The sequence below is a fragment of the Ostrinia nubilalis genome, chromosome 27 (assembly GCF_963855985.1).
Source record: "Ostrinia nubilalis chromosome 27, ilOstNubi1.1, whole genome shotgun sequence".
Lineage (NCBI taxonomy): Eukaryota > Metazoa > Arthropoda > Insecta > Lepidoptera > Crambidae > Ostrinia > Ostrinia nubilalis.
This window is the reverse complement of record NC_087114.1, coordinates 5,362,276-6,383,982: the sequence shown is the minus strand read 5'-3', so window position 1 is coordinate 6,383,982 and position 1,021,707 is coordinate 5,362,276. Positions and strand designations below refer to the sequence as shown.

Genomic DNA, 1,021,707 nt, shown 5'->3' with positions numbered 1-1,021,707 from the left:
ATGTTTGTTTTAGGCGAAGATCGAACCCGCCACCTCTGGCATTGTACTCGTTGTCCGGTTAACCACTACTCCATACAGGATTTTAGCAAGATCCTCCTAAATGGAATGTCGGAAGTTCATCACGATCAATGGAATAACAAATCGATAATTAAACCAACAATGCTATTGTATTCTAATGAGGTATCAAATGCCGATCGTAGGCCTGGGGACAGACAAGACACTATTTATTTATGTTGGTATTTGATAAGTACCTACTTCCAACTCGATCAAGCTCACTGCGCACCTCGCTGGAATGCGACTCTTCCTCCCACTAGCTGCACACCAGGGATGTTATGGATATCCGTAACGGTAACCGAAACTTTCGGATATCCGAGATAAAAAAATGTCCGAAACCGTAACCGAAACCGGTATAATATTATTCCTATATCCGTAACCGTATCCATATCCATAACATCCCTACTGCACACGTCTCCTCGAACGTCGATGTGACATAACGGCTGCAAGGTGTGCAGTTAACTCGACTGGATTCTTTTACCACAGCACAACAAGTAGGTACTTAGGTAATTATGTAAATGTATGAGTTGACTTTAAATTCATAGGATAGGACTTCCTTCCATTAAACGATGACGTCCACTGCTGGACAAAGGCCTCCCTAAGAAATTCCAAGTCCTCCTCAACTCCCCAAGTATTAAGGTTGGTACCTTAATACTTGGGGAGTTACCAAAATATACCTAACTTGAATATTCAACTAAAAATGCCTATCTCCAGGCCTACAAAGTCGTTGCATTTGGATAAAGCAAATATCCTTGCATTGTTACACAGATAGACGGGGCGTTGACATTGTTATAGAAATAGTACCTGTAATAAAATTATTTCGGTATCTAGCGGGCTGATTTCCTTGTGTAGACTAAGAACGAATAGTATTCAGCAAAGAAGTGTATGGAATAGATATACCTAGGTACTACTTCTATTTTATTTCCAAGTAAGCTACCGAAAATCCCACAAGGTGGACCGACAACCTCATAAAGGTAGCGGGAAGGCGCTGGATGCAGGCCAATGTGGAAGTTTGGGAGAGGCCTATGTTCAGCAGTGGACGTCATAAGGCTGAAATTGATGATAATGATATCGAAAATTGCTCAGGGAAAGGTAATTCATAAAAATTATTTTTATTTGAAACAAACAATACCTTCAAGAGTGAGAGAGATAGAAATAGCAGTAGAGAGCGCACTTCTTCTTACACCCTGTATGTTTATTGAAAACTAGCTTTCCGCCCGCGGCTTCGCCCGCGGCTAAGACCGCGTGGACTACATATTTTTTTCCAAAATAAAATGTAGCCTATGTTACTCGTGGAGAATGTAGCTTTCGAATGGTGAAAGAATTTTTAAAAACGGTCTAGTAGTTTTTGAATTCATTACAACCAAACAAACAAACAAACAAAGTTTTCCTCTTTATGATATTAGTGTAGATTAGTGTAGACTAGCATTCTACCCCGGCTTCGCACCGACTAATATTATAGATAACTGCGAAAGTAACTGTCTGTCTGTCTCGCTTTCACGCCTAAACCACTAAACCGATTTTGATGAAATTTGGCAGGGAGATTGTTTGTGTCCCGGGAAAGAACGTAGGATAGTTTTTATCCCGGTTTTTGAAACAGTGACCCGCGCAAAAAAGTTTTTTTGTGACAGACAAAATTCCACGCGGGCGAAGCCGTGGCCGGAAAGCTAGTGTTTAAATATTTAACAAACATTTAAAAAAAATATATATGTTCGTCTGAAAAAAAATAAGAGCATAATTATGTCAGCTCAGTTTCAGAGCATACAAACATCCAATTCTTTCCTCTTTATAATTTGGTATAGAAATACAGATTTAGAAGAAAGGAAGAATAAAGTCACTCAGTACAATCATTCACTCAGTTCACTCACTCACTAGTTTACTTTATGGCAATTCGAGTACCAAACTGTCAGTCGCTCTCCAACCTCCACGGTGAACAGACGTGTCGAGGCAAAGTTAGTGAAGTGTTTGTGTTAAAGGCGGAGATGCTGCTAGAGTTGCTAGTCCAGGTTAGTGTACATTTGTTTTTATGGTTATTTAAATTAAATTAATTACGTTAATGATTTTTTGAGTATTATGGTCCTATGGTCAAAAAACTTTTTTGAAAACAAGCTTCTATGCTCAAAAAAATGACAAAATAAAATATGAACTCTATCAAACTCATCAATTTATTTACATGACTCAATTTATATGAAAGTTTTACTTAAAAAATCGATATTCTTGTCGTGTCGACAACAAACCTACACAGTGTCAGCCCAAAACTCCGCCACAAGAGTGGCGTTGTCAGTAGCCTTCATTAAATCTTCCTGCGTGCAGTTGTTTGGGCACGCAGGGCACGACATCATGTACTTCATCGACTGGGGAACACAACCATACTGGCACTCCAAGTTTGAGCCATCCAAGAATCCCCACCTGAACAAATTGTCCTTACTACGAAAAAAGCGCGAAGCTCAAGACCGAACGCGATGGAGGACTGTTGTGGACGCCCTCTGCCCCATCTAGGACATAGGACCTAAAGTCAAGTAAGTCACGAAAAAATCGATGACTGTTATAGGTACATATATTTCTAGGCTCTTGGATGAGATACAGGAAAATCTCTCATTACAGCCCCTTTTGACTTGCATGAGTTTTTATTATGTTTACTGCCACGATAATCCCATACAAGGAACGCGTATTGAATTTCAATGCGAAATCGCTATAATGTAAATCCTCGGAGTTGCCCTATAAATGTAAATCTTTCTGAAAAAATGTTGCCAGAGTCGTTAATTCGGGATTTATATTAATGTTCCTGTGATATAAAAGTTGATTCATTAAATGATTCCAACAAACAGATCGCGGAGTCAAATGATAGTGCTTTTTGTAGAGACTTCTGGGTTTGATTTCTGGTTTAACAAACACATACTATTATCATTTTTAACCGACTTGAACAAAAGGAAGAGGTTTTTTGTGCCATTGTTTCCAATTTGTTAGCTCAACTTAAATACATAGTCCAAAGGTTTTGGGATCGTATTGGACTTCCAATGAAGATGTCGGAGAGTTAAACTATTGTGGTAAACCCGCTCTACACGTACCTAAGCATTACTATGTTTTTAGAGACTTGAACGGGTAGGGGTATTTTGCAGTTATATTTTTAAAAAACTTGCAAGTGTCATGATAATTTCTAATTGATATTTGCGCAAATAAGTAGTAATTTTGATAAATTACGAGTACCTATCATAAAGTTATATGTCGTTGGTGTATCTTTTTCAATAAATAAATAAATAAAGGCGTCGGTTAATCCTATTGTTACAAACTACGAGTAGACTGTAAACGTGTGAGTGATAGAACCTGGTGGTAACTTAGAATTAGAAGGGAATTATTAAAGGCAAGTTAGCCAAACAGTTAAATAAAATTGTCAGTCTTCTTCTTCTTGTCGTGTCGACAACAAACCTACACGTCCGCCGGGTACAAGAATGGCGTTGTCAGTAGCCTTCATTAAAAGTAGGCGCACACCGTTGATTTTTCGTCGGCCGATAGTTTAGTCGGGCAGTTGATACGTATGGTCATGTATAGGAGTGCGCACACTACGCCGATTCGATTTGGCTGATTCTTCATACAAATTAAAATTGGGCACAACTATCGGCCAACTAAAAATCAACGGTGTGCGCCTACTCTATATCTTCCTGCGTGCAGTTGCTTGGGCACGCAGGGCACAATCACAAATTGTCAGTAAAATAATATTTTACAAAAAAAGAGACATAACAATAATAAAAAAATAAAAACCATAAGCGCCCTGGAAAACGCCTAAGTACTGAATAAATTATTTGATAAATAAAAAAGGTTTGCAAGCGCAGCTGCCAGCAACACCTATAAAAAAGATTTAGTAGGTTGGTACATACTTATCGCTGTGAAGCTCAACCAGAGCCGCGGGCAAAGCAAGGTAACCATAAATAACTGAAAGCCTAAAAGACATTATCAAGTCGTTAGTGACTTACGATGTCCTTTTATGGGAAATGTCGTGAAGCCGCCTCCATCACTGAGAGTTTCGAAGCCATATGCGTATGCGCAGAGTACCTACAGGTTGACACAGCCTGGATACAACAGACAGCCAAAAATGTAAGTACCTAACTTTACTCAAGTAAAAGCAATTGCTTAGGCTGTATTGAGCGGTGCTACTTCACTCACACTCTTATATGATGTTTATAGAAAAGAAAGAAAGAAAGAAAAAAAATTATTTGGTACTAAAATAGAATTATACAAATTAACATAAAGAACAAAAATAATAAAATTGTTGTATTTATTCACGTCCATTGAAACAGCCATTCTCATCTGAAACATGGACCTTCCCCTATAATTTCCAGATTGGTCGGTTGATAGCATTCTGTATCCAGCAAAGAATTAATGAATAAAAAATAAAAACCAATTAACTATTGAGTTTTTTTAACTAGAATGTCCTGTCATCTGAGGTAAGCATAATTATTCATTTTATTTATTTAGGACAACCAACAATTATAATAATATCATTACTTATAAGTTAAGCTGCATCGTGTTGCGGCTCTCCTTTTCATTGGCTGAGTTTGTAAAATTTGAAAAAAGGGTTCTTGACTACACAAGAGAGAGTCGGTAGTGAGAGGCTGAGAACCAGAGGTGAAAAAAGTTCCATTTGAGTTGGCTGTTCTCCTTCGGCTATGGTTCGGACAAAGGAGAAGCATGCAGCCTTGAGCGTCCTTGACATTAACTCGTATCTGGGGTAGCGCCAAACTGGTCCAATTTGCCGCTGGACGGCGTTATGCGAGATGAACCTAAGAACTTTCATTTTAATATTCATACACTGATTACTTGTTTAATGATTTCTGGTTATTAAGTTTTGTTTCATTAAATAACCGATAACTAGTTAACTACTACACTCACCTGGTAATTTTCCCTTCATATTGTTAAGGTGTTATCTCTTTGCTTGAAGAAGAGCACCACCACGCTTCTGTTCTATGCCTCTGGCCATGGTACTATTACTTATTCTGTGCTCTGGCGTTATTAACTCAAGTATGAACTAAAGTCGCTGACATAGCCCGACGGATTAGCAAGCAGAAGTGATATAATCGGCAGCCAGAGCACATAGTACGCAGAACTGGCGGTCGATGGGGCAGCAAGGTCTTAAATTAAGAAACTGTCCTGTAAGTCTAGCTTGACAGTAGGTAGCAAAAAATTATCTAAATAATAAAGCCTTAAAAACAATATTCATAAATTGTTAAAAACAAGAATAATTTAATTAAATTTAATTGCAGTTATTTTTATATTCAGTATTATAAATAACCAACATCAAATTACAAATTACAAAAACACTGTTCATTAAAGCGGAGTAATTAAACAAAATAGTGCGCTGTTGCATAACGCCGTCCTAGCAAGCGCGGTGCAATTAAGGCAGTACTTGGAGTACTTGCGCAGTGGCCAGTGCAGTCTAGGGGACTGGGTGCAAAATAAATAAATATATTTCTATTCTACACTATTTTCAGTTTGGCCCTAAGGTTTACTGAACGATAGTGCCACATCATGGCAATATTGAATCAAATAAAAAAATACTCTATTTTAAAGAGACTACTCTGTGGAGTTTCATCCGGTATCCTCAACTATAGATCAACTTGTATCTTACCTCCAACTGCCGAAAGACTAGTTCTTTAAACATTATGGTCCCCCCAGAATGGTCTGGTGCCCTCCTCCCCAGGATGTTGGGCTGGGGCCCACGGATTTGAAGTTGATAGTACTAACTCATGAGCTTTGATATTCCCCTGAGATGTCTTGGGTCAGGGGCCGGGCCCTCCCTGAAAATGGGGCCAAGGCTACAAAGGTGCAAAATGCGAACCAAACCAAGTAGATAATTTAGCCCTCACTAGGAAAAAAATATTTTCATGAGCTCTATGTTACAAAAACTAGGTCTTAAAAATCAATATTTTTGTACCCTGTCCCTCGGCCTAAGATGAGGGCGCCCCCTTCCGGGACCATCCGCGACATTCCTGATAACTCGAACACATGTTTCGAATCCACCCGCAAATTACCGGTCGGTCTTGTTAATTAACAATAATATACGGGCTTGAGTTTATCGAAAATGTAGAGGCGTAATATTGAAGAAGTTGAGCTGCTTGTTTTGAATTTTAACAACGTCGTTATTTAAAATATTTACGAAAAATAGTACCTTTACTTAATAAAAGTTTTTTTAATTAATTGGCGTTCGTTCGTTTCAACCAAATGACGTCCACTGCTGGACAAAGGCCTCCCCTAAGGATTTCCAAACGACCTGTCATGCGCTGCCCGCATCCAGGTTCTTCCCGCGACCTTCAACAGATCCTCGGTCCACCTAGTGGGAGCGTGGGCAGGACGCTACGTCTTCTTGCCCGTGGTTACGCAGTTGTAACAGATTCTATTTTGCAAAAACAGTAGGTACCTAGTATCACGTAGTGACTACAAGTATGTTGTATCTAAATACTTACTACAGTCTTGCACTTGGCTTTTAAATAACAAATTGTTAAATGTTTGTAGGTGTTGTTTGGCAATAACGACAAGAAATCGATATACTAGTTATTAAATACCGTATTTAATTAGCGCAACAAACAGTTATTTCATATTCCGTTAGTATTACTAAATGTAAGTAATCATACTTAGCTACAACGTTTTCCCTTAACAAACATGAGCTATTTTTAGTTTTTATTTTAGTCTATCGTCTCAGAGGCAGTGGGACGAGCCGCTCTGTTTGCGTTTTCAGAGTGATCTATTGGCTTCCTCCGAAAATGCTGCAGAGCGTGCTCGCCTACTAGCGGTCTTTCAGGCAGAGTCCGGTTATTGGCTACATGCTCTTCCTTCGGCCAATATCGGGACTCTGCTTGACAGGAGTACACTGTCCCTTGCCATTTCCCTTAGACTTGGCGTCAAGACAAACCATCCCCATCGCTGTCGTTGCGGTACTCGCGTCGGTGAGTTAGGACACCATGGCCTCTCATGCCAAATGAGCGCTGGTCGAGTCTCCCGACACGCCTGCATCAATGACGTCATCCGCAGAGCTCTTGTCGCCGTCAATGTGCCAGCAGTTTTAGAGCCTAACGGCATATTCTGTGACGACGGCAAGAGACCTGACGGCATGACGCTCATTCCCTGGAAGCAGGGACGTCCTCTTGTGTGGGACGCAACATGCGCGGATACGCTTGCTCCGTCTCATACAGGAGGTACCTCCCTTGCCGCAGGCGCGGCGGCGGCCTCGGCTGAGTGCTCCAAGCGGCGCAAATATGCAGCTCTCAATGAGAGTTATATATTTGTGCCGTTTGGGGTTGAGACTATGGGACCATGGGGTCCAAGCGCTCGTTCCTTTTATAAGGAACTGGCAAAGAGGCTCACCGAGGTGACCGGTGATCAAAAGGCTGGCAGCTATTTTGGTCAGAGAATTAGCCTGGCCATTCAACGTGGCAATGCTGCCAGCCTTTTGGGCACCATTCCTGACTGCGGCGCTGGGGGTGAAGTATTTTTTATTTTGTAAATAGTTTTATCATTAGTAATTTTTAAATTTTAGTTTTTAAGTCATTTTAAGTTAATGTAATGTATTATTATAAAATATACTACGCTATTAACTACTATCTAATTGTTGGCCCACATTAATAACTACAGCAAATTAAAGATAGCATTTTAGCAAACGAATTAACATTGTGTGAAGTTCGATGAAGTTTAATTAAAAAATAACATTACTGCCATGGTGCAATGACAGGATAAACCCAATCCGACAGTGAAACGTTTTTACTTACAACAGATTCGATTATTTCCTGTACATTTTACTGCATTCGAAACGAGTTTATCCTCATGTAAAATGATAGGTAAAAGCCTTAATGAGTTAACAGTCTTAGGCCCGGTTTCCACCAAAAGGGAGCGGAGCGGACACGAGAGATGTGCGGCGAAGCTGGCAGGTTATTTCCACCAAAGCGGAGCGGAGAAGAGCGGAGACGAGAGTGCTGTCTATGAAAGGAAAACACACTCTGGACAGCTCAAACTTCTGTCTGCTGTTCTGAAAATTTCCGTGCTTTTAAGCGATTTTGTGAAAGATATTATTGGCAAGCAGCTAGTTGCTCTTAAGATAGGCCCCCATAATTGATATTTATTGTCCGTTGTGCATCTTTCCTTAAAGGTCACAAAGGTCAAAGGTTTGTCACCTCATCCACTTTGCAATGGAGGGAAGTCGAACCTTAACTTCGAACTCCTCCTATATTCTGATTAATTTCGTTGCGGGTCCAATGACAGTTTTTAAAAATTTCCCCCGGGAGAAACTTGACCTTCACTGGTTGGGTTGTTGGCGGTCAAGCTGTAGATCCTGGCTACACAGGAGTTGCAGCGGTGGGAACGAGAGGTGGGAATAGTCCCGTGCTGTTCTGACAGCTGTCAAATACTATAGAAAAATGAGTCCACGTCAGAATGTCCTCTTTTCTCCGCGCGATCCATTGCCACCGAAGCGGAGATGTGAAAATAATTAAATCTGTTTAGTTATTCAAAATAGTTCTCCGCTCCGCCTTGGTGGAAACCTGGCCTTACACCCTCGGGCGGTATCTGCCAGTCAACATCACCTCGATACAAGGCCTACGAACACCTTAATGTTGTATTAATATGAAATAATTATCTCCAACAACTGATTTTATTATGTTAATAAACACAAATGTATTCATTCAATGTGATCTAATTTTTCATAGCCAATTACTTATCGAATTAGCATAAAGTCATACACATTTACATAAGTTGTTAGTGACGCACTTTGTAATACCTAGATACAATATAGCTAGATGAAGTTTTGAGTGTATGTAGACAGATAGATAAATAAAAGGTTTATTTACACACAAAAAGTAAGAGTAACAAACACAGGAGTAGCAGAAAAATTGTTACATTACAATCAATAAAAAGAGAAAATCAAAATCAAAAATATTTATTCAGTTTAGACCACAAGTGGCACTTATGAACGTCAATAGAAAATGATAAAAAAAGAAAAGGTAGCCCTTATGGGGCACTTTACATGTCTCCTTATCTTTTGGGCCCTACCAGCGCGTCGAGACAAACATATTATGGCAAGTGCTGAGAAGAAACGCCGGAACAAACTCAGTCACCACTTATTGCCAGGAATTATCTAACGGTAAGAATAGTCAAATTTAAGTAATCTAATCCTGCGCTAAGGTGTAAGAGTGCTGTGTGCCGCAGCGATGCAAAAAAGCAGAGAGCTCAGTGTAGATACTGCTCTAAAAAGGAGCAAAATACTGAATTTCAGGTCTTGCTTGAAAAAAAAGAAAGAATGAGTAGGAACATACGGGACTATAGTTTGACCACGAGAGTTGTCTAGCCCCTGGCTATTTTTCTGGAGTTTTTAAGTAATGTCCGTTTTAAGTTACATTCGCGGTATTGTAATTAAGTAGATTTTACTATTGTCAGCCTAGAATTGTAGTAAACTTTCAAGTTAGTAAATAAATAACAGCAACTACAAACAGTATACAGGAATTAATTGCTTAGTCTACTGGAAAATATATTGACAGGAGTGCTAATGATTGCAAATGGTTGTTTAGTGCCATTCTATTTGACAGTATGTAAGATATAGGCCTAGTCAGCTGCTAACAAGCTTACGCATGTTAAAAGTGACAGGTTATTAATTCTAATGTCAATTTATGTATTTATTATCAAGCCAGGATATACCTGACACGTACGGATATACCTGATGCCAAATCTACAGGATTTTCTACTTATCTAAAGGTAAGTTTAGACTAGAGCAGGGATGGCGAACTAATGGCGCGCGCCACCAATAACCCCAAAATTCACTATAAAATAATTAAATAAATAATGTATTTTTTTATCCATAACGAGGAAGCTCTTGGCCTGTATCTCACCTGATGGTAAGTACCTATTTATTGCCTTCGATAGTATATCTATATTTATAAATGCGAAAGGTCACTGATTGACTGACTGACTCACTAGTCATCACGAAATCTTAGAAACTACAATGATCCAGGTGATCAAAAGTGGAATAGACCAAAAAAATTGTGACGAGAGACCAAGCCACACTTTGGTGTCTTTTGATCACTTTGGAAACCTTTTTTTTTTGGAAAATTGGCACGTTGATACATAAAGGTTTGCCATCCCTGGACTAAGGCATTTCGTACGATACAGGTAAAATGTACGACGCGACGCTTGGTCCGTGAAAGGGTGAAAAGTACACCCATTTCATAGAGCGGCTCATTATTCTGTTACAAGTACATACTCTATTTTATACTCACCTTTAAACTACTTACATCTAGATGATCTAGATTGCCTACAAAAAAGTCGTCTAAATGAATAAATAAATACCAAAAGTCATTATCATTACTGCCCACCTTTATGGTGGCGATTATAGAAACCACGCCTCGCGCAAACATGCGGAAGTGAGCAGTGTGTATTATAGGATTACCTACATATGATAATGTGATGTTGCCAAGGATGTGGTAATCAATTGACTGCATTAACAGAGCAAGAAACAAAGTAGGCCTTGATACGTCGCATTGCTGGACATAGGCCTCAATTGTGAGATGTTTTTTCTGAGTTGCCCACCTTTTTCAGTATCTTGTGACATACATTTTATTTCTTTCAAAACTTTTGCAAACTATGAAGGTATGTATGATACTGAATAAACAATTCTTTCTTTCTTCCTCCTCCTATGTTCTTCTGATTAATTTCGTTGCGGGTCCAATGACAGTTTAACTTTCCCCCGAGACAAACTTGACTTTCACTGGTTGGGTTGTTGGCGGTCAAGCTGTAGATCCTGGCTACACAGGAGCTGCAGCGGTGGGAACGAGAGGTGGGAATAGTCCCAGGTGGCTTTTTAAATTCATAAAAAACTATCACCTGAAAACTATTCACCTTAGAGTCAAAACGTTCACAGGTCTCTTTTGAACTTTGGCGCGCTTAATCTCTTTCAATTTTCATTAGGTTGAAAAAATTAAAAAAACGTGTCGAGATTTTTTAATAAGTTCATGCCATATCCAAAGCTCTTCACACTTCCATGTTTTAAGGTTGCTTTTTGCGATGCACTGGACGAAATAATATAATTTATTTAATGATATTTCAATAAGGCCAGTCTAAAATAGCCGATTACACAGGCCAAATATAACTTAGGGACAACTTCCCTAAGTTATATTTGGCCTGTGTATTTGGCAGATCTACAAAAGGACAGGTGATCTAGAAATTTTTTTGGTTTTACGAAGTTTTATTTTATCTTTCAATTGATATTTAGGTCTCGGTACCTACTTATTGAGTTGTTAAATGTATTCGTTCTTAACTGCTTTGTTGGTTGTGTTGTTTTTATGGTTCTATAAAAAGGGACAATGGAACCCTGAAATATGCATTTACTACAATCTGTCTTGTATCATATTAAGGCCGAGTTGCACCACCTTATTTTAACAGTGACTATAACCTTAAGTTTGAGACTTTTGACTTTTGTTAAAATTAAAGTAACATAGCGCAACCCAGCCTAAGACTATGCCCAAAATGGACAATGGGACCCTAAAATTTCTGTTTCATATCATATGAGTAGGACGTCCACCCACAAGGTGGACCGACAACCTCATAAACGGGAAGGCGCTGGATGCAGGCCGCTACCAACCGGGCGACGTGGAAATCATTGGGGGAGGCCTATGTCCAGTAGTGGACGTCCTGTGGCTGAAATGATGATGGATGATGACCGTAAGTAATATTAAGGAGGATTTGGGCTACACTCCCCATGATATTGTTGGGCTGTGGAAGCTTGATGTCACATCACTGTGTCTGTTTAAACAGAATTTAATTTTAATTTAATTTAATAATATGTGTAATTTTTTGACTTTACATTTAATTTTATTGTAATCGATGTGTGACTAAACATGTAAGCGCTTTGGGTTTTCTGTAAGCTTATTATGTTGCTCATTAAATAAATAAATAAAAATAAAAAAAACACAGAAAGGAATAGTCTCTCCCTCCCACTCACTCGCACACCTCCCCGCGTTCGCCGCGTCCCTAACAGGGCGTCGATGTGACGTCACGGCTGCCAGGTGCGCAGTTACCTCGATCGGGTTTTGAGTAGAAAGATTTTTTTAGCTTAATAATTCACATAGAGTTTTTTGCCAATATGATATCTTCGTTACACTTCTACTTTGTAAAAAATTTTTTAAAGGTCAAAAATACATTTCTTTGCACTTTTCTCTACAACATTTTGTAAAATGTTGTGTCGTGTTACAAGACAAGAATGTAGACCACCAGACGATGCAGCCCATAGTAGTTAATCATCATCATCATCATCATCATTTCAGCCATAGGACGTCCACTGCTGAACATAGGCCTCCCCCAATGCTTTCCATGTTGATGATAGTAGTTAATAGTTTAATAAAATTACAACTGTCAAGCTGATTTGAATTATAATTTGTCTTAGCAGCCATTAGGCCTAAAGCGACTGTATCGCTGATCTATTTTTATTACTGCTCTACATGGAGGCTCGGCCACGGCTGTCGGCTGTCTTACATTACAATTAGAAAACCTAGGGCTGGCTAGGAAAGTAGTATTTTAGGTCTTTAGAAAATATCTCTTAGGCGAATCGTACTGTTAACAACGTAAAGTGAAATAATATGAGATTATAACTGAAATATTTACGGTGGATTCGATCAAACAAAAGTACTTAATATTAATCTCAGAATAAATCGTCAGTTATCTGACATTTTCACATATTTCTCATACTGAAACTGTCAATGTGCCAGTTATACCAGGTGTTATTCTCGGATAAAAGTTTGGTCGAATCGGGCCTTAGTTAAATATGTATCTAGAAAATGTATTTCTCGCTTTCTCGCACTTTCAACTGACGTTCGAATCACTCTTGACTAAATATTTTACATGTTGCTATTTTACTACATTCTCTAAAGTCTAAAGTATTTAATTAAATGTGTTTGTGTTGCCAAATCCCGTAGTCGTGGAAATTCACATTCTTGACTGCTAAAAAACTGGAAAGGTCACATTAATCCAAAACTTTCAGATTCAGATTTTTTCTTTGTAGTTGCCTAATGGTTTACCTTAATGCCAGTTATTTTACTCAAGCTCTGTATTCATATTTAACTTTAAGTACAAATGTCAATTACCATTTGAACAGACCTAACTTTACATTCCTATTATTTATTTAGACATTCTATAATACGTAAACCAAACAGTCCCAATACCGTATTCTACAATATTGAATACACTTTAGTTGCCTGTGCCCCTAGTAATCTATACTAATATTATAAGTAAATGCGAAAGTAACTCTGTCTGTCTGTCTTGCTTTAACGCCTAAACCACAGAACCGAATTTGATGAAATTTTTAAAAAAGTTTTTATCCCGGTTTTTGAAACAGCAACGCGCGCGATAAAGTTTTTCTGTGACAGACAAAATTCCACGCTGGCGAAGCCGCGGGCGGAAAGCTAGTTCCATAGTCCCAATATCGTATTCTACAATATTGAATACACTTTAGTTGCCTGTGCCTCTAGTAATATCAAATAATTCATTCATTTCATTGTATTTGTGACTTGGCCCCGATTCTGCTCGCATTTGTCTCTCATAAAGTACCTACTTCCTGAAATACAAACTGCTATATTTAAGTTACGTAAATAAGGCATATTGATAATAACAGAAGTAGAACTTGTAAGTGTACAATAAGGTAAACACTTTGGGATTTTATTTAGTTGTAAAAAAAGGTTTTATTATGCGTGGATGTTTTGACGACGACCATCTTATTTCGTGCCAGTTTTATACCAGCAACTTTTAAACAAAGCTCACGGAATAATGTACTATCACAAACTTATAGCCTTTTACTTACTTTTGTTTGTCTCCTGTCATTCGCTTTGCACTGGATCCCTTGCAACCTTAACTTCGAACTCCTCCTATGTTCTTCTGATTAATTTCGTAGCGGGTCCAATGACAGTTTAACTTTCCCCCGGGACAAACTTGGCCTTCACTGGTTGGGTTGTTGGCGGTCAAGCTGTAGATCCTGGCTACACAGGAGTTGTAGCGGTGGGAACGAGAGGTAGGAATAGTCCCGTAATACCTAACGTAGTAGAATAGTGTAATGAAATACCGTAAAAGCAGCTTTTATAAAATAACTAGCGGCCGCCCGCGACTTCGTACGCGCAACGGCGGATCCAGGGGGGTGGTCATGGGGGTCATGACTACCCCCTGAACGGAATCAAAATATCGTGAATTAATTTAATAGCGTTTCGGGAGCAGACGTAAAAGAAAAATTGATTTTATAATTTAAATAAGTAAATGTATTTTGTCTGTTTCTATTTTTTTTGTTGGAAATCTTTGTCATCACTTTTACGGAGTTTTGCGTCAAACTACACCTCGGTATACCTCTAGCTTTAATGACATATTATTCACCACGTTTATAGAGTGCCTCATTCGGTGGAAAATAGTGTTTACCTGGATGTCTTTATGAGAAGATGGCAATATGTATGTGTTCGTTCGTTTCAGCCAAATGACGTCCACTGCTGGACAAAGGCCTCCTCCAAGGTTTTCCACAATGCACGGTCCTGCGTTGCCCGCATCCAGGCTTTTCCCGCGACCTTTACCAGATCGTCGGTCCACCTAGTAGGAGGCCTGTCCACGCTACGTCTTCCAGCCCGTGGTCGCCACTCGAGAACTTTTGTGCCCCAACGGCCATCGTCTCTACGAGCTATGTGCCCCGCCCACTGCCACTTGATTTTAGCAATTCTGCGAGCTATGTCGGTCACTTTGGTTCTCTTGCGGATCTCCTCATTTCTGATTCGATCACACAGGGAAACTCCAAGCATGGCTCGCTCCATCGCCCTTTGGGTGACCTTGAGCCTTCTTATGAGGCCCATAGTAAGCGACCACGTTTCAGATCCATATACCATCACTGGCAACACACACTGCTCGAAGACTTTTGTCTTGAGACACTGCGGTATTTCGGACGTCAGTATATTGCGTAGCTTCCCGAACGCTGCCCAGCCGAGTTGGATTCGACGATTGACCTCTTTCTCGAAGTTGGCCCTACCTAACTGGACTGTTTGTCCCGTCTCCCGTCCCGGGTCCAGGTATACATAATTGTCAACAACTTCGAGTGTAGAGTCGCCAACCTTCAAAGGAGTGGGTGCGACACGGACATTAGACATGATTTTTGTCTTGTCCATGTTCATTCTGAGACCCACTTGTTGAGAGGCTCTACTGAGGCCATCGAGCATTGTGTCTAGATTTTCCAAGGTCTCAGCCATGACTGCGATATCGTCCGCGAATCGAAGGTGGTGGGTGATGTACTCGCCGTTGATATTTTTGCCAAATCCGCTCCAGTCCAGAAGCTTGAAGACATCTTCCAGGGCGGTGGTAAACAGTTTTGGAGATATGACGTCTCCCTGTCTTACCCCTGGATAGGTTTCAAGTCCCGATCCTGGAGGCGGACTGACATTGTGGCGTTTTTGTATAAACTTTTAACGCTTCGATATATCGTTAGTCAATTTGGCACCTTTGGAGAGACTGTAGCACTGCCCAGGTCTTGACCTAATCGAAGGCTTTCTCATAATCCACAAACGCCAGGCAAAGTGGCTGATTATACTCCTCGGTCTTCTGTATAATCTGCCGCAGCGTGTGTATGTGGTCTATGGTACCAAAGCCTTTTCGGAAACCGGCTTGTTCGGGAGGCTGGAAGTCGTCGAGCCTGCAAGCGAGACTCGACGATTCGTAATGACTCTCGAAAACAGCTTGTAGACATGGCTCGGAAGTGAGATGGGTCTATAATTCTTCAACAAGGTTTTGTCGCCTTTTTTGAAGAAGAGTATCACCACACTTCTGTGCCATGTCGTAGGCGTTTTTCCTTCGAGGATGACGGAATTGAACAGCTTCTGAAGAGCTTTTAGTATCGGCGTTCCACCTGCCTTCAAAAGCTCAGCCGTGATTCCATCATCACCCGGTGCCTTTTTTGTTCTTCAGCTGTTTGAGAGCCATTCTAATCTCGTACAGACTGGCGTCCGGGATATCTTCGGTATAGTGTCGAGTCTATTTAGCTCTTGGGTCTTCGACTAGGTTTGTGACAGGTTTGCGTACACTCGTGTATAATTGTCCGTAGAACTTCTCAACCTCTTCCAATATCTCCGGCCCCGACGAAATGGCTCTGCCATCCTCGGTTTTCAGCTTGGTCAGTTGGCTTTGGCCAACAGACAGATTTCTTGCGAACACTTTAGAGCCCTTGTTTCGCTCGATCGCCTCTTTAATACGGTCTTTATTAAATTGGCGTAGGTCGCGAGTCAAAGACTTGGAGATCTGTCTGTTAAGACGCCGATACTGAGCAGCTTCTTCAGAGGACTTCAGAACCAAGTTCCGTCTCTCTTCCATAAGTTGATTAGTGAGGTCAGAGATCTTTTTGGTTCTTTTTGAACGACGGGTTTTAAAGAACTTAGACCCAGTCGTTTGGACAATTTCCACGAACCTGTCATTGTATTCGTCCACATTTTCCGCAGTCTCCTAGGCATTCGAAACGATTTTGCAGTTCGAGCTGAAAGCTTTCGGGGTTTTGGAGTTGGATGGGCGCTGGGCGGAGCGTAGACTTCATCAGTCGACATCTCTCGAGCTTGGGTCTGATATTCAATGTGCCTCTTACCATTCGGTGATCGCTTCCTGTTTTGTCCGAGTTGATCACAGAGACATCATTGAATATATGCTTCTTCGTCGACAAGATGAATTTTATTCGATCTCATTTTTGTAGCGCCATTGGGATGCAGCCATGTCCACTTTCGCTTCCTGAAGAAGGAGTTCATCATAAAGAGGCCCTCCTTCTCCATAAAGCCAGCCAGCCAGCAGTTGGCCACGTGCGTTCCTCTCTCCGTACCCAAATTGCCCCACTTTCAGCTCATTATCGCTTCGTATGCCCAGCTTCGCGTTGAAGTCCCCCATCACAACGGTAAAATGGGACCGGGAGCTATGTATGGCTCTGGAAATATCCTTATACATAGTCTCCACTTCGTCGTCGGGGTGTTCCGTGGTCGGTGCGTATACCTGTATGACCTTCAGTGAATACCGTTTGGTGATTCTGAGTACATATCAGGTACGCTACCCTCGCCGAAACACTCTCGATCTCACGTTGTTGATAAGGAACTTGTGGACGATAAACCCGACACCACCCTGGGACAGCTGGTCGCCTTCCCGGTAATAGAGCAGGTTTCCGGATTTGAGGATTATGGTGTCCTCCCCCTCTCTTCGGACTTCACATAATCCAACGATATCCCACCGTAACCTGCTCAGTTCTTCCTCAAGTTCCATCAGCTTCACGTCTGTACGCAGTGTGCGAGCGTTGCCAGGGCCAGAGGTCGTCGGTGTTGGTAGCTTGGCATCATGGTATGTGTATGTTCAAGTGATAAAATGTCAAGTTTTTTAAGTGTACAATACAGAATAAATATTTTTAAGTGCAGTACTATTTCATAAGTGTACGTAAAAATTTATGAAATACCTACTTTTTACTTATATGTATAGTAATCAAAATTAAATACCCGACTATGTGACCCCCTCCTGGCGCCAAAGCTGGATCCGCCCTTGCGTACGCGTGGATCCTGTTTTACCCCTTTAGGGGTGGAGTTTCGTAAAATCCTTTCTTAGCGGATGCCTACGTCATAACATCTACCTGCATGCCAAATTTCAGCCCGATCCGTCCAGTGGTTTGGGCTGTGCGCTGATAGATCACTATGTCAGTCAGTCAGTCAGTCAGTCACCTTTGAGTTATATTTAGACGAAGGTCTGGCCTTCCCTGGCTTTTGCTCTATTACCTGTAAGAGCCAACCCTAGCAACAACTACTGTTTTAGATATAAAAAAAAACCGTTGCACATTTTAAACAGAGTCAGGTAACAAATTAATTAACTTTCTATCACTTCAAATAGTACTCTATTACAGTACTTCTAAGTTCCAATTAGATTGAAAATCATAGTTTCCTGATAAGGACTTTTCTGAAGTTCTTATATCAGCTATAATAAAGCCTATTTTTGTATGTGTTTTTGCTTTAATTACGCGTTTATGGGAAATATAAGGCGTGTTGTAATCCAAAAGAATTGTTGTTATTATAAAATAATGAAATGTCTACAAGCTTTTTTTTCTACTAGAATACTAATGTTAATAATCTGCTTGTCTGTAACATTTTCAAGTTTGACTGTGCCCTGAGCACGCATAAATATCGTTCTCGGGATAGTAGTACCTAATTGATTTTATTGTATGAAAATTGTTTTTCATACATAAAACAGCAAAGCAGTGCAGTTACGTTTGCTATACGATTACGAGAGTCATACTAAGAGTACAGCAATTTTAATTATTTTTTACCGAATTTCGTCGTCTTTATTTAATATACAAATTCAATCAAAAGATGATCCAGCAAACGATACAATTAACTTGTTATCGTTTCAGCCAAATGACGTCCACTGGCCTCCCCCAAGGTTTTCCATAATGAACGGTCCTGCGCTTTCGCATCCAGGTTCATCCCGCGAATCCCGCGACCTTCACCAGATCGTCGGTCCACCTAGTAGGAGGCCTGCCCATGCTGCGTCTTCCAGCCCGTGGTCGCCACTTGAGAACTTTTCTGCCCCAAATGGCCATCGTCTCTGTGAGCTACAATTAAATTACTACTACAGTTAATTGTAGGATTAATGACCTATAAAAATGAAACAGTTCATTAAATTAAAACAATATAAATAAACTGACATACCAGCCATGTAAGTACCTAGTTTGCTTCAATTTAAATGGCATTCGATATTTATAAACAATAATTAGCAAAATTAATTGAGCTATCACAATTTAACGGTGGAAGGTAATTAGTGGGTTTAAAGGTGTGCGGAGGAGTGGTCGGATTGTACAGTAAGTGCCTTTTCACACGTTCCGGTTGCTGGCTATCCGGCGCCGGGTACCCGGTGGTGAAGTGTATGGGCATGGTACGGAGCTTTCACATGTTCCGGCGTAAATTAATCCGGCAGGCGGTCGCCGGGTGCGCGCCGGATCCACCACTGTACGTCCGGTCGCCGGGCACCGGTTAGCCGGCGGCCGAACTGACAGTGGTGTATGGAACACGCAACTAGCTTTCACACGCGCCGGCCGGTCAGTCGTCCAGGTACAGTCTGCGAGAGTTGCAGTTTCTCATTTTTGTATCCTGACGTTGCAAAGAGTTCTTCAAACGGTTATGTAATTCATCAAAAGTAGTTGTACTTGAAAAACCTGTCTTCATGTCCTCGTAGATCTGGGTATAATGTATAGAATGCACCTAATGCTTCTCTTTTCATATTAATTGTATGAACCCAATAATTTCTTGATATTTCTTTCCGGCGCAGATATTTTCGTCTTCGATATTTTATTTTATTTTATTTTTTTTATGCATAACAAGGCAGGTATTTGATCACAATCGCACCTGATGTTAAGTGGGATGCAGTCTAGGATATAAAAGCCACATTGCAATTATTTGTTCACGGTCCATCTTTGAAAGTATGAAATGAACGAGACTGTACTCTTGTCGTCATCAACCGGGGCGTGTGAAAGCTCATTTGACGCCGGGTAGCCGGCGCCGGATAGCCGGCAACCGGAACGTGTGAAAAGGCACTAAGGCGGTTATCACACTGCGCCGCGCTCCGCCGCGGAGTGCGTGATTTTCATATAAAAAATCACGCGCGCGGACGCGTTGTCAGTTAGAAGTGTCGCGCGTGTTTTCTATACAAACTGAGGTACTTGCATACAATGATTAAATCTGTCGCCCCGCGCTCCATGGCGGAGCGCGGCGCAGTGTGATAACCGCCTAAGTAGTATTTATGAATTAAGTTCGATTCTAGTAAAGACATCACATTTGAATTAGCCTGATTGTTCTAAAATACATATCTCCGCTACATACAACTCACACCTCTACTCCGCTCCTCTCGTTTCCTCTCATCTCTCCTCTCCGCTATAGTGAAAATGACAAGCCAGCTTCACCGCACACTTTCTCACGTCACCTCTTCCCCGCTTTGGTGGAAACCGGGTCTTAAGCCAGATACCAATAGAATAGTCTAAAGCAGGGGCTCCCAATCTTTTTCACCCTGGCTCGGCGGCGCACTTACTTTAATATTTTGTCACGACGCATACCCTTCGAAAAAGAAACAGTCGAAAGACGGGCGGGTAAAGACGTGGGAGGGTAGGTTATCAACGGTTTTCAAGCGCTAATGCGACGTAAAGGATTGACTCACGTACGGCACCCCTCTTCATTTTCTATGGCGCACCTGAGCTTCGCGGTGCACACTTTGAGAACCCCTGGTCTAAAACAATAAATCGTCCCTTTACTTTACTATGTAACTAGTCAAGGGTGTCACGGCCGAAATTCGAGAAGGTTCCGTCGAATACATTACTGTAACTGACACCAGTCCTTGACTCACACCAAACGTACTGCGGTGTGCGGTAGAGCGAGAAAGTATTGACCCCTGAATAAAGAACATGACACCACCTATCGTCTGACGTGCTTTTTTGGTCTATTCCACTTTGATCACCTGGCTTTGATGACCCAGGTGATCAAAGTTGACTTCCAGCGACAATTTAGTGTCCTTTGATCACCCACGGATAAGATGCCCTGGGTAATCAATGTGGACTCCAGTTAAATTATTACTTTAGTGTCCTTTGATCACCTATAAATAAATCATACCTCTGAATAGTCACATACATGTCCAATTTGTTTGTTGTGGTTTTTAGAAAATATCAAAAATGTTACAAAACACAATATGTAAGTACAACAATTGGACATGTGACTATTCAGAGGAGGTGTGATTTGCTTGTAGGTGATCAAAGGACACTAAAATAATAATTTAACTGAAGTCCATTTTTGATCACCCAGGGCATCGTATCCGTGGGTGATACATAATTTGTCCCAAAATTCAACGATAAGCCGGCGCCGTAGTGGACATGGTCATGACTATTGAATTTTGGGACAAGGTGTATATTAAATTAATTGGTACACCAATCCTATTTGTATTCTATCTAGATAATAAGTTGCTATTACGTGAGCTATATAAATGCAAATATTTATATTGATCGTTTCGCACTTAGACAAATTATAATTACATAATAACTATGTAGTTATTTATGATTTATATTAATCGCATTATTCAGGTAGAAAATCCTTTTATTAAGGTATTTAAAACCACCCTTTAATAGCTTAATGACATGCTGACTATTAAATTAACTTATTATCTATTTTGTAATCTGTGGTTAAGAGTAGGCGCACACCGTTGATTTTTAGTTGGCCGATAGTTGTGCCCGATTTTAATTTGTATGAAGAATCGGCCAAATCGAATCGGCGTAGTGTGCGCACTCCCATTGATACATGCCCATACTGATCAACAGCCCAACTAAACTATCGGCCGACGAAAAATCAACGGTGTGCGCCTACTCTAAATCTACGTTAGCCTAGGCGCAGACCACCGATATTTAGTTGGCCGACAGTTAGGCCCGATTTTAATCTGTATGAAGAATCGGCCGATAGCAAAATCGGTGTACCTAATGTGCGCACTTTCATACATCTCCGTACTCATTAACAGCCAGACCCAACTATCGGCCAACTAAAAGTCGGTGGTCTGCGCCTGCGCCCAAGCTTAGGCCGGGTTCCCACTATGCCGGACCGGCAGATCTCCCGATCCGGTAAAATCGCCGGAAGGCCTAGCGGCGGTACAAATTGTATGAAGCTGTTCACATTATCCCGGATCCGGCTTTTTCGCCGAGCCCGGCATTTTTACCGAGCGTTTTGTCGCTACAAAATGCCGGCAAAATCACCGGACCGGAGTAATGTGAATTCCCTTCTATGATCTGAGAATATGAACGAGTTGCGGCTCACCCCGCCGCGCCCGTGCTTCCCGCCCCGCCCCTCCCGTGCTCCCCGCACTTCATTCGGCTCGGATTTCGGATCCGGTGATCCGGTGTAATGTGAACACCCTTGTCCGGTGTCCGGTTTCCGGCAGAAATGCCGGTCCGGCATAGTGGGAACCCGGCCTTACTATTGTTCCAAATTAAGATATGTTTAAGAATGGCATATTTATAGGTCCAGTCAGTGCCTGACGTATGGGAGCGGCACAGGAGGGTGTTTTTAAGACATCAAACGTCATCGAGACTTCAAATTTACTTCAGATTTGTATTCTCTGTCATGTCATTATGTCAATGTCACCCTCCCGTGCCGCTCCCATACCTCAGGCACTGACTGAGTTAAGTGTTGAACTGTTGAATCCATATCAGATGCATATTATGGTATCTCATGACGTCTGACTCTAGGATTGTAACCTTCGTAGTGAAAACCCACACAGAGTTGATTAAAAATTAATTACAGTTCCCTTAGCTTTTGCCAGATCAACGCAATTCTGGATGTTTGTTTGTCTACATGGGTATACTAATAGTTAACACCGCCAGTCTTTCAAATCAAATCAAATCATTTATTTGCATTACATGTGTGCATACTTTTAGCATGCTTACTAAGCCAATATTAATTATAAGTTTACGTCAACTCGATGAAATCTATTTTTGCAAATTAAAATTGATTTTATTTGATTTGATTTGAAACTGCACAAAGTGTAAAAAGGGCCTAACTACTAATAAATAATTTGAATTTGAATCGCTTCTTCATTGACCATTTCTTGAAGGTATTTCTTTCCGTACAAGCAGGTTTTAATCTTACTTTGTTGTCTCTCATGTCAAAATGTCACTGATTCAACCCCGGAAACGAGAAAAAATGAATTGAAACAATTTAAATAAAACTGTTTGTTTTAATTTAATTACAAATTAGTTTCACAAGTTAATTTGGAGTTACAGTTAACACTTAGTGCTTTCGTCAAAATTGAATACCCAAAAATGACGAAAAATTGTATTGTATTTTATCACGCTATGCATGCTGTACAATGAACCTCTTGAAAGAATATCACCTCTATGTGTATGGTGTTACGAGTCAAAAATACAGATAGAGTTTGGGAGTAATGTACCTCAAGTTGCACCAATTCGTATAAAAACGAACGCGAGCTCTACGTAGTTATCAGTCTCAGTTTTGAACTGGAGAGGATACAAACTCAGGCACAATGTTCGCTAAATTGGTGAGTACTATTCGATTTTTTTATTATTTTATTAGAATAATACTTAGTGGGTTTTGCAAAGACACCCTTTATCAGGCATCTGTCACTTGTCAATGTCAGAATCAGTGGAATCCCGCCAGAAGACCGTTCCAATTTTGAAAATTATTTAGTGTACTTTTTTCTTTAGATTCCTATCGCTTTTTTTAATAAGTGCCAGTGTCATGTTAAATTAATTGAATTTTCAGCTGATAGTTCAAATACAAAAATTAGCAAAGAATATCAAAAATTATGAATCTCATTAGGATTTGAAAATGAATAGTAATTTTAAAATAACAGAAATTAAAATATTACAAATATTATTTTTAAACAAACTGTTTTGGCATTTTTTTAAATAGTAAAATATAGCTATTTAGTAAAACACCATTTAGCTACTTAAAACAAGCAAAAACAATTTACAGTAAGAAAAACTGTTAATTTATTAATACATGTGTATTATGTGTATTGTGTATTATTAACTTAAGGCAGTGTCAAGAAAGTAACTTATTATCTAATTTCCTAGCATTATGTAAATATTATCTAGGGCTAAAATCCAGATCTGAAATAAACGCCGAAGGCGAAAGTACATTGTTTGATCAAGAATAAAGCAGCTCAATAATACAATTTTCTGTTATTATTAAAATACCTAATGATAACCTCAGTTTCTAAATGTTATCCAACCGGGAATCGAACTTGATTAATAATCTTCTTTCCAGTGTCCAGTTGTCTGAAAGAAATTGCTTTTGGTCTTAAGCTACTTTTCATTTATTTCATTTTTTATTTTATTTATTAGGACAACCAACAAGACAAACACGCATACATGGAATTACTATATAACTAAAAGTGCTTAGAACTAAGTGTTATTTATTTATTTTATTACTTTTTTTCATGTGACATTAATTTTACAAATGGTGCGCTAATGCATAAGGTAATTTCTTAACCATGTAGGTATACGATAATATTTCATTGTCACAACTAAAATATTTATTGGTTCCCTTTGTCAAGCGTAAGCACCGACATTATCACCAATCTACCATAAATCATTAACCCAAACTATGTGAACATAATTAAGGCTAAGTCTGTGGGTGCAAGGCTGCATGCCTTCAATTATGACATACAATACAACACATACTGTGATATGAATTGCTAATCGAGCAATTGAAATTCAATCGATGTTGTACTCGAGAAAGAATCGAGGCTGCTATTTGTCTGTGGCCAATGTTTTGGCGGGAAATCATTTGACAGATTTGTTTTTAAAACTCGGGGACGTTGAAACACTTTTTCCCATCCGCCCCGTTGACGGGGCAGATCCACCGGGGCCGTTGGGACTAACCCCTTTTAAGGCATTGAGACACGGAACTTTATTTTATAACATCTAGTTTTGAAAGAGTTTTTTCAACAGTCGAGAATTAAAATCAAAAATGTTTTTCTTTGGACTAGTAATCCAAAGAAATATTTAATTTCATTTAATTAAATGAGTAGGAACCAACCTACTTGAAAATCGACAAATTTTGCTTAATAAAAGGAGTCTTTCATAAACATACCTCATTATTTTTTGCACTACCACAGTCAATATAAGAAAAATAGTTGTACCTAATACTTATTTAAGTCAACCAGGGTATTTGTAAACAGGGGTAATTGGTAACACTCGTCGTATTTCATGTTTATGCATGCAAAATATTAAGTTGCCTGTAATGAAAAGCAAGTATATTCAATGGTCTATGGCCGCAGCTATTAAAATTCAAAATGGTGTAAACAGAAAAGCAACTGTGTGTGATTGCAAAAACGCGGGACAAAAAAGTGATTTTTAGATTGGATAAACAAAAGGATGACTACATTTTGTCAAAAAAAAATTAAAGTAAGTAAACCGCTGTTGTATTGAACAATTAATAATGGGTTTATCTTGTCATTTTTTATGCTTTTGAACGCTTAAATTCAATCGCCACTCTACAAATTCATGTTTACAATTACCCATCAATAAATGATATTGGGGCAATTGTAAACAGCATCTGGGTTAATTGTAAACACATGGGGTAATTGGTAACGGTTAATATATATGCAAGGAAGGTGAAGGTGGGTAAAAGTAAACACTGTTACCCATTGGTAAAAAAATTACCGATTAGTAATACTGTTACTCAATGCCACATTTTTTCTTCCCTTTGAGTGACAGTTTCATTTAAAGGTGGAAAACGAATGACTACGATTTATAAATATCTTTGTATGGTGGATTATGTTGATGATGAAGAAATGGAGATACAAATTACATCCCTGAAATGTATGAACAGTTCCAAAATATTGTAAACACTTAATGAGAATGACAAAAGTGATGTGCCATATGATGATGTTTTTGGATTGTAAGTGAACCTCGTATTATACATATTAAGAGGAGAAATAATTTGAAAAGCCAATTGACGTTATATTTGAACGGGCTTAAACACTGATTTAAAATAAATACATATTAAGAAATATGTAAAATTTGTCTTTTTTATTTCACAATAAAAGTTTTGAAATTAATTTTAAATTGTTTCCATTTACCACATACATAATTAAATATAATAAGTCTAGCTTGTTTACAATTACCCCTAAATGACTGCTTTGTTTCCAATTACCCAGAAATTTTCTTTGCCAAATCGAAGGAGCAACACAAAGTGTTTTAAATTACCCCCTTGATAAGGAATTAGATTGATTTCTCTTTATTTAGATTTATATTAAGTGTCCATCAAAATTAGGTGAATATATAAGCTGTATCTCTAACAGATACTGAATTACATGTTTCCAATTGCCCCAAAATTCATAATTTGTAAAAATATTGATGGGTAATTGTAAACAGCGATTTAGAGATCTTATTTACTAATCAATTTAATAACCATATATATTAAATTATAGATTACACGCCCAACTATAGTAATACATATAATTTTATTATATTATTTGTAAATTAAAAAAAATATAACATAAAACTTAAATTATGGTACCATAAAAAAATTAAGTGTTTACAATTACCCTGGTTGACCCTAGTAAAAAACTAGTTTTTCAAAAATACGCACAACGGCACAATAACAGTTAACAATAATTTAGTGTACCGACACAAATATTACACATTTTTCAATTAACTAAACAGCGTTTGTCATGATTTAAGCGATCAATTAAAATTTTAAACGGATTAGCAAACTGCAATTGTTTGCATTGCGATCGGTGCATAACTGCGCCCACTTGCATTGTGTTGAAAGAAACAAGTACTAGCTAGAAATTTCTAAGCAAGGTGGGGCCGAATTTTCTAGTTTTCAAACCGGGAAGCAAGGTTTAAGCTACAGTCCGCATTAATATTTTGATGGAATTTCCGCATAATTTTAATAATAACAGAGAAAGAACTTGATTTATTTACTTGTAAAAATCGACTGAAAATGAGACTTGAAATCATGACCTTTCGTTTATCAAAGAACGCTCTGAGAGACTCTAGGAAGCGCAAAGTTGGGAGTTCGTGTCTCACTAGAGACAGTTGAGTTTTTCAATTGAATAAATGGACTCTGGATAGTACTAGGAAATTTTATGCTATACCTAATTCCCCCCTATGTTATTTTCTTAAAATTATCTGGCGGGTCCAATGTCAGTCTAACTTTCCCCCAAGAAAAACTTGACTATCACTGGTTGGGTATTTTATTGGCGGTCAAGCTGTAGATCCTGGCTACACAGGAGTTGCAGCGAAAGAACGAGAGGTGGGAATAGTCCCGTACCTTTCGCTTGCTCAGCATCTGCTATGGCTGAAGGGAAATGGAAGGTCGAGGGTTCACGTCCAACTTAAATAGTTGAGTTTTTCATGTGAAATCTAGGCACTAAGATGTCCCTAGATAATTTAGTGTATGGAGTAAAACTTTTTTGCGTTGTTGCTTTTTTTTGCATGTTTATTGTGCCAATATTGAGTCGGTCTAATTATTTCTGCCAAATCATCGTATTGTTATTGAAGTAGACTATACTTAGCGCCCTGCTCTCGTTAGAATGCTATCAGACCAGCGGGATCGAAGCCTGCCTACAGCTACTGGACATAGCTGACATAGTTTAGGTGTGAGTTTCTTAACCGCAGTATTAACGATTGTCTAAGGTAAGGTAGGATTGTAAAGTGTGTGGATAACAGATACCTAGAGAGATACGTTTTTCTACATTTACCGCGCAAAGAAATCTATATACCAATTTTATTTGGTGCACGAAACAGATATACAAACCTTAACACAGAACAAACCAGACAATTGACTTTTTTTTCAATAAAGACTTGTGAGCGTAGCCCATTAAACCTTTGCCAAAATATCTTTCAAAAGTCCATCATAGAAATATTTCCATCCTTTTTTAAACTTGCCCCAAGCTAATCTGTATCATTTTTTCCAGTTCGCCCTCCTCGCTCTGGCCGCGGTAGCGTTGTGCCGCGAGTACCCGGCCGGAGTGCATCCCGCAGTGTGCCCCAACTACCCCTACTGTGACACTACCGCCTTCGCCCGCCATACGCCCGACGGCCAGCCCATCCCTGAATGGGTGTACAACCCTAGCATCCTGCCGGTTGCCCCTGTGGAGTGAGTTTTTGTTCATTTGCCCCAATATTTTGCCCCAACTATCACTATTTTGACAGTAATGTTTTCGCCTGCCACACTACCGATGGCCAGCCCATCCCCGAATGGGTTTACAACCCTAGCATCCTGCCGGTTGCCCCTGTGGAGTGAGTTTTTGTTCATTTGCCCCAAAATTTTGCCCCAATTACCTCTATTGTGACACACTACCGATGGCCAGCCCATCACCGAATGGATATACAACCCCAGCATCCTAACGGTTGCCCGTGTGGAGTGAGTTTTTGTTCATTTGCCCCTAAAATTTGCACCTACTGTGATACTACCGCCTTTACTCGATACATCCCCGATGGTAGCCCATCCCCGAATGGGTGTACAACCCTAACATCCTGCCGGTTGCCCCTGTGGAGTGAGTTTTTGTTCATTTGCCCCAACTGCTACACTACCGCCTTCGCCCGCCATACGCCCGACGGCCAGCCCATCCCCGAATGGGTGTACAACCCTAGCATCCTACCGGTTGCCCCTGTGGAGTGAGTTTTTGTTCATTTGCCCCAACTACCCCTACTGCGATACCAGTATCCTACCAGTGGGGCTTTGAAATGAGTCTTTGGTTCATTTACCCCGCTGAGTCTTATTTGCCCCAAAAATGTAGCTCATCTATCCCTACTAGCGAAGCTGCAACAGCTCTACCAGAAATATTTAGTGATTTTATATCACGACATTAATATTCTATACAGTAGAGACAGCTTGTCTAATACTGTCTTGATTGCAGTGGATTTAACGCTAAGAGAATTCCTATCCAAAATAGATTGCAAATAAAGTTCAGCAGTACCTTAAGTATAAAATATGTTTTAAAAAATAACCAAACTTCTTTCTTTTTCACAGCCCCGCCCACAACGCCGCTCCCCGCTACCCGGCCGATTTCCCCGCTGCTCTATGCCCCAACTACCCCTACTGCTGGTGAACAACAAAAAAAAAACGCGCGTCCCTCCGGATTTGAAAAAAAAAGAAACATTCGCTAATGCCAGACCTTTCCCGCCTTTTCAAACTGACATATTATTACTTTTTTTAAACCCTAACGCATAATAAAATGCTTAGTGAAATCTGTGTTTTAGCAAATGTTTCTAAAAAAACCACTGCCATAATGATTGCAAAGAAATGTAAATAAATGCGTTGATGTTTGATGTTAGCAATTTTGCATTTGGAATGTAAAAACTTGTAAATTACAATTGTAAATAAACATTTTTTTTTGTAATTCCACTTTTATTACCACTGCCCTAATATTAATTGCCTATATTTAACAGTCTGTTTAACTAGCAATTATTTTATTTATGATTTCCTATAATGATTAATAGTTTCATGTAGGACATGTAACTTTTTATTAGAACAAAACTATTACATCCTACGAATACCATGATGCCAGAGAGAGCAGAGCTATTTGGTAGCAATCGTTCACATACAGGTAACTAAACTTAAAAATAAATACTAACGATACTCAATATAATTAATGATTTTGACAAGAGATATAGGTGCAATATTTAACAAGATTTTTCTGCCGAGTCCCACATGGGATTCTATAGATAAGGTCAACGGGACTTTTCACCGCTGCAACTCCTGTGTAGCCAGGATCTACTACAGTTTGACCGCCAATAAATACTCAACCAGTGAAGGTCAAGTTTGTGCCGAGGGATAGTTAAGATACAGGTTATCTAGATACCTAAATATTTATGCTACACATTATTCTTCCAGTCATTGAAACTTATTTTTACTCGTTAAGACGTCCTATCCATTCATGCTCATTGCGGTTATCTCAGTCACGAATCCACTAAAAATTACCCACCTACCCACCTTACCCACATTATGCAGTCGAACAGTGAAGGGGTTGTTGAACTGGCCGACTCGATAGGTATCTGAGAAATGCGTGTTCGATTCCCGCCGCGTGGTAAACCCACTTGTGCCATAAAAAAACATATTTAGGTTAGTACGAGTAGGTACGAGCGTGATAACCTAAATAAGCCAGGCCGCTACCAACCGAGCGATATTGAAATTATGAGGGGAGGCCTTTGTTCAGCAGTGGACGTCCTGTGGCTGAAATGATGATGATAAACGACGACAGCCTTCCTTGATCCTTGAAAAAGAGACTCACAAAATTGACTGAATTTCTTCTGCTGCTTATCAGCACTGGCCCACTTAATATCCAGAAGCAGGTAGTGGACGTATGTGTGTAGGTACATTCCATGTGGTTCCAGCAGAGTAGAATTAGGACCATTCCCACTCTTCGCATGGGTGTCGTAGAGGCGACTAAGGGAGAATTAATATGTGAACATCAGGCCTTCCCAGCCCGTCTGGCCAGCGTGGGGAGTGTAGGTTAAATCCTCCATTTTGCTTTTGTTAAATTAGATATGATCGAGCTCTAGAGAAAGACTAAAATTAAATGACATGATGATGATGATGACGATGATGATGATCAAATCAAATACCTAGCGACAGGTAATTTAAAGCCTACTACAACAATTAAAATTAATTGCATGAAATACTTTGAATGTTAACGTAACGTAAACACGCCTATCATAATTAAAGTCCCTAGCGGGATTCGAATCCACTACCCACCGCTCGACTATTATGGTGGGCTCGCTCGTAATACAATCATTTAGGTAAGTACTAGGGGTTCTCATCATTTCAGCCAAAGAACGTCCACTGCTGAACATAGGCATCCCCCAATGATTTCCATGTTGATCGATAGGTAGCGGCCTTCCTGTTACCTTTGTGTGTCGTCGGTTCACCTTGTGTTGGACCACGCTGCGTTTTCTACTCCAGAACCTTGCTACCCCATCGGCCTTGGGGTCGCGGGACTTTAAATAATTTGTGCAAAACTGATTTTATTCTTCAAAAATCATCTTAAATTTGGTTTAGTTGTTTAAAAAAGCTTGAAAGAGTACAGACATCCATTCATCATCAAAAACTTACATTAATTAATTCATTATTCAGTAGGAAGGATATATTATTATGATACACAAGAAACAAAGTAAAGTCACAGATAATAATGTAAAGTAGGTATTGCTTGCAGAAAATAATACTTTATTTGCCGATGAATTAAATACGACGCTGTATCGATCTTGATACTCGAAGCATTTTAATTAAGCGATAAAAAAGAATAAAAAATCTTAAGACTTCACCATACTTGGCAATATTGCTCTGAGCGTTCGATAAGTAACCTTAACTTGAGGAGATAAGGTGGATTATGTGTTTTGCGAGGATACATTAAATTGATGTGAATTTTTCTTCGAATTGAGCTTTGTGAAATGGATCGTCACTTGCGGATACTTTTTATTGGATGTGCAATGTTGAAGGGAAGCAATAATTTATTATTTAACAAATTAAAATAATCAATCCTTTATTTTACTGGTAAACAGGCACCTCCTTAGGGATCCTCTAAAAATAAGTGTACAGTAGTTAAGAGAGGCCTACTTATTCAGCGATTATACGTACTATTTCTTAACAATCATACTTAATTCATCTACAATAATAATCAACGAACTAGCTCCAATGGTAGAAGAACTAAATAAGAGCTAGTTTGGTGGTAACTTAAAGGTCATCGGCTACTTAATGATATAAAAATATAAATACTCAATGAAAATCTTAATCAATGACAAAAATACATAATTATTATGTTAATGCTAATAATATCCTTGGTTGTATGTAATGTCTTTACTGTCAATTCTTATGTAAATGACCTACATAAGAATTGACAGTAAAGACATTAACCTTAGCTGATTCACAAGGAATTTGTCAGATCGTTAATTAATTATCGATTTAATCAGCATTGATTAGATCTAAGAGCAACACTAATGAAAGTGCTATGTAGAGAACGAAAAGACATAGAAGTTACTAAATATGCGTAATGTAAACTACAACCCGCCCCGTTCGTACCAGAGCGTTGATGTGATGTCACAGCCGCCAGTTGCTCAGTTAACTCGTGGAAAAGAGCCCATATCAACAGTGAGCTTAGCAACATCCAATACAATATAATTTTATTTTTTTGGACAATTTCACACAGCGCCAGCTAGCCCCAAAGTAAGCAACTTAATGCTTGTGTTATGGGTGCTAGCTTAACGGATATACTACTTATACAGGGTGTTAAGTAAATGGGTATATGAGCCGACACTAGCCCATTTTAACATGGTCATATAAATGGTATGGTGAAGTCAGAAAATTGATATCTTCATTTTCTGCCCGGCCGGGAATCGAACCCGGGACCTCTCGGCATAGTAGTCCGCTCTGAACAACTACACCAAACGGCCGACGAATAATATAATGTTTTTGAAATCATCAAAACCTTCTATGTTTGGCAGTTGACACCTACGTTCAGAATGCTACCTAACATAGCTTGGCTTGGTGAACTACCACAACCGCCACATTTGGCAGAGACCAGCACCATCAGGAAGGTTGATTCAATGGCAAACACCATAGCAATAGCTAATAATTACTTTAATTAATTAATTAACATCGAGTGAAATGAAGTTTGTAAAAAATCAACCGAATTGAGAAAAATCATAGCCTATAAAGAAATAAGTGAAGTTAATAAAGATTATGGATTAGGACCACGGGCTGGAAGACGTAGCGTGGGCAGGCCTCCTACTAGGTGGACCGACGATCTGGTAAAGGTCGCGGGAAGAGCCTGGATGCGGGCAGCGCAGGACCGTTCATTGTGGAAAACCTTGGGGGCGGCCTTTGTCCAGCAGTGGACGTCATTTGGCTGAAACGAACGAACGATGGATTAGGAATCAAAAAGCTTCATAGTTTTATGACTGTCGAACTGATGACTGACAAAAATATTCTTACAGACGTATGACAATAAACTAAAATCACTGTTAAATAAATAATAAAAAAATCAGATCAACCAAAAAAGGGAAAAAAAGAAGAAGAATAAAAAATCATTTATTTACTCATAAACATTGTAATAAATAATACAAAATTGTCGATAGAAATTGTCCACTGTCACGATTTGTTCCAAAAAAAGGCTTCCAAATATTTTTTACCAAAAAATACCTTGCATCTTGGTTATCTTCAGCATAAACCTCTTTGATGCAACGACATTAACAAGTGGCGTCCTGCCCGATATCCATATCTGATATTTTAGCCAAGGCCAAGTCTGTGTTTCCATCCATCGTATTTAAAAAAACTTGACATTTCCCGCCAAAACGCTTTTTTCTTTTAATTTAATGTGGCTTTCGGCATTACTGAAAGGTTTATGCGTCCAGTATTTTTAAGATGTCATTACGGTCCGAAAAATTACTGTGCTAATGCGCACAAGATTTTATAGGCTGCCTAGGTATTTAATTGAGGAAAAAAAGAGTTTTACAGTGTTTTAACTAGATTAATAAATAACAGTAACTTTACCCCCGGACAAACTTGACCTTCACTGGTTAGGTTATTGGCGGTCAAGCTGTAGATCCTGGCTACACAGGAGTTGCAGCGGTGGGAACGAGAGGTCGGAATAGTACCGTTAGATTAATAAAATTAAACCCGATTTTATAGCCGTGTGATGCCGGCAGAGTAAAACAGGACCACTCGATTCTGATTATTATTTTTATCTTTAGATCTTTTTTTAAAATATTTTTTTTAAACCTCCCCAACCCGTCTGGCCAGAGCGTGGGGAGTGTAAGGAGTCTCGCTGACGTTTGACGTCTCAAAAACATCCTCCCATACCGCTCCCATACCAGGAACAAAGCGCTAGAGCTAGACTTATTCAATTAAATATTGTACAGTCACGGAATGAAAAGGTTCGTCAGTTTTCAAATTGATTCCTTCAACGAATCGCGAGCACATGTTACCTTTTGAAACTATGTTACAGAATAATCTCGAGTTAGAGAAAATAATCTTTAACTGTTCGTCAGTAAAGTTCAAAATTATTCAGATCAAAGTTGTTTGACGATTTATCTTTTTTTTTTTTTTTTTTTTTTTCTTGGCTTTCGCGGTTTGCGTTTAGCCACAACGGTGTGGGAGAAAAGGTTAGGAAACGTTTAGGTAAAAAACAAACCGGGGTGGAATACAAAAAAGGATGAGGATCAGGTTGGAAGGTGAGAAGTTGAGTATACAAGAATAAAATATATAAAGGATAGGATATTAATTAACAGTTCATTAAATACTTTAGAAATTAATTAAAGTTTAATATTATTTAAAATTAAATACTCAGAAATACATTTATAAATATCAAAATCATTTAAACCAAGGAGACAAGGTATAGACGTGGGAAGAGGGACACGGAGGGCTAGGAGAGATGACATAAAGAAGGAATGATCGTGAATTTGGCAAGCAAAGAAAATGTGATTCAAATCACCTGACTCCGCGCCACAGTCACACACATCATTTTCAATTATATTAAGCCTTGCTAAATGAGCTGGAGAACACACGTGCCCCAGTCTCATACGGATAATATTTGAAACAGAAAATTTATCAAGTATAGTTCTAAAAAACCAAGGTTTTGTCGGTATACAGGGTTGAATAAGCTTATACAATTTCCCTTTACTCTGACTACTGATGTCCCACTCCTCATGCCATTTTTCACGCATATAACATTTAGGTAAGGCTAATAAGTCGTGTACATAATTTTTGTAGGGGAAAATGTCGCCTACAGTCACAGCATTATTAGCTAAAGAATCAGCTTTTTCATTACCAAAAATTTTACAATGTCCGGGGATCCAAGCAAAAGATACTACAGTACCTAATAATGAACAAGTGAGCAATAGTTTTCTACAGTCAATAATAACAGGATAGGAACAATTTGATTTGAATGGGAATTTAACTAAGGCTTGTAATGCACTTTTGGAATCACTGAATATTACAGCTTTTTTGAGTTTCATAAGTAGAATGTATTCCAGAGATTTGAAAATGCCAAAACACTCTCCTGTGAAAACAGATGATTCAGGTGGAAGTTTTATCATCTGGCTTATTTTATATTGGGAGTGGTACACACCTACACCAACATGTCCATTGTTTGAGTGTTTTGAGGCATCACAGTATAAATGATGCCAACCATTCCAATCATTGTCTAAAATCATATTAAATTTAATATTTGCATGAATATCAGACTTACAAATATCAATATCAAATTTAACATTTGGAGAAAGTATTAGAGAATCATAGTTTGCACAAAATACAGGAAGATACATAGATTTGTGAGTAGGGGCTTGTAAAGAAAGAAGTTTTTGAAAGCTAATGACTAGACATGGTGGTGTTTTGTGAGACCAGTATGAAGAATTTTGTACTAGTTCCGACAAAGCTTCTAATTTAGGAAACAAAGGATGGTTTGATAACTGAAAAGCTCGAAATAAGAATCTATCACAAAGGTACTGACGGCGAAGTCTTAAAGGAGGGTCTGTACACTCAACTTGCAGAGCATTATTTGGGCTAGATTTCATTGCCCCGACTACTAATCTAAGCGCTTTTGTCTGAATGACATCAAGCTTTTTAATTCCTACTAAACTACATGGTTCTAAAAACTGTGTGCCATAGTCAAGGGAGCTTCTTATTAAAGCATTATAAACAAGTTTTAAATTAAATGGGTGAGCGCCCCACCAGACTCCAGCTAAACATCTTAATATATTAAGTGTACGCTCGCATTTAGCACTAATATTGTATATAAGGTGTTATTTTTTGTACTGATCATACTTTACCAACGCATCTAATAAAATCATACAAATACAACCCAAGTGTTTTTAAAAAAAAATTCAGGCTAGTTTTCGAGTAAAACGACAAAGAATGTTTCGAAAAAAATAAAAAATAAATCATCCTTTGAGCGCGGTGAGTATTCGTTTGTACGCACTATCGTAGTAGCCGGCCGAGGGCAACGACCACTGCCACGTGCCGCGCCGCGTGAGTCGGCCATATTGATATCGCTGCCAGTCGCTCCGCGCCCACAGCCCGCGCCGAGCCGCCGATCGGCATGCGGGAGCGCAACAACATAAATAATCGTCCCAGTCCGTCCAATGCGCCCAAACGTATTGCAGTGTATGTGTGGTTTATTACAATGCCGCGCTTGATCAATAACAAAACGCAGGTGAAATTATGTTTCGGGCACACTAACTGGCCGACGAGAAACATTGACGAGTCGAAAACCTTCATACCTTGCTTGTTTGGAGCCGCGCAGCGCTTCAGGGAGCGCAGCCGTATCCTGACTTGACGAGATTCCGTGCGCTTCGAGGACGAAGTTCTGGATTTCAATTTCAATCACCGGCACAGTGCTGGCGGTACCCAGATGCGAGCGCCGCAGACGGCGGCTTTTGCGTAAAAATACGGAATGCCTTATCAAGGAGTTGTTGCCAGAGGGCCACGACCGCGACCTAGTTCTATCGATGGTTATTGCGGAAGTCTACCTAGGTACATACCTACAGTGTGATTTGGACAGATGAGTGCTTGTTTACGCGAAAGGGACTTTTTCCGTAAAAAAGTTAGTGCGCGAATTGTGAATACAACATCCGACGTGGACGTGGTGTCTAGTGAACAGCAAGCAAGTGTGCAGCCCGAAAGCATTACCTCAATTCGATCGTGGCTAGATTAGACAGTGCAAGACAGTGTTTACGTGAACATTCAACAAAGGCTTGACGTTCAAAATGTATTGTATTGTGATTAGTGTAATAATAACCTAGGAACTTTAAATAACAACATTCAAAATAGGTAAATGTGTGAATAAGTAAAATCAATGAATCTAAAGTGTGATGGCAAATCATAATTTAGGAATTAAAACCAGGAAAATTGATCAGTGAGTTTTATTTACAACACCTATTCATATTCAATATTAGGGTGCATTTCCACTGAAGCGAAGCGAAGTAGTAATAGGTATGTACCTATCAATTTTTTATTACGTCTCTAAATAAATAGCGTAGGCATTACGAAACCGTAGATATTGAATTCCAATTTCTATCCTTTTTTAAATTTCTAGTTTAACGCGGATGATTCGCCTCGGTTCGTTGGAAAAGTCCCCCGCTATTACACTAATAAAAATACACTTATTTACCTACTTATGTAGCTAGATTTTGTTTCTCCCAGCGCGTAGTACCTATTAACATGACGTAACATCGTACATACTCACGAGTGATAATTTTTGGTAACGTAGGTTTAGTGTAATCTAACCTTAATGTGTGTGAACGTTGAATGAATGCGCGCGGCCATTGTTCGTACTCGTATGAATGAAATGAGTAAAGAAAGAGAGAGAGGCAGTGAGTGAAGACAGGATGGTTGTAAAAATAATATCTTTTTTTTGTTAGGAAAAGTAAAAACAAAAACTAGCCTGAATTTTTTTTTAAAAACACTTGGGTTGTATTTGTATGATTTTATTAGATGCGTTGGTAAAGTATGATCAGTACAAAAAATAACACCTTATAAATGAGACATTCCAGTAAGTTTCGAATCTAAAGTTATACCTAGGAACTTGGCTTCATTATTAACTGGAATACTTAGATTATTATACTCAACTAGTACCGGAGGAGGGCAACGCATTCGAGAAAAAAGTACAACCGAGCTTTTTGCAACAGAAAGACTTAAACCGTTTATATCTAGCCATGACTTAAGCATTTGTAATGAATGGTTAAGTGAAGCACAAAGCTTTGCAACGCTTTTTTCAGAAAAGTAAAGGAGAAGGTCATCTGCGTATTGCAAAATACTAACATTATTATTAATAGAGCATTCTAAGTCCGATGAGTAAATATTGAAAAGGAGTGGGCTCAATACTGACCCTTGCGGTAACCCATTCCATAATAATCTAGACTTTGTAGAATCGCCACATACAACGTTAATACTACGTCCTACTAAAATATTTATAATGAAATTTATTAAAATACCAGGAATATTTAATTTTATTAGTTTGTCTCTAAGGATTGATAACACTACGTTGTCGTAGGCGGCTGATATATCTAGAAATGCTGCAAGAAGGTGTTCATTATTTGAGAAGGCTAACCTAATGTCGGTAATAAAAATAGCAATACTGTCTGCAGTGCTCCTACCTTTTCTGAAGCCAAATTGAAAATTACTCAGTAGACCTTTGCTTTCTACAAACCATTCAAGTCTATTTTTAATAAGGTGCTCAGCTAATTTTAAAAGAACAGAAGATAATGCTATTGGACGATAAGATTCGGCGTTGGATGGACATTTATTTGGTTTTAAGATCGGAATTATTTCTTGAACTTTCCAATGAGGAGGAATACTTCCGGAATTCATTATAAAATTAATAAGGGATAAATAGTAAGTTAAAGTTGAATCATTTAAATTAACCAGAAAAGAATAAGGAATTCCATCAGTACCGGGTGCAGAATCCTTTACATATGAGAGAATACCTTTCAGTTCAGAAAGACTGAAAGGATTGCCTAATCCAGTATTATCAGAATGAAAAGATAACTGTTCATTTGAAATTAACAGATCTTGGGGGACAAAGGAAGGGGCAAGACTATCTAGGAATTTTTCAACTAGCGGTTCATGTAGAAGCTTAGGTGTAGGAACTTTATAAGCTGATCGAAAGCGCCTTATGTTGGTCCAAACTGCAGATGGCGAAGTATCAGGGGAAATAGAACGACAAAAAGCTCTCCAACTTTCCCACTTTTTCTGTTTAAATAATTTTCTAGTACTGTTGATTAAGTTTGATAAATTATCAAAATTCTCAGCTGTAGAATGGGAGGAATATAATCTTTCAGCTTCCTTTCTCTTTTTGATAGCGACCGTACATTCACTATCCCACCAAGGGGGAGGGGGTAATTTATTTCTGATACTACTTTTGGCGGGAAAAACTTCATCTGCCGCTTCTAATAAAACAGATGCTAGTGCTTCGGCGCAATAGATGTAATTATCATTTTGAACTATAGGCAGTGTTTGAATTTTCTGTTCTACCTTTTCTTTGTAAAGATTCCAGTCAGCATCTTGAATTTTATATTTGAACCGTGGAGGGCGTCTAGTACAAATTTTATTTATATCCGGAAATGAAAAAACAATTGGAAAATGATCACTCCCATAGGTGGAAGAAAGAGTGTACCAGGTCAGAGATGAAGCAAGATTAGGACTACTTATAGTTATATCAGGGGCGCTAACACCTTCGTGAGGTTGAGTACGCCGAGTAGCATTTCCGGTATTAAGAATGCACAAGTTATTGTTGTCCAGAAAATCTAATATTCTATTACCATAGTAGTTGGAACTACTACTACCCCATGATTGGTGTTGTGCATTAAAATCCCCCATGATTATGATAGGTTTAGGTATTCTGCTAAGAATTTGTTCTACTTCATTATAAATAGTGGTTGACGGGTGAGGAATATATTTATTTATTTATTTATTTACACTTTTGCACATACAATTGTACAGTGGCGGACTTAATGCCAGGTGGCATTATCTGCCAGTCAACCACAGGTCGAGTAGAGAGACTAAGGCGGTGCAATAAATATGACGTTTAATTAATATACTTACATAGCATTAGCTAAAATAAATAACATAAGAATACATATTAATATAATAGACATACACCTAAATACATAAACATAATAATAATATTGGCGTACACAAAACACATGTCAGAGATAAGAAAAAAGTGTTAGTCTTTAAAATAATTGCGCAGAGCCTTTTTAAATGTAAATTTGGAGGTTGCTTTTCGCAAATTCGCCGGAAGGCCGTTCCAGAGCCGTACTGCTGAGACTGAGAAGGAGTCAGACATGAAGCCGGAGGTGTGGCGAGGGGTGACAAGCTGAAGAGTCTGACTAGAGCGAAGATTTCTGTTGTGAGTAGAATGAAGGTACTGGAACCTCTCTTTTAGATAAGGTGGAGAGTCAGGATTGAAGAGAATCGAGTGAAGCATACAGAGAGAACGAATGTTTCTACGCTGTCTAATGGGAAGCCATCCAAGCTGTGAGCGAAAAGACGAGATGTGGTCAAACTTGCGGAGGCCGAAAATAAATCTGATGCAGTTGTTCAGGAGGCGGTCCAACTTGTTCAGGAGTTCCTGTGAGATGTCCGTACAACATATGTCACCATAATCAATGATAGGCAGGATCAGGGACCGCACAAGCAAGGTCTTTGTGCTGGAGGGTAGAAAGTTTTTGAAGCGGTACAGTGCCCGCAATGTACCAATCACCTTTCTGCTGGTTTCCTTGACATGCTGAGACCAACTCAGAGTGCTATCAATGACGAGTCCAAGATTTTTCACACACGGAGAATAGTTAACAACAACTCCGTCAAAGACAACACTAGGAGCCGATCCCAGATCCAATTTAGCCAGTTGCCTAGAGCCCCCCAGCACTATCGCCTGACACTTGCCAGGATTGACCCTTACTCCGAACCTACCCGACCAATCTGCAATACTGCGAAGGTCTGAATTTAGCTGCGAGACTGCATCAGAAATATTAGAGGGGTCAGCTTGTACGTAGAGTTGGAGGTCGTCAGCGTAGAGATGAAAGGATGAAGAAAGGTGAGAAGTTAGGATGTTAATGAAGACAGAAAAAAGGATGGGTGAGAGTATACCTCCTTGAGGCACGCCGGTTGCAAGATCTCTCCATTCCGAGCATGTTCGACCGACTCGCACCGCCTGTCTCCGACCGCAGAGATAAGATGAGAACCATTCCGCAGCCGATGGAGAGACTCCAAGGTGGGATAGAATGGCAAGAAGGATGTCATGGTCCACCGTGTACAAACAGATACAAAACTGGTGTTATGTATGGATACAGCTATTATAGAAAAATCATTATTGTGTGGTGGGACAGGAATATGAATAAATGGAATAGAGTGGTGGACTAGCAAAGCTACTCCACCATAATTGTCATACCTATCTTCTCTGGCACATGAGAAACCAGAAATTTTGAAGTTGGAATCTGGACGAAGCCAGGTTTCTTGTAAAGCAATTAAAAACGGATCAAATTCATTAATCAAATGTAATAAATCACTTTTTTTATTATTAATGCTTCGACAGTTCCATTGAACTGCTAGGGAGAACTTTGCCATCAGCAACAGAACTAAGGTCAACTACGAGATCATTATTTTGAAAGGCAACGTTGGGCGGTACTAAATTAGAATGATTCAAAGATGTAATCAGTGTAATAATTAATTCCTTAATTGACATATTTGTTAGAGTATTAGAGTTGTCATTTTTTTCTAAAATATTTTTACTTGGACCAAACGGGGTATTATAATCATTGGTAAAACTTTGATGCTGTTCTCGGTCATAACTTTTACCTGGCTGGAATGGAGATCTAGGTTTCATTAAAACAGTTTTTTTATAAGAATCCCACACTGGGTTATTGTTAGGGATATATTTCAATTTTGAGTTCTGAAGGTTTCTAGAAGGTTGAGATTGAGTAGAGCTACCAGATCTTACAACATCTGCAAATGATTTACCAATTGGAGGATGCTGTTTTAATGCTTCAGCATAGGAAATGCAACTTTTGGCCATTGTTTCTTTTATGTTTTTTTGTCGTGAGTATTCAGGGCATTTTCTATTTGTGGCCTGATGGGGACCTGAGCACAAGAAACATACCACATTTTCTTCCTCAACATTACAGGAATCTCCGGAGTGGCCAAGACCACACTTATAACATCTCGGTAGAGACCTACATTGGTTCTTCACATGACCGTAGCGACAGCATTGGTAGCATTGGATTGTGGGATATATGTAGAGATCAACCGGCAAAGAGTTGTAGCAGACAAAGATTCTTTTAGGAAGAACTTGGCCATCAAAAGTGATAACCACTGTCTCAATGGGGACAAATTCAGGCTTTCCATTTGTAATAGTCTTTTTTTTTAAACGTCTAATTTTTAGAATTTTACCACAACCCATTGGTAATGTAATGTTATTTAAGATATCCTCATCGCTCCACTCTGTAGGAACTCCTCTGACTACTCCCATCCGTGTGATGTTGAAAATTGGAATAAAAGTCTTGTAATTATTAGACTTAAGCGTGTCATTATTAAGGAATGCATTGGCATCTTCAAATCGGGAGAAAGCCAAAGAAATTCGATTTCTACCTATTTTTTTCATGCTACCATCAACAATGCCTCTTATAGACTTTCGTTTAAGGAAATGCCCTACTGTTACAGGGTGCAGAGTACAATTTTCATTTGGCATAGTTTGTTCTTTTTGTATATGAACAACATAAGGTGCAACATCAGTAGCCTCATATAAGTTTCTACTTGTCGAGTAAGGTGGTGTTGAATCAGATGTGTGGGACTGAGAAGCAGCAGGAGTAGATGGGGTAACAAAAGAATTCTCTTTTTCAACAACTTTCGGAGCACTATTAACATTCTCAGTGTTCGTACAACAACAATCAGTATCATTAGGTACCTGGCTCAATGTAGATGATTTGTTATGGCGACTTTTGCGCTTTTTATTACAATGCTTGCAAACTTTACGAACAACAATTCTCTTTCTCTTAGAAGGGTTAGAAGCATTTTCAGATCCGTCCGTGTCAAATACAGAACCTTCCGTATCCATACCTGACTGGCTACATGTTGTAATAGTAACAAAACTAGACGCCTGGGGGGTTGTCCCGCCAGGATCGTCCGGCTCGTTCATCACGAGAAAAAACAATCAAAACTCACCCAGAACTGCAGAGGTGAATACTACACTATAATAAAATAATAAATATAACTTAAAATACCACTTAAATATACACTAAACCACCAATCTGATCCTTTTTTCTAATTTAAAAGTTAAGAGCAAGAAAAATGACGTCCACCAAGTACGACGTTTCCCGCGCTTTTTTCGACGATTTATCTTGTCAAGAAGATTATTATGATTGATAAACTAAAACCTTTTTGTTGGTTCAACCTGCCATTATTATTTCTATTAAATAAAAAAAAAACTATTGTCAATTGGTCAATGTCATCATTGCATTGCACTGATGGGATAGAAAAATAAACAAGCAAAACCTTATTCGTTAGCAAACGTCATATTTATTTTAATGTTAGCAGCACTGTTCTTGCACTGTTATGTTGGCAGGTTTGATTCTTACAGTACCTAGTGCAAGCGAAAACCGACACTAAGGTGACGAACCTTTTCATTCCGCGACTGTACATCCATGATTGGAACTTTTTTATGCAGAACTATTTGACCGCAATCGCACCTGGTGTTAAGTGAGGTAATCTAGGAACTTCCCTGTAAGTGTTTATTCTTCGGCCGTTTGGTGTAGTGGTTCGAAACGGACTACTATAATTCCGGAGGTAGCGGGTTCGATTCCCGCACTGTACAAACATTTGTGTGCATGAACATATTTGTTTGTATTGGACTGGGTGTTTTCTATGTATAATAAGTATGTATTTACAAAAAAAAAATTAAGTATGTTTATATCCGTTGTCTAGTACCCATAGTACAAGCTTTGCTTAGTTTGGGACTAGTGTAAAATGTCTTAGGTTATTTATTTATTCACTCTCGCCTTAAAAAGGCACAGATTATTATAGTTAGTGTCCCCAGCAGGATTCAAACCCGTAACCAACCGCAAATCATCATCATCATCATCTCAGCCATAGGACGTCCACTGCTGAACATAGGCCTCCCCCAATGCTTTCCATGTCACCCGATTGGTAGCGGCCTGCGTCCAGCGCTTTCCCGCTACCTTTATGATGTCGTCGGACCTTGTGGGTGGACGTCCCACGCTGCGTTTTCCGGTACGCGGCCTCCACTCAAGAACCTTGCTGCCCCATCGGCCGTCGGTTCTGCGTACTATGTGCCCTGCCCATTGCCACTTCAGCTTGCTAATCCGTCGGGCTGTCAGCGACTTTAGTTCGTTTACGCCGCAACCGCAAATATTCATCCCATTTCATGCTAATTTACAACGTGTGTAAACCCACTTATCAAAATGTGACAGATCGGGAAGTCGTTTCGTTTCTGTCGCCATAGGGTTGCCAGATGTCCGGTTTTAGCCGGACATGTTTAGCTTTAAGGACGTGTCCGACTAAATATTCTCTCGTCCGGCCAATCCGGCTTTTGTTAGGCTTTTTATGTGGCTGCAGGGCCTTATGTGGGTGAATATCAACAAACTCGTTTTTTGCCTAATTCCGGTGGCGAATTTTAATTTCCACTTTCCAAAACTTTTTTGTGGCAGAAATAATAGTAAATAACTTGTATTATTCAATGATATGGTAGAGATCAAAATATTATTAATACTTCCCGAGATATGTCAATTTGAAATTATCAAGAGCCACCGAAATTGTATTTGAGCCACCGGAATTAAGAACCAATCCACCGAAATTTATTTATACAGCGGACTTCGGAATGTTACGGATGATTGTCTCAAATTACTTATTTATTTGTAATCAATTAAGTATTATTATCCAGTAAAGATGTTTATAATTAAAAACAATATTCAGGCCTATGTTGTGACCCTAAAAAAGCATCAAATCTTCCCACGTGAGTCGTAATAGCCGACTAAGGAATCAAAATACTGGAGGGTGGGCTGCAGCATCTTTCCGGGTATTATACTACCATACTGGAACTACCAACCAGCCTGCTAAGTATGGTGATAACGGCAAAATCCCTCTATAGAGAACAAATCCAAAACTTTCTGGCTCTAGCCGCCAACAGCCCCGTTATTCTAGAGTCATCACAAAGACATCATACATGACCCTTAAACCCAGAAACCAACTCTAGTCCCGGGAGGGCGACCAACTGCCCCAGGTTGGTGTTAGGTTTATCTTCCATAAGTAAAAATATTGGTCCAGGCTAGCCAAGTTTTCATGATGGTATCATACCTATCCTATACTCAGAATTACGCAACTAATTATTCGCTAAAGACCATGCGAACTGGAGATTAAGTATGAAGGTATTTCTAGATCTATACCAGCTACTGAACTAACACATCTGGGGGCACGGCAGTGCCCCCACCAAGTCGAGCAAAAAAGCGGCACGGCCGTACCATCCTTTTCTCGAAGCAATTCAGGCCATTTTCGACCGCCTGTAACTTCGTTGTGGATAAAACTAGAAGGCTGAATTTTCATTAGCTATGCAGGCATTGTAAAGACACGGTATATTTAAAATTTCATTCAATTTGAACCAGTAGTTTAAGAATTATAACGGGTCAAAGTTACTTAATTTTGTCACTCACTGACTCACTGACTCACTGACTGACTCACCGATCATCAAAATTCTAAGGCACTTCTAGCAGACCTAGAAGCTTCAAATTTGGAATATAAGTAGTGTTTGGTGTATGAATCAAGGAAAAACTAAAATATTTGGGGGCACGGTAGTGCAACCGCCAAGTCGAGTAAAATTTTTCAATTTCGGTCCAGTTTTCTAGATACATAACTGCTGTCTACAAAATACAAAAAGAAATGAGATCCTATCAAAAACAATACTTGTCAAAAAAACCAAGTCTCGCAACTCAGTTGTTCTACGGTAAAAAGTTGTGAGATCCATGTAATACCAAGTCCAGGCCAGGAAATCTTTAACGTTTTACATAAATATATTGACTTGGCCATCGCATGAAAACACGTGTAAATTAAATTATTTAGTGCGATGGCCAAGTCAATAATTTATGTAAAACGTTAAAGATTTCCTGGCCTGGACTTGGTATTACATGGATCTCACAACTTTTTACCGTAGAACAACTGAGTTGCGAGACTTGGTTTTTTTGACAAGTATTGTTTTTGATAGGATTACATATTTGTGACAGGGTAATTTAACGGAAAACTATGCAAACCTAGCGACAATGAGCTAGATGAAAGTAGTACAATTAAGAAACGGAGGACTAAATCCAGCCAGCCTCATAGAGAGAGAAGGCCTAGCAAAAGATGCCAGAACTGTAAAAGCGTACTGAGCTGCACCCTAATAACTAGTACTGCAAAAATCAAAATGTAGTAATCATTTTTAGACGAACAGGCAATTTAATCACATTTGCATTCTCCGATCACCACACAGCTTATGACCGCAGTCTATGAAGGAACACTATCTGCGGTTGTGATCCTCATCAGTGAGGGACCGAGGAAGAAGAAGAAGTCATCACCGAAATAGAAGAATGCCGAATAAAAGATGCTCAAAAGCTGTCGACTGATGAAGCCTAAGCCACGACCAGTGCCAATCCAGCTCCAAAGCCCCACGAATTTTCATCTCGAGTGGCAGAATAGATTGCAACCTACGAGACTAGGGAAATTTTAGCTGTTTCAGGACTATTCTCATCTGTTTTTAAGATTCTGCTTAGTATCGATGTATAAATAGCTATCCAAGTCCTCACGCGAATACAAAGTGTATTATAGAGACGATTTTTTTGTAATAAATCGAAAGTATGTATTTGCGAGGACCAAATTGAATATACCAACATGAATAACGAGGATAGCAGAACTATTTTGGTAAATGCCTAAGCTGCTAGGAGAGATTAAGAAACACTACTAGTAATTAGGCTGAAGATCGAGATTATTCCGACAATTAAGCGAAGATATCCTAGACTTTAGCTTGAGTGAGATTAGAATGCCCTATTAAAAACAAAAAGGTATGTACCAGGAGATAATGAAATCACAACTGAGCTTATGAAATCAGATGGAATGCTAGTACTAAAGTTCTCTTAAATACCACCATGTTTATTGGTCGATAAACCAAAAAATAAGACATGGTGGTGGTGCTAGAGACTGGAATGGAATGCACGTTGGCGATGGTCCAGAGTCAGGTGAGGCAGCTTTTTCCTGAAACATCCAGTCTCCCAGAAAACCTCATTTTCGAAAAGACGTTTGTAATACTACGTACATATTTAATGCTGCGTCAAATTATGCAGAAGACTGAGGACTATAATCAGTCATTATTATTGGCCTTTTTGTACCTTCTTCGATTCGGTCAAGACCTGGGCTGTGCTACAGTCTCTTTAATGGCGTCAAATTGACTGTCGATACATGCAACTTCTGAAGTATTTGTATGAAAACTTCATCATATCAGCCCTCCCCCAAGATCAGAACTCGAAACTTATCTGATTGCTGCGAGGGTTCAGAGTTGGAGACACCATAATCTCTTAAAGTCTTCACTAGAGGAGAGGTCACTCCACTTAGAGGTTTTCAAGCTTCTGAGCTAGACCGAGCTCAGTATCAAGATACGGCGAGTACATCACACAACTTCGATTCACTGACGATATTGTAGTTATGACTGAGACCTTAGTAGAGCTAGGTACAATGCTCCAGAGCCAATAAGACCAATTCCGGCAATAGATTCGCCACCGGAGCCACCGAAATTGCGCCACCGGAATTGAAAAACTGTTACAAAATTCAAATTATAAAGAAAACTATAATTCTGATCAATAATTTCTGTATGCAGATACAACAAAACACCAAACTTTAATCATGTTAAAGAATCGTTTAGCATCTAAGTAAGTAGCTTTCACTCATACACTTGCCAGCGAAATCGAAAAATTTTGTATTCCTGTGCCGCTGATACTAATATTTACGTGTCTGCTGGAAAAACAATACCACAAGTCGCAAGTCTTTATAGCCCGATCATGAGGACACAGTTGAGTGATGCAGGGAAGAAGAACTCTACGTCTCTCAAAGCTTCTTTGGAGAAGTAAGAGAGTGTCGAAATTGAGCCACTGTAATTGCTTTTTTTCGTGGGACAGTTTTGAAAGGCTATTTAAAACACTTAAAATATGAAATATCACATTTCTTTCATATCATTTGGAAGTCTTATTTAATGTATTTTATGGCTATACTATTTTTAAATTACTAGAATCCCCGAGAAAGAAGGAATAACACAATTTATGAGTAGAAATAGAGTTAGGACGCGCCACCGCTATTAGATTTTGGGTCTTTAAAAATTTTTTTAGTACATAAAATAACTACCTATTGTCCTGAAGACTTTGCTATCGTGTAAAACGCTGTATAAACTATATACAGAAAAAAAATCATCGCTCTAGTTACATTTCTCCCATCGATTCTCAGCTCCGCCGCGTAAAAAACGTGTTTGGGATATTCACCCATGTGCTAACGTGTTGAGGGCCTCGGGATACACCAAAATAAGGAAAAAAAGCTCGCACATAAAAAATATTTTCTGCGAATTCAAGCTTTGTTGTGCGTACGAATGAATGTCCGGCTTTACCCTACCCGGACGGCAATTTGCGGGACCGCGCTATATTCGGACACCCTTGACGTGAATATTGCGGTGTAATAACTATCTTTATGGTCGCTATAATGATGATAACGTATGGGATCAATATTGTAGTGATGTTACTTGTTTTTATTGATTTTTGGGACGTCCCGTTTTTGTAAAATAATTTTTAGATTGGGACAACACAAAAGTGACAATAACTAGGGGCTCAATAAAAATAGCACCATATGCGGTCTTGTCACTTGGAAGTGATCTTCGAACGAACCACTGACCCTTCAAAGCTCAGGTTTTTCCTATTTTGAAGGTCAGGGGAACAACAAATTTGCTTAAACACGAAGTTTGTTAATTAATGTGATTAAGATTTTAAGCTGTATTAGTGTTATGGTTTGGAAATAAACTATTTATTATTATCTTTGATTGATTCTGGAGACAATACTGTGGTCTTTTATTTAAAACTGGTAACTTTAGGGTCTCAATGGATACAGGTTGTTGACACTTTACACAAGAGGGTTATTGCTACCCCCTGTAGATTTTGGAGATCTTACGTCGCTTTTTAGCAAACATAACTGAGTAGGTAAATCGATCTCATATTTATTTTACGGTTATTGGGCCTTCGTTATTTTGAGTCACCTCAAAACTGCATTAGAGAAACCTCTACCCAGTTTACTTTCATAATTTTTCGTACTATTTCGGAAACTGTGTGGTGTCAAATGTAGATGTTAAATTAAAATTAATTAAGCGTGGGTTGCACCACCTATCTTTAACGGTAACTACGACGATAACCGGTGCTTTTTGTATGGAACTTGACAGATTTTTGACGTTTGTCAAAGTTAAAGTAAGATGGTGCAACCCAGCCTAAATGTAGAGTTGTTTGTAACTTTGTACAGATGTAGATGTCCCAATGTCCCATTGTAATTAAATGTGAGCTAATTTCCAAAAATCTGTCCCATAATATTTTGCACTTGCACATCACTACTGCCGCGACATGTCGATGTCCATAGTGATGCACGACCGCGTCCATTTTAATGGACCGTAAAAACTTAACATATTGATTTATTTACACTTAACACAAAATGATAGCTTCATTTTAAATAAGGACAGCTTAAAAAGTTAATCTGTATATTTTAATAAATATTTTTAACGAGTTATCAACAAATTGATTTATGTTTTCGATGAGGTGATTATGGAAGATTGTTATATAAATAATATTGAAACTCGATATTATGTAGGTAAGATTTATTTCTGAGCTAAGTTGACAGGAAATATACTTTCAATTATTTATAAGACAAGCTATTTAAAATGAAAATTATTGGTTATGCTCGCTAAAATTTTTTTTATTAGTGTTTCATACAAAATTAGTAGCTCTTAGCAAATTTAATTGAATCGCTTTATGCACGAAAAAAAGCCTTACTGAAATAACTGAAAACCAATTTGTTTAATGAAATACCTATTTAAGACAAGACATGTCATTCATAGAGCTGAAGAACCTCCTTTTTTGAAGTCAGTTAAAAATACACCGAACCTAAGAAAATCTCAAATTCTTCAAAAGTAACTTTCGAGTTCGAATCGTTTGCGTATTCGAATCGCCATCAAAAGATTTAGTACGAAAACTACAACAGCGCCATTGTGAACTTAGTATGAGAAATGATTGCACGAAACTTACTTTGAGGATCAAAATTGTGACGTTATCGTTTAATTCGAAGGTTGAGTATCGAATTTGTCGAATACGCAAACGATTCGAAGACGAAAGTTGTTCATGCTGACCTAGCTTTATGAAACAAAACATACTGGTAAACCTATATAATTATTATTTAATTGACATTTATTACCCTTTTTCTTTGCAGCCCAGTGTAGTTGAACCATTAATTCTTCAGTGCAAGTGTGAAACAGTTCACGCCCCAAATATTGCAGCGTGTTGCGCACGCGCCTGTCTACTAATCGCCGTCACGGGGCTCCACACGTGGATTATTCGAGAAATTATTGGAAATTACTGTTTAATGATAGGATTAGTTAACCCTTACTAGCCTAGAATGTGAATTATGTCGTTTTGTAGAGGCATTTTATCGATTCTAGAAGATAAGTCCATACATTTGTCGACCAAATTCTATAGGATAGGATTACATCGCGGCGCGCATCCTAGGCAGGCAGTGGTTAAATTATTGCTATTATTTTGAACTTTACTGAGATAACTTGAGGTTTATGTTAAACTGGGTGAATAATAGTTCATCTTTCCCAAGTGTATCTTTTATCTAACTACTGCGTAGATAATTACACGGCGAGTTACTTAATTAGGTATGAATTTGTATGATTTCGCATTGCACCAAAAGGTAGACTGTATTTAAGTAGCTTCATAAACCTAAGTTACTGGAAACAAAAAAGTTTGTGTATTAAGTTAAGTTTTAAGAAATCGACGTAGATAGTACGAATACATAAACAAATTGACAGATACTATCTAACTAATATAACAATAATATGGCAGAAGTTAGTTTAAAATAGCAAATCGCTGGTTCAAAATGGTGGATCGCTTGTTCAAAATACCGGATCGCAATTTATGTATGGCGGGCAGCTAGTTCAAAATGGCGACTCACTCTTTCAAAATGGCGGATCGCTAGTTCAAAATGGCGACTCACTAGTTCAAAATTTAAGTATGGCGGATAGCTAGTTTAAAATACCAGATCGCTAGTTCAAAATAAAAGACACTGTGGCTTGTCGTCCCGGAGGCAGCAACTCAGGATGGACCTTGTTTCTTCTCTTTTTACTATTCTTCGTCTCTTTCGCACGCTTCACGTTTCCCTCAAACATCTGGATGCTGTACTGTTCTTCCAGAATGTTCTTGAATGCCACCAGGATTTCTGTGGGTGTTTTGACATCCATGCTGTCAAGTTTGACAGCTATAACGGCGCAGCTCTCGGACGACATCTGTCAAAGCAAACACATTTATTTATTTTAACCAATTAACACCTGTGTATTTTTTTGTAAAACTACTAACTTGACACCAGACAAAAACACTGTTAAAGAACCTATATGCAAGATCATGCCATCTTACAACTTTATTCTACTTCTGAAGATTTGCCTACAACAATAGCATAGGCGCTACTTATAGATTGTAGAGACGCCAGCACATTAAGCTAAACACTATGGGGTTTATGAAGGTCCTGTGGGCAGGCCTCCCACTAGGCGCACCGACGATCTGGTGAAGGTCACCGGAGGTGCTTGGATGCGGGCAGCGCGGAACTGTCTTTGTGGAAATCCTTGGGGGAGGCCCCTTTGTCCAGCAGTGGACGTCATTCGGCTGAAACGACGACTCGTTAGCTGTTCAAAGTTACTACAGGCTTCATACTAAGACTCAAAGCTGTACAAAGTCTCACTTTTTATACTAGGCTCCGAAACTTTACTAAGACTTTAAGCCATATAATGTTGACTAACTTTTTAAATCCATACAAAGTCTCACCTTTCGTACTACAGGCTTGAACTTTTCCAGCTCTTGGCTGTAAGGAGAGACCTCCAGGCTCCTGGACCGCAGCCAGCTGTAGTTGGTCTTGCCCATGGATCTCTCCTCGTAAGACTTGGACTCTTTCAGGAGCGTCTCTACCTAGAGTTATAAAAGTGTCTTTAGATCTGCATTATTAGATACCTACATAAATACCTAATTACATAACATAGCTTTGATTCACCATCATCATCATTTTCAGCCATAGGACGTCCACTGCCGAACATAATAATATGGGCATCTCCCAATGATTTCCATAATTGTCCAGCGCCTTCCTGATTTTATGAGATCGTCAGTCCACCATGTGGGTGGACGTCTCACGCTGCGATTTACGTGGCCTCCACTCCAGAACCCCATCTGGCTGGCTGCCTCATCGGCTGTCAGTTATTATTTTTACCCGCTAAGTACCAACCGGTCATTATGGAAATCATTGGAGGAGGCCTATGACTGGTTTTAGTGTCACGCGGACTGTCAGTGCGGATCGCTCCGCACAGCCGATCTGTATGAACTGCTAGGGAGCGGAGCGGTTCCTCCGGACCGCATTACTCTAAAACGCTCCCTAGAAGTTCATACAGATTGGCCGTGCGGAGCGGGTCCGCACCGGACGGTCCGCGTGACACTAAAACCAGCCTATGTTCAGCAGTGGTCGTCCTATCGTTAAAATAATGCTGATGATAATCCAAATAAGCTATTCTTACAATAAATGAATCATTCCAATAATTAAATGATTAGTAATGTAAGTAAATATGGATTTACTTACATATTCCAATAGATCAGAGTGAGAAAACGACTTCGGGGGTCCCACCACGACTTTCTCATAGAACATTGTGAACCGCACAGCTCATTGGATCGACTCCATAAAAATGACGATTTTTAAAACGAAACGGTAATCGCACTTATCATTATTTTATCTGAAATATGTACGTACGTGAATGTACACTAATATTATAAAGAGGGATTGGTTGTATGTTTGCAATTGATGGCTCTAAAAGTACTGGACCGGTTTGAAAAATTATTTCAGCATTAGAATCCTAATTTCTGATGAACATAAGCGGTACGAAGCTTGCCGGGTCAGTTAATCAATTAATAATTACTATCTAAAATTGTTTATCATAAAAAACTCATAAAACTCATTTTATTTTGGCAAGTAGGCTTTTAAAAAGCACTTTTACGTTCCAGTATCAACTCTACCACTGCTTCGGGACAATAAATGGGCCAGTGCCTAGAAGAAGCAGCGCAAGAAATTCAGTCACTATTGTCAGCATAGATACCTATCTACTTCAGACTTCTCTTTCTTCTTCTTGTAAGTCGAAATACTCACCTATAAAAGTGCCTGACATACAAACTTTTAACTTTAACTTTAACTTTAGCAAGTAAATCAAATGGGTAAAACTAGTCGTAGTTTGATTATTATGAAAACACAATTTTAATTAAGTTCGGAAGCTTTTCCGATAACGTATCAATTGATAACCCAAATGCGCAATGGGATCGAATGTCCACTCGAATGCCTTTGATCATGATTCCTACAGCCGATTATTATTAAGTCCAGGCCATAATAAGGCCCGGTTTCCAACAAAGCGGAGCAGAACGGAGAAGTGTTTAACCAAACAGATTTCCTTTACCATGCATATCTATTGACTTATTTTCCTACTCGTAAAATAAGTCAATAGATATGCATGGTATTTCCTAGCTGTATAATTTCATAATGTAAATTATTGTAAATGGAGAGCGGGGTTTTCTAACACAAGTATCTACTTATACTTAAAAGAAAACCCCAATCGAAACCCTGTTTTTTCAAACCTGATTCTGAATAAACAATTTTGTATTTTGTATTTTTTGATTTCATTATGTCCACTTCTCTCCGCAACGCCTTGGTGAAAACCAGGTAGGGTTTCTGCTCGAACCTTCTCGAACTCGAGAAAACTCGAGAAATTTGGCTTCATTCGAGACGAGAAAAAAATTACCGGAGCTCGAGAATTCTCGAGTTTCGATTTTGAAGCTTTAATACTCTTGAAAGCCTGTTTTCTTAGACAAAAGTAAGTTTTTAATTATTTAATAGGTTAACGTTGCTTTTAGACTGGCCTAGTCTTCCTTTTTTAACTGATTTGATTTGCAATTTATTAATGATCTCAATCGAAACTAAGTAATAATGTTTACCTACGAGTATGCTATGAGTATACCTATTTATTATTATGTATGTTTAGCTCTGACTTATTTAAAGACCGAAAAATTTGATAACTGTCTGTTAGGTTAGGTACTCGTGCCTCCTCGTAAAGTTTATTCAAGTCTTCTTCTTCTTTTTTGATGATGTTGGCAATACACGTCGAAGTTGACTTGATTTGTGCCATTTTCAAGTATTTATGTGATACGAGTTACAAAATGAGATCAACTAATGATATAATGAAGGATGATAGATGATACCCCTTCCCACCCTTTGAGTCTCAGTAAAGTTGTGGTGCTTTATTGAGACCACCTATGGACAACTTGAGAGAACCAGAAGAATCACGATGCACTGTTTTGCTTCACTCGCCCACATTCATGCACGTTCACGAACACTTAATGGTTAATAATCCACCATTATTACACATTTGTTATAGTCGCCCAAACACGAATTTGAGGAAATAAAACAAAACCGCTAACATGACGCTTCAGATTACCGCCAAGAAGTCTTTATTCAAGTAAAAAAAAACTTTTTATCGTAATTTTGCTATTTGGATTTGTGTCCTTTGGAAAACCAGTTATTCAATTGTAGATTTAGATTTTTTATTGTTATTTATCCTTAAAGTACACGCGACTTTATGACTTTAGTTCCTTTAGTTAATAACTAAGTTATGATTATTAGTTAATATTAATTATGAAAGAAGATTTCATTTTTTGTTTGTTTCCTTACCAAAATAAGTGGTACTAAATTCTAATATTGATTGTTGTGCATTAAAGTAGGTATATTAGATTAAAAAACCTGTGTTTTTATTAAATTTCAACCGATTTCAACAGTTTTAATTAAAAGACTCGAGACCCGAGAAAACTCGAGACTTTCGCCTCGAGAATTCCCGAAACTCGAGAAAAAAAATAGGTCGAGAAATCAGAAACCCTAAAACCAGGCCTAAGAAGGAAAAGGGAAACATCCCTAACTTACATACCTACTTATAATTTATGTCGACTCACTTTTTAAATCCATACAAATATTATAACAAATTGTTAGAGGCACCTATTCACACTAGGTAAATCACTGAACCGATATGGATGGTTAGAGATAAGAGTCCCTGGATATTTAATCCAAAAAATGCTACAGCTAACCTTCTTTCTAAAGAAAACTGGTTTGAAAAAAAAATCAGTCACACTATCTAGCAGTGTCAATCATTTGACTCTACATTCAAAATGTCAAATTTCAATATTTTACAAACATGTAAATTAAAATTAGAAAATGTCCGATGAAAGTGCTGTTGTGGTCAAAATTTTCAAGAGTTTCGTCTACAGAGTCATGATTTGTACAAAAGTTATGTGTTGTTTCCCATTAGACCGGATTGCGCCCATACACAAATCTTCGGATATCACAAAAACAATCAGTGGAAGCCGAAACCAAGCGCCAATCAGTGAGGGACTAACTGAAACAAAGCCCTCGGATTTATCCACAGAATTATCCAAAGCTAGAGCTCCAAAATTCATGAATTTTAAGCCAAAACCGCCGGTCCAAACGAGCAAATTATTCTCCGAAATGGACACAGAATTTGATTCCAACGTCCGAATCGAGCGATTGAGGGTTAAAAAAGTAAAAAAAGGCGGGAAAAAAGTGACACCTGTCATCCACACGCCACAGAGTAAAAGGAAACAGAAAAAGGAGTTTTTGAGAAACATTTTTATTACAAAAAGGATCTTTAGCGACACAGACGTGTCGCGAAATGGGAATTTGTCCAAAAATGGGAGTTCTGCTTTGCAGAGAAGCAAGGAATACTTCTTGGAAATGTTTGACCATTTTACGTGATGTCTATTCTTTATCAAGCAAAAGGAAAGGTTTTAAATTGTCGTTTACTTTGAACGTAACAGTCGGGGTAAATAAATTATTGTTTTTCAGATGTTTTGTTTCTATTCATCTCTGGGCAGAATCTTAATCTCACTAATAAAATACAGTCATCTTGGGTAAATTTGAACAGTAAAGAATCAATGCACAAGGTACAGATACACTACATGTTTTTTCTAAATTGCCTGAATTTACAGAAATTCTAACATAACCTAATGACAAGACAACTGAAATGAAGAAAGCTGAAAGTTCGTAAAAATAAAACGCGTTTTTAACAACATTAGTGTTTATTATAAAATGGTTTCTGTTTTGATGTGCAAATGCAGAACAATACAATAAAATTCGTCATCGAAAAAAAACTCTGTGATAAGAAATAAATCCTTGAGCACCAATAAAAGTTTTAAAAATCTTCTTCTTTTTTGTGTAGGCAGAAAACTATTGCAGAAAATTAAGGTTTTGTGACAATTTTACCATTTTATTCTTTGGATTTCAATACTTGTCATTTAAATTTAAAGGAACAATACAAACATAATTATACCGTATGTAATTATTACATTATGTACTACTGGATAGGCTGTACTGAACGGAAATTTTGCTCGCAGTTGTTGATAAGTACCTATCTAAGGAAATTTTCAAATCAGTTCTGTTGTACCCATAATGCACAAAGGTACAAATATTATGGGTACAACAATACAGGGTACCAACATCATAGTCGATAACAAGCGTAAGAAAGAAGTCGTGAATTTGATACTAATCAACAACTTAGTTTTAGTGCATTCAATTTCCACTTTGGGCAATTAGATTTTTTAAATTATAAAAAAAACTGTTGAGATGCAACGCTAAAAAATTGTTTGAATTTTTCGTCTTGATACCGAATAAATGTTTTTTCTTTCTTTCTCAGTTCAGCACAGCCTGTCTAGTAAGTAAGAAGTCAACATCTTTGTATTTATATTGCCATATGCATACTATATTTACATAAAAATCATAAAATAATTATAAATATCACAGAATTTGTACCAAAGAACCCGTTAAAAAATTGCGTGAGTATATTAATAAAATTATTTTATACAGTCAACAATAAATAAATGTAACATCCAAATTTTTGTCATTTGATTTTAAGCGTTATTCTAAAGGCGTAAAAGGCTCAACATTTTTGAAATTGAGATACTGTCGACTGACTTATACTATAAAATGAAATAACAACTAAGCCACTGGTATAAAATAATTATTGCTATCATTTACAATAACGAACCTTAAATATGTAATAACAATCAAAATAAAGTTACACTTTATCAATAAAATTAATAGTGAAAAGCACAATCCAAAAAGATATTTTAGTCTGTTATTAAGCTAAATAAAACATACAACCGAATCAAAAAACCCCTTATTTGAGTAAGTTAAAAATGGACTATTATACTAAAAATTGCCTATTCCCTTTTGTGCTTACCTGTACCTACACTAGGGTACGGTAACATAGATATTGTGGGTACAACTCGAAGGTACAAAAACGGTCTGACAGCTGCTAGTAAAAACTGCATAGAGTAGAACCATAGAGTGCTGTTTTTGTCTATGTTTTCTTGGAGGTGTCTTGTGCCACAGTAGAGTAGGTACATAGCTAAACCGGACAGTATGAGCGAACGGTTTTTGGTATAGTGACGGAACCTGGAAAGAAATTGAAATATATTTTAATTAAACATAATAGAACAGAGAAGTGGCACTTTAATCTTCTTGTATGTAAAAAAACGATCTGATGAAGAGAAGAAAGAGAATAGAATTTATGAAGATTATAATATAAAGGATTCATCACACTGGATGAGTTCTGCGGTCAGATCAAAGTGAACGCAACCTCTCATCATCTCATCATGTCATCTGATCATGTTCTGATTAATTTCGTTGCGGGTACAAAGACAATTTAATTTTTCCCCGGGACAAACTTGACATGCACTGATGATAGATCTAGATCTTAGCTACACAGGAGTTGCAGCGGTGGGAACGAGAGGTGGGAATAGACCCGAGCACGCATCATGTATGAACAACATTGTCGGTCAGGGCAATCGTTCAGCGGTTGAGGCAAGGCAAACGGTCAGCAATCTGATGTTAAGTACGGCCAACGAGAAGCGATACCAAATGTAAACAAACCCAATGTCATGGTCATTTGGAATGCAGGGGTTTGACTTTGACATATTTTGGCGAGAGAACGAGACATTACGACAAATACACAAGATGGGAAGAGACAGAATAGATTGTCAGTTCGACAGTCGAATCAGCCTTTTTTATCGCTGCTAGTTGGCCGTACTTTAGAGTGCTGTTTGCACTCAGTATATCAGTATCCAGTCTTTAAATAGACTTCGGACGCAGGTTGGCCGTAGTAAGGACAATCTGGCCAGGTGGGGATTCTTGGATGGCTTGAGCATTGAGTGTGGGTGCGGTTTTGTTCCCCAGTCGATGAAGCACCTGATGTCATGCCCTGAGTGCCCAAGCAACTGCACTCAGGAGGATTTGATGAGTGTTACTGACAACGCCACTCTTGTGGCGAAGTTTTGGGCTGACACTGTGTAGGTTTGTTGTCGACACGAAAAGAAGAAGAAGTATCCAGTGTGACAAATCCTTGACAGTTTTGATGATTATGACGATAATGATGATGATCACTCACTGAGCGACAGCGGGCGTGACGGCGAGCGCCCAGCCAAGCATCGAAGCGGTGGCCTGCACCAGAGCGTACATAGGAGTGGTGGACACGTGGATGTCTTCAGGGTTCTCGCACCAGCGGAAGGCCTGGGGACAAAGGCATATAGTGTAACGACGGTTAAAAAGCCTAATTGCAATCAACCATAGAGTTTTATAGGATAGACCAGTGTTTTTCAACCTGTGGGTCGCGACCCCCCAGGGGGTCATATAGGGGGGTCGCGAGAGGTCGAAAAACTACCTCTGTAAAATAAACAAGAAAGTTTTAAGACAGATTTGTCCGAAATCTAATTATGCAAATGCGTAAATGTTGTATGGATTGAAGTATTCGGTCCCTACAACATCTTTGTAACATGCATGAAAAAAAAAAGCGAAAGCTTGGGGTTGTGGTCGGGGGGTCGCCAAATATTTTTTCATACCAGGGTCGTGTCATGAAAAAGGTTGAAAAACACTGGTATAGAGAATGTAAATTCTTGCTTGCTTCTTTGTTTTATTTTATACTTTTTTATATTTTTTGAATGACTCACCAGTTCCACAGTCTATTGTGGATCCAACGCACGGCGTTAAAGCAAAATTACTTACCATGCAGATAGCAATTGTGGCTATCTGATAGCCACCGTGGATATCTGAGCTGAGTGATCATTCAAGTTGCAAACTCACCAATTTCACAGTCCAGTGCGGATCCAATGCACAGCATTAAATCAAAATTAGTCACCATGCAGATAGCCACTGTGGCTATCCTGAGTGGCCATATGGCTATCATAATTATGTGGCCATTGTAAGCGTCAAACTCACCAGTTTGACAGTCCAGTGAGGGTCCCAGCCGCATAACGTCAAACTGAAGTACGTGACCACACTAATGGCCACCGTGACAAGCGCCGAGAAGACGTGCCAAGCCACCGCGCGCCGCGTGACCGCGGACCGAAGCCCCACACGTATGGACTGCGGCTTTGAGTTAGCCACTGTGGCTCTGAGATAGACACTGTGGCTCTGAGATGGCCACTGTGGCTCTGTGATAGACACTGTGGCTCTTAGATGGCCACTGTGGCTCTTAGATAGCCACTATAGCTGTCTGATGGCCACTGTGGCTAACTGTCATAGCCACTGAGTCCCACATTGATAGCCACTGTGTATTTAAGATAGACACTGTTGCTATCTGTATGACTCTTGAATGACCAGGCTGTTAGATAGCCACTGTGGCTCTGAGAAAGCTACTGTGGCTCTAGGAAGCCACTGTGGCTCTGTGATAGCCACTGTGGCTCTGAGATAGCCACTGTGGCCCTGTGATAGCCACTGTGGCTCTGAGTTAGCCACTGTGGCCCTGTGATAGGCACTGTGGGTCTGAGATAGCCACTGTGGCTCTGAGATAGCCACTGTGGCTCTGAGATAGCCACTGTGGCTGTGAGATAGACACTGTGGCTCTGAGATAGCCACTGAGGCTAACTGTCATAGCCACTGGGTCCCACATTGATAGCCACTGTGTATTCAAGATAGCCACTGTGGCTATCTGATGGCCCACGCTATTAGCCGCTGTGGCTCTGAGATAGACACTGTGGCTCTGAGATAAACTGTGGCTCTGTGATAGACACTGTCTGATGGCCACTGTAGCTCTGAGATAGATACTGTGACTCTAAGATATGATGGCCACTGTGACTAACTGATGGCTAGTCTCTTAAATGGCCACTGTGGCTCTGCGATAGCCAATGTGGCTCTGAGATAGCCAATGTGGCTCCGAGATAGCCAATGTGGCTCTGAGATAGCCAATGTGGCTTTGTTATAGCCACTGTGGCTCTGTGATAGCGTGATAGCCACTGTGGCTCTGAGATAGCCACTGTGGCTCTGTGATAACCCCATGGTCACACGCTAATAACACACTGTAGCTATCATAGCCACTGTAACTATCTAATGGCCACTGTGGCTATCTATGGCTACGTAATAGTGACTAAGTCCCACGTTGATAGCCACTGTGGCTCTCAGATGCCCACTGTGTGATGACCACTATAGCTACCAAACCTGTTCAATCCACTAAGTCTCTTACCAGTTTGACAGTCCAGTGAGGGTCCCAGCCGCATAATGTCAAACTGAAGTACGTGACCACACTAATGGCCACTGTCACTAACGCCGAGAAGACATGCCAAGCCACCGCGCGCCGCGTGTCGGAGCGCCCGTGGGGACCGAAGCCCCAGACATATGGGTCGCATACGTAGATGCACAGCGCTGGGGCTAAGAGGGAACCTGGAAAGACAGACCAGATACTGTAATATTCGTACGTTTCAGCCAGTGAGGGTTTGTCGCGTATGAAAAATCCGCCAGATGGCAATACGTAGACGCGAGGTCCAAATGCTGCGTGATTGGTTATTTTTGACATGACATTGACAGATATTGCAACTGTCCACATTGCATGCCGTGGCAGCCTTTAATTAAGACAGCACTTATAGGTAGGCCGGTTAAATGAGTCCTCGCCTGCGGAACGCGGGGACACAGGGGCGTGACGAAAACGGGGACCGTACGGGGTGCGGGCGGCAGGCGCATTCTTGTCAAAATTCATTTCGCTGGCGATGCGGCTAGCGATCGCTTGTGTTTTTTGTTACGGACGCTTTGTGAGGGCTATACATGAGATAAAATTTTTAAGATGAGTCGAAAGATTTTCGGACATAAAATTAATAGTCAGTGCAAGCAAATAGCTTTTAACGTTTATGAATATTTTAGAAAAATAAACTGGATCCAAATTCTGATGAATATCAACAAGATATACCATTAAACAAAACCGTAGCAAACGTTACTAGACTATCGGAAAAGACTGTACCCAGAATTGTACAACAAGGAAAATTATTAAAAAACAACGAAAAATTTAAATCACCGAAGAAATCGAAACAAAGCTGCAGGAAAAGGGTGGAAGTAGATGATTTCAAAAAAGGCGTGATAAGAAGAAAAGTTACTCAGTATTACACATTTCAAAAAAAAATACCAACTCTGAAATCCTTGAACGCTACCCTTAGAGAAGATAATGTATTATACTGCGGCAGAGAATATTTAAGATTATTATTACATGACCTAGGTTTTAAATTTAAAAAATGCGGATCTAAAAGGAAACTCCTTATTGAACAGCCAAATATAACATCGTGGAGGTGGAAATATCTAAATACTATTAAAAAGTATCGTAGAGAAGGAAGACATATTTTATATCTTGATGAAACTTATGCCAATGCGTCTCATAACGTTTCAAAATGTTGGCAATCAAAGGATGAACACGGAGTATTGTCTCATATTGGTAAAGGAGAGCGTTTGATCATCATACATTGTGGTGGCTACACTGGATTTGTCGATGGAGCACTTGTGATATTTAAATCCAAATGTAAAACAGGTGATTATCACGATACAATGAATTTCGTGAATTTCAGTAAATGGCTAAATGAAAAGCTGATGCCTTAATATTCCACCAAATTCAGTAATAGTAATGGATAATGCAGCTTATCATTCGGTTAGAGTAGAAAAAAGCCGACGATGGCCTCTACCAAGCCAGAAATGCAAGATTGGCTACGACGACATGAGGTGCCTTTTGATGATAAATTAAAAAAGGATGATTTATCCAAATTAATTAAAATCCATTACACAGAGGACATATATAAAATTGATGAGTTATTGAAAGCAAAGGGCCATGAAGTGTTGCGTTTGCCTCCTTACCACCCAGACCTGAACCCAATTGGGTTGGTCTGGGGTGATATAAAAAGACAGCTAGCAGAAAAAAGTATCGACTCCAATTTGGACCAGAAAAAAAATATGTTGGAAAATTTATTTGCTGAATATTCCGCAGAAAAGTGGGAGCATTGTAGAGGATGAATACTGCGAACACGACGGAGTTCTAGATGACGTTGTTGATTTTATTATTAATGTGCACGATGATTCAGATAATTCGGATGATGGCTGCTTTGAAAGTGAAGAATCAAGTTCTAGTGATATTGATATGGACATAAGTGATTGATTAATAATTTGGATACATCTTGCACACAATAAATTTTGCATGAAATACGACATGAATTGTTACATTATTTTATAAAATAAATTATTTTCTTTATTTTAAAATAAATTATTTTCTTTATTTTAAAATAAATTATTTTCTTTATTAAAAATAATTTATTTTCTAAAAATTAGCCTGGCCATTCAACGTGGCAATGCTGCCAGCCTTTTGGGCACCATTCCTGACTGCGGCGCTGGGGGTGAAGTATTTTTTATTTTGTAAATAGTTTTTATAATTAGTAATTTTTAAATTTTAGTTTTTAAGTCATTTATATTATTAATCGAATTTTTTACTGTCATTTGCTGTGTCATAATCATGTAGGTACCTAATAATTGAATAAATCCATTAATAAATAATAAATAAATAATAAAGTTTATTTCGGTAACTTTAAAAAAAAAAAAAAAATTTTTCTTTATTAGAAAATAATTTATTATACAAAATGTATCACCGCCTGTTTACCGTTAACCACTTTACTGTGACGTCACATATCTTGAGAACTATCTAGTGAAATTTTATCTCTTTTATATCATCCCCGCCCGCACCCCGCACGGTCCCCGTTCTCGTCCCGCCCCTGTGCCCCCGCGTTCCGCAGGCGAGGTCTCATTTAACCGGTCATACTATAGTTTTAAGCACTTTTAGTTATAGTAATTTCATGTATGCGTGTTTGTCTTGTTGGTTGTCCTAATAAATAAAATAAAAAAATAAAAAATAATTATGTCAAAATCCACCAATCACGCAGCAGACAGACCCCACATCCACGTCCCGCCATCTAGCGGATCTTTCATACGCGAAAACCCTCATTTACGACACTGCTGGACAAAGGCCTCCCCCAAGGATTTTACGACTGGTCTTGCGCTGCCCGCATTCAGGCAACTCCCGCGACCTTCACCAGATCGTGGGTCTATAATAATCGGTCGGTAATATTATATTATAATAATATAATATTGTGCACAAATTCATATAGCGGAGGTAAAAAGCGAAACATCATCCAGAAACGGTCAAGATTTATACCGGCTGTTATATCATACTAGATTTTACCAGCTTGTTTACTTGACAATGGTTGTGTAATGACATTTTGGTGATGATGATCAAATCTTGAGTCTTGATGATGGTTAAGTATGATATTGTACCCATAACATATTAAATTATATTATGGGTACAATATCATAGAGAATTGTTTTTGTATATTACTTTGACGTCATATTTGACATTTATTTATTAGGTACGCCAATAAAGTTACTAGTTGAGATGCAAGCTAAATCTCGTGCTCTATTTCTTTAACAGAAGGCTCAAATTCCAAAAACAACGAAATCATTTTCTGGTGTTGATCGTTAAAGGGTACACTCAGCAACTAAATTAGGTGATGTTGATCGTTAAAGGGTACACTCACCAACTAAAGCGCCCATCAGCGTCTGGTGCGGGAAGTGCGTGGCGACGAACATTCGCGCGAGCATCACCGAGCCGAGCGCGCACGCGAAAACTGGGTACACTATGTACTTCCACCACCAGATGTAGCACTTTCTGGAACAAATAAATTAAATTTAAACATTTTATATGTACCTAGTATAATAACAAAGCCTATTTTAAAGTTAAAGATTTATTTAACAAATAGTGACTGAGTTTCTGCTGCTTCTTCTGAGCACTGGCCCATTTATTGTCCGAAGCAGTGGTAGGGTTAATATTGGGACGTGTAAATAAAAGCCTACTTGCAAAAATAAATAAGTTTTATGAGTTTTTTTAATGGATGTAGAAACAAAACCAGAGTGACAAAAGGGATCCTATAAAGATTTTTTTTCTAAGCAGCTAAACCCTAAATAATAACTCGTTTTTCTTTCACATCATCATCATGAAAAAAAAACATAATAACCAACAGCAGCAACGGAAGTGATGTAGCCTGACGGGCTCCCGGGACTTCTCGCACGTCTGCCGGAGTTGTCTCAACTACGGTCTATGTGGTATCTAGCTAACGATGTCAACTGCTAGCTAACTGCTCGCCTGTCGTTCATGATATGTGATATTCACATGATAGCTAGCAGTAGCAGCATAACAACAGTAGTACTGTGGCCTGACGGGCTCCCGACCTACATGGGATCTAATGTCAACTGGTAACTGCTCACCTATCATTCATGATATGTGATATCCACATGATAGCCAGCAGTAGCAGCATAGCGACAGTAGTACTGTGGCCTGACGGGCTACCAGGGCCGGTCTCGCACGTCTGCCGGAACTGTCTCAGCTGCGGGCGACGGGCGCCTTCGTAGAATGAGGTCTCACGGATCCACCAGTAGGGGCGGTCTTCTAGCAACCACCTGGGGATAGTAGTCATTATTTATTTTAATTTAATGTTAAATACATTGTGACTATTTCGAAAACTGAAAAGAAAATAAATGCAATCAAATTAAATAAATAAAATGGGTTTTTCTTGTTAATAAAGGAAGTTGAAACATACTGAACTTAAGTGTCTATTTATTGCAATTATTGAAATCAAATAAATAAAGCCAAAAAACAACAGGTATTTCATTTCTATCAAAGTTAAAAGAATTATGGTTAGCATTTTGGTTTGAAAATGTTATGAATTGTACTGTTTTGTATTTTTTTTAAGTGTTTGTGGTGTGTAAATAAAGAGACTATCTCATGAAAAGATGGCTTATAATATGCTTTGAACAATATGGTAAATTGTATCTGACAAATTATAACAGAGGGCCTAGTGTGAGTTTTCATCATACGCGCTCACTAGTGAGTGCATCAAAAATTACATTAAATGTATGACGGATTGTACAGCGCCCCTAGCGGGAAACGTTCAAAAACTAAACTTTTCATACATTTTTTAAACGTTTGATGTAAACTCACACTCAGCCCACAGAACATAGTACATTCACCATAATTTCATTCATTTGTTACTTAGTTGATTTCTTTATTTATTTATTTATTTATTTTATAGAAACCAACAGCGATACATTGAAAATATTAGTTATAAGATTTAGACTGATAGTATAGCCAATGAAAGGTTTCCCTTTTTATAAAAGTACATTGTTGTTGGGAAAAAATATGAATAAAAGATGTTAAAAAATAATAATAATTAAAAATAACAAAAACTCACAAAGAAGCAATTCATTGCGTCAATAATAGTCAATGGTTTCTGAGTGCCTTAATGACGTCCCTTTTAACTGTAAATTTAGTACTTGCAAAAAGGTCGAGGTTCTTACTAAACTAACTTACCACTTCATAACAGAGTTCAGCCAGCCCCCAAAAGACATACAGAGCAGTAACTGCGCTGCAAACACTGAATCCAGCGTGGACACGAATGGAAACAGGTATTCCATGACATAGTGCGGGTTGGACAGGTCGTTCACCCACTCGAAGTAGTTTTCTGAGTCCGCAAACCTGAAAGTCAATGTTTATTTATTTAATTAATAAGGGCTGATTTTTCAATCGGTAGAATTATTATCTTTTAGCTGAAGAATAAACTTCCCATTTTGACATACTATTTCCCATGCTGAAACTGTCAATGTGCCAAACTTATTTTTTAGTTAAAAGTTATCCAACAATTGAAAAATCTGCTCATGAAAATATAATGAGAAAGTTATTTATTTATGCACATAAATCACAGTACATAGGGCGAACATAAGGCGAACTTAATGCCACTCGACATTCTCCTCCAGTCAAGCTTAGGTTAACCTTTAAAGTTGTAATAAGTTTTATTTAATGACTAGCTTTTGGATCAATATTATAGCTTAATTATGTTATTCTGGGTTATAAACAATAATACTGTATAGTTTCATCAAAATCCGTTCAGTAGTTTTTGCATGAAAGAGTAACAAACATGTTAACACCATCCATACAAACTTTCGCATTAATATATTATTAATTTAATGCGAAAGTTTGTAACCTCCTATCCTATTATCCTACTAATATTAGTAAGATAATAGAATGAAGGATATCTACTGTAAGTCAGTCGAGTAAAAAGGTCACAGGAAAGTTATGAAGCCAAATACAATCGTGACTAATTTATATTAATAGAATACCTGTTAACAAATAAAAAAAGTCGAGTAACAATGACTATTATTATTAACTACAGAATATTACAAGGACATAATGATACTAGGTACTCATTATATAAAATACCTATTAATTTAACGTTTAATTTACAGTTTCAGTCAAGACATTCCTTAGTTGCGTGTGAAAAACCAATTTTTAACTAAAAAAAACTACGCTAATGCAGTATTATTACAGAAAATCAATAACAATTTGCGTACTTACCAGTCCTGCAGGAACTCTATACAAGACACCCCGAGTGCGTACAGCCGGTCCATCGTGCGCCGAGTGGGATGATAACGACTTACACAATCATTTTAATTAACAAATCATTAATAAAACACGGTAATTTTGCTTCGAAAAACCATAACAAATTTTGCTGATAACAAACTGTCAGTGTCAAACTTTTTGACACATTTGACATTTCTGCAACAAGGCTCCAATTCTACAGGTAGTCCAGTCAATGAATGCCTTAACGACGGTGTAGAGAGAAATCCGTGGAACACAATTTCTGACCTCGGGACTTTATTTAGCCTAGTTAGGTGGTGAACATAGCAAAAGTCCCCGCCCTTAGCCCTTGAGCCGGCGGGGAGAGGGGGGTTTAAAGGTACCACTTTTCGGTTTTTCGCTTAATCCTCGGAAACTATGCGTCCTAGTGACATGACTACTATGAACCAAAAAAAGCTTATTCAATTTGCTACAGGTGAGACCGTCAAGTTTTTCTATATCTTGTATAGTTTTTGCGGCATCTGCTCTAGAAGGTCTGTAAAATTGGAAATTTTATTGTTGTCTTACATGTTCCTTTCAGGAGAAAATCGACTAAATCAACATTGAGCAAACACTATAGACATGCGGGAGCATGTTAAGCCTAGTTCCAGGGAGGGGACTGCACCGTGCGTATATTTAGACGAACCAATTAGAGCCACTTTTGACTCCTCATCATTCAAAAACTGCTGTGCATTAACACTTCAAATTTGGCTCATGTATTGAGACTTGCAAGATATACATCAGCTTCAAATTTCATAAGTATACCTCAAACGGTTATTTAGGTATTGACGTTCAAAAATCGATATTTAGAGCACTAAAATCTATCTATCACATGTGAAATGTTAAAATTTACTGGTTTTTTATTTGTTCCTATGTATTTACATAACTACCTTTCTGGATGCCAAATTTGAACCTTCGAGGTCATCTGGAAGTGGTTAGAATTTGGTCTATAGGTCAGACATGTAGATTTTTGGACGTCAATATCTAAAGAACCGTTTGAGGCATATTTATGAAATTTGAAACTGATGTATATCTTGCAAGTCTCAACACATGAGCCAAATTTGAAGTGTTAATGCACAGTAGTTTTTGAGTGATGAGGAGTCAAAAGTGGCTCAAAGTGGTTCGTCTAAATATACGCACGGTGCAGTCCCCTCCCTGGAACTAGGCTTAACATGCTCCCGCATGTCTAGAATGATTGCTCAATGTTAATTTAGTCGATTTTCTCCTGATGGAAACATGTAAGACAAAAATAAAATTTCCAATATTACAGACCTTCTAGAGCAGATGCCGCGAAAACTATACAATTTATAGAAAAACTTGTCTATCTCACCTGTAGCAAATTGAATATGCTTTTTTTGGTTCAAAGTAGTCATGTCACTAGGACGCATAGTTTCCGAGGATTAAGCGAAAAACCGAAAAGTGGCACCTTTAAACCCCCCTCTCCCCGCCGGCTCAAGGGCTAAGGGCGGGGACTTTTGCTATGTTCACCTCCTAACTAGTCTAAATAAAGTCCTGAAGTCAGAAATTGTGTTCTACAGTTTTCCATCTATAATGCTTTATTGACTGGACTAAGGCTATCTCGACAACTTTATAAAATATTATTTAATTAAAATCGCTTCAAAAATTAATTAAGTCAACAATAAAACAATTTAAATAACAAATACCTAATCAGTATTATTTTGATTTTAATTTCACTGGTCATTTAGTGACATCTCTTGGTGAGTAGATAAACTATTCAAAGCATGCTTTTTATAGCACGGCAGTACTGCCATCTAGTATCTAATAGCAAAACTAGTAACTAACATGAAGACCACTAGATGGCACTATAAGCGAAAATTATTCATTTTCAACATTTAATTATTTTGTGAAATTCATTATTGATAGTGTTTAAAAAACACAAACAAACATTTCTGCAATGTTTTGTATTCCGGTTTATATACCCGAAAGAGTTTATTTATACATTTAATATGTATTGTTTAACTGGTAAGTACCTACCTTACATAATATTTACAAAATCTAAATTAAGTATAAAGCGTCTGATTTAATGAATGTTTTAAAAAAAAGATTTATTATTTTATTTTATTTTATATGTATTGTTAGGAAAACAAAGAGCATTCTATAATACCTACACATAGAGTTACCAAAAACTTCACATTTGCCAAAAGAGTTTTCACAAATAGTTCTTACTTAGGTATCGTTTTTAGAAATTGAGTAAACAAAAAAAGAAACTAATAGAGATTAATCGAATAAAACTAATCTTCATAATAAAATAAAATTGATATGCCAAATTAAGCTTCTTTGTGGTCCACAAACATTTTAATTTACAACCAAATTGCTATCATTGATACACTCCAAAATCAGCGGCCATAATCGTAAAATACAACAAGGAAGCAGCAATTAAGACTATTTTAATTTCAACTTAACTCCATTAGCTAACTATCTTTGTAAATGCCTCGGCTTTTTTAGTGAACAAGGATATCCCATTAGAAAGAGACAACCCTAATGTCAATGGTTGTCAAACTTTTTTGAACACGTAATTCTCTATTATTTTCTTTCATACTTATGATGATAATGGCCCGGTATCTGAATTGAGATTTTCAGCTTGAGTGTGCTTATCTTCTACTGAAAGATGAATTTAATATGAAATATGAAAATTCTTTATTGACTAGAAAATTAAGCACGCTTATGTCAAACATCTCACTTCAGACTGGGCCAATGGGTGTGTTCCTCCTAGACAATAATTTAAAAGTTGTAGTTTTTGTACGAATGTTTCTATGACTATAATAATAGCTCTCCAGAATATGAAAAAACCATAGTAAATCCACAAAATTAGACGTTAAAATTATACCTACTCTTGTACTTTGTCATCTGTCATCTGTTTTACATGGGATGGAAGTCAATCCCTAGCTTCTGATTAATGTAGCTTCTTCTTGTCGTGTCGACAACAAACCTATCAGTGTGTATGTATGTGAAGGAAGAGGAATTTTTCGCTACAATAGTAGTATTGTAATGTCAGTAGCATTAATTAAATCTTCCTGCGTGCAGTTGTTTGGGCGCGCAGGGCACGACATCATGTGCTTCATCGACTGGGGAATAAAACCGCACTTGCACTCCAAGTTTGAGCCATCCTAGAATCCTGTAGGTAATGTAGCTTAGGGTCAAGTTTAACTTTTCTCCATAATTAAAAAATCAGGCCTTTTGTTAACAGGTAGAGTTTTTACATCTAGGACTTCGTTCATCATAGACAAAACTATTAATGCTTGGTCATTTTTCATTTGAGGCTTGTATCGCCTATTCCAGCGTACAGTTTGAGAACTCATGCCCGTCTATTTGCGTTTAAAAAACTCCCGCTAATTTCGTGTTTATTGGGCGACTGTCACGGTGACGTATTGGTCCGTTTACGGGGCTCGTTTGAAGTCGAGAGCGCACTAAAAAGGTTATGCGATGTTCTATTAATAGTTGATGGGAGTGGGAACGGAATGGCTCATATTTGGTGACAAGTGTAATGGTTAATTAAGGATAACAATATGGTAATGGAATATAATGTATGTATTTCAAAATAATAAAAAAGGCGAAATTATTAATAATCCGGCTCGAAGGACCATTATTTCAAATTGATTATGCAAGAATAGCATAAAGTCGATTATAACTTTAGGTTTTATCACAGATAATATAATACTAGTTTTATACTGCCAATCTAATTAATGTTGAGTTCCTTGAGACAGTTTCCATGAGTGGAAATTGGAATATAACTTTTCGAAAAAAAAACTGCCAATCCTTACATTTTACTTTCCCGCCAAAAAGTCTATGATTTTTTCTTGGAATTTTAACCACAGATAACTTAACTAGTCTATGACTAAACTTTAACCCCTCCCAAGAAGAGCCGAAATAGGTCGCTCTAAAATAAGAACTCGTTAGCCCCCCACCCCCACCCCGGGGCGGGCCCGATTATACTTTAATGCAATAATTTTGCGTGATCATACAGCGTTTACGAGTTTCGCTATGCATTGGAGGAGATATCTTGGAATAAATCTCAAGGTAGTAAATAGAGCTTCAATGACAAAAAATGTTTATCAAATGGAGTACGGGACTATTCCTCTCGTTCCCACCGCTGCAACTCCTGTGTAGCCAGGATCTACAGCTTGACCGCCAATAAAACCCAACTAGTGAAGGTTAAGTTTGTCCCGGGGGAAACTCAAACTGTCATTGAATCCGCAACACCTGTGACCCGCAACGAAATAAAATCAAATGGAGCAGTTATAATTTCAGCTACAGGACTTTCATGATTTTCACGTCACCCGGTTGGCAGCGACTTGCATCCAGCGCCTTCCTCATACCTTTATGAGTACCGTGTGCTTGTCAGTTTTTTGATATTGCTCTACTACGCTTCTTGAAGCTATTTTAGCAAAGCTCTTGGCCTGATCTCACCTGATAGAACGCGATGATCAGGCAAGGTGGAAACGACCTTCACTCGGAATCTTCATCCATGGCGAAACTGGCTATTGCACCTTGAACTGCCAGAACACAACAATGCTTATTAATATTGTTGTTATAGCGACAGACTTAAGTGAGATGGTGGAAGCTAGCTAGCTTAGAACAAGCTCTAGCACCAACCAAGCTGAACAGAAAAACCTGCCTCCATTGGGAATCGCACCTGGGTCTGAAGCAGGTGATCTTTACTAGACCACAGACGCGGTTGTTATTTTCTAATGTCTAGTTGTACTTACTTAAATATCTTCAGATACATGCCCGTCAGTTTTCCCGCGTGCAGCGGTACCGCCCGGTCGGCGCACAGATTAAATTCTCCCAAATTTTGGCGCGCGCTTATGCTACGTACAGACGGCGGCGGAGGTTTCGCTCTGAAATAATATTTTCAGAAAATAAGCGTCCATTATCTGGTACAGTTTTAAAGCTTCGCTATTAAAGGAGCGGAAGACCGCAGTTATTTGATATGGTTTACGTTTTAAAATTTTACTGCGCAGTGTAGGAAATGGAAATTAATAATGCTATTTTGTGTTTTAGGGCACCATCTATCAACGTCACGTGTATACGTGTGACGTATCAACTCAGTCAGTGCCTGAGGTGTGGGAGCGGCACGGGAGGGGTGACATTGATATTAATACGTGACAGAGCATACAAATCTGAAGCTCATCTGAAGTTTGACGGTACAAAAACACCCTTCCCGTGCCGCTCCCATACCCCAGGCACTGACCTATAGTTTTTAAACTAGCTTTCCGCCCGCGGCTTCGCCCGCGTGGAATTTTGTCTGTCACAGAAAAACTTTATCGCGCGCGTCCCTGTTTCAAAAGCCGGGATAAAAACTGTCCTATGTCCTTTCCCGGGACTCAAACTATCTCTATGCCTCATCAAAATCGGTTCAGTAGTTTAGACGTGAAAGCGAGACAGACAGACAGAGAGTTACTTTCGCATTTATAATATTAGTATAGATTACGACACAAATAATATAATACTAGTATTACGAGTAAAGTATGTTAGTCAATTTACCTACCTAAATAGTGACTTTTACACCTAGTTACAGTTAGGTAGTTAGTTACTTACTTATACTGAATTTAGTTCTTTATTCTTTCATCGCATGAGTAACACCTAATTTCTACCACGGTGTGTTTTAAGACCTAATTCTGCTGTCTGACATCAAAATGTTGTTGTTTTCTTTCATCTTACCTCACTAATATTATTAAGCTGATGAGTTTCTTTGTTTTTTACTTGAACGCGCTAATCTCAGGAACTAAGTACTGGTCCGATTTGAAAAATTATTTCAGTTTTAGAAAGCCCATTTATCGAGGAAGGCTATACCATCAACAGCAGAGCAACAATGATAAATGTTGCAAAAACAGGTATTCACGCGTACGAAGTCGCGGGCACAGCTAGTAAATTATAAAACTCTACATTTTCAAAATGTGTAATTAATTTTTTGAAATTGAACGGCTTTAATTTCAGTTTTGTCTGAATATAAAGAGAACAGACACAACCTGCTGCCGCGACTGTACGCTCACCATAGTATAATATTCAATTATTAAACACATAATCCTCCCCTATTCGACCTGAGTGGCGCCACCTACGTTCTCTATCGGTAAATTTAATAATGTTAGAATTTTGCTCAGCACGGCTAGCACGAAAAACTTTCGAGTTTGAATCGTTAGTGTATTCGAATCGCCATGAAAAGATTTAGTACGAAAACTACAACAGCGCTCTTGTGAACGTGTACGTGAACTTAGTATGAACTATTGTTGCACAACACTTATTTTGAGAAACAAAATTGTCGCGTTAACGTTTAATTCGAAGGTTGAGTATCGAATTTTGTCGAATACGCAAACGATTCGAAGACGAAAGTTGTTCATGCTAATTTCTAGAGGTACAGATCAACCAACTAAGTTAGAAGCTTGATAGACTCTTTAAAAAATTGTTAACTAACTGTAGTTTGCACGCTTGACAGTCAGCTTGTTTGTAGTCAACAAAAACCTTTTATAGATGACCCACGCTGAACTGTCCCGCCAAACTCAATGACAGGGGGGCGCTACCATCGTTCAACTTAATGGTTTCCAATATGTCAAAAATCGGAACCAGCGATTCGGTATTGACGGTGGCGCCCCGCTGTCAATGTCATCGATAGGACAGTTCAGTATTTTGGAACTATTTATGGAGACTTGTAGCGTTGCAGTTTTGGCTGTTTTTCACAAATTGATTTTCTTTCTCGATATTCTGATTTTGGATACCACTAGCGACATCTATTGGCGTGATTCAGAACTAATTTGCAATAGATGGCGCTTTTTGCTCAGTTAATTGAAATATATTTTGATGAAACATTTCCCAGGGTTTTTATTTTGATTATTCTATTTTTTAATAGAAGATTTTCAGTGTTCAGGAGATTGTTTTCATCATGGTTTTTATTAGTATTTGCTTTTTTTAATGGGCGGCGAAACGGAACGTCTCGCGACATCTCTATGAATCGCGGCTGTCAGTTGAGCTGTCAAATCACTTTGGAATTTTGGTCGATCTTGCGCAACCGCAATTTTATTGTTTTCTGGGATGTAGTTCCCTGTGTTTCAAATCGTGGAATGCAGAATGCATCCACGATAATTTCTTAATATATTTTTAAAATGATCACACATGAGGTAAGTTCCCGTCGGAGAATTTATTTATTTTTCGTGATTGATAATTTTCGTATTCCAGTACGTGGTAATACATGTCATCGTTTCTTTCAGAAATTCCCTAAATCCTGTTCGGATGAGAGTATTGGGATGCTGAAGACTGTGAGTGAAGCTCAGATTAGCGAACGGTCTTCGTAAGTATTTCTTTCCCATTGCGGGTTTTTTCATAACCTAATGCCACGTTCCACATGTGATCCTGACACTCGTGTTTTTCGTTTCAGATGCGGGAATTTCAGAATTTTCAAGTTTCATAATTTCATATTTCATATTTTACGATTTTACATTTCATATTTTAGATATTTCAATATTTCATATTGATTTCTATAATTATTACTCCTTTCTGAACTGCTGATCTCTTCGCATTTCCTCCTTGTCATCAAACCTCTGTCTCTGCAAGAGTTTGAACGCTTACCTGTCAAAGAGATGCAAGAGCTTCACCTGGCACTGCGCGCTTGAGGCCGTGGAGGACGCTGCTTGTAACCTAAAAGTGTGCGAGACCCGTTGGACCCCGGAAGAAGAGAGGAACGTTCAGGGTAACGGCTTATAACCGCATGGCTTCCAAGGTACCCACTTTTCCATCCTTCAAGTAGGAGTCTTTCCGACCTGACATCGCGCAGTTATCTTAACTAGTAGAGTCTTTTAATATTTAGGCTGAGTTTTAAGAAATTTGTAGTGGCAGTAATATTCACCAAACCGAACCTAATTAACGACCCTGAATCCCTTGAGATTGGCACTATTACAGTAGTTATTATAATATCGTAATTGTTAACTATATACGAGCATACGAGATAAAAATAAATTGTGTCAATTGAGAGGGAGCTGTTTTATTTACATTTTCTAATTTCACACAAGGAACGGTAACTTATATAAATTTCTGCAAGCCGGACAACCTCTTTTCCACGTGCAGACAATTCACCATCTTCTCTGTCTGCACCGGTGGCGGTTCAATTCCAGTCACCAAGCCGCCAGGAAAAAATCCTTTCTTGCAGTGGCGCCCATCTTTTGATGTTTATTATTGCCACATTTTTTTATGAAGTTTATGGGTGGAAAGCCAATAATAGAAGCAACATTGTGTGCTGACTATCCGCTCATACACTTCTATTTTGTTGTTAAATATTTTTTTATTAGGGAATCTCTCATGTGTGTGCTGTTGTTTGTCTTGTTTTTTTTGTAATTTATTTTATTTGTGATGCCCACATAATTTTTTTCAAGTTGTCAACCTTTTACATATTATTATGTTAACCATTATAACAGAGCGTACTACTCTATATGAGGTTAGTTTACATGATGTTAGGTTACATATTTTTTGTGTTGCAACTCTTGTTTTGTATATTATGTTGGGACAAGTAAGTAACATTTTTTTTGTTAGGTTATATTTATTTTATACCTACACTGCTTTTGGGCTTTATAGCTTATAACTTTTAGTTACTTACTTTAATTATTTGTTTTTTCATACAAGACAAACACAGTTTTAGTTTTAATTTTAGTGTTTATTTATTTGTACTCATAATAAGTAAGTACAAAATGTGTTTTAAAGTACCCACCCGGATATTTTGGTAAATAATGCTAACTAAAATCTTTAACATTGTTTATGTACTAAGGTAACAAATTGCTTTTGTGTCACTACGAACATATAACTTTTATTTCATGTTACCTAGTACACATTATTTTGCATTACATAATGTTAGCATAATATTATAATTTTTATTTGAAATTTTAATTAATTTAATTTGGCTATAATTTTGATAACTTAAGGCAGATATTCCTATTAGTTATTTAGGCATTATACTGCAGTGTATCTTAATGTTTGGTACTTAATGTCATAATGTTATTACTGGCTAGTGAGTTGTTTGTGGGTACACTTACTAACTTGTAAATTTTTATACGGGAATAACTTAATTGTTTATTTTTTGGTTTTGATAACAATTAAAAGTTATTAATTTTAGTAAAGTGCCATTCTTCTTGTATAGCTTTTGTGTAGTTTAATAATTAATATTAATAATTTTCAACTAACTTTTGGAAAATATTTTTGCCACAGTTTTTTTTTTCAAGAATATTTTTATTAAGCTACCTTCTTTGAGGAAGTTTTTTTTTTTTTAATTATTGTTATGCCAAGGTTCTCAGTCGTAGGACTTAGGATTTTTTTTTCTGGGTAGGTAGGTACTTTACTTTCATAACTAACTTGAGTCTAAATTTTTTTTTGGACACAATCGTAATTGTGTAGTTTTTCTGTTGGGAATTTGATAGATTCTTTTATAGCAAAAATTTTTTTTTGACACAATCGAGTTGTCGGGTATCTGCTACAGTTTTGCCTCGGTGCTTTATCTGTAACTTAAAAGTTCAGATTTTTTTTCCCAGAGATTTTATCTCTGTGTTTTTGTTTTGTTTTGTTTGAGTGCTATGTATCTCCTATATACATGCCTCGTTTGTTTTGTCTTTTCCAGGGATGACATCATGTGCTTCTATGCACTATTCCCTGTGTTTTGTGTTTTGTTGCGATGACGTCCAATTTATATTGTGGCCAGCGACATTTTTGTTCTGTGGTTTTTTAACCCAGACATTTTTTCTAGGGATGACATGTGTTGAAATATACACTTTCCCTAGGGCCCACTGGATGGCTATTCCAGAAAATATGTTAGTAATGGCCGAAATAGCCTTACAACGTTACTGGGGATTTCGAGTACCACTGGTTCACAGTTGGGACTCTATGGGGAATTTTGAATGCAGGTGGCAAGCAGTGTAATTTAAAACTGATGCTTACAGGTATGAAAGAGAGGTATGAAAGATGATTGTATGTTAGTGTTGGGTTTTATTTATGCTCGGACAGCAGAGATTGTTTTAGGTTTGAAGAACATCAGTCCTGGTAGTTGGTTTTCATCTGGTTTGTTTTGCTTAGTGAAAAGTCAGGTTGTTTTTGTTCCTGTTATGACAGTATACCCTACAACTCGTTGTTTGTTTTCTAGATTTTTTTTTTTCAGTTGAAGTTTCTGCTGGAACGTTTTCTTTTTGAGGTCTTTCTGCGTTTAGACACATTTTTTTTTTCTTTTTCAGTTTGTAGTTCGCTGAGGGCAGCTCAGATTCTTTCTCCGTGCGAATGTCTAGGGGGGAGGGTATTGTAGCGTTGCAGTTTTGGCTGTTTTTCACAAATTGATTTTCTTTCTCGATATTCTGATTTTGGATACCACTAGCGACATCTATTGGCGTGATTCAGAACTAATTTGCAATAGATGGCGCTTTTTGCTCAGTTAATTGAAATATATTTTGATGAAACATTTCCCAGGGTTTTTATTTTGATTATTCTATTTTTTAATAGAAGATTTTCAGTGTTCAGGAGATTGTTTTCATCATGGTTTTTATTAGTATTTGCTTTTTTTAATGGGCGGCGAAACGGAACGTCTCGCGACATCTCTATGAATCGCGGCTGTCAGTTGAGCTGTCAAATCACTTTGGAATTTTGGTCGATCTTGCGCAACCGCAATTTTATTGTTTTCTGGGATGTAGTTCCCTGTGTTTCAAATCGTGGAATGCAGAATGCATCCACGATAATTTCTTAATATATTTTTAAAATGATCACACATGAGGTAAGTTCCCGTCGGAGAATTTATTTATTTTTCGTGATTGATAATTTTCGTATTCCAGTACGTGGTAATACATGTCATCGTTTCTTTCAGAAATTCCCTAAATCCTGTTCGGATGAGAGTATTGGGATGCTGAAGACTGTGAGTGAAGCTCAGATTAGCGAACGGTCTTCGTAAGTATTTCTTTCCCATTGCGGGTTTTTTCATAACCTAATGCCACGTTCCACATGTGATCCTGACACTCGTGTTTTTCGTTTCAGATGCGGGAATTTCAGAATTTTCAAGTTTCATAATTTCATATTTCATATTTTACGATTTTACATTTCATATTTTAGATATTTCAATATTTCATATTGATTTCTATAATTATTACTCCTTTCTGAACTGCTGATCTCTTCGCATTTCCTCCTTGTCATCAAACCTCTGTCTCTGCAAGAGTTTGAACGCTTACCTGTCAAAGAGATGCAAGAGCTTCACCTGGCACTGCGCGCTTGAGGCCGTGGAGGACGCTGCTTGTAACCTAAAAGTGTGCGAGACCCGTTGGACCCCGGAAGAAGAGAGGAACGTTCAGGGTAACGGCTTATAACCGCATGGCTTCCAAGGTACCCACTTTTCCATCCTTCAAGTAGGAGTCTTTCCGACCTGACATCGCGCAGTTATCTTAACTAGTAGAGTCTTTTAATATTTAGGCTGAGTTTTAAGAAATTTGTAGTGGCAGTAATATTCACCAAACCGAACCTAATTAACGACCCTGAATCCCTTGAGATTGGCACTATTACAGTAGTTATTATAATATCGTAATTGTTAACTATATACGAGCATACGAGATAAAAATAAATTGTGTCAATTGAGAGGGAGCTGTTTTATTTACATTTTCTAATTTCACACAAGGAACGGTAACTTATATAAATTTCTGCAAGCCGGACAACCTCTTTTTCACGTGCAGACAATTCACCATCTTCTCAGTCTGCACCGGTGGCGGTTCAATTCCAGTCACCAAGCCGCCAGGAAAAAATTCTTGCAGACTATAATAGGTGATGTCATGTTAAAATTGAATCAATAATGCCCGTTTTCACGTGACCAATTTTTAAGTGACCCCTATGGTAACACGTAACAGGCATTTTGTTTTCATAGAGGTCACTTAAAAATTGGGGATTTATGGTGAAAACTGGCGCTTGTTTCCTACTGCTGAGCATTCCGTTTTTTGTGCAGGTTCTCATTCGAATTTGTAATTCGAATATCCAGAAAGTCCAGTTTTGCAGAATCCTGCATTAATACTGGATCCATAAAATATAGATTGCCGTGGGAATATATTAACTTTATGCGTGTGAACGAGGCCTAACATGTCAAATAAGTACCTACTGATCTTGAATCTTCTTCACGACAATTTAGGTACACCTGCGGTGGGTACTTTACCTAAATTTATAGAACAACTAGCTTTCCGCCCGCGGCTTCGCCCGCGTGGAATTTTGTCTGTCACAGAAAAACTTTATCGCGCGCGTCCCTGTTTCAAAAACCGGGATAAAAACTATCCTATGTTCTTTCCCGGGACTCAAACTATCTCTATGCCAAATTTCATCAAAATCGGTTGCGAGGTTTAAGCGGGAAAGCGTAACAGACAGACAGACAGAGTTACTTTCGCATTTATAATATTAGTTGGGATAGGTTTTGCTCGCGGCTTCACCCGCGAGAAATTTAGTCTGTCACAGATCGTCATAAATTATAGCCTATATGTTATTCTGGGTTATAAACAATAAAACTATAAAGTTTCATCAAAATTCGTTCAGTAGTTTTTGCGTCAAAGAGTAACAAACATCCAGACATCCAAACTTTCGCATTTATAAATACTTATTAGTAAGATTTGACAATACACAGTATTCAGTCTGCTGTTTTTAGCTCATACATGACTTTCCAACATCTCTTCAGCTGATGGCGTTTTCAAAACAAGATTTAGTCAGTGTAAATTCAATAACGAGTGACAAAGCCCAAACCCAACAGCAATTACACCCGATATCATACATCTCATCGCTAACAGAATAACAGCTGTTGATTAACTGCAAAAAAGGGCAAAGGGTGAGCGAGGGAGCAGGTGGCGCCCCCAGCGGCAATCTGACAGACTATTAATCCGGATTTAGCCGGATTTAACAGGATTACGGCGGATTTAACACGTTCTAAGTGGTTTAGCGTGCTCGATGAGCGGAGAGGCGACTTGTGCAGTGATTGGGCGGTTTTATTGTTTAGGAAAAGTAGATTTTTGTATGAGAATGATCAAGTTCTCATGTTACAATTTCTATGAGTTCATCATCATCATCAGCATCATTTTAGCCACAGGACGTTCACTGCTGAACATAGGCCTCCCCCAATGACTTCCATAATGACAGGTTGGTAGCGGCCTGCATCCAGCGCTTTCCTGCTACCTATACGAGGTAGTCAGTCCACCTTGTGGGTGGACGTCCCACGCTGCGTTTTCCGGTACGTGTCCTCCACTCCAGAACCTTGCTACCCCATCGGCCGTCAGTTCTGGTATAAAGTAATTTTGGAGTTATTTTTAAAAAACTTTTTTGTTTTATTTAAAAAACAAAGTTACTTAGTCCTAATAGTAAAGTTATAATTTCCATAATTTCTAGCCATAAAACAATGTTATTGCGTTATTTAGTAAAATGTCGTTAACCACAGATGGGAAAAAGTTTACCACCCCATTATAGAACTGAAAAAAGTAGTAATGTGACCACATTGAAGTAGCTTTTTGGGACTTTTTGAGACATATTTTTCGTCCAGATCTAGAACTGTTGTTATGTATAACAAAAAAACATAGCTATGTTACATAACTCTTCCTTAACATACCACTTCGGTCCCACTAATATATTTATTCGGACTTATAGGGATAAGGTAAATATAGCCTGACCAGGAACATAAAAACCCTGGCATAGAGGCGCGTCAATTGCATTTAATAGTGCAACACTGGGTAAGCCGTGTGGTGACGGCAGAGTAGAATACATTTGTCACCAACCCCTACTCTTCCCGCGGGTGTCGTAAGAGGCGACTTAGGGACTACACATCAAACAGAGAATGGGCAGCAGCGCTCTCTGAAAAACATCAATCTTTTAAACTGCGATCTCCAACCCGCCTGCCTAGCGTGGAGATTATGGCAAAACCCTCCACTATAGTGGAGGAGGCTCATAGTCCAGCAGTGGACTGTAAAGGGCTGATGATGATGATGACTGGGTACAGTCGTACCTGTATTAAATTAATAGGCTAACTTTATGTATCAGGATTCAGGATTATAGGCTAATTTAATGTTTTCATAAATTAACAAAAAAATATTACATTATAGGTAAACTGGTTTAAATAAATTAAATGAAACCATCAATCGAGCAAGTAGGATTTTATTATTATTCATCAATAATAACATTCTGAACTTGAATATTCAACTACAATGTCTGCTCATGAACGCTTCAAACTCGGTACTTCTTTCCCAATTCCATAAAATTCAACACTTACAAAGTGTCAAAAAACTTTAAAATAGGTAGTTGAAACAAACCACAGCTAATTTTCATAGTTGACTGTACTATACGATAAACATGTCAGTCAATTTGACAACCTTTGTCGGAAACATTATTTAATGAAAATATTGTCCGAACCCTTAGTATTTCTCTTCGACAAATACTTTAACACATTGTGAACCGCTTTTCTTTCACGACTATAAAAAGATTTTAGCAATTTAATTCAGAAAATCAATTGCACACATTTAAAATAAAGTTTGTTTACACTTTGACAGCAATAGACTGACATGCAAGGTGACATATCAATGAAGTTTTCAGTTACTGTTGCCATTAAAAGAAATTAGTACCATTAATTTTCCGCAACATGGCGAGGGTTTTTATGTTCCTGGTCAGGCTATAAATTGTAATATTATCTATACTAATATTATAAAGCTGAAGAGTTTGTTTGTTTGTATCTATACTAATTGTATCTATACTAATATTATAAAGCTGAAGAGTTTGTTTTTGTAAACGTTCAAGTGAACGCGCTAATCTCAGGAACTACTGGTCCGATTTGAAAAATTCCTTCAGTGTTAGAAAGCCCATTTATCGAGGAAGGCTATAGGCTGTATACCATCACGCTACGAGTAATAGACGCAGAGCAACATAGAAAAATGTTGCAAAAACGGGTTTTCACGCGTACGAAGTCGCGGGCACAGCTAGTCCTCTGATATCCTTCCTTTAGTGGACACCCCACAACCTTTTCATCGCGTCCATAACTCAAGGACGCACAACAATACGTCCCAAAATATTTTGTCATCCTAACAAACCTTTTTGGTCAAACACCGCCGCCCAAGGCCGCGAACAAACACATTGTCTGTGGCATAGACTCTATGCCCTTTCCCGCCTTTCTTCCAATGGCTGTCACAAAACGATTTTATTGCTTTATTGGAGTTCACCACTTTACGGTAGTACATTATTGCGACCGTATCTTAATTTGGAGACAAACCGCAATAACTTTGGGACAGTTTTGTTTGAACGTCATATTTTTAGTTTTTAAAATGGCGGTTTGACTTTGACGAGTCTTTATTGAGGTTACGGGAAGCAATATAATGTATTATGAGCTTTAATAACGTCGCTTTTATAGTTGTATGTCGTGGTTGTAATCTTAATATTGATATAATTTATTTTACCATGCCTTATTTTTCGGTTTTATTTATGGCTTCTGTCAAATAAACCGCCTCTGTGGTCTAGTGGTAAGACCAGTTGCTTCAGACCCAGAGGTCCCGGGTTCGATTCCCAGTGGGGGCAGATTTTTCTGTTCGGTTTGGTTGGTGGTAGGGCTTATTCTAAGTCCGTCTGGCTAGCTACCACCATCTTACCTAAGTCTGTCACCATAACAGCGATGTTAACAGCATTGTTGTGTTCCGGCAATTAGAGGTAAGATAGCCAGTTCCTCCATGGTTGAGGATTCCGGGTGAAGCTGATATCCACCTTCGGCCTGATCATCACTTACATTACATTAGGTGAGATACAGGTCTAGAGCTTCCTCGTATAGAGATAGATTAATGAAATTAAATAAAACCCCTTTCCCATAACTTTCAGTAACGATGTGATGTGGCACTTTACTAAAAACTCACGCGGACTTTTTAAGACAACCTAAAGACATGTTGTTTATTTTGACGAAAACATTACTTGTTCTATTCGGACAGCAAAAATATAAAATACAAAACGAAACTGCTAAAAAGACGCTTCATTTTCCCGCCAAGAAGCCTGCAGAAGCTCTTCATTTCCTCAAAAAAGTTTTGACATCTTTTTTCTTCTACAACAAATACTAGCTAAGGCACAGACATTTTCGCCTCTAATCCTAGATAAGGCGCGGCCCGGCACGTGCGCTCGGGCAATAAACCTGTCGCCATCTACGTGGGGTCAAGGAAGACATGTTTCTGCAAATAGCTGGTTCAGTATTCAGTAATTATCAACTATTTTTAGATGAAAATACTTATTTTATTGTTGTGTTTGGAATTTGGATACGAATCTAGATGAGAGATTAATCCAGATATGAGATGAGCAGATGACTTTAAATAAAGATTTCAGGAAGGCACTGGATGCTAGACGCTACCAACCAGCCATTTTGGAAATAATTGGGGGAGGTCTATGTTCAGCAGTGGACGTTCTCCGATTAAAATGATGATGATGTACCTAGATGGATTTATTATGAGTTTTCGATTAGAATTGTCTCATTTTATTTTTCATACCTATAATCACATCTTCAAAGAAAAAAAAATACTTACATACAGCAGAACAGAACCTCCTCCTTTTTTGAAGTCGGTTAAGAAGTTGATATAACGTGAAAATGTGAAATTACATGAACAATCAAATGAAATGGCGCTACTACCAAGGACACCTAGGTACTTTTTAAAAGAATTCGAAGTAAAGGATTTAACAGGGAGCTTTAACAAAAAGCTCTACATGCAAAGATTTGCGAGGACTTCATGCAAATTTTCGTAGACTAGCTACAGAATCCTAATGAGTATGAATCTTTGCAAAAAAGTTCTTTTTTTTTTTCAAATACTTTTCTTCACCGACCCCCACAGACCAGTCATATAAAATTTAACGTTGGCGACCCGGCCGTCACCGGCCCGATCGCCGTTCGTCGCAATAAAAAAGAAAAAAGGATTGTCTTTGATTCCAATTTCGGCGCAATCCGCGCGGGTCGGCCATGATTTTATTTTCATGAGTGTCGTGGGACGCGATTGATGCGACCCTGAAGGGGTTGAATGAGAAAATGTTGAAACCGTTTTAAAAAGATATTATTATTAAAAACAACGCATAAAAAACCAACCGAATTGAGAAACTCCCCTTTTGTTGAAGTCGGTTTATAAAACTAACCCTCGACAAACTGCATTTATTTGTAGTTACTATAGTAAAAAAACTAGCATCTTCCAATCAAAAACGTTTGATTAAGAAAATTTTCGATCAAAAGACATTAAAAAACTTCCCACTTTAAAAATAATCGGGTTATCAATAAGTAACTTACAATCGCAAGTCATTCTGACCCGATAATTCGAGCCACCAACTTTTTTTCAGCCACGGAAACCATGGTTTCCTCTGATTTTATAACTAAGCCACGGGAAAATGAAAAGGTTTAGTTCTATAAAATAATTCGCTTTTTTTTAAACGCCAACAGAATATTCCAAAGATAGCGTCAAATCTACAACAATTCCTTTAGTAAAAGGAAATATGATAACAAGATAACAGAGAAAAGTTACAAGTATGTAACTTTTCTCTGTTATCTTGTTATCATATTTCCAGTCCTTATTTTGGGCAGTCGATACAATTGAATATCCAATACTTTTATGAGTTGTCAAAACCCGTTCTCTCTTAGTTTTTGTAGAGCAAAGAAAAAAACTAACTTACTGGAAATTGGGTCTTCAGGGCTGAAATAAAATATTTATAGAGCAGTGTTACTTAACCCAGATTCTATTATGTTCTCATTTTTTTGATTTCGATATTATATTATTATTGTTACTATTAACTAGAAAGAATGAAATGTTGGTATAGCTACTAAATTGTTGTACGGAACTCTACCAAAAATCTCTTCTCCCTCCTTGCCGTATGTTCATCAATACTGAATGAGGCGAGGCGCAGTCCGTACAGTCCCTCCAGCTACACTTCCAAATCTTCACCCTTAACCCCACTGTATAAGGTTGCTTTTCGACCAATATAACAATACTTTGGTTGTGTCCGTCTGTACACCGCGGGCGCGGATTATTTGCGTGTTATTGTTTTGACAGTTAAACGTCCCGTCTCTTTTTAACCTGTGGAGAGTGAAAGGGACGGATTATAACATAATTTGGGATATAATCCCAGTGCATAATTGAATCCAGATTGTTCGGTAGTAAAGGAACGTTTAAAAGCTGTCATTTGTCGTATGGCGTATTGAAATGAGTTGGAGCGATTGTCAACCATATTGTGAATATTGAAGGCATTTTTACAAATTAAGTAACAATATAGGTAGATTTTTTAGTTATGATTCGGTTTTCGGTCCTTTTAGTAACTACTTTTACCTTTTACCTTTTACTACTACTAGTACTCACAAGATAATCGCTTCCACTAGTAGAGTATAGGTAGTATACGGCAATAAATATTTATTTACTAGCTTTCCGCCCGCGGCTTCGCCCGCGTGGAGTTTTGTCTGTCACAGACATAGCTGGGCACCGTTAATCAAATAGTTAACTTCGTTAATCGTTAAACCGTTAATAAAAAAATTAACTTCGTTAAACGTTAAAACGTTACATTTCACAAGATTTAACGCAAGTTAACGTTAATCGTTAATCCGTTAACACATGATAATAAAACGACAAAAATAATTGCATGCAAGGTTCAAATAATTTCGAAAGCTTTTATCGCGCATGGAATTTATTCCTCTTTTTTAGGGTTCCGTAGCCAAATGGCAAAAAACGGAACCCTTATAGATTCGTCATGTCTGTCTGTCCGTCCGTATGTCACAGCCATTTTTTTCCGAAACTATAAGAGCTATACTATGGGCCGAGTTCACCGACTTTTAAAACGGCTGTTTAACACTTAAACTTCTGATCAAGTCATTTTTAATGTTCACCACACGTTAACCAGTGTTTATAGCCCTTAAACAGCCGATCATTATAACCGAGGTCCAAAGCATCGTTTAACCGTCGTTTAGTACCATTTGTTGGACACATGGCATTTTTTCTATGAGTTTGGCTGCAACAGTTGCACCATTGTTTCGAATTTCGCTGGTTTTGAGAATAGATAAACAAACATGTAGTCAGTGTTCAATGTATTAATTGATAACTATCAAGATCACTACATAAGCCTTCTTAAAAATCTTGAAATTTTTGAAGATATAGAGACCAGACCAAGGCGACCTAGAGGCTAGATGACAAAATTTCAATTATTTGTCCGTCAGACAGATAATTAGAAAATAGGTATTAGGCTCAAAAATATTATCTTTTTTTTTCACAGTGCTACATCGAGTTGAAATGACGCGTTACGTCACGCCTATGTAGATTTTTTACGCAAAAGTGACGTCACGCGACATTTCATCTCGATATAATACTGTAATTATTCAATTATGAAAAAATACGTGTCCAGTATTTTTTATTATCTGTCTGACGGACTAAATAGAATTTCGATTTCATTACCCAGTCATCATCAATGTCATCATCCCAATTATTCACAACAAACAAACATAACATTAACACCCTCAATGATCAACACGGAGAATAAAACTAGCACGAGTGACATTTGACAGTAACAGAACCGTGACGTTATTACCCGTTCAAATTGAACGCTACAGGCTAGCATAATGATCCCAATGCGTTCTCGTACTTCTCAAGTTGAAAGTGTTTTATATTATGCTACTAAATATAAATGTCACCAAAACTCGTGTTAACTAAATATAACGACGTGACTTCTCTATTGAGTAAACTTATAGCATTCATTCATTCACTCCTGAACGGATGGTGATTCCTCGATTTACTAATCACGGTTAAAATATTCGTGGTGAACAGCGAATAGTTAACCGGCTGCGTAAACGACGTTTAAAAATTAATCGGCCGATTACTCAAACATTGGTTAAATGACAGTTGGTGAACTCGGCCCTTAATGTACTTGGGGCCGTTCAAGTATTACGTAAGCAGATTTCTTACCATTTTTTACCCCCCCGCCCCCCTTGTCACCAAAAGTAAGCAAAGCACTTACCCCCTCCCCCTATGCTTACGTAAACATTTTTAGTTATAAATGATTTTTATATTGTCATTTTTAAAATAGGAAAATTCATGAAAATATTAGGTTTAACTGATACACATAGAGTAAGGGACAAAAAAATATAATAATATGCGGACTACGACTCAAATTTCAATGGGCAGTGTCGGCACGAGGGTTAATTATTAGACAAGTGAATAGCGCACGGTAATTTCCCTAATGTTCGGTAATTCCCCTAATCAGTTCTCAAAGCGAGTGCCTACGTATATGTATTATTTGCGGGAATCCCCGAAAAAACGTAAATAACTAACGATGACGTAATCATCATCTAGACCCCCCCTACCCCCCATGTCATCCAAAATAAGCAAAACAGAGACCCCCCTACCCCCCCTTGGTGCTTACGTAATACTTGAACGGCCCCCTTGGTAGGTAGATGTAATCTGTGAATAAAAAAATATTGGGGGCTCCCCATACTTAGAACTGAAACTCAAAATTTTTTTTTCATCAAACACGTGTGGGGTATCTTTGGATAGGTCTTCAAAAATGATATCGAGGTTTCTAAAATATTTTTTTTTCTAAATCGAATAGTTTGCGTGACAGACGCTTCCAAAGTGGAAAAAAGTTGGTCCCCCCCTCTCTAACTTCTAAAATAAAAAAATGAAAAATCTAAAAAAACATGATGTACATTACTATAAAAACTACCAACGAAAATTGTTTTGAACGAGATCTAGTAAGTAGTTTTTTTAATACCTTGTAAATCGTAAACCGCTTACTACCGCGTAATCTTTCATACAAATAACTTAAATTAAAAAAAATAATAATTTCCGACACGCACTTGGCCGGTTTTTTTGTTTGCGCTACAAGCTTTGGAAATTATTAGAACCTTGCTCAAGTACAATTTTTTTTTTCGTTTTAGTACAACTGCATTTCAGAATAAAAGCTTGTTTTTAAAAAAGTTTTTTAATTATTATAATTTTATTTTACACTTTTTAGTAGTATCTCAATCTCAGAGCCTTGGTTCAATTACAATACAATTTAGCACCAAAGTGCTCGAAAAGACAAATCCAGCAAACCCAAACTCGATAAGTTTCCACCGTTTCGTTTAGGAATTCCTATGGCCACCTCCTGACTCCATCATCAGGACCCTGAACATCATCTAGTACTAAAGTGCTCGAAAAGACAAATCTAACGAACCCAAATTCGATGCGATGCCGCCGTTTCATTTAGGAGTTCCTATGGCCACCTCATGACTCCATCATCAGACCAGCTCAATGGTACCATAACATTGCATTGTCATCATACTTACATAAGTATACCAAATTTCAGATCAATCGGTTGAGGAAAACTGGTCTTAAATTCAGTTGCAAGAGTTGTCCCACACATACTTGCAAGTGTCTGGTTACAAAAACTGTTGTTTTGGGTTCTGGAAGTTCTGGAAGCCCGAACGTAATTGTCAGAACGCGTTTTTCTAGCGTTTTTCAGCGTGCTTTTGGTAAATAGTAGGTACTGGATTAACGGATTAACGGACTTAGGATAATTTAACGGAAGTTAACGAGTCCGTTAACATTTTTTAAAGTTAACTTAAAAGTTAATCCGTTAATAGAAATGTTAACTTCGTTAATTAACGATTAACGGATTAACGAGTTAATGCCCAGCTATGGTCACAGAAAACCTTTATCGCGCGCATCCCTGCTTCAAAAACCGGGATAAAAACTGTCCTATGTCCTTTCCCGGGACTCAAACTATCTCTATGCCAAATTTTATCAAAATCGGTTCAATGGTTTAGGCGTGAAAGCATGACAAACAGACAGAGTTACTTTCGCATTTATAATATTAGTATAGATTTATTTCAGTTTTATTGAATTTATTCGTGTGCGAATAATCACTATCTCTCTTCTATAGATTTATGTAGAGAATACCTGCCTACACAGGGTAGAAACTATAAGACAAGGTTCTCTCTCGATTTCTACAAAATTAAACAAAATATCGCTAAATGCTACACGGAGCTCTATCAAACGGAACGTTACAGAATTAACTGGACCTATCTGAAAATTCAATGTTTCCAGCTTCCAAATCGTAATAATTTTTAAGAAAAACTATTTTTTTTTTCCTAAATTACTTTGTTATTTATAACCTAACAAAGGGCTGCGGTGCAAAACGACGTAAGTGCAAACCCGTACGTGTTGACAGCGACCGGCTCAATAATCCTATGCCCGGTTACTTTTTAATCCGGCCCGGTCGTAAACGCCCGTCCGGTGGAGCCTTAGGATGGCTACGTTGTGTGGGAATTCGGGATATTTTCATGATTTTACCTTTTAAAAGCAAGGTTCTGGAGTGGAGGCCGCGTACCGGAAAACGCAGCGCGGGACGTCCACCCACAAGGTGGAAAGATGACATCATAAAGGTAGCAGGAAGGTGCTGGACACAGGCTGCTACCAACCGGGCAACAAGAAAAGCATTGAAGGAGGCCTATGTTCAGCAGTGGACGTCCTATGGCTGAGATGATGATGATGATGATGACCATTTAAAAACTATCCTGTTTTCCATGGATCTTACTCGTAAAATATCTCCTACCTAATTTCGTTTAGATAAAAATAATATCAGTAGTTTAAGGCTGAGTTGCACCACCATAATTATTTTAACCGTGACTTTTGACGTTTGTTAAAGATAAAGTTAGCTGGTGAAACCCAGCCTATGAGTGAAAAGACAGACTGGCCAGTAAGATTGGATTAGAATAAAAAAAATAAAGTGGAATATAAAATTAATTCGTCCCTTTAACCCAAAGCGATACCTATACCAGAATGAGAAATAGAGACAGGTAGACTCTAACTAAACTATGATAGACGACTGTGCTATGACGTTTGGTAAAATTAAGCCTAGTTGTAGTCTTGAAATACACCAAATCTGTCAATAAAAGAAATGTAGAGTTGTTGTCTTCTTTCTACAACTAAACTATGATTGACGAATGTGCTTCGACGTTATGGTGAAGCTGCTTAGTTGTAGTCTTGTAGTAAATGACTATTTTCCCGCTGCAGAAATGCACCAAAAGCATTTTTCTAATAACAAATGTAGAGTTTTTGTTTTCTTTATTTTTATCGGAACAATTCCTACAAAATACAAACTTGTGGCCAACGCAGTCGTTCCGCGGCGGATCACGGATATACCGGCGCGATCATCCCGCCATCCCCTCCATTTTTTCCCGGGAAAATATGGCGTCGGTCCGCTGGGAAAACTGCTTAATGTATAGTTTATTTCCGAGGGTTTCCTCCTTACAGCTTTGTTTGTATTTGGTTGCAGATATTCCAGCAAAGAAAACCAGAGAAACTTTTTGAACAATATTCTGCAAAAGTGAGCATTTGAAAAGGTTTATGACTCATTTTATTGTATACACCACACAAATACAGAAACTCTATAAAAATTTCCATAATTTCTTCAACATGTCCGAACCCAAGAAAGACGTTAAAAAGCTTCTGTCAAACTATTTACAGGGACTCCGTCCGTTACAAATATGGTTCGTCATCGTCACCTACACTATAAACAAGTCTTTAGAACCACATACAAGATTATTTACATTTCAGAATGGCGACCGAAACTAATCATTTGCTACTGGTAGCCCCATAACAAGGTGGACCAGCGGGATACCACCCATTATTACTCTCAGGCTAAAAACCTTTTTGAACAATTACAGACCGATTCGGACGCAACCATAAAAAAAAGGAACGTCAAAATGTTTCCCGCGCTTTTGTTTTTTTTTCACGGCTGCGGCTTTGTTTAATCGTCATTATGCCTGCGCACAGTGTGTTATGGGACTGTATAAACGGACATTCTCATTGATTTGATGAAACGTATAGAGCTCAGTTATACAAACATGATAGTAAAACTCCCGTTTGAAAATTCCACGTAGTTTTCGCGTTATAAAAATTCAAAGTTACCTATTTTTTTACTTCAAAATTATGCAAAAATATTCTCACTCGTTAACTAATAACATTTAATTCAGAATTGTTACAATACTTCATAGAGCTCTTAAAACTACACGTAATAAGCGTATTAAGTGCTTCGTAAACGTATTCAGTTAATTAGGAAAAATGATTTTAGTGATTTTTGTTTTTATTTTTTTTCTCAATTATACCTTAATATATGCAAACATTTTGAATTGCAAGATATAGTCTGATATTTAATCTAATTGTATTAATAAAATCAGCTTTAAACTCCGTAATATATTTGAGAAAAAACATAAAACGTCTTAATAAAATTTTTACGAGTCTAGGGTCGACAATTTTGGAAGGAATAATTCATGTCTAAAAAGTTTCAAATCCCGCCTGTTATGTGCATAGTGTTGAAGGTTCTAAAAAGTCACATTCACATTGTTTTTAACCGACTTCAAAAAAAGGAGGAGGTTCTCAAGTCGAGTTATTTTTCTTTTTTAACACTCTTATATTAACTTAAGTTGTATGTAAGTAACTAACTAAAAAAGTATGTAAACTAATCTAGGAAGTCGAAATTTATCCTACCTTTAATAATTTTCTCATCGATTTGAAACCTATGTAAATCGAATGTCAATACAATAATTTGGTACAATCGAGCTGATGATATTTAAACATCCAAAAGAAATATTGCTATTAAAAAGTGATGGGAAATTTACAATTCTATATTGCGCATATTTTCAATTTGATTTTCCTCAAATATATCACGGAATTTAAAGTTGATTTTTTTTATGCAATTAGACTAAATATCAGACTATATCTTGCACTTAAAAATGTTTGCATATATTAAGATATAATTGAGAAAAAAAATAAAAACAAAAATCACTAAAATCATTTTTCCTAATTAACTGAATGCGTTTACGAAGCACTTAATACGCTTATTACGTGTAGTTTTAAGATCTCTATGAAGTATTGTAACAATTCTGAATTAAATGTTATTAGTTAACGAGTGAGAATATTTTTGCATAATTTTGAAGTAAAAAAATAGGTAACTTTGAATTTTTATACCGCGAAAACTACGTGGAATTTTCAAACGGGAGTTTTACTATCATGTTTGTATAACTGAGCTCTATACGTTTCATCAAATCAATGAGAATGTCCGTTTATACAGTCCCATAACACACTGTGCTGCGTTATAAAACTTTTATGAGGGAGCATGAAAGGGAAGAAATTTTTAGTAGAAATTAGAACAATTTCTTTCTGGCCAGTCGTAAAAGTTGAAATGAATTTTAGGAATTTATGCTGCGACACTAAAATGACAATTATTGCAGATGAAATGCGAAATATTGCCCCTATTTTGTGATGAAAGAATTCTAAAACGACGTTCAAGAATGAATCTGTAGTCTGCACTCCACTACTAAAAAAAAATTCTTTTTTAGTTTAAATTCCATACTAAACGACTCTTTAAAAAAGTGTTCAACGAACGTGTAACTTTTTTAGTAAGGGGTTTACAGTTTATGTACAAAATAAACCAGAATATAACTACATACAACGGTTATAAATACTCCTTGCGCAGACTTGCCCACAGACAATTAAATTGTCTATGCCCGCGAACCACGGCGTTGGGCGCGGATAAACGGCCATCAGCGAGCCGGGCTTGTTTATTATTCTTGTTAAACGGCGAGAGAACGTTACGTGCGCGTTGGGTTTAAAATGTTACGATATGTTTGACGAAAATAATGCTGCAAGATCTGTAGAGGTAGATAGAGACTTTATTTTACACACAAAATAGACAATTTATAACAGAAATACACTTTTTTACTTTACTCTAGCAAATCGTTAATAGAGCGTTTAATAACTAACTGGTAAATAACAAAACTAACTAACTGGTAAGCACATGAAAAGCATACCTTTATAGGATTTCTTATTTGTGAACATCTGACAAATATGACAAGTCTGATAGCTAAGTTAGAAGAAAAAGAAATAAAGAACATTTAATGCAATTATTTCAGCACGTTTTTCATAAATGGATCTGCATTTGAGCATTTATATTACAACTCATTCGACATTTTACTAATTTAATGAACTTGTTCAAGAATCCCCTGAAAATATATAGAAATTCCTGCAAAAATGGCCTATAAAGAGGCTGCTTCTGAGCCAAACTACGTTCCGATCCTATTATTGTAACTCATGACACCACTAAACACAAGAATGTACATTATGAGTACCCAATAAAAAGGGGTACGTAGTGAAACATTTTAGTTCTAAACGAACATTATCCAGGCTCCGTTACATTGTAGAGCCGCGCTGCCTCGAATAAAAGCTGGAAAATTACTCTACCCACCTCCAATTCTATAAAGTCTTAACCGCCATGTATTTTCCTCCTTTTCTGACCTAAACAAAACCATATCAGCATCTCTCTCGCACGCATAGAACAAAACACAGCGAGCTAAGTCCCTTCGCTGCAGAACACCACTCATGGATCGCCGCAGCTTTCCATGATGGCTGATTATACAATATAATACGGTCCAAAATGGCGTAAACGCTGCGGGAGCAAGCGGAAAACTCGGGGCGCTTTTCGCGAGCGAATTTAGCCCTTATCTCCTACCCCCATTGGCTTCGAAAAACTACGCTACGTCTGATTGGCTAAAACAAATTGTTCGCGCCGCGTTCTTTATGGGCGGGAAAATGAGAATGGCGTAAGCGACGTGGCGGTGCAACCGAAAAGGTTTTTCGTGCGGAGTTTTTACATGCAGTTACGACGTTTTGGGTTATACAGGGTGGGCTTATAAGCAAGCTTGCCTTTGGGCTGTGGAATTGCTATATTAGAACAATTATACGAGTTTTTCTTTTGTAAGCTAGATAGTGTAGAATTGGCTTTTATAAAATTCTTAGAAATTAGTTTGAACAAAGAATAACAAAAGTTTTGTTTCTTAATGATTTGGCTGGGACGTTAACATTTTCATTCCCGGGATATACTGTAGCAGTAACGTATAGGTTATCTACATAATAATAATATGACATGTATTGTTACTCGGATTTAAGTTGGAAAATACAGAAGTAGGTGCAAAGTAAAGTATCAAAAACAAAAATAAGCCAATTGTTTCAACTGTCAAATATACAATTAAGAACTGGGACACCCGTAAAACAATGAAAGTACAAAAAGAACACATTTCAATTCATCCCTTTCAAAGACAAAGTCTTACAATAGCCTCCGAGACTAATCATTGCTATTGGCTACTGTTTGGCGTAAACGCAGCGGGATCGAATTCTGGAAATTGGGACTTGTCGGCTTTACTAATTCGGCCTCGCTCTGTATTATTGGCACATTTTCTGACTTGCTTGTGCTTTACGTCGTTTGGGAATCCTTAATCAGGGTGGTCTAAATATCCCAAAAACAGATTTACTACAATGTTTTCTCGTATTTGAAATAGGTGTATAGATAAAATTACTATTTTCATTGATTACTACGATGTACAAGAGTATTGTAATAAAAAACTTTACGTAATAAATAATCCACTATACCTACATTTTATGATACGACGACACGTGTAAGTAATATAACGTACAACTTTTTTGTACGAAGTTTAATGTTTTTATATGCAGTTAATGCAGATTTGTAGTACCTAGAGTCTAGGTCTAGGTCCTAGACACTATTTCTGCGACAAATCAAATACGATGTAGGCTAATTCGCTGGCAGAAACAGTAATACAGACTACAGTAGCTAAAGCCATGTATTCATTAGGCAACATGTTGATAAACACTGTTTTTAAACTGTTCATAAACAATGTTTCATAATGTTTCATCATGTTTCATCATCTCTGTAAACAGTTTACAAACAGTCCATAAACATAGGTGATGAAACATTGTTTATGATACATGTTGCCATGCTCCCCGCTATGAGTGGAGAGCAAGTGTGGACGGCCAAGTTTCAGAAACCTGGGTTTATTGTAAACTTGTTTCACACTAGTCATAAACAGTTTATTAACAAATGTTGCCTAATGAATACATGGCTTAACTTAGTACGTAAAGCTAAACATTGTAGGATTTAATGTAATAAGGACTATTTTTCAATGAAAACGCTGAGTATCAGACTCCACGTTTGGCTGTTGTCTTTACAATAAACAAAATACAAAAGCTTTTAAATCAAACACCGAAACCAATCACCATGCTACCGAACTCCACCGCGACACGCGCAGCGGGTGACAATCTCTACTGTCTGTATACAATCACGACAATTTTGTCGCTGGCAACAATTACCGACAATAGTGTTGTGTAAATAACTGGCAACACAATAGAGCCATAAATATTGAAGAAAGTCTTTTGGATGAGTCGTTTAGATGATGACTTGGTGATTTTAGGTATGGTTTATTTTATAACTAAGTAGCTGTTGTCCGCGGTTTTCCTCCGAATTATTGATACCCCAATAAAATGTCATCTAGCCTCTATGTACAATCTTTTATCTCGCTCAAATTTTATTATTGCGCCAACTGCCAAGAAGTATTTTCAAAGACCAATTGTCTCTATACAAAAATTAGGTACTTCATTATTTAGAAGTTAGCCTACTTCATTATTAAGAAGCCTACTTTGGCAGGCAAATGTATCTACTTCATCATCATCATTTCAGCCGTAGGACATCCACTGCTGAACATAGACCTCCCCCAATGACTTGCACAATGACCGGTTGGTGGCGGCCTGCATCAAGCGCCTTCCTGGATTACTTATCAAGCTGAAGTGGCAATGGGCAGGGCACATGTACGCAGAAATGATGACCGGTGGTGCAGCAAGGTTCTAAAATGGAGGTCACATACCTGAAAGCGCAGCGTAGGACGTCCACCCACAAAGTGGACCGACGACCTCATAAAGGTAGCGGAAGGCGCTAGATGCAGGCCGCCACCAACCGGCCATTATGGAAATCATTGGGGGAGGCCTATGTTCAGCAGTGGATCACCTGTGGCTGAAATGATGATGATGATGATGATGAAGCATAAAGTTTAAGATCTTGAGTAAACATAGGTGCGCTTCGAGGAATAGTTTAGGTGCGCCTCAAAATGCACATAAAATTGATTTGATTTGAAAACAAGCCGTCTCCACCCCAGCCAACTCGCTCCCTACCCCCGAGCCTCCTTTTTCACAACACATCCCAGCTAAATAATAGACTGGCAGTAAGATATTCATGAAGTTTATTTTTCATTAGCCCGCTCAGCCGCCATAATTGCATGCCAATTTCGCTTCTCTACCAAATTACTTAGCTTTTCTACCGAAATGGCGGGAATTGGCGCCATTTTGTGGTCTAAGTATTACTTACGTAGTTTTGGGGTAATTTAGGATTAGACTAAGTTTGTAATTTAGGTTTGTTCATGGTTGTAGTTATTAATTTATATTAATTATTATTAGAATCTTAGCTATACATAAGTAATGTAATTAAATAATCTGTCTAGGCTATCTATGTTTAAAATTACTTGTTACGTTAACCGATTGTTCCTGGGCGGGCTGCGCCCTTTACCTCAACTGGCATCCGCAGAATACCAGTGGTCGTGATGCGCTCTCTGCCGTCACGGCGTATACTGAGCTGATGCCATTTTGGTGCTTGTAGACGTTCTGTTGTCTAGTTTTAGTTATTATCTTGCTGTGTACCTACTTGCATCGAATAAATATTTTTCTTTCTTTCTTTCTTTCTAATATTAAGTTGGTTAATTGAATAAAAGTTTTAGTCCAAACTAATTACCTTTCTCCATGAAACGAAAGAAAAGCTTAGTTTTTAAAAGTTGGCTAAAAAGTTCTGTAAGATGTAAGATCTCGTTTTTATGACCGATACGATGTCAAAATAGTTTTTTCGCATATTACATAAGCGACATTTATTTCTTTTGTTATTTTTTAAGCAGCAGGAGACAAAAGCCCTACGTCAGCATTGGACTGAAATCGAGTTTCGAATTATTAGTAATTTGGAAATGAAATATAAACCTTTTTAAAAAAAAGTATTCTAAGAGGCGTAAAAAAATTGAAAAGGCACTAAATAGGCCACAAACCACAACTATTCATTCAGCAACTGCCTGGAATTTTCATGTACCGTCCCGTTTTATCCCGACTTTTCCTCAACCATGGTCACCATATCAACCCAATTCGTTTCTTTTATTCCCTTATCATTTATTACATGTTATCCAGCGCAAAATATATTTCATGGCGTATTATTAGGACGAACATTCCCAACAGTCTGTTATTTACTCCATGGACATCCCATGGTTTTTGCGTCGGTGTGCTAAGATGGAGTGATTGTATTCATCATGCTCTAGTTTGTATGGATAGGTTTTATGTTGATTAAAAATTGCTAATTTTTGTAAGCCTCTAGACTGATTGGGTTTTTAGTCATAGTCATAGTCATAAATGTTTATTGCATCATGTTGGTACATTTGGATCTTAAATAATAATACAGAGTCCCGAAACATGGCCTACATGTAGGTATATAAAAATACAATACAATACAACAATACAATTTCAATGCCTTTTATTTCCTTAGGTATCCTGGCTACACAGGAGTTGCAGCGCTGGAAACGAGAAGTGGGAATAGTCCCGTAAGCCTGCCTTCGTTAGAAGTGAAAATTACTACCGCAGATATTTCCAGTCTCTAAAAGCATGTTTGCAGATACTATAGAAGACTTCCATGCTATTCTTTGAAAAAGAGTCGCTTCGATGTTGAACTAAACTGTGGTGTTCATGGGATCGTGAGGGCACTTATTACATTCTGTGCGTTGTGATTGTGACTGAAAGAAAGACGGCAGGCTTTCCCAGATGCATTAAAATCAACCGCTGTTCTTTTTATCATGAAATGGGTTGGCTGTGCGTTACATAAATTGTTTTTTTTTGTTTGTTTATTTATGGCTGACTCAATCCTTACTTCCCTACTAATATTAATGTGATAGTAACTCTCTCTGCCTCTCTGTTAGGCTTTCACGCCTAAACCACTGAACCAATTTTGATTAAATTTGATATAGAGATAGTTTGAGATCCGGGAAAGGATATGGGATAGTTTTTATTCCAGTTTTCTTAAACAGTATATCTGTGTCAGTTATCTGTACATAAAGTTTTTCGGGCTAAATTGCGGGCATAAGCTAGTTATTCATATTTAATTATTGATGGACTCTTGTCCCGTAGTCCCATGGTCGCATGGTCACCCCAGCGCCATTCGTCTCTCGTATCATCCTATCGCCCCGGGAGCTCTTATCATTCTCATCATCCAGCAGCCATTCGTATTCCACCGTCGTAGGGATAAGTCTTTGTTATACGAAAACTAGTTACGTTTATTTATTACGGTGACATAACTAAGTAGGTATTTACATGAATATGGAGAGTGTGTTTTGTTCATAAAGTTAATATAGGTACCTAGCGGAATAGAGCAACAAAGAACTGAGCGAGCGAGATGTCACTAGCAACAACACTATGTGATAAAAAGAGATTCGTGATGGCCGTCGCCGTCACGTCACGTCATACAGAACCGTTTTTTGACAGTTGCGGAGGCACCTAGTGGTACTGTTACACCTTGAAAATGTTGGCTAAACAGCTGTATTGCCATCCTAACCTGCAGAGTCAGCATTTTCACGATGCAGCGAGCCTGAACCTCCAGTTCGGAGGCGCAGTTCAGACCGGGCATCCATCCAGTAAGGACCTCTAACTTTCGGGCATTCAAAATAGAGTCAGTTCGGATATTCAAAGTAAAATTATGTGTTTAAAGTAAACGTATTTCAGTTAATAAAAAAATAATTGTTTTTTAAAAAGACATTTTAATATCCCGTCATAACATTGGTGTCAGCGAGAAGGGATGTAAAAGTACATCTCAAGGACGTCTCCAAGTGTGCAAAAATAATCAGCAGTGCCACGCATCCAACATCGTCATCACCCGAACTATCATAGCCCAGTGTCCGTCATCATCATCATCGTCGTCATCATCGTCGTCATCCCGGTTTGGACTCATCATCATCCAGAGGCCGGAAGTATCCCGGTTCATCCAAAGCCGAAATTATCCCGGCTCTCCAGTGGTCGCGCATCGCTCTTCTATATCCCGCTGTATCCTGCTCTGCAAGTCGTGTCTACGTGTCCAGTGTCAACGAGTTCAACTACAGTGTTCCAGTTCCAAGGTCAACACTTCGAATCCCGTTTAGTGCATCGTAAAATGAAGTGCATCATCCTGTGAGTTAAAACAACTTTTTATTTAGAACTTCGGTTCAAGATCTAATTCAGTGATAAATTCAACAACATCCAGTGAATAATTTTTAGAAAAATAACTATATCATAGCATTAACATTATTCATTAGAGTAACAACATATTAAATTAAACTTTGTACTTAATTAATATCTGTTCCTGTAAGTAAGTGTTAGTCAAAACAAGCGTCGCCTCGTCCGGCGCCCACGCATTCACATACCTTCGTTATCGCTGTACTCGCCGCTCGCAGTGTCTTCAAACCAGGTGGCTAAATTAAACAATATTTTTATACAGGGTCTCTTCGTAAATTTATTTTGTTTGTGTGTCGGTTTTTATTACAGATTTTCCTCGTGAATTTTACGTAATCATTCAATTATTGTGCTCTTATTATTTTTTTGTCGTGTTCATTGTTTTCAGCAAGTTAAAATATTTCATAAATAATATTCATCAATTCAGTAATACATTAAATTAAAAATGCCGCCAAAACCAGAAACCGAAACGTCAGAGGAGAAATTAGACATATCAGTTTTGTTCAAATTTATTAAACCATTCGACGGAAAACGCGAAAATCTAAATTCATTTCTAAGTAACTGCAATAATGCCAACTCTCTCGCACATTCAACACAAAAGCCGATTTTATTTAAATATATATTGAGCCAGCTCGAAGGCAAGGCTGAGGTAGCTTGCTCTATAAAAGACTTCGACAGTTGGGACCAGCTCAGTGAATTCCTGAAAACCCAATTCGGAGAAAAGAAGCACTACACTCACCTCCTTGCTGAATTACAGGAATGTAGGCAGTCAAATTCTGAGCCCGTTAATCAATTCGGGTTACGGATTGAAACTTGCCTTTCAAAATTATTAACAGAAATCACACTATCCAATAAAAAATCAAAAGAATTAGTCGGAAAAATCGCTGCAATGGAAGATTTAGCTCTCCATACCTTCCTTCTGGGATTAACACCCAAGATCTCAAATCAATATTATCAGAATGAAAGAACCCGAGTCCAAGGGACCTCGAACAAATATTATCAGAATGAAAGAACCCGCAACATTAAATGAAGCCGTAAACCTAGCCATTTCAGAAGAAAAGATCCAAAAATTGATGACCCGCCATAATCCTGCTCCTGTGGCCGGGCCATCACCGCGTCCCCGATTTAACAATACGGGAAATAATTTATTTAGACCCACAATAAATAATATTCAAAATCCCAATCAAAATCCCAATCAAAATCCTAACCAAAACCCAAATTTCTGCAGATATTGCAAAAACCAAGGTCACACAATTGAAAACTGTCGAAGGAGAGAATACAATAACAACCGCTTCAAGTTTTCTCAAAATCCGACGCAAAATTCCAGTCGTCCAAGCTTTAATCAGAACCAGAGATCTAGAACGTCTCAACCAGCACGCGTTCATTGCGTTGAAAATTCCGAATATCCTGATCCTGAAATTCAACCCTATATTTATGAGGACACAACAATTCAACAGCCCGAAGACGATGACCAAATCCCAACAAATCATTTAAACGAGTAGTGGGCTCACGCAGGTGTCTCGTGCAGCCCAAATTTACGACCTTAGCGCGACCCTATTCTATCAACGGCACCATCAATCATACAAAAATCCAGGACCACACGGGTAACCAGCCCCAAGCAAGTGTCCAATCCTCCAAAATCCAGGACCACACGGGTAACCAGCCCCAAGCAAGTGTCCAATCCTACAAAATCCAGGACCACACGGGTAACCAGCCCCAAGCAAGTGTCCAATCCTCCAAAATCCAGGACCACACGGGTAACCAGCCCCAAGCAAGTGTCCAATCCTCCAAAATCCAGGACCACACGGGTAACCAGCCCCAAGCAAGTGTCCAATTCTCCAAAATCCAGGACCACACGGGTAACCAGCCCCAAACAAGTGTCCATTCAAATATCAAAACAGAAAAGTATATACCCACAATTCCTAAATCCTGTAAGGATACAAACAAAGAAGTCTACGAAATCCTAACTGATCCTACAAAAAAATCGTTACCACATGTGCTAATCCAAACATCAGTATCTGATATACCTCTATGTCTACTAGTTGACTCAGGTTCTTCCATCAGTCTTTTGAAAAGAACTTCAATTCTAAATCGACCCAAAATAATCAGAGAACCTATTCAGATCAAAGGAATTGATCCTGTAGAAAAACCAACTCCAACTCTTGGACATCTAAATTTAACTCTTTATTTGTCTGATAAAATCCCTTGTAATTATATTAATTACAAATTCCACATAGTTAAAGATATTCACCTCCCCTACGATGGAATCATTGGAAACGATTTCCTCAGCAATTTAAAATGTAATATTAATTACAACAAAAATATCCTTATGATCAATCAATTCAATTTGAATCTTTACTTCAATGACCCCGTGTACGTGATTCCACCACGATCAGAAACCGTCATTGAATGTTCCGTATTAAATCCAGATGTAAAAGAAGGACTTGTTCTTGACCAACATATTTCTGACCAATTGTTTGTTGCAAATTGTGTAACAAAAGTAAAACAAAATCACAGAATCAATATTTCAATTTTGAATACATCCGAAAACCCAACAACCGTTAACTCGAACCTGAAACTAAAACTTACTCCCTTGGAAGAACCTATCAAAGACAATGTCGAACCAATTAATTCTCAATTCTCTAATTCCTATGACTGTTTCGAACGGACTCAAAAAGTTCTACAACTCCTCCGTACATCTCATATGAATAAAGAAGAAATTGAAGCTCTTCATGAAATCTGCTCTACGTATTCAGATATTTTTCATCTTCCTAACGAAAAACTCACCTATACTGACGCTATAAAACATGATATCACGACAACTTCTCAAAATCCTATTCACGTCAAATCGTACAGATTCCCAGAATGTCACAAATCAGAAGTTGATACTCAAATCAATAAGATGCTCAATGATGGAATCATCAAACCTTCCAATTCTCCATGGTCATCCCCTATATGGGTGGTCCCCAAAAAGCTCGATGCATCCGGACAACGCAAATGGCGCGTCGTTGTCGATTATAGAAAATTGAACGATATTACCATTGGTGATACATATCCCCTACCTCAAATTAATGAAATATTAGATCAACTTGGAAATAGCAAATATTTCTCAACCTTAGACCTAGCCTCAGGTTTCCATCAAATTAAATTAAATGAAAACGATGCGCCCAAAACAGCATTCAATATTCCTCAAGGGCATTACGAGTTCACCAGAATGCCCTTCGGCCTCAAAAACGCACCTTCAACCTTTCAGCGATTAATGAATACCGCCCTATCCGGACTCAATGGTATACAATGCTTCGTTTACCTTGATGATATTGTCATTTATTCACCAGATTTAAACTCACACGTAAATAATTTAGCGTCAGTATTCCACAAACTTCGGAAATTCAATTTAAAACTACAACCAGATAAGTGTGAGTTCCTCAGAAAGGAAGTCACTTATCTTGGTCATGTAATAACAAATGAAGGTGTCAAACCGAATCCAGACAAGATTAAAGCAGTTACTGAATTCCCCATTCCTGAATCCCCAAAAGATGTCAAATCCTTCCTCGGGCTCGTTTCTTATTATAGAAGATTTATTCCAGAATTTTCAAAGATTGCCAAACCACTTACTTCTTTATTAAAGAAAGACGAACCTTTTATATGGGAAAATCCTCAACAACTTGCTTTCGATGAACTGAAGCAAAAACTTACCACTGCTCCTATCTTATCCTATCCAGATTTTAGTCAGCCATTTAACCTTACCTGTGATGCATCCAACCACGCGATCTCCGCAATCCTGTCCCAAGGTCCCATTGGAAAGGATCAACCAGTAGCATATGCGTCTCGAACCTTGAACAAAGCGGAATGTAATTACAGTGTAACGGAGAAAGAATGTTTAGCAATCGTGTGGGGAACTAAAGTCTTCCGTCCATACTTATATGGGCACCGTTTCAAAATTTTAACGGATCACAAGCCTCTCAAATGGCTCTTCAATGAGGATCAGTACTGTTGTAGAAAATTCAATAAAACTAGTATCTACGTTAATCTTTAAGACATAAGAAAGATATATCTTTTTGAATTATCCAAATCGGACCATTACTTACGAAGATATTAAGTAATAAACATAGGCCGTTTTTGCCGCTAAAAGTCAACGTACGCAAGGCCGCGTGACGTCATTATATCCGAATCGAGCGCAGCCGGCGTACTAATGGGATGGAAAATATTTTTTTCCGGCTAAACTATCAGTTTTAGAAAAAAACTTTTAATAACATTTATTCTTCAAAATAAAGGAACCTATCGACCAGTAATTTTTAAAAATAAAAATTGTGAAAAATAAGTATTGCTATGTCCAAAAACCACATTTTCATAGGATTCGATGCAATGCGGAGACGCGGTTGGCGTGAGTGTAACTTAATGATTGTTTGTATTGAACATAATAATACTTAATATGATGCTAATACCCAGTTTCTGGCCTGGGGGGGGGGGATAAGTCATACCCAGCTTATAGCCTGGGGGGAGGGGCAAGCCTTACCCAGCTTCTGGCCTTGGTGGGAGGGGGGAGAGGCAAGTCATACCCAGTTTCTGGCCTGGGGGGGGGGGTAAGTAATACCCAGCTTCCGGCCGAGGGGGAGTCATACCTAGCTTATGCTTATGGACTGGGGGAAGGGGCTAGCCTTACCCAGCTTCTGGCTTGGGGAGAGGGGGGGGGGGAGGGGTCAAGTCATAACCAGTTTCTAGGGCTGGGGGGAGGGGCTAGCCTTACCCAGCTTATGGCCTGGGGGAGGGGGGGGGGTCAAGTCATACCCAGTTTCTGGCATTTCTGGCATGGGGGGGGTGTCATACCCAGCTTCTGGCCGAAGGGGAGTCATATCCAGCTTATGCTTATGGCCTGGGGGTAGGGGCAAGCCTTACCTAGCTTCTGGCCTGGGGGGAGGGGGAGGGGTCAAGTCATACCCAGTTTCGGGCCGGGGGGGGGGGGGGGTAAATCATACCCAACTTCTGGCCGAAGGGGAAGTCATGCCCAGTTTATGACCTGGGGAGAGGAGAGGGGCGGGGTAGTCATACCCAGCTTCTAGGCTAAGATTAAATAGATTTCCAGCACGGAGCGGCTGTCCTTTCCTGCAGCTGGCCCGCCCATGGGAACGGCGAATAGATAGGTAGGTGCGTAGGTTTAACTCAGAAAAACTAAATAACAGGTAGGTATTACTATTAAGACAAGTGTACATCGAAATGATTTTCATAGCAATGTCTTATTGTTAGAAGTTATACCTTATTGTTAGAAGTAAATAAATTAATACTTATACATTTTTATATTTTACTTGGAAGAAGATATGACTCTAACAACACTTATGTACACTTTATTTGAATAAATCGCCAAATATACCACCGCGGAGACCCCAATCGCGTCTCTGCGTGCCATTGAATCGTATGAGCGTATGGATTTTTTGCGTTATTTTTCACAATTTCCATTTTTAAAAATTACCTATCGATAGCTTACTTTATTCTGATGAATAAATGTCATTACAAGTTTTTCTCTAAAACTGATAATTTGGCTAGAAAAAAATATTTTCTATCCACGCAGTACGCCGGCAGCGTTCGGATCGGATATAATGACGTCATCGTCCCCGCGCCGGGCGGTCAGTGAACTTTTTTAGTAATTTGGCCATAACTTCGTCAATTTTTGTCGTAGAACAAAAATTTTTGCACTGTGTATTAAGGATTTCTTAGCCCTATAAATCTGCATTCACAGCTAAAAATCGAAATGATCCTCATTGTAAAGATCCTGGATCAAAATTAGTCCGATGGCGACTTAAACTCGAAGAGTTTGATTATGAGATCGAATATAAAAAGGGTAGAGTTAACAGTAACGCTGATGCGTTATCCCGCTATCCAGTAAATCCTGTACAACATTCAACTGAGCCACAGAATTTTCACAACGATGATCCTCCTGCTTCTTCCAGTAATCGAGATCCTCCACTTAATGATCCAGCACCATCCCAAGATCCTTTGCTCGACATTAATCTTGATGATTTCGGACTCCTTGAAATCAGCCCTCATAGTGATGATCTCAACGTTGATTTCGACGTCTTAGAAATTCCCTCTCCACAACCTGATACCTTACCTGTCGAAACACCAGGTCCTGCCGCTCGTCCACCACCATCAGCCAATACCGGTTCTCCCGTCTCGTCACCTTCTCACGCTACCGCACCTGAAACAGAAAATATAAATATTAATGAACATAATGTACAAAACAGTAACTACAGTCAATTTCTTAAAGCAATTGGAGATAAAAATAAATCTTTTGACACAAACATTTTGGAACATAATGAAAGTTTAACTAAAAGTAACTGTTCAATAATACTTATCCCCACTTCATTGGATTTAGACGACTCAAATCCGTATGTGCAAGAAATCTTATCCAAAGTAGATGATCCAAACTCCTATGTTGCAGCTGAAAAAGAACTTTTTAGATATCAAAAAATCCCTTGTAATAATAAAATATATTATTTCATTTTCACAAAAGTACATTACTTTGACGAAGCAACTTACCCCGATATATTCCGAACATTAGAAAATGTAAAAACTGAACTACTATCCGAGGCTCATGTTTCACAATTCGCTATATCAGATTTCAAAAATGCGTTTGAAAAACATTCTTTTGTCAAAATTTATAATATGCTAACATACCTTTTTAACAACACTTCTGTCTCTGTAAATATATACCATAACAACATTATTTATCCTACACCCAGTGAGATCTCAAAGATCATGAAAGAGAACCATGATATTCCTATTGCCGGACACCTTGGTACTGAAAGAATGTTCAATAGAATTAGAGAAAGATATTATTGGAAAAACATGAAATCAGACATAGAACACTACGTAAAAAACTGCTCAGCCTGTCAATCCAACAAAGCCTTAAGACAGATTAATCGTGCACCCATGCAAATAACAACAACATCCACACGTCCTTTTGAACGGGTTAGTCTCGATATAGTAGGTCCCTTACCTGAAGCTGGACTTAACAAGTTAAGATACATACTCACTCTACAGGACGATTTAACAAAATTCTCTATAGCATACCCCATTTCCAACGCAACAGCTGAAGAAACCTGCGAATGTCTAGTTCATTTCATATCACTTTTTGGAATTCCAAAGTCTATATTAACTGATCAGGGCACAAACTTTACTGCAGAACTTTTCAAGAAAACGTGTGAATTTCTGAAAATAAAACAAATTTGGTCAGCTCCATACCATCCACAAACACAAGGTGCTCTAGAGCGGAGCCACAGTACCCTCAAAGAGTACCTTAAATCATATGTTAATGATAATGAAACCAATTGGCATAGATTTGTTTATACAGCCATGCTCTCTTACAATAGTGCAGTTCACTCTACAACTAAGTTTACACCATATGAATTAGTTTTTGGGCACAAACCCTTCATTCCAGATTCAGTATATGATCTACGAGAAGACCTCACATACCCTGAATATATTAAAACACTTCATCACCGACTTAAGGTTTCCCGCCAAAAAGCAATAGAAAATATAACATCCTCCAAAGAAAGATCTAAAACATATTATGATCAACATGTCCGTGCAGTGAAGTACAAAATTGGTGATTTTGTTTACCTTAAAAATCACCCCCGGCTAGGCAAAGCCTTAGCCCCGATATGGAAAGGGCCGTATAAGGTCGTAAAAATACACGGAGGAAACACCTTATCGATACTTATCAATCGTCGACATGTGAAGCATCACTACGACGAACTGAAGCTTGCAAACCCAAGCTTAGTTAGTTAGGACTGCCCTTAAGGCATTTTATTTTAATATAAGAATTAGTCTTAACTAATTCTCTCCTTCTATTATATAATTATAACATTATCACTTCACGGGATTTATTGCAACAATATCTATTTTAACGGTAAATAATATTTACCCTCCCGACGTTTCGGCTCGGTTGCATGAGTCATGGTCGCGGGCAGACTGAAGAGATGCGGCGTCGTCTGCTCCGGCGCGATGAGTTTTCTTCACCCACCCGCATTTGCACAATATTTTCGTCAGTGGTACAGTCAGTCCGACAAAGTCAGTCAGTCAGTCTGCCCGCGACCATGACTCGTGCAACCGAGCCGAAACGTCGGGAGGGTAAATATTATTTACCGTTAAAATAGATATTGTTGCAATAAATCCCGTGAAGTGATAATTTTATAGTAAAAAATGCAACATAATAGTTTAAAATATTAATTATAACATGTAGTTTTATATTATATTACAGAACGGTTTCAATCAGCCTCACCATTGTCGCTTCAGATATAGTGCAACAGATAGACGAGAATCCAGGAATTTACTTCGACCCAATTGGAACAGTTAGAATCACCAGTGATGACCTTCATGTTTTGGTTCCGGTAGACATAGCATATATAAAACCTCACATAGACAATATAAATTCCATCCTGGGAACTGCTAGGTATCTTTGCCAACAAAATGATTATATTTCAGATATTGAATGTAATAGTTTATTACAACCCCTGGTTTCAAGACTCAGTGACATAAAACGAGATTATAGTTCTATCTCACATTTGATTTCAAATCGCGATAAAAGATCAGCCTGGTTCGCCGGAATTGGAACCGCTTTTAAACAAATAATCGGTACAATGGACGAAGACGACGCTATTAAATATGGTAACGCCATTCAAACCATTCAACGTAATGATAAAAAACTTGCATCATTACTTAAGGACAACATCTTAATGACTAGTACGGCACTTTTGCATTACAATGAAACCATAACAGCCATTACCGTAAATGAAGCACGTTTGAATGACGCTATTGAAAATTTGTCAGCTAGTGTTAAGAACCTATCTGTAGTTTCTAATAAGTTAATAATAGAATCCAAAATGGATATAGTCTGTAATGAACTATACTCAAGTTTACTTACTTTATCATTCAAAATTGACGATTTGGTTAATGCAATAATGTTTACTAAAAGTCACTCTCTTCATCCATCTATTCTTACACCAAAACAATTTTATGATGAATTAATAAATAGTGTCAGAAATTTACCGAAATACCAAGAGTTGCCCATAAGTCTAAGTTTGGAAACTGTTCATAATTTAATAGATGTTTCAAAATTAAATTGTTATTACACTATAAATAAAATTGTTTTTGTAATTAAAATACCATTAGTTCATGGAATTGAGTATAATCTGTATAAACCTTTACCGATACCAGTACCACATAATAAAGAAAATCCAGATACATTTGCCATGATTGTGCCTTTCTGTAATTATGTAGCTGTAAGTAGAGATAAGTTAACATATGTATGTAGCAGAGATATTGGGGAATGCGCTAAACCAAATAACCAAGTTTATACAGTGTGTCCGGGCATGTAGTGATCAAACTTTAAGGGCGTAATCTATGGACAATTTTATCGATGAAAATACTTCAAATTTGGGGCTTGACCCATTTCTCGAAAAATTACATCGATTTAAGTTTTTAATTTTTAGTTTACACCTCTTCTTTAAAAAACAAGTGAAAGCGTGGGTAGCTTAACATTAATAGGCAAATATTTTATATCATGCGATAGCCAATAAAATTATCTATTAGTAGAAGAAGAAAGCAGACACAAGTTTCATACATTTTATGGGAGTAAGAATGGATTTAATTAGAAAAATACATTACTTTTTTCACTTCTTTTTCAGTTATTTTCCAACACAAGAAAAACCAGGTCGTTAAGGTATGTTTTATTTGCATTGTATTATTAGTATTTGAGCTATTCTACAAAACGGATGTAAATTTATTAGTCTAAAACTATTAGTTTCGACGTAATTGTTGAACAATGATACCCCTTCCCAGCGGTTTCCATAGCGCACGCGACATGCGAAAATGCACTGCCTGAAAGAATCACACAACCTATTCCGATTACTATGGAAACAGCTGGGAAGGGGTATCTTTGTTCAACAATTATGTCGAAACTTATAGACGTAGACTAATAAATTTACATTCGTTTTGTAGAATAGCTCAAATACTAAAAATACAATGCAAATAAAACATACCTTAACGACCTGGTTTTTCTTGTGTTGGAAAATAACTGAAAAAGAAGTGAAAAAAGTAATGTATTTTTCTAATTAAATCCATCCTTACTCCCATAAAATGTATGAAACTTGTGTCTGCTTTCTTCTTCTACTAATAGATAATTTTATTGGCTATCGCATGATATAAAATATTTGCCTATTAATGTTAAGCTACCCACGCTTTCACTTGTTTTTTAAAGAAGAGGTGTAAACTAAAAATTAAAAACTTAAATCGATGTAATTTTTCGAGAAATGGGTCAAGCCCCAAATTTGAAGTATTTTCATCGATAAAATTGTCCATAGATTACGCCCTTAAAGTTTGATCACTACATGCCCGGACACACTGTATATGCGGCGATCTAAACGTTTTGTCTGTACAACATACACCTATTTGTGAAACTGAAATGTTATTAAAAGTAGTAAATAAATTGCCGCAACAATGTAAATCAAAGTTAATTTATGGTCAAATAGACATCTGGCAAGAATTGAAGGGCAACCGATGGATATTTGTTGAAAGTGAACCTACTAAACTTACCGTAGAGTGTGGTTCCCAAGTTACAGAGACTAAATTATCAGGTACAGGCATCCTTAATTTACAATCTGGATGTATTGCCTTTTGCAAGAATAGAGAATTAATTGCTAAATCTAATTTAAATTTTACAATAAATATAAAATATTCAGATTTTAATTTAATTAAAGATAACTGTTGCAATGTAGAGAAGCTTAAATTGTTACAAGAAAAAACGAAACCTCTTAAATTAACTGATGTTAAATTGAAAAAACTTTTAACTGTCGATAATAATCAGATAGTAACAGATGTTGATAAAATTTTAAATGAACCTAGCCCATTAATTGAATATGATTCGCATTACCCCATTCTCACTTATTGTGTAACTATTGTAATCTTTATAATTTTAATTTTTATATTTTATAAAAAGCTTATTAGTAAATGCCCGAAATTTAGTTACAAGGTTGGAAATAACTCTAATAGTAATGATAATGATTCGGAAAATGCTCAAGAATTAGCAGAAATACCTGCTCCAAGAATTAGAATATTATCCTGAAACTTCGCAAATAGCGTAAGTTTCATCTTAAACGGGGGGCTGTTACACCTTGAAAATGTTGGCTAAACAGCTGTATTGCCATCCTAACCTGCAGAGTCAGCATTTTCACGATGCAGCGAGCCTGAACCTCCAGTTCGGAGGCGCAGTTCAGACCGGGCATCCATCCAGTAAGGACCTCTAACTTTCGGGCATTCAAAATAGAGTCAGTTCGGATATTCAAAGTAAAATTCTGTGTTTAAAGTAAACGTATTTCAGTTAATAAAAAAATAATTGTTTTTTAAAAAGACATTTTAATATCCCGTCATAACAGTACGCTGAAAATTTGAACTCTGAGATATTTTCAGATTTTACGTGAGTGAAATCGTGGATGTTTATGAGAACTAATGCTTCAGAAACGTGGTTCAGTGATTGAGTTATTGTACCTAAAAAACAGTGAAATAATCCTGACACTGACACGTAAAAATATACAGTGTCATCCAAAATCGTTGCTGAAGGAATATTAACTTTATGGTTTTGTTTTGTGATTTCATTCAGTAGGTCTTTATGCAAGGAAGGATCCGGATTAGAAGCGGCCATCTTTCTTTTAATTTTTTATCCACAAAGAGGAAGCTCTTGGCCTATATCTCACCTGATGGTAAGTGACGATCAGGCCGAAGATGGAAGCGAGCTTCACCCGGAATCCTTAACCACGGAGGAACTAGCTATCTTACCTCTAACTGCCGGAACACAACTGTCAACATTGTTGTTATGGCGACAGACTTAGTAAAGATATGGTGGTAGCTTAGCCAGGCGGACTTAGAACAAGCCCTACCACCAACCAAACCGAACAGAAAAATCTGCCCCCACTGGGAATCGAACCCGGGACCTCTGCGTCTGAAGCAGGTGGTTTTACCACTAGACCACAGAGGTGGTTTATCTGTTCAATATGTATAATGGAAAGCTTTTTTCAGAAATAAGAAAATCCACAGGAGAACTAAGGTTGCTGACATAGCCTGCAGAATCGCTAAAATCAAATGGCCGGGGGCGGGGCACATGGCCGCAGAGCTGATGGCCGTTGGGGTAGAAAAGTTCTCGAGTGGCGACCACGAGCCGGAAGATGGAGTGTGGACCGACGATCTGGTGAAGGTCGCGGGAGCTGCCTGGATGCGGGCGGCGCAGGACCATTTTTTGTGGAAATCCTTGGGGGAGGCCTTTGTCCAGCAGTGGACGTCATTTGGTTGAAACGAACGAAGTGACTAATAAGACCTAAGTAATTGTTTTACAGATGCTAAATGTACTAATTGATCTTAATTATTTCTGGAAGTAAGTTTTCGTACATTTTCTAAACAATTTACTCTTAGTTTCGTTAGTTCACCTTGACTGTTTTCCACCATAAGTGAATCCTAAATCACGTGCCCCTATAAGTCAGGTATTGCCCGTCACTGTCGCCGTAAACTCCCCAATTACAGGGAGGTTTTATTAACGCTGGCAACACGTTAATTACGCGCAGGCATTATTGGACCTTCAGCGAGACTCGTACCTAGTAAAGTCAGCGTCAAATAGTTCGTGACACCCAAAGTGGCCAAAAAGTTGACAACACAGGCAATTCGAATAGTAAGTAACAAACTCGTGTTACGTTTGATTACTATAGATAAGTGACACGAAATATTTGACGCTGACTGTGAAGTCAACAATACGGCTAGCACGAAAAACTTTCGAGTTCGAATCGTTTGCGTATTCGAATCGCCATCAATAGATTTAGTACGAAAACTACAACAGCGCCCTTGTGAATGTGTCGTAAAGTGAACTTAGTATGAGAAATGGTTGCACAAAATTTATTTTAATCAAAATTGTCACGTTATCGTTTAATTCGAAGGTTGAGTATCGAATTTTGTCGAATACGCAAACGATACGAAGACGAAAGTTGTTCATGCTAGAGGTACAACAGCACATTAATCTTTGCACTTTTGTTGCAAAATAGCCCGTATTACAAGGGATTAAAATGTCAGTGTTAGAATAATGTGCTATCATCATCATCATCATAAATCAGCCATAGGACGTCCACTGCTTAACATACGCCTCTCCCAATGATTTACATAATGACCAGTTGGCCTGCATTACCTTTATGTGGTCGTCGGTCTGCCTTGTCGGGTGGACGTCTTACGCTGCGCTTTCCGGTACGTGGCCTCCATTCTAAAACTTTGCTGTCACGATGATGTGCTGTCATCCAAAGATAATTCCTCAAAGCGCACCCAATTTGAGGCGCAACTAAACTAATGAAGCGCACCAAAACTATTCCTCGAAGCACACAATTATATCTTGAAAATATAAGTGTCGTCCATGTACAGTCGCGGAATGAAAAGGTTCGTCACCTTAGTGTCGGTTTTCGCTTGCAGTAGGTACTGTAAGAGTCAAACCTGCCAACATAACCGTGCAAGAAACAGTGCTGCTAACATTTAAATAAATATGACGTTTGCTAACGAATAAGGTTTTGCTTGTTTATTTTTCCATCCCATCAGTGCAATGTTACAAAATGTAGTTTTTTTTATTTAATAGGTAATGGCAGGTTGAACCAACAAGAAGGTTTTAGTTTATCAATCATAATAATCAAGTTAAATCGTCAAACAACTTTGATCTGAATAATTTTGAACTTTACTGACGAACAGTTAAAGATTATTTTCTCTAACTCAAGATTATTCTGTAACATAGTTTCAAAAGGTAATATGTGCTCGCGATTCGTTGAAGGAATCAATTTGAAAACTGACGAACCTTTTCATTCCGTGACTGTACATCATGTAGGTCCACCCAGAAAATCCACCCCGTGACGCGCTACTAAGTTAGCATATCTGGCGTTAAAAGGCTTCTTTCATACCTTGCTTGACCTAAAGGGTAGATATTTTTGTACAATAATATGAAGTAAGAGAAAATAGGAAGCACAAAAGGAGTTAATAGCTACGTAGTAAATCTGTTTTAGCACTCTTAATTGAAAAAACTAGCGTCTACTTACTAGCTTATTTTTAACACAATACATCCCCGCTATAAGTCAGGTATTGCCCGTCACTGTCGCTGTAAATTACCCAATAACGGGGAGCGCTTTATTGGCGCTGGCAACATTCATTACGCGGGAGCATTATTAAACCTTTACCAGCACACCTCGACAGCGAAACTATTTCAATACTAGCTTTTGCCTGCGGCTTTGCCCGCGTGAATTTCAGTTTGTCACAGAAATAATGTTAGGTCCATTTTCCACCAAAGCGAAATGAGTTTAGTAACCAATCTAATTTCGTTATTTCCAAATCACTTCTGCTCTGATAGAAACCCGGCCTAAATGTGTATACGATAAATAATTCCTATTATTTATAATTATACTAGCTTTTGCCCGCGGCTTCACACGCGTGAAATTTAGTTTGTCACAGATCGTCATAAATATATGCCATAGCCTATATGTTATTCTGGGTTATAAACAACAATACTTACAGTATTGTTGTTTATAACCCAGAATAATAAAACCCAGTTTCATAAGAATGCGTTAAGTAGTTTTTGCGTGAAAGAGTAACAAACATGTTAACATCCAGACATCCATACAAACTTTCGCAATTATAATATTAGTAAGAGTAAGATAATTGTCAAACTTCATATATCTCATTTTTTTCTGAATCCCGTTTATTAGTATATTTTTCCGGGAAAAGTGCCCTCAGATCGCATCCAGTGTGGCAAATCCTTAAATCTTTACCACACCTCGACGTGAAACTATCTCTATGAATAGTTTTTACTGTGGTTTTTATTTCTTTGTTTATTTGTATTTTCGTGTCAAATAAAGATTTTCTATTTAGATAGGTACATAATAGCTTTGTCACTTCGTATCGTTTGCTAGTGTGGAGAATAAATGCAGACATTATATTTATTTAATTAAAACTTTAATGCCAAAATAAATTTGTACATAAGGCGAACTTAATGCACTAAAGCATTCTCGACCAGTTTACCTTTGGGTTGAGCAGAAAAGAGACATGGTGAAAAGAGACACCTATGTGAAAAAAGCGCGTTTTTTTTTGTATTAACGTAAATGTTTTTTAAACTGAATATTAGATTAGGTCTACCTACAAATTCTGTGAAAATTTTCATGAAATAAGTACAATGGAGACTATGACTGATGATGATGAATTGATGATGAATAAAACAACAAAATTGATTCATGTATAACTTCTTTATCTCCTTTCATAATTAAAATGTAACTTTATACAATGCTCTTACAACTACAGTTACAATTAATAACAATTTATGATCAGACATCACTAAAACATACTTAACTTAAAATATCTATTTTACATTAAACTTTGTACATTAAATAAAAACTTTATATTTATTTGAACAACGTTTGGTAAAAAATATGCAAAAGAATTAATAATACTGTTGAAAAAAGTAAAAATGCCATTACCTATTTTTGTATACTTTCATTCGAAAAGAAATCGAAATTAATGCTGTTTTAATATTTGATGTGTTTATAATAAAAACAATACTGAAAATTGAAAAAATGATTACGAAAACAAACTACATCCATTTTCAATTTCTATATTTTACAATGCCATTAATTATTTATTGCACTAATTGTAATTTACTACACTTTGGTCTTACGATTAAATTTACTTATGCCTATTAATTACAGTGATATAGTATATTACAATAATATTACAACTGTAATACAGAGTTATGAGTTTAAAATCTAATTAAAAAAATAGAACCTGTACGGACGCTGCAATGGGATAATTTAGTCTGTTGAACACAATGTAAAAATACGATTTTTATGCTTTTTCAAAGTATTTCAAGACAATATCCGTCGTCTGTACAGATCTTAATTCAACCAACACGAAAATGGAATGTTTTTAATATCTAATTTTATATTTATTAAAAATCTGGTGCAAAATAAATCTGGCAGTTATTAAAAACAAAATTTAAAGCCTGAAAAAAACACTGGGATCTTAAGACATAGACTAAAAACGTAGAAGAAACAAAATGCATCGAATTAAAAAGTTTATACAAAATGCAATAATGAACTCCTTTGATATTGTAATACGGTTTTCAGTATAGGAAATATAAAAATATTGGAAATTACTAATAAATTTCTGAAAAATAACACGGATATAGAAGAAAAAGTAATTTTGCAACGAAGCAGAGGTACAGAAAGTGGCTGATATAGATTAGAAGAAATGAAGATAGCGCTCAGTTTAATAAATAAAGGAGGGTAAATATAGGACCGTAGGAAAAAAGAATAAAAGAAAGAAAAAAAAGTTGAAAGGTAAAGAAACCTCTTTGCTTTGATTAATCTCAATTGAGAGCTCCCTAAGGCTGAGTTGTACCAACTTACTTTGACCGTAACTTTTAAGATAACCGGTGCTATTTGTATGGAGTTTGACAGATTTTTGACGTTTGTTAATGTTAAAGTTTTCGTAAAATGGTGCAACCCAGCCTAAAAAAAGGTTTATAATATAATAGTAGGGAATTTAGTGCAATGATTTGTATGGAGACCCCTCCACTTTGGTATAGAAGGCTCATTTTGGCAACAGTTGTTCTTTGGATGCTCCTGAGTGGATTTCCGTCGGTAGACATCGGGAGCCCCCCCTGTGGTAGCAGGGGGAGGGGGGGCAAGTTTCCTTCCGCCGCGCTTCACTTTAAGGCCCATATCTTCAAAACTATGGGCATTAGGGCAAGTGTGGTATCATTTTCAGATAATTAAAAAATGGCGAATTCATTTCTAGAACAAAATTTTTGCCCTTTCTTACAAAAAAATAGAAATATTGAGCAAAATTCACAAAAACCAAAAAGTATTTTTTTAAATAAACGTCGTTTACTTTTAAACCACTGGAGATAATCTAATAAAAAAATATGACCTGAAAGCTACATTTATCAGGATTATAAAAATATAACATTGTATGGTACTTTTTTCGCAAAAAGTAGGTGAAAAAATTTTTTCTTCAGGACACAGCGGGCGAATTTTATTACGCATCAGAAAAAAATATTTATTTTATCCATGAATTCATACTATTTGGTTCATAATCAAGCAAGGATTATTATTTTAGAATTTATTTAGAGTTGCTGGCACATCAATCTACCATGATTTGTATTTTTTCGTCAATTGATTTTGATCTCTATGTGTGAGACATAAGGTTGAAAATAGCTTAAATACATTTTAATATTGAAAATATCATAAGAAGAAAGCACTAAATAAAGAACTTTCATTTGTCTAAACGTCTTAATGATTATTATTATTTTACCACTTTTATTTCTACATACTATTGTACCAGTGATTTAACAGAAAGGTAAGTGTGAGGAAAATGAGGTTTCACAATCATAGTACGGGAGATATTTTTAGCACAAAGGTTACGGCTGTGACCGTTTTAGTTGTTTTTTTCAGACAGCACCAGCTTCTGCACTACTTTTTGCACTTAGATCTCACCATTTCCAGGCAAGCCTCGGCAGCTACGGGAAAACCGGTCCATGTAGGCTCCATGTTGCTATCGACTCTGGTCCACTCCCAACCAGTCGGGTAAAGGGAAGATTGAGTCGGTTGCTTGCACCTGATCCTATACGCAAATACCTTGATATACTGCCAGTAGCCAATGCTGATACAAAGCTGCTGCTGCTGTCTGGGTTATCTTATGTATAGGGCCTAAGCTAAGCTAAGCTAGGTCTAAGCGTTGTCCACAGCGACCCATTAGGATCTTTATGCTCCCTTTTTTAATACCCTATCATCCAAAAAAATCCTATCCATTAGGTGAATTAAGCGTCTGAGTGAAAGCCATCTAAGTCTTCTGATGCCGGATATGCTGACCCAAGCAGACCCATCCTTACAGTATTGATTCATGGACCCCATATGTATTCCACATGCTCGAGAGCTGTCTTCCGTTGTTAGGCCCATTTTGTGGGACATGTGGTTAGTTCCATAATGCCCAGTTTGCGTCCAGTTTGCGTACCAGTAATTGCTTGGGCTTACCTTTTATTTCCGCTTAATGAGTTTTTTCCATGACCCTGTGTTTCCCTTTAGGAATGGTTTGGAGAGGCTTATCTTATATCGTTGGAGCTTTCCCATTCAGCACTGTGCTTCTTGGATATGGCCATATTATGGCCATGAGGTATGCTGTTAGATAAAGGTAAGTATCAGTTCTGACCCAATAGGTATCGCCTCTGACCCTAGTTTCGCTAGACTGTCGGCTCTCCCATTGCATTTGATCCGTGTATGTCCAGGTATCCCACATCAGGGACACTTTTTCATGCCTTCCGAGTTTGTTAATCTTTAAGATTGCATCTAGAATAATTCTAGACTCAACCTTCACTGAGGCGATGGCTTTTTGTTTGAGTGCTGTCTGGCCGTGGATCAGGAAGTAAATATTGCGTTTTTTACACCCCTGTTCTTTAGTGCACACATAATTATAGCGTAGAATTCAGCTTGAAACACTGTAACAAACCTCCTTAAGCGTTCACTATGTTCGAAGTGTTTACAGTAGACGCCCGTTCCCGTTCCCAAGGCCATCTTTGCAGTGGCGGCGTAAGTCCTAAGACACCCCCTAGTAACCCCCACGATTTTGGGGTTACCTACCGATTCCAAGATTGAAAGACAATGAATAGACCGCAGACTTGCTATGCAGATGCGCCAGTGAGTACTAATCTGTGCGACATGTGTCACCCCCTGGTAACCCCCTGATGCTTGGCACCCGGGGCGGACCGCCCTCACGGCTGTCTGAAAAAAACAACTAAGTAAAACGGTCACAGCCGTAGCCTTTGTACTAAAAATATCTCAAGTACTATGATTGTGAATCCTCAATTTCCTCACACTTACCTTTCCGTTAAATCACTGGTACAATAGTATGTAGAAATAAGTTTTAATTAAAATTATAATAATCAATCATTAAGGCGTTTAGACAAATTAAAGTTCTTTATTTAGTGCTTTCTTCTTGTTTTCAATATTAAAATGTCAACCTTATGTCTCACACATAGAGATCAAAATCAATTGACGAAAAAATACAAATCATGGTAGATTGATGTGCCAGCAACTCTAAATAAATTCTAAAATAATAATCATTGCTTGCTTATGAACCAAATAGTATGAATTCTTGGATAAAATAAATAATTTTTTCCGATGCGCAATAAAATTCGCCCGCTCTGTCCTGAAGAAAAAATTTTTTTCACCGACTTTTTGGGAAAAAAGTACCATACAATGTTATATTTTTATGATTCTGATAAATGTAGCTATCAGGTCATATTTTTTTTATTAGATTATCTCCAGTGGTTTAAAAGTAAACGACGTTTATTTAAAAAAATCCTTTTCGGTTTTTGTGAATTTTGCTCAATATTTCTATTTTTTTGTATGAAAGGGCAAAAAGTTTGTTTTAGAAATGAATTCGCCATCCTTTAATTATCTGAAAATGATACCACACTTGCCCTAATACCCATAGTTTTGAAGATATGTGCCTTAAAGTGAAGCGCGGCGGAAGGAAACTTGCCCCCCCTCCCCCTGCTACCACAGGGGGGGCTCCCGATGTCTACCGACGGAAATCCACTCAGGAGTACCCAAAGAACCACTGTTGCAAAAATGAGCCTTCTATACCAAAGTGGAGGGGTTCTTGCACTAAATTCCCTACTATAATACATAAAGCCTCTACACTTAAAACTAGTGTCTTTCATAAACCTAATATTTACAGTAAATAAATACCTTACCTAATAACATCTTACTTTCATTTATCTACGTTAATGTTGAAATTGGGGTATGGAGGCCTTAGGGCCTCCGCGTTGACGGGGGAAGGGGGGGTTGGGGGGATGTAGGGGTACCGGGGATAGGGGTAAGGGTAGGGATACCCTGAGGGGAGGAGTTGGGGGTTTTGGAAGGGGATGGGGAGGGCGGGGGAGGGGTATCCGTAGGGAAGGCCTACGGATGAGGCTGCGGCCTGGAGTATTGAGGCCGCAAAGGCCGGATCGCTGTAGACTGCTGCGTAGGGCCAGGCCACCGCGATGCGTTGCCGTTTGTCTTTCATACGCCTGTTTTGGAACCATACCTGTGGGCAAAGAGAAATAGGGTTAATTGTTGTTACTTCTATTCTTTTCTCTATCACTTTGATCTGTTGTTCTATTCTTGGTAGGAGTCAAACGATGCTTGCTTAAGTGAAGCAGCAAATCGAACGCACAGCGTTGAATAGAGCTCTGTGATTGGTTCGTGTGTCACCCTGTGCGTCCACGCGCACTGTGAGACCTCATAGTAATGTTTGTGAATACGGGCTTTAAACTGTGACTCGTGGTCGTGATGCACTTCGACTTGCACCAATGCTGAGTTGCACCAATTTAGTTACTTTAACCGTAACTATAACCATAACCGGTGTTTTTGTGTGGAGTTTGACAGAATTTTGACGTTTGTTAAAGTAAAGGTGGTGCAACCCAGGGTAAGCCGTCATAACTAGTGTCCGGAAAATTCGAAATCACTTGAAATTGATACTTTTCTTTGCAGCAATATTATTTGATTAGATCATAAAAATAATAGTTTGTTTTACAATTCTCACGAACAATAACTTGCCACCTTAATTAAGGCTCCGTGTTTGGCCAATTATCGAATCTAGCAACATGTGATCAAGTAACATCATTTCAAAATATCAGCTTTGCCACCATTCGCACCACGGTGCTAATTAATTGCATATTTTCTAAAATAACCATTAAAAATAACACACAGTCTGTCTGTGTCAACCTTAAGTCCATAATGGCGGCTTTAATGGTTAGAGAAAAATATGTTCATTGCTTTGAACCTTATTTTTATCTCGCTAAAGTTTAAAATATGGTGGCATCAATTCTGCCACCACCAAAGGTTTGAAGAGTAAACAAAGAGTTTTTAGTTTCCCTTTTAAACGTTCAACTCTTTCACTCCAGCGGCAAAGGATAAAGACAGAGAGCCTTTGTCCGAGAATGATGACGTGTTAATTGGCGGGAATTTTGCGCGCGAAAGCAGAGGAAAACCTTTCCTTACCATAGAGAACGCATTGTTTCTTTTTTAAATGTTTAAAAGCTTTTAACATGTTCCGAATTTGCATTTCGAACGCCGTATTCAAATGTTTTTTTTTATTGCATTAAAATATCAGCCAATTTTATAACTTGAGTTTATTATAAACGAATGATTATGAAAAATCTACTAATTTTATCACAACCTGTTTCCATTCGATTTTATTACATTAATCTACAAAAATCTACGCGTAACAGTATTTGTGAGTCCATTAACAGAAAATAAACTTTAATTAAACGACAGATACATTATCAATACCATATTAATTAATGTTAAAGAACTTTATGTTTTTATTGGACACTAGCAAAACTTTCGATTATTTTGTAAATTGAGTTTAAAACATAACGGTTTTTTTTTATTGTAAGGCAACTCTAGGAAGTAGCAAAAGTAATTTGTTAAGATTTAGTTTAATATCAAATGTATTGCAAAATGTATTACTTAAAACGACTCTACAAAAGCTTCTTGTAATTTTTGTCTTCTCTAAGCGCTGGTAGGACAAAAAGATTATGTATGAGACATGTAAACGCTCCCTAGGGGAAAAAAACAAGTTATTTTTACCATCATCATCATTTCAGCCATAGGAACGTCCACGGCTGAATATAGGCTTCCCAAATATTAATCTTTTCTCTACTCTTTAAGTATTTTTTTAAAAGAAAATTATTGTTTGATTTAAAGGTAGGTACAATGTTTATAAGTACATTAGAAAAGCCTTTCACCACGTATACATAATGATATTCTAAATTCTAAACCCAAGCTTATAGTAAGTCATCGCGTGTCCATTGGCGGGGCAGTAAATATTCATCACAATAAACAAACACGCGGGAAACGTGTCGATTCCGTTTATGGCGCATCAAATGGTAGCCGCCGCGTGATATAATAGTTTTTAATTGGCGTAATCGACGCAAGCGCAGGCGTAGGGCTGCCATCGTCATCATTTCAGCGCAGGACGTCCACTGCTGAACATAGGCCTCCCCCGATGATTTCCACATTCGCCGTTGTTCGTAGCGGCCTGCATCCAGCGCCCGACTAGTATCACTCATCATCATTTCAGCCACAGGACTTCCACTTCTGAACATCGGCCTCTCCCTTTTCCACATCGGCCGGTTGGTAGGCGCTTTCCTGCTACCTCCATGAGGTTGGTCCACCTTGTGGGTGGCCTCCACTCCAGAACCTTGCTGCCCCATGGGCCATTAGTACTGCATAGGTACTATGTACCCTACCTGTTGCCACTTCAGCTTGCTAATCCGTCGGAATAGTACTAATACTTGAAACACTTTTTAAATCCTACTAGTATGAGGTTGAAATTTTGTTATGATGGATGGATGTTTGTCACTAAAGAGTGACTTTTACGCAAATACTAGAAGAGTCGGAATTTTTTTAAGTAACTGCATTTTGCACGGAAAAAGCTCGTTATTGAGAAAAAGCTCGGAAAGTGACTATTTTCACTTTGGTCGACTTTTGTTTTTTTTTTTCGAATCCATCTCAGAACCTCAGATAACATCATGGCATGGCCAAGTATTTCCCCGTTATTATTTCTATATTTTACAAAGATTCTGTTCAAAAAGAGTTGTGTAGAGATTTTTTTTATTTAGAGTTTGTTTGATCTCGAATGAACAGACTCTCCTCAATTCCAATTCTATATTCACTACGTGGTTTACCTATTGATAAGTGAACAGCCCTACTCATCAATAGACAACCGATGAAGTCTTTCCATTCGGCCCAATATAACCGCTGCCCGCTCTCAGTTATAATGTTCATTAGCGCTCTGCTACTGAATAATTCGGACCATTAACGCCTCGACAAATTAACGTCAATGTAAAATACCGATGGGCCAATAAAAACATGTGTTCTTTTTTAAAAAAAAACGAATCGGCCGTTTTCTTTTTTTTAATGGCAGTGATAATTGACATTATGACCGGACAGCGCGGGAATTTAAATTGGCGTAGAGGTTTTATTGGGTTTTTTAATTTAATTAGCTAAGATTGAAACAGATACCTGACGGAGTTATTTATTGGTGTAACATATTTGTTGTTTATAAAATCAAGTGTTTATGATATCATCAGACATTATTAAATCAAGTCGTCAAGAATGCTGCAAGATATTTACCAGGTTTCTTTTTCATTTAAAATAAGACTATCAAACACACCCTATTTCGCGCTAAAATAATTAAGATAGTTTTATTTTTTAAACACATACACGCACGCCTTGTGCACGCCATAAAGTTTTATTTTATACACATGCAAATGCATTACATAAAAACAACAGCTGACAGTTTAACTTTTAATCATAAGCGCAAAGACATGAAGGCTGTACTGCCCAAAGAAAAAGAAAAGTCCTGAGAGAAATTATGACAGTTATTTTTTTTAAATCATCATCAAGCCTCCATCCAAGGCATCGAAAGTTACTGCTCATAAGGCCCCGATTCTGAAACAGTACTTCACACATTTGCTCCGTGATCTCTGCGAATTAGCGTTCGTCCATAAAGTGTTCGTGATGGAAATTATTGGGCGTCTAATTGAGGCATCATACGCGTTCGTTTAGCGCGTCTTTGTTTGATATTAACTAATAACATAGCCTTGATTTGACAAACAATTTGGTTATGGTTTTTCAATGATGCACGCGTTTTTCCTAAAATAAGCTAAATATTGTTGCTAAGTAACTAGGTACTTTTTTGACGATATGTAAGTTTGAATAAAGAAAGCGCTCCCTAATCCTAAAGACAATTTGATTAGAATAGACTACTAACAAATACTAATTTGAGTAAGTGAACACTAACTAAAACAACATCGTCACATCAGCCCACACATTTTCCTTGCAAAATAGTATCTGTCACGAACGACATGAAGATAGTACTTGAGGTCCCGTTGTTTATACAGACGATAGCATATCAAGCTTTATAAACTGCGGTATCATTCAGTTGTAAATTATTTTACAGTCTTATGTGCGGTTGACTGTAAAGATGGCGGTTCGCAGAAACAGAAGACCGAGACACGAGTCCAAGACGGGAGACCGCGACCGTTACTTGACTTCATCCCCCGTAGACAAAATGCCAAATGTGACAGTTTTTATGTCGAAAGATGTTCGAAAAGCCTTTTTTTTGTATGGATTTTCAACGGATTCGAGTTTGAATGTAAAAAGTGTCACTTGTCTAGACCCACAGATAGGCAATGCTTTAAGCATCAGTTCGCGACCGAAACAGAGGAGTCAGTAACCTAAGTCAAGTAACGGTCGCGGTCTCCTGACTAGGTCTCTTGCTTAACAAACCGAATAGAACCGCCTTTTAACAAATAACAAAGCAACCACTTAAGACGCATCATAGTCAAAAAATGACAAGCAATGACATAACCCACCGTGGGTTGACTTGCCAGATGTCACACGCAACCGTTTAGCCTCTCCCATATAATTGGCGCAGAGGCCGCTCCTGGCGCGTGGGCGTCTCATCAATGAAGAAACGACAATTTGCACCCGCTAAGTGTGGAAAACCGTATCCTTTGGCGGTTTGGCGTTTTGAAACTGTGTTGCCATTAGAAAATACTATTTCTAGCTAAAACAACCGTGGGCGTAGGCTGAACAACGTTTGTGACAGTTGTAATTTTCGAAATCGCTTCACTGTAGTAATTGCATAAAAATCGCACCGGGCGAAGGGATTTCGGAATTAACGGCACAATTTAGGCAGTATTATCGTTAGGAAGCGATTTCTACCCGACAACCCGGGGGAGAAGACAGAGAAAAGAGGGCAAGATCCTACATCATTGGAACAAGGTGTGAACTACATTATTTTGTTGATCACAGGTTGCGGGTCGAATCAGGCCCTTTGGCCAGGCCAGGCTTTGGATCCACTAAAACGGAGAGGAAAGGTTATTTGTGGAAATTACGACATCTAGATGCGGGCAGCGCAGGACCGTTCATTATGGAAAACCTTGGGAGAAGCCTTTGTCCAGCAGTGGACGTCATTTGGCTGAAACGAGCGAACATTTTCTCCCTCTCTACTGAAAACCGAGCCTAAGTGATGAATTTCGAAAAATGTAAGAAAAGTACAGAACCGACCAGCATGGCTGAACAGCTGTGACAGTTTTATCGCCTTAGGGCGTCGTAATAGATGCTATATTGCAACAATATTGTACAAACAAGCCTACCTTAATGGTAGACTCTGGCAGCTGCAGCTGCGCGGCCAACTCGCAGCGGCGCGGGCGCGACACGTAGTTCTCCTTCATGAACTCCTTCTCAAGCCTCGCCAGCTGCTCCCTCGTGAAGGCTGTGCGGTATCTCCTGTGAAAGATTGGATCAAACTTGGAGTGCAAGTGCGGTTTCCCCAGTCGATGAAACACATGCTGTCGTGCCCTGTGTGCCCAAACAACTGCGCGCAAGAAGTTTTAATGAAGGCTACTGACAACGCCACTCTTGTAGCGGAGTTTTGGGCTGACACTATGTAGGTTTGTTGTCGACACGACAAGAAGAAGACGATAATGTTATTAAAATAAAGCCTTTTAGGTGCTTATTATGGTTCTTTAGTCTTAAGAAGTTTTGAGCTGGACGTTAGTTGTGCGTTTACAAGACCGCACAATCCTCAACAAAGAAAATTCTGTTCATGCAAGCCAAACGCACATCACTAAAGAACGAATGACCGTTACTTAATTATGTAAATAATTTAAATATACCTTATGTTTGGATCTGGTTGTGATGAACAGCTGTTCATCTGTTCCTGCTGTGGACTCAGTGATTCTGTGGACAAAGAAAATGATAAAATTAGATCATAAATAAACTTAGTCAAACACTTAAAATATCCAGAATAGTTTATTACTAATTAATATTCTGATTATGTTTTCGATAAATCTATCTAATAAATACCTAAATAAAATTATCATAATGATTCTTGGCTGTATATTTTAACACCTTGACCAAAAAAGTGTATGGTTTGATGACACTGGCCAAAATGCCGCTAGTTATTAAAAAAAAAAAATTAATTATCTATGGTTTGATGACACTGGCCAGCCCCCTTAGACAAAATGCACTTTTTGATCGAATCGAAAATCGAATCCGTCAAAACTCCATACAAAAAAGGGGCTTTTCGACCACTTTTCGACTGGTTTGCGATTATAATTTGCACTTTGTCTAGACCCACAGAGCATCAATAATAAAAAACAAAATAAAAAACACTTTATACAGATTAGGGTCCCTATTCTGTAAGCACTCGACTTAATTTGTGTTGTCTTCTAAAATTAGTTCTCATTCTAAGAGTTGATTATCACTTATCTCGGCCTAAAAGCCACCGCATCTTAAAGGGTTGTAAGTAGTCATATTATCTTAATTACTGCCCGTCTAGACACCCAGCTACTTGAGGACACTCCAATCACTGCCACTTATTGACAAAGAAATAAGATTCAATTTAGCTAGTAAAAAATATAAAAATTATGTAAATAGTAAATTAATTCCGCATATTATAAATTTTATTAGCTTGATCAATAACATGAATTTGGTGTCAAATTATTAATTTTAAAGCGTTATTTCATATAAGATGTATTTATTAGCAGCTTTAAAATGCGCATAGCCGTATAAGGCTTTCAATAATATTTCGATTAGTCATTTAGGAACGCTGCCACGAAATTTCGATCGACCGGCAGATCAAGCGCCGCAACTGGATTGGCCACACTCTCCGAAGGGATCCCGATTATGTGATCGGATGTGGGGATGTCCCCAAGCAGGCTCTGGATTGGAACCCCCAAGGAAAACGCAAACGGGGTCGCCCTAAGCAAACTTGGCGGCGCACTGTGGCAGACGAGGCGAAGAAAATCGGCAAGACTTGGAGCGAGATCAAACGCGAAGCTCAAGACTGAACGCGATGGAGGACTGTTGTGGACGCCCTCTGCCCCATCGAGGGGACATAGGACCTTAAGTCAAGTAAGTCAATTTAGAAAGAATAAGATAAAAATGTTGAAGCCATTCGGTCGGGATTGATTTTCTTTAATAGCTACACACAACATAGAATTTCTTTAAAACGCTCAAATACCTCAAAAGGGCTCGAACCAACACCGGTATCGATACCAAAACTAATTAACTCATGAATCCGAGATTGACTCATCATAAAAGTGAAAAAAGTGAATCCGACCCGAGAACCAGTAGCTCCGAGGTGCTAATTGAGGCAGCAGCGTTTCAAAAGCAGTACATTAACACAAGACAAACACAAATGAACTATTGTCTAATTAAATATTTTCCCATGCGGTGTGTGTGCCTTTTTTCAACTCGAACTGTATCTTTAAGAATCGCCGCCAAAGAAGCCGCGCGCCGAAAAAATACCGCCCAAAAACCGCCATCTTTACATAACTGATTATCTACTGAAGTGGTTCCAAATTTAAAAAGGGCGCGCTCTGTTGACATTCGAAGAGAGCTTCCGAGTCGTCTATTGTCTATGCCCGATTAAGATGTAGATTGAACGGTTCCGCTTTTAGATGCGACAAATCAAGATGCGGTTGAGAGTCTCTAATGGAGCTTCTACCATACATGTGATTTGCCCTTCGTACTTTCTAATATTAGTTATTGACCGACTTCAAAAAAGGAGGAGATTCTCAATTCGTCTCTATGTTTTTTTACATACTTTATACAAAAGATTTTCAACATCTTTGTCTGATACTAAAAGGCTTTTTAAAAACACTTAAGTACGCATCACTAACGAATGAATTTTGAAAACTTAAAGCTGACAAAATAGATTGCAAAACACTTCAACCAATATTTTAATGTCATCAACAGTTTCGCAACCCATTTGGCAAACAGAAGACGAACAATTAACAAAGCCCGCTAATTGATTCATAAAAAGTCCCCCAAGTAGCTAATTAAGTGGTTATTATCGAAAATTTATTGCACATTTGGCTGCATGTCTACCAACATGGCGTCGCGTCGCGGCCACTTGACAATCTGACATGTTCTCATGCTGGGTGGCGACAGAACACTCAAGCATTTGCAGTCTCGCCGGTAGCTTCCTTTTTGTTACGAAACATTGATACTTTTTCTTGTCTATGGCGTCCAGCTGCGCGGCGCTGGCGTGTGCTCTTTAAAAAAAATAAGGAAACGCAAAGGAATATCGTTGGAAAGCTTCCGCTTTGGTTTTGTTTAGATTGCTGTTTTAATGCACGCAGATGCTGGTTTTGGCGGCATTAAGTTGACATGGTTTTTGTGAAAGTTATTGACAAAACGTAATTTCAGAAATCTTCACATATTTTTATGACCAGACATAAACTGATGATTCTTTGTATGAAACTGAACTGATTCAAATCAATTTAAACCTTAATTTACAGAGACCACGACCAGCCGAAAATTATACAATTCTCTATCTTACACTAATATTAAAGTGGAAAGATTTGATTGTATTGAATAGGCTCCGTAACTACTAAATTGATTTGAAAAATTCTTTCACAGTTAGAATCCTATATTGTTTCTGATGAACATAGGCGTACGATGTTCGTCGGGTCAGTTAGTAGGCTATAAAGCACAGGCTACATTTCACTAAGCTTAACATTGTGGCATATTAAATTTTGGTTAGATTTATCGTTTCTTTTGTAAAAATTGTATAATCTATTAGTATTTTAAAATGTTCTCGCCTTTGCTAGTTAAACTTGCTCAAATCCGTGATGGTGGGGGCCCGGTGACCTGTAACACAGGTATTTATTTACCTAGTTCAGGCTCCGGTCTCACACACTCATTAATGTGTTTTAAAAAAGTTCCCCTTTTACAATTTATTTATTTAAAATAGTCTGATGTGCTGTTGACTGTACTATAAATATTTATTTCCATGACTTCTGAAATGTCATTCCACTCAAAGCCTACATTTTGTAACGAACGTTCTCTGTGGCGCAAGCGCACGATTCACGAGCGATAATGTGCAGCGCACACAGACGCTTGAAGGCTTTATTACTCTTCATTCGGACGTTAAATGAACAAAGATCGTAAGGGAATACTTATTTAAGACTGAAAAGACATTGTAGAGCTAATTACTTGAAATCTAAATTCTGACATATAATTTAAAGTGAACGAAGAACATGGGAATACTTAATTTAATATCGAATTGAAACTGAAAGATATTGTAGAGCTGAATAACTTAAAACCTAGATCTGAAAATGTAGGATTTCAGTTAAAGCCATATAATTTCTTATGAAAAATCCGACAGCATTAAAGGGTAGATACGAGTAGATAGACAGAACACACTTTTATTGTACACCACACATTATTTTTTTCGGGAAACTTTAAATAATTTACGATAGTAGGTATCTACCTAACTCAAAAAATGAGACGCTTAATAAACACTCAAATCAGTAAAGTTTCCACATTTTTACAAAGGGAACACATTTCTAGTATTAAATTAAAAAAAAAACATAATTAAAAGAAAGCACAAGCAAAGCATTTCACTGCACAGATTAATTTTGAAAAGAACCGTGCGATGTGGAAGTCATTGGGGGAGGCCTATGTCCAGCAGTGGACGTCCTGTGGCTGAAATTTATGATGATGAAGATGATGAACCATAATGTGGTATCGTAACATACGAAATTCATTATTGGGATTGTTAGAAGATCCTGTGGATCATATTTTACTGCATTTCATTGGAAATTCCATCCATCCTCAATTTCAAGAGACAAAAATAACTGTATCTCTCACTAAAAGCTATAAATAGACGAGAATCTTCTTTTTTATCGTGATTATTGTAACAAGTTCTGTACTGTTCACGCACGTGAACTATAAAACCATTTTGTACCGACTCTAAGTGAGAGGTTTCTATGTGGTACATCGGCGTTACGAAACTTCGCGCGCTTTTTAACACGTATCGCTTTAGGGATGGCAAATGGCAATCTTTTGAAAAGAAAGAAAAATGCCAAATAAAATAATTGAAGGATACTAAATACTCGTAGATACTCTTTTGTAAAGGTAACAAAAAAACACAAAGAAATAAGTTCAAAATTATAGAATATAAGGATTAAGTAAAAAAAAAATGAGAAAACACGATGTCTGTGCCACTGTAACTGTAATAGTTCCTATTCTGCAACAAAGAGTTGCAAATAAGCAAAAAAGTGATGTGCTGTTGACTCTACCTAATTAATTACAAGCATTTTTAATACGCTTTTTTTACCATCATGCTTTCGACCACTTTCCATTAACATGCTTTAAAAAACATGTCGCACATCTAGCTAGATGTAGAGTAGTACTCAAAAAACTTCTTTAATTCAGGAACAGCATGACATGTGTTTAGGTAGTTTTGACGCAGATTTCGATTTCAAAACTCGGTTTTTCTATTATTTTTCGTTGTGCTACCCTGTATCTCACGTATGCAAATGTTCCAATGTCTAGATTTGAATGACTACCTGTAATATCTTTTCCTAACTTTTCGGCAGCCCTATGCCGAATGGGCCCAAATCATTCGCGTTATAAGTGCAGCTCATATACGGCTCTTTTATCACCATTAGTTCGTTTCACAACTCCTGATCACCGCCGTGATTATTAGCGGTACAAGTACAACTCCGAAACGGTATATTGACTCACTGATGGGTGAAAAATTTCTAAGAAACCACGTAACTTGAGGAAAAGTACCATGTTTATTACACAATCTGTATCGAATGAAGACTATTTGGTGCTATATTTAGTACTTATTTCACTGATTCTGGCTGGATACATTAAAGAGATATTGAGTAGAGTCCTCGCAGATCCTTAATCGGACTGTTAATCAGTACGAAAGCACATTACACTGCACATTTAGCATTCTCATTAAAAATAGAATCTACGTAAAATATTGGCCAATAATACAATTCTGTAGGCTGTTGGTTGGGACTCGAAAAATATCTCAAATTTCAAATAATAAAAATAAAACAAAAGAAAACAACAATACACTGTGCACTAAAACATCTAACTACTACCAAAACACCAAACAAAATACTACAACAACAAAAATACCTAAATACCCAACGCCAACTCCCACAACCAATTACAGCCTTAATTAATAGTGGCGTCGCTCAATTAGGGGTCCGAATTGCTTGTAACCGATCGCCATACATACGCATCGGCATTATCGGGATTGCAGAATTGCCCCCACGCGCGCGTAATTACCTCTGTGGCCCTTAATGCGTTTATAGTCTGTGCCACGCTTCCGGCTCTGTGACAGCACTGACGGCGCGGCGGCGATTTGAAAATGGAACGATTCGATTTTGTTTTTGTAATAGTCAAATGGAGTTTTGATGTTATTATTCGATGATGTATTTTGAAAGGGTTGTCTAATGATAAATTATGGGACTCGTAGGAGATATAAAATAGTAATTGAAGCTGATTGTTTTCACCCTTTTAGATTTGGTGTCTCTACAATATTCGGCACAAGTAGCGGTGCTTGTTCTTGCACTCTGTGTTATAACGCTTACAATTTCACAATTTCATGACGAGAACGAGAAACCCTTAAGCGAAGCTACTACTGACAGTGTGGTGGTTGAAATGAAGGAATGATTCATACCGAAGGAAGGAACGACGGTATATTGACGTCAATAGTGTCTGATCCGTTTTAAGTTCTACTTCTCACTTCAGCCACAGGACGTCAACTGCTGAACATAGGCCTCCCCCAATGATTTCCATATTGTCCAGTTAATTCTGCTTAAAAGAAACAATTTAAAACTTAACAATCCCATAACCAACTCAAACTATTACACTGGGGAATAAACAATAAACAATTCGGAGCGAAACATTTGCTAACTAATTATCCAGTACAATTACCCGTCGTCCCCCAGGATCCCTTCAATAAAATCCGTATCTACAAGCAGCGTAATGGTGATAAATATCACAGTGGGGACGCGGCAATAAAAACAAAATCAGTTTAAGCCCAATTGACAAGACATGCAGCGTTAGCCCCTGTTCTGTTCTGGGGGGCTACTCCGAAACGCTGTTTACGTAGTTTCGAGTCTATTTGTCACCGTCGCTCACGTTGGCATCACGCTTTGTGCGAGAGGGACGAAACTTCAGATGACGTTTTTCGGAGTAACCCCGCTGGCTCTATTACGCGCACGCGTCGGGGAAAGTTGACCCCATGTTTGCGAAAACGTTTGCCGACAAGGGTTTGCTAGGCTTTTGGGCAATTTGGATTTTGATAGTGTTTTTAAAGTTAAAAAATACTAATTTAACCCTTCCAAGTAAGCTAAATACATACTTAATAATATGCTTCTTGCTTGAATTAGGTTACAAGTGTCAGTTTAAACTCAGTAGACGTGCAGCGTGTTGGCACCTGGTACTCTATTGTGCGCAGCGTCGGGCAAGATACCGACAAGTGTTTGCTAGGCTTTTGGGCAATTAGGAATTTGACGGGACAGAAATATGACTATGGCTTATGAGTAGAAATGATGATGAGGTATTTTTATGTTAATAAGTACTATTAACCCTTCCAAATAAGCTAAATAATAAGCTTGTGTTAGGTTACATTACAAGTGGATTCATCTCAATAGTCCAATGGTCGATGGGACTCGAATTAACGTTCCCCGAAAATCTAATCGAAAGACCGATACCGACTCTCAGATTGTCGCCTTTTGTTGTCGCAATATTGAGGAAAATGCTTGAAGATTCGTTTAGAACTAAAATGTTCCAGTTTAATTAAATTAAGTACTGATTAATCATGTAAATGAGACAATTTCAACGTGCATTGTGTTTAGTAGTGATGAATGCTGACACAAAATGCCTCAATAAACCAACCTCAATAAACACCGAAACAATAGGTGTGATTTATATCTAAATACAACGTTAGGAATTATTTAACCAAACGGAAGTCAAACGCGCGATTAACACAATAAAGTACACTAAACCGACCCCACGTAATCCACCCCCAATTACAGAATACACCCACGCGGTGACATTCTACTTTTTCTAAACACCATAGACAATTCGCGCCATTAACCTCGGCCAATCAAAATGGCGACAGCTGCGGTCAGTTTGACGTTAATTTGCGCGGGCAATTTATAGCAGCGGGTACTGCTAATTGATTGATGTCATTGGCGTACAATGAAACTAAATGGATCGATTTAATTACAATGGTGTGCTTTAGGGCTTTGATCGGCAATTAGAATGGTTATTTTGATTACCTGCTTGTTTTTGGGAGTTGTATTTGATTTTGTATAGTTTGACGTAGGTAGAGTTCAAGATAACATTATCCATTGTATATTTTATTGCATATTGATGTTTTCTTTGTGTTTAATATAACCTGTTAGTTTTGTTTGGTAATTGTGAAAATTATATTAGTTTAAAAAAATACCATGCATGTATTAAACATTATCACCAACAATCCCTATTTTAGATCACCTAAATGTCGCAAAAACAGAAAAACATTGAGACCAAGGCTGCGAACCTAACGGTACCTTCTCGATTGGCCCTCAATAAAAATATTCGACCGACAAAGCGCTCGGGACTAAGCGATTTTATATTTTTACTGACCACAGACAAAAGACGGCGGACCTCAAAGGAGGCTGTTAAATGTCATAATTGCTTTTACAATCTAACGAAGATAATGATTACTGATGTGCAACAACAAAAACAAACTTTTAACTCTAAAACTGAAGGAATATGCACCAAAATGTATTGCAGGCAAATATAACGGTTACGGATTACCTGAAAAAATCTAAGTTTGCTTATTTTCGTTTATGGAGTTTATTGCATGCTTTTAGAAATGTTTGTCGGCAATTTCGTTTTTAATGGTACGTATACTGGGTAGGATATTTTAGATTCTATCCAAGCATTATTCAAGAAAATTATGACACAATCGGAGGTTAATAAAAATGTAAGGTTATGGAATGATACCTATAGAAAAAGACACCAATAGTCAAGGCTGTCTTTTATTAGGAAAATATTTGTTGATAACTGAAAACAACCTTGTTTACTCAGAAATACAGGGACGTGCAGTTTTCTTCAATTCTTGCAATTTTCAGTTTAAAAACTGAAAATTATGTAAGAAGCCTAACCTGAAAATAATAGTGAAGCCGCATGCCCCAGCTGAATTATTCTAGGAGTATGTATGCTTAATATTTAAAAGTGATTTATAAGTTCAGAAACCCGCCAAAAACGCGACCGACCAAAACTAAAAAAACAAACAATACACTAGTCAAGAACGTCTGAAAAATATTCAACTTATTTATTTATTTGAACACCAACAAGGTTACATTGGCTTCACAAAAGTAACTATAAAAAATGACACTTCGCACCTTTAAATTTAAACCGTTACTAAACGAAATTATGAAATTTTGCAGGAGAGCCAAAATAAGAAAAAAGTCAATGTTTTTTTTCAATACAGTCAAAGGAAATAGTATTTTAAGGCTTCTTAATGAGTTATATGATAGATATGTGCTAACGCTATGTTATGTGATTTACAAAAATAAAATATTTTATATATAGTATTATTTATTTTGATTTATATAATTATAGTAACACTTTACCATTTACTATTTTTTCATTTTTAAATAAATTACTATTCAAATTGCAGTCCAAATAATGTTACTATATTGAAAACTATTTAAATTTCAATGATAATGGTGATATTATTATACATTTAAACTGTATATCATAGAGTAGGTATTTGTGATTATGTTACAATATTAAAAAAATAACAAACATTCGAAATCAACAATATTTGATTACAAATTAAAGATATCCATACAAGCATTTAGCCTAGTTATTTATTAATCAGTCTTAAGACATTTTGTACCTTTAAATCATAGGAAGTATAACTGATAACGAATAAGAAAAAAACACACTTAGCAATTACAAAAAATACATAAAAAATGTATTAAACTCAAGTAACAATCTCAGCATTATTTCCCTACCCTCGAAAGGTTGTTCACATACCTACCTTAAATCACTTAATAATAAAAATAATGAACAATATTTTGTGGCCACTGCTCAGAATGGATGTAAGGTTGAGTCTCGTGGTACTAAAGAGCTCCTCCTCATAGACATAACCATTAGCCAACAAGTTCGGCGGAGCAGGAAAGCTCTCTCTGCTGCCTGGATTGACTATAAGAAGGCCTATGATTCGGTGCCTCAATCATGGCGGGAGAGGATCTTAGAGTTGTATAAGGTAGATTCAATGAGATCCTTTTTACGCTCATGCTCATGCATGGGGCAGTGGACTACAGTCCTTCGGCAGCCAGGTGGTGGTGAGAGGTCTCCTGATCCATTGAACTTCATAAGGATTGAGCGAGGCATTTCCAGGGTGACAGTTTGAGTCCCTTGTGGTTCTGCCTAGCACTGAATCCTCTTCGCACTCTGTTAAAGGATTCAGGGCTTAGTTATCAGCTACGAAGAGGGGGTGAGGTCATTAGTCACCTGCTCTACATGGATGATCTCAAGTTGTTCGCAACAAAACGACAAGACCTGGTGCAGTTGCTAAAAACCACACAGGTATTTAGCAACGCCATCAGGATGGAGTTTGGTGTAGACAAGTGTGCGGTCTTACATTTAGACCGGGAAAGTTGTGAATTCTCCGAATTTACAACTTTTTGAGACAATGACACTCAAATCTCGTCCGAAATTGAGACCTATAAGTATCTTGGTATGTCAGAATCGTTAGGTATATCGGTAGAAGACATAAAAAAATCGGTGAAAGAACGCTTTTGTAGCCGACTGACAAAAGTTCTTAATAGCCTTTTGTCTGGCGGCAACAAAGCAAGAGCTTTCAACGGTTGGGTGATGCCTCTACTAATATACTCCTTCGGCATACAAAGATGGACTCTGACTGACTGAGCTTAACGCCCTGGATAGGAAGGTACGTCAGCAGCTCACACAACATCGCATGTTACATCCGCGCTCATCTGTAATGAGACTGTATATTCCACGGAAGTGGGGAGGTCGAAGCTTTTTAAATGCCAAGAACCTCCACAACCGTGAAGTGTGCAGTCTCAGGGATTATTTCCTTACCAATGAGTGCGGAATGCATCGTGATGTTGCGGCAGTTGACAAAAGCCTCACGCCGCTCTCCTTCGCGAACGAGAACTGGCGCAAGCCGCGGATCGGAATGACGTATCGGATTTGCATCTTGTGTAAAATTATAGTTAAAATTATATTAAGTTCGTCCATAGATGTTTGCTTGGGTTCTTCGAAACATGAGGAATCTTTTTCAGCGTCCACAGCTTCCATAATGCGAGCCAAACGTGGGTTCCGGAAATACGACATCACCTGGAGCAAATAAATGCTTTTAATCTATATTTTATTATAGACTAAAAAAATGTTTCACTATTGTAACTAGGCATACCTATCATAAAATTTACTCATTGCTTATTGAAAAACTGTAATTAACGAAATAGGCACCCTTTAGTGATAAATATTATTAGATAAGTACCTAAAAAAATAAAGGGAAAATGTGACTATACCAACTGTTACCGTTTACCAAAGAAATTTTATAATGAATTGTGTATTTTTTTTAAACGAAAACTGTGTTTAAACATATAGTCACACTTTACTCATTAAAAAAACTAAACAACTTACCTTTTTTGTGACGAACGGCCGTTACTATCCAAATAATCACACTATGAATTTAAACTTTCGTCATCACTCCGCAACAAACACGTTCTTACTTGCATAGACCCGTTATTGTATTTAGCGAGCCGTTCAAAGTTTGGCTTAGTAACGTTATGCTTTAACGCTAGATGGCGTTAGAAGGCAATTTTGAAGAAGTGGTCTATTTTATCTTGTAGTTTACGTGTCCTTTAGTAAGATGGCGTTGATAACTCATTTTTGCGAAAAATTCGTTTAGTAACGGTTTAACTTTAAAGGTGCGACTTGTTAAATGCAAACTTAATTATAGAACTTCAGAGAAAATTCGTCACACTGTCCTTGTTTATGTGTTAGCGTGTGTGAAAATTCAAACGTGCCAATATGTGTGTGTACGGTTGACAGACAAGGACACAAACATCTTTCCGTCTCTACATAACAAAGTCATCCATACCTTTGCTCTTCGGAGACGACGGGGGAGTATTCTGCTGCAAGTCTACAGACAACGGCTTACTGAGGAGGTGATCCATCGAATAGCTCCTGTACGATTCCATTTTCAAAATCCAAATTCCCAAAACAAACAAAAACTACGTTCCTTTTTTAAAAAAGAGTAAAAACTCCTTGCACTCTGGTGAAAACAGGTTACACTCTCCGCTATTAAAAAGTTAATAAGCACTGGCCGTAACCACTCGAAACAGTAAACTGTCAGTGTGACAGTTTGTTTTCATCGGCGGCGCCGCCTCGCACTAAAAATCTATAATGTTCTGGCCAATAAACGGACGCCAGCCATCCCCACCAATCAGGGCGGGGCCTCGTTATCCGCTATCTCTTTCGCTCACGAGCTTTCATGTCGAGCTTATTGCTACTAAAGCCGGTGACACAGTTAACTCGATCTAATTTTTTATTGAACGCAATAAAACTTATCATTTTATTTACAGTGTTTGATGCAATCGTAAAACATATTTTGCATAAACCTTAAAGTTTATTAGCATCAAATTCGTTATGATCATCATAAAAATGATATTTTATGTGGTTGTATAAATTAACAGTTATAATGGTAACCGTCGTAAAATTAGAGGCGAAAATTTGTTTAGCTGCTAAAATGAAATTGACAAATTCTGTAGTGCTATTAACAGATTTTATGAATAAGTTATTTATAGCATAGGTTAGCACCTACATCGCAGGCCTTTCGTTTTTTTTATTGACATAATAATTTCAAGAGGTTCTTTAGATCTGTCATTCGAATTCGATAATTTACCAGAGGCAAATGCAGGATTTGCTACCAACATTCGCTTTATAATCTGTAAGGTTTAGAATTGGTAACTGCTGCAATTAAAATCGTTGCGGGTCCAGTGACAGTTTAACTTTCCTCGGAACAAACTGACCTTCACTGGAAGATTTTTATTGGCGGTCAAGCTGTAGATCCTGGCTACAGAGTTGCAGCAGCGGTGGGAACGTGACGTGGGAATAGTCCCGTTTGCTGCTATTTAAGGTTTAAGTATTCCACTTTGATCACCTGGATTTGATCACCCAAGAGATCAAAGTTGACCCCAGACGACAGTTTGGTGTCCTTTGATTACCCATGGATAAGATCACCTAGGTGGTCAAAGTGGATTTATTATCAATGGGTGATCAAAGAACACCAAAGTGTCGCCTGGAGTCCATTTTGATCACCTGGGTGATCTAATCCCGGTGATCAAACTGACCTATTTTAAAAGTCAAGTACTTATCTGATCAAAATATATTTCACAAGCCCAGTGTGCCTCCAGCCTTAGGTTTTAATCATGTGCTCATTTCACTGTTAGCGCGCGAACATCATGCCGCGTTATGGCTCGCCCCCAGTTATTAATATGCGCTAACTTTACAGTTTACACTGTATACGAGATTATGTAGTGTGACGTCATCTTACTGATTTGGGATTTAATTTGGTTCTTCAGGATTCTTGTGAAATTGATTACCTACACTACAACTAATAGAGATAGAAGACGGTTTTGTAGTGAAGTTAAATCAAGGGAAATTATTTACATGCTATCAGAATTTTTCGAAGGTATTCGCCGAAACGATTTGCTCAAAATGGGCTACAATATTTTCACTCGAAGAACCCGATTTTTTTCTCTCTATTGTAATATAAGAAACACAAAGCTCCGTTACATGTTATGGTTGTTGAAAATAGCAAAATTAGTTTTATCATTTAATGTCATTTTTTGACGCTCTCACTAGTAAGCGCGTTTGATGTAAACTCACACTAGGCCCTCTGATTACAATGAAACCAAAATCAGAACATCCAGAACCCATTTTCAAGATGAATTTCCTCAGATCCTAGCACTGCTTTTTAAAAGGAACAGTAACATCGTTATCGTTAATTAAACAAAAGCTAAATGTGATGTTGTGACAAAAGTAGATTTTCTTCAGCCGATTGTGCCACCAAAGTGCCTTCCAAACATTATTCGTAGAACCATTACGCCGACCAAAAATGTGGGAGCAATAAAACCAAACGTAAACCAAAACAATTACATTATTTGAAAACAATGGCGGCCATAAAAGAGAAATTCTACCTTCCTTGGACTGGCCAAAATGTTTACTCACCACTCCATAATTGAGCAAAGACAAAACTCAGTACTGCCAACAAAAGAAAAGTGACCATTGTTTTTTTCTTTTCCATAGAGTTTTGGCGGCAAAGCACAGAAATGTCACGCTGATTCAAGGAGGTCAACAAAGGAGTCTCTATTGTAACCAGCTGTTTTGTTTTGGCAATAAAACGCTACCGTTTCGACCGATAATTTGTCAAAATTAAAGCGTAAAGGGATGATTTTGCTCGCACACATTTCTCAGTAACGTTTGTTTCTCTTGACAATTTTATTAGTGCTGGTCAAAATCTTAATATTTTTATGGTAGACTATGGTAGAGTCTACCATAGAGGGAATTTAAAGTGGTATTTTTAACTTTTATATTGTTTCTCTTTTCGGAGACAATTATTGTAATTCTTTCACTTTTTTGGTAGAAAACCACTACTTTCTAGGGTTTTTTTGTGCCTAATTAATATGCTTTTCAAGGAACTAGGTAGGTACTAGGAAAGTCACAAATACATTAATATTTTTAGCCTCTTCAATTATTTTTAGCCTCATACGGAGGTTGTCCATTCGACTTTTTGTTTCAGCGTATCGGTAACAAATATTATACTTTTATCAGGTCACTTGTAAGTTCTTGAAAGTCACTTGTTGGCCACAAAGCTGGAAACATTGAATTTCCAGTTTATTCTGTAAACCATTATTCGTACCATTTAAAAGAGCTCGTGAAGCACTTTCAGGACCAGTAACCAGTTTTTCGATAATATCTTGTATAGTTTAGAAATAATCGAGTGAGATCACTTATCGTTTCCACCCTGTATAAAAATTATCTGGTGATCAGAAAATTTACCGTAACATCACTAAAATAATCAGAAGATCGGATAATTTACCGTAAATACTATTATTCTTCCATCCGATACTGACAATTTTGTTTCATCCGAAACCGACTACCATTTTGCTTAGCATGTCCAATTTCACGCCTGCACTATCAATATATCAGCTAAATCACTTTTTCATTGTCATCTTCGAAGTCCAAAACAGTTATTATCATGCATCATCCAGATAATCTCGCTTCAATTACAATCCCCTTGTAATATTTTTATAGCCATTTTGATATAAGGGGTCGCGCAGGGCTCGCAACTGGGCCCACTATTGTTCCCCTTGTCTTTTTTTAATCCAGTGTTTTGCAAACAATCCAACAGTCAATTCAGTGTTTACTGTGTTTAAATATTTATAATGTTTATTCAAATTTCGGGGGGAGGCAGTTGGATTGTGTAATTGGTTTTTAAGTGTTGTAAATGTTATAATAGGGGTTTAATGTTTGTTTGAAATTAAAAAAAGTGTTATGGTATCGATACACGAGAATGTTTAGATATTTAAAAAAAGGTGTATGGTACTGGTAGCCACCTGGAAAGTGCGGATAGTTAACTGCTACATCCGTTGGGCAGTTGTCTATTTTTATTTTCTGGAACGTTATTGCGTCCTAATTTGATATTATTATTATGTCTGTAGGTAATGTATTTGTAGCAGCTTTGACGCTTGGTTTCATTTAACTTTTATGGTTAAAACTTATTTTCAGGGTATTAATTTTATTGCAAACTACATTAGTTTATATAATAGGTAATAATATACGAGTACTTTTCGCTTAACTCTAAGCAGCTCAGTACAGCTGCTCTCAGTTTAAATTAAATTAAAATTAACGCAAAAATTTAAAATTTTACATGAATTTTGTTATTGTTTCAAGATGACGACCAAAATTAAAATAAATTCAATAAAAGTTAACCAAATAAATTAGTTGTTATCGCTCTCTCTTTGATAAAAATGCACATTTTGCAAGGAAAGCTTTATGTTTCACATTATTTCAGTATAACCACATCATGTTCTTTTAATTCGCCTAAATCTTTATTTCAAAAATATTAAAATAAACATTAGTTATATTGCCTCACGAACACGCTTTTATTTTTTCAATCCCATATTCCAAATCTTTATGACTCTACATTAGAAATTTTGCATCAGTTTTAATTCTTATAATCCAAAGTCTTAGCCAGCTTTGACAGTCAGGTACTACACAAACAGGAAGACGCCAGTTTACGGTTGTTTTCTAGACTTATCGAAGGCTTTTGATATGGTTTCTTATGAAATCCTATGGGAGAAGCTGGAAACTACTGGTTTGCCTAGGGAGCTTGTTGATATCTTTAGATATTGGTATGAACGGCAAGAAAACTGTGTAAAATGGGCAGGAGAGACATCTGACATGTATCGGTTAGAATGTGGAGTGAGGCAGGGGGGGTTAACCTCTCCTAAGCTTTTTTACCTGTATATTAATGAATTAATCGTCGGGCTCAGTAGCATGCATGCGGGATGTTCCATAGATGGTCAAATGATCAATAACATTAGTTACGCAGATGACATGGCACTGCTGAGCCCGTCGGTTGGTTCTTTGAGAGAAATGCTGCGTGTCTGCGAACGCTACGCTAAAACACATGGGCTCAAGTACAACTGTAAGAAAAGCGAGATTGTGGTGTTTGCGGCTCGTGGTGTTTCCATAAGACCTGTACCTCCAATCCGGTTAAATGGTGAGCAATTGAACATAGTGCCCACGTTTAAATACTTAGGCCATGTGGTCACTAGCGATTTGAAAGATGACAGTGATATGGGAAGAGAACGCAGGGCGTTGTCGATACGGGGTAATATGCTGGCCCGCAGGTTGTACAAGTGAGGTAAAAATAGCATTGTTTAAGTCGTACTGTCAGTCCTTCTACACGAGCGGCCTGTGGGTTAGCTATACACAAAAGACCTTCAACGCTCTGCGTGTTCTTTATAATAATATGTTCCGGGTGCTGCTGGGACTGCCGAGATTCTGTAGTGCGTCTGGTATGTTTGCCGACGCTCACGTAAACGGGTTCCAAGCCGTGATGAGAAACAAAATCACATCCATCAAAAACCGAATGCTCGACAGTCCCAACAGTATTCTAATGGTTTTGGCGGGGAGGTGGGACAGTGTCCTGATAAGACATTGGATCACCGCTCTAATAAACCAGGAGCAAATATATATAAATAATTAATAATGTCAAATATTACTACTAACATTAGATGTAAGAACATTGTTACTAACATAATTGGATCTTTGTAATCTGAATAAATGAAATTTATTATTATTATTATTATTAGTCCAAAAACCATTCATTAGTTGCATCAGATTTCAATTCTTCTATATTCCTATAGTGACATTTATACAACTGTGTTATTAATACTAAACCCTAACAAGATTACAACATCTGAGGTGGAATTGTGTAAAGCAATCGTAATCATTTGACAGTTCATAACGTACGATAAAGTCAGTTAAACAAAGCTTTTGACAGAATAATAAAACACCATAATCCATTGTTTAACCGACATTATCAAAACAATTGTTTATTTTATGCAGAACAAGGCAGGCATGATCGCAATCGTACCTACCTGATAAGTGAGATGCAGTCTAGGATGGTACATATCAGCCTTGTAAGTGCCTATTCACTCTCGCCTTTACATTGTTTTATTGTTATTGTTTATATTTTAAACAGTTAAGCTCTTTTGTTACTTAACTGCAATCTTCAAAGGCACCGACGGCGGCAAAAAAGGTTTCCATTATCTATTTACCGTTAAACCATTAAAATAATGGGAATTGTAAGGTTTAAGTTAAAGGTACAATTTAAATTATCAATATCGATAATGGTTTTAAGAAATTACAACTAACATAGTTGTTTGTTGTTGTATGTTATCAATAAGTCTTATCAGTAAAAAAAAACAGGTAAGTATTCAACGTCAATTACAATGTTCTTATTTTACAACAGTACACATTTCATGTTATAAAATCTGTTATGATTTTATTTACGGCTGAATTTGTTTTGATCTATATATTTTTTTGCGAATGATATTGTTTTTTTTTATACATTAAAGTAAGAATCTATTTAATTGTCAATGTTTTTTGTTTAATACTGATAAAATAATCTACAACGCGTCAACGTAGAGCTTATCTGAAGAAAATTTTGCCGTCGGGAAAACTGCCTTGCCGTTTCCACAGCCGGTAGAGCCAAACTCTCTACCATTTAGCGTTTAATTACGCATTAAAACAAAAGAAAATCACATATTATGAGTGTTTTCATTTCAATTGAAAGTAGGTAAAACAAATTATTAAAATTCAAAATAAAAAACGACTACGGCACGCTACGCTACGGCTACGAATCTACTAGATAACTACGAATATTTTAGTTGCGTTTTTTCGCTAGATTTTATCTGTTTTACAGTATAAAAGTCATTGATTTTTTGAAAATAGGCTTTTAAAAGCACTTTTATACGTCTCAGTATTACTGAAACCCTACCACTGCTTCGGGACAATGAATGGGTCATTTTTGAGGAGATGCATAATAAAATGTCACTCACCATGAGGTCTGTCATCCACTCCATCGCTATCCACTTCACTCCTCACGCTGCCAGGACTGGCCCTCTTCAGGTCCTCTTGCCCTCCCGGTTCCCCCTGGTAACCACTCATAACCCTCTTGTCATAAGACATGAAAAACGGAAAATTCGGCACCCGATTCTGCTGAAAGTAATACCCCATTTTCCCATCCCTAACTTTAACATCCTCATCCTCCGAGTGATCCTGGGATATCGTGTTTTCGATATCGATTTCGGGAGACCTCCTCTCGGAAAGCCCGACAATCGATTCAATCGAAAAGTTTTTAGGCGGAATCTTCGTCTGCATTTTACTGATTTCAGAGTCCATTTTGAAAAAAAAACACTTGGATTTGACACCACTGCACGCGCGTTTGAAAATTCGAAAATTTGAATTTTGTATTTGGAACGTCCGAGTGTCGGTTCTCGACTGAGTTTGGAGCTGTCTTTGTAAGCTGCCAGTGAGCGACCACGCCTTCTCAATGGGGAGTGGACCTTTTCTTCGTGGTGTTATTGCAAGGGAATTTCCAGCTTACTGCTTTTGTATAGCGTTCATTTTAGAATAACTTGAGCGTAGTATTAGTAGGACTTAGATGGGATACAACTGAATTTCAACTGTAGTCATGTTAAATAAAGTTCATATTGAATATTTTAGTGTGGATAAAGTTATCATGCCATCACCCGCTTCTATTGAGTGATAAAAAATTGTATTGTAGTTTTATTGGTGTAAACATACAAATACTATGATAATACGGGGTGTTAATTTTATGGCCCGTGTAAAAGAGGCTACCTGCGTTCGCGATCGCCTTTAAGCTCTTAATTCAAACATGATGGTTTAACGAATATTGTGGTTTCTGAAAATGGCGGCGATAAGCGCGGGTGCACACGTTTGATTGACAGCATGAAGATTGAAAAATTTGAAAACTTTACCGTGGCGATTCTGAATCACGTTTATTATACAACAAAGTGACCTCCTGACCCGAGCTGCACCAGCATTTTTTTTACTATAATAAACTAGCTTTTGCCCGCGGCTTCACCCGCGTGAAATTTAGTGTCACAGATCGGCATAAATTATAGCCTAATTATGTTAATCTGGGTTACAAACAATAATACTATAAAGTTTCAACAAAATCCGTTCAGTAGTTTTTGCGTGAAAGAGTAACAACATCCAGACATCCTAACATCCAAACTTTCGCATTTATAATATTAGTAGGATTTGCCAAGTGCGTGTCGTGTCACGCGCAGTGTAGGGTTCCGTAGTTGTCCGTCGTTAACGTTAAACGTTTCAGAAGCAAGCAATTACTTCATCTAAAGTCACTTTTAATATTTTCTTCTAATGAATTTTTACTAGTTAAGAAATTTTATAATACATGAGTCAAATGACTATTAGGTACTCTTAAACTAAATGATGTATCTTAACCGTAATAGCAGATTTTTCAAGCCAGCAGTTTAGATTTTGGAGGGGGGGAAGCACGGGACGAAATTTTATTTTACCGTTTTGTCCGCGTGATTAATATACATACCTCCACAAAATTACAGCTTCTTCTATAGTCTTTTTCACGTAAGATGATCCTTATGACACTTCAAGGTTATCCATATTACGCATACTATCATATGCAGAATATTTTTGAAAAAATATTTGTATTTTATTAGCAATATAATAAAAAAAAAATAACTACCTTGTCTTGAAATATATGGTAAAATCTGAGTCTATTGATTATATTTTAATTAAATACGATGTAAAAATATTTTTTATTTAATGTACGCAATGTGTGAAACGGAATAGATTTAGTGCTGGGGTATTTCTTGTATAATAAAATCGATTATTTCCGTGGTTCATTAATCGATTGAAGTGAATACTTAGTTATTAAAAACATCACAAAAATCAACTATATTTTTCGATTATCGACTTTAATAAACGCATTAAAAATAAATTAATAGTTTTTAATTTAAAGAAACAGAACCAGTACTTTTTAGGGATCGTTTTTTTGAACACGAACCACGAAATTTGAATATTATCAATAAAAAATTGTTACAATAATATTTGTAATTAAAAAAAACATGTTTTTTGTAAAATAACACCTATACAAAATTTTTCTCTAAAAGTAGGTTTTACTAACTCTTCGAAAAAAATCGATAGATAAATCGCTATGGTTTAGTTATGTGACATCTCTAAATCTTTCAAACTCGAAACGTCATACGGATCATCTTAGGTGAAAAAGACTATAGTGCCAATAGTTTCCAAGCAAAACCTCGGACATACAGACACATATCGAAACTATAAGGGTTCCTTGTCAGGACTACGGAACCCTAAAAACGATTAGAAAATGTTTACTGCAATATGGCCCATTGATTGTCCCGAAGCAGTGGTAGGGTTAATAAGTATTGGGACGTGTAAAAGTGCTTTTTAAATAAGGCGGCCAACCGTCCCGCATTCTGCGGGACCGTCCCGTAATGACAGTTGCAATTCCGCATTGCAATCTATATATAAAAATGAAACCCGTTTTCCGTTGTCACGACATAACATGAAAACGGCTTGACCGATTTGGCTGATTTTTTTTTGTAGTTTTCTAATACTCTGTAGGTACAAGGTTTTTACGGAAAAAAATATAAAGAAAATCTCTACGCTAAGGCGGTACGAAGTTCGCCGGGTCGGCTAGTATTTAATAAAATAGTCCCGCAAATCGTCCGAGGCGTCCCGTATGTCCCGCATTCCTCGTTTCCCATCGTTTTGCTCGCATAAAAGTGTTCCACATCAAAATACAAATGACTTTTGCCTAGCCATCATCCAGTACCTACTCTGTTTGCCAGGAAAAGAACAAACGCTCCTACGGAACGAGTTTTTTCCTTAATGAACAGCTTATGGACATCCGAAAAGTCGTCACTAAAAGTAGAAACATTACGTGCAATGCTAATTATAAAATTCAATATGGGCAGTTTTTTGGACATTCTGAACCAAAACCCAGACCTATTAAAAAATGCCACTCATGTGAAAAATATGATTTTAAAAATAGATGTTAATTCGGTAGCTAGTAGTGTTGTTAAGTAGGACACCATTAACAATTCCAACAAATCCTAAGTCTTATTGTGGATAGGGGTAGGGTTGCCAGGCGTCCGGCTTTAGCCGGACATGTTTGGCTTTTTAGGGGCTTGTCCGGCCAAATATTGTCTTGTCCGGCCTGTCCGGCTTTTTATGTGGCTGCCGCGCCAGTCGAAACTCGAGTCACAGAATAATGTTCATTCAAAGAGGATAGTACCCACTCATGAGCTATTGCACCCCCCCCCCCCCCCCCCGTGACATGGTACGTTAGCTATTGAAAAGGTATGTCCGGCTTTTAGGGTAAAATGTGCGGCCAAATGAAGCACAGAGTCCGGCTTTTGTGTTTTTGGACTTGGCAACCCTAGATAGGGGTGGGTGTCCCGCATTGACTTATTATAAAGTTGGCCGCCTTGTTTTTAAAAGCCTATTTGTCCAAATAAATAAGTTTTATGAGTTTTTTTTTATGGATTTGACAGCTCAAGCAAGTCAGCGACCGACTAAAATGTCAAATTGCCGCAGCGAGCGCTGTGATCGTTTAGGCTACTCCCTCCACCCGCTTTGCACCCTGCTAATTTCAGGAGATTAAAATTACAAGTATGCCGCTAGATGGCGCTGTGCTTACTTAGCTCGCGGTATCATTTGATTTTTTCCGATTTTATAAGTAGCAATGCAAAGCCCGTGATATAACAAAAATCCTTAAAACTAAGTAATTTTTGAATACGGTCTTTCCAAAAGATCGGTATAAGATAGCTAATGACCTCTTAACCCCCTTTACTAGTATAATAATTTATTATTATCTGTGCCCTTACTAATAAAACTTACACGCTCATGGAACAATGTCTTAAAGTGACGTTTAATATGGAAATGTTATTTTAAAACAGTGTTCAACAACTTTGTAACTAATAATAATAATAATGTTGGATCTGTATGTATCTTAACCGTTATAGTAGATTTTTCAAGCCAACAGTTTAGTTTTTAGAGGGGGGGGGGGGACACAATTTTGTTTTACCGTTTTGTCGGCGTGATTACATACATACCTCCACAAAATTACAGCTTTCTAGTAGTGCCAAGTTTCCAAGCAAAACCTCGGACAGACAGACATATCGAAACTATAAGGGTTCCTTGTCAGGACTACGGAACCCTAAAAACGATTAAAAAATAATAATAAATATCATTGGACATTTTTAAACTACGCTTCTGTCCGGATATAAACATACTTAAATTCTTTTTTTTTTGTAAATACATACATATTATACATAGAAAACACCCAGTCCAATAGAAACAAATATGTTCATGCACACAAATGTTTGTACTGTAAGGGAATCGAACCCGCAACTTCTGGAATAGTAGTCCATTCCGAACCACTACACCAAACGGCCGACAAAATGTTTATCCCAATAAGGATTTGACAGCTCAAGCAAGTCAGCGACCGATTAAAATGTCAAATTGCCGCAGCGAGCGCTGTGATCGTTTAGGCTACTCCCTCCTGCGCTTTGCACCCTGCTAATTTCAGGAGATTAGAATTACAAGTTATGCCGCTAGATGGCGCTGTGCTTACTTAGCTTGCGGTATCATTTGATTTTTTCCGATTTTATAAGTAGCAATGCAAAGCCCGTATGGACAGTACAAAAATCCTCAAATGTAATTAATTTTTGAATACGGTTTTGACAAAAGATCGTAATAAGATAACTAATGAAACCTCTTACCCCCTTTACTAGTTTAATAATTTGTATTATGTGCCCTTATAGATGACCCACGCTGAACTGTCCCACCAAACTCAATGACAGGGGGGCGCTACCATCGTTCAACTATATGGTTTCCAACATGGCAAAAATCTGAACCAGCGATCCGGTATTGACGGTGGCGCCCCACTGTCAATGTCATCGACAGGACAGTCCAGTATTTTGGAACTATACTAATAAAACCTGTGATAAAACTTAAACGCTCGTTGAACAATCTCTTAATGTAATAATGTTGTTTCTGTATCCCCACGCAAGCCTTATAAAGGACCGGGCCACTTTTGACCCGTGAGCTCCAAAGAGTACAAAATAATAATAAAATAAGTATTTATTTTCAAGAAAAGCTAGGTACAATACAAGGCAGCAGTAGTTATTTAGGCTCGCAGACCTGTATCGCAATAACTATGTATAAGTGGGTTTACAAATTTATGAAATAATTGTAATTCCTAAAATAAATAAATAAATACCGTCTAATGTTGACTCTTAAAGTTTCTATAAATTTGTTTTTTTTTTTCATTTGTGAACGGATGATATCATTTTTTGTTTATTGTTGATTATAAAGAATTTTATTTGACTTACATTGAATTAAAACTGCAAATAGTTATAACAATTCCTAGTTCACCATTCATATACCTACATCCCGGACCGCTGTTATTTGCTATTTTTATTAAGTACGCTATCTTTTTAGAAATAAAAAATAATATTCAATAGCTCCCATACAACAAACGTGATTTTATTTACATTTTTTGCTTGAAAACCTTAATTTCCAGGAAAAAACTATTTTTACTCCTACAAGTTCATATCGTACGGAACCCTCGGTGCGCGAGTCGTACTCGCACTTGGCCGGTTTTGGAAATGAAGCATAGAAATTACTTAGCGAAATCTATTGAAGAACAAAAACACTAAGATAGTGTCCTCTATCGGGGAGTAGTGGTACTAAATTGTACACAGTCAAGCACAAAGAATCTAGCGACATCTATCGCAAATTTTAAATACTACAACAATTTACAGTGTCATCTATTGGCGAGTAGTAATACTAGATTATGAATAATGTTAGCACTTAAACTCAATAGATGGCGTTAAAACTATATTTCGGAATTTTCTGGGTTACTTTTTCCGATTTTTTTTTACTTTCATCATCATTTATCATTTTTTACCATACAATTTTTTACTTTGTCGGGAGTTTATGGCAAATTTTAAAACGCCGTTTTTGTCCCCCTGCGGTACCTATGTTGACATTGACCGACATTAAAATAAAAGTGTTGGAGGAAACTTTGTGAAAATGGATCATTTAAAGTTAACTTCGAATTAGCTGAATTAGCGATGATCGGTGTCTACGTGGTATAAAAACTAAGTATGAAACGTGGATGCGGTATTAAATAAATAGATAGAAATACTTTATTGTAGGTACACCACATAAGAAAAGAAAAAGAAAGAACTAAGTAGTTAAATACAAAAGATACGGCCCAATTTAGGCGGTCTTATTGTTTTAAAGCGATCTATTCAAGACAACCTAGAGTTTGGAATATTACTCGTATATTAGAGGCGCTAGAGCACAATTCAGGCGGTCTTATCGCTATAGAACGATCTCTTCCTTCCAGACAAGCTAGAGGACAGTTGATAATATTACTCGTTTAGACCACAGAATAATAATAAGTACTACGTACAGAACTTTTACTTCGCGAAGGTATTTAAAAAAATGTATGCTCAATATCATTAACAATATGGTGTAATTTAGCCTGTCTCAAGAGTCAAGCACCATTTTGTTGACACACGTCAGTGATCGGCACTGCGCCGAAGCTATAGGGCTGACTTCGGTAAAATGATGTGACGTGAGGTGCCAAACTGCGGAAAATGGCGGAGGAAATACATGATTTAGCATGAATTATCATGAATAATATTAACTACTTATTTACCTCTCAGTGTCTTGAGGCAATTTAAAAAAGTAGGTACATTCTGTATTTTTATTATTATTTAGGCAGTTAAATACTGCACAGTATTTAGTACACCATTTTCTTTATTTTCTTCCATCATACACAAGAATACGCGTGCGTGAGTCAGAGAGCAGTGTTCGCTCGTATGTGAGGCCTTGTCGAATAGTATCCTGTAGGTGGGCCATCGTGCGTGTTTTGTTTTCGATGTAAACTCGCGGAGATGAACAGGCCTGTCTAAACTAAGACAAAAAAAAATTTAAAACTAAAATGTACCAGTACTTTTTGTAGCTTCTGAGAAGGTGGTAATTTTGTCTTGAAAATTGCGAAGGACCGATGTCGATGCTATGGTATTGTTTAGTTAATTATTTTTATGGAAGGTTTTCATCAACGTTGTGCGACAGCGCATCCATCATCTTCGCACATCCTTGCCCTTCTAATCGTCGAGTCGGAGGCTCTATTTAACCACTGAAAACTCGACTAAACTGGTCATTTGGAGACACGCCGCTGCTCCGAGTGCATTTAGAATCCTTTATTAGAAGAAAAGTTTTAAAATTATGTGTTGTGAAGAAACATAAATTGGTTTTCGTCAAAAAAATACAATCGTGAATATTTTTTGTGTTTGATCAAAATAATAACCGATAGTAACAAATTGATTTAAAAATAATTTAAAGTATGTAACATTATTAAAAAATAAAAAAAGTCTGAGGTTTGGTTGGAAAATCTACGTCACTGGTAAAAAAAATAAAAAAAAACTTCAGTGAATGATGATGAACCTCTTTTGAATACTCAAAAAACTTTTGGCGGGAAACTTTGACGTTTAATCCAAGATGGACGGCAACTGGAGCATGTTCCCGAGGGTCGGGCTCCGCTCGCCGAACCTGACCAACACCACCGTCAACCTGCAGGAGAACTTCGAGATCGACTTGGAAGACACCAACTGGATCCTGACTTCGTCTTTCATCATCTTCACCATGCAGACTGGTATGTTATGTGCCCTGTGAATATATTTTGTAGGAACACGATTCCTCATAGACCTGGGCTAGGGTTGCCAGATCGAATATACCGATTATCGGGAGAAAAACATATTTTTTCAGGATTTTGGGACTTGGGTCAGGAAAAACTTCAAAATAAATATTAAAAATCAACCTTCACGTAATTTTACATGCGTAAGTCTATGGCCAAGTGCAGCGCGGGAGGAGGGCTAATATGAAGTTATTATAATATTTAGTAGGATTTGTCGGGAGATTTTGTACCTACTTTGTCGGGAGCGGGAGTCGGGACTTCAGGAGTAAATTAATAACAAAGAGTCCCGACCTGATGGATATATGGCAGTTTACATTATTGATTTTTTTAAAACAGCCGGTAACGACATTTTTAAATAAAGTCATTATTATTACCGTTAGTAAAGTCGAATAGTTTCCTAAAAGTTTTGAAATTCTTGTTTTTTCCTACTTCTTTTGATATTTTGTTTTGTAAATGAGGAAAAATTATCAGCCACAATTGCAACACATAATTCTCGAGGTTAAGGAAAACGTATTGTTAAAAATCATTTGATCGTCGTTTTCCCAACTTCTTCCTTGCTGAATGCTGACATAGCATGTCAGGGCACAGGCCCCTCCTGAAAAAGAAGCCTAGATACGCCAATGACAATAATAAATAAACCACCTATTATTTCAAATCTTGATTTGGATCATCATCATTATCATCATTTCAGACATAGGACGTCCACTGCTGAACATAGGCCTCCACCAATGTTTTCCATGTTGATCGATTGGTAGCGGCCTGCGTCCAGCGCTTCCCTGCTACCTTTATGATGTCGTCGGTCCACCTTGTGGGTTGACTTGGATAACACATAATTAGGACGAGTATAAAACAAACTACTATTAAGACAACTGAAAATATTAAATTTTCTTCTTAGAGCTGATTTTTCAATAGTCGGATAACTTTTAACTGAAGAATAAGTTTGGCATATTGACAGTTTCAGTGTGGGAAATATGTCAAAATGACAAATTTATTCTTCAGTTAAAAGATATCTGACGGTTGAAAAATCAATCAGCCCTTAGTCAAGTTAAGTAGCCAAAAATGCATATTTCTCTTCCCTGCAACTTAGCAAGAACAAAGTTGTTTAGTACCTAGATGGAAAATACACGTGAGTGAAGTCACGAGCGAGACAATTTTGTAAAAATAGACTTATGTAAATTTTATTACAGTAACAATTTATTACAACTTAACCCAAACAAAGGAAAACTACAACATGGTTTTACGACGAAATCGTGTCTATATTATAAAACATCCGGTATTTTTTTGTAAATAACTTACTTTACCTACCTACATACTTTTAAGTTACTACCTTAACAAGTGCGTGTCGGACTCACGCACAAAGGGTTCCGTACCATTGATTTATGAAATGATTATTTTTTTTAATTTAAGTTATTTGTATGAAAGATTACGCGGTAATAAGCGGTTTACGATTTACGAGTATTAAAAAAAACTACTTACTAGATCTCGTTCAAAACAATTTTCGTTGGTAGTTTTTATAGTAATGTACATCATATGTTTTTTTTAGATTTTTCATTTTCTTATTTTAGAAGTTAGAGGGGGGGGGGAACAACTTTTTTCCACTTTGGAAGCGTCTGTCACGCAAACTATTCGGTTTAGAAAAAAAAATTTTAGAAACCTCGATATCATTTTTGAAGACCTATCCATAGATACCCCACACGTATGTGTTTGATGAGAAATTTTTGAGTTTCAGTTCTAAGTATGGGGAGCCCCCAATATTTATTATTATTTTTTTATTTTTGCATCAAAATCTTAATGCGGTTCACAGAATACATCTACTTACCAAGTTTCAACAGTATAGCTCTTATAGTTTCGGAAAAAAAATGGCTGTGACATACGGACGGACAGACGGACGGACGGACAGACAGACATGGCGAATCTATAAGGGTTCCGTTTTTTGCCATTTGGCTACGGAACCCTAAAAATCTCGTTCAACCAGTAATCGAACCAGAATCTTCTTCAAATCCTTCCTAACCAACACGCAGCAGTGCTGAACTCTGATGGTCTCAACCTCAACTTACTAAATCGACATTCGTATTTATTTAAATTACTATCATAATGTCCTATTAGGTATGCATCTTAAATATGCGCCTGCGCACATTTGAGGGAGACGACGTGCGCGTGGCACTGGCTTCAGGCCAAACATGCAGCTTTCCTTATAAATTGGGTGGATGACACCATTAACCCTTAAAAACTTGCTAAGTATGTCCATTACTTGCTATGTTTGGAACAATATTCCCTCTGCCTTAAAAAGAGGGATCAACCAATATTTTCAAGCCACCAAGCCACAGCTTCTTTTTAAAACTTCTGAGAAAATTTTAGAAGCTTTGAAATCATTTATATACTCGTAGGTAATTTATTTATTTATTTAAAGACTTTATTGCACACACATAAGAATTTTCCGTACAAAAAGGCAGCCTGCTGACCTTGAGCAAAACATAGATCATCTATAATCCTCTATTCCATCATCATTACGGCGAAGGTTTACTAGGATTTGAATTTTATTGTTTTTCGGCCTATCATGGATTTATTTTGTTCAGGCTTCGGCATGCTGGAATCGGGCTGCGTGTCCATAAAGAACGAAGCCAACATCATGATGAAGAACCTCGCTGACATCTCTCTTGGTGGTGAGTTACTTGGCTTAATACTACTCTTTACTCTACATGGATGCGAATGTCTGCAGTTGAATTTGCCTGTCTAAAAGAACTCGTGAATGGAAGGCAAGGCCTTTCCATTGCACACTAGCAATATTTCCGGTGATGTCTCGACAAGGCTACTTACATGATCTCACCTCAATTCACAAACAACTGGTGCACTCACTTAAATTTACATGCAGCTGCGTGCCGTCCCCAGCGTGAAAAATCCCCAAGTTAATAAGTATATTGAAAAGTATACGGCAAGCACCTGGATACGGGCAGTGCAGGACCGGTATTTGTGGAAATCCCTGGGATGCCTTTGTCCAGCCACCTGTACCTTACACGTCCTTTGACTGCAACGAAGATGTGTATAAAAACACGGAGGCTGGAACTAAATTCTACCTTTCCTCCCAACCCTGAGTGTCCGATCATCTTTTAAACGCTACACGTGGCGTACGACGTCAGCGCCAAACGTTCCTATCGACGTCCATACGTCGTCAAAATCTGAAAGAGACCACAGCAGTACATTAATTTCTATGGTAAGCATTGTGACGCGCGCGGCCTACGGCGTTAGGCCCGGTTTCTACCAAAGCGGATAAATGTCGGACCGTTAATTATTTCTATAGAATTTGACAGCCGTGGCTAGGGTTGCCAGGCGTCCGGCTTTAGCCGGACATGTTTGGCTTTTTAGGGGCTTGTCCGGCCTGTCCGGCTTTTTACATGGCTGCCGCGCCAGTCGAAACTCGAGCCACAGAATAATGTAATGTAATTCATTCAAAGATGATAGTACCCACTCATGAGCTATGACGCTATTGCACCCCCCCCCCCGTGAAATGGTACGTTAGCTATTAAAAAGGTATGTCCGGCTTTTAGGGTAAAATGTCCGGCCAAATGAAGCACAGAGTCCGGCTTTTGTGTGTTTGGACCTGGCAACCCTAGCCGTGGCGGCAAGAGCGGAGCTGTGCGGAGAGGAGAAGTGGAACTAATAAAATCTGATTGGAACACTTCTCCGCTCTGTTGTTTCTGCCTTGGAAACTGGGTCTTACGCTGTACGGAATCCACGGCGTTTATAGACCACAGCCTGACTGTTCTCCCCAGGTCTAACCTATTGGATCTTCGGCTACGGGATGTCGTTCGGCGGCGGCGCCTACTCGAACCCCTTCATCGGCGTGGGCGACTTCCTAGTGGACCCACCGGTGGGCGACGCGCTCATGGGGCCGGTCTTCGCGTCGTTCCTGTTCCAGCTGTCCTTCGCGACCACCGCGACCACCATCGTCAGCGGGGCTATGGCTGAGAGGCGAGTACACTTACACAGCTTTGGCATATACAGCTTACGAGGAACGCTGCAGAGGCGCCACTACCAAAGTCCGGTCGCCGAGCACGTAAAATTTCGTCCAATGACCCCATACTTCCCATCATTATCGCTTGCGCGTAATTATATTGCTCGGCGACCGGACTTTAGTTCTTTACAATTTCAATTTTTAGAAGCGCAGAAGCGGCACCTTTTGTCACCGTGTCGCTTCTAGGTAGTGGCGCTGCAACTGCGCTTCTAAAATTGTACTTAGTTATAAAAACTATTAATGGCGCGGCAAGCGCGCCACATTACGAGTGCCACTGCAGCGCTTCCAATTTTAAAGCGCCCTAAGACAGGACAGAAATTTTTCCTATCTAGGCAAACCAGAATCTAAAACGTAGATAGTCCAGGAGGATTGTCATTCGGCGGATCGACGATCTGGTGAAGGTTGCGGAAAGCGCTTGGATGCGAGATGTAAGAGGACTGCCAAGCATTGACCGACGATCTGGTGAAGGTGGCAGAAAGCGCTTAGATGCGGGCAGTTCTTGGGAGAGGCCTTTGTCCAGTACATAGTCTGTGTTCTTGGGGGAGGTCTTTATTGTCCAGTAAATAGTCTGTAGCATCCGTCTTTCGGCGGCTCTTGGGAGAGGTCTTTATCCAGTAGCTACGTAGTATCCGTGTGTCGGCGGCGCCTACTCGAGCCCCTTCATCGGCGTGGGCGACTTCCTGGTGGACCCGCGGCCGTGACGTCACATCGGACTACGGATACGGACGGGGCGAACGCGGGAAGTAGAGAGTAAAAGTGAAAGGGAGAGGCGCGTTCCAGCGAGGTACGCAGATAGTTCGATTGGGATTAGGAGTTTTATGAATTTATTATCTCATAACCTCGTAGAACTTAAGGCAGGACAGAAAACGCGTGTGTTCACGATGGACAGAAGAACCTCCTCTCGATGGATTTGGTGAAGGTCGCAAGAAGCGCAGGATTGTTGTGGAAATCTTTGAGGGAGGCCATTATCCTGCGATGAACGGGTAAGTATGTTAGTTGAACGAACTATGAATCATTTTGCATCGACAAAAGGACAGTATTTATTTCTGAGGCAATGTGAGCCAGTTATGAATATAGTAGGTAGGTTTACACGCTATAGATTCTCATTAATGTTTAATGTGGTGTTATGCACTGACACCTATGACCGCAATGTCAAAGGCAAACGGACATCAACCTAATTAGGTACTGTTTTTGTCCAAACTTATACAAAAACAGAGCTTCAATTTCAGCAGTCATCGTACCTACTTAATAAAATAATTATTATTATTGATGCACTGTTTCGACAGTTTGTAAACATACTTTTGTAAGCTACTCGTATAAAAAGTTTAATGCACCGCATTTAATAGAAAACTTTTTTTCGAGAACGACTACCTTCACAACCGGATATTATGATGCGGACCATACCCAACCAAACTGGAGATGGATTCCGAAAATATCAATCATCATAATATTATTATCATCAAATCGCGGCATCGTCATCATTTCAGCCATAGGACGTCCAGGTCCACTGCTGAACGAACATTGGCCTCCCCCAATTACTTCCACAATGACCGGTTGGCGGCAGTGGCCTGCATCCAGCGCCTTCCCGCTACCTTTATAAGGTCGTACCTTGTGGGTGGACGTCCTACGCCGCGCTTTCTGGTACGTGGCCTCCACTCCAGAACCTTGCTGCCCCATCGGCCGTCAGTTCTGTGTACCATAGCCACTTATGCCTTGATCACACGTACCGAGCAAACGGGCTAGACAGAGCTCTCGGCCGAGTACTTGAGGTATGAACATTACGCCGAGTGCTCGGCCGAGCGCTCGAGTAGGTAACTCGCTCACCCAACTGTCTCGACCGAGCAAACATTTTACTGTCTCGCCCGTATACTCGGTACGTGTGATCAAGGCTTTAAATTGCTGGTTTATCCTCAGGTGTAACTTCAAGGCCTACTGCATGTTCTCCTTCCTGAACACGGTGGTGTACTGCGTGCCGGCCGGCTGGGTTTGGGGCTCGCACGGGTTTCTCAACCGCATGGGGGCTGTCGACATCGCCGGCTCCGGGCCTGTGCATCTTATTGGTGAGCAGCAAGAACATTATCTTCATCACTGTTGTAGGAGCACGACCCTCTCTAATTTGTCAGAGACAAGGGGATCATCAGCATCGATCTTCCCAATTTTACCTGAGGCAAGTGGTTCGGAAAAAAGAAAGAACTTCATCATCATCATTCGCCGACTCCGGGTCTGAGCATATTATTGATAAGCAGCGAGAACATTCTTATTCCCATCATCATTCCCATATTTCCCCACTGCAGAAACACAACCGAGATGAGCAACAAGAAAATGGTCATCAGGCCATTTAGGAGCACAATCATCTCTAATTTTACCAGAGGCAAATGAAGGATTTGATATAGTTTTAGTTACTACCTGTCTTAGCCAGACGGGCTACGGTACGGAGGCATGTTGTTCACTCTACCTGGGCCGTTCGTTGTCGCCACTTATGTTTGTAATCAATTCTTTTCTCATTTCGATTACAATGCTCAATATTGTAGTAACATGATATTAGACGATAAATTGGCTTTGCATTTTAATTTATTTCTTTATTTTTTCCATTATCTTATTAAAATTACGCTATATTTTTCTGAGATGAGATTCCTTGTCCATTTCGCTAAATTACTGGTAGTTACTCTATTTTTTGGCTTACTTTATACCCACGTGGGTACATCCACGTGATCATGAAACCAAGATAGTCGAATGAAGGCGACGGACTAGCCGATTCGATATCCGAGGAACGCGGGTTCGAATCCCGCCACCGCTCGATTAAGTATTGTGGTGAGCCCACTCGTAACACAAGCATATTTAGCTTAATAGCACGAGGGGCTAACTAACGGAACATACGTATTTGACACAAATTACTAATAGGTAGGTACATTATTTTAAAAAAGTCTATAGTCCAAATCATTCATGAATTCCCCAGGCGGGTCGTCCGCCTTCGCGTCAGCTCTGATGCTGGGCCCACGGCTGGGACGTTACGCGAAAGGCAATGACCCTTTGCCGCTGGGCAATCCAGTCAACGCTGTAATGGGCACCTTCGTGCTATGGTGGGGCTGGCTGGCTTTTAACTCTGGAAGCACTTATGGGGTAAGTTTACCATTTCACCACCATTTTCATTCAAAAAAGTGGGTAAATCATAAAATTAATTTAATTTTTTCAAGTAGGCTTTTAAAAAGCAATTTTACACGTCCCAGTATTAACCCTACCACTGCTTCGGGACAATAAATGGGCCAGTGCTGAGAGGCAGCGCAAGAAACAGGGTCACTTTTGTCAGCATCTTTTTTTCCATTGATTGTAATTTTTATAGAGACGTACCTATTGTATACAAAGTTGGTCACATTTCAATTTCGTCAAAATGGATTCATTATTTTGGTTTTAAAATCAAAATATCATCATGTCATAGAGGTAAACAAAATTGCGAGTTTCACGTGTTATTTCAGAAAGAAAGTTTAATACATTTTTAAAACCTTTTAGGCTGAAATTAGCTTACAAAGAATCCGATTAACTTTTAAAACTTTCACCGTTGCAATCAAAACAAATTAAAGGAGAATCGACCTTCGGTTAAAACATCGGTCAATAGCAAGGTTGGGGCTGCGCTTTACTTATTGAGTGCATAATTTACAAGCTGGAACGTAAACATATTATACAAGGCTTAGACTGGTGGTATATTTAGAGGCAGAGCGAATTCAAGTAAATAATAATAAAATACCAATTGCATAGGAACTTCTTTTATTCTGAAGTAAGGAAGTCAAGTAGGTACTCCGGTAATCTCTCGCTTAATAATGATTTTCCTACCTCTCGTTCCCACCGCTGCAACTCCTGTGTAGCCAGGATCTACAGCTTGACCGCCAATAAAAACCCAACCAGTGAAGGTCAAGTTTGTCCTGAGGGAAAGTTCTGTCATTGTACCTACCTACAGTTAAAACAGTATGTGGTACAAAGTTAGAAAGAACTGAGCCTCCATTTTTTATGCATAACAAGGCAGGTATTTTACTATTATTACTACTAGGTGGATCGATGATCTGGTAAAGGTCGCGGGAAGAGCCTGGATGCGGGCAGCGCAGGACCGTTCATTGTGGAAAACCTTGAGGGAGGCCATTGTCCAGTCCAGCAGTGAATGTCATTTGGCTGAAACGAACGAACGAAGGCAGGTATTTGACCGCAATCGCACCTGGTGTTAATTGAGATGCAGTCTAGGATGTTACATAACTTTAACTGCCCTGTTTTATTCACTCTCGCCTTGAAGAGGCCCGGATTATAGTGTTCGGTAAAGACAGCAAAACAGAGTCTCTAAGAAATGTATACGAGGCCTTACAACCTCCGCCAATGTCAAACAATTAGCTAAATCATCCCATTTACGTGGCTTTCCGATCATTACCGGTAAGTGCGGCCATTTTGACATTAAATAGGTCCACAAAATGGCGCTCGTTACCGCCACGCGAAAGTCATTGAGTTGCAAATTACTTACGCCATTGGTATTAATGTTTGAGTAATGTTTTATTTGTTATTTAATTCCTACTGAAGATATTTTTGGTTGAATGTTTGTAATATTAAGTATGCATGCTTGACCAAATAAATTCAAGTTATGGGGTACCTAATGAGGTTCCTGTGGAAACTGGGAGGTAAAGTTCCGTGCCCTGATAGTATACCTACCTAGTTCGTTCGTTCGTTCGTTCGTTCGTTTGTTTCAGCCAAATGACGTCCACTGCTGGACAAAGGCATCCCCCAAGGTTTTCCATAATGAACGGTCCTGCGCTGCCCGTATCCAGACTCTTCCTGCGACCTTCACCAGATCGTCGGTCCACCTAGTAGGAGGCCTGCCCACGTGTCTAATAGCTCAGAAAATAGGTCCCCATATTTGATGCTTACCTACTTACTGCCCGTGGTGCATATCTTTTCTCAAAGGTTACTTTTAAACCTTTGTTTTGTCTCCTGTCATCCGCTTTCTACTGGAACACTCTATGTGACTCTATGTTCTTCTGATTAAATTCGTTGCGGGTCCAATGACAGTTTAAGTAACTTTCCCCCGGGGACAAAGACCTTCACTGGTTGGGTTTTTATTGGCGGTCAAGCTGTAGATCCTGGCTACACAGGATTTGCAGCGGTGGGAACGAGAGGTGGGAATATAGGTCATATTTGCTACGTTTGTCCATTTGTAATGTTGTAGGTGAGTGGCGCCAAATGGCAGTACGCAGCACGGGCTGCTGTGATGACCATGATGGGTTCTTTTGGAGGAGGCTGCTTCGGACTTTTGTAAGTCATCATCATCATCATTTCAGCCACATCATAGGCCTCCCCTAATTTCCACATCGTCCGATTGGTAGCGGCCTGCATCCAGCGTCTTTAGCTACCTTTATCAGGTCGTCGGTCCACCTTGTGAGTGGATGTCCCACGCTACGTTTTCCGGTACGTGAAGTAACCTACTAGAAATGTTCTATGGCCTATAACAGCGGTTCCCGAAAGGTGGTCCGCGAAACCTTGGGGTTCCGAGGAAAGGCCGCAAGGGTTCCGTAAAAAATATTATCCCACGTTTCGTGACCGACGTTGTTCGCTTGCACCGACTTGTTTACGCACAAGGGAGGGGCAGGGCGTGCGGGCGGAGTAGTACGGGGTTCCGCTAGGAAAATTATAATCAATTAGGGTTCCTTGGCAAAAAAAAATTGGGAAACCCTGGCCTATAACTATACTCTGCCTCAGTAGTGTGTAGGTTTGGCCGCCTCTGGGGTATTAGACCAAGACCACCTCAGTCAGACCCAGAGATCCCGGATTCGATTCCCAAAATTTTCTCTCTAAGTAGTTCTCTTGGTGTTTAAATCTCGCCTAGCTAGCTACTCTGATGGGTGATAGCTACTACCATTATACCTATCTCCATAACCCCGTTTAACAGTATTATTGTGGTATGTAATGTATTTACCTACCAGTACTTAATCCTAGCTCATACAAAATCACAACAGAATCAAGATGTAGCAAGATGGCTGATGCCAAAACACAAGAGAATCAACATTGAAGTAATATTACTACGTAGTACATTATAACTCAATGAGAATCAAGAATGTTATTTACAGATACACCATGATAAAGCATAAAGGACGAGCCGACGTGATGGAACTGATCAACAGCATACTAGGAGCCCTGGTGTCCATTACTGGTGAGTAAACAATAATTATAATGATGATAATGATCTGTCCTTTGTACAGAAGTAGGTACTTCTATACTTATGCAGTTTGGTTGCAAAAAAGTTGATAGCAAAAACATAATGCCACAATGCTTAGCTCCATTTCGCTTAAAAGTTTTGGAAGCATCATACCTCTTGATTGATATTACTTTTTAGGTGACTCATCGAAAAACCTGACCAGTTTAAGCATACCTTATTAAATACCTATTTACATATCGTACCTATATTCTTATAGTCGCCTCTTGCAATATCCACGGGAACAGAACAGTGCAGTGCAATATCCATTGCATTGGGGTAGGGCTATTCTAAACCTCAATTTCATCTTCATCATCATCACGTCCACTGCTGAACTCCCACAATGTTTTCCAAATTGACTGGTTCATAGCGCCCGCAATCAATCCGCCATTTGCCTCTGGTAAATCAGAAAGGGTCGTTCTCCTATAGTGGAGGGAGATCATCATCATCTCAGCCACAGGACGTCCACTGCTGAACATAGGCCTCTCCCAATGCTTTCCATGTTGCCCGGTTGGTAGCGGCCTGCGTCCAGCGCCTTCCTGCTACCTTTATGATGTCGTCGGTCGTAGAATGATGATGATACATTGTGTCTATTCAGCGGGCTGCTTCCTCTACCGTGCGTGGGAGGCGCTGGTCATTGGAGCCATCGGGGCAGCCATAGCGTCTATCGCCGCGCCTCTATTCGACCGCATCAAAGTGGATGACCCGGTCGGAGCTAGCGCTGTACATGGTGCTTGTGGGTTTTGGGGTGAGTGGTGTGAATGATTTACCTTCAGCTTCAAGATAGATACTGCTGGATAAAGTCATACTTAGTCACTGGTGGATAAAGTAGTGGTTAAAGGACATCTGCAAATCTCTTCGAAAGGATCAAGTGGACGACCCAGTAAGGAGCTGTTGCTGCACATGGCGCTTGTGGGTTTTGGGGTGAGTACTGTATGATTTACCATCAGTTTCTAGAAGTTTACTGATGAAGAAAGCCTAACCGGCTATTCGATCTTTCACCAAGTCAAAGTAAATTGCCCTGTGAGATTTAGCACTCCATGACACTTGTGTTGTGTGTTTTGGGGTGGTTTAGATAAAAGTCTACTGTTACAGACATAGACCTTGCTCCTCCTCTCAAACATATTATCAGATTAAACGACCATAAAGGTAAAGGCACTAATAGCGCTTTTATGTAGGTACTGTTTGGTGAAAGTAATCTGGAAATCATGACACACTAAATTCTGAAGAAAATTTTCACTTTAGCGATTTATTTAGAACCACATAGTATATAGCTTTCAATTGCAACCTGAAATTTCGGAAATAACATGAGTGCCAAAAGTAAAATAATCTCTAATACAGTAACATTTGCAGGTGTGGTGGCAGTAGGCCTCTTCGCAGACAATCCTATACCAATGGACACTACTAACGGCAGATCGGGACTGTTCAAAGGTAAGCTATTAAACCTTTCTCTTCTTCTTTTGAATAATTATGAACAGATTTGAGACACAGTTCACAAATCGACCTCAGTAATGCAATTCCGCCAGTCATTTTTGAAGTTAGCTACCACTATCCTTTTCAAATGCTGGACAAGGGATCCCAAAGACTTCCACAATGACCGAGCCTGCTTGATCGAATACAGCTTCTCGCAACCCTCTAGGTTAGGTCTAGGTCGTCAGTCCACCTAGTTACCGATATTTGTTTAGACGAAGGTTTACTCTGCCGGAGCCACATGGCTGTCATATGATTCTAGCAGAGTAGAATAGGACCTCCCCCACTCTTATCGCAGATGTCGTAAAGCTTAAACCACACCAACGCGTGCAGATCGCCATCGCGCCGGCGCGATCCGCACGTGTTGGTTGAAGCATAAAAAGTTACTAAGGTAAGTAAATATGCGAACACCTGGCCAGTAAGGTCATAATGTCCACCTTAAGGACGTCGCACGCTTCCATGCTGGAAATTCTACATGAAATTACGTCACTATTCGCAGGAGGCGGCTGGTACCTCCTAGGCGTCCAGACTCTAACGGGCGTTTGCCTGATGGCGTGGGGCGCGCTGGTGACGATGGCTCTCCTGTGGATGATCGACCGACTGATGCCTATCCGCATGGACCCTTACGAGGAACTGCTTGGAGCAGACCTTACTGAACACAGGATTAGGCATGGACAGGTAGGATCTTAGGAAGTTCTTTTCTTTCTTCTTCTTCCATAGATTCTTCTCAGATGGATTGCAGAAACAGAAACCTGGTGCGAAACCTTAAAAGAAGCTATACGCGGACCTCACAGAGTGTATTATCAGCTATGGACAGATGGAACCATATTTCTTGTAGGATCTTAGGAAATCCCTCTCTTTTTTCTTCTTTTATAGTTTCTAGTCAGATAGATGGTGTGTAGCACGTGATTTTTGATAATGGAGGCACCAGTGTGTAAGACTTTTAGGTGCAGCGATAGGCCGTCTGATATAACCATGTCCATAAACCAATCAATCGCTTAGTCCAAGTGGTCTACTGAAAACATAGGGTGGGTTTCTTACCCAATGAAGCCAGTGCTTTCTGGCGAGAGGTGCTGGTGACGATGGCTCTCCTGTGGATGATCGGCTGATGCCTATCCGCATGGACCCATACGAAGAACTACTGGGAGCAGACCTTACTGAGCACAGGATCAGGCATGGACAGGTAGAATCACATTTATTGTAGGATCTAGCTAGAGGAATTCCTCCCCTTTCTTCTTCTTCCATAGATTCTCTGAGGGACGGTGAGGCAGAAAATCCTAGCATGAGACTTTTAGATCAACCGCGATAGGTCTTCTGACATAATAACCTTGTCCATAAACCAATCGATCAAGAGATTAGTTGACGTGGAGAAGAATAAGCTTAGACGAGATCTAAACCATCCAAAATAACATTCGCAAAAAATGTTTGAGGAGACAGATATGTGACTAGACCTATATGTATGTAAGAAGGTAAAATGTATCGCTTAGTCCAAGTGGCCTGTAAAAAGATAAGGTGGATTTCCCACCCCATGAGTTCGCAAGGCCAGTGCCTATTGGCATGGAGCGCGCTGGTGACGATGGCTCTCCTGTGGATGATCGACAGACTGATGCCTATCCGCATGGACCCTTACGAGGAACTGCTGGGAGCAGACCTTACTGAGCACAGGATCAGGCACGGACAGGTGAGACTCTTGGGACGTTCTCCTCTTTCTTCTTCTCCTATAGATTCTTCTCAGATGGATTGCAGAAACAGAAACCTGATGCGAAACCCTAAAAGAAGCTATACGCGGACCTCACAGAGTGTAGTATCAGCTATGGACAGATGGGACCACATTTCTTATAGATCATTTTAGAAAACCCCTCCGTTTTTTCTTCTTTCATAGACTCCAGCTAGATAGACGGTGTAGCAGATGTTGATTTGGTGATGGAGGCACCAGTGTGTAAGACTTTTAGGTGCAGCGATAGGCCGTCTGATATAACCATGTCCATAAACCAATCAATCGCTTAGTCCAAGTGGTCTACTGAAAACATAGGGTGGGTTTCTTACCCAATGAAGCCAGTGCTTTCTGGCGAGAGGTGCTGGTGACGATGGCTCTCCTGTGGATGATCGGCTGATGCCTATCCGCATGGACCCATACGAAGAACTACTGGGAGCAGACCTTACTGAGCACAGGATTAGGCATGGACAGGTAGGATCTTAGGAAGTTCTTTTCTTTCTTCTTCTTCCATAGATTCTTCTCAGATGGATTGCAGAAACAGAAACCTGGTGCGAAACCTTAAAAGAAGCTATTCGCGGACCTCACAGAGTGTAGTATCAGCTATGGACAGATGGGACCACATTTCTTGTAGATCATTTTAGAAAACCCCTCCGTATTTTCTTCTTTCACAGACTCTAGCCAGATAGATAGTCATAGTCAAAGTCAAAATTTCTTTATTTGTTTAGACTAATAAATAGTTCTTACAAGATAGTGTAGCAGGGTATCCTTCCGTTTGGCCAAATTACATTTCACTTCGCAAACAACTTATCGCCAAAGTTTCATTTCCCAAATTAACTTTTAGCAACTGTACTTTTCGCAACTAATTCATTTGGTCAAATTATCATTTGGCAAAATTTTACTTGGCAAATGTTTATATAGCAAATGTTTTATTTCGCCAAATATTATATCCCAAACAATTTGTTTGGTCAAATTGACACTTCACATACTTACCCACCGTTACCCACAAATCAAAGCATAGGTAAGGGCACATGATCATGGTTTTCACAAGAATTGTAAAACAAAGAGATTGCAGAAAATAGTATGGTTGCAAAAAGTAGGTATTGCAGAAAATAGTAGGTTAGGTTAGGCACAGAATAAGTAATAGTACAGGTACAGAAGGATTACTCCGCAAGACGATTTAAATAAATGCGAGTCTTGCTACGACGCGATACAGTGGAATTCAGCTCGCACAGCACTACGTACCTACAATTTTATTCACCTACAAGTTTTGTCTCTTTCTATCGCGTGCCTCTGAACTTTTCTTACGCTGTTAGGGTTGCTGTCTAGTGAAAAAATATTAATCTACTTATTTGTAATGAGGTACGTATGTAGGTAAGTATGCATTCATTATGGAAAACCTTGGGAGAGGCCTTTGTCCAGCAGTGACGCATTCTGAGCAGTAGTCATAGTAGGTTAGGTTCCTAAACTATCCTAGTAATTATTGATTACCCACTTGGCCACCATACCTTTCAGCATCTTTGGGAAGCGAAAAAAAAGATGAATCCGGTAGATTACTTTTCGAATTTAAACACCCGAACGCCGCACAATATTTCTTTCTCTTTATGTCCATTTTTAAATAATACTTCGATCATAGAATTATAATCATACTACAACGCACGCCAGCGTCCTGACGAGCGCGCGCGTGACACTCGACTGATATAATACCCGCCGGCGGGGCGCTTCGCTGTAGGTAATTATCGGATGTACCGCGCGGAGTGAGCCAGGCCTGGGTTAGGTTAGAACAGTGACCCTCAACGCGCGAAGGCGAGCGAAGTGAGCGTGCCGCGGCGAGCGCTAGAATCTACTCTATTGTTAATGAATCATTTGGAAATTTCGATAAAAAGAATGAAATATGAAAATTAATTTAGAACAAATTTTATATTAACTACCCACTAAACAAAATAATAACCATAAGCTAATTTGTATTCCATTATATGCACCAATCAAATTATTTTGTAAATAGTTTATCGTGAAATATTTTTGCCAAATGAAACATTTGGCAAAACATACTTTGCCAAACAATAATTTGCTAAACAATAATATGCCAAAAACGACATTTGCGAATTAAAAGTTTGCAATAAGTTGTTTTGCCAAATGAGAATTTGCCAAATGAAAATTTGCGAAACGTTGTTTGCGATGTGATAATTTGGGAAACGTTTTTTGGCCAAACATTAGTAATCCGTGTAGCAGATGTTGTTTTGGTGATGGAGGCACACCAGTGTGTAAGCTTTTAGGTGCAGCGATAGGCCGTCTGATATAACATGTCCACAAACCGATCGATCAGAAAAATGAATTGATTCTTCGATCTTGCTAAGTCAAGACATTGAAGAGTGGATTTTGGTCATTTGTTATGGCAGGACATTAGTGACTTGAGGAATCCTGAGATTCCATTACAGGATTATACCTAATTAACCATGTTTTCTCTACGAGCTATGTTAGGGCAGAAAAGTTCTCGAGTGGTGACCACGGGCTGGAAGACGTAGCGTGGGCAGGCCTCCTACTAGGTGGACCGACGATCTGGTGAAGGTCGCGGGAAGAGTCTGGATGCGGGCAGCGCAGGGCCGTTCATTGCGGAAAACCTTGGAGGAGGCCTTTGTCCAGCAGTGGACGTCATTTGAAACGAACGGACGAACCATGTTTTAGAATGATAAATTATATGGGTTTTCCATATCAATCAGACTTATCCTGATTTTTCTCAGGTGGGGGTATCCCGCGCGGTGTCGGCGCTTCGCCCCTTCCACCGCTCGCATAGCATTGAGGAAGTGGGGGGAATCGGCGTCAACACTGGCCATAGCTTGGTGGTGGACAAATTGCATGAGGTAACTACTTGACGCTTAAGTGCTTCTTTTGGGACATAGTGTCGAGGTTTTCTACGAGCCTTTACATGTAAGATATTTACGCCCGATTTCACAAACATTACTATAAGGTCTCACAGTGCGCGTGAACGCACAGGGTGACACACGAACCAATCACAGAGCTCAATCAACGCTGTGTGTTCGATTTGCTGCTTCACTTAAGCAAGCATCGTTTGAGAATACGGGCGAAAGTGTAGATGTTTTGTACATACCGTTACCTACATCTTTAATATCGTTGACCTACATAGGTACAAAAAAACAATACCTACTGAAGGATTTATGTAAGGTACAGACGGGTTGAAGACGTAGCGTGGGCAGGCCCCCCACTAGGTGGACCGACGATCTGGTGAAAGTCGCTGGAAGTACCTGGATGCGGGCAGCGCAGGACCGGTCATTATGAAAATCCTTGGGGGAGGCCTTTGTCCAGCGGTGGACGTTATTCGCCTGAAACGAAACAGAATGTAATTGTCACATTTTTTCCACAGGTCCAAGAAAACAAAAGCAAGAACAAAGGTAAATTAAACCTCCAAATGTTTTCGAACGAAGCGTTCGTCGATGATCAACAACCAGAATCTACCTTCAAAACAGGGATACTAAACAAACGACCTGGCAACCCTGAAAACGAGTTACACCGCGCTCTAGACTCTATGGTCAACGAAATCAACGGCACGAATTACAAAAAGAAGGGCAAAGGCAAAAAAGGCGGTGCCCAAGTGTTGCCAGAAGAAATAAAAGGGAAAAAGTTTAAGGAATTGACAGTGACGGAGTTGGATGAGCTGGGGCAAATGAATGCGAGCCAAGATAGATTTAGGTACAGGTTTGGGGAGGAAGATTATAGGAACGACGCCCGTAGGAGTGGCAACACTAATATTAGATGGATTGACTAATAAAAAAAAAAGTAATATTGTAACTCTGTCAATGAAATCTTGTTCGATTTCTTAGATTTTTTTTTATTTTGTTACGTCGGTTTAGAAGTAGGTAACAAAAAGTTTTTATTAATCTAACTTAAGCCACGAGTGGATTTTAAAGTAACACCTAAATCTTATTTTAAGAGAGATTTTAAATATTTTTTAGAAGATATTTCTTTAGTCTATTAATTTGTAAAATAGGATGTCCGTCCGTACCTAACACTTATTAGAATTAGAAATAGCTATTTTTATAGATAATAATTAATAATTTGTTATTAACTTCGTTATTATTGTGATATTATTATGTAGATAGTCAAAAAATATTAAATGAAACCAGAACTTTAGAAAAAGTTATTTCATTTATTAAAACAATGATAAAAAAATATGAAAACTTATTTTTCTTCCATAGTTTTAACATGAAATAGGTATAATAATAATGAACACAATTCATACAACTATTTGAAGGCACTTAACAAGTAAGCAAGTAACAAATAAATAACCTTAAACTAGTCTTACCATGCTAAAAATTTATAGGTCACTGAACGAAAGTTGAGGCAAATATTTGAATACAGAACACAAACAACATAATACTAAAATTTCTTAGAGAATAGAGTCGCTTCTCAAACTAAATTTAAATAAACAACTTGAAAAAATCGAACTGCCTAAGGTGAGACTCGAACCCGCGACCTTCCGCTTGCCGGATTTTTTCAAGTTGTTTATTCAAAACATGATATAATATTATTACACATTCAAGTTCAAATATCGAATACACTAGCTGCCTCGCTCTTGTTAAATGTCTGCAAGCGAGACAGAAGGCACGTCAGTCTGACGCAAGACGTCAGCGCAGATAGAGTAAAGTGCTATAGTCTATCCAATATAGCTTGATTAGAATGACAGCTGTCAAACGAATGTGACTAGTGCTGGGTATGTTTCGTACGGTTCACATAGATGTATCGATAAGTTTTCGAAAAAATGATATAAAAAAATGACAATTATGATTTAAATTTAAAGACAGCAAAATTTAAAATTCATGTCAAGGGTGTACAACCTAAGTCGTAGTCATTATCATCAGTGTTCTTCAGTGGTTTTTTCCTCTCGCTAGAGGGCGGTGGGCATCTCTTCTAGAGCAACGGTGCTATGAATACCCAAAAAATTACCGGTGATTGATTTCCGATGTTTGATTATTTAAGAATGAAATGTTTTTTGGTTTTTAATAGTGAACATTTAGAAAAACGTATAACTTGACTTAAATATGTTAAAAAATTAGTTAGAAAAAAAATTTGTTAAACATGTTAAAAAATTAGTTTTAATTTAATATGACATTTGTCGATATGTCCCAACACTAACATTTTTGTAACTCGAGATAACCTTGTAGAGACGTCGTTAATACTTTAGCTAGCTTGATTTTTATAATTTCGAATTACCTACTACTTATTGGTGTAATTTAACGCTGCATTTACACGAAATTAACATTTTTATTGGAAGCACTGTCGTCGAAAATATTGTTTGTAGGTCAGACGTGAATTATTTCTTGTCCGCCAATATTTAGCTCTCATTGATCGCTACTACAAAGTTATGTCGTTACATTTGATGGCAGCTGTCATTCTAATCAAGCTATATTGGATAGACTATAGTGCTTACCATGAGTTTACGTTAGGTGTGCTAACGAATGGCACAGAATAAGTAATAGTACAGGTACAGAAGGATTACTCCGCAAGACGATTTAAATAAATGCGAGTCTTGCTACGACGCGATACAGTGGAATTCAGCTCGCACAGCACTACGTACCTACAATTTTATTCACCTACAAGTTTTATCTCTTTCTATCGCGTGCCTCTGAACTCTTCTTACGCTGTTAGGGTTGCTGTTAAGTGAAAAATTAATTAATCTACTTATATGTAATGAGGTACGTATGTAGGTAAGTACGCATTCATTATGGAAAACCTTGGGAGAGGCCTTTGTCCAGCAGTGGACGTCATTTGGCTGTAACGAACGAACGCATTCTGAGCAGTAGTCATGGTAGGTTAGGTTCCTATACTACTATCCTAAGAATTATTGATTACCTACATGGCCAACATACCTTTCAGCATCTTTGGGAAGCGAAAAAAAATATAAATCCGGTGTAGATTTCTTTTCGAATTTAAACACCCGAACGCCGCACAATATTTCTTTCTCTTTATGTCCATTTTTAAATAATACTTCGATCATAGAATTATAATCATACTACAACGCACGCCAGCGTCCTGACGGGCGCGCGCGTGACACTCGACTGATATAATACCCGCCGGCGGGGCGCTTCGCTGTAGGTAATTATCGGATGTACCGCGCGGAGTGAGCCAGGCCTGCGAATGGGTAAAAAAATGACAGATTGTACAGCGCTCCTAGCGGCTACTTTCAAGAATTAAAATCTTCATAGATTTTTTGACGCACTCGTTAGCGAGCATACATAACGTAAACTCATGGTAAGCACACTGATACAAAATACTTGTGTTGATGGCCTCAACTCTCGTTGAGTGCCCTATAAAACTCCCAAACATTCAGTGTTGCCACAAACAAAAAAAACTACCAAATTAGTAGTTTTCATTTTAACACACCGAATTGTAGTACCAATGATTAATTTCCGTGGGCAACGCTTTAAACGTCTTAACAGCTTCAGTTATATCGTCCACGGGTACAGCCAACGTGTACAGTTTGTACTCTTTCTGTACCCTACTCGCGGTGGTTTCTCCAGGGTTGTATATGGAGTCGGTGCTTCGGACTGGCATGATGATTTCTAAAGACTGTAGATGCTCGAAGGCTTTCAGTATGACTGGCCGAGGGACGGTTTGAGCTGACGAATTCGCGTTGGCGAATTTTGTGTACCTGATGAATGGAGTTGTGTGAATTTTGTATACATATACAAACAACAGTACGTCAAGCTTAACACTAGCATCGTATACAGGGTGGAAACTATAAGTGATCTCACTAGATTAATTTCTAAACTATACAAAATATCGGGAAACTGGTTACTGATCCTGAAAGTACTTCACGAGCTCTATTTAACGTACCAATTAATCGTACCAATAATAGGTTACAAAATAAACTGGATCTATCCGAAGATTCAATATTTCCAGCTAGTACCTAATGTATCACTACATAGTATAAAACAAAGTATCGTGTATGCTATAAGTGATCTCACTAGATTAATTTCTAAACTATACAAAATATCGGGAAACTGGTTACTGATCCTGAAAGTACTTCACGAGCTCTATTTAACGTACCAATTAATCGTACCAATAATGTTACAAAATAAACTGGATCTATCCGAAGATTCAATATTTCCAGCTAGTACCTAATGTATCACTACATAGTATAAAACAAAGTATCGTGTATGCTTAGATCTTTAAAACTACGCAATGGATTTTGATGCGGTGTTTTTAATAGATAGAGTGATTCAAGAGGAAGGTTTAATTTATGTGTATACTTAGTACCCGTGTGAAGCCGGGGCGGGACACTAGTCTGAAATAGATCCATTTTTTTTTCAATAAAAATGAAAACTGCTTACCTGTGCAAAACCATTTCAAAATTCATCGGCTGTCCGTCGAATATCTCCAAGCCGTGCTTCATCGCGATGACCAGAGACAACTCCAAGATGGACAGACTCTGCAGCAACTTGACTCTATGCTCGGGCGCGACTGTCTTGTCTATGATAGAGTCTAGCTCGCCCGCGTCTATGAAAGGCTTGGATGGTGACATTTGGGAGACTAGTTGGAACTGGAAATGAAAATACAATGGTTCTAAATAATTATTGTACAACCCGGTCGAGGTAAATGCGCACTTGGCGGTCGTGACGTCACATCGACGCTCTGGTACGGACGGGGCGAAACGCGGGGATGTGTGCGGGTGAGCGCGAGGGAGTCGCATTCCAGCGAGGTGCGCAGTTAACTCGACTTGGTTGTATGTATCTATCTATACAGGCTGTCCCAATAAAGGTCATAGCAGACTTACCTACTCGGAAAGGAATCAACACCGTATCGCATTTTGCGCGATATCAATCGCGAGGCGACGCGTTTACGATATGGTGCGGATAAGTATGCGTTTCAGTATGGAGTTTCACACAAAGTATACTGACCGCCTCGAGTTGACACGGTTACGATCCCTTTCCGGGTTAATAAATGTGCGACGTTCTTAGAACCGTGCCAAACTTAAGAAGTTTGTAATGAAATGAGATGTTTCAGAGATTTTTTTTATTTTTTCCCCGATTTGAGCCTATCTCTTGTTACTGTGTGAGTGCTAATTCAGCTTCTATGTGTGCCGTGTGTGAAGCGAATCGAGGAGAAGAAGGGACGGGGTAGGAAGAAGTCCACAGGTAGTTATTATACTGCCTATTATACTAGCCTAGAACAGGGGTGGCCAACTTGATTAGACATAAGATCTACTGTTTACTAACGAAACCCTGGGCGATCTATCACTTACATACTTCTTGAAATCTTAAATGAAACAGCATAGTTTAGTACACAACCATGTAGTATTTTTCGCCTTGCCACGATCGACTGGACTAAAATCGCGATCGACCGGTTGGCCACCCCTGGCCTAGAAGATACTATGTCTTCCCTTTTCCATAAAAATAATTTATTTTCTGCAAACAGACTTCTAAAAAGAAATTTTATAATTAAGAACAAATATCTCTGTATTTATCTCTATGGTTCAGTTAAAGTAGCTACCACTCGTTCGTTCGTTTCAGCCGAAAGACGTCCACTGCTGGACAAAGGCCTCCCCCAAGGATTTCCACGAAGACCGCTCCTGCGCCGTTCGCATCCAGGCACCTCCCGCGACCTTCACCAGATCGTCGGTCCACCTAGTGGGAGGCCTGCCCACGCTACGTCTTCCGGCTCGTGGCCGCCACTCAAGAACTTTCCTAGCTAGTGCTAGCTGGGGCAATTAATTACCACTCAATTAAAAGTAAAAGTTAAAAATCAGTTCAAGTCTTAATCTAAGCGTTTACAAAATTAAATAATGTTCATCTCACCAGAATATTCCTAAATATCTGCTCATTCACAGTATAATAGCAGAGCTTCTCCAAAGCATCGGTGACTCTCTCATCGCTGGCCAAACTTAGCACGTGTGCGTTCCAATCCTCTACGAAGCCTAGATCTAGCTCTTTAAACTGGCTCGGGTTCACTTTGCACCGGGATAGCACTTCCGGAGGTATTGTTAATTCTGATTGGTCTGCCTCTATTTCTTCTGTAGCTGTAATAATAATGATGATATTGTAAAATTTGCGTTTGGTAAAGCCCGGTCGCCGAGCACGTAGAATTTCGTCCAATGACCCCAAGCTACCCTGTTGCTGTCCCGCTCGCACACTCACTGCGGGCGCCCGTCCGCGTCGCGACAGCAATATAATTACACGCGAGCGATAGGATGGGTAGCTTGGGGTCATTGGACAAAATTCTACGTGCTCACGGACCAGGCTTTAGTATATTTACCTGTAGACTTCTTCCTACCCCGTCCCTTCTTCTTTTCCTCGACTCTCTTCGCACAAGGCACACATAGAAGCTGAACTAGCACTTCTGTGTACGTGTCTAAGCGCGATTTCGGCGTGGCACCGGGCTCTGTCTCCTCGTTAGGAAAGATGAAGATGTGGCGGTGAGAGAAACGGGACTTTACACGCTTCTCTAATAACTCCATGACGTCTATTTGGTTTGTTACTCCTGGAAATATGGAAATAGCACTTAAATAAATTGAAACTTTGAACCTGACACCACTGAAAAAGTCACTGTTTTTTCCAATGGTTTTGGTTTTAAACCAAACCAACCAAAACAAGGACCTATTTAGATGATCATAAATCTGATCAGAAATCAGAAAATGATTCTGCCTCCTGTCCTAAAAAAAATCTGAAATTAAAATGCTTATGATTATTAGATTATTACCTAGTACACACATCGGAGCCTGCTTATTATGCGTGACATCGAACAAGTTGTACAACAACGTCTGCGTACGACCGGTCTTACAGAACATGTGGAACTCTTGCAGCAGAAACACAACGCTTTTAGCGCTCCTGTTGCCGCTGCTTTGGAGACAGCTTAGTAGGAAGGACAGATTCTCAGCGAAGGTTCCGAACACACGATCACCCACTGCGTTTTCTAGCTGCATCTGTAAATTAACAGATGAGTATCACAAAATCAACAATTAGATTAAAACCGTAAAAGATCTAAGCAAAAACTACTGTCCCAAGAGTTTCACTATGTGTTGCATATTGGTTCAATAATAAATCAGTGCGTTGACAGCAGTCTCGTGTTTCACTCGCGTCCTGTGCTCCTGTAGTTACCACTATGGTACCCAAGAGAAGACCGTAGAAGTAAAGAGCGTCCAAAAATAAGACGGAAAGGCGATATCCGCCTAACCTTGGGTCCATGCTGGACCAGAGTAGCGGAGGATAGAGCTCCGTGGAAGGGGCTGGAGGAGGCCTATGTCAAGAGGCACGCTGAATCACAAGACATATTCTAATTCGGAAAAGAAGGGCTTTATTATTATTATTTCTTTCACAATACTTCATTCATTAATCCTTCAAGCTCCGCGAATCTAGACACAATAGATAATCAATTGTTATGACATTAATTAATGCCGTCTGGGACTCAATCAGTTAATCCCCATTCTCCAATAATGGGAATTTATGGGAGAAAGTTCACGACCCCCATTGATAAGAAAAGTCATTTTTCTCTTCAAATAGGCCTGTAAAAAGTGCTTTTACACATCCCATTGCTTTAGCCCTACCTCTGCTTCGGGATAATTCAATGGTGATAATAATAACCCTAATTTTTAACGTACCTGAGCTGTAATAGACTTGAGAGCAATTTTATCATCGTGGTGGATCAGGCCGTTGAGCTTCACAATGATGGCGTCATTCTCTAAATCCACTTCTTTTGAAAGCTCGCTTAATACTGAGTTGATGAGCTGCGGACAAACATTTTGGACTATGAAGCTTTGTTTATTCACATGTGGCTAATTTTAATCATAAATTAAGCTTAACATCAACTAATATGTTTCTAATATGACCATTTCCACGCTAAAATAGCTTAAACTGTATCAATAACAAAGAGTAAACATCTGTTTTGGAGGTTATAAAGTCGAATGTTCTTGATCAACGTATCAAGATAAATATAGCATTTTATTAACATAAAACTGTATGTGAGTATACTAACAGTTGTTTTGCCACATCCTCTAGGCCCTATTATCAATGCAGAGTGAGATTCTCCATTCACAATCGATCGTTTCATGAGATCGTACACATGATTTCTTTCTTGACTATGACCACGAAATGAGACGTTGTCTTCGATTATTTTAAACTTCAAATACTTTCTGATGAGCTTTATTTGTGTAGAGATTACGTTTTCAGCCGATAGCTCCACCATTTTATTTGTTTTTACACAAAATATTTAGGTACTTGGCTTCGAAAGTAAACAACGGATTTCGCGCGCACAAGTCAACAACCCCACAACAACAACTGCTGATTTTGACGTCTATCACCTGTCAATAAAACTAGTGAAGTGCTAACAATTGATAATTTAATGCACTGAAATGTGTATAAATAATCGATATCAAAGCGTATTTAAGTGTTTGATTTAGCATTTAATGAAATAGCATTACTATCTTATTATATTATTATTATTCTTAATCTAAAACTTAGCTGCTGTACTTACTATGTATTTCTATTACTTATTCCTTTAATGTTATTTACCTACGTGCTTTTAAATTAGAATAAAACTAATTCATTTTATTAAATAAAATAAATAATAATATTAAAAAAATATTAGCAAAATTTTCGACTTCCTTCTTATCTAAATTTGAGCCCTAAGTGGTGTTCTATTTATAAAATCCCCGTAATTCAAAATGTGTGAATATCGAGTTGGCGCATGTGCAAAATGCGTAACACCACGACTGCGCACTGCGTGAACTTTGCGATCAATAAAGGCTTCCGTTCTACAAGAGACGATGTTTCAAGTACAAATCTAATGATCAAATCCGTTAAGTACCTACTCACTGAAAATCACAGCCTGCATTCCTAATAAATTGCGATTCAATTAAACATTGCAAAACAATTATTATTCAACTTCAAAAATTTTAATGTAAATAAAAAAAAAGGTAGACAATATTGAAATTCCCTTAAAATTTATATTGAGAAAAATAAACCTAATTCTGTTAATCAAATAACCAATGGCATTGTATAGTAGGTATTTATTACAATTTTATCCCAATGTTATAGTAGCCTTTATTATTTTTCTGTTTAAAAGCTCAATAAGAATACTATCGACAGCTTTTAGTGATTATTATGCATCCAGTATAGGATATGATTTACGTATTACAAAATGCTATATTTTATATATAATAATACGTAACGTATTATATATACGGGTATTGGATCTGGAACCGTTCCAGATCCAATACCCGGGTCTCATCATAAGAAACTTAATGTTATGCAAAAATCTATCTCCTATTAACTATCTCTCATTACTACAGTTGTCAAATTTATTTATTGTTGGCTGACTTCCAATAGCAATGCGATGATTCAAAGAACTTAAAACCTACCATTTAGGCATTACCTTGATCTTCCTTCATACACTTGTCTTTTTTAGTCATGGGGAACTGCTGACACGCTATCCCTTTCTTGACCTTAAACTCTGCAGATTTTATAGGGTTATACATGAGATTGAAAATTCAACGGATCCGATCCGCCTTCTAAGTCAATTCAAATAACATATTTGAACAATCTAAACCTTGTTGGCTATAAAAAGCGAATAATATTTTTAAAGTTTACATAATGTTCTTTATCTGTTTACGTATTGAAAGTTAATAATGGTTTTAAAATGAAATCTTATGACGTTTTTAAACACGGATCGGATCCGAGCTAACAGTGCGCATGACACAAATCCTTCAGCCCCTTTTATAGGTAGTATTGCGAAATTGGGTGAATGTGTCGCTAACTTGGAATCCGCAAAATGTGCATTGAATCTCAAATATCTAATCTAAACAGTTATGATGGACTATAATGTGTCGGGTCTTATTAAACACTAGTGCTATGCATTTCTTTGAGTGCAGCAGGTTCTAAGTAGTTGAATTATATTACGAATTTTGCACTCAACACGAGCAATAAATAATCACAATGTAATATATTCTGATATTAGCCAGCAGCAGTGTAGCACCGCTTTCTTTGTTCATTACAAGGACAGTCAATTTATTATACCGGACGTCAATTTGCTTGCTTAATGCTTCTAAACTGTAAGTCGTACAAGTGTGCCTGTGTTGTAATCATTTTGCTTGATTTTTATTTAAACAGTTTTTTTTTATTTTATAAATCAAACGTGTTATTCTAAATATGTAATATTTTGTAAGATATAAAATACTATGTTTGATATCTACAAGTCCCGAAATAGTTAAGATGGCGTTTAAAACCTCTTACAGAAATTATTTTAAAGTGCCTAGGATCCTATTGAAAGATAATGATTTTACAAATTAAACACGAACTGGTACATAAATACGATACTGTTTCAAAGATGCATCGACAATTGTGTTTTTATATAAATGAAATAATTAACTTCTCACTACATAAAATATACTTCAATTACTAATTCACTATGATTGTGCATTGATGTTTGGGTGACAACACTATCAATGAATTTAATGAATGTAATACTACCAAAAAATGTGTACCATGTCTAATAGCTATGCATCTCGCTCTATCATTTGCAAAAAAGAGCAACAAGTAAACAAACAGATAATCTCTTAAATTTTGTTGGATTACAATGGTTGCTGAAAAGGGCAATGCATGTTTGTATTTTTTGAATTTTATTTTTTACGTAATATAACATTTGTTGGTGTAAACGGTTGAATTGTTCAAAAATTAAGTTCAAAATTAAATTATACGTGTGAAATTGGCATCGAATAAAGCGAATTGTAAGTAGTATTTAGTAAAATAGATAACAATGGTGGTCTATTATTTTATGATTTTATTGTTTGTTGTTGTTTATTCAGCCAGCGTGGGAGCGTATTGATTATTTCAAATGTGTACTGGCATCGTCATTCATCTGTGTATTGTGGTTTTGCTGAACTGTTCAGTTTTATCAAGGTTTATCTTAAGAAATCGTAGCAAGACCTCCCATGTCGTATGTCAGCCGGAAATTATCTTGATTTCTTCGTAGGTGTTTAATTTAACTCATCTTGCTGTCGCAGTCTTCTAATTCATAAGTAGGTATGACGTGACATACTGACTGACTATGGTTTTACTTTATCATTGTTTCGACGACGGGCGACAACAAATACCTATAAGTTCTATACATTTTCATAGAATAGTGTGTTGTGTAGAGAATAGAGCCTTGCATTGTTCCCTTCCAATGCTAACTTATAAGCTTAGATTATTAATCTAAGCCTATACCTAAGTAATGGTATCAGAATTTGGCTTAGCATACAACGCCTAATTCATAAATATACATACAAAAGTAATAAATGAGACATCCAGAATGGCATTACATAGGCATTTTCCAGGGCACTATTTATGGTGACTGCTGGACATAGGCCTCCCCCAAGGATTTCCTTAAAGACCGGTCCTGCATTACCTGCTTTTTATGTTAACTACTATATAAAAATAAGTCGGGTTTTCCTCCCTGACGCTATAACTCCAGAACGCACGAACCGATTTCCACGGTTTTGCATTCGTTGGAAAGGTCTCGGGCTCCGTGAGGTTTATAGCAAAGAAAATTCGGGAAAAGGGGGTAAAACAGGATCCACGCGTACGAAGTCGCGGGCGGCTGCTAGTTTAATTTAATTATTGAAAGAAACACGGGCTTGAATCTTTTCTTACCATAACAAAAGCATTATGAGTGTTGTATCTTATTATGTACCTAAGGCTGAGTTGCACCATTGTACTTTAACTTTGACAAACGTCAAAAATCTGTCAATCTCCATACAAAAAGCACCGGTTATTGATATTGTTAAGGTGGTGCAACTCAACCTAAATGTATTAAATTCTAATTCATTAAAATTATGACTATTTCCATACATGACATGTGATTACAGATGTTAGGGTCACCGCAAGAGGTACATAGCGCATCAAGCAATGGCGGAGGAGCAAGCGTGGCTCGTGCGAGCTCGCTCCGACTCTGAGAACTCGTCCAAGCTGAGCTTCGGTTCCATCGCGCGAACGATGGCCTACACAGAGGACAGACTCACAGGTGATTGTACTATTATTAGAACGTCTTAGAACTTGTTCACAGATTAGTGCTACTGTAAGGACATCTTAGAACCTGAAGAAAATGAGACCAAAAACCATGACCTTTATAGAGGACAGGCTTACAGGTGTGTGCTACTATAAGGACGTCTTACACTCATCGGAGAATATCTTAGCACCTGAAGAAAATGAGGCCCGAAATCATGGCCTTTATAGAGGACAAACTCACAGGTGTGTGCTACTGTAAGGATGTCTCAAACTCAGCGGAGGTACATAGCGCATCAAGCAATGGCGGAGGAGCAAGCGTGGCTCGTGCGAGCTCGCTCCGACTCTGAGAACTCGTCCAAGCTGAGCTTCGGTTCCATCGCGCGAACGATGGCCTACACAGAGGACAGACTCACAGGTGATTGTACTATTATAAGGACGCCTTATAACTTGTTCACAGATTTGTGCTACTGTAAGGACATCTTAAAATCTGAAGAATATTTGACCAAAAATATCATGGCCTTTTTAAAGGACAGACTCACAGAAGTGTGCTACTGTAAGGACATCTTAAAACCTAAAGAAGATGAGGCCAAAAATCATGGCCTTTATACATAGACGACAAACTCACAGGTGTCTGCTACTGTAAAAACGTTATGGCAGGTTTTCTACGAAAGCTGAAGCTATGGCTTTTATAGAGGGTCGACAGGTGTGTGCTTAAGGACGTCTAAAAAACCTGAAGATTATAGAGACCAGACAGGTGTATGCTACAGTAAGGACGTCTTAAAACCTCAAGAAGATGACGTTTTAAACCATGGCCTTTATAAAGGACAGAATCACTAGTGATCTTGCATCATCTAACCACATGTAAAAATCATCCAAACAAAACCACACACATAATACTATCATGGAAGGAAATATTAATTAGATTTATGAATATTTAGATAGTTATTAACAGTGTGGTAAATGTTATTTTGACCCATATATTTCACTAATATGCCGTTGTTATCAACTTGCTGATAACCTGTGGTCTGGTCATATAATTACAGTTACAGAAAATACATTTGGGTTTAGTTACATTCAAATACCAAAGACGTTCAACGGGAAATTTGTTCACAACGCGTTGTGGTCTCTGTAAAAAATCCAAAACGTGAATTCGTCATCTACTTACAAACTAAACAAAACTTGTATTATGGGTACCAGACAATGTTAACAGCATTGTTGTGTTCCGGCAGTTAGAGGTAAGGTAGCCAGTTCCTCCGTGGTTGAGGATTCCGGGTAAAGCTCGCTTCCACCTTTGGCCTGATCGTCACTTACCATCAGGTGAGATACAGGCCAAGAGCTTCCTCGTTGTGGATAAAAAAAATTGGTTATAACCATAACTGTGATACGTCACCAATTCTGTTTAATAAATTCACGTCGCCAGTTGAAAGTTAAATAGATAAATTAAGTGGATAGATCGTTTCTTCCACGAAGACGCGCCCCACCAATTTTTGGTCTCGGTCGCGCGGGGTGCGGGGAGTTTGATCCGAGCAATCCGAGCGTCATTGTAGTGTGCCTGTGCTTTCATGGATAATTTAGCGTGTACCGATAACACTCAAACATTAGCGGAAGAATGGTGGGTTGCGTCTTCGTGGATGAAACGATCTATAGTGTGTTTGGGATAGGGCTAGCGATAATTTAAGGCGATGTTGTGATGTCAATTGTATCGACTAAAATGCCCCCACATAATATGGGCCCACCCCCCTCCTCTTGGAATGGGGGGGCTTAATTTTTATGTGACTCTACATACAAATTGTTTGTATTTCTTATGTGCTCGTCTTACAGATAAATAAAAAATTGCATTTGTAAGCCAATAATGACAAAAAAACGCAAAAAAATAATAATGAATTTTAGTTTTTGTCAAAAAATTCAGTTTTGACGGGCACGTATTTGGGGGCATTTTTGGCGATGTTATCGCCTTAAATTTATCGCTAGCCATATCCCAAATACACTGTATATGTAACTGACAATTTGTTAGATAGTGAACGCAACATTTTCTACTGTTATATTGGTAGAACTGTATTAGTGTTAATTTAATAAAATTTCTTTAATGTTTGTGTAGGTAACACTGTATCTATCATTCTCTCTCCCGTCGTACATTTTACCGCCGAAATACATTGTTCTGTTTTATCCGCAAATAATATCTTTTATTTAACTATAGTCTGGTCTGTGAGCACGTAGAATTTTGTCCAGTGACCCCAAGCTACCCATCCTTATCGCTCGCGCGTAATTATGTTGCTATCGCGCTCGCACACTCACAGTCGCACAGTCGCGACAGCAATATAATTGCGCGCGAGCGATAAGGATGGGTAGCTAGGGGTCATTGGACAAAATTCTACGTGCTCAGGGACCGGGCTTAAATCACAATTCAACACAATTTGTTCCAGTAACAGAGGGCGGCGGCGAGCCAGGCAGCGTCGTCAGCATGGCCAGCCCGCCCGACGCCGCCGAGGCGGAGAGCGAGCTGCTCGACTACAACGACGCCGCCGTGCTCGAGCAGTTCCACGAGGACGCGCTCCGCCAGGTCAGTGGCTCCGTCTGGCCAGTAGCGGCTCCGTCTGGCCAGTGGCGGCTCCGTCTGGCCAGTGGCGGCTCCGTCTGGCCAGTGGCGGCTCCGTCTGGCCAGTGGCGGCTCCGTCTGGCCAGTGGCGGCTCCGTCTGGCCAGTGGCGGCTCCGTCTGGCCAGTGGCGGCTCCGTCTGGCCAGTGGCGGCTCCGTCTGGCCAGTGGCGGCTCCGTCTGGCCAGTGGCAGCTCCGTCTGGCCAGTAGCGGCTCCGTCTACTGCAGGAGCCGGAGCGAAAGGCCTCTGCTTACACTCCAAAACTGTCGCTGACGTCAAAGGCACCGTTCTTGGCCACTAAAAACGGGGGTCTTTGGTAGCAGCTAAAGGAGGAAGTGTAGTACGTCCTACTTGATGAACTGACGACCGCAGGAAGCTGTGTAACTGAATGAAAAACTTCAGGCTTGTTTGCACAAACTTCTTGTTACATGCCATCCTTAGAAAAAGAGTAGCCTCGATGCAGTTCACTGTAGTGAGTTCGACAGCATGTGGACCTTAAATTTTTAAATTCACGTTAAGATGTTGACTGTTTAACTCATCATTATCATTATCATCTCAGCCATAGGACGACTGCTGAACATAGGCCTCCCCCAATGACTTCCACATCGCTCGGTTGGTAGCGGCCTGCATCCAGCGCCTTCCTGCTACCTTAATTACTGATGATGATGACTGTTTAATTGTCCTGAATTTATTTTTACCCCTGAAATAAAACAATTTAATTTGTTCTGTCTTCAGGCCGGCTGTGGCCCATACCAGGCCAAAGTGGCTCTGGCCACGGCGTTAGCGGTAGCTGGAAACGCGCTGGAGCTAGCGGCCATCCCCTTCGTGCTGCCCTCCGCTGAGATCGAGCTCTGCATACTGCGCCATGAGAAGAACTGGCTTGGTGAGCTTCTTTAATTAATTTAGCATAAGAACACCAATAAAGCGACAGCACGAGTAGTTTCCTTAACAGCCAGACAGTTTTGACAGTTCCAACTCCTTGCCAGACAATCTTTTTAGATTGGATTCTTGGATGGCTTGAGCATGGAGTGCAGGTGCGGTTTTGTTCCCCAGTCGATGAAGCACCTGATGTCATGCCCTGAGTGCCCGAACAACTGCACTCAGGAGGATTTGATGAGTGCTACTGACAACGCCACTCTTGTGGCGGAGTTTTGGGCTGACACTGTGTAGGTTTGTTGTCGACACGAAAAAAAAGAAGAAGAATCTTTTTAGGGTAGCTGCCGAAGCCACGATGACCCAAACTTCATGATGCACCAACATTCTATCCTATATTGGGACCATGCTGACAAACTTTCAGCTTTAATAAAATGACGTAGGTCTGGCGTTCACTCTTAGTCTATTCGTGCTGCCCACTGCTGAGATCGAGCTATGCATACTGCGCCATGAGAAGAACTGGCTTGGTGAGCATCTTTAATTAATTTAGCATATTTAGAACACCAATGCTGTATTGGTTTTATAAATAGGCACGAGACAACACGAGTAGTTTCCTCATCAGCCAGTTTTGACAGTTCCAACTCCTTGCCAGACAATCTTTTTGGATTGGATTCTTGGATGGCTTGAGCATGGAGTGCAGGTGCGGTTTTGTTCCCCAGTCGATGAAGCACCTGATGTCATGCCCTGAGTGCCCAAGCAACTGCACTCAGGAGGATTTGATGAGTGCTACTGACAACGCCACTCTTGTTGCGGAGTTTTGGGCTGACACTGTGTAGGTTTGTTGTCGACACGAAAAAAAAGAAGAAGAATCTTTTTAGGGTAGCTGCCGAAGCCACGATGACCCAAACTTCATGATGCACCAACATTGGGAGCATGCTGACAAACTTTCAGCTTTTATAAAATTACTTAGGTCTGGCGTTCACTCTTAGTCTATTCGTGCTGCCCTCTGCTGAGATCGAGTTGTGCATATTGCGCCATGAGGAGAACTGGCTTGGTGAGGCATTTTTTATAGTTTCAGTCGAGAATAGATAGGTACCATTAAAAACATCCTTTACATGAGCAACGATTTAAATGATCTCTGATTTGTTTTCCGCCAAATAACCCGTAAAAATCGGAACAATTCACGGCGTAAAATTATGAAGAAAGTAGCTTATGCCCGCGGCTTCACCCGCGTGAAATTTAGTTTGTCACAGATCGATATAAATAATAGCCTATATGTTATTCTGGGTATAAACAATAATACTGTAAAGTTTCATCATAATCCGTTCAGTAGTTTTTGCGTGAAAGAGTACAAACATCCAGACATCCACACAAACTTTCGCATTTATAATATTAGTAAGGTAGTAAGATTAATCCAGGCTCGAATGTAACTCCTGTTTACCTTACCTTTTCGCGATGCAATCACTTCGAGACCCAGGGAAAAACTTGAGATAGTTTGAAAAATGGACATGCCAGCGATAGTCTGCCCCTAACAGATTAAAATTCGTATGGGCGAAAAGTTTGGGGCTGCGCCAGCCATCATCCGCAAATAACAGCAGACAAATTGTAGATTCTAAAACTTCATCATCATCATTTCAGCCATAGGACGTCCACTGCTGAACATAGGCCTCCCCCAATGCTTTCCATGTTGATCGATTGGTAGCGGCCCTGCTACCTTTACGATGTCGTCGGTCCACCTTGTAGCCAATAAAGTCGTCGGTCTAGAATGTAGAAGGTGGACCGACGACATTCTAAAACTTACCACCTTAAAAATACTAATAATGATGCCTATTTGTTTCAGTTCTCATCAGCCTAGTGGGCTCGTCTCTAGGCGCGGCCGGCTGGGGCCCGCTAGGCGAGCGATTGGGTCGTCGCCGCACTCTACTATCGTGTCTCGCCGTCAACGCCGTTTTCGCCGCTATAGCGGCCGTCATGCCTACGTACGGCACGTTTATGATGGCGCGGTGAGTAATAGATGACGTTGGTTGAACTTAGTTGCTATGTACTATCTCTAGGATTCGCCTGGGTCGTGGCAATTTGTTGTCGTGTCTCGCCGTCAACGCCGTGTTCGCCGCTATAGCGGCCGTCATGCCTACGTACGGCACCTTTATGATGGCGCGGTAAGTAATAAATGACGTTGGTTGCTATGTACTATCTCTAGGATTCGCCTGGGTCGTGGCAATTTGTTGTCGTGTCTCGCCGTCAACGCCGTGTTCGCCGCTATAGCGGCCGTCATGCCTACATATGGCACCTTTATGATGGCGCGGTGAGTGCAGCGAGTTAGCTATTAGGTGACGTTGGTTACTGTATACTATAGTATAGGACTCAAACGAGTGGTTAGGCGTCGCCGCACTCTGTTGTCGTGTCTCGCCGTCAACGCCGTGTTCGCCGCCATAGCGGCCGTCATGCCTACGTACGGCACCTTTATGATGGCGCGGTAAGTAATAGATGGCGCTGGTTGTTGTGTACTGTCTCTAGAACACAGGCTCTTAATTCTCTTAGTTCAAGAATTAGTTATTCAACGAAGAACGTGAGGATTCGCAATCCTGATGTGGAAATTAAAACAAATTCAACGAATGGATATACACAATTTTGTCTTTAAAATGACAGCTATTGTGGTTTAAGAAGTTTGAAATTTAATTGACATGTGCAATAGGGAATCTTCTTTCGGAGGACAAACGTTACCCCCCTAATACAAAAAGTTACTCGGGTTGAACTTTGGTTGAAATTGTAATTTATTATTGAAATGTCATTTTAAACCTGTGTTCGTCCCGGGCTTAACTTTTTTGTAATAAGTGGGTAAGAGATCGTAATTTTTGTCTGTTTTCATCTCTTTTAGAAAGTATTGTTAACGTGTAAAGAAAATCATTTCGTGCCATTTTTAAACTATAAATTCTTCATCCCACAGCTTCTGCTCAGCCATCGGTTCCGGCGGCATAGTAGCCACTTCCTACGCGTACCTATCAGAATGTGTACCTCGCGCGTGTCGCCGCCGTGCCTTACCGGCGCTGCCCGCCGCCGCCGCCGCCGGAACGCTCGCCGCCGCCGCTCTGGCGAGGGCTGTGCTGCCGCCGACTGGGGAAACGACGTTATTGGAGGACAGACGGCATTTTAGCGCTTGGCATCGGTGAGTATTTTCAAAGATCACTTCTTGTTTTTTCATCTTTCACACATTCTCCCTCTCCTTTTCTCCCTCTCTCTCTCTCTCTCTCTCACCCTTTCTCCCTGTCTCTCTCTCTCTCTCTCTAGCTCTTTTGTTGTGTGTGCTACGGTTTACCAGAGGTGCAAGAATTCTCCTAGGGAATCTGTCGGTAAGTGTGTGTCCACCAGAGAAGTGTAAGCATTATCAAGCTAAGTGCTATTAAGATAGCTTCTGCTCAGCCATCGGTTCCGGCGGCATAGTGGCTACTTCCTACGCGTATCTATCAGAGTGCGTACCTCGCGCGTGTCGCCGCCGGGCCTTACCGGCGCTGCCCGCCGCCGCCGCCGCCGGAACGCTCGCCGCCGCCGCTTTAGCGAGGGCTGTGTTACCGCCGACCGGCGAGACGACGTTATTGGAGGACAGACGTCACTTCAGTGCGTGGCATCGGTGAGCTTTTACAAAGTTACTTCTTGTTTCTTCATCTCTCTCACAATATTTCCCCCTCTCCCTTTCTCCCTCTCCCTTTCTCCCTCTCTCTTTCTCCCTCTCCCTTTCTCCCTCTCCCTTTCTCCCTCTCCCTTTCTCCCTCTCCCTTTCTCCCTCTCCCTTTCTCCCTCTCCCTTTCTCCCTCTGACCATGAGACTACGGACCATCGACATTTGCTTAGCAGCGGTGAGTATCCACTGCTTTCTACTACAAATGTGTAAGGAAGCTAGTCGCCTATCTATCCGCGCGTTACCGGCGCTGCCCGCCGCCGCCGCCGCCGGAACGCTCGCCGCCGCCGCTCTGGCTAGGGCTGTGTTACCGCCGACCGGCGAGACGACGTTATTGGAGGACAGACGTCACTTCAGTGCGTGGCATCGGTGAGTTTTACAAAGGTCACTTCTTGTATCTGTCCAATTTTATTCATCCCTCTCACACATTGCCTTTCTCCCTCTCCCATTCTTCCTCTCCCTTTCTCCCTGTCCCTTTCTTGCTCTCCCTTTCTCGCTCTCCCTTTCTCCCTCGTCCTTTCTCCCTCTCCCTTTCTCCCTCTTCCATTCTCCCTCTCTCTCTCGCTCTTTTGTTGCGTTTGCTTTTGCTGCTGCTGACCTTGAGACTTCGTTGTTAAACATGGCACCATTGACATTTGCTTAGCAGCAGTGAGTATCCACTGCTTTCTACTACAAATGTGTAAGCAAGCTAGTCGCCTATCAATCCGCGCGTTACCGGCGCTGCCCGCCGCCGCCGCCGCCGGAACGCTCGCCGCCGCCGCTCTGGCGAGGGCTGTGTTACCGCCTACTGGAGAAACGACGTTATTGGAGGACAGACGGCATTTTAGTGCTTGGCATCGGTGAGTTTTTACAAAGATCACTTCTTGTGTCAGTGTCTCCCTCTCCCTTTCCCCCTCTCCCTTTCTCTCTCTCCCTTTCTCTTTCTCCCTCTCCCTTTCTCCCTCTCCCTTTCTCCTTCTACATTTCTCCCTCTCCCTTTCTCACTCTTCCTTTCTCCCTCCGCCTTTTCCCCTCTTTCTCCCTCCCTTTTTCTGCCTCTCCCTTTCTCTCTCGCTCTTTTGTCGCGCGTTACCGGCGCTGCCCGCCGCCGCCGCCGCCGGAACGCTCGCCGCCGCCGCTCTGGCGAGGGCTGTGTTACCGCCGACTGGGGAGACGACACTGCTAGAGGATAGACGTCACTTCAGTGCGTGGCATCGGTGAGTTTTTACAAAGTTACTTCTTGTTTCTTCATCTCTCTTACAATATTTCCCCCTCTCTCCTTCTCCCTTTCTCCCTCATCCTTTCTCCTTCTCCCTTTCTCCCTCTCCTTTTCTCCGTCTCGCTTTCTCCCTCTCCCTCCTTTCACCTCTCTCTCTCTCTCTCTCTCTCTCCCTTTCTCCCTGTCTCTCTCTCTCTAGCTCTTTTGTTGTGTGTGCTACGGTTGACCAGAGGTGCGAGAATTATCCTAGGGAATCTGTCGGTAAGTGTGTGTCCACCAGAGAAATGTCAGCATTATCAAGCTAAATGCTGTTAAGACAGCTTCTGCTCAGCCATCGGTTCCGGCGGCATAGTGGCCACCTCCTACGCGTATCTATCAGAATGCGTGCCACGCGCGTGTCGCCGCCGCGCGTTACCGGCGCTGCCCGCCGCCGCCGCTCTGGCCAGAGCTGTTCTACCGCCGACTGGAGAAACTACGTTATTGGAGGACAGACGTCACTTCAGTGCTTGGCATCGGTGAGTTCTTCTGATACTTTTGCCAAAAATTCTTTCTCTCTCACACGCTCTCTTTCTCCCTCCCACTTTCTTCCTATTTTCTCTCTCTTTCCCCCTCTCCGTCACCCTCCCTTTCTCCCTCTCCCTATGTCACCCTCCCTTTCTCCCTCTCCTTATCTCACCCTACCTTTCTCCCTCTCCCTTTCTCCCTCTCCCTTTCTCAATCTCCCTATCTCACCCTCCCTTTCTCCCTCTCCTTATCTCACCCTACCTTTCTCCCTCTCCCTTTCTCAATCTCCCTATCTCACCCTCCCTTTCACCCTCTCCTTATCTCACCCTACCTTTCTCCCTCTCCCTTTCTCCCTCTCCCTTTCTCCCTCTCCCTTTCTCAATCTCCCTATCTCACTGTCTTTCTCCCTCTCCCTATCTCACTCTCCCTTTCCCCTCTCCCTATCTCCCTCTGACCATGAGACTACGGACCATCGACATTTGCTTGGCAGCGGTGAGTATCCACTGCTTTCTACTACAAATGTGTAAGGAAGCTAGTCGCCTATCTATCCGCGCGTTACCGGCGCTGCCCGCCGCCGCCGCCGCCGGAACACTCGCCGCCGCCGCTTTAGCGAGGGCTGTGTTACCGCCGACTGGAGAGACGACACTGTTGGAAGATAGGCGACACTTCAGTGCGTGGCATCGGTGAGTATTTACAAAGATCACTTCTTTTTTCTTTATTTCTCACACGTTCTCCCTTTCTCTCTCTCCTTGTTTCCCTCTCCCTTTCTCCCTCTCCCTTTCTTAATCCCTATCTCACCCTACCTTTCTCCCTCTCCCTTTCTCCCTCTCCCTTTCTCAATCTCCCTATCTCACTCTCCCTATCTCACTGTCTTTCTCCCTCTCCCTATCTCACTCTCCCTTTCTCCCTATCTCCCTCTGACCATGAGACTACGGACCATCGACATTTGCTTAGCAGCGGTGAGTATCCACTGCTTTCTACTACAAATGTGTAAGGAAGCTAGTCGCCTATCTATCCGCGCGTTACCGGCGCTGCCCGCCGCCGCCGCCGCCGGAACGCTCGCCGCCGCCGCTCTGGCGAGGGCAGTGTTACCGCCGACTGGGGAGACTACATTGCTAGAGGATAGACGTCACTTCAGTGCGTGGCATCGGTGAGTTTTACAAAGGTCACTTCTTGTATCTGTCCAATTTTATTCATCCCTCTCACACATTGCCTTTCTCCCTCTCCCATTCTTCCTCTCCCTTTCTCCTTCTTCCATTCTCCCTCTCTCTTTCTTTTGTTGCGGTTGCTTTTGCTGCTGATGACCACGAGACTACGTTGTGAGACATGGAGACCATCGACATTTGCTTAGCAGCAGTGAGTATCCACTGCTTTCTACTACGAATACAAATGCAAGTTAGTCGCCTATCTATCATCGCATTACCGGCGCTGCCCGCCGCCGCCGCTCTAGCTATGGCTGTGTTGCCGCCTACTTGGGAAACAACGTTGTTGGAGGACAGACGGCATTTTAGCGCGTGGCATCGGTGAGTTTTTACAAAGATCAATTGTTTCTGCCTAAGGCCTCAGCCTCGAACTTAGCGGGCAGCGGGGCGGGAGCGGCGGCGGCGCGGGAGCGGGGCGGGCAACGCAGACCCGTTCTCGAAACAAGCGGGCAGCTCGCGCGGCGCTTTAGCGGCGAAGTGTTGTGTTCGGGGTTGTGTTGTCGAGATATTTGTTTTTATTCGCAAACGAAATGTCTAAACAACGGCGACAATTTAATTTCGATTCAAATTTATTCCTAACGCTCGATTTATTGTGGGCAAAAGAAGGAGTGCGCTGCCCGCTCGTTGCCCGCTCCCTCGCCGCTGCCCGCTCGTTGCCCGCTGCCGCCCCGCTGCCGCGCCGCTGTTTTCGAGAACCGGTCTATTTGATTTTACGCATAAGATCCTGCCGCTCCCGCGCCGCCGCCGCCGCCGCCCCGCTGCCCGCTAAGTTCGAGGCTGAGGCCTAATTTTCTTCATCTCTCTCATACACTCTATTTTCCCGTCTCCCTTTCTACCTCTTTCTTCTCCCTCTCTCTTTCTCCCTCCCCCTTTTCCCCTCTCTTTCCCGCCTTCGCTTTCTCACCCCTTTTTTCCTCTCTCCCCTCCTTTCTCTTTCTTGTTAACGCTCTTTCTCCCTCTCTGTCCCCTATCTCACTCGTTGCTTTTGCTGCCGTTGGGGACTTGGAGACCATCGACACTTGCTTGGCAGCGGTGAGTAAACCAACGGTGCTAAGATGCGTAACTATACGAGTGCGTATACAGCGCCTATCGCCGCCGCCTTCGGAAATGCCTGTAGTGCTTTAGCAATGTCGTCAAGAATACATTGATTGAAGATCATCACTTCTGACTATTCTGCCTATTATTAGGTCTTTGTTTTTTTAGCCCTCTCTTCCGCGACTATTTTTGTGTTTACGGTAGGCTTGCCTTTAATATTTTGCGTGTAATACGCATTATTACTGCGTGTAGCACGCGTGAATGTGAAGTTTACGTGATACACGTTAGTATGTATTATGATTGCGTGTGTCACCCGGAAGTGAGTACTACGCTATGTGACATTCGTGTTTATTGCTTGTATCTGTTGTGATTTCGTACGCTGTTTAAGAGCGTTGTCACATTTTTCATGCAGAAATCGAGAATTTGGCAGATTTCGAAATGATTTTAGTCATATAATTTATTGTTATAGCTTCTTTTAACTTATATCATCGTAATTATCATACGTTTTTACGGAATGTCTATTGACAAAATCTCGTTCAAATTGGATTTTTGTCTACGAAAACAGCGAATTTCGAAAGCCCGATTTCCAGGTAACTCGCGAAGGCACAACTTTGAACTAATATTACAACAAATTTATTTCTAAGTAAGAAGATAGAATGTATTCATTAGAATAAGCATACCCTGAAGAAGAAAGTGTATTGAGAAAATTTTGATGTTTAATTCATTAAAATGCATTTTTATCATGTCTAAGATAGTCAAAATTCGAGAAAATTACTGCAAGAAAACAGGTCACATCTCATAATCTAAAAGTCATTTGGCAACATAAACTACTTTATACTTAAGAAGAAACATAGTACTATTATTGTGTGAAAAAGAAAAAATATCTATCTTCAATCTTCAAATGAAAAATTAATTTGAAAATACTATAAAATCGGGTGCATCAAATGGCATAAATCAGTCGTGCTTTGGCACTCGTAGACGCCGGGTCTATGTCAGTTGACTGCCCACTGACGTATATGCGTCACGCGTGATTTTTTCGTAAATTGTAGTATGATTGAGTACTTTTGATCCGCAAGTATTTTTAATTTATTTGTTTAGGTAAATCGGACTTGTAATTTCTTTCTTTTCAAACTTTTTATTATTTTATTTACAGAATATGGGTAGAATAGATAAAAGATATTATTATGGTATCTGTTTGGTCAGGAAAAATAAATGACTAATAAAATGTTTAACAGGGTGTCAAAACATTAGTCTATCTATGCTATTGTGTTTCTACCAACATAAAATATACTCTTCCTTACTAATAAAAGTTGAATAGCGTCTGTATGGTCACACAACGCTTCGTCATGTTTTTCCGAAAGTTCAATTACTGACGACTGAATGAAAGAAATTGGTGCGTAACTATTCATCTGATATTAAACGTTTAGTAATAAAGGGGTAGGTCAGGTAAATGGCAAATCCACCAGCGGTCGCTCGATGACACTTATGCCCGTTTTCACCATCAATTCCTAATTTTTAAGTGACCCCTATGACAACAAAATTCCTGTTATGTGTTACCATAGGGGTCACTTAAAAATTAGGGATTGATGGTGGAAACGGGCATTAGACAAATAGTTTTATAAAACGTCAACTAAGTTGGTTAGGTATTTGTATTGTAGATACTTATACAAATGAACGTATAAAATGAGTTTATTTTTAAAAGTATAGGTACAGGGTGGAAACGATAAGTGATTTCACTTGATTTTTAATTATACAAGATATCGAGAAACTGTTTACTGTTCCTGTAAGTGCTTCATGAGCTCTTTAAAACAATAACAATAAATAGGTCAAAGAATAAACTGGATCTATGCGAAAATTCAATGTTTCCGAATTTCATACTAAATGTATGCCGCCAGCCATACCTACCATATTAGAAGTGTTAATTTTATAAATTTAAATTTTTAATTAAGTAATATCACAGAATAAGTAAGTAATATATAATAATCAAACAACAAACTCGTAAATTGCATTCTTATTTAAAATATTTACGGAAAACATGATTTTAGGTTTAACTTGCTACAATATCATCAAGAGATACTAATTAATAAATACTAAATAAACAGATAAAGGGGACGGCATTAAGACACTCAGAATTCTCAGAAACCATTGATTTCGTGTTTGTTTGTAACTGTATTAAATGTATGAAAGCTGGAAATATAGGTTTTTTGAATAGATTCAGTTCGTTCTTAAACATATTATTGATGCCGTTTGCTAGGTCTCATGAAGCACTTTTTCAGTAAGTAACCATTTGTTCGACATCTTGTATACCTACTATAAGAAATATTCGAGTGAGATCACTTATCGATTATTTTCGTCATCCTTATTTGTATTAAATTTAATTAAAATACACTAAGGCTGAGATGCACCACCTAAACTTTGACCCTAACTGACAATAACCGGTGTTTTATGTTAGACAGATTTTTGACATCCAAAATTTTGATGTCAATGTTAAAGTAAGACGGTGCAACACGGCCTAACAAATGTATCGTAGACAGTACTTTTTATTTTCTTTATAAATCTTTCTTTTCTTTGTAAAGCTATCTACAAGCTTTTATTTTCTTTGACATCTGGAGTTGTAAAATCTTGCAACTTAAAATTTACTTACTTCCCGTTTTCCCATTGAGCTGAAATTTTGCATGTCTACACACAGGCATGCAAAATTTCGTTTCATTTCGCACTAAATAATTTAATTTACACATGTTTTCATGCGATGGCCAAGTCAATATATTTATGTAAAACGTTAAAGATTTCCTGGACTGGACTTGGTATTACATGGATCTCACAACTTTTTGCCGTAGAACATCTGAGTAGTGAGACTTGGTTTTTTGACAAGTATTGTTTTTGATGGGTTTGTATTACAGAACGCATGTGTACCTAATGGGATAACTGTTTAAAAACACGATTAGATAAATTTTGCTCTATGGATAAAAATCTTAAAGTTACCTCTGATTTTTTAGCATTATACGACCGTGGTTTATAATAATAAATTCTATAAAATCACAATGATATCAGTATTTACCTCTTTGATTTCCTGACTTGTTTAGATTTACAAAAACTAAATATTTATTATTAACTTTTAGATAATAATTTGAATGGCGCTTACGATGTTTAGTTACGAGCTCTTTGATGGACACAGATAAATAGATAACGTTTAAAAAATGGCACGCTCGTTTTCATACATTTCATTCTATTTATTTAACCTATCCATATTTATGTGCGGAAACGTCACAAAATCAGAATAAATTTTAATTTTTCCAACCCGCATCATAAAAACTAAAAAGTCAAAAGTAAAATTTAAATAGTATATATTTTTCATAAACAAGCTTTTGATGCTGTAAAAAGGATAAAATAAAACATAAATTCTTTCAAACCCATCAACTTATTACTTTACTCAATTTAAAGATTAAAAACTTGTCGCGGGATTTACTAGTGTAAAAAATACATTAATTACGTAACTTGATTTTGCTAAAAGTCTGATCTGAGAAAAAATCAAATAGGTAAATTATACATTATTTCTTTATTATTATGTATGATGTACTGTCTTAGCTTAGGTACGATACAACTACGGATTAAGATCGTTTAGTCGACGCAGCGTTGAAATTGTACAGATAAATGCAGTTTGCGCACTCACTACGCGACGTCAAGCAATAAAAACCTAAAATTCGAACGCCAACTTTTTGCTACAACGCTCTTAAGAATACGAAAATATCTTGAAGGCAACCTTCCTTTTAGCTCACAGAACTGATGGCCGTTGGGGCAGAAAAGTTCACTAGTAGCGATCATGGGACTGGACAAGTCCTCCCACTAGGTGGGCCGATGATCTAGAAATGGTCACAAGAAGCATACCGCAGGTGCAAATCCTTGGACAAGGCCTTTGTCCAAGAATTTCTATCTTTAAAATACCCTCTATAATGAATATTACTTATAATTTTTTTCCTTCTTTCACTCACCCTATTTTTTACATCGGAAAATACTTTATGTCTGACTCTCCCCGTAGAACACTTAAATCCGACGGTATAGATGACCCACGCTGAACTGTCCCACCAAACTCAATGACAGGGGGGCGCTACCATCGTTCAACTATATGGTTTCCAACATGGCAAAAATCGGAACCAGCGATCCGGATGATTCGGATTGACGGTGGCGCCCCACTGTCAATGTCATGGAGTATTTTGGAACTATACCTACCGGACGAATGTCCAAACGACAGCTCCTTCTCAGGCTATAGTCTCGCTCTCCAACGAGGAGAGAGACCCCATTAGAGGTTTTTGTGTCGGCCGTTTGGTGTAGTGGTTCGAAACGGACTACTATTCCGGAGGTTGCGGGTTCGATTCCCGCACAGTAGTTAAATTCAAATTCAAATTCAAAACGTTTATTTGCCAAAAACACAGTAATACAAATACAAATGTGTGCATGAACATATTTGTTTGTATTGGACTGGGTGTTTTCTATCATTCTATGTATAATAAGTATGTATTTACAAAAAAAAAGTATTTAAGTATGTTTATATCCGTTGTCTAGTACCCATAGTACAAGCTTTGCTTAGTTTGGGACTAGAAGCGCAGTGTAAAATGTCCAAGGATATTTATTATTAATTTATTATTATTATTATTACCTATTAGAACAGGACCCCCGTCCCGCCGTATCGGGCTACGGTCTACTCTGCTGATCAGAGGAGTAACAACTACACGACCCCGATAATAAGATTCAATGTCCTTTGTCCACAGCTACCTCCTCCTCTGCACGTTGCCGATCGTGTCCAGCCTGGTCAGCATGATCTGGACGCAGGAGTCGCCGCGGTATTTGCTAGACGTAGGCCGCGAGGTCGACGCCATGTTGGTTTATCAGGTAGGTTTAAAACTGTCTATACCAACCAACGGAAAAGCTTGAAATTAACCCATTTCTTGTATCATTAGCTATCTGCCCGTACACTGATAATTTCTGGTTTACAATAGTACAACATTTTCACCACCTTATTCTGTACCATTCTCGTGCGTCTTCCTTCTTTTTTTCAAGCAAGAGCTGAAAATCAGTGTTCTGCTCATTTTAGAGCAGTGTCTACACTGAGCTCTCTGCTTTTTTGCATCGCTGCGGCACACTTATACCTTAGAGGGCGCAGGATTTTCTTTCTTACTCTTTGTAATGTACTATATCTTTCCTGCTACTCCTGTGTTTATTAATCTTACTTTTTGCTTCTTGTGTGTCAATTTGTTTTGCAAATAAACCATTTCTCTATCTATCTACACGTTAAAATAGTGTGAATAATATTTCCCGTAAATTTTATCAGCCTTACTTATAAACTAGCAGCCGCCCGCGACTTCGTACGCGTGGATCCCGTTTTACCCCCTTAGGGGTTTAGTTTCGTAAAATCCTTTCTTACCGGATGCCTACAGTACGGCCAACGAGAAGCGATACCAAATGTAAACAAACCTAATGTCATGGTCATTTGGAATAGCAGGGGTTTGAATTTGACATATTTTGGCGAGAGAACGAGACATTACGACAAATACACAAGATGGGAAGAGACAGAATAGATTGTCAGTTCGACAGTCGAATCGACCTTTTGTATTGCTGCTAATTGGCCGTACTTCATAACATCTACCTGCAATCTGCATGCCAAATTTCAGCCCGATCCGTCCAGTGGTTTGGACTGTGCGTTGATAGATCACTATGTCAGTCAGTCAGTCACCTTTGGATGTTTATAAAAATTAAAACGCAGTTTAACAGTATTAAATCATACTTAAAAACTATAATTAGTGTTAAACAACGTCTGAGTGATTGCTTAAATAGCTGTCAAGTTCAGCGTCGGATCAGAACTGACTGAAACCTAAGAAAAGGGTTCCAATAACATAGCCCATATTACCAGAAACATATTTATTCTTATTTTCTAAGCACTTATCTTAGTGAATAAAATGACACGTGAAACACGTAAATTATTTACATCATCAAGTCGAAACGAAGTCAGTGTATCATTTTCGCCAACATTTTACAAAACACTATTTCAAGTTAACTTTATTGAGCAAAAAACAAGCCAATTTTATTTTATTTCAGTGGTAATTTTTTTACATTTTTTCTTGGGGATTATAATTACTCCAAATATGGCATGTAATTTGAGAATTACAACAATCGTTAAATTAATAACGGTTAATAGAAAGTGAAACATATTAAAAACTACTTTTAATGATGAATATGAATTAATACAGTTTCATTCAAATACATTTTTATTTATTCATTCTTTAACTTTTTCTCCCAATATTTCTGTTCTAAATCCAAAATTATCATTCTTTTCTGGTGCAGTTCCTCCTCTCGTTTTTCTTTGTTTTTAATTGATTTTTTCGCAAGTAAAAACAATCGCTTTTCATAATATGCCTTCTGAAAAAAAAAACAAGATTGATAACAAGAAATTAAAAAAAAATGCATTAAAAAAACCGACTTCTAAAACTATAACTACTCCAAAAAGTACACTAAAATTCAGAAAGATAATTACGTTATTTATTTATTAGAACAAATAGGTAAACCTTAATTCTTTAGAAATTTCCATCGATGTAAACAAACACTTGTGCACACAATTACACTATTATTACTCACGTTTTCTTAATATCATACTCATTATTTCACAAGCTCATGAAACCAACTTTATTCTCATGATGAAACAAATATAAAATCTAACATTGAAAACAAAATATTTTATCAAAATATTTGGATGGTGAAAATTTGTGCTACATGTTAAAATGTCACATCGACATTTGACATTTAAATTTAGGTCCTATCTCTGGAAAATCTGTAAGTCATAGACAATATTCATAGATAATAATCTGTAAATTTAATCGATTTTATTTCAAGTATTCAATTATTTCAATTACCAATTACTTTGGTAATATTAATTTAAAATAAATATAAACGAGGTTATATTCAACAATGTATTTTTTCTTCATTGAATGCAACAACACACTTTGCGAAGAAGTCTTTTATTCAGCTTTATTATACAGACGCGTGTCACATAAATTATATTTCCTAAACAAATAAAAAAGGGAAAATTAAATTTTCTTTGATTAAGAAGATCCTATTTTGACGATCACATTACTGATCTCAACATCAATCAGAAGAGGGATTGATCTTAATAATTATACAAACGATCTTTGAAAATCTAATAATCGTCTGTTGCAGTCCAGTAAATGACATTTACAGAATTGCGATTAACGAGAGATTTTGTCGCATCACTAGTAGATCAACTGACATAGACTAAAAATTCGTCAATGTCAGTTGGCCATATTTGTTTACATTTAGGGAAATTTCTAAAGAACTAAGGTATATAAATGACCATGATTGATATTCTCGGAGTCGAGAATCTCGGAAATCGGATCAGATCCAGAAGCCTCTGTGTAATCGGTGTACTACATACATATTATTTATTATTATTTATTTATTATTATTATAAAAAACCCAACCGAATTAAGAACCTCCTCCTTTTGTTGAAGTCGGTTAAAAAATGTAAAAGTTTCAGAAATAAGCACATATGTACTTCGAAAAAACCATTAAACCCTCTAGCCAATACTGATGTAGGTAAATACTGTGATTATGGGATATTTTACCATCGTCGGATAACTTGTAACAGAAGAATAAGTTTGGCTCGTTGACAGTTTCAGTATGGGAAATATGTTAAAATGACAAGCTTATTCTTCAGTTAAAAGATAACTGACGATGGAAAAATTAACCCTGAAATAGGGATTTTGATGACCAGCAGCGGTAGCAGCTAAAAAAAAATAGTAAATACGTACTAAACTTAAATATAAATTATGAAAATACCTTTTTGTCTTCATCCCAGTTTGAAGATCGGATTCTTTTCTTGGCTGGTTTTCTTTCCATATTTTGATGTTCCATTTTATGATTATAAAATATATAAAAATTAACACGCGAGTGCAGAAGAAAAGTCGAATGGAAAATACCACGCACTACTAACACCACCGCTCTATACTCGGGTTGCTGGGTTCGTAGGTTTTCACAAATTAAAGTTCATATAGACTGGTGAGACGGTAACCAATTGTGTAAGCGTGGATGGGCTTTCAAGGCGTCCGACCGGTACCGAGGTTGCGTACTGACTGACTATAGTCCGATCGCCGAGCAAGTAGAATTTCATCCAATGACCCCAAGCTACCCATCTTTATCGCTCGCGCGTAATTATATTGCTGTCGCGCTCGCACACTCACTTTTCAGGTAACAAACGTAAAAAGTGAAAATAACACGAAGGTACACACAAAATAATTAGCATGAAACACGTGGCAAAGGTTGGCACAAACAATACAAAGTGAAAGTATAACAATAGATAGACATTACAACGGTTAGTGTTTCTCAATACATAGTTACAATAATTCAATGGACTAATAAATACACCACATGTTACGTCGGTCAAACACTAAAAAGACTTGAGTTAAACATTCTGACAATAAAATCCGTGGTAGAATAATAGGGTGTTTCTGATGAGATTCCAACTGTGAATTACTCAGTCGTCCACCCACTCTAATCAAACCGTCACTCAAGAACGGGCAAAGGCGTTGAAGCGAACGACTGCAAGTCTTGCCCGCCTGCAAGTCGGCAAACTCTTTAGCAAAATGAAAGCGTTGCACTTCTCTAAAAATCAACAATTCAGCGTACTCTAAATCAAAGGCGGATATGTGACCACGTCGTGGCAACATCTTAGCGAATCTACAAACATAAATTACGCATCGCAGAAGTTTAGACCAAGAAGACATGCGTTTGGCTAAACCGATAATGATAGAATCCTCGAGCGAACTTGAAGACACTAATGAGTGTTTCTTTTCCTCGGGTGGTTCTACTAGCGTCGCGGGATTGAAAGCGGAGACAGGCCACTCAGAGGGGCGTGACTTAGCCCATGGTGGACCACTAAACCAAAGCGGGTGATCAATAATTTGTGCGGGTGTGAGACCTCGCGACAAACAATCTGCGGGATTTTCACGACCTGCAACGTGGAACAAATCTTGCGGTGATAGCTCCTCCTGAATTTTGGCTACTCTATTAGCCACAAACGTATCCCACCTATGAGGCGAGGAGTGAGCCCAACAAAGAGCGACTGTGGAGTCAGAAAAAGCGAATATTTTATTGATTTGAATGCGGTTTTTACAAGATTCAACTATAAAACCAATAATTTTGGCAAGAAGCAATAATGCACAAAGTTCGAGACGAGCGAGAGACTGAACCTTACGCGGGGCGACCTTTGACTTGGCACAACGAAGACTGAGCGTTAATTTGTCAGCATTTTCCACGTGAAAATAAACAACACCCCCGTACGCCTTCTCACTAGCGTCTGCGAAGCCCATAATAGACACCACACTACCTGATGTGATACCTACATGGCGCGGAATCTTGATTTGCTCCAGCAGAGGAAGCTCACTTCTAAAGCGGATCCACAAACCAACAACATCTTCTGGCGGGTGATCATCCCAATCACAATCACACAGCCACAGTCGCTTAACAATCAACTTTGCGAACAAAACAACGGGCGCGACAAATCCCATCAAATCCCAAATGCGAGCTATACATGAGAGTATAGTGCGTTTCGTGCAAGCGTCACCAGGCTTGTCGATTTTCAAACAAAACAAATCAGTAACTGGGGACCAACATAAACCCAAAACCTTGTGCGAAGCGGACTCATCAAATTCCTTAACAGATGAAAGGCGATGTGAAAGCGGTATGTGCTCTAGGACCTCTTGTGAGTTGCTCGTCCATTTGACAAGATCAAATTGACCAGACTTCATGAGGCCTATCACTTCATCAGCGGTGGCGATAGCATCCGACTCTGTGTCGACAGAGTGGACGTAGTCATCCATATACAATCCAGTCTCAATGGTTTCCCTCGCTTTAGGAAACGCGTCGCCCTTATCAATTGCCAACTGCTTGACAGTGCGCAATGCGTGAAATGGACTAGACTTAAGTCCAAAACAAACTCTATTGAACTGATAAACCTGCAGTGGTTCATCTGGTGAAAAACGGTACAAAATGCGTTGAAATCTACGATCACAAGAGCGGATGCCAATACACAAAAACATCTGACGTATGTCAGCCGAAAGAGCGATGCGGAACAGGCGAAAATTAACAACAATACTAAACAAGTTACCTTGTAGGTTTTGACCACTATACAAGATATCATTTAGCGAGACAGAAGTGCTAGTCTTAGCACTACCATCGAGAACGACGCGAAGTTTAGAGGTTAACTTGTCTTCTCTAATAACTCCATGATGCGGTATAATATACGAAGGCGGAGCATTAACAATATCCTCCTCGTCTGAAGGCGCGGGTGAGATATACTCTTTCTCCAAGTACTCTTTAATAACGCCGTCATAAGCTTCTCTAAGATTAGAGGACGCCTCTAACTTGCGTTCCAAACAAAAAAAGCGTTTTTCAGCGGTCCGCCTTGAATCTCCGAGGGAGCTAATGTCACCCTTGAAAGGCAAAGCCACGACGTACCTGCCAGTCTCGTCTCGTGTAGTCGTGCTTGTATAAATGTCTTCACAGACCTTATCGTCTGGACTAAATATTGGAGGCATACTTACCTCCTCCAATTCCCAAAACTTGCGGACTACAGACTCGAGGGGCGCGGAAGAATAACAACAAGAAGAAACCGTGGTGTTTATACATTGGGTCATATCAACACTGACGGGAGCGGAACCAACAATAACATATCCCAGTACGGTCTCCAATGCGAGAGGCGCGGATGCGGGCGGCTGATCAGGGCGGCCCTTTATCCTAGTAGGCAACAAAAGGTGCGGGAATATCGAAGCCCCAATCAACATATCGATTTTGCCAGGAATGGCATAAGTATCATCAGCGAGCGGTAAGCTATCAAAGCTTGACAACAAAGAAACATCCACCTCAACAGAGGGCAAGCGGTCGGTCACTTGGTCCACAACCAAAGTGTCCGCATCAAAACAAATACGGCGGTTAAAGCGAGAATAGAATTTAATCTGAGCGATATGTTGGACGGTTTTACTAGAACCTCCAATTCCTTAAACGATAGTGTGTGTCGAACTATAATTCAAAGGCAAATTTAAGCGTTGACAACATTCGCGAGTAACAAAATTACTTTGAGAAGCGCTATCCAACAAAACACGAATACAATGTTCCCTGCCATGCGTATCAAAAACAATAACACGTGCCGTAGCAAGTAGCACGGTCGTAGGCGTGGGAGAAACCGGTTTGCTATTATCCAAACTCGAAGAACACAGCGCGGCGCTCACAGGCGCGGGCGCTTCCACATTCACCGGGCGAGCCGGGGCGGGCGCAACGTTATGCGCAGGAACGACATTTTTAACCAAATTATCAAAATGCAGCATTGAATGATGTTTGACACCACAATGACGGCATCTACTATTTGAATTGCAATTTATTGCGCGGTGCTTACTACTCAAACAATTATAACAATAACCATTTGACTTTACAAAATCAAAGCGTTGCTTACAAGACCAATTTTTAAACGTGGAACATTGATACAAATGAGCGTGTTTGTTAGTACACAAACTGCAATCATCGCTCTGCGGCGATGCAACAACATCTGTGTGTTGACCTTGACGGCCTTGAGGGCGGCGGGCCTCGTTTATTATTCGAACTATTATTACTCGAACTATTTTGCAAAATATTCACATGATCGCGGATGAATTCAACAAAACTAGCGAAAGTAGGTATCTTAGTACCTCGATTGTCTAACTCGAATGATCGGACAGTTTCCGAATCCATTCGCTTTAAAGCTATTGACAAAAACAAATAATCCAGCGGGTCATTCAACTTTAAATTCTTTAGCGCGGCGACTGAAGATGCAAAGTTATCCAGAAAGTACTCCAAGTTACCATAATTAGCGTTAGATATAGCTCTAAAGTCCAAAATCTGATCAATATAAGCGTTTGCCAACAAGCGTGTGTTTTCATATTTTTCCTTTAAAGTTTCTAAGATCAGCAAATAATTATCAGCGCACGGCGTAATGCCTGCACACACTGACTGCGCTTTCCCAACGAGTTTACCAATAAGATAATACAACTTGTCCGAGTCTGACAACGATGAATTGTTGTGTACAGTGTTAGTAAAGCTAGAATAAAACAAAGGCCAATTTTTTATGTCACCATTAAACTCGGGTATTTCAATAGCGGGCAATCTAGGCAAATTAAATTTAGGTTTACTATCTACTTGCGGTGGAGATTGAGTTTTATCGAAATCTGTCAATCCTTTGGCTATTTTCTTTACGCGACAAAACAAATCTTCAAAAGACAGAAGCGACTGATAAGAAACAACATATTTTGGATTACTTTCCAACTTCAAAGTGTTAATTTTGTCCAACAAACATTCAAAATCGGAGCGCAAAGTATCAATAGTTTCAATCTCATATAAAAACAATTCTTTAATACTTTCATTCGAAACATTATTCGCGTGATCGCATATCGTTTGCATACGCGAAAATAAAGTTTCGCTTTTAGCGTACAAAATCTTTAAGTGCGGTTCAATACCTACTGACACTTTATCCGTTGCCATGTTGAATGGGACGGGATGCGAGTTTACAACGATAAACAAACTTATAAGTACAGACGTTTGCTAACGTATCACTGGCGGAGCGGGTTGCAGTATGCAACTATCAATGCGAATAATAATAGAATAAACAGATGATACCTACGCGGGTTCAACGTGCTGTCCTAATCAATAATTTAGCGGCGGATTTATACAATAACAAATACGTAAGATACTTACATGAACTATTGCGGGTTACGACAATAAATAATATACCTAGCTATATAAGTATTTACTTAGTGAATGTAATAACTGCGGGATCGACTATAACAAAATAAAATAGTTATTACACTGATCGTTACGAAGCGGACGAACAATACCTACCTACAAGATTTCAAGCGGTTTTAGCGCGATAACTATGATTGACGTAGGTATAATTATAAAGCGGGGTTGCAATAGACTAAATCGTTAAATCCGGCTCGGTTTGGACCATGAATATGGATGAGCGTAATTATACGTTAAATCATAGTTATCGCGCTAAAACCGCTTGAAATCTTGTAGGTAGGTATTGTTCGTCCGCTTCGTAACGATCAGTGTAATAACTATTTTATTTTGTTTCTCGGAGTCGAGAATCTCGGAAATCGGATCAGATCCAGAAGCCTCTGTGTAATCGGTGTACTACATACATATTATTTATTATTATTTATTTATTATTATTATAAAAAACCCAACCGAATTAAGAACCTCCTCCTTTTGTTGAAGTCGGTTAAAAAATGTAAAAGTTTCAGAAATAAGCACATATGTACTTCGAAAAAACCATTAAACCCTCTAGCCAATACTGATGTAGGTAAATACTGTGATTATGGGATATTTTACCATCGTCGGATAACTTGTAACAGAAGAATAAGTTTGGCTCGTTGACAGTTTCAGTATGGGAAATATGTTAAAATGACAAGCTTATTCTTCAGTTAAAAGATAACTGACGATGGAAAAATTAACCCTGAAATAGGGATTTTGATGACCAGCAGCGGTAGCAGCTAAAAAAAAATAGTAAATACGTACTAAACTTAAATATAAATTATGAAAATACCTTTTTGTCTTCATCCCAGTTTGAAGATCGGATTCTTTTCTTGGCTGGTTTTCTTTCCATATTTTGATGTTCCATTTTATGATTATAAAATATATAAAAATTAACACGCGAGTGCAGAAGAAAAGTCGAATGGAAAATACCACGCACTACTAACACCACCGCTCTATACTCGGGTTGCTGGGTTCGTAGGTTTTCACAAATTAAAGTTCATATAGACTGGTGAGACGGTAACCAATTGTGTAAGCGTGGATGGGCTTTCAAGGCGTCCGACCGGTACCGAGGTTGCGTACTGACTGACTATAGTCCGATCGCCGAGCAAGTAGAATTTCATCCAATGACCCCAAGCTACCCATCTTTATCGCTCGCGCGTAATTATATTGCTGTCGCGCTCGCACACTCACTTTTCAGGTAACAAACGTAAAAAGTGAAAATAACACGAAGGTACACACAAAATAATTAGCATGAAACACGTGGCAAAGGTTGGCACAAACAATACAAAGTGAAAGTATAACAATAGATAGACATTACAACGGTTAGTGTTTCTCAATACATAGTTACAATAATTCAATGGACTAATAATACACCACATGTTACGTCGGTCAAACACTAAAAAGACTTGAGTTAAACATTCCGACAATAAAATCCTAAGTACTAGAATTACCATGCCTTAAAATTAACACGCTAAAACTAACGAAGCATTTACATCTTAAGTTTGTAAAAGAAGTATTACAATTATCTAGTGTACTGTCTGACTGACTGACATAGTGATCTATCAACGCACAGCCCAAACCACTGGACGGATCGGGCTGAAATTTGGCGTGCAGGTAGACATCCTGTTAGGATGTCTCGATTAAAACTGAGCTGGCGCCCTTTTATCACACTTTTTTTATGTATTAATTTAATTTTTATGTTTTCTGTGTGTGTATAATAAAGTATTTTTATGATATACATCCTAAGATTTTTCATCGTGCTTTTTAATTCAACATTAAAAACATCAATAATTGTTCGCAGAACATCCACAGCGGTAACCAGATTCGCATATGCGGGAAGGCTAACGTAGCGGCCGCTAACACCAACTCTGAATATCGGTTGGGCGAATTATCTCTGCCGGGCAAGCGTCGCCCGCCAGCCCTGCACCACGTCAGGCATAGTGTTAAAATGGTGAGATGTACTGCCACTGTAGCACTACTAGCTGCCTGTACCACCGCTGTGACCCTTCTAGCTGCCTATACCACCACTGTAACACTGCTGTACCCCTTCTAGCTGTCTATACCACCACTGTAACCCTTCTAGCTGTCTATACCACCACTGTAATCCTTAAGGTTCTAGCTACAACGCCAACTCCGAGTGCAGTGCGCTACAGCGTTAAAATAGACAAATATACCACCACTGTAACACTTAAGATTCTGACGTCAGGCATAGCGTTAAAATGGCTACTGTAGCACTACTAGCTGCCTATACCACCACTGTTACACCGCTGTGACCCTTCTAGTTACCTATACCTCCACTTAAACACCGCTGTGACCCTTCTAGCTGCCTATACCACCACTGTAACACCTCTGTACCCCTTCTAGCTGCCTATACCACCACTGTAACATCGCTGTACCTCTTCTAGCTGCCTATACCACCACTGTATCACCGCTGTACCTCTTCTAGCTGCCTATACCACCACTGTAAACCTTATTAAGGTTCTAGCTACAACACCAACTCCCGAGTGCCGTGCGCCACAGCGTTAAATGGTCAGATATACCACCACGGTAACACTACTAGCTGCCCACACCACCAATATAAATCTTCTAGCTACCAACACCAACTCCGAGCTTTCCCTGCACCACGTCATACACAGCGTCAAGATGGTTTGATATACCACCGCTATAACCCTTAAGATTCTAGCTACAAAACCAACTCTGAGTACCGGTTGGGCGAGCTCTCTCTGCCGGGCAAGCGACGCCCGCCCGCCCTGCACCACGTCAGGCATAGTGTTAAGATGGTGAGATATACCGCCACTGTAGCACTACTAGCTGTCTATACCACCGCTGTAACCCCTCTAGCTACCTATACCTCCACTTAAACACCGCTGTGACCCTTCTAGCTGCCTATACCACCACTGTAACACCTCTATACCCCTTCTAGCTGCCTATACCACCACTGTAACACCGCTGTACCCCTTCTAGCTGCCTATACCACCACTGTAAACCCTAAGGTTCTAGCTACAACACCAACTCCGAGTGCAGTGCGCCACAGCGTCAAAATGGACAGATATACCACCATTGTAACACTACCAACTACCAGCTGCCTGTACCACCACTATAACACTTCTAGCTACCAACACCAACTCCGAGCTGTCCCTGTACCACGTCAGACAAAGCGTCCAGATGGTCATATATACCACCACTGTAGCACTACTAGCTGCCAATACCGCCACTGAAGCTCTTCAAATTACTATTACTGCAATAGAAGTAAGTAAAGGTGAGATAAAATGGAAAAATGGTGACATATCATCATCATTTCAGCCACAGGACGTCCTCTGAACATAGGTCTCCCCCAATAATTTCCAGATTGACCGGTTGGTAGCGGCCTGCATCCAGCGCCTTCCTGCCACCTTTATGAGGTCGTCTGTCCACTGTAATAATGTGTAATCTGTTGCTAATCCGTCGGGCTATGTCAGCGGCTTTTAGTTCGTTTTCGAATCTCCTCATTTCTGATTCGATATCGAGCATAGCCCTCTCCATAGCACGCCGAATTTTACCAGCTACGCCAATAACTTGAAAATTTTCCCTTTCCAGTTCTGGCAGGCGTTTTTCCAGCTATTCTCGAGTGCGTACAGGAGTACGACGCTGTCGTTAGGCGGGATACTGCTCTTCACTACGGCTGTACAGGTAAAAAAAACTTAACTATTATAAAACATGCAAACGAATTGAATACCCGAAACGTATTTAATCAGTGAAAATTGATAGGGATAAAGCGCGCAAAGCTAAAAGTAAGAACCAGTGATGTCACTACGTTGTAACACGGCGTGACGTTCATATTTCAACGCACCATAACTTCTTAATTATTTAATTGACAGATATACGTGTCCAATGTTTTTTTTATAATATATTGACGGACAAAATGTATTTTTTTAAACCTGCCATTTTAGTAAATAGGTACAATACAGTTTATCCTCGCTAGGTCGAGGTATAGTTCGTTTCATCTACGAAGACGCGCCCCAGCAATTTATGATCTCGGTCGCGCGGGGTGCGGGGAGTTTGATCCGAGCAATCCGTAAGGAATTATTGTAGTGTGCGTCTGCTCTCATGGATAATTAGCGTGTACCGATAACACTCAAACATTAGCGGAAGGATGGTGGGGCGCTTCTTCGTGGATGAAACGATCTATATGTACAGTCACGGAATGAAAAGGTTCGTCAGTTTTCAAATTGATTCCTTCAACGAATCGCGAGCACATATTACCTTTTGAAACTATGTTACAGAATCATCTCAAGTTAGAGAAAATAATCTTTAACTGTTCGTCAGTAAAGTTCAAAATTATTCAGATCAAAGTTGTTTGACGATTTAACTTGTCAAGAAGATTATTATGATTGAGAAACTAAAACCTTCTTGTTGGTTCAACCTGCCATTATCTATTAAATAAAAAAAACTACATTTTGTAACATTGCACTGATGGGATAGAAAAATAAACAAGCAAAACCTTATTCGTTAGCAAACGTCATATTTATTTAAATGTTAGCAGCACTGTTTCTTGAACGGTTATGTTGGCAGGATTGACTCTTACAATACCTAGTGCAAGCGAAAACCGACACTAAGGTGACGAACCTTTTCATTCCGCGACTGTACTTTAAAACTTAAAAGACTTTTAACGGCTTTCTTTCTATTTCCCATCAGTTCTACCTATCGTCCTACGTGCCGACGACGGTCGACCAGATGGAGAACGCCCTATTCGCGGCCTCGAGGCTGACGGAGCAGAACATGACGTGGGAGAGCCACCACTTCAACGACACCTTGAGCAACGTGGAGTACCGGAACGCTGTCTTCGACAAGTGCACCTTCAAGGTGAGGCGATTTTAGGAACATTTTGGTCCATTTAAATTGACTCAACGCGAGAAATCTCGTAAGTCCATAAAGGTAAGTCCACAAGTACACCTTCAAGATGAGACATAGACTCTCGCCCGTATTCACAAACATTACTATGTGGTCTCAGTGCGCGTGGACGCAAAGGATGACACACGAACCAATCACAGAGCTCTATTCAACGCTGCTTCACTTAAGCAAGCATTGTTTGTGAATACGAGAAAATCCTTATATTAACTTCGAAAGAGCACCACCAGGAGTGGAGCCTGCGGCTACTTATCAAAACACCGGTGGGGTTTTATGAATCTTAGAAACTAGATACTAATTTGTACAATCGCAATGCTATAGCGCCACTTGTACTTGAACGCGACGCCGTCATTGGCAGAGTAGTCGCGTTGCTATTTTAGCTGCCACTACCTCGTCATGCTCGGTGAGTGATTGTCATTGTCTTAACGCTATAGGACAACGCTCGCAACTGTTGCGGGCATATTGCATTAACAGAGCTGGTATTGTGCAACTAGCATTCTGTAATACGCATGTGGAAAGATTGACAGATTAATTCTGTTGCAGATAATTGCCTGACTTGGTGAAATATTTGAACCTACCACTTTGTAAATATTCACGTTTATAAACGAAAATTCTTTAATTCCAGGATATGCTGATGGCGCGAGTGCTGTTCAAAAACTGCACCTTCACGGGCGTGGCGTTCTCCAACATCAAGACTTCGTACACGTACTTCGAGGGCTGCCTGTTTTATAACAGCACGTGAGTTATACATGTTTCCTTTTGAGGATTCCGTAATTCAAAAGTAAGATGTAGTAAGACCCTTTTAGGATCACTTAGCTGTCCTGATCACCTTTCTGGCTGTTTTAGACCTTTTTTTCAGGAATGTGTGGTGGTATCAAGCTGAAATTAATATAACTGTCTTGAAAAAACTGTAAAAAAAAATCAAACAACGCAATCCGAAATACGGTTATTTGAGTTTTATTTTTTTTACACTTCACAGTGGAATCAAAACCTTTAATCCCAAAGACTTAGTGGCAGATGCGTAAACGAACTAAAGTCGCTGACATAGCCCGACGGATTAGCAAGCTGAAGTGGCAATGGGCAGGGCACATAGTACGCAGAACTGACGGCCGATGGGGCAGCAAGGTTCTGGAATGGAGGCCGCGTACCGGATAACGCAGCGTGGGACGTCCACCCACAAGGTGGACCGACGACATCGTAAAGGTAGCAGGGAAGCGCTGGATGCAGGCCGCTAACAATCGATCAACATGGAAAGCATTGGGGGAGGCCTATGTTCAGTAGTGGACGTCCTATGGCTGAAATGATGGTGATGACTTAGTGGCAGGCAGAAAGGTAATAAATAAAGGAAACAACCCGAAAATCGTAGAAAAAAAGTATTTTTCGTGACAACAAATTTTATTTGCAGTTGATAGACTAACGTACGGAACCCTCTGTTCGTGATTCCGACACACTTGACTGGTTTTATTTTTAACTACTATTTTACTTCTCGTTCCCAGCATAATCGACACAGACATGGAGGTGGGCCGCGAGTTAGACGAGTGGTGCGTGTTCAACGCGAGCGTCGTAAGAGGAATGCGCGCCGGATGCGCCAGGCATGCTGACTTAACAGTCCGCTTAGCTGGGATACTGGCGGAACAGACGTATGCGGCTCACGCTATGTTAGCAGCTGCTGCATTAGGACTGCTACCCTATAGGAGCGTCGTTCTTGGTAAGTGTATTGTCTTAACGCAATAGGACAACGCTCGCCAGTAATTCGCGGGCATACAGGGGGAACAAAGCTACTATGCATGCTTCTGTATTAGCGTCAGTAGCTGAGCAGACTTATGCGGCTCATGCTATGCTAGCTGCGGCTGCATTAGGCCTGCTACCCTATAGGAGCGTCGTTCTCGGTAAGTGCATTGTCTTAACGCTATAGGACAACGCTCGCGGGCATTCTAAAGGTACATGATTGACATTGTGTTGACGTAATAGAACATCACACATGTATATTCTGACAGCATTCAGGTGGCGTAGTGTGAGTTTACATCAAACGTCGTCACTAGTGACCGCGTAAAAAATAACATTACATATATGACGGATTGTACAGCGCCCCTAGCGGAAACTATCAAGAACTAACATTTTCATATCTTTATTTAACGCGCTCACTATTGAGGACATTTGATTTAAACACACTAAGCTCTCTGAGCTCAACGGTATTTCCAATAATTTTAAAAATGTGTAATTACAGTCAATAACACATTATGGTTGCCCTAAAATTAATATAATTACTTAACTACTACTTAATATTCCACAGTATATCCTCATTGCCTTCATTTACTACAAAATACTCAAAACAAACTATCACTCCATCCTTTTCTTCCGCAGCGATCCTATGCGCAGCGGGCATGCTGCTGTCTCCCTCCATCTACTTCGTGGAGAGCGAGACGGCGCTATACGTGGTCGAGTGCGCGTACCGAGTGCTACTCACACTCGTGTTCTACACTGTGTGCGTTAAGGTGGTGGAGTCTTATCCTGCTAATTTAAGGTTAGTGGTTTTCGACCAGTGATGTTATTCCTTATATCAGGCCTGTTCATCTCCGCGAGTTTACATCGAAAACAAAACACGCACGATGGCCCACCTACAGGATACTATTCGACAAGGCCTCACATACGAGTGAACATTGACTCACGCACGCGTATTCTTGTATATGATGGAAGAAAATAAAGAAAATGGTGTACTAAATACTGTGCAGTATTTAACTGCCTAAATAATAATAAAAACACAGAATGTACTTTTTTAAGTTGCCTCAAGACACTGAGAGGTAAATAAGTAGTTAATATTATTCATGACAATTCATGGTAAATCATGTATTTCCTCCGCCATGTTCCGCAGTTTGGCACCTCACGTCACATCATTTTACCGAAGTCAGCCCTATAGCTTCGGCGCAGTGCCGATCACTGACGTTTGTCAACAAAATGGTGCTTGACTCTTGAGACAGACTAAATTACACCATATTGTTAATGGCATTGAGCATACATTTTTTAAATACCTTCGCGAAGTAAAACTTCTGTACGTAGTACTTATTATTATTCTGTGCTTATATCCGTAACCGTATCTATAACCGAAACTACATATCCATAACATCCCTATTTGTTTTAATTTCGTCCGTATCTTAAAAGCTTAAAGTTCAAATTGATGTGGGATCTATGTAAACTATATGATTAAAGACCCTTTTTACAATACCAGTTCGACAAAATCGTTTTGTGAGGGACCAGACCAGCTCCCCTAGATAAGTTGCCCTTTTTAATCGAGAAAATCGAATCCGTCGTAACTCCATAGAAATAAAGGACCATTCGACCATTTTTTGACTGGTTTGCTATTATAATGTGCACTTTGTATAGATCCACTGTATAGAAACTTCAAAATCTCCATAATTAAATAATTGATCACGTTCAGGTCGCTGTGGAAACCCTTGGGGGTGCCATTTTCCAAAAGTAGATGTCCTTTTTAGGGTTCCGTAGCCAAATGGCAAAAAACGGAACCCTTATAGATTCGTCATGTCTGTCTGTCCGTCTGTCCGTCCGTATGTCACAGCCATTTTTTTGTTAATTTTGATTTGTTATTCTACTTTATATGCGCACATCTATATCTGTCTGGCCCTAAGGTTATCTGAAGAAGAATGCCGAATGACATAAAGTTCGTCTTATGCATTTACTGTGATTTATGTGCATAAGAGTTTTAAATATGTAAATAAATAGTGTAATGGCTGTTCAAATCCTTCGCCTAAATTCATACTTCGGGCCTTTCGCTCCTAACGTTCGTATGAGTGTAGGAACTATAGTCTGGTCTGCGAGCACGAAGAATTTTGTCCAATGACCCCAAGCTAACCATCCTTATCACTCGCGCGTAATTATGTTGCTGTCGCGCTCGCACACTCACTGCGGGCGCCCGTCGCACAGTCGCGACAGCAATATAATTACGTGCGAGCGATAAGGATGAGTAGCTTGGGTTCATTGAACAAAATTCTACATGCTTACAGACCGGGCTTTAGGCGTTTTGCTACGCAACTCTCGACTTTATTATCACCGGTTTCGCGCAAACAGTCGAGTCGAAACGCGTCACATAACCTCCCGTCCTTTGCAATATTAATTGTGTCTAAGTGCCTCTGTCCGCCTCCGTCCTGTTTTCACAAACTGTATTGTGTATAATCTAAATATACAGTCTGTCCGGGCATGTAGTGATCAAGTTTGATCACTACAAGCCCGGACACATTGTATAAAAGGAGAAACTGACTGACTTACTGACATATCAACGCACAGCCTAAACGGCTAAACGTAGGCACTTGAAATTTGGAAGGGACGTAGCTTAGGTAGCGTAGAGGCGCACTAAGAAAGGAATTCCCGAAATTCCCACGGGAACGGGAATTAGCGGGAAAATCCTTTTGTATGAAATCTAAACCGCTTATGTTAGACGCTTGAAATTTGGCATGCAGATACCTTAGTAAACTTAAAGCTTAATTACCACAGGATATTGCAAAATTCCCACGGGAACGGGAGTTAGCGGGAAAAAACATGTAAACAACATTGTAAGATAGATCAACAGGATCCACGCGTACGAAGTCGCGGGCGGCCGCTAGTGTGTGATAAATACCACATTATAAGACGTGCAACATCCTAAAAACCGTGTTTATCTACAGCCTAACACCCTGTATAAGTCTTTATTTATCTATTTCATCCGCAGGTGTACAGCGCACGGCCTGATTCTCTCCGCGGCGTATATGGGAGGAGTGGTGGTGCGAGGGGTGGGACCTTTTAGTTCGCCACTCACCTGCGCGCTGTGCGCAGTGCTGTGCGGCCTAGCCTGCGCTTGCGCCGCGAGGCCGGGGTAACTATCAGATATTATATCCTTGTTACATATAGCGCCATCTAGTAACTAAGAAAAGTTTGCGGGACATTCAACGAGGCATTGCTCGCCCTGTGTCTGCTAGGCCGGGGTAACTATAATATATTATGTACTTGTTACATACAACGCCATCTATTTAGTTACTAAGCAATGTATGTCGGACATTCAACGTGTGGAGTTACTATGCAGAAGAAACGACGTGAGACTGGGGTAACTATAATTAATTTAAACTTTACACAACACCATCTAGTCCCAAACTAAGATTGTGAGTCCTTCTAACGCGATCTAGCGCGTGTCCCGCGCTTGCACTGCGTGACCGGGGTAACTAATATATCCTTAGACATTACAAAAAGCGCCATCTAGTATTAGTAACTAGGCAAAAATTGCGGGACATTCAACGCGGCATTGCCTGTCCTGTGTCTGCGAAGCCACGGTAACTATATTATGCATTCTTGGACATTACATCCAGCGCCAATAGTAACTAAGCAAAGTTTCAATATGCGGAAGCTATGCGACGTGAGAGACCGGGATAGCTAAAGCCTGGTCCGTGAGCACGTAGAATCCCGTCCAATGACCCCAAGCTACCCATCCTTGTCGCTCGCGCGTAATTATATTGCTGTCGCGACTGTGCGACGGGCGCCCGCAGTGAGTGTGCGAGCGCGACAGCAACATAATTACGCGCGAGCGACAAGGATGGGCAGCTTGGGGTCATTGGACGGGATTCTGCGTGCTCACGGACCAGGCTTTAGTGATAACTAGGCAAAAATTGCGGGACATTCAACGCGGCATTAACGCGGTATGTATTCTTAGACATTAGATCTGGTAACTTAGCAAACTTTACGAGTCTTTCAACGCAGTATTAAGTTGTGCCTACGCTACACGACCTGTATGCCTAGGATGCGCGCCGTGATAAGCTTTTATCGAGGCACGCGATAAGCCCTTACGTTAGTCATCTAAAATCGTCGAAACATTTTTATCACGGCTCGCATCCTAGCCTAGCTTAGTAAGTATGATATACTCGTATATCCTTGGAAACTATATACAGCACCATCTAGTGATTATATCCTAGAAAGCTACATACAGCAACAGCGATGGCGCTGCATCTCTATCATCTGCTGCATGATTGGTGGATTTTGACATATCTGTCAATGTCATGTCAAAAATAACCAATCATGCAGCATTTGGACCTCACGTCTACGTATTGCCATCTGGCGGATTTTTCAATCGCGAAAACCTCGATTGTCGCGAGTAGAGTACAGCGCACGGGCTGATTCTCTCCGCGGCGTATATGGGAGGAGCGGTGGTGCGAGGTGTAGGACCTTTTAGTTCGCCACTCACCTGCGCGCTGTGCGCAGTGCTGTGCGGCCTAGCCTGCGCTTGCGCCGCGAGGCCGGGGTAACTATCATATATGTATTCTTAGACATTAGATGTAGCACCATCTAGTAACTATGCTAAGTTTCAAGATAAAGAACCACTATACGGAAGCTATGCGACGTGAGACCGGGATAAATATGATATATTATGTACTTGTTATATAAGGTGTTATTTTTTATACTGATCATACTTTACCAACGCATCTAATAAAATCATACAAATACAACCCAAGTGTTTTTAAAAAAAAATTCAGGCTAGTTTTCGAGTAAAACGACAAAGAATGTTTCGAAAAAAATAAAAAATAAATCATCCTTTGAGCGCGGTGAGTATTCGTTTACGCACTATCGTAGTAGCCGGCCGAGGGCAACGACCGCTGCCACGTGCCGCGCCGCGTGAGTCGGCCATATTGATATCGCTGCCAGTCGCTCCGCGCCCACAGCACGCGCCGAGCCGCCGATCGGCATGCGGGAGCTCAACAACATAAATAATCGTCCCAGTCCGTCCAATGCGCCCAAACGTATTGCAGTGTATGTGCGAGTTATTACAATGCCGCGCTTGATCAATAACAAAACGCAGGTGAAATTATGTTTCGGGCACACTAACTGGCCGACGAGAAACATTGACGAGTCGAAAACCTTCACACCTTGCTTGTTTGGAGCCGCGCAGCGCTTCAGGGAGCGCAGCCGTATCCTGACTTGACGAGATCCCGTGCGCTTCGAGGACGAAGTTCTGGATTTCAATTTCAATCACCGGCACAGTGCTGGCGGTACCCAGATGCGAGCGCTGCAGACGGCGGCTTTTGCGTAAAAATACGGAATGCCTTATCAAGGAGTTGTTGCCAGAGGGCCACGACCGCGACCGAGTTCTATCGATGGTTATTGCGGAAGTCTACCTAGGTACATACCTACAGTGTGATTTGGACAGATGAGTGCTTGTTTACGCGAAAGGGACTTTTTCCGTAAAAAAGTTAGTGCGCGAATTGTGAATACAACATCCGACGTGGTGTCTAGTGAACAGCAAGCAAGTGTGCAGCCCGAAAGCATTACCTCAATTCGATCGTGGCTAGATTAGACAGTGCAAGACAGTGTTTACGTGAACATTCAACAAAGGCTTGACGTTCAAAATGTATTGTGATTAGTGTAATAATAACCTAGGAACTTTAAATAACAACATTCAAAATAGGTAAATGTGTGAATAAGTAAAATCAATGAATCTAAAGTGTGATGGCAAATCATAATTTAGGAATTAAAACCAGGAAAATTGATCAGTGAGTTTTATTTACAACACCTACTCATATTCAATATTAGGGTGCATTTCCACTGAAGCGAAGCGAAGTAGTAATAGGTATGTACCTATCAATTTTTTATTACGTCTCTAAATAAATTGCGTAGGCATTACGAAACCGTAGATATTGAATTCCAATTTCTATCCTTTTTTAAATTTCTAGTTTAACGCGGATGATTCGCCTCGGTTCGTTGGAAAAGTCCCCCGCTATTACACTAATGAAAATACACTTATTTACCTACTTATGTGGCTAGATTTTGTTTCTCCCAGCGTGTAGTACCTATTAACATGACGTAACATCGTACATACTCACGAGTGATAATTTTTGGTAACGTAGGTTTAGTGTAATCTAACCTTTATGTGTGTGAACGTTGAATGAACGCGCGGCCATTGTTCGTACTCGTATGAATGAAATGAGTAAAGAAAGAGAGAGAGGCAGTGAGTGAAGACAGGATGGTTGTAAAAATAATATCTTTTTTTTGTTAGGAAAAGTAAAAACAAAAACTAGCCTGAATTTTTTTTTAAAAACACTTGGGTTGTATTTGTATGATTTTATTAGATGCGTTGGTAAAGTATGATCAGTACAAAAAATAACACCTTATATACAGCGCCATCTAGTTACTAAGAAAAGTTTGCGGAACATCCAACGCGGCATTGATCGCCCTGTGTCTGCGAGGCCGGGGTAATTATAATTATGAATTCTTAGACATTACATACAGCGCCATCTAGTACCAAACTAAGATAGTGAGCCCTTTAAACGCGGCGTTAAGTCATGCTCTGACGCCGCTAGACCAGGGTAACTATGATATATCCTTGAAGAGACAACGGAATGTCAAGCTAAATACTGGTCTCTAATTACTTATAATAGAGGCGTTTTTGCTACAAATATTTTACAGACTAATGTTTTTTTTATTTTATTTTTTCCATATAAATACACACAGTAAACATTAATATTTTCTGCCAAACTGTGACACAGTTTGTCGGCAGCAGTTCTCACAATACTGTTATTACATAGCCTCTAAATAACATACGTATAGGTACAGACGACGGCACGCCAAGTAAAACACTTAGGTTGAATGCCGTCGGCTTTACATTAGATAATAGCATTCTTAAGTCCCAAACAATAGTTGCGGGGCGTCTAGTGGTAATCAGCACGAGCCCATAGTCCCGAAGTGGTGGCAGCTAAGTACTGAATAAGAGCTTTGACTTCAATCATCGTTCCGAGTAGAGTACAGCGCACGGCCTGATTCTCTCCGCGGCGTATATGGGAGGAGCGGTGGTGCGAGGGGTGGGGCCTTTTAGTTCGCCACTCACCTGCGCGCTGTGCGCAGTGCTGTGCGGCCTAGCCTGCGCTTGCGCCGCGAGGCCGGGGTAACTATCATATATTATGTACTTGTTACATATAGCGCCATCTATAGTCTGGTCTGTGAGCACGTAGAATCCCGTCCAATGACCCCAAGCTACCCTTCCTTGTCGCTCGCGCGTAATTATGTTGCTGTCGCGACTGTGCGACGGGCGCCCGCAGTGAGTGTGCGAGCGCGACAGCAACATAATTACGCGCGAGCGATAAGGATGGGCAGCTTGGGGTCATTGGACGGGATTCTGCGTGCTCACGGACCAGGCTTTACAATTAATTTGAATTTCACTCAGCGTCATCTAGTCCCAAAATAACCTTGTAAGTCCTTCCAACGCGGTGTTGAGTTGAACGCTGTGCTATACTGTGCATGCTGCACAGTATAGCGCTTCCAACGCTTGCGTCGTGAGACCGGGGTAACTATGCTATATCCTTGGACACTACATACAGCGCCATCTAGTCCCAAAAAAAACTTATAGAGCCTCAACGTTCCATTTACCTCGATCGTTCCGAGTAGAGTACAGCGCACGGGCTGATTCTCTCCGCGGCGTATATGGGAGGAGCGGTGGTGCGAGGGGTGGGGCCTTTTAGTTCGCCACTCACCTGCGCGCTGTGCGCAGTGCTGTGCGGCCTAGCCTGCGCGTGCGCCGCGAGACCGGGGTACGGTTTTCTTCTTTTCATCCTTTTCAGTCCATTAACCCTTCACCAGTAGCCTTATTTATATACGGATTTAGAACTGTTTTTCAATGGGACGACTTCTGAACGTCAGCGAGATCTTGACTGTCAAAAAACCGTGAATTAGGCCACAGGCTCAAAAAAAGTAATTGGTTTTCAACCATATCTTGATAGCATAAAGTTAAAATTGATGTGGGCTCTGTGGATACCAGAGCCTGGTTAAGGATTAATGAGGCTTTTCGCGTATGAAAAATCCGCCAGATAGCAATACGTAGACGCGAGGTCCAAATGCTGCATATTGGCTGGACTAGCCCCTCCCCTCTAATCTCGAGATTGTTCAAACTGCGTTACGTTAATAGGTATGTGCTTCATTGGATTTATAAAAAAAAATACATCAAAAATAGTCATATTTTAAGGGCGAAACACGGTTTGGTGGATTCAACCCATTATTCTCGCAATTTCACATTTTTTCTTACTGAAAAAAATAATAATTACGTGATAGATGCCAGGAAATCAATCATAGAATCCAAACAATTGGTTTTAATTTAACAAAAAAATTGATTTAGGGTTGAGTTTTTAATCGTCGGATTACTTTTAACTGAATAATAAAATTGACATTTTGACATATTTCCCATACTGAAACTGTCAATATGTCAAAGTTATTCTTCAGTTATTTAGATTGAAAAATCTGCCCTTATTTATACTAGGAGACATTATCATAATACCTAATCTAGACACTTGATTTTCATACCTATTTCTTTCCAGGTTCCTACACTCGGGTCGTGAGTAGTAATACTACAATATTATCGACTAGAATATGGACTTGCCAATCGACCGATACCAAAGCGTCTTGACTGATGATGATGATTTGTGAATGCTCTGTGACTGATTCACCCAGGGGTATTGAATAGTGGACCTTTGAAATTGAGGGTAGTTTTGGCATGAAATTAAGGGTAGATAGAGAAGTTAAAACATTTATGAATAATTTCAAAACTTCTCTTAAAAGATTCTCACACTAAGGCCCAGAATAGACGGTGAAACGCAACTGCAACGAAACTGCAACTTTCTGATGATTCTGATAATTGAAACTGAAACTGAAAGTTTCATACTGGTCGCGTCATCTGTGGTCTCTCAACGGACGCTATGGCAGAAACTTAGATGCAACTCAAAAGTAACTAGCAGTTGTCAATGTCAATTCAATTAGTCCCAGAACAGACGGTGAAATGCAACTGCAACGAAACTGCAACCAGTTTCGTTGCAGTTGCATTTCACCTGTCTGTTCTGGGACTAATTGAATTTCCACCTATTAATATCCAATGAACTGTAAAATTAAAATTGATAAATTCTCTGTTATAAAAATTAGAGTGGAGACTAAAGTAACTGATGATGATGATAAAAATAAATATAAGTGAAGTTATCACCAAGATCAATGGCTCAACTATTCAATACCTTATCTGGAAATGGTTATTTAAAATGAACTAAAGTATAATACAAACTCTGAAAATTTTAATAACGTCATTTCTTTCTGGAAAATAACAAAAAAGCCTTGGGAAGGTCTAATGAAACTTTAATATATTGGCAGCTCTGTTATACCCAATGGCCTCTAGAATATTAAAAAAAGTTAGACTTGCATTCACACAACTATTTTTTTTACTGGCAAGCTGATTTCGGATATTTTAGTAAATTTTAAATAACCAAGGTTTAACATATCAAACGACTGATTGAAAACTAACAATTACTAACAAAACGACGAGCAATAATCAAATTGTTTTGTAACAATAATTTTATTGTAATGACATTTTATTTAAATAAAAATACCTTTTATTATTTACATTAAAATTTACGTCACTGTCGAAAAAACGGATTTATAATTTCAAAATGACGTTAATTTTTAATTAATGTATTATTTTTTGAGTCAATATCAAATTGTATATATTGTGTATACATAAATGAAGTCGTATCATATTATAAAAACGCCATTAATTCATCTCATCTGTGTTCAAAATAAATGTATATTGAGAAAGAAATATAATTATGTATGTTTTTGTTTAAAATATAATAATGTTTTAAAGCAGTATTTAATTATGAACATAACAAATTAGTTTAATTGGTAATTTTATAATTGGATAATAATTAAATAATCAATGTGTATATTTTTGTATTTCTCATATCTCGTGCAATATTTCTTTATATCGCCATTTTAATTGTGAATTTATTATATTATTTAAACTACGTCATATAAATACTCGGACTTGACTATATCCCATTCGGGTGTCATAACTACTAATCTGTAAGAAAATATGAGAAACCAAATCTCACATAAATAGTAAAAACAGTTTACAAAATGTACACATACATTTTTGTATACAAATTGTTGTTTACAAATGAAATGAAATAAAATAAAACATTGTATACAAATTAAATATTTCAACCAATCAACGTTAAAAACATGAAAATTTTATTTTAGATTTGGTTTCTCGTATTGTCTCAACTACATAGCTACGAACAACTAGTATTTCAATTTATGATAGCGTAAAATATCGTATAGTAATGAATGTACCTAAAGGCTGAACATATCTTAGAACGAACGCCAATGGTTGTATGTCTGTACGCACGCTGGCTATTGAAAACGTATTTATATGAGCAGCTACTTTCAATGTATAAGATTCTGTATACATTTCGTTAAAAAAGGGCAGGTAATTAATAAAATTAATGTATATTTATTACTCTCTTACTAATAAAACTTTACACGCGTGTTGAACACTAGTTTAATGTGTATTACGAAAAATTTCACTTTTAGTGTTCAACGTCTATGTGCTTTTTAGTAGAAAAATATGTAAAATTTGTATACGTTTGCAGTAGCCAGCGAATCTTCGTACAGACTGTTATTTATAAATTTGATTAGTGACAAAATAAATGTTCTAATAGCACCATCTCTGAGGAGAGTGATTACGACTATTTGCCACACAATTTGCGACTGTGCAGATAAATATTGTGCCACCCATACAATCTTCTCTGTGGAATGGACAATCTATATTGTATACATGTCGCAAATTTGTGGCGTTAAGGTCGTAAATCACTTATTTCACCTAATAACTGTGAATTTGTATAAAACCCAGTCTGCCCTGGAAATATTGTAAATAAATTATTTGTACGTTATTGTGAAATTCGATACGAATGGTATTTCGTTTTAAAATTGTGAAGAGTATAGTTTTACTGAATAGTGTCCGACCGAAACTAGTTTTACGACCGAAACCGAAACCGAAAACGAATTTCGGCAACGGTGTCTATTTCGGCCGAAACCGAAACTTCCTTACAAGGCTACGTTATTATAATCAGTCAGTCTTTAAATTTTTGCGCAACCAAACGGACACCAGGTGAGTAACTCTCTATAGAGCTGTATACATTTTGTTGGTAGCGGCGACTGGTTGCGCCGCCATGGTGTCCCGGTGAAATATAGCCCTTATAGTCTAGATTTTTTTTAATTACTCGCAATATTCAGGACATCTACATAACCCGTCCCATGGTCGGGTCTTTTACCTTAATAATTTCTCAAAACAAAATTGGTAGTACGTAATTTAGTATCTACTGTACTTGCCACTTGGATACCTTGGTGATAAATACTAAAATGAACTTTGAAACTGTGAATCCATAATATTATCACCATGAAATGCACTATAGTCATTACTAACTACTTAACTAATGTTTGTTTGTTACGTTTAGCATTTGCGAACCAAAAAAAAAATTATAGGTTAGATTAAACTTGATTATACTTTTATCAGTCATATTGAATATTTTTTTTTGGTGTTTACACCCGCTCTTATGTTATAACGACATAAAACGAGATAAAACTGACCAAATTCAAAATAAATCACTCGAAAACTCGCCACCACAACAAAACAAAACTAACAGCAATTACAGCAAACAAACAAGCGAGCGAATCACGACATTGGCTCTGATCGGATTCATTCACTCATTCAACGCGCCGAACATGACCGATAACAGCGCGGAAACTTCCGAATGCACATTCGGTTTCGGTCGTAGTTTCGGCAAGTTTGCCGCCGAAAACGAAACTAAACCGAAACTCGTGATTTTACCGAAACTCAACCGAAAACGAAACCGAAACCGAACATTCGGTCGGACACTATTACTGAAGTGATGTTAATTTTCGTCGTGTCCGCCTATTTCAAAAGATAATATTATACATTTATACTTTCCGCGTTTTATAATTAAAATTTAACATTATATTGTTATTTATATACAAGTATATTTTTAAAAAGGCCTACAAAATTTCCAGGTCAGGCTAGATTTATTGAAATAAACATAAATTTAATTATTAGCTTTAAAATAAATGTAGTGAAGCCATATCCCTAAGTGATATTATCATAGACTGCTTTTATTTCCTAGTTCAATTGAAAAAGACATTATTATTATTTTGTATACATCACAACGTTGCCATCGCTCGGTTGTATATACTAAGTATACCATGCCATATTTTAGTTTTATTATTTTTATTCGGGAACAATTATTCGATTCGTTTACGTATATTATTGTTTAGTGCGCTATTTAGAGTTAGTTATTATTTATTCATGTTTGATATGAAATTATGAAGTGTACTTCATCAGTGTACAAATAAAACACATTATGTGTTTTATGTATAGTCGAAAGTGCGTACTGTAAGAAATTAAAATTCAACTTATAACCGATTCTTGGTCCATGTTTGGTTTTCGTAAGTGTAGATACCAAAATTAAAATCCCATAGGTAATAGCAAGTTTGACAGCATGCAGTTTTTATATATTTATAGAATTAAAACAATTACAATTGATATGGAACATCGAAGACTTGTAAAAGCAGTGATTAATCAATTTTTTGCACTTCTATCAGTATTTGAAAACATAATACAAATAGGGATGTTTCCTATGTAAAAAAGCAAGAGTGAATTAGTCCGTCAGTTAACTTTCGATTCCACACGTATTTTTCACGTTTTCAAACTAATGAAAATTGAAAGAGATGAAGCGCGCCAGAGTTCAGATGAAAAGGCACGTGACGTCAAGGTGTGCTTAAAAGTGTAGCACTTTGTGACGTCACGCCGAACTTCAACGCACCATTACTTCGTAAATACTTCTTGGATTGTTTCAAAATCTGAAAGAAGTCCAAAAAACTAAGGTTCAATTCAAAACCCGTGCGAAAGGAAAGTTTGTAAATCTACATTTTTCATTGTAATCATAGTGATAAAATAGCTATAGTCTTTTTCTAATGATGTTAAACGAAATGTAAAAATCTAAAATACCCAGTTATTGTATCTCTTTAAATATAAAACGAATGATCACACACTTTGTTAATGATAAAATAGTCGATTTGTTAAAACAATAGATAGTAAATAAACTAATTTATTATCCTTTCTCACTATGCCAGGAAACTTCAAAATTAACTAAGATTTTCTGCCAAAAATTTTAAGCCTTCTAATTTTTTACCGATTTCAAAAAAGGAGGAAGTTCTCAATTCGACTGTTTTAACTCAGCAATGTCTTTGCAAAATAAATCCCATGTATATGTGTTAAAGATCATTCTGCTTTAGACAGTAAAATACTGCATAAAATTATCAATACAAAATCACCTCTCAACCGTATACGTAAGATTCATTTTGCTATATCCATGCCTTTTAGTTCTTTGATGCCATCATACTGTTAAATTAGGTAAATAAAACTAAATATATTTTATTATATTTTTTGGAAGTCCTATTGTATACTCCAGCATAGCCATTTATCCCTAGTCACGCTTATGTAACAATAAATTAATCACATATTGTAAAGTCAACCAATTTGATCGCAAATCAAATATTATACGGGACTATTCCCACCTCTCGTTCCCACCGCTGCAACTCCTGTGTAGCCAGGATCTACAGTTTGACCGCCAATAAAAACCCAACCAGTGAAAGTTAAGTTTGTTCCGGGGGAAAATTAAACTGTCATTGGACCTGCAACGAAATTAATCAGAAAAATATTTTATAGAAAAACTTGAAGTGTGTATGAAATTAGTCATTAAATCAAGCCCGTAAGGTTCAAATTAAAGTGGCCCCATAAAGAAAATAATGTTCTAATAATAAATAAGACAAATTGGTTGACTTATCTACACCTAACTAACAGTTTTTTACACAATCAATCTACTTTTGAGTAGTCTGAAATGTTATGTTAACATATTATAATGATTTGTCTTTTCAATTTCTGTTTTAAAATAAAGTTTAAAGCATAAACTCTTCTTCGTAAAGCGTTAATAGTCCTCCGTAAGCGTCAATACCTTTCAATGTTGATTATAAGAAAAAAATAATAGATAACAATCTTATTAAACGAACTTATGCTTACGGTAGCCTCTTAACGCCAACAATGTGTACCTACCTATACGTATTTTTTTGGATTCAATCAAACTTCAAATTGTAATTTTATTACTTTAGTATTAAAGTTGATTTTAGTGTTCCAATATAAGTTTGATGATTTTCTTGCAACTGCGTTTTTAAGGTATAGACTGAAAAATTGTAAGTCGCTGATCGTGTAAATATAGTAAGTTTAAATAATACATATGTTGACATTTACAATACTGGTGTGTTTTATTTTTCAAGAAATACCTCAATGAGGGCTATCGTTTTATAAGTATAAAACGAAACCACGTATGACAGACTAGTACCTAGTATTCACAAACGATGCTTGTATAAGTGAAGCAGCAAATCGAACGCAAAGCGTTGAACAGAGCTCTGTGATTAGTTCGTGTGTCACCCTGTGCGTCCACGCGCACCTCATAGTATTTTTGTGAATACGGGCGTATGCCCACAAGAAACCCAAAGGAAATATGTATCTATAATAATCACAAGCTTTGGGACTATTTTAAGAATGAAAATGGTCAACGATTTTGAATTTTGATCTGGGGGCACGGCAGTGCCCCCACCAAGTCGAGCAAAAAAGCGGCACGGCCGTACCATCCTTTTCTCGAAGCAATTCAGGCCATTTTCGACCGCCTGTAACTTCGTTGTGGATAAAACTAGAAGGCTGAATTTTCATTAGCTATGCAGGCATTGTAAAAACACGGTATATTTAAAATTTCATTCAATTTGAACCAGTAGTTTAAGAATTATAACGGGTCAAAGTTACTTAATTTTGTCACTCACTGACTGACTCACTGACTCACCGATCATCAAAACTCTAAGGCACTTCTAGCAGACCTAGAAGCTTCAAATTTGGAATATAAGTAGTGTTTGGTGTATGAATCAAGGAAAAACTAAAATATTTGGGGGCACGGTAGTGCAACCGCCAAGTCGAGTAAAATTTTTCAATTTCGGTCCAGTTTTCTAGTACATAACTGCTGTCTACAAAATACAAAAAGAAATGATATTTGGGGGCACGGTAGTGCAACCGCCAAGTCGAGTAAAATTTTTCAATTTCGGTCCAGTTTTCTAGATACATAACTGCTGTCTACAAAATACAAAAAGAAATGAGATCCCATCAAAAACAATACTTGTCAAAAAAACCAAGTCTCGCAACTCAGTTGTTCTACGGTAAAAAGTTGTGAGATCCATGTAATACCAAGTCCAGGCCAGGAAATCTTTAACGTTTTACATAAATATATTGACTTGGCCATCGCATGAAAACACGTGTAAATTAAATTATTTAGTGCGATGGCCAAGTCAATAATTTATGTAAAACGTTAAAGATTTCCTGGCCTGGACTTGGTATTACATGGATCTCACAACTTTTTACCGTAGAACAACTGAGTTGCGAGACTTGGTTTTTTTGACAAGTATTGTTTTTGATGGGATAGTATTTTTCTCGAGAAATAATAGAAACACATTATTATTATCATTATTTTTATTTGACATAAAACAACTACTAAAATAGGTTTATAATATTATAAGAAAAGTCAGGTATTAGTATAATAATTTGAGAAGAATACAGACCAAATTTTCGTGTAAGTCCGAACACGTTTCAACTTTTTGAAGTTTAAATAATAAATTAATAAGTCTTAACACTATTACACTTACCCTGGGTTGCACCATCCTACAAACGTCAAATGTGTATCAAACTACATACAAAAACACCGGTTAAAGTTAAGGTGATGCAACTCCGCCTTACTATAGTATTTTTTTCAAGTCAGTATACATTTCAGCAGTAAACTAATAAGATCTCAGTACTTGCCGATATGTTAATAGTGGTATAGAGTATAAAAGTTATACAGGGTGTCCCAAAAAGTAGTGTCAAGCCGAAGCCCTGAGGTAGAGCATCACTAGGGCTACGCAAATACCTACAAATATAATTATTATAAATGCGAAAGTAACTCTGTCTGTCATGCATAAACAACTGAACGAATTTTGATGAAATTTGGCATAGAGATAGTTTGAGTCCCGGGAAAGGACATAGGATAGTTTTTATCCCGGTTTTTGAAACAGGGATGCGCGCGATAGTTTTCTGTGACGGACAAGAGAAGCCGCGGACAAAAGCTAGTGCCCAATAAAGTAAAGAATCAAAATATTTAACTGCTGTGGATTACATGTGAATATGTACGAACAGTAACTGGCTTACATTTTAGTCAATACAAAATACAAACAATACAATCTTACATTTACAAACTTGATTTTTTCTCAATACAAAAACTTACTTATAACTCAAAATAAATTTTCATAAACACCTTAGATGGGAATAAATTTTTTTGAGCTTGAGATCAAACTGATAGAAAGAGATGCATCTCTTAAATGCAAAAATCTTAATATCTACAAACAATAAAAATATCACATCCACTTATTTTTATAAAGTCGTACAACTTCGTTGGACATTTTGTCCCTGTTTTTAGGTAAGACTAGATTGATTAATACTCTTTTAATAATCGTTATATCTATCTATCTACTAGCACATTGAAATAACACATACTTATTCGAACTACGTACGATTCCATAGCGCAGTGTTTTTCGACCGGGGGTCGTGAAGCCTCTATAGCGGGGAGAGAGAGGTAAAAACTACCTCATTAAAAAATAATCTACACTAATATTATAAATTCGAAAGTAACTGTCTGTCTTGCTTTCACGCATAAACCACGGAATCGATTTTGATAAAATTTGGCATAGAGATAGTTTGAGTCCCGGGAAAGGACATAGGATAGTTTTTATCCCGGTTTTTGAAACAGGGACGCGCGCGATAAAGTTTTTCTGTGACAGACAAAATTCCACGCGGACGAAGCCGCGGGCGGAAAGCTAGTAAAGTTATAAATATAGATTTATCTGAAATCAAATTATCCAAATGCATAAATGTTGTATGAATGAGGGTTTTCGCGAATGAAAAATCTGCCAGATGGCAATACGTAGACGCGAGGTCCAAATGCTGCATGATTGGTTATTTTTGGCATGACATTGACAGATATGTCAAAATCCACCAATCACGCAGCAGTCAGACCCCACATCCACGTCCCGCCATCTAGCGGATCTCTCATTCGCGAAAACCCTCATTGAAGTATTCAGTCCCTACAACATCTTTGTAACATTATTTTTATAATGTATTATGCGCAATTTTTCTTACTAAGGGAATCGTCTCATGAAAAAGGTTGAAAAACACTGCCATAGTGTAAGCTTGATATTCTGTACTGTAGAGATTCATGCACATAATAGTAACTTAAGACCGAACTATGTACACACGGCCACACTGTTAACTATCCATTTCCGTTTTTGCTCTCGCTCTAATCAAATGGTGATTCTTTGCGATAGAACGAGACGTCATGACAGGCAATGGATAGTTAACACTGTGGCCGATGGTACATAATTAGTTACCAATAATGATCATTATTTATTTCCATTTTCAGCATTGAGCGATTTCTTTGAACGGTTGAAGCAAGCGAATTGTTACGTTTCTTTACTTGCTTACTCTGTCTTGATTGTAACTTTGTATATCCTGAAAAAAATAGGGTTAATAAGTTAATTTTTCGCCAATTCAAATCAGTAACATTATTTATCAGTTTCAAAGTAACAAAACGGACTTTTAAATAAGTTGTGCCTTGGAATGTTCGAACATTTAGGTATCAACCTGGCAAGGGATCGTAACCGTATCAACTCGAAACTCAATACTGCAACGCACACTTATCCGCACCGTAACGTAAACGCCTCGCCTCGCGGTTGAAAGCTCGCGAAAGGCGATACGGTGTTGATCCCTTTCCGAGTTCATAAGTCTGCTATGAACTTTATTCTCTCAAAGTATTACTATTAAATACCTAATTTAATTCCAGTTGCGTAAGGCCCAGAACACACGTTGAAACGCAACTGCAACTTCTAGTTACTTTTGAGTTGCATCTAAGTTTCTGCCATAGCGTCCGTTGAGAGACCACACATGACGCGACCAGTTTGAAACCTATTTGAACTGGTCAAACTGGTCGCGTCATGTGTGGTCTCTCAACGGAATCTATGGCAGAAACTTAGATGCAACTCAAAAGTAACTATACTTACGAGCAAAAGTATGGAATCACCCCCTTGTGTTTTGTTCCGAGCGATCTCGTGAACTGAATGACTATGTATGTATCTGTGGTATCAATTTAAAGTTTATAATATTACCTTTATCATGGTACCATTTTTATTTGTCTTCTGTTAGCCATTTACTTTTTATGGTCGCTCGAAACGAATAGGGTGATTCCATATTTTTGCTCGCGAGTGTAGAAGTTGCAGTTTTGTTGCAGTTGCGTTTCCCCGTGTGTTCTCGGCCTAAATCTTTAATTGAGAATCATAGCATTAAAGAAGTAATAATAAAAATCTACTCACATTAAACCTCCATTCAAATCCCGTTTATAACCCAAATTCCAATCCCCACTTTTCCAAATATCACTAAACTCCTCATTCGTGACTTTATTTGAGCTCTTAGCCATGAAGAAGTCGTTTAGAAACTCATTCATCACTTCGTACTCTTCTGTATCAAACTGTCCCAAGAATTTGAATTCAAGAAATGCTTCACCATTGAGGAATTCAGCGAAACACTTGTTTAGGTTATGCCTCAGAAAGTCCTTTCTCGTTTTAATTACATATTTCTCTTCAAATTTCTTGAATTTATTATTGTTATCCACATCTAGTTTGGTTTCATTTGATTTCTTAACATTGATATTTTGTGCAGCGGTTTGAACTTTGTATTTTTTATCTTCAATACGAAAGATAGCTTTTAATTCATCATGAGATTCGGGTTTCGTCATTTCGACATCTTCATCGCTCGATTTGAAATAATCTTCGAGCATATCCTCATCATAGTCGCTCATTGGTTGATCCATGTCACTATTCTGTTTTATTTCGTCTGCTTTACTTTGTTTTGCATCAGATTTTTCTATATTCTGTTTTATTTTGTCTGCTTTACTCTCTTTTGCATCAGATTTTTCTATGTCAGTAATTTTACGGGCGACATAATTATCAAATTCATCCTTTACAAACTTGTACTCGTCAATGTTTATTTCTACTTCAACTTTATCAGCATTAACTTTCTGGGCTCTTTTTAAAGCTTTTCGCAGCTGTTTCGCTTTTTTCCGCTGTTTCGCATCTATCAATCGCTGTTTACGTGCTAGGCCTATCTGTTTATACTTTTTTGCTTGGCTTACGTTTTGGTCTTCTTCTAGTTTAACGTAATCAGTTTTTCGGTCGTTCAACATGTAATGTGTTACGAGATACATGGACTTTGGCGCTTCTTTGAATAGACATAGGCGCCTGGAAAACCAATTTAAACATAATTAATCGAGATCGAATCAGAAATGAGGAGATCCGTAAACGAACTTAAGTCGCCGACACAGCCCGACGGATTAGCAAGCTGAAGTGGCAATGGGTAGGGCACATAGTACACAGAACTGACGGCCGATGGGGCAGCAAGGTTCTGGAGTGGAGGCCATGTAAAAGCCACCGGAGAGCGCAGCGTAGGATGTCCATCCACAAGGTGGATAAAGATCATTAAGCTAGCAGGAAAGCACTGGATGCAGGCCGCTACCAACCGGTCAATATGAAAATCATTGGGGGAGGCCTATATTCAGCAGTGGACGTCCTGTGGCTGAAATGATGACAATAAAGGATGAACTTACCGCTTTGGCATCACTCCCTCGCTTTGCGTCTGCAGCATGTATCTGTTCTTCCTAGCTACATTGCTCAACAGGGCTTGATCTAAGCCCCTAGTGTGCTTGTTCTCAGGCGCCTCCGCATTCCTTATCTTTTCCACTATGTCGTGTATGATCTTCCTCTGCCCGCTATGCAATTGGTCATCAAAAAGGATCCCTATCTCTCGCTCGTTAGTCACAAATTCCAGTATACACTGCAAGACGTTGTTTTTGAAGAGATTCTTCCTACGTGCCTTTACTAGGCGCGGTTGTAGTTTTCGAGATTTTTTCTGTTCTTTCGTCTCTTCTGGTTTCTTGAGCATTCTACGTTTGATGTTAGCTTTTATGATATTCAAGCATGGATTGCTAGACTCAGTCTTTTTAAAGCGCTTGGCTGGATTAGGCATCTGAATAGGGGTAGGTTTAGGTGGCCGTTCGGTAGGTCTGCGTCCTAGACCTTTTGTCGTTTTGACCTGAAAATCAGGAAATGTTATTGAAATTCTGAATCTGAAGTTCAAATCGCGTAACTACTGAGTTTTATGAAGGTTCTGAATTCTCTGGCAGGTCATAGTAAAAGTCCAGTAGCCTTATTCACGTAACAAAACTTCAATGACAACAAATCGCTGAGATGCGATCCTATCGATTAATCGTTCTATCGAAAATTATTGTGAATACGGATTTAGAACTGTTTTTCAATTGGACGACTTCTGAACGTCAGCGAGATCTAAACTGTTTATACGTGAATTAGGCCACAGGTTCAGACCTTATTCTTTGGAAATATGTACAGTGGACCACAGTTCCAGCTTTTCCGTTTTTTCTCTCGCTTTCATCAAGTGGTAATTCTTTGCGATAGAGCGAGACGAGATGACCAGAAATGGGTAGCTGGAACTGTATCTCATAGTAAGCCTTTCGCTGACGCCCGATGCTTACAAAAGTGTAGACAAGAGGAGAGAAGATTTTGGTCTATCTACAAGTTACATTACAACGCATAAAATGTTAAAGGAAGATCGTCGATTCGTCATACGCATAAAGTGAAAAATCTATGATAACTGGCCGTCAGAAAAGGGACAGCTCTTGTCCTGCAGGGGCAAAACACATCTTAAAATCCAAGTAAAGGAAAATAGTTCGTGGCACCCAAACTCAATCCCCCAAAGCAGATAAAAAGTTCGCAACACGTCTTTGTTCTAATTGGCGTAAGGTTGTGTTGTCTTCAAAAATCAAAATTTTCTTTATTTGTTTAGACTAATTAAATTAGTTCTTGCAAATCGTCAAATGCTCTTAAGGAGCCTATACATGTCTCATTCTTTTTTTGCCCTACCAGCGCTTCGAGACAAACATTTGGCAAGTGCTGAGAAGAAGCGCCGCAACAAACTCAGTCACCACTGTCTGCCGGTTTAAAAATATAAAAAAGTAGGAAGTTACAATACATTCAGAAGCAAGTTACTTACCACGCGCTCCCGTTGATAGAAGGTGGCCTTTAAGACGCCCATCTAGCACGAGACCGCGTGGCAGTTTTGAATATATTTATTTAGTGCCGTGCTAATTTCTAGGTTAATTGTTGCGTTTTGTTTGTCTTTTTGGCCACGAACTATTTGAAGCTGACTGTATTACAACAAACATCGATAGTTTTAGAAATGCTACATACATATTCCAAATTGGGTGTTATTGGCTCTATGATACCTCCGCCTTGCTTGCCGAGTGCGCCACCAGACCATCCCATTTTCAACATCATTCTAGAAAGAAATACATTCGCGTTGCTGTAATATCCTTTGATAAAAGGTTTAGCCTAGGCGCAGACCACCGATTTTTAGTTGGGTCGAGCTGTTGATCAGTATGGAGATGTATGAACGTGCGCACATTACGCCGATTTGGTATCGGCCGATCCTTTATACAAATTAGAATCGGGCTCAACTATAAAGTCGGTGGTCTGCATGTTAAGCAGGGTATTCATCTAGCCGTGTAGCATGTAATGTATCAGATACTGTATCAAGTGAGTACATAGGCACGAGCCCGCTGCGAGCTGCTCGCGCGTGGTTCGCAGGGAGACCGCAGCGACCCGCCGAGTGGCGGTATCACTGCGAGCACAAAGGCGGCTCGCAGTAGGATTCAGGAGCTCGCAGACAGATACGCGATGACCATGGACGAGCCGTACTCACTTGAAGGTTGGTTACATTACATGCTACGTTACGTGCTACATGGCAGGTGAGTACCCTGCCTTACGTTTAGCAGCGGCTATCGGCGATTTAGTCGCTTTGTAGAAGCTGAATGCAGCGACCACACATTCCACACCGGCCCACTTAAAAACGCCAAACAGTTACAGCAGTCGCTAAAACGCGCGATTCCGATACCGCGTTTAGTTCAAACGCATGAAGTCGCAAAATCGCATTGCTGCATCGATACAGTCGCAAAATCGCCGATCGCCGACGCTAAGGCTGTGTTGCACCATCTTATGGTGCGTCCACACTGGGCGAACGGGCTCGCGCGGCAAACTCGACATCCTGCTCACTCAACAGCAGGGTGAGCAGGATGTCGAGTTTGCCGCGCGAACCCGTTCGCCCAGTGTGGACACACCATTACATTAAGAGCCATTTTACATTTTCGTGCGAATTTCTAAGATTTCGGAAGCATGAATTACTATCTTAAGCAACACCCAGAGATTATTTATTAACTGAGAAAGATAGGCCAATCCTTGTTGTTGACCATTAATGTAACGGATTTACTAAAACTCTTTTGCTTAATTCGCAGTGCCCCATCTCCCACAACCATTTTACGGAAAAATTGCCGCAGACTCATTTTCAAAGTCCTGTATCTATTATTTATGCTCGTATAATAAACTTAAAAATATATAGTAATCATCGGACATATATTCTTGTAGTCCAATAATCAAACGGATTCTTGAATTTTATTACCATTATTGAGTAAAATCTAAAAATAATTTAGCAAATTTTTAAGATTTACGTCACATTTTGATCGTAATTTTTGGTTTAAATACACAGCAATAACAGCAATAAAAGTATCCCAGAATAAAGAATATTCATTGGAGAATTGATTTCAACAGTTATTGTTTAAATATTAGTAACCACTTTGTCAAAATATTGATGTGAATAACAGTATAAATTACAATGCGCAAGCCGACATCGATTAGTACGGCGCGAGCGCCCGTCAAGGCAGGACCTGTGTCATTTTTCCCGCCATGACGTTTACGTGCGTTCGTGTCGTGAAGCGGTGATTTATACGGCGACCAAATATTTTTGATACTATGTCGAGAGGTCCCTGTTTCGAGTCGGCCGTTTGGTGTAGTGGTTCGAAACGGACTAATATGCCGAGAGGTCCCGGGTTCGATTCCCGGCTGAGCAGAAATTGAAATGATGAATTATAATTTCTTTGACGGGTCTGGGTATTTAATAAATAAATTATAAAAAGTATGTAAGTAGTATATCCAATAAGCTGGCTAGCACCCTTAACACAAGCATATTAGTTGCTTACTTTGGGACTAGATGGCGCTGTAAAACTGTCCAAAGATTTGTTTATTTATTTATCCGCTTTGAGTTTTGTTTCGTGAAGAAGAAAAAGAAGCGTTGTATCGAGAGAGTTTTGTTGTTAAATCTATACTCATAAAAGAGGAAAGATTTGATTATTTGTTTGTCTGAAGGCAATAGGCTACGAAAAAAAAATCTTTCACGATTAGAATCCTAAATGTTTTCTATGTAGGTTATAAAATATTTTCAAAAACTTTAGTCAAAATCTTCGATAATTTGACGTTTTAATAAATATTAATTTATTGTTTTCAATACGATTTCTTTACTAGTTTTTAGAAATTCTAGGATTTAACTAAAGTGTTTATATTTTATGCATAATTTATTAACTTCTAAAATATATTCTCTATTGATAGATGACGCTTCGTATTTTATTAAAATTATTACCTGACGAGGTTAAAAAGGTGTAGAATGTTATTATGGATTTAACTTGCTTCCATAGAGATATAGAGAGATGCTAAGTAATGCGCTGAGTTCGAAACTCAGTGTCGCATTATAAATTCACACACAAAGATATCAAAATATGTACTCATTATCCACTGCGATATCAGTATTCAACGTTCGAATAACCTTTAGTAGTATGCAAGCAATGTAAACTGTTTACATTATGCCGACGCTCCTGTCATCATTGCTTTCACAAGCAATATGTTCTGTTTTTGGGCATATTGTTGCGACACCGGCTCCGCCCCTTTGTCACTACAACAATAACTCATTACCCAGAATTTTTTTTGGGTGATAAAACTGTAGTGGTGTATATTGTTATTCTGGTCGACGCCAGGGATGGATGAGCGTCCGCTGTCGCTGGCGACAGGGTCTTCTGGTTTAGGTTTCAGGAAAAATGAAATCCACTCGTAGAAATTAATAAACTCAGTGTATTCACGAGAATAATTACACACAGCACGTCTAGTGCTCAGTTGAGAGAGACTCTAGAGACGTATTGGAACTGAGTGAACCAACAACGGTCTTGCGATAGGAACATCCGACCCGAGTGATAGTTGAACACAGACTGACTAGTACCAGGCCTCTGTCACTCGCCTATGCCGGCCGAGATAATTACCTACAGCGCGCGACAACTCTAAGTTGCAAATCAATCAGGGCCGCCACGCGCGTGTGTACACACGCGTACATAAACACGCTAGGTCGATCATCGTCGCAATCAAGGTTTATTGTACCAACAGCACTGATTTTCCTCTTTATAATGGAAAATCGTAATATTTAGAAATAATAATTAACTGTAGTAATTTAATTAATTAAAAATAACAGGAATTACAAACAAATGTGTTACAGAAAATAAGTTATCTACTAGACTTATGTATTATTTATGTGGTAACACATCCCACTACGTAATCCACATATTGATATATGAAACTATGTAATATAGAGCGAGGCAATTACAATTTTAGCTAATAAAACCATTAACTTTACTTCACCGTGTCTTGTTTCCGACAATACACCTTTTAAAACGTTTGTCCAATTTCGAATTATCGCAACACTGAAGTTTATTAATAGGTACTTTGGAGTTGGTACGATATACAAACACCACTAGATTAACGTTTACCAATCGTAAATACAATAAATGCTTCTTAAAATTAAGTTTTTATTTATTTTACTTTGCTTAAACAACCCTGACGCTTGAGCTGCGAGGTAGATAAATTCTGATCACAAAAAAATTGCGCTCTTATGAGCGTAGTATTACGGTGCGATTTCGAATGCAGGTTCGTTGGAAATTTTGCATTTTTTTTTTTTTTTTTTTTTTTTTTTTTTTTTTTTATGCATAACAAGGCAGGTATTTGACCACAATCGCACCTGATGTTAAGTGGGATGCAGTCTAGGATGGTACATATCTGCCCTGTAAGTGCTTATTCACTCTCGCCTTGAAGAGGCCCGGATTATAGTTTTCGGGAAAGACAGCAGCAGGCAACGAATTCCAGTCCCTAGCTGTTCGCATTATAAAAGAGTCATCGAAACGCTTAGTGCGAGCTGGTGGAATGTCAACAATATAGGGATGGTACGCTAACCTGCGTCTGGTTCCCCGATGATGGAAGGGGGCTGGTGGAATTAATTCGTGTAATTCTTTCGCACATTCTCCGAAGTGTAGCCTGTAGAAAACCGATAGGGATGCTACCTTACGGCGATGGTCAAGTTCCTGGAGCGCCGCTTCAACAAGGGTAGGGCTGTCGATAAGTCTTCTGGCACGCCTTTCCACCGAATCCAAAGTAGCCAAATGTTTCTTGGCAGAGCCGTCCCAGAGGTGGCAGCAGTATTCCATGCAAGGTTATTACCGTTAAAATGTCGGCATCTGATCAATTGCGATTTCTGTTGCTACTATTATGTATTCTGTGCTAATACTGCTGTACTGTACTGTAAAGTTTCATCAAAATCTGTTCAGTAGTGTTTGCGTGAAAGAGTAACATACATCCTGAATTCCTGACATCCACACAAACTTTCGTATTTATAATATTAGTAAGACTAGTAAGAAGTAACATAGTAAGATGAATTATTTTAGTTATTTGTTTAATAACAATAATATTTATTTATTTATTTCTTAGCTCTGTCTGATAATGGATCTTGAGGAGTTGCAATGGCCACCTCCATTGCAACTCCGTAACAAAACAATAGAACCCTATGGAGTTTGGGCTTGTGTAATTCGCCTTGACGAATATTTCGTCCCTAAATGATATCCAGAGTCCGATGATGGAGCTGTAAGGGGGCAGATTTTTTTTCACTATGTTGACTGTCTTTATTTTGTACTTAATATAATATTTTACATATTATACCTAGTCGTGTTTCATTATTAATCGAATTATAAAAATCTTTAAAAGACTAAATAAACTCTATTAAAATTTTAAATTAATTTATCAAGTTTATTAACCGTATTCTACCTTAAAATTAATTACTTATATCAAGTCTTAATACGGTCACGGTTCAAGATTTTTTTGTCCATTTCGGCGTTCTTTTTACTCTTTTGTCGTTGCGTTGACAGTTTTCAGCTAAATTCGCGCGGAATATTTTTGTGAAATGGCTCTTAACTTTGACAAACGTCAAAAATCGGTCAAACTCCATAAAAAAAACACCGGTTATCGATATAGTTACGGTTAAAGTTTGGTGGTGCAACTCAGCCTAAAAGTAGCATGTCTGCTATGGCCCATAAAGTCAAATGAAATTATTTTATAGATCTTTTAATAACTCACTTTTCTGCCTTACTTATAGAACTCGAACTTATAGGTGTCTCGAACAACTTCCCAAGTTTCCGCTGATAGTTGGTTAGCCTGGGTTGAAACTTAGGTCCAGTTTTGCAGGATTTTTCGCTGGGATCTGGGCTGGAGTCATCTGGTTCTATGCTGTGAGCTGATATGAACTTGGGGCCAATGCTAGCATGAATGGCTGAGATGAAGCTGGTAGCAGGAGAATCACCAGCTGTTTTGGCACTAGGAATCGGGGTATCATTGACAGTAGACGCAGTAGTGCCAGATAAAATTGGTCTACCTTTAGAGGTAGTGATAGCTGTGATGCTGGTAGCTAAAGAATCGCTAAGGGCTGCTTTGGTACTGGGTGGAATTAGGATATCACTGGAGGTTGATGCTACCTTGCTAGATATGTCAGCAATGAGATCCGAAATAGTGCAATCAATAGATTCGCTGCCAGCTGGTTTTGTACTGGGATCTGGGATATCACCAGCAGTGGCGGATGTTGGGACAGTTTTAGCAGCCGATAATATGTAACTGACAGCTGGAGAGACAGTAGGAACTGGTTCTGCAGTAGAAGTCAGGGTAGTGTCATTAGAGTCAGGCTTATGAGCCGAGAGACTGGCTGATATAAAACTGGCAGCTGCAACTGCCTTCTTAGCTGGAAGAGCTTTCGAACCAATGTGCATAGAAGAAAGTGGTTTAGAAATGGAAGCCAGATACGTGGTAAGTGATGGGACATTTCGATCCTGCGGTTCAGTTATTGAAGTTAAGGCATCGCTGGCAGCTGGACCTTGATTGGTAGCTGGGATAGCCACAGAAGCTGCAGCCTCAACAGTTGGAAAAATATTGAGAGCTATTTTACTAGTTACATTGCTACTGACAGCTGAAACGGAGCTAATAGATGAGTCAGTCATAGGGGCTGAGGTATCTTCTGTAACTGAAATATTAGCAGCTGAAATAATGGGAGCTGGAATTGTCGCTGTCGAAGTTAAGACAGGGCTTATAGATGAGCCAGATTTAGGAGATAATTTAGACATCAGATCAGAATCAATAACGAGACCTGGAATTGACCTGCGCCTTGACAAAGGTCTAGATTTTGGAGTAATAGAAGCTGGATTAGCTTTAGAAGCTGGAAGAATGTTAGCACTGGGAGTAGGGATGTCACTAACTGAGGTGTTAGCTAAGTCCTCAAGTTTAGTAGCCAAGATGGTGGTGGTAGGTGATACATACACAGAAGTTGTATTAGCTTTAGGATCTGGGAGAATATTAGCACTGGGAGTAGAAATATCACTAGTAGTTGAAGTAGTGCTAGCAAATGATTCAGCTCCAGCAGTTAAGTTAGACTCTGTAGCCGATATAGAGCTGGCTGCAGGAGTAATAGGACTAGGCTGAGTGGGATTGGGAGTTGGATCAGCTATGAGAGTTGGAGTTGCAGAGTTAGTGTCCATTGATGAAATAGTCACAGGAAATGAAGTAGCTGACATTATGTTGGAAGTTGAAGCTATGTTAGGATTAGCTATAGCGCTGGCTGCTGAAGTAATATTGGGACTAGCATTGGGTGTTACATCAGTTTTAAGAGCTAAGTTAGTATCAGTTGATGGGATAGATTTAGGATTTGAAATAGCTGACATTAACTTGGAAGCAGGATTAGGATGAATAAAGCTGGTTGCTGGAGTAATATTGGCACTAACCTTGGGTTTTGCATCAGCGTTGAGAGCCGAGTTAGTGTCCATTGATATAATAGCTGGAGCTGTAATAGCTGATGTTAAGTTGGAAGAGGAAGCTATGTTGGGATACAGATCATATTTGGCCTCTGGGTTTGTGTTGGGAGAGGATTTAGAGATGCTAGGCCCGGATTCATCCTTGGGTACGGAATAACTATAATCACTGCTTTTGAGATATGGATTACCGTTGGAATCCCACCAGTACCTGCAATAGTATAATATCTATAAGTAGTTTGTATTTAACTATCAAAATATAACAATACTAGCTTTTGCCCGCGGCTTCACCTGCGTGAACTTAGTTTGTCACAGATCGTCATAAATTATAGCCTATATGTTATTCTGCGTTATAAAGAATAATACTGTAAAGTTTCATCAAATCCATTCAGTAGTTTTGTGAAAGAGTAACAAACATCCATCCAGACATCCAAACTTTCGCATTTATAATATCAGTAGGATTTTATTAATAACTAGCTTTCCGCCCGCGGCTTCGCCCGCGTGGAATTTTGTCTGTCACAGAAAAACTTTATCGCGCGCGTCCCTGTTTCAAAAACCGGGATAAAAACTATCCTATGTTCTTTCCCGGGACTCAAACTATCTCTATGCCAAATTTCATCAAAATCGGTTGCGAGGTTTAAGCGGGAAAGCGTAACAGACAGACAGACAGACAGACAGACAGACAGACAGACAGACAGACAGACAGACAGACAGAGTTACTTTCGCATTTATAATATTAGTTGGGATATGCTGTATAATAAGGGATCAAAATCTATTGTCAATGTAAAACTAGTTTTAAGGATAATACAAGACATACCTCCAGTTTATACTTGCAATGATATCATGTCAACACATCGACAATGACCCAATTGAACCCAATTTTTTGGTTCTTATTAGAAAAAACATTACTACAAACTGACTAAAGGCATCCTACTAATATTATAAACATAAAAGTTTGGATGTCTGTATGTGCAGATGGATGTTTGTTACTCTTTCACGCAAAAACTTCTGAACAGATTTTGATGAAACTTTACAGTATTATTGTTTATAACCCAGAATAACATATCTTAGGCTATAATTTATGACGATCTGTAACAAACAAAATTTCACGTGGTTGAAGCCACGGGCAAAAGCTAGTAAAGAATATAACGAAAGCTAAAGTCTGTTGTATCCAACACTGTAATAGTATTATGTAATAACATACATATCTTAATCTAAATGTATATGTCGTTGGCCGTTCCTTGAAATGGCCACATTGTTATATGCCCGGGCACATCACAGCGTGAAACACCAAATTTTCAAAATTTTACAAGGAAATTGTGGCATTTCTTTAATTTTAAGCCTGTCACGGACAGCTTAACTTAAGAAAGAAAGAAAGAAAAAGTGTTTGATGCAAGTGCAAAATAAACAAGACTTCAGAGACTAGTTCATGAGATTCTGTCATAAAAATGTAGGTATAGATTACATACTTATCCGTTTCGAGCTCTTCCTTGGACACAATTCTTCTGTTTATCTTGTCTCGCTGCCCATTCTTTTCATTGTAGTACTGGTATACATGATTAACATCTGTAGGGGCGACTATATTTGGCACTACCGGCTTGTATGGAAGGAGCCATGATTCGTAGAGGTACTTGGGGTGTTCGCCGCTCATTTTGGAAATACTGAGCTCACTTGTAGCACTCTTTCATAGTTAAATAAGTTGTTATGAACACCTTCTGACCTAACCTCTAACTTATTTAATGGTTGGTAAATGATACAGGAAATTATCTCACGTTACGGTATACATTCTAAAGAGGAAGAAAAACCTATCTAACTATAGATACTTGTGCAAAATACAATACACATTTTGCACGCCGACCGCCCGATCAATAAATTATGACAATTGACAGTTCCGTTTTGTTGACACAGGTATGTTTTGTAAACAAAAACAAACAGGTGTTTTGACAGATGCGTTTAGTTTTATGATTGATAGGTTATGTTACTATACTTCGAGTATAACTTACAAGGAGAGGGCAAAGCCAGGCTTACCATAACCATAAAGTATTGCAATAGAATACAATCGTCCTTCATTACTTCCCAAGCAAAATAGCTCCAAAAAGATGATCGACTTTCTACTGATGCAAGGATAAGGTTAAAATAGGAAAATAAGTAAATAATTAAACTAGAAATTATAATTTCAACAATTTATTCTACATAATTTAAATATCTATACACTGTGTAAAATAACACATTAGGTAAACCATGATTTGTTACAAAAGCTTCACTTAAAATTAATATTACACTTATACAACTATGCAACATAATTGGCAAATAATGATTTGGAGATACAATATTAATCGTGACTTAAGCAAAAACTGATACGTTCAACTTACATAGACATTGCCTTTAATATTGCGAAAAAATAAATCCAATCTTAAAACGCGACAAAAACGGTGCCGACTCCATTGCTGTGCTCGATTTCAGGCTTGACGTCATAATGAATCCAATATGGCGGCCGTTAAGGGGGTACTTCAGTGCAGTAATTCATACTGGGTTCCAATGTGTTACTTTATACATTTTGATTGATGAAGATGAGCGCCCACGAACGATATCTGTAAAAAAAAATACCAATTTAAGAATGTGTTCACAAAGTTATAACGGGGCGTGTTTAAGTGCCCTGGAAAAGGCCTATGTACCTACTGTATAAACTATTTCATTTCATTTCAATGTCCAGGGAACTACTTAAGATTCACTGGTTGGGTTTTATTCGATACTGTCATTGGAACCGCAACGAAACTAATCGGTAATCGCTGCCGGAGTCGACAATTTTAGCAAAAAGTCGATGCCCGGCTCCATTTGTGGTGCTCGATGCAAGTATCACCTGTATAGGTCGCACAAGCAGGGCGTCGGGTCCGTGTATAAAATATGTATAGTCAACGAAAAACACATGACGAAACCCATGGGCGTACCCATCAGCAGCTGCTACAGTCGCTTTGAAAGAACTAACGTGACGTTCATAAGTGCCACTTGTGGTCTAAACTGAATAAATATTTTTGATTTTGATTTTTGATTTTTTTGATTCTAAGTCAAACGATCTGACCTAAAGAGAAAGACGACTTGCCTCTAGGAAAGAAGCTGGGTATGCCCATGGAGAAACCCAACCAATGTTCCGTGGAATATCATACTGTCATCGGGCTCGCAACTAAATTAATCAGAAGAACATATTTTCGAAGTAAGGTCGATGCCGGCTCCATGATGCTTGTAATGATGACCTCAAGTCTCAACTCTCGTTATGCGACCTATAAGGTGTTGCCACAAACGTAAAAAACTACCAAAATAGTAGTTTTAGCGCGTAATTATATTGCTGTCGCGCTCTCACTCACTGCGGCCGCCCTTCGCACAGTCGCGACAGCAATACAATTACGCGCGAGCGATAAGAATGGGTAGCTTGGGGTCATTGGACGAAATTCTACGTGCTCGGCGGCCGGACTATACACAGGAGTTGCATCGGTAGGAACGCGAGGTGTGTCCCGTGGGCTAGGGTGTGATACTCACGGGTCTACTCGGTCATCCAGTAGAAGCGCGAGCTGTGGCGCGCGGGGCGGGCAGCGTCGCGCTCCGCGTCGGGCAGCGCCGGCGTCGGGTCCGTGTATATGGTCAACGACAAACACATGACGAAACCCATGGGCGTACCCATCAGCAGCTTCTACAGTCTAGTCGCTTTGAAAGAACTGTCAAACGATCTGACTTAAAAATGACTTGCTCCCATGAAAAAACCGAACCAATGTCCCGGGAATATCATACTGTCATTGGACTCGCAAGGAAATTAATCAGAAGAACATAGGAGCAGTTCGAAGTTAGTACTGAAAAGAAGTTAGGCAAAAAGTCGATGCCGGCTCCATTTATGATGCTCGATGCTTGTAGTGATGACCTCAAGTCTCAACTCTCGTTAAGCGATCTATAAAACTGCTAATTTTTTTTCGTCTTTTAAATCGTGCAGTGTTGCCACAAACAGGAAAAAACTACCAAATTAGTAGTTTTAGTGCGAGCTATGCCTGTATAATGGTGACTCACGGGTCTACTCGGTCATCCAGTAGAAGCGTGAGCCGTGGCGCGCGGGGCGGGCAGCGTCGCGCTCCGCGTCGGGCAGCGCCGGCGTCGGGTCAGTGTATATAGTCTTCGGCTCTGGCTGGGGCTTCGGCCTGCGAACAAAGCAAATTAGACCTGTATAAAAATACCTTTGAAGCTTAAAATTAGGCCTTTACTCTTCGTACTACAGGGTACTGGAGGTTTTAAATAATAATGACCACTTGGCCTAGTGGTCGCATACCGGATTACTAAGTATAATGGGTAGCTTGTCGCAGAAAGAATTAATATATCGGGCGCGCACCCCTTTCAAAAACAATGGTAAAACTATCCTATGTTTCTCATTTTAACAAATTATAACATGAAGTAGGTTAATTATTACCTATCGGTGGACAACCGCATGAAAATCAGTTATCGCGATCGCTTTTTCGCGTCTATCTGTCACGACAGTAGGTAGAGCTTTTGTTTTATATTTATACCACAGTGGGTCTAGCTAGACAAAGTGCACAGTATAATCGCAAACCAGTCGAAAAGTGGTCGAAATACCTTTTTTTTTTTTGGATGGAGTTTTGACGGATTCGATTTTCGATTCGATCAAAAAGTGCATTTTGTCTAGACCCACAGATCTCCCCAACCCATCTGACCAGGATTCTGAGTGCGTACCCTCAGAATCCTGGTCAGATGGGTCAATGGATGGATGGATCAATGCCAAATACTACATTTGTCTCTGGTGAATTCGAAAGAGCTGTGCTCCTGTTATGCCTATGGAGACCAATAACCTGATGATGAACTCACCTCTGATAAACGACGGATTAGCATGCTGAAGTGGCAGTGGGCAGGGCACATAGTACGTAGAACTGACGGCCGATGGGGCAGCAAGGTTCTGGAGTGGAGGCCGCGTAACGGAAAACGCAGCGTGGGACGTCCACCCACAAGGTGGACCGACCAAGCAGGAAGGCGCTGGATGCAGGACGCTACCAACCGTGCGATGTAGAAGTCATTGGGGGAGGCCTATGTTCAGCAGTGGACGTCCTGTAGCTGCGATGATGATGATGAAATTGGAGAGGGTTGTGCTTCGCAGTGACGATTAAACGACTTTTTTTATGCAGGAAAAGGCAGGTATTTAACCGCAATCGTAGGTATTAAGTAAGATGTAGTCTAGGATGGTACATATCTGCTCTGTAAGTGCCCTGACTCGATGATGATGAACATCTATACTAATATTATAAATGCGAAAGTAACTCTGTCTGTCTGTCTCCTTTTCACGCCTAAACCACTAAACCGATTTTGATGAAATTTGACATAGAGATAGTTTGAGTCCCGAGAAAGGACATACGATAGTTTTTATCCCGGTTTTTGAAACAGGGACGCGCGCGATAAAGTTTTTCTGTGACAGACAAAATTCCACGCGGGCGAAGCCGCGGGCGGAAAGCTATGTTTCTTATAACACTGACCTCTTGGTGTCGTGCACGCGCGCTTCGGTGAAGTAGCCGAAGCCCGGGCGCTCCAGCTGGAGTTTTTCCAGCATACACTTGTCGAACACGCCCTGGGTCTTGCGGCACCTGGAAACGATCGTAATCACATTAACCTCAATAGTTTAGGTCAGGGGTGGCGACGCCGCCGCCGCGCCATCAAAACATAATTTTGCCTGTCCACTTGTACTGTTGTTACCGCCTGGTCCGTGAGCACGTAGAATTTTGTCCTATGACCCCAAGCTACCCAGAAAAGAAAAAAAATACTGTTAATATTGTTTAATTACTTACGAACTCAAGCTAAAGTCTCCGGAGCTCTTGTCGACGCAGTTGGCGTACTGACCGAACTCACTGAGGCACGTCTGCTTCACCTTCCGGAAGAACTCCATTGTGCACGCCGTGACCACCTTCCCCTCGTTGATGCATTTGCGGGGATCGTTCTCCTCGATACGGCATAGCATGAACTCCTGGAATATATTTCAAAATAAATAAATAAAGTTTTTATTTTCACAAAACAGTTTTGACTACAAAAAATAAATTCATTAAAAATATTTGTTTCGTTAATTCTTGAGGCACCCTGTGTGGGCAAAAGCCTCCACCATCTTGCTCCACTTTTGCCTGTCCTGGGCTAAATCGATCCATTTCATAATTATTAGCATTCAATTTAACATTTCGATGTATTAATGAGCCTGAATGATATTAAATATGATACTGGTACACAGAGAAACAAAAGAAGATACTGTAGAGTGTAGACTTAGATTTAATCTTAACACTAGAGTACACGCGCGGCCTACTAGAGTAGACCAGGGTAACATTTTACGCTATAACTTTTTAAGAACTTGCGCCAGAGAGCTGGTATTCCAGGAAAGCCTCGTTGACTAAATTGTCAATAAGCCATTAAAGCTTGGGTCGCTAGGCGTCTACGCACTTTTCTAAAATTGGCCGTCAAAACTGCGGGTCTACTCAAAAGCCCGAAATCACTCACGAAAAAAATGATGGAAGACTTGCAAAAAATGGATTTACCCCATGTACCAGGCAGTAGAAAGTCTTGAATACTATGACAGATAAAAAACAAATCATATTTTTGCAGTAATTTTTTTTTTTGCTAACATGGATCTCAGAGTGCAATTTTGGTCCAAAAAATTTACAACTTTTTAAATTGTTTATAATGTTTTATCCCAAATAGTTATACAAAGGAACTTTGATTATAAAAGAACTATAATAAACACTTTAATCATTTACATAATAATTTTATTCATAAATTGTTTACAAACTGATTTACACTGATTTTAAATTGGCTTACCAGAGTAGGCCGCGCATGTATTGGTGTAAAAAAAGGGGCGCGTGTACTGCAGTGTTAAGAGTGTAAATGAAAGAAAGAAAAGAAGAAATGGTTCTAACCTAAGGGCTTTTTTATTATCATAATTTCATTATATTTAATTAAAGCCTTAATTATATGCTATCTTCTTCTTCTTCTTTTCAGCCAAATGACGTCCACTGCTATGTTCCACATAAATCCTTGGTCAGAGGTTGCAAGTTTTTGTCATAAAAATATTGATAAGAAATTCCATAGAAATAAAAATAATAACAAAACATAACCTCTTCAGCAGAAGATTATGCAATCATTTTAAACTAGTTTAGAGCCTGTATTAATTTAATTCAAAGCACTAGAACCTTTATAAACTATTTATCGTACAAAATAAACGTAATACTTACATTGTTAGCGTGTTCACAGTATTTTCCCAAGTGGAAAGAACTTGCCATCAAAGTAGCAGCCGATAAATTGACCTCTGGCACGGTCAATTCGGACTCCTCCGGAAGATGCACATCATTAGTCAACACCATTTTTATTTATTTACCCTTCACAGCAAATTTTATAAGATAAATACCGAAATAAATAAGAAAAATTCTTCCACAAAATCCGTGGAAGAATTTAGGATTATAGGATGGCCAAATAGGAATGTTTTGACCGTATGGTGATAGATAGAGAAAACGTATCTGATAAGTGTAACGAGGAAAAGAGATGCATAGAAGTACGCAGTATACTTGTTTTGGTCGGTTATTCTTATGACTTTGACAGATCGACTGGCACAGCTGCTGACAACTGATCGAACACCGTTTCGTTTCATGCATTTCTAGTGAAAAAAGGCGGACTTATGCACAATATTATGGTTTTCCGGGTGGTAGGTACCTATGTAAGTTCTCACAAACGGGTAGGTATTGTAGTCATGTTATGCATTATTTAATAAACAGCATGTTAGTTTTATAATGCGTATAATTCCAACATTGCACAGTGCGCTGTTGAGACGAAACAAAAGTTATAAAGTATTGAGTCGAAGTACTCGCAGAATCCAGTCCGTATTTCAGTCCCTATCCGTTTATTTATAACAGTTACTTGGCTCTCTACATCAACATCTTATTATTTCTTCATGTTTTCCAAGCGGTTATCGTAAATGCCTTCAAGATATTCTTGGTTGTAGCTGGGGCGGCTCTCTAAAATAAATAGTTGAGCTAGATAACATTAACAAGTAGATAGAACTAAATTCAATAAAATAATGCAAAGAAGAGGTATCTTTATTACCTGCATATTGCTCAAATGCTTCTTCAGGCAACTGATAGAACTTTGGAATGTCGTAGCGATTGCCCTGTTGAACAAAACATTTTCATTTTATTAAATCTCATCTGAAACCGGTATTTCTTGAAAATAACTTGGTAAAACTAACATCTTATCTAGACTTACCGAATCATAGTTTCTCCGACCCATTCGTGGTATATTTTTGTTCGTTTTGATAACATAACCCATTTCTTGATCAAACGGGCCAGCACTTTCGTCACTCCTTCCAATTCTAGGTATATTATTTGGCTTCACAATCGAACAATCTACTTTCACCAAAACGTAGAGTAGGCAGTATGCTGCTAATACGTAAGACAGACTAGATTTCATTTTAAAAAGTTAGATTAAAATGGCGGGAACTCTGAACGAACTTCGTGAATGTTTTCCAACTTGTGATGAATTTAGGATTTTGGCTGCTGGTTTTATACAGGACAAATTCGATTGATCCCGTATTTTTGTGAGATCTTATCATCTTGGATCGAATTAGAATACAAATCGCCATTTAGATGTAATCTATGAAATGCGGGCATCGGAAAAGTTGGGATAAATGAGCTCTATTTTGCGAATAGATTCGCTGTTAGTGATAATGTGAGTTTGTAAAACTAACAGATCGCAATCATCTCTGTTACTAAGTAAGCAATTGGCTTCGCTTCACAATAACGCTACGACAGTTGTATTTTCAAAATGGGCAGGAACTAGTCTATGTGTAACATTCTAGTAATAAATAATTCAGTTCTGTGATCGCTTTGTTACATCATACGTGAGTACATATAATTCACTAACATTGGAAAAAAAATGAAACAAGAAAAGTCTAATGGAAAATAATGTGTATTTTGCTTAAATTTTTAATGTATTTTACATCTCTACAATGGTAGTTAATCATTTACCATCATTTCTCGCTCCTTTAAAAGGAAAATACAAAATAAACCTTGAGTAGTAAAGGTCAAGAACTAGATCACAAAATAATCACTTTTATAACAAATCATAAAACTTTATGACAATATAAAGTTCAGAACGATTGCAAAATATTGTTATGTACACTGGTTATAGATCGTTTCATCCACGAAGACGCGCCCCAACATTCTTCCGCTAATGTTTGAGTGTTATCGGTACAAGCTGAATTATCCATGAGTGCTCGGATCAAACTAACCGCCTCTGTGGTCTAATGGTAAGACCACCTGCTTCAGACTCAGAGGTCCCGGGTTCGATTCCCAGTAAGGGCAGATTGTTAGGTTTGGTTGGTGGTAGGGCTTGTTCTTAGTCCACCTGGCTAGCTACCACCATCTTACCTAAGTCTGTCGCCATAACAACAATGTTAACAGCATTGTTGTGTTCCGGCAGTGAGAAGTAAGATAGCCAGTTTATACGGGTGAAGCTCGCTTCTACCTTCGGCCTGATCGTCACTCACCATCAGGTGAGATACAGGCCAAGTCAAGAGCTTTCTCGTTGTGGATAAAAAAAAAGAACTCCCCGCACCCCGCGCTTCTCTCAAAAAAGTGGTGGGGCGCGTCTTCGTGGATGAAACGATCTATAGCGTCTCTCACTTTACTTAACGGCTAAATTCCTATAAATGATATGGCCTATCTCTCCCACTGCAAGTCAGAGGGTATGAACACTTTGTACTTGGGTGTGACTCCGCCCTTTTCTATGACGGCACGCGCTAATGAGAAAGGATCCAACTTCTTCTTCACCACTAGGAACCTGGGGACAAGAGGGGAATACTTAGTTTGGTAAAAAAATTAACACCACGCAAGAAATATCGTGAATATAACTCGTGCAACCTGTCTCAAACACTGAGGGGGCGCTATCTACAGTAAAATGTTTCCTCGGTTAGAAAAAAATCGTAGATCTGTGGCTGGTGTACGTGTTTATCTCAATTCTCGCTGCGCGATTTTCGCCTCAACTCTCGCTGCGAGTCTTGCACCACCCACCTGTCTTTGTCCGCGCCATAGCTCCGCGACTGGGGCCCGGCGCGCTGCGCCGCCTGGTGTAGGGTCGCGCGCTCGTCCTTACTGAACTCAGAACTGACCACCAGGTCTAGGTCTAAAGTGTCTGAGGCGAGGTAGCGCCGCATGAGCTCGTGTCACACAGTACACCCACCTGTCTCTATCCGCGCCATAGCTCCGCGACTGAAGGTAGACGCTAGTCTTGCTGAACTCCTGAACACCAGGTCCAGATCCAGAGTTATATAAGACACTACAGCCACCCACCTGTCCGTATCAGCGCCATAGCTGCTCTTGTCATAGTACATCCACCTGTCTCAAACGCTGGGAGGGGGCGCTACAGTATTATTGCCCCGGTTAGAAAAATATCTGATCTGTGGCTGGTGTGAGTACGTGTTCATCTCAATTCTCGCTGCGCGATTTTCGCCTCAACTCTCGCTGCGAGACTAGCACCATCCACCTGTCTCTATCCGCACCATAGCTGCTCGTGTCATTAGTACACCCACTTGTCTCAAACGCTGGGAAATCGCTAGAGCTGTGGCTGATGTGAGTACGTTTTCGTCACAACTCTCGCTGCGAGACTTGCACCACGCACCTGTCTTTATCCGCGCCATAGCTCCTTGACTGGAGCCCAGCGCGCTGCGCCGCCTGGTGTAGGGTCGCGCGCTCGTCCTTACTGAACTCGGAACTGAACACCAGGTCTAGGTCCACGGTGTCTGAGGCGAGGTAGCGCCGCATGAGCTCGTGTCACATAGTACACCCACCTGTCTCTATAGCTGCTCGTGTCATTAGTACACCCACTTGTCTCAAACGCTGCGAAATCGCTAGATTTTTGGCTGATGTGAGTACGTTTTCGCCCTAACTCTCGCTGCGAGGCTTGCACCACCCACCTGTCTTTGTCAAGAATTCGCCAGCCGTCAACTTGGTCGGACGTGTCAGCGCTATGAAAATATTGAATTTAATTATTCATTAGCAATATCGCGACCTACATTCTCAGAACTCGGAAGTGTTCTACTGTGTCGTTCGTTTCTAATTAGACACCGAACTTATAATGTTAAGTGATTCGACATAGTAATATGGAAGGAAGTCCCTTCAACCGGAGTGCGCTCACGCAGCGCAGCCCTCCGCCCACGCCCTCGCAGCACGCGCCCCCCGCCGCCCCCGCCGAGCACGTCATGGAACCACTCGAAGTGGTGGCCACTTCAGAACTCCAGAACTGGATGAAGAGCATCGAGCAGTGTCTGAATGAGGTGTGCATTATCTTATCGGAAGGAAAACTCAACACTGACCAGAAACTGAGGATTAGTAACCTGTGCAGAAGGGTGAGCCATGGAACATCCCAAATGGCCGTGCAGTACCAGTCGCTGAAGCAAAAAGCTATTCAAGCTCACAGTAACGTGCAGGTCCTCAAGGAAAACCAAGACCTTTCACAGCAAGTTCAAGACCTCAAAAACATAATTGAAGTGACCTCTAAACCAATCCCGGGAGCAGTCTCCTTTGCTGACATGGTTAGAAAAAGCCCTGACAATTTTATTCAGCCCAAAAATGTAAGTTCAGTGGCGATTTACCCCGCTGATAAAATGAAGTCAAGCGAGGAGACCAAGAACCTAGTGCAGAAAATTATCAAGCCTGATGAAATGAAATTGCACGTGAGAGGTCTGCGGAAGACTAGAAATGGCGGCGTCATCATCAGCACCGACTCAAAAGATGACATTGAAAAGCTGAAGCAATCGGCGCAATTAAAAACCTCTGGCCTTACTATAGACGAGACAAATAAACGGAAACCCAGGATGATTGTACTCGGAGTTCCTGCTTCTATGCAAGAAACTGAGGTTTTTAAATGCATTTACCAACAAAACTTAGCCGAGAAACTACCAAATACATCATTTGAAGCATTTATGTCATCTGTTAAGCTAAGTCATAAATCAGGTAAGAAAGATGCTGAAACCTGCAATTATGTCATAGAAGTCTCAGCTAAAATACGAAAGACCTTAATAACAAATGACCGAGTTTTTGTGAATTGGTCCTCGTGCCCTGTAAGAGATTTCACTCTGGTGACAAGGTGCTTCAAGTGTCAGCAGTATGGACATGCTGCAAAGACGTGTCGGGAGGCCACCATGACCTGCGGCCACTGCGGAGAAGTGGGTCACGCGCTGAAGGACTGCACGAAAAAGGAAGAGCCATCAAAATGTGCGACCTGCTTACACTTCAAAAAGCCCAGCAATCACAAGACAGGTGACGCTGAATGCCCTGCTAAAAAACTTGCAGAAACAAGATACATTAACTCCATAGACTATGAAGGCGCTTAAGGGCTATTGCGAGTTATTTGTGTTATACTTATTATTTATTATTAGATAGGTAGGTTAATTTCTGACTTAGATAGTGTATTCAATTTTGTTCCATTTATAATATTAGTAACTAACTGCAAAATTACCGATCACAGAACTGTTCTACTAACCTTAAAACCGAAATCATTGTACTCGTAAATTGTTATTTTTGTTGACACAGACACCTGCATGCCGTATGTAATAGAAAACGCTAAGTAAGCAATATTAAGTAGCACAATGTAACCATAATAAATGATTTTAATTCTTAGATTTTACTTAATGTGTACCTATAGATTTTAATTTTTAGTATAAACATAATTTGTATTGATAATAAATATAATTTGTTGATTGTTTATGTATAATATGTATTTTGCTAATGATAGTTAAATAAAGTATCGTTAAGCCTTTACTTCGCCTGAGATACAGGAAAAAATTTCCTAGTTCAGGCACATGTATAACTTTACCTTTTGTAGCATAAGATTAGCCTAGAGTTTAAACTGTCAAATAAGATATTCAATTCAACTTTGTCCACGCCATAGCTCCGCGACTGGAGCCCAGCGCGCTGCGCCGCCTGGTGTAGGGTCGCGCGCTCGTCCTTACTGAACTCAGAACTGAACACCAGGTCTAAGTCCAAGGTGTCGGAGGCGAGGTAGCGCCGCATGAGCTCGTGTCACACAGTACATCCACCTGTCTCTAACGCTGGGAGGGGGCGCTATATTGCTTTTTTGTAACCGGGGTTAAGCAGCCCCGGGGTCAAATACCTGTTTCTGTCCAAGCCATAGCCGCTCGTGCAACCTGTCTCAAACGCTGGGAGGGGGCGCTACAGTAAAATATTGCCCCGGATAGAAAAAACGTAGATCTGTGGCTGCTTCGCCTCAACTCTCGCTGCGAGACTAGCACCACCCACCTGTCTTTGTCCGCGCCATAGCTCCGCGACTGGAGCCCAGCGCGCTGCGCCGCCTGGTGTAGGGTCGCGCGCTCGTCCTTACTGAACTCGGAACTGAACACCAGGTCTAAGTCTAAAGTGTCTGAGGCGAGGTAGCGCCGCATTAGCTTGTGTCACACAGTATATCCACCTGTCTTTGTCCACGCCATATAGCTGCTCGTGTCATTAGTACACCCACTTGTCTCAAACGCTGCGAAATCGCTAGATTTTTGGCTGATGTGAGTACGTATCCGTCACAACTCTCGCTGCGAGACTAGTACCACCCACCTGTCTTTGTCCGCGCCATAGCTCCGCGACTGGAGCCCAGCGCGCTGCGCCGCCTGGTGTAGGGTCGCGCGCTCGTCCTTACTGAACTCGGAACTGAACACCAGGTCTAAGTCTAAAGTGTCTGAGGCGAGGTAGCGCCGCATTAGCTTGTGTCACACAGTATATCCACCTGTCTTTGTCCACGCCATATAGCTGCTCGTGTCATTAGTACACCCACTTGTCTCAAACGCTGCGAAATCGCTAGATTTTTGGCTGATGTGAGTACGTATCCGTCACAACTCTCGCTGCGAGACTAGTACCACCCACCTGTCTTTGTCCGCGCCATAGCTCCGCGACTGGAGCCCAGCGCGCTGCGCCGCCTGGTGTAGGGTCGCGCGCTCGTCCTTACTGAACTCGGAACTGAATACCAGGTCTAGATCTAAAGTGTCGGAGGCGAGGAAACGCCGCATTAGCTCGTGGGCCGCGCGGCGTAGCTGACGCATGTCGGACGAGCCGCTGCCTAGGCCGGCTCTGTTCACCTGGGAGGTTAGGGGGCATCCATTAAATTACAATTAAATGCTTTTGAAAAATTGTTAAACAAATAAAATAAAATAATTTTATTACGTGAGGCGTTTAACGCGACTTATGCCCGTTTTCTCCATAAATCCCTTATGTTGAAGTGACCCCTATGGTAACACATAACAGGAATTTTGTTTACAAAGAAGTCACTTAAAAATTAGGGATTGATGGTCAAAAAGGGGAATTACACTAAAATACGCATTTTGAACAATCTCACGTGAGATTAGAGGGAGGGTCGAGCTAAATCTCACGATACCCAGAGTATAATCAAGTTCATAAATATTACTCAGTATCAAATAAGACGTTTTGAGCCGAAAGTTAGTCGTCCGTTTGCACGGAAAACTTTTTTTACAATGGAATGGTATAAAATTTTTTGGCTCCGTGAAGTGAGGTAAGATAAAAAAAACTACATTTGAAATATCAAACTCGATTTCAATACATCGTTGAAAGCTGAGCATGACGTCACATAGACATAGACGACGCCGCGTAATTAAAACGCAGCAAATTACGAAATTACGTCACCGGGTTTTATGAGATTTTTGACAAATGAAAAGTACTGGATAAATCATGCATATTTGATAATTTTTCGTCCAGTAGGCAAGAGGCACTTGAGGATGCCAAAAGAGCAAAACTAAATGTGGTATATATAAAACCACGCATATTCGATGATCGTCCGTCCATTGTACAACACTTACCAGCTGCATGTTGGGCTTGATGGGCTCGGCGATGCCTTGAGCGTCTGCACCTAGCCCGCCGCCTTTCCAGCCCATAAGCTTCATCATTCTGTGGACGTGAATGTCACTATAATTACTGATCCATATACCAAATAAAATGAGAACTTTAGTCAGTGTGCTTAGTGCGAGTTTACACCAAAAGTCATGCAAAATAAAAAATGTTTTCATGGATTTTTTATCGCGCTGATCACTAACGACGACGTTCAATACAAACTCGCACTAAGCACAGTTTTTAGACATTTGTTTTACCAACTCGAAATCTACTGATTTTTCCAAATAAGAAAAATTTAATAAAAATCTCATTGATTACAATATTATTTTTATGTAGGTACTATGTATTTTAATAATAATCTTCTATACAAATAAAGACTCCTTTTTTACTGTGACTCCATTGACAATCATAGATCTCGTCCCTAGCGTTGCTAGAGTTGCGTCGCGCAGCGAGAGATGAGGCGAACAACATCTGATTATTCTGTATACGCTCGCCGTGCTGACGTCTTGCGTAGCCTAACTATAGGGTCCTAACGAATATTAGTATAAAATAAAATAGCAGACTGTATAAAAATAGGTGAGCTGTTATTCTCGCCAGCCTAATTACAGGAAATTATCTAATATACGCGGTAATCGTGCGTCGACAGTGGTGTCCAAAGGCGAGTGTGTGAGCAGAGCGCAGCCGATGATGACGCTGTCGGCCCGAGGTGACGTTAGTCATCATACGCCGCCCGCGCGTTGTTGGCTTCCCAACACTAACTGACAGGTGCTTTCTCCCGTCTCAGTCTCCTCTCTGTCGCGGTGCGAAAAGTCCACCTTATCTTTCGCTGCGCGACACTACACAGTTTGGGAACCACTAAAGTCCGGTCGCCGATCGCTCGCGCGTAATTATATTGCTGTCGCGAATGTGCGACGGACTGTGCGAGCGCAACAGCAATATTTACGCGCGAGCGATAAGGATGGGTAGCTTGGGGTCATTGGACAAAATTCTACGTGCTCGGCGACCGGACTTTAGACTGGACATACTTGGTAACGACGCTGTTCTCGATGGGCGCTCCGAAGATGTCCGGGCGCGCCGTCACCTCGCTCATGGAGATGCGCTCGCCCTGAGCCAGATACTGCTCCTTCACCAACACGCTGCTGGCTCGCTAGCGGAGCCCTAGCTTCAGTACATACTTGGTAGCGACGCTGCTGGCTCGCTAGCGGAGCCCTAGCTTCAGTACATACTTGGTAGCGACGCTGTTCTCGATGGGCGCTCCGAAGATGTCCGGGCGCGCCGTCACCTCGCTCATGGAGATGCGCTCGCCCTGAGCCAGATACTGCTCCTTCACCAACACGCTGCTGGCTCGCTAGCGGAGCCCTAGCTTCAGTACATACTTGGTAGCGACGCTGCTGGCTCGCTAGCGGAGCCCTAGCTTCAGTACATACTTGGTAGCGACGCTGTTCTCGATGGGCGCTCCGAAGATGTCCGGGCGCGCCGTCACCTCGCTCATGGAGATGCGCTCGCCCTGAGCCAGATACTGCTCCTTCACCAACACGCTGCTGGCTCGCTAGCGGAGCCCTAGCTTCAGTACATACTTGGTAGCGACGCTGCTGGCTCGCTAGCGGAGCCCTAGCTTCAGTACATACTTGGTAGCGACGCTGCTGGCTCGCTAGCGGAGCCCTAGCTTCAGTACATACTTGGTAGCGACGCTGCTGGCTCGCTAGCGGAGCCCTAGCTTCAGTACATACTTGGTAGCGACGCTGTTCTCGATGGGCGCTCCGAAGATGTCCGGGCGCGCCGTCACCTCGCTCATGGAGATGCGCTCGCCCTGAGCCAGATACTGCTCCTTCACCAACACGCTGCTGGCTCGCTAGCGGAGCCCTAGCTTCAGTACATACTTGGTAGCGACGCTGCTGGCTCGCTAGCGGAGCCCTAGCTTCAGTACATACTTGGTAGCGACGCTGTTCTCGATGGGCGCTCCGAAGATGTCCGGGCGCGCCGTCACCTCGCTCATGGAGATGCGCTCGCCCTGAGCCAGATACTGCTCCTTCACCAACACGCTGCTGGCTCGCTAGCGGAGCCCTAGCTTCAGTACATACTTGGTAGCGACGCTGCTGGCTCGCTAGCGGAGCCCTAGCTTCAGTACATACTTGGTAGCGACGCTGCTGGCTCGCTAGCGGAGCCCTAGCTTCAGTACATACTTGGTAGCGACGCTGCTGGCTCGCTAGCGGAGCCCTAGCTTCAGTACATACTTGGTAGCGACGCTGTTCTCGATGGGCGCTCCGAAGATGTCCGGGCGCGCCGTCACCTCGCTCATGGAGATGCGCTCGCCCTGAGCCAGATACTGCTCCTTCACCAACACGCTGCTGGCTCGCTAGCGGAGCCCTAGCTTCAGTACATACTTGGTAGCGACGCTGCTGGCTCGCTAGCGGAGCCCTAGCTTCAGTACATACTTGGTAGCGACGCTGTTCTCGATGGGCGCTCCGAAGATGTCCGGGCGCGCCGTCACCTCGCTCATGGAGATGCGCTCGCCCTGAGCCAGATACTGCTCCTTCACCAACACGCTGCTGGCTCGCTAGCGGAGCCCTAGCTTCAGTACATACTTGGTAGCGACGCTGCTGGCTCGCTAGCGGAGCCCTAGCTTCAGTACATACTTGGTAGCGACGCTGTTCTCGATGGGCGCTCCGAAGATGTCCGGGCGCGCCGTCACCTCGCTCATGGAGATGCGCTCGCCCTGAGCCAGATACTGCTCCTTCACCAACACGCTGCTGGCTCGCTAGCGGAGCCCTAGCTTCAGTACATACTTGGTAGCGACGCTGCTGGCTCGCTAGCGGAGCCCTAGCTTCAGTACATACTTGGTAGCGACGCTGCTGGCTCGCTAGCGGAGCCCTAGCTTCAGTACATACTTGGTAGCGACGCTGCTGGCTCGCTAGCGGAGCCCTAGCTTCAGTACATACTTGGTAGCGACGCTGTTCTCGATGGGCGCTCCGAAGATGTCCGGGCGCGCCGTCACCTCGCTCATGGAGATGCGCTCGCCCTGAGCCAGATACTGCTCCTTCACCAACACGCTGCTGGCTCGCTAGCGGAGCCCTAGCTTCAGTACATACTTGGTAGCGACGCTGCTGGCTCGCTAGCGGAGCCCTAGCTTCAGTACATACTTGGTAGCGACGCTGTTCTCGATGGGCGCTCCGAAGATGTCCGGGCGCGCCGTCACCTCGCTCATGGAGATGCGCTCGCCCTGAGCCAGATACTGCTCCTTCACCAACACGCTGCTGGCTCGCTAGCGGAGCCCTAGCTTCAGTACATACTTGGTAGCGACGCTGCTGGCTCGCTAGCGGAGCCCTAGCTTCAGTACATACTTGGTAGCGACGCTGTTCTCGATGGGCGCTCCGAAGATGTCCGGGCGCGCCGTCACCTCGCTCATGGAGATGCGCTCGCCCTGAGCCAGATACTGCTCCTTCACCAACACGCTGCTGGCTCGCTAGCGGAGCCCTAGCTTCAGTACATACTTGGTAGCGACGCTGCTGGCTCGCTAGCGGAGCCCTAGCTTCAGTACATACTTGGTAGCGACGCTGTTCTCGATGGGCGCTCCGAAGATGTCCGGGCGCGCCGTCACCTCGCTCATGGAGATGCGCTCGCCCTGAGCCAGATACTGCTCCTTCACCAACACGCTGCTGGCTCGCTAGCGGAGCCCTAGCTTCAGTACATACTTGGTAGCGACGCTGCTGGCTCGCTAGCGGAGCCCTAGCTTCAGTACATACTTGGTAGCGACGCTGCTGGCTCGCTAGCGGAGCCCTAGCTTCAGTACATACTTGGTAGCGACGCTGCTGGCTCGCTAGCGGAGCCCTAGCTTCAGTACATACTTGGTAGCGACGCTGCTGGCTCGCTAGCGGAGCCCTAGCTTCAGTACATACTTGGTAGCGACGCTGTTCTCGATGGGCGCTCCGAAGATGTCCGGGCGCGCCGTCACCTCGCTCATGGAGATGCGCTCGCCCTGAGCCAGATACTGCTCCTTCACCAACACGCTGCTGGCTCGCTAGCGGAGCCCTAGCTTCAGTACATACTTGGTAGCGACGCTGCTGGCTCGCTAGCGGAGCCCTAGCTTCAGTACATACTTGGTAGCGACGCTGTTCTCGATGGGCGCTCCGAAGATGTCCGGGCGCGCCGTCACCTCGCTCATGGAGATGCGCTCGCCCTGAGCCAGATACTGCTCCTTCACCAACACGCTGCTGGCTCGCTAGCGGAGCCCTAGCTTCAGTACATACTTGGTAGCGACGCTGCTGGCTCGCTAGCGGAGCCCTAGCTTCAGTACATACTTGGTAGCGACGCTGTTCTCGATGGGCGCTCCGAAGATGTCCGGGCGCGCCGTCACCTCGCTCATGGAGATGCGCTCGCCCTGAGCCAGATACTGCTCCTTCACCAACACGCTGCTGGCTCGCTAGCGGAGCCCTAGCTTCAGTACATACTTGGTAGCGACGCTGCTGGCTCGCTAGCGGAGCCCTAGCTTCAGTACATACTTGGTAGCGACGCTGTTCTCGATGGGCGCTCCGAAGATGTCCGGGCGCGCCGTCACCTCGCTCATGGAGATGCGCTCGCCCTGAGCCAGATACTGCTCCTTCACCAACACGCTGCTGGCTCGCTAGCGGAGCCCTAGCTTCAGTACATACTTGGTAGCGACGCTGCTGGCTCGCTAGCGGAGCCCTAGCTTCAGTACATACTTGGTAGCGACGCTGTTCTCGATGGGCGCTCCGAAGATGTCCGGGCGCGCCGTCACCTCGCTCATGGAGATGCGCTCGCCCTGAGCCAGATACTGCTCCTTCACCAACACGCTGCTGGCTCGCTAGCGGAGCCCTAGCTTCAGTACATACTTGGTAGCGACGCTGCTGGCTCGCTAGCGGAGCCCTAGCTTCAGTACATACTTGGTAGCGACGCTGTTCTCGATGGGCGCTCCGAAGATGTCCGGGCGCGCCGTCACCTCGCTCATGGAGATGCGCTCGCCCTGAGCCAGATACTGCTCCTTCACCAACACGCTGCTGGCTCGCTAGCGGAGCCCTAGCTTCAGTACATACTTGGTAGCGACGCTGCTGGCTCGCTAGCGGAGCCCTAGCTTCAGTACATACTTGGTAGCGACGCTGCTGGCTCGCTAGCGGAGCCCTAGCTTCAGTACATACTTGGTAGCGACGCTGCTGGCTCGCTAGCGGAGCCCTAGCTTCAGTACATACTTGGTAGCGACGCTGCTGGCTCGCTAGCGGAGCCCTAGCTTCAGTACATACTTGGTAGCGACGCTGCTGGCTCGCTAGCGGAGCCCTAGCTTCAGTACATACTTGGTAGCGACGCTGTTCTCGATGGGCGCTCCGAAGATGTCCGGGCGCGCCGTCACCTCGCTCATGGAGATGCGCTCGCCCTGAGCCAGATACTGCTCCTTCACCAACACGCTGCTGGCTCGCTAGCGGAGCCCTAGCTTCAGTACATACTTGGTAGCGACGCTGCTGGCTCGCTAGCGGAGCCCTAGCTTCAGTACATACTTGGTAGCGACGCTGTTCTCGATGGGCGCTCCGAAGATGTCCGGGCGCGCCGTCACCTCGCTCATGGAGATGCGCTCGCCCTGAGCCAGATACTGCTCCTTCACCAACACGCTGCTGGCTCGCTAGCGGAGCCCTAGCTTCAGTACATACTTGGTAGCGACGCTGCTGGCTCGCTAGCGGAGCCCTAGCTTCAGTACATACTTGGTAGCGACGCTGCTGGCTCGCTAGCGGAGCCCTAGCTTCAGTACATACTTGGTAGCGACGCTGCTGGCTCGCTAGCGGAGCCCTAGCTTCAGTACATACTTGGTAGCGACGCTGCTGGCTCGCTAGCGGAGCCCTAGCTTCAGTACATACTTGGTAGCGACGCTGTTCTCGATGGGCGCTCCGAAGATGTCCGGGCGCGCCGTCACCTCGCTCATGGAGATGCGCTCGCCCTGAGCCAGATACTGCTCCTTCACCAACACGCTGCTGGCTCGCTAGCGGAGCCCTAGCTTCAGTACATACTTGGTAGCGACGCTGCTGGCTCGCTAGCGGAGCCCTAGCTTCAGTACATACTTGGTAGCGACGCTGTTCTCGATGGGCGCTCCGAAGATGTCCGGGCGCGCCGTCACCTCGCTCATGGAGATGCGCTCGCCCTGAGCCAGATACTGCTCCTTCACCAACACGCTGCTGGCTCGCTAGCGGAGCCCTAGCTTCAGTACATACTTGGTAGCGACGCTGCTGGCTCGCTAGCGGAGCCCTAGCTTCAGTACATACTTGGTAGCGACGCTGCTGGCTCGCTAGCGGAGCCCTAGCTTCAGTACATACTTGGTAGCGACGCTGCTGGCTCGCTAGCGGAGCCCTAGCTTCAGTACATACTTGGTAGCGACGCTGTTCTCGATGGGCGCTCCGAAGATGTCCGGGCGCGCCGTCACCTCGCTCATGGAGATGCGCTCGCCCTGAGCCAGATACTGCTCCTTCACCAACACGCTGCTGGCTCGCTAGCGGAGCCCTAGCTTCAGTACATACTTGGTAGCGACGCTGCTGGCTCGCTAGCGGAGCCCTAGCTTCAGTACATACTTGGTAGCGACGCTGTTCTCGATGGGCGCTCCGAAGATGTCCGGGCGCGCCGTCACCTCGCTCATGGAGATGCGCTCGCCCTGAGCCAGATACTGCTCCTTCACCAACACGCTGCTGGCTCGCTAGCGGAGCCCTAGCTTCAGTACATACTTGGTAGCGACGCTGCTGGCTCGCTAGCGGAGCCCTAGCTTCAGTACATACTTGGTAGCGACGCTGCTGGCTCGCTAGCGGAGCCCTAGCTTCAGTACATACTTGGTAGCGACGCTGTTCTCGATGGGCGCTCCGAAGATGTCCGGGCGCGCCGTCACCTCGCTCATGGAGATGCGCTCGCCCTGAGCCAGATACTGCTCCTTCACCAACACGCTGCTGGCTCGCTAGCGGAGCCCTAGCTTCAGTACATACTTGGTAGCGACGCTGCTGGCTCGCTAGCGGAGCCCTAGCTTCAGTACATACTTGGTAGCGACGCTGTTCTCGATGGGCGCTCCGAAGATGTCCGGGCGCGCCGTCACCTCGCTCATGGAGATGCGCTCGCCCTGAGCCAGATACTGCTCCTTCACCAACACGCTGCTGGCTCGCTAGCGGAGCCCTAGCTTCAGTACATACTTGGTAGCGACGCTGCTGGCTCGCTAGCGGAGCCCTAGCTTCAGTACATACTTGGTAGCGACGCTGCTGGCTCGCTAGCGGAGCCCTAGCTTCAGTACATACTTGGTAGCGACGCTGTTCTCGATGGGCGCTCCGAAGATGTCCGGGCGCGCCGTCACCTCGCTCATGGAGATGCGCTCGCCCTGAGCCAGATACTGCTCCTTCACCAACACGCTGCTGGCTCGCTAGCGGAGCCCTAGCTTCAGTACATACTTGGTAGCGACGCTGTTCTCGATGGGCGCTCCGAAGATGTCCGGGCGCGCCGTCACCTCGCTCATGGAGATGCGCTCGCCCTGAGCCAGATACTGCTCCTTCACCAACACGCTGCTGGCTCGCTAGCGGAGCCCTAGCTTCAGTACATACTTGGTAGCGACGCTGCTGGCTCGCTAGCGGAGCCCTAGCTTCAGTACATACTTGGTAGCGACGCTGTTCTCGATGGGCGCTCCGAAGATGTCCGGGCGCGCCGTCACCTCGCTCATGGAGATGCGCTCGCCCTGAGCCAGATACTGCTCCTTCACCAACACGCTGCTGGCTCGCTAGCGGAGCCCTAGCTTCAGTACATACTTGGTAGCGACGCTGCTGGCTCGCTAGCGGAGCCCTAGCTTCAGTACATACTTGGTAGCGACGCTGTTCTCGATGGGCGCTCCGAAGATGTCCGGGCGCGCCGTCACCTCGCTCATGGAGATGCGCTCGCCCTGAGCCAGATACTGCTCCTTCACCAACACGCTGCTGGCTCGCTAGCGGAGCCCTAGCTTCAGTACATACTTGGTAGCGACGCTGCTGGCTCGCTAGCGGAGCCCTAGCTTCAGTACATACTTGGTAGCGACGCTGTTCTCGATGGGCGCTCCGAAGATGTCCGGGCGCGCCGTCACCTCGCTCATGGAGATGCGCTCGCCCTGAGCCAGATACTGCTCCTTCACCAACACGCTGCTGGCTCGCTAGCGGAGCCCTAGCTTCAGTACATACTTGGTAGCGACGCTGCTGGCTCGCTAGCGGAGCCCTAGCTTCAGTACATACTTGGTAGCGACGCTGCTGGCTCGCTAGCGGAGCCCTAGCTTCAGTACATACTTGGTAGCGACGCTGCTGGCTCGCTAGCGGAGCCCTAGCTTCAGTACATACTTGGTAGCGACGCTGCTGGCTCGCTAGCGGAGCCCTAGCTTCAGTACATACTTGGTAGCGACGCTGCTGGCTCGCTAGCGGAGCCCTAGCTTCAGTACATACTTGGTAGCGACGCTGTTCTCGATGGGCGCTCCGAAGATGTCCGGGCGCGCCGTCACCTCGCTCATGGAGATGCGCTCGCCCTGAGCCAGATACTGCTCCTTCACCAACACGCTGCTGGCTCGCTAGCGGAGCCCTAGCTTCAGTACATACTTGGTAGCGACGCTGCTGGCTCGCTAGCGGAGCCCTAGCTTCAGTACATACTTGGTAGCGACGCTGTTCTCGATGGGCGCTCCGAAGATGTCCGGGCGCGCCGTCACCTCGCTCATGGAGATGCGTTCGCCCTGAGCCAGATACTGCTCCTTCACCAACACGCTGATGGCTTGCTTGCGGAGTTTCTGAAAAGCAAATACATCATAATACAGGCCTTTTCAAGAGAGTAAATAGTCTAGTACCCATAGTACAAACTTTGCTTAGTTTGGGTTTAGAAGTGTAGTGTAAAATGACCAAGGATATTTATTTATTTACTGGGCAGACTGGATTTTTGGATACAAAGAATTCAATACATGCCAGCTGTCTTTACAATTCTTTCTTTAACCTTTAACTGGTGACCTGCCCGTCTCTCAGACACCGCGTTTCGTTTTTTTGATTTATCTCCCCGCCTTTTTGTCGCTTCTCCCCGTGCGTTTTGGTACCTTCCGCGTTTGCCATACACCTTCGCTCAGTAGGAGGCGCACGAGCTCAGGGTCTCCTGTGTTGCCTGTGTGGATCTTTCGCCGTCTCACAGACGTCAGGTCAGTGCTAATGTAAATTTTACCCATGTGTCTGTTGTTCCTCACCTCACTGTTAGTTTACACAACTTCATAGTGTTTGAGGGACGTCACAGCGGTGGTAATGTTTTGCTATTATCTTTTATAGAATGTCTCACGATAAACAAAAGAGGTCTGCCAAACGAAGAAGGGTTCTTAGTCAGCGAGGTATAATACAGGAGCTTCTAACAGAGAACGACGACGAGTGTAGTAGTTTTGACGACGATATAGGCGATCCTGACTTCGTTTTAGAAAGTCTGCATGTTACCAAATCTGAGCAATCTGGAGATGAAATCAACACCTCCACCATTGAATAACAGTGTCCTGACTAAATAGGAGGGGTTGATGGATGAGATGGAACAAAGTGTTTCAACTATTCAACATCCTTATTGGCCTATGTATAATCATAGTCTATAGCTTAGCTCAGTCGATATTTTTCAGTAATAATATCTTACGTCTTAAACAGTGATTGCGACAATACTAACAAATTAACTAGGGGCAGCTTCTTATTATCATTGGATAGCTCTTTAGTTATACCTCAATTGAAACTCGTGGCTTATAATGACTACCCTACTCCGCGAGCTGCGTTCAGTTGGTGTTGATGAATTACCACCTAGACCGACTTCTGCCTCGTCCCAAAACCATCCTGGGGTTAAAAGAACATGTGCCATTTGTCTTAGCCATGTAATAAAATGTACTAGGTTCACTAGAACTCATTATGATAAACCTATGTGCCTAAATTGCTGCAAGAAAAATTGTGATGTCTGTAGACGTGAACGTTTCTAGTAAGTGATGTTTGATGATTGTAGTTTTTTTAATTTCTTATCTTAGGATAGCTTTACCTGCTGAGTTTTGTTGATTAGTATCTAAACTATCTAAAAATGATGATTAGGAAGGTCCCAAAGTGTATTCTGGGGGCTAGCATGCCCATTTTAGGTGTCTTAACTTTATTTTTAATGAAAAGTACCTTGCTCAAATTAAGACTGATTTTGTACCAAAAACTAATGTTTTTTTTCAAGTCCACTACTGCCTAAATCACTGGTACAAAATTGTCGCCCGCCGATCGATCGCAGAGCGCGCGGGCGAAAACCGCCGAGGCTGCGGTTACCGCGGCCCGCGCGATTCTACTATTTGCCCGCCGGTGCCGCGGGACCCGCATACAACCGCGCCCGCTGCGGGCGCAAACCGCGTCGTGAGTTGTGCATTAGTTTTTTACATAAGTATCTGCATTCTACAGAAGCTGCGGGCCCGCAACCGCCGCGATCGCGGGTGAAAATCGCGCCGTGAGTTCTTAGCCTTAGCTTTCTAAATTATTAGAAACTGTTAAATTATTTAACCTACATCCCAAGCCATCTTTTCCACTTGACTCCGGGCGTTGGCTTTGGACTCTCCCTTCCACTTAGCCAGCTCCTTTCCGTTGACGGTCATTGTGTAAGCGCCATTTTCGTAGGCGCTTTGTACTGCAACACCACTCAACTGGAAACTGGCTGAAATATAACGAATATTATTATTGTCCCGAAGCAGTTGAAAGGTTAATGCTGGGACGTGTAAAAGTGCTTTTTAAAGGCCTTGCAAAATTAAATGAGTTTTTAGATTGTTAGACTTTTTATTTCCTCGTTTGCTTGTGAACAAATCTATTTAATTGTGGAATACTCTATCACGTTAGAGAGGATAGATCTCAAAATGTTTAAAGAAAAAAAGCTATGCACTTTACCTTGTATATTGTTCAAAAGGCCAGCCCATGGCCGTATGATCAACACCATCCTCCCAAAAGGAGTCTGAAACATGCTCTCTCTAAATGATCTAACGTCTAAACATTCCATTTGGAACAACTCCTGTAAGTACTCGCTACTGTAATTTTGTTCAGTTGTTTTCTCTTTCTCCTGAACTGTGTTGTCTTTTTCAGGCTGATTTTCAATTTCATTTTCATCGCTTTTCGTTTCAGTGTCCGGTATTTCCTGGCCGGGTCTTACGAATTCAATTCTAGCAGATTTACTCTGTGGACCTTCCGTTACCACGCCACCTTGACGTTTGACTCCCTTCGCGCGGTCTTCCGCAGCTGTAGAAGCGGATACAAACGTTCTTTGCAGTTTGTTTTTCTTTGAATTGCGGTAAGATTGCGCTATCTGTAACCGGCAACAAGTTTCGTTGATAAATTCATTCCAAAACAAACTTTGTCAAAACAAGTACTGAGGTTTTGATATCGTCAGTATAAAGGTAGCATACCTCATGTGAGAGCCCCGCAACTTCGTGCATAAGCTCACTAGGATATCTGCAGCCCATGAACTCCATATTTGTGAAGACTCTGGCCAAACAAACCAGTCTTTCTTCAGGATAATCTTGTTTCCACCTCTCCATAAAAGCTCGCCGCAACTGCCAGTGTTCTTCGCTTTCATGCTCTTCCCTGTACTGGTCTATATCCCAGTTGACGTCAAAAGACATTTTTGTGGTAAATAACTTAATTAATCATACAGAATTTAGATTTTAGGTTGTAAAAACAATAATACAAATTTGCATCAAAAACTACTATAATTTGACGGTGTTTTGACGTTTTCAAACCGGTGCTGCTAGTATTAAACAAAAAATCTACCATTTTCGATATGAAACCTGACGAAAATCACGTGATATTTTTCACAGTCAAGTTTACTCAATACTCAATATGTTTAAACCTAAACAAGACAAAAATCTTGGATGGACTCATTCTGCCGCTCTCAAACAATGAGTATTGGTCTTTATGTGGGTTAAATAAAGTTATCTTCTATAATGCAGTCTCAAAACAGCTTCAAATAAACGAAGTCCTAAAAACGAAGTGTTCAAGTGATTTTAATACTAGCTCAGTGACAGTCTTGTTTGTCAACAAAGCATTGGTCAATTGACATGTTTCCAGTTTGTTATTTTTGATTAAAAAATCAAAACGTCATGAAATTTTTCAACACCCGCTTTTGCAGGTAAATGGCAGTAGTTTTTTGTAATTTTCTCGTTACCCGGGGATTTTCATTAAAATCTGTGATCATTTAATTCTGTAGTTCCATTTTAGTATAGTAATACAAAAACTCAGAAAACATTAATAATGAACGTGACTGTGGTTCTCTAATACATAAGTGTACGAGTTTGTTTTAGTATGTACCTAATACCTATTGCATTTTAAAGTTGTGTTAATTTTAATCATGTTTTCTGAACATTAATCTACATTTTGTGTTAACTACGCTGCTCCATCCAGATATTAAGACAAAATGAATGTGGCGGAATGCAGTTTCAACAGGTACGTAATACTTTTAACGCTCTGCGATGCAAATGATTGATTTCTTATCAATTTATAACAATCATGCGTAGTCGGTGCAATCCTTGCGATCGATTTGTGACTTGAATGTAGTCGGAATTGCCATAGTATCTACCTATAATATCTGCAAACGTTCACTGTAGTCTATTTGTGTTAAAAAATGGTTTCCATTCTGTTTTGATATTTTTTCGAGATAATACAGTGTTTTTGTTAAGTTTTGCTATGCGCAAGTTTAATATGCGGTCAAACAAGTCTTCTGTGAGGTATTCTGTAATTATTCCAAGCATACTTGTTTTATTTAGTCACTTCTTTTCAATCATCAGACTACTAAAGTTGTGCAAGCTAAATGTACAGTTTATTAGAAACAAAGTTCAACAGGTGATTGAAAAAATGTGTGATCTAGGATGTGGCCATTAAATTAAATAATCAATATTTGATAGTCATCAAGATGGATATCAAACTTATTTCTTTATATTGAAGAGAATTGAGAATCTTTACAAAACATTGAACATTTGTAGTTATGCATTGATGTCTTTTCTTTACTATTTTTAGACATTATTTTTTTGCTTTTTGCTTAGTGCGATTTTAATTTTAACAAACTAATGTTTTGATATTCTTCTTTAGCATTGTACACTGATTTTATGTTATAATTGCATGCATCTATGTCTATTACTGTAATAATCATGTGTGAAGTATCTCTGAAGATCTAAAATTATACAGGGTGTAAAATATCAAAAAGCTTGAAACTATTCTGCCTTTTCAAGGTGAGAATGAGTGAATAAGCACTTACAGGGCAGATATGTAGCATCCTAGACTGCATCCCACTTAACATCACGTGCGATTGCAGTGAAATACCTTCCTTTTTTCTGCATAAAAAGGCATCCAACAGAATTGTATGTGTTGTGTAATTAAATAGAGGATTGAACTTAGACTCTATTAACCCATAATAATATCACTTTAAATTCTGTTTTCAAAGTCAACTAAGATTTTTTATTACAAATGTTATGTTTTTTAGTATCTCCAAAAACAAATTATAAAGAAAAATCTTAGATACCTAGGTTCTGAAAAAAGTCATCATAATTTTATTGTATATGTATGTAGCAGATTTGATTTCCTTTACTTTCTAGTACTGCCAAACAATTTTTCTGCTTAGTCCAAAAGTAAACTGATTGAGAATGCTTTATTTATTTTGGCATTAAATATGACATAAATAAATTATGGAGTTAAGTACATGGTACTCTGCTTACTGGTAGTTTTTTAACGCCTCTTTTAAAACTTGTAATGTCTCTAAACCATCCAGAAAAGAAGATGAAGAGCCCAATCCAAAAACGATGCAGCTATCGCAGCTCATCCAACTCATAGATCCAAAACACTTGTCATACTACCTCGAAACAGTGGCGTCTTTTCTAAAAAACTCAAAAAGGGACTTGTGGTTTCCGAACATATCCCCCCAACTCGATGCCTTCCTGGTTCGAATGATACAGGACACACAAAACCTGAGGAGTCTTCTGAACCACCTCGATGTGAAGTCCAAAGCGCTGGCCGTTGATATAATTGAAACGTTGGACAATCATAAAGACGAATTCATAGTCGTTCACAGCTATGTCAACTCAAATTTTAATAAAAAGTAAGTAAATACACATCGAGTGAGTCTTTGTTATATTTTACGCTTAATTAATTGTTTTTTTTTTTAGTGTACTGCTTTATAGAAAGGTTGTGAATAATAGATTATCAGATTCGCCTGTCGTCAGCAATTTTCAAAGAATGTGGTAAGTAACATTGTTTTCTTTTTAGTAACATTTCTATGCCAATCACCGCCTGGTTCAAGTATCACAAAAACTCGATTCTATGGCCGTATGCAGAAAGAAAGCTGGAAACTTATAAGCGCTGACAAGCGCTGGTCGGTTCGTTCACAAAGGAAGCAAGTTGAATGGAATTTTATATGGCAGCGTCCAGCGCTGACCAGCGCTGTCAAGCGCCGCTTATAAGTTTCCAGCTTTCTTTTTGTATACGGTCTAAGTTAAGAGCATTCCTTGAGCGCGGCACTGACTCAATCAGGAACGCTCCATTGAAATATAGGCGCTCGGTAAGCTGTCGGTACCACGTATGTCTAGCGTGCTGAAGTCGTGCCACTGCCGCGCCGACAAGTCAGAAAGGCCTAGAGAGCTCACAGACTACGAGTGAATTATGTCGGCGACTGCTTGTGTTAGTGAACTATCTCTAAAAGTCTCCGACTTTCGCCTTTCGCTATATTATAATGTTGACACTCTCTGATTATACTTGTGACTGCGCGTTTTCGAGGAGAGTCGCGATGCATCGGCGACTTTCAGCGACCATCGGCGTTATTCGCGATGCATGGTCGTCTAATTTGAAAATCTGTCGTCGGTGATTATCGGTGACTGTCGCCGACCTAAGTCGCAAGCAGTCGCAGATATACTGTCGCTCGTTTGTGAGCTCCCGTAGATACAAATTCTATCCTGTGATAGATCTAAATATTCGAATTCAACCAATATAACTTCTACATTTCAAGCCATGGATCGATTGAGACATTTTGAACCGTAATACGAATCTGGGACACAATGAAAGTTCAACATCTTAAGTTCTTAACCAACATGGTATTTCAGCCCAGTCCAACGCCCATCGACATCGGAAAGGGCGAAAGAATCTGCCAGACAAAACCCACCAGACAGGTCTGGTACGGACAACCCGTTGTCCTACTCTTTCAAGTCTCAATGGGTGGACTTCACACTGAGATTCATTCAAGACCACACTGCTGACTGCCTAGAGTTCCCAGAGATGAGCATAGATCAAGCGGAGTTTGTGTACTCACTGATCCAAGAGGCGAAGCTTGACAGCGAGGAAGATCCAAAATGCAAGGCTTTGTATGCACCATTGCAGAAAGCGCTGAAGGTGTTTAATGAGAACCACGAGTTCAAAGTCAGCTTTTTGTACCTGGCTGGGGATGAAGTGTAAGTTTTTTTTTATTATTATTTAGCTAGGTAGGGCACATAGTACGCAGACCTGACGGCCGATGGGGCAGCAAGGTTCTGGAGTGGAGGCCACGTACCGGAAAGCGTCCACCCACAAGGTGGACAGACCACCTCATAAAGGTAGCAGGAAAACGCTGGATGCCGCTACCACCCGGCCATTGTGGAAATTATTGGGGGAGGCCTATGTTCAGCAGTGGACGTCCTGTGGCTGAAATGGTGATGATGATTTGGCTACAGCAGCGCACAGGACTGAACGTTATGGAAAATGGAAAATCCTCGGTCCCGAGGCCTATGTTCAACAGAGGATGACATTCTGAAACGAAAGAACGATAGGCCTGTAGGTGGACGGACGATTTGGTGAAGGTCGCGGGAAGAACCTGGATGCGGGCAGCGCAGGACCGGTCATTGTGGAAATCCTTGGGGGAGGCCTTTGTCCAGCAGTGGACGTCATTTGGCTGCAACGAAGGAACAGATATAGCACCTGAATATATTTCTTTCGTAAGGGATAGGTGTTAGTTACGTCAAAACGTCAGACTTCAGATGTGCTTCAAACATGTATGCCGTCATTACGTCACTTGTCAACCCTCACACACTTCTTCTTTGCAGCAAAAAACTACTCAGCTATACCTGTAGCTTATGCTTTGCTCTCTAATTTTTTAAAAGCTTATGCATTACATTTTCGTTTTATGTGCCAAAGACAACATGTTTTCTCCTATGTATTATATCCACCACAATTTTTAATCAAAAATCAGGTCTTAGCGATATTTCACGTTATTGCACTACAAACAATTACATTGTGTTTAATTGTATTTCAGCCGGCTTAATTTAGAAAAGGTGCCGCTTAATAACAACAGGGGTGAGGCACAGTGAGTATAACTACTTTATTATACTTTTATAGGGGCTAGAAGTAGAACTTAACTCAGCCAGTGTCAAAAGTATGGGAGCGCCACGGAAATGAGAATGTCTCCAACTTCCTCATTGGCCCTAGAGCAATTCCAAGTATACCATCAATAAAAGCCTAATTAGAGTCATCAAACCTCTCAGTCATTCAATTAGAGCCATTAGAACTTCATAACTATGAGTTGTTTTCTATGTGTAAGCTGAGGACACGTGTCTCCAGCTGACACATCTGTATCTTCGTAAATATTTATGCTACGATAATGTATTATACCTCAAAAATTACAGTCGAATCCAAATAGTAGGCTTTCCACTTTTCAAGACTTTAGCTCAAATACTGTTAAAACCACGATCAAAAAACTATGTGCGAGCTGGAGTACCGTGTCTCCAGCTTACACATCTGTATCTTCGTAAATATTTAAGCTACATCAATGTTTTATATCTCATAAATTAAAGTCGAATAAAAAAACCCGACTTCAATTCTTTCAAAGCTTTATTTCGAACCGTTTTCGAACTACGAACCGATACGTATGTGTAAGCTGGTGACACGTAACACACGGTGGATTATTAAAACCGTATAAGTTAGAGTTGCGTTTTAAAGATCAAATAATTCGTTATAATTGAAGTACACACGAGACATAATTTCAAATCTCTAGGCCTCTTAGTTTCAGAATTAAAAGCCAAAAACTATTTTCCCGCCAAATAATTCAAATAATATGGGTCGACTGCGACGTTGCCGTTCCGTGCGTCCACTAGAGCAGTCGAATTTGAACCTAAAAACTAGTACTGTTTGAATCATTTTTATTTGTAGTTTAAATCATTTAATTTCGATTATAAGAATTTTAGACTAGGAGCCGGCTGATTTCTGTATTGAGTACCTAATAACCTATAAAATATTTTGATAATAAGTTTTTATTTTGATCACAATGTTTTATTTAATCGAGGCAAAAACATTGCATCTATACTAATATTATAAATGTGAAAGTAACTTTGTCTTGCTTTCACGCCTAAACCACTGAACCGATTTTGATGAAATTTGGCATAGAGATGGTTGAGTCCCGGGAAAGGACGTAGGATAGATTTTATCCCAGTTTTTGAAATATGATAAAGATTTTCATCATTATCATAATTATCATCTGAAAATTATAAATAACTTGAAAAAATCGAGTATTCGGGTAGCCCTAGTGATACTCTACCTCTGGGCTTCGGCTTGACAGTACTTTTTGGGAAACCTTGTACAGGTGAACAATGGTGGCGCCCCCTATCAATGTGTTTGGTGGGACAGTTCAGTTTAGTGGGTCTTTTATAGCTGAGACGGTTCATTGTTCAATACAATCAATTCTTTCCTCTCTATTATTTTAGGTGCCTTATGTACGTATAGATTACGCACATTCTTTTTATATGAACGTAAGGGTGGGATTTAGGGGGTCACAAAACCGGTTTTACCGAAACCGAAAAAAAAACTGTATTCAGACATGGCAAAACCAGGTTATTCTTGGAAATATAATAGCTAGAATGAAATACTAAAATAACAATCAAAAACGTTTTTATTCAGCTTGATTATTATCACAGATCAATTAACATTTTTAATAATTAAGGTAGATACACTTTACTAGAAATCCGATGATCTACGTTCTTGTCGGGTATCACTAATGAAATAAAATTCCTACTTCATAAAACTAATTAATCAGGTAAATTATTTATCACAGATCGATCAACTTTTAATAACCTAGGTAGGGTAAGGTGGGGCACAATGTTACACGGGGTACAATGTTACAATGCATATTTCTCCGTCCCTTTCTATTAGTTGTATGATGTTGGTATACACGTTTGTCAAGCTCATAAGAGCTGCTGAACTGAGCCGCTGAACATCATACAACTAATAGAAAGGGACGGAGAAATATGCATTGTAACATTGTACCCCGTGTAACATTGTGCCCCACCTTACCCTATACTTTACTGTGTAGTAGAATACTGGTGATCCACGGTCGGGTCGGGGAGGTTTCCGGCTTTTTTTTTTTTTTTTGAAGGGACGCGCGCTGGTAGCTCGAGGAGCTTTTCCAGCTTCACCGGGCAGAGTGGCGAGTACAGAAGGTACTCTAGCCGTTTGGCGATCGTCGGTGCGCGTGCCGACGAGGCCGAGTGTGGGCTTCGCGAAGCGAAAGCGAAGACGTTCGCGATCGGGCCGTAGATTCCGGCTACTGGGACCGCAATTAACTGGGACAGTGGTCCCAGTCGCTGGATCGATAAAAATTAAATATTTTTCTTCCAGCGACTAGGTTCACTCGTTTCAGCCAAATGAAAAAAAAAAAAAAAAATGTCCACCACTAATGAGACCTATATTGGCTTATGGTCCATTAAATAGAGATTAACTTTCAGTTAAAAATTAAAATTAAAATTAAAAATTCTTTATTGACAAAAAGTTTTATACAATATTAATAGCGGAGGCTTCCCAGTAAGTAATCGGAGATACTTGTGTTGGGAATGTCTCGCATCTTTCCAAACGGTAAACAAAATTACATAGCTTTATGCAAAATACAATTTGTAGAGGTACAAAAGAGTGAGTGTTGTAATTATGATAGGTAAATGCATGCAAGTGTGTGTGTATGAGTGTGCGTGTGTGTGTGTGTGTGTGTGTGTGTGTGTGTGTGTGTGTGTGTTAGGTTATTCTAGTTAGTAAACTTTCAGTCTCTGCGTATGATAAAGTTTTTAACCACTCAGTTACCGTTTTTTTACATGTAAATAAACGTAAGTTGATTGACTATCAAATTGTCTTCTAGCAAACGCAGTGCGTGTAGGGGTGGAGGTGGCAACAATGTCATTTCTGCGCTTTTGTTGTGATTTGTGGTCGTATGGTAGTAATTTTTGTCGTTTTAAGATTAGATTTAGGATATAGAGTTTCCTCACTGATAGGAGGCCGCTGATATTATAAAGAGTAAAAGTTGAGAATCGATATGGCTTAAAGTACATGACCTTTATAAGTGACCGCTGTGCTCGTTCAATCTCCAAAAAGTTGGTTTTGTTTGCGCCACCCCAAACCGTAATGCAATAAGTAATGACTGATTGAGCCAGGGCAAGGTAGATGTTGTTTATGACTGTAGTCGAAATTACATGTCTTAGAGTTTTAAAGATCCAGATCAGCTTCCTGACTCTGTTCATTGTGGCTTCTACATGAGGCTGCCAGCTCAGATTTTGGTCTACAATTATGCCGAGATATTTGGTTCTGGACACCTTTTGCAAGATCGGGCAGTTACAAGACGTTGGCAGATCATTCGGACAGCTGTGGATCCTAATACAAAAATCAGCACCAGGTTGGGAGACATTAGATGGAGAGAAACACACGTAGTTTGTTTTTAGTACGTTTAGGGTTAGAAGGTTATCATCTAGCCATCTGGATACCCTTGCCAAACCCCTCTCAGCACAGACCCGGACGTCACTCCAAGTTTTCCCGGCGAAAACAATAGCGGTGTCATCCGCATAACAGAAGACACTGCCACCGACACTTTGGAGGTTACAAAGGTTGTTGATAAAGATTAGAAAGAGGGTTGGTCCTAGGACACTTCCCTGTGGTATACCGAAGGTGACCTTTTCCTCCCTACTCCTGACATCATCAATTTTAACCTGTTGGGTCCTATCCTGAAGGTAGCTACTAAAGAGGGATAGAGCTGTACTTCGAATGCCGATGTTTTCTAATCTGTTCACAAGGGTGGGCACAGCCACTGTGTCGAAGGCCTTCTTCAGGTCCAAGAACACTGCTAGGCATTTGAATCCTCTGTCTACTTGCTTAGTAATTACAGACGTTAAGTCCAGTACAGCGTCTTGAGTTGACATACCCCCTCTAAAGCCATATTGGGCATCAGATAAAATTTTGAATTTATTTAAATAGCATACCAATCTGTTGTTCATCAATTTTTCTATGATTTTGGACATAGCAGTCAGAACAGATATAGGCCTGTAGTTGTTCACTTCAGCCCTGTCCCCACCCTTGTGTACAGGAGTAACAATAGATCTCTTTAGTGCCACAGGAAATATTCCTGTATGGAAGCAAAGGTTTGCCAACGTAGTGATGTGAGGGACTAGGAAGCCTCTGGCGAGCTTCATGAACTTCGTAGAAATACCGTCCCAACCAGGTGCAGAATTCGGATCCAAGCTCATGAGGATACGGTCGACTTCATGCATGTCAGTATCCAACAGTACAAAGGAGTGAGAAATTGTGGATTGTGAGTTAGGGAAGCTATTATTATGTATAAGATTAGTGCGCTTAAGGATCGTTTCCGCTAGTTCTTGGCCAATGTTGGTAAAGAAAAAGTTAACACTATCAATAGAAACTTGAGGTGATACAGCTATATCTAGTAATTCAATATTTGTTGATTTAGGAGGTTTAAATTGAGTGATATTATTTATAGTGGACCATAGTTTTTTAGGATGGTTGATTGATATATTAATTTGGTTTTTATTATATTCTCTTTTTAGTTTTTTAATTAGGTTGCTACAGTAATTCCGAAAACGTTTGTAGGTAATTTTTAATATGTCATTGTGTGGATTTGTTTTCAATTTCATCTGCATGTTATTTCTTAGTTTTATGCACCGAATAGCCCCATGTGTAATCCATGGTTTCAGGATCCTGGTTTTATTTCGTGTAGGTATAGTTTTAGAGTTTGTTGATATGGCCGATCTGATTATACCAATAAGCGCGTCTGCAAATAAATCCGGGCTACCATAAATGTTGAGCATTGAAACATCCGCAGTCAACAGGTTTTTATATGCCTTCTCATAATTAATTATTGTTTTATACTTACGAGTTTTTTGTTGTTTATGCACTTGCTCAACGTTTACGGCAACCATGCAATGATCAGTCACTGTTGTATTTAAGACAGCGATAAAGACTGTGTTGTAGGTTCTGTCTAGTTTTATCATGACGTGGTCGAGGCAGCTGTCCCCTTCAGTATGGGACGAAAAATAAATAAACAGTCAGTAAAAAGTTATGACTGTATGAAAAATTGTAGTAGTTTACGCGCTAATCTCAGGAACTACTGGTCCGATTTGAAAAATTCTTTTTGTTATGGATAGCCCATTTATCAAGGATGGTTTTAGGTTATATAACATCACCCTACAACCAATAGGGGCGGAGCAGCGACCACCCGATCATAATTCCAATATTGTTGTCTTTCTTCTCAGTTTTTTTTTCTTTTAGCGAGAATCTAACACGGCACACTAAGCGACATGACATAATATGCATAGATTAATCCGAAATGTGCGATGGATAGAATGATATCAAGAACATTAATTTTCAGATGAAAAGGTAAAAACATGACTTTTCATTCAGTCATAACTTTTTACTGACAGCATATTTTTGATTGCGGTTTGGTTATAATGAATCAGTATTTAGTAGACTATTTTACTACATAGGTGGTGGTTGACATTTGGACCACACTCCATACATTTTTGGTCATTGTCCTTTATGAATGGTCCCAGAAAAGTATTTAATTTTTACTGATCTGGCGATTGGGACCGCGGTCCTAGTTGATTGCGGTCCCAGTTGGCGGAAACCTCGGGTCGGGTATCACTCATCCATCAGAGATTCGTAAATCTAATTAATCTATTTAATTACCACAGATAAATCATATTTTACTAACTAAATCACCTAAAAGTAACCTTTTCATTAGTGTAACCTAAAAGTAAACCAAAGCAGTTCAAAAATCAGCTAAAAGGTTACAAAAGTAACCTTCTGGCAACACTGACTGTTTCTCAATATTGCAGTCAACTGTCATCTTTTTTTTTAATACAAGTTTTACGGCTATGGATATAGATCCTTACGGCCAATTCTGTGCAAATGCTGTGTTTCGTCTATTTTGTGATGTCTTAGTAGTGATTGTGATTTGTGATGTTAATGTTGTTAATTTTTTTTTTTCAACAAAAGAAGAAGAATTCAATGAGGGCTTTCGCGATTGGAAAATCCGCCAGATCCTACGTATTGATTGGTGGATTTTGACATATCTGTCAATGTCATGCAAAATCTGTTTGTAACCATAGAGCAAAATACAGGGTGGAAATGATAAGTGATCTCACTCGATTATTTCTAAACTATACAAGATATCAATAAACTAGTTATTGATCCTGAAAGTGCTTCATGAGCTCTATCAAACGGTATTAATAATAGGTTACAGAATAAACTGGATCTATCCGAAACTTCAATGTTTCCAGCTTCCATACATTTGGTAAAGTCACATTATTTTAAAAACTACAATATCGTAAAACTGATTACTGATTCTAAAAGTGCTTTACAAGCTCTATCCAATGGTATCAATAATAGGTTACAGAATAAACTGGATCTAACCAAAAATTCAATGTTTCCTTCTTCCATACATTTAGTACTACCACAGTCATGACACTCATCTCTTGACAATATTATAGCAAGTAAAGCCTAAAACCAATGTTTTTCATTAATAATTTAAAATAAGAATACAATTTACGAGTTTATTTTAAGTATTTATTATTAAATTAAAAAAATTACACTTCTAATATTGTGTGTCTGGCATACATTTAGTATGGAAGCTGGAAACATTGAATTTTCAGATAGATCCAGTTTATTCTGTAACTTATTATTGGTACCGTTTGAAAGAGCTCATTAAGCACTTTCAGGATCAGTAACCAGTTTTTTAATATCTTGTATAGTTAAGAAATAATCGAGTGAGATCACTTAACGTTTCCACCCTGTATAGTTGTTGCCCATTTTTGCCACTTGACGTGGCAGAATCGTGGGACTTCACGGTATTTAAATAAAAATTAAAGTGGTTGCGTTTAGAAACGCCACAAATATTTGAGTCTTTGGAAACAAGTTCGTTATTATACTTGTATATTAAAATATAATTTTGTTTTACCTAGCTTTTTCTTATTAATAAAATATAGGTTATTAAGTACTCAATACAGAAATCAGCCGGCTCCTAGTCTAAAATTCTTATAATCGAAATTAAATAATTTAAACTACAAATAAAAATGATTCAAACAGTACTAGTTTTTAGGTTCAAATTCGACTGCTCTAGTGGACGCACGGAACGGCAACGTCGCAGTCGACCCATATTATTTGAATTATTTGGCGGGAAAATAGTTTTTGGCTTTTAATTCTGAAACTAAGAGGCCTAGAGATTTGAAATTATGTCTCGTGTGTACTTCAATTATAACGAATTATTTGATCTTTAAAACGCAACTCTAACTTATACGGTTTTAATAATCCACCGTGTGTTACGTGTCACCAGCTTACACATACGTATCGGTTCGTAGTTCGAAAACGGTTCGAAATAAAGCTTTGAAAGAATTGAAGTCGGGTTTTTTTATTCGACTTTAATTTATGAGATATAAAACATTGATGTAGCTTAAATATTTACGAAGATACAGATGTGTAAGCTGGAGACACGGTACTCCAGCTCGCACATAGTTTTTTGATCGTGGTTTTAACAGTATTTGAGCTAAAGTCTTGAAAAGTGGAAAGCCTACTATTTGGATTCGACTGTAATTTTTGAGGTATAATACATTATCGTAGCATAAATATTTACGAAGATACAGATGTGTCAGCTGGAGACACGTGTCCTCAGCTTACACATAGAAAACAACTCATAGTTATGAAGTTCTAATGGCTCTAATTGAATGACTGAGAGGTTTGATGACTCTAATTAGGCTTTTATTGATGGTATACTTGGAATTGCTCTAGGGCCAATGAGGAAGTTGGAGACATTCTCATGCCACGGAAGGGTGTATGGGGCGTTAAAGGTCAGCGGGACTTTTCTTTTTTTTTTTTAGAGGCAACCAAACCTAGGGTTGCCAGGTCCAAACACACAAAAGCCGGACTCTGTGCTTCATTTAGTCGGACATTTTACCCTAAAAGCCGGACATGTGACGGGGAGGTGGGGAGCCATACACCTGCCAACCCTACTACTGACAGAGCGCGAGTCGTGTATCTGGCGACGAGCCGCGAGGGCTTTTTGCAAAATGTAAAAGGCCTAACAAAAGCCGGACAAGCCGGACACCGGTTATTTTGGCCGGACACGCAATCAAAAAGCCTAACTGTGTCCGGCTTTATCCGGACGCCTGGCAAAGTGGCAACCCTAACCAAACCTCTGGGAGGTTTATTTCTGCCAATGTCGAGTGAAAAATTGGCATAATTTATCAATAGAACGGGTATATCAGTTCTATTGATTTTCCATGGATTCCGTGGAGTTAAGTACGCCCGTAAGCAGGTTTCAAGACGCCACCGGGTCCAAAGCGGGTTGTTCATACGACAACCCACTCGACACTCGATGCGCGCTCAAATTCGAAATGTTTCAATGTTTTTTAATAATTTATCACTTCACTGCTCTTTAGAACACAAAATAACACCCAATTTGTACACTAAAGTCCATTAAATAATAAATTGAAACCATTAAAACAGATCGACCATGCTTCCCTTTGTATGAATCTAATGTAATAATATATTTGTGCTATTTCAATAATTCATAATCATTTTCTCACATTTGCATGATATTCAATTAATAACACTGGTCAACAAAAAATCAAAATGAAAATGGTGCGGAGATTCTGTTGATAGTTTATTATTAGGTGTGTATTAGTAATAATAAAAATATTTTTCTTTTTTTTTCCTACGTGTAGTTTTGGATCTACCCTCAGTTTTAAAATTTAGCTTTAATCGGTACTTTGGTTGCACAGTTTGTAGTGTTCTCGGTACATTTTTATAAATGCATTTATTTTAATATCATGTCTACATTGCCCAGAAGTTGTCTCAATAATCAAAATGTATTTCTGTTACATTGGTGGTGTGTACACAGTTAAAAAGTTCAAAAATTCAGGCAATATTTTATTAAAAGTGCTTATTTTTCTTACTTTAAGTCGGAAATTGCGGTTGTATTCAAGCCGTGGATACCCAAAATTGTTTTTATAATCTTCTGTGAACACTTAAGGCAATGTTACAATGGTCAAAGAAGCCGTAACATGAAGTTCAGAGTGGAGAAAGTGAGGAAAGAACAAAAAAAAATCCTAGTTTGAGCATAATTTTTTTTTTTAAATTAATTTTTTAAGTAATTTTTAATGGTCCATAAATAACAATATTAATAAAAGATACTGATTTCTTAAGTTCTATGGACTATTTGGAACGATTTGCATAGATTTTGTTAATTGAAATTACAATTTTTTTTCGGAAATCACTAGTCCAGTAACTACTCTGAAATTGTGAGACATGCCTTAAAAACTCAGGATGTCATAATTTTTATCAAAGAGCACTACCTCCACAGTCATCTTGACCAATTCCCAGATAATCTTGGGTCACTATAGCATGCTATAGCTAAGAATAGGAAGAGCGATGCTATCAAGACCTAAAAACCATTGGAAGAGAGGTACCAAGGCAGATGGGATCGGTATATGATGGCTGATTACTGCTGGAGGATGTAACGTGATAGTTCCATTACACCTCATTCACGAAACTCGTGGAAAATAAAGTTTTTAAGCATTTCAAAATATTATAAACGCTGATTTTGGTGAAATTTTGTATTTTTCTATACACGTCAAAATCTAGATAACCACACGTAGGAAATCAACAAATTTGCTACTAAAGCAACCAGCATAAGGTCCTCAATCAAAAAATATATACAGTTCCTTGGCACCAAAACCACTGTTGACCAGTGTAATGATACTACTTTTTAATATTAAAAACATAACCGTATTTTTTGTTATATTTGCACATCGTATGTACGATAGAATATGTTGGAAACTTCTCTTTTTATTAACCATTTGTAACCGTATTCTCAATAGTATTATTATTCCCGTTCAACTACCCTCCACGGAATCCTCAGCGAGACTTCAAATGTGCTTCAGATTTGTATGCTCTGTCACGTCATAATATGTCAATGTCACCTTGTCACCCCTCCCGTGCCGCTCCCTTACCTCAGGCACTGAGTGAGTTCAGCGCTAGACCCATAATAATATACTCAACATCAAATAAACCGCACCTTCCGCGACGCGAACTTTAACGATTTTCGTCTGACACAATCATGGTGCCCCAACAATATTGGTGTTATTTGAAAGCCCAATAAATATCCTTAAAGAAAAACACATTTCTTAATAAATGATTAAAATATACCATAAATGTGACTTGAAAAAATACCTCACTTTGGGCCCACCTATGGGATCAATTAGACCAATTTTTATGGTTATAAAACCAAATAATGATTTCACGTGTCCTCTTTAACAGATGGATAGCGATTAATCCCAACTTAACAGTTTTATAGCCATAAAAGTTGGCTCTAGCGTAACTACCTATTTTTTGAAGAAGTGACTCTGGATCCTTCTAAAGACACATTTTTGGGGTAAAAACCTTTCCTTTAATGAAATGAAGGTTAGAACTAGGCTTTTAAATGGTGCCAATATTGGTGGGAAGTGCGGATGCATACGTTTGAAAATGCTTGTCGCGGGAGGTGCGATTTATTTGATGACGAGTGTAGTTCGCGCAGCGACAGTTGAGGCGAACTCGGTACTCACACTAATGTAATGCATGTGTGTTGTGTGTATTCTGTGTTAAAATTCTTCAAGTTCAAATATCGAATATTAGCTACCTCGCTCTTGCTAAATGTGTGCAAGTGAGACAGAAAGTATTTGTCAGTCAGACTACGCAAGATGGTAGCGCGGCGAGCGTATACAGATATTTGTGTTGATCGCCACAATTCTCGCTGCGCGACCTATATTTATTATTTTTAATTATGTTTACGCACTGTTGACAATGTTGGGGGAGGCCTTTGTCCAGCAGTGAACGTCATTATTGGGCGTACCTATACTAAAAATTTGAAGAATAAACATTTGAAATTTGTCCCAAATAAAGATAAAAAAAATCGTACTATTATTTTTTCTGAAAAAGAGTACAATTCTCGGTTTCTATACAGGATGTTTAACACGAGTTCGAGTTCTCAATCTGTGCCATTTAACAGGTGCCCAGACAAAAACGCGCGGAAAAAAAACTCGCCAAAAGAAGTCACTTCGGTGTTCATTCAGGGCTCTCTGCAAACAATTTGGGAGTTCATCAACGAGGAAGCAAATGGGAGTATCCTCTTTAGAAACGCCAACGATGCGGAGTGTTCGTTTTTGCAACGTATTCTGACCTCTATAAGGTCTAAGAATAAGAAGCTACACGCGTCATTTCTAGAAGAGAGCAAGGTGATGTTAAGGAAGATTGTAGCAGGTTTGAGAACTTGCCCGTTCGACTTGAAGTTGGCATACATTAGACTCGAACAGAACAGAACGCTAAAGTAAGATATGACCCTGATACTTCTTTCAGTATTTTTCGTTAAGTCATAAATTCATATTCACCTTTATTTTTATTTTTTACAGAAATGTGTGTATAAGTAAAGTGCCAAAGGAACGTAATTGCACTAGTACAAGCGCGTGCAGGTATTTATTTTTTTGATTTTGATTTATTTTATTTTATTTATTAAGTCACACTAACAACATTATAAATGTTATACTCTTATAACTAACACTTATGAGCATTGTATTTTTTTTTAATAAAAAAATATATCTGAAGACGCCAAGGGCCAATAAAAATAGAAATGTAGGTCGCGCAGCGAGAGTTGGTTGAGGCAATCAACACAAGCAAATATTTCGTGGGTCGAATCACGAGAAGGCGTAGTTAACAAAATGGCGATATTGAGTTAAACACACCGTGTTATTAAAAAAAACATGTATTTTATAACCTCACAAAAGATCGTAACTGAATTCTTTGTCTGGAAGCCAGTACCGACAGTTAAAGAGGGTCCGAAATACATTTTTCCATACTTAAAATTTTCTTTAAATGTCGCTCCTGTAAAATTTATAAAAATCAGTTACACCTTTTTGTGATTCGACCAACGATTTGTATCTGGGGGCGTAGTGTGTTTACCACAAGCACATTCGATATAGAATGCGTTAAAAAATATATGAAGATTTTAGTTCTTGAAAGTTTCCGCTAGGGGCGCTGTACAATCCGTCATACATTTAATGTCACTTTTTTACGCAGTCGTTAACGAATGCGTTTGACTTAAACTCGCACTACGCCCGCTGTATACGCTTGTCGCGTTGACGTCTTGCGTATTCTGACTGATTTGTGTGTTCTGTGTGTTTACCATGAGTTTACGTTATGTGTGCTCGCTAGCGAGTAGTACGTCAAAAAAATCTATGAAGATTTTATTTCTTGAAAGTAGCCGCTAGGGGCGCTGTAGGTATAATATGTCATACATTTAATGTCATTTTTTTACGCAGTCGCTAGCGAGCACACCTAACGTAAACTTATGGTAAGCATCAGTGTTAGTTGTGTTCGTCTCAACTTTCGTAGCGCGAGCTGTGACAGGCCTAATTTTCTATTTTATTGTTTTTAAATACAGTGTCCCAAAAACAATGGATAACCTTTTCTAACTATTACTATGGTCTCTGAAGGATTTCTAATAAAAAGCGAGATCAAAATACTTTTCAGTTTATTCCTCGTAATGGTAAGTTAACGGAGAATGTCAATTAAGAAATCACAAATTTCTTTTTAAACCATACGATAGACAATACTAATGCTTTCTAATTACTTCAGTCTCTCTAATATAAAATTTTGAACAAGTAAAAATATCACGGTTTTCGAGATTTTTAAGTTTTATTTTTTATTTTTAGAAAATTGTCAGTGAAAAATCTTGAAAACTGTGATATTTTTACTGACGTCAAAATTTGTTATTAGTGAGATCATGAGGAGGCCTACCGATAATTGCATTGTTTCTGGGACACCCTGTATAAATCTTCTGCAATTATAAAAAGTTCAAACTCTGCAAAAATACAAATTAATTACTTCACATATACGCTTTCGATTATTTTGTTTAACAGGCTGAGTTGCACCACTTTATTTTAACCGTAAAAATAACTATAACCGGTGCTTTTTAAATGAAGGTTGACAGATTTTTGACGTTTAAAGATGGTGCAACTCAAGCCTAAGAGTAGGCGCACACCGTTGATTTTTAGTTGGCCGATAGTTGTGTCCGATTTCAAATTGTATGAAGAACCGTCAAAATCGAATCGGCGTAGTGTGCGCACTCCCATACATGCCCATACTGATCAACTGCCCGACTAAACTATCGGCCGACGAAAAATCAACGGTGTGCGCCTACTCTTAGCCTAGGCGCAGACTACCGATTTATCGTCGGCCGATAGTTTAGTCGGGCAGTTAATCAGTATGGAGATGTATGAAAGTGCGCACATTACACCGACTTGGTATCGGCCGATTCATCATACAAATTAGAATCGTGCCCAACTATTGACCAACTAAAAGTTGGTGGTCTGCGCCTAGGCTAAAATTATTATATTTAGCTTTTAATTTATTTTAATGTATTAAAAAATTTACAGCACTCCAATCCGCCAAAATATTAACGCTCCTGAAAACATTGTGCCAAGACCATCTGGCTCTCAACAGCCGTACGTATTCATATTTAACCATTTTAATTGTATTTTAAACTAGCGACCCGCCCTGGCTTCGCACGGGTGCTAAGTACACATATAAATCTTCCTCTTGAAGCACTATCTATTAAAAAAAACCGCACCAAAATCCGTTGCGTAGTTTTAAAGTTCTAAGCATACCATAGGGACATACAGCGACTTTGTTTTATACTATGTAGTGATTGAACATTGTTTGTCCACGGACCCCTTAGGAAATCAAGCACAATTTTAAGGACCCTCTTAATAAAAAAGCAGCGTTAAATTTCGATTACAAGACTTGGTGGCATTTACTTACTTGGTTGTTAAATGATCCATAGATAAGGCTGCGGACCCCCATACATACAGGGTGACTTTGTTGTATTTTTAAATTGTTCCGTAGAGCTTGTTAAAAAAATTTGGATACTGATTGCAAAATCATCCTGTATGCTCGCGGGCTCCGATACCTACGCTCGCAGACCACAGGTTAAGAAAGACTGGTCTATTGTATTCCATAAACCATGCCATATGTTTAAAGTTAAAGATGCTTTCGTTTTAATCTCGTGCTATGAACCAATCACTTTTTGAACAACCGTGAACAGTTCATACCAAATCCCAAAATATTTGTAAATGAATAAATATTAAAGTCTTCTTCTTCTTTTATTAAGTTTAACAACATTGTAGTTTTTTTTTTAATAAATTAAATCATTTTTAGCTCAACATCAGCTCAGAGCTCCAATCAAAATATAGCCCGAACCACAGAGGGCTGGCAAGTCGCAGACAGACCCCCGACCATAAACAATAAAGTGGAAAGACGTGATGACCACGCGGTACCCACTACTTCAAATACGTCAACAAATAAAATCGAAAAGAGTGATGCTCAAGCTTTAACAAGCAATGTTAATGTAAAAGTGACAAAAAACACTGCTACAAACCTGGCTGGCAATAACGCTCAAATTAAAAATGATACAAACTTAAAAAAAGAACCAGTCATAGACAATACAGGCAGAGAAACTTCTTCTTTGAGCGTCACTGTCAAAAATGCGGCCACAGATAATTCAACCTTATACAATGCATCGGACTCTGTGGATTCCGGGGTGGGCATAGATAATGGGATAGAGTCAGAAGGTGCTATGAAAAGTGGGAAGTCAATTGCTGCTGCTGTATACAGTTTGAAGACTAAGAGGGATCGGAGTGAAGCTAAAGGTCTAGGTCTGAGGAAGGCCAGGCTGATAGAAGCGCTGTCGGTGCCTTTGGAGAGCGATGTGGCGATGAGGTATGTGCTTTATCTATTTTAAATATACAGGGTGGAATTTTGTGATGCCACTTGGAGTGAAAGTACATTCTCTTAATATTGTAGATATACATTTTTTCTCAAAGAAAACATTCCTTTATTTTTGAAAAGAAATAGAACTGCATTCAAAGATTTTCAAAAATTTGCTTGCCACACCCGGGGATCGAACCAACTAAAATCTCTTAAAAATGACACCCTGTATTTTTATTTCATTGATCGTTAGGGTTATAAGGATGAAATCTCTCTAACAAACTTGATAAATCCAGGTGGCCATTTCAAAATTCCACCCTGTATTTGGTATGGAAACACAGCGAATAATAAGGGTGCTGTTTTTTAGCCTGGTAACACCTCGTGGTGAGCTAAATATGCTTGTGTTACGAATGGATTCACCATAATGTCCTTAATAGTCCAGCGGTGGAATTCGAACCAGCGTTCCTCAGATCACGAGACGGCCAGTCCGACCCCTTCACCGTTCGGCTACCGTGGCTTTTTGAGCAATATGACAACACTGTTCTTCTTCTTTTATTTGATGATGGCAATGAACTTGTGTTTTAAGTATTTTATTAATGCCTATATTATGCTAACCTCTATCCGTCTCTTTCACTCATGCCAGCGTGCCTTTTAAAGGAAACGAGCCAACTCCAAGGTATGTACTAAATATTTTTATTACGATCTGATCCGGTGGTTAGCTACCGGACCACTATGACGGATTTGAATGTTGCCTGGGTCAAATATTCGTATTATTTTTTAATGAAATATAATTTTGACTCATTTTATGTATTGCTAATCTATATCCGTCTCTTTTACTCATGCCAGCGTGTCGTTGAAACGAAATGAGCCCACTCCCAGGTACAAAACTACATTCTATTTAAACTATAGTCTGGTCGCCGAGCACGTAGAATTATGTCCAATGACCCCAAGCTACCCATCCTTATCGCTCGCGCGTAATTATGTTGCCGTTGCGCTCGCACACTCACTGCGGCCGCCCGTCGCACAGTCGCGACAGCAATATAATTATGCGCGAGCGATAAGGATGGGTAGCTTGGGGTCATTGGACAAAATTCTACGTGCTCACAGACTGGGCTTTACTTTGGTGGTTGGCGTACTGGGGGCTGAGTGTAAGTTGTGAGCGCGTTTAAAAAATGTATGAAAATTTTAGTTTTTGTACGTTTCCCGCTAGGGGCGCTGTACAATCCGTCATTCATTTAATGTCATTTTTTGACGCGCTCGCTAGTGAGCGCGTTTGATGCAAACTCACACTAGGCCCTCTGACCACTATTTCTGTAATAGTTTATTATTTATATGTAATAATATTGCTTGTTAACCTATATCTGTCTTTGTCACTCATGCCAGCACGTCATCGAAAGATAACGAGGTCACCCCAACTACGCCAAGGTACAAAAGTTTACTAAACTTTTTCGAGCTAGTCCGGTGGCTACTGTACAAGACCACTATTCATATTATACGTACTAGCGGCCGTCCGCGACTTCGTACGCGTGGACCTCGTTTAATTACTAATGACGTTGATAGATGGCGTTTCACGGTTTCCCCCGCATGAATTTTACGAACGTCAAATTTTTTTTCCACCGCTGTAGATTTTAACCAACGACGATAAATGGCGCTTTTTACCCACGTCTTATTTATTTATTGAAATTTAGTTGGTCACATATCGTCGTAAATGATAGCCAATATGTTAATCTGGGTTATAAACAATAATGTAAAGTTTCAAAGGAAAGAGTAACAAACATCCAGACATTCAAACTTTCGCATTTATAATATTAGTAGGATATTGCTTTCTAACCTGTTTCTGTCTCTTTCACTCATGCCAGCGTATCACCGAAAGAAAAGGAGGCGGCTCCAAGGTACAAAAGTTTACAATACTTTTTGAACTACTTCGGTGGTTAAAGTACCGACCACCATGTCGGTTGCGTTACCACTATTTCTTTATTCATTTATTATTTATGTATTGCTAATAACCTATTTCTGTCTGCTGTCACTCATGCTAGAGTATTATCGAAAGAAAAGGAGGCCGCACCAAGGTATAAATAAAGTTATTTCTAACTGGTCCGGTGGTTAGCTTACCGACCGGTTCTTTATTCGTTTATTATTATGTATTGCTAACCTATTTCTGTCTGTTACTCATGCTAGCGTGTCATCGAAAGAAAAGGAGGCTGCTCCAAGGTACAAAAGTTATTTCGAACAGGACCGGTGGTTAGTTTACCCACCACTATTTCTTTAATCGTTTATTATTTATGTATTGCTAACCTATTTGTCTGTCACTCATGCTAGCGTCTCACCCAAAGAAAAGGAGGCCATCATAAGGTACAAAAGTTTACAAAACTTATTTTGAACTAATTCGGTAGTTAGCTTACCGACCACTATTTCTTTAATCGTTTAATATTTATTATGTATTGCTAACTTATTTCTGTCTGTCACTCATGCTAGCGTGTCATCCAAAGAAAAGGAGGCCGCTCCAAAGTACAAAAGTTATTTCGAACAGTTCCGGTGGTTAGCGTATCGACCACTATTTCTTTAAATAAATAAATAAAGTTCTTTATTGCTTCTACAACTTACTTAGCTAGTTACAATAATGTTGTTGATTGATTGACATATATTCAACATCAAATAAACCGCACCTTCCGCGACGGGAACTTTAACGATTTTCTTCTGACACAATCATGGTGCCCCAACAATATTGGTGTTATTTTAAAGCCTAATAAATATTCTTAAAGAAAAACACACTTAATTTCTTAATAAATGATTAACATATACCATAAATGTGACTTGAAAAGATACCTCACTTTGGGCCCAACTATGGGATTAATTAGACCAATTTTTATGGTTATAAAACCAAATAATGATCTCACGTGTCCTCTTTAACAGATGGATAGCGATTAATCCCAACTTAACAGTTTTATAGTCATAAAAGTTGGCTTTAGCGTAACTACCTATTTTTTGAAGAAGTGACTCTGGATCCTTCTAAATACACATTTTTGGGGTAAAAACCTTTCCTTTAATGAAATGAAGGTTAGAACTAGGCTTTTAAATGGTGCCAATATTGGTGGGAAGTGGGGATGCATACGTTTGAAAATGCTTGTCGCGGGAGGTGCGATTTATTTGATGTCGAGTGTAGTTTAAGGAAGCAATTGGAGGTGGCTCAGCTAATGCTGCCTGAGAATACTCAGGCTGCGCTGATTTTCAGCCACTCCCATTTCTCTGTAGGTCTTATGCGAGAATTGGGTAATGAGGGCTAATAGTTCATCATCATCATCATTTCAGCCATAGGACGTCCACTGCTGAACATAGGCCTCCCCCAATGCTTTCCACGTTGATCGATTGGTAGCGGCCTGCGTTCAGCGCTTCCCTGCTACCTTTACGATGTCGTCGGTCTATCTTGTAGGTGGACGTCCCAAGGGCTAATAGTTAATCGTTTATTATTTATGTATTGCTAACCTCTTTCTGTCTTTCTCACTCATGCTAGCCTCTCATCGAAAGAAAAGGAGGCCGCTCCAAGGTACAAAAGTTTACAAAACTTTTTCGAACTAATCCGTTACCGACCACTGTTTCTTTAATCTTTTATTATTTATGTATTGCTAACCTATTTCTGTCTGTTACTCATGCTAGCGTGTCATCGAAAGAAAAGGAGGCTGCTCCAAGGTACAAAAGATTACAAAAATTTTCGAACTTGTCCGGTAGCGAATCGACCACTATTTCTTTGAATAAATAAATGAATAAAGTCCTTTATTGCTTCTACAACTTACTTAGCTAGTTACAATAATGTTGTTGATTGATTGACATAGTTTAAGGAAGCAATTGGAGGTGGCTCAGCTAATGCTGCCTGAAAATACTCAGGCTGCGCTGATTTTCAGCCATTCCCATTTCTCTATAGGTCTTATGCGAGAATTGGGTAATGAGGGCTAATAGTTCATCATCATCATTTCAGCCATAGGACGTCCACTGCTGAACATAGGCCTCCCCCAATGCTTTCCACGTTGATCGATTGGTAGCGGCCTGCGTTCAGCGCTTCCCTGCTACCTTTACGATGTCGTCGGTTCACCTTGTAGGTGGACGTCCCAATATTTATGTATTACTAATCTATTTCTGTCTCTGTCCCTCATGCTAGCGTATCATCGAAAGAAAAGGAGGCCGCTCCAAGGTAAAAAAGTTTACAAAACTTATTTTGAACTAATTCGGTGGTTAGCTTACCGACCACTGTTTCTTTAATCATTTAATTATTTACTAGCGGCCGCCCGCGACTTCGTACGCGGGGATCCCGTTTTACCCCCTTCATCTATCTTACGCGGTTTAGATTTTTTCATACAAATGTTTTTTACCGCTAACTCCCGTTGCCGTGGGAATTTTGCAATATCCTGTTGTAACTAAGCTTTAAGTTTACTAAGGTACCTGCATGCCAAATTTCAAGCGTCTTACTTAAGCGGTTTAGATTTTTCATACAAAAGGATTTTCCCGCTAATACCCGTTCCCGTGGGAATTTCGGGAATTCCTGTCTTAGTGCACCTCTACGGTACGTAAGCTACGTCCCTTCCTCAAGATGTATTGCTAACGTATTTCTGTATGTCACTCACGCTAGCGGGTCCCGGAAAGATGAAGCCACTGCAAGGTACCAAACTACATTTATTTGGATGGTGGTTATCGTACCGACCACTATTTCTTTAATCATTTATTATGTATTGCTAACCTATTTCTGTCTCTTTCACTCATGCAGCGTGTCATGGAAAGGGAGCGACACTGCTTTAAGGTTTAAAACGTAATTTTTCTTCGTTTTTTATAAAAGTTCTCGTTCATTAACGTCCTATTAAATGTTCTCTAAAGATATACATAAATAGACAAGTCCACAATATTTTGTAGTATTTCATTGAAATTATTTATGAATTTCCCTATAAAGGGTTTGTCACACTGGATGCGGTTTGAGGTCAGAGGCCTGGGATGCTCGCCGCGATAAGCCCTTATACGTTTGTCGTCAAAAATCATCGATAAGATTTTATCCCGGTGCGCATCTCTAGCCCGCAGGTCAAAGTAAATTCAGCCCGCATTATGTATAATTGCTTGACGTGACCGCAGACAGCATCTAGTGTGATAAATCCTAACGAAACGAACCTGAAAGTAAAGGCTGATTTGTAAAATTTTGACGATCTGGTTCTTGATTATTAAAACTCGAATGAATATTCAGAACTTGGTGTATTTTTCGCTAAACATATTATTACAGCTTACACGTCTTGTATAACTTTTACTACAATCTTATACAACTCGACCGTTTTCTGTCTTACACAATAGACATGTTGACACCACCAATCAACTGACGTACTTTTTAAAACTTTCAAAATGAAACTCTCCCATAGATTTTGTATGGCATTACAAGCAAGTGACGTCACTATTTTGTCAACTCAATCAAACTACTTTTTTTAATTACAATGCGAACAAAAATCGTAATTTACAGGTAATTTAAAATAAATTAAGTTTTTAAGACCAGAATAAAGAGTCTTTTTAAAAAAGTTGTGGTTTCGAATTATTGGGGTATGGTGTCAAACTGTCTATTCACTGATTCATATTTTAAACTGCTATTCTTACTCTCAACCCCAATCCTCATTAGACCGTTTCGTTTCCTCCATGGACTAATCATTTCTTGTATGTACAGGATGATGCGTCAAATGGGCTGGAAGGGCGGCCCGTTGGGCACGCGAGGCGACGGCATATTGGAGCCCATCATGCCGGATCTGAACCGGGTCAGTAATCAGTATTTATTTGCAGGGTTAGAGCTTAACTCAGTCAGTGCCTGAGGTATGGGAGCGGCACGGGAGGGGTGACATTGAAATATTATACGTGACAGTCAAAATTAAATACAAATCTGAAAGTCTGAAGTCTCGCTGACGTTTGACGTTATAAAAACAAGGCCATGCCGCTTCTATACCTCAAGCATTGACTGAGTTAGTGAGTTAGTCAATTTCGACTAATCCCAGACGAAGTAAAGTTTACGACGGAGTCTTCTGTTTTACTTCACTACGTGAAGCAATGAGGGCTATCGTTTTTATACTTAACAGTTGGCACCCCTAGCGATTGACAGGACCTTACTCTACAGAGGCGCCATCTTGATGAGTGCAAATGCGATAGTCCTCCTACCACTTTAGCGCTCACCAGTTGGCGCCACTGTCTTCGCTACTAGCAAGTGACAGGACCTTACTCTACAGTGGCGCCAACTGGTGAGCGCTAAAACGATAGCCCTCATTGCTAAAGCTGTCATCAATATCATTGAGCCAGAAATGAGCCATAAAATAAGGGCTATCTTCAGAAAGAATAAGAAACGAAAACTTTCCCTCTCTATATCACGATTTACGGACATTTTTGGGATAAATATTCGATCCGAGGGCCTAGTGTGAGTTTACATCAACGCGCTCAGTGAGCGCGTATAAACAATGACATTAATGTATGACGGATTGCACAGCGCCCTTAGCGGAAACATTCAACAACTAAAATTTTCATACATTTTTTACGCGCTCACTAGTTGTTGGACGTTTGACGTAAACTCACACACACTGTATCATAAAAAACCGTACCTATTTTCCTAACTTTTAATTATCACTTTCTTTACAGAAATCAAACGCCGGTCTTGGCCACGTTGCGCCCAAAAAGGAGCCCAAGCCTCAAAAACCACAGGCCCCGCCCCCAAAAGCACCTCAAGCCACGCCCCCAAAGCCACAAGCCCCGCCCCCAGCCAAACTGGCGAAGACTATCCACTGCCACAAGCCGCCGAATCTTCGTGCGGACTTATTGGGACATATACATTATTTGATAACCGAAGAATATATTGAGAGAGTGGTCGTATACTCTGCCAAGGTAAAGTATCTTAAGTCTATAGTCCGGTCGCCGAGCACGTAGAATTTCGTTTCGTCCAATGACCCCAAACTACCCATCCTTATCGCTCGCGCGTAATTATATTGCTGTCGCGCTCGCACACTCACTGCAGACGCCCGTCGCACAGTCGCGACAGCAATATAATTACGCGCGAGCGATAAGGATGGGTAGCTTGGGGTCATTGGACAAAATTCTACGTGCTCACGGACCAGGCTTAAGTCTAGATTCTAGACTTAACTAAAGACTACTCTAGACTAGATCATAATGTTAATATAGCTAGCGGAATAGAGTAACAAAGAACTGAGCGAGCGAGATGTCACTAGCAACAACACTGTGTGATGAAAAGACTATACGTGATGCTGTCGCCGTCACGTCAAACAGAACCGTTTTTTTTTTCAACTATTTGACAGTTCGGAGGCACTTATTCGCACGCTGAAAATTTGAACTGAGATATTTTCAGATTTTGCGTCAGTGAAATCCTTGATGTTTATGAGAAACTGTTCAAACTATGCTTCAGAAACGTGGTACACCATACAAGAATGCGTGGTAAATTCAGAGAACTGCTCCTGAATCAATAATATACCTACTACTGCTATTTCTATTTATTTATATCAACTGGCAGATAGTGGTGACTGAGTTTGTTCCGGCGTTTCTTTTCAGCAATTGCCATTATGTTAATCTCGAAGCGCTGGTAGGGCCCAAAAGATAAGGAGACATGTAAAGTGCTTAAGGGCTACCTTTTTCATTTTATTTTGTTTTCACGTTCATAAGTGCCAAAAATATTGGTCTAAATTGAATAAAACATTTGTGATTAGATTTTTGAGAGCAAAATATTTGACGAATTGTATTTTAGTCGGTACTGATTAAAAGGAATGTTTACTTTTCAAGATGGGGAAGAAAGACATCACCTTTCTCAAGGGCGTACTGAAGTCCATTGAGACGCGGACTCAGCAGGCGTTCAACGACGAGGTTCAACAGGAGACGTTCAAGAAGATTCTGGTTGAAATGGTGGCGGCGCCGGATTTGCAGGTCGGCTGCGTGATTGGAGGAGACAAAAGGTAAGCTATTTCTCTTAAAATAGTCTATAGTCCGGTCGCCGAGCACGTAGAATTTCGTCCAATGACCCCAAGCTACCCATCCTTACCGCTTGCGCGTAATTATATTGCTGTCGCGACTGTGCGACGCGCGCCCGCAGTGAGTGTGCGAGCGCGACAGCAATATAATTACGACCGGACCTTACAGTCTGTGATCAGTCACTTCTTGATAAAATATGATTCAAAAGTATTAAAAACTACTTGACCGAGGCCTTGACAAAGGTTGCGACATTGATATTTACAGCTTGAACATGCTCATCTTTTACTTTAGGCTTAATTAGTATGAAAAGTTCATAAATGATTAAAAGATGATCATAAATCAATAAATAATAGCAGAGTTTGAAGTGTCTTAACTGATCAATATTCATCAATACGTTTATTCGAGTTACAAGATAATAATATTTTGATGTCAATAATGCCGAAGTAATAATGTAGATAAACAATTAGGTAAAAAGTTTCTGACATCAAATTAAAATTGCTTTTTCATCTTAAGTGCTTTTTAGGCGATGGTTGTGTTTTTAATACATTTCAAAGTACACAAAGGATTGTATTTTTGTTTTATATTTTTGTATTAAACATTGATTTCAAAATTTATTTTTACATATAATAGATACATATTACATTATTGTTTTGTGTGTTTTTTAACAATCCTGACATTAGCTGCCATAGAAATCTGACATCACAAGTTTTCATAGATCAAATAATTCTCTTCCAGGTCCATATGCTTCACCAAACACGGCGTACCCAGCTCCCAGAAGACATGCGATCAGCAATATATGCCGCTTGACACCGTCATATCGGTGGCTTCCAAATACCGCCACGCCAAATTGATCACCACCGATATCATAATGGACATAGGAAAACATTTAGGCCCGCGAAACACTGTCAAATGCAACAAAGCTATCGGCCATAGAATTATATTATTAACATCAGTGCTAGACTTGGTTACTGGGAATAAATTAGAGAAAGAATTGAATTTTGATTATATTTTAACGTGCAAGCAAGTGGGATACGTCAATGAGATGGTGATTGGAATTAATGCGAGGGTGAGATGGTCGCATAGCACTTGTTTTGAAAATCATCTCATGGTTGAGATCCTGAAGGTTCTGAAGGAGACGACGCTGGTTCTGCAAGCAGTGTTCGCCAATAATAACCAGTGAGTATAATTTGTTATAGTTTGGTCTGTGAGCACGTAGAATTTTGTCCAATGACCCCAAGCTACCCATCCTTATCACTCGTGTTCAGGATTTTAAATAAAAGAGTCCTTTTTACATGATATTCTTCATAATATGAAATGGTAAAATGGAGAAAAAATACGAGCTACGCGCTCGAGAGTTCGATCCCAAGGTAAAGATGGCCGGACGACGCCGCTAGTGATGTTCTTTACTTCCTGTTTGGAGGCATTAGTTATAGTGACGTCCGGCGAGGGGTGAAACTGTTGTATGCGCACTGCGCGAACAACTCGCTCGTAATTATATTGCTGTCGCGACTGTGCGACGGGCGGCCGCAGTGAGTGTGCGAGCGCGACAGCAACATAATTACGCGCGAGCGATAAGGATGGGTAGCTTGGGGTCATTGTACAAAATTCTACGTGCTCACGGACCAGGCTTTACATTCTTTCTTTTCACACTAACGCTCGTATTCTCAAACGATGCTTGCTTAAGTGAAGCAGCAAATTAAACGCACAGCGTTGAATAGAGCTCTGTGATTGGTTCGTGTGTCACCCTGTGCGTCCACGCGCACTGAGAGACCTCATAGTAACGTTTGTGAATACGGGCGTAAAATACGCACCACCAAGATCAGAAAACACCTAGAGTTGCGTTTTTTGGTTTATGAATAAGACATAGACTTAAAAATGTCTTGAGGGTAGGTACTAAAGAGTTTGAATTTACTTGTGATATAGTAAATTACTTACCTATGTTAAAACTTATAGAAAGTCCTGAGCAATTGCTGGTATTTTCAAATAACTGTAGTCTCCAAAAGAGTTGTAAAGTTTTTAAATACAATAAAATAAAAGTTTTTATTTAAGGACTTATGCGAAAACGTGCCATTTTTACTTACTTCAAATTTTATTGCTCTATATTTATGTTTACGCCTTATCGTCTTTGTTTCAGACTGTTAAAATTCCAGAAGACATCCACAACTGGTGCTTACCAACCGCGTTTCACCAACAGCTCATTGGAAGACAAAATCGACAATAAAGACAGTGCTATCCCTGGAACGTCCAAACAAACTATCGAGAAAGACTCTCAAGCCAAAAATAATAAGAATGATGCCAAAATTGACAGTAAGACTGGACAAGAAGTGATCGTTATATCGGATAGTGATGAATCTTTTAAGAAAGAGGCTAAAGGTGAATGCAGCACAGCAAACACATCTTTCGAGTCTGAATTCGAGAAAGACGTTAACGAGCTCAAGGAAGCTATAAAAGCAGCCGATGACAATCTAGATGAAAAAGACCATGTCAGTGCGAAAAGACTGCGATCGGATTCGGACGGGTCCCACGGCAATAAGAAAAAGACCAAAATAAATACCACCATCAAATACTTGGGGATCGCTCCAGACAGCTATCCTTTAGAAGAAGTTGGCATCGATGAGATAATGACCTTCCAAAATAAGGTTTGCGAACACATAGAAAAAAAGAAGGAAAAACCATTACTGGAATGTCTTGGCATCAAAAATGGCGCCATCATATACTGTTGTCATGACGAATTCGCCAGATTCCTTGTCGAGAGTGTTGCCAACAACATGAATTTGAAAACAATCAACATCACAAATCTGTATAAAAACAAAAAGAAACAATACAAAATGTCTGCGAGGATCAACAGCTACTTAGATCTGAATTTGAAGAAGCTGTTTGCTACAGTCGAAGACTACAATCCTGGATTGAAGACGGATCTGTGGGGAGTTATTGATGTCCAAAACAACACCGGGTATGTTAATATTTCTTTAGAAGTAGACGAGGAATCTTTTGAGTACATATCTGACAATAACTTCAGCATCTTCGCTGGTATGGATAAGCTTAGATTCAATTTGTTGTGGGAATAGGATCGCCAAAGATGAATGTTGAGTTGCACCACGTAACTTTAACCGTAACTATAACGGTAACCGGTGTTTTTTTGTATGACGTTTATTGTAGTTAAAGTAAGATGGTGCAACCCAGTCTAAGATTTACATGGAGTTGTGAGTTTAAACTAGTCACTTGTTCAGTGTCGTTAGGTCTCAGCATTGATTTTGAAGGCTACAAGCCGTATTGACTGTACCAATGTTTTACATTATATTTATTGGGATATGTGCATTTATAACTACGGTTTAAGACATTTATTTTTCAAAAAAATAATTCGAAGTTTACTTATGTAGAACATGAGTTATCTATTGAAAAATACTGTCTTAATACTGTACTGACTCGAACACAGCTTTGCGTTTGATGAAACGATCCGTTTTCACCATCAATCTTTAATTTTTAATTAAGTGACCCCTATAGTAACACAATAAAAATTCCTATCGAATTTTGTTTTCATAGGGGTAATTTAAAAATTAGGAATTGATGATGAAAACGGGCATCACTCTCATTAGCTCAATGGTCAAAGTAGTCATTTATTTTAAGTCCCAAGAATAATTGTCAGGAATAATATTCTCTGATATTTATTTAGCTAGTCACTAAAAAGTGGAAGGGCGTGGCCCAAATATTAAATTTACTTTATTTAAGAAGACACACAGCAAACATAATCGTAACACATAGATAATTTTAATAACTTAAAATAAGTTGTAACTGGCACTAAAATTTGCATTAACGTATCTTTTATGATAACTTTTTTTTTATATTCAAATGAACCTATATCTTTCAAATGTGACATTTTGTATTTTTTTCCTACAATTTAGTTTAGTGTAGTTTATAAAACTATATTTTTAAGATCTGAAACTAAGTCATTCGTGTGATTTATTTAATAATATTGATCTCAAATGTTGCTCAATTGTCACAGTCAATACAAAATCAATGCTGATACATACACAATGTAAGTCAACCAAAGAATGATAAAAATATCCTCGGTACTTTGAACCCTATGTTAAAAGCATAAAGTTTAAAATCTTTTGGAGGGAATATGACAATTTGTAGGTATAGATGACCCACGCTGAACTGTCCCACCAAACTCAATGACAGGGGGGCGCTACCATCGTTCAACTATATGGTTTCCAACATGGCAAAAATCGGAACCAGCGATCCGGTATTGACGGTGGCGCCCCGCTGTCAATGTCATGCATAGGACAGTTCAGTATTTTGGAACTATAGGTTGAACTGCTGTATGTCAACCTTTTTGATGTTTAAATGGTGTTTAGATGTCAATGTTACCATCTTTAGACCCTACTATTATATGCCAACATCTCTATATGATACTATGTATTGAAACTTATTTTTTCATAAGTTTTTAGGATTCCTGCATTTTTAATGCAAAAAAATATTTCAAACATGATTTTACATTTGAAATAAAAATCATGTTCAATTTGTCAAAATTTTATATTTACTTAAAATTAAAACTTACTGGAAATGGTGACATTATTTTACAGTGTCAAATAAAAACGTATTTTGAAAAATATATATATTTTTTATATAAAACTAAAAGTGATATATATTTTGAAATTCTACAACGTGTAGTTAGGTACATTTTTAAAATCGTATCTACCTATCTATAATATTTTGGGGCATATTAACTGAATTTTAGAAAATTTGGACATTTCACTACAAATCTTTTATGTTTTTTTAATGTTTCACACACAGCAAAAGGCTTAACTACATAAAAAAGTATTTTTGAAACTACTTAGTGCCATATTAAAAGTTATTTTTAAGTATCTTCTTATTAGGAACCTTGACACTCTTATTTAATTTAAAAGTAAAATTAATTATAAAATTACATTAGTTTTAAAAGTTGATTTCCAATTTTATGTTCTTGATATCTCAAAATTTCAAATTTTGCTTACGAGCGTGCACTGATATTATTTGATACTTTGATGATTTTTGATATTTTAAAAGCCTCAGTGGTATGCATGTTTTCTAATATGGATTCAAAATTTTGTAGTTTTATAATTTCATTATGGTGGATGATATTTCAAAAATCGTTACATTTTCTGTTAAAATTTCAATAGATGTGTATCTTAATAGGTGTGAGTGAGACACTGGTATGTTTGTCATTGATTGACAGTTTTGTATTTGATTGAAGTTCCTGTTTAAAATTAAGTTTGTTACAATGTTGAGTTGTTTAAAAACGTTATATTTTTTGTTACAAGGATACCTTAAGCATAATCTATTTTAATAAGAGATTTTTATAACAAAGTGACCTATTTCAAGCATTCTCTTTCCATCTGCTTAAAGGAAAAGTATTTTTAGTCGCTAAGGTCTTAAATACCTACTTTGTTATTTTATTTTAGTCTTTTTCTAAATTTAGTTTGCCTCAGTTGATGGGGGGAAATGTGACATCAATGTTTTTTTTTTGTGCAATAATTTTTTTTTATAAATTACAGCCATAAGATGGATGAAGAACGCTTCGAAATACGATCTTATTATGTTACTACATATGTAGTTTATTTTCTGTTGACATTCCTTTAAATTACAAGTAGTTCTAACCACGCTCAATTATAAAATTTCTAAAACACTATAAATCGTTTCATCCACGAAGACGCGCCCCACCAATTTTTGGTCTCGGTCGCGCGGGGTGCGGGGAGTGTGGTCCGAGCAATCCGAGCGGCATTATTGTAGTGTGCGTGTGGATGTGCACTCATGGATCATTTAGCGTGTACCGATAACACTCAAACATTAGCGGAAGAATGGTGGGGCGCGTCCGAGTGGATGAAACGATCTAATAATCTTTTATACAATTTAAATTATTTTAGAAATATTCACTTTAGCGTAAGATTGTACTACAGGTAAACATTGCATTTATTTTACTAAAATTTACGTAGTTCTCTAAATACCTATCTCTTTGATGTCTTTTTTTATATACATAGTAAATATCCAACCAAACTTTGTAGTACTAAATTGAAACTTAAAAACATCGGTGGAAGGTGCAATATTGATCGCAGCTTGCTTGAAAGGATTTTTGATCAATAGCAATCGCTTTAAAGGCCCGGTTACACCAAAATAAATGTTGATTAATGCCCGTTTCCACCATCAAAACATTTTTTTAAGTGACCCCCTATGGTAGCATAAGGAATTTTGTTTTCAAATGGGTCACTTAAAAATTAGGGATGGATGGTGAAAACGGGCATAAAGCTCTCAGAAAACAGCTGTTTTTTAAATTGTTTAGTACTCACTAACAACCGTTAAACTGACAAAAGTTAAGAAAAGGGTAAAATTAGTGACTTTTTCCTATGAACCCCATCATTTGGGACGCTAATGCAATGTAGCGCTTTAAAAATATAAAATGGCGTTCCTACCAAGACTACTAACGAACAAACAATAATGACTTGACCACTTCACTAATGCTGGTTTTCTATAGTCAATCCTTATCCAAATCCGTCCGTCATCTGTCAAATTTCAATATTTTTTGGTGAAAATATCTACGGTTTTCGATGTTTTTACATTTTCATATTGTTTAAAAGACTATTTAAATAATATTTAAGTGTAACCGCATCAAAAAATATGGATATTTGATCAAAAACAGATTCAAATTTGACAGTGGCAATCCGGATTCGGACAAGGATTAAATATGGGAAACGGGCGTAAATGATGACTACGAAAGATGCACTCGCGTGACGCAATAGTGGCGCCACTGTCGTGCCACAGTAGCGCCACTGCATCGCTTATGTCTAAGTTGCCGTATAAAATGGCTTCACCAGGCATTGATCTTGGCAGAAATAAGCTATGACCCTCAACCATAATAATAAGATGATACTCATATTTAAACATAATATAAAATAACCCACCGTATAGTATAATATTGCCGTTTAGTATTAGTTAACTACAAACTCAATTTTTATCTTAATGAATGTCTATTTAAAATTGGTGTCTATTGTAAGTACACAGGGATGGGAAAATGTACACAGTATCCGTTGAGAAATACAGTTCCTTATCTAAGATTGTCCGTCTCTTTCACACGCATTGGGAGACAAATGAGTGATTCACTCATTTGTCTCACTCAGAGCGAGTGTGTCTCTAAGGGCAATATTTTTTCCTGAAGTCTTGAAATTATCGAAAACTAAATTTAATTGAAATCTGCTATTTTCTAAGATATTGTCCGCCTCTTTCACACGCATTGGGAGACAAATGAGTGATTCACTCATTTGTCTCACTCAGAGCGAGTGAGATATAAGTAGGTACATACGGGTGTATCTAAGGGCAATATTTTTCATCTTGAAGTCTTGAAAGTTAATAAAGAACGACTTATATTCTATTTTATCTATTCTTCGTCCCTTTTTTCGCACTGGGAGACAAATGAGTGACTCACTCTTCTCAAACTCATGTCTCACTCAGAGTGAAATATCCTTACTTTATCTTTTAGATTTAATAAATGTTTAGATAAGTTTTTAGAAGTAAATGTAACTATTTATACACAGTTAATTCTCGACGGATACTTGTGCTCGGAAGCGCAGGAAACTTTTGTATTACTGGAAAGCAGGTATGAATCTGTACACGTGTACCGTGTACGATGAGTGTGATATTTATGCAGGTACTTTATGATGTACTTTTAGATTTAAGTAAATGTTGATTATGAATATTTTTGTGTTTTATTTATTACCCGTTAATAACCCTTAAAAACCACAATTGAAGCGATTTTACAACCAAATTGTACGACTGTGCATAAATGTGTTTTATTCTTTAGGAATTAAATAACAACAGGAGTCTCAATAAAAATAATGAATATAGAAAATCATTTATTTTCTTGAATCAACACGTGACAACTTATATTTATTTCAACAACACTTTCACATTACATAAGTAAACTTGTAGTATTAAAAAAAACCTAGTGATAGAAGAGAAGTATTTAAATTTTTGAATCCAGGCTTTATTAAATAAATAAGGATAAAAAAAAAGAAAATAACTACATTTTCAAACAATGTACTTATTATAATTGTATTAAAGTGCAAAACTTACAGATATTTTTTAAATAAAATCGAATTTAAATAAATCTTTAACTAGCACATTATGATTTCAGTCTCTTCTGAGGTCCACGAACGCAAAATCTAGGACGCACACTCAGTGCGGGCGCCCGTCGCACAGTCGCGACAGCAATATAATTACGCGCGAGCGATAAGGATGGGTAGCTTGGGGTCATTGGACAAAATTCTACGTGCTCACGGACCAGGCTTTAGCCCTGAATTAAAACGTTTTATAGATGGTTATAATGTCAAAACTTTTTTTCCTGCCAAAGAAAAATACTTCATTAAAAACATAACCCTCCTGGCACAGTCGGGTAAAAAATACTGCTTCAAGACAATAGTGCAATTGGAATTTTTTTAATTCACAGATATTTAAAAAAACTTACAGAATCAGAACTTCTCTTTTAATAATTTTAGTTTTGATTTAGAGCTAGCGTAGTCTAGGATTAAGTATGTACTAAAAGTGGACTTAAAATATTTTAAATAAAAAAATCACAAACAGAATACTATTCATTTTAACCAAATGTTAACACTGAATATACTTAATAGCAAACAACACAGCATTCTAAACAACATAATATAGTTCTGTTTGTGTTGGACGAGTTTCGGGACTATTTTCTTACTATAAACCATTTGTCAATTTTATAATTTAATTGCTAAACATTTTTAAGTCAGTCACAAGGCAAAGAATAATGTTTATATTTGTCTCAAAACAGGTACCTATGTAATAATAATTACATATGAATAAAGCATAAATAAATATTAATAGCCAATTTCAGACCTAAGTATTTATAGCTAAAAATATATACAGGGTGGAATTTTGTAATGCCACCTGGAGGGAAAGTACTATTAATACTGCAGATAGAAAATTTTACTCAAAGAAAACATTGCTTTATTTTTGAAAAGAAAGAGAACTGCATTCACTACCATACCATACAATTTTCTGTACATAATTAAAATAATTTAAGATTTTATGGATTTCCTTTCATTTGATTTATCAAGTTTGTTAGACAGATTTCATCCTTATACTTGACCCTAACGATTGATGCAATAAAAATATAGGGTGTAATTTTTAACAGATTTTAGTAGGTTCGATTTCCGGGTGTGGCTAGCAAATTTTTGGAAATCTTTGAATGCAGTTCTATTTCTTTTCGAAAATAAAGGAATGTTTTCTTTGAGAAAAAAAATCTATCTACAATATTAAGAGTACTTTCCCTCCAGGTGGCATTACAAAATTCCACCCTGTATATTTTTAGATAGCAGCTTATTAAAGTTTGAAAAGATATTACGTACTACAACTTGTAGTTATATTGATTTTAAACCATATTCCAAGTCAATAGGATTTATTATTTGATGGCTATTGCCTTGTAAAGGTATAGAATCCTATGGATCACATACAAGCCCTTAGAGCGCTATGTAATACTATGAATCACGCACACTGGTCTATACTACTGACCACAACAGTCAGAACTGCTTTAGAATAAATATTTTGGGAAACATTATGCAATGGAATGTGTAATTATTATTGAATAAACAAAAAATCCAACTGCGTATAAAAATGACTATTTTAACGCAGGTTAAATTGGGCTTTTTGTTTATTCAATAATAATTTTATTTAAATTTTTTTAGTTAAATAGCATACATTTTTGTAAGCTACTTAAAAAGCCCTTTATTTTGATACCCCACTCGATACGTTGTGAGAAAAAAAAATTTTTTAAGACAATATGGCGCCTAAAATCTGCCATTTTTTTTTTCAATTTTAATAAAGCCAATGTCACTCTCATGATTAAGACGAATCTAACGACACCTCTCACGCTAAAAATCGGTGAAGCCGTTTGGGCTGTAGGTCGTGCCAAAGAAATATACATACATACACTCGAAAAACATAACCCTCCTTCTGGCGCAGTCGGGTACAAAGCAAGTCAATTAATTATTTTTATGGGTGAATAGAAAGTGTACTTTAAGAGTATTTATATAAATTATGACTCTTCTAAACAACTTATTTTAGTTTCGTCATTGTGCACACATAAACAACAAAGTCATAACCCCAAAATATGAATTAATGAAATCATGTTCATTGTCCCACACAGATATTAAATGAAGGCCATCTTGGCTCTATTTAGTCACAACACGCATTTCTTGTGTTACTAGGATTCTAATTTTGGATTTTTAAATTGTTGGAGTTACATCACTTTTGACTTGGATGCGCAAATTTGTAATACTCAACAATAAAAAATTAAGTTTAATCTTAACTACTTAGCTCTAACAGCTGTAGCCAGTAGCGTGCCCTTAATTAATTAATTGACAGTTTGCTTAAGCAGCCTCGTTGCATTTTTCATCTTCAGGCTTGTCCTCTTGTGTCTTTGGTAACATCCCGCGGATGCTCAGGTCATAGACAACCTCCTCTATTTTTTTGACGTCGTACTTGAGAGCGTCGAACCGTTTGCGAAGGTGATCGTTCTTGAGATTTAGCAGTCTGTTGGAAAAGGATAGTTTAAAATTAACGTTTACACAACACCAGGTGCGATTGCAGTCAAATACCTGCCTTTTTTTGCATAAAAAAAAAATAAGACACACACTAAACAGCAGGTGCACAATTTCAAGTCAATTAGTCAATTGAAATTTTACTTGTCCAGTATTTATCGCCCTAGGGTACTTCGCTCGTTATGTTCAAAGAAAAAGTTTTTACAGCGGTCATAAATCAACCTAACTCTGGCCTATGTCTAAAGAATGTATTTCTTATCTTCTTCGTCGCTACACTCTTAGCTGAGTGATGGTTTGGTAGCAAGCTTCACAATCCGTCGCCATTCCTCCCGCATTGCAGCCTTTCTTGAACACTCGTGGAGTAGACCATTGAGTGCGCTCTTCAATTGATCGATCCAGTGCATGGCCACTCTCAAGAACTTAAGAACTCCAGTAAACAATAAATAAGGAGCTCACCTGAAGCCGGCGTTGAGCTCCATCACGAAGCGCGATATCTGCAGCGGCCGGTTGTAGTCGCCGCGCGTCACCGCGTTCACCGCTAGGCGCGACTGGAAATCAGGGTGAAAAAAAATCATGATTTTTTTTATTTTTATTAAGTTTTGCGATCATTTCTTTAGTTTTTCTTACGGAAAACATTTTTATTTACGTTCGTTCGTTCGATGTAGAGTTGGCAACACCGCCAAAAAAAATTATGTGGTTTTCTAAACAATCGCAAATAGGTTTGTACGTAAAAATTACATTTTTCAAATTCTCCATACAAAACGACAATTTCATACATTGCCACCTAATATTATCATTGTTTTTTAACATTACAGTTGATTAATTTAAACTCCCAGCTTTTCATTAATTCAATTTTTGGTCATTGATTTAAAAATCTGTGATTTTTATTAAAAAAATCAAGCAATAAAAATCGTGATTTAAATCATGCAACCCTGCTGGAAATATACAGTTTTTGAGTTGAACAACTATCACGATAAACAACTATGTCTTTGTTTGTTTGTATCAAAATCGTTGATATACAACAATTTATTAACTTTGTAAAGGGCTTCAATATTATACACACCCTGAATTGGGCCACTTTCACATTAGGGCGCCAGAAGCGCGACAGCAGCATTTTTATAAGGTAAAGGTTGTCATATAGTATAAAATCATTCGCAGTGCGCCTGTCGCGCGTTTGTCGCACTACTAGTCATCTAAACGTGAATAGGCTTCATCATTCATTATCATTTTATAATGATGCATTACAAGCTGACATCAGAATCAGATAGCCACAATTAGGAATCTTTAGGACAACACAGAAACGTATATTCGACACAACAAAAATAATATTTCTTACCAGTTCTGAGCAAAGCTGCAGCAGCCCAATGAGATAGTCTTCAATGTCTAAATGGAAACCTTCTTTCTCTTCAACTGCACTGACTGGAATAAAGCATTTTAATATTTTACTAAATCAAAGACATCAAAATTATTACTAAACAAATAAATGTGACCGGTCTTTGTGGAAATCCTTGGGGAAGACCTTTGTCCAACAGTGGACGTCTTTCGGCTGAAACGAACGAACAAACTAAATGTGAAATAGTTCTGTGTGGTACACATACTTATGCATGAATATACACTTAATATTTGATTGGAAGAAAGTTGAATTGCATCTACAGGAGTCATTTAATGTTTTGTTTTTAAGCATATTAACTATCTATGTGTAAACTGAACATCTATTAATGATATTTAGTTGGAAAAAGTTTAGTTGCTGCAAATTTTTTTAAAGACTACATTTTAAGGATTCTAAGCTAGATAGATATTGCTTATACTTACTGCCAAGGATGTCAGCAACAGTCTCATGTGAAGCCAGCACGCCAACCTCTAGCCAGATGACAAGGGCAATCAAAAAACTGTAGCGTTGTGTCACCCAGCGCCAATGGTCATGATATCTAAAAATGATTATTTACGATCAGTGGGTACGATTTTGTATCTTCAAACCTGGAAGAACCTTAAATTGGAACCTTTTAGAGGGTCAGTGGGAAAATAAAGGTGTGTATGTTAGGGTGGTCCTTATTTCTACGAAAAAAATTTTTTTTCTTATATTTTGCGGGGCACCACGTAATTTGAATATATACCATATGAAAGTCTTTCATTATTTTTTTTTTAATTTTTAAAAGACATTTAGGGGTCGCTACCAAGGTTTGAATTTTAAGTAAAAATAAAATCTGTATTTGTTAGATTCATTTATTTTTAAAGCCAAAACCAAATAAAAATATTACAAAATTATTGTTGTTGCTATGAACTAAGATATTATGTACAATGTACATATTTGAATCAATTATTTTTAAGATATAGGAGTTTACTTGTTAATATCTCGACGCGTCGGTACCATGGTCGGTACAGAAGAGGGGTTGACGGGAGAAGGGGACAAGAAGCGATTGTCTATTCTATCTATGCGATGTTCATTTGCACCTAAAATGTGATATAAACACTTAAATAAAACATTTATGAAACCATGATTTAAGATCTTCAAAGCTTTTTGTAAATATTTTGACAGCTGGTAGCGACCTCTAAATCTTAACCAAAAAAAAAACAAAAAAAGCTAATTTCATATTTAGAGGTATATAATCGAATGAGAAAGTGCCCCGGGGATAATTCAAAAGTCGAAAAATAAGGACCACCCTAGTGTATGTGTTGAAAATAATACTTTCTGCACTCCGCAGTTAACTTTTAGTACTTATTTTTCTATTTTGAAATATTTTCTTACTTGAAGTAGTCTGTAGGGGGTACAGCCTCCTTTAGCTTCATGTAGCCTTCACGAGCCTTTTCAAAGAGGCCTCGGGTCTTTTGGCATGCTTGAGCGACTAAAAAATAAAGTTGAAAAGTAGTAATATTAGTAAAAATTCAAGTCCTTCAAAAACAAAAAGAGTGGTGATAGTTCAAGAAACCAAAGTACTTACTGCCTTCCTCTTTGTGGTGTATGATTTGTAAATAAGTCACCGCTTCGCGGGATATTTGGTCTATTTCCTTACAAATCGTTCTTATAACCTAAAATAAAACCAAACTGGATTAAAACCGCCAAATAAGGGCTAAACTATGAGAGGTACACTGTAAATCGATAACGTGACTAATAAATTACGATTTATGTTTATGTAAATGAATAAAATTTAAAGGAAATCAGTGAGAAAACTAACAATACACGTTCATGATTATTCATAAATATTACCTCACGAGTTTCTTGGTCGGAGTCCAGGCTATGTTGGAATTTTGTAAAAATGTCGGTGATCAACACGTTTTCACTCATTTTTACAGCAGTTTTCTAGCTTCAGAATAGAAAATAAATAAAATATCGAGCACCGCCGGATTTACAACACTTCAAAACAATAATGGCGGATAACTAAATGTTGCTATTAAAAAAAAAATAATGTCATTTTGTCACAAATTGTGATACTAGTTTTTTTTTAAATATCACGTGAAATTATACTCGAAATTTGTAAATTTTTTTAGCAAGGCAACACTAAATTTGCGTTTTGTTTCTTCAAGGGGTTCAATCCAATTACAAACTGCGTTTCGTTATCAGTACTTTCATTATTTTTTTCCTCATTTGTAGTTTTGTAGGTATATACTAGAGATGGGTTATACTAGGTAAATTTGATACTAGGTGCACCTATTCCAAGTATTTATTAATACGTGATCCAAATACCTGTTCCACTTAGTACGTAGTAATTTACCATACTTGACGCGACTAGTGCGGACTAATCCACGTATTATGACTTTAAAATACAATTTTCTTTGAAAAGATCCACTCGTAGTATTAATAATGCAATTTGAAATTGAATAATAATGTTTTTGCTGGTTGTTGATTGATTGATATCCTCCCTTCATACTTCAACAGGCTTAGGACTGTCAACTTAAAAGTTGGCGTATTTAAAAGATATCAATTTTATAAAAATATTTACATAATTTTTTCTATTTTTTATTTATGCAATTATCACGGACGCGTGACAACAAACCAAAACAAACCTGTCGGAAGAATAAAAACTGGTTTTTTACCGGCTAGTCAACAAGGAGTGAGCTGGATGAGAGAGAACAAAAATTAAAATATTCAAAACCTTACCTGTGTACAAATAGAGTTTAAATTACGTAATACATCAAACACCTATTCCTATCTCACACCTGCCTGCGCTCAAATTTGTTTGTCAGACAGAGACGGAGTGAATCTCTACGTTCGCACATAAGCTTAGCGAGAAATACGCGGTGCGCGTAATACACGACTACGGATTATGCAATAATAACCTCTATTACTTTGATGGTAGGGTCGGAAATCTTGTAATTTAAAAAATACTTAGCGAGAAATACGCGGTGCGCGTAATACACGACTACGGATTATGCAATAATAACCTCTATTACTTTGATGGTAGGGTCGGAAATCGTGTAATTTAAAAAATACTAGGTGGATCAAGTATTTTAAAAATTGGAATAGGTGCCACTTAGTACTGTAAAATACCTAGTGTGTGGATCTGTTCTAGTAAATACGTCTCATCTCTAGTATATACCTACAAAATCATTTAGTATAATAAAGTTTACTTACTTAAAATACATTTGGAACTTAGATTTGGAAGAAGTATCAAACAACCCATTTTCTGCTTGACCCAAATGTTGACTGGGAGAGAATGCCGTTTAGATAAATAAAATATAGTATAAAAAAGAAAACAACTTTATTTCGAACGCTCAAATGCAAGTAATGCAACCCAAGTTACAGTCTCATTCATTACATATTAGCCAGGGGGCCATTCCAGCTGACGTCCGCCCAGGATATGCAGGTGGAGGTGGTAGACACTCTGTGCTCCGTGCTTGCCGTCGTTGATGACCAGCCTGAAGCCCGACTTGTCCAGGCCTTCTTGGGCCGCCACCTTGCGTGCTGCGATCATGAGGTGACCTGCAAATAGAAGAGTTATCATTACTGTAACCTTATATTCAAATCCAAATAATGGGCTGGACAGTTTGTTGTTGTGGAAATCCTTAGGGATGGCCTTTAACCAGTAGTGAACAACATTTGGTTGAAACCAATGTCCTTTTCAGGGCAAGTAATGTAAATAACTATGATAATTATTATGGCTTGCCCTGCCACCACTTCCAAACATAATATTGGCTGCTGCTTAGAAGTGGCAGATGACAGAGGAAACTTATTGTTGACAGCTCAAGGTTATTTCACTCGAGGCGAATGCTAAATAAATACTATGTTATCTCAATAATATAATTATGCCAACAAAGTTTATCTTTAATGAGCATAAAATAGTCTTGTAACCTTCCAGTTCCCATTTTACTAACATAAAAAAATGTGTGGTAAACAAAAACTATAAAGACTTGCAACAAAAAATATTGCAACTTCATTTCATTAAAGGAAAGCAATGCAACATAAAAATTATATAAGTAGTATATCCGTTAAGCTAGCACCCATAACACAAGCATTAAGTTGCTTACTTTGGGGCTAGCTGGCGCTGTGTGAAATTGTCCAAAGATTTATTATTATTATATTTGTAAAATAATGTTAATTACCTAGAAGCTGCTCATCCTCATCGTCGGCCTTGGACAGCTGTGCGATCGGCTTGCGAGGGATCACCAGGATGTGCGTCGGCGCTTGTGGGTTCACATCGTGGAAGGCAACGCACTGCACAAAAAATACTCATTAAAATTAATCTGTAAATACAATAATGTTTAAGTTTTGTGTCAGTGAAGAAGTTTAGAAGCGACTGTTCTGTGTATTGATGACGAAAAGGATAGTGTGCTGCGTGTCGTAGTACGAAAACGGGTGTACAAATAAATAGGTACTTCTCAATGGTTGGGTCTCTCTTGGTTCATCATTGTTGGTTATGTCAGTTGCCAAGTAAACAAAAAGAGAGGAAAAGAGAGGAATCAAAATTGCATGCTATTCAAAACACGTGCTGCAGACATACTAGGTAATCTTTAAAACTAATTCTAATTGGAAAAATAAGTTCAAGAAGTGTGAGAAAATCTTGACAGAAAACAGCTGTTGACAGAACACCGGTCGGTAAAATTGTTACGTGAAAATATATTTAATTCGTTACCTGTTCGTCTTCGTAGACAAACTTAGCAGGTATTTCCTTCCTCAGAATCTTCCCAAATATAGTATCGCCACCAGGGGCAGCAGATTGCGCGAGTTCAACTTCACCGCCCGCCATCTTTTTGTAACTGCATTTTTTTTTCCATGTCCATTTTGACGTTTCAATCGTGCGGTCCGAATCGGACCACACTGCGTTATTTTAATAAAAACAAAATCGTGCATGGGGTGCAAAATACCCCCATGACTTTTTGAATACCTTAAAAGTGTTAAAAATATTGTTGAGCTTTTTTTTCTATAAAAGAGAGAACAAAATTGTATTTACTTATTTATTTTATTGCTTATTTTATTTGATAAAATAATCTAAATCTAATACATAATACGTCAAAAATATCCCAGCACGTGAAAATAAAATTCTAGTTTAGAATAATACCTATCATTTATTTAAATACTGTGCCTTATATTTAAATCTTAAGCTTATTTATTTATATCCTAGTATCCCGCTTGATGCTCGCTTATAGCCTACAGCCAGGCCCTGTAGGCCACATCATGTGAAGGAGAGACCTGCCAAAAAGATGGATTCCGTTGAACCTCACTGTCCTGTGATCTTCATCAACGACTACATGATATCCTGCTAGTCCTTTTTGTTTTGCGATATTCTTAACTACTATTAACAGATGACCTGAAACAATTAAAATAAGTGACCTCACTCACTCAAGAAGAAAGCAGAAAATTATAACATGTATTTGAATATAATTTACTCATAGGTCATGCAATATATGGTATCATATTTTCGCACACCAATTAGCACCACTGGTGAATGACAGTCACAAGACCATTCTAGAGTAGGACTACTGTTGAGTAAGGTCCTGTCACTACTCTTTATTGGCAAAGACAGCGGAGAGTGATTTCACTAGCTGGGAATAATGATTAAAACACATACAATCATGCATTATACCAGTTTATTTTAGCCACTCAGTACACCACAACCACTAACAAAAAGGCCACATCATTTGACGATGCCCCATGACATGAAAATGCAAGTGATCGACTGTAGGACCTCCTTGAAGGCCTTCATTCATGATCACCCGAAACCCAGTTGGATGCAGCCCTTTACTTTTCGCAACCCGACGACATACGATGAGCAAATGTCCTACAAACATGTAATAAAATTTTGAAAGATACAAAAAAAAATGGAAATAATGCATGGAGTGACTGTTGCCAAAATGTGTAGCTTAACCACGTACCTAATATTTTTTCATCCTCAGGTGAAGCTAAAGACAATCTTGGTATCACTTTCTTGGGGACTACAAGAAAATGAGTTGGCGCCTGCTGATTTTTAGTTGCGTCAAAGGCCACACACTGAAAACAAAAAAGAAACACGAATAGTTATTAGCGAATAGCCTACACTATTCTATTACGTAAGTAGATACCATGTAGATACATAATATTTCTCTGAAATAAAAGATCGAGCAGATAAAACACAATACTTACTAGAACGATTCGGACTATCTAATTCTAAAACTTTCTACTTAGGCAGCTATGTTCTTTGAACCAAGGCTTTCCAATTTTCTTCCACATTTAAATTAATTTTGATAAGCTTTTAGAAACCTACACAATAATAATCACATACCTGCACCTGCCAATGTATCTAAACCATATAAACACACATTGATTGATAATTTAATTTTTATCACAAACTTACATACCTGCTCATCTTCGTAAATATATTCAATACATCCTTCAGTAAAAAAGTTATGGAAATTAGATTGCACAGCGTTTTTCACGGACATTTTTATAAACAAATTGTCAATAATCAGCTTGTTCGAAAATAAATAATGATTTAACAAATGACAAGTAAACAAAAATAACTCGTCACGCCACCTTGCGCCACCTATGTTGTGGTTGTTGTATGACTCAAGGCGTTTGTTCGAATTGAAGGTTTCAGGCAGGAGATAGCAGTGATACGTCACACCAATGATTGCTGTTATCATTTAAAGCGACCGCTTGTGCCTAAATCGATTCCAGCTATTGCCTTCTTATGTGAACATTACATATTAAAGTCTTCAATCGGTTCACTATTCTTAAGACGATAAAAACATCCTTGAAAATTGACTGATTGAATTAATTCATCAAACACGAGTTTCATATAAAATATTTTGTATTGAAAATAAGACACAGTTTTAACAATATCAATTATATTAATTAAAAACACATAACATTGGCTATGTTACAGCACAATTACAATGTAATATATTACAATGCAGATCACAGTCTTATACGGTACTCAAACATGAAATTATGAGCTTAAATCATTATTGAACAGGCAAAAATATCCTCAGCAAGGCAAAAAAATAATATTTTTTACTTTATTTGGAAAACAAACAGCTTTACTTATTATATCGAGTGGGATGGAACACACTCGTGATATAAACAAGAAATGAACATGTACAAAAGGCTTAAAGGATCATCAGTTAAAATTTCATCTTCAAATATATTAGTATGTTTGTACTCTTTTGAGTACAAATTACAAATACATTGAAAGGCTTCTAACGAACTACAAGTCGTATAATAAACGCATACATAAATAAACCACTTTTTTGAGCTTTTTCTATTGAAATTTGCTAATGTCGAATTGGGGTATTATGAACCCCAAAACATACAAGAAATTGGAATGGAAAGATGTATAAAAAGCATTGCTATTCTTTAAAAATAATTATCGTGGAAATAAATTGAAACAGAATGTGACTCTAGCTTATAAAACAACTCAACTTTTATTAGGACTATTATTATTTATCTCGTTTTATAATAATAATTTCATAATTATTATGAAAAAAGGGGTGCACCAATACCCTATTTTTAGTATTTTGCCGGCTTCAGTAAAAAACAATGCGATCGTCCTAGTAAAAAATAAATAAATAAATTGTAAATAGCTTTTATCTTGCGGCGAAATGCTTGACGATTCTTTACTGCTATCGAATGAGACATAATCAGCCTTTCATAAAATATGCAATTTTACACTATTTACACTTAATTTTACAATACAAGTTATTAATTTACTTTAATGGTCAGTTTTGGTTATTTATTTCATCCGTAGCTATGCTTCACATCAAATTACATACATTTTAAAATTATCCTAGAATGATTGTTTGTATTTTGTCAAAATGCGCTTAACTGTAAGCCTTACAACAATGTGCTACAAACAGTCACACAAAAAATGCACTCGAAAAACATAACCCTCCTAGCGCAGTCGGGTAAAAAATAATAATGACATCTCGATAAAAAAATAATGGCTGACTAATTACAACCTTTATTGTAATCAAGGTTTTTATAATTGCACTCATTTGCAACCAAGTTGGCGCCACTATCGAGTAAGGTTCTATGGCGCCAGCTGGCGAAATAAAAGAAACCTATTGCTGCTTTTTTACACTCCGCGGAAATTAGCCAAGTCAAGTCAAAAAAACAGTGGGGTGGGGATGAAAAATGAATGAATTTCATCCCCACTCCTCTGTTTTTTTGACTTGACTCGGCTAATTTCCGCATAGTGTAAATCCGCCATATAACATAACAAGTACATACTTTACAAGACTTAACACATCCACTCATTTATTTTACCGCTTGTTTTAATAAAATAATCACAAATGCATATTAATATTGAGCTACGGACGGATTGTATTCCGAAAAAGATATGTAAATTATTTAGACCTGATCGATTTAATTCCAGTTTATTATGTTATACTCTTACAATTTTGCTATAAAATCCTGTCAAGTCAATATTATAGGTATAGCGATTGTCAGAGTTAGTGCCTGAGGTATGGGAGCAGCACGGGAGGTGTGACATTGACATATTATGACATAACAGAGCACACAAATATAGTTCCAAAAATACTGAACTGTCCTATCCATGATATACACCACTAAATTTTTATCACCGAAAAAATTTTAACAGGTTATGTAGAAACGTGTGGAATATTGAAAACAAAAGAAAAAGAAATGGTTTTCATGAAGTTAATTTTTTTATTAAATTTTCGTTAGTCCGTATTGTACGCGTCACAGCTGGGTCACTCCGCTGCTCGCTAGAGTAGTCGTACGCGCTCGCACGTTGCATCGATCTGTCTGTCTCGCTCACGCCTCGACCACGCTTCCAGTGTTATTATTACATACTTAGCTAACTGAGACCATTTTTAATTCTAATAAGTGTTACATTATCGTATTTAAATAGTGCTAGCGACGCGTGTGTCAATAAATTACCAATTTTAGGAGGATATTTTGAGTCACTTTATTTTACTCTTTTTTTTGCACAAATGGGATCAGTATCAATAACTCATTACCCAGAATTTTTTTTTTCGGTGATTAAAATTTAGTGGTGTATAGACATACCGGATCGCTGGTTCCTATTTTTGCCATGTAGGAAACCATATAGTTGAACGATGGTAGCGCCCCTCTGTCATTGAATTTGGTGGGACAGTTCAGCGTGGGTCATCTATATGAAGATTTGAAGTCTCACTGACGTTTGAAAGTCACGAAAACACCCTCCCGTGCCGCTCCAATAATCCAGGTACTGACTTCTAAATAAAGCTAAAATTATGCTATTATAATCTAAATTGCTTATGGAGAGAGCTCTACGATGAAGGGAATCATATATTTATTTTAAATGTATTATATTGTATTTCTAACAAGTGGAAGAACATAATAACATGTTACAGGAACTACATTGTGTTGTGACAAAGTTATTTATGTCATGTATGTGCTACATCAGCATAAAATCAAATTGACTGTTTTAAAATGAACTGGCTCAAGATGGTAGCAGACTTATGAACTCGGAAAGGGATCAACAAGTTATCGCCTTTCGCGCTGTCAACCGCGAGGCGTTTACGTTACGGTGCGGATAAGTGTGCGTTGCATATGGAGTTTTAATACAAATAACGCTGACCGCCTCCACTTGATAGGGTAACGATTACGATCCCTTTCCGGGTTGATAAGTGTGCTACGTCCTTCACAATGCTTCACAATAATCACATCTACAGGATGGTCAGAAAAGTGACACTTAGTAAAGCTTTTAATCACTATTTGACTTAAAAGTCGACGATTATGCAAAAATATCGAAAATCATAATAAAGTAATTCATGAAGCACTAAAATTGGAAAACGGACTGGCAAAAATATGAAACTGAACCTCTCTTTTTTCACAACGACCAAAAACGTCATTCTCAGGGAATAAAAATTATCAACATTTCAAATAAAACCTCTAGCTTTCACCTATTTACATTTTGTGTATATACAGGAATATTTTCTAACCAAGTACATTACAAATAGTAGGTATATTTAAATTAACTATATCTTTGTAATCAATAATATTTACAAAAGGTCTAACTAACTCCAACTACAGTGCTTGTGAGTCATAATAAGTTTTAACTAAAATGAGACAACTTATTGATTGTTATATTGAACTTATTAAACAAAAGTCAAATATACTTTATTTGTACATTAAATTAAATACTAACGCAAAATGATATGATTCGCAAGTACTGTAGTTTCACAATTTTTAAGGGGCTCAATTTTGGCAATATTACATTTTTACTCACCTAAATTGGATAGATTTGTGATGAATAGAAATACACTTTTATTTAAGTCAATAAACATAAATAATCTCATATTTTGAGAAACGCCACGACCACTAAAAGTTTTAATAATCAGTACTATATAGAGTATCCACACTGTTGAAGTTCACCAAGAAATCTACACATTTTCGCATTGGGGTTTATTTGTACCCCAACACAGAATCGGTAACATTGGTACCCACGAAATTACACATTTTGATAGTGGGGTACTCGTGCACCCCAACACCGAATGGGATCCACACCATTGTTGATTATTTGTCATCATTTTCGCGATGGGGTGTATTTGCACCCCAGTCAATGTGCACTGTTGATTATTTGACATCATTTTTGCGATGGGGTGTATTTGTACCCCAGCCAATCCACACCATTGTTGATTATTTGTCATCATTTTCGCGATGGGGTGAATTTGCACCCCAGCCAATGTGCACTGTTGATTATTTGACATTATTCTCGCGACGGAGTGTATTTGTACCCCACACCATATTTGATTATCGTTCATCATTTTCGCGATGGGGTGTATTTGTACCCCAGTCAATGTGCACTGTTGATTACATATTTGCCAGCATTCTCGCGCCTAGAGACGAGTCTAGCGCGAGAGGCTCTTTTCTACCCCCACTTGGGGTCGTATTTGGTCCACTGGAAACTGGGCGCGAGGTACACACGGCGACCCCGCACGAAGCAGGACACGATGCCGCGGTACGCCGTGCGAGGAACGCCACTCTGTTTATGAATATGAATATTAAAAACTTATAATTATACTAAAACCACAGAATAATAATAAGTACTACGTACAGAAGTTTTACTTCGCGAAAGTATTTAAAAAATGTATGCTCAATGTCATTAACAATATGGTGTAATTTAGCCTGTCTCAAGAGTCAAGCACCATTTTGTTGACAAACGTCAGTGATCGGCACTGCGCCGAAGCAATAGGGCTGACTTCGGTAAAGTGATGTGACGTGAGGTGCCAAACTGCGGAAAATGGCGGAGGAAATACATGATTTAGCATGAATTATCATGAATAATATTAACTACTTATTTACCTCTCAGTGTCTTGAGGCAACTTAAAAAAGTACATTGTGTTTTTATTATTATTTAGGCAGTTAAATACTGCACAGTATTAAGTACACCATTTTCTTAAAAAAAATTCCATCATACACAAGAATACGCGTGCGTGAGTCAATGTTCGCTCGTATGTGAGGCCTTGTCGAATAGTATCCTGTAGGTGGGCCATCGTGCGTGTTTTGTTTTCGATGTAAACTCGCGGAGATGAACAGGCCTGCTAAAACGAACAAAAAATTGTCTCTAAAGAAAGAAAAGAAAGTAACAAAAAGAAATAATGTTTTCTTCAATCAGATCATCACTTTCCATCAGGTGAGAAGCATGCCAAGAGCTACCTTGTTATGAGTAATAACATAGAGTAACTGCTATTTTTCCCGAACACTATGATCCGGGCCTTTTCAAGGCGAGAGTGAATAGGCACTTACAGGGCAGATATGTACCATCCTAGACTGCATCTCATTTAACACGAGGTGCGATTGCGGTCAAATATCTGCCTTGTTATGCATAAAAAAACTTACTCTAAAGTCATCCATAAGCCCCAACTTCTTGGCCGCCTTCTGGTACGTCTGTGCATTGGAGTATGTCACTTTGACAGCAGGCGGGGAACCACCTGCGGGATGCGCTATTACCTCATCTGCTGTCATCTCGGGCAGCTCTCGCACTGTTGACGCTAGTGCTATAGAACATAAGTAACTTACCCTAAAGTCATCCATAAGCCCGAGCTTCTTAGCCGCATTCCGGTAAATCTGGGCGTTGGAGAATTTAACTATTATCGCCTATGGGATGCTCTGTCACCTCGTCAGTAGGGCTACTCTATCTGTCACTGCCACTCATGCTGGCATCTCGCTTTGCGCGAGAGGGATAGCAACATTCAAATCTTTGGATGACGTTTTTCTGAGCAACACCGCAGCTGTCATCGCTAATCCTAGAGCAATTTTAGAATATAACTCACTCCAAAGTCGTTCATAAGCCCAAGCTTCTTAGCCGCCTTCTGGTAAGTCTGCGCGTTGGAGTAATGCGAGTCTTCCCGCCTATGGGATGCGCTATCATCGATAGTGCTATAGAATATAGAACATAAGTAACTTACTCTAAAGTCGTCCATAAGTCCCAGCTTCTTAGCCGCCTTCTGGTACGTCTGTGCATTGGAGTATGTCACTTTGACGGCAGGCGGGGAGCCGCCTAGTGGATGCGCAATGACCTCATCCGCTGTCATCTCGGGCAGCGCTCGCACTGTTGACGCTAACGCTTCATCGTAGTTGTCCTAAAAGTTCCGTAAAAATAACGTAATAGTACTCTTTTAGTAGTGCTGGTTATAAAAAAATATACAGGGTAAAATGGAGCGTAATGAGAAATAGTAGTGGAATAGGCCCTATATCTGTATTATAGGGTAATGATGGTGGTGGTTTTTTAGGTAAAAAAAATATATTTTAAAAACAAATTCCAGGAAACACGACTAAAATAGTAACCACCTATTTTAGGCAAATAAATATTATTATTATAAATATTATGTTGGGGTCTATGGAACCCCAGTTGGGGTATATTGGCACCCCAAAATTATCAAAAGATTTAAAATTAAACGAAAAAGAGTGCATTAACCGGTACATTTCTAGAATATAATAAATGAAAAAGAAAGATAAATAACACTGGGGAACAGTCATTTTGCGGCATGGTAGTTTAGAGTCAATTCTGTATGCGGCTAGTGTGCTGAATACTAGAAAAATATTAGATTTGTCAAATTGACTCTAGATCTTGAGATAAATACTATTAACTGTTTATATGAAAAAAACCAAAGTAAAAATACCAATCTGTATAAAAAAAATATTTACACTAAGATCCTATTTAAGAACGATATAAAAATTAAAAATATATTTGATTTTCATCAAATAATAGAAAAAAAAACTACAAAAAGCTTTTTCTGTAAGCTTTTATGTTATGGTTTTGGTGAGGAAAATTCCATAATTATGGCAACAAATTAGATCCTTATGTGTTAAATTTTTCAAACAACCAATTCTGAAAAGCCTGGTGCTCTATGACTCCCCAAATATTGTTTGATTACTAAAACACAGCTTAGCCAAGCTTCAGATTCAATTTGTGTTATGTGGTTTACAAATACAGTGTCTTAATAAGAGTACGGATTTGCGGTCAATCGAATTTATTTTTTCCGTATTCAAACGGACGTTTCAGGACGTAAAGGACTTTAATTTGGCTGACTTTTGATCATTTTAGTGATTAGAAAGCTCAGTTCATATCTTTGGCTTTCCAAATTGAAGTCCTTTACGTCCAGCTTGACTCCAGTATGGCAAAGAGTCTTCACGAGTCTTGCAGACGATATTGGACCCCCAATATTTATTATTTTATGGAAGTTTTATAAGACAGTATGCTTGGTAGGTTTTTATCACTACCTCCGTGATCTTATTTCTTTGCTTTTGTAAGTTTAGAAGCCAAATATTAACAAAAACTGTTGGGATTGTAAACGCAAGTGTTGGCGACAGATCTGGTAACACCGGTGCTAGGCTGTGGTCTATGGACTGCAGCCTAGCAACGGTGTTAGCCATCTTGTTTTTGGATACTTTTCTGTTGCTTTGCCTTTTGTGCTTTTTATGTGATCTGAATACAGTTTCGTATTTTAAGCTGAGCATTTTCCATTTATGTAGCTAACAGCAAGGTTTTCATAATGAACTCATATTTTTGAGACAAAAAAGCTCTTTAAAAATTGATTTAAAAGACACAAACTGTTAATTTCAAGGTCTAGTAGCTGATTACTAAATTGTTGTAACTACAACTACACTAATACATGAGTAGAAAATAAAACTTAGTGGGTATAATCAAATTAATATAAGTTTAGGGAGGGTCGTTTAATTTTTTTCATTGATTTCTTGTGTCTCGTTTATCTCAAGAACCAGAGTCAATCCAAAGAAAGTAAATGCACACCATTTATGTCTAATACAAGTATTTACAAAATCCATTAACAAAATAGATGCCGCAGATTTTTTTATTTTTTTTGTTCCGCAGTGTAATTGATACATACCTTGAGCAAATAAGTAAGGTTGAGCGCTGTGAACTCGACATACTGCATGTTGAGTTGCATCGCACGCAGGTGCATATCGTAGAACAGACCCTTGCTTACACCGATCTGGAAAAGATAATGTTTTAGCGACTGATCCGGTTCGAAGGACCAAAGTCATCTTCAAGCGCATCAATTTCAGCAAAAAATAAAAAAAAAAGATAATTAGCTCGTATAACAACCACATAAGATGTTACAATGACTAGCTTGATGTGCTCTCATCAGTATACTAAACTAAGTAATAGATAATATCTACCTTTCCAAATGTGAAAGTTCTGGAGACTTCTGGCCTGATACAAGCCCGCCCGTCAGTATTTTGAGGATCTCTGAGCCAATCGTCGAAGAATCTTAAACAAATAGAAGAAATAATAAGTAAATGTTTTTGTTTCGCACCTCAAAAGGAAAAATGTCGGAAATTGTCCATCTCTCTTAGGCTGAGTTGCACCACCAAACTTTAACCGAAATTATAACGATAACCGGTGGTTTTTGTATGGAGTTTGACAGTTTTTTGACGTTTGTCAAAGTTAAAGTAAGATGGTGCAACTCAGCCTTAGTGTGTCAATTTGGTGAAATGAAGGTAGTGTCAAAAACAAGTTTTTCTCCTTGGCTCGTAAACAAAACTGTAAATGACGTCACACTTTCGTGCCAAAACTCCAAAAAGTCCAACGCCACTCACAAAGAGACCTACTGCGAGTGATGAACGGATAAGCGAAAAAGACGTATTTTGTCCAATGACCCCAAGCTACCCATCCTTATCGCTCGCGCGTAATTATGTTGCTGTCGCGCTCGCACACTCACAGCGGGCGCCCGTCGCACAGTCGCGACAGCAATATAATTACGCGCGAGCGATAAGGATGGGTAGCTTGGGGTCATTGGCCAAAATTCTACGTGCTCACAGACCGGGCTATAGAAAAAAAAAGATTTGAATTTGGTTTTCGAATTAAGAATATTATCTTTTTTTCCACTCACGCTTCAGGCCATTTAGCCTCTAGTTTGAGCCAGGTCTCCCTCCTCAGAGTCCAGCCGAGCCCGGGAAAGAAGTCGGTGCGATGCAGCAGCTCCGGATGAGACATATCGATCACATCCTTTTTGCCGTTGTCGTTCCACGCCGATATACACCTGTGAGAGTAAACGACAAATGACAATATGAGGGAATGAGCGTAGTTGAAAATTTTCAAGCCCGCCCGAACGGACGATGCCGCGAACCGCCAGTCTGCTTGTGACCACGGCTGCAGCATAGCAGCCGAAACGTCAAGCCGTGAGTACATAATGTAACTCAATAATAAACGTCGCGTTAAGACCCGTGTCTTACTATTTTAGTTGAAATGGTGGAACGCGAAAGTTTAAAATCTTATAAAGGAAAATGCATAAAAGCATTAGCAATAAAGATAATGGAGCAGGTAAGAAAAATGTTGTAAAATTCAAACTATTTTCACGCGTGCGAAGTCGCGGGCAATAGTAATCCTATCCTACTAATATTATAAAGGCGAAAGTTTGGATGTCTGGATGTTTGTTACTCTTTCACACAAAAACCACTGAACGGATTTTGTTGAAACTTGACAGTATTATTGTTTATAACCCAGATTAAGATATAGGCTATAATTTATGAAAAAATGTGACAAATAAATTTCAATAAATAAATAAGACGTGTCTAAAAAGCGCCATCTATAGTCATTGGTTAAAATTTACAGCGCTGGACAAACTACTGTTTTTGACGTTCGTAAATATTCATGCGGGTGAAGCCGTGAAACGCCATCTATCAACATGTTATCTAACGGGGGTAAACCGAGGTCCACGCGTACGAAGTCGCGGGCGGCCGACTGACACACTCATCACGAAATGTCAGAAACTACAAGTGCTAGGAGTCTTAAATTTTGCATGCATCCTTTTAGAACGTAGGTGCTCTCTAAGACGGGATATTTCAAAATTCCACTCGCCGCTAGTTTATGATATAACTTACCACAGGCTCCGGTCTTTGAGCAATAACGGATACGTGCCGAGGAAGTACTCGAAGAAATCTTGCGATATGTCCAGGTCATCTGAAAGAAAACATATTTTTTAAAATATTTCAAATAAGTGCTATACGCGTGCCATATTTTATTTATAGCCGTGTAAATCCGGCAGACCACTCTGGCAAGAGTGTAGCGACGAAGAAGAGAGATATCCGGCAGAGTGGAATAAGGCCAGCCCCTCTTTTCATGTGGATGTCGTAATAGGTGAATAATGGAGATATATGCGAACAGCAGGCTTTCCCTAACCCGTCTGGCGAACGTGGAGAGTGTAGGCCAAATCTCTGCCTCTGGTAAATAAAGGAGTAGATATGCGTTCTCCTGACTGGAGACTAAGACCTAATGATGCTTACCTTCGACAATAATCACCGCCTCATGCCCCAGAGTCTTGAACACATGGTTGAGCGCGAACCGGTAGTGCCTGGCGATCTTGTAGTACCCTCGGAACTTGACCTTGACCCGAGGGAGCGGGATCTCCGACTGGTCAGGCTGCTGGACCACTGTGATGGTGGGGTCGTCGTCTGCGAAGCTCTTTATTACTTGGTAGGTCGCGTTGTGGCCGCAGTCCTGGAAAGAGGCTTGTTTGTGAACTGTATACGACCAGAGTAAATACAAATGAGTAGGTCATCTTCATAGCATATTCATTATCAGCGCAACTCCCCGCTAATCCACGCAAAATTTTGTCAGTGTGTGCGTGCGCGCCGCATACGTATTGGCGCGCTCATATACAAACCGCGCTCGGTGCGTTTCTATGAAGATGACCTACTCATTTGTATTTACTCTGTATACGACTTAAGCTCATAGCAGACTAACGCCCGTATTCACAAACGATGCTTGCTTAAGTGAAACAGCAAATCGAACGTACAGCGTTGAATAGAGCTCTGTGATTGGTTCGTGTGTCAGACTGTACACGCGCACTATGAGACCTCATAGTAATGTTTGAGAATACGGGCGTTATCAACTCGGAAAGGGATCAACACCGTATCGCCTTTCGCGAGCCTGTCAATCGCGAAGCGAGGCGTTTACGTTACGGTGCGGATAAGTGTGCGTTGCAGTATGGAGTTTCATACAAACAATATTGACCGTTTTTTTATGAGTTTATAGATGTTTACTTTGACCTGACCGCAGACAGCAGTGTGACAAATCCTTAATCAGCATGAACATATTGTATGAACATTAACAATAGGCGCCGAATTGGTATCGGCGGATTTCAAACTCTGATTAGAAGCCAACGATAGATTAATAAAACCTAGATAGGTAAGCGCACGAAAAGTGAGGTAACTTTTAGACCTTTTAGTAGACCATTCTGGTCCACTTGAAAGTTGAAACTTTGTTGTTTTAATTAAATGTCTCATTAAATAACAAATAATAACATTTTATTACGATAAATGTGGATAAAAACTATTAAAAACCTCTCAATTTGGAAAAAAATCGCCTTTTTAACAACGTTTTGACAGTAATGAAATAAGATTTTTGCCTCACTTTTGACGAAGCGTTTGTACAAAGACTATTCATCTATTTTATTTATTTATTTTAGGAATTACAAACAAATGTGTTACAGAAATTAACTTATCTACTAGACTTATGTATTATTTATGTGGTAACACATCCCACTACGTAATCCACATATTGATATAGGTATGAAACCATGTAATATAAATATAGAGCGAGGCAATTACAATTAAGGTACACCTTATAAACGCATTATTATTCTAAGAAGCCAACCAAATTATCGGTCGATTAAAAGTATCTCTGTTGATTTCCTCCTACACTGACGTCAGTGCGTACCTTACTCACTTATTATAGGGAAAATGAAGGCAAAAAAATAAACCTACATTTACTTTTGCTGCAGTATCAAAAATACATTTTGTTCAAATTCGACTGACAACTTAATTCGATCGTCGCGTTGCTAGACATATTGACATTCGTGAATGGTTCATTGAATTTAGCAATCGCTTCACGGAGCCAAGTTTACTCATGATAGATGATCATATTTGGCAAATAGTTTTACTGTTCTGACTACTTCGTTCTCTCTAAAAATTCGCGACCACGGGCCGGAAGACGTAGCGTGGGCAGGCCCCGCACTAGGTGGACCGACGATCTGGTGAAGGTCGCGGGGGGTGCCTGGATGCGGGCAGCGCAGGACCGGTTGCTATGGAAATCCTTGAAGCCTTTGTTTTTTTTTCATGTGACAGGAGGCAAACGAGCCGACGGATCACCTGATGGTAAGTGATTACCGTCGCCCATAGACACCCGCAGACCCAGGGGCGTTACAGGTGCGTTGCCGGCCTTTATAGATGAAGATACGCTCTCTTCTTGAAAGCTTGCAGGTTGTATCCGTCCGGAAACACCGCAGACGACAGTCCATTCCACAGTTTGGTTGTACGGGGCAGGGGCTTTGTCCAGCAGTGGACGTCATTTTGCTATAACGAATTACTTCGTTATCACATAGTTCGCAAAAAAAACACCTCTAATACTTTCAAACGGTACAAATTGGACTGATAAGCGAGCCCGAGCCGCGATTATCAAGCGTGTAATAAAAACTGATATTGCATTATCATTACGTTAGATAACTGGCTAGTTTCGCTTTTAATGGTTGCATAGTATACCTATAACGTCACTTATGGAAATGCTGTAATATTTCAGGTGAAGCATTTGAATGAAAATTCAACAGCCTATTTTACATTACAACGTATTATTAGTTTTTCTCGACTAAACAAATAAAATGATAATAATTAAACTACAGCTTTGATTGAACTTTATTTTATAATAATTTTCTTAAAGGTTACTAAACCTTTGTTTGAACTTAACTTCGAATTCCTCCTATGTTCTTCTGAATTCTGATTAATTTCGTTGCGGGTCCTAAACTTTCCCTCAGGAAAAACTTGACCTTCACTGGTTGGGTTGTTATTGGCGGTCAAGCTGTAGATCCTGGCTACACAGGAGTTGCAGCGGTGGGAACGAGAGGTGGGAATAGTCCCGTTTGCATCACATAAAACCCCTAATAGTTTTTTGCACATGACAGTTGACAGATGTCGATAGCAACTTTGGGAATCGCTGCTCTTTAGATTAGATTAAAGGGCCTAGTGTGAGTTTACATCAAACGCGCTCACTAGTGAGCGCGTCAAAAATGACATTAAATGTATGACGGATTGTACAGCGCCGCTAGTGGGAAACTTTCAAAAACTAAAATTTTCATACATTTTTAAACGCACTCACTAGTGAGCCCGTTTGATGTAAACTCACACTCAACCCACTGTTATCTAATTTCTGCCAGAGCATTCTAGAAGTGGGAAATGTGGGAATATGAACTCACCTGGCTAACAATGATCGGGAACATGTCCTTATTAGGCCTGAACTTGACCAGGTTGTCCAGGCAGCGCTTGACGGTCACTCGGTCGCAGGCGATGAGCAGAACTGGGAGCACGAGGTTGTCTGCAAAGAGAATAATGTGCTTTAGTGTTTTGATAATAAAGTCTAAAGACTACTGTTGATTTATGGAAGAAATAAAAAAGAGTATGTAATGATACCAAACTGGGTTGGTGCGGCGTTAGTAGCAATTAAGTCTGTTAAACAAAGATGCAGCTTAGGGATCGATTGTTGTGAAGATTCTTGGGGGAGTCCCGCGATTTTCACCAGATTATCGGTCAACCGGAGCCCTGCCTATACTACATTTTCTGGTCCGGATTCAAGAATGAGTTATTTTAGCGACAGTCAGCTTTTGCTGCTAGATAAAGAACTTCCGCAAGGATCTCCTCAACAATAGGCTCTGCGTTCTTACCCTCACCTTCACCAAATTGCTGGTCTATCAAGAGGGAAGCTTTTTACACTATGTTTTCTGTTCTATATTATAGAACTTTTCTGTCCCAATGGCCATCAGTTCTATAAACTAGGTGCCCTGTGGTCATGCTATGGATCTCCTCATTTCTGCCCTTATTGGCTTACAAGAGATATAGTGACTATATGTATATTATAGCCTTAGCTGTACGATTTTTTCAAGTTGTTTATTTAAGTCACAATAAAATTCAAATTGTGTCGCGTTTTCCTTATTATGACAATTCTCGTAGTCAAATCAGAGCTAACGTCAGACATAACGACCAAGAGGTCAACTTATTTTGTTGTTATTGACTATCTTATCACAGTGCATTCGTACTGATTCTTCATCACATGGCCGCGATCAAATTACACATACAAATTGCTGTTTAATTGAGAATGAACCGGTTATTGTGACGATTGATTTTGATAATAGCATCCACCCACTTTTATGTGACGGATATTATCAGCATGACCTGGGTTATCGAGACAATATTATGTTCGATCGAACGAGTTTATTGTTCGGGGAATCTGTTTCAGACCCAAAGAAACTTTAAACGATTTTATTTATCCCGGTTTTTGAAAATAGGACACGCAATAAAGTCGAAAAGATAAATGGAAATTCACGTGTGAAGCCGCGGGGGGCAAAAGCTGGTTTAGCTTTATAAGATTTACAAATGCTTTCTTCAGATAGCCTTTGTTCTGTCAACTGGAGGGAAATCGAACCTTAACTTCTGTTGCAATTGAACACATCACTAGTGAAGTCACCCTCCGGATGTGACCCCATCTCTAGCCCTCTCTCCGCCATACTTTTTCCTACTGCGAGCATACTCTTTTGTAAAATCCATTGAGAACAATTATTATACATACTTATTTAAACTTTCAGTCTTTTAATTATTACTTCAGGTTATGGGCCCAGCCCCTGAAAGTAAAATTTTTTGTAAAAAGTTTAATTCCGAAAAGTACCGCGTAATAAAAATAGTTGAGGTTAGGTTGCCGCAGATAGTTTTCTTTCAGCTTATTTCAGCTAAAAGTACAATTCAGTTTCCGAGGCAATGTCGACAAATACAGTTCACATTGACAAACTGACCGGGAGAGAAAACTACAACACATGGAAATTCGCCGTAAAGTCATACCTCGAGCTAGAGGAGTTGTGGGAATGTATCGAAAATGAGGACGGCGTGGTAAATCCGAAGCTAGACCTGAAAGCTAAGTCAAAAATAATTCTGCTCGTGGATCCGATCAACTACATACATATCCAAGATGCAAAGACTTCAAGACAGGTATGGCTAAATTTACAAAACGCATTTGAGGACTCTGGTTTGACCCGAAGAGTAGGTTTACTCCGAGATTTAGTAAACACGACCTTAGATGGATGTTCAAACGTAGAAGAGTACGTAAATAAAATAATTACCACAGCTCACAAACTGAGAAATGTAGATTTTAAAGTCGACGATGAGTGGTTAGGAACTTTAATGTTAGCGGGTTTACCAGACCAGTATAAACCAATGATTATGGGTCTTGAAAGCTCCGGTGTCAAAATTAGTGCAGATTCAATTAAAACTAAATTGTTGCAAGAGGTCAAAACGGAATCTGATACTACAGTATTGTACACAAAGCCAAGAAACCCCCCAAAGAAATATAGTAACCCCACTAATAATCAGAATAAATCCCGAGGACCCCGTTGCTACAGTTGTAACCGATATGGACATTTGAGCAAAAATTGTTTCTCTAATAAGAAAGATTCTTCAAATGCTAATAAGAATTTTACTGCAGTTTTTTCAGCCAACACACAGAATGACAATGATTGGTATGTGGACTCTGGCGCATCCATGCATATGACGAGAAGATCTGATTGGTTGTATGCGGTAAAGACACCTCCGATACAAAGTATAAAGGTGGCCAATAACTCTTCAGTCACTGTACAGAAGATGGGAAATGTGGATCTCAATCTCTGCTGTAATAATGGTAAAAGAAACACTGTCCAGGTGAGAGACGTTTTATTTATTCCTGAGCTCAGTGCTAACTTGCTGTCGGTTAGTCAGCTAGTGAAGAATGGATGTCATGTCAACTTTCATAAAACTGGCTGTAATATTTACAATAAAGAGAAACAATTAGTAGCAACGGCGAGACTAACCAACAACATGTATAAATTGATTATTGCTGAAGGGAATGCATATGTTACTACCACTGATAGTTCTGAAACATTAGATGTTTGGCACCGTAGAATGGCCCACCTGAATTACAATGATGTGAAAAAGCTAGTAAATTGTACTGAAGGAGTGAAAATTACAAAAATTGATAGTAAAGCATGCATACCCTGTATAGAAGGAAAGCAAACTAGATTTTCTTTCAAAAATGAAGGCTCAAGAGCAACTTCACAACTTGAGGTCATACACTCAGATCTCTGTGGCCCCATGGAGTGTGCTTCAATGGGAGGAGCCAAATATTTCATTACCTTCATCGATGATTTCTCCAGAAAAGTCTTCGTGTACTTCCTGAAAAATAAATTAGATGTCAAAACTGTATTTCATGAATTTAAATGTGAAGTAGAGAATGAGTTGGGGAGAAAGATAAAGATTCTTCGCACAGATAACGGCACTGAATACTGTAATAAAGATTTCTCAAAATATCTTACAGATTCTGGCATCAAGCACCAAACGACGACGCCGTACACACCTGAGCAGAACGGCCTAAGCGAGAGGAAGAACCGTACGCTAGTGGAACGCGCCAAGTGCATGCTCAGTGATGCCAATCTGCCGAAGATGTATTGGGCTGAAGCCGTTAACACCGCTGCATACATTACAAACAGATCCCCATCTCGAGTACTGAATGACATAACACCGGAGGAGAAATGGTCTGGGAGAAAACCTAACATTAGCCACATGCGAGTATTTGGTTGCAAAGCGATGGTTCATATACCTAAGCAACAGAGACAGAAATGGGATGCCAAATCTACAGAAATGGTATTTGTTGGCTACTGTCAAAATACTAAAGGCTACCGATTACTAGACACGAAGAAGAAAGCAATTTTGAAAAGCAGAGATGTTATTTTCATAGAAAATTCGAATTTGACTCAACTTACCAAAGAGCAAGTCACCGAAACAGCTTCATCAAAGTTTGATATAAGTACTCCGAATGTAGTGACTGAAATATCGACTCTGGATGAATCTAGCTTGACAAATGATGCTCATGACAGTGACAGATCTATGTCTGAAGATGTTACTTACACAGATGCCAATGACAGGACATATACACCAAGTAGTGGCGAGATATCTGATGAGCATCAACATGTAGTTGAACAGAGCTCGAATATCACATTGAGACCAAGACCAAGGAGGAGACCTGTACGCTATGATGACTCCGATGACAATCTTCATGCATGCCTGGCTATGTGCGATGATCCGACAAGCTTAGAAGAAGCTTTATCATGCAAAAATTCAGAGAAATGGATACAAGCCATGGATGAAGAATACAAGTCACTGATAGACAACCAAACCTGGATCTTGACGAAACTGCCACCTGAAAAGAAAACAATACCATGTAAGTGGGTGTACAAAACAAAACAAGATGAGAATGGAAATATAACTAAATACAAAGCTAGATTGGTTATAAAAGGCTGTGCACAGAAGAAAGGAATAGATTATGACGAAATTTACTCACCTGTTATAAGGTACACTTCACTTCGATACTTACTTGCGCTTGCTACGAAGTATAACCTGGATATTGACCAGATGGACGCCGTTTCCGCATTTCTTCAGGGCGATATTGAAGAAGAGATATTTATGCTGCAGCCACCGATGTATGAAAATGGAAACAGCACCGATGTATGCTTACTGAAGAAATCTCTGTACGGCCTGAAACAGGCAAGTCGTAACTGGAACAGAAAATTGGATGGTACACTTAAAGAAATAGGACTTTCTCAATCCTCGATTGATCCATGCATTTACTACAAGATTGTTGGAGAAAATGATATAACATTTGTAGCTGTTTACGTAGACGATCTTATTTTATTCACCAACTGCAAATCTACAAAGGACAACCTGAAAAAGAAATTATGTGAAGCATTTAGCATGAAAGATATTGGTGAATTGAAATACTGCATTGGATTACATGTTACAAGAGACAGAAAGAAAGGTATTATGTATATTGACCAGAAGAAATACATACAGGAAATATTACAAAGATATGGTATGTCAGACTGTAAACCTGTCAAGACACCGATAGATCCTCAGACAAAACTACCTTCAACTGGCCAAGAAGAGGCAATTATGAAAAATATTCCTTACCAAGAAATCATTGGATGTCTGCTTTATTTGTCTCAAGGCACAAGACCAGACATTAACTATGTTGTAAGTTACCTAAGTAGATACAATAACAAACCGGAAATGAAGCATTGGGTAACTCTGAAGCGTGTATTGAGATACTTGAAAGGCACTGAGAACTACTGTTTGTCTTATAACCAAAATAGACATGAAGAAATAGTTCATGCTTACTGTGACGCAGATTGGGCTAACTCTGAAGAAGACAGACGCTCCTGTACCGGCTACACCTTCATCTTTCAGGGAGGATCTATATGCTGGAACTCGAGGCGTCAGCCTACCGTTGCGCTATCAACGACAGAGGCAGAGTACATGTCACTGTCGGCATGTACTCAAGAGGCTGTGTGGCTCCAACAGCTCCAACAAGAATTCTGGCCACACCTGGCGTGTCGCCCTATTGTCATTTATTGCGATAACCAAAGTTGTATTAAGCTTTCAGGTACCGTTGGTTACAATAGTCGGACGAAGCACATAGACGTCCGACACCATTTTGTCAGGGACAAAATCAATGAGAGGAAGATAGAGGTTCAGTATGTCAGTACTGAAGAGATGGCTGCCGACGTGCTGACCAAAGCGACTCCACAAGCCAAGCTGCGCTACCTCTCCTGCAAGATGGGCCTGTGTTCAAGGGAGGATGTTGCAATTGAACACATCACTAGTGAAGTCACCCTCCGGATGTGACCCCATCTCTAGCCCTCTCTCCGCCATACTTTTTCCTACTGCGAGCATACTCTTTTGTAAAATCCATTGAGAACAATTATTATACATACTTATTTAAACTTTCAGTCTTTTAATTATTACTTCAACTTCGAACTCCTATGTTCTTCTGATTAATTTCGTTGCGGGTCAAATGACAGTTTAACTTTTCCCCTGGACAAACTTTATCTTTACTGGTATAAGTTTTTATTGGCGGTCAAGCTGTAGATCCTGGCTACACAGGAGTTGCAGAGGTGGGAATAGTCCCGTTTAAATGCTTTCGTCAGATAGCGATTTGCATTTGAAACAGCGCCTATAATTTCGACTTGGGCGCTGCGAAATCTCACTCTGAAACTAAGTCAGGTGTAGGTACTTACTTATCTCTCTAAACATTGTTATCGCACTCATGAATTAATAGAGAAAAGAAAATTTCCTATCACCGTATAACTTAATTTCCATTATGGTGGTGTTAACCAATAGTCTAGTAACGGTAACATTCATTAGAATTGGAAAGCACCTAATACATAGTTGGAATTCTATAGCGCGCCGTACTTAAGCCCTAAGTAATGGACCCAGGATTAGCAAGCTGAAGTGGCAATGGGCAGGGCACATAGTACGCAGAACTGACGCCTGATGGGGCAGCAAGGTTCTGGAGTGGAGGCCGCATACCGGAAAACGCAGCGTGGGACGTCCACCCACAAAGTGGACCGACGACATCATAAAGGTAGCAGGAAAGCGTTTGGACGCAGGCCGCTACCAACCGGGTAACATGGAAAGCATTGGGGGAGGCCTATGTTCAGTAGTGGACGTCCTATGGCTGAATGGCTGAGATGATGATGATGATGAATGGACCCAGAGTTGTACCCCCAGTTACGCCCGGTCCACCAAAGCGGAGCAGAGCGGAGAAGTGTCGGCCTGTCAAATTTTCTGTCAAAACGCGACTCTCCCATAGATTTTGTATGGCAACACAAGAAAGTGACGTCACTATTTTGTCAGCTCAAATTAAACTACTTGTTCAATTGCAATGCAACCAAAAATCTTAATTTACAGGTAATTTTAAGGCCAGAATGAAGTGTCTTTTTAAAAATTTGTGACGTTGAATTATTGGGGAATGGTGACAAATAGTAAATTTTTAATAGAAATTATTAATAGTCCCATTAGCCCCTCGTCTTAAGCTAAATAAGCTTGTGTTACGAGTGAGCTCACTACAATAGTCGAGCGGCGGTGGGATTCGAACCCGCGTTCCTCGGATCTCGAGTCGGCCACTCCGACCCATTCACCGTTCGGCTATCGTGGCTATACTAATTGCTCGGAAGAATGCAGCAATTTTCTCTATATTTGGTTTAAAAATGTATTTATTATTCTGTCAACATGTGAACGTTGAAAGCCGTTAAATGAACCACTTTGAAAGCACGTGTAAATTAATGTTAAGGCAGGTGCTTACTATGTGTATGCATTATATTTTCTTTGATAGGTCTTTTTTTATTGTATTGAATTTTTGAGTTAGGTGTGTTTTATGTACCAAAATATCACCATGTTTTATAATATTTCATAAATTAATTACATACCTAATAATTATGGTTTACATGTCTATGTACTCTTTAATTTCAAATATTTTGTACAATTAGTTAAGAAAATCATCATAAACATGCATGATATAGAGACAACGTAAGTGCCAAATATAACGTTTTATCATTTTAATTTGTAGTTCAAAATAAAAGGTGACAAAATAGTGTGTCCACAGCTTTTGGTCCACAAGTATACATCACGGTTGACGCAAAACTATGTCAACAAAATATTACAATAGTTGATTATCGCACGGTTCACTGAACCAGCCATTTGCACAGTTGTGACGGAGGCCTCTTTATTATAAACTGTAGTTGCGTTAATAACGGTTTCTTTTATTAAAACATACTGTTTTTCTTAAAGATTTATTCTACGTATTAAATTCTAATTAAGAGTTCAAATATTTTTTCAGTAACCTATATTAATGTCAGTATTCTTTATGAAATTATTTCAAGAAATAGCCTCTTAAAAGTTTGTTTCGTTTAATATTCTTCTGGTTTACCCAATGTATTTATTTAACAAATTACAAAATAGAACGGCTTACTACATCAATGAAACGAGGAAATAAAACTTATCAAGTTTAGATTGAAATTTCCATTGATAACCTATCAATATCAATTTTATACAATATTTATAAAATTTCATGGTCATCTACAGACAAATTGATTGTTGACTCAGTTACATGGGACATGCAACTGGGCATAAATCTCATAAATTGACCTTTAGAAAATCAGAAAATTTTTGACTCATTGTCAATTTATTATTAAAAATAATAGCACCAAAATAGTACTTACTCAGTGAATACTCCACATTGTTGTCCTTTATATCCTTGCCTTCCTCCTTCGCTTGAGATTTGGCCTTCAAGTGTTCTTTAACTCTTGCTAAAAGCAGATTACTCTCAGTCATTTGCTGCTCCACCTGTTTCTGGAGATTGTCTATCCTGTTCTCTATATCCTGGACACTATTCTTGCTGGAGAGAGCCCCAGGCACGTCTATGACCGAGGAGTACATCACAGCCAGCCAAAACACCACCATAAGTGCTCCAGCGACCGTCAACCTACGAATATTTACGCGCATCTTGACAGTCTAGCTAGTCCGACTAACTAATGAGATTTCACAGGCATTCCGTCAAAACCACGTCCATGGCCAGTACACGTATGACTCTGTGATACGTCCAGCCAAATCACAAACAGTAAACATCTCACAGAATACTCAGACACGAATATTTTACACAAATATTTATTGCTCTCAAACAGTCGAGAGATGAACGGTTTTGTGCGCAAGCACGTAGATTTTTGGGACTTTACAACACAATAGACGCACTAGAAATACAGCAACAGGATATTGTGAAATTGTTATTGTGAATATTTGTGTTATAATTGAATAATTGGGAATTCGTCGACGAATCACGAAACCACGGCCACCGATCGCCGACACGTCAAAAACCTAATGACAGCTGGCTTCAGTGTGACCAACACAGAATTTGCTGTCACAAAAACTACCATTCATAAATCATACATAATACCTGCTTAAAAATCAATTTGAAACAACCAAGCTTATTTTTACGTAATGGAGAATCGAAATACAATGTTTTCATTACAATACAACAGTGGCATAAGTAGTTTTAAATAATGGTCAATGCATTAATTACAATGAGTGCGAGTCGTAAGAAAGAAATAAAACTACTAAAATAGAAGTTTTTAGAAATTGTCAAGAAGACTTCCTTTGTCATGAGTGAAGACTTCCTGCTAAATGAGATTAAGTAACAAAATTACATTTTTGCTTATGAGATCTTAGATTAATAGATAGAAAAAATATGAAAATCTTGTAATTTCAAAGTTGATTTGAGAATATTTTAATACAATCATCTAATCTTTTTTTTTTATTAAAAAGGCTACACTAACGAACAAATTAAAAAAAGATACATAGTACTATTTCATTTAATTATCCAGGTCTTTTTTACATCATCTGGAATAAAATATCACGTTACATACTCTGATAATCGATCTTAAGGCACAAGTTTCGTGGTGACGGGAGTGTAAGACTCCGCGTTAAAAAAATAATGTGGTATAGTAGTAATACCACCTGATTCAGACCCAGAGGTTCCGGGTTCGATTCCCAGTCTGAATATCTTAGGGGTCATAATAATTATTATGCTTCAATAAGCTTTGTTTTTCACAGAATGGGATGATAGTACTCGTGTGCGTTCATTCCAAATAAACCCCATCTTATTAGAGCATTCCTGACTCTGGAATCCTGAGTAAAACCACGATCAACAAGCTGTTAGGAAGCAAAGTACTTAACACGGCTTCATTAATAAATTCTTGAAGTTTTTCTTTCTCTTTCATTGTGTATAAAAACTCCAAGTTATGCGACTAAGGCAGGCGGTTCCGGATCATAAATATTTTGCATCTCTCTATGTTTTCCAAAGAATTCCTGCGCTTCAGCTGTCTCAAACGGGCCTAGATGCACCGTGCTCATACTGCTCATAATAATATTAAAGTATCAGCCTGTATATATTATATACAGGCTGATACTTTAATAAATGTGCTATCTCGGTAACAACATACTAGTATTAGTGTCCAGATAAATTCGCAAAAAAAGAAACAAATAAATAACCGCACTCTATCTCCTGTCATCTGTTTTGCTATGAAGGGAAGTCGAACCTTAACTTCGAACTCCTATATTCTTCTGATTAAATTCGTTGCGGGTCCAAACTTGGCCTTCACTGGTTGGGTTTTTATTGGCGGTCAAGTTGTACAAGATACTGGCTACACAGGTGTTGCAGTAGTGGGAACGAGAGGTGTGAATAGTCCCGTTTACACTCTATTTCGTTTAAAATTGTAACAAAATAAATCGCAACAGCATTGTTGTGTTCCGAAAGTTAGAGGTAAGATACATAGTTACTTGATCCTGGAGGTGGAAGTGGAACCACAGGTTGAGGATTCCAGGTGAAGCTCGCTTCCACCTTCGGCCTGATCATCACTTTCCATCAGGTGAGATGCAGGCTTAGAGCTTCCTCATTGTGAATAAAAAAAGAAGTTACACAGACGTCATCATGCTGTAATCGGAAACATTTACGTATTTTTTTCTTGTGAAATAAACGGCCAGTATATTTTTGAACGCTTAAATCAAAAACTATTCCAATTTCAAAAACATTTAAGCGCCAGAAATCACCCAATTAACGGGCCGCCCTCCCCTACACGTGTAAAATGTTGATGCTCACGCGCATACCGAAACGATTTAGCGGTGCAAGTTGAAAGGTCGAATGCCATAGCCAAGTATGCGGAAACGGTCCCGGTGCGGACTTGTCAAATATTAATTTCCTTGTTAGAGTTCTTTAGCGTGAATTTAAAACCCCTGGCGAGTACGAAAAGTCATTTTGCTCGGCTCTATATTTCAGAACTCCTCCTTCATTCTTCTGATTACAGGTTTCAGCTCCCGTAGACAAGTAGCAAAACATGGCACAATTTCGAAAGGCCCTCGGTCTGGGCGATTTTTTGTACGAAGTTAGGTACTGCACTAATACGTGAACAGATTCGATTTTCGGAGCGATTAAAAAGTGCCACTTGTCTAAGGGGACAGGACAGAGCCCCGATTACGGTAATTTTTAACGTCAACAATCCAGACACGCTTCTCGATTCTGCGATACGATTGGTCGTTCAACAGCGTACGTCAGCTGTTTTGACCAATCGTATCGCAGAATCAGAAACGCGTCTGGATCGTAGACGTTTTAAAAGTTACCGTAATAGGGGCTCAGGGCAGGACAGCTATCCCCCGGGACTACTCAATCTTCACCACTTGGATTTCATTGAAGGACAAACTGTAGATTCTGGCTTTATAGGATTTGTAATGGTGGGAGAGAGAAGTATGATTACAAACGTTTCAATCGGTTAATATAATGGAAAAATTAGTTGTTTTTAGATAAGTAGGTACCTATCTAAATTGTAGTTAATTGAAATTAATTATTATTTCCTTGATAAGCATAACTTTAAGAAAAAGCACATTGTTGTTTAGATCACAAAATATTTCAGCTCAGACGTCTCCATTCGAACATGAATAAAATTCACTAAAATCTTGTTAACTATTAAATAATGTCGTAAAAACCGAGATTAAATTGCTAAATTAGCACATAATAATTATTTTACAACTACTAAAGATGCAACAGTTTACTGTTTGTTTAATTTCCAAATACGGAACCCATAGAAAAATATTGCGCTCCCGTTCTCTACCAAATCGAAACACCACGAGCGCATCAATCACCAGCTGAAAAAATGGCGGACAAAAAATAAGCGCCTTTAATAAAGACAAAATATGTCGGTTATCCTTAAAGGCAGCAAGTTCGTGTTTTTCTGTTATTTATTGGTTTAATTATTGCTAACATTCGTTCGTGCTATTAATTTATGTAGACGTTAGTTTTGGACGAAATGGTTTACTGATTGCTTTGGATGTATTAGTGGAATAATAAATAAGGTAAAACTTTAAGGAAACAACGTGAATAACGCTTGAATCATTTCTTTCGTACTTGCCTTAATACAATTTACAGAGGTAAATAATTCAGATTTGATTTTAATGACTCTACTATTGTAGAAATTGCATCTGCAAACTACATCTTAAAGTGGGAATCGAAGCGGCAAGTGAAATCAAAAGCGACGGGTTCAATTTCCACCTTAGGCAATTCGAATTCTTCATGATTACCTATAGAAGCTTCTGTTCTGAAAGATAAAATACAGCGTAATTTTTTTAAAGGTAAAAAATGTATCAATAGTTGACTCCAAAACTATCAATATCTTGCAAATGCGCTTCAGAGAGACTATCTCGAGCTTTTATACTTATTTTCACACAAATAAAGAATCGCCGAAATTCGTTGACAAACTATCGAAGATAAATTGACGCATAAAGTTGGAAAAGTCAATTTGCGATTGTGTATTTTCAGAATACTGAAAAAACTATTGAACAATCATGTTAATTTCATGGAGCCAACCTGGGAAGTTACTCTTTCAAAAGTTTCAATCAAAAAGATAATTTTTCAAATCAAACCACCAGACGTATTCGAGTCAAGGAAATCTAATCAACAAACTTTTTTATGTCGGTTAAAAAAGAAACTATTCAAAAGTTAAATTAAACCGTCGCTTAGTAAGCAATAAAGATTTTGAATTTGAAGACTTTTCCACACTATACTGTAAATTCCATCAATGATTAGAACCAGATTACACAAATTAAACCATCATTGATTAAACAATACCTACATAAAAGCCCCCTTAATCGTTATGTGCTTACAAAATCGTATCCCAACTAGCAAACCTCAACACTGAAGCAATTAAACTAATAAATCTATTAAACGAGCCTCTTATAAATCCGTCTCGCTTCCAGCCCTATCCCCAACACGTGACGCGTCCAATTAAACGAACTAACTAAATAATTATCACGATTAATGAACGCGCACATATCTCACCCGGTATAAATAAATCCCAATTTGATCTACTAAGTGACGCGGGCGCATCCGTCCGAACACGCCCACTACACTCTGATTGGTTTAACTCTAATTATATCTTGGATCAGAGCCCTCTGGAGCTATTTGCATCGTTTAACGACACCCAAACTAATTTCAACTCTAAACTTTGGGAGATGAGATTGAATTTTGAAGGAGATGCATTTAAAAGCGTTATACCAAATTGTCATCCAGAAAAGACGCCCATTAGTCGAGGCTCTCCATCTTCATTCAAATCAGTCAGTCAAGATTTCCAACGCGCGCAACTTTGAATCTTATCCCGAGGGATGAAGATGCAATAGATCAGATCACAACGAATATGTTTTTCAGAAGAGGCAGTTAACATTCTTCGTCTCACAGTCGTTTCAGCGGTACGATTTGACAAAAACGCACCGTTAAGGTTTCAAATTAGTCTAAATTATTGTTGCGCGTGAGTTAGTAGTCGGTAAATTTGGTGGTGCTACGAAAAAGTGAGGTAGCTACTCCGAAATGATCGTTGGACTTCGCAAAGTGCAGACGTTGGGAAGTGAATCCAAAAAATGAATCCATCTGATACTCCAATGGATGTAGATGACGCTGATGCGGAAGCGAAGGTAGAGAAAAGCGATGCAAAGCTGCCGTTTTCGATTGAGAGTCTGCTGGCTGATAAGTTCGACAAAGCTGACAGTGTAAAAGAAGCAAATGAAGATGCTCATGCTTCGACCAGTGGAACGGGTTATTTTAAAAACAATTCAGACAGTGAAGTGCATTGTGAGACGGATGAGGAGGATCGGGAGAGCAACCTGAGCTCGGAGCACGTCGACGTGGAAGGATCCACCGTCGGCGATGCGCAGGACTATCTAGATGACAAGCGTCATGATTATCAACAATCGGGTATGATAAATGAAAATCAATGCATGAATTTTAATGAGCTCTAAAATCCCTCAAAATCCCTGAAAATGTTATTTTTTCGGAATTAATACGTTTTTATAACCAAAACCATACACCTTTTATCTATTTTGTTAATATTCCGCATATTATTTCATTAAGGTATAACAACAAACTATCATCGTAAAAATATTATTAAATAGATTCGAATACAATTTATAAGATAATAATTTTACTGTACAAAAGTACAGCAGACACACAGCTTAGGTTTAGGGTTTTTATACATAATGTATTTTAGTGTCTCTGAATTAATGTAGACATCAATTATTTTCTAAATAAACTTAATCTACAGTCATATTTAAGTATTACCACTAACTCAACAAAATTGGGAATTTATAAAGAAAAACTTATTTTAACCTACTTTTTGGACTGAAAATTATTATAATATTATGAAAACTAAATCAAAAGCTGAAAATAAAAACATCGTAGTTTTGAGAAGAGGGATTACTATTTCAAACTTTTAAATATTAATTCGGAAACGGAAGTAGGTATTACCACAGAATAATATTTATGTGTATTACTCTTTAAAAAAATAAAACTAACTACGAAAAAGCCTGCGAAAAATCTACTGGCGCGTAATTAAGTTTTGTTGCATTTATCTCATTTATTAGCAGTTAATTTAAAAAAGTCGGGGTTGCGTGGCCAATACATCATAAGCGATATAGTTTGCAGGTATGTAATAGCTGCGATTTTGTATCAAAAATTATCTAGTGCGGCGCTCCAGCAGACCACAAAATGGAAAAATATTTTGTGTCCAGATTATGATAATAATATGATTATGATAATCAATCAAACGACAAGAAAAACGTATCGGAACGGTACGGAAATTGCCTACATAAATAAGGTAGAGTATGAAAGTGCAGCCGGGCCCCGGAGGCATCCCAGATAGCAAGCGAACTTGCTGCAAACATGATTTTTATTTGAAATTAGATTGTCACGTCAAATATGACAAATCAAGTTTGTGGCAATATTGCTGTAAGCTTTTTGATTTAGGTATGATGTTTCAAGGCTTTTTTAATTTTGAAGCAAGTTTGCATTTTGCGCTATGTTTCAAAGATGAAGTATCAAGTTTGTTTTTTGTTTGTTACAAACTTGCGTTAAACTGTCATACGCATGGAGCAAATAATCAGTGTTGCCAGAAGGTTACTTTTGTAACCTTTTAGGTTACTTTTGAACTGCATTGGTTACACTAATAAAAAGGTTACTTTTAGGTGATTTTTCAGAAATTGTAGAATTAACTTTTACAGGTTATTCAGTAAAAATATTAATAGTGACAATTTAAAAATTATGTCATAAACTGCATTTAAACATGAATTTGATTTATTATTTGTTAAAGACAATGAGTTTTAGCAAATGTTTTTTTGATAATAAAACGCAAATCCATGAAACGGTTTTATACGACCGGTCACTTTTCGGTCTTCATGGAATGGTCAAAATTTCGAATTTAGGTAAACATGAACCATCCATGAACAACCTTACACAAATGAAGGTTACTTTTTATTCAAAAAGGTTACATTTTTTTATATTTCTGGTAATTTCTGACAAGACCCGACTGGCAACACTGCAAATAATCACTAGTGGTCATACGCCAACGTCACTCGCCCGAAGCCATAAAAAAGAAAACAAAAACTTCCGGTTCCGGAAGAAAAAACAGCCAAGTGTTTTGCACTTTTGCAGCATACTCTCTCTCTAATCTGTTTTGCAGTGCACAAAATCAGTGGTAAAACGTAGAACCTACAAGTTTTTTTGTTTTGCACGGTGTTTTATTTAATAAACGCTTCTGTTGTGCGAATTGGACGCGTGACGTGCTGAAGATTAAAGGTTAGTTCATTTATTTTTACTTTTACAAACAGAATTAATGATAATATGTAGTTCATATCTATCCCTTAAACCTTATTTACCTACTTTCAAACCCAGGCAACGTGTTCCAAGTGTTCCTAACCCTAAATAGTTCCTGCATGTTCGATCCTGTTTAGTTATGCATATTACTCAATATCTATTTCTAATTATCTATGTGTAACAGAAAGGTGTTATTGTAAGTTGTAAATGTACATCGTGGACCCTGTCTTGCACTGCAATTGGAAAATAATACATAAATAGAACGTCTAAAATTAACAAATATCCTCACTTAAAATAAATTAATTGCTGTACAGTGACTGACATTGATGGAAAAGTCATAGTTTTTCCTTTCAATAATTATCATGTTGCTATGAAAATGCTACACTCATAGCACTTCAAAATTGTAAATGTAAATATAAAATACCCCCTAAACATCCTATCCACCTTATCATGTACTTTTATCCTACCTCGTTTAATTCTTAAAATTGTTAGTTATGTCTTAGCAAAGGTAACATAAATTTCCTCCTACATACCTATCTATTATTATATAATATAATTATAATTAATAGTGTTATTTGGTTTCAGACTTTGCATAATGGAATCAAAAAAATTTTTTTTGGTTACATTTTTAGATGAAGATGATGCTCCTGGCATAGTTTCATCAAAGTGGTTAAGATACCAACACTTGTTATTACCCTAATGTATGCACTGAAGAAATCAAAAACAAACTTGAAGAAGATGCCTGCACCTGAAGCAACATGGTCACAATATCAAATAAAAATACTTAAAAGTTATGGTAAAATAATTTTCTTTATTTTTGTATTGCTAAGTTATAACTAGATTTTACTATTGTGAGACTTTTTTATTTATTTCAGAAACTTATGGCGAAGCACGATTACATTTAAAAAAAGCGGAAGAAACCTGAAATTTGGACTCAGACGAAGCAGAAAATGATGTTACAAATGAAGTGACAGTGGACATAATGTCTGCTGTAAATTACCCAGTCACCTCCGGTTCTAAAGAGGCCAAGCAAACACAACTCAAAGCTGTTAACTGCCAATCAGGTAACAGGTTTTTATAACATGCAATGAGCTTCTCTCGTCAAAGATGCAATGCGACAAAATTTCATATTTTCACTTGTTTTAGTTATGACTTTTCCATGTTTTTTTATTTGTTACAGAGTGCATTACAAACAAGCAATATGCTATACAGCAGAGTCATATGATTCAGATTGTGTCAGACCTAGCTAACCAAATGGCTGAAATCAATAGAAAATTGGATTTACCGTTAGCTAGGTCCGAAGAAACATTTTCACCAACAGATGACAATGCAGGTCTTTCAGAACTTTTGGCAAGTCTACCAGTAAAGATATTGCAAGTTTTAATAATTTCGATGACCATTTAAAAATAAACAAGAATACAGGCAATAGTATGTATAAATTAAATACTTAAACACAGGGCAAATTTTATTATTCTATGAAAACATTCTAATGCTACTTTAATTAAATTTCAGATGTCATTTTTGTCTGGTATTGGCGGCAGAAATGTAAGAAGCCTTACGACTAATATGTTGAGACGAATAATTCTAGATGATGTAGCTGAGTTGTATTCGTTAACTGGGAAACAGGTGAAAAATTCGAATAAAAAGTCATTTATGAGTACAGAAACCTATAAATTAATCTTTCGTAAGTACCTTTATTTTATTACAAACTTATACAGGGTGTAAATGAATTCATAGGCAACCTTGCAGGGGGTGGCTCAGACCATCATTATGAACTTTTCCTATGACCAATTTTTCCTGTTTTCATACAAAAACTGATCACGAAAATAAAGTTGTTCATAATGATGGTCTGAGCTTCCCCCTGCAAGGTTGCCAATGAATTCATTTAGATACACCTGTATATCTCTCAATATACCTACTACTATTATTTTCTGAATCATTCGTGTTTGTTAGTGTTAATTATTTCTATTTTATTTTTCAGAAATATGTAGAAAAATCAACGAAGATGTAACTGAAGACAGTCTAAAAGAAATTATAAGTGATTGGCTAAATCAAGCTAAAGTTAGACTTTCAAGAAGGTAAGATTTAATTTATTTACATTAGATGTATTTTATTTTACACTAGCGACCCGCCCCGGCTTCACACGGGTACATGTATTATACATAATATGTATAAAACAAAGTTGCTGTCGCTGTCTGTTCCTATATACATATGCTTAAATCTTTAAAACTATGCAACGGATTTTGATGCGGTTTTCAACAATAGTTAGAGGGATTTATGAGAAAGGTTATATAATAGAACCCCATACGAATCCGGGGCGGGTCGCTAGTTATACATATATTACATTATTATTACACAAGGGACAGACAGACAGCGACTTTCTTTTATACTATGTACCTAGTGATTTACAAATTTTAGATGTGCTCCTTTCAGAATTTTAACTAATAACCCCTTACCCTTATAGTAGTTTTTAAGGATTACTATAAATATATTTATTTCAGACATAGTTCATAATTTTGTTAGTAGTACAGAAACTTATACAATTAAATGTAAAATAATGTCTTAACCTGTGGTAAATATACTTGTTTCTTTTTGTTTCAGAGCAGAAACACAAAATAAAGAAAAAAACCAATAGCGGCGACCATGAAACCGATTTTTTCTCATTTAAAGTAAGATAAGATAAAAGTATAAATAATAAAAAAATATATGTTATGTTTGTTGTTTTATTTAATGTCAAACATGCATATTCATTGCAAGTTTGTTAAGGCAAACTTACATATTATTTATACAGGGTGTTAGGTAAATGGGTATATGAGCCGACACTAGCCCATGTTAACATGGGCATATAAATGGTATGGTGAAGTCAGAAATTTGATGTCATCATTTTATTTTTTTACATTTTCATACAAAATAAATTTTATAAAATCCGATTTGTATGAAAATTAAAATAATTAAAATGAAGATATCAATTTTCTGACTTCACCATACCATTTATATGCTCATGTTAACATGGGCTAGTGTCGGCTCATATACCCATTTACCTAACACCCTGTAGAAGCAGACATAATGCAAGTTTGTTAAGGCAAACTTACATATAATTTATAGAAGCAGACATAATGCAAGTTTGTTAAGGCAAACTTACATATAATTTATAGAAGCAGACATAATGCAAGTTTGTTAAGGCAAACTTGCATATACTTTATAGAAACACATTAATGCAAGTTTGTCGCTCGGAAACTAGAAAGTTTGATTTAAACTTGCCTCAAGTTTATATACTTGCCATGGCAAATTTGAAACAAAGCTTCATTTTTGATACATCAAACTTACTGCAAGTCAGATTCAAGTTTAAATTGTTATCTGGGATATTAACTAGCTGTGGTACCTAGGTTTAATTACATAGTATTCAAATCAAATCCAATCAAAAAATATTTTATATTGACCGAACTCAATATTTTATACGAAAAAATCTTAACTCGACGTATCGTAGCAAAAGTCAACGACATTTTCGCGTCGTAAATCTCAACAGAAAATGGTCACACAACATTAACTATAATAATAAAGAAATCGCAGTAAGGAACCATAGACTTGGCACGACTTTGTCTAGATTTCATTACTTTTTAGAGATAAACAAGCAGCTCCATCGAGACTTGGCTAGTTTTTTACAGAATGTTTTTGGTAGGATAATTCTTTCTTTCTATCAATATCCTTCTATCTTTGAAGATTTGAAATTACAGCTTCCGATTGTTTCTCCGATACGCAGGTTTTCTCGAACTTTCGGCTCCACGAACCACTGATAAAGTTGCCAGGTGACAGCGAACCCCTTAACAAGCTAATTAAACCTCCCCTCCCCCCAAAGAAAATAATATAATCGATTTTATTGAAGTAAATAACTTTATAATTTTAATAAATTGCCAAAGTACCTAATGTCTATTTAATATTAATGTGTGTGCTTGTTTCTAGTAGCAAATGGAGTCAATTTTAGGAGTAATTTTGGACAATTATTGTAATTCTGCTACCATTAAGTACCTTACTTAAATGTTGTCGCGAACGCTACCGTCGTCGATTGGCGAACCCCTAAGGGTTCTGAAAAAGAAATGATACTTCTATATGAATTAACCGATTGAGTCCCAGACGGCATTAATTAATGTCATTGTCTATTGTGTCTAGATTCGCGGAGCTTGAAGGATTAATTAACGCCATGCAAAGTTATACTTAGCTATTTGTAGGTAATATTTTTGACCTTCGGATTTTTGCATCAATTTTTTTTACCGCCCACTATGTTGGAAATTGAAAAACTGATTAATTTATAATGAAATTGGGTATAAGAATAATTATCATCAATATTTTAGATATGGAAAACGCCGCACTTTTCTCTTCAGCAATCCAAAAAACTGAATCTAAACCAAGAAAGAGAATTCCAAATAACGAAATTCTAGCACAGGTGCGAAGGCGCAGACCACCGATTTTTAGTTGGCCGATGGTTGGGCCCGATTCTAACTTGTATGAAGAATCGGCCGATACCAAATCGGTGTAATGTGCGTACATACATCTCCATACTGATCAACAGCCCGACTCAACTATCGGCCAACTAAAAATCGGTGGTCTGAACTGGTCTGCGCTTGTGCTAAGTATTGCTTAGTTATTTAACCAAATACGACTCTTTTTCATTCCTCATGTTTTATGTTTTCGTTTTTTTCTTCTCTTTTTTTACAAGCATCCTTTAACACCGGATCACAAAGATAGACTTACAAATAAATCATCGCAACTCGATCCGAGTGCACCCGAGCCCCAATTAATCTAAAAAACATAAAAAGTGGCTATACGGCTGTTTGCGCCTTCGCGCGCCATTTGACGGCTCGCCATGCGTTCGCGCCATGTTTTATTTTTGGCGCCAATTAGGACGTCTTAGCAACTTGGAAATAAAGTAATTAATTAAGTAGGTGTACGTCGTACATATAATTAATTGACTTAGTTTTTAACGTATAAGAAGTTATGAATTTTCTCTGTAGCAAGTATCAAACGCTTCAAGTAGAAAAGTTCACCAATATTTATCTGTTATTTATTTTTTTATTAAGTATCTATTTATCTATTCTTTTTCTTATTTTGCGGTCCACAAAGTGTCTTCCGCACTGAATTCTGCCAAAGTAATGTTAATTGTGAGTTTATTTAATTTAATTTTGCTAAAGCTATCAACGGCAAACTTCTGCACATGTAGATACAGGTGTAGGCAGTAGCAAGCATGACGAAGTCTTCGCCAATCAAGCATGGACCAAAAAGCTGTCTACAATATTAATCTTATTAATTTTTAGCGGCACGAGTGTACCGCTAATTTATTTGTATAGAAGGAGTGCGAGGAAGAAATAACAACGCAAAGTTACGAGTGATAGTCGCGTCAGCCGGTAGGTATAGTGAGCGAGCGAGCGGCGTGCGCTCCGCGTCGTGCATAGGTTCGGACTAGTTTTAGGTGCGGCGGCGCACGCTCGGCCACGATCGCCGAACGCTCGGCTCGAACAATAGGCGGGCGCGGTGACGTAGTGAGCGGCACTCGCAGGCGGCGAGTACACTGTGCCGCGCCGCGATAGCTACTTCGCGCGATAGATGCGCGAAGCTATAATTCGACTTGTTGGCTACTACGCGTGTGTAAATATTTGTAGGATATGAAATGTTATTTATGTATGTGTATTTAAATGTAAATAATAAATGTAAATGTGTTAATGTGTAAATAAGTGTAAATATGTTTTGTATGTAAATATTAATTACTTATATTTAATTTTATTATTTAAGGTTTTAGTTTAAGTTAATTATTTATTGTTGTTGACATTTACATAAATATAATGAGTAGCCTACATCATACCCCCCCAGAGACCGTCACTACGGGCGATAATAATCAGGGAACCTAACTTTTCGGCCAGAACGTGTGGTTCTAGTTACTGGCGGATTGTTAGCATTGGTGTTATGATGGGCAATGATATCTTGAGCAAGAGATGTCGGCTCATTTAAATTATTTTCGGGTGACAGTATATAGGCTGGTTTAAGTCTTTCTATGGTTACTGTCACCGTTTTACCTTTTACATCTAATTTAAATGTTTTATGGCCTCTGTCCAAAACTTTATATGGGCCTGTGTATGCGGGCTGTAAAGTGCCTTTAACAGTGTCGTCGCGTAAAAATACATGGCTACAGGTAGTTAAATCCTTAAACACGAATATTTTATCAGAACTGTGACGTGAGGCTGGACAAGGTTTAAGTTTTTGAGCAAATGATTTCAGTCTTGCTATAAAGTCGGTCATATCGGTCGTGCCATCTGTGTAGGTGTTGAAAAAGTCTCCGGGAAGTCTTAGGGGCTCACCATATAATAGTTCAGCTGGTGAACTTTGAAGATCTTCCTTAAGTGTGCTACGTATACCTAAAAGTACCAACGGCAACGACTCTGTCCAGTTACTTTTAGCGTGACAAACTATGGCTGCTTTCAACTGGCGATGAAAACGTTCAACAAGACCGTTGCAGGCTGGATGATACGCTGTAGTTCTGCGGTGCTGAAATCCAACTTTTTGGGACAGATAAGTAAATAGTGCGGATTCAAACTGTCTGCCACGATCTGTCACAATGATGGTAGGGCAACCGAAGCGTGCGATCCAGACTTCAATGAACGCTTTCGCGACTGTTTCAGCCGAAATGTCGGTTATTGGTATCGCCTCAGGCCATCGCGAAAAACGATCGACTGCTGTGAGGCAATATCGGTAACCGTTAGATATAGAAAATGGACCGATCAAATCTATGTGCACATGTTTGAACCTACCACGTGGCAGTTCAAATGTACCTACAGGTGTGGAAACATGTCGGTTCACTTTAGCACGTTGGCAGTTCAGACAAGCTCGTGCCCACTCCCTACAGTCTTTGCGTATACCGGGCCAAACGTATCTTTGAGCTACGAGCTTGGCGGTGGCGTTACAACCTGGGTGGCTAAACGAGTGTAGGCAATCGAACACTTGACGACGCATAATTTTTGGTATGAATGGCCTGGGAGTCGATGTACTGACGTCACAGAACAGTTCGTATCGACTTCCTGGTATTTTCATTTTCTCCAAACGGAGTGATGTGCCGTCCGTAATTATAGTTTTGAGCTCGTTGTCCGCGTCTTGAGCCTTGGCGAGAGAATCATGATCTACAGGACTTTCGATCTCCTCAATACGCGAAAGTGTGTCCGCAACAACGTTGTCTTTACCCGAAATGTGCTGAATATCCGTAGAAAATTGCGAGATAAAATCTAGGTGACGATACTGTCGCGGCGAGCAGCTAGACTTTCTTGTATGAAAGGCAAAGCTGAGTGGCTTGTGATCAGTGTAGATCGTGAATTCTCTCGCTTCCAGCATATGGCGAAAATGTTTAATTGCCTGGTAAATGGCAAGGAGTTCGCGGTCGTATGGGGAGTATTTACGTTGCGCGGGACTCAACTTGCATGAATAAAATGCTAATGGCTGCCAGACGCCTTCAATTCGCTGCTGAAGAACAGCGCCTACTGCCACATCTGACGCGTCTGCGGTAACGGCTAACTTAGCATGACAGTTGGGGTAAGCTAAAAGTGTTGCGTTGCTGAGACTGTCTTTGCAATCGTGGAAAGCTTTTAGCGCGTCTCCTGTCAGCTCGATAGGATGGTTGCCTTTTACTGAGCCAGTTAAAAGAGCATTAAGAGGTGCCTGGATTTCAGCTGCACGGGGAATAAACCTCCTGTAAAAATTAATCATGCCGAGGAACCTCCTAAGCTGTTTAACAGTAACTGGCTTAGGGAAATCTTTAATGGGCTGAACCTTCGTGTCGAGTGGTTTAATGCCGTCTGCCGATATCCTATACCCTAAAAACGTCACCTCTGAGGCGCCGAAGACGCACTTTGATGTATTTATTAAAATGCCGTATTCGGACATTTTTTTAAAAAGTTGTCTGAGGTGGTTTTGGTGTGACAAGGGGTCAGGGGATGAAATTAAAAAATCATCCAAATATGGGTAGACGAAATCCATGCCGCGTGTCAGCTCATCTACGAAACGCTGAAAGGTTTGGCCTGCGTTGCGCAAGCCAAAGGTCATAAATAGGGGAATTCGTAGAGGCCGAAAGGTGTTGTGATCGCCGTTTTGGGAATGTCGTCCTTATTGATAGGTATCTGGTTATAGGCTTTGACTAGATCTATGGTTGAAAAGATTTTGCAACCTGAAAGATTGTGTGTAAAGTCGTGAATGTGCCTTACCGGATATCCATCAGGGATCGTACGCGCATTCAATCGACGGTAATGGCCGCAGGGACGCCAGCCGTCTTTTTTGGGAGCCAAATGTAGTGGAGCTGACCAAGGGCTGTCAGATGGTCTAGCTGTGCCCTCTTATAACATAATGTCGAACTCTTGTTTGGCTATTTTTAATTTATCGGGAGCTAAACGACGAGGTGTACTAGACACAGGTGGACCAGGAGTTGTGCGTATGTGGTGGACTGTGTGATGTTTAGTGTAGCGTGGTGAGCCAGCAGGTCGAATTAAGTCTGGAAATTCCCTAAGGATTTCGTGATAGGTGGAATCACCTGTCAAAATTTTAACAGACGAGATGTCACTATGTCTATCGGCTGCTACGGCTGAAGTATTTAATGACGTAATATTATCAATCAGTCTCTTATTTCTTATATCTACTACAAGGTTATAGTAAGCTAAAAAGTCTACGCCGATGATAGCTTTATTTACGTCAGCTATAACAAAACGCCACACAAAGTCCCGACGCAAGCCTAAATCTAGCCGAAGGCTTGCATAACCATACGTATGTATCACTGTTCCATTGGCCGCACTTAGTTCGTAATCAGTTTTAGTTCGTCGTTCCTTAAATGCCGTACGGGGAAACACGCACAAATCACTTCCAGTGTCAATCAGGAATTGGGTTTTGGTATTCCGATCGGTGACAAATAGGCGACCGTGGCTGTTAGGGTAATCGTCCGTCGCCATTACCGACCACCCTGTCCGTTTTCCGCTTGGAAGTTGCACGGCTTGACACACGAATGAGCTTTGCTGCCAAACTTCGAGTGGTACCAGCATACTGGATACTTGCGGTAACTGGCCTGGGATCTGCTACGACTGCGATTACCTTTGCCGTCTCTGGTCCGGGCATTTGATCTAGATCTGCTGGAATGCGTATTAAGCGCGTGAACCTGCTGTGTCAGCCTCTCGATCTGCTTCGCCATCATGTCAAACTTATCGTCATTGGTTTGATGATGTGATGACGGTAGTCTTGAGGTTGATGCTACGCACGGGGATGCTGGCACGATGTCCTGGATACGATCCGCGAGATCAGCTACGCTTTCCAGAGATGAAGTGGCCTGCGATGCGATGATAGTCTGCATGCTGCTAGGCAGTCTGCTGGTCCAGATGGTGCGGATGAAGTCTTCGGGCACATTTGGGCCCGCCAAGTGTTGTAAGTGCCGCAGAAATTGGGAAGGCTTTCTATCGCCTAGCTGTTCGTGGTCCAACAGCTGTTTCACCTTACGCTCCTTCGATGCTGATAGGCGTTTTATCAGTTCGCTCTTCAATTTATTGTATTTGTCTGTTTGTGGAGGCGACTCGATGACATCTTCAACCTCTATAGCATATTGGTGGTCAAGCATGCCAATAGCGTGATAAAACTTTGTCGTGTCGCTCGTAATATTAGACAAAATAAACTGACCTTCCAGCATCGAGAACCATAGCGATGGCTTGTCCGGATAGAATGGGATGTTCCTTACACCAACGCGATGAACATCACTTGTATCGCTTTGACTGGAGTGCTGCCCTTTCGACGCGCCGCCATTACGTTCTTCCATCGTTGCAATTTTGTGTTAATACGGGGTCACCAGTTTAGCGGCACGAGTGTACCGCTAATTTATTTGTATAGAAGGAGTGCGAGGAAGAAATAACAACGCAAAGTTACGAGTGATAGTCGCGTCAGCCGGTAGGTATAGTGAGCGAGCGAGCGGCGTGCGCTCCGCGTCGTGCATAGGTTCGGACTAGTTTTAGGTGCGGCGGCGCACGCTCGGCCACGATCGCCGAACGCTCGGCTCGAACAATAGGCGGGCGCGGTGACGTAGTGAGCGGCACTCGCAGGCGGCGAGTACACTGTGCCGCGCCGCGATAGCTACTTCGCGCGATAGATGCGCGAAGCTATAATTCGACTTGTTGGCTACTACGCGTGTGTAAATATTTGTAGGATATGAAATGTTATTTATGTATGTGTATTTAAATGTAAATAATAAATGTAAATGTGTTAATGTGTAAATAAGTGTAAATATGTTTTGTATGTAAATATTAATTACTTATATTTAATTTTATTATTTAAGGTTTTAGTTTAAGTTAATTATTTATTGTTGTTGACATTTACATAAATATAATGAGTAGCCTACATCATACCCCCCCAGAGACCGTCACTACGGGCGATAATAATCAGGGAACCTAACTTTTCGGCCAGAACGTGTGGTTCTAGTTACTGGCGGATTGTTAGCATTGGTGTTATGATGGGCAATGATATCTTGAGCAAGAGATGTCGGCTCATTTAAATTATTTTCGGGTGACAGTATATAGGCTGGTTTAAGTCTTTCTATGGTTACTGTCACCGTTTTACCTTTTACATCTAATTTAAATGTTTTATGGCCTCTGTCCAAAACTTTATATGGGCCTGTGTATGCGGGCTGTAAAGTGCCTTTAACAGTGTCGTCGCGTAAAAATACATGGCTACAGGTAGTTAAATCCTTAAACACGAATATTTTATCAGAACTGTGACGTGAGGCTGGACAAGGTTTAAGTTTTTGAGCAAATGATTTCAGTCTTGCTATAAAGTCGGTCATATCGGTCGTGCCATCTGTGTAGGTGTTGAAAAAGTCTCCGGGAAGTCTTAGGGGCTCACCATATAATAGTTCAGCTGGTGAACTTTGAAGATCTTCCTTAAGTGTGCTACGTATACCTAAAAGTACCAACGGCAACGACTCTGTCCAGTTACTTTTAGCGTGACAAACTATGGCTGCTTTCAACTGGCGATGAAAACGTTCAACAAGACCGTTGCAGGCTGGATGATACGCTGTAGTTCTGCGGTGCTGAAATCCAACTTTTTGGGACAGATAAGTAAATAGTGCGGATTCAAACTGTCTGCCACGATCTGTCACAATGATGGTAGGGCAACCGAAGCGTGCGATCCAGACTTCAATGAACGCTTTCGCGACTGTTTCAGCCGAAATGTCGGTTATTGGTATCGCCTCAGGCCATCGCGAAAAACGATCGACTGCTGTGAGGCAATATCGGTAACCGTTAGATATAGAAAATGGACCGATCAAATCTATGTGCACATGTTTGAACCTACCACGTGGCAGTTCAAATGTACCTACAGGTGTGGAAACATGTCGGTTCACTTTAGCACGTTGGCAGTTCAGACAAGCTCGTGCCCACTCCCTACAGTCTTTGCGTATACCGGGCCAAACGTATCTTTGAGCTACGAGCTTGGCGGTGGCGTTACAACCTGGGTGGCTAAACGAGTGTAGGCAATCGAACACTTGACGACGCATAATTTTTGGTATGAATGGCCTGGGAGTCGATGTACTGACGTCACAGAACAGTTCGTATCGACTTCCTGGTATTTTCATTTTCTCCAAACGGAGTGATGTGCCGTCCGTAATTATAGTTTTGAGCTCGTTGTCCGCGTCTTGAGCCTTGGCGAGAGAATCATGATCTACAGGACTTTCGATCTCCTCAATACGCGAAAGTGTGTCCGCAACAACGTTGTCTTTACCCGAAATGTGCTGAATATCCGTAGAAAATTGCGAGATAAAATCTAGGTGACGATACTGTCGCGGCGAGCAGCTAGACTTTCTTGTATGAAAGGCAAAGCTGAGTGGCTTGTGATCAGTGTAGATCGTGAATTCTCTCGCTTCCAGCATATGGCGAAAATGTTTAATTGTCTGGTAAATGGCAAGGAGTTCGCGGTCGTATGGGGAGTATTTACGTTGCGCGGGACTCAACTTGCATGAATAAAATGCTAATGGCTGCCAGACGCCTTCAATTCGCTGCTGAAGAACAGCGCCTACTGCCACATCTGACGCGTCTGCGGTAACGGCTAACTTAGCATGACAGTTGGGGTAAGCTAAAAGTGTTGCGTTGCTGAGACTGTCTTTGCAATCGTGGAAAGCTTTTAGCGCGTCTCCTGTCAGCTCGATAGGATGGTTGCCTTTTACTGAGCCAGTTAAAAGAGCATTAAGAGGTGCCTGGATTTCAGCTGCACGGGGAATAAACCTCCTGTAAAAATTAATCATGCCGAGGAACCTCCTAAGCTGTTTAACAGTAACTGGCTTAGGGAAATCTTTAATGGGCTGAACCTTCGTGTCGAGTGGTTTAATGCCGTCTGCCGATATCCTATACCCTAAAAACGTCACCTCTGAGGCGCCGAAGACGCACTTTGATGTATTTATTAAAATGCCGTATTCGGACATTTTTTTAAAAAGTTGTCTGAGGTGGTTTTGGTGTGACAAGGGGTCAGGGGATGAAATTAAAAAATCATCCAAATATGGGTAGACGAAATCCATGCCGCGTGTCAGCTCATCTACGAAACGCTGAAAGGTTTGGCCTGCGTTGCGCAAGCCAAAGGTCATAAATAGGGGAATTCGTAGAGGCCGAAAGGTGTTGTGATCGCCGTTTTGGGAATGTCGTCCTTATTGATAGGTATCTGGTTATAGGCTTTGACTAGATCTATGGTTGAAAAGATTTTGCAACCTGAAAGATTGTGTGTAAAGTCGTGAATGTGCCTTACCGGATATCCATCAGGGATCGTACGCGCATTCAATCGACGGTAATGGCCGCAGGGACGCCAGCCGTCTTTTTTGGGAGCCAAATGTAGTGGAGCTGACCAAGGGCTGTCAGATGGTCTAGCTGTGCCCTCTTATAACATAATGTCGAACTCTTGTTTGGCTATTTTTAATTTATCGGGAGCTAAACGACGAGGTGTACTAGACACAGGTGGACCAGGAGTTGTGCGTATGTGGTGGACTGTGTGATGTTTAGTGTAGCGTGGTGAGCCAGCAGGTCGAATTAAGTCTGGAAATTCCCTAAGGATTTCGTGATAGGTGGAATCACCTGTCAAAATTTTAACAGACGAGATGTCACTATGTCTATCGGCTGCTACGGCTGAAGTATTTAATGACGTAATATTATCAATCAGTCTCTTATTTCTTATATCTACTACAAGGTTATAGTAAGCTAAAAAGTCTACGCCGATGATAGCTTTATTTACGTCAGCTATAACAAAACGCCACACAAAGTCCCGACGCAAGCCTAAATCTAGCCGAAGGCTTGCATAACCATACGTATGTATCACTGTTCCATTGGCCGCACTTAGTTCGTAATCAGTTTTAGTTCGTCGTTCCTTAAATGCCGTACGGGGAAACACGCACAAATCACTTCCAGTGTCAATCAGGAATTGGGTTTTGGTATTCCGATCGGTGACAAATAGGCGACCGTGGCTGTTAGGGTAATCGTCCGTCGCCATTACCGACCACCCTGTCCGTTTTCCGCTTGGAAGTTGCACGGCTTGACACACGAATGAGCTTTGCTGCCAAACTTCGAGTGGTACCAGCATACTGGATACTTGCGGTAACTGGCCTGGGATCTGCTACGACTGCGATTACCTTTGCCGTCTCTGGTCCGGGCATTTGATCTAGATCTGCTGGAATGCGTAGTAAGCGCGTGAACCTGCTGTGTCAGCCTCTCGATCTGCTTCGCCATCATGTCAAACTTATCGTCATTGGTTTGATGATGTGATGACGGTAGTCTTGAGGTTGATGCTACGCACGGGGATGCTGGCACGATGTCCTGGATACGATCCGCGAGATCAGCTACGCTTTCCAGAGATGAAGTGGCCTGCGATGCGATGATAGTCTGCATGCTGCTAGGCAGTCTGCTGGTCCAGATGGTGCGGATGAAGTCTTCGGGCACATTTGGGCCCGCCAAGTGTTGTAAGTGCCGCAGAAATTGGGAAGGCTTTCTATCGCCTAGCTGTTCGTGGTCCAACAGCTGTTTCACCTTACGCTCCTTCGATGCTGATAGGCGTTTTATCAGTTCGCTCTTCAATTTATTGTATTTGTCTGTTTGTGGAGGCGACTCGATGACATCTTCAACCTCTATAGCATATTGGTGGTCAAGCATGCCAATAGCGTGATAAAACTTTGTCGTGTCGCTCGTAATATTAGACAAAATAAACTGACCTTCCAGCATCGAGAACCATAGCGATGGCTTGTCCGGATAGAATGGGATGTTCCTTACACCAACGCGATGAACATCACTTGTATCGCTTTGACTGGAGTGCTGCCCTTTCGACGCGCCGCCATTACGTTCTTCCATCGTTGCAATTTTGTGTTAATACGGGGTCACCAGTTTAGCGGCACGAGTGTACCGCTAATTTATTTGTATAGAAGGAGTGCGAGGAAGAAATAACAACGCAAAGTTACGAGTGATAGTCGCGTCAGCCGGTAGGTATAGTGAGCGAGCGAGCGGCGTGCGCTCCGCGTCGTGCATAGGTTCGGACTAGTTTTAGGTGCGGCGGCGCACGCTCGGCCACGATCGCCGAACGCTCGGCTCGAACAATAGGCGGGCGCGGTGACGTAGTGAGCGGCACTCGCAGGCGGCGAGTACACTGTGCCGCGCCGCGATAGCTACTTCGCGCGATAGATGCGCGAAGCTATAATTCGACTTGTTGGCTACTACGCGTGTGTAAATATTTGTAGGATATGAAATGTTATTTATGTATGTGTATTTAAATGTAAATAATAAATGTAAATGTGTTAATGTGTAAATAAGTGTAAATATGTTTTGTATGTAAATATTAATTACTTATATTTAATTTTATTATTTAAGGTTTTAGTTTAAGTTAATTATTTATTGTTGTTGACATTTACATAAATATAATGAGTAGCCTACAAATTCATAAAAAAAAACTCATAAAAACTCATAATACTCATTTATTTCTGCAAATAGGCTTTAAAAAAGCACTTTTACACGTCCCAGTATTAACCCTACCATTGCTTCATTCGCAAAGTTAAACTAAGTCCGTTGCATACCTAAACTTAAAAGCTACTAAAAAGTTTTCATGCGGTTTTCACAAATAAAGAGCAATAAAATTCCTGAGGAAAGTTTAGATATCATTTAGTCATACTAATTCGCGGGCAAAAGTTTGTTTTACAATATTATAGATAATTTTACTAACAAAACTTAGCCCTTAACTAAAATTTTAATGCATGCGCATACGTATTCTGTGACTTGTGTGCTTCTGCCGAAAACAGGGCAGAATGTAACAATTTAAACGCGCAATAAAAAACAAACACGCACCTCCTCTATCCCAAGACATATCTAAAGTTTTTAAATTCTTCATCACGTTTCAAAATAAAGCTATTATTGTCTACTAAAGATCGCCAATAAGTCTACGTAACGAGCGATAGGCGAAAATATGCCACTCATTTATTTTATTTATTATCTGCCAACCACTTATGTTCGGAGATTGTGGAATTTAGTTTTAAGGAGTGCGTAAAATCACAGAATAAATAATAGTAGTACCGTAAAATTCTATAAAGAATTTAATTAATAGAATCAATATGAGTATGACAAAGAGTGATTTGATCAGTTTAAGCAGGTTATTAATTATCTGGCTTCTCGTAACTTTAAAAAGAAATGAACAGGTAACAGTTAGTAAATTGAATTAGAAAATATCTTGTACTACGAGTATTATTTAATTAGGTAGGTACATAGAGTTAATTTATTATACAGGGTGTCCCGTAATGTAACGTCAAGCCGGAACTGGGTGTTGAGGCAAGTTGTGCTGGTTATCAGAAAAATATAAAAAAAAAACTATGTGGCATATTTTAAAAATAATAGGCATTTAAAAAAAATCAAAAAATTCTACTCCAGGTGACGGTCCTTTTACTCGTGTTGCCACAAATCTTCACTTTTTCCAAATTTTTTTTTGTTATGTAACCCTGAATAATGCTTCTCTAAATTGTTATCAAAATTACAAAACCAGCTGCTCCAACTTGGATGAAAAAAATACATTATTCCCAAAAAAAATATCAAAATAAAAATTTTGCCTAGTTTAAACTGACTGTACTGAAAAAAAATTGTACTACGCGAGTGTGGCAAGTGACGTCATAATTTGGCGCATTTAGTAAGGATTCCAAAATGGTATAACACTTGTGGAAAGTGTCTTTAGTTATGTGTGTAGTAAGGACGTTTATAAATCACAACACAGTCTTAGGGAAACACCAAACAGTTTATTGACGTCACACACAGAATAACTGTCCACAATAAGAAGGAGTAAGAAGTAGATAGATAACAAGGTCACAGTAGAATATCAGAACGGAAATTTACATAAAACTAACTAGGTCACGAATGAATTAAGCGCGCGCGCAATGTTTTTATGCAAAATCGACAGCTGACTAAGATTGACTGGCGCGCGTCAGGCGAACGCGGCGGCTGCGGCGGGGGGCGTTCATCCACGGAACCGGTTGGCCCGACCGCCGCCGCTCGCGCCGTGCTGATCGTGCATTCACAAAAATATCTAATAGTAAAACGAATTGCGCGCGGTGTTTGTGCGTTTAACTAGATTGACAAAAGTTATACAAAAATAAGTATGCTATTTATTATACACAGTGTAGTTACGTTAAGTAGGTTTAGTACAGATACATATTTATAATATTTTTACAATTATATTAATTTAAGATAAACTATGAAAAATATATATTAACTTAATTTTAAGAGGTTAAACGCCACATCACCCCCCTCCAGAGACCGGGTTACGGGCGATAATAATCTGGGAAACGTACTTTACGTCCTGACCGTGTCGTTCTAATATTATTATCTTGTTCGGTTTCAGGAGTAGTTTTTTGCCCTTGGTAATCTGGGGATGTCTTGGTCTCGGGGTGTGTCTCGCGAAGTGAATATGTGGGTTTGACCCGATCGATCGAGACGGTCGCTGGTTTCCCATTAATTATGATTTTAAAAATCTTGTCTCCTCGCTCTAGTACTTCATGGGGGCCAGTATAAGCCGGTTGAAATGATCCGTGAGGTGTATTGTCCCTAAGAAATACGTGTTTGCAAGTAGCCAGGTCTTTGAATACGAAGACTGGGTATTTGGCTATGTGTCGGGAAGCAGGAGCTGGGAGCAAGTTGCGTGCGAACTGACGTATTCTATGAGTGAAATCGGTCAAGTCCGGTACATTGTCAGTTTGGTGCTCAAAAAATTCTCCTGGTAGGCGTAGGGTCTCACCATAAACTAGCTCGGCTGGTGATGCGTGGAGGTCTTCTTTGTGTGTAGCCCGTATACCTAGCAGCACCAGCGGGAGGGACTCCACCCAGTTACTATTGGCGTGACAGGTAATAGCGGCCTTCAACTGTCGATGGAATCTCTCGACTAGCCCATTGCAGGCCGGGTGATAGGCGGTGGTACGGCGACGTTGAAATCCTGCTAGCTCGGCTAAGCGGTTAAAGAGCGTGGACTCAAATTGTCGGCCTCTGTCTGTGACGATTTCAGTAGGACAACCGAAGCGAGCTATCCAGCCTTGAACAAGGGCTCTTGCTACGGTCTCTGCCGTTATGTCCTGCAACGGTATTGCCTCAGGCCAGCGCGTGAAACGGTCGACAATTGTAAGGCAGTAGCGATAACCTTGGGATGGTGGCAGAGGTCCGATTAGATCAATGTGGATCTTCGTGAATCTGGTACGCGGGAGTTTGAACGTGCCAAGTGGAGAATGAACATGGCGGGTAACCTTTGCACGTTGACAGGCGATGCAGGCGCGTGTCCATTCGCGGCAGTCTCTCCTTACTCCGGGCCAAACGAAGCGTTCTGTGACCATCTTCGTCGTAGCTGTCGCCCCCGGATGATTGAGGGAGTGTATGCTCTCGAAAACCTGTTTACGCATTTCTTTCGTGACGTAAGGTCGTAAAGTCTCACTACTTTCATCGCAGTACAGTTCAGAGCTCAATCCCGGCAGTTTAACCTTTTTTAGGCGTAACGATGTCGTGTTGTCGAGGAGTAGCTGGAGTTCTGGATCGGAAAGTTGTGATTTGGCTAGTTGGGCAATGTCAACGGGCTGAACGATCTCGTTGACCCGTGAAAGAGCATCAGCTACGACGTTATCCTTGCCAGAAATATGTCTGATGTCCGTGGTAAACTGCGAGATGTAGTCCAGGTGTCTGAACTGTCTTGGTGAGCAATTCTCTTTTCTGTTATGAAATGCGTAACAGATGGGTTTATGGTCGCAGTAGACGGTGAAGTGGCGAGCTTCCACCATGTGCCTGAAGTATTTGATCGACTCGTATACAGCAAGCAGTTCTCGGTCGTATGGGGAATACTTCTGTTGTGTGGTGTTCAACTTGCGGGAGAAGAATGCGAGTGGCTCCCATAAACCGTCTCGTTGTTGCTGCAACGCGCCGCCAATTGCAGAGTCAGAGGCATCTGTAACGATGGCTAGTCTGGCTTCGCAGTTAGGATGTGCTAGCAGTGTTGCTCGGCATTTCGAAGTCCGAACGTCATGAACGGAAATTCGTATAGACCGAATGGCGTGGTGATAGCGGTCTTCGGGATATCGTCGACGAAGACGGGGATCTGGTTGTAAGCTTTTACCAAATCTATAGTGGAAAAGACCTGGCATCCGGAAAGACTGTGAGAGAAGTCGTGGATGTGGCGGATGGGGTACCTGTCGGGAATGGTTCTGGCGTTGAGCATCCTGTAGTCGCCGCAGGGGCGCCATCCGCTGTCCTTCTTAGGGGCCAGGTGTAGTGGGGAAGACCAGGGTGACTCGGAAGGTCTGGCGGTACCGTTCTTGAGCATCGAGTCAAACTCTTCCTTGGCAATTTTTAGCTTGTCAGGTGCCAGTCGACGAGGCGTACTGCAAATAGGTGGGCCAGGTGTGGTGCGAATATGATGCACCGTGTTGTGAGCTGGCGTGCGGAGTATACCAGAAGGACGGGTGATGTCTGGGTATTCCCGTAGTATGTCGTGGTATACAGAGGCACCGGTAATTACCTTGACCGAGGAAATCGCATCTGTTGAGCTGGCAGGCGAAGCCTGGGTCGCGAGCGTAGTGTTGTTGTCGATGAGGCGTTGATGTCTACAATCTACAATCAGATTATAAAAAGATAAAAAATCAACACCTATTATCGGCTTCGTAACGTCGGCGACTATGAATCGCCAAGCAAAGTCGCGGCGTAGGCCTAGGTTTAGAACGAGATGTGCGTAACCGTAGGTATTTATTGTAGATCCGTTCGCTGCGCATAGTTGGTAATTTGTCGGTAGACGTCGCTCCTTTAATGCAGACCGTGGGAAAACGCAGAGGTCGCTACCAGTGTCGACCAGAAACTGCACTTTCGTCCGGTGGTCCGTGACAAACAAGCGACCGGAGCTAGGGCGGGCGTTAGTCGCCATTACCGTCCGCCCGACGCGTTTCCCGCCTTATAGTCGCACGGTTTGACACATTTGTTCGCTTTAGCCCCGTGCGTTGCGTGGTACCAGCATATAGGGTACTTATTGTAGCTCGACTGGGACCTGTTGGAGCGGGAGCGGTCACGGGAGCGGTGAGCGGCTCTCGCTGTGGGTCTGGAGCGCGAGTGATCTTGGGCGGTTGTGAGAGCTTGCACTTGTTTGGTTAGCGCTGCGACCTGTTGCACTAGGGTATCCAATGTGCTGCTGCTGGCTGCGGTGGCTGACATGGCTGCTACGTGTGGGCTGGATGGCACTACGTCATGGATCCGATCGGCGAGATCAGCCAGGGCCTCGAGTGACGTCGAGGGCTGCGACGCGACGATGGTCTGCGTAGTGCTGGGAAGTCGGCTGGTCCAAATTGTCCTCAGGAACTCCTCAGGGACGTCGGGGCCGGCCAGGTTTTGCAGGTGCCGCAGGAACTGCGATGGTTTGCGGTCTCCCAGCTCTTCGTGGACGAGGAGCTGCTTGACTTTTTTGTCCCTGGACGCCGAAAGCCTCTTGATGAGCTCTGTCTTCAGCTTCTCGAATTTGCCGGTAGTTGGTGGGTTGGTTATTATGTCCTCAACCTCCCCTGCATACTGCTGGTCGAGTTGGCCAATTACATAATAAAATTTGATTGCGTCTGATGTGATTCCGGATATCAGGAATTGACCTTCTATTTGCGCGAACCAAATTGCTGGTTTTTCTGGCCAAAATGGGGGTATTCGCACACCAACTTTAAAAATTTCACTGGGCGCGGCTGCACTCTGCTCCGAAGCGTCTTGGAATGTTTCCTTGCTCGTCATCTTGTGTTCTACGGGGTCACCAGTGTGGAAAGTGTCTTTAGTTATGTGTGTAGTAAGGACGTTTATAAATCACAACACAGTCTTAGGGAAACACCAAACAGTTTATTGACGTCACACACAGAATAACTGTCCACAATAAGAAGGAGTAAGAAGTAGATAGATAACAAGGTCACAGTAGAATATCAGAACGGAAATTTACATAAAACTAACTAGGTCACGAATGAATTAAGCGCGCGCGCAATGTTTTTATGCAAAATCGACAGCTGACTAAGATTGACTGGCGCGCGTCAGGCGAACGCGGCGGCTGCGGCGGGGGGCGTTCATCCACGGAACCGGTTGGCCCGACCGCCGCCGCTCGCGCCGTGCTGATCGTGCATTCACAAAAATATCTAATAGTAAAACGAATTGCGCGCGGTGTTTGTGCGTTTAACTAGATTGACAAAAGTTATACAAAAATAAGTATGCTATTTATTATACACAGTGTAGTTACGTTAAGTAGGTTTAGTACAGATACATATTTATAATATTTTTACAATTATATTAATTTAAGATAAACTATGAAAAATATATATTAACTTAATTTTAAGAGGTTAAACGCCACAACTTTATAAAATCTTGCTGTAATTGTCGACAATTTTTGTTTATTGGAAATAATCCCGTTTTTAACTTTATCTACCTTGGTTAAAAATATTATTCTAATGTGCCCAAAATTCAAGTTTCTGGCTTAAGTGAGGTGGAGAAGCCATTTTAAAAGGTATGAGCGGGACGGAGAGGGCCATCTTACCAAGCAGGGATGTTATGGATATCCGTAACCGTAACCGAAACTATCGGATATCCGAAATAAAAAAATGTCCATAACCGTAACCGAAACTGATTCAAAAGTTACGGATAGTTTCGGATAAAGGCCAAACTGCAAAACTATGAAATCTGCAGTATACACGCCGCAGCTGCAATGCCGCGCTGCCGATTTCATAGTTTTGCAGTTTGCGGTCTGCGGCCCGTCTTGGAATTGTACCTTAAATCTTAATATTAGTTACCAACTTGTCTGGCATTCGCTGGCACCATCTAATATGCCAGCCTGTTTTACCTTTATCATACATAGGTGTCGTCTTAGTTGGTACATAAAGTAGCTATGTGGGTCACGCAGCATCTTGCTATTTGTATTATACCTACATTTTTGAAATTCTAATAATTCCGTAACCGAAATTATCCGAGACTTTCGGATAATCTGAAATGATTTCATATCCGTGACCGTAACCGAAACCGGTATAATATTATTCTAATATCCGTAACCGTATCCATAACCGAAACTTCATATCCTTATTATCCCTGTTACCAAGTACAAGTGCAGGCAGAGCAGGTAGTAAAGGGGCGCGCACACGGGTGACTTTTGTCACAGTATGTCAAGTACTAATTACTGTCATGGTGACAAAAGTTTCTGTGACTGACTGTACGGTAGTCAGTCACAGAAACTTGAATTTTGGGCACATTAGAATAATAATTTTTAACCAAGGTAGATAAAGTTAAAAACGGGACTATTTCCAAAAAACCAAAAATTGTCGACAATTACAGCAAAAATTTACCAAGTGTCATACCATTTTGGAATCCTTACTAAATGCGCCAAATTATGACGTCACTTGCCACACTCGCGCAGTACATTTTTTTTCAGTACAGTCAGTTTAAACTAGGCAACATTTTTATTTTGAAAATTTTTTTGGGAATAATGTATTTTTTTCATCCAACCTGGAGCAGCTGGTTTTGTAATTTTGATAACAATTTAGAGAAGCATTATTCAGGGTTACATAACAAAAAAAAATTTGGAAAAAGTGAAGATTTGTGGCAACACGAGCAAAAGGACCGTCACCTGGAGTAGAATTTTTTGATTTTTTTTAAATGCCTATTATTTTTAAAATATGCCACATAGATTTTTTTTTATATTTTTCTGATAACCAGCACAACTTGCCTCAACACCCAGTTTCGGCTTGACGTTACATTACGGGACACCCTGTATAACTAGCGGCCGCCCGCGACTTCGTACGCGTGGATCTCGTTTTCTCCCCCCCTTCATCTATCTTACGCGGTTCAGATTTTTTCATACAATTTTTTTCCCGCTAACTCCCGTTCCCGTGGGAATTTTGCAATATCCTGTTGTAACTAAGCTTTAAGTTTACTAAGGTACCTGCATGCCAAATTTCAAGCGTCTATCTTACGCGGTTTAGATTTTTTCATACAAATGTTTTTTCCCGCTAACTCCCGTTCCCGTGGGAATTTTGCAATATCCTGTTGTAACTAAGCTTTAAGTTTACTAAGGTACCTGCATGCCAGATTTCAAGCGTCTAACTTAAGCGGTTTAGATTTTTCATACAAATGTTTTTTCCCGCTAACTCCCGTTCCCGTGGGAATTTTGCAATATCCTGTTGTAACTAAGCTTTATGTTTACTAAGGTACCTGCATGCCAAATTTCAAGCGTCTAACTTAAGCGGTTTAGATTTTTCATACAAAAGGATTTTCCCGCTAATTCCCGTTCCCGTGGGAATTCCTAAGTATCCTATAACCTGCCCAGGAGTATGAAGAATAATTGTACCAAGTTTCGTTAAAATCCGTCGAGCAGTTTTTGTTTCTATAAGGAACATACAGACAGACAGACAGACAAAAATTTTACTGATTGCATTTTTGGCATCAGTATCGATCACTAATCACCCCCTGATAGTTATTTTGAAAATATATTTCATGTACAGAATTGACCTCTCTACAGATTTATTATAAGTATAGATTAAAACGTTAGAACTTTTCCTGTAAGCCAGATATTGATTTTGCTTGTAGATGTAGCGTAATGGGTCAAGCTGTAAATTCGGTCTATTCCACTTTGATCATCTGGATTTGATCACTCAGGTGATCAAAGTGGACTCCAGGCGACACTTTGGTGTCCTTTGATCACCCATGCATAAGATCACCTAAAGCCTAGTCCGTGAGCACGTAGAATTTTGTCCAATGACCCCAAGCTATCCATCCTTATCGCTCGCGCGTAATTATGTTGCTGTCGCGCTCGCACACTCACTGCGGGCGCCCGTCGGCCCCGTCGCACAAGCGCTTGTACTCCACTTTGATCACCTGGGTAATCAAATCCAAGTTAACAAAGGTGGAATAGACCGTAAATCCTAGCTACACAGGAATTGCAGTGAAGGCAAAGATCCCGACTGAAGAATATAGAAGACTCTAGCCACTCTAGAATTTCAGTAGACAGTGACGATGCAGCAGAACCTAAAGCTTAATATAACCAATAAATTCTATGCTATAAGAGGTTCACAAGGTGGACCGACAACATCATAAACTTAGCAGCAAGGCGCTGGATGCAGGCTGCTACCATTATATTATCTGTGCTGCTACCAACCGGTCAATATGGAAATCATTGGGGGATGAAATGATGATGATGATATGTTTAGTGCGATCAATGATGTTACTCGTAGGTACTTAAGCCTAAAAAAAGTTCTATGTGGCACATTATAAATATTATAATGGAAGGAGACTCCAAAGTTTCCCTGTCCCGACATCGCAACTCAAATTAGCCATTTGAATCGGCAACGTTCCGTTCCACGCACACACTCAGACATAAACGTTCACTGATGTCTCATTTTCTAAATTTGTTACGAAAAGATAAATCTCCACGCCTCTCCGGTCTCGTTAACTAAATCTCTCTGCCCCGTAATCATTCACCGCAAAGAAAAAAATGGAAACAAACATGAAAAGAACTGTCGCACCGCTGAAATTTAGTAAGTGGTTTGAGCTCATTAAAAAGCTGTAAAATTCTATTACAAGAGTGAATCCGAACTCAATTGTATGCGCGGCAAAATTATCGTTCCGTTTTCGAAATTAACTGTCAACGAAATTTCTGCTCTACCCTCCTATTAATAAAGACTGTAGTTTGTAGATTACGTCGGTATCCTTCCGTTTGGCCAAATTACTTTTCGCCAAATTTCACTTCGCAAACAACTTATCGCCAAAGTTTCATTTCCCAAATGAACTTTTAGCAATTGTATTTTTTGCAACTAATTCATTTGGACAAATTATCATTTGGCCAAATTTTACTTGGCAATTGTTTATATAGCAAATGTTTTATTTTGCCAAATATTATATCCCAAATAATTTGTTTGGTCAAATCGACACTTCACATACTTATCCACAAATCAAACCATAAGGCAGAGGCAGATGATCATGGTTTTCACAAGAATGTTATGTAAAACAAAGAGATTGCAGAAAATAGTATGGTTGCAGAAAGTAGGTATTGCAGAAAATAGTAGGTTAGGTTAGGTTAGAACAGTGACCCTTAACGCGCGAAGGCGAGCGAAGCGTGCCGCGGCAGCGGCCGCCGAGCGCTAGAATCACCTCTATTGTTAATGAATCATTTGGAAATTTCGATAAAAAGAATGAAATATGAAAAATTAATATAGAACAAATTTAATATTAACTACCCACTAAACAAAATAATAACCACTTGTTAATTTGTACTCCATTCTATGCACCAATCAAATTATTTTGTAAATATACATATATATATACGATACACTATCGTGAAATATTTTTGCCAAATGAAACATTTGCCAAAACATACTTTGCCAAACAATAATTTGCTAAACAATAATATGCCAAAAACGGCATTTGCGAATTAAAAGTTTGCTATAAGTTGTTTTGCCAAATGAGAATTTGCCAAATGAAAATTTGCGAAACGTTGTTTGCGATGTGATAATTTGGGAAACGTTTTTTGGCCAAACATTAGTAATCCGATTACGTCAGATCAGCCATGTTTTTTTTTTCGACAAAATGCGCGGGAAACAAAGACATGCCCCGTTGACAAGTGAGGATAAATTGACATTAATTGCTTTACACTGGTCGGAGCGTTTGCTAGTTTCGATGCTTGTTTTCGTCACTCGACATTAGACTATTTCTGTCGCTAATTAATTTACTTGCTGCGTTATTGCAAGCGATTTGATGAATAGCGCTTGATTAAAGATTCGATTCTAATAAGAACAGAGTTGCTATCCGATATTGAATGGAATCTTTGTTCAACCGCTTTTGAAGTGTTAACCGTTCCATAATGATTAGAACTTGTAACAAGAGGCTTTGTTTCAAATTAAACTTTATCACGTTACACGTCTTAGGCTAAAACGCTTACAATTTCATAAAATCTAAAACCCATCATGTAGTTTTCTGAATAATTAAAAATAAAATACTTAAATAAAATCATAAATGGAGTATTTAGTCGTCGTGACTTGTTAATGTAGCTTTTTATGTCGTAGAGTTATCATTAAGTAAATATTGACGACGCGTGTCCGTCCTTGGGTTAGAATCAACAAAACGAAGAAGCTTCAGAAGAAATTACCTATTTTCAAGAATATTATAGTAATTGAGTAGGTATACTTAACTGTAAAATCAGATCATTACTAATTGCTTCAAACTACGAATAACATCAATGTCTCCATCAGATTGGCACTGGCCGGATACAATTTTTTACATCTCAAAAACATTTTCAAAACGGTTAAATGTGACACGCACACTCATTATATCATTAAAACTGAAATACAACCCGTTCAGACATTATGTTCTTTGTAATTTCTTTAACGATCGCCGGATAGCTAATAAATCTTCAACACATTCGTCTCTGCGTACAAACGTGTTTTTCGGTCAGTAACACTAATTTGTGATGACTATAAACTCTAATGCCTTCGTCATAAAGCCCCCACCGTTTTAAAAAAGTAGTTTTGACAGTTATTTTCGCGGGCTCATTAGGGCGCGTTCACATTGTAAAGTGGCGCTGGCGTCTCTTGAAATACAATATGGCGGTGTCGGTAGCGGAATGACATGTTGATATATTACGCCTAATTACTCATGGCGGGGAGGTGTTTATTGAAAATAGCTTTTAGGTGATGATGTGCTGTGTCCGCTTCCATTTTGAAGAGCGGATTGTCTGGAATGACTTCCGCGGTGCGCGGCCCATTCAGTATCGGGACTCAATGATTGAAAGCCATTAAGATGGTATTATTATTAGAACAATACGAAGTTTTAAATGAGAATGGAACTGAAACAGTCTATGACAAAAGATTTTATGTCAATTTTTTAGATCCATAATTATTTTTTCTTGATTGTAGTGAACTTAGGCGTTTCTGAATTGGAATTTTCAGTTGGGGCGCGGTGCTTACCTTTTACTCATATGAATTTATAAGAAAAGTTGATAAAAAAATAAAAGCTTAGAACGCTAAGCTGATGATCACGCTCCAGCTGGAAATCGCAATACAGAATCCGGACCTTAGGGTCAAAAGCCCGGAAAAAGAAATGGATCGCAAACTCTCAACAGAGGAGCGAATTACGGAACTAAACTCGATTCAAGATTAAACGTTAATTTGCGGCTTTTGATTGCTGCAATTTCAATAGATAAACCATTACTAATCGAGTAATACTAATTATTTAACGCGTTAATCTGTACTAATATTATAAATGCGAAAGTAACTCTGTCAGTCTCTCTTTCACGCCTAAACCACTGAACCGATTTTGATGAAAGTTTGAGTCCCGGGAAAGGACATAGGATAGTTTTTATCCCGGTTTTTGAAACAGGGACGCGCGCGATAAAGTTTTTTTGTGACTGACAAAATTCCACGCGGGCGAAGCCGCGGATGGAAAGCTAGTTTATAATATGGACCTAAGCTTGGAAGATTTCCTCTAAAAACTTGTAACCCAAGTATTTTTCTTCCAGGATCGTCATCTCGCGGGAAGCGCGCGCGCACCGCGTTCAGCGCTCAGCAGATCAAGAGCTTGGAGGCCGAGTTTGAGAAGAACCGGTACTTGTCCGTCGCTGCAAGAGGCCGCCTAGCCAGGCAGCTGAGGCTCACCGAGACTCAGGTAAGGCAATATTGGAAATTTAATTTATGGAGAGAGCTAACTTTCGAGGGAAGCTGATTTATAGACAGATTAGCTAGGCTCGTGTTAACGGATTACCAGTAGGCTTACATACGGCAAAATAGGCTTTAATTAGTAAAATGTAAACGAGGGGCATGGGTGAATTTCAATAATTTAGATCATTATTCAAATTATTTTTTCAGACCGTTTTTCTTCTCGATTACTTACTTGAAAGTTGGTCTATTTCCTGTTACGACCTTTCATCCCGTATAATTTTAGCGAAAAATTCCCGATGATTTTCAAATAAACTTTTTTGCAAATTCCACTTTTATTTCGTTGATTTGATGATACATGATTCATTAAAAGCAGCGTTCCTTTTACCTACATTTATTTTTATTTCAGATAAAAATATGGTTTCAAAACCGGCGAACGAAATGGAAACGGAAGTACACCAACGACGTCGAGCTCCTAGCACAGCAATACTACAGCAGCTTAGGAATCGTCGCCCCTAGGCCGATGTTCGTCGGAGACCGCCTTTGGATTTTCAACTACCCTAACCGTCTCCCACCAACTCAACAACAGCAATGGATGAAATCTCTGACCAATATCTCAAATACACACAACCCCCTAATAGAAAGAAATGTTTTCCGAACAATGCCTAAACCGGACATGCCGCCTTTTTTGATTCCACCTCCTTCCACGTACCCGAACGAAAGAGTTTTTCACGATCGAAATTTGAATATGACAGGAAACGTCAAAATTCCCGCGCAAAATCGCCTGGTGCCGCGAGAAGTCTACAACAACATGGCGACCACGCAAAGGAATATGGATTTGTACAGAAATAATATTTTAAGTCATAATAGCCCGCCGCAAGAGGCAAATGTGGACCATTTGAGAAGGCTGGAGGAAAACTTTAGTATTTAAGTCGAACTGCGAGATTCTAGTCTAGTTGTGTAGATAGATACCGACATTTTATTATTTAAATTGACCAAAGATTTTTACCTGAATAAATTTTATCATACAATTTGATTTGTTTGTTCTTCCTATAGCGTAAAGGGTAACATTGTATAGATCTTGCCATCCACGAAGACGCGCCCCACAATTCTTCCGCTAATGTTTGAGTGTTATCGGTACACGCTGAATTATCCATGAGTGCACACGCACACTACAATAATGCCGCTCGGATTGCTCGGATCAAACTCCCCGCACCCCGCGCGACCGAGACCAAACATTGGTGGGGCGCGTCCGAGTGGATCAAACGATCGATACAAATGACAGCACAGAACTCACTACTAACAAATTAATAAGTTTTAAAAAATCCTTGACACTTCCAGAGAGTGAGGAATCTTCTTCAAGTGGCAAAGAAGGAAAAATGTTAGGACAATTCTTTTGAAAAACCGTCGGTTGAAACGTTTGGCTGTTAGTAAACACACAAGGGTTAAAATGTTAAAGTCTAAAATAAAACGAGCTCAAAGTTTAAATACATAATTTATTACTATGGTACAACATGTTCCGAAGGATTTGCCGATTCATACAGCAATATTAAAAACAATTTTAGGTAACCAAACATTTCATCCGTAATGGAGCCAAAGTTTTAAACGCCTTTCTATTTTTAATGATTTCTTATTCTTAATAATTAAAATTTTCTTGATGTCCACGCTTTATTTTACATTCAAGGTTTCGGCATATTCATAAGTTGCATTTTCGTCGAAATTTCCTAAACGTCCCTTACCACGCATACAAAACACTGCCATAAGTTTTCAATATAAACATAAAAAATAACAAATGTAGATTTTTCACTCTCATTTTAACACTTTGCTAAAAGACAGTTGCTTTGTTTACGCTTTTTAATGATTTAACGCGTTTGAATGTTTTTTTAATGCTCGAATCAGGCAATGATTATTGTCTACAAATTGTGTTAGAACCTTTTTTTATATTTAAAAACTTTATAAAAATAAAAAAAGTGGCCAGGCTTTTAGATATTGCACTAAAAAGTTTAACGTTGAACATTGCCATGTCGTAGAGCAACTGTCTCGATACTAGAGTGGCAACACCGTAGGAAATGCACTGTATTGTTCTATTTTGCTTTACATATAGAATGTGTGGGTGTATATGCTATGCCCAGGCTTTGCTTACAAGTCCATTTTGACACTTCACTTTACTGCTGCGCTTCACAGAGCTGATTCTTGCTACCTGCAAAAAACAGAATAATAAAGTCAATATATTGAGCGTAGTGAACACAATGCAGAGGTGTAGTAAGGGGACTTTATAATATTAGAGAAAACTATACAGGGTGAAAACGATAAGTGATCTCACTCGATTATTTGCAAACTATACAGTATACAAGGTATCGAAAAACGGGTTACTGACCCTGAAAGTGCTTCACGAGCTCTATAAAACGGTAATAGGTTAGGTTAGCTTCCATACGTTTAGTACAGCCACACAAAAATATTTAAAACTATTAAGATTTCGCAAAGCTGGTGATCCTGGGCCAGCCGTGTCCTGTGACGTACGTGGCCAGCCGTGTCCTGTAAAGCAACCACCCAGCCAGCCGTGCCCACTGTACCCTGTAAAGTGACACGAATCTGGCCAGCTGTGCCCTGTAAAGCGCCTGGCCATCTGTGCTCTGTAACGCATGCCTCTAGCCGGCTGTGCTCTATAACGCACCTGGCTAGCTGTGTCCTGTGACGCACCTGGCCAGCTGTCCCTGTGACGCGCCTGGCCAGCTGTCCCTGTGACGCACCTGGCTAGCTGTGTCCTGTGACGCACCTGGCTAGCTGTCGTCCTGCAGCGTGGTGAAGCGGTTGCCGAGCGCGAGCGGCTGGCGCGCGTGGTGGGCGGGCGCGGGCGAGGCGCCGGCGGTGCTGTGACGCGCCTGGCGAGCTGTGTCCTGTGACGCACCTGGCTAGCTGTGTCCTGTGACGCACCTGGCTAGCTGTCGTCCTGCAGCGTGGTGAAGCGGTTGCCGAGCGCGAGCGGCTGGCGCGCGTGGTGGGCGGGCGCGGGCGAGGCGCCGGCGGTGCTGTGACGCGCCTGGCGAGCTGTGTCCTGTGACGCACCTGGCTAGCTGTCGTCCTGTGACGCACCTGGCTAGCTGTCGTCCTGCAGCGTGGTGAAGCGGTTGCCGAGCGCGAGCGGCTGGCGCGCGTGGTGGGCGGGCGCGGGCGAGGCGCCGGCGGTGCTGTGACGCGCCTGGCGAGCTGTGTCCTGTGACGCACCTGGCTAGCTGTGTCCTGTGACGCACCAGGCTAGCTGTGTCCTGTGACGCACCTGGCTAGCTGTGTCCTGTGACGCACCAGGCTAGCTGTGTCCTGTGACGCACCTGGCTAGCTGTGTCCTGTGACGCACCTGGCTAGCTGTCGTCCTGCAGCGTGGTGAAGCGGTTGCCGAGCGCGAGCGGCTGGCGCGCGTGGTGGGCGGGCGCGGGCGAGGCGCCGGCGGTGCTGTGACGCGCCTGGCGAGCTGTGTCCTGTGACGCACCTGGCTAGCTGTGTCATGTGACGCACCTGGCTAGCTGTCGTCCTGCAGCGTGGTGAAGCGGTTGCCGAGCGCGAGCGGCTGGCGCGCGTGGTGGGCGGGCGCGGGCGAGGCGCCGGCGGTGCTGTGACGCGCCTGGCGAGCTGTGTCCTGTGACGCACCTGGCTAGCTGTGTCCTGTGACGCACCTGGCTAGCTGTCGTCCTGCAGCGTGGTGAAGCGGTTGCCGAGCGCGAGCGGCTGGCGCGCGTGGTGGGCGGGCGCGGGCGAGGCGCCGGCGGTGCTGTGACGCGCCTGGCGAGCTGTGTCCTGTGACGCACCTGGCTAGCTGTGTCCTGTGACGCACCAGGCTAGCTGTGTCCTGTGACGCACCTGGCTAGCTGTGTCCTGTGACGCACCAGGCTAGCTGTGTCCTGTGACGCACCTGGCTAGCTGTGTCCTGTGACGCACCTGGCTAGCTGTCGTCCTGCAGCGTGGTGAAGCGGTTGCCGAGCGCGAGCGGCTGGCGCGCGTGGTGGGCGGGCGCGGGCGAGGCGCCGGCGGTGCTGTGACGCGCCTGGCGAGCTGTGTCCTGTGACGCACCTGGCTAGCTGTGTCCTGTGACGCACCTGGCTAGCTGTCGTCCTGCAGCGTGGTGAAGCGGTTGCCGAGCGCGAGCGGCTGGCGCGCGTGGTGGGCGGGCGCGGGCGAGGCGCCGGCGGTGCTGTGACGCACCAGGCTAGCTGTGTCCTGTGACGCACCTGGCGAGCTGTGTCCTGTGACGCACCTGGCTAGCTGTGTCCTGTGACGCACCTGGCTAGCTGTGTCCTGTGACGCGGCAGGCGAGCTGTGTCCTGTGACGCACCTGGCTAGCTGTGTCCTGTGACGCACCTGGCTAGCTGTGTCCTGTGACGCACCTGGCTAGCTGTGTCCTGTGACGCACCTGGCTAGCTGTCGTCCTGCAGCGTGGTGAAGCGGTTGCCGAGAGCGGTTGCCGAGCGCGAGCGGCTGGCGCGCGTGGTGGGCGGGCGCGGGCGAGGCGCCGGCGGTGCTGTGACGCGCCTGGCGAGCTGTGTCCTGTGACGCACCTGGCTAGCTGTCGTCCTGTGACGCACCTGGCTAGCTGTCGTCCTGCAGCGTGGTGAAGCGGTTGCCGAGCGCGAGCGGCTGGCGCGCGTGGTGGGCGGGCGCGGGCGAGGCGCCGGCGGTGCTGTGACGCGCCTGGCGAGCTGTGTCCTGTGACGCACCTGGCTAGCTGTCGTCCTGTGACGCACCTGGCTAGCTGTCGTCCTGCAGCGTGGTGAAGCGGTTGCCGAGCGCGAGCGGCTGGCGCGCGTGGTGGGCGGGCGCGGGCGAGGCGCCGGCGGTGCTGTGACGCGCCTGGCGAGCTGTGTCCTGTGACGCACCTGGCTAGCTGTCGTCCTGTGACGCACCTGGCTAGCTGTCGTCCTGCAGCGTGGTGAAGCGGTTGCCGAGCGCGAGCGGCTGGCGCGCGTGGTGGGCGGGCGCGGGCGAGGCGCCGGCGGTGCTGTGACGCGCCTGGCGAGCTGTGTCCTGTGACGCACCTGGCTAGCTGTCGTCCTGTGACGCACCTGGCTAGCTGTCGTCCTGCAGCGTGGTGAAGCGGTTGCCGAGCGCGAGCGGCTGGCGCGCGTGGTGGGCGGGCGCGGGCGAGGCGCCGGCGGTGCTGTGACGCGCCCGGCGAGCTGTGTCCTGTGACGCACCTGGCTAGCTGTGTCCTGTGACGCACCTGGCTAGCTGTGTCCTGTGACGCACCAGGCTAGCTGTGTCCTGTGACGCACCTGGCTAGCTGTCGTCCTGCAGCGTGGTGAAGCGGTTGCCGAGCGCGAGCGGCTGGCGCGCGTGGTGGGCGGGCGCGGGCGAGGCGCCGGCGGTGCTCCAGCCGCCGCGCTTGGCCCCGGGGCCGGCGCCGAGCACCGGGAAGGTATCGTCGTTGTGGATGTCCGGCGCGTGCTTCTGGAATGGGAGAATAGAGTGCGTTAAAAAAGGATAAATACATTGAGACAGCATCAGTATCTCTGTAAGTCAAAGCGAGACACACGCGGACAGCAAACGGGAGTACCCGCGTCGAATGTCCGGAGCGGGCATCCGTTCCAGTTTTAGCGTAGGCCTAAACTCTGATTTTTAATTCGACGGAATTTTGACATTTCCGAAGTGTTGCCAACATTGAAACATTCCCACTAAGGATGGAGAGCATTTTCACAAATTAAAAAATAATCCTTTCTTGAATTTAAGGTTTCACTTAAAAAACTAAGGCTTTAAGCCTTAGTTTGTGATCATTTCAAAATGGTTATTTGAATTTTTATTATCATATATTTTAGAAGTTACAAAAAAAATTGGTAAATTATTTTTCTATTACTGGACTCCCTGGCCAATAATCCATGGGTTACAAACCTTTTTTATGAAAATCCTTTATTTAATAAAATCTTAGCTTCATAAAATAATCAATTTAACAAGATGCCAATTTTATAATCCAAGTTGATTATGATGACGATAATGATGATTGATGATCAATACATATTTTCGTTTATGTTAATATGTTGTTTTACTGTGTTAAAAAACACGTTTTTTTTTCTATTTAATCTCTAAAATGTACATAATAATTACAATTAGTGTACATTGAATTCACGAAACAAACAATAGTTCATTCTTGTAAGTTGTAGTTGATGAAATTTCATTTCATATTATTTATTAATAATTCAAAGCAAAAAAGGCTTATTACATCTGAATTGTCAAAAAATGACAGCTGTCAGAATTCCGTCGAATTAAAAATCGGACTATAGTTAGATTATGCCAGCGGTACACTATGCGCAAAATTGGTCAGAATACATAGATAGTGTTTACTAAACACACACTTCATTTCGTTTCGCCATGCCTCGCTCGACTTCCGAAAATTGTCGGCAAATGCGCCAAAGCCAAAGGCTTCGAGGTGCTGCGAAATTGACAACATTTCAAAATTAACAAGACCCTAAAACAAAAATACCATTTCTTTATTTTCCTGTCCTGAGTACTAATATATTTTTTTCATATTTTTTTATTGCTTTATTTCTGAGAAAAAAAATAAAAACGAAAAAATATGTGATGACGTCACTTATACGGTTGAATGAGATAGTTACCTTTGCCTACGCATTCACGTTTTTGTTGAAAAAAAAAAGTATTAACAAAATAGAATAAATCCCCTTTATTATCTAACGAAATTAACCATTCGTACTTGTTTATGTTCTCCACTTCAAGTGACATTGACATATTTGTTTACTGAGTGACTTTTGAGTCGTATTTTGTCAACAAAATGAATCCTAATGAAGCGTGGATGCCAATGAAGGATCCGAAATATTGTTTCTTACCAACCTGCAAAAACTGTTCAAGAGATCATCAGAAAGCATTTTTTGCGGTGCCTAGCTCCGCAAAACAAGAGTGGTGCAATGCTGTGGGTATTACATGCCCTAAACGCGTTTTATATATATGCGAAGATCACCTCAATGTATGTAACTACATTTTTAAATGATATTATTTTAACATTTCTATTAGTTGTGTTTGTGACACACTGATATGTTTATTATTTTTTTAGTTGGAGGAAGATGTGGAGAACTATAGGTATTGGAAGACAATGAAAGTGCGACCAAAGTTAAAGTCTCGGCTACCAGAATCTCTTAGAATAACGCTTTCAACGGATCATCAAAAAATTTGTGAACCTAGACCAAGCACATCTTCTGCATCATCTACACAATCGAATATAGGGGCATTTTATAATAATCCCTTAATAACTAAAGCCAGCAAAGCAGTACAAGTGAAGCCAAAAACATCAGATCGAACTACTTATTGTGCCATTTACAAAAAGAAAGAACAGAAACCAGAAGTGTTTGAAGAAGATTATGAGATGGAAGAAGTTTTACCTTCAACTCAAGGAAGCACCACCTCTGCTGAAATCTCAGAAACTTCATCTGTGGTTGTCACTAAAACTACAAGACAGGGTAGAAACTTTATGCTTAACCTGATTGAGAAAAAACCACAAAACTACATAGGTTTGCCAAAGAATTATTATTGGTTGATTGAATATTTAGAATTAAATCTAAAAATAAAATCCTTTCATATAATAATCACATTATATAAAATTAAAAATAGCACACCCTTTTATCAAATTTCAGGCATGTTTGAAGTGTCACTAACCACATTATGGAGAATTTTTTTGAAGACATTGTGTACTTTATCTAAGTTCTTTAAACAATTAATATTTTCTCCACGTGTTTATGAAGTCAAAAGAAACTTGCCAGCCTCCTTCAAAACAAATAAAGAATATTCAAATGTTTTTTGCATTATCGATTGCTTTGAAATAGAAATTGAAAAACCATCAAATCCCATTGTCTCTAACATGGTCACAGTACAAAAATGCTAACACTTTAAAATATTTGATATCCGTAACACCTGATGGTTTTGTTAACTTTGTATCTGTTGGCTTCGGTGGACGTATATCTGATGCTAGGGTGATAAGAAGAGTGAGGCAGTTTAAATTATTGAAACCACATTCTGTAATAAATAATAAATTAATTCAACATGCAGATGATGCAGTTATTGTGGCATGTGGATTGATAAATTTACACAGCTCTATTATTAAGAATTAATTAGCTTTTAAATTTTGCTTGTCACATATCGTTAAAATTAAAGCCTATAATGTTATTCTGATGTATAAACAAAAATGCAGTAGTTTCATCAAAATCCGTTCAGTACTTTTTGCATGAAAGTGTAACAAATATACATCCTTACAAACTTTCACATTTGTTATATAAAGTAGGATTAATAATATTAAGTTTATAATATAATAGGATGAATAAAAGACTCAAATATACAAAATTATAAATGTTTTATTTTGCACTTTGTAAAATAGTCTTAAAAATAAATTGTTTCCAAAACTCTTCAGCAGCATTTAATAAAGCCATCACATACATCTCATCATACTCCACCCAGTACTTGTGTTTTAGTTTTGTCTCTTCAAAACTAGGATCGGCAACACAAAACAGTCCTTTTGTTTTTTTTGCAGCATGCATTTGGACCATTATCTGGGCTTTATATTTTTCATGTAATATCCCGTCTCTTACATAACTTTTCATAGTTTTGTCACTCATAGGGCATTTTATTTCTATGACAAAATCAGAACAAATCCCGTCAGGTGAAACTCCAATAATTGGGGAAATTAAAATCAATCCTGTATGTTGAATTACTCCATAGTCTTTTTCTAACTCATTGATTACTACTTTTTCTAACAACTTGCCCCTTTTGATTGCTTTTGTCTCCGGCACCTTGTATCCACCTAGTATGCTTTGTACTAACGCACCGTTCTCTGTTTTGCAGTGAATGGCTTCATAAATTCTGGACCCTGTCACTCTGCCTTGACGCATAGAATGCCACAGTTTTGATTCTGCTTGAGCTTTTGTAGCTTCAGCAATGCTTTTAACCACATCTTCAGTTAATGTTGTGGCACAAAATGATTTTAAATTGTCATAACTGTGATCATAAAATTGGTGGACAAACTGCAGCACCAAATTGAATACCGTAAAGTCATTTAATGTGGGCTGTTGATTCCCACAGTAATTTAAAATCATTCCAGTAGTCAGTTTTCGCCTCTTGCATTCTTCAGAGAACATAGACAGATTGACACTTATGTTTAGATTGTCCGGATTTTTTTTCTTTTTGCCTATGTTTTTGGCTAAGATGAACTGCTGGTCACCTACAGCTCCAGCAAGTTTTGGTTTACTCCAATAGCATGTTGTTGATGTAGTAGAAGGTTCATCAGACCTTTTTATAAGCCAAATGGCAAAACAGATTGCATGTTTGCATCCTCCTGCAGAAGCTGCACAGTCGTTGCATTCTACCGTGACTATCTTTTCGGCAGATTCGTCAATGACAGCTGAAACTTGGTACAACTTCGCTTTCACTTTATGTTCGGGTGTTACCCTGCATTTAACGGTGCATGAGTTTCCTTCTCTCTTGATTTCTACATATCCTACGGCTGTGTCGACATAGGCTTCCCGTGATGCTAGTAATGCCTTAGCACTACGTATCTCTGCAACATTGTAGCATTCATTCTCGTGCATGTACTGCAATAGCATGAAATAATCGACTTTCGGCAAATTCCTGCTATCGGCAACTAAATATCCTTCCGAAACTTTCATTATGTTTTAATACAAACAGAATGAGGATAATATCACTTGGAAATATAGGAAATAATCAAAATAAATTGAAAAATTCAGACGCCAACGACTAAGTAACGAGTCTGACCACAGATTAGAGAGTATGTCTAAAGACAGATAGGAAACGGCCCTAGTATTGGTTGAACGATAAACAAACTGGTACCGAGCTAGATTGTCCAGTAGGTGGCGCTGAATACAATATGGCGTCTGACGCCCACAGATTAAATATACCTGTCATACTTTTTTATGATCCGTTCCTTTTCATGTATTGCGGTTAAAAATAAAACTATTGAAGTATCAAATGAAACTTTATTGATGAAATATAACATGAAATATTTTGTTTACGAAAATCAATAAGCATTAAAACTATTTTATTTTAAAAGATTACAGTTACTATTATGATTACAGTACATTGTTTTAGTTTTTACATAATGTAGGTACTCACGGCTTGACATTTGTATGTAACTCATACAAAATAAGTTGCGTTATGACTTATAGTAAAATAGTTTAATGTTCTCCATAAATTCACACGTTCACTCTCACTTTAGTTCTGTCGAATCCAATAGCCACTGTAAGCAGGCCAGACCTACACGTTTCTCACCACCTGTAAAATATATGAAATATTTGTAAATTTAGAGCAAAAAGATGCACATGTCACCGTAAGACTGTAATCTCCTACATTCTACACTAATATTATAGAGTACAGCCGATAAACAAGTGATCTGTCTTATCTACCATACCTACCTACTGTCTGTTTTGTTTCTAGATTTGCACTACTTTGTTAAATAAAATTAATTTACCTTGTCAAATGTGCACTTTTCAATCAATTACATGTACAGAATCTGGATTCCACCAATCTGTAATTAAATAATTAACTTTTAGGTCTTTCTATTTGATATCAATAAAGTTAGAATCATTTTGAGGGTGTTTTAAATTTTAAAGGTACTTACCAAATGTTCTTATCAACAGAAGTTGTTTTAATTGTTATCTGGGTAATTCATCCAATACAAATCTTCCTAATTTAATGCATTTATGTCACAGCATAACCTGCAAATGAAATGAGTTCATCGTTTGAATCAAGCGTTCTTGGTCTGGTTTTATTGCTTAAATAGGTTTCTTCTAAAGTTATTTGAATAGGAAGTAAAGGTTATGTATCATTTTGTACCAAATAAATATTTTTTCTTTCTTACTTTCAGCACCGGTGATTCCATAGCAAGCACTTTTATTGTAATTGCAGCTTAACACCTTATAAGTTCGAAGTTCGATATTAACCTAAAACAAATAAGTACTTAGATTCACTGTATAAAACACGTATCATTCACTGTGTCCTGCAATGTACCTACGTGTATTGTATTTTGGGTCCAAACTCCAAAGTATGTTGTTACTCCATGAAACGATCCATATTTAGTTTCCATTGATTTAAATAGAGTTATGAATGATATTGTAATGAAGATTTAATCCTTTGTGTGGTTCAATACTTGATAAAACATGATGTTGCTGCAAGCTGCAATAACCTTTCTCGAGTCTTACTTTAGAGAAATTTCTTCTTAAACAAACATCAATCCAACAGGCAATCCATGCACATGTAGTTCTTATTAATTAATAATGAATATAATGATTGAGCAATAATTATTGATTTTAATTAGATAAAATTTGTAGAAAAACACGTTTTTTCGATGAAAATTTTTGACGTTTATTTTTTTTTAAATGTCACAGTTGTAGACTTGAGACGGAACTAAAGTGATTAAAGTGAAAATTACGACTTTGTATTAATATACTTTTAAATAATCATTTCATTTATAGAATGCAAATAGATTCAATAAAATAATTTATAAATAAAAGTTGAGTTGTAATTCGAAAATGTTTACTAACTTGATTCCAGACACGCAAAAGACCATTGTCGCATACAAAGGACAACTATAATAAAAGTCACTTCCTCTCGGAACTGTCAAAAAAATTCACTCTCTATGGAGCTGTCAAACTCTATGGCGTTTCCACCCCGTGAGTCTGACAGCCAATCATGAATGACATTGACAATGACATATCACAACTTTCTTTTTGTCGGTCAGAGTATAGCAAAGGCATCACCTGCGTTCAACCGTATGTATGACGTCATTTGGCGCTTACGTCTGTTTGGAATGTACCGAACTTCTAAATAGAATTTAATAATGAAAAGTACCTACATTATTTTGCAAAATGAAAAAATATGGGTGTCCTAGTTTTGTATCTACTTTCATTTAAAAGAATAAAACATGCATGTTAAAAATATGAAATGTTGTCAATTCTCTCGGCTAACTTCGTTTCGCATTGAGACATTCATCCTTAGAAATTTGAACTTTATTATAATGATCGGGAGTGCAAAACACAATAGTACTCTCCACCAAAAGACTAGGTTCCTCACGCATTTCGTATTTCGATTAACTTCTTCAAAGATTCCATCGAAACGCCGAAACGAGTAGTCTAAGCGGAGCGGAATAATGAAATCTGATCGGTTATTCAAAACACTTATCCGCTCCTTGGTGGAAACCGGGCCTAATGCCGGTAATAGATTAGGTCCCATGAAGAGAAACAGGCAGTATTGATGATGAACTTACTGCCTGGTGACGGCGCAGCGGCTCGACGGGACGATTACGCTGCGCGGGCGCGACGTACGCGGCCGGCTTCACCTCGCGCCGCGGCGGCTCCTCCACGGGCGGCGGCGTACGTAGACAGCAATAGACTGACAGCTGCCAGCAATAGACTGACAACTGACAGCTGACAGCTAAGACCCGGTAGAGATAACTGCGCACCTGGCAGCCGTGACGTGACATTGACGCTCTGATACGGACGGGGAGAACGCGGATAAGTGGGAGGCAGAGTCGCATTCCAGCGAGATGCGCAGTTAGCTCGATCGTATTGTACATACATCTCCTCTCCTCTCATCTCCGCTCCGCTTTGGTAAAAACCGGGCCTAAGTATCCTAAACTAGCTATTCTAAAGGGGAAACCTTAACGGTAAGAGTGTGTACGTGACCAATCCGAGCGTCATTGTTGGCATTGGCAGCGTTGCAATTGGATAGTTGTCCGCGTTGAACTGACGCTCGGATTGGTCGGATCATCAATAAAGTGGAAACTTTAGGCTGGCTTTAGAGTCGCGCTGACCGCACGCTTACGGTCGGCGCTGACAGTTCAATATGTATGTAATTGAAGGGAACGTTCCTGAGTGACGCTGATCGCTCGGCGCCGACGCTTCATACATTTCGGCTCTCAGCGCTGACGGTCAGCTGAAAACCAACCTTAGAGGTAGAGTACTTACTGCCTGGTGACGACGCAGCGGCTCGACGGGACGATTACGCTGCGCGGGCGCGACGTACGCGGCCGGCTTCACCTCGCGCCGCGGCGGCTCCTCCACGGGCGGCGGCGGCGGCGGCGGCTCCACCTCCACCTGCGAAACAAACATAATAGCTTTCGTTAATTGTGAAAAGTCTAAAACGTTATAATAACGGTATAGTTATAGTCAATAAGCTGCTGTCATAGAAACGTCAGATTAGAAGACGCGCGTGGACACAGATAATTATCTGTGCGCGTGGACGACTCCCCGCGCTTTTGTGCTAAGTGATGAATTGTATTTTAAAATGAAGCAATATAATGTGAAAGTTAAGTATCCAGTGTTCTATTTATGATAATAGATCTATTGGCTCCTAACACTTTAATAGGCTAGTTTCCTAAAAAAAATTTTTTAGTCCGTCATGTTTAACATCAAAAAATATTGGACACATATATTTTTATTTGTCAATCTAACAAATAATTACATTTATTTATTTATTTATTAGGTACACCAACAAAGTCACATACATAATATTCATACATTTTAACATGGTTTAACACATGATACGTATATGACCTCAATTACATAGTTATGGTGCGTTGAAGTTCCGCACGACGTCACAACGTGCGGCACTTTTATGCAAGCATTGACGTCACGGGCCTCTTCTTATGAACTTTGGCGCGCTTTATCTCTTTAAATTTTCATTAGTTTGAAAAAGTGAAAAATACGTGTAGAGTATTTTTTGATAAGTTAACTGACGGACTAATTAAAACTCTTGCTTTTTGACCCAGGAAACATCCCAATCCCAACTAATATTATAAATGCGAAAGTAACTCTGTCTGTCTGTCTGTCTGTCTGTCTGTCTGTCTGTCTGTTACGCTTTCCCGCCTAAACCTCGCAACCGATTTTGATGAAATTTGGCATAGAGATAGTTTGAGTCCCGGGAAAGAACATAGGATAGTTTTTATCCCGGTTTTTGAAACAGGGACGCGCGCGATAAAGTTTTTCTGTGACAGACAAAATTCCACGCGGGCGAAGCCGCGGGCGGAAAGCTATTCTAGATATTTTAACCGGCAAACAGAGGTGACTGAGTTTGTTGCGACGCTTCTTCTCAGCCCTTGCCAAATGCCCGAAACACTGGTAGGATACGACCGACAACATCATACAGGTAGCAGGAAGACGCTGGACGCAGGCCGCTACCAACCGGGCAACATGGAATGCATTGGGGATTGGAGAGAAGGATTTTTGTTTTACTTTACAATATCATTTTCAAAATAGTAGTCCTGTGCACATGTTGCTTAAATTTTGAGGTTGCTTGGGAGCCATCTGCGCTCTCCTATTGCCCAGGGACAAACTTGACCTTCACTGGTTGGGTTTATTGGCGGTCTAGCTGTAGATCCTGGTTACACAGGAGTTGCAGCGGTGGGACTCGGGCGCTCCGTTGCCGCCTTGCAACACCTGGATCTTGAGCCCCGTGTAGTCTTGGCACTTGGGTGTCACGGACTTTACGCTGACTGTACTAATGTGGCGTCATCTATCGACAACTGCAGTCATCAACCAATAGATAGCGCTGACACCTACCTTACTATGGCACACGCCACCGTACGTAAAATCCTGCATCGCGGCATCAAAGTTCTGCGCTCTGACTGAGTATAAAGTCCGGTCACCGAGCAGATAGAATTTCGTCTAATGACCCCAAGCTACCCGTCCTTATCGCTCGCGCGTAATTATATTGCTGTCGCGACTGTGCGACGGGCGGCCGCAGTGAGTGTGCGAGCGCAACAGCAACATAATTACGCGCGAGCGATAAGGACGGGTAGCTTGGGGTCATTGGACGAAATTCTGCGTGCTCAGCGACCGGACTTTAAATATAATAACAATAGCTACTCACAGGCTTGTTCCACGGGCCCTTGCCCTTGCCGGAGCCGTCCGGCGCGCTGTCCTCGGACTCGGAGCGGCCGCCCGACTCGGGCGCTCCGTTGCCGCCTTGCAGCACCTGAATCTTGAGCCCCGTGGAGTCTTGGCAGTTTTATGGCCACTTTGGGTGTCATGGACTTTACGCTGTCTGTACTAATGTGGCATATCGACAACTGCAGTCATCAACCAAAAGATGGCGCTGACACCTACCTTACTATGGCACACGCCACCGCGCCTACAATCCTGCATCGCGGTATCAAAGTTCTGCGCTCTGACTGAGTATAAAGTCCGGTCGCCGAGCAGATAGAATTTCGTCTAATGACCCCAAGCTATCCGTCCTTATCGCTCGCGCGTAATTATATTGCTGTCGCGACTGTGCGACGGGCGGCCGCAGTGAGTGTGCGAGCGCAACAGCAACATAATTACGCGCGAGCGATAAGGACGGGTAGCTTGGGGTCATTGGACGAAATTCTGCGTGCTCAGCGACCGGTCTTTAAATATAATAACAATAGCTACTCACCGGCTTATTCCACGGGCCCTTGCCCTTGCCGGAGCCGTCCGGCGCGCTGTCCTCGGACTCGGAGCGGCCGCCCGACTCGGGCGCTCCGTTGCCGCCTTGCAGCACCTGGGTCTTGAGTCCCGTGTAGCCTTGCCAACTTTATGGCTACTTTGGGTGTCATGGACTACTATACGCTTACTGTAGGAAACATGTGGCGACATCTATCGACAACTGCAGTTATCAACCAACAGATGGCGCTGACTACCTTACTATGGCACCCGCAACCGCGCGTAAAATCCTGCATCGCGTTATTAAAGTTCTCCGCTCTAAGTTTAAGAAAACCGAGATGGTAAATTCCAATAGTTTATTAATTACATAGGCCCTTTCCAGGGCACTTAAACACGTCCCAAATATAGCTTGCCCTACTACCACTTAGGGACAACATATGGGCTGGTGCTGAGAAGAAGTGGCGGAAGAAACTCAAGTCACCTTTGTCAGCCTCTTTTTCAATCCAATACAGTAATTTATAGCTTACATGACCCCAAGCCCGCACGTAATTATATTGCTGTAGCGACTGTGCGACGGGCGGCCGCAGTTAGTGTGCGAGCGCAACAGCAACATAATTACGCGCGAGCGATAAGGACGGGTAGCTTGGGATCATTGGACGAAATTCTGCGTGCTCAGCGACCGGACTTTAAATATAATAAAAATAGCTACTCACAGGCTTATTCCACGGGCCCTTGCCCTTGCCGGAGCCGTCCGGCGCGCTGTCCTCGGACTCGGAGCGGCCGCCCGACTCGGGCGCTCCGTTGCCGCCTTGCAGCACTTGGGTCTTGGGCCCCGTGTAGTCTTGGCAGCTTTATGGGTGTCATGGACTTAACGCTGTCTGTACTAATGTGGCGTCATCAATCGACAACTGCAGTCATCAACCAACAGATGGCGCTGACACCTACCTTACTATGGCACACGCCTCCGCGCCTGTAATCCTGCATCGCGGTATTAAAGTTCTGCGCTCTGACTGAGTATAAAATCCGGTCGCCGAGCAGATAGAATTTCGTCTAATGACCCCAAGCTACCCGTCCTTATCGCTCACGCGTAATTACATTGCTGTCGCGACTGTGCGACGGGCGGCCGCAGTGAGTGTGCGAGCGCAACAGCAACATAATTACGCGCGAGCGATAAGGACGGGTAGCTTGGGTTCATTGGACGAAATTCTGCGTGCTCAGCGACCGGTCTTTAAATATAATAACAATAGCTACTCACAGGCTTATTCCACGGCCCCTTGCCCTTGCCGGAGCCGTCCGGCGCGCTGTCCTCGGACTCGGAGCGGCCGCCCGACTCGGGCGCTCCGTTGCCGCCTTGCAGCACCTGGATCTTGAGCCCCGTGTAGTCTTGGCACCAGTGGCGTAACTATACCATCCGAGGCCGAGCAATTCTGAACATGGGGCCCTTGGCGTATCTAGGTTTATTTGGTTATCTTTCAGGGGTGCCCCGGGACCAGGCTCTGAAGCATCACGTTGCGATTTGGGTCTTGGGCTGGGGACCCTCGGGTCGGGGGCCCGTGGCATTTTGCCAGCCTTGCCACTCTATAGTTACGCCACTGCTTGACACCATTTTGGCCACTTTGGGTGTCACGGACTTTACGCTGACTGTACTAATGTGGCGACATCTATCGACAACTACAGTCATCACACAACAGATGGCGCTGACACCTACCTTACTATGGCACACGCCACCGCGCGTAACCTGCATCGCGGTATCAAAGTTCTGCGCTCTGACTGAGTATAAAGTCCGGTCGCTGAGCACGCAGAATTTCGTCCAATGACCCCAAGCTACCCGTCCTTATCGCTCGCGCGTAATTATGTTGCTGTTGCGCTCGCACACTCACTGCGGGCGCCCGTCGCACAGTCGCGACAGCAATGTAATTACGCGCGAGCGATAAAGACGGGTATCTTGGGGTCATTGGACGAAATTCTGCGTGCGTAAATATAATAACAATAGCTACTCACAGGCTTATTCCACGGGCCCTTGCCCTTGCCGGAGCCGTCCGGCGCGCTGTCCTCGGACTCGGAGCGGCCGCCCGACTCGGGCGCTCCGTTGCCGCCTTGAAGCACCTGGGTCTTGAGCCCCGTGTAGTCTTGGCACCTTTATGGGTGTCATGGACTTTACGCTGACTGTACTAATGTGGCATATCGACAACTGCAGTCATCAACCAAAAGATGGCGCTGACACCTACCTTACTATGGCACACGCCACCGTGCATGAAATCCTGCATCGCGGCATCAAAGTTCTGCGCTCTGACTGAGTATAAAGTCCGGTCGCCGAGCAGATAGAATTTCGTCCAATGACCCCAAGCTACCCGTCCTTATCGCTCGCGCGTAATGACATTGCTGTCGCGACTGTGCGACAGGCGGCCGCAGTGAGTGTGCGAGCGCAACAGCAACATAACTACACGCGAGCGATAAGGACGGGTAGCTTGGGGTCATTGGACGAAATTCTGCGTGCTCAGCGACCGGTCTTTAAATATAATAACAATAGCTACTCACAGGCTTATTCCACGGGCCCTTGCCCTTGCCTGAGCCGTCCGGCGCGCTGTCCTCGGACTCGGAGCGGCCGCCCGACTCGGGCGCTCCGTTGCCGCCTTGCAGCACTTGGATCTTGAGCCCCGTGTAGTCTTTCACAGGTTCCTCGTACTCTTTCCACTCCTCTTCTTCCTGGAAAAGAGAATATGAACGGTAAGGCCCAGAACAGACGATGAAACGCAACTGCAACTGCTAGTTACTTTTGAGTTGCATCTAAGTTTCTGCCATAGCGTCCCTTGAGAGACCACACATGACGCGACCAGTTTGAAACTTTCAGTGGTTTCTATGGTCAGTTAATAATGAGTCCATTACAGAGAGGTATTTTACTTGAGACCAGGGTTCGAGGATATATATCAAGGGATATATATCAAGATATATATCGGATATATATCCGATATATATCAAGCCGGTTTTGTTGATATATATCAACTTTTAAAATTTGTTACTGTATTTGTACTTTTTGACATAAGATTTTTATTTTTTTAGTTGATTTTGCCGTATTTCAAAGATATTTTATGTTTTTGCTTTATTTGTCTGATTTTAAGTTTTAAAAACATTAAAAACATGTTTATGTAACACATATGCAATAGTATTCATGAATAATACAATAAAATAATACTATGGCTTTCATACAAAATTGATATATACCAAAGTTGATATATATCATAAATATCCGATATTTTGATATTTATAATAAATATCGGATATTTTCGAACCCTGCTTGAGACTGCTGTGAACCATGTCAGTCATAGCGCTACAATGATCTTTGTAAAGAAAGGTCATTTAAAATGAGGTTTTAAAAACAATTATAACTCAATTTTATTCATATTTTTTTATTGAGACTAAAATCGGTGCTACAGTGGTCCAAAAAATTTAACTTTTTTATTTGATTATAATTCTATCTTTTGAAATCGCAAGTACTGGTTTACAGCTTGTTGAGAACACAACCAAGTAGATCAAGGTTTAAGTCACAGCTGAGCCAATAGGCCTATGTTCAGCAGTGGACATCCTATGGCTGAAACGATGATGATGATAAATTTTTAGTGTCAGCAAATTCACAGCTAAGTGAAAAACTTAGCACAAAATTAAATATTAATTGTATACAAAAATATTCCCAATTATCATATCCAGACAAATATTGCTAATCATGCTCATCAACATCTGTTTTATTATCATTAGGAAAGTAAACAAAAAATTAAACATTCCAGAATCATGTTGTTGAAAAATTATGTTCCACAATGATCGTTAATTTATGTAAAGACATTAATGACTGGTTTTCTCTTGACATGACGATGTTTAAACAAATAATTAGCTCAAATTGTTGACTAATAATTGAGACAACTAGATAATGCTTGCTGTGGTATTTACAATGTTGTGACACTGGAATTGAAATCTCACGAACAGCACTGTTTGCTATAAAATCCTATGACAAAGTCTGACTAAAATCTGCTATTTTATCTATATTCTACTACAACCTGGGAATTACCTGACATACTGTCTAGAACAGGGGTGGCCAACCAATCGACCGGTCGATTGCGAATATTAGTCCAGTCGATTGTGGCAAGGCAAAAAATACTACATGATTGTGTACTTGAAAGCATTGGGGGAGGCCTATGTTCAGCAGTGGACGTCCTATGGCTGAAATGATGATGATGATGATTGTGTACTAACTATGCTGTTTCATTTAAGATTTCAAGAAGTATAGATATGTAAGTGATAGATTGCCCAGGGTTTCGTTAGTAAACCAAGTTGACCACTCCTGGTCTAGAACATTATCTACCCAGAGGGTAGAAATCCAAATAATTAAACCATAGAAAGATAAAGCATTGAAATGTTGCTGATGACACAAATGCCCATGACATGATAAATATGGATTTGAAATGCATACTGGCTATCGGCCAAACTAATTTAACTGGCTGGTCGGCACATTCTCAGGCGGTATGAAGATTACATGCATTAATCGTAACTATTAAAGTATTAAACTCTCACAAAGTGACTGAATTTTTAGTAACATGTTAATCCAACTCGTAAATCTTAATTTAGGGAAAATACTTGTATAAATAACTGTATAATTTATTCAAAAACTGCTTAGGTACTATAAATAGCGTAGAATGTTCAACAAAATACAGAAAATCAAAAACAAAAGAGTGATTCATTAGCTATCTTGAGGAAATTTATAGTTGTTAATAAATTACTATAAATCTTTATTTGCAATTAACAGTCATCTTCATCACATAAGCTTGTTGTTATTATTAAGACTAACAACATTCAGTAAAAAACTACACGAAACTTAGTTTTAGAGTGTAAAATTACCACTATACCCACTTTTAATAAAGGAGTTTGACAATGCTTTGTAAGCAAAAATGGAAATCAAGCAAGTGCTATGAAAATGTATGTAAACTAAATAATTCAGCATGACAATGGGAGATAAGCCTCTTTGTTATTGGTGATGTGGTGGCATGACCTACAAATTACAGGTTAGACCTCGGAATACGCCTAGAAATTGACCTGACAAACTTGACACAGGCCAACATTCGTGCACCAAGTCACTTATTATGCCTAACGGTATGTTTTAACGCGGTAAACTACCAGAAACAACTCAAGATTTTGGGGTATATCGTAGAATTAAAAGTTCTCACTCGATCAACGGACTGTGACAGCTAAGCAATGACCTCACAAAATTTATCCAACACAAGTAGTTTTTAGCACTAACTTACCCCAGCTCGGCCGCCCTCTTCACCCTCCTGTACAGGCCTTTCCTTCTTAGGTCGAACATCAGTTTTCTGTTTTGTGTCCTCTAGTTTCTTAGCTAATTCGTCGGCAGTCGCGAACTTTTTTACCGCTTTCTTTTTGCGATCTTTCTTTGCGAAGAAATCGTCTAAATCAGCCATTTCGAATTTTGACTTGTGAATTTTATGTTTTGCTCTGGTAATGAGGTAGTTACAGCAATATTGGAACGAAACAAAGGGGAAAAAATCCCCAAAACGTGAAACGATTTCTGTGGCAAGCGTGGCCGACTGTTTCTTTTTTTTTAAAATGGCAGATTGGATGTTACCATTATTCAAAACTAAAAAACTACCATTGTATAATGTTGCAAGTTTATAAAAAGCGTTTCTGTGGTAAATTCTGTTATTGAGGTGAGGTGAGGCAAAGGTTGACTGGGAGAAAATACCAATGACAATAAGTTCGCCCCTCAGACATTTTTTTTATGCAAAGATGTTTTAATTAAAGTAAATGTAACCTTGGCTTATCATTCCTACTTACTTCCCGCTCTATAACGAATCTCATGAAGTCGTGATGGTTACCTATTCTGGTGTTCATAACCATGATGATGACTGAGTCCTAAAACAAGGGGAATCCCATCGCAGTCTAAAAGAGATATTTAGATAGATACTTCATGAGTGCAAGATATTCTTATACAAACACCAAAAATAAATAAAAATTTACCATCCTTAAGTACCTAATGAAAACCCAAACAAATAACATCGCATTCCCACACAGCACCAAACCGCCCGTGCGGTGTATCACCTCAATACAGTCGCTTTACCTTTTCATTTATTCTACCTGAAGGCTTATCAGTCGCCACTCGCCGCTCAAATCGGCTCCTATCAATACGATTAAGGATATCTTATCTATTGTAACTTGGTCAGTTAACCAGAAAGTAAGTTGTGGTTGAAACCTGAAGACAAAATGTTGGGACCAATCGCGAGGATTTCCAACCAGGCTGGCAGGAATGTGATGAAGAGTTTTGTGAGGAATGGGTCTGAAGGTGGAATACCAGGAGGGGTGAGATACCTACTTACTTTACTATTTATTACGTAACGATGTGCATTGGCATATAATTTTGCCAACTGTCTATTCCATCAAAATCCAGCGGTTTTAATGCTGTGACGCTCTTGAGAGCTAAATTGTGATCTTGAAAAAAAAGCAACCCCTTACTGGTATACGTCTTTACTTAGCAGGCTTTAGAAAACTGTTTCAGAATCGGTACCTAACTTTTTTCTGTTTTTATGAGCGTGTGAGCCGTTGAAAACAGCTAGAGCATGCGTCGCGTGATATTATAGAATTTGCGTTGTCTATCTATTTATTGCGTCGGTTGATATAATTTAATAGTTAATGTCATTCTAATAATTAATTAACTTATTCAAAAATTCAATTATTTTCCTCGGATACTCCTATTTTACTATCGTACTGATGTGGCAAGGCAACGTAAACGAATTTGGGTTCTATTTCCAGTAAAATGAGATTGCATTTGTATGCACAGTTACCAACTACATCCACTGCAATGAAATTAGTTTCATATTTACGGCTGCTTGTTTCAAAACAATGTGTACTTGTGGATGTTTGCGAATGCCTGAAGAACAATGGTCAATCTTGTGGAACTCGGTTTAAATTTCAGAGTTACCTAAGTAGGTTCATGTCATGGTTTTCACATCGCACGTAGCTTAATGAAACTTTCATTACAACAAGGAAGAAAACAATTTTTTGACATAAAAAGACGAAGCGGTGTTTGTTCCTGTTTTCAGTACTTTTATGACTTTCTTTTATCAAGAGCAAATTCCCATTTCAGCCTACGGGCAACAATAGGAAAACATTAGTACCTATTGAGGCTAACCTATGACCTAATTGGTTTGCATCCAGGTATCAAATGGAGCACCAAGACTGAGTAGTAGGCTACTAGGTAAGTACTGTAGTAGGTATGAGTTGATAAAAGAAACAAATTCTAGACAACTCGCTGGAAATTTTTGAAAACAAAACAAGCTCGCCCTTCCCATGGACAGTCAATAAACAATCGATCGCCCGAATGTCGGACAGAGGTCGCACGCACCCACCCTAAGTTACAGGGGCTACCTGGGGGATAATAGCCTAATATTTGATCAAGCAAATAATGCGTGCCTTGACTGACCGTAGACGATACGATAGGTAAACAGACCGTTATAAAAAAATGGATGGCATGTTTACGTTGTACTTACTTACTACTATTACCAAGCATCTGAAATGAAAGTTTCTTTTACTTACTTAATTAATATTGAATCTTTCCCGCCCATAATAAAGAATGATATTTTAAAGATGATATATATTGTGAAGCGACAATACCAGCCCAATGGTGTATGTTGCGGACTGGTCAAATCTGGATCAGAGGAACGCGCTGGTTCGAAGTTCGAACCCTGCCGTTGCTGGTTGACTATTAATTGTAGTTATATTATAACTATTGTAGTGAACCCATTCGTAACATCAGAAATATTTAGCTTTACCTGGCTTACCATGAAGAGGCAAAGAGTATTATTATTAATATTCTTTCAAAATAAAACGGGCAGGAAATTACGTCCACTGCTGGACAAAGGTCTCCCCCAAGGATTTCCACAACGACCAGTCCTGCGCTGCTCGCATCCAGGTTCTTCCCGCGACCTTCATTCACCAGATCGTCGGTTTTAAGACTGTTCTTCTAATAATAACCATAAATTCACACATGGTGTATGTCGAGCGCACCCTTTTTTGCCTTTTATAAGCCACTCATTAACCATTATTTTATGCAATTCCAGAACCTGCCGTTCGACATACACAACAGGACCAGGCTGACCCTCAACCTCTTCTGGTTCGTGGGCACCGGTCTCGCCGCGCCCTTCATCATCGTGTGGCACCAAATGGCGAAGAAGTGAGGTAAAGAACCTATTTTGTGTTACGTTACTTCTGTATGTGTTTTTTAGAGGTATCTTTAACAGTTTTTATCTATAGATAGGGGGAAAAGGAGTATAGCTGGAATTAAGTACAACAGGGCCCCGATTACGCTAAAAATTTTCATCTTCAACGTCTCCGGACATCAGCTGTTTTGACAAATCCGTATCGCAGAATCCAAGAAATCGAAGAAGCGCGCCTGTATGGAGACGTTAAAAAATTGCGTAGTCGGAGCACTTATGCTGATTGAATTTATGGCCACAAAGCCAAACGGGTCCCGTTTTGTATCCCATGAAAAATATCGCATCGGCGTATCCCGGCCGCTTTTTTAAGAAGTAAAATGAAATTATTTAGCCACTAGTTTATTCGGAAGAAGTACTTACACGGCTGCTGAAGTGAACAGTGCTTTTGTATTTTGTGTTGACCAATATTTTTTCTTTTTTTCCAGCACGCACCAGTGTTAAACATCAGAAAATATTACCTCTAGAACTATGATGTACCTAGTTAAATACTGATTATCTCATAATTAAATGTATTTAAAGTAGATTTTGCAGTTTTATTTAATTTTTAAAGGATGCGTTCAGATTTATTTAAATAAAAATATTAAGTGCCAAATTTCTGGACGTGAACGCAATAGTAGTTTTTGAAAAAAAGTATACATTCACTGAAGGAAGGAGGTTATCGAATTTTCACAGATTTACAGGAAATTCTAATTAATTTATCAAAATGCTGGGTCCATTGGCTCGTGTCTCAAACAAGCTTGGCAGGAATGTGATGACCACCTTTGTGAGGAATCACTCCCACGGTGGAGTGCCTGGCGAGGTGAGTTCCAATTTCAAAAATCCTACTACCACATTACATAATTAAACTGCACTGCGTTTTTCTATTGTTTTTATTAAAGCTAACATCAGATCAGTGTCTTCTATTTGTCTACCATAGTTATGAATAAATCGTGTATTTATCTAGGTAATAGTTCTTCAACCAATCCAAAAGTCAGTGTTGATTTTGTCATTGGTAATGGTCTTAATTCACTCATTTTTCAACAACTAATTCCAGAACCTGCCCTTCGACATCTCAAACCGCTACAAGCTGACCCTGTACTTCATCCTGTTTGCTGGTTCCGGACTGTCTGCTCCTTACCTGATCACCCGCCACCAGCTTCTGAAGAAGTAAATTGTAAGTACCTATAATTAAATGTTTGTAATTGGTTAACCTAAATATGAGAAAAAAAAAATCTTTTACATGTTTTTTGCTTAATAATAAGTTTTACAAAAACCAATACAGGTTAAATAAGTTTTGAAACCTGTGTCATCATCACTAAAAACTTATGAACTGTACTGCTTGCTATTGCAATTAATTTCATCTTTTTTATTACAGGTAGTGCAACTGCTATGAACTTTTTGTGATTCCTGGAGTGGAGATCTTTAGGCTAAGTTAGAAATGTGTAACGAAATAATAAATTAAATAAAAAATTATGTTATAAAACTACACGAGTTTTTATTATACTATTAAGTCTACGTTAAGTTCAAGTCAGTGCATGTGGTGTTTTAAGTATACTGATTATGAGCTGATAAGTGTTCATAAATTGGACGGTAACATCTTGTATGAATAAGTTATCCTGCTTGTGAATAACTTGCTTAGAAAGCAATAAACTTATATTTAATTTTTAAGTCGCGCGGGGTCCATTGGACCCCATCGATTCATTTGTAAAATATTTTATTAACTTTGATATAAAATTAAATTATCTATTAAAGCTGAATACATTTGAATTCCCTTGCTGCTTCCCATATTAAAAAAATATGTAGGGATGGGTTATTTTTTTTTCAATTGAAATGTTCAATTTTTTATTTGGATTTGGTTTAAGACTCAATCATCTTCATAATCAATTCTGAAATTGTTTACCTTGAGAACGTAATTTTTTTTGAGAATGTTTTGGTATTGATCCTCCAGGAAAAATATTTGAGTGGTAGCATTTTTTTTTCGTTTGTTCGTTCGTTTCAGCCGAACAAAGCTGGCTTGCCAAAGGCCTCCCCCAAGGATTTCCACAAAGACCGGTCCTGCGCCGCTCGCATACAAGTACCTCCCGCGACTCTCACCAGATCATCGGTTCACCAAGTGGGAGGCCTGCCCACACTACGTCTTTGGGCTCGTGGTCGCCACTCAAGAACTTTCCTGCCCCAGCGGCCATCAGCTCTACGAGCTATGTGCCTCACCCACTGCCACTTGATTTAAGCGATTCTGCGGGCTATGTCAGTCACTCTGGTTCTCCTACGAATCTCCTCATTTCTGATTCAATCAGGATTCAAAGCATAGCACGCTCCATTGCCCTTTGGGTGACCTTGAGCCTACTTATGAGGCCCATAGTAAGCGACCATGTCTCAGATCCGTATACCATCACTGGCAAACTGGCAACATACACTAATCAAAGACTTTGATCTTGAGACACTGCGGTATTTCGGACGTGAGAATATCGCGAAGCTTCCCGAACGCTGCCCAGCCGAGTTGGATTCGACGATTCACCTCTTTCTTGTTGTTTTTTTTTTATTTGGTCACAATACCAATAAAGCATTCGTATAATATTTTACTACTTCCAATTTTTTTTTATAAACCAATTGAATGAGCAATGTAACATCACTATTGACTTAATGTCATTTTGACAGAATCTTGTTTTTGTGTCGATCGATGCTGTTGTTGGTAGACCGAAAAAATATTTAAATTGAAAAGAAACAAAAAAACGGCGATAAACACCAACTTACCAAAAGAAAAACTGATGTTAACTGTTCCTTAGCTGTAGGGAGTGCAGTTTTATTGTCTGAATGTGCCTTTTATCAGTGTAATTACCCGATAGCCGGTACCGATAGTAAACCTGCAATATGACCGAGACTTCTTGCTATATCCTGGACAACGGAGCCTACACGGCCAAGGTGGGCTTCTCCTCTATGGAGCCGAAGATCGTGCCGAACTGTATCATGAAAGCGAAGTCGGAAAGACGTCGGCCTTTTGTGGGATCTCAGATAGACGATTGCAGAGATGCATCTGGTCTTTTCTACATCCTCCCGTTCCAAAAGGGTTTTCTAATCAACTGGGACACACAGAAAACGGTTTGGGACTACATTTTCAGCAAAGAGTGTTGTCCAGTCAACTTTAACGACACCCCGTTGATTATAACCGAGCCTCTTTTCAATTTTGCGTCGATACAGGAGGCCATGACTGAGATTTTCTTCGAAGAGTACGAGTGTCAGTCGTTATTAAGGATTAATGCAACTGATCTAGCGGAGTATTGTTACCGGAAGACGCATAATAACCAGTGTACCGTTGTTGTTGATACAGGATATAGCTTTACGAATATAGTTCCGTATATAAACGGTAAGAAGTACCGGGAAGGCATAAGAAGGATAGACGTTGGTGGTAAAGTGCTGACTAATCATTTGAAGGAGATATTGTCGTACAGACAGCTCAATGTGATGGATGAGACGTATGTTATCAATCAGGTTAAAGAGGACTCGTGTTATGTGTCACAGGACTTTAAAGGCGATATGGAGATAGCTAGAAAGAAAGGTACTTTAGTTCAATATTAACGCCACATTCATTTACATTGTAAACCATTGTTGTAAAAGATAAAATTATATTATTTTAAATTGTTTAGTTTTATTTTGGCTAAGGACTTAATTATTTTAAGTGAAAGTATCTTTGGATAATCCAATAGTTCTGGTTATACCTTTGTCCTATCAATATTCTATTACTTAATCTATTTTTTTTCCTTTCAGGCAATGAAAACACCATCATCAAGGACTATGTTCTTCCCGACTACACAACTATCCGACGAGGATTCCTTCGTGATGTTGTTAAACCAGACGAAGACTTGGAGCAGCAGACTTTACGTTTGAACAATGAACGATTCACAATACCAGAATTATTATTCCACCCTTCAGATGTTGGAATCCCACAGATGGGCATACCAGAAGCTATAATGAATTCTATTGAGGCGTGCCCAGAAGAGAACATGGAAAATTTGCTGGGAAACATAGTTTTATATGGTGGAAACGCCTTGTTTCCAGGTTTCCGTGACCGTGTTTACAATGAAGTTCGATCTCTAGCACTAGACCACTTCGATGTCAATGTACATTTAGCAGAAAATCCTGTTACGTATGCATGGGAAGGTGGAAAGACTATATTTAGAGATCCAGACTTCTATTCGTTCTGTATGACGAAAGAGGAGTATGAGGAAGAAGGGAAGGCTCTAGCATTTGAACGGTTTGACATATAACGGAGAAAACGAGCGAGACTGTCTTCTGACTAAGGCTCCTCGTTCGTTAAACGATGAAATGTTAAAGTAATTAAATACTAAAAGCTGTTCCTAGGTGAAATGTATGAGTGCTGGCGAATTCTGATTCATAAAGTGAATTTCTGACAGTTTTCATTCCGGGATTGCTTTACGGAGCGAAATAACCACCTACAAAAAACGCCGATGCGAACGATTTCGGAATGAAAACTGTCACGTTTGTAATTTTGTCTACAATCCGATCAAACTAACTGTGCACCACGATGGAATGCGACTCTTCGCACACCTTCCCGCGGTTGCCCGGTCCGTACCACAGCGTCGATGTGACGTCACGGCTGCCAGGTGCGCAGTTAATTAACTCGCCCGGGTTGTAAGGGGGGTGCAATTAAACATCCTTGCAATGCCCCCCGACGCACAGTGATTCGAGTAGAACAAGCTAGCTGGACAATATTATTTTTTTACTTTAATGGGTTTAATACACGCATTACTTACTTTTTTGTGCAATTTAAGATTAATTAGGCTTGTTATTATAATTATTATAGGTAGGTTTGAAAAAAAAAATTTTTTTTGGTAATAAAATATTTATTTCCTAAAATTAAGAGAAACAGACTAAAAAGGAAAGAAGAAACTAACTTTACAGTATAATAATAATTGGTCTTATGATGTATTAGGTGTTAAAGTATGAAATTCCCGTTTTTATGGAGAATTTAATGAAAATCAATTTTTCGATATAAACATTTTTGCGATTTATATGGAACAAAGAATCTCATTTTTTTTTATTTAGTGGGTAGTCTGGGACAACATTAATGACTTGCCAAGTGGCTGTGGCCAGCAGACATTTGCGCTGCAGCTTCAGCAGCCAATATCAGTTCTCAAGTACTTCTTGAGGAAATGAGGTCTAAAAGTCTTCTTCTTTTCGTCTTTTTGCTGGACTCGTCGAACTCCTTGAGTGGTCGTCCAGGTGTAGAATCTTTCGACGTGGTAGACTGAACTTTATGAACAGAAACATGTAACACTATGGCTCCGGGAATCCACTCAGTTTTGTTTTTCATGAAGCGTTCCCTGTTTTGCCGTATTTCGTCCATTGAAATGAAATTGAAATGCGACTGATGCTATTCTTCAACTCTCTGAGCGAATTTTCGTGATCCCAATACATCACATTTTGAGAATATAAATTAAAAATCATGCTATTCTGGTCACTTTTTCAATGTTTTAATCATTAATCAAAAAACTTGATTTTTTATTAATCTGAAAAAATAAAATTGTTGTGCAAAAGTGTGCAAACTGAAACTGGTATATTTGAATACTAGAGGGTTACAGCTACAATATATATAAATTCCAGACTGGGGTCAAGTGGGGGCATACAACTTCTAGTCTTCCAAACATAAAATTTTGAGAAAAATATAAAGGTCAACATTTCGCCATACTTTTTAAAACTATGTGCATTATTATGCACCTTATTGTACAGAAAATAAAAAGTACTTACCCTTATCTTCAAAATCCATCACACAAATATTTGGTCACCATAGTAAAAAATAATGTCAGGTGTTGTCGAAAGTCGAGCAAAATTAGGTATTAAAAATTACACTATCCTCATATCCTCACTTACCATGTTAATTACTCACGACTAGGTAATTAACAAAGTAAAAAATTGTGGAATCCTTAATGTCTGGGATGTTGTTTATCGTTTTTTATAAACGATAATCAGAAATTCAACAATGACTTTTGTCCAGCTAGCTTGTTCTACACGAATCACAGTGCGACGCTTATAAATATTCTTAACTAGACGTGGACGCTATTTGGTGGTCCCGGAATCAAAGCCGGAGTAGATATAAAAAAATTGCAACTATTTTTATAAAATGTGATAATGAAATGATGTCGAAATTATAATAATTTGAATTACGTGAGAAGGTCTTTTTTTATAATGGCGTGGAGAACCTCCCTGCCTCCTGTCCTGACTACACACATCTCCGCTCTGTGCCGCACGTCGTTGACTCACTCGCGGCCATCTCCGCTCGATCCATTTCCACCGAAAGCTGAGCGGACAGGAGATGAAGATCCCTAGTTTTCAACCGACTTCAAAAAAGGAGGAGGTTCTCAATTCGACCCGTATGTTTTTTTTTTTTCTATGTTTGTTACGCGATAACTCCGCCAATTATGAACCGATTTGAACAAATCTTTTTTCGGCGTATAGGTAATACCTCAAGGGTGGTCCCATTTAAATTTAATAATAGAAAAAACAACCCCCAAGGGTGGAAAATTGGGGATGAACTTTTTTATACGCAATATCTCCGCCGATTATAAATCAATTTGAACGATTATTTTTTTGTTGAATAGGTGTTATCAAAAGGGTGGTTTCATGCGAATTTGAAGAAAATATTTCACCCCCAAGGGTGGAAAATTGGGGATGAACTTTTTTATACGCAATATTTTTAATTTTTAGTTTTTTTTTGTGTTCACGCATTTGAAGTCGGTTTTATTTTTTTTAAAAGTTAATTATTTCGAAGTCATTTTTTTACGGATTCGTGATCAGAATATCAACTCCCTAAAAGACAAGGATTGAAATCAATACCCTGTATAGGGTCCCGAGGGAAACAGAGGAGTAGGAACCATAGGAACTTTCTTCGCCGTAGTGGCTGTGGTAGCATACTTATTATTATTCTGTGGTGGTAGGTAAAAAAAATACTGGCCGGCCACTTGACCAATTTACTTTGATTTTTTTTAAATTTTGACTGACAGAATCGCATTCGCCACTTTACGACGCGTCAAAAATTAATTTTGTATCAGTTTTTTGCAAATCCAAACCCACCATGTCCTATTTACTAAGAACTATCGCTCGGAGGCTGCTATCACGGCCGTTGACGACGTCTCCGGTCCTGCCGACCTGTTGCAGGCCTGCAAAGCGTGACCCCCCCTCTTTAGTGAGACATAAGAAACTACGAGCGCTCTTCCAAGCCGAGGATGGACTGCCCATATGGCTGAAAGCTGGTCTAATGGACAGAATACTGTACAGCTCGACGATCATCGGCTGTTATACTGGGGTCTGTATGGTGTTGGGCACCATCTATGATAACGCCAAACCTCCTTCTTGGAAGAAGGAGGACACTTGCTGAAGGACTTGAAGATTTGAAGTTTTGTTTTTTGAATAATGTACAATGGAAATAAAATGTTATAAAAGAAATTATCTTTCTTTGGTAGCAGTTATTTCAAAGTAGCTAGATGGTAAGCAGGATAGGTAGTCAGCCAAGCAAAGCTACGAGCTCAGGCTTCGAGATAATAGATCAGCCAGCACCAATCATGTGATTTCTGGGTTCGATTCCCACCACCAGGCCCGTCCGACTTTGTCCAGTTATTTTTTTATGGAGTCGCCGTTCTTCTCGTCAGAGTAAATATATTCTTTGCCCACCACCACCAAACCACCACCTTAATTTTCCACCTACTCTATGATTGTAAGCTGCTGATGCATGAATACGTGATGTAGATAGGCCTTTTTTGTGTGCCACATTATTACTGGCCACGAGAAACATAGAGAAAAGTTCTATAAAAAATATATTGACACTGTCATTTTCACACAGCGCGAGTGCGTTTTTTACACGAATAGGGTAAACCACCCAATTATTGGCACTTTAAGCAGCTACTTCACAAAACCGGTAAAATTTGCATGTAAAAATATGTTTTATCAAAGAAAAAAACATTTATATTGGTCTTTTAATCTTTGCAGAATATTATAAAGTACTTATCATTAATAAATTAAATCATTTATTCAATATAGTGTACCTTTTAAAAAAATACCTCAAAATACCAGTTGTTGGCATAGCCAAACCTTTTATTGGCAGTGATAACTACCTATTATTGGCACTGTTCTCGCAAGACTGAAAAATAGCTGCTAGGTCTTATGTAGAGGTTTTAAAGAGATTCATGACAGAAATAAACAAAATAAAATCCTTTGTTATAAGAAAAGTAACATTTATTTGTATAGGAACATACCATATCAGTTCAAACGCTTATATTTAAATATGGTTTTAAACTTTCCATAAACACTTTTATCAAATCTTCTTTTCTCTTCGGAAATACTTTATTGCTACTGATTTTTATTTTATCCAGTCAACAAAAAGCTATTCTTCCTCGTCAGTTAAAGTTGTGAACGGACCGGGCTTAGAGCGATGATCAGGATGTTTCAATCTGAATTGTATAGTAGACCGTGGTACCACTTTCAAAGCCTTATTCCACTAATCCCGGGGATTAGTGAACTTTTTATTCATTAATCCCCGCTAACGCCAATGGAGCTTAAAATGGGGATTAATGAACTTTTTAGTTTATTTTATTTTTCTTTATTCAGAAAACTACGTTAAAAATAAAATACTAATGTATGAATCATGTACCTTCTATTTATTATTGGATAAGAACTCACTTATTGATTATTTTTATAATCAAATTAAATTAAATTTAAGCCTGATTACAAAGCTATTAATTAACACCATTTTTATCTTGTTACATATTGACCCAAATTTGTATGTAATCGTTTCCATCTTCTTTTAAATGATGAATGGGGAATAACGATTCAATATCCATAGTGCTTTTGGTTAATCAGGTAAGTGTTAATTTTTTTAAGTATTGTAATCAGTCTTAAATTTAATTTAATTTGATAATAAAAATATTAAGTGAGTTCTTATCCAGTAATAAATAGAAGGTACCTGATTCTTACATGAGTATTTTATTTTTAACGTACTGGGAATAATTAACTTTTTAGTTCATTAATCCCCATCGTAAACTCCATTGGCGTTAACGGGAATTAATGAACAAAAAGTTCACTAATCCCCGTTGACGGGGATTGTCAACGGGGAATAAGACTTTGAAAGTGGCTGAAAAGATAAATTTTTATTGGCACCTTTTTAACCAATGTTTGACACCCGTGCCAATAAATGGATTTTATATAATTGGCAGTGGGCCAACATTTGGATTGGTGTATCCAAAACGTTAAAAAATATTTTAAATGCAATTTAAACTCAATTTTGAGACAAACAAGGTATAATGTTTAATAAACTCAAATTATTTTAAATACCCTTTTATTGGCATGTGTGCCAATAAAATGGATAAACAGATTTTACGCATACCAAATGTTGGCACACCACAAATAATTAAAAGTTGGCGGTTAAATTATAAAATAATGTTTTAAAAAGGCAGTTAATATATTCAATAATAAGACAAAATGATTATGTATAGGGACAACAAAATAGATTTGCATTTTTTTTAAAGATTATGATAGCTCTTACCTTAGTAAAAAACGAATATTTCGATTGTCTTTTTCGCACAGGTCGCGGTTTGTCAAACAAATGGTTGATGCGCCGCGATGTTTGAAAAAATAAAAAACGTGTGTAGCCAGTTGAGTAATAAATGATATTACTGTACAATTTCTACTAAAAAATATAAGGTTTGGCTACAAAAAACCTTAATTTTCTTAAAAAACTGGAGCATGCCAATAAATTGGTAGAGTGCCAATGATTGGGTGGTTTACCCTATTCGCAAATTTAAAAATGTCCAATATTTTCCGCAACTTGAAGCGTCCTTTGCTGCCCACTCGACCAATAACCACCACGCAAGTGCTGAACATTCCCAGGAGTTTGGTCAAATTGCGAAAAATCCAAGCCGATTTCCAATGTGAGGATGGAAGACCTATTTGGTTGAAGGCGGGGTTCCGTGACAGGGTTCTGTATACTTCTACCATCGTTGGCTGCTGGGTCGGCGTCTTCATGGTCCTCGCCACCATCTATGAAAACGCCAAACCGCCCTCGTGGAAGACCAACATATGCTAAAAGGGAAATGTATTAGAATAATGTTAATGATGTGGGTTAATTTTGTAATTTGGAGGAAATTAAATGTCTAAATTAAGTTTAAAAGCTGGTTGTTATTTGTACTTAGCCATTGTAAGTTGTAACCTCAGATCATAGAAGGGATTCTCTTCTCTTTCTATGATCTGAGGTTGTAACGTATTTTGTACTTAGCCATTGAACGCAAGAAATTTTTCCCACTACTTTCAAGTTCTCATTCTGTTGCAGTTTGCACCATCCATCATTCCTTTGTTCACCAAAAGAATCTATGAGCTACTTTCCAGCTTGAGTAACGTACACGAATAAATAACGTTGATTCAGGGTGATCCACACCATTTCTGAACGAAATATCTTCTGTCAGCTGTAGCTGTCATACTCAATCTGTCAATGTCTAAAACATCGCAAATGTCACTTTGTTCTGTCCATTGTTTTCCTGAATAATCTCTGAAATAAAATCTATTTGCATCTCGGATTTGTGTGGTGATTATTTTGTGAAAGATGGCTATGTTCCCAGGAACGGTAGCCTTCGACGAATATGGACGTCCATTTATTATCCTTAGGGACCAGGAAAGGCAAAAACGGCTGACCGGTATAGATGCCTTGAAGGTAAGTTATTTGATAATATTTCAATTAAATCATTCTTAAATTATATCAAAGACGTCTCTCTTTAATTAGAGATTCAGTACCTATGTATGAGTTACATATTTGGATTAATAAAATCTATCTAACCTAAAATAAAAACATCACTAAGAATTTTACAAAAATATACGATAATTAAGGCTCTTTATCTATTAAAGTAGCTATATTCTGGTGTTTTCACCTCTCCTCAACACTATAAAAGCCCTCGAATTCCGAATAATATCGAAATTTTCTCGAAAAATCGATTTTGTGAACCAGGTGTTCATGAGTCACATGATACAGGCACCTACTCAGTAGTTCGGTTTAAATCCGTTTTGCAAAACAATGGCGTTCCAAAAATGGCATCAAAGTTTTAAAGACAAGTTTATTTTATGATAAATAACTTTATCAGCGTACAGAATGTTATTGTCAAATGAAACTAATTGATTTGTTGTAATAAAAAGAAATTAGTGAATACATGAATAATGTTAATCTTACTACAGATTGCACTCTACTTAAATTTTATATATATTTTAAGCCTTTAATGAGCATATCAAGTCCAAATTAATGTTTTTGCATGTTAAAAATCTGGTGGGAACTATATTCCCACTGCCTTATAAAGGGTTAAAACTATCATAAGTGACATGCAATAAGTTTTGTTTTGTGTTAATACAAGAAAAAAACTAAACAAAATAATATAAGCATTTTTCTTAGGTAGATATTTATTCAAAATAGATTTATTACCAATATTGATTCGAACACACCCTGTATTATTAGGTGATCAGTTTGTCACTAAATACTATCTAGGTTATTAATGCAACTTTTGACTTTAATTAAATTTTTAAATAGGCAGTATAATCAAACAATGATCTTATAAAGGATCATTGTTTATCTGCTCTGTCCCTGGATCCAGTTAGCTTTAGGAAGTTAATATCAACAAGTTTTGCTCAATGTTGTGATCAGAAAAGCCTAACCAAAAATTAATATTTTTCAATAGAAAAAATTTGCCTTTCTTTATTGTGGTCATGGAGTGAACATGATAGTTTCAAGAACACAAGGATATTTGGGTAATCAAATACTAGCGTTTTTTTCAATGACAGCAAGTTAATATTTTTCATTATTTATTGGTCTGACAATTAGTTTTCCATTAATTTGTTGATTTATTTCATACTATTCATCACAGATCTGATCTGAATTTCTGACGATTTTGAACTACATAAATAAGCAATTTGTGATGGGTCTGGGTGTTACTATGTATAATTTATGTATGTATTTAAATATGTTCTCCATTGTCTAGTACTCATAGTACAAGCTTTGTTTAGTTTGGGACTAAAGCGTAGTGTAAAATGTCCAAGGATATTTATTTATTTATAATTTTTCTTTCTTTCTTTCATTACAGTCTCACATCCAAGCGGCTCGCCAGATTGCCGGCATCCTCCGCACATCCCTCGGCCCTCGGGGCCTAGACAAGATGATGGTGTCTCCAGATGGTGAGGTGACCGTCACCAACGATGGAGCCACCATCCTGAAGCTGATGGATGTTGAGCACGAGATCGGGAAGTTGATGGTGCAGTTAGCACAGAGCCAGGACGATGAGATCGGAGATGGAACCACTGGAGTTGTTGTTTTGGCTGGTAAGTGTTAAAATTAATCAAAATCAAAAATATTTTATTCAATTTTGACCACTGGTCAACGTTAAAAACAGTAAAAAAAAGTATTGTATTGTTATCAACAAAAAGTTAAAGACAAAATTACATTTTCTCTGCCCCTAGTCATTTACTGTAGTATAAGAAAATGAGGTCTGCTTGTAAAACTTCCATGGCGTAATATTCGATAAGCCGTTATACTATACAACATAAACTACAGGGCGTCGACAGGCGACGATTGAAGTAGGAATTGACAGTCGATTAGTTTAAAAACTGTTATTGTTGTATTGTTTTCCACCAAACTGGTGCAGAACCCTGCTCAATCATTCCTACTGAATCTGAGCATAGAAGATGCTTGTTACTTATGACACGTTTCTCCTTTAGTGGAAAGCAGTCTTTAGTCTTTACCTTTAAACTTTCTTCCACAGGTGCCCTCCTAGAGCAAGCCTCCAACCTGCTAGACAAAGGCATCCACCCGATCCGCATCGCCGACGGCTTCGAAATGGCCGCCGCGACAGCCCTAGCGCACCTTGACTCTATCAGCGAGGCGTTCCCAGTCAACAAGGACACTAGGGAGAACCTGATCAAGGTCGCCATGACAACCCTGGGCAGCAAGGTCGTGGTCAAGTGCCATAGGCTGATGGCGGAGATTGCTGTTGATGTGAGTTACTAAAATTATTTACCAACATTGTAGGATAGGCCCTAGCATTCTTATACCCGTGTATTCACAAACATTACTATGAGGTCTCACAGTACGCGTGGACGCACACGGTCCCAAAAGCACAGGGTCCCAAAAACCTATAGTGGCGGAGTGACACACACGACCCAATCACAGAGCTCTATTCAACGCTGTGAGTTCGACTTCGCATAGCGTTACTGCTTCACTTAAGCAAGTATCGTTCGTGAATACGGGTGTAAGACTATCAAAAAGGCGTTCCCAGTCAACAAGGACACTAGGGAGAACCTGATCAAGGTCGCCATGACCACCCTGGGCAGCAAGGTCGTGGTCAAGTGCCATAGGCTGATGGCAGAGATCGCTGTTGATGTGAGTTTCTAAACCATTAACCAACATCATGATCGTAATGGGTTTCAAATTCCTAGACGTTCTGAGGCAGGACTTCATTCTTACTTTTGCACATCTGTTGGCTTTTGTCATATTCAGTGTTTGGTCTTGCAAATGAACGACTACAGTCCGGTTTAAAGCAAATGAAAGAGCCCTAGTTCCACCAATGCCGATTCACTGCTGCGACATAAGTATCTTGAAGTAATTACTGCTAAGAAGGCAACCTCTCACTTTTTTTACCTACCTTATTGAGATCCTCAGTAATATCAGCTTATAGGCTTCAAATATACCAGTAACTAATTTTAGGGCACCATGTATGCTGATCACCGATGATGATTTAAAATATTCACATAGTGTAATGACAAATAATGATATCTACCTTGGCTGTGTCTGAGATGATCAGCTATCCATCTCACTCTATCCACAACTACATATACAAATGACAGAGACAGTTATATTATGTATTTATTGTCAACAGGCGATCCTCTCGGTGGCAGACCTAGAGAAGCGTGACGTCAACTTCGAGCTGATCAAAGTGGAGGGAAAAGTCGGGGGCAGGATGGAAGACTCCATGCTAGTCCGAGGAGTCGTCATTGACAAGACCATGAGCCACCCACAGATGCCTAAAGTGCTGAAGGTAAGAAAACTTTCAATAGTTTTAGGTCTAGTATTTAATTTAATGCCTGAGGTATGGTAGCGGCACGGAAGGGGTGTCATTGACATATATTGACGTGACAGCGCATACAAATCTCAAGTCACATTTTACCGTCATAAAATCACCTTCCCGTGCCGCTTTTATATCTCAGGCACTGACTAAGTGCTGGACATAGCTATAGTTCATGGACCTATAAAAAAAGTCGGACGGATTCTCATCAACAAAATACTGTGACATTAGGATACACCAGCTTGCCTGTACGTACAGGCCGGCACGCACACGTTCACACCCTGATACACCACTTCGAGTGCAAACTTCACACAGTTGACACATTTAAGCAGCGAAAAAACAACACGAATACGACATGTCTTGTGTGATGAAATTGTGTAAAAACCGTTCTGTTCGAACAAACAAAAATTAAGGAATCACATTTCACAGGCAAAATAATAATCCAATCACTTATTTCCCGACATTAAAATATTGAAATTAATTGAAATCAAACGTCATTCACTCGAAAAAATAATACGTCAAAGACCAGTGTTCTCAGTTATTTACGTGGGAAAATTACCCGAAATATGGGAAATTAATAATAATTTTAGGACTTTTTAGTTATTTATTACGCATACTATGGAAATAAAATAATTTATCATAATAATTGTGTTTTAATGGGATATATTTTCATAGGCAAATTTGATCCTTCCCAAAAATGTGGAACTGCAAAATTCAAATTTTCTTACATTGATTGCAAGTCAGTGTCAGGTTGTATGTTAAAAAAAATCTATCAGAGATATTAATAATATATTTATTTTTTTATTTATTTATTTACACTTTTGCACAACTAGCTGTACAGTGGCGGACTTAATGCCAGGTGGCATTATCTGCCAGTCAACCACAGGTCAAGCAGAGAGACTAAGGCGGTGTAATAAATATGACGTTTAATTAATATACTTACATAGCATTAGATAAAATAAATAACATACGAATACATATTAATATAATAGACATACACCTAGATACATAAACATAATAATAATATTGGCGTACACATAACACCTGTCAGAGAAAAGAGAGAGAAAAAAAAAAAGAAAAAGAAAAAAAAGTTTTAGTCTTTGAAATAGTTGCGCAGAGCCTTTTTGAATGTAAATTTGGAGGTTGCTTTTCGCAAACTCGCCGGAAGGCCGTTCCAGAGCCGTACTGCTGAGACTGAGAAGGAGTTAGACATGAAGCCGGTATATATATATATATATTGATGATGCATAAGATTATGATTATAATGTACACAAGATTCGTAATTTGTAACTGTGTGAATCATTTTTGATCAACATTATGTACATACCCTGACACACTGACTTGCAAACAATGTAAGAAAATTTGAACATTGAAAATTTCGCGCCTACCTCAACGCATTCACCTTTCATCCTTTTAAAATGGCACGGAATAATTCTGTCTACATTTCCAAGTAACATCTGCCGATCTATGTTTTTCTTAAAATAAATGGGTAAAATGTTTTGGCTAACATGGCATCCCTAAATTCACTCATACAATAGACAAACGCCAAAATTTTGCGTCACAGTTTTGTTGTAGCGCGAGTTCCGTCCGCCTTTTTTTATAGGTCCATGCTATAGTTATTAAGTATCCCCATTAACCCTTCAGCTAAGCATAGGTGAATGAGTAATATGGGTGGAACACCGATGATGATCAAATATCACATTTGATGATGCATGAATGCATGACGTCATGATACTAACCACTATCTGAGGTGTTACAGCTTTTTGTATTATGAATTATGCCCGTTTTCACCATCAATCCCTTATTTTTAAGTGACCCCTATGGTAACAGGGATTGATGTTGAAAACGGGCATTAGCTTACTAATTGAATGCCTAGGTTGTGAATTTTAACTATTATTAAAGGTGGTAGATTTTATTTCATAAATAAAACTGGATACTTAAACTTAAACTTCCATAGTTAATTTACTAACAACAGACACCTGCCATACTAACCTTATTCCCTAATTATTGTAATTTATCTTTTGTTACCTGACACATGCATGAACATTCACAATTAATATGACCTAAAAATTTACCACGTCAATGTAAGTCTATAACGGGCATAAAATGTCCAAACAAAATTTTCATTATTTTTGAATTTTAAGACAAGCTAATAAACTTAAAAATATGGTGGGAAATATATTCCCACTACGGCATCAGTGGGAACATATTTCCCACGAAGGGTTAAAACGTAAAATATTTCGCAGGACGTGAAACTGGCGATCCTGACGTGCCCGTTCGAGCCGCCCAAGCCCAAGACCAAGCATAAGCTGCAAGTTGGCTCCGCTGATGAGTACAGGGAGCTTCGTCAGTACGAACACGACAAGTTCTTGGAGATGGTGCGCCGCGTCAAGGTCAGTTTTACACTAACGCCCGTATTATTAGCAATTACATCATCATCATTATTTCAGCCATAGGACGTCCACTGCTGAACATAGGCCTCCCTCAGTGCTTTCCATGTTGATCGATTGGTAGCGGCCTGCGTCCAGCGCTTTCCTGCTACTTTTATGATGTCATTGGTCCACCATGTGGGTGGACGTCCCACGTTGCGTTTTCCGCATTTTATTGCACAAATCTATACTCTATACTAATATTATAAATGCGAAAGTTACTCTGTCAGTCTCTCTCGCTTTCACACCTAAACCTCTGAACCGATTTTGATGAAATTTGGCATAGAGATAGTTTGAGTCCCGGGAAAAGACATAGGATAGTTTTTATCCCGATTTTTGAAACAGGAACGCGCGATAAAGTTCTTCTGTGACAGACAAAATTCCACGCGGGCGTAGCCGCGGGCGGAAAGCTAGTTAGTTATAAGCAATTTGTATTGCACAAATTATCTTATAATCATCATTTCAGTCACAGGATGTCCATTGCTGAACATAGGCCTCTCCCAATGACTTCCACATCGCACGGTTGGTAGCGGCCTGCATCCAGCGCTTTCCTGCTACCTATGTTTATGGCCTATGTTGAGCAGTGGACGTCCTGTGGCTGAAATGATGATGATGAAATTACTAATAGTCCCGTTAGCCCCTCGTGTTAAGCTAAATAAACTTGTGTTACGAGTAGAGATGAAACGGATATCCGGTAACTATCCGGTAGGCCGGATATATGGCCTAAATTTACTATCCGGCCGGATACCGGATAGTAGCTCACTATCCGGCCGGATACCGGATATTAAAAAACTACGACAATTTCCTATTAATAAAATAAAATACATTAATCTTTGAGGTAAATATCAATAAAATGGCTTATAATAATGGCGGCTTTTATTTAAAGTCCAAAAATTTACAAAAAAGCCATATTAATATTAAGGCCTTTCAAAAACTAATTTCTTTTTCTGAGCTATTCACTCTAGTGACAAATACATAAATATTAATTATCTGTTAAGAGCGTTTACGCCGTTTGGCGCAAAAACAGTACTTTTTCAACTCGTTACAATCATTAACCAGTAATACTACAAATATGTTATAGGCATAAATAGTTAGGCAATTTCGTCGTCTAAATAGTTAATTGAGAAAATATTGCGATTAGTTAAGCATTTAAGAATTCTATCAAGATAAGTCCACACAGGTTTTGTAAATTTCCACTTTAGCGTCAGTTTACAAGCTGAAATTTTTATAAAAATACTGTGAAAACGATTTAACAAACATTTATATCCTATAGCATAGATCCTTGGGCAAATAGTTATCTGAGAAAATTTTTAGATTTAAGCATTTTACAATAAGAAATCACAAATTAAAAGAACGTGAAATACCCAAAAATCAAAGTGATTTTTTCACCAATATTCTTCCTTTATTCAACACAAAAATAGCTTAATATAATAGAAGAATATCTTATCTAAAATATTTACTTTGAAATTTAAAATAATTCATTGTAATTTTTTTTCAATGAGTATTTGAAAAGTACCATAAAACGCCGCGCACGAATCGTTCAAATTCAGTCCGCCTCGAGGCGTTCCAGAGTGAGGTCACGTCGCTCGGTGCTCTGCTGACATGTGTCACGCGTACGTTGATCTTTGACAGGTAGCTGGACTTTTATAGTGTATCCGCAAAATCTTGGTGGTAGATTTTGCGATCACGTGGTAATTAAAATATTTTATTGTTATTTTTCATTACAGTCTATTTTTACTACAAATTCTATTTCAGACGTAATGAAAAATAAAATTAAGTTATTTTTAGCGATGAAACGAAAACGAATGACGAAAATTTGGAACAGCAAGTTATGTATGTATACCTACTAATATTATAAAGAGGAATAATACTAATAATTTATTTGCCATAAATAGGTGGTTACAGAATAGTTAATAGGAATGCTCTGCCAGCAGGGTCCCACCTAGTTGTAGGGGGAACATACACAACATATTACAGTCGGAAAATCTTTGCGGTAGGTACCTCGGATTGTAGTTAGTTGGACAGTGGTCATTTGACGGCCACTTGAATCGTCTTACCCCTAAGCTTTTGGCTACCGCCGGCGCACTAAGCCGGTTGATGCCTAATCTCGGAGGCACTGAGTCGCTGACTATACTTTTGCGTCGCGCGTTATATGGTCCTATATGGGGCTCGAGTATGGCACAGTGCTGTGTAGTCGTGGAGCATCCTACTGTTTAAAAAAGCGCAACGATATCACTGAGGCACAGGCTGAGGTAATTCGTGGATACCGCATAGTATCCGCAGTCCGTCTATTCCCGGTTGTGGACACTGACTATGTCCCTACTGAGGATAAATGGGAAAAAAATATTGTCATTAGTGGCGACGTATAACAATCCTACTAATATTATAAATGCGAAAGTTTGGATGTCTGGATGTTTGTTACTCTTTCACTCAAAAACTACTGAACGGATTTTGTTGAACCTTTACAGTATTATTGTTTATAAACCAGATTAACATAATTATAGGCTATAATTTATGACGATATGTGACAAATAAATTTCAATAAATAAATAAGACGTGTCTAAAAAGCGCAATCTATCGTCATTGGTTAAAATCTACAGCGCTGGACAAACTACTGTTTTTGACGTTCGTAAATATTCATGCGGGGGAAGCCGTGAAACGCCATCTATCAACATGTTATCAAACAACAGATTTTACGAACTAAGGAGTAAAACGAGGTCCACGCGTACGAATTATTAATAAAATTAATAATATTTGTATTCATCTGGTCTTACTTGACTTTTACTTTACGTATGCCATGCACGATGACATTTGCGTCAATATTTGTGTACGTCCCCACTAGGCATAATTGGGATGTATTTTTCTAATTTGTCATAAGTTGTGAGAAAGCCTGTAGCTACAACTGGGAAAGTATGTGTCACCACTGGTGACAATCGATATCATTTATGCCATTTATCATCAGTGGCGACAAAGCTAGTCGACAACCGAAAATAGACGCCAGTTGCGAGGTGACCATAGGTCCCAAGGGGAAATGTACGTGTACGTGCACCACGAGAGGTGGAAACCAAAAGATAGAGGCTTGAGGATCTAGGCCCTAGAGTGCTGAAGGGTACGCCTGGCCGTCAGCCAAATTTTACGTCGCACCATAGAGGCAGTTCTGCCTGTATTAGAGGAGTGGGTGCGACGGCATGATCGCCTCACACAAAGGGCGACCCAGGTTCTACCGGGCCATGGGTGCTTCGGGCCATTCCTCCACCGTATAGGCCCAGAGCCTGTAGATGGTTGTCAGTTAACCCTGCAGTCTTGGCACGTGAGTCACCGCAGCAGACTGACACGCTCCAACAGTGCCCAGCCTAAGCGAACGAGCGGCGGTTGGAAATGACCTCTCCCTACCAATCGGGAAGAGGCGTGAGATAGATAGATAAATTGTTTATTTGTTGTAACACACTTTTTTTAATGCTTTTAACACACACATTATGTATAGTTGCTATTGAAATTCAATTCAATATCGAAATAAAGTTAGTTAGTCAAGAAACACACTAGGTGACACCACTGGTATTTTGTTACACAGGTTAGTAATAATTTCAACAGTTGCAACGTAACAAAAGTGACAAAACAACATAAGATAAAGATGACTAGCGTTTCAAATAGTTCCCTGCGTCAGAGTGATGTGTGCCGCAGCGATGCAAAAAGCAAAGAGCTCAGTATAAACACTACCCTCAAAAGGGCAGAACACTGATTTTCAGCTTTTGCTAGAGAACGCATGAAGCGTACAGGTACGGAATGAACCCGCTCGCTTTCGGAAACAATATCTACATTAGTATAAAATATATGATGAGACAAATAATCTTATGGTATAGTGTGCTTACTTTCTGTGAAAGTGTTCTTTCACAGAAAGAAGCAGTGAAAAGGGGGAGCGAGAGGCCTCAGCCGACACTCCGGTTATCCGCCGCCGACACCCTGGGCGCAAGAGGACAGCTTATGGTCTCCAACTGTCCCTTCCTAACAGGCCTCGGTCGCTAGACATGGAGGTGTCTGGTGGCGGCTAAGGACGAATGCTACAGGCAACAGCCAATGGCGATGTCCCGCGTTCCCTCATATCACTCATATGGATCATGGCAGAAACAGTCAGGTTTTTAGTGGGTGTAGGGGCTACCCACCTTCTGGTAGGAAGAACCCCACATAACCCACTAGCTGCCCCCGCAGCTGGTGGGTATGAAATGTTATGCATTTTCCGGATAAAAAAAGAATAGTAAACAGGAAAAGTTTGTTTTGAATAGAACCGTATTTGAAAAAATCTCTCACCATTAAAATTCAAAATTTTTTCTGCTAAACATAGGCTGTATAAAATATTCTCAAAATAGTAAAAAACCTTTGATAATTTACTATTTGATAAAGAATTTATAATTATGGAGTCGGTGTTGGAAGATTTGAAGATTTTATAGGTTCCTTGAGCTGTCACTTGACAGCCTGGCACACTTTTACGATGGTGGATCAAAGTATTTTGGTTTGACTATAGAGCGTGAGAACACGCACACAGTCATAATTATTTTAGTGTGAATAAAACTAGCATCGAAATTACCTAAACTTGACATGCCACGCTAGACGTAAACGCTCTTAATGTCGAAATATTAACAAATAAAATTAGTGATGTACAAGGCTCGAGACTTCCGAGTCCTTTTGCCGAGAGCTCAGGGTCGTTTACAGGGCTCGCCTCGTTTGTATGAAGCTCGACGACTCGGAAGTCTTTTTAGAGTTCGAGCCTTTTTCGGGGCTCGCCTCGTTTGTATGAAGCTTGGAGTCTTTCGCAGAGCTCGAGCCTTTTTGAAAGCCCAGTTAACTTTTGTGTTAAGATCGTTCTATTTAATAAAACTGCAGAAATTCTGATACCTACAATAAAATACATATTTGAAAAACGTTTTTCACAAAAGGACACAAATCAAATAATGACTACATACGATTAGAATTACAACTTTTTCCAACAAAATAAAATATAAAATAAATTTTAAGAATCTTATAACAAAAATCAATGTAGGTGATGTTTTTTTTTATTTTTTTCGAAGATTTGAGCTCTTTTGAAGGTTAGAGCTCTTTAGAAGGCTCGAGCTCTTTTAAAGCCTCGAGGCATGGCTCAGAGAGCTCGCAGCTCGGCTAAGCTCGGGGCACCGAGCATACCGAGCTCACTGAGTTTTGCCATTCCGCCTCGAGGCTTCAAAAATAGGACTCGACGCGTCGAGTCTTGTACTATCACTAAATAAAATAGGCGATCTTTTTTTCACTGATGATGGTCTGATGACATGTAGCAGTTCAGTCATATTATGTAGCAAGTAAACTAATTTAATTTTCGCTATTCAATCACACACTCACGATGGCAACCGAAATCGCCCGAATTGATCTGCCCCCTAGACAAGTGGCAAAATGTGACATTATATTCGGACGGATTCGATTTTCAAAAAGTTTAACTAGTCTAGTCTACTAATAGACCCACTGGTCGCGTTCGAAGCACCTGTGCGGCGCTAAACTCGTCACGACATGCAACGAGACAATGGGTCAACTATCCGGCCGCCGGATATCCGGCTATCCGGCCTTGCAGCTGGCCGGATATCCGGTATCCGGCTAAACAACTATCCGTTTCATCTCTAGTTACGAGTGGGCTAAAAGTCTAGCGGTTATTACATTACTATGAGATGCCACAGTGCGCGTGGACGCACAGGGCGACACACGAGCCAATCACCGAGCTCTATTCAACGCAAGTACGAAGTGCGCCGGATCAGCTAGTTAAAGTATAAGCACGTATAATAAGCACTTTTTTTTTGTGACAGGAAAGGAGGCACTTACCAAAAGTTGGTCTCAAAGTGCTGGTAGGGTAACTTCAGTATGCAAGGCAAATGCTGATCACCGATGATGATTTAAAAATTCACATAGTGTAATGATAAATAATGATATCTACCTTGGCTGTGTTTGAGGTGATCAGCTCATCACTCATCGTTGCCCATGTAAAATCTGTCAATCTGTCAATTTAATCTCCACTTTCATAAAAGCGCTTGTGGGAGACGAATCGAACGCCTCCTCACATTAATTTAGCAGAAGTAGAATTTATACAAATTATAAGCGGCTTTCAATAAACAAATATATTTACAATTGACTAAATTACAAAAACATAAAAGAAATAAAATTATCAATCCGAACAAAATCAAAAGAGCGAGTCGTAGGCTAGTGTCAAAGGTGACAATATAAAATCTTCTTTTTTACTGCCAGCCAGGAGCGCGCGGGACGGAGCGCCGCGGGCGGACCAATGAGTTTTCATTGTGGCGTACATAGATCGCCACACGCTTTTACATTAAGGAGACTCCAGCAGCGCGATTCTGTCTTACTTCCCATTCGGAATTTGCAGTGGTGTGGTGTGTGTGGTGTTTGCAGGTTTAGGTTTTTGTATGTGATACTGGCGTTACCAACCTGTCTATAAAATCATTGGGGGAGGCCTATGTTCAGCAGTGGACTGGTGTTTTCTGATTCCCACTTTCCACCTCCAGGAGGCTGGTGCGACTCTCGCCATCTGCCAATGGGGTTTCGACGACGAAGCCAACCACCTTCTCCTGGCCGAGGGTCTACCAGCAGTCCGCTGGGTCGGCGGGCCAGAGATGGAACTCATCGCGATCGCCACCGGCGGCCGCATCGTGCCGCGCTTCGAAGAACTTACGACGGACAAGCTGGGCTCGTGCGGACTGGTGCGGGAGCTGAGTGAGTGACACGAGTGTCTTAGCGGAGCGGAGCGGAGCGGAGACGGAGCATCGTGCCGCGCTTTGAAGAACTTACGACGGACAAGCTGGGCTCGTGCGGGAGCTGAGTGAGTGACACGAGTGTCTTAGCGGAGCGGAGCGGAGACGGAGCATCGTGCCGCGCTTTGAAGAACTTACGACGGACAAGCTGGGCTCGTGCGGACTGGTGCGGGAGCTGAGTGAGTGACACGAGTGTCTTAGCGGAGCGGAGCGGAGACGGAGCTCGTCGCGATCGCCACCGGCGGCCGCATCGTGCCGCGCTTCGAGGAACTTACGACGGACAAGCTGGGCTCGTGCGGACTGGTGCGGGAGCTGAGTGAGTGACACGAGTGTCTTAGCGGAGCGGAGCGGAGACGGAGCTCGTCGCGATCGCCACCGGCGGCCGCATCGTGCCGCGCTTTGAAGAACTTACGCCGGACAAGCTGGGCTCGTGCGGACTGGTGCGGGAATTAAGTAAGTGTTGTCTTTTAGCGGAGCCGAAAAGTGAGGAGCGGAGCGGGGAATACGAAACGGAGATTTTGGGAGCGGAGCGGGGAATACGAAACGGAGGTTTTGGGAGCGGAGCGGGGAATACGAAACGGAGGTTTTGGGAGCGGAGCGGGGAATACGAATCGGAGGTTTTGGGAGCGGAGCGGGGAATACGAAACGGAGGTTTTGGGAGCGGAGCGGGGAATACGAAACGGAGGTTTTGGGAGCGGAGCGGGGAATACGAAACGGAGGTTTTGGGAGCGGAGCGGGGAATACGAAACGGGAGGTTTTAGGAGCGGAGCGGAAAAGTTGGGTGCGGAGCGAAACTGACAGCGAAACGGAGTGGGGAAGTTTGGACCTGAGCGTAAGGAAGGAGTGGTGGAGAAAGGAAATGAAATGGAGCGGAGCTATTTATTTATTTATTTATTTAAAGACTTTATTGCACACACAACAATGTTCCGTACAAAAAGGCGAGCTTAATGCCATATGTCATTCTCTACCAGCTGACCTTGAGCAAAACAGAGATATTGAGTAGGCGGTGCTAAAAAGCTACAAAAATGTACACAATATAATACATAAAATATTATAAGAGCTATGCCTAAATTTCACTGTTCTTTTGCTGAATTTCACCGCGTGGCGGAGACTAAAGACCGCCTGACTGAGGAACTTGCTAAAGACAAGTTGGAATTGTGAGGTGCTGGAGCTCAAATTAAAAAAATATATTACTCCATGTTGGTATAAAGTGTTTAACTGAATCTTTTTGGCTCTCCATTGGTTCTAAACGGAGACAAACCGAACTTCCACACTCTGCTGTTACCGATCCTTGATTACATCACGTATTAATGTTTTACACCCAGTCCCAGTATAAATTTAGTCCCACCACTACTTCTGGAAGTTTTTGACAGTTATCTAACATGCATACTTGCCTTTCTTCTTCTTCTCAGTCGGTACACTCTTGTCAGAGTGGTCGTGGTCATCATTTTGAATCACGATTCAGAGTGATGTTCCTCGTAATACTGCGCCATTCCTCGCGGACTGCAGCTTATGATGTAATGTTTACTAACCATAATTATGTTTATCAATTAACCAACTATTCTCTCCGCAGCCTTCGGCACGTCCAAAGAAGAGATGTTGGTCATCGAGCAGTGTTCCAACTCGCGCGCGGTCACGCTTCTCATGCGTGGCGGCAACCGCATGATCGTCGACGAGGCCAAGCGCTCCGTGCACGACGCGCTGTGCATCGTAAGAAGCCTCGTGCAGGTCGGTGGAGACACCAGTAGTGTCGATATACACATACATTTTTTGTCCCATAAAATCAGGCGCTGAAAAATCCGGCTCGAAGGACCAAAATTTAGGAGGGAGGGAGATTTCCAATTTAGGAGTTCTCAGGGTTATTTTTCAGGGGGAAAGATTAGCATCATAGCTCATGAGAGTACTATCTGAGGGCTTTCTGGGGTGTTAGCCACGATAGCCGAACGGTGAAGTGTCAGACTGGCTGACTCGTCATCCGAAGAACGTGGTTTCGAACCCCGCTAACGCTCGCTCTAGGTGAGCCCACTCGTGACAAGCATATGGCCAGTGTCGTTGTCACAAACCGTCTCCATCAGCAACTACTCTAAGACGGCCTTCACATTAGAGCGTCAGAAGCGCGACAGCAGCGGATTCACATTTAAAATGTCGCTGCCGCGCTATTTATAGTATGAAGTTACAAATCGCGCTGCTAAAGTCGCCTAAATGTGGAAGCACACTAACACCCGTATTCACAAACGATGCTTGCTTAAGTGAAGCAGTAAATCTAACGCACAGCGTTAAATAGAGCTCTGTAATTGGTTCGTGTGTCATCCTGTGCGTAAACACGCACTGTGAGACCTCATAGTAATGTTTGTGAATACGGGTGTAAGTCCTTCCCGTTATCGAGCAGTGTCGGTATAAAGATGTAGTCATCGAGTGTTCGAACTCGCGCGCGGTCACGCTTCTCATGCGCGGCCGCAACCGCATGATCGTCGACGAGGCCAAGCGCTCCGTGCACGACGCGCTGTGCATCGTACGAAGCCTCGTGCAGGTCGGTGAAGACACCAGTAGTGTAGATATACACATACATTTTTTGTCCCATAAAATCGTTCATAGGGCGCTGGAAAATCCGGCTCGAAGGACCAAAATAGCTGAGAACTCCTATTCTCAGGTTAATTTTTCAGGGAGGGCGATTAGTATAGTTCATGAGTGAGTACTGCCTACCATCATTTTAGAATCGGTAGCCCTGGGGGCTTTGGGGGGGCACCAAGACCATTCTAGGGTGGTAGCCATGATAGCCGAACGGTGAAGGGGTCAGACTGGCTGACTCCTCATCAAAGAAACACGGGTTCGAACTCCACTGATGCTCGCTTTAGGGTGAGCTCACAGCAGTGATACAAGCATATGGCCAGTGTCGTTATCAACGACCGTCTCCAGTTGCAACTACGTCAGAAGCGGATTCACATAAAAAATGCCGCTGCCGCGCTTCATCGACTGGGGAATACTACCACACTTGCACTCCAAGTTATGCATTTCTAAGGAAACTTACGCGTTGTCACTTCACCGTCGATAATAGCTCTTATCACAATAGAGTAAGAACTAGTGAACGCCAGACCTACGTCATTTTTTAAAAACTGATACTGATGAACCAATATAGGATATAATGTTGGTGAATTATGAAGTTTGGGTCATCGTGGCTTTGGGAGCTACCCAAAAAAAACTGTCTGGCTGTTGGGGAAAATACTTCTAATTATTGTCCAAATATTATACATAAAAATCAGATTTAATGGTTCACTAGTCTCTTACGCCCGATTCCCATATTCAATCCTTGTCCAAATCCGGATAACAACTTTCAAATTGAATTCAGTTTTAGATTATATTTACAAAACTTTCGATGCATTTACACTTTAATATTGTTTAAATAGTCTTATAAACAATATAAAAATGTAAAAACATCAAAAACCGCAGTTATTTTGGCAAAAAACATATTAAAATTTGACAGTTGACAATCCAAATCCGTATAATTTGGATTAGGATTGAATATAGAAATCCAGCATTAGTCTACAAGTGCTCACCTATCTTTCTATTCGCAGGATTCCCGCGTCGTCTACGGCGGAGGCGCGGCCGAGGTGTCGTGCGCGCTGGCCGTGGCGCGCGCGGCCGGCAAGCTGGCGTCGCTCGAGCAGTACTCCTACCGAGCATTCGCCGATGCTTTGGAGGCCGTGCCGCTCGCGCTCGCTGAGAACAGGTCAGTAGAATATTCCAGCCACAGGACGTCTCCAATGGTAGTCAGATCCACCCATAAAATGGGCAGATGACTTCATAAAGATAGCAGGAAGGCGCTGGATGCACAGCTCGCAGAGAAAAGGTCAGTGGGAGAACATTTCAGCTACAGGACGTCCACTGCTGAAGATAGGCTTCCCCAATGATGTTCAGATCCACCAATAAAGTGGGTAGATGACTTCTTAAATGGTAGCAGGAAGGCGCTGGATGCAGGTCACTACTAAAGTCCATCTGCCAGAAGCGTAACTATGCTACTGACTATACCATCCGAGGCCCGTGGCAAATCTGCGCACGGGGCCCTTGGCGTACTTAGGGTATTTTTCAGGGGGGCCCCGGGACAATCGCGAGGGGAGAGGGGTGCGATTAGGGTCTTGGGCCGGGGCCCTAGTATTTTGCCAGCCCTGCTATCCTATAGTTACGCCACTGCCATCTGCGTTGCGTTGTCGCGTTCTTCATTCACTTAGGACAACGGCAGGATCACTTCCGAAATGTCGTATATTGCCGTCCCTCTCTCGCCAAGCGGGTTGCCAGCATGAGCGACGAAGACAGATAGACCCGTAACTGCGGCGGAGGTGTCGTGCGCGCTGGCCGTGGCGCGCGCGGCCGGCAAGCTGGCGTCGCTCGAGCAGTACTCCTACCGAGCATTCGCCGATGCTTTGGAAGCCGTGCCGCTCGCGCTCGCTGAGAACAGGTCCGTAGAACATTTCAGACATAGAACGACCACTGCTGAACACAGGCCCAAGGTGGGCAGACGACTTCATAAAGATAGCAGGAAAGCGCTGGATGCAGGCCGCTTCCAACTAGTCGATCTACGTTGCGTTTTTTAAAAGCAATAATCCAGCTGTATTTATAGTAACGCCCTTCTGTCAATGTCATAGATAGGACGGTTTAGTGTCTGACATCTATACCTCACGAGACGTATGACACACGTCATAACACGTGTCTATGTAGCCCACTATTAAATTCAACTACTACAAGATATTTTCGCACCGTTTTACTTCGCGTTTCCCCGTTTGTCGTTCCCATAGGACAAAGCGAGGTTACTCTAAAAGTCACCTCCAACCGAAGTGCCATATTGCCATCCCTCTCACGCAAAGCGAGTTACCAGCATGAGCGACGGAGACAGATAGACCCGTAACTGCGCGACGGAGATATCGTGCCGGTGGGATCACTCCCGAAATGTCGTATATTGCCGTCCCTCTCACGCAAAGCGGGTTGTCAGCATGAGCGACGGAGACAGATAGACCCGTAACTGCGCGACGGAGATATCGTGCCGGTGGGATCACTCCCGAAATGTCGTATATTGCCGTCCCTCTCACGCAAAGCGGGTTGTCAGCATGAGCGACGGAGACAGATAGACCCGTAACTGCGGCGGAGGTGTCGTGCGCGCTGGCCGTGGCGCGCGCGGCCGGCAAGCTGGCGTCGCTCGAGCAGTACTCCTACCGAGCATTCGCCGATGCTTTGGAGGCTGTGCCGCTCGCGCTCGCTGAGAACAGGTTAGTAGAACATTGCAGCCACAGGACGTCCCCAATGGTAGTCAGATCCACCCATAAAATGGACAGATGACTTCATAAACATAGCAGGAAGGCGCTGGATGCACAGCTCGCAGAGAACAGGTCAGTTGAATATTTCAGACACAGGTCGTCTACTGCTGAACATAGGCGTGCCAATGATGTTCAGATCCACCAATAAAGTGGGTAGATGACTTCTTAAATGGTAGCAGGAAGGCGCTGGATGCAGGTCACTACTAAAGTCCATCTGCCAGTAGCGTAACTATGCTACTGACTATACCATCCGAGGCCCGTGGCAAATTCTGCGCACGGGGCCCTTGGCGTACTTAGGGTATTTTTCAGGGGGGCCCCGGGACAATCGCGAGGGGAGGGGTGCGATTAGGGTCTTGGGCCGGGGCCCTAGTATTTTGCCAGCCCTGCTATCCTATAGTTACGCCACTGCCATCTGCGTTGCGTTGTCGCGTTCTTGATTCACTTAGGACAACGGCAGGATCACTTCCGAAATGTCGTATATTGCCGTCCCTCTCTCGCCAAGCGGGTTGTCACATGAGCGACGGAGACAGATAGACCCGTAACTGCGGCGGAGGTGTCGTGCGCGCTGGCCGTGGCGCGCGCGGCCGGCAAGCTGGCGTCGCTCGAGCAGTACTCCTACCGAGCATTCGCTGATGCTTTGGAAGCCGTGCCGCTCGCGCTCGCTGAGAACAGGTCAGTAGAATATTCCAGCCACAGGACGTCTCCAATGATAGTCAGATCCACCCATAAAATGGGCAGATGACTTCATAAAGATAGCAGGGAGGCGCTGGATGCAAGCCGCTACCAATTAATCAATCCAAAGTCATTAATTTTCTGCAATTAGGCTTTTAAAAGCGTTTATAAAAGCTTATTTGCAGTTTTCAATCCCCAGAATCCATCTCATTTCCACCCACGGATGGAATGATTTTGAACTAATGAACCCGCCTCTGTTGCACCTCTGGAAAGCCAAACATTTTTAGAACATGCTCAATAGCTGCTGGGAACAGAAAAGAAGACATGCCCACGTACAATCGTTACCAAAATAATTACGCCACGCCACCTCGATATCACTCTGTTTCAGTCAAAACTAATAATCGGTCAAAACAACTTTTGACTTCAAAAATTTTCAAAAAAGTGGTTTTGACTAGAAAAATCAGTCAAAACTGATTTTTTCCGATTATGAGTTTTCACTAACAACTTCATCACTCCGCCGAACATATCGTCGGCGTCGTCGAACAACGTCGTATGATCGCAACCGTCAAAATCTGTTTTTTTGCATAAAACTACTCTAAAATAGCCCCTTTATAAACTAATTTTTTAATTTTTCAAAATTCGTAATAATATCGAAGATACGAACACCGACGGATGTGATTATTCTAACGCAGTACAGAGACGTGTTTGTGCAAGCGTCATTGTACTTCGGAAGACTGCACATTGTTTGTTGGAATAGCTTATACATTTGTATTCGTATTGATATTGAATGTATCTAGAATTTCGTCTTTATTATCTATAAGTTTGGACACTTTATCGTTTTGATGACTGAAAGTCACAACCATCTCTTTACTAGGGAAGTCAGAGAAAAAAAAACTGTGACGTACGTACACACCCGTCGTTGTACTAGGAAGTTCGAAAATAAAAGAAACAGTGTCCTTTTGTTTTTATTTTATGGTATTTGTAGGTAGATTGATGAGTATAAACATTAAGAATGTTTGGTACAAAATAATTGTTTTTGGTGGCGGATGTACTGAACTTACATTGTTCTAAGGACTTTTGTTTGACGTTTGATCAGAACCATCGTTGTACTTCGGTAAAGTTTGGTAATTTTAATGTCGGATATACACAACCGACTTTCTACTAGGGACGGGTATTCCAATTGCGTCTTTGTTCTATTTTTAAATTGCTTAAAAAGTAAAATAAAAAATTGAGACTACAATAATTTGATTTTAATGTGTTTCTTTTTGACGATTTGTTACTCAAAATAAACATTGTGTTAAAAATAAAGTTTTTTTTTGCGTATACAGGATGACATCTTGTAATGAGTGAACATCCTTGTAAAGGATTATAGTGCATGTCATTTGCAATCAAATTAGATAAGTATTTGCCTACGCAAAACACAATGTAATTTTTCCATACAAAAAATCAAAATAATAATAATTAATATCCCGTAGCTGATTTTAAATTTTCCTGCTTTTAAGCTAAGGTAGAAAAAGCCCAAACTATAAATAATAAAAATAATAAAAGACTTTATTAAACACACAGTAAAACATAAAAGTAATAAAATAAATGAAAAAAGTGTGATAAAGGAGCGCCCGCTCAATTTTTATCGGAACACCATGTTAGGATGTCCCTATTAAAACTGAGAAATGCTTGACTTTTGCCTAGGCATATACCTACATAAATAAATTGGTTACAATAACCTGTTATCCCTTACAAGGATGTTCACTTATTAACACGTCACCCTGTAAGTATAGGTATGCTTAGAAAGCTTTTCGTCTAAGTTAAACTTTATACTTTATTTTATTTATTTCTAAGTAGCACTTACACCGTCAAATCAATGCCCCCTTTACCCTTTCAAGCAGATCCCAACATTATTCAAAAAATGCAAGATCTTATAGGTGATAGTTTTTGCATCCAGTGCCTTCCTGCTACCTTTATGAGATCATCGTTCCGCCTTGCTTTGTGGGTGGATGTCGCACGCTTCGTTTTTCGGTATGCAGCCTACTCCAGAACCTTGGTGTCCCATTGGCCGTAAGTTTTGCGTACTATGTGTCCTGCCTATTGTCACTCAGCATGCTAATCTGTCGGGATATGTCATCGACTTTAGTTTGTTTACGGACCTCCCTCATTTATGATTTGATCTCGTAAAGAAACACTGACATAACCCTTGCTATAACACGCCGTGCAACTTTGAGCTTCTTTGAGAGCCAACGTTTTGGACCTATAATAGGGTAACACACACTGATGGTAGACTCTCGTCTTTAGGCACTTTAGGATTTTGGACGAAAAGTTGTCTAGTTTTCCGGATACTGCCCAGTCGAGGTAGATTCGTCGATTGACCTCTTTCTCGAAGTTGGACCTACCTAGCTAAATCTTTTGTCCAAGGTAGACATCCTACTTGTCAACAATTTCAAGAATTGAGATCCCAACCGTAGTTGGGTAGGTATTTTTTCCATGTTCATCCAAAGGCCCCGTTGGGATACTCGATTAAGGTCTTTAATATTGTGTCGAGGTCTTCCAAAGATTCTTACATGACCATAATATTATCGTCGGCATACCTAAGGTGAGTGTTGTACTCGTCGTTGATATTTATGCCGAATCCTTTCATTCCAGGAGTTGGACAGGTGAACAGTTTTGGAAATAGGTATAAAATCTCCCAGCCTTACGCCTCGCTGTAGTGGAATCGCGCTCGTGCTCTGCTTCTGTATTCGGGCCGGATTGGTGCGTTCATGTAGAAGTACTTCAGTACCTCGATGTAACGAGAGTCGATACGGCCGCGGTGCAGGGAGAGATTGCAGCACTGCCCAAATCTCGATCAAATCGAAGGCCTTCTCATAGTCCACGAACTCCAAGCATAGTGGCAAGTTATACTCTTCGATCTTCTGCATAACCTGCCGTAGTATATGGATGTGGTTTATCTATCCTTGATTTTTGTTAATTTTCTTTGATACCTATTGTCTTTAAATTATTTATAAAAATTAATAATGAAACCTAATAAACAATGTTTTTTATTTATTTCCTCCAACTTTCTTCATCATCCGACGGGTACTCATGGCAGAAGTTCCGTAGAATAATGACTAAAAGTGACATACGTCATATATTTGATTAAAAAAATTCGCAGAACAACGACGGTTTATCACATACATCCTCAAATTGTCCATAGGGCAATGACGCATGTGATTTTTACAAAAAACTAAGTATTTTTGGAGATGGGTACATAGTTTATATAAAATAACATCTTTATGTTTATAACATCCCTAAATTTGAAACCGATCAGCCAAGTAGATTTTTTTGTAGACACAAAAAACCGGTTCCAAAACTTCAAAACGCTCTCCTGGAAACTTAACATTTTGCAGATACGTCGTTGTTCGACGACGCCGACGATATAATAATTACAAAAGCCTTTTTTCAGACATTATTACATAATGAAATCCCAACTAATATTATAAATGCGAAAGTAACTCTGTCTGTCTGTCTGTCTGTTACGCTTTCCCGCTTAAACCTCGCAACCGATTTCGATGAAATTTGGCAGGGACATAGTTTGAGTCCCGGGAATGGACATAGGATAGTTTTTATCCCGGTTTTTGAAACAGGGACGCGCGCGATAAAGTTTTTCTGTGACAGACAAAATTCCACGCGGGCGAAGCCGCGGGCAGAAAGCTAGTTTTATAATAAATACTCCTGAAACGTAACTTACCATGAAACGTTTATTTACAGTGGTCTGTCGCCCATCGATACGCTGTCTGAAGTAAAGGCGCGGCAGGTGGCCGAGAACAACTGCAACCTCGGCATCGACTGCATGGACAATGGTATGTGCAGAGTAAATACAAATGAGTAGGCCATCTTCATAGAAACGCACCGAGCGCGGTTAGCGTAACGTGGATTAGCGGGGTGTTGCGCCGAATTTTGTCAGTGTGTGCGTGCGCGCCGCATACGTATTGGCATACAAACCGCGCTCGGGCGTTTCTATGAAGATGACCTACTCATTTGTATTTACTCTGGTATGTGTTCTTGCCAAGTAACTATAACAACTAAAATTTAATTATGGTTACTTACTGCCTTCCTGAGAAATCTGTATTTCCTAGCACTAGGATGGTCCGTGATGTTAACCCTTTCCTCGTTCGCATTAGTTTTATTTATATTGCTTGCTTAGGTAGTTTTTTTTCTTTAGTAAATAAAATCAGTGTTAATGTTTACTCAATAAATGTTTCATACAATGTGTAATGAATTGGTTGTTTTTTCTTACTGTTTTAAAACTTCTGCCTCTGCCAATACCATTACATTTTAATTGCACTAACAAAAATATCCTACCCTCAAAAAGGCAATTTACAAGATTATTTCACGATTTATTATTTAATTTTATTCAAAAACACAACATTTTAAGGTTATGTCACTTAACTGTTAAGCTGGTGCAACTCAGCCTTACAAAACAATCGTAAAAGTTAATGTAAAAAATTACAACTTACTGAAAACGTCTTTCCCAGGTTCAAACGACATGAAGGCGATGAACGTGATCGAATCACTTCACTCCAAGAAGCAACAGATCGCGCTCGCTACGCAGCTCGTCAAGATGATCCTCAAGATCGACGACGTGCGCTCGCCGGCCGACGCCATCGACTAAACAGTGGTAGACTGCCGAGGATGTTCGTAAAACGTGGCGAGATTCGGCTTTCGGGACGCGTATTTTGGGCTCTTTCAGGGGTTTATTCCATTTTGATCACATGGGTCTGGTTTGATGACCTGAACGTCCAATTGTTGTACTTACAATTTTTTTGCAACACTTGATATTTTCTAAAAACCGCAACAAACAAATTGGACATGTATGTGACTATTCAGAGGTGTTATTTATGTATAGGTGATCAAAGGAAACTAAAATAATTAAACTGGAGTCCACTGATCACCCAGGTCATCTTAACCATGGTTAAAAGGATACCAAAACTTGTTCACGTGTTTGTTTTGTATCGTGCCGAAAAACGCCAATCTGAAAGTCTATGGTCATTCTACTGATCGAGCTGGCTCGATTATATGACATCAATACTGAAGTTGAGTTATGTAATGCCTCGCCTCATGATAAAATATCTCCAATTTTATTTGTCCACATTATACTCGTCGGAAGTCCTCACAATAATTAAGAACTAATTATATTATTTTAGTTTTATTTGTAATTTAAAGCCTACGTTGTTTCTGATGGCAAATTTCAAGGAATACTATTTAATATTTCAACATTTGACTGTATGTAACATTATCTTTATTTTAGTTTGCCAAATTCAATGATTTACTAAAATTCATTAGTAAATTTTACGAAATGGATTTTAGTAAATCAACTTTATACCTACTCGAACACCGGATTTGTTAATAACATTTCCATATATTTTATTTTCACAAGTATTAAAAATGTGTCTCAATCGAGTGGTGTCTACAGCTAGGTGTAAGCCACTGCATTTGGTATGAGCGTACGGGTGTACGATGTGATGGATGCCTTATTGCACTAATAAAATTAATATGAGCTATTTATGTATGGTTTTATTTTATACTAAATTGGCCCTTACACCAACCCACTTAAATTGCCCACAATGCCTTCTTTTGGCAATTTGATACACACATCTCACATTATTTAATTTATACCTGTCAATAATTTGTAAATAGATACTTTATGTACATACAAATCAACAAAGATTTACAATTTGTTAAATTTATTCGCGTATTGTAATTACAAGTTTACTATTTACGAACCACAATGTGTTTTACCGAGAAACAAATTATTTCTTCTGTTCTCCACGTTTACCTATTTATTGAAGTTATAAACGAATCTTACTTTGTAAAAAATGAATGAATTTCATCCCCACTCCTCTGTTTTCTTGACTTGACTTGGCTAATTTCCGCGCAGTGTAAACGCAGCATAAAATCTAAAAATAAAATTCCCTGTGCCACGTCTGTGGTGCCACGTGAGGGATAGAGCACGTGTATTGAAGAAAGGGGTAAAACTTTCAGCAGCAGTTTACACAATAAAATTATTTTGAGAACACGTGCGAGCGAAGCCATTTTCATCAACGTGCGTTTCTTTCCCCATTTCATTCGCAAATTACGATTATTAATGATCAGTAATCTTTAAGTTCTAAACTCATGAACGGATTCTGATACAACAAATTGAAAAAGAAAAATAAATCAAGGTAAAAATACCTATATTGAATCTGGAAGATTGCTTTTTAGCGCAATTTGCCTAAATTGTGCCGTCTAGGTATTTCTTTCTTTTCTTTTAACCGACTTCATAAAGGAGGAGGTTCTCAATTCGATTGGTTTTTCTTGTGTAGTGTACAATAATGTTCTATCTATCATCTTATGTTGAGTAGGAAACCAAAACTGAAGGTAAGGGAAAGCAATAAATGAAACAAAGTATATTGTGTACAATTAACTGTTATTTTATTTGGAAGTAAATAATGCTATATACAATCCGTCGCCGCACGCTGAGAGGGGCTCCGGCCCCGACTTAAAGCTAGAACTTGTGACTACGCGGTTACATCGTCAGCTCCTGGAAAACAAAACAAATTGGTATGAGCATGTAGTTTTTCTACGAATGACACAAAATGAGCGAATATTCGTTACACCCCTAACTACACCACCCAACATTATCATTATATATTGAAGGGGTCTCTTCGTGTTGAATCTGTCTTCACTAAAAAGTCCGGCCTCCGCTATGAGGTCGAAATGGTCACTCATTCTTGCATAATTTTGGTAATCCACCCCTACAGGCAGGGCAGAGTGCCCAATGGGAAAGAAGGGCCTGGCTACAAGCATTTGAGCTACACAAAATGTTCACAGAATTGTTGTTTCGGCGATAGTTCCTCTGTGGCTGACGTTTCCGTTCCTGGTAAAGCTCGCTCGCCTGGTAGAGTCGTGTCAGGTTAAGGATGCAAGTTGACCGAAAGTCAACTTGCATCCCTAATGTGACAATAAAACTAACAACGTACCATGATGGAGTTGACGATGTCAGAGTGGTTAATACGCTGCGCTCGCACGACGATCTTCATCCAATGTTAGACAAAGGCTTCCACCAAGGATTTCCCGTAACCTTCACCAGATCATTGGTCCACCATTAGATGGACCGGGAGGCCTGCCTACACTGTTTTCAGGTTCGTGGTCGCCACTCGAGACCTTTCCTCTAGCCAATGGCCATCACAGTTCAGCTAGCTATGTGTAACTATCACCCCCAACGTACCATGATGGCGTTGACGATGTTGGAAGTGGTATTATTACGCTGCGCTCGCACGACGATCACAGCCGACTGCCGGGCAACGACCGGTCTGATTCTTCCCGTAACCTTCACCAGATCGTCGCTAATGAGACTAGCCTATACCGTCTTCAACATTCGACACCTTTTCTGCTCCAACGGCGACCAGTTCTGCGAGCTATATGTAACTATCACCCCTCCCGCCTCGCGGCATGAGAGGGAGGCATTACTCAGTCAGTGTCTGCTAAAGTCCGGTCGCCGAGCACGTAGAATTTCGTCCAATGACCCCAAGCTACCCGTCCTTATCGCTCGCACACTCACTACGGCCGCACATTGGACGATATTCTAACTGCTCGGCGACCGGACTTTAGACCTATAATACGTACCATGATGGCGTTGACGATGTCGGAGTGGTTGTTGCGCAGGGCTCGGACGGCGCGCGCGCGCGACACGTTGGCCTGCGACATGACGATCTCCACATCCTTTTCGTCGACGCCGGCGCCGGCTTCTTCGGCGCCTTCCGAGTCCTCCTCCTCGGCGATAGGTGCCACGGTCTGTGAGGGAAGTGTTGGATTAGATGACGAATACAAAATGACGGTAGTTTACTGTTTCTTGCTGTCTCTTTTATTTCTTTAGTAATGTAATCTGATTTAAAATCGAACTATTTAAAGTGGGAATCGAACCCAGCTTCCAGCCAGGCGACTGCTCTTTCATCTGCGCTACTTTGGACCAATTCGCCTTTTTTCTGCAATAGTCGTAAAAGTTGAATAATCTCCTTATTTCTTTCATTTTGGATATCCTTTTATTTTGGACCTGTATCTTTTTAAGATCACAAATGTGTATCTTTCTGAGATCTTACCCACCAGCAAACATATGCTAATAATCAACACCCAGGCCATATAAATAGATTCCAACGACCTACATTGTCCAACCCACATCGATCGCCACTTCAACTTGTAAAGTTATGCTAAATGTATGTTAGATATGATCTCGCAAGCAGACTGAATACAATTTGCTTCACATTTCAAATAAATGAATACTTCTTTGGAAATTTCTACATTGCATCCTAAATTAGACAAAAGCTTGCTTATTATCAATCACAATAGTTGAGAAGTGAGATTGTACAACTTTAATGCTGATTTTCAAAATAACTGGGTTATTTAACAACATGTATGAACTTGACAAACACAAAACCCAAAGTACGTAAACTGTAGGCTTAAAATTTTAAAACTTAGAGTTGTTAAGTAATTTTGATGTAGCCAGTCTCACTCTCACAATAATAATAGAAAAGAATCTAACAACATTTGCATGCATTCTTTGATGAAGCAGAACATGAGCACATTTCAACATGTAACACCGATATTTAATTATGTATACCATGTTTTAAGCAAATAAATAAATTATCTTATCTTATCAACATCCCATTAAATCCATTACGCTGTTTGGAGCTTTCAAAGAAACATACAAACGCCTTGTAGCACAGTCGACTAAAAAAATTAACTCACCGTTCCAGCAGCGGTAGCATCACCACCAGTAGTTGTGCTCTCCGGAGCCTTGAAACGCTCAGCGGCAGCCATGGTGGCCTGCTGCGACAGATCCTCAATCTTGGCCTCCCCGAACACGATGTATGTGTCCGAGTGAGGGTTCTTGTATACGTCCGGTGAGTTGATCACGAACAGAATGTTCTTTGATTTCCTGATGGTTACCCTGTTGACGCCTTGCACCTGCGAAAGGAGATACACTGTCAGTAAGGCAGTAAAACCAGGACTATTCCCACCTCTCGTTCCCACCGCTGCAACTCCTGTATAGCCAGGATCTACAGCTTGACCGCCAATAAAAACCCAACCAGTTAAGGTCAAGTTTGTCCAGGACAAAAAATCGAGTTGCAGTGTCCGGTAGCATCTCTCGACTATGTGCAGTGCAGTACAGTTCTGTTGTAAGGAGAGTTGCTTGTATTTTTAGGTCCGATTCTATTTGTATGAATAATCTGCCAATACCAAATCAGTTTAATGTGCTTTCATACATGTCCAGACTGATTGACAGCCCGACACAACTATCGGCCAACTAAAAAATCGATTATCTGCACCTAGGCTAATAGCTTCAAACAAGGTTCGTTAAGCCTGGGACGTCCACCCACAAGGTGGACCGACGATAAAGGTAGCAGGAAGGCGCTGGATGCAGGCCGCTACCAACCGTGTGATGTGGAAGTCATAGGGGGAGGCCTATGTTCAGCAGTGGACGTCCTATGGCTGAAATGATGATGATGATGAAGGTTCATCAATCTACTCACGGGCTTGAGTCCTAGTTTGCTCATGATTTTGCGCGCCTTCTTCTCGCCGCGGGATTGCTTGGCCTTCGACACGATGTCGATGCCGGCGATCGGGTTTGAGATCCCGCCGGTGCCTGGGGCTCCTATCAACACAAGGTATAAGCTGTTAAAGCGTATTCATATAAACCCAAAATGTGACGTATTTGCAGAGGGGTGGAGTACGTTACTAGCAAAATGGGTTACTGTGAAAATAATCGCATCTGATTTATGCAGTTTTCCTAAGTTAAATTGTTTATAAGTACTTAAATGTTATTCTGAACTTTGTTACGTCTTGTTTGTATAATGTAATTGGTACTACCATTCTATTCATGAATAAATAATTAAATATAGTAAATCCAAAGTCCGTAATTCCACCGTCTCTATTAATGAATATGTAGCTACTGGGAGTTAATGTTCACACTGCATTTACAGGATCACACCGCATTGCATATTATGGTTTCATAAAAGATAAGGTTTTTTCAAATATAATGTTTCAAGCAGTACCTCAGTGGTGCATAAGCTGGATTGTACACGTAAAGATGAATTTTATACAAAAATAAAATATAAAAAGAGACTGCGTTATGTTGGGATTTGAACCAACCTATTGTTTTGTCTTCCTACTGCTCTTACTACCAACCTAAATAAGACATTTGAGATTAACGAAAAATTTATAATGTAACATAATACAATAAATACACACCACAAATCATGTAGTGCCCTATATTGATTTTGTTTTATACAGTAGAAATCCTAACACACATTTCATTGCAAAATAAAGGCAAAACAACTTTACCTTCAAAACATTATAAACCACTAACCGGCATCCTCCAGCTCGGGGATGGTGTCATCGGAGTCGCTGTCCGAGGACGCGGTCTCCTCCTTCCTCTTCTCGGTCATGGACGCGGTGGCCTTGTCGAGTTCAGTCAGTTCCGGCATTGTGGTATCCGCTGTGTTGATTATTGTGGACTAGAGAGAATTCCTGCGGGAAATTGATTTAGTTACAGTACAGTTTTTCTTTGGTGAATATTCATTTGCGAGCAAAAGTATGATCTGTGTTCTGTTTCAAGTTTGTATAGTTTGTTTCAGCCAAATGACGTATGTATCAATGGTAATCATTTACTATCAGGTGATCCGTATGCTCATTTGCCTCTTATCCCATAAAGAAAGAGAATTACAGAGTAGAGTTTACAGTGTACAGTGAAGAAAAACTCATAAAACTCATTTATTTTTGCAAATAGGCTTTTAAAAAGCTTTGTGACAATAAATGGGCCAGTGCTGAGAAGAAGTAGCCAAGTATTTCAGCCTCTGACTAAGTCAGCACCCTTTGGGAACCGACATACATGTAACTGTTTTATTATAATCAAGTTGATCACAAGGTAATAGGTAAAAAATACATAATAAACTATTGTAGCAGCAAAAACATCAGATGAAGAACAGACTATACACAGCATGTGTGGTTATTTGTATGATTAATAGTGTTCCTTGTGTACAATAATCAGTAAAATATAATTTTATTTCTCTCCATTTAACAACCACTCTACAATGCCATAAAAATGCTCAGTCTACTGTTTGCCTAGAGTTAACACAACATAGGCATGTTACACTGAAATAAGGAAGAACTGGAATTCAAAATTGGAGGATACAAAACTATTTGTGATGGGAGTCTTTAGTGAGGGCAAATTCTCGGTTGGAGTATAGGAAACGGGGCGCTACGCACGAGACTTAGAAAAATTTCGACGGCTTTAGTATGGAGTTTAGACTTAGCCGAATTTTTGATCGTGTTTTGTATGGAGCTGGGACTTGTAATATTTTTCGCTTTCACTTAGTGTAGCAAGGGGGGTCTGAGAACATAGCCGAATTTTCGAAGGCATTTTGTATGGAGCCGAGACTTGTAAAATTTTCGAAAATTTACTTAGGAAAAAATGACCGACTCACACTTGACCGTTTTCTGAGGTCGGAATATTATGGGCCTGGGTGCCGGACGGGGCTCTTAAGGGGGTTCAAAATTTCATTATTTTTTCGATCCGACGCACCGTTTCTGAGATATTTGCAGTTTTGTAGTCTATTAATTTATGTATGAAAGACCATTAACCAATTGCGTTTACCCCGACTCGCCGTGGTCCTTTGGCCGTGGTCCTTTGGCCGTGGTACTTGTCTGCCCGATACTAGAGTGTAATTCCTAAGCCGGAGGCGCGGAGGGTGAGCAGCCTCCGCCCACTGTAACAAGGCGTAGTCACCCGTGCGAGCTGGAGCGGCTGAGGCTGGTCGCCGGAGGCGACCAGCAAGCCGAAGCTGCGGAGGTGAGCTTGGGTGATTACGCCTTGTTACGTAAGGGCGAAGAGGCTGCTCTTCCCGCAGCGCCGGAGACGAGGAAAACCAAATTAAGCCAACAATTCCAACTCAATACTAAAGTCGTCAAAATTTTTCTAAGTCTCGTGCCCCATAGCGCCCCGTTTCCTATACACTGACCAAATTCTCAACACCTAGTACAATTTACCAATTTCACAGTGAAACCCACGAATTTAGCAACTATGCAAAAATAGATTTTGCTTTATTGCCTTGACACTAGCCTATTATCAATACAAACACTGATAAGAGCAATAACAAATTTATTCCTAACCAATTTGACCACAAAACACAATAGTACAGCACTTTGTGGCCACAAAAACTGAAATTACCTCAAAGTTTTGATTGATATCAAATCAAACGCAATGGCGACCTTTGATGTGCAGTTAAAAATCGTTACATCTACGCAGGACCTGCGCCTAGCAAGTGCATCTATCGGGCAGATAAATCTAGGTATCCTGTGCGCAAGTACTAAGTCCGAGTATGGACGAAACAGTGTTTACATGTTACAAACATTGAAAAAACTCGAAATTATGAGCGGTTTTTATGATGCGATGAATACATACTTCTTTTACAAGTCTAGGACTACAGCAGATGCAAAAAATCGCTGATCCAAAGCATTATCCAAAGCTATAAAATGAGGTGCTAACTTGGTGCGAATAATTAACGCAAGTTCGATTCAAACTTACAAAAACGATGGGAATGTATTGCGTTTCGTCAAAAACGAATTTGTTAGGAATGAAATTACCGTAGTTTTTATGAAAATTATGATAAAATAAGCTCACTCCAAGGCTCAGCGCCGCAAAATCGAGCGCGGGTTTCACTATCACTAATCACACAAAAAACAAAATAACTCGCAAATCAAACACAGCTCCGTGCCGAAACACTGTAGAAATATATTTTTACACTAGCACTGTAGGATTCTTTTAATAATTACGGATAAATTACCTTGGAAAAGGAAAATTCGGTAAAGAAACAGGGATCCGCTTTTGACAAAAGACCGAGAATTGCCAGACTGAAAAAATATATAAACATGGGCGAATTTCGTTTAGAAATTGTAGTATTATTACCTCAATCGTAAGTAGCTCATTTAACTAAAAATCATAGAACAAAACAGATTTTTTCCTTAGAATAAAATAATAAAATAATTCTTAAATTCAGTAAAAATTTAGTAGATTAAAAAATAAATATTTTTTTTTACATCATAAATGTGGCAACAATGTTGCTCAAACGTCAGAAAGTTATAGGGATGTGCGCAAGCATTCAGATGATTATGTAAATATCGATAAATAATTTTATGTGTTAATTTTGAAAAAAAAAAACTGAAAAATAAGGCAAAACATCTGGAATTTATTATTATTTAATTTATTCAAGTAAATTAACAATTGTCTTTTTACACGACCGCGCCAATGAAGGGTTATTATTATTATCTTGTTGCTCATGAGCAAAAACAAGAACAAGTTCATGGCGAAAGATCTAAATTTGCAGCATTAGGGCCCTCGCCCACGGCGACTTTTCACTACTAACGCGCGTTAGTCGCATATTTGCAACGCACTACAGAAGTGATGCTAACGCGCTACAGCAGCGCGCTGCATCGCTACAAATGTCGCGCCGTGGGCGAAGGCCCTTAGTTTTGCTGGGCATCCTTTTTAAAAAATCTCTATGGCTTTTTTCTTTGTATGTAGTTACTTTTTAGTCTGGGGGGGCTTGTTTTATTGAGATAGTGCAGATCCAACAGATAGAATTTTACTTAAAAAAACATTCCGGTCAGCATCCTTATCGATATTATTTATCACCAAATGTCGATATCGATATTACTTGCAAAAAAGTATATTGGACATCATTATTATTTTACTCCGTCTCCGAACCGAAGCTCTTGCTGTTTCTGTCATCATTTCCATTCATTTCACTTTTACTATTCGCATTCGTCTTGTGTAGTATTTCGTGCCGTGTACCGATTTTATTGTGAATCGTCTTTATCTTATTGCGCATGGTCGTTAATTAATTGCTGGCTAACATGTTGTAAATCGTGCAGTGCTGTGATGTCAATACTGTGAACACAGTGAAGTTCAAAGTGCAAGTTTTTCGTAAATAATTTAAGTTTGTGGCCGATTGAGGTGCCAAACATGTCTTTGGAGGATAAATTCAATGCTGCGGTCAACGTCATCCGCAGTCTGCCCAAAAGCGGTGAGTATTTAATAGGTTTCCACTAGCTATACTTTGGTAACAACTTAAGTTATTTTTATTTTAGATTTTAGACTAGCTTTAAAAACAACTACTACATAAATGTGTGTAGGTAATTAATAAGATTATGATTATTTTTCTATAATAACTTATCTAATCAACATTGATATTTAAATGTAGATCAACATGAAATTATTAATTACTAATTTGTTTTAAGAGATTATCCATCATCAGTATTACTTAGCTCCAAACAATTCTAGAATTTGATAAATAAACATGAATATTTTATCACACCTTAAACGCTTTGAATAAGCTAGCTCTATGTAAATAAAATATTGTTTACTATATATTAATTTTTCATCTGATGGATTATTTTCTTTCCACAAAAAATTACACCAATCTTTTAATAATGACGCTAAGGCCAAGTTTAAGAGGGAGTAGGTGCATTGTTAGATTCAAGCATAGGGTTGTGCAGTAACTAGGAGTAATTCAATAAAATTAAAATTAATAAATACAACAACATAATATCTTTCTTATCTCTCAAATAAATAACACCGAGTGATTCTTTGTTTTGTTGTTGTGTAGTGTTGCATAGTGGTAGCATTTCCATCTTTTATTTGTACTATTGATTAGATAATGAAACCCCATTATTGGCCATGAGTATCAATTAATATTTGTTAGGATTGTATTGTATTCATCAGGGAGGTCACTCTGTGTGCCGTAATGTCCCAGACCTGGCTATAAACAAAATAAGACAAAGAAGAAGAAATACACTAGGTTTTTTTAAACAAAATAAAATAAAAAATAATAGGAATGATTTTTCTAAGTTATGTAAATATTTATCTGACTGAATTGAATTAATTATGGGCACAACTTGTGTGAGATGAATAAAAACCAATTTGTAAAAACATTCTTAACTAATTCTTAATTTTTTTTCCTAAATTATTCCTACTAAACAATTAAAATCATACACATTTTCCTATTACAGCTATGATAATGCTAATGCCTAGTACAATAATATTGCTCAAAAATATACCAGCAGCGTTAATACCGACACGTTTGTTTGCGTATGCCATTAGTTTTCAGCTAAATCTAAATTATGTAACAGTACAGTAACAGTACACAGACTTTTGCACATAAAAGTAATTTAAAGTGGCGGACTTAATGCCGGGTGGCATTCTCTACCAGTCAAGCACAGGTCAAACACTTTGCCTTGACTTCACATCACGTTCGAGTTGAAAAACTTTGTCGGCGGCACGACATCAACAGCTTTTTGGCAGTTGCTATCAATTATTAATGCGACAATCACTATTGCCGCGTGTTGTCAGCTTGCCAGTGTTGCATACATACCGCTGATATGTTGTCACTAGACGTCGAGACACGCGCGGGTTCTTATTTTGAAAAGAAGCCGCCGACACCAAGCCGTATGTTGACGGGTCATATACGGTTGGAGAGTCCATAAAGAGCCAACTTTGATTCAAATTCGAAAGACTATACGCAGCAGGATGTACGCTTATCGCAGCGACGCGGACGCACTGGCTTCTATGTCTATGAAATCGTATTTTCAGAGAATCAGTTAGGTGCGACGACACGTCGTGTCGCTAGTCATCATTTCAGCCACTGCTGAACATGGGCCTCCCCCAATGACTCATATCGCTCGGTTGTTAAGAACATAAGATATGACGGCTGATGGGGCAGCAAGGTCCTGGAGTGGAGGAGTACAGCGAGAGACGTCCACCCACAAGGTGGATCGACGACCTGATATAGGTAGCAGGAAGGCGCGGGATGCAGGATTGCAGGCACAGAAATACGTGCTGAGCAATTAGTTTAGAACTAGTACTTTTATTTTTGTAAATTGTAATCTTCACACAAATCGAAGTCTGAAGAGCTTACAAACTGGTTCGCAACAACCATGTCAACAGCAGTATTGAGATCAAAACAAAAACAAGAAGTAAACGTTGCGGTTCACTTTTACTTTCTTTTCTGAGGAGTACTCTGCTCCGATTCAGTTTGCGAACAGGGCTAAAGAGTTTACCGTATTTTTATGTCGTACGTCGACTTTTGGGTAATTAATTATGACGTAACGTCTTATGTAAGGGGGTTATTCAACGGCAAAGATCGACAGATCGAAGAAAGGGAAACTGTATGGCATTACATGCAACCCTGTACCATCATTGCCGAGTGGAGTGTGGAAGGTTCATAGAGCAGTCGGTTTATTTAGGGCATGTATTTAAATGATCTTTTTAAATTAGCAAAAACGGCAAATAAAAAAATCTAAATGGTCATCTATTTTAATGATTGATCCTCTTCCTTTAAGACATAAAATAAATAAAATCGATCGATATTTTAACCTCTTTTGAACTACGCAAAAATAATTTGAGATGTAAAAATTATATCTGATCGTTACTTGTTGGTCCTCAAAAATAAAAGAAATGAGCACCAAATATTCAATATTGTGATACTTTTTTAAATAATTCGATTTGTATAAATAAATTATTTTTTGTCTATATCAAATAATCTTCAAAATAATTATGTTATGGTACTTATTTTTATTAAGTTGTAGTCAAAGGATGGAAACTATTTAAAGGCACTTGATGTTCAAAGATTTTTTTTTATTAAAAAAGCATACTTAACACGTTCACACTGCGTTATCGGGTCGAATTGACCTTAGGTGCTGGATGCGTTGGTGCGGGATGGATATATTCGGTCTTTTCAGTAGTACGAAAGATAAATATTGTTTTGCAATTGTTTCGTCAAACACAGTAAATATTTGGAAAAAAAAAACTTATCAGGTCCTTACGACCCGTTGTCGCACTAAAAGTAAACAAATATCGTTTAGTGTTTTTATCGGGTCTAATCGACCCATTGACAGATGACTTTATGGTCACTGATCACGGTCGAGATCGGTATCACAGAATAAGTAATAGTACAGGTACAGAAGGATTACTCCGCAAGACGATTTAAATAAATGCGAGTCTTGCTACGACGCGATACAGTGGAATTCAGCTCGCACAGCACTACGTACCTACAATTTTATTCACCTACAAGTTTTGTCTCTTTCTATCGCGTGCCTCTGAACTCTTCTTACGCTGCTAGGGTTGCTATGCTGTCTAGTGAAAAAATAGAATTAATCTACTTAGGTATTTGTAATGAGGTACGTATGTAGGTAAGTATTAGTGTTATTTTACCTTTGTAAAAATAACATTTTAAATATACCTACTTAGGATAAAAAAGTACTTATTTTAATACAATGTCTTCATTCATACCTATTTTAACATAAGACAAATAAATTAAACATACCTACTATCACAGAAGAAAGAATGACGTCATCATACCTACCTACTTACTACGCAAACACGAAACGGCTACATCCTAGAACGAGAGGCATCACCCGAAAATCATATTTGTATTTGGCTTTGCACAAACTTTATCTAATGTTACTCGCTGTACTTTGGCAACAATTTATTTTTTATTGAATATTGTTGGGGTACCTATGCATTATGGTAAAAGAACTAGCTTGTCGTAATTTGGTGTATCGATGTTACTCTTCCGTTTCATTTACCTACACGGAAAGGTAATAGTTAATATTTTAACGATAAAATTCTTAAAACATCATAAATTGTATTCAAAAGAAATTATTTATTAAAGGCAAAACATCAAGTCCCGACGGGCGTGCGCGTGACACTCGACTGATATAATACCCGCCGGCGGGGCGCTTCGCTGTAGCACAGAATAAGTAATAGTACAGGTACAGAAGGATTACTCCGCAAGACGATTTAAATAAATGCGAGTCTTGCTGCGACGCGATACAGTGGAATTCAGCTCGCACAGCACTACGTACCTACAATTTTATTCACCTACAAGTTTTGTCTCTTTCTATCGCGTGCCTCTGAACTCTTCTTACGCTGTTAGGGTTGCTGTCTAGTGAAAAAAATAATTAATCTACTTATATGTCATGAGGTACGTACCTCATGACACGTATGTATGTAAGTACGCATTCATTATGGAAAAACTTGGGAGAGGCCTTTGTCCAACAGTGGACGTTATTTGGCTAAAACGAACGAACGCATTCTGAGCAGTAGTCATGGTAGGTAAGGTTCCTATACTATCCTAAGAATTATTGATTACCTACATGGCCAACATACCTTTCAGCATCTTTGGGAAGCGAAAAAAAAGATAAATCCGGTAGATTTCTTTTCGAATTTAAACACCCGAACGCCGCACAATATTTCTTTCTCTTTATGTCCATTTTAAATAATACTTCGATCATAGAATTAGGTACTACAACGCACGCCAGCGTCCTGACGGGCGCGCGCGGCGCGCGTGACACTCGACTGATATAATACCCGCCGGCGGGGCGCTTCGCTGTAGGTAATTAACGGATGTACCGCGCGGAGTGAGCCAGGCCTGGCTGTAGGTAATTATCGGATGTACCGCGCGGAGTGAGCCAGGCCTGTCGGTATACTAAGAGAAAATCAACCTTGCGATTTGAAAAAAATAAAAAGGTAAAAATTATGATGTCGGGTTCAGGGATGTCAGAAGTAAGAAATTATTTTACATCGCGCCTCTAGTCCCTAACTAAGCAAAGCTTGTAATTTAAACAAACATGGTAATGTACCATTCTGCTTGCTTATTGGCCGCTAAGCCCTTGGCCAACTCAGTAACCAATGACGGACGATTGTCACTCAACCACAAAGTACCGCGTAAATTAAAAGATATTTTTTAATTAAAAATATTAACCAATAATATTTTTTGTTAGATCAAATATATTTTAAAGTTAAGTTATACATAGATCGAAATGTATTTATTAGGTGATCAATATTAAAAGGCAAACTTGATATAAAAATCATCAAAATTAAAGATCAATAACTAAAAAAGAGGATCAAATATTATTTTTGTTTACCAAATATTAAAAGAGTATGTTAAACATAAATATTATGTTACCTTTAATGAAGATCATTCATAATTTATCCGTAGATCAACTAATATAGACCCAATAATTAATATAAAGATAAAATATAATAAAAAACATCATTTATTTTTAAAAGTGCACATACAAAAAAAGATCAATTAGTTTTTAGAGGATCAAATAATATTGTCCCTTTATTTAGGCGCCAGCCGTTGTCTATCTAAAACAATTCATGGTAGTAAAGTAACCCTAGAAATGTGTTTCTGCCCTCTCTTCTTGGCAACTTTGGCGTATAGTTACTTGAGCGTCTTCCCAAACTTACGTTAAACGAAGTAGATACATACCAACAATAGCACCTGATAGCACCCTCGTTTCGTTCTGTGTTCCTCGCAGTGTTATGTTATAGGTAACTCTTATTATAGCCACAATTTTAGACCCGTCCTGGGCACTAAGTAGCCTATTGCCCACCCCAAAGAGCACCATCCAATAGATGCAGTAATAGAACCTAGAACACTTACTTTAAACTCAAACAGAAAAGGCACCCAAAGCAATCTCAACAACAAACGGGTTGTTCCCTCATTGCATAGATGCATTTTGGCAAGAAGCCAAGAATACCGCTGCCAGCTTTTGTACCTAAGTTTTGTCTTCATTAAAAAGCTATTTCCTTTGTCTTTACCGACGATTTGGTGGGGTTGGAGTTTGTATTCTAAATACAACGTTTGTTGTTTAAATTGCTGAAGCCAGTCGCTTGCTGCCAAACAGTAAACGTTGGCTGACCAGTAAACACAAATTCACACAGTAGCAGTAAAAAAAAAAAACACGGGTCTATTCCCACCTCTCGTTCCCACCACTGCAACTCCTGTGTAGCCAGGATCTACAGCTTGACCGCCACAAAAACCCAACCAATGAAGGTCAAGTTTGTCCCGGGGGAAAGTTAAACTGTCATTGGACCCGCAACGAAATTAATCAGAAGAACATAGGACACAGTAGCAGTAGCAAGGAACGGTATACCTGCGTTACATACAAGGTTTCTGTCTGTAGTTAATCTTTAATCAGTATTAACAGTGTTTTCAGGGATTGAAATCCGGAATCGTAGTATTAAGTCTAGGCGCAGACCACAGAATTTTAGTTGGCAGATAGTTGGGTCGGTTGGGCTTTTAATTAAACAGTATTGAGGTGTATGAAAGTACGCATATTACACAGTTTGATTCTTCATTCAAATTAGAATCAGGGCAACTATCGGCCGACTAAAAGTCTGTGATATGCGCCTAGGCTTACCCAGGATATATTAATAAATCAGATTTCAATATTATTGTGAGTAACCGTTGCCAAGTCCATGCATGAGCAATTGCACATGAGAATGGTAGAATTTATGCTTCTCTGCAGTACCGTAGAAATACGGGGAATCCCGCACTATGCGGGATAAAGGTGCGAGATATACGAATGTAATACGGAATACCGTATACCGTATAATGCGTTGAGGCCCTACTCACAACACACATACCTACACCCTATAGCAGGGGTGGCCAACCGGTCGATCGCGAATATTAGTCCAGTCGATCGTGGCAAGGAAAAAATACTACATGATTGTGTACATTTGTGTTATGCTGTTTCATTTAAGATTTCAAGAAGTAATGTAAGTGATAGATCGCCCAGGGTTTCGTTAGTAAACAGTAGATCTTATGTCTAATCAAGTTGGCCTCCCCTGCCCTATAGTGAATCAAATAGAAATAGAACACTTTTAACTGTAATCTATCTTCCCAATAATTACTAAAATGAGTATTACTTATTCATTTGCTCATCGATCGCGTCGTGTAGTTCAACAATAAAATTGAACAATTCGACGTCGGTAGGTACGGATATTTTACTACCCAATAATTAGGAATTTCAAGTTTTACTTATGTAAGTAAGGCACTTGATATTCAAGAGCTATTTTTAGCATTGAAAAGTTACGGGTTACCTTGATCCGGTTTGTAGTTTTGGAGACCTTTAACTGTAAATGTTTAACTCAGCGATTTAAAGTGGATTCCTAGCTAGGCAATTGGTATCCCCAACATTTCTTTCTCATCGTAATACAAGTTAATACCTATTACCACACAAAATTACTAAATTTTATAGATTTAAGAGAAAATATGACCGCGTACCGGTAAACGCAGCGTGGGACGTCCACCCACAAGGTGGACCGACGACATCATAAAGGTAGCAGTGGTAGCAGGAAGGCGCTGGACGCAGGCCGCTACCAATCGATCAACATGGAAATCATTGGGAAGCTTATGGCTGAAATGATGATAATGATGAAGATAAATTATTAACTGTGTCGGTTGCCTAAATGCTTATAAAACATTAAAATTTTGGCTGCAGAAGCGAGAATATTCCTTGAAGGATCCCTTTTTAGTGGGTTCATTTAATAATCATCACTGTTCCGAAACCGACCGAGCCCCTAAGTGCTAATATTAAATGCGCCCCTTAAACCAAACAACCACATAAGTGTGCTGTGGAATTTAGGGATCTTTGTTATTTTTAGCCATAGGACGTCCACTGCTGAACATAGGCCTCCCCCAATGCTTTCCATGTTACCCGGTTGGCAGCGGCTTGAGTCCAACGCTTTCCTGCTACATTTATGATGTCGTCGGTCCACCTTGTGGGTGGACGTCTCACGCTGCGTTTTCCGGTACGCGGCATCCACCCCAGAACCTTGCTGCCCCATCGGCCGTCAGTTCTGCGTACTATGTGCCCTGCCCATTGCCACTTCAGCTTGCTAATCCGTCGGGCTATGTCAGCGACTTTAGTTCGTTTACGGATCGTCCGTCCTATGGCTGAGATGATGATGATGATTATGTTATTTTCAACCGACTTCAAAAAAAGGAGGAGGTTCTCAATAATTCGACCCGTATGTTTTTTTTTCTATGTTTGTTACGCGATAACTCCGCCAATTATGAACCGATTTGTACAAATCTTTTTTCGGCGTACAGGTAATACCTCAAGGGTGGTCCCATTTAAATTTAATAATAAAAAACAACCCCCAAGGGTGGAAAATTGGGGATGAACATTTTTATACGCAATATCTCCGCCGATTATAAACCAATTTGAACGATTATTTTTTTGTTGAATAGGTATTATCAAAAGGGTGGTTTCATGCGAATTTGAAGAAAATATTTCACCCCCAAGGGTGGAAAATTGGGGATGAACTTTTTTATACGCAATATCTCCGCCGATTATGAACCAATTTGAACGATTATTTTTTTGTTGAATAGGTATTATTTGTGTTCACGCATTTGAAGTCGGTTTCATTTTTTTTAAAAAGCTATTAACCAGCTCAGGTCTATAACTTCACACTCAGTCAGTGCCCGAAGTATGGAAGCGGCACGGGAGGGTGTTTTTGAGGCGTTAAAAGTCAGTAAGACATCTGATTTGTATGCTCTGTCACGTCATAATAGGTCAATGACTGAGTTAAAAGCGCTAGAACATAGTGGTAAGGCCACCTGGTTCAGATCCTGGATACGATTCCTAGTGGGAGTAAAATTTTCTGCTCGGTTTGGTTGGTGGAAGGGCTTGTTCTAAGTCCGCCTGGCTAGCTATCCTGTCACCATCTTCTTATCTATTCTGTCGCCATAACAGCATTGTTGTGTGGCAGTTGGACGCACGTGTACTCTTTAACAGATGGATAGCGATTAAACCCAACTTAACAGTTTTATAGCCATAAAAATTGGCTCAAGCGTAACTAACTACCCTTTTTTTGAAGAAGTGACTCTGGATCCTTCTAGAGAGACACATTTGGAGTAAAAACCTTTCAAAAGTTTAGAACTAGATTTTTATGGTGTCAATAAACTAAATGGTGCCAATATTGGTGAGAAGTCGGGATGCATACGTTTGAAAGCGCTTGTCGCGGGAGGTGCGATTTATTTGATGTCGAGTGTATATTTTTTGTTGCAAAATCGCACCTATTACAAGCACAGAAGATGCAGTGTTCTACTTGGTCAAGACTAGATCAAGATCAAGAACTCAAATAATGAGATTTGAAATATTTCCACCCAAAGTAGCAAAAAATGGTTGCTATTCAGAGTTCAGACTTCAGACATACTTTCTAATCCCCAAATTATTACTTTCACATGTTAATTTTGTGTGCAGAATGCATTCTAGTTGTATGGTTGTCTTGTCAACACTAACTACCTACATAACTAAATTAAATAATTGCTTATTTTTGAACTTCTTGCCATGGGAATGAATAATAAATAAATATCCTTGGACATTTTACACTGCGCCGCTAGCCCCAAAGCAAAGCTTGTACGTACTGTAGGTACTAGACAACGGATATAAACATACTTAAATATTTTTTTTTGTAAATTATATACATGTTTATACATAAAAAACACCCGGACCCGTCACAGAAATTAAAATTCATCATTTCAATATTTCAATTTCTGCCCGGCCGGGAATCGAACCCGACCTCTCGGCATAGTAGTCCTGAAATCTTTTCTTTTAGGTTGGTGATCAGCTAGAAGTCTTCCTGAAACTGCATTTCATCTAATTTCCATTCTTCAATTCCTCTGTGCTGTGTGGTCTCCGACAGACAGATTTAAAGATAAACAGGTCATCAACACAGTCAGGTCTATGGCCTCTGTATCTGGGATGACGTAATTATTTTGTCACTTAGTTATAAAGTGAGCTGGCTTGAGCGGAGACTACTAGTTTTTGTATAATACCTTTTTTTTAACCCAGGATAATGGCCTATCCATACCTACCGCCGGGGGACGGTAGGTTATGTGTTGCTCGAACCCACTAAAAACCTGGGGTGTTCCCTCTACCGCATAGTGGTCGGCGCCTTGGGTACTAGAAACGACCAAGGCGCCTTCCGCGGACGTCCCGCCCTACACGGCGGGACCCAACACGCCCCCACTTAATGGGGGGGGGGCCGACAGGATTAGCCGGGACCAAAATTCAAATTCAAATGAACCAATCAGAAAACTGACTCTATTAAGGTTATTGTTTGAAAAATGCTCATAAGCGTGAATCTACGTATTGCAAGTCAATTAAATTCAACAAATTAATGCTCGAGGAGGAATGTGCGCAGAACTGACGGCCGATAGGGCAGCAAGGTTGTGGAGTGGAGGCCACGTACCGGATAACGCAGCGTGCGACGTCCACCCACAAGGTGGACCGACAACCTTATAAAGGTCGTAGGAAGGCGCTGGATGCAGGCCACTCGCTACTAGAAGACATTGGGGGAGGCCTATGTTCAGCAGTAAACGTCCTGTGGCTGAAATGATGATGATGATGATGAATGCTCGAGGACATGAAATCTTATGTTTTTATGCTGTTTTTGGAATTTCAACCTTCAGCATATTATTTTTGTTGGTCTTTTGCTACTAGATGTTTTTTGGCTTACCCAAATGCATTGATAGTATTGATACCAGTCCATCCAGGGGCAGTGCCATTATCTTTCGTAGTTTTATTCACTTGTTATTATTTGTCCTGTTTTTGGTTTTTAAGGTATCAACATTTTTTTGGATCGTGTAGGTATAAGACGTTTTGTCAACCGCGATCGACTCGGGTGAAGCCGCTGGCAGAAGCTAGTTAACCATTAAGCCGACAGTTATTAACTTGGCAAATAGTTTGCCCAGCTGTCATTACTGCACAAAAGCTAGACAAACTCATGTAACTCAGTCGTTAACTTACGCCACCGGTCGGTAAATAAATAGTGTATGCCAGAGGCTCTCAAACTAACTCATTAAAGAATTAGTTTCTTTGGGTTGGGAACGACTTCTTCAATAGGCAAGTTCAGGATTATTTGGTGGATGATGCCTTCATCATTGTACATAATCCTTTCCCTTTTTTTTTTTTTTTTTTTTTTTTTTTTTTTTTTTTTTTTTTTTTTTTACTCTAGTACCTCTGACGTAATCAGAGACTTTCTTATTACGAAGTTTATTTGTTCTTTTTTGTTTATGTAAATTTAATATATATGTGGGTGTTTTAACTGTTTATGTAAGAATTTTAATTTTTTAATTATTGTTTTCAGACTAGATAAACTGTATTTTTATTTTTGGTCGTAATTTAATTGATCCTTTTCTCTTTGTTCATTTTTATTCTTTTTATTGTTTTCTATGTACCCTCCGGTATGCCCATCATACTGGGGGTACACTAGTTTTTATTTCTGGTTATTGTTTTGCTGGCGACTTTCTTGCAATATTCCAGGAATTTTACTCTATTTTTATTTTCCGTCATAATACGTGGTATGTTGGTCGTATTTAGTGTCAAATTTATCTTATTTTCTACCTCTAATCTCAAGCTGGCATATACAGGGCAATCGATTATTACGTGGAGCACACTTTCTTCAACGTCCGGGTCGCAGAGGCACGACGGGTCCTTTCCCTTGAAAGGCTTATGTGCAATGTGTTTAATTGTAAAAAAGATGTTAACAGACAAGGTTGCATAACGAACTTTTATCTATTCATGGATAAAACGGGACTATCTATTGGGAATAGTCCCACCGCTGCAACTCCTGTTAAGCCGAATCTACAGCTTGATCGCCAATAAAAACCCAACCAATGAAGGTCAAGTTGGTCCCGGGGGAACAAACTGTCATCGGACCCGCAACAAAATTAATCAGAAGAACTTAGGCTCCTCCTAAGTTCCAATAATGGAAAGCAAAAACCCACTATGTTTGACCTCCATACGCAATTCGGGACCCTCAATGTTTTACTTACGTAGACTCCTTGCTGTTGGCACTAGACTACACCTGTCCTCTTATAACAAAAAGCTAGACTGGTTGAACACCAGAGTCTAATGCTCGTTTTCACCATCAATCCCTAATTTTTAAGTGAAACCTATGAAAACAAAATGCAGGGCCTGTTATGTCTTATCTTAGGGATCACTTAAAAATTAGTGATTGATGGTGAAAACAGGTATAACTTTTTTGTAATAAGGGGGCTGAGTTATGTATAGACCACTTTGGGTATCAGCGGTCTAACTAAACCATCTAGGTACATTGCCTCTCTCTTTCGTATTTGTTACAAAATACTCTAAAAACCTTCCAGCTCGTTAAATTGGGCAACTTTTTGGTGGTTGCTTGCATGTTTGTGGTTATTTGAATAGCACATCACACTGCAATACTCGTAGTATGCTACTGACAACGCCACTCTTGTAGCAGAGTTTTGGGCTGACACTGTGTAGGTTTGTTGTCGACACGACAAGAAGTAGTAGTTAATAGCACGTCCAATGAATCTTCAGCTTATTTAGATTTCCCATCTCACCCACCCATTTAAATCTTAATTATTTTATCGGCGACGCGACATCGACATTCGACAACCATTCTTGATATTGAACTTGGCTCCCATTTTCATATTTATTATGTTTCTGATGGGTTCCAATTTGCAAATCTACAGTTATTTATAAAGCTCTACATGTGTAGGGAGGGGGCGACTACAAAGACATTATCAAAGAGATAAACCCTAATTCTTATAGTTTGTTTGAGGCAAACGATAGAGGTCCCGAGTCTCATAATCAACCTTTTGCCCAGTTTGGCCATTTGTTTGTAGACAGACGGACGCCGGACCGTCAAAAAACGATATTATCCTTTGTTGCTGTCAATTTTCTCGCCGGACCTATGTCAGATGCATGTACACACGTTCATTATAAACCATACACCACCGCTAAATCGGGTGAAAAAATCGGGCTGTAGTCCGGTTAAAAAACCGATGTTTACCTTGCCTTTTGTTCTGAAACAACAACATAACATAATAACAGACGGCAGTTTCTCTAGAAGCCAATGACCCCCAAAAGTGCAATTCCGCCGTAGCTGCGTAGGTACCATAACTGTAACAACGATTTCTCATAAAACACCATGACACGAACGTCGAACATAGCAAAGATACACTTTTCGGCCTGCTTGCATCGACTCAAGGTTAAAATGGTTTTGTTCTACGACCATTTTGATTACTTTCACCATAATTCGTTGTTGAGTAATTTTGATATTTCTTGTGTGTTTTGATATTTTGATGTGGTAGAGAAAGGGAGTTTGATTTAGCATTTGGATTCCTTTAATCTAGTTCTTAGTAATTCTTTATTCTTAGATAAGTTATGATCCCGTAGAGTCGTATTTTACTTAATTGTTATGTACATATTTATGTTATGTGTACAATGTTTTGTATTTAGGTAACTCCAAGCAATTAAGTTTATAAAGCTACGTCTCCGTGGATATGCCTTAGCTTTGAGTTTTTTTACCTTGAAAGTGTTCTACTACACTATCTATTTCGTAGGCTTGGCTGCGGTCTGCCCTTAATACCAATATAATTAGGTAATTATTAGGTAGTAGGTACTTTTCCATGGAACAATAAGATTCCACCAAATGTTCCCAGCAATTTGGGCTGCGGTTGTTGCAAGGAGTGCGGTGTCGTTAGCGGTTCCTAACGATGATTGAGTATCAGCAGTTTTGCGAAATTATAAAAAACATTTACTTTCGATTTGCAGTCGGGTAAGAGGCTGTGTGATATTGTACCTACAAAATTCGCATTAAGGCTGCGTTTCCACCAGAGATGTGCGAGGATGCGTAGCGATGTGTCTGTAAAGAACCAATAGAATCGCTTCATTTCCCGTGGCGAGGCTTCGCACATCTCTGGTGGAAACACAGCCTTAAAGTCTGTTATAATGTTGTTTAATGTTCAATCAATAAGTTTTTCGTTCATTTCAGACTTTCAGTTAAATGACGTCCATTGCTGGGCATAGGCCTCCCCAAATAATTTCCAAAATGACCGGTCCTGCGCTGCCCGCATCCAGGTACTTCCCATGACCTTCACCAGATCGTCAGTCCACCAAGTTGCGTCGTGGAATAATAGGTTTCTGTCCAAATTCACGCTACACTCCATTATCCTTTGACGTTTGATCTACATCTAGATAAAACTATTTCTGAGCGTCGAGCGTCGAACCTTCTGGAAAAGTCATATAGACGAGAGAGATATGATCTTTTGCACATCTATGTGCCGTTGTTAGGCAATTCAACATCGCTGACCCCTTTGATGTCTCTTATTGTTTGTCTTGACATATTTAAATAAATAAGACTTCATTATAATAATATGTATGATTGTATGTGTCTCGTTTCAGCCAAATGACGTCCACTGCTGGACAAAGGCCTCCCCCAAGGTTTTCCACAATGAACGGTCCTGCGCTGCCCGCATCCAGGCTCTTCCCGCGACCTTTACCAGATCGTCGGTCCACCATTGTATGTGTATTGACACTAATTATTGTATACACTAGGCCATAAGCTAATGCTAATAGATACTATACTGAGCTTCGCCTGGAATCATCGATGACAGAGCAACTGGCTATCTTATCTCTAACTGCCCAAAACAAGAATGCAGTTAACATTGTTGTGATCTTGTCATGGTGATGGTAAAATACATAGGTAAGATGCTGGTAATCCTACTACAAAAGGAGCTGAAAATTTTGCCCCCATTGGGAATCGAACCTGAGATCTCTGTGTCTGAGACAGGTGCCTACTGCCTAGGTGGTCTTTTAAATAGACTACTAAGTAGAGTGCACATATTGTGAAAGACATAATGAGAAAAGCCTAGCCTATGACCTTGTCCGAAGCTTCTAGACGTCTAGGCAATATTCGATGTATTTGTAGTTCACATCCACATGGTGTGGCAAGCCTCTTACGTCACAACTCACGGGCACCTTTAAGGCGGGTTTGAGACAGGTGGTCTAGACCATTGAAGCGATTAAATTTGATCCTTAATACACACCTATCAAAGCCTAGTCTAAGACCTTGTGGATTAGAAGCAACTCCGTTCGATGAAGAACGGGGCTATTTCCACCTCTCGTTCCCGCCTCTACAACTCCTGTGTACCCAGGATCTACAGCTTGACCGCCAATATAAACCCAACCAGTGAAGGTCAAGTTTGTCCCGGGGGAAAGTTAAACTGTCATTGGACCCGCAACGAAATTAATCATAAGAACACAGGAGGAGTTCGAAGTTAAGGTCAAACACTACACCCCACATTATGAAATTATGTGGCCCTAAAATCACATCTATCAAAGCCTAGCCTAAGACCCTTGTCAGAAGCTTCTAGACTAGACAATCTACGACGTGTTTGTAGTTTACACATCCACATGGTGTGGCAAGCCTCTTACGTCACAACTCTCGTCTCACGGCCACCATTCAGACGTTGGTTGGTTGGGACATTTCCATCGGCTGTGCTGTGGAGTAAAGTTAATAATAGCGGCCGCCCGCGACTTCGTACGCGTGAATTTTATCCCCTTAGGGGTTGAATTTTGCAAAAACCCGTCTTAGTGAGCACCTACGTGCTAAAATCGACCCCCATGCAAAATTTGAGACTCCTAGCACTTAAAGTTTCTGAGATTTCGTGATGAGTCAGTCAGTCAGTGACCTTTCGCTTTTAGAAGATATTTAGGACTAGAGACCCGCTCCGACTTGGTACGGGTAAAAAATATGCCTATGTTCATCAGAAACATCAAACAAAATAGGATTTTGAATTTTTGATTGTAAGAGAATTTTTCAAATCCGTCCAGTAGTTTTTGAGCTATGATCTCTGGCATTGTAGTCGGGTACGCGAACAACTAAACATACTTCCTAGACAATGTTAATCCAAGTTTTGGCTACTTATTCCTTCATAGTCAAAGTAACATTGGTGAGTTTTAATATCGAAATCGTTTGGCTCCGGATTTTTTTGTGTAACAACTTTGCTCCGGGAAGCGATTGCAATGCCCTTGAATTGCATTTAAAAACTTAATGTGATAGTAATAATATTATGATAATTTTTAATTTATCATTAATTTGAAAGTCACTTTGCCAGATACTGATATCACCATAATAATATTAAAGAACCGAAAATCAGTTGCATTTTTATTTTTACAATGTTTTTAGATTGCGTTTTCAAAATGGCTTATTTTGACCTAACGCAGTAGGTCATGATTAAATCTTATCGATGATTTTAGATGACAAATGTATGGGCTTATCGTGCAAAATCGATATATGCCTCGATAAAAGTTTATCGTGGCCTACTGAGCATTCTTAAAGACTGGTTTTGCATAACGATCTGTCGGATGTTATATGTACTATCTTACATTAATACATTGAACGTCCTAGACGGGTATTGTTTGACTATGTTTGAACTAAGTTTGAATGCTGTTGAAACATTTTTAAACAAATGAAATAAAATAAGAATTAAATTAGTGATGCTATTGGTTAAATAAATAACTAACACTGGCTGTGAAATAGTTAAAAGAAAAAAATAACCTCTTGTTCCCACCGCTGCAACTCCTGTGTAACCAGAATCCACAGCTTGACCGCCAATAAAAACCCAACCAGTGAAGGTCAAGTTTGTCCCGGGGGAAAGTTAAATTGTCATTGGACCCGCAACGGAATTAATCAATCATCATTCTAAAAGAACCTCCCCTTTCTAAAGTCGTTTAAAATATCAAATTCGTTTGTCCAATGGAACCAATTAACTCAAAAAGAAAAGCGAACCACGGCGTGCGCAACAAGCAATTACGTTTTATGGGCATTTTATGGGGTGTAATAGAATGTTAACGAATTGCTACCATGTTGCTATCAGTATACAATGTAAGTTTAAAATGAAACAAGCATTTCTTTTGAGGGTGAAACCTTTTCTAATGTCTCAAATTCTATTGAGCCATTTATCAATTAGTTCTCTTTTGTATTTTTGTTACCTCTTTTGTTACCACCGATTTGAAAGAAGCTTTCTTGCTTGATAGGATATTATAGTACTTCCGATTTGGTCCCTTAAGCATTTTATTTTAAAATAGAAAGTAATGAAAATAACTGGATAAAATATGACAATGTCATCTAGGTAAATGAAATTGCACAAAATATATAAATGCACAAGTGGCATACAATAATATGGTAATACCTATGAATTGCCGTCAGGCTTCAGCGTTTTGACAGCTCAAAAAATAAACGGGACTATTGCCAAAGCCCCCACCGCTGCAATTCCTGTGTAGCCAGGATCTACAGCTTGACTTACTTTGACGCTTTGACTTATGGTCCTATGTCCCCTAGATGGGGCAGAGGGCGTCCACAACAGTCCTCCATCTCGTTCGGTCTTGAGCTTCTCGCTTGATCTCGTTCCATCTGATCGGATCTACAGCTTGACCGCCAATAAAATGTCAACTGACTTATGGTGTGTGTGACCTTTTTTCCGATACCCTTTACCCCTGGAGATAGAGTAGATATTGGATTCAAATCACACTATAGATCATTTATCCACGAAGACGCGCCCCACCATTCTTCCGCTAATGTTTGAGTGTTATCGGTACACGCTAAATTAATTATCCATGAGTGCACACGCACACTACTGTCGCACGCATAATGACCAGGGTTCGAAAATATCCGATATTTATTATAAATATCAAAATATCGGATATTTATGATATATATCCGATATATATCAACTTTGATATATGGGCATTTCTCTGTAAGCTCGTACAGGTCCCATACAAATGCTGTCCTGGTAATTATTTTTAACATTTTCCAAAAAACCGTGTTCCATTTCAAAGAAAATTGACTATTATTTTAGTCAGATAAGGAGTCCCACTGAAATTGTTAATATTTTCCGAGTTATTACCGATTTTTCAAGAAATCATGACAGGGGACTGTTAAGTGAGACAGAGGACTGTTATACTTTAAGAAAAAGTTATTTTAAATTAATAAATTATTTATTATTTTATAGCAAATCAATAGTAAACAAAATGTCTTTATAAAAAATTAACAGAAATAACAACTTTCCTTAAACATTCATATTAAAAATTATTAACCTTAACCTCTGAGGCACTGAATTCCGAGGACCACCCGTTCATCATCAAATCTTTGAGGGGAATTTGTGGTCAATTCAGGTTCATCAGATTTAAGATCTTCCGTTATAATGCTCACAAGAACCACTGTTGCAAAATCAGCTGACACTTTTCATTGTTAGTCATCATCATTTCAGCACTGGACGTCCACTGCTGAACGTACGCCTCCCCCAATGACTTCCACATCGCACAGTTGGTAGAGCGGCCTGCATCCAGCGCCTTCCTGCTACCTTTATGAGGTCGTCGGTCCACCCAAAAGGTGGCTCGCTGTCGCTTGTCTCTCACTGCGTTTTCCGGTACATGGCCTCTACTCCAGAACCTTGCTGCCTCATTGTTAGTGTTTTACATTTATTTGGAAAGCCGAGGATGGCCCAGGAATAAACACTTGCGACCTGATGCACATATTCGTGCAATTTCAGGCAGGGGACTGTTGCCAGGGGACTGTGTATTTCGGTTAGATTTCACAATATTTACGAAAACGATGTTAAATGGTGTTTTAAGAATGTACCGATCAATTGAGACATAAATATTATATAAATATACTTTATTTAGAGATTATTAAGTAATTAACATGCATATTATGACTTACCAGAGGACTGTGTGTGGTAGCGATTCAAGCGCGTGTTCACCTCACAAATGACGCTCTGACACTAAAAAAATAGGCATCTCAACACCGCATTCGACAAGGTTGCCTATTTTATAGCAATTGCGTTTCATTTCACTCAAAAAAATCATCGTGACTATTATAGTTTTTTTATATTATGAATTTAAATTTTTGGCAGGGGACTGTATTAAAATTCTGGGGACAAAGTTTACAGGAGTTTACTAAATAAATAAATTTCGTAATGAGAGCTTGTTTTACGAAAATAATGTAATTTCATTATTATTATTTATGCTATGAGCTGCCAGATGTATGTAGCTTCAATATCATATTCGTAAATCTCATTTCTAGGCGGAAATGCAGTGATGGGGACAGCCAGGGGACTGTATTTTTCGAGCTTCAATCGAGTCTAGAAAAAAACTAAAAATAGTTATGGTTCTAAAAACAAAGGGCCCGTAAAGTTTCGGGGTTAAAGTTTCATTACGAGTTTATTTTTTTTAAATATTTTAATTACTTTTTGAAAAAATCGGCCGGGACAGCCGATTACGAGCTTACAGAGAATCGCCCATATATCAAATTTGTATGAAAGCTATACTGTTATTTTATTGTATTATTTATGAATACCATTGCATATGTGTTACATAAACATGTTTTTAATGTTTTTAAAACTTAAAATCAGACAAATAAAGCAAAAACATAAAATCTTCTTGTAAATACGGCAAAATCAACTAAAAAACAAAAATCTTATGTGAAAAAGTACAAATACAGTTACAAATTTTAAAAATTGATATATATCATCAAAACCGGCTGGATATATATCTGATATATATCAAGATATATATCCCTTGATATATATCCTCGAACCCTGATAATGACGCTCGGATTGCTTGGATCTAACTGGACCGCACCCCGCGCTTCCTTCGACCAAAAAATGGTGGGGCGCGTCTTCGTGGTTGAAACGATCTATACATTCGTATCAGGCCTCCAACCTAATTTATTCTTTATGGCATCGTGTCCCCAACGTCCTGTATCGATCGGCCGGCCTTGGGCCCATCGACCTGATGCTGATTGCTCAAGTATTGATGGTTAATTGACGTCATTGAGTACGTTTTATTTAGCTTTAAGTTGAGGCGCATTGCGGTGTTCTTTTGCCAACCTCCTGAAATGTAATATTTAGAAATAAGGTAATAGTTAAGATACATTAGTAGCAGGCCGCTACCAACCGGGCAACATGGAAAACATTGCCTATGTTCAGCAGCTATTGCTGAGATGATGATGATGATGAAGGTACAATTTCACTTCATCTCAGTGCCAGCCGGTATGCTGCTGTCCCGAAGTTAAGCTGTATTTGGAACTTTAAGTGCCATGAAAAAAAAACCTTTATTGCAATTGCAATGGCACATTATACAAATCTTCTTCTTGTCGTGTCGACAACAAACCTACACAGTGTCAGCCCAAAATTCTGTAACAAGAGTGGCGTTGTCAGTAGCATAAAAGCATTATACAAATAGGAAACATAAAAGTACGTAACAGTGGCTGGGAAGGAAGAAATAGCCGACTGAGCAGTTGTCGTAATTTCGATGCCCATTACAATGGGACAAATGATAATATTCTGTGACTCTTCTACTTAACATATTGCGTTGCGACTCACAATGGCTTTCGTTACAAAGATGCTTTTCAGCGTTTAAAGGGCCTTCATACCAATAAAGATTTTGAATAGGTAGGGCGAAATTGCATTTGACGATTTGTAAGTACTAATTTAATTTGTCTAAACAAATAAAGATAATTTTGATTTTTGATTTTGAATCTGTACTTGAACCCAAATTAAATGCGCGAGCTCGTAAACCTTGCTTGCACAAGTTTATTCATCAGGTAGGTATACGAGTTGTAAAATTACGATCGTAAAGCAAGTGCTAATTGCAAAGTAAACACTTTTTCAAACCTTGATCGAGTAAGCCTACGTCTTGAGATGATGTTGAGGTAGAATTTGCAGAGGAATGAATGAATTTCTATCCAATGAAATAAAAAAAAAACATGCATTTATGTTGATGTGACAACAATATCTCAAGTAATTTTGTTGCATCGTATCTGTCACATTTTTCCTTTGTTTTGTCACCTGTGTCATCCGCTTTGCACTGGAGGGAAGACGAAACAACTTTGAAATCCTATGTTCTTCTGATTAATTTCCTTGCGGGTCCAATGACAGTTTAACTTTCCCCGGCACAAACTTGACCTTCACTGGTTGGGTTTTTATTTGGCGGTGAAGCTGTAGATCCTGGCTACACAGGAGTTGCAGCGGTGGGAACTAGAGGTGAGAATAGTACCGTGTTTTTCCAACTGCGACTATTATATTCCAGAAGCGTCAGTCCAAAGAATACTCATACTCCAAGAGCGTCAGTCAGTTTTGTCGACGAGCCTACAGCATGCTTTCTACACATGAAGTCACGGTCGAACGGGTGCTATAATCTTAGAACCGGAGGATATTATGCAGTACGCACGGTTCATTAACTTTTATGCTTGTCTTGCTTAGAGCATATTACGATTGTCCGGGAACAGAAAACAGCATCCAATCGTTTTTTTTTAAAGAACGTCCACTACTGAACTAGGCCTACCAATGATCAATGAATCCACATCGCCCGGTTGGTAGCGGCCTGCATCCAGCGCGTTTCTGCTTATGAGGTCGCAGGTCCACCTTGTGAATTAAAAGAATATTAGTAATTCATTTGTATTGCAAAAATTACTAATAGTCCTAACGGGACTCCCCTCGCCCCTCGTTCTAAGCTAAATATACTCAACATCAAATAAACCGCACCTTCCGCGACGCGAACTTTAACGATTTTCTTCTGACACAATCATGGTGCCCCAACAATATTGGTGTTATTTGAAAGTCCAATAAATATCCTTAAAGAAAAACACTTATAATTTCTTAATAAATGATTAACATATACCATAAATGTGACTTGAAAAAATACCTCACTTTGGGCCCACCTATGGGATCAATTAGACCAATTTTTATGGTTATAAAACCAAATAATGATCTCACGTGTCCTCTTTAACAGATGGATAGCGATTAATCCCAACTTAACAGTTTTATAGCCATAAAATTTGGCTCTAGCGTAACTACCTATTTTTTGAAGAAGTGACTCTGGATCCTTCTAAAGACACATTTTTGGGGTAAAAACCTTTCCTTTAATGAAATGAAGGTTAGAACTAGGCTTTCAAATGGTACCAATATTGGTGGGAAGTGGGGAAGCATACGTTTGAAAATGCTTGTCGCGGGAGGTGCGATTTATTTGATGTCGAGTGTATGTTTGTGTCACGAGCGGGCTCACCACTAAAATCGAGCGGCGGGGTTCAAATCCGCGTTCCTCGGATGTCCAGTCGGCCAGTCCGATCCCTTCACCGGCTATCGCGGCTTCAATTAAAACTCTATTAATTACATATTAACCATCACGATTCAAGTTATATTTCGACCGAAACTAATAACAATTAGGTCAAACGTGGTTGGGTTTTTTATCCAATCACAATTTCTCGTGATACTTTTTATCATCATCATTAATCAGGTTATTTAGTCTCCACTACAGGAGCACGACCTTCTAATATACCAGAGCAAAAAATAGGATCTGGTCTACACTCCTCAAACTGGTCACACTTTTATTGGTAGAAATGCCACTGTAGATTCTTTGGGACTTGAGGATCATGTTTCGAATATTAATGTTTTGTTTCTTTATGGCAGTTGGCACATCAGCCATCCAGGTCAGTGATGTAATTGTACATGTGGTAAAGTAAGCTATAAGAGAGTTATTACTCTGATGATGGTATAGATCATTTTATCCACGAAGACGCGCCCCACCAATTTTTGGTCGAGGGAAGCGCGGGGTGCGGGGAGTTTGATCCGAGCAATCCGAGACGTAACGTGGGCAGACCCCCTACTAGGTGGACCGACGATCTGGTAAAGGTCGCGGGAAGAGCCTGGATGCGGGTAGCGCAGGACCGTTCATTGTGGAAAACCTTGGGGGAGGCCTTTGTCCAGCAGTGGACGTCATTTGGCCGAAACGAACGAACGAGCGATTAACGGCATAGATGTTCAGTTTTTAACAATCTTCCCTCGTCCTTACAGCTGTTTCATTCAACTTCCCATTGGCAGAAATCATGTGTTCTTATCATTGCAATTAAAACCAATTCAAGTTGACCTCCGCACTTTTACTCGGCCCAGTACCAACGCAATGCAGCGCGGACCAGTCACACCGGTCCGAGCGCCCTTGAACCGGTCAATGTGCACGTTATTTTCGTACGTGTTTACTATAAAAACGACATTAAGAGATTTATCATATTCGTTCGTTTGTTTCAACTAAGAGATGTCCACCTACAAGGTGGCACGACCTCATGAAGGTAGCAGGATGGCGCTGGATGCAGGCCGCTGCCAATCGGGCGTTGTGGAAATCATTAGGGGAGGCCTATGTTCAGCAGTGGACGTCCTGTGACTGAAATGATGATGTCCACTGCTTGCCTCTCCTCAAGATTCCCATAAGGATCGGTGATGCGCTGCCCGCATGCTTCCAGGTACTTTCTTCACTAACGGGACTATTCCCACCTCTCGTTTCCACCGCTGCGACTCCTGTGTAGCCAGGATCTACAATCAATAGCTTGACTGCCAATAAAAACGCAACCAGTGAAGACCTTCACTAGATAGTCGGTCCAGTGAGTGGGAGATCTGCCTACACTACGTTCATCTCAGGCCATTTAGATAAAATCGTGGTCCAGCTGTGGAGACTAATGATCTAATGATGATAATGATGACGTCAAGTAAATACTGGTGAATTGCACAACAGATGTAGCGGTGATAGTAGGTATAGTGAACAGTATGTTGCTATCGATGTTCTTACTTGGAATAAAACAGTCTGCTTTGATTATTCTCTTACAGTGATTAGTATACACATAATTAGTAACATTTTACGACGTGACTTAACAAAAGAGACTATGCTTGACGAGTTGTATTCCAAATGTATTTGCTTTCAAATACTGTTTATTACACGTTCTCTAATAAATAAATAATTGTCAACAAACCACATAGAGTTTACACGGTAGACTCTAGTAGATTGATAAATTCTTCTGTTTGTCTCGGTACAGTCAGCATCAAATAATTCGTGACATCCAAAGTAGCCAAAAAGTTGTCAACACAACTTTGGGATTTGGGTGTCTCGAACTATTTGACGCTGACTGTACCTACGAACAAACTCACTTCGCTTTCCCTATTTTCTGATCTATTTGTCCCTTTCACACAACATTATGGTAAAGTAACATGTGCGAACTGATTAAGCAGAAATTGTTTAGGTACTTCGGCTTTATTATTAATTTATTTACCTTCCTTGACTTAGATTCAACTGAAGCAAAAAGCTGGTATATTATGTCTATCAGTCAGTGCCTACCTACACTAAACACCGATAATGGAGTAAACCGCAAGTAATTACTTATATTTAATACTGCGGTTACACGGACACCGTGCCGGAGTGTTAGGTAAACCGGCTGTGTATAATTATGTGCTTCAACTCGTTATGTATTGACAAACTGCCGTATTTTTACTCCAAATCTGTATGTAATAAGATTATCCGTCTGGATTGACATCCTAAATATCTTGTCATCTCTTTAAGTTATGGGAATTGCAATGAAGAATTATTAATTTGATCTTTTATGATGAAGTTCATCTAAGTAAAAATAAGAAAAACAAATAAGGTCTAAAAATTCTACCCTGTAGGACACCCGAGACTTGAAAACAATTGAAGTTAGTTAATAGGCATTTCTTTATTCAATTTAGAAACGAATATTTTTCTTAATAGCCAAATCTACAAGGTGAAATGAATAGCACAGAAATTGTAGTCATCGTTTCGAAGAAACAGGGTCAAAGGCTTTGGTTAGGTCGTTTTTTTCTGAATTTCAAATATAACAAAAAATATTGACAGCTTTAAACTAAAAGAAAAATAGAAGACAGTGGCTTTATTTTTACTGATTTGTGCTTCAATTTTGTTGAAAAGCATCTGTTTCAATTCGATAAGAACGATTGGAAATCTGCAGTAGGCGTATCTGCACTAAATACAAATTAGTTTATCAGCCGCAAATCTCATGGCAATCAAGTCATTATTGTAGTGATTTTAAGTGCTAAAACGGCTTGCCAACAATGTTCTTTGTCTGATTACAGTCATTTGACCTTTGGCACTGGCACTAGAGTTAATGTAAACAGTAAACACGCATCATTACGAATACAGTAATAAATCAGAATTCAGTTGCTTTGTTGGAGCGCGAATGATTTTGGAATAGAATCATGGCGACTTCCAGTTAATTTCATAATTTTCATACAAGTATTTGTCAATTTTAAAAGATTTTATTCATCTTGTTATGAATATAATGATGTCACGTCGGAGCTGATCTTATGACGGAGCCGGAAGGTGGCCAGATGAAGATGGTAGTAAATCATTGACGAAACGATGAAACCCTGTCGTGTTTGGGCTCCTTTGATATGTCTCCTATTTTGCCCATCAAGAGCTGATTTCACCATTGTCGGATAACTTTTAACTAAAGAATAAGTTTGGCACATTGACAGTTTCAGCATGGGAAATATGTCATAATGATAAGTTTATTCTTCAGTTAAAAGTTATCCGACGATAGTAAAATCAGCCCTAAAAACCTATTTACCTATTTATTATTGTTATAACCGACGACTGCATAAAGGTAGCAGGAAGGCGCTGGATGCAGGCTGCTACCAACCGGATGATGTGGAAATCTTTGGGGTTGGCCTATGTTCAGCAGTGGACGTCCTGCGGCTGAAATGAGGATAATGATGATGATAATGAATTGTTTCTAACGGTTCCTCTTTCTTTGTCCCCAGGATCGTACCAGCCCAGCAATGAGTTGATGCTGAGGTTCTACAGCTACTTCAAACAGGCCACAGAAGGCCCATGTGATAAGCCAAAGCCAGGTTTCTGGGACGTTGTTAACAGGTGAGAATCTGAGCACTAATGCCCGTTTTCACCATTAATCCCTAATTTTTAAGTGACCCCTATGGTAATACGAAGGCCACTGAGTCCACCATGGTCCAGTGTACTCGCGACGCCTCTTACCGTCAGAAATGGAAGCATATCGCCAGGAGAGCTACCCTCGGAGATGACATCACCCCACCATTACCTCGTCAGCGCAACCACGACCACTCTGACAAGAGTCAAGAGTGCCCGACTAAGACGATGGTAATACAGAACAAGAATTTTGTTTACAAAGGGGTCACTTAAAAATTAGGGATTGATGGTGAAAACGGGCATAAGACACCTTGTAGACTACAGACTTAGCCGATAGCTAGGTCGGCTCCCAATTTGTATGAGGAATCGGCTGACACCAAATCGGTGCAATACAGTCAGCGTCAAATAATTCGTGACACCCAAAGTAGCTGTTCTGTATATGTTCACAACACGTCTGTTACAATTGGAATAATTAAGGTTGTGTACTGTCAACTTTTTGGCCACTTTGGGTGTCACAATGTAGTTCACATTGACGCTGACTGACCTACTTTCATACGTGTTCAACTTCATATTGAAGAACAGCCTGACCAAACTATCGCCTGACCAAAAGTCTGTAGTCTGCTTAGATTCTAATGGTGCGTCCACACTGGGCGAATGGGCTCGCGCGGCAAACTTGACATTCTGCTCACCCTGCCTGCACCATTACACTATTTTTATCCATAACGGAAAAGATCTTGACCTGCTTGATCCTAAATGGGGCCCACTGAAAACCAGGGTCGTGGCCTTCCCCACCGTGGGCCACGGCACATGTTGAGTGGAGTCCCATTGCGATGTGCATCGCTAATGCGACAGGGTAGCACTGCTCAGTTCACTTTTTATTTCCTTGTAATATTTATGTGCTATTTCTGTCTTTTTTTCTGTACGTTCTCTGTCATGTATAAGTGATGTTCATTGTAATAAATGTTTCTTTCTTTCTTTCTTTCTAAATGTACCATAATCAATGCAAATAAATTATTCTTGATTCTCGCATCTTATCTGATGGAAAGTGATTAAGTGATGATCAGGCCGAGCAAAGCATACTTCACCCGGATTTTTACATAGACAATTTACTGGACAAAGACAGAAAAACCAAGTTATTTGGGAAATTCGATTTTAATTTATATGGTTTTCTATTGAATTCTAATCAATAAGTCATTTGGTTAATTGACTTTGAAAAGCAGAACTTACAAGTGACTATTTTAAATTTTTATTTGAAAAAATCTTGCGATAAGAGTCGCATCTCAATTTGATTCCCACCTTAGTCAGTATTTTTTCAAGTTATTTTTACGTAAGCCATGGAGAAACATAATTTTGTCAACTCATAAAAAGCATCCAGCAACTTATGGTGACTTCGATCCCCTATTTAATTATTAAACTGGGAATCAGCAGCTGTAACCAGAAAATTAGTGATGTCTGTTATTTTTTGTGATGTCGATAAAAAAATGTTATAATAGAATGTTGATGGTGGTTATTTAGTTATTATAATAGAATGTTGAAAATGATTTTACAATGTAGCGTTAACTTCACTTAGGTGACGCATTTAGCTGTTTTTAGAAATGATTCACGGGTTATTTCGAAGTTTATGGTCTCATCGATTGTTTTTATAATTTGAATAAACAACGATTTTATTCTAAAAATATTTTTTGCGTTGTCAATTTTGTGTGCAAATTAGACGGTAATAAATATAGTTTTATTTGTATATTTCAGAGCAAAATGGGAGTCATGGAACAAACTTGGAAATATGACCAAAGACGAAGCGATGCAGGCGTACGTAGACGAATTACACAAGGTATGATAACCTGTGAAATATACAGGGTGTTACTTTGCATTCTTGCCATATTTACAGAGGTAACTATATTACTGATACTGAACACAAATCCGTTAAAAAATAATGCCCGATAATTTTGATTTTTAATTTTGAATATTTTATTTTATCGACAATCTGTTAAATACATCACTAACTATCGTAACGCATGCACATCACTTGTTAGCGATGGCGATGGAGACTTTTTTACTTTTTATTGTATTTTTAAATATCTATTGCAATCTATTGTCTTTAAAATGTCTTTTTGACACTTTTGTAAAAAACTGAGAAATCCATCAATCACAATTAATCACGTTATAAATAATACAAAAATGACTGAAGTGTATTCAAACAACGAATAATTTAATCAAAATGGTGCTTGGAGTGTCTGCAAGACGTCTTAAACGAAATGCTTGATGACGTACCTACCCTTAGCGTTACACCAAATGCTCTACTACCAGCAGGATGGTGCTCCCCCACAATAAGGACGTCAAGTGCGCGAATAATACGTTTGGTGAACAGTGGATTGGACGAGGGGATCCAGTAGCTTGGCCACCACGATCCTCGGACCTAACACCAATGGACTATTATTTTTGGAGTGACTTGAAACGACCTGGTATGCGCAGAAGAGATAAAAAGTGTAAACGTGTTACGTGAAAGGATTGCTTCAGCGAAACTGTGAGACAAAACGTTTATGTGTTGCGAAAACTAAAGCAAAATACCTACGCTTCGCCGTGCTAGATTGTGCCTGCCTTCATCAGAACGGAGGACACTTTGAACACTTGCTTCGCAGTACGTAAACTTTGTAAGTAGGAACTCATAAATAAATAATTAATTGTGAATAAGGTGATTTCATTTCATACTATAAATTTGTAAAAATAGGGAACAATGTTATAAATTAATTAAAAGCCTAATAATTATTACGTATTTTTGACGGTCCTAAGCCCGTAAAGTAGAAACTGAGAGTAGAAAGGAAAATCTAAAATCAACTGAAGAGTATTTTAAAATAATTATTATGACTGGATAAAAAGGCTGGTACCCAGAGCCATAAAACATCACAGATTAATAAGAACTAGGCCACGCCCACTAGGTTTATTCCACTTGCACCTGTAGAAAGTGCGAGACAAAATTGGTTTATTCCAATTTGTACTGCAAAACTAAATTTACTAAAAACTCAGTGTACTTTCTTTATGGGAGTCTCTTGTTTATCTTAAATAATAGGTATTGGTCCCTACTTTTATCTCTGTGAATATGGCAAGAATGCAAAGTAACACGGTGTATAGAAATCGTTCCTAGATTCTTTCATGTTTAAATAAGGCCCAGTTTTTACAAAAGCGGAGAGGAGCGGAGACGAGAGGAGACGTGTTTTAAATAACCAATGAAATTTCGTTATTTCCACATCGGACAGGGTCCATAATGATCTATTTAGCTTTAAGCCTTATCTACCCTATGTTACATTATGGTGATGCAAATAAATAACTAGCTCTCCCCTCAGCTTCAATTTAAATGAATTGAACGGAAAGAGGTGTTGGGTTGGGCAGCTTCTTTTCTATAGAATTTGTGCCGCTAATGCGCTCGCCGAAGATACAGATTATGTGGCAAACCGAAATCCACGCGTGAAAAAGGGCTAGACTTTCTCTTATCTTGCCATTTTTTGGTTGTGCCAGTGTTTATAAGAACAAACAAATGTTTTCAGATAGTGGAGACGATGTCATACAGCTCTGACGTGGCGAACTTCCTCTGCGTGGACGATGATGAGCAAGGCTTCCCCAACAGGGATCTGGCGCTGGTGGCGGGAGACGTGTTAACCAGGGTGCGCTCCGAGTTGAATTCGCCGGCTGGTGAGTGTTAGAAGCTAGTCATGATTAAGTAATCATAATCATGATTGTAATCATAATCATGATTTTATGTAATCATATTCGTATTCATATTATCATGATTTTATCCTACTAATATTATAAATGCGAAAGTTTGGATGTCTGGATGTTTGTTACTCTTTCACGCAAAAACTACTGAACGGATTTTGATGAAACTTTACAGTATTATTGTTTAGCCCAGAATAACATATAATCTATAATTTATGACGATCTGTGACAAACTAAATTTCACGCGGGTGAAGCCGCGGGCAAAAGCTAGTGTAATCATAATCGTAATCATAATCATGATTGCAATCAAGATCATTATCGGATGAGTAATGATTCCCTAACAGAGTAAGGCTAACTGTACGAGTATATGGCAGATATTTTAGCCCAGTTTAGACGTTTCTTTGGTTGAACGAATTTTGGAAGTAGATGGCGCTGTGTAAATTGTCCACGTAACCAAAATGGTTTCTATTTAAAATAAAAATCGATATTTATTTTCTATTAATAGAGCTTCACGCGAATATGTTAATTGCTCAATAAAACCATACATAATTATGTCCATATAATATTCCAGGTTCAAGAACGGACAGCGGCGCGTCGTCTCCGATCCGCAGCGCGTCGCCGTCACGGAACCGTCACGACTCCGACGACGAGTTCATTGACACGGTCGATGTTAGTATTGTACGTACAGGATCTATCGATATCGATGTGTGTGCCGTCCCATCACTAAGGATCGCTAGCCCATCACTGGGAGCATTTTTGAAGTAACCCACCTTTAACACTAGAGTACACGCGCGGACTACTATAGTAGACCAGGGTAACATTTTACGCTATAACTTTTTGAAAACTTGCGCCAGAGAGCTGGCATTCCAGGAAAGCCTCGTTTACTAAATTTGTCAGTAAGCCAGTAAAGCTTGGGTCGCTAGAGTCTGCGCACTTTTCTAAAATTGGCAGTCAAAACTGCGGGTCTACTCAAAAGCCCGAAATCACTCGACAAAAAAATTATGAAAGACTTGCAACAAATGGATTTACACCGTGTACCAGGCCGTAGAAAGTCATGAATACTATGACAGATAAAAAACTAATCATATTTTTTCAGTAAATTTTTTTTGTTAACATTGGTCTCAGAGTGCAAATTTGGTCCAAAAAATTTACAACTTTTAACTCTGTTTATAATGTTTGATCCCGAATAGTTATATAAAGAAACTTTGATAATAAAATAACTATAATAAACACTTTTATCATTTACATAATTATTCTATTCATAAATTGCTTACAAACTGATTTACAGTGATCTTAAATTGGCTTACCAGAGTAGGCCGCGCGTGTATTCGTGTAAAAAAAGGGGCGCGTGTACTGCAGTGTTAAATAGGGTTTTTATCGATACTGTCACCTCACTAGAGGCAGCCTTCGAAGCATTTTTAAGCAACGCATCATCAAAGAGGCTCTATCCATATCGATGTGTGCCGTCCCGTCACTCGAGGTCGATTGCGCATCACTGGAAGAAAACACAATGTAACACTATGTGTCGATCTCACATTAATTAAATTTGCTCTATCGATATTAAATGTGTGTACAGTCCCGTCACTAGATTCAGCTTGCGCATTACTGGGGGAGCATTTTTGAAACAACGCATGATAAAAAGGTTTTGTCGATGTCGATGTGTTTGCTGTCACATCACTTAGGTAGCAAGCGAATCATTGGAAGCATTTTTGAAGTAAACACATTATGTAACAGGCTTTAGTGACCGTCACATCACTATAGGTGGGTTTAGAAGCATTTCTGAAGCAATTCATCTTCAATCAAACACACCCTTAAAGGCAATTCTCGAATCACTGGAAGCATTTTTTGAAGTATCCCGTCATTAAACAGGCTCTATTAATGTTTGTGTCTTTAAATCACTATGTAAAACCACATAATAAACCAATGTTTTCCATGAACAATTTTAAATAAGAATGCAATTTACGAGTTCATTTTAAGTGTTTGTTATTTAATAAAAATAAAAAAATACTTCTAATATTGTTTGGCTGGCATACATTTAGTATGGAGGCTGAAAACATTTAATTTTCGGATAGATCCAGTTCATTCTGTAACCTATTATTGGTACCGTTGGATAGAGCTCGTGAAGCACTTTCAGGATCAGATACCAGTTTTTCGATATCTTGTATAGTTTAGAAATAATCGAATGAGATCACTTATCGTTTCCACCCTGTATAGTGTACAGCTCATTTTACCTTTATGCTGGTCTAATATAACGTTATTACGTCACAGAGCGAGCCGGAGCCGGCGCCGGCGCCCGCGCCGCAGCCCGCGAGACTCAGCAACGGTCACGCGCACCAGATCACGTCGCAGCTCACACGTGAGTACCGTTTTACAAAAATATACAGGGTGTTAGGTAAATGACTATATGAGCCGACACTAGCCCATGTTAACATGGTCATATAAATGGTATGGTGAAGTCAGAAAATTGATTTCTTCATTTTAATTATTTTAATTTTCATACAAATCGGAATTTATAAAATTTATTTTGTATGAAAATTTAATAAATTAGAATGATGATATCAAATTTCTGACGTCACCATAACATTTATATGACCATGTTAACATGGGCTAGTGTCGGTTCATATACCCATTTACCTAACACCCTGTATAATATAAAAACCTTTGTTTTGTCTCCTGTCATCAGCTTTGCATTAGAGGGAAGTCGAACCTTAACTTCGAACTCCTATGTTCTGATTAATTTCTTTGCGGGTCCAATGACAGTTAACTTTCCCCCGGGACAAACTTGGCCTTCATTGGTTGGGTTTTTATTGGCGGTCAAGCTGTAGATCCTGGCTACACAGGAGTTGCAGCGGTGGGAACGAGAGGTGGGAATAGTCCCCTTAATGAAATGTTAAAGGACCGTAAACTAATTCGGTTTCCAGGCCCAAAATGTCAGGCAGACTCTGAGGCTGCGTAAATATATTTTTGTGTATTTAGTGGCATGCAAGCCACGAGTTACTATCTGGTTTTCATGTATAGTCTGGTCTGTGAGCACGTAGAATTTTGTCCAATGACCCCAAGCTACCCATCCTTATCGCTCGCGCGTAATTATGTTGCTGTCGCGCTCGCACACTCACTGCGGCCGCCCGTCGCACAGTCGCGACAGCAATATAATTACGTCGTTGCATATTACCAACTGGTCTAGGATAGCCGGTTGAAGTATCAAGGATTTATCACGGGTCTGACGCAGAATGTGCATCGCAAAATGCGCACTTTTCAATACAAATAAAGGCTGAAGAGTTTGGTTCTATAAAATTATTGAAAAGTGCACATTTTGCGAAGCACTGTGGTGGGCAGACCGCAAGGTTGGGTCAAAGACAATGCAGCCCGCATCATGTTTTAAAAACTGCAGCCGGTGTGAAAAATCGTATGTTCTTTGATATTTCTGCTATGGTGACATTAATGATGTTTTGTTTCAGACCTAAAAGTTTTGGAGCATCTGCCAGGAACACTAGCGCGATTGGAAGCCGACGTAGCAGCTCTACGCAAGGCAGTCGAAGGCGACCGCCGGGCGCTCCAGGTAAGAAGACTCCAAATACAATAAAATCAAAGTAAAGTTAAAAAGTATTGGACATGATTTGTTCGTTTGTTCGGTTTAGCCAAAGGACGTCCACTGCTGGATAAAGGCCTCCCCCAAGGACTTCCATAACGACCGGTCCTGTTCTACCCGCATCCAGGTAGTTCCCTCGTCGTTGAAGTCCAAATCAAATCAAATTCATTTATTGCATAATGTAGGTACATATAGGTCACATAAAAAAATATATTGTTCAGTTACATCATACCATATCGGCATGCAACAGAATCAATTTTTCGTGATTCAAGAAATTATACAAAAGAATTAAATTAAATGTCACAATAATAATTAACAATGTCAAATTTAGTAGATAGAATTTAATATTACATATTAGTATGTCAATTTGTCACATAGATGGATGGTTTTTACGGCGAGATTTGCAAAATTCAACCCCTAAGGGGGTACAACGGGGTCCACTAAACTACTACTTACTAGTATAATAATAAATTCTTCTTTTTACTGTAGGTAAGGCTTGCAGACACGGTAATACACGGACTAGCCAATTCTCATAATACAGTGGCCTAGATTTTAAACGTTACAAATAAGTTCTTATAATCTAAATTGAAACAAAAATGAATGATGGAAATTGTAAAGAGCTTTTGAACTACATATTTTATGTACTATATATATTTATTTATTTATTTATATAAGGCACAGCTACAGAGAATTTCGTTAGCTGCAACCGGAGGTTCCAAGAAAAAGCAAACTTTTTTTAATTAAACTTAATTTAAAAGAAAGAAATTACAATTAAACTAAAATTAGCCTAGCCTAGTGATACCGTCTCGAAGTATGAAACAAATATGATTATAAAATAATTAGTAAAATTAATGAAACGTCGCCGCTGTCGTCATGAGAGGCGCATTTTGCTGATGCTGCTCCTCGCGGTCCATAGTGCAGTTGTAATGTTGATTTGGGTAAACTGGGTCAGCGTCGATGCAGCGATCTTCATAGATTCGGCGTACGTAACAAGAGAACAAACAATAACAATACAATTAACACAACAACAATAATATCAGATAAATACAAAAGTAAAAGTTGACTTCAAACTGAAGTTATAAACTTAAAGAAAAGTCAGTCAATTTCATAGGTAAACCCCTTTTACTGTATGGTATTGATATTGATAGTTCTGTATTGTAACTTCGCAGCAGTCGTCTCAATGGCGTTGGCCGTGGCAGGAACTCAGCACTCCTACACTGGCGTTGGTTCTGTTATGGCCTTTCCTGGCTTATGGGGTCGCACGTCGCTTCGCGCCGCAGCGAAACACGTGAGTACGATAAGTAACCGAAGTAGTATGGAATTGGGCATTCTAGATCATCCGTCGCTCGTCGCAGCTAGCGCTGCTCGCTCCAGATGATCTAGAACGGCCCAATTCCATAAGGAAATATTTTTGAGCTTTTAATTTAATCGAACGACAGAATTATCGTCATTTAGTTGTAATACATCAACCACAGCGGTCAAGTTCAAATCTGATATGAAATTTCTTAAACAAAAAGAATCTCTGAAATTAGAATGTGTCTGCCCAACATCACCGAACATGGTTAAGCGTCATGGAAACTTGTTGCCAAATACTATACGTAGTATTGTTTGCGGTCCCTCGAACTGCGGGAAGACCAACTTAGTTATCAGCCTGCTGCTACACCAGAAGGGACCGCGTTTTCGCAACTTGTATGTGTATTCAAAGTCATTATATCAACCTAAATACGTTTTTTTAGAAAAGGTATTAGAAAACGTTGCTGGCACTACCTATAACAAGTATAACCATAATAGTGAAGTTCTAAGTCCACAAGAGGCTTTGCCTAACTCGATTATTATATTTGACGATGTTGCTTGTGAAAATCAAAACAATATACGTGACTATTTTGCGATGGGTCGACATAAGAATATTGATTGTTTTTATATCAATCAAACTTACACTAAAATACCCAAACAACTTGTAAGAGATAATGCGAACCTTATAATATTGTTTAAGCAAGACGACATTAATCTAAAACACGTTTACGAAGAACATGTAGGGTCTGACATGACGTGGTCTCAGTTCCGTGAAATGTGTTCTACTGTTTGGAGTAAGCCGTATAATTATGTTATTATTAATAAGGACTGTGAACGTAACAACGGTTGTTATAGAATGAAGTTTGATACATTCATAATAATGGACTAAGTTTTTATAAAAGTAGCTGTTGAGTTACTTACGAATTAATCACACCAGGGAAGCCAAACTGAGTGGAATCCTTTACAATGGAACGAAACCTCAAGGAGCAAATTATTAAATCTGCAGCGGCTGTGAAAAGAAAAGTAGAAATGATAAAAGATTTCAGAAATGAAAATGATATGGCATTAGAAACTATATTTAAACCTATCGTTAACCCACTGAAGTTGTTAACCAGTGAATCAGACAAAAAACGTCAAATAAATGATGAATCAAGGCAAACTGAAACAGTAAAAAGAGCTAAATACAGTGAAAGCGAGTCATCAAATACGTCTATTGGAGATTACGAAGAACCTATTGATAGTGAAGCAGTCTCAGATGATGATGATCGCAAAACACCTAACGAAACCCTCGTTTCGTTACCATCTGATGTTCAAGATGTTCACGAAAACTCATTCAAATCTCTGCAGTCTTCTCCAAGTGTTGCCAACGATTCATTATCATGGTCCGTATCGTCTGAAGCAATAAAAGATGTACCTTACGGTGTAAGACATATTAATAAAAAACTTTTGCTAGGCAATACCCGTGTTTATGACGACGATAGGATTCTGAAAATTGGAAACCGGACCTTGAAAAAAACTCCAGGCTTAAAACAATTATTGTATAACAAGACACCAGATTTAGATGTTATTACGCAGGAAGACTTACAACATTATAAATTATTACTTATCGATACCAATGCACATAAACGTAATTTCGACCCAACAAAACCAATCAATAGTAACAAGGGATTAAAATATATGCGAGTGATTAAACCACTATTTAAGTTCTCAAGAAATCATACAAGTAGTGTAGAAAGTCTTCATCAGGGAGAAGGTATTGATATTCTAAAAAAAGTGAAGACGGATACTGATTTAGTTTACTGGAACGATCCAAATGAGTTAGTAGAACGATTGAAACTGCTACTTGGATCATGGGCTGCTGGTAACACTGGAGTACATAATGAAATTTATGCAATTATCGAAGAGTTGCACGAAGCTGGTATCATAAAAGACATCAAATATAATAAGCTTCCCTTAGGAAAATTGAGCAGTACCATTACATTGCAGAAGCCGACAAGACGGCAATGAATATTGATAAATTCGGGCATCACGTTCATAAGCGTTTACGACTAACTGAATTTACTGACATTCTTACCGATACATTAGTAAGAACAAATTCTGGTGATTTTGATTTAAAATCATCAAGATTACTGGGTGTACAATCTCCTGAAAAAAGCGATGAAGCTGTGAATAAAGATTATGTTGATAAGTGTGTTCAAGAACTGAAAAATGAAATGAAAACAATACAAAATAATGTCAAAAAGTACTTAAACAATTTGGAAAAACTGACTACTAACCATTTAAGTACATTGTATTACACAAAACAAGAAATTGATGTCATGGTTGGAGCTAAACCTGATAAGAATGAGTAAACAAGATATAGTAAACGAGATTCACAAAGCAGCACGAAGAAATTTCTCTCGTAGACACACGATTATAAAAGGAATAGACGACTTATGGCAAGCTGATCTTATTGATTTACAGAAATATTCGTCATTTAATAAAGGATATAAATATGTTTTAGTAGTTATTGACGCTTTTTCAAAATATGTATGGGTTAGACCTTTGAAATCCAAATCAAAAAATTGTGTTACGAGTGCAATGCAAAATATATTATCTAAATCGACAAGAAAGCCTACAAACTTGCAAACAGACCTGGGGACAGAGTTTTATAATACTTCTTTTAAGCAGTTAATGAAAAAACATGGCGTAAATCATTATTCCACATACTCTGTTAAAAAAGCTTCTATTGTAGAACGAGTAATAAGAACTTTAAAATCACACCTTTACAAGATGTTTAGTTTGTGCGGACGATATGAATGGTTCCATAATAATTTAAATTCAGCTGTGCATTACTATAACAATACTTTACATCGAATCACGAAATTCAAGCCGGTTGATGTTAACAATAATAATGAGACATTAGTCAGGTGTAACATTGTTAAATCCCAAAAGCGGAATGTACGTCAAAGGTCATCGTTTCAAGTCGGTGATTATGTTCGTATAAGTAAATTCAAAGGAGATTTTTATAAAGGTTATACCCCTAATTGGTCTACCGAAATATTTCGCATTATTAAAGTAAATAAAACCAATCCTCAAACTTATCAAATAGAAGACAAACACAATCTAAATATTCTGGGTTCTTTTTACGGATTTGAATTACAGAAAACCAAGTTTCCAGATATTTATCTCATTGAAAAGGTAATAAAAAAGAAAGGAAATAAGCTATTGGTAAAATGGTTAGGTTTAAGTGATGAGGAGAACAGCTGGGTGGACAAAAGTGAATTAGTAGTCTAGGTATATAAAACCTGATGATAATTATTATCTCATATCACTCTGTGCTTATCGATGAAGGAAGGCAGTGGTATTATTAATACTTTGATAGATAATTTACCGTTCGAGTTACATTTACCTGGATATCAATTTTGTGGTCCTGGAACAAAACTTCAGAAACGGTTACTTAGAGGCGAAAGAGGAGTAAACAAATTGGATGAAGCTTGCATGTATCACGATATTGCTTACAACAATAAAGATTCTAGTGCTCGACACAACGCTGACGTAGAACTTTTAAACATGGCTAAGAAGAGAATGAAATCGAAGGATGCCAGAACCGGAGAAAAGATAGCATCGTGGATAGTAAAAAATGCAATGAAGGCTAAAATTAGGGCGGGCTCTGGTGTAAAATCATTTATGTCGGGTATTAAAAAAATACGAACACAAATTAAAAAACTAAAATCGAAGGACAAACATTCTACTATACAATATGCATATGCTGCTGCAAAAAAACTATTTTCAAATAAAAAAGGAATAAAATTACCACGGTGTATTCCCATTCCAAAATATGGCGGACTCTTACCTCTCATTCCCATATTTGCGGGATTATCAGCCTTGGGTTCTCTAGCGGGAGGTGCAGCAGGTATTGCGAAAGCTGTTAATGATTCTAAAGCTGCACAGAAGAGTCTTCAGGAGTCTGAACGCCATAATAGAATGATGGAAGCGGTAGCTCTTGGAAAAGGATTGTATATAAAACCGCATAAAAAAGGAGCTGGTTTATACTTAAATCCTTCAAAAAACTAATCAAACGGCTACCCAGACGTGCTCTCACAAATTTTGATATATTAGAACACGCTAGTGATATACCATTCTTTCGCGGTGTATTTATGAGAGATAAATTACCTTTGAAGGCCAAAAAGATTGAGTGTGGTATACTAAATTTGGATAGCAGCAAAAATCCTGGAACGCATTGGGTAGCCTTTGTAAAGCAAAACGATTACGCAGAATATTATGATAGTTTTGGAAATTTAAAACCGCCGTTGGAATTAGTTAAGTATTTACATAACTTACCAATAAACTATAATTATGTACAACATCAAAGGTTTGGAACCACAAACTGTGGTCACTTATGTCTAAAATTTTTAAGAAACTATTGGATAAAGCATTTATATAACAAATGTAATAAATAAAATTGTCAGTATAAAAATGTCTTTCACTGTGTCCATAACCGGGGTAGGAGCCTGTTTAATTACAAACTATTCACCAACGTTGGAATTACGAGGAGACTACGAATGCGGTCTTATATATTTTTCAACTTTCAATTCTATTCCTAACATAGATGAAAGAAACAATAAATTTTATTATGGTGATAGCGAAGTCATTAAAATTCCTGAAGGGTCTTACGAGCTTCAGGATATATGTGATTATTTAAAAAGTAACATAAAGAACACCGTATTAAAACTAACCTGCAACAACAATACCTTGAAGACAAATATATGTTGTTCCAAAGATGTTCACTTCAATAAGAAAGAATCAATTGGTAAAATATTAGGATTTGGTATGGGGACGATAAATGCTAATATAAGTACTGAGTCTGAGTATCCCGTCAGCATTGTATCAACAACCATCGTGCGGATCGAATGCGATGTAGTTAGTGGTTCTTTTGTAAATGGGAAAGCAAGTCATATTATTTACGAGTTTGTACCTAATGTACCACCTGGTTATCGAATAATTGAAATACCTAAAAACTTAATTTATTTTCCTGTTAACAAAGATTCCATAAGTGCTATTAACATAAGATTGTTGGACGCTGAAAATAAAGAAATAAATTTACGTGGAGAAGAAGTTCAACTGTACTTACACTTCAGAAAAAAATGTTGAATTTCAATAAAAACCCAATCACCTCGAGTACTCAAGTCAGTTCTAAAAGAACACCTCATAAAGACACATCCCTTCAAGTAAAAAAGAAGCTAACCAAGAATAATAAAGCATTTCTTAAGCTAGTTGGTTTAATAAAATGAATATTTTAAATATATCTCAACAAACACCATACGATAATAGTATTGAAAGTTTTGAATACCATTCATACAAACCATACGTAACCAGTTTCAACAAGAACGATGAAATACGGATACCTATCAATCAACAGGACCTGTACGTGCTGCCTTCACTCAGTAGTTTATACATCGAGGGTAAAGTGAACGTCTTTAATAGCACGACTAAAGAAAAAGTATCAAATGTACATTTTGTCAATAATCCAGCGTTGTTTCTATTTCAAGACATACGATACGAACTAAATGGGGTAGAAATAGATAAAGTTAAGAATGCAGGTATTACGACGACAATAAAATCTTATCTATCCTTAAATGATAATGAGTCTAAGTGTGCAAAAGTTTGGGGTTGGTCGCCCACGGGCACAAACAATGCAGCTGGTGGATCATTTTCCGCATCTATTCCGCTAAACAAGATATTAGGATTTGCAGAAGATTATGATAAAATTATCATTAACTGTAAACACGAGTTAGTATTGCTGAGAAGCAATACTAATCTCAATGCAATCAAACTTAATACAGGTGAAATAGTAGATGACATTATAATTAATAAAATAGTTTGGCGAGTTCCACACATTAAAGTATCAGATAGAGAAAGAATTAATCTATTAAAACATTTAGAAAAAGATCGACCTATTCCATTAGCATATCGTAATTGGGACCTATATGAATATCCACTACTACCTAAAACTCGTAAACATACGTGGTCTATTAAAACTTCATCGCAAATAGAGAAACCACGATTTGTTGTAATCGCGTTACAAACTAACCGCAAACATAACGCTCACTCGTCAATGGCTGAGTTTGACCACTGTCATGTACGTGATGTAAGAGTCTTTCTAAATTCGTCATATTACCCATACGAAGGACTAAATGTTAGTTTTTCCGAAGACAAGATTACTTTATTATATGAGCAGTACACAAGATTTCAACAGTCGTATCACGGACGTCGACCAGAGCCGTTGATGAGCTTGAAGGAATTCAGAGACGTGGCTCCCTTATTTGTTATCGACTGTTCGAGGCAACACGAAACTTTGAAAGGATCGATCGATGTAAGAGTTGAAATCGAAACAGATCAAGAAATACCCGATCAGACCGCTGCTTACTGTTTGATTTTAAACGATTGTATATTTGAGTACAAACCTTTGAGCAATATAGTAAAGAAATTATCATGAATATCAACACAGCAATTGTGGATATTCAAGGGTTCAAAAATAGTGTTAATGAATTTATAGTTAAAGAACTTGCTATGGCTACCCAAGAGCATACTTACATATTTTTGGTAAAACCACCATATCCGTTCAATTCATTAACCGCTGAAGAGAAAAAGCAGGTTCGCTGGATCGAAAGAAACAGAGGCTACCGCTGGAGTGAAGGATATGTAGACTATAGAGAATTTCAAAGAATTATTAAACCTTACTTAAAAGACAAAAAGATTTTTGTAAAAGGAGACGAAAAGATCAATTGGGTGCAGGATCTATGTGGAAAAGAAAATAATATTGTAGATATAAGTAATTTAAGTGCTCCTAACTTAAATACTCTTCATAAAATGTATTGTTCAGATAATACTGCATTATATAATTGTATTTATCATAAGAAAATTTGTGCATTAAAAAATGTAGTATGCATAAAGAAATGGTGTGTTGAAAATAAAGTTAATTTATGATTTTTAAATAAACTATACTTATTAAAAGGCATTACCGTCTTTAATTTATCGATCCTTCAAGTAAAAAATAATTAAGTCTAAATAGTAAAAGTAATTGTTTCCTATTTGAGGTGGTGAAAAAATAAACACGTTTAGTTTCTAGACTTTATTGCTACTTTCTTATAAAACTATTATTTAACCTAAGTACATATTTATACTTAAAACTAAAGATTATCACTACACAACTTTTTTGAAATTTTTCTTATAACACTATCAGTCATATCCATTATTTCGTCATTGTGTTCTGTCACCACATACTGCGCACTCAGCACCACATTGTCCTCACTGTCACTGTGCTCCGGGTCCCGCGCCGTCGAACAGGAAGGCTCGCTGGTTAGGTCACTCACCCGTATTTGTATGAGCCGAATGCCTCTCGAGCGTTCCCTGTTGATAACGTAGGACTTTGCAGAACTACGTCGCTTTTTCTTGGCCTCAGCCTTCCGCCGAACCTTCTTTTCCCGCAAGGCTTGGGGCTCGGTCGTCTCAGGCCTGTCCATTAGTTCCTGACAGGCTTGAGTGAGCCCTTCCCAGGGATCACAGGTGTACTGGGACAGCATGATGTTGGTGTCATCAGAGTTTTCCATGATCTGAAAAGTAAAACAATTGTTAGTGTTCGTATTATAATACAATAATACCTATACCAATAAACCTTAGAAATTGTATACTTACCGAAAATGTATTCTCTCGCTTGTCTGGAGGTGTGGAATAATATGGAGTGAATGAGCTCTCGTGGTGTTGAAATATTTATTAAAAATTATGTTTAGTACAGATACTTTATTACGAAATCGCTGAATTTGCAAAACTGAACGGATGTATTGTATCAGCGTATTGCAAATTACAATATTGCGTGATTACGCTTATTTGACGATTTTTATGAGTTTAAATAAAACCATAAATTGTGTAAATTATTAAATGTTTATTTCTATTAACTTATAAATAATTACAATATTTATGAAATAAATTAAAATTAACCTTACACCTATAGTTAGTTAGTTTAGCCTAAATGATTATTATAATATATTTCAGCATAATGTAAAGCATTAAATTAAGGAACTATGACCCCATGCCTTTGTGGAAACTTTGTCGGGCATTATGAAACGTTTGTCATCAGCATTTGATAAAGCAATTTTATTTACTGTCTGGGTGAAAATATTATGCTTAATACATTTAAACAGAATATTTTTTCTGCGCACTATTTTATCATTGAGTAATACATCATTGTAATCGGATGCGTTCAAATGTTTGATAACATTCTTTCTAATGCCTTTTGCCTTTTTGATTACATCAGTTTCAGTTTTAATGCAGTACAGTTTTGATCTTAGCCCTACAAATTCAGTCATAATACGTCCGCCAAGTTCATCTTTGAACAAACCCGGTACTTTTTTGTTCATAATCGGAAGATCGTGCTGGTTTTGCGAAGCGTAATTACTGGTGTCGAAATATCGCAAGAAATTTTGTTTTATGTCTCTGTATACATCTTTAGTCTGTATTTCATAGATAAAACTATCAGTGTCCGTGTAACATAATTGCACTTTATGACCGTAGTGAGGCTTTATGACAGAGTAATGAAACTGATACATATGGCTTTTTGAAAGCTCTAAAACAGCAAAACCTACGTAAATCGGCTTGTCGAGTATAATTCTTTCCGGTTTCATTTGAACGGCTACTAAGTTTTCAGTAAAAATGGTAGCGCTGTGAAAATTTGGTCGTGAAATTAACTTTGCCGCAGAGATAGATCGATTCGTTCGATTGGTATCGTCCTGCCATTGATTCACTAATTTTACGTTTACTCTACGCTCAGTATCTTCTAAGGTTTTTCCAAAGACAGAATTATTCATGAGCTTAAATAAGTCTTGTTGAAATGGTGTTTCTGCTTTCTTTCTCAATTCGGTGTTAAGATTAATATATTCCGCTAAGAATTTACTTTGCTTGAATGTAACTACCCGATGTATTTTTTTCAAAATCAAACCATGATTTAAACACGTTTTTAAATGTACGTAATGAATTACATAATTGTATTTTGAGTATAAATTCGGCACTAATTTAGAAGTTGTACCTCCTGGAGGTATAAATTTCTCCGCGCAAAATGGATAGTCGTTATGAGTACAGTGCAACTCTTCGGGGTACAACAAATCAACTTCTAGTATAAATCCATATTCTGCATCGTCTGAAACGTTTGTAATATGTAATCTATCAATTTCGTGTTGTTCAAGAAATTTAAAATTAGCTACTGGCAAGGACTGACACATGCTGTAACCGTATAGATTATTACAGTCGATGTATAAGAGAAAAGAATCTGGTTTAGTTTCATCGTAATTATCCATGTAAATGTTGTTCGCGCTAGCTAGCCTGGTAGAACAAAGACAAATCCCACCCCGCACGCCTTTCTGTACGAGGCGTATAATTTCTAAGTCAGACAGTAGCTCCAACTCTACGCCCGTTTTCAATAACATCGCGTCAAATGATAAACTTGGTGCTGTTAAGTAAAAAGCTGGATCTAGATGATAATTTCTTTTACATACCGCTCTAAAATTTTCAAAGATATCTGTCAACAAATAAACATCGGTTTTAAGATAAAGATCAGTATATTCTCCCAAATTAGAAATATTAAAAGTATTCCAGACCAATTTCGCGTGCATGTAATCTTCATCGCTAATGCCCTCATCAGTCAAAGTATTATAAAAACTTTCCTTAGAGGGCAGATGTTTCTTAGAATACGATTTCCAAGATTTCATATAATCGTAAGGATAAACACCCTTACGGGTTAATAATTCAAATTCTCTATCTTCGGTAAAACAACGTTTTAAGTGAACAAAATCGGATTTGTGTAGACCGTTTCCCAATTTTTCTAAGCTTGTCCCTAAAAACTTAAAAGAGTCTACAAATCTTATTTGGGCAAATTTACTATCAGACATCTTTAAAAATTTTGTAAAAGAAATGTAATTCTCTTTGTTCTTCGGTATTACTTTTATGGGACCCGAACTTTCAGCCAATTCTTTAATGAATAGATGACAGTCATAGCCCGCTAGGTTATGAAAAAAGACGGGAATTAATTTAGGCAGGCTGTACTGTAAATTACAGTGTTGGTGAGCGGCACCCCGGTAGCGGCCTGTCAAGTGACAGTGGTCCCTTACTTTATCAAACAGTATTAAACCATTACAAATGTGACACACATCAGCTTCAGCATGTATTTTAGCATCGTTTTCATCGAACACCATTGGCACATCGACACTCAAAATGTCATAAATCTTTTCTATATCTTTGTAAAGACTTTTAAGAAATTTATGAACACAGTCAAGTCCGCGATACGAAACAAAACTATTAAGATTTTCGTCAAACGAGCACACTACGTTATAAGCAAACGCCGCTGGAATGTGTTGTTTTTGATTTAAAGTAAAACTACAAGAGGGACTCGGTTCACAAGTTGCTATCGGTTTAAGAAGAGTTTCAAAATCAGCATACACAACGAAAGGAATATCTTGTTTCCGATTAAAATTTTTAAAATTAAGATAACTACCTTGTTCCGGTAGCACAGTGGTTACGCCGCTACAAACGTGACCATCAAGTTTTTCTTCAGATGCAAAGAAAAGTAAACAATCGTCACAGAAGTATATCTTATTATGGTGTTTTGTTATTTGAGCTCGTACAAGACGTGACAAATTCTTTATCAAAACATAGTGTGATTTGTTTCCATTTTCAAGAAGTAATAAATTAATCCTAGTTTTCCTTTTAAATTCTGATCTATAAATTGGCCCCACAATGCGCTTATTCTTTACGGAATATACATTGATGCTTAAAAATCTATTATTATTTTCAAATGTTTTAATATCTGTAAAAGTGACAGGAAAGTTTAACCCATGCACGTTTAACACGTCTTCAAAAGGAGGGTACGAACCTGTACGATCAGTATTGCGTTTAGCTGGATAAAGCGCTGCAATGATGCTCCACAAAAAGCAAAAGTTATCAGCGTTTTTAACGTTGATACAAGCTTTTTTCCTTTTTAAATGAAGTGGTAAATCCACATAGGTTGAACCTGCTCCACTTAACGGATCAAACTTGTTAATATTGATTTCAACATATATGTTATTTAAAAATCCCCAGCCACTGTCACGATCCTGAAACTCTTCGACTTTTTTACACAATGTACGGACGACGGAGTTAAATACTTGGTCGTAATTAAAGTTGCGATGAATAATCATATTCTTAGTCGCGAATGATTTTATATCTTGCGTATCGCTTTTTAACAAAATAAAATTACCAAAATACTCTAAATTAATTTTTAAACTAATGTATTGCTTTAAAGATTTTTCTATAAGAACGAGCAACTTAGAACGTATACTATTTAAGAATATCTCAGGTAAAGTCGACTCGTTTCCCGCGTTCGCTAGTATCCTATACGAAGCGATACGGCCTCTGAAGGCAGAGGAGATCTTAACTACGCCGTCCTCTACCGGAGCTGCGCATTTGTTCTTATGCGCGTTACTCCGCAAATGCCCTACCCAATGCGTATTGTCTACACGTGCTGAACAAGCCGTACAAAAAGGCATGGTTTTTATATACTTTACTTTATGCTGAAATAAATTTCTTTAAGGTTAGTTCCTTATTAAAATAACTAATACTAAAAACTAGGAAAATTACTTTGAAATCCTAATACTTCTAAAAAGTCAGTATGTATAGATCTACCACATACCAAGTGTAACGACTTCACGCGCACTTTGCCGTGTTCTTTAACAGACTTACCTGTTACCTCTCTAAACAACAAACCTTAGTTAGGTACCTACCTTTGTACCAAAAATCAAACGTACCTACCTATACCTTGTATTGTACCCTGAATACCAGTTACCTGTTGTGTTGTTATTGTATTTTCTATGTGTAACTTGGTATGTGGTCGACTATACTTACAAAACTAGAAGGAATTAGGAAATTCAAAGAATACAATTTATTAACTAAAATAATTTTTATTATTTACTATTTACTATTAACTAAAATAAATTTTTATTATTTAATATTTACTTTATTACTATAAAATACAGGCTCTCGATCTTCAAATAATTTCTTCAGACTCTTCATAAATTTCTGAAGATCTTGCCACTCCGATGTGCCGGTGTTCAGCTGGACCTTCGCGGTGAGCAGCGCCTTCTTGTAGCGCTCCGCGGGCAACACCTTGAGCGCGTCGCTGGTGGTGTAGGCGCGCACCTCTACGTAGTAGGTGCCGTCGAGCGGAGCGGTGCGCCGCACGGAGCCGTTGGCGACCTTGGTCGTCAGGCTGCTGTCCAGCTGCTGGTGAGCCGCGGAACCCCGACGTTGGGAGTTCTCGACCGCTAGCGTCTCGTCCTCGTCGGATAACAATCCGAAGAGATCTTTAGATCTCTTTGACGAAGCTCTGAAATTAAAAATTAATATTATTAATACTTGACTCGCAGAAACACTCTTTCAAGTACAGGTGCTATAATAAATAGCGTTGTTTAAAAGCCTGTACTTGGAAATCATTCATCTTCATTTGTAACACAGTATCTAAAGACAAAAGCATTCAATCAACATATATACACACATAAATCTTCGCTTACATACCACTGAACTATCCACTTACCTAGATTTTAGAGTTCACTTAACACGCTCACACAGACACACAGACACACACACACACGCATTTATGATACCAACCACTTACCGAGATTTTTAATAAACATATAACTACACACATACTTAACATACATACACATACATTGTTTGCTTACATAGCACTGAACCATCCACTAATTAGATTTCAGAGTTCACTCAACACGCTCATACATTCACACACACTCACACGCATTCGTGAAACGAACCACTTACCGAGATTTTCAATCAACATACACATACTCATACGCACATAGTTGGAACATCCACTTACCGGGGTTTAGAGACACGTTTCTTTTTCGGTACTTGCGGCTCAGCCTCACACTCGGAGTCGGATCTGTAGGGACAAATATAATGATTCAGTAAACTGACGGGATGCCTGCGCATCTATGATCTTAAACTTTTCTCATCCCAAAGTGTTTACTTACGTGTGATGAGAGCGTTAAAGATCAATGATGATGCACTAGGAATAAAATTATGTTTGTTGAATGAACCTGAATGCACTGTACCTTGATTTGACTGGCGTCTTCCTCTTCGGCGTATATTTGCGAGAACTGGAGGCAGCAGCGCTGTCTCCGAACACGGATTCGATCTCGGAGTCGGACCTGTAAAGATAAAGTAAAATTCTATGTAGTAATCGAAGTCTCATCAGCGGACCAGCTGAAGGTGGACGGATGGATGGTTATCTGCTAGATGATAAAGTTGGGGTGACTCCAAGAATTGCAAAGAAAAAGAAACAAAGTAAATAAATAAAAAAACTTACATGATTTTTACCTTGGTGATGGAGCAGGGATTCTGAAGAGCAGAGATTCTGGAGGGCAGAGATTCTGGAGCACTGCGCAATAGCTACTTGAGCAGCAATTACTAGATAATTACTTGTTGCGGTACTGTGGTGACAATCACCGAAACACCCCAATTTATAACGCGATTATTGTGGAGTTCGCAAAAACAGTTATAGTGTTGTAAAAAGTACGGAGCAGTTACCTAGTATAAAATATGAGTTACCACGTCGTAACTACATTTGTTACATTATGAGAATAGCCTTTTTAATTTAACGTAAAAATAAATATTTGTAATATTTAGATGCGCAACATATTTTTACAAAAATAACACCTCTTATTCTACTGGTTGATATAGGTAATCGATGGCATGCCCACAGAAATCTAAAATAGAGAACATTAAAATCATCTGAAATTATGAAATATAAAAACGGAGTACCTAGTTATATAATTATATTTATCACGTATCGAAGTTATCAAGTATCAGACAGTATCGCCCATAATATTTTTGTCCCATCCCTAGTTGAGAAGCGCACCAGCCCGATGCGTGCGGTGAAAAATGCAAGCAAGCAGACTTACAACCACGTGGTGCATAGCACTCCGCATGTTTGCTTGACCTCAATTTATTAATATGGTATTTTTCCAAGTTTATTTAAATCAATAGTTATTACTTTATACCTAATTATATAAAAACGACATTTATCTGAAACGAATTATTTTTATCACAGTAGAATGTATTATGAAAATAAGTATGTAAAATGTAAATACTTTTATTTTTAAGCCATTTTAATTAGCCTTATTTACATCAAATCTAAAATATTACAAATTATTAAAACAAGTCGTAAAATCAAGGTTTCGATCATTAGCATTAACTATTTTAGCAATACTACGGAATGGTGATAGCAAATGGTATAAAACACCTTTTTAATTAAATAATCAGAGCAATTTTGAATTAAGTATATTATCTTAGAGTTTAACTATCATTAAACAGATATTTTTAATAATTGCAGAATAACAATAAAACAAATAAACATTATGTCTTATTTTACTTCATTTTGTATAAATGTTAGACGGCTAAGTTAGTGTTGAGTTTCTTGTAAACAATCATCTGTTCCCACTTTGGTTGATATAAGTTGGAATCTATTAGTTTGATATAAAAAAACATCTTACTTCTTACTAATATTATAAATGCGAAATTTGGATGTCTAGATGTATGGATGTCTGGATGGATGTTTGTTACTCTTTCACGCAAAAACTACTGAACGGATTTTGATGAAACTTTGCAGTATTATAGTTTATAACCCAGAATAACATATAGGCTATAATTTATAACGATCTCTGACAAAAAAATTCACGCGGATGAAGCAGCGGGCAACAGCTAGTGTTTAAGCTAACACGATGCGTGGATGTGTGTTAAGCTAAGGTCTAATTGATGACTGCATGTCTGACACTCATGACAACTCTATAGTCTGACATCACGGTATACACGAGTCACACGAGTGTAGAGTAAACTACATACGCCTTACCCGAAAGTAAAAGCTAAACAATTTAATGTGACATTGCTCATGCAATTACGTAGGTGATTAAATTTCAAGTTGTTATAATGAAACGTGAAAACGCCTAAAACACATTTTTTCAGGTCCAGGTTTAAAAATAAGTTGCGCTGGCTCAACTATAATAGAATCTTATATCATATAAAAAAAAAAAAAAAAAAAAAACATCTTCTGCAGTGTGTTTTAATGAAATTCTTTAAATAGACGAACATTTTGTGTTTTTATACATACACCTGCTTTGAAAGATTTGAGGTTCTTATATCATAAGACCCTTGAGAATATATTTTGTCAGTAATTATAAGTTTAAATTTTCACGTAGGTACCTACTTATTTATTTTTTAAAGGAATAAAGTCTTACAGAAACGTCAACAGTTATAGCAAACCTGAAGTATAAATCCTAGCAGTCTTTATATAAAAGGAAATAAATATAATGACAGCATGTCATATTTCGGAGCGGCTTTCTTAAGACAAGATTCCTGGTCTACCAAAGTAAACAACGTATAAAACTTTTACATTGATTGAGGCGCTTATTTCAATAATTTACCTACATTATTTCTTATTTACGTTCATAATTATCAAATACTTACGTATTTTGCATACATTTAGTAATAAAGAAGAACGCCTTACGTTCAGAGTACCGTTAGTTCAACTTTGTCGGCTGTTTGGTGTAACTGTAGTGGTTCAGAACGGACTACCATGCCGAGAGGTCCCGGGTTCGATTCCCGGCCGGGCGGAAATTGAAATGATGAATTTTAATTTATGTGACGGGTCTGGATGTTACTATGATATGTATAATATGTATGTATTTAAAAAAGTATATAAGTAGTATAATACGTTAAGCTAGCACCATAACACAAGCATTAAGTTGCTTACTTTGAGGTTAGCTGGCACTTTGTGAAATTGTCCAAAGATTTATTATAATTTCTTATTATATTATTGTAATTTATATGTTAAAATATCAATTTAATTAAAACATCAGAAACGAGTGCATAAGGCACAAACAATAGTTACTTTTGTCGCAGTGTCAGCAGCGTTATTTCCGGCGCGCGTTTCGATGCGTGTGACGCAACAAGTCGACGACAGTGGCGGGGGCCGTGTTATTTCAATATAAATTTATCCATTACACATTAAATAATTAGATAACTATATTATTTACTCGAGTATGCGAAGCCAGCTTCGAATAATGGCATGGTAACAGATCAGCATGCTGAAGTGTTATCAGTAAGTTGTATTTCATGTGGGTAATGTATTAACAACGATTGTAAATTTTTTTGTGGTTCTCGTTTCCGAAAGCAGGTGCGCTGCGCGGTGCGAGGTCGAGCGCGCTATGCGTTGCTAATGAGTAGTATGGAATTGGGCAATTCTAGATCATCTGGAGCGAGCAGCGTTAGCGACGAGCGACAGTGATCTAGAATGCCCAATTCCATACTACTAACCGACCCGGATATGAGCCGTATCCGACCCTGATATGACCCAGAAACGACCCGTAACTGACCCGGGTATGACCCGTAACTGGCCCGTTTATGACCCAGAAACGAGCCGTGACTGACCCGTTTATGACCCAGAAACGACCCGTAACTGACCCGTAACTGGCCCGTTTATGACCCAGAAACGACACGTTACTGACCCGTTTATGACCCAGAAACGACACGTTACTGACCCGTTTATGACCCAGAAACGACCCGTGACTGACCCGTTTATGACCCAGAAACGACCGACCGAAAGTATACGACCCGTGACTGTAACGGATAGGTATGTCATTTAACCCGTAAACATGACGAATACTATTCGCAACCGAGCCAGATATGACCCGTAACTGACCCGTAACTGGACCGTTTATGACCTAGAAACGATCCGTGACTGACCTGGATACGACACGTGACCGACCCGTACCCGACTTGTATAGGGCCCGTGACTGTGACGGATAGGTATGTCATTTAACCCGTAAACATGACGAATACTATCCGCAACCGACCGGGATACGATCCATGACCGACTCGAATACCACTCACAACCCAAATACGACTTAAAGGTTAGTAGTAGTTTAGCACGAAATTCGTTCGCACGAATGTGCCAAACGTCCCCTTAAAGACGTAGCACACTTATCTACCTGGAAAGGTATCGTAACCGTATCAACTCGACGCGGTCAGTATTCTTTGTATGAAACTCCATACTGCAACGAACACTCGCAGTTAACAGCACGCGAAAGGCGATACGGTGTTGATCCCTTTCCGAGTTGATAAGTCTGCTATGACCTTTACTATGATAATTCAGTTTTGGATCATTGAAAATAACTCCAGTTTAATACTTTTCATCAATCTTCAATATTTTTTTCCAGGTAACGTTGGATATAGTCCACACAAAGCGTCACCACACCGCGCGTATCCCAGATACCCGCAGCGTGAATCAAATGAAAGGACTGTGGCAATGTGTCTACGTCATTCTTTAGTTATACAATAATACTGGACATTGGTAAAGTATGAACACAGTAAAAGAGTCTTACAGAAAATAAATGAGTTTTTTATGAGTGCCCGACGGTAAATATTGTACAGACAGCATGTCAAGCTAAATACTGTGTTATACAGTTTTATTCAGTTGTATGATGTGCTGTCGTCTCGACCTTTGGAAAGAGTCAGATAATTTTGGCTTCGTTTTTTTCACGACTTTTCTTCTATCAAAACCAAACAATAAAGTGCTGAGTTCTGAATTCGAATTATGGTTAACGATAACTCTAAACTTGCACGCGCAACAAAAGTTGAGGCTGTTGGCCTCAACTTTTGTTGCGCGTGCTTTCTTATTCCATCCATTATCATGAATAATATTAACTACTTATTTATCTCGTGAGTATCTTGAGGCAACTTAAAAAAGTACATTCTGTGTTTTTATTATTATTTAGGCAGTTAAATACTGCACAGTATTTAGTACACCATTTTCTTTATTTTCTTCCATCATACAGAAGAATACGCGTGCGTGAGTCAATGTTCGCTCGTATGTGAGGCCTTGTCGAATAGTATCCTGTAGGGGGCCATCGTGCGTGTTTTGTTTTCGATGTAAACTCGCGGAGATGAACAGGCCTGGTTTAACGTAAACTCACACTACGCCCCCTGACACAAATAATTGCTTGTGTTGATCGCCTCAACTCTTTTTGTGCCACCTATAGTAATTTGTAGACCATGGAAATTAGCATTCGTTTGTATTCGGAAATGCGATGATTGCCGATGTGATACATTTACCGCCGGGCACTAAATAATCTTATTTGAAAGATTACATAAAAACATTTTTTGTATGCTAGCTCTTTTAACCTATATTATTTTTGTTATTAAATCCCCTAAAGTCATCTTTCCACGATTGATTTTGACGTTTATGTCACTATTATAAAGTACAAAATTAATTGAGCTAATGTGAAAATTCATTACGAAATTCCTCAAAAAGGATTATCAAACTTATTGCTGTATTTTAAAGTCTAAAATCAATTGCGGAAAGTTTTTTAGTGACTTGATGTGCTGGTAAAATCACTAGGGAATTAAAACACATTGTCACATTATATTGTAACATTTGGGTCGGGTGTACAACGTTCTCAGACTTACGGCTATGTAATAAAGTTTATTTTACCATGATTACCTTATCAGTCAGGCGATTTAGAACCTTAAATGTATGGTGCAGTCAGCGTCCAATAGTTTGTGACACCCAAAGGAGCCAAAAAGTTCGCAACACGTCTTTATTACGATAGAAATAAGGGACAAACTTAACCTTCACTGGTTGGGTTTTTATTGGCGGTCAAGCTGTAGATCCTGGCTACACAGGAGTTGCAGCGGTGGGAACGAGAGGTGGGAATAAAGTTGTGTTGTCAAAATTTAACCACTTTGGGTGTCACGAACAATTTGACGCTGAGTGTACGATTTGCCTTGGCAATCGATTTAATATCGAACGGTTCTGAAAAGTCATACCTATATGTTTTAAAGTCTTCAACGTTACCATACTTATAGTCAGTTCGTACTTGTTAAGTTCACATAAAGCTGGATTCATATTTATAATACGTGTCGTGTTTTGATAATTCGAAAGAAACAAAAGTGAAATGAAGCTGTCAATGAGGGATTCTTTAATTGCGTTCAGCACTTGGCGCCACTAGCGAGTAATAAGACTTTACTCTCAACAGTGGCGCCAACTTGGTGATTAAAATGCGATAGTCCTATGGCTTCAGCGCTCACCAGTTGACGTCACTTTCTTAGCCACAAGCAATGACAGGACCTTACTTGTCCGTGGCGCCAACTGGTCAACACAATTTAAGAAACTCTTATTGTTAAGATAACAATTCTATTATTTCGTGGTTTTAGGGAGTGCACTGGCTAGAAATATCAACCTATCTCCGCCCGATAGTATGTAACGTACCACGACACGGCATATAGGTGTGTACCCAGCTTTACCCTTAGGCCGTAAGTCTGTAATAATTTTGCATTTTGTATTGCGGGTGCGAGTTAATGTAAAGGTATTGGTTTATTTTTAAGACAAACGTAGAATTCACATTTTTAATTTAATATTTTGGGACTAATTTTTAATTTATTGATAAACTTTGATAACTTTGAAGGGACACTGGTACTCAAAAGTATATTCTTTCACTAATCCAATGTTAATATCAGATTTAAAAAATTATGTCGGCCTTTTTATAAAATTTGGTCGTTTTCACCACCAATCCCTAATGTTTAAGTGACTCCTATGAAAACAAACTTCCTGTGTGTTACCATAGGATGATAGGAGTCACTTAAAAATTAGGGATTTATGGTGAAAACGGGCCTAACAGTTGCATTTAATTTTGAAATCTACCAGTTAAAAAGTTGTTAAGGAGTTAACAACCATCAGGATATGTTCAAATTACAAACAAAAATAAAAGTCCTTAAAAAGATCGTTTCATCATAGGGTCCATAAAAACAATCTATAGTCCGGTCGCCGAGCACGTAGAATTTCGTCCAATGACCCCAAGCTACCCATCCTTATCGCTCGCGCGCATATTGCTGTTGCGACTGTGCGACGGGCGGCAGCAGTGAGTGTGCGAGGGGTCATTGGACGAAATGCTACGTGCTCGGCGACCGGGCTTTATAAAATGCTCATATTTTATGACTGCAAGCCCGTGTCATCATCAGATCATTTAGTCTCCATTGCAGGAGCACGACCCTCTCTTATTTACCAGAGGCAAATTGAGCCCAATAGTCGTGATATTAAGTTTATTAATTTTTCATTCCGAATGTAATGTATAATTTTACAGATTAATCTGTATACAATATTTTATTTCACAAAAAATATTTACCCGTATATTTTTGTGGGAATTGCTATAAGAATAAAATAAAAATATGAATTCTAATATAATTTATTTAAGCCTGTCGCGTTAGCTCGACTATTCGTAGACTTTTGAAATTATAGGTCGAGCTCTTAACTGAGTCAGTGCCTGATATGTGAGGGTGTTTTTGCGATGTCAAACGTCAGCATGACTATTCTTATTATTATTCTGTTTAATGGCTTCAAAAAGTGCTTCAGAGGGCCTAGTGTGAGTTTTTGTAATGTAAACTCACACTCAGCCCACAGATTTGTATGCTCTGTCACGCACGACATAATAAATATCCTTGGACATTTTTTTACACTGCGCCGCTAGCCCCAAACTAAGTAATGCTTGTACTATGGGTACTAGACAACAGATATAAACATTTTTAAATACCTTTTTTTTTAAATACATACATATTATACATAGAAAACACCCAAACCCGTCACAGAAATTAAAATTCATCATTTCAATTTCTGCCCGGCAGGGAATCGAACCCGGGACCTCTCGGCATAGTAGTCCGTTCTGAACCACTACACCAAACGGCCGACTAAATAATATGTCAATGTTACCCCTCCCGTGCCGCTCCTACCTCAGGCAACAACTCAGTTAAACGCGAGACCTATAGACGTTTCGATTCGCCGACCTAACGGATCCAGGCTTAATATTTGAAGTTTCGTTGACCTGTCATATCGTTACCTATAATTTTTAATCTTAATTTAAAATTAATATTTTCATATACAAATTATTTTCGTTTTAATATATTAGTGGCAAATGTAGGTGATGTTATATGTTATGTTTGTGATATATAGATGTAAATATTTAGTTGGGGTTTTATTTACAAATATTTAAGGATTTTCTTAGAAATCGTCACAAAAGCGTGCGTGGCTTTCTCACTAAAGTTATTCACATAGCTGCGACGTTTTATTATGGACACCACTCGTGCCGTTTACAAATTCTAGTTTAGTTCTGATGTCGACCAATAGATGGCGTTGTCCACTTTTAAATCGCGATATTATTTGTTGGGAACTTTGGAACACGATTGTAAAAATTTAAAAACGATCACAAAAATCATAACGTGCTACAATAATGGTTACCAAGTTCTAGTAAGCACCTAATTTTGCCTACTCCTAAATAGTGGATAGAATATAAAAGCTCAGACAGATGCTCCAGGTTTCAACCGTCATCTTTATTATGCCTAAAATTTACGAACAGCTGACAAGTAGAACATTTTCATTGTAAGAGGGATTTAAGTCCAAACAAATTAGCACGTAAAGATAAATCCTAAAAACGGATTACTAATGTTTGGCCAAAAAACGTTTCCCAAATTATCACATCGCAAACAACGTTTCGCAAATTTTCATTTGGCAAATTCTTATTTGGCAAAACAACTTATTGCAAACTTTTAATTCGCAAATGTCGTTTTTGGCATATTATTGTTTAGCAAATTATTGTTTGGCAAAGTATGTTTTGCCAAATGTTTCATTTGGCAAAAATATTTCACGATAAACTATTTACAAAACAATTTGATTGGTGCATAGAATGGAATACAAATTAGCTTGTGGTTATTATTTTGTTTCGTGGGTAGGTAGTTAATATGTATAAAATTTGTTCTAAATTAGGTAATTTTCATATTTCATTCTTTTTATCGAAATTTCCAAATTATTCATTAACAATAGAGGTGAGTCTAGCGCTCGGCGGCCGCTGCCGCGGCACGCTTCGCTCGCCTTCGCGCGTTAAGGGTCACTGTTCTAACCTAACCTAACCTACTATTTTCTGCAATACCTACTTTCTGCAACCATACTGTTTTCTGCAATCTCTTTGTTTTACATAAAATTCTTGTGAAAACCACGATCATGTGCCTTATGCTTTGATTTGTGGGTAACGGTGGGTATGTGAAGTGTCAATTTGACCAAACAAATTATTTGGGATATAATATTTGGCAAAATAAAACATTTGCTATACAAACATTTGCCAAGTAAAATTTTGCCAAATGATAATTTGACCAAATGAATTAGTTGCGAAAAGTACATTTGCTAAAAGTTCATTTGGGAAATGAAACTTTGGCGATAAGTTGTTTGCGAAGTGAAATTTGGCGAAAAGTAATTTGGCCAAACGGAAGGATACCCCTAAAAACTAACCGTAAGGCTTGGTTTCCACCAAGGCTAGGCAGAGCGGAGATGTGGTTTGAGTAATAATATTCCATTATTTCCACATCTCTCCGCTCTACGCCGCTGTCAAATTCCATAGAAAATGTCCACTTGACACAACTCTCTTCTCCGCTCCGCTCTGCCTTGGTGCAAACCGGGCTTTAGTTGTATTGCTATTATTTTAAGGGTGGATTCGACCAAACAAGAGTAAATATTAATCTCAGAATAAATCGTTAGTTATTCGACATTTTGACATATTTCCCCTACTGAAACTGTCAATGTGCCAGTTATACCAGGAGCTATTCTCAGATAAAAGTTTGGTCGAATCGGGCCTTAATGTTTAATAATTAAAAAGGGCTGTTAGTAGTAAGAATCGTTGAAGGATAGTTGTGTGGGAGTCGCTACGCGTATTTACCTATTTGTTACTTATAATTATGAAATAAAAGGGATTTTTTACTGATGACGTTGTTTATTTTGCCAAAACCTAACCCAATGAGGGTTTTCGCGATTGAAAAATTCGCCAGATGCAATACGTATTCTCCCGTCTACGTATTGCCATCTGGCGGATTTTTCAATTGGACCTCCCGGTCCAAATGCTGCATGATTGGTGGATTTTGACATATCTGTCAATGTCATGTCAAAAATAACCAATCGTGCAGCATTTGGACCTCGCGTCTACTATTGCCATCTGGCGGATTTTTCAATCGCGAAAACCCTCATACAATCTACTCACCAAATCCGCCGACAAGTCCTTGACTTTACATATCCTTCTGACACATTCACACACACATATCACATTTTTCTGGTCCTTCGGGCCGGATAGTTGTACATAATTTGCTTGGTCTCTTTCCTACAGAAAGAGGTTACTTAACCTATGCACTGAAATTAAAGTATTACGCATTTAATTAATCTTTACTTTAGCTATGTCAATTCAAATTGAGTTACCTTTCTCACATTTTACTGTTTAAGCACTTACTTTTTTGTATGTGGAATGTGGATCCTAAATCTGCATACAATAATGTCACAGATTTTTTTTCACTTATAAAATTCGTTAAATAATTAAATCTAAGAACGCTTCTAGTTTATATCGAAGATTCCTCAGGAAACCGCAGGTAGGTATAAAAATAAAATGAAACCACTATATTATAAAAACATATTTCATATATTTAGTGTACTCCACATTTACATACATTTTATTAATATCAACAAGCTAAGTAATATGTGAACTGGGGAGGTCTGTCTCGCTCATACAGTATACGTGTAAGAGAGAACGCCACCTTGAAGCCTTCTAGAAACAATATAATTTTGCAACAATCTATACATTCTGTATTCTATTATTCTTTGTATGAAAGCTTTTTTAACCTATGGGTGAGTTTCTGTCAACAGTAACAACTAAATGACGAATAAATATTGCGATAATTTTTATATTTAATAAAAAACATTTCGAACTATTAAATGAAAATATTTAGCTAAGGAATGTTTATTTGTACTAATATAATATTATAAACTAAAATAAATACAGAAGTAACTCAAGTCTGTCAGTTTGGATTCTTGCCTAAACCGCAAAATTTCGCGGGTTGTCGACCAAGCCAAACTAAGTTAGTTTTATAAGATTATCCCAGAGTTTAAACTGTCAAACAAGTTAACTCAAGATTTCATTTCAATAAAAAGACAAAAGTTTATCTTAGCTTTCATAGCTGATGTAGTTTTCCATAGGGTTTGCATAGTTAGCAGTTATGGAAAAAGATGGATACAACTATGGAAAAAGATGGATAATAGTGACTGAGTTTCTTGCGCTGCTTCTTCTCAGCACTGGCCCGTTTATGGTCCTGAAGCAGTGATAGGGTTAATACTGGGACGTGTAAAAGTGCTTTTTAAAAGCCTACTTGCAAACGTAAATGAGTTTTTATGCGTCAGCTATGCTCTTGGCCTGCAACATGCTTTAGATTATACAGGGTGGAGACGATAAGTGATCTCACTCGATTATTTCTAAACTACACAAGATATCGAAAAACTGGTTAGTGATCCCAAAAGTGCTTCACGAGCTCTTTCAAATAGTACTAATAACAGGTTCCACTCTGTATTTTTAAAGAGACTAAAATTAAATGCTTGTTCAAATACTAACAACGCTACAATAATCGCGTTTCAATCATTTAGTTGTTACCATCGACAGAAGTTTTGTAAGGCATATCTAGACTATCGTAATCGTTCTAGCTCAAAGCTAGCTATACATATATTATATCTTACTATGAGTCACTCGGTATACATGGTGTGTGTAACTGGATCACAATAATTTAAGTTTTATTTTATAACAGAGTAACATTTATTTATATTAACCGGCAGACAGTGGTGACTGAGTTTGTTGCGGCGCTTCTTCTCAGCACTTGCCAAATGTTGGTCTCGAAGCGCTGGTAGGGTAAAAAGATTATGAGACATGTAGAGGCTCCTTAAGAGCAAAATGACGATTTGTAAGAACAATTTATTAGTCTAAACAAATAGAATTTATAGAAATTTTGACTTTGACTTTTGACTTTGACTACTTAGTTAAAGACACTACTTCAAGGCACTGCTTTCTTAACCCGTCTGGTCAGCGTGGGGAGTGTAGGCCAAATTAGTTTGCCCCTGGTAATTTTCTAGTGCTCCTGTAGTAGAGACTATACCTAATATGACCTGATAATTACGTTGATTGGTTTCTAAATATTGAAAGCTAAAATTATCGTGATCCAGTAACACATTGTGTTTAACATAAAATGAGAATATACACTGAAACTTAACAAAAATCATAACATGGCTCGCTCGTTAGGAACTCAACTATTTACACAAAAATAATCACAATGAATTTCATTTGACGTCACATTATACAGGGTGTCTTAAAATTAGCAAGCCACACTGACATCGACGGTAGATAGTTCTAATAAGACGCATGGCCAGAGAAAAGTTTCATGATTTTTGAGAGTGTAGTACCACGATTCTGAAACGTCAAGTGGCACAAATAAAAAACCCTGTATTGATAGTAGCGCCCTCCTGTAACGGTCATAATTATATTGTTGTCCAACGTGGCAAGAATCGGTACTAATAATCCAATATAGATAAAGTACGGCCAACGAGAAGCGATTCCAAATGTAAACAAACCTAATGTCATGGTCATTTGGAATAGCAGGGGTTTGACTTTGACATATTTTGGCGGGAGAACGAGACATTACGACAAATACACAAGATGGGAAGAGACAGAATAGATTGTCAGTTCGACAGTCGAATCGACCTTTTGTATCGCTGCTAGTTGGCCGTACTTTAGTAGCGCCCTACTGACAATGTCATAGCTGGGATGGTTCAGTGTAGAACATCTATAAGGCCAATTATTTTAGTTATTTTTTTCAGTTGGCATCATTAGACTTGCTCGATGCGTCATAGTGCCATCTACCCCCGGTGTTGGTGTGACGTGCTAATCTTGAGACACCCTGTATATCTATTTATTTTTGTTACAAATATGGGAACATCAGCTGTCAAAGACTAGATAAATAATGTGAATATTTGTCGATAATGTTGTAAAATAAATTGTGTGTATTTGCCTTTAAAAATATCGTTTTAAAATATGACGTCACATAAACAGGTTTATTCTAAAATGAATAAATACAAACACGAATAAACTATTAAGTTGTTGGGTCAACATGCGATTGTGTACACAACATAATTGGAATAAATATCATTGTCGCTTGGCTATGTCATGTTAATTTTTCATCAACTGGGAATCGAATTAGGGACCTCTGGGTCTCAGAAAGTCCAGACCACAGAGAAAATTATAAATATCTATTGTTTCAAATTAAATCAATTAGATGCTTGAATTTGCTAGCCTTGAATATCGAAAATTTCATGATTTTGCTGTCATAACACAAGAATGCTTTTTAATAACTTTTAATAATATGACAGAGCCAAGCGACAACAGAAAATAAACAATAAAACATACCCGTCAACACAAATAATAAACATACACTATGTGATAAATATTCGAGATAATACATAAATTAACACTATTTTAATATTTATAGTCCGGTCGCCGAGGACGTAGAATTTCGTCCAATGACCACAAGCTACCTATCCTTATCGCTCGCGCGTAATTATATTGCTGTCGCGACTGTGCGATGGGCGGCAGCAGTGAGTGTGCGAGCTTGGGGACATTGGACGAAATTCTACGTGCTCGGCAACCGGACTTTACCAATGTAACAGTGTGTCCATCATACTAAACTATGCGATTACTATTTTATATGTTTTGTACTTACAGTTAACGCATTTAAATATTGTTGAATATAGTTTTTAATTAAAAGTCGAAATTAAATAATACCCGGAGTTTTAAAACAGTATTTTAAGTAGTAATCTTGTGTAGCTGCCAAGATACTAATTTTAGTCATTTAATGCCATACACATTAGGTGCGTTTAGCGGAAAATATAAATTTTAAGTGCCTTTTAACGACCGCCAAGCGGTAAGCTCTGGCACTGCCAAAAAATGAATGAAACACGTCACTATTGATTTGAAGTTAGCAAACTTGTTTTTTTTTGGACTGTCCCGCGGATTTATTGCCGCAGTGATTCTGCCAATGTCAAATGTTCAAGGAGACACATACATAATTAGTCCGCTTCAGTATTTTACATAATGCTGCAGTCTTTTCCCTTTAAATACCCAAAACCATCACCTACAAAAACAATAAACATCACTAGCAAACTTATCCTCACCAAAAACAGCCGAAAGTTTTCGGCAGTTGCCATAGCGATTGCCATTTTTCTTGTAAGCGATTACAATTTCTATTTTCTGCCAAACGCACCCATTGTGTGTATTTAGGGCGAATTAAATTCCATAAGGCCTTTAATTTTCTATAGCTGCCAACTCTTGTTTTGTATAATTAAAAATATCAATTTGCCGGATATTTCTAATGTCGACCATTAAATTCTATCAAATATTTTAAAATGCAACATTTTTAGGAATGTGAGGCACTGGTTATAAAATGGAATTGGGAATATTCACAATTACATAAAGAATGGGTTCAATTAGATAAAATAGTGCAAAATGAGCAGTATTTTTTAATAAAAAATACCGAATGAAAGTTTTGATATTTAAAAACACAGTCCTGGTTACACATGTCACGTTTCTCTAGTATTCTTGTGAATCAAAAGTTTTTTTAATGGGAATGATTAAAATACCATTTCAGTTCAGCAGAAAATTTAGAGCTGAATTGATTATCACAGTAGACTGAAACGATGTATAAACTTGTAACGCGATTATTCCCATCTTTAGTTCCCACGCTGCAACTCCTGTGTAGCCAGGATCTACAGCTTGACCGCCAATAAAAACCAACCAATGAAGGCCAAGTTTGTCTAGGGGGAAAGTTGAACCGATACGCAATGAAATTAATCAAACAAAAGAAAAGTGTATTCGATTTGATCGATTTTTTCTTTATACGAGTAAACGTGTGATCGATTCTTTGGTCTTCGACTAAAAATCTCTTTCTAGTCAAGATTGTATCGTTAAATTTCAAAACCCACCCGGCGTTATGTAATGTGCGAAAAAGCGAATTCAAAATACATTTAAGAATTAAGTTTCTTACAATAAAGTCGTGAGGTAACCTTTGTATACGTACTTGCAATGTCTTAGTTAACTTTGTTTTTTGAACTGCGATCGTATTGATTGATTTTATTTCTTATAAAATTGTATTTTGAGAATTCTCCATTTGTCTCTGGTAAATTGGAGATTGTTCTCCTGCAGTGGAGACTAAAAATGATAATAAGAATGAGGATGTTTGCTTAGTCAAGAGAGGCTAAGAACTCACGGCGCGATTTTCACCCGCGCCCGCGGCGGTTGCGGGCCCGCAGCTTCTGTAGAATGCAGATACTTATGTAAAAACTAATTCCAGAACTCACGACGCGGTTTTCGCCCGCAGCGGGCGCGGTTATAATCGGGTCCCGCTCGGCGGTTTTCGCCCGAGCGAAAACCGCGCAAAAGCCGCCCGTTTTGTACCAGTGACTTAGCACGCAGCGTGATTTTAAATTGCGCCGTGAGTTCTTAGAATAACCGCGTCGTAAGTTTTGAAATAAAACCGCAAATCCACAACCGCCGCGGGCGCGGGTGAAAAGCGCGCCGTGAGTTCTTAGCCTTAGTGTCCTTATTTCACCTCGGAACCATTTCACCCAACTTCATTATCCAGGTGAATTATGTCGACTAAAGCGGTCGCCTTTGACCCTGATGAACATGCGAAAACCTGGGTGAATAAATTCCTTGATGAACAAAGCCTCTGTGGTCTAGTGGTAAGACCACAGCTGCTTCAGACGCAGAGGTCCCGGGTTCGATTCCCAGTGGGGGCAGATTTTTCTGTTCGGTTTGGTTGGTGGTAGGGCCTGATCATCACTTACCATCAGGTGAGATACAGGCCAAGAGCTTCCTCGTTGTGGATTAAAAAAAAAGGCGACTGCTTTAGTCGAATCAATTCACCTGGGTGAAATGATTCCCAAGTGAGAGGACACTAAAAATTCCACTTTTTTCACCCAGGTGAACAAAGTGAAATAAACTCCTGTGAGTCAGAATAAGGTTTCATAAAAAAGAATACTTTACGTACGAGTAGGTTAACGGGACTAAGCTAAATATGCTTACGAGTGGGTTCAACACAATTGTCCAGCGGCGGGGTTCGAACCACCGTTCCTTGGATCTTGATTCGGCCAGTCCGACACCTTCACCGTTGGACTACAAGTTATTGAGCTGCCTTTTCAATCAACTCGATCGCAGTTCGAGAAACCGTGAGTTAATTATATCGATTATCGATTAATCTTATAATACCGTAAAGCTAGACTACGCATAAATGCAAAGATGCCACTCGATCGATAAAGGAATATCAACGGAATTATTTCGAATTTTATCGATATTTTGGGACACATTTATTTGCACAACCCTATTAAACCTTTAATAAGGCAGTGGGAATATAGTTCCCACTATATTCTTGACCTTATTTCCTTGTATTAAGGTTCAAATCAATTATTAATCTTGACAATATTTATGCCATATGATTTGGTAAACTAATTTGTAGATAGACGCTCTTATCCATTAAGAAATAAGAGCTATTTATGTGATGTAATAAAAAGTTGCGTAAACAAATGTAGTCCCATTAAAAATAAAGGTACTTCCAATATCATTTTAGTTATTACAATAAAATTAATACCAAATTAATTCTTTCCTATACCCCTTCTAAAGACGTGTAGTTTTTGAGAGATTTTCACGATTTTTTCCCGTTTTAGAAAGTATGTGAAATCTCTAAAAACTGTAATAGTAGCTTAATTCAGTCAGTGCCTGAGGTATGGAAGCGGCACGGGAGGGTGTTTTTGAGACGTCTAACGTCAGCGAGACTTCAAATGGCAATGCCAGATTTTGTATGGAAGGTGGCGTCTTTTTTTTTCGCGCGGCCATCGACCAAACCTTATTTTTTGATTACAAAATAGTGTAATAAACCAAACTTACTATGACATGTATACCTCTCAACTCAGTCTGAACTGAGTTACGAGCATTAGAAGTTTGATGATTTTACATACTAGATTTGCTTTCTGCGTACAAGCTTTGTAAGAAATTGCAACAAAATAGTGACATTGTATGTGTAAACAAACAATAACATCAATCATAGGCTCCAGTCATCAGTATGGAGCAGAATCAGCGCAATAAAAAAGACTTCACTATTTTGTTGCAATTTCTTATAAAACTTGCGCGCAAAAAGCAATTCTTAGTATGTAAAACATCAAACTTCTAATGCTCGTAATTCAGTTAAGACTGAGTTTAGAGGTATACATGTCATAGTAAGTTTGGTTTATTACACTATTTTGTAACCAAAAAACATGGTTTGGTCGATGGCCGCGCGAAAAAAAAAAGACGCCAATTTCCGGCATTGTCTTTTGTATGCTGTCACTTCATATTATTATGTAAATGTCTACCTTCCCTCACATACATCAGTCACTGACTAAGCAACCAACACACGTCACTTTAAAGACTATTGCCAAACATCATTCTATCGTCATACAAGCTCAATCTATTACACTCGCTAGCCCTACCTTTCTGTAATGCCCTATCTCTCCTTGCACGCCTCACCGCCACTGGTAAATCTCCCGGAGTTTTTACCCTACCCGCGGGATTCTGCAGATTCAAATCCCCAGACGACGAAAATATCTCCGAAACCTGCTCCAAAGAATGCTGCCTCTTAATGGTCAAGTTTTTCAAAGATGGCTTCGGCGATTTAGGCTCTCTTTCCCCCTCAATGAACTTCAATTCAGAAGTATCTATTTCCCCATTCAAAGCAGCCAAGTATACGGGATTGTCGCCACTATAGCCATTAACACTGTTCTCTTTGTCATTCGGATCGCTGAATTCGTTGTCGAAATTAGTGTACTTATTGTGGAATTTATTAAAACCAAAGTCGGTAACTTGACTCGCTTCTTTTAGTACATCGTTTTGGAACTTCTTCTTTTCGATGTCGCTTTTCGGTATCGCTTGCATTGTTATTTTTGAGACGCCGTTTTCGGAGAGCAGCATTAGGTGTTCGTCCTCGCTGCTTGAGCAGTCCGAATTTAAATCGAATGGACTGTCGTTGCTGTAGTTTTCTGTCTGGGCGTTTATGTATTGAAGTTCCAAGTTTATACTGGCCCTGGATGACCTGCCGCTGGAAGTAATGATCCTATTATCGCAGCTCAACCTTTTTTTGACGGTGGAATCTTCGGATTCAGAATGACCGGACTTGAAAATGCTCTGAGAAGACATCGAAGTCCTAAATTTATTAATACTTTCCGTGCTGCCTCTCTTTCGCATTTCGACATCTAATGGTTTCGCTTTGGGGACTATAACCGCGAATATCTGATTCTGGTTTTTGGGGTCGTTTTCGCTTGGTAATTCTTTGAATCCAAACACGTTGTTTTCTCGATTCAGATCCGATTCTATCATCATATTGGGAGATAATGTTCTGTTAGGAGGTGACAGCGTACAGGGTCCTTCTAAGCTGTAGATTCTGTCTTGATTTAGAACGAGGTTTGTAGGTCGATCATAGTTGTTTTGCTTTTCAATTATGGTAGTTTTCGTATTGGAACTTTCGGGGACCAATTTGACTTCTGTATCCATTTTTTTGTTCAGCCTATCGAAGAATCTTCTGATGCCCCATTTTGGCTTTTCCACCTTCACTTCTTGGAGTAAGTTTGTTTGTTTGGGCGCCTTTTCTTCATGAGAACTGACGTCATTGGGGACGTATTCCAGCGGTCTTTGGTAGGATCGGATTTCGTTGAGTCTGTCAGAGTTTTCTAGAAGCATTCTAGTGGAATTTTGAGTGGGTCTAGCCACGGATAGCACTTGTTCTTCTTGCGGCGGCGGTTTGGGTTCTGTGTTGGGTATGTCTTTAAGGCTCTTGTGTATGAGTGTGAGTGAGTTGGTGTTAGTGTGCGTGTTGCGCGCGAGACACGCGTTTCTTCCTACGTGGGGAGGGGGGTAGAGGAGGGGGGTGGTGACGTCACAAGTCTGGGAGGTTGTGCAGTTGGAATTCTTGTCTGGTTCTGGTGGCGCGGCCGTGTCTGCAAGAAATATACGAGATTTGTGTAGTCAGCGTATATGGAAACTGGCAATTTTTGTAACATATAAAGCCGAATAAATGATACTGAGCTGTCTATGCATCTAGATAGATAACTTTTGATGTAACACAAAAAGGAAAGAAATACAAAAAAGACGGCACAGTTTAGGCGGTCTTATCGCTATAAAGCGCTTTTCCCGACAATCTAACCAGAGTATATTTGTTTGAAATAGTCAAAAGTATTTATTGTTATGAGTAATGATAAAGTTACTGAGTCAGATAAATCTCAATCAATTCTGTCAATAGATGGCGCTAACTTAGAATAAGTTTTTGTGATAAACATAATCAATAATAGTTACACCCTAGTTGAACTTTGGCTTAAATTGTCATTTAGTATGGAAAAATGGAAATGTCATTTTAATCAAAGGTTCATCCTAGGTGTAACTTTTTATTAATAAGGGGGACAAAGTTATGAACAGAAATTAAAACAATTTTAAAACGAATACCTATATGGTAGTACTTTATCTAATTTTATTTCTTACCTGGTGGGTGCGGGTGTAGATTGTTGTCGTGTATGACGGGCCCCGGAGCTTGTAGCATCTGTTTCAGTTCAGCCATTCGCTCCTCCACGCATACCGCTGTTAATCTGTACGCAAATTGTTATTTTGTAGTTGAAAATGTACTAATTGTTGCTGTCGCGCTCGCACGCTCACTGCGGGCGCCCGTCGCACAGTCGCGACAGCAATATAATTACACGCGAGCGATAAGGATGGGTAGCTTGGGGTCATTGGACGAAATTCTACGTGCTCGGCGAACGGACTATTATACGGTTTGCCTTTGCAGACCAAGATTTTTGCTTAGCTAGCAAAAATTTGGAAAAAAATCTATCCTTATTTATGTTATAATCATTTCGCCACAGGACATCCACTGCTGAACATAGGCCTCCCCCAATGACTTCCACATCGCACGTTGGTAGCGGCCTGCATCTAACGCCTTCCTGCTACCTTTATCAGGTCGTCGGTCCACCTTGTGGGTAGACGTCTCACGCTGCGTTTTCCGGTACGCGGCCTCCACTCCAGAACCTTGCTGCCCCATCGGCCGTCAGTTCTGCATACTATGTGCCCTGCCCATTGCCACTTCAGCTTGCTAATCCGTCGGGCTATGTCAGCGACTTTAGTTCGTTTACGGATCTCCTCATTTCTGATTCGATCTCGTAAAGAAACACCGAGCATAGCCCTCTCCATAGCACGCTGTGCTTTGAGCTTCTGTATAAGGCCTATAGTGAGAGGCCACGTTCCCGAACCATAACTCGACTGGTAACACCTTAAAACGCCACCACCTTCAAACCGCCTCTGTGGTCTAGTGGTAAGACTACCTGCTTCAGACGCAGAGGTCCCCGATTCGATTCCAAGTGTGGGCAGATTTTTCTGTCCAGTTTGGTTGGTGGTAGGGCTTGTTCTAAGTCCGGCTGGCTAGCTACCACCATCTTACCTAAGTCTGTCGCTATAACAACAATGTTAACAGCATTGTTGTGTTCCGGCAGTTAGAGGTAAGATAGCCAGTTCCTCCGTGGTTGAAGATTCCGGGTGAAGCTCGCTTCCACCTTCGGCCTGATCGTCACTTACCATCAGGTGAGATACAGGCCAAGAGCTTCCTCGTTGTAGATAAAAAAATAATAAAAACCTTATCTCGTTGCAATACGGCTCAAAATTGACAAATACTCACCTGGCCTCGGCGTCGTGGTCCCAGCATTCGTCGCACGTATCGTTGGCGATCTTCAGAGCTCTTGCTTCGGGTACCGGGCCTTTTGGTAGAGGCGGGCGCGCCTTGTTACGGGATACTAGCGTCTGTTGACAAGAATATTGGGTTCAGTTTTGTTAGAAATGCAAGGCTGTTTTTTCTTTTTAGGTTTCCGTTTTAGTCCTGCCAAGGACCCCTTATAGTTTCGATATGTCTGTCTGTCCGAGGTTTTGCTTGGAAACTATTGGCATTAGAGAGCTGTGATTTTGTGGAGGTATGTATATTAATCACGCCGACAAAACGGTAAAATAAAATTTTGAAAAAAAAAATTTTTTTTAGGGTAGCTCCCCTACATGTAAAGTGGATGATTTTTTTCAACCGACTTCAAAAAAAGGAGGAGGTTCTCAATTCGACCCGTATGTTTTTTTTTTTTTTTCTATGTTTGTTACGCGATAACTCCGTCAATTATGAACCGATTTGAACAAATCTTTTTTCGGCGTATAGGTAATACCTCAAGGGTGGTCCCATTTAAATTTAATCATAAAAAAAACAACCCCCAAGGGTGGAAAATTGGGGATGAACTTTTTTATACGCAATAGCTCCGCCGATTATAAACCAATTTGAACGATTATTTTTTTGTTGAATAGGTATTATCAAAAGGGTGGTTTCATGCGAATTTGAAGAAAATATTTCACCCCCAAGGGTGGAAAATTGGGGATGAACTTTTTTATACGCAATATTTTTAATTTTTAGTTTTTTTTTGTGTTCTCGCATTTGAAGTCGGTTTTATTTTTTTAAAAAGGCTATTATTTCATCTTCTACCCCATCGTGTGGGGTATCGTTGGATAGGTATTTTCAAATGGCTTCGGGGTTTTTAACCCTTCATTTGGCAGTGATGCTTTTAAGCAACAACCACTTTGAATATTTCTACAGCACCAAATAATAAGTTTTGTGCAAATCATTCGATTTTGTTACAAAGCTTAGTTCAGCAAAACACTAGTAAATCGGTCGTCGACTGAGTTTTGAGTGATTTCATATCCATATTTCTGTCAGACGCCAAGATGACGCGCAATGAGAATAACAAAGACGGAAGTTTTATGATTTTGTACTATTTTATCATCTCTAATTATTTTTGTTTTATCTAAATTTAATTCATAATAAATCAAACTAATCATATAAAGCAATATTTGGCGTAGAAATTGTGTTTTCTAATACATGACATGCTTCCGAACCTCGATGTTGCCTAGAAGCAACAGTGCCAAACATCTAACAAAATAGGTTTAGCTTTTTGTTAATACAAAAGAGTGTCAATACACAATAAATCAATCATGTATTACATGAATAATGTTATAGAGATGGTATAGTAATTACTTTTGATGCAATTACGGACCCTGTCGGGCACAGCATTTTAGGAGAGAGGAAGAATTTGCTGTCTGTCTCTGTGTTGTTTGTCTTCTCACTTATACCGCCGCTGAACTAATTTAAATGATAAACACATTTTTCTTGCGTTGAAGTCAACAACTATAGCAGATAACGGTAACATACCAGTTTCAGAAGCTAAAGAGAAAATAAAAAGCCAACCTTGGCTCGGCATATTGATCGTGAAGTATGATGACATACGTCATCTATCAAATGTTGAAGAAAAAGGTCATTAATCGACTTTGCGAAAATGGCCAAAAAAAAGTTTAATGCATAAAATGTGAAATACGATTGGTTTTTTTAAGATTTTCATATAAAAAAATTAATTCTATAATATATCTCAATGTTTTATTTAAGTACCCCTATTTGGCAATGTGGTAAATAAGCAACAATCGTTTTTCGCGAAAATTCCAACCAAATATTTTTTTTACTATTTTTCTTAACTTAATTTGATAGTAACAATTAGGTCTAAATAGATTTTATTGAAAAAATCAAACAATTTGTGTCTTGCCAAATGAAGGGTTAAGGCAATTTTTCGCACTAAACTGTTGGGTTGCAAAATCTGATATCTATCTGAATCTGAAACTCGTTATTCGAGGGCGAGGGGAGTTCGGGTTACTAGGGGAGACCGGGGTACTAGGGGCGAGGGCCTCCCACAGCACCAGGCCCAATGCGAACACGTCTACTGCGCATAGCACTGCGCACAGCGCTGCGCGGGCGCCGCTTAGGTCTAGCGCTCCTTCTAGGGCTTCGGAATGGTCGGGGTACTTACTAGGGGGCGAAAGGAGGTTGGGGTACTTACTAGGAGCGAGGGGAGGTCGGGGTACTAGGGAATGAGAGGAGATTGGGGTACTAGGGGAGGCCGGGGTACTAGGGGAAAGGGGAGGCCGGGGTATTAGGGGTGGTTGGAGTATTAGGGGAGGTTGGGGTACTAGGGAACGAGGGGAGGTCAGGGTACTAGGGGAGGTTAAGGTACTAGGGGAGGCCGGGCTACTGACTATACCTGCATATGCTGCAGAGTGGGCCGCGGCGGCAGGCCGGGGTACTAGGGGAGATCGGAGTACTAGGACAGGTTGGAGTTACTAGGGGGTAATACTTACTAGGGGGCGAGGGGAGGCCGGGGTACTTACTAGGGGGCGGGGGGAGGTCGGGGTACTAGGGGAGGTCGGGGTACTAGGGGCGAGGGGAGACCGGGGTACTAGGAGCGAGGGGAGGTTGGGGTCCTAGGGGTGATCGGGGTACTATGGGCGAGGGGAGGTTGGGGTATTAGGGACAAGGGGAGGCCGGGGTATTAGGGGAGGTCGTGGTACTAGGGGAAGTCGGGGTACTAGGGGAGGTCGGGTTACTAGGGGAGATCGGGGTACTACAGGAGGTTGGGGTACTAGGGGACGAAGTTAGCTTGGGGTACTAGGGGAGACTGGAGCACTAGGCGAAGTCAAGATACTAGAGTACCTGCATGTGCTGCAGCGTGGGCCGCGGCGGCAGGCCGTGGTGCCGGTAGGGCGGCGCGTAGGGCGGCGGCAGGCCGGGGTGCGCGCCGCGGCAGCGCCACAGAGCCGCCCACAGCACCAGCCCAGCGCGAACACGTCTACCGCGCACAGTACTGCGCATAGCGCTGCGCGGGAGCCGCTTAGGTCTAGTGGTCCTTCTAGGGCTTTGGAAAGGTCGGGGTACTTACTAGAGGGACGAAGGGAGACTGGGGTAATAGGGGAAGTTGAGCTACTAGGGGAAGTCGGGGTACTAGGAGAGGTTGGGGTACTTACTAGGGGGCGAGGGGAGGCCGGGGTACTAGGGGAGGTCGGGATACTAGGGGAGACCAGTATAATTGGGGATGTTGGGGTAATAGGGGGCGAGGGGAGGTTGGGGTACTATGGGCGAGGGGAGGTTGGAGGTTGGGGTACTATGGGCGAGGGGAGGTTGGGGAACTAGGGGAGGTCGGGGTACTAGAGGCGAGGGGAGGTTGGGGTACTAGGGGAGGTTGGGGTAGTAGGGGGCGAGGGGAGGTTGGGGTATTAGGGGCGAGGGGAGGTTGGGGTACTAGGGGAGACCGGAGTACGAGGGGAGACCGGGCTATTGATATTACCTGCATATGCTGCAGCGTGGGTCGCGGCGGCAGGCCGTGGTGCCGGTAGGGCGGCGCGTAGGGCGGCGGCAGGCCGGGGTGCGCGCCGCGGCAGCGCCACAGAGCCTCCCACAGCACCAGGCCCAGCGCGAACACGTCTACAGCGCATAGTGCTGCGCATAGCGCTGCGCGGGAGACGCTTAGGTCTAGCGCTCCTTCTAGGGCTTCGGACAGGTCGGGGTACTTACTAGGGGACGAAGGGAAGTCGGGGTACTATGGGCGAGGGGAGGTTGGGGTACTATGGGCGAGGGGAGGTCGGGGTACTAGGTGCGAGGGGAGACCGGGGTAATAAAGGGCGAGGGGAGGCTGGGGTACTAGGGGAGGTTGGGGTACTAGGGGAGGTCGGGGTACTAGGGGAGACTGGGGTACTAGAGGGCGAGGGGAGGTCGGGTACTAGGGGAGGTTGGGGTATTAGGGGAGGTCGGGGCACTAGGGGAGGTTAGGGTACTAGGGGAGGTCGGGGTACTAGGGGAGGTTGGGGTATTAGGGGAGGTTGGGTTACTAGGGGAGGTTGAGGTACTAAGGGAGGCCGGGGTACTAAGTACCTGCATATGTTGTAGAGTAGGTCGCGGCGGCAGGCCGTGGTGCCGGTAGGGCGGCGCGTAGGGCGGCGGCAGGCCGGGGTGCGCGCCGCGGCAGCGCCACAGAGCCTCCCACAGCACCAGGCCCAATGCAAAGACATCTACAGCGCATAGCGCTGCTCGGGCGCCGCTTAGGTCCAACGCCCCTTCTAGGGCTTCGGGCGCTAAGTAGCGGAGCGTTCCAGCCTGATTGAAGAAAAAAGAAATAAATACAAATATGTGTAAAGCCTGGTCCGTGAGCACGTAGAATCCCGTCCAATGACCCCAAGCTACCCATCCCTATCGCTCGCGCGTAATTATGATTCCGTCGCACTCGCACACTCACTGCGGGCGCAAGTCGCACAGTCGCGACAGCAACATAATTACGCGCGAGCGATAGGGATGGGTAGCTTGGGGTCATTGGACGGGATTCTACGTGCTCACGGACCAGGCTTTAGCCGCATACATATCGATAGCGAATCGGTAGTTCAAAAGATCTGCAATGTAAAATTTCCCCCCCATCGGGAGGTTTTATATGGATCCAGAAACTTAGAACTTCAACGCCCAGATAGAAAACTACAGCAACTCGTAAGTAAGCCACAGAGCCTCCCACAGCACCAGGCCCAGTGCAAAGACATCTACAGCGCATAGCGCTGCTCGGGCGCCGCTTAGGTCCAACGCTCCTTCTAATGCTTCGGGCGCTAAGTAGCGGAGCGTTCCAGCCTGATTGAAGAAAAAAGAAATAAATACTAAAATAAAACCAAATATGTGTAAAGCCTGGTCCGTGAGCACGTAGAATCCCGTCCAATGACCCCAAGCTACCCATCCCTATCGCTCGCGCGTAATTATGTTTCTGTCGCGCTCGCACACTCACTGCGGGCGCAAGTCGCACAGTCGCGACAGCAACATAATTACGCGCGAGCGATAGGGATGGGAAGCTTGGGGTCATTGGACGGGATTCTACGTGCTCACGGACCAGGCTTTAGCCGCATACATATCGATAGCAAATCGGTAGTTCAAAAGATCTGCGATGTAAAATTTCCCCCCCCATCGGGAGGTTTAATATGGATCCAGAAACTTAGAACTTCAATGCCCAGATTGAAAACTACAGCAACTCCTAAGTAAGCCACAGAGCCTCCCACAGCACCAGGCCCAATGCGAACACGTCTACTGCGCACAGCGCTGCGCGGGCGCCGCTTAGGTCCAACGCACCCTCTAGGGCTTCGGGAGCTAAGTAGCGGAGCGTTCCAGCCTGATTGAAGAAAGAAAGAAAAATATATTTCAAAAATGTGACACTAATATCAATAAAATTTATTATAATAGTAAGACACGGGTCTTCACGCGACGTTTATTAATGAGTTACATTATGTACTCACGGCTTGACGTTTCGGCTGCGATGCTGCAGCCGTGGTCACAAGCAGACTGTATGTGTGTCTTACTATACTAGTTGAAATGGAACGCAAAAGTTTAAATGGATATTTCAGCGTCAAAAGTAGGTTGATCTGCGATAGTAGGGTCTTCGAGGGCCAGTATAAACGTAGAACTTCAATACATAAACGCCCAGATAGTTAGAAAACTACAGCAACTCCTAAGTAAGACACAGAGCTTCCCATAGCACCAGGCCCAATGCGAAGACATGTACTGCGCATAGCGCTGCGCAGGCGCCGCTTAGGTCTAACGCTCCTTCTAATGCTTCGGGCGCTAAGTAGCGGAGCGTGCCAGCCTAATAAAGAAGGAAAGAAAAAAAAAATTCAAAAATGTGATACTAATATCAATTAAAATGATATTTCAGCGTCAAAAGAAGGTTGAACTGCGATAATAGGGTCTTCGAGGGCCAGTATAAACTTAAAACTTCAATATACACGAATGAGTTCCTCTTCAACAATCATCATACTCTATAAGTAAGAAAAGAAAGAAACATCGATTGCAAAAAAAGGCCCCATAATCGATAGTGCTTCGATGGTAATTGATATAATTCAAATGGGAACACACGCACACCCACAAGGTGGACCGATGACATCATAAAGACGCTGGACGCAGGCCGCTACCGATCGATTAACATGGAAAGCGTTGGGGGAGGCCTATGTTCAGCAGTGGATTAGTGTCTTGCGGTGCGATTAGTATCTTAGCTCATGAATTAGCACTATCAACTATCATCTTCAAATCAGTAGCCCAATATCCTGGGGGGCACCAGACCATTCTTGGTCTAGCTATATAAGCACATGACTAGCCCTACAGTTCCTTAAAAAAGGGAGCTTTTCAGCGTTCTATCCTTCTTACCTTCTTCCTAAAAACATAATTACTATAGTCAGGTCTGTGAGCACGTAGAAATTTGTCCAACGACCCCAAGCTACCCATCCTTATCGCTCGCGCGTAATTATGTTGCTGTCGCGCTCGCACACTCACTGCGGGCGCCCGTCGCACAGTCGCGACAGCAATATAATTACGCGCGAGCGATAAGGATGGGTACCTTGGGGTCATTGGACAAAATTCTACGTGCTCTCAGACCGGGCTTTCGCCCTTCTGTGTCTCACTTCAGTAATTCTGCTAGGGGTCTCTCTCTTTGGAGTCTCACGTCATCAAGAAACCTGCTGATGATAGTTCCTCACCTCAGTGATCCTGCTAGGCGTCTCTCTCCTCGGGTGCAATATCTGAGCTAACCCCAAGTCAGCCAAACGCGGCTGCCCGTCGCTGGAAATCAGAACGTTGTTGCTGTTCACGTCGCGATGCACCACGCACGGCTTGCTGGCCGCTGTAACAAAATAGTATTTTATTGTCGGCCGTTTGGTGTAGTGGTTCAGAGCGGACTACTATGCCGAGAGGTCCCGGGTTCGATTCCCGGCCGGGCAGAAATTGAAATGATGAATTTTAATTTCTGTGACGGGTCTGGGTGTTACTATGTATAATATGTAGGTATGTATTAAAAAAAAAAAAAAAAAAGTATATAACTAGTATATCCGTTAAGCTAGCACCCATAACACAAGCATTAAGTTGCTTACTTTGGGGCTAGCTGGCGCTGTGTGAAATTGTCCAAAGATTTATTATATTTTAATTACTGTATTTATTAGTTACAAACGATATAAGAGGACGAGTAACGAATTGGATCACGGCTAGCCCCGCTTTGGACCCGGATAACCCCGCTTAAGACATGCTACATTAAAACCCAGCTAGCCCAACTGAGGACCCGACCAATCCCATTAGGACCCGGCTAGCCCCGCTTAGGACCCGGTTAGCCCCGCTACACTTAGCCCCACTTAGGATTTGGCTAGCCCCACTTAGGACCTGGCTAGCCCAACTTAGGACCCAGTTAGACCCACTTAGGACACGGCTACTCCACTTAGGATCCATCTAGCCCCGCTTAGGACCCGACTAGCACCATGGGCCCATCACGACCCGGATAGTCCCACTCCAACCCCGTTAGGACCTTCTGACCCCGCTAGACACTTACTGGGCGTATGCAAATGTGCCAGCGCTGCGGCGACGCCGTGCGCTATTTTTTTTTTTTTTAAATTTATTGTATGAACCACAAACAAGTTTACAATAAACTTAAACTAAAACCTATATGAAAAAAGAATCTTAACAATTGTAAACTCAACATCGATGGTTACATTTTACGTTAAATGGAAATAAACATGAAAATGCGGGACTTAAGTTCTTATTACATAGTATAAGTGCGCTAGTGTTCTTATGAATATCAGTGTATGTAGAATAGGTTTTTAGTGTGTGTGAATGTGAATTAGTATTAAATGTTAGTTAGTAATTTTATGATTTCTCTATACCTGCGAACGTGCTATAGCCGCGAACTCCGCCCACGATATCGGCGCGCGCTCGAGTCGTGCTCGCAACGTGCCCCAGCAGAGCTCTAGGATCAGTAGATGATCCCAGGCCACGCTTAGGACTCGGAAACTCTTCTTAAGATCAGGTTAACCCCGCTTAGGACCCGGATACCCCCATAGGACCCGGCAACCCCACTTAGGACCCGGCTAGCACCGCTTAGGACCCGGCTAGCCCCACTTAGGACCCGGCTCACCCCGCTTAGGCCCCATCTAACCCTGCTTAAAACCCGGATAGCCCCATTAGGACCCAGTTAGCCCTACTTAGGACACGGCTAGCCCTACTTATGACCAAGCAAGCCCCTTTTAGGACCCTAGACACTTACTGGGCGTATGCAAATGTGCCAGCGCTGCGGCGACGCCGTGCGCTATAGCCGCGAACTCCGCCCACGATATCGGTGCGCGCTCGAGTCGTGATCGTAACGTACTCCAGCAGAGCTCTAAGACCAGTAGATGTTCTCGAGCCCCTCTCAGGACCCAGCTAGCCCCGCTTAGGAGTCTTAGGACCCGGCTAACCCCGCTTAGGACCCCGCTAGCTAACTTAGGACCCAGTTAACCCCACTTAGGACCCGGCTACCCCCGCTTAGGACCCGACAACCCCACTTAAGACCCCTCTAGCTCTGCTAAGGACCCGCTAACCCCGCTAGGACTCGACTAGCCCCACTTAGGTCCCAGCTAACCCCGCTTAGCACCCCGCTAGCCTTACTTAGGACCCGGCTGCCCCGCTTAGAACTCGATTACCCCTCTTAGGACCCTACTAACCCCGCTATACTTACTGGGCGTATGCAAATGTGCCAGCGCTGCGGCGACGCCGTGCGCTATAGCCGCGAACTCCGCCCACGATATCGGCGCGCGCTCGAGTCGTGCTCGCAACGTGCCCCAGCACAGCTCTAGGACCAGTAGATGTTCTCAGGCCCTTCTCAGGACCCAGCTAGCCCCGCTTAGGACCAATCTAGCCCTGATTAGGATCCGGCTAACCCCGCTTAGGACACGGCTAGCCCCGCTTAGGACCCGGAAATCCCGCTTAGGACCCGGAAACCCCGCTTAGAACCCAGCTAGCCCCACTTAAGGCCCGGATACCCCACTTAGGACATCATTTAGGACCACCTAACTCCACTAGATACTTACTGGGCGTGTGCAAATGTGCCAGCGCTGCGGCGACGCCGTGCGCTATAGCCGCGAACTCCGCCTACGATATCGACGCGCACTCGAGTCGTGATCGTAACGTGCGCCAGCAGAGCTCTAGGACCAGTAGATGTTCTCGAGCCCCTCTCAGGACCCAGCTAGCCCCGCTTAGCTTCTAGTGTGCCAAATAAATGTATTTTCTTTCTTTCTTTCTTAGGACTCGACTAGCCCCGCTTAGACGTCTTAGGACCCAGCTAGCCCCGCTTAGGACCCGGCTACCCCACTTAGAACCCAGCTAGCCCCGCTTAGGACCCGGCTAACCCCGCTTAGGACCCGGCTAGCCCCGCTTAGGACCCGGAAACCCCGCTTAGGACCCGGAAACCTCGCTTAGAACCCAGCTAGCCCCACTTAAGGCCCTGATACCTCACTTAGGACCACCTTACTCCACTAGATACTTACTGGGCGTATGCAAATGTGCCAGCGCTGCGGCGACGCCGTGCGCTATAGCCGCGAACTCCGCCCACGATATCGGCGCGCGCTCGAGTCGTGCTCGCAACGTGCCCCAGCATAGCTCTAGGACCAGTAGATGTTCTCAGGACCGCTCTAGCCCCGCTTAGGACCCATCTAGCCCTGCTTAGGACCTGGCTAGCCCAACTTAGCACCCAGCTGGCCCCACTTAGAACCCAACTAGCCCAATTTAGGACCTAGCCTACCACGCTTCGGACCCGACTAACCCCGCTTAGGACCCAAAACTAAGCCCGCTAGCTCCGCTTAAGACCCGGTTACCCCGCTTAGGACCCAGCTAGCCCCACTTAAGGCCCGGATACCCCACTTAGGACATCATTTAGGACCACCTTACTCCACTAGATACTTACTGGGCGTATGCAAATGTGCCAGCGCTGCGGCGACGCCGTGCGCTATAGCCGCGAACTCCGCCCACGATATCGGAGCGCGCTCGAGTCGTGCTCGTAGCGTGCCCCAGCATAGCTCTAGGACCAGTAGATGCTCCCAGGCCCCTCTCAAGACCCCACTTAGGAGTCATAGGACCCGGCTAATCCCACTTAGGACCCAGCTAGCCCCGCTTAGGACCCGTATATACCCACTTAGGACCCGGCTACCCCACTTAGGACCCAGCTAGCCCTACTTAGGACCCAGCTAGCCCCATTAGGACCCAGCCAACCCCTCTACAGCCCCTGCTAGCTCCGCTATACTTACTGGGCGTATGCAAATGTGCCAGCGCTGCGGCGACGCCGTGCGCTATAGCCGCGAACTCCGCCCACGATATCGGCGCGCGCTCGAGTCGTGCTCGCAACGTGCCCCAGCATAGCTCTAGGACCAGTAGATGCTCCCAGGGCCCACTTAAGACCCAGCTAGCCCCGCTTAGAAGTCTTAGGACCCGCCTAGCCCCACTTAGGATTCGACTAGCCCCACTTAGGACCCGGCTCACCCCGCTTAGGCCCCGTCTAACCCTGCTTAAAACCCGGCTAGCCCCATTAGGACCCAGCTAGCCCTACTTAGGACCCAGTTAGCCCTACTTATGACCCAGCAAGCCCCTCTTAGGACCCTAAATACTTACTAGGTGTGTGCAAATGTGCCAGCGCTGCGGCGACGCCGTGCGCTATAGCCGCGAACTCCGCCCACGATATCGGAGCGCGCTCGAGTCATGCTCGTAGCGTGCCCCAGCATAGCTCTAGGACCAGTAGATGTTTCCAGGCCCCTCTTAAGGCCGAGTTAGGCCCGCTTTGGAGTCTTAGGAGCCGGCTAACCCCGCTTAGGACCCGGCTAGCTCCGCTTAGGACCCAGTTAGCCCCACTTAGGACCCAGCCAACCACGCTTAGGACCCACCTAACCTCGCTAGCCTCGTTTAAGGCCCGGGGCGGTTACTCTACATAGGATCCATCTAGTCCTGCTTAAGACCCGGTTAGCCCTACATAGGACCCGGTTAGCCCTACTTAGGACCCAGCTAGCCCTACTTATGACCCAGCTAGCCCCATTAGGACCCAGCCAGCCCCATTAGGACCCAGCCAACCCCTCTACAGCCCCTGCTAGCTCCGTTATACTTACTGGGCGTATGCAAATGTGCTAGCGCTGCGGCGACGCCGTGCACTATAGCCGCGAACTCCGCCCACGATATCGGTGCGCGCTCGAGTCGTGCTCGCAACGTGCCCCAGCAGAGCTCAAGGACCAGTAGGTGTTCTCAGGGCCGCTCTAGCCCCGCTTAGGACCCAGATAGCTTAGCTAGGACCCGGCAACCCCACTTAGGACCCGGCTAGTACCGCTTAGGACCCGGCTAGCCCCACTTAGGACCCGGCTCACCCCGCTTAGGTCCCATCTAACCCTGCTTAAAACCCGGATAGCCCCATTAGGACCCAGTCAACCCTCTACAGCCCCTGCTAGCTCTGCTATACTTACTAGGCGTGTGTAAGTGTGCCAGCGCTGCGGCGACGCCGTGCGCTATAGCCGCGAACTCCGCCCACGATATCGGCGCGCGCTCGAGACGTGCTCGCAACGTGCCCCAGCATAGCTCTAGGACCAGTAGATGTTCCCAGGCCCCTCTCAGGACCCAGCTAGCCCCGATTTGGAGTCTTAGAACCCGGCTAACCCCATTTAGGGCCCGGCTAGCCCCGCTTAGCACCCAGCTAGCCCCACTTAGGACCCGGCTCACCCCGCTTAGGCCCCGTCTAACCCTGCTTAAAACCCGGATAGCCCCATTAGGACCCAGCTAGCCCTACTTATGACCCAGCAAGCCCCTCTTAGGACCCTAAATACTTACTGGGCGTGTGCAAATGTGCCAGCGCGGCGGCGACGCCGTGCGCTATAGCCGCGAACTCCGCCCACGATATCGGAGCGCGCTCGAGTCGTGCTCGTAACGTGCCCCAGCATAGCTCTAGGACCAGTAGATGTTCTCAGGGCCGCTCTAGCCCCACTTAGGACCCAGCTAGCTAAGCTAGGACCCGTCTAGCACCACTTAAGATCCGGAAACCCCGCTTAGGACCCGGAAAACCCGCTTAGAACCCAGCTAGCCCCACTTAAGGCCCGGATACCCCACTTAGGACATCATTTGGGACCACCTAACTCCACTAGATACTTACAGGGCGTATGCAAATGTGCCAGCGCTGCGGCGACGCCGTGCGCTATAGCCGCGAACTCCGCCCACGATATCGGCGCGCGGTCGAGTCGTGCTCGCAACGTGCCCCAGCATAGCTCTAGGACCAGTAGATGTTCTCAGGGCCGCTCTAGCCCCACTTAGGACCCGGCTAGCCCCGCTTAGGACCCGACAACCCCACTTAAGACCCCTCTAGCTCTGCTAAGGACCCGCTAACCCCGCTAGGACTCGACTAGCCCCACTTAGGTCCCAGCTAACCCCGCTTAGCACCCCGCTAGCCTTACTTAGGACCCGGCTGCCCCGCTTAGAACTCGATTACCCCTCTTAGGACCCTACTAACCCCGCTATACTTACTAGGTGTGTGCAAATGTGCCAGCGCTGCGGCGACGCCGTGCGCTATAGCCGCGAACTCCGCCCACGATATCGGCGCGCGCTCGAGTCGTGATCGTAACGTGCCCCAGCATAGCTCTAGGACCAGTAGCGACGCTGTGCGCTATAGCCGCGAACTCCGTCTAATCTAACCCTGATTAAAACCCGGATAGCCCCATTAAGACCCAGCCACCCCACTTAGGACCTACCTAGCCTCGCTAAGGACCCTCTTAGGACCCGGCTAGCCCCCTATCTACTTACTGGGCGTGTGCAAATGTGCCAGCGCTGCGGCGACGCCGTGCGCTATAGCCGCGAACTCCGCCCACGATATCGGCGCGCGCTCGAGTCGTGATCGTAACGTGCCCCAGCATAGCTCTAGGACCAGTAGCGACGCTGTGCGCTATAGCCGCGAACTCCGTCTAATCTAACCCTGATTAAAACCCGGATAGCCCCATTAAGACCCAGCCACCCCACTTAGGACCTACCTAGCCTCGCTTAGGACCCTCTTAGGACCCGGCTAGCCCCCTATCTACTTACTGGGCGTGTGCAAATGTGCCAGCGCTGCGGCGACGCCGTGCGCTATAGCCGCGAACTCCGCCCACGATATCGGCGCGCGCTCGAGTCGTGATCGTAACGTGCCCCAGCATAGCTCTAGGACCAGTAGCGACGCTGTGCGCTATAGCCGCGAACTCCGTCTAATCTAACCCTGATTAAAACCCGGATAGCCCCATTAAGACCCAGCCACCCCACTTAGGACCTACCTAGCCTCGCTTAGGACCCTCTTAGGACCCGGCTAGCCCCCTATCTACTTACTGGGCGTGTGCAAATGTGCCAGCGCTGCGGCGACGCCGTGCGCTATAGCCGCGAACTCCGCCCACGATATCGGCGCGCGCTCGAGTCGTGATCGTAACGTGCCCCAGCATAGCTCTAGGACCAGTAGCGACGCTGTGCGCTATAGCCGCGAACTCCGTCTAATCTAACCCTGATTAAAACCCGGATAGCCCCATTAAGACCCAGCCACCCCACTTAGGACCTACCTAGCCTCGCTTAGGACCCTCTTAGGACCCGGCTAGCCCCCTATCTACTTACTGGGCGTGTGCAAATGTGCCAGCGCTGCGGCGACGCCGTGCGCTATAGCCGCGAACTCCGCCCACGATATCGGCGCGCGCTCGAGTCGTGATCGTAACGTGCCCCAGCATAGCTCTAGGACCAGTAGCGACGCTGTGCGCTATAGCCGCGAACTCCGTCTAATCTAACCCTGATTAAAACCCGGATAGCCCCATTAAGACCCAGCCACCCCACTTAGGACCTACCTAGCCTCGCTTAGGACCCTCTTAGGACCCGGCTAGCCCCCTATCTACTTACTGGGCGTGTGCAAATGTGCCAGCGCTGCGGCGACGCCGTGCGCTATAGCCGCGAACTCCGCCCACGATATCGGCGCGCGCTCGAGTCGTGATCGTAACGTGCCCCAGCATAGCTCTAGGACCAGTAGCGACGCTGTGCGCTATAGCCGCGAACTCCGTCTAATCTAACCCTGATTAAAACCCGGATAGCCCCATTAAGACCCAGCCACCCCACTTAGGACCTACCTAGCCTCGCTTAGGACCCTCTTAGGACCCGGCTAGCCCCCTATCTACTTACTGGGCGTGTGCAAATGTGCCAGCGCTGCGGCGACGCCGTGCGCTATAGCCGCGAACTCCGCCCACGATATCGGCGCGCGCTCGAGTCGTGATCGTAACGTGCCCCAGCATAGCTCTAGGACCAGTAGCGACGCTGTGCGCTATAGCCGCGAACTCCGTCTAATCTAACCCTGATTAAAACCCGGATAGCCCCATTAAGACCCAGCCACCCCACTTAGGACCTACCTAGCCTCGCTTAGGACCCTCTTAGGACCCGGCTAGCCCCCTATCTACTTACTGGGCGTGTGCAAATGTGCCAGCGCTGCGGCGACGCCGTGCGCTATAGCCGCGAACTCCGCCCACGATATCGGCGCGCGCTCGAGTCGTGATCGTAACGTGCCCCAGCATAGCTCTAGGACCAGTAGCGACGCTGTGCGCTATAGCCGCGAACTCCGTCTAATCTAACCCTGATTAAAACCCGGATAGCCCCATTAAGACCCAGCCACCCCACTTAGGACCTACCTAGCCTCGCTTAGGACCCTCTTAGGACCCGGCTAGCCCCCTATCTACTTACTGGGCGTGTGCAAATGTGCCAGCGCTGCGGCGACGCCGTGCGCTATAGCCGCGAACTCCGCCCACGATATCGGCGCGCGCTCGAGTCGTGATCGTAACGTGCCCCAGCATAGCTCTAGGACCAGTAGCGACGCTGTGCGCTATAGCCGCGAACTCCGTCTAATCTAACCCTGATTAAAACCCGGATAGCCCCATTAAGACCCAGCCACCCCACTTAGGACCTACCTAGCCTCGCTTAGGACCCTCTTAGGACCCGGCTAGCCCCCTATCTACTTACTGGGCGTGTGCAAATGTGCCAGCGCTGCGGCGACGCCGTGCGCTATAGCCGCGAACTCCGCCCACGATATCGGCGCGCGCTCGAGTCGTGATCGTAACGTGCCCCAGCATAGCTCTAGGACCAGTAGCGACGCTGTGCGCTATAGCCGCGAACTCCGTCTAATCTAACCCTGATTAAAACCCGGATAGCCCCATTAAGACCCAGCCACCCCACTTAGGACCTACCTAGCCTCGCTTAGGACCCTCTTAGGACCCGGCTAGCCCCCTATCTACTTACTGGGCGTGTGCAAATGTGCCAGCGCTGCGGCGACGCCGTGCGCTATAGCCGCGAACTCCGCCCACGATATCGGCGCGCGCTCGAGTCGTGATCGTAACGTGCCCCAGCATAGCTCTAGGACCAGTAGCGACGCTGTGCGCTATAGCCGCGAACTCCGTCTAATCTAACCCTGATTAAAACCCGGATAGCCCCATTAAGACCCAGCCACCCCACTTAGGACCTACCTAGCCTCGCTTAGGACCCTCTTAGGACCCGGCTAGCCCCCTATCTACTTACTGGGCGTGTGCAAATGTGCCAGCGCTGCGGCGACGCCGTGCGCTATAGCCGCGAACTCCGCCCACGATATCGGCGCGCGCTCGAGTCGTGATCGCAACGTGCCCCAGCATAGCTCTAGGACCAGTAGATGTTCTCGGCCGCCACCTTCGGTTAGTGTCGCTCGGGTGTCGCTGCCTGCAAAAAACAAAAGGTTTTAACACTTTTTACTCTTCATTCGTTTCAGCCAAATGACGTCACTGATGGAGAAACGGAGACATGCTGGAATATGATGCACGTGGTGGTAAAATCTTATCAATGATTTTGGATGACAAATGTATGGGCTTATCGCGTTATATCGATATGATGGCACAATAGAGAGGCGCGCATCCTAGGCCTACGATCTGGGGACTTAGTATGAGTTTATATCAAACGTATTCGATATCGAGTGCGTCAGTCTATGAAGATTTTAGTTCTTGAAAGTTTCCGCTAGAGGCGCTGTACAATCCGTCATACATCTATACTTTATTATAAATGCGAAAGTAACACTGTCTTTCTCTCCTTCACACCTAAACCACTGAACCGATTTTTATGAAATTTGGTAGGGACATAGTTTGAGTCCCGGGAAAGGACACAGGATAGTTTTTATCCCGGTTTTTGAAACAGGGACGCGCGCGATAAAGTTTTTCTGTGACAGATAAAATTCCACGCGGGCGAAGCCGCGGGCGGAAAGCTAGTCAGAAATAAGGAGATCTCCGGGATAACTAAAATAATCGACATAGCCCGCAGAATTGCCCAACTTAAAGTGACAGTGAGTGGGGTACAAAAAAAGCTTGCAAAACAACAATAGAAAACTTCATAATTTGTTATTCTTACCGTAATACAACAGCAAGTTAGAGTGAGACAGGTGCGGCAGCGCGTATATCGCCGCCTCTTTCTGCCACGCGCCCGCGTTCGAGTACAGTTTGACCGCTACGGGAGTCGAACCTAGGGTTCCGCGCCACACAGATCCGAACTTGCCTTGGCCTGGAAAACATCATCATTATTAATACATAAATATGAACTCTATTCCTTACAACTAAAGTTCTTTTCTCTTCTTTCGTTTAGAGTAATGTACCTACAGTGAGGCTACTCCGAAAATCATGATCCGAAGTTTCGAATCCTGCCATCCCTCTCACGCATTGCGAGATGCCAGCATGAGCGACGGTGACAGACAGACCCAAAACTACGTAAACAGCGTTCCAGAGTAGCCTCCCTGGTCCTTAACTTCGAACTCCTCCTACGTTCTTCTGATTAATTTCGTTGCGGGTCCAGTGACAGTTTAACTTTCCCCCGGGGCAAACTTGACCTTCACTGGTTGGGTTATTGGCGGTCAAGCTGTAGATCCTGGCTACACAGGAGTTGCAGCGGTGGCAACGAGAGGTGGGAAAAATTACTATAGATCGTATCATCCACGAAGACGCGCCCCACCATTCCTCTGCTAATGTTTGAGTGTTATCGGTACACGCTAAATATCCATGATTTTTAAATGAATTAGCACACACACATTACAATAATGACGCTCGGATTGATTGCATCTAACTCCTCACGCCACTTTTGTAACTTGTCTATCAAATCAATTCAAATCAAATCAAATCAAATCAAATCAAAGCATTTATTTTGCGAAAATGGGTTTACATCAGTAGGTGTTACAATTTTTCAAGTAGGTATCTCCATCTTCCACCTTTAGGCATGCAAAATTATTACTGTATCCCTCAGATAGTGTGTACTTACCAATATGTTCGATGAGTGTGAGGTTGTCAACACACAGCAAACCGGTTGCCAAGGCGTCCGGACCACTGCCCATCACTTCACCTGTAAAAATACATAATAATATTTATGTTATTAATTTATTCAATAAAATAACTGATTTAGCACTATTATTACCCCTTGAAAGAATGTGCGAGCGGGAGACAGCCGTAGTGCGAAAGGGATAAAATCAGGTCACTGACCTTTCTCGGTGACCAGCTGAGCGTCGGGCTAACTTTTTGACGCTCGGAAGATTGTGCGAGCGAGAGACACCCGAAGTGCGAGAGGGACATAGCTATAGCCGAAAGTTCACTGACCAGCTGAGCGTCGGGCTAACTTTTGTCGCTCGGAAGATTGTGCGAGCGAGAGACAGACATAGTGCGAGAGGGATAGAGCTATATTATAAAGGTTACTGACCTTTCTCGGTATCCGGCTGGTCGTCTTGAGGCAGCGTGCGATTGCAATAAAGCCTTCGCAGCACCAGCGCCTTCACCAGTATAGCGGCAAGCACCAGTAACACTGGTGCCGCTAAAGCGGAGTACCGAGCGGAGAGTGGCGGAGCGTCCATCGTGGACTCCGCTTTGATCGTCACTGATTCTTCTTTGAGGGACACTGTGGACAATATTTTAGAAAGATATTGTATACTATACATACAGGGTGTAGCGAAAACGGGCCACTAACCAAAGCCACTGATGGTACAGTTCAAAGTTTTAATTTTTGGTTGATTCAGTGAGAGCTATCGTTTCGATTTCTATTGAGTGGCCGCCACCAGGTGTCACCAGTGACATGTTGTCACAGACATTTCGCAAGTGGACACCAGTTTCTACGCATGTAACATGATAAATGTACATACTAACTAAATGCGTTAAAAATCCTGTAAACGCAAATCCTGTAAATCCGGTAGCCATTGTTGGCTCATTTGCGCAAAACTTGAGATAGAATTAATTACAAATTAGATAAAATGGTGAAAGCATTCTGCATTGTGGTACATAAAAATGCTTCTCAAATTAATGCGTATTTCTATTCTCGGTTAAAGAAAATATTACTAAAAAGCTTTTAACTTTTCGGCATTCGTAAGAGTAGTACTGCTATGTCATACACTCATAAACTCACAGAAGTCAGCGTTGCAGAACTCTCTAGTGCAGCAACAGAACTTGGTGCCCGGCATCTGATCGATGGGCGTGCACTTGTCACATGTGTTCCGGCCGTCCCGCTGTGACGAGTGCCAGCAACCTGAAATGGAATCGTTGAGAAATGTAATTGGGATTTTGGGTTTGAGGATACCAATAGTACCACAAAACAGCCTGAGCGTTCCTGCACACGACGCCGCCGCCGCGCCGTCGCCGCGCCTTTGCACTGTTTATACGCGCCGCGTGAACACCGCTGCCGCGCCGCCGCCGCGCCTCGGGCAAAATTATGCTTTGATGGCGCGGTGGCGGTTTTACTCGGTGCGTATGAACAGTGTAGCGGCGCGGCGGCGGCGCGGTGGCGGCGTCGTGTGCAGGAGCCTTAAGGCCAGCTCCAAATGTTGACCCCAACGCCATCTTGTCGAACAAGTGGTTCTAGAAAAGAGCATTGGCACCAACATTGGACAAGCAATTTTCTAGATCTACAGTGAGATGCAGACAGTGGTGTTGGGACCAACATTGGGGAATCTGCTGTCATCAGTGGCGGCGTAAGGCGTAGGCGACGTGGGCCACTGCCTACGGCCTCGCGGAACAAGGGGCCTCGCGCATCAAAAATTTTGCTCACATGTCAAATTCAACTTTTAAATACTATTAAATATAAATTATTGATAGATAAACAATGTAGTTAAAATTTTTTTTCTTCCAAACAAATTCAGCCATAATCAGACACAAAATTAAGCAACAACACGGTTTTAAGTGACAAACATTATTCTTTGGCGCAAAATTCCTCTAAAAATAATCACTGAATCAAGAAATCAGAAACTGTCAATGAATAGACCATTGACCCGTTTTTTTTTATTATTTCATAAAATCCGTCTTCAGGTCGCCACAGAACAAGGCCTCGCGAAATCTGTCTTGCCCACATCAAATTTAGGTCTTGCCCCGCCACTGGCTGTCATACATTGATTACAATAATTTAATAACCCTTCTTCTGGCGCAGTCGGGTAAAAAGAAGATACAGCAGTTAAGTAACTAAGCACTGTTTATCCTTTTGTATTTATTTAGTTATGAAAAATATGTAATAACTATCACATATTATGTTACCTTGTCCCAATATAGTGATGTTTCCATCCGTGTGACGATGCCACAGCGCGTAACAAGTTGCTTTTGTGTCCGTACACTGTTCGACTTGAGCTGTGTCTCCGTTAGGCAACGTTGTCTCTGATATAGGACCAATATCTGAAATATTATGACATCAAATTATTATTTTTTTATCTAGACGTACATTTTCTTATAAATCTCTCAAAGTAAAATACAAACCATAGCTATAGTTTTCAACCACCATTTGTGCCTGCTCCTCATCTTCATATGAAGGCGTAGCACTCACAGCTATTCGATGAAGTTTGTACAAACAAGAAATAGGCGGGATGCCAGTTGTGGCGACCTTTTTATTCTTAACTTTGGCCTCTGGAAGACCATTTTTGACGTTACCATCAGATTTACTCGTGCCAATTGCTTTACTCTCCGTAGATCCTACGTCTTTAGAATCTGCAACGTTATTAGAATTCCCAGCCCCAATAAAATCATTCGAATTTGGAATTATAGCACTTCTTTTTTTAATCTGAGGATCTGGCCAGTAGTAACTTGACTCGCTCTCTTCACTGACAAAAGAGTTTTCTACACTTCTTTTTTTTCTGTTACCTTCTTGCACTGGACCTAAGAACCTAGATTTTTTTCTGTTCAAATGTCTTTCCAGCCAGTAAGGGTTGTATTCTTTAGGATCTGCTGATCTTTTGCTGACTTTGGGATGGTCTTGAGTTGTCCAGTAGAAATCTGGGAGATTGTTCCACTGTATAGTTCTTCTGTGGTGATATTTGGTGAATGTCCTCACATAGTGGAAGGGTTTTGCATGATGTATCCCATTCCTAGAGTCCAATGACTCTTGCGGCCGCGAAGTTAGCACTTTCGCAGTGAAAATAAACAAAAACAACACTATACATTTTAACAGCGGCGTTACCCGTTGAGATAAAATATTTTCCATCATGTTTAACAGCTTAAATTCTTCCTCTCTCCATAATTACATATAAAACATCTGTTTTTACTGCATAATGTGACATACAGCTTAGCAACCAAGACACTGCAGGTTTTATCGATTTTTTACACTGTCGTAAGCTACTGCGGTGATTAAACTATATTTTAACACAGTTCATCTAGCTGCCAATTGGGAAATACATTACAAAAGTTAATTTACGTAAATAATGCACGGAAATATGCAAAAATGTGATCAATATTAAAATTCAAACATACGCAAAAAGTTTTTGTTCAAAGTTCTTTAAGTTCACACACGAAACTTTTACTTGGGTGACCGATAATTTGCAGGTTTGATTAATTATTTAAACTCGCACCATTTCATTATATACAGTAAAACAGAAAAATCAATAATATGTTGACAAACACAGATCAATCCATTTTCCGACATATTGAAAGTGGCGTTTCGTTTCCTGATTTTCATACAGTTCATTAAATTATTATCACATAATGTAATTAAGCAAAAAAACATTAATTAGACTAATTAAATAACAAAATAAAATATATCTCAAATTAACTTCTCACTTTAATTTAATTTCAAAATAATACATGAACGTATTCGGATATCTTCAGAAAATTATCATCGTCTTGTCCACAGGTTGTGGCGTATCCGAACATTAGTTAGCTGTCAAACGGGAAGCGATCTATTTATTTGCTTGCCGTTCCCAAAATATTCAATTTAAATACTGTATTTAGTGTCGCAAGATATCAAATAATATATCAGTTCTATCGGCATTAGTTATTTGACCATCTTAGATCACCGAAGATGTCATTCGCGGCCGCAACTGAAGAAATCGACGAGGTAAAAGAGAGGGCCCACTTCGTCGCCGTTGTGAACGCATTTAAATACTACAAGTGAGTAAATCTGTTTTAAAAATAGTCCTAAAATGTATTAGAACACTCTAGTGATACATTACAAGGGTTTGCGCGATGATTTTTTGTGATAAATCGCGATAAAACCGACATAGCAACAAGTCTTTGTTTGCGCTGTATTGCCTGATATAATTAACCTATTTAGATACTACAATACGCTTTGTTGTTCCCCTGTACACGTGCCGCGGTGTGATCCTAATTCCCTGTGTCGTTAGGTGGATTTTGCCTTGAAATTTTCTGCTAGATCTCCAATTAGATGGTCACTAACTACATAGTTACATTGTCTTTGTTGGAAACAGGAAAAATGTATAAGTTAGTCATTATCATCTGATAGTAGCTTTATACATACTATATAAAGTGAAATTGAAATCATTGGCATCCTTTTAACATCACACTACTCATGATACATAGTAATTAAACATTCCCAAAATATGAGACAAATCCAATTAGATTTTTGTCTTTATTTTTACTATTTATATTTGTATTTTATAAACTTTAAAACAATTGTGCAGTCAACAGCACATCAGAGTAGATTTTTTTGTTGAAAAATAACACTTATAACATTGAATACAAATAAATAGTAAAAATAAAGACAAAAATCTCTTTGGATTTATTTCATACTTGGGGAATGTACTATGATCATGAGTAGAGTCTTATTTTAGAAGGATGCAAATGGTTTAAAGGACAATGTTCGTTCTCCATACATTGTTCGCCTAAAGAACCAACAATTTTGACATATTACTACCCGAAAGCGAAATAATACGATTCTGTGTGTAAGAACAATGATTCCTGATGGACACTTGCCATAAAATTAATGATTAAGAATATTAAATCACAGCGATTTTATAATATGTCGTTTATGACAACATGGCGTCTAATGTATTGTGTGAATGTATGAACACCGATTCGCGAAAAATGTTTTGTATTGTCGTCACGCCGAGTCGCAGCCAAATAGTATAAAATAATAGAACAAGTTTTAGAAATACAACTCGGCATTCCACTTTTACAATATGCCCACATATTGCACGTAAATAAACAACATGAATCGTAGGTTGTTTCCACCCTTGTCATCTGACACATGAAATAAACTCCTATTGTATTATAGATATCGAAGCCGAATCGTATATAATAATAGAATGGGTTTTGGAGATCACTCGGGGTTCCACTTTTATAAAATACCTACATATTACATAAAAATACCACGAATCATGAGTTTTCTTTTCACCATTTACATCTGACACGAGATAACAAACTCCTATCTCCATGACTACCATCGTAGTCTATGCCAAAGACTACAATATTTTAAGCAAGAAGTTTCAAACCTTAGCGGCTACGGTAACCCCTGGGCCACATACATCATGATAACATTCGGTCGACACCGGAACGAAGTCTTGCGATTATGCAAAAAAGCATCGTATTCTAGTGCGGCTATATCACGTTCAACCGGGGTTTTAATTCGACTAAAGTCCTGACTAAAGACTGGAAGAAAATACGCCGCATTGTATGAGCACTTCGTGTTCGTTAAAGCGGCTTCAGATCTAGAGCCCACATAGTTTTCTTTCCAATAATATCCGCAAGTAGCGCTGCATGATCTTTACAACAAAAACGGCAATAGTTATTAAGGTGCCAAAATTATATGATTACTTTGGCACGGTATTATACACGTTCGAAGATTTGTCATTTTCATTCATTTCATCATCATCATCATCATTTCAGCCACAGGACGTCCACTACTGAACATAGGCCTCCCCCAATGACTTCCACATCGCACGGTTGGTAGCGGCCTGCATCCAGCGCCTTCCCGCTACCTTTATCAGGTCGTCGGTCCACCTTGTGGTGGGTTGACATTGCAGAATATGACTTTTGATAGGTTCATCATAGAATTCGGCGGGGATATTCTCACGGAGGAAGTTCGTAAAAGGGCGGAACAAGATCTTATAATAATGCAAGGCCGAAGCTGTTACGCGCGTGCTCATACGTGTAATCCGGCGAGTATGCAATAAATAGTAATGTCTGGTAAATAGTGGTAATACGTATCGTTCGTTCGTTCGTTTCAGCCGAAAAGACGTCCACTGCTGGACAAAGGCCTCCCCCAAGGATTTCCACGAAGACCGATCCTGCACCGCTCGCATACAGGCACCTCCCGCGACCTTCACCAGATCGTCGGTCCACCTAGTGGGAGGCCTGCCCACGCTACGTCTTTCGGCTCGTGGTCGCCACTCAAGAACTTTCCTGCCCCAGCGGCCATCAGCTCTACGAGCTATGTGCCCCGCCCCGTCTATGTCTGTATGCGCTACGATTACAGGGTATCATTTTGCATAGTCGCAAGACTTCACTCCGCTGCTGTCAAATCAATGTCGCATAATGTTATCGCAATGTGTGTGGCCCTTGGCCAAATCACAGAAGCCTATGCGAAGAAAGAGCACTTGAATGACAATAAAAATCAGGGTTACCATTTTATAAGATTTCCTCACTATTGAGGGTAACAAAGTAACATTAATAATCTAGCCATTAATTACATTTATTACCTATACGAGAAAGTAAAGCAACATGCGGTTTTATTTTAATTTGTAAAATATTAAACCCCTCATATTTGTAACAGTTTGTTCCAAGTTTAGTTTTACTGTTTTGTTAACAGTATTGCTGTTTCAGCTGTCACTGTGAAGCTTTGGGAAAATAAATAAATAGAAAAAATATTAACATAAATATTTATTTAAGTTTTTATGTTCATTATCATAATATGCCAATTTAAGTTACACTGTGTGACAGTCTTTGACACTAAACAAACTCTTCAGCTTAATAATACCTACCTACAGGGCGTTTTTATAGTTACTCTTGCTGATGAAACAAGAAGGGTTGATTCTACTACTGAAATACAACTACTTTTCTTACAGGACCAATATCAAATTCTCAAAAAAATTCACATCCTCGTGATGGTGATAATTTCTATGGAGAGGTTTTTTTATATTCGGTCTCTTGGGATAAGTTATTCCATTTGAGCAGTAGAATTAATCCTTTTTATTCGATCACATATAAAAACAACACAAGTGTTTAGGAAAACTTCTTCTTTGGTATGGTATCACTACGGAGTTATAATGTCGGCAACTCTGTATAGTTCCAAAATACTGGATTGTCCTGTCGATGACATTGACAGTGGGGCGCCACCGTCAATACCGAATCGCTGGTTCAGATTTTTGCCATGTTGCAAACCATATAGTTGAACGATGGTAGCGCCCCCCTGTCATTGAGTTTGGTGGGACAGTTCAGCGTGGGTCATCTATATCACTGACTTGTAACTTTCAAACAGCATGAATAATAAGGGCACCACATTGGTTTTCTTTCTGAAAAAAGGCGTTCAGTTTTAGTACTAACCCTTTAGCACTATTTCATTGAAATAAAAATACAATAAACGCACAGAAGACTGAAATTGAGTCAACTGACGTGACATTTATAATTTGTTGACATTATGACAGTTTGACAAGACTAGGGATTGAAAAAGTTTTAATTGAAAAAGTAAAATGACAATTTATTAAAACGATTCACATGGATATAATCGATTAAAAATATTTATAAAATGTTCTGATACTTGCCTGTAGCGATTATCCAATCCTGGTTTCTACTGAAAAACTACCTCGTGGCAAGATTTTAATAAAATAATAAAATCTTTATCTTCTCTTTCACAATCTATAAAAGTTCATTTGGTCTATTATTATACATGTGCTATGAATGAGGGTTTTCGCGATTGAAAAATCCGCGAGATGGCAATACGTAGACGCGAGGTCCAAATGCTGCATGATTGGTGGATATCTGTCAATGTCATGTCAAAAATAACCAATCATGCAGCATTTGGACCTCACGTCTACGTATTGCCATCTGGCGGATTTTTCAATCGCGAAAACCCTCATTGGCATAGATTATGAGAGACTGGCAACTATACTAGGTTGATATCAGGTGATCCGTCTGCTCATTTGCCTCCTGTCACATAAAAAAAAATATATATATGTTTCTCACACTTCAACTGGCATTGGATTCAACATCGGATTCTGACACTTTTACAGTTATGATACCATGAATATCAGTTTATGGTCCTAATTATTTTTATTTTATTTACGACCTTCGACCAGTTGGACACTTTAGATATCTTCTTGTAATAGTGTCAAACTGTCAATATCTTTTTAGCTTTTAACGCAAATCTAGTCTTCAAAGCAGTTTAATCGATTTATTTTATTTTCAAAATCGATATTTTATTGTCTATGATGGCCGCAGGAACATCACTATACATGGACTCCCAGCAATAAAGTACGGTAATGCCTCGTACAGATTTTATCGGCAAAAATTATGGAACTTGATAGGTTTTAGACCATGCCACGCACCAAAACGTCCGGAAGTTGTAATAGTATTATAGAATAAACGTTAAAAGACTTATTTATTTAATTTTTCAATGCTTAAGTGTCCATTAGAATGAAAGGGTGCTTAATGTATTAAAAAAAATAGAAAATAATTATGATGGGTTAATGTTTTTGGGCGGTTTTTTAGGCGGTTTCTGACAATGTCCTTTCATCCTTTACAGATAATGGTTCAGTCTGTATGTATTCATTTGTTTAGAGCTATGTATCTATAAAATAAGATTTATTTGCTGCAAGATAAGCATTCTTTCACAAATAAATATTGTTTACTCAATCAATAAATACACTTAAAATTGACACATTTTAGATGTTTTTTGTTTATTGTTTTAAAGGACCTTCATATTTTTATATCTCAAAACCTAACAAACTGTTTTTAAATGATAAGAAAACGTAACAGTTTATTGTGCATTTTTTATTTATTATTATTGCACAATTCATTGATAGTAAACATGAAACAAGATTTATAAAATAAGGATGTACCTATTTAATAAGATAGTCAGATTTGGACTTAGAATAATGTTACAGTATTCTCTTACTTAAAGATACTTTAAATTAGGTATAAAGTAGGTATATTGTTTACTCTAGAATGTTAATTTCCAATAAGAAAAGAATTCACTAGCAAAATTCAACTCTTGGTTTAAGTTATGGTATGCTATCTACAGCATTCTAGTTCAGCATTTCCTTGATAAAATAAATTACATATTCTAATTAGAATTAATATTGTTGAAGTTAGAATATAAAAGAAAACAAAATCATTGACACATTAACAATTTACTGCAGTACAGGACAACTTATATTGTAGGTACTAGAAAACTTTATATTCTACAAAGTAAAGCAGGATTCATTTCATCATCACAGGAGTTTTCACTTCTTGATGGTAGTTTTAGAATCACATTGTGATGCATATTTTTGAATCACTTCCTATTCCAGTACCTATAAGAATGATTACCCTACAAAGGTGAACTTTTGTTGTGTTAGTTTTTTTATATTAAAAGTTATTAACCCCTCATGGTAATCTAAATAAATATGCTTGTGTTATAAGAGGGTTCACCAAAGCAGTCCTCTTCACCTGGATAGAAATAAAAAAAATAGTTCCACCCTAAACCTTAAATTCTAGAATCTTCTAATCTTAGATCATTGACACAATGTCGTACACCACAGAATAAATACAAGCACTGTATGACGAAACAACAAACATATTTACATTTTATAACATGTAAACAATGGATAAACTACTGCTACACGTGTATCTGACGTTTTTACTTGTGATTCATAGTTTATAATCGTTGTGCTTACTGTGTTCTGTATTATGGTGATATCTACTTATCAGGCTGCAGATTTTGTATTGTTTTACAATGTAAAGCGTGGGTGCAATAACTCGATTATACCTACTAATATTTGGTACTAGCGGCCGCCCGCGACTTCGTACGCGTGGATCCCGTTTTACCCCCTTAAGGGTAAAGTTTAGTAAAATCCGTTCTTAGTGAGCACCTACGCTCTAAAAGGAATCCACATGCAAAATTTGAGACTCCTAGCACTTGTAGTTTCGGAGATTTCGTTATGAGTGAGTCAGTCATTAACCTTTCGCTTTTACAGGTAGTTATACATAGAGATAAACTCTAGTTTTTATGCCTAAACCATTTAATCAATTTTTATGAATGAGCAATACTAGGGCTACCTGTTGTAAGACTGAGGAGTCATGCTTCCAATCTAAGCTTCCAGTGAAACCAAATCAATGTTGTTCGTTCGTTAGTTCGTCTCAGACAAATGACGTCCACTGCTGGACAAAGGCCTCCCCAAGGATTTCCACAACACAGCTCTGCGCTGCCCGATTCCAGGTACTTCCCGCGACCTTGACCAGATCGTCGGTCCACCTGCTGGGAAACCTGCCCACACTTCGTCTTCTGACTCGTGGCCGCCACTCGAGAACTTTTCTGCCCCGTTAATCAATGTTGTATGTTCTCTATTACATATCGCCAATTTTTGTCTTTCTTTGAGTTCTTCTTGTCGTGTCGACAACAAACCTACACAGTGTCAGCCCAAAACTCCGCCACAAGAGTGGCGTTGTCAGTAGCCTTCATTAAATCTTCCTGCGTGCAGTTGTTTGGGCACGCAGGGCACCACATTATGTGCTTCGTCGACTGGGGAACACAACCACACTTTTTTCTTTAAATTGAAGTGATGGGAATGGGAGGTGAGATGAGCCTCATAAATGAGGTCGTCAGTCCACCGAGTTTGAGGCCTGCTTTTATTTAAATAACCCATACATATTTATTTACATATTCTAGACATATTTCGTCAATGTCAGTAATGTAATAAGAATTAATTATACATAGTTTGATAACAACTTCAAAGTATGTGGTGATAACTAGGTCATAAAGTAATTAATATCAATTATGTGTAACTGTACTATTAAAATTATAAATTAATTACATAAGCGATAGTGGACTTTTGTGTGTGATAAGAATAATAGTGTTATATCTTCTCTATTATTATTATCATCATACATTTATTAATAAACTAGCTTTCCGCCCGCGGCTTCGCCCGCGTGGAATTTTGTCTGTCAGAAAAACTTTATCGCGCGCGTCCTTGTTTCAAAAACCGGGATAAAAACTATCCTATGTCCTTTCCCGGGACTCAAACTATTTCTATGCCAAATTTCATCAAAATCGGTTCAGTGGTTTAGGCGTGAAAGAGAGACAGCCAGACAGAGTTACTTTCGCATTTATAATATTAGTATAAATACAGCATGTAAAAAAACATCATCAACTTTAATTTGTATGTCAATGCGAATATTTTTTTACATGTTTGGTTAGGCTGTTAATCAGTATAACAGTACGGATGTACGCACATTATACTGATTTGGTATCGGCCGATGCCTCATACAAATGAGAAGCTGACCAAACTATCGGCCGACTAAAAGTCTGCAGTCAAATATTTTTTTTTAAAGATTATTAACAATTTGTATTGCCCAAATTACTAATAGTCCCGTTAGCCCCTCGTGGTAAGCTAAATAAGCTTGTGTTACGAGTGGGCTCACCACAATAGTCGAGCGGCGGTGGGATTCGAACCCGCGTTCCTCGGATCTCGAGTCGGCCACTCCGACCCCTTCACCGTTCGGCTATCGTGGCTATAAATTGATATTGGTTCTATATGTTTCGTTCGTTCGTTTCAGCCGAAAGACGTCCACTGTTGGACAAAGGCATAGATTCTATATGTTTGTAACACAGTTAATCTATCGAGGTAGACTATGAACAAATATTTTACATGCTGCAACATTTTTTTCCAGATTATGCAGCCTGGACAGAATACACAAGTCGGAAAAGATCATATCCATGCTGCCCATAACGCACCAGCGGCGCCTCGACAAATACAAGACTTACCTGACCAAATTCAAACAGTGCCTTGATGTGAACAATACCATAGTCCACCTGATCATCAAGGATGTGGACACTATGTTCGAGAATGTGGACCATAGCAATAGTATGGAGATAGGCACGAATGGGGAGAGCTTTGGATGCAACTATAATAACTGTGAGATCGCCTCACAGAAGCAGCATAAGATGCAGCATGATGTTGAGAAGGTTAGTTCTTTAGTTACCTAAGTATACCAGGTCTTCGATCCACTCGCAAGGTGGACCGACGGCCTCATAAAGATAGCAGCAAGACGCTGGATGCAGGCCGCTACCAACCGGGCGATGTGGAAGTAATTTAGGGAGGCCTATGTTCAGCAGTGGACATCCCGTGAAAGAAATGATGATGATGATATTATATTCCCACCTCATAAAGGTATTAGCAAGGCTGCAAGGCGCTAGATGCAGGCCGCTACCAACCGGGCGATGTGGAAATCATTGGGAGAGGCCTATGTTCAGCAGTGGACGTCCTGTGGCTGAAATGATGATGAAGTATACGGGAATATTCCCACCTGTAGTCCCATCGCTGCACCTCCGGTGAAGCCATGATTCGCAAATGAACTAAAGTCGCTGATATAGCCCGACGGATTAGCAAGCTGAAGTGCAATGGGCAGGGCACATAGTACGCAGAACTGACGGCCGATGGGGCAGCAAGTTTCTGGAGTGGAGGCCGCGTACCAGAAAACGCAGTGTGGGACGTCCACCCACAAGGACGACCAACGATATCATAAAGGCAGCAGGGAAGCGCTGGACGCAGGCCGCTACCAATCGATCAACATGGAAAACATTGGGGGAGGCCTATGTTCAGCAGTGGACGTCTTGTGGCTGAAATGATGATGATCATCATCAAAGTAGTGCGTCCGCTCTAAGAGGTTAATATTTTTTGCCATTTCACTAATAATTAATAGATAAAATATGCTCTATTTAAATTGTTTCCAGGTGCAATCGGTGCTAAAGAACATAGTGAGAGACTGGAGCGACATAGGCGCCGCGGAGAGGGAGCAGTGCTATACGCCAATACTCAACGAGCTGGAGGAACGGTATCCGAAAGAGGAGTACAGGTGAGAGGCGGGTAAATGGCGTGACTGTGACGCGACGTGACATGTAGGTCGCGCAGCGAGAGTTGAGACGAACTCGTATTACTGACGTAATTTAGACAACATGTTAGCCTATCATAGTCCGCTTTGCAATGGAGGGAAGTCGAACCTTAATTTCGAACTCCTATGTTCTTCTGATTAATTTCGTTGCGGGTCCAATGACGGTTTAACTTTCCCCCGGGAAAAACTTGACCTTCATTGGTTGGGTTTTTATGGCGGTCAAGCTGTAGTTCCTGGCTACACAGGAGTTGCAGTGGTGGGAACGAGAGGTGGGAATAGTCCCGTAACATGTTAGCCTAGGCGCAGGTCATCGACTTTTAATTGGCGGATACTTGGGCCCGATTCTAATTTGTATGAAGAATCGGCCGATACCAAATCAGTGTAATGTGCGCACACAAACAAATATTTTAGCTTTTGTTGATCACCACAACTCTCGCTGCGCGATTTATACACGTGATGAATAGCGACATGAATGATAATTATTTTCTTACACGTTGAAAGCCGTAACTGTGTTTATAGGTACGTGAGAGCGAGACAGAACGATTAAACGGATATTTTCTTACACGTTGAAAGTCGTATGTGTGTATACGTGAGAGCGAGACATAGAGCGACTAAAGTCCGGTCGACACTCACTGCTGCCGCCCTACACACAGTCGCGACAGCAATATAATTACGTGCGAGCGATAAGGATAGGTAGCTTGGGGTCATTGAATGAAATTCTACGTGCTCGGCGACCAGACTAGTTAACTATAAAAAAATCAATGTTTTATTATGTCGTACCGTGTAGAATAGTACCACTCCCACTCTTCTCGTGGATGCCGTAAAAACTCATTTTAAGGGTATGCGAACTTTAGGTCTCCAGCCAGCCTGGCCATACGCTCGATGTAACATGAGAGCGACGTGACGCGACGGGAAGCGACTCAAGCGCGACGTGACGTGACATAAGCGCGACGCGACATGAGCGCGATGCATCATGAGCGTGATGCGACATGAGAGCGACGTGATAAGACATTAGTTAGTGTGACGCGAATTGAGCGCGAAGCAACATAAATATAAGCCGACATAATTTTTACAAAAGTGCAACGCGGTATAAACGTGACGCTTCATAAGCCGGATGCAAAAGTACCATAAAACGACCAAGCGTGACGTGACGTAAGCGTGAAGCTACATGAGCATGACACAATTATGACGCGACTGTAGCGCGACGCGACCGTGACGTGACATAACGCTTGCAGCGACCGCGGCCAGGTCGAGGTGCTGGTCCCAGGCGCGCAGCTGGGCCGGCTACCAGGGAACGAGTGCTCGCTCTCATGCTGCTAGCGGCGCGACTGTAGCGCGACGCGACCGTGACGTGACATAACGCTTGCAGCGACCGCGGCCAGGTCAAGGTGCTGGTCCCGGGCACTGGGCCGGCTGCCTGGGAGACGAGTGCTCGCTCTCATGCTGCTAGCGGCGCGACTGTAGTGCGACGCGACCGTGACGTGACATAACGCTTGCAGCGACCGCGGCCAGGTCGAGGTGCTGGTCCCAGGCGCGGGACTGGGCCGGCTACCAGGGAACGAGCGCTCGCTCTCATGCTGCTAGCGGCGCGACTGTAGCGCGACGCGACCGTGACGTGACATAACGCTTGCAGCGACCGCGGCCAGGTCAAGGTGTTGGTTCCGGGGGCGGGGCTGGGCCGGCTGGCCTGGGAGACAGCGGCGCGAGGCTTCGCGTGCCAGGGCAACGAGTTTTCGCTGTTCATGCTGTTTGCTAGCAACTTTATACTCAACAGGTGCCCGGAGGTGAGTAGAAAGAAACTCTGTTAGGCGATTATCACACTGCACCGCGCTCCGCCGCGGTACGACAACGCGACGCGGCGCGAGACGACAGATTTAATCATTATATGCAAGTACCTCAGTTTGTATAGAAAACACGCCCGGCACAACATACTGACAACGCGTTTGCGCGCGGGATTCGTTATATGTCGCCACGCGGACCGCGGCGGAGCGCGGTGCAGCGTGATAATCGCCTTACTATTGTTAGCTGAAAAGCATTTAAGATATTTTTTTTGTCATAATGTCATCCGCCTTGCACATTAAGCCTTAGCGCAAGCCACCGACTTTTAGTTGGCCAATAGTTGGGTCGGGCTGTTAATCAGTATGGAGATGTATGAAAGTGCGCACATTACACCGATTGATTCTTCATACAAATTAAAATCGGGCCCAACTATCGGCCAACTAGATGTCGGTGGTCTGCGCCTAGCCTAAGGCTGGGTTGCACCATCTTAATTTACTATAACAAACGTCAAGCCTGTCACACTCCTTAAAAAAACTCAGCCTAAGTTTCTCCTTAGCTTAATGCCCGTTTTCACCATCAATCCCTAATTTTGGAACCCCTATGGGAACACATAAAAGGACTTTTGTTTTCACAGGGGTCACTTAAAAATTAGGATTGATGGTGAAAACGGGTATAAAACTACAATTTTTTCTGATTAATCTCGATGCGAATCCAATAACAGCTCATATTTGATATTAACAAACTTGACCTTCACTGGTCGGGTTTTTACTGGTTAAACTTCAAAAGGATCTGCAATTCTACGCAGGAATTGCAGCGGCCAGCATTTTTAATAACGAAATCGCTTCACTCATTTTTGTATGTGGCAAATTTCGAGCATATATTTGTACGTTTACAATCCAAATTCGTTTGCGCAGGCCAATAAATACACAGTACAATCAATATGTCAACAACGTGACGTGTGACCATCATCTAATACTTCGTTCATTTCTCAAAAAAAAAAAAACGCCTTTGTTGCTTGAATCTCCCAATCGAATATAGACCATACCCTTGTTCGTTTACAATCCACATTCAGTTCTACAGGACAACAAATACACAGCTCGCCCTTGGGTGTATCAACTACTGGTTGCTTGTATTTCGTTAGAATTCTCAATAAAAAAGCTCCTTTCTTGCTTCCAAATCTTAATCGAATTTCCACCATACTCCTACAGGTTTAAAACCTAAATTCATCTGCACAGGCCAATAAATACACAGTACACCCGTGGGTGCACCAATACGTGAACAACGTGACATGTGACCATCAACTGCTGGCTGCACAGTTTCCGGACGTGCGACCTTCTGGGGACAGACCTAACCATAACTTCTCGATGACCGCTGGGGATTTTCTTAAGGTGAGTTGGTTCTACAATAACTTACAAAGGTATACATCAGGGGTGGCCAACTTGATTAGACATATGATCTACTGTTTACTAACGAAACCCTGGGCGATCTTACATACTGCTTGAAATCTTAAATGGAAGAGCATAATTTAAAGCCTGGTCCGTGAGCACGTAGAATTTTGTCCAATGACCCCAAGCTACCCATCCTTTTGCTATCGCGACTGTGCGACGCGCGCCCGCAGTGAGTGTGCGAGCGCGAAAGCAACATAATTACGCGCGAGCGATAAGGATGGGTAGCTTGGGGTCATTGGACAAAATTCTACGTGCTCACGGACCAGGCTTTAGTACACAATCATGTAGTATTTTTTGCCTTGCCACAATCGACCGGTTGGCCACCCCTCGTATAGATCGTTTCATCCACGAAGACTCGCCCCACCAATTTTTGGTCTCGGTTGCGCGGGGTGCGGGGAGTTTGATCCGAGCAATCCGAGCGTCATTATTGTAGTGTGCGTGTGCACTCATGGATGATTTAGCGTGTACCGATTACACTCAAACATTAGCGGAAGAATGGTGGGGCGGGTCTTCGTGGATGGAACTATCTACACATGGTTTTATATAAAAATACCTGCTACGATACCTGATACGACATTACGACCTCATAAAAAGTAGCAGGAAGGCGCTAGATGCAGGTCGATTCCAATCTAGCGATGTGGAAATCATTGGGGGAAGCCTATGTTTAACAGTAAACGTCCCGTGGCTGAAATGATGATGATGATAATAAAATGTGAATAAATTAATATTGACAAAACCTTTTTAAAAACAAGCTTTTATTGATTGATGATGACCGGTTGGTAGCGGCTACTTTTATAAAGTCTTCGGTCCACCTTGCGGGTGGACGACACACGCTGCGCTTTCCTGTACGCGGGCTCCACTCCAGAACTTTGCTGCCGCATCAGCCGTCAAGTTCTACGTACTATGTGCCCTGCCCATTGCCACTTCAGCTTGCTAATCCGTCGGGCTATGTCAGCGACTTTAGTTCGTTTACGGATTAGACTAAGAGCTAGTGAACGCCAGACCTACGTCATTTTATAAAAGCTGAAAGTTCGTCAGCGTATGCTCCCAATATAGGTTAGAATGCTGGTGAATCATGGAGTTTGGGTCATCGTGGCTTTGGCAGCTATCCTAAAAAAATTGTCTGGCAAGGAGTTGGAACTGTCAAAACTATCTGGCTTATGTAGAAACAACTTCTTATCATTGCCCAAATATTGTGCGTAAAAATCAGATTTTTTAGGATAGCTGCCAGAGCCACGATGACCCAAACTCCATGATTCACCAGCATTGTAACCTATATTGGGAGCATACGCTGACGAACTTTCAGCTTTTATAAAATGACGTAGGTCTGGCGTTCACCAGCTATTAGTTTATAGTCTGGTCCGTGAGCACGTAGAATTTTGTCCAATGACCCCAAGCTACCCATCCTTATCGCTCGCGCGTAAGTATGTTGCTGTCGCGCTCGCACACTCACTGCAGGCGCCCGTCGCACAGTCGCGACAGCAATATAATTACGCGCGAGCGATTCTCCTCATGATTCGATGACAATAAATGATGAATTATGAACTTTATCCACAGGTATACACAGAGGCCGAGGAATGGGACTGCGTGGCGACGTGTTTCTTCATAGACTGTGCACCTAACGTCATAGAGTTCGTAGAGAGGATCTACAGCATACTGCAGCCTGGGGGCTTCTGGATCAACCTGGGACCACTACTGTATCACTACAGGTACTGTACAGTATAATACAGTACCCGGCAATAAATATTGCACATCGACCTTTGGAAAGAGACAATCGGTTAATTTCGGCTCGTAGAGCGTTATCTCTGTCGTACACTACCTATACGACAGACAAAAAGTCATTGACAAAACATTATTCAATGAAAATATTGTCCGAACCCTTAGTATTTCTCTTCGACAAATACTTTAACACATTGTGAACCACTTTTCTTTCACGACTATAAAAAGTTTTTAGCAATTTAATTCACAAAATTTTTGACAAAACGTTATTGTCAGTCGTTGTTCAAGTGAGACAGAGATAACGCTCTACGAAACCGAAATTAGCCGATTGTCTCTTTCTAAAGGTCGATGTGCAATATTTATTATCGCCGGGTATTGTAAGTAAATTGTTTTTTTTTTTTTTGTTTTGAGCGGCTATTCTGATTCTATGAAGTCCCAGTATCACTACGACGCGTACTGATCTATTAGGTAATGCAGTATCTTTTGGGGGGCGATATGTTCTACATCTTGTGGGCTTAGGATGTGTTTGCCCAAGTGTAAGCTCCGCTTGCGCATCAAAGTGAGAATGTGTAGTGGCGTTTCATCTGCCTCTTGGCACATCCTGCACGTTCTTGTTTCGGACAGTCCCATAGTGGACAAGTGCTTGTTTAAGCTGCAGTGATCCAGTGTACGCTCGAACTAAGATGCGCATTTTGGTCCTACTCAGTCCTATGATCTGCTTAGAGCATTTAAGGTAGGCTTTTTGAGAGCTTTGGAATGAGTAGTTAAGAAGACTGCGCACCGAACGTCATTGAGTTTGTAGAGAGGATCTACAGCATCAACCTGGGACCACTGCTGTACCACTACAGGTACAGTACACGGGACTATTCTCACTTCGTTCCCACCGCTGTAACTTCTGTGTAGCCAGGATCTACAGCTTGACCGCCAATAAAAACCCAACTAGTGAAGGTCAAGTTTGTGACGGGGAAAAGTTAAACTTTCATTGGACCCGCAACTGAGATAACGTGTACCTATGCGATAGTAAAAGTTATACAGTACCGTGACCTTCATCTGTAGGCCTTGAATATTATAGTCGTTGCAATGAGGGTGTTCGCGATTGAAAAATCCGCCAGATGGCGGGACGTGGATGTAGGGTCTGACTGCTGCGTGATTGGTGGATTTGGACATATCTGTCAATGTCATGTCAAAAATAACCAATCATGCAGCATTTGGACCTCGCGTCTACGTATTGCCATCTGGCAGATTTTTCAATCGCGAAAACCCTCATTCACGAAGGCGAGTGAGCTTCACATGTGTGGTGGCTCGCTACTGTTCGTTTTTCAAAAGTTTTGACAGACATTACACTATCGTTATGTGCATGTACACGTACACACACAGGTAAAGCTCACTCGCCTTCGTGAGTTGCAAGAACTATACATACATTTTATGGATTTTACGCGATAAGATACATTTGTCTTGGCGAGCTTTGAATACATGAATTTGAATGATTTGAATTGTATTTTCTTTTCCAGTGATATGACGACAGAGAACAGCATCGAGCCTCCATACGATATACTACTGGACATCATCAGAGATGTGGGCTTCGATATATTGGTGAGTTTCTTCAGCGAAATGCTTGTCTTTTGAAGCGAAATCTATACTAATATTATAAATGCGAAAGTAACTCTGTCTGTGTCGCTTACACGCCTAAACTACTGAACCGATTTTGATGAAATTTGGCATAAAGATAGTTTGAGTCCCGGGAAAGGACATAAGATAGTTTTTATCCCGGTTTTTGAAACAGGGACGCGCGCGATAAAGTTTTTCTATGACAGACAAAACTCCACGCGGGCGAAGCCGCGGGCGGAAAGCTAGTGATATATGAATACTGGGGGCCATCCATAAATTACTTTATACGTTAAAGTGTTGTCACACTTGTGACAAGGGAGGGGTCAGATCATGTTTTTTGAACGTTTTAATCTAACTCCCATATTCACAAACATTACTATGAGGTCTCACAGTGCGCGTGGACGCACAGGGTGCCATACGAACCAATCACAGAGATCTATTCAACGTTGTGCGTTCGATTTGCTGCTTCACTGAAGCAAGTATCGTTTGTGAATGCGGGTGTAAGTGTAGTTAAAAAAACATGATCCTCACAAATATCTTATCTTATTTTAGGGCCGCGCATGGGCGCAGTGCACGTCGACCCATTGGGATCTTTTGTGCTTCCCTATACCTTTATCCCCCCTCATCCACAAAGATCCTATCCATATAGTGGATCAAGTGCTTGGGTGAGAAGGACCTATATTCTTCTGGCGTCGGATAAGCCGACCCCAGGAGACCCATTCTAGTTCTAGCTAGCGCGTCACATTCGCAGAGTAGGTGTTTCATGGACTCCGCATGTTCTCCACATGCTCGACAGCTGTCATCCGTAGTTAGGCCCATTTTGTGGAGCATGTGGTTTGTAGTGTAGTGTCCTGTTAGCGCACCCGTAATCACTCGGGCTTGCCTTCTGTTTCCATTGAGTATGAGCTTTTCCCATGATCTTGTGTTTCCAACTAGGAATAGTTTGGAGTGGCTCATGCCGTTGGAGCTTTCCCATTCAGCTCTGTGCTTCCTGGATGTATATTGCCTCATGGCCATGTGTACAGTGCTTATAGATAAGGGCACTATCGGCTCTGGCCCAATAGGTGCCGCCTCTGACCCTTGTCTCGCTAGACTGTCGGCTCTCTCATTGCCTTCGATTCCAGTATGTCCAGGTACCCACATGAGGGTCACCCTGTTGTGCCTTCCAAGTTTATTCAGTGCCAAGATTGCCTCCAAAACGAGTCTGGATCCAACCCTCACTGAGGCAATGGCTTTGAGTGCTGCCTGACTGTCACTTAATATGTAAATGTCACGCTTTTTATGCGCCTGTTCTATATTCCTTACTGCGCACATGATTATAGCATAGGTTTCAGCTTGAAACACTGTTGCAAACCTCCCTAAGCTTTCACTGTGCTCAGATTGTTTGGAGTAGACGCCCGCTCCTGTTCCTGAGTTCATCTTGGAGCCATCAGTATACCAGATCAGGCTGTCTTGTTGACGTTTTGGTCCTCTTTTCCAGTCTTCCCTTGTTGGTATAGACACTTTAAAATCCTTGCTAAACATGTACCTAGGCTGCATTGTATCACAACCCATGTCCATTATTGCATCTAATTGAGGATCACTCCCCATCCTTGTGTGCTTGGTGCAAGGTTTGGATGTACTCCAAAGTCCCGCCCCCTTCAGTCTGTGCAGCGCCTTCCTTGCATCTACTTCTAGCGCCAAGTGCAGTGGGGGCAATCCCAGAATAATTTCCAATGCTGCAGTTGGCGTAGTTCTAAACGCACTCGTTATTGCTAGGCATGCAGTTCTTTGCAATTTGCCCAGTGCCGTTCTGCACGTCTGTAACCTAATTCTAGGCCACCAGACAATGCTGCCATAAAGTATTATTGGTCTCACCATAGTTATATAGATCCACCTCATCACTCTGGGACTAAGTCCCCATGCCTTCCCGTATGCACCACGACACATTCCCAGCACTCTCATAGCCTTAGCTATGACCGTATCTTGGTGTTTACGCCATGTAAGTTCCTTATCTAGGATTACCCCTAGATATTTCACTTCATTGGTCCAGGTTATTTGCTTACCCTAAAGGTAGAGATGTCCTAGCCCTGTTGTATTTCTCATTTTTGTAAATGCAATAGCATTCGTTTTTCCCGGATTCACCGAGAGGTGGTTTTTGTCACACCACTCTTCCAGTGTGTTGAGGGCTCTTTGCATGATGTCTGTCACAATAGTTGGGAACTTGCCCCTTACCATAATTACCAAATCATCTGCATATCCAACCGTGTAGAGTGGTCCTTTGTTTAGTTTCACAAGTAGTGAGTCCACGACCAGGCTCCATAGCAAGGGTGAGAGTACCCCCCCTTGCGGGCAGCCCTTGACAGTCCTTACACTCATGCACTCTCCTTGCAGTTCTGATTGAATAATCCTGCCTTTAAGCATACAGTCTATCCACCGGCATAGAGGTAGTGGTACCCCGTGGTCAGAAGCAGCAGCTCCTATAGAGCAGAAGGTAGTGCGGTCAAATGCCCCCTCTATGTCGACAAATGTCCCAACAGTAACCTCCCTACTCTCAAGAGCCGCCTCCGCCCTGCCGGTTACATAGTGTAGCGCAGTTTCTGTAGATTTCCCTGCCTGGTATGCACATTGAAGCTCATGTAGAGGAAATCTTTTTAGTGGTCCTTGTCTTATGTACTTATCTACAAGTTTTTCAAGCGATTTGAGAAGAAAAGATTGTAGACTTATTGGCCTATATGCCTTAGGGTCGTTGTAATCCGGTCTACCTGGTTTAGGTATAAAGATCACTTTGACTTCTCTCCATACCTTAGGTATGTATCCAAATGCTATGCAGGCCTTGTATAACCTGCATAGATGAGGAGTCAGAATGGAGATTCCTTGCTGCAAGAGAATTGGGTAGATCGAATCTGGGCCTGGTGCCTTGTATGGTTCAAAGCTCCCGATTGCCCATCTCACCTTAGTCTCATCCACTACTCTCTTAGCCGTAACCCAGTCGAGCTTGTTTGTTGTTCTATTTTGTTCCTCCACGCTGATTGGATCTTGATCATCGTTTAGGACCTGTGATTCAGGAAAGTGCGTTGCTATCATTGTTTTCAACGTATCTTTGCCTGCTTCCGTATATCCCCCCCTCTCACTCCATACTGTAGTGAGTGGGTTCGCTTTGGTTGTTGACATGGCCTTTGTTAGTCTCATGCCCTCGGGAACTGAGTTGATCATCTCACAATGATCCCTCCATGCCTTCCTCTTTGCCTTTCGCACCGCTTTGCTATACTCCGTCAGTGCTCTTCTATACTCTGTAAAGTCATTCCTAGCTCTTGCTATATTGAATGCCTTTCTTGTCTCCCTTCGTAAGAGGGCTATTTCCTTGGTCCACCATGGAAGTTTCTTCGATCCCGCCTCGCGTTCCGGGCAGTTATCCCTCCAGGCAGTCTTCAAGGCATTGGTAATTCGATCAGCGTCAAACTCTATTTCAAGCACAGAGTTGAGTTTGCATTTTGGTTCACTAAGTTCCGTCCTTAGGTCCCGTTTGAAGTCTTCCCAATCAGTGTTCCTGGGATTCCTTCTTTTAATTGCGTCTTTTCTTATAGGAGCATTATACTTAAAGCATATATAGTTATGGTCAGACAATGATATCTCGTCCGAAACATACCAGTTAGTGATTTTCCGGACTGCCTTCTTACATGCAAGCGTCAGGTCAATCACCTCTGCCCTCCGGGCATTGAAGAATGTAGGTTTGTTACCCTTGTTAATAATATGTGTTTCAGAACTCACCAGAAAATCCAGTAACCTCTCTCCTCTGGCGTTGTTGTTTGAGCTGCCCCACACAACATGATGAGCATTCGCATCGCAGCCAATGATGGTTTCCAGATCTTCTTGGTTGCCGTGTTGTATCAGATCCTGCATTTGCCTTGACACAGGATCTGCCTTTTCATATGGGAGATATGCCGATGCCACTATTACTCCTCGCAAATCCCCCTCCCTTTGGATCTTCACTGCTGTGAGATCCCTGTAAGAAAACCTGGATAGAGGAATCGCACTTATCCCATTTCTGACATAAATGCAAGTCCTCGTATCATTAGTAGAACAATTATATATTAATATTCCACCTGTGCCGCCGAGTCCTTTCACCTCACCTTTGTACAGGTAGGGCTCTTGGATTAAGGCGATATCATATCTTTTGACCTTGAGCTCTCGTGCCATGATGGCAGTCGCCGCTTTGCAGTGATGCAGATTAATTTGAACGCACCTTAAACCCCCGAAGAGAGCTGCAGACGTCAAATTCTGTCCCCGAGCTCGGTCTCCTCATCCGCGGAGATATCATACTCCAGCGGCGAGGACCGTCCCAGGTCCAGGTCAGCTATGGCCTCCAGCGAGCCTATGGATGCGGGAGACAGAGCGGCAGCAGGTTCATCTACCACCAGCTTCTCCCCCGCACCCCCAGTCCCTCCGGATAGCCCTTCACTCGCACTAGGTCCCGCTATTGGTTCCAAGGCCTGCTCCTCTGTCCGCGGGCAGTCTTCCGGGACCGCCACCGCATCCCCACGCTGTTCAGCCGTCACACTGGCACTGACCGGTTCATCCCCACGCCTTACATCGTACTCGAGAAGCTTGAAGATGCTCCGGTCAATCCCAGTGTTCAGGATGTACTGGCGGTCTTTGATGTACGCCGCAGAGGCCTCGTCCATCAGGACGATTCTCCTGACCGTCATCCCCTCTACAGTGGAGCCAACAATGCTCCAGTTCGAGGTCTTCAGGCTCGGATGCAACCTCTGCAGCAACCTCATGACCCGCCCTGTGTCCTGCCTCGTGACGTTCCTGGATTTCCAGGCCATCTTCACCGGCTTTGGGAGGTTCTTAGCATCCACCACCCTAAGCTCCACACCATTGACGGCAGTGCCATCAAGTGTGCGAAGCCACTTCATTGAGCTCTCCCCCTCACACCTGAAGAGAATCGCTCCTGACTTCAGGTTTCCCATGCTGACGACGGGGATGGGATCCGGCGTGATCTCCAGTTTATCAAAAATGATACCCTGAAGCGCCAGATACTCCTCCTCGCCTAGCCAGGTCCCTGGAAAGTCCTTAGCGGTGATCGCCATCTTATAGATGTTCAGAGCCGCGGCATATGACTGAGTTTCCTCAGTCTTAGCACGCTTGGCGCTGACCAACACTTGGCTCTCTCCGCTGATCTCCCTCGCCCTTTTAATCCGGTCTGCCGTTGAGGTGGCGTCCTCAGCCTGTTGCCTCCGCAACTCAGCCTTCACCCTCCTCTGGCATCCCGACCGCTTTTTGCGCCTCCTTCTCCCCTGCAGATCGCCGCCCTCCGCTGCATTAAGCGCAGTGCCACTGGTGTTACCCTGCGGCCCTAGCGCCTCACGCACATCAGGCAGTCGCTGCTCGGGTGGTGCACTGTATGGAGCCACACTGCCAGAGCCGCCCCCCTGGTTCAGGCCGCCCTCGCTTCGCACAACGAGACCCCGTGGGTTCTCAGCGCTCCGCTTAGGTGCCCGCCCCATGTGGGGAGCATTCCCCGACGGTGCCACCCCACTCCCTGCACCTGGTGCGCCCTCCACTTCACCTTTCGGTGCCTTTATCCCTTTCGGGACCTTTGGCCCTCCCAATTTGGTCTGGCCCCTGCTGCCTCCTGCAGCTCCTCCAACACGCAATTGCTTGCCCCCCCCAGAATACGTAGGGCAGCCTGAGCGATGCTCAGGGAGGGATTCTCCAGCCTTGCTGGTACCCTCCTGGGGTAAATCAATTTTTGCCTTTGCGCTCATGTTGGTTTTTGGGGATATTTTTGAAACCCGTGATGCCTCCCCTAGCACCACTGCCACACTTTTTGCTCAGATTTTCCATCGCATGGCTTGTGGTAGCCGGTTGTGGTTATACCGCCACTGTTCGGTTGGGTCCTTTCTGTGTCCATCCAAGGCCGCCCGCGCCTCCTCAACCTCTGGTTGGTTAATGGTTATACCGCCATTGATTCGGTAGCTTAGGACTTTTGTTTCAGCAGCGGTCCCTATAAAAGTTCGCTGCTATGACTCATCTATCATCAGGTTACAGCGCTTTTTCTTGGGGGTATACCACGCCATTGGCTCCCCAGCACCCTTCAAGATGAGCTGCCCGATTTCTGCATCCCGGTGGCATCAGGCCTGCCCCCTGAGAATGGACCCTCAGGGTGTGACCTAGGTGCAGGAGGTCATTCTACCATCTACCATCGTCTTTTTGATGATAGACACGCAAGGACATGACCTCGACATCCCGGCGGTACTCCGACAGAAGGTTTCCGTTACGTCTATTTCATAAGGAATTAGACCAATAGCAGGGCGGCAACCACGTGCAGGACAATCCTTCAGTCTTGCCTTGAGGATCTTCACGACCGTTGCGCTCTCCCTCAAGACCATTCGCCTCCTCACCCGCAGTGATGCGGATAAGGAAGGCCAGCATCTATACTAGACAAGCAGCAAAGCAGAAGCAAAGTGCAAGTTAGGCAACGCAACTATTAAAGCATAGACAGTGACCCGCCCCATCCTCACAAATAAGTATAACCAGCTGTGTCAAGGAAATCATAAAATTCGTGTGACGTAATTTATGGATGGCCTCCTTTCGAGAGAGAGAGGGAGATAGGTGCTTTGCTTTGCAAATAAAAACTTTTCTCTCTTTCTTACAGAAAGAACAGACCGGCGTGAAGACGAAATACGCACAAAACCCAAACTCCATGATGCAGCACGAGTACGACTCAGTTTTCTTCGTGTGCAGGAAGCCTTACTGCTAATATACACGGCCGAGGCGTAAACTGTCATAAGTAAGATTTTTGAAAATTTTAAACATGGCGCATTTGACAGCAAATTGGTACATACACGTAAGTAAAAAACCTGCAATTCATAATGTAATTCTGCAATGCAAAAAGTGTTAAAAATTGTCACCTGGCCAATTTTTTTTTGGATTTTCGAGAAAGTCAGGTACCGTTTAAGTAAGCGAAAACTCTTATGAAATAATGCTTTTTTTTTAATAAACATTATTGTCAAGAAGTTTTTTTATAATGGACATAGTTTGATGCCATTTGTCGATACGATAACATGGCGTTTTCTAACGTCATAAAAAATATAAAATCAGATATTGTTTACGTTCATATTTGTTAAATTAAAAGTGCATTCTTTTACTTCCTAACTGACATCAATGTAACATTGCAATTTTTCTCTTGATTACTTATGATAAAATTAAAGTTTGTACAAATAAAAAAATGTTATATAGGGTGTATTGAAACTGCACCTTCGATTTAACATTGGCATTTATCTCTGTTTCATTTGTTTTAAAAATCAAGTTTGAAAAAAGTAATTTGTTACATAGGAGGTTTTGAAACTGAACCTTTGATTTGTGAGGTAAGCAAGTGGCATCAAACTTTGAACATTATCCAATCGCATTAAGGTCGAAAACCGTGATAACATATGATACGGCATATTCCACAATGAAGAAAAACAAATACGGGTATACGGTATACAGGGTGTTAGGTAAATGGGTATATGAGCCGACACTAGCCCATGTTAACATGTTCATATAAATGGTATGGTGAAGTCAGAAAATTGATATCTTCATTTTAATTATTTTATTTTTCATACAAATCGTATTTCATAAAATTTATTTTGTATGAAAATTAAAAAAATTAAAATGATGATATCAAATTTCTGACTTCACCATACCATTTATATGCCCATATTAACATGGGCTAGTGTCGGCTCATATACCCATTTACCTAACACCCTGTAGAAGAAATCTTTGTGGAGTAAATATTTTAGAACTTATCAAAAAGTACCAAGATTCATAATAAAGTGACAGTTTACAACTATGCTAATATAACTAATGTATAAGAAATACAAACAATATTGTGACCAATGTGACGTTGAAAACCAAGTTCGTTAAATTATAGGTATAGCTCAGTGCCTGAGGTATGAGAGGGGTGACATTGACATATTATGACGTGACATACATTTGAAGTTTCGGTGATATATTTTTTTATCCACAACGAGGAAGCTCTTGGCCTGTATCTCACCTGATGGTAAGTGACGATCAGGCCGAAGGTGGAAGCGAGCTTCACCCGGAATCCTCAACCACGGAGGAACTATCTTACCTCTAACTGCCGGAACACAACAATGCTGTTAACACTGCTGTTATGGCGACAGATTTAGGTAAGATGGTGGTAGCTAGAGCCAGGCGGACTTAGAACAAGCCCTACCACCAACCAAACCGAACAGAAAAATCTGCCCCCACTGGGAATCGAACCCGGGACCTCTGCGTCTGAAGCAGGTGGTGGTACCACTAGACCACAGAGGCGGTTATTTGACCGTCACAAAAACACCCTCCCGTGCCGCTAATATACCTCAGGCACTGACTTAAGCGCTATACATATTGATCTATACATAGATACAATATTATTTAGATCGATGTTCTGATATGTACAGTCAGCGTCAAATAGTTCGCGACACCCAAAGTAGCCAAAAAGTTCACAACACGTCTTTGTTAAGCAGGGTACTCACCTAAAGCCTGGTCCGTGAGCACGTAGAAACTTGTCCAATGACCCCAAGCTACCCATCCTTATCGCTCGCACGTAATTATATTGCTGTCGCGACTGTGCGACGGGCACCCGCAGTGAGTGTGCGAGCGCGACAGCAACATAATTACGCGCGAGCGATAAGGATGGGTAGCTTGGGGTCATTGGACAAGTTTCTACGTGCTCACGGACCAGGCTTTAGCCGTGTAGCATGTAATGTATCAGATACTGTATCAAGAGAGTACATAGGCACGAGTCAGCTGCGAGCTGCTCGCGCGTGGTTCGCAGGGAGATCATAGCGACCCGCCGAGTGGCGGTATCACTGCGAGCACAAAGGCGGCTCGCAGTAGGATCCAGGAGCTCGCAGCCAGATACGCGATGACCGTGGACGAGCCGTACTCACTTCTAAGGTTGGATACGTTACATGGTACGATACGTGCTACATGGCAGGTGAGTACCCTGCGTTACAAGGTTGTGTTCTTAACTTTTTGGCCACTGGGTATTACGAACTATTTGACTCTGACTATACATTACTGAAGTTATGTAACAGAACTTGAATATAAATGCACATTAAGTTTATTTTGAGTTAAAATGCTTGTATGTTTGTTTTACATTCTAATTGGGAAGAACCTAAAGAATGAGTATATCTTTTAGTTTGAAAAAACGTTGTCAACTATTGTTTGGTTGTTATTTCTGATTGGTAATTTAAAGTAAAGGGCTTTCTTCATTATTCAATAGATATTGGATTAATACGGCAGTGGGAATGTATTTCCCACCATATTTTGGGCCTTCTTCACTTGCCTTAAGGTCTAAAAAAATTAATTATGATATCTGTTAGAACGACACAATTGTATGTTCAAAATAAAGTCACCTTAAGAGTGCATTGGTTCACTCAATTTTGAACCGTATGGTTTTGTCTTTAAAGTGCAAATTCAATTAAAATTTTGAACTTTTAAGGGTCAAAATCTGAATAATAGTGATGAATTAAGTCCTAAGTGAGCATATATCTTGTCAGAAGGTGTTATTGTTAAATCTTTATGTATAGAAAGTTTATGTATTACAGGGGCAGCTTTTTTCGGGTCGAAATTTATCAATGTAGTAAATATAACACCAATAGGAGACTATTTAAAAGAATAATTCCATTAACTAATAAAAGAACTCATGTAAATGTCAATTTAAATTATGTATTTATGAAAATGTTTTTTACGCATAACAAGGCAGGTATTTGACCGCAATCGCACCTGGTGTTAAGTGAGATGGTACATCTGCCCTGTAAGTGCCTATTGCCTATTCACTCTCGCCTTAGAAAGGCCTAATTTCGTTCATTTGCTATTCTGATTTTAATTAATAACGATAGTTGGTGTCCAATTCCCTATAATTAAAATTTTTATATTATTTACATACCTACACTGGTGAAATCGACCTGAGAAATATGTTGGGTGCCACAAAGTTGCGTTTTGTTGGTTCTACGTCAAAAAATATCTAAGTTTTATTTTGTATCAGCATGTTGAAATAAAGGACCTTGAAACGCATCTGCAAGAGTCCTTACAGGTACAGTCAGCGACAAATAGTTTGTGACACCCAAAGTAGCCAAAAAGTTCGCAACACGTCTTTGTTACAATGAGGGCTATCGTTTTTATACTTAACAGTTGGCACCCCTGGCGATTGACAGGACCTTACTCTACAGTGGCGCCATCTTGATGAGTGCAAATGCGATAGTCCTCCCACCACTTTAGCGCTCACCAGCTGGCGCCACTGTCTTCGCTACTAGCAAGTGACAGGACCTTACTCTACAGTGACGCTAACTGGTGAGCGCTAAAACGATAGCCCTCATTGGAATAAGGTTGTTGTCAACTTTTTGGCCACTTTGGGTGTCACGAACTATTTGACGCTGAGTGTACAGGTTAATTTTGTATTTATAAAAGCAACTTTGTGGCAGTTTGTTGGATTTGGTATTAATAAGTTACAATTCGAATAAGTTATCACAAATTATTGTTAGTTTACTATGTGTAATGAAGTAAATGTGATTTTGTACGTTATTTATTCAACATTAGCGCCAGTATAAGGTTGATTTTTGACGGTAGTTGAGCATTTTTGAGGATATCGAAATGTATGGTATTTTGTTCTTGTCGCACACGCCAGGATCTCGCTATGAGCAAAAGAGATGAATGAATGAACTTGATAACTAAATGTTGCAATTTTAATTCAAACATCCGTTAAAAGGTACGTTTTTTTAGCCAGACGGACGCGATATAAGTAAAAATATTATGTATTATTATCTAAAGAAGACTCGCTGAGTATTTCTTCTTCTTCTTTTATTTTGGCTACGACTTGGTTTTGAGAACCATGATTTCGCCAATGTCATGTAAAAGAGTATTTTTTTACCACATAAATGACACTATGCTATTTTTGAGATTTCAACATGCTCAACTACTGTCATAGGCCTATCTTTTTTGATACACAAAAAGATATATTTAATGTATGTTAAGCAGTAGATAGGTGTTATAGATATAAAATGACAAGTCTGCATATTACGAAATTAATAAATATTCAGGGTGTTTGGTAAATGGGTATATGAGCCGACACTAGCCCATGTTAACATGGGCATATAAATGGTATGGTGAAGTCAGAAAATTGATATCTTCATTTTAACTATTTTAATTTTTATACAAATCGGAATTTATAAAATTTATTTTGTATGAAAATTTAAAAAAATAAAATGATGATATCAAATTTCTGACTTCACCATATCATTTATATGCCCATGTTAACATGGGCTAGTGTCGGCTCATATACCCATTTACCAAACACCCTGTATAAATAGATAGGTACATAAGGAAAGAACTGTTAATTTAATAGAAAAAACTCGTTTTATTACATCAAAAGATATTTTGACGAGATTTAAAATCACAACAACACTTAGGTCTGGTTAATTATGTAATTTAGTAATATTAAGCCATCTTTTTCGTTAATATTACGAGGCGTATATTTGAGTTTATGCTACATTTCAATTGTTTTTCACCAAATATAGTTCACTCAACGCAAGTTGAGGCCATCAACACAAGTAGTTTTTTTTGTGTATTCGATATTTGAACTTGAATGTGTAATTTTGAGTTCTGTATTCAAATATTACATCAATGTGAGTATGTGTTTGCCTCAACTTTTGTTGAGTGACCTATAAATATTCAGGAAGATTAACTTGAATGCTTTTATAAGTGCGAAATACCACGTACAAGACCCCTTGAACTTAGTAAGCAAAATAAAGGATTTCGTATACGATTCGTAAGATTTCATTGCGAATTCGAACGATTCAGAAATATGTTCATACGTCCTTAGTAAAAGAATGAATTTAATCTACACAGCATGCAAAATAAAGAATTCGAAATTTCGTATACGATTCGTGAATTTCGTTTGCGAATTCGTACGATTTAAAAACGTCCTCAAAAAATAGCTAAAAATAATAAGAGATCATGTTTAGTTCTTAATGTTATTGTATGATTTGTTATACAAATATTATGAACTTTAGGGCTTTTTAAATAAGAATGTTTTTTGTATTGGCAAATGAGCGCCACCTTGCGGAGAAAATAGGAAACGTCCATTTTGACTATGGTCTCAAAAAAGTATTATTTTCTATGATGGCGCCAAAATGTTTGGGGTAATTTAGTAGTTTTTCAAAATTACACTGGCAACGCCTATGTATGAAGTAATCAAGGTGTTGCCACATGACAAAATATTATTTCTACAGTGGTGAGATTTTGAACTTTTTCTCTGGAAAATAAACAAGGTGATGACAATATGAATACTTTTTAGGACAGTTTTCTCTACATTTTTATTTAAACTTTTCCTAGATAGAAATAAAACAATGCTTTAAATGTACATAATATAATAGATATTAGCGTCAGAGCGTCATTCAACACTTCATAATGATATTTGGAACCCTATTTTTGAAGATATAAGTTTCAAATTCCATTGGCCAAAATTGGATAGGTTGACTTGCTGTAATCATTCTGTATCTGTATCATTGTAAATTAGTCGATTCTTCGAAAATACGTCCTATATAAAGGTATATTTTAAAGATATTTTATCTAAAAATTGTATGTCTGTCGATTCCCTGATGATGATGAAAAGTTGTAGTCTGATAGATAAGTTCCTAATAGACTATCAGGGACTTTATCAGGCACCGGTGAAGTGTTGAATTATCGTAGGTAATATAGTATTCTCAGCGAAATAAAACAAGACATCCTGTATAGTGAGGGTTTCTTTATTAATTAGTTGGCGCCGCTGGTAGCCAGTCTTGTAAGGTCTTATCACTTGCTTGCGAATTGTTGATAAGAAAGTCGCCATACTGGTGAGCGCTAAAGCAGTCTAAAAGTCAACTAACAAAGACTATCGTATTTGCAATCACTAGATTGGCGCGCCACTGTCGTGTAAGGGCCTCTCATTTGCTTGCGAGATGTAGCTAAGACAAGCGTCAACTGGTGAGAGCCGAAGCGGTAGGAAGACTTACCTTATTTTGCAATTACTTTGGCGCCACTGACTAGTAAGATCCTATCACTTTCTTGTGGCTAAGACAGTGGCGCCAACTAGTGAGCGCTGAAGCGGTAGGAAGACTATGGCTTTAGCAATCGCCAAATTGGCGCCACTGTCTAGCTAGGAGGTCCTGTCATTTGCTTGTGACTAAGAAAGTGGCGCCAACTGATAAGCGCTGAATAGGCTGGAAGACTATCGTATTTTAATCATCAAATTCGCGCTTCTGACGAGTACCTAAGGTTCTGTAATTTGCTTGTAAGTTGTGGCTAAAACAGTGGCGCTAACTGTTGAGCGCTGTAATGGTAGGAAGACTTGCATTTGTAATCACCACTCGCCAACTGTCGTGTAAGATCCTGTATTCTTGTCACTTGCTTATGGCCAAGACAGACAGTGGCGCCAACTGGTACTAAGCGCTAAATTGGTAAGAAGACTATCGTATTTGCAATTACGTTGGCTTGGCGCCTCTGTAAAGAAAGGCCCTATCACTCGCCAGTGGCGCCAAGTGAGCGCAAAAGGAAACCCTCATCGTTTGACATTAACGCCCGTACTCACAAACCATGCTTGCTTATGTGAAGCAGCAAATCGAACGCACAGCGTTGAATTGAGCTCTGTGATTGGTTCGCGTGTGACCACGTCAGAGGCGGCGTAAGGCGTGGGCGACATGGGCCACCGCCTACGGCCTCGCGGTACAAGGGGCCTCGCGCCTCAAAAAAATTTTTTTTTAATATTAATCTAATTTGTATTTTTATGAATAAAAACTTGTCAGTGTTCATTGTTTTTTTATTATTACTTTTTTTATAATTCAGTTCGCCACAGAACAAGGCCTCGCGAAATCTGTCTTGCCCACATCAAATTTAGGTCTTGCCCCGCCACTGGACCACGTGCACTGTGAGACCTCATAGCAATGTTTGTGAATACGGGCGTAAGTTTAGTTCCCTAGCGTCAACGGCTCAACGCGAGGGCAGCGGAAGACTTGTAGTTGTTATTTTGTTAAGTACATTGTAAAGAGATTAAAATATATGTTTATTTGGAGATTATAAGTGTTTTATTTTGCGCTAGCCTTTTTCCCTGGCGAAGTTTTTGGTACAGTCAGCGACAAATAGTTCGTGACACCCAAAGTAGCCAAGAAGTTCGCAACACGTCTTTGTTCCAATTGGAAATAAGGTTGTGTTGTCTTTTTTGGCTACTTTGGGTGTCACGAATTGTTTGACGCTGACTGTACCAGTGTAGTTAATAAGGGCATTTTTAGTTAGACTACTTTTGCACTTTTAAGCAAAGTTCCATAGTAGGAGAACCACTCCCAATCTTTCCAATTACCCGACTGGCCAGGCGTGGGGAGTGTTGGCCGAATCTTCAATTTGCCTCTAGAAAATTACAGAGGGTTTTCCAGTCTCCTGCAGTGGAAACTAAAGAGTTCTCGTAGACTACAGATTTGACGGCTAATAGTTTGGTCGGGCAGTTAATCAGTGAACAAGTATGACAGTATGTACGCACAACAATACACCGATTTGGTATCGGCCAACAGTGGCGGCGTAGCATGGGTTGTCTAAACGACTTGATGACAACTAAGCAAAAAGTATAATCAGCGTCAAATAACTCGGGACACCCAAAATAGCCAATAAGTTCGCAATACGTTATATGGTCGTGTTGTCAACTTTGGATACTTTGGATGTTACGAACTATTAGACACTGACTGTACGCGAATGAAAAGTCAGGAATCTCATTCAGTAAGTGTTTTATTCAAATACTGTATGTAGTATCTTCCTATCTTACTCATTTCCTCATTCGAATGGTTCATCTTAGCATATGTTAGAAACTGCCTTCTCAACCGTAGTAGCTGTTGCGGACTCGCTTGCTGAGTGCAACTTGCTTCGAGCACACAACCAGGGTAATCTGGGAACTTGACCTCATCGATGTTGAGTTGCTTCGCTTCGAGAATCTGTTTCGATATCGCTTGTGTCACTTTGTCTAGCTCGTAGAGGAAGTTTGTCGTTGTTAGTGGAGGCTGCAAGTATAAATTTCAATTAATAAAAAAATAACAATGGGTGTGTTTGGCAGAAAAGATAAATTGTAAGCGCGATCGCTACGGCAGTATTCGACGAGGCCACGTTTGCTAATTTCAATAGTGTGTCATTCGTTTTTTTAGCAGTGCAGGTTCGCATCAAAATGTGATCTAGTTGTGCTTTGACCTGGACAATATTTTTGTTTCTGTTTTGCACAGCAAAATCAACATAAAGTAATTGTATTTTAACTGATAGATATAAGAAGTTTAACTTTATAAAACTTCTTTTAATGTTTACTTTGAATCATATCTTAATTACTAAAAACCAGTAAGTAGGTACCTATGTTTAGATGTTATTTTTATTTACTTACGTTCTGTGTGCTCATATTAGGCGGTGGAGGTTTCTTCTCAAACAGGACTTTGTATATTGAATCCAGATCAAGTTCGTCGGTTGGCTGAACGGTGAACAGCGGGCTGTCCCATCTATTGCTGCTGATTGGCTCTTCGAACCTGGTGAAAGTTATGGAATTATGCTACTGAACTGATTGATAGTGTTGGTAATGCTTTAGGGACCCGTTAGCACCAGTTCAATAGTCTCTGATATGAAGTAGGAACAGTGGAAATTGAGTAAAAAAAATATGATCGATTTTTTAACATCTCTTGGTTGTTGTAGGGCTGCAAATTCTTAATTCCGCTGTTATGGTTGGAAATTTTGGAATGTTATCACTTAGCAGGGTTCGAAAATATCCGATATTTATTATAAATATCAAAATATCGGATATTTATGATATATATCCGATATATATCAACTTTGATATATATCAATTTTGTATGAAAGCCATAGTATTATTTTATTGTATTATTCATGAATACTATTGCATATGTGTTACATAAACATGTTTTTAATGTTTTTAAAACTTAAAATCAGACAAATAAAGCAAAAACATAAAATATCTTTGAAATACGGCAAAATCAACTAAAAAAATAAAAATCTTATGTCAAAAAGTACAAATACAGTAACAAATTTTAAAAGTTGATATATATCATCAAAACCGGCTTGATATATATCGGATATATATCCGATATATATCTTGATATATATCCCTTGATATATATCCTCGAACCCTGTCACTTAGATTGAATCATTCTTTGACACAAAATCGAAAATTATAATAGTACTAGCTTTTGCCCGCAGCTTCACCGTGAAATTTAGAATGTCACAGATCGTCATAAATTATAGCCTATAAAATATGTTATTCTGGGTTATAAACAATAATACTGTAAAATTTCATGAAAATCCGTTTAGTAGTTTTTGCGTGAAAGAGTAACAAACATCCAGACATTCAACCTTTCGCATTTATAATATTAGTAGTATGTAAACAAGGAAAAGTTTCTTCACTGATGTTATATTTACCTCAGCCTAGTAAGCGCGTTAAATACTTCTTCAGTATAAGGAACAGGATTCCTTACATTACTTTCTGTTTTGTTCGAACTTTCTGAGGAATCTCCTTCGTTTACACTCTGTATTCTCTGCTGATTAGCCTCCCAAGCTTCGTCGTGGTTGCGTATCGTGTAGACCGTACATTGCGTGGATTTTGACGCTTTTGAAGCACAATACAGTTCGTAGCGGTATCCTGCAATTTCGTAACAACTTTTTTGTAGTAAATTATATTTAAATGTGTCAATATTTAGTAAGATATTGTTGGTATGCATAGTTAATATCATATTTGAATCAACATTAAAGCCAGCTCCCTCCAGACTTGGCTCCAACATGTGTAACTTGAAAATAGTTTTGGCGCCAATTTTGGGACCAGTTATTTTCTAGCTAGATCGATAAGCTGGACGAAGGGTGTTGGGACCAATATTGGCACCAACGTGTGGAGCTGGACTAAGTATTTGAAAGTAAGAAATTACAAGTATTGGTACACTGATAAGTACATTTCTAATGTACACAAATACCTTTGATATAGTTGCTCCCGTCCAAAATTACGACATTGTCCTTGCCAATGAGCCTCAAAACTTCAGATTTTAGGTATCCCCTCATTCTTTTTTCCATTTGCGAGTCCAAATAGGTATTGTTTTTGTCATAACCTAACTTGTCTATTGCTTCGTCTTCCGAAATGATTTCCACCTCTTTGCTGTGCTTGTTCTTGAAAAAATCACTTAGTTCTTTCGCTCTGGTTGTTTTTCCACTCACAGGAGTGCCGCATATAATAATTAAAGGCATTTTAATTAATTTTTAGAATGAGCGGCTCAGTAAAAACAGCTGTGAAATCACAGATGTGAAATGATAAATGGTGATACGTCATTACTGTCAGTGTCAATGTCACTGATGTCGATGTGTCAATTACGTTTTGTTTCATGGGAGTTTATCGTGTTAAATTTTATAACGTTTTTTAGCTAAAAACAATAATAGAACAAATTATACTGTCTTTCTAGCACATCAGACCATACATCTGAAACTAAAACATCCGTTTAACAAATACATAAGTTGCCAAAAGCCAAAACATTCATGACTATTTCCTACATTTTTCATCAGGCCTAGCCTAGTTATAGACCTATTCCTTACGCTTTAGGCCAAATGCTACAATGTTTAATAAATAATAAATAAATAAATAAATCTTTGGACAATTTCACACAGCGCCAGCTAGCCCCAAAGTAAGCAACTCAATGCTTGTGTTATGGGTGCTAGCTTAACGGATATACTACTTATATACTTTTTTTTTATTAAATACATACATATTATACATATTTACACCCAGACCCGTCACAGAAATTAAAATTCATCATTTCAATTTCTGCCCGGCCGGGAATCGAACCCGGGACCTCTCGGCATAGTAGTCCGTTCTGAACCACTACACCAAACGGCCGACAATAATAAATTAATAAACGATACCTATTAACTACGTGCGTAATTATGATCTGTTTAAATGATCTATCTAAAATCGAACCTGGGACCCAGAGCGTTCAAGCCAGCTACTACACTATCGGATCGTATTCACATTGATAAGAATCATTATCAGAATCTATCAATCACTAAGTAGGTAGCTAGAGGGAATTAATAAAGTACCCAAAATAAATATTCAAAAAGAAAAATAATGTTTTATACCTTGAAAGCTTAGATTATTAAAGCTTGAGAGTAGCATTTTAGTTAAGTAGTTTACAAGGCCAGTTTCAGCAAATCTAAGTAGAATGGAATTTGTTTACACAAAAGTATATCTTTGTATGTAACATACTACACTTTAGAGCATGCACTATGCGATATTTCAACTAAAGTCGGCATTGAACTGTCGTGTAAAGGTCGCACGATTTGTTGATCGATCGTTCTCATTGACATATTAGGGATCCTTTGGAATCTGAGTGCTACAACCTACAACCAATATCTGAAATGTTTCAAAACCTCTTCTCTGTCGTATTTTATAGTCAAATCTAAACCCTACTTGCAGGCCCTTTCCAGACCTCTTTTTAAGCCATTCTAAATAAATAAATAAATTCTAGCTTGCCCTACCACTCTCTCTCTCCTATCATTCTTGATCGAAAACCTCGGGATATTCAGTTATTATTACACAGTAATTTGAATATTTGTCATTATACGAGTACATTATACCTTCATCCACAGCGTGGGACGTCCACCCACAAGGTGGACCGACGACGACATCATAAAAGGTAGCAGGAAGGCGCTGGATGCAGGCCGCTACCAACCGGGTAACATGGAAAGCATTGGGGGAGGCCTATGTTCAGCAGTGGACGTCCTATGGCTGAGATGATGATGATGATGATGATGATGATGATGATGATTCATCCATTAAGTCTTTACTACAAGAGCACGACCCTCTCTGATAGGTAGGTATATCAAGGCATTTATGAGTATGAGGTATTGGCCTCAGAGGCTCAGACCCAAAGCAGCCGGGCTAGGATTCGCGCCGTGATAAAATCTTATCGATGATTTTAGACGACAAATGTATGGGCGTATCACGTAAAATCGATAAAATGGCGCGATAAACGCTTATCGCAGCGCGCATCCTAGGCCTACTGGTCATTGGAATAGTTGCTACAACCGTAGTTTTATTCCTACTTATTTGAGAACCTTGGACCTTTCACAAACGGAACTCTCAAACAAAAGACTATATTACAAAGTGTCCACTTAGCAGGTAATTAATTATTTTGCGTGTGCAATTTCTAATTGGCTTACCGGTTACGTCTAAATCAATGCACTAAGGTGTTGATTGATTTAAATGACAAATCAGTTATTGAAATGATTGACTTTGACTAGTTTGAAAGTATTTTGTCACGGATTTAAATATTATAAATTAACATACAACACTTAGCAAAGAATAATGTGTAACTTAGTTTTAAAATAGTGGACTAAACTGTACCTGGAATCGAACAAATTGTAGGTATTTTATAAGTATCTAACGGCCGCCCGCGACTTCGTTCGCGTGGATCCCGTTTTACCCTTTTAGGGGTGGAGTTTCGTAAAATCCGTTCTTAGTGAGCACCTACGTTCTAAAAGGAACCCCCATTCAAAATTTTAGACGCCTAGAACTTGTAGTTTCTGAGATTTCGTGATGAGTGAGTGAGTCAGTCAATCAGTGACCTTTCGCTTTTTAGATTACTTATAGGTAGATTTTGTCTCTTTGGAAATGCCTGGGATCCGAATTCCGAACCCAAGAACTTACGATTAAAGTGTTAACTAAGGCTGGGTTGCACCATCTTACTTTAACTTTGACAAACGTCAAAAATCTCTCAAACTCCATACAAAAAACACCGGTTATTGTCAAAGTTACGGTCAAAGTTAGGTGGTGCAACTCAGCCTACCTAAGTGTCATTACGAGTATTACAACAATGTTTACAACATTGAAGTTAGCTTACTCTTTTGTAATACCTACTGGCGCTACTGAAACAGGTACAAGTATAGCCTGACCAGGAACCAGGCCCGCCGCTAGCTGTTTCGTCGCCCGCGTGCAAAACCGATTATGCCGCCCTACGACTACCTACTTACTGAGTTTTGTCAAAAAAAAAAGGCTAATTTAATTGATGTTTTCTCATTTTTCATGCTATGACATATTTTTTTAAACTTAATAGTCCAATCAATAGGTATTTTTTAGGGTTCCGTACCTCAAAAGGAAAAAACGGAACCCTTATAGGATCACTTTGTTGTCCGTCCGTCCGTCTGTCAAGACCCTTTATCTCAAGAACGCGTGAACGTATCAAGCTGAAATTCACATGAAATACTCAGGTCTATTGTCCCTTTAAGCTGTGAAAATATCAAACTTCTAAGCCAAGCCAATCAAAAGATACAGCCGATTATGTCGATATTTTCAACAAATTTTCGACACTCGCAAAGGAATCAAAACCTACAGGATACTTCCCGTAAACTCAGAATCTTGAAATTTGGCATAAAGCATTGTCATATAATGCAAATATAGGAAAAATTGCGAAAATTACATTTTTTTAGTTATATAATATAATAAAAATATTTTAATAAAATGAAACTTACTACCTTATTTCTCACGAACGAATAAAGGTATCAAATTGAAATTTATACCAAATACCTAGATCTATTGTCCCTTTAAGAAGTAAAAAAATCAAACTTCTAAGTTAACGCGATCAAAAGATACAGCAGTTTATACCGACACCTTAGACGAATTTCCGTCACACGCTAGGGAATCAAAACCTACAAGGTACTTCCTGTGAACTCAGAATCTTGAAATTCGGCACGAAGCAACGTTATATAGTACAGATAAAGGAAAAATTGCGAAAATGATAAATTTGAAGTTATATAAAATTTAAAATATTATTTTTGCTTACATGACATAAAATATTTTTTTAATAATTATAAACTTACTACCTACCCTTTTTCACATGAACGCGTAGAGATATTAAAGTTGAAATTCATATCAAACACTTCTTAAATCTAATTGCCTCTAAACTGTGAGAAATTCTAAATCAACGCAAAAATTCAAAACGCTGAGGTAGGTACCTACCTATAATGCAAATATAGGAAAAATAAATAAATAAAAAATAATCATACCGCATATTTTGAAATTCGCCACTACTCGCAACGGAATCAAGTAAGTAATTTGATTTAATACGTCATAAATTGTAAACCGCTACGTTTGTACGGCGGAACCCTAGGTGTGCGAGCCCGACTCGCACTTGGCCGGTTTTTTCCTGCAAAAGGTGGAAAGTAAAATGTTTTAATTTGTATTAAGTATATTTTTATGTATGGGCTAGTTATGAAAAAAGTATGTTTTCGAACTCGAGAGGTCAGAGCGTTCCACCATCTTAAGTTAAAGGGCCGAACATTAATTATTTTTTACATTTAACGCTTCAATCCCAACTAATATTATAAATGCGAAAGTAACTGTCTGTCTGTCTGTCTGTTACGCTTTCCCGCTTAAACCTCGCAACCGATTTTGATGAAATTTGGCATAGAGATAGTTTGAGTCCCGGGAAAGAACATAGGATAGTTTTTATCCCGGTTTTTGAAACAGGGACGCGCGCGATAAAGTTTTTCTGTGACAGACAAAATTCCACGCGGGCGAAGCCGCGGGCGGAAAGCTAGTTGACTATATTATGAGAAAAATATCTTTGAGAAGTATAAAGACGATAAAATTTAAATTCTTTAAGTATTTTTATTTATTCTGTACGTCGCGTAGATAAAAAGTTATACAAGGTAGAATATTTTCATTTGGACAAAAATCATTGTAGTAGCCTCCCCATCCCTCTTGGGTAGAGGGACGGTGCACACGAGTGTGCGATAGCAGGGAGGGTTAGTGGTGGACGTTTCGTGTGCTACTCCCGCTCTAACCGCACTGGAGCAATGAAGGGTGCGGGAGCGACCCGCTCAATTTCCTCTCCCTTACCCAGATGGGCGCTTACCCGCTTTGATCGGGAGATGGCCAAGGAGGCTGCATTCGTATGCGATAGTCACGGACGGCGATATGGCGGCCATCCAATTAAGAAAATCGTTAATTGAGGTGTGTGATGTTAACATGCCTCGATCACGCTACCGCACACCTTGTCGTGCTGTCTACTGGTGGTCGGCTGAACTAGCTGAGCTGCGTTCACTCGTAGCTGGCGTAGACGTTCACGAGACCCGTCATATGGCTTGCCTTTATGAAATCGGATCCGCCGAAGACCGAGCGAGGGCAGAAATGCTCGCAAGTTTGGACGACGATACTAACTGTGGGAGATTTTATGCTAGAAACCAACTACAGCCTATTGGTCCTCCACTGACTAAAGAGCAGGCTCTGCTAGACAAGGTTTTGCGAGCGCTCTTCCCGAACCAGTTTGCCTCTTTCGCTCTGCCATCTATGATCGATTCCCGCAGTGTCAACTCAGCTGTGAAGGGGGCCCCTCTTTGCCTGCCTAGGCCGGACAACTATGCCTGCTGCGCAAGGAAGGCCGTCCAGCTAACTCAACATCGGATATGACTGGGTACAAAGCAGCGCTCTCCTCCCGGGCGTAGATGTTATCAGCTATGCAGGTGACACTCGTCACAGCCTGAGGGAGGGATTGTATGGACGCGGCCAATTTGGCGACCACTGCCAGCACTTAAATTGCCAAGCGCATCTGGAGACTGGAGTGTTTATATTATTTTACCGTGGATGGAGTCAGGATAGAAGTTAAGGTTCAGAGCCCCGATTACGGTAACTTTTAACGTCTACAATCCAGACACGCTTCATCGATTCTGCGATACGATTGGTCAAAACAGCTGACGTACGCTGTTGAACGACCAATCGTATCGCAGAATCGAGAAGCGTGTCTGGATTGGAAACGTTAAAAGTTACCGTAATCGGGACTCTGAGCAATTGTCTGGGCCTGATAGTGGATATTTGGTGTGAGTTTGACCCAAATTTTTTTTTTTTCAAATTCAAAATATTTATTGCTTACTAAGTGACAATTTGTAATGCTGTAAATTACATAATATACAGGAGCTTAAAAACTTAGTTACCTGAGTGGTATCGCAATAGAGTAGGTGGCTATTTAAACATTAATGGTAGTATTATTAATATTAATTAACTATAATAAGTAATATTATTATTATTAAACAACTTATAAAATAACTACAATCTAAGTAGGATTAAGGTTGATAACTTATTGACTAAAGTAGTTGGTTGCTATAATATTTTTTATGATCTATTGTTAGGTATTCATTAATTGAATAAAAACATTTGGATATTAAATAGTGTCTAAGGGCTTTAGAGAAGCGTTTAACATTTGGTTCAGTTTTTATATATTCTGGAAGTTTGTTAAATAATTTTACCGACATATAGTAGGGGCTGGTATTTAACATTTTTATTCTTGATGGGGGTAAGTAAAGTTTATCCTTATGCCTGGTATTTATATTATGTGTGTCCTTAACTTTTGTAAAATTGTGAATATTTTTGTAGGTAAATATACATGTATCATGGATATATATTGATGGTAACGTAAGTAGATTATATTTAATGAAGTAAGGTTTACATGATTGTGTATTGTCTATTTGTGCTATTATTCTGATACATTTCTTTTGCATTATAAAGAGATCAATGAAGTTTGTGCTGTTTCCCCAGAGTATGATGCCATATTTTAATTGGGAATAAGCGTAGGCGTAGTATGCTGCTAATGCTGCTTCTGTATGTGTACTGTGCGTTATTTCATAAAGAGCGTAAGTGAATTTGGATAGTTTTGACTTAATATGTTCTATGTGGTTTTTCCAGTTAAGATGCGTGTCTATTACAATGCCGAGAAGTTTGAAAGTATCTACAGATTCTATTTGGTTATTTAAAAAGGTATTATTTATTTTTAATGGATTTTTTTTATATGATCTAAATTGTATTATTTTGGTTTTTGGGAAATTTATTTGGAGATTATGATCTTGGAGCCAATTTGTTATTTTTTGTAAAGTTTCTGTAAGTAAAGTATTTGCACTTATGATGTTATTGCATTTTATTAAAATTGATATGTCGTCAGCAAAAAGGACTGGTAGGATAACGTCGTTTTTTATAATTTTAGGAAGGTCGTTGATGTAGACTAAGAAGAGTACACATCCTAGGACACTTCCTTGGGGAATGGAACAGGTCATATATTTACTACTCGATTTTGTGGTTATTATTTTGTGTTGTTTATTGTCATAGCTGTCTACTTGTACTATTTGTTGCCTGTTTTGGAGGTAAGATTTGAACCATTGGTAACTTGGACCTCGTACTCCAGATCCGTAGAGTTTTTCTAACAAAATATTGTAATCAACTGTTTCATATGCTTTTGTCATGTCCAACAGTAAACCTAGGCCGTACTGTTTGTCGTTTATATGTTCGAGGGCTGTTTGGATATATTTGTATACAGCTAACGTTGTTGATTTGGTTTTCCTGAATCCATTTTGATTTTCGTCTAATATACTATATTTTTCTAAGAATGCGTATAATCGGTTGCACATGGCTTTTTCAAATATTTTGGCAAAACTTGGTAGAAGAGCTATGGGTCTATAATTGTTGGCTATTGTACTATCATCTTTTTTATGGATCGGTTTAATTAATGAAATCTTTAATAGATCTGGAAAGATGCCTTCTTGGAAACTTTGGTTTATGAGGTATGTTAAGGGCACAGACAGCTCCTCGCTACATTGTTTTATTAATGTTGGTGGGATCTCATCTACACCACTACTTTGTTTATTTTTTAGAGACGCTATGATTTTTTTAATTTCTTTTTGATCTACGGGTTGCAGGTACATGGAATATGTTGGAGAGTTTATGACTTGGCAAGCATTTGATTTTAATTTTGTATTTTTTTGACTTATTTCAGAGAAAGTTTTATTAAATATTTCACACACGGTTTTTGGACAATCGGTAAGTTGGCCTTCAAATCTTAATTTAATATTTTTATAAATTTTGAAATTTGCTTTTCCTGTTTTTGTATTTATAATTTTCCACATTGTTTTGTATTTGTTGTCAGATTGTTTTATCTGTTTAGAGTATTCGAGTTTTTTAGACATTTTTATACACCTTTTTAATATTTTACTGTATTGATTATAGTATTTTTTTATAACTGTAGAATTTGATTCATTAAGTAGTGTTCTTAAAAGTCTTTTGTGCTTACAAGATTTTTTTAGGCATTTCGTAAGCCAGCTTTTATTATGTTTGTTTTTTATTTTAATGGACTCTAAAGGTATATATTTATTTAATAAGTTTTTTATAATTAAATGGAATGTCGTATAGTTTGCTTGAATGTCTTTATCATTATTTGTAATGTTATTCCAATCAATTTCCTGTAATGCATTTTTAAAATTAGATATTTTTTGCTTTGTAAATATTCGCTTTTTTACTTGCCATGGTTTATTGTTGTTATATAGCAGATTTTCTAGACGCAATTCTAATATAACTGATTTATGGTCAGATAGGCCGTAGTCTTTCACATATGCTTTGTTTACAAATGGTTTATAGTTGGTAAATATTAAATCAATAGAGGTTTGTGTTTTTTCAGTTACACGAGTGGGTTCTTTAATAAGTTGTTTCAGATTATATGATAGCATGAAATCGAGGAATTCTTGTTTTCTTTTGTTTTTGGTGTTTAATACGTCAATATTAAAATCGCCACCAATTATAACATGTTTGTTCCTATCTTGGTGGTTTAGTTTATTCAGTAATTTTGTCATTTGCTCATAGAATATATTTATATTGCGATCTGGCCTGTATACACCTACAATGATGGTATTAATTTGTGGAATTTCTATTGCGCTAAACTCTATAATAAATTCTTTAGACAATTTAACAATATCCTCTCTACTCACATTTTCTAATGTATCCTTAATTGCTATACAGACTCCACCTAATCTATGTTTTTTTCTACAAAACAGTGAGGCTATTTTGTATCCGGGTATTTTTATTGTTTCACAAAAATCTCTGTTTTTACCTACTTCTGACAATGATATTACATCTAGATTTGAGTCTAACAATAGCTGTTCAATTAGAGGTAACTTATTCCCTATGCTTTGAATATTCTGGAATGCGATTGTACAGTTATTTGCGAAATGTACAGTTGGTAGACGTTGTTGTTTTATCTTCTCCCTCATTTTGCCAAACTGTCATAGCGCCTGCTTAAGGCCGCGGATGCTTTATCGTGGGGGGGTTTGAGAGCCAAATGGCGGCTCCTTTACGCCAGTATTTTGAAAAGCATTGCGCTTTACGGGGCTCCCATATGGGTTGACATCCTCGACAGAAGTCGAGAGGCCCGCTCGAGAAGAGAGGTGGTCCGCCGCGTGGCTCGGAGGACGAGGCGCACGATACCCTCGCAGTGTGTGCGGCGTGGGCTCGAGGCGCTGGGCTGGGACCTCGTGCTGGCTAGCATAGTCAAAGCAATGCTGGACAGTAATGAGGCCTGGGCGGCCATAGCCTCCTTCTGCGAAAACGTCGTGTTGCAAAATGAGTCCTCGGAGCGAGAGCACGAGGACGAACCAAACGCGCCCTCACTCCGTCGGCGGCGGAGGGGTCAGAGGAGGGGACAATATGATCGCTTTCTGATTCCCCTCCACGATGATGGTCAGCGGCTGATAGTGTGGGGGTGCCCCCGCCTGCATTGCACACACCATCTCCTCCGTCAGACGGGAACAGCTGCGTGATCCCAGCTGTTCTGAGCGCCCTGAGCTTCTCTTCTCGGAAGCTCTGAGCGCCCGATTTGCCGCCCCCCTGGGCGTGCCGCCCGCGTGCGGTGCACGCCTTGCACGCCCGCTTGCGGCGGCCCTGCCAGGAACATAAAAACCCTCGCCATGTTGCGGAAAACTAATGGTACTAATTTCTTTTAATGGCAACAGTAACTGAAAACTTCATTGACATGTCACCTTGCATGTCAGTCTATTGTTGTCAAAGTGTAAACAAACTTTATTTTAAATGTGTGCAATTGATTTTGTGAATTAAATTGCTAAAATATTTTTATAGTCGTGAAAGAAAAGTGGTTCACGATGTGTTAATGTATTTGTCGAAGAGAAATACTAAGGGTTCGGACAATATTTTTATTGAATAATTTTTCCGACAAAGGTTGTCAAATTGACTGACATGTTTATCGTATAGTACAGTCCACTATGAAAATTAGCTGTAGTCTGTTTCAACTACCTATTTTAAAGTTTTTTGTCACTTTCTAAGTTTTGAATTTTATGGAATTGGGAAAGAAGTACCGAGTTTGAAGCGTTCATGAGCAGACATTGCAGTTGAATATTCAAGTTCTGAATTTGTTTATTGATGAATAATAAAATAAATCCTACTAGCTCGATTGATGGTTTCATTTAATTTATTTAAACCAGGTTACCTTTAATAATATTTTTCGTTCATTTATGAAAATATCAAATTAGCCCGTAATCCTGAATCCTGATACATAAATTTAGCCTATTAATTTAACACATGTACGACTGTACTCAGTGTTGCACTATCAAATGCAATTGAAGCGCCTCTATGCCAGGGTTTTTATGTTCCTGGTCAGGCTATAAAACAAATGATTTATTGCATTCTATTCAATTGTCAATCTCGCAGTTTGTCTTGTGCCAGACGAAACATTCAAACTTTGAACTTTATTGCTTAGAAAATACGATGGAATGTTTGTGGAACTTATCGTACGGAATGTTACTGGCTGAGGTCGAATTCTAAATATAAAAGTTTGACTTTCATACATCAACTGTCAGTTTTTGAAATTCGAATGTTTTAATAGCTCAAAGAGGTCAGTATTATTTAGTTTCTAAAAATAAGAATAAGGTCCTTGCGTTCGTTCGTCCAGTTCAGCCAAATGACGTCCACTGCTGGACAAAGGCCTCCCCCAAGGATTTCCATAACGACTAGTCCTGCGCCTCCCGCATCCAGGTGGTTCCTGAGACCTTCACCAGATCGTCGATCCACTTAGTGGGAGCACTGCCCACAGTGCCCACACAACGAATTTTGGTCCGTGGTCGCGACAGGTCTTTATTAAACCCTAAAACTTTTTTTGCCAATCAGGAGTAAATTATTTAAAAGAAAACATTGTTTTCCTTTTATAACGTCTCACACCCGTATTCACAATTCACAAACGATGCTTAAGTACTTAAGTGAAGCAGCAAATCGATAGTTGAATAGAGCTTTGTGATTGGTTCCTGAAGTTCGTGTGTGACCCTGTGCGTCTACCCGCACTGTGAGACTTCATAGTAATGTTTGTGAATACGGGCGTTATATTCGTATAGGTATATTATTTACAAGATTACACACGCTCTTGTGTTCAAAAATGCGCCTAAAGAGACGATGCGGATGTGACTTTTAGATGAACTTAAATAATAATATAAATTGGTTTGGATTGCTGAATTGGAATGAAACTTGCATTTAAACACAGTACAGCCGAGTTAAGAGATTTTTTAATCACGACTCTGATAAACTCGAGCCAGACATATCAAGGTACCTTACTTAAAATGTGGTATTAGGAAGCTGTTATAGTAAGGTCAAGGCAGACATAACAGAGAAGGACCTCTTAAATGTAACTAACGCAGGTAATTGAAAACTAATGAGAAATTAAATTTTACTGAGGAAGCGAAAGGAACATGCTGGATGAAGGTCGCTTCCAACCGGTCCGTCTGGAAATAATTTTTTTTAAAAAGATAATTAGTAATTTGTGCATAAAAAGCATTTGTGCAGTCCCGTTAGTCCCTCGTTCGAGTGTCACGAGTGGGCTTACCTCAACAGTCGAGCGGCGGCGGGGTTCGAACCCGCGTTCCCCGGATCACGAGTCTGCCAGTCCGACGCCTTCACCGTTCGGCTATCGTGGCATTGGAGGTGGTATATTTTCAGCAAAATGGACGTCCTGTGGCTGAAATAATGATACCTACTGTTCACGACCACCTTTTTATAAGCCTTTTACATACTTTTTTGTACCATAGATTTACTATAGATTTAACCTATTAAGAGAAAATAAACCAGTGTCAAACTAGCTTCTGTTTGTTTCACTCAACACCTACCTTTTTACGACCTAGGTCTATTTTGCCACATTGGCTCTCTTTTTTTATTAATAAAACTAAGTATTACAATTTCTGTAAAAAGAGTTTTTGAAAAGCTGACATTGCAAAATTTAATTCTGAAACTTTTAGTTCGTCGATTTCATTGACTGTTTTAAAGGCTCTATGCCTCGAAATCTACAAAAGTTCTTAGAAGCTTAATTAATCTGTAACACTCTTTTATGTTCCTTGTGGTTCGTTCAGAATAAAGCATCCATTATTAATCTACTAACCCAGAGCCCCGATTACGGTAACTTTTAACGTTTCCAATCCAGACACGCTTCTCGATTCTGCGATACGATTGGTCGTTCAACAGGTCGTTTGTTTTGACCAATCGTATCGCAGAATCGATGAAGCGTGTCTGGATTGTAGACGTTAAAAGTTACCGTAATCGGGGCTCTGTGCTGCACCATCTTACTTTAACTTTTAACAAACGCCAAAAGCCTGTTAAGCTCCATACAAAACTGCAGGTTATAGTTAAAGTTACAGTTACGGTTAAAGTTAATTAAATGAGCGGGAGAAGAGCCTGGATGCGGGCAGCGCAGGACCGTGCATTGTGGAAAACCTTGAAGGAGGCCTTTTTCCAGCAGTGGACGTCATTTGGCTGAAACGAACGAACGAACGAAATGTTCAGGGGTTTTGGCGTGAAACGTAACAAACAAACAAAAAGACTTCTGTCTATATTATTAGTGTCACATGTGGGAAGACGATATAAGTGGTCAGTCGGCTGTCGGTCTGTCGGTCACTGTCAGTTTATGGTCAAATGGCTCGCGGGCAAGGCCGGGGGCTGGCGGCCTTGCGTGCGCGAAAAACGATACGCTTACGGGGGACGGGTTTATGTAAGATAAACAAAACAAAAAATAAGTACATTTAACTTGGCGTATAGTTAATTATGGGGCGCTTAATTTTTTAACGGATTTAAAAAAAACTGCTTTTTTGACAAAAACTGAAATTCATTATTTTTAAAAGTTTTTTGGTTATTATTTTTTCATTTTTGTGTTTTCATTTTACTGGCTTTCAACACATATTATTGGCTTTCAAATTATCTTTTTTGTTTATCTGTAAGACGGGCACATAAGAAATATAACATATTTGTGTAGTCACATAAAAAATAAATTTTAAAAATTAAGCCCCCCCCCCATTGCAAGAGGAGGGGGGTAGGCCAACAATCCACATATGGGGGCATTCTTGTCGATAAAATTGATAACACAAAATCGAATTAAGTTATCGCTAGCTCTATCCCAAACACACTGTAAAAATATTTATCTGCCTCTCTATTCTGAAGGTACAAAACCACAGATCCAGAGGTCCCGGGTTCACTTGTTCTAAGTTCGTCTGGATCTTCTTTTACTTACCACCATCTTATACAGTATTGTTGAGGTCCGGCAGTAAGATATCAGTTCCTCTGTGGTTGAGGATTCCGGGTGAAGCTCGCTACCACCCTTAGCCTGATCATCATCCCTAAGATTAGATGCAGGACAGCTTCCTCGTTTGTATTGTAAACCCTATAAAAGGAGACTCATGCCTGTTTTCACCATCAATCCCTAATTTTTAAGTGACCCCTTTGAAAACAAAAAACCTGTTATTATGTGTGTTACCATAGGGGTCACTTAAAAATTAGGGATTGATTGTGAAAACGGGCATCAGTTTCTTGCGCTGTTTCTTCTTCAGGCTTGATGTTCGCATATTATTCCTCTCTTAACGCTTCTTACAATATGTATCCATGTCATGAAAGTATCTTTACTCTTTCTACCATAATACTACACGGTCGTGTTAACTGCGTACCTAGAAGCCGTGACGTCAGATCGACGCTTTATGGACGGGACGAACGCGGGGAGATATGTGCGAGTAAGTGCGAGGGAGTGGTATCGCATTCCAGTGAAGTGCGCAGTTAGCTCGTGAGTGAGTAGGTATTGAATGGGTTGGATAGTATGTGAATTAGTTTCATGGATAACTACATCCTGCATACCACCATCCACGGATCAATATCGATCGCCTTCTAAATTCGATTGGGATTAGTGAACGATATAGCCCGGCTAATCTCGCGCGCGACTCCGTTTCGTGCGCACACGCCATTATTTATTTATTTAGTTAAATTATTGTTTAATTTAAATTTTAATTATAGTGTTAAAGGAAGATGTTGAGGAGTATCGTTGTGTTTCTTTTGGGTAGGTATTTGATTGTTATATTGTTATTTTTTATCTTATATTAATTAATAACATCCCGATTAACCCATTACTTCCCAAGCATCGAAATCTTTGGAATTTTTTGATCAAATCTTGAAACTAAGTTCATAATAGGCTAAGAAAAAATAATAAAAACAAAAAAATAAAAAAAATAGTACCTTTAATGCTGAGTCAGCCTGTCCTATAAATATGACAGTGGGGACATGTGATCAGAAATAATAAAAGATAACAATTGTATGAAAATTAGCAGTATTTGAAAATTTGTCCGTAAACAGCTTTAAACATAAAGTTTTAGGAACTTATTTTGTATGGTAAGGTATAAAACAATCACTGCAGAGTGTTTTTTTCACATTTAGCGCAAAAAATAAGAGTTTTTTTTACAATCTTCTCCCTGGCAATGCCTCTATTTGTCCCTCTTCGTCATATAGTCGTTAATATTGATCATATTGTCAAACCTCACAGGTTGTAAAAGGCGTTCATATGTACCTGGTGCAGGTTTTCTTGCCTTGCCTCCCGATTTTTTTATCCAAGAAAAAACCCTACGCTTGAAATCTTTCTAGATTTCAATGTCTCATCTTTATTTACCTCATTGTAAATAATAAATAATCCATGCATTCACTAGGAACATGTCTAAAACACGAATGACTAAGGCCAATACCATTTTTTGCCTCTGAAGCTGAAGATAATCTATTGATTACAGAATTGGACGAAAGTCAACGATAGATATATTTGAAGTTTTGTGAACTTTTTGTTCACTAATCCCCATTAACGCCAATTGGAGCTATTAAAACTTATAATGGGGAATAATGAAGTAAAAAGTTCGTTAATCCCCATTACGTTAAAAATAAAATCCTAATATAACGCTGATTAATGAACTTGTTAGTTCATTATTCCCTATTATAAGCTCCAATTGGCGTTAACGGGGATTAGTGAACAAAAAGTTCACTCTTCCCCTTTGACGGGGATTGTCAATGGGGAATAGTGGAATAAGCCCGTTGTTTTGCGGTATTAGATACTAGCTGAATTTCAGAATATACTGGATTACTAGAAGAAGTCGCCAGAACCTTCTTCCATGTCAGTCATTTCGTCCACTTCGTCCGGAGGTAATATGGCTACTTCATTATCGTCCAACTCCTCACCACTACAGTTTTCTTTATATCTGTTCGGCAGAGACCTTTTGAGTAATCTAAACATAAGACCCGCAAGAAACAAACAATTGACACGTTTGAACTAGTGCTTATCGTTGCAGATCCGAAAATGCCTTCGCGGCAAATTGTATAGACATGTTCCCAGTGTCATATTTATAGTACGGGTTATTTTGAAACATTACCACAAGTTTTTAAATTATGTTTTGTTTATGTTTATTTTTTTTATGTATTGGTAGATGTCTAAGAATCAGTTTTATGTAAATTGGAGTTGGCCAGTTTTTTTATATTTTGGTATATAAAATGAAAATATGATGCTTCTTTTTGAGGCAACAAAAGTGTTAATTTGAAAAAATTACATTAAAATAACGGATACACTTTTTGCAGCCGAAAAAAATTATTTTATTAGAATAACAGTGCAAGAATACGAATTTTGTCAAAAACAATAAAAATTAGTTTATTAACTTGTAAAAAAAAAATGTTTAATATGGTGTCCTAAAAATAGGACAGTGGGGAGGAATGGGTTAATAGTAAAAATTAAAATAGTGCTTTACTTGTGCAATTTTTGCAAATAAATATTAATTGTTTTTAAAGAATATTAGCAATTTTTAAATATAAATGACTAATAATCCCGTTAACCCTATGCGTTAATCCCTCAAAGTAAAAATAAATGATTATTTACTTTGAAAGAAAGAAATATTTTTTTTTTATTTGGCATCAAATTACTTTCTTCGTGAATCTCTACGTGTAGAGATATTTAAAAAGGATTGTCATATTAGGCCAGTAGAATTAAACACAAAAATTGATTAAATCGGAAATAATTCCTACAAAAGATTTTTTTGCTTTAATGGCTTCATTGGTTGCCCATTAAGACTCTCCTAAGTTTTCGACTTCGACGGAGTTGTGTTTAAGTGGTGGGGGCCCCCGAAAGGGGCGTTTTTTCGGTTTTCCGGTTATACCGCGTAAAGGACTTACCCTATCGAAAAGTGGTCTTCATGACGGTTAAAGGGCACTTAATCCTGCATTGAATAAGACCAAATTCATATGTTTTGGACAAACCGTTCTCGCGCTAAAGTTCGGCAAAGTAGAAAATATACGTATAATTAATGACCCTCTCCACGTCCAATGGCTTGTTACCCACATGCTTCCAAGCCTTGTAAAGGGTCGCCTTAACCAGTGTAACCCTAACAAGGCTCACGAGTTTGATTCGCTTATCCTTGTTCGTCCCAGCCGTTCCTTAACTGCGGTTGCTGCACCTCTTCCTGGCACTCTCCTGAACGACTCTGTGTTACCTAATGTGGCTGCCCCTCTTCCTTGTACCCTCCTGTACGATTTCATTGCTTAGCCATATGCCTGGTCCAAGGTTCGACGCCACAAAATCAACTTCGAACGAGTGAAAATAGTTTAAATACTATTTCCCGTGCTTGCAACATTTTTCTTTACTGCTTCGCCTCTATTAGTCGTAGAGTGATTGTATATATCCTATAGCCTTCCTCAATGTATGAGCTATTCAACACAAAAATAATGATTTCAATCAAACTAGTAATTCTTAAGATTAGCGCGTTCAAACAAACAAACAAAAAACTCTTCAGCGTTTTAATATGAACTTGTTGTTGTTGATTTTTGGCGTCGAACCTTAGACCAGGCATACGGCTAGGCAACGTAGTCATGCAGGAGGATACAAGGAAGAGGGGCAGCCACAGTAGGTAACACAGAGTCGTTCAGGTGAGTGCCAGGAAGAGGTGCAGCAACCGCAGTTAAGGAACGGCTGGGACGAACAAGGATAGGCGCATCAAGCTCGTAAGCCTTGATAGGGTTACACTGGTTGAGGCGGCCCTTTTCAAGACTTGGAAGCCTGTGGGTAACAAACCATTGGACATGGAGAGGGTCATTAATTATACGTATATTTTCTACTTTGCCGAACTTTAGCGCGAGAACGGTTTGTCCAAAACATATGAATTTGGTCTTATTCAATGCAGGATTAAGTGCCCTTCAACCGTCATGAAGACCACTTTTTGATAGGGTAAGTCCTTTACGCGGTATAACCGGAAAACCGAAAAAATGCCCCTTTCGGGGGCCCCCACCACTTAAGCACAACTCCGTCGAAGTCGAAAACTTAGGAGAGTCTTAATGGGCAACCAATGAAGCCATTAAAACAATAAAATCTTTTGTAGGAATTATTTCCGATTTAAAAGCTAATTCTACTGGACTATATACATACATACAGCGATAAAATTAATAAAAAATCTGTCAAAATTTGCGAAATGTCACTTTGTCTTAGAGGACAGAGTGATATTTTTTATAGTTATTGATGTCAATCACAAAGTTATTTAAATCCTTGAGTTTTCTTTAGAGGTTGTCTGTTTTTGTTGTATGAAATGCAGGAAATACTCGTGTATGGAAAACTGTTTCTAATAAGATTATCTTTGTATGGAAAGGCCAGTATTTTTTGTAATTTCAATGTTGCTTCCATGTCCGTATTTTGCTCTTTAACTGATTGGTTGACAGATGAAACTAAAAATAGTTAACTAAATTTTAACCGTAACTGGAACGAAAACCGGTGTTTTTGTATGGACTTAGAGTCTTTTGAGTTTTTTTAACTAACCTATCAAATGACAATTCATTTTCCCGCCAAGCAGCAATCTTTGATTGTATTTTTTTAATGGCTCTCACGGTTTGTGCATTTGCCAGTGACATTATAGGTCCTATTTAATAACAATGTATTATAAAGACTTGTTTTGTAAAGTATTATAAGACCCTTGAAAATGAGACTGACAATAGTGACTGAGTTTCTTGCGTTGCTTTTTCTCAGCACTGTCCCATTTATTGTCCCGAAGCAGTGGTAGGGTTGATACTGGGACGTGTAAAAGTGCTCTTTAAAAGCCAACTTGCAAAAGTAAAATGAATTTTATGAATTTTATTTGGCTGGTAGTTCTGTATTTTTTTCTTTTCCCCACAGGCATAGCGGTGGCATTCAGCCAGCTGCCCATAGACTACTACCATGACCTCCATTTACCTCATGACCCGCCCCTATACCCGGTGTTTGAACACCCCCCACCGACGGAATTCAGCTGTGGGGGGCGCAATAGGGGGTACTATGCTGACGTGTACTCGGGGTGCCAGGTAATTTTGACTGTCAAATTTTTCATATGAGTTCGTAGCCTTATCCTCTCAAAGAGTGATACAGTTTGTTTTTGCTTAAACTTCTACTTAAATTTTTGTTAAATTTCATTCATCGAAAAAACAATATATTGTAAAGTATTCATAGTAGGTACCTACTTTTTATAGTATAAATTTATTTTAAGATATAATTTTTCGTATTTTTATTAATTTAATAACACTAAAACCAAAGTGGCCTTATTTTAAAGCTGATAAAATGTTCTAATTACAGAGATATCCTGTATACAGCTACTTAGCCGCTTAACAAAAAAAAAGTAAACAATAAAAATTAGTTTTTGTCGCATTTTGTTTTTGTTCGATTAACAAAAGCTCTTATTAATTTGCTGTTAAAAATTGCAGGCTTACCACTTCTGCTGGCGACAGCGGCTAGTCAGCACAGACTTGTGCGCGAATGGCACGCTCTTCAACGAACAGTTCCAGGTAATATTTGTTTTAGTCTAGGCGCGGACCACCGACTTTTAGTCGACCGTTAGTTGGGCCAGATTTTAATTTGTGTGAAAATCAAATCGGTGTAATGTGCGCACTTCCATACATACCCATACTGATAAACTGCCTGCCAGACTAAACTATCGGCCGACAAAAAGTTGGTGGTCTGCGCCTAGGCTTAGACTTAGCTGTAACTGCACCTGAATAATCCAGCGCAATAGTCCAGTGGTCGACAGAATCGAACTAGTGTTCCACGGATCTCAAATTCGATTGTCACCACGAGTTTCCAATTTTTTTAGATGTTTCACTGTATTTAACCAAACTTTTTTATTTCCAAAGGTATAAACATTTGAAAATACCACGTGCAAAAGTATGAAAATTAAGAAATCGCCTAAAACATGCACAGGTGTTGCGATCGAAAAAACACCCGTACCTTCGTGTTGTTAGCAGTGATTGCGTATAAGTATTTAACCTGATTAAGAAGCAACGTTTATTTATATTTATTTCTATTTTTTTTAGGTTTGTGACCATTTCTACAACGTGCGCTGTGGATCTCCGTACGAAGATTTGTAAATAATGTTTATAATTTATTATTTTATGTAAATATAGTCGGTAAATAAGTATTTATTTATTGTGTATCTGTTCTTCTTTGGCTACAAAATGAATGAACTATAATAAAAACATAGGAAACTGATTCTTTTTTGTTTTATGACACTTTTAAGCAGAAAACTATTATTTTCCAAACAAATGAAGGATTAATACTGGAGAAATTTTATTTGGATTTCTAAAAAATAAATAAAACAAGTTATGAAAATTGTTTTTATTATAAAAAAATACAAAATCGTCATAATATCAAATGAGGTCTTATAAACCAATTAATAACATTCCTTTAGGATAATGTGATATTTAATTAAATCACAGATACAATCGATATTGATATAATTAATAGTCTTTTATTTTCTTAGCAATTAAGAAATATAAAAATAACATTACACCTAAAATGTCTTAAAAGTGGCAGTATTAGAGATGAGTAATTATTTGATGATTTATGATTTTATCATCAATTTATTCAATCTTAAATTATAATTACGTACAGTGTTTAAGCCCCATCCACACATTGGCCAGTTTGCGCCAAAATCGGGTGTAACGCGTAATGGAATGTATCGTGTAATGTAATAAAAATAGTATGGGCAGCCCTTTACATGTAATGCTCGTAGTGTCCACACGCCACACGTAGTAGCATTCGTGGTACATTACACGTAATTTTACATTACACATTACATCCGTCTGGACCCAGCTTTAGAGCCAATACACCAACATACAAGGTGAGGTAAAAGCCAAAAAATTACAGTCAAAGAAAATGGGATGATTAGTTTTGGCTCACCTTGTAACACATTGTGTAAAATGTAACAAACGTTTTATTAATCCATTTTTTTTTCAAACTTTTAGGACTTTTAGCAACTTTCTTTTATACAATAGCTGTTTCTTATTTTCCTTTTTTTGAACCAATTGGTGTAAACTTTGATATTACAATATTTTTTTATTTGAATTTTTGGATTCATTTAATAAGTCAACACAGCCAAATGTGTGGATGTGGCTAAAAAGACATTCTATTCATTCATTAAATATTTGGTGCTAATATTTAAATAAAATACGTTTAACTTAACTACTACAATTTTTACCTAAAATATTGCTTGGATTAGAAAAACATTGTAGACGTTAAAGTTCGTAATAATGAGTTTTAACTAAAAAAACTTTAGAAAAATATTCTAAAAGGAACACTTGACTATGTATTACTTTTAGTTTTAAATGCACAAAATATTAGGTGCTTTGGACATAATCTCGGAATACGTGTATATTTACAAGATGAAAGAATCTAGGCAAGTTAATGTTAGATGGAATTATTTACCTCAAATGTTTTCTTGGAAAGAGTTTTACTTAATTTTAAACACTAAATAATCAAACGCAGTTCTTTGATAAAAGGCATAATTTTTTGCAATATAAAAAAAGCGCATTGCCATAATTGGTCAGAATAACCGACACTAACGCCCGTATTCACAAACATTACTATGAGGTCTCATAGTGCGCGTGGATGCACAGGGTGACACACGAACCAATCACAGAGCTTTATTCAACGCTATGCGTTTGATTTGCTGCTTTACATAAGCAAGTATCTTTTGTGAATACGGGCGTCAGACAGAAACAGCCAGAATAACCAACACTCAGCCAGAATTATTCTGCCAAAATTTTAAATTTGCCAGAACCTTAGTTTGCCAGAATCTCTATAATTCCAGCCAGAACAATATAGATTAGCCAGAACAATATAAACCAGCCAGAACAACATAGATCAGCCAGAACAATATAGATAGACCTAAAGCCCGGTCCGTGAGCACGTAGAATTTTGTCCAATGACCCCTAGCTACCCATCCTTATCGCTCGCGCGTAATTATGTTGCTATCGCGCTCGCAAATTCTACGTGCTCACGGACCAGACTATACCAGAACAAAAAACTCACCTAGATCTAAAACCAAGCCAACAAACAACATAAAATCACAGCCACGGAACTCGCCATTCTACTTCCAGCTCCCGGCTTCGTCTTATCATCATCAATCTCATTCTCTTTCGTGATTCTCTCCATTTCGTCCATGATCCTCTTCTCCTCCATAGCCAACATGGCGGCGTCGTTTATGGTCTCCATGAGAGGGTAGTTGGTGTATTGAGATTCTGGCAAGCGAAGGTGCAGTTGCCCGTTGGAGACGGAATAGTGAGTTCTCTTGCTGATTCGGCTTGCTGTAATTGAAAAGCGGATAATTTTTTTTAGATAACTTTTGGAGTGTCTATACAGGGTGTTAGGTAAATGGGTATATGAGCCGACACTAGCCTATGTTAACATGGGCATATAAATGGTATGGTGAAGTCAGAAAATTGATATCTTCATTTTAATTATTTAAATTTTCATACAAATCGGAATTTATAAAATTTATTTTGTTAAGTCCAGGTAGGACCAGGAAGGTAGAGCATCACTAGGGCTTCCCAAATCACCGTGACTTTTGATAGTTTTCGAGTTATAATTTTTTTTGGCGATGTGGAAATCATTGGGGGAGGCCTATGTTCAGCAGTGGACGTCTTGTGGCTGAATGATGATGAGGATTTCAAAGATGGCTAGCTAACTGTAGACTTACCATCAGCAAGGTTGAGAGTCTTCAAGGCCTCAGTCATGACAGGATCGTCTTTAATTTGGTTGTAGCGGTCCACGAAGTCGACGTACGCGTCGGTCTCTTTCTCGCAGATGCCTTTGAAGTCGTCGGTGTCTATGCTCCACACCATGAGACCGCCCAGGCCGTAGTCGTTGGCCATTCTGGAGAAAAATTGAGGAAATGTAGCCATTAGGCATGTGCTACTTCTGATGATGTATGAGAAGCGAGTAGAGCTAGAAATTAGCAAGTGTATCTTCGGTAGTTTTTTCACTGGGTCAAATGATGATGAGTCTCTGGGTCAAACGAGTCAAATGCGATGGTCGATTCGATTCCCATTGTATAGTAAATTTTAATGATGCTAGTAAGAAGATTATGGAACTCAGATTGCGATTTGCCCTAGTTCCTCGAAAAGTCACGGTATAGCTAAGTATTCGTTTATTTTCAGAAGTGCATTATCAAGTAGAAATCAAAATTACTTTGTGTATAATATGTTGACTTTAGTTTGATTACACAGTTCTACTGAAATATTTCTGAAGTTCTTAACATTAATATGCATGCCGAATTAATTAATAAATTTTTGTAAAACACAATGTTGCTGTGCCCAAACAGGGTCTATGTTTGAGACAATAGATTGTTTAAGACCTTATGTACAACATGGAATGCAATAAAGTTAAAAACCTAACCAGTGAAGGCCAGGTCCCATGGGAAAATCAAACTGTCATTGGGAAAATAAATGGGAATGGGAAATAATAAATAAAGGGAATAGCTAAAAAAAAACCGAATACTACCGATAAATCTATCTTTAAAAGTTTACTGATTTTTTTACTGAGGTAGTTTTTACGACATCTCGCGACCCCCTATTATAGGGGCGTCGCGACCCACAGGTTGAAAAACACTGTTCTAGAGAATCAGATTGACTTACTTGACTTTGATAGCGATAGACCTGGCGTTGTCGTAGGTGATGATCCTCTCCCCGTCCCGGAGGTAGGGCGTGGAGGACTGGTCGTGCCAGTGGTGCGTCCACTTGGAGGACGTGTTGGATATCTCTTGACAGATCTGGAAAGAAAATGACATGTTCTTTATTGAACTGTTTATCGAGGGTTTGATACCAAAATTGTTGTGATAATAGCGTAGTATTTTCACTTTTTTAAAGAGGTAAATTGGGTTCATCATCACTGGTCATAAGTCTCCACTGCAGAAGGGCAACCCTCTCTAATTTAGTAGAGGCAAATGGAGGATTTGGCTCATACTTTCTATGCTGGCTAGACGGGTTAGGGAGGCCTGATTTTCGCATATTTTTCCCATAGCCTTGTGGTTCTGGTTGAGTGGAATAGGACCACCCCCACTCTTCTGATGGATGTTGTAAGAGGCGACTGAGAACGTGTGTCAAAGTATTCTAGCAGTTAGTAGAGATGGAACTGCTGACTCTCGAATTGGCATTTAGACCCACTATTAGGCTTAGCCTCGTCTCTGCTGCTGCAACTCCTGTGTAGCCAGAATCTACAGCTTGATAGCTAATAAAAACCCAACCAGTAAAGGTCAAGTTTGTCCCGGGGGACCCGCAACGATTTTAATCAGATGAACATAAAGGAAGTTCCAAGTTAAGGATCGACTTCCCTCCAATTCAAGGCTATTTATCTCATGTAAAAGGTCCTTTGAACATTCTATCGCCAAACAATGTGTATAAGACTTACATATTTGGACAGCTAATACTTAAAAAGTCTTGCTTGGACCGTTGATCGTTGCCCTGACCGACAATGTTATTCATACATGATCGGGGTTCACTTTCACCTCCCCGCAGACGGATCCGGTGTGGCAAATCCTTAAAGGCTTAAAGCTCACCTCATTAAATCCCATGAAACCAGCCTCCCCCGTGAAAGGTCCCTTGAACCCAGTGGCTTGCGCAGGCGTCTTCCCGAACTCGATGGTTCGAGTCGCGGCATCCTTCAGCAGGAAGGTTCGTCCATACATCGGCAGACCCAGCACCAACTTGTAAGGGCTCACTCCGTGCTCGATCATGTACTTGATTGTGTATTCCTGAGGACAAAAAGGTAAATGATAGAGAGAAGGGAGTTTGAAATCCAGAATTTCGCAGGATCCTGGATACGGGATAGCTGGATAGTTAGGAAATGTCTAGTGATTTAGGCAATAGTTCTAAATAAATAGTTAATGGTTAGCCAGATAGCGATTAAGTGACATCATCTATTAAATTGCCAAAAATTTGGGTGTTGTGTATTTTGTCAGCAATCGCTCATAGAAGGTGGCGTCAACCCACCTCATGTCGTTTCCATCCCACCAATGCAACTCGTATACAGCCAAGATCTACAGCTTGACCGCCAATAAAAACCAACCAGTGAAGGCCAAGGTTGTTCCGGGGAAAGTTACACTGTCATTGGACCCGCAAAGAGAGTAACGTGGAGTAACTAAAAGAATATATTATGAGGAGTTCGAACTTTCGAAGTTAAGGATCGACTTTCCTTCAGTTTGAAGTACTGGATCCGCAACGAAATGAAGAATTCTTCCCTCCAGTTTTAAGTCTTAAATGACAGGTCAGAGAACTCGTAGTTACCACACTTAGGACGTCTTCTTCAGCAGTGCCCCTCAAAGGAGCATTAGCTCCAACTGTCCCGTCCCAAGTCCCATGGTAGTCATAGCACATCATGTGCAGTAAGTTCAGATATCTACTCAGCTTGGGCAGGTCGTATGCAGCGTCCATGGTGTCCTTGCCTGCTCCGAGAGCTGCTGTTAGGATGTACCCTCGAGGCTTGAAGGCTTCGCTCAGTTCCTGTAAGTTGGAAGAGGGTTCATAGGAGATACAGCCTTAGCGATATTGTTAACAAGGTTTGGAAGATATGACGGACAATCGCAGAAGACATTTTAAAAGTATGTATCAGCAGGGGGAAGAGTTTGATCACGGTAACAATTTAACAGGTAAATTAAGGAGACCCCTTACAGCTTCTATAATTTTTTGAGAGCTTCAATCATAGCTGGGTATTTCTCATCGCCACGGTTCTCATCGTCACCTTCGTGGCAAATTTTATTTCTAACTTATTTCAACTTTTTGTAAACAAAAATTGTAGCGCTTGATGTGAAGAGTGTATTCTCAGTAAATCAGTCAAATAGTGAGTCTCGTTTGGAAGCTTTAACGTTTTGAATTTTTTGATGCCACGAAAGTGATTCTGTGCTTCACAGCAATAATTTTTTCACACTTTACTACTGTAAATGACTCTTAAGTGTTTATAAAAACATATATTTTGTCTTATTTTCATAGATAAATAGCAATAACATAATATAAATAGGTACCTACTTAAATACAAGATAAAATTTTACCGATAACGTCACCTACTAAGTTACAAGATTCTACGCAATTGGTTTTAAGGGTGATACTGGGTGGCATTCTGAAATGCTAAAGAAGCAAAAAAAGGATTATCAGTACCTCAATAAAAAAGAACTCTAACTGATTATCAGTCCCTCAACAAAAATATTTTTTTATTGAGGCCAGAGGGCCTCGTATTTTTGTTGTACAACTTTTAACTCAAACTTCAGATTAAATTTATCTTACAAACAGATACACAGTCACATATACAGACATACATACAGTCATACAGACAGAGAGACAACAAAAATACGAGGCCCTTATTTTTTTATTGATGTACTGAACTCTACTTATTACGTATAATTTATTAGTTATTAAAATATTGTAAAAACATAAACACCAGTCACTATATTTTAAAATAAACCAAAGCAAGAAATCACTTTCGTGGCCTAAAATCACCTTCGTGTATAAAACACCACGAAGGTGATGCCACGAAGGTGACGAAAATTTTAGTTTTTTATGAATTATCCTTAAATTTGAATTTAACGGTTCAAGTCGAATACTACACAAATAAGTCTAACATGTTAAGTTTTCAATGGCCTAAGTTTCAATTAAATTGTTTAAATTTTAGAGGTAGAAAATATTGTTCAAGCAAGCGACGGTATGTCTATGGATAATCACAAAAAGTTACGTATTTTTTTCGCGGAGCGACGATCGACCTATCTCACCTCCCCAATGGCCGGAGCACGACTGACGCTAACTGAATAGAACGCTGTGATTGGTTGCTGGTGTTCGGTTTAACGGCAATCTTGTATTATTACTCAAAATTTTAGGTACGTAAAATCGTGTGACCAACGTATTTTGCTTTCTCAATTTGAAATAATTATAAGAAGATATTTGTTTGACTATTGTGTGGAAAGTATATTTAATTACGATGATTTTAGTATATGCTACACACAAATTGAATGAAAATTGTGCATGCAGTGACCAAATGTTTCATTGCAACCGAAGGTGTGACACGATGAGAACGCGAAAAATGACCCCGTTTTTTATCGTTTCATGTGATGTTTTCGTATTATTTTTGCTTCTATTACGATAAAATTTATTTTGTATGTAGCTAAATAGATATTTTATCATCTGATTTTAAAGTTATTGTTCTAACTTATACCGTTTATGAACTATTATTGTGTGACCATCAAATTTGAGTGTAAATGAGAAGTACCCAGCTATTTATCCCTATTAAAATTTATCTACATCGTTGTAGTTTAAGTATTAAAAAATACAGACAGAGGAGTTTACGTTTGCATTTTAGTCCTAATTTATACAATGCCTTAAAAATGTACTTCTTGTCACTTTATGGTAAGTCTTCATAAATAAGATACCTTTACAAGCGCCACGTAGTTGGCCTTGTCCTCAGGCCTGCCGTCTCTGCGAGCTGGGTACTCCCAATCCAAGTCAAGACCGTCGAATTTGTACTGGCTGTTAGGAAAGTAATGTGGATTCATTAACAACAGAAACATACAAACAAAACTGATCCAAGACTTCTACAACTTCTGAATTAGTCTTGGCTGTCTTGGAACCCGCAAAATTTATCAGATCAGAAAAGCCTCTAATATCCATTGCAAAGTGGGAGACAGAATGATCATCATCATCATCATAATTTCATCCATAGGACGTTCACTGCTGAACATAGGCCTCCCCCAATGATTTCCACATCGCCCGGTTGGAAGGCGCTGGATGCAGGCCATTACCAACCGGGCGACGTGGAAATATTGGGAGACATGACTGTATTTGTTTAATACACCACATTCACACACCAATTTCCGTATTAATTTATGAACATTTAGTTCAAAGTGAATGCAACATAGATTTACTTACTCCAAGAACACCATAACGCTGTCAATAAACTTCTGCCTGGATTCCCTGGTAGCAGCCATGGTGGAGTACTTGGCAGAACCCTCGTTCCAGCCTCCGATGGCGATGGTGACCTTCAAGTGGGGGTAGCGCTTCTTCAGGCCTACCAGCCGCTTGTAGCCTGCTTTGCCGTAGTCTACTTCCAGGTCTTGCCAGGCATCTAGAGATAAAAGGTCAGTGTTAAGAATAAAATAAAATATTGTCATTACTAACGGCTCGCCCCGGCTTCGCACGGTTGCAATGGAATTTCCCGGCTTTTCTCTTCTATTGTATGCCTGTTTTATACATACAAACTTTCCTCTTGAGTCACTCTATCTATTAAAAAAACCCGCATCAAAATCCGTTGCGTAGTTCTAAAGATCTAAGCATACAGGGACAGACAGCGGAAAGCGACTTTGTTTTATACTGTTGGTCTCCACTGTGAGACCCTCACTAATTCAATTATGATCATCATCATTTCAGTCACAGGATTGCTGAACATAGGCCTCCCTCAATGATTTCCACAATGACTGGTTGGTATTGGCCTACATCCAGCGACTTCCTGCAACCTTTATGATGCTCTATTTACTAAAGTCAAATAGAGGATAGGTACTTATGATGGCCAGACGAGTTGGGGAGGCCCGAATAGAATGTGTTCATTTGTCTCAGAAGGTAACTTATGGGTGCACAGAGAGGGTTCCAAGTTTTCGACGATAACCGCTACGTTACAGTCGACCTGTAGGCCTAAGATGCGCGCCGTGATAACTTTTATCGACGTCAAAATGTATGGGCAAAATCGATAAAACGGCGTGATAACCGCTTATCGCAGCGCTCATCTTAGGCCTACAGGACTGGTTTTTGTGGAAATCCGTGGGGCCTTTGTTCAGCTATAGACGTTCTGTAGCTGAAATGATAATGATTATTATTGTGAGATTAAGGTACCTACTACCTTACCTAAGCTCTTTATGGTGGCCTTTTCCGTGTCCAGTCCAGCGAAAGAGTACCTTGGTGTACTCTTTCGCTGGACTGGACACAGAGAAGCACAGAGAAGGTTCCAGGTTTTCAATTGTGAATGCCCCGTTACAGTAAGGTGTTGCTATTGTAGGATCGTGCGTGTAGTGTAGTGCAAGATTGTTTCGTCATTGTGGAAATCCGTGGGCTCTTTTTTCAGTAGTGGACGGCAGTAGGTAAACGAATCTAGTTCTTACCTAAACTCTTTATGGTTCCTTTCTCATTGTCCAGTCCAGCGAAAGAGTACACCAAGTGGGTGCACAGGGAAGGCTCCAGGTTTTCAATTGTGAACGCCCCGTTGCCAGGCCGGTACGCTGCCCAGGAGGCTACGTAGCAGACCACCGCCTTGTCGTGCATTGGACCTGGAAGAAGGTATTTGTTTCAATATTTAGAAAGATGATAGTTTTTAAAACGACTATTCTTCAGTCTAGAGTTGTCTGGAAGAGATCGTATTCTAGCGATAAGACCACCTAAATTGTCCGTTTCTGTTTTGAGTGGTGTAAAATCAATCTTCTGTATCTATAAAAGCGAAAGGTCACTGATTGACTGACTCACTCATCACGAAATTTCAGAAACTACAAGTGCTAAGAGTGTCGAATTTTGCATGGAGGTTCCTTTTAGAACGTAGGTGCTCACTATGACGGGATTATGCAAAATTCAACCTCTAAGGGGGTAAAATGGGGCCCACGAATACGAAGTCGCGGGCGGCCGCTAGTCTACTATATAAAAATAAGTCGGGTTTTCCTCCCTGACGCTATAACTCCAGAACGCACGAACCGATTTCCACGGTTTTGCATTCGTTGGAAAGGTCTCGGGCTCCGTGAGGTTTATAGCAAAGAAAATTCGGGAAAAGGGGGTAAAACGGGATCCACGCGTACGAAGTCGCGGGCGGCCGCTAGTCCGCTAGTAAATAATATAAACTACTATTTACTGACTTAAGTAAGGACATCGTAACAGAATTGATCTGATTCAACGATAGAGTATAATCATAGTGGTCTTGCTCGAGTGGACCTACTTTCTCGCCCGCAGTCAACCAAGTAAATGCATTTTTAGTACCTACTAAGGAATATCACAGTTACAGTACAACCTGGCAGCGCAGGACCGGTCATTGTGAAAATCCTTAGGGGAGGCCTTTGTTCAGCAGTGGACGTGATTTGGCTGAAACGAACAGCCTGTTTAGAAGTAAATAGAATCAAAAATTTTGGAACAGCACAGCTCATTCATTATGATACTTATTTCTGGCAAAATAATTAGGACTTTCCTTTTGTATGGAGAGCACCACCACCAGGTCACCATAATATAGTAAACTAGTGTTTTTTCAAAATGATGGCCTCATTGTAAGTCGCATTGTGATTCATGAAGGTCAGTAAAGATAATTGTGGCTATTAAACGTTTTAGAAGCACTATTAAATGAGTGTACGCGTAATAATTAGCCATTGTTTGAATATAAGCAGTTACAATGGGCATGAACAGTCATCGGTATCGGTATAAACCACAAAATGTCAAATTCCCTGCATTGATTTTGAACCTTATTGTAAACTTTTTTGAAGCCACGATAGCCGAACGGTGAAGGGGTCGGACTGGCCGACTCCTGATCCGGGGAACGCGGGTTCGGTCCCCGCCGCCGCTCGACTATTGTGGTGAGCTCACTCGTGATCGTGATACAAGCATATTTAGCATAGTACGAGGGGCTATATAATCTTAAAAATAAAACACATTAAGTTCTACGAGTATAACTAGGTACAATCCGATTGATCTAATTGCGCACCACGCTGGAATGCGACTCTCCCTCGCACTCACCGATGTGACGTCACGGCTGCCAGGTACGCAGTTAACTCGACCGCGTTGTTTGAGTATATTGTGGTAGATTGATGTGCGGTTATATTTGTCCTACGAGTATAATTACACATTCCAAACTGTTTACCAAAAACAAAAGAGCCTCAATATGGGAATCGGACCATGACAAGTGCCATGATGTTTTTAGGTTAATATCCGACCTACATGTTCAGATATTTAGTAGGTATCATTGTCTTGGCCAAAACAATTTTAAGTAAATGATATTTTGATTGCTTTTTGTAGAAATCTTAAAAATTCAACTGGTGTTTCTCCAAAAGATATCAAAATAATGATAAAAGTGATGTGGGAGGAGTAGAATGTCTCATAATCCTCCCGTGGATGTCGTAAAAGGCGACTATGGAACAATATACAGGGTGGAAACGATAAGTGATCTCACTCGATTATTTCTAAACTATACAAGATATTGAAAAACTGGTTACTGATCCTGAAAGTGCTTGACGAGCTCTTTCAAACGGTACCAATAATCGGTTACAGAATAAACTGGAACTATCCGAAAATTCAATGTTTCCAGCTTCCATACATTTGGTAAAGTTACTAAATATTAAAAACTACACAAGATATCGCAAAACTTGTTACTGATCCTAAAAGTGCTTCACGAGCTCTATCCAACGGTATCAACAATAGCTTACAGAATAAAATTGGATCTATCCGAAAATTCAATGTTTCCATCTTCCATACATTTAGTACTATCACAGTTATGGAACTCATCTCTTGATAATATTATAGCAAAGTAAAGCCTAAAACTAATGTTTTCCACAAATAATTTTAAACAAAATGCAAGTTAAGAGTTTATTTAACCGACTTTTTAAGTTAATTATTTAACAAAAAATAAATTACACTTCTAATATTGTGTGGTTGGCATACATTTAGTATGAAAGCTAGAAACATTGAATTTTCGGATAGTTCCAGTTTATTCTGTAACCTATTATTGGTACCGTTTGAAAGAGCTCGTGAAGCACTTTCAGGATCAGTAATCAGTTTTTAAATATCTTGTATAGTTTAGAAATAATCGAGTGAGATCACTTATCGTTTCCATCCTGTATGCGAGCATCAGGCCTTCCCAACCCGTCTGGCCAGCATGGGGAGTGTAGGCCAAATCCTCCATTTGCCTCTGGTAAATTAGAGGGTCGTGCTCCTGCATTGGAGACTAAATGCCTGATTATCACGATGGACACCGCAGGGCTCACTGTTGAGTCTCGTTTTTCTATTATGTTCTTGTTTTTGTAGTCAAATACCTAACCTAACAATCACGTGAACATAATTTGCTTAATGGGATACAATTTACAAAGCTCTTAATTGACATTGAAATTTTAATGACGTCACCAAATTGATTGTACAGTCAAGATATCAAGTTACATTACTATAACACTTTATACAGAAATCGTAGGTGCGATTTTTGAACAGTTATCTGTTACGCTGGCGACTGTACACTCAGCGTCAAATAGTTGGGACACAAAGTGTCCAAAAAGTTGACAATACAACCTTATTCCAATTGTAACAAAGACGTGTTACGAACTTTTTTTTATGCATGACAAGGCAGGTCTTTGACCGCAATCGCACCTGGTGTTAAAAAATGAGATGCAGTCTAGGATGGGACAAGGGACATATCTGCCCTGTAAGTGCATATTCACTCTCGCCTTGAAAAGGCCCGGATTATAGTGTTCAGAAAATACAGCAGCAGGCAGCGAATTTTCCTAGCTGTTCGCATTATAAAAGAGTCATCGAAACGCTTAGTGCGAGCTGGTGGAATATCGACAATGTAGGGATGGTACGCTAACCTGCGTCTGGTTCCCCGGTAATGGGAGGGGGCTGTGGAATTAGGTCGTATTCCTTCGCACATTCTACGAAGTAACCGCCTCTGTGGTCTAGTGGTAAGACCACCTGCTTCAGACGCAGAGGTCCCGGGTTCGATTCCCAGTGGGGGCAGATTTTTCTGTTCGGTTTGGTTGGTGGTAGGGCTTCTTCTAAGTCCGCCTGGCTAGCTACCATCTTACCTAAGTCTGTCGCCATAACAACAATGTTAACAGCATTATTGTGTTCCGGCAGTTAGAGGTAAGATAGCCAGTTCCTTCGTGGTTGAGGATTCCGGGTGAAACTTGCTTCCACCTTCGGCCTGATTGTCACTTACCATCAGGTGAGATACAGGCCAAGAGCTTCCTCGTCGTTAACTTATTGCCTTCTTTGAATGTCACGAACTATTTGACGCTGACTGTACACTAAACGTTGTAACAGTTTCGTCTATCAGCCATCTTAAACCCGTTATTTGTTGTAAAACGACTGGTTGTAATGCCATTGTTTTAAAGATTGTTTTTGGGTGACAATTTCGAGTTACGCTCCGAAACGCTGTCGCATTGAGTGGGCATGCAATTATAGTCGCTATTCGGGTTAACTTACGGGTGTTGTCTTTATGTATTTGGAATATCTAAATTATATCTTTTGTCTTCAAGGAATTCATTTAAACGAAAATAGTAATTATGTATAGGTTTACATCCTAAAGCCAAACAAACTTTGAAATGCGGAAGCGAGAATTAAAAAGGTACAGTTTCTATGTTTTATCTCAGAACTCTGTAATTTTTCAAACCAATTTATAAAAATACGATCCCGAGCTAGTCTCATTTAAATTGTATCAAATTATTTATTTGTATTTTAGTTCAGAAACTGTCCTAACCTCATTTTTTTTTAAATACGAGTCAAATGAAACTGTCTCAAATGAAAGTTAACAGTTTATTGTTAACAAATGGTTTTCATTGGGACTGAACAATAAATGGCACCGAAAACTTACTATTTTTCAACATTTGTTTTAATATTATGAGCCTAGGGTAACACAAACAAAGAATCTGTGTGGGCAGAAATGTAGGATCAATGACACTGAGCCGTGTGATTTTTAGATAGCTCATGTCATTTCTATACAATTTTTACGACGTCCATGTCAACGAACTAAGAATCGTGACAATATGGTTCACTAGCAGAAAATAGCAAAGTGTATAATTTTACTCCAGGGTTCGGTATCCAAAGGGTACCAAAGTAACTCTTATCATCATCAGGTCATTCAATCTCCACTTAATTCCTTCGATTCAGCTAAATGACGTCCACTGCTGGACAAAGGCCTCCCCAAGGATTTCCACAACCACCGGTCATGCGCTGCCCGCATCCAGGTACTTCCCGCGACCTTCACCAGATCGTCGGTCCACCTAGTGGGAGGCCTGTCTACACTACGTCTTCCATTTGAGAAGTTTTTTGCCCTAACGGCCACCAATCTCTACTGCTGGAGTACGATCCTCTTCCAATTTACCAGAGGCAGTTAAATGATAGGTATTTGATCTACTCTTATTGTTGCACCATCGTCAAAGTCCATGCATAAAAAACGCCGGTTATCGCTATAGTTACGGTAAAAGTTAGGTGGTGCAACTCAGACTTAAAAGTAGAGTTGTACAATTTTCGGCTGTATTTTTTTCAGTTACTACTTAGGTAGGTATATGAAATTATCAAAAACACTTACAATAGGTACAATTTAAAATTAATAATTGAAAAATAATATGTTTTTTCTTCGTACAAAGCTGAAAAGGAACTATTTCACATAATTTTATTCCTTTCAAATATTATTGACTCCTGCGAGACATATAAATCATACTTGTTACTTGTATTACCTAAAATGTACCTAACTATGCATTGGTATGATATATTCACGACTGCATAATGATTCTTATGCAGTGGTAATATAAGTTGTTTTTCAGCAAAATTGTTTAGATTATGTGCTGTGAACTCTTCATTCTTAAATTACAGTTATTCGGAAGTAGAAAGTAAATATTCTTATTATTGTTTTGTTTTTTTATTATATTTTTATTATTGTTTTGTTTATTACTTTTCAGTTTACTTCAAGAAAAAATAAATGAAAAATTCCGAATGAAATATTTACCAATAATTGAGTTATATTTTAACTGGCAGTTTTTATACATTTTGTAATCAACTGTCTACTTTTTAGGTTCATATTGTGGTACAGGCAGGTTTGGCATCGTGACGTATTTAACATTTCCTAACTAAACAGTTAAAATAATTATAATTTTAACTTTACTGCCTAAAAATCCTTGCTTTTATCACATGAGTAAAGAAACTCATGTGCTTTTATTGAACATGTTGCATGTTTCAATGTTCATGTTCTTCAATCTACACTAAACTTATAAAGAGGGAAGATTTAATGGTTTGTAATGTATAGGCGTGGCGGTGCACATAGCTCGTAGAGACGATGGCCGTTGGGGCAGAAAAGTTCTCGAGTGGCGACCACGGGCTGGAAGACGTAGCGTGGGCAGGCCTCCTACTAGGTGGACCGGCCATCTGGTGAAGGTCGCGGGAAGAGCCTGGATGCGGGCAGCGCAGGACCGTTCATTGTGGAAAAACTTGGGGGAGGCCTTTGTCCAGCAGTGGACGTCATTTATTGGCTGAAACGAACGAATGAATAGGCTCCGAAACTGCTGGACTGATTTAAAAAATATTTCTCCATTGGAATCCTAAATTATTTCTGATGAACACAGAACAAACGAAGTTCGCCGGGGCAGCTAGTCAATTAAAAAGAGGTATTTGTAAGTTGGTCAATTTGTTTTAAAAAAATTTTCACTGTTAGAAAGCTACATTCAGGAACTGCTGGTCCAATTCGAAAAAAAATGTGTTGGATAGCCCATTTATTGAGGAAGGTTCCAGGCTATATAACATCACCCTACAGCCAATAGGGACGGAGCAGTAAAGAAAAGTGTTGCAAAAACGGGAATTATTCAAACTATTTTCACGCGTACGAAGTCGCGGGTATACGGGACTATTCCCACCTCTCGTTCCCACCACTGAGGAAGTCGCGGGTATAGTAAATCGTTTCATCCACGAAGACGCGCCCGACCAATTTTTGGTCGAGGGAAGCGCGGTTTCACTCAAGGATAATTTTAGCATGTACCAACACTCAAACATTCGCGGAAGAATGGAGGGGCGAATCTTCGTGGATGAATCTTTACAGCTAGTTCTTTCATAAAGTCCTTGCGGGCGAAGTCGCGGGCAAAAGCCATATTACACTCTACAGGATGTTGATTTCAGTGTATGGTATCCAATTGTTTTCTTTCACGTGAAGATAATTATCACTTTTGTTGGATCAAAATGACAAAGAAGCAATTTCACAGTTGATAAGCCATTGTTAGCGTCTTAGAAACCGTGGGTATTGGCTTACGTTTTGTATGTGTGGGTTGGAATCTAGACGGTTGGTTGGTGGTTTATTGGACGGTTGCAGGTTCAAGTCTAGCTAGGGGCAGTTTAAAAATATCATCGTATCCTTGCTTTACTTAATATGTATTTCTGTTTATTCAGTTTCTAATCTAGTTATTACGGCTGCTCATATAAGTACGTATATACCCCTTCTTATACAGGGTGGAATTTTGTAATGCCACCATATTGAAAATGTTTTCTTTGAGTAAAATTTTCTATCTACAGTATTAAGAGTACTTTCCCTTCAGGTGACATTATAAAATTCCACCCTGTATTGGCGCTAGAAAATTAGAAAAATATTGCTTTTATTCTAAAGACATGTTCAACATGTTACTATGTAACTCTAGTATAGAATCGAACAGATAACTTGGTTTTGAAGCAAGATAAATTGTGCAATTTGATCTATTAATCTATGCATTTTTATGCAACTATGCAAGTATTAAAATTTCCATTTAGTTTATAAAAAAGCTTGACTAGACTACTTTTTGAAACTATGAATAAAAAAATAAGGAAAAGTTTCAAATACTATATTTACCACAACAAAAAATTGTGGTCCCAACTGCCATATAAGTGGATCTATAAATATAACCCAAAACGTATCAAGTGAGTAATACGAAAAAACCTGTTCTGATGCATTCTTATAATAATATGAGTCAGTTTAATGAGTGTTTGTTGGAGCTTGAGGCTTTACCTTACTGCAGAAATGGAGGTAAAGCTTTGAGTTTTTTAATAAAAATAATTCTGTACAGAAAGAAACGAACGATATGTCCATTGCCTTTTTGATTTCTTTTATTTATCAACTTCAACAAAAGAAGATTCCTAAATTCAGTTGTTTCGGTTGTTTTGTTTATTGAAAAACGACTTTTGTGAGAGCCGCCGCATTCTACAGACAGACTTTTTATCGGCTGATAGTTTGGTCAGGCTGATCAGTAAGTATGAACAAGTACCTAATGAAAGTACGCACATTCCACCGACTTGGAATACCAAATCGATCGATTTTTTGTCATACTCGTCATTGGAATTCTCAAGTCTTTAAGATACTCTTTTAGTGAGGTAAAAAGTGATTTTTTCATTGAAATTAAAACTAAATTAATGCTATCTGTACTGCAAAGAATTTCAAAATTACCTCCAATGGCTTCAGCATCAATCTAGAGTCAAAAAGATCTTCAGACTCTATCAGTAATAATGACATGATTCCTTCCTTCTGTAATGACATTCTAAATATCTCCATATACAAGTAGTCTTGTAGCACAATAACCGTCATTTCTATCTTCGAACCACTACATCATTAGTAATTTAATAGTATAATAAGTATTAGTATTTGGTCCGCTTAATGGTCACTATGATTATGATTACATTCGGACGCAGCATTAATTCCTGAATGCACAGAATTCGTAATAGGATGTTTTTAACGCAATCAACCTACGCAGTCCAATAGTTGATAATAAACTACAATTGTATAACAATTGTCAAAGTTATCTTATCTTTCACGCAGATTATAGAATCACAATACACTCAAATAAGAATATTGTAATTAATTCGACAAGCCTTGACAGCTGTTGATTCAATATTAAACTAGTTTTTATACTTATTATAGCTTCTTTATAAAGGTCACTTTAAATTCAATATAAATTCTTGTGCTATAAAACTATTGGTAAGGAATATTGTAGAGTCAACACAAAAAGGTTACCTGTAGTTTTAGAAGCCATTTCGCGTTTTTGCAAAAAATCTTTTTTAAGTTTCACTTTAGCACTGTTCACTTGTCTGTATATTTGTTGATACTGATACTGGGACTGGGACTTACCGTGAGTATGAATTTATTAATAATACTACAGATAAATGACTTTGTATAATTTGTTTGTATAGACAGGATATCAGGCTATATTTTTGTTGTAAAAATCTATACGAATATTATAAAGCTGAAGAGTTTCTTTGCTTTAACGCGCTAATTTCAGTAACTACTGGTCCTGGATCTTTTGCCCCCAATGGGCATCGAACGCGGGACTTCAGGGTCTGAAGCAGGTCTTACCACTAGACCACAGAAGTTTCCTAGGTGTGTCTCATCTGGGAAAATAATCTTGGAATATTTGCAGCTAAGGACAAAAGAGGGGTATAGTTTTAGAGCCCACCAGTTGGTTCCACTGAAGAGAGGTCACTGTCATTTGCTGATGGCGAAGACAGTGGCGCCAACTGGTGAAGAAGCGGTATGAGGACTACCAGATTCACTAACCAGGATAGCGCCACTGTAGAGTAGGGCAGGGATGTTACGGATATGAAGTTTCGGTTATGGATACGGTTACGGATGTTAGAACAATATTATATCGGTTTCGGTTACGGTTCCGGATAGTAATCATTTCGGATTATCCGAAAGTTTCGGATAATTTCGGTTACGGATATTAGAATTTAATGGTAAAATTCAAAATGCAAGACGCTGCACGATCTCGTGTTAATGAAAAGGCGCAAATCCTGAAATTAGTTTGTTCGGAATCGAGAGTAGAATCGATTTCACTAATAAAAATTAGGGTCAAATTTAAACAAAACATATTTTAATTACGCCGTGTTTAATCGTTACTTACAGAGGTCTACGTTAACTACTAACCTACTATCCGAAAGGTCAAAACGTTTCCAGAAATGCGTAAGAAAGAGATAACAAGTGCGCGGGGCGAAAACAAAAAGAGTGAATATCTTCGTAAATAATCCGCGAAAATTAATTTTAATAATTTACATATTTCTCTTATAGTAAAAATATCCGTTCTTAACATCTCTGGAGTAGGGCCATGTCAGTCGCCAGTGCTGCCAACTGTTACTTATAAAAACGATAGCCCTCATTGAAAGACTTTCTGATATATCTTGTGTTATCATTAATTGTAATGATTCATTTATGAATGACATTAATGATTATACTGATTGGTTGCTTAATAAAATGTTTATCGTGATTGATTTCGTCATTAATTACGTTTATATGGTTTCAAAAAAGGTTAAGGAGAAATGTTGTATAATTATGTGTAGTTCGAGCAATATTTAAATAAGTAGGGTAGTATTTATTATATTGCACTTCTTAATAGTCTTGCTGTTATTTTTACATTGGTAATGTCAACGAATAACTGATACACAATTATTATTGGCCTAGTAATTTGAGTAATCAATGAGACCGTTCAGTTTATAATTTTTTTATATTGAACCTATTTTTATTATAATCTTTTGTGCAATATTGCGTATTGCAAAGAAGTATTCTATGTAGAGTTTTTAATTATTAGTAGGTCGTTTCGATTTAAATCCCATTTTTAGGATAGCGTTATTTCAAAAATATCTGTACTTTTCAGTTTCATTTCACTATTTTTAGAGTTTCTAAATACAAAGTCAAAATTATGATTATTTATTTATCAGGACCACTAATAGGTACAAGGAACATAAAAACTAAATAAATGATGAGTAAAATGACTGATAGATATTATGTGCATGTTAATTAGCACATTAACTATAGGCGACTCACAAAAAACTTGAATTTCTAATGACAAATATTCGATGGAATTTATAGTGTTAAGTAGAGTTTAGTATTGTTGAGAAAACTAGTCTTCTTAATTGTATTGAATTAATACTTTTTTTACTAAACTGTAGCGTGAAGTTATGCAGAAAAAAGCGTCGGTGCATTCTCGTGCACTTTCTCTTTGCAATGTTTCATGTAGTCTTTCTTAGTTCACAAGGTAGAAGCTATCTTTAGATTTATAATAAAACCTTTCACTTACCTCCCAAGGTCTGGCCGTCCAAAACCGACGCCATGGCGCAAACAACGAAAAATAACAGAATTTCCCTTCGCGCCATTTTGTTCAACTGTCACTTTTCCAACAAAGAGTTCTTAACCTCTTTATTCCATAAAAAACAAACTTAAACCTCTTTTAAAATGTCAAAAGGAACTTCAATTCAAATTTTTAAAATCGAAATTCGAATTTGAATTTGGAATACGTCGTCGCGCTACCGCGACATTACCGACTGTGGTTATTTGACATTTGCAGCACGTTTCACCGGATCTTTGTAGAGTCAAACCTCATTGGATTATCAACTCTAATTCTACTCCAATAGAACACAAAATAGTTTTAAGAGAAGTCGATTGACCGGTTGAGATATTCCTTCCATGTAATCGTGAGATAATGAATCGTAACGGTAATGATATAAAGTTTAATTTGAACTGGCGTAACGAATGAACTGGTTTTGTTTAACCGTTCGCATGAACAGTATTGCAATTTATTTGTGGTAATAATTAACTTTAATACTTAAAATATTTCTTGGCTTTTTATTTATAAACAGGAAGTTACGAAATTGTACTACATTAATTTAATTTAATGTGACTAGCAAACTGAAAACGTTATTATTATGTTAACCATAGTAAATGTTTAAGTAGAATAATTTGTATCCAAATAATACTACAATAATTAATCTTAAGGAAACTAGTTGAATAAAAACTAATATTATAAATTCGAAAGCTTGTCTGTCTATAATTTTTTGAAACTCAAACAATCTTGATACATTTTGGTTAAGAAAGAGATCTAAATATAATCTAGAAGAAGGATTTATGTCACATTTTTCTCAAAATAAGTGAAATAGGGATGAAAATTATCAAAATATTTCACAAGTAGGGATCTGAAAATACATAGCTGATTTTGAGATTTTTTTTTGTAACAATTGTTTGAATGTGGGATTATTAAGCAGACTTTCTGAGACAGACCGAAAAATAAGCGGTCCAAGCCACGGGCAGGAGTTAGTATGTAGATGTGATGTGCATAAACTTATCTTTGACTAGCGGCCGCCCGCGACTTCGTACGCGTGGATCCCGTTTTGCCCAATTAGGGGAGGAGTTTCGTAAAATCCTTTCTTAGCGGATGCCTGCGTCATAACATCTACCTGCGTGCCAAATTTCAGCCCGATCCGTCCAGTGGTTTGGGCTGTGCGTTGATAGATCACTATGTCAGTCAGTCAGTCACCTTTGAGTTTTTAGATTGCAAAATGAAAAATTAAACTACAGTTAGTGATTTTTCAGTGTGTACAAATTGTAACATTATGCACAATAAACTTATTTGTATTTAGGTATAACCCAATCGAGCTAACTGCGTTGTGTTGTGTTCCGGCAGTTAGAGGTAAGATAGCCAGTTCCTACGTGGTTGAGGATTCCGGGTGAAGCTCGCTTCCACCTTCGCTTCGGCCTGATCGTCACTGATACAGGCCAAGAGCTTCCTCGTTGTGGATAAAAAAAAGATAAACTGCGCACCTGGCTGGAATGCGACTCTACCTCCCACTTATCCGAACACCTCCCCGCGTTCGCCCCGTCTACCAGAGTCGATGTGACGTCACAACTGTCAGGTGCGCAGTTAACTCGATTCGAATCGTAGATAATGTAGTTTGTGACCCAGGGAAAAACAAGATATTAACGCCCGTATTGACAAACATTACTATGAGGTCTCACAGTGCGCGTGGATGCACAAGGTGACACACGAACCAATCACAGAGCTCTATTCAACGCTGTGCGTTCGATTTATTGCTTCACAACCAAGCATCGTTTGTGAATACACGCCTTAAGTATTCTAGCAACGTCTGTTTAGGCCATTGGTTCCCAAACTTATTTGAGACGCGTTCCTTTTCGACCATACAAAAAATTCCGCGCCCCCCTCCTCCAGTCAAGATTATTTATTGGTCGCATCGAGCAGTCTGGAATGCATTCTCTCAGCGGTCGCAGGTTTTTTATACTTAAGGCCGGGTAGCAGAGAAAATGGCGAAAATGAGGTTTTCATTTTTCATTTTTGAGGTACTAAACAGTAAAATTAAAGGCTAAGATTTTTATTGGGCATAGTTGAGGATATTTTCTAGGGCTATTAACGGATGGAAACACGATTTGATGATTTTGACTCGATAGAATAAATTCCCAAAGTTACCTCTATTCGTTTTCTATTTATGGTTTTATTTTTAAATTAAGCGATTTGAGATTCTAATTCTTTTACTAAACTAAAGTTCAGAAATAACTTGAGGGCTTTTAACGGATGAAATTTTTATATTGCGTCTTATTTAGTTACAATGTTAAAAAATGTGGAAAAAATCGTCCATGACGGCTTGAACAATCTCAATCAGTCGCGCGGTGGCGCTTACGGAGGACGGACGCGTGTCAGTTTTTTGGCCGTGACAGTTCGCGATTTGTCAATATTTTTGACAATGATGACTTTGATGAGTCACAGTATAATAATATCAGTGTTACTGGAGAAAGCTTAAATTTTTGATAATTAAGAATTATCAATTTTGTCTACCTATTGAAATTTAAATCGTTCGCATCCTTTTAAACGAAGACTCTACTCATGATACATAGTACATTCCTCAAATATGAGACAAAACCAAAGAGTTAAAATTTCATTTTAATAGTACCTACATACAATCGTCTTACACTCTTTAGAAGAGCACACTGACACAAATAAATAATAAAAAATACTGTCTAAGGTCTGTAGCTAAAGGTCTAAGCTGTAAGATAGAAGAATCTTCTAGCCAAAAAGATGGCAGATGCAGCAGATATCAACGGATTTAAAACTGGAGTTCATGTGACTCCTTGTAGACTTGAGTGTCTAGAGCGTCCCTTCCTCCACCATGCGTAAGAATTTTCACAAAAATACTGTCTAAGGTCTGTAGCTAAAGGTCTACGCTGCAAGATGGAAGAATCTTCTAACCAAAAAGATGGCAGATGCAGCAGATGTCAACGGATTTAAAACTGGAGTTGATGTATGGAACGGTCGCTTTTTTGTAACCTTTATAATTTGGTCGGCTTATAGAAGAATTCCTGATATTTTTTTGCAGTTCGATAACTTTATTATAAGTCGTAATATAAAGCTGAAATTAACAGGATAGCTTATTCAAGGAACATTTTAATATGTCCATTGTATGCCATGTTCCCTTGTTATAAGGGAATCGCGTATTCGGCCACGAAAGTAAGACTGTTAAAATAAATTAGATTTCTTGAAATCTCTCTTTTGCGCAAAGCCACATCATTTATATTTACTGTGGTTATAAAGGTGTACCAAGGGTATATTCATTTTTTATTCGATTGTAAGAGTACTGGTTTACTCACAAATCCGTTTTATCTGAATTTCGAAATCTTTTAATTACACTGGTGTTTATCATTCAAATCAATGACTAATGTTTGAACTAATTTAGACATATCAAGGTCTATCATTGGTATTTTTTTCAAACTTCTGCGTTGAGCTATTTACGAGATCTGGGACATCACAAAACATCACCCCAGCAAAATTCTAAATAACTTGAGAACCGGAACACGAACAAATTTTGCTATTCGTGGACAAATTACTACGCAACAAGAGCTATCTATCCATGTATTTGGTTCTAGGATAGAACGACTTTAAAAAAAAAAAAATTGCCAGGGTAATGTTTGAAACGTTACCCCAGCAAAATCTGTTTTTTCCTAATAACTTTAAAACTATAATTTGAACGAATTTTTCTATTAGTGGACAAATTTCTGCTCACGATGGACTAATTATCTGCTATACTCTCGACTCTCTAAAGCACAACATTTATAAAAATTTTGCTGCGGTAATGCACTCCAGGTAACCGTGTGTGATGCTCATTGCTTATACTGATTTTCGATACAGAGCCCCGTACATACGTTATATATAAATTATGGAAAGAAAACACCCAGACCAATACAAACAAATATGTATGCAATTTTAGTATGATATTTTTATTTATTAATAAACAAAAAGACTGAACAAAATTGATGCATGTACTGATTAATGTAATTAACCTCATGCAAAGTTTCGTGAATTGCAACAACTATAATTTATTATCCAAGCTCTAAATAATCAATAAAATTTTCCAATCTCTCAAGCTCCCGGAGATCTACCGATAGGTCGGGTGACGTAATCTTGAAATTCTTTTAGCCGGCGCGGAACTTCCGGAAGGTCGGGTGACGCCACGCCTCTTTGAACCGTGTTTACTTTGGCAGTTATATTCTATATTTATTCGATTCTAAAATATATTCCCAAAAATTTTGAAAGTTGTTTTAATTTGTATCACTTGGATATGATTTGTATTAGAAAGTGCTGTGAGTGTGACGCTTGAACGGAAGGAAGTCAACCTAACCTAACCAACTGCGTATTTCTATACTGTGTAGCCGCGAGAGCTCTTTGGCGCGCTGTCTTCGGCGAAGTATTGCGCGCGCAGATTTTGACAGCGCGAAATACCTACTTTAGCAGAAATACCAAGCCTTAAGTACACAGATGGCCCGCGCCTCCCTTTAAAGATCTTTGCGCCTCCCTGGGGGGCGCGCCCCCCACTTTGGGAACCAATGGCTTAGGTACTCTGTGTTGAAATCTAATGCATTCTTTTTTAGTATAGGTGGATTTAATGACTGCTTTTAGGGCATCATTAGCGATTTTATTTTGACCTCTAATGATTTTTTATAATAAATTACATTAGTAAATTGTGTAATTATGTTGCTCGTGGGTTATCGTGTACGAATAATAAGTATCTAGGTATTTAATGAAAAAATGTAGAGGTATGTTTAAATTGGTAAAGTCAGCATCGAATGGTTCGTGACACCCAAAGTGGCTAAAAAGTTGACAAAACAACCTTATTCATTTTTCAACCTTATTCCAATTAGATTTCAACCAAACTGTGGAATGGACTGTCGTCTACGGTGTTTCCGGACAGATACGACCTGCAAGCTTTCAAGAAGAGAGCGTATCTTCACCTTAAAGGCCGACAACGCACCTGTAACGCCCCTGGGTCTGCGGGTGTCTATGGGCGACGGTAATCACTTACCATCAGGTGATCCGTCTGCTCGTTTGCCTCCTGTCACATAAAAAAAAAATCCAATTGTAACAAAGACGTGTTGCGAACTTTTTGGCGATTCCGTGGAGGGTAGTTGAACGGGAAGCGTGGTCGATCTGTTTTAATGGTTTCAATTTATTATTTAATGGACTTTAGTGTACAAATTTGGTGTTATTTTGTGTTCTAAAGTGCAGTGAAGTGATAAATTATAAAAAACATTGAAATACTTCGAATTTGAGCGCGCATCGAGTGGGTTGTCGTATGAACAACCCGCTTTGGACCCGGTGGCGTCCCGAAACCTGCTTACGGGCATACTTAACTCCACGGAATCCATGAAAAATCAATAGAACTGAAACACCAACGTTCTATTGATAACTATGTCAATATTTTTCACTCGACATTGGCAGAAATAAACCTCCCAGAGAGGTTTGGTTGCCACAAATATAAAAAAAAAAAGCTTTTTGGCTACTTTGTCTATTTGACGCTGACTGTACCTAGTCCTACATACTAGTGTCACACTAGTGTCTTCACTGAAGATCTGAAGATTCTTCAGATAGCTATGTCCCCTAGATGGGGCAGAGGGCATCTACAACAGTCCTGCACTGCGTTCGGTCTTGAGCTTCGCGTTTGAACTTTCTCGCTCCAAGTCTTGCCGATTTTCTTCGCCTCGTCTGCTACAGTGCGCCGCCAAGTTTTCTTAAGCTACGCCTGCCTTTAAATCCTCCCAAACTAAAGAACGAATAACAAGATATGCAATTTTTTTTTATGCATTACTAGCGACCCGCCTCGGTTTTACCCGGGAACTAAGTATACCTACTTAAAAACCTTCCTCTTAAATCACTATCTATTAAAAAACGCATCAAAATCCGTTGCGTAATTTTAAAGATCTAAGCATTAGGGACAGACAGAGGCAAGCGACTTTGTTTTTTAGTGACAAGGCATGTAGTTATTTGACCGCAATCGCACTCATGTTAAGTGGGATGCAGTCTAGGCTGGTACATATCTGCCCTGTAAGTTCCTATTCACTCTCGCCTTGAAAAGGCCGGATTATAGTGTTCAAGAAAGACATCAGCATTCTGGTTTTTTCTCTCCTTACACAAGAATTATCGACCAAGATTGTCACAAAGTCATATGAGTGCGCTATTTCTTAATTGTTTGTACAATTAGTTACTCATTCCATCGTCACCGGTGATACAGTTGACTATCTACCGATTGTCCTTCATAATTACTATAATTGGTATTGTATTGACCTTTCTTGTGTTATTTTTCTAGTTTATTGTCAGCATAGGCAGAGCTTAGCGGGAAGTGGTGTTTTCTTCTTCTTATCTTATATTTAGCCAGTGCAAAGTCAAAGATATTACAAGTACCTACATAATGAAAAAAAATATCGTTTACCGCGTTTGTCTGTCTATCCGTTTAGTAAAATTACTAAACAGATTTTTTAAAATAACTTGAAAAATCCTAACTGCCTGCCTAGATCAGGAGGCGACTCTACGCCAAAAAAATTTAATTACTAAACGGATTTTGATGCGGTTTTCAGCATTGAGTCATTCATGAGGAAGTTCACGCGGCCGAAGCCGCGGGGAAAAGCTAGTAAGGTTATGGAATTCAATTTGATTGGATTCGCCTTAAATATTACGTATGAAATGAAACACCCAAAGACATTTTCTTATTTAATTTTACAACAATTGCACAAAACAATAAATAAATGAATAAATAAAACTTTACAAGAGATCAATATTTAGCCAAGATTACAAAACGGCAAGTGAAGCTGCAGTCTACAACTATTTTTACAAACATTAAATTGAACAAAAATTAAAACCCACTTCGATACAGGAAGATCTTAAAAATTTTGAAGGTATTCTACGAAAACTACCTCTTTTTCACCGACAATCACTTAAATAATATTCCTATAGGTAGGTAACCCTTTTGTGAAATTATCAAAGTTTAGTCAAAGTTAAGACACAAGGGAAAAAAGTACCCCTTAAGTTGAACACAGCTCAATATTTCATTTCGTGACAATACATAAACGCTATTAGGTTCGTTCGTTCGTTTCAGCCAAATGACGTCCACTGCTCTCTTTCTATGATCTGAGACTGCTTGACAAAGGCTTTCAATTATGAACGGTCTTGCGCTGCCCGCATTCAGGTTCTTCTCGCGACCTTTACCAGATCGTCGGTCCACCTAGTAGGAGGCCTGCTCACGCTACGTCTTTCAGCCCGTGGTCGCCCGAGAACTTTTTGCCCCAACGGCCATCGTCTCTACGAATGTCGGTCACTTTGTCAAGTTTGGAAACTGGATGCGGGCAGCGCAGGACCATTCATTGTGGAAAACCTTGGGGGAGGCCTTTGTCAAGCAGTGGACGTCATTTGGCTGAAACGAACGAACTAATCGATTGTGGGAAACATTTTAGTCTAGGGCTCAGGTCTAGAGGATGCCTACATAGGGGTTTGTCGATGAAAACAGTCATAGTTCTCTCACTTTTATGCTGTCTAAAACTTTTTGTACCTACGCATTCGATGCTAAAATACATCAGTATCCATACTATTATTACTAGGTATTATAAATGCGAACGTTTGACGTGACGCTTCGGAACGGAATCGATTTCATAATAGCGTTTGATTCAGTAAGGCCCAGAACAGACGGTGAAACGCAACTGCAACTGCTAGTTACTTTTGAGTTGCATCTAAGTTCTGCCATAGCGTCCGTTGAGAGACCACACATGACACGACCAGTTTGAAACTTTCAGTTTCAGTTACATTCATAAGAATCATCGGAAAGTTGCAGTTTCGTTGCAGTTGCGTTTCACCGTCTGTTCTTGGCCTAAGTGTAGTGATGGCTTCTGACGTGTCGTATAATGTATGAAACCGATTCCGTTCTGATGCGTCACGTCACAACAAAGTTAATTAGGGCCTTTTTCATCTAAAAAAAGATCATTGCAAAATTACAAATCTTCCCTAGGCAGTTGCCTATTCTGTATAATCCGAAAAAGTCCGGCCCTAAGGCCTTTTAGGCCCTGATCCCCAATTTTTTTCTAGTATTCACCACATAACTGCTAGAAGGTGATATGACGCCTTTAATCCAGTGCCACATAGAACACACTTTATTATGCACCTAAGTTCACCTAACACAAGAAAATAAATACAAAAGAGACGGCACACTATAGGCGGTCTTAACGCTTTAAAGTGATCTCTTCCAGACGATTTTCCGGTTAGCTGTTATTTGCCGATACCCTACCCTAAGGCCTGGTTTCCACCAAGGCAGAGCGGAGCGGAACAGAGCTAAGAAGTGTCAGACCGTCAAATTTTTGTGCGGAGCGGAGAGATGTGGAAATAATGAAATCTGATTGGTTATTCAAATCACTTCTCCGCTCCACTCCGTCTTGGCTGAAACCGGGCCTAAGTTTGTTTTATTTTGCCCTAATAGTCCACCACGTAGTTGCTAGAAGGTGATATGACGCCTTTAATCCATCCAGCTGTGACTTTAACATTATGGTAGATGCCAGGCTGGTGGTCGACTCCACACCCGAAGCCAGCTGACGTGATGCCGACCAGGTAGTATCGACCGTTGTCCATCACTATGAGGGGGCCACCGGAGTCTCCTGTTGGAAAATATGGTTAGGATCCAGTTTCAGTTTTAAATGACTTGGAAAAATGGAATTGCTTAAGGTGGGAATCGATTATCGAAACCTTTGCTGGGAAAGTGCTCTAATCGCTGATAAATAATTAATCTTGATGTGTGCATTATTACCAAATATTTTAAGTTTTTATAGGTATTTTTAGGACTTTCATTTGCAAGACCGCACACAAGGATTTGCTAGACTGGATGAGTTCTGCAGTCTGCGATCAGGGGAAAGTGTGCAGTCTTCATCATGTATGAACTTGAACAATATTCATCATCATCATCATCATTTCAGCCATAGTCCACTGCTGAACATAGGCCTCCCCCAACAACATTGTCGGTCTCTATACATTTTGTACTGATGTGACTTGACCGAGCGAGCATGAGCCAAGGACGCAAACTGCGTTCATTTTGTAGACCGTAGAACGCATTCAGTGTGACAAACCGCATCTCACTTAACACCAGGTGCGATTGCAGTCAAATACCTGCCTTGTCATGCATAAAAAATACTTAGCTAAAACAGACGGCTAACGTCGGGCTCAAAAACGTCTTATTTGAAAGAGCTCTTAGAAGGTTGAGTAAAAGGCATATTTACCCAAGCAAGCGTCCTGATGGCCATCAGAGTGACCAGCGCATATCATCTCCGAGTGGATCTCGACGGAAATCTGCTTGCTCTGGTGCCAGGTGATGCACTGCTCTTTGCCTGAAACAATAAAAACAGTCATTTTTCATTCTATACTAATATTTATGGCAGAATTAACGCCAAAATGCTAGCATCCATCTTCGTCCATCTTGCGATGACCTTTGTCTTCCCCTTCAGTTCGATATCCCCTTTGGTCAGGCAGATGGGGAAGATGTGGCTGTGCATATTAGTGACACGCCAAAACATGATATTACGAGTTGGATAACCCCATCCAACTAGAGTGTAGAGGAGTTTATAAAATGAGCTGCAGTCACAAATCATTCGAATCACAATGGGTCATTATTTTGGACACCAATTTTTTACCACTATTTTGATTTAATGACATCAGATTCAACATCACCTGATGATTGGACACTAACCAATGGAATAATCACACTATCACGATCATTTTCAGCAGAAATTAAGCAACTTCTTAATTATAAACGCAGTGGGGCGTATCTCGTGTTCGGTCTACCTACAACCTCCTAACAAAAAGTGATACTTACTGAGTATAGGCACAGTCGCAGCCCTCAGCAAATTAGTCCCAGTATGACTGTTACTCGCATCCGTCTTCCCCCACCCCGCGATCACGCCCGCTCTCCCCCTTAGCTCGATGTCCCCTTCAGGCAGGCAGATGGGGAGAATGTGGCTCATATAGGTGATGGGGCGGGACAGTTTGAGAAGAGCGATGTCGTAGCGGTCCGGCTGCGTCATGCGGAATTGGAAGAGGGGGTGTAGGATCTTCTGGACTACGCTGGAATGGAGAAAGATTTTGTGAAGTAAAAATGTTGACACTAAAGCCCGGTTCGTGAGCACGTAGAATTTTGTCCAATGACCCCAAGCTACCCATCCTTATCGCTCTGTTGTACGAGGTCTCGAGATTGGAGTTTTAAAAAACAGTTTGTTAAGTATTTAAAGTTTATTCACTTTTTAAACATTGATTTTAAAGACAACCCGTTGCAGCAAGCTCTCAAACCGAACTAAACTTTACAGTGGGGTCTCTGGCGCTCCCATAGTTTAGAAACGCTGACTCGGCGCGACAGCGGCGGGTCAGCCTTATTCTATACAAAGACCGGGTATAACAGCCCCCGGGGAAAAAGAAACTTCGGGAATAGAACCCGAAGTTTAAGAAAATCTATTTTAAACTATTTCCCTCAATCTGGGAGAGCTAACCTGTTTTGAGGTTGCTTCCTTGGGTGTTACCTCAGTGAGGGTTTCTAAAGCAATATCATTAATTTCTTGTAATTCTACGTTTTTTCTTGTTTTTAATGAGTTTAAGATGCTGCGGCGGGTTTTTACAAAAATAAAGATCTTAAAAACTATAAAACATATAACAATGGTGAGTATGACTATGGTAAATATTGAATAATGTGTGTTATATTTTATAAAATGTGGTTGATTGATAATTTCTTCTGTTTTGTTTACAATAAAGCTTGAATACTGTTTATAATTTCTAAGATACTCTAAATCAAAATTTTCAATTTTATTGTTATTTAATTTTAACAATTTATCTGTTATATTTATGTTGCAACATGCATCCTGGGCAATATTAAAAGTGGGTTGTTCTATATGTATAGTTACATTTAAAATGTTGTATTTAGGAATAAGTTTTGTATCTTTACAATATGCTGTGCAATTACTGGGTATGTTTAGTATTCCTGTACCTGCTATGTTTAAAACAGTTATTTCTAGGTTAATACAGTCTATAAATAATTTTGATGGATTGGATTGAACATAAATCCAATGATTACGCAACAATGGAATCCAAACATCTATGTTTCCATTAAGTACCTTTGTTTCACACTGTATTGGGGGTCCGCTTAATACTTTCGTTAACACTTCACTTTCACACGTTATACGGGCACTGGGTGTGTATGTGTTCATTATATCACAAATGTATGTTTCAGAACTTATCACTCTGCAGTCGGTTAAGCTGTCCAGGGTGCAGTACCGGGATTTATCCTTGGTCATTGCTATGTACTTAGTGCTAGGTATAATAGTGGCATATGATTTCACTGTTCCGACATCATGAGGTGTCGGTAGTGGAACGTTGTTATATAAAGAATAGGTTTCTGGGGTCACCAGGGTTATATGTAATATAAACATTATTTTACTTCTAAAATAGTAACAAGACAATTTTGACGCGCTAATTATGGCGTGAATAAATTCTAAATCTAAACTTACAGGTAATCTTAAATTGTTGGGAAAATGTCTATAGCTCTTGGCAAGCTCGTGATACAATTTTGGCGGTGTTATAACTGATGGGTGTAAAACGTTTTGACTGCAAAAGAGGATAGAGTTTGTAATGTCTTCCAGCCGGAAGGACATTGTTAGGATCGCGGAGTCTAATATGTTAAAGGCTGTGTTGAGTTCGGATGAGATGGCTATCTCTTGTGATGCGGTAGTTAGATTATTTAGGTTCGCGATGAGCTTGTCAATAGCTATTTGGAAACTGGCTTCGTTAATTCTGATTTTCTCTAAGGTCTTATTCTGAGCTATTAAGGTGGAAGTGGTTATTAAGATATTCTGTTTAATTAAGGAGGCCAATTTCTTTTCATTTTCTTGGACGGTGCTTAGGGCATTATCATATCTAATGGCATCGTCTTCAGTCAGAGTCCCGAACAACTGTTTAAGGGCTGAGCCAATGCCTCCAAACCAGGCAGATCTTTTACTTCTTTGTGAGAGAAGATGGGACAGAGAGTCATATTCCTCTGTAATATCTTGATACCTCGTGTAGAGGGGTCCTAAAATGTTTTCGCATTCTTGTTCGCTATGGATTTTACTTACTTTACATATAGAATTTACTTTATTTATCATAATTTTTAAATTTTGAATTTGTGGGCCTACGTAGGAAACATCTATAGGGGCTAAAACATTCAGATATCCACCATTTATTTTCAGTTCACCTACGTAGTCGAAATATATTCCTGGGCTTGCGTTGATCGGTTGGACATAGTCCGGTCTCACTTGCGTTAATAGGCTGAAATGTAAAAACGTATTTGAGATTACCTATCTAAACTTATTTAACTAAATATTCTAAAACTAAGAGTGAACCATTGGTTCTAAAAATAGCCTACATTCTTATTCTAACTGTATGCCGCTTATCAGAGGCTGGAACAGGGCATTGTTTATACTTGCAACTTTGTAAGGAGTAGTGTCGTGATCGATTCGCTTGGATGGTTTTATGCAGTAAGTAAGTATAGAGTTGGTAAGTATTTATTTTATTAAGTTTTTATTTATTAGAATTAGTTTTTTAGATTAATTATTTTATTTATTTATTTTTATTTTACAGGTGCGGTGCGACATTAGCTGGTTTGATTTGGTCAAAATGGTGGGTTACATGGCGTCTATTTATTAGCAGTGTAGCTGTGTGGTTGCTGTTGACTTTTATTATTTTATATGGACCTTTCCAGAGGGGAGACAGGGCTTTTCGTAGCCTGAGGTGGTTTTTGAGGTATACGTAATCACCTACTTTGTAGCTCGGTGGAGGTTTGGAATGGGAATCGTAATAGGTTTTTGAGGTTTCTTTGGATTTAAGGATATTTTCTCGAGCCTTTTCGCGAGTATACTTGAATTTGTGTTGGAGCATTTTAGTGTAATCGGAATAAGTGGTACCAGGGCCACTTTCGTAGACTGAATTTGGGATCAATGGTTTATGACCAAACACTAACTCGTAAGGAGTGAATTTAGTGGATGAATGAACTGTTGTGTTATACGTGTGCATGGCAGTGTAGACGTAAGTGGGCCAATTATCTTGATTTGCGTTAACGAAGGACTTGAGATATTCTTTAAGTGTGGAATGACTGCGTTCTAGCGCGCCTTGTGTTTGAGGATGATACGGGGATGACCAAAGTTGTTTGATCTTGAGGAATTGGCATGTGGTTTTGAAGAGGTCGGATGTGAAGTTAGTGCCTTGATCAGTTAGGATTTGTTTGGGAATTCCGAATAGGGAAATGAAGTGGATGAGACAGTCACTGGTTTCTTCAGCTGTGGTGCTGCGTATTGGATAAGCTACAGAGTACTTGGTTAGGTCGTCTTGGAGAGTGAGAATGTATTTGAGTTTAGCAGGGCCTGATTCAGGGAGAGGACCGACGATGTCTAATGTTGCGCGTTGGAATGGTGCGGTTGATGTAGTAGTTATTTCCATAGGGGCTCTATGTATTTGTCTTAGAGCTTTATTTTCTTGACACAGTGTGCACTCTTTTACATATTCCTCTATATCACTTCGCATGTTTTTCCAGTAAAATTGTTCTCGAATTCTGTTATACATACGGACTGAGCCTAAATGACCGGCAGTGGGAATGTCGTGATTTTCGCGGAGGATTTTGGATCTTTCACTTAGGGTTGGAAATATTATTCTGTTTAGGTAAATATGGATTGAGACATTAGTATCATGGAATATGTAAGCGAGGATATTGTAGATTTTGGTATAGGAATGGTGATCAAATGGGTTTTTGAAATCGGATATAGCGATGTCAGTTATTTCTTTGTTCTTAAGGATTTCTTCTTTTGTATGTTTAAGGGTATTGAATATATCGGGATAGGATGATTCATCGAAATGGTGTACTTTAGTGAAAATTAGGAATATAGACTTGTTTGCGTGATCTAGTTTTTGGTAGGAGAATAGTTCTTTTTCAGAATTTAGGATATCGTCTTTGTTTTCGGAATTTGAAAGGATTTCTTCGATATAGGGATTTGAATCATCAAGATCTAGGGATGTAGGAATTATGATAATCTTGTAAGGGGACTTAAGTAGGTTTTCGTTGTGTTCGATTATTTCAGTGTTAGAATTGAATTCTTTATTAGAAATAGATTTTAGAAATTTGGAGTATTCCTTTGAAGATGCGGTATTGGATACTGGTTCAGAGTTAGTTGTATCTTCGGTGATGAGTGGATTTTGTAGATTTTCAGAAACCGGAGGAGATTGAGGATTCAGTGAGGATTCAAAATTAAGCAGGTCATCTAAGTTAAATGGAGATTGGGGATTCAGAGGATTTTGCAGTAGAGGTGATTCTTGGAGATTCAGTGGACTTTCAGGATTCGGTGGACTTGGGAGATTCAGTGGATTATCAAGATTTAGAGGATTTAGGAGACTCAGTGATTCGTCAGGATTCAGAGGAGATGAAATTGTAATGTCGTCGAAGTTGAGATTTAAGTCTTGACTTTGAGGACTGAAATCGATTGGACCGAGGTCTGTAAGGTCGTGGTCTGGACTTGGAAGGAATTCGTTTGGGTTTGATGTTTCGGGATCGAGATTCGGCGTAACAGGATTAGCATTTGTTGCGGGTGTAGGAAGTGGAATATTCTGGACTTCTTCAGGGATTATAGGTAGTTGTTGAGATTCTGGCTGTATAGGATTTACGGGATATCTGGAAAGAGCGTCGGCTGCGGAATTCAGTTTGCCTTTTTGATATATGATTTCGTATTCGTATTCTTCTAATTGGAGTCGCCAGCGTTGCATTTTGCTACTGGGGTCTGAATGATTAAATAGCCACTTTAATGGACGATGATCGGTGACGATGAAGAATTTTCTACCAAATAGGTACGGATGGAAGTTTTTACAACCAAATACTATTGCAAGTAATTCTTTTTCTGTTGTACTATAATTTACTTCGTTTTTGTTTAGAGTTCGTGATGAATAGGCAATGGGATGATCCTTGCCTGTGGGACCTTGGGATAGAATGGCTGAAATTGCATGGTTGGAAGCATCACATGTAAGTGTGAATGGCTTTGTGAAGTCAGGATAAATTAGGACAGGAGCGGAGACTAATTTGTCCTTTAAGGTTTCAAATGAAAGTTGTTGTTCATTGGTCCAGTCAAAGGGGACGTCCTTTTTTAACAGATTTGTGAGAGGTTTGGATAACTTGGAAAAATCAGGGATGAACCTCCTGTAATAGGATATGAGACCTAGGAATGATTTTATGTCTTTTGGACATTTTGGAACTGGAAATTCTTGTACGGATTTTGTTTTTTTAGGATCGGGTTTTAAACCGTTTTCAGTGATTATATGGCCTAAATAACCGACTTCTTTTCGTAGGAATTCGCATTTATCGGGCTGTAGTTTTAGATTAAAATTGCGGAGTTTTTGGAATACTGCTGAGATGTTGTTAATGTGTGAATTTAGGTCATGTGAATAGATAACTACGTCATCGAGGTAGACAAAACATCTTTCTCCTTGGAGGCCGGTGAGAACTGTGTTCATGAGGCGTTGGAATGTAGAAGGAGCATTTTTTAGCCCAAAAGGCATGCGGCGGAACTCAAAGTGTCCTTGTGGAACGCTGAATGCAGTTTTGCATGCGTCGGCGGAATTCATTTTGATTTGATGGAACCCTGACGCAAGGTCGAGGGTTGAAAAATATTTGGATTTACCTAATTGGTCTAAGATCTCTGTGATGTTGGGAATGGGATATGTTTCGCCAATTGTAATATCATTTAATTTACGGTAATCGATTACGATGCGCCATTTCTTTTGGCCGGATGCGTCGAGTTTCTTGGGAACGATCCAGATTGGAGAAGACCAAGGAGAAAGTGATGGTTGGATAATGTTTTGATCTAGCATTTTATTTATTTGAGTTTGAACTTCTTGTTTATGGACTTCGGGAAATCTGTAAGATTTGACATTGATTGGTTGTTCGGAAGTAGTTCGAATTTGATGTTCAATAGCATCAGTTGAGCTTAGTTGGTCGTTAGGTAAATGGAAAATGTCGGAATACTTTGCGCATACGTCATATAGAGCTTCAGATTCTTCGGGGTTGAGATGATCGGTTCTAAGCAGGTTTAGTACTTGGTTGGTTCGAGACAGAGTGGTGTGGTGAGGTTGTCGGTTTGAGCTATATGCAGCAGAGATAGGAAGAGGTTGGATATTTAATTTGAGATTAGGATTCAGAGTTATGGGATTATTGGAGGTGTTGGCAACGGATATGTTAATCCTTTTGTTGCTTTTTACATTGACTATGCAGTTGGCAATCAATAGGGATTCAGAGATATGTTGATCTAGTATTAGACCCTCTTTGAGGTTTGTATTCGAAACAGTGCATTCTATAATGGTTTCAGTGCGAGGTGGAATGGTATACGTTGGTTCAGAGAATTTTAGTTTTAGAATGAACGATTGGATTTTGAGTGTGCCTAAATTGTAATCGATATTGCATTCGAGACTATTGAGGAGGTCGTTGCCTATGATGCCGTCATAAGGTAGATTGATTTTGTCGACGACATGGAATTGGTATGAGATTGTTTTCGTTGATACAGGGAATAGATTCAAATTGAAATGACCTAGTGTAAGTGTGGATTCTTCGGATTCATCGATACCTTTGAGGCTTATAATTTCAGGATTCAGTGTCGGTAGGGTTTGTATTGAGTTTCTTTTTACAAGGCTTACAGCAGAACCGGTGTCGACGAGGAACGTGAGAGGATTGTCAGCGAGGGAGGTTTTGAGTATAACATAAGGTAAGTATCTTTTGTCTGTATTTTTGTTTATTTTGTATATTTTAATGTTTTCTGTTTCTTTTTTCAGGTTTGGCAGAGGACGAGACCCGGAGACAACGGATGCATAGGATATAGAAGGATTGACGGATCTCGGAGCAGTGGACTTAATTGTTTTGGATGTACACTTGCGAGCAAAAGTATGGAATCACTTACATGAAGTTGTTTCCACGCGATCTTGTGTACTAACCAATTTGTTAGTAACAAAAAAAGTAGCACCATTTTAAAGATTAAACTTTTAACTTTAAATTGATACCAAATTCATTTAAATCACTTCAGTATTTAAAAAGATATCCCGCCTAATGTGAAGAAGTAAGGAAAAAGACATGTATCAACTGTTTGATACGTCGCGAGTTGCGGCCTATTTACCCCCCATAAAAGCAAGTGTTTTCAGATTTTTGCTTTCACACGTTGATCCATACACATCTCCGCTTCTTTTGACACTTTACCTGAGATTCTACACCTTCAGAAGCAGCACAAATCGTTGCACTATTGCAAGAAGGGCTCAGCCAGCGGGCTGTCGCACATCAGCTCCACATAAGCCAGTCCTGGGTTTCGAAAGTTTTAAGACGCTTTCGGGAGACTGGTGGCTTTATCCCGAGACCAAGTTCTAAACATTGCCGGTGCACATCGCAGAGGGAAAACCGTTTTTTCATTTCAACTTCTCTACGAAATCGTCATTTGACTGGTATCGACGTCCAGCAAGAGCTCAGAAATGTTCGTAGGATAGCTGTTAGCAAGTGGACAGTTCGTCTAAGATATAAACAATAGAATTTGACTCCAAAAAGGCCTGCCACAGGCTTGAAACTGACGGCAGGTCACCGATAAGCACGCTTTCAATTTGCTCCTACACATCTCGATGGGAAGTCGAGCGAGCCACCCCCATAAGCCAATGTTTTAACGAACCAGCACTGCATAAATCGCTCCCCAGGCCGTCTAAAGACCCGACCTCTTCGACTGCTGCACTGCAAAAACAGTCTGCATTCATCGGAGAACAAAACTCGCCTCCATTACTCGCCTTCCGAGTGCGAGCTAATTGAAAGCGTGCTTGTCGGTGACCTGCCGTCAGTTTCCAGCCTGTGGTAGGCCTTTTTGGAGTCAAATTTTATTGCTCATATCTTAGACGAACTGTGCACTCGCTAACAGCTATCCTACGAACATTTCTGAGCTCTTGCTGGACGTCGATACCAGTCAAATGACGATTTCATAGAGAGGTTGACATGAAAAAACGGTCATCGCTCTGCGATGTGCACCGGCGCTGTTCAGAACTTGGTCTCGGGATAAAGCCACCAGTCTCCCAAAAGCGTCTTAAAACTTTCGAAACCCAGGACTGGCTTATGTATGTGGAGCTGACGTGCGACAGCCCGCTGGCTGAGCCCTTCTTGCAACAGTGCAACGATTTGTGTTGCTTCTGTAGGTGTAGAATCCCAGGTAAAGTGTCAAAAGAAGCCGAGATGTGTATGGATCAACGTGTGAACGCAAAAATCCGAAAACACGTGCTTTTATAGGGGGTAAATAGGCCGCAACTCGCGACGTATCAAACAGTTGGTACATGTCTTTTTTCTTACTTCTTCACATCAGCCGGGATATCTTTTTAAATACCGGTGTGATTTAAATGAATTTGGTATCAATTTAAAGTTAAAAGTTTAATCTTTAAAATGGTGCTACTTTTTTTGTTACTAACAAATTCATTAGTACACAAGATCGCGTGGAAACAACTTCATGTAAGTGATTCCATACTTTTGCTCGCGAGTGTAGTTGATTCAGTGGATGTGAAGGATACAGTGAGTTCAGTGGATTTAGTAGACTTGGCAGGCACAGTGGATTTGGTAGGTTGCACTGATTTAGTGGGTATGGCAGGCACAGTGGATTTGGTAGGATTTGTTGATACAAAGGATGCAGTGGGTACAGTGGACTTAGTAGGCTTAGCAGATACAGTGGATGCAGTGGATTTAGTAGGTTTTGTGGATACAGTGGATGCAGTGGATACAGTGGATACAGTGGATACAGTGGATTTGGTAGGTTTAGCAGATACAGTGGATACAGTGAATTTAGTGGGTTTTGTTGGTACAGTGGATACAGTGGATGCAGTGGATACAGTGGATGCAGTGGATACAGTGGATGCAGTGGATGCAGTGGATACAGTGGATTTGGTAGGTTTGGCAGATACAGTGGATACAGTGGATTTAGTAGGATTGGCAGATGCAGTGGATACAGTGGATTTAGTAGGATTGGCAGATGCAGTGGATACAGTGGATTTAGTAGGCTTGGCAGATACTGTGGATACGGTGGATTTAGTAGGATTGGCAGATACAGTGGATACGGTGGATTTAGTAGGTGTCTTTTGGATTTTGAAAGAGGTAAGTCGAGGCTGTGGACTCGCGGGACACCACCGAAAGCCCTTTAATAGTTTAAAGTACCGTCGGTTTCATCGATTCCTTGATCGATTTGATAATCATTGGGTTGGACATCGTTATGACCTTCCGGGTCAACGGTGAAAATGCGATGCGACGCGTTATGAGGGTGGAAACTCGTTGTTGGAAACTGACGGTTTTGTTGGTTGTTGTTGTTGTTTGACTGAGCTCTGTTATTGTTATACTGCCTCTTCCGGCATTGTTCAATTGAATGACCGACGTTTTTGCAATAACGACAAGTGATTGGATTAGAATTTGGTCGTTGTGAATCATTGTTTGGGCGAAAATCGCGGCGAGGTTGTTGGGGACGCTTGTCGTTGTTATTGGGCGTCTGTGGTGATCGTTTGTTGAAACCTGCTAGAATTTTCTCTTCGGCCACGGCTAAGTTGACCGCAGCGTTCAAGGAGGCCGGACTGTGGCAACGTACAACTTGCGAAAGCCGGGGTTGTAGACCAACCATGAAGGTGTGTAGCGCTAGGTCTTCCAGAGCAGCTACACGACCGGCTAGTTCCGTTTTTCGTTTCGTTGGAATTGAAATATTAATTTCTGTAAGTAGTTTGGCTAGGCAGGTTTCGACACGTAAGGCGAACTGATTTACTGTTTCGCTAAAACTTTGTCGTGAATCTTGGAGTTCGGACAACAGGTGCGAGTAGTGCTTTCTCTCGCCAAACTGTTGTTTCAAAAATTCTACAAATTGGTCGAATGTCTCAAATTCTTTGATACTGCATATACTTTCGGCTCTACCTTCGAGTTGGCTGAGCATGTATTTGAATAGTATAGGTTTTTGTGTATCATTTGCTAGATTGAATGCGCTTTGGCAATTATAAATAAAAGGATTTAATTTGTCTCTGTCACCATTAAATGGTTTTATGAATTTGAGTAAATATGTTTAGATCAATTTTGTCTTCCGATTTAGGAACAGAAGCCATACTGCGGGTGACCGGTTTGGACGCAGAGGCCGTCGGGACGTTGAATGATTCGGAGTCGGAAAACTCGTCGTTGGTTGCCATGGTTACAAAAATAGATTTATGGTACACACAAAAACACAAAATAGAACACAAATTAAAAATAAAAATGAACTTAGATTTATGCTTGGTTACTTATTGTATTGGTAAAGCAATGACCAAGGACTTACCACGCGATGAGTGTGACAATCAGGTGCATTGTTCTTTGAATCGGGGAACACGGGGATAGATGACGCAATCGCGCACTCGGTTGCGCAACGACGGTGACACGGCGTGTTGATAACTGCGATGCACGGAGCGGCACGGTGAGGTTTCTTACAGGATACGGAGCTCGGGACACGGTGAGGATACTGGAACTTCTTCTCAGGATGCGGTGATGATGGTAGGTTCGGTGAGTACAACGGGTTGAGACACAGCGGGAACAGCGGGACACAGCGGGAACAACGGGACACGGCGAGATGTAGAAGAGCACAGTGTGATGCGACGAGATACAGCGAGATACGGCGAGATACGGCGAGATACAGCGAGATAATGAGTTCGGAGTTTTCGCGCACACACACTGATCACTGTTACTTCGGATGCGGTTACCGAGGATTTCTTTTAATCCCTTGAGCTGCCACCAAATGTTGTACGAGGTCTCGAGATTGGAGTTTTAAAAAACAGTTTGTTAAGTATTTAAAGTTTATTCACTTTTTAAACATTGATTTTAAAGACAACCCGTTGCAGCAAGCTCTCAAACCGAACTAAACTTTACAGTGGGGTCTCTGGCGCTCCCATAGTTTAGAAACGCTGACTCGGCGCGACAGCGGCGGGTCAGCCTTATTCTATACAAAGACCGGGTATAACAGCTCGCACACTCACTGCGGGCGCCCGTCGCACAGTCGCGACAGCAATATAATTACGCGCGAGCGATAAGGATGTGTAGCTTGGGGTCATTGGACAAAATTCTACGTGCTCACGGACTACACTATAGTAGTAAATCATTTCTAGTAAATATCATTGAACAATGTCTGACGCGTTGTGTCATGACGCATCAAAAAGGAATCGGTTTTATACATTTAGATGCCTCGATAGAATGTTGCCGCGTCCCGCGTGTAGTGACGGCTTCTGACGTGTCGCATATTAAACGTATGAAACCGATTCCGTTCTGATGCGTCACGACACAAAACGTCAAATTACAAATGCACCTTTAGTTTTATTTCAAGGAAATGCACTATGAAAACGCGTGCTTCGTTATAGTATTTTCAGGTCAGTACTTACTCTATCCAACTGACTATATCTATTCAGACGTAGTGTGGGCAGGAGGAGGCGAGCAGCGCAGGACCAGTCGTTATGGAAATCCTTGGGGGATGCCTTTGTCCAGCAGTGGACGTCATTTGGCTGACACGAACGAATGGACGTTTATTACTTTCGTTTTGTAAAATAGGGAATGTCATTGAAAGAGGACATTTAAGGTTATTAATATAATTCAAGGGTAGTTTTAAGGTGTTATATTTTGTTTAAGACTATTTTATAAGTAGCAGACCCATCAAACATCAATAGTTATTCAAATCGAGCATAGGTATATCGGACCCAAATACAGCATCAATTTTCTGCATCCCTTTAAATTTTCTAATCCTTTTATTGTATTAATTACGTGTTAATGTATATTGTCGATGATACTGAATAAAATTTTTTTCTTTCTTTCTTTCTTTCTTTCTTAATAGGTTGAATTGTTTCTGAATATGGTCTATCATCATAAAGGTAGTAGGAAGGCACTGGATGCAGGCCGCTACCAACCGGGTTATATGGAAATCATTGGGGAAGGCCTATGTTCAGCAGTGGACGTACTGTGGCTGAAATGAAGACAGTCGATCAGTTTGAATAGGGTATTTGACACCACCAATCAATTGACGTACTTTTTAAAACTGTCAAAACGACACTCGCCCATAGATTTTGTACGGCAATACTAGCATGTGACGTCACAATTTTATCAACTCAATGAAAATACTTTTTTCAATTATAATGCAACCAAAAATCGTAATTTACAGGTAATTAAAAATTAATTAAGTTTTTAAGACCAGAAAGAAGTGTCTTTTAAAAAAAGTTGTGCTTTAGAATTATTGGGAAATGGTGTCAAATACCCAATTATTGCTACAGATAGAACTTACCCAAGCTTCCTGGAAGTGTCAGCGCCGGCGGTGGTGTCCAACGCTCCCAGCCACACCGCTATGTCCCTGGGCCGGGCGCGGGACACGCAGTGCGCGGCCGTCGCTACGTACCAGCGGGACACTGGAATTATCAAAAGAGATTTCAAATTAAATCAAATTTCTTTGTTTGCGTAATTCCAGGTACTTAAGTGGTCTTACTTAGATTTGTTAAGTTTCACTGAAATTTGCTCGAACTAGGCAAATATTAAAAAGTGTAGTAGGTAGACTATAATAATTGATTTAGAAAGAAAGAAACGTTTATCACACTGGACATTATACATACAAAGACTAAAAGGTGGACAGACATAAAAGTAACACATAGGTAATAACAATAAGAAAGAAAAGAAAAAAGTATACTGAGCAGTTTTACCTTCTTCTGTGCAGCATTACCTAAAGCTCTTCACATATTGTAGTATTAAGAGTACCTATGTCACCTTATCTTTTAGGCCTTGCCAGTGTTCCAAGACATTAAATGGCAAGTACTGGCGACGGATCAAATTCAGTTGCCAGTTGTATTATTCTTACGTAGGTACAAAACGTCCTTAGCAAAAAAGAATTAGCTAAGAAACTGATCTGCTGTATTGCGCTTTGGTACATTCTGCAAATTGATCTTGAATCATTTTTATATAGAAAACTAGCGGCCGCCCGCGACTTTGTACGCATGGATCCCGTTTTACCCTCTTAGGGGTGGAGTTACGTAAAATCCGTACTTAGTGAGCACCTACGTTCTAAAAGGAACCCCCATGCAAAATTTGAGACTCATAGCACTTGTGGTTTCTGAGATTTCGTGATGAGTGAGTCAGTCAGTCAGTGACCTTTCGCTTTTATAAATCTAGAAGATAGATTTACTTACCAAGAACTCCTCCGCACTGGAACTCCGATATCCTCACATGTGCTTGCCACGGGAACTCGGCGAAGCGAGCCTCTCTACCTCCAATGATTCTCTTCTGGAGAATACGGGATGAGGGAAGACCGCAGTCAACCTGAAAAAGAATCATCATCTAAATATTAAAAAAACAATAGAACAGGTACCTGGATGCGGGCGTTGCAAGACCGGTCCTTGTGGAAATCCTTGGGGGAGGCCTTTGTTCAGCAGTGGACGTCATGTGGCTGAAACGAGTAGGGGGCAGGGCCCCAATGTTCAGCTATGTATTTGACAGTGAAATTGTTTATATGTCCTCATAAACTTAGTGATTATGTGGCCACTATGAACCGACGATGTTTATGTCGCGGGAGGTGACTGAATGCGGGCGGCGCAGGACCGATCGATGTGGAAATCTTTGGGGAGGCCTTTGTCCAGATATAGACGTCATGTGGATGAAACGACTAGGGGACAGGGCCCCAAAGTTAGGCTATTTGATAATAGATTTTGTTGATGTCATCATAAAACGTAGGGATTATGTGGCTACAAGATGGATCGATGATCTAGTGAAGGTCGCGAGAGACGCCTGGATGCGGGCGTTGCAAGACCGGTCGTTAGGGAAATCCTTGGTCCGAGGCCTTAGTCCAGCATCATTTGGCTAAAACGAACGATGTTAGTAATCACCTGAGAAGCATCATCATCGGCTCTCCTCCGGAACATATTAGAGGGCATCACGCTGCGCTGCGGGATCTGACGCAGCTTGGGCGGGACCACCTTGCTGTACTTCCATTCTGATGAGGGTATGCTGGGGAGAAGAGGAACATTTAAAAACATGAAAACTAGCACACAAAGGAAAGCATAGATTAGTGTGATTGCGAATAACAATAGGCGATTGTGACTCCATCAAGCTCGTTTCACCCTCTTCGTTCGTTCGTTCGTTTCAGCCAAATGACGTCCACTGCTGGAAAAAGGTCTCCCCCAAGGTTTTCCTACTAGATGGACCGACGATCTGGTAAAGGTAGCGGGAAGAGCTTGGATGCGGACAGCGCAGGACCGTTCATTGTGGAAAGATACATGCTGCTGGATAGATACATGCTGCTGGATAGATCAGCAGGAGCCGCTAAGAATCAAAGTAACCGAGTAAGACTGCAGACTTGCACTAAATGACCGTGGGCGGGGCACATAGCTCGTAAAACTGATGACCATTGGGGCAGACTGGAGTGGCGTGGACCGGAAGAGTCGTAGTGTAGGCCTACCACTCGGTGAACTGACTATCTGATGAAGGTCGCGAGTAGTGCCTAGACTGCCTAGATGCGAAAATCCTCGGGAGGTCTTTGTTCAGCAGTGGACGTCTTTTAGTTGTATTTCAAGAATCTATTTATTTTGCTTACGTGTAAAATTGGTCTCAGGTAGATCATGATTTTTTACAGGTACAAGTGAACGTAGATCAGAAGGTCACCTGTTCTCAAAGCTGTCAGCGACTGTCGTGGGAGGCATACAGCAAGTGAACAGCCAGCCGCCACACCCCCTCGCCCTCACGCCGCCCCTCAGCCAGCATTCCAGGGACAGAGTGCAGGGACGCACCTCCGAGCCTGAGTCAGGCCCATATTAAGACGTAGTGTAGACTTTCTACTAGGTGGACGGTTGATCGGATTTCTCGAGTGGCGACCACGTACCGGAAGACGCGGCGTAGTTGGCCTTCCACTCAGTCACAGGTCACACAACCACAAGGTGGACCGACGATATGATAAAGGTAGAACGAAGGCGCTGGATGCAGGCCGCTACCAACCGTGCGATGTGAAAGTCATTGGGAGAGGCCTATGTTTAGCAGTGGACGTGCTGTGGCTGAAATGATGATGATAATGATGATGACGATAATGATGATGATGATGATCGTGACTCAGTCACAGACAAGTGCCTGGATGTTGTCATAGATATCTTTTGGGAAGGTCTATGTCCAGTGACGTCTTTTGAAACAAATGAAGCTCAAAAAGTCACCTGTTCTCAAAATTGTCAGTGACTGTCGTAAGAAGTGCACAGCAAGTGAACAGCAGGCTGGCTGAGTGCACGGACGCAAGGCCCTTTTAATGCTGAGGACGTCTTGATTAAAACAAATGACGCTTAAAAATTTACCTGTTTTCAAAGTTATTGGAAAGTGTGGGGGTCCTGCCCCAGCGGTCATCAGCTCTTCGAGCTATGCGCCCCGCCCACTGCCACTTGATTTTAGCGTTTCTGTGGGCTATGTCAGTCACTCTGGTTCTCCTACGGATCTCCTCATTTCTGATTCGATCACGCACGCAGGGAAACTCCGAGCATAGTACGCTCCATCGCCCTTTGGGTGACCTTGAGTTAAAAAGTCACCTGTTCTCAAAGCTGTCAGCGACTGGAGTAGGGGGCATACAGCAAGTGAACAGCCAGCCGCCGCACCCCCTCGCCCTCACGCCGCCCCTCAGCCAGCATTCCAGGGACAGAGTGCAGGGACGCACCTCCGAGCCTGAGTTGCAGGTGGGTGGGTAGCCCAGGATGGACGCTAGGACTCTGCTGGTGACAGAGTGCACGGACGCAAGGCCCTTTTAAAGCTGAGGACGTCTTTTGGTTGAAACAAATGAAGCTCAAAAAGTCACCTGTTTCAAATATCAGTGGAGGGAGCACAGCAAGTAAACAGCCAACCGCTCCCGCACTCTAGAGACCCAGTGACGATTTTTTCCAGCTGAAGACGTTTTTTGGTTGAAACAAAAATGATCTAAAGAAAGACAGGGGTCTTAACGCGACGTTTGTCAATGAGTAACATTATGTACTCACAGCTTGACGTTTCGGCTGCTATGCTGCAGCCGTGGTCACAAGCAGCAAGTAAACAGCTAGCCGCACCACACTCTAGAGACAGAGTGACGCCTTTTTTCAGCTGAGGACGTCTTGGTTGAAACAAATGAAGCTCAAAAGGTCACCTGTTCTCAAAGCTGTCAGCGACCGGAGTAGGCGGCATACAGCAAGTGAACAGCCAGCCGCCGCACCCCCTCGCCCTCACGCCGCCCCTCAGCCAGCATTCCAGGGACAGAGTGCAGGGACGCACCTCCGAGCCTGAGTTGCAGGTGGATGGGTACCCCAGGATGGACGCTAGGACTCTGCTGGTGATCGCTGTAGAGGATGAGAAGATTGGGCTTACATTTTTTATCATAAATTCAGTTCCTGCCTTTAGCATTCATACTAAATACCTAGCCCTAAAGCAAAGTTTGTTCTAATTGATGGCAGAGACGTACTACTTTTCCTTTTTCATTCAGCCAAGAGATTTCCTTTTAAGTCTTTTAGATTGATTGAAATTCTAAACCGATCTAAATGTTCCCGGGAGCTAAAGTCGAAGAATATACCTACAATACGGAATTCTAGTAACGATTTTTTTAAAATTAAATTAAAATTGTTGAATCCCAAGGGATCGTATGAGAAAATGTGTCTCGATTCGCTGGTACTTGAAGAGCTAGTTAATTTTTACGTCGCGTCGTATGGTTTTTGATTGTTTAAGTTACCTACTTTATATCTTGATCTTCACCGATTTTAGGGGCAACCTGAAGTACAGTCCAAATAAAAAGCTACTACAAGTTTATTATAGGTACACTAGTCAATGCCAGTAGTAGATCACTGTTCCACTGGTCAAGGACAATAAGAACTACAAGTAATTTGTTGAAACCGATGAGAAAACAACTTACACTCCACTGCACTCGCATATCCTGTAAAATTCAGAATCATCAACGGGAGCAGCACCCTCGAACTGATCCGCCATCTTATTTTCGCCCGCCATTTTGTTGTGTCTGTGTCCGTTACACATTTTTTTCTTTTCCTCAGCACTTTTTTATATTTGTGGTCTGTGGCGCTATGGTTTTCGGTCGTCCATTTTGTTTTGGGCTCATTTCTCACCGCTGACATGGCGTTTGTGTGCAGTGGTATTGTTCTGACATAGCGCGAGCTGGGGAGTCACTGGTTTGGACGGAATGTTGTGTATCTGTAAAAGAGACGCTGTTTTGATAAATGCTATCTTGATAGATTTTTATTATAACAAGGTTTTTATTAGTGGGCTCATTTGTTTTAATTAAAAAGAGTGTCGAGTTAGGCCCAGAACAGACGGTGAAACGCAACTGCAACGAAACTGCAACTGCTAGTTACTTTTGAGTTGCATCTAAATTTCTGCCATAGCGTCCGTTGAGAGACCACACATGACGCAACCAGTTTGAAACTTTCAGTTTCAGTTTCATTCATCAGAATCATCAGTAAGTTGCAGTTTCGTTGCAGTTGCGTTTCACCGTCTGTTCTGGGCCTGACATTCAGCTGAGCTAAAATTATGTGTTATGGGTGACCACAATAGTCTAGTGATCAGCTCGATGCGAGTAACGCAGGACCGGTCGTCGTTATGAAAATCCTTGGGGAAGGCCTTTGTCTAGCAGTAGACTTCATATTATTATGGCTTAAACGAACGAACGAGTCCACTGATTCTTTGGATCTCGAATTGGCATTCCGTTACCTACATAGTTAGACTATTGTCACCTCTATTAAACTCGTTCATTATCTTTCAGAGTTTGATTGCTCTTCTCTACATAGTATTAGACAAAGTCGCTACGCTTTGAAGACTTTTCGACCATTAAACTACGCAACGAATTTGAGTGATTTGCGTTTCTTTAATAAATAGCGTTAATCTGCTTGCCAGTTTTCGCTAATCCAACAGCCGTAAAGACAAACCCAGCGACTGTAATCGCGAAAGTGCTCACGCGCCGACGCGCTTATAGGCCGCGACCTGCCCAGCCATTTGTGCAGCAACCTTACAATTAAGATCTGGGATGAAATCAGAAAAGTTCTCGAGCGGCGACCACGGTGTTTCTTTACGAGATCGAATCAGAAAAGAAATGAGGAGATTCGTAAACGAACTAAAATCGCTGACATAGCCCGACGGATTAGCAAGCTGAAGTGGAAATGGGCAGGGCACATAGTACGCAGAACTGACGGCCGATGGGGCAGCAAGGTTCTGGAGTGGAGGCCACGTACCGGAATGCGCAGCGTAGGACTTCCACCCGCAAGGTGAACCGACGACTTCATAAAGGTAGGAGGTAGGAAGGTGCTGGATGAAGGCCGTCATCAACCGGCCATTGTGGAAATCATTGGGGGAAGCCTATATTCAGCAGTGGACGTCCTATGGCTGAAATGATAATGATGATGATGACCACGGGCCTAAAGCCGCCGCCGGACGTGCTGTGGTGAGCCCACCTGTGACACAAGCATATGTAGGTATAGCATTATCACGAGGAGTTAACGGGTATATGGAGAAAGATGCTTTGCGATTGCTCTATGGAGCTAAGTTGCTTCATAGGAAAAAATTGAGTTTTTTATCATAACGGGATTAGTCAATTCCAATTAATATTTGGAAAGAAGATGATGAAGCTGGAAGCAAGTTTCACCTAGAAACCTCAACAAAGAACTGGGTATCTTACATTTAACTGCTAAAACCCAACAATGCTAATAACATTGTTGTTAAAGCGACAGCCTTGAAAAGGTACTTCGGAATACTGCCGAATGTTTCTTTGTCTTGGGGGTAGATATAATTACAGACTAGCCCATTTTCACAATATGAAATATGATTCAGGATTTGTGAGATTGTGGGTGAACCACTGTGGTTTTGTAATCTTATATCTAGCTAGTGTAAAAGGAAAGGTCTAAATGCCTTCTCAATGATCTGTCTCCCGCTTTGCAATGGTGGGAAGTATAAAGGGTGGAAACTATAAGTAAGTCTCACTCGATTATTTCTAAACTATACAAGATATCGAAAAACTGGTTACTGATCCTAAAAGTGCTTCACGAGCTCTTTCAAACGGTATCTATATAGGTTACGGAATAAACTGGATCTATCTTATATCTAATTGTATAGTTTAGAAATAATCAAGATAGATCACTTATCGTTTCCACCCTTTATATTATAATGTACTTTGAACTCCTGGGACTATACATATTTTAATAAAATTGGTACTGGTATTCCAGGACAGATCGTTCAGTCGTTTCAGCCAAATGACGTCCACTGCTGGACAAAGGCCTCCCCCAAGGATTTCCACAGCGACCGGTCCTGCGCCGCCCGCATCCAGGTATCTCTCCCGACCTTCACCAGATCGTCGGTCCACCTAGTGGGGGGCCTGCCCACATTAGGACAGTGTTCCCAACTTTTCAAATCACTGGTTAGGATTCATTGGCTGGCCAAAGTTGGCTTTAACCCACTCGTCCAAATGACCCTAGAAATAGTTTGGCACCAATGTTGGGACCAAGCTTTGGCGCCAGTATTAGCTGTTCAAACCTAAACATCTCATTGAACATCAGGTGTGATTACAGTCAACAACCTGCTTTGTGATTCATAAAAAACTCACTAATGCCCGTATTCACAAACGAGCTTAAAAAAGTGAAGCAGTAAATCAAACGGACACCGTTGAATAGAGCTCTGTGATTGGTTCGTGTGCCACCCTGTGCGTCCACGCGCAATGTGAGACCTCATAGTAATGTTTGTGAATACGGGCGTATCCATTCATGGTTAAACCGGCTGTTTTAAATATAACCATTCTAATGATCCCTGACTTAAAGTGACACATGACCCCATCAAAGAATGGAAAGTTCTTTCAAACCCCTTTGTTACTTTTAAAAGGACTAGTTATACAAAGAGAGATTTACATATGAACTAATGTGTGCTCACTTTTACTTGTCAACTGTTTTTGGGGGGAAAGCTTGTCTGTGTTTTGAAACGTATTTTGTCTGGTTTTTACATAATTTATGAAAGAAGGAGTTTTTAAGACCTAAAATATTACTAAGAGTAGGCGCACACCGTTGATTTTTAGTTGGCCGATAGTTGTGCCCGATTTTAAATCGTATGAAGAATCGGCCAAATCGAATCGGCGTAGTGTGCGCACTCCCATACATGCCCATACTGATCAACTGCCCGACTAAACTATCGGCCGACGAAAAATCAACGGTGTGCGCCTACTCTAAAGTAATAAAACTCTTAGGCTGGGTTGCACCATCTTACTTTAACTTTGACAAACGTCAAAAATCTTGCAAACTCCTACAAAAAGCGCCGGTTATTGATATTGTTACGGTTAAAATAAGGTGGTGCAAATCAGCCTTAAAAAGTTAGTTAGCCCTTAACTCCTCAGTCAGTGCCTGAGGTATTTATTTATTTTTATACATGAATAGAACGGAAGTACCAATTACAGTATGAAAGCGGTACGGAGGTCGTTTTTGTAACGTCAAACGTCAGCGAGACTTCAAATCTCCTTCATTTGCTCTGTCACGCCATAATTATGTAAATTATCACCCCTCCCGGGCCGCTTAAACATATACCATATACCTCAGGCACTGACTGTTTGAAAGAGCTCCTGAAGCACTTTCAGGATCAGAAACCAGTTTTTCGATATCTTGTATAGTTTGGAAATAATCGAGAGAGATCACATATCGTTTCCACCCTGTATAAGTACGGAACGAATTAATAAAATAAGAATATTACTACTTGTAATAAATGATAATAACAATAACAATTTTAAGTTTAGTTGTTTATTCACAAAAACAGTAAATTAGCAAACTTCTAAGTTTAGTTAGCATTGATTTATTTGTATAATTAGTTTTAATTACTATTAATCAATAAACAGTGACACCTGATTAAATAAATCAATCAATAAATTGACGTGTAAATGATTGTTTAACTTTATAACAAACAACAATATTGTTAAATGTAAGAACCAATAACGTAGAGACGATATTTGGACAGTTAAAAAGAATAGAAAATAGAATAGAATAGAAAACTTTTTATTTGAAAGAAAGGTAGGTGTACAAGCAGATACATACAGAGAGAAATACACAAGTGGACAGAACTGCTTGTGCCCCTCTGACAAAAAGGCACCCGCTCAGCGTACATCAAGACCGCCAGGGCTTGTCTTGTAACTGATTTTCAGCGGGGGCCCTCTGTTGTCACGGCGTACTCCAGTTAAAGGAAAGGAAGAAAGAAAGGAAAATAGTATTTTACTTGACAATGACAAATAACTTAGATGGATGACACAACTTCTCTAAAACTAACCATATGCATTTTGTTCAGGCCTTCTCAACCCTTTTGGCCAGCGTTGGGAGTGTAGGACAAATCCTCGATTTGCTTTTGGCAAATTAGAGAGGGCCGTGCTTCTGCAGTGGAGACTAATGCCCGATTTCACCATCAATCCCTAGTTTTTAAGTGACCCTTATGGTAACACATAACAGGGATTTTGTTTTCATAGGGGTCCCTTAAAAATTGACCTGACTATGATGATAATTCCGTCACTTCTTCTCAGCACCAGCCCATAAATGTTGTCTTAAAGTAGTGGTAGGGCTAGCAATATTTGGGACGTGTGTAAGTACCCTGGAAAGGGCCTATAAACTAATAAAGAAGTAGAATTTGGTAGCTAGCTTGATTAGAAGCTAGCTATATCTTCCAGGCACTTTGCACTGGAGGGAAGTCGAACCTTAACATCGAATTCATATGTTCTTCTGATTAATTTCGTTGCGGGTCCAATGACAGTTTAACTTTCCCCGGGACAAACTTGACCTTCACTGGTTGGGTTTTTATTGGCGGTCATGCTGTAGATCCTGGCTGCACAGGAGTTGCAGCGGTGGGAACGAGAGGTGGGAATAGTCCCGTGTCCAGAAAAAAGTGTGTCAATTGACTCATGTTCAAAAAATGCTCCCCAATCCTCATTATTGAAAATGAAATCCATTTAATTGCCAGAAGTTTTATAACCGAAGTTCCGTTACAAAGAGAGCCGTAAAGCTTTATGTAAGTGACAAATATTTGAGCAAAATCTGGGTTTTTAGGTTTCTTTCGCTGTAAAGGAAATTAAGGTTTATTTTCTTAGGATGTTTTAAAGGTAAGTACAGTTATTGACTCATCAAACTGTACGTTTTGTTGGAAAATCGCTCGTACCTACTTCTGTATTAAGATGCTAATTTAATCTGCAATAACTCCAAGTGGGGTATGATCTGAACCCTTCACAGTTGGTTGGATTAAGCCCTTTATACTATAGTGAGACTAATGCCCGTTTTCACTATCAATCCCTAATTTTTAAGTGACCCGTATGGTAACACTATAACAGGAATTTTATTTTCATAGGGGTTACTTAAAAACTAAGGGGTTGATGGTGAAAACGGGCATAATGGCCCAATTTTGGTTTACTTTTATTAAGTGTGATTCATCCAAAAACTTTAAGGGCTTGTTACATCATCATCATCATCAGTCACTATGGCAGTCCACTGCTGTCTCTCCCAAGGCCACATGCCTTGAGATCGTCGGTCCATCAACGAAATTACAACAAATAAAAAATTACAACTTGTGAATTAGTTTTTATAAGCTTGATTAGAGTTTTGAGTCTTGTTCTTAGTTGTTTTAAAGTAAGAAATTATTCATAGTTGTTTTTAAAGTTCATAGTAAGTATGTACCTATTTGAATAATAATTGATTAATTGAAATATGTACTTAATTTTGTAATCTAATTCGTTTAGTGAACGATAAAAACATCATTTTCGTTTGCGTGAAAAAAATCTTTGCATTTTCCAGGACAACATTTCCCGCCAAATTGAAAATGTCACAGATAATAAATAAATAAATAAACAGGTAAAAAAAAAGAAAGAGTCGGTGAAGGATATTTAGAAAAGAGGTTGAACATCCAGTTACACGAAAGTTCTTTAACTGGGTCAGAGATCTCCATTCAAAACATTGCCGAACTCGATCATCTCACAAATCAAAACAGGATTTTGACGATCACTATAGTTAGGTACTCACTTTAGCATCGCCTTTCACTTTTAGACTAGACACTTTCACTAAACGCACTTAATAATAAATATTTAACAAAATTCCACATTAAGTCGACACAGTAAAATACCTAATTTTTCGCGCGCCGAATTTCTTATCTGTGTCATCCGATTCTTTTTTTTCAACTTTTTTAATGGCGCCCGTCAGTAGCGTTCTACGTTTAAAAGCGTACTGGCTGTTTTCTCAAAAACCTGTCGATCGGACGCCGCTACAAATTTTCTTTTTCGCTTCACAGTGGCGCCACTTTCTTCGCAATTTAAAATATAAAGTATGGCGTTTCTTTAGTTCGCACTTTTGCCGTATGCAATAATTAAGTTGGTCGTCATGCAAGGAGGTTCGATACAGCCTTCTGGCTGCGAAATTCTTTGTCATGCGTTCGCTGATGGCGCTAGTGTCTTCGCGATTTGATAAATTCAGTATGCGTAAAATAGGTTCCAGTTTACGCCGCTGTTGGGTTAAGTTAGTCGAAGCCAGCGGGTTGGTTCGTCTCGCTATCACGATTATGATAGCTCTAGTTCGAACGGGTATCGAAAGTATGTAGTTGTGGTAAAATTTAATAATCAATCGCGTTGCTTCGCTCAAGCTTTTCCTTGGGTTCCGTGTTAACAACAAATTAATTTACCAGTGGCTTTTCTTCATCCGTATAAAGATTTAAATTAAAATAGCCTAATTAGTTGTAGTCTACGTGTTGTATTGAAATCTATTTATAGAGCATTTCAAGGTTTTCTCAAAATTCGTTCAGTAAATTATGTACAAAAAAAAAAATTACAAATATCCATCCATATCTTTTCATAAACTTTCGCTTTTGTTTATTACTTTTTGTGAGAGACTCATTATAAAAAATTGACGAGCTCTATCTAGAGAAGAGAAGAAGCTACTAAAGGATAAATCTGCGAACATCAAGTCTTCCCAACCCATGTCTAGCAAGGGAAGTCTAGGCCAAATCCTCCATTTGCCTCTGGTAAATTAGATGGGTACTCCTGCAGTGGAGGCTAATAACCTAATAATTAACATCCATGACTTAGAAAATACAGGACTATTCTCACCTCTCGTTCCCACCGCTGCAACTCCTGTGTAGCCAGGATCTGCAGCTTGATCGCCAATAACCCAACCAGTGAAGGCCAAGTTTGTCCCGGGGGAAAGTTGAACTGTCATTGGACCCACAACGAAATTAATCAGAAGAACATAGGAGGAGTTCGAAGTTACTGATCCTCCTGACTGAGTTAAGTCATTATCGTGGTTATTACTCTAACATTTGTCCCCAGCGGGAATAAAACCCACAACTAGCAAGTCAGGCGGCCATTTGCAATTCTCCAAACCACGAGTCTAATGTACTGACTCAGCAGAAAGTGAATCATCAAAAACAAATCATCGTAGAAATTAAAAACGAAGTAAAAGTCAGCCGTTTTGCATTAATTTCTTCAAAGAAAGTACAGTCAGTGTCCAAAACGAATATTTTTTTTACATATTTTCTTCTATTTACAGTTATTGCTTACAGTTTTTTATTGCCTCCCTAGTTTTCCCAGTTAATTATTTACGAGTGTGTAGTATTGTTAAATTGTTGCAATTCTTTTTATATTTGATGAGTGGTTGGGTTTTCTTGGCGGTGTGATGCTTGTTACACACAGGAGTTGCTGTGATAGAAAAAATCAATCCTCAAGTCTTTAAGTTCAAGTTATTAAAAAAATCTTGTCGCCGAACCGCCGATAGATTGAATGAATGGGCTATCGATTTCCTATTAAAGGCGCAGACACATCTCCAAATATTATGATTTTATAAAACAAAAAAAAAAAAAAACAAAAAAAAAAAAAAAAAAAATAATAATAATATTCCTAAAATATTAAGTTCTTTAGAAACGATGTTGTCCGTTATCAAGAGTTTGTTTTGTGGCTGACTGTACATTGTAGTGAATGCAGTTATAATGACACACACCTTTCTTAGAATGTTATTTTGTTTAAAATCAAGTATGAAATTAACAACATATTAACATTCATATTAGTCTTTTCTTGAGATAGTTTATTCTCTTCTACACTATTCCATCCTGGAGTGTGTCCTCTTGTATTCTTCTGATTAATTTCGTTGCGGGTCCAATGACAGTTTAACTTTCCACTGGGACAAACTTAATCGTCACTGGTTGGGTTATGGCGGTCAAGCTGTAGATCCTGGCTACACAGGAGTTGCAGCGGTGGGAGCGAGAAGTGGGAATAGTCCCAGTTTGATAAAGCGATGGACGTGTCTTGGCGGTATGTACCAAGCAACATGAACCCTGCAGATCCTGCATCACGAGGAATCTCGCGTCTCGAACTTGCGAATCATCATCTGTGGTGGGGTCCTGCAAGGCTGTCATCCGGCTCGAAGGACCGGAATGTCTGGTAAGTATCTGTGTAATCCGGACTGGAAATTGGTAAATATTCATTTTCTTGATCATTTTGCAGTCTACGAGTCATGTGGCTTGTGCATAATAGGGCAGAAGTACCGGTTTTGGTTACTCTATAATTTCACTTATAATACGTAAAGCATTTTAAAATAAAAAACTGCTATAATTTATCTTCATAATCATCAGCTTTAGCTCATTTTATTATTACAGTATTCTTAATACTGATTACAACTTTGTGGCCCAAAAGGGAGTCATTTGCAGCTAGAAATGGGGCTCTTCACTACTTATTTATTAATTTAATTACACCTATATATTTTACGATTTCTTCTTGCCTAGTCTCACAGATTTGGGGCTGATCCTAGAATATAATTATTGCTATGTCCCACATCTATCTATCTAATATTATCGGGGTTCGGGGGGCCATTGGGGTTCGTCTTCAAATATAGGCCTCCTCTTCAACCTTCCACCGACTTCTGTCCCCCGCCACTTGCATCCAGTTTATTCCAGCTTGTTGCCGGATGTCGTCTGTCCATCTTTTAGGCAGTCTTTCTCTGCCGCAGGTGTTATTGCCGGGACTCTACTCCAATGTCATTCTGCTGTTTATAATTGCAATTTGTCCCACATATATCCTGTGTATAATTTCATAGTAAAAAACCTTAACCTTCTTTTTAGTCCAAGTCGGCTAAGGCATCCCAGTAGGCTGCGCTATAACGGTATCCCGCGTCTTTCAACGCAAAAACAAAGTAACGGCCTTCGATTGGTATTGCGGGTAAAATAGTTCAAGATGACATTTATGGTAAAGTACTTACAGTATGATAGTTATTATTTATCTTAGATTAAAAGGTTTTCTTGAAATATCTATTCTTCTTTACATAATTATGTGAACAAAGGCCTTCTCAACACGTCTGACTGGTTCAGACCAGTCTGATAGTGTAGGTCAAAACCTCCATTTGGTCCTGCTAAATTAAAAAAGTGTTGCGCTCCTGCAATGGAGACTAATGAACTATGATAATACTAGCTTTTGCCCGCGGTTTCACCCGCGTGAAATTTAGTTTGTCACAGATAGTCATAAATTATTATAGCCTATATGTTATTCTGGGTTATAAACAATAATACTGTAAAGTTTCATCAAAAGCCGTTCAGTAATTTTTGGGAGAAAGAGTAACAAACATCCAGATATCCAGACATCCATACAAACTTTCGCATTTATAATATTAGTAGGATTCATAATCTTATTCTTATAAAAGCTCACACTTTCATCTTCAAACCACAGACAAATTATGAAAGAGCCTCCAATTCTGGCAGCACGCATGGCCGAGCTCATAAATAATTCATAGACAAAATCGGATTTCTATAATCTGTGGCTCGTTAACACGACAAAATGACCTTAGGGCCGCATACCTGGCGCCGGCGCCGTTCCGAAAAAGTTTCACATGCATTTTTGTGATGTTTGAAGACTCATTAGTAAAGACTTGCGACTTGGTGTTTTGGAAATGAAGATGGACGTTTTTTATTTGGGATCTAATACTTTACTTTGTTGTTGTTGTTGTTCATTGTGGAAAACCTTGTGGGAGGCCTTTGTCCAGCAGTGGACGTCATTTGGCTGAAACGAACGAACTTTACTTTGATGTAGTTTTAATTCACATGCTGTCTTCTTTTATAGGTACCTAATATTTTAATCACAGTGTTGGCATTTATAACTCAAAGGTAACTGACTGACTGACATAGTGATCTATCAACGCACAGCTCAAACCACTGGACGGATCTGGCTGAAATTGGCGTGCAGGTAGATGTTATGACGTAGGCATCCGCTAAGAAAGGATTTTACGAAACTCTACCCCTCCACTCCTTAACGCAGCCGGACTATTGTAATGAACCCACTCGTAACACAAGCATATTTAGTTTAGTACGAGGGGTTAACGGGAAAAAATATTAATATTCTTTAAATTTGCATTAAGTCCGAATATTTCACAAGAATTTCTATGCAGTGAAATAAGGGTGGATGGACCAGAAGGTGGACCGACGACATCATAAATGTAGCAGGAAGGCGCTGGACGCAGGCCCCTACCAACCGGGCAACATGGAAAGCATTGGGGGAGGCCTATGTTCAGCAGTGGACGTCCTATGGCTGAGATGATGATGGTGAAATAAAGTTTTGAAATAAATAGACTCAAAAACCATTGCTTTCATTTTTGTATCCGATCAATTGATTGAATAATGGAAAAATCCAAGATTAAGGATTATTAAGCCGCGCCCATCGCTCGATTATTTCGTTACTGTCACAGTTTCTCTGCGTTTCTCTGCGCCGGCGCCGATCGCGTAATATGGCGCCGTTTGGGCACCCAAATAACTGTCATCTTATACTTTTTTTAATCTGTTTGGGTCGGATTAAGGTTTGAGTGGTTAACTAATGAGGTACTTGACACTATAGACGATTGACATACTTTTGGAGCTGTCAAAACGCGCCAATTTTTGTAACTAACTAGTTTTTGCCCGCGGCTTCTCTCGCGTGAACTTTAGTTTGTCACAGATCTGTTATTCTGCGTTATAAAGAATAATATTGTGAAGTTTCATCAAAATCCGTTCAGTACTTTTTGCATGAATCTTTTCACGCAACAAACATCCATCCATCTAGACACCTAGATATCCAAACTTTCGCATTTATAATATTAGTAGGACTATACGACCTTTTATTTTTTTAATTTTGACAGATAAGAAACATTACTATCCGTTCGCGATAAGTTTGCCGCTGGCGATATGACGTCACTCGAAGAAAAGCGTCTTTGACTACATATAACAAACTATATTTACAATATTTTTTATTTATTATCTATACAGGGTGTCCCGTAATGTAACGTCAAGCCGGAACTGGGTGTTGAGGCAAGTTGTGCTGGTTATCAGAAAAATATAAAAAAAAATCTATGTGGCATATTTTAAAAATAATAGGCATTTAAAAAAAAACAAAAAATTCTACTCCAGGTGACGGTCCTTTTGCTCGTGTTGCCACAAATCTTCACTTTTTCCAAATTTTTTTTTTGTTATGTAACCCTGAATAATGCTTCTCTAAATTGTTATCAAAATTACAAAACCAGCTGCTCCAGCTTAGACGAAAAAAATACATTATTCTCAAAAAAAAATTCAAAATAAAAATTTTGCCTAGTTTAAACTGACTGTACTGAAAAAAAAATTTACTACGCGAGTGTGGCAAGTGACGTCATAATTTGGCGCATTTAGTAAGGATTCCAAAATGGTATAACACTTGGTAAATTTTTGCTGTAATTGTCGACAATTTTTGGTTTTTTGGAAATAGTCCCGTTTTTAACTTTATTTACCTTGGTTAAAAATTATTATTCTAATGTGCCCAAAATTCAAGTTTCTGTGACTGACTACCGTACAGTCAGTCACAGAAACTTTTGTCACCATGACAGTAATTAGTAGTTGACATACTGTGACAAAAGTCACCCGTGCGCGCGCGCCTTTACTACCTGCTCTGCCTGCACTTGTACTTGGTAACAGGGATAATAAGGATATGAAGTTTCGGTTATGGATACGGTTACGGATATTAGAATAATATTATACCGGTTTCGGTTACGGTCACGGATATGAAATCATTTCAGATTATCCGAAAGTCTCGGATAATTTCGGTTACGGAATTATTAGAATTTCAAAAATGTAGGTATAATACAAATAGCAAGATGCTGCGTGAGCGTGACCCACATAGCTACTTTATGTACCAACTAAGACGACACCTATGTATGATAAAGGTAAAACAGGCTGGCATATTAGATGGTGCCAGCGAATCCCAGACAAGTTGGTAACAAATATTAAGATTTAAGGTACAATTTCAAGACGGGCCGCAGACCGCAAACTGCAACCGCAAACTGCAAAACTATGAAATCGGCAGCGCGGCATTGCAGCTGCGGCGTGTATACTGCAAATTTCATAGAGTTTTGCAGTTTGGCCTTTATCCGAAACTATCCGTAACTTTTGAATCAGTTTCGGTTACGGTTATGGACATTTTTTTATTTCGGATATCCGATAGTTTCGGTTACGGTTACGGATATCCATAACATCCCTGCTTGGTAAGATGGCCCTCTCCGTCCCGCTCATACCTTTTAAAATGGCTTCTCCACCTCACTTAAGCCAGAAACTTAAATTTTGGGCACATTAGAATAATATTTTTAACCAAGGTAGATAAAGTTAAAAACGGGATTATTTCCAATAAACAAAAATTGTCGACAATTACAGCAAGATTTTACAAAGTGTTATACCATTTTAGAATCCTTACTAAATGCGCCAAATTATGACGTCACTTGCCACACTCGCGTAGTACAATTTTTTTTCAGTACAGTCAGTTTAAACTAGGCAAAAATTTTATTTTGATATTTTTTTTGGGAATAATGTATTTTTTTTATCCAAGTTGGAGCAGCTGGTTTTGTAATTTTGATAACAATTTAGAGAAGCATTATTCAGGGTTACATAACAAAAAAAAAATTGGAAAAAGTGAAGATTTGTGGCAACACGAGTAAAAGGACCGTCACCTGGAGTAGAATTTTTTGATTTTTTTTTAAATGCCTATTATTTTTAAAATATGCCACATAGATTTTTTTTTATATTTTTCTGATAACCAGCACAACTTGCCTCAACACCCAGTTCCGGCTTGACGTTACATTACGGGACACCCTGTATATATAAAAGAAAGTCGTGTTAGTTACACCACTTATAACTCAAGAACGGCTGAACCGATTTAGCTGAAAATTGTCAGGGAAGTAGTTTAGAACCAGGAAAAGGACATAGGATACTTTTTATCCCGTTCGAAATAAAAAAAAGTCTGCTTTATTTATTGCCATTAAGGCGGAACAAAGTTCGCCGGGTCAGCTAGTTATTGATAAAAATTGAGTATTTGCGTAAAATAAGACACATTAATTAATTGCGTTTAATCACTAACTAATTGCGTTTAATCGCGGTTGGGAGAGTCTCCTCCCACTTATGGCGATTGAAGGAGCACTGGGGTCTTTTTAGTGGGTATGCCTCGTCCTTCTGACGTGGTGAGCCCCACATAACCTACCCTGTCCCCGCAGGGTAGGTATGCGATTCAACGCATTTTTTCCCCGTAAAAAAAAAAAAAAGGGGACGCGTATTCCACGGACCGGCAAACTTAGCGCGAACGGGTAGTATATGCTTTTTCTCAGCACTGGCCCATTTATTGTCCCGAAGCAGTGGTAGGGTTTATTACTGGGACGTGTAAAAGTGCTTTTAAAAGCCTACTTGCTAAAATAAAATGAGTTTTATGAGTTTATTTGACATACTTTTCTTTTATTCACAATGGAATAATTACGCTGGTACATTGAGTTAAAATGTAGCCGATGTAAATGATAGTAACATAAAAGACATCAACGCGTTAGCAACACTCACTCGTAGCATCTTTCCAAAATAACATTTTTATTTCGACGTAGGTAGAAAGAGATAACTGAAACTTACTTTTAATTAGGACTAAAACTGAAGAAAAACAAATATTGACTTTACGATTACATAAATAAGTAATAAATCCAGCTCAGTAGGCTTTCAATTTATTTTGTATTTTGTTATTATTATTTTTAATCTGTTAGTGTCTGATATTAATTGATAATTAATCGATTTTAGAAATTGTAAATATAAAAGTTCTTCAATTGGACAACTCTATTACCTGCATAATATAGAGTTCAACAAATACTTTACTAGGGCTGGTTTGCACCAGCTAACATTAACCGTAACTATAACGATAACCGGTGTGTTTTATGGAGTTTGACAGATTTTTGACGGTTATTATAGTTAAAAGTAGATGGTGCAACGCAGCCTAGGAATTGGGTTTCAATATCAATCGACTCGGTATACTATATACATTTATTATTACTTCTTTCGTTTAAATCTACGCATCGACTGTAATGTTTATTAATATGTATATGTAATTAATTTACAAATATTATTTTCATTTAAATACAGATGAGAACATTACAATTCCTACATAACGCCATCTATTAGCGGTGAATGAAACCAATATCTATGACAGTGAAAGGCTTTTCAAGCATTCACCGGTCGTGCTTTGGATGTAGAAAGAAATGTTTACCACTTGTAATGTAATATAGATGGCTGTAATGACGTGAGGCAGAGTAGTGGTTGGAGAATGGATAGTCTTAGGTTTGACTCCCTTCATGAATCATTAAGGCTGAGTTGCACCAACTTACTTTAACTATAAGACTAGGCGCAGACCACCAATTTTTATTTGGCCGATAGTTGGGCCCGATTTTAATTTGTATGAAGAATCGGCCAAATCAAATCGGTGTAATGTGCGCACTTCCATACATGCCCATACTGATCATCTGCCCGACTAAACTATCGGCCGACGAAAAATCAATAGCTGCGCCTAGGCTAAAAATAACCGATGTTTTTTGTATGAGTTTGACAGATTTGTAACGTTTGTTTAAGTTAAAGTAAGATGTTGCAACCCAGCCTAACTTTCTTTCTAGATTATGAAGAAAGTTATGAATAAAATTGTTTTATTCTTATCCACCCAAAAGGTGGACCTACGACCTCATAAAGGTAGCAGGGCCGCTACCAACCGGGTGATGTGGAAATCATTGGGGGAGGCCTATGTTCAGCAGTGGACGTCCTGTGGCTGAAATGATAATGATGACGTCTTATCCACGAGCTGTTAAAATGGAATCTGTAACGCTCATAAACTACTAACTACTACTAGTATTGAAATATACTTACTACCTATATGTATTATACTCATATGTATAAGTATAATAAAATACTTTTTAATGCGCAGTACTAACAATAGCATGGATTCACGAGAGACAGTATTTTAGTAAGAATTACTCAATAACATCGTATCTCTACCATATTTGTAAAATATTTAAATGTAAAGTTAATGGTAGCAGTGCTTATTTTTATTTTTTTTTTATTCAGAAAACCACAGCTCTTTATATTAATAATACTTAAATATATATCTATGAAGCAATAACACAGTAAACATTTTTTTACAAATATAAACATAGACAGAAACTACCTAAATTATAAACAATTTAAACTAAATAATTATAGTTCCAAATTGACCTAAAGATTGGCATTCAAGATTGGCCCTAAAATCAATTTTCTCTTAACCTACAATCACTGTCATAACAGCACCCAACACAACCTTAGTAGGTCACACGAAAACGGGGGAAAACTGAAGATCTATCATGTAATTTGTTTGTCCGTCTGTCAAACTACGTCAGTATAACTGGCCGGGGTTACATAAACTGTGGTTATATCGGACCTTTATGTAACCGCCTCACGCGCAGTGGGGACGACGGAACGCCAGTCTTCGAGCAGCTTTCGTTCAAACCGCGCGCGGGTCACAGCAAAATGAAAGCGAACTTTTAAAAACATAATACACTAATGTTCTGACGCATCAAAAGCAAGGATCCTCTCGTCCAGCTGTTCTGGTGGAAAATGAAAGTGAAATCAGTGCACTGACCGCGGTAATATGTACAGCGAAAACGCGTGGAAAGTAATACTGCTGGTCGCGGCTACCGCGGCGGCGGGCGAGCCGAGCCACGCGCTCAGTCTAGTCTACCAAAAACCGTTCAGAAATGTCATGTTCGTGCCCAGGAAGTTGTACAGGACCCGCTCTAGACAATCCAGGGTGCTATTCCTGGACGACAATGAGAACCACCAGCCATTTGGACGGGGGGAGATTGATCTGACTTTGGACAAGAACTCGAAGGTTAAATTTGATGATGCGTCCGATTACGAGTTCACGTCTCCAGAAGACGGTGACACTACAACGAAGAGTCAATTGGACGAGACGCCATCAGGGAATGAGAGATTCTACGAGCCCTTGCCTCGGTTCAGGCCATATCAGTCTTTTCCAAGTTACTACCAAGGGAGGTTTTCGCGTCCGTACGCTCCGACTTTCGGCTTCGATCCGTATCAGCCGTCGTTCGCTCCAGCCGTCAGTAATGGCTTGTACAGCGGGTACAACGGGTGGAAGGCGCGTAGTCCCAGAGTAGTGTTTCCATACGCCTCGGATAGTGTGAATTCGGTTCTCCATACGAACTCCCATGCCGGGCCTGGGGCGTTCGATAATGTGGTGTTTCGTGATCAAAACTTCGGCATCAACGACGTGGGGACGGACGAGCAAGGGTTGCAGGACATCAACGGGGGAAACGACGCCTTCACGGAGAGAGGTGAGTGGTGTTGGCATTAGAAAGGCAATTTAATTGGTTAACAATGTATATTAATGGACGTTAAACTGGCGTTTTGGAACGAGTTTGAATAACATTTCAAAACACGATCTTTTACAATTTAAACTGAAGCAAAAAGACACAAATATTTTTTGTAGACGTACTCGTACATCTTGATTATTTCGAATGTGTTGCTAAGGCGATGGTAACAAAATAATAAAAGTCGCAATTGAGTCCTATTGCTCTTATTTTTGACTCAATTTTGAGTTAAATGTTTTCAGAAACGATACCTATTTTGGGACTAATCTTCTTTATCATTTTTTGGGCTGATTACAATTAAAACATGATGATGATTAAGGTTGTAACAAAACTCTACGTAAAGTTTTTTACAGAATTACCACCGTATTAACCACTTTCTCTACTTAGCTTATTTATCTTTTATTCATACTCGCTTGGTATACAATTACGATCAGCTGATCGTTGATGAAGCAATTCATATTATTCATTTAAGCAAATCGCTACACAAGTTATACCAGACGTATTTGATAAATTCTAACTTATTATACTTAATACACAATTGGATTATAAAATTGTTTATTTTCTTGATAAGTCACTGGCACTAGCTAGTCTGAAACTATACTAATATAAGCTGAAGAGTTTGTTTGTTTGAACTCCCTAATCTCAGGAACTAATGGTCCGATTTGAAAAATTATTTGTGTATTGGATAGCCTATTTACCGAGGAAGGCTTTAAGCTATACAACATCACCCTCAGCCAATAGGGGCGGAGCAGTAAAGAAAAATGTTGCGAAAACGGGAAATCCTATTCAAACTATTTTCACGCGTACGAAGTCGCGGGCACAACAATTTTTTTAAAATAGCTCTTACTACCAACACATAAGAAGCCAGATTGCTTGGCTTAATCTAGCTATACATTATCAGCTGATATATACAAAACAACTTTTACTATGACTTTTACTGGACCAAGAATAAGATGGACCTCGCAAAATAGATTCTCTGTTACATAATTTTAAAGATTTAAATTGTATTAGCAAAATGGTTTCGTGATTTTGTTTTTTAAATAAACTCAATTAATTAACTTTGTTCATCTGTAAATTTTGTCTCTCACAGAAAAACTTTATCGCGCGCGTCCCTGTTTCAAAAACCGGGATAAAAACTATCCTATGTCCTTTCCCGGGACTCAAACTAACTCTATGCCAAATTTCATCAAAATCGGTTCAGTGGTTTAAGCGTGAAAGCGAGACAGACAGACAAAGTTATTTTCGCATTTATAATATTAAGTATAGAAGTATACATTTTGAGATTGAATTAAATTCAAATTCAAATAGTTTATTCAGCACATAGGCACTTACACGTCCCAAATATAGCTTGCCCTACCACCACTTCTGGCTGGCTAGTGCTGAAAAGAATTGGTGGAAGAAACTCAGTCAAAGTAAATAGCTCTATGCCAAGTAGCCCAAGTGAGAAGTAGCCAAAATGAGAAGTGGCTATAATGAGAAGTAGTCCATGAGTGAGTCAGTTGCTAAAATGAGAATTAGCCCTAAAGCGCCTAAAGGACAAATCGGGACTATTCCTACCTCTCGTTCCCACCGCTGCAACTCCTGTGTAGCCAGCATCTACAGCTTGACCGCCATAAAAACCCAACCAATGAAGGTCAAGTTTGTCCCGGGGGAAAGTTAAACTGTCATTGGACCCGCAACGAAATTAATCAGAAGAACATAGGAGGAAAGGACAAAATAATGTGTGTGTGTGCGCAACTCTGTGGCAACTTAAATCGTTGTTAAGTCCAATTTTACAACAACAACAACAAAAAAATAGTCTGATATGCCGTTGACTCTACTATGAAAGTACAGCATAATAGGATTACTTGAAAAATAACATTTAATTGCCAATCTAACGAAGAAGACTTTTTTCAAATGATAAATCACAATTTTTTATGTTGATAATGATTACATTCTTTCCGTAGTTTTGTTCGTATCAAAAAACTGTATGTTATTGTTTCTACAATCTATACTTACTAGTATTATAAAGCTGAAGAGTTTATTTGTTTGAACGCGCTAAACTCAGGAACTACTGGTCCGATTTGAAAAAATCTTTTTGTGTTGGATAGCCCATTTATCGAGGAAGCTTTAGGCTAATATAACATCACCCTACAGCCAATAGGGGCGGAGTTGTAAAGAAAAATGTTGAAAAATCGGGAATGTCATTCAAACTATTTTCACGCGTACGAAGTCGCAGGCACAGCTATTTTATTAATAAATAATGGATGACGTATAAACGACAGCGTATAAGCTAAACAATGTGCATCTTATTTACTTCTAATAAGTTTTGTTTTGCAATAAACATTATAAACTGATGTACTGTACACAATCGAACAATATTAATTGGTTTTGTATAAACGGAAATCAAATTAACATACATCATTGATCTCTTAAATAAATAGAGCGGAATATAATAAACTAGCTTTTCCCGTTACTTCGTCTCTGTAGATATCGATAAAAAGTGAACTATGTGTATACTTATAGGCTGTTCGTTTCAGCCAAATGACGTCCACTGCTGGACAAAGGTCTCCCCCAAGGATTTCCACGACGGCCGGTCCTGCGCCGCCCGCATCCAGTCACCTCCTGCGACCTTTAAAGATCGTCGGTCCACCTAGTAATTATGAGCTGTAACGATATGTGATTTCATCAAATCTGACCAGTAGTTTTCGTGTGTTGACGTAACAAACATACATGCATCTTTATTTACACACTACACTACACTTGGTGCTTAATATGTCACAAAATAGTGTACGAAATTCTCAAATATTCTCTGTCAACCTTAGTACAGATAGCGAAAAATGGTTTGTGAAGCCCAAAGTAGCCAAAAAGTTCGCAGCACGTCTTTGTTACAATGGGAATAAGGTTGTATTGCCAAATTTTGGCCACTTTGGGTGTCAAGAACTATTTGAAGCTGCTGTATACTAAATTGTATTATTTCCAATTTGTAGGTATACAATATGAGTAGTATAGTCTATTTAATTTAATTTTATTTGCAAACTACACGTTCATTAAAAACCTGAAAATATGTATTTCAGAGTGTGTGTTGTAACAACTAAGGTCATGACCCCGGTGTCAGACATGAGCATAACATGACATCTGACATGACTCAATCGAAACGACTTTACGTCTTTCAAAGTGAAAACATTTTATTTTCGATAGTTTAAGGCTGATGTATGCTTGTCGTTTTCTAAACAAGCTACAAACAAGGCACAAACAGACAAAATATTTTATTTATTCGAGTGACCTTCGTGGAAATTGAACCCTGTATTTCGCTCGTAGTTGTCTAAGACTAGGCGCCGATCATCGATTTTTCGTTGGCCGATCGTTTAGTCGGGCAGTTGATCAGTATGGGCATGTATGGAAATACGCACATTACACCGATTTGATTTGGCCGATTCTTCATACAAATTAAAATCGGGCACAACTATCGGCCAGGTGTTATATTACACAAGGTGTTTCATTACTATGTGTGACCTAATTCGGATTTTAACTCTGACCCTCCGATTTGTCTAGTCCGAAATGCCTATTTAAATTTTAATTGACATTAATATATCTTTTGAATCAATTGTCACACTGCTTTATTTCTACTAACTTTTCATATTATGTATATTTTTAAAGTGTATTACAATAAAATGCACATGATCTATGTATAAAGTAACTACAAAAAGAAGATTTATATAGTGTTTTATTAGATTATATTATAATAAACCCGGAATTGAATCAGTTCTCTCTCAGCTTCTAGCAGTTTTTCAAACCACCAAGCTATGCGTTCATCGGCATGTCAAATTCCAAATAATCCGTCACTAATTTCCATATTGTAAGAAAATTGATTTCGATCTTATCCAACCTTATTTTGATTACATAAAAATCTGATTCACTTTTTTGACTCTCACGTTCAATTTTAACTATCACATAAATCACCTTGTTTTACACTAAGTATGCTTCAATTTTTCGAGCAAAATAATAACTGTTATAACTAATACATGTCCACAAGGCTTGGCATCACCTTAACATTAACAGTCACTATAAGGCTGGGTTGCACCATCTTACTTTAACTTTGACATACGTCAAAAATCTGTCATACTCCATACAAAAAACACCGGTTATCGTCATAGTTACCATCAAAGTTAGGTGGTGGAACTCAGCTTAAGTATTGACCGGTGTTTTTGTATGAAGTTTGACAGACTTTTGACGTTTGTTACAGTCCTTGTAACATATTGTATCCCTGACGTGCTTAGTTTGAAGAACTGTTAACTTAATAGTATTCTGTGGTACTGTGTCGATCCTTTATCGACTTTTGTAAGAAAAATATACATATTGTATACAAAGACTCTATAAATGCTGCAGCTCACCAATTGGAATAAAGTTGTTTTGACAACTTTTTGGCCACTTTGGGTGTCACGAACTAATTGACTCTGAGTGTACCTAAATCTGACGCAAAAAAGATTGCTTGCTTTCGGGTTTTCAAAATGTTTTGAAGCTGCTAAGAAAATAACTTTCGACCCATTACTTCGCAGTCTAGAGTTAGATTTGGCGGGTTATTGTGAGGAAATGACACGTAGAGCTGAATTTCTTTTGCACATAGAGTCGTCAAATGAAGCTGCCACGCGATCTCTACGAAGTTAGAGCTTTGCTGGATGTGGCACGAAAAAATGTATTTATTATAATTTTGTAAAGGATGATTCTCAGGTCTTTCAAGAGTCATGACCAATAAATAAGTTAAAAAAGTGACACAACTATACGGCTGATGACAATTTTATGGAAAAGTGTTTTTTTTTTTTGGAAAATGTGAACTTCCTTCTCTTGGGGAAAATTGTTGCATTTTGAGCAGTAGAATCAATTCTTTTTGATTGGTCATCTACCAATATGCTGCATGTATTTGGATATAGCCTAGTGTTTCTCAAATATGAGATCACGTGAAAAAATGATGTGGTGGTTGATTTTTTATTGATTGATTGACCTTTTGCTAGACTGGCGAGTACTCTGACAATGGACTGACAAAATTGTAAAACTTTTAAAATTCATAAAATATGTATTAATTTCATACTAAAATAAATTCAAAATGACTCTACTTTGGCGTGTTTTAAGTTAGTCAATCCATTTTGTTGTATTTTGTTACTGTTTTTTTAATAATAAACGTTTGCTGTATTTCACTGTCCGTCAATCAATGCCTGAAAAATTAAAAATAGTAAGCCTGTAATTAATTCAATTATAAACCAATCACTAACAATTATAGTTCCTAGCGTGTATTATTTACCGGATGTTATGTATTATTGTTATGTATATTTATGTATTCATGCGTATAGTTCGTACTCACGCGCACACCATGCAATCGGTTATATTATATGTTATGTGTCCGTAATAGTAGCAAATTAGTTTATGTAATGAAATGTAAATTAATTTATTTAAATATGAATCCCTGAATAAATTGCTAAGCGCAAAACTTGGAAACGAATGGATCGATTTGGTATCTATACCCGATAGCGATAGCAAGACAACTGGACTACAGGACGTTAAATTCTGTTTTTAACTATCATCATCATCATCAACAGCCCTTTACAGTCCACTGCTGGACTATGAGCCTCCTCCACTATAGTGGAGGGTTTTGCCATAATCCCCACGCTTGGCAGGCGGGTTGGAGATCGCAGTTTAAAAGATTGATGTTTTTCAGAGAGCGCTGCTGCCCGTTCTCTGTTTGATGTGTCGTCCCTAAGTCGCCTCTTACGACACTCGCGGGAAGAGTAAGTTTTGGTGACAAATGTATTCTACTCTGTCGTCACCACACGGCAATTTTAACTAAAGGTTAACTTACCTTTAACTGCCAAATTATAATGCTCTTAAAGTTTTTGTTATGGTGAAAGACTTGAGAAGATGGTACTTAGAACAAGGTCTAACCAACCAAACTGAGTACAGAATGTCCCCATGGGTAATCGAACCCGGTATCTCTGGACCTAAGACACTGCTCCTTCTGGGATTCGATCACAGGACCTCTAGGTCTGAAGCAGATGGTCTTATGCCCGTTTTCACTATCAATCTCTATTTTTTAAGTGACCCCTATGTAGGTATTGATGGTGAAAACGGGCATTAATATACACAGGTAGACCGCTGAGGTGGATGCAGTAGAATCCCTTTAGTAAGACGTCGTTTATAACGACCGACTGCTTTTAGCGACGTATAATGTTTGGTTGATTTGTTGAGAAAGTAAATGTAAAGTGCCCCTTAAGGGCTACTTTTTATTATTATTTTTGAAAGAAAGAAAGGAAATAAGAATAGAAGTATTTCCTTCTATTTTAACAACAAATATATGACAGATATGTACCATCCTAGACCGCATCCCACTTAACATCAGGTGCGATTGTGGTCAAATACCTGCCTTGTTATGCATAAAAAAAAAAAAAAAAAAACAAGCTCAGGCAACATAAGACAAGCACAAAAAAAAACTTGCCAAAAAATTAGGTCATCCACTCAGTAACATCTTGACAGTGTAAGTAACTGCCAAAACACTGATTTTCAGTGGGTGCCTTTTCTGCATGGTTAAACACAAAAAGAAGAAAAATAATAATTATGAAAACCACGTTCAATAAATTTTATCGTTTTGTATAATTCGTTTCGTTCATTTTTGATGTTCATAAGTGTCAAAATATTGGTCTAGACTGAATAAAATATTTTTGTTTTTATTTTCAAAAATAACGTAAAAATAACTTTTTAGTACGACATAATCGGTCCCTTGAGCGTCGTTTATAATCAAATTCTACATGTTTATAGCTGTTTTGATGATTCGCCAAAATCTCTTCCAGTAAAGTTCGCATCTTCGCGCGCCACACAATGGAACTTTTACTCAATTGTGTGATAATGCACTCAAAAACGCCGCACGCGCACGATTTCCCGACTCCCGTTGACATACGCTGGTTACTTCAGAAAAAGTTTCGTTCATACACAAGTTCATTTTAGCTTTTAACTTAATTTTTTCAAGTTATTTAAAATTTAGTTTGAGAAGCGCTAAGAAATTCTAATAACGATTTAACTTAATATTTCTGTGCTCTCCGGCTATTTTGCCATATCTATCAATGTACTAAGGCTGACTTGCACCACCTAACTCTAACCGTAACTGCAACGTTAACCGGTTTTTTTTACGTTTCTTACAGTTAAAGTAAGATGGTGCAATCCAGCCGAAGTTGCACTTTTTTAAGTGATTCTAAGGTTGGGCTGCACCGTCTTGCTTCAATTACTTATAACAAACGTCAAAAGTCTTTCAAACTCCATACAAAAACACCGGTTATGGTTATAGTTACTGTTAAAGTAAGTTGATGCAACTCATCCAAATTTTTTATTTTATTTTATTAAAAGCATACATAAGCCAAATCTTAAATTTATCATGAGAAAGGAGAGCTCTTATTCCATTCATTCATTTTTTCAAGTTTAGTTGCAAAACATAGCCTATAACTTACTCCCAGGTCTTATCCATCTATTACCTTCACATGGCAACCAAATACTTTTAATTAAAAAAAAATAGTGGCTGAGTTTCTTGCGCTGCTTCTTCTCAGCATTGGCCCATTTAATGTCCCGAAGCAGCGGTAGGGTTAATACTGGGACATGTAAAAGTGTTTTAAAAGCCTACTTGCAAAATAAAATGAATTTTTATTTAAAATATTTTAGGCGTACTTCAACAGAAAAACAAACAAACATACTTTACCGTTTGTTTAATTATCGTAGACTCAATGTCAACCTTTCTTTTCCACAGATTATAAAGAGCAAGTTGACGTCAAAAATGTATTCACTCATTTAAATATACGCGACATACATTCACGCGACGAGTAAAAACGAGAGTTTTTCCAATCGATTGCTATCTCACCTCTATTACTTCACAATTACAGTTCAAAATCGTATAGCCGATATTTTTTTAAGATCGTAAACCACAAATTAATTTCCTATATCAAAAATGCACGTTAGAACTGTCAAAAGTATTGCACACGGAACAGTTGATTATTGTAATGTGTGACGTAAGACGATGAAAGTAAAGTCGTTATTACAATGTATTGTTTAATCAGCCATTAGCATTATAACGGTTAAATGGTTCTATGAAACGCTGTTGTTTCAAAATGTATCTACTAAGGGATTTCAAACCTTAAAATTTACTTAGCTCACTCTGTCATCATCATCATCATTTCAGCTACAGGACGTCCACTGCTGAACATAGGCCTCCCCCAATGACTTCCACATCGCACTCTGTCATACTTTTGGTAAATAACATTAATGAAAACTTTACTGCCTTTAGATTATTTACTTCAAATTATTAGCTGTCAGTTCTATGAACCATTTTTGGCATTGAGCTTTTCTGGAGTCCATGAAATGGAGACCAAAAACCGTGTGACACCTACAAGGTGAACAGATGACCTTGAAGAGGTTGCAGGCTACCAACTGGCCTGGTATAGGCCAATGTTAAGTAGTAGGTGTCTTATAATTGAAATGATGCATTATCACTCCCTCCTTGGATGCTGTAAAAGGCTTTTAAGTGAAAACTATAAGAACAGAGAAAAGGTCTCCCCAACCTGCCTGGTCAGTGTGGGATTGTAGGCCAAATCCTTCATTTGTCTCTGGTAAATTATCTTTAGGATCATTCTCCGGCAGTAGAAACCAAATGGTGATTCAGACAGATCAAAATTATATTTGCAAGAGCCAAAAAGTTTAAAAATAAAGAAAGAACGTTTAAAAACAAAGTTAAATAAAAATGTTGTCATAATAGGCATTAATGTAAGCGTTCATAGTTTCTAAATATGCAAAATGCTTCATGAATAACAAATTCGATTGCGAATGTTGGATTTTTTCGCCAAATTTGTGTCATAATTATGAGTCCTATAGAACTGATTCACAGCTCTTATCACGCCTACTTATAGGGTTGACAATGCAGTGATTTATTTACTTAAACGTAAAAAAAAATTTTGCCCGTCAAGTATTATCGTAAGTATTATAAGTAATATTATCAAAAATATTTTTAAGTGGTTAACCAAAAATCTAAGTTATGACGCGTTAAAGTTCTGCGTGACGTCACAAAGTGCTACACTTTTAACCACGCCTTGACGTCACGTGTCTCTTCTTTTGAACTTTGACGTACTTAACTCTTTCAATTTTCATTAGTTTGGAAAACTGAAAAATACATGTCAAGTATTTTTTGATAACTTCTCTCTCTGTTTTGAAGAGAAATGAAGAGTATTTTAAATCTATCTTTCTAATCCCACTTAGCACCAAAAGCCTAGGCTTGAACGAATAAAACTATGAAAAGAAAGTCGCATGTCAAGGGAACTGTACAGTAACTATGATGTATATTATGTATTACTGTATACCGAATACTGTGTCATGTGTGAAGTCGCTCATAAAACTACATACGCCATCGACGAAAAAAAACGTACACGATAAAACGGAACAGTGAAACGGAGACATATGTGAACCGGCCGTAAAATAAAAAATACAGTCAAGTTTCCTATAATAACTGACTTCACCGGGAATCGAACCTGGGACTCCATAAAGTGGCAGCCCTAGCCCAAATCTCGTTAGACATTAGTGCACTTTCCACTTTCGACGGCCTTATGCAATACGCGGTGACCGCGTAACTGTGATATAATGCTGTCCTGCTCTATCTCGCCGGAGAACGTCGCTCCGTCCCGCTCTATGCGGAAGGATAATTAGCTAGCTTCTGCCTGTGGCTTTGCCCGCGCTGGTTTTGGTATAACACAGAAAATTGAAACGTTTTGTGTCCACCATTGAAATTTTTTATTAAGTGTTAAGAGATGAGATACAATATTATTAAACTTAGATGAGATACAATATTATTAAACATTATTTTGATTCCGAAAATATTTGTTTTTGGTACGACCAAATGGCCAGCTGTAACAAACCATAATTAAATCATAATTCCATATGGGTGTCCTAAAAAAAAGAAAAAAAAAATAGTCCTAGAACCTAAAACATCTAAAAGAGTACAATTATGGACCACAAAATCAATGTAGTGAATTTTTATAGATTGACCTCAATTTCATTCGTTGGCAAAAAGTAGATGTAAGGCGGTTATCATACTGCGCCGCGCTCCGCCGCGGAGCGCGGGGCGACAGATTTAATAATTGTATGCAAGTACCTCAGTTTGTATAGAAAACACGCGCGGCACTTCACACTGACAACGCGTCCCCGCGCGTGATTTTTTATATGAAATCACGCGCGCGGCGGAGCGCAGCGCAGTGTGATAACCGCCTAATAGTTTATTTATTGCAAACTAAATAAAACCGTCAAATACAGAACGTGAAACGACCGATTTAGGTGGTCTTATCGCTAGGAGCTAGGCTCTTTTAAACTGGAGACAATACAGTTGCTTAAAATAAAAAGACGGTGAAGAAATATGACCACAAAATCCATAGAGGCGAGGCGTTCAAGTTACGGTGCGGACAAGTGTGCGTTGCAGCATGGAGTTTCATTCAAAGAATACTGACTGCCTCGAATCGATACGGTTACGATCCCTTTCCGGGTTGATAAATGTGCCTGAGTGACTAAATGGGCCAGTGCTGAGAAGAAGCAGCGCAAGAAACTCAGTGACAATAGTGACATGTTGACAACAGTTCTTGCGCTGCTTCTTCGCAGCACTGGCCCATTTATTGTCCCGAAGCAGTCAAGTGGTAGGGTTAATATTGGGATGTGTAAAAGTGCTTTTTAAAAGCCTATTTGCAAAAATAAATGAGTTTTATGAGTTTTTTATGCTACGGCCTTTAAGTGCTAGACCTATAGTGAAAACGTATAAGATGACATTGGACTAGATTTCGATAAGATTTTTGCCTCCGACAAAGCGCTTGTATGAAGATGTTATTAATCCAACTGCAAATGAATGACACCACAAACAAAACCAACGAAGAATACACAACAACTGGCCCACATTTGCACCAGTGACGTCACGATGTGGGTCACCCATGTCTACCACGTGATAGTTTAATGCACATTATCGGCTTACGTAATGCTACATTAAAAAGAAACTATGCATCCTCAATACGGTGACGCAATCAAAATAAAAGGCGGAAGAGGTGGTGATATGTATGAGATATGAGATATATTCTGTCTGCTGATTTGTCTACGAACGTTACGAAATGTTTGGACCAAAACATCCGTTTGAACTATCAAGTTTTAGCCAAAATATTATAAAGCTGAAAAATTTGTTTGTTTGAACGCGCTTATCTCAGGAACTACGGTGCCGATTTGAAAAATTCTTTCAGTGTCAGATAGCCTATTTATTGAGAAAGGTTTTAGGCTATATAACATCATCCTACAGCCAATAGGGGCGAAGCAGTAAAGAAAAATTTTTCAAAAACGGGAAATATTACTCAAACTTATATGTATTTTCACGCGTACGAAGTCGCTCAGCTAGTCTAATGTAAAATTACGTCACAATCCTAAGTAACTCTCATAGTGTCTGGATCTAGGAATTCGAATACATAGCAACCACATTTCCGTGATACATTATACATTATGTCATAGCACGTAACCGTGTGACATAATAGTAAGTCCTACATGGAGGCAGACCTATATAGGACGGGTTAGTGCTAGATGGGCTCATGTAATAGGCTCATGTTTAAGTGTTACCACATCACTTGTGACCCTAATGTCCCCTATAAACTACTTTACTACCTTTTAAGCAGGGCCAGAGAGATTTGGTCATCATCATCATCATTTCAGCCATAGGACGTCCACTGCAGAACATAGGCCTCCCCCAATGCTTTCCATGTTGATCGATTGGTAGCGGCCTGCGTTCAGCGCTTCCCTGCTACCTTTACGATGTCGTCTGTCCACCTTGTGGGTTCAGTGGTTTAGGCGTGAAAGCGACACAGACAGACAGACAGAGTTACTTTCGCATTAATAATATTAGTAAGGATTGACAAATGACAGCGGCCGAGTTTAGATTGTGATAAAAATCTACGAATTTATACATTTGTTTTAAATCTGGATTTATTTAGTAGAACAAACGAACATTGCCTGTAATATCAAGTATTAAAAAAAAAAGGTAATTTTTTTAGTGCGATCTTACTCAATTCGGCAAGACCACATACAAAAATTCTAAATAGTATAGGGACTTAGATCTCAAATCTTCATAGTACCACTGTTCACTTCGGTATTTATTTAATCGGGAAAAATCAAATGATACCGCGAGTTAAATAAGCACAGCGCCATCTAGTGGTATAACTTGTAATACAATTCTCTTGGTTTAGGTTGTATGTTATTTATTTTAAGTATTTATAATAAGTATTAGTATTTAAATTATTCGTATTCATATTTCTTAGATTAGGCTTAAACAGGGAACACCATTTGGTCCCATAAAAATTTGATCTAATTTGATTCAGTAGTTTTTATTTTATGAGCATTTTTAGTTTACCTGGACGTCGTAATTTGCTCGGCGTCGTCGTAATTCGTGACAATTATGTCGTCCAGAAATCTTTACAACCTATACATACACCGATTACTTAAATATTTATGGTTTGATTTGAATAATTCTTGTTTTTTTCGATAGGAAATACCAAATGGCACAAATAGCAATGGACACATAAAAAAATAATTTAGTTTAACTTAGTAGTTTTTATTTTTTGAGTATGAATTTCGATCAGATTTTTTTCGGAGTCATTTTAAAAATTCCGTTCCCGTTTCTTGGGATTAGATATTACTAGACAAGACAATAAACAATCTATTATCTAGAAAAATTTTACTGTAGTTTACAAAACAACCTATTACAAACACTAAAAAGTAAAAAAAAAACTGCGTTTAAAAAAACTGACTTCAAAAACTAAGCCGCTTCCACAAAAGTCCACTAAAGGTATAAAAATAATTACGTTATTTATATTAGGACAAATACATGACCATGATTGATATTTTTGGAGTCGGTGCCAGTCAGCCAAAAGCCAAGCTCAAGAACCAGCTGAAAGTGAAACAAAACTTAACCTGGAATCCTCAGTTATTGAGGAACGGACTATCTTACTTTTAATTACTAATTAAATTGTGGTTAACTGGTAGAGAGTGCCACCCTACATTAAGTCCGCCACTGTATAGTTGTTGCAATTCACGAAGGCGAGTGAGCTTTACATGTGTGGTGGCTCGCTACTGTTCGTTTTTCAAACGTTTTGACAGACATTACACTATCGTTATGTGCATGTACAATGAGGGTGTTCGTGATTGAAAAATCCGCCAGATGGCAATACGTAGACGGGAGGTCCAAATGCTGCATGATTGGTGGATTTTGACATATCTGTCAATGTCATGTCAAAATCCACCAATCATGCAGCATTTGGACCTCCCGTCTACGTATTGCCATCTTGCGGATTTTTCAATCGCGTCGCGAAAACCCTCATAGTACACGTACACACACAAGTAAAGCTCACTCGCCTTCGTGAGTTGCAAAAACTATACTTCACTTTATGTAAAAAAGTTTAAACAAATAAATAATTGCCAAAACAACAAGGCGTAGACTGCAGGAAATCTAAAGCTTATATTCGAATAGGGATGTTTCCTGGGTAAAAAAGCAAGAGTTTTAATTAGTCCGTCAGTTAGCTTATCAAAAAATACTCGACACCTATTTTTCACTTTTTAAAACTAATGAAAATGTAAAGAGATAAAGCGTGCCAAAGTTCTAAAGAAAAGGCCCGTTACGTCAGTGAGTGCGTAAAAAAGCTGCACTTTGTAACGTCGCGAGGAACTTCAACGCACTATAACTTTGTAATTATTTGTTTGATTGACAATTAAAAATATACGTGTCCACTGTCCAATATTTTTTTTAAAATTAAAATTGACGGACTAAAAATTTTTTTTTAGGAAACTAGCCTATTGAAATACTTTTTATAAGCTGTCATAACGCGTTTCCTTTGTACATTTGAAAAGGAATACGTCCATTGTTATTACGAGTATAACTGATTGATTGAAATTTGCTATTTATTGATTTCAAAGTGATTATTTTTCAGTTAATTGAAACGAAATCGGGTTTTCATGGCTAAATAATCGAGTTCTTTTAAATACTTAAAGAAACAGTGCTTAGAAATATGTATGTACTGTTTAATGATAGGTATTACTTTTTAAAAGAGAAAAATGTAAAAGAGTTTTTAAAAAGCCTACTTGCGAAATACAAATAAATGAGTTAGAACTTTTAAAATACAACATGGGTCATGTCAACGTGTCAATTGTCGATGGCTCCTACGTATAAGGGCGAAACTGCCGCTTACGTCTTTTTCCAATTATTTAAGCAATGATTTCACTTTGCTCTAATCTATAACATCAGTAAGAAAAAAAAATTTTTTTTCCATTAGATACAAAATAAAATTTTAGGCAAATAGGCGTATGTGCAAAACTACGCCACGTATAAAGCCCAATCATACGATTCGTCAATCTATACGAGTAGTTGCTTACATAAACATATATTTTTTATAATCCAAATCTTAAATAAAGCGTTAAGAGTCGCATCTCAAACTAATTTGAAAATTATAAATAACTTGAAAAAATCGAACTGCCTAAGGCATCGTGGGTTCAATTCCCGCCTTAGGCAATTCGATTTTTTCAAGTTATTTATATTTTTTTAAAATATGACACATTATGTTAAAAGACCTAACTAAATCTCGAGCACAGTATATGGGCGTATTTGCGTTAAAACGTAAAACGGTACATTAAACGACTTTTTCTAACTGATTTATTATTGATATAGCACATGATAACAATTAAAATAATTACATGCATAAATAAAGAGAGTAATCGCTCAAAATATTATATTTACGTTGTCATTTAAGTCTCTTTACGTTGAACAATATACATGAAATTATAGAAATATGCCGACGTAAAAGGGCAATGCGTAAAATCTCAAAATATATAAGAAAAATATAAAAATTGATAACAGCAGTAGCAAAAGCATTACATGTTAAGGCTAAATGTAAAATTTCATTAAATTCGTTTTAGTAGGTCAGAAGATATGACCCAAAAATATGGTTCTGGCCACTAAAATGGCTCTCCTGTAAAATTTACTTTTTTCACTTACGCCAGTATACGTAGGAGCCATCGTTGTATGACTTAGGCTACGTCATAGTTACGTTAAAGTAACAACCGGTGTTTTTTGTATGAAGTTTGACAGATTTTTGACGTTTGTCAAATTTAAAGTAAAATGGTGCAACCCAGCCGTACGTAAGTACTCACGGCTTGACGTTTTGGCTGTGTTAAATTTGATATCTATTTATAACTCAAAGGTGACTGACTGACTGATTGACACAGTGATCTATCAACGCACAGCCCAAACCACTGGATGGATCGGGCTGAAATTGGGAATGCAGGTAGATGTTCCTAAGAAAGAATCCATCCACTAAGAAAGGATTTTACGAAACTCCACCCCTAAGGGGGTAAAACGGCTTCCACGCGTACTAAGTCACGGGCGGCCGCTAGTTTTGTAATAAAATAATCCGTACTCTAAAAAAAACGACTTACCTACTCATTAAAAGTGCTTAGAAAATTCAAAGCTAAGTATTTTCGAAATATCTTTTTATTTCTTATGTTTAATTACCCATATTTTTTCCCGATTACAAGTTACACCATTTTTCCTTTCACAATATTGTCTCTCGACAATTAAAAATTTTCTAACACATCTTGTTTACTCTCGATTGACCTAATTTTCTACAACAATGGCACTTTCATAGTTTTACAAGAGCCAATTAAACCCTAAAGTGGTTATATCATTTACGCGTTAACTATTGTTCGTAAAATAATTGTTGTAGATGAAAATATATCAAAAGATCAGTCTGATTAAATACTTGGTGATCTGAGATATTACAACAGTAAAAGACATTAAAGTAGGCACAGATCACATAGTGAGAAAAAGGCTACCAAGCTTTGATACCAAACCAGGCACTGTCATTAATTCACAAACGATACTTGCGTAAGTGAAGCAGCAAATCGAACGCCAGCGTTGAATAGAGCTCTGTGATTGGTTCGTGTGTCACCCTGTGCGTCCATGCGCACTGTGAGACCTCTTAGTCATGTTTGTGAATACGGGCTTAAGTCTGTGATTGTTGATGATGTTGAGAATCAAATTGAGAATTTCATCTTTGAACAGCATGGAGTTTTATTATACTACTTTTTTTAAACAAATTAGTTAAAGTACCATTGGCCCCCCGGTAAGCTAAATACTTATGTTTGTGTTCCAAGTGGGATCATCATAAAGATACATGGTGGGGATCGAACCCGTGTACCTCGGATCTCGATTCGGCCAGTCCGATACTGACATCGTTGGGCTATTGTCACTTCATCATCATCATCATCATTTCAGCCACAGGACGTCCACTGCTGAACATAGGCCTCCCCCAATGATTTCCACAATGGCCGGTTGGTGGCGGCCTGCATCCAGCGCCTTCCACCTTTATGAGGTCGTCGGTCAACTTTGTGGGTGGACGTCCTACGCTCGTCGCGACGTCCGAGGTCTCCACTCCAGAACCTTGCCGCCCCATCGGCCGTCAATTCTGCGTACTATGTGCCCTGTCCATTGCCACTTCAGCTTGCTAATCCGTTGGGGTATGTCAGTGACTTCAGTTCGTTTACGGATCTCCTCATTTCTGATTCGATCTCGTAATTCGCGGTCGCTTATTTTATTATGTCAGAAAAGTTACCATCCGTGTCCCAATTGGGACTCAAACCATCCATTTAGCAAACCTACTATAAATATTTATTTTATAGCCCCCATAACTTTTATTATGATTAAATTGCGTTGAATTTAAGCCCATCTTCACACGGGTTAACACTTTCAAACAAACAAAGGCAGTCTCACGCCATATCAGCGTTTTTGTGGATGGATCAGTGAAACTAACGTTTTCTCCAGTCGCCGCTTCTTCACACGGTGGAGACGTAGAAATTATTGTATTATTGTTGTTTTTTGAACAATTTGTGCGTTGGAGTATCAAGGTCTAAAACTTTATACGTTTACCATTGTTTTGTTTTTGATATTTTCGTAAGACCAAAAGAAAATTATAATTATTTGTGCATTTTGTTATTAATTATTTTCAGAGACCTATCGCGTGGGTAGCACATACAAAAGTAGATTCTTTAGTGTGTATTTTTCTTATAATTCTTTCCTTTAATATAATAATTATCCTGTTTTCGCCTCCGAGATTTATTTTACCGTGTAGTACCCCTGTACGACAAGCCAATCCGCACACAATATTCAGCGTAGTAGTAGTAAAAAACAAAAGAGCGGGCAACCCCACCCCTACCACGCTGTGGGCTCGGTGTCCGAGCGGTCTCATTCCTTTGTGCGCACGCGCAACGACCGCACGCAGTATAAGAAAAATGCTTAAGTGACGTCACCAGGACGTTTTTACCGACAAAAAACGTAATTATTTTAAGTTGTGCAGTGTAGTGACGAGAATTAGACCCAACACAAGGTTGGTTGTAACAACTATTTTGTGCAAGTGCTCGTACATTTTTATTATAAGCGTTGTGACACGACGCGTAACTTTGACCCATTATTAGCTCCAAGTTAACGCGCGATGTTAACCAGTAGCCATTTTTTGCTCCGAGGTAATGCGAGATGTTACCCAGTAGCCATTCTTTTGCTCCGAGGTAATGCGAGATGTTACCCAGTAGCCATTTTTTTCTCCGAGGTAATGCGAGATGTTACCCAGTAACCATTTTCTGCTCTAGCGAGTTAATACGAGATATTAACCAGCAACCACTTTATATTCGGTTATTTTTTAACCAGTAGCCGTTTTTTGCTCTAGCGAGTAAAAACGAGATATTAAGTACCGAGATAGCCAGGTATTGTAATATTATTCACTTTTACGAGTTAAGTATCTTCTTTTCGGCCATTTTTAAAAGCCGTAAAAACAGAACATAATGGGCTCATACAGAAAAATGTTGCGTTTGTACGAAACTACCCACATTAAGAGCTTGCCTTCTTGGCCTTACACCTTATGAACCATCAACCGTCTTGGAGCATGATGACCCGGCGCCGCGGACGCACTCGCCCCAGTCGAGCCTCCGCCTGCTTTTATAACGACCGATGACCCTGTGGCCATACACATTGTTCAATGCTACAAAGGGTAACTGAATAATTTTGTTGTTTCGTATTTTTATACATTACACCAATCGATATTGGTCTAAATACAAAGGCTAGTAAGAAAGAAATAAGTATCAGATCAAAATTCAAAGTGCATTTATGTAGATTCATTACTTGCTATTATAAGGTCAGAATAAAAGATCCTAAATAAACCTTAGGCCGGTTTGTTGACCGAACCGAGTCGAAGTGGAAATAAATGCCTACTTTATATATGAAGTATGACAATAATATGTCGTTTTTTTTCTATGCAACGACTCATATTAACTGACATTGTGATTGTGAATACTTATCAGTCTCACATTTTTTTGTTGGAAACTTACAAAGATCTTTCTACATTTCCGGTCGGTCGACCAATTACATCGACGGTCGACAACTATAACTCATTATAATCCTCTAAAACGGGAAAAGAGGTATTTATTTGATATGACAACTAATCCAGGCTGCTGCACTGAATATATAATTTAAGCTTTAGCCGTTCGCATAACTGTGTGAATCGAGGCTTTATACAGAGGCCGTACCGACAAGCTACGCCCTGCTGTATGGTATGATGGGCTAAGACCTATCACCCGCCCGCGGCGCAACCACGCCGCCTTCCACAAGCGCAGGCGCCGTTATTTACGCCGCAGCGCCGCGCCGCCGCCGCCGCATGCCCAGCGCTGCCAGCGCAACGCGGGAAGCGCCATTAAAGACCGACTAGAACACCAAGGTAACCCGCGTCCCTAGACGACGCGCCATCTATGTACAGGTATGTGCTGGCCGCTTAAAATATTGTTATTTTAAATGCAATGTACCTAATATCCGGTTACAGAATTTATTGTACCGAGATACCTATTCGATTCCCGATTCGAACCCAGATGAATTTTTTCATAATCATCATAACCATGCGAGTAAACATAATTAATTATACATAACAAATAATTATACACGTCGGCGCAGAGACGTTGATATTAAGAATATTCTTAATCGCATCCGTCGACACGAGTACATCCTGAGATTACCCACTTGTTAAAAAAAAAAAAAATTAAAAAAAAAAAGTTCCTAGTATCCTAGAAGAAAGTTTATGTGGTTTAAGCACTTCAAAAGGGATGATATTTTAACCGCAATTAAACTTTTAACAAAAGATTCATTTATGGTTTAAAGAAACTTATTAATGGGTATACCCATGTTACATATACATATGTTTATTACATAAACACGATAGCCACTGAAAAGCAAATAGAATTATGGTCTTATTTTAACGGATGTTTGTTTTGTATCTGAACAAACAGGCAACATTTTTGTTTGTCTCTTTACGGCCTTTCTTTAGCCCTGATATTTTTACAAAGTTTATTTTTTTATTCATGACGTCTCACCAGCTTGTATCTATAAATAATAGATAAAATCTAAGAGCTTCCTTAAACTGTATCGGTATCGGTACATAAGATGACGTCATTTTTTTCTTGTATTGGAAAACATTATTATGTAGGTTTGTACCTACTAATCAACGTATGATTAATGCTAATAATACTATTGATAGTCTTACAAAGTAAGGCTTCATCATCATTATTATTATTTATTTACTAAAAAAAAAAAAAAAAAAGGTCAGTTTTAACTCCATGTACTGTTTTACAATTGGTTCGTATAAATTATTTATGTATAACGTTAGAATTCTCATAAGAAAAGATGCGACATCGTGAAATACATTGAATCATTTCTTATCTTGCTAAATCTTTTAGACAAGCAAAGTATCTTATTATGCGTTAAAGCGATAATAACTATGCCTTTATAAATATAACACAATAATAATTACATTGTAATCAATGTAATAGAAAATTATTGACGCATCAAAAAAGAAATCGGGCCGCTTGTAATAACAACCGGACTAGTGGACTTTGGTCAGTCAAAGAACGAATCAACCACATAAAATAAACTATGTATTATGTAGGTACCTACCAGTACTACCACTACTTGTAACCTTTAGTTTAGATTAAGGAATTTTTTTAATAATACCAAAAAATAATGCGTTGTTATTTTACGAATCGATAACGCTGCCACAAACTCATAATAATGAATGAGTCTTTCTTCCCTTTCTATGAAGTATAAATTGAGAATTAGTATTTTGTTATTTTTTCTTAGCATGATTATAAAAATTCAATCATCACAGTCATAATACTGAAGCTGACTGAATCAAGGTGTCTGAATAAAGACACGGAGTAGGAGCTTGGTTTAATATTGTCTCAGAAAATGTTAGACGCTTTGGTTTCAGTACATGACATAAACCTATTTTTTGTTTCTTGAACTTTGTTTGATATTTAGTCATAATTCATATTTTATCGTCTGGCGTAGAGATTTCTACACGATTAATATGAATTAATTCCAATTAATTCGCCTTAGAATGGCGACCATTTTTTTAGACGTTAATACGTTTTTTCACTAAAAAAAAAAAATAAAAAATAAAAAAAAATATAGAATGCTGGGGCAACAGGTACATCAGTAGTACCATATTGCCCATTTAAGCTTTAGTCCAGTCAATAAAGCATTATAGATGGAAAACTGTAGAACACAATTTCTGACTTCAGGACTTTATTTAAACTAGTTAGGAGGTGAACATAGCAAAAGTCCCCGCCCTTAGCCCTTAAGCCGGTGGGGAGAGGGGGGTTTAAAGGTGCCACTTTTCGGTTTTTCGCCTAATCCTCGGAAACTATGCGTCCTAGTGACATGACTACTATGAACCAAAAAAAGCATATTCAATTTGCTACAGGTGAGATCGACAAGTTTTTCTATAAATTGTATAGTTTTCGCGGCATCTGCTCTAGAAGGTCTGTAATATTGGAAATTTTATTATTGTCTTACATGTTCCCATCAGGAGAAAATCGACTAAATCAACATTGAGCAATCATTCTAGACATGCGGAAGCATGTTAAGCCTAGTTCCAGGGAGGGGACTACACCGTGCGTATATTTAGACGAACCACTTTGAGCCACATTTGACTCCTCATCACTCAAAAACTACTGTGCATTAACACTTCAAATTTGGCTCATGTGTTGAGACTTGCAAGATATACATCAGTTTCAAATTTCATAATTATGCCTCAAACGGTTCTTTAGATATTGACGTCCAAAAATCTACATGTCTGACCTATAGACCAAATTCTAACCACTTCCAGATGACCTCGAAGGTTCAAATTTGGCATCCAGAAAGGTAGTTATGTAAATACAAAGGAACAAATAAAGAACCAGTAAATTTCAACATTTTACATGTGATAGATAGATTTTAGTGCTCTAAATATCGATTTTTGAACGTCAATACCTAAATAACCGTTTGAGGTATATTTATGAAATTTGAAGCTGATGTATATCTTGCAAGTCTCAATACATGAGCCAAATTTGAAGTGTTAATGCACAGTAGTTTTTGAATGATGAGGAGTCAAAAGTGGCTCTAATTGGTTCGTCTAAATATACGCACGGTGCAGTCCCCTCTCTGGAACTAGGCTTAACATGCTCCCGCATGTCTATAGTGTTTGCTCAATGTTGATTTAGTCGATTTTCTCCTGAAAGGAATATGTAAGACAACAATAAAATTTCCAATTTTACAGACCTTCTAGAGCAGATGCCGCAAAAACTATACAAGATATAGAAAAACTTGACGGTCTCACCTGTAGCAAATTGAATAAGCTTTTTTTTGTTCATAGTAGTCATGTCACTAGGACGCATAGTTTCCAAGGATTAAGCGAAAAACCGAAAAGTGGTACCTTTAAACCCCCCTCTCCCCGCCGGCTCAAGGGCTAAGGGCGGGGACTTTTGCTATGTTCACCACCTAACTAGGCTAAATAAAGTCCCGAGGTCAGAAATTGTGTTCCACGGATTTCTCTCTACACCGTCGTTAAGGCATTCATTGACTGGACTACTTACCTTTCCTTGGCAGTGAGTTTTGTATTTGGCAGTCGTGGATCAAACAAAACGTACCAGACTCCGCTATACACTCCGCAAATAATAAATAAATATCCTTCCTTCGACATTTTACACTACGCTCCTTAGTCCCAAACTGAGCAAAGCTATGGGTCCTAGACAACGGATATAAACATACTTAAATACCGTTTTTATATACATAAGTACATATTATACATAGTAACACCTAGACCCATCACAGAAATTAAAATGTATCAATTCAATTTCTGCCCGGCCGGGGATCGAACCCGGGACCTCTCGACATAGTAGTCCGTTTCGAAACCACTACACCAAATGACTGACAAATAAATATTTTTACAATGCTCAATTACATCATTGTACCTACCTTACTCTGTTTTCTTAGCATATTCTAAAGTCGGGTGTATCCTATAATATAATAACATTAAATAACCACCGCTTAGCAATATCGTTAGTGAAATCATATAATTTATTGAAATATATAATTATTTAAATAAATATTATAATTATAGGTCAGGTTTCAAGAATCAAAAGATTGCTATTAAAAGGTGCTATTAAATAGAAACCAAACTTTTTCCTCGCAACAGTGTTACTTGGAATCCAAATTAATACTGTTTTGGAATACTGGTCAAACTGTATCCAAATAAATTAATAAGTTTTAATGAACCACATTATTTATTTATTTAATTAAAATGCAAGTGAGCTTATATTTAACAACAATCAGCTGTTAGCCTTGCAGTCACTGTGATCGATTCGGTGTTAACCACTACCGTCGTCAAGCTCAGTTCTGAGATGAAACTGGATAAATATAGGAAAGGAGTGTCGACACGAGGGTGTTCGGCCCACACAGCACGCGACACGCGGCAGTATTGCCTGCGGTTTGCGCCGCTGTCAACGTTGACACAATTAGCCAGTGTGCTGGATAGACAGGATGCTCTGTCAACTGTCTTGGCAACTTTTTACAATCAGTAGTCGTACTTAACAGTTAATAGAAGTACAAATAAATGTATATAATAATACTCTATAATGAACAAAATCTTGTTGAGACCGTAATACTTGTTATTGTTATGAATAAGTGATGCAATACGATTATAATACAAAAATATTGCTTTATTATGTATTTAGTACATTGACATTTACTCTCTTAACCATTTAACATGGACATTGATCCATGCTCTAAACATCTACACGGTAAAATAAATCTCGGAGGCGAAAACAGGATAATTATATGATCAAACGAACTTACCAAGTGAAGTTCGATCTGAATTATCCTGTTTTCGCCGAAGAGATTTAAGGTCCCTCCCAACCCGAAGATTTCTATATCTTCTTCCCTAGAGGTAAACGTCAATGTCATCTCTTCTCTAAATATAATGAGACCGCTCGGACACCGAGCCCACAGCGTGGTAGGGGTGGGGTTGCCCGCTCTTTTGTTTTTTACTACTACTACGCTGAATATTGTGTGCGGATTGGCTTGTCGTACAGGGGTACTACACGGTAAAATAAATCTCTTCGGCGAAAACAGGATAATTCAGATCGAACTTCACTTGGTAAGTTCGTTTGATCATATAATAATAAATAATAATAAATAAATCTTTGGACAATTTCACACAGCGCCAGCTAGCCCCAAAGTAAGCAACTTAATGCTTGTGTTATGGGTGCTAGCTTGACGGATACACTACTTAGGTATATACTTTTTTTTTAAATACATACATATTATACATAGTAACACCCAGACCCGTCACAGAAATTAAAATTCATCATTTCAATTTCTGCCCGGCCGGGAATCGAACCCGGGACCTCTCGGCATAGTAGTCCGTTCTGAACCACTACACCAAACGGCCGACTATAAATTTTATTGAATCAATATTCACATTAACATTCTCTTAGTAGGAACATTTGATATGATCATTGTTACACGTGGTTTTGCAATGTTGCCAAGAACGAGAAATATGGTCATGGATCTGCACCGACCGTAGCGCGAAATTGCTATTGCGCATTATGACTGCATGGAGGTATACATCTTGTCTTTAACAACGCTTGTCCATAACTGTTACCTACACCTTTGTTAAACAGACGTGAATTACGTGAAAAATTCACAAAAATCATGTATTCTTTCACTAACCCGACCACTGCTTCAGGACAATAAATGTACTGTGACCAAATAGGTATTTACTGATTGGTATTACTTAATATAAAACGTAAACCCCTAGGTGAATCGAAGACATCATAAAGGTAGCAGGAAGGCGCTGAACGCAGGCCGCTACCAACCGGTCAAAATGGAAATCGTTGGGGAGGCCTATGTTCAGCAGTGGATGTCCTATGGTTGAAATGATGATGATGATTATAAAACATAAAAGCCCTCCACCTGTCTGTCTATTCGCAATAAATACAAAAACTACAGTACGGATTTTCATGCGGCTTTCATCATAAATAGAGTGTTTTTGTTGAAGCTTTTTATAAATCACTAGCGGCCGCCCGCGACTTCGTACGCGTGGATCCCGTTTTACCCCCTTCCCGCTTTTCTGTTGAAATTTTTCCTGAATTTTCTTTGCTATAAACCTCACGGAGCCCGAGACCTTTCCAACGAATGCAAAACCGTGGAAATTTCGTGCGTTCTGAAGTTATAGCGTCAGGGAGGAAAACCGGACTTATTTTTATATAGTAGATTATTTTGTCAAGAAGAAAAACATAAAAGTTTTGATTCCGCTTTTTCATAATGGGACGCACGCGATAATTTTTCTTTGTGGTAGATAGATATCATGAATTGACACATATTTTGTAACTTGATGGTCTCCACAATTCCTATTAGAACTCACAGTAGAGTAATCGAATCAAAACGTGACAAATCACTTTTTACCTAATAGAAAGTGACAGAAAAACGAAAGCCACTGAACTCAAGATGGACGACCTTCAACCTTCAGCCATTGTTGTCAGTCCGATTGTCATTTGACTTTTTGTCGATGGTTTGTGAGATAGATGAATTCTCTATGGCTCGTCAATGAAGACTAGTTGACTAGTTCTTACGGTCGTTTGTAGTCATGATGTAATATTGATCATTATAGTTAGTTTATATTATTGAGTGCAAGTGTGGTTTTATTCCCCAGTCAACGAAGCACATGATGTTGTGCCTTGCGTGCCCAAACAACTGCACGCAGGAAGATTTAATGAAGGCTACTGACAACGCCATTCTTGTGGCGGAGTTTTGGACTGACGCTGTGTAGGTTTGTTGTCGACAAGACAAGAAGATCATTATACTTTGAGGGCAAGAAATACCTAATTGCTTATCATTTCAGTCAATGGTCTACTGCCGGACGCTACAAATCATAATCTGACTGTGACAGTCCAGATGGACTCTCATAAGTTATCTTAGGGCCCTATCCCAATCCAATTTTGCGGGACTATCGTGTGAGCACAGAAGTGTGCGATTGAAATTTGAACGGATTGGTTTTTTGGAAACGGGATAAGATAGCTGCCAAAAACAGTTCCTGCAAAAAACGGGATGTTTGCGTGGGCAAGAGCCAATTCTTAAACAGATAGTTAAAGTAAAACTAACATTAAGACAGAAAGAGAGAAAGAAAAACATTAACGAGTTATTTGGTTTATTTACGACGTATTTATAAAACAATAACATTACCATTGTCAGTTAAAGTATTTTTAACATAGCTAAACTATGTTATGGACCATAATAAAAATAATATTTGGATATTTAAAACCAATTGAAATTAAGCTCCCGCCGCGCCGGGCTGCATTCGAAATATTTCCATATTGAGTAATGTTCAATTGATTATGTTAATGTTTTCGTTATTGGTCAACACTTAACCGTTGTTAGTGTTGTTATGAATATTAAAAAGACCGGTAAATTTATTAAAAACCGGTTTTATCTGTATTTTCCTTTACTTTCATGTCCTAAGACTATTCATCTTCGGTTTTTACCATGTCATGTGCTTACTTTTGAAAAATTAAGATTTTTCCATGTAATTCAATCCTTCTTGTTCTCTTCTCAGCACTTGCCATGTTTGTCTCGAAGCGCTGGTAGGGCCCAAAAGATAAGGAGACATGTAAAGTGCCCCATAAGGGCTACCTTTTCTTTTTTTATTATTTACTATATTTTGACGTTCATTAGTGCCACTTGTGGTCTAAATTGAATAAATATTTTTGATTTTGATTTTTTTCTGGCTAGGGTGGAAAGAGTAGGCCAAATCCTCCATTTGCCTCTGGTAAATTAGAGAGGGTCGTGCTCCTGCAGTGGAGACTAAATGACCTGATGATATCATGATGAATAGGTATTTTAAGCCATAATGATGCGGGCGCATCGCGCTATGCATTTTGTTAATAACATCATGGTATTTTTCAAATATTTAGCACAATATTTTTATGCGGGTTGCAGACTTAATTAGCTAAGTTAGGTTACCTTAGCTCGCATACTTGATGCATTTTTCCATTTTATTTGTCTCAGTTGTCTCATCATCATCATTTCAGCCACAGGACGTCCACTGCTGAACATAGGCCTCCACCAATGATAATGCACATCGCCCGGTTGGTAGCGGCCTGCATCCAGCGCCTTCCTGCTACCTCCATGGTCGTCGGTTCACCTTGTGGGCCTACTACTATACCAAACACATGGGAAAATGCGTCAGATATTCGAGTGAAGCTAAACTAGCTTAGTTTTTGGTCAGCTTGAGTTAATGTCCTATGTCCCCTAGATGGGGCAGAGGGCGTCCACAACAGTCCTCCATCGCGTTCGGTCTTGAGCTTTGCGTTTGATCTCGCTCCAAGTCTTACCGATCTTCTTCGCCTCTTAGTTATCAACCTGTAAAAGGCTGTTCGTGTAAATATTTAGTTAAAGAATTTATAGATTTGATACTCATGTATGCAATTTGTAAATTTATCAATAAAGTCGTAAATACGTTAATAGAAGACACTTGTCAAGTTATCACTGAATAATGGATGAATAACTCAATTATTGTTTTAAACTTACAAAAATAGTTCGTTCGAACGAAATATTTTAGTAAGTTAGATCTAAAAAATCTATAATTGTGTTCAAAATTTCTTAATTTTTATTTTCTTTAATTTTGCCTGGCCTACGACTTTACTTTAACCACTGAATAAATTTTGATGAATTTGGTATAGAAATATACTCAGAGATGGAATCTAGGAAAAAATGAAACATAATTTATAATAGACACAACACAACAGGCACAAAAAAGGCAGACTAAATTACTTTTGAAGTTTTTAGTGAAACTGAAAACTTAATCGACATCATAATATAAAAAAAGTAACCTCTTATTTTCTTTAATAAGAATTTGGGACTAAATAAAAAAATATTTCTTTCTTTTTCCCAAAATACGGTTCCACCTTTTACCGATTTATAAACATCACTACGACGTCAGATGGAAGCTCAGAAAGAGCTTTATTTCGTAACCGGATAAACGCATCGGCTCTACCGTTACCAGTGCATTTTTATGGGTGTCAAACTTAATATATGCGTCGGTGTACCCGATGCAACTTAAGGAGAGGTCTTTTATACTAATGTGTATTTAAATTATTTATTTACTTATACAGGCTGTCCCAAAAAGTAGTATCAAGGTGAAGCCCAGAGGTAGAGCATCACTAGGGCTATCCAAATCACCCTCAAATAGGTTCTGCGATTTTTGATAACTCGAAAACTATCAAAAGTCACGGTGATTTGCGTAGCCCTAGTGATGCTCTACCTCCGGGTTTCGGCTTGACACTACTTTTTGGGACACCCTGTATTTAATTGTTACATCTTTGATTATTATAGTGTCTTAGATCCACTTGAGGTTTGTCCAGACACTATTGTTCTTTAGACAAATAGAATAAATGCTTTGGTATAAGCATTAAAATATCTAGTTGTGCCCGTAGCTTCGTGGGTATGAAAATTGCTGTCGACCACTTCGATCGTCTTATTTATGTCTGTTAAATTCACAATCGTATCATGAGTGCCAAATATTGGTCTAAATTGAACAATGGTTTTTCATTTTCAAATCTTTTATAATGAATAGTCAAATATCCGAAGTTGTTATTACTTAGTCCTTAGTTTAGAATATTTTAAAAAAGTAGGTAAACGAAAACGGTAGAGTCTTTGTCAAGCTATTAATTAAGACAGGGATTCGTTTTTTATTTTATCTATTGAAAAAAAAATATTGTGAAAAGCCTTATTTTATCCTCTGTCCAGTAGTGCTCCTACTATGATATTAGCTAATAATGCTATTATGTATTTAAATTGCTAAATTAAAAATAAGTAATATAATGTAATAATAAAAAACACTAAATAATCCACTATAGTTCAAATTTTCACTTCGTTTTTAATTTAATAATAAATAATTATTATTACGGTGTAATTAAAATAATTCACTCAAAAAACAAACTTCCCCTTAAAAAGAGATTTCACTACCATGCGCAATGGCATGCACTGAGCACACAAACATAGCTCTATCTCTCTCACCCACATGTTACTTGTTCTTCCGTCTCGCTCTACCTGTATTATGTCATTGACTCCTAGATTCTAACCGTTTTTCCATATGGAGGAAATGTTTAATAGACTTTGTAATTTCTAATAAGTTTCGTACGTGACTTAGAACGCTCGACGATTTCATACTAATACGAGTATTTCAAAGAGGAAAGACTTATATTTATGTAGGTATGTTTGGATCGAATAAACTAAAAAACTACTGCGATTTAAAAATCACCAATAGAATGCTTATTTTTAAGTTCGTTTGGCAGGGTAGGTACTTGTGTTTTCCCTCCTTCTCTAAGGGAATTCCAGAAAGCAAGCAGCCTTTTTATGCTACGGGACTATTCCCACCTCTCGTTCTCACCGCTGCAACTCCTGTGTAGCCAGGATCTACAGCTTGACTAATAATTAAAACCCAGATGAAGGTCACGTTTGTCCCGGGGGAAAGTTAAACTGTCATTAGACGGGCAAGGAAATCAAGCCTTTCTAGGCTTTAATAGAGCTTTAGATCAGAGAATTTAAGTTCATTTGTCATGCTTCTGCATTCCACGAGCACGTACGTGCTATGGCGTTTCTTCTGCCTCTGTACTATCCCATTCTGTCCTATATTGAATGGGTGATTGTTTATTTATAAGGATCAATGATCATCACTTATCATCAGGTGAGACACAGGCCAAGAGCTTCCTCGTTTTGGATAAAAAAAGATGTTTGATTATCGTCACTGTAACTTTGTGGATATTGTTCCTTCGTTCGTTTTAGCCAAATGTCCACTCCACTGCTGGACAAAAGCCTCCCCCAAGGATTTCCAAAACGACCAGCCCTGCGTTGCCCTAATTCAGGTGCCTCCCAAATGACCTTCCCCATAATACTACAAGTCTAGCGCCTTACTAATTCCGTGCCTGAGGTATAAGAGTGGCACGGGATTATTCCCATCTATCGTTCCCTCCGCTGCAACTCCTGTGTAGCCAGGATCTACAGCTTGACCGTCATAAAAACCCAACCAATGAAGGTCAAGTTTGTCCCGGGGGAAAGTTAAACTGTCATTGGACCCGCAACGAAATTAATCAGAAGAACATAGGAGGAGTTCGAAATTTAAATAGGAGTGGCACGGGAGGGTGTTTTTGGGACGACGTCTTTATGCTTCAGACTTGTATACTCTGTGACGTCATATGTCAATAATGTCGCCTCTCCCGTGCTATTCCCACATTTCAGACACTGACTCAGTAATGAGCTAGACCTGTATCTACTGCTATATACTTATAATAAGATGTAATATTACACAATTGATAATCAACTAACAACTGATGCCATTTTAACATAACAACCCGCTTGACATTTCTTAAACCAACATCCCAAAGTAAGGTCAGGCTAAAAGTCAAGTATTACACAAATTCTTGTAATTGTATAACATCGCGGCGTAATGCACGACGAATGTGAAAGTGAAGCGAGGTGGTACGGTCAGCAGAAAAAACATTTCTTTTTAAAGATTATTGGTATTTTTTTATTAAACAAATTACTAATAGTCCCGTTAGCCCCGCGTACTAAGCTAAATATGCTTCACGAGTGAACTCACCACAATAGTCGAGCGACGGCGGGGACCGAACCCGCGTTCCCCGGATCACGAGTCAGCCAGTCCGACCCCTTCACCGTTCGGCTATCGTGGCTAAAATGGATGGGAATATAAAAAAATGTTTTTCAGATATCTTTTAACTGAAAAATAAACTTATACTTTTGACATATTACCCATACTGAAACTCTCAGGGTTGCTTTTTCAATCGTCGCTAACTTATAACTGATAAATAAGTTTGGCACATTGACAGTTTCAGTATGGGAAATATGTCAAAACTTATCCGACGATTGAAAAATCGGCCTTCAATGTGCCAAACTTATTCTTCAGTTAAAAGTTATCCGATTGCAAAATTGCCCTTAATGAAACGCCTACTTTTTAGGGTTCCGTAGCCAAATGGCAAAAAAACGGAACCCTTACAGTTTTGTTTTCTTGTTGTACAAAACAGTTCTTGTGCTGGGGTACTGTAAGTTAAACATTTTTTAATTAGAAAATATTGATATATGTTTGTTTTCTAATGATTGAGGTCACATTATGACCTAATCTTACAGGTTGTCATTATTAAAATGTAAAGTTTATTTTTTTTTAGTTTTATTTTTAATTTAAGCTGTAAATTGTAGTAACATATTCAGAAGCATGTTAATTCATAAGTTCGACGGGTTTAACTTTTTAATTTTATTCGCTATTACACAGATTTTTTTAAAAATTATGTTCATTAAATAAAACAAGAAAAAAACACAAAATATGTATTAACAAAAGGAAATTGACCATCGGCAGAAATTATAAATAGTGAACTATTCAGTACCGGTTTAATAATAATTATGACTCTTTACTAAACTTACGACATAAAACAAGCTAAATAAAACCGTTAAAAATACATAAAATTGCTATTAACGACATCGATAGTCAATAAAATCTAAATCGCGTACAATCTCTGATAACCTATCTTTTAGTATTACGTAAACTAATATTAAAACAATCAGTTCGTTTTTTTGCTGACGCTCCGGTCCACTTAGCGGGTATAAGAAAAACAGGCTTATGTAATGGCAAGATGTTTATTATTTTTATGTCTTCGTATAATATTTGGGACTTAAAAGTAGGAGAGTGTTACTTGCTTCTTTGATAGAGTTTGCACAGCACATTGAGGTAAACACTATGATATCTTAAATAGTTGTAATAGGGGTGATTTTGGAATGAAAATGTAATAGTCTGGTGTCTTATGGATTGTTTATTTTTGACGAACTTTAAATGAACCTTTCAATATTGTGACTACTAACTACTTTGTGACCCTTCAATTACGAATAGAAATGGGTTAAATTTACATGGATTAAAAATAAGATGAAACCCGTTCTTGGAGCATAACTCAAAATAGTAAAATTTTCTGATAACAAGTAAGCTTTACTATTAAAGTGTAACTGCAATATACAAAGAAAGTAACTGAGCGCATAATAAGCAAAGTCAGATGTATATCTACGACAGTTAAATATCAATTAGCGATGCCAACGTACTACTAAACGTTGCATGTATGTCTGTTCGTCACGTGATACTACGACTATTAATATTAATAACAAACTGCTTGTATGTCAGGGTATGACATAAAATAATATAAACTTGCCGTTTCTACTATTATAGGTACGCAAAATCAGTTCATTGTTATCAACTATTGTAGATTTGACTGTTCTTCTATCATTACGGGACTATTCCCACTCTCTTTCCCACCGCTGCAACTCCTGTGTAGCCAGGATCTACAGCTTGACCGCCAATAACCCAACCAGTGAAGGTCAAGTTTGTCCCGGGGGAAAGTTAAACTGTCATTGGACCCGCAACGAAATTAATCAGAAGAACATAGGAGGAGTTCGAAGTTCATCTTCATCTTATATCATTGTCATTATCAGGTCATTGAGTCTCCACTGCAGGAGCACGACTCTCTAATGTACCAGAGGCAAATGGAGGATTTGGCTTACACTTCCCACGCTGGCCAGACGGGTTGGGGAGGCCTGATGTTTGCATATTTCTCCTTTATTTGCCTTTCATGCACTTCCATGGGAAGAGTGGGAGTGATGCTATCCTACTCTACCCCATAACCATAGTATTATTATTACTTATAGGGAGTCGTACGGGATAACAAAAATATATTCCTATGTGGCATTCGAACGTTGGCCGCGAGATAGAACGCCATGAGCCGAGAGCCTTCTAAAGTATCAGTGTGTTGTGTACCTATGATTGATGGCTTGATTTAGCAAATTATGGTATTGGTGAATAAGTTGGTTTCAGACTATTTGTATTTAATACCCAATTCGTGAGTGAGTATGTGTATGAATCTAACATATATGTCCATCTAAAATCAAAACTGATAAAGAAAAAACTTTCTATGTCGACTGGCGAACTCTACACTATTCGAGGTTCTATAGACGATGGAAGCCAAAAGACATAAACAATGTTGTTGCCTCAGTTGTATCTCCTTAATTTTAACCGTAACAATAACTTTAACCTGTGTTTTTATGGATTTTAATAGACCTTTGACGTTTGTTAAAGTTAATGTAAGATTTGCATCATCTAACTAACCATAACTATAACGGTAACCGGTGCTTTTTGAATGGTAACAAAGACCACTTGACGTGACTTGACAAATTATTTTAAGCTCTTCAAAGTTCTTTTGAACTTGCTTTAAACCCTTTTGTATCATTGTTTATTATTAATATAACAAATGATGTTTTGACGTGAGGTAATGTTAGAACGTCAAAATTAAAGAGTTCAACTTTATAGAAGCCCTTTTTAGGTTGTATAATAATTTTTGAGTAGTTTCTTTATTGGTCTAAAATACTAAAACGTAAAAACTACGCATTAGTTTTATTATTATCATTAGGGAAGAGGGCTTCTTTGCTCACTTGTGGGACACAAAACATTTTATATTGTGTGTAAGTACTTTAAATGTATAGTAATTTATACAAATTTTGTGATAATAATGTGTAATAGAGTCAACATAAACTTGAATTACGTTCACGCTCGTATTCACAAACATTACTATGAGGTCACACACAAACCAATCGCAGAGCTCTATTCAACGCTGTGCGTTTGATTTGCTGCTTTACTTAAGCAAGCATCGTTTGTGAATACGGGTGTCATTCAATTTCGCATAGCAAATTGCGTAGTAATGTTTACTACCACATTAAACCTTATCATACTAATTTTATATGCCAATTAAATATATTATTATGACCTCAAGAGTGGAGCTTTCTCAATGACTCAATTAAGTTTAATTTTATTTAATAGTTGTATTAAGTTATAAACTGTGGGATTGAGTGGCTTAAAATTAGTATTAATTGTCTTCTCATAGTTCAATATTAATTGTCCATTAATTTCCTGAACACTATAGTCGGGCCTTTTCAAGGCAAGAGTGAATAGGCACTTACAGGGCAGATATGCCATCCTAGACTACATCTCACTTAACATCAGGTGCGATTGTGGTCAAATACCTGCCTTGTTTTATTTTTTACTAGTTTTTTCTTTATTTGGAAAACAGCTTAGAGTTTAACACAGATAGCATATAAAAACGAGTCTCATATAAGCCTAGAAGTTCATAAAAAACTTCACCCATATCATCCCAATAGAGGATCCCTCATGTAAGGTACAGGGCATCCCAAAAAGTAGTGTCAAGCTGAAGCCCAGAGGTAGATACCCTATGCTCGCAGTAAAATATGGGGGTACCAAGTCTGGGCAGTCTGGCCCAAGCCAAATACTGGCAAAGCCAGGTCAAATACCTGCCTTGTCATGCATAAAAAAAGCTGTGGGGCAAATAATTATTTTTACGTTGAGTCCTCCGCTCTTAGAGAATAATGGGCGTAGTTTTTGAGCCAGGGAGGGTAATCTGGTCTAAGGGGACTGCAGTTAAATTTTTGGCAGGGTCCTTCGCTCTTAGATACTAGTAAAAATTATAAGGTGGGTGTAGGGGTATGTATTTCCAATCACTATGCCAGAATTATTTAAAAAATAATCTGCCTATAAGTTGATTTTTTAAAAGAATCGAGTAATAATCGCTTTACTACGATCCTTAGTTACTTGAAGTTAAAGGACAATGTTCGTTCTCCATACATTGTTCGCCTAAGAACCAACAATTTTGACATATTACTACCCGAAAGCGAAATAATACGATTCTGTGTGTAAGAACAATGATTCCTGATGGACACTTGCCATAAAATTAATGATTAAGAATATTAAATCACAGCGATTTTATAATATGTCGTTTATGACAACATGGCGTCTAATGTATTGTGTGAATGTATGAACACCGATTCGCGAAAAATGTTTTGTATTGTCGTCACGCCGAGTCGCAGCCAAATAGTATAAAATAATAGAACAAGTTTTAGAAATACAACTCGGCATTCCACTTTTATAATATGCCCACATATTGCACGTAAATAAACAACATGAATCGTAGGTTGTTTCCACCCTTGTCATCTGACACATGAAATAAACTCCTATTGTATTATAGATATCGAAGCCGAATCGTATATAATAATAGAATGGGTTTTGGAGATCACTCGGGGTTCCACTTTTATAAAATACCTACATATTGCATAAAAATAACACGAATCCTCAGAATACAGAACAAACCAGAAGGAGTGTTCGATAACATTTCTACGCGGCAACTTGTGTCCAAAATACTTCCCCTCCCGCGCCCCTCTACCCCCTTTAGTGTTACTAGCGCCGTGTGACACCCCCATTTTTGGGGTAAAATTATGTAATTTTTTAAAGAGATGTTAAACAAGTAAAAAATAAGTAAGTGAAATAAGTACACACGGCCAGTGTTAACTATCCATTTCCGTTTTTGCTCTCGCTCTTATCAAATGGTGATTCTTTGCGATAGAACGAGACGACATGACTGGCCATAGGCATAGATAGTACCTACCTACCTATGAATTTAATTTTTACTCCGAAGTAACTAAGTGTAAGATGATTATTTATTTCTATTAAATAGTGTAATATATGTACTATATTTTATGTAGGTATAATATGTTATTTAAAAGTCAATTACAAAAGTCGAATATAAATTTTAGAATGCCAAGTAAAACAAAAAAGAAACTTAAGGTTCTTTATTATGTAAACATATCGACAACAAAACATTTGTTTACGGCGCAGTAGTGCTTTTAGTTTAACTTTTCTTGGAGTCAAAAAAGAATCCAAATCAAAAACATCACCAATACTTAAATTTGATTGCGAGGCAACTCTGGCTGTGTATCCTGAAAAAAAATCAGAGTAAGTATGTAAGCAATAATTAATTACTTAAAATTATTATTAAATATACAAATATTGCTGCTGCTGATCTGTTGATACCAATGCCTTACTTTTGAATAAATGGGAAAGTATGAAATTCACGATAGTAATTTATTATCTCCTCATTATTAGGGAGTAATATTATAAATTAATTCAATATATTGAAATCAAATCAAAATCAAAAATATTTATTCAGTTTAGACCACAAGTGGCACTTATAATTTAATTAATCAGGTTGTCATGTCATGGATGAAATTACACTAAAAACTAATTAAAACAAAAAGGATGGGGAAAATATTCCATTATTCTGTGGTAACGCTAACAAAATTAACGCGTGAATTTTTTATAAGTAGACAAATGTAATTCAATATAAAAAAGTAGGGTAAAATATTCCGTTGACCTGTGGCAACACTTACAAAATACAACCGTGATTTTTTTTGAAAATTATTATTTAATTAAAATGAATTGGAAATGTGCTACTTACGGATAAAACATGATCCCATGCACTTTCTTCGTAATTCCAGTAGCATTCTTACATGTTGGAACGGCACAAGACGGCATAATTTAATTATAAAGTGTCAATCTGACGGATATGTAAACAATGCGCGCGCCGGCCATTGACTGATTGCTCTAAAGTCAAAGTAGTGCGATTTGGAGTACTTTATATGAATACACATTTACGCCCGTTGACGGTTTCTGGTTTGTTCCGTATTCTGAGCACGAATCATGAGTTTTCTTTTCACCATTTACATCTGACACGAGATAACAAACTCCTATCTCCATGACTACCGTCGTAGTCTATGCCAAAGACTACAATATTTTAAGCAAGAAGTTTCAAACCTTAGCGGCTACAGTAACCCCTGGGCCACATACATCGTGATAACATTCGGTCGACACCGGAACGAAGTCTTGCGATTATGCAAAAAAGCACCGTATTCTAGTGCGGCTATATCACGTTCAACCGGGGTTTTAATTCGACTAAAGTCCTGACTAAAGACTGGAAGAAAATACGCCGCATTGTATGAGCACTTCGTGTTCGTTAAAGCGGCTTCAGATCTAGAGCCTACATAGTTTTCTTTCCAATAATATCCGCAAGTAGCGCTGCATGATCTTTACAACAAAAACGGCAATAGTTATTAAGGTGCCAAAATTATATGATTACTTTGGCACGGTATTATACACGTTCGAAGATTTGTCATTTTCATTCATTTCATCATCATCATCATTTCATCCACAGGACGTCCACTACTGAACATAGGCCTCCCCCAATGACTTCCACATCGCACGGTTGGTAGCGGCCTGCATCCAGCGCCTTCCCGCTACCTTTATCAGGTCGTCGGTCCACCTTGTGGGTGGACGTCCCACGCTGCGTTTTCATTCATTTATTATTTTCTTAAAAAATAGTTTCTAGCTGTCCCAGCAACTTCGTCAATAAAAAGTTGTCTTGTCTTATCTTTAAAATCGTAATATTAATTTCTGAACGTATCCTGTTTGACACCTAATAATATTATTTGACATAGCTGGCTCGGCGAATTTCGGCAAATTAATTTTGACATTGCAGAATATGACTTTTGATAGGTTTATCATAGAATTCGGCGGGGATATCCTCACGGAGGAAGTTCGAAAAATGGCGGAACAAGATCTTATAATAATGCAAGGCCGAAGCTGTAACGCGCGTGCTCCTACGTGTAATCCGGCGAGTATACAATAAATAGTAATGTCTGGTAAATACTGGTAATACGTATCGTTCGTTCGTTCGTTTCAGCCGAAAAGACGTCCACTGCTGGACAAAGGCCTCCCCCAAGGATTTCCACGAAGACCGATCCTGCACCGCTCGCATCCAGGCACCTCCCGCGACCTTCACCAGATCGTCGGTCCACCTAGTGGGAGGCCTGCCCACGCTACGTCTTTCGGCTCTTGGTCGCCACTCATGAACTTTCCTGCCCCAGCGGCCATCAGCTCTACGAGCTATGTGCCCCGCCCCGTCTATATCTATATGCGCTACGATTACAGGGTATCATTTTGCATAGTCGCAAGACTTCACTCCGCTGCTGTCAAATCAATGTCGCATAATGTTATCGCAATGTGTGTGGCCCTTGGCCAAATCACAGAAGCCTATACGAAGAAAGAGCACTTGAATGACAATGAAAATCAGGGTTACCATTTTGTAAGATCTCCTCACTATTGAGGGTAACAAAGTAACATTAATAATCTAGCCATTAATTACATTTATTACCTATACGAGAAAGTAAAGCAACATGCGGTTTTATTTTAATTTGTAAAATATTTGTAACAGTTTGTTCTAAGTTTAGTTTTACAACAGTATTGCTGTTTCAGCTGTCACTGTGAAGCTTTGGGAAAATAAATAAATAGAAAAAATATTAACATAAATATTTATTTAAGTTTTTATGTTCATTATCATAATATGCCAATTTAAGTTACACTGTGTGACAGTCTTTGACACTAAACAAACTCTTCAGCTTAATAATACCTACCTACAGGGCGTTTTTATAGTTACTCTTGCTGATGAAACAAGAAGGGTTGATTCTACTACTGAAATACAACTACTTTTCTTACAGGACCAATATCAAATTCTCAAAAAAATTCACATCCTCGTGATGGTGATAATTTCTATGGAGAGGTTTTTTTTTTATATTCGGTCTCTTGGGATAAGTTATTCCATTTGAGCAGTAGCATTAATCCTTTTTATTTGATCACATACAAAAATAACACAAGTGTTTAGGAAAACTTCTTCTTTGGTATGGTATCACCACGGAGTTATAATGGCGGCAACTCTGTATCACTGACTTGTAACTTTCAAACAGTATGAATAATTAGGGCACCACATTGGTTTTCTTTCTGAAAAAAGGCTTTCACTTTTAGTACTAACCCTTTAGCACTATTTCATTGAAATAAAAATACAATAAACGCACAGAAGACTGAAATTGAGTCAACTGACGTGACATTTATAATTTGTTGACATTATGACAGTTTAACAAGACTAGGGATTGAAAAAGTTTTAATTGAAAAAGTAAAATGTCAATTTATTAAAACGATTCACAAGGATATAATCGATTAAAAATATTTATAAAATGTTCTGATACTTGCCTGTAGCGATTATCCAATCCTGGTTTCTACTAAAAAACTACCTCGTGGCAAGATTTTAATAAAATAATAAAATCTTTATCTTCTCTTTCACAATCTATAAAAGTTCATTTGGTCTATTATTATACATGTGCTATGAATGAGGGTTTTCGCGATTGAAAAATCCGCGAGATGGTAATACGTAGACGCGAGGTCCAAATGCTGCATGATTGGTGGATTTTGACATATCTGTCAATGTCATGTCAAAAATAACCAATCATGCAGCATTTGGACCTCACGTCTACGTATTGCCATCTGGCGGATTTTTCAATCGCGAAAACCCTCATTGGCATAGATTATGATAGACTGGCAACTATACTAGGTTGATATATGTTTCTCTCACTTCAACTGGCGTTGGATTCAACATCGGATTCTGACACTTTTACAGTTATGATACCATGAATATCAGTTTATGGTCCTAATTATTTTTATTTTATTTACGACCTTCGACCAGTTGGACACTTTAGATAGCTTCTTGTAATAGTGTCAATATCTTTTTAGCTTTTATAGCAAATCTAGTCTTCAAAGCAGTTTAATCGATTTATTTTATTTTCAAGATCGATATTTTATTGTCTATGATGGCCGCAGGAACATCACTATACATAGACTCCCAGCAATAAAGTACGGTAATGCCTCGTACAGATTTTATCGGAAAAAATTATGGAACTTGATAGGTTTTAGACCATGCCACGCACCAAAACGTCCGGAAGTTGTAATAGTATTATAGAATAAACGTTAAAAGACTTATTTATTTAATTTTTCAATGCTTAAGTGTCCATTAGAATGAATGGGTGCTTAATGTATTAAAAAAAATAGAAAATAATTATGATGGGTTAATGTTTTTGGGCGGTTTTTAGGCGGTTTCTGACAATGTCCTTTAAATTATATTCTCCAGAAGTTGTTACGATGTTGTTAAGCAATAGGTACCTACAATTAAAAACTAACTTATATTAATTATGCAATCGCTAATGAGTGTTATATTAGTACTGAAAACAACAAAAAGTAATGCAAATATTTGTTCTTTTATTAAAAAATATGTTCTTTGATATATTCCAATTAGATAATTCCTTTTGATAATATTTTATTGTATTGGAAATGAAATTGTGTGAACAAGTAAATGCAAATTTGTGTTCGCTGAATTAATAAATTCGTTATTAAAAATTAAACCAACACACAATTTTTTTAAAACAAAAATAACTTAAGTACCAACTTGTTTTACTTAATTTTACTGCTATTAAGTAGGTACCTATTTATCTGCTAATTAAATCCAAAATGTCTTGTATTTGAATAAATCTATATTTATAAAAGCGAAAGGTCACTGACTGATTGACTGACTCACTCATTCATCACGAAATCTCAGCAACTACAAGAGCTAGGAGTCTTAAACTTTGCAAGGAGGTTCCTTTTAGAACGTAGGTGCTCACTAAGACGGGATTTTGCAAAATTCAACCCCTAAGGGGGTAAAACAGCGTCCACACGTACGAAGTCGCGGGCGGTCGCTAGTTGTATATAATTTGTTATTGCCAGTCTACTTTATAAGTTGTGTCACTAATTTACTACTTTTATATTTTATGTCATTTTAACATAATCATTGTATAATAACAACATCACCATATAAAACCTTCTTGTAACTCCATTACAACCATTCCATTTCTATTCAACTTTTGTACATACTGTCTCCTAATTTTCACCATCTTTTTCTTCGTCCTAACAGATGCCATCGGCCTCCATCGAGCTCTGGTCCCACAAAGGACATTAAAACCAATGTTCATACAAACGTCCAGAATGGCGAAACGGAACGATTTATTCCCGAACGCTACAGCCACTGTACTGCCAAAGTTTAAGCCTATATCGGACGAGCAGATGGCTAGAATAAGTCAAATACTCAAAGAAATGCCTCGAAAAAGGCACGGGCGTCTTATAGACAGTACTGCGCAAACGAAGCAAGCTCTGACTCAAAAAATAGAAGTGAAAGAAGACAGAAATGACGAGAAAAAGTGCCCCCAAGGCGGGACTTGCGAGTTCTTTTTCTATTGCTGGATGGTTGGCGGTCTGCTAGAAGGCTCTTGCGGTGGTCTGCTCAAAGGCTGCTGTCACAGAGTCGCCAAAGCAGGCATATTGGGCGTCCAGGATTCAAATACCATAGATTACACGCCAATCGAGCAAACCAGTTACGGGCCTGTCATAAACGACCAAAGTAAGTGAGCTGAGTCGGTCACACTGTCACACCGTTGCGTAATACCTAACAGTCACATAAGCGCTCTATTATGGTAATCAGTAATGCATGCACAGATCAGAGGTTAAGTTTGGAGCAATTTAACTTAGTTTTACGATGTTATTACTAGTTTAAACGGTAGTTTGCAACTTATGTAACGACTTGCACGAGTGAGTACGTAATTGTTCACAATTTCAGTTATCAAATCGGTTATTAAGGAAGTAATTTGCTGGCACGTTTCACTAACATTTTTAATAATTTATTTGTTTTAGTAATTGAAAGTTTACTCGCAATTAGCATAAAAATGTATTTTCATAATCAATTCCATTCAGGGACTGGGTAGTCAATCGTAACGAAAAATAGTATTCAAGTTTGTGTATTCAAAAATATATCTTACTGGTTCGAAAACTATGTCACTTTTAATTCAGCGTACAAGTTTTAAATGTCTTTTTTGTTATTTATTTTTATTTTGTCATTCTAAGTGCCAAATATTGGTCTAAATTTAATAATGACAGTTTTCATTTGAAAATGATATTTAAAATCCAAAATAATTTACTTTTTGTTACTCTTCGGTGTGATAGATGACTGAATTCTCTCTAAAATCGACTAACCGAGCTCGGAGGTCGGAGGCAAGACATAGCTAGGAACATAGAAGCATCCAGAATTTGAAAGCAGTGACGTCATCAGGTATACATATAACCTTGTATATAAAGTTGTACATAGCCAATATTTATTTATTTATACAATTCTATTACTATACAGCTCTATCCTAACTATGTCTTGCTTTTCTTACCTATTTATATAAAATACTAACTATAATAACCCTAATCATCATTATTATGTTTATTTTTCATCGTTAACTATTCGTATTTATTGTGTTATTTATTCTTGCTTTAGGTGCAGGTAAGTGCTTTAAATAATGTCTTGTAAATTTTACATACAGTAACAATATAGATTTGAAGATTCAAGTTTTATTTAAGAAAGTTTTCTCACACTTTTCTTTCTCTCTTTTCCATTCATGATTTTTTTGATAAATGCAAAGTAGTTTATGTCCTGAAAATATGTGAAAACTAAGAAAAGACAGCTTTTTTAGCAGTATTTAAATAAAATCCTACATTAAGTCACCAAGAAACGAAACGCTACTCAACTGCACATCAAGAGAAACCTCAGATCATGAGAGAAACTGTGTGGCATCTTCATCATCATTTCAGCCATAGGACGTCCACTGCTGAACATAGGCCTCTCCAAAGGTGGACTGACGACCTCATAAAGGTAGCAGGAAGGCGCTGAATGCAGGCCGCTACCTGAACAAAACTTAGCATGTATGTTAGATCTCTCTCATTCACCTTTGGTAGCAGACTGTATCCATTAGTAGACAGAGCTTAAGCCCTTTGAGCTCAAAACTTCCTGAGTTCAACAAACTGCAAGCACATTTTAGGTACTTTAACCAAAATCGTAAAAGTGCCGAAGATACAAAAAAAAGTTATAACAGGAGCTATTTTAGAAACAGAACTGCATAATTTATATCTTTAAGTGTTTTGATGCTGTACCATTCTGTTTTTACGGAAGCATCTTCTGTCGAACGCAACCGTTACGTATGCAACTAAAAACGATTATTTTATGGCTCTCTCAAATCTATTTAATGACTCATTCGACACCAAACTTGAATGATTTAGCGTTTTCGAATGCGCTGACATAGATTCGGGTAACTCAGTGTGGTAATATAGCATTTCTTGAGTCAACATAGTCAACAATCATCATCATTTCAGCCACAGGACGTCCACTGCTGAACATAGGCCTCCCCCGATGACTTCCACATCGCCCGGTTGGTAGCGGCCTGCATCCAGCGCCTTCCTGCTACTTTTATAAGTCAACTCAGTGTGTTTTGGGTCGGCGTTTTGTGCTGTTTTGTTGATAGTCATATATAGACGTTTGTGCTGTTTTGTTGATAGCCATAACAGTATTTAAATACAGTTGCAATAAACGATTTTATTTGATAACTAAGTATTAGTTCAATAATTTAAAAAAATACCTAATTGCATAAGATTCCTACAAGAAAATACAAATAACTTGGACTTGTTTTAATTTCAATGCATAAATAAACAAATTAAAGTATAACACGAGAATTGAATCTCATCATCAACAGCCCTTTACAGTCCACTGCTGGACTATGAGCCTCCTACACAACAAACAGAGAACGGGCAGCAGCGCTCTCTGAAAAACATCAATATTTGAACCTGCGAATTGAATTTAGGTCATGGTTATTATAACAGCTGATCAAAAGCTAATATGGGAAACCCATAGCTTGCTTCACTTAAGTATAGTGAACGGCACATCAGATTAAACTTGTTGTTGAAAAATAGTACTTAGTACAACAGCTTAAGATGCCATAGTGCTTGGCTTGATTTACTCTTGTCTATTTGAGGTTACCACACCACACCACCTTTGAAGAATTGGGATCTTAAGCCAAATATTACAAAAGTTTTTAGCAATGGATTTTCCCGGTATATTACGGTTGGACTCTACTATGACTCATGTGTTGCTAAAGCCTATTTATCTGGGCTACATAGACCGGAGCCGGACTTTATATTTGGCAATATTATGTATTACATACGAAATCGGATTGTCCAATTTACTTAATGAGTCTTTTAGGCTCTTAATTAGCTAAGAGAAGCCTTGAATCACCTCATTTTAAAAGGTAACTGGTACATAATTTGTGGGCTACAAAATCATTTCTTCTTCTTGCCGTGTCGACAACAAACTTTAACCTACACAGTGTCAGCCGAAAACTCCGCCACAAGAGTGGCGTTGTCAGTAGCCTTCATTATATCTTCCTGCGTGCAGTTGTTTGGGCACGCAGGGCACGACATCATGTGCTTCGTCGACTGAGGACAAAACTACCTATATCCCTCCAGCATTGCCATGTTCTGATTTAAAGAGTTGAAGTCTTTCAAGGTCAATTCAATTCCTGAATGGTACAAAAAGAGAAAATTCATGACTGTAAATTTCAAATAAATGATTCCCGTGCTTCGGAAAGCTTGAAAAAGTTATCAGTTCGATTGAATTTATAATTTAATCAATCACAAGCTGACTCTTTTCTTACTAATTTAGTAAGCTTTAAGTAGGTACTTATCTTCTTTTATATTTCAGTTTAGTAAACTTTTTTATTTTTGCACTTATTCATTATTTAGAAGAGTATGAAAGCAAGGGAATAGAGCTTTTATCGCAAACTTGATTCTATATTTGAGTGGGAATCGAACCTGTCCAAAAATACGTTACCTACCATATGAGTCTAAAAGCCAAATCACAACCATCCTCTGCGTCACCATAAAAGGACTTGATGCTACATTTGAGTTGGAATCGAATATTAGTTAATTAAGTATTATTTAAAAAATACGAACCATAAACTGTGTTGTGAAATACAATACGAGCCTAAAAGCCAAAATCACAACCATCCTCCGCGTCACCATAAAAATACTCTCAAAACCAACAAAAGGTATTAGTGTGATTTTCTCAGATTTCTCCTCAATTTAAGTGTCGTTTTCGGTTCAATACGTTCTTGGATTCGTCGTAAGAATGTATGTAAACAAAGTGAAAGGACCGCGGAATACACGCGTCGCCGAGCGCGATTACTGGGGTGCGTGGTACGAGGCATGAGCGGTCGCGGGGTTGATTTAATTTTGATAATTTATTTAAGAACAGTGACATTACGTGCTAAAAATTACACAAAAACGATTTCTTAAACCTCTAAGTTGTAAAATCATATTTGATGGTCCCGTTTACAAATGCCTTTTTTACTCAAACAAAATTCAAATCCTAGGACATTTGTTTAATTGTGTCCATTTTGCAGACCTCTTGAGCCATAACTTTAGTGTATGTAATGTGTGTGTCAGAGCAAAAGGCAGAAAGGGATATCAAATAAATAAAACTGTTACTTGAAGACTTAATCGCGCGAGTGTCCCTTTAAAAGAACGGGATTAAACTATCCCTCAGTCTCAAACTGTTCATTTTTAATTTAATTTAATTCAGTGGTTTAAGCGTGAGTAGGTGTCATTACACGAATATTTACGCATTTATAATAGTATGGAGTTCTAGCTAAGATATTTTCGTCTGTCCTATTTACTTTCAGGCGGGCAATCCGCTCCCGCCCCCGCCTCCGCTTATGCCTCTCACCACCCGCTCCAAGTTAGTGTGCAGTCGACCACTGCTTCCGGTGCGTCTATATGAAACGTAATCAAGGGCAGTATTCTTACGCGATTTTCCAAACGAAGGTAAAAGTTTAATGTGTCATGTTTTCGTAATACCCATCATATTATGGTGACTTTTGTATAATAAAAGCTCGGACTCCTATGTTCTTCTGATTAATTTCGTTGCGGATCCAATGACAGTTTAACTTTCCCCCGGGACAAACTTGACCTTCATTGGTTGGGTTTTTGTAGCGGTCAAGCTGTAGATCCTGGCTACACAGGAGTTGCAGTGGTGGGAACGAGAGGTGGAAATAGTCCCGTTTTGTATAATAAAGTCCCAGTAAGGTGAGTCATATTTTGGTGACTTTTTGTATGATAAAGTGAGTTTCGACGACCATAAAGGAAGGCGCTGGATGCAGGCCGCTACCATCCGGGCGATGTGGAAATCATTGGGGCAGGCCTATGTTCAGCAGTGCCGCTGCCCGCAATCAGGTACTTCCCGCGACCTTCACCAGATCGTCGGCCCACCTAGTGGGGGGCCTGCCCACACTTAGTCTTCCGACCTTGCTTAATAATACTTTTGGCGAGTGGTCCACATTTAATATCATAGAGCAAAAAAAGTGTTTAGTGCTTTTTTTAATCCACAACAAAAAAGCTCTTTGCTTGCATCTCACCTGGTGGAAAGTGTTGATTAGGCCGAAAGTGGAAGCGAGCTTCACCCGGAGTTTTTATTTTGTATTTTAATACCTACATTGTGATTGATTTTTTTTCGATTTTAGTAGGTAATTGGGCTTAACTTTAACTTAAATGATTTTTCCATAATAACAGACAGACTTTCTTTTATCCTTATTTAGTTGGAACGTGGGAAGGACATAGACAGTAATGTCTGTGACACTATATTTGGGTATGACGTCAATTTGAGATGGTACTTTCGTTTTTGTTCAGTCCAAAACATACGCCTCCTCTTGAATTTTGTCGAAAATTGATTATTTGAAAAGAGAGTTAGAAATTGTAGCAATTTCGAACAATGTTTTCAGATTGAAGGACATTTAGATACCCACATGGGAATGTAAATAGCGCCCGTATTCACAAACAATACTATGAGGTCTCACAGTGCGCGTGAGGGTGACACACGAACGAATCACAGAGTTCTATTCAACGCTGTGCGTTCGATTTGCTGCTTCACTTAAGCAAGCATCGTTTGTGAATACGGGCTTTAGACACGTAGGTCAACAGTAAGATTTAGAATGAAACGGATATTGTTCCATCTCTATTAAATTTCAGCTTTATTGGTATCATTTTATAAAAAATATAATAGACCATTGTACCTAACATATTATTACAATGGAGTCTACAATACCGAAATAATCAGATCCACTTTCTTCTTATTCTATTGTTCTAACGTACGATGTTCTTTCGTTGCGAAATATACCTACTCGTAGAGATGCTATTTTAATTGAATTCTAAAACTAATTGGATGTTATCTAAAATTTTGTCAGTGACTGACATCTTGTCTTTAACTATTGTATTTAGAATAATCAGTATTTTTAATAGGGTGTCGTAAAGTTATTGCAAATTAAATCAATCATTTTTTAGTTTGCCGTTTTTAGTGTATAAGTTTTTTTCTTTTTTCCAACAAAGAATATTTTAGTTGGTTTTTTGCGCATAAGGAACAAAAATTTTTTTTTTTTTAAATGAAAATAAATCAGCTTAGCCTAAGTATCTGGCTATAATTGTTGCGTTTGGAGTTTATTTGTACTTTTTTCTTACTAATATTAATTGTACATGATCGCTTCGTTTATCTGTAAACAAACTTTTGAAGATAATGACTAGATTTCGAGTTTAGAGCACTTTATTTAAAAAAAATCTGAACTCAATTTTTTTTTCATATTTTTTACGGATTGTACATTAGTAGAGCTACCTCCCCTAGCAGTTTGATTCACCCATTCTGGGACATCCTGTATAAATATAGATGGCGACATTTCGCAATAAACTGTACAGTCTGATGTGATGTCGACTGTACAAATTCACACAAACGCAAGCTTGCAAGTGTGCAACATCCCTGCTGACGTAAAATTCAGTTTGCGAAAGGCTGCACACGCCAAGTTGTGTGTAAGCATACTAACCATTGTCGCTTCGTCGTTCTAATGAGGTTAAGCAACGTTGCGGGTGGCATGTTTTGGATGGGTGACCGACTAAAAAATCAGAGTGAGGTAACGGGGCTATTCCCACCTCTCGTTCTGCAACTCCTGTGTAGCCAGGAGCCAGCTTGACCGCCAAAAATATTCAACCAGTGAAGGTCAAATTTGTGCCGGTGGAGATCTAAAGCACTAGCAATGAATTATTAAATTAAAATATTATCCTAAAACACTTTATTTATTTATTTTTATTTTCCTGAAAACACAACTATGTACATTACAATAAACTGTGAAATTGCATTATTATGATTAATGAATCAACATTAATCAATTGAATTGGTTAGCACGCACAACAATTATAATTTTATGTTCCTATTGTTACGCAAAATCTTAGAAGAAATAGCGTTTTATGGACAGCAGAAAAGTATGTAAATTAATAAAAACGGGACTATTCCCACTTCTCTTTCCTACCGCCTGTGTAGCCAGGATCTACAGCTTGACCGCCAATAAAAACCCAACCAGTGACGGCCAAGTTTGTCCCAGGGGAAAGTTAAACTGTCATTGGACTCGTAACGAATTGAATCAGAAGAACATAGGAGTTCGAAGTTAAAGTAAAGATTGTGCTAAATGCACAAGCAGAATAACTATGTCAGTGGTACATTCAAACACAAACTACAAACCCCAGTCGTTCTTCCGCAAACAATTGGCCAACTCAATTGACCTTCTCATTTCTTCCGTTCCGGTCAAGCCAACCCAGAAGTGTGTAAAATTCAAAATTGACATAACCGGTCGTCTTTTGTTATGTCAGAAGCCTATTTTTCATATGTTGGTCAGACCGAAGTAGGTTCTTTACTTTCTCTATGACATAATACGTAGTGATGTCTAACTCGATTCATTGTGTTTCGATAAGTTTTATTGTTTAGGTTTGTCAATTGTATTGTTTTAGTTTTTTTGTTTTTGTTAAGAAATAAATTGTCTTTATTGTTGAAGAAGTGATTGCTATTTCAGATCCGTTGAGATACTCTGTTATTGCAATTTCTGTGATCGACAATTTTGTCTTGAGTTCAATATTAAATCATGTATCAGTTTATATTTTATTTCATCAGCCGATTTTATCTCTTCTTTGTAAAGTAGTTTGAAGAAATAATTGTATAAATTATTTTATCCCTTCGTTTCTATCTGATATTAAAAATACTTAGGAGATTGTCATTTTCTGCTTGACAATATTGTATAGTGTATATTATTCTTGTATTTATTAATCGGCCAATTTGGAAATCATTGCAATGGACGTTCTGTAACTGAAATGATGATGTGATTGCATATCCATTATTTTATTCAAGAGTACTCTTATATTTCTATCGTCTTGTCGTGTCGACAACAAACCTACACAGCGTCTACCCAAAACGTGCCAAAACTCCGCCACAAGAGTGGCGTTGTCAGTAACCTTAATTAAATCTTCCCGCGTGCAGTTGTTTGGGCACGCAGGGCACGACGTCATGTGCTTCGTCGACTGGGGAACAAAACTACACTTGCACTCCAAGTTTTTATCGATAAATAAATTATCGCAGATGTGTCGATATTTCTATGTCTTAACAACACTACACCCGTGTGTCCAGTGGCATTATGCGTTTAATTTGAAGTTGTCTCACGTAGACAAACACTATTTACTGTGTCAAGTTAGTTAAGCATTGTGATGGGCATCGATAGGAATTCATAGATTACGCAGTTTATTTGTACTAAATTTGGAACGCATGACCTGTTTTGGTGATAGAAGGCCTTTTATTTTAACATTTATGAATGAGTGACCTGTTTAAAGAGGGACAAAGGACCTGTTAAAGTGACGGGAATCCTTATTAAATTAAGGATGACCTGTACTTGTTTAAATAGATTAGAACGAAATTTCCATTGAAAGACAAAAGCTTTACCATGGTTCACGTCCCTAAGTTTTCTTTAAAATAATAGTAATTTACTCGTATATAATTGAAAAGCTAATGTTATACATATAACGAATGTTATAAAGATGGTTGATCTTAATAATGAAAATGATCGAGTTAGGTCTCGAGTGGCGACCACGGGCTGGAAGACTAGGGCAGGCCTCCTACTAGGTGGACCGACGATCTGGTAAAGGTCGCGGGAGGAGCCTGGATGCGTGCAGCGCAGGACCGTTCATTGTGGAAATCCTTGGGGGAGAGGCCTTTGACCAGCAGTGGACGTCATTTGGCTGAAACGAACGAACGCACGACCTAGCTATAGGATAAATGAACTAATTAGATATGCTATCTGCATAGATGGCTATAATGATGATGATGATAACAAAATTAAGCAGATATTTTAAACTTATTTGGCAAAAATTATACTGAATTAAGCATTTAGTAGCTGAGTGCTCTAAATAAAAAAAAAATGCATTTTGTTTGTCCTTGAAAATATTACTAAAATTCAAGGACATGGAAACGTTACAAATACATAATTCATGCCCGACCTACTTCAGGTCAATTAGAATTCTTTCTCTCACTTCCTTGTTATGTAATTTCATGAATTTGTATGAGTGAGTTGGTGTTAAGATTGTAACTATTTGTAATCGAGTATTCAGCTCGCATGGAAATCGATGGTGGTCTGTCGACATTGTGGAGGATTGCCAAGATTGTGTATGGGGAGGGAGATGTTTGACCCTAGCCTCTTCCCGCATCTTTAGATTATAGATTTTGAAAATTGATTAATTGTAGCCTTGATTAATTGATGCTAACTATATCGTAGTGAAGTTTCATCTTAATTCGTCCAGTAGTTTTTGTGTAATCACACCACATGTACTACTACATTATTTAAAGTATAAAGTAGTAATTCACTTTCTTATTTAGTAGTTGGTGAAATTGTCACGTGGTGCGCAGCAAGCACATGTTTTTGAAGTTGCAAATTAGTATTTAATTTTTTTTGTTCATACAACATGCCAATAAATTGTAATTGAGTATTTGTTTATATGCCTGTCACATGATGATCTAAGTCTTATTTTCTACATCATTATTTGCAATTTCAGCCTTTTGAAATCCGAAATGGCAAGTTTATTCTTACTTCTAACATTCTAATTACGATTCACAATAAAACATTTGATTATGTATTTCGTTACGTCTGTCAAATCGGAATCCTTGCATATAAAATAACACGACAAGCTTCTTAAACACTCCGTTGATCCTTCGATAATCGTCCAATGCAGGAGTCTTACGTAACTCCATCGCGCACTTTCACCAGGATTATTTTGGCGTGTGTCATCCACGCTCCGGAGAAACGATTATGTAGTAAACAATACAGGGTGGAAACGTTAAGTGATCTCACTCGATTATTTCTAAACTATTCAAGATATTGAAAAACTCGTTATTGATCCTGAAAGTGCTTCATGAGCTCTTTCAAACGGTACCAATAATAGGTTACAGAATAAACTGGATCTATATGAAAATTCAATGTTTCCAGCTTCCATACTAAATGTATGCCAGACACACAATGTTAGAAGTGTAATTTTTTTTTTCATTGAATAATAAACTCTTAAAATAAACTCGTAAATTGTATTCTTATTTAAAATTATTCATGGAAAACATTGGTTTTAGGCTTTACTTGCTATAATATTGTCAAGAGATGAGTGTCATGACTGTGGTAGTACTAAATGTATGGAAGAAGGAAACATTGAATTTTTTGACAGATCCAGTTTATTCTGTAACCTAATATTGATACCATTGGATAGAGCTTGTAAAGCACTTTTAGAATCAGTAATCAGTTTTAGGATATCATGTGTAGTTTTTAAAATAATGTGACTTTACCAAATGTATGGAAGCTGGAAACATTGAATTTTCGGATAGATCCAGTTTATTCTGTAACATATTATTAATACCGTTTGATAGAGCTCATGAAGCACTTTCAGGATCAGTTTTTTGATATCTTGTATAGTTTAGAAATAATCGAGTGAGATCACTTATCGTTTCCACCCTGTATACATAAAACGGTAACAACGAAATTTAAGAACCTCCGGTTGTTTTGTTTTTTATATTACTCGGTGCATTCCAAGCGTAAGTGCAGGATTTTCGAAGTTGCATCTTCACAATTTATTGTCTTGAGTTGAGACTTGAGAGGTACAAATACACCTCACATTTATTTTGTCGAAAATCTAAACAGACCAGTATGCGAACCGCCACATAATGTTGCCAGTAAAAATATATTAGAGTAGCTTTTGATTGCGGCATTTACTAGATTTTAATTTAATCCGTTATAGAAACAAGAGCAAATTAATGAAAATTCATTCATTTTATTTATGTTTCAAACCTAGCCTATGCTTTTTTTTATAATCCAGTCACCAGTTCTTGTGTTTCTGAAATATTACAACCCTAAGGCTTTCAAGCCACACGTGGTTTGCTTGATAGAGCGATCTTGTGAGAGGTACAGTGATCTTGTCTAAAAGATGCCTGATCATTAGATCACTCTACCATATATGTATACCTCTCGAATAAGATTGTTATCAAGAGTCCAAAATTACTTTCAAGAAATTACATTAAAATTGATTCTTAGTTTAGACTTGACAAGGTAACAAACCGAATTAGTTTATAAGTATAGATAATATACTCAAAAATCCAAGGCAATATTTCAGCGACTAATCCCAGTAATAAAGAGTCCTTCAACCATTCACATGGCGCCATCACGTCCGCCATCCGAGCTTACAACGCGTGAAATGATAAGCCTTACGTCCTATTGCGATGTGAACACTGTAATAAATAAAGTTAGGGGCTTATGTAACTTCCTATGATTGACAATGTGTGACCCCGAATTTAAGGCTTTTTGTATCGTCAATTTTTGATTGACATGAGGGTGTAATTTAAATTCTGGCAGGAAAGTTCTTGAGTGGCGATCACGAGCCGGAAGACGTAGCGTGGGCAGGCCTCCCACTAGGTGGACCGACGATCTGGTGAAGGTCGCGGGAGGCGCCTGGGTGCGAGCGGCGCAGAACCGGTTTTTGTGGAAATCCTTGGGGGAGGCCTTGTCCAGCAGTGGACGTCTTTCAGCTGACACGAACGAACGAATGAGGGTGTAATTTAAATTCTATAGAATGACACCAATGACTGAACTAAAGTCGTTGACATAGCCCGACGGATTAGCAAGCTGAAGTGGCAATTGGCAGGGCACATAGTAGGTACGCAGAAATGACGGCCGATGGGGCAGCAAGGTCATGTACCGGAAAACGCTTCTCGGATCCTCATTTCAAATTCAATCATACAGGGAAACTCCGAGCATAGCCCGCTCCATCGCCCTTTGGGTGACCTTGAGCCTTCTTATGAGGCCCATAGTAAGCGACCACGTTTTAGTACCGGTTTCACGTGGGATTGGGAACATGAGGGAACACGATTCGAAAGTGGGAACACGATTCCCAGTGGGAGCAGATTTTTCTGTTCGGTTTGGTTGGTGGTAGGGCTTGTTCTAAGTCCGCCTGGCTAGATACCACCATCTTACCTAAGTCTGTCGCCATAACAACAATGTTAACAGCATTGTTGTGTTCCGTCAGTTAGAGGTAAGATAGCCAGTTCCTCCGTGGTTGAGGATTCCGGGTGAAGCTCGCTTCCACCTTCGGCCTGATCTTACCATCAGGTGAGATACAGGCCAAGAGCTTCCTCGTTGTGGATAAAAAAAAAGTTTAGTTTAATATATTTATATTAATTAAATAAAATGTTAATCTTTGCGGAAACACACTCGTATATTTTACCAACGAACAATACCCGATATCGTTGACATGAACTTTCTTTTGCGGCTGCGGTCGCGACACGATTTCCTGCCGCTTTGTCATTGGTAATGAAATGCAATATGGTTTATTACTGCTTGTGTCTAGACGGTTTCTACAAATATTTAAAAATGGTTATTTTATCACTTAGTACAATAAAAGTTTTTAAGTTTTAAAGTATATTAGGGTCCTGGATATATAAATTGTAAATAACTACATTTACACACATTACTATTTAACTTATTATGTCCTCCTATGTTCTTCTGATTAATTTCGTTACGGGGCCAATGACAGTTTAACTTTCCCCCGGGACAAACTTGACCTTCACTGGTTGGGTTATTGGCGGTCAAGCTGTAAATCCTGGCTACACAGGAGTTGCAGATGTATGAATGAGAGGTGGGAATAGTATTTTTTATTATGCCCTGTATGGGAATCAAAGCTACGATTATGAAAAATAATCAAATTCTCTAATAACAGCAACATAATTCCATGCATAGTGGTTCTAACGCGTTGATGTCTTTTATATGCATGAGTATATTAATTTAATTCAGAGTTATTTGTAAGGATATTGCTGAGTTATTATTATTATTTTAACTAACGGCATTAAAGAAATAACTTTTATCTACATTAACAATATACTGTGTGTATTTCTGTCTGTTTAAATCACGTTTTGCGTGTCTAAACGGTTAAGTTCGATGGCCTTATTCTTTATTCAACGTTTTATTTATTAATAATTAAAAAATTTAAGCAAATTACATAAGTATACTTCCTCTTGAAGTAAATAAATGGCAGATTTAAAGTTTGTGTTTATAATAGGTATTTATTGGTTTAGATTTCACGCTTCAGCAAAGGTATTTCATAATCTGCTTTAGGTACTCGTATATTTTATAAATAATTATAATTATAAAATATATATTGATTATAATCAATAATGCAATTTAAAATAATATCGTTTTGTAATTTTAAAATTAGTTACAATTACTCAACCAAATTTTAATACGCTTTTATGTATTCGAAACCACAACTTTTTTAAAAAGATCCTTCATTCTGGTCTTAAAAATTTAATTAATTTGAAATTACCTGTAAATTACGATTTTTGCTAGCATTGTAATTGAAAAAAGTAGTTTGTTTGAGTTGACAAAATAGTGACGTCACTTGCTTGTAGTGCCATACAAAATATATGGGAGAGTTTCGTTTTGACAGTTTTAAAAAGTACGTCAATTGATTGGTGGTGTCAACATGTCTATTTGATAATACGTGTGGAGGGTTAACAGTGATCCAATGCTTAGGTATTGAAACACCATGTATTCAATTATCATCAGAACACAACCTTTTCTAATTTACCAGAGGCCAATAGAGGATTTGGCCTTCACTCGAAGAATGCCATTTGAAATGATTTTGAAAATCCAATCAATTAAATTTTTGGGCAGCAATTCTGGATTGGAGGCTACGTCCGGAAAGAGCAGCGTGAGACGTCCACCCACAAGGTGGACCGACGACCTTATAAAGGCGTTGGATGAGGGCCTCATTGGGATGTCCAATTGCTGAAATGATGATGATCAATAAAATGGCGCTACTGTCTTACACCAGTATTCACAAACAATGCTTGCTTAAGTGAAGCAGCAAATCGAAAGCACAGCATTGACTAGAACCAATGCGCGTGGGCGCACTGTGAGACCTCATAGTAACGTTTGTGAATACGGGCGTTAGCCACAAGCAAGTGACAGGACCTTTCTCGCCAGTGGCGCCAACTGGTGACCGTTTAAGGAAACCCCAATTAAACTCGTTTAGTAAACGAGCCAGTCATAACATAAGCTGCCTTTTTAGGAAGATGATAAGTCAATATTATGTAGCAACGGAAAGTGGCTCATGCAGTTTTATGCGCGGGTCAGGAGTGCGTAACGTGCGATTTAATCGAGTTTGGTGTCAGTTAGGCTGGCCACAAACGCGCAATGGAGGGAAGTCGAACCTTAACTTCGAACTCCTCCTATGTTCTTCTGAAGAATTTCGTCGCGGGTCCAATGACAGTTTAACTTTTCCCCGGGACAAACTTGACCTTCACTGGTTGGGTTATTGGCGGTCAAGCTGTAGATCCTGGCTACACAGGAGTTGCAGCGGTGGGATCGAGAGGTGGGAATAGTCCTGTGGCCACTATAGTCTATCCAATATAGCTTGATTAGAATGACAGCTGTCATCAAAAGTAACGACATAACTTTGTAGTAGCGATCAATGAGAGCTAAATATTGGCGGACAAGAAATAATTCACGTCTGACCTACAAACAATATTTTCGACGACAGTGCTTCCAATAAAAATGATAATTTCGTGTAAATGCAGCGTTAAATTACACCAATAAGTAGTAATTCGAAATTATAAAAATCAAGCTAGAGTATTAACGACGTCTCTACAAGGTTATCTCGAGTTACAAAAATGTTAGTGTTGGGACATATCGACAAATGTCATATTAAATTAAAACCATGGGGTCCAAGCGCTCGTTCCTTTTATAAGGAACTGGCAAAGAGGCTCACCGAGGTGACCGGTGATCAAAAGGCTGGCAGCTATTTCGGCCAGAGAATTAGCCTGGCCATTCAACGTGGCAATGCTGCCAGCCTTTTGGGCACCATTCCTGACTGCGGCGCTGGGGGTGAAGTATTTTTTATTTTGTAAATAGTTTTTATCATTAGTAATTTTAAAATTTTAGTTTTTAAGTCATTTTAAATTAAAACTATTTTTTTAACATATTTAACAAATTTTTAAACATATTTAAGTCAAGTTATACGTTTTTCTAAATGTTCACTATTATAAACCAAAAAACATTTCATTCTTAAATAATCAAACATCGGAAATCAATCACCGGTAATTTTTTGGGTATTCATAGCACCGTTGCTCTAGAAGAGATGCCCACCGCCCTCTAGCGAGAGTAAAAAACCACTGAAGAACACTGATGATAATGACTACGACTTAGGTTGTACACCCTTGACATGAATTTAAAATTTTACTGTCTTTAAATTTAAATCATAATTGTCATTTTTATGAATAAAGATATATGAAGAAAAATTGGGTGCATTTTTTCATAACATTTTTTCGAAAACTTATCGATACATCTATGTGAACCGTACGAAACATACCCATCACTAGTCACATTCGTTTGACAGCCGTCATTCTAATCAAGCTATATTGGATAGACTATAATGTAGCATAAAAATACGTCGTAAGCTTAAAATAATGCCCATGTGATAATTTTACGCGTTACGCATTACTACTACTTTGCCTGGCCCATTCTCATTTTATTTGGGGTCGGCCCTCCGCGTCATGCGTCTCCAATCGGCTCGGTCCTTACACGTACACGCATTAATAAAACAAAATAAAAAACGATCGAGAATTATTCCACATCATCTGTTTTGATAAACAATTTAGCGAAATTATTGAAACAAGTACTTACCAACAGTTTAAAAAAGCTTAACATACCTACCTACTTTCAACACCCATTTTGGTATAATTAAAATGTTTTTTTTTTCAACATTACCTTAACTTTTTTTAAACTTAGGTAATATGCTTATAAGAACAGTGTACAATATGGCCAACTTTGGTATTCTCCTCATAATCTTTTGATCGCTTCCAGATGCTCAAAAACAAAATTAAACATGTTTTATTTCTCTGGACTAATTAAATTAGTACCTACTTGGAAATCGTCACAATGTCTCATAATTTTTTTTCCCTTACCACGCTTCGAAACAAGCATTTGGCAAGTGCTGAGAAGAAGCACCATAAAAAACTCAGACACCATCAAACCATTCTTACTTGCGACCATTTTAAATATGTACTTCAATCTTACCCAACGTTATTGATTTTTTTTAAACTCAGACACCACCAAACTTCTCTAATTTTTGCCACTATTTGACCACTTTCAAATAAATGCCTCTTTTATCTTGCCTAACCTAATTTTTTTCGCAATTGTGCAACACACACCTACTTTATTAACATCGATGTAAATGAGCTTCATAAAAACTCCCCATCAAGTGCTCAGCCAGCCTTACGCTGGTTTCCTTTGAGGAAGCATTACTTCAACGTTATGTAAACTCACGCGAACTAAGTGCCAGTTTGTAACTATGGTTAAAGTGAGTTGGACGTGACAGTGTGTTTAAAGTGGTTCTGTGATATTTTTAGGCATTTATTAAAGCCTGACTCTTCTAAAATAAAAAAAAAACGAATTGAGGACCTCCTTGTGTTGAAGTCGATTAAAACCAGTGCGAACTTCTTGGAATAATGATGATTGGAATCAGTAAAATTCTTGACTGAATAAAGCTTAACAACTATTCCGCATCGGTAAAAAAAAAATCGAACCAGAAATCTCAGTGTAATCGTTATACATATAGAAAAACAAATACCGACCAAATTGAGAATCTTCTCCTTTTTAAAGTCGGCTAAAACATCAGAATTGCGACCATATTTGCAAACTGACAAGTTACTGGCTGAAAACACACTACTATAAAGAAAGTAAACAAATGAAGATCAGAATTGAGTGACACAGTTGTTTTCAACTAAAGTAAAATTGAAAAACAAATGAAGTCCCAAATCAAATAAAACAAGAATACAAACTAAAGAGTTTTAATTGGATCTCAAAATGAAGTACACAGTTCTTCTATGCGTTTTAATTATGCTTTTAATATCAGAAGTAAGCAGTAAAAAGAAGATTAAATCTAAAAAGAGCAAAATTAATAAGAAAACTGAACGGGCTGATTCAGACAATAAATATACTTTTGAAGGTAAATATTATTATGTATTTACAAAGCAAAGCTATGTATTGAGACCATGTGTAATATAATCACTTTTATTATGTTATCAATAATAAAATAATCTCTAATTTGCGTCCATTTAATCATCATCATCATCAACATCAGGCCATTTAAACTCCACTTAACGAACTTAATTAACTTAATCCCAATTAAGTATCCAGGACTAGCCTAACTTAACCTACCTACACTCCACAGCCCTGAAGACTACCTCTATTTTAGTAATTCAATGTGCGAATTCGTAAACGTCAAAAACTTTTCGTTGTTTTAAGCTCCGCGTAGTCGTTTTAAAATGAGCTATGACAAGCGTGTTTTGCTAGCGCTAGTGTAGCGTTATAGAATGTAGAAAGGCATCATGTCTAAGACTTCTAGTTGGGTCAAGGAAATGCACTTTTCTACACTTGGTAACTACTGCTGTTGCACTATACAGGTTGGAAACGATAAGTGATCTCACTCGATTATTTCTAAACTATACAAGATATTGAAAAACTGGTTACTGATCCTAAAATTGCTTCGCGAGCTCTTTTTAAGTATGGATCAAAGAAAAATCATTGATTATACTGCTCAAATGCAACAACTGTCTTACAGAAACAATATCCAAATTCTTGAAAAAAAAATTGACGTCTCATATTAATTGACTGATTAGAGATGATAGTATGGAAAAGTATTTTTTTTAAAGATTTGAACTTCCTTCTCTTTTGGAAAATTGATGCATTTGAGCAATCAATCCTTTTTGTTTGATCTATACGTAAAAAGACACCCTGTACTCATTCTTTAGCAACTGTCAATGTCAAATATTGACAGCTCTACTTATCAAGATTAAATTAATCAAAATCCACTATAGTGGCACTTATGAACGTCAAAATACAGTAAAAAAAGCTCCATTATGATTCAACAATGCGCTGGCCCTAGATCTATATTCTTTATATTTTATGTGTTAAAGAAACTGACTTACCTAAGGAATAATTTAAATAAATGTGTTTTATTATTGTATTTGAAAGATGGTAATTGCATCGCGAAGTGCGTGATATACACCAATAAAATATGTATATTGTATTTTATTTACTGACTGTACGGTCAAGCAGCTCGACCTAAATATGAAACCTCCATATTGTATAAAATATATTATTAGCTTTTTTGCTACCGGAAATTAGTTTATGGTCCAGTGGTTTGAGAGAAATAAATCTTGATATGGCCTGAATTTGATTCTGAAGAAGGGCTGAATGGTTAATGGACACTACATACCGTTAGCACAGTAGTTAGCGAAGCGAATTCAGTAAACTACACATATCTGAGTTTTTTCATTACATTATATTCTAAATGAATATAAAAAAACCATGAGAGTTGTCAGCAAAGCGCTACACCTTTTCTGAAACTTAAAAGAAACGGACGGACGGACTAACTTACAGAATTGATCCAAATTGACATAAGCACAGCTTAGTGCAGTAGCCCCTAGAACACAGTAAACCCTTTGTTGGCAAATAAATACTGTTTACTTACTTTTACTTACTTACTTAAATAGGTAAATCAGTTGACACTAACTATTTATAATTGTACATAATATCTTACATTAATATGTACATTATCCAACAAACCTTTTGAAACCATAGTTGAAAAAAAATTATTGCTATGTTATTAACCATCCTAACTAAAAGGTTGCACCACCTAACTTTGACCGTAACTATGACGATAACCGGTGTTTTTTGTATGGAATTTGACAGATTTTTGACGTTTGTCAAAGTTAAAGTAAGATGATGCAACCCAGCCTTAACTATAAGGATTTACACTTGTATTCACTAGCTAAGAAAAACACACAAAAAAAACCATGCTAACTCCATATTTCTTTTGTTTCAGGCTGTGGCATAGCCGTGGGCAAGCAAACCGCCCAGCGCAGGATCGTGGGCGGTGACGACGCAGGCTTCGGCACGTTCCCCTGGCAAGCCTACATCCGGATAGGCTCGTCAAGGTTGTATACAACTTTGTGTATTAGTTATGTATACAGATTAGCTTGCCACCACCAAAATTAGTATGGCACATGTAATTTTTGAATAGAGATGATAAAAATTTCATATTAATGAAAAAAGCTAAGATCTCTTTATTTTTATTATAAGCAAAAGAAGTCTGTGTTTACTATACTAACGCCCGTATTCATAAACGATGCTTGCTTAAGTGAAGCAGCAAATCGAACGCTCAGCGTTGAATAGAGCTCTGTGATTGGTTCGTGTGTGCTCTATGCGTCCATGCGTACTGTGAGACCTCATAGTAATGTTTGTGAATACGAGCGTAATCATTCTGTCTTATTAAAGCACAGCCAAAAGTACAGTCTTAAAAAGAGAGAAGACAATCCCTCTTATTTCCATACTACAATTTATGTAGAACTAGTTGACCCGGCGAACTTTGTTCCGCCTTAATGGCAATAAATAAGCAGACTTTTTTTTTATTTCGAACGGGATAAAAAGTATCCTAGGTCCTTTTCCTGGCTCTAAAATACCTCCCTGACAATTTTCAGCTAAATCGGTTCAGCCGTTCTTGAGTTATAAGTGGAGTAACTAACACGACTTTCTTTTATATATATATAGAAGATCATAATTTGGACAGATCATTAAAAAATCCAAAATTATGATAATTTTTTCATACAGCTATCATCACTATTCAATTGAAATTGTGCCATGTAGTGTCAAAACGCTTACATTTCTCTAAAAGTAGTGGATTCATAATAGTAACACTCGTAGAAGCTTAAAATCTTCTTCCCATAAAACAATTTGAAGTAGGTATCAACTTGTATTATGTTTTATACATATTTATACATTTATCTCTGTCAATACTAATGAAGTAGAGAGAGAAATAAGATATTTACTCGTATTAAATTGCGATAGTTGTCGTTTATTTCGACTAGATATTAAAAATTCAAACTTGCTTATATTTCTAGGTCGATTATGAAATGTATTCATGTATTATTCAAAACATTTAGTTTTCCAATAACAACAACGAATTCAAACATGAGATATAAAAATCTATTATGCATGTAATATTATTAATTTTTTGCTTAAAAATGTTGCATACAATTCTTTGCTATGAATTATTTAACTATCAGATTTAATTAATTTCTTTGTATTTACACAATTTGTTATTCAACAACTTCTGTTGTATTTATTGTTAAATTAACACGCTTCTTTGTGTATTTTGTTACATTTAATTGTATTAATCACTAATTCATGCATAACGCTACTTAATAACATTTGTAAATATCATTCACTGACATAATCATTTGTACATCATTTAGAACAAAAACTACTGTATAATTTGTATATAAGGGTCATTCCACAAAAATATGTCAACTCTTAGTCCGCGCCACATTTCACATGAAATATTTGTTAATATTTTATTCCAAAATTGTTAAATAACAGCTCGCAATGTGCTTTATTCATCACCCATTTATATTTTTTGAAACTATTTTTAAAACATCTTAAATTCCTTTTGAATGACCCAAAACGTCATTCCCTAGGCATGTCCGTACTCCAAAAGATTGTGTTTTGGGACCCACATTTATAAAAACATCAACTTTATCCTTTGTTTTAATTAACGAATAATCTATTTAAATGTATATTACACCGAATTCTATTAATATTTTGCGGTTTCAACAAACAATAATTTGATTTTCTTTAGTTGAAAAAGAGTCTACAGCTTTTAGCGTCATTCCCTCGCCACGCACTGATTTTTTAATTTTGCGCTTTAATATGTATTTAGAGTGAATGACATTTAGTTGAGTTTAAACTACGATACGAAGTTATCCTCAGACCATACTGGCTTTGCGGTAGCCGTTTTTAGGGTTCCGTACCTCAAAAGGAAAAAACGGAACCCTTATAGGATCACTTTGTTGTCCGTTCGTCCTTCTGTCAAGACCCTTTATCTCAAGAACGCGTGAACGTATCAAGCTGAAATTCACATGAAATACTCAGGTCTATTGTCCCTTTAAGCTGTGAAAATATCAAACTTCTAAGCCAAGCCAATCAAAAGATACAGCCGATTATGTCGATATTTTCAACAAATTTTCGACACTCGCAAAGGAATCAAAACCTACAGGATACTTCCCGTAAACTCAGAATCTTGAAATTTGGCATAAAGCATTGTCATATAATGCAAATATAGGAAAAATTGCGAAAATTACATTTTTTTAGTTATATAATATAATAAAAATATTTTAATAAAATGAAACTTACTACCTTATTTCTCACGAACGAATAAAGGTATCAAATTGAAATTTATACCAAATACCTAGATCTATTGTCCCTTTAAGAAGTAAAAAAATCAAACTTCTAAGTTAACGCGATCAAAAGATACAGCAGTTTATACCGACACCTTAGACGAATTTCCGTCACACGCTAGGGAATCAAAACCTACAAGGTACTTCCTGTGAACTCAGAATCTTGAAATTCGGCACGAAGCAACGTTATATAGTACAGATAAAGGAAAAATTGCGAAAATGATAAATTTGAAGTTATATAAAATTTAAAATATTATTTTTGCTTTTTTTAATAATTATAAACTTACTACCTACCCTTTTTCACATGAACGCGTAGAGATATTAAATTTGAAATTCATATCAAACACTTCTTAAATCTAATTGCCTCTAAACTGTGAGAAATTCTAAATCAACGCAAAAATTCAAAACGCTGAGGTAGGTACCTACCTATAATGCAAATATAGGAAAAATAAATAAATAAAAAATAATCATACCGCATATTTTGAAATTCGCCACTACTCGCAACGGAATCAAGTAAGTAATTTGATTTAATACGTCATAAATTGTAAACCGCTACGTTTGTACGGCGGAACCCTCGGTGTGCGAGCCCGACTCGCACTTGGCCGGTTTTTTTGAATTAGTGCAAACGTGCCAGTTGTTGCGGAAACATGTGTTAATCCAGTCACTTCGTCAGTCCCTAGTTGAGTAGCTTTATTGATTACAATAAGAAATTGTATATAATTTAATTAGTATTTACGTGTGGTTTTTTGGCTATTTTCGGCACATCGTATTAAGCATCTTATAATATAAAGTTAATCTGCATTTGTGTTAAGTTTTACTCCAAATAGTCAGTCCCTAGAGCGTCAGGCCCTAGCTTTAAACGGCACTTGGGACTAAATTACTAGTTAGGGAATGATGTTTTTTATATAGTGATAATAACAAAACAACTACATTATGTATATTAACTTATCTATAAATGTTAAGGTTATAAGTTTTATACTTTATTAGAGATCATAAAGGAGTAATATAGTATGAAAAAATTTAAAATTATAATTTCTCCTAAAATAAAGCATAAAGTGACTGGCCCTTTTAGACATAACATAATTAATTAATAAACTATAATTTACACTAATAAAGTATTCAAAAGCATCTTAAAAAAGTTACGGACAAAATGACGTCGAAAATATACAGATTTTTATGGAATGACCCATAATCATGCACTTATACACAAATCATTGTCATTACATTCCACCATTACTTTACCAACATCATTATCATTTTTATGAGCATTTACGTAATTGAAAATTAACTTTATAATTCCATAAAGCTTTGTGTTATTATTAACACCTAAAAATATATAAAACACTCAATACTGTACAGATATTCTATTGTCTAGTTATTAAACCCTATAGTGATGTATTTCTTTAACGTTTTTGTCAAAATTCAAGTGATTTATTAAAGCTTAGATAAAGCCTGTTTTCTAAATATCTGAAATACCTATTTTACATAAAAGTTTTAGTTCTATTTCAAAATGTAAATATTCTATTCGTTCTTTGATTTAGAAATATTGGTAAATGAATTTAATTGTAGTCGTTTCGCATATAATTTTTTTGGCTTGGCATGAAAATATCGAGTTAGTTCAAAGTACAGGCAACAAGTGAACCATATTAAAATTTAGTTGTCATGTCATCAATCATCAACAGCCCTTTACAGTCCACTGCTGTACTATGAGCCTCCTCCACTATAGTGGGGGGTTTTGCCATAATCCCCACGCTTGACAGGCGGGTTGGAGATCGCAGTTTAAAAGATTGATGTTTGAAGTGGTCATGTGCTTTTTTGTAAATAAATTTGTTTTGTGCTCTAATGCCGTTAACGATTTGAAATATTTTATAATTAAAGCTTTTGCATTAATAATAATATCAATAATTTTGCGTTAATTTTAATAAAAATATACTAGACAATATTATATCTGTTACATACACATTGTGTGCTACTAATAATACTAATATAATAATAATACATTGATTTTCAGATGCAACATGTTAATGTCCATTTTCGAGCTAATTGGATGGAAGCAGTGTTGGATAGAGAGGTAAATGTGCGAAAGAGACAGCATGACGTTCGTAGTTCACTCTCGTAGTATAGAAATAGGGAACAGGAAGGAACGTCACTGGGATTTTTCAAATCATTGTAAAAGTACATACATATAGCATGATAAATAGTTTAAAATATTAGTGTTTATTTGTTTAAAGATTTTTATTAAAATATTTATTTTCTCTATTATTATTTGTATAGTAAAACATTAGACATATTATTATTTATAATTAATTAATAAAGAAAGGTATTATTTATATTTATTTATACTTCTTTCTATAAAAGTGTATAAATAATTTACAGAAAATTATACAAGTTATATTTCATGAATGTAATTTAGTCTTTTCTGCATTTTTTATGCATGTTGACACGAACATATTCGAAATTAAGTAGGGGGTTACATTTATTTACTTTATACGCATGTCTCAAATTACATATTTATACATTTCTTTAAATTATGAAATATACAATATCACAAACTTTTTCGCACATTCCTCTTCATTCATCTTAAGTTACTCCAACCATCATATAAAAATATGTAATTTTACTGTTTTTCCTTGTTTTCTTTTTTATTTATATGGTGATTGGAGATTTTCTTATTATCATTATTGTTATCATTATTCCCAGAATTATTACAAATCATTAAATATCCTAATTTTTCATTATGAGAGTAAAGGTCATAGCAGACTTATCAACTCTGAAAGGGATCAACACCGTATTGCCTTTCGCGCGCTGTCAACCGTAAGGCGAGGCGTTTACGTTACGGTGCGGATAAGTGTGCGTTGCAGTATGGATTTTCCTTTCCGGGTTAATAAGTGTGCTACTTCCCTAAATCCATAAAAATAGTTAAAATATTTTGTTGTAATTCTGGAGTTATACAGTTTTTTCTAGCGGCCTGGGTAAGTCATGCATGTAATTCAATGCTTTGTAAAAACGCATCATTACATTTCCTCTGCAGCATGTTCTTTTCATGTTTATTTATACATTTAGTGTAGTTTTAATATCATTTGGTGTTCGGAAGTAACATGAACATGACTATACGAATTTTAATTTGATTTTGAATTATGTTAATGACAAAGTTCAAATTCTACTAATAAAATTCGCCATGTTTTTTAAGCAAATAAAATAATAATAAATCAAAATAAAAAGAAATAAAAATATTTACCTCGTTATCAAACAAATAACAAATATACAACCTTATTATGTAAGTCAGAAACTAATCACTTAATTAACTTACGTTGGATTTTGTCACGCTATAGAATCACTATAATATTATTATCATCATCATCATCATTATCATCATTCATTAATCACCAAAGTAACTACGCAGCCATTATGCACTTTGTTACAAAATAATGTATCTACATAAAACACTTAAAAACATTTAACAATTAGGTACTATACAAAAGTAATATTTACAGAAAAGAAAAGTAAATAAAAGTATTTTGTAAGTACATAATAATATAACTATTTCCTTCAATTACTTCAATATAAAAACAAATATAATTAAAAAATAAAAACAATAAAAAATAAACAAAATGGTTTGTTTTTTTCAAAAAGAGACGCTCTAGTAATCAATGAATGATGTTAACACTAATACTGTTTTTAACGTAGTTACTTATTCTGGATGTTTTTTTTTATGAAACAGCAAGTTTTTTGTGATTTCAGAGTTGGTCCCATAGTGAAAGTTGTTTATATTCATGGTTAAAACATCCTGTAAAAATATCGAGATGGTAAAAAAAACACCCTGTATTTCCTGAGAATTCAACTCAATTCGCTTTATATCAGATTAAGTACATTTTCCATGAAACAACCTCTCTATAATTCCATGTTGTAATAGCAAAGGTACTTAAAACATAATGATCTATAGGAAACAAAGGATAATGAGTATCATGTAACCAATTGGTGATAATTATTGCTGTTACGGTACGATGTATTATGAAATCGTACCAATTAATGATATAATGTACGGAATAGGCATTTTTAGTGTAGAACAAGAAGCTACCGGAATTCTTAATCGAATAGTGGGTACTTAGGTTTGATCAATTAACAGTGATATGTATTATGTTATGAATGACGAAATTGCAACCATTTTGAGGATTATTTAAGTAGGTGTCCTGGTTTAAATAAGTGTTTAGTTATTTAAAAAAAATAATAAAATAAAATTATTTTATACAGGTCTGTATAAATACTCAAGTGATAAATAACGTTCTAACTTATTCGCGCTTCGCGAAAGCGCGGCGGGTCGCATTCTGGATGCCTAAGTCCACTTTCTACACTACATTTTCCCAAAAATACTAGGTATGACCACTCAAGTGACAAATACCGCGTTCCTACTATGGTTACCATATTTACCCAAAAATACTAGGTGTGACCACTCAAGTGACAAATATCACGTTCTAGCTACGGCTACTAACATCTTCCCAAAAATACTAGGTGTGACCACTCAAGTGACAAATATCGCGTTCCAGGTGCGGCGGGTCGCTGATCTCGCGGCGTCACGTGGTCACGGCCGGGCACTGCGTTGCGCGCGCGCAACCGCGTCACGTGCGCGTCACGCTGGGCGACTACGTCATCAACTCGGCTGCAGAGCCGCTGCCGGCTTATACGTTCGGCGTGCGCTCTATTAAGGTGGGTAGTTTGATATTTTGTATACCATGTTCATGGGAGAACTGACGGTCGATGGGGCAGAAACGTTCTTGAGCGGAGGCCACGTACCGGAAAGTGCAGCGTAGGACGTCCACCTTGTGGGTGGACGTTACTAGATGCTAGGTCGCTACCATCCGGTCATTATGGAAATCATTGGGGGAGGCATATGTTCAGCAGTGGACGTCCTATGCCTGAAATGATGATGATGAAATGATTCATCTATATTCGTCAGTCATTTAGTCTCCACTGCAGATTCTCAATTCTCTCTAATGGGGCCGCAAATGGAGATGTGTCTTACACTCCGTACATTAGCAGAATGTATTGAGGAGACCTAATATTCGCGGATTCGTCTCTTAGTAGCTCTTACGACATCCATGGGAAGAGTGGAGGTGGTCCCTTTTTTACGGTGCCTGAACCACACAGCTAGAATAGTTGACGTGTTACCTATTTTCTGTTGGTACGAAGCAAAGTTCTCTGAAATGATGATCATCAGGTCATTTAGTCTCCACTACAGGAGCACGACCCTCTACCAGCACGAGTCGCAGACCGTGTAGTGCGCGTGCCAGCGCGACGACGGGCCCGCGCCGGGCGAGCGCGCGCCGCAGTCGGAACACACGCGGCAGCACTGCGGAGGATATCCGAAAGTTTCGGTTACGGTTACGGATGTTATGTACCAGAAGCTCGATTTCAATGTAAAAGCAGTCAAGCTGTAGATCCTTAATACACAGGTGTTCCGGTGGGAACTAGAGGTAGAAATGGATCCGTTTATTTAAACCATAGTTGGTTTATTTATAATAGCTAGTCTATAATTTAAATGCGCCCTAGACACCATCAAAACCTCAGATCATAGAAAGAGAATAGATATGAAGTCGCGCGTAACTACAACGAGAACCAGTGTCCCCACATTTCCCCCACCACAGCTCCCACACACACATTCAACTGTGTAAAAACAAAGCGACTGAGAGTCTACGACAACATGTGCAACCGGCTTAAAAGTGCTGTGATTGGCCAGAAGGCGTGCCTTATGGCCAATCAATGGCCGCGTGACGTGACGCACACTTTCAAAAAAGCAATTAGAGAGAAGAAAGATAAAATGGAGTCGATAAGATATCGATACTTTAAATCCTGGGGGCAAGGCTCGAAATTAGTTTAAAAATGCTTGTATGGAAACCTTTTTATTATTATACGTTATTATTATGTTCTTTAACGATTTTTGCATAAAGGAGTCAGTTCCATTTTAGATGGACGAAAAACTCAGAATCAATTATTGGGACTAAATGAAGTTACCTTATATTAATTTACCCCAACCAAAGCTCAATGTCGTTATCGATGGAGTACTTACAATATTGGTAATATATTATTATTTACTTTATTAATAATAACAGGATCACTGTAATTATTATTAACTACTATCGCGCATTAACTTTTTAATTATGGCGAAATTCGTACCGCCTATGTTTATCAAAAATAATGCCTATATTAGGCTTTCAACTAGCTCTTATAGTAATTACATAGTTGACAGTTACTAATCCCTTCTACTATTGTTATTATTGTTTTTGTAAAAACTTAAAAATCGCAAGCAACTCATGATTTTTTCATTCAAAATTAGAAAATAGAAAATAATAATTTACTTCTATTTATCGATAATAGGAAACCGTATTAGAACACGAGCCCTGCACTATGTTACGACCGGCACATGCGGCCGTACTGTGTATTTTCACGCGTCAGTGGATATCGGAAGAAATAAAATACATTGCGCAGTAGTTACGCATGACATAAGGTGGTTGCTAACTAAATCGTCAATGTACAACGTGTTTGAATTTTTATCACCACTAATTTCGATATCGCAGTAAATGTCACGGCATTGAATTCGTTCGTAAAAATGTTTAGTTTTTTTTATTTATAAGCAAAATACCAATGGATTTGCAATACTTACATGTGGTAAATGACTTCATTGTTCCTGTAGTTCTTCGTTTCACTTATGTTATTGCACGTTACGACGCATTATCCAACAATATCGGAGAACATTTCCTCAGTACGACTGAATCGCGACTAACCTGGCGTCGCGGGCGATGTTCGTTTCTGGGCATATCGCGGAGACACGCACCACGCCCCCGTTTCACATCTATTCCCTTCTATGATCTGAGATCAAAACGATCCGCAACCATAAACAGTAAGAATTACTTGTTTCTTACACTGTTATAATCTATGTAAATGACACAACAGCGTCATGGCCGCCGACTGTGAAATCTCCCAACTTTCATCATAATGATCCTAGCAATGAGGAACTGTGATGATGATCATTAATGATGGGACAGACTGGTTTAGAAAACGAAGTTTTCACTAAGTAAATGATTATTTAGAGGCGTATTGTATGTGTTTAGAATAAATACTGATATCATTAACACCTCTATGGTAAAGTGGTTCTCTTTGTTCTTAGTTCGATTCCCAGATTGGACAAAAGTAGCTGTGAATTGGGAGGGCTCCTTATTTAGTATGTTTAACAATAGGACGTAAACAACTATCTTTCATGTACAGTCACGGAATGAAAAGGTTCGTCAGTTTTCAAATTGATTCCTTCAACGAATCGCGAGCACATAATTATTACCTTTTGAAACTATGTTACAGAATAATCTAGAGTTAGAGAAAATAATCTTTAAATGTTCGTCAGTAAAGTTCAAAATTATTCAGATCAAAGTTGTTTGACGATTTATCTTGTCAAGAAGATTATTATGATTGATAAACTAAAACCTTCTTGTTGGTTCAACCTGCCATTATTATTTCTATTAAATAAAAAAAACTATTGTCAATTGGTCAATGTCATCATTGCATTGCACTGATGGGATAGAAAAATAAACAAGCAAAACCTTATTCGTTAACAAACGTCATATTTATTTAAATGTTAGCAGCACTGTTTGCACGGTCATGTTGGCAGGTTTGACTCTTACAGTACCTAGTGCAAGCGAAAACCGACACTAAGGTAGGGATATTCCGATACTAATAAATACGAGTAGGTACTCGATACTTTTGATTCGATACCAAGTATTTATTGTATCGAATCAATTTTGCGATACATAATCGGTATCGAAACAAAAATACTTGGTATCGAATCGAATCAGCAAAACAACCGAAAACAATAAAAAAAACCGAGAACGCATCATACAGAACTGAGAGAGCAAAAACAGTCAGCTAATCAGCTTTAATCGGTTACCGAGTTACCGGTATTTGTCGCGTGGCGGCGTGAGTGACGCGTTGTCTCCCGCTCGGCCAGCCGAATTCGTCCGACTTCAGACGAGCCCGAGCCGAAAGCGAGAGAAGGAGACACCCGCACCCGCCCGCAAATCATCTCGCCATTCCGCCATGGTGAAAGTGCCTTTGATAGTTGTATATTCATTGATAGCACCCTCAAAATAATAAAACAAAATAAAAGTTCCAAAAAGTATCGATATCAGTAACTATCGATACTTTAGGAGTACTTATTTAAGTAGTATCGAAAAAAGATTTGAGTATTATCGAAATGAGTAGGTATCGATACTTAGGTGGTATCGGAACATCCCTACACTAAGGTGACGAACCTTTTCATTCCGCGACTGTACCTAGGCGCAAGACAACGTTTGATGGATCAGTTAGGCGGTTATCACACTGCGCCGCGCTCCGTCGCGGAGCGCGGGGCGACAGATTTAATAATTGTATGCAAGTACCTCAGTTTGTATGGAAAACACGCGCGGCACTTCACACTGACAACGCGTCCGCGCGCGTGATTTTTTATATGAAATCACGCGGCGCAGTGTGATAACCGCCTTAGTCTACTATAAAAACGCTCTTTTTTAGAGAATATTATTGTTTAATATTACTTTTCTCATTCCAGGTCCATCCACTGTTCAAGTTTACTCCTCAAGCTGATAGATTTGACGTCGCAGTACTTACTTTGGACAGAAATGTACATTACATGCCTCATATAGGTCAGTATTTTACTTACCTACACTTTTGCTCCTAAACATACATAGAGTTAAGTTTTTTCGATAAGTTCGTTTTAAAAACTGAAAGAAAATATTAAAATTATAACGCAATTACTTAAATTACACATTCATTCATGCCACTGCATATGCTGAGTGGAGTCCCAGATTGCGATGGGCATCGCTGTTGCGACAATGTAGCACTGCTCAGTTCACTTTTTATTTCTTTGTAATAGGTATTTATGTGCTATTTCTGTCTTTTTTTCCGTATACCTTTCTTTTTCATCGTAATAAATGTTTATTTATTTCTTTATTTCTTTCTGTATAGTCAGCGTCAAATAGTTTGTGACACCCAAAGTTGCCAAAAAGTTGACAACACAACCTTAAAGACGTGTTGCGAAAGTTTTAGCTACTTTGGATGTCACGAACTATAGGTACATAAAGTTTGAAATTATTGGCACAAATTAATTTTTAGAAATCTGTAATTCATTCATTTAATTTAATCAAATAAACAGATTATAGAGAAAGTTACAATTTATCAACATTAATTTATTTATAGTATAAAAAATCAGAAAGAAATGGTTAGATTTTCTCTATTAAACCATTCATAAAGTATTTTTAGTGCTGATGATGTAACAGTTAAAATATTTGAAATATTTTTAAAATTAATGTAATAAGTAACTTACAGTTTCATTGTCTTTGCCTCGATGTTTTATAAAAAAAATTAGAGCAAAAATAGAGCATCCACTATCATTTCAAAATCAATTGGATTTTTTTGTTTCTGATTTATGAAGTAGGTACGTATTGTACAATCGTTGATTTATGGGCAAGATTTATCAATCATTGATTTATAGTGTAATTAAGAATCAATATCCTCAATTAGTTTGAATTATTGCTTTCGTAATTTCAGTTTTGTATTTGTAAAAGCTTCGCATGTCTCTACCACTGTCTGAGCTTCTGTCGGTCACTTGAATAGAATACTCAAGGTTGTCTTGTCTCTATGTCCGTCCATGTCTAAGTAACCACAGATTTCAAATTCAAATTCTTTGATGCTTCACGTTAGGATACTCCTTGTGCTTTAAAGTAAGGAAAACCTATCTATCTACTTGCCATAATTATGTTTGTCTCGAAGCGCTGGCAGGGCCCAAAAGATAAGGAGACAACTGTGTAAAGTGCCCCATAAGGTCTACCTTTTTTTAATTACTATATTTTGACGTTCATAAGTGCCACCAGTGGTCTAAATTGAATAAAATATTTTTGATTTTGATTTATTTTGATTTTGTCTAGAGGGCAAACGAAGGAGCGATTGGTTACATAGTTTTGATCGCGAGCGATATAGGTAGTGCCGAACACGAAAGATGAAGACTGAATGCAGTGGACGGCGATGTTATACTTACTAAAGCTCATGCTTATGATACCGAATTCCTTTGAGGCAGCTGTATCTGCCTCTATAACATCACACCACAAGGCCACATCATACATAGTTTAACTAACTAGTAGTTGAACGATTCTGAAACATCTACTGGCAAAAATTTGAAATAATGACCCAGTATTCATAGCGTCCTCCTGTAAATGACATTTCAGTATTTCCCAATGTGGCTTAAATTAAAACTAAATAACCCAGTATTGATAGAGGCGCCTTACTGACAATGTCATAGCTGGGACGGTTCAGTGTCGGACAACTATACACCTTTTGCCTCGGGAGCTTTAAGCCGTGTCAAGTTCTAGATAGATACCTCCTAATGAAACATTTTCTCCCTTTCAGCTCCAATCTGCCTCCCAGAGCGAGGGTCAGACTTCCTCGGCCAGTATGGCTGGGCGGCAGGCTGGGGCGCGCTAAGCCCAGGCTCTCGGCTGCGCCCGCGCACGCTACAAGCGGTCGACGTGCCGGTGCTCGATAACCGCGTCTGCGAGCGGTGGCATCGGGCGAACGGTCAGTATATTGTTTTAACGCAGTCATGTAACGCACTTTTTAGTGATATGAACCAGTTAAGAAGAATGTACTGTATAATCCGAGTCTTATCTATTATCTTCTGTCACGTGGTTTGTAATATTGAGTTAACAACATTGGTATCAGATTGTATGTCCTACAAGTCAAGTCTGATAATGATTTATCGGATCTACAGCTTCACCTGCTTTGCCAAGCGCGAAATCGGAATGAATTTGATTCAAACCTACAAACAATGTCAACCATCAACTTAAGTGACTGTTAGGCTGGGTTGCACCATTTTACTTTGACAATAACAGAGCTCGAAATGTACCATACAGTTAAACATTGATTAATGATGGAACGGTTGAAAATGACAAAGAATTTTGGGTTTACTGGTTATTGCATTCTTTAAACCTAAATCTTTTTTCTCCATTCCAGGGATAAACGTAGTGATATATCCCGAGATGCTGTGCGCGGGTTACAAAGGAGGTGGAAAAGACAGCTGTCAAGGTGACAGCGGGGGTCCACTCATGCTGGAACGTTCTGGAAGATGGTACTTAATAGGAGTCGTCTCGGCTGGATACTCCTGCGCCAGTCGAGGCCAGCCTGGGATATACCACCGAGTAGCGCATACGGTTGACTGGATTTCCCACGCGACTACTTTGTCATAGCATCGGTAATGTGATTTGTAGATAAAAACCGTGTATCATATGTGATACATAGGTTATGTATCATGTGTGATACATGAGATTGTTATTGTAAGGGTGCTTTAGGATGTCAGCTACGGTGCAGTTAATGCAGTACCTAAAATGTTGAGACGTGTTGGTTCATAATCAGCTTGTTTTCAATCCATTCACGTGAATTCAACCATAATAATTTAAGGTTTCCAATTAATTTACTTTGATTTGATGCATCTCGTGATACACAAAACATTGCAAAGTAATTAATTTGATTAGATTCGGCAGTATTTGTTTAAAAAAACATATTTTTGGTATCGCATATTGGAGAATATGACGCAATATGGTCTAGCATTTGTAGATGACATCTGAAGGCAATCTTTTGAAAATAAGTACTATCGGTATAAAATATTGCAGCCTCCGTGAGGCGTTGACAGAAACAAACATAATTCCTTGCCATTGCTATATAATTTCATTCAAGGAAAATTACCTGACTTTACACTCTCAGAGATATAAAAAACTGTCTTTGTGAAATTTTAGGATATTACAAACATTTTCATTAAGTGTTTAGACGTTCATGTAAGTGAAACTACATTTCATTATTATTGGCTAAAAATATACTTTTTTAAAGATTTTTTCTTATGTTCTGATCAGGAGGAACAGAGGTGCTAAAAGAATGATTTCTTATCAGTGTATTTAAAATGGACTGATGAAATCTTTCTCAGCTTAATGATTGCATGAACGTCTTTACTTTCACTTGAAATTATCTGATCATGAAATGCTTCAATACACCACAGCGTTTTCATCCAAGAACAACTTGATACGTTATCAAAATCATGACGTATGTTTTTTGAATTCATTAGTGGACAACCAAAAAGCGTCGTCATTATCGTATTAAAACTGCTTTGAGACTCCGAAAAGGTTCGAAATAAAATGCGATTTGATACGTTCTTCAATCTCTGAACGATTTGAAATTGAATCGATACGACGAATACGTGAAAACGTGACACAAAATTTCGAAAATTATAGGCGTTTGTATTACATAAAATTGTAGATTCCTACACTTTTTTAACTATAGTCTTTAATATTATTATTCCATTCTACATGTCAGCACAATAGGGTAAAACATTTCATGTATCGTATTTGATTCATTGGTTAACAAAGCAGTTTCGTTAGCCAATGAATTAGTCTGGATCACCTGGACTATTATTTATAATTGTTCATAATATCTTGTTATCCATGAACAATTATATCGCTATTTATTTATAATAATGTAAAGATAAATCAACATTTTGCTACGTTTTTATGTAATACACATGCTAAGTTTCAAAAAGAGTGAAAAATACATTAAATTTGTCAATGAAAAAGTCAATACATCATTTTGGTTAATTGTAAAATTGACGATTGATGGAGATAAAAAACATTTGGTGATTTTATAGAATCTCTAATGTTGTTGTTTCCGAAATGAATAAGAAATAGACGAAAAAAAAAACATCTAAAAAGGCCTGTAATCTTTGATATCAAAATAATGTCTTTCTTACAAAGACTACTTGATTTTTGTTTATAGGACTTTGTTAATTCAATGAAGCCTTTTAAAAACCCAGCTTTGGGAGCTACGTCTAGTGTTTCCTGAATGCTGAAATAAAGCTTTAAATATACTTTTTATAAAGTACAAGCTATTACTGGATTTGTCTTATTGTTTACCAAAACAATGTTATAATATTGTCATTGAGTCAAGTATTTTTTATTTGACTCACAATTTACTTTATTTTAACTTTAAGTTACTTTTTTATTTGATCAATCATTATTATTATCATTCTACAAAATTATGAATTTGAAATTCATAACATTACTTTGATTAAATTTATCAAATGACTGATTAAAAGTTATTATTTATATTAAATTATTAATTTAAACGATTTGTATACAAAGCCAAACAAATAATTTTAAGAATGCTTAATAGTCAGAATGATAAATTTAATCATTTGGACATTGAAGTGAAAATATTAATTTGCAATTTTATTTTCATTGATTTTATTTAATATTTTTGTGATCCCTATGTGGGAGAGAGAAAAAAACTGTTAAATCCATTTTTTATTACCAGATGTATAGGATTATTTTAAGTTTTTGACGACAATTGTGATAATCGTTATGAAACTCATATTTTTAACCATTGAGAACAATTTTGGAAAACACAAAAGTCGATATAAAAATAAAGGAAAATATTCATAAGTGCCTATAGCATTTTGTACATATTTTTAACATAGTTGTACAGATACTTACTTTAAAAGGTTTTTTTTTTACATTTTTACCAATTTGTAAATAAGTTCTAATTCATAAAGCTTTAAATTATTCCAGTTTTGTTAATTTATTCCATTTGAGTTCAGAATTGGAGCGGTTTATTTTAATTACTACATTAAATTATGACCTAAGTTTACCAGAACAAAAACTTGCTAATTAATAACCAATTATTTAAATTGATAAGATAATAAATTGTATTTATTGTTAATTTAAAACCTTGTTTTATTTTTATTACATTATTCAAAATAGTTATTTAGAGAGCCCTCATAATTTTAATTTAATATTCCTTGTCTTTTATTTACTCAGTCCCTGTTAAAAATAGTCAAAGGAGAAGAAACTATACGTATTTGTATTCATGAATCATAATTGATTCATAGGATACCTACCTTATATAAATTTTGTATGCGTTTTGGGATATTAGGGTCAAAAATAAAACAAATATTTAACTGAAGATTTATATTAAAATCTAAGCAGTGATTTAATCATATAAAATTATAGGAACATTTTGACTAGGCCGTTAAATTTTACAAACATTTTACCACCCCAAAGGTATTTGGTGCTTCTGAACTATACGCCTCAAAACGTCATAGAGAGGGCGGTAGTATCGCTTTAGAGAATCAGCTGTTATATCTGTGTTGCCAGTTGTTTCCTGGAGGATTTCTTGCCAGTGTTGAGAGTGGCCTCTGGACATCAAATCTCTGAAAAGAAATATATTTTCCAAATTCAAGCCAATAAACTTCTATTTATGGTAAAAAACGAACAAGCATAGATGTCACGTAGTATTATTCAATTAAAGAGTCTGCGCTATGGCAACACTGACTAGTTGGTACGGCGCGGTGGGGGTCAGTTGCAGTCGGGCTGCCGCACGGCACGGACATGAGAGCCTTAAAGGCTTGTACGAGTATTTAAACACATCTACACTAATGGGATCCTGCAAAAAAACGGGTTGTCTCCGGGGGATCAACCATAATCCATACCAAGACAAAATGGACACTCACTTCAGCAGTTTCCCCGCAGCCTTAGACCCGTAAATGTCACATCTATTCAAGCTGATGCTGCCCGGTATATCGGCAGTGACGTCTCGCCTGCCGAAGACAGCTGCCCTGCAGAGCGCCTCGAAGATCTGGTGCTGGATGAAACTGCTCAGGAAGTATCTGGAGATAGGAAGGTGGTTAAATCAGAGGTATACAGAAAGAATGGTATACATACAATCTTCAAAAATGAGGTGCTTTTTTAAACTAATTTTATAACCAATTCAAGTGACAATACCTCAATGGTGTTGATGTTAGGTAGACTGCCGATTCCAGACTTGCCGAGTATCAGTAGTTTGGATCCCGTCTCCAGACTATTATGGTGTACACACTCATAACACAAGCATAAGAATAAGCTTAGCTCTTGGTCTACAACCGGGCAATTAAGATATAAGGCCGTGCGTTTTTAAAGTAAACTTTTCTCATATCATATAAACAATCCAATTTACTTGCGAACTATAAAGGATGATCAAAAATTTTCTTAAAAAAATTATGACACTGTTAATTTTTGAAATCCAAAAGTGGGTTTTATGTTTATTATTTTATTAACCGTCTGATTTTTGGGTAAACGAATAATTATTACTAGAAACGTTAAGCTTGCTTTAAAAAGTAACTATTACTTACCGTATATAAGGAGTATGATCGGGCACATGGAATTTGGCTGCTACATCGAAATACTCTTCACCCCTTTCTTCAGGAGGAGCAATACCTTGCAATTCTAAAGTCAAATCCCAGAATTCTTTATTAAACTTATCTTTATCTATACTGCCTTCGAAATACTTCCATCTGTACTCATCAATGACCAAAGCAAAAGGTATTTGAGGTATTTTATTCAGAGCCTGTCTTAGCAAAAGCATTTCATCAGTAGTCAAATCATTTTCGAAATTATTCGTAGCATCAAAAATAGTATCCTCTTTCATGTCACTTTCTTTTGTTTTGACAAACGATACTTTGCTTTTGCCTTCAATTAAATTGTCTTCATTTGTTTCGAATTCATTTAAATATGGCAGTCTATTCACTTTTGTTTTCGAATCTTCTCTCATGTCATGCATATCGCTTTCCAAATTCAAATTGTTTGACAAACTCCATGGAGCGTTTTCTAGATTGTCATTTGTTTTTGCTAACCGGCCATCTTCTAAATTAATTCCCAGATGGTGTTTTGTTTCAGAATCCGCTCGCTTTGAGAAGGATTTTGAACTGTTTTCGTATAAAATTGAGTCGTTTACGAGTCCTAGCCGGTTCAAATGTTGAGGAGTTATCACTCCATACATGATTGCGTCTCCTATACTTTCGTGGAGTGCTGTGTTTGCTTGCTGAAATAAATATGAAGAGTTAAATGGTCTGTTAAATAATACGTTTGATGTAAGACTAACAGCATACTGCAACTTATGAATGTTCCATAACAGGAGGTTCCTTTTGCTATCAATAGATGGCACTGTTTATACGCTAATGATTCAAGATAAAAATCTCATGTCTTTTGACATGTTTTTTTTTAAATAAGGCTGTGTTTTTCTAAACTTACTTTAAATATTCCAGGTTGATTCTCATAAGCCATGTAATATTGGATATGCCCAAATTCATGGTGAAGTACGTAAAAGTCTTCAAAAGTTGTGCCCGTGCAGTACATCATTCTGAAATAAATATGAAATAAGCATATAAAGACCCTATTAAAAATAATCTATTTGCCTAGATCGACAATCGTCGCTGGTTTGATATCCAGATGAGACACACATTACTTCATCATCATTATCATCATCACCAGGTCATTTCGTCTCCACTGGAGGAGGACGACCCTCCTCCTCCTTTTTGCCCCTGGTAAATTCGATTTACCAGGGGCAAAAAGGAGGATTTGGATAACAATAGTACTCGTAGTAAGCTGTAGTTAAACTCTGTTTGATTCACAGACTGTTATCTGAACTGTAATAATTACAGGTTTGAAAAAACCTGAGATGGAATTGTGTAAAGCAATCGTTATCATTTGACAGTTCATAACGTACGATTATTCTGTCAAACGCTTTGTTTATCTGACTTTATAGTACGTTATGAACTGTCAAATCATTACGATTGCTTTACACAATTCCACCTCAGGTCTAAAAATAATTGATCATATGGCAATACTTACCTGAAATCGCCTGGCTTGAACATGTCCGCTGCAGTGCCGTGACATCGAGTGTTGCCATTTTCCTTCGAGAAAACAGATTCCCGCCAGAAAGTCTCAGTCATTGCTGGCAACCCCATCGACTGATAGAAATCTTCAACTCTTTTTACCTTGAAACAATAAAAATAAAACATTGTATCAAATGAAATTAAAATGTCTAAGTATCTCAATGGTATATCCATCTCAAGAAGTCGTGGGTTTGATTCCCATCTAAAAAGCGAATGAAAAGACAGTGGGAATATGGTTCCCACCTATTTTTAACCTCATTCACTTGTCTTAAGGTCCAAATGCTATATCCGTTTAAGGGTTAGGTAAGGTACTTACCATGTGCTCAACAGTCCAGTTAAGTTTCTTTATGCTGTCATCTAGATTCAACTTCTTCGAAGTTATTAATTCTAACTTAGTTTCCCAGTTTTGGGACCAAAGGTTACCTTAAACCAAACCATTTTTTATGATAGGTATGACAGTTGAAGTCTCAGTTCCACATTTATTTTTGCAACTGTTTTTAGCATTAATTTTGCAAAAATTTTGATTGACTTTTTTCCCATTAGGACTTTTACTTACCAACCAGATGATAGCTTAGGGAGAAACATAAGATAGAATTATACAAAAAGTTAAACGTGTGTTGAACACTAACGGGACTATTCCCACCTCTCGATCCCACCGCTGCAACTCCTATGTAGCCATTATCTACAGCTTGACCGCCATTAAAAATCCTATCAGTGCAGGCCAAGTTTTTCCCAGGGGAAAGACTGTCATTGGACCCGCAACGAAATTAACGAGAAATTTTTTTGATAAGTAAGGCCCTATGTATTTCTATGAGAGCCCGAAAATTCCAGTATTAGACAGGGTATGAAAATATGTATTTCCTCTGTTTAACTCATTAGTCTATTTCCTTACCTAACAAATGAGCTGGTATCGGTCCAGCCCTCGGTACAACGTCACCATACTGCCTTCGTAAGTAGAACCTGACCACCCCATGAAGGAGGGTGTAGAAAGGTCGTATTTCGTTGTAGAGGCTTCTGCTGAGCTTTCGTAAGTTCGGCATTTCAAGCTCGTCTCGCCATGATGCTCCTATGTCGGTGTATCCTGAAAATAAAATTCAAAAAATATGCTTTTGTTTCTTTTTAACATAGGATAGGAGTGCATTCGTCACTAGTTTGCAACCATAGGATCATAATATTTATTTAAGTACTAGCTGACCCGGCGAACTTCGATTTTCTTTATATTTTTTTCCGTAAAAACCTTGTACAGAGTATTAGAAAACTACAAAAAAAAAATCAGCCAAATCGGTCAAGCCGTTTTCATGTTATGTCGTGACAACGGAAAACGGGTTTCATCTATATTTTTATATATATAGATAGTATCGGTGGAAGGTGGAGTAAAATTCTCATAATCACACCACGTCTCACCAGACTTAGTGTAGTACGTTAGGACGTACTTTTTAGGCACTACTCGATAGGCCGACGACCTCAAGAATATCAGTTACATCATGAGAAAAGCAGGAGATTGTGCTCTTTAGTACTCTTTTGGGAATTCCGAAGGATTAGCAAGCTGAAGTGGCAAAGGACAGGGCACCTAGTACGCAGAACTGACGGCCGATGGGGCAGCAAGGTTCTGGACTGGAGGCCACGTACCGGAAAGCGCAGCGTAGGTCCACCCACAAGGCGGACCGACTACCTACCTGATAAAGGTAGCAGGAAGGGGCTGGATGCAGGCCGCTACCCACCACGCGATATTGTAATCATTGGGGGAGGCCTATGTTCAGCAGTGGACTTCCTGTGACAGAAAAAAATTATGAGTAAATTTTTGACTTACCACTTCTCCAAGCAGCTCTGTTCTCCAACTCCACCAATCTCTTATAAGGCTCCTTCATCGACCCTCCCACCTTCTCCCTCCACAAAGACCAAATCCACCTCAAAACCTCCTCATTCTTCCCCTTCATCATATCCTCAAAATCATGTTCTCCCTTAAAACATAGCCCTCCGTTTTCCAACTCGGCATCTGCCGCGACTTTCGCTGAAACGGTTACGCCATCTGTCAGTTTCAAAAGATTTTTGACAGTTGACAGGTAATCCAAGATGGCGGATTCTGCGTCTGTAGAGTTGATGATGGTTGAGTTGTGTTGTCTTGGTATGCACACTTCTACGTTTGAGTAAAGGGACTGTAGTTCGTCGTATAGATTCAAAGTCTCCCTGGAAATTTAAAATAAGTTCAAAACATTTTTTTTGCCAATAGGGGTTTACGACTAAAAACTGTATAAGTAGGTCTTAGCGCTATGGCAGAAGCATTTTTTTTATTTATAGGGGCTTTATCTAGACTAACGCCCGTATTCACAAACGATGCTTGCTTAAGTGAAGCAGTAAATCCAATGCACAGCGTTGAATAGAGCTCTGTGATTGGTTCGTATGTCACCCTGTGCGTCCATGCGCACTCTGAGACCTCATAGTAATGTTTGTAAATACTGAATACGGGCGTAAGTAACACGTGATAAGATTTCCAGATTTTTTTGTAAAGTTCCATGTATAATTCCAATCATAAAGCCATTTCGAAATTAAATCTTTCACAAATATTGCCTTGTCTAGGGGGATTGGTTGTAATATAAAATACTCGTAGTTATTTGTACACTAGTAAACACTTTAAATAACTGGTATACTTACTCGTGTTACTAATTATGGCCCCCAATTGGATTCAAACCTGCTACTATAAGTCTAGCGCTGAACTCAGTGCTCGTGGTATGGGAGCGGCACGGGAGGGATGAAATGAGGGCTATCGTTTTTATACTTAACAGTTGGCACCCCTGGCGATTGACAGGACCTTACTCTACAGTGGCGCCATCTTGATGAGTGCAAATGCGATAGTCCTCCTACCACTTTAGCGCTCACCAGTTGGTGCCACTGTCTTCGCTACTAGCAAGTGACAGGACCTTACTCTACAGTGGCGCCATCTTGATGAGTGCAAATGCGATAGTCCTCCTACCACTTTAGCGCTCACAAGTTGGCGCCACTGTCTTCGCTACTAGCAAGTGACAGAACCTTACTCTACAGTGGCGCTAACTGGTGAGCGCTAAAACGATAGCCCTCATTGACATAAATTATGACGTGACAGAACATACAAATCTGAAGCACGTCTCGCTGACGTTTGACGTGCCAAAAACACCCTCCCGTGCCGCTTCCATACTTCAGGCACAGGCTGAGTTAAACGACCTCTCTAGACCTCTAAATAGGTACAGCTGTACGTAAACCTCAGGCCAATTTAATGATTTAAATTATTAAACGAAGTAGACATGAAACGAGTCGAATCAAATAATTAAGTACTTTTCAATTGAAATTAAACATGAATTACCAATCGTCTACAAATTGATTTCGTTAAAAAATTAAGCCGTTCGAGTAATTACGATGGAAACCTTACAATTCGATACCATTCAGATGTGATCATTTGAAGATGAATATTTTATTAAGTATTTCGCTTTTCAGAAACCCTACTTGTGCTTGTCCAATGAGCGAAAGATAAATTATTTTTAAATTAATCGGTATCTAAGTACATACTTACTTAAGTATTAGTTAGTTACTTGTATCAATTACAAGATAGGTCGTAGACGACTACAAAGTATAATACATCAAAGTACCTGTGGTTTTCACTATTTCTTCCTACATCACCCATTAATCCTACGCTTCGTTCTATACTATATTCTAACGTAAGATCCTAACGCGTGCGCGTGGACGCACAGGGTGACACATGAACCAATCACAGAGCTCTATTCAACGCTGTGCGTTCGATTTGCTGCTTCACTTAAGTAAGCATCGTTTGTGAATACGGGCGTAAATTCCTAAAATAAGATCCCATAGATCTCTTCTTCTTCCCATAAATCTTTAAACAAATAGTAGATATATCTTTCTTACAGGATCGCAACTCTCTTAAATCTTTTGCAATTAAATGAGGATGATAACGATTTCTTGGCAGCTTTTAACCAAACAGAACACAGGATTTGTTCTTACTTACTTTACTTTGTCTATTGAGTGTGTGTAACTTACCTTGCTTCTTTTACAGTAAATTTCGGCCCTCTACATAGAAGATACGTCTGCCTCCGCTGCGTGCTATTCAACAACTGATGTTTTTGCAGTGCTGCCAACTGCTTGCACGTACTCTGCCGCCATCTTATCCATTTCTTCTGATAGTTGGCAGTCCTGACTTGTAGTTCTGAATTACTGGGGTCAATTGAAGACTGCCAAGCGACGTCAGCGGCGATTGAATTGAATTTTATGACGTTTTTGTTGATACCTTCGAACATCTTGTTTATGTTTTCTTGGCATAGTATAAGATAGCAGTTGGATAGGCATGTTGCTAATAGAATGAAAAGTTTCATGGTTATTTCTTGTTTTGTTTACTCCATCTGAAAATATTTTTTTAGCTAATTTAGAGCACCGTATGAGCTAGCATGCTTGTTGGTCCGATCCCTTTTTTTCACTTTGGAGACTCACTAGTCCCTACTGAAGATGAACTTAGTTAGTACTTCTTAAATAGATAGTTATGACCTAAATTAAGAAAATAATTAGTTAATAGAATCGTCTAACTAGCTAGACTCTTGCTAGAGTCATTTATTATGAGATAATACTAATGAATGAAAGACCTTTTTATTACAGACGTATTACAGGTCATTGAGACAGCTCAGTTTCTTTTATTTGGTAGTAATAGCCAGTCAAGGGGCATTCCCATCTTCTCCCAATCCACTGGGATTACTGGATAGCCAACTTTCTAGGAAAACGCAACAAAAACTCCCATTTTCCCCACTCGGGGAAAGGGCTTATGCCACAATTCCCCGTTGACAATCCCCGTTAACGCCAATTGGAGCTTATAATGGGGAATAATGAACTTCTTCTTCTTGTCGTGTCGACAACAAACCTACACAGTGTCAGCCCAAAACTCCGCCACAAGAGTGGCGTTGTCAGTAGCACACATCAAATCCTCCTGAGTGCAGATGCTAAACTAAAAAGAATGAACTAAAAAGTTCATTAATCCCCATTACGTTAAAAATAAAATCCTAATATAACGGGGATTAATGAAATTTTTTGTTAATTATTCCCCATTATTAGCTCCAATTTACTAATCCCCGTTGACGGAGATTGTCAACGGGGAATAGTGGAATAAGCCGGGGAAAGCTTCCCGGGGAATACCTATGTATGGAAATGTCCCAAGAAGATATCGGAATAACCTCTATCTCCAACCAAACCGTAGCCTATTTTTAATTGGCGTGAGCTTTTTAGATGTAGTTTGGCTGTCAAAGCGTGGGACGTCCACCTACAAGGTGGACCGACGACATCGTAAAGGTAGCAGGGAAGCGCTGGACGCAGGCCGCTACCAATCGATCAACGTGGACAGCATTAGGGGAGGCCTATGTTCAGCAGTGGACGTCCTATGGCTGAAATGATGATGATGATGATGATGTCAAAGCTTTCGCTAAAATCAATATAAAATCACGGCATGAATGTCGCCTGTCAGATATGGTTAACATTTTTAATGAATGCATTATCTGATAATACTATATCAGGCACTTCAGTTGATAAGGATATGGGAAATTAATCCATGTTATTATAATACTAGCGGTCGCCCGTGACTTCGTTCTTTTGACTTCGTAAGTAAAAAGAGACTTATCACTCTGTGATCAAACTTGATAAGTAAATTGGTAAATATGTATAATAGGTATGATGGGATGTTCATTAATTAAAACTATTTCCTTCAAAGTTCCTTTTGCTTTTAGCATATTATTATTATCCCAGTAACTATGTTTTAGTTTGCAATGTGAAAAAAAGAGAAAAATTTTATGTGGCCAAATTATCTCAATAAAAGTTCGCCCCATGATAAAATTACAATAAGAATTTTTTATCCACAACGAGGAAGCTCTTGGTCTGTATCTCACCTAATGGTAAGTGACGATCAGGCCGAAGGTGGAAGCGAGCTTCACCCGGAATCCTCAACCATAGAGGAACTAGCTATCTTACTTCTTAACTGCCGGAACACAACAATGCTGTTAACATTGTTGTTATGGCGACAGACTTGGGTAAGATAGTGGTAGCTAGCCAGGCGGACTTAGAACAAGCCCTACAACCAACCAAACCGAACAGAAAAATCTGCTCCCACTGGGAATTGAACCCGGGACGTCTGCGTCTGAAGTAGGTAGGTGGTCTTACCACTAGACCACAGAGGCGGTTGCCTATTAACTTTATGCCTTTCAAAATTACTCTAAGTAGGAGTAAGTAACTAATTTTCCCTCCACACTTCGAGGGTCATTAACAAACATGCTTTAAGTACAAAAGTTTTAAAAGGTCAAAATTAAATGAGCATGGAGTTAGTGGGAAGCATATTCCATTTGCGTCTCTTACGTACGCCTTGTAATAATTATAAAGCTAAGAAATCTTAGAGATTTGAGTCGCTTTTCAAACTAAAAAAAGACTTTAAAAAATTTAACTGCCTAAGGCGGGAATCGAACCCACGATCTTCCGCTTGCCGGGCGACTGCTCTTCTATATGAGCTACTTAGACACTGGATGAACCACTTTAACAAAGGTGACTGAGTTTCTTCTGCCACTCCGTCACTTCTCAGCACCAGCCTATATGTTGTCCCGAAGTGGTGGTAGGGCAAGCTATATTTGGGACGTGTACAAGTGCCCTGGAAAGGGCCTATGTATTGAATAAACTATTTGATTTGTTGTCCCGAAGTGGTGGATGCGCAATATTTGAGACGTGTAAGTGTGTTCTGAAAGGGGCCTACCTACATGATAAAGAATTTGAGTTCAGAGCTTTTAGGATCCCGTAAGCAAAAGGTGCCAATAGGTCCTACTAAAAGTCTTGATCACACGTACCGAGTAAACGGGTGAGACAGTAAAATGTTTACTCGGTCGAGACAGTTGGGTGAGCGAGTCACATACTCGAGCGCTCGGCCGAGCACTCTGCGTAATGTTAATACACACCGAGTACTCGGCCGAGAGAGCACTGTCTCGCCCGTTTGCTCGGTACGTGTGATCAAGGCTAAACTCTTTTAGCTGTTCGTCTTTATAATTATTAAAATTAAGGGGTTAAATTCAGGTTTCAGAAGTCAGCTTTTTATTATGTAGAAAAAGAGCACGCTTAAGTTAAAAATATCAATTCAAAAACTCGGAGTCAGTAAATAATTTCTTGCTTTCGGAATTTTTTGTTGCAAGAATTATGATTTTCTTTCTATTTGCTAATTTCGTACCGTACAATCTTCTTTCTTTGTAATAAGCGAAAAACTCTTCAATTACTAAACCAATTTGGTTAAGTCCGAGGGTGGTTCTTGTGAAGCGAAAAATTGAAAACGTTTCGCGGAAATAAGTATTACAATTCGGGAAAATTTACATCTTTTTATAGATGAATTGGACGTCTGGTTTGTCAGCTAGTGTTATCTAATTGAATCGGTATTATTAGAACTCATAAAAATTATTCGATTATAGACCGTTTCTTCCTATAATAGTTGCACATAGAAAGGTAGGTATTACGTTAAATACTTCAATTAATAAAGGTGGCTAATTTACCGGTGCCTTTACTTGACAGATATCTCTATCCGAGACTTAAGACCTCATAAAGATAGCAAGAAGGCGCTGGATGCATTACCAACCGGTCATTATGGAAATAATTGGGGAGGCCTATGTTCAGCAGTGAACGTTCTATGACTGAAATCTACGAAAAAAATATATCATCATCATCAGATTAGATGAGACTTAAGAAACCATATGTTGTTTAACTTATCGACAGTTCTTAAGCGACAAGTCGTGGTAAGTGGTATAGTAAGTATAGGTCCGGGAAAAAAATTAAGATAGGTAATCCTTTTTAGGGTTCAACGTAATAATAATAATGTTTTGGTTTAAAATTTAGGTAAGTTTAGGTAATACGACAGCACCTGTGTCCAACTCAAACAAAATACAACAGGTAAAGCTTGCACAAACCTAACTCACCTCATAAAAACTCAATAATAACAACAATTTTCCACCACTTCAATCAACTTAAAAGCGCATCGCGTTCCTTGATTGCGTTAAAACAATTTAAACGACTCTCCGTACGCGGGAGGTGCCGCGGTGACACTGAGAGCGACCGTGTTGATATCACTTTATTTGCTCGGAGGGATAGTGATCCGGGTAGGGCAATGCGAGAGCTATACTTACAAGAGCTTTAGATCTTAATGCAGATGCAGGTAAGAGCTAAAATAAGTTAGTTTTGCTTGCACTTATGTGAAGAAGTGTTATTTACTTGACTGTGTCCAAACTGAAAATCATAAAAACATCATAGGAAACTGCGTCAGCCATTTAAGCCTATTACTTACTACTACCTACTAAGCTTTCCAGTCCGTGGTATAATATAAACGAAAAGTTTTCTTCCCCAAAGGCCGACAGTTCTTCCACAAGCTATGTGCCTCACCCACTGCCACTTAAGTTTGGCAATTCTGGGATTATGTTGCGGTCAATTTGCTGTTTCTATGGATCTCTTCATTTCTGACTCGATCAATCAAATAGGGAAACTCCGTGTCAACCCGTCTAACCAGCGTGGGAGTATAGACCAAACCTTTGGTAAACTAGAAAGAGTCGTGCTCCTGCAGTGGACACTAAATTTAATGATCTCATCATGGACCTATAAAAAAAGGCGGACGGAACTCGCGCTTAGACAAAACTGTGACGCAAAATTTTGACGTCTGTCTATTGTGTGAGTGAATTTAGGGATGCCATGTTAGCCAAAACATTTTACCCATTTACTTTAAGAAAAACATAGATCGGCAGATGTTACTTGGAAATGTAGACAGAATTATTCCGTGCCATTTGAAAAGGATGAAAGGTGAATGCGTTGAGGTAGGCGCGAAATTTTCAATGTTAAAATTTTCTAACATTGTTTGCAAGTCAGTGTCAGGGTATGTACCTACATAATGTTGATCAAAAATGATTCACGCAGTTACAAATTACGAATCTTGTGTATGTCGGCGCCGGACACAGATGCTGCAATTATTATTGATGATTAATAGTACCAATCTTAATATTATGTTATCTGTATAAATCTGTAGAGCGGAAGGTTTGTGATTCCTAAACGTAACACCCGACTGATGCGCAGAAAAAGATAACTGTCAATCAGTTGTGTCATGTCAAGTGTGAGCAGGCGGCTGCGAGGTTATCTTTGAAAGCGTGTTGAGTTTGGTGGAACGTTAAATTGTAGGAAAAGTGATTGTCAACCATCCAAGATATTATCTCCTTGCCCGTTAACCCACGCCTATGGAGATTCCACCCCTAGAGTTCCTTCTGATAGAGACCCAGTGCCTTTATGTACATTATAATCATAATCTTATGCATCATCAATATATTATTATTATCTCTGATAGATTTTAACATACAACCTGACACTGACTTGCAATCAATGTAAGAAAATTTGAATTTCGCAGTTCTACATTTTTGGGAAGGATCAAATCTGCCTATGAAAATATATCCCATTAAAACACAATTATTATGATAAATTATTTTATTTCTATAGTATGCGTAATAAACAACTAAAAAGTCCTAAAACTATTATTAATTTCCCATATTTCGGGTAATTTTCCCACGTAAATAACTGAGAACACTGGTCTTTGACGTATTATTTTTTCGAGTGAATGACGTTTGATTTCAATTAATTTCAATATTTTAATGTCGGGAAATAAGTGATTGGATTATTATTTTACCTGTGAAATGTGATTCCTTAATTTTTGTTTGTTCGAACAGAACGGGTTTTACACAATTTCATCACACAAGAAATGTCGTATTCGTGTTGTTTTTTCGCCGCCTAAATGTGTCAACTGTGTGAAGTTTGCACTCGAAGTGGTGCGTCAGGGTGTGAATGTGTGCGTGCCGGCCTGTACGTACAGGCAGTGGGTAGACACTTCTCATACAAAAACTAGTCTCTATATGTAGCAATTGATATACAACCTTATCCCTTAAGTAATAAAGTGCATTTTGGATTGATTTCACTATAGCAGGGGAACCCGCGGATCAATACCACCATACTAAAAATAATTGTTAGTGTCCTTATGTTGGTAGTATTGTTAGTTTGACAAATGAAAAAAAATGTCTGGCAATTGAGTTTGAGTTTTAAACCGGCGAATTGATTCGTGTGAAGTTATTTTCTCAGATTTGGTGCAATATTACTGTAAATAAACTTTTCTGTCGTTTTCGTTGAGTTGATTAAGTTCCTCCGTATCGGGCGTGATAAAGTTTGCTGTTCAGTGTTATGTTTTTTGTGAGATAGAGACTCTTTTAAATAAGCTGTGTTTCAACTTCTACAGAAGTTTAAACTCTTATTTACTTTTCTGTTTAATGGGTATGTTATCTACTTACTTGAAATATTAGATCTATTACAAATCTATTTTTCATTAAAAACAACCCTATGTGATGAAAATGTAAATGTACTTTCAAAACTGGTAAATGCATGAACCAGGGCATTGACACTGGTTGGAGAGAAATTATAGGCTTTGTTTAATTAATACCTATTTCATTTTAGGCTTCTACTGATAATGGAGAGTAGAAACAACAAGAAGTGCGTTATTTGTAATAAGAGGCGAAGTCGTGGTGGATCACCCTTACTTTTGAGTAGGTTTCCTCTGGATTCTGACCGGTAAGTTTCTAATAACACTCATTTATTACAAGATAATTTTACTGATTGTGTAAACTTAAAGGCTGGGATTAATATTTTTAATCATACAGTAAATAACCATAACCAATTTTTAATTTCAGTATTTTGTTTCGTACTCTGTAAATGAATTGCATAACAATACTAAAAGAAATTAGTTGATGAATAAATTTCAGTTTGTTATTCTTTTTCTTTTCTAATAGGTATTTCTTATTTCAGTTGTCGAATGTGGGTTAAAAATGCTGGCATAGAAGACTTAGCATATGTACCTATTGAAAAGTTACACCAACTGAAGTTTGTTTGTGGTGGGCACTTCACTCCTGAATCCTTCAATGCCAAAGGAACTCGGCTGAAGAACTCAGCTATTCCAACACTGGAATTGAGCAATCCCATCTTGCCAGATGAAGTTTTGACAGAGTTTCCTCTTCATGTAAAAGACTCCAATAAAGAAAACCTCAAGACAGGTATGATGATGACTTCAATTATTTTTTTTAAATTTAATTTACTATCTATCAATTTTTCTGAATTATTTAGATGTCTTAATTAATTTTCTTTGGTTTCCAAAACAAACCAACCGAATGCAATTTAACAAGGTTCTTTCTTTGTAACCACAAACATGTGTTGTATGCTTATCAATAAATAATATATAATTTCAATTATTAATTATATCTATACTTTGTTACAGTTCTTTATGATCATTCATATTGCATTCCAAAGAAGTCAAATCCAGTTGAACGAGGTATGTTTATCTAAAATTATACTAATAATATAAAAAGGAAATATTTAATTGTTTGTTTGTATTTGATCGGCTCCGTAACTCGAAGCCAAGATAGCCTAAAGTGCGGGTTAGAACCCCACAGCTTGAATATTGTAGTAAACCCACTCGTAACACAATTTAGCTTAGAATGTGTGTTGAGTTAGAGGGACTTTAGTAATTTGTGTAATACAAATTCTTCAAAAAAAAGTACCGGACCAATTTGAAAAATTTTAGGCAATCTACATTAATTAGCCAGGTCAGCTAGTTTAATAATATTTAATATAAGCTAGTAATTTTTAATGTGAGCAAGACATGTACTAGACTGATTGTACCCTAAAGTTGGGTAAGAACATGACATTTTATTACCCAATTCACATTTCATTATCTGCTTTCAGTTCCCCTTACAACTACAACCAAACAACTAAATTCAACATGTTTGGGAGCTGTGGATATACCAGATTCTGGTATTTCTGCGAAAACAACTTTTGAACCTCTTCCTTCTACTTCCAATGCACCAGAACATATTATGACCTATAAACCCATTACTCATGGTAAGTGTACAAACTAATTATTTACCTTCTAAAATATGCCTTCCCTCAAACTAAAGAATGCCACCCTGGATGCGTTCTGCAGTCTGCAGTCAGGTCAAAATGAACTTATATGTACAACATTCTAGGTTTCTGTACATTTTATATTAATGCGATTTGACCGTGCGGATACGAACAAAGAACGCAAAGGACACGTGACTGATTGCCTTATCACGACCACTTACAGATTGTCTTGACATACCCGCAGACCGCATCCAGAATGCAGAACATTAAAACCTCTAAATGCCTTTAATTTAATATTATGTCATTGTTATTGAAGGTGGGCCCACGCTTCATATTTTATGAGAAGAGCTATCATTATCCTGTCTTTGCATTTTTTTAAAACTTGATAATGATTGATTGATTTGGAAATACATAATATGTTTCATAAAACAACAAAATAAATTTTAAACTAATTTGCATATTTATAATATTTCAGATGATAAAAACATTTGCCATCAAGATGCACAGGCAGAAATATTAGTTCACAGTTATAAAAGACCTAAGAAAAACATTGAAATGAAAGGTAAGATAAAACATACCTAATTTAAAAAACTAAGTAAAATTGCTGATTAATTAACCAATATTCAATTCAATTTGCTTTAATGTTGTTTTTTTTACTAATGGAAATGTTTTTATTACAGACACTTCATCAACATTTACAATTAAAGAGAAGAGGCTTTGGCGACAGTTACAAAATGCAAAAAAAACAATAAGGAATATAGCGAAGTCAAGAGTGAATTTAGACAAGTTAGATTCGGAAGTGCTGACATCGTTAGTAAAGGATGTAGTGCAGAATAACAAAAAAAAGTCACAAGGAAAAAGGTGGACTTTAGCCAACAAAATATATGCTTTGGCTATATTTAAACGGTCCCCTAAAGCATACCGCTATATGCAAAAGCTGTTTACGCTACCAAGCACTAAAACGCTCCAAAGGATTTAAAAAAATATACCAATGGAGCCTGGTATAAATAAAAATATAATTGATAATATGTTAGAGGCAAAAGCATCAAGTATGCCAAAGGAAAATAAATATTGCTCGTTAATATTTGACGAGATGGCGTTAAAGAAACGGATAATTTATAACGAAATTGCTGATAAAGTGGATGGCTACGTGGATTATGGAGAGGGCGAGAACATGGGACGAGAAAAGAAAATTGCAGACCATGCGTTAGTGTTTATGATACAGGGTGCTAAACATAAATACAAACAATATATTGCGCACTATTTTGTGGAAGGCACAATATCAACAGCAAAACTGGCAAAAATTATATCGGACATCATCAAAAAATTAAAAGAAATCGGATTTATGGTTCTAACAACAGTTTGTGATCAGGGATCTACAAATATAGGAGCTCTTAACATGTTAAAAAGAAACTGTGGACAAGGCATAGATAGCAACTCTCTGTAAATAATGACAAAATTTTTATAATCTATGACATCCCTCACTTGTTCAAATCATTACGAAACAATTTCTTTAAAAGTGGAAATATGTCTTTCGATGGAAAAATTGCACAATGGAGGCATTTGGTAGTTGCAGAAGAACACAACAGAAATTTTTTAAATTTAAAAAAACTGAATAGTACCATTGTAAATCCAACATTCAAAACTAAGATGAGGGTGAAGTATGCTGCGCATGCTCTGAGTAATACCGTGGCAGCTATTTTAAAAATGATGGCATGGAAAGAAGTTTCTGATTGCAATGATACAGCATTTGTGATTGAACAGTTAGATAAACTATTTGATTGTACAAATGGTCCATCATCTTTAAATGACGTAAAGAAAGGGATCCGGGAAAATGTTTCCACATCAAGTAATCACATTGAGTCTTGGACCTTTTATACTGATAAGTTAAAAACCATAAAATTTATAACAGCAGAAAACACGATACTAAAAAATGTTAAATGCGTAAAGGGATATCAAATATCTATCAAATCCTTAAACGATATTTGGGAAAAGTTAAAGAATGAAGGGTTTAAATATATGAACCTTAGACAGTTTAACCAAGACTCTCTGGAAAACTTATTTGGAATCATTAGGCAACACAGTGTAACCAATAGAAATCCCACTATCACGCACTTTACTGCAGCGCTTAAAACAAGCATGGTTACTGGGCTGAAAGTGCCTCATAGCAGAAGTGCTAATTGTGAAGCAGACAACAATAAACATATCGCACCCTTCCTGGAATAAGTACGCAAGTGAAAAATGCCAACTTTTCAGGAGCGTAAAAAAACTGTCCTAAAAATTTATTACCATTATTAAAAATATGTGTTATACATCAAAAGATAGCTAAAAATGTCTGTGAGGGGCCTATGTATTTATATTTAAAGTACACGTAATAGGTTTTGAGAAAAACTTAAAAAAGAGCGTTGCGTACTTATTCCGCGAAACATATTTAACACCTTGTTGTTGTAATTATGAATATTGCATTGTTGACATGTAAAGGAATACATGCTGTTTGGTATTATTGCAGATAACCACTTATTGGCGTTCAGATTTAGTCGTGCATTCAACGTGTAAGTGTAGTTTACGTAGTTTTTCCTCGAACTATTCGTATTGAAATAAATTCGTAAAAAGGGTAACGTACTTTTACCTTGTGAAAAATTACATTACTTATGGTAGTATTTAAAATTATAGCTTTATTCAAAATCAAAAAGTTACAAAATTTTTGCATAACTATATTATAATTTTCGGAAATTGCATTTTTAGGGAGAGACGAGCTATCAAAAGGACTAATGCCCGTTTTCACCATCAATCCCTAATTTGTAAGTGACCTCTATGGTGATACATAACAGGAATTTTGTTTTTATAGGGGTCACTTAAAAATTTGGGATTAATGGTGAAAACGGGCATAAAACTCATTTATTTTTGCAAGAAGGCTTTTATAAAGCACTTTTATAGTTTTACACTCCCCAGTATTAACCCAACCACTGCTTCAGGACATTTTTTTTTACGGAAGCGGTAGATAGATATTTTGTAAAGTTACCATTTTAAACAGAAAATCCACAATCACCATTTGCAGACACCAAACCGAGGAATGAACTGCCGTTTGCAGTATTTGCGGACCAATACGACCTAAAACCTTTAAGAGCAGAGTCTAATACTTTAAAGACAATCAACGCACCTGTAACTCACCGAGGAGCGGGTGTCTATGGGCGGCGGGTAAACACTTACCATCAGGTGATTCGTCTGCTCGTTTGCCTCCTTTCCCTTAAAAAACCCAGAAACATAACCACTCACAGGTCCGTTCAATTAGAAAGGAAGTTACAGAAATCACTAGACCTGAAAAAATATGAACGAACACACAGATTTTTTTTATTAAAAGAGATAGGTACCTACCTGAAAAAGGAAAAGAAACAAGACTGACAGTATACTTACCTCATCATGCGGTCGTCTGGAATAATACGGAGACAACTCGAGCACGATTATATTTGATGCTTTGTGTTAAGGTTCGATTTATATTTCACTGAATAACGAACTGCTTGTAGGTTCCCAGCTGCAAGAAAACCCGAGAAATATTATAATGAGATGAAACGTGTTTGCTTCATAGATGACATTATGAAGATGATCTTCAGATTTATGTGACAAAAAATGATTCGGATTACCGGAGTACCCATTGTCTACTCACGGACATTGCCCGCGGGCGGCGTGACCGGAGGGAGCGGCGAGCGTTCGGCGAACGAACGAGCAATGTTCGGTTCGCGAGCGAACATCTAAGAAGACGATCCTGACGCACTCTCTTCAACGACTTTGCACTAAACGGTCTCAATATCATTGTTAATTTATACCGAATAGACAATTAATTGTATACAGTCCACTCTTTCATTTAATTAACTTCCACTACACTCACTATCGAAGTAACATATTGGTCCATCTACCGGAAAACTGAATCCCGCTGAAGAAACGACTGCGGTATCGAACTTTGACCCCGCGACACGTCCGCCGATCTATTGCGCCGTGTCACCATCGCTATCCGAGGAGTTGAAGATCAGAGTCACCTGTGGAATTTCTGGATAAGGATACGGGTGTTTTGTGAGTTCTTTCCAATTTATCCCTCATTTACATCTTTTCCTAAATTCCGTTACTTAATTCTTGCATAAGTCCAATTCACAACACTTTTCTTGCTTTTTATTTGAGTTGGCGCAAGCTAATTAATTCGCACGTCATTCCTTTCCGCTAGCGGTGCCCGTACTGCCGCCACTAGTTTTTGTCAATAATTATAAGCGCACGGGCCAGTTTCGTAGATATTACTTATAGATACATCGCTACCGTTAGACTGCATCAGCTGAGCGCCTATTCATACGAATAACATTAATTGACGCACGATCTTTATTTACGTCCGCACCAATTAGATTTTTTCATAGGCCCTTAATTATTTTTCCTACCCACAATGGCTGAAAAATTAATTAAACAGCGCGGCTCCGTAAAGGCTAAGCTTACTAGTTTCAGCAATTACATGACAGTTATAAAAAGCTGCAAACAACTCTCGGACCTACAGGCTCTCGAACTTGAAGGTCGATTTAATAAATTTGAAAGCTTACATGATGAATTTAATGATTTACAGACCGACATTGAGCTGCTATCAGACAATCCAGAGGAGGCCTATGCCGAGCGCTTCAAATTCGAAGACACCTTTTATCCGCTGGTTGCACAGGCGCGAAAGCTCCTGGAGGCCAGTCAGCAACTTCAGAACAAGCTTTCTGCAGGTTCCGTATCAGGCTCCGAGGTATCAGGTGGGGCGAAAAGCAATTTTATACGTTTACCTAAAATAGACCTACCTCATTTTGATGGAAGTTATCAGTGTTGGCTGGAATTTAGAGACACCTTTCTCTCCTTAATCCATAACAACAATAGTATCGATAACATAAGCAAGTTCCATTACTTGCGTGCGTCCCTAGGGGGAGCAGCCGCCGAAATTATTAAAAATATTGATTTTAATAGCGATAATTATATAATGGCATGGGAACTATTATGCGATCGATACAACAATAGTCGCCTTTTGATAAACAACCATATTCAGGCATTATTTAACGCTCAGTCCATTAGCAATGAGTCTAGTATTGCTTTGCGCCAACTAATTGACGTTATAAATAAAAATATAAGGGCGTTAAAAGCGCTGCGTGAACCCACTCAATATTGGGACACGCTCATTATTTATTTAATGGCTCTAAAACTAGATTCTATCACGTTTAGAAATTGGGAGGAGTATCGCAACACTCTGCCTCATTCACCAACACTAGTTCAGTTTTGCACATTTATTAACAATAAAGCCGACTTACTTGAAACAATAGAAGACAATAAAAAATCAAATACAACACAAATCTCAGAAACAAACAAATCAAAAAGCCTTATTATAACATCTAATCAACACAATATAAGTAATATGCAAAATAAAAATAAAATTATTTGTCCATTATGTTCACATAATCATTTTCTTTACTCATGTGATTCTTTTAGAAGTCTTACTGTAGAAAATAGACTACAAAAGGCAAAATATCTCGGGGTATGCATGAACTGTTTACGGGAAGGCCACGTAGAAAAGCGCTGTAGGTTTTCATGCTGCAAATATTGCAAGGATAAGCACAACACTTTACTTCATTTAGACCAATCCAACAATAAAGTAGAACGTCATCCAATGCCTACTACTAGTAACAATGTTTCGTTTTCTGCAGATATACTACCTAATTCTCAAAGTCATATCTTGCTTTCCACAGCTGTGGTGAGAGTGGTGAGCGACAAAGGTCAAAGGTACAGCGCCAGAGTCCTGCTCGACAACGGTAGTACAGCTCACTTTGTTACTGACGCCGTGTGTACCAAGCTCGGATTGTCCCGAGTTGGCAACAGTTCCAAGGTTACAGGTATTAACAATATAACTAGTACTAGTACACAGTCTTGTAACCTCACCATCGAATCAATGCATAATGAGTACTCAGTTAAAATTAATTGCCACATTTTGCCTGAAATAACTAAAAAATTGCCAGCATCCTACATAAATATAAATTGCATACCAATTCCTACAGGACTAATTTTAGCGGACCCATCATTTAACATTCCAACAGATATAGATATTCTGCTAGGAGCTGAAATATTTTGGGATGTAATTCAGAGCAATCACATAAATTTAGGAAAAAACTTGCCAAAATTATGCGAAACGAAGTTAGGATGGTTAATTTCTGGTTCCGTACCTACTAATAATAATTTAAACGTTACTTATTCACATTTTTGTAATTTTTCAAAAACAGACAGCATAGAATTATCCAAATTTTGGGAGCTAGATTCAATTTCTCCTAAACATTGTCTTTCTTTGGATGAACGCGCGTGCGAAGAAAGTTTCACGTTAAATACCAAACGTAGTCCGGACGGTCAGTTTATTGTTACCATGCCGCTCAGTGCGGATCCCGGCGTTCTCGGTGACTCATACGCTATGGCTAAACGTAGGTTTTTAACTTTAGAGAAACGTTTCGAGCGCGATGCTACATTTAAACGTATGTACATGGATTTCATGGATGAGTACGAATTTTTGGGTCACATGACGGAGGACACAAACTCATCAAACGGTGATCGGGATAAAATTAGTTATTTCTTGCCCCACCATGGCGTATTACGAGAATCTAGCAAAACAACGAAGCTGCGAGTAGTTTTTGATGCGTCTGCTAAGTCTACGTCAGGCGTATCACTCAACGACATCCAATACGTCGGTCCAACTGTACAGAATGATTTATTTTCAATTTTAATTAGGTTCAGGCAACACAAATATATAATTTCTGGAGATGTTGAGAAGATGTATCGAGCAATTTTACTAGATCCTAAGCAACGCTCCCTACAACGTATCTTATTTAGAAGGAATCCCTCCGAGCCGCTTAAAACTTACACGTTAAATACGGTCACCTACGGGACGGCGTCGGCACCTTATCTCGCGACCAAGTGTCTTGTGAGCCTCGCTGACGTCACGAATAATGAACAAGTCAAACGTAGTATACAGCATGATTTTTACGTCGATGATTTATTGACTGGGTCGGACACTATTCGTGGGACAGTTGAACTTTGTCAGGAAATAAAGGCAATATTGGCTTCGGCAAAGCTAAACTTAAGAAAATGGCAATCTAATAGTCCTGATATTTTGAAGGAGGTCGTAGATATTGAGGACAATTGCAACCTTGACTTGGATTTGTCAGATGATTATTCATCGAAAACTTTAGGTTTGTTATGGATTTGTAGGCAAGATGTTCTATCATTTTCCATAAACATTGAAACTCCTACGGACGTAACAAAAAGGCATATTCTATCGGTAATAAGTCAGATTTTTGATCCGCTGGGTTTAATTGGACCCTGTGTTGTCGAAGCAAAAATAGTCATACAGAAACTATGGTTAAATAAGTGCGATTGGGACGATACCGTACCTGAGGATATAGCATATCAATGGTGTTCATTTGTAGATACATTGAAATGTTTGAATTCTCTGCGCATTCCGCGATGGTTTTCATGTGATAATTTCATAAGTCACGAGATACACGTGTTTACAGACAGCAGTGAAATGGCATATGGCGCTTGTTTATACATACGATCTATAGATAGCTCGAATGCAGTCACGATACGTTTATTGACTTCTAAAAATCGTATAGCCCCCATAAAACCCACAACAATGCCAAGACTCGAACTATGTGGAGCACTTTTAGGCGCAAGACTGTGTACTAAGGTAAGGGAATCCCTTACTTCAATGATTAGCCGCTGCATATTTTGGTGCGATTCGACGATTGTGCTGGGTTGGCTATCCAGTTCGCCAACTGATCTAAAACCTTTTGTAAGACATCGTGTCAATGAAATACAAGACACCACTTTAGGGTCAAAATGGAACTATGTGCCAACAAAGGACAATCCCGCGGACCTTGTTTCTCGAGGGGTGAAGGCTGATAATATCAGCGATTCCAAATTATGGTGGTCGGGACCTGCATTCTTATCACAAGATGAATGCTATTGGCCGAAGTTGTCCAAGTGTATCGAGAAACAGGATCTGCCAGAGTTGATTTGTAATCTTGTAAACGAATCAAATAATCAAATTCCTGACTTGATTAATCACACTATAATACAAAAATTAATACACAAATATTCTAATTTTAATTATTTACAAAGAATCTTAGCCTACCTTAAACGATATATGTACAACTTAAACAATAAAAATAATAAATTACAAGGTTGTCTGACGAATCAGGAAATTGAATCATCTTTGAAATGCATTATACGTACAGCTCAACATGAAATGTTTCAAAATGAATACCTGATTCTGAAATCCGGGAATACGTTGCCTTCTAAAAATCGATTAATATCCTTATCTCCTTTTTTAGATTCCGACGACATCATTCGCGTCGGCGGTAGATTGGATAATTCACCTTATGATTACAACACAAAGCATCCGATGCTTTTATGTAGCAAGCATCACTTGACAAAAATTTTGTTTCAAACAACTCACAAAAAATTACTACACTCTGGCCCTCAATTACTATTAGCAAACATACGTCAGAAATATTGGCCGTTAGGAGGTAGGAACCTGTCAAGAGCCACAGTGCAAAAATGTACAGTGTGTTTTAGACATAAAGCACAGAATATACAACCCATTATGGGACAGCTTCCTAATTCACGTAGTAACCTTGAATATCCATTTTTAAATTCCAGTGTCGACTATGCCGGTCCGATACTTATTGCTGATCGAAAGGGTAGAGGATGTAGACTTATAAAAACGTATATTTGCATTTTTGTCTGCCTAGCTGTTAAAGCCGTTCACCTGGAGCTTGTCTCGGACCTCACCAAGGAAGCATACATGGCTGCTTTAAATCGTTTTATCGCGCGCCGTGGCAAGCCTCGTAGTATATTGTCTGATAACGGCACTACCTTTGTCGGTTCTTGCAATCAATTGCGTCACTTTTTGCAAACTTCAAATATTAAATATGATATTGCACTGGAAGGAATCGATTTTAATTTTGTACCTGCTTATTCCCCTCATTTTAATGGCGTTGCTGAGGCCGCAGTTCGCTCAACCAAGCATCATTTAAAGCGACTTCTAACGTTAACTCACTTCACGTTCGAAGAGATGGTTACGTGCCTAACTCAAATAGAGGCCATTCTAAATTCCCGACCTCTCACTCCTCTTTCACCTGAACCTCTTGATTTCTCTGCCCTAACTCCTTCACATTTCTTAATTGGAAGGTCACTCACATCCGTTCCACATCCACAGGTGACTGACAACGGCAACATTACCAGATTGGAGCGATTCCAAAGAGTGGAGTTCATAAGACAACATTTCTGGAAGAGATTTAACACAGAATATATATCTTTGCTACAGCAGAAAACAAAATGGTCCACATCCAAAGGGAACATCACTGTGGGGAGCCTGGTTCTAGTGAAGGATAAGGCGCTCCCACCTCTCTGTTGGCTGCTGGGTCGCGTCGTGCAGACCTACCCGGGCTCCGATGGCGTGGTGAGGGTCGCCGAACTGAAGACAAAGAAGGGGACTATCCGCCGTGGCTTCAACAATATATGCCCTCTACCAATTTCTTGAAGTTTCCACTTCAACCCGGGGAGCATGTCTACTCACGGACATTGCCCGCGGGCGGCGTGACCGGAGGGAGCGGCGAGCGTTCGGCGAACGAACGAGCAATGTTCGGTTCGCGAGCGAACATCTAAGAAGACGATCCTGACGCACTCTCTTCAACGACTTTGCACTAAACGGTCTCAATATCATTGTTAATTTATACCGAATAGACAATTAATTGTATACAGTCCACTCTTTCATTTAATTAACTTCCACTACACTCACTATCGAAGTAACACCCATTTTTATAAAATAATAAAACAATATTTTTATATCAACGACCTTTTATCAGGAGTGGACTGGTCAATTGAAGCTATAATGCTGTAATTTAATGAGAACTTACAGAGCAGATAATAATACATCTGATGTGACCATCCACCAGGTTCAACTTCAGAGAATGTGTGAAGGAATTACACGACCTAATTCCACCAGCCCCCTTCCATCATCAGACGCTGGTTAACGTATCATTCCTATATTGTCGACATTCCACCAGCTTGCACTAAGCGTTTCGATAAACTCTTTTATAATGCGAACAGGTCGCTGCCTGCTGCTGTCTCTCCTGAGCCGGATACCGGACCTTATAGGCACTTACAGGTAGATATCTATCATCTTATACTGCATCTCACTTAACATCACATGCAATTGCGGTCAAATACCTTTTGCTACCTAGTTCTGCGTTGAGTTTATGAAGTCAATAGAAGACAACAAAATATAAGCTAGTGCTAAAGTAGTTTTATGAACCTTGATGGAACAGTCCAAGCATTGGGTATTGAATGGAATTTGAGCACAGATTTCAATACAATGTGAATATACCACAAATTGCAAAACCAACCATGAAACGTAACATTTTATCTGATACATCTGATCAAACTTTTTGATCCCCTTGGCTGGAGCTTAGCGTTAAGTACAGTCATGGCTAAGATTCTAATGGAAATAGAATAGAAAGTATGTATTTGTTTAAAAAAAAACTTTGGCTGATAAAAAACTAGTAAGGATGGAAAGATAAGTAACTCATTAGAAAAAGATTGGATTAAGATACGGCAGGATTTGATTCACATTGACAAAATACAGATATAGGTTGGTATACTATCTATAGATAGAGAGAAAAAATACATCATCATCATTTCAGCCACAGGACGTCCACTGCTGAACATAGGCCTCCCCCAATGACTTCCACATCGCGCGGTTGGAAGCACATAGTACTTACGCAGAACTGACGGCCGATGGGGCAGGCAAGGTTATGGAGCGGACACCACGTACCGGAAAACGCAGCGTTAGGACATCCATCCACAAGGTGGTCCGACGACCTGATAAAAGTAGCGGGAAGGCGTTGAATGCAGGCCGAGTAAAAATACAATACAATGAATTTAGCGATGCCTCTGTGAGTGCAATAAATTGCAGCCGTTCACTATCAACTAGATGAAGGATTTAAAACGAAATTGATTGCTAAAAAACTCAAGTGCTCTCAAAAAACTATTTTTTTTACCACGTCTTGAGCTATGTGGTGCTTTGAGTAAACTGGATGAAGCAAATGAGAAGAAGTAATGTGAAGAATACCAACCTCACAGATGTTCGAACACTGTGAACAGGTTTTTCTATTGTGATCGCCTAGCTGTCTGGAGAGACGAATAGGTGGAAATCTATTGTTGCAAACCGCGTCGTGGAGAAATTCGAAAACGTTTATAACAATTAATACTATAATTCATAAGAAAGCTGATACAGCTCCACATTTTGGATTATCAAGGCGAGACCATTGGCGAGAAAATACGTGCACAGATGTTTCAATTGTGCTAAATTGAATGCTACTACCAAAGTACAAATAATGGTAGATTTACCAGAACAGCAAGTATCTCAATCTAGACAATTCATGAACAAGGGAGACGATTTTGAAGGACCCTTTTAAATTTTGATGTCCAAGGGAACAAAACTATAGAAGCCTATAATATAGTGATATTTATTGTCTGCATGACTACAAAAGCTACCCACATTGAACTCGTTGGTGACATCACTTCCAAATCCTATAAGGTTCACACTCGATCAACCGGTGTGCAGCGATGGCGACCAGACCTAAATGCATTGTTCGCCATCGCTGCACGCCGGTTGATCGCGTTGGTTTGGCCGAATCTTAAGTTAATCGCTATCACTGCACGCCGGCTGATCGCTTGAGATTGCGTTGGTTTGGCTGAACCTATAAAGAAAAAAGAACAGTTTTTATTTGGTCCAAAACTTATAGGTGCTTTTATACGCTTTGTTGAAGAGTGGCCGGACCTGTGAAGCAACCAGGATAGGAACTTTGTCTGAGCCAGGAGTTTCATAAGGCCTGGAAATAAATGCAATTTACTGGACAAATAGCGTCAACACTAGGATAGGCACTACATTCCAGTGGCAAGTACAATCTGTGGAGGTCTGCGGAAGGTCGATCAAGTACCACCTGAAAAGAATACAGTCAGTATTCGCTCATCGTACCTACATACGAAAAGATGGCAACAGTTTTGTATCAGGTTGTTGCATTTTTAAACGTCTGACCATTACGAGTATGTCCTTTTGATTACAATAATCCTTAAAATACATAATTATAAACTTGTGTCATTCTATAATTGGGGACACACCGATTGTTGCTTACTGCTCCAAAAGACGTATAGATACATACCTTGTCACGCTGGCAATACACGCATAAGCTGATAAATGAACACATGCGGCTCTGGAAAGATGAAAATTTATCACGATAACTACGATAACGATTCACTGAAGAGAGAGACAGAATTTAAAATGGATCTTGTACTCATAAAGACCGATAATTTTACCACGTGGTAAGTAATCATTGGGACGAATTTTTGATAAACACACAGTCTTACAGGGGTATTTAGTGCAAAAAGGAGTGGATTGGATACTTAAATGACTGAAACTAAGTTAATTTGTGCTTTGTTAATGACTTAATACCGCCTTCCCCTTCATTTGTTTTAAGTAACTGTCCTCTCTATAGGTTGTCTGGAAGAGATCGCTTCATAGCGATAAGACCGCCTAATTGTACCTTATGTGTTCCTTTTCTTTCTATTTCTTTTTATGTGGTGTACAATAAAGAGTATTTATTATTATTATTATTATTATTAATTACATCTAAATAAATGTATCAATATCGGTTTAAAATACAACATCGCCAAAAGCTTCGCAAAATATTAGCAACTAGACTTGCACAAAGATATCTACGTAGAAAATAACGTATCAATTGTTATATATTATAATGCGAATAAAATCTTCGTGGAAGAATTAGGCATCTAGACTTGCACAAAATTACCAGCATAATGTGCACAAAAGTTTCGTGGAAAAACTACGCAACTGAACTTGCACTACGATACCCACCAAATAATATCCTAAAATAAGTATGCAACAATAGATACGCGAAAATGTTTTTTAAAGTCTTCGTGGAAGATGTACGTAACTATTAATATGCTATTATTCATACGGAACTTTATTAAACAATTAAGTGCAAATGTATTTACTTCGTTTTTGTTATGGAAATTTAGATATTTTAATGTTGCAATATTTTACATATTTGTACATAATTTCTTCATTTTTAAGAGAAAAATTATGAAAAAAATTGACAATATGTATTACCTCCTCCTCGATTTTTTAGTGCAATAAAAAAAATATCGCACAAGTGGACTTACATACTTCTTCCACGGGGGGTGCGATATGCTGGAATATAAAGACATTTTAAAAACTAATTTAAAAACAACAGAAATAAAAATTAATGTTCAAGATTCCACAGACACTGAATTTTATCCTGTGTTGTCTATCCCGGACCCTGAAAACTTAGAACAGCCCATTGAAAATTTGTGTAGCCTTGAAAACCAACCAGTAGTATATGTAAGCGGGTATTTAGCTGCCAAACTATTACAGAACAGTTCTTGTTTAATTTGTGAAGAGTGTTTGAGCGTGAAAACTCCTGTTGACAATGATTTGTATGCATATATATCTCTTCGCGAATTGTGGCATGATAAAAAAAGTCTCGTTTATCCAACAATTCAATTATGTACCACCGTAAATGAAGCTAAACAATTTTATCATGACCATATTGCCGACCAGATATATATGGAAAATGTTGGAAAATTCATTTTCTTAATGTTGAGTACAAATTGTAATTTTAGTTGGTTTAAATGTCAACAACATAATAAAGAAATTTATGATAAGATGTTTAAAATATTAAGTTACCTTTTTCTAAGAAAAAGTTGTAAAATCATTAATGACAGCTTCATAAAAAGTGAAAACAATTTTGCTGACAAAAGTAAAAAAGCACAGCAACAAAGCATTGAAAAGTAATCTTGAGGCTGAGGTTCGATCAGCTGATAGAAAATTAAAGATGTTTATAAATAAAAATCCTATTTTTTCTTAGAAAAAGTTGTGAAAATAAAAGTTTACAAAATTATCATTTCTGTACTTTGTTATAATTTTCAATAATTCCTCATGCCTACAACTGCTATGTCATGTTCAATACTTATTGTAATATACCTATTTTATTTCGAAATAAATAATTTACGTTACAAAACTTCGTTTTACTTACACATAGTATAAAATAAAAATAGTAATCATTAAAATATTGAAGGTTCCTATACTAGATATCGATATGCAATTACAACCCTAGCAAAGTATCGATAATCGATAAGTTATTACGAACGTCACTAATACTGTCAGAAAATAAGGCATTATGTTGGTAGCTCCGCCTGTAGTTTGTGCGGTTGGTAAAGATTTGCGGGTCGTTCTCTAAAATGCATATGTGTGCGTGAGCTCAAAAAATATCTATGGAGTGCCGTCTCTTACTCTTTTATGCTCTTTGGTACAGGCAAGCTGGTGTATCCTAATGTCACAGTATTTTGTTGATGAGAATCCGTCCGACTTTTTTTATAGGTCCATGGATCTCATAATGATTATGACTTATTTGAAAGTTAACTTCGAACTTCTCCTATGTTCTTCTGATTAATTTCGTTGCGGGTCCAATGACAGTTTAACTTTCCCCCGGGATAAACTTGACCTTCACTGGTTGGGTTTTTATTGGCAGTCAAGCTGTAGCTCCTATGGCTACACATGAGTTGCAGCGGTGGGAACAAGAGGTGGGAATAGTCTTAATATTATTTGAAAGTTAACTTTCGAGTTTACTTTTCGCTCAGCCATATCTTTTAGTATGCCGCCGTCTTTATAAGCGTAGGATAAGCCCAGTCCCCCGGGGCGCAGCGAGTCCATCTTAATTCGCGCGACAAATAACTAAATTGTGCCCTCAGCTTTATTTTTACATTTACCATTTGTTATTTGTGGCAAATGAAATTGCCGTTTCAGGGGGCGAAGATTTATTGCTTTTGGTGAAATGGGATAAATCGCTGTGCTTTAATGGGAATACCAAGAAGTCTAGTGTATGGAATGTTTTAGCCTCTGTCTTAGGCTGGGTTGCGCCATCTTACTTTGACTTTAACAAACGTCCAAATATCTGTAAAACTCCATACAAAAAACACCGGTTATCGTTATTAGTTACGGTCAAAGTTATGTGGTGCAACTCAGTAGTTGTTGTAGGCACCGTTCCCTCGGCAATACAGTTTCCTACTTCTGGATCACACTGGCACACTGGACAATTTTGAACACACTAATGTGACACTTAAAGGTAATGTGAGTTTTGTGGGACACTGGCACACTGGACAATTTTGAACACACTAATGTGACACTTAAAGGTAATGTGAGTTTTGTGGGACACTGTAAACGCGATGTTCATGTGAACGTTATTAATATCATACGTATATTTACCCTACTAAATAAAATCCTGTAAAAAACAGTTCCTGCAAGAAACGGGATGTCTCCGTGAGTACAAGCCCAATAATAAGATTTTAGTGAGAATGTTGAGAAGTTCAGGGTTTGGAATATTGACGTTGGTTAGCTTCTAATATCCCTAGAGTAAATCCTCATTTTCTCCCACGCAAAGATCCCAGATTCTGATTCTGGGCTATACTACACTCTGATAAGTCTTACAAACATTGCCTTCATTTCTGCAGCCGGGTAAAAGTGAATAACATTGAGTTCAAAAATGTTTTCACAAGGAACGCTATGTGAATTTTTAATATCTCCATGAGGGAGTATATTAAATTCTTTGCATATACGTGCTGGTATTGCTAGGGAATCTGCATTGCTAAGATCAATTCTGTTACAGATCTATTCTCGGTAGGTATTTAATAATAGTTATGGGTAAGTAATAGATATTTTGAGGTGCTTTAGTTTCAATGTCTGTCAAGATCAGCCGATATTGTAAGTAAGTATAATTAGATTTATTGTCCCGAAGTTTAGGTATCTCCTATCATATCCAACTCAATCTCAATGAGGCACACCTTGGTTGTTTCAGCCAATTAACGTCCACTGCTGGACAAAAGCCTCCCAATTTTCTTAACGATCGGTCCTGCACTGCCTGCATGTAGATACTTCTTAAATCATCAAAATACATTTCTGCTTAGTTTATAATCATAAAAATAGATTTTTGATTTTAGTTTAGTTGTTGTAAAAAGTTGTATTTTTACAACAACTGAACTTTAATTTTCGTGGAAGCTGTATAGTTTTACATTTCATTGCCTATTCGTTCGTTTTTTTATCGAGTAACAGTGTCACTGTGACACTGACATTGACAGTTTGTGTTGCTGAATTTTGTTGTTGTGTGTGGTGTACAAAAATAATTTAAATAATTGTTTTACGATGAAATACGAATGAATTTTGTTTTAAGACTACTTATTTTTAGATAATTAATAATTGTACATCATGAGTAACATATACATTCAAGAACCACCGGCTCTAGGCAAGGTAAGATCCAGTGAAATCGTTTTGTGAAATTTTTGGTATTTTTCCTTCTAAATATCCATTAAATTTTTGTGAAAGTCATCAGTTACAATATATTTTTTATACTGGGACTAGATTCAGCTGCATAAAACAACGAATGAGTTGAAATTTTCTTACTTTCATGGATACCATTCTTGATAAAAAATCATTTACATTTCCTTAACTAGCTTTATGTACGTTTGTACATACGTGTTGGTACATAATGCACACCAGTTTTGTAATGGTTAACCACTCTAAATTATCAACAATTGGATAATCATTAATTTTTAAGTAATTTTCATCTTGTATGAAATAAAGTTCTTGCAACTCACAAAGGCAAGTGAGTTTTACTTGTGTGTGTACGTGTACATGCACATAACGATAGTGTAATGTCTGTCAAAACTTTTGGAAAACGAACAGTAGTGAGCCACCACACATGTAAAGCTCACTCGCCAACAACTATAATAAAATCCAAGTATTTTATACACACTTCTGTGATCGCATTTTTAAGACACATTAATAATTAATATTAATTTATTGATTAATATTGTTTTTAAGGTTCTACTCAAAACAACCGCTGGAGAAATTGACGTTGAACTGTGGACGAAAGAAGCGCCAAAAGCATGCAGGAACTTTATCCAGCTGTGTATGGAAGGATACTATAATGGTAACTTATGTCTATATTATGAAATATGTCAATAATAGTAGGAACTCTGGAATTTAAAGCAATTAGTAGTGTTGTGGATCCATTTTGAACACAATAAAAATATTGTAAGAGCTCACTTCTTTTTGACATTAGATAACCTAACATTTCTATGAATATTAGTATTTATTTCATAACAATCCTAATTTAGCTGGATTTGTTCCCCTTAATTTATTTATTGATAGCTTTTGCCCGCGGCTTAACCGCGTGATATGTATTTTGTCACAGATCGTCATAAATTATAGCCAATATGTTATTCTGGGTTATAAACAACAATACTGTAAAGTTTCATAAAAATCCGTTCATTAAATTTTGCGTGAAAGAGTAACAAACATGTTGACATGCAGACATCCATACAAACTTTCGCATTTATAATATTAGTAAGATGACAGTCTGAGGACTAACAGCTAAATGAACAATGAGTCATCATGTAAGCACAAGCTTGCTAAATACAAGAAATGCACCAAACCTTATAATTTGCTATAATAATGTGATATAAGAAAAAGATCACCATCTAAGTCACCAAAAGAAAATCAGAAAGACACAAAAAATATAACAGCCCCTCCAAAAAAACTTAACAAGAGATTCGATACATTTCGAGCTAGACCGAACTCCGCTTCAAACGAAACCAGGAACTAATACAACCAATGCAACTCATCACACCAGAAACGGAAATTTAACTACAGTAAACGACAACAACATCTTACACAACAAAAACTCTCCCAATACGGCTGGTCACCGTGGGGGTAGTAGACCACCAACCACCACCCTCCATCAAAATGATGGAGGAGGCTTTTACCCAAGTGGGGCCACAATCAAGAGAAATACTTAATTAATTTTAAATATAACTGTAATAACTGTGGATTTTTAAAGTTATAATAATAAAATAATAAAAATAATAATGTGCAAGCTTTCACAAAGTTTTATTTCTTCTACAGGAACGATATTTCACAGAGTGGTCCCAGGATTTATCGTGCAAGGTGGTGATCCAAATGGAGACGGTACTGGTGGAGAATCCATCTACGGTGCTCCTTTTAAAGTGAGTAAAATTATGTTTGGAGAAGTATTATAGTGCTTTCAAAATAAAAAATGTTTTACTTCTTAACAATATTACCACAGAATAATAATAAGTACTACGTACAGAAGTTTTACTTCGCGAAGGTAATTAAAAAAATGTATGCTCAATGTCATTAACAATATGGTGTAATTTAGCCTGTCTCAAGAGTCAAGCACCATTTTGTTGACAAACGTCAGTGATCGGCACTGCGCCGAAGCTATAGGGCTGACTTCGGTAAAATGATGTGACGTGAGGTGCCAAACTGCGGAAAATGGCGGAGGAAATACATGATTTAGCATGAATTATCATCATGAATAATATTAACTACTTATTTACCTCTCAGTGTCTTGAGGCAACTTAAAAAAGTACATTCTGTGTTTTTATTATTATTTAGGCAATTAAATACTGCACAGTATTTAGTACACCATTTTCTTTATTTTCTTCCATCATACACAAGAATACGCGTGCGTGTGTCAATGTTCGCTCGTATGTGAGGCCTTGTCGAATAGTATCCTGTAGGTGGGCCATCGTGCGTGTTTTGTTTTCGATGTAAACTCGCGGAGATGAACAGGCCTGCTAATACTCCCGTTAGCTCCTCGTACTAAGCTAAATATGCTTGTATCACGAGTGAGCTCACCACAATAGTCGATCGACGGCGGAGACCGAACCCGCGTTCCCCGGATCGCGAGTCGGCCAGTCCGACCCCTTCACTGTGAGATCTCACAGTAATGTTTATGAATATGGGCGTAAATGACCAGACGATGAATGATTGATTACTATGATATTAATCTCCCAGGATGAGTTCCACTCCCGTCTCCGTTTCAACCGACGTGGGCTTGTGGCCATGGCCAACGCTGGGAAAGACGACAACGGCTCGCAGTTCTTCTTCACGCTGGCTGCCACTCCAGAACTGCAGAACAAGCATACTATATTTGGGAAGGTTACTGGTAAGTAAAAGTTAAGTTGTGGTGATTTAGATTATAGATTACAATTAAAAAATGTTTAACTTAAAAAACATTTTCGACTTGAAAACCCAGTAGTTTGAATTAATTTAACTTTGGTGTAAGTAATTTTATTACATTTTATGTATAATATGATGCTTAAAGTCTAAAAATTTGAACGTAGTAGAAACTACCAACTTATCAAATGCCTATAGCTAGCAATAGAAACCTTTAACATCCCTTTTTCGTCATCTATTTCATTTATTTATTAATAGATTTAAATGGAGAGAAAATACTATTAAAAGCTTTCATTTTATTCATTTTTGCAGGTCATTGTGTATACTTAGTCAGCGTCAAATAGTTCACGACACCCAAAGTGGCCAAAAAGCTGACAACACAACCTTATTCCAATTGTAACAAAGACGTGTTGCGAACATGCGAACTTTTTGGCTACTTTCGGTGTCACGAACTGTTTGATACTGCCTGTACAATAAATAAGTGAAACTGTTAACCATTAACATTCCACATCATCCCATTCACAGGTGAAACGATCTACAACATGCTCAAACTAAGCGAGGGTCTGATAGACCACGACGACAGGCCCGAACACCCTCAGAAGATACTCAGCACTACCGTGGTTATTAACCCGTTCACGGATATAGAGCCGCGGGTGACCGAGAAACGGGTTGACGAGGCCCCTAAGAAAAAGAAGAAGGAACGGCAAGGGGTTAAGTGAGTACTGATTTTTTTTTACTTTTCCCTGCGTGAATGTCGGTCGTTCACTTACTTAATTGCTTTCCCCTTTCAAAAACTGGAATGAAAACTTAAAATATGTAATGGGTTTTTTCTTTACCAAAACGTGTTAGTTATCGTGGCCTGCATATCACTGGCCGAAAGTGGACGCGACACCGTACCATCGCATACGGCTTTACTTTGCGAAAAAACAATAAATATACGAAATTCTTACTCGACGGTCAAGTCAGCTTGTGATCACGGCCGGTGCAACCCGATCGAAACGTCAGGCAAAAATAGGTAATATTTATTTATTATTACCTAATCGCGAATCGCGTCTAATACTCGTTGTTAAGTTACAACTTACAAATAATAGAGTTCATTATTACATCTCCCACAGAAACCTGGCTATTATCCATCATAAGATATTGACCTTAATCTCTAACTGATAGAGTCCACTCTCCCACAGGAACTTCGGGCTGCTATCCTTCGGCGAGGAAGCCGAGGAGGACGAGGGCGAAGCGGTCGAATACCGAGGGAAGCCGAAGTCGACGCACGACTTGCTGGACGATCCGAAACTTAGCAAGAAGACTGCTGCCGGTGAGACAAATCTTTTTAATTCAAGAGCACTTTTTTATAAAAAAAATTACTTTAGGACCTTCTCTAATAAAAAGCATTTTCCTGTTTGGTCCTTCTAGCCGGATACGGATCGTTATTTACTTATTTCAAGGTCATTTCAGGCCGATTAATTTGCATTTTCCAGTTTGGTCCTTCGAGCCAGATACGAAACATTTAAATCGTTTCCATGAGCAAAAATACTTGAAATTGGCTATTAACGAGTACCTACACATTATTATTACAACATTTTTGTTGATATTGATAAGAACTAATAAGAAGTAGCAGCAGATTTTTTTTATTATTTTTAGAAAGAAAGAAGAAATATTTTAGTAGTCTGTTAGTTATTTAGAAATTAAATATTTTCTTTTCTCTTTTCAGAGCTGGAATTAGAATTAGAAGAGCAAGTGGACCAACAAAGCACGAGCGCAGAAGATATCGAGAAGAAAGAGAAAACAGCAGCAGCCGTATCAAGTATACGAGACAAATTGAACGCTAAGAAGAGAGACAGAACGCCAGACAAAGAGAGCAATAAAAAGAGAAAAGAAGAGACAAAAGAAGACTCAGAGAGCGAGGGAGAGGGAGAATATTATTTGGGGAAAGAAAGAGACATGGAGAGACAGAAAGAAAGGTAAATCATCCTACTTCATTATTATATAAATAATATTATAAAGGCGAAAGTTTGGATGTCTGGATGTTTGTTACTCTTTCACGCTAAAACTACTGAACGGATTTTGTTGAAACTTTACGGTATTATTGTTTATAACCCAGATTAACATTTATGGACTACTAGCTGACCCGGCGAACTTTGTTCCGCCTTAATGGCAATAAATAAGCAGACTTTTTTTTTAATTTCGAACGGGATAAAAAGTATCCTATGTCCTTCTCCTGGCTCTAAACTACCTCCCTGACAATTTTCAGCTAAATTGGTTCAGCCGTTCTTGAGTTATAAGTGGAGTAACTAACACGACTTTCTTTTATATACAGGGTGTTAGGTAAATGGGTATATGAGCCGACACTAGCCCATGTTAACATATGCATATAAATGGTATAGTGAAGTCAGAAAATTGATATCATCATTTTAATTATTTTAATTTTCATACAAATCTGATCTTATAAATTTTATTTTGTATGAACATTTAAAAAAATAAAATGATGATATCAAATTTCTGACTTCACCATACCATTTATATGCATATGTTAACATGGGCTAGTGTCGGCTCATATACCCATATACCTAACACCCTGTATATAGATAATTTATGACGATATCTGACAAATAAATTTCAATAAATAAATATGACGTGTTTAAATAGCGCCATCTATCGTTATTGGTTAAAATCTACAGCGCTGGACAAACTACTGTTTTTGACGTTCGTAAATATTCATGCCGTGAAACGACATCTATTATCCACGCGTACGAAGTCGCGGGCGGCCGCTAGTTATCATTATAATTTTAGCCACAGGACGTCCACTGCTGAACATAGGCCTCCCCCAATGTTTTCCACATCGCCCGGTTGGTAGCGGCCTGCATCCAGCGCCTTCCTGCTACCTTTATGAGTACTACATTTTTAATTACAGGTCAGGAGTCAGTGCCTGAGGTATGAAAGCAGTACATGAGGGGTGACATTATGACGTGACATCATACAAGCACATTTGAAGTCACACTGACGTTTGACGTCACAAAACACCCTCCCGTGTCGCTCCCATACTGTAGACACTGACTCCGTTACCATATTATTATCTCAGTTATAGACTAGACTTGTAATTAATCATATTAAGTTTCCTTCTTCCAAAAACTGGGATAAAAACAGTCATAATAATATGTTTTTCCCTGGGTCTCAAATCAATAAATTTTTTTCTAAATCGATTTTGTTGTTTAAGCGTAAAGAGTAACAAACATCCATTCGTCTTCACAAACTTTCGTATTTATGTAATACTAGCTGTGCCTGCGACTTCGTACGCGTGAAAATAGTTTGAATAATATTTCCCGTTTTTGCAACATTTTTCTTTGCTGCAACGTCCCTATTGGCTGTAGGGTGGTTATAGCCTAAAGCCTTTCTCGATTAGTGAGCTATCAAACACAGAAATATTTTTTCAAATCGGACCAGCAGTTCCTGAGATTAGCGCATTCAAACAAACTCTTCAGCTTTATAAAATGAAGTAGGGTAAACCAGAGAGTGATTGCCCACTGGTAGTGATTGCCCGCTTTAAGAATAATATTGTCAGGTGCTGACTTTGAATCACTCTAGTTAGATTTGAATTTACTAAGTAGATGGCTCCGAGATCAATGTACAGTAGATTTAAAATTAACAATAGGAAACACTAAAAAAAAACAGTTATGGCGGATTTTGTCAAGACGGGTGAAAATGTTACTCAAATAGGTAAAGACTTTAACAATTTTACTAAGGAATTACTTGCTTAGAGGTTAAATTTTTTTTGCAATTTATTTAATATTCAACTATACACCATTAGTCATGATGAAATTATAAGTGTTTTCTCCATTATCAATGAAAATAACTGATAAAATTTGATTTCTAACGGTCATTTTAACGGTGGGTAATCACTGCACGTAAATCTGTATATTTTTAGTTATTGCCCACCGTCATTTCAGTTATTGCCATATGTTAATGTATAGTTATTGCCCAGGGCAATAATTATTAGAGTGTTGCCACCATGCAGAAGCAGTGTTTAAGTTGCTCATTGCTAGTCTTGTTTTGCAATTTACAGGCATAAATATTGAAATGGCTTTTAATGTTTCATTTTCAGTATGCCAAAGACTCCAAAAGTTCAATATAGCATAGAAAATTTGCAAAAAGCGATCGAAGCTGTACAAGATGTATCCAACAATTTATCTATAAGATAAATTGCTGAAAAATATGGTTTGGCTTGAAAAAATTGATAAAAATTCAAACGAAAATACAAAAAATGAAAATCCTACGTTAAATCTACTAGTGAAAATGTTAATTGTAAGGAAATAGATACAACTTTAGGAAAGAATAATCAACAGCTAATTGAACATTCTTAGCAACCACTTGAACTGATATCAAAGAAAAAAAAATACATATAAGTAAAATTCAAATTTTGCGTCATCTATGTTTTGCAGTAGATGATTCTGTCTTTACCGATTCTGACTCATCAACATCAGCTCAAGAAATATTTGATAAATGTTAATAAGGCCAAACGCAATTTATTTTGAAATTTTGAAGACTGTACTACTTACTAGAATTTAAGTTTAATGTTTTGTTTTATTTATTTAAAGCCTATTTTGTCATTTTAAAATTGATTATTTTGTTTTAAGATACTGGGCAATCACTGTGCTTTGATGTGGGCAATTAGTGTAAGTAATGGGCAATGACTGTACTTTTTGGAGGATTTTAAATTTATTTCAATATTTTCTAAGTTACGTAAGTTTTAACTAAAAACTGTTAATATTCTGTTTAACAGTTTATTGAGTTATAAGAAAAAAGTCATAAATGGTCGATAATTAAAATACTTTCTTTAATTTTTCATCTCAATGAGTTTGAAATCTTTAAGTGGGCAATAGCTATACGGTTTACCCTATAGATTAGTAGAAAAGATTAATTATTAAAATTCAATATTTCCAGGGATCGAATAAGAAACGAAATAAAACAGCTCAAGAAAGAAATGCGCGCGCCGAAAGAGGACAGCAAGAAAGAGAGCGAGACGGAAGATAGTAATAAGAAAAAGATAGAAGAAGACAACGAGATGTACAAGAAATATGTGGAAGAGCAGGAGAAATATAAGAAAATTAAAGAGAAAATTCCTAAGAAGGGTGCTGACAGGTAAGTTTTTGTATTTTGGTAATATTTAATTTGCGTGAGAGACTTATTAAAAGCGCTTCCACGCTTCCACTTTCAACCTGTGCGCTTAGTGCGAGTTTACACTAAATGTTATTGCTATAGTCTGGTCGCCGAGCACGTAGAATTTTGTCCAATGACCCCAAGCTATCCATCCTTATCGCTCGCGCGTAATTATGTTGCTGTTGCGCTCGCACACTCACTGCGGGCGCCCGTCGCACAGTCGCGACTGCAATATAATTACGCGCGAGCGTTAAGGATGGGTAGCTTGGGGTCATTGGACAAAATTCTACGTGCTCGGAGACCGGGCTTTATAAACTGCGTAAAAAAATGACATCAAAAGTATGACAGATTGTACAGCGTCCCTAGCGGATCCTTTCGAGAACTAAAATCTTCATAGATTTTTTGATGCACTCGCTAGCAATAACGTTCAATGCAAACTCGCACTGAGGACACTAATCTTCACTTTCCATCAGGTGAGATGCAGGCCAAGAGCTTCTCTACCGTGGGTTATAAATATTAAAAACAATAAATCCTTGGTTAGCATAAATATAACAAAAATTCCGTTCTAATTCCCACGTTATTTATTTGTCTAAGATAGAAAATAATAAAATAATATTTATAACAATCGTTGTCTGTCCACCCGTCGTCGTACGTCACACTCACACTCTTCCGTCTTTTTCACACATCTTTACGTTCCGTTTCCCACTCATATCTTACATAAATAAAATAAAAAACAATAATTTTAGTGTGACAAGCCAAAGTGATTTTACCTTATTAATGAAAAAAAAAAATATACGCGTTTTTATTGCCACACAAGATGAGAAGACATTTACAATAAACTCAAGATGTGACTGAAAATGAATTTCTGAACTTTTAAAGAGAACATTCTATTAGTTGAGACATAGAATGCAGAAGAACCTATTGAATAAGCACTAATGTCAAGAACAGCACTAAGAATAAAGAAGATTTGTAACTGGACTAATGCAAGAAAACATTTTCAGAAGGCGAAGGTACAAGTTCACGAAAACGCCAAAACGAAAGCCATGGGTCAAGAATTTATACGAAAATCGAGAATATCCTGACAACTACACCGATTCAAAGTTTCTGGAAGACCTGAGGAAAAACCTGTTCGTTCAAAAAGTAACTTTGAGTGAAGCGTTCTACGGTTCCTTTCGGATTGTGTTTAGAATGTGTTTGTGTGTGCTATACGCAGTGCTATTCGTGTACATGTATAACGATTACGTTAATACCAATACCGTTATTTACGCCGGAATAACGGTAACGGTATTCTGTTATTTATTATACGTCGTTTTTGAAGGAAGCGACCAGTTAAGGCATGTGAGAACTGTGCTAGTTTATTTAGTTTTAGGTTATTTACTGTCACCTATAGTTCATACTTTGACAGATACTGTCAGCACAGATACGATATACGCTTGGGCTGTCATAATGATGTTGGTGCATTTAATATTTTTCGACTACGAAGTAAAAGTAGCATTAGTGTCAAAATCTTTGTCTATAAACGCGGCCATTTTTGCATCTGTTTGTCTAGTATCTAGACTGGCAACACCGTTCGACGCGTTCATTTTGCTGACCGTATCTGTCATCTTTTTCGTGCTAAGCCCGCAGCTTTTCAAAGTGCTGCTATACACAAGATTGTTTACATTCATTTATTTGATAACGTTATTAATAACGTTGGCGAGTCTGTACACTGTATCGGTAACGTTACTGTGCTATTTCGTTATTTTGGTGGGCATTGTGAACGTGTATTGCCCGATTATGTTTGTGAGATGGCAGAAATATAAAGCCAATATCTATGGGCCGTGGGACGAGGCGGTAATAAATGATAGCGATGATTTAGATGAATGCTTGCAAAATATATGAAGTGTCTTAGAAATTATAGGTCGAGCGTTTAACTCAGTCAGTGCACAGAATAATAATAAGTACTAGGTACAGAAGTTTTACTTCGCGAAGGTATTTAAAAAAATGTATGCTCAATGTCATTAACAATATGGTGTAATTTAGCCTGTCTCAAGAGTCAAGCACCATTTTTTTGACAAACGTCAGTGATCGGCACTGCGCCGAAGCTATAGGGCTGACTTCGGTAAAATGATGTGACGTGAGGTGCCAAACTGCGGAAAATGTCGGAGGAAATACATGATTTAGCATGAATTATCATGAATAATATTAACTACTTATTTACCTCTCAGTGTCTTGAGGCAACTTAAAAAAGTACATTCTGTGTTTTTATTATTATTTAGGCAGTTAAATACTGCACAGTATTTAGTACACCATTTTCTTTATTTTCTTCCATCACACACAAGAATACGCGTGCGTGAGTCAATGTTCGCTCGTACATGTGAGGCCTTGTCGAATAGTATCCTGTAGGTGGGCCATCGTGCGTGTTTTGTTTTCGATGTAAACTCGCGGAGATGAGCAGGCCTGGTCAGTGTCTGAGGTATGGAAGCGGCACGGGAGCGACCATTTTTAAAATGAAATAGTTTATTTAGTACATAGGCCCGGGCAGGGCACTTTGACATAATATTATGACGTGACAGAGCATACAAATATGAAGTCTTGCTGACATTTGACGTCACAAAAACACGCAGGAGTCAACTCAGTTCTGTGGTATGCTTATAAAAGAAAAGTACAAAATGTAGGTAGTGTTGTGGTTAATTTATAATTATTTAATGCAGTTATAGCTCTTGCAACTCACGAAGGCGAGTGAGCTTTACTTGTTTGTGCACGTGTACATGCACATAACGATATCGATAGTGTAATGTCTGTCAAAACTTTTGGAAAACGAACAGTAGCGAGCCACCACACATGTAAAGCTCACTCGCCTTCGTGAATTGCAACAACTATAAATCCATTAGCAATTCTTTACAGTTAGTCAAATGTTTTATTTATTTAGTTTTGGCATACTTTAAAGTAAATTAATGCATGTATTCTTTACTTTAGATTTTTACTTTAAATCATAAGAAGTCTAGAAAACATTCTAGTCTAGTTCCAATTAATCTTCTAAGGGCGTTTTTCAAAATGTATTGTCGCCTGTATAATCTTTTGTAGGCGAGATTAACTCGCACTTGACTGTTTAATTGTTTTGTTGATTTGTTGTTTAATATTAGATCACTGCCATTTTTGATATTTTAAATTATTTGGGCTCAAAATGTATTTTTTTGTAATAAATAAATATGTTATCTTTTAATCTGTCTTTTAGTGTGGTGTCCTTTTACCTCTAGTAAATTAGTAATGTATAATATGGATGTTTCCTGGGTAAAAAGCAAGAGTTTGTATTGGTCCGTCAGTTAACCTATAAAAAAATACTCGACACGTCATATTTTTCAATTTTTCAAACTAATGAAAATTTTAAGAGATAAAGCAGGCCAAAGTTCAAACGAAGAGGCCCGTGACGTCAAGGAGTGCTTGAAAGTGTAGCATTTAGTGACGTCGCGCGGAACCTAGACGCATCATAACTTCGTAATTACTTGTTTGATTGACAAATAATAAAATACGTGTCCAATATTTTTGATACTCTAATGGACGGACTAAAAGTTTTTTTTAAGAAACTATCCTATTATGCTAATCACATGAATATTTGCCTCTGGTGGGATTCGAACCCGCAACAAATCATTTACACGTATTCTGTAGGTTAGATCAGTCTTCTAAAAAAATTGCCAAGTTTTTTAAAGAGCTATATTTTGCCTTTTGAATAATAGGTGATTCTTGTATTCCTTAAATGTATACATAACATAACCAGTTACAAATATTTGTAACTAGCTTTCCGCTCGCGGCTTCGGCGGCGTGGAATTTTGTCTGTCACAGAAAAACTTTATCGCGCGCGTCCCTGTTTCAAAAACCGGGATAAAAACTATCCTATGTCCTTTCCCGAGACAACCTATCTCTTCGCCAAATTTTATCAAAATCGGTTTAGTGGTTTAGGCGTGAAAGCAAGACAGACAGACAGAGTTACTTTCGCATTTATAATATTAGTATAGATCTATTGACCTCACATAACACGTTAAAACAACTGCGGTATGTGACGTCATGCTCAGCTAAATCCAAAACATTTTTTTTGAGTAGTGTAATTTAAAATTTCTATCAGTATTCTGTACAAATATGTATTTTTTACAGAGAAAACTTCACCCTACAACTGCTGGCGAAATTCAAGAACAAGTTACACGCCATCAAAGAGAAGGCAGCCACTGAGGGTGAGAAAGAAGAGCCTAAGGATGACGAAGACATGAATACTGATGACTGGTAAGTATCCACAGTCATCAGGTCATTTAAGCTCATAGCAGACTTATCAACTTGAAAAGGGATCAACACCGCATCGCCTTTCGCGAGCTGTCATCACCTTTCGCGCGCTGTCAACCGCGAGGCGAGTCGTTTACGTTACGGTGCGGATAAGTGTGCGTTGCAGTATAGGGTTTCATACAAATAATATTGACCGCCTCGAGTTGATACGGTTACGATCCCTTTCCGGGTCTTTAGTCTCCACTGCAGTAGCACGATCCTCTCCTTTACCAGAGGTAAATTTAACTTTCACCCTGGCTAGACGGGTTGGGGCTCAGCCTATACGGGACTATTTCTCTGCAACTCCTGTGTAGCCAGGATCTACAGCTTGACCGCCAATAAAAGCCCAACCAGTGAAAGTCAAGTTTGTCCCGGGGGATACTCCTCCAATACTCGCCAGTTTACCCTGTCTTCAGCTTGTCACTTCCAGCCTTTGCCCGCGACCTTTCGCAAGTCGTCATTCTATTTAGCTAATGGCGTCCTACACTACGCTTGCTGACCCACTCAATAATTAATTTGCCCCAGAGGTTATCATTTTTAAAAGATAGAATTTGGTGGTTCATACCTTATAAGCCAATAATTTAATAGCACTATGTAGGTACTTGCAAAGAGAATACTCACTGAAAACCTATTATATTTAGTACCTTAAAGAGAATTAAATATTCAAGTAGTAAGTAACGCCATAGCTTGTCTTGACCGCATAATATCTATTGGAGAGCTGCAGTTTGACTTCTCGTTAAAGTACGTCAACTTCCTTAGTGACAAACAGCTCTTAGGCCTCAGCCTTGAATTTAGCGGGCAGCGGCGCGGGAGCGGCGGCGGCGCGGGAGCGGCAGGATCTTATGCGTAAAATCAAATAGACCGGTTCTCGAAAACAGCGGCGCGGCAGCGGGCAATGAGCGGGCAGCGCACTCCAGTCTAGCGGCGCTCACTTCTTCCTTTTGCCCGGAATAAATTTGAATCGAAATAAAATTGTCGCCGTTGTTCAGACGTTTCGTTTGCGAATAAAAACAAATATGTCGACAACACAACCCCGAACACAACACTTCGCCGCTAAAGTGCCCGCTTGTTTGGAAAACGGGTCTGCATTGCCCGCCCCGCTCCCGCGCCGCTGCCCGCTAAATTCGAGGCTGAGGCCTTATGACTAAGTCCGACTTGGCTGTCGCGTACTTGGCCGTTTTTTAAATTTACTTTTGGTCTACAGGCTTGGCCACACCCTTAAGTTCGAAGACAAAGGCGCGGTTCTGGCTAAGGACGCGTCCACCAAAGGCGACGACTGGTTTGACATCTACGACCCAAGGAACCCGCTCAACAAGCGGAAGAGAGAAAAGAACGAAAAACCTAATAATAAGAATAAATAGCTGTTGGAATAATTGAGGGTTTCTTTCTTTCATTCTGACAGTCCATATATCTAAAGTGTGTCAATTGACTGTGGTGTCAAGTAACTACCCTATTGAACCCACACTGTTATCGAAATTAGTGTCACTCTTTCCTTTGGCCTGTCATTCGTTAGTGACGTCATAGTACACAGATTGCTAGGGTTAAATAACACTGAAGTGTCTCAAATATGACATTGACAGGAGAGCACTACTATTAATGTTTAGACACTAAAGTGTTCATGATATTGACAGGAGGGCGTTTCTATCAATCCTGTGTTGTTAGATTTTGATTTTTGCCACTTGACGTTTCAGAATCGTTGCACTATAGTACCTGCTTAAGTCAATGGTGACAATTCTTCTGATAATACGGAACCCTTGGCTGTTTATTGAGTGTCTCGTACTTGACCGTATTGACTCTTGACAAGTCCTGTGTGTGATATTAACGAACCGTTACAGCCAAGTCGGACTCACTTGACTGTCTCGTACTTGGCCGAATTTCTGTTAAGGCTTGGCCACTTAGAGGACAAAGGCGCGGTTCTGGCCAAAGAAGCGTCCACCAAAGGCGACGACTGGTTCGACATCTACGACCTAAGGAACCCGCTCAACAAGAGGAAGAGAGAAAAGAACGAAAAACCTAATAATAAGAATAAATAGCTGTTGGAATAATTGAGAGTTTTATTTATAGCCACAGCATACATGCTATCAGCATGGTCGGCCATTGATTGCAGCGACCAAACGTAGTCGCCCCAAGTAAACTTGGCAGCGCACTGTAGCAGACGAGGTTAAGAATATCGGCAAGACTTTCAGCGAGATCAAACGCGAAGCTAGGCCCGAACGCGATGGAGGACTGTTGTGCCCCTACCCCATCTACCTAAGTCAAGCAGCGACCACACATTCCACACCGTATACTTAAAAACGCTTGACGCAGCGACAGCAGTCGCTAAAACGCGCGATTCCTTCGAAGGCGTAAAGTCGCGATCGCCAACGCTGGTGCTAAAAGTACCTAGCTGTGGCCCATAGACGTTGTTTTTGACAGTGTCATAATATTACTGTCATTCCTTTAAGCCTTTATGGTAATGGACGCTTTCATGCCCAGATCTGGCCATAAATAAAATAAGATGGCATTGGCATTCGTTCGTTCATTCGTTTCAGCCAAATGACGTCCTACTGGACAAAGGCCTCTCCCAAGGTTTTCCATAATGAACGATCCTGCGCTGCCTGCATCCAGGTTCTTCCCGCGACCTTTACCAGATCGTCGGTCCACCTAGTAGGAGGCCTGCCCACGCTACGTCTTCCAGCGGCCCCAACGGCCATCGTCTCTACGAGCTATGTGCCCGCCCAGAGCCACTTGATTGCATTGGCATTACCAGAGGCAAAACAATAGAGGATTTAGGCCCAGAACAGACGGTGAAACGCAACTGCAACGAAACTGCAACTGCTAGTTACTTTTGAGTTGATGTTTACAGTTTGAAACTTTCAAACTAGTCGCGTCGTGTGTGGTCTCTCAACGGACGCTATGGCAGAAACTTAGATGCAACTCAAAAGTAACTAGCAGTTGCAGTTTCGTTGCAGTTGCGTTTCACCGTCTGTTCTGGGCCTTAGCCTACACTCCCCACGCTAGCCAAACACAAAATCCAATAACTTATCTAAAGAGCATATCAGTGTTTTAGCACTGTTTTTCCTCAACTTCGCCCAAATGCAGCAATTATCCGCCATAATAATTATGTTATATAATTACCATTTCTAATTACTCTAATAAAACTCTCATTATGTTATAAACTAACTGTTTTATACCTGTACCATGGTATCTCATGATTTGACGTTCGACCTGTCTAAAGCCTGGTCCGTGAGCACGTAGAATTTTGTCCAATGACCCCAAGCTATAGTTCCAAAATACTGGACTGTCCTGTCGATGACATTGACAGTGGGGCGCCACCGTCAATACCGGATCGCTGGTTCAGATTTTTGCCATGTTGGAAACCATATAGTTGAACGATGGTAGCGCCCCCCTGTCATTGAGTTTGGTGGGACAGTTCAGCGTGGGTCATCTATACCCATCCTTATCGCTCGCGAGTAGGTAATTATGTTACTGTCGCGCTCGCACACTCACTGCGGGCGCCCGTCGCACAGTCGCAACAGCAATATACTCGTAATTACGCGCGAGCGATAAGGGTGGGTAGCTTGGGGTCATTGGACAAAATTCTACGTGCTCACAGACCGGGCTTTACCAGATAAACTACTTTAATTTTAACCGACTTTAAAAAAAGGAGAAGGTTCTCAAGTCGACTCTGTGACATTTTCATTATCGTCAGGACATTTAGTCTCCACTGCAGGAGCACAACCCTCTAATTTACCAGAGGCAAATGGAGGATTTGGCCTACACTCCTCACGCTGGCCAGACGGGTTGAAGAGGCCTGATGTTCGCAAACTATTGTCCCTAAGTACTTAGTCACCTCTTACGACATCTGCGGGCAGAGTGAGGGTGGTCACATCTGAGACAACCATCATCCATCATTTCAGCCACAGGATGTTTATTGCTGAACATAGGCCTCTCCCGTTGATGTCCACGCTGCGTTTTCCGTTATGAAGTCCACTCCAGAACCCTGCAGCCCCATCGGCTGTCAGTTCTGCGTACTATGTGCCCTGCCGTTTGCCAACTTCAGCTTGCTAATCCGTCGGGCTATGTCAGCGTCTTTATTGATCTCCTCATTTCTGTTATCTTTGCTTAATAATAATATTGGTTAATGGAGTATAAAACCAATTTATTCTTACAATGGAATAAACAATCATCCACCCATAGATTCCGGTAGTTTTCATGGTAGGTGCTCAAATGACTGGTCAGTGACCTCTCAAGTGTACAACACCTTCTTGTTGTTTTATCTTTCATCTCTGCCGGTCAAATTTCATGGGTCAGATTGTCTGCTTCTGTAGCCTTTGGATTGATAGTGATGTGGTACTTAAACTATCGATAAATCTAAGACAGAATCACCGATCGAAATACAGGCTAATATCGCTTTTTTGGTTTTGTCTCAGACTCGTGAGGTCTCGGGTTCGATTCCCAGTGGGGAAAAACTTTCCGGTTGGTTTGGCTGATGGTTGAGATTTTCTTAGTTCGCATGGCTTAGCTACCACTATCTTATTTATGTCTGTGACCTTATCTAGAATCATATCAAAATTTGCTTCGTCGGTACTTGTTTACGCAGAGGTAAGAACCTCTAGAAGACGAATTAGATCTTATGGTTCTCTTCGGCCCATTGAATTTTTTTGTGTCGATAGAGTTTTCGGTGTTGAAAGAGTCGGCCATTTTTGCTATCAAGATTGCTAAAGTTAACTAGAAGAGAATGCCATAACATGGTATTAGCTTTCCTTTTTGCACATGGAAATGTTGTGTGTACTTAATAAAGTTTAAAATAAACAAAGTCTATTGGCACGGCGCCGCAACAAAGTCACCTATGCTAGAAGATTGTGGAAGAGAATTGCGACTTTCTAAAAACAAGCGTGAAACACACGTCCATAACACAACAATTTTCTTTGGTTTTTCCTTGTTTATCGATACGTATTTCGCCCATCCCTACAGCGAATTTGCACACATTATTAAATTAATAATAAATTTCGCGGCGTGTCCGTCTGCTGATGGTGCGATAACGCGGGTAATTATCTCATTCATTGCGATTCTCTTTGTTTTGCTTTGGGGAAAGAATTGGGAGGACATGACTGTAGTTGGCTTCCTGAAAGTGCCACCCTGAAAGACCATTTTTTCCATCTGGAAACGTTTTGCGTACCTACTTAAGCAGGAAGGCGCTGGATGCAGGCCGCTACCAACCGGTCAATCTAGGAATCATTGGGGGAGGCTTATGTTCAGCAGTGGACGTCTTGTCCAAATAAATGTTTTTCTTTCTTTCTTTCTTTCTTGTGGCTGAAATAATGATGATGATGATGCCGATGGGGACGGCCAGTGGGTTATTATGATTATATGGGACTCTCCCCGCTAGAGGGGCAGGCTTACCCACTAAAATCCAAAGTTGTCTACCGGAGCCCAAGTAAACGGAGCCGCGAGATATTGTCCTAACTTGGACATTGATCTGAAAGACCCTGTGTTGTTTTTTTCTGTACGGTGTTATAGACCTTGTAATATGTTGTTCAACTGGCAAGATACCACTCATCTTTCAAGTCTGTCGCTGATGATTCCTCCCGATCAAGTAAGATGAATCAAGAGCCTTCCCCGTTGTAGTTTAAAAAATCGACATATTTTAGTGTATCTTTACTTAGGTACCTATAGGAATTAACAAATTTTTATACTTGGGAAATCGATTACCTCAGGTGGAAAATTGACCCTCGCTGGGCCTAGTCCCCATAGCTTAGCGGTCAGAGCAGTTGCCCGACAACCGAAAGGTCTTAGATTCTATTCCCACCAGTGACAAAATTAAAAGTAAAAAAAAAATGACAGTCAAAATTTATTTCTGTGCGTAAACTATTTTTAAACTTACTTAGTACGTGTGTTCTTATCTACTTATTTCCAACGCAGCTAATTCTTTGTCCATCGTTCGTTAACCCTAACCAGCAACAGTTTTCAAAATCGTGAGAGATAACTGAATTTTGGGTTTTTTTACAATCTAGACTTAATTGTTAGTCTGTGTCGAAAGTAAATAGCTAAAGTAATTGTCTAATTGTGACATGCAATTAATTAAGATGCCACTATTATAATTTGGAAAATTCTTTTCATATTTTATGGGATTTTTTCCCGCGCTTTAGTAAGTTTGACCTTCGTAGTGATTGGGAGAGGAATGCTCTTGGCGAAGGTTCTAAGTTCGATTACCAAGAGAGAAATTCAAGTTTCATCATCATCATCATTTCAGCCACAGGACGTCCACTGCTGAACATAGGCCTCCCCCAATGATTTCCACATCGCTCTGTTGGTAGCGGCCTGCATCCAGCGCCTTCCTGCTACCTTTATGAGGTCGTCGGTCCATCTTATTTCGTACAGCGCCAGGTACACAGATAATTCAAACGAGTTACTTACATATTAACCAACTCATTTCATTTATGTATTTCAAGCAACAAAGTTTTTTTAATAGTTTTCATGACTAATCAGTCTTATCTTTGAAAATTAATTGGTTTTGCTTTTAAGATTTCTGTCCTCGTTTTTAATTTCTTCTTCTTAGGGTCTTTTCCTACGTCCATCCAGTTTTGTGGGATCCAGTAAAGTAATATCCCGCAAAACTGGACTGTCGTGTGAACAAGTGCGTGTCTGAGAACACACTGCAAATAGGTTGTCGTTCAAACCTAATAAACGGAATCCTGCAAAAAAAAAGTTTTTTTTATGCAAAACAAGGCAGGTATTTAAACACAATCGCACCTGATGTTAAGTGGGATGCAGATTAAGATTGTTATTAAGAGGGATATCTCTGTACACTTCTTTTCCGCTTTGATATTAATTGATATCATCGGTCCAACGAACTGGTTCCCTGATGTAGTTACTCTACAAAATAAAATGGGCCAAAATTCCAACTAAACCGAACAAAGGAAAATTAGCTCAATTTTTCTGTTAAGCCTTCCTAATTTTCGGCAAAAAACTAAATCCCGATGTAACGTATAATCACAAGATCTATATCTTTGGTTTCCAATAAAAAACCACGAGGTGCTGGGGTCTACAAACTGGCAAGATCTTGAATTATAATGCTAACTATCTTATGAACGTTTTGACAGGACTACTGCGAGTGTAGAGTTAGGGAATTAAGTAAGGTATTGATTTTAGCCCGAAAGTTTTTGGCATAGAACTCGTTCAAGGAACTTTTACACGTCCCAGTATTAACTCTACCATTGCTTCGGGACAATAAATGGGCCAGTGCTGAGAAGAAGCAGCGCAAGAAACTCAGTCACTATTATTGTCAGCCTCTTTTTCAAAGGTTTCTTTAACAATAATAATAGTAAGTACCTATTACTTAATTGTTACTACCCGTAAGGGCTATACATATATCACCGGGATACCATGGCGGCGCAACCAGTCGCCGCTACTAACAAAATGTATGCAGCTTTGCGCAATCAAAGGGACACGTGAGTAACTCTCTATAGAGCTGTATACATTTTGTTGGTAGCCGGCGACTGGTTGCGCCGCCATGGTGTCCCGGTGAAATGTAGCCCTAAAAGTTCGTAACAAAAAGATAATTAAGTTGTATTAATAAAAGTTTCTTTTTTCAAAGTCAAAGTGTTACAGAAATCAAACAGTTTTTTCAGGAAGATGCCTAATCCGATTATGTTACACTACACATTTTCGCTAATTTATTCCGTAAAAACTTATTGGTTGAATGTGCAAAATGAGGTTTCATGATGAATTTTTTCACACTGCTCGACCATCTAGTAAAATTAAACATGATGATAGAGGGACTTGCTTACACTTACATAGAAAAAATTCCCAAGTCCAAATAAACAGTGGTCATCTTGAAATCATAGCGAGCAACCTTATAATCACCGGCCTACCGCGAAAACAATCGTTGCGGAAACAAAAAATAATGTTCCAATTCAGTTCACATACTTCTTATTCACACAGAATGACGTCATGAATGTGAACAATATCGATTATGGCCAAAAAATCTATTGCCAACGTTTTTTGGAAATTATAAAAAACAATCAAGAGGCTACGTGCTGGAAAACGCAGCGTGGGACCTCCACCCACAAGGTAGACCGATGACCTGATAAAGGTAACAGGAAGGCGCTGGATGCAGGCTGCTACCAACCGTGCGATGTGGAAGTCATTGGAGAAGGCCTAAGTTCAGCAGTGGACGTCCTGTGGCTGAAATGATGATGATGATGAGTCAAGAGAGACTGTCTTTCCCGAACGCTATAATCCAGGCTTTTTCAAGGCGAGAGTGAATAGGCACTTGCAGGGCAGAAATATCTGCACCATCCTAAACTGCATCTCACTTAACTTCAGGTACGATTGCAGTCAAAGACCTAGATAGTTTCCAAAAAAGTGTGGAAGTGAGGGTGTCGTATTTTCATACGTTAAAGTAACTTCCTTCAGACCCAGAGGTTCTGGGTTCCATTCTCAGTGAGGAGAAATTTCTGCTCGGTTTGGCTAACTACCACCATCTTACCTAAGTCTGTCGCCAAGCATTGTTGTTATTCAAGTTTCGACAGTTGAACGTAAGATAGCCAGTACCTCTGTGGTTTAGGATTCCAGATAAAGCTCGCTTCCACCATTGGCCTGATCATCACTTAACATCAGAAGAGATGCAGTTTTTTTCCAAGAGTTTTCTTAGTTTTGGAGACTCCCAGAAGCATGAAAGTTCATTCTAAGTTATAACATAAAACGTACTAGCAATTCGAATTACGGATCCGATCCGTAAATGCATACCTACTCTTAAAAACATGACCATCTCTCCAGCAGTCGGCTAAAACTAACTACATAATCGGGCAAATTACAGCGTCGTTCGATCCGTTAACTCGTCGCTATCTTTTGTAACATGCCAAAACAAAGTAACAACGATTTACCAACTTAAGTTCACATGCGACTCAAAGGAACGTCTGTCCATCGAACCGTATCCACGAGACCCACCCAGCAAAGATTTGCGCCATATTAACAGCAAATAGCATACTGCGAAGACGCCATTTGCGAATTTAAAGAAAAAGTTTGCATTGTCCGCGTGGGACTTTTGGCGGGAACCGCGCTGTCAAGCTGACAGTTCTTTTATTTTTAAACGCGCGAGCGTTGAAACCTCTTTCGTCTTTTTAAAAACTCATTGCACTAAACTTTTTGGTCATAATTTAGTAAAAAGGATTTAAGTACCAAAAATGGTTTCTTCCAGTAAGTTTTGTTAGAAATTAAAATGAAAGTGCCATGCTAGTTAGATTGTTAGCTAAAATGTTGTGTGTACTAGTCCTGTGCCCGGCTTTGCTCGTCGCCGTGCAGACGTTGACCATCGATTCGCAATTGGGTACCTCTGTTGAAGGTAAGAAAATACCTAGTTACTTTGTGAGGATGAATGTTTTGTTACTCTTTCACGCAAAACTACTGAACGGATTTGGATGAAACTTTTCAGTGCTAATGTTTATGTACATCAGAATAACATAAAAACTACAATTTCATGTGGGCATTGAAGGATTAAATTAAACTGACTGACATCAACGTACTTACAGCCCAGCTATTAGGATAAGAAACTTTAACTTTTGCACAAAACTTTCGTTCATTTAACATCGTTCGTTCGTTCGTTTCAGCCAAATCACGTCCACTGCTGGACAAAGGCCTTCTTCAAGGATTTCCACAACGACTGGTCCAGTGTTTTAACAAAATAGTAAAATATAAATAATTGTCAAAAATTCAATGAACGAATACTTACGAGTATGTCACAATGTCTAGCTTGATCTGCTTTGGCTGTTACCCTTAGTAGATTATTACTGTGTCTTTATATAAAAGTGTGATTTTTATTCATAATTGACTCTAACCAGACTCGAATTTTCAGTAGACGACAACGACACTAACAGTTATTGCTTTTTTACACGGCCCTATTTGTTCCACTTAGGTAGGTACCTACCTATAATCGTCCGTGACTCTCACTCGGCATGGGGCACACTGAAAACCAGCGTCGTGGCCTCCCTCACCGGGGGCCACGGCATATGCTGAGTGGGGTCCCATTGCGATGGGCATCGCTGTGCGACAGGGTGGCACTGCTTAGTTTACTTGCTCATTCATTGTATGTTTTATGTCACCTCTGTCTTATTTGCTTTTTTTTTATTTTACCTCTTTTGTCTTTTGTGATGTCCATGGCAATAAATGTTTCTTTCTTTCTTTCTTTCTTTCTTTCTTTCTATAATAAAATTCGTAATTAAGATGTTCTTACATACTTAAACCGATTTTTTAAATCAATTCGATGAGGCCATCATAATAGAATAGTTACGTCATCGTCCTTCATTGTTACGAATAAAATTTGCGCTGATTGATTGTACAGATGCGAGCACATGAGCTTAAAAAACAGAAATATACAAAGTTCGTCATCAAGCGGGTTTTCCACCGCGAGCGATGACTCCGTTTACCTCGCAATATAAAAATGTATGGGCAGGCCTCCCAGTAGGTGGACCGAAGAACCTGGATGCGGGCAGCGCAGGATCTGTCAGATATCCTTGGCGGAGACCTTTGTCCAGCAATGGACGTCATTTGCACTTATCTATTTATTTATTTATTAAAGACGCAAAACAGATTACAATGAAGGTTTCACAAATGCATATGTTTTGTCTTCATAGGGGTCACTTAAAAATTAGGTAGAGATTGATGGTGAAAACGGGCATTAATCCGGCACTGGGTAGCAGGAGGCGATCATCATCAATTTTATCATGTCTGCTGTCTTGAAATCGGATCAAAGTAATTCTATTGACACACCAATTCTGTGTCCTCGTATAGGTAAAATTATAGAAAATAACATAATTCTTCTAAATAATGGAACTAATTTCATTAAGAAGGCCGTAATTTGAAAACCATTTCAAGGATGAAACTTAATAATCACAAATCACTCATTCTTCTAGTAGTTTTCTTATTTCACAAACTAGCGGCCGCCCGCGACTTCGTAGGTACGCGTGGATCCCATTTTACCCTCTTAGGGGTGGAGTTTCGTAAAATCCTTTCTTAGCGGATGCCTAGCCTAGGTACGTCATAACATCTACCTGCATGCCAAATTTCAGCCCGATCCGTCCAGTGGTTTGGGCTGTGCGTTGATAGATCAAACCTTTTCAAAAGTATAGGAATGTTTTCTTTGAGTAAAATTTTCTATCTACAGTATTTACAGTACTTTCCCTCCACGTGGCGTTACAAAATTCCACCCTGTATATAGGTATTTAGATTGCTAACTCGGCGAACTTCGTACCGCCTTTGTTCATCAGATAATATATGATTCTAATGGTGAAAGTGAAAACATTTTCACAAAAGCTCTATTAGTTACGTCACGTTACGTGTTCACACACACGACAATCCAGTTTTTCTGCATTACTGGATCCCGCAAAACTGCAACCTGAAAACGAGCCCTAAGTTAGTGTAAATGTAGAAAAGATGAAAGTGGACTCAAAATGAATTATCCAAATTTTTCCTTTCAGACTGCTTCGAAAGAATATCCATTGGAGAACAACTGCCACCCGACGCCATCTATCGGAACGTGTCGGAACTAACTACTCGCGAGTGCGAACAAATCTGCAAGCAGGGTAAGCAGTGTCAGACCTACGACTATGGGTAAGTGTATGAACGTACTAGATGGCGCTGTTAGTTTTATAGTGGGTGTCATAGATGGCAGCACATGTTTTCTTTTCATAAAATAGTAAACTTTTCTTGGCATATTTATTTAGTGTTAATTTATACTTAATATTAATACGATATAGAAAAAATACTCGAATGCTTTATAAAAATAAATGGATTTATGTTTGTTACTCATTCGTGCAAAAAATGCTGAATGGCCTTTGATAAAATATTACAAAATCAGAATAGGACATAAGCTATTGTTTATTAAAATTCTCGTGGAGGAGGCTGCGGCCAGAAACTAGTTGATTTTCAATTTCTTTACTTTGGTTGATTAGTAGGTACGACTTGTAATTTTTTTTGTTACTTTCTAGGGTCGGAGCTAAAGGCAACGCGACATGCAACCTCAGCATGCTCAACGAAAAGGAGCTGAAAGAGAAAAGCCTTCTTCGACGTCACCCTGACTACGACGTCTACATACGTCGCATCCTATGCGAGCAATCTCCCCCCTCCCCCCTCCAACCACAGTTCGATGACCCTGGAGATGGTCCAGGGCCTGTCCACCGGCCCGTCTTCAGACCTGATGACGACGAGTTCAAACGCCCCTTAGATGACTACCCTACTGACTCCAGACCATATGAAACGAGACCAGACCTGATCAAACCAATAACTCCATACAGACCCCCATATAATAACCACATAGACAACGATAGACCTGATGATTATTTTAATCAGAAACCAGCATTTGATAGCCCTCCAAGTTATGGTGCCCATAAGCCCCAAGACATCCCATATAGACCCCACAAGCCGTACCAAAACCAGTCTTCTCACAAACCAGATCCATACGATGAACTGCAGTTCCAAGGACCTTACAGACCTTCAAGACCTTTGGACCCATCGTTTTGGAGACCAGATCCGTACCATCCTCCTCATTTGAACGATGAGTTACCAGATTTATATGGCCCGAAACCCATCAGGCCTAGTCGACCTAATGATATAGACCCATACCAGTTAGAAAAGCCACAATATCATTACATAATACGGCCCAATCGTAAGCCCAGGCCAGAACTAGACTTAGGCTATGGAGTGCAGCCTTTGAAGCCAGATTATCCGACTAAACCTGATCCATACGGACAGCAAGACTTAGGCCACCCATCCGGGCCTATAGGCCCACCAGATCCGTATAAGCCTTCGCAGGACTACCCATCTAGGCCTTACAATAAACCAAGCTATAGTTACAACAGTCAATACGCTAGCAGCTATGGGCAATCTCAAAACCAGGACAATTCTATTTACTTGGAAATATATGACCCTCCCAGTCCATATAGGCCTCCAAAAAGGCCCGTAAACGACAGGCCAAGTTATGGTCCAGGGCAGAGTGGTTATGGTCAAAATTACGGTTATGGAGACCAAGGGATCTATGGTTATGGGAGTCATTCATCTCATAGCTCATTCTCACAGTTAAATAGCCAGTCTTATGGTCAGAGCACCATAACTGAACTTGATCAAAACTACCACCGTCCTCAAGACTCAGGGTATAGACCTTCAAAGCCTGCATACGACAGCCACAATTCAGGGTATGGCTCCAGTAGTGACACTTCCCAAAGCTATGGCCTTCAGACGCAGAAACCGACTACTCAAAGGCCTTCGTATAGCAGCAGTCAAGGATATGGTGGAAGCTCGCAAAGCTCTCAATATGAAAGTGATCATAGCGACGCATCCTATGGGTCTCAATCTTATGGAAGTTCCAACCGACCTTCGTATAGTAACCAAGACAACAACGATAGTGGTTACGGTTTACAAAAGCCTCAGAAACCAAATGATTCCAATCAAAAACCCTCGTATGGAAGCGACCAAGGATATGGTGGTAGTCAACCGTCTTACAAACCAAATGATGGTGGTTATGGTGTAAGTCAAGGTTCCTATGGGAGTCATCAGTCATTTGGCTATACCGAACATCATGACAGTCAGTATTCATCTCATCAAAGCAGCCAATCGTCTGGTTATGGTATAAGTAGACCTCCTTACTCTGATAGACCTACATATTCAGATAACCGACCAGGATATGGAGGAAACAGACCCTTAGGAGATGAAAGACCTTCGTATGATAGACCATCGTCTTCTTATAACGATAAACCTCCATACAGCAATGACAGGCCTTTATACGGTAACGAGAAGCCATCTTATAGCAATGATAAGCCGAGCAATGATAGACCGTCATATGGGAATGAAAGGCCATCTTACAGCAATGATCGGCCTTCTTACGGTAACGATAAACCGTCATATGGTGAAAAACCTTCATATGGAAATGATAGGCCTTCATATGGTAATGACAGGCCTTCATATGGAAACGATAGGCCTTCATATGGAAATGACAGGCCTTCATATGGAAACGATAGGCCTTCTTACGGAGATAGGCCATACGAAACTAGCAGACCTGGATATGGCGATACAAGCAAACCAAGTTATGATAATAGACCAGCTTATGGTGAATCTACTAAGCCTTCATATGACAATAGGCCTTCATACGGTGATAGACCTTCATATGAAAGTAATCCTCCTTCATACGGAGATAGTCGTCCTTCATTTGACAATAACCGACCTGATCCTTCTTACGGTAATCGTCCTTCATACGGCAGTTCTCAAGAATCTCCACAATCCGGTTACGGTTCTGAAAACGACTACAAGAACTCAGGTTACGCAAAACCGGGCCAGAAACCCGGTTCCAAACCGGTCGGAACCAGACCGAACCAGACGGATCTGGATCGACCTAATATAAAACCGGTTTATGAGTATGAATTGGAGAAACCAAATAATGTGCCAAGTTATATAGTAAGACCAAGTGGAGAAGTGATTACTTCAAGACCCATGACTGTTGGTGATTATGGTGATAAGCCTGGACGAAGAGACCCTGGTTATCCTGGTGCCCCGGTGTCTTATAAAGGTCAGTCAAACTTTTATATTCTTTATAAGTAGTAGGTATGTAGGCAGTTTTCAGGGTAGTTATAGGTACTTGTCTCAAATTATAGCTTGCCTACCACCACTTTGGAACAGCATATTAATTCAGGTCTATTTATACACGTAGGTATAGCTAACGTAATATAAAACGTAATAGTAAACGTAACTTCAGAATAACTTATCGGTTTTTTAATTGGTAATTTCGAACTCCTCCTATGTTCTTCTGATTAATTTCGTTGCGGGTCCAATGACAGTTTAACCACAAATAATGGTTTAACTTTCCCCGGGACAAACTTGACCTTCATTCATTGGTTGGGTTTTTGTGGCGGTCAAGCTGTAGATCCTGGCTACACAGGAGTTGCAGTGGTGGGAACGAGAGGTGGGAATAGTCCCGTAACTTATCGGTTGGTGTTAAAAAGTGACAGATAAAACTCACTGCGTTTTGTCTCCCAAATATTTATTAAAATAATCATTAGTTTTGTAACAATGCAATGATATAAAATTGTATATAAAAAATGGTAGAGACCATAGATAATCCATTAATGATTTTCTTGACTTACTAGTAGAACTGTGGTGGTAGTGCCCATGAAGCTACAGATAAAAATGGAGGCCACACTCCGAATACCTACTTGAAGCACAAACTAAGTATCACTATCTCGCTCTCTGTGGGCAGACTCGCTCTTTCTAAATAAACAAAAAATATAAAATTGCTCAAATTCAATGAAACCAATGTAAAATCTTTATTTCTTGACATAGGTATCATAAAAATGATAAGTGTAATTACTGGTAAAACGTTTTAGGAAGAAATTACTGTAAAAAATGTGAAAAATGTTTACAATAATCCAATGTCGGAAATCACGAAATAAACACTTACGCGTGGAATCTTATGTCACTTCCAGGACACCACGTACTACCGCAACCACGCACTACAAAATTTTGCACCAATTCTTGTGATAAAACAATGATTATTTCCTGTAAACAATCTCAAACGAAATTAACTGCTTAATAAACAAAATAGTTGAAAATAGTAAACAACCGCCATGATGGGCCGGATTGGGCCGATGTTGCCACATGGTACCGATTACCCAGGAATTGGGATTGTAATTCCCTGATTCGCCAACACATTAAGCCTAAATGGCCGACAATTTTGTGATTTTTTATTTAACTAGGTAATCTCAGTTTCAAATATTAATTATTTATTTGTTTAACTTCTGATTTGGTTAGTGAATTGGCTATTTCGAAGAATTTACAAGGAGATTTAAATCAGAAGATAGCAATACTACAGTTCACACTAAAAAGAGAGGTAGGGCCGCAGAGAGCGAGATAGATATAAGTAGGTATTTGACTCAAGATTTTGTTCCAACTCTGCCCTCCATTTTTATCTTTAGCTTCATGGTAGTGCCCAAACTAGGTAACTTAAGTCTGTCTTTCAGAGACAGAAAATCAATTTAAGAATAGTACCTAATACCTATGTAAAGTTATGCACTATTTTATTACTAATTTAGACTATTGGACCACCATTTCAACTCCATCCTGTATAAATAGTTCAAAACTTTATAGTCAGAGTAAACCATGATTAACATTTTGAGCTAGGCAAGTCAAGTAACGTTCATACACCCTTGTCATATGTATTTAAAGATATTAACCAGGTACCTATTTAGCGTCGTACTAAACAACATTTAATGAAATAAATAGCACAAAAGTCTATAAACTCACTAAAACCATGAATAAACTTAACCATTATTAACCTATAACCTCCAAAGCTTATCAACATCGCCACCCAAGGCGACCCGGAGGTTAAACAATGCACAATTATACCGAATGCAATTAATTGACACGGAAATTAAGTTGTAAATAATTTGTAGTTATCTATTTGAAAGGACAAGTCTTAGGCTGTTGTCGGTTCGGCGCCATTCCCACAAACTTTGGGGCAAATAACTTGGTAAATATGTTGTTAGGTTGTAACCTGAATGAGGGTTTTTTCACGTTGTAAAATCCGCCAGATGGCAATACGCGAGGTCCAAATGCTGCATGATTGGTTATTTTTGACATGACATTGACATATCGTCAGACCGCACATCCATGTCCCGCCGTCTAGCGGATCTTTCATATAATATGCGAAAACCCTCATTGCTTAGTAGGACCTAGATGAAAAATAAGAAAATTTTGACCAGCTTCCGGCAAGTCAAGTCTTAGGCTGATTGCATCATCTTATTTTAACTTTAACAAACATCAAAATCTGTCAAACTCCATACAAGAAACACCGGTTATCGTGGTAGTTACGGTTAGTAAGATGTTGCAACTCAGCCTTACTAGGCAATTCAGGTAAAAACTTAACAACTTGTTTTTTTACTAATACTTACCTACGTTATGTGCCACAAAAGTTTGTGGAAGTCGGATTCTAGTCAAAATTTCCTTTACATTTCTTTAGTACTTAAATAGGCACTAAATAAATGTGTAATCCAGATTCTCCATTCTCTCGTAAATTAGAGAGAGTCGTGCTCCTGCAGTGGAGACTTATTAATGATGATGATGATGGTGGTAACCTGCAATTCAAAATTCAAATTCAAATCGTTACAAAAGGGGGACAGATGACTGAAACAGTTTTTAAAACTTTGTATCATAATATAACATTATGTTAAATCCAGTTAACTCTGTCTTAACATTGTATTTAGATTTTGAATATTCTTATTCAAGCAATGTCACAATTAAGTAACGAACTTATTGTTACAGAATGTAATATTACAATGTACAGTTTGTGTTAAAAATATCCGTTTTTAATATTCTGTTAATGAGATAGATTGAGGGGACAGGGTGCAAAATGTTTTATCTATAACGCTTAGTACTTCACATAGTTCACGAATGTTCAAAGTAATGTAACTACATAAACTGAATAAATTGAAAAAATATTTTTTTTCATATAAAATATAATTAATTTACTTAAAACAAATGCCTCTAAAAGACAGGCAGACAGGATGACAAACAAATGAAGTACAAAGAGATTATAAAAATTGTTTAGTTTAATTACAACAAAAAATATAAACAGTGTGTGCAAAATATTTACGTAAAACCTATTATGCAGATATTTTTTTGTGTTGCTTTCTCACAGCACTGGTTTTAAATATCGGCTCAATAAAGCAGCACCATTCATTTGTGCAACGTAAAAAAAATTTTTTTTGATAAAAAAGTTCTAACTCAGTCCCCTGGCCCAAAAAATTCAAAAGCGCCATTCCAGCAGACATCAAACAAACATAATGTGTTATCAGTCCATCACAATGAAACAATGCACCGAGGTTGTCGGCTCTTCGCAGCCGTGTGTCACATTATAATGTAATGGACATTTAGAACGAATTCGTGTGACCGAAAATAGGTGAGATTTTTCATAAGGTCTAAAAAAATAGTGACACATACAAGCTTCTCCTTTTTTGGAAGTCGTTAAAAAAGAGGACATCAGCACCGTCGCATTGAGCCTAGACGCAGACCACTTTTAGTTGTCCGATAGTTGGGCCCGATTCTAATTTTTTATGAAGAAGCGACCGATACATGCCCATACTGATTAACAGCCAGATTCAACTATCGGCCGACTAAAAGTCGGTGGTTTGCGCCTAGGCTAATAGAATAACAAATTGTCAATTTTCGGATTTCTTTCTTTACTTGTGCTGTAAGTTTCATTCTTGCTAACTTTCATGATTCTAGATCTATTGAAAGGACCTTATGGGTTTTTTTATTATCCTGCGAAGTGTCAGAAAATAAAGGCTAAATAAATATAATAATTCTCTTTAATTTGAGTTCAATGTTCAAGGGACCATAGCTGACATGGATATTTTTTTTATAATTTCAACTTGATTCTTAACTACGTGTTCCGGATAAAAAAAGGTGTTGATAGACAAACAAAAAAGTGATCCTATAAGACTTCAGTTTTACCTTATGAGGACCAGAGCCTTAAAAAGGTATTTAAGGATAACTTGGTGTTCTTTGATCACTCATGGATAAGATCACCTAGGTGATCAAATTGAACTTCTTATCCATGGGTGATCAAAGGACACCAACGTGTCGCTTGGAAGCCACTTTCATCACCTGGGTGATCAAATCCAGGTGATCAAAGTGGAATAGACCTTAAAAAAGGTTTCGCACAAGAAACTCAAATTAAAACCCATATTGTGACCAAAATCTGTGACCGCAGTCAAAATAAAAGATAGTCAGATAGATGTAGCCTTCGTTTGACCATCACGCCTCGTAGCATATACCTATGACATAATTTGACATTTGAAAAACTATTTCCTACATTGTGCAGTGTGCGTATCAAGCTTTACATAGTATAGCCTCTATTGCAGCAGCAATAGGAGTTATTTTGTAACAGAAATGTAAAGTATGATGTGGTGATAATGTGCTAATGAGAGCAAAAAGTCAAAGTCAAGCCAAGGTCCTTATTAAAAACGATTTTAAAACACCATAATGTGGTGATTTACGGAAACATGCCTTAGCAATGGGGTTTTGGTAGAGAAGAATAAGACCACCTCCAGTCTTCCGTGGATGTCGTAAGAGGCGATTGGGATCATCATCATCATCTCAGCCACAGGATGTCCACTGCTGAACATAAACCCAACCAATGATTTCCACATCGATCATCGACCGGTTGGTAGCGGCCTGCATCCAGCGCCTTCCTGCTACATTTATGAAGTAGTCTGTTTTTGTAGATGGTCGTGCCACCCCGCGTTTTTGTTATGGGATATTTATGTAAACATTAGGCTACCCCAACCCATTTGGCCAGTGCTGAGCGTGAGGAATGTAGGCCAAATCCATTTGCTTCTGCTACAGGGAAACTACCTTCTCCATTATTAGACGAGAGGCAAATGGAGAATTCGCTGGCCAGATAAGCTTGGGAAGCCTATTATTAGCATTTTTATTCTTTGTCCGCCTCTTACATCAACATCCATCCCTCATTTTTAAGTTTCCCCTACGTAAACAAAATTCCTGTTATTTGTTACCATAGAGGTCTCTTAAAAATTAGGGATTGAAGGTGAAAACGGGCATTAAGGTCCTATGTCCCCTAGTAGTCCTCCATCGCGTTCGTCTTGAGTTTCGCGTTTGACCTCGCTCCAGGTCTTACGGGACTATTCCCACCTCTCGTTCCCACCACTGCAACTCCTGTGTAGCCAGGATCTACAGCTTGACCGCCACAAAAACCCAACCAATGAAGGTCAAGTTTGTCCCGGGGGAAAGTTAAACTGTCATTGGACCCGCAACGAAATTAATCAGAAGAACATAGGAGGAGTTCGAAATTAAGGTTCGACTTCCCTCCATTGCAAAGCGGATGACAGGTGACAAACAAAGGTTTAAAACCTTTAAGAAAAAGATTATGCACCACGGACAATAAATTAAATTAAGGGGGCCTATCTTATGAGCAATTAGCAACTACCTGCCAATAATATTTTTTTTTTCGCTCCAGGTCTTGTCAATTTTCTTCGCCTCGTCTGCCACAGTGCGCCGCCAAGTTTGCTTGGGGCGACCACGTTTGCGTTTTCCTTGACCCCCAACCCTCCAATCCAGATATCCATGGGATGCTTCTATTCTACTTTACTGGATTTGGACGGCTAGATCTCTACTTCAAGGTTGCTTACTGCAAATTATCACAGTACTAATAGGTACATCTCATTTCTCTAAATTACTTCCACTATTCTTCATTGTTTCATCTTTAAAATATGATGAGAAGTCATAAATTATTCTGAAGAACAATACTCCCAATTCAAGTGCCGAAGAATGCCTCATATATCTCGGAACTCCCCGAAGTCTCGAAGATTTTTTACCCAATACAACGCTGGTATAATAGAAGGCCTAAACAATTTAGCTGGGCACACAGTTCTCTTGCTGTTTGGTGGTGTGGTGCAAGGCACAAAACTTAGATGGAAATTCCACCTAACCACGCATAAAGGTGAATGACGCCCGTATTCACAAACGATGCTTGCTTAAATGCTTAAGTGAAGCAGCAAATCGAACGTACAGCGTTGAATAGAGAGAGCTCTGTGATTGGCTCATGTGTCACCCTGTGTTACGAATATTTGTTTGTGAATACGGGCGTGAGTTTCTTTTGCCACTTCTTCTTAGACTTGTCACATTTTTCCACTTTGTAGGGGGCTGCTCTGCGAGCTATGTGCTCCACCCACTGCCACTTGATTTGAGCAATTCTCATTTCTGATTCGATCACGCAGGGAAACTCCGAGCATATCCCTTGTAAAACTGCAGTGTTGAGGGCAAGGCCATCGAAAGGCAGTCAAATCGTTGCCTCCCCTTACTTAAACCACAACAAGATAGTGATCTGGTATCAAAGAATCTTAGAATCATTGTGTACGAAACTTATTGTTAAAGTTATATCATACACGACCTTCGCTATTGTCTATTATTTTAGAGGATTTATGATGGGCCAGTAAAAAATAATCATGTCTCACCGCAAAGTTGATTGCTTTATTGCTAATTTTCTTTGGTATAAGTAGTCGCAGGAATTTTTGATCAAACGTTTGTTGCGGCGCTTCTTCTCAGCACTTGGCAAATGTTGGTCTCGAAGCGCTGATAGGGCAAAAAGATTATGAGCCGCTTAAGGCCTCGCCCTAAGGGCAAAACTTTAATACTTTAAATTTTATTTCTTGACGTTGTCAAAAGTGAATTTTTCTTTGGCTGCGCTTGCAAAGCACTTGTTTCCAGTTTACGATTGACTTGAAAATTTGACGATGAATTTTTTATGCGAGAAAATATTATGTAGTTCAAGTCGATTATAAATATAAAAAGTCATTAATATTTGCAATTTGCTTTAAAAAGTACTTTAACTCATACTTGTTAAAACCTACCACTTCTGTGCTAAGAAAAAGCACCGAAAGAATCTCAGTCACTACAACCTATTAAAGTTGGGTTTCTCTATAAATCGTAAATGTGCCATTAAGCTGAAACAATTATGGCATTAATTTTTTGGTTTGTTCTCAAGCTGTGTCTTACAAATTAGGCATTGAATAACTTTAAACTGAAGATATTGCATAAATTTTCGTGGTTTGACCGGATATAGTTTTGACTGTAACATACTAATATACCTTCCTTGGGGGAGGCCTTTGTCTAGCAGTGGAGGTCTTTCGGCTGAAACGAACGAACGAACGATATACCTGAAAAATTGCCACCTACCTACATATATTTTTTTTTGCCTATAAGCTACCCGAATTAATCGTTTGCATGCTAGCATATTTAACTTAATATTACTATAAATGTTTTGTGTTTAGCGAAAAAAAAAGATAATCCAGCGTCCTTCAAAACCCCATTTAGGATTAGCAAAAACCAAACAACAATAAAACAAACGTAAACAATCACAGCTCTTCCGCGTACTCGGATAGATTGCATTTTTCCGGCAAGACGGAGTCGAAACTAAATCTTCTGCCTTTTTTGTATTTGTAAAAAAAAACTGGAATTATTTGTGAATAGGAGAGGGTTCCGTGCAAATTGATTATTTTCTCACACGTGATGTAAAATTGATACATACTTAGTTCACAATAATATGATTATATTTAGAACTGACTCGCCCTTTAGCCCTTATGTTTTCCCAGGACATATCTTGCGCGTAACTAATTAGACCCACAGTATGTGAAGGAATTGACCTCAGGGCCTGTTAGGACCCTTTTCCACGGCAATCCAGTTTTGCAGGATCTAGTAATGCTACCCGCAAAACTGGACTGTCGTGTGAACCCACAAGTGTGACTTTGAAATTCAAATTTCAAATTCAAACGGATCTGTTTTTTGCGGGATACTGCAAACGGGATGGTTGTGTGAATGTTAATACATACTCATCATCATCATCATCATCATAATTTCAGCCACAGGACGTCCACTGCCTCCCCCAATGACTTCCACATCGCACGGTTGGTAGCAGCCTGCATCCAGTGCCTTCCTGCTACCTTTATCAGGTCGTCGGTCCACCTTGTGGGTGAATGTCCCATGCTGCGATTTCCGGTACGTGACCTCCACTCCAGAACCTTGCTGCTTCATCGGCCCTCAGTTCTGCGTACTGTGCCCTGCCCATTGCCACTTCAGCTTGTTAATCCGTCGGGCTATGTCAGCGACTTCAGTACGTTTACGAATACTTAGTTATTTTATTTATTTAAATACGGAATCCTGACCTGTCGCACTTTGTCCCACAATAAATGACGTCCTTGGCGTATTCGGAAGACGAAGGAAGCTATTAGACCACAGATATGTAATGTCAACTTCTGCACCGATTTAGGTATGATTATAATGACATTACTATCTTGGAATAACAATCATTAGTAACTACATCAAAATAATTCATCTGACATCTTATAATATAAAATTTATGGTTTTAGTCCACCCTGAATCTTATATCGATTTACTTAATTAAAATATTAGTTTTAGAGGAGTAATTTACTTTTATGAAAAAAAAAATTAAAGTATCAAATAAAATCAAATAATTTATTTACTTTCAGACACGTATGTGAATGTTATTACTCCCTCTTGAAAAACTACTGCACAATTCATGAGTCAGCCCTTCCACAAAGATCTCCTTTTTACCCATAAATAATGGAGAAACTCTTATTAGGCTGGGTTGCACCATTTTACTTTGACTTTAATAAACGTCAAAAATCTGTCAAACTCCATACAAAAAACACCGGTTATCGTTAAAGTTACGGTCAAAGGTAGGTGGTACAACTCTGCCTTAATCTGCATCTCACTTAATGGTGTGATGGATCAGACCGAACGTCGAAGCGATCTTCACCAGGATCTGGCTATTTTACCTCCAACTGCCGAAACAATGTTACCATTGTTGTTATGGCGACCTTAGGTAAGATGGTGGTAGCTAGCTAGGCGGACTTAAGATGAGTTACACCACCTAACTTTGACTGTAACTATAACGATAACAGGTGCTTCTTGTATGGAGTTTGACAGATTTTAATTTAAGATAGCCAGATCCTGGTGAAGATTGCTTCGACATTCGGTCTGATCATCACACCATTAAGTGAGATGCAGACTAAGGCTGAGTTACACCACCTAACTTTGACTGTAACTATAACGATAACAGGTGCTTCTTGTATGGAGTTTGACAGATTTTTGACGTTTGTTAAAGTTAAAGTAAGATGGTGCAACTAAACCTTAAAAACGAAAATATTGCCCCCACTAAAAATCAAACCCGATACCTCTGGATCTGGTGGTCTTACCGATTCCTACATAAAAAGTAACCAGCCTTTAGTTTCTTATGCAGCTTCCTAATTGCTATTGTATCACTAAAATTAGGCCATAATTTATCCCTTCAGACCACAACAAGATCCTTCTAAAGTCATTGTTGTTTTAAACATATTACGTCATTTTACACCAAACAAAAAATCTAAGGATGAATCAGGGTACTAGGTGAATTGAATCACCTTTAGTTTTTTGTTGATTTGCAATCAAATGAGGTATTTATGTAAAATAATAGTTGTGTTGTGATGATTATCAGGCGCTCATTCAATTCATTATTAGGTCATTTATGCTCGTCTTCACCATCAATCCCTAATTTTTAAGTGACCCCTATAAAGAAAATTCCTGTTATTTGTTACCATAGGGGTCACTTAAAAATTAGGGATTGATGGTGAAAACAGGCATTAGTCTACAATAAAGGAGCACGTCTCTCACGAATTTCGTCATCATCATCATCATTTCAGCCATAGGACGTCCACTGCTGAACATAGGCCTACCCCAATGATTTCCATATTGACCGATTGGTAGCGGCCTGCATCCAGCGCCTTCCTGCTACTTTTATGAGATCGTTGGACCACCTTGTAGGTGGACCTCATTGTCCTCATTTTACTAGAGGCAAATGGAGGATTTGGACACTGCCTGGATGCGGGCGGCGCAGGACCGGTCTTTGTGGAAATCCTTGTTAGGCTTTTGTCCAGCAGTGGGCGTCATTCGGCTGAAACGAATTGCCACGTTGGACAAATCATAATTATGACATTTACAGGAGGGCGCTATAAATGTTAGTATTTATTGATACTGGGTTGTTATTTTTTGATTTTTGCCAATTGGGAATGTTACTAGGTATGCAAAATCACTTGAAACCTATGTTACAGTTAAGCTTTTACATTTACAAATACATTAGTTTTTATTTCATTCAAAAATACCCAGTAGTTATGATTTTATAGGCATTCAAAGTTCGCTTAAATATTGAGTCCCGCCGACGGTCACGTGACCCCGTGTGACGTACATTCACAGCGTCCGCTCACTAGAAAACGGATATAAACATACTTAAATATTTTTTTTTTTGTAAATACAAACTTATTATACATATTAACACCCAGACCCATCACAGAAATTAAAATTGAACCAAACCCAAACTTGATGCGATTGTGTCGTTTTATTGCGAATTACTAGTCCAGTCATTATAGTAAGTTCACCTCGGAATTCGAGATACCCAGCTGTAAGTCTGTAAATACGTGTATATTGACACCCTAAAAGTTGTCTCAAAACCTACATATGGTAGGGTGTAAGCAACTATTAAATTTCAAGGTCAACGGTCACAAAAATCGGTTTTTTGCGCTTTTTTTAGAAATATCTCATTTCCTGTGGGTTTTTGCTATTTGTATTTATTATCAATATTGTAGAATACTAAATTCTCTACAAATTTTGTTTAAAAACTTTTTTTATACGGTGAACCGTTTTCGAGATAGAGGGCGGAGAGCGCGCGGTCACTGCATCACTTCAGGTCTACTTAAGCGGTTTAGATTTTTCATACAAAAGGATTTTCCCGCTAATTCCTGTGGGAATTTCGGGAATTCCTTGTTGTAACTAAGCTTTGAGTTTACTAAGGTACCTACATGCCAAATTTCAAGCGTCTAACTTCCGTTAAGCGTTTAGATTTTTCATACAAAAGGATTTTCCCGCTAATTCCTGTTCCCGTGGGAATTCCTAAGTATACTATAACCTGCCCAGGTGTATGAAGAATAATTGTACCAAGTTTCGTTAAAATCCGTCGAGTAGTTTTTGTTTCTATAAGGAACATACAGACGGACAGAATTCTATACATGAAATATATTTTCAAAATAACTATCAGGGGGTGATTAGTGATCGATACTGATGCCAAAAATGCAATCAGTAAAATTTTTGTCTGTCTGTCTGTCCGTCTGTATGTTCCTTATAGAAACAAAAACTACTCGACGGATTTTAACGAAACTTGGTACAATTATTCTTCATACACCTGGGCAGGTTATAGTTTACTTAGGAATTCCCACGGGAACAGGAATTAGCGGGAAAATCCTTTTGTATGAAAAATCTAAACGCTTAACGGAAGTTAGACGCTTGAAATTTGGCATGTAGGTACCTTAGTAAACTTAAAGCTTATTTACAACAAGTAATTACCGAAATTCCCACGGGAATTAGCGGGAAAATCCTTTTGTATGAAAAACCTAAACCGCTTAAGTTGACCTGAAGTGATGCAGTGACCGCGCGCTCTCCGCCCTCTATCTCGAAAACGGTTCACCGTATAAAAAAAGTTTGTAAACAAAATTTGTAGAGAATTTAGTATTCTACAATATTGATAATAAATACAAATAGCAAAAAACCCATAGGAAATGAGATATTTCCAAAAAAAGCGCAAAAAACCGATTTTTGTGACCTTTGACCTTAAAAATTAATAGTTGCTTACACCCTACCATATGTAGGTTTTGAGACAACTTTTAGGGTGTCAATATACAAGTATTTACAGACTTACAGCTGGGTATCTCTAATTCCGAGATTCTTACCTAATTTAAGCTTAAATGACTGGACTATACCTTCCAGCTCCATCATTAGACCCCGATTATTATATAGAATTAAAATACTCATCAATACAAAACGAACGAGCCCAAACTCGATGCATTTAAGTCGTTTTATTATAGAGTTCCTATGGCCACCTTCCAGCTCCATCATCAGATCAGCTCCATGTCATCATAATATTGCATGGTCATCCAAATCACATGTGTTTGCGAAATTTCAGCTTAATCGGTTGCCTGGAAGTGGGTCTTAATTCAGATTGCAAGATTCCACACATACAAATATGAGCCAGTCACTGTAATATGACGTCACGCGCATAAAATGGCGGGCTGGCCGCCGCCCGCACTTTTAAAATTCAATATCTTGGAAACTAATTGACGTATCGAAATAATTCTTTCACGTGTATTTTTTATATTTAACAGAGAATACAGAAAGCTAAAAAACAAAATTAGTGAACATTCTTCATTGACGCTTCAAAATCGTTCAACTCTTATATGATATTTATGACAAATAAACGCCACAAATGTGACGTTAGTACATAATTATGTTTCTCGTGTGACAATGGTCGGATATATTAGGTTTTTGCTTCGAATAAATACTTTTTTTGAAGACAATAGGCGCAGTGCCGAAGCTATCTGTGGAATCAGATGGACATTGGAAACTTGTGGACATAACTTTTAATAAAATGGCACTATTAAATGCGTATAAAAAACTTATCATTATGCAAATTATTGTAATTATTATAGGAAGTACTGAATACAATAAAAACTTACAGATTAATTGAGAACCTCCTTTTTTGAAGTCGGTTAAAAATAAAAGAAAAATATGGTTAGAGAAGATAATAGGACTTTTTAAAATTAATTTTGTCGTTAACAACGCTGAGGACTCGGGTTCGATTCGCAATGGAAGCAAAATTTTCTGCTTGGCTTAATTGGTAGAGGCTTAAGATCTAAGACCAACTTCAGCTACCACCATTTATTTAAGTCCGTTCATCATCATCATCATTTCAGCCACAGGACGTCCACTGCTGAACATAAGCCTCCCCCAATGACTTCCATATCGTACGGTTGGTAGCGGTTGGTTAAGTCCGTTGCCGTAACAAAATGTTGTTGACAGTATTTCAGCAGGTTTCTGTTCTAAGACCAAGATAATCACCATAATTACCTCGCCATAACAACAATGTTCACAGCATTGTTGTGTTCCAGCAGTTGGAGGTAAGATAGCCAGTTCCTCTGTGGTTGAGGATTCCGGGTGAAGCTCGCTTCCACCTTCGGCCTGATCATAACTTTCCATCAAGTGAGATGCATGCCAAAACTCGCTGCCACTCCACCTTAGTCATGATCACCGCTTTCCATCACTTCAGATTCAGGCCAAGAGCTTCCCCGTTGTAGTTAAAGGTCATAAGACTTGTCAACTCGGAAAGGGATCAACACCGTATCATCTTTCGCGAGCTGTCATCGCCTTTCGCGCGCTGTCAACCGCGAGGCAGGCAGGCGAGGCATTTACGTTACGGTGCGGATAAGTGTGCGTTGCAGTATGGAGTTTCAAGTTTTCAACCTTAGAATACTGACCTCTTCAAGTTGGTACGGCTACAATTCTTTTCCGGGTTCATAAGTGTGCTTCGTCCTTTAAAAACTAAAATCACGCCACATCCATACAATTCTTTCTCAGATTTTCCATTCACATATAAGCCTACATCAGACAATGCTACCGTTCAGTCCAACCCGCGCGCTGACCCCGATGACCCACAAAATAATGATAATTTGCATATAAAATAAAATAAACAACGAAAAACCCGGAAAATGCATGAAATGGAACGTACTATTACGAAATAGGACAGTTCTAAACTTTTTTGAATTGAAAAAGTGTTCGAAAATCAAATTTCGAATTTTTGTTTTGTGCCAGTATTATTGTAAAGTGTAAAAAAAAATAAAAAATAGTAAACTTTTCGGTTTTTCAATCTTTTGAATTGATTTTTGGAACGGCTAATGATAGTTTTGTGCCGGGATTTTTTTTTGAAAAATTTCTTCAAAAATGGTCTATAAACCAAAAGTGTTGAGTGAAAAAGTGTGAACATTGAGTGTAAAATGTTAAGGACTGATACCATCTTGTGCGAATGATGACAATAGAGAAGTTCGTTGAAAATGAGAGTGGGTGCGCTGGTACCGCTTCTGTGTCTTTTGGATATCATTCTTGGATCTAGAGTGATACTGGTGGAAAATGCGCCAAGTATGTACTTATAAATTAATTATTAATTTAGTACTTAGGTCGAGGTATAATTAAGTATTAATTTAGTACTTAGGCCCATTTCAGGGTAGTTCTACACGTCCCAATTGTGAAAAAAAAAATACAAAAATGTTTGAGCATTGAAAGCGTTGAATATAATTATTTTTTTTGTTTTGCGCCAGTATTTTTTTGTACAAAAAGTTACGATTCTTTTGATTTTTTTTAAATAATGAAAAATGAACAGCATACTTATAAGTAACATTTAACAGAAATCGCTTCATAGCGATAAGACCGCGATTGTTACGTCAATTTGAAAGAGATGTATTTTCTTTTCTTATTTTGTGTGATGTACAATGTTTTTCATCTTCATCTATCTATTATACAATATTTTCTGCTAAAATAGAGAAACACTGGTCTTTTAAGATCTTATATTAACTCCTGCTCACGTAAATTTTATTCTTCCACTGTAAGGCCCAGAACAGACGGTGAAACGCAACTGCAACGAAACTGCAACTGCTAGTTACTTTTAAGTTGCATCCAAGTTTCTGCCATAGCGTCCGTTGAGAAAACACACATAACGCGACCAGTTTGAAACTTTCAGTTTCAGTTTCATTCATAAGAATCATCAGAAACTGCAAGTTTCGTTGCAGTTGCGTTTCACCGTCTGTTCTGGGCCAAAGTCTTCATCACGTTTTTAAATACAAATATTTTGGGAACGGGAATCGAACCCTGTATCTCAAGCCTATAGTCAACTTCACCACTGGTCTACAGAGAGTAAATTAAAGTGATAAATATTTACCTGAGTCATTTTATGTAATGAATTATGTTTACACGTTATTTACTTGTGCTAACAAGATGCTTGTTAATTAGTTTAATTGTTAAAATTACTATTTTTCATAGGACACATTTAGGTGAGAAAATTAATTGTGTGATGTAAAAGATCATGATAATTAAATCGCTGGTGATACTCATAAGTAATTATTACTGTAAAGGTTTTAAAGAAATATGACCATTAACGAAAAACAAACCAAGTTATTGATTCAAAATGGAGCATTTACTTAATTACAGGTTTACTTATCCCTAGATTTCAGAAATACCTAAATAATTTAATTAAGGCCCAGAACACACGGTTGAAACCGGTTTGAAATGGTCGCGTCATGTGTGGTCTCTCAACGGAATCTATGGCAGAAACTTAGATGCAACTCAAAAGTAACTAGAAGTTGCAGTTTCGTTGCAATTGCGTTTCACCGTGTGTTCTGGGCCTAAGAGATTATTATTACTTTATCATCAAATTGTAATCTTAATTTGATGAAAGATAAGTGAGAAATGTTTATCAATATTTCTCAATTGATTATTTACTTACCAACATTCAAAACCTACACCAAGAAACTAAACAATAAAATATGATAGACTAGCTTTTGCCCGTGGCTTTACTCGCGTGAAATTTAGATTGTTACAGATCGTCATAAGTTATAGCCTATAATATAGTTAGTTATTCTGGGTTATAAACAATAATACTGTAAAGTTTCATCAAAATCCGTTCAGTAGTTTTTGCGTGAAAGAGTAACAAACATGTTAACATCTAGACATCCATACAAACTTTCGCATTTATCATATTAGTAGTTTAAGTAGGATAGATATTGCTTACCAGCCAAAAACTAACTAAAAATTAGATAACTAGACTAGATGAGTGAAAAACCGATACGCGGGTAAAGCCACAGTCTGATACTAGTTGCCTCTAACAGGACATACTTATGCCAGTTTAGCCATCATATGCCATCATACAAATTGTATAATACGCATAAACAATCGAATGGACGGACAAAAACACGCAACCTTGCCTTCTCTCAGATCCGTTAGCTCGCAACAAACAATATCTACAGTAGGTATATTGCATCCTTTGAACCACTGCATCCTGCATCCTAGGTCAGGAATTCTCAAACTGGGTTTCGCCATTCCCATGGGTTTCACCAGTGATCATTTTAGGCAATCAAGTATCCTTACTTATCTTCATCCGTTAGCTCGCAGCAAAAAACATCTATCGTGAACTGCATCCTTTACACCACTGGGTCCTAGGCCAGGAGTTCTCAAACTGGGGTTCACGATCCCCTAATCCCCAGGGGTTCGCTAGGGCTCGTTAAAGGTTTGGAACAATAAAAAAAAATCTTGCTTTCTCTCAGATCCGTTAGCTCGCAGCAAAAAATATCCTAAGTCAGAGTTTTTCAAACTGGGGTTCAAAATCCCCCAGAGGTACACAAGTGATAGCGACAAAAAAATGAGACGGGTGAAATTAAGAAGACATAAATACTTTTTTGTTCATACATCAGAATTTTCTGAAAAATTTGAAAACTTTGAGTAATCGTGTACGTTATTACGAACTTTTAAACATTTGAAAATATAGGTTGACTTACTTGGCTTAAGGTCCTATGTCCCCTAGATGGGGCAGAGGGCGTCCACAACAGTCCTCCACCGCGTTGGATCTCGCTCCAGGTCTTGTCGTTTTTCTTCGCCTTGAAAATAGGTCTTAACCTTCAAGCGCGCGCGGCGTCGAATCGACCGCGCCTAACACATTTTCGTTCATAACTTTTTTTTACTTGTTACACATATTTCTCATTTTTAGTAGCCTGTCGCTTGCTCATTGTGAGTGAAATAAAGAGCTTACCTCAGCTCTCCGCGCTTTTCCCACCCCATGGCTTGCTATTGTTTTAATCGCGTCGCCGGCGTCGAAAGCACGCCACGCGCCTGTCGTCGAAAAGGTTACGCGCGACTCTCTATGCGATATAACATTTCTTCGGCTATCACCCAATATTATTGAATTAAGCTTGCAATACTGTTATTTCTTATTAAATAAGTCCTAGACTGCTAGTACAAAGTGAAATAACAGAGGCATTACTACGAAAAGATGAAAAAGAGAGAGAATCGGAGCTCGATACGAAGCTAAACTGAACCAAAATTATAAAATTATGTTTTATCATTATTTTGCCATTTTTATCGTTTTTACCAGGTATATGAACTATTCTGAGGTATTTTAAAAGATTTTGTGTTCCAAAATTGGTTTTTGATCCAAATAATATTTGCGTTTTGTTAATTGATTAAATAATTGTTTCTCTAACTTAATTCAAATTATTTATGACTTTAATACAATCATAATATATCTGCGTATAAAATAATAAATGATTATTGGAAAATAAGTGCTTTATTTCTCTACTAGACCCTATAGGTCTTTTCGTTTACGCGCGACCGCTGCCGTTACAAAAGACCGCGCGCCCGCTTGAAGGTTAATGGTGTGCTAAATTGTCTTTTTGTTTAAATAAATAATCGTGATTACAATCATGGCACAGTATAAAGTTTGTCAAGTTAGGGCGTGTAGAAATAGATGCTTAGTTCTACATGAGATTTATTAACTTTTTGACAGTGCGAGGTACGTGGTCTCATTTTGGAAAAAAAATACATGACAATGTTTTTGTGGTACTTATCAAAAGTAGAAATATAAGTAGGAGACTAACCATTATTATTATGCTAACAGTATGATCATGTACACAAATGTTTGTACATACATATAGTGCGTGAATCAAACCCGCGATTTCTGGTCTGTTTCTCTCTTCATGTTTGTATTATCATGAAGTTCTGTAAATATTTCCTGCTGAATATGTGGGAAAAAATTAAACAATAAAAAATTGTCTGCCAACAATTAAGTACAATGATATTGTTGTAAATATTTACAAAACTACTATTACCAGCTCTCGTTCCCACCGCTGCAACTCCTGTGTAGCCAGGATCTACAGCTTGACCGCCAACAACCCAACCAGTGAAGGTCAAGTTTGTCCCGGGGAAAGTTAAACTAACTAAACGAACTACAAAATCATTTGACGAAATATGTCATTACTGTTGACTGTAGCATTCAAAGTGATTCAATAAACTATCACAGGTAGGTTTTAAACAATGCTATGAAAGATCTATTGTACTGTTTCTTAGGCCTATGCGAATACTTGGAAATAAAATCAACTTTAATCGTAGAGTTTTTGTCAGAATGCTTATCAAAAAGTTTCACAATATACCTACCTGTTTCCTTAATTAATAAAAGGTTTTAGGAATTTTCAAAAATAATAAAACTTGGTTAAAATTACTATCAGGAAAATCAATAAAAAGATGTACTTTTTATCCTTTTATCTATTTATGGGCATAACTAATTTTGAGATGTAAAAAAATTATTATTTGCAAATTGAAAATGGTTTCCAATACATAAAATATTGCTTGCTAGCTGACCCGTCATCAAAAAGGTATACAGGGTGATTATAATACTCGACCTATTCCTGAAAATAAAGAGAATTGCATTCAAAGAATACCTGAAAATTTTCGAAAACTGACTACCTCAATACCATGATTTCATGGTTTTCCTTTAATTTAATTTATCAAGTTTGTTAACGAGACAAGATTGTTTGTCATAATTAACTTTTTTAAAAAATAAAACCGACTTCAAATGCGTGAACACAAAAAAAACTAAAAATTAAAAATATTGCGTATAAAAAAGTTCATCCCCAATTTTCCACCCTTGGGGGTGAAATATTTTCTTCAAATTCGCATGAAACCACCCTTTTGATAATACCTATTCAACAAAAATATAATCGTTGAAATTGATTTATAATCGGCGGAGATATTGCGTATAAAAAAGTTCATCCCCAAATTTCCACCCTTGGGGTTGTTTTTTCTATTATTAAATTTAAATGGGACCACCCTTGAGGTATTACCTATACGCCGAAAAAAGATTTGTTCAAATCGGTTCATAATTGGCGGAGTTATCGCGTAACAAACATAGAAAAAAAAAAAACATACGGGTCAAATTGAGAACCTCCTCCTTTTTTGAAGTCGGTTGAAAAATAAAGGAATGTTTTCTTTGAGTAAAATTTTCTATTCACATTTTTTGTACTATCGGCAACAGTGTTAACTGCCCATTGCCAGTCATATCATCTCGTTCTATCGCAAAGAATCACCATTTAATTTTGATGAGAGCGAGGGCAAAAACGGAAATGGATAGTTAACAGTGTGGCCGTGTGTACTTTCGGTCAAATCGGAGTTTATTGATTAATAATTGTTTCAAGCTTATCACAACTTTTCTGAACGTGTGCCATGGAGCTTATCTTAGTACTTATCAAGTGACGTAGGGTATTTTACCGTCCTTTCTTGTACTATTAGAGTACTTTTCCTTCAGGTGGCATTACAAAATTCCACCCTGTATATTTTTGTCGCAAAAAAGCATAAATATATCACAACAAAAACATGCCTTATTTAGCTTGATATCTAATAGCAGCATTTCTTCCACAGCGTGCTTCAGAAGAGTGCTGGCAGGGAGGCGGGCCCTCCGCAGCTTCGTTCGGAAGGCGATCGCGTGTGAGAGGCTGGAGGATTGTCGCCGGGAGTGCGCTGAGGAGAGGAGGTTCCATTGCGAGAGCTTCAACTACCGGTGAGTACCTACCTGGAAAAAAACCTCTATCTATACAGAGTGGAAACGATAAGTTATCTTACTCGATTACTTCTAAACTATACAAGATATAAAAAAAACTAGTTACTGATCCAGAAAGTGCTTCATAAGCTCTATCAAACGGTATTAAATCTAAATGATAAATCTGATTTAAAATCCCGCTACGAATTCAGGAGAATTCAGGGAAAATTGGAGGGACTAAATCAAATAGATATAAATCAAAGACAATTTTTAAATACATTTTGGAGAATTCAGAGAAAATGACTGATGGAGGGAGAAGTTAGCGACAACTTTTATTTATAATCAAAGAGATTTATAGACAAAAATCTATAAAAGGCAGATCATGGCATGATTTTCATTCGAGTCCAAAGCAGACTTGTGATTAAGACCCATGAAGAAATAAAAAAACCGGCCAAGTGCGTGTCGTGGCACGCGCAGTGTAGGGTTCCGTAGTCACAATATATTTCAGAAAGTCACACATGAACCAATCACAGAGCTCTATTCAACGCTGTGCGTTCGATTTGCTGCTTCACTTAAGCAAGCATCGTTTGTGAATACGGGCGTAAGTCAAAAACAATCGCTATGGACATCTGCTACATCAAAAAAGTTCCTGACGCGTTGCCTTCCGCGAACTACAACAAAACCAAAAGTTTACATAAATTATACTATACATAAACAGTGTCTAATTCAAATTAATGTAAATGCATCAAATCATTGCAATCTTTATGGTTTGCGGACCTTGAATGTGTAAAATGGTGCGTTTTCGACACCTCATGGTGATGCTGTAATGATGTATAGTCGACGATGTAGAAAGAGTGTTAATAAATAATTTGTCGAAAAATAAAACAGCAAAATGATTCAAAATATCTCGACACTTGGCAGGCTGCTTAACACTCCATTGTTTCATTTAGGAGTTCCTATAGCCACCTCCTGACTCCATCATCAGACCAGCTCAATGGTACCATAACATTGCATTGTTATCGTACTTCTTACATAAGTATACCTTTCAGCTCAATCGGTTGAGAAATATAAATTGGTCTTAAATTCAGTTGCAAGATTTGTCCCACACATACTAACAAGTGAAGTCAATATAAAGCTTGTAATAAAAATAGCCAAACCCACCATGTTATTTGTAAAAAAAATTGCTGTTTTTTGGAGACGGTTATATGTAGGTTATTAATATCCTATCAAACAAGTAATATTTTTGAAACATATTCCCAATAAATTGGCGGAATTCAGACGTAACAAACCAATCAAGAACCAATTCTTTATTTGAATTCGGGAAAAATTTTTACCTTGGCAATGATTTTTTATCTTTTAACACACAATTTAACACACCCGACTGTACATTAAGGGGACTGTAGTCACTCATAACGATTTTAGTGTGTAACGTTCTCACGGACCGTTCGCACTATTGTTTTTTCCTGTTTGAAGCGACCTTAATAAGTTTTTGTTGTATAATTACGATTAAACATTAGTACAATATAAAAATAATATGCCTACAAACATCCTACTAATATTATAAATGCGAAAGTTTGTATGGATGTCTGGATGTTAACATGTTTGTTACTCTTTCACGCAAAAACGAAAAAGATTTTGATGAAACTTTACAGAATTATTGGTTATAATAACCCAGAATAACATAATAGGCTATAAATTATGACGATTTGTGACAAACTGAATTTCACGCTGGTGAAGCCGCGGGCAAAAGCTAGTTATGTAATAATAGTTTTAAGTATTAACAAAAATATTTTAGTACCTAACCAACTCTGTAGTTTCGACACGTGATTTTAGGTCTTTGGAAAGCATCTTTAAAGGTTTTGGCTTCCTTACGAGAGACAGAGTGAAACATGCGGTTCTTTTTGATGCACTGACTTAATAAACCTTTTTTCAAAACTTCGTCTAAAAAACAGTCTGAATTGAAAGCACAATTTTGAAGCAGTTAGCAACTTAAAGCACTTACAATACTCCTATCTCAATCCTCTCTAATGACCGCCTATATTGTGTCGTCTCAATTTTATATTTCTATTATTTCTCAGTTGATTGTTAATTATGATGACGGCAAATCAAGCTACCATGCTATGGTATCTTATTTATTTGTATTATGTTAGGCATCGATATACTCACGTCCGAAATACCGCAGTGTCTCAAGTCAACAGTCTTTGACCAGTGTGTGTTGTCAGTGATGGTATATGGATCTGAAACTTGGTCGCTTACTATGGGCCTCATAAGAAGGCTTATTAAGGTCACCCAAAGGGCGATGGAGCAGGCTATGCTCGGAGCCACAGGAGAACCAAAGTGACCGATATGGCTCGCAGAATTGCTAAAATCAAGTGGCAGTGGGCGGGGCACATAGCTCGTAGAGGCGACCACGGGCTGGAAGACGTAGCGTGGGCAGGTCTCCTACTAGGTGGACCGACGATCTGGTAAAGGTCGCGGGAAGAGCCTGGATGCGGGCAGTGCAGGACCATTCCTTGTGGAAAACCTTGGGGGAGGCCTTTGTCCAGCAGTGGACGTCATTTGGCTGAAACGAACGAACGAAGTAATTTGCAACAATAATGCATAGTATGTCTGGTGTTGTACATAGTTTTGAATATTAAAGCCCTTATCACTGTATCTGAGGAGGCTAAGCTCTGACCCAGTTGGTCATAGTGCGTGCTAGAAGGGCCGAAGGCATACTGATACAATGCAAAATATCTATGAAACTAGTAGCTACTGGTCACTTGTATAGAGACTCAGATTATAATCGTAACCCTAGGCGTGTTATTTATACTTAAAGAGAACAGTTTTGTAATTTGTCCCTTTCCACCACTTTTCCACCGTGGGCCACGGCATATGCTGAGTGGAGTCCCATTGCGATGGGCATCGCTGTTCCGACAGGATAGCACTGCTCAGTTCACTTTTTACTTCCTTGTAATATTTATGTGCTATTTCTGTCTTTTTTTACGTATATCTTCTTTGTCCTTAACTGATGTTCATCGTAATAAATATTATTTCTTTTTTTTCCTTTCCATAATACCAAAAAAATAGTATTTTTCACCTACAAAGCTCCTAGCCTGAGTCTCGCCTGATGGAAAGTGATGATCAGACCGAAGGTGGAAACGAGCTTCACCTGGAATTCTCAAGGAACTTTAATTTTACCTTCGAGGAACTTTTTTTTACCTTAACTTTCTTTAACAATACTTACAAATTATAGAAATCGTCATAACCATCATCATCATCATCATCATTATTTCAGTCTAGCCTATTTTACCTAGCGGCCTGCATCCAGTGCCTTCCTGCTATCTTTATGAGGTCGTCGGTCCACCTTGCGGGTGGACTCCAGAATCTTATAGCCGAACCGGGACCCACTATAGCCACTAGTTAAATTAATGTACTATTACCGCATTTTCGAATCAAGCTTCTGGTACTAAATCAACGAAAACAGCGTACTTGAGCCGATATATCTGTTCGCAGAATCAGCATTGTTTTGTACTATCTATGTATGATATCTACTGCTATTTTGAACTCTTGTGCTTTGGGATAAGGACGAAGGTTTTTTCGTGCTATGTCGTAGTGCAATGCCGTAGTACTACGATCACCTTGCATGGTTGATAGATCAGGGACGGACTTAGTCAGAAAGTATTAAATAAATCAAGTATGACTCTACTCTCTCTACTTAACGCACCTGTAACGCCCCTGGGTCTGCGGGTGTCTATGGGCAACGGTAATCACTTACCATCAGGTGATCCGTCTGCTCGCTTGCCTCCTGCCACATAAAAAAAATGAACAGATTCAAGTTTGAGAATTAGCCAGAAAATTGGAATATACTTACACATCACAGTTTTCAGTCACGAGTTCAGTGTGAGTCGAGTTTTAAGTCTTGTTTTATACCTAACTGCCCTTATGGGTGTTAACAAATGGATGATTTTAAATAAACTGACGTGTATTAACTAAGTATCCTCCTTTATGGGTCTCTCTCTTTAATATTCAAAATGCCACCAAATAATGACCATAAACCTTTATCACACTATGACCCCCGTAACATGGAGATTGAATCTGAGCTGGCTTTCATTACTACACGACGCACTACCCACCAATCTACACGACGTCGATTAACTGCATAATATTCTTGTGAAGAGTATAACTTAATACAATCACCTTTTAAAAATAAGAATCTACTCGTATGTAGGTACTCTTATGTTACTAGTATCTAAAATTGACAAATAGAACTATCCTCGCTGGTTTATTTCGCAAATAAGCATTGTCCCCAAACGAAAAAATATGCCCCAACCCTACTACATATTTAGCCCCTTCATATTGTCCCCAAACCGTCAAAATGTCCCCTTTCCCCCAAGTCCGCTCCTGCCCAGTATTACCCGTACATAATTCACACAAAAGATGATGATTCCCGACGATGATGCAGCATCGTAATTCAACCCAAATACGTCCGAAAGAACTGGGCCGGAACGAAGGTCGTGCAGCAGAAAATTAGGGTCATAGTGATAAGTATGTGCGGAATTGCAAATGGCCGATGACATCAGGCGCCGATGAATGAGCAGTAAAAGGGGAAATTTGGTATGCAAAATACTTACTTTTTTTTATCGCTTCAGCCAAATGACGTCCACTGTTGGACAAAGGCCTCCCCCAAGTATTTTATAACGGCCCGGCGCTGCCCGAATCTATTAGGTAGGTACTTCCCGCGATCTTCACCAGATCGTCGGTACACCTAATGAGGGGCCTGCCCATATTACGTATTCCGGCCTGTGGTCGCCACTCGGGAACTTTTCTGCTCTATCAGCTCTGTGAGCTATGTACCCCGCCCACTGCCACTTGATTTTAGCAATTCTGCGGGCTATGTCTTGCCAAGTGTTTGTCCCAAAACGCTGCTGGTAGGGCCTAAGGATAAGGTTAAAAAGATAAATTTATGTCCAATGCCCATGCTGCGTTTCAACCGCGCCATAAAGTTATAATTATGCAACGAATCATCAAGCGATGCATTTCGCAGTCAATTTTATAAGGCATTTTACACGTACCTAGCGTTGTAACTTCTAACCTGTTACAACTATGCCCGTTTTCACCATTAATCCCTAATTGTTAAGTGACCCCTATGGTAACACATAACAGAATTTTTGTTTTCATATGGGTCACTTAAAAATTAGGGATTGATGGTGAAAACGGGCATTAGTCCCTTAAAGACTATGGTATTGTTAATTTAGACGATAATATTTACCAAATTTTGGTGGAAATTGAATAAAAGATTACGTTACATGAGTTTGGCACGACTTTCCATGGAAAGTCTCTTTTTACTAAAAATTGTGTCCCCAACCAGTCTTGGTAGCAGCAGCAGTAAGCAGGCCAAATTCTCTATTCTTTCGTCATTTGCTTCTGCAGTGGACACCAATATTGACCTAATCAATAAAATCAGGAACCAACAAAATGATACGTAGGTATGTGTACATTCCATTTAACAAACTCTTTTTGCCTACTTTACAGATTGGACCCCTCCTTCCGTGGTAAAGGTCTCTGCGAGCTGATGACGAAGCCGATCGAAGCTTTCGACGTCGACCGGGACTTCGTGGAAGACAAGGACTACGACTTCTATGAAGTGGACAGGAATAGCCTGGAGCCAAACTGCCCGGAGTCATTGGGAGGACCAGGGTTGCTGCACTCGGGGTTTTTATCTTCTAAGCCTAATAGGTAAGTATGCAATGCTTTCTGAGAAAAGAGACTACAATTTCACAGTCTTCTACAAAATGGTCAGAAACAGTTTAGTGGTAAAGATTTTCTGAGTTTCTTTTAAAGTGGAGATGTGTTTAAATAACCTATCAGATTTCCGAACTGAAGCTGAGCGGAGAGCTAATGTGGATTGATTGGATAATCAAACACAATATCTCTCCTTTCTGCCTATACCTAGGTAACAAATAAGAGTATATTTATGCACATATTTAAGACTAGCGGCCGCCCGCGACTTCGTGCGCGTGGATCTCGTTTACCCCCCCTTCATCTATCTTACGCGGTTCAGATTTTTTCATACAAATGTTTTTTCCCGCTAACTCCCGTTCCCGTGAGAATTTTGCAATATCCTGTTGTAACTAAGCTTTAAGTTTACTAAGGTACCTGCATGCCAAATTTCAAGAGTCTGTCTTACGCGGTTTAGATTTTTTCATACAAATGTTTTTTCCCGCTAACTCCCGTTCCCGTGGGAATTTTGCAATATCCTGTTGTAACTAAGCTTTAAGTTTACTAAGGTACCTGCATGCCAAATTTCAAGAGTCTATCTTACGCGGTTTAGATTTTTTCATACAAATGTTTTTTCCCACTAACTCCCGTTCCCGTGGGAATTTTGCAATATCCTGTTGTAACTAAGCTTTAAGTTTACTAAGGTACCTGCATGCCAAATTTCAAGTGTCTAACTTAAGCGGTTTAGATTTTTCGTACAAAAGGATTTTCCCGCTAATTCCCGTTCCCGTGGGAATTCCTAAGTATCCTATAACCTGCCCAGGAGTATGAAGAATAATTGTACCAAGTTTCGTTAAAATCCGTCAAGTAGTTTTTGTTTCTATAAGGAACATACAGACAGACAGACAGACAGACAGACAGACAGACAGACAGACAAAAATTTTACTGATTGCATTTTTGGCATCAGTATCGATCACTAATCACCCCCTGATAGTTATTTTGAAAATATATTTCATGTACAGAATTGACCTCTCTACAGATTTATTATAAGTATAGATGTTTCTTTGGCGTAATAGCCGAGTTCATCAAAATGCAAAATCCGTATTTTTTTACACAATGAGGTTGTACCTACAAAATGGTGCACCGCTTTCACTCAACTATTAAAGAGACTATTCCCACCTCTCGTTCCCACCGCTGCAACTCCTGTGTAGCCAGTCAGAATCTACAGCCAATAAAAAACTAACCAGTGAAGGTCTAGGTTTCTCAACCATTAGTGTTCTCAAAATTATCAATCTTAATTAACCATTTTCTTCCAGATTACCGATCTACCAGAACCAGTGGGACAGAAACGACTGGCAAGACAGCAGGTACAACCGGGACTACAACCGGTTCGATGACAAGAGGAGGTATAACGGGGGTAGAAGGAAGTATGATGACCAGTTCTACGTGCCGTATCAGATTGGTAATTATGGTAGTAGTTTAAAAAGCTCTGGGTGTGTGCTGTGACTAACGCCCGTATTCTGTGACTATAGCCCACATATGCTTGCTTAAGTGAATCAGCAAATCGAACGCACAGCGTTGAATGGAGCTCTGTGACTGGTTCGTGTGTCACCCTGTGCGTCCACGCGCACTGGGAGACCTCATAGTAATGTTTGTGAATACGGGCGCAACTACCCTAGTGGTGGACTTATTGAACGGCCATAGATCTGTCTTATGGCGTCATAATCTAAAGAAGTCTGGATTATTGTTACTGTCATATCCAGTGACCATAATTTAAGAATAAGTAACTATTGTTCAAAATTGCTCATCTTATAAAAAAATCTTATTCTTAATTGCAATGTAATTTGATCAAAGTGAATATCATTTTGGAAAGCTTTATCCTTACCGCTTACTTCCAATTGTTCCGTGAATTAGAAACCACAGAACATTTCAATAGGGAAGTTATAAGTGGGTACTTTGAAGGTACTTAAATAAACCTAAATGTATCAATATTAATATTACGCTACTTCTTAACACCAGCCGATGCAGTCCCAAAGTTGTGTTAGTAAGTTTTGTTTGGGACCTATTTAAGTGCCTTAAAATACTAATAATTTGTATTTGATTCACTTACAGGTGTAGGCCGCAGCAGTGAAGCTGACATCGAAAACTGGGGCACCTACGGCGGTGTCTATGGCGGTTACGACAACTACTACAAGGATCCAAACGATTTCTACAACAGCGTCAACCATTGGCGTATACCCAACAACAGCAGGACCTATGGCGTCAAGCCTGGATACAATACTGACTTTGATTACTTTAGTCTTGGGAAGGAGAGGTCCTGGGAGAGCCAGAGATACGGATCCTGGAAGAGAGGGAGGTGGAATTCTTCGGGGACTAGTGGTTTAGACTATGGGGAGTCTAATTATTATAAGCCAAGCAAGCCTCACCATTATGCTGAGGATCGGGATGACGATGTTGGTGGTAAAGGTGAGTTATTTTCAATTGATCTTACATAAGTAATAACTTTGCACACAACTCTTAAAATAAAAAAATAATAAACTCGTAGAGCTGATGGTCGCTAGGGACAAAAGTTCTCCGACGACCTGGATGCCGGCAGTCCTTTGTCCAGCAGTGAACGTCATTTGGCTGAAACGAAAGTCTAAGATATATATATTACGCGTAATAAAATCTAATAGTCCTACGTCCTACGATACTTTGGCTAACATAAAGCCTTACAACTAATTCCTGAGTATTTTTCTCGTTTTTTTTTAGTTTTATTATACAATCTAGTAAACAATGGCCTCCCCAACATGTCTGGCCAGCATGGAGAGTGTAAGCCAAATCATCCATTTGCCTGTGGTAAATTAGAGAGGATCGTTCTCCAGCAGTGGAGACTAAATGACCTGATGTTGATGATAAAGGATAGTAAAACTCTGATCGGTCTTTTCCAGACTGCTCCTCACGAAGACGACCAGGGATGTCCCTGGGTTCTGGAGCCATCCGAAGGTCCCTGCTTGCCAGGAATGTGGTGGAGTGCGAGGCTGCCTGCTTTGAAGAGAGGGAGTTCAAATGCGTGTCGTATAGCTACAGGTAAGGAGAAATTTAATGTCAGATGTAGGACCTTTTTTGTAATTTTAAAAGTGCGCTAGGTATTTACTTTTGCATGCCAGTGTAGGTAGAATTTGTAGGTTTTTTTTTTTCAGAAAAAAGAAACTTGAATGTGAAGGGAGTTTTGAGTGTCGTTGTGTTAGTTAGATGAATAGTCTAGCAGTCGATAAGGATCCAACTACTTTTGACTCAACATTAATCCAACATCGACAACATTAGGCTTTTTCATCTGATGTTGTTCAAAGAAATTTCTAAAACTAAAAGTTATCAAAATATTCCGCAATCTTGATATTTCGGTTTCTTTACTTGACTTAGGCCCAGTTTTTTGATTCATAGTTAAAATAACTAATTGTTAAATTTTGCTACTAATGGTTAAATATTAACAAAATGTTAACGAATAGTTAAAAAATGTACTAAAAGTCAAGCTAACCATTGTTCGAAAAACATTTTTTTCTGATATTTAACCACTTGTCATTTGACATCTGTCAAACTTAACTATTGGTTATTTTAACTATGAATCAAAAAACTGGGCCTTACTTGACTTATGGTCCTATGTCCCCTAGATGGGGCAGAGGGTGTCCACAACAGTCCTCCATCTCGTTCGGTCTTGAGCTTCTCGCTTGATCTCGCTCCAGGTCTTGCCGATCTTCTTCGCCTCGTCCGTTACAGTGCGCCGCCAAGTTTGCCTGGGTCGACCACGTTTGCGTTTTCCTTGGGGATTCCAATCCTTCTTTACTGAACTTTACCAATGTTTTCAGATATTCAAGCTCCCGAGGCACAGACAACTGTTTCCTCAGTGAGCGACCGTACCGAGGGTTGGAATTGTCGGCTGACAGCGGCTCTGATGTATACGCCATGCCGCAAGACCAGGGCTGCTCTGTCATCAGTCACAGACCTTGGGTTGAGAGTGGTAAGGACTAGAATAGCTTGATTAGATGATAGCAACTTCGGACGTTGGAGCTGAAGCAAGCTGAAGTGGCAATGAGCAGGATACATAGTACGCAGAACTGACGGCCGATGGAGCAGCAAGGTTCTGGAGTGGAGGCCTCGTACCGGAAAACGCAGCGTGGGACGTCCACCCACAAAGTGGACCGACGACCTGATAAAGAGGTAGCAGGAAGGTGTTAGATGCAGGCCGCTACCAAACGGGCGGTGGAAAATCATTGGGGGAGGCCTATTTTCAGTAGTGGACAACCTGTGGCTGAAATGATGATGATGATGAACAGATTTTATCTTTGCGGACATTTTTGGTTAAATTACAGAGCGAAGCACGCATTCCGCGTCTTACTGCGAAATAAACATAAGAGTGGCGACCCCGAACCGGAAGACGTGGCGTGGGCAGCCCTCCCACTAGGTGGACCGACGATCTGGTGAAGGTCGCGGGAGGTGCCTGGATGCGAGCGGCGCAGGACCGATCGTTGTGGAAATCCTTGGGGAAGGCCTTTGTCCAGCAGTGGACGTCTTTCGGCTGAAATGAACGAAACATAAGAACAGCTCTTGTGGTCAAGTTACATACCTACTACTACTAAAAGACTTTGGCTTTACGCCAACAGCACGAAAAGCCCTTATCATTCATCGTGGCACCCAACTGCAATTTCAAAATAGCATAAAAGTTCTTGGCATCGTCATAGACCAAAAACTCTCATTTATAAAACACATTGAACATACAGTTTGTAAAGCTCTAAAAATATATCACACTCTATGCAAATTTGTCCGTCCCACGTGGGGAATTCACAGTGAAAATATCTCAATCATATATAAACATGTTATAGAACCAATAATTACTTATGCAGCGGGTATCTGGGGAGATGCAGTCAAATATAAAAAGGTCTGTAAAAAATTACTTTCCCTGCAACGTGGTTTCGCTGTCAAAACGATACGGGGCTTCCGTACTGTCTCCACTATCGCTTCCATCACACTCGCACAATTTACTCCACTAGACTTGAAAGTTCAAGAGGTATGCACGGTAGAACGTGCTAAGCTCACGGGCTGCTCTCCATACCTCTCTTCAGATATAAAATTGCATAAGCGCACACCACCAACTAAACTTGCTCACCCTGCCACTAGACAAGGTATACAATTTTCTTCAGCATATGTCCAAAATGACATCGATAGACTTTGCCCACCTGACAGCACCAAAATATTTACTGACGGCAGTAAACTGGAAAATGGTGACGTTGGCGCAGCATTCGTTATCTATAAGCCGAATGATGCGCCCATAATTCAGAAACTTAAACTACACAATAGCTGTACCGTCTTCCAAGCTGAGCTACTAGCTATAGAACGCGCTGTTAGATGGGTCCAAGATTCTAATATTGAAAACGTAGCCATTTTCTCTGATAGTCTGTCTGCCCTACAGGAGTTAGAGAATAAAAACACTACCAACAGTCTTGCAACAAAAACTCATGATCACTTGCGAAGCCACTCTGGAAACGTGAAATTTGTGTGGGTTAAGGCCCATGTGGGTCTCGAAGGGAATGAAGCAGCAGACGAAGCTGCGAAAAGTGCTGCAACTTCTCACCAATCACTCGACTTCGCGAAATTCCCAATCAGCCATGTCAAACGACTCTCACGCGAAGCTAATAGGCTTTGTAGCGAAGAACGTTACACTTCTTCTACTACAGGAGAGGGCACTAGAACTTGGCTTCCAAGCCTGGACAGTGTAACAAAACTATATGCAATAGTGAAACAATCGTTCCACTTAACTCAAGTCCTTACCGGTCACGGCTATCACCGGCAATACTTACACCGGTTCAAGATAGTCGCGACCGATAAGTGCAATTGAGAATGTTACTAGGTATGCAAAATCACTTGAAACCTATGTTACAGTTAAGCTTTTACATTTACAAATACATTAGTTTTTATTTCATTCAAAAATACCCAGTAGTTATGATTTTATAGGCATTCAAAGTTCGCTTAAATATTGAGTCCCGCCGACGGTCACGTGACCCCGTGTGACGTACATTCACAGCGTCCGCTCACTAGAAAACGGATCTATACATACTTAAATAATTTTTTTTTGTAAATACAAACTTATTATACATATTAACACCCAGACGCATCACAGAAATTAAAATTGAACCAAACCCAAACTTGATGCGATTGTGTCGTTTTATTGCGAATTACCTTCCAGCTCCATCATTAGACCCCGATTACTATATAGAATTAAAATACTCATCAATACAAAACGAACGAGCCCAATCTCGATGCATTTAAGTCGTTTTATTATAGAGTTCCTATGGCCACCTTCCAGCTCCATCATCAGATCAGCTCCATGTCATCATAATATTGCATGGTCATCCAAATCACATGTGTTTGCGAAATTTCAGCTTAATCGGTTGCCTGGAAGTGGGTCTTAATTCAGTTTGCAAGATTCCACCCATACAAATATGAGCCATTCGTTGTGATATGACGTCACGCGCATAAAATGGCGGGCCGGCCGCCGCCCGCACTTTTAAAATTCAATATCTTGGAAACTAATTGACGTATCGAAATAATTCTTTCACGTGTATTTTTTATTTTTAACAGAGAATAGAGAAAGCTAAAAAACAAAATTAGTGAACATTCTTCATTGTGACCCCAATACTGTCCAGGACATTGACCACCTCCTTAAAGTATGCCCAAGATATGCCCGGCAAAGGGAGACACACATAACCTTGTGTAACCATTTAGATGTGTCTCCATTTGACATACCTGAAATGACAACCAGGGAATTAGCTATTAAGTCTTTCGTGGAATATTGTAAATACATTGTAAATAGTCTGAAGGAATATAATGGTACTTAGTTAATAATAAGTTAATATTAAAGGGAAAAAGGAAAAAAAAAATAAAAAAATAAAAAATAAAAAAAAAAAACAAAAAAAAATACACATATAACATTAAAAACAAAAAAAAAACATAAAAACAAAAATGTATAAAAAAAAAAAAAACATTGTATATAACTATCATCATCATCATCATTTTTGTAAATATTATTGACTCACGTACTTTTACAGTTTGCTCGTACAAAATAGCGAGAAACTATTCCACTCTCTCTCTCAAAAAAAAAAAAAAAAAAAAAAAATCCTTTTTAAGAAAGTCAACATCTACATTTATCTCTAATTATCTGGTAATAAACTACCAGACTAAAAAAAAAAAAAAAAAAAAAAAAAAAAAACTACTAAAAGACTATCCTCTACTTCTAGAATGTTTCTGGCACGTCCGCTCCGAAGCAGCAGTAAGCGGAGGAGCAGTGAGGGCCGCACTGACCGTGACAGGGCTCGGCGCGTGCGAGGCGGAGTGCATACGGGCTCATGCGTTCTTCTGTCGGGGATTCAGCTTCAGGTAAGTACAGAAGGAAAGAAAAAAAAATATTTTTCATCATTACAATTTACATGTGATACACAAAAATTCTACTATGAGTGAATAAAATAATGTGAAACTTTGATAGCGATCTGTGACAAACAATTCACGCGGGTGAATCCGCGAGCAAATACTGGTAAATAATAAAAAAACTATTCCAAAATTGAAAAATAAAACCAAAGAAAAGTTGGCACCAATTTAGGATCTGCTCAATAAAGGACGACACAGAGCTCGTCATGGTCACTGTTATACTGAAATAACCTTAAGGGCAACCTTTATTCGATTTCTAATAACTTGAAAAGATTGAATTACCTTAGGTGGGAATCGAACCTGCGATCCTTTGCTTGCCGGGCGACTGATCTGACTTAGGTTGACTCTGAGCTACTTAGTTACTGGGTAAATACGTTCATTATTTCAACCTTTCAGATACGACGCCCCCTCCATAGGGGATGACTTAGCCAACTGTATCCTCACGTCATCACCCCCCACCTCCCTAACTGGGGGGAGTGTTCGTCGCTCCCACGGACACGAGTTATACGCGAGGGGGAACTACGGACGAGGGTGTGAACCGGCGTTGTATGATGACGCGAGGCACAGCCACCAGGAAGATGGGGGTAAGTTGTGGTTCAATAGTCTTAGGTTGGATTGCACCATTTTACTTTAACTTTAACAAACGTCAAAAATCTGTCAAACTCCATACAATAACACCGGTTATCGTTAAAGTTACTGTTAAGGTTAGGTGGTGCAACTGAGCTTAATGCTTCGCCATCGCCGGCGATGGTATGGTTGAAGCTTCAGGAGCTGCTATGATTAAAATCGTGTTACAACTTTGAGACCATTTGGCATGACGCATGAAACTTTCATAAAGTGTTATTTTACCGTCTCCTTACAGAATTGTATAATTCAGCAGCTTAAAATATACATATATGAAGCTACCCAGCGACGGAGACAAGCGACTGACATATGAGACCAAGACGGGGAACCGCGACCGTTTCTTGACTTTAGGCAATGTCTATTATTGTCTATGCATCAGTTCGCGAGCGAAACAAAGACCTAAGTAAAGCGGTCGCGGTATAACGTCTCGATTGCTTGTCTTGGTTTTTTAAAGGTTCGACAAAACCAGCGCGATCAGCCTGCGTGCGCGATGGCGATCAATGCGTATAAGTCTGATCACCATCGCCATCGTGAATGCTGGGTGCACGCGTTGAATTAGCCGAACCTTAACTTTGTCGCGGTGCTATGCTATCACGGTCGTCAGCCGCTTATCCTGTAGGCCTAAGATGCGCGTCGTGATAACTTTTATCGACGTCAAAATGAATGGGCAAAATCGATAAAATGGCGTGATAACCACTTATCGCGGCGCGCATCTTAGGCCTATCTCCTATTTCAATCACTTTTCTTGGTCTCTTGTCTCTGTAGATAGTAAATCCTAGCATAGTAATATCTGCTTCCAAAAAAGAGGTATTGCACATTTATATTCTCCTTCCAGAATGTTATCTGCAATACGACAACGCTGCGAAGCTGATAGGCGCCGCCGTGCGTGGTCAAGCGAGGGTAACCGACGAGCAGGCGTGCGGCGCGGCCTGCACTGAAGCGCCTTTCAGATGCCTGAGCTTCTCTTACAAGTAGGTTCATCATCATTATCACCAGAAACTCATTACTACCAACGAGACTCATCACTATTTCCATCATCATCAATACTCTCATCACCATTATCATCATGATCATCATCATTATAGTTTTTTCCATTATCATCATCTCTGTTAATTATCAACGCTGCGAAACTTGCGACGCGGCCTGCACTGAAGCGCCTTTCAGATGCCTGAGCTTCTCTTACAAGTAGGTTTATCATCATCATCATCTTCAACACTACCGATATGATTTTCTCCATCATCTTCAACACACTAATCACAATAATCATCATCATTTCCGTCATCCTTATCATCACCATCATCATAATTTGTCTGTTGTTATCAGTAATTGTTTATTGTTCCAAATAAAGAAAAGCAATGATTATCGCCATCACCACCATGATCAAAATAATGATCATCATCATCACCATCATCAATATATCACATGCTATGCCGTGTCATAGGCCCCAACTGCCACCACTTTACATATTTTTAACCAACTTCAACAAAAGGAGGAGGTTTTTAATATGACAAAACAATCTGTACAATATTTTTAAAAGCAAGTCTAGTGCTTAATTAGAAAAATACATTTTTTATTATTGAGAGTTATGTAATCAAATCGCAGATAGATCTCTTGGCAAAGATCACTGTCATCAATTGTTAACCTCAAGTACCATGGAACCTTCAAGTAAACCAATAACATTGTTCCTTCTTCCAGCAACCACGCTCCCATAGGAGTGGACAACTGCCTGCTCTCCGAGATCAGACTCTTCGACCTCCAACGAGGGGTGGACTACCAGCATTCCACCGACGACTGGCTGTTCGCCTTCGATCTGTTCAACGGCCAGTGCTGGAGGAAGGTGCACGGGAAACATGGCTATGAGTGAGTATGGAAGAAAGAAAGAGAATTAGTTTTTTTAGCATTAATAAGAGTAAAGGGCACATAGTACGCAGAACTGACGGCCGATGGGGCAGCAAGGTTCTGGAGTGGAGGCCACGTACCGGAAAACGCAGCGTGGGACGTCCACCCACAAGGTGGACCGACGACCTGATAAAGGTAGCAGGAAGGCGCTGGATGCAGGCCGCTTCCAACCGTGCGATGTAGAAGTCATTGGGAGAGGCCTGTTCAGCAGTGGACGTCCTGTGGCTGAAATGATGATGATGATGGTGAAGAGTAAAGGTATAGCCAACCTAACGCGAACAGCCTGCGTGCGCGATGGCGATGGCGATCAACTCAAACTTATTTTTAAATCTTTCAGTGAACTTTATGATCTACTTTTTTATGAAGTAAAATGTACAAGCTACTATTTTTCTATTTTCATTAGTCTGTAGCTCAGCGGTCACAGCAGTTATCCGGCAAGGGAAGGGCCGTGACGTGAGTTCGATTCCCACATTAGGTAATTGCTACATTTTTTCAAGTTATTAACCCTAAGCCACACACATCGTGATGTGACAACTGCCTGCTCTCCGAGATCCGACTCTTCGACCTCCAACGAGGGGTGGACTACCAGCACTCCACCGACGACTGGCTGTTTGCTTTCGATTTGTTCAACGGCCAGTGCTGGAGGAAGGTGCACGGGAAACATGGCTATGAGTGAGTATGGAAGAATTGTGGGGTGGTAACTTGAAAACGTTGAATTGTAGGCACCTAGAGGTGGGAATCGAAACTACGATCTTTCGCTTGCCGGGCGACTGCTCTGACCGCCGCGAGTTACTTAGGCTGGGTTGCACCATCTTACTTTAACTTTAACAAATGTCAAACTATATACAAAAAGCACTGGTTATCATTATAGTTACCGTTAAAGTTAGGTGGTGCAACTCAGCCTTAGGGTGGATTCGACCAAACAAGAGTAAATATTAATCTCAGAATAAGTTTGGCACATTGACAGTTTCAGTATGGGAAATATGTCAAAATGACAAGTTTATTCTTCAGTGAAAAGTTATCCAACGATGGTAAAATCAGCCCTTAGACAAATAAATTAAGAAAAATATATTTTTTTGGTCTATCAGACTACACAGTTTACTATGAAATATTATATTAAAAGATTTAATTCGTGAAACCATAAGTGGTCCGCGAATGAAACCGCGGCAACAATTGATTTCTATTGTGTCTCGATTCGCTGGCATATAAATTATGAAGGATTAATAAAAATATTACTAACTAGTAAAAAATGCGTTATTTATTTAGAATAATTCATATTTTTCACAGGGAGCCATCTTCGGAACTGCCTCGACCGTTGATTCCAGGGGAATCGTACCCTGGCTCTAGCCCAAGTGGGCCAGGGTACCCATCGGCAGCTTCTGGTAAATAAATACCTTATTATAATTCTCGTTTTAGAATTTTTTGGAAACATAGAATTTTCAGATACATCCAGTTTATTCTGTAACCTATTTTATTGGTACCGTTTGAAAGAGCTTGTGAAGCACTTTCAGGATCAGTAACTAGTTTTGCGATATCTTGTATAGTTTTGAAATAATTGAGTGAGATCACTTATCGTTTCCACCCTGTATAAACTCACTTATTATACTTTTCAGAACCTTACCTTCCCGCTTCTGGACCCCCAAGCGGCCATGATTATAAACCTGGATACCCCTCAGGCCCACCCAGTGGCCCTGGGTACAAACCTATCTACCCCTCCAGTCCAGGGTACCACGAACCAAGCGGCCCCGGTCCATCCGGTCCTAGTTACAAACCCGGTTACCCCGAACCGTGCGCACCGGGTTGCCAACCTCCTTTTAGGCCGTCAGAACCGAGCGGACCCGGTTATCACAAACCGGATTACAGACCGGGTCCGAGCAGGCCCAGTTACTTACCCGGGCCGAAACCTGATTATGGTTCAGAACCAAGTGGTCCTGGATACTTGCCTAGGCCAAAACCGGATTATAGACCCGACCCGGTTAGACCCAGTTACTCCCCGGGGTATGAACCTGGCTATCGACCATCAGGAGTGCCCGGATATCCAGATTCCGGGTTCAAGCCAGGGTACCCGCCTCCACAGCCGGAACCAGGGTACAGGCCAGGGGAAGGTAGGCCCAGGCCTTATCCTGAGGGACCTGGTGGGCCTAGTAGGCCCAAACCTGGGCATGGAGGACATAGGGAAGAAGAACCAAGTAAGTGTGATTTATAAATCTTTATGTTTTAAATTTCCATAGTATTAAATTTAAAGTGACTGTAAAACGACGTCTTTATCAACTTTTTACAAATGTACTGATTGTTTTTTTTTTCAGATTTATTTTTAATTTGTAGTTAGATACAAAAACTTAATTTGTAGTTATATTCAAGTAGAAATAAAGTAGTTTCTAACGATTCCATTGACATTTTATCGAACTAATTTTGATTGTTTTAAAATTCACGTAGACTCATTATGCCGTTAAAAAAAAATAATTATTCATCTTCATTGTAGACTGTAGAATGAAACCTAAACTAACACCCATTTGTATTTAGTAAAATATAGCATTTAAACTTCTTTTTAATTTTTTGTTGCATATTTTTTGTACTCTACTGTGTAGAGTCAGCGTCAAATAATTCGTGACACCCAAAGTGGCCAGAAAGTTGATAACCCAACCTTGTTCCGATGTAACAAAGACGTGTTGCGAACTTTTTGGCCACTTTGGGCGTCACGAACTATTGACGCTGACTTTACTATTCAAATGACCTTCAAGCAGAGTAAATACAAATGAGTAGGTCATCTTCATAGAAACGCACCGAGCGCGGTTTGTATGTGAGCGCGCCAATACGTATGCGGCACGCACGCACACACTGACAAAATTCGGCGCAACCACGACTGGCTCCCCGCTAATTCACGATAAATTTTGTCAGTGTGTGCGTGCGCGCCTCATACGTATTGACGCGCTCACATACAAACCGCGCTCGGTGCGTTTCTATGAAGATGACCTACTCATTTGCATTTACTCTGCTTCTAGTATCAGTATCATGGCGCCACTACACCGTGTCTGGGTTCCCCTGTCGCGCTGGTACCACTTGTGCCCAGAATAAGGTCGCTGGGCATTGGGCCTGCGAACCAGAAGGGGGAGAAGTTGGTGAGTGGGAATTAAAATTATTTTCTCATTATAATAATTGCCAAATTAATAATGGAATATCACAGTACCCTGTAATGGTCCTCTGGCGGCTGCTGGTCATAATATATTTTTCAAAACTTGTAATTAATTTTTCCGTAAACCCCTCGAGTTAAGTCATAGAGCATATTATGCTCTTGAACCAGTAGACTAAAGGATTTGCCACACTGGACTGCGGTCTGCGGTCAGGTCAAAGTGAACGCAGCCCGCATCATGTGTGAACAACATTGTCAGTCAAGGCAACGGTCAGCGGTCCAGGCAAAAACAATTTTTCAGAAATCTTGCGGCTTACTTTCTTTGCACGATCAGATCGCATCAGTACAAAATGTATAGAGATCGAAATGTTGTTCAACACCATAATGCGGACTGCGTTCACTTTGACCTGACTGCTGACCAAAGAACGCATTTTATGTGGCAAATCTTATGCCGACATCATTTCAAAGTGGATTTAATTAAATGGTCAGAACATTATTTTCAAATCTTCACAGGTTCTTGGGACTACTGTTGCGCGCCGACTCACCGTTGTGGATACAGCGAAGGTTTCCCAAAGCCATGGTTAGTATCTTTTTGAATCATCATCATCATTATCATCAGGTCATTTAGTCTCCAATGCAGGAGCACGACCCCAATTTACCGAAGGCAAATGGAAGATTTGACCTTAACTCCGGGAGAAATATGCGAACATCAGACCTCCCTAAACCGTCGGGAAAACGTGGGAAGTGTAGGCCATATCCTCCATTTGGGTTTGGTAAATATAAAAGGGTTGACGTGTTCCTGCAGTTATCATGACTTACTTTGACTTAAGGTCCTATGTCCCCTAGATGGGGCAGAGGGTGTCCACAACAGTCCTCCATCGCGTTAGGTCTTGATCTTCACGCTTGATCTCACTCCAGGTCTTGCCGATTTTCTTCGCTTCGTCTGCAGTTATCATCATCATCATCATCATCATAATTTAGCGAAAGAACGTCCACTGCTGAACATAGATCTCTCCCAATGATTTCCATAATGACGGGTTGGTAGCGGCCTGCACCTAGCGCTTTCCTGCTACCTTTATGAGGTCGTTTGTCCACCTTATGGGTGGAAGTCCCACGCTACGCTTTCCGGTACGCGGCCTCCACTCCAGAACCTTGCTGCCGCATCGGCCGTCAGTTCTGCGTACTATGTGCCCTGCCCATTGCCAGTTCAGCTTGCTAATCCATTGGGTTATATCAGCGACTTTAGTTCCTGTAGTATTAAAAGGCCTAATGATGATGACAGCTTGTATAATAAAAAGTAAAAAAACTAAAACCCAACTACGACGCTGAAAAAGTATAAAACAAGATTTTCAGAATACTGAACTGAACAAAGTTGCTAATATAGTTGCATAGTAATTTTCATGTTTGGAAAACCGCAGTCACACGTTGTCAAAGTGCTACGGTAGGTAGGTACTTGTATATGTAACGTGTGACTACGCCTTTCCAAACATGAAAATTACTATGCAACTATATTAGCAACTTTGTTCAGTTCAGTATTCTGAAAATCTTGTTTTATACTTTTTCAGCGTCGTAGTTGGGTTTTAGTTTTTTTACTTTTTATTATTTGTACTATTTTGGTGATAAAGTGTATTTGTGGCGCATAATATTACCAAAAGTTAAATTGATGAACTAATAAGTAGTAAAGAAGCTATGAACGAATAGATGTGAATTATATGCAATCAGCCCATGAATACAGGTAAAGTCACAAGCAAATGCTAGTAATATATATATATATATTCGAAATATACAAGTAAAGCGCTTTCAAATGATACCAAACACGGCATATTTATCTTAACTTTATTTTTTTACTCTCTATGTTTTGTCCGCTAGAGGGCGCCACATTAGATTTTGTGAAAGCCCATGTAGCCTATAACCAGCGGACAATTAAGACGCTTCTAATGATATGTCATTTGTCGAATTCTGATAAGTAGTTTAGAAGTTACGAGGGTACACATGAACATACATACATACATACATACATACATACATACATACATACATAGCCTGTCAAAATCATAACCCTCCTTTTGCTTTGCCGTAGTCGGGTAAAAAAATATTGTAAATAACATACAATTGAAAGATTTGTTATGTAACGAATGGTAATTGTTCCAGGTGCTACGTAGGAACGATTGAAGACCAATGGCGTCCTTGCAGCGAGAAGTACTATCCGTACCACCAGCACAATATACCACACCCCTCTCAGGGAGGACACAGAGGTAAATTGTAACCTAAGTGTTCAACACAACACCAAAAACATTTTCATGTAAAGTAACGCTAAGACGAGTACATGTTTTTCACTCTGAAATTAATGTTATCAGATTTTCTAGAGCCAAGCTTTTATACTCTCCTCATAGTGTATAGCGTTCTGAGTGAATATTAAAGTTCTCCACAAATCCTGCAACTTAGTGACTGACACTACTATTTGATTAAAAACAGAAAGTATGCCAGTAAGGTTGGGCACTAAATGATGTGATTTCACGAACCCTATAATTATGAAGACGTATTTTATGCAATTCCACACATATTTTTTTGTTTGCCACATGTAAGATATAATTTTGCTCTATGCACTTCTTCCATATCGAGGTTTCGGTTGTGTAGCCTGAAACTATCATTTTTGGCCGAAACTAAATTACTGAAATGAATAAGCTCGAGAAAAAAATCTTTTGAACTCTATTTCGAGCACTATTTTTGCATAAATTTTTCGTGTGATATCGCCCGAAACTAGCATTTTCCTCCAACTAAAACTGATCGTACACCGAAAATCAGTTCACTATCTCTTTCACCCAACCCGGCTTTCATTTCAAGATGACCACCGAGCGCCCCAAAGGCCCCCCGGCCCCCCGGCCCATCCGAACAGATTCCAAGATGGCGACCGACCGCACTTAGGCCCGTACGCGTCCGAAGCAGAGAGAAAATACTGGGATGATCTATACAAGAATGGACCACAAGCGTATTACGATAAATACGGGAATCCCTTGCCAGGTACTTTGACGCCCATATTGCCCATATATTCACAAACGATGATTGCGCAAATCGAACGCACAGCGTTGAATGGAGCTCTGTGATTGATTCGTGTGTCATCCTGTGCGTCCACGCGCACTGTGAGACCTCATAGTAATGTTTGTGAATACCTGCGTGAGTAATAATTTGGAGTAACGCTGAGTCATCCATGCTGAGGCATCAGTGAATTATCCAGTGTCTAATGCCCGTTTTCACCATCAAGCTCTAATTTTTAAGTGACCCCTATGAAAACAAAATTCCTGTTATGTGTTACCATAGGGGTCACTTAAAAGGGAATTTAGGGAATGATGGTGAACACGGGCATAAGTAGCTCAGATAGAAGAGCAGTCGCCCGGCAAGCGAAAGGATGTGGTTTCGATTCCCACCTTAAGTAGTTCGATTTTTTCAAGTTGAAGATGTTGAGGCATGATGATAAAGCACACAAGCGTGACGTCATAATTGTGTAGTCTGTTGTTTTGTATGGAGCCTTTTTCGAAGTCCATTTTTCTTTGATTTTCAAAGCGTGATATATCAGGAAGCTTTTATGCTACCGAAGTAATTTTTTCCAGGTACATTTTAGGGGTCAATCTTTAAAACAGAATGTGTCATCATGCCTAACATACGATAATCCTACAAATTTAGTATTGCATGCTCAATATGAGCAATCTGTTGTAACCAATTTTATACCTTAGACACCTGCAAACTACACAGAAAAAGCAATAAATACAATTCTATTCTATTCAGAAAGTGACATAGATTTTCTGTGATAAACTAAAGTTTACGTGAGTGTAGCTACGGGCAATAGCTTACTAACTAATAAAATAATATCATCAATAAAATAGATTCTAAAACTTTTCTTTATCCCAGGATACACCAAAGTACCGACCGCCAGTCGTCCGTACATCAAGTACCGTCACAACTACCAAGGACCTGGGTCCGGCACGTGGGTCCCAGTAGCAGGGGACCCCGACCCTCACGGCTCTGGAGGACTTGGAGCTCCCAGGTATGTATAAAATCTGTAACTGTACTCGAAATCACTCCAAATATCTGTTGGAAAGTTAGAAACTTTTGGTTAAACGCAAGCATATTTGAATATTTGAATTTGGCACTCCGCTGTCAATGTAAGGCTTCCAGACTTCTGGATCAATCACTCGATCTCATGTAGTCTCTGTGTGCTGTATGTTCTAAAATAAATCCGTGGTAATCTTCGTGGTCTTTTCCTTCTTACGCTCCAAACTCCAACAATATCTACCTAGACACTGCTTCAGGTCACAGCATAGCAGACTTATTAACTAGGAAAGGGATCAACACCGTATCGCCTTTAGCGAGCTGTCACATCCTTTCGCAAGTAGTCATCGCCTTTCGCGAGCTGTCATCGCCTTTGTCTTCGCGTTGTCAACCACGAGGCGAGGCGTTTATGTTACGGTGCGGATAAGGCCCAGAACATACGATGAAACGCAATTGGAACGAATCTGCAACTTCTAGTTACTTTTGAGTTGCATCTAAGTTTCTGCCATAGATTCCGTTGAGAGACCACACATTTCAAACTGGTCGCGTCATACAATCCCAAGTAGCAACAGATTATCTTCATAAGGCATTGAAGATATCTTGAAGACTAGTAGCCTAATTCCAGCCGTTGTCTTGGCCAAGACAATAGTCGCACTCAAGAAATCTTGAAGTTATGCCCCAAGACAATGGTAAGCAAAAAAGGGCACAATCCTTTGGAAATCACTGAGACAGAGTTAAGACAACGCTTAAAGCAGACTTAAACCCTAATTAAGAGTGTAGTTTTAAGAATTTCTAAACAAGTACTATAATATAACTTGTAGTATGACTGTAGACAAGGAAATAGAGTTGAAGATATCTTGAATACTTATTTAAGAGTAATAATTATTTTTACAGCTAAGGTTTATTTAACTTCATGAAGAACTATGTAAGACACTTTTTATTAAAGAGGAACTTTAATTTAGTAAACATTGTGATCTTTAACACTAAATCAACTTTAGATAAAGGTTCATGAAAATGGCGATTAAATTATTTTAATAACTAATTTATATTATGTCTAGAATAGACCGTGAATGACATTTTTGCATAGGAAATATAAAACGCATTGTGGTTTCTCGTGTAAAATCAATGGATAATGTTATAAAACAGGAGGGCCTTGAAAAAAACCTAATAAGATAAATAAAATATTACGAAATTGTATTGTATAAAGAAAACTTTGAGGTTATAAAATAATATTTTATTTTATGCAAACGTTCTTAGACATTTATGCAACTAGAAAAAGTGTAACAAAGACGTACTTCAATTTAAATGTCCTCTTGTTATAATATTATAGGTTAATTTCTGATTTATTTTTTGTTACACATAGCTCATAATGGCGGTAATTCTAATTTGTCTTAATGTAGCAAGAGTATAGAAGATTTTGAATTTGTAAGTTTAGTTAAGAAAGAGTTGAGTCAAGTTATACTTTAATAGTATTAGCTTAGAAACATTAGATTTAACTTACACTTAAAATTCACTTGATGAAGTATTACTTAAGTGCATAAGGTATCAAGTAGCTCTTTAGTTTTATTTAATTAAAACTAGATAGTTTTCATTCTGTCTTAGTCTTGCTAAATTATTGGTGCTGCTATACATTAAAGAACAATTCTAAAAAAAAGTATATAAGTAGTATATCCGTTAAGCTAGCACCCATAATACAAGCATTAAGTTGCTTACTTTGGGGCTAGCCGGCGCTGTGTGAAATTGTCCAAAGATTTATTTATTTATTTTATTTAATTCATTTACTAACTAATTTATTAATTACATGATTTCTCCCTCGGATTGTCCGTGTGGAAGTCGAAAATGGTTCTAATAGGATTTTAATTGGTTTTTACGTTTTTAGTTTTGTTATCACATATAGGGCGGGTAAATTGCACCACCCGCAAATTTCGTAAAGTATTATTTGAACTCTGTAATTGCAACACTCAGCGATAAGCAATTAAATTTATTGAATATCGGATATTATGATTTTTGCCGTATTTATTGTGAAAAGTTTTTATTTAATAATTGTTTTATGGACTTTTTACTTTTAACAATTTGTGATTTTGTTAAATTTAATCACACAGTGTTTTTAATTTATTAAATGAGAAGATTGAGCAGCGTAAATAAGTGTGGATTACAATTATTAGAAACATTTTTCGGTAGTTATTATGTTAAGATTTTTTAAAGGTAGGCCTACTGTCACCTAGTTAGTTAAATTGTATAATAATCATGTTGTAACCAACTTTACCATACAATTTCGAAAATATTTTAGACAATACCTATTTAAGTAAATCATATTTTGAGTTTACTTATAATAGCATAATTTAGTTTGCGGGTGACCGCACGCAATAAGCTGCGCACGCAGGTGCTCGTGCATTACCTTGAATTAATAGGCGTGATCCTGTTTTATCGAAATCGTCCCGTTAAGTGTATTTTTTCTCAAAATGTACTAATTCTAGTAAAAAAGTAAGTAACTTAATCTTCAGAAAACTATTTCTAAGACAATGGCCTTTAAAAAGTCCTAAGTAAATCTACGAATACTTTTTTTACTTTGCAACACTTAAATAATACTTTATCTATACTATTTAGTATTAAGTGAGCATACAAAAAAATCTCAATTTAGTAAAATAAGATTTTTTTACTTAAGCTTAGAATAACTTAAGACCAAATTATCTAAAGAATACTTAACTTGGTTTTGGGTATTCTTAATTTGCTTAAGTAGCGCTCGATGAAAAATATAAAGTCTTAAAGAAAAAAATGTCTATTCTAAGTTAATTTGGTTTTAGCTTAAGTGTAAATTTAGATAGAGTTAAGACAAGTAAGATTTTGCCATTAATACCAATTGCTACTTGGGAATGAATACCTACTGAGCCTCTAGTTGATATGTTTACGACCCCTTTCCCGATTGATAAGTGTGCTACGTCCTTTCTTCTAGCACTAGCACACATTATTAGATGTGCTTCACATTTGTATGCTCTGTCACGTCATAATATACAATGTCACCCCTCCCGTACCACTCCCATGCCTCAGGCAGTGACTGAGTTAAGCGCTAGACGTAAAGGACTTGTTTAACTAACATAAAGCCCGGCCCGTGAGCACGTAGAATTTGGTCCAATGACCCCGACTGTGCGACTGGCACCCGCAGTGAGTGTGCGAGCGCGATAGCAACATAATTATGCGCGAGCGATAAGGATGGGTAGCTTGGGGTCATTGGACAAAATTCTACGTGCTCACGGACCAGACTATTGCAATTAGTGATGAGACCAGTCCTACAGTTTTGTAAAGTCTTATAAACATTCTTGTTTCTAGATACTGGCCAGTAGCATACCTCCATAAGGGTCCCCCACCAAACATGACGTACTTCGTCTACAATGAAACCAAACCAACCACGACTACCACAGAAACCTATCCTCGGACACCCATAGCTCCACCAAGAGAAAACCCTCCTCAAAATTTCAACAGAGTAACCGAAAAACCAAAAGACAGAGATATAGTCGAAGCCAGACACCATAGAGATGAGAAAACCAGAAACATAACTGACAGAGACTTATTCCAAGTGGATTTGAATCAGTTTACCACAACGACCACTACAACTACTACTAGTACTACAAATAAACCTGAAATACAATCTGATTCTCTTGTTAAAGAAATGGAAACGCAGAAAAATGAATCAGACGTAGAAATGATTCAACCAGAGAATGTTGAAGCTGAAAAAGAGAGTGGGAAATTAAAAGGGATAGATGATAAGTTACCAGATTTCACCAGTCCTATTGAGGTTTTAGATATTGAAGATGCTAAAGGTGAAAAGATGTCGGATTTGAAAACATTGGAAGCAGAAGAGAGGCAGATCGAAGAGATTGGGAGACTTCTTGCTTCTAGACGAGGCAGCAAACTTGTATTGGAGAAACGATCTCAAAAGGATTTGGAAGCAAAGAACATAGCAGTCGACAAAGAACTAGTCGACTTCAATTTCGGAAATCGATTCCCGACCACCGAAAGAAGGGGTGTGATCCAGAAAGTTACCAAAGACGAGATAGAAAGAGAAAGGAATGCAGATAAAAGCTTGGAAGTGAGCGAGACAACATTCGTTCGACCTCCCCGAGTTTTGAGCACTACTGAGAATATCAGAAAAGCCATAGTCAATGGGAAAGTTTTCTATGATGCAACTATAAGGGAACAGAGAGATATTTTCTCTAACGCCACAAGAAAGGCAAAAGGCTTGAGGCAACTAGAAGATGTTAGAGGACCGTCAGTGATAACTAATAGTAATTTTGGTAAGAAGAAAGTTATAAAAGCTAGAAATGTCAATCCGGTCAGAAGGGTGCGTAGGGTGTACAGAAAGAGGTACAACCCAGAAGAAGTGAGAAGACGGTTGATAGAAAGAGAGCGAAGCATGAAAATGGAAAACGATACTTCTAGAAAACTTTAGTTATTAATTGATAAGAAACTAATCTTAAATGATGAACAATGTTCCGGCAGTTAGAGGTAAGATAGCCAGTTCCTCCGTGGTTGAGGATTCCGGGTGAAGCTCGCTTCCACCTTCGGCCTGATCATCACTTGCCATCAGCTTCCTCGTTGTGGATTAAAAAATAATATCAATTTCATGTTTATAATTGATTTTATATTTAACTGGACAAACATAGCTCCCGTAAGTGCAATAATATTGTTTAAAAAGCTTAGAAAAGTAAAAAACATTGTTTTAGTACTAACACAATATAGGAAAGATATCAGTATTATAGTATCCCCATTGAGTAAGAATATTATTAATAATAATTTATAAAGTATACTTTTATATTTAATGGATTGGTGCAGTTATAATATTGTCAGTTTGACTTAAATATCAAAGATTTTTGTTGAAATGACGATGCTTCATGTAGTTAAGAATGAAATAAATTAAGTAAAGATTTAGTAATAAGTCGCTGAAAGTATCAATTAAAATAATTTTATTAACAACTTCATAGAACTTATACTGGAAACGTTCCATTTTAAAACGATTATTACTATAGTTATTGCAACTGACGAAGGGGAGTGAGCTTTACATGTGTGGTGGCTCGCTACTGTTCGTTTTTCAAAAGTTTTGACAGACATTACACTATCGTTATGTGCATGGTATAGATGACCCACGCTGAACTGTCCCACCAAACTCAATGACAGGGGGGCGCTACCATCGATTAACTATATGGTTTCCAACATGGCAAAAATCGGAACCAGCGATCCGGTATTGACGGTGGCGCCCCACTGTCAATGTCATGGATAGGACAGTTCAGTATTTTGGAACTATAAAGCTCACTCGCCTTCGTGAGTTGCAAGAACTACAATAATTTTAAGTTTTAAGTAATTGTATGCAGAAATTAATTCATGGAATGAATACGTAATTTTAATGAAAAGGTTTTTAACTTTTTACCAAGATATTAAGTTACCAAGTAGTTTTATATCATTTAGTATTTAATGGTATAATTTTAGTTGCTTTTTAAGAAGTAGTAAGAAAAAGATTGTAATATTATTTTTACAATAAATCGCATTATATAAAAATAACTGTTTATTTTAAAAGACAAATTTTGGCAGCTCAAAAAATGCTAACACAGCGCAAAATACACGAACTTTTGATGTACGGTTAGGTTAGTTACAATAAAATAGAATAGAAAACTTTTTATTTGCAACTTCAGTCACCGCTAGCAAAAGGTCGTATCTCACCAGAGACAGTGACATTTCAAAAGTTTTTACACTAGAAAACAAGGCAATCGACAAAACAGTGACAGTTCAAGAAACAAGTGACTATAAACTATCCAGCAACCATGGATCCATGGCTGCCAATCTGCAAACAATGGAAAGGGAAATGCAAGCCGGTCCCGCTGCGTTTGCACATAACTAAATGCTTCTTTTCACTAGAAAGCAGGGATGTTATCGATATCCGCAGCCGTAACCGAAACTTTCGGATATCCGAAATAAAAAAATATCCGTACTTAACTGTAACCGATTCAAAAGTTTCGGATAGTTTCGGATGTAGGCAGTTTTAAATTGTTTTCTGTACAGCATTATTTATGTAAAGGCATAACAGCCTGATTTACCTTTATAATGCCAATTTTAGTATCAATTTTTATTTTTTTATTACTTTTTATTCGATGTAAGGTGTGCGGCCATGAATGAACCGTGTTGGATAACTATTGCAAATTGCATTCTAAAGCACAGAATTATATCCGTAACCGTAACCGAAACTTTCGGATATCCGAAATAAAAAAATATCCGTAACCGTATCCATAACCGAAACTACGTATCCATAACATCCCTACTAGAAAGCGTGTGGGGAAAGATGCATGTTTATGGATTAGAGAAATTAGGTTTTATATAGAGGGCATAGGGACGAAGGTCAGTTGATGTCCATCTTTGGTGATTCCGCAGTCTACGGAGAATTATTTTGTCGCAAAATAGGTTTTGTTACAAGGGTATAAGATGCTAGTGGTTGGCTTGATGTAGGTAGTAATAAATTATCGGATATGGTGGCGAAGTAAATTTTAAAGGCGTGAGAGTAAAGCCCTGTGTTTGATTCAACTCAGGATAAGTTAGAAAACTGTGATTTAAAACTTAAGGTCAATTTCACTGGTTCCTGAAAAAGTTTAGTTATAGCATTTATCTAAAAATCGTGAATTCATTTCCGAGATTTGCAAAATCTTAATGTTAATACGAAAGGTTACTCCTAATAATGAGGATCACTATTAACAGTTATTTAAAAAAATTTGAAGTTAATAGTCGCCACTCGATCTAAACATTTTTAAACTTGAAATTTCGGCGGGCTTATCCAGTGTCTTACCTCAGATGGAAGAGCAGTCGCCCATCAAGCGAAAGGTCGTGGGTTCGATTCCCTCATTGGGCAGTTCGATTTTTTCAAGTTATTTTAAAAACACTATTAGCAGGTAGTGAGCAGGTCTTCTCGGATTATACTAAGGCAAGCCTAAATTACGACACTTCCTGCTCAATGGACAGTAACCGAAGTACTTTCAAAAATCTCTGAAAACTACAATTTGGTTGCTGCCATGAAAGTTTTATAGTGCATTAACTTCACAACAATATCGTTAAGGTAGCAAGAAGGCGCTGGACGCAGGCCGCCACCAACTGGGCAACATGGAAAGCATCGGGGAAGGCCTATGTTCAGCAGTGGACGTCCTATGGCTGAGATGATGATGATAGATACGGAACATCACGTTTTAATTTCTAACAATCAATAACGTCCACTGCTAAAAATACTTCCACTAAGGATTTTCAGCGACCAGGGTTGAGTGCTGCCTGCATCCAGGTGCTTCCCGCGACTTTCACCAAACCGTCGGTCAATCGAGTGGGAAATCGTCATGTCTATAGATACTGTAGAACTTTTCTGTCCTGTTCTACGAGCTATGTACTCCGCCCTCTGCTACTTCATCGTCATCATTTCAGCCACAGGACGTCCACTGCTGAACATAGGCCTCGCCCAATGATTTCCACATCGCCCGGTTGGTAGCGGCCTGCATCCAGCACTTTCCGGCTACCTGCAGCGTCATGTCGCTGAAATGATGATAATTAATTATGATCATCAGGATCTGAAACGTGGTCGCTTACTATGGGCCTCATAAGAAGGCTCAAGGTCACCCAAAGGGCGATGGAGCGGGCCATGCTTGGAGTTTCCCTGCGTGATCGAATCAGAAATGAGGAGATCCGCAGGAGAACCAAAGTGACCGACATAGCTCGCAGAATTGCTAAAATCAAGTGGCAGTGGGCGGGGCACATAGCTCGTAGAGACGACGGCCGTTGGGGCAGAAAAGTTCTCGAGTGGCGACCACGGGCAGGAAGACGTAGCGTGGGCAGGCCTCCTACTAGGTGGACCGACGATCTGGTAAAGGTCGTGGGAAGAGCCTGGATGCGGGCAGCGCAGGACCGTGCATTGTGGAAAACCTTGAAGGAGGCCTTTGTCCAGCAGTGGACGTCATTTGGCTGAAACGAACGAACGAACGAATTATGATCATGCATTCTACGAGCTATAGGGTACATAGCTCGTCACTTTGGCAATTCTCGTGCTATAAAACTAACATAAAGGACATTGGGAACTTTAATATGAGAAAATGCCCCACGGCGGACAAAGATGAAACGTATTTTATTTCAAAGCTTTATACTTGTAGGTATATTCACTTAAAGCGCTATGTTGTGATATATGGGAATTCTGAGATAGGTATGACGAGTCTAAGTTGAAAATATATTTGTCTAAAATGATTTGATATTTTTATATGTTATGTTGTTTGGCATTGCAGAGTAACCAATAAAAGTAAATAAAATAATATAAATAAATAAAAAATATAAATAATATAATATTAATAAATAAAATGTTATAAATACTTAAATTAATATTAGACAACATCTCATATATTACTCCAACCCAAAATAAGTAGCTAAGGCATTTGTGTTATGGAAATCGAGAACGACGAACCACAACACACCCAAACCAGAGACAATGTGAAAAGATCGTTTTCTATATTGTCCCGGCCGGAAATCGAACCCTGGACCTCAGGATTGGCCCGGCACACCTTGAAAACCGGTGTGTGCGCCTCTCCGCCACCGAGGTCGTCAAAAATGTTACCTAAATGTAAAATAAAATAAAATATTAAAACTTCATTTTCTCAATATTCCCATATAAGAGAGAAAAAAAAAATGCACGGAAATTCATTGGATATTAGTATGTATCATCTGTGATAGGTTTCGTTTGTGTCCGCTACTTTTCGAAAAGTGGGGCAAAAAGTTCCCAATGTCATTTACTAAAACGTTTGTTATAAAATTTTTCACCGACAAAAATGACCTTTTTGCGGTGGCATTCAAAGGAGAAAGCCCATTTCAGTTTAGCTGTACCGATTATCGCATTTGGTATCGTTTACTGCTTACATAACGTTACATTAGAAAGGTTACATTTACCGCAGACCACTAGTGTTAAAGACTCCGCAATATAATAATAAGAGTAAAGGCACAGAATATGTCATAGCAGACTTATCAACTCGGAAAGGGATCACCACCACCACCGTATCGCCTTTTGCGAGCTGTCATCGCCTTTCGCGCGCTGTCAATCGCGAGGCGAGGCATTTATAGATGACCCACGCTGAAATGTCCCACCAAACTCAATGACAGGGGGGCGCTACCATCGTTCAAATATAAGGTTTCCAACATGGCAAAAATCGGAACCAGCGATCCGGTATTGACGGTGGCGCCCCTCTGTCAATGTCACGGATAGGACAGTTCAATATTTTGGAACTATACGTTATGGTGCGGATAAAAATGTGCGTTATTTGGAGTTTCATGCAAAGAATACTGACCGTCTCGAGTTGATGCCGTTCGACCCCTTTCCGGGTTGATAAGTGTGCTACGTCCTTTATGCTTGAAATTGAATCGAGTTTTGAATTTTTTTCTAACTCTCAAAATGAACTGAGGAATGAGTGCGAGTTTTCACTAGTGAGCGCGTCAAAAAATGACATTTAATGTATGACGGATTCCTCAGCGCCCCTAGCGGGAAACGTTCAAGAACAAACATTTTGAAACGCATTCGATGTCAACTGAGTTCAAAAGTGACACTAAATGTATGACGGATTGTGATAGCGCCTCTAGCGGATACTTTAAAGAACTAAAATCTTCATATTTTACATTTTTAACGCGCTCGCTTGTGACGACGTTTGATATAAACTCACACTAAGCCCTCTGAATCTATGCATGCCTCTATTCAGTTATTTGTCTACATTTATTTGCTGCATGAAATCGAGCGTGTTCTGCATTACACGAAGTTATGGCAAATTGTGTGATATTGCATGGTCAGTTTAAATTCGGTTTTTAATGGAGTGAAACGTGAATGAAACGTAAAAGCTTTCGAATTTTTAATGGTACCATTTCTACGCAGTTTACCACGCTATTTTTGTTGCGGTTTTCGTTAATCAAATCAAATTTTTGATACTTCGTCATTGGGGGAGGCCTTTGTTCAGTACGTCTTGTGGCTGAAATGATGATGATGATGCGACCAAACTACTTAGAGCATCAATGAAATATATTGAAAAAGGGGAAATACACAAAATATTTTCACGGGCAACACGATTCACGAAGTCGCGGGCACAGCTAGTAATTTCGTATTTGACAAAGCGATGGCGTCTCTAGGATTCGAGCTATAATTTTGGAACATTATTTATTGCTAATTTATGTAAGTAATGGATGCAGGCCGCTACCAACCGTGCGATGTGGAAGTCATTGGGGGAGGCCTATGTTCAGCAGTGGACGTCCTGTGGCTGAAATGATGATGATGATGATGATATGTAAGTAAGTATAAGGGATAATCTCTTTAACTGAAACTTTGATACAAATTTTTCTTATCAAGTCGAATACTGAAAATCTTTCGAGAAAAAACCAAATAAAATTATTCCTCTTTTTTTTACTTACGAAAAAAAGTATTTGTAATAAATTACATCAGTCGTCCCATAGTGCAAGTTTTGCTTATTTTGCGACTAGATGGCGCAGTGTTCAGTCCATTTATTTATTTATATTTCCCTAGGTCATTGACCCATCTGACACGAAACCCGAGTCCTTTACACCGGGTTCATTGACCGTGAAAGCGCAAAGTGTGTAATATCATCTGTAGTTGTCACTTTTACCGGCGTATCGGGAGAAAGGCACTTTCCCCGCGCGCGCGAATTTTGCGTGCGATCGGTTTGTTTCCGAATTTATTGCACAAGCGGTTGGCCGATTATACGGTGACGTCATCTTTTTCTATACGAATCTATACTATCTATACTAAGGCTGGGTTATACCATCTTACTTTGACTTTGACAAACGTCAAAATCTGTCAAAATCCATACAAAAAACACCGGTTATCGTCAAAGTTACGGTCAAAATTAGGTGGTGCAACTCAGCCTAATATTATAAATGCTACAGTAACTCTGTCTGTCTGTCTTGCTATCACGCCTAAACCACTGAACCGATTTTGATGAAATTTGGCATAGGGATAGTTTGAGTCCCGGGAAAGGACATAGGATAGTTTTTTTGGTTTTGAAAGAGGGACGCGCGGGATAAAGTTTTTCTGTGACAGACAAAATTCCACGCGGGCGAAACCGCGGGCGGATAGCTAGTATTACATAAGGAAAGATTTGATTATCTGTTTGTAACAGGCTCCGAAACTACTGGACCGATTTGGAAATTATTTCACTTACTACATAGTTTGTTATGGGTCTATGTCTATGTATATGTTACGGCTAAAGATAGGTGTGAACATAAACTTAAGATTAGCCGGCTAAACTTAAGTTTAGCTTCGAGAAGCAGCTAAAGTTCGATAACATGTTAGTTTGCGTCATGATATTCCAACTTTAGCCGGCTAATGTGCACATTAGCCAAAACGATACGGATAAAAATGTATTCGATGGGCGCGCCAGGCCGGCGGAGGGCTTGAGGGGGCGGTGGGGAGACAACGAATAGCTCCATATTATTTAACAATTGTGACTAGACATTTTTTTAAGTAATTAACACTGAAAAAGTTTTATTTTGTAATTTTAAATACCTACTTAAAGAAGATTCTGTAATGACCAAATGGTTCCTTATTATTTTACCTATTGTTTTAAGTAATTAATATTTTCTTATTGTAATAATTGTAATTTTGAATACCTACATAGGTACATAAAAGTATGTGTAATGAAAGTGATTATTTTTTAATAAAGTTTTCGTGTCAAAATAGTAAACATTATTACATTGTTTCCTTTTCCATTTCCTTCTACATTTTTAGCCAAGGGCCTGCGGTTACACTTAAGTTTAGCCGGCTAAAGACAGAAGAAACTAACATTAACACCTCGTCGAAAATAAACTTAAGTTTAGCCGGCTAATCTTAAGTTTATGTTCACATCTATCTTTAGCCGTAACATATACATATGTAAGGACCTTTGTATACCAACATGAAGCAATAAATAATTTGAATTTACTAGCCGGCCGTCCGCGACTTCGTGGATCCCGTTTTACAAAAAAAAAAAAATTAAAATTCATTTTTAGTTTACAATAAATACATTTCTTTTTTGAAAATTATAAATAACTTGAAAAAAACTAACTGCCTAAGGCGGGAATTGAACCCACGACCTTCTTCGTTTCTTTCGTTTCTTCTTCGAATCTTTTTCAAATTAGTTTGAGATGCGACTCTTAACGCTAAAAATTAAATAACTAAATACATTTCTGATGATAATCTGTATGGAAAGTATTTTTTAATACTAATTAGAATTTCGGTTCGATTATTATTATTTATTTACGCTTTAAATCAAATCGAAATAATTTTTTATCAATTAAAAAAGGACAACGATTTTTTTGACAAATTAGGCAAATAATTTATGTTGGATTTAATTTTTTATAATTTCACTTTTGTTGTTTGATTTTACAAACAATTAATTAAAATGGAGAGTGCTTCGTTCGTAACTGACGTTTTGTATTTTTGTTCTTGACAACTTAATTATAGTTAACAATTATGTAATAAATTTTCCAAATTATATTACATCATCAACTCATAAAAAGCACTTATACACGTCCCAGTATTTTTATGATGTAAGACTGACTGTTATGGCTTTTAAATATTTCTCCTCATTGTATGGACTGTATAGTGTCTGAAATAAATTTATTGATTTGATTTGATTTGATTTGATTAACCCTACCACTACTTTGGGACAATAAATGGGCCAGTGCTGAGAAGAAGCAGCGCAAGAAACTCAGTCACTATTGTCAGCCTCTTGTTCAAGGGCTTACAGTCTTTAAAATATACATAGTATTGTAGATAGGTTTCCCACTCAATGAACTGATGATCTGGTGAAGGTCGTTGTGGATATCCTAGTAAACAAACGAACATAGGGTTTCATCATTATCATTTCAGCCACAGGACGTCCACTGCTGAACATAGGCCTCCCCCAATGACTTCCACATCGCCCGGTTGGTAGCGGCCTGCATCCAGTACCTTCCTTTCATATCCAAGAAGTTTACACTAAGAATAGTGGTAGTAGAGGGAAGTCAATCCTTAACTTGGAACTTCTCCTGTAATCCACTGATTAATTTCGTTGAGTGTCCGATGACAGTTTAACTTTCCCCCGGGACTAACTAGACCTTCATTGGTTGGGTTGTTGGCGGCCCAGCTGTAGATCCTAGCTACACTAGAGTTGCAGCGGTGGGAACAAGAGGTAAGAATAGTCCCATTACATTTTACTGATTTATTTGCGGGTCAAATGACACTTGGGGGACAAACTTAGCCTTCACTGGTTGGGTTTTATTGGCGGTCCAGCTGTAGATCCTGGCTACACAGGAGTTGCAGCGGTGGGAACGAAAGGTGAGAATAGTCCCGTTATATTTTCCTGATTATTATTATTGAGGATCCAATGACACCCGGGACAAACTTGTCCTTCACTGGTTAGGTTTTATTGGCGGTCAAGCTGTAGTTCCTGGCTACACAGGAGTTGTAGCAGTGGGAAAGAGAGGTAGGAATGGTTCCGTAAGTACCTACAAAAAATAGATAGTTAGCGCTTAACTGATTCAACTCCTGAGGCAAGGGAGGGTGTCTTTGTTACGGTCAAACTGCGAGACTTCAGATGGCCTTCAGATTTTTCTCTGTCACGTCATAATATGTCAATGTCACCCCTCCCGTGCCGCTGCCATACCTCAGACACTGACCCAATGAGGGCTATCGTTTTAGCGCTCACCAGTTAGCGCCACTGTAGAGTAAGGTCCTGTCACTTGCTAGTAACGAAGACAGTGGCACCAACTGGTGAGCGCGAAAGTGGTAGGAGGACTATCGCATTTGCACTCATCAAGATGGCGCCACTGTAGAGTAAGGTCCTGTCAATCGCCAGGGGTGCCAACTGTTAAGTATAAAAACGATAGCCCTCAATGAGGGCTATCGTTCTCTTATCTACTATACAAAAAAAGTCGGGTTTTCCTTCCTGACGCTATAACTCCAGAACGCACGAACCGATTTCCACGGTTTTGTATTCGTTGTAAAGGTCTCGGGCTCCGTGAGGTTTATAGCAAAGAAAATTCAGGAAAAATTTAAAGGGGATAAAACGGGATCCACGCGTACGAAGTCGCGGGCGGCCGCTAGTAGGCTATATTTTTGAGAAAATCATCTAAATTGACCTGCATAACCACTGGGGTCTGGACATAGACAAAATTAAGGTCATTTCGTGAGAAGTCGGTTGGCTTCACAATAGCTTATTAACAAAGCGTACAACGATGCTGTTTGACTTGTAAACTAACCGTGAAACGCTAGTTTGTTGTTAATTAATATGTATTGTTGGCGCCATTAGAATTGAATATTGTAATTGGTGGTAATTAAGCACTATTTCACCATTAGTCCCTAATTTTTAAGTGACCCTTATGGCAACAAAATTTCTGTTAAAAGTGTTAGGTACTAAAGGGGTCACTTCATCATCATTTCAGCCATAGGACGTCCGCTGCTAAAGGGGCCGTCCTTAAATTACGTCATCGATTTTTTCAGATTTTAGACCCCCCCCCCCCTACAATCATCCTATCGTCATTTCTTAATGACCCCCCCCCCCCCCCCCCTTATCTCAAAATTGACGTCATTACCAGTTTGGCAAAATAAAACATTGCAGATTTGAGAAAAATAGGGTATTATAAAATATGATTAAAACACTTGGTTATAGAATCACCTTTTATTATTTTCTTTGTATGTTTATTATGAGTTATTTTAGTATTGTACGCGCCTTAGCCGCCTCTCACATTTGCAGTCTCACTTAGTAGGTGTGCTGGAAGAAATTTCTTTTTAGAACTAATCATTTTGTAAGTGAACAATAAACTATAAATAAATAAATAAGAATGACGTCAATTTCGAAACACCACCCCCCCCCCATCTATCATTTACCGTCATCCGCAGACCAACACCCCCCCCCCCCCCCCCCCCTAATTTAGAATGACGTAATATATGGACGGCCCCAAACATATATAGGCCTCCCCCAATGACTGCCACATCGCACGGTTGGTAGCGGCCTGCATCCAGCGCCTTCCTGCTACCTTTATCAAGTCGTCGGTCCACCAAGCAGGTCGTCGGGGCAGCAAAGTTCTGGAGTGGAGGCCACGTACCGGAAAACACAGCCTGGGACGTTTACCCACAAGGGGTGATAAAAATTAGGGATTAATGGTGAAAACGGGCATCATTCTACTTTTCCGGAACCACACAGCCTACTTTAAAATAAGTATGATTATTTTGTAAAATAATTTATCTTGTCTCTCAGCTTTAAAAAACAAACTGCTGCAAAATAAAATACAGGTATTCATTTCGTAAATTGTCAAAGCTTAACACACTTGTGATGTAGGTTATTTTTTGTACTTACAACAGTACATCAAGCTGAATATTCTGGTATCTTATGTACTTGGAATAGGCGTTATTTTGCGATGAAAGTGTGCTAGTGACAGTACAAAACGCGAGACGGGTTGGACAATGTTATTATGTGCATTACGATTCTCATCATCTACTTTAGGTCAAGTTAACGAAATTGCGGTAGAGATTTTTAACCAGTGATAAGCGATACGGTAGCGATATAAAGCAATAAGTATTTTTATGATGTGGAAATTAAAATTAAATTTTTAAATTTAAAAAAAGATAAATTTGAATAAATACGTATAATACTTAAACTACACTAAACTACTAAGTTGTTACAATTCACGAAGGCGAGTGAGCTTTACATGATTATGTGGTGGCTAACTACTGTTTATTTTTCAAAAGTTTTGACAGACATTACACTATCGTTATGTGCAAGTACACGTACACACACGAGTAAAGCTCACTCGCCTTCGTGAGTTGCAAGAACTATACTCTAAAATGCTCTTTGTTACATATAATAAAGGACATTGTCAGAAACCGCCTAAAAAACCGCCCAAAAACATTAACCCATCATAATTATTTTCTATTTTTTTTAATACATTAAGCACCCTTTCGTTCTAATGGACACTTAAGCATTGAAAAATTAAATAAATAAGTCTTTTAACGTTTATTCTATAATACTATTACAACTTCCGGACGTTTTGGTGCGTGGCATGGTCTAAAACCTATCAAGTTCCATAATTTTTGCCGATAAAATCTGTACGAGGCATTACCGTACTTTATTGCTGGGAGTCCATGTATAGTGATGTTCCTGCGGCCATCATAGACAATAAAATATCGATTTTGAAAATAAAATAAATCGATTAAACTGCTTTGAAGACTAGATTTGCGTTAAAAGCTAAAAAGATATTGACACTATTACAAGAAGCTATCTAAAGTGTCCAACTGGTCGAAGGTCGTAAATAAAATAAAAATAATTAGGACCATAAACTGATATTCATGGTATCATAACTGTAAAAGTGTCAGAATCCGATGTTGAATCCAATGCCAGTTGAATTGTGAGAAACATATATCAACCTAGTATAGTTGCCAGTCTCTCATAATCTATGCCAATGAGGGTTTTCGCGATTGAAAAATCCGCCAGATGCCAATACGTAGACGTGAGGTCCAAATGCTGCATGATTGGTTATTTTTGACATGACATTGACAGATATCCACCAATCATGCAGCATTTGGACCTCGCGTCTACGTATTGCCATCTCGCGGATTTTTCAATCGCGAAAACCCTCATTCAATAGCACATTAATAATAGACCAAATGAACTTTTATAGATTGTGAAAGAGAAGATAAAGATTTTATTATTTTATTAAAATCTTGCCACGAAGTAGTTTTTCAGTAGAAACCAGGATTGGATAATCGCTACAGGCAAGTATCAGAACATTTTATAAATATTTTTAATCGATTATATCCTTGTGAATCGTTTTAATAAATTGTCATTTTACTTTTTCAATTAAAACTTTTTCAATCCCTAGTCTTGTCAAACTGTCATAATGTCAACAAATTATAAATGTCACGTCAGTTGACTCAATTTCAGTCTTCTGTGCGTTTATTGTATTTTTATTTCAATGAAATAGTGCTAAAGGGTTAGTACTAAAAGTGAAAGCCTTTTTTCAGAAAGAAAACCAATGTGGTGCCCTTATTATTCATACTGTTTGAAAGTTACAAGTCAGTGATACAGAGTTGCCGACATTATAACTCCGTAGTGATACCATACCAAAGAAGAAGTTTTCCTAAACACACACACTTGTGTTATTTTTATATGTGATCAAATAAAAAGGATTAATTCTACTGCTCAAATGGAATAACTTATCCCAAGAGACCGAATATAAAAAAAAAACCTCTCCATAGAAATTATCACCATCACGAGGATGTGAATTTTTTTGAGAATTTGATATTGGTCCTGTAAGAAAAGTAGTTGTATTTCAGTAGTAGAATCAACCCTTCTTGTTTCATCAGCAAGAGTAACTATAAAAACGCCCTGTAGGTAGGTATTATTAAGCTGAAGAGTTTGTTTAATATCAAAGACTGTCACACAGTGTAACTTAAATTGGCATATTATGATAATGAACATAAAAACTTAAATAAATATTTATGTTAATATTTTTTGTATTTATTTATTTTCCCAAAGCTTCACAGTGACAGCTGAAACAGCAATACTGTTGTAAAACTAAACTTGGAACAAACTGTTACAAATATTTTACAAATTAAAATAAAACCGCATGTTGCTTTACTTTCTCGTATAGGTAATAAATGTAATTAATGGCTAGATTATTAATGTTACTTTGTTACCCTCAATAGTGAGGAGATCTTATAAAATGGTAACCCTGATTTTCATTGTCATTCAAGTGCTCTTTCTTCGCATAGGCTTCTGTGATTTGGCCAAGGGCCACACACATTGCGATAACATTATGCGACATTGATTTGACAGCAGCGGAGTGAAGTCTTGCGACTATGCAAAATGATACCCTGTAATCGTAGCGCATATAGACATAGACGGGGCGGGGCACATAGCTCGTAGAGCTGATGGCCGCTGGGGCAGGAAAGTTCTTGAGTGGCGACCACGAGCCGAAAGACGTAGCGTGGGCAGGCCTCCCACTAGGTGGACCGACGATCTGGTGAAGGTCGCGGGAGGTGCCTGTATGCGAGCGGTGCAGGATCGGTCTTCGTGGAAATCCTTGGGGGAGGCCTTTGTCCAGAGCAGTGGACGTCTTTTCGGCTGAAACGAACGAACGAACGATACGTATTACCACTATTTACCAGACATTACTATTTATTGCATACTCGCCGGATTACACGTAGGAGCACGTGCGTTACAGCTTCGGCCTTGCATTATTATAAGATCTTGTTCCGCCCTTTTACGAACTTCCTCCGTGAGGATATCCCCGCCGAATTCTATGATGAACCTATCAAAAGTCATATTCTGCAATGTCAACCCACCACAAGGTGGACCGACGACCTGATAAAGGTAGCGGGAAGGCGCTGGATGCAGGCCGCTACCAACCGTGCGATGTGGAAGTCATTGGGGGAGGCCTATGTTCAGTAGTGGACGTCCTGTGGCTGAAATGATGATGATGATGATGAAATGAATGAAAATGACAAATCTTCGAACGTGTATAATACCGTGCCAAAGTAATCATATAATTTTGGCACCTTAATAACTATTGCCGTTTTTGTTGTAAAGATCATGCAGCGCTACTTGCGGATATTATTGGAAAGAAAACTATGTGGGCTCTAGATCTGAAGCCGCTTTAACGAACACGAAGTGCTCATACAATGCGGCGTATTTTCTTCCAGTCTTTAGTCAGGACTTTAGTCGAATTAAAACCCCGGTTGAACGTGATATAGCCGCACTAGAATACGATGCTTTTTTGCATAATCGCAAGACTTCGTTCCAGTGTCGACCGAATGTTATCACGATGTATGTGGCCCAGGGGTTACCGTAGCCGCTAAGGTTTGAAACTTCTTGCTTAAAATATTGTAGTCTTTGGCATAGACTACGACGGTAGTCATGGAGATAGGAGTTTGTTATCTCGTGTCAGATGTAAATTGTGAAAAGAAAACTCATGATTCGTGTTATTTTTATGCAATATGTAGGTATTTTATAAAAGTGGAACCCCGAGTGATCTCCAAAACCCATTCTATTATTATATACGATTCGGCTTCGATATCTATAATACAATAGGAGTTTATTTCATGTGTCAGATGACAAGGGTGGAAACAACCTACGATTCATGTTGTTTATTTACGTGCAATATGTGGGCATATTATAAAAGTGGAATGCGGAGTTGTATTTCTAAAACTTGTTCTATTATTTTATACTATTTGGCTGCGACTCGGCGTGACGACAATACAAAACATTTTTCGCGAATCGGTGTTCATACATTCACACAATACATTAGACGCCATGTTGTCATAAACGACATATTATAAAATCGCTGTGATTTAATATTCTTAATCATTAATTTTATGGCAAGTGTCCATCAGGAATTATTGTTCTTACACACAGAATCGTATTATTTCGCTTTCGGGTAGTAATATGTCAAAATTGTTGGTTCTTAGGCGAACAATGTATGGAGAACGAACATTGTCCTTTAATAATTAATTATAAGTTCTCATTTCAAGCTTTTAAGCTAAACTAATTTAGATGAAATTTCGTAAAGAGTGACCCAAGGAAAAACCTATGTTTTTCCTTATGTTTTTCTATGATTTTCAAAAAACGATCCTATGATAGTTTTTTGAAAATCAAGTTAAAAAAAACAAAATCTAAAAGTTATTAATTGCAAATCGTTAGATTTTGCTGATAATGAGCCTTCTCATTATTTTATTTGCCCTACCAGCGCTTCGAGACAAGTACCACAGTGGGTAATTAATTATCAAGGCATCTCACCTCTGCCTACTTCCTCCAAACTAAGCTTTCCGAAAGCTTTAAGCCCATGTTTAGGTCTTCACTTTCCCTCGTGGGACGAGGTCAGACGTGAGCTGTGTGGCAATTCTGGAGAGAACAGATTTATTTGAGGCCTATGGTAATGATAAGACTCCTAAGTATTTGTCTAGACAAGCTTTTTACATTGATAATTAGAGAATAGAGAAAACAAAATAAAATAAATAAAAATTAAATAGTTTATTCAGTACATAGTCTCTTTACAGGCCACTTATACACGTCCTAAATATGGCTTGCCCTACCACTACTTCGGGACAACATAAACATAATACATTTATATGGGCTGATGCTGAGAAGAAGTGGCGGAACAAAACTCAGTCAATATTCAAATTTTCCCTGGTTAAAATAACTTCACATCACTTCGCACGTAATTAACGACAATGTTTCATAGGTCATATTAAAAATTCTCCAACCAAAAACCTTTTCATGTAAAATTTTGAAAAGACAATTTTCGGTGAAAAAGTGATAAAGTCCAAGCTTCCAACTCTACTCGTCCAAACTTTCCAAGTTCTACGTCTTCTTCTTTTCCCTATCCCTTGTTCCCATTATTTGGAATCGGCTCTCCTTGTTCTGAAGCGCCAGGACAGTCTATTCTGGGTTGTCAAAATACACCTTAGGTGTCTACCGTTTCGCTATAGTCACATGCGTGTAATGCGAAAATCACCATTAATTTATTTACGGAACTTGTAGTACCTAAAATGTAACTAAATACATTTATCTTTGTAGTTACGAACCAAATAAAATAAACAAGGAAAAAACTTTTTTTTGCTATTTTTGTTTACTATTTTAGGGTCTTGGAATATTTACATTCTTGTATATTTTAAACTGGAACACAAACTTTATGATGAAAGTAGCATTTTGACGACTCACTTATACTTTATTGTGATGTTCAGAGAAAAATTAAATACAATTGTGTTGAGATATGTACTCTTATGTTTGAGGCCGATGTAATTGGGACAAACTCGTGGTTTCTCTGCTTTTACAAAAATAAGAAAGATTTAGTAAGAAAATTAAGACATTATTTGGTACAGTTCTTGCAACTCACGAAGGCGAGTGAGCTTTACTTGTGTATGTATGTGTACATGCACATAACGATAGTGTAATGTCTGTCAAAACTTTTGAAAAATGAACAATAGCGAGCCAAAAGCTCACACGCCTTCGTGAGTTGCAACAACTATACAATATCTACAATTAATACTATGAATAATGCCAATTACTTTAAGGTCAAAAGTCATCACGTCATTTAGTCTCCACTGCAGGAGCACGATCCTCTCTAAATTACCAGAGTCATTGGTCATTGGCGTATCTTCCAGGGGCATTAGTACATTAGTTCATAATAGCTCATGAGTTAGTATCTACTATCAACTATCATCTTTGAATCGGTAGCCTAATATCCTTTGGGGGACCAGACCATTCTGGGGTCCCGTGTCACTCTGGCCCCCCGCTATATTTAGCAACTAGCTTTTGCCCCCGGCTTCGGCCGCGTGGAATTTTATCTGTCACAGAAAAAAATTATCGCGCGCGTCCCTGTTTCAAAAACCGGGATAAAAACTATCCTATGTCCTTTCCCGGGACTCAAACGGCTATAGATTTTAATGACTTTGTTTGTAAAATGTCAGTTTCTATAGACACGGAGTGTACAGATTTTAACTAGTAGATTTTAATCGTAGCCTAGAGCTATTGATTTTAATACCAATAATTATATCATCATCATAAACTTAATCATATTATTATCAATTGATCTAATCAAAAGTCTGTTAAGTAAACAAGTTGACAGCTTATCAGGGTACTCAATTTTGTTTTAAAATAGCACTTATTTCAACGGTGTAAGATGTCACAGTGTTAAACTTGCTATGCCGTTTTGTGTCCATGTTCAGCAATGTTTGCCTGGGGCTTATTGAATTTATTAGATATTTTATGTGGGTAACTGTACGTAATGTTAATTGTGAAAAATCTAAAACGTTAAAATAACGGTATCGTTGTGGCCAATGAGCTGTCGTCATAGTGACATTGACGTAATGTCAATGTCACACTAGGATCAAACGTTAGAATAGAGGGACGCGCGGGAACGACTCCCCGCGCTATGTGATGAATTGTATAAGGCAATATAATGTGAAAGTTGAGTATTCAGTGTTTTATTTATGAGAATAGATCAACCGGCCTCTAATAGTAAATTTTAATTGTATGATTTTAATATCAAAATAACAGTTTTTTACAGGCATACACGTATTACACGTAAGAAACAAAAACATTTTTTGTCGTTGTTTTTATAGGTTTGTCGCTGGTTTCACCAATCATTAAAGCATTATGGGACTAGACACTAATAATAATCTGCATCTATAAAAGCGAAAGGTCACTGACTGACTCACTCATCACGAAATCTCAGAAACCACATGTGCTAGGGTTCTCTTGCATGGAGGTTCCTTTTAGAACGTAGGTGCTCACTAAGACGGGTTTTTTTTATTCACAACGAGGAAGCTCTTGGCCTGTATCTCACTTGATGGTAAGTGACGATCAGGCCGAAGGTGGAAGCGAGCTTCACCCGGAATCCTCAATTACGGAGGAACTGGCTATTTTACCTCTAACTGCCGGAACACAATAATGCTGTTATCATTGTTGTTATGGCGACAGACTTAGGTAAGATGTTGCCAGCTGGCCATCCAAAATTCAACCCCTAAGGGGGTAAAACGGGGTCGACGCGTAACAAATCGCGTGCGCCTGCTAGTAAGTTAATATAATAAGTTAATAAACCTACTTAAAATAATAATAATGTAATAATTTATAGTGAATAGGCCATTTATCTAAGTAAGTTCGGATGATTGCGACCTTCGTGTGAGTTACCAAGTTATTCAGTTGCACCTTGCAGGAGTACGGTTAGCAACTTAAGTAAAAGTTTTTTGCAACTTTAGTACAATTTTTTATTAAAAAAGCCTCGTGAAAATTACAGACTTGTGATAAAGTTTTACATAGTTATTAATTAGGAATTGCTTGGTATCTTAATCTGTCAGTTATCTCTATTCCAGACCTAATTCTCTATACAGTACGTTCAAAATTGCTAAATTGAATGTGCTTTATAGAAGGACAAAATGAAAAATGATGAAAAAAACACTTTTCATGAATAAGTTTGTAGTTTTGCTATATTTTATTAGCAGTTAATTAATTTGTATGTTTATTAATGTTAGCAATGGAAAAAAAAGGTTATTTTCAAGAAAAGTTATAATTACTAAGCTTTCAGATTATGCTCAATATCCATAAGATTCATAACTTCTGAAGAAATAAATTATTTTTGTGACAAATCCAAGTAAAAACTATACAAATTATGGTAGAAGAAATAAATGACTTACACAACACAAAAATAGTATCCAAAAAGATCTTATCGGGTTTTAAAATAAATCGATTGTAGGATAAGGATCGGCATTTTTCTAAAAAGAATAAGATGTTTACTCCAAAGGACTAAAGACTTTACAACCTTCCAATGAGGTTCAAAATGGAATGATGAACAAAAACTCAAATTCCCCAAAACTATGACTCAAAAAAGAGGATAAAAAATATTGTTTGCTTTTCTTGTGGACGGTACATCGTACACAAATGAACTTTCTATTGTGCTGTGCCGTGTCGAATACTTTATCGATAATGGCTCGTGGGACACTAGGGAGGGGGTGTTGTCGATAAAACTATCGATAATTTAAATAAAAACATTTTTTTTGCATGACTAGTTTTTTTGAAATAAAATGTAATAAAATCAAACAGTGGGATTCTTAAATTATTCTTAGGTATCTAGCGGTATCAAAGATAAATCTACAAAATAATAATGTACTTTTAGAAAAGGTTCAAAGGTTTTTTTTTTTTGGGAAATAAAAGGCTCAATTTTTAAAGTACAGACTGTAATTGAATATTTTACTTAAGTATGTCGTCATATCAACGATAATTTTAGCTGGTATATCTGTGGTTGAGGATTTCTTTCACCTTCGGTCTGATCTTACTTCCCATCAGGTGAGATGCAGATAAAAAACTTTCTGTTAATAGTAAAAGAGTATAAAGCCTACCAAGGACACAAAAACACACTTCGATAAAAAAGCAACACAAATATAGCAGCTCATGACAAAAACAACTAAGAAGTAGAAGAAAATAAGAAAAAAAGCATCGACCTTCTCCGCCGTAACACTAAGCACATCACTAGCACCGTGACCTCAAGCGAAAGTCCATCCCAGCGCTAGTGATGTGTTTTCCCAGTGCAGCAGGTCTGTGCCAGGGGTCAACGGCCGGGAGAAATTGAAAGTATGTAGGTTTGGACTAGTAATGGTGCTATTGTTTTGTTTATGAATTATTATTATTATGGTCATCGATTTAGACTTTCCACGGTTATGGAGTGAGATCTTGTCACAATACATGAGCTAAGACATATATTTTTTTACGTAAAATACTTTTTTTTTAATAAAAAAAAACTACGTAGAGAAGTCAGTAAATATTTGAAATTTTTGCCCATGCTCCTTTAAAAATGTGTTACTGATTATCGAAATAAACCATCAAAAAATATAAATGAGATACTTACACTCTACTACTACTACATACGCAGTTTCTTTCTTTTTTATTAAAAAAAATCATCCTCAAATAATACTTCAATATTTTATAATGCCATTTTTACTTCATTTCAGTTTTACTGTAAGAAAAAATACACCAATAATTGTTTAAGAAACTCAGGAACCTGTTTTGTACTCTATGACATGTATTTTTTATTTATTAACTCTACACAGAAACCCACTGTTGTTATTCCCCCTTAAAAAATCTATATCACACTATTTTATAAACAATCAATGAGGTGTATGAACTGAAAACAATAATTAATTAGAAAAAAAGTGTTAAAACCGTAATCAACAACAAAAACAGTATGATTAGATAAAAAAATATCTTTTTTCCTAACAAACTCGTACAAAAACTTTTTTACTTTTCAAATTGATTCACCACAACCATAATCCTGGTGACCTGTAATACAGATTTTCTTAAAATCTACAATAGGCACCAGCTCTCACAATGCAATCTATAGTTTAACAGATATATTATAAGAAATGTTTTTCATAATTTATGTTGTGAGAGAAATAAATAAATTATTATTATTATTATAATTAATTTACCGTTCCCATATTATTACCTTAATTAGCTATCTTCGATATATGCGCAAGCGCAGCGTAGAGAAATCTATAGTTATCTCGCTCTCTCGTACTAAAATGCCGGCGCTAGACAGAGACAGGGAGTGTGTGTTGATGAAAAGTGTAAAAAATAAATGAAATTGTTGAAAATTATGTCATTCTTTAGGTTATTAGGAAGATATGAACTGGATACGGCGGCAGCACGCATAATGGTACTAAATGAATAATTAAAATAGGGACTTAGGACAATTTTTTGAAAATAATATTTTTTAAATTAAATCTTGTTTTTTTTTGTGCCCCAAAAAATTAATTTATTGTTTTCTTTTCGTTTCTTTGATTTGATTGAGAGCATTGTTTCTAAATACTGCTATAACTACTTTATACGAGTAGACTCTACAATTTCTAAATTTTTTTTTATGCATAACAAGGCTATTTTGACCACAATCAAAAAGAGCTAAAGAGAAATTGCCTCTTCTGTATATGTAGTTTTTAAGGCAAAATAAAATAATAAAATAAAAAAGATACATTTTTATGAACATTTTGAATGAAAGTTAATTCAAAACTCTCTACTTACTTACGGGCCTTTCTATGTTTAAAAAAATATTCCATATATTTACACGTAATTTTTATAGATAAACATTTAAATAATACTAATAACCCAACCTACTATGTCACTCTACGTTTCATCAAAATTAAATCATACTTTTCGAACTCTATCTTTACGAGTACATTTGTTTAATAGCTCAACTCCCAAGTCACTGTGGTCAAATTGATAAAAAGAAATGTCTACCCATCCCGCTTCATCATACATCTGTCCTTTACAATTTCTCATTTCACCGTTCACTTGTTTAGCAAGTTGCTGCGAACAACTGTGACCGAGTTCTTACTGGTTACGCGCTTCCATATTTTTCAATCTTAACCCAAAAACTTAAGGTTCAATTTGGATTCTTGGAGAAAGTACGATGGAACTCTTTCACAGTAAAACACCATCGGCAATATGTATGTTTCTTATTTTACAGAGTTAAGTTGGTCAGTCGGCTAGTGGGTTCCTTGCCGTGACAGTAGACGGTCGCCTCCACTTCGAAGCTAAGAAATACGCGAAAAATGCCTAAGAAACCCTTCAGAAGTCGTCACTAAAAAGAACCTTTTTCAAAAAAAACATGTGTGCTACTGGCCGTTTTTAGAATTAAAAAGTTGAATTTAGCGCGGGAAGAGAAACGTCAAAATGACAGTTCAAAGGTGGATGTCAAGATCACTGTGTGAAGTGAAATTTTTATTTGTTTTGTTTGTGTTGTTATCGCTCTTGGACAATTATTGCCGCGGCGAAGAATATGATAGAGGTAAGTTATTTTTTTCCTTGTTAACATTTTTTTTTCTAAATTCTTTTAGGCAAAGGAATAAAACTAAACATTTATAATCAATTGATCTGTCCATCTTTTTCTCTAACGGGACAAATCTCGCAGTTGACTCTAAAGTAGATTAAGGGGACAAAATAAATAGCTAGTTGATTTGTTTAACAAGTTTATCAAGGATTGGTAATTGACAACTCCATATATGTCAATATAGATACGGAAGTTAGTGTTTATAATAATAACTCATTATTATCATGACACTATCTTCTATGGATGGTAGAAATATATTTCTTTACTTTATTAGGTATCCATATTAACACCACTATGGCCTAGTGGTTAGACAGCTGGACTCTATAAATATTAAGGTCCTAGATTCTAATCCCATGAGGGACATTATAAATTAAAAAATGGCTGCTTGATTGCCTAGTTTAGTGTTAACAACAAAATGCCTGTAATGTGTTACCATAGGGGACTAAAAAATTCTGGATTGATGGTGAAAACGGGCATGACTGTACTAAAATAATGTTAGGTATCATAATTAATTATCAGAGGGCAATTTTAAAGCTTTCTATTAGTTAGTTATTTAGCCATATTTGATGCTTTTGGCATAAACGATACGAAAGTAACATTTTGACATTTATCTTCTGAAAACTCGCCTGAAAAAAGAAGAAAAAATAGAGTTCAATCCCTGAATATCTCAAAGTCTACAAGTCTCTAATATAGACCCAATCAATTTAATTTCACTAGAAATCATCTAGAAATCAAAGTTTTCACAACAACCTTCTCCAAATCCGTTCATCCGTATCCTATAAATTCTTCAGAACATTTACAAATGCTATTGTTATACTTATGAATCACGTATTTTCTAGCGATTCCATAATATTGTGATAACTGTATAGAATGCACGATTGAACGGAATTCTTCAAGATATGCGTATAAGAAACGCGTTAACAATATCATAACAGCTTCCGAGTGGTGTTAAAACGATATCGTTGTGAAGCGACGTTATGTTGTGCTATCATTTTATCATCATACTAGCTGTGCCCGCGACTTCGTTTGCGTGAAAATAGTTTGATTAATATTTCCCGTTTTTCAAAGTCAAAGTCAAAATTTATTTATTTGTTTAGACTAATAACTTACAAATCGTCATTTTGCTCTTTTGCTACATTTTTCTTTACTACTCCGTACGCCCTTATTGGCTGTAGGGTGATGTTACATAGCCTAAAGCCTTCCTCGATAAATGGGCTATCCAACAAAAAGATAATTTTTCAAATCCGCCAGTAGTTCCTGATATTAGCGCGTTCTAGCAAACGAAGAACTCTTCAGGTTTAGGTATAATACTAAGCATAGATCAGATAATGGCAGTCCATAACTTAAAAGACTCAGGTGAGAACGATCTTCCGATCTTTTTACTACCACTACCGTCCTTTTGAGGGTGCTGCTCCATTGGGCAAGAGAGCATTCTGCACTACTTGGGAGTAGTTTTAAGCTGGTTTTAGAGTCACGTTGACGCACGCTGACCGTCAGCGCTGACAGCCGAAATGTATGAAGCGTTGGCGCCGAGCGATCAGCGCGTCTCAGGAACGTTCCCTTCAATTACATACATATTGATCTGTCAGCGCCGACGATCAGCAAATGGTCAGCGCGATTCTAAAACCAGCCTTAACATCATACATCATCCTCATTGGTATCAGTGTCGAACTACCTAGTCTGGACTTGCCGAGGGTAGGTAGTTCAAACCCCCTCGCCACTGGACTGTCCTACTGTCTCCAGGGAACCTGTGGTAAGGCTTTGGTTGCAATTCCACAGTTCCTTCTCACTTTAAGGCGAATGACAAAGCTTCTTCTTATTCGTTTCGCTTGGCAAGATCAGTCGTGGTCGTACTTACCTACTGTATGTATTAGTGAAACCGCTCGTGAAGCAAATATAATGCAAAAACTTACTAATTACAATATTTCATTTAGTGTTCCACCAGGGAAAACCTTTAAAACAGAACATCTGAGAGTCAACACACTAACCACAGAGCCACTGTTAGAATAATAATTATTATTGACGGGATTGCTACCTTACTTACCTTACTTTCGAGTTTCCGATATTATTACGGAGCCACTGTTACTTTGCAATAACTGATAATTTTATTTATCTTTGGACGAGTTTCTACTATTTTTATAACATGATTATGTCTTAATTATACAGCTTAATTGGCTTTTATTACACAAATATTAACGTTAAGTTACTTCAAGAGTAAATAATTGAAGAAATAGTCCATTTTATGAAATCATAACAATGATTGTGTTGCAAACACAAAATGCAATAGACTCGAATGAGTGAATCTCGAAAAAACAATAAAAACAGTTCTATCTTATTTCTAATTGTTTATACTAATATTTGTAAATGCGAATTGAATCTGTTTGTTTGGTACGTTTTTTCACTAGAACCGGTGTATCAATATTGATGTAATTCGGTATAGATATTGATTGGACCTTAATGTATGAAATAATAAAGGATTTTTTGGCATAGCAACAGCAGCGTGTAAAATAACGGACGAAAGTTAGATATAATAATCATAAGTCAACTTGTAGATAAATTCATTATCTTTCGGTAGAAAAGAGTGTTATTTGGTACTTCAATTTCAAATTTCAAATTCATTTATTTCAAAGAAATACACGACCATTTGATGTTTGTTGTATTTATTAAAATATTTTGAAGTAGAACCATATCTTTGAACTCTACCTATGTTCTTCTGATTAATTTCATTGCGGGTCCAATGACAGTTTAACTTTCCTCGGGACAAACTTGGCCTTCATTGTTTGGGTTGAAGGCAGTTAAGCTGTAGATCCAGGCTACACAGGAGTCGCAGCGGTGGGAACCAGAGATGGGAATAGTTCCGTGTACATGCTATTTCACACACAATATCTGATACAGAAAAATTATGCAGGCAAAGCCACAGATGTGCACTAGTTAATATAAAAAGTGAACTGATTCCGTGGTCTACTAGACCAAACGTACTTTCACACTAACCGCAAGTAGTTATAGAATATCCCCTGCGGTTTAATATAGAAAAGTAGGCAGAAAACGCGAAATTGTTAGCAAAAAATTAAGCACAACTATAGCAAACAGGTTGTAGTAAGCCACAGGTCGGCCTACTGACCAAAATTGAAAGTGAAGACGGTATAACATCCAATGGTGATAAATCTCTACCATAGATTTATAGACTAAGAGCTAGTGAACGCCAGACCTACGTCATTTACGGGCATTGGTTAGAAGTTGTTTCTTCATCAGCCAAATAGTTTTGACAGTTCCAATTCCTTGCCAGAGAGTTCAGTTTTTAGGATAGCTGCCAAAGCCACGATGACCCAAACTTCTTGATCCACCAAAATTCTAACCTATATTGGGACTATTGGGAGCATAAGCTGACAAATTTTGAGCTTTTATAAAATGACGTAGGTCTGGCGTTCACCAGCTCTTAGTCTATTAATAAAGCTCAGAAGCTTAGATAGATAGTAAGTGCACGAAAAGTGAGGCAACTTATAGTGGACCATTCCAACCAAAACTGAAACTTTTCCAAGTAACGATTGTTAATATTATGACGTCCAGTTAACTGCTAGATTAGAAAAAAATAACGAAAAACAGTTTAAAGATTACATACTTTATTTTCATAATAATTAATATTTAAATATTAAGTGAACAAATTGTTATTTAGATTAGTTTAGGTACTTTGATTTGCTTATAATTAAAAGATAATCTTTATGTAAACAAATAAACGGGTGATATTGACACAATTGACAGACATTTATTTAATTCATAATAATAATCCCGTATATTTATAATTGCTACTTAAAATCAAATCAACTGTACGTTTATTATTGACTATTGACTATTTACCAACTGCACCAGGAAGAGGGTTATGTTTTTTAAAAGTACATAAACACAAATTATTTAATGAAAACGGAAACTGTTTTATTTGTATTGGCATGGGTGTGTATAATTATTTATATTATGTATAAGTAGCATTACTTAATTTATATCAGTTAAGTTCCAATTGTAGATTAAATTAAAATAATATATAACAATATCCAGAGATGTAGGACACAATGTAGGACGTCTACCCACAAGGTGGACCGACGACCTCATAAAGGTAGCAGGAAGGCGCTGGATGCAAGCCGCCACCAACCGGCCATTGTGAAAATCATTGGGGGAGGCCTATGTTCAGCATGGACGTCCTATATCTGAAATGATGATGATGATGATGACTCATAGATGTACTCGTATAATAATATTATTATTTAATAATATTAAGTCTTTAAATCTTCAGCTTTTTCTTCTTATATGAAAAAATATCAGCTAATTTATATTATTAAGACTCCGAACAATCTTTTAATTTCACCCATTTGTTAACTAAATAACCTAATTATTTAAGCAAGCGTGTGTTTAAACTCAAGTTAATTAAGATCATAATCGCACAAATGAACTAGATCATCAGTTCACCGCGTTCATCTAAGGAATGCCATCACTTTCTCTTCACGGACCATTGGACGGACGGTCCTTAGTATTTTTGTTTATATGTCAAAGTAAAATTTTAAACTCCGTCAGTTTATAATATAACGCGCGAGATTGTAAACTAATGGTGATTAATTCACAATTTTACAGTGATATAATTTGTACTCATTTATTAATATCATAATAAAAGAAGAAAGATTTGTATTTTTCTATGTTTGATACGAGTAAACTCAAAAATTACTAAACCGATTTCGAAAATTCTTTCACCATTAGAATGTTAAATTATTCCTTAATAACATAGGCTATTAAAAAATTGAAATTCTTGCGGTTGAAGCCGCGGGTAAAGGTTTCTGTAATGTATAAAATAAGTATGTTATTCCGTTATCAAGTCACCAATACCATACAAGCTCAGCTTAGTTGTCAGCTACGTTATTTAATCAATTTATTTATAATTCCTTGATTACTATAATTATATTATAATTAATGAATTTCTAATCTGACTGAATGACAGTTATTTTACATGCAAATATTATTTAATTTCCTACATAAACTCTTTCGGAGTAACGACATCCTCTTTTCTCAAGATTTCACTCTGTTATGAGCGAACTCCATCGAGTTTTGTTTAATACTTTAATAGACTGTTATTATACCATTTTCACAGGAAGAAAACTTGAGTTGCATTGAAAATTTATAAGTTTTCTTCTTAAGAAAATTACCTGTCTTGGAAACGCTTATCAAATCTTAAATCAGTTGTGGGTTCGATTCCCATATAGAGCAAATGGCAGGGTGATAAACACAAGCATTTATCTGGATATTTAAGTACTCGTATGTAGGGACATTTACGATACATATTAAACTACTAACTACATACACAATACACATCACATACATATACATTAAAATCTAAATATTATGTAGGTATATAACTCAAAGGTGACTGACTGATTGACAGACATAGTGATCTATCAACGCACAGCCCAAACCACTGGTCGGATCTGTCTGAAATTTGGCATGCAGGTAGATGTTATGACGTAGGCATCCGCTAAGAAAGGATTTTACGAAATTCCACCCCTAAGGGGGTAAAACGGGATCCACGCGTACGAAGTCGCGGGCGGCCGCTAGTAAAGTATAAGATTATAGTGTAGAAAATGCCATTTTAAAAATTGCGCATAAAATAAGTAAAGCATGATTTAAAGCTAAGGTAAAAATACATATTAAATTCTTTGGACTCTACTAGTCCTAAAAACCATGATATTTCTTTACAAAATCACAATTTCTCACATCCTACGTGGATAATAAAATAATGTGCCAGGAACAAAATTACATCAAAACTGCAAATAAATCTTGTCATCAAAAAAGCTTACAATTTCAGCAAAATTACATTAAAACTCTTAACAAAAACTTCAAAAAAAGCTTACAATTCGCTGCAACAAGATCCTTAAAAATAAAAAAGCTTAAACAAAAGACTTTCATGCCGTCCGTCACGTTTTAAAGCTTTCGCGGCCGAACTTTAAGCTCGTTCCTTATTTGTGGCAAGTCCGACCGGTCGGCAAATATACCTGTTCCCAAGGAACTGACCTGGTTCGATTTGGGTAGGGCTGGTAGGCTTTTAAGGTTTCGAAAGCACGTATTTTAAAGTAAACTTTATTTTATTTACTCCTAGGACAACGAACAAGACTTAGGACTTTGTAGGTACCCTTTATTTCACGGTATCATAAATGTTCATATTCACATTCATTTATTTATTGCATCACAAGTATGTATGTACAGTAAGGTCTTATAAAATATGTTAGGTAAACATATGGGCCCTGCAAGGGCATTGCAATTTTACTCTTATTTACAATAGCAATCAAATAAATGTTATGCTGATTACACTGGATTAATAAAGGTCGTTCTAATTACTCTAAAAATAGTGATAAAATGAAAATCAGTACAGTGAGTTTGTAAGTGATCTATTATTATGATCTTCGAACGTTTGCACGTGTGATTAGAATTTTAACTACAACTTCGTTTCTTAATAAATGTACCTATAATATCCAAAATTACTTATCATTACCATTACATAGTATAAAACAAAGTCGCTTACCGCTGTCTGATCCAATGTACTTAGGTACGCTTGATCTTTAAAACTACGCAACGGATTTTGATGCGGTTTAATAGATAGAGCGATTCAGGAGAAAGACACTGATAATTTTAAGGTTTCCAATGTGATGTCATAAATAAAAACATTTTTTGCGCTCAAAATTGCTTATTTAGTAATAAAAGACAAAAATGGCAGTACCTACCTTTTTTAATTTCCGGCCATTAGGCTTTGTCCAGCAGTGGACGTCATTTAGCTGAAAAGAAAGAAAGAAAGAAAATGCTTTGTTTAAATATTCCGTGCTTTTACTAATAATTATTTTCATTTATAGTAATGTCTGTTAGTTTTCTCTTAATTATTTAAGATTTTAAACAAACGTTGTTAGTTTAAATAAGTGACTTCCAATCAATTTGGCTTCCATATTGTTAGCTGTTATTTTAAATTGGTTTTAGTTTTTAAATTATGCAAATACTAAATCGAATTGAAAGACTTTGATTTATATTAGTTTACTTTCTTCGAGGAAATTAGGAATCAATAGTAATTTCCTTCACCCAGTGGAAATGCGAATTACAATAATTATTATAATAATACAGGAAAATTATAACTATCATGATATTATTATATTCAATTCGATAGAAATTCAGTTTGTCACATATCGTTATAAAATAGCCTATATTTTATTCTTATAAATAAACAATAGTTGGTTTTTGCCTGTAATACAAGAAACATCCTCAAACACTTTAACATTTACAATATTACATTAATAGGATATTAAATACTGATTGTCTTTCCTCCAATATTTATGACATTTAATTTTGATTAATAGAAATCAATAGGTACCAACCTGTTGATTTTTAATACATACTCGTATAGTTCTTGCAACTCACGAAGGCGAGTGAGCTTTACTTGTGCGTGTACACACGGCCACACTGTTAACTATCCATTTCCGTTTTTGTTCTCACTTTCATCAAATGATGATTCTTTGCGATAGAACGAGACGACATGACTGGCAATGGATAGTTAACACTGTTGCCGATGCACATAACGATAGTGTAATGTCTATTAAAAGACATTGGACAGAGAAATTCATCATAAGAACATTAAAAAATAGGGCCTCATGGGCATAATTCAATATCATCATCATCATTTCAGCCACAGGACGTCCACTGCTGAACATAGGCCTCCCCCAATGACTTCCACATCGAACATCCAGCGCTTTCCTGCTACCTTTATGAGGTCGTAGTTCCACCTCGTGGGTGGACGTCCACGCTACGTTTTCCGGTATGTAGCCTCCACACCAGAACCTTGCTGCCCAATTCAATTACGGAACCCTAAAATACTTTTCCCCATTTCTTTTTGTAATTTCTTTTGTCAACCCTAAACCATTCAAGATTCTTTAAAACAGAGATATCAAGTTGAAAGTTATAATGCTTGGTGTACAGACGACGATACATCAAAGTAAACACTGTGGCATCTTTGTACTTACAATAGAGTTGATTTTGCAACGATTTTTTATAGCTGGACTTCTAAACCGGTTTTAATTGAGTTTATATGTCATGTAACTCATAAAATTCAACTTTATAATCGTTTATTACATTATTACATTTAATTAGTCAAAACTAACCAGCTTGAAAATAAAAGTGTGAATCTACATTTTTAAACACCAATTTTTCAGTAATCGAAAGTGATGTCCCGAATATCGAATTATATTGAAGAAATTACATTTAATTTATGGCTTAACATTTTAATATATTAAAACGTTAAAGTTACTTAGTGTTTTAATTTATTGTACAAAATAGCACTTTATTTCAAGCATTAGTTATTTAGTTTAATATGTTGTAGCAGTATAATAAATATTTTAAAACTGCTAGGTTAATTTTCAATGCTAAAATAGCTAAAACATTGAACTTACTTAAAAATACCATAAATAAAAAATAAAAAAACTTATGCTGAGATGCACCAGCTAACTTTAACGGTAACTATGACGATAACCGGTGATTTTTGTATGAAGTTTCACAGATTTTTGACGTTTGTCAAAGTTAAAGTAAGATGGTGCAACCCAGCAGCCTAAGATACAAATTTGATTTACAATGTAAGTAAGTATTTATTAAAATATACAGTTCAAAGAATCATAAAAATTGACCTCACTTTTAACTGTGGATCCTTAAATCAAAGTGATTAATTTTGGGTCGAAACGCTTTATTACCTCTTTAGAAGTACAACGGTCCAACGTAGTGTTGTTTGGGCACTGTCCCTTCATTGCGGGACGTCTTCAAGACTCTTGATTTATCTCTACGATTTGATTAACAAAATAAATGACAAATACTCGTAATATAGCGAGGTATTTATTAAGTTTTTTTTTAATACGAGTATGTATTATCAATACTATCAACAGTGATTATTTATAATATTTTAAACTTAATAAAACATATTTTAAATTTTTATTACAAAATGATCACTTATATTCTTCAAAATCTTTTTAAAATGGTAAATAAGATATTTACTCTCCCGACGTTTCAATGCATTTTGTTGCAGAACTCCCGTGAAGTGATAATTTTATAGTGACTGTTTTAAGTGAACTTGGACTCAGCTTGCAGTTTTGTCCCATTTGAGGCAGTTTAGTTTCGAAGTAGTGGGGTGCTTGAATACATGATTTACGTAAACATTTATGTTATGCTTCAATTAGCAAATACAGCATTTGTTTCCAGAGTTTTGTTCCATATTAGAAAATATTACAACAAAATTACATGCAGTGTCCCGCATAAAAAACTGATCCGTTCGAATTTGGAATACAGTCCTGTCCGATCCGGTTTGGCGGATTCTGCAGTACTGGGACAAGCTCTTAGACGCTACACGTTAAAGTTAAGCTGTCCCGAAGTGCAGTGCGCGTACGCATCCCTATTTACAACGGAATTTCTTTCCTTCTCAGAATCTTATCTCCAGATTTGGAGACGGTGAATCATGGGTGCATTGTACTTGTTTAAGTAATGTGCATTTTGTAATGAATATTTTGTGTTTAATCGTTTTTTAACAGATATAGAGCTGTTAATGATCTAAATGATGTAGGTATTTTTGTAGTTTAGTGTGTTAGTTACCAAAAAGTCCTTGAGAAGTAAATTAAGGCCATCAACAGGATGGCCACCCTTGGTCAAAACCACTTTTGATCGCAAAAATCAGTCAAAATTGGTTTTGACTGGTGCTCTTAGTCAATATCACTTTTGACTGATTTTTGCGGTCAAAAGTGGTTTTGACCGATGAGTTTTGACTGTAACATGTAAAGAAATGTGAAAAAAACCGTATTTTTTAAATAGTTTAAGTAATACATTATGTACCTTTCCAAATAAATAACTGTTAGAGGCCGGTAGATCTATTCTCATAAATAAAACACCGAATACTTAACTTTCACACTTTATTGCCTTATTTTAAATACAATTCATCACTTAGCACAAAAGCGCGGGGAGTCGTCACCGCGCGTCCTTTTTTATAATGTTTGATCCTCGTGGCTCGTGTGACATTGACATTACGTCAATGTCACTATGACAACAGCTCATTGGCCACAACGATACCGTTATTTTAACGTTTTAGATTTTTCACAATTAACAATACTTTAAATGACCGGATGATGAAAACAGTCAGCGTTCTGTTCTGTTTTGATTATTCCATGTTGCAAGAACCGATCGATTTCTTTCAAATATCGATTATGCGATTGATATTTTATAAATCTACGCACTTAATCGAGAATCGATCGAACTTTCTAATAGAAGAAAGTAAGTCCCCATGGATACACGTGATCCTATTACTAATGTCGCTAATATTACTTTCTATATCCAATCTGTGCTGCAGTTATTTTAACTGTTACGTTTATTATTTAGTTGAGCTAAGTTTTCTTGTAAGAGTTCCCGCAGACTAAGGCTGATTTGCACCATCTTACTTTATTTATTTATTATTAGCTTTAACAAACGTCAAAAATCTGCCAAACTCCATACAAAAAACCATGGAATTGTTATAGTTACGGTTAAAGTAAGGTGGTGCAACTCAACCTAAGTGCAAATTTTTGGTTTGGTCGGGCCGACAAAAATCAGTATGAACAATTAATGATACTTTAGCATGACAAGGCGTTTTATCCACAAAAGGTGGGCAGGTGACCTCATAAATGTAGCAGGAAGGCGCTGGATGCAGGCCGCTACCAACCGGCCAATTTAAAAAAATCTAAGAAATCATTGAGGGAGATCTATGTTCAGCAATGGACGTCCTGTGGCTGAAATGGTGATGAAAATTACTTAAAAAAAAACAGTGCTTACTCACGTCCATTAATCCATTATGAACACAGTAAAAGTTCACACTCCAATCTATCACCTCACATCATCTACTTTAATAAACTTAATTAATTATCAGCTGAAACATACATTATTAATGAAACTCGATTGATGATCAGCCTAACGGTCATTGGTATGAAATGCATACTAATCAGTGCTGTGCACGCGAGCGTATGCAAAGCATCCTTACTATGTTGTAAGTGTTATGACTACGGTACATGACACTCTATACGATGCAATAGTTATAGGCTCGAGCACGGAGTCGCATTTCTTTAAACAATCTCAATAGTAGGTTAATTGTAATCGAGCTATAATAAAAATAAGGAAATCATGTTTTCCTATTTAACAAGCGGAAATTCTTGGACTTCATCTCATCTGATGATCGGGCAAAAGTGGTGGAAGCGAGCTTTACCCAAAATTCTCAACTACGGAACTGGTTATCTTACCTCCAGTTGCCGAAACACGACAATGCTGATAAAATGTTGACAATGTTGTCACCAATGGGAATCGAACTCAGTACCTACCTCTTCTTAAAATGAGACGTTTGCAGCGATGACGTTGATCTGCCACGATTGTAACTTAAGACTTTAGCGACTGTCTAAGAAGTCAAAGTTCTCCGAACTATTTGGTCTCATAGAGCTGCGAAGTTTTTTGGATTTGAACCTCCTGGATGCAGGAAAAAAATCCTTTGCTATCCCTCACATCTACCAATGAACCTCCAAGTAAACAGACCACTTTGGTCCTGATAGAACATGACCCCCGGCCCGCCGTAGCGAGTTACGGTCTGCTCCATGCCGCTGCTCAGTCAGCTCTGATAAATCAGAGGACTCCGAAAGCGACCCTCCAAAGAATGGGCCCTACCAAACACCCCCAGGAACAGCTGTAGTCAGGCCCCTCTTTCCCACTGGGCACTTTGGGCACGTGCCCAGGGCCCCGCGACCGAGGGGGCCCCCATCTGCTAATAAGACCTTTTTCCAGATGATAAGGAAGGTCCCCCCTTAATCCTTAAATGCCCATGGCCCCTAGTAGGTTAAAGACGGTCCTGCCTGTAGTTTACAAAGATGTCCTCTGCATCGTGGCCTGTCAAATGCCTAAATGTTAAAAATATAAACCACTTTGCGTACCACTATCTAGCCTGACCTTGAAGTACGTATTACGCTCAGCTCAAACTAAACGGTAGAAAGCGAGTGGGTGGCCGAAAGTGAAAACGCTTTGGAATTGTATTCAGAAAATGGTTTTCTATGGTACGAGTAAGGTCCCTTTTCTAAAAACTCGTATTACGAAATTACACTCAACTCTACCTACAACTAATGTAGGTAACGCCCGTATCCAAACATTACTATGAGGTCTCACAGTGCGCGTGGACGTACAGGGTGACACACGAACCAATCACAGAGCTTTGCTTGAGCAAGCATCGTTTGTGAATAAGGGCGTAAGTGTCAAAATTTAAAGGATGCTTCTACAAGTACTTGTAAAACTATTGGACTGAATTTGATGAAACCAAAGCGGTAACAGTATCTTCGGAATATTTTCGAACCCCCTACTTTTCTTATTTTTAAACCGGCAGACAGTTGTGACTGAGTTTGTTTCGGCGCTTCTTCTCAGCACTTGCCAAATTTAGAGTATGCGCACACCGTTGATTTCTAGTTGGCCGATAGTTGTGCCCGATTTTAATTTGTATAAAGAATCGGCCAAATTGAATCGGCGTAGTGTGCGCACTCCCATACATGCCCACTGATCAACTGCCCGACTAAACTATCGGCCGACGAAAAATCAACGGTGTGCGCCTACTCTTAATGTTTGTTTCGAAGCGCTGGTAGAGAAAAAACTAAAAAAATAAGGAGACATAATGCAATTGACGATTATTTTGTAATTTGTAAGAACTAATCTAATAATCCTAAACAAATAAAGATAGTTATTATTTCTTAGCATTTAGAGTCGCTTCTCAAACTAAATTCTAAAAAGCTTGAAAAAATCGAACTGCCTGAGGCGTTATCTAATCGTAGCTCAGATGAAAGAGCAGTCGCCCGGCAAGCGAAAGGTCGTGGGTTCGATTCCCGCTTTAGGCAGTTAGATTTTGTCAAGTTATTCAAATAAAGACAGATTTGATTTTGATTGGAGAAGAGATGGTGTTTTCTCATAATTATTTCCGAACCGAAGCTGAGCAGAGAGATGATTTTAGAATTTAACTAGCGGCCGCCCGCGACTTCGTACGCGTGGATCCCATTTTACCCCCTTCATCTATCTTACGCGGTTTAGATTTTTTCATACAAATGTTTTTTCCCGCTAACTCCCGTTCCCGTGGGAATTTTGCAATATCCTGTTGTATGTAACTAAGCTTTAAATTTACTAAGATACCTGCATGCCAAATTTCAAGCGTCTAATTTAAGCGGTTTCGATTTTTCATACAAAAGGATTTTCCCGCTAATTCCCATTCCCGTGGGAATTCCTAAGTATCCTATAACCTGCCCAGGAGTACGAAGAATAATTGTACCAAATTTCGTTAAAATCCGTCGAGTACTTTTTGTTTCTATAAGGAACATACAGACGTACAGACAGACAGACAGACAGACAAAAATTTTACTGATTGCATTTTTGGCATCAGTATCGATCACTAATCACCCCCTGATAGTTATTTTGGAAATATATTTCATGTACAGAATTGACCTCTCTACAGATTTATTATAAGTATAGATTAAAAAATAAAGAGCCTAATCATTAATCCAAAGAGGCATAACTAAAAAAGGTTCTACCAGTAAAAGTTATTTATTTAACCACTCCTAACCTCGTTAAGTGTGTACACCGCTCTAAGATGTCCATCCATTCAAGTTTTTGTATGAATCGTAACGACTTTGGCCCAGATTCGTTGGGCGAGTCCATTTTTGAGGTCAACACACAGGTTCACGTTATATCATTCTGTTCGTGTAGACGAATTTAGATAGTTAATGATTTTATTGGACTGGTGCTAAAGTAATTAAAGATAAATGTTATGATTATATTATTTTTAAGTATGAAGCCTTTTTGGGAATGCTACGCTCGGTGTTTCTTTACGAGATCGAATCGGAAATGAGGAGATTCGTAAATGAACTGAAGTCGCTGACATAGCCCGATAGATCAGCAAGCTGAAGTGGCAATGGGCAGGGCACATAGCACGCAGAACTGACGGCCGATGGGGCAACAAGGTTCTGGAATTTAGGCGTACCAGCAAGCGTAGAGAAAGACGTCCACCCACAAGGTGGAAAGAAAGACGACCTCATAAAGGTAACAGAAATTCGTTGATGCAGGCCTTTACCAACAAGGCAATCGGGAAATCATTGGAGGTTTCCTTTGTTCAGCATCCTGAAATGATGTCCGTTAAGTCAACAAAGATTAAGGTGCTGAGGTGGCTCTGTTTTATACCTACTGCCGGAATCAACATATATTTTTGCCATCATCATCATTTCAGTTATAGGATCATAAAGGTACGGGACTATTCCCGCCTCTCGTTCCCACCGCTGCAACTCCTGTGTAGCCAGGATCTACAGATTGATCACCAAAGAAAAACCATCAAAGGTAGCAGGAAGGCGCTGGATGCGCGCCACCAACCGGCCAACGGGAAATCATTGGGGGAGGCCTATGTTCAGCAGTGGACATTATATTTTGTACCTATCTAAAGTTATACAAGACTTTGCATGTTCACGTTTGTCTAGCAAATTTAACATTGCATAGAAAGAACAAAGTCAGACACACCAAATCAAACAATTTCATCGTATTGCTAACATTTAATTAAGTGTAGTTTTCTCTTTCTAACTTTCACTATACGGCACGACCCAGTATAGCTTGCTCTGTTTGGCGCGATGACACTGTAAAAGTGTAAACAAACCGATTTTTATATAGATACAATGAAATTATAGTTATGAATGAGATTAGTATGCGTGAAAAATTGACGTTGAATAAGTAAAAAAAAAGTTATAGTCATAGGAAGTCGAACCTTAACTTCAAACTCCTCCTATACTCTTCTGATTAATTTCGTTGCGGGTCCAATGACAGTTTAACTTTCCCCCGGGACAAACTTGACCTTCATTGGTTGGGTTATTGGCGGTCAAGCTGTATATCCTGGCTACGCAGGAGTTGCAGCGGTGGGAACGAGAGGTGGGAATAGTCACTTTAAACCCATAGGAAGCTCCCGATTGAGCAAGTCAGTTTTATAAAAGTTATTAAATCAACAATAAACTACTGAAAAAATTTCTCGTAGTCTCTATCTTAAAAATTATCACTTTATAAGTAAACAAAAGAAAATCAATAAAAAACTTACCTACCCCTCTCTACACTTTAAAAACAAAAGAAAGCTGATGCATAAAATTACTACTAAAAAGAATCCTCGTATACCTAGTTTCTATCTTAAAAATTATCACCTTAAAAACAATAGAAAATCAATATAAGTCAAGAAACTCACCTACCTAGTGTCTAGACTTTAAAAACAAAAGAAAGCTGATGCATAAAATTAACAGCAAAACTAGGCTTTATAAACAAAGGGTGTGTTCACATGTGTTTTATAATGGTCCCACGTGATACTTAGCGGTAAAAGAGATGCTACCTGCGTGAGAGCTGACGCATTTTACATTGTTGTTACGCAGTTTTTCTTTCTTTTCCGTAAACGAACCAAAGTCGCTGACATAGCCCGACGGATTAGCAAGCTGAAGTGGCAATGGGCAGGGCACATAGTACGCAGAACTGACGGCCGATGGGGCAGAAAGGTTCTGGAATGGAGGCCGCGTACCGGAAAACGCAGCGTGGGACGTCCACCTACAAGGTGGACCGACGACATCGTAAAGGTAGCAGGGAAGCGCTGGACGCAGACCGCTGCCAATCGATCAACATGGAAAGCATTGGGGGAGGCCTATGTTCAGCAGTGGACGTCCTATGGCTGAAATGATGATGATGACGCAGTTTTTCTACTAAGTAACAATACGATAGCAACGTAAAAGAGTCACAAAAAATATTTTTAATATTGCAACTGCAACCTAATTCAAACTCTACAATAGAATCGAACCATGAAGTTATTATAATAGAGCAACAACCACGAGCTGTCAAACGAAACCGATTTTGGATGACACTGGATGTCATTTGTGTGTCAGTGGTCAGGTTTTTTCACTGTTTCCAATAATAATAATCAATCACAGAACCAGTTACCACTTATCTGAAGCACTATTTCTCATAAACATCGACGATTTTACTCACGTAAAATCTGAAAAAATCTCACGAGTTCAAAATTTCAGCGTGCCTATAAGTGCTAACAAACTGTCAAATTTTAATAGATTCAAAATCGGTTTTGTTTGACGGCATCACGCATCTCTTTTTCAACCGACTTCAAAAAAGGAGGAGGTTTATGTACACTAGCTCGCTCAGTTCTTTATTGCTCTATTCCGCTAGGTATAATAAATAACTTTATGAATCGAACAAGCCTAAATACGTCCATAGACAAGTTTCATAAGTTTGAGATTTGACCAATTTTAGTTAATAATTTCTATAGAAAAGTTTCATGGGTTTTTAAATATGACTTGTTTGATTCGTCTTATGTTTATCTGATTCTAACCTCTACTAATTTTTGGAAATCCTGTGTAATAAGTAGGTTATACAGTACTTATTATTATTCTGTGGTTATACTAAAAAAAACTCCTTTATTTTTGCAAGTAGGTTTTTAAAAAGCACTTTTGTACGTCCCAGTTTTAACCCTACCACTGCTTTAGGACAATAAATGGGCCAGTGCTGAGAAGACTGTGCTCAGCATTCAGAAATGAGGGTTTTCGCGATTGAAAAATCCGCCAGATGGCAATACGTAGACGGGAGGTCCAAATGCTGCATGATTGGTGGATTTTGACATATCTGTCAATGTCATGTCAAAAATAACCTGAACTCCCGTCTACGTATTGCCATCTGGCGGATTTTTCAATCGCGAAAACCCTCATTACCATGACACGTGACAGGCTTGCAAGAGAAATGTCAAAACTTGGAGGTGGAAGTGATTTATCAAGTGTATTAACACTGAGTCATATACTATACCTCGTCTCAAGGCGGGCGAGGTATTACAAAAATTAAAAAAAGCATTTTAATTCAGCTGTTTTTAAAAACCATTATGTATTTAAGGAGCCAAAAAAATACTTAGTTTGCGTGATCTAAAGAAGCACAATGCCATCTAGTAGCGCCACTAGCAAACTGGGTCAGATGGGGTGGGAGGAACCTGCAAAGGTCGAGAAAACGCCATCTATCCATATTTGGGAGTACTGCTACCTCTATTAAACTCATACAGGGTTGTACGAATTTAGCTTGTGTGTACTAAAATAAGATTCACATTAAGCTTTTTTGGTAGCTTTTACTTCTAAATCATATTTAGGCAATAATTAGATATTGTTTCCTTATCAGCCAGATAGTTTTGACTGTTTCAACTGGTTTCAACCCATTGCCAGACAAACATTTTAGGATAGCTGCCAAAGCCACGATGTCCCAAACTTCATGCGCTCACTTTCAGCTTTTTTACAATCGTAGATCTGGCTTTTAGTCCATAATGGTGCAACCTTGTTGATGACATAAATAAATAAATAGGCAGTGCAGGTGCCTAGATATAACGATGACCATCATTTTCCAGAAGAAGAAAATTAATAAAATCTATGTACGTATGTACTTACTTATATACAGACGACAGTAGTGGCATCTTAGGAATTGCAATGGATGCTATTTTGCAGCTAAAATTAATAGTCCGATATGGACAGTGTAAACATTTTGACATGAATTCGTGTATAGAGACAGTAATACATTTCTATCTATAATTTGATTGTTTGCCTGAACGCGCTAATCTCAGAAACTATTAGTCCGATTTGAAAAATTGTTTTTGTGTTAGATAACCCATTTATCGAGAAAGATTTCAAGCTCTATGAATTATACCTACAGCCAATAGGGGCATAGCAGTAAAGAAAAATGTTGTATAGCCTGACCAGGAACATAAAAACCCTGGCACAGAGGCGCGTCAATTGCATTTGATAGTGCAACACTGAGTACAGTCGTACCTGTGTTAAATTAATAGGCTAACTTAATGTATCAGGATTCAGGATTACGGGCTAATTTGATATTTTCATAAATTAACGAAAATATGAAACCATCAATCGAGCTAGTAGAATTTATTTTATTATTCATCAATAATCAAATTCAGAAATTGAATATTCAACTGCAATGTCTGCTCATGAACGCTTCAAACTCGGTACTTCTTTCCCAATCCCATAAAATTCAACACTTAGAAAGTGACAAAAAAATTTAAAATAGGTAGTTGAAACAAACCACAGCTAATTTTTATAGTGGACTGTACTATACGATAAACATGTCAGTCAATTTGACAACCTTTGTCGGAACATTATTCAATGAAAATATTGTCCGAACCCTTAGTATTTCTCTTCGACAAATACTTTAACACATTGTGAACCACTTTTCTTTCACGACTATAAAAATATTTTAGCAATTTAATTCATAAAACCAATTATTGCGCACATTTAAAATAAAGTTTGTTTACACTTTGACAGCAATAGACTGACATGCAAGGTGACATGTCAATGAAGTTTTCAGTTACTGTTGCCATTAAAAGAAATTAGTACCATTAGTTTTCCGCAACATGGCGAGGGTTTTTATGTTCCTGGTCAGGCTATAAAAGCGGAAAATGATATTCATACTATTTTCACGCGCACGAAGTCGCGGGCACAGCAAGTGTGGTATAAAGACAGCATTAGATTTAGATCTGTGATAAGATCTGTGATCATGTTCGCACGAACTGAACGAAAAAAGCACAAATTAATTTCGAAGGTCAGCGCATAGAGGTCGCTAGTCATTCTTTTTAATTGCCGATGAAAGTGTTACCGATAAAGTTAATTCTGTTTACTTTCTACCATCTTATTTTTACTAGTTATGCCCGTGACTTTACGCGTGGAAATCGTTTGAAGATTGTTTTGTCGTTTTTTTTTCATCGTTAAATAAGACTCCATAACACAAAAATGTTTTTTAAATTTGAACCATAGTTCCTGTAATTAGTGCTTTTAACCAGATGAACAAACTCTTGCTTTATAATACGAGTTTCGCCCATAGGTGGAAGAAGTTCTTTAGTTTCTTTTTTATATTAGCAATTTGTAAATTTAGCGTGGGTAGGCCTCCCACTAGGTGGACTAACGATCTGGTGACGGTCGCGGGAAGAGCCTGGATGCGGGCAGCGCAGGACCGGTCTTTAAGGAAATCCTTGAGAGGCCTTTGTCCAGCAGTGGACGTCATTTGGCTGAAACGAACGAACGAACCAATTTGTAAATTCATATTACCAATAGTACCCCCTAGTATATATAGTAGTTAACCCCTCGTGGTTTTCTGAGGGTATAACACTTGTGTCAAACTTAACGAGCTTACATCATTCAATGGGGCATTGATAACGTTCAACAAATGGATTATCATTATTATACAAGACATTAGTGACTGAGTTTCTTGAGCTGCTCTTTCTCAGCGCTGGCCCATTCATTGTCCTGAAGCAATTGAAGGGAAGAAGTACTTTTTAAAAGCCTATTTGCAAAAATAAATCAGTTTTATGAGGTTTTATTTTTTTTATTTCTTTTTTTCTTTCTTTTTCTTTTATTATCTTGTGTGCTCTACAAGAAAGTGTGCTCTATCTCATCCATCTATCTACAGTGTGAGTCACGTTAAAGTGTACATATGAAAATAGATGAAACTAGACCTATTTTTATCGACAAAAAAGAGGTCAAAAAATTTTTGAGATTTTTTTTTAATTTTTTATAGAGTTTTTTTTCTTCCAATTACTTATTGTAAAGAAAACGTAATAACTTTTAAACTAAGCGGTATATCCGGATAAAATAAAAACAGTAATAATACTAAATAACAGGCGATACTAAAAAAATACATAAAATACCCTGAAAATGCCAACAAATAATAAAAAAAAGATACTTTTTGAAAAAAATCTGCTTAAAAATTCGCATTTTTTTGGTTATTTGATAAATTTCTCCAAAAAATGCCGCATTAACAGGTGGTTTTTATTACTTTTTATTATTCTCCATCGTATTACTTTTGTAAAACCAAAAATCGCATGTCTCTATATCACAACGTTTGCAATGATCGTTTGAACAAAGCCTCTCCGGGCGCGCCATTCAACGCTTTGTTAACAACGAAACTGAAAATGGCTCTAGATTTGTAATTTTGATAAAGACAAGTTAGATTTCAAATAAAAACAAAAGATTTCGAAGTAAAATAAGCATTTTAGTTACAATTAAAATTGTCTCTACCTGTAGCGGAGAATAATGTTGTGGCAGGCCTTTGTTCAAACGATCATAGCAAATGTTGTGATAGGGATAGAGACATGCGATTTTTGGTTTTACAAAGATAGCACGATAGAGATAATACAAAGTAATAAAAACCACCTGTTATACGGGCATTTTTTGGAGAAATTTATCAAATAACCAAAAAAACACGAATTTAAAAGCAGATTTTTTTCTTTTATTATTTGTTGGCATTTTTTGTAAATTTTATGTATTTTTTTAGTATCACCTGTTATTTAGCATTATTACTGTTTTTATTTTATCAGGATATACCTCTTAGTTTAAAAGTTATTATGTTTTCTTTACAATAAGTAATTGGAAGAAAAAAAAATCTCAAAAAAAATTAAAAAAAATCTCAAAAAATTTTTGACCTCTTTTTTGTCGATAAAAATAGGTCTAGTTTCATCTATTTTCATATGTACACTTTAACGTGACTCACACTGTATTTCTTTCTATTTTATTTGGAAAACATAATGAAATAATAACAGAAAAAGTACTTCTGCTTAAGAAACTGTACACCTATCAAGTTACTTGATACTTGCATAACCTGAACAATAAGTATTGCAGACTATTATACTATACATTGTTATGGTACATCATTTTTATTTCATATAGACTAGAAACAATCAATATAATTCAACATTAAACGAGTAACTACCGCGTAAGACGTTATAGAATCAATATAATACGCGGTTGGTCGCGGAAACGATCCTACATACCAAATAGAGCGTGGTAGAAACGCATTGCTGTGCGCAGCCGCTGCTCTCACGGGGCACTCGGATTGTCGTGTCATGGGAGGACCGATGGGGTATAGTAGGGAATTTAGTGCAATGATTTGTATGGAGACCCCTCCACTTTGGTATAGAAGGCTCATTTTTGCACCAGTTGTTCTTTGGGTGCTCCTGAGTAGATTTCCGTCGGTAGACATCGGGAGCCCCCCCTGTGGTAGCAGGGGGAGGGGGGGCAAGTTTCCTTCTGCCGCGCTTTACTTTAAGGCCCATATCTTCAAAACTATGGGTATTAGGGCAAGTGTGGTGTCATTTTCGGATAACTAAAGGATGGCGAATTCATTTCTAGAACAAACTTTTTGCCTTTTCATACAAAAAAATAGAAATATGGAGTAAAATTCACAAAAACCAAAAAGTATTTTTTTAAATAAACGTCGTTTACTTTTAAACCACTAGAGATAATCTAATAAAAAAAATATGTCCTGAAAGCTACATTTATCAGGATTATAAATATATACCATTGTATGGTACTTTTTTTGAAAAACGTAGGTGAAAAAAAATTTTTCTTCAGGACACAGCGGGCGAATTTTAATGCGCGTCGGAAAAAAATATTTATTTGATCCATGAATTCATACTATTTGGTTCATAAGCAAGTAAAGATTATTATTTTAGAATTTATTTAGAGTTCCTGGCACATCATGCTACCATGATTTGTATTTTTTCTTCAAATAATTTTGAACTCTATGTGTAAGACATAAGGTTGAAAATAGTTTAAATACATTGTATTATTGAAAATATCATAAGAAGAAAGCACTAATAAAGAACTTGAATTTGTCTAAACGTCTAATGATGATTATTATTATTTTAATTAACATTTTTATTTCTACATGACATACTATTGTACCAGTGATAACGGAAAGGTAAGTGTGAGGAAAGAGAGGATTGATATTATCATAGTACGGGAGATTATTTTTAGCACAAAGCTACGGCTGTGACCATTATAGTTATTTTTTTAGACAGCACCAGCTTCTGCACTACTTCTTTCCAGGCAAGCTTCGGCAGCTACGGGCAATTGGTCCATGTAGGCTCCATGTTGCTATCGATTCTGGTCCACCCCCAACCAGTTGGGTAAAGGGAAGACTGAGTCGGTTGCTTGCAACTGACCCTATACGCGAACCCCTTGAACCAACTTAATTTTAAATAATTTGAAAATATCATAAGGACATAATTACTGCCCTTGATATACTTACTGATACAAAACTGCCTAGGTTGGTGGGCACTCACAGGCCACAGCACTCGTTCATAGTCAAGCATGTAGTAATAAACACAGTGAATGTTTAAGGAGGTTTGCTACAGTATTTCAAGCTGAATTCTACGCTATAATTATGTGTGCACTAAAAACAGGGGTGTAAGAAACGCAATATTTACATCCTTAGCCACAGCCAGGCAGCACTTAAACAAAGCCATCGCCTCAGTGAAGGTTGAGTCTAGAATTAGGTATTCTAGATGCAATCTTAAAGATGAACAAACTCTGAAGGCATGACAAAGTGTCCCTAATGTGGGATACCTGGACATACACGGATCGAATGCAATGAGAGAGCCGACAGTCTAGCGAGACAAGGGTCAGAACTGATAGTACCTTTATCTAAAAGCTTAGGTACCTCATGGCCATAATATGGCCATATCCAAGAATAACAGGGCTGAATGGGAAAGCTCCAACGATATAAGCCTCTCCAAATCATTCCTACAGGGAAATAGAGGGTCATGAAGAAAACTTTTCAAAGGTATGCCCAAGCAATTACAGGTACGCAAACTGGGCATTATGGAACGAATCACATGTCCCACAAAATGGGCCTAACAACAGAAGCTCTCGAGCATGTGGAATACAATGTGGAGTCCATGAAACACTTAATACTGTAAGGATGGGTCTGCTTGGGTCAGCATATCCGGCATCAGAAGACTACTAGGTGGCTTTCACTCAGACGCTTAATTCACTTAACTAATGGATAGGATTTTTTTGGATGATAGGGAATAAAAAAGTCAGAATAAAGATCCTAATGGGTCGCTGTGGAATACGCTTAGGTGTGACCCTACATAAAATAACCCAGACAGCTTTGTATCAACATTGGCTACTGGCAGTATATCAAGGGGTTCGCGTATAGGATCAGTTGCAAGCAACCGACTCAGTCTTCCCTTTATCCGACTGGTTGGGTGTGGACCAGAGTCGATGGCAACATGGAGCCTACATGGACCGATTTGCCCGTAGCTGCCGAAGCTTGCCTGGAAATGATGAGATGTAAGTGCAAGAAGTAGTGCAGAAGCTGGTGCTGTCTGAAAACTATAATGGTCACAGCCGTAGCCTTTGTGCTAAAAATAATCTCCCGTACTATGATAATATCAATCCTCACTTTCCTCACACTTACCTTTCACTGGACACTTATCACTGGTACAAAAGTATGTAGAAATAAAAATGTTAATTAAAATAATAATAATAATCATAAGACGTTTAGACAAATTCAAGTTCTTTATTTAGTGCTTTCTTCTTATGATATTTTCATTAATACAATGTAATTAAACTATTTTCAACCTTATGTCTTATACATAGAGTTCAAAATTAATTGAAGAAAAAATACAAATCATGGTAGCATGATGTGCCAGGAACTCTAAATAAATTCTAAAATAATAATCTTTACTTGCTTATGAACCAAATAGTATGAATTCATGGATAAAATAAATATTTTTTTCCGACGCGCATTAAAATTCGCCCGCTGTGTCCTGAAGAAAAAAATTTTTTTACCTACGTTTTTCAAAAAAAGTACCATACAATGGTATATATTTATAATCCTGATAAATGTAGCTTTCAGGACATATTTTTATTATTAGATTATCTCTAGTGGTTTAAAAGTAAACGACGTTTATTTAAAAAAATACTTTTTGGTTTTTGTGAATTTTACTCCATATTTCTATTTTTTTGTATGAAAAGGCAAAAAGTTTGTTCTAGAAATAAATTCGCCATCTTTTAATTATCCGAAAATGACACCACACTTGCCCAAATACCTATAGTTTTGAAGATATGGGCCTTAAAGTAAAGCGCGGCAGAAGGAAACTTGCCCCCCCTCCCCCTGCTACCACAGGGGGGGCTCCCGATGTCTACCGACGGAAATCTACTCAGGAGCACCCAAAGAACAACTGGTGCAAAAATGAGCCTTCTATACCAAAGTGGAGGGGTTCTTGCACTAAATTCCCTACTAGTAAACATTCCATTAAAGTTGTTGCAATTCACGAAGGTGAGTGAGCTTTACATGTGTGGTGGCTCGCTACTGTTCGTTTTTCAAAAATTTTGACAGACATACTATCGTTATGTGCATGTACACGTACACATACAAGTAAAGCTCACTCGCCTGCGTAAGTTGCAAGACTACAAGTTCAAAATAGGGAAGTTTCCTGGGTAAAAAAGCAAGAGTTTGAATTATTCCGTCAGTTACTCGTAACTTATCAAAAATACTCACACGTATTTTTCACTTTTTCAAAGTAATGAAAATTTTGAGAAATATAAAGCGCGAAAAAGTTCGAAAGAAGAGGCCCGTGACATCCAGGAGCGTCAATTTCAACGCACCATAACTTCGTAATTACTTGATGTTATGATGCGTTGAAGTTCCGCGTAACGACACAAAGCGAACTTGGCGCGCTGTATCTCGTTAAATTTCCATTATTTAGAAAATGTGAAAAATACAAGTCGAGTATTTTTTGATAAGTTAACTGACGAACTAATTCAAACTTTTGCTTTTTTACCCAGGAAACGTCAATATTAAGTACAGCTTTTTCTCGTAAAGTAAATCCCATCAAAAACAATACTTGTCAAAAAAACCAAGTCTCGCAACTCAGTTGTTCTACGGTAAAAAGTTGTGAGATCCATGTAATACCAAGTCCAGGCCAGGAAATCTTTAACGTTTTACATAAATTATTGACTTGGCCATCGCACTAAATAATTTAATTTACACGTGTTTTCATGCGATGGCCAAGTCAATATATTTATGTAAAACGTTAAAGATTTCCTGGCCTGGACTTGGTATTACATGGATCTCACAACTTTTTACCGTAGAACAACTGAGTTGCGAGACTTGGTTTTTTTGACAAGTATTGTTTTTGATGGGATCTCATTTCTTTTTGTATTTTGTAGACAGCAGTTATGTATCTAGAAAACTGGACCGAAATTGAAAAATTTTACTCGACTTGGCGGTTGCACTACCGTGCCCCCAAATATTTTAGTTTTTCCTTGATTCATACACCAAACACTACTTATATTCCAAATTTGAAGCTTCTAGGTCTGCTAGAAGTGCCTTAGAATTTTGATGATCGGTGAGTCAGTCAGTGAGTGACAAAATTAAGTAACTTTGACCCGTTATAATTCTTAAACTACTGGTTCAAATTGAATGAAATTTTAAATATACCGTGTCTTTACAATGCCTGCATAGCTAATGAAAATTCAGCCTTCTAGTTTTATCCACAACGAAGTTACAGGCAGTCGAAAATGGCCTGAATTGCTTCGAGAAAAGGATGGTACGGCCGTGCCGCTTTTTTGCTCGACTTGGTGGGGGCACTGCCGTGCCCCCAGATTATAAGTGCACTCTTAATACGAGTAGGTATTGTCTTAAAAAACGCACCTCCCGGATTCGAACTTTACTCATCACTCACCACTCGAAAACTTTCACCGTCTATGACGTCACCGTTATGACAAATAACGCGTCATAACAAAGCGAGCATTGCCCGAGAAGCAGCGAGTCATTGAGTCAGGTAAAAGTGGCACAAAATGATTTGTATCAATATCCTCGGACAACAGGTATACTAGGGATGTTATGGATATGTAGTTTCGGTTACGGATATAGGAATAATATTATACCGGTTTCGGTTACGGTTACGGATATCTGTGCTGTAGAATGCAATTTGCAATAGTTGTCCATTCATGGCCGCACACTTTACATCGAATAAAAAGTAAATATAGTATAATAAAAAATGATATTAGATGGGATTATAAAGCTAAATCAGGCTGTTAGGCCTTTACATATTATAATGCTATACAAAAAACAATTTAAACTGCCTACATCCGAAACTTTTGAATCGGTTACGGTTACGGTTTCGGATATTTTTTTATTTCGGATATACGAAAGTTTCGGTTACGTTTACGGATCCATAACATCCTGATACTAACTTAGTATGTGAGTCATTTCGTAGATATTTTTACGATCTTGCATACAGAGACTGTCGGATTATTAGCATTTTTTTACACATTTACGCAGCACGCGAGCGAAAGATGAAAATTAGACATCGTGATTTTCTTGGATTCTTATTTTACGAATAACATTTTTAACATACTTCGCACGTCAATAACTCTAGGGTGATTGACCTCATTAGCTAATTGACTTTTTTTTTAATTCACAAGCTCTTGGCTTGCATGGAAAGTGACGATCAGGCCGAAGGTGGAAGCGAGCTTTACCCGGAATTCTTAATAACAGAGGATCTGGCTATCTTACCTTTAACTGCCGGAACGGGACTATTCTCTCGTTCCCACTGCTGCAACTCCTGTGTAGCCAGGATCTACAGCTTGACCCCCAACAAAAACCCAACCAATGAAGGTCAAGTTTGTCCCGGGGGAAAGTTAACTGTCATTGGACCCGCAACGAAATTAATCAGAAGAACATAATTGAGGAGTTCGAAGTTAAGATTTGACTTTTTTTACGGTAAAGTGGCCTAATTTGTTAAGTATGCGAATTACATTGACTAAGTTATTGTACCCCACACCTATACCATTGCTTAGATTAAAGCCTTTCATACCAAACCATAACTAAAAATAGACAAAAATTATCTATTTCAAGTTAATCAAATTAGAGTATCATCAATTTATCAAGAGTAAAGAAAGTGTACCACGATTCGGTCTCATTTCGGACTTTGCCCGCTTAGATATTCAGTTCGCGATTTAACCGACATACTGACAAGCATCCTGCTAAAATTGTCAGGCGTCCAAACACGAAGAAAGTTGGTAAACGTGACAGTTTTTAATTAAGTGCAATAAAACGTTCAAGGACGAGAGGCCTCTATTGTAATTTACTTTCTTCTTAAACAAAACGAGATAAAACCAAGAACAAAACTTTTAATTAATGGGAATACATAATTATGTCGTTAAAATAATGTTAACCACCTCTGTGGTCTAGTGGTAAGACCACCTGCTTCACACGCAGAGGTCTCGGGTTCGATTCCCAGTGGGGGCAGATTTTTCTGTTCGGTTTGGTTGGTGGTACGGCTTGTTCTAAGTCCGCCTGGCTAGCAATCACCATCTTACCTAAGTCTGTCGCCATAACAACAATGTTAACAGCATTGTTGTGTTCCGGCAGTTAGAGGTAAGATAGCCAGTTCCTTCGTGGTGGAGGATTCCGGGTGAAGCTCGCTTCCACCTTCGGCCTGATCGTCACTTGCCATCAGGTGAGATACAGGCCAAGAGCTTCCTCGTTGTGGATAAAAAAAAATCTAGATCACGGCGCGATCATAAGGAAATGACAGGTCGCATGAACTGTCATAGGTCGCACGACCTGTCATTGGTGTAGTTGAAGCTTAACAGTCTGACCCAAAAGCTTTCCGACAAAAAATCTGTAGACTAGGCTGAAAGTCAGTAATTATTTTTAGAGGATTTTAAAATTAAGGACCAACTACAAGAAGTTTGTAAAATCCTCATGAATCTTCATATTTATTTACTTACCTGAAACTTTATCAGTTCTTGCTGGTAAAACTAACCCTATGTCTAAAAGATGCTATGATACAACTGATTCTAAACATCAAATTAATGCTAAATACCTACCTAACGGTCTGAGTCCTTTTAGATTCGGAATTAAGGCCGCGCGCAGTGAGAGCTACGCGATAATGTACCCTGAATATAAATTGGTGGACTTAGGAGATTCTAAATTCAACTTTTACCTTTTAAGATTCGCGTGCAAAACGGATTTTGATATACACAAACAGTCGTAGTTTTAAGGTCTAGTGCATAACTTATTCAAAGCCTGAGGTATGGCAGCAGCACGAAAACCCTTCCTTTTTTGTTACGTCACGTCAAATGTCAGCGAGACTTCTTATTTGTACGCTTTGTCACCAGGGTTCGAAATAATCAAGATAATTGCGCTTCATGAAAATTATCAGATAAATATCGGATAACAGTTCGTTCGTTTCAGCCAAATGACGTCCACTGCTGGACAAAGGCCGCCCCCAAGGTTTTCCACAATGAACGGTCCTGCGCTGCCCGCATCCAGGCTCTTCCCGCTACATAGCTCGTAGAGACGACGGCCGTTGGGGCAGGAAAGTTCTCGAGTGGCGACCACGGGCTGGAAGACGTAGCGTGGGCAGGCCTCCTACTAGGTGGACCGACGATCTGGTAAAGGTCGCGGGAAGAGCCTGGATGCGGATAACAGTATAAGATACATAATTTGTCATATTGTTTCATATGAAATCCCGATTGCGAATGTTGCTTGATGTTTTAGGTTGCTAATTGTTGTCATGTTATCCATCGCTAGTCGCATAAAGCTTGGAAAATAGATAAATATTTTGACGCTAGATATACTAGTGATCATTGTGGATTAAAATTAACGCCCACTACTAGACGCAAGTGCGGAAATACACGTTCGAAAACTTCGAATACAGTTCATTTTCATGAGCGCATTTTTTTGTTATTATCAACCGATAATTATCCATCTGTCTTATCACGATAATAGGGATGTTTCCTGGGTAAAAAAGCAAGAGTTTTAATTAATCTGTCAGTTAGCTTATCAAAAACAACTCAACACTTATTTTTCACTTTTTAAAACTAATGAAAATGTAAAGAGATAAAGCGTGCCAAAGTTCTAACGAAAAGGCCCGTGACGTCAGTGAGTGCGTAAAAGTGCAGCACTTTGTGACGTCGCGCGGAACTTCAACGCACTATAACTTTGTAATTATTTGTTTGATTGACAATTAAAAATATACGTGTTCAATATTTTTTTATACTAAAATTGACGGACTAAAAAAATTTTTTTAGGAAACTAGCCTATTATCATTGATAATTGTCCTGTCTGTCACGTCATAATAATGTCAGTGTCACCCCTCCCGTGCCGCTTCCATACCTCAGGTACTAACTGAGTTTAGTGCTAGAGCTATAGAAAGATTTATAACCATGATTTATAGGGTTATTCCGTATTCGACCCATGACAACTCAACCCATTTCTTCACTCATCCCAAATTAGTATTCCTAGCTCAACCCATTACATAATTTCGTTATTCTACCCAAATGCATTCCTTACTCAACCCAAAGTGAATATACCAAAAATAAGTATGGATAGCAAAACAACGTTTACTGTTTTTTCAGAAATTTAATAATGATAAATACATACTAGTATGTACATTTTATTTATAATTAAATAAAAAAATATAAAACATCACCTACATGAAAAAAATATATGAGTATGTTGATTAACAAAATATATCAAAGATTTTATTTTATTTTAAGGTAAATACATAAACAAATCAAGAACCTCAAAACTTATACCGTGGGATTAGCCGTAAAATTAATAAATTACAGAAAAAGCAGCGTGTGGCCCACTTAATCATAATCTTTTCACTTTTGATTGAATAGTTGACATTGTATTTTATTTCCACAGTGATAACAATCCACATTAATTACTTTATGTTTCACACGCTTATGCTCCAATAAATTAATGTAAAAGTGAAATTAACTTTCCATTGTTATATTTATAACTCGAAGGCTATAACTTTAAGTTATTATCATCGAGCAGTGTGACCACGCCTTTATGACTTCCCGTGCGTGACACAGATCTCGTATAATAACTCATTTGACAGTGTTAAATTATTAAACACCTGGGTGTCTACACTACATACCAACCATTAACTATACTTACTTATTCTTATCACACTTATTGAGAGTGAGAGAGACGAAGCGATATGAAAAATTCTGAAATTTTTGCAGTAGTCCTAGTATAATTAAGTATAACTAATAAGAATTAGGTCACTAACGCATGAAAGTTTTGATCACATGAAAATTGTTCTCAATTAAAATCATAATCATTATAAAGTAAGTACCCATACTTAGTTCTAAAATGAAATCATTAGAAATAACTAGTCGTAGTTCATTCGATTTATTTAAATGACTTTAAAATTGTAACTCTGCTCAAATTTTCGCAATCGGTCAAGCCATTTCGCAGAAGTTTTCTTACAAACACTGTGGTGCGAGAATTTTATAAATTACAATAAAATATTTTACAACCGTTTTGTTTTTCTTCTCGATTCTTAAAAAATGGCTAATAAAACTAAAAAACGGTTATTACAATCAATATTTCACTTAAATAATAACATAAATTCAATTTGGTTTATTAAATGATGCCATTTGCATTGGCTAATCAGCCAGTTTAAAAATGAATCAAATAATTAACTAAAATCTAATTAAAATTTTTAGTAATATCGATTGTGATCAGATTTTTTAACTAATTGAACATTAGCGAGAAAATCTCTGGTTCGTTAATTTTTAACGGAAGATAAGAAATGTCTTTTAAATAGGTATTTTTTTAATGAAAGAAATTAAGAAGAAAACGCTCTGTTGAGTATTGAGGCATAAAAAACCTACCTCATTATAAAAAAACAACTTGAAAAAATTGAACTGCCTAACGCCCGTATTCACAAACATTACTATGAGGTCTCACAGTGCGCATGGAAGCACAGGGTGATATACGAACCAATCACAGAGCTCTATTCGCTGTGCGTTCGATTTGCTGCTCACTTAAGAAAGCATCGTTTGTGAATACGGGCGTAAGTAGCTCAGATGGAAGAACAATCGCCCGGCAAGTTCGATTCCCGCCTTAGGCAGTTCGATTTTTTCAAGTTGTTCATTTATAATTTAGCTTGAGAAGCGACTCTTAATGCTAAGAAATTTTAATAACCTATCTCATGCTATAAAAAGTTATCATCTGATTATTATACAAGTAAAATTATTGATAAAAACTTAACTGAAACTTAGTAGCATTGGCTTAAGACCTAATTTTTTTATACTTGGAATCCCGGATACTCCCTCTTAGTTAGGACAGATCCAGGGAAACCCGGACGAATGGCAACCCTAGTTCTAAGGTCCTTCAGTGATAACCACGAAATTCCATGAAAAGAAGTCCCTACATAAACCGACGGACGAAAACAAGGGTTTATAAGTAAAAACATCATAATTTATGCAAGTAGGCTTTTAAAAAGCACTTTTACACGTCCCAGTATTAACCCTACCACTACTTCAGGACAACAAATGGGCCAGTGTTTTATTTCTTCATGAAACTCCAAAAACATAACCCTCCTTCTAGCGCAGTTAGGTAAAAAGAAAATATAAGTTGCCAATGAAAAACAAATAAGCTCGATACAAAACGAAAGCGTAGAAACGCAGTTTCACAGCAAAACAACATATGTAAGACTTTCACGAAAATTTGCTGGTCACGTTGCTGATCGACATTTATCTCCACTATAGTTTTCACTGTATTTACGAGACAGTGGCGTGTAGTGTAATATCTTGGAAACAAGACATTCAAAGTTTTATTGAAAGGAAACCTTAATTCAAAATTAATAACTCTTGAAAATCATGCATTCATTATTAACTTATGTCATTTTAGGCCTGAAACCGTATGGCGACCATGGGAAGTGTAGGTCAAGTCCTTTTTTTACGGGGAAAAAATGCGTTGAATCGCATACCTACCCTGCGGGGACAGAGTAGGTTATGTGGAGCTCACCAAGTCAGAAGGACGAGGCATACCCACTAAAAAGACCCCGGTGCTCCGTCACTCGCCATAAGTGGGAGGAAACTGTGGGTTTCCGGACAAAGCCTTCTTTACCACAGCCCCTTCAGTGAAAAGTTGAGCAATTTAACTTTGTCCAGATGATGGTGTTATTTTATGGTTTGGAAGGAAATAATGTCAAAATGAAAATTATCATAATACATATAGTCAGACACGACTGGTTGAAGTAAATTTTTGAATCGGCCTGATTGCCTGAAAATTCTTTTTATCTCCATCATTATTTTAGCCACAGAAATACCACTGTTGAACATAGACCATGGAAACCATTGGTTGCTTGGGGATCAATGGTTTCCATATCGAAAATTCTATAGCGATATAATTATTTGACACCTAAAGCTCTATCATCGTAATAATCATCATCATCAGTCTATATCCACTGTGGCTATTCTTCCCTTAATTTTGCTCTGTCTGATGTCTGTCGGAAGTACGCATCAATATTGATTTGTTACTGTGTATATTTTAAAGACTGCAAACCCTTGAAAAAGAAGCTGATAAATAGTGACTGAGTTTCTTGCGCTGCTTCTTCTCAGCACTGGCTCATTTATTGTCCCGAAGCAGTGGTAGGGTTAATACTGGGACGTGTAAAAGTGCTTTTTAAAAGCCTACTTGCAAAAACAAAATTAGTTTTATGAGTTTTATTATGTAAGTAATCGACATAGTTTGTGGTCATTAAAACTTCATATTTACCAATGCCATAATAAAAGCGAAATAGTGCGTGAGTGTTCAATTATTACAGTTATTATTAGTAGTTACAGTTGTGTAATCTCTTGTAAATAATTAATAATTAAAAATAAACACTGGCACTACTTTCCCGTCTAGAAACGCTAATTGTGGAACCAAAAAGAACGATAATGGAATACATAATGCAATTCATTCATACTAATATAAAGCTGAAGAGTTTGTTTGTTTGTTTACTTGAACGCGCTAATCTCAGGAACTACTGGTCCGATTTGAAAAATTTATTGTTGTGTTGCCCATTTGTCCCGAAGCTGTGATAGGGTTAATACTGCGACGTGTAAAAGCCTACGTGCAAAAATAAATTAGTTTTATGAGTTTTTTTTTATTGAGGAAGGCTAATAACATCACTCTACAGCCAATAGGGGCGGAGCAGTAAAGAAAAATGTTGCAAAACCGGGAAATATTATTCAAACTATTTTCACGCGTACGAAGTCGCGGCACAACTAGTTCATAAATATGTCAGATACGCTGTTTTGAATGAAGGAAATAAATAATAGAACATAATACATGTTGTCGTTTCGTAATTTATGCTAAAATATACGAAGAATACACATTCGGTTCGTGAATAAAAAAGACACGCGAGTTGTGTTTCCTCCCGGTAGAAAGTTGATATTAAAGCATCCTTATGGCTAAACTAATCGGAAAGAAGTTCTGATTTATGCTAGTTACTGATTCATGATAATGGTTATTTGAAATGGCTGGCTAGCTACCACCATCTTATCTAAAGTCTGTCGCCATAACTACAATGTTAACAGCATTATTGTGTTCCGGCAGTTAAAGAAAGAAAGAAAGAATAATTTATTTGGCACATAAAAAAAGAAACAATAAATCAGCACAATAAAATGAAAATAAAAAATAAAAATAACAATAATAATACTTAACAGTTAGTGGTAAGATAGCCAGTCCCTCTGTGGTTGAGGATTCCGGGTGAAGCTCGCTTCCATCTTCGGCCTGATCATCACATACCGTCAGGTGAGATATAGGCCAAGAGCTGGGGATCTCCCAGTTGGGGATAAAAATAAAATTATATTTTTCATTTTAGTCATTGCTGAACATAGGTTCGTGTACTCTTTTATGGCCTCCTACAGTTCTAACGTTTTTACTGAGTCAGTGTCTGAGGAATGGTAGCGGCACGGGAGGGTGTTTTTGTAACGTCAAACTTCAGCGAGACTTCAGACTTGGATGCTCTGTCACGTAATATTTTCAGGTATTATAGATAATTATATCATGCATCAATATAAAGTAAATATAGCTGCCAATTTTCTAGGACAACGGAGAAAAAAATGTTTTCTGAAAATCATAAATTATTAAATAATTCCTAAATTACTGCAGCAATAACCATTTATTTTTGCATAAAGGTAGACGTTATAGTGATAGGTAAATTTATTTACAAAATTCTGACTTAATGTAATTTTTTTAGAAAATATGGTTCTAAAACTGTTTTTTTTATAAAATCACAAAATCGAATATTTCTTCGAAACTAAACAAATACAACTACTAGTTCCTTCATCAATTTTATACATAATAGTAATATCTAACGATTGAATTAATAAAACAGGGATGTCCGCTTCTAAGCCAAAATAAAACACTGTGCGCAGGAAGATTTAATGAAGGCTACTGACAACGCTATTATTGTGGGAGAGTTTGGGCTGACACTGTATAGGTTTGTGTCGACACGACAAGAAAAATTACGAAGTGATATATAAAACAAAGTTTAAACTACTTCTGAAATAAGGAAATTATAGCCCGACCAGGAACATAAAAACCCTCGCCATGTTGCGGAAAACTAATGGTACTAATTTCTTTTAATGGCAACAGTATGTAACGGTTAGCGTTACCGCTGACCTTTATCTTAGATCTAAATTCTAATTTAATTACTATTATCTACCTAAATAAATATACTTAAATAATAAAATATCTAAATCTACGTAAACTACCTAACTAAATAACTTAATTAAATAATTCATAATGTTCTACACTAATCAAATAAATAAAATAATAAATCTACAAGCAAACCCGCGCGAAACAAGTTGTTAAATATTTCTTTTGTTCTCTGTCGAGCGGGCGGGCTGTTTTTTATGCATGCGCAAGCGACGCGCCTACGGCCTCGATGCTCCCGCCGCGTCTCGTAGTCCGAGCCAGAGCGTTATTGAGCACGGACGTATCGCTGTCCGTCACCGCCGGACCCGCGATGTACGTAACTTTATAAAACTCCAAAATGTAATCGCGTATTCGTGAACCCCGCTACCGGGTGAGTGTTGCAAAAGTATTTTTAATGTCTAGATTTTATACTTGTGCTAAATGTAAGTACCTAGCCGCCATTTTGTTCTTGAAATGTGCAATCCATGTGCTCAGTGTATCTGGACGATGTCATTTCGTAATTTTAACTGTTGCTACAATTGTTACTCGTAATATTTTACATCTTATTACATAATAAAATATTAAATGAATCGATTTTACGAAATGACATCGACACGTCATGACCTTTGTATGACCTTGTTCGTACTGTAACGACACTCATTCCAAATTCTATTTAATTTGCTAAATTGAACTATTCTGATTTAATTCTACTGTTCTAATTATTCTAAATTATTGCCTACCTATATTGTTCTATAAATTAATTGCCTACATAGATGATATGCTAAATTATTTTCTACCTACATAATTTAATATTCTGCCTACTTCACTTCACCTTTCACTACTGTAATTCTGTTTGACTGCCACATCATTACATCACCATTTATTACCAAAATCATTCCATCTGCTTCGCTAGTATTTTGATGTCGCAGTCAAACGGACAAAAGCTAGCAACTGCTTTAGTGTCCGCTTTGATTCGCAGGGTTCACGTTCACCTACATCTTCTACGCCTACCTACTACACCATGCATGGTCACCACTGCCGAACCTACCACCTGGCTCTTCAACCCGGCAGAGCTGCCTGCCGTGTCGGACGGCCCGTGCGCACACTCTAAGTGGCCCTACACCACAGTGCGTACGGCCCTAGCCGTCTGGCGCGTCGACGACTCTGCGGGCCTACCAACTCGAGGAACCAAACCACATAACCATCAATGCTAGCGAGGACAGTGGTTTGAATATACTACCACCGGTGACGAATCTCGTGCGATACGATAGTTTGCTCGACAACCCACTCCCTAAGAGTTCTCACTACTTTAAATCTAAATAAATTACTTGTTAACCTAAATTATCTTTTATTTCTCTAACTTCTAATCTAAATTCTATTATGTCACATGGCTCCTAAAGCTCCAAACCGTGACATTGGCGCCCATACCGGTCTATTCTATCGCACTTGAGACGTTACCAGTGAGTTTTACTTGTAATAAATGGTTATTCTTGGTGTTGGCATTCGAATAACTTAGTTATAAGATTGTAACTAATATTGTAATCTCTGTGTGGTAGTACTAAACTTGTAATTTTTGTGGAGAATAGCTACACTATTCTACCTACTATAATTTTCTTAAATATAAAATGTATCTACCTACATTTTATAATATTAACTAAATTCTACCTACCTTTGGTAATATAATTTAACTTTTACTACTACCTACCACACATGGATTTTACTATTGTTAAACTAAATTGTAATGCTTACTGTTGTATTGTGTAAATTGCAACACACACCCGCGTGCCTACCTAGTATTTTTTTATATTACGTACTCGGTAATTCTAATCTAAAATATAAATTTAACTTGTAACTAAAAACGTTACTTCTAAATAAACTATTAAATTAAATAATAAATTGTAAATACTACTAAAAATAAACAATTTATTATACCTACTCGTATCTTACCTACTGATATCTCTTAAACCTATCTTTGGAAATCTAACTTAATTATAAAGTCTAAAACTATTTTTAACTGTCTTGTCTGACGCACCATCTAAAATGGATTGCAAGGTACACTCTACTAAGTACCTCTTTGCATTGCTTAGGACTTAAGATAGGAAGTTGTTGGGTGCAGCAGTTGCTAAACAACTGCGCATACTTGTAATTAGCTGTAGTCTACCCTACAGATAATATTCCGACCTCTTCATTTAATTTATAGTTATCTTATGACTTTCTCTAAATCTTAACTTAATAAATCTTGTGAGTATTATGAGATCTACTAAAAATCATATACTCTGTACGTCAGGTTGCAAGTAAACAGACCTAAAATGTTTATTTTGTTAGTCAGACTCAAGATTAGCTAGTACAGTTAAGATAGCGGATTTTCCTTAGGTAAAATCCTACCGTAAAAAGGGGGATATGTAACGGTTAGCGTTACCGCTGACCTTTATCTTAGATCTAAATTCTAATTTAATTACTATTATCTACCTAAATAAATATACTTAAATAATAAAATATCTAAATCTACGTAAACTACCTAACTAAATAACTTAATTAAATAATTCATAATGTTCTACACTAATCAAATAAATAAAATAATAAATCTACAAGCAAACACGCGCGAAACAAGTTGTTAAATATTTCTTTTGTTCTCTGTCGAGCGGGCGGGCTGTTTTTTATGCATGCGCAAGCGACGCGCCTACGGCCTCGATGCTCCCGCCGCGTCTCGTAGTCCGAGCCAGAGCGTTATTGAGCACGGACGTATCGCTGTCCGTCACCGCCGGACCCGCGATGTACGTAACTTTATAAAACTCCAAAATGTAATCGCGTATTCGTGAACCCCGCTACCGGGTGAGTGTTGCAAAAGTATTTTTAATGTCTAGATTTTATACTTGTGCTAAATGTAAGTACCTAGCCGCCATTTTGTTCTTGAAATGTGCAATCCATGTGCTCAGTGTATCTGGACGATGTCATTTCGTAATTTTAACTGTTGCTACAATTGTTACTCGTAATATTTTACATCTTATTACATAATAAAATATTAAATGAATCGATTTTACGAAATGACATCGACACGTCATGACCTTTGTATGACCTTGTTCGTACTGTAACGACACTCATTCCAAATTCTATTTAATTTGCTAAATTGAACTATTCTGTGGTGCGATTGTCTAAGGCAATCGTATTCATTTGACAGTTCATAACGTACGTTATGATGTGTCAAACGGCTAATTCTAATTGTGTAAGGAGTTCATAAAACGATAACGATATGATAACGATTTGATCGTAATTTTATACGATGAGTGAATGATGAATATGATTTTGACAGAAAATTCGAATTGTCTAAGTTTCATGAGCCCATTGCTAGTGTCAAATGATTGCGGTGACTCGTAACTCATGATAATCGTATAAATTCTCATAGAGGTGTAATTCTATCCTCGTCCTCGTATGCAAATTGTTAATTTATTTCTTTGAAAGATAAAGTGTGGTAAGCGGTGAGTGCTTGGTGTTAATGGAAATAAGTTTTAGTGAGACACAAGAGTTCTTTTTCATCAACAACTATAGCACTAAAAGCTGAGTTACACGTGTTAAGTAGATAAGTGTTTTTCACTTAATTTTACGTGATTAAATTGCACGTACTTAAAACACAAGCACAATCTAAATTTTGACTTGAAACTTACTACTAAGTTTTGTACTATACTACTACGCAATTAATTACTTAAAATTAAGTCAATAAAGTAGTTAGGTAGGTACCTACTTATGTACTTAACACGTTTTAATCAGCCTTAACCCACAATACTGCCAAAGTGGTAGGGTAAAGTTATGTTGGGACATAAGTGCCCTGTGTGGGCTTATTTACAGGAATAAATGACTAATAAAATAAAGAAAACTGTTTAAATATACACATCTTTTTATTTAAATTCTTTACACAGACACAGACAGCTATAAGTACTTCTTTTGTGGTCAGCCTTCGTCTCTTTACAAACTAAGTTTTCATTTTAAATATAATACTATAGGTACTTTAATCACAGCATTCTTGAAAACTTAGTTTTTTTTTGGAACAATCAACAAGATATAAAATAACCATGAAAAATCAACAGCCTCCCTACTCATTTGTACTTGTCGTTTTTGCTAACAAATAATTATGCAATAAAATGTATTGTTTTAAACTTTTATGGTTACTAAAATAATAATCATTAATACACTTCGAAGAGTTCCAACACTGGTAGATGGTAAGACAGGTGCAGGCGCTGTAGAACAAGATGAGAGCTGCAATGACAAACAAAATAACATGTTAGCTGCTAGCTAGGATATAGCAACAACACATATCTATTATCCTACTAATATTATAAATGCGAAAGTTTGAATGTCATAATGTCTGGATGTTTGTTACTCTTTCACGCCAAAACTACTGAACGGATTTTGTGTAAACTTAACAGTATTATTGTTTGTAACCTAGATTAACATACAGTCTATAATTTATGACAATCTGTGACAAACTAAATTTTAAGCGGGTGAAGCCGCTGGCAAAAGCTACTAAAAATACCTTCATTATTTGTGCAACATAAATCATACTGTTCATACATAATAATAATATAAACATACATTATCATATTCCATTATTTAACTTACATATTTTAGAGTAGTAGTAGCAGTAACTGGAGTATTCTCCACCTGGGTGTGGGAAATTATTGGAAGAGTTCCAACACTGGTAGATGGTGGGACAAGTGCAAGTGCTGTAGAGCAAGACGAGAGCTGCAATGAGAAACAAAAAAAACATGTTAGCTGCTAGCTAGAATGTGGCTGAAAAATTGTGATAAATCTTAGTCACTGTTTTTTTTATGCATAACGAGGCAGGTATTTGACCACAATCGCACCAAGTGTTAAGTGGGATGCAGTCTAGGATGGTACATATCTGCGCTGTAAGTGCCTATTCACTCTCGCCTTGTAAACACCCGGATTATAGTCTTCGGGAAAGACAGCAGCAGGCAACAAATTCCAGTCCCTAGCTGTTCGCATTATAAGAGTCATAATAATGTTATGTTGTGTAAGTATGTTGAACAGTTTATTGGTTAATGTCAATAAAAATAGGCCTTACCGTTTTCCAGGCTTGCACCTCTTTAGACGTCCCATCCCCAATCTTGTTTAGTGCCCAGGACGTGTTGCGCCAGAACTCAAGTCAAGGAACCCTCATCACACGACCACGCGCTGTTACTACATTATTTAGCTGGGTCTCCATCTGGCGTGGGCAATTATTCTTGCCTTTGGCACTGAAAATGAAATTGATTATTTGATATGAAGAAACCAAAGTTACAGGAGTAGTTATTGAAACTTGGGTTGTTTTAATTTTTGATAGAATGCCTTAATTTAGTGTAATAATCTATACTTACTTGTGTTTATAAACAAATTTAACAAAAATCAAACTTCGTAAAAGTTTTTCAAGTTTTTTGACACTTGACAGATAACACTTGTCATTCACAGAACATAGATTAAAATACTACTTCTCAAAACACTTATTTATGTATAATTTATTAAATGTGAGATTAAGTTCGCCTTAGGTTAAAATTTTGGCATTAAAGTATAAATAAATAAAAAGAAGTAAACATTTCACGTCGTTTTTCGTAGTCCATTAACGCCACCTATTGTAGAGTAGTAGTCAACTTAGCCTGCCTAGCCTTAAAGTATGTATGCCACCTGGGGGCGGGTAGTGAAACTCGTATTTCATTCGTTCTATGCGTTTGGTTATATGATTTGCAGAGGTAAATTTTTAGTTCGAATTCAATGTTTTTATGAATAAAAGTATGTTATTAAGGTGCAATCATAAAATTTTATTAAAAAAAACTGCATTTGAACATGGATTTGATTTGTTATTTGTTAAAAAATAATGAGTTTTAGCGTATGTTTTTCAATAATAAAACGCAAATCCATGAAACGATTTTATACGACCGGTCACTTTTCGGTCTTCATGGAATGGACAAAATTACACAATTCGAATTTAGTTATACGATCGATGATCAATTGTATTCATTGTCCATCCATGAACAACTTTACACAATCGCACCTGATTTAATTCTACTGTTCTAATTATTCTAAATTATTGCCTACCTATATTGTTCTATAAATTAATTGCCTACATACAATGATATTACAGAACTATAGATATGTTACGTTCATAGAAATTACGATTTTAATCCGTGCCGAGCTATTCCAAATTGCACACATTGACAAAATGTAACTGATAAGTGAAACAAAAGATACGAAATAGCACGCAAATGAAAGAGATAGCTATAGTTTTAACGATTCTGCACTAACTAATCTATGTCCGCAGCGCACGCATCCTTATCGCTCTAACGTCAAAACAAGATCGCTTTCTCTTTCTTAACTTGAACATGGCGCATGGCGCGATGGCGTCTTGATTGTTTGCATAAATAATTAAAAATATAAATACTAAATAATTTTGCATAATCACATGTGGTAAGAGATCCCTTGTATTTTGTTTACTTTAGAGTCATAATTGGTACACACACGATGGCATTTTTTATTTATTTTGGTAAGAACACAGGAACTTACGGTGTGGTACGCACGCGATTGCGCACGACGCAGGCCACACGAAGACTAAACACAAGACGTCCCAATTGGGACGTATTTGAGTATTCACAGCGCGAGCGCTTATAACATATCTGCTTTTGTTTTTATATAATATCATTGCCTACATAGATGATATGCTAAATTATTTTCTACCTACATAATTTAATATTCTGCCTACTTCACTTCACCTTTCACTACTGTAATTCTGTTTGACTGCCACATCATTACATCACCATTTATTACCAAAATCATTCCATCTGCTTCGCTAGTATTTTGATGTCGCAGTCAAACGGACAAAAGCTAGCAACTGCTTTAGTGTCCGCTTTGATTCGCAGGGTTCACGTTCACCTACATCTTCTACGCCTACCTACTACACCATGCATGGTCACCACTGCCGAACCTACCACCTGGCTCTTCAACCCGGCAGAGCTGCCTGCCGTGTCGGACGGCCCGTGCGCACACTCTAAGTGGCCCTACACCACAGTGCGTACGGCCCTAGCCGTCTGGCGCGTCGACGACTCTGCGGGCCTACCAACTCGAGGAACCAAACCACATAACCATCAATGCTAGCGAGGACAGTGGTTTGAATATACTACCACCGGTGACGAATCTCGTGCGATACGATAGTTTGCTCGACAACCCACTCCCTAAGAGTTCTCACTACTTTAAATCTAAATAAATTACTTGTTAACCTAAATTATCTTTTATTTCTCTAACTTCTAATCTAAATTCTATTATGTCACATGGCTCCTAAAGCTCCAAACCGTGACAAGTAACTGAAAACTTCATTGACATGTCACCTTGCATGTCATTATATGCTGTCAAAGTGTAAACAAACTTTATTTTAAATGTGTGCAATTGATTCTGTAAATTAAATTGCTAAAATCTTTTTATAGTCGTGAAAGAAAAGTGGTTCACAATGTGTTAAAGTATTTGTCGAACAGAAATACTACGGGTTCGGACAATATTTTCATTGAATAATGTTTCCGACAAAGGTTGTCAAATTGACTGGCATGCCTATCGTATAGTACAGTCCACTATGAAAATTAGCTGTGGTTTGTTTCAACTATCTATTTTAAAGTTTTTTGTCACTTTGTAAGTGTTGAGTTTTTTGGAATTGGGAAAGAAGTACCGAGTTTGAAGCGTTCGTTCGTGAGCAGACATTGCAGTTGAATATTCAAGTTCTGAATTTGATTATTGATGAATAATAAAATAAATCCTACTAGCTCGATTGATGGTTTCATTTAATTTGTTTATACCAGGTTACCTACAATATAGTCTTTTTTCGTTAATTTATGAAAATATCAAATTAGCCCGTAATCCTGAATCCTGATACAGAAAGTTAAGCTATTCATTTAATACAGGTACGACTGTACTCAGTGTTGCACTATCAAATGCAATTGACGCGCCTCTATGCCAGGGTTTTTATGTTCCTGGTCAGACTATATTAAAAAAAGAACTTGGAATGTTTTACGTAACAAAAAATACATCACTTCATATAACAAAACGTGCAATTATAATTGACATAAATTACTATGACATGACGTGTGATTATTGTTATAATTATTGACATATTAATGTACTTTATGTACGCTTAACATTGTGATTGATGCTTTAAGTATTAGTTAGACACTAATCTGACATCTTGTTAGTACCGTTTTATTTCATTGACGATTAATGAATAATAATTAATTAAAAATAATTGCCCTTTTGTTCCTTTTCAAATAAAAAACAATTGAATAAAAGTATAGTAAGCATAAAAAACTGTTGAAATCGTTTGCGTATAAGACAAAATTCGATACATTCGTGACATTTCGACTATCAAAATTAGTTTCGGGCTACCGTTTCTCATCTAAGTTCACATTACGTCACGTTCACAGGAGCGCTGTTTGAGTTTTCGTACTAAATATTTCGATTGCGATTCGAATACGCAAACGATTTGAAGTCGAAAGTCTTTCGTGCTAGAGTTACAGGACTTATTTTACAAACAATTGAATAACCAGACTTCTCTTTCTTTCCAGATTCAAGAAAACTCTTCGGAGGATATAGAATAACACCATCACACTGCAAAGCATCAAGAGCAGCCAAGTACAACAGAGGCAACAAGATATGCATGTTCAACCACGAATGCGTGCAACGAGGAGGCGAAGTGGTGGGCACTTGCATGGACGGCTTCTTATTTGGGGCTTGCTGTCAATTAAAATCTGACAGCCAGTCCCACATCCCCAAAGGCCCAGGCGTGGTCATGACCAGCTACTTAGACTACCCAGATGCAGAAACCGAAACAGATGATTATGACTCCGATCAGCTCAGCGCGCTTCACAACAGCTTCAGACCCGTCGTTACCCCAGGATATAGACCTGGATTCAGCAGCCAAGTGACGATCACACCAGATGTTAAGACAACCGAAGCCATGCAACAAGAGATGATCTCTGAAGGCTTTAATCAGATCACGAACTCACTTCTGCATTCGCCTCCTAAGGATAATAGTATTTTTGGAAAACCAGTCAAACCTGAAGACATATACAGCCACAGTTCAATAGACCATAGCGTAGCTGATACGATACTCTTGAATGAAAACGGTTCAGTTGCTGAAAATGTCGTCAGACCTTCAGATTTTAACGTCCAAATATCGTCGATGCAAACCAAACCGACTGTAAGCCCTATGTCTTCGACGCCGACCTCGACGCCTAAAACGGTATCCACACATCATCCTGTATACACCAAACCAGGATTTAAACCTAAGCCAGGGAACAAGAATACCAGTAAAAATCCGTCGACAGAAAACTACGTCATGGTGTCAACAGTGACGAAAGAAAGCCAGAAGATTACTGAACTGTCTTCAATTGACAGCATAATTCAAATGCTGAACGATAGCACTCCGAGCATGAAAGAAGAAGCGACATCACCAGCATCAGTAGACTTGGATATCATAGAGAACAAATCTTCACCTGGCCCTACTGGAACTGTAGCTCCTGTTTCATACAGCAGTGGTTACCCCAGCTACTATTCCTCAACAGGACATTACGTAACTATAAACCCAACTCCAAACCCCTCGACTTCTTACTCAAAGCCATCTTTTACCACAAAGAGGCCTTACACTACACCTAACAGTATACCACAAGGTGACAAGCCTACTAGCAAACCTTACTACTCATCCCCTAGTCCTAGTCAATCAACTAGTCAAGCTATAGAAGCTTTTAACAGATATCCTACCGATCCGAATAACTTCAATTCTTTGACAACGTTTAGCTATGTAAGTTCTAGCACAACAGTCGCTCCCACCACTACTTCAAGAAGACCACCGTCTACGAGCTACGTCACTGGTGCCAAACCATTGAGAAGACCTGTCACACCACCGACGAAGATCGTTCCAGGTTACGATGTAGCTCCTGATACATTTTCAAGTGTAACTCCGACAGTAATTGTCCTAAACGGCTTCCAAACATCAAAACCAGAAACATCAACGGAAGAAAAGGAGCCCCAGTTTGTAGAAATATCCCAGGAACCTTTCAAGAAGCCTGTCAGTCAAATCACCGTCAACAACCATATTCAATCGACCAACAACATCTATATGGGAAAACCACCTCAGACATTCGAAAGACCAGCCTCTCCTACAGTAGTTATAACTCCAAAACCACCTCCAGTAACTAGTCCATACCCTCTCAAAGCTTCGACGAAACCTCCAACAGTATCAACCAGTCCCTTCCCAGTTTTTGACTCATACACAGAATACTACGCACCGACGACCTTCAAGCCAGAACTGCAGACGTCTCCAGATGACCTGATCAACTTCCCACCGGTTAGAAATCCTATGCTGAACGCTACAGGGTCTAACCCTGCGTTATACAATACTAGCATCGCACTGTCCGACAATTCAGAGGAACTGCTCCACGATGTTGAATTCACGACCCCCACATGGCAAGAAGACGAGAATTTGAATGAGAAAATGAATCTATTCGTGAACAAAATAGTCGGATCTCTTCAAGGGACCTTCCAGGAGCTGCATGACATTGTAATATTGGACAAAAAGCCAAACGCAACTAGGTTTACAACTCCGAAGCCGACCAAAAAGACTACGACTTCTAAAAGGCCGTTTTTGACGTCCAAAAAGCCGGTCAGGGTGACTACAACGACGACGAGAAGGCCGACGGTGAAGACGTCTAAAAAGCCGACAAGGCCGACAACTGTGGCTTATAGAAGGACCACTACCACTATACCGCCACCAACTACCACGACCACTAAGAAACCGGTAAGTTAGTTTTATACTCTTGTGATAAAGCCTGCTCCGTGAGCACGTAGAATTTTGTCCAATGACCCCAAGCTACCCATCTTTATCGCTCGCGCGTAATTATGTTGCTGTCGCGCTCGCACACTCTCTGCGGGTGCCCGTCGCACAGTCGCGACAGCAATATAATTACGCGCGAGCGATAAGGATGGGTGGCTTGGGATCATTGGACAAAATTCTACGTGCTCACGGACCAGGCTTTAGCTGAGCAAAAATCATCTGCGACAATAATATTCATGCATGAAATTATTCGTTTTGGCCTACTGCATAAATAATAGAGATGGAAATTTAAAAAGGCATTTACGTAAGTACTTATTTACTCGTACTAAAGTGCTTCACTTGCTTCAAATACTGAAAAATCTGAAATCTTATGAATAATCTCTAATATCTCTTAATATGCTAGTTAGTTATTAATTTAATTAAAGTATTTTCACTAGTTCTTTTATGCTTCTAGCTTCTACCTTTCAGTTATTTGTCTGTCTGACTAGTCTACTCGCATTAAATCTTAAATTATGACTAAATATTATGAGTACTTCCTTAGCTTATTTTTTGAAATACTACCAAAGCACCAAGCGACTGAAATAAAATTATTAAAGAAATCGGCCTCTTCCATCAGACTCAAAACTATAGATAAATGTGCATTAATAGCCAAACAAAGGGTTCGTAGACCATGAGATCAATCATTATCCATGGTCTCCTTGAAACCCTCCATTAAGTTTTCATCTTCTTTAACAACTCCACGCCAAAATCAAACCAAAGCCCCGATTAGGGTAATTTTTAACGTCTCCAAAGCAGACGACTTCTGTTTTGACCAATCCGTATCTCAGAATCGAAGAAGCGCGTCTGTATTGAAGACGTTAAAATTTGCGTAATCGGGGCACTGATTCATCCTCCAGCATCAGAACAATTGTGCCTTTCCTCTGATACTCCTCATTCCAGGTCACCACCACGTCCAAGAGGCCCAAGCCGAGCAAGAGGCCGATCACCACCACAGCTCCCACCACCGTCACTACTGTCACCACGGAGTTGTCAGATGAGGTCACCACTGAGAGCGTGGTGTATGAACAAGTGGACTATAATGACAAGAATTGTGAGTATATTCGTTCGCTTCAGCCAAATGACGTCCACTGCTGGACCAAGGCCTCCCCAAGGAATTTCACATCGACTGGTCTTACGCTGTCCGTATCCAGGCCAAATCAAGTTTTGGTATATTGGATTGAAAATAATTGGAATTCTAAAAACAACAACACTATAAAAATATGCTTGGCATTTGTCTCGAAAAGTTTTCAGGAATTCAGCTACAGAGATAGGATAGGGTACTGGATATGACCTATCCTCCATATTGACATTATTTTTATGACCTGTCAAAAAACGACTCTCTTAAATAGATGTAGGTATATAACAATGGGAATCCCTATTGTCCCCGTCATCTAGTCGCGAATTTTGTAAGGCATTTTTTTAATTAATGGTCTCAATAGACTGGTCTGTGAGCACGTAGAATTTTGTCCAATGACCCCAAGCTCCCATCCTTATGGCTCGCGCGTAATTATGATGCTGTCGCGCTTGCACACTCACTGCGGGCGACCGTCGCACAGTCGCGACAGCAATATAATTACGCGCGAGCGACAAGGATGGGCAGCTTGGGGTCATTGGACAAAATTCTGCGTGCTCGCAGACCGGGCTTTAGTCGCGAATTTTGTCAGGTATTTTTTGAGTTTATAGTGTCAACTAGGTACCCAAATACGTATCTATGTATCTTTCATTTCCAGTATGCGGAGTGCGTCCCCTAGTCAAAACGGGCAGGATCGTCGGCGGCAAGAACGCCAAGTTTGGGGAGTGGCCTTGGCAAGTGCTGGTCCGAGAGTCAACTTGGCTTGGCCTGTTCACGAAGAACAAATGTGGCGGCGTGCTGATCACCAGCCGGTTTGTGACCACCGCTGCTCATTGTCAGCCTGGGTGAGTATTGTTGAAAAATGTGAGTGAATCTAATACTCATGTATTCAAAATGGGGCTTTCGTTGATTGGTCACAAAGTCCATCTGTCACAAAGAAGTGTGGGTAAATTGGTCTGATTTTTGGAGCTATACTCGTTTTGTGACTTTTCGTCACAAAATATAAGTAAATTTCGTCCCAAGTTTATTTTTTATTTGTTGTAGTATGGATTGACTCATTATTAGACAATTAATTCTTATTATTCAGTGTTACCCAAGACGACTGTACTTATTATTTGCTTTTAATTTAATTTCTTGACACACGTGGGTATACGCGATAAACTTAATAATTGCTCTGTGGTTGAGGATACAGGGTGTAACTCGCTTCTACCTTCGGCCTGATCATCACTTTGCATCAGGTGAGATGCTGACTAAAGCCTATTCGTTGTGGATAAAATAAATATATCTTTACGTCTTTACTGCTAAAACACAAATACTATAACCGTATTTCGTCTTTCATTCATTCTCCGGCTGTTCATACTATGAATGAACCAGAGATGCGACACAAGTCGACTTTTCATGATCGATGTTCGGCCGAAAATTTAAAAAATGTAGAGATCTTTAATTGAAATCAACATATGATTTGTTTCTAGAGAGGCAGCATTCATTTTCCAAACAGTATTTAACATTGGTTCATAATATAAATTCGTATTTTTTTAAATACCCACATAAGCTTCGGCGAACTCCTTGGCTGTATAACCAATTTGGACGTTACTTACTACTTTGAATCAATTAAATACTACCGAGCTCCGGCCGATTCCATGCCGAATGCTTAAAATTATGGACGAAATTACATTTTACGACAGCTCTACTTCGAATCAATGAGTGGGATGGGTGGGCCACGCGCGTCGTGACATTAATTTCTGCGTACAGTTGACCTCAAAAATGTGTCATGCTTTTACATAAATATTATGCTTTTAGAATTTGTTTAGTTTGTTACTTTGAATAAATAATTATTAATATTTAATCTTCTTGTCAATTAATTACATCTTTTTAAAATGTTAATGCTTTGTTAGCAGATCTTAATAATACAAATACAAAAAAAGTTTTCAGGTTGTTTTCCTTTCATTAATTTTCTTTGACTTATTTTGTTTAGGAAATTGCTTGTTAAACATAGTATTTTATGTCAAAACAGTATCAGTGACTCCAAGTAATTATTGTATGACTTTTGGATCTCTCTGCATTTTTTTAAGCTCGACTGTACCCCGCCGCCCGACTGGGCGGGCGGGGTACAGTCAAAAAGACAACCGACTGGTTGTCTTGCTCTACCTAGAGCTACTGAAAGGAGAGTCTTTCTCTAAAAATCAATGATAATCGTGGAATCAGTAGACTTCAGGCTACTTCTTTAGATGACTACACCGAGGAAGTCTGGCCGTCTCTCTCACACTTATGGCTCTACCATAAAGGAATTTGAAAATACAAAAAAATTAATACAATCTTTATTTTTGGAGCAATTGTTTGGAAAAAAATTTCGTAGGTAGATTTTTGAGTCCTTTTCTTTTGCTAACAATTTCGTAGTGATGTGTCTTATTGTTGCTGAGCAAAAAAATCTTGAAGGTAAATTCCTGAATCGCGATGTTGAAGTTTTTGCTCGCGCTAAGTATATAAGGAAAATATCCGGATATACAATCGGGAGGTCCGTAGCTACGCCGTAAGCCGGATTTGGCAGGGATCCGGTCTAAGTCCCTGCCTAAATATATGTTGAAGCTCAGCAATTCATATATGGTAAAATAAAGGCAGATACACAGAAAATGAAATAAAGAGAGACTCTCTGGTCTCACCACCACGTGCGTAGCTGATTTGACCGCCCTTTTTGCTTTTGAAAAGTATATTATTAAGTTTTTTCACTAAAAAGTGGTTTCACGCTACGTCCGTTACATTTGCTTCAATTTTATTCTTTCTTACGTTACACAGGTTTATATCAAGGAACGTTTCATTTACGAATACAACGATTTTGTTCTTTCTTGTGTTCACCTTACACTAACTTTTTCTTGCGACTTCGCCTGCGTGATATGTTATAGAAAGATTGTAGCGCGCTTCTGCCATTCAAAAACCGGGGTATATAAGGTATCCTATGTTTTTCTGCTTGACAAATTGTTGATTTTATCTGTGCTGAGAAGAAACGCCGGAACCAACTCAGTCACCAGTAGTCACCACTAGTTGCCAGTAATTATCTAACGGTAAAAATAACCAAATTCAAGTACATCAAACATGGTGCAGACTGAACTGACCACGCATTCCTTATAGTTATAGTTTGACCTTATAGTTTGACCCTTTGGACATATAAGGGTATTTTTTAATATGATATCTTAAATTTATTTATTGGCAATTCGGCAAGGTTGTGTGGTATCTTGTTATATGTAGGTATGTGGTAATACAATAATATAATACATTTCAAATTCAAATTCAATTTCCCCAAGACACTAAGTATGTCTTCCTGTCCGTGGTCGCCTCCGAAATCATTTCTACGAGCTATGTGCCCCGCCCACCGAAATTTTTCAATTCTGCGGGCTATGTCAATTCCTTTGGTTTTCCTGCAGTTCATCTCACATCATCACCATCATCTCAGCCATAGGACGTCCACTGCTGAACATAGGCCTCCCCCAATGCTTTCCATGTTGCTCAGTTGGTAGCGGCCAGCGTCCAGCGCCTTCTTGCTACCTTTATGATGTCGTCGGTCCACCTTGTGGGTGGACGTCCCACGCTGCGTTTTCTGGTACGCGGCCTCCACTCCAGAACCTACTGCCCCATCGGCCGTCAGTTCTGCGTACTATGTCCTGCCCATTGCCACTTCAGCTTGCTAATCCGTCGAGCTATGTCAGCGACTTAACTTCGTTTACGGATCTCCTCATTTCTGATTCGATCTCGTAAAGAAACACCGAGTATACCCTCATCTCACATGTACAAATGTTATTACTTCCAGCTTCCTGGCATCCCTAGTAGCAGTCTTTGGGGAAAACGACATAGCCAGCGACAAGGAGGCGCGACGACCGGTGTCGCGCAACGTGCGTCGTGTGATCGTGCATCGGCAGTACGACGCCGCGACGTTTGAGAATGACCTGGCGTTGTTGGAACTGGAGTCGCCTATCAAGTTCGATGCTCATATCGGTATGTTTTTTATTTATTATAAAAGGAGCTTTTTTGGGAGAGGAAAAGGGGCGAAAATAGCTAAAAATTGTCGGCCCTACCTACCTACTTCGTCTACGTCGGCTTTGAACTTTGAATTCTTTATGTTTCCTATTTGCCACTCTTAGAAGAAAACACTTCAGCATACCAATGCAAATGGTACATTTTATTAAAACAATTATTATACTCGTACTGTGTAGTGTGTACTGTACTGGCACTGCCACTGCACTGTACTTTACTGTACTGTACTGTACCTGTGGGACAATAAGTTAAATTGTTATCTTGAAAGAATAAATTCAGTTATCTACAAAGGTCCTAGGTTCAAGTATTTTAGGAAGCATTTTGTTTTCTGCAAAAAAATCTGCGATATTTTAGTATCGGCTGGTACCTAGTAGGCCAAAATATATTCCATTTCTCTGTGGTAAATTAAAGAAGGTCGTCCTCCTTCATTTTTATTGAAAGAGAAACTACTACTAACCCGACCTGACGATGATGTTGATGGTATTACTAATAATTATATTAATGTTTCCTTTCCAGTACCAATCTGCATGCCTCCAGACGAGTCGGACTTCACTGGTCGCATGGCCACCGTGACTGGCTGGGGCCGCTTGAAGTATGGTGGCGGGGTGCCGGCAGTACTACAGGAAGTACAGGTAATATTCATTACCTATACATTATTCAAGGTCACCCAAAGGGCGATGGAGCGGGCTATGCTCGGAGTTAAAGAAATGAGATCCGCAGGAGAACCAAAGTAACCGACATAGCTCGCAGAATTGCTAAAATCAAGTGGCAGTGGGCGGGGCACATAGCTCGTAGAGACGATGGCCGTTGGGGCAGGAAAGTTCTCCAGTGGCGACCACGGGCCGGAAGACGTAGCGTGAGCAGGCCTCCTACTAGGTGGACCGACGATCTGGTAAAGGTGGAAGAGCCTGGATGCGGGCAGCGCAGGACCGTTCATTGTGGAAAACCTTGGGGGAGGCCTTTGTCCAGCAGTGGACGTCATTTGGCTGAAACGACGACGACGACGACGACATTATTATGTACCAGAAAGCGCAGCGTAAGACGTCTCCACAAGGAGGGCCGACAACTTGATAAAGGTAGCAGGAAGACGCTAGATGCAGGCCGCTACCAACCGGGCGATGTGAAAATTATTGGGGGAGGCCTATGTTCAGCTGTCCTGTGGCTAAAATGTTGATAATGAGATTCCCGCTGAAAATTATAATTTGGGAGAAAGTCTCAGCAAAGTTATAGCAGACTTATCAACTCGGAAAGGGATCAACACCGTATCTCCTTTCGCGAACTGTCATCGCCTTTCGCGCGCTGTCAACCGCGAGGCGAGGCGTTTACGTTACGGTGCGGATAAGTGTGCGTTGCAGTATGGAGTTTCATACAAAGAATATTGACCGCCTCGAGTTGATTGATACGGTTACGATCCCTTTTCGGGTTTATAAGCCTGCTACGTCGTTTAAACTGCCTAGATGCCTTATGGAATTTTAAGTCAGCATGTTTCAAGTAATGTATGATAATTATGTTTTTTGTCCTACTCCAGTTTACTCCAATGCTGCTATTTTCGAGTTAAGTTACATGCGCCCGTATTCACAAACGATGCTTGCTTATGGGAAGCGGCAAATGGAACGCACAGCGTTGAATAGAGCTCTGTGATTGGTACGTGTGTCACCTTGTGCGTCCACGCGCACTGTGTGACCTCATAGTAATGTTGGTGAATACGCGCGTAGGTAAATCTAAAACTAAAGAATTGTACTGATGTTTTTATCTTTCGTTTCCAGGTGCCGGTGATAGAGAACAGCGCGTGCCAGGAGATGTTCCAGACGGCTGGCCACGCGAAGAAGATCCTGAGTTCCTTCATCTGTGCGGGATACGCGAACGGGCAGAAGGACTCGTGTGAAGTGAGTAACTTTGTATTTATTATTAATTAACTTGTACAGGTAACAGAACAGTACATACATTTAATTAATAAATAAATATCCTTGGACATTTTACACTGCGCCTCTAGTCCAAAACTAAGTAACCTGAATTAACTGAATTACAGGGCAACATATAACATTTAAATGCCCCTCTCGAAGCTCTCTCATGGTTTCTGCAGAATACCAGTGGCCGTAACGTGCTCCTGAGTACGTTATGGCCTCATACTGAGTAGAGACCAATTTGGTACAACAATTTTATTATTTTTGCTTTATACCGTCAATGTCTATCATTCTATTTTTAGTACCAAATAAATATTTTTTTTCTTTCTCTCTTTCTTTCTTTCAAAATAGATAATGTTTGCATGAATTTTTTACGGTTCAAAGTTTCCTTGGAAAATTCAAATGTTACCCAAGGTGTACGACGTAAGTAAGTAGTTTTCGACAGTATTCGCTCTTACTAAGCGTATAAGTGAAAGATGAGATGGCCAAGCAACATTTTGACTAAGGTGTAGAGTTTGTGAAGTTAGGACCTAGTAGAGTTAAAGCGTTAAGAGTTATAAGTAAGCTTGGCTCTATATGGGATCTGATGACTTATCGACAGTGCAACCCATAATATAATACTCTCGTCATAGCAACATTTTAGATAAAAATGTTATGGTGGGATTGTCTCTTTTTAACAAAATTGTATCAACCTTTTAACAAGTTTTGTATGCATACTAATTCTTCTTCAAGGGCGACAGCGGTGGTCCATTAGTGCTTCAAAGAGAAGACGGCAGATGGCAGCTGGTAGGCACCGTCTCCCACGGCATCAAGTGCGCGGCGCCCTTCCTTCCTGGAGTGTACATGAGGACTACATTCTACAAACCCTGGCTGAAGAGCATCACGGGAGTACACTGAGGGCTGGTGTAGTGGTTGAGGTTACCAGAATCGTGCTTGGACTACAATCATCAGGTATACATAGAAGATTGATGAGATTTTTTCGATTGAGTTAGCCAGAATTTTTCAAAATATAATGAGAATGAGACTACTTGGCACGAGAGACAACCGCTTCAGAGGCTGTTAAATTAAAGGTTCGATTCTTGGCGATCGCTGGAGTATACATAGTAGAAAACTTGGAGATTATTAGTAATTTCTATAGCACAAAATAGGTGCTGACAGTCTTCAAAAAGCTTTTGTAGAGAGATAATTATAGGATCTTCGTCATGCCTCATGGGTAGGGCCATTGAAAAATTAAGCTTGTTGGAGATGTCTTATCAAAATAAAGCCAAGTAAGTTTTTAAACGGATTCATGATGATTGTAGTCCAAGCTATAAAAACCGTAAAGAAACCGGAATCTCGCAAAGAATACGGATTTTCAAATGATGTTCCGCTGAAGGTGTCAACTGATTTTGTTAATTTTCGAAATTGTGTCATTTTATCGTAATCTGTTCCTTAACCTATTTCAAGGTGGCAATATATTTAACTATATTGAACCTCACTATATTGAAACTTTTTTAGAAAAATGAACCTTATTATAAACTAATATTCATTATCAAAATATTGGTTTGTAAATTGAACTCGGATCAGTCTAGTAAATACGATCCTTTTAAGATGTCACTCTTTTTATTTATTCGAATAAATCTGTAGTGTTTTTGATTGCCAATTGAAATTATTTTGAGATGATTGATGCACTTTGATCATTGCTTTAGTAGATTTAATTCTTCCCTAACCTCCAAAATTGCCGAAGTACACTTCTCCAAGAGACTTTATACATAGTGAATTCAATAATCTTATCTACAAATATCCATATTTCAAAAGAAGTCTCGTAATGAAAAGGTGTGCGTTTTTTTCACCTAAATTATTGTTGGTGGTTGGTTGGTGGCTGAATATACAATATAAAAATATTTTGAACTATATTCAGATGAACAAAGGTTGAAAACCTGTTGAAAAAAAAATATACTGGTCAAAATGGCTAGTTACCTGTGACCAACTGATTAGATTTATGTAAATCCGTCCATCACACGATATTCGATTCGATATGTATTTGGTCAAGACTTTATGTAAAAAGTATTATCAAATTATGTTAAGTAAAACTGTAAAAATATTATTCGTAACGCTTGAATAAATTAAATAAAATTGGACATACAATTTATTAAAAACTTCATATGATTTTTAATAAATTTGTGGCAGTAACTCAATTGTATAAATTATACATTCATCAAAGCTCTCTACTCCAAAAAAATATATCAAAATAGAAAAATGCTTATAGGTGTTTTAAAAACCATAAAAAGTTCCAATAAAATGTAATATAAAATTACATAAAAGGACCGCAATTGTTATACTTTGTAAATTAATGCATTTATTTATTGAAATTAATATAGCAAATAAATTAGTTTAAAATATGTTTAATTGTTATCGAATGACTGTATTTATATGAATAATATTTAAATAGAAATGTAAATGTTACATAATATAATTAAAGATGCATTCATAAGAATTTGCTCAAGGTAAAAAAATATATTTTTTGAAACAATGTTAATAAGTTAAAAATAACTAAGCACTGTAATTTTGTAAAATAAAACATAAAGTTACATTATAACTATACAAAAACTAAATAAATTGTATCAAAATAAACTTAGTTAAATATTTTAAGTTTAGTTTTTGTCCATACCAATAATGTGTAGAATGAATGTATGAAAGCTCAAAAATAGATGTAAGTAGAAAAATGTTATTGACTGTTATGCATTTATAAATTAAAAAAATATTTTAAGTATGTTGTGACTTTTATTGATGCTCAAATTGATCGTTCTTACAAAAAAAAAATTTTTCTATTATTTAACAACTAAAAAAAAAAACAAATTAAATTGCGTCAATTACGTTTGGATAGCTTTGAAAAACCACTAGGATATATGTACGTAGGGTTACCACAAAAATAATACAACTTTTTATCTTGCTTCATGAAACGTATTTATTGCACATAAGAACTATTCTACATTATACAAGTAACCTATTTTGTGTCATTTATACATGTTTATATTCAAGAAACGCTTAGATAATATCTAACAATAAACATTTCAGGTAACATTTTATTTAGTTTTTTGGTTAAATATTTAACTTTTTTTAGGATTATTTGGTATTTTTATTTACTTATTTCTCTACTTGCATTATATTTTATACATTTTATATAATTTTAAATGTTTTATTGATATAGCACAGCAGTACTAATTTAGATGTAAGCCTACTGTATACTAAAAACATAAAAATATAGTAGGTATACAATATTGAATATTATTATAGTGAATCATCGAATTTTAAGGGGTTAGTATATTTATTGACCAATGCTTCAAAGTTTTTCATGGAATATGCGCGAAGTCTTCAAACCCATTTTCACTATCTCATTATAAAATACGGAAAATTAATTTTTTGAAGCTAAATGATCAGATTGTTATGTTAGATGCCCCTTAAAATTTCATAGGTTATTAACATAGAAGTGGATACCTATACGGTATATTTAAAATAAAAATTAATATCTTTCCCTTGTGCTAAAAACTTAAAATATATTTACGTTATTTTATACAATAAAAAATTTTTTTTTTGCTTTTGCAGAAAACAAAAATTTTTTCTTAATTAATTTTAAAAAGATCATGAACTAACTAAATTTTAATTATATTATTTTTTTCAATAGCATTTATACTAATTTAAGCTTTTTACTCAGTTTTTTTTTATATAGGAATAATCACAATAATGCGAAGCAATATTGAATAACTATAATTATTATCTACTTAACATTTTAAAATGATCATAATATAGATACTATATCACCGAAGGACATTACATAAATTCGTCCTTTGATTATTATTCTACTACAAAATTACAATTAATTTTAAAATCTAGGCCAATAATCAAAAATAATATTATAATGATTATTACTGTTACACACTACAATTGAATACTTCAAAAATATGTCATAGTGCAGCGTTTGTATGCCTTTTCTATACGACAATAATATCATTTATTATTTCGTATTAATAGTTGCTATCAAACTAAATGTCCTACAAAATCAGGTCACAAATTAATATATTTTGATATATAAATAAAAATATATTAAATAATTTGTAGACTTTTGGAAGAATTACATTAGTGCACTATATTCTCAGAAGTATTCAATTCTAGCAAAATATCCATTACCACTTTATTGCCATGTTACACATTGTCCTTACTTGCTAATTTTACCTTTGTAATGCAAGCATTTTTTGCAAATAGCATCAGCTTTATCCCTAATAGATAGCGTCGACATAGCTCTTTCAGATTCTGGCTTAGCGTCCTCTGATTCGAAAGGGCCTTCGCTAAACTGCTGGATCAACTTCTTAATGTAACTACCAGGACCTTTAATAGTCAGTTTAGCGTTGAAATCGTCAGGTTTCTCTTCCTCAATATTATTATCACTAGTGCTTGTTCGTAGATCGCTCAGCATTTGCAAGCCGTCTTGAAAATTCTCAAAGGCTTGAGTTATTTTGTCTCCAATATTCAGTTTATCTTCGATCTCGCTAAAAGTAACAGCTTTGGCTTCAAATGGATCATCACCTATGTCCTTAGAACCAGTTGGAGTGATAATAATTTCGCTATTTTTCATATCAATGGTAATTTTAGCATCATCCAGTTTTAATCCTGTAAGAGCTACGTCCACTGACTTGGAACGATATTGCCTAGAAGGTGTATGGGGTACTTGCAGTTGGTTGGTATCCGAGTAAGCATCTTGCTTGATGGTGCTGCTAGAAGTCACTGGCGATGAAGACTGCGACGTTCTCTCTCCAGGACTGGATCCTAAATTTAATTTACTTTATAAAGAAAAAATGTTCGCGTTAGATTAGGGTGAAGTGATTTCTAATCCAGATTTAAAGGATGAGAAACCGTAGCTATTTAAGGACTAAGATAAAGCATTGCCTGCTGAAACCCTCCACCAGTATTTTTGGTTTATTACCTTTAGTTTTGGGCGCCAAGGATCTTTGCGTTTGCATCTAGAATCATGAAATTCAATTGGTAAATAAAAGATAACATTTTGAGACTTTTCGATTTGATGCTGAACATAGGGTCCTCAATGATTTTCAATTAAATAGGCCCACTGGAAGCGGCGTTATAAAGAAATTGGAAAGAGACTTATAATAATTTACATGTAACAGTAACCATAACTATGCAGTGACCTGTCAACGCTGTAGAATAAAATAATGCCAAGTTAATACACGCAGTAGTTAGGCATTTTTTATTCAACCCCTTTTTTATGTCGGGGAAAATTTTCATTCAATTACATACTTACCCTGCGCAGACGAACAGGGTAAGTTATGTGGGGCACACCAAGTCAGATGGACCAGGCCTACCAACTAAAAAACCCGGTACTCTGTCATTCGCCTTAAGTGGGAATTCCTGTGGGATTCCGAACAAAGTCTTCGCCACCAAGTTCCTCTCGGTGATTGCCCGCCTATACAGCGAGTCCCAGGATGAAGGGATCATTGTCCACCTTATCTCAACCACATAAATACCATTTTATTCCACAGCGTTGGTAGTTGCAAGCGACCCTCACCATTAGAAGCGTCTTCCCTCTCGTCCTCGCAGCACAGAGGGAGGGGCTGCTCCGCCATCATGCCCTGCACCATGTCCATACAGGAATCGAGGGAGAACATCTTCCCGCACATCTTGATGCCGCGGATGCGCCGGCGCATCTCTGTTAGTACGCGGTGAGAGAGTTAATGCGGTTAGTTGAGAAATATTTGAGTCAAAGTAACATGAGGTGAGAGTAGACAAGCATTGATGATTGTGCCTCTGCACCCCGAGAATGTAAGTATTTATAGAACTTTAAATATCAAAATTCTGAAATATTTGTTTAAGCCTAGGTGCAGACCATCGATTTTTCGTCGGCCGATAGTTTAGTCGGGCAGTTGATCAGTATGGGCAATATGGGCAATATGGGCATGTATGGAAGTGCGCACATTACACCGATTTGATTTGGCCGATTCTTCATACAATTTTAAAATCGGGCACAACTATCGGCCAACTAAAAATCGGTAGTCTACACCTAGTCTAATAGTTAATTAACTTTTACACAGTAATAAGAAGTCCCCAAACCAAGCCTGAGCTAAACTGACTGACTGTAAAAACAGGAGAGTCAGGACCAAATGTAAATATTGTGACTCTTTGTGGAATTTAAATTAACAGCCAGCAGTAGTACCAAGCATGGTAGCTCTAAATCTATGGTATTCAACTAAAGAAAGTGTAGAAAGAAAAGCATTAGGATTTCCTTTCACCAAATTATTCAAAGCTCATCCTATGTTAGGCTCATGTATTGTGGCAATCCAACTCCAAATTCCCAAACATACGGTAATCGAAATTAAACCTTACCAGGACTATCCTTAGGTTCCATTTTGAGCTGAGCGAAGGTCTGTGCGCACGAAGTCAGGACCTGTTCATAGTCGCAGATGGCCGCGTGGGTGCCGTTTACGATCTTGGGGCTCATGGGACTGTTGGCCAGGAGAAGGCTGGTGCCGAAGGTGGCGTTCAGCTCACGGGTTTCTGGAATTTAGAATATTCTATAAGTCACCTTCTGGTTGGAGAACATAGGCTACTGACGTCAGCATAGACTGTTAGGAAAACATCAACACAGTGAAATTATTTTATCATCATCACATTTCACTGAGTCTTTTACTGAACATAGAGGCCTCCCCCAATGACTTCCAGATTGGCCGGTTGGAATCAATATATGATATACTTAATTAGTTCTTCAACAGGGATGAAAAAATCAGCGCAATACACATCAACTGCTGAGCTGATACCCAGCATTTGTTTTCAGCAGGAATCAATTATAAGTAAAACGGGTAAAGCAGACCAGTAGACCAAATTGACGATGAATGAACAGTTTACAGGCTCTCAGCCTTTAAGACTAACTAAAATACAGTACTTTTCAAACTAGATACTTACCCTTCAAAGAGATCCTGGGCCTCTTAGGCACGACGATGTTTCCGTTCTCCGAGCCGAACACGTCCACGAGAATCTCCGAAGCCACGACCTTGATTTCATTCCAGTCATCTAGAACAAGTAAGTTAATTACCTATATTGAAGACTGAAAGATAAAGAAAGAAGCACATTAATCAATCCGGAAACGGATCGTAACCGTATCAACTCGAGGCGGTCAGTATTGTTTGTATGAAACGCACACTTATCCGCACCGCAAGATAAACGCCACGCCAGCGCGCGGCTAAATGCGATACGCTGTTGATGCCTTTCCGCGTTGGTAAGTGAACTTTACCTTGACACTACATAGAATAATAAGTTAGGGCAAACATAAAATCTAAAATTTTGCTTCAGGCCCAACAAGGACATAGTTTCAGCTTACTTTAGATGGTGGTAAGGCTTGTTCTAGTCAGTGGACTTATCGTAACAATGTTAACAGCATCGTTGTATTCAGGCAGTTGAAGATAAGATAGTCAGTGCCTCTGTGGTTGTGGATTCCGAATGGAACTCGCCTGATCATCACTTTCCATCAGGTGAGATACAGGCCAAGATCTTTTCCATTGTTGGTAAACAAAAAATTGTTATATGCTATATTTGGAAAAGCCTTTGATATTTTAATAATAGCTATAGTAATCATCAATGTGCTCACCCAAAATATCCTGGTTAGTAGTCCTCTGAGAGGTGACCGTGAACCGGATCACGTAGACTCCTTTGAAGCAGGCTGGAACAGCGTGGATGTAGCCTCGAGCATTCAGCTTCTTCAGAAGACGCTCGGTTAGGGCATTGTCACCGCGAAGACGGAAGGCCACCATGCCTGAGAAGAAAGTATGCATTTAAACAAAGGTGCTGGAGTGGAGGCCACGTACTGGAAAATGTAGCGTAGGACATCCACCCATAAGGTGGACCGACGACCTCATAAAGGAAGGCGATGGATACAGGCCGCTACCAACCGGTCATTATGGAAATTCTTGGGGGAGGCCTTCAGCAATGGACGCATTAGGGCTGATGTTGAATAAATAGTACTTACCAAGATTCCTTTGCTGAGGGATTTCAAATCTTTGGTCGGCCAAAACAAGAGCTTCGAACTTTTGAGCCAGACGAACACTCTGGAACAACATAATCAGGTTTTATAATCACTGAAAAGGTAGATTTTTTAAAAAAGAATTGCACAAACTACTAATAGTTTCGTTAGCCCATCGTACTAAATTAAAAATACTTGTGTCACGAGTGGACTCACCGCAATAGTCGAGCGGCAGCGGGGTTAGAACTCGCGTTACTCGAATACTCGAATGACGAGTCGGCCAGTCAAACCCCTTCCCCGTATATCTGAATATCCGAACTATAATAGCCGAACGCTATTGTGGATGTATATTATAGGTACATATAAATATCTAGAGAGAGACTGAAAGCCTAAAGTACCTCACGAATGTGCTTTTGAAGACCAGCAACTCCGTAATTCCTCAGCACAAACCAGAGCTTCAGAGCTCGGAATCGACGACTCAGGGGGATTTGCCAATGCTGGAAAAAGAACAAAATCGTTAGATTTCAATACATGTAAAACTGAGTACATTTTTTCTAGACCCTTTTCCAACCCTTTTGCCAAATATTTTCATTTAAACTACAAATTTTAAGCACGTTTCTGGTATGATAGTTGTAACCTATTTGTGGTATTTCTTTGCGCTTCGGAAATATTATAAAAGTAAGCTTCTAGAACGTTCCCTTCTTTTAATCCCATCACCATCAACTATTAGTAAGGATTTTTGGATTAAATAAACAATTTTTCGCTCTTTCTTTCTTTCACCAAATTAACCACCTTAACCCAAAACCAACACCATCACCACTATATCTTGAACCATCACCGCTGAAGTATTTTCTCTTACAAGCAGCTCCTTCTTATCTGGATTCTCTAGTTGTATCTTCTCTCCACATCCAGCAGACATTTGATGGTAGCCATGCAGATCGGTCTCATCATCATCACCATACAGATCATCGCCACTTAATTCATCACCGTTTATGGTTGCATCACCATTAGGAAGAACGGGTTTGGTGTTAATAGACTCTGGGGTCTCAATTTGGTTGATTTTTGATCCATTCTTTTTGATGTTCGCTTTTTCACTTCCGAGCTACATTATGAATTTGGAATTAATAGAAATAAACCTATTTATTAATACCTATAATTACTTATTTTAACTACAATTTCTAGGATTATACGTATAAAAACTATGAATATATTAATAAACTAAACTTCAAAAATTACTTATAGGAAATATCATTTTCAATCTTCGGATAACTTTTAACATAAGATTGTTAATTCAGTTAACTCACTTGTGAATAATACCTCTTAATTTAAAAGGTTGAGTTGCTCTAATTCATCTACTATTCTTGTTTATATTAAAAGTCATAAAAAACTTACCATGTAATCAATGGCTTTGCCTGTAAAAGAAAAGAAGTTAATTGATAACACAACTATAGTAACATAATGGATCCCATTAAAATTTAACACATAACAAACAAATTGTATCATGATCCTACCTAACATTCTTGCCAAAAATTGGCCTAGTGACTGTTCATCAAGAAAAGTTTTTTTAATTTGATGATTTTTTCAATATCAATAATATAAGATAAGGTAAGTCAATAATAATGCCTACAAAATCTCACTAAATCACATTGTAACATAAATTAATATTGAGCTGTGTACTATCCTTAAATAAATAATAATAATAAATCTTACCAGAATTCTCATGCCTAAGATAGATAGGGTTGACGTTAAAAGTTCTGTGGAGGGCTGTACTGTCCCTGACCCTGGAAGAAGAAAGAATTTATTTTACACATTAATTAAAAAAAATGATATAAAATAAAAAAGAGAAGAAGAAGAAGAGAGTCGTGAAATTGACAACGAAACATATAAAAAAACTTACCACATAGCAGTGCAGTCGAAGTTGACCATTAGCCACTTAGAAGGGTTGAAGGCGAAGGAATCCGCCAACTCCACACCATCCAGCCAATGACTGCAACAAAAAGATGAAAGAATCACTTAATGCCGCCTCTTTGGTCTAGTGGTAAGACCACCTACTTCAGACGCAGAGGTCCCGGGTTCGATTCCCAGTGGGGGAAGATTTTTTCTGTTCGGTTTGGTTTGTGGTAGGGCTTGTTCTAAGCCCGCCTGGCTAGCTACCACCATCTTACCTAAGTCTGTCGCCATAACAACAATGTTAACAGCATTGTTGTGTTCCGGCAGTTAGAGGTAAGATAGCCAGTTCCTCCGTGGTTGAGGATTCCGGGTGAAGCTCGCTTCCACCTTCGGCCTGATCATCACTTACAATGAGGTGAGATACAGGCCAAGAGCTTCCTCGTTGTGGATAAAAAAAAGAGGTCCATAGAGATAGAGATTCTATGGAGACACGTTTGAGTCACTAGAAAGATTTGTTTTTCAAATTCAGTTCAAATAATTATTTGTTGTAAATAGTCCCTGCTTTTGTTCCTGCTGCTGCAACTTCTGTGCATTATGTTTAAGACAGACTTAAGGATGTCCCCTAGATGGGGCAGAGAGCGTCGACAACAGTCCTCCATCGCGTTCGGTCTTAAGCTTCGCTCCAAGTCTTGTTTAATTTCTTCGCTTCATCTGCTACAGTGCACTGCCTTTGGCTGGGACCACGTTTGAAGTCTCTCCAAAGACTAAGAGGATGTTTTGTGAAGGTATAAGATGAGTGTTTAACGAGACTTTTCCCACCTCTTGTCCCCACCGCTGTAACTCCTGCAAAGGTACAAATATAAGTCCAAGAGTACGTACCGAAACTCAGGGCACACAAAAGCGCTGCCAGCGTAAGCAGCGTCCACATGCAGCCAGGCGGAGTGCCGGCGGCAGACCTCGCCGATCTCCCGGAGGCTGTCGAACGCCACCGACCCTGTGGTGCCGAGGGTTGCGCACACCTGTAATGCATGGACAAGTATGAACATAGCGATCTAGAGAGATGCCAATTAATGCGCCGAGTTCGAAACTCAGTGTCGCATTAGAAATTCACACACAAAGTAATCAACATAAAACAATACGTCGCGAAGAGTGTGTGTCATGCACACATCGCATTCAGTGCAATGTACAATGTACGTACAGCACCACTACATACGCAGTGACGTGCGATTGAATGCATTATGTTAGTTTCAATGTGCTCATTATCCACTGCGATATCAGTACTTAACGTTCGAATAATCTGTCTGTAGTACTACGCAATTAATGTAAACTATTTCCATATATGACGTCGCTGCTGTCATCATTGCTGTCACGAGCATGTGTTCTGTTTTTGGGCATATTGCTGCGACACTGGCCCCGCCCCCTTGTCACATCTCTCTTTAATTTCTCTGATCTGAGAGTACTTCTCTAATTGATGAAAGTACTGAAAATTCTGTGTTTACACTGTACTCTTTTTTGCATCGCTACGGCATACATTACTCTAAGGCCATGGCTTCCACCAAAACGGAACAGAGCGGGGCGGAGAAGTATCGGGCTGTAAATTTTTTGTATAGAATTTGACAGCGTCGGCGGCGCGGAGACGAGAAGTGGAAATAATGAAATCTGATTGATTATTCAAAACACTTCTCTGCTCCGCTCAGGGCCTATACAATTTTAAACCAATTATATTAAATTTTAAATCAATTTGTAAGCAAAATAAAATTGGTCATAATGATTTCAAAGCTTGCAAAGTTCAAAACTAATTAGCACGTGCACATCCCAAACAAGTTAAACGTTTACCCAACTGCGCCAGAAGGAGGATTTTTCGATGTTAGTTTGTGAGACTTCATTAAAACGTAATAAGTAGCGACGTGAGAAGGTAATTATCCTGGAACGGTGTTCTAAAACGATACTTCAGTAACAGGTCTACAGTGCTGGAAGAGACCAAAGACTTTAAGAAAACATTAACAAAAATGTTAACAGCAATGTTTTCGGCAGTTGCAGGTAAGACAGGTGGTTCCTCTGTGGTTGAGGATTCCAGGTGAAGCTTGTCTCCACTTTCTGATCTGAATGAAATCGATTTATGTATGAATGTAAAAGTACATAAAAGAAATTGTAGATATATGTAATTAAGAAAAGTACTATTGTCTAGAAACATAATATTATGTCGGTTAAAAAATCATTAATATTGTATTGCTTATTAGTGATCGATCGATGAACTAAAATACAGGGTTTAGTGCGCGCATCTTGGTCATAGTCATAGTTATTTATTCCATAAACAAAACCTATTATGACTAATAGTAAAATATTACTAACCTCGTATTAGATAACGTAATCAAAATATTTATCATTAAAAGACCCAAAATTCTTGGAATTTCAACTGTGTCACATCTAGAAAGCTATAACAATACACGTGTAAACTCATTACTTCCGTATCCGATGTCATTTCCTGTTAACGTAAACTTTTAAGCTCATATCCTATCGAAAGATACTCTTCCCTGAATTTCCCTGCAACTTCTACGCAGCCAGGATCTACAGCTACCTGTTATACAGGGTGTTAGGTAAATGGGAATATGAGCCGACACTAGCCCATGTTAACATGGGCATATAAACGGTATGGTGAAGTCAGAAATTTGATATCATCATTTTAATTTTTTAAATTTTCATACAAAATAAATTTATAAAATCCGATTTGTATGAAAATTAAAATAATTAAAATGAAGGTAAATGGGTATATACCCATATAAACCCATACCTAACACCCTGTATAAACCCAACCAGTGAAGGCCAAGTTTATCCCAAGGGAAACGAGACTATTCCCACCTCTCGTTTCCACCGCTGCAACTCCTGTGTAGCCAGGATCTACAGCTTGACCGCCAATAACCCAACCAGTGAAGGTCAAGTTTGTCCCGAGGAAAGTTAAACTGTCACTGGACCCGCCACAAAAATAACTTAAATGAATAATAACAAATCGATTGACACCTTTATAACAATTAAAATGAAAATCAAATCAATAGTATTTACTAAAAACAAACACACATAACTTAAATTGCTAGCTAAAATCATAACCCTAATTATGGATTCAACACCTTCCTGCCTCGCGCATGCCGTAGTTAAAACAAACAATTCCAAGAATTATAATTACTCCAATTTAAACAAGTTCAAAACAACAGGTCCGGGCATCGTCTTGTAGCTGTGTTTATAGTCATACTATTGTTAATTAGTTAATAGTATTTCATTTAGGGTGGATTCGACCAAACAAGAGTGAATAAATCTTAGAATAAATGACGATTTATATACGAGTAAATACGAACAGACAACGATAGCGACTTCATTAAACCATGTAAAACTCAAAATTCATAAAACTAATTTTATTTTTGCAAGTAGGCTTTAAAAAAGCACTTTTACAGGTCCCAGTATTAACCCTACCACTGCTTCGGGACAATAAATGGGCCAGTGCTGAGAAGAAGCAGCGCAAGAAACTCACGCACGTATTCACAAACATTATATTAGATCACAGAGTGCGCGTGGACGCACAGGATGACACACGAACCAATCTCGCTTTATTCAACGCTCAAAGCGTTCGATATTCTGCTTTACTTAAGCAAGCATCGTTTGTGAATACGGATGTTAGTCATAATTGTCAGCCAAAGAAGCTTATTACAATAAACAAGCACTAAATTAAACCGAGTACCCAACGTTGATTTTTAACTTTACAACGTCTAAATTGGAACAATCCGACTTAGCAGTGCTCACAAATTGGCCCCGCAGGGACTAGACTCGACTTAAAACAGAAACAATCTCTCAACAAACCATTTTTCTTGGCGAATTGAAATTTTTCACCCTATATTAGACTCTAGGGGCCTTTTGGAAATGATAACGTTTTAAGAAAATGTGGTTGATTCATAAACAGTAATTAAGTAAGGAATCAGCTGTGCTAGGGTTGATTTAGTGGAGTTATTAATAAAAAAATTGGTTTATTTTTGAACTAGCTTCTGCTTTTTTCGCTCGCATAGATGTTGATCGTTGTTTTCACAAATTCATGGGTTTCTTGTTTTCATTTTCATTTGAATGCTGGACGTTTTTATTATTCATAGTTTTTAATTTGCCAGAATTACAGTCTGAAATATGCACGAATATATAATATTTAAAAAAAATTGCGTCAATATTAAAAAAACGGTCTGTTATCTAATTTGTGAAAACCTATTCTGTAGCTGTTATTGAGCTGTTTGTTGAGAGTATTTTTTTATAATATGGAGTGATAATAACAAACACTTGATTTTGACTTATTAATAAAATGCGATGTGTATCATGATCCCAAAAACGGTTAAACGTAACAATTTGTCCCATTTTCCTCTGAAAACTTTAGGCTTAGATGCAACACCTTACTATAACTGTAACTATTGGTAACCATAACCGGTATTTTTTTTATGGAGTTAGACATATTTTCGACGTTTGTTAAAGTAACGCCCGGTTCACACATGTCTCCGTTTTACTGGTCCATTTTATCGTGTACGTTTTTTTTTCGTCGATGGCGTATGTCGTTGTATGAGCGACTTCACTCATGACACAGTATTCTGTATACAGTAATACATACAAAAAACGTACACGATAAAACGGAACAGTAAAACGGAGATATGTGTGGACCGGGCGTAAGTTGGTGCAACCCAGCCTAAATGTTAATCTTATATCAAACAAGAAAAGAAACTCACCCAAAACGGCACCAGTCCTTTCGCCTTGTCGCTGATGATGGCCTCCTCCAGCTTCGCTCCTCGCATGCTCTGGTTCTCATCAGACTCGATGTACCTCATCCTGACCAGACCTGAGTAGAAAATGGCATTTAAGTACTTCATTCCTTGTGGAGTGTTGAAGCCACGATAGCCGATTCGACATCCGAGGAACGCGGGTTCGAAACCCACCGCTCTACTATTGTGGTGAGCCCACTGGTGACTCAAGCATATTTAGCTTACCACGAGGGGCTAACGGGACTATCAGTGATTTGTGGAAGACAAAATACTGAAATTCTTAAAAAAATTATACTGTGGCCTGTGACCTCGTACCACATAGCTCATAGAGCAGATGGCCGTAGGCAAAAAAATTCGACCACGAGCTGGAAGACGTAATGTGGGCAGGCCTCCGACTACACTGGACCGACGATCTGTTGAAGGTTATGAGAAGAACCTGGATGCCGGCAGCGCAGGACCGGTCGCTGTGGAAATCCTTGGGGGAGGTTTTTGTCCAGCAGTGGACGTCATTTAGTTGAAACTGACCTTGCAGAACTTAAAAGAACAACTACCACTCACCAATCAGTCCAGCCTTCTCCACCGAGGAATGGGCCTGGTCTGAGCAGTAGCAGATCAGGTGTCCCAGCAGTTCTGAGGACTGGAGGTCGGAGTTCAGCTCGGCCAGTTCCACCAGGGCCCGAGTTCTTGCTGCCAGGAGACTAACGAGGGTTGCTTCGCTGGCGGTTGTCTGTGGAAGATTGAGTTAGGGAGAAGCCACACAGTGTGGTGCGGTCGCGGCGCCGGAGCGGTGCCGCTGCGGCGTATAAAAATCAATGATATGCCAGACGGTGCGTTCCGGCGCCGCACCACAGTCACACCGCACTTCGATTGAGCGAGACGGTGCCGTTGCGGCGCCGCATACCACCATGTGTGCAGTGATGCGACAAAATGTTTGCGGTGCGGTGCGCCGCACCGTGTGGCTTCTCCCTTAGGATGTGCTTTTATGGGACAGGAGGCCAACGAGCTGACGAATCACCGAATAGTAAATTATTTCCACCGCCCATAGAAGCACGCAGCCCCCGGGGGAGTTACATGTGCGTTGCCGGTCTTTAAGGTATAAGTACGCTCTCTTCTTGAAAGATTGTCGGTCCTATCGGTCTAGATATATCGCAGACGACAGAGACGATGCTTAGAGCTTTTTATAAGACGTTTTGAGCCAAACATCAGCCGTGCGATTGATTGCAGGATCGCATATGCAAAATAGTAGAATAGCTTAAAATAGTAAATTTTAAAACAGTAATTTGCTGTATTGATAAAAATGCGAATCTCTCGCAGTCACCATCATAAAGCTCATAGCAAACGTATCAACTCGGAAAGGGTCTCTCAACTGCAAGACGATGCGATTACGTTACGGTGAGGATAACTGTGCGTTGCAGTATGGAGTTTCATACAAAGAATACTGACCGCCTCGAGTTGATACTGTTACGATCCCTTAACCGCATCACACACTTAACTGTACCGTAACGTAAACGCCTCGCCTCACGGCTGACATCGCACGAAAGGCGATGACAGTTCGCGAAAAGCGATACGGTGTCGATCCCTTTCCGAGTTGATAAATCTGCTACGACCTTTATACAGCTGTTTCACTATCTTAACGCGAATGAACTATAGTAACTAATTTTAATTTATTGGACCAAAATACATGTAACAAACAATAATTTAATGCAAACAAATATTTAGCAGAACTCAAAGTTATCATGGACAGATGGTGGAAAGATACAAACTTCTGTTCGGAGGTAATGAACTGATTTAACAATCTGCGCTCTGATCTACGTTTAGGCGTTTAATTTGTTAATAGATTTGACTTCTATAAGTATTTTAAATAATAAAATGCTACATTCGTTACTACTATTATAATCAAGTATATACCTAATATTTGCTAGTTTTTTGAGTATCAGGACACTAAACTTGCGCGAAATTACATTGCACGAATGGAAACTTGCGCGAAAAGATATAAACGCGAATGGAAACTTGCGCGAAAAGTCGCTTGCGTGAAAGACACCACTAAAAACATTTATGCGCGAACGATTGTTTCCCGGAAAAGTATTTCGCGCAAATATTTGTCAAAAGCTCGGGTAAAAGCTTTTATACGTATATGGTTTCAAATAAGAGCCATAGCACACGATGCTTTGTTTTGACAAAACGCGCGACGCGGCGCTACACCACTCGTGTGCCCGCCACAGATATTTCTATGTAAGACGACGCATCGACACCGCTCCGGCGTCGCACTGCCACCGCAACGGATCGTGTGCTTTGGCTTTAATGCACAATTTCATCAACTCAAAATGTGTACCCAGTGGGACTCAAACCTGCGCCGTTATGTCTTACCTGAATGACTCCACCACCAGGGCTATCGTTCTTCTCGTTGAGGAAGCATTCCGGCAGACCCAGCACCTTGCCCAGCCAGTTCATTGCGATGGTCTCCAGTTCAGTTCCCGCTGGTGACGACGCCTTGGTGGATAGATGAATAGTATTTACTTATTGGAGACCTCACGAAATGTCCTCATTGCAAAAAATAGGTCTGATTAGTAAAGAAGTGATTTCTTTCGAATAGCTTACGCCCGGTTCACACATGTCTTTGTTTTACTGTTCCGTTCAAATTCAAATTCAAACGTTTATTACATGTCACATTACAATTTATATGTTGTTGCAAAATAGAGGTATACATGTGACGCCCGCCGTTTTATCGTGTACGTTTTTTTTTCGTCGATGGCGTATGTAGTTGTATGAGCGACTTCACACATGACACAGTATTCTGTATACAGTAATACATACAAAAAACATACACGATAAAACGGAACAGTAAAACGGAGACATGTGTGAACGGGCGTTAGTTGAAGAAACAGTGGTCCAGTATTGAGAAGAGGCATTGGATGAAACTCAGTAGCTTTAGGCAGCCTAAGGTTTGCGAATCACATAAAAATAAATTATCTAATCATCCAGTGCCCTCTTTCAATATTTTATAATGTTGAAGTTACTGAAAACGTTTAAAAAAATACAGAACCCCAGTTTAGTATGGGCTCGTGCAGTGTGACAATTAACGCTGTACCTCTGACACGTATAATTTGAAATCGATCGAATAAGCTTTAAACAGCATCTTTTTTTATGCAAACGAGCAAACGGATCACCTGATGGTAAGTGATTACCGTCGCCCATAGACACCCGCAGTCCCAGGGGCGTTACAGGTGCGTTGCCGGCCTTTAAGGTGAAAATACTTCACTTCTTCTTGAAACTTCTTCTATTCTACTATCCCTTTTACAAACCTTAAGAATTCTGAGGACTTACCCAAGTAAAGCACAGTACGTTCAGAGCGCTGGACAGCATGTCCCCCATGATGGAAGGGTACGAGGTCAGAGCCGGGAAGTAGGCGTGCATGTGTGGGCTCTGCCAGTGGACCAGCTGTGGGAAAAGTATGGATGTTAGTTCATCAGGTAATTTAAAACAGGGCCCGACCGTGGAATGAGCGAGGTCATTAATGCTTCGCTAGCCTCTTTTTCGGTCGAGCCTACACTATCAAAAATTATCGTTGCTAGTTGTGAGGGCTTCGCTCATTTCATCAAGCCCTGGTTTAAATCTTCAGTCTCCACTGCAGGAGCACGACCCTCTTCAATTTACTAGATGTAAATGAAGGATTTGTTCTACACTCCTCACGCTGGCCAGACGGGTTAGAAAGGCCTGACGCATGCATATCATATTTTATCACTTGGTCACATTATAAAAAAGTCGCTAGTAATCAAACTCAAGTCTAAAATTAGTATTCTCTGAACCACTATAACAGAAGATGAGTATCTTCTTCTTGATACATAGCCCAGCCATGATTATGCTCCTCTTCATTCATAAAGTTAAATGAAAATTTTTCTTAGATTTGAGATCAAACGCAGGTCGCTACGATCAGATTCTTATAAAGATTGTCTTCAGGACTTTTTTAATGGTTCACATTAAAGAAGCAGACAAAAAAGATACTTACCCCAGGCATGATATGCTCATCCACATCTTTAAAGATGTCGTCCCACTTCTCCGGGGCATGAGGGGCTTCCTTCGGCAGCAGCTTGTGGAGGTACCCTGGCTGTACCCCAGGGTACACGCGGCGGTCGCGGATGTTCTCCAGGTAGTCCGCTATGTAGTCCACCATCTCTTTGGCTGGTGGCAAGGAGATAGTTAAATATGGGATTCAAAATTGAAAAAGTCATAAAATAAGCCTAGGCGCAGACCATAGATATTTCGTCGGCCGATAATTTAGTCGGGCAGTTGATCAGTATGGGCATGTATGGAAGTGCGCACATTTCACCGATTTGATTTGACCGATTCTTCATACAAATTAAAATCGGGGCCAACTATCGGCCAACTAAAAATCGGTGGTCTGCGCCTAGTCTAATGGCTTGGGACAGAAAAGTTCATTCACATGAACACACACATGGTTCATGTGTCACACTGTGCGTCTACGCGCACTGTGAGACCTCATAGTCATGTTTGTGAATACGGACGTAGGTATCCGTACGCTCTAACGTACATAATAGGTGATATTTACTCATCACTTTGAATGTTATTCAAAATCAAGGTGTAGTTATTAATGACCCATACTTATTTTCAAGGTGTAGTTAGGTACTACTAACCCAAACCTATTCTTAATTTTCCCTTGTTCCTAGCTGATTGACGAAGAATAAAAACAAAATAAAGTTAATATTATAGATTCTAATAATTTCTTGGAAGATACAAGTTACTTTTATAATTGAATTAATCCTGGAACACAGCCTTTAAGTGTCCTCGATATTTCCAATGCCACTTTTATTTGTAAAGAAATTATCGCGGAGAAATTGCTATGAAGACTAGAATTAATACCAAATTTATTTTGACGCAACTACTTTTTATGAGCCAAATGATTCTTAGGTTTGCTTCCCGATAGAGTCAATTTGAAGAATGGACCCTCAAACTCATTTTAAGTAGGTAGGTAACAAATAATTAATAAATAGATAAACATTTTGTACGTATCACACAAGTCAAGAAAAGAAAGAAATACACAAAAAAGATGGGAAAATTTAGGCGGTCTTATCGCTATGAAGCCATCTCTTCTAGATAACCTAATAGGTAATAAATTATACTATGTAGTAGTAGCCTTTCGCTTTTCACAGTATTTGTAAAGATGCTTTTGGTATAAAATAAAGCTGTTTTTGTTATCAAGCAATTGAGCCACTTTATAATAATATGCTTGCATTAAGTCTCTTTCAGATTCCATTAACTAGCAGACGCGACACAACATCCAACAGATGTGTATCCACCTTTACTTTGTTCTAACACTCCCACAGATGTGAATCCAACTTTACTTTGTTCTAACTCAATCCCGACGCATTCTTTGTGAGAGTTCCTCAAACGCACTTAACCCTTTGAAAGCTCTTGTCTTTTTACTGGAACAAAATAAATTGCATTGCGACCACTTTTTATTTGTAAGTAACTTGTTTGACACTAAAGTTAATGAGTTTTTAGGACCAGTGGATAAGAGTGAGACTCTCGAAGGAAGAACCTAGAAGGTTCGGTTCTGAGGAAGGACACTTTGTGAAATTACCTAACCAAAGTATGGTTAGGTGATCAGAAAAAAATCGCTTTTAGCTACTGTTTGGAAAATGTAAATAAAACATTACCCAATAAAATAGCATATTAAACAACAAAAATATAATGCCCACCGTGTTTTAAAATGTCAATTAAATAATGCTTTAATAAATATTTAGCGTTATGAGTTGCGTATCAAATTATTTTTTAAAACTAAATAAATATTTCAAGTTATAAAAAAAACTAATGCTTGGTTCTTCAACTCCAAATCTTATTTCACTATTTATAAGTCAAATTATCATTATTTTTTGTCATAATCATCACCAGTTAATTCAGTCTCTACAAACCATTTGCCTCTAGTAAATTAGATAAAATCCTGCCGTGAAAAATAAAATAAATAATAATGATGAATTTAATTTACAATATCTTACAATTTAACTGTCCCACCATGAACAGAATTGCTTCTAAACATAGAAACAGCGCATACAATTTTATACAAATTGACATATCTATTTGTCTCTACCCAATCCGTATAAACGGACAGAGATCGTATCAAACACATTTGAATTCATTTGACACGGACGTACAAACATAAGGATTTGCAGAACGACTCAATATGGATACAAAGCCTGGTTTGCGATCACTTTTATTGGCCAATATTGAAAGGGTTAAATGTAATATAGTGAAAAGTTACTACTTGTAAATCTTGGGGTGAAAATAGAACGTTTATTAATTTAGTTAACTGCGCGAGGAAAAGAAGGGTTAATGTGTTTATTGTTTGACTAATACGATAATTGGAATTGAATATGAAAACAAACAGTTAGTAGCTAGATTTAAAGAAAACCTCGTGAAAAAAAGATAGGTACTAAGTATACTGATAAAAATGGTTTGTTTACGGGTTACATAAAAGAACTGTCTTGCGAACTAGAGTTTAACGTCTTTATCTTAATTTCTTTTTCATTCGTGTATTTTTCGCAAAATTGAAAATCTAATTCGCGGGTGCCCATAATCTTAAGTCTTAAAGGCTAAGGCATATTTTTTCGCACCTTTGTCTATCAAGATTTGCAGTTAACTGTGTGTACGTATTTTTCTATGAACGAAGTAAATTATCCACGTGTGCCAATATTGAAACCGCGCGCAGCGGTTAAAAATAATTATTATTAAATATGAAAAAAAAACATTCTTTACGTAAATCGATTAGGACACTGATTCTGTCGCTCTTAAAAATTTGAACACTGTTTGCAAAGTCACCCTGTATTTGAGATTTCTAAAGTGCCTAGAAAAAGGTCTACGTACTAATGAAGAATTTGAATTAGATTTTTCATTTGTGTTTTATGTCTTGCTATAATGTAAAAGTATTGTTTCAGTATAGTTAATTTAGGATTCGCGATAAGAGCATAATGTCTACACGGGCAAAGCCGTGAGCAAATTGTCATTATACAGGGTGAATTTGAAATCTTTGGCATCCTTTTAAAATAAGACTATTCTCATGATACATAATACATTCCCCAAATATGAGACTACTAGCTGTGCCCGCGACTTGGTACACGTGAAAACCCGTTTTCGCTATTACTCGTAGCGTGATGGTATATAGCCTATAGCCATAGCTGGGCATTAACTCGTTAATCCGTTAATCGTTAATTAACGAAGTTAACATTTCTATTAACGGATTAACTTTTAAGTTAACTTTTAAAAATGTTAACGGACTCGTTAACTTCCGTTAAATTATCCTAAGTCCGTTAATCGTTAATCCAGTACCTACTATTTATCAAAAAGATACAGCAGGCACGCTGAAAAACACTAGAAAAACGCGTTCTGACAAGTACGTTCGGGCTTCCAGAACTTTCAGAACCCAAAATAACAGAGTTTGTAACCAGAACGAAACGATATAAAAAATGCAATTTTTTTATTTATTTAAAAATCAAAATCAAAATCAAAAATTATTTATTCAGTTTAGACCACAAGTGGCACTTATGAACGTCAATAGAAAATAATAAAAAAAGAAAAGGTAGCCCTTATGGGGCACTTTACATGTCTCCTTATCTTTAGGGCCCTACCAGCGCTTCGAGACAAACATATGGCAAGTGCTGAGAAGAAACTTTACAAGCTTTATATTGACTTCACTTGTTAGTGTGTGTGGGACAAATCTTGGAACTGAATTTAAGACCAGTTCTCAACCGATTGAGCTAAAATTTGGTATACTTATGTAAGTACGATGAAAATGCAATGTTATGGTACCATTAAGCTGATCTGATGATGGAGTCAGGAGGTGGCCATAGAAACTCCTAAATAAAACGGTGGCATCGCATCGAGTTTGGGTTTGTTGGATTTGTCTTTTCGAGCACTTTGGTGCTAACTTAGATTAATAAAGGGTGCTAAATTGTATTGTAATTGAACCAAGGCTCTGAGATTGAGATATTATAGACTAAGAGCTGCTTGGTGAACGCCAGACCTACGTCATTTTATAAAAGCTGAAAGTTTGTCAGCGAATGCTCCCAATACCTATAGGTTAGAATGTTGGTGGATTATGAAGTTTGGGTAGGTAATCGTTGCTTTGGTAGCTATCTTATGAGAGAAAACTGTTGAAACTGTCAAAACTGTGTGGTTGATGTCGAAACAACTTCTAATCATTGCCCAAATATTATACATAAAAATCAGATTTTATGGTATAAATTTCAGCTTTTATAAAATGACGTAGGTCTGGCGTTCACTAGCTCTTAGTCTACTACTAAAAAGTGTAATATAAAATTATAATAATAAAATACTTTTTTAAAAACAAGCTTTTATTCTGAAATGCAGTTGTTACTAAAACGAAAAAAATAATTGCATGCAAGGTTCAAATAATTTCGAAAGCTTGTAGCGCAAACATAAAGAGGGATAAATTCCGTGCGCGATACAAGCTTTCGAAATTATTTGAACTTACTTTTTTCGTTTTAAACATGTGTTAACGAATTAACGATTAACGTTAACTTGCGTTAAATCTTGTTAAATGTAACGTTTTAACGTTTAACGAAGTTAAATTTTTTATTAACGGTTTAACGATTAACGAAGTTAACTATTTGATTAACGGTGCCCAGCTATGCCTATAGCCTTCCTTAATAAATGAGCTATCTAACATTGAAAGAATTTTTCAAATCGGACCGGTAGTTCCTAAGATTAGCGCGTTCAAGTAAACAAACTCTTCAGCTTTATAATATTAGTATAAATTTAAAATCTTGTACAGACGACAGCACAAATATACTGTGGCATCTTATTTCGATGATCGATTTTGCAACAAAATGTATAGGGTGATGTGCTGTTGCTGCTGACTGTACAATAGTTTTAAACTCTATATGAGCACACATAGTAAAAATAATGACAAAAAACTGATTGGATTTGTCTCATATTTAGGGAATGCACTATTTGTCACTAAAAGGATGCCGACGATTTCAAAGTCACCCTGTATAAACTCAATCACATTCTAAGCACGTACCAATAAATGTCATTTTATCAGTGATTATTGCCGATAACAACTTAATAAGATCACTTATTATATCAATAATTGTAGCATAACAACGTCATGAAGGTTACGGTTCGAGGCTAGTTTATGTATTTTTTTTTTCAAGTTCATAATAGTTTGCTTAAATAGATATTTAGCATTGTTTGAAAAAAAATATGCCATCAGAAAAAAAAGCAATTTTTTAAATCGGTCCAGTAGTTTTTTAGTAGGTAACTATATTCCTTACAATCATACAAAAATACAAATCATTCTTCTTTAGATTAGGTATAACTAGTTGTTGCAATTCACGAAGGCGAGTGAGCTTTACATGTATGGTGGCTCGCTACTGTTCGTTTTTCATAAGTTTTGATAGACATTACACTATCGTTATTTATGTGCATGTACAGTGTACACGTACACACACAAGTACACAAGTAAAGCTCACTCGCCTTCGTGAGTTGCAAGAACTATAGATTAATAATAAACTTCACTTCTTTATAGCAATGTTTAGCAGTGTTAATTACAGTGGAAAATGTCTGGTAATAAAAATACTTTGGTATTTTTAACTTAACTTTGGTACTTTTAGTACCTAAATTTTACTTAATAAATCAAAAGAAACTGGACGAAAGGACAAAATTAATTAACGATTTTCGCGAAAAGTCATATCATTCTATTTCAATTAGAGAAAATATAGAGTTACTTTTAGGGAAAATTAGCATTCGCAAAAGAAAACTAGTTTATTTATTTAGTTAAATCAGTCAAAATATAGGTACATTATGCGCCCATATTCACAAACGATGCTTGCTTAAGTGAAGCAGCAAATCGAACGCACATCGTACAATAGAGCTCTGTGATTAGATCGTGTGGGACCCTGTGCCTCCACGAGCACTGTGAGACCTCATAGTAATGTTTGTGAATACGAGCGATAGTGTAGTGTAGTGTAGTTTACGTTTATTGAATTAGTCTCTTGAACCGAAATAAAAAAAAAACTGTTTAAGTAAACTTACCTTTGACTCTGAATTCGGAGTGGTCCATTTTTATTTCAATGAATTAATTATCTGAAACAATTTAATTTCCATATTAATAACTGCACAGAAAACAGATAAATAGTAATCAGTAGGTAGGTAAACGTACATAAATACGTAACAAATACATTTTGTATAGAATTTTACCTTTATGTTAATCAAAATTATAAAGAATCATAAAAAGAAGATTAAAAGCTGGAAAAGATCTAACTAGGAAAAGACCTAAATAGTGCCTTAATAACTTTGTTTCTTGCCCAATTAAGTTTTTGTGTTTCTTCTTCTTGTTGTCGTGTCGACAACAAGCCTACACAGTGTCAACACAAACTCCGCTACAAGAGTGGCGTTGTCAGTAGCATTCATTAAATCTTCCTGCGTGCAGTTGCTCGGGCACGACATCATGTGCTTCATCGACTGGGGAACACAACCACACTTGCACTCCCAAGTTTGAACCATCTGAGAATCCCCACCTGAACAGATTGTCCTTACTACGGCCGACCTGCGTCCAAAGTCTATTTAAAGACTTCCAGATAAGCCAGGGGAGCTCATGTCCAGGTGGAGGACTCTCAGGCATAGGGACGAAAGGGCAGGGAAGATCAGCTCACTCACGTCATAACCTGAATCTCTCTTTTGACCGATCGTCATCAAGAAGAGTTTTTTATGTTTGACTAGCGGCCGCTCGCGACTTCGTACGCGTGGATCCCGTTTTACCCCCTTAGGGGTGGAGTTTCGTAAAATCCTTTCTTAGCAGATGCTACGTCATAACCTGCATGCCAAATTTCAGCCCGATCCGTCCAGTGGTTTGAGCTGTGCGTTGATAGATCACTATGTCAGTCAGTCAGTCAATCAGTCACCTTTGAGTAAGATAGATTAAGCGTATTTAACTCACATTAAACTAAAAAACCGTCCAAATGAAAATTAAAATTGGTATTAACCTCGAATGAGCCGTATTACTATAATTCTTTAATCTTGTACAGACAACAACACATCAAGCTGAAAACTATGACCTTAAGTAGTCGTAACAGGGTTCATTTTGCAGCAAAAATATTGAACTAACGTGCGGTCGTCTGTACACCAGACATACCCGCGTAGAAGCCCTACAAATGAAGGGAAACTTGTACAGTGTGGATAGAGTTGCTATAGTTTATAGTAAAACTAACGGTAGACCGCGACTTCGACCGCTTGAATTTCATCATCATCATTTTAGCCACAGGACGTCCACTGCTGAACATAGGCCTCCCCCAATGATTTCCACATCGCGCGGTTGGTAGCGGCCTGCATCCAGCGCCTTCCTGCTACCCTTATGAGGTCGTCGGTCCACCGCTTGAACTTGGGTCTAACCAATCAAGCAATTTAAATTTAAATTCTTTATTAGTATGGAGGACCTTTTCAGGGTACTTATACACGTCCCAAATATAGCCTACCACTTCGGGACAACATAATATGGGCTGGTGCTAAGAAGAAGCGGCGGAAGAAACTCAGTCATATCATTAAAATCAGCCCTTAGTCAATTAGTTAGTAAAATCTTCACACAGCTTATTAAAAACTTAAATTTTTCATAACTAATAACTTATTAGTGAGACGAACCAGTAAAAAAGCTCAATAAAGTTCAAAAGTAGATAGGAAACAAATTATTATTACGCAAAAAAGTTTCTCCTTGACATTTGACCTACATTCAAAGTACCCAATTTTTATTGCCTCTATTTATTTTCAAAAAAGAGAAAATCTATTTTCTCGTACATTTTCACTTAAAAAGCCAAGGGACGTGGGCAGTACAAACACAGGGGTCAATACGTACTCAATACATCACATAATCTGTCATTGCTTAGTTTCGATTTAAAAAGACCTTTCTATATTGTTTGTTTCTTTGGCTATTTCAGACTGAGAAGGTGGCTATATTATTTTTTGTTGATTTTTATCAATATTGATTTCGGTTAGTGTGTACTTACTAAGGTTTTAAGCTTGGGGGATGATTTCAGACAATAGCTATACTGGACGGAATTTTGAAATTGGATAATGTTAAAGCTCTACATCAAAAAAGCTCTAGGGCTTAGTTTAATACCTTTTTCAAAATATACGCCTACTAACTTACGTACCTAATACCTTTTGCAACATTTAAATTATTGAATAACGAACGAGTATTGGATAAAATCCTTAATCATTAGATTGATTCAAAAATCTTAATCTAGTAAGGCCAGTTTTCTCAAAATTACAAGTAACTAAAATTGTCATCAGAAACCTAAGCTATTGAGACTGGATTTATTTTTAGTGTCTATAAATGTGACATTTTTATACAGAACTAGCGGCCGCCCGCGACTTCGTACGCGTGGATCCCGTTTTACCCCCTTCCCGCTTTTCAGTTGAAAATTTTTCCTGAATTTTCTTTGCTATAAACCTCACGGAGCCCGAGACCTTTCCAACGAATGCAAAACCGTGGAAATCGGTTCGTGCGTTCTGGAGTTATAGCGTCAGGGAGGAAAACCCGATTTATTTTATATAGTAGACAAGGCAGGTATTTGACCGCAATCGCACCTGATGTTAAGTGAGATGCAGTCTAGGATGGTACATATCTGCCCTGTAAGTGCTTATTCACTCTCGCCTTGAAAAGGCCCGTATTATAGTGTTCGGGAAAGATCTGGCGCTCTCAATTTTGTTTTTTCATTTAATTTTCATTTTTTTTTAATTGACCGTTAACTGTTACAATCAAATGAGAGGTTTTTTTTTACCTAACAAATAATTTTCACCAGTTTTCATGCACACCAAACTCCGTCACCAGTTTTAAAATTAAACCCAAAGCGTCCTTTTCTGAGGACATTAGCCGAAAGATGACAAGTCAGAATTAGGGTCACTTAACATAAATAAAGAAGGGATAGTATAATACGTTCAGTATTAGGAATAAAAAGGCCATATTTGGAACAGAGTTTAAAATAAATAACTTAAAACTTTAGGTTTAAAATAGGTGCTTTTTTCAGTAAAATAAGCTGAAAATCGATTCAAGTTCATAATCATAAGAGAAACCCTGATTTGAAAAAAGAGGGACATAGTACTGGACCTAGGAATAAAGAGGCCATATTTGGAACAATGAAAATTAAATACATTTTAAAATAAATTAGTTAAAACTAAGACATTTAGACTGATTTAACGTGAGAAATAATGCAATGAAACAAAATTAAAAGATGAAATTGTGTGATAAATAATATCAAGTGTACGAAATAAATTATTACCTGACAGATATTGATAGTAGCACATAAATAAATTCAATGGCTCAATAATGGTACTAACAATAAAAATAGAAAAATTGTAGTATTAGGGCAAGCTATATTTGGGACGTGTATAAGTGACCTAAAAAGGGCCTAAATATATTTAGGCACTAATAATAAAGATTTTTAATGTGAATAAGCAGGCTTAAGTTATTTGAAACTTTTTTTTCTTGCTGTCTATACATACATCATACAATTAATAGAAAGAAATTATAAAAAATTAAAAATATAAAAGACTTGTCCCACAGCAGGGTCAAATTTCACCCCAACTGTGGTCTATTCGACCGTAAATAAATATCAATCGGATCTAAGTAGTGGTCTTTGTGGGAACGATGAGGACAGTTCTTTGTCCTTGTTAATTTATTTAATTGGGAAAGAAACAACGGTAACTAAAAATAATTAAGAAATAGGAAGTGAGGATATTAGAAATAGCGCAACAAACTGTTGCTAGACGTATTGAAAGTAGAATTTAATAAAAGATTATTTAAAAATTTAAGTAATACAGGGTGTCCCAAAAAGTAGTGTCAAACCGAAGCCCAGAGGTAGAGCATCAGTATGGCTACCCGAATCACCGCGACTTCCGATAGTTTTCGAGTTATGGTTTTTTTTACAACATTAACGTTTTTTAATTTACTTACATTCGTGTTATGGATGTAAACACTTTTGGATCAGCTAGGCCTAGTATTAATCTAATCTTCTATACTTATAATAAATCTGTAGAGAGGTCAGTTCTGTACATGAAATATATTTTCAAAATAACTATCAGGGGGTGATTAGTGATCGATACTGATGCCAAAAATGCAATCAGTAAAATTTTTGTCTGTCTGTCTGTCTGTCTGTCTGTCTGTATGTTCCTTATAGAAAACAAAAACTACTCGACGGATTTTAATGAAACTTGGTACAATTATTATTCATACTCCTGGGCAGGTTATAGTATACTTAGGAATTCCCACGGGAACGGGAATTAGCGGGGAAATCCTTTTGTATGACAAATCTAAACCGCTTAAGTTAGACGCTTGAAATTTGGCATGCAGGTACCTTAGTAAACTTAAAACTTAGTTACAACAGGATATTGCAAAATTCCCACAGGAACGGGAGTTAGCTGGAAAAAACATTTGTATGAAAAAATCTTAACCGCGTAAGATAGATGAAGGGGGTAAAACGGGATCCACGCGTACGAAGTCGCGGGCGGCCGCTAGTTAATAATAAAATTAGGCATGTAACTTGACCATTCGCGCCACAGTGGCCAAAAAAGTGCCTAAGCACAGAAATTTAAAACAATCATAACTAGATACACTATCAGAAATCGCGGAACATACATAGGGGTGATTTGTATAGCCCTAGTGATGCTCTACCTCTAGGTTTCGGCTTGACACTACTTTTTGAGACATCCTGTATAATAAAAAAATATTGCTGTTCGTTAGTCTCGCTAAAACTCGAGAATGGATGGACCGTTTGGATGATTTTGGTTTTTAAATACATAATTGTTGTAGTCCAGGGAAGGTTTAAACGATGAGAAAACATGGGAAAAATTACGATTTGATTTTCATGCGTACGAAGTCGCGGGCACAGCTAGTATCTTACTACATCTAAGCCTAAATAAAATGCTTTATTTAAAACCTAATTGAACAGAATAAATTAAATTATTAAAAGAGTTAATTAGAGTTAATGTAAACAATTTTTTTATTGCAATATTTTTATTTATTTATAGTATTCTTTTTTGTTTTATCACAAAAAAAAATTGTAATAAAAATAAATAAGAATACTCCTAAGTCCGATTCATCATTTCTAGCTTTTGGAAAACCGTTTCATCCCCTTAGGGGGTAAATTTATTTATATATTTAGAAAATATTAATATAATTTTAAGACTGCAGGCCTCTTTATAAAAGTACATTGTTGTTTGAAGAATTTTGGAAAATTTCTACGGATGTTTACGTCATAATGACTATCTGTGTATCTTCCAACGCAATTCTTTGAACTGTGTGTTGATAGATTAGTCAGTAACGCTTATCTTTTGTAAATACTATTGTATACTACAAGTAGTAATTGTAAGTAATTTTGGCTTACGGTTTGTAATTCATCAACATTATTAACAAAATTAACAAATAAACAATACTAATGAATGATTCAGATGATTAGTCATCAAGTAACTTATCAATTACACAGTAGATAAATCAAACAGTACGGAAGCTTCATACAAACGCTCGAAATCAGACTCACGCACACAGACGCACGCTTTACACGAGCTCTAAGCGAACCTCGCAGTCCATCCGTCGCGGGTGTCGCGCGCGTTGTGTTTTTAATAATAATTTTATTGCATGCGCTGTCCGCTGTATTTTTAAAAACATGCCACGAGTGTATTGCGTAGTATACGGCTGCTTGAACTCGGCATCTTCAAAACCAGAACTTTCATTTTTTAAACTTCGTAATAATTCTGAATTGTAAAAATGATTAAATATTACTTTTTAAATAAAGTGCTTACATCTGATTTTGTAATAGTTCTTTTTAAATTACGTAATTACGCTTTTAAACAATTTATGTGTTCTATTTGATAAAGTGATTTGCTCCGCGCGCTTTTGTACTAAGTGATGAACTGTCTTAGATATTTAAAATGAGGCAATAGGTATGTGAAAGTAAGTATCCGGTATTTTATTTATGAGAATAGATCTTCTACCGGCCTCTAATAGAACTTAATCAATTTATTCGATTATGTATTCGATCATTATAAAACCTAATTAACGTTTTATTTTTTTGTTAACTACTTAGTCAATTAATTTATTCCATTAGGTATTTGATAATTAAAAAAACTAAATAAACGTTTTAATAAGTAAGTAAGTAAGAACCTTATTAATTTTATAAATATTAAGAGTGCCAACCCTAACACTCAGTTGAAGTGTAGGTATTTAACTCGCCGAAAGGGCTAAGTTTCCGTACTGCTTTAGCTCATATATATACTGTGTCAATTATCAATAATTCATTTATGCTAGCATTATTGGGTTCCAGTCATTAAGCTTAAATTGTTGTTAGTTTATGACAATAAATTAACTAACTAATTAATAGGGGATGTCTGACAATATAAAACAATATATTGAGACAATTTTTATGAGATAACAAAACGTTGTTTCTCCTTAGACTTTGAAAGGAAATACTTATTCAAAATTTGATTTCACTTGTAACTTAAATATTTTAATTGATTTGAAATAACCTAAAGATCAGAACCCTGTATCTCAATAATAAATTATTGATTTTCCAAAAAATATACATATTCTTGACAAAATAACAATGTAACTATGCATTTATAATTGAAGTACTTAATCTAAAAAAAAGTCTTAACTTTGCAATATTTTACAAAATTTTAAACTGATTCAATTTTAATAATGTTCTCATTTAAACCGTTTTTATTCACGCTACAATTTAATTTCTATAGAACACTGGCATGAAAAATGAAACTGACATTTTTGCAATAAAAAAAAATAATGAAAACAAATTCGAATCTTTTTAAATTTAAATCCTGCTCTATATAAAATCGTTCTAAATTCAAATGGAAATGTATTCTAAATTCAAATACTCACTGGCCAGTACACAGTCTTCACTAGGGGTGGTTACAGTACACTGTCCGGATCGTGCCAGTTGTAAGGCTTTTATACGGAGGGCAGCCGCGGTGAGGTGTATGAGCGGAGCGGGTAGCGGAGCGGATAGCGGAGCGGATTGGATTGGAAAAATTACTTATTTACCAACTCGATACGAGTGACTCCAGACTGTCCAGTTAGATAAAACTCAATTCTTGGAAATAAATTATGTTATCAAAATTAGTATCACTTAATATTTCCTCATCTGGACACACCAAGAAATTAATGCCAAACTAAAGCCCGGTCGCCGAGCATGTAGAATTTCGTCCAATGACCACAAGCTACCCATCCTTATCGCTCGCGTGTAATTATGTTGCTGTAGCGCTCGCACACTTACTTCGGCCGCCCGACGCACAGTCGCGACAGCAATACACGCGAGCGATAAGGATGGGTAGCTTGGGGTCATTGGACAAAATTCTACGTGCTCGGTGACCGGACTATAGTTGGCGAAAACATAAACATTTTGACCTCCTCTGTGGTCTAATGATAAGACCACCTGCTTCAGACGCAGAGGTCCAGGGTTCGATTCCCAGTGGGGGCAGATTTTTCTGTTCGGTTTGGTTGGTGGTAGGGCTTGTTCTAAGACCGCCTGGCTAGCTACCACCATCTTACCTAAGTCTGTGGCCATAACAACAATGTTAACAGCATTGTTGTGTTCCGGCAGTTAGAGGTAAGATAGCCAGTTCCTCTGTGGTTAAGGATTCCGGGTGAAGCTCGTTTCCACCTTCGGCCTGATCATCACTTACCATCAGGTGAGTGAGATACAGGCCAAGAGCTTCCTCGTTGTGGATAAAAAATATATTTTTTCTCTATTTGTTCCTTCTCCTTCGTTCGTTTCAGCCAAATGACGTCCACTGCTGGACAAACTAAAATGTGTCCAGATGACGAAATATTAAGTGATACTAATTTTAATTAATCAGAAATGAGGAGAACCAAAGTGACCGACATAGCTCGTAGAATTGCTAAAATCAAGTGGCAGTAGGCGGAGCACATAGCTCGTAGAGACGATGGCCGCTGAGGCGGAAAAGTTCTCGAGTGGCAACCATAGACGCGGCGTGGCGTCCACCCACAAGATGGACCGACGACATCATAAAGGTAGCAGGAAGGCGCTGGATGCAGGCCGCTACCAATCGGGCAACATGGAAATCATTGGGGGAGTCCTATGTTCAGCAGTGGACGTCCTATGGTTGAGATGATGATGATGATGATGATGATGATGATGATGAGGGAGAGTCGCATTCCAGCGAGGTGCGCAAGTAGCTTGAACGGGTAGTTTGCAAATAGACAATTTGACACCATTCCCCAATAATACGAAATCACAACTTTTCTAAAAAGACACTTAAATCTGTTCTTAAAAACTTAATTAATTTTATGTTACCTATAAATTACGATTTTTGGTCGCATTGTAATTGAAAAAGTAGTTTATTTGAGTTGACAAAATAGTGACGGCACTTGCCTGTAGTGCCATACAAAATCTATGGGAGAGTTTCGTTTTGACAGTTTTGAAAGTACGTCAATTGATTGGTGGTGTCAACACGTCTATTGTGAATTCCGCCATTTTGTCGCACTCTGCCACCACCCCTATAGCTTGAGGACAATTTAAACAAGCAAAAATGTACAAAATACTTTTAATAGTTTTTCCGTAAACTTCAACCGAGTCGAGAGATCGTAATCGATTGTCATAACAAGATGTTATCGATGTTATCGTAATATATAATCGATTAGAATCCATAAAAACATCAGTATCACTTCCGTTGGGCGCTATGTCAATATAATTATTCTGGGAGTTGCACTTGAAACCCAAATTTTGGTATAAATTTAGCACGTTTTTTGTTGGGTGTTATGTAAGAAGTAGTGTTGAATTATTTTTGTATTAAAATTTACGATTTTGAACTCAAAATTTGCATGGTATAGTGATTAGTTACATCGTTTTTTTAAACAGGCTCAAACGACACTTTTTTATTTAATGGAAGAGCGGCTCTACCATTACAATAATAAGATAAAAAAGGCGGCTCTACTAGAGCCGCCATCCAATAAATATTGCATTTGTTTTAATTAGATACCAATTTTTTTTTTGTTTTAATTACTCACTAAAGATTTCCAGAAATTCCGCTAAAAATCTACTAGGGTAACTTTTTGTAATAAATAAAAAAAGTTTTTCTTTTTATCTATTTATTTATTTCAGATTCTCGAATTTATCGCAACCTTTTGAAAAACGAACAGTAGCGAGCCACCACACATGTAAAACTCACTCGCCTTCGTGAATTGAACTATACATAGTAATTTCCACATAAGCATACTCGTACTTATACCTAAGGCTGATTTTTCAAGTATTAACTTAATCTTTATATTTTATCTCAAGAATAAAATTGATATTTTGACTTATTTCTCATACAGAAACTGTGAATATGCCAAATATTCGATGATTGAAAAATCAGCCCTTACTTTAAACTTGTCGACACCTTCGCCCGTATTCACAAACGATGCTTGCTTATGTGAAGCAGCAAATCGAACGCACAGCGTTGAATAGAGCTCTATAATTGATTCGTGTGTCACCCTGTGCGTCCACGCGCACTGTGAGACCTCATAGTAATGTTTGTGAATACGGGCGTTAGGCTGATTTTCACTACCTAATTTTTACGGTACCTAAGTATGACGATCGGGTGCTTTTGTATGGAGTTTGACAGATTTTTGACTTTGTTAAAGTAAGATGGTGCAACTCAACCTTACTGTACCATCTAACTGTAGTACAAACGACGGCACTTCAACGTACCCACTGTGGGTTCTTGTGCAGTTGTAATAGGGGCGAGTGCAACAAAAATGGGTAGCCTGATGTGCTGTCGTGTGTACATTGAGGCAGGCCCAGTCAATAGCAAAATAGGGCATCGTCTACAGTAATTTTAGTATTTCATATCTACAGGGACATCTTAGACGATCTATATAAATCATACATGTTATTGAATTAGAAACCAGTTCACTCGCAGACACGCGTAATTATTTATTAATTAATGTTTTTGGCTAATTACAACGTTTCTTACGTCACTTTTCAATATTGTATGGGATCGCTAAAACATGTTAATATCACACACAATTTGTAATAGGTAACTTAAGGGACTATTCCCACCTCTCGTTCCCACCGCTGCAACTCCTGTGTAGCCAGGATCTACAGCTTGACCGCCAATAACCCAACCAGTGAAGGTCAAGTTTGTCCCGGAGAAACGTTACTGTCATTGGACCTGTAAAGAAATTATCACTTTTTCCGTGGATGTCGTAAGAGGCGACTAAGGGAAATAATTATAATATGCGTTAGACCTGATGCCTCCTCAACCAGTCTGGCCAGTGTGGGGAGTGTAGGCCAAATCCTCCATTTTCCTCTGGTAAATTAGAGAGGATCGTGCTCCTGCAGTGGAGACTAATTAGTGACCTGATGATGATGATGAAATCCACAAAGAAGAAGCTCTTGACCTGCATTTCACCTGATACAAAGTGATGATCATGCCAAAGGTGGAAGCGAGCTTCACCCGGAATCCTCAACCAGAGGAACTGGCTATTATACCTTTAACTGCCGATCAACAATGCTGACAACTGCTGCTGGTGATGCTGTTAAGATGGTGATAGATGGTCAAGACAGGTGGACATAAAACGAGCCCTACCACCAACCATCATCAGCATCATCATTTCAGCCACAGGACGGATTAGCAAGCTGATGTGGAAAGGGGCAGGGCACATAGTACGCAGAACTAACAGCCGATGGGGCAGCAAGGTTCTGGAGTGGAGGCCACGCACCGGAAAACGCAGCATAGGACGTCCACCCACAAGGTGGACCGACGACCTCATAAAGGTAGCAGGAAGGCGCTGGATGCAGGCCGCTACCAACCGCGCGATATGGAAATCATTGGGGGAGGCCTATGTTCAGCAGTGAATCACCAACCAAACCAAGTAGAAAAATCTGCTTAATCTGGGAATCGAACTCGGGATCATGGTATGAAATATACACTAATCACAGAAAGTAAAGAGATATGTGACAAGGGGGCGGGGCCGGTGTCGCAGCAATATGCCCAAAAAAGAACACATTGCTGCTAAGATGTCATAATGTAAACAGTTTATATTGCTTGCGTAGTGCTAAAGATTATTCGAATGTTGAGTACTGATACCGCAGTGGATAATGAGCACATATTTTGATTACTTTGTGTGTGTCAATTTCTAATGCAACACTGAGTTTTGAACTCAGCGCATTAGTTGGCATCTCTCTATATCTCTATGGAAATATACAAATTCATCTTTCAGGGAATTTCCCTTAAAAAATTTTTTATACAAATATACAAGTCATTGTTGTTTGTTATGTCTACTGAACCTTGATAATACTTACGTAAGAAATTAGTTTTCGGAAATCATTTAATTTAGAAAAAGTAATTTAGTTGCTATGCAATTAAGATGTGTTTATATGGACAATCATTGTTGAAAAAACTGTGTGATTTTTAACGCAAGTTCATGGTAATTTTCTAGTACCGTGTGGTATACAATGAATGGCTGCTTTTCCACAAGAAGGAAAATAGAAAATTAAATACTCAACGTCATCATATCGCACATTTAGAAAAATAGTACAACTCAAAATACTTATTTTTGACATGAACAGAAATAGTTGACTGGTGACTGAATTTCTTCCGCCACTTCTTCTCAACACTGGGTGATTTTGTTGTCCCGAAGGTGGTAGGGTAAGCTATATTTGGGAAATTTACCTATAGTGCCCTAAAGTGCCCGAAGGTGGTAGGGTAAGCTATATTAGGAAAATTTACCTATAGTGCCCTAAAGTACCTACTAAGGTATTAAGTTATCTGTGGTGACTAATAAAGAATTTGAACTTGAGTTCACGTAGTTTTTGACGCTGATTCGGATAATCCATAAACTAGATTTTGAATTATTTTGAGTTCTGCTAATATTTATCTAGGTGTGTGATAAATGGTTACATAGTAGATGAATCAAAACGCTTCATACCTTTTCTTCATTTTCATAAAATAACCTTAAAACGAATTTCACAACGCGGATCTTTTAAAGAAACTGCGTTGTGAATTTATTGTTTTTCGATCAATGAGATTTTTAAAGCTGGGTTGCACTGTTACTTTAACTTTGTCAAACTCCGTACAAAAAACACCGGTTATCGTAATAGTTACGGTCAAAGTTAGGTGGTGCAACTCAGCTTTAATGATTCGATCGTAACATAGGTAGTAGGTAGTCATATTAAATAGTTATTAATAGAAAAATAAGTAATTAAACTATTATGTACTTGCGTTTTATGATTTGTTGATAAACAAGATCTTATCAGTTTGTAGTTGACCGCTAAATATTTAGCACTATTTTGGGTAGAACACGTGTATAAAAGGATCTAGTACATTAAGTACTTATATTCAGATACAGACTAATGTACTATGAAGTGAATTATTATTTTATTGACAAAAATTCAGAACCGATTGGCATCTCATCCTCATCGTTTCAGCTAAAAGATGTCCACAGCTGGACAAGGGCCACGACCTTCACCAAATAGTCGGTCCTCCGAGTTCCGGAGGTTCCTACACTACGCCTTCTGATACATGGTCACCGCTCGAGAACTTTTCTGCCCCAGCAGCCATCAGCTCTATGAGCTATGTGCCCCGCCCTTTGCTTCTTAAGTTTGGCCATTTTGTGAACTAAGTTTACTTACTTTCTTCTACCACTTCTTAGCACTAGCCAATATTTTATTTTATTTTTTATTTTATTTTATTCAGAACAACAAACATAACTTGTACCAGTATTATTGACAATCATTAATGTTACTAATGATTTAACCAATAATACATTGTTCGCAAAGTAATTTTAAAAAAAGGAAAACAAAAACCAAAGCAGTAACAATCTAGTTAATAGTGCCGAAATTGTTAGAGTAGGCGCACACCGTTGATTTTTGTGCCCGATAGTTGTGCCCGATTTTAATTTGTATGAAGAATCGGCCAAATCGAATCGGCGTAGTGTGCGCACTCCCATACATGCCCATACTGATCAACTGCCCGACTAAACTATCGGCCGAGGAAAAATCAACGGTGTGCGCCTACTCTTATGCTACACAAAAGTGATATGTTGTCTTGAAGTATTGGCCAACTATGTTTTGGAAGTATAAAGAGCCGGCTAAAAAGGCATAAAGTACTAGTGCGTAACTCAGTCACCGCCTGTATAGGAGCGGCACGGGAGCAGGGTTGCATGATTTAAATCAAGTTGATTTAAATCATGATTTAAATCACGATTTATATTGCATGATTTTTTAAATAAAAATCACTGATTTAAATCAAAGGCCGAAAATGGAATTTTAATGAAAGGCTGGGAGTTTATATTAATCAACTGTAATGTTCGAAAACAATGTTAATAATAGGTGTTAATGTATGAAATTGATGTTTTGAATAGAGAATCAGAAAAAGATATTTTTTCCGTACAAACATGTTTGCGATTTTTTAGATAACCACACAAATTTTTTTTGGTGGTGTTGCCAGCTCTATACATCAATTCTACGTAAATAAAAATGTTTTCCGTAAGAAAAACTAAAGAAATGATCGTAAAACGCAATAAAAATCGAAAAAATCTAATAAATCAAAAAAATCGTGATTTTTTTTATTAAAATAAATAAATCATGATTTTTTTCCACCCTGCACGGGAGGGGTTTGACATATGTATAAGCATACAAACCTGAAGTCTCGCTGACGTTTAAATGTGAAAAAAACCTCCAGAGCCGCTCCCATACCTTACTGACTGAGCTATGCGCTGGACATATAAAAATTTAGATTTTCAAATAAGGCATTTACTGAAACATGTTTGTTCATAAAAAGAACCATCTATCTTTAGTTTCTACAACAAATACCATAACACAGTCAAGTCACAGCAAAAGTATGCGAAACCTGTGCAAAAGGTGAAACAGTTAGTTTCACTAGAGTGCGCAAGATGGCGCTATTTTAATATTTTTTTATTATTAAAAATATAATAATAATATCTACTTAAAATTTTGAGATTTAGATAATTTAACTTATCATTGTCTCTGTAAGGTCCTGTCAAATGTTTTCTTAGGTTTTTAGACCTTTGTTATTTCATCTGTGCCATAACTTCGAACTCCTCCTATGTTTTTTTATGAATTTCCTTGCGGGTCCAATGACTGTTTAACTTTCCCCCGGAACAAACTTGACCTTCTCTGGTTGGGATTTTAGTGGCGGTCAAGCTGTAGATCCTGGCTACTTAAGAATATCAGCGTTGGGAACGAGAAGTGGGAATACGTTTATAACGTCCTGTCACTCGCCAGTGCTGCCAACTGATTTTTCTTTACATTCAGGCTAAGAACTCATGGGGCGATTTTCACCCGCGCCCGCGGCGGTTGCGGGCCCGCAGCTTCTGTAGAATGCAGATACTTATGTAAAATCTAATGCACAACTTACGACGCGGTTTTCGCTCGCAGCGGGCGCGGTTGTATGCGGGTCCCGCTCGGCGGTTTTCGCCCGCGCGAGAACTGCCCGATTGGCGGGCGACCATTTTGTACCAGTGACTCGATTTAAAATCGCGCCGTGAGTTCTTAGAATAACCGCGCAAATAACCGCTCCCGTGAGTTTTGAAATAAAACCGCAATGAGGGCTATCGTTTTAGCGCTCACCAGTTAGCGCCACTGTAGAGTAAGGTCCTGTCACTTGCTAGTAGCGAAGACAGTGGCACCAACTTGTGAGCGCTAAAGTGGTAGGAGCACTAGCGCATTTGCACTCATCAAGATGGCGCCACTGTAGAGTAAGGTCCTGTCAATCGCCAGGGGTGCCAACTGTTAAGTATAAAAACGATAGCCCTCATTCCACAACCGCCGCGGGCGCGGGTGAAAATCGCGCCGTGATTTCTTAGCCTCATTCTTTTTTCAATGATCTTCGATCTGCTGTGGGTGGGACAGACATAATATTACAAACCGTACACTCCGACACAGCACCATGTTCGCATAATTAGCCATAGGTCAAGGACACAGATAGACTGCGTGTAATTTATGCTTATTATAATCGCTATTAGCATAGCATGTCAAGATAAACACGAACCTTATGTGGTTGGAATAGAGTTGATTTTGTAGTGAAAAAAATTAATTTGTGTGGTTGGTAGCTGTATGGGGCAATCATCTATGGTGGCTAGTTATGATAATGAAACCATGGGATTATTAGGTTGAACATAGGGCTCCCCCATTGATTTTCACATCGCACGGTTGGTAGCGGTCTGCATCCAGCGCCTTCCTGCTACCTTTATCACCTGATCTCGTCAGTCCACTTTGTGGGTGGACGTGCCACGCTACGTTTATTCCCAGCCCAGCCATTGGGGGAGGCCTATGTTCAGCAGTGGACGTCCGGTGGCTGAAATGATGATGATGATGATGATAAATCACAGAAAGACTAATTATTGCACTTTCAGAAACCAAAATAAATATCTTTTATTTTCCCCAAACCCGTCTCTACATTTTTAAGATCTTTAATAAAATAACAAAAACTATTACAGATGAAGTTTATATTACATTAGTAAAAATAAAATATTTCACAAGTATTTAACTTAGAATATGTAACTTAAATACAAATTTATTAATGTGTATAAATGTATGGATTATAGCAATTTTACTAAAAATAATATACCTAATTAAGTTGTAATACCTAATACATTTACATAAAATTATATCCAAGTTCTTCGTTTATGTTAAAGCAAAATACAGGATTGATTTAATCGTAATTAAGCTACATTCATTTAAAACTTTTTCAAAGCTTTATATTTCTATACATTTCTTTAAAATGGTTTTACCCAACTATTGAAGGCACTACTTGCTATGTTCATAGAAAAGGAAACACGCATCTTCTAAAAACAAAGTAAAAATAATAAAATTAAATTACCAAAGTGAAAGGTGACTCAAATAAGTTTTGATATGTGACAATAAAACAAATACGTATCTATTTTTTTAAAAGCTATACAACATAAATTAATTAAAAATAATTTGAATATAACAATAATGATGATTCTGGCCTTCAATAATCTTTGACAGCTTGAAAAAAGAACTTGAAACTATCTACATCCTAGTCATCGCTATGCAAATAACAAAGGATGACATGCGTTCTAATTTCAAAAATCCACAGAGCGTTCATGCAAAGAATAACAATACAGACTGTTAACACCTTTGATACCCTATTTAGAAGGTGTTAATCAGTTTTTTAATCATATCCACGGCCTCGTTCTGCCCAATATTCTCAATATACGCCGTAGCCTTTTTAGCGTGTTCCTCATACAGCATTTTGGTCTTATCAACAGCTTCTGTCTTTAAGATATTAAACTTTAAATCTTCATAATCCACGTCCTTAACGTCGTTTTTGGCTTGGTCGATAAATTTGTACAAGTCCGGGTTGTCTTCTAAAGCGAAAAGAACAGGAGCGCTTGCTAGACAGAACTGGTCTTTGGTGTCAGATGTTAGCTGCTGCATTTCGACAGCCGCCTGCCAAGCGAGACCTACATGACAGCCAAACTGGTAAGCATTATTCTGGGTCTCTCTATTCTGCCTGTCCAAAACCATAGCTGATTGACAGCCTCTGCCCAAAAGGCTGACTCCATTAAACACGCTCCTAGCAGTCCACTCTTTCCTAGGCTTCCCCATCACTTCATTGACTGATATGGAATTCGTATCAAACTCAATTTCGAAGTCTTCTCCGGTCTGTTGAGGCTTACCAGGTATAGGCTGATTCTGTTCATCTCTTTCTCCGAAGAACTCTCCTTCAGATAAGTCTTTCAAAGCCGTAGAAATGATATAAGACACGTCGGAGTTCCTGAGTCCAGCTAGCATAGCGTTAGCTGTTACCAGCAAATAATCACCCAAAAGAATGGCAATTTTGTTGCCGAAAATAGCAGATTCGGTGTGCTTAGACCGTTTCGCAAAAGGCACATTAACTATGCCTTGGTGTATCAGGTGTCCAGTGCGGATCATTTCGGTCAATTCTGCGAGGATCCTCTGCTGTTCTTCGATGGTTTTGGTCTGGTTGGTGACAGCTATGTTGGTTCTGACGGACTTGGAGAGGAGAAGGATGATGAGGCCCCAGGGCTGGAGGTTCTTGGAGTCTCCGTAGAGGACGTTTTTGGCGGTCTGCATCACGAGATGGTTGCTGCCGAGCTGTAAATAAAGAGAACAGGATATGAGTAAGATACAAAAAAAAAATTCGGGCTGTTTTGCGGGAACCTAATGCAGGATCCCACAAAGCTGGACTGTCATGTGAATACACACTTATGAAGCCGACTTAACTATCGGCCGACTAAAATTTTCAGTTTTTAGTACTTCTTGTACTTAAAGGACATAGGTCTCATCAAGTTATACAGTGTGTTTGGGATAGGAGTAACGATAATTAAGGCGATGTTATTATGTCAATTTTATCGACAAAAATGGCCCCAAAAACTTGCCCGTCAAAACTAAATTTTTTGACAAAAACTAAAATTCTTTAATTTTTTTAAAGTTTTTTGGTAATTCTTTTTTATTTTTGTGTTTTTATCAGTAAGACGGGCATATAAGAAATACAAACAATTTTTATGTAGAGTCACATGGGGCATTTTTGTTGATAAAATTGACATCACAACCTCGCCATAAATTATTATCGCTAGCCCTATACACTGTGGCTACTTAACTAGTTCTAATAGGGGTGATTTTCGGAAAAAATATATACAGCATGTCCCGAAAAGTAGTCGTAGTAATTCTGGTACCCCTAATCATGCTCTACCTCTGGGCTTCGGCTTGAAACTATTTTTGGGACACCCTGTATACCTTGATGTGCTTATGAGGTTTTCTGAATATTTGTAGCGCCATAAGGTTTACAATAACCTGTTTTGAAATAGATATCTAAAGAATTTATTCTACTAAACAGAGCCTCGCCCAAGCTTATGCATTGTTAACTTAACATAATTTAGCATAATGTATTACAGATTACACAAAGGTTTTTCGAAATTTGGCCTAATTATCACTAATTATGTGAAGAAATTTCATTTTTATGTTACTATGAACTTCAAAACGAAATCAGATTATCAAAATCGGTTCAGTGATTTGAACGTGAAGGTAACTGGCAGAATTATTTTCGCATTTATAATGATGAATGGAAATACAAACAAGTTTTTAAAATAGTGGTATATGGGCGGGCTTTGTCCTTCTTTAGTAACATTATAAATATTTATGCAAAACTAGCTGTGCCTACCATTGGGTTCAAATGGATTATGTTATAGTAGCTTATCATCATCATCATCATCATCATCATCTCAGCCATAGGACGTCCACTGCTGAACATAGGCTTCCCCCAATGATTTCCATGTTGCCCGGTTGGTAGCGGCCTGCGTCCAGCGCCTTCTTGCTACCTTTACGGTGTCGTCGGTCCACCTTGTGGCAGGCCTGCCCACACCCCTATTTCGGATATTTTTAATATTATTTTGCAAATAACCATTTGTGTTAATATTAAGCAGTGGTTCTGTGTAAATGAGTTGGAAAGCGCTAGAATAGTCGCATAGCGACTTTCTCTCGCACTACTATGATTCACCAGTAAGTAGGTGATTACATGTTTTTGCTATTTTGTTCAAAACACAACAAAAAATAAATAATAAAAAGTAAAAAAAAAACTAAAACGCAACTACGACAAAAAACGACGCTGAAAAAGTATAAAACAAGATTTTCAGAATACTGAATTGAACAAAGTTGCTAATGTAGTTGCATAGTAATTTTCATGTTTGTAAAGGCGTAGTCACACGTAACATTTACCTACCTACCGTAGCACTTTGACAACGTTTTAATTTTTTTACTTGTTATTATTTGTAATATTTTGGTGTTAAAGTGTATTTGTGGCGCATAATATTAACAAAAGTTAAATTGATGAACTAATAAGTAGTAAAGAAGCTATCGTATGAACGAAAAGATGTGAATTTTATGCAATCAGCCCATGAATACAGGTAAAGTCACAAGCAAATGCTAGTATATATTCAAAATGTACAAGTAAAGCGCTTTCAAATGATACCAAACACGCCATATTTATCTTAACTTTATTTTTTACTCTGTATGTTTTGTCCGCTGGAGGGCGCCACATTAGATTTTGTGAAACCCCATATAGCCTATAACCAGCGGACAATTAAGATATGTCATTTGTCGCTTCTAATGATATGTCATTTGTCGAATTTTGATAAGTAGTTTAGAAGTTACGAGGGAACAGATGAACATACAAACATACCTACATACATACATATACATACATAGCCTGTCAAAATCATAACCCTCCTTTTGCTTTGCCGTAGTCGGGTAAAAACCTAGCCTACCTAGATTTTTCAAATCCTCCATGTAAAGACTAGAGTGGAGACCTGAGCCCCGATTACGGTAACTTTTAACGTTTCCAATCCAGACGCGCTTCATCGATTCTGCGATACGATACGATTACAATCACGATACGATTGGTCAAAACAGCTGACGTTCGCTGTTGAACGACCAATCGTATCGCAGAATCGAGAAGCGTGTCTGGATTGGAGACGTTAAAAATTACCGTAATCGGGGCTTAGGTATAATTATTATGACCTGATGATGATAATGATAATAACTAGTATTCTGACCGCGGCTTTGCCCGCGTATAGATCGTGTCATCCACGAAGACGCGCCCCACCATTTTTCCGCTAATGTTTGAGTGTTATCGGCACACGGTAAATTATCCATGAGGGCACACGCACACTACAATAATGACGCTCGGATTGCTCGGATCAAACTCCCCGCGCTTCCGTCAGCCAATATTTGGTGGGGCGCGTCTTCGTGGATGAAACGAACTATACTGATACTTTCCTGTGTAATGGTGTAAGTAGGGAAATTGTTGTAATACAGATAACAAAATGTCTGACAGTGCTGCCACCTAGTGTATGTATGTGTAATGTGTACTAACTACGGGTTTGTCAAATAAATAATAGTCTGTGCTGAACAACCAATGCGTTTTATTAGGTTATGGGCCCAGTCCCGACTTTTTTGTAAAAATTACCAGTTTAATTCACATTGAGTTGCACAAGAATGGCTGTGAACTTGTTAGTAAACGTTCCCAAGTTACGCGGACGAGAAAATTATGACGAATGGGCTTTTGCCGCCGAAAATTACCTCCTCCTAGAAGGCTTGGAAAACAGCATCAAGCAGGAAGATTGTGATGGCGTCAACGCTTCAAATGATGCGAAGACAAAGGCAAAATTGATTATGACCATCGATCCGTCATTATATGTCCATATAAAAGGCGTAAACTCAACCAAGGCATTATGGGACAAACTCAAGAATATGTTTGACGACTCCGGTTTTACTCGCAGAATAAGTTTACTCAGAAACCTGATCTCAATAAGACTCGAAAACTGTGATAACATGACTGCATACGTTACTCAGATAATAGAAACATCTCAAAAACTTAGCGGAACCGGGTTCAACATAAATGATGAGTGGGTAGGCTCATTGCTTTTGGCCGGTTTACCAGAGAAATATGCGCCGATGATAATGGCCATTGAACACTCCGGAATTAATATAACAGCAGATGCAATCAAAACAAAATTATTGGATTTAGAAGTCAGTACCGGAAGTGAAAATTGCATAGAAACAGCATTTGCCGCCAAACACGTGCAGCGTAACAAATATGGCGTCTCTCATTCGTACAACAATAAAAGTAATAATTCAGCAATGAGAAATACGCAAGCTGAGTCAAGTAATTCAAGTGTGAAATCGACCAATGGAAAGACAATAACTTGCTATAATTGTAAAAATGTTGGCCACTTCAAGAATAAATGCCCATACAAGAACAAAGTATTCCATAAAAATAAACAAATGAATGCATTTAGTGCCGTATTTTTGAATGGCTCATTTAGTAAGCAAGATTGGTACATTGACTCCGGGGCAAGTTTTCATATGACATGCAACAAAGACTGGTTGAGAAATGTGTCTGAAAATCCACAAGTTACAAGTATTATAGTTGCCAACAACAACAAAGTTGAGGTTATGTGTTGTGGTGAAGTACAAGTTACAACTTCTGTACATGGCAAAGAGTGTGATGTGATCATAAAGGATGTGCTGTATGTACCCAGCTTGGCCACCAACCTGATATCTGTGAGCCAAATGATCAACAATGGAAGCAAACCATCTTTCAAGTCTGATGAATGCCGTGTATACAACCAAAACAATATGTTGATAGCTACAGCATCACTGGAGAATGGCATTTACAAGTTGAACTTGAGTGAAAATACCAGTTCTTGTCCAGCAGTAGCAGCAGTGGTTGACAACAGAACTTGGCACAGACGGATGGCACATATCAACAGCAGAGCTCTCAATTTGATGAAAAATGGAGCAGTTGAAGGCATAAATTTTCCTGATGAAAGCAACATAAACATGACAAGCTGTAAAGTGTGTTGTGAAGGGAAGGCAACCAGGTTACCTTTCACACATGTTGGCACAAGAAGCTCTGATGTTCTGGAAGTGATACATGCTGACATTTGCGGCCCAATGGAGACAAAGTCAATTGGAGGCTCCCGCTACTTTCTGACTTTAGTAGATGATTATAGCCGCATGTTGTTCATCTATTTTTTAAAGAGTAAAGATGAAGCACTGAATTGTTTTAAGGAATTTAAGAGTATGGTAGAAAACCAAAAGAATAAAACAATTCAAGTATTTAGAACAGACAATGGTAAGGAATTCTGCAACAGTGCCTTTGATAGTTTTTTGAAGAGTTGTGGAATAATACACCAGAGAACCAACCCCTATACTCCGGAACAAAATGGTTTAGCTGAAAGACTAAATCGTACCATCATAGAAAAAGCAAGATGCTTACTGTTTGACGCAAATCTAACAAAGAGGTTCTGGGCAGAGGCTTCGCACACAGCTGTATACCTGAGAAACCGTTCTATTTGTGCAGGTTTGAACAGCAAGACCCCTTATGAAATGTGGACAGGGCAGAAACCAAACCTTGAACATGTTCGCATCTTTGGTAGCAAGGTTATGGTCCACACTCCCAAGGAAAAGAGGTTAAAATGGGACAGAAAAGCTACAGAATACATATTGATTGGTTACCAAGATAATGTCAAGGGTTACAGAGTATATAATCCTAGCAATGGCACGATAACAACAAGTAGAAATGTCATAATAATGGAAAACAAAGATGATGATCACTGCAGCAATAGTCAAATGTTGGTAGAAAACAGTGAAGAGATATTGCAAAATGTAGTTTCAGAGGGGAATTGTGAACAGAATACCTCAGATGAAGAAATGGATAAATCTCTAGAATACCATGATGTTGAAACTACTGTACCAACTGCAGAGGAACCTGAACCTGAAATACAGCCACCACCACCTGTAACACAAGAAGAATCTGGACGTGGAAAGAGAATAAGAATACCACCTAAGAAGTATGGTTTTCTAAACATGACAGTTGCTAATGAAAATGAAATGGATGAAGGTTTTCTGACATTCACTGAAGCTATGAGTGGATCTGAACAGGAAAGTTGGAAGAAAGCTATTGCAGAAGAATTAAGATCATTTGAAGAAAACAGTGCATGGGAGTTAGTTAGTGTACCTGAAAATGGGACTCTAGTAAAATGCAAGTGGGTGTTTAAAAAGAAAAGTGATGTGGACAATAAAGTGCGTTACAGAGCTCGATTAGTGGCGAAAGGGTATTCGCAAGTGCCTGGTGTAGATTATGAAGAGACATTCTCTCCCGTTGTGAGACACTCGACATTGAGACTCTTGTTTGCCTTGTCAGTGAAATTAGGACTTAATGTAAGTCACTTAGATGTTACCACTGCATTTTTGAATGGTGAGTTGAAGGAAAACATTTTTATGGAATTACCTGAAGGTTTTAATAATGCTAAAGATTGTAATTGTGATAATAAAGTTTTGTTGTTGAAAAAGGCAATTTATGGCCTCAAGCAATCTTCTCGTGCATGGTACCAAAAAGTTGACACTTGTTTGAATGACCTGGGTTTTAAAAGATCTGAGCTAGAGCCTTGCCTTTATACAAAAATGAGTAATGATGTAAAGTTAATTATTGCCTTATATGTCGATGACTTTTTTGTGTTCTCAAATAATAGCACTGAAACTAGTAAATTAGTAGAAATATTGAGTCAAAAATTTAAGTTGAAAGATCTGGGTGAAATTAAAAATTGTTTGGGAATGCGTGTAACTGTTGATAAAGAACTGAATGTTATTAAATTAGACCAAGAGCAGTATATTGAGAAATTGTTAACAAAGTTTAATATGTCAAATTGTAAAATGTCTGATACTCCTATAGAAGTTAAAATTAATTTGGAAAAAGCTGAAGTTTGTGATAAACAATTACCATATCAAAGATTAATTGGCAGTTTGATGTACCTTGCTGTGTTAACTAGGCCTGACATTGGATATGCTGTAAGTTTCTTAAGCCAATATAATAATTGTTATGATAATTGTCACTGGACACATGCAAAAAGGATCTTGAAATACCTAAAGAAAACTAAAAGTTATTGTATACAATATGTAAATGATAAATCAGAATTGCATGGTTTTGTTGATGCCGACTGGGCAAGCAATTCTTTAGATAGAAAATCTTTTACTGGATATTGTTTTTTAATGTGTGGTTCTGTTATCTCTTGGCAAACTAAAAAACAGAGTACTGTGGCCCTGTCGAGCACCGAGGCAGAGTACATGGCAATTTCAGAAGCTTCCAGGGAAGCAATTTACTTGAGAAATTTGTTTATAGAAATTACTGGTGTGTCATGTACACTAAACTTGTTTAATGACAGTCAAAGTGCTCAAAAGTTGCTCAAAAATCAAATGTTATATAAAAGGTCTAAGCACATAGATGTGCGCCATCATTTTGTCAAAGATCTAATCACCAGCAATATAATTAAAGTTAATTATTTAGACTCGGGTAAAATGCCAGCTGATGTCTTAACAAAAAGTTTGCCATCTGTAAAACATTATTTTCTGTTAGAAAAATTAGGTTTATGTTTATTGTGATTTATTAAAATGAAACATTTTGTTATAGAGGGGATGTTGTAATACAGATAACAAAATGTCTGACAGTGCTGCCACCTAGTGTATGTATGTGTAATGTGTACTAACTACGGGTTTGTCAAATAAATAATAGTCTGTGCTGAACAACCAATGCGTTTTATTAGAAATAAAACAGTGTTACATAATTTCAAATTTTCTTTCGCTGTTCGCGTGAGTTTCTAAATACCAAATTAAGTAAAAAAGGTACCTCTACGGTTGCGAGAAATAATACTAATTGTCATTTTAATTGTAGTTCTTGACACAGTTAGTTGATTGTAATAATTATAATTATACTTTGTTCTACTGACAGTACATCAAGTTAAACATTAACGCCTGTATTCACAAACATTACTATGAGGTCTCACAGTGCGCGTAGACCACAGGGTGACACACGAACCAATCACAGAGCTCTATTCACCGCTATGCGTTCGATTTGCTGCTTTACAGCAAGCATCGTTTGTGCCCGTTTTCACCATCAATCCCTAATTTTTAGGTGACTCCTATGAAAAAAATTCCCGTTGTGTGTTACCATAGGGGTCACTTAAAAATTAGGGATTGATGGTGAAAACGGGCATAAGGCTCTCATATAGTTGCAATAGGTGTGGTTTTGCGAGCTACGTGATAAACGCAGATGGATGCTGGGGCAGAAAAGTTCTCGAGAGGCGACCACGGGCCGGAAGACGTAGTGTGGGCAGGCCCCCACTAGGTGGACCGACGATCTAGTGAAGGTCACGGGAAGTGCCTAGATGGGGACAACGCAAGACCGGTCGTTGCGGAAATCCTTGGGGGAGGCCTTTGTCCAGCTGTGGACATTTGGCTGAAACCAACGAACGAACGAATAACGATAACCGGTGTTTTAACACAGATTTCAACGTTTGATAAAGTTAAAGTACTTTATCAAACGTTATTCGTTCGTTCGTTCGTTTCAGCCGAAGATTGCAACCCAGGCTAAGCGTTAAAAGGTAACATTACAGAGTAAAAATGTCAATTATTTTCATTACGGATATGGCAATGACATATTTTTAAATCAGTCAAACTTTTATATTGTGAAATTTTAAATCAGCAGGTCGTATTTTGGCTCAACAAGTTTTTCCAGTGTTAAGGTGCTCATTCACTAGGAGCAGTTGCACGAAATTCGTTTGCACGAATGTGCGAAACGTCCCCTTTCAATAATAATATTATTTAAGTAGGCGTTTTGCCCGGATGTATTAAAAGTATTAAAATCGCGTGCGAATCGAACTAAGAACTAATAATCTCATACTACTAATTTTCGAAGGAGTACTACTACTACTACTACTAAACCCGAGAGTACATAATAAACATTTATCTATACATTTTCACTAAATTTTACATTCATAAAATTAGTAGGATAGTAACCATTGCATAGTATGATAGATAGTAGGACATTAAAAAGGTGACTGAGTTTCTTTCGCCACTTCTTCTCAGCACCAGCCCATGTTGTCCCGAAGTGGTGGTAGAGCAAGCTATATTTGGGACGTGTACAAGTGCCCTGAAAACTTCCCAGAAAAGCCATTTCCAGTGGAAAGGGCCTAACTACTAAACAAATATTTGGTTTTTGTTTTATTTTGATTACACGTGTATGGTCCTAGTGAATGAGCATCTCAACATTTTGATTTGGAAACACTTTTGACGTAAATGCGTAGGTATTGCTCGCGGACTGGTCACACTAGTATGGTTTGACCTTAGCTTTAGTAGGCCATTGTTTTGAATTTAAAGTTGAATTTGAATTGAATTGTTCCATTTGACCTCAGGGATTGGATGAAAAATGGAGATGTGCTGTGACGTTAATGAAGGAGGCGTTCTGCAATTAACTATTCAAGGCTCAGCTGAATTCGATCTTTAACACTTGGAAAAAACAGTGTGACGGTTTTTTTAAAAAGTCTGACACTAGATGTGTGGATAATTCTCGTTTATTTTTGGTCTTTTTTTAAATATTTGCAGCGCGTAAAGTGTGTTAAGTCTGGTGTTTGCGAACGTATACAACTTCCAGGATATTGTCCTTTTTTAGAGTTGAGTAAATACAATTATCTCAGAAATTTAAAAAACCTAGAAACATCGGTAAGTTCTCATGTTTTCTAAAGATAGAGCTGATATCAAATCTATTGGATTCCTTGTCTACCGTAAGGGTTTATTCCCAAGGAAACATCCCGTTTTTTGCAGGAACTGTTTTTTGTAGGATTCCGTTTAGTAGTATACGTGTTTTTAATATTAACCTCACGTTTACATGCAGAGTCCTCCAAAAAACCGATCCGTTTGAATTTCAAACACACACTTGTGTGTTCAGATGACAGTCCAGTTTTGCGGGATTCTCCATTACTGGATCCCGCCCGGATTTCCTTGAGAAAGGACCCTTACGTAAGTACATCAGTAAGGTCTCACGCCCGTTTTGACCAGCGATCCTTAATTTTTAAGTGACCCCTATAAAAAAATGCCTGTTATGTGTTACCATAGAGGTTACTTAAAAATTAGGGATTGATGGTGAAAACGGGTATCAAAATCTTAGAGGTCCTCCTATGTTCTTCTGATTAATTTCGTTGCGGGTCCAATGACAGTTTAACTTCCCCCGGGACAAACTTGACCTTCACTGGTTGGGTTGTTGGCGGTCAAGCTGTAGATCCTGGCTACACAGGAGTTGCAGCGGTGGGAACGAGAGGTGGGGAGATCTATAGAGCTTATGTCAAATCTATAGGATTTCTTGTCACCTATTATGGCACAGTAATTTACGTGTGCTGTCAAATTATAACGACCATGGTTCCGATTCGACCGTGATCTTAAGGCCAATTTAAGGCAGTCTTAAGCAAAACAAAGCTTGACATTGAACAATTTCATATAAATATCCTTTCTATTTCTGTTTTGGTTACAGCACATGACGCTATATATTTTTGTTGGAAAATGACTTCTATAGCAACGGTATAAGATCGGTATAGGATGCGACGGTTCTGTGGACGAATGAAGGTTGTTGAATCCAGACCTAGGGCGCAGAAAAAGTAGTGTTTTTATCATCAAGGAATTTAATTATCTACACTAATATTATAAAGAGGAAAACTTTGTTTGTTTGTTTGGTTGTAATCAATAGGCTCAAAAACTACTGGATCGTTGTTAAAAATTCTTTCACCATTCGAAAACTACATTATCCACGAGTAACATAGGCTAAATTTTATTTTGGAAAAAAATAGGGTTTCGTAAAATATTTAGATAATGTAGTCCACGCGCGCGAAGCCACGGGCGGAAAGCTAGTATTAAATTTAGCGGATTAATTAGTTTGCAGCTATTTGCCACAAAAGTAGCTATTGGAACTTGTTCAATTGAGCCAGTTCAAAAAATGTTTTTTTGTAAATTAAAAAGGGCTGTTTGACAAAAAAAGAGAAAGCGCTACAAAACAGCTTAATTCAAATCAAATCAAAAATATTTTATTCCATTTACACCACAAGTGGCACTTATGAACGACAAAATATAGTAAATAAAAAAGGCAGCCCTTATAGGGCACTTTACACATGTCTCCTTATCTTTTGGGCCCTACCAGCTCTTCGAGACAAACATATGGCAAGTGCTGAGAAGAAACGCCGGCACAATCTTCCGAACAAAAATTCGTAATTATTCTAATCTAGGCATTTAATTTCGAGTTCAAATCTAACAATTTGTTAACGAGGTTGCGTCAATCCATGTTATAATTTCCCTAATTATACCTAATTTACTAAGTTAGATGACTAATCTTAAAAAACCGAACTAAATTATTTTATTGACTGGATTAATTATTAATTAACTACATAATCAAACTAGATAATTAATACAAAGGGGAAATGTACTTCTTTGAGCAAAACTTAACTGCAATTTGGTTGAAGAGTTTTTTTTGCTTGGTGGCAACCAAACCTCTCTGGGATAGTTTATTAGATTCTGTAGGTCTAACGACTAACTCAATCAGTATCTGAGGTCAGGGGGCGGTCAGGGGCGGTATGGAAAGATGACAATATGACATTGTTATTTATGACGTGACAGAGTATACAAATCTGAAGTTTTGCTGTCGTTTGACGTTACAAAAACCTCCCGTGCCGCTCCCATACCTCAAGCCTGACTTAGTTAAGCTAGACTTATAAATATGAGTTTCTATAGGGAATAAGGTAAATCTTGAGGATAAGACTTACCAATTTCCTCAAGTAAAGCGCCATATTAGCGAACTCATCGCTCAGCAAGCATCGTAAATTCATAAAGGAGGTTGGATACCCGACCACTTTCTCCGCATCTTGGATGACATTGCTCCAATTCGTGAAAGGAGGTCTCAATAGTATCAGGATCTCGTCCTTCGTCAAACTGGCCATAGTCGACTCGCACCTTTTTTGGAAAAGGAACGGCGACGCCCGCCGAAGAACGCGGGAAACCGCGTACGAGACCGCCATTTTTGAATTCGCGTTCTATTTTCAAAGTTTGAAGTTTTTATATCGTTCTCTTTTCAAAATTATTTTCAGTTCTGTCTTCGATTTGAAAATTCAAACTGTTTTATTTCTTCTTTTTTCCACAATTTCGAATTTAGCGTTCCAAATTTAAACCGTGCACTTCGAATTCACTTTCTTTTTAAACACGTCACTTTTTGGTAAAGAGGTCCGCACTTTCACTAATGTAGCGTCCGTGTCGTATGAAAGCGAGTAAAGAAATGGTATTGGACCGTATCTGGTACGGCCAGTGTGGCCATTTGAGTTTCAAATTAGCATTCAGATGATACATTATGAAGGTCGAAGTTGATAGTCGTTTTTATTATGTCATAAGAGGAACTTGTATTGTTTAAAAATAAGAAACATCGATGGGTTTTTCTAAAATCAAATACCTATGCCATATAAAATACATATCCATCCGAGTTTAGTTAGTATGTTTTGGTTTCTGATTAAAATATTTGATATGAATGAAAGTTTCAAGACCTGTATCATTTTCAAAGTATATTTTTCACAATTGTAAATAAGCTTTTTTATCCATTACTAGAACGATAGTATAGTATTATTGGATTTTTATTACACAGGTGCGATTTTACAAAAAAAAAACCTACTAAGTGATAGGCGGTGACTGCAAAATAAAGTTAAGTTATTTGAGTACATTTTTAAGTAAATACGCAATGATATTTTTATCTACGGAAGTAATTAAACAATAATTAATAATCATAACGAGTAAAACATCGTTAAGCAAGCACAAACCTGTTAACTTAATCGCTTGTTTGACATAAACTATAATTATTAAAAAAATAGTTGCAACAACTTAAAATTACCCCAAAATCGGGTAAAAAACTTAAAAACGACAACACCAATGCACTTGACCGTGAAGTGGAACGCAGCCTCTTTGGCGCACGCGCACCTTATGCAACTCCATTGTAAATTACACCTTAACACTAAGTGTTAAAGTTAAAACTCCCTGTTTTATAGAAACACAACTTTATTCTACGCATCACGCGACCAAAATACATAGACCTGTAGAGTAATTTGTTTCTATAGTTTTTCCCACCTCTCGTTCCCACCGCTGCAACTCCTGTGTAGCCAGGATCTACAGCTTGACCGCTTGGAAAGTCAGACTATCATTGGACCCGCAACGAAATTAATCAGAAGAACATAGGAGTTAGAAGTTAAGGTTCGACTCCAGTTTTTACTCGCCAGTCGACTAAATTAAGAAATTACTTGACTAGTACGAACAAGCCTTAAGGGTCTTCCTAAACTGGTTTGTCATCCAGCTAACATAGAGCTCAGCTCTACAACTAAATTAAGAACTTTTGTATCACAAGTAGAGATCAAGATAAAATGGTTATCGAGTACAGTTTGGAAAGCACTTTTTGTAGACCATAATATTTTCTCTTTAAAAAACTGGTTTTATTTGATAGATGAGGTGAAGCTTGAACTGGGTAGTCCTTAAGTGTATGAGATATGGTTTTAATTTGATTGGACCGTGGTTTTTACGTTTTATAGTGATTTTGAACTGATTTGACCTACTGATCAAGAATTTTGGATCAGTAGTTTACTATCGAGATAGGAATTTATATGTATACTTCCGGTATTTGTAGAATGTTGTAATAATAATATTTCATGTAGTTAGTTTATAAGACTATAAGTAATATCGACATATTTCATTTGAAGTTTGCGCAGTTTCGTCGCCTATTAAAAGGTTTATTCTTTAAGTCTACAAAACAATGTAACGTTTTTTTGCATTGAGTTACCTATAGTGTTTGTGCATTTTTTGTGATTTTCAGTTGCTCGCACTCTGCATAACTTTCGGTCAACTTTAACGTTTATCTGTGAAAACTGATTAGGCTACTGTATCGTAGGTAGGTAGGTTAGGTTAGGTTAGGTTAGGTTAGGTTACGTATCAATTCATGCTTTTGTTTCTTTTGATAGAAAAATAAAAAATAAATAAAATAATTTAGTAGTGTTACATAGAGTTTAAATCAAAAAGCTAATAAAGAAGGAATTTAGTTAAAAATCTTTTTTAAGTTTTACGTTCAATATAGTCACTGATACACAGTGTCTAGGCTACAATGACAGTTGAGGTTACGGGTTTGAATCCAACTGGGGACATAAGATATTTCCTGTTATTTTCCTCAGCTGCTACCATCTTCTGAAGGTTGTCAGTTTTACAAGCAGGGGGCGTCCTACACTACGTCTTCCAAGATGACGCAATCTCCTTTAGCCTAGGAGCAGACCATCGATTTTTCGTCGGCCGATAGCTTAGTCGGGCAGTTGATCAGTATGGGCATATGGAAGTGCGCACATTACACCGATTTAATTTGGCCGATTCTTCATACAAATTAAAATCGGGCCAAACTATCGGCCAACTAAAAATCGGTGGTCTGCGTCTAGTCTTATTTCATTACTTCACTAATGAGGTAGAGAAAAAATAAGTTACAAAATATTGTTGACATTATTATTATAATTTTTTGTTAACAATAAAAAATATTAATATTAATTACTCAGATTGATACACAGAAAAATGAAATCCATCAAATTCAAATAGTTTATTCAGTACATAGGCCCTTACCAGGGCACTTATACACGTCCCAAATATAGCTTGCCCTACATATGTGATAGAGATTGTACTAATTAAGATTCTATTGTGATGATTTTAATGAAAAAAAAATTTTTTTTTTCATTTGGTAAAGGAAAAAAAAAATCATTTGGCTAAGAATAAATTTAATTTAATTCCAAAAAAAAAAACTTGCTTGCTGACACTTTGTATCAAAAACCGTTTAACAGTTTCAATAAATATTTAATAACAAATTATCACTAATAGTGTCTAGTCCACTTAACTAATTATTTTACCAAAAGTATTAATAACTATCATCGAATTTTCTTCCTAGATCCTTCTGTTTTCCAAAGTATAGAGACCAGAATCCATTGCAGGCTGTAGCACCATAGAGCGAAGAGGAATGTAAAGGCAATGAGTACATAGAAGTATACTGTGCCGTACAGTTTCGACAGTATGGGGTATATCCATGAGCCTCTCTCTATGTATGTGTAGGATAACCTGAAAAAAAAAAGAAATATAAATGTATTAAATGAACTTATCACTACACACTGGTCGAATACTTTTGACTTGAGGCATTGCGGTATTTGGGACGTGAGAATACGCTGCCCAGCCGAGCGGCACAGGACCGGTCTTTGTGGAAATCCTTGGGGGAGGCCTTTGTCCAGCAGTGGACGTATTTCGGCTGAAACGAACGAACGAACGAACTTATGTCTCCCTTATAATCTGATTATAACTCAAAGGTGACTGACTGACATAGTGATCTATCAACGCAGAGCCCAAACCACTAGACGGATCGGGCTGAAATTTGGCATGCAGGTAGATGTTATGACGTAGGCATCCGCTAAGAAAGGATTTTACGAAACTCCACCCCTAAGGGGGTAAAACGGTATCCACGCGTACGAAGTCGCGGGCGGCCGCTAGTAACTCATAATAGAAATGTTCCCTGGGTGAAAAAGCAAGTTTGAATTAGTCCGTCGGTTAACTTATCAAAAAATACTCGACACGTGTTTTTTACTTTTTCAAACTAATGAAAATTGAAAGAGATATAGCGCGCCAAAGTTCAAAGGAAGAGCCCATTACGTCAAGGCGTGCTTGAAGGTAACACTTCATTCAACGCATCATAATTTCGTAATTACTTATTTGATTGACAAATAAAAATATACGTGTCAAATATTTTTTGATAATGTAATTGGCAGACTAAAAGTTTTTTTTAAGAAACTAGTCTATTGCCAAACTTAACTGACAGTGGGCACATATTATCTCGTAGAGATGGTGGCCGCTAGGGCAGAAAAGTTCTCGAGTGGCAACCACTAGCGTGAGCAGGCCTCCCACTAGGGGAACCGACGATCTGGTGGAGGTGAAGAAGTACATGAATGCGGGCGCAGGACCAGTCGTGGAAATTCTTGGAGGCAGTCTTTCACCATTAAAAGGTGGTAAGGAGTTCGGTTCGAAGGTCACCGACTCACTCACTCATCACGAAATCTCAGAAACTACAAGTGCTAGGAGTCTCTTTTGCATGGGGGTTCCTTTTAGAACGTAGGTGCTCATTAAGACGGGATTTTGCAAAATTCAACCCCTTAAGGGATAATGGGGTTGTAAACTATATTTATACTTACACAGACACATAGAGCCCAAAATGGAACGCTAAATGGGCCAGATATTTCTTATGGGACCTAGGACTGGTCCTAGGTCGAAATAACATCTCCCATAACACTATAGGCAGGATGGCAGTATGCATGATGTGGTTTGACACTGGAGTTAATGCCTTGTCCAAGTATTCAGGGAAAACTAGGCTCCTGTCGTATAGGAATACGGTCCAGAATAGAACGCAGACTAGCTGGAATGGAAAAAGAAGAATTTGATCAGTACACTATGACACATAAAAAACACTATAATATTGAATTAAATTATTGAATTGATTAAAACTGGTTAGTTATTGTGTTTTAGGCCCAGAACAGACGGTGAAACGCAACTGCAACTTTGTGATGATTCTGATGAATGAAACTGAAACTGAAAGTTTCAAACTGGTCGCGTCATGTGTGGTCTCTCAACGGATGCTATGGCAGAAACTTAGATGCAACTCAAAAGTAACTAGCAGTTGCAGTTTCGTTGCAGTTGCGTTTCACCATCTGTTCTGGGCCTTAGTGGAAGGAGTTTAATGTTCGATGGCAACCTATTAATGTAAAAGATGCATATTATGTTGTTTCACAAAACTAAAGCCAAGCAAAACCTCGGGCAGACAGACAGACAGACATATCGAAACTATAAGGGTTCCATGTCAGGACTACGGAACCCTATAAAGTTGTGATTTTTAATTATTGGGGAACGGTGTCAAACAGTCTATATTGATTTTTCAAATAACTTTTGGGGTGACAAAAGTTTTTATGTCCAAGATATGAAATTATTTTTTTTGATTGGCAACTAATCTAGGTTAGTAGATTGTACAAGTTGTAACAATATAAATTAAATAATTATCAATAATTATAATTTACCCACATCCTAAAGTCGAATTCAATAAATTAACTAACTATTATTTTAACAATTAGCTATTTTCACTTAATATAACTTTTAACTTACCACGGACGAAGGCCATACGATAGCACAGAACAAAGTTTCTTTAAATCTGTGCAAATGTTTCGGCAGCTTATAAGATTTTTTGTTTGAGTTTCTTAATAATAAAACATCGCAAGTCAATGCTGCTATTGCGTAGACCACTTGGAGGAACTGGAAAGAAATAAAATAAAATCATTATTAAATTGTAGTCGTGTGGTTCCGACAGAGGAGAAAAAGACCACCCCTACTAAGCGACTAACACCCTTATTCACAAACGATGCTTGCTTAAGTGAAGCAGCAAATCGAACGCTCAGCGATGAATAGAGCTCTGTGATTGGTTCGTGTGTCACACTGTGCGTCCACGCTCACTGTGAGACCTCATAGTAATGTTTGTGAATACAGACGTAAGAGTAAGCAGTTAGCCAATGATCAACACATACACATACGTGCCAGTCTTGCAGTCATAGTCAAGAGCATTAAACTAACTACCATTGCTGAAACAGTTGGTATTAACTACTCAACAAGCCACGATTTCTTTTTTTTTGTTCGCGTTTATTGTAACAAAAATCTGGTGTCAAACTTCATGATCCGGCATAATAATTGCCAGATAAACTGGTTCAACCTGCAATGTCGTATAAATCATCATCATCATTTCAGCCACAGGACGTCCACTGCTGAACATAGGCCTCCCCCAATGACTTCCACATCGCACGGTTGGTAGCGGCCTGCATCCAGCGCCTTCCTGCTACCTTTATCAGGTCGTTGGTCCACCTTGTGGGTGCACGTCCACGATGCCTCCACTCCAAAACCTTGCTGCCCCATCGTCTTATAAGTAAACAAAGCGAACTTACAAAAGTCCAACAAGTCAAATATCTGTACTGCAGTTTGCTGAACGCCTGGATCCTCTCATCCTCCAGCGCCTCTTTGGATGGAGAGTACATGACTGCGATGTTCCCGCAGTGCAGGACTATGGTTGTAACATAGCCCAGCATCCGGCAGTAGACCTGGTGAGACATGGCCCTGGAAGGTTGAGAAATAACAGATTATAGGCAGGAATTTAGTGAAACGTGGGTCTCAAACGCCTGACACTATTGAATGGGTCTGGAAGGTTGAGAGACAACACACTGATGACCAGAAGTTCCACTTCCACAAAGATTTGCGAGTAAATAGACTCCAGTTTTACTTCCATAGACTTCTAAGTGAGGCCTCCAGCCGTGTAGTTACAGCAAAGTAGAAGACTAGCACCATAAAAGTGTCACACCGTGACACCGTGGGTGTCATAAAAGGCGGCTAAGGGTGCCTTAAAATTTGCTGCAAAGTGCCGTGTTATGCAGTCGCTATATTCAAGAATTGGTAGTGCTGTACAGGCGACGGCACATGAAGCTAAACCTTGGCATTTTATGTCAACTATTTTATTTTGCAACAAATAGGTATAGTCTGGTCTGTGAGCACGTAGAATTTTGTCCAATGACCCTAAGCTACCCATCCTTATCGCTCGCACGTAATTATGTTGCTGTCGCGCTCGCACACTAACTGCGGGCGCCCGTCGCACAGTCGCGACAGCAATATAATTACGCGCGAGCGATAAGGATGGGTATCTTGGGGTCATTGGACAAAATTCTACGTGCTCACGGACCGGGCTTTATACATAGGCTCAATCACTGGTCGATTGCTAAACTAAGTGTGCGCGGCCGTGTGTGTGAACTTCAGGCCTCCCCAACCTGTCTGGCCAGCGTGGGGAGTGTAGGCCAAATCCTCCATTTGCCTCTGGTAAATTAGAGAGGGTCGTGCTCCTGCAGTGGACATTAAATGACCTGGTGATGATGATGAGAAAACTGTTATCAATATTCCTAAACTTCTGGTAGATACGACATGTTTGAGACATAGGCCTCCATCTAAGGAGAACCTCGTACAAAAATTATACACCTCGTGCAGTAAATATACGTTGACGATCTAACAAGTGAGCTATTATCTATTTCTAGTTATATTTTTCTTGACATCGTTTTAAGCACAGTTTTTCCTTATCGCGACAAGATCTAGGGATGTTTTTTGAATAAAAAAGCAAGAGTTCGAACTACGAGTAGTCTGTCGGTTAACTTATCAAAAAATACTCGACACGTTTTTTTACTTTTTCAAACTAATAAAAATTGAAAGAGATAAAGCGTTCCAAAGTTCATTGGCGTGCTTAAAAGTGTAGCACTTTGTGACGTCACGCAGAACTTCAACGCATCATAACTAAAGACACGAGTAGCAACGAAATCATGACGTTGACAAGACTGACAGTCAAATAATTCTTATAGTTCCAAAATACTGAACTGTCCTATGCATGACATTGACAGTGGGGCGCCACCGTCAATACCGGATCGCTGGTTCCGATTTTTGCCATGTTGGAAACCATATAGTTGAACGATGGTAGCGCCCCCCTGTCATTGAGTTTGGTGGGACAGTTCAGCGTGGGTCATCTATACTTGCTAAATAGTGTTAATCAGGAAGTAGGTAAATACTTCATTGAATTTTACTCGGAGATCGAGAAAGGGACTCTGAGTCCATCAAGAGGTTTCTTTCATAATTTATTATTATTATATCATTATCATTAAATGCTCATCTTCCTATAGTAGCCGCTGTTTAAGCGGATGTCTTTATGACTTGAATAAAATATTATGTAGAATATGTAGTGATGATGAATTTTAATTTCTGTGACGGGTCTGGGTGTGACTATGTATAATATGTATGTATTTAAAAAAACAAAAGTATTTAAGTAGTATATCCGTTAAGCTAGCACTAGAGATGGGTTATACTAGGTAAATTTGATACTAGGTGCACCTATTCCAAGTATTTATTAATACGTGATCCAAATACCTGTTCCACTTAGTACGTAGTAATTTACCATACTTGACGCGACTAGTGCGGACTAATCCACGTATTATGACTTTAAAATACAATTTTCTTTGAAAAGATCCACTCGTAGTATTAATAATGCAATTTGAAATTGAATAATAATGTTTTTGCTGGTTGTTGATTGATTGATATCCTCCCTTCATACTTCAACAGGCTTAGGACTGTCAACTTAAAAGTTGGCGTATTTAAAAGATATCAATTTCATAAAAATATTTACATAATTTTTTCTATTTTTTATTTATGCAATTATCACGGACGCGTGACAACAAACCAAAACAAACCTGTCGGAAGAATAAAAACTGGTTTTTTACCGGCTAGTCAACAAGGAGTGAGCTGGATGAGAGAGAACAAAAATTAAAATATTCAAAACCTTACCTGTGTACAAATAGAGTTTAAATTACGTAATACATCAAACACCTATTCCTATCTCACACCTGCCTGCGCTCAAATTTGTTTGTCAGACAGAGACGGAGTGAATCTCTACGTTCGCACATAAGCTTAGCGAGAAATACGCGGTGCGCGTAATACACGACTACGGATTATGCAATAATAACCTCTATTACTTTGATGGTAGGGTCGGAAATCGTGTAATTTAAAAAATACTTAGCGAGAAATACGCGGTGCGCGTAATACACGACTACGGATTATGCAATAATAACCTCTATTACTTTGACGGTAGGGTCGGAAATCGTGTAATTTAAAAAATACTAGGTGGATCAAGTATTTTAAAAATTGGAATAGGTGCCACTTAGTACTGTAAAATACCTAGTGTGTGGATCTGTTCTAGTAAATACGTCTCATCTCTAGCTAGCACCCATAACACAAGCATTAAGTTGCTTACTTTGGGGCTAGCTGGCGCTGCACGCTGTGTGAAATGGTCCAAAGATGTAGATACATACAAACATAAACATTAGATTAGCGATTAGTTTTTTTTTAAGTGAGGGGGCGTCCATAAATTACGTGAGACAATTTTGGCCATTTTTCAACCCCCCCGCCCCCCTTGGTGAGATTTGGTGAGATTTTGCCTGACCCCCTCCCCACCCCCCTAATCTCACGTGATATTTCGATGGCTCCTACGTATACTGGCGTAAGTGAAAAAAGTAAATTTTACAGGAGAGCCATTTTAGTGGCCAGAACCATATTTTTGGGTCATATCTTCTGACCTACTAAAACGAATTTAATGAAATTTCACATTTAGCCTTAACATGTAATGCTTTTGCTACTGCTGTTATCAATTTTTATATTTTTCTTATATATTTTGAGATTTTACGCATTGCCCTTTTACGTCGGCATATTTCTATAATTTCATGTATATTGTTCAACGTAAAGAGACTTAAATGACAACGTAAATATAATATTTTAAGCGATTACTCTCTTTATTTATGCATGTAATTATTTTAATTGTTATCATGTGCTATATCAATAATAAATCAGTTAGAAAAAGTCGTTAAATGTACCGTTTTACGTTTTAACGCAAATACGCCCATATACTGTGCTCGAGATTTAGTTAGGTCTTTTAACATAATGTGTCATATTTTTAAAAAATATAAATAACTTGAAAAAATCGAATTGCCTAAGGCGGGAATTGAACCCACGATGCCTTAGGCAGTTCGATTTTTTCAAGTTATTTATAATTTTCAAATTAGTTTGAGATGCGACTCTTAACGCTAAAAATTAAATAACTATATAATGTGTCATAATTTATAAATAAAACAATTTGCTAAATATTTTCATGGCTTTATTTAAGATTTGGATTATAAAAAATATATGTTTATGTAAGCAACTACTCGTATAGATTGACGAATCGTATGATTGGGCTTTATACGTGGCGTAGTTTTGCACATACGCCTATTTGCCTAAAATTTTATTTTGTATCTAATGGAAAAAAAAATTTTTTTTCTTACTGATGTTATAGATTAGAGCAAAGTGAAATCATTGCTTAAATAATTGGAAAAAGGCGTAAGCGGCAGTTTCGCCCTTATACGTAGGAGCCATCGATTTAAGCCAATAAAAATGCCTATTTTGCAATGTCTATGCTTCGAGTCTATTAGATTTATATGAAAAAATCAGTAACCCAGTGTCGTGCCACGCGCAGTGAGGGGTTCCGTAGCTTCCCGTCGTTTAGTAAGACAAGCAATTGCTTCAACCTAGGACCAGTTTTTTGATTCATAGTTAAAATAACTAATTGTTAAATTTTGCTACTAATGGTTAAATATTAATAAAATGTAAACTAATAGTTAAAAAATGTACTAAAAGTCAAATTAAACATTGTTATAAATTTTTTTTTTCTGTTATTTAACCACTTGTCATTTGACATCTGTCAAATTTGACTATTGGTTACTTTAACTACGAATACATAATATTTTCATACGTATGTAATGTCATTTTTTAGGGTTCCGTAGTCCTGACAAGGAAACCTTATAGTTTCGATATGTCTGTTTGTCTGTCCGAGGTTTCGCTTGGAAACTATTGGCACTGGGGAGCTGTAATTTTGTGAAGGTATGTATATTAATCACGCCGACAAAACGGAAAATAAAATTTTGAAAAAAAATTTTTTTCTGGGTTAGCACCCCTGCATGTAAAGTGGGGATGAATTTTTTCAAGGAAAACTACAACGATTAAGATACATTACCTTAGTTTAAGAGTAATAGTCATTTGACTCATGTATTATACAATTTCTTAACCAGTAAAAATTCCTTTGAAGAAAATATGAAAAGTGACTTGAGATGAAGTAATTGCTTGCTTCTGAAATATATTGTGATAACGACAGACAACTACGGAACCCTACACTGCGCGTGGCACGACACGCACTTGGCCAATTTTTTACGCAGTAGCGATGCCAATGACGATTTTTTTTATATCGAATTTTCTTAATTTTGACATTTATTCTGCATCTTTAGTGTTCACAAATGCAGATGGAGGCATTTTTAGTTTAATTTGATAATAAAAATTAATAAAAATTACGTGATATTTTCCGAGACCCCCCCTCTCCCCCACGTGAGATTTAGTGAGGTTTTCGTTGACCCCCTCCCCCCCCTAAAAGTCTCACGTAATTTATGGACGCCCCCTGACAAGAGGCAAACGAGCAGATGGATCACCTGATGGTCACCTGATGATGATCAGTATAATATTAAATCTCATATTTGAAACTTTCTTCGTTAAAATCTTATAATCACCAAATTTTTTCAGTAATTATACATCTTGAGACTGACGATAACAGTTTAAAAGTCCATACATGAATTACGATTCAGTAATATAGCTACCAATGATACTTATCAATACGTTTCATTCAAACAAATCACAATTCACAATCATAATCTACACCCAGCTGTATTTTTGTTAAAAATCCATAAAATACCAAATTAGCATAAACCAAAAACTTTTTTAAATAAAATTTATACATAAACCTAGCATAAATACCTTGAATCCACCGGTGTTTTGTGTCGATGTATTTTTTAAATACGCGTTTGGTTCGACACAGCAGGTTGGACACTGACAGGCGATGGCCGCGGTGTGGTTAACGGCCGGTTGCTATCGTAAAGGTGTGGTCATTTTAACATGATGAGCGGGAGCGGGAGCGGTTTTAACAGTCCATGGAATCACTAACACAATGAGATTTTTATGTGTATAGTCTGGTCTGCGAGCACGTAGAAATTTGTCGCGCTCGCACACTCACTGCGCGCGTCGCACAGTCGCGACAGCAATATAATTACGCGCGAGCGATAAGGATGGGTAGCTTGGGGTCATTGGAAAAAATTCTACGTGCTCACAGACCGGGCTTTAGTTGTTGCAACTCACGAAGGCGAGTGAGCTTTACATGATTGTGGTGGCTCGCTACTGTTCCTTTTTCAAAAGTTTTGATAGACACTATCTTTATGTGCATGTACAATTGTACACGTACACACACAAGTAAAGCTCACTCGCCTTCGTGAGTTGCAAGAACTATAGGTACCTTAAAAACCTCCATGGCTTCTGTAAGGCCACTTTAAACACAGTTACAGAAACTTGGTACCTAAATAGTAGCTTAGCGTTTAAGAAATGTTTGAAAATAATTATACCAATGCTTTTTAGGCTTCCTATAACTAGCTATAACTAGGAGGCGTAGTATGAGTTTAGGTCAAACGCATTCGATATCGTCTGCTTTAAAAAAATCTGAAAAGTCCTTGAAAGTTTTCGCTAGGCGCGCTGTACAATTCGTCATACATTTAATGTCACTTTTTATTTACGTAGTCGACGTTTGACCTAAACTCACACTACGCCCCTGATCTAGATTCGTTGATTAAAACTCTCACGACTCGTCATGTCTGTGAACAGGCGCTGCTTTCGGGGACTGGTCAATCCAAGTTATTCCAATTTATGTATGCGAGTCATTTCTACTAGTATTTAAGTGTGTAATCTGTAAGTCTAGATAATATTAGCACGTCACTACCTTGTTTAATATACCACGCAATTTTGTATACCCATTCTTATAAGATACACTATACAAGAATGCATGGTAAATTCAGTGAACTGCTCCTGAATCGAATGTACCTACTACTGCTATTTCTATTTATTTATATTAACCGGCAGACAGTGGTGACTGAGTTTGTTGCGGCGCTTCTTCTCAGCACTTGCCAAATGTTGGTCTCGAAGCGCTGGTAGGGTAAAAAGATTATGAGACATGTAGAGGCTCCTTAAGAGCAAAATGACGATTTGTAAGAACTATTTATTAGTCTAAACAAATAAAGAAATTTTGACTTTTTTGACTTTGAAAACTATTTTGAAAATTATAAATAACTTGATAAAATCGAACTGCCTACGTCGCCCGGCAAGGTCGTGGGTTCAATGCCCACCTTAGGCAGTTCGAATTTTTCAAGTATTTAATATTTATAATATTTAATTTTCAATTTAGTTTAAGATGCAATTCTTAACGCTAAAAATTAAATAACTAATGCTATTTTTGTCATTTTATTATTACTTTAAAGGACATCATCCATTTTGGTCCAAAATCAAAAGTGCCGGCCAAAAAATTAAAGTGCTGTATTCTGATAGAATACGTCCGCCTTAGCATTTATTACTATGGCACCAAAGCTGTAGCACCACTGTGCATCGTAGTATTTGAGTTCTAAAAATATATGAAACGACTGACTTTGATCTCAAATACTACGACGCACAGTGGTGCTACAGCTTTGGTGTCATAGTAACAAATGCTAAAGCGGACGTATTCTGTCAGAATACAGCACTTTTTTTTTTATTGGCCGACATTTTTGATTTTGAACAAAAAATGTATGAATCGTCGATGAATTTTAGATCTCAAATACTCGACGCATAGTGGTGCTACAGCTTTGGTGCCATAGTAACAAATGCTAATGCGGACGTATTCTGTCAGAATACAGCACTTTTTTTTTTATTGGCCGACACTTTTGATTTTGAACAAAAAATGTATGAATAGTCGATGACTTTTAGATCTCAAATACTCGACGCACAGTGGAGCTACGGCTTTGGTGTCATAGTAACAAATGCTAAGGCAGACGTATTCTGTCAGAATACAGCACTTTTTTTTGTTGGCCATCACTTTTGATTTTGGACCAAAAATATATGAAACGTGGATCTCTAAAATCGCTCTCGCATCTGCTTCTCCTATGTAACATACTCCAATCCCTATAGACGCCGCTACTTTACGAGTACAGTTATCAGCTAATCAGTCACTTGAAACCGAACTCTATTTACTTAGCGTTAACGGCGAATTTAATCTTAAGTCAGACTCTTGCCACAGTATAAACACATACTCAGTTAACACGCGTCACACACACACTGACATACTTTTTATGATAATAAAATTTTCAGTTTGAATCTCCATTATATCAAAGTCCAAAAGCATGAAGACCTGCTTTGAATACTAATAAGTACAGGGTGGACAGACGACCTCATAAAGGTAGCAGGAAGGCGCTGGATGCAGGCTGGTTGGTAAACCGGTCAGTTTAGAAATCATTGGGGAGGCCTATGTTCAGCAGTTGATTGACGTTATATGGTTGAAATGATGATGATGATGATGATGAAGTCAGGGTTCGATTCCTGAAAGAATTAAATTAGAAAATTATGAATAAACGCAAAAGTTCGCTGTCGAATACCCGTTTTCACCATCAGTCCCTAATTTTAAGTGACCCCTATGAAAACAAAATTCCTGTTATGTGTTATCATAGTGGTCACTTAAAATTATGAAATTGGGCAGTCTTTTTAACTGGTTTGTCCGAAGCCCTTAGTTAATTAAAACCACTTTTGACTGATTTTGCAAACAAATCTTTATTCACTGATTACGAGATTATTATTCTAACTACATCTATCATATTTTGTAATTGATAATTTACTGCTATGACTATACTATGTCCTTTGTCACTTAATAATGCAATTTCCTTAGATTGATATCAGTAGGTCAAAAGATATAACATATTAAAGTTGTTATCTACTACAATACATTATCAAGAATAAAAAATTAATAGTATGATTTGTAGAATAATGCTTATTACTGTCTAGAACTCTTGAATCTAGAGGACTGGACTATTCCCAGATAGTTTCCACCGCTGCAACCTCTGCTCCTGATAATGAATAAAGGTATGTTTTTTCAGTCAGCGAGGCTTGAAATATGCTTCAGACTTGTATGCTCTATGACAGCGGTTCCCAAACTTATTTTTTCTACTGCCCACTTTGAGAATAAATTCTTTTTTAGCGCCCCCATTTGTAGTCGAGTGTCGAGTGCTCAGTCGGTGTCTAAGAGTCCTCCTAGTAAATGACGCCTCCCAAGCCTCTACACAACGTCCCATTTTTTTTCTGGGTCTCTTACCGCCCCCCTTTAAGCAGCGGCCACAAGAGGGTGTTATCGCCCACTTTGGGAAATACTGCTCTATGACGTCACAATATTATGCCAATGTCACCTCTCCCGTGCCGCTCCTATACCCCAGACACTGACTGCGTTATTAAAAACCTAGTCCTAGTAGAAATCTATACTTTAATATTATAAATGCAAAAGTAACTTTTTCTGTCTGTCTGTCTTGCTTTCACGCCTAAACCACTGAACCGATTTTGATTAAATTTGGCATAGAGATAGTTTGAGTCCCGGGAAAGAACATAGGATAGTTTTTATCCCGGTTTTTGAAAACGGGGCGCGCGCGATAAAGCTTTTCTGTGACAGACAAAATTCCACGCGGGCGAAGCCGCGGGCGGAAAGCTAGTCATGGAATAAACTATGATGTCATTAGTTTCGTTTAGATTTTGAATAGAAATTATACTTTAACATGAAAGTAACGATAACATATCGTGTTATCGTTAACCTTTGCTCTTTTAACATAGGACTTTATTACATTTTATCTACTTGTTAATGTTGTGCAGTTGCTCGGTAGTGGTGAGGCCAAGTTGAAAAAATGTAATACTTATTTTCTATTGTATGAATAACGGCTTCAAAATTGTAAACGCTGTGGCATCTTAGGGTTATTCAGTTTTGCGGAATCCATTAATGCAGCAGATCCCGCAAAACTGTTATGTAAGTTCCAATCGATTTTATGCGAGACACTGCAAACGAGATGTTCAAGTGAATGATAATATAAATAATATTAAAACACGTATACTAATAAACAGGATCCAGCAAAAAGCAGTTCCTGCAAAAAAGGACAATAACGACAACTGTACACAACTACATCTAACTAGCGACCCGCCCCAGCTTCGCATGGCTGCTAAGTACACTTAAAAACATTCCTCTTGAATCACTCTATCTACTAAAAAACAGTATTTTGATACATTTTTTGCGTACATTGCGTAGTTTTCAAGATATAAGCAAGCATACATAGGGAGCGCAAAGCGACTTTGTCTTATACTATGTAGTGATAGCGAAGTGATAATAAAAAAATATCAATCTTAATTTTATATGAGTACGAGTACAATACTTGGCTCATTTTTGACCTTTAGATTTTTTCGCTGTTAAATATTTTCTTTCAAAAAGCGCAAATTTTTGTGAATTTGCCATTTTTTATTCCGACAATGTCGACGCAAACTCAGAGGTATGTAAAGTAATAAATTAAATAATCTATTTAGTTTTAATTTCAAGATGTTTAAAATAAATATTGAAATGGATACGTGACTATTCCCATCTCTCGTTCCCACCACTGCAACTCCTGTGTAGCCAAGATCTACAGATTGACCGCCAACGACCCAACACAACGACCAGTTTCCATGCGTGATCGAATCAGAAATTAGGAGATCCGCAGGAAAACCAAAGTGACCGACATAGCTCGCAGAATTGCTAAAATTAAGTGGCAGTACGGGGCACATAGCTCGTAGAGACGATGGCCGTTGAGGCAGAGAAGTTCTCGAGTGGCAACCACGGGCTAGCAAACGTAATGCGGGCAGGCCTCCTACTAGGTGGACCGACGAACTTGTGAAGGTCGCGGAAAGAACCTGGATGCAGGCAGCGCAGGACCGGTCGTTATGGAAAGGCTTTGTTCAGCAGTGGACGTCATTTGGCTGAAATAACGAACATACAGAGTGTGGTTTTGTAAAACAACGCCCGTGGCACGGGTGGTAGTATACACGACACTGATGCCAAAAAAAAATTGATAAAAAAAATTAAAAAAATTCATGGAAAAATCCATGAAGTCAGAAAAAAAATATTATTACGCGGGCGAACTATTAGTCAGTCCCCCCGCTTTCCTGGGGCGGCGGCCGCATGTGCTCGGTGGTGTAGCGGGGTACGCGGGGTTGGTGGAGGCGGTAACAAGCGCCGTCTCAAAAGTTTTAGGAGATGTTTGACATTTTTTACTAATAATATACCTAATAGTAGTTAAAATTGTATTTCTATTTTTCTTGTAATTACTGTCATGTGTACTACCACTCCTGAGATGGGCGTTGTGTTACAAAACCACACCCTGTATTTTAATTTCAGTGCAAGACATGCCTGCCTCAGGATTGCTGGATACATAGGAATATTAACAACATACTTCATCACCCTTCGTGCTGTATTGAAAAGAGTAGAAGAACACCTTCCATCGAACCCTGCCTTGCAATACCGAATGGACTTCAACTCTAGATATGTCACCATTTGGAACATGGTAATCATCATCATTATTTTCAGCAAAGTGTCGATCATTATCATCACCTATTGTATCATCTTTTCCACCATTACCAACTCTACAATCATCACCACCGTCATCCTTTCCCATCGTTTCATCATCAACGCTAGATATGTCACCATTTGGGGCATGGTAATCATCATCATTATTTTCAGCAGTCTCCATCATTATCATCACTTATTTTATCATCTTTTCCACCATTACCACTGCAATCATCACCACCGTCAACCTTTCTCATCATTTCATGGCCTACGTTATCGACATTATAGTAATCATTTATTCAAACTCTAATGCTTCCTAAGCTTGGTACATAAGGCGAACTTAATGCCATAAGGCATTTTCTACCAGTTAATCTTGGGGCTGAACAGAGTTCTGAACAGAACATAAGTTTTTTTCATCATTAGAATCCTACATTATGCCTGATGAACATGGGCATAGAACATTTTCAGAAGCGGAACGAAATTCGCCGGGTCACATTATACTTTTTTTGCTTTTCTTTTTCAGTTATTCCAAATGACGTATTGTATACTTTCTTTAGTATGCGATATAACGTCATGGGCTAAATCAGAAGCGATCGTACCCGGGTGGCTAAGGAGGTACAGGTACACTTTGCTATGCGGAGGAATCTTGCCATTGTCTTTTGTAAGTAGTGCTACAAAGGTTATACAAAACTTTCATGTTGACTTGACACGTTGGTCCCAACGCCAATATTGTCTAAAGGCACCTAAAGAATAGTTTGTCCCAGTACCAATACTGAGTTCCTATAATATGTATTATGTCGTTAATTTCTATTGATTCAAATTCAAATTGTTTATCCAGTACGTAGGCCCTACTAGGGCACTTATACACGTCCCAAATATAGCTTGCCCTACCACCACTTCGGAACAACATATTAGACTAAGAGCTAGTGAACGCCAGACCTATGTCATTTTATAAAAGCTGAAAGTTTGTCAGCGTATACTCCCAATATAGGATATAATATTGGTGAATTATGAAGTTTGGGTCATCGTGGCTTTGGGAGCTACCTACCATAAAAAAACTGTTGTTGGAACAGTTGGAACTGTCAAAACTATCTGGCTGTTGGGGAAAATATTTCTAATAATTATTCTCCAAATATTATACATAAAAATCAGATTTAATGATATCTCTCTCTATATGGGCTGGTGCTGAGAAGAAGGGGCGGAAGAAACTCTGTCACCTTTGTCAGCCTCTTTTTAGATTATCCATTCATTATTATTGTGATTACTTATCTATACTTCAAATATTACTATCATTCTTGAATACTACATTACAGGGACTTCACGCGCACTTCTTTGGAAAAGAGTTACATATTTTGTTTTATATTTCAGGGGTTATCGTCAGCCTTCTGGCCTTTATACTTCTACGACAGAGAACTGATATACCCCAAAGTGTCCGACCTGGTGATGACCCAGTTCGACAACTACTTCAGCCATTTGGGTGTACTCCTGTTCTCTCTCTGGGAACTGGCCTTATTGCCAAAGGACAGCGTTTCGAGAAGCAGCGGAAAATTCATGCACATATCAGCAATTGTAATATTGTATGTTGCGACGTAAGTAGAAAATATGTATAAATAAATACATATCTTTCGATCATTTATACAGCGCCATCTAAAGTCCGGTCGCTGAGCACGTAGAATTTTGTCCAATAGCCACTCACTGTGGCCGCCCGTCGCACAGTTGTTGTCGATTCCTTGCTTACTTAATTCTTTCTCTTTCTGTAATTGACTTTCTGTCTCCCTTTTCTACTTAGGTAGGTACATCGTAGTCCGTGTTATAACAAAATCTTACCCCCTTATTAATAAAAGTTACACCATAAAGAGAACCCTGTTTTAAAGTGACGTTCAGTATGGAAATGTCATTTTAAAACAGAGTTCAAGTAGGGTGTATTTTTTTATTAATAAGGGGGTAGCAATATGTTCCTCGTTCTCAAGACCGTAAATCAGAATATGTACTGTAGGCAGGCCTCCCACTCGGTGTACCGACGATCTGGTGAAGGTCGTGGGAAGCACCTTAAGACCTTCTTACCAAATGAAGCAATAAAGTATTATGAATTATGATGTGGGAGGCACGTGGACGTCCATAGGCCTCCCCCAATGACTTCCACATCGTTTGGCGACCTGCATCCAGCACCTTCCTGCTAACTTTATGAGGTCATCGGTCCACCAGGTGGTGAAACGATGCTGATATTTTTTTTTATCTAGACACGGCAGCGTGTCAAGCCAAGTTCAATCTTTCTTTTCTCATTTCAGGACTCTATACACAGGGTACGTCGACATCAAGAGTTTCCCTTACGACATACTGAATGTCCTGCGTGGGACAGTATGGTTCTGGGTGGTGATGACTTTCGTCCCTTTGGTAATCTGCTGCGGATACCACCTTCAGTGGCGGTACAGAGACTGGGTCTGGAGCTGCAGGGAAGAGAAAGACAAAATTAAATAGAATATTTTAACCTTGGATATTTTACGGTGACGACCATGCGATAGCATCTTAAACTATATTAATATATTGAATCCTGTAATTTTTGCATGTCTGCGAGCAGATTAAACACATGATCCTATTTTAACATTATCACCCTGTATTACTATTTTTTAGGAAATAAACGTTTTGAATTTGTATAAGCCTAGGCGCAGACCGCCGACTTTTAGTCGGCCGATAGTTGGGCCCGATTCTAATTTGTATGAAGAATCAATCGATGCAATGTACGCTCTTCCATACATGCCTTACTGATTAACTGCCCGACTAAACTATCGGCCGACAAAAAGTTGGTGGTCTGCGCCTAGGCTAAAAGCTGAAAAATAGAAGTATTGGTCTAGCGCAGTGGTTCTTAACCTTTAAGTCACGAGGGACCATTTTACCAAATTTCTGTCTTGTCAGGGACCACTTTTTTTTTTCAAAATCCTATGAAAGGGGAGGTCGATTTCTCGCTCACTGTGCGCCGTTTGCGTTGTGTTGACTCGACTCATCACGTCACGTCACTTGTTTATTACGATGTCTTCGTGGACCACTTGGAATGCCTCCAGGGACCACCAGTGGTCCGCGGACCACTGGTTAAGAAACACTGGTCTAGCGCATAACTCACTCAGTGACTGAGGTATGCGAGCGGCACGGGAGGGTGTATTGGTTGATGTCAAACGTCAGCGAGATTTCAGATCTGTATGCTCTGTCACGTCTAAGTTTGCCAGGTCCAAAATCACAAAAGCCGGACTTTGTGCTTCATTTGGCCGGACATTTTACCCTAAAAGCCGCAATTAGTAAGGTAAGGTGGGGCACACACAATGTTACAATGCATATTTCTCCGTCCCTTTCTATTAGTTGTATGATGTTGGTATACACGTTTGTCAAGCTCATAAGAGCTGCTGAACTGAGCCGTTGAATATCATACAACTATAGAAAGGGACGGAGAAATATGCATTGTAACATTGTACCCCGTGTAACATTGTGCCCCACCTTACCCTACTATCATCATCGGTTGTTGACCAACATCCTGATACGTGCGCATATGATTCTGTGGCTCGACTTGCAAATATCCAAATTTCCAAATAAAAAGCCTAACAAAAGCCGGACAAGGCAATATTTGGCCGGACAAGTCCCTAAAAAGCCAAACATGTCCGGCTAAAGCCAGACGCCTGGCAACCCTAGTCACGTCATAATAATGCCAGCCCTCCCGTGCCGCTCCTAATCCTCAGGCATTGACTGAGTTTACCGCTAGACTAGACTATTAATAATGCTTGAAGTGCAATGTCGTCCGTATCTCCTTTTGAGCGTACGGATCAAATGATAAAAATAAGTTCCCTTAGATTATACAGTGTGTCCGGGCATGTAGTGATCAAACTTTAAGGGCGTAATATATGGACAATTTTATCGGTGAAAATACTTTAAATTTGGGGCTTGACCCATTTCTCGCATATTTACAAGGATTTAAGTTTTTAAATTTAAGTTTTCACCTCTTCCTTCAAAAACAAGTGATAGCGTGGGTAGTTTAACATTAATAAGCAAAAATTTTATATCATGCGATAGCCAATAAAATTATCTATTAGTAGAAGTAGAAAACAGATACAAGTTTCATACATTTTAAGGGTGTAAGAATGGATTTAATTAGAAATAAACATGATTTTTTTCACATCTTTTTCAGTTATTTCCCAACACAAGAAAAACCAGGTCATTAAGGTATGTTTTATTTGCATTGTATTATTAGTATTTGAGCTATTCTACAAAACGAATGTAAATTTATTAGTCTACGTCTATTAGTTTCGACGTAATTGTTGAACAAAGATACCCCTTCCCAGCGGTTTCCATAGGGCACGCGACATGCGAAAATGCACTGCCTGAAAGAATCACACCACCTATTCCGATTACTATGGAAACCGCTGGGAATGGGTATCTCTGTTCAACAAATACGTCGAAACTAATAGACGTAGAATAATAAATTTACATTCGTTTTGTAGAATGGCTCAAATACTAATAATACAATGCAAATAAAACATACCTTAATGACCTGGTTTTTCTTATGTTGGGAAAAAACTGAAAAAGATGTGAAAAAAATCATGTTTATTTCTAATTAAATCCATTCTTACTCCCTTAAAATGTATGAAACTTGTGTCTGTTTTCTACTTCTACTAGTAGATAATTTTATTGGCTATCGCATGATATAAAATATTTGCTTATTGATGTTAAGTTACCCAAGCTATCACTTGTTTTTGAAGGAAGAGGTGAAAACTTAAAATTAAAAACTTAAATCCTTGTAAATATGCGAGAAATGGGTCAAGCCCCAAATTTAAAGTATTTTCACCGATAAAATTGTCCATCGATTACGCCCTTAAAGTTTGATCACTACATGCCCGGACACACTGTATTTATAAGTACTGCAGTGCAATTAATAAAAAAAGGTATTTAACTTCTTTTTACTTACCAATGTATCCATTCATCATCGTCCTCCTTACGTCAGTTATTTAGTCTCCACTGCAGAAGGGCGACTCTATCAAATTCACCAGAGGAAAACGGGACTATTCCCACCTCTCGTTCCCACCGCTGCAACTCCTGTGTAACCAGGATCTACCTACAGGTTGACCGCCAATAAAAACCCAACCAGTGAAGGTCAATTTTGTTCCGGAGGAGACCTTTACCAAAGGAAAAGGGGAGGATTTGGATTACACTCCTTACATTGGTCAGACGGGTTGGGGAGGCCTGAGTCCTGACACTTGTATATTCTAGCTTCGTCCAAACCAACGCGTGCATACCACGTCCGCGTCCGCGGTGGCGATGGCGATCATTGCGCGTGCATAGATCGCCGCGACCAATGACAGGACGCGTTGATATGAACTCATCGCTACAAATTCAAACACAATTTCTAATCGCCATCGCACACGCAGGATGCGCGCGTTAGTTTGGCTGAAGCTTTAAGCTCATAGCAGACTTATCAACCCAGAAAGGGATCGTAACCGTATCAACTCGAAACGGTCAGTATTTTTTGTATGAAACTCCATACTGCAACGCACACTGTCTTATCCGCACCATAACGTAAACGCCTTAGGGTCCTCGTCTTCGCCCACGGCGACTTTTTGTAGCGATGCAGTCGCGCTGTTGTAGCGCGTTGGCATCACTTCTGTAGTGCGTTGCAAATGCGACTAACGCGCGTTGGCATCACTTCTGTAGTGCGTTGCAAATGCGACTAACGCGCGTTGGCATCACTTCTGTAGTGCGTTGCAAATGCGACTAACGCGCGTTAGTAGCGATGCTGTCGCCGTGGGCGAGGGCCCTTACCTCGCGATCAATCAGGCGTCCACCCTACGTAAGCACCATAACAAATGATACGGTTACGATCCCATTCTGGGTTGATAAATGTGCCTTTAGTTACCTCTTACGACATCCACGGGAAGAGTAAGACAAAAAAACTCATAAAACTCGTTTATTTTTGCAAATAGGCTTTTAAAAAGCACTTTTACACGTCCCAGTATTAACCAGCCTCCTTTTCAAGGGTTTACAATCTTTAAAATATACAAATTGTAGTCATAAGTATTAATGCGAGCTAACTAGGTAATTAACATTCGAGTGGGAGTGGTTCTATTCTAATTAACCGGAACTAAACAAAACTAAACAATCAATCCATAAATAAGCTATTGACATTTGTAGCCACAGAAAAATCTAATCTCTCTCTAATGTATTGATAACAGCTAAAATTATTGATAACAAATTCGTTAAGATTCGTCTGTTATCAGAAGAGGAAACAAAATTAGTACAACAGTAGCAGTGGCATTGATAAGTTTAGTTTATGTGATTGAGTTATTTTATATTGTATTTTTAATATTTTTGACTAAAATTTTGTGCGAGTGTTTTTCTCTTTGAAATATATTTTGTAGCCTGAATTAGGTACATAATTTAAATGACATAATACTACAAAATTGGTAAGTACCGATGTAAATAATAAAGTATTAGTTTTAGAATTGCCTCGCATGCAGAGAAAAGTAAAGTATTTTTTTTTTAATAGTTTTCATAAAAATATTTGACGCCTACTCGCATTTATTTTGTCTTTTTTCATCCTTTTATGACATCTACGGAAAGAAGTATGCTATACAGGGTGACTTTATAAACGGTATCAATTTTTTTTAATAAGCTCCACAGAACAATTTAACAATACAACATCATTTATTTTATTTTTTAATCGTGGTATTTTTTGCAAAAAAAAATGAAAATCTAATTCGCGGATGTCCATATCTTAAGTTTTAAAGGATAAGGCTTATTTTTGCATTATGTCTATTAAGCTTTGCAAAAGCTCAAAGAACGGCCTACCATTCCATAAACATTGTCATCAGTAATCAGCCAATTAGGTATATTGTTTTTGATGTAAAGTTGTTGCATTTTAGCGGTAGAATTAATGTTTTTATTTGAGCCATCCTTAAAACTTTTTTGTGTCTCTATATTAAAAATAGCTTTTGCCCGCGATTTCACCCGCGTGAAATTTAGTTTGAAGATGTCTGAATTCTGATATAGAGGATGTCCGGAAAAGAGCGTGCCAACGAATAGCTTTAAAATATACTTATCCTACATAGTAAACAGCCTCAAACATTTTAATAAATGAACACCTACGAAATCCCTTGGTATCTAAAACACCGAAATGCAATTGGAGTAAACCACTAGCTCCAATTCCAAGTGCATTTTAGTAGCACTAATATAAAAAAAAACTTAAGAAAGAAAGAAAGAAAAAATGTTTATTCAGTATTATCGACAATACGAGTACACTTACAACTAGGTACTTAACTAAGGACTAATTGTTTCGTATAACACAGTGGTGCCATTAAATAATAACACATTTACGGTTTTAACGATTATATTAAAATTTCAACTGCTCAGTACAATAGTGAGGTTGCAAGTGTGGGTGACAAACAAAAATGTACTCTAGAATGGTCCCGAGAACGCCGCACAGATTAGAATAACAAATAACAATATTGTCTATCACTGAGAAAACACTATTGATTCCAAAAAAAATATAATTAAAAACAAGCTTTATTCTGAAATGCAGTTGTACTAAAACGAAAACAATAATTGTATGCAAGGTTCAAATAATTTCGAAAGCTTGTATCGCGCATGGAATTTATTCCTCCTTTTTTTGTTTGCGCTACCCAAACTCGATGAGTTTCCGCCGTTTTGTTTAGGAGTTCCTATGGCCACCTCCTGACTCCATCATCAGACCAGCTCAATGGTACCATAATATTGCATTGTCATCGTACTTACATAAGTAGGTATACCAAATTTCAGCTCAATCGGTTGAGGAGAACTGGTCTTAAATTCAGTTGCAAGATTTGTCCCACACATACTAACAAGGTGAAGTCAATAATAAAGCTTGTAAAAAAAAGCTTGTAATAAAAAGGTGAACGCCGCAACACTAATGAATTACCATCTATTGAGGATTTCAAAAAGACATGAAAAAATAGTATCTCTGAAATGGTGATACTTTTGCTAAAGTATTTTTTTATGATCCATTAGCATAGTAACTAATTTTCACCTTCGACCTATGACGTAGCGCTAGCGAGCACAAGTAGGGGAGACTGAGTATAGTTGTAACAGGGTACGGTTGTAATTTGTACAGCTGTACATAAACTGGTGGAAGGCGCATAGGCGCCTGCTTAGAGATGTCCTGTGGTAATCAAGATGGGTCCGCACAGCGGATAAACTGAGCATAGGTGGAACTCGGGTTAAGGTTCGCTACACCGGCAACTCCCCTATGCTCAGAAAGAAGGACACTGGTGGATTTTTAGTGAGTAGGACCTCCCGTCTGGAGGGTAAAGCCCCACTTAACCCGTCGCCTGACCACAGCGGCGGGTATACAATTCAATGCATTTTTACCACCTAAAAAAATGAAAAGGTACGATTGTAACAACTCGAATGTTATCGAACAATGCTCGTTATGAGGGGTAGTCAGCGTCAAATAGTTAGTTCGTGACACACAAAGTAGCCAATAAGTTCAGAACACGTCTTTGTTACAATTGGAATAAGGATGTTTCAACAACTTTTTGGCCACTTTGGGTGTCACGAACTATTTGACGCTGACTATACAGGAGAAGGGCATACGAGCGACTAGTCCATTATTATAACCTTATTTGTCTTGTCGCTCGTTTACCCTTCCCTTTGTACCCCTCACCTGCTGAGCAACAGTCGAGTTGTTACAACCGTACCACAACCGTACCCTGTTACAACTGTACCCAGTCTCCCCTGACGTAAACTAATGGTAAACACACAGTAGCATGGTGTTTGTTTCCCGTGATTGTTGTACATTTAGCTAGCTTACTAGGTAGGTGTTCAAGCTAACTAATACGCTCTCTAAGCAAAGCTACATCGTAGTGGTCTTGTGTAACAGATAAAAAAGTGTGTCGCTAGTGTTTAATGTCAATATTACTATTATATCCGGAAGACGTAACGTGGGCAGGCCTCCCACTAGGTGGACCGGCGATCTGGTGAAATTCGCAAGAAGAGCCTGGATCGGGCAGCGCATTACCGGTCCTTGCGGAAATCTGTACACGCACAGTGCCTTAAACCTGTACTGTAAAAGTTCGTTCATTCCTTCGTTTCAGCCAAATGACGTCCACTGCTGGACAAAGGCCTCCCCAAGGATTTCTACAACGACCGGTCCTGCGCTGTCCGCAGCCAGGCTCTTCCCGCTACCTTTTCTGGATCGTCGGTCCACCTAGTGAGAGGTCTGCCTGCGCTACGTCTTCCGGCTGTAAAAATAATTTATGGAAAAAGATGATTGTAAAGGCTTCCACAGACCAAACGCGGGGCAGTAGGAGCGCAGTTTGAATGCGGGCCCGCGCTCAAACCGCGCCACACTGAAACTGCCGAACGACAAACGAGGCGGCGCGGGTGCGGTACAGAAGCGGCGCGAACGCGGGCCCGCGCTGTTGTATTACTATGGCGGCCATATTAGCATGACACACCGGAGGCAGGGCGGTAGCAGCGCGTTGAAAGCGGTTTTAGAATTTAAATTTTTGACAACCGCCCGCGTTGCAACTGCTTAAAAACTGAGCTGCTTTCAGTGTGCCTCAGCCGCGCTGCAACTGACCCGCACTACTTCTGACCTGCGTTTGGTCTGTCGGCCTTAAGAGGGATTAACTGAATAAGTAATCATCATCTTCATCAGGTTACTTAGTCTGCAGGAGCATAACGACCTTCTCTAACTTGCCAAGGCAAATGGAGGAAGGCCTACACTCCCCACACTGGCCAGACGGGTTGGAGAGGGAGGATATTAGATGCTACATCATAAATTGCTATTAGAAAGAAAGAAACGTTTATTACGATGAACATCACTCAGTTAAGGACAGAGAACGTAGAAAAAAAGACAGAAATAGCACATAATTATTACAAGGGAATAAAAAGTGAACTGAGCATTGCTATCCTGTCGCAACAGCTATGCCCATCGCAATGGGACTCCACTCAGCATATGCCGTGGCCCACAGTGGGGAAAGCCACGACGCTGGTTTTCAGTGGGCCCCATGCTGAGTGGAAGTCACGGACAATAATATAAACTGTATGCTTTTATTATCTTTTTTTTTTTTCAGACAAAATGAGCCACGCACATTACCGTATAGCTGGGCACATAGCCATAATATTGAGCCTGGTGATACCACTGATGCGAACCACTGCACTTATAGAAGAACATAGACACAATGTACCTGATCTGGACATGTTCGCGAATTTGAGAACTCGGTTCGCTACTATATGGAATGTGGTAAGGGTTTATTAATATTTTATTTTGATAGTTATTTCTGGTTTTGCGTCCTTTTCTTCAGGGCCACACACTGCAGCCATGCTACTTTTAAAATCCATAAAACTCTTTTATTTTTGCAAGTCGGCTTTTAAAAAGCACTTTTACTTGTCCTTGTATACTGGGATATGTAGTCTACTATGATCTATAGGTCATAGCAAACTACTTGGAAAGGGATCAACATTCAACACCGTATGCCAACGGCTTTGGTGCGGATAAGTGTGCGTTGCAGTATGGAGATTCATACAAAGAATACTGACCGCCTCGAGTTGACAGTGTTAAGATCCCTTTCCGGGTTGATAAGTTGCTGTGTCTTTTAACCCTACCACTGCTTTGGGATAATAAATAGGCCAGTGCTGAGAAGAAGCAGCGCAAGAAACTCAGTCACTATTGTCAGCCTCTTTTTCAAGGGCTAGCATCGGCGATATGTCGTATGTCAAATTGTATGTAAGAACGCAGCCCATGCGTCTTGCGTCCTACTATGTCGCCTTGCAAGTGCAACCACCTCGGCTAGTGTCAGGCTTTAATAAAATTATTTCTTTATAATTTCAGGCATTTCAAGTGCTCTACGCCTCATCGGCTTTAGTAATAGACTATTATACTCTTAAAGGCAAAGAACGGAAAATTCCAGAAGCATTAAGAAGTTACAGATACACATTTTTCGCAGGGATAATCTACCCTGTAGCTATGGTAAGCAAACAGTCGTATAGTATACTTTGAATCTAAAAAAATTGGACATAAAGTGGTCCAATTCTATTAATATTTATAACTTGTAGATTAAAGGCTGAATACAAGCATTAGATTTATTAGAAGTGACTCTTGTAGCCATTCTTACATAAAGGTATGCCTCAGGGCTCTATGTTGGGACTTGTTTTATGAACGCAATAATATAGTATGATATATTTATTTTATTCTTTTATAAACATAAGCAAGTACATAGAAAGGGTGTTGTTTGTTTGACATTAACTTAATGCTTCATCTTCTTCTTTTATATAATGATGTTGGCAATACGTGTAACTTATGGTTTACGTACTATGATGATAAGAATCTTTTTTTTTCAGGGCATCTTAGTTTTCTGGCCAGTATACTTCTACGACAGAGAATTAGTCTACAAAACAACCTTGGAAGTAGCCATACCACAACATACAAACTACATTGTCCATGGGATGGTGTTTTTATATGCCAATTTTGAGCTGGTCTTTTTACCACGGGAGCTACCTAAGAGAAACCACGTTAGTTGGAATCATTTGGTTGTCTTTAATGCTATCTATATGTCCGTGTAAGTATATAAATCTATACTTGCTAATATTGTCATCATCAGGTCATTTAGTATCCATTGTAGGAGCACGAACCTTTCCGATTTACATTCCTCACGCTGCTAACAAGACGGATTGGGCCTGATTTTTTCTCATTTTATTAGTAACTACATTATTAGCTTTTTCCCGTGACTTTTTTCAAGTAAAAAAAACCCGTTTTATTAAAATCAAATTTGAAAAATCCTTGCTTAGTGGTACCTTCTTATGTCGGGAAATACTTTGCGCATACCTAATTACGACCACGGGCCGGAAGACGCAGTGTGGGCAGGCCCCCCACTAGGTGGACCGACGACCTGGTAAAAGTCACGGGAAGTGCCTGGTTGCGGGCAGCGTAGGACCGGTCGTTGTGGAAATCCTTGGAGGAGGCCTTTGTCCAGCAGTGGACGCCATTTGGCTGAAACGAACGAAGGAAGCCAAATAGCAAGCCGATGGGGACGACCAGTGGGTTATGTGGACTCTCCCTACCAGGGCCTGCTTATTGAAGCCCGACGGTGTCCACCGGAGATTTGGACATTGTCCACAGCTCCGTCTCAGGCTCACTCTCGAGTCAGCCTCTCCGGGTTCAAGGGGACTCCCAATCCCCTCCTCCTTTTTATTATGTTGGGTAATTTAATAGCAAACTTAATTTTCGGCCGTTTGGTGTAGTGGTTCAGAACGGACTACTATGCCGAGAGGTCCCGGGTTCGATTCCCGGCCGGGCAGAAATTGAAATGATGAATTTTACTTTCTGTGACGGGTCTGGGTGTTACTATGTATAATATGTATTTAAAAAAAAGTAGTAGGTATATCCGTTAAGCTAGCACACAAGCATCAAGTTGCTTATTAAGGGGCTAGCTGGCGCTGTGTGAAATTGTCCAAAGATTTCTTTATTTATTATTTATTAATTTGTTACAGGGTTTTCTACACACGTTACGTCGACATAGGCGTATGGGTGTACGACGTGTTGACAGCCGCCATTGGAACCATAATGTTCCCCACCATACTCTTCAGTCTATGGGCTCTGTCCTCCATTGGGTACCACCTGCAGTGGGTCCTCAAAGACTTTGTCTGGAGACTACGGGATTCTTATAGTGTTAAGGGTGTTAAAAATAAATAGATTTTAACATTTCATTAGTTTTAACCCTTAACCACCTAGCACCTATTTCTGTCCTTTAACCACCTACGTGCGGTCACAGAGACCGCTAATAAATTATTGCGATTATTTTGGGATCTGTCATAGGAAATTAAAGTTCGATTAAATAAAATGCATGTCTATACCTATTTGCTTTACTTAAGCGTCACAAATTAGCAAAAGTAATATAAAAGTTTTATAAAAATGGAATAATATCTATGAAATAAGGAATATGGCACCAAAAATAACTATACTAAGAAAATGAGATCTTTATTCTAAAATGCTTAAAATTTTCACTTCTTTTTCTTATTTCTAATAATTTAAATAAACTAAAAATAAAATCAAATAAAAAAACTAAACAAAAAATAAAAAAAATAACAAAATTGCAAAGCCTCAACTTATGCATTTTTTCGCGGCAGTAACAACTAATTTTTTGCGAACACTCCAAACAAATAGGTACTTTACACACGAAAGATAGGTAAGCCGTGTTGCGTTTCTTTTTTGGATGACACGTAAAGCATGTTTTACGAACTTCAAGTCATCATCATCATCATTTTCGTCGTCGTCACCCTCAATTTCAGATTTAGATCCACTCTCTTCAGCCTGCTCTTGATCAACGCTTACATCAGGTTTGACGTGGATGCAATCGTCGCCAGAAAGGTCATCTTCGTCCGAGATTTCTTGCTGAAGCCATTTTATAATATTTTCGTCATTTTTACTCATTTTGATTCTAAAACAGTAATAATAAAAAGTCACACAACCACCTACGTGCGGTCACGGAGACCGCTGGCGAATTTATTTTACTTACCCCGGCCAAACGCGTGCACGTACACACTCGCCGAGCACTAGCGCGACACCGAATGGTGTGTAGAAAAGGTACATGAACGCGCTTTGTTGCACGCCACTCACACGCAGAAATATTTGAATTTGAAAAATCGCTGCGGTCTCTGAGACCGCAGGTAGGTGGTTAAGGGTTAATTATTCTTACAACCATATTTTCATTTATTTAAGTAATTGGCAAAGAATAGTATCCGTGTAATTGCCGCACAAAAAATTACCTGATAGTTACACCATTTATAACACAAGAAAGGCTAGACCAAGTTATAGATTAATAATTGAAATTATCTCCTTTCTGAATAAAAAGAATAGCTAATAGATATCGAAAAATAATGGCGAAAATTATTTTTTAAATAGTGTCTTCGTATCAGACAGATTAGACAGCTCGCGTGTATTGACTGTTGGTGATGGTGGTGGTATCTAAATCAAAGGTGACTGACTGACTGACTGACTGACTGACTGACTGACTGACTGACTGACTAACTGACTGACTGACTGACATAGTGATCTATCAACGCACAGCCCAAACCACTGGACGGATCGGGCTGAAATTTGGCATGCAGGTAGATGTTATGACGTAGGCATCCGCTAAGAAAGGATTTTACGAAACTCCACCCCTAAAACGGGATCCACGCGTGAGAAGTCTCGGGCGGCCGCTAGTTTTGAATAAAACAAACATTATTCCTACAAACATTATTTTTTATCGGCCGTTTGGTGTAGTGGTTCAGAGCGGACTACTATGCCGAGAGGTCCCGGGTTCGATTCCCGGCCGGGCAGAAATTGAAATGATGAATTTTAATTTCTGTGACGGGTCTGGGTGATAATATGTATGATATGTATGTATTTAAAAAAAAATGTATATAAGTAGTGTATCCGTTAAGCTAGCACCCATAACACAAGCATTAAGTTGCTTACTTTGGGGCTAGCTGGCGCTGTGTGAAATTGTCCAAAGATTATTTATTTATTTATTGTTTCAAAGTGTTCACCACTTACTTACTCTTGAATCTTCGGGATCATTGGATTGAGAGGTATATTTCCACTAGTAGATTCGCATTTGAACTCCTTCCAAGATATGGTTGACACTTGGCAAAGTTTTTTGTCTTTTCAATCTCCGGCTGAAAGTTACAGAGCTAATTATTAGCTAGTCCCACCCCCTACCAAACCCCAGTATAGATAGTGTCATCCACGAAGACTTGCCTCATCAATTATTGGTTATTATTTTGGTTTAAACTGTTCTTCCAAGCGCACCTAATGTTATGTTGTCCTGGTACTTTTTATTAATTTTAGTAGATATAAGTTCAAAATATTTGTAACAGTAAACGTGTTTTTGCAAAAGAGTTGACTAAAGCGCTTGGTCAAAACTACTATTGACTGGAAAAATCAGTCAAAAGTGATATTGACCAAGGGTTTTTTGACTGTAACGCATACATAAACGATTAGGACGAATGGTGGGGCGCGTCTTCGTGGATGGTACTATCTATACCTAGCTTTGTAACGGGGGTAAAGTTGCAAAAAAACTATAGGTAAAGTCTGGTGCTGTTCTGTACAAAGCTGTGGCAAAGGTTAAAACAAAAGAACAATGAAATAAAAATAGTTTTATTTATTGTCGTCTTTTTTGCACGGATGCAAATTTAATTTTTTGTATTGTCTATTGTAGTTGTACGCTTAATATGTTTCATGAAATTTAATTTCTTAGGAAGTGAATAAATTACAGAATTTTAAAATGTGTTATAAATCGCTTAACAAGAGTTGAGGCCATCGACACAAGTAATGATCTGTACCGTGTCTGTACGCTGGTGTTGCAAGTGCTGTCTGACTCGCTTGCAGACATTTAACAAGAGAGAGCTAGTGTATTCAATATTTGAAATTGAATGTATAATAATATTGTGTTCTGTATTCAAATATTACATCAGTGTGCGTACGTGTTTGCCTCAACTTTCTTTGCGCCACTTATACATGATACTAAAATGAATTACTTCTTATAGTCCAGTCAATGAATGCTTTAACGACGGTGTAGAGAGAAATCCGTGGAACACAATTTCTGACCTCGGGACTTTATTAAGACTAGTAAGGAGGTGAACATAGCAAAAGTCCCCGCCCTAAGCCCTTGGGCCGGCGGGGAGAGGGGGGTTTAAAGGTACTACTTTTTGGTTTTTCGCTTAATCCTCGGAAACTATGCGTCCTAGTGACATGACTACTATGAATCAAGAAAAGCTTATTCAAATTGCTACAGGTGAGACTGTCAAGTTTTTCTATATCTTGTATAGTTTTCACGGCATCTGCTCTAGAAGGTCTGTAATGTTGGAAATTTTATTTTTGTCTTACATGTTCCCATCAGGAGAAAATCGACTAAATCAACATTAAGCAAACATTTTGGACATGCGGGAGCATTTTAAGCCTAGTTCCAGGGAGGGGACTGCACCGTGCGTATATTTAGGCGACCCAATTGGAGCCACTTTTGACTCCTCGTCACTCAAAAACTACTGTGCATTAACACTTCAAATTTGGCTCATGTGTTGAGACTTGCAAGATAAACATCAGCTTCAAATTTCATAAATATACCTCAAACGGTTATTTAGGTATTGACGTTTCGACGCTTTATTGACTGGACTATTACCACAAGACACCATTCTTTACTGACCCTTCGTTATTTCCAGAAAGCGCCATCTCTTGGCCAATTCCATCAATTTTTTTTATCACTATCCTTTTATCCCTTATCTGCCAGATGTATTCCCTCAAGTAAAACTGCATGAAATAAGATACAACTACTAACGACGCTAATGCAGCAATACAGATATATAAAAATATAGTGCCTTCTGTCATCGTGAACATTTTATACGGCCAGTACCCTAGGTCTACGTATCTTGTGTAAAACAATCTGAAACAAAAATACAATTATTCTCTAATTATATTCAATATTATTAAAGTCCGGTCGCCGAGCAGTTATAATTTCGTCCAATGACCCAAAGCTACCTATCCTCATCGATCACGCGAAATTATATTGCTGTCGCGCTTGCACTCTCACTGCGGCCGCCCAAGGATGGGTAGCTTGTGGTCATTGGTCGAAATGATATCTGCTCGGCGACCGGACTTTATTAAAAGTAATTCAATCATAGGATTACTCCAAGTAACATTTAAAATCCTAAGCCCATAGCATGTAAAACATATCGCCCTCAACATGGAAATCATTGGGGTTCGCAGTGGACGTCCTGTTGCTGAAATGATAATGATTTTGATGCATAAATGAGATGCTGGCCAAAGAAACCTTAACTTCGAACTCCTCCTATGTACTTCTGATTAATGTAACTGTCATTGGACCCATGACAGTTCAACTTTCCCGCGGGACAACTGGATCTTCACTGGTTGGGTTATTGGCGGTCAAGCTGTAGATCCTGGCTACACAGGAGTTGCAGCGGTGGGAACGAGAGGTGGAAATAGTCCCGTATTCTGATTAAAAGGTGAAAAATATGGTAAAAAGGGGTGAATAAGGGAGTTATACTTACAAAGCAATATACGCAAAGATCATTGAGAAAATGACTTTCATACTCGCTGTAGATCTTGGTATAGCGCTGGGTGTGAATACAATTTCCCATAAAGGGTATATAAAGGTGACCCCATGCCAGACGAAGTTGCAAGTAGGGGAGATGACGATGTCCCAGTATAATGGTAATACCAGTTCTCTATCATATAAGAAAGTCATCCAGTAAGACACAATCAGCTGAAATAATAATGATATTTAAATCATCATAATCATCATCACACTTGGCAGAAAGGTTTCCATAGGATACCATGAGCCAGAAGACGCAGTGTGGGTATGCCTCCCAGTAGATAGACCGACGATCTGGTTACTTCTAGCACGAAAAACTTTCGACTTCGAATCGTTTGCGTATAAAATATTTAAATTATGAAAACTTAAACAGCACCTCTGGGAACGTGACGTTAAGTCCTGAACTTGTATGAGTAACTAATGACAGTCGAGATCGACACGTTATCGTTGAATTCGAAGGCTAGGTTTCAAATTTCATCGAATACGCAAAAGATTCGAAGACGAAACTTTTTCATACTAGAGGTACGAGTGGGTCAAATAACTGCATTGTTATGCATAAAAAAATAAGTTAATTTTGTGATTTATCCATATCTGTCACCTATGGTTGGTTTTAATTTTTTGTCACGCTGGAAACTTCTTTAGCGTAAGTAAAAACAAACTACAAGTGCTCGCCAGAGTGAGAAAAAAATTAAAAACCAACCATAGGTGATAGTTTAGGATAATCACAAAATTAACTCTGTCTCCTAAACTAAGCAAAATCGTAGAACATACATGGGGGTGATTTAGATACACCTTGATGTAAGAAATCTAAAATTTAGCTTTGAACGTCAACTCCCTGGCCACCCTGTATATTGAAGGTTTCCTTACCATAGAACTTGGTATCATAATCTCGTAGATGGCAAATCTGAGGCGCCTGACCCACTGGGGGACACTCGATTCCTTTCCCATTGCAGTCGTCCCATCACAGATCAGCGCTACTATTCCATATGTCATTTGTATAAGCTGAAACAAAATTATTAGGTAAGCTTAAATAATAAAATCATCATCATTATCGGGTCATTTATCCAGACTCGATAAACTTTTATCGCGATTATCATCATCATTTCAGCCACAGGACGTCCACTGCTGAACATAGGCCTCCCCCAATGATTTCCACATCGCCTGGTTGGTAGTGGCCTAGGTACATCCAGCGCCTTCCTGCTACCTTTATGAGATCGTCGTCACCTTGTTTATATTTTATCGATTTTGCACGATAAGCCCGTACATTTGTCTATGACGATAAGATTTTATCCTGGCGCTCATCTTTGTCGCCTTATATTTAAACGACATATTAATTGAAATTTAATAATATGTAGGTAGGGGAGACCGGGGATGGTTGCATATAGGGGTAGGTAGACTAACCGCCAAAAACTCGCCAACGGTTTGAGTATTGCGTCATCCCAGCGCAGCCGCGCATCACTTTCCGCCCCCCGCTCATTCGTCGGTAGCGCCGCGTCGCCGGCACACGCCGTTTTCGAGTAGTGACCCGTGATTTGTTTTCATATCATGTAAGTAATATTTTCTTGTTGCATATTTTTTGATTTGGTACCTACACATTTTATGTTAACCGTTTGCCTATTAGTCAGAGTGTTTTATGAGTCCATATTGATATTATTTCTTGTTATATTTCTTTATTAGGTGGCAGTGTGTAGGTTATCCATGCCATCGAAACTTAAAATGTCGTTTGGGGTTGGTAGACTAATTTCTTTCGGGGCTGGTTGAACCAACCAACCCCAATAACATTTTGAGTTTAAAATATCTTTCAAATTATCTATTTATTCGATTCTTAATACATACATTCTTTTTATTGCTACAGCACGATGAGGATCTACATAAAAACGAACGACTGAACGATGAAGAAATAAGACCCTTTTCTTAAAGCGGCGCCACGTTTAGATAATAGAAGAAATACTTGGAAACGTAAAAGTACTATACTATACAGGGTGTCACAGAATGGGTGAATCAAACTTCTAGGGGGAAGTAGCTCTACTAATGTACTATGCCAAAAAAAAAATGAAAAAAAAAAATTTGGGTTCGGATTTTTTTTATAGTAAAGTGCTCTCAACTCGAAATCTAGTCATTATTTTCGAAAGTTTGTTTACAGATAAACGAAGCGATCATGTACAATTTATATTAGTAAGAAAAAAGTACAAATAAACTCCAAACGCAGCAATTATAGCCAAATACTTAGGCAAAGCTGATTTATTTTCACATTAAAAAAAAATTTTTTTGTGTCCTTATGCGCTTTATTTTTTTTTCATATTAATTAGCGATAGTACATTAGTAGAGCTACCTCCCCTATCAGTTTGATTCACCCATCTGGGACACCCTGTATACAAAGATTGATATGTGATTTAAAATGAGACTGAAGAAGATTTTAGTTTAAAAAGTTTAAATACTAAGAGTTGATAGTTTTTTTAAAGACTTATTAAAGATGTCTGTACCTAATTATAATTGTTTTTGAATAAAGAATTCAATTAAATTGAAAATAGTGTTTTATTACTTGACTCTTCTCATAATTTCTTGCTTATTGATACGTAGGTCTACTTACCCCGGGCATATAGTCAATCTACCCCGGAACAGGGGTAGATTGACTAAGAGTTGATGTTCTATAAAATGCATTTAAATATGATGATGATATTTAATAATGAACTATGTTTTGTTGTTTTTTATTAGTTTAATAGTTCTTCTATCCATTAATGCGATTTATTTGTCTGTATGGATGAAAACACAAAAAATATGTATGATTTAGTAAAAAATTAGTCAACTATCCCCGGTCTCCCCTACTAACTGTGGTGACGGTAGAGTAGAATACATTTGTCACCAACCCCTACTCTTCCCGCAAGTGTCGTAAGAGGTGGCTTAGGGACTACACATTAAACACTGAACGGGCAGCAGCGCTCTCTGATAAACATTAATCTTTTAAACTGCTATCTCCAATCCGTCTGCCAAGCGTGGAGATTATCGCAAAAACCTCCACTAGAATGGAGGAGGCTCATAGTCCAGCAGTGGGCTGTAAAGGGCTGTTGATGATGATGTAAGTACTCACTATGTTTAATACTGTGAAAAGCCTAGGCATCAAAGATACGAATTTTTGCAGGCCAGGGTGAACTGGTAAAGCGTCCATCAGCTTGCATAGCAGGTCGACGTACGTCATAATATGCAAATACAGCATGGCGGCGTGCCCGCCAATCCGGTACTTGATGTATTTTTTCATTATCTGAAAAATATTCTAATTATAAAAAGGAGAAACTGACTGACTTAGTGACATATCAACGCACAGCCTATACGGCTAAACGTAGGCACTTGAAATTTGGAAAGGACGTAGCTTAGGTACCGTAGAGTTGCACTAAGAAAGGAATTCCCACGGGAACGGGAATTAGCGGGAAAATCCTTTTGTATGAAAAATCTAAACCGCGTAAGATAGACGCTTGAAATTTGGCATGCAGGTACCTTAGTAAACTTAAAGCTTAGTTACAACAGGATATTGCAAAATTCCCACGGGAACGGGAGTTAGCGGGAAAAAACTTTTGTATGAAAAAATCTAAACCGCGTAAGATAGATGAAGGGGGTAAAACGGGATCCACGCGTACGAAGTCGCGAGCGGCCGCTAGTAAACAATAAACTAAAAAGTCGATTTTATATATTTTAATTATTATTTATGTATAAAAGCGAAAGGCCACTGACTAACTCACTCACTCATCATGAAATCTCAGGGTATAAAATCTAGGAGTCTTAAATTTTACATTGGGGGTTCTTTTTAGATGCTCACTAAGGCGAGATTTTGCAAAATTCAACTCCTAAGGAGGTAAAACGGGATCCAAAAAATACTCACAAAATTATAGCAATTCAACTGAAGAAAGTTGTAAACACAAATTATAGTATCTTTTCACTAAACTCTTGTGCAGATAAGTTAGGTACTAAATTCTAAATTAAAACAAAACTCTGGCACGCTCAAAATGTAGAAACTAAAAATGAAATGAGAGACTTATAATTTTACATTTTAATAAATACTACTTTTTAAGTCACTGAAAATAAAACTAAAATAAGTAAATAATTATTTGCTGTCGATACAAAAAAGGAGAGTGGGCATGGGCACTTATTGTGCCCTCGTGAATGATAATAATGTACAATGATGCTCATTGTATTGTAAAACTAAATCTTCCCGCTCCTGCCCGAGCCTCGCTGGAACGTCACTTTCCCTCGCACGGCCTCAGCCTCGAACTTAGCGGGCAGCGGGGCGGCGGCGGCGGCGGCGCGGGAGCGGGGCGGGCAACGCAGACCCGTTCTCGAAACAAGCGGGCATCTCGCGCGGCGCTTTAGCGGCGAAGTGTTGTGTTCGGGGTTGTGTTGGCGAGATATTTGTTTTTATTCGCAAACGAAAAGTCTGAACAACGGCGACAATTTTATTTCGATTCAAATGTATTCCTAACGCTCGATTTATTGTGGGCAAAAGAAGGAGTGCGCTGCCCGCTCGTTGCCCGCTCCCTCGCCGCTGCCCGCTCGTTGCCCGCTCCGGCGCCGCTCCCGCGCCGCTGTTTTCGAGAACCGGTCTATTTGATTTCACGCATAAGATCCTGCCGCTGCCGCGCCGCCGCCGCTCCCGCCCCGCTGCCCGCTAAGTTCGAGGCTGAGGCCTTACCCGCACACCTCCCCGTCTGTACCAGAGCGTCGAAGTGACGTCACGGCCGCCAGGTGCGCAGTTAACTCGACCATATGACGTATACCTCATCAATCCCATCGCGGTTGCATAATATGACCGCGTTGTTACGAGATTGTTAACTATCTATTGTGACTCGATTCGCGAGACTTGAAGCACTTGAAGTAATAAATAAATAAAGACTCGGGCACTCATCGTCGGTCCACCGAGTGAGAGGTTTGCCTCAACTACCACGTCCTCTGGACCGTGGTCACCACTCAAACATCTTTTCTAACCTACTTTTCGGGTAACAACCTTAAAAAGATTTTAAATTAATGTATAAATAGGTATCTTACTTAGGCCCAGTTTTTTGATTCGTTGTTAGGATAACAAATTGTCAAATTTTGCTTCTAATTAAATATTAACAAAATGTAAACTAATAGTTAAAAAATATACTAAAAGTAATACAAGCTAAGCTAACCATTGTTCGAAAAACATTTTTTCTGATATTTAACCACTTGTCATTTGACATCTGTCAAATTTGGCTATTGGTTATTTTAACTGCGAATCAAAAAACTGAGCTTTAGCCAACCCTGTACCACTTTAGCCCCATCTCCTTTGGGGTCAAATGACAGGTTGATAAAAACTTAAACAATAAACTAAAATCACTAAGCGAAATAAGTTTTTTCTGAAAGTCAAAGTAGATTTTTCTTGAAAGAATGCTTACTTTAAATTCAGGCAAAAAATCTGTAGTTTCAGAGGTATTCCTATATTTATAAAAGCGAAAGGTCACTGACTGATGGACTGACTGACTAATAACGAAATCTCAGAAACTACAAGTGCTAGGAGTCTCAAATTTTGTAGAACGTAGGTGCCAAGAGGGGATTTTGCAAAATTCAACCCCTAAGGGAGTAAAACGGGATCCACGTGTAAGAAGTCGCGGGCGGCCGCGTAATATTATATTATCTCAAACTCGTGTAAGACAATTACTATTTATAAATTTAAATTTCAAGTCAACAAAAAACATATTTCATGAAAAACTAATTAGGTATTTTAAGCGACAAAACATACAGTCGCATAATTTTTTGAAGTCTGTTAAAAAGTGCACGAACTTCACCTGTCTGGCTCTTATTCACAAGGCATTATGTAAATTGTATTTCCTACATAACAATGCATTATTGTCACATTTTGGGGGACATGTTCATGCATCCGTCGTCTTCCAAGGTGCTCTCTGTTACTTACAATTACCTAAGTCTATGGCCATAACAACAATGTTAACAGCATTATTGTGTTCGGCAGTTAGAGGTAAGATACGGGACTATTCCCACGTCTCGTTCCCACCGCTGCAACTCCTGTGTAGCCAGGATCTACAGCTTGACCGCCAGCAACCCAACCAGTGAAGGTCAAGTTTGTCCCGGGGAAAGTTAACTGTCATTAGACCCGCAACGAAATTAATCAGAAGAACATAAGAGGAGTTCGAAGTTAAGGTTCGAATCTAGTGCGTGTATATACGAGTATTATCCATGGTCGTTTGTTAGTCGTGTACCTCGAAATCAAAAAATCCTTGTAGCTTTTCACCTATTCGCATTTCACCGTGATAGCGTTTTTTGTTGTAGCGTGTAATATCGGTAGTATATTTTGTTACTAGGATATATTTTTAACAGATTTTTATAATAGTAGCAAATTTTGATGTAGCATTATCAATAGCCTATTTACAGTGAAGACAGGCAGGAAAGTAAATCTACTATGAATTTTTTAGACAATTGGAATATTAGTGATTAAAATAAAAAGATTGTATCTCCATAACTTAGGTTCATAACGGTCCTGCGCTGCCCGCATCCAGGCTCTTCCCGCGACCTTTACCAGATCGTCGGTCCACCTAGTAGGAGGCCTGCCCACGCTACGTCTTCCAGCCCGTGGTCACCACTCGAGAACTTTCCTACCTACAATATTCTTACCAAATGGGTATCATTTCAGAGAATGGATAAGCACGCCACCCACCGGATCGTCGGCCATGGAGTATGCATGTTACTGCAAGTGCTCATCTTCTTGAATATGCACAGGAAACTTGAGAAGAACTTGGCCACCCATCCTGAGCTGCAAGACTTTGCTGTCATGCTCCCAAGGTTCATGACGTTATGGAACGTGGTAAGAAATCTTTTTTTTTAAGATTAATAGTAATTTGTTATTTCACAAATTCGTAGCATGGGCAGGCTTCCTACTAGGTGGACCGACGATCTGGTAAAGGTCGCGGGAAAAGACTGGATGCGGGCAGCGCCGGAACGTTCATTAAGGAAAACCTTGGGGGAGGCCTTTTTAATATTAAAAACATAACCGTATTTTTTGTAATATTTGCACATCGTATGTACGATAGAATATGTTGGAAACTTCTCTTTTTATAACCATTTGTAACCGTATTCTGGCAAATAAATGATTTATTATTTATTATTATTATTATTATTTGTCCAGCAGTGGACGTCATTTGGCTAAAACGAATAGTCCCGTTTGACCATCGTACTAAGCTAAATATGCTTGTGTCACGAGTGGGCTCACCACGATAGTCGAACGGCGGCAGAGACCGAACCCGCGTTCCCCGGATCACGAGTCGGCCAGTCCGAATTCTTCACCGTTCGGCTATTGTGCCTTCGAAATCTATAGATCTGGCGTTTAGTTCAGTCAGTTCCCGAGGTATGAGAGCGATTCGGGAGGGTATTTTTGGGATGTCAACGTGACTTTAAATCGGCTTCAGTTTTTTATGATCTGTCACGTCAGAAGTAATTATGTCAATGTCACCCCTCCAGTGCCACCACTGTCTGAGTTAAGCGTTAGCTAGACCTGATAAAAAATATGTCCTCATTTCACACAGAGCCATCTAATCCCAAAGTAAGCAAAGTTAGTACAATAGGTTGTTGTTTACAAACATACCTACCTAATTTTACTTCTGTGTAGTTTTACAGAGAACGACAAACCAAGGTTAACACTTTAGCATCTTACCTAGTTCTAAAATGTTCTATTATGCACCAAAAACCTAAAGTTAAGAAGGATCATCATCATAATCATTTTCAGCCATTTCATAAGACGTCCAATGCTGAACATAGGCCTCCCCCAATGATTTCCACAATGGCCGGTTGGTGGCGGCCTGCATCCAGCGCCTTCCCGCTACCTTTATGAGGTCGTCGGTCCACCTTAAGAAGGATATTTTTATTTATTTATTATTTTGTGTTTCAGGGTTTCCAAGTCATGTATTCATATCTTGCACTTGCTTGCGACTTCACAACCGGTTTCAAGATTGAATCAGTAGTTCCAACTTGGTTAAGGAAGTTCAGATTCACTTTTGCTGTTGGGGTTCTGTATCCTTGGTCTTCGGTAAGTAGTATAGAAGTAAAGTCCAGTCGCCAGGCAGATAAAATTTCGTACAATGACCCCAAGCTACCAGTCCTTATCGCTCGCGCGTAATTATATTGCTGTCACGACTGTGCGATGGGCGGCCGCAGTGACTGTGCAAGCGCAACAGCAATACAATTACGCGCGAGCGATAAGGATGGGTAGCTTGGGGTCATTGGACAAAATTCTACGTGCTCACAGACCAGACTACAGTATAGATATAGTATAGAAGTAGTATATTACAACACGGTCGAGTGAACTGCGCACCTGGCGGCCATGACGTCACATCGACGCTCTGGTATGGACAAGGGATGTTATGGATATGTAGTTTCGGTTATGGATACGGTTACGGATATTTTTTTATTTCGGATATCCAAAAGTTTCGGTTACGGATATCTGTGCTTTAGAATGCAATTAAATAAAAAAAAAATAAAAAAATATACTAGATGGCATTATAAAGTTAAATCAGGCTGTTATGCCTTTACATAATGCAATACAAAATACAATTTAAACTGAAACCATCCGAAACTTTTGAATCGGTTACGGCTACGGATATTTTTTTATTTCGGATATCCGAAAGTTTCGGTTACGGTTACGGATATCCATGACATCCCTGGTACGGACGTAGCGAACGCTGGGAGATGTGCGGTTTAGTGCGAGGAGAGTTGCAACCCAGAGAGTTAACTCGACCGGGTCACACTACGGGACTATTCCCACCTCTCGTCCCCACCTCTGCAACTCCTGTGCAGCCAGGATCTACAGCTTGACCGCCAACAAAAACACAACCAGTGAAGGTCAAATTTTTCCCGGAAAAAAGTTAAACTTACTTTATAAGTTACTAGCGGCCGCCTGCGACTTCGTACGCGTGGATCCCGTTTTACCCCCTTAGGGATGGAGTTTCGTAAAACCCTTTCTTAGCGGATGCCTACGTCATAACATCTACCTGCATGCCAAATTTCAGCCCGATCCGTCCAGTGGTTTGGGCTGTGCGTTGATAGATCACTATGTCAGTCAGTCAGTCAGTCACCTTTGAGTTATATATGTCACCGTAAAATTGTGAATTCCGTCAGATTATAATCTGACGTAGTTAAATTACAATCTAACCTAACCTAACCCACTGTTAGTTTACAATCTGACGCGTTATATTATAAACTGACAGAGTTCACAATTTCACGTTGACATATACAAGGTTATTTTTTGTTTATACGAAAGCCGAAACACGTGTCACGTATTTTAATCTTTAGAATCAGTATTAAAAAAACTGGCGCGGGGTAAGGGAAGCGCCCGGATCGTCTCGGCCTTGATTAACCTCGCATCATAATAAAATTATGTACCGCGCGTACGCGCAGAACATTTTAGTAAGGTGTCCGTAAATTATGGATTTGTAAATATTATTTAGTCAAAATGTAACATGATATAAAAAATATTGCGATGGATTCTATTACTGATTCTGAACAAATAGTTTTAAGGTTTCGTATATACTAAAAATAACCTTGTATATTTAGATTAATGTTTTATATTTCATTTTCAGGCAATATTAGCTTTCTGGGTGTTCTTTTTCTATGACCGAGAGCTGATACTACCTCAACACCTGGACATCGTCGTTTCACCCGCATGTAATTTTGTATGGCATGGATTTATCATGGTATACGCCTTATGGGAGTTGAAATTCCTACCGCAATTACAAAAGACATTGGCGAGCTTCACGTTATTGATCACCACCACCTGTCTGTATACAGGAGTGTAAGTATCATCATCATCATCATCATCATAATCATCATCATCAAGTCATATCATCCTGTATTTTTATTTCATAGATAAATTAGGGTTAATTATAAGGATGAAATCTCTCTAAAAAAACTGGATAAATCAAATGAAAAGAAAACGATGAAATCTTAAATGATTTTAATTGCTCAGAAAAAATGTTATTATGGTAGTGAATTTTCGGAAATCTATGAACGCAGTTATCTTTCTTTTCATAAATAAAAGAATGTTTTCTTTGAGTAAAATTCATTTCCTATCTACAGGTATTAAGAGTACTTTCCCTTCAGTGTGCTTTTTAGGGTTCCGTAGCCAAATGGCAAAAAACGGAACCCTTATAGATTCGTCATGTCTGTCTGTCCGTCCGTCCGTCTGTCCGTCCGTATGTCACAGCCATTTTTTTCCGAAACTATAAGAGCTATACTGTTGAAACTTGGTAAGCCTAGATGTATTCTGTGAACCGCATTAAGATTTTGATGCAAAAATAAAAAAACAGTAATAAATATTGGGAGCTTCCCATACTTAGAACTGAAACTCACAAATTTTTTTTCCGTCAAACACAAACGTGTGGGTATCTATGGATAGGTCTTCAAAAATGATATCGAGGTTTCTAAAATACTTTTTTTCTAAACCGAATAGTTTGCGTGACAGACGCTTCCAAAGTGGAAAAAAGTTGGTCCCCCCCCCCCCCCCTCTAACTTCTAAAATAAGAAAATGAAAAATCTAAAAAAAACATATGATGTACATACCTACCTACATTACTATAAAAACTACCAACGAAAATTGTTTTGAACGAGATCTAGTAAGTAGTTTTTTTTAATACCTCGTAAATCGTAAACCGCTTATTACCGCGTAATCTTTCATACAAATAACTTAAATTAAAAAATAATAATAATTTCATAAATCAATGGTACGGTACCCTTTGTGCGTGAGTTCGACACGCACTTGGCCGGTTTTTGAGTTTACGTGAGTGCGTCAAAAAATCTTAGATTTTATTTCTTGAAAGTAGCCGCTAGGGGCGCTGTACAATCTGTCTTGAATTTAGTGTTATTTTTTTACGCAGTCGCTAGTGAGCACACCTAATATGAACAGATAGATCGTTTCATCCACGAAGACGCGCCCCACCATTCTTCCGCTAATTTTTGACTGTTATCGGTAGGTGGGTACTACACGCTAAATTATCAATGAGTGCACAGCCACACTACAATAATGATGTTCGGATTGCTCGGATCAAACTCCCCGCACCCCGCGCTTTCCTCGACCAAAAAGTGGTGGCGCGTCTTCGTGGATGAAACAATTTATAAGCACAGGTGGCATTACAAAATTCTTACCTGTATTTAATTATATTTTTTATTCATTTCAGATTATTCTACACCAGATACGTAGACCTCGGAAGATGGCCGTACGCCATTCTCGCGCTGAACGAAGGGACGAAATACGAGAGCATTGTAATCTGGGTGGTTGCTCTCGGTGGCATTTATAATTATTTCGTCCAGTTTCGACTCAAAAACTATTTGGAGGGACGTCAAAATAAGTTATGTACATAATTAATAATATTATATTTAATAAAAATAACTTAAAAACTGTATTATGATAAAATACAGTAAGTACAATGTATTTCAAAAACAATCGTTATTTTCGTTCTCCTTTCCTCTAATTTTTAAGATAAATTATGTCAACATTCCTTGTGTAACATTTATGTATTTGTTAATTATTATTTATTTATTTTATAACACACCGCATTTCGACATTGTTTTAAAACTGTGGTTTTTAAACGTATTTGCTCTTGTGATTAGTGATTACATTACATTTTAGTTGTCAAATAAAGAAAACACAAAAAAAATGTGGAATAACCAACTTTTATAATATTCTAAAGTAAAATAATCTTGAAATCAATTAGTTCAGTTTCAGTCGTTTTATTATTCTTCACCGTATCTTATTCACAAAATTGCTTGACTTTATTAGTATACAGTAAAATACATACGCCCGTATTCACAAACGATGCTTGCTTAGCAAATGGAACGCACCGCGTTGAATGAGCTCTGAAATTGGTTCGTATCACCCTGTGCGAGTTCGAGACCTCATAGTAATGTTTGTGAATACGGGAATACGAATTAAAGTTAACAATTCATTAAAAAAATATTTATTATGAATTAAAATATTCATTACTGATTGAAAAGTCATCAAACTTCCAAATAATAGTCCCTGATCCTATACAAAACATTTTTCACGGTCCACTGAGCATGAAACGTTAAAATAGGTAAAACTATCCAGAAGAAAAACAGCAATAGTATCGGAATACCGCCTTCAATGTGTTCTAATATTGCATACAACCAAATGCCAGGCTCCACGTACTTTGTGTACAGGACGCTGAAAATAAACAATAATAATTTTATTAATAAAATTACTTTAAAAAAATATTGAACCCCCGTTTCATACCCTAGGAGGTGATAAGGGGGTGAAAGTTTCTTCCCCGTTTCATCCACTTAGGAGGTGCTAAAGCCCGGTCTCTGAGCACGTAGAATTTTGTCCATTAACCCCAAGCTACCCATCCTTATCGCTCGAGCGTAATTATATTGCTGTCGCGACTCTGCGACGGGCGCCCGCAGTGAGTGTGCGAGTGCAACAGCAACAAAATTCTACGTGCTCAGCGACCACACTATAAAGGGAGAAAACAGGGATCCAAAGTTAATCAATTCAGTAATAATCAAAATTTAAAATCTTTGGACCCTAGTTTTATCCCCTTAGGAGGTGCTAGGGGCTTGAAACGGGCGTCCAAAGTTTTTATGGAGAGAAACAAGAGACTGTAGTTCACAAAGCCGAGGTGTCAAGAATTCATCGTCATCATCATTTCAGACACAGGTGTCCTATTCTCCTTTTCTCATAAATGTAGCAGGAAGGCATTAAATGCAGGCCGCTACCAACCGGGCGATGTGGAAATCGTTAGGGCCTAACGATTATGATGATGATGTCTTCTGCTGAACATAGGCCTCCCCAGTGGGCGTGAGTGAATGAATGAGTGAGTGAAGTGAGTGAGTAGTGTAAGTTTACGTCAAACGCATCGATGTAGACTGCGTAAAAAAGTGACATTAAGGCTGGCACCATCTTACTTTGACTTTGACAAACGTCAAAAATCTGTCAAACTCCAAACAAAATGCACCGCTTATAGTGCCAAAATACTGAACTGTCCTATCGATGACATTGACAGCGGGGCGCCACCGTCAATACCGAATCGCTGGTTCCGATTTTTGCCATGTTGGAAACCATATAGTTGAACGATGGTAGCGCCCCCCTGTCATTGAGTTTGGCGGGACAGTTCAGCGTGGGTCATCTATATCGTCATAGTTACCGCTAAAGTTAGAAGGTGCAACTCAGCCTAAATGTATGACGGATTGTACAGCGCCCCTAGCGTAAACTTTCAAGAACTAAAATCTTCATATATTTTTGACGAGATTTGATGTAAACTCACACTAAGGTCCAGAACAGACGGTAAAACGCAACTGCAACGAAACTGCAACTTTCTGATGATTCTGATGAATGAAACTGAAAGTTTCAAACTGGTCGCGTCATGTGTGGTCTCTCAACGGACGCTATGGCAGAAACTTAGATGCAACTCAAAAGTAACTATCACTTGCAGTTTTGTTGCAGTTGCGTTTCACCGTCTGTTCTGGGCCTAAGCCCTCAAATCGGCCGGTTGGCAGTGGCCTGCATCCAACTCCTGCAACTTTTATGAGGCCACCTGAATTTGAACATCAATGTACTTTATTTTTAAGCCATGATTTGCAATCTGTTGCTGTACCTTAATAAATAAATAAATAAATAAACATGTATCTGATCAGGACTTAACAGACAGTTAAAACAACTTACTTGATAAAGTACGCCGTGTTCACCATTATAATGGGCAAAACATTAACCTCCTTTTTCCGTAGAATGTTGGGTAAAAACGCCATTTCCCAACAAACGTATAGCAGTGTAAACCCATGGACTATAATGTTCTGCAGTTTAGAAATTATGGTGTCGTTGATGGATGGGAAAATAAGCTCTCTATCTATGCAGTATAGAGGCCAAAATGTGAAAAATATTCCCTGAAACATAACACAAAAAGATGGTCAACCATTAAACTAACTACTGTAAAAAATACTTCGATCTTCTTGCCCTAAAACTCTATTGGACTTCAAAGAACTGTAAAATTATTCAACAGTCACAATGAGTGGGCAAAAAAGTGACGTCGTAACTTTTAAAAACATAAAACAGCTGCTGTGTTGTAGGTGCTGTTCGTGGACCAGGCTAGGTGCTATTCGTGCAGGTGCTCTAATTGGACTACGTTGAGGCACATAGCTCGTAAAGCTGTAAAGTTCTCGAGTGGCGACCAAGGTCCGAAAGTCGTAGTGTGAGCACTTGAACACTAGGTGGACTGACGAACTGGTGGTACCTGGATGCAGGGCAGCCTAACTGATCGTTGTGGAAACCCTGGGAAGAGGCCTTTGTCCAGCAGTGAACGTCATTTAGCTGAAACGAATGAAAGAAAAATTATGAATGTTGCTGTCGCGCTCGCACACTCACTGCGGGCGCCCGTCGCACAGTCGCGACAGCAATATAATTACGCGCGAGCGATAAGGATGGGTAGCTTGGGGCCATTGGACAAAATTCTACGTGCTCACAGACCGGGCTTTACATACTTACCACACAACACGGAAACACGAGCTGGTGGAATACTTTGTACCTCAGCTCTCTGATCTTCGAAGGGACTTTATTTTCTTCTCTCTGGACTATGGAGAAGTCGCACACAAACCCTAGAGCGCTGTACATGAGCAGGATTATCTGAAAAGTAATTGTTTATATTCAACCGATGGATATAGAGGAAAGGTCAATTTGGGTAAATAAATTCATGTCATGTCATGAAGACTTGTAAGATCCTTGAAGAAATAAAAATAAAGTGTATTGATCCTTTTCTAACTGACTGAAAAACATTGAAATGAAATGAAAAATAACTAGCTTTTGCCCGCGTCTTCAACCGCGTGAATTTCGTTCTGACACAGTCTTTATCGTATATTTTTTTCGTAATTAGCGACCCTGTAAAACAAATAATACCCATGTTGATTTTCAGACTTGAAAAATGGGGAAATGGGGTGGATTTCTCCCTTTTTGGGCATGAATTCAGAAAAAATCTGAAGTCTACATACATTGATCGATAGGAGTATTCCTGCGAATAATTTTGTTCCCCCATACAAACTTTGAACCCACGTTTCACCCCCTTAGGGGGTTTTAAAAAATCCTTTCTTATTGGTATATTTTTAAATAATTCTTATAGATATCTTACCACGTTCCAAATGGTAGCATATCTGAAGAAAAGGACGCGAAGTATTGCCAGCTCAGGATGTCGAGGAATATACGTCAGCATAGAAATGAGTGTCACTAAACCATTGAACGCTAGCAATAGGAATATTGTGGCGTTCCCCCCTATCCGGCGGTAGATGTATTTGTCCATAGATCTGAAAAAACATCGCAAAAGGATTCCTTAATATTTTAGGAAAATTTTAAAAAATAAATTAAACTAGCGGCCGCCCGCGACTTCGTACGTGTGGATCCCGTTTTATCCCCTTAGGGGTGGAATTTCGTAAAATCCTTTCTTAGCGTCATACATCTACCTGCATATCAAATTTCAGCCCGATTCGTCCAGTGGATTGGGCTGTGCGTTGATAGGTCACTATGTCAGTCAGTCAGTCACCTTTAAGTTATATATTTAGAAGATAGACATGGAGACATCGGATATAAAGGTAGGCCCGCATTAGTGCGGCGCTACACGGCACTGCACTGCGCGTCAAAATATTGTCTTGTAAGCAACTGTGCTGTGACGCGCAGTGACGCTCATTGCAGTGCCACCATAATGTAACATATCTACTCCATACAACATGACTGAAAGAATAAAGGTCATAGCAGACATATCAACTCGGAAAGGGATCGACACTGTGTTTTGCGAGCTGTCATCGCCTTTCGCGCGTTGTCAATCGCAAGGCGAGGCGTTTACGTTACGGTGCGTATAAATATGCGTTGATGTATGGAGTTTCATACAAAGAATACTGACCGCCTCGAGTTGATACAGCTACGATCCCTTTTCGGGTTGATAAATGTGCTACGGCCTTAATTTGACGCTTTGTGTCGCGGTGAGCCACTCAAATACGATAATATAAGCAAGGTTTTGGTTTAGACTTTGGTCTGTAAAAAATATGTATTTTTACAGCTAAAAAATAAAGAAGACGCGAGTTCGTCGTAAAATTAACTTAGTATGAGAAATGGTTGCACGAAACTTATTTTGAGGATCAAAATTGTCACGTTATCGTTTAATTCGAAGGTTGAGTATCGAATTTTGTCGAATACGCAAACGATTCGAAGACAAAAATTGTTCATGCTAGAGGTACTGGTACCACACTGGTACTTACCGAATCACTGGAGACGCGTGTTCCACATAGCCCACTGTTCTGCTCACGTCTGTGTCTAAACTTGCTAAATGCATTTTCTCGTATTTTACTTCATTGTTACATCGAAAACGTCCTTGGTTTCCCAGAATCAAGGTAATTCGACCAATTAGAAGGTTGAAGGTATCTTCTTTTTCACTCAAGTCTGCAAGTCCTGCAATTAACAATTTTCACAGAATAATTTGGTGTTTATTATTAACAAGTTTTATTGGTAATAAAGCCTATAATCCCTAAGCAGGCGCTGGATTGGAACCCCCAAGGAAAACGCAAACGTGGTCGCCCTAAGCAAACTTGGCGGCGCACTGCAGCAGACCAGGCGAAGAAAATCGGCAAGACCTGGAGCGAGATCAAGCGCGAAGCTCAAGACCAAACGCAGACGAGGACTGTTGTGGACGCCCTCTGCCCCATCTAGGGGACATAGGACCTTAAGTCATTGGTCATAAAGCGGCAGGGTTCGGGAAATGTTCGAATGTTGCGTATACATTCGTCCAAAATACCTCAGTGCCTAAAGACGAAAGTCTACGTTAAGGGGCAGCAAGGTTCTGGAGTGGGGCAGTAGGCAAATACATAAGTAGCTCGTAGAACTGAAGACGGTTAGGGCAGAAAGTCCTCCCTCCCACTCGTACCCAGCTTCTGGCCTAGGAGGGATCCTGTCGTTTGACTTAACACCTTCAATGCGGCTGCGTGATTTCCAGCTGGCTTTTGCCCTGGGTACGCCCATGGCGGGACGCATCTGTTATCGTAGAAATCCTTGCAGATCTTTTTGACTAAAAGGAACGAATGAAACTGTAGATCCAGAGTCAGGAGTTGCAGTAAAATAAAAGATAGGGGTAGTAGTATTGCCAGACCCTTACCTTGTTACCCTGTTTTTTCACTTGGGTTCCAAAAACAAAGGATCCTAGAGTCCAACTTTGAACCACACACCACTTTTCCTTTCTAAAAAAATCGTACAATCCTTAGCGTGTCAGAACAAGACTGCTTTTCCTTTCAATATCACGTTTGTTTTTAATATTTCAGCAGTTTTCAAGGTATTGTAACTTTTTAAAATTATTAATTGGCACTAAAAATCGAATATACGTATACGAACACCACGTAACTACTTTACGAATTGCTACCTAAGGACAAAGTCACTTTTGTAAACAAATTTCAAATTGACCTGCGTACGCGCTATGGTTCAATAGACATATAAAAAATATTTTGAAAGAAAAAGAATGACCTTCCATTAGTGTCTGAATCCGAAACTTATATTTACAAAAAGTGATTCATCATCATCATCATTTCAGCCACAGGACGTCCACAGCTGAACATACTAGGCCTCCCCCAACGATTTCCATGTTGACGGTTTGATATAGTCTGCATCCAGCGCCTTCCTGCTAACTTTATAATTAAGTTAAAGTGATTAATGAAATTAAAATAAAATTGTGTAAGAAAAGCAATAATTAATATCGTCTATTTATTTTGAAATAAAGGTTAAATATGCAAATATCAGGCCTTCTTAACACAAGCCAGCTCGTGGGAGGTGTGAGCCAAATCCTCCATTTGCCTCTGGTATTGGGAGGGATCGTGCTCCTGTAGTGGATAGTAAATGACAATGATACATAATGATAATAGGAGGCGTGCTCAAATGCCCTCTGTGCAAAGGGGTAAGCCATCTTCAGGCGCACCAGGCAGCGTAGCCAAGACAGGAGTCGAAGTGTTCGATGTGTTGAATCGCTATGACTGAAATCGGTCAACTATGTGTGTAACTCTTGTATGTAGTTATGATAGACTGAAGTAGGTTTCTTAACGTCGGTCTGATAGACCTAGGGATCGACAACCTTAATGATGTAGGTATCCTCAAGCACCGAACGGTTAAAAAATAACACACATACACTCGACGTGTAAGACACAAAACGTCACTGTACAAGCTCCTTGTTTTTATCAATGTGTTCGGTTAGTTTTAAAAGTTATTTTTATGTTACTGTTTTGTTTTTGTTCGTCACATCTCACATATTTTTTTCTAAAACTACTTGACTGAGAGGCAGAAATATTATGTGCATTTGATTTTACTTATAATAAAATTATTCTTCAAAAAGTGCCGTTAACCCCTCGCGCAGTGTTTTATGAAGACCATTTTTCGGACATGGCCTTTTTATTGAATAAGCGGCTAGTGAAGGCAATTTAGGGACGTAATATTTTTGTGTCATGTTCGGGTAGTAAAGAGAATAATTTCAATATAAATAACTTTTCCCAATACGGCGGAATTTTAAAGAAAAAAAATTAAATGGAAAAATCTAAAAACGGGTATAAATATTTGGATCTGAGAAAGCTACGAGATTCTTTTAAGCTTTTAAATATATAGAATAAGATAGGTACTCCATCTATGTACTTAACATTGTAATTGGTTAACATGCTTAGTTTAACAGAAAACAGTTTTCTAAATATTTCCGAATTGAAAAGAGTCAATTTTAAAGAATTTATTTTGTAAAAACTAGACATGCTAGCTAACTGGGGATTTCGTAGCTATCATTTAAATCGCCTTAACTAACCGCTTTTTGAATAAAAAGGCCATGTCCAAAAAATGGTCTTCATTACAGTGTGCCTCGTGGTAAGCTAAATATGCTTGTGTTATGAGAAAGTTCACCACAATAGTCCAGGGGCGGGGTTCGAACCCGCGTTCCTTGGATCTTGATTCGGCCAGTCCAACACCTTTGGGCTATAGTCGAATTTAGTTAAGCTGTATGCTTATTTTCAGCTAAGCTAGAGCAGTGCTACTCAGTGACGAAAGATCTAAATTATACAAACTCAAAGGTGACTGACGGACATAGTGATCTATCAACGCACAGCCCAAACCACTGGACGAATCGGGCTGAAATTTGGCATGCAGGTAGATGTTATGATGTAAGCATCCGCTAAGAAAGGATTTTACGAAACTCCACCCCTAAGGGGGTAAAACGGAATCCACGCGTACGAAGTCGCGGGCACCTAGTGAGCACCTACGTTCTAAAAGGGGGTTCCTTTTTCCGTTCCAAGCAAAATTTAAGACTCCTAGCACTTGTAGTTTCTGAGATTTCGGGATGAGTGTGACTCACTCAGTCAGTGACTTTTCGCTTTTTCAAATTTCAAATTCAAATTCAAATTCAAATTCGTTTATTTCTTTAACTTAGCCTAGTTCAGTTACAAGTTGTTGGAGCTTCCTGTTAAGCAACAGATGTTACTTGTGCTAGGAAGCACCGCTCTTCCATAACAATATTACAGTAGGTAGGCTTTAATTTTTAATGCGTTTAGTGTGGATAGAACAAAATAAATAAATAAGAACACTTTATAATATTTTACAAATGAAAATTTTATAAGTGAAAATTTTAAAATTAAAGTTAAATTAATTCGAAAATACTAATTAATACTAGAACCCAGGTAAAAGATATAATGTGCGAGTGTGTAATGTGTGTGTATGTGTAATGTAAGTGTATGTGTAATGTGTGTGTATGTGTAATGTGTGTGTATGTGTAATATATGTATATGTGAATGTATGTATGATTTTGTTTTAACTTACTATCAGAGATTCAATTTCTTCGTAATTTTTAGTTTGTAGCCATTCGGTGACTGCTGATTTGCACTTTGCATACGTTAATGGATAGATGTTTATTTCTTTGTTAATTTTGTTATACATGGTAGCAGATCTGTTTCCATGTTGACGTTTAGCAAAGATTGATTTAATTTTTGGTATTTTGGCAACGTTAAATTTGCGTCTCGAGTTGCTGGTGTCAGGCGTATAGGGGAGCGTTTTATGTGTTCTTAGGACAATGTTCAGGATGTACAGCTTCCTTACTGATAGAGTTCCTGTAGCAGTGAAGAGAAGCTCTGTTGAAAACATGCGAGGTAAGAAATACATCATTTTTAGTAGTGCCCTCAGAGCTCGCTCTAAGTCAAGAAATCTTGTTTTATTTGCTCCACCCCATACAGCTATGCAATACGTTATAACTGATTGCGCTAAAGCAAGATATGTTTGATGTAGCAGATGTTCTGAAGCTACATGACGCAGTTTCTTAAAAGTCCACATGAGTTTTCTAGTTCTACTTATAATCAATTCTATATGGTTATGCCATGATAGCCGTTGGTCAACGAGAACGCCTAGGTATTTTATATGGGAAACCTTTTGTAATTTAGCACATGAGCAGTGTCCATCGGAATCGGAATGACATTGGTGAATAATTAAGTTAAAGTCCGAAGACGGTTGACTGTTTTCATATTTAGTGAAACAAATGTAGTTGCTTTTCTGAACATTCAGTGTGAGTAGGTGACTATTTAGCCAACCCGCAATTTGAGTTAGTCCTTGTTCTGCCAGTATTTTTAGTCGCTCCCAACCCTTGGCTGCAAAAACTATTGCAGTATCGTCAGCGTAGGAGAAGATATGGCCACTGCTTATTTTCATATCACATAATTCGTTGATATATACTAAAAACAACGTTGGACCCAGCACACTGCCTTGGGGCACTCCATAGTTTACAGTGTGTTCGGAGCTCATTTCCGACCCCACCCCGACTCGAGACCTCCGATTACTGAGATAATTTTCAAGCAGTTTAAGCGGTGTACCTCGAATACCTACTTTATTAAGACTGCGTATCAGAATAGGTATTGAGACCGTATCGAACGCTTTCTTTAAGTCTAGGAAGACAGCCAAACACTTATTCCCAGAATCAACGCTATTAACTATAGTGGAAGTCAGCGCTATTACTGCGTCTTCAGTAGATAAGTTTTTACGGAAACCGTATTGTGAAGCAGAAAGGATATTGAATTTAGAAAAGAACTTCACTAGTCTAGTGTTTATCAGTTTTTCGATAATTTTTGCAACCACAGATATCACAGAGATGGGTGATTGGTGCTTTTTGATATAAATTTCATGCACTTAGGCCCATTTATCAACCGACTTCAAAAAATTGAGGATCATTTCGATTTTTAGCTGTGAATGCAGATTTATAGGGCTAAGAAATCCTTAATACACAGTCCAAAAATTTTTGTTCTACGACAAAAATTGACGAAGTTATGGCCAAATTACTAAAAAAGTTCACTGACCGCCCGGCGCGGGGACGATGACGTCATTATATCCGATCCGAACGCTGCCGGCGTACTGCGTGGATAGAAAATATTTTTTTCTAGCCAAAGTATCAGTTTTAGAGAAAAACTTGTAATGACATTTATTCATCAGAATAAAGTAAGCTATCGATAGGTAATTTTAAAAAATAGAAATTGTGAAAAATAACGCAAAAAATCCATACGCTCATACGATTCAATGGAACGCAGAGACGCGATTGGGGTCTCCGCGGTGGTATATTTGGCGATTTATTCAAATAAAGTGTTCATAAAGTGTTGTCTTCTTCCAAGTAAAATATAAAAATGTATAAGTATTAGTTTATTTACTTCTAACAATAAGGTATAGCTGAGGCAGATACACTCTGCCTAGGCTACATACATGACATTGCTATGAAGATCATTTCGATGTACACGCAATACCTGCCTGTTATTTAGTTTTTCTGAGTTAAACCTACGTACCTACCTATCTATTCGCCGTTCCCATGGGCGGTCAGCTGCTGCAGGAAAGGACAGCTGCTCCCTCCTGGAAATCTATTTAATCTTAGCCTAGAAGCTGGGTATGACTCCCCCGCCCCCCTCCTCTCCCCAGGTCATAAGCTGGGTATGACTTCCCCCTCGGCCAGAAGTTGGGTATGATTTACCCCCCCCCCCCCCCCAGGCCCGAAACTGGGTATGGCTTGCCCCTCATACACCTCCCCCCCCCCCCATGCCAAAAATGCCAGAAACTGGGTATGACTTGACCCCCCCCCCCCCTCCCCCCAGGCCAGAAGCTGGGTAAGGCTAGCCCCTCCCCCCAGCTCATAAGCATAAGCTGGGTATGACTTACCCCCCCCCCCCCCCCCAGGCCAGAAACTGGGTATGACTTGCCTCTCCCCCCCTCCCACCAAGGCCAGAAGCTGTTTAAGGCTTGCCCCTCCCCCCAGGCTATAAGCTGGGTATGACTAATCCCCCCCCCCCTCTCCCCCCCAGGCCAGAAACTGGGTATTATTAGCATCATATTATGTATTATTATGTTCAATACAAACAATCATTAAGTTACACTCACCCCAACCGCGTCTCCGCATTGCATCGAATCCTATGAAAATGTGGTTTATGGACATAGCGATACTTATTTTTCACAATTTTTATTTTTAAAAATTACTGGTCGATAGGTTACTTTATTTTGATGAATAAATGTTATTAAAAGTTTTTTTCTAAAACTGATAGTTTAGCTGGAAAAAAATATTTTCCATCCCAATAGTACGCCGGCTGCGCTCGATTCGGATATAGTGACGTCACGCGGCCCTGCGTACGTTGACTTTTAGCGGCAAAAACGGCCTATGTTTATTACTTAATATCTTCGTAAGTAATGGTCCGATTTGATTAATTCAAAAAGATATATCTTTCTTATGTCTTAAAGATTAACGTAGATACTAGTTTTATTGAATTTTCTACAACAGTACTGTACCTCTAGTAGGAAAAACTTTCGAGTTCGTTTCGTTGCGTATTCAAAGTGTCAAAAAATTAAACAGCGCCCCCTAGGGCGGCTATAATATAGGGGGCGCTGTTTAATTTTTCATACAAAATTTTTCGATGACACTTTGAATACGCAACGAAACGAACTCGAAAGTTTTTCCTACTAGAGGTACTGATCCTCATTCGACCCGTATGTTTTTTTTTTTTTTTCTATGTTTGTTACGCGATAACTCCGCCAATTATGAACCGATTTGAACAAATCTTTTTTCGGCGTATAGGTAATACCTCAAGGGTGGTCCCATTTAAATTTAATAATAGAAAAAACAACCCCCAAGGGTGGAAAATTGGGGATGAACTTTTTTATACGCAATATCTCCGCCGATTATAAATCAATTTGACTGATTATTTTTTTGTTGAATAGGTATTATCAAAAGGGTGGTTTCATGCGAATTTGAAGAAAATATTTCACCCCCAAGGGTGGAAAATTGGGGATGAACTTTTTTATACGCAATATTTTTAATTTTTAGTTTTTTTTGTGTTCACGCATTTGAAGTCGGTTTTATTTTTTTTAAAAGTTAATTGTATTTGTATTGACGTTCATAAGTGCCACCAGTGGTCAAAATTGAATAAAATATTTTTGATTTGATTTTCACTGTGAGAACAATATTAGAGTTATAATTTATTTTTATTGTATTTTCTTTATTTGGAAAACAAACAGCTTATATTAATGTTTTATTTTGCGTTACAGTAGGTAAGCTATTGTTAATGTATTATGAATCTGTTTTATGTTTCCGGAAACATTTTTGTCTTATTCTTTTAGCCATTATCAAAAATAATTTAATAACCTAGTTATATAACTCTTTGACGAATTCTCGTCCATGAGATAACTGCTGTGTCTTACCACAAGTCTTACGCCCAAATTGGTAAGATATAGCTCTGAAAGACCTCTGAGGTCTGTACTTAATTTTATTAATCGTTTTTATCGAAACACTGCCTTTTTCAGGCTGAAGAAAGGGGTAAGCCATTTAATTTTAATATGGCGTTTTTAATGTCATTCTTATAAATAAATAGACATTTTTACAAAAAAACTGCAATAATATAGGGATTGCCCTGCCTACACAGAATGGATTTTTGGGCTAACGATTCGAAGATAACTGCACACAAAAAAATCATTTCATCATCATCATCATCATCATCATCATCATTTCAGCCATGACGGACGTCCACTGCTGGACATAGGCCTCTCCCAATGATTTCCACAATGGCCGGTTGGTGGCGGCCTGCATCCAGAATAATTTATTTGTTTCATAGTTAAAATAACTAATTGTTAAATTTTGCTACTAATGGTTAAATATTAACAAAATGTAAACTAATAGTTAAAAAATTTACTAAAAGTCAAGCTAACCATTGTTCGAAAAACATTTTTTTCTGATATTTAAACACTTGTCATTTGACATCTATCAAATTTGACCATTAGTTATTTTAACTACGAATCAAAAAACCGGGCCTTAGTTACTGTTATAAAGATGCAAACAGATTTAGAACAAAGTAACAAAAGATAAAATAAAAATAAAATAAAAAATAAAAAATGTATTTATTGCCTTCGAACCATTAGACAGGTACAGGTAGTTAGACTTACAACTATATGAAGTACACCGAAGGCAATTGGACCTGGCTCAGTCTACGTTGTAAGGAGAGATCCTTGCAACACTGGTTTTCAGCCATGCCCAATTATTTCTTTAGATGTATTAGTGTAAGATATCAAGACCACTAGAAATTATTTTTCTGTTACCTACTATCTATTTTGAGTTTTAGTCTCATGTTATACATTAATTTTAAAGTCAATTACCATTTCATTTTGCATGAAAACTTCCGGCTTTTGGCCAGTGTTAACTTTAAAATACGGGTATCTTTATTTTCGCGACATGTACACGGCGTTGTTAAATTTAACCTTATTCTAAAGGTTTTGTTTAAAAAACCAAAGCTATCGTCTTTTTAAGTATTATCTAACAGCAGAAAGTATTTCATAAGCTTTTGCCCTGGGCTTCACCTGCGTTAAATTTAGTTTGCCACAGATCGTCATAAATTATAGCTTATTAACCCATTATGTTATTCTTGGTTATAAACAATATCTAATACTGTAAGTAAAATTTCATCAAAATCCATTCAGAAGTTTTTGGTGTGAAATAGTAACAAACATGTTAACATCCAAACAAACTTTCGCACTTTTAATATCCTGATCCTGCATTACTGGACCCCGCAAAACTGGGTTGTTGTATTAACAAGCTCATAATCGCTAAACTGATTTACATTTCGTTAAAGAGGTCATCATCATCATCTCAGCCATAGGACGTCCACTGCTGAACATAGGCTTCCCCAATGCTTTCCATGCTGCCCGGTTGGAAGCGGCTTGCGTCCAGCGCTTTCCTGCTACCTTTATGATGTCGTCGGTCCACCTTGTAGGTGGACGTCACACGCTGCGTTTTCCGGTAAGCGGCCTCCACTCCAGAACCTTGCTGCCCCATCGGCCGTCAGTTCTGCGTACTATGTGGACTGCCCATTGCCACTTCAGCTTGATAATCCGTCGGGCTATGTCAGCGACTTTAGTTCGTTTACAGATCTCCTCATTTCTGATTCGATCTCGTAAAGAAACACCGAACATAGCCTTCTCCATAGCACGCTGTGCTAGTTTGAGCTTCTGTATAAGGCCTACTATATTAAAGAGGTAGTTTGAGATTATTAAAAACATAGGAATGTAACTGCAGCCGAAAGCGGTTTATTTGGTTCCCGTAGCCGAAAAACCGAGCAAAGTCAGGACAGAAACTAGCCTATTATAAAATTATTTAGGTCTTAAATAATATTATTATCATTCTTACAAGTATTTTTTTAAAACACGTCGTAGATTCAAAAAATATTATGCGGACGATTACCAGCTGATCTTGTGTCGGTATGTCAAGGCAACTTTCAATTTCGGCCGATTTCGGCGATCTGCTTTTTTAAAACGTGCATCGGCCATATTGGTAAACTATATTTTGGCAACGAGGTAAAATAAAAACATACAAAGGATTTTAGAATTGACTTCCCGCCGACTACAGAATTTTAGTCGGCCGATAGTTGGGCCCGATTCTAATTTGTATAAAGAATCGGCCGATACCAAATCGGCAAAGCTAAGCCTAGGCGTAGACCACCGACTTTTCGTTGGTCGATAGTTAGTAGTATCGTAGTAAGTACTTAGTCGGGCTGTTAAACAGTATGGAGATGTATTAAAGTGCGCACATTACACTGAACGGGCCCAACCGTTCTATGAACTGAGGGCCCAACTATCGGCCAACTTAAAATCGGTGGTCTGTAACCTGGGCTTAATTTTGGTAAGTATAGACATAGGTAACTCTTACTTAAAAACATGAATAAAATGCCTAATATGTGACAAACAGTTTGTGAAGATGTATGGATATTTTTAATGTTTCACACAAAAATTACTGGACGAATTTTGATGGAATTTCACAATAATAACTTTTAGGCTATAAGAACAGACCAGATAATCGATCAATATTTCAGGAGGCCTTAGACAAGTAACTAACGTTGGTGACAGTTTAAAATCGCTTCACGGAGCGAAGTACCTAACTACGTTTCAAAACGAAGCGAGTGAATTCAGAATTATGCATGTTTTGTATTAGCTGAAATTCTAATAAATTAAAATGTTAGATATTAAATGTCGCGTGTGTTATTTTACCTTAGAGGCAATAGCTGTTCTGTCTAAATGCTGTTCTGTCGTATAATTTTAAGTGATTTTAATAAAATAAAATTTAAATGTTTCGGCCAAAAATTTCGGCCCAAAAAATTCCCAAAACTGCAGGGCATCTCTTTAACAAAATGGCCAGAACCGACCACACAAGCCAGTCGTTTTTGAACTCCAGCTGCAGTTGCACGCCATGGTACTTAAATAGTATCCAGTTACGAAGAAAAAAGGGGTAAGTCCATTTTCATTATGCATTTAGGATTATTATGCAATTCTGTTTAATTAATTTGAGGAAAAGTCAACATTTTTATGTCTACTGCATTGTGCGTAAATGAGTGTACTTACACAATTTTTTAAAGAAAAAAATAGGGTAGTCCCGTCCGATTTTTTCGTACAGAAATGCCGTTTTGTTTTAGAACTCCAGCGAAATTCAATATTTTTACAGCTTTTCTTTAGGAATGATGAATGAAAAGTTGAAAAAATTGATTAAGTTATGATAATTTGATTTTTTCTTGCAATATACTGAGCTACATTTTATTTAAATCTTATTTTTATATGTTTTGAAAGCTTATTGTAATATTAATAAGCATAGTTTGCTTTTAATACTCTCATCAAATAAATACTTTCTTTCTTTCTAAATACAGACTATAAACCTAAAACATCCTATGAACAATCGATAAATGAAGATTTATGTAATCAGATTCATTAACTATTCTTGGATCTGTAAGAAAAAATCGATAATCAAAGTCTAGCACAATTTTTTTCTAATTCCTGAATGTTATGTTTTGTTCGTTGTAGTGTCCGACCGAATGTTCGGTTTCGGTTTCGTTTTCGGTTGAGTTTCGGTAAAAACACGAGTTTCGGTTTAGTTTCGTTTTCGGCGGCAAACTTGCCGAAACTACGACCGAAACCGAATGTGCATTCGGGAGTTTCCGCGCTGTTATCGATCATGTTCGGCGCGCTGAATGAGTGAATGAATCCGATCAGAGCCAATGTCGTGATTCGCTCGCTTGTTTGTTTGCTGTTAGTTTTGTTGTGGTGGCGAGTTTTCGAGTGATTTATTTTGAATTTGGTAAGTTTTATCTCGTTTTATGTCGTTATAACATAAGAGCGGGTAGTAAACATAAAAAAAAATATTCAATATGACTGATAACAGTATAATCAAGTTTAATCTAACCTGTAATTTTTTTTTGGTTCGCGTGCGATGCTCTAAGTAAACAAACATCAGTTAGGTAGTTAGTAATGACTATAATAATATAGTGCATTTTCATGGTGATAATATTATGGATTCAGAGTTTCAAAGTTCATTTTAGTATTTATCACCAAGGTATCCAAGTGGCAAGTACAGTAGATACTAACTTACGTACTACCAATTTTGTTTTAAGAAATTATAAAGGTAAAATACCCGACCATGGGACGAATATTGCGAGTAATAAAAAAAAATCTAGCTATAAATCCTTCTTTTTCTTTTTTAATACATAATTTGATACCTTTTAGAGTAAAAAGGCGCTTTATAAGTTCAATTTTAATGCAATTTAAAGAGAAAACAGTAAAGACTGACTGATTATAATAACGTTTTCTTTATTTTTCCCTCAAAATATGAGCCTTTTGTAAGGAAGTTTCGGTTTCGGTTTCGGTTTCGGCCGAAATAGACATCGTTGCCGAAATTCGTTTTCGGTTTCGGTTTCGGTCGTAAAACTAGTTTCGGTCGGACACTAGTTCGTTGATCATTTTCTCCCGGTTAGAGGATTTTTTTAAAGAGAGGGTAGTTTTAGAAAATTTTCGTAACGGTTTTAGTGAATTTCTGAAATTAATTTATCTGTAATTTGCTGCTAGTAAGGGTAGGTACTTACTACATATTCACATTAATTTATAAAAAGTATTATCTACATAATTAGGGATTTATCACATGACAAAAATAAATGTTTTATAATAATAAAAAAATAGTTTTACTCGTTTATATGTATACTATAATTATACTAGGTAGGTACTTACTAAACATTTATATAAAATTTCGACGACATAGTTAAGGTAGCAGGAAGGCGCTGGACGCAGGCCGCTACCAACCGGGCAACATGGAAAGCATTGGGGGAGGCCTATGTTCAGCAGTGGACGTCCGATGGCTGAGATGATGATGATGAAACTTTAAAATATTTTAAAATAAAACCATATGAAATAAAACGTTTCATTCAGGTTCTGCTTTGGGGGAAGGTGCACAGAAGGCTAGCCACATTGTCAAGAATAACCAGGCTCATTCTTTGGCCTGCCTTCGGATCAGGAGTTCCAGCATTCAACTGTAAGTTTTGATCAATATTGTAGTGTAATTTCGTTGCGGGTCCAATGACAGTTTAACTTTCCCCCGGGACAAACTTGACCTTCATTGGTTGGGTTTTTATGGCGGTCGAGCTGTAGATCCTGGCTACACAGGAGTTGCAGCGGTGGGCACGAGAGGTGGGAATAGTACCGTTAATACTGTAGTGTTTCAAGTAAGGTCTGGGTGGGTAATACTACCCAACATTGATGAAACAAATGCTTGAACAAATACAAATTTCAACTGGTTCATTCAGTGTCTAAGTAGCTCAGATGGAATAGCAGTCGCCCGGCAAGCGAAAGGTCGTGGGTTCGATTCCCGCCTTAGGCAGTTTTTTCAAGTTATTTATAAAGGTACCTTCAACAATAATAATGACAAAAAGTATTGAGCGGGCTTTATCTACACACCTTGCCTACCTTATGGCCTGCATTCACCTCTTCTTCTTGTCGTGTCGACAACAAACCTACACAGCGTCGGCCCAAAACTCCGCCACAAGAATGGCGTTGTCAGTAGCCTTCATTAAATCTTCCTGCGTGCAGTTGTTTGGGCACGCAGGGCACGACATCGTGTGCTTCGTCGACTGGGGAACAAAACCACAGCTGCACTCCAAGTTTGTATTTACCTGATGGAAAGTGATGATCAGCAAACGAACTTCACCCTCAGATCTGAGAAGATAGTTATTATATAATTATGTATTTTCGGAAGTCTCTCACGTCATCGATTGTAATTTAATAACATTTTATTTATTAAATAAAATGTTATTAAACTTCACATGTTAATTTGAAATTCAAGGACTTGCTTACATGCACACACAATGGAAAACATGATCAATGTATGTACCTACATCTTCTATACTTAAAATATTATATTATTTTTGGGCTGGAAGACGTAGCGTGGGCAGGCCTCCTACTAGGTGGACCGACGATCTGGTAAAGGTCGCGGGAAGAGCCTAGATGCGGGCAGCGCAGGACCGTGCATTGTGGAAAACCTTGGAGGAGGCCTTTGTCCAGCTGTGGACGTCATTTGGCTGAAACGAACGAACGATTATATTATTTTTATTACTTACTAGCGGCCGCCCGCGTCTTCGTACGCGTGGATCCCGTTTTACCCCCTTAGGGGTGGAGTTTCGTAAAATCCTTTCTTAGTGGATGCCTATGTCATAACATCTACCTACATGCCGATCCGTCCAGTGGTTTGGGCTGCGCGTTGATAGATCACTATGTCAGTCAGTCAGTCACCTTTGAGTTATTACATTTAGATTAAATATTATAAAGCTGAAGAGTTTGTTTGCTTGAACGCGTTAATCTCAGGAACTACTGGTTCGATTTAGGGTGGATTCGACCAAACAAGAGTAAATATTAAGAGCCATTTTACATTTTCGTGCGAAATTCTAAGATTTTGGAAGCATGAATTACTATCTTAAGCAACACCCAGAGATTATTTAATAACTGCGAAAGATAGGTCAATCCTTGGTGTTGACCATTAATGAAACGGATTTGCTAAAATTATTTTGCTTAATTCACAGTGCCCCATCTCCCACAACCATTTTACGGAAAAATTGCCGCAGACTCATTTTCAAAGTCCTGTATCTATTATTTATGCTCATATAATAAGCTTAAAAATATATAGTAATCATCGGACATATATTCTTGTAGTCCATTAATGAAATAGATTCTTAAATTTCATTACCATTATTGAGTAAAATCTAAAAATAATTTGGCAAATTTGAAGATTAACGTCACATTTTGATCGTGGTTTTTGGTTTAAAAACACAGCAATAACAGCAATAAAAGTATCCCAAAATAAAGAATATTCATTGTAGAATTGATTTCTACAGTTATTGTTTAAATATTAGTAACCACTTTGTCAAAATATTGATGTGAATATCAGTATAAATTACAATGCGCAAGCCGACATCGATTAGTATGGCGCGAGCGCCCGTCAAGGCAGGACCTGTGTCATTTTTCCCGCCGTGACGTTTACGTGCGTTCGTGTCGTAAAGCGGTGATTTGTACGGCGACCAAATACATTTGATACTATGCCGAGAGGCTGTTTCGAGTCGGCCGGCCGAGCAGAAATTGAAATGATGAATTTTAATTTCTTTGACGGATCTGGGTGTAACTATGTATAATATGTAGGTACCATGTATTTAATTTAATAAATAAATTATAAAAAAGTATATCCATTATGCTAGCACCCTTAACACAAGCATATTGGTTGCCTACTTTTGGACTAGATGGCGCTGTGAAATTGTTCAAAGATTTGTTTATTTATTTATCCGCTTTGAGTTTTGTTTCGTGAAGAAAAAAAAGAAGCGTTTTGTTTCGAGAGGGAAGCTTTGTTGTTAAATCTATAGTAATAAAAGAGGAAAGATTTGATTGTTTGTTTGTTTGTTTGGAGGCAATAGCTCCGAAAAAAAAATCTTTCACTATTTAGAATCCTAATTTTTTTTCTATGTAGGCTATAAAATATTTTCAAAAACTATATTATAGTACAAAATCTTTGATAAAATTCGACGTTTAATAAATAAATTAGATAACATATTAATACTTTTTTTTTCAGTACGATTTTAGTACTTGTTTTTCAGAAATTCTACGATTTAACTAAACTTCTAGTGTTTATATTTTATGCATAATTTATTAACTTCTAAAATATACATATATCCTATTGATAGATGACGTGCTTCGTATTTTATTAAAATTATTACCTGACTATGTTAAAAAGGTGTGGAATGTTATATAACTTATATTATAACTTGGTTCCATAGAAATATAGAGAGATGCTAAGTAATGCGCTGAGTTCGAAACTCAGTGTCGTATTAGAAATTCACACACACAAAGAAATCAAATTATGTGCTCATTATCCACTGCGGTATCAGTATTCAACGTTCGAATATTCTTTAGTACTATGCAAGCAATATAAACTGTTTATATAATGACGTCGCTACTGTCATCATTGCTTTCACAAGCAATATGTTCCAATTTGTCCCTTGTCACATTTCCCTTTAGTTTCTGTGATCTGTGCTTGTTTCTAAGTTGATATCAATGAAATATTCCTTAGTACTTTTGATTTAATTTTTTTTTTGACACGTGTTTGAAAAATCAAGGTCAGATTACAATAAAATAACAAGTGAAAACGTAACATTGCATTGCAACTCGCAATTTCGCAATATTGATGAGGAGATCCCATTGGAAAGTCTGTATTCATTCCTAGGATTCCCCTAACACCATCAAATTCAAGAGAATTCAAGAGAGTGCAGTTTCCCATCTCATGCTTAGGGACCACGGTTTAAAATAGTGTTGTTGCATAGAGCCTGCAACGGGCAACCGCGTGCGCAGCTGCTCATACTAATTTTCGATAAAAAGCAAGTGTTGGCGCCCTCACGAGTTTTAGCGGAGTTCCATATGGTAGCGGGAGTAGACTTAATGGAAATCTATGCTTCTCCGACGACCAGTTGTATGTGGAATACTCCAGAGTATGCGCACACAATAGCCTGGTGATTTTAGCACCTGAAGGAAAAACAAAAAAACATTGTTTACAAAGAAATCTGCGGCAGGTGTAGTGTTGTAGTGTGTTTTAGAAAGATCTCATAATTTTGTAAGTATTCAAATATTTAAACATAATAATTTGTAGATGTTATATCAAAAAATATAATCATTTATTTTAACAAAATTAATTTTCTTAGAATATTTTAATTCTATTAGAACCATTTTCCACTTCATCGCAGAAGAAGTCGCGGGCAAAAAGCTAGTATGAAATATGTAGTATTGCCCGCGGCTTCACCCGCTTGAAATTTAGTTTGTCACAGATCGTCATAAATTATAGCCTAACATTATTATTCTGGTCGACGCCAGGGATGGATGAGCGTCGCTGTCGCTGGCGACAGGGTCTTCTGGTTCAGGGTTCATGGCGTAGGTCTCAGGCAAAATGAAATCCACTCGTAGAAATTAATAAATTCAGTGTATTCACGAAAATAATTACACACAGCACTAGAGTCGTATCGGAACTGAGTGAACCAAAGGTCTTGCGATAGGAACTTCCGACCCGAGTGATAGTTGAACACAGACTGCCTAGTACTGCTGTACTGTACTGTAAAGTTTCATCAAAATCTGTTCAGTAGTTTTTGCGTGAAAGTGTAACAAACATCCAGACATCCACACAAACTTTCGTATTTATAATATTAGTAAGAAGTAAGATAGTAAGATGAATTATTTTAGTTATTTGTTTACTTATAATAATATTTATTTATTTATTTCTTAGCTCTGTCTGATAATGGATCTGGAGGAGATGCAATGGCCACCTCCGTAACAAAACAATAGAACCCTATGGAGTTTGGGCTTGTGTGATTCGCCTTGACGAATATTTCGTATCCAGGGCCCGATGATGGAGCTGTAAAGGGGCAGATTTTTTTTTCACTATGTGACTGTCTTTATTTTGTACTTAATATATATTTTACATATTATACCTATTCGTGTTTCATTATGAATCGAAATATAAAAGACTTATTAAACTCTATTAAAAATTTAAATTAATTTATCAAGTTTGAATACCTAATTCTACCTTAAAATTAATAACTTAAATCAAGTCTTAATACGGTCACGGCTCAAGATTTTTTTGTCCATTTCAGCGTTCTTTTTACTCTTTTGACGTTGCGTTGACAGCTTTTACCTAAATTCGCGCGGAATATTTTTGTGAAATGGCTCTTAATCCCAGAATAAATCGTCAGTTTTGATATAACTAGTTAATTCCCATACTGAAACTGTCAATGTGCCAGTTATACCAGGAGTTATTCTCGGATAAAAGTTTGGTCGAATCGGGCCTTAACATTTTATTTCTGTTGTATAGCCCAATTTTTTTTCCCGTTTTCGCAACATTTTTCATTGACGCTCTGTTGTCAATAGTCGTAGCCTGATGGTATGGCAACCTATAGCCTTCCTCGATAATAAATGGACTATCTAAAACAAAAAGATTTTTTCAAATTGGACCAGTAGTTCCTGAGATTAGCGCGTTCAACCAAACAATATATGAGTAAAATAGTCACTTTCTAATGATATTTGCGCCTTTTGGTGTCGAGACCTTCGGACCTTGGGGACCGAATGCTAAATTACTGTTTAGGACCATTTCCCCTAAATTAATTAAAAGTTCGGAAAATCTAAATGCTGACTCTTTCCTTGCACAAAGGCTTAGTATTGCCATTCAGCGAGGAAATGCAGCCAGCATCCTTGCCTCTTTGCCTCACGGACACACTTTTATTTTTGAGTAAAATAAGTTTATACAAATTTTTATTTTGTTTAAACAAACTCTTCAGCTTTATAATATTAGAATAGAAACATAGGTTTAGATGAAGATGTAGGTACCTAATGAATACAGTGTAATTTAATTTATTACTATTTACAGGATATAATTATGTATATTTAAATATTATAGTATTTAAACACTTATTTATGTAAATTGTGTATTGATACATCTGTCGCTGATGGACGTTTTGGGTAAAACTGTATAAATAAATAAATATATTCATTAACAATCTTATGACGTACTTTATCTACAAATTAGATATATTAATCTTGAATATGATTTTTCCAATAGGTATTCGAGAGATTCGATGGTTTTTCTGTCTATGAAACATCATTTGAATTCGTTTTTTGTAATGTACAGAGATCAGGGACATAACTGTAGATACTACGAGTATTTTGTTCACTGAGACTGTTTTTACTCAACTAGGCAACAGTTAACTGTGTCATCGGAATCTTTTAATCGATCTATTGTTCAAAATCAAAAAATCTAAATCAAAATCAAAAATATTTATTCAGTTTAGACCACAAGTGGCACTTATGAACGTCAATAGAAAATAATAAAAAAAGAAAAGGTAGCCCTTATGGGGCACTTTACATGTCTCCTTATCTTTTGGGCCCTACCAGCGCTTCGAGACAAACATATGGCAAGTGCTGAGAAGAGTTCTTTAAATTAATCGATTTATGATAATAACACACTCGTAAATGCAATTAATTAATGCAGTATACCTTCTGACAGCGCTTGCCGGTACATTATACACTGGGCAGCAAAGAAAAAGGATCGTTTAGAAAATCTTCAATATCTTCAAAAGTATCTGATTCTGAGCTTGCTTTACGAAATAAAGACTAAATTAATGTAAGGTATATTTTTAATTTTAAAATAAATAACAATGCTTAGTTTTTCCAGTATGTTTTGTTTCATAAAGCTAGGTCAGGTACTTTTGAAGATAGCAGAATTTCTGTCCGACCCTTTTTTTTAGTCTTCCAACGACTTGGCCCTCTTTAACTTGGTCCACGGGCCAAGTCGTCGGTTTGAGTTTTTAGATATTTTTTTCCGGCAACTGGGGCCCAGTTGCCGGAAAATCTAATTTTTTATCAATAAATTACACACCAAATCAAATAAATCTACTTTAGAATCTTAGAGTGGGCCCAGCTGCAGAAAGAAAAAATATTAGTTATTCAAAATTAATGTGAGTCATTTCTACTAGTATTTAAGTATCTTAATCTGTAAGTCTAGATATTAGCACGTTACTACCTTGTTTAATATACCACGCAATTTTGTATACCCATTCTTATAAGATACACCATACAAGAATGCGTGGTAAATTCAGTGAACTTCTCCTGAATCAAATGTACCTACTACTGCTTTTTCTATTTATTTATATTAACCGGCAGACAGTGGTGACTGAGTTTGTTGCGGCGCTTCTTCTCAGCACTTGCCAAATGTTGGTCTCGAAGCGCTGCTAGGGTAAAAAGATTATGAGACATGTAGAGGCTCCTTAAAAGCAAAATATTTGACGATTTGTAAGAACTATTTAATAGTCTATACAAATAAAGAAATTTTGACTTTGACTTTGACTATTTAAAATTCAATCCGGCGACTTGGCCTTCTTTTAGCTTGGTTAGCGGTCGAGTGTATTATTTTAACCAATCTTTTCTTCAACAGAAACATGGCTCAGCTGGCTCACTACAGGATCATTGGGTACGCAGTCACCCTGGTCCTCCACATTGGGAATACTATAGTCATCAAAAGTGCGCTGAAGAGCCACTCCGATGACCCGGAGATCAGAACCTTGGCATTTTTGGAAGACTGCTTTTACACCATTTGGAACGTTGTAAGTTTATTCACCAGCCCCTTCCAGCACCGGGGAACCAGACGCAGGTTAGCGGACCATCCCTGCGTTGTAGACATTCCACCAGCTCGCACTAAGCATTTCGATAACTCTTTTATAATGCGAACAGCTAGGGACTGGAATTCGCTGCCTGCTGCTGTTTTTACTGAATACCACCTCCTGGCCTTTTCAAGGCGAGAGTGAATAGGCACTTACAGGACAGATATACCATCCTAGACTGCATCTCGGTTAACGTCAGGTGCGATTGCCTTGTCTTACATAAAAAAGATCCTTAAGTCGCTGATATATCCCGACGGATTAGCAAGCTGAAGTGGCAATGAGCAGGGCACATAGTACGCAGAACTGACGGCCGATGGGGCAGCAAAGTTCTGGATTTGATGCTACGTACCAGGATGGGCAGCGTGGGACGTCCACCCACAAGGTGGATTGACGCCCTCATAAGTTAGCAGAAAAGCGCTGTATGCTGGCCGCAGATTGATAAATCGGAGGCTGCATCTGATTTACCATCAGGTATCATCATCATCATCACATTTTCAGTCATAGGACGTCCACTGCTGGACAAAAGCCTCCCCAAGGATTTCCACAAAGACCGGTCCTGCGCTGCCCGCATCCAGGTACTTCCCGCTACCTTCACCAGATCGTCGGTCCACCTAGTGGGAGGCCCACGCCTAGGCATGACTAGTAGGGAAGCCTTGAACCAGCCCAGCCCATAAATGTTGTCCCGAAGTAGTGGTAGGGCAAGCTATATTTAGGACGTGTATAAGCGCTCTGGAAAGGGCCTATGCACAGTTCTTGCAACTCTCGTGAGTTGCGAGTGAGCTTTGCATGTCTGTTGCTCGCTACTGTTCGTTTTTTAAAAGATATGATAGTCGATTAAGGCCAAACCAACGCGATCACACGCGATCAGCCGGCGTGCAGCGATGGCGATCAATGTATTTAAGTCTGGACGCCATCGCTGCACGCCGGCTGATCGCGTGTGATCGCGTTGGTTTAAGGTTCGGCCAAACCAACGCGATCACACGCGATCAGCCGGCGTGCAGCGATGGCGATCAATGTATTTAAGTCTGGACGCTATAGCTGCACGCCGGCTGATCGCGTGTGATCGCGTTGGTTTAGCCAAACCTTACACCATCGTTATGTGCATGTACACGTACACACACAAGTAAAGCTCACTCGACTTCGTGAGTTGCAAGAACTGTACTGGACTGAATAAACTATTTGATTTGATTTGATTAATGATATCTCATGTATTTTCAGGTGTTTCAAGTCCTGTACGCAGCTTTTGGTATTTACTGTGACTTGAAGAGTTTGAAGGATGATGCTGACCATGGAAAACTGACAAAATATATGAAATATAGACAATACGTGTTTGGAGCTCTTTTATGCCCTTCATCAATGGTAAGTTTCATCATTATATAATAAATAAATAAATAAAATAAAAAAATAGTAATAAATAAAAATTAATTAATTAAAACTTTTAAAAAAGTAACTAAGAAAATAAATTAATAACAAAATTAATATTACATAGGTACTTGCGTTCTTGCAAGGATTCCGAACCTAACCACTAACTTTATAATGATAGTTTAAGTTAAATTAAAGTACATCATAACTAGGGAGGGGAGTGTAGAATCCAAATCCTCCACTAACTTCTAGTAAATTAGATCGTGCTCTAGACAGGAGTATTCACCCTCAATCCCTAATTTTTAAGTGACCCCTAATGGTATCACATAACAGGATTTTTTTTTCATAAGGAGTCAATTAAAATTTAGGAATTGATGGTGAAAACGGGCATAAGGGCCCTTTTCCTCCACGGTAATTCAGTTTTGCATGGTCCAGTAATACAGGATCCGCAAAACTTGACTGGTCGTGTGAACACACAAGTGAAATGTAACACTCTTGTAGGTTGTTTAACTTGTATTTCAGCACCACTGATTTACACAATTCCGACATTATGACGTCAACCTAATAGTACCTCTCGCTTCGAACGCTCAAATCGAACTGACTGTCCAGCAGCGGCATGCCAGCGATAAGGTAACTTCCCCTTCCATCAGTGAAAGTCGACCGGTTCAAAACAACTTATCGACGGCATGCCTCGGAACTAGTCAAATGCAATACTTATTACATAATTAGCTGTTTTTTAAATTTTTAAAATATTAAAATGTATACAATAAAAATCTAAAATAATTAAATTAAATAATAAATATGAAATAATTGGATGTAATACAAAATAAATTCTAAAATCATTCTAATGTCTGCAAAATGCCTAGGAAGTAATCAAATAAAGTATTTTAATTTAATAATGGGTTTTTGGGTTCTTCTAAAATACAATACAAATACTAAAATTGTTGCAATAACTATTTAAAAGTAACCAATAATCGTATAAAATACAATATAAATTCTAAAATCAATACACAAATGTGTGTTGGAAACTCGAATGAATCGTTTTTTCAACGGGATGCCGCCATTGGAACAAATGTCTTCAATAATAAGTTTCGAAGACAAATAAATACATTTTTTTTTATTCCAGTTCATAGTCAACATATTCTGGCCGATATTCCTCTACGATCGAAACCTGATCTACCCCGAGTACATAGACCGAGCCTTCCCTGACGAAAGCAACTACATCATGCATATAGCCATACTGCCTGTAGTATTTTGGGAGTTAATCTTTTTGCCAAGGAAGATTCCCATCTCACATAGGAAGTATATAGTGTTCTTCAGCATGGTATATGGAGCTTATTTGTTGAAGTAAGTGTTTTAATTTAATTTGTTAGTAAACTGTAGTTGTTAAATAACTGTGCCCGCTACTTCGTACGCGTGAAAATAGTTTCAATAACATTTCCCGATTTTGCAACAGTTTTTATTAATGCTCCGCCACTATTGGATGTAGGGTGATGTTATTATATAGCCTAAAGCCATTCTCGATAAAATGGGCTATCAGACACAAACTACCCATGTCGTTAGAGCTATCGACAGCATAGAAAACATGGAAAAAACACATATTTTATAAACACAGAATGCTTGTTTGCGTAAATTTTAACATTAACCATTATTACTTACTAGCTGTTGCCCACGGCTTCACCCGTGTGAAATTCAGTTTGTCACAGATCGTCGAAAATTATAGCCTATGTTATTCTGGGTTATAAACAATACCTAATACTGTAAAGTTTCATCAAAATCCGGTCAGTAGTTTTTGCGTGAAACAGTAACAAACATCCAGACATCCAAACTTTCACATTTATAATATTAGTAAGATAAGTAGGGATTGGTTGTCTGCATTTTATTTTACTACTTTTTTTTATTCCAGGATATTCCACGTGAACGCAAACCATGGACTATGGCCTTATCCAATTCTGGAGAAGATTCAAGGTACAATATTCTTCCCCATTTTCTTCATTTTGGCATACTTAATGTTATACGGACATTACTACCTACAGTGGAAAATCACCAGGTTCATATGGGGATATGCAGATATGAAGTTTTCATAGGATAGTTTAAATAAACTATTAATAATATATTAATTAAAATAATAGTTATAATATAATTTAAGTAGGTAATAATATAGTTACATGGCCACTTTTTTCTGACACTAGTTATATTAAGTTTTACTATCGCTCGTTCTAGAATCTTAATGTGATAGAGAGAGACGAATAGATAAGAAATACGTTACAATAACATAACCCCCCGATTTTAGTCAACGGGTTTTTTGTAACAGTTACAATACAAAACAGTAGATGTTATATTTTTTTACAAGAATAATTTATGCTGAATGTAGTAATTTTAATATGAACATCACAAACTTGACTGCTTTTATTTTTTATATATTTTTCAACTATTATTGTTACATGTATGTTAACGTATAAAAATACTTTTTTTAATGTAGTTATTTTTGTGTTGTTTATATTGTACTATGTTTAATTATGAATGTTTATCAATAAATTAGGTTAAGCTTTCTTGCAAAAGAAATGGGGCACTTAGTTCAGCCTTGCTCATGACTGGTAAGTCCTTCGTGAGTTTTCACCTAGAACAAAAATTGCCTTGGAACAAATCCATGCAGGTTTTTCCTCGACCTGATGGCAGTGTATTTATTTTCTTTTTTTTCTTCCATTTTCCTTTCTTTTTTCGTCATGACTGACATCAGGTGGCTAAGATAGATTCCTGCCTCAGTGCCACAAAATGGCGCTGAAAGTTTTAGAAAACACTATTGTTATAATGATGAATTATGTGATTTGGTCCCAATATTTCTATCTTTGTTATAAAACAAAAAAATATAGACGATAACTTCAAAAGTTTCCTTTATTTATATTTTTTTGTTAATAAATCTGTTATTGTCTAAAGTTTTTTTGTCTTATATATAATATCAGACTTTGTAACAATGTGTGGTGTGTACCAAAAAAATTTTTGGTACACAAATCGTGTGGTTGGTACTAAAAAAAGTTCTAGTGAGACTATGAAAGAAGACTAACTTTTTATTGCATCATTATAAACTTTTGTAAGGATACATAGTAAGTATCCTAGCATAGTATGCTTGTGATATCCAAAAATCAATGAATATATTCATGGCATGATAGGCCATAATCTGAGATCTATAGATCTAGTATAATGCCTTAGTCGCCTCTTACTACCCTCAGGTGGGGTATTGCTATTCTAGAAGCCACGTGGTCTGGTACTACAGCTAGTATTTCAATATTTTTCTGCCGCTGTCGTTCACAATCCTTCCGAAACCTGCTCAATTCTTTCTCCAGTTCAGCGAGTTTCACGTCGGTCTCCGGTGTGCGCATGTCATGAGTTGCCAAGGCCAAAAGTCGTCAGGGTTGGTACTTGGTACCCTGGGGATTCTTGGCTCCCCGGGGATTCTTGGCATCGCCTGCCTTACTATTATCGTGACCGTGTAGTACGGGATAGTGGGGCTGACGGTGACTACTGGCTGTGTTTTGCTTTTGTTTCCATCAAGGGGGGTTTTATCTTAATCACCACGATTGGAAGACGAGTTGCCGATCATAGTGTGATGGCATTACCGCCTATCAAGGCGGTAGGTTTTTGTCCATATTCTGCGATCTCAATGCCTCTGTCGCCTCTTACGAAACCCTCAGGAAGAGATAGGGTTTTGCTACACAGCTGGATTAGCGTTTGAATGTTTTTCAGTCGCTGTCGTTCACAGTTCTTCCGAAACCGTTCGTTTCGTTTCATTCGCTCGTTTAGGACAAACAATGAGTTTCTCGCTATGTACTAAAGGCAAATTGAAAGATAATTTTATCTATAGGTTTATGTAGTATGTATATGCAGTATGATGCATTCTCGATTCTCCATAATCTGATATATAGATGCCTTTGTCGCCTCCCACGACACCCTGGAAAAGATAGGGTTTTGCTACTCCAGCACCACAGCTGGATTGATTGCGTTTGAATATTTTTCTGCCGCTGTCGTTCAGTTCTTCCGAAACCTGCTCCATTCTTGCATTTCCTTAGATTTACCTCCAGTTCAGTGAGTTTCACGTCAGTCACCAATGTGCGCATGTTATAAGTTGCCAAGGCCAAAAGTCGTCAGGGTCGGTTAAAAAGTTGAACGACCCACATACTACTCAGTTCTACTCGCTACCAAAAAAAAAAGCGTACCACTTTTTTTCCCGCTAACTAGTGGTACGCTTTTTCCCGCTAACTCCCGTTCCCGTCGGAATTTTGCAATATCCTGTTGTAACTAAGCTTTAAGTTTACTAAGGTACTTTCATGCCAAATTTCAAGCGTCTAACTTAAGCGGTTTAGATTTTTCATACAAAAGGATTTTCCCGCTAATTCCCATTCCCGTGGGAATTTCGGAGAAATTCCCTTTCTTAGTGCACCTCTACGGTACCTAAGCTACGTCCCTTCCAAATTTCAAGTGCCTACGTTTAGCCGTTTAGGCTGTGCGTTGATATGTCAGTCAGTCAGTCAGTTTCTCCTTTTACATAATTTAGATTTACAATGGCATACTTTTAAACTAGCAGAATTTCTTTTGGCAAAATTTCATTTTGAATAATATCGATTAGCATAACGTTTAATTAGTAGCACGATTATTTGGTACCATTCCACTTGGCATACTATGCAGATGGCAGAATTTAGTTTGAAATATTTAAAATATTCTGCATAATATCGATTAGAATAACTTTTATTTAGTACCACGATTATTTGGTACCATTCCACTTGGCATACTATGCAGATGGCAGAATTTCTGCAATATTGAAAATATTCTGCATAATATCGATTGCATGACGTTTATTTAGTATATCCTGTCCAGGAATGTTGCGGAAAACTAATTGTACTAAGTGTACTGTAACTGAAAACATCATTGATAGAAAGAAAGATACATTTATTACAATGGACATCACACAAATACAGGCAATTACATAGACTCATGACAGTGGCACATAATAATGGAAGAAGAAAAAAATAAATAAAAACAAGAGAGTAAACTGAGCAGTGCCACCCATTCACCAACAAGATGCCCACTGCAACGGGACCCCACTTTAATATACCTATGCAGAATGATTTTTTTCCAAAAGAAATTCTGCTATTTTAAAAGTATGCCATTGTAAATTCGGACATAAACATTCTATCAAACCACTTTCAAACAAAAAGCCTTTTTAAAAACGTTCCAGGTACATTGGAACATTATTTTTATTTTATTCAGTCCAAAACGAATTAAAACCATACGATCCAAATGGAATGTCACTTTTTAACATTTAAAATTAGTTATTTGTAAAACGTTCCAAAATGATTGGATCATTATTTTCATTGTATTCAGTCCAAAACGAATCAAAACATAACGTTCCAAATGGAATGTCACATTTT

General features: G+C 38.9%; 42 protein-coding genes and 9 long non-coding RNA genes across 74 annotated transcripts; 23 read left to right on the top strand and 28 right to left on the bottom strand.

The window, feature by feature from the left end:
• The first annotated feature begins 23,038 nt into the window (after positions 1-23,038).
• LOC135085049 (cuticle protein 1-like) lies at positions 23,039-28,744 on the top strand. Its single transcript, XM_063979833.1, has 3 exons — positions 23,039-23,130; positions 27,526-27,707; positions 28,584-28,744. The coding sequence occupies exons 1-3, from the start codon at positions 23,116-23,118 to the stop codon at positions 28,660-28,662; spliced, it is 276 nt and encodes a 91-aa protein (XP_063835903.1). The 5' UTR covers positions 23,039-23,115; the 3' UTR covers positions 28,663-28,744.
• Positions 28,745-48,968: 20,224 nt separating this feature from the next.
• On the bottom strand, positions 48,969-52,096 carry LOC135084845 (uncharacterized). Its single transcript, XM_063979582.1, has 3 exons — positions 51,990-52,096; positions 51,191-51,331; positions 48,969-50,658 (listed from the first exon to the last, which is right to left on the bottom strand). The coding sequence occupies exons 1-3, from the start codon at positions 52,053-52,055 to the stop codon at positions 50,419-50,421; spliced, it is 447 nt and encodes a 148-aa protein (XP_063835652.1). The 5' UTR covers positions 52,056-52,096; the 3' UTR covers positions 48,969-50,418.
• Positions 52,097-56,592: 4,496 nt separating this feature from the next.
• Positions 56,593-66,404, bottom strand: LOC135084726 (glucose-6-phosphatase 3). The gene is made up of 7 exons (XM_063979469.1): positions 66,211-66,404; positions 65,170-65,334; positions 64,068-64,259; positions 63,341-63,471; positions 59,971-60,167; positions 57,901-58,022; positions 56,593-56,909 (listed from the first exon to the last, which is right to left on the bottom strand). The coding sequence occupies exons 1-7, from the start codon at positions 66,261-66,263 to the stop codon at positions 56,675-56,677; spliced, it is 1,095 nt and encodes a 364-aa protein (XP_063835539.1). The 5' UTR covers positions 66,264-66,404; the 3' UTR covers positions 56,593-56,674.
• A 51,795-nt stretch (positions 66,405-118,199) lies between these two features.
• On the bottom strand, positions 118,200-142,406 carry LOC135084802 (segmentation protein even-skipped-like). The gene is made up of 4 exons (XM_063979540.1): positions 141,979-142,406; positions 124,165-124,228; positions 123,643-123,775; positions 118,200-118,517 (listed from the first exon to the last, which is right to left on the bottom strand). The coding sequence occupies exons 1-4, from the start codon at positions 142,319-142,321 to the stop codon at positions 118,200-118,202; spliced, it is 858 nt and encodes a 285-aa protein (XP_063835610.1). The 5' UTR covers positions 142,322-142,406.
• A 6,800-nt stretch (positions 142,407-149,206) lies between these two features.
• Positions 149,207-167,300, top strand: LOC135084729 (putative ammonium transporter 2). The gene is made up of 12 exons (XM_063979471.1): positions 149,207-149,684; positions 152,303-152,389; positions 153,497-153,695; positions 155,653-155,798; positions 156,695-156,858; positions 158,939-159,024; positions 159,837-159,919; positions 160,560-160,709; positions 161,315-161,392; positions 161,931-162,109; positions 165,887-166,006; positions 166,528-167,300. Exons 1-12 carry the CDS (start codon positions 149,531-149,533, stop codon positions 166,927-166,929), a joined length of 1,848 nt encoding a protein of 615 aa, XP_063835541.1. The 5' UTR covers positions 149,207-149,530; the 3' UTR covers positions 166,930-167,300.
• A 2,045-nt stretch (positions 167,301-169,345) lies between these two features.
• Positions 169,346-174,444, bottom strand: LOC135084728 (origin recognition complex subunit 4). Its single transcript, XM_063979470.1, has 7 exons — positions 174,132-174,444; positions 173,758-173,883; positions 172,860-173,082; positions 172,416-172,640; positions 171,959-172,179; positions 170,495-170,703; positions 169,346-169,812 (listed from the first exon to the last, which is right to left on the bottom strand). Exons 1-7 carry the CDS (start codon positions 174,339-174,341, stop codon positions 169,536-169,538), a joined length of 1,491 nt encoding a protein of 496 aa, XP_063835540.1. The 5' UTR covers positions 174,342-174,444; the 3' UTR covers positions 169,346-169,535.
• Positions 174,445-178,425: 3,981 nt separating this feature from the next.
• On the top strand, positions 178,426-211,822 carry LOC135084801 (synaptic vesicle glycoprotein 2C-like). The gene is made up of 16 exons (XM_063979539.1): positions 178,426-178,553; positions 180,562-180,698; positions 181,470-181,617; positions 183,448-183,610; positions 183,662-183,766; positions 183,808-183,912; positions 183,964-184,083; positions 184,555-184,773; positions 193,988-194,108; positions 203,869-204,018; positions 205,644-205,736; positions 206,742-206,909; positions 207,580-207,692; positions 208,451-208,662; positions 209,319-209,478; positions 211,675-211,822. Exons 1-16 carry the CDS (start codon positions 178,439-178,441, stop codon positions 211,820-211,822), a joined length of 2,277 nt encoding a protein of 758 aa, XP_063835609.1. The 5' UTR covers positions 178,426-178,438.
• Positions 211,823-225,329: 13,507 nt separating this feature from the next.
• LOC135084800 (mucin-5AC-like) lies at positions 225,330-236,812 on the bottom strand. The gene is made up of 5 exons (XM_063979538.1): positions 235,332-236,812; positions 230,250-230,337; positions 228,593-229,077; positions 227,304-228,227; positions 225,330-226,446 (listed from the first exon to the last, which is right to left on the bottom strand). Exons 1-5 carry the CDS (start codon positions 236,810-236,812, stop codon positions 226,416-226,418), a joined length of 3,009 nt encoding a protein of 1,002 aa, XP_063835608.1. The 3' UTR covers positions 225,330-226,415.
• Positions 236,813-239,197: 2,385 nt separating this feature from the next.
• Positions 239,198-244,591, bottom strand: LOC135085046 (NADH dehydrogenase [ubiquinone] 1 alpha subcomplex subunit 8). Its single transcript, XM_063979829.1, has 5 exons — positions 244,300-244,591; positions 242,875-243,050; positions 242,566-242,673; positions 241,100-241,227; positions 239,198-239,637 (listed from the first exon to the last, which is right to left on the bottom strand). The coding sequence occupies exons 1-4, from the start codon at positions 244,426-244,428 to the stop codon at positions 241,104-241,106; spliced, it is 537 nt and encodes a 178-aa protein (XP_063835899.1). The 5' UTR covers positions 244,429-244,591; the 3' UTR covers positions 239,198-239,637; positions 241,100-241,103.
• Positions 244,592-246,740: 2,149 nt separating this feature from the next.
• Positions 246,741-250,520, bottom strand: LOC135084981 (NF-kappa-B-repressing factor-like). 2 transcript variants are annotated; one of them, XM_063979742.1, is made up of 2 exons: positions 250,375-250,520; positions 246,741-246,898 (listed from the first exon to the last, which is right to left on the bottom strand). In XM_063979742.1, exons 1-2 carry the CDS (start codon positions 250,515-250,517, stop codon positions 246,778-246,780), a joined length of 264 nt encoding a protein of 87 aa, XP_063835812.1. In that variant the 5' UTR covers positions 250,518-250,520; the 3' UTR covers positions 246,741-246,777. The 2 variants fall into 2 exon arrangements, with proteins under 2 accessions (XP_063835812.1, XP_063835811.1); XM_063979741.1 differs by lacking the exon at positions 250,375-250,520 and adding an exon at positions 247,129-247,329.
• A 13,548-nt stretch (positions 250,521-264,068) lies between these two features.
• On the top strand, positions 264,069-296,484 carry LOC135085041 (uncharacterized). 6 transcript variants are annotated; one of them, XM_063979818.1, is made up of 14 exons: positions 264,069-264,401; positions 265,720-266,046; positions 266,114-266,188; positions 267,044-267,388; positions 268,225-268,275; positions 279,274-279,591; positions 279,674-279,733; positions 281,696-281,764; positions 282,477-283,037; positions 288,712-288,799; positions 289,665-289,907; positions 290,814-290,983; positions 291,735-292,175; positions 293,134-296,484. In XM_063979818.1, exons 1-14 carry the CDS (start codon positions 264,373-264,375, stop codon positions 294,065-294,067), a joined length of 3,711 nt encoding a protein of 1,236 aa, XP_063835888.1. In that variant the 5' UTR covers positions 264,069-264,372; the 3' UTR covers positions 294,068-296,484. The 6 variants fall into 6 exon arrangements, with proteins under 6 accessions (XP_063835888.1, XP_063835890.1, XP_063835886.1 ...); XM_063979816.1 differs by lacking the exon at positions 264,069-264,401 and adding an exon at positions 264,416-264,682; XM_063979817.1 differs by lacking the exon at positions 264,069-264,401 and adding an exon at positions 264,705-264,797.
• A 2,403-nt stretch (positions 296,485-298,887) lies between these two features.
• LOC135085085 (translin) lies at positions 298,888-304,974 on the bottom strand. Its single transcript, XM_063979862.1, has 7 exons — positions 304,800-304,974; positions 304,534-304,621; positions 304,341-304,437; positions 303,407-303,522; positions 302,931-303,013; positions 302,051-302,142; positions 298,888-301,586 (listed from the first exon to the last, which is right to left on the bottom strand). The coding sequence occupies exons 1-7, from the start codon at positions 304,875-304,877 to the stop codon at positions 301,424-301,426; spliced, it is 717 nt and encodes a 238-aa protein (XP_063835932.1). The 5' UTR covers positions 304,878-304,974; the 3' UTR covers positions 298,888-301,423.
• Positions 304,975-306,274: 1,300 nt separating this feature from the next.
• LOC135084978 (adenosine 5'-monophosphoramidase HINT1) lies at positions 306,275-307,801 on the bottom strand. Its single transcript, XM_063979739.1, has 3 exons — positions 307,663-307,801; positions 307,133-307,244; positions 306,275-306,512 (listed from the first exon to the last, which is right to left on the bottom strand). Exons 1-3 carry the CDS (start codon positions 307,774-307,776, stop codon positions 306,352-306,354), a joined length of 387 nt encoding a protein of 128 aa, XP_063835809.1. The 5' UTR covers positions 307,777-307,801; the 3' UTR covers positions 306,275-306,351.
• Positions 307,802-308,075: 274 nt separating this feature from the next.
• Positions 308,076-309,551, bottom strand: LOC135084979 (uncharacterized). Its single transcript, XR_010259984.1, has 3 exons — positions 309,365-309,551; positions 308,903-309,017; positions 308,076-308,337 (listed from the first exon to the last, which is right to left on the bottom strand). It is a non-coding gene; the product is annotated as an uncharacterized LOC135084979 (long non-coding RNA).
• Positions 309,552-313,635: 4,084 nt separating this feature from the next.
• LOC135084921 (alpha-1,3-mannosyl-glycoprotein 2-beta-N-acetylglucosaminyltransferase) lies at positions 313,636-331,242 on the bottom strand. The gene is made up of 9 exons (XM_063979666.1): positions 330,599-331,242; positions 322,724-322,842; positions 319,761-319,974; positions 319,359-319,437; positions 318,368-318,517; positions 317,655-317,745; positions 317,363-317,467; positions 315,422-315,595; positions 313,636-313,995 (listed from the first exon to the last, which is right to left on the bottom strand). Exons 1-9 carry the CDS (start codon positions 330,879-330,881, stop codon positions 313,882-313,884), a joined length of 1,329 nt encoding a protein of 442 aa, XP_063835736.1. The 5' UTR covers positions 330,882-331,242; the 3' UTR covers positions 313,636-313,881.
• Positions 331,243-335,659: 4,417 nt separating this feature from the next.
• Positions 335,660-366,261, top strand: LOC135085044 (homeobox protein MSH-B). The gene is made up of 3 exons (XM_063979824.1): positions 335,660-336,168; positions 365,095-365,240; positions 365,640-366,261. The coding sequence occupies exons 1-3, from the start codon at positions 335,835-335,837 to the stop codon at positions 366,159-366,161; spliced, it is 1,002 nt and encodes a 333-aa protein (XP_063835894.1). The 5' UTR covers positions 335,660-335,834; the 3' UTR covers positions 366,162-366,261.
• On the top strand, positions 337,753-340,773 carry LOC135085084 (uncharacterized). 3 transcript variants are annotated; one of them, XR_010260019.1, is made up of 7 exons: positions 337,753-338,043; positions 338,694-338,857; positions 338,937-339,125; positions 339,242-339,489; positions 339,574-339,745; positions 340,043-340,139; positions 340,663-340,773. It is a non-coding gene; the product is annotated as an uncharacterized LOC135085084 (long non-coding RNA). The 3 variants fall into 3 exon arrangements; XR_010260017.1 differs by having other exon boundaries at positions 338,647-338,857; XR_010260018.1 differs by lacking the exon at positions 337,753-338,043 and adding an exon at positions 338,375-338,569 and having other exon boundaries at positions 338,647-338,857.
• A 448-nt stretch (positions 366,262-366,709) lies between the features above and the next one.
• Positions 366,710-368,284, bottom strand: LOC135085052 (uncharacterized). The gene is made up of 2 exons (XR_010260002.1): positions 368,007-368,284; positions 366,710-367,430 (listed from the first exon to the last, which is right to left on the bottom strand). It is a non-coding gene; the product is annotated as an uncharacterized LOC135085052 (long non-coding RNA).
• Positions 368,285-370,452: 2,168 nt separating this feature from the next.
• Positions 370,453-382,903, bottom strand: LOC135084799 (protein CDV3 homolog). The gene is made up of 7 exons (XM_063979537.1): positions 382,857-382,903; positions 382,630-382,765; positions 381,884-381,988; positions 381,338-381,452; positions 380,642-380,769; positions 378,193-378,321; positions 370,453-370,669 (listed from the first exon to the last, which is right to left on the bottom strand). The coding sequence occupies exons 1-7, from the start codon at positions 382,901-382,903 to the stop codon at positions 370,499-370,501; spliced, it is 831 nt and encodes a 276-aa protein (XP_063835607.1). The 3' UTR covers positions 370,453-370,498.
• On the bottom strand, positions 375,194-376,608 carry LOC135084874 (uncharacterized). 2 transcript variants are annotated; one of them, XR_010259959.1, is made up of 5 exons: positions 376,242-376,608; positions 376,064-376,170; positions 375,849-375,945; positions 375,699-375,755; positions 375,194-375,502 (listed from the first exon to the last, which is right to left on the bottom strand). It is a non-coding gene; the product is annotated as an uncharacterized LOC135084874 (long non-coding RNA). The 2 variants fall into 2 exon arrangements; XR_010259958.1 differs by having other exon boundaries at positions 376,089-376,170; positions 376,242-376,607.
• A 221-nt stretch (positions 382,904-383,124) lies between the features above and the next one.
• LOC135084980 (protein CDV3 homolog) lies at positions 383,125-386,257 on the bottom strand. The gene is made up of 2 exons (XM_063979740.1): positions 385,920-386,257; positions 383,125-383,334 (listed from the first exon to the last, which is right to left on the bottom strand). Exons 1-2 carry the CDS (start codon positions 386,091-386,093, stop codon positions 383,140-383,142), a joined length of 369 nt encoding a protein of 122 aa, XP_063835810.1. The 5' UTR covers positions 386,094-386,257; the 3' UTR covers positions 383,125-383,139.
• Positions 386,258-391,537: 5,280 nt separating this feature from the next.
• Positions 391,538-395,070, top strand: LOC135085081 (actin-related protein 6). The gene is made up of 2 exons (XM_063979857.1): positions 391,538-392,436; positions 392,646-395,070. Exons 1-2 carry the CDS (start codon positions 391,752-391,754, stop codon positions 393,143-393,145), a joined length of 1,185 nt encoding a protein of 394 aa, XP_063835927.1. The 5' UTR covers positions 391,538-391,751; the 3' UTR covers positions 393,146-395,070.
• Positions 395,071-399,377: 4,307 nt separating this feature from the next.
• LOC135085028 (T-complex protein 1 subunit epsilon) lies at positions 399,378-423,701 on the top strand. The gene is made up of 10 exons (XM_063979809.1): positions 399,378-399,594; positions 401,006-401,240; positions 401,681-401,913; positions 402,794-402,952; positions 405,226-405,372; positions 411,942-412,149; positions 413,761-413,915; positions 415,760-415,914; positions 421,907-421,998; positions 422,674-423,701. Exons 1-10 carry the CDS (start codon positions 399,487-399,489, stop codon positions 422,808-422,810), a joined length of 1,629 nt encoding a protein of 542 aa, XP_063835879.1. The 5' UTR covers positions 399,378-399,486; the 3' UTR covers positions 422,811-423,701.
• An 886-nt stretch (positions 423,702-424,587) lies between these two features.
• Positions 424,588-431,122, bottom strand: LOC135085083 (nascent polypeptide-associated complex subunit alpha). Of its 2 annotated transcripts, none has more exons than XM_063979860.1 (6): positions 431,020-431,122; positions 428,544-428,704; positions 427,708-427,829; positions 426,923-427,141; positions 425,804-425,971; positions 424,588-424,718 (listed from the first exon to the last, which is right to left on the bottom strand). In XM_063979860.1, the coding sequence occupies exons 2-6, from the start codon at positions 428,659-428,661 to the stop codon at positions 424,704-424,706; spliced, it is 642 nt and encodes a 213-aa protein (XP_063835930.1). In that variant the 5' UTR covers positions 428,662-428,704; positions 431,020-431,122; the 3' UTR covers positions 424,588-424,703. The 2 variants fall into 2 exon arrangements, with proteins under 2 accessions (XP_063835930.1, XP_063835931.1); XM_063979861.1 differs by lacking the exon at positions 431,020-431,122 and adding an exon at positions 430,857-430,972.
• Positions 431,123-431,939: 817 nt separating this feature from the next.
• On the top strand, positions 431,940-489,070 carry LOC135085017 (acyl-CoA-binding domain-containing protein 5). 2 transcript variants are annotated; one of them, XM_063979797.1, is made up of 9 exons: positions 431,940-432,258; positions 457,477-457,588; positions 459,347-459,428; positions 461,140-461,284; positions 461,880-461,977; positions 463,577-463,664; positions 464,767-464,867; positions 466,067-466,185; positions 483,488-489,070. In XM_063979797.1, exons 1-9 carry the CDS (start codon positions 432,198-432,200, stop codon positions 483,489-483,491), a joined length of 810 nt encoding a protein of 269 aa, XP_063835867.1. In that variant the 5' UTR covers positions 431,940-432,197; the 3' UTR covers positions 483,492-489,070. The 2 variants fall into 2 exon arrangements, with proteins under 2 accessions (XP_063835867.1, XP_063835866.1); XM_063979796.1 differs by having other exon boundaries at positions 461,880-461,986.
• A 5,993-nt stretch (positions 489,071-495,063) lies between these two features.
• Positions 495,064-520,832, bottom strand: LOC135084798 (uncharacterized). Its single transcript, XM_063979536.1, has 27 exons — positions 519,689-520,832; positions 519,473-519,607; positions 518,355-518,474; positions 517,659-517,853; positions 517,227-517,307; positions 516,330-516,479; positions 515,478-515,651; positions 514,926-515,039; positions 514,374-514,487; positions 513,822-513,935; positions 513,270-513,383; positions 512,718-512,831; positions 511,755-511,868; positions 511,394-511,507; positions 510,197-510,310; positions 509,857-509,997; positions 509,441-509,554; positions 508,633-508,746; positions 508,183-508,296; positions 506,633-506,775; positions 504,642-504,746; positions 504,009-504,230; positions 503,408-503,676; positions 502,794-502,995; positions 499,908-500,029; positions 498,725-498,828; positions 495,064-498,186 (listed from the first exon to the last, which is right to left on the bottom strand). Exons 1-27 carry the CDS (start codon positions 520,410-520,412, stop codon positions 496,619-496,621), a joined length of 5,709 nt encoding a protein of 1,902 aa, XP_063835606.1. The 5' UTR covers positions 520,413-520,832; the 3' UTR covers positions 495,064-496,618.
• Positions 520,833-521,091: 259 nt separating this feature from the next.
• Positions 521,092-544,266, top strand: LOC135085032 (carnosine N-methyltransferase). The gene is made up of 8 exons (XM_063979815.1): positions 521,092-521,311; positions 529,025-529,319; positions 530,088-530,209; positions 531,879-532,029; positions 533,260-533,412; positions 535,030-535,181; positions 536,703-536,784; positions 543,443-544,266. The coding sequence occupies exons 1-8, from the start codon at positions 521,223-521,225 to the stop codon at positions 543,545-543,547; spliced, it is 1,149 nt and encodes a 382-aa protein (XP_063835885.1). The 5' UTR covers positions 521,092-521,222; the 3' UTR covers positions 543,548-544,266.
• Positions 540,741-541,882, bottom strand: LOC135085016 (uncharacterized). The gene is made up of 2 exons (XM_063979795.1): positions 541,025-541,882; positions 540,741-540,784 (listed from the first exon to the last, which is right to left on the bottom strand). The coding sequence occupies exon 1, from the start codon at positions 541,872-541,874 to the stop codon at positions 541,053-541,055; it is 822 nt and encodes a 273-aa protein (XP_063835865.1). The 5' UTR covers positions 541,875-541,882; the 3' UTR covers positions 540,741-540,784; positions 541,025-541,052.
• Positions 544,267-551,568: 7,302 nt separating the features above from the next.
• On the bottom strand, positions 551,569-554,128 carry LOC135085078 (protein KTI12 homolog). The gene is made up of 4 exons (XM_063979854.1): positions 553,812-554,128; positions 553,267-553,486; positions 552,224-552,362; positions 551,569-551,855 (listed from the first exon to the last, which is right to left on the bottom strand). The coding sequence occupies exons 1-4, from the start codon at positions 554,077-554,079 to the stop codon at positions 551,571-551,573; spliced, it is 912 nt and encodes a 303-aa protein (XP_063835924.1). The 5' UTR covers positions 554,080-554,128; the 3' UTR covers positions 551,569-551,570.
• A 9,450-nt stretch (positions 554,129-563,578) lies between these two features.
• On the top strand, positions 563,579-728,771 carry LOC135085015 (uncharacterized). Its single transcript, XM_063979794.1, has 7 exons — positions 563,579-564,303; positions 725,289-726,034; positions 726,269-726,513; positions 726,735-726,788; positions 727,202-727,357; positions 727,833-727,919; positions 728,038-728,771. The coding sequence occupies exons 2-7, from the start codon at positions 725,934-725,936 to the stop codon at positions 728,334-728,336; spliced, it is 942 nt and encodes a 313-aa protein (XP_063835864.1). The 5' UTR covers positions 563,579-564,303; positions 725,289-725,933; the 3' UTR covers positions 728,337-728,771.
• On the top strand, positions 567,863-573,468 carry LOC135084991 (U-scoloptoxin(01)-Er1a-like). The gene is made up of 4 exons (XM_063979752.1): positions 567,863-568,004; positions 572,127-572,290; positions 572,687-572,767; positions 573,293-573,468. Exons 1-4 carry the CDS (start codon positions 567,974-567,976, stop codon positions 573,344-573,346), a joined length of 330 nt encoding a protein of 109 aa, XP_063835822.1. The 5' UTR covers positions 567,863-567,973; the 3' UTR covers positions 573,347-573,468.
• LOC135084990 (probable chitinase 2) lies at positions 573,612-593,279 on the bottom strand. 2 transcript variants are annotated; one of them, XM_063979750.1, is made up of 9 exons: positions 593,035-593,279; positions 582,388-582,552; positions 581,165-581,360; positions 580,669-580,765; positions 578,540-578,755; positions 577,813-578,007; positions 576,893-577,026; positions 575,956-576,131; positions 573,612-575,563 (listed from the first exon to the last, which is right to left on the bottom strand). In XM_063979750.1, the coding sequence occupies exons 1-9, from the start codon at positions 593,108-593,110 to the stop codon at positions 575,295-575,297; spliced, it is 1,524 nt and encodes a 507-aa protein (XP_063835820.1). In that variant the 5' UTR covers positions 593,111-593,279; the 3' UTR covers positions 573,612-575,294. The 2 variants fall into 2 exon arrangements, with proteins under 2 accessions (XP_063835820.1, XP_063835821.1); XM_063979751.1 differs by lacking the exon at positions 593,035-593,279 and adding an exon at positions 590,979-591,059.
• On the bottom strand, positions 599,766-626,322 carry LOC135084797 (testisin). Its single transcript, XM_063979535.1, has 9 exons — positions 626,137-626,322; positions 620,022-620,314; positions 619,266-619,455; positions 617,005-617,125; positions 616,312-616,459; positions 615,420-615,540; positions 602,915-603,162; positions 602,322-602,429; positions 599,766-601,706 (listed from the first exon to the last, which is right to left on the bottom strand). The coding sequence occupies exons 2-9, from the start codon at positions 620,236-620,238 to the stop codon at positions 601,525-601,527; spliced, it is 1,335 nt and encodes a 444-aa protein (XP_063835605.1). The 5' UTR covers positions 620,239-620,314; positions 626,137-626,322; the 3' UTR covers positions 599,766-601,524.
• On the top strand, positions 635,900-712,420 carry LOC135084999 (uncharacterized). Of its 2 annotated transcripts, XM_063979772.1 has the most exons (8): positions 635,900-636,756; positions 676,990-677,472; positions 696,210-696,321; positions 700,631-700,690; positions 703,164-703,323; positions 707,210-707,303; positions 709,063-709,230; positions 709,666-712,420. In XM_063979772.1, exons 1-8 carry the CDS (start codon positions 636,054-636,056, stop codon positions 709,896-709,898), a joined length of 2,013 nt encoding a protein of 670 aa, XP_063835842.1. In that variant the 5' UTR covers positions 635,900-636,053; the 3' UTR covers positions 709,899-712,420. The 2 variants fall into 2 exon arrangements, with proteins under 2 accessions (XP_063835842.1, XP_063835843.1); XM_063979773.1 differs by lacking the exon at positions 700,631-700,690.
• LOC135084849 (uncharacterized) lies at positions 671,936-672,850 on the bottom strand. The gene is made up of 2 exons (XR_010259951.1): positions 672,616-672,850; positions 671,936-672,097 (listed from the first exon to the last, which is right to left on the bottom strand). It is a non-coding gene; the product is annotated as an uncharacterized LOC135084849 (long non-coding RNA).
• Positions 712,677-719,057, bottom strand: LOC135084796 (angiotensin-converting enzyme-like). The gene is made up of 9 exons (XM_063979534.1): positions 719,023-719,057; positions 717,213-717,589; positions 716,295-716,483; positions 715,719-715,825; positions 715,359-715,504; positions 714,759-714,867; positions 713,861-714,549; positions 713,204-713,359; positions 712,677-712,903 (listed from the first exon to the last, which is right to left on the bottom strand). Exons 1-9 carry the CDS (start codon positions 719,055-719,057, stop codon positions 712,741-712,743), a joined length of 1,971 nt encoding a protein of 656 aa, XP_063835604.1. The 3' UTR covers positions 712,677-712,740.
• A 2,245-nt stretch (positions 728,772-731,016) lies between the features above and the next one.
• On the top strand, positions 731,017-736,809 carry LOC135084846 (uncharacterized). Of its 4 annotated transcripts, none has more exons than XR_010259948.1 (3): positions 731,017-731,418; positions 731,958-732,126; positions 733,108-733,534. XR_010259948.1 is itself a non-coding variant. In XM_063979585.1 (3 exons), exons 1-3 carry the CDS (start codon positions 731,784-731,786, stop codon positions 736,628-736,630), a joined length of 414 nt encoding a protein of 137 aa, XP_063835655.1. In that variant the 5' UTR covers positions 731,746-731,783; the 3' UTR covers positions 736,631-736,809. The 4 variants fall into 4 exon arrangements, 2 of the variants coding, with proteins under 2 accessions (XP_063835655.1, XP_063835653.1); XR_010259947.1 differs by having other exon boundaries at positions 731,017-731,425; XM_063979585.1 differs by lacking the exon at positions 731,017-731,418 and adding an exon at positions 736,623-736,809 and having other exon boundaries at positions 731,746-732,126; positions 733,108-733,170.
• Positions 736,810-743,649: 6,840 nt separating this feature from the next.
• Positions 743,650-757,354, top strand: LOC135085062 (spliceosome-associated protein CWC27 homolog). Of its 2 annotated transcripts, XM_063979842.1 has the most exons (10): positions 743,650-743,807; positions 744,381-744,489; positions 745,464-745,564; positions 746,379-746,529; positions 747,066-747,255; positions 747,725-747,855; positions 748,252-748,501; positions 751,479-751,676; positions 755,826-755,951; positions 757,192-757,354. In XM_063979842.1, exons 1-10 carry the CDS (start codon positions 743,766-743,768, stop codon positions 757,346-757,348), a joined length of 1,455 nt encoding a protein of 484 aa, XP_063835912.1. In that variant the 5' UTR covers positions 743,650-743,765; the 3' UTR covers positions 757,349-757,354. The 2 variants fall into 2 exon arrangements, with proteins under 2 accessions (XP_063835912.1, XP_063835910.1); XM_063979840.1 differs by lacking the exons at positions 755,826-755,951; positions 757,192-757,354 and adding an exon at positions 752,696-753,612.
• Positions 757,355-784,376: 27,022 nt separating this feature from the next.
• On the top strand, positions 784,377-812,914 carry LOC135084747 (uncharacterized). Its single transcript, XM_063979486.1, has 18 exons — positions 784,377-784,544; positions 789,864-790,002; positions 795,496-795,699; positions 796,998-797,143; positions 797,794-798,147; positions 798,612-798,750; positions 799,527-799,678; positions 802,953-803,091; positions 803,536-803,723; positions 804,599-804,663; positions 806,213-806,334; positions 806,950-807,044; positions 807,276-807,851; positions 808,665-808,781; positions 809,306-809,372; positions 810,944-811,047; positions 811,637-811,813; positions 812,699-812,914. Exons 1-18 carry the CDS (start codon positions 784,460-784,462, stop codon positions 812,842-812,844), a joined length of 3,015 nt encoding a protein of 1,004 aa, XP_063835556.1. The 5' UTR covers positions 784,377-784,459; the 3' UTR covers positions 812,845-812,914.
• Positions 812,915-838,894: 25,980 nt separating this feature from the next.
• On the top strand, positions 838,895-894,264 carry LOC135084993 (serine protease filzig). Its single transcript, XM_063979754.1, has 8 exons — positions 838,895-839,188; positions 882,205-884,435; positions 885,411-885,561; positions 886,241-886,427; positions 889,385-889,569; positions 890,125-890,240; positions 891,375-891,494; positions 892,245-894,264. The coding sequence occupies exons 1-8, from the start codon at positions 839,074-839,076 to the stop codon at positions 892,407-892,409; spliced, it is 3,270 nt and encodes a 1,089-aa protein (XP_063835824.1). The 5' UTR covers positions 838,895-839,073; the 3' UTR covers positions 892,410-894,264.
• On the top strand, positions 873,578-874,954 carry LOC135085074 (uncharacterized). Its single transcript, XR_010260015.1, has 2 exons — positions 873,578-874,004; positions 874,593-874,954. It is a non-coding gene; the product is annotated as an uncharacterized LOC135085074 (long non-coding RNA).
• LOC135085073 (uncharacterized) lies at positions 877,488-879,437 on the bottom strand. Its single transcript, XR_010260014.1, has 4 exons — positions 878,986-879,437; positions 878,694-878,865; positions 878,228-878,350; positions 877,488-877,864 (listed from the first exon to the last, which is right to left on the bottom strand). It is a non-coding gene; the product is annotated as an uncharacterized LOC135085073 (long non-coding RNA).
• A 169-nt stretch (positions 894,265-894,433) lies between the features above and the next one.
• On the bottom strand, positions 894,434-916,293 carry LOC135084854 (histidine decarboxylase). Of its 5 annotated transcripts, none has more exons than XM_063979593.1 (19): positions 916,254-916,293; positions 910,192-910,364; positions 909,510-909,623; positions 908,553-908,675; positions 906,744-906,912; positions 906,153-906,262; positions 902,284-902,423; positions 901,412-901,501; positions 901,225-901,295; positions 900,907-900,926; positions 900,374-900,616; positions 899,913-900,011; positions 899,521-899,599; positions 899,143-899,307; positions 898,461-898,568; positions 897,885-898,055; positions 897,070-897,210; positions 896,473-896,509; positions 896,232-896,315 (listed from the first exon to the last, which is right to left on the bottom strand). In XM_063979593.1, the coding sequence occupies exons 1-18, from the start codon at positions 916,279-916,281 to the stop codon at positions 896,475-896,477; spliced, it is 2,079 nt and encodes a 692-aa protein (XP_063835663.1). In that variant the 5' UTR covers positions 916,282-916,293; the 3' UTR covers positions 896,232-896,315; positions 896,473-896,474. The 5 variants fall into 5 exon arrangements, with proteins under 5 accessions (XP_063835662.1, XP_063835663.1, XP_063835665.1 ...); XM_063979594.1 differs by having other exon boundaries at positions 896,250-896,329; XM_063979592.1 differs by lacking the exon at positions 896,473-896,509 and having other exon boundaries at positions 894,434-896,315.
• A 15,485-nt stretch (positions 916,294-931,778) lies between these two features.
• LOC135084967 (all trans-polyprenyl-diphosphate synthase PDSS2-like) lies at positions 931,779-944,874 on the bottom strand. The gene is made up of 2 exons (XM_063979725.1): positions 944,374-944,874; positions 931,779-933,328 (listed from the first exon to the last, which is right to left on the bottom strand). The coding sequence occupies exons 1-2, from the start codon at positions 944,623-944,625 to the stop codon at positions 932,360-932,362; spliced, it is 1,221 nt and encodes a 406-aa protein (XP_063835795.1). The 5' UTR covers positions 944,626-944,874; the 3' UTR covers positions 931,779-932,359.
• Positions 944,875-945,785: 911 nt separating this feature from the next.
• LOC135085021 (androgen-dependent TFPI-regulating protein-like) lies at positions 945,786-990,229 on the top strand. Of its 3 annotated transcripts, none has more exons than XM_063979801.1 (5): positions 945,786-945,838; positions 985,515-985,685; positions 986,766-986,903; positions 988,453-988,664; positions 990,046-990,229. In XM_063979801.1, the coding sequence occupies exons 2-5, from the start codon at positions 985,518-985,520 to the stop codon at positions 990,227-990,229; spliced, it is 702 nt and encodes a 233-aa protein (XP_063835871.1). In that variant the 5' UTR covers positions 945,786-945,838; positions 985,515-985,517. The 3 variants fall into 3 exon arrangements, with proteins under 3 accessions (XP_063835871.1, XP_063835872.1, XP_063835870.1); XM_063979802.1 differs by lacking the exon at positions 945,786-945,838 and adding an exon at positions 984,737-984,842; XM_063979800.1 differs by lacking the exon at positions 945,786-945,838 and adding an exon at positions 984,740-985,024.
• On the bottom strand, positions 947,393-956,179 carry LOC135084831 (androgen-dependent TFPI-regulating protein-like). The gene is made up of 5 exons (XM_063979572.1): positions 956,096-956,179; positions 950,629-950,797; positions 949,802-949,948; positions 948,841-949,061; positions 947,393-947,722 (listed from the first exon to the last, which is right to left on the bottom strand). The coding sequence occupies exons 2-5, from the start codon at positions 950,791-950,793 to the stop codon at positions 947,536-947,538; spliced, it is 720 nt and encodes a 239-aa protein (XP_063835642.1). The 5' UTR covers positions 950,794-950,797; positions 956,096-956,179; the 3' UTR covers positions 947,393-947,535.
• LOC135084952 (androgen-dependent TFPI-regulating protein-like) lies at positions 960,660-964,251 on the top strand. The gene is made up of 5 exons (XM_063979709.1): positions 960,660-960,705; positions 961,587-961,752; positions 962,278-962,415; positions 963,123-963,343; positions 964,043-964,251. The coding sequence occupies exons 1-5, from the start codon at positions 960,686-960,688 to the stop codon at positions 964,230-964,232; spliced, it is 735 nt and encodes a 244-aa protein (XP_063835779.1). The 5' UTR covers positions 960,660-960,685; the 3' UTR covers positions 964,233-964,251.
• LOC135085019 (androgen-dependent TFPI-regulating protein-like) lies at positions 970,540-974,472 on the top strand. The gene is made up of 5 exons (XM_063979799.1): positions 970,540-970,578; positions 971,843-972,012; positions 972,601-972,738; positions 973,110-973,327; positions 974,259-974,472. Exons 2-5 carry the CDS (start codon positions 971,848-971,850, stop codon positions 974,458-974,460), a joined length of 723 nt encoding a protein of 240 aa, XP_063835869.1. The 5' UTR covers positions 970,540-970,578; positions 971,843-971,847; the 3' UTR covers positions 974,461-974,472.
• Positions 990,230-990,865: 636 nt separating the features above from the next.
• On the bottom strand, positions 990,866-996,258 carry LOC135085018 (androgen-dependent TFPI-regulating protein-like). Its single transcript, XM_063979798.1, has 6 exons — positions 996,013-996,258; positions 995,123-995,312; positions 994,003-994,174; positions 993,366-993,503; positions 992,550-992,767; positions 990,866-991,052 (listed from the first exon to the last, which is right to left on the bottom strand). The coding sequence occupies exons 2-6, from the start codon at positions 995,194-995,196 to the stop codon at positions 990,866-990,868; spliced, it is 789 nt and encodes a 262-aa protein (XP_063835868.1). The 5' UTR covers positions 995,197-995,312; positions 996,013-996,258.
• A 9,321-nt stretch (positions 996,259-1,005,579) lies between these two features.
• Positions 1,005,580-1,014,858, top strand: LOC135085039 (uncharacterized). Its single transcript, XR_010260000.1, has 3 exons — positions 1,005,580-1,005,654; positions 1,007,616-1,007,718; positions 1,014,694-1,014,858. It is a non-coding gene; the product is annotated as an uncharacterized LOC135085039 (long non-coding RNA).
• Positions 1,014,859-1,017,412: 2,554 nt separating this feature from the next.
• LOC135085040 (uncharacterized) lies at positions 1,017,413-1,019,201 on the top strand. The gene is made up of 2 exons (XR_010260001.1): positions 1,017,413-1,017,628; positions 1,018,188-1,019,201. It is a non-coding gene; the product is annotated as an uncharacterized LOC135085040 (long non-coding RNA).
• The last annotated feature ends 2,506 nt before the right edge of the window (positions 1,019,202-1,021,707 follow it).

Excerpts from the sequence above, each read along its gene's own strand:
- LOC135085017 (XM_063979796.1), top strand. The coding sequence starts at position 432,198 with ATGTCTTTGGAGGATAAATTCAATGCTGCGGTCAACGTCATCCGCAGT. Across the intron at positions 457,589-459,346 it reads TTCTGGGACGTTGTTAACAG|AGCAAAATGGGAGTCATGGA; the intron begins GTGAGAATCTGA and ends TGTATATTTCAG. Across the intron at positions 459,429-461,139 it reads ACGTAGACGAATTACACAAG|ATAGTGGAGACGATGTCATA; the intron begins GTATGATAACCT and ends AAATGTTTTCAG.
- LOC135085083 (XM_063979860.1), bottom strand. The coding sequence starts at position 428,661 with ATGCCGGAACTGACTGAACTCGACAAGGCCACCGCGTCCATGACCGAG. Across the intron at positions 427,830-428,543 it reads CCCCGAGCTGGAGGATGCCG|GAGCCCCAGGCACCGGCGGG; the intron begins GTTAGTGGTTTA and ends TTGTGTTGATAG. Across the intron at positions 427,142-427,707 it reads GCAAACTAGGACTCAAGCCC|GTGCAAGGCGTCAACAGGGT; the intron begins GTGAGTAGATTG and ends CTCCTTTCGCAG.
- LOC135084800 (XM_063979538.1), bottom strand. The coding sequence starts at position 236,812 with ATGTCAGCTACTTCATTTCCTGTGACTATTTCATCAATGGACACTAAC. Across the intron at positions 230,338-235,331 it reads TCTATAAGTAAGGCAGAAAA|AATGATGTTGAAAATGGGAT; the intron begins GTGAGTTATTAA and ends ATTTCTTTCTAG. Across the intron at positions 226,447-227,303 it reads GATTTGAATGGAGGTTTAAT|GATATACAAAGTTACAATCA; the intron begins GTGAGTAGATTT and ends TATTTTTTTCAG.
- LOC135084726 (XM_063979469.1), bottom strand. The coding sequence starts at position 66,263 with ATGGACCGGCTGTACGCACTCGGGGTGTCTTGTATAGAGTTCCTGCAG. Across the intron at positions 60,168-63,340 it reads GCTGATGGGCGCTTTAGTTG|GTTCCCTCTTAGCCCCAGCG; the intron begins GTGAGTGTACCC and ends CTGTCTTTCCAG. Across the intron at positions 58,023-59,970 it reads CTCACTGGACTGTCAAACTG|GCCTTCCGCTGGTGCGAGAA; the intron begins GTAAGAGACTTA and ends CTTTGTCCCCAG.
- LOC135085018 (XM_063979798.1), bottom strand. The coding sequence starts at position 995,196 with ATGCATTTAGCAAGTTTAGACACAGACGTGAGCAGAACAGTGGGCTAT. Across the intron at positions 994,175-995,122 it reads CACGCGTCTCCAGTGATTCG|ATCTATGGACAAATACATCT; the intron begins GTAAGTACCAGT and ends ATGTTTTTTCAG. Across the intron at positions 993,504-994,002 it reads ATGCTACCATTTGGAACGTG|ATAATCCTGCTCATGTACAG; the intron begins GTAAGATATCTA and ends ATTACTTTTCAG.
- LOC135084993 (XM_063979754.1), top strand. The coding sequence starts at position 839,074 with ATGACAGTTCAAAGGTGGATGTCAAGATCACTGTGTGAAGTGAAATTT. Across the intron at positions 884,436-885,410 it reads CCACGACCACTAAGAAACCG|GTCACCACCACGTCCAAGAG; the intron begins GTAAGTTAGTTT and ends TCCTCATTCCAG. Across the intron at positions 885,562-886,240 it reads GGACTATAATGACAAGAATT|TATGCGGAGTGCGTCCCCTA; the intron begins GTGAGTATATTC and ends TTTCATTTCCAG.
- LOC135084747 (XM_063979486.1), top strand. The coding sequence starts at position 784,460 with ATGAGAGTGGGTGCGCTGGTACCGCTTCTGTGTCTTTTGGATATCATT. Across the intron at positions 784,545-789,863 it reads ACTGGTGGAAAATGCGCCAA|CGTGCTTCAGAAGAGTGCTG; the intron begins GTATGTACTTAT and ends TTTCTTCCACAG. Across the intron at positions 806,335-806,949 it reads CACGGGAAACATGGCTATGA|GGAGCCATCTTCGGAACTGC; the intron begins GTGAGTATGGAA and ends TATTTTTCACAG.
- LOC135085078 (XM_063979854.1), bottom strand. The coding sequence starts at position 554,079 with ATGCCTTTAATTATTATATGCGGCACTCCTGTGAGTGGAAAAACAACC. Across the intron at positions 553,487-553,811 it reads CGGGAGCAACTATATCAAAG|GATACCGCTACGAACTGTAT; the intron begins GTATTTGTGTAC and ends ACGAAATTGCAG. Across the intron at positions 551,856-552,223 it reads CTAATATGAGCACACAGAAC|CCTCCACTAACAACGACAAA; the intron begins GTAAGTAAATAA and ends TTATACTTGCAG.
- LOC135084952 (XM_063979709.1), top strand. The coding sequence starts at position 960,686 with ATGTCGACGCAAACTCAGAG. Across the intron at positions 962,416-963,122 it reads GAATCTTGCCATTGTCTTTT|GGGTTATCGTCAGCCTTCTG; the intron begins GTAAGTAGTGCT and ends TTTATATTTCAG. Across the intron at positions 963,344-964,042 it reads GTAATATTGTATGTTGCGAC|GACTCTATACACAGGGTACG; the intron begins GTAAGTAGAAAA and ends TTCTCATTTCAG.
- LOC135084967 (XM_063979725.1), bottom strand. The coding sequence starts at position 944,625 with ATGGCGGTCTCGTACGCGGTTTCCCGCGTTCTTCGGCGGGCGTCGCCG. Across the intron at positions 933,329-944,373 it reads CGCTTTACTTGAGGAAATTG|CTCGGCAGCAACCATCTCGT; the intron begins GTAAGTCTTATC and ends CTTTATTTACAG.
- LOC135085081 (XM_063979857.1), top strand. The coding sequence starts at position 391,752 with ATGACCGAGACTTCTTGCTATATCCTGGACAACGGAGCCTACACGGCC. Across the intron at positions 392,437-392,645 it reads GGAGATAGCTAGAAAGAAAG|GCAATGAAAACACCATCATC; the intron begins GTACTTTAGTTC and ends TTTTCCTTTCAG.
- LOC135085062 (XM_063979840.1), top strand. The coding sequence starts at position 743,766 with ATGAGTAACATATACATTCAAGAACCACCGGCTCTAGGCAAG. Across the intron at positions 745,565-746,378 it reads TCTACGGTGCTCCTTTTAAA|GATGAGTTCCACTCCCGTCT; the intron begins GTGAGTAAAATT and ends TTAATCTCCCAG. Across the intron at positions 746,530-747,065 it reads TATATTTGGGAAGGTTACTG|GTGAAACGATCTACAACATG; the intron begins GTAAGTAAAAGT and ends TCCCATTCACAG.
- LOC135085021 (XM_063979801.1), top strand. The coding sequence starts at position 985,518 with ATGGATAAGCACGCCACCCACCGGATCGTCGGCCATGGAGTATGCATG. Across the intron at positions 986,904-988,452 it reads TTCTGTATCCTTGGTCTTCG|GCAATATTAGCTTTCTGGGT; the intron begins GTAAGTAGTATA and ends TTTCATTTTCAG. Across the intron at positions 988,665-990,045 it reads ACCTGTCTGTATACAGGAGT|ATTATTCTACACCAGATACG; the intron begins GTAAGTATCATC and ends TATTCATTTCAG.
- LOC135084999 (XM_063979772.1), top strand. The coding sequence starts at position 636,054 with ATGTACAGCGAAAACGCGTGGAAAGTAATACTGCTGGTCGCGGCTACC. Across the intron at positions 696,322-700,630 it reads ATCCGGATAGGCTCGTCAAG|ATGCAACATGTTAATGTCCA; the intron begins GTTGTATACAAC and ends ATTGATTTTCAG. Across the intron at positions 703,324-707,209 it reads TCGGCGTGCGCTCTATTAAG|GTCCATCCACTGTTCAAGTT; the intron begins GTGGGTAGTTTG and ends TTCTCATTCCAG.
- LOC135084798 (XM_063979536.1), bottom strand. The coding sequence starts at position 520,412 with ATGATGGAAAATATTTTATCTCAACGGGTAACGCCGCTGTTAAAATGT. Across the intron at positions 515,040-515,477 it reads GGCACATTTGCACACGCCCA|AGCTATGCTGGGGCACGTTA; the intron begins GTAAGTAGATAG and ends TACTGGTCCTAG. Across the intron at positions 504,231-504,641 it reads ATGTCTTTGCACTGGGCCTG|GCTGGAACGCTCCGCTACTT; the intron begins GTGCTGTGGGAG and ends TTCTTCAATCAG.
- LOC135084831 (XM_063979572.1), bottom strand. The coding sequence starts at position 950,793 with ATGTCTCACCAGGTCTACTGCCGGATGCTGGGCTATGTTACAACCATA. Across the intron at positions 949,062-949,801 it reads TCGTATGGCCTTCGTCCGTG|CTAGTCTGCGTTCTATTCTG; the intron begins GTAAGTTAAAAG and ends TTTCCATTCCAG. Across the intron at positions 947,723-948,840 it reads TTTGGGCTCTATGTGTCTGT|GTTATCCTACACATACATAG; the intron begins GTAAGTATAAAT and ends TTTTTTTTTCAG.
- LOC135084991 (XM_063979752.1), top strand. The coding sequence starts at position 567,974 with ATGTTGAGGAGTATCGTTGTGTTTCTTTTGG. Across the intron at positions 572,291-572,686 it reads ACGTGTACTCGGGGTGCCAG|GCTTACCACTTCTGCTGGCG; the intron begins GTAATTTTGACT and ends TAAAAATTGCAG. Across the intron at positions 572,768-573,292 it reads TCTTCAACGAACAGTTCCAG|GTTTGTGACCATTTCTACAA; the intron begins GTAATATTTGTT and ends TATTTTTTTTAG.
- LOC135085028 (XM_063979809.1), top strand. The coding sequence starts at position 399,487 with ATGGCTATGTTCCCAGGAACGGTAGCCTTCGACGAATATGGACGTCCA. Across the intron at positions 402,953-405,225 it reads AGATGCCTAAAGTGCTGAAG|GACGTGAAACTGGCGATCCT; the intron begins GTAAGAAAACTT and ends AATATTTCGCAG. Across the intron at positions 405,373-411,941 it reads AGATGGTGCGCCGCGTCAAG|GAGGCTGGTGCGACTCTCGC; the intron begins GTCAGTTTTACA and ends TTCCACCTCCAG.
- LOC135085085 (XM_063979862.1), bottom strand. The coding sequence starts at position 304,877 with ATGAGTGAAAACGTGTTGATCACCGACATTTTTACAAAATTCCAACAT. Across the intron at positions 304,622-304,799 it reads CCGACCAAGAAACTCGTGAG|GTTATAAGAACGATTTGTAA; the intron begins GTAATATTTATG and ends GTTTTATTTTAG. Across the intron at positions 303,523-304,340 it reads CCCCCTACAGACTACTTCAA|ATATCATGACCATTGGCGCT; the intron begins GTAAGAAAATAT and ends AATCATTTTTAG.
- LOC135084797 (XM_063979535.1), bottom strand. The coding sequence starts at position 620,238 with ATGTCAGCGGTGAGAAATGAGCCCAAAACAAAATGGACGACCGAAAAC. Across the intron at positions 603,163-615,419 it reads GACACTTCCAGGAAGCTTGG|CGTAGTCCAGAAGATCCTAC; the intron begins GTAAGTTCTATC and ends TCTCCATTCCAG. Across the intron at positions 602,430-602,914 it reads TGCGACTGTGCCTATACTCA|GCAAAGAGCAGTGCATCACC; the intron begins GTAAGTATCACT and ends TTATTGTTTCAG.
- LOC135084846 (XM_063979583.1), top strand. The coding sequence starts at position 731,784 with ATGGCTGAAAAATTAATTAAACAGCGCGGCTCCGTAAAGGCTAAGCTT. Across the intron at positions 732,127-733,107 it reads ATCAGGCTCCGAGGTATCAG|CTGTGGTGAGAGTGGTGAGC; the intron begins GTGGGGCGAAAA and ends TGCTTTCCACAG.
- LOC135085044 (XM_063979824.1), top strand. The coding sequence starts at position 335,835 with ATGAATCCATCTGATACTCCAATGGATGTAGATGACGCTGATGCGGAA. Across the intron at positions 336,169-365,094 it reads TCATGATTATCAACAATCGG|GATCGTCATCTCGCGGGAAG; the intron begins GTATGATAAATG and ends TTTTTCTTCCAG. Across the intron at positions 365,241-365,639 it reads TGAGGCTCACCGAGACTCAG|ATAAAAATATGGTTTCAAAA; the intron begins GTAAGGCAATAT and ends TTTTTATTTCAG.
- LOC135085019 (XM_063979799.1), top strand. The coding sequence starts at position 971,848 with ATGAGCCACGCACATTACCGTATAGCTGGGCACATAGCCATAATATTG. Across the intron at positions 972,739-973,109 it reads TAATCTACCCTGTAGCTATG|GGCATCTTAGTTTTCTGGCC; the intron begins GTAAGCAAACAG and ends TTTTTTTTTCAG. Across the intron at positions 973,328-974,258 it reads AATGCTATCTATATGTCCGT|GGTTTTCTACACACGTTACG; the intron begins GTAAGTATATAA and ends AATTTGTTACAG.
- LOC135084799 (XM_063979537.1), bottom strand. The coding sequence starts at position 382,903 with ATGCCGCGATGCAGGATTTCATGCACGGTGGCGTGTGCCATAGTAAG. Across the intron at positions 382,766-382,856 it reads GTGGCGTGTGCCATAGTAAG|GTGCCAAGACTACACGGGGC; the intron begins GTAGGTGTCAGC and ends ACACCCATAAAG. Across the intron at positions 381,453-381,883 it reads AGGGGCCGTGGAATAAGCCT|ACCCAAGTGCTGCAAGGCGG; the intron begins GTGAGTAGCTAT and ends ACGGGGCCCAAG.
- LOC135085046 (XM_063979829.1), bottom strand. The coding sequence starts at position 244,428 with ATGGTGTTGACTAATGATGTGCATCTTCCGGAGGAGTCCGAATTGACC. Across the intron at positions 243,051-244,299 it reads ACTGTGAACACGCTAACAAT|GAGTTCATGCTATGCCGTAT; the intron begins GTAAGTATTACG and ends AATATATTCCAG. Across the intron at positions 242,674-242,874 it reads GGAGACTTTAGCTTGAGTTC|GTGCCGCAAGACCCAGGGCG; the intron begins GTAAGTAATTAA and ends GATCGTTTCCAG.
- LOC135085049 (XM_063979833.1), top strand. Across the intron at positions 27,708-28,583 it reads CTGCCGGTTGCCCCTGTGGA|CCCCGCCCACAACGCCGCTC; the intron begins GTGAGTTTTTGT and ends TCTTTTTCACAG.
- LOC135084980 (XM_063979740.1), bottom strand. The coding sequence starts at position 386,093 with ATGGCTGATTTAGACGATTTCTTCGCAAAGAAAGATCGCAAAAAGAAA. Across the intron at positions 383,335-385,919 it reads AAGAGGGCGGCCGAGCTGGG|GAAGAAGAGGAGTGGAAAGA; the intron begins GTAAGTTAGTGC and ends TCTCTTTTCCAG.
- LOC135084801 (XM_063979539.1), top strand. The coding sequence starts at position 178,439 with ATGGCGGAGGAGCAAGCGTGGCTCGTGCGAGCTCGCTCCGACTCTGAG. Across the intron at positions 181,618-183,447 it reads CCATGAGAAGAACTGGCTTG|TTCTCATCAGCCTAGTGGGC; the intron begins GTGAGCTTCTTT and ends TATTTGTTTCAG. Across the intron at positions 183,767-183,807 it reads GGCACCTTTATGATGGCGCG|GATTCGCCTGGGTCGTGGCA; the intron begins GTAAGTAATAAA and ends TACTATCTCTAG.
- LOC135085032 (XM_063979815.1), top strand. The coding sequence starts at position 521,223 with ATGTCATTCGCGGCCGCAACTGAAGAAATCGACGAGGTAAAAGAGAGG. Across the intron at positions 530,210-531,878 it reads TATCCGAAAGAGGAGTACAG|CGACCGCGGCCAGGTCAAGG; the intron begins GTGAGAGGCGGG and ends TAACGCTTGCAG. Across the intron at positions 532,030-533,259 it reads TACTCAACAGGTGCCCGGAG|GCCAATAAATACACAGTACA; the intron begins GTGAGTAGAAAG and ends TCATCTGCACAG.
- LOC135085041 (XM_063979816.1), top strand. The coding sequence starts at position 264,642 with ATGCGCAAGTTTAATATGCGGTCAAACAAGTCTTCTGTGAG. Across the intron at positions 268,276-279,273 it reads AACAACAGGGGTGAGGCACA|GTGCCCAGACAAAAACGCGC; the intron begins GTGAGTATAACT and ends GCCATTTAACAG. Across the intron at positions 288,800-289,664 it reads TCATGCCGGATCTGAACCGG|AAATCAAACGCCGGTCTTGG; the intron begins GTCAGTAATCAG and ends CTTTCTTTACAG.
- LOC135084729 (XM_063979471.1), top strand. The coding sequence starts at position 149,531 with ATGGACGGCAACTGGAGCATGTTCCCGAGGGTCGGGCTCCGCTCGCCG. Across the intron at positions 156,859-158,938 it reads ACTCTGGAAGCACTTATGGG|GTGAGTGGCGCCAAATGGCA; the intron begins GTAAGTTTACCA and ends GTAATGTTGTAG. Across the intron at positions 159,920-160,559 it reads AGCCCTGGTGTCCATTACTG|CGGGCTGCTTCCTCTACCGT; the intron begins GTGAGTAAACAA and ends GTGTCTATTCAG.
- LOC135084796 (XM_063979534.1), bottom strand. The coding sequence starts at position 719,057 with ATGGGTGATGTAGGAAGAAATAGTGAAAACCACAG. Across the intron at positions 715,826-716,294 it reads GATACCAGCTCATTTGTTAG|GTAACCTTTGGTCCCAAAAC; the intron begins GTAAGGAAATAG and ends GTTTGGTTTAAG. Across the intron at positions 712,904-713,203 it reads GCTGCGGGGAAACTGCTGAA|AGATTTGATGTCCAGAGGCC; the intron begins GTGAGTGTCCAT and ends ATTTCTTTTCAG.
- LOC135084921 (XM_063979666.1), bottom strand. The coding sequence starts at position 330,881 with ATGCGCGTAAATATTCGTAGGTTGACGGTCGCTGGAGCACTTATGGTG. Across the intron at positions 322,843-330,598 it reads CAATGTGGAGTATTCACTGA|ACAACCTCGTGCTCCCAGTT; the intron begins GTAAGTACTATT and ends TTCTCTTTGCAG. Across the intron at positions 313,996-315,421 it reads GACTTATGGACGACTTTAGA|AGTGGCGTTCCTCGCACGGC; the intron begins GTAAGTTACTTA and ends ATTCATAAACAG.
- LOC135084728 (XM_063979470.1), bottom strand. The coding sequence starts at position 174,341 with ATGGTGGAGCTATCGGCTGAAAACGTAATCTCTACACAAATAAAGCTC. Across the intron at positions 172,180-172,415 it reads GGGTAGGAAGAAGTCTACAG|CTACAGAAGAAATAGAGGCA; the intron begins GTAAATATACTA and ends TTATTATTACAG. Across the intron at positions 170,704-171,958 it reads AGATATTTAGGAATATTCTG|TTCCAACTAGTCTCCCAAAT; the intron begins GTGAGATGAACA and ends TTTCATTTCCAG.
- LOC135084802 (XM_063979540.1), bottom strand. The coding sequence starts at position 142,321 with ATGGACTCTGAAATCAGTAAAATGCAGACGAAGATTCCGCCTAAAAAC. Across the intron at positions 123,776-124,164 it reads CAACCAGATCCAAACATAAG|GAGATACCGCACAGCCTTCA; the intron begins GTATATTTAAAT and ends AATCTTTCACAG. Across the intron at positions 118,518-123,642 it reads TGCCAGAGTCTACCATTAAG|GTATGGTTCCAAAACAGGCG; the intron begins GTAGGCTTGTTT and ends CTTTGCCCACAG.
- LOC135084981 (XM_063979742.1), bottom strand. The coding sequence starts at position 250,517 with ATGCGGCGCTACCTCGCCTCAGACACTTTAGACTTAGACCTGGTGTTC. Across the intron at positions 246,899-250,374 it reads TATGGCGCGGACAAAGACAG|GTTCCTAGTGGTGAAGAAGA; the intron begins GTGGGTGGTGCT and ends TCTTGTCCCCAG.
- LOC135084978 (XM_063979739.1), bottom strand. The coding sequence starts at position 307,776 with ATGGCGGGCGGTGAAGTTGAACTCGCGCAATCTGCTGCCCCTGGTGGC. Across the intron at positions 307,245-307,662 it reads TTGTCTACGAAGACGAACAG|TGCGTTGCCTTCCACGATGT; the intron begins GTAACGAATTAA and ends TTTTTTGTGCAG. Across the intron at positions 306,513-307,132 it reads TGAGGATGAGCAGCTTCTAG|GTCACCTCATGATCGCAGCA; the intron begins GTAATTAACATT and ends TTCTATTTGCAG.
- LOC135085016 (XM_063979795.1), bottom strand. The coding sequence starts at position 541,874 with ATGGCGATCACCGCTAAGGACTTTCCAGGGACCTGGCTAGGCGAGGAG.
- LOC135085015 (XM_063979794.1), top strand. The coding sequence starts at position 725,934 with ATGGAGAGTAGAAACAACAAGAAGTGCGTTATTTGTAATAAGAGGCGA. Across the intron at positions 726,789-727,201 it reads GTCAAATCCAGTTGAACGAG|TTCCCCTTACAACTACAACC; the intron begins GTATGTTTATCT and ends ATCTGCTTTCAG. Across the intron at positions 727,358-727,832 it reads CTATAAACCCATTACTCATG|ATGATAAAAACATTTGCCAT; the intron begins GTAAGTGTACAA and ends ATAATATTTCAG.
- LOC135084845 (XM_063979582.1), bottom strand. The coding sequence starts at position 52,055 with ATGTTCTATGAGAAAGTCGTGGTGGGACCCCCGAAGTCGTTTTCTCAC. Across the intron at positions 51,332-51,989 it reads ACTCTGATCTATTGGAATAT|GTAGAGACGCTCCTGAAAGA; the intron begins GTAAGTAAATCC and ends TTATAACTCTAG. Across the intron at positions 50,659-51,190 it reads TCAAGCCTGTAGTACGAAAG|ATGTCGTCCGAGAGCTGCGC; the intron begins GTGAGACTTTGT and ends TTGCTTTGACAG.
- LOC135084854 (XM_063979592.1), bottom strand. The coding sequence starts at position 916,281 with ATGGACCACTCCGAATTCAGAGTCAAAG. Across the intron at positions 906,913-908,552 it reads CTGGTGGTGGAGTCATTCAG|ACAACCGCCAGCGAAGCAAC; the intron begins GTAAGACATAAC and ends AATCTTCCACAG. Across the intron at positions 901,296-901,411 it reads TTCGACTGCACTGCTATGTG|GGTCAGGGACAGTACAGCCC; the intron begins GTAAGTTTTTTT and ends TTCTTCTTCCAG.
- LOC135084990 (XM_063979750.1), bottom strand. The coding sequence starts at position 593,110 with ATGGCGCGAAGGGAAATTCTGTTATTTTTCGTTGTTTGCGCCATGGCG. Across the intron at positions 582,553-593,034 it reads GGACGGCCAGACCTTGGGAG|GTCCAATGCACGACAAGGCG; the intron begins GTAAGTGAAAGG and ends ACCTTCTTCCAG. Across the intron at positions 575,564-575,955 it reads GACTCTCAACCTTGCTGATG|CAAGCCGAATCAGCAAGAGA; the intron begins GTAAGTCTACAG and ends TTTCAATTACAG.